Source organism: Ciconia boyciana, chromosome 2 (assembly GCF_034638445.1).
Source record: "Ciconia boyciana chromosome 2, ASM3463844v1, whole genome shotgun sequence".
NCBI classification, from domain to species: Eukaryota; Metazoa; Chordata; class Aves; order Ciconiiformes; family Ciconiidae; genus Ciconia; species Ciconia boyciana.
The window spans coordinates 17,646,404-18,799,836 of record NC_132935.1 but is presented as its reverse complement, the minus strand read 5'-3'; the positions used below and the strand labels follow the sequence as shown (position 1 = coordinate 18,799,836).

Genomic DNA, 1,153,433 nt, shown 5'->3' with positions numbered 1-1,153,433 from the left:
CATAAAAGAATATCCTTAGGAAACAGCACTTTGAAGATGGCCATGATGGGAAAAAAATTTATATCCACCTCTTGGAAAGGACAAACAAAGGGCAGGGAAAACTTGTCTATGCTTGACTTTTACATTTTGCCCAGAAGACATCAAGTTGAATTAGACTTTTCTTGGGGTGGTGGCAGGGGACAACAGCAACAATTTCTTGTTATATCCAATGGTGCAGTACTGAGTTGAACTTAATTTGGAGAACTGTCTTTATGTTCTTCCTTTTCACATCTTAGAACAGTATTTTAATCAGTTATTGAGTTACAAAGTGTTTTGAAAGTGGGCTTTCTGAAAGACTCTTAGCAAAGTTAGAATAAAAAGAAATTAAATGTTATAGAAAGCATCATATGATTCAGCCAACAATCATCCAGACTCTCTGGCCCAATGAACCATTATACTGTGACTCCCACCAAAGCCTGAAATGTATAAGAAAACATCATGTGGTTCAGCAACATCACAACTCTGGTAATAATTTGTGTTAACTCACTGACTAGAGGTAGCATATTTCTGTCTAGAATTCCCTTAACAGAAATATGCGCACTGTGCCATTCTTTCCACATGTACAGAGTCCTATCCCAGATGCATTAGCCTTCCTTTGTGACTTCTGTAATGCAGTAAAATGCACAATAGCTCTGATGATGTAGGAAAGGTCTAGACATTACCAGAATGCATATGCTCTAGGGACAGGCGTGTTTCCCAGATGTCTGAAAGATCAATCAGAGGTCCAATAAGGATCTAAGAAAATATACAAAGTTTCACCAGGTCGATATGTACAGATACACATTTTTTATGGAAGGAGAGGACTTGTAGGAAAACTTAGATGTATATGCATAATATTAAAAGTATACTGGGTATTCCATACTTTTTTTCAAATTTATGTATGCTTAACTGCCCAAAATTTATCATTTTTCATTTCATGTAGTAGCATAGAGATGACACATGGCTCTTGTGTAACTCACTCTGTCAGCATTCCAGATGGAGAAAAAGGAGTGTGTTACACTTGCATTTATTCTATGCTGTTCCTGAACAATGTTTATGCTTTCTAGCGGCCTCTGCAGCCTAGCATTAGAAGGAAGAGCCCTTAGGTTACTTAAAGACAGCAGAGAAGTGGCCTGTTCACAGCAGTAGGCAATGCAAAGGTGAGCTAAAAATCACATTTTCACATTCTTTCTGACTTGCCCCCAGAGATCTGACAAGCCACTAGCACATACTATTCAAAGAGCACAGCATCTATAGAAAATGTGCTTTTGTGAAGAAGCACCATCAGACTGCAGTTACTCTTCCTTTCTCAAGAACATAAAAATCTTCTTCAATATTTTTTTTAAAAATGAAATGTTTATTACCCTGAAATGCCTTGGACAAACTCTTCTGTAACTCTTCTCTTACTACTACTCTCTATCCTGCTCTTCTGTAACTCAACATTGAAAACTGAAAATGTTATTTTGTGTGAACTACATATACTATGAAAGATATGAGAGTGTGAATTGATGGTGTGTGTTTATCAGTAAAGAATCAAGAAAATCTTAGTTATGGGTAATATACTGAAAGTGAAGTGCTCACACTTTTATTTATTTTTTTTAATCAATGCTAACAATAATAAGAATAGTTTGCATTTTTATAACACATTTATTTAAAACTTCCTTTACTCTGAAGTAAGATATGAAGGGGAAAATAGAAATGCGCTGTCTTTGTGTGTGTATTTTGCCACCATAAAGAAAAGTAGAAAACCAGTAGAAAAGGTTGAAAGAGTGGCTAAGCAAATTATTTTTCAGGTGAAGTAGTTTGGGCAAAAGTACATTCCTGATTTTACCAGTGTTTTGTTATTGACCTTAGGATAGCCCTGATTTCATCCTTTCATTTGTGGAGCTGAAGGGCAGAACTTTTAGCCTATCCTTACAAGACAACAGCTCAGCTATTCTGTCTATTTTTGGCAGCATGGTAATTGAGCAAAGGGGCAGATTGCTTCTAACATCAAAAGATTATTGAGAATTAACTATTTTCTAGACTTGCATTTTAGATATATTAGACATGCAGTTGCATACCTGCTCTGCAAGATTAGTTACCCTGATTGCACATGCCAATCAGGTAACTGTAGGCTTAAATGCCTATTTATATGCAAGAGCAGTTTATCCAATCTACATAGATAATTACACATAAAGCATAAGTAAACGGAGTTCACAGTTCTGCCTGCAAAAAGCACATGGGTTTGTGTACTTACTCTGTTTAAACATAAGGATTTTGGCCAAAAACACCTCCTGCTTGACATGTACTTTATTTTATATTTCTTTTCAACTGTGGAATTATGGAACTAGACAAAATAATTCAAAATGTAGAATAACAGAACTTCACTAATGTTAAAAATGAAGAGCAGTATTGAACATAGATAAAGTACTGAAGGTTACTCACAATAAGATGTAATAACAATTTTATGAACATTGTTTGGAAATAGGCATCACTACAGTTTCTTAACCATACGACAGTTTATTTCTGTACTCCTAAAACCATACAGAGATAGATGTGTGACATACTGCACTGGATAATCATGCAAGAATAAGAACAGAAAGATTAATATCTTTCTAACAACCATGAATTTAAGAACATCATTCGCCTGTCATTGTAGCATGAGTATTTATGTGTGTTAAGAATGTACTGTTGCTTAGAATTTTTCATTAGCTATACTAAATCTGATCTATTTCTGGGTTTAAAACTTCTTTGAAGAATGTATGAACAATAAACTTTGCATACAAAGTTTAAGTGGCAGATAAGGAAAAAGTGAATTAGTATATTCATATATACTGAAAAGGGAGTATACTACTTTGGAATACAGTACAGCATCCATGAGGCTCAGACTTTCCTAATAGAAGCTGTGATATTATGTCCTTTCAGCACTCAATCATATGATACAGGTTCAAGACCAAAGATTAATATTAGCGTCTCCATTTGTCTCCAGCTGAAGTACAATTTCTGATACAAAAATTATGAAGTGATATTCACCTCTTGGTGGGGGGCGGTGCCTAGCTATTGAACATAGAAACGTTACCAGGCTAACTCCAAGTCAATACAAAGGGAATCATAATAAATGGAGTATACCATAGCTACATTATCTATCAGGGGTTTTTTTGCTACAGAGCTGAAAAATGTTTCAGGAGGCAAAAAATAATTCTAGTGAATGTATTAACTCAGAGGCAAACCAAAATCTCTCTTAGGAGCTGGCATACATTATTGCTAAGTCTGGAAGAAACTGAAAACAACATATTTGTTTCCTTCTGGTAGGAAAATGGCTTAGAGTCACAGGATTTGTTGCAAATGTGCATCTCCCCACTTGTATGCAGGAAAGAGTAAATTGTTTCCTTTAACCTTCTCCATCGAATTAGACAGGCTGATTTAAAATGCCCCTTCCTTTTTAATTATGTGTTTTTCTTGGGTTTAGTCATCATATATACAGTAGATTTCCTCTCTATTATTGGGATTAAATGTAATGTTCAAACTTTACCAAGCAAGGGAGAAAAGTACCTAGCTACCTTCTTAATCAACACAGAAATTCTCTTTCACTTCAGCAGCAGCTGGAACAAGCTCATGGACAAGTCTTTCTCTCTGTGCCCACTTTTCATTAAGGGTCTGTCGTGGTTTAGCCCCAGCCGGCAACTAAGCACCACACAGCCGCTCGCTCACTCTGAGTGCTTTAGTAGGCTACTCTCACTGAAAATGAAATGGAGAGTAACTTCTACCTGTTTATTCCTTGGGCAACAGTGGTAAAGGGATAGAATAAATAAAGTTAGGCATCTAAGGTCTCTAAAAAAGGAGGGCAGTCTTTTTGGATTGCAAGAGTCAGTGGAGATGGGAAAGCTGCTTATATGGAGACTCAGAAAAGAATCTTAACTGATGTTCCCTGAATTGCTCCCTGCACAGATCTTTATTTTTCCTTCTCTTTATTGCCTTCTAACCTCAGCACCTAATAATATGATTATTCCAAAATAACAGTAGTCAATGTGAGTAAGGTAATAGATTTTCTTTCTTCTGTCCTAATTGAGGGATGGGTCAGAAATAAAGTAATCTTATTCTTCATATCACTAGAAGGCCAGCAAGGTTAGGAAGAAAACAGATCCTTTTCCAATACTTCAGTGTTTTGCACTTCGTAATCAGCATATTCCCTATTGGCCTGATTAAAAGAAACTGAAGAAACAAGTGGTTGAATTTGGGAATTAAATTGTAAGTCTGACATGATGTCTCTCTTGCAGCTTTCTGCTCAGATGGAACAATTAGTTCATTATTGCTTAACAGCTTGTTTTCTACAGAAGTACAATTCGATGAAATTTTAAAACTCTTCCTCAAACTGCTTCAGGAAGTTATTTTGTTTTACTAAAGCTCCCAGTATTTAACGGTTTGCAGTCTCAATCCTACAGGAAACTCAGATACTGAAAGGCAGTTAGAAAATGAGGCATTATGTGAAATAATTTAACTAAATGCCTTAATTATTAAATGAAATCTCAAGAGCTGAGATTTCACAAAGAGCTAGTCTTGTGTCTTACACTATGCTTTCTGAGTTAATTATATTCCAAATCATCACATTCCTTTATAAGTGTGCATCTAATCCATTACAGTGAAAAACATTTTTAAAGGTTTTTCAGGAGGAACAAATCCATGTGTAATTGATTTAAGAGTAATCATGTAACTCCCAAAGGAGCAAATTCAGAAATATGTACTGACATCTGTTTACATTTAAGTGAAAAGTCCTTTGATGCCAGAGACTATATGACTTTTATAAGATTTCTGGTGCACCTACAGATTTCAGCGGAAATTTGTTCTGTAAGTAGTCTTCAAGAACTGACATTACATATATTTATTCAAGAAATATTTTCCTTCACAATCTTATGGATGAATGTTTGCATTAATCAAAGACACCAAAAGTAAACTTATTGTAAAGTTGTCTGTAATATTTAGAGGTAATATTAGGTACAGCTGGTAAATTTAGACTTTGTAGGAATATGCTTGCTATTCGTCATCTTCTATCTCTGTGGCTGGACAACTGCAAGTGTAAGTATCACTTAAATTCACCTTGTGGAAGTTTTCTGATATTAGCTGAACTTGCATTCACCTTGGAAAGAGTTTGGAGACTTTGAGATAAGTTTTGATAACCTGACAGGTAATTATATTTAGTTTCAAGTTGTATTTGAAGGAAAACCAGACACAAAGACTTATGTTTTTAATTAATCATCCATTTTTACTGATTAGAAGAAGAAAGTAAGGGATAGAAAATGCTTGACTTATAGCAAATGAATCTTGAAAAGGAGGATCACATTAAAAAAAAAAAAAAGGTAAAACCAAAAAGGACTGTCTAGATCAAACAGATCAGGAGTAACTACCAATACTCCTTCTGTTCACCTCATTTAAAGTATAAACGATAATACGAATAGAATTCTGCAGACTGTAATAAGGGATAGACACTACCAGAAGTAGCCAATAGGACAAATCAGTATTTTAAGTGATAGTTTGTAGGATGCAGCAGTTATGGATTAGGCATTAAATTATTCAGCATTCTAGGGATGAAGAGGTCTGTAATGCAGTGTTTGTTCTGCATATGAAATTATTTGGTAGCTGCTAATGTCACATGAAGCAGGAATTACTTTTGTCCCAGATAGCATGAGAAGGGAAAGGTATGAGACTCTGGAGCAGAGAAAACTGAAACAAGTTCTACCCATTATTAACAATCAAACACTTACAAAATACACTCTCTAAATAACACGGTCATGGACAAAATTGCATAATTGAGGCTGTTTGCTTACATTTCAGGAGCCATGTGACTCATACAAGCAAAGTAGGCTACACACTGATCAGACAGTTCTGTAAAGCTGTCTGAGCCATGCTTCCAGAGGTACTTAAAAAAGGGATCATAAGTCCAATTTTCAAAGATGACTTTGACCTTCTTCTTCATATGACTCATTCCTGCAGCATTAAGCCTCTAGGGAATTATGGCACCTAAATAATAGAGCCCCAAAGTAACATTGAAGTGTCTATATATTTTGGAGGATCTTGATTTAGGATCCTTTAGTTTTATTATCAGAATCCTAAATGAAGTCCTTAAGAAACAAAGCTTTTAGAGGACTGCTAAATGGTACGCATTGCCATGAATAGTTTTTAAATGGTGACAGTCAGCCCAGAATCTCAGTTTTGTTTTACCTATATATCATGTTTAAAAACAGGGTAGAAGACGACCAATATGGTTGGAACAGATTGCTCAGAGAGCCTGTGGCATCTCCGTCCTTGGAGATATTCAGAAGTCATCTGGACACAATCCTGGACAACCTGCTCTAGATGACCTTGCTTGATTAGGGGGTTGGGCCAGATGATCTCCAGAGGTCCCTTCCAACCTCAGCGTTTCTGTGATTCTGAGATTCTCTAAGCAAAAAGTTACAAAGAGCCAGGAATAGAAAACACTGACAGCAGGATTTTTGGACACTAAAGGCAAGTGGGAGATACAGGTCTCTGTGGTCTTTGGTTGGATATCCTTTCTCCAGCTTCATTGAATAACTAGGTTTGACTGGGAAAGAAAGTAGGGACTGGCAGTGTGATGTGCAAGTAACTATGTTCAGTCAGGTGCAGTAGGTGTGTTATGGGACTGAGTGCATTAGAAGAACTAGGGGAAAATGTCTTAACTTTTGTGTCAGTCGGGATTAGCAGGAGTTACTCTCAGTTCTTCCTGCTTATCAGCCCAGGTACAGTTCTAGGTACCTATGACTGATAGGAACTATTTGCTCTCTATCTGCTGTATACAGTTTTATATTAAACTGTTCAATAAAATAATAAGCTGAGCAGTAGAAAAGAAGGTTATCGAAGTCTTGTGGGTGAGGATGATGTTACTTCTATCCTGAGAGATTTATGTATGCTTGGCTGGGAAAACCCTCTGGACTTGGTGTGGAGCTAGCACATCCTGGTGTTATAGTAAGACCAGGGTCATGGGGCATGTCAGGGCTGGGGAGCATCACTATGGCATCAGGAATCTAAAAGAAAGGATTTTCCTAGGGATTTAGAAGGTATGCTATGGTTGCTGTTTAACCCCAGTGGGCAGCTCAGCCCTACACAGCCACTCACTCACTCCCCCGCAGTGGGATGGGGGAGAGAATCAGAAGGGTAAAAGTACAAAAACTCATGGGTTGAGATAAAGACAGTTAAATAGGTAAAGCAAAAGCTGCACATGCAAGCAAAGCAAAATAAGGAATTCATTCACTGCTTCCCATAGGCAGGCAGATGTTCAGCCATCTCCAGGAAAGCAGGGCTCCACCACTTGTAACAGTTACTTGCGAAGACAAATACTGTAACTCCAAATATCTCACCTTTCCTTCTTCTTCCCCACAGCTTTTGTTGCTGAGTATGACAACATAAGGTGTGGAATATCCCTCTGGTCAGCTGGCATCAGCTGTCCCAGCTGTGTCCCATCCCAGCTTCTTAAGCACTCCCAGCCTACTCGCTGGTGGGGCAGTGTGAGAAGCAGAAAAGGCCTTGATGCTCTGTAAGCACTGTTCAGCAATAATTAAAACATTGGTATGTTATCAACACTGTTTCCATCACATATCCAAATCATAGCACCATACAAACTATTATGAAGAAATTTAACTCTATCCCAGTCAAAACCCATATATTTATACAATTTATTGCTATCCAGAAAGTCACTGAAAGTTGCTGGTTTGAGTAAAAATCTTGAAAGAAGGACCCAGCAGGAAAGGGAAGAGGTAAAATTTGTTTCCAATTTTTTTTTTCTTTTTAGTTGTTTTAACTGAATGCTTTATCTGACTACTAGGTATGCTTCTCTTTCAGTGTGTGTTTAAAACTCACCTTTTTCTAGTTTATGGTTTAATTAAAAACCTCTGCTATAAGATGTAAAATAATTTTGATTTTTTAAATATATTTACCTCAAGAAAATGGTATCGTTAGTCATCATTCAGAGCATTGACACAAAGAGTCCTATCACATCATGTAGACATACTCAACCATAAGAATCAGAGGAACACTAATACTGAAAATAGATTGCCTGGATTAGACAAGGGTTAAGATACGTGGGAGTGCTTCAGGATCACTTTATGCTTTTAGCTATACATGAGGAACTCAAGGCAGACAGACTGGAAGCAATAAATATCATAAGCACCTTAGAAAAAAGCAAACAAAACAGAAAGATAAAAAAAGAAGCCTCCTCTTTTGAAGTTGGGACTTCATGCCTTTGGTTCAGTTAAACTTTTACACGTGTATTTATTTATTTTTTTTCCCTAAAAATATTGCATCCTTCTTCTTTAACTAATCTTAGTATACCCCTAAGGTTGGGGTTATTTTTTGTTGGGTTGCTTTGCGGTTTTTTGGGGGGACATACTACTAATTTTTCTGAGTCTAACTTACAAGTTCCAATTGGATGGAACCTTGGAATGTTTTGAAATATTTATTTTAGTTGGAATATTATTATCATTAAAATAACTACACAGTTGCTTTGTTGCTGCAAAATTTCACAGGGCAGCACAGCAGACAATGAATCAGGGTAATGTTATTTTAGACCTTACTGTTGGCTCTAATAACTGACTGCTACTTTAGAAGAGAGTGGTGGCATATAACTTCTCTGCTGCAAATACAACTCAGATTTTACCCAGGTTTGAAATTACACTTAATTTGAACTTCAGCTGCATATTTTGGCTTATTATTTCTGTAAAAACCAACATATGGAGTAGAACATAAGAAAGGAGCTTTGACTTTTTTTATCTTTTTCCTTCTTCATAGGATATTGATATTGGGTTTAGTAGCTTATGTGAAAATGATACAAATAATTGAACAAAGTTTATTCATAAATTCCAGAAACAAATCTGCAAACAAATGATGAAAATAAACACTTTAGGGGCAATTTTAATGTTTGGATCACTTTGAAAGAATGACAAAATACTATATTTAAAACTGCCAGTTTGAGAAGATGTTCATAACTTCTCCATATACAGCTACATATATTTCATCATATACAGCTTCAGTTATTTATATATGTATTTCTTCTTTAGTATAAGAGATAATTCTACTCTTTAATATACTTTTTTTACATATTGGGTTCACTAATCATGTCTAATCTGTGTACCTTGGCTTATAATTTTTGCTTGCTTTTCTTGTTGTTTTTCTAACCAATGAACCCAATCAACTCTGCCCTATGAATAAAGATATGTCCTCTATCTTCTTCTAACCTGTATGTATTTGGTTGTGTGTGATAGTTTCGGGCAGGTATCAGTCTGTTGACTGATCTTGAAAACTAAGCAAGCTATGCATTTCCTTCAGCCAAAAGGTCAGAAACAAAAGCAAGTAAACTCTACTTTGAAGAATATCCAAGTGCCACTTGCTTCCCTGCTCCTTTTCACTATTGCAGCGTATTTGGTTTCTAGTCACTGGGCAACGGGAGAGTTTCTGAGTATTGAGCAACTAAAATATTGAAAATGTTGTTTGGTACTAATGTGTGTTGTTTTGTCTGTATCACTCTTCTGTCTTTCTGATAAGCTTTAGGGCAAGATCATGTCTGTCTCGTGCTCTCTGGCTATCTCTACAAATTACTTGGCAGCTTGTGGTCACCTAACTGTGAAGTAATATTGTACCAATATAGGCCTCTGTCAGATACACATCCAACATATTGTTCTCAACTGGAAAAGCTTTAGGCGATCAGTGTGTGATAGTACATCACGGGTTAGAACGTTTCCATTTAATACCACTTCCAGCTACTGCTTCAGCTGTTGCTTTAGGTTTATTTTGCAGCCTGTTATCATGAATTTCTTGTTGCAGCTATTCTGCAATGCTTCTTATGGTGACCTAGCACAGCATATATCTTTAAGCATACTAAATACGTTGGATAAAGCTGTTTGATACATCTTAAGAGTTCTCTTAGTTTATTTTTTAAATGTGTGACAGGGAAAGAAAAAAGCTTGAAATAACTCTAGTGGTAAGCAGTTCATTTGTAAGTTGATGGCTATATATTTTAAAGCAGGTCAATAAAAACATAATGTTGAAGAATACTGCAGAGGATTGTTTGCCTCATGTTGTCACGTATAGCATTTGTTAACACAGACTAGGTCTTCCTCCTTTAGAGAGATTGTACACGCAAGATAAATATTTGACTAAGTTCTCCCATAATAGTTCTGTCCTGGAAATAGTAAGTTAATTGGAAATGTAAACAGGGATTTTTTTTTAATTGTTGTTGTTTTGTTTTTAATGTTTTTGTATATTTTTTTTAAAAACAAGGATTTGGAAAGGGTAGGAAAGGAAGTGTACAAGGATGGAGATAAACACAAAGGAAGAAATTAAAATTGCCAGTAGAGTTCAGCATGCTCTGGAAATAGACTTGCACTGTTGTCTTGCTTTCAGTATGATATGAATTAATGTATCAGTCTTTATTCCAGTGTTTATATATGACAAAAGAAGCAGCTATTTTTCTGCATGCTAATTGAAAAAAAGGATCAATGTAAACATCCAACAAAAACTAAGAAGAGGTATTATTTTCTGTATTAGCATTTTTATTGCATATTTCATTATTAGAAAGAAAATAACAAAACAAAATTAAAAAGATCTTTCAGATAAAATCTGGGGGTTTATTTTATGTATTGAATTGGTTTTTATATTCTTTACTTCTTTTTTTAAGTTATTTCTGCTGTTTCTAAGTTACACAGCCCGTGCTTGACATTTCTTCACTGAAATTTAGAAATATTTACTTAAAAACAATCTAGTTCATGGCATGCAAGAAAGGAGGTATATATTTTAATTATTATTTACACACTTATTGTTTCTTTAGTTAATTGTCTAAATTTCACCGTTGAATTTTGATGGAGATGAAAGGTTTTATGTTGAGCTGAGACAAAGAGCTTCATGTGACTGGATTCTTATTTTAATGAGTATCTTCAAAGGACTGTCTGTGGTAGCACCAAACCCAAAGTAAGTCATAGACAAAACTAATTAGCTAAAATACTCTAATTAGCTAAAATAACATCAGGTCTTGTCTTGGTTATATTACCAAATGAGAAATTCTAACATATACCCTACTGAGCATCATTGGAGCAAGCAGAGATTTTATTCCAAGTTAATTGCAGGTTTTAAAGTTGGAACATGGTATAATGAGTTTCTGAGAAGACAGTACAACATCCATTTTTAAAGCATTTAATGCATTTCCTTACAATTATATATATAGTTTTGAAATCTGATGTATTAAAGTTGACGTGATGCAGTTCTTCCAGTGATCTACCCTTAAAACCACCGTTGTCAGAAAACATCATCTATAAATGAGCTGTGTAATTTGAGCTGTGTTGATTTATTGAGTCATGAGTAACCTATGAACTGCATTATTATAACACTGTACAGAGCCATACACTTTCAAACTTGTGCTCCTGCATATACAAATTCCACATTCTTGGGTGCTCCCTTTCCTTTGCCTTATATGCCAATTTATAGGTTGAAGGGTAAGAGATATTCTTGGAATTTGAAAGAGAAAGGTGTTATCATCAGGTTGGCTCAGGTATTTTAAGTTCTGTGAAAATGTTCAAATCAGTAGGCTTCACAGAAGAGAGGTCTATGTTTTCTAATTAGTGTTGTGTTTTTGTTATAAGTGTTTGTGGCTTCAATTCCTGCAGTTTTTGATTAAGTAAGTGTGTGTTGGAGCACTCTGTAAATGTTAAAATCAGTCTATTTCAGAGTCATTTGTGATATTAGACCTAGTGGCTATACTTAGGTTTAAACCCTAGTCAGTTCTGCTCAGTGAATACATACTAGTTTTCAACTGAAATCAGCAGATGAGGACTCAGCTCCAGGTTGAATGAAATCCAAAGGATGGAACTGAATCCAAAGTGGTGATATTCAGAATAAACACTCTAATCACCAAATACCGGATAAAACGAGGTCACCACTATCATCTTCTATGAAAGATACTTTCCCTGTTCATCAGGGACATGAGGTTACATAAGAGGTTGATTGCTGGAGGTGAGAAAGAGAGAGGAACATCTGATGTTTTTATTCTATTAGGCTTTAAAGGCTTTCTTTCCACACTCAGAGACTGTGGGCAGTCTGGAAGTAGAAGGAATCTTACCAGCAGAAAATGTGATGTTAGGGCCAAATAAGCAGGAGGAGTGAGAGCAGTTGCACTGTACACCTAATTGATTGAACTTTGCAGCTATTATTCTTTTTTGAGACATCTGAAAGAGTCATTCACTTTCTGGTGAAATAATTCAGACCCCAGACCACAGACTGTGCCTGAAATAAAGAAAATGAGATCCAGCTCTGGAGTGAAGCTTCTGGGGTGGCTTCATATGCACATTTCTTGGAGGAGGATGTCAACCACAAAGCCATGGGATGTTGTGGACAGAGCTGCTCTGGATGATCTGTGATGAAGTTGCTCTTTTTTGCAATAATTTCATAATGGAGATGAAGGGAAAAATTATTTAGCAACCTCATTTCAGAACTTTCTTGAGCTTTAGACTTGAATAATTTTCTAATATCAAACACATACAGCACAGAATAAAAGAAAGAATAAATTTTTTTAGACAGTTCTTAGTTTTAAGGCTAGTCTTCTTGAAAAATTTAAATTACCAGGATTTCTTAGGTAATCCCTATTACAGTATTGTAGTTTTGGTGAAAAATAAGATTAGACTCCGGTTTAAAAAATCCTGTGTAGATAGGTGTGCTGGTTTTGGCTGGGATAGAGTTAATTTTCTTCACAGTAGCTATTATGGGGCTATGTTTTGGATTTGTGCTGAAAACAGTGTTGATAACACACTGATGTTTCAGTTGTTGCTAAGTAATGTTTGCACTAGTCAAGGACTTTTCAGCTTCCCATGCTCTGCCAGGTGCAGAAGAAGCTGGGAGGGGACACAGCCAAGACAGTTGATCCAAACTGGCCAAAGGGCTATTCCATACCATATGATGTCATGGTCAGCATATAAAGCTGGGTGAAGAAGAAGGAAGGGAGGACATTAGGAGTGATGGCGTTTGTCTTCCCAAGTAATGGTTACGTGGATGGAGCCCTGCTTTCCTGGACATGGCCGAACACCTGCCTGCCCATGGGAAGTAGTGAATGAATTTCTTGTTTTGCTTTGCTTGTGTGCGTGGCTTTTGCTTTCCCTATTAAACTGTCTTTATCTCAACCCACGAATTTTCTCACTTTTAGTCTTCAGATTCTCTCCCCCATCCCACCAGGGGGGAGTGAGTGAGTGGCTGTGTGGTGCTTACTTGATGGCTGGGGTTAAACCATGACAATATGAAAGCTGCATTACCATATAGAAAATTATTAGCATGGTCTCTGAAAAGAGTCTTTTCCTTTTAACATTTATTTCTGTGATAAAGTAAACATTTTTCATATTCTGAGAGAAAAATATTTGCTATTCTGACATTTTTTAAGTATAAAGACAGAACTCTGAAATCATCAGACTCTTAGTGCTGCAGTCTGCTGATTTTCAAGTCAGAGCTACACCTATTTGTACTGTTAAATGGATTCAATAAATCTATTTCTACTAACTGTAAGGATTATTTCACAAGGTACCATATCCTGCAGATTCTGTCTTGATACTCATTATTATATTGTTGTAGCCCATCAGCACCTCATATTATTATGATACTATTATTTTTTTCTGTAATAATTCAAAATGACATAATGGAAAAATTAATTATAGGCATGAGAGCTATTTTATGCTACTTTTTCTAGTACAGACACCTTCCCCTGTGCGCACAACTGTAGTAATTATTTTTGGTTTGTTTTCTCCCTCATCTGGGAGTTAGCAGGGATTTGGCCAGAACTAATAAGTGCACGATTATTTTAGAACCTTTTAATCCATACACTCTTTTCTACTGCCATCCCTAATAATATTTCTAGAGGCTCCACAGGGATTCTGAGTAGTATAATCATGTTAATACAATCACAGATTACATTCTAGTAATCCTGCATTTATTAAAGAGGATTCCCATTAGAAGAATAAATGCAGTTAGTCTCATACTTCATAGATTTCAAGAAAAAATGATAGTTACTTAAGATCTCCAACTCTTTCTAGTGGTTCACTAGCATTTTCATACAAATGTAAGATTTATTCAATACAGCCAACACACATTGAACTCAAGTGTGATTTATGTTCCCATGATCATGTAAATAGTAACACTTATTGGTAATAATTTAGTGATTTGGGGGGATAATTAAACAAAGGTCTGATTTGATGAGGTCATTCTCAGATCTGTTTCAAGGCAGAATTAAATGTTTCATGTATCATTGCTGCCATATATCAGCATTCAGAATCTGCAGCTAAAACCAGGGACCTCCACGCTCTTAGAGGTAGAAAAATACAGTGAAAAAATGTTCTTACACTAAAAAGTTTAGAATGGAAAAAGAAATACTGGTCACTTTACAGACTGGAGATGAAGACAAGCCTTGACACACTCAAGGTAAAGCATTAAGCCTAGAGCAGAAACACAAACCCACTTAACCACAAAATTATTTAACCAGTGTTTTCTAAGAGTAAAACCAATTTGAACCTAAGGTATACCCTTAGATATTCCTTCTGTTCAAATAGAGTAATACCACTTAGGCATTATTATTAGCTTGAGTACTTGTAACTTCTGTTATATAGCACATACAAGCTAGAGAATTGATGGCTTTGATTAACCAATAAATCAATAAATATATTTTGATTAAATAATAAATGATTTCTGGATTGGAAAAAAAAAGTATACGAGAAAGGGTAAAAGCTTTTTTTATTGAGATGCAGTGAGGACAACCAGGTGATCAGGCCCAGTCCACATGGGTTTATGAAAGGCAGGTCCTGCTTGACCAACCTGATCTCCTTCTATGACAAGATGACCCACTTAGTGGATGAGGGAAAGGCTGTGGGTGTTGTTTACGTGGACTTTAGTAAAGCCTTTGACACTGTTTCCCACAGCATTCTCCTGGAGAAACTGGCTGCTCATGGCTTTGATGGGCATACTCTTCACTGGGTGAAAAACTGGCTGGATGGCCAGGCTCAAAGAGTTGTGGTGAATGGAGTTAAATCCAGTTGGTGGCCGGTCACAAGAGGTGTTTCCCAGGGCTCAGTCTTGGCGCCAGTTCTGTTTAATATCTTCATCAATGATCTGGACAAGGGGATCAAGTGCACTCTCAGTAAGTTTGCAGATAACACCAAGCTGGGTGGGAGTGTTGATCTGCTTGAGGGTAGGAAAGCTCTACAGAGAGACCTGGACAGGCTGGATCGATGGGCTGAGGCCAACCGTATGAGGTTCAACAAGGCTAAGTGCCAGGTCCTGCACTTGGGTCTCAACCACCCCATGCAAGGCTACAGGCTTGGGGAAGAGAGGCTGGAAAGCTGCCTGGTGGAAGAGGACCTGGGGGTGTTGGTCGACAGCCAGCTGAATATGAGCCAGCAGTGTGCCCAGGTGGCCAAGAAGGCCAATAGCATCCTGGTTGTATCAGAAATAGTGTGGCCAGGAGGACTAGGGAAGTGATTCTCCCCCTGTACTCGGCACTGGTGAGGCCACACCTTGAATACTGTGTTTAGTTTTGGGCCCTTCACTACAAGAAAGACATTGAGGTGCTGAGGCATGTCCAAAGAAGAGCAATGAAGCTGGTGAAGGGTCTAGAGCACAAGTCTTATGAGGAGCGGCTGAGGGAACTGGGATTGTTTAGCCTGGAGAAAAGGAGGCTGAGGGGAGACCTTATTTTTCTCTACAACTACCTGAAAGGAGGTTGTAGAGAGGTGGGTGTCAGTCTCTTCTCCCAAGTAACAAGTGATAGGATGAGAGGCAATGGCCTCAAGTTGTGCCAGGGGAGGTTTAGATTGGATATTAAGAAAAAGCATCTTGAAAAGGTTGCCAAGCATTGGAACAGGCTGCCCAGGGAAGTGGTTGAGTCACCGTCCCTGGAGGTGTTTGAAAGAAGTGTAGGTGTGGCACTTAGGGACATGGTTTAGTGGTGGAACTGGCAGTGTTAGGTTTACAGTTGGACTCGATGATCTTAAAGGTCTTTTCCAACCTACATGAAAATGACTCTAAATGAAAATGAAATGAGAAGCTGGCCAAGTAAAAAGCTGTATAACTTGTGAAGGTATTCGTAATTTTTACAGAAAATATTTTCAGTCTAAATGTAGAAATATATTGAAATTATCTTGATTAGATGTGCAAAGTAATACTGTATTCCATTTGTACCACCGCAGTGCATTGCTATTGCACCATACAGTACACTTAATGGGCTATTTGATCACTCTTTATTGAAGAGGTTGATCTCAACATAATAGAGCTTTAATGTTACTATGGCTTTTTTGGCACATGATCTAAGAAAAGTTGACTTCAATTCTAGAATATATTGCTTTTTGTTCCAGGAATCCTTTCAACTCTTTCTTCTTTTTTTTTTTTTTATTCCCCACCTCTGTAGAAGATCAAATAATCAAGAATATGACAGCCAAGGGGGGCCGTGTTCCATCAGCTACACTGACATGGCAGCTAGTGAAGAAAATGCAGTCAAAGGGGACATGTGTCCTCCAGAGTTCAAGCAGAGCCAAGTCATTCCTGAGTCCTGTCCTGGCAGATGCTTTTATCTTGGGACAGCACTGTGCCTCTACATAATAGGGTACTGGTCAATCACTCTGATGAAAATGAAATTACGTTTCCTTCTCTTTCCTCATAATTGATCCAATTACTGGGTTTAGAGTGTTGAAAAGAACTCTGAATATTTAAGGCAGACATAGACTAATTCTTAGGAAAATGTGCTTATCTGGAAAGGATTTGTATTGCTTCATTAATTCAGGATGTTGGTATCAGCTCTTCTTCAACTATTATGACACAAAGGGAAAGAAAATCATATAATTATTCCTCCTTAAGAAAAGTTTAAAGGACTACTGAAATTCATCGGCTTATTCCCATATCTTCTATGACAATAAAGGAATACTGACATGAGAGATATGAAAGCAATTTTTTTTTTTTTTTTCAAGGAAGGATAGTCTAGGCCAGTGTCACAAAACAGTGAATTACTTGTACCGGTAATGAATTTTTTTTTCCAATTTTACTTAATCACTTCAAGAGATTGTAAGTTCTGCTAGTTATAGAACTACTCAAACACTCATATAAGAAGAATTCCCCTAATCATACCCCGGAAGAAACTACCAGCAGAGCAGGAACGGAAACCATGCTAATGCACAGAACAATTAACAGATATATACAATTCCCTACCTCCACACCCAGTCATGTTTATTTATACTCATAATATTCCTGCTGCCTAGAATTAGAAAAAAAATTACTTCCTCAGTCTCATAACTTTCGTCACCAGGAGACATGGACTTGATGCTAAGCAGTGACCTGGTAAGATTTCCCTGCTAGTTATTTTTCAGCTATTTATGAATTTACTTTTTACATGAGAGAGTATACTGTACTGTTCCAGCACTGGGCCATGCCTAACTGATATAATTAAGTCACATTTATCCATTTAGACTATGATTTGGCTTTAGGCCTTACCACTTCTTTGAGAGTGGATTTTCGTTTATCTGTTAAAAGACTTGCAGTTTAGCTGCAGGTCTGGTTTCCATTCTTCACTGATATTTCCAGATTTCACAGATCTGTTTAATACATATAAACTGTTAGATTACACTGAGTCATTCGCAAAGCTATTTCGTATGCATTTCCTCCAGAATCTCTCATAAACAGATGTGTGTTAAATTGCTCAGTATTAATATTGTCTCTCTCTTATACATAAAGACCTCAGGAAATTAGAAACAAAATACAGATGAGCAAAACTAATGTTTCTGAAATTCTGTTTCTAAAGGGACACTAGATTATTTTTAGAGAAACTCTTGAACAGCCTTGTTTGTTTTAAGTAATCACAGTAATGGTTCTGCAAAACATCAATCATAAATATTAATTTCTTACCATTTCCCCAGAAGGTATTTCTACTTCACTTCCTATTTATCAATCTTCAGTGATGCCTTTAGAATTACAGAGGATATAGGTATCCACTCTGCACCAGCAATTTAAAATAGCATTGCTATCATTAACTTGCTAAAAATTAGCAATTTGTGGAAGGAGAAAATATTGATGAAACTGGATCTTTTTCATGCAATACTGATTATTCTAAAATATGCCAAACGTGAGGAACTGAGTAACTAATTCCCCTGTTCACTACTGTGAACTTTTTTCAGTGCATCTAGTCTCCAATCTCTCTTCAGAAACTTTTGTCCTGAATGTTTCCACCTTGCCTGGTTCTTCTACCCCATAGTCTCACAAACTGTTGGAAACCAATGGGCAGCAAAACCACTTATACATGTGTTTGTTTTGAACATAGGCTAATGGCTGCTTTTAGAGAGAAGGAAACCATTCCTGTCTCCTTCACTGCATAAAAAATTTTGGTCTCTTAATTGTAAATGAAAATGGGGAAACTCCTTTCTGAGAATCCTAAAAACACCTCAAAACTTGTCCATAAACAAACAAACAAACAAAACCCACTGACCAAAGCCTTTCAGGAACTGTTATTTCAGCTGAAATCATAACTAAAAGCTACACTGAAGTGCTATTTGCACCTTTACATCAATCCATTAGATACAAGAGGATGGTATGAAGAAAATCTACTTCTGAATGTCTGATTCTGAAATAGACACTTTTCTCATAATAAAATAATTTGCTTCACGTCCTCTAACTTCACTTGTTCATTTTGCCTCACTGAATGTTGATTTTATTAGTCCAGAGGTATAGACAACAAATACATACCAAGCGTTCTACACAGCTGTACCAAACAGTGAGCTTTCTGATCCATCTTTATACAGGAGTGCATTAAAGAAACACTGTTAAAAAAACCAAACAAACCAACAAACTAAACCCCTAAACACTAAAATGCTAGGATCTTTTTCTTTCACATTGGATGATTTGTGGTCTGTATACATCACTTTTAGTTTCTGAGGTTTTCAAAGTATATTATGAAGAATTTGTTTCTCAAGTGGGTAGACAGCACAGGCAGACAGAATGCATAAAGCTACCTTCCCTGTAGCTGCCAGTTAGTTTCAGAATAATTTCCTTTGTTTACAGTGTTGTTCTGAAGCATGGTGTGTTTTGCTAATGAATGATGGTGCCAGGAAAAACAGCAAAATGAGTTCCAGCATTTTGCCAATGTATGTCAAAGATGATCTGTAAGATCTCTCCCTTATATTTTAAATATGGGACACTGGGAGGAACTACATATTTTGATAGATGATGCAGTATGTTTACAACAGTGACAAACTGGTAGCTGTTCTGAGAATCTGAGACAATGCTGTGCACTTGACTGTGGTAAAATAATGCATTTCACACATCGCATCTGATCGATGTTCAAGTCTGTATGAAGCAATTAAGCCACTACTAAATCTTGTATCCTAAGGTTTTAAAAATAGTATAATCATATCTGGTTTTTAGAAAGTTAGATGGTTTTTAGAGAAGAAGATAATTCACTCTTCAGATTTGGCACTTTATTTAAAAAGAAAATATGCAAATGCACACTTCAATATTTCTGTTCAATCTAATTAAATCTGATGGAAGACACATATCTAAACTCTCTGTGAGATCTTCTTTGCTGGCAGATACCAAGGCATATGTAAAAAATACAGTAAAAGAAACAAACAGTGCAAGTTAAAAGCATACTAGTGTTGAAATCTAAATGTACCTTGGTTTTTTTTGGGTTTTGTTTTTTTTTTTCACTTTTTTTTTCCCATGGAGTAAAATCATAATCTCAAAATACCACTTTTGTTCTGGGTAGTTGGACCCATCACTGTGCAATGTCTGGAATTTTACATGTTTTAAGTAGAATGTTGCCAAGCTCATAAATGTCTTGAAGGAAGCCAAGCCATCCACATTCTTAAAAATAGATTTATTTCAATGCTTTCAGGAAGACTTGAGCATGTTATTAAACTAAGTAAGCAAAATTGTGGAAGGTTGGATTCCACTGAGAATGAGATAAAAGAAGAAGAATAGCTATAAAATCTAATTCTTGTAATACTGTATGAATCATAAAAATCTGACACGATGCAGTAAATATGAATTGATTCTCCCTTATGGCAATGCAAGTATATTAACCAAATAGTCTCTATCCGTTACTAATGGAAAATCTAGCTTGTAAAGACACTAATTGATGCCATTACTTGGACACAGCAGGCACAAACCCAAAGACCCATTGCACTGACTTTAATTAAACTGAAACCCTAGAATTAGTTCCTCAAGAATGTGATGTAGAATTCTGATGTGAAAAGGTTTCACAGATGCCAGCCCTGGTTCACCTCTGAATATAAATGCTGACAATTAATTGCTATGACAACCACTTTTGCAAGTATTAGTTTCTGTGACGATAAACACAAATGCTTGATGAATTATGTATCAAATACATCTTACAGACTGTTCTAGGCCTGCTCCTATGCAAGAAATTACAACACTTAACAGCTTGATGATATATAAGGAAGGAAGGAACCTCTTCTTGACTGAAGAAGTGATAGGGAAGTCACTTAAATGAAATGTGCTAGCTTCTCATGTGAAAATTCCCAATCTTTAACAAGGCAGAAAAAGATTTGCTTAAACCATGCTTAAACCAACTCTAGATTAGAGTGATACAGCACAACTGTACTTGAACAGCCTTCAGTATGAGCTCATAAAGTTTCATTAACAGTAGTTTGGATAATGTTAATGTCAGGAAGCAGAGCAGATGTTGATGGTGATGAAACCCTATATATTGCTTTACCAATAAACTAGTTATTCTGGAACCCTATTCTAAATGCCATTTATGTCGGGATTTGAAATACTTTGACCCACTGTGGCAGCCACATGCATTGAAAATATTAATCTAGTCCAAGGACAAACTGACAAAGTTATGCAAGATGCTGCTTTTTCCAGATTTCAATGCATCTTTATACATGTGCAAAACTTAGGTCTTAGAGCAGTACCGAAGATGGCAAAACATAAATAACAGATTTAAGATAAAAGTTCCTCTGGAATGCCTGATTTTTCCCAAGTTCCCCTTGAATGCCCTTGAGACAACCAGCATGGCTTCACCAAGGGCAAGTGCTGCCCGACCAACCTAGTGGCCTATGATAGAGTGACTGCATCAGTAGACAAGGGAAGAGCTATGGATGTTATCCATCTGGACTTCTGTAAGGCCTTTGACACAGTCTCCCACAATATCCTTCACTCTAAATTGGAGAGATATGGATTTGATGGAGGGACTGTTCAGTGGATGAGGAATTGGTTGGATGGTCACATTGGGAGGTTACTGGTCAGTGGCTCAATGTCCAGATGGAGATCAGTGAAAAATGGTGTCCCTCAGGGGCCTGTACTGGGACCAGTACTGTTTAATATCTTCATCAACGACATAGACAGTGGGATCAAGTGCACCCTCAGCAAGTTTGCAGACAACACCAAGCCGAGTGGTGCAGTAGATATGTCTGAGGGACGGGATTCCATCCAGAGGGACCTGGACAAGCTCAAGAAGTGGGCCCACGTGAACCTCGTGAGGTTCAACAAGGCCAAGTGCAAAGTCCTGCACCTGGGTCGGTGCAACTCCCTGTATCAATACAGGCTGGGGGATGAAGGGATTGAGAGCACCCCTGTGGAGAAGGACTTCGGAGTACTGGTGGATGAAAAGCTGGACATGAGACAGCAACGTGTGCTCGCAACCCAGAAAGCCAACCATATCCTGGGCTGCATCAAAAGAAGCATGGCCAGCAGGTCGAGGGAGGTGATTCTGCCCCTCTTTTCTTCTCTGGTGAGACCCCACCTGGAGTACTGCGTCCAGCTCTGGAGCCTTCAACACAGGAAAGACATGGACCTGTTGGAGCAGGTCCAGAGGAGGGCCACAAAAATGATGAGAGGGCTGGAGCACCTCTGCTATGAAGAAAGGCTGAGACAGTGGGGGTTGTTCAGCCTCGAGAAGGGAAGACTCTGGGAAGACCTTATTGGGGCCTTTCAATACTTAAAAGGGACTTATAAGAAAGATGAGGACAGACGTTTTAGCAGGGCTTGTTGTGATAGGACAAGGGGTAATGGTTTTAAACAAAAGGGGATAGATTCAGACTAGATATAAGGAAGAAATTTTTTACAATGAGGGTGGTGAAGAGGTTACCCAGAGAGGTTGTAGATGACCCATCCCTGGAAACACTCAAGGTCAGGTTGGAAAGGGCTCTGAGCAACCTGATCTAGTTGAAGATGTCCCTGCTCATTGCAGGGGGGGTTGGACTAGATGACCTTTAAAGGTCCCTTCCAACCCAAACTATTCTATTATTCTATGATTCTACGATTTTTCTTTTGATTTAAATTGGCATGATCTTATTTGTTTTTAGAGTTTTAGTTTCTATCTCAGTTTGATTCTGCTGTTCTCTAAATACGGTTGAATTCAAGGATGATGCCTAAAACCGGTATAAATTTCGATAGCCTCAAAGTAATAGCCTTTCCAAAGTCATATTTTACTTCCTTTTAAGTATCCTAGTAATAAAATGTCTTGCACTTCTATATGCAACACATTCATTTCTCTCTGATTTTTAACAACTTAGTTTCAATTCAGTAGTTCACAATACTGACTTAACATTGTCTTTTGTCTGATTGTTGTTGGATAAAGTCATGAATGAGATACCATGCATTTAGCTCAGATAGAAGCATGTTTTTATCTGCTTTGTGTTGTAACTTAGATTATTATTACAAGACAAAAGATGTTTTAAAAAGCCATCTTGTCACATATCTTTCCCCGATTGCTAAAAATCAGTTTCAGTTGTTGCTCATATTCCAGTGTGATGCCTATACTGTAAATATCTAGATAAGAAAAACTATTGTTTTGAATCTGTTTCTTAGAGACAAGAACAAATGAAACTTGTGATTAGGTTTCTACAGAAAATAAAAAATGAAATTTAGGAAAAGTTTGGAGGTATTGACATCATCCTCTTCACTTACAAAAAAAATAGTGGTTAGTACAAGACATAAGTTCTGATTTGTGGAAAACTAGGCAAAACTTAGGCAAGGTAGAGTATGACTGAAGAGATAACAATGACTTTAGAAGCTAATCTTGGTTTTCTCTTCTGTTTGTAAAGAATAGCTTAAAAGAAAGCATGAACCTGGCTCTGGACAAACAGGTAGATAAACAGAGTTTGTGCAATTTACTTTTTTTTTTTAAATTTATTTTGAAATAAAACAAATTAGTGATTCCTCATGGAAAAAAATGCTGAGTTTATCAAACTGTTTTCTATAATCTTGAATTCATTGATACAGAAATCATGCAGCTCAGTATGCTAACATGTAGAAGGGGGCTGTCTCCCATCCAGTACAACTAAAGAAAACTAAAACTAAATCTTTACTTTGTGTTAATTTTGAAACACTTCAATTTTCTTTGGCTGTAGGATAGCTTGCAGTTTGCTCTTTCATTTTTCCATCCAATGTCATTATGCTGCAAACAGAACACCAGCACAATGAAGTCCAGCTGGATAAATGTAGCTGCTTTGCATTTTTCCCAGTTTGCCAACAAGATGATAATCCTCTGGAAAGTACATATTGCTTTCTTAACTATTATCTTTGCCTAATCAATGGTTTACTATGTTTAATTGCTCCTTGAAGGAATTTAATTTATATAAAATTTACTTTCTTTTAATGCACTAGTGTTATGTGTCAACTCCCTCCTTCCTCTTTTTTTATCCCATTGAAAAAAGGAAGACAGTTTCTACTGAAAGAGCTTTAAATCAGATTTGAAGGGGGAAAGGGGTAAAACCAGGCTCACTAGAGATAAGCCTGGGCAGGGCACTCCAATATTTGAGGGACGGTGTGCTAGTGAGGTCCTTTGATCTGCCATCTCAGTGGAGGTAGATCCTCAGTGGAGCATGGAGATCCATGCGGCAGCAAAGATACAAGGGTTATGGATGTGTTAGAAACCACGGAAGCACCTGAGAATGGTCACGTAGGAATTACGATTTCTCCCTCAAAAAAAGGTGGCAGGATCAATAGCCCAACTGAAGTGCATCTACACCAATGCACGCAGCATGCGCAACAAACAGGAGGAGCTGGAATCACAGAATCACAGAATCGTATAGGTTGGAAAAGACTTTTAAGATCATCGAGACCAACCGTAAACCTAACACTACCAAGACCACCACTACACCACGTCCCTAGAGCACCTCATCCAAACGTCTTTTAAATACCTCCAGGGATGGTGACTCAACCACTTCCCTGGGCAGCCTGTTCCAAGGCTTGACAACCCTTTCAGTGAAGTAAAATTTCCTAATATCCAGTCTAAACCTCCCCTGGCACAACTTGAGACCATTTCCTCTCGTCCTATCACTTGTTACTTGGGAGAAGAGACCGACCCCCACCTCTCTACAACTTCCTTTCAGGTAGCTGTAGAGAGCAATAAGGTCTCCCCTCAGCCTCCGCTTCTCCAGGCTAAAAAACCCCAGTTCCCTCAGCCGCTCCTCATAGGACTTCTGCTCTAGACCCTTCACCAGCTTCGTTGCCCTTCTCTGGACACGCTCCAGCGCCTCAATGTCTCTCTTGTAGTGAAGGGCCCAAAACTGAACACAGTATTTGAGGTGTGGCCTCACCAGTGCCGAGTACAGGGGCATGATCACTTCCCTAGTCCTGCTGGCCACACTATTTCTGATACAAGCCAGGATGCCATTGGCTTTCTTGGCCACCTGGGCACACTGCTGGCTCATATTCAGCTGGCTGTCAACCAACAGCCCTAGGTCATTTTCTGCCAGGCAGCTTTCCAACCACTCTTCCCCAAGCCTGTAGCGTTGCATGGGGTTGTTGTGGCCCAAGTGCAGGACCTTGCACTTAGCCTTGTTGAACCTCATACAATTGACCTCGGCCCATTGATCGAGCTTGTCCAGGTCCCTCTGTAGAGCCTTCCTACCCTCAAGCAGATCAACACTCTCGCACAACTTGGTGTCATCTGCAAACTTACTGAGAGTGCACTTGATCCCCCTCATCCAGATCGTTGATAAAGATATTAAACAGGACTGGCCCCAACACAGAGCCCTGGGGAACACCACTTGTGACCGGCCACCAACTGGAGTAAATTCCATTCACCACCACTTTTTGGGCCCGGTCATCCAGCCAGTTTTTTACTCAGCGAAGAATACACCCATCAAAGCCAAGAGCAGCCAGTTTCTCCAGGAGAATGCTGTGGGAAACCGTGTCAAAGTCTTCACTGAAGTCTAGATAGACAACACCGACAGTCTTTCCCTCATCCACTAAGTGGGTCATCTTGTCATAGAAGGAGATCAGGTTGGTCAAGCAGGACCTGCCTTTCCTGATCCCATGCTGGCTGGGCTTGATCCCTTGGTTATCCTCTACATGCTGTGTGATGGCACTCACAATGGTCTGCTCCATCAGCTTCCCTGGTACTGAGGTCAGGCTGATAGGTCTGTAGTTCCCCAGGTCCTCCTTCCGGCCCTTCTTGTAGATGGGCGTCACATTAGCTAATCTCCAGTCAGCAGGGACCTCCCCAGTTAGCCATGACTGCTGGTAAATGATGGAAAGCAGTTTGGTGAGCACATCTGCCAGTTCCTTCAGTACTCTCGAGTGGATCTCATCAGGCCCCATAGACTTGTGTGTGTCTAAGTGGTGCAGCAGGTCACTAACCATTTCCCCCTGGATTATGGGGGCTCCATTCTGATCCCCATCCCTATCTTCCGACTCAGGGGGCTGGGTACCCAGAGAACAATTGGACCTACTTTTAAAGACTGAGGCAAAGAAGGCATTAAGTACCTCAGCCTTTTCCTCATCCTTGGGCACTGTGTTCCCTCCCCCATCTACTAGGGGCTGGAGATTCTCCTTAGCTCTCCTTTTGCTGCTAATGTATTTGAAGAAGTATTTTTTGTTGTCTTTTACGGCAGCAGCCAAACTGAGCTCTAGCTCAGCTTTGGCCCTTCTAATTTTCTCCCTGCACAGCCTTGCTACACCTTTATAGTCCTCCTGAGCTGCCTGCCCCTTCTTCCAGAGGTCATAGACTCTCCTCTTTTTCCTGAGTTCTAGCCAGAGCTCTCTATTCAGCCAGGCTGGTCTTCTTCCCCACCGGCTTGTCTTTTGGCACCTGGGGACAGCCCGGTCTTGTGCCTTTAGGACTTCCTCCTTAAAGAATGTCCAGCCTTCCTGGACTCCTTTGCCCTTTAGGGCTGCCTCCCAGGGGACTCTGTCGACCAGTCTCCTAAACAGGCCAAAGTCTGCCCTCCGGAAGTCTAAGGTGGCAGTTTTGCTGACCCCCCTCCTCACTTCTCCAAGAATCAAAAAACTCTATCATTTTGTGATCACTCTGCCCAAGATGGCCTCCAACCATCACATTGCTCACAAGTCCTTCTCTGTTCGTGAACAAGAGGTCCAGTGGGGCACCTTCCCTAGTTGGCTCCCTCACCAGCCGTGTCAGGAAGTTATCTGCCACACACTTCAGGAACCTCCTAGGCTGTTTCCTCTCTGCTCTATTGTATTTCCAGCAGACATCCGGTAGGTTGAAGTCCCCCACAAGAACAAGGGCTAGCGATTGTGAGGCTTCTCCCAGCTGCTTATAGAATAGTTCATCTGTCTCCTCATCCTGGTTGGGTGGTCTGTAACAGACTCCCACCACAATATCTGCCTTGTTGGCCTTCCCCCTCATTCTTACCCATAGACACTCCACCCTATCGTCACCATCATCGAGCTCTAAACTATCCAGACACTCCCTAATGTATAGGGCTACCCCAGCACCTCTCCTGCCTCGCCTATCCCTCCTGAAGAGTTCATAGCCATCCATTGCCACATTCCAGTTGTGCGAGTCATCCCACCATGTTTCTGTGATGGCAACCATATCATAGTTTTCCTGATGTACAAGGGCTTCCAACTCCTCCTGCTTGTTGCCCATGCTGCGTGCATTGGTGTAGAGGCACTTCAGCTGGGCTGTCGTCCATGTCTCCTTCACAGAAGAACACCCCTTATGTGCTTTGAGGTGTTTCACTGGTGTTTCCCACTTGGCTCCTATTGCCTCAGTATCCCCTAGCTCAACTCTGTTCGACTTCAGCTGTGCCCCAGTGTACCCTGCACATCTCAGAGACACAGGCTGAGTGCCCTCACTGGCAGCCGCTCCCTCTAACCATGGCATGTCATCCGTCAGCTTCCCTCGGGCAAACCTGATATTATTCCCCTCCCCCTTCGAGTCTAGTTTAAAGCTCTGTCGATGAGCCCCGCAAGTTCCTGAGCAAAGATTCTCTTTCCCCTTTGAGGAAGATGAATCCCATCAGATGCCAGCAAATCTGGTGCTGTGTAGGCCATCCCATGGTCAAAAAAAACAAATCCATGGCGATGACACCAGCCATGGAGCCATGACTTGATAGATTGGGTGCCTCTGTTCCTTCTAGTGTCACTGCCCTCAACTGGAAGGAGAGAGGAGAAAATAACCTGTGCTCCAGAGTCCCTTACTAACCATCCCAAGGCCCTGAAGTCTCTTTTGTTTGCCCTAGGACTTCGTGTTGCAGCTTCATCGCCCCCCACATGGAAGAGCAGTAGGGGGTAATAGTCCGAGGGCCGTACCAGGCTAGGGAGTATCCTCGTGATATCCTACACCCGGGACCCAGGGAGGCAGCAGACTTCCCTAAGAGGAGGGTCCGTCTGGTATATCGGACCCTCGGTTCCCCTCAGAAGGGAGTCACCCACAACTATAACCCGTCTTCTCTTCCTTGTGGAGGTGGTGTTGATATGAGAGGTACGTTCTTCTGACCTGGGTGACACCTCTGGCATAGATGGACTGTCATTCCCATCCTCCATTGACTGGCCTTCCACCTCCAGGGCCTCATACCTGTTGTACAGAGGCACCTGGGGAGGCGAGGTGGGCAGGGAGGGCCTTCGCCTGCCACCACAAGCGTGGACTTGCCTCCATTCACTCTCCTCCTTTAAGCTGCTGCCTTCAGCCCGGTGCCGGGGGGGGATACAGGATGCCCTTGATCGTGGGTTCTTACTGGTGGCTGCTGCTGCTCCTGTTCCTGTCTCGGGGGGGCAGAGCATGGCACCACCAGTCTATCTCTTTCTCAGCCTCCCTGATGCTCCTTAACCTTTCCACCTCCTCCCGTAGCTCTGCCACCATGCAGAGCAAATCATCCACCTGGTCACACCTCACACAGCTGTCCTCACAGCTGCCATGTGTGAACAGCGAGAGGCCCAGGCACTCCCTGCAGCCTGAGACCTGGGTGGTTGCATGTTTCCGTGGGAGCTCTGTCCAGGTAGCCACATCCACTCCGGTGAGCACAGAGGGCATCTCTTTCTGACGAGTGAATACCATAGCTGAGTTTCTTCTGAAAGGACGGGGACTACTGAATGAACACACCTCTTGAGCTGGTAGGGTGACTCCGCCTTCCCTGCACGCCCTGCCTGCGCAAACTGAAACGCCACGCCCTTCTGACGCGCCACACCCTGGTCGCTTGTGGTCCCTGGGGACTGCTTTTGTACGGGAGGAGAATCGTCCCCTTCCCACACTGAGTCAGAGGCAGGCCCTCGTCAGGAGTTGTCTCCTTCCTCCTTGGGCTCGGCCGTGGCTGTGGTCACCCTCTCGCTCCGTGCCTTTTTTCTCCTTCCCTGCGCAGTTTTGCTGCAGTGTAGCTGTTTCAGCAACGGTCCCCTGACGTTTTCCTCTGTCCCAGAGCTCCTCACCTTGGTGGTTTTGCTGAAAAAAATTAAAATGTTTTCGCTGAAAACTTCTGTTTCTATAAACTAATCCAAAATGAAAACAATTAAGGCAGAAGCTTCCTGACTTCCACACTGTATTGAGTTTGTGTGGCAAGGTTTTGGTAGCAGGGGGGCTACAGGGGTGGCTTCTGTGAGAAGGTGCTAGAAGCTTCCCTATGTCCAATAGAGCCAATACCAGCTGGCTCCAAGACGGACCTGCCGCTGGCCAACGCCAAGCCATCAGCAACAGTGGTAGTGCCTCTGGGATAACATATTTAAGAAGGGGGAAAAGTTGCTGTGCAAAAGCAATTGCAGCCAGACAGAAGAGTGAGAATACATGAGAGAAACAGCCCTGCAGACACCAAGGTCAATGAAGAAGGAGGGGGAGGAGGTGCTCCAGGTGCCGGAGCAGATATTCCCCTGCAGCCCCTGGTGAAGACCATGGTGAGGCAGGCTGTCCCCTGAAGCCCATGGAGGTTAACGGTGGAGCAGATATCCACCTGCACCCCTTGAAGAACCCCACGCCGGAGCAGGTGGATGCCCAAAGGAGGCTGTGACCCTGTGGGAAGCCCACGCTGGAGCAGGCTCCTGGCAGGACCTGTGGACCCATGGAGAGAGGAGCCCATGCTGGAGCAGGTTTTGCTGGTAGGACTTGTGACCCCATGGGGGACCCACACTAGAGCAGTCTGTTCCTGATGGACTACCCCCTGTGGAAGGGACCCAAACTGGAGCAATTTGTGAAGAACTGTAGCCCATGGGAAGGACTCATGTTGGAGAAGTTTGTGGAGGACTGTCACCCGTGGGAGGGTCCCCGTGCTGGAGCAGGGGAAGAGTGTGAGCAGTCCTTCCCATGAGGAGGAAGGAGCGGTAGAGACAACCTGTGATGAACTGACTACAACCCCCATTCCCCATCCCCCTGCACCACTGGCAGGGAGGAGGTAGAGAAATCCGGAGTAAAGTTAAGCCTGGGAAGAAGGGAGGGGTAGGGGGAAGGTGTTTTAAGATTTAGTTTTTATTTCTCATTACCCTACTCTGTTTTGATTGGTAATAAATTAAACTAATTTCCCCAAGTCAGGTCTGTTTTGCCCACGATGGTAATTGGTGAGTGATCTCTCCCTGTCCTTATCTCGACCCATGAGCCTTTCATTGTATTTTCTCTCCCCTGTCCAGTTAAGGAGGGGGAGTGACAGCGCGACTTTGGTGGGCACCTGGTGTCCAGCCAAGGTCAACCTACCACACACACAATTTCTATCACAGCTAAAACAAGTCCAGATCAGCTCAGGCCATGACAATCTCAGACAAAACCTCATGCCCTGTGCTGTCAGGTCAATATAAAACCTGTGACCTTCTACTAGCGGATTACACTGGGCTACAACTGGTGGAGTTTTGAGTCAATCTGATAAGTAGAAGGTCCTATTGGTTATATTATATTCATTTCTCAATGAGTTTCTCAGGAGAAATTTTGAAACTTTTTGGTACACCAGACTTCTGCCACTTGGTTTAATGCAGTAAATTATACCAGAATTTTCTCTTTAAATGGAACTATATCAAAAGGTTAATTTTGTCTATTTTTTCACAAATACTTGCTGAAAACAGAAGAGTACTGAGGGACAAAGATTGTGGGTGTCACTTCAAATTTTAGAGTCTCTGGATTTTATAGATTCATCATTCTTTTCATCAATGGCATACCCAAGTTAATTTACCTCCTCATGACCTCTGTTCAGTGATCTGTATCAATACCTGTTCTGATCATCTTGCATTTCTTTCATTGTGATTTAATCCTATAACCTGGTCACGTGCCATGGCAATCCCGCTAGGACAGAAAGAAGAACCATAAACATTACCACAGTGACTGTTACTGTCTGACTTCTGCCCAAGGGCTTATATTCTTTGGCTTCGGGTGGTTCTTTGTCTGTGTCTCTGGAGATTCATCCTTTCTCGTTTGATGGTCAGGGTACCTATATGCCTCTTTTATACTGTACTGTAGTATAAAGATTCACTGCCTAGCATTTGATTTGCTGGATTACTTATTTTAAGCATTAATTGCATCCTGTAATATGTCCGTGTTTGGCAGCAATGTACAAGCTATTGCATTAAGAAAGGGGTTGATAGGATCAAAGACTTCAGACATAAAACTAGAAAATATTGGAATCCCAATCTGTGCTGTTCTGGGTCATCTATTTCTTATGAAAGTTGCAGAAAGTCTTCAAACCTCCTTGTCAGTTGGCTGGAAATTTCAAGTAATTAAAATCTTACTGGGGGGATGTGGCAGGAGAACAACTGAACTCAGAGACACACTGAGCTGTGTAAGCTGCCTTTTCATAGGAATCTTTGTTAAATACACATAAACTGAGTATAAAACACCCCTCAATAAAGACCCAAATGTCTGAATTTTTGACTAGATGAAAGCATGAATAACTGCATTGGAACTTTGTCCTTAGTAATTTGTTTTCTGATCTTATAGCAATATTAATTTAGGAAATTCCCCTTCTTCTCCTGCCCCTGTTGCTCTTTCTCACCTCTGTAACACAGATCGACACTGTCCTCCTTTGCCAATACTGTTTTTACATGAAAAAAAACCACCAACATTTTTTTTCCCCAGGTTTTATTTATATATATATATATGTAGACATACATGAATATATACTGATGTCATTCATTAATCTAGCTCATGAACAATTGTTCCCAAGATTTGAAAAAGCAGCTAAGTATAGTAAGTGATTTCTTAAGCAGATATTAATATCAGATTCCCCATACCAAAAATTACCTCTCATTTACAAATATTTTATATTGCTGCTATAATTAGTTATTTATATTATAGTAATTCACAGCAGCTGTACACATGAAATATATATATATAAATTCTAATTCATATGTATGATGAAAGATAAAAACATGTTAAAAAGTATGCCAGCAAGAGAATCAGTAATGTAAAGCATTAATAATTGTCTTAATGTTTTCTTATTTGAATTTGTGATTGCTTCTTGAACAAGTTAAGAAGACAGTATACCCCCTTTATCTGGGATTTTAGGAGATATAACACTTTCTTTCTTTACATGATTGAAGTAGAGCAAGATGGTTTATACTGACTTCAGGTGAACAGAAGCTAAGTTCCTTAATAAAGGTATTTTAGATATTAAGAGCTATATTTAGCTATAGGCCATTAATGAGATATACCTCAATGTTGTTCTCTTACAGAAAATGTAGCTGTCTGAATGTTCAAAGGGAGCTAAGATTTTTCAGACCTTTGTAAGAAATATTCTTACCTAGTAGTTAAATGGGGATATCAAGAAAAACAAATGACATGGGCGGCAAATTAACTACAGCAGAATTAACAACGTGAGAAGGAAAGCCGGATTTGGCCCTCTCTGTTCTTTTTTTTATCAAGGCTAGATATGTTTGTCTGGACACTGCTCCTTGAATATTTATTTGGTTATTTTCTTTCTGCTGTGCAGATGATTAAGTATTAATCTTTAGTTCTGTCAGGCAGTATTCATGATTTGGACTTCTCATCAAAATTTCACTTGCTACTTTTACTCAATTCTAAATTTTGATGTGCTGTCACTTCTCTGAGCTTGAAATAATTAACTAGATAATAGTATTTTCCTGTGATAGATTTGCAATATAAAATGACTAGAAATATTTAGAATGAACCATGTATAACAATGAACATTTTTCCTTTGGCTCGTCATATCCTAAATATAATTTTTGGCTTTTAAATAATCTTGCAGAATATCACCACCTTGGTAATAACTTCCAACTGTCACTAGATAACAATATGTACAAAAAAAATGGTTCCACTTCTCTCTAGCTCTTTGTCTTTGATTTTACTCGAACCTTGTCTAATGCTTTATTAGCCAAGTTCCAAAATTTTTAGTAGCATTTAACAGAAAAATCAGAATTAATAATTTATTCAGAGCACCCATGCCTTTTATGTTGGTTAAGCATAAGTAAAGGTTTGGGGATTTGCCTGTTTAATCATCTTTACCAGTTTTCCAGTGACTCTTTAGCTTATACAAATTTTAGCAAATGGAGTGCTGTATAAGTGGTTTTTGATGGCTCTAATTGGAGAACTGAGATTTCACATAATTTTGGGGGGATTGCATTATTAGTCACTTCACTTGCATGATATTGTTTCTGTTGCCTTACATAATCCTTATGGAAATCACTCTCTGAAAACACCACTTGTAATCAGAGACAAAGTAGTGAACTCGGGAGACCTATAATGTGAGATAAGAAAATCAGAGTATTTAAGATGGGCATTTTGCAGCGAGAGTGCAGTATTTTGTTTTAATTCTGTAATTTTGTTTTAATTCAATCATGATATAAAATTTTCATTCGTGGATACCATTCTGGGAATTACAGCTACTGGAAGAAAGGAAAATCCTCATTGGAGACTGCAGAAGAAGTAGGTGTTCTGACACTATACACTTTTGTTAATATACAGTCTTAAAAATTTTATTGTCCTAGCATAAATAACATGTCTCTAATTTCTTCCATTTTTTCAGTAGTCACGACTAATGCTGAGTTCTGCATTTCTGGTACTTTATCTGAAGCTTAGCAGGCAGATCCTGTCTATGCAGAGGTGTTTTAAATGTGCAAGACAGAAAAAAAACCCATGGAAAGTAATGTAAAAATGTAAAAGAAAGAGACAGAAAGATGAAATTTCAGACAGTGGTGAGGAATCAGGAAACTGGACTAGGTGATACTATATCTTCTTTTACATTAAAAAAACCTCCAAACCTCCAAACAAACTAACATGAAATTAACAGTGATGTTCGATGGGGTATGAGAATGAATTCACTGAGGTGAATTTAGACAATTTACTCTATTTCGTGAAGCACTATACACTTCACTGTGATTCCTGATGCCCTGTCTGGGGAATATGAAAAACAGGGATGGTTTCTCCTGCCTTCCACCCATCTGCAGCTGACAGTGGAGACCACTGGACAAGCAGCTTCTGCAGTCAGCCTGCAAGACTCTTGAAGCAGCCCCTACTAGAGAAGCAATTAAATGAGGCTGTTTGGGGAATAGTTAATCTTGTCCAGACGTAAGTGGGAGCTTTCCAACAATTCTAGCATTCCGACATTTAATGTAGAAAATAAATAAATAAATAAATAAATACCTCTCCAAAGATAGAAAGAGTGAGTAAAAAGTATCCAAAAAGATTGCAAGGAATGATTTAAACTACCAAAATTTCTAGGTATTGTAAAAAACTAGCAGAAACTTAAGAAGAGAAAAATAAAACATAAAACAGGCACAAATCTCCCCAAGATTGCCTCTGAAGCATCACATCTTGTTGCGTAACATACTGAAAAGGGCAAAAAGGCTCATATACTTCTGCAGTGTTAATTTTCCCTCAGGCTATAGATACATGCTGAGATCTGTTTGGGCATTCTTTCTCAAAAATACCAACAACTCCTCTTCAAATGACACCACAAGGAGTAAAATCACTGAAATGTCAGGAGGTATAAAGTAACAAATAATTAAATGTATGAAATGAGTGAAATATATCTCAATATATTTGCTATATATTGAGATGAAACTGCTGCAGAAAATCAGTTGTGATGGTTCAGGAAGAATACTTTTGCAATGGTTATTTCTGAAAAATGGCAGCAATGAAACAGGTTAGTCCTAAGAAGATGTTAAATAATTCTTAAAAATGAGAGTAGGAACAGATCTGCCTGTTGTGACTGTTCATCACAAATTCTTGAGAGTATTTCTCTCACCATTCTTGTCTGATATTTCAGCACCTTGGCCTCATTAACATTGTCTTTTTTTCATGCAGTTGATCCCTTGCTATTTCATAACACTTCAAATACAGTAATTTAAAGTATTAAAATGTGGTGCTGTGTATCCTTGGTAAAACCTCAAATATCCTACACAATTTGTCCAGATTATAAAAATGTGAAGTATAAGCTCAGCCTTCTAGAGATAATAACGTCACTTTAGATCTATACCAACTCCATTTTTCTAACAGTGGGAGCAAGAGTATAGTCTGCTTTGTGGGTTTTACGATGCTGCCATGGTTCTCAACTGGCAATTAAGAAGCTATCTGTCCATAAAGATCCCTTAGACCCAAGGAACAAGGAGCTTGACTGCAAGGAGTAGATATCTGTTTTATTAAAATATTTATAATTTATTTAGAAAAGAACAAAATATATGGCCTGAAGGGAAAATACCAAATTTGAATCTGTTGTAAATAAGCATACCACATTGAACATGGTAAGTCTGATTTTTGTTTACACAGAACTTAATGTGTGTGCCCTGAGTGAAAGCTGTGGGAGATTCCTCCCCATCGCAGACAGAGGGCCCCACTGGTTGACCTGACCTGCTGTCTACGGAGGTTTGCTGCTTGCCAGGGTTCAGACTGAGGATGAACTAGACTGCTGATTCTTGTCCAGCTGCTCCTTTTCCATGTGGACGCTGACACCGCCATGGGAAAACCTGGAGAGTATCAAACTTGACTACGTGTCTCTGGAGGTGAGAGCGAAGGACATAGGGACTCAGGTGGTTTTCTCCTTGATCCTGTCAATGAGGTGAAAAGGCTTGAGGTGCGGCTTGATCCTGCAGGCCAACACTTGTTTGCACAGCTGGTGTTTGCACAGCACACCAGAGGGTGTAAGGATATGAGAAACATCAGAGCATCTGGTTCTTTAAGTTATCTGGTTAAGGTCCATTCAGTACAAAAGAAATAACGAATAAGAAGGAAAGTGATTAATTAAGCACACAGACCCACAAACATTAAGGATTTTGTGGCAATAGAGACAACAGAGAAGACCAGAACCCATCAGCCACTGAGGGATGGGTCCTTAGAGAAGCTCTGGCACCACCTTGAAAAGGGTCGGCATGAATTTGTCACTGATACAAAGCGGGAAACAAGACTGACACAAGTATTTTGGAATATTTGAGGTGGCTTCTGGAACTGTGTAAAACTTACTGTCAGATATTTGAGTGGATTTCTGGGATATTCAGGTGAAGGGTCAAAGGTAGGGAAAGGGGAGAACCAGGAGGGATTGAGGGGAAACAAGCATGGGAAAAGGGGGACAAAAGGGCCTAAAGGAGCTAGTGGTTTGTAAGCCAGCAGCCAGTCAATAAACCTGTCTGACTGAGCCCTACACCTGATGGTAGCAGTCTATCCTATCTTATGAACTACTATTAAATATTTCTTAACTATTTTTTCTATGTAATCTCACTCTACTCTATGTGTGAGAGCTGCAAGGTGTGTGAGTGGTAGGAACTGGAAAAGTGATCTCACGTTAAATGTCCTGCAGATCTGTGTAGTATTCAGCTCAGAAGACTATTGTATGAGCAGTTAACGATCCACATAATGGCTAATCCAGGGTCATATCTCTGTATGATGGATACCATCTGATTACTACTTAATCAAGGTATATTTAATCAATAGTATAATTAATTAATGTATGCATAGTCAATGCATAATTAGTCAACGTACATACAATGTACATTTAATCATAAATATATGTATAGTTTATTGTCTTGTCCACTTGGAATATTATAAGCACCTGTTCATGACCTCAAACTTTTTAATGAGATAAGAATGTTAGAATGTATTGTTCAAGGGACTCTTCGAAGTTGTGCCCACATTCCAGATTTGATTGCAGCCTGTGATTGATGATCTTTATTGTGAGCAAGAACCTACCAGAATACTGGTGAACTTAGAGATGGACAAACCACACCACAGACGGGATCTGTGCAGCATGTACATTCAATGCTTTATCATCTTGGGGTTCCCAGCATCAGAAGGGATGTAAGATTTTATAACTAGCTATCACCTGTTCTGGGTTATTAATACATAGCTATCTGCCTTGCAAGTTTTTGTGCCTTTCTTATTAGCATCCAGAACCAGCACTTTCCCAATGCAAAACAGCCTGGGTGACAGCAACTGCAGGGATGGGAGTATCAATAAATTCGTGTGTTGAAAGGTACAAGTCACAGCAACTGGGGGCACCATGGACCACAGGACTCAGGCCTGTATGCTAGCACTAGAGAGGCCAGGGTGTATGTGCAAGTATGAGAGGTCTAAATGCTAGCAACTGGGATTATCTGGAAGTGTTTATATTTCCCCAGTGAATTTAATCCTGTGTGCGCGTCAGTGTATGTTTCATTCACTAGCAAACTTCAAAGTGGACTAAGTGAAGAGTGGGAGGAGACCTGTACCTGGAAAGGTGCAATGTCTGTCAGTGGCTGGGTGAGAAGCTCAGTCTCTGGGAGTAGATATTAGGCAGACTGAGAGCCTGTACTAATACATAATTATGGAGGTGCTTCTGAGATGTGTGTGCTATTGCATGCATCATGCATCAACTGGACTATCCAGAAAGTAGATCTTCATAGCGGGTAAGTAAGCCCAGGGCCTGGGCATGGATATTAGATGAAATTAGAGGCTGTGATGATATTTGAGGGATCTGTGAAGCTGCATGTGTAGTGAATCTAGAAAGTGAGGTGTTGTGGTTTAGCCCCAGTCAGCAATTAAGTACCACACAGCCGCTCGCTCACCCTCCCCCCACTGGTGCGCCCAGCAGAGCATGGGAAGCTGAAAAATCCTTGACCAGTGTAAACACCACATACCAACAGCCAAAACATCAGTGTGTTATCAATATTATTCTCATACTAAATCCAAAACACAGCACTATACCAGCTACTAGGAAGAAAATTAACTCTATCCCAACCAAAACCAGGACAGTATCCACCCCTCATTCTATACCATCTACGTCATGCCCAGGTTCTACCCTTTCTAATACATTCCAATTAATCACCTCCACTTTTCCTGTCTTTTCATACATACACATAAATATAATTCCCTTGGTCTATGGTCCATCCCTCTAAAATGTCCGTTGAGTTCATTTAGTCCATGACTTTGGGTTCCATCTGTCATAACAGTCCTTCAGGGCAGGAGAGATGGTGTGTGGTGTTGGATTGTTGATTGCTGAAGTCCTGGTTCCATCACTGCTGCACTTCACTTGGTTTCATCAAAGTTCATTCTGCATTAATCTGGATGATTCTTACTGAAATACTGTTGATATGGCATATAGCAACCATAAAAGTGATGACATACAGCATTCTGTAGCAATTATCATCATACCATTTAGTTCATTGGTTATTCTCACCAAAAATCAAATCCCCCTGAGGTACACAGTGGACTTCCCTATCCTTTCGCATTACCCACAAAGTCCACACACGTTCTTGAGCGAAAGCAATCCCACGAATGGGCTTGCCTTTGCCCAAGGCAGGAGTAACCCACACTGTCTTCCCCAGCATGATTTTATGTGCACTACAGGGACTTTATCTCCTTCGACAGTGCATAAAAGTTTTGATTGGGCAGGGCCAGCTTGATTGTCAGATCCCCTAGAGCTGACTAACCAGGTGGCCTTTGCTAAATGTGTATCCCAATGTTGGAATGTCCCACCACCCATTGCTCTCAGTGTAGTCTTTAACAGTCCATTGTATTGTTTGATTTTCCCGGGGGCTGGTGCATGATAGGGGATGTGATATACCCACTCACTGCCGTGCTCTTTGGCCCAGGTGTCTATGAGATTGTTTTGCAAATGAGTCCCGTTTTCTGACGTCAATTCTTTCTGGGGTGCCATGTCACCATAGGAATTGCTTTTCAAGGCCCAGGATAGTGTTCCAGGTGGTGGCATGGGGTACAGGATATGTTTCCAGCCATCCGGTGGTTGCTTCCACCATTGTAAGCACATAGCACTTGCCTTGGCGGGTTTGTGGGAGTGTGATATAATCAATCTGCCAGGCATCCCCATATTTATATTTCAGCCATCGTCCTCCATACCACAGAGGCTTTAACCACTTGGCCTGTTTAATTGCAGCGCATGTTTCACATTCATGGATAACCTGTGCAATAGTGTCAGGTCCACGCCTCGATCACAAGCCCATCCGTATGTTGCATCTCTTCCTTGATGGCCTGAGGTGTCATGGGCCCACTGAACTATAAATAATTCACCCTTATGTTGCCAGTCCAGATCCACCTGAGCCACTTCAATCTTAGCAGCCTTATTCACCTGCTGGTTGTTTTGAAGTTCCTCACTGGCTCAACTCTTGGGTATGTGAGCATCTATGTGACGTACTTTTACAACCAGGTTCTCTACCCGGGCAGTAATATTTTGCCTCAATGCTGCAGCCCAGATGGGTTTGCCTCTGTGCTGCCAATTGTTCTGCTTCCATTGCTGCAACCACCCCCACAGGGCATTTGCCACCATCCATGAGTCAGTATAGAGATAGAGCACTGGCCACTTTTCTCGTTCAGCAATGTCTAAAGCCAGCTGAAAGGCTTTTACTTCTGCAAATTGGCTTGATTCACTGTCTCCCTCAGCAGTTTCTGCAACTTGTCGTATAGGACTCCATACAGCAGCTTTCCATCTCTGATGTTTTCCTACAATATGACAGGACTTATCAGTGAACAAGGCATATTGCTTCTCATTTCCTGGTAGTTTATTATACAGTGGGGCCTCCTCAGCATGCATCACCTCCTCCTCTGGTGATGTTCCAAAATCTTTGCCTTCTGGCCAGTCCATAATTATTTCCAAGATTACTGGGTGACTGGGGTTTCCTATCCGAGCCCGTTGTGTGATCAGTGCAACCCACTTACTCCACGTAGCATCAGTTGCATGATGTGTAGAGGGGACACTCCCTTTGAACATCCAGCCCAGCACCAGCAGCCGGGGTGCCAAGAGGAGTTGTGCTTCAGTACCAACCACTTCTGAAGCAGCTCAAACCCCTTCATATGCTGCCAATATCTCTTTTTCAGTTGGAGTATAGTGGGCCTCAGATCCTCTATATCCCCGACTCCAAAACCCTGAGGGTCGACCTCGAGTCTCCCCTGGTGCTTTCTGCCAGAGGCTCCAGGTAGGGCCATTCTCCCTGGCTGTGGTGCAAAGCACATTTTTTACATCTTGCCCTGCCCGGACTGTCCCAAGGGCTACTGCATGAACTATCTCCCGTTTAATTTGTTCAAAGGCTTGTCATTGCTCAGGGCCCCATTTGAAATTGTTCTTCTTCCGGGTCACTTGATAGAGAGGGTTTACAATCAGACTGTAATTTGAAATGCACATTCTCCAATAACCCACAATGCCTAAGAAAGCTTGTGTTTCTTTTTTTCTAGTTGGTGGAGACATAGCTGTTATTTTGTTAATCACATCCATTGGGATCTGACGATGTCCATCTTGCCATTTTATTCCTAAAAACTCCATCTCCTGTGCAGGTCCCTTGAACTTGTTTTGTTTTATGGCAAAACTGGCTTTCAGGAGGATCTGGACTATTTTCTTCCCTTTCTCAAAAACTTCTTCTGCTAGTATTGCCCCACATGATGATGTCATCAATGTATTGCAGATGTTCTGGAGCTTCGCCCTGTTCCAGTGCAGTCTGGATCAGTCCATGGCAAATGGTGGGGCTGTGTTTCCACCCCTGGGGCAGTCAATTCCAAGTGTACTGAACGCCCCTCCAAGTGAAAGCAAACTGTGGCCTGCACTCTGCTGCCAAAGTGATTCAGAAAAACAGCTGATTAGCAATATCAATTGTAGCATACCATTTGGCTGCTTTTGACTACAGTTTGTATTGAAGTTCAAGCATGTCCGGCACAGCAGCACTCAGCGGCAGCGTGACTTCATTCAGGCCATGATAGCCTACTGTTAGTCTCCACTCTCCATTAAAGTTTTGCACGGACCATATAGGACTGTTAAAAGGTGAACAACTCTTACTGATCACTTCTTGGGTCTCCAGTTGATGAATCAGCTTATGGATGGGAATCAGGGAGTCTCGGTTGGTACAATATTGCCTCCGGTGCAACTTTGTGGTAGCAATTGGCACCTGTTGTTCTTCAACCCTCAGCAACCCCACAACAGAAGGGTCCTCTGAGAGAATAGGCAAGGTAGACAGCTGTTTAATTCCCTCCGTCTCCAAGGCAGCTATACCAAAAGCCCACCAGTACCCTTTTGGGTCCTTGAAATACCCTCTCCTGAGGTAGTCTATGCCAAGGATGCACGGAACCTCTGGGCCAGTCACAATGGGGTGCTTCTGCCACTCATTCCCAGTTAGGCTCACTTCGGCCTCCAATACAGTCAGCTGTTGGGATCCCCCTGTCACTCCACAAATACAGATGAGTTCTGCCCCTATATAGCTTGATGGCATTAGGGCACACTGTGCGCTGTTGTCTGCTAGAGCCTTATACTCCTGTGGGTCTGATGTGCCAGGCCATCGAATCCACACAGTCCAGTAATCCCAGTTGTCCCTTTTCTCCACCTGGCTGGAGGCAGGGCCCCTCTAGTCCTGGTCATAGTATTCGTTACCCACTTCTTGGAACTACGAGTTAGGAGGTCCTTCACTAAATTCAGGAGTAAGATCAGCCCTTTTACTCTGTCTGGGGAACTGTCCACTAGAAACTGGAGCAGTAATTTTCCTGGAAGAACCCCCTTGTGTGATTGTTTTTCCTGTCAACTCACATACCCGTGCCTCTAGGGTAGAGGTAGGTTTTCCATCCCACTTCCTCATGTCCTCTCCATGGTCACGCAGGTAAAACCATACGGTGCTCTGTGGTGTGTACCTTCTATATCCTCTCTCTTGAGCAGAGGAACGATGACTCCTGATAGCTGAGATACTGCTCCGTACAGGTGGGGAGTAGGATGTATCCTCTTCGAGTTACTATACCTTCCGGGACAGTTTCTCCACAGCCAAGACGAGGGAGGAAGAGATACTTTCTTCGTTTTCCTGGAGCTGACTAGCCATTTCATCCACCGTCCCTCTGTCTTTCCAGTTCAGTATTGCCAATGAGTTGGCACATGACGATGGCACGTTCCGTACCAACTTCCGCCACATGGGTCGTGTGCACTGTACCTCATCTGGATCTTTGGGTAACCGCTCATCATCCAGGTCACCATAAATCACCTCCAACATGGCTAATTCCCTCAGGTACTGGATTCCTTTCTCCATGGTGCTCCATTTCCCAGGGTGATATATGACATCTTCCTTGAAGGGATATCTTTGCTTCATAGCTGACAGGAGTCGCCTCCAGAGGCTGAGGGCTCGTACCCCTTTCCCAATCGCTTTGTCAGTGCCACCTTCCCTAGAAAGGGATTCCAGCGGTTTGGCTTCCTTACCCTCTAATTCCAGGCTACTGGCCCCATTATCCCAGCATCGGAGCAGCCAGGTGACAATGTGGTTGCCTGGACGATGGCTGAAATCTTTTTGCATATCTTGCAGCTCACTCAGGGATAGGGATCGGGCAGTTTCAGTCTCATCCACAAGTTCTTCCTCTTCCACTCCTTGCGATGGCCCTGTTCTCTCATCTTCCCTTTCTAAACAAGCTGACTTTTGCTTCCAGGATTTCTTCTTATGTATAGGGGTGACTGATACTGACACGGGTTGGTTCCCTGTTTGAACTGCATCATCTGTTGCAGGGGGGCTGGAGTGACCACAGTGCCTGTCACAGAGTGGTCCGGAATAGCCACAGTGCCTGTCGCAGGGGGGGCTGGAGTAGCCGCAGTGCCTATCGTTTTGTCACCAGGTCCTTGAGGGTTCTGAATAGTGTTGAACAGGGCTCAGTAGCCATAGGCCAGGCCCCAGCACAGTGATTTATATCTCCTTAGAATTGTCAGGGCTGACAACGTACTTTTTACAAATATTCTACTAATTTTTCAGGATTCTGCACTTGTTCAGGGGTGAAGTTCCAAAACACTGGAGGTGCCCACCATCCTAGGCATTTGCCCATGCTATCCCACACACCCTGCCTAGGCATTTGCCCATGCTATCCTACACACCCTGCCTAGGCATTTGCCCATGCTGTCCCACACACCCTGCCAGTCAGAACTATCCGTCCTTGGGGCGGATCTCTGGATGATGTTCCTAAATTGATTACTAATCTTAGACAAAATCGAAACAGTATTCCCAAGCAATACCAATAGGTGTATGTTAACTACCCAAGGATGTTCAAGATACTGAGAAGTTATTGTAACAAAGGAGGAAACATCATAGAAGAAGGTAGCGAAGGTGCCACTCTGCATTTCCTCCATAAAAAACCTGTCAGAGGAAGAAGTATAATTGCAAATTGTCTCCATGAGGTGGTACCTGATGTACAGCAATGGTTTCAGTACAAAACTCAGATACCAAAATAAACCCAAGGTCACTGTTTTAATAACAAATCTCACAGACAAAACATCACCAATTAAAGCAGAGCACAGCAAACTGCAAAAAACAGCACCGCTTCTTAACATGTACAGCAAAAAAATGAGCATGGTGCAGATCAGGTAAACCAATATCAAGAACAGATGAATCAATATCGTGGCCCACAACTACTAACAGATCTAAATTCCTTAATATGCTCTGGTTAATTTGTTATTATCTCAAACCCTTCGAGCCCCACATTGGGCACCAAAAAGGACTGTTGTGATTTAGCCCCCGTCGGCAATTAAGTACCACAAAGCCTCTCGCTCACCCTCCCGCCCCGGTGGGATGGGGGAGAGAATCAGAAGAGCAAAACTAAGAAAACTCGTGGGTTGAGATAAAAACAGTTTAATAATTGGAACAACAACAAAAAATTGTAATGAGAAGAAAAACAACAAGAGATCAAGAGAGGAACAAAACCCAGGAGAAAAAAATCAGTGATACAACCACTCACCAGTTGCCAACCGACACCCAGCCAGTCCCGAAGCAGCAACCGATACGCCCCAGCCAACTCCCTCTAGTTTATATACTGAGCATGACGGCATATGGTATGGAACAGCCCTTTGGTCAGTTTGGATCAACTATCCTGGCTGTGCCCCCTCCCAATTTCTTGTGCACCTGGCAGAGCATGGGAGGCTGAAAAGTCCTTGACCAGTGTAAACACCACTTAGCAACAGCTAAAACATCAGCGTGTTATCAATATTATTCTCATACTAAAATCCAAACCACAGCACTATACCAGCTAGTAGGAAGAAAATTAACTCTATCCCAGCCGAAACCAGGACAGAGGACATGTGACTTTTCACTTGTGAACTTCATTCCTGATCAGTGAGACAAACAGGACTTTGATGTCTGTACTTAAGTTTTATATTAGTTCTGGTATTATTATATGTGGATGCTGCTAAAGGCTGTGCTCTGTGGGAGTCTGTGTGGCCAGATATGTTAATGTCATCTGTGCCTGTGTGTGTGTATATATGTCTGTGTGCATGTGCCTCTCTGGGATACACACTCAGCCTTGCCGCAAGCAGGAACAGTGTTAAACACATCCACGGGACTGGGATGGAAAGAACCCTGGGGACCGAGACTGCACCCGTCTGGGCTTCAGCAGCCAGGAAGGAGGAATCTTCTGTCCCCGGAGTCCATTGGACTCAGCGGATCCCACACTATCTCTAACAGAGGGATTTGACTTTTACAACTGTGGGACAGGCTTTCAGCATTGAGGACTGCTAGGAAGAGATGGAATCCACCTGATAAAGTGAAGTGAAAAAACCTTTGCCAATAGGTTGTCCAACCTGGACAGGAGACCTTTGAACTAGGAATGATGTGGGAGGGAGGTGACAACTCACACTGGAAGAAAGCAAACATCACTCCTATCTACAAAAAGAGCAAGGAGGAGGATCCAAGGAACTACAGGCTAGTAAGCCTTACCTTAGTCCCTGCAAAGATGATGGAGGAAATCCTCCTTGACACCATTTCCAAAGATATTAACGACAAGAAGGTAACTGAGAGTAAATAATATGGATATAGATAGGGGAAATCTTGCCTGACCAACCTGATAGCCTTCTGCAATGAAATGACTGGCTTGATGATGAGCGGAAAACTGGAGGTTGTTTATCTTGACTTTAGTAAGGCTTTCAACATTGTATCCCATAATATTCTCATAGACAAGTGGACAGTGAGGTGGATTGAAAACTGGATGAACTGCCAGGCTCAAGGCATCATGATCAGTAGCATGAAGTCCTGCTGGAGGTTGGTCAATAGTGCTACTGTAGGGGACTGAGAGGGCTGGAACTCTCCATCCTGGAGAAGAAAAGGCTCAGGAAAATCTTGTGTGTTAATAGCTGATGGAAGGGCATAAAGAAGATGGTGCCAGATGCTTGTCAGTGGCACCCAAGACAAGAGGTAATGGGCTCAAATGGAAATACAGGAAATTCCACTTAAACGTAAGAAAGTTTTTGTTTGTTTGTTTTACTGTGTGGGCAGTCAAACCTGGAACAGGTTGCCCAGAGAGGCTGTGGAGTGTTCAGCCTTGGACGTATTCAAAATCCCTCTGGACACAGCCCTGAGCACCCTGCTGTAGTTGACTAGGCTGATCCACAGGTACTACATTCATTCTGTGATTCTTTGATTATTTTTGTTGTTGTTGTTCTGGACCTAATAAAAGTGCTGTGAAATATGAGCAAGATCCTTCCCCTGTCCCATGGGTGTAGTAGAAGTCAATCAATGTTTAAAGCACAGACTGGTGGCACTAGGTCCACTAACATGAAAAAAAGTTATTATGATTAAATCAGAGAAGTAAACTAATTATTTAAAAAGGAACATCTGCTCAAAGCAGATAGATGATTGTTCTTCCCTGCATTTCTTGTGATGTACATTTCTAGGCCTAAGCCTGAACAATTCGTAAATTGTTTATTACAACAGGAGTAAATATTTGATGTACACTATTTTTATGCTTAATAGAGCTATCAACACCAAGGGCATGCAACTCTATTTTCAGGCCACACATGCAACAACAAGTAGGCCAACTATTTTAAAATCAGATATTTCTGTCAGATTATTAACTAAAAAAAAATTGCCTAAACATAAAGTTACTGAATTCTAAATGAATTATGAGTAGTTGAAACAGTTCAGTTTATTTGTATGTCTGTGTGGTTAGAATCTGGGTTTAAAAAGAAATCTCTTCTAATCTGACACAGTAAAAATAAAATTGTCAGTGTCTCATGTTCTTCCTACAGTTTCTGTTAAGCCTTGTCGACCTTTTTGTATATCAACATAGAGGCCCTTACGTCTGTTTTTAAAGATATACAGTATTTAAAGTAGTATTTAAAGTAGAATTTACAGTATTTAAAGTATTTAAAGTAGAATACATCTTAAGTATTGGATTTAGAAGACTGAATTTCATAGAAAATCCAAATTTATACTTTCTAACGATGCCACTTAATATAAGCTATTATATTTTACATTCTTCAACTAAAAAAAAAATTTTAAAAAGTGGGAATATAAAATTCATTATATACTTGCCTTTTAATATGCTTTCAACAACTAGATGATTAACATAAATGCCAGTGTTGTGGGTGATGCAAAACTTAGGAAGTGTAAAAGAACTGTTAAATTTTACAAGTTAACCACCAGAATTTTCCATGGCTCCCAATATATTTAAAGCCAGAAGATTCCTGTAGTCACTCAGGCACTCAGAAATAGAGCAAAGTTGCCTCTAGTGAATACTTTCTTGTTCTTTTTAAAACAGTTTTTACCATTGTTCATACTGCCTGTAAATTGAAAGAGTTTCTATAGATACTTGAATATACAGTGTGTACTTATTTCTAGTGATTCTACACTAATTTATATAAGCCAACAATCTAGCCTTTTAAACATTTACGGTATGAACTGTTATCTCTCTCAAACGTCAGAGATATTTTTAAAGAATCATTCATGTTAAGTCCTTTCATATTCACAGGAACAACTACTGGGCTAGTCTTGACATTTTAATGAAAATCTTATTTTGATCATCTTCTGAATAATACTATCTTTCATCCTGACAATAATTATCTGTAATACCAAGTTCCAAAGACATTGATTTAAAAATTTAGTCTTTGAAAAATTGAACTACTTGTTCCATCTCTTTCTGTTGGTTATATTTGAAACATGGTATAATTCATCAAATCTTTCTTGTAATTTTTTCAGTGTTAAGTGGTACTAATTGCAAAGGCTTCAGAAGGCCAAGAAGAAAATTAATTCTGAGATCATAAACTCAATATGCCATTTCAATTGCTTAAAGTACAACAGAACCTGTTGTTGCTAAATAAATTGTTGCAATTTATTTTTAATCTACTGTCCTGGTTTCAGCTGAGATAGAGTTAATTTTCTTTATAGTGGCTGGTATGGGGCTATGTTTTGGATTTGTGCTGAAAACAGTGTTGATAATACAGAGACGTTTTAGTTGTTGCTGCACTAGTCAAGGACTTTTCAGCTTCCCATGCTCTGCCAGGTGCAGAAGAAGCTGGGAGGGGACACAGCCAGGGTAGTTGATCCAAACTGACCAAAGAGGTATTCCATACCATTTGACGTCATGCTCAGTATATAAACCTGAGGGAAGAAGAAGGACTGGGGGGGACATTTGGAGTGATGGTGTTTGTCTTCCCAAGTAACCATTACATGTGATGGAGCCCTGCTTTCCTGGAGATGGCTGAACACCTGCCTGCCCATGGGAAGTAGTGAAGGAATTCCTTGCTTTGCTTTGCTTGCGTGCGCAGCTTTTGCTTTACCTATTAAACTGTCTTTATCTCAACCCACGACTTCTCTCACTTTTACTCTTCCGATTCTCTCCCCCATCCCACCAGGGGGGAGTGAGCGAGCAGCTGCATGGTGCTTAGTTGCCGGCTGGGGCTAAACCACGACATCTACTTACTTAATGTTTCAGCAGTTTAACCAAAACTGTTTAACCAGTTATGATGATGCTAACACTCACAGTCTAAAGTACTTATTAATACAAAACAGATCTCTTAAACATTGTTGCAGTTAAAAGTTGTGTCTCCCAGTATCTCTTACTTTTTCTCAGTGTTACATTCACCCTTCCACTGCTCCTATGTATTGAAAAAAGTTTGGGGAGCATGGTTATGACAAGCTGTGAGCCTCCTGATGTCTTTTCCAGGAAGGCAATCATAGTCATGGAGAGCATTTCTTCCTTCTCTTTGGCTGGAGGGCCATGATGTTGATGGTGATTATTTCTTCTTCCTTGCTGTGGGGTCCACTTAGGCCTATTTTTAACTGCTTTTCACACACCTTGCTCTTTCTCCATTAGTCTGCAGCTCTCTGTTATTTTCAACTTTATTATATGTATGGCTTTTTAGTATGTGTTAGATACTTATCTTTTTTTGCTGACCCTAAAACCAGTTTTTCCCACCTTCTGAGTTTGCATTGTTATCAGTTACTTACCATGCATCAGCTGTTGATAATTCTGGAGCCTGTTTTCATCTCTGGTATCATCTGGCCCATATCTTCAAGGTCTCTGCTGTCACCCCACTCTTGTACTCCTTCACATTTATCATGACCCACTTAGTGGATGAGGGAAAGGCTGTGGGTGTTGTCTACCTAGACTTTAGTATAGCATTTGACACTGTTTCCCACAGCATTCTCCTGGAGAAACTGGCTGCTCATGGCTTGCATGGGCATACTCTTCACTGGGTAAAAAACTGGCTGGATGGCTGGGCCCAAGAGTTGTGGTGAATGGAGTTAAATACAGCGGGCGGCCAGTCACAAGCGGTGTTCCCCAGGGCTCAGTCTTGGCGCCAGTTCTGTTTAATATCTTCATCAATGATCTGGACAAGGGTATCGAGTGCACAATCAGTAAGTTTGCAGACAACACCAAGTTGTGCAGGAGTGTCGATCTGCTTCAGGGTAGGAAGGCTCTACAGAGGGACCTGGACAGGCTGGATCGATGGGCTGAGGCCATTTTATGAGGTTCAACAAGGCTAAGTGCTGAGTCCTGCACTTGCATCACTACAACCCCATGCAAGGCTACAGGCTTGGGGAAGAGTGGCTGGAAAGCTGCCCAGCAGAAAAGGACCTGGGGCTGTTGGTCAACAGCTGGCTGAATATAAGCCAGCAGTGTGCCCAGGTGGCCAAGAAGGCCAATAGCATCCTGGCTTGTATCAGCAATAGTATGGCCAGCAGGACTAGGGAAGTGATCATCCCTTTGTACTTGGCACTGGTGAGGCCACACCTTGAATACTGTGTTCAGTTTTGGGCCCCTCACTACAAGAGAGACATTGAGGTGCTCGAACGTGTCCAGAGAAGGGCAATGAAGCTGGTGAAGGGTCTAGAGCACAAGTCTTATGAGGAGCAGCTGAGGGAACTGAGGTTGTTCAGTCTGGAGAAAAGGAGGCTGAGGGGAGACCTTATCACTCTCTACAACTACCTGATAGGAGGTTTTAGTGAGGCGGGTGTCTCTTTCCCCGAGTAATAAGTGATAGGACAAGAGGAAATGGCCTCAAGTTGTGCCAGGGGAGGTTTAGACTGGATATTAGGAAATTTTACTTCACTGAAAGGGTTATCAAGTATTGGAACAGGCTGCCCAGGGAAGTGGTTGAGTCACCATCCCTGGAGGTATTTAAAAGACGTTTGGATGAGGTGCTTAGGGATATGGTGTAGTGGTGAACTTGGTAGTGTTAGGTTAATGGTTGGACTCTATGATCTTAAAGGTCTTTTCCAACCTAAATGATTCTATGATTCTATTATTCTAGGATCATAGACATTTCTTTTACACAGTGTAGCCAGTTGCTATGTATATCACAGATAACAATAGGACATAAACTACACAGTTACACAAAGTTTTAAAAAACATGCCATTCATCAAAAAACACAGACTTGAGCCTCTGTTAAAATTCTTGACCTCTTATAGTTCTCTTCTATTTTTCTCTTTTCCCATCAACAGCAATGCTAATATTTTTTCACCAAATGCTTTCACCAAAATTTGCTTTTGCCAAAATTAACTTCTCAGTACAGCCATCTGAAAGAAATGAAGTCTCATTAATACCTTTTTTGACCTCAAAGACTTGCAACAGAATATATTACAGAAAAATTGTAACTCTGACTGATTGATCAGTTTTGTCTGACCTTGTTTAAATAACAAAAAATTAAAACATTTTTTTAAAAAACAACCCACAGTGTAATTGCTTCACTATTTTCTATATAATGCCTCTCCAGTTAGGTCTAAGCTTTTTTGACTGTAATGGAAGTGAACAGTAAGCTTTTAAAAACTGACCTAACACACTTTTAATATGGCAGTTGTATCCTACAGAGACTGTAGCACTGACCAATGTCTGAAAATGGTGCAGATACACAGGAAAACATTATATAATTTAACTGGAAATATGAAAGTAGAAGATAAACATCTATCAAAACTAGGAAACTCTCTTACAAAAGACCATGCACGAAGTCTGTAGAAAGAAGAAATTAACCAAGATGTCTTGTGAATGGTAATCCTACAGGCATCCCTCCTTTTTTTTTTTTTCTATTCTGTGTATCTTTTTTTTTTCTCTGCATTGACACCGAACTTGTCCATCATAGCTTAGAATCACTGATTTTTTTTTCTAATGTTCTGTATGAATAAAGGATTTCCTAATATTTATTACTTCTACAATATCATAATTCTTCCACATTCTTTGTTTTTGTTTTGCTCTGTTTTGTGCGCTGTCTTTTTTTGGTTTGGTGTCCCCCCCCCCCCCCGAGTTTAATTAGATCAATGTCATTCATCCTTTTCACTCTTTTTCATAAAATAAAAGCTTCAATTTTATTTCAAATCCTTCATCACAGTAATTGAATTCTGTTAATTTTTTTCCTGCCTGCATTTGCAATACGTTCCTTTTAAAAAGAACACATTAGCCTCACTCTTTTCTGTAGATATAATAAACAAAGCTTAAGGTAGCAATCAACTTTGTGCCAAGCTGAATCACAAAGAGAATTCTACTTCTATCTCTTCTTAAAGTATTCCAGTACGTAAATGGTTATCCCTGGAACTTTTCATTAAATTAAGCTATTAATTTTCTTTATTATTTAATGTTTTTAGCTATTTTATGGTTAGTACATTTGTTGTAAAATCTGTCCGTGTGAAAGACGGTATGCTAATCTTGCTCTTTAGAATGCAGAATCAAGAACAAAGGTAGGACATAATGACATTGGCTAACCAGGGAAAAGCTCTCTGAATCTTCAAACCAAGGGGTGTAAAATCAGGTTCCTAAGTGGAAAGTTTGGAACCTAGGTTAATATACTGATTTTCAAAAATTGAGATATCAGTGACTCCCACTGCTTTTCTGAGAGCAATTGTGAAAGTTTAAGTTAAAATTTTGCCCCCATGTAAAGATGATGACCCACTATGAAGTGTAATAGTGCAGTCATTAATCATTGACTCATCACATCTGTGCCCCAAATTTAAAATGACCCCCATAATCAGCACACATGGTCATCTGCATTTGCACTGGATCCTATCCTTTTTCTGTTTACACCATAATTGCAGAGTATACCTTTTGTTTGTTCAATGGACATGTCAGATAGAGTGGTTCTGCAGAAGCAAGCAATGGACTCTGGACTTTGAAGATGGCTCTTGTGGTAAGCAGACCAAATCAGCATTATAAATGACCTAAAGATAGACTTATAGCTCACTAAATATGATTTTGGCATTACTAGTAGAAAGCCACAAGTGTTGCACTGGCACCTCAGTGCAGTGACTTGGGACTTGTCTGGGCTTGCCTTGGCCAGAGCTGTTTTCTCATTCTTCTAAAAACTTCCTAGTGGCCAAGTGACTCTTGATTAGCTTGTCTGAGGTTGCTCTCTCTTACTATCAAATATGATAAAGTTCTGACAAACCCAGGTAGTCACTTCATAACAAGTAATAGACTTTTATATTAATTGGAGTTGGTGGAGGCTATTGTGCAACAAATTGTACAGTCAAACTGTAGCTGAGGATAAATGAAAAGAAATCAGGCTGTGATAAGAAAGGCCATAACAAGAGCTCCAAGCAGATTCTGAGACTGAGGAGGAAGGGACCCCCCACCATGAGAATCACTTCTAAGTGAAGAACTCAGGACACTGAAGACACCTCATCTGACACCCCATCACCTGTCTGCTTGGGAAAGACTGTTGCCACTGACCATGAAATCCAAAGAAACATTGGAAGGATGAGTATAAATACTAGAGGAAAAGGGTAGCTATTAGAAAGGGTTTTTTTCTATAACAATTTTGAGGTTATTATTAATGACTTTTTGTATTAATTTGAACTCTGAGTATTAGCATTACTGTAACTAGACTAAGAAAAGCTGTTTCTTGTGTTTTGATTCAACTGTTGAGATTTTAATTAGTCTAACAATAAGTTCCTGGCTTCACATGTATATGGCTTGTTCCCTTAGCCCATAACAAACTTATGAATGTAACAGTGATTACTGGGCACAAGTTCAGTATTTTGCTAATGAAAGAACTATGCATAGCATGGAACGTACAGAATTTTGCCCAGGGTCAAGCTGATAACTACTTAGAAGAATGCCAGTTGTAATTATTAATTAATTCCTCTTTCTTTTTGTGTATATTTACATCTGATAATTACACTGCCATCTAAGATTATCTAAAGTAGGCTCTTACTGAGAAATATAATTTATTTATATCTTGTTATTTAGTTTGTTTTATTTCTTAGGGATAGGATAGATTTCCAAGTTTGTGATATTCTGAATGAAATGGAAATTGCACGCACACTACGAACATGCCATGACATTCACTTAAACCATCTGCATTTCAGTAAATTGGAAATGAAAGAAAGCACCCACATAGAGACCTACTTGCAGAGACAGGAAAAGCCTGGGAGAGAGCATATAGAGTTTGTTTACTTGTTTTCTGAGGAAGAAAAAATGAAGGAGTTAGAAGAACTAAGGAAAAAGATGAGTTGGTGAAACTAGATCAAAGGGGAATGAGAATGGTAAGGAATAAGTTAATCTTGCAGACAGGAGGATATGACAGGGAAAATAAATGGAAGTCTTCATGTGAATGAAATACAAGAGTGACAGGTGAAGGAAGTGACATATTAGATGATGATACTCGAGTTCACGGAAGAGTCATTAAATGCCATGTGACTGGAGAAAGGGCATCAAGGACTGTGGATGCTGGAGGTACACTGAATGGTGCTTGACATGGAATATAGCAGAAATGAAGGGGAGAACAGATTAACAATGAAAGCCAAACAAGTTAACACAGCATTACCACATAGATCCTTCATAGTAGGATCAAGTACAGAAATGAAGTGCCTTTTGTGGCTAGTAAAACTGAGTTTACTAAACTTTCTTGAAGTAATACAAAAAAGGACATAGACACCCAGGAGGTTTAACAGCAGAAAGTGTGCGGTACGAATTAACTCTGTTGATGAAAAAAAGGAAGAACTGGAGAGTTAAAAATTAAGTATGGTTACAAAGTAATGGACAAAACAGTGCAGAATTCACAGAGTATTAATAAGAAGAAGGCTAGAAGAAGCGTGTGAATGGAATAAGCTGCTGGTCAAAGCAAATCATCTTGGTAATAGAAAAATCTGAGGATAAACTATGCTGAAGAGTGGAAGAGATGAGTCATGCCAGATGAGTCACACAAGAAAATAAGGGCAAGGGAAAATGAGACTAGAGGAACATTTGAGACATCAATATGAATGTAAAAATTACCATCAATGAGGATGGAAGATTAGACTCTTCACTCTCACACTTTCTCTCAAAGTGAAAGCCCTTCCACATCCCAGCTTGGTTGGATGAACTAAGTGCTTCTCCTTGCAAAAAATTTGTCAAACAGGAAGCACCAATTTGTTATGTGTAGGGCTTTTGCATGTGACTAAGAGCCAAATGTACACTCAGAGAGAGTGCAAAAATGAGACTGATTTGGAGAAATCAGTTCAAACAGTGCCTACACATTTGAGATCTCTAAGGTCGAGGGTAGCAAACATTTAGGCTAAGGTCCAAATTCTCAATAAAACACACACAGATGACCATATTGATAAACTCAGAGTCTTGTTTGACAGAAAGTAAATTCAGCAACATGGATGTGCAGGCATATATATTTTGTTATAGGGTTCCTTAATAATACTCACTGGTAAAATGGGATTTCAACTGAGAACAAAAAAACTTATCTTTTTTTAGTCCTTTGTAAATTTAGCAGCTCTTAATTTCATCAGATAGGGGTTATAACCCCAAGAATTTCACTGACAAAAGGGCCTGCCAGAATCTGAAAGATTATCCAATTACAACTTAGCGAAGTTTACAGCAAAGATGACTGACTAAAGGTAGAAGTCTCTGAAAGCATTAGGAAAAGAGAAAGAAAGAGTGTGAGAGAGCAGGAGAGCGAGCTTCACTTTCTCATGTGAGTAAAGTGAGGAGAATTATACCTGTCCTTAAGTTTTGTGGTGAGGGCAGTAAAGTCCCCTGGTGTTGTGTTTGTACCTGTTTTCTCTCCTTCCTTTCTTCTTTTGTTCTACTTCTTTCTCTCTCTCTCCCTCCCCCCATCCCCCCTTTTTCTATGTGCCAGTCCTATACTTATATGAAAAACTTCCATTAATTCTTATGGGGTAAATTTAGATTTACGTATGTTAACCAAAAGTTGCTCTTAATTTAGAAGCTCTTTTTGAGGTGGTACCAACAGAGAATTAAAAAGTGCTGTTAATTCTGGGCTGAGTCAAGGGAGTGGTAGATAGCTTCTTCTCCTGGGAACAAAAAAGAGGTTCCAGAGAACCACTACTTTGGAAATCCCATCCAGATTAGGATAATCAGAAGCTAGAAGCTCTTTCAAGGGCCAACAGCCCTTCCTAGCTCTGGGATTTGTCCACATAAGGAAACTATATTACCATGCCTGGATGGAGAATTACTTGATCATGCATACCCGTCCTATGTCCATCATAGCTACTGTGATCCCTGAACTGGCATAGGAGAGTGTCCAATTGATTCAGAAGCATTTGAGATTGACTGCTGATCAAGCCCATTTATTCTTCTTTATTGCTAACAGCTCCTGTCCAACTCATCCTCAGGCATGGGTTGACCAACTTTACTGTTTAACCCTTGCAGCTTGAGATCTGAACTTCTGCTTCAGCCAGCATCTCTGTGAGTCAGTGGATTGCCTGGGAGCAAGCTGGGAGCTCTGCTTAACAAATTTAAACATGATTCAGTTGTTACAAGGAAAAATTGTTTCCCCCACAAATTTTATAGACTCAGGGTAAGAAAGGGCATACCAGTGGCCTGTGAAAGCAAGATCTGTATTTTACTATAATGGACTTTCTGTAACATTATAGAAGGTGTTGATCTCTCCACTACTTGACATTCTGCCCACACCTAGTTCAAACCCTGAAATGCAGTCATTATTGGTGAATACACTAATCAAAATTGATTAGTGAATACACTAATCAAACAAGTTTTAAGAATATGTAGAACAGAGAAATTGGGAGTATTCTGAAACACTACCATCTTGAGATAATTAAAAGAAAAGAAACTGAGAAAAGAATAGGTTTTGCTGTCCTACATACTCAAGAAAAACATGCTAATGTTTTATATTTCCCTTGCTAATGTATGCCTTTTTATCCTTGTTAAGTTTCTGAATGTTGTTCTCAGCAAAATGAATGTAATTTTCTTTTAAAGTAATATATTATCCTGTTTAATGGCTGGGATAAATTCTGGCATTTCTTGACAAAAAGAGAAACCCAGAAACTTTCAGAAGATTCCCCTTTTTTCTTTAAGATTACATTTAGAAGTTGTATTTGGTTTTGACACCTTTTTGTTTAGTTCCTTTAAAAAAAATAGGTTTTTCTTTTTACTTTTCTTCTAATCATTTGTAGATAAATGCAGGCACAATTTTTTATGGTTTTGCTTGTTGCTTTTTTTTTCATTAATAAAGTCAACAGAAAAGCATTGCTTACCATGAAATGAAGCATGTTTGGCAGTAAATCACAAACTGTAGTATCTCACCTTCAGGATATTTAGTCCCTTCTAGCTGATAGTCTGAGCTAGCACTTAGAAGTACAAAATATGCTCTACCATCCTACTTAAAATAATGAAAATACTAGTAATATAAACTACAGTGAAAATAGTTTCACTCTCTCTGTTTTAATTCCAATTATTGATTAAAAGGTGAATGTCCTATTAATAATGCTAACATCCAGCTTGTATTTGCAGTTAAAGCTGCTTACAAGTTTTCTACTAGATATGCTGCAATGGTTTATTTATGACCCTGTTCAAATCATAATGTGCAGATGTACAGGGATTACTCTTTTCATCTGCTGAGATATAATCAACATTGGCTTGGAATTTAGTGTCTATTCTAAGCATTCTGACAAGAAAGAAGACTAGTTTAGTGACCTGAAATGAAGTTATTTACATTATCATATGAAATTACAGAGAAAAAGATAATGTTATGATGTAATTTATGAAGTTGAAATAGAGGGATATTGGGATCCTTCTTTTGGCAAGGTTTGATCAGAAGAAGTAACTAGAATGTAATATGATACCTTCATCAGTAAACTCAAAACAGCCATCCCAAGAAGGAACAAAATTATGACAAAGAAGTCTTACTTTCCTTCAAATCAACCTCAGTTAAATTAGCATTTAGATCCACTTATGAAAGGGGATGCCTTGGCAAAAATGAAAAGAAAAAGATTTTTCTAGGGGTCAACTTTTCCCTTATCTGACATGTTTTAGGGGTCAGTAGGAGATGAAGCTGTGCATAAATTTAAGCTTACAGACAAGACCTCACTGTCATTAGCAGCACACGGGCAGGAAGTACAGAAGCTCACTGTAATCTCTTACTGTCAAATAGTTTTTGCTGCTTCCATGACCTTTTGCAGTCTTGCAGGTTAATAATCTTGATTACTTGTACTCTACCAATTCAAAAAGGTCTACACTGTCTCTTTCCATTACAGGAAATAATCACAAACATGCTTATTACTCTAGAGGTATCATGTAAATGTCTGAAGTGGCTATAACATACCTAACATACCCAAACAAATAAGAGTTTGCTAAAAATAAAATAAATCTGAAAAATAGCTGTTAAAAAAAAAAAAAAAGAGTAGATGCAAAACAAATGTAGTCAGCTGTTGGCACATTGTGAATTTTCTTTCCCATACTAACAAAAATATACTTCAAAAATATTAATGCGGGGATTTTTTTTTTTTCTGGGCAGTTGGCAACAGTTACAGACGCTTTCTTTCATAGAAAATTTGCTTCATCTTCATGTTGAAGGGAAACTGCAGTCATGGTAGTCTGAGTAAGCAAGAAGATGAAATTATCTTTTACCCTTCTTTGTCTATTATATCTCTTAACTTAGAGGATACTTACATATTTTTTATCCATTTAATCATATGGATGCTCACATTTATATAAAAAATTAACTGGGAGAAAAGGGAAAAACAGGCCCTTAGTTTTCACATAACTGAACTGCAAAGGAAGTTTAATATAGCAATATAAGACTCACAGCTTTCAGTTAGCAAAATCAATGTGTAAGCATTTTCTCACTGACATCAGTATCTCACACGGGCGTCAATCTAGCCAGAAAATCTTTCATTTCTGAATTACGGTATTTCCAAAATGCCTCTGATCTGGAGTGAAGCCAGCCCAGTCAGCACAAATCTTAGACTCCTATGGAATTTCACTCCCTAAAGAAAATGAATGAAATTTTAATGTATTTCAGCATCAATATAATTGCAAACTAGGAGCCATCTAGAAGAAGGGCTTAGGAAAAGTTTTTTTCTGCTCAGTTCTTTCTGACTGAAACTCCCAAGATACTGCTAGCAGTTCAATTCCCAATGTCCTAGCAGGTCACATGTGAAACATGACCTCCATTCCAGCTCAAAATCAGATTTTCCACAAGGCTGCCGCCCTTTTCATGTATGACAGAAGGAAAATCATATTTTCCACAAGGCTGCCACCCTTTTCATGTATGACAGAAGGAAAAGTTAAAAACTTCAAAGATGGCAGAAGCAGCATGTAGCTAGGGACTAAAAAAAACACTTGAAAAAGTCAATGCAATGTCAGTAGCAGTTCTCTGATACCAACTTATTATCATCTCAGCTGAAGTGAACACGGATTTCCCTCTTTTTTGCTGTTTCTCACCTTGTAAATCATGGGTTCAAGCAAGCCTGCTCTCCTCCATGGCTCATCTAAAATTCAGTGGTGGGACATATGACAGAAGCAAATGCATATTGATCGGGTGTTCTTTATATAAAAGTGCTACTGTAGCAAATAACATGGATCACTATTGTTAAAGCATTCATTACATTACAAAAGGCAATTTTCAATAGAGCTATTTTAAAGGATCATTATGATTAAATTCTTTTTGGAGTACTTCAAGGTAACAACATATAAAACCTTCTGTTACAAGGACTAATATGAAGCTTTTAGACCATCTAACCCTGATAAAACATTTTTTGTTCTCTCAGCATATTTCTTGCAGTCTATATAGTTCTTGTAAAGTAGCTTTTATAATTTGAAAGCTCAATTAAAATAAGGAACAGGAAAGTTCAAAACCAGGAAAGTTCCACCGACTTCACATTAAGTTTTGTTCACTGTGACAGTGTGCTTCCCCGGTGTGCTTCCCCGACATACTACCCTGGGATCCGTTGCAACTGACAAATTTGCAAGAGAGATATAGCAGAGAACCAGGTGAAACTGAAACGGAATACTTGTGGTGAGTATGCCTCAGTGGCGATGACCAAACAATGTTGAGTGAGGATGAAGCAAGTGGCTATTGGGGTCCGGGAGTTTTCTTAAATTTAGGACCCGACCCGACAAATACACCCCATTCTATCACCAGCCGAGTAGCTTATTGGGCTGGAGGAATAGACACCATGGAGCGAGGTGAACCCTCCATAATTCCCATTAAATCTTTAAGTGAGCTCTCTACAGCCGTCACAAAAGCCGCCTGTATACAAGCCATGCACAAAGGAGGGCCCCATGATGTCCCACTGTCTGCTTCAGTAGATTTCGCAATGTTAAAACCACTGATTAGAGGAGCCCCGGCAATTCTTAAATCCCATTTAGTTGCAAAACGAGATGAGATCAAGAAAGACACAGAACACAATGAGGGACTAGGTGATAACGCTCAAAATGCCCACAAGCAGCTCCCTACCTGGGCAGAATTGATGCACGACATTGTTAACTACAGCCGTGAGATGGGCTGGGATGATGCACCAGCTGAAAAACAAAACCTGAAGCCCCAGGGAGGAGATCACAAGTAAGACCCATAAAACGGGGAACAGAAACTAGATCGACAGGAAACAAATTTTAAAACCCCCAAACAGAATCTCGAGAACAGAAGAATGAATTGTGGAGGAATGCATTAGCTTTAGGCATTCCCAGAGCTGCGATTCAAGGTCAGCCTACTGGCATTATTTTGAGTCTAATTGAAGCATTTCAGAAACGAGATAATGGTGAAAGGAAGGACCATATTTAAATTCCTCCTGCGCCAGACCCCAGAAAGGGACACAACCCCTTCCTCCCCCTTAGGGAGGAATTGCAGGGCATGAAGTCAAAAAACAAGTCGTGTCCAGAAGGCAATTGGGCCTGCCTGTCCGGAAAGTGGAGGCTTATCAGTGGATAAGTGATAATGGCCCATACATTTTAATTCCAGTTGGTCCTCAAAGACAATTGGTAAAGTTTTTAATAGATTTGGGAGCACAAATTTCACTATTAACACAACAAGATGCCGAGAAGCTGGGTGTACGACCCAGACGGCAAAGAGTTAAAATTACCGGCGTGAACTGAGTGAGTGTTCAGTGCCAAACTGCCAAGGTCAATTTATGGCTCCTGGGCAAGAAGCGCATGTCGAGTACTCGCTTTGCAATTAAAGATCACCATGAAAATATTTCAGGTTTCGATGTTTTAAACGGACGAACCTGGCGCCTGCCGAACGGCAGCGTGTGGTCCTTCGGCTCGAACATCGATCCCAACCCCAGCAGAAGCCGGGAGGCTGCAGTGCGGGCACTGCGCGCAGCCCCTGCGCTCCCAGAGTCAAAAATCACTAACGTACCGCAATATCCCATTTCTGCTGCGGCACGAAATGGAATTTCTGAAGTCATAGCTGATTTGGAGAAGCGACAAATTATCTCCAGAACGCACTCCCCATATAACTCACCTGTCTGGCCCGTCCACAAACCAGACGGGAGGTGGCGTTTAACAGTCGATTATCAGCGCCTGAACGCCAATACAGCCCCGCTCACAGCTGCTGTGCCAAACATTGCCAACTTAACAGCTGCTTTGCAAGCAGCTGCACACCCATGGATGGCAGCCCTAGATGTAAAAGTTATGTTCTTTATGGTTCCCTTAAAGGAGGAGGATAAAGAGAAGTTTGCTTTCACTTGGGAGGGAATACAATACACCTTTAACAGACTCCCACAGGGGTATAAACATTCACCCACGATTGCTCATGCTGCACTTGCTGAACTTTTACAGACTGTCTCACTCCCCCAAGAGGTGAAACTGTACCAATATATAGATGATATTCTGATTGGAGGAACTTCCCCTGAAAAGGTTGGGGAAGCAGCAGCAGCAGTATGGCAAGCACTAAATAAAGCAGAAATTGAGATTCCACCCGGAAAATGTCAGGGACCAAGTAAAGAAGTAAAATTTTTAGGTACTTGGTGGATAGCAGGCAGTGCAGTGATTCCTCCAGATACCTTAAAAAAAATCGAAGAGCTGCAAATGCCCCAATCAAGGAAGGAGTTACAACAATTAATGGGAACTTTAGGATATTGGAGGAAGCATGTGCCTGGATTTTCTATCATTTCCCATCCCTTATACTCACTCTTAAGGAAAGGCAAACCCTGGGAGTGGAAATTAGAACATAAAGAGGCAGTCAAAACTCTAACTGAAGAGTTAAAAATGTATTAGTCACTGGGACCAGTACACCCCCACGACCCTATTATAACGAATGGGGTTTCACCGAACATGCTACATACTGTAACCTGTTCCAAACTGGGCCCGATGGGCCAAAAAGACCTTTATTGTTTAGCTCAACTGCATTTAAAGAAACAGAACAACGATACTCTGAATGGGAAAAGGGACTTTATCTTTAGTCCAAGCAGCTAAACAAGTTGAGAAAATACATCAGGGACAACCTGTGCAAACTAGAGGACCATTTAATTTACTAGAAGCAATCCTAAAGGGGACTACTCCCCCAGAAGGAGTTGCACAAAAACCCACTGTCCGAAAATGGTATGCCTACCTAACAGGAGTTGCAGAAAATATGCAACTAACTGAAGGACACACAAAGCTTTCCAAATTGCAGATGCCCATAAACACAGACCCTTTAGCATTACAACAACCTTTTAAACCTTCACCCATTCTGGATGCACCACCCCTCACTGAGGGTACACCAACAGAAAACATTTGGTTTACAGATGCTTCAGCAAAAAGGGTAAATGGTAAACAACAATATAAGGCCGTTGCATTAGATATTATCACTGGCAAACAAGTAGTAGAAGAAGGTGAAGGTAGTGCACAAGTAGGAGAAATAAGAGCAGTTGTTCTGGCAGCACAGAAGGGAGCAAAAATCATATATGTAGACTCCTATGCTGTGTGGGCCGGTGCCACACAGTGGCTCTGTCAATGGGAAACCTTGAACTGGGAAGTAAATAGATCCCCAGTTTGGAGAAACAAAGATTGGCAATTGTTACTAGATATAGCAAGGAAAACACCTTTCAAGATGGGATGGGTAAAAGCTCATGTTAAAGATAATCAACCAGCCACAAAGTAGAATCAAAAGGTATATAAACTAACTAAAATTAGGAAAATCACCTTAAATCCTGAGTGGTATCGATTCGGAGAATGGTTACATCAAAGCCTAGGCCACACAGGTAAAGAAGCACTTTACTTTGCTGCACAGAGTAAAGGCTGGCCTATAAATAGAAAAACTTGTGAAACTATTCTTACAGAATGTCCCCAGTGTAGATTGAAATTACAAGCAGATCATCCTGATAAAGCACCACCTTTACATATCAGTGAAGGGAAAGCTTTATGGTCTACATGGCAAATCGACTATATCGGACCATTCAAATCCTCTGCAGGATATCGACACATCCTTAGAGGAGTGGAAGTAGTCTCTGGCTTGCTTATGGCGACTAAATGTCGGAAAGCTGATGGGCGAAATACAGTGTGAGGGCTATCATTTTGGTTCTCAAATCTACCTACTCCTGATGTTATCCAGAGTGATAATGGCTCACACTTTTTGTGTAAGGAAGTGCAAGACTGGGCAAAGCAAGAGGGAATTAGATGGGTATTCCACACCCCATACTACCCCCAATCAAATGGGATGGTAGAAAGAGCTAATGGCTTGTTGAAAAGGAATCTCAAACCACAGGAAGCTCAATGGGATACGAGACTTCCCAAAGTACTCCATCAATTAAATAGTCAATACGGGCCTACTGAAAGCCCTGTAAGCCAAGCATTCTTTGTAAAAACTGAGCTTAGCGCTCCCCCTACTAGGAAAAGATAATATTTATTTGTGAGAGTAACACCCTCAAAGCCCAAGACATCTGTCTTGACAGTGAACAAAATGTTTGTCATTTTGAAATATGACCTGATGAAGCCCCTGCAACTGTACTTGTGTATATTGGAAAAGGATGTGTTTGTATGAGAACCCTTTGTGATTTTATATTTATAGATAACGTTACTGTAGATACAAGCAATCGCTCAAATATTTGTGTTTGTAACTTTACTAAAATTGTGGGATGTGACTTCAATTATTCAGCTCCTGTTACATCTTATCAACTGTTACAATCTAACTATACATTGAATAGAGATTTATTGCCTACCCCCATCGGAATGAATCTTACATTGGTGAAGAAACTACTACAACATGATAACCTGTGTCAACTGCTAGAACGCATCTGAAACAATGGACACAAAACTCTGATCACCGTTCATCATGATGCAGAAGAGATACACCATGTCTTAGAAAGAGTGAAGACGAATGGAGAACACCATTGATGGGAAACTCTTCTTGGATGGTCACCGACAGCAACGGGAGTGTTTAATCTTATGCTTCACCCAGTTGTCATTTTACTAACTCTAACATTAGTGTGTCTATTGCTTATAATTATATTGTATATAACGGTTTGGCACATGATAAAACAAATAACCCAACTTCAACCACCCAAAACATACAAATTAACGCATAACAAATAGCAGTGCTTCACTGTCTACTTACTGTGGATCTATAAGTGCATAAATTATCAATATACTATTTATGGCACAGAGGCAAGAAGTGACCGTACCACTACTCTGTGAGAATAAGATGAATTGACTATAGTCACGGGGTGGAGTGTGACGGTGTGTTTCCCCATCCCCGACCTTTATCTCCTGCAACCCTGCTTAGGTGATTACCACCAGTGGTGATTGTAATGGATGCATCTGGTCACGATGGCTGCATCGGCTCAAAGTGGATTCAGGAGACAGATAACAACACAATAGCCTAGGGCTATTGTGCAATGCACCCACCGAAGAAACTAAAACCTGTGGTCGGCATGCAAATATGACTATGCGTCAATCATCTTATCCCCCATAAATAGTGAGCAGCCCAAGAGCCCTTTGAGCTCTCCTGCACGGCAGTGGGCTGCACGCCAGGATCTCCCCTTGAGCAGGGATGCCTCTCACGGTTACTCCTCCAGGCTGAGAGATTCCTTGCCACAACAGATCCTTGGTAAGTGACTAATAGCATGCTAAACTTTGAAATCTTAGCTAAGTGATATAAAGGATTGATTGTGCACATATAATCCTTTAGACATAAACCGTTGACCAAGTCTGGGACTAGGATTGGATCTAGCCACACCTAGACTCCTCTCTGAGAAGGAGTTTAGAAAGCAAGGGGATCATTTTCTGAACCTCATGACTCAACGGGAGGGTCTCCCTGACAGTTTTGTCTGACCCTGTCCTCTATGCAGTAAATAATCAAGTGTACCTCGCCATCGAATCTTGTTAAAACACTGTCGCATTGAACTTTGTTAACTCCCTATTCTGTATTAATAAACTATATTTTTACTTCTCTCTTACGAGTGAAGTGCACCCACACTCCATCCGTGACATTCACAGAGCTATAAAATTTGTGTTTGACTTTTCAAGTTAGTCTGTAAAACTTGCAGAGGTGTGGTTTAGTAAATAAAGTGAACAAGGAAATACAAAGTCCAGATGGTGGCTAGTAATTTATGGTACACCTCAGGGATCAGTACTGGGATCAATAATGTCTAACATCTAATGTTTATAAACCTGGATGGAAGGCTGGAGCGTACTCTCTGCAACTTTGTGGAGGATACCAGATTGGTGTAGTGATCAGTATACAGGAGGGTAGGTAGGGATGCCATCACAGGGACCTCGACAGGCTGTAGAAATGAGTGAACAGGAATCTCATGAAGTTTAACAAAGGGAAATATAAAGTCCTGCACCTGGGGAGGAATAACCCCATGCACTGGTACAGGCTGGGGTCTGAACTGTTGAGAAGCAGCTTTACAGAAAATGCCCTGTGGGTCCTAGTGAACAAGTTGACCATGAGCCAGCAGTGTTCTTGCAGCAAGGAAGGCCAACAGTCTCCTGGGCTGCTTTAGGCAGAGCATTACTGTCAGGTCAAGGGATATGATCCTTTCCCTTAGCCTGGTGAGACACATCTGGGTGCAGCATCCAGTGCTGGGCTCTGAAGTAAAAGAGAGACAGGGACATACTGGAGATAGTCTAGTAAAGGTTGGAAAGATGGTCAGGAGCTAGAGCACAAGATGTACAAGAAGAGGTTGAAAGAGCCAGGCCTGTTCAGCTTGGAAAAGAGAAGGCAAAGAACAGACAATATTGCTGTCTTCCAAGTACCTGATCAGAGGGTAGAGGGAATATGAGCCACGCCTTTTGGAGGTGCACGACAGGGCAGAGGCAACAGACATGAGTCGAAACATGGGAAATTTCTATTAGATATTAGGATTTAATTTATTTATTTACTTAGTTATTTTGTGTAAGGGTGGTCAAACACAACACAGGTTACACAGAGAGGTTGTGGACAATCCATCCTTGGAGGTGTTCAGGGCTCAACTGAACCTGTCCCTGAGCCAGATGAACTAACTAGTCCTGCTTTGAGGAGGAGGGGTTGGACCAGCTGACCACCAGAGGACCCTCCTAATCCAATTATTCTGATTCCATGATGCTACTTTTCTTAGGCTCTTAGCTATGCATTTAAATTAAAGGTATAGGGAGTTTGACTTTTACCACTAATTATGTACTTTCATGACTTAGCTGGCTGAAATAAGTGGCTTCCAAAATTTCTTATCAAATGTATTATTGTCAAGTTTTTGAAGCAAAGAGCTTTGCTTTAGTTTGTGCCATAAGACTGTTAACTAAACCATTAATAAGGATAAGCTTAAAATGTTTTCTTGTTGAAATGATTAGTGGGCTTGAGTATTCTTCTTTGCAGCAACGGAAAGCAATAGCCTACTTTAGAGTTTTTAGCAGTTATAGGAAGGCTGATAATTTTTGTCTCTCTTTTACTTTCAACCAAAATAACCTTTAAATGAACCTTTTTCTTCTTGTAGGATAATAAGGAAATGTCAATCAATTTCTTTTTAAAATGGCATCTTGAATTGTAGTGATTGCTACCCTGCTACTAGATCAGTTTTTACCAGATAGGCCTGTGTTTATTCATTAGAAGTAATGAATATGTGTAGATCCTGCCTGTGACTTGTAGTTTCCTTTCTTTTGTTTGTTTTGAGTCAATATCAGTTATCTTTAGTGCAATGGTACATTTGAAAATTACTGCATTTCCAACACAAGCAATACATAGTCATATGCCCAAACACCTGACACACCTCTTGTATTTGCTTACATTTTAACATATTATAGCTTCAGTGCCAGGGAATCACATACATACAACAATAAGGAATATACAAATGATACAGTGACAAAATAATTTTTTAAGTAATCTGTCTTAGCTCTTAGGAAGTCTTGCAGGAAATTTTGATAAATTCAGTAGGTACCAGAAATACCTTACATATTATTTGTTCCGATATGGTTATAGTTATATGGATTACAGTTGCATGTAAGAATGATCCATTCATATCATTTGGATTCAGCCATAACGAAAGGTTATACAGGTGTGGGAAACTGATAAATAACAATGTACCTGATGGTGCTCATTGAAATTCTGACTGGAGGAAATTGTATTTTAAGGTAAATATATGTATTAGGGATGTCTGGTGCTACGTGATGAAACTTGCAAAGAGGTATTCGTGAAAGTAAATTCATTTCCATTACAGTCTTTACTGATTTTTAATGACAAGAGAGTGATTTTTTTTCCCCCCAATATATTTGGAAAGTTAAAATCTTAAGAAACACTGTAAGAATGTGTGAAAATTGAAGGAAACTTGAGTACTGAATATTTACTGGGCCACATGTGAAGGGAGGAAGGTATTTGTTTTCCTTGTTAGGCTTAGGAAAGTTTCAATATCCATCCAATTATACAAATAATGGAACTACTCAAAACTAAGATAATCAACATCAGAAGAGTCAAAGGCAATGTCAAGATGTTGGGCAACACACAAAATAAGAACACTTTCACTCGAACTAATGAATTCACAGTCAGATTCCATAGAATGAGTGTTTCCAGTGAATGGTTTTCTAAGATTTAAAGACAACAAGATTTAAAGACAATTCTACAGACAGAGAGAATATATCCTTTTCTTGTAACAGTTTTTAAAGAAAAGGTTTAGAAAATGTAAAATATTTGTTATCAATTTCTTTAAAGGTGGTAATGTTTCAATTGTAAATATATATATATGATTCCTAGTAAAAATATAGATCACTATATATTAGCATTGTTTACTGTTAAATTATACAGAAAGTTTGTATCCGCAAAGGTTAGTTTCATTTTATCTTTGCAAATCAAATACCGTAATATTTGTTGCTTTCTTCATATTTAACATGCTGAGGTTTTTTTTTCCTTTTAAATTAATTTGGAAGTATAAGTTCAATTACATCTGTGTTTTGAAAGTACTCAATTTGTGAACTGCATAGGAAAACAGAAAACAAAACTGTAATTAATCTGAATAGATGACACAATACCAACAGCATTTTAAAAATTTTGAAAAGCAATAGACGTGAAGTCAGTACGTCTATTCATAATGCCAGGCTGGCTTGAGATCAAATGACCAAAGAATGGAAAGGAAAATGAAAACTTCTTGTGGAGAGGGTGTTAGAAGATAAGGCTTAAGTTAAACAAAAGTCTCAGGACAATACATTCAAGTCATGAGCTACAGCTAGACTTTAGAATTAAAAATGGTGAATGCTGGATCATGCAACAGGAGAGACTTGACATGTGAAGAACAGTCAAAAGCAAAACAAAGAGAAAAGAAGGTGCAGTGGAGTCAGGAAATGCAAAAGACAAGCCAGCAGGGAAAATTCACAAGAATAATAAATAGACCTGTGATGACACTTGAGGGCTATGAGACTTCAACTGACTGCAAGAGGATAGCTGCTGTTGTTAATAAAATAGCATCAAGAAGACAATTTAAATTGTCAAAAGGTCTGAAAAAATGTCATGCCTGTAACATAACTTGTACTTTGTGTTTATTTTCTTTAAAAACAGACCTGTTTTATGCAAAAAAAGAACCATACACAACAAAAACTGTCAAAATAATAACTAAAAAAACCCCAAACTGTACCTTCATGGAAGACAAAAATTATAAGCAGCAGCAGAACTTTAATGTTTTAGTGCTGGACTTGCATCAAAATGGATTGTCAAAAGAAAACCAAAAGACACCAGGGAGTGAAATATGATGTTACCCACTGCTGTGGATGAACAAATCCTGGGGAATTATGAAGCAGAGCTGTGGTAACATAAAGAAAGTTAATTGGCCACAAAGGTAATGGAGAGGATTGAAAAGAAAAGAAAAAAAAGAAGCCAATTTTTATGCTTCCAAAGATCAGGTATCATTTAAAGAACTTAAAAAGACAGGAGCAGCATTGCAAGGTATAATAATAAGAAAGGAGAAAATCAGACATGGGCTAATAAAGTCACCACCACCAATGGCAGAAGAAATGGAGGTCACAGGTACCACTGTTAAAGACAGTTGTAGCCATATGTGACGACAACAGTAAAAATTCATGACTCAGGTCATTTTCCCTCACCCTTCTATCACAAAGACATCCATTCTTTTTTCTAACCATTCATCTGCAATTTCAGTGCTATACTCTCCTCTTTTTCTATCCTTAAAAATTAGAGTTCAGTCAGTGCCTTGTTACCAGATCTATCCCTTTCACACAAAGTCACAGCACACATCAGATGCCCAATTCTTTTGGAACATCTGATCCAAACCAACACACTATTTTACATCTGCCCTGAAGCCCAAAAGAGAAGGGGCTTTAATTCCAAGGTCATCTTGGAAGTCCTTAGAATTTTAGTTATTAGGGATACTGCTTTCTATCCAGGCAGGTCCTGCATATCCTCACCTTTTCTCTTACTGTTCATTCAGATGCTGCAGTGATTGGCCCTTGGTGACAGACCCTTGAAGTTCAAAATGAGATACCCCAGTTTATCTTCTGGTGTGTGACAAGAAATAAGAATCTTGGAACATCACCCAAAAGAGACATTATGTTGAACAGTCAGGTGCTGACACCTAGCAAATAGAAAATGATTATGAAAAAGATTTGACTGAAATTGCTTTTTTCCCTATGAATGAGAAACTGCAAGAAAGAATATTTACATGGGATCTGCAGTCAGAAACAACAATTCTGGCAGTCAAAGCTTCTACCCTGTATTTCACAATGGCAAATAGGAGGTGCTTTAATTTTACAGTAATGATGACAATCTTTGTTTGTTTGATTTCCAGGATAATTAAGGACTAGGAATATTTGTTCAAGAAATATAAGACACCTAACGAATTTCTCTTTTACCTGCAAGGACTCAACTCCACATTTTTTGTTATAATACAGAGTGCCTTGAGCACCTGCCCATAGGATGTGTTGACCAGAATGTGAGGGCAATACTCAGCCACACCTGATAAGATGTGCTATAAACTATTTGAGATTAATTGGCCTTGAAAGAGTGGGAAAAGTTAACGCCTTAAACACAATTTCAGGTTTGAGGGGATTTTTAATCACTGACATTTTTAAAAAGGGAGTGGATCACTTGTGTAGATGTTTTAAGATAAAATGTCAGTTACAATTTCATTTTTTGGTCTATAAATATATTCCATGAGTCTAAAAAATAAAAATCTATCCCTTTCTGATAATTTGAGAAAATGCCAACCATCTGGGAATGAAACCAGACCAGTTCAGCACTTAGGAAAATATTGATACAAGCTTTCTGGCTGGTTTAGACACCTCCAGGTTAAATGGCAGCTGAAAAGAAGTTTTAAGGTTTGCAGTTTTAAGTTTAAGATGTCACTGAAGAAGGTAAGCATCCAAATGTTCTGAATAACTATTCTTAAAAAAAAAAAATCTTATCCAATGGAATATACACTTTGAACTTTCTGTGGTCTAGTGGAAGCAAGAGATGTTGCCCTTTTTAATACCTGACCTGTAAAGATCAAGGGTTGGTCATTTCATCCTTTGTACATGGATATTTTTAAGGTAAAAATAATTCACAGATTATTTTTAATATTAAAATGTATCATTATTAGATAATTATTTTATTGGGTAGTTACATATTGTAAACATTCAAAATAATTTATATTTTCACTTCAAAATTGAGCTAGCAACACTAATGTATTTTTTCAGATTTTTTCCTGTGAATCTCAAGATTTCCAAGATGTTGTGACATGAGCAGCAAGAGAAATCTCCAGTGGGAAAAAGAAGTAACCTGAGGAGGTTACTAAAAAAAGAGGAATATACCAAGGTTTCACCCATCCAGCACTCCATGTCAAGAAGAAAAAGTCTGATCAAGAAAGGGAATTCTTATACTTCTGACATTGTAAGAATCCATTTTTCTAACATTCCCCTTATACTGTTGTAAAAAAAAAAAAAGGATAATAAGGTCCACACTTTTACTGACACCATTGGGTTGCTTGTCACATTTATAAAGAGGTAAATTTTACCTTTATTTTCTCTTTTTTTAAGATGCAATATTGATGTTTTTATGTTAAGAACAACTATGGTTCAAAAATGTTCTGCTTGCGTAGCCAGACAGTTTGCATCTGACACGTATCTATGTGGTTCAATTGCTCTATCAACTGACTTCAGAAGATGACAAGCAACCTGAACAACTCATTATCTGCCTATGCAATCTGTCTTCTACAGTGTCTAATCATTAATGTAGCAGACAGGTTTTGTATCTATTTTGATGATACATCTGTAGATGTTTAACTGCTTGAATGACAGGAAGGTCAGGGAACAATCCAGCTATCCTTTGGCAGTTTCTAATCAAGTACAAATATCACCTGAGATTCAAGCTCAATAATTTTCCTGCCAACAAAAGCATGCAGAAAACTGAAAATATGTCAGCCCTTAAAGGTGTCCAATCAGCTGTATAATGAAGAGCACTAACACAGGTAGTGCAGTAGTTGTTAGAATTATTCTCTTTAAGTAATGGAATAACAGAGACTTTGGATAAAGCTTTATAGAGTTGTTATAGTGATTTTCCTAAAGGTAGAAAAGTAAGCATGCATACAGAAAAGCATGAAGGAATAAATAAGCCCAGTGAGGAAACAAATCATTATTCTGAAGTGAAACTACATACGCCTAAACCTCAGCTTATGAGGCAAGAGAAAATTGACCTGTAAAGGTATTAATTCCAAAATAAATCCTGCAGTCCTAAGACTAAAGTCAAAATGACTGAATCACTAAGTGAAAATCTTGACAGAAAATATTAAATGTTAATTGTGGAGCTGGGCAAAGTTATTTCTAAGTATTTAGAACATCTGCATACAATAAAAAGACAATACGGTAGCTTCAAAGACTATTAATTACTCTAAGAGTTTCTGGGAAACCCAAAGTAACGTGGGGAATATAATCCTTTCTTTTGTCTCTTTCACAGCTGATAAAAACTTCCTGTGTGCAAAAGGGAAAAAGGGGAAAGCAATTTAGAATAAATGGCTGTGTCTTGGGCCCTATCTTGTGCTTTTGGTAAAGTTAATTCCATGGTGTCCTAATTAGAATTGCTGTGATTTTCATTCATCTGCTTACAAACTTCAAATATGTCATATTTATATAATATTCTAGCTCTATACTGTTAGGATGACTTTTTATACTTCACATCCAATACAAATATAACATGAAGCACTTGTAATTACACATAGTATTTACCTCTTAGGTGGAAAGTAATTTGCATTGGAATGTTTATCTTTCACAAACATCTAGAAATAGTCATGCTTATGATTTAATATGATAATAAATGACTAATAAATAGATAGCTCAGCACTTAAAATGTCAATAACCTTTTTCACACTATGATAATATTTCCTGCAGCTATTAGTGAAGTCTCATGGATCAATAGAAGATGCTAATCCAAGATTTGCTCTAAGTGCAAATTCCATTCTTACGTTATATATTATCGTTATTAAAAAGAAAAACAGTTTGAGAAGGTTAGGCAGGTTGTTTAGCTCCATGTTATATAGGTAGGAAGAAATTAACTAATGTTTTTAGAAAACCTGAGTACCTCAGCAAATTGTGGGTGGGGTTTTTTTACCCACATAGCTATCATAGACCTGCTTGAACATACAAGCAATCTCTCACTGCAACTCTCATATATCTTATATGAGATGATTGCCTCACAGTCTGTCTCAAGTCATCTAAATATATTTAACACATATTTACATATTCAACCTTACACACGGAATTCAGTGGGATTTAACCACTGTAGTACTTCATTAAATTGAGATTTATTTTTTTTTCCTTTGAAAATACCTATAAGAAATTAAGCCTTGGACCTCTTTGGACCATTTGATCTATGCATTAGTGAATTATTGCTTTCTTCCATGCTCTTCTCTCTGGCCAATTCAGAGTGTATATTAAAGGCAAAAGGCCTTCCTGGAACAACCTGAACTATTCAATTTTTACCCATTATGACATGGTAATCAATATAATGATTTATGAATAAAGCTATCTGTAAAGATTTATATCCGGTTTTCCTTCAGTTCAAATGTAAATTTGAGGGTGGGGGTTGTTCTCTTATGCATTTGAAACCTGCTCTATGAATAACAGTGAGTCCATACAGCAGTTGAAGACAGTGAAGACCCACAGGCCTGAATTCTTAGACACTGTAAAGCATCACAGAATCACAGGGTGGTTGAGGCTGGAAGGAACCTCTGTAGGTCATCTGATCCATCCCCCCTGCTCAAGTGGGGCCACCTGCAGCAAGTTGCCTAGGACCATGTCCAGCCACCTTTTGAAAATCTCCAAGGGGGAGACTCCACAACCTCCCTGGGCAACCTGTGCCAGTGCTCAGTCACCCTCACAGTAAAAAAATGTTTCCTGATCTTCAAACAGAATTTCCTGTGTTTCAGTTTGTGCCCAATGCCTCTGCCAGTGGTCCTGTCACTGGGCACCACTGAAAAGAGTCTCACTCTGTCTTCTTTGCACCTTCCCTTCAGGTATTTATACACAGTGATAAGATCACCTGTGAGCCTTCTCTTCTCGAGGCTGAACAGTCCCATCTCTTTCAGCCTTTCCTTATATGAGAGATGCTTCAGTCCCTTAATAATTTTTCTGGCTCTTTGTTGGACTCTCTCCAGTATGTTAATCTCTTTTGTACTGAGGACCCAGAACAGGATACATTACTCCAGATGTGGCCTCACCAGTGCTGAATAGAGGAGAAGGATCACTGACCTGCTGGCAGCAGTCCTCCTAATTCAGCCCAGGATAACATTAGCCTTATTTGCAGCAAGGGCACATTGCTGGCTCCTGTTCAACTTGGTGTCCACCAGGACCCCCAAGTCCTTTTCTGTCTTTCCAGCTGGGTGACACCCAGCATAAATTGGTACATGGGGTTGTGTACTGGTTTTGGCTGGTATAGAGTTAATTTTCTTCAGAGTAGCTAGTATGGGGCTATGTTTTGACTTTGTGCTGAAAACAGTGTTGATAACACAGGGATGTTTTTGTTATTGCTGAGCAGTGCTTACACAGAGTCAAGGTCTTTTCTGCTTCTCACATCACCCCACCAGCGAGTAGGCTGGGGGTGCACAAGAAGTTGGGAGGGGATGCAGCCGGGACAGCTGACCCCAACTGACCAAAGGGATATTCCACACCATATGATGTCATGCTCAGCAATAAAAAGCTGAGGGAAGAAGAAAGAGGGGGATGTTCGGAATGATAACGTTTGTCTTCCCAAGTAACCGTTACACATGGTGGAGCCCTGCTTTCCTGGAGATGGCTGAACACCTGCCTACCGATGGGAAGTAGTGAATGAATTTCTTATTTTGTTTTGCTTGCATGTGCAGCCTTTGCTTTACTTCTTAAACTGTCTTTATCTCAACCCATGAGTTTTCTCACTTTTACTCTTCTGATTCCCTCCCCCAACCCCCCAGGGCAGAGTGAGCAAGTGGCTGTATGGTGGTCAGTTGCCGGCTGGGGTTATACCACAACAAGTTATTACTCCCCAGGTGCAGGACTTTGCAATTCCCCTTGCTGAACTTCATGAGTTTCCTGTCAGCCCATATCCCCAGCCTATCATGGTACTTCTGGATGGCAGCAGAACCCTCTGGTGTATGAGCCACTCCTCCCAGTTTGGTGTTGTCTGCAAACTTGCTGAGGGTACAATCTACCCCATCACCCAGATAATTAATAAAGATAGTAAACAGATGTGGACCCAGTATTGATCCTTGGCATACATGACTAGCTACTAGCCTCCAATTAGCCTTTGCACTACTGATCACCAATGCTATGGGCTTGGCCATTCTGCCAGTTTTCAATTCACCTCACTGTCTGCTCATCCAGCCCATACATCAACTTCTTTGTGAGGATCTTATGGGAGACAGTGTCAAAGGGCTTACTGAAGTCCAAGTATACAACATCTACTGCTCTCCCCTCATCTACCATGCCCTTCACTTCATCATAGAAGTTTATCAAGTTAGTCAAGCAGATTTCTACTTGGTGAAGCTGTGCTAACTACTCCTGATTATTTTGTCATCCTTAATGGGCCTGGAAATGCTATCCAGGATTAGCTGCTCCATCACTTTCCCAGGGACTGAGGTGAGACTGACTGGCCTGTAGTTCCCTGAGTCCTCCTCACCCTTCGTGAAGATAGGAGTGACATTTGCTTTCCTTCGGTTTTCTAGCACTTCTCCCAGTCACCATGATCGATCAAAGATTACCAAAAGTGGCCTCACAATGACATCTGCCAGCTCCCTCAACACTCATGGGTGCATCCCATCAGGGCCCATGGACTTCTGTATATCCCTTTTTCTTAAGTATTCCCTGTCCTGATCCTCTTCCACCAAAGGTATATCTTCCTTGTTCCAGCCTTTCCCCCTGGTCTCTGGGGACTGGGTTTCCCGAAGGCAGGTCTTGCTAGTAAAGACTGCTGCAAAGAAGGCATTCAGTAGCTCAGCCTTTTCCAGGTCCCCGTCTTGTTGAGCAACGCACCCACATTTTCCCTAGTCTTCCTTTTGTCAACTATGTCCTTATAGAAGCCCTTCTTGTTTTCTTTGACATCCCTGGCCAGATTCAGTTCCGTATGGGCTTTAGCTTCCCTAACTTCATCCCTGGATGCTCAGACAACGTTTCTGCATTCCTCCCAGGTTTCCACTCCCTGCTTGCTTCCTATCCCTGTATGCTTCCTTTTCCTATTTGGGGAGGAGCTCCTTCTTCATCCACACAGACCTCCTGGCATTTTTGCCTGACTTTGTGTTTGTTAGACATATTTGTTAGAATTGTTAGACACTGCTAAGCATCAGTTGCTATAAGCATCCAAGCTGCAAGTGTATTTTGGACTTTATTCCTTCTGGACAATATTTTGTTCATCTGGAACATTTAGAAATTTTTTTTCAAAAGTTTAAATTTGTGAGGTTTTTTTTCTTTTTAAATAAGATTTTTCTGGCATAAGGAGAAAACGACTTTCAACAGTTTAGTCATACTTCCTTCAGGTGGTTAAAATAAGTATCTTTACAGAACTAGAACCATGAAAATCCTGTAGTGGTAGGTTCTTTCAATTAAGTTAAGAAACTATGGAGAAACCTAGCAGTATTTTAAAAGCACTCGTTGAATGAGATAATACAGTTGAGGAAGTATTTGTACATGATTCATCTCTTTTATTACTGGGTATTATGGAATTAAATGAAGTTTGTGCTAGGTGTACTCAGAGTCCTGCCTAAATTAGAGTCTATTGTGCTGTGTATTGTCTCAGGGAGGAAAACCAGCAGTGAGCCTGCAGGTTTTTTTAAAACTGCTTGTTCAGCATGAAAGAGCTGATATAAAATGCAGTGGTCACAGTGCTGCTTGTATATGTTTGTCTTTTGGAAAATATAGACTATCCAATTATAACCTTGCTATGATGTTCATCTTCAGACAAGGCATGAAAATTTGTAACGGCAGCAGCATCAGTGACCGAGCAGTTTAACCTTTGTACATGAATGTTCTCTTACACCCACATCTCAGAACAACCTGCTGGGTATCAGATATCTTAATTGTCTGCTGCTATGTATAAAGAGCAGTCATACTATACAAGTGATAGAGAAGAGCTTGCAGCAGCAGCGTCTCTAGTGAATAAAACTCTCAGGACTTTTCACATCTATCTTTTTAAGGCATAGAGTTACTTGGAGGCTTGGAAGAGACAGCTCCCCTTTTCTGCCTCATGTACTAATAAAGCTTGTGAACAAAATCTCTCACAATTCAGCAGACATTATTCCCCTTTTTCCTCTCATATCTACACTGTGGTTACATCTCTTCTACACAGAAAAGTTAAACTATTAAAAATACTTATTTTTTTAAGAGATTGTTCTACTTACTTCTAGAATCCTCCACATAATTTGCTTGGAAATCTTTGACGGGGAAAATGAACAGTTAGAATCAGATTTTCAAATGAATAGACAAAAAGATTGTTACATTTTAGGATTAACTATGTATGTATGTGTGGCGGTGTGCTCCCTCCCCCCGCCCCCAGCTCCCCAGCTCCCTGCACAAGCAGTAACCATCAGTGGGAGTCATCCTGATAGCTGCATCCAGTTATCCTGGACCTTGAGGACAAATGGCAACAAAGTAGCCATTGGCTGCTTTGAAGCAAGGATCTAAACCTCTTGCTGATATGCAAATATGACCATAAGTCAATCATCTTACTCCTTAAATAGTGGACAGCCCAGGGCCCTTTGAGCTCTCCTGCACGGCAGCGGGCTGCACCCCAGGATCTCCCCTTGAGCAGGGACGCCTCTCAAGGTTACTCCTCGAGGTTGAGAGATTCCTTGCCACAACAGATCCTCGGTAAGTGACTAACAGCATGCTAAACTTTGAAATCTTAGCTAAGTGATATAAAGGATTGACTGCGCACATATAATCCTTTAGACATAAACCGTTGACCAAGTCTGGGACTAGGACTGTATCTAGCCGCACCTAGACTCCTCTCTGAGAAGGAGTTTAGAAAGCAAGGGGATCCTTTCCGAACCTCATGACTCAATGGGAGGGTCTCCCTGACAGTTTTGTCTGACCCTGTCCTCTATGCAGTAAATAATCAAGTGTGCCTCGCCATCGAATCTTGTTAAAACACTGTCGCATTGAACTTTGTTAACTCCCTATTCTGTATCAATAAACTATATTTTTACTTCTCTCTTACGAGTGAAGTGCACTCTCACTCCATCCGCGACAGTATGACAGTGATTTTGATCAGAATCCAGATATGAAGTAAGGGTTTATGACCACCTTCCCTTTTAAAATGTATGTCATAATGTCATATCAGCTATGAGGTATTACATAAAACTAGTATTTCTCGGAATAGGTGCTTTTATCTGGGCTGCAGCCAAGAGTCAACATGGCAGTAAAGGATGACATCACCTAGACTAATATGTATATCTATCTTGACTGGTAGGGTGCTCTCCTGGAAGGTGGAAGAGACTTATTAGAACCTCCTCAGACAGAAGAGAGAATTTAATGCAAAGCAAAGTCCTTCACACCTAGGTTAAGATGTTAAAGATAAGCCCCTTTTCTCTCTGTTTATAGAAACAATAAAGTCACAACTCCTGTTTTGGAGGAAGGGACAGTTCCAAAAGTTTGTGTTAGGAAGATCCTAAGCATAACTCTATGATAGGATGCCTGTGGCTCTTTTTCAACAGAGGGAAAGCATTCTGGGAGAATGAGCTGTCTGTGCAGCCAGCTGCGGATGTTGGTTTATATTTCCCTTCTAGCCCTGTCAGGAGTGGACTGGTGGCTAATACAGAGCCAGTGGCATTTGAATTGAGTTTTTCTGAGACATGCTTTTCATATGTTTTTTTACAGTTCAAAGCATCTAACATAATGAAAGAGTGATGCCTTTGATCAGAGAGTGCTAGCAGCATGTGTTGCCTTGGGGCACAGCATGAGGGCATGTTGACATATATTTGAAGGTACAAGTCCCATTCAGATAGTGGTAAAGGACTACACCAGGTGGAAGAAGTCATGCATGATACATTCATACTCTGTGTTTGGGACAGACTGTGGAGCAGCTATTCTGTCAAATCTGACATTAGTTTGTTTTGGAAGGAAATAGGTGTCTCACTCCAGGGGGGATCCAATGGCAAACGAACACATACACACAGGGATGATTAAGAGACCAGGGTCCTAGAGAGAAACGGGGAGCAAGGTAAGCAGACAGTGCAAAAACATAGCCCATATCTATACTGCTAAGTTAAACCTACTAGCTCTACATACCATTACTCCATATTACCAAGTTTCCTGAGAACAAATGCGCTGCTTATGTAGCTTACTGTAAAATGGAATTCCTCCATCAAAAGTTTTGACCCTTGGATTTCACTATAACAGTACTGTGTTATATTTTTCATATCTTAAAACAGTGGTTCACAGGTGATACTATATTGAAGTGCAAAATAAACAACTAATTTTGAAATCTGAACTTCACCATTGTGCTGGATCTTTTGTATACAAAAGAAATGGGTAGTAAAAAGGTACCCTTTTGACAGCAAAGAGAAGAAAAGGGCTTTTTTCCTTGGTATGAGTTATGTAGGTGTTAATAATTCTACCCAGAGTTATCAACTCCTTGCTTTAATAGGCTTTATTTCTTATAAGTATTGTAAAAAAAAAAACAAAAAACAACCACCACAACAAAAAAACAAAACCAAAAAACAACCCAAAATCCTGAATTTAACAAAGTACTACAATGGTTAAATCCTACTGAATTTAATGAATAATGTGTAAGGTTGAATGTGTAAATATGTGTTAAATATATTTAAGTGATTTAGGACAGACTGTGAGACAAGCTTATCTCATATAAGTAAAAAGAAAAAAAAAAGAAACTGAGAACAACAGTAATTTTGCTACCACTCCAACAAAGTACCCCCTCCGCAAATCCTACAACAGTCTCAATAATGGATGGAAAATAAGTTCAGCAGTTGGCTCATTATTCAACTATGATGATGAAGTGCACTTCAAAGAGGAATCTCATCTAACTACATTTGAACTGAAAGTTTTCTTCTTTACAGGCAAGAAATTACAGTTCCTCTTTGACTGGTCATTGTGCATCTTAAGCAAGTGAAATAATCCATTTTGTCTTTTCAGGCAAACCTATTAATCACAAACCCTGTCCTACATGAACAGATGTACTAGTAGAATTCATGTTTTCTAAAAGAGATAGAAAGATAAAGCTTAGAAATTGATTACAGAATTTATAGCAATTTAAAAACAATGTCTATCTGAGACAGAGGGTGTCAACTATTTGAATTTTTCATTGGTTGAGGGTTGTTTAAAAATAAAATTAGATACTATGTGATAATATTGGCTAAATTTTCATGTAAGCTGGGGGCAACCAAGTTGTAGTCCAAAGGAAGAAAAATGCTTCACTCTTTTCTCCAAAGTAGAATATTTTGCAGCTCTCTTTCATAACAGCAAATTACTGACTTTTCCCCAGGCTCTTCTAGTCAAGTATAGATAAAGAATAAAATCCTATTTCCCTTCTTGCTACTGATCACTTTATCTATATGGTGTGAAGGTCCCATAGAACCTGCACAGTATAAGTAGGATTAAAAAAAAAAAAAAATTGCTCCCTTGTTATTTGAACAATTCACCTATACAGGGATATAAAATGTAATTCATAATAATTCAGAAACTGACCACACAGGGAAACAGAAAGCCAAGACCACAAAATTTTAAAATTTCAAAGGTCATTGTAGATCATCTGCAAATTTCCTAAATGTAGGCCAAAGAAAAGTCTCACTGAACTTTGGATGAAGTTTGTTTGTAGACCTGTCTTTTCTTAGTAGATATAATGGCAAACCTTTTTTTTCTTTTTTCTATTTCATATTTTCATTTTACTTTATTGCTTAAATGGAACTCTTAGTTTAGCAGAATTTAAAAAAGAAGCATAACCTAACTCTTTAAGTTGTGGAGTCATTCTATTTTAAGATAAGAATTTATACTGTCATTTTATGTATTTTTTTACATTAAATACATTTCTGAGTTGACACTCCTTCACACTTTTATTAGTTACTAAATCTAAAGAACATTCCAGCAGAATTGACCTAATCCAAATGGCTAGAGTCTTTCACTGACCTCAGTTGAGTTCATTAGCGAAAGATATGATAAACTTTCACTATCTTTTGCAATAAATTTGGAGAAAACCTGTTATAATTGCTTGAAAAAGATTTTTTTTTTAATCTCAGTAATAAGCTTATATAGTTTGTATATTTGTATATTTGTTATAATTATTTTAGCATCCTTCTATTCAGCACATAATTTGACCAGGCTTCTGCTCTTCGAGAGAATTACATTCTCATTAATCACAGTTTATTTTTGCTTTCAGAAAATATTAATTTTTGTGTACACTCCCCTCTTCCATTATTATTACTGAGAATTATATGGTAGAAGAATACGGAACAAACTCAAACTTGTTTTTTCTTCAAATTCTAGTTCCAAATTAGGAACATTACCAGCTCTATCCATCATTGTAATGCATTTTGTCATACCATGATTAAGTCAATTTACATTGCTGTGAAAATGGCTTGGATTATGGAGGTATCATTCTTCCATCTGGTCCTTTCAAACTCACTTTCATTTTCTGAGTGCTACTAGTCTTTCTTTTCTGAATACTTCATTAAGCCTTTTTTTACAAACTGCTCTTGATCTATCCTTCCACTCTTTTCTGGTTTGTCAATTATCATTGATAGATCTGGTCGAACAGTGATATACTTGATGAATCTCAAAAGTAAGAAATACTCTTTATATAAGGTTATCTTGAATTACTTTTTAAAATTCTATGAATGGAGAATGAATGGAGAATGAATGTGAATATCTGGATGTAGGAGCACCAGAAGGAATGACAGAAGCCTATAATAAAGGCATATATCAATACCAAACAGACTAATAGGTCAACAAGATTACAACTGATCTATGTGCAGCTTCTCAGGACACACAAGCTGGGAAACAAATGACAGCACTTGTTGAGGCAGTATGGAAAGACTAAACACTGTCAGGTACCAAAGATTACAAAAAAGGTATATCAAAACCCAGCATATTATCATCAATTTAAGAACCAAGGAGATGCGATGAGAACTTGATCAATACCATCATCTGTCCTTCATTTCATTGCAAGGATATCTGTGCAGACCACCCGAATACATATGTCACAGTGTTGACAGATCACTTGGCTATATGTACCTTGGAGTCTGAAAACTGAACAAACTACTTAGCCACATGTTTCTTGGTGCTTATGAGTATGCAGGTATGAGAGTGTGAGCACGTGAAAACACTTAAAATAAATAAATAAAATCTATAATGCTTCAGTGTTGTTTTATAAAACTTAAACAGTCTTATCCACTATTAAAATCATAGGCTCATATGATGATTCAATTTGGAAGGGACCTCAGGAGGTCCCTAGTCAAACCCCCTGCTCAAGGCAGAATCAGGCATGAGGTTAGACCAGGTTGTTAAGGTTGCCCATTTGAGTCTTAATCGCCTCCAAGGATGGAAACTGCACAATGTCTCTGGGCAACCTGTTCCAATGCTTGACTGTCCTCATGGTGAAAAAGTTTCTCCCTATATACAGTCTGAACCTCCCTTCTTTCAACTTATGCCCATTAGCTTAATCTATTTATGTGTGTAATAGGAGCTAGAACCTATACTCTTGGTAGCTTGGAGGTAGAATGCACAGGTCCATAGATTAGGACAATAATTTGCTCTCTGGCTTTGTAGTCCTTTGAATGGGTTTATTGCTTAGTAAATAACTTCATTATGTTTCCTATCTGAACCAATTCATTATTTACCCTAGTGAACTACAGTGTGGACTTGATTTTTCAGAGTCCATGTTCAGACATCATTGTATAAACTTAGCATTAAAAAAAACATTATTTGACTTTCCCTTAATACGTTGCTTAACAAAAAGTCTGCTCTTTACAGTATCTGTTTTCAAAATACCATGTCAACCTAAAGGTGTATAGTAAGTATCAAAATATCTACATATTCCAATTTCATTAGCAACTCTTAAACATGAGTTTTTTAAGGAACTCAGCCATCTATATTATTAAAATGGTTAGATTGGTCAGACTGATCCATGGCACAGGTTTGAACCATGCTAATGTTTGAGAGTTAGCACAGGGAAAAAAACATTTCCAGCAGGCAGTTTGAGTGTGGACAATGTGTAGGAGGGTGAAAGAGTTACACAGTATGAATATGGGTAATTTTGTGCCATCCATTTAAATGCTAGAGGATGGTATAGGGATGTTTAATTTACCAGAATATATGCAGCGTGTGGGTCTAGTAATTTGCCATCTTCTTTTGGTAAAAAATAATGTTCCAGAGAACATGCTGAAGTGAAAAACAGACATCATGAGAGGAAACGTGTTCATAACCACAATATATTTTACTTTGATGCAGAAGAGACATTGACATTTTGTTTTGCTCTGGGCACAATGGGACCAAGAGTCTGGTTCTTCACTCAAAGACCTCCCTGTATTGACTTGATTGGCATAGGGTTTTTTTCTGCTGAATTGGCCCATAAGATTTCATTATTGTCCTGGTTTTGTCTGGGATAGAGTTAATTTTCTTCCTAGTAGCTGGTATAGTGCTGTGTTTTGAATTTTAGTATGAGAATAATATTGATAACACGCTGATGTTTTGGCTGTTGCTAAGTAGTGTTTACACTAGTCAAGGACTTTTCAGCTTCCCGTGCTCTGCCGGGTGCACAAGAAACTGGGAGGGGGTACAGCCAAGATAATTGATCCAAACTGACCAAAGGGCTATTCCATACGATATGACGTCATGCTCAGTATATAAACTAGGGGGAGTTGGCTGGGGGTTATCAGTTGCTGCTTGGGGACTGGTTGGGCATCAGTTGAGTGAGTGGTTGTATCACTGTTTTTTTTTCTCCTGGGTTTTGTTCTTCTCTCGCTCTCTTGTTTTCCTTCTCATTACAATTTTGTTGTTGTTGTTATTATTATTATTTTGTTCCAATTATTAAACTGTTCTTATCTAAACCCACAAGTTTTCTTACTTTTGCTCTTCCGATTCTCTCCCCCATCCCACCGGGGCAGAGGGTGAGCGAGCATCTGTGTGGTACTAATTGCTGACTGGGGCTAAATCACAACAATTATCCATATTTCTATCAGAAAAGTTCTTTAGCTTTTGCTTCTTATCTTTCATCTCCCCTTTTACAAAAAATGGAGAGATCAGATCTTCATAAAAAATACCAGGATTGAGATACTTATTTGCTTGTGGGTAGAAAGATATTGCATTCATCACCATGCTTCTTTTGCTCAGGAGTGGAGTTGTAAGGTATTGCTTTGAACTTTATTAATTTGATGCAGTGTTGCATATTTTCATAACTATTAACTTTGAATTTACTGTCTCCTAAATGAACTTCTAGTTTTGAAATCTGAAATCAGTTTTGATTTATTATGGATCTTCAAAGAAGCTTTAGATAACAGGAAGAGGAAGAAGAGAGAGAGATGGATAAAAATTCCTTGGACCTGGGTAGATAATGTGCAGTATTATGTATTGATGTCTAGTATTTTCTTGTATTACTTTCATCATAATGTTCTGATTTGCTAAAACCAAAGAAATTTTTGCCCAGATGCTCTACTTTCATTTTGTGCAGCTTTCTGTCAGAACTACGTCTTTTTCTCTACCTGTCTGCTTGTCCCACTCCTCAAGTCTCCAGCAGCTCATACTGAAGACCATGGCACTTAGCTGAGAGCCTGAAGGACCTAAGCACAAACTTCTACAATCCTTAGTTTCTCAGAAGGCTCTTATGGTCCTTTTTGTCAACTATATCTTATATGCATTAAATTAGCATAGAACTGGGCAGCAGATACAGAAAAAACAGATGAAGTTTTATTTATGGCTATTTAAAAAAAATCTTCTGGGTTATAAATTGGGGTGAATCCAGTCAAGGATGAACTCAAGGAACTTGCATAACATTCCTCAGCATGTTTTTAAAGCTCTCTTTGGTAGCTAAAATAATTCACGCTTGGAGAAAATAGTGGACTCGTGATTTGAATATTGTTAGGAAAGTGATATGAGTATTGTTAGGAGGAATGAGAGAAGAAGTTTGTGACTTACTGTCCTTTCCCTTTAGTTTATATCAAAGCTACTTTCCTTCCATGGTTGGATGCTTAGCAGAGAAGTGTGGGGCCTGAGCAGTTTCCTGGGCTTTTCTCAAGTGTGGCGAGCTTTGATTAGCCTGACCAGCCAACCATCAAGGAAAGCAAAGTTCAATTAGTCCTCGTTTTCTCTAAGCGCTTTTGCAATGAGGTGTCCATACCCAAGATACCTGTTAACACAAGCTGCTCTGGAAACTGCTATAACTGCACACTGTGTCTATCATCAGGGCTGCCTGCATCTATGTCAGTGTCAAGACTCTTAAAACAAAACATCAGGTAAATTATACAAAACAACAAAAAACCAAATTATTAAATATGAAAAGAAAAATTTTTCAGCTGCATTGTCTTATTCTTCTTATCAGAGCTTCCATCTTTTTAGCTGCTAGAAACAGATTGAGATCGAAGAGTGGTAACTCCAGGTCTGCTCGGGAGATTCTGCTCTGCCTCCAAAGAGCATTAAGACTTAAAGCGGATCCAGAATCTCTGTGAAGAAGAAGCTTTGTTACTTCAATTATGTTGTGTTTCTTATTCTGTCGAAGTTTGCCATACTTACAATGAGATCTGTACATAGTTATGTGCTTTTCTTTTTTTCAGTATTGATAAAAATAATAAAAATGAAAAATATGCAAAATATATCCAGGGGAAACATTATATATTAGTTGTCATTATGGGAAAACAGCATTAAAATACATTGAATAAAATTGTTATCTCCAACTTTTCTCTTTTTTTCTCCTTTACGTAAGTGCAGACAGCTGCAGCCCCTTGGTTTTTCAACCTAAGAAGTGCTTGTAAGTTTCTGTTAAACTAAGCTCCGATTTACAGAAGATTTATACAGAAGATTTTGTACTGAAATTGAAAAGAACACTCATTGTTATTGGCCTTTTCTGTCGCTTATTATTCTCTGAGGTTATTATTCTCCTATCTGTAACCTCTCAGTTTTCCATAGTAGGATTCACCCATATTAATGGTTTGGAAAGCAAGCATCACAGAAGATGTTGAAATAAAATAATAACAGCAGTAACTAACATAGTTGTTCTCCTGTGTTTTTATTCTCAGTAGCAATTAATCTGTCACAGTCCTTCTCATCCCAAAATAGTTTTGTAGCCAAGAAATCATAACAGAAAATACAAACTAATATTTTATGAAGGCAAAACTATTCAACTGTGTTGAATAGTTCAACACAGTTTCCAACTGTGTTGAAAACAAATCATTTGTCCGGACCCTTACTTACATTTTTCTGAGTTACCTTTTTTCTGAAATTTTGAAATCTTAACTTTACATGCAAAAGATAAATACAGAAGACCCATTTCACTCTACTTCCACCCTGCAGAACAATAAAATGTTACCTCTTTCAGTCTTTCTAGTGTCTAGAATGAAATGTGATTATGTAAGTGTGATTTCTCAGTACAGGACAGTCTCAGGATTGAGCTGCCACTCATCTAGCATGGGAGAATCCTAGGTATTTGTCCCTATTCCTCAGTTAGAAACCTTCAGTTTATCACTGTAATTTAAGGTTAAATTAAACTTCATAGAACTTTTCCAGTTTCTATAAATGCCATTTTTTCTGCTTGAGTGAGAATATAAAAGCCTCTGGACTCTTCAGGTCTTTGAAGCCATATAGATTATAAAAAGAAAACACAAAAAAAACCAAAAAAAAACCCCACAACTTTAATTTGTGCCCAAATCATTTATATCACCATCTTCATCACTCTCCAGCACGCATAAGAATTTTTTTTGATATTCTGACAGAACATGCACAAAATATACTACCAAAAATATACCTGAAAAGTATTGTTGGATCAGTAATGAAAATCAAGTCCTGATTTTCTACTTATTTGTTAACACTTCAATATTAGCAAAATAAGCAACATGATCTCCTACAGTAAATGTTACTTACAAGATATCTGGTAGATGTATAGTTGGTGGAAAGCTGAATTTCTGTTGTTGCTTCTCTAGCAGTGATTGTTATTTGCAAGAAACCTATTGGCTCTTGAACAGGTGAAAACTGTGATTAGATGTGCCACTCTTTAGCACTGAATTATATAAAGGCATATTATAATAAGAGTATGTAGTCTGATGAATGCTTCCTTGTACTTATTTTTTCAGCCAAATACAATAACAGGAATATAATGGAAGTCTTTCTCAACATTTTAAGAAATGAGTGAGGTTCAAAAGGGAAAAAATTGCCATGTCAGGATTAATGAAGACTATTAAAATGAATTCAGGTGGAAAAAACATAAAGATTTTGGTTTCTGTTTATTCAAAAAAGTAACATATTTTGGTTTTGCACTTTTTTAAGATAGTAAAACCAAAGCAGATTCAACAGCTATAGGCATGTGGAAATACACACACAAGATATTCATACCTAGTCTGAAGAAAAACATCCCTGAAAAAGCCATTCACCAAGAGGTAAATCTTGGACAATATTTACCTCTTAGGTTAATAAATCTTAATTTTCATCTCAGCATATGTCAAAACTTGTTTATTTTTTAATTAATATTCTCAGGGAATGGCTGTTGTTGAAATAAAGTAAAACAGAATATATCTTGCAAAATAATAAAACAAAAATGGCAGAGCTTGCCCTTTCCTAAAATTTAATACAAATTAAAATGAAGAGATGAACTTAGAGTACAATAACTTTCAGCAAAGGAATACCTTGCTAAACTAAGCAAAAATTCAATGTTCCCATTGCTTAGTAAGAACAATTTTGCATATGGATAATAAGATAGGATTATATTTAAAGGAATCATTAGGGAAACATCACTGGGACTTCTGACATTACTGAACTGATGGTAGAGCCTTATCTGCTTACTGTGGCCTCATCATGTGACCTTAATGTGACCTCATTTAAACACCAATCCTGCAATTAAATCAGTCAGGAGGACCTTATATCCAATCAGGATTCCTCTCAGTTGCATAAAACTGCATGTGTCTTTCTGTGCAGATTAGATGGCAGGATCAAAGCTAAGGTATATTGTAGAAGATATGTAAAAGTTACAAAGGACCTCCTCTTGACCTACTTACAGCTACATATAACTTGACAGCTTTTTGTTATTAAAAAGGTCCTGCTGAGTCTCATAAGTCTCTGACTCCATTCTTTAAATGGGGAAAAAAAAGGGTAAATGACAGACCAAAAAATTTCCCAGCAGTAAATATTATGTTCTGAAATATTTGTCAAACTGAAGACTTTTTCTTTGTGGCTGTTCTCAATCTGTCACTGATGTTATTGAGGTAATGAAAGCCAAATGTAATTTATCTTTTTTTTTTTTTTCTTTTTGTTTTCCAAGATTATTGTTAACTACTGACATTTTTTGTTTCCCTAAATAAGAACACAGCAACTTACATACACATATATGTATATTTTAATTCGGGATTTTAGCTTTGTAAAAAATGTATTTCAGAGAACAGCATGTTCCAGTCATTTGTCACTAGTGTAGACAATTCTTATTGTACAAAGCCAAACTGAATTTTGGTTGAATATCTATGCACTCTGGGGGAGAGTGAGATATTCAAATGATGACTGTAGCACATGAGCCTGACTGAGCAGGAAACTGGACTTTTGTCAGACAAAGATACTGTAGATTGTAATTTCTTTAGCAACAGTTTGCTCACATGAGCCTCATAAGACACATAAAGATCATTACTGAATAGTCCTCTATTCAGACATAACAAGAACAGTCAGGAGTTTGACATAAAGAAGTACTTGATATAATATTTATCAGTTTAGAAACAATTAGGTTAAAGTCCCATCTTAGAAATGCTGTTGATTAGAAGCAGATTAACCAATATTAGTAATTATAAAAGACTTACAGAATAGCCATCCTCAGAACTGAAGCCCCTCATTATAAAGAAGGGCAGTCTTGCCAAATATAGTAGTGATTTTCAAGGAAAAATATTACATACTTCAGGGATTTGGATTGTTTGTTTATTCTTGCATTCCTTCATAAATATACATGTGGTTTTTATTATTGAGTTATTTTCATAATGTCTTTTTTACTAATTTTCTTAAAAACACATTCTCAAAAATGAACTTGGTATCTGATAGATAACTTAATATTTTAAATCCCATTTGCCATTTCCATATACTTAAATTCCTCTGAACATTTACATTAAGTCCTAATAGGCCACCTGGAATGCCCCTCTTTCTTCTGTTTTTGGTTATTTTTACACTGTTTAGATTTCTTAACGTCTATGGAAAATTATACATGAGCAAAACTGTATGAGCTACAGTAAAACAAGTAGCATCAGGGAAGGGCTGAGCAGACTAAAGTTCAAGTTTGGAGTACAGAGAATAACTGTTTATAATGATAACAGGGTTGTCATAACCTTTTGTGTCTACTTATTTGTTGCCCTCCATAGTAGAGAGGGTGATGTCCGTATCTTGCATCTCTCAATGTGTGAAGGGCCAGAAGAGTCACACTAAATGCAAAATACTGTTAAACAAGGACCATTATAATTAATAAATATTTATAAGATTTAAATAAAATGGAGTAGGCCAATATTTAATTTCTTCCTCCTTCTTGCTTTTATTTTCTCTGAGAGTGTATCAGAAGACAGGATGATCAACAGATGCATTCTCAAAATGTGCAAAGATTCATCAGTTTCTGGTCCTTCTTTCATATTCCTTTCTTGTTTGTTTACCTTCTTAGAATCATAGAATCATAGAATAGTTTGGGTTGGAAAGGACCTTTAAAGGTTATCTAGTCCAACCGCCCTTCAATGAGCAGGAACATCTTCAACTAGATCAGGTTGCTTACTCTTACTGCCCTCTGAACCAGGACCTGTATTGTCTGAAGGCAGAATTCCGAATATATAAGGCTATTTATAGTATGAGTTCTTACCTATGTATAAAGATATCTCCAACTTTGAAAGTGTGTAGCACCTGAAAAGAAGTTGGAAAAATAGAAGTGTCTCTTTTCATACACTGTCTACATTATGTTTTATTATTTTGTCTTCTGTGTTTTGGTAGTTCTGCTTATGTCAGTCTTCATGTTTTGTGTCAAAAGATGAACTTGGTCTCAGGAACTGTTTCTAGAGTCTGCAGAGACTCTTCACTTGAAGAAATACAGAAATTACTCTTCCTACAGTAAAGGCAGCTTAGATCTCGTGACAGTAGTTTCATATAGCCTCAGTTAGTTGTCCTAACTAGCAGACTGTTTCAACATCTGTGCAAACAGAAGTCTTATAAGAACACTTGTTTTTATATACTTTTCCTAATTCTCATTATGGACAATTGATTTTCATTGCCTTTCCATCTTCCTTTCCGCAGACCATTCATTTCATCTACTACTTCTTTGAGGACTGCTTCCTGGCATGTTTCCATTGCTTGGGATATTGGCCCACAGGTCCATTACTTTAATGGCTGTGATTTGATGGAATGGTATGAGAGCTCATTTTACCTTTCTAAATTATGCCAGGCATTCTGAAGAACTTGCATCTTACAGTCCATTGCTTGTTCCTACTTTTATCCAGCACAAATACAAATTCCAATGAAAACCTTTTTGTAGTTCTGCAGGTCTTAATCCACCTTTTAGGTTCGTTCTCAGAACTATTATTGCTAGTAGTAATAATAGTAAATTAGCATTTTCACTGTAATTTACATTCATAATATAAAATACAGATGTTAGGCTGTTTTTAACATCCTCCACTCTCTGTCAGATGAAGTGGGACAAAAAGCAAAGCTAATTAAAATAATTAGCAAAGTTCAAGTATGAGATTTGTATTAAATATCACATAAAAATCCCAGTCTGCAGTAGGATGTTGATATGTTAATTAGCTTGTACTTTCACTAAAAGAAAATGTTAAATAAGATCTCCACAGACTTTATAAGCAGAACAGCTTGAATAATACTTATTCTTAATCTAAGGAATCTTTTCATGAAATAATTCTTTGGGCTTTATTACGCTTTTTACAGTAAATATATTCTTATCTTGTACAAAGGTAAGTAACATTATTAATTTTAATATTTAATTACAAAAATTTCTTTTTAGTTTTATAAAGAGTATTCATCCCAGTCCTTTGGCTGAAACAAGAATGTTGTTATCTGTTAACAACAGAAAGTTATGATAACAAGAAGTTATCTTGTTATCACATGAATGTTATGATAACAAGGTGTTATCAACCTGGACTTTAGTAAAGCCCTTGACACTGTCTCCCACAGCATTGTTCTAGAGAAGCTGGTGGCTCATGGCTTAGGCGGGTGTACTTTTTCCTGGGTAAAGGCTGGATGGGTGAGCTCAGAGAGTTGTGGTGAATGGAGTTAAATCCAGTTGGCGGCCAGTCACAAGCGGTGTTCCCCAGGGCTCTGTGTTGGGGCCAGTTCTGTTTAATATCTTCATCAATGATCTGGATGAGGGGATCGAGTGCACCCTCAGTAAGTCTGCAGATAACACCAAGTTGGGTGGGAGTGTTGATCTGCTTGAGGGGAGGAAGGATCTACAGCAGGGTCTGGACAGGCTGGATTGACGGACCGAGGTCAGTTGTATGAGGTTTAATATGGCCAAGTGCCGGGTCCTGCACTTGGGTCACAACAACCCCATGCAACGCTACAGGCTTGGGGAAGAGCGGCTGGAAAGCTGCCTGGCAGAAAAGGACCTGGGGGTGTTGGTCAACAGCCAGCTGAATATGAGCCAGCAGTGTGCCCAGGTGGCCAAGAAAGCCAACAGTATCCTGGCTTCTATCAGACATAGTGTGGCCAGCAGGACTAGGGATGTGATCGTGCCCCTGTACTCGGCACTGGTGAGGCCGCACCTCGAATACTGTGTTCAGTTTTGGGCCCCTCACTACAAGAAAGACATTGAGGTGCTGGAGCACGTCCAGAGAAGGGCAACGAAGCTGGTGAAAGGTCTAGAGCACAAGTCTGATGAGGACCGGCTGAGGGAACTGGGGTTGTTTAGTCTGGAGAAAAGGAGGCTGAGGGGAGATCTTATCACTCTCTACAACTACCTGAAAGGAGGTTGTAGCGAGGTGGTTGTTGGTCTCTTCTCCCAAGTAACTAGCAATAGGATGAGAAGAGATGGCCTCAAGTTGCATCAGGAGACGTTAAATTGGATATTAGGAAAAATTTCTTTACTGAAAGGGTGGTCATCATTGGAACAGGCTGCCCAGGGAGGTGGTGGAGTCACCATCCCTGGAGGAGTTCAAAAAACATGTAGATGTGGCACTTCAGGACATGGTTTAGTAGGCATGGAGGTGTTGGGTTTACGGTTGGACTCAATGATCTTAGAGGTCTTTTCCATCCTTAATGATTCTATGATTCTAAGAAGGCAGGAATTTGGAAATAATTTAGACATGAGGCTGGGAATGTCACGCCTTTGTATATTGAACTTAAGATACAAATCAAGTTTCAGGGGCTACCCTTTGACCTGTCACTTTGAGCTGATCCAGAACATTAAACATTTGTCTGTCATTTCAAGCAAGAGATAAAATTATAATGTGATCAGCGCTTTTTTTTTAAATCCATTTTCCTTCATTTACAGAGGAGTTTGGAATGTCTTGTTTCTGCAACTTTGACAGGGGACAGTGCTAATGGTAATGTGCCCGGTTCCTGTTCCAGTCAGGAAACAGAGTTCCAAAATTCTCTCAACTTGTAGTTATATTTCCCATATTTATTTTGTGTCTCTAATGTCTTTGCTTCTGCTTATTGTTCCCTTTTAAATTAGTCCTCTGGCTTTTTCATAAATATGTAAATTTCAACCAAAAATAGTCAATAAAATGTCTATGACTAAGTATGGTTTATAAATTAATTTTGTTTATTGAGTCAAGCTATGTTTGAAGACTTTCTTATGCTGTTTCATACATGGCCCACTTTATCACCAATAGCCTCTGTAGCAGGTTGCAGCTACCTCTTATACAAAAAAGTCTAATGTGTTTTTACAATTAATTAAATGAAAGGGTGCTTAATTATCCTAAACCCACACCAGTAGCTATTTATGGTTTTATTACAAAATGTGATCTGCATGTATGATGGCACAGGACCATGTGAATGGAGCCTAACAACCTCAGAAAGCAGTAGCCAGTTGGCTGGAAGAAGACAGTCCTTTCACCATTGCAGCAGCTGCTATGTGTACACCAGCCCAGCATGTTCATATCATTGAACATACACTTGTATGCCTTTACCTTATGCCTATGCCATTTTGTTGTAGGAAACCACATAATCTATGTCTGAATATCTCCTTTGTGTGTAGTAAAGTTGGTAGGGGATGACAAAACAAAACAAAAAAGATTCCAACAGCTTTGATTTAGCTCATATTTTGTATGTATAAATAATCCAGTGAGAATTGCAATATCTGTGGACTCATCTAGCTCTGAAGCAAAGCAGCAGCTGTTCTTGATTTTAGGAATAAATGCATTTTGAAATATTTCAGTATAACAATATTTCAAGATTTTGAAATATTTCAATATCACAATAATTTTGTCTAAAGGAAGGCTGGACCTAACGGATCAAGTTTTTTCTTTTAGCATGGCTGTCACCATGTCTTTTTCAGAAGATAACAACAGATCTTCTGTGACTGTGAATTTCTTCAGGCCTAACAGTTAGATGGCTTACACAAAAAAATGCCTTGAACAGATCAGTATTCAGAAAAATGACTGAAGAGAGACAGAATTTCTCTTTTGCTGTCACTTCAGTGACATAAAACTCCACACCTCTGTCTTTTAAAATAGGCATGCTTTTTTCAAGGTGTGGTTAAGACCTTCATTTTTCCTTTTCAAAAATCTACAACTCAATGAACATCATTGGCTGATCTAGTCCAAATAACACTTATTAGAATGTAACATGTTTTTTTCACACCCTGCCTCCTCTTTCCCCTCCCCCCACCCTTCTCAGTTTCAGTAAGACTGGAACAGTTTTTGCCTGATTTGATGGTTTTGTCAGAACTTGGAGAGGTTTTTTTTACCTTTTCTGTCTCAAGTCACAGTCATTTTTAGACTAAAATACTCAAAATAGTAACTGAAATGTGTGATTCACTTCAAGATGGATTGATAGTTTTACTGAAATGGTACAGAGTACTAGATAGTGAAATTGAGGCATCCAAGAGTAAAAGCACAATATGATAGAAACTTTCTTGAAAGTGCTGGAATGAGACAATAACAGAGGGTCCAGGGTGATAAACAGTTATGGTCAATTACTGATCACTAAAAGAATACAACCTTGGGAGATGGACAAATTTATTCTCAGGGATAGCAGCAAAGAACAAGTATCCAATGTATATAAAACATCCTGTGAGTAATAAAGTTCAGATGCAGCATGGAATTTGTTGAACAGTGCTGACAGGGAAAGTAAGTAGATGGTGAAACAAACACATAAAAAACCTCTTTAAATAATTTTATGGATAGCATGTTCTCAACTATCTTTGGCTGAAATTAGGGAAAGCCCAGTCTATTCATAAATTATTTTTGCTGAAATAAGGTCCCTATTGACTGCTTTCCAATAAGCTTTGGAGAGTAAAATGCTTCAGAAATGCTCAGCCACATGACCTCTCAGTTTGGATATTTTGTTAGAAATTCAGAAATTTCTAAGAGGATTTTCTCTGAGAGTCATAAACAGGGGTCATTTTACACAGTATGACAGAACATCTGCACGGCTGAACTTGCTTTTATAAGCCAACGTGAACCACCAATTAAAAACCACTGGTTTGGAGGAATCGTGAATTGTTGCTTTGGTGGCGGGGGGGAAGGAGGGTAATAAAATAACTGTCCATTTCTCTGTACTTTATGGAACAAGACAGGAATTTGCTCTTTGGTCTTACATAGAAGAGGTCCTGTTGTCTTCCAGTTGCTCACAGGTTAGAATGGAAATCCATGAGTATCTAAGCAGTGCATTATGAATAAGTTGTGGCAACACTTCATAACACTATGAAACATTTATCACAATTTTTATACAGTCAAAAAGCTGCAAGATAGATGTTGTACAGATCAAAGATCTGAAAAGCGTATGAGTCCTGGAGAGAGTTCACAGGCAGAAGAGAACAGTATCCTTCATAAGGTCTTAAATGTATTTTATAGTTGCTGGGTACGCAACTAACTACCAGGTAAACTTGACCTCTATGGCCTCTGCTGACTGATTTTCTTTTACAGTAGGGGGTTCAGATTAGCTATCCACCAGTGCCCTGCCCATTCAGCCTGATCGCATAATGTATCCCAACCAGAAGCTGACTTCTTAGTCTTAGCAAGTCTTCTTTTTAGCAGGTTCAGTCACACATGATGAAGCAAAATGGAAATAAATCCAGATGAAAACACCCTTATAAATATAGGAGAATTTGAAACAGCTGTGTCTGTATAGTACATCTCCTGCTCTCTTCTCATCTCCTGATATATACTTTCTGTAATTATGAATCTGACTGCATTGTTTCCCTTATCAGTTTTGATTTTTATTAAATAACCCATGCTTCTATTATGATTTTTAGACAAGTATCTAAAAATTATATTTATTTATACCAATAATTTTACACTAGCATGATTATTAATGTCTGTTTTACAGTGAACTTTGTGCTCACACTGTAAGCCAGATAAATAATAAGTGAAATCTCAGTTTATTCTATGACAGAGCTGCAGTATAAATAATGCCTCTGAAACTTTCTCAAGGTGCATATGCCTACTGTCAGAAACATGGGCACCTCATAACCTGATTGTTGTGAAGTGAAGGGTGTAAAAGCTTTACCTGCTTGTTTGCTCAGGGCAAGATATATACTTAAATCTCTGTATCTAGTGAGTCCTCAGACTAGTCAGTCTGGTTGGAAAAGCTGGTCTGGAATTTTTTCCTGCTTTTCTCCAGTGCTAACACTCATCTTTGCTATATATGACGAATATTACTAAATTGAAAGCAAAACCTTACTCCTCAAAAGTCTGAAAATTGCCTAAGCTCAGTAACAATGATATCTGTCACCATAAATTCCAACTCCGAAAAGTGTGGAATTATAAGCAATAGATGGCTTGGTTCTCTGACTTGAACAAAGGAGCAGGGAGTGCCGGTCTTGGATATTTATGTTGCATTGTAGCTAAAGTCCAGTTTAAATGGAAGTAAAGATGGGAGCTTAGTTTTTGAAACATATTCCTTTACAGGAAATATTAGGATTAATGCAGACTTGCTTAAATTCATAATGGAAGTCCTAATCATCTTTTGGATAACCTTTTTTGATTCTGTTGCAAAGAAAAAATGTAACTGGAGAAGGGTCAAAACCGAAACCTTTCCTACTTCTTAACTTGCATAGTGAAATTATGACTTGAATCTTCTGACATACTTTAGCCCATAAATTTTGTACTAAAAGATCTGTTAGGTGACCTCTTTTCAATGTATTTTTATATTTGTATATATATGTACATAAGCATTTCTTTAAAAAAAAAGTTTTCCAACTAAACCATATTAAAATTCTACAAGAAATGAAACACAAAATTTTCAGATACTCAATAGTGTTGTTTTTAAAACATTTCATATATGTCTACTTCATGTATATCTACATATATATCTACTATATATATGCAGTGCTACAGACATGTTAGTGAAGCCTTTACACAGGTAAAACTGCCATCAAATGAGTAAGTTCGAAAGATACATGTGAAAAATATTCTTACTACCTCACCGCCAATAGAAAGCATTAATATTTCATGGGACTAGTGTAGTTCTGTTGCATTTGTTTTCATTTTCTTCTAAAACAAAATGAGTGGATCTAATTTTTTTTTTCATTATTATGAATCATTGTGAGAGGAGTCAAAAGATGCGGGAGCACTTCTCAGTGCTGGAAGTGATCTTCAGTATGATCCTGTCTACCAACTTTACCCAACTTACTTTCCTTATTTCTGTCTGTCTCATCTGTATTGACATCAGGATACCTATGGCATTAACTGCCCTTTCCCATGTGTCAATACAAAGCTAACACAGCTGGACTTTAAGAAGACTGTGGCTTGGATAAAGTGCTTTAGTTAAAGAAAAAAAAGGTGAACTGTCAAAATGAGTCATTCTTAAAAAAGCAAAGAGGTTTTTTTTTTTTTTTAAACTGTTGCATTGAAGAACAATCTCTTATTTTGAAAAAGAGATGCATACAGGTGAGTTTGAGCCTGGGATATGGTAGTGTACTGGATCTGGCTGGGATTAGGTTAATTTTCCTCATAGTAGTTTGTATGGTGCTGTACTTTGGATTTGTGAATAAAGCAGTGTTGATAACACACCGGTGTTTTGGCTATTACTGAGCAGTCCTTGCACAGCATAGAGGCTTTATCTTTTTCCCACTCTGCACCCTGCAGTGAATAGGGTGGAGGTGCACAAGAAATTGGGGACAGCTGACTGGAATTGACCAAAGGGATATTTCACACCATCAGACATTGTGCTCAGCAGTAAAAGCTTGGGGAAAGGAGGAGGAAGGGGGAACCATTTGTGGATATGGCATTTGTCTTCCCAAGCAACTGATAAGAAGACATGCTCAGGACCTCCTAACCTGGAAGTGGCTGGACATCTGTCTGCTCATGCAAAGTAGTGAACAAGTTCCTTATTTTGATTTGCTTGCACACACAGCTTTGCTTCACCTGTAAAGTTGTGTTTATCTCAGTCCAAGTGTTCTTGCTTTTGCTTTTCCAGTTCTCTCTCCCTTCCCATTGAAGGCGAGGGTGAGAGAGGAACTGGGTGGGTTCTTAGCTGCTGTCCAGAGTCAACTAACCACAAGTGGACAGTATATATTATACATATATATTTAATCAGGTTCCAATTCTATGGAGGTGAGCAGAACATTAGTATAAATCAAGGTCCTTTCAATTACAGAATTTCTTATCCTTGCTGGTCATAGCCTTACTCACTTTATTTGTTCCCAAATATCCTTTGCTCTCCTGCAAAATACCAAAATGTTTTGTGTAAAGAAAAACATAAATAGAAACCTCTTTCACAGAGAATCAACTTCAGTGTTTCAGTTAGACTATTATGCAAGAGTTTGTTTCATCCCTGTTAACTGAAAGCAGCCTGTACTAGCGTTGATAGCACATCTCAAGATCTGCATAAGATTTTTTCTCTTTATGCCAGGCCCTGCATGCCACCTTCCTCCTTTAGCCTGGCAATGTGTACTAATATGATCCTTAGGGCACTACTTAAATTGCTTATCAGGAACCTGCACGTCCTTACCTTACATTCCCACAAGCATTAGGGATATCGGTACACCCTGTTTCCTAGTTGGAAGGAAGAGTTACGAGCGTCTATCTTAAGGAGTGGGACTGCAGGCTAGTTTTCTCAGGTGGTGTAAAAGCACCTTTCTTTAATACTAAATGAAGTACTAGAGTAGACTAGGGAATTACAAAACAGTCTGGAGATCCCCATTTTTTGATGTCTAGCTCTAGACTTCTACAAGTTGAACTTTCCTATTTTGGGCCATATACTTGTCCCCCAGAACTTTTTGCAAAAGACAGGCACTGAGACTTACACCTAAAGAATATGAATGGTTCCTTAAAACATTGTTCAATTTTGTTTAAGTTTTTGAGAACTTTCATGAATGTTTACATTTTTGAAATGCTTTTTTTTATTTAGAAATCAGAAAATGTTTGCCTGAATATTTAATAATAACACATTTAAAATATTACTTTTATAGTCTCTGTCTGCAAGGTTTCTATATTTAAAATATATAAATAAAAAAACTTCAGGAAAATGAAGAATCCCTTCACTGTCCCTAATGTGTTTGTTTTTTTGGTTTTTATTGGGGTTTTGTTGGTTCTTTGTTGCTTTTGTTTTGTTTTGTTTTGTTTTGTTCTGTTTTGTTTTTCTCTCTGAAATATGTTTAGGTGCCTAACTCTTGTGCTGGGTCTGGTCTTCTGTTTATTGTAAAGTTTAGTGTAGTCCAGGACTTTTTGAAAAACAAAATAAATAAGTAGGTTTTTTTCTTTATATATATTTAATGATCACTGAAAGAGACACATCTGAGTGTGTGTGCCTAATCTCCTGTGTTTTTGGTTTATTTAAAAAATAGTTAATTTTTTGAAAAATGTTCTATAAATCAAATTATAGTAGTCTGCATTATGATAAATGAAAAGGAAATGCTGTAACAATGGGAGTACCATAGAATTTAAAGCAAAATAAATCATTATTTTTTCCATGAGATAAATTTTATAAAAATATGTCATTTTTCTAACTTTAAAAGCTAAGTTTTGAAATCAAAACCTTGTTTATTTGCACTACACCCAGAAATGCTACTATTTAAAAATTGTTCAGTACTTATTACTGTAGCAGAATCAGGAAGCTGGTTTCCATAAGAGAAAAAAAAAACAAAAACACCACACTATGTTATAAACTTCATTTTTAAAAGTGACCTTTTCTTTGGCCTATATTTCTTACTTAACACAACAACATTTCTTCCTGTTGGTCTTTAAAAACATCTTAATTGCTTTCATTCCTTTAAAACAGCACAAAATTCAGAGGAGTAAACATGCATACACACATACACAGATAAGATACTGTTATCTCTCTTTTAAAAATGTATATTAATATCTGGTAGCTCATTAGTGTCAGAAGGGCATCTGCTGGAAATGAACTCATTCTGAAAATATATAAAGACAGGAGACACTCCTATATTGTCTTAAGAGGATCTTTAGGTCTCATTCCAATTCTTGTGATCTGTAAAATCTGACATATAAGAATAAGCACCATAGACATTTGTAGACTATGAATAGCTAGCAGTCACACTAATAACGTCTGGAATATTGCAAATAATTTACATTCTTAGGGTACGAAAGGTTTTTCAATTTTATACAAATCTGCACTGGGCAATAGTATTTGAACAGTACTGCATCTGTGGACATCTCAGATGAGGGTCTCAGAAGCATTAGGCAAGACATACAATATTGGAACAATTTTGACTTGTCTATTATTCTAATGAAAGTTAGGGAAATATCCATGCACAATCCAATAAGATTCATAATAGTCCATGAAAACTTCATAAGACACCCACTGTGGATGTGGTATCCTAACTGATGTTTTTTTCATGTCACGTTTTTTGATCTGAGTGATAGTTAATTTTACTATTATATTTGCTGTTGCTTATAATAAACCAAGTCCTTCAAAGAGGTGTCTTCAACTTACATTGACCGCAAGGGAATAATTCAATATCTTGCAGACTGGTATGTTTTCTTATAAACACAAAGATGATTACTGTCTGTTTGCTCTCTTTTCCAAATACTATACTGGCTTTAGGACCTAGCATCTTCTGCTAGAATTTTGTCTTGGACTTAATGTCTCTGTCCTTTGTAATAAAACATCCTCTTTCCTTTTTTTCACAATTCCCAAAGTGAAGCTGAGACATATTGGAAGGAGAAGAAACTAATATTGATCGATGCATACGAGTGGATGTCCAGAGGCATCATGCTCTGGATCAAACAAGATAATGTTTTCTGTGTGACCCTGGTTAGATCACTTCTGTGAGCACACAAGTCTGGCATTAAATTACAAGAAGGACACTGGTAAGCTGGAAGAAATTTAGATTAAGTGGAGAAAAAAACTATTTAAAAGATTTCTATAGAGCCACAAGTGAAGACGAATTGTTCAGTGCTGGTGGAAACGGTGCAAAGTTTTCCATAATGGAATAAAATGGAAAAACATCCATCTTAGGCTAAACATTAAGCTTTTCATAACAGTCTGTTAAACTAATGGAGGTCTTATATTGAATTGTTTTAGTAGGACTCATTAAAAACAGCTCAGAATCTGGTGTAAATAAATGTTTTCTGTCTAGCAAATCTATCAGTTGAGGGGATTATAAGTAAAGAGCTATATTATTATTTCGTAATTACATGTTTAGAAGAAATTTTGAAGTACCTTTTTATGTTGCATTTTTGGCACAAAAATATAATGAATAGGTTACTGTTGTCCAGCATCATGGCTGAAAAGGAATATTTAGTTGAAAAACTTTACTAAAATATAATTACTTTAAAATCTAGGCACATATAGCAGGTGACAGGCATTATTGCAATTTTAGAGTGATGGTTTAATAACAAAGACAGCAAATAGCCTTTCCTGCTATAGGCAAATAGCCTATGAAAAAATGCAGAAATTTAACTTGACTTCTCAGTCACATCATAATTAATTCACTTAAGTTCCTTTTTTATTTTTAGGCTCTTTCATGCTTCCACTCAAATTATAACTCTACATGGGTGGGCCTACTACTAATGTGGATGTACTATGCTGCAAATACTTGCTTTAAACCTTTACAGAATCACAGAACCACAGAATCGTATAGGTTGGAAAAGAACTTTAGGATCATTGAGTCCAACCGTAAACCAAGACTACCACTATACCATGTCCCTAAGCACCTCATCCAAATGTCTTTTAAATACCTCCAGGGATGCTGACTAAACCACTTCACTGGGCAGCCTGTTCCAATACTTGATGACCCTTTCAGTGAAGTAAAATTTCCTAATATCCAGTCTAAACCTCCCCTGGCACAACTTGAGGCCATTTCCTCTTGTCCTATCACTTATTACTTGGGAGAAGAGACCGACCCCCATCTCTCTACAACCTCCTTTCAGGTAGTTGTAGAGAGCAATAAGGTCTCCCCTGAGCCTCCTTTTCTCCAGGCTAAACAACCCCAGTTCCCTCAGCCGCTCCTCGTAAGACTTGTGCTCTAGACCTTTCACCAGCTTCGTTGCCCTTCTCTGGACACGCTCCAGCACCAATGCCAATTTAGATGCCAAGAGGATGATGCTTAGTTTTCTTCAAGGCAGATCAAAGAGTCCAAAAGCTCTTTGGGGCTGTTAGGGTTTCTAAATACAGGATGTGAATCAACTAAAATTTTCCCCTTGAACATACCAGCTATCTGTAATATTGAGGTTCAGATTAGTGTCTTCAGTATTGCTTATTTTTAGACCTGGAGTAATGGTGGATTAAAGTCTGGAATGAGAGCACTGAGAGTCTACAGTGGATCTGCTTGTAGACTCCATGGAGGGTGAACAGATTGGTGACTGTAGCTCCATCAGAGGTGTGAAACACCAGACCTCTCTGTAGACTATGTGACATCATTTAAGCAGCACTGCGTATTGATCTGCAAAGCATAGTATTGGTTCAAATAAAGGGGAATTCTATGCTGTGACCAAGAGGGTGTGGGATGGACTTGTTGCTTAATCATTTGAACTTTTCAAACTCAATCAATTAATTGAACCTGATAAATTCTAAAGATTCTTTCTTAAAGGGAAAAAAAAATGCTGCAGCATGCATAACTTGTAATATTGCAAGTTTTGAATCAGTTTCAAGATACTTTCAGCTGCAATAACTCTGACAAAGTCATTCTTATTAGTCATAGTAATGTTTTAGTGAATGACAGGGACACATTTTGGGGGATTTCTGTGATGCCTCTCTATGTGTTATCCCTGAAATTAAAACAACACAAAGCAAAACAAAATTGGAAAAAAAAGAGTGCCTCTCCTCTCATCGGGCTCTCCATCACCTGTACTAGGAAGTTGTCCTCAGCGCACTCCAGTAGTTTCCTGCACTGCTTGTTTGCTGTGCCACTTTTCCAGCAGATGTCTGGGTGGCTGAAGTCCCCTATCATTCATCTTACTTAGCAATCTCATGCTACCAATTATTTTCTGCCCAGAAGTTCTCCTCAGATTTGGAGGTAAGTGGCAGACACCCCCTAATTTATTATTCTTTTTCTGTCTAGGAACTTGAACCCATTTTCATTATATGTTAAATTGCTTAAATTGTTAGTGTGGTAATTTGATTCAAATCTCTGTTTAAGATATGGTACAGTTCTTGACTAGCATAATCTGCTTTGTTTTATTTTTATATCACCATATTACAGTGTTCTGTTTGCTGTCATTCACTCTCTTCCCAGTATGTTTAATATATCAATATCTTCATGAAGACCCAGATGTCTCATTTCCTATTATTATTTTTTAGAACTCATGTATTAACGTGTACCAGTGTTCTTGTTCCCTTAGGACCCTGTGTAATTGACAGTTTGTTTTCAATTTCTTATTTGATCATTTCCATCCTCTGAACTATCTTTTGCATGAAGATACTGTTAAGTTATGCAATAAAAGCTCATCTGCACACTCAGAAAGAAGCACAGGGAGACAATGTCAGGAAGGAGAGCCCAAATAATATCCAGCTATTCCCAGGCCCATCACAGGAGATATCAGCCTATCACAGGCTCATCTTCACAAACCCAGAGGAACACAGGGAGACAATGGCAGGCGGGAGCACAAATTAAGGACTCGGAGGAAGGACACAGTGTCCAGGCCCCTAGCAGGGCAGTCCCAGGAGGCCCTCAGCCCCAGTGTCCAGGTGTGAAACCCATCCAGACGAGTTGTCAGGAGCAGCTCTGTGGATCACCTCTCAGACTAAGGGTGAGGTTGCAGCCTAGCGGTGGGACACATGGGATGCAGGGGAAGAACATTTTGGAATCACACAGTATTTATTACTGGATGTTTATAGGAGGAACCAAAGGTGGGAAAACATGATTTGGTTGATTTGAGGAGGGACAAGCATAGGAAAATAGAGGCATAAGGGAAAAAAAAGAGTCTATATGTATATGCGTGTTGTGTATGTGTGTTTTTCAGCTGTTTCCTCTTTTAATGTTTGATGAGTGTGGAAAGAACACAAAAGTTGAGCTAAAACTTTCACTGGAAGGTATTTTCCCCAGGATTTAAATCTTCTTGTCTTGTTAGTAGTAAAGCATGAGGGAGGATATCAGTCTGCTCTTCCCTCTGAACTGAGCCTTTTCTTATTTTGAAAATGTTTAGATATATGGTTTTCACACTGTTTTTCCAATAAAGCAAGCTTCCAAATATTGTAAACTCTCTGTACACCCTGAGCAGGTGATTACTTTCACAGGATGGAAGCACTAGAAATATAGGCTACTGGAAAAGTAAGGCATATTGATGAATGAGGTTTTGGAAGTTTATGTCTGGACAAAGTCAAAAAAAGAATCATGTTTGTTACAGAGTAGGTGATCTGAGTCACCACCCCTGGAGGTATTTAAAAGACGTGTAGACATGATGCTTAGGGACATGGTTTAGTGGTGGACTTGGTAGTGCTAGGTTAACAGTTGATGATCTTAAAGGTCTTTTCCAACCTAAACAATTCTATGATTCTATGATTCTAGGATTCTGTTAGCATCATAATAAAACCTGAAGAGAATTGGTGAAAAACTAGAGTACTTTCTGAAAGGCACGCCAGAGGACAACACAAGTATTTAGGTAATAATTTGATTCAATATCAAAATTCAATAGGTATTCGAACTAAAATATACATGCTCATTGCTAAATTCTGACTTCTTTTTTTGTCGTGTTGGGTTCTTTTCTAAATTACTGCACCCTTTTAGAAGATATAATGGCAATCGTGATCCCTAAAATTCAAACTTAGAAGAATACATGTTATCATTTTTCTTATAACTCAATGAGAAACTGTTTCTTAATAAGAAACTGTTTCTTAATAAGAAACTTTTACACATTATGCAACAGCTACATAAGCCAAAATTTTTCTTTCAAATGGAAAATGACTTAAATAAATCTAATCTACAGTCTTATACTCTCCAAATGCCATTACTCAGAGATCCATTAAAGTCCATGAAAATTCTGCATGTCATGACTGTGAACTGCTGTTACCAGACAAGTACAACACCCTCATGGAAGAGATGAATTCTTTAAGGATTTATCTGACTCTTCGTTGCTGCTTATCTTGTTTGAACTCAACAAGTTAAATGGCAACTGTTACCTTGATCTGATATAGAACCTGCATGGCATCAAATCTAACCATAAAATGAAATATGGGCAAATTTTTCACACAAATCTTGATGCTATATAACTATGTCTTGGACATCCAGAATCTAAAGAAACACAAACACTCAGATGTGTGTGCTTTGCCACCCAATATGATGGTATGAAACACTGAGCAGCAAAATTCCTGATGAGTACTGACTATATGGCAATTCTGAAACATACAAGTCAGAAAGATAAATATGCAAATAACCAAACAAGACCTATAAGATGTGAGGAAAAAAGTGCAGTTACTAAAGAAAGTACTTCAAGAATGCTTACTTAATTTCAATTAACTGACCAATTCTTTCAAGGTCTTAAAAAAAATTGATGGTAACAGAACTTCAAACTGAGGAAAAAACATGACATGTATTTCTAAAAGAAAGATTTAAAGTGAAGGATGCATCAAAAAATAGCAGCAACACCACAGTGATTCATGAAATGAGTGGTGTTGCCAAGTTTGCAACTAAAGCTAATTACACATAGACTTGTGCATTCAGCTATGAACTCATTAAAATTGATTCAATTCCCACCCTGCTGTAGCAGTTATCACCTTAGCTACACTACCATAAGACGACACTATCTCTTTGAGGAACTTGGAAGTCTCAGCAGATAGCACGCTTCACCCATAAATAGGACACTTGGATGCAAACCATGTTTCTTATCTCCCAGGAGACCTTCTTTAAACATCAGGCCATAGTAGAGACTGGACTGGAAACAGTGAAGGAGGAAAGAAGAAACTCTTAACCCCTCCTGCTTAAGCTCTGACGCTGTTTAGAAAGAAATAGTTATTAATGGATTCAGGAAGTGATGGAGAATGATTTTATTGACTCTTGGTAAAGGAATTGTTTGGGAAGGTGAGTGGCTTGGCCCTGACCTCAGAGCTATTTCTGAATTTTATCCATTTACTCTTACAGATAAAGGGCAAAAGTATCTGCCACCACAATGTCTATTAATTCAAAATTAAGATGGCAAGATTCACTGGGTGAAGATCTGATCCTATATAAATTTGGTAGGTAATTTAGTGAGAGATTATTGAATCGGGGCCTTAAGTGCTGCTGTGCCAAGCTTCTGGAGCCTAACTGGATTAGACAGAAGTCAGATATCAAGTTGCTTAGACTGGGGAAGTAGTTGACAATGTAGAATTACAACCTTTGAGGGTTCCTAAGTCCAACTGGAAGATGTCTTTAAGGCTTTGGAATATTAGGACTAGGTAACAGCAGTCTTTTCAGTTTTAGTAGTGATAGCAAGAATACTTTACTGATGTACTAATACAGCTTTTGAAACTACAGTTCCTCAATGAAAAGTACACAATGTAGATAGAATGAGTAGTGTCGTGGTTTAGCCCCAGTCAGCAACTAAGCACGACGCAGCCACTCGCTCACCCCCCGCCCTCCCAGGGGAATGGGGGAGAGAATCTGAAGAGCACAAGTAAGAAAACTCATAGGCTGACATAAGAACAGTTTAATAATTTAATAATATTATTATTGTTATTATTATTATTAATAATAATAATAATAATAATAATAATAATAAAATAATGAGAAATAAAATAACAAGATAGGGAGAGAGAGAGGAACAAAACCCAGGGAAAAACAAAAAAACCCAAGTGATGCAACTGCTTGCCACCTGCTGACTGATCACCAGCCAGTCCCTGAGCAGCTATCGCTACCCCCTGGCCAACTCCCCCCAGTTTACATACTGAGTATGACGTCATATGGTATGAAATAGCTCTTTGGCCAGTTTGGATCAACTGTCTTGGTTGTGCCCCCTCCCAGCTTCTTGTGCACCTGGCAGAGCATGGGAAGCTGAAAAGTCCTTGACTAGTGTAAACATTACTTAGCAACAACTAAAACATCAGTGTGTTATCAATATTATTCTCATTCTAAATCCAAAACACAGCACTATATTAGCTACTAAGAAGAAAATTAACTCTATCCCAGCCTAAACCAGGACAAGTGGGATGCAAAAAAAAGTAGTAATAAGGACCAAGTACAAAAATGCGTATTTTCCCCATCAAAACACTCTGAGAATACAATGAAGTATGCAGGTTTTGAAAGAAAAGGAAATAAGGAATAATAACTGCTATAAGGAAACAATGACAATTTAACAAAACTTTGATGGTAAATAATAAGCATGATTTTGTAAAAATTGTAAAGTTTAAATTATTACAGTTAATCTCATAAAGTATACTAAACTGTATGGAGCTGAAGTAGATGCAGCTGAGATGGAGGGAGCCACACAACCCAGTTGTTGTTGTGGTAAACCCATGCTTATAAACTAGAAGGCACAACTGAGACCAGAAACTAAGTGAACAGTATAGGTAATTGTTAGGGTATTTGTAAACAGGAAACAGTCAAATCTGGGGGAACTGTGATCTGCAGGGAAATCAGGATGTGAAAATGAAGCCATGGATATGGACATCTACAGATCTGCCTGAGTGTAATCACAGTTTCATTTCAGGGTAGGACAAAGATTTGTTATACTCTTCTTTCATTGAGTGTGTTGATTTGTAACTATGGAATGCAAGTACCTAAAAAGAAGAGCCTATAAAAATGTATAAATATTGATTTAAAGGAAAAATTAAATTAAAATTGCTTTATACATTGATAGTTATGGTTCACCTGTTTTGGGGGCGGAGGATGAGAAGCAGATTTAATTATTTGACAATGTAGTTTCATTTCAGAGCTTATGGGAGGGTTGTTCCCTTTTAATCTGTAACTTATTTTAATTAACTGTTTTTTTCCATCCCCTTCCCATCTTTCTATCCCAATGGTCTTTAACTATGCAAATCATCTTGATCAGGAAAAAAAAGGAGTTTATGGCCTTTGGAAGAAGGGGCAGGCAACTACGGAGGACTACAAGGATGTTGTGAGATTATGCAGGGAGAAAATCGGAAGGGCCAAAGCCCAACTAGAACTTAATCTAGCTATTGCTGTAAAAGACAATTTAAAATGTTCCTATAAATACATAGCAACAAAAGGAGGGCTAAGGACAGTCTTCATCCTCTGCTGGATGCAAGGGAAACATAGTGACAAAGGATGAGGAAAAGGGTGAGATACTTAATGCCTTATTTGCCTCAGTCTTTAATAGTAAGACCAGTTGTTCTCTGGGTACCCAGCCTCCTGAGCTGGAAGACAGGGACGGGGAGCAGAATGAAGCTCCCGTAATCCAAGGGGAAATGGTTAGCAACCTGCTACACCACTTAGACACACACGAGTCTAGGGGGCTGCATGGGATCCACCCAAGGGTACTGAGGGAGCTGGCAGAAGTGCTCACCAAGCCACTTTCAATCCTTTTTCAGCAGTCATGACTAACCGTGGAGGTCCCAGTTGACTGGAGGTTAGCAAATGTGACGCCCATCTACAAGAAGGGCCAGAAGGAGGATCCAGGGAACTACAGGCCTGTCAGTCTGACCTTGGTGCTGGGGAAGGTTATGCAGCAGATCATCTTGAGTGCCATCATGCAGCATATACAGGACAACCAGGTGATCAGGCCCAGTCAGCATGGGTTTATGAAAGGCAGGCCCTGCTTGATTAACCTGATCTCCTTCTATGACAAGATGACCTACTTCGTGAATGGGGGAAAGGCTGTGGGTGTTGTTTACGTGGACTTTAGTAAAGCCTTTGACACTGTTTCCCACAGCATTCTCCTGGAGAAACTGGCTGCTAATGGCTTTGATGGGCGTACTCTTCGCTGGGTAAAAAACTGGCTGGATGGCCAGGCCCAAAGAGTTGTGATGAATGGAGTTAAATCCAGTTGGAAGCCAGTCACAAGTGGTGTTCCCCAGGGCTTGGTATTGGGGCCATTTCTGTTTAATATCTTCATCAATGATCTGGATAAGGGGATTGAGTGGACCCTCAGTAAGTTTGCAGATGACACCAAGTTGTGCGGGAGTATGTGGCGGTGTGCTTCTCCCCTGCTCCCTGCACAAGCAGTAACCATCAGTGGGAGTCATCCTGATGGCTGCATCCAGTTTATGCTGGACCTTGAAGACCAGTGGCAACAAAGTAGCCAAGGGCTGCCTGAAGCAGGGATCTAAACCTCTTGCTGATATGCAAATATGACCATAAGTCAATCATCTTACTCCTTAAATAGTGGACAGCCCAGGGCTCTTTCAGCTCTTCTGCACGGCAGTGGTCTGCACCCCAGAATCTCCTCTTGAGCAGGGACGCCTCTCAAGGTTACTCCTCGAGGTTGAGAGATTCCTTGGCGCAACAGATCCTCGGTAAGTGACTAATAGCATGCTAAACTTTGAAATCTTAGCTAAGTAATATAAAGGGTTGATTGTGCATATATAAACCTTTAGACATAAACCGTTGACCAAGTCTGGGACTAGGACTGGATCCAGCTGCACCTAGACTCCTCTCTGAGAAGGAGTTTAGAAAGCAAGGGGGTCCTTTTCTGAACCTCATGACTCAACGGGAGGGTCTCCCTGACACTTTTGTCTGACGCTGTCCTCTATGCAGTAAATAATCAAGTGTACCTCGCCATTGAATCTTGTTAAAACACTGTTGCATTGAACTTTGTTCGCTCCCTATTCTGTATCAATAAACTATATTTTTACTTCTCTCTTATGAGTGAAGTGCACTCTCACTCCATTCGTGACAGAGTGTTGATCTGCTTGAGGGTAGGAAGGCTCTACAGAGGGATTTGGACAAGCTGGATCGATGGGCTGAGGCCAATTGTATGAGATTCAGTAAGGCTAAGTACTGGGTCCTGCACTTGCATCACTACAACCCCATGCAACGCTACAGGCTTGGGGAAGAGTGGCTGGAAAGCTGCCTGGCAGAAAAGGACCTGGGGGTGTTGGTCGACAGCTGGCTGAATATAAGCCAGCAGTGTGCCCAGGTGGCCAAGAAAGCCAACAGCATCCTGGCTTGTATCAGCAATGTATCAGCTTGTATCATCCTGGCTTGTATCAGCTTGTATCATCCTGGCTAGGCCAGCAGGTCTAGGGAAGCGATTGTCCCTTTGTACTTGGCAATTGTGAGGCCGCACCTCGAATACTGTGTTCAGTTTTTGGCCCCTCACTACAAGAAAGACATTGAGGTGCTGGAGCATGTCCAAAGAAGGGCAATGAAGCTGGTGAAGGGTCTAGAGCACAAGTCTTATGAGGAGAAGCTGAGAGAACTGGGGTTGTTTAGTCTGGAGAAAAGGAGGCTGAGGGAAGACCTTATTGCTATCTACAACTACCTGAAAGGAGGTTGTAGAGAGGTGGGGGTTGGTTTCTTTTCCCAAGTAACAAGTGATAGGATGAGAGGAAATGGCCTCAAGTTGCATCAGGGGAGGTTTAAATTGGATATTAGGAAAAAATATCTTCACCGAAAGGGTTGTCAGGTCTTGGAACAGGCTGCCCAGGGAAGTGGTTGAGTCACCATCCCTGGAGGTATTTAAAAGACGTGTAGATGTGGTGCTTAGGGACATGGTTTAGTGGTGAACTTGGCAGTGCTAGGTTAACAGTTGGACTTGATGATCTTAAAGGTCTATTCCAATCTAAACAATTCTATGATTCTAGGATTCTAGAATTTGACGAAAGATAACATGACAATCGTATGCAATCACAACATCAACTCCCGCTTCATGATGGAAGTTTCTTCCCTTTTGTTGAGGATTCTTTACTGCTTTCTGAATATAAATTTAAAAACAGATTTCTTAATTCAATAGTTAAATTCCTTTATGTGAACACTGCATAGAGCAGTAGGACACCAATTTCAAAGTGATTACCATTAATAATTATTTTACAGTTTTAATCTTAGTAAAGAGAGACATGCTGTGGTGTAATAAAGATATTGACTCTATGGCTTCAACAAAGATATTAATGTGTCTTGTGGGAAAAAATTAACAACCTAAAATTATTTAGTATTAGAGGAGTTTGATGCTGCAGTAACATGATCATACAATTAATCACCTCCGCATAAGTTTTGGAAATAACTAAAATAAAACTAATCTACTGGCATGGAATTAATATTGTAAGCTAGTATAAGACAATGCCCCGTAGGCATTGAATTTGCTTTCTTGTAGCAGTTTTTATTTTCCCTTTTAGGGAAGCTGTGTGAACAGATGATATAGCAGGATGGTCAACTTTTTATAAATGTAAGGTCTGTTATGACCATTAATTTGGTGTCTAAGCATATATAAAATTAAGACAATATTCCTACATTTTACAGCTTACTTCATAAACGTATCCCTAACTAAACAAAGTAGTATGGCACTCCTCAAATTTACCTCAGTTGTTCTGTAGAGGCCATGGGTAGATGGTTCAGCCATGTAGAATGTGTCCCAGGGAAGTCATGACTTGAAAAAGACAAAGGTTGAGGCTCTGCCTTGACATTGGATGGGGAAGCATCCCAGTGAGATGCAACGGTCAGGACTATAACTGCTGCAAAGAATTAAAAATGAGAGGGGAAACTGACAGTTACAATTTATGTTGGAAAAGCTGCCTATATGGCCTAAAATCTTGACTAGAAAGTCAGAGACTGACCTTACAGATCTCTAGCTTACAAATATGATCTCAATTCAGGCAAGCTTCTCTTTACTAGAACTACCTACTCAGTCAAAGATTGCTTGATTTTTCTCTAAATGTTACTAGCTGTTATGTCTCTTTTACAAAAATGGTAGATGGTACAGGGCCTGATATTTTACTAGTCTCCAAACTCTGTGGAGAACACTGGAAAAATTTCAACTAGTACCTGCATTTGTTCTGATTAATTGGCTGCATGGACAGAGAGGTCTTCAGAGAAAATATTTCTCATTATTTCTACTGCTAATCTTTCAGAAAATATATTGTGTGTACAACAGTTCCATGTCTGCAAGTTACCCATACCAAAACAATGGAAGTGAAATCTCTTGAGAGAAGCACAAGCAGGTTACACTAGCACTGGTTTCAGTTGCACCATGTTATAACTATCAAATCATATGGGCTGTTAGAGCACTCAAGTTCCTCTACATTTTACAAGCAGTAATTGAGTTGAGCTACTGAACGGAGTTAACTGCACACTTTAAATAGACCAGAAATGCTTACTTTCCAGGGAATGGTGTTTTGTTTTGTTTTGTTTTGTTTTGTTTTGTTTTGTTTTGTTTTGTTTTGTTTTGTTTTTAATGTCTGCTGTGCATGATCAATGAAACATTTCAGAAGATGGGTTTCATAAGCTGGTCAGAACCAACAAAGTGAAAATAATAATACTTAAATGTCTGACTTTAGCTGCTTTCTACCTGCAGTGAGGTTGTCAGTACCGTGGTCATTTTCCGTAACAAATACCTCTTTTCATTTCTGATGATAAACTGGTCTTCCTACCAGGATGTTCTTTACAACATCCAACAGGAATCAGAATAAAATGGTCAATCCTTTCTGAATGAAGCTTAGTGACAGATGAAGTAGGCAACCCTCAGTGCTTAAATGAGTGTTTCACCAGTATTCTAAATGGAAGCAGATGGCAACTTCCCAGAGACTGTGCACATTCCCTGGGGGAGAGGAGAAATGTTACAACACTCCACCATTGCACTGGAGCAGATAATTAGGCAATTAGATCTATTAAAAGCTGACAAAGGGAAAAGTATAGATGAACTTTCTCCTGAGGCTTCAATATGGCAGTACTTGTAATAGCCTACATAGAAAGTCACAGTGAACACATGATTTATGAATTGTAAGACTGATTTATTGTCATTTATGTATGTATGTGCACTATGCATACCTAACATATACTAGGTATATTTTACATATATGCATACATATATGTTTATACATGTATGTTATATATGTGTGATTACAAATAATTATCTCTCTTTTCAGACAATGGTGATTTTGTCAAAAGTCCAAGGCAAAAGTAATTTATGCGCTAATTTCTCCCAGTGGGCTTCATTCCACACAGATCTATTTCAGGATGCCAAAATGTGAGGACTGGGAAGTATTCTCTCCCTCATGGAGGCTAGTTATCTTCCCAGTGCATCTGGAAGAGACAAATGTTCCCAATAGTATGAGAGGAGAGAGAGCTTCTCTACTTCTTAAAGAATATATTTGCTAGGAAATTAACTAATCTTCAGCACTAGCCAGATGAGCCCAGCTTAATGACTTGTGTCAAGGAATGAAAGATTGTTGTGAAGTCTTTCTGTTTGTACAATTTTACAGTTAGTAAATGGACTGATGGAACTGGAAATAATTTCACTCTTATTATATTTGTTAGGTAAAATGCTAACACTATAAATGCTGCAATTTAATTTTATTAATTAGACATGTCCATTTTTGGTGCACAGGTGTCAATCATAGATTTTACAATTTGTTTCTTTTATGTTTCTTGTGGTAGAAGGAAAAAGGCATATTCAAAGGGCCTTTCAATCTCCTCTTTTATTAGTTGAAAAATGAAGATGCAATTATAATTCTCTCCATCTCTCGCCATATATCCAGGTATACGTAGGCATTGTATTAATAATCTATTATTAATTATATAATTATATACTCAATAGAAATGTAATATATTATCTATTATTAATATATCAGTAATAATATTAATATTATGTATTATCTTATGTAATGATTCAGGAGCCAGTCATACTGTACTGGTACTATATAAACACAGGAGAAAAACAGACATATATTAAGCCACACATCAAAAATCTATACTACACAGTATTTTAAGAAATACATATAATAATATGAATAAAAAATCAATTACAGATCATATAATCAAATCAAATCAAATCAAATTTGGAAGATCCTGATCATAAGAAAATCAATAGATCCTGCAGGTAATGTGACATGAAGCAGAATATGCCTTTTGATCTCTGATGCAGTGTGACACAGAATGGAGAAATGAAAAGACAAGAAAGTACAAAAGTTCAGCAGAATAAAATAAATAATAAGAAAATCAAACATAAAATAATAGAGGAAGAGATAGCAAGCAGTCACTAAGAGACAAAGCTGTAGATAAACAATGTCATCAGCTTCTTATGTGGTCAAGACGTTTCAAAACTAAGTTAATTTTAAATAACTTTTCTTTTTAAGAGACAGGAAAATTGACTGCCTCTAGCCTTTATGTTGCTTGAGAATGTCATGCTTGGTTTACCCTATATCAGTATCTTCCCCCTCGTGCTTTTTGTATCACATACCAAGAAAAGTGGAAACTTCCTTAGGTAATTTCTCTGCAAACAAGGAGATCTTTTTCTAAATTACTTCCCAGTTTTATTTACTTTTTAAAAATTATCTCCTTGAACTATCCCTGCCCTGTTCTGCACATCAGTGAGAATTTTACATTCTGTTTCAGTAATTTCTGGATAGTTTCCAGTTTCTATGACTTATTTTAGAGGCCAAAAATATAAATGGCCTTCCACCACTGTATTGTCATTCTAATGTCCAACATTTTTGCAGGTTTCAGAGAGATAGTTCACACCCTTGCACACACAAATGGATTTTATACATATGTGGTTGTCTTTGGGGGAAGAAACTGGCAAGGACAACTCTCCTTGTCTTCATTGTACAACAATGAAAAATGTTCACTGTATTGGCAAATGCCATCTTTAATGCAGGAAAGCTAATGTCTCTATAATCCCTCAGAGCATCTTTTGAGAGTTTGATTTCCTTCCATTCATCATACAAGGAGACTAGGAGATTAGCCTTCATCAGATGCATAGAAAAAATTCTACCATATGTGTCATGCTGTCCTACCTCTCACAGTACCTTACCAAGTAATTAAATTATCCCAAAACAAATAATTCCAACCCTTTACATGATTCTGCCAGTTTCTCAAACAAAGCTGTATCTTCCTGCCCTTCTAGAATTGTCAGTGAACTCTTGCCATACCATAATTTTTTAACTTTTTTCTCAAATATCTGTCACTCTACATTTTAGATTCCAGAGCATGTGCATTTGGTCTTGACATACAAGGCAAATGCTAGTCATTTATGAAGTCATCAAGGTCCCTGTGTGACCCAGTAATGGACCTCTTCATCTTCATTACTTTTGGTGAACTTTTTTTCTTTATACTTTTCCTTAGGCTTTTGTTAACACTATTACATTAATTATAGATAAGAAAAAGTATAATTGTACTCTGTCCTTCCATCATTATTTGATATGAATGCTGATCTGCCATTTCATTCTTGTCTCACATCAATGATTACAAACATGTCTGTCATCACCTCCATAACTTCACTTCTACTGTATTGTATTTCCTCATTCAAGACTCCCTTTCCTCTCACTTTCATGATGACAGGTTTCTTCTTCTGGCTTGCTTAGCTTTCCTAAAAGTAAAATGTATAAAATTCTGTTGCCTGAATGCTTTGGTATCCGCCTACATCTCTTACTTTATGCTTAATATATATACATAAATATATGAAGCATAAAGTATTATATCATATCATATCATATATCATATTATATATTTTCATATGTGTGTGTGTATATATCTATATATACACACACACGTGCTTTTTGTCTTATCTTTAATTTTTTCTCCCTCTTTCCCTGTTTTTCTAAAATTTCATGTCATGTTCATTCATTTTTTCACATCTTAAAATTTGGATTCCATGAACAGGCCATTCTATGCCTCTTTTAGGCACTGAACATAGTAAGAATGAATTAGAGATTTAGATTACTTTTTCCATAAGCCTGTTTGGTGTTAAGTACTCTGAGTGTGAAGAGCTAGTTTATGAATTAAATATTTTCATGCACCTTTGAAATAAAACAGTCTGATTTCAGGCAACTAAAGCACACATAATTCAGAAATAAGTCTACCTCCTGAGGTAATGCTTCAACTCATGGTAAAAGTCAACCTGGTTTGGTGTGAATCCACTGATGACATTAATGTATGTCACCATTCAGAAGTCATCAGAGCTGTTAATTTAAATGGAAAAGTCAAAGAGACATGAGAACTTTTCCTGCCTTAAGTATAATTCTTTGGATTTTGAAGTTAAAACTGAAGCTTTTAAATCTATTTTAAAACATGATTCCTGACTTAATGCTGTGTCCCTGAGGAGCTTTTGACAAAAGCTTGCAAGATAACCTCTGAAGATCTCACTGTATAATCTAAGATTAGACATTTTGAATGCATTTTCACAAATTTGTCACAAAAGAAAACAAAATGAAGTGCTGTCTTTTACAAGTACTGATTCATCTATAATGATTTTTTTAAAACTAGCATCAATATGGAATGGCACTTTCCTGAAAAACAAAAACTTTCTCAGTTTTTAGGGCAACGGTTAATTTTATTTTCTTTTTTTCAGCTAATAGGTTTATGTAACTGTCATTTTCCTAAAGAACAAATGCATTGTGTCAGTAAAGTCTGTGTCCTAATTCCTCATCATGGGTAGCTTAAAAAACTGCTATAAATAAAGGAAATGTTAAACACAATGTAAAAGAGATGCTAGCTTCTATCATGCACTGGATTCAGAATATATATGAGGCATATAAGATAAAAGCTTTATATTTGCATGTTCTGCAAATGACTCTGTTAGCAGCTTTACAACAGGTAACACTTTCATCCATATAGCATGAACATGCTTCAATTTCTCCAACTAGTCACGATACATTAGTTGGCTCGATTATAATTTTCTGACCTCATTTGGTAGTTCCTCACATTTAATGTTGAGAATTTTTAGCAGAGAATACTATATTAAACCAGAATTTGTTTACTTTATACCTTGATATTTGGATTTGATAATGTAAGTCAATTGCTTATCTGAGTAAACACAAATTTCCCTTGATCAAAATCTAGTATACACTTTAATCTGAAACTGTAACATCAACCACTATGTCTACAAGCATATATATGTACATGCACGTATACCTATGATGACTTTAAACCCCAAAATTCTATTCTTTAAGTTCTTAACTTTATGAATTAAGCCCTCAAAAGTTAGAAAATGAGAAATGTCATGTGTATAGCTTTCATTTCATCCATGTATTCTTTAATTCTTTAATTTGTTTACATATATTATTTGTAATACTGTCTTTATGAGACCACAAATTTCATATTTTCTGCAAGATATCTGCCTTTTTCTGTGCAGAAATAGAATTGTTCTGTATGTGTATCTTGATAGTATAGAATACCTATTATCTGGAAGAACAAAGTGTCCCTTTGTTACTGAATCTTAAAGTTAAGTGGTTAGAGCCAGGAGATTATAGTACTATAAATGATCTTTTATAGTTAACTGATTATTACCTTTGGAACTGTATATTAAGCTTGTATTTGCTGCACAGTTTGCACATAATGTTGGACAAAGCAGTTGTAACAAAATTGAAATTTGTGTTTGGTAATTTCATGTATAATTTCTTGAAAACCTATTAAAGAGAACACAGCCAAGATATTTGTTGAAATGCTATATTCACAGCTTCCTCTGAAGTGAATCTGAACTGGCTGGAGAACAGCTTACATTTCTAATAGTATGCTAAATGACATCAGGGAATATTTCCAAACACTGGAACTTGATTGTCTTTAAGCTGGGAGAATATTCCCAGTTAGAATATGGACTTAAAACTTACACTTTAGCTTTGATTTGGATTAGCACAACCTTCCTCAGACAAATCCCGAGCAAGGCTCAGAGGTTAGTATTGGCTAGAGATAATTTCCAATAGGTGGTTTAGATGTGATGGAATGCTATTCAGAGAAATAAGATGAGGTAGTTTGGACAACGAATGCTCTCAGTGACAGAGAATAGTCCGAGGTGTGCATAATTTTCTGTTGTAGATAGAGCATGTAGGGCCCCTACATTTACTATTTCTTTTTCTTTAAGAAGGGGTCCAAAGAACTCTTCAAGCTGAAAGACAGACATTTTTGGCCTTGACAGAAAATGAATGCTTAATAGTCACAGAATACTAATTTCTTGATCTAGACTGAGCATTAGTTTCTTTACTTTTTCCTGGATATGATAAGAGGACAATATAATTCTCTAAAGAAAGACCTCCTAATAAAGACTCAATTTTCCTGGTCTAACCCAGCTGCTTGACAGGATGTTCGTTATCCATATCAATACTGTCCTTCTGTGTTTATCTCCCTTTTCCCAAGAATAAAGGGATTAGGTGCTCATAGCAGAGTTAAGACTACAACTCTACAATGGAAAAGATAACCATTCCAGAGTAGCCAGCCTCACAGTCAGAAAATAGTGCCAGGTATATTGAATTTACAAATCATAAAATAAAGGATACTTTTAGTCTTAATCACTAGGCACACAGATCCAAAAAAGGACTTGTTCAGACCTTAAAAAAAACCAAAAACTGAGCACTCCCTCTGCCCAGCAGGTCCATTCCCTGGAATTACCTCAAACTCAGTAAACACATCACTGTTCCCTACTTCTAGCCATCTGATCTTCTTTAGAGCATATATATCTCAGCAGAAGGCTATCTACATCCTGCCTGAGTTACAAGAAAAAATAATGAACAGCTAGGCAGAGGAAAATTGCATTCTCTCAGGGGCCCAGGTTATTAAGATGTGATTAGATGAAATCTACAGCATGCCAGAAGATTCAGAACATTTCAGAAATTAAGTCAGTACTGTATTTGCTTGAAAATGTAGTTCACTATAGAGAAGGAGAAAGTGCTACCATAAACTTTTTATAATGACCTAAAGTTTAGAGCCTCCATTCAAGAAGTAAGGGAGCAGAAATTTCAATACCCTTCCTGGCTTCAGACCTCTTCAGCTTCTTAAAACATCTTTTTAAGCACTTCCCTGACTATGTTTTGTTTGCTTGTTGTATTTCTAAATTTAAAGGCTTTTAATCCAAAGGCAAGGTCAACCCAGGGACTGGAAACTCTAAAATTTTACTTCTCTGAACACGTGGATACTCTGACTACATTAAACAGTCATGTTGCCTTTTGCTTGTTCAAAATTTCACCCCATGAACCATTCTTTTTTTGTTTGTTTTCCTATATAATGGCACACCTTCAGAAAGGTGTGGAAGAAGAATCAGGGGGTTACTAACAAAAATGGTCTGATATTTAACATACTCCTCTTGGGAACTGCCTGATTATCTCAACTAGCAGAAGTTTTAAAACCTATTTGTCATGGATGACTCTATCTCCCAACTCTTATCAGGTTGTTAGATATGAGACAGGAACCATCCATAGCTCCTGCAGCTATGTTATTTTGAAGGCTTCAGCAATTGAATATTTTTTATACAATATGTGTTATGCATTAAATGAACTGTCTGAAAACCTGCTGGGCTGAACCCCAGAGGTTACTTAGATTTCCTTAAGGTTTTAAGAACGCATAAGATTACATGAAAGGTAGTGCCTGTCTCAACAGAAGCCTAAACTTAGTCTACTCATCTGTCTTCTTTTGATGAAGTTTTTGAATGGGATACAGTTGAAAAGACATAAACTTAAAGAATGTCTCTTGAATTAAAAAAAATACAAAAACAATGCCTTGATATTACACGTCATAACATCTCAGTTTGAAAAGTTAATGTTTGGAAAAGTAGCAATCAACTGAAAATGAGAACTTGCAATGGGAAATTTGGGTTTCCCTCAGTATTATGTGATGCTGCCAACACCACAGTCAACATGTGGGATTCTACACATAATTTGATAGTAAAAAGTACACTCATAAATACTGACATAATGAATATTGCAGATATATGTTGGAATGAAAAACTGAGTAAAAATAAATAAAATCCACTCCCTTGTTGAAGGAAACTGATTAGATAATAGTTTCTGCATTTGTTTTTAAAATATTTCATCTAAAAATGAATAATAACTCTAATACTTCACAACATTTTTTCTAAATTAGCAATCATAAATTAAAATTAAATCTGTTCATTAAAGAACAGAAAACAAGAACATAAGTTATTTATTCTATTGCACTATAATTTTACTGGCTAAGATGCTTAGAGCACTGTTGTTTCAGACTGTACTGAACCAATAAATTATAATTTCATGTTTGCATTTTTAGTACCTTGGAGACTTCCCCACAAACACATGTTAATTACTGTGCTGTACAAACATGAAATCAGAACATGAGTTTTCCTTACAATTTCTTTCCTTACAATTCTAATAGAAGTAAAGAGACAGTAGATGAGGCAGAAAGATAGGCGGGGGGAAGAGAAGTTTGGACCCTGATCTTAGAACACCAGCACTGTCAGTGATGTCAAGCTCCTTCTAGGCAATGTGGTATAGTAGAGTATTTTGAGGAGAGCAAAAAGAAAGTAAAAGCTCCTTTTCCTACAGCCTTCATGGCATACACCAAGAAAGAATCTTTAAAAAACAGATTGCAAGTGAGGCAAAAGGCAAGATTCATTGCCGCATCTCTCAGGATTGTAGTATTAAGCCCTCTGGATGTTATGAGTCACAAACTCAAATCTTCAGAAGCCAAGTGGCTGTGATATGCATACCTTAAAAAGCCAAAGAGTTGCAGAGTGCTGTGGTTTAGCCCCAGTCAGCAACTAAGCACCACACACCCACTCGCTCACACTTCCCCCCAGTGGGATGGGGGAGAGAATCTGAAGAGCAAAAGTAAGAAAATTCATGGGTTGAGATAAAAACAGTTTAATTATTGAAATTTTTATAATAATAATAATAATAATAATAATAATAATAATAATAATAATAATGTAATGAAAAGGAAAACAACGAGAGAGAGAGAGAGAGGAACAAAACCCAAGAAAAAAAACAACTGATGCAACCGCTCACAACCCGCCAACTGACGCCCCACCAGTCCCTGAGCAGCGATTGCTACCCCCTGGCCAACTCCCTCCAGTTTACATACTGAGCATGACATCATATGGTATGGAATAGCCTTTGGCCAGTTTGGCTGTGCCCCGTCCCAGCTTCTTGTGCACCTGGCAGAGCATGGGAAGCTGAAAAGTCCTTGACTAGTGTAAGCACTACCTGGCAAGAAATAAAACATCAGTGTGTTATCAACACTATTCTCATACTAAATCCAAAACACAGCCCTATACCTGCTACTGGAAAGAAAATTAACTCTATCCCAGATGAAACCAGGACACAGACTCTGTACTGGCTTTTCATAGGTCCAACTACTGTACCCTAGGATCTCACTGGTGCCATTAGGCAGCTAGATCCATGAGCAATGTCAGCTCTGGTAGCTCCTAGCCACTTGGTTCTTCACACAGCTGGAGACGTGGGTTAAACCGTTTCAGTCAGCTCAGGCACACTAACAGCCACATGATGTAATCTTGACTCTAGGGATCCATGTGAGATATTTAGGATTTTGAGATATTCAAAAGCAAATAAAAAACTATCAGTAAGATAGCCATCAGGATTTAACACAAGTCTAACATCATATTTTTTTCATAACCTCAACCTGAGAACTGCCATCTGGGGCAAGTTATATCTTGGAAAGCTTGACATTTGTAAGAACTAAAAATAGGCTCTAGTATTAAAAATTGCTGAGCAACTGCTTCCTGTGCTACTTTTGTTATCTGTCTTTGACTGGCTTCTGCCTTTCTCATCTCATGCAGTTCCTTTATCTCTTGCTGTGTCTAGCCTTGAATTCACACCTCACAAGTTTATGTATCCCTTATGGAAATTACTGGAAGTTTACCTGAAAGTCATGTTCAGTGTTGAAGCTTCACTTCCATTGAAGATACCAGCAACATTTCCCAGATACAAAGGGTTTGGGTAAAAAAGAAAGTAAGTATTTGAAAGAAATGGGGGGAACAATGACTACTTAAAAATAGGTAAAATGAGTGTGCTGTAGCCAAATAGAGACTCTTAATAAGTTTGTGACCAAGCTAAACTATTACAGATATTTTATCTCTCAGGCACTAAATGAATATTTATCTGTATAATGTTGATTCCCTTTCTTTACCAAAGAAGATTCAGTAAAGATCTAGATAAAGCTTTTTAAAGAAAATTTGTCAGCATTTGTTTTTCATACATATATTTTCTGTTGATTTTTCTTTTTCAGTTCTCTTTGACAAAAGTAATATTCTTTATATAGTTCAAGTAATGCAGATGACATTGAACTGTCATAAAACTGAGTAAGAATATTTCAGAATTTTATGACTGAAGAACAGTCCTGTTCATTCAAATCCACAGCAATTTGTTACTGACTTCATGTCAGGGAAGGACTACAGCATATAAGAAAGAAGAGGCAAACCTTGTACAATATTTCTCATGTTTTTGTAGAATGAATAAATTATTCACAAAATATGTGTGAAGGAGGGGTTTCCTTCTTCATTCTGTAAGCTTATCCTACAAAAAAGCTCAATGGGATGTGAACCTAAACAAAACCATCCCCTAGATATTATCTCACATTTGCTTTTCAACATTCATTAATCCTCTTTGTACTTTAATTATGGTTCGTTCCTGTGCCTGATGCCATTATGCACCTTTTCTTCTTTTCTGTTAGATATTTATCCTCTTAGAGTACTTATTTTATTTAATTTTGGTATTGGTTTGACTACATTTCTATAACTACTTCCAAACTTCCATTGTTTTCTGCTAAATGAAGAAAGGTTTTATGAGACTAATCACTGAGGTATCTGAACATTCAACAAGCAGGTCATTGTTTTCAGACCAATACTCTTTTTAAATACCATTCTTCCTCATTCCATATTTCTGAAATGTACATTTCTGTAAATATTCAAGATACTTTAATAGATGTCAAGAATTTTCTTAACAGTTGATAGTTTAATGAAAATAATTAATAAAATGATCAGCTTCTACTTATTCATACTGAATAGTTCATTTTTTAAAGTCTTGTCACTAAAAGCCTCTGGTTTCGAAGATTTCTCAGAAATCTATGAAAGCATATTATACCTCCAGGAATACACATCCTTCCAGAATACTCAATGTCATGTTAATTGAAATCCCTGATGAGTCATGTTTCAAGTCTTGTTAAAAGCCTTTCTCATATGCATAAAATATTTCTTGTTCTTTCTTTTCAGGTAACCCAAGTTTCCTACAACAGTTACCTTTGCATTACTTAATCTCAGTACTTCAATTCATCCTCTCTCCAGATACATTTTTATCTTATGTGGTCACAATGTGTTTATTTGCTCCCATAAACAAAAAATATAACTGCTGTTTTAGTCTTCTTCTCTTTTTAAAATATCTTGGTGTATCAAAATCAGAATTCTATGAATTGGTTGTTTCTTTTAATATGCACAGTGCCATGCATATTGCATAAGTAACCTAGTGACACAACTATTAAACATTGGCTTGACTATTCATTCTCATATTCTTTCTTTCCCAATTACATTTTTGGTTTAGCAAGCCTACCAAGATTAGCTCATTGTTGAAATAGCTGAGAGAATATCTGATTTCTAAATACTCCTTTAGATCTTCCAGGACATTGACTTGAGTTTCGGAGTTTTAGCAGACTCCAAGGTCTTCCTAAGTTCTGTATAAGCACTTCAGCAGGATCTTGGAAGGAACATAGTGGTGAAATTCCAAAAAATGGTGGTGAACAGTAGGAAAATTTACACAAGTATCAGTCTTAGGCATCTGAGTAGATTTGAAAATGTGAGTTTAAGAGCAAAGTGATCTTTGAAAGCAGATTTTTTAACATTTCATTGAAATAATTTAATACTTTTTCATATATTAAATAGTGCAAAATTAATCACTGCAAAGCCTACTAATACTAATTGTGGACCAAAGGCTACAGACCTCTCTGGATATGGGAGACACATGTTCCGGGACCATTTCCACCTGAAATGTTAGAATCTGTATTCATACCTCCTTTGTCAATACTTGTTCCATCAGATTATTAGACTTTCTGTTGTGGAGCTTAGTGTCTCCTGATGAAGTGATTCAAGTTCTTATATAATGAATACCATTTTCTGTGTTAGAGGAATAATTGTAAGATGATTCAAGATGGAAAATCTATTTTAAATATCATTTAGTATACTTCTTTTTTTGGTAAAATTTATATTAAAGGGTTGTGATCCTCGATATTTATGACCCTGAGTAGGCTGTGACTTCATTTTGTGATACCTTGATACATCAAAATATATTGACAGTAATTATTTTGGTTATTATCCTGAACTCACTACAACTCTACCTGGGCCTTACCATTTTTGATTTTTTCCTGTTGGCTGGGTTATGTATCTCCATCTTACAGTCTGCTGGCTTTCTCAGCCACCTACAATTTTCTATGAAATGGACTCAGCTCCTAATGCTGCCTGCTTCAAACGTAGATACTGCTGGTTTTGTACAGCTGAAGTTTTGCTGAAGTATAGGATTACATTCCTTTTACATTCCCAAAGAAGTCAGGCTGTATTAGATATCTATTTTTATTTTCAGATCTTCTTTCAAAACTTAGAGTTCCAGAAACACATGCTAGACCTGCCCATTAAAACTAAACAGAATATTCATCTTTATTTTTCTAAGTTATACCTTAAAAAAGGAGATTAATATAAATAGAATAGAAAAATACAAGATTTAGCAAAGCATACTTTTATTATAATATAGTCTTTAGAAATTTTTTTGAAGTTAAAACCCTACGTCTTTTAAATACTGTCTTCAGAAAGAGCAATCATTTGCTTCAGAAAGGTAAACTGAGCATGCTGTGAATATTATCACTGAGCAATTTGAAACTGAATTAAGTGGATGACTGTAAATTCTGTAATTATAGATCTTATACATTCATTAATATAAACATGCAAGTTATCTTAAGCTATGTCTACATTACAACTGAAGTTGGGACTGTAACATGGAGGTAGACTGAGATGATGGTTATTTTTTTCCTAAAACTAAGTAGAAGGAGGTGTTCTGAAAAATTCTCAATATAGTTGAGGCTTGGGCTTATTAGGGAAAAGTATATGCTAAAGACTGACCTGTAATTGCTTTGACAAAATCCAGTCTCACATCTTCACTGAAGAGGCTACTTGTGCTTTCCAAATCAAAACACAGAAATGCTTATACCTCCTGTGATCACAACTTCTCATCACATATATCTTTAATGAACTGCATGCATTCAGACCAAATTAGGTATATCTGAAAATGTAATGTAATCTGCTACACTCAAGTGTTAGACACTGAGTAAAGGAGATTTTTATAGCCAAAGATAGTGTGTTATATAAAAAGAAAGCAAATGTTATACAAATCAGAATTATTACAGGAACTTTTAAATAATGAACACATTTTGATAACACTAATTGTGACTTTTACTTTGATGTGGCTGTATTAACTTCCAAATTATCACTTTGTGGCTTCCAAATTATATACTGCTTACCCAACATGTTAACTAATTTATTCCAGACAGAATCTATCTTTTATAATTCTATGTACAGAAGCCAGTAAATAGTATATTTTCTAATCAAGTTAGCTACTATGACTGGGAAACAAATGAGAACCCAGGCACATAAGGTTAGGCCCATTTACTTGCCTGTATCTGAACCTTTAGGAAAACAAATTTCTTGCTCATCCACGATATAAAAAAAGGAAGCACTTAGAATCTAATATAATCTAAAATTTTCCTTATTTAAATTAACTTGGGACATAAAATTCTGTTTATTGGCAGTTTTAAGTGACATGATGCTTTCATAGTAAGTAGGGTGTATTGGAATCAACAAATTAGGTGGTCCTCTGCCCAACCCACCAGAGAATGTTTATGGTACTGGATGCTGCAGAAAATATGACTGTAGCTGCTATATGCCTTTGCAATGTACTTATAGTGGATGCAACTGCCACAGTTTCAAATCTCGTGAAGCAAAATCCCATCTTCCTTAGGACTGCTTGAAGCAGATAGCAGGCCCCTTCCCTTGTTTAAACTCTATTACAGTGCATTAAAGACAAGTGATATATTTTAATACTACACAGTCATTGTAAAACAACATAAGACTATAAACAGTACCTGGAGCAAGCTGGAACCTCTGCCTCCTACTTTCAGGTGACTCTTTGAACAGCCTGCTGGAATACAAGTATTCTCTGCCTCTTTCTCTCCTGTCTTTAATTATGGCATGGAAATGGAACTGCTTCCATGGGAAAGATGATAGTAGAGTGCCTTATAACATTATAATGAGTAAAGAATCTATGAGGAGATATGAAAACTGGTTCGGAGTTCATGCAGAGAGAGAAGAGAACAAAACACTTACTCAGGGTCTAACTGCTCTGTAAACCCCATCTAGCACTACCTTGAAGAAAAAGAGAGTTAGCTGTTTAATTATTTCATACTGTGCTGTAGGTGTATGTAATTAGGAGAAGGTACTGAAATATGAATATGGAGGTGTATGGCTAGGACTCTGATGTGTTTAACTCTTCCCTCCACATTGTTTAGGTACCTAACTCATAGTCTGAAAGTCCACTAAGAGGTTTGGCTGCTAGAGAAATTATATTTTTAGAATTTCAGCTTTATTTTCTTTTACTTTTTCAAACCATGTTCCTAAGACTTCGTTTATAGAAAGTATTGGAAAAAATTTCAAATCACTATGACTGCATTGCTGTGTTTCTGTAGCACATCCAAGAGATCCACAGGAACTTAGTTGCTATCAAGCTATTGAAAATACCAGGTTAATAATTTATTTCTCCATGAGGCAGAAAGTTTTAGTTGCAATTACTTGCTAACATACTTGCAAAGTTGCTTAATTAACCAGCATAAATATGTAATGATATGATCAAGAATGTTAATAATGCTGGTAATTTTTGTGAATACTCATATTTGATAGCATGACTTTGTGCAGCTTTTTTCATGACCAAAAAGAGCGAAGCTTTGTTATTATCCCTGCAATTTATACTATGACCAATTTGGGAATCCAAAACAGTTAGCTGATTTCCACAGTGCTTTTGAACTTACTTTATCTCAGCTAATATTTCCTCATGATGCAGCAGGCAGACAGCAAAAAGCAGATATGGGGAAATGACATAAATTACAAGACTAGAGTACAGCAGAAAAACAGATCTCATGACTTAGCCTTTTATAAAGAATTTTCAATAGCTGCAGACATTTTAGAAGCTGGCATTCTGCAGTTCTTTCAATACGTTGTAGCTCTTCTCACTTGCTTTGGGCTGAGGCCAATAATCCTATCTTATCTTATCTTTCTTTTTTTTTAAATGTTTTTGTGGTCTTTACATGAGAACAAATGTAGACAATGATGGATAGATTCTATATTTCTCTGTCTATTTGAGTAGCAGTGAGATTTTATGATCCCTTCCCAGTAGAAAAAAGGAAACTCTTAATCAAAAGTACATAATGCAAAAAAATATTAGTAGCTTATTTTCTTAGGGGATGTAGACATATTTAATTATATCACATATCAGCTGCTGATGTTCTTCCAAAAACCCACGAAGTATGAGCCAGAGCAGGAACTGCAACCTGTATCCGTTAATATATAGCCACGTCATATAGTGTTGTCATTGCTAGTAACAGTCTATGAACTTTATACAGAGATTGCAAGGCTCAGGACTGGAGTTTGTCAGGCTTGCTCTATCTGAATCCCCCAGTCTCCACAAGTCCTTTTCCACAGGCCTGCTCTCAACACATTAATCCCCCAGTCTGTATTGATACTGGGGATTGCCCTGACCCAAGCACAGGACCTTGCGCTTGGCCTTGTTGAACTTCATGAGGTTCACTTTGGCCCACCACTCAAGCTTGTCAAGGCCCCTCTGGATGACATTGCTTCCCTCAAGCATATTGACTGCACCACTCACCTTGGTGTCATCCACAAACTTGCTGAAAGTGCACTCAATCCCACCATCTATGTCATTAATGAAGATATTATTGGTCCCTACCTATTATTGGTATTGGTCGCTTGATCAATTGGCCCCTGACCCTTGAGGGATACCACTCAGTGATTTCCATTTGGACACTGAGCCATTGACTGTAACTTCGGATGCAGCCATCCAGCCAATTCCTTCTCCATCGAACATTCCATCCTTCAAACCCATATCTCTCCAAATTAGAGGTAAGAATGTTGTGGACAACCATTATCAAAGGTCTTACAGAAGTGAAGATAGATAACGTAAGTTGGTCTTCCCTTGTCTACTGATGCAGTCACTCCATTGTAGAAGTGATGTAGGGTGAAGTAATACAGGCCTGATACGACAGCAGAGTCCTTGAAAAGTGTGGAAACAGAATGCAGCATAGAGGAGCATAGGCATGGGATGATAAGAGATGGGATGACAGGCTTTTCACTAGGCACCCCTTGGCTATAAACAACTTACCCGTGATCAGTTAAAGAAATGCAGACCTGGAGCTGGACAAAACTGATTCTGGGGGTAACAAAAAGAACAGAGAACATGAACCTAACATATATAAAAAGCACCATAGATAGCCAATTTGGATGTAACTTGGAGCTGCAGGCCACTGAAGAAAGAGCATGCTGCCAAACACATGAAAATGACTCCAAGTGGACCGCAGAGAAAGGAGGAAGAAAATGTGACCATGAACATCATACTTGTCTGTCTTGGCAAAGGACTCTAGATGCTAACGATTCACAGTAACACTCCACCACACAGACCAACACCAGAAAAAACTTAAGATACAGGAGCAGGGGAAGGGTGAGCATAGCACCACGAGAAGGAGTAAAAGCTGAGAATTGTGTATTTAACGATTTTAAGTATATTATTATTTTTTCTTTTCCTGTAATAATTATCTGGCTAACAATTATTAGATTTCAATTATACTAACAATAAAATCTTTGCTTTATATGTATATGAAGTGTTCTTTGCCCATAAACAAGATTCTGAGTGTAACAAGCTATGGAAAAGATATTCATAATCCTTTCTTATTCTGACATTATAATTCTTGGGGATATTTTTAGAGATCTTTTTCAGTATCTCTGTTCCTTACAAGGCACACAAGCGTAGTAGAAAATCTGGGAGTGGGAGAATGACTTGATGAGTCAGGAGCACAGGAAAGTATAGCTTTGTTGTTTGCAGGAGGAAGAACCAACACACATCCTGTAGTTGTATTGGATAGCTATATAAAGGTTTTTCAGGGGTAATTTCACATGTACCTCAGTGCCAAAAAAGACTCTTAAACAAATTCACAGCATATATTCAGTGACTTTCTTTCTGACCTGAGTTTAGCCTTATACCATGTGTCACTCCAGTGTCTGCACTGGAATTACTCTTGATTTACACTGTGGTAACTGAGATTACAGTTTGCTCCAGTGCTTAAAGCAAACATTTAAGAGGAGTTGAGCATGCAGGAATAGATTCAAGTGACATCCAAAATACCATCAATGTTATGGAACTGGAAAAAAAAAACAGTTAACAAGCCCAGTGAAGCAGTAATAAACTAGGACTTGACATTCCTCCCTTGTCTCCAGGCTGTTGACTTGTGCAGCACAGAGCACTAACTGTCCATTCACTGAATTTTGTCACTCTGATTATCTTTTTTCACCTGCAGGGACTATCCAGTGTAACAAGGCCTTAGAAAAAGATCATCGTTCTTTTAGCCTTTTGAAGTAATTGAAGAGACAGTTTCTAGATGGTTTAACCCCAATGCCCTTTTATGAGATGCTAGTGGGTCTCTGGAGTTGTTTGTTGCTCTTTTTTTCTGTAGCCATATTATAACTCAAAGACCCTAAAAAATCATTACTTCATTGGTCTTTTCCCTGACAGTAATTTTAGTGGTTCTATTATTCCCTTCAGTCTCTGTTCCTCTCTACACCTTATTGCACAAGACGGAAAGTATAAACACATAACAACACCCACTTCCTAGTCATCATCTAGCATGGAACATTTATATCTGTTAAATCACACATTGTCTGTGCCCTGCAATCATATTCTGAAATCTAGACCATAGACCTGATCATAAATATCTTGACAAGCAAAACATTTACCTACAGGCCCTAGTCAGAGTGGCCTTATCAGTCTCCAATTAACAGTGATTCATCCAAGGTTCCCCAAGTGGTATAGCTTTAGTCTGACTTTGGTCTCAGTGAATATCTAGTTAACAAGTAATGTCTCCCTTGCAGCTTCTGACCTAATTTATTTACCTGTATTTTTGTGCTGTTGCTTACAAGGACCTTGGCCTCTTGATTTCCTTGCCTACATTTTGTCCTGTCTTATTTTTCTGTACGTAACTCTGTTACTGGACCTTGTTTGTTATTAGGTTGTCTTAAAGACTTCAACAATGCTTTGCTTACCAAAAGGAAATTGAGCAGTTAATAGTTAATAGACTCCCATGCTTGTGTTATATTTTTATACATCTGCTAAACACTGCCACCTGTCCTACAGGTGATTTCTGAAGGACTATAACAGTTCATAGGATAATAGGACAATAGTTCAAGTTAGAAGGGACATCAGAAAATCTCTAGTCCAACTTCCTGCTCAAAACAGGGTGAACAATGATACTTTCGATGCCATACTTTCAATTATTTTTGTTAGCTTTCCCCTTACTTTCAACAGTGCTGCAGAATGTATTTAAAAGGGAGGTAAATTGTGGGTTTGTAATAATAATACACTCTGTTCTTTTCAAACAACTTACTATTTGCTTTATTGATTGATACTGAAAACTGAGCTGATGTTTACATGAAGCTGTCTATTATATTCCCAAGGTTTCCCTTCTTACTGTTAATGAACACATCATTTAAATATGTACATTAATTAGCCCACTCATGATCACAGAATCATAGCATCATAGAATCATAGAATGGTTTGGGTTGGAAGGGACCTTTCTTATAAGCCCCCTTTTTACATTGGAAAGGCCACAAAAAGGTCTCCCCAGAGCCTTCTCTTCTCCAAGCTAAACAATCCCAGCTCTCATCCTTTTTTTCATAGGAGAGGTGTTCCAGCCCTATGACCATTTTTGTGACCCTCCTCTGGACCTGCTCTAACAAGTCCATGTCTTTCTTGTGCTGGGAACCCCAGAACTGGACACAGTACTCCAGGTGGGCTCTCACAAGAGCAGAGTAGAGGGGGAGAATTACCTTCCTTAGAGGTGATTTCGGCCACGCTTCTGCTTATGCAACCCAGGATACGATGGGCTTTCTGGACTGCAAGTGCACATTGCCACATCTTATCCAATTTTTCATCCACCAGTATCCACCTACCAGATAAGTGATCAGAGACATCAATGTCTCCTTTAAGTAATAAAAATCATTCACCTTCTCCAGGACACAGAGTGGTAACCTAGAACTCTTTGGAGCCTGCTAAATGTACGTGAAAGAGCTGTACTGCCTTTGTCTTGTTCCCTTCTCCATTGGGAAGGTCTTTCATAATCTTTTGCAATGTAAGTTGTATCACTTCTGTGCCCTTTTGCAGATCATCCTAAAATCATTCAAATCGTATAGTTTCAGGAAATTTTGTTGAATGCCTTTTGGTATTTTAAGGACAAAAAAGGTCTGCAAAAGTAGCTGAGCATATAACACTGGTATTTCACAGACAACTTCGCTAGACAAACTGAAATTTTACAGGCAATTTTACTAGGCAAAGGTAGGGATGTGTGCCTCCAAGGAGTCAAAAGAACTTGTAGAGCATTTATTTCACAGTGGCTGACAAAAGGACAAACTATGGTCGTGGGTTCTGCAGGGTAAGTGTGTCTCAGAAATATATCCAATTCCTTATTTCCTCTATATCCCTCTATAAACACAAAGACTGATAAGTGCTCTATTAGCAAATCTTGTGCAGGAATACACCCATATACAATGCCTAATCCATCAATCCTAAAATCTTCCCAGGTATTTTAGACACTATTTGAATAATTGATGGGACTTTGGCATTTTATAGTGTTGCTGTCTGTTCAAGAACCTGAAGAAATCCTTATCTCATAGTTGCCATCACACTATACACATTCATTTCTGGCTGCCTGGAGTCAGTAGCCAGAATAAATTATGTGCCTAAAATTAATTGCTGGAAAAATACCTATTAATCTCAACATAATTTCAACCCTTCCAAAACAAACAAGACTGGACTGAATATGAAGGAAGTCAGATAAAAAACTTAAATTATATATTTTTAGTCTATTGAAAAGTGAAATTTGCATTCTGAGCTAGATTTGTCAAAAAAATAATGTTCAGAGGATTGTACTCTACCCATAATTTCCACTCCATTAGAAAATCTCTGAAAAACTTTAATTTGTTTTTAAGTTTTAAATACAATGGCAATATAGAACTTGATTGATTGCTGGCATTCTAATTTGGAGACTATAATTCACAACATTGGGCTCTTCACTAATTTCATAGCACTGATTGTATTTACAGTTGGACTCGATCTTAAAGGTCTTTTCCAACCTAAATGATTCTACAACTTTACGATTTTATTTTAATAAATTATTTTATTGTCCAAAATGTTAATCTCTTTCTTGTGACCCACAATCATCTTCTCCCTCTTTTCTCAACCTACTCCCTCCTTTCTCCCTCTACTAACTCAATTGTTTACATAAGAACATAATATTTGGAAAGTTTTAATGTCCTTATCTTTTCTTAGTTTTACTTAGCCACTGGAAACAAAAGAACATCATCACATGTCAATTAATCCCCAGTGAGCTGCAAATAACATTTCAGGAAAGACTGCAGTGACTAATATTTTGAAAAAGAAGTGTATTTATTCCTGATCTGTTTTAGCTGAAGCAACACAAAGTAATGCCTCATAAAACTTCTAAATAAAGTTAATGATGAGTTTATAACTGATAAATGTTTAGTCTAATAACTTTAATTATACACCAGTATTGGAGGGCAGCAATTTACTGGCTAGTAAATTAGTCCCTATCCTACAATTCTGCTTGTAAATTTGCCCCCTTATCATAACAGAGTATTACACGGTTATGACAGTCTTGCTAAAGGACCTATGCCTTTCATTTGGAGAATCAGTGTTATATGGCATAATTAAATTATTAAAACTGATAGTAATTTTATATAGAAATTCTACAGGGAATATCAGAAGAATAACTAAAAAAAGCAAAATGTGAGTAATGAAAATTACTTTAAGAGCAAGAGGTTTGTAATACACTAATGGAGTATTCCATATTTTGCTCTCTGTGCTGAGTGTGATAAAGTTGCATCTGTTACATTACACATAATTTTCTAGAATTAGTGACTTTGTTATGATCGTCGTACAAATTAATAATCAATTAATACTTAAAAGTTAGTACTTATTCTGTCTCTCTCTTGACAATGAATGCTGACAAAAATCATGAGGTCTATCACACGTTTTTTCCTGTAAAGTTTTTAATTTATTAATACATGTTTATAGTGGTTTTAAGTATGTACTCAAGTAACTTTGGTTTTAGGTAGTTTAACAAATTTCAGAATAACTTTTGCTAGTATATCTAGAAACCATACTCATAGGCTACTCCCTTAATAGTCATTGAATAAAAATCTATATTGATAAAAGGCCAGATATAATATTACATGATTACAATACTCTGTGATATCCTTTACATTCGTGCAAACACAATAAATGTTTTGTAATAAGGCTAGTTAGGAATCTATCTATCTGTTTGCATGCACGTTATATAATTTTACTTTTCTAGTACCACTGAATGCATGGGGCCATGAATAGTGTCTAAGCAGTATGATGATGTTGTACATGTCATTTTCATTGATACTAGCGTATAATTTGAAGTCAGAAGTTATGATATAAAACTGCATATTATCTACTATAGAGCAAGAAACTGACTTCTACATATTTATATAGTTTGTGGAAGACAGTATCTCAGTATCTTCTAACACTGAAGCGTTGCTTTGCCTGCAGCTGTCTTCTCAGTAAGACAAGTAATTATTTTCAAAGATTCAGTATATTGGGCATGATAACATCCATTTAAAATGCTTCATTGTATTTAATTTTGAAGTTTCAATGAATTTGGATTGTATTCTTAAAGACTAGACTGATATGCTAAATGCATAACAGAACATCTGAAAACTAAAGATTTTTCCTCCCATTCCTTCCTTTGTGAATATTGTACATGCTTTGTAAGTAGTAAGTTTTTCTAGTTCAGTTTATACTGTAGATTCTTATTCTTGTTTTATCGCATATCTTCCTTACACCCATTTTAAAATGTTATCATAGGGTTTTGTTTTCATTGCTACCAAAGGGACCTGAACCAGAATTTTTTTCCATCCTCCTTAAGTTTTTTGAGATTGAAAAGAATTCTTATTCTGCATCCAGAAAAAAGACAGAAAGAGAATAAGAAATAGTCCAGAAGCCATTTCAGTATGTCATATCAGTGGTGAGAATGTTTAACAGGAAAGTGTGATAACAAAAGCTATGTTTTGCCTGTTTCAAACCAGAGATTTGCATTTCAATGCTAATCATCCTACAGAGGCGTAGTAGCCATTGATGTTGAATGTTGTGGAACAGGATATGGCCGTTTCCTTTGCATCAGAGCAAAGACAGAAACTGGATTTCCCATCTATCTTGTGGCTTCCCTAACCCCTGGCCTACAGCATTGTAATGTTTTGGCTTTCCCCAAGAAATAGATGACATTCAGAACCCTTTTAAAAATCTGTGTAACAGCTCCTGTCTAAACTTTGATGTTCCTTCTTTCGGTAATGACATCAAAAATAGAAACCAATGTGTTTTCTCACTACCTATAGAATTGTTATTGAAGCTAGAGAGGAACTCAGGATAAATCTGTACAAAGGTATAGATTTTGTTGTAATTTGTGGTATATTCTATTCCTTTGGGGGTTTGGAATAGGAGGGTTTAAGTTGCACTGACTGAATGATGAATTACCAAAAAGGCCTGTTGAAAAAAATTAAAAATCACTGATAAAGCGTAACCCACAGTGCTATAACTGTGTACCTCAAGCATGCATTTTCTGATGCTTCTTTTTCTCTTAATAAATTTTACTTAGTAATGCATTAAAATGTGTCAAGGTTTCTCAGGAGATTAGGGTAATAGATCAGCTTTACAAAAGGATTTAATTTGTTAAAATATGGATCACAGGTTTTGGAGAGTCCTCCTTTAGAAAACTGATCAGGTATCAGGGCTGTGAGTGCATTCCCCTTGGGTAGGTCTTTGGTGGCCTGCGCTGACAGCCAGCTCAGGCATGTGCAAGTGGCAGGCTTTGTGATGCCTCAGCAGAGTTCAACCCCTCTTCTGCTTGGGGCTTGCTTTCAAATTCAGTATCTCGCCCTTGGTCTCTGTCTGACCAACATGGCAGCTTTGCCTTGAGCCTGGTTTCATACCTCTGACCTGGCCCCCAGGCTTTCCTTTCTGTCTTGAGCTTGAACCTGCCCTGAATTACAGGTGTGTAGGGTGAACACCAGACTCTTGGCTGACCCCAGCTGCTGCCCCCAGAGCTGCCCTGCTCACCCTGCTCAGCTACGTGGGACTGCACCCTGCTAGCCTAGTCCCTTCCCTGCTTGCCCTGCTGTGACTGCCACCACTCAGTCTCCTCAGCTTGCAGAACCTCCTCGCTCTGCTGCTCTTTGGCATAGCTGCGGGAAAGTAGAAACAAGCATGCAAGTACACAATTAAGAGCCTCATTTCTAGATTTTTCTCCATCACTTATAAAAAACCCAAACCTACATGTAGATAGAATATGCTTATAGCATCATCTACATCTACATCAAGATACATGAGGAGGGAAAGAAGGTACAGTTAAACATACCATTACATAAAATGCTGCTTCTATACCTCCGTAGTGCTTTTCAGCACTGGATATTAAGACAATTTCAAGTGTTGATAATCTGAACACTGGCAAAATAAGACTTCATCAATGATGTAGTTTAGAATAAGAACTGTATTGATATTGCTTCTCCCTATTACTGTTGGCTTCCTAATATGCATTCGTCCTAAGAGTTGTACCTGTATGCATTGTAATTAGTTAGAAAAAGTCTGATTACATGTCCTCTGAAACAATAAAGCAGACTGTGAAAACAATACTAGCATTAAATTCTAATCAGTCATGAAACTGATGAACAATACAAAAAATTATAGTGTATTGCTAAATTTGATTTGTTTTCCATCTCTGTTAGCAGGTTTTCTATCTTCTATTTAATATTTTGTGAGCTTTTTGCTATTTTCTTACATAATTTCAGCTTGCTTAACCTAATTGTAAGCAGCTTTATTTTGAAAGTAGAAATGCGTTTTCAGGGTTTTCTGTTTTTAGGGTAATCTTCACAGTAATTCTATCCCACCTAACAAGCAAAACTAGTGTGCTTTTGAAAAAGAGTCATCAGCTAGGCGCTGGTTAGCTTCCACTACTCTCTTTCTATTTTATATATAAAGAGTGAAGGAGATGTATCTGGAGTTTCAGACTTCCCATGAAATGATCCTGAAGATTTACTAGCTCTGAAGTTTGTTGTAGGCTTCTTTAAGCATGAATTCAAGACAATAGGTAATTATTAGCTTTGTTTTAATTTTAAATCCTCTTATTAGTTTAAAATCCAAATGTATTTACTTGAAATTGATATTTGCATAATTAAAAATCTTAATTCAAGGAAGGAGCTATCCAAACCATCTGACATATAGTTACAATGAGTCCTATAAGAATAATTGATATATAACACCATATCTCGTCCCACTCGGTGGGTTGCGAGATGGGTGAATCTTTTTGATTACCCGACGGTTTGTGTACCGACAAAGGCCAATCTCTGCTCGGCAGAGCTGCGGGGCCGGTAGAGTCACAACAATGACTCAGAGGAACAGTCTGACTAGAAACTTTATTAACTGGTGAATTCAACTTAACGAACTGGCAAGCTCAACAAACCAACAGAGGTGATTTGGCAATGGAACTATTTTCTGGGCAACCCGTCACAATTTATCCAAAACTTACATATATTGGAAGAGTAGAGGAAGAGAGAAGCGAGAAAAGGAAAGGAGAAGAGAGGAGGATAGAGAAAGGAAAAGTATCACCACCCTTGGATCCCGCGATGATGATGACAGGCACTGCAATCCTCCGGTGATGGGTGCGCTCGCGGTTCCCTGGGGGGCGTGTCTCTTATACGCTAATCCCCTCCTTCAGTTACGCCCCTTGAGGACTTACATGGTTCTTGTTCTAGAAAGTTCTCAATCTTCTGCGCAGGCGCTGGGGGAGGGGGGTGGTCGTGAGGGGTCCCTCGGATGGTCTCAGGCCCCTTCCTCACACAAACCCTGTGTGACCTCTGGCCATAAGGTCCGTCAGAACCCGGAACCACACATCCTCCATGTCCTGCTCTTGCTCTCCCCCACCCTGTGCTCACTGACCTGCTTTCGCCATGCAAATTGCGCCTCGCCTCGCCACAGTGTTTGAGACATTAGCTCTTTCAGTCACTCACACCACTGTATGGCTCAAACATTGTGCATATAATCTTCATCCAGGGTGGCGATTTTCACATAGAGAAGGTTGAGAAGACAAAGTTCGCAAAATCATACATTGTCAATGAGAGCTAGTGGAGGGTCCTTGTTTTAATTTTCCAGGGTGGTGATATAAACATAACGAACAGCAGGAGAAAAAGAGAGAGGAAGCAGAAGCGAGCAGACAGGTAATCATACATCGAACAATAGCTATGCCAGTCATATAGGAACAGAAATCCAACCAACAGGGTTATTCCAATTTGCATTAACCATTTCCCTCACCCCGTGAGTCCCCAGGATTGTAGGAGGGAGGCGAACCAAGATCCGTTGAACCAGATCCGTGTCCGTTGAACCAGTCTTTCAGTTGGAGTGATCAGAATAGATCGGCAGTTTGATCAGCAATTTCTTTCATTTTGGTCCGTGCCTCCTCTATAGTAGTGCTGGTGTTGTGAATAGTTATACAACAGTCTCCATCACTTAAATTCAACATAGCACATACCCCTTGTTCTTTTAACAATATTATGTCTAAGGCTAAACGGATTTGGAGCATCATTTTCAACACTTGTTGGACTTGTAAATTGAGTTATCCTAAAACATATCTGGTCCAATTACTTAGAAAGTGTACTTGCCAGGTAATATTTTCTAGAACAAATTGATGTCGCTTTAGGGTTACATATGGGGTAAAAATGTTTTCTAACATTAGTGCTGCTACTTGCCCATCCATATAGTAACTGGGGACTTGGACTCCACTGATCTCCCATTGAGGTTGGGATTTTGGGGCTTCTGCCACTTCCCGGTGCACTTGACAGGGAGAGGCGGTGAAATTGAAAACACGAGATGGGTGTAAGGATGGGATGAGTAATCCACATTTCAGACCAGCGTGATATTTCAGTGTTAAGTAGGAATAAAATTTCCCATTAGAACATCCCCAAACTAGTCCCAAGGCAGCCATATGCTAATTTCATATTGCTAATTTCACAGGTCTGGGTATCATTGTAGTCCATGAAATATATGTTAGGTTTTGCAGTGAGTGGCAGGCTCTGCAAAGGGCAGTGTGTACGGGGTATGGCGCAATACTCGACTCTACCATAGTCCTCAGTTTCATTTTAACTCTTGTTGCACAGAATATCCCAATTTCTATATGCGCGGGAAGGATAACCCCAACAAATACACATCCCTTACCAGAACCCTTACTCTCTCCAAGAGCCAGGTTTTGGGGGGGTGCCCAGGACCAGTGTTACAGTTAAGAACTTTGGTGCATGTAAACAGATCAGACCGGCTATGCTGTGGGGGATTGGCATACCTTAGTGGTTGCAGGAGGGGTCTCATTTATGACCACATCCACTGTACATTTGTCAGGCCTCTAGGTTCACGCCCCATTTTATTGGGAAGTTGTATACACCAAGAGAGATTCACATTTAGGGAGTAATCGTCCTCACGAAAATCTGGTTGTTTTAACGGATGAAAGAAGGAGACAAATGGGAAATAGGAGCAAGGTACTGATTATGGGCCCGCCAGATTGTTCTGGAGCACCTATTTTGTTCCATAGGCAAAATTCATTGGTGGGTAAGCAGTGTTGCAAGAGGACCGTTCCCAGAAACGTGAATCAGACTTGTTATAATAAACAAAATACGTGTCATTCTGTCCCCAGGCAAAGTTTTTGATTGCAGTACAATGAGTAGTTTCAGAATAGCTATTTGCCAAGAGGTAATTGTCTTCCCAGTCAGTATAAATTGTCCAGAAAAGAGGGAAAAAGACATAGAGTTGTTCTATAGTTTGATTCATTTCCAGGTTATACATAATATTGAGCAATGCAACAAAAAACAACAAAAAATCTCAGTCCTTGTTCGGTTGACTGGGGAAGGGCAACACATATCCCTTGGTTGGTTCTACTCCAGATTCTAGTAAACCCACGAATTGGTTCCCATGCAAGGTTCAAAGGAATATGGTTTCCACTCCCCCCATGTCCTCCTTTCCCAGAGGAGAGGAGGACCACTGTCCACATCAGAAATCATAAATACATATTAGGAGTATTGTTACAACATTGGCAGTGCTCACTGAGGTCCGGAGCTCCCCCTCCAAGATCGGTATGCTTTAGCAGGCGATGGTCTGGTTCTCCCCCTGCAAAAGAAAAGGAAAACTTGGTCCCTTTTTGGACTGGTTTTAAAAGGAAGGGATTATCCACCTGGTGTTAATTTTGTGATCTTTTCCATTGGCGTCAGTAGTCAAGCATAAAGGTTGAACAGAGTCTTTAGGGTTAGCAGAACCTCTCCCACTATGGGTAGGTTTACTGGTACCGGTTGCCCCAGACAATATGGGACTCCTTTGGAACCCTTCGGTTCCTTTGTCCCTGGGAGGATACTCGGGGGTTTTGGGCAGAAAGCAGGGAGCCTAGGACATATATTTGCCCCCCATCGACTATTGACCTTGGTTATTGCATCTCTCAGGAGTCCTGGCCAACCAGGATCATGTGGCTTTAGGGTGCATTTCTAAAGTCCATTGATTCTTTCCACTACCCCGTTTGCTTGGGGGTAGTAGGGAGTGTGGAATATCCACTGTATTGCCTCGGCCGTTGCCCATTCTTGAACCACCCCTGCGGTAAAGTGACTGCCATTACCTGACTGTATTGATTGAGGCTTAGGTAGGATGCTAAACTAGAACTTTTACCCCTTCACCATATTTTCTCCTGTTGCCCATGCCACAGCTTTGACCTGAACAAATCCGGACACAACTTCTAGCCCTACTAACACATATTGCTTCCCCTCCGATTTCCTGAAAGGCTCCATGAAGTCAACCTGCCAGGTCTCTGTCGTGGTTTAGCCCCAGCCGGCAGCTACACACCACACGGCCGCTCGCTCACTCCCCTCCGGTGGGATGGGGGAGAGAATCGGAAGAGCAAAAGTAAGAAAACTTGTGGGTTGAGATAAGAACAGTTTAATAATTGGAACAAAATAATATAATAATAATAATAATAATAATAATAATAATTAATTGTAATAAGAAGGAAAACAACAGAAAGAGAGGAGCAAAACCCAAGGGAGGGAAAAAGAAAAAATAAAATGAAAAAAAAAAAAATTATATAACCGCTCACCACCTGCCGACCGACGCCCAGCCAGTCCCCAAGCAGTACATTCACAATGTACTGGTATGAGAAACTTGCCCACAAAAACTCTCTCCTGTGCAAAATCACTGTATGATAGACAGTTTTTCTCTGTTACTTAATTATTGCCTTTCTCTTTTAAACATGATTTGGACAGCCATGTGTACATTTACTGCTTAGTTGGTAAGACAACTGACAGGATCGTTTGACGGATAGTGAAAAGCAATGTAAGGTTAAGACATTCACTCTTCCACATCTCTTCCTTCAGATCAAAAGTTTCTTTTTTTTTTTCTTTCCTTTCTTCAGGAGAAATTACCAAATGTAACGTAAAACCTCATAGGTTGTGAAGACATTAAACAAAAATGCAAAACAAAAGATCAGTTTAAGTACATTTTATCACTGTATATTATCAGAAGGCCTGCATAAGCCAGATACTATTTACAGTGTTGAAAAAAACCCCAAAACAAAGATTGTACCATCTCCAGAATTTCTTCTTTTCCTCCTGATCTTATCGTCTGTGTTTGTCTGAGGTCCAGCAGGGGTAAAGCCTGAGCAGGAGTGTTTGCCTCTGTCGCTTTCCTCTCTGCTTATTTTTAGAGCACTATTGTCCTTCTCAGATTTCTCTGATCACAGAATATTTGCTTAGAATTGTAAAATGACCTGAGCCTATTACTCTGAATGTCTTCCATTTAAGATTAAAGTGATAGTTTGGGACACTTACTTAGAAATTAAGAGGCCTAAAACTTCATCTAGTCAAAGCAGTTGTGTAGTATCTGTATTCCAAGCAAAGAGGAAAAATAAGTGAGTAATCTGTTTACAGATTGATTAAGTCTGGTTTATAGCCTAGAAATGTAGAACAGTAAATGCATTTCAAAAGACAGGTAATGTGATTTTGACAACTTCAAATTATAAATCTAGTGTAACAATATGTAAAGCTTAAAAGTAGATTTTAAAAGAAAAAGTAATTTCAGACATGCAGGACCAAAAAAGTTCTTTTTTTGAGATAATTAAAATATTTTGGGCCTTGCCTGTCTGAATGTCAGTGAAGCCATCTACTACTGAAATGTGTGCAAAATGGTTAATAAAACTAAGGAAGACCAAGATCCATAGATTAATTATGAGGAGATGGCTTAGTAAGTAGCATTAGAAGGTAAAGCATTACCTTGGAATGAGAATACTGAAAATATCTACAAGGATTCATCTAGTTTTGTGTTAATATTCCAATTAGTCACCAAGGTACAAAAATTAGTAGTGTAGTGGTGAAATCTGCTGATGGCACGAAGTTGAGACACTTTATCAATACAGAGGAGAAACAAGATATCACAGAAGAGGAACAACTGGAGAAACAGAGGATAAAAATTAATTATAAGAAATGCAAATTTACCATCTTAGGGTCTATTAAAATGCTGTAATCTGCTGTACTCATTAATTAGAAATAATTGAGAACGAAAAGGATGTGTGTGTATTTGTTGATGAAAGAAGTTCATATAGCCAGAATACTCCAAGACAGATACTTTCATTAGGAATTGAGAAATACTACTTTTTTATAAACAGGACAGCTGAGAACTCATTTGAAATTCTATATGCAGCTCTGGTTCTCTGTGGTCATGAAGATGAACTGAACTGGAACAAGTGGAGAGAAAGACAGGCAGGATGACTAGGAAAATGGAAAACCTGTCTTATAAGCGGACACTAGCAAAAAAAGAGAAGGCTAAGAAGGGACAAAATTCCTGTCTGTAACTAGCCATTACCTTAATAATGTAGTAATAAATCTTATGACTTTAAAAAACATACTAGAAACCTTAGGGAGGGGTTCTGTAAAATGCTCTAGTTTGAACATCATCTACCTGCAATAATATCTTAGATCCTCTACAGTAACTTTTTTTTTTCTATTCCACATATCTGGCTAAAATGTCATATGTGATAATAATGTTGCTGACTGTTGTGGTTTAGCCCCAGCCGGGAACTAAGCACCACGCAGCCGCTCGCTCACTCCCCCCTGGTGGGATGGGGGAGAGAATCGGAAGAGCAAAAGTAAGAAAACACGAGGGTTCAGATAAAGACAGTTTAATAGGTAAAGCAAAAGCTGCGCATGCAAGCAAAACAAAGCAAGGAATTCATTCACTCCTTCCCATGGGCAGGCAGGTGTTCAGCCATCTCCAGGAAAGCAGGGCTCCATCACACGTAACGGTTACTTGGGAAGACAAACGCCATCACTCCGAATGTCCCCCCTTCCTTCTTCCCCAGCTTTATATACTGAGCATGACATCATGTGGTATGGAATAGCCCTTTGGTGAGTTTGGATCAACTATCCTGGCTGTGTCCCCTCCCAGCTTCTTCTGCACCTGGCAGAGCATGGGAAGCTGAAAAGTCCTTGGCTAGTGCAGCAACAACTAAAACATCTCTGTATTATCAACACTGTTTTCAGCACAAATCCAAAACATAGCCCCATACCAGCCACTCTAAAGAAAATTAACTCAATCTCAGCTGAAACCAGGACACTGACATATACTGTATCTAGATATTTTCTCTGTCTCTTAAGCCCTCTTTACAATCTTGTTTTGAAAATAAAAAAAGGTAAAACTGTCTGAATGCAAGCCTGGGGATATTATTTATGATTTGCTGTAACTGGTAGTCAAAGACCAGTATTATGGGAAAAAAATCCTTAACTTCACTAAAAGCTCTCCACTTCCTCTATCTGCCTCAGCACATCAATATTAGTTATTCAGGTGCAGATCCTCTACATTTCAAGCATTAAAGTTTCATTGTCCTTTGTTGTAAAGGCACAAATCTTTTCTAAAGATACACAGTGTTAGGAATGTCACAATCAAAACCAAGGGCAGTCAGTTCTTATGAGTCAATTTCTTCACCAGACGTTACTGTCTAATTAGTAGTATAGCACTGACTCAAAATTTTCACTAACTCCCAAAACCAGGTTTAAAGTAGTTTACATTTTGAGGAATTGAAAGTCTTATTCCACAAATATTTTACCTATTTTCTTGCCAATTCTTAGATTGTAGTCTTAATTTAAATTAAAGAACAGGGATTTTTTAAATGCGTAATATATCGGTACTTATGTTGCTAAGGACAGGCCAAATCTGCAATTCAGGGGAGTTCTCCTCCCTAGTCTGTTTGCTGCTGTTCCTCTTTGTATGTTCAAACACAGCAAGTCTGACCATGTACTCCAAAAATATAGATACACATGCACACAATGCACAAAGTTCCAGCTACCCAGATTGTCAAAGACAGAGAACAGTGCTCTTCCTGGCACCCACATAAACCCCAGCAGCACTCACAAAGACATGAAAAATACAGCCAAATCTTGTTCCTTTTCTCCAGCTCACCAGGGCAGGAGTTCCCAAGTTAGCACTCCCCCCACTCCCAATATTCTCTTGATCCACTGACACATGCGTGTCTGCAGGTCCCTCAAACCCTGACGTGTCTGTCCCAATCACATCTGCCCAGAGTCCTTGCCCATGCCCTGGACTTTGTTGTCCAGCTTTCAGTCCTGACCCTGGCTTTTTCCAGACTCTGGTCTCCTCCAACTTGCTGGCCAATTCAGCTTGAGGATAAGTAGCAAATCACACACACAAACACATACACACATGCACACACATACACACATACAGAGAACAGAGCTGGTTGAACCTCTTCAAGTCTGTGCTGTACCATTTTCTTCAAAGACCCAACTGTTAGTGACCTAAGAGCTCTGGTCTTTGTTATTTTCTCAGAAATCCACTCTTCATTATGGTTTGTGTATCTGGGTTTCTAATTTGTTATTTTCCTTGTCTCTTGTTTTTTGCCGCTATTGTGAATAGCAGTCACCAAGATATCCTTATAAACCATACTCTTACAAATATATGTCTATATGTATATATTTAGCTTGAAAGTACTTATCACAGTCAAATCAGTTTCAGGATGATTTTAGATAGCAGTGCTACATAAGACTCTCATAGGATGCAGTGACATGCTTTTATCTGTTGAAAAAGGGTGAAAACTGAAACTTGGAAGCCAAATGGCTACTAGAGGAGATGGAATAATTTTCTGTATCTCTGAGTACTTCTTTAAGGCATGAATTTTTTTTTTAAAATAAACCCTGCCAGAAAGAAACAGCTTGTTGCTAGAGATCTAATTTAAAAGCATTACAAAATAATTAAAATATCAGACTGACCAGCAGATTTTGGACATCTTGTCCTTGATGGTAATTGTACAAGAAAGGATTGTACATAGTGATGATCATACAGAAAAAGCTTGTAAGCTAGTGCTCTATTAAGAGGTTGATCTCGTTTATTTTCCAGAGAAAGACTTTGAATTCATTGTACAAAGAGAAACATCTGCTTTAGTCTAACAAAAGAATTTGCTAAATAACTTGCAAAATCAGTGAGTACTTGTACATCTTATGCTGTAACACGTGCTTACTCTTAAGTGGCATTTTTATATTAGCCTCCCAAAGTAGTCTTAGTACTAATCTGAAAAGAGATATTATGTTACTAAATGGAAAAAAGCAGTTTTGCTTTCTTTAGTGTATCAACAACTGGATTTGTAAATTCTTGTTTTGATAAAAGACTAGAAGGCATTTAGCCAAGCTAATGTTTTCTTATGCATGTAAATCTGTTCTATGTAATGACACGCATCTACTCCCTGAATTTCCTATATATATTCACAAGTAAAATTTTGCAAGTCAATCCGCAAGGTTTTCCCTCAGATGTTAGCAGGGACAGAACTTCATCATCACTTGTTTTAAAATGATCCTTAGCCCTGAGATTTGATTTTTTTTCCCTCCAATACTATAAACTGGGCTCTTGTCTATCTACCTTTGATATTTTAAAGCTGGTCCATTATTGTGCACAGTCACGTAAATGAAGACAACTTTGTGGTTCATTGAGTCAACTAGGAGTGAATGTGCAAGAGAAGAATTGAAAGACTTCTCCACACAAGTTAAAAAGCTACAGAGGTTTCATGCTGATATGATTTTAAACCATTGAATCAGGACTGAAGAAAAATTTCTATTTGTGTTTTAACTAAGCTTATGTCGATTAGCATAATGATTTGGAACATAGTTTAAGTTAAAATAAAATAAAGAACTTTTCAATTCCAATAAGTACTGGTGCAAATGTCAAATAAGCAAAGCTTGGTAGACTTACCTTAGTTTTTCTCCTGTCTTTTGTCTTTGACTTTGTCTTCTGCCCCTTCTACCACCTACTGTTTCAATCACACACTTCATGTAACTCTCATTTCCTAAGCTCAGATGTCCCCTTCTGTATTTATCCAGTTTCTTCATCCCTGTTAACCAGTTTCAGCATCCTTGTCCTATCTGCCTTCCATCATCCTTGTCTAGTCTTTGACATTACTGATACTAAAGTAACTGAGAATCTGCTTCAATAATCTGCAATATTGTTTCAAGGAATAAGTATAAATCTTTAAGTGATGGTTTTACTTGTCTGTGTTTTTAATATAATGCCATTTACTTACCTAATCTTGTCAACTGATATAAATACTTTGTGCCGTTTGTGGCACTAGTTGGGTCTCATAATCCCGGTGACAATCCCAGTTGAAGTTATTGGGATGTGTAGGCTTATACAAAATCTTACTTCCCAATGAAGTAGCTGATTAGTGAGGGGTTGCATAATGACAACTCAACTTGTTCTGTGGAATAAATAATAAAACAAATTGTTTGAAGGCAAATATTTCTTTCAAATGTGGTTTCAATGAGTATGTCTATTGCTAATGCTTAAATTTATTTATTTAAGGCTAAAGCACAAACTATCTTTTTCTTAACTGAAGAATCCACGTAAGTGACAAATACCAATGAATAGACACGGGAGAGAAACACTGATTGAGAACTATACTCTAGGGTGTTATGAGACATAACACTGATTGAAGCTTCCCTATGGTTAGAACATGATAGAACTCTCCAATGAGGTTGACAATGTCCAGTAAAAATGGACTTTACACTGCCAAAAATGCTGTAAGAATACCGACAAAGAGTTTCTGAAGAAGAAAGCAAAACAAAATGTTTTGCATTCTACGGAGTTGCTAGTGAAAGTCTACTTGCAAATTTTCAAAGTCTGTGTGGACAGGAGAACCAGAACTTGAACACTGACAAACTTAAATGACATCAAAGGAAGCAAACTAAAAAATAGTAGGAGATAGAAGAACCAGGAAGACAAAAGAAAGACTAACAAGGCAAGAAGGAAAGACATAGAATAAGCTGAAAGTGAAGCTGAAAGTGATGTACAGGCTTCTGTGATGGGTGGGGAATAAAATTCAGTTACTAAATAGTCTGCTAATGAGAGACATACAGACTCAGCAATAACATCGCCAGAAAATATGATGCTATGGCTGACAAAAACTGCAGTTTTCAAAAGCTTTCAATGCTACCTCTTGTCTACAAGTAAGGAGGTTAATCAGAGTTTTTTTTCCTCTGATTCTAGTCAGAGCAGGCAGCTAAACACCACATAGCCATTTGCACACTCCCCATCCCAGTGGGATGGGGGAGAGAATAAGGAAAAAAAAAAAGTAAAATTAGTGGGTTGAGATAAAGACAGTTGAATAGGACAGAAAAGGAAGAGATAATAATAATAATAATAATAATAGTAATAATAGAATATACAAAATAAGTGGTGCGCAATGCAATTGCTCACCACCTGCCAACCGGCGCCCAGACAGTCCCTGAGCAGAGATCACCACCCCCCAAGCCAGCTCCCCCCAGTTTATATACTGAGCATGATGTCATATGGTATGGAATAGCCCTTTGGCCACTTTGGATCAACTATCTTGGCTGTGCCTCCTCCCAGCTTCTTGTGCACCTGGCAGAGCACGGGAAGCTGAAAAGTCCTTGACCAGTGTAAACATTACTGAGCAACGACTAAAACATCAGTGTGTTATCACATTATTTTCATCCTAAATCCAAAACACAGCACTATACCAGCTACTAGGAAGAAAATTAACTCTATCCCAGCTGAAACCAGGACAGTATCCACCCCTCATTCTATACCATCTATGTCATGCCCAGGTCCTACCCTTTCCACTACATTCCAATTAATTACCACCACTTCTCCTATCTTTTGAGATATACACACAGATATCATTCTCTTAATTTATGTGCTATCCCTCTAAAATGTCCGTTGAGTTCATTTAGTCCATTACTTTGGGTTCCATCTGTCATAACAGCCTTTCAGGGCAGGAGAGATGATGTCTGGTGTTGGATTGTTGCATGCTGAATTCAGTTCTGGTTCCACCACTGCTGCACTTTGCTTGGTTACGTCAAAGTTCATTCTTCATTAATCCAGGTGATTCTTACTGTACTACCATTGATATGGCATATAACAACCATAAAAGTGATGACATACAGTATTATATAGCAATTAACATCATACCATTTAGTTCATTGGCTATTCTCACCCAAAAATCAAATCCCCTTGAGGTACACAGCGGACTTCCCCATCCTTTCGCATTACCCACCAAGTGCACCCAGGTCCTTGAGCAAAAGCAATCCCATGAATGGGCTTGCCTTTGCCCGAGGCAGGAGTAACCCAGGCTGTCTTCCCCAGCATAATTCTTATGTGCACTACAGGGACTTTATCCCCTTCTACAGTATGTAAAAACTTTGACTGGGCAGGGCCAGCTCAGTTGGCAGATCCCCTAGTGTTGACTAACCAGGTGACCTTTGCTAAATGTGTATCCTAATGTCAGAATGTCCCATCACCCATTGTTCTCAGTGTAGTCTTTAACAGTCCATTGTATCGTTTGATTTTGCTGGGGGCTGGTGTGCGATAGGGGATGTGATATACCCACTCACTGCCGTGCTCTTTGGCCCAGGTGTCTATGAGATTATTTTGGAAATGAGTCCCGTTGTCCGACTCAATTCTTTCTGGGGTTCTATGTTGCCACAGGACTTGCTTTTCAAGGCCCAGGATAGTGTTCCAGGTGGTGGCATAAGGCAGAGGATATGTTTCCAGCCATCCGGTGGTTGCTTCCGCCATTGTAAGCACATGGCATTTGCCTTGGCGTGTTTGTGGGAGTGTGATATAATTGATCTGCCAGGCCTCCCCATATTTATATTTCAGACATCACCCTCCATACCACAGAGGCTTTAACAGCTTGGCTTGTTTGATTGCAGCGCATGTTTCACATTCATGGATAACCTGTGCAATAGTGTCCATGGTCAAGTGCTCCCCTCGATCATGAGCCCATCTATATGTTGCATATCTTTCTTGATGGCCTGAGGTGTCATGGGTGTACCAAGAAGAGAATGGATTATCTCTTAGTCTCAATGGTGCAGATGTTTTCCTGGTTGTATTAATACTGGATTTTCTCAGACTGCTTTCACTTTGTGCAAAAGTCTTTATTCTTGTTATCTGTTTGTACCATACGTAACAGGAAGGATTCTACGTCCATGACTTCAAGTCATGTAGCTGCTGCTAGAATACAGTAAATAAAGCAACACCAATTGACAATAACTCTGAACCAAAAATAAGAGGTCAACACACTAAGGGAGATGTCTCCAGTTGTGAATCATTGCTATGATAGTTTTTTAGTTAGTTGTCAGGCAGTTGGATTCAAATTACTGTAACCCTAAACATTTATTCGGATAAAATCCTTTAAAGTAATTTATTCTTATATGTGTTTTAGCTCCTACATTGTTAGAATAAATCATATCTGGCCTCTCTCTCAAAAGATGCATGCAATTGGGACAAGCTTTAACCTAATTAGTGCCATAATGGGTCTTTTCCTCCAAGTTAGTAAGCAACTAAACCTCCAAACAAAACAAAACAAAACAGCCTGTTTGACAAAAAAACTCAAAGTACTGCTACAATCAAAAGATTTAATGAAAATAGTGTAAGAAATCATGTCATGGAGAGGGGGATGTTTCTTTTGCCTGGACTGGTGGGTAGTTAATGAGATAATGATTATTCATTTTCACCTAGACAAGAGTCCAGCCATAGATGCCTACAGAAAAAAAACCCACAAACATTTGAGAAACTGATTACATGAAGAAGCAGATAGACATCATATCCATCCTCATATATTTCTGATCATGTCTCAAAACACATCATTTCTAGCTAACTTATTATGCCAAGTCTAGAACTGCTAATGAAAAATACACAAGAATACCCTGTAATACATCAATCTACATTTATTAAAAAAAAAAAAAACAACAACAAACCAAAACACATCATCACAAGTTAACAATTGTATAAATACTTTACACTCCATTAATTTGCCTCAGTGGTAGTGTCATTTTGTGGTTATTTCTGTGAGGACTTGATCTTTCATTTGAGTTTACACAGGAATACCTTTTTTATTTAAAAGAACATAGTAAAAGAATCAGGAACTAATGTAAAGCTCATCACAGCAGCAAAGCAAAGCCTGCAATGTGTAGTGTGTATGCCAGTAATGAGGAGAATACACTCATTAAAGTCTCAGTATTTTGATATTGTCATGGTAGAAGCTGATGAAGCCCTTCTGACTAATCTTTTAATCTTGAAGCTGTTGATGCTCTAGTCATCTGTTACAGACCATGTATAAAACCTCTTTTCATCTGCCCTATGCTACAATGATCCTCACCAGATTCTTTCAAAAGGAAAGAAACTCTTTCAGTGCTACTTTCCTCTCTTTTTCTGGTACACATAAAGGATGTAAGTTTACACCTACAAGTTTCCAACAACAGAGCTGGATCTTCCCTGTGATATTTTGAGCACAAATGACTGTTTCCTCTCCATAGTCAATACGAGATCCTTTATCAGCAGCAAACCTTTGTTTCAGTTTTTGCTTCTAACAGTATGAGCTTCTCATTATTTATACCCACATATTATGAAATCTTAAAGTTAAGGGAGGCTTTTCACCTATGTCACTGAATGACTAAAACTGCTAATAGAATAACAAATACCATTAGAAAATTAAATATGACCAATTAATCCTGGGATTTAAAATCAATTAACTAAGCCTAATGATATTTCTGATATAAGAGAGTAATTGACTTACAAATGTTTATCTTTTATTAGTTTAAAGTTATAAGTGGTAAGCACATTATTTTATCATTCACAGTCTGAAGATCGGAACTGAAAGCTCAACTAATTATTAGTAAAATGCATTTTTTTGTCTCTCAATTACTTGCTAAAGATATGGAGAATATTTCTGTCAGTCAAGGAAAGTAAAGAATGATGTGGTAATAAAACCATGCTGCTTATGGAAGGAAAAGAAGTAAAGAGATGCAGTTAGGAAATGGAAAATTGAACCTGAGTGCTAAGAAAATTCCAGCTAGGAAGATCTATGTCTGAGAAAATGTCTCAAGACAAGCAGTAAAATTCAGTCAATTAAGCTACATAAGACTAGAATCTCTAAACAAAGTGCTCGAACATATTCTGGGAGAAACCTTACTGAAAGAGGTATGACAAGGATCTGTTTTACATGTTTCTGAATTAACTCACATAAATAAATATTGGTACTGTGCTTTATTGCCAAATTCTGTATAGTAATTGGATAAAGGATCAGCTGCAGCGGCTACATGGTAGGTGGTAGAGCTGGTTGTATAACTTGTTTCTCTGCTTAGCACGTACAGATAATATGTAAGTAGCAGGAACTGCTATTGTTTTTTTAAACAAGTCTCAACACATATATTTCATAGTCACAGTCAGTTATTTGGATTGAATTAATTTGCAGGTAAAATAGCTTGTCCATTACTCTCATTCCTTTTTTTTCATTATTTAGAAATATTGCTAGATCAATAGGCTCAGCTCTGCTGATTCACTCTCACCAAAGAGCTTCTTCTGTTCCAGCAATCTGGGAACTTTATTAAGGGATTCCTTTCATGTGTTATTCATTATGCATCTAGCATGCAATGGCTAAGTTTCATTTATTTAACCTGAGCCATCTAAAAGACAAATTTTCAAGGCTCCATTTCACAGAATCAGAGAATGACTTGGATTGGAAGGAACCTTTAGAGATCATCTAGTCCAACCCCCCTGCCATAGGCAGGGACATTTTTCTCTAGATCAAGTTCCTTATATCCATTCTATTTAATCTACCCTCTTTTAGTTTAAAACTGTTACCCCTTGTCCAGTCAATATAGGCTTTGGTAAAAAGTCTTTCTCTATCTTTCTTAGAAGCCCCCTTTATATATTGAAAGGTTGCAATAAGGTCTCCCGGGAACCTTCTCCAGACTGAACAACCCCAACTATCTCAGCCTTTCTTTGAGGGAGAGGTGTTCCAGCCCTATGACCATTTTTGTGGCCCTTCTCTAGACCTACTGTGACAGGTCCATGTCTGTCTTGTGCTGGGGACCCCAGAACTGGATGCAGTACTCCAGGTGGGGTCTCATGAGAGCAGAGAAGAGGAGGAGAATCACCTCCCTTGACCTGCTGGCTGCACTTCTTTTTATGCAGCCCAAGATATGATTCGCTTTCTGGGCTGCAAGAGCACATAGACGGCTCATGTCCAATTTTTCATCTACCAATATTCTAAGTCCTTCTCCACAGGGCTGCCCTCAATCCATTCATCCCCCAGTCTGTATTGATACTGGGGATTGCCCTGACCCAGGTGGAGGACCTTGCACTTGGCCTTGTTGAACTATTTGAGGTTCACATGGGCCCAATTCTCAAGCTCGTCAAGGTCCCTCTGGATGGCATCCCTTCTCTCTAGTGAAATAGCTGCACCACTCAGCTTGGTGTCATGCACAAACTTGTTGAGGGCGCACTCAATCCCCACCATCTATGTCATTGATGAAGATATTGGACAATACCGGTCCCAATACGGATCCCTGAGCAGCACCACTTGTTACTGATTTCCATTTGGACATTGAGCCATTGACTGTAACTCTTCGGATGTGGCCATCCATCCAATTTATTATCCGTCTAACAGTCCATCCATCAAACTCATATCTCTCAAATGTAGAGACAAAGATGTTGTAGGGGATCATATAAAAGGCCTACACAGATATCTAGGTAGAAGACATCCGTAGCTCTTCCCTTGTCCACTGATGCAGTCACTCCATCATAGAAGGCCACTGAAATAGTCAGGCACAATTTGCCTTTGGGGAAGCCATGTTGGCTCTCTCTAATCAAATCCCTATCTTCCATATGCCCTGACAAAGTTTACAGGAGGATCTTTTCCATGATCTTACTGGACACAGAGGTGAGGCTGACTGGGGTCCTCTTTTTAACCTTTTTAAGAATAAGTGTGATGTTTCCCTTTTTCCAGTTGCTGGGGTCTTTGCTTGACTGCCGTAACTTTTAAAATATGATGGAGAGCAGCTTAACAACTACATCTGTGAGTTCCCTCAGGACCCTGGGCTGCATCTCATTGGGTCTCATGAGCTTGTGTACATTCAGAGTCCTCAGATGGTCTCAAACCTGATCTTCTCCTGTGATGGGTGAGATTTCATTTGCCTAGTCCCTGCCTTGAGATTCAGGGACTTGAGAAATGTGGGAAGAGCAATTGCCAGTGAAAACTGAGGCAAAAAAATTGTTGAGTACCTCAGTCTTCTCTATGTCAGTTGTCATTAGATCCCCTGTCTCATTTTTCAGGGGGTTACGAATTCTTTTGTCTTTCTTTTCTGACTAATGCACCTGTAGAAGCCCTTATTATTCTTCACATTCCTAGAAATGTGGAAAAGATAGGCTCCTCCATAGGATAAGCTATTCTTCCTGTCTTAGACAATTATTTTTTTATTAACTACTGAGGAAAAATTTCTGGTGAGCTTAGATTTGATTCCTGGTTTAGAACCTCAAACTAAGAGCTGTTTTTTCTTTCTGCCTGTCAAGGTCCCTGAATGACAACACAACCATCTGGTGTATCAACCACTCCTCTCTATATTGTCTGCAAACTTGCTGAGGGTGATGTCTGTCTCTCAGTGTTCAGATCATTAATGAACATGTTAAACAGTGTTGGCCTCAGTGTTGACCCCTGAGGTACACTGCTAGTGACTGGCCTCCAGCTGGACTTTGTCATGCTGATCACAACCCTTTGAAGCCTGACAGTTCAGCCTGTTTTCTGTCCACCTCTCTGCCTGCCTGTCTAGCCCTTACTTCATCAGCTTGTCTATGAGGATGTTATGGGAGACAGCAGCAAAAAAAACATCCAGTTTTCCCCTCATCCACCAAGCCAGTCATGTCACTGTAGTAAGCTATCTGGTTGATTAAGCACAATTTTGCCTTTGTAAATCCTGATCATGTTTTGTGTTTAATGTGTTTGGAAATGGTTTCCAGGAAGATTTACTCCACCACCTTCTCTGGCATTAATGTGAGGCTGACCAACTTGTAGTTCCCCAGACCCTCCTCCTTCTTGCCATTCTTGAAGATAGGAGTGATATTTCATTCACTCTATCTATGGGCAGCATACATAGAACAAGAGTAAATATGCCAGTCTCTACCTTATGAAGTCTTCTAACACTATTAAAACAAATCTTGAGTCCTGAAACATCTCCAAGTGGCACAGAGTGTCCCGAGTAGCATGACTTGCTACTAAAAATCCCAGTGCAGTGTCCATTACGCTGCCCTCACATTACATCAGAAACACCAAATGAAGAAAAATTATCAAAGAAAAATAATAATCTTGTAGAACAAGAGAGTGTCACTAAATTCCAGGGGTGGAAAAAACCTTGTGCTCTGCTCTGGATGCTTCTAACAGTACAGCAACAGTTTCATGTTAATATTAAGAGAAACTCTGTCATGGCAACTGAAGCAGATGAGCATAAATTAAAGCAGTCCTGCATTTCCCTGATAATTCTGAATGGCAAAGCTCAGGTTTTTTATTTCCAGTTAAAATAAAGTATGCATTAAGATTAGACACATGCTGCAAGTTTTAATAGTAAGTCATTACCTATTGAGACAACTCAGAAAATTTGGTATATTTTCTGTCACTTGAAACCTTTAAGACTTTCCTGAAGGTATGGCATGTCCTCACTGAATATATTTGATGAAGAAACTACTCGTGAATTTTTGGCCTATGTTATACATAAGACTGGATTATATGATAATAATAGAATGTTTCATAGTAAATTTTATTATTTTAATTATTTTAAATGATATTTAAGAAATTGCCCAGAAAATGTTGAAGTATCTTGGCTGAACTCTTGGAAATATATAACAATGCTACAGTTATTTAACAATCTACAGTTATTTAAATTTTCCACCTGTTGTAAACATGTTTGCCACAAAGTTATTTGTCCCTCTCCATGGTCCAGTACAACAGCTGTCCCTTTTTTCCACCAAAGCTTTCCAGTTATTCCTGATCAATTCTTTCTCCTTCGAAGTTTCATGATCATCTAACAATCTTCAATAGTTCCTTACTAAAATTAATGTTATTGAAGAATTTACATGTCAATTTTAGGCTAAAATACGTGGGTCAGATTTCCCCCGTTAACTTTTTAATAACTCAGTACAGAACCTAATTTTTGTAATGGTATTTTAAGTTATAGGGATGGAGGAGAAGACATAATTCCAAGCCATTTTCCCTAGCTCTAAATTTCAGTAACAGTCTTGCTTAAAATTTCCTGCTCTCTGACCAACTAATAAATGCCTGAATCAGGCATGAGGACTGATCAGCCCAGCTCTTTTCTAGTAGAAAGTAACAGCAAGAGTCCCTCTGCTTTTCCTCTTGTTCAGAGATGTCATTATTCTTACCTCAATTATTAACATGTCTAAAAAATGTAATTGCTAGACATGTCAATAACAACAATAATAATAACACAATAGTAACAACCACAACAATGGCAATAGCAACAACGACATATGTATTTACCAGCATGACAGTGTGAAAGTAATTTGAGAATAGTACTTGGTTCAATAAAAGTTGTACATACACTAATAAGCACCTTTGGCCTCAAAATTTATTCTTCTAGAATATGGTTATTGCCTCATAAACAAGAAACACCCTCAAATTACCATGATCAACTCTGCCACTTACCATGAGTAGAATGCTAAAACCTCTAGACTGGTTCAAAGTAAAATGAAACATAAATTAATTCCTTTTGTGGTTTAGCTTGTGCTTCTTGTATTTCTAAAGAAAAAAATCTGTGCACCAACCACCAATTTATTGGAGCATTGCTAATTTGCATATCTAATTTCAAGCTGTACTAATTGCCTTTGAAAATGCCAAGCTTGTTTATTAGTCATTTCTTATTTTCCTGAAGGAAGAGTCTATTTACACAGAAGCATTCTCCATAACTGAAAAATCATTATCCTGGGACCTAAGGACAAAAATAAACCAACATTTAAAATGTATCATGGCAAGGTACAGCTCTTTTGTCTTAGGTAATGAAATTTTACAATTAAGTTAGCAGATGCCTCCAAGGCATTTTGAACTGGGGTGTTATTTCTATTTTCATCTGCTTTAAGTATAATAACTTCAAATATTTGGATTGCTTTGCAAGCAATACATAAATATTTTGCTTTTATTTTTTCTGTATGTGTTGCATTTAGTGGTATAGCTCCAGACAAAAAATGTTACGATGTTTAGTTCATGTGTGCCTATTTCTTTTGAAAAGAAATAGTATAATCAAAGATGTCTCAGTCATGAAAATAATTTCCATAACTGCCCTCTGTAGTTAAACAGAATTCCTTTAGTTATTTACCTCCTAAATGCCCAACCATAATAAAGTTAGTTTTACTATGCCTACAATAGAAACAATTTAAAGTTTAATGTGTAAGATTTAATTTTATCTGTGATAAGAAGATATAAACTGCCAAATTTAATACTGCTGTAACTATACTAGAGTCTAATATGTAAATAGAAACAACTGTGGAAATAAGGAAGTAAAACATTTAATAGGCAACATTATTCTTTCTAAGCAAATTTGAATAAGTGCAATAATAATGGTTTAGGGGAGTCTACAGGGCTTAATCCTACACCATACTTTTCCACAGAAAATTTGAAAATTCATTTTCTAATTGTTGTAAGATCATAAAAGAGAAAATTCTGTCCAGGTGTTTAAAACTGTGAACAACAGGAAGTAAAATGAGGACAGTTTTTGTAGGGGGTTTTGATATTTAGCTTTATAGAAAATTCAGAACAGATACAGAAGCCCATCCTTACTCACTAGTGTTAACTATTTGGTGCATGATAAGTTAACAAGGAGTATATTTTACAAATGGTGGTGTTAGCAACTGGTTTTAGTTGCTTTTTTTTACTCCTTATTCTTAAAGCAGGATATTTTTCCTTTTCCCACTGACATTCTTAGAAGAAAAAGAAAGAGAGAAAATAAGAAAGAAAGGAAAAAAGAAAGAAAGAAAAAAGGAAAGAAAGCAAGTGATATCACGACCATTTGTTTCTTTTATAACATGAAGGTTACACACTTAACTCAAATTCAAAGAACTACAAAAGTTAGGTTTCAGTTACACAACTGATAGTTGAAGTAAGTACAAAGAAAAAGTATAACAGATGCACCTGTTATCAAAGGACAAATATTTAAAAGTCCTGATTTGTGAATGTAAGCAACCTTAATATTTAATTGAAACTTATTTTTTATTTATAAGTAATAAATATAAGGGGTAACACTAAAATTTCATTAGTCATCAATCTATGGTGATTGTGATATCAAAATCAATCCCTTGCTTTGTGATATCAAGGACACAAGAGTTCATGGAGATATGTGAGTTTATGAAAGGTAAACTTTTAATAGCATTCAGGTTATTTATCTTTCTGTAAAACCATAAAAATTAATTAAACAAAAGGTACAAAAAATACCTTGGAGATGACTAATGTATATTGTCATTTGGCACCTAAACTTTATCATTTGGAACTTCATATGTGCATGTATTTTTGTACAAGACAGTAAAGATTCACAGTTTGCAATCATAGTTTATCTGTGATAATAGACATGGCATTTTAACACAAATAATGTCTGCACCACTTGTCAGTTTTATGCTCCAGTGTAATTTTAATAACTTTACAGTAATAATGAACTGTGAGGAGAAGAATAAATAAATTGGGGAAAAAAAATCCAACAAAACAAACATGTAAAATAAAGATATAACTGAGTATTTGTCTGGAAGTGAGTCAGTGCTGTAGAGTAGGAAGTGTTTGTAGTGAATATGGCTATACAAATACCAGAGCCAACTGAATGTAGTTATGTGCTGTTATCAGAAGCTCAGCTATGTTGGGTTTTTTTAATTATTATTTTTCTTCCCAAAAGCTGAGCTATAAATCTCAGGACAGCAAAGTTTTATCTAACCTACTATTGCATCACAGCCATTAAAGGTAGTATACATGTGTAATATCTACTTTTGATGTATTTAGCAGTCTAGATAAATTAAATGTTTCTGGAATGACCATATTTCCCAGATGTATTTAATCATGATGGCCATGATAATCATGATAACGCATCATGACACAGCATATTTGTTATAAGAATCTTCTGAACCTTCTTGATAAAAAAGTTTTCCATTTTGCATAAAGTGCATTGCCTTTGGTGCTTTCAAAGAAAAGTACCTTTTATGTACATATTTTTTTTTTTTTTTCCCAATGTCTTGGAAATACTTTCTATTCAGTAATCATAAGTAAGTTGTAAGGTCTTTTCAATCCTGCAAGAAAAAATATTTAAAGTTATTACTTACATTTTAAAATTAGTCATTTGAACAAGTTAAGAGATGTTCAAGTTTTTTCAAATTAGTGAAGAAATACATTACTTCTACTTAAAGCAAAATTTTATTTGGAAATGTGGAATTTCTTATTAAGAGTGGACAGGATACCAACTTTTAAAATAAATATTTACCAGTATCCTTGAGGACTGGAGATTTTTTTTTCTGAAAAAATGGTTTCTCCCTGCCCTCAGTAGTCTACAAGATTCTGCTTGAAATAATTTTATTTTATCATAGAATCATAGAATCATTTAAGTTAGAAAATACCTTTAAGATCATTGAGTCCAACCATAAACGTAACAATGCCAAGTCCACCACTAAACCATGTTCCCTAAGCACCACAAATACACATCTTTTAAATACCTCCAGGGATGGTGACTCAACCACTTCCCTGGGCAGCCTGTTCCAAGGCTTGACAACCCTTTCAGTGAAGACATTTTTCCTAATATCCAATCTAAACCTCCCCTGGCACAACTTGAGGCCATTTCCTCTTGTCCTATCGCTTGTTACCTGGGAGAAGAGACTGACACCCACCTTGCTACAACCTCCTTTCAGGTAGTTGTAGAGAGCGATAAGGTCTCCCCTGAGCCCAGTTCCCTCAGCCGCTCCTCATAAGACTTGCTCTCTAGACCCTTCACCAGCTTCATTGCTCTTCTTTGGACATGGTCCAGCACCTCAATGTCTTTCTTGTAGTGAGGGGCCCAAAACTGCCCGTAGTATTCAAGGTGTTTCATTCATTTCAAAGCATCTTTGGCATGTTATTAATTAAGCTGAGCTTTTTTAGCTGGTGTTAATTATGCACTAGTGAGGGCATTGCTTAATATCTTACTCAAGAAGTTTGTTCCTTTAATTACTTCATGATTTAATATTTTAATCCTTATTGCCTGACTGAATTTAAGAGATTCTCGAAAAGTGTAGTACTGGTGTTATGAGAAAAATCAGTTTGTGCTGGTATGGTATTTCAGACTGTTATGTTTTTAGCTATACATCAAATGCTTATAACCTGTTTGTAGCGAAAAACTAAGAGAAATGCCGTCTTCTTGCCCAAAAGAGCATGCTAAGTAATTTCTAGTTAATTCTGGATCTCTTCAGGAATAAGGCACCTTTTCAACAGGTTTTTTTCAAGCTTTAAAATGTTTAAAAAGAGACCTTTTGAAGAAAGAAAATGGCACATAGGCACAAAACTCAAGTCAGATAGAGGAAGTAAAGTAGCAAATGTGTTCATATTTTATTTTATTTTAATCTATTTTATTTTATCCTTATTCACCACATTTTACAATATTCAGAATGTACTATATTTTAAACATATTAAATGTCAAATTCTGATTTATATTAAGTATCTTCATAGAATAAAACATCTTTAGAGTGCACTGGAAAAGACGTGATACAAATTCATCTAGAATCTGCCACAGTGCAGCTGAAATCATAGGACCCTGTATGGATTACAAGGCAGAGAATAGAGGTCCGAGAGATAGAAATTCTTTTTTGAATGTTATTGCTGAGTTATTTTGCAGATTTAAGCTCTTTTTTTTTTCCTTCTCTCTCTGCTTTTATTTTTCTTTTTGTCTGCCACTTCTAGGAATACAAGCGCTTTCTTACTACATGCTAGCATACCAACATACTGCTGATCAACACCATGATCTTGTAATATAAAGTCATGCACAATGTAAGAAATATCCAACATTATTTCTGCTACCTTCTGAGATTGTTTCGGTTACAAAATATTTGATAATACTTTCTCATTATTTGACTGTGTCAACTATGGTTTGATGTTTCATAAATAATGGGTTATTATTCTTCCTCCCTTTGAGAACTGCTCAATTATCACATTTGTCTCCTACTTGTAGTAAGATCTGCATATGTATGCACCCTGAAAATAGCAACTGTTCTGATGAATCAATGCAAATACATAGCGTTATTCTTATCCTCTGATCAGTAGATTCTCTGACCAACTCATATATGCGTAACAGGATTAGCTGAGATAGAGAAGCTGTTTTTTTATCTCACTAGGTAAGATATCTGTGTTTCTAGAAATGAAGCTCATGAGTACTATTCCAGATGCTATGTAGATGTGGTCGGCTGTGTTGTTTCTGTGTATGAAACTGTGCATTATTTAAAATATTTTAAATATTTCAAATTGTTGCATTATCCTTGAGAGTGTAAAGGTTGAGGTCATTTCAATATTTACAAAATTCATCTACTGAAATTAATTCCACACAAATACTTATTATTATTCTACTGCCTACTATAATAACTTAATTAAAAGTGTCTTAGAAAGGACATAAATTGCTTATTCTGAGTGCTTGGCAAATTATAATGTTAGCATTTGGCAATGGGACACATGCACACTAAGAACACTGTAGACATAGACAATAAAATAAAACTGATACATTGATAAAAACAACTAACAGTCAATGAGGCATAAATGTAGTAATTCATATGATTTTATTTTTGTTTGATTCCTGCTAAGCATAAATATTTTCATGCTTAATTTAACTTATATTGTTAATGAAACTTGAAGAGGCCTATTTTTCATGGTAATTTTGTATATTTGATAAAATGCCTTTAGTTACAAATGTTACAATTGGCCTGAATAGGACAGTCTGGTTTTATAAGTGCAAACTAAAACTAAAGATATGTGTAAACAGGTTCACTTTATTAAAGCCACTTGCTTGATTCTTCATACTGTAGGTATGTACTAAAAATAGTAAGGCATTAAAACATAAAAATTATAGGTTTTGACTAAAATCTAACATACCCCTTCAAAAAAAGCCCTCAAGCCTATCATGTCAAATTGCCATAATCTATCAGCTCTGAGACCATATTATGCATACTAAGTGAATCTTATGCATCAGTCTTTCCCCATGTGTCTGCTCAGATTCTTAGACCAACATCCTAGAATAACATGTCAGAATAACTAATAACATATCAGAATAACTAGGATTCTGGATTGTCTCAGTCTATATGAATCCTTCCTGAGACAATTTAACAAGGGGCTAATATTCTGTCCTGGTTTCAGCTGAGATAGAGTCAAATTTCTTTATAGTATGTTGCGTTAAGAGTTACTGTCGCGTAGGAGTCTGAGGAGCGGCTGATGGGGGGGAACCCTCCTGTTGAGTCACAAGGTTCAGACAGGACCCCCTTACTTTCTAAACTCCTTCTCAGAGAGGAGTCTAGGTGCAGCTAAGTCCAGTCTTAAGTCTCAGACTTGGTCAACGGTTTGTTTTCTAAGGACTGTATATGCAGCCATTCATCAGAGTTAAGGCGACAGCGTTAATTTAAAGGCGCTGCACCCCCAGTCTAGTCATGTTGCATGAACTATCACAGCCACACTTAAAGAGTCTGGTTGTGTTCAATAACTACCATGGCTAGATTAATGAAGGGTGCAGTTTATTAGAGCAACAGACACACAGATTCTTTAGATTACCGGTGATAAATTCACTGTCTGCAAAGCATGTGCAAATACCAAGAGTATGAGTGACACTGCCAGCTACAAACATGTTGAAAGATGATAAAGCAACTCTATAGAGATTTCTAAGTTTCCTGGGGAGGCACTTGGTATAACCAAGTGTTCGACTCTTACCCAAAGGCGTCCCGATGGGGGGGAAGAGAGGCTCAGCCCATCGACTGATCCCAAACATCAGAGTGGTACGTGATGGTGTCTTCCCTAACATTCGCTTTCTCTTAAGCCATTTTATACTATCTTTCACCTTTCGAGTAGAGCTTGAGTGACTCTAGTCATACCTTTGTTTAGGATTGGTGTAAAGTTTTCTTGCTTTGCTTTTAAAGGTATAGGCTAGGAAAAATTCAATGTGCAAGCTCAGTGAGGGGTGGTTGCACATTAGAGGGGGGTAGCTTTTGGGATGGAGGTGTGTTTTGGTACTATAATGATGTTATAATGAGCAAAGTTATTTTGCTCCAGCAATTATCCCACATAGTGGCTGGTATGGGGCTATGTTTTGGATTTGTGCTGAAAACAGTGTTGATAATACAGAGATGTTTTAGTTGTTGCTGCACTAGTCAAGGACTTTTCAGCTTCCCATGCTCTGCCAGGTGCAGAAGAAGCTGGGAGGGGACACAGCCAGGATAGTTGATCCAGACTGACCAAAGGGCTATTCCATACCATATGACGTCATGCTCAGTATATAAAGCTGGGGAAGAAGAAGGAAGGGGGGGACATTTGGAGTGATGGCGTTTGTCTTCCCAAGTAACCGTTACGCGTGATGGAGCCCTGCTTTCCTGGAGATGGCTGACCACCTGCCTGCCCATGGGAAGTAGTGAATGAATTCCTTGTTTTGCTTTGCTTTTATGCATGGCTTTTGCTTTCCCTATTAAACTGTCTTTATCTCAACCCACGAATTTTCTCACTTTTACTCTTCCGATTCTCTCCCCCATCCCACCAGGGGGGAGTGAGGAAGCAGCTATGTGGTGCTTAGTTGCTGGCTGGGGCTAAACCATGACGTATTCTGAGAAGGACTGCTCTGTACTTCATTTATTCATCACTTCATTTATTCTTCTTTTATTTGACCCCGCATATTTTTTTTTTCTAGATAACCTGCTTCAAAACTTCCCTTTGTCAAAATTTGGTTAAAAAATAAATAAATAAATTAAGTGTACATCCTGGCTTCTAAGGAATGGTGCAAGATGCTTCGTCACATGGGGTGTCTTCTTGTAGGTGTCATCAGAATGAAACCTATACACAGAAAATGTACTGTTTCTCTTTACTATGAACACCATATACTGCAGAGTACATTTCTATTTTCCAAGTATATCTTTTAACTTTTATCGCAAAGTATATTTGAAACTTTTGTTACAATAATTCTAAGTGACCATTTCTGCAATATTTAAATTACAAAAATTCAAGGGGAACAAGACTTTACATAGGATCTCTCACTCCTAATATCTAAATGTCACAGAGTACTATATGTGAAACTTTATTCAGTCCCATGTTCATTAATGCAAACCTGATTATATTTAAGAAGAAGAAAAAGATATGGTTTTATTTCTGCATTAAATGTAGCATTTGTTACAAAAAGGCTAACCTTTTTGTCCTATTCAGTGTAGTCACCAAAGGCCATTTTTCATTACATACCACCTTACACTGGGGATAAGTTAGACTCTGAACTTTTGTACATAAAACACATTTTATAAAAATAAGATCTTCTTCCCCCACAGTAGCTGCTGCATGTTAGAAGGTCACCTGCAAATTTACTAAGATTTCTGCTCTTCAGAAATACATAATGCCTTCAGAAAAAATCATCTGCACACCCACATGCTGTCAATTATTTTTAAAAAAATATACTGTGTATAGCATCTTTGCATTTATTAAATATTTATAACCTTACTTGAAAAGAAAGTTTCCAGCCAAATTATTTGTGATGAAACTAAATGAAACTTACATGGATGGATGATAGATTTAGCTCTTCCTGTTTCCTATAACATGAATGCTTAAGAGTGAAAAACATCTCCGTGGATGCTTTTCCACAAGTTTCAGATGCACTGAAATACTTCAAAACCATAAAGTTAATAAAAATATAGTGCACTATAGCAAAACATATATACTGACTCATATTACCTTAAAACTCGAAAAGAAAAAGAAGAAAAACAACTTTCATTCTGATGTTATTCTCTGTGCCTATAACGTTTTCCAGAGACTACCAAGTACTTTCAAATGTTTTGTTCAAAAATGGCCGCCTGCATTTCCAAAGATTTATTTTGGTGGGAATAGCTTATAAAGTCCTCACACAATTTTTTTTTCTGACATCTGGTTCACTGGATTTAGATTAGACATAAAGTAAAGATCCTATCTTTGTATATCTTATATTAGTTTCAATCAATATGTCCAAGAAAGAAGCCACATATTTAACCATGAGTTGGACTTTTTATATGGTAGATATCTCTAGTTTTGGATTTTTCCTGGTATAGCTTTAAATTGAACCTGGTGTTCTAGCAATGACTTCTTATTTAAACTCAATACTAGTAATAAAATATTGTCTGTATTTGACTCTGCTTAAGTTGTTACTAAAAGACTATTTCAAAATATCTCCAACAATTTACACAACATCTAACACACTGCAGTTTAATGAATTGTAAAAATATCACTTGAGATACCCTTAGTAATTGGTTTCAGAACTGTATAGGCATTTTAGAAACATACTATAATGAAAGGAAACCCAGGGCACATGGATGAAGCAAACTTTTCATGTCTTGTTCAGAGGAAGGTACATTCTCCCTCTCCATTCAAAGTCAGGTGGAAATGTATACAATGCTGACAATAAGTATCACAGATAAAAAGTGGTGTTATTATTGGTTTATTGGTCACTAACCATTTCCCACTCCCTTTTTAGGTTCCCTCTTTTTTTTTTTCCTGTCTACACCAGAGAAGTGACTCAGTTTGAAGTCATCATCTTGAGGTGATGCCTCTGGCTGTGTTACACTTACCTATGCTGTTCAACAGCTGTTAAGGTGCTGTCTGAAATAGACATAAGTGGAAACTATTTTTCTTTTACTGTTTTAAAGGAAAAATGCCTAGTTCTTCCCATTTCTATCAAAGGTTGAATGTTATTTTTCTATGCATTTAATAATACTTTTTTGTACTAAACTAAAATGTTTTTACTTTTAGACTAGAGAAAGTAAGTAATGTGCATTTTCTTTAAATCTCTCTTTGTATAAATGCACACAGTACTATATATTTAACTATAGTTAAATTATTTAACTATAACTATAGTTATATATAGTTATTTATATATAACTCTATATATAGTTATATAGAGAGTTATATATATAATATAGATATATAAAACTATATATAGTTAAATTATTTAACTATAACTTAGTACTATATATTTATATATTTAACTTGTTCCATCCTAGACCACTGTCTGGTTACACTTTTCTTATGTAAAGTCACTTTATGCTGTTTTAAATTTTAGTCTCCCTCCAGCATTTTGTCTTGATTATATTTTTTAATAGTCATAGTCTAGAATGGCTCACCCAGCTGAGATAGTACTGTAAAACCTGATTCGGACTGCTAGAACTAACTTGACAGCTCAATTAAATGGCTTCCAAAATGAGTTTCCTGTCTGTCTTTGTCACAATACTTTTACCATCTTCTATAAAATCCAGCATGTTAGGGCAAGAGACTGTTTACTTTTTTTTTTTTGTAAATATATGCTGAAATTCTGCTTCCTCAAGAGTGGTTAGTAGAACTTTTTAAAGTTATTTCTTAATGGGTAAGCTAGGTGGTTTTGTTTTGGTCTCTGAATGAGAAATATTAATACTAGTCTGGATTCTTTTCTATCTGCACAGCTTATAATAGAAAAGGGGGAAAAAACCCACAATTGCAGCCATTCTTCCAATTTTCCAATACAAACTTCAGCTCAACTATCAGGTTACTCATCTGCTTGATTTACTTTAGAATAAAGGTTTCGGTCTGATTGCCTAGTCCTCTTCAACAGCAAAATCTACAATTGCTTCAGCATTAATTACTCAACTGGCATACAGAGTCATAAATAGCTAGTTTTACAAATAATGTTTAAAATGTACTAAAAGACAGGATTTTCCAAAACTACATTAATCTTTCTGGAAGAACATACTTTTTATTTTTTAATTCCTCTAGCAGAGGAACCTTAATGATTGGCCAAGCTAGATTAACTTCCTAATTTTGTATCTAGTTACCAAGCTCTTATTTGCCTCTATTTTCATTAGTAAAATAAACCTTTCTGATTGTACTGAGACACTAATCCATACTCTTTAAAGCAGCCACTAAGCTAACATGTGGCACACCTAAGTACCTACTTACTAAAGTAAATATAACACAGGAACATGTTACCCAGCCAAGTTTGATTCTGGTTTTGTTAGTGCCATTTGTTATTGTCATGTGTATTTTTGCCCCCCTCATTCCATGACTTATATTTTGTCATTAAAGCAAAAATCTGGTTTCTCTTGCTTCACTGGATATGAGGATTCTTCTTGTGTGAGAATTTCAGCCAAAATATCCAGTAGAAGAGTAAATACTGAAGTGTATTCTGAAGTGAAATAGCTTATGGCTGCAATAGTGTATCTGAGCCAATTCAAGCACAGACATGGGACTGCAGAGAAAGGTTCAGATGACTCATATCATCTGAAGTAAAGAGAGCATCAGTGTGGACCACAGCACCAGACTGAAGTGAAAAGAAAGCAGATGCTAGAATCTCTCATTGTAAATGTCTGAATATAATTTTGTAACTAGAAGAGAAGGTTATATTGCACATTGCTGATTCCTGCACAAGAAAAGTGTTTCTTCTTCCATATGATACCCTTGTATTTGGAGAATATAATATTTACCATACACAATATCACTATAAAATGCAAAAGCAGTGCACAAAAATATGTATTTTATAACATATCATAAGGGAAATATCAGGGAAGCAGGATTTCTTACAGGGTGACTTACATTCAGTAGATGGTATCAATTTTTCAGCAATGTATTTAATCCTTTTCTAAGTACAATGTAGTAGTTGGCACTGTATTTGAATATTTGGAACATTAATATTTTGTCATACGTTAGAGAGAAAGGAAATTCCTTCTGAGAGGTATTTATCTTTGTTATATTGACAGCCCAATACATGAATATTATCCCATATATACCAGAGGAAAGGAAAGGAAAGGAAAGGAAAGGAAAGGAAAGGAAAGGAAAGGAAAGGAAAGGAAAGGAAAGGAAAGGAAAGGAAAGGAAAGGAAAGGAAAGAAGGAAAGGAAAGGAAAGGAAAGGAAAGGAAAGGAAAGGAAAGGAAAGGAAAGGAAAGGAAAGGAAAGGGAAAAGGAAAAGGAAAGGAAAGGAAAGGAAAGGAAAGGAAAGGAAAGGAAAGGAAAGGAAAGGAAAGGAAAGGAAAGGAAAGGAAAGGAAAGGAAAGGAAAGGAAAGGAAAGGAAAGGAAAGGAAAGGAAAGGAAAGGAAAGGAAAGGAAAGGAAAGGAAAGGAAAGGAAAGGAAAGGAAAGGAAAGGAAAGGAAAGGAAAGGAAAGGAAAGGAAAGGAAAGGAAAGGAAAGGAAAGGAAAGGAAAGGAAAGGAAAGGAAAGGAAAGGAAAGGAAAGGAAAGGAAAGGAAAGGAAAGGAAAGGAAAGGAAAGGAAAGGAAAGGAAAGGAAAGGAAAGGAAAGGAAAGGAAAGGAAAGGAAAGGAGAGCAGACTTTTGGCTCTTCAAGGATCTTCTTGGTAGAGTCCCATGGGATAAGGCCCTGGAGGGCAGAGGGGCCTGAGAAAGCTGGTTAGTATTCAAGGATCACCTGCTCGAAGGTCAAGAGTGGACCATCTCAGCAAGCAAGAAATCAGTTGAAAATGCCAGGCCTGTGTGGATGAACAAGGAGCTCCTAGCCAAACTCAAACACTAAAAGGAGGCATACAGAGGGTGGAAGCAAGAATAGGTAACCTGGGACTACAAAGAAAATTATGGAAAATTAAAAAGGAAACAAAATTATGCCAATATTCAGAAAGGATAGATAAGATGACTTAAGTAATTCTAGAACTAATTAACTTAATACTTTATTTTAGGTATATTAATAGAAATCCTTATATAAAATCAAATAAGGTATTAAAGTAAAGGAAAAGAATTCATAACAATCAGAATGGTTTTCTAGATAATGTTACTCATAAAAACCTGGCTTCTTTTTTGATGAGACTGACAAAACCACAAATGATTGGACCATTGCTCAGTTCACAATTCAATGTCACAGTTGTGACATTTTGATTTTTAAAAAGTAGTATGTTTTAAGAAAAGTAGGATTGTGAAGATGATTAAGGCATTGGAGCATCTGTCATATGGGGAGAAGCTGTGAGAATCAAACTTTGGAAGAGATTGCCAAGAGGTTGTCCAAGTTGTGGAGTCTCCTCCCACCTTGGTGATGTTAAAAACCTGACTGTACATGGCCCTGAGTAACCTGCTCTGGTTGCCCCTACTTTAAGCAGGAGGGTTTGGACTACATGATCTCCAGAGGTGCCTTCAAATATCATCCATTCCGTGATTCTGTGAAAACTAGGAGATATTACTAGGATTAAGTATTACTGGACTGACGTATTTCAAAACATAATTTTCTGTGGGGAATCGAGTTTGAATAGCACTTTTCCTAGGAGAAGTCCAAACTGACTGATATTAAAACCAACACTATTAACATCTTAATGAATGCTCTTGAAGTATATATCAATTCACTGTTGATTACATTTGCAGATGACACAAAGATTGACAGAATGATAATTAATGATGAGAAGAAAGTAGTCATACAGGAAGATTTGTATAGAAACATGAACTGGCCTCATTTAAAGAATAAAAAATAAAAAAGCCTTCTAAGAATAAGGTATGAAAGTTATAACTACAGACTAGGAAACTGTATCATGGAAAGCAGGGATGATAATAAGCTCTAGGGGTAATGCGATATGCTGTGCAACACCGCAGAAAAGTAGGCTAATCTTTGGAGGAATAAATAGAATAATAGTGAATAAAAGTAAGAAGGAGATTTTAGCTTCCTTATGACATTAATGAATTTAGTGTGCATATTTTTAAAGGAAATTTAAAAGATTCTAAGAAACAATCAGAAAAAAAAAAAGAAAAAACACTGCATCAGGTCACACATCTTGTCAGAATTAAGACAGATTTCTGTAGAAGGCAACAGAAAAAACCCTGAGAAAAAAATAATATCTGGGACTTAACAACTGAAAAATTCAAATGGAAATGAAGTCCAAAGTTTGGTTTGGTTTGGGTTTGGTTTTGGTTTTGGTTTTGGTTTTGGTTTTTAGAAGAATGTTTAACTTCTGTAAAGAACAGCCACAAGAAATGGTGAAATATCTGTGTTTTGGTATCTTCAAAATGTATGTGTTGTTTTCCTGAATGTAGCTTTACTCAAATAGATGATCACAGGTTCCATACACGTACTACTGAACAAAATATAAGGCAAGAAGATACACAGGATATGGGATAAACAGACCTAGCTTCATCTGCTCACTTTTTACTCTGCATCAACTTAGAACAGCTAAAAACCCAATGTATTTTGTACGTAAATATTATGATCCTTCTAAAAACATGAAAATAGTACTTTCAAATATAAGATGAAAGATTTTTAATCAGAACAGGATATTCCTCAAGCACTTTCCAATAGGAAGATGAAATAAAAGAGCCTCATGCCTTAAAAGCCAGTGCTACTATGAAGCACTGTTTTCAGAAAGCTATAATACAAACCGTATACTCAGGTGAAATTCACATCAGTTTATTCATACATTGGTTTCAACAGTATAAAGACTATTACATAATCTAGTTTGACTTTCTGAATATCACAATTTACAGTATCTTACTCTATCAATCTTGTATTAACCCTAAGAACTGTGTTAAAGCTTAAGTTTCAGAAAATATTTCATCTAAGTGTGACATTATTAAGAAATGGAGACTTCAGTGCACCACTTCCAATGGCATTTTTTCTGGTATTTCAATATTGTTTCCGTATTATATCACTCCAACTTTGAAGAACAGGGCCACATTTCTAAAATGACTGGCTACAGTTCTCAGCTTTTAGTTCTTATTACACCATTCTTTGCTGCTCTGAAGATACAATTTGCACCAAGGATTCTCTTTATCATGGGGAGGTTTATACTGCAACATAATCTCTTTAATAAATTAAACGTAATAAGCTTATCATAAGGGCATTTTTCAAGTTACTGAACCATTATATAATCACTTTTACATACTGTCCTCAAATCTTCGGTGTTTTTGCGGAGATATCAAAACTAAACAACAGCTTCATATTGCTCTTCACGTTTTATTGACCTGCTTACTATTCTTCTATTGATTCAACCAAGATATGAATCACCCAGTCTCTCACATCATTAAACTGAGTGCTTTTTGTTCTATTTATTGTCCATCATGCCACCTAAATCACTTTCAGAGCCTCTGGTCTCCAGTGTAGTGTTCAGTGTGCTGTTCAACTGGTTATAATCTTCTGATTTGTTATTCTTGAGCTTATCTGGTAGGCAGTTTCTGTTGCTGCAGAGATGTCCCTGATCAAAAGTCACTGAGGGATCAAAGGATCAAAGCCACAGCTTCTACAGTAGAGGGACTTCAGTAGAAGGACCTTCAAAAAAATCAGACCTTCCTCTACCCACTTCTTCCGAGTTCTTGGGTATGTTGAAAAATTGTGAGCATGTAAGAGCATAAAAGTTCGAGAATTTTCCCCATAATTCTGGAAAATCTTACAGCACCAAGGTGTATATTTGAAGTCTACAGTGTTCATTGTTAAAGGAATTATGATTCGTTATTTTAATTCATAAATGTAATCAGCATAATTATACATCATTGTCAATTATTATCCTAATTCCACAGATGATGAGCAGGCAGAGATTAATATAAAAATAGACCTTACTGAGGAAAGAGTGAGAATACTTATTTTTCATGATTTTTTTTTCATTCAGTTAAAAGAGTACTGTGGAATTTCAGCAGGTGCTCAGTCAGCAACAGCAATCCTTTCAGATCATTGTCTTTTTTCCTGCCTTGGGTAGTTCATAGTGTGTTTCTTCAGCTTGCCCTGACTCAGAATTTCTGCCAGTCTTCTACCTTCATTTCCTGCCTGCACCCAGCTCAGGTCATCTCAGAAATCCAGTTACCATGCTAGCAGATTAACAGCACAGAGGAGACTAACTGCCTTCTGTTGTTTCTTGTGCAGACCTTTCATTCTCTGTATCAAATGAAGAAAAGATACTGCTCATTTCTAGGCCGGAGGCTGCTTAGTCTGCATGGAATCATGGGTTAACTTATTTGTGATGTTCTAGCAAAAATTGGCTGAAAACAGATTAAGTTTGACTTTTCCCATTCACAATTAGGAAGATTTTCAGAGGGAGAGCCAACAGGGAGAAACGCCTTCTTTCAAATGTCAAGTTGCAACTTTGAAATACAGTATTGTTACAATTTATTACAAACACAAAAAACCCTCCAAAACCTCCTATAAACCTCCTAAAAAAATTTTATATATTTTCCCCTACCATAATTCAAGTAACCATGTTCACAAATTGGGTTTGAATTTTCATAAATAAATGTAATTTAGCCTGAGATAGAAGTGCAGTGAAAAATTAAACACAAATAAATGTTTAAATAAAAGGTTATAAAATATGGAAAGAAAAAATGTTATGTTTATGTGGTTCCTCCAAAAAAAGAAAAGTGTCAGAAAAACTTAGCAATGAGCAATAGAAGTGGTTTCAAATGATGGTAATTCAAGGATTTTGAGAACATAATTGAAAATGCTATGCTGGTAGTACAGTATTATTAGGTAAATCATAAAATGCCACACAAGTTGATTTTGTGCTGAGACTGTCTTTATAGTTACTGATGGGTTAGTATTTCATTTCAGTTATATAGGTGAAAATCTTTAATAATTGCTTGCAATGACAGGAGTGAACTTCAAATAGCTCTAAATAAAATACTAATGCTGCAATTATTCAGAAGCATAACAAAAGCACCTTTTTAAAATTCTCACAGGATTTATGCTCATTATAATCAAATTTATGATTAACTAGAAATGCCACTACTATTAATTCATTATATAAACCCCCTTATTTAAATGCCTGACAAAAAATTTGAATTCACATTTCATCTACAACCATTGGCCATCATTTTCTAGTATCCATGTAGTTCTAAAATTAGATGTTAATATTGAAGATACTAAAAGGGAACTATAGTTTCAGAAAAGAGCATTAAGTTTAGCCAGATATCAGATAGCTAGGTGTATTCCCCCTTCACAGAGTTTAAAATGTTCGGTCTTTTAACTATAAAGATGATGTGGAAAAAAATGTAACTCTTCTATAAGTCTATTTTTATTCCATTGTTAACAATAAATTTGCAGATAAAGTGACATTCTAATGCTGTCACTCAAAACAGCATGGATCTTAACAGCATATTCCATACATCTATTTATGTGCATTTAGTTTAACATCCTAACATATTTTAAAGCCCACAGTTATTGAAATGGCAGTAAAATGCACAATAAAAGAGAATCAGTTACATGAATGTAAATTAAAACACTTTATCATAAAAAAATTAAGTAGTCTTGTTCAAAGTCACATTTAAAGTGACAAAAAATTAGCACATATTTAATTTGCAAGGGGACTTCCTGCAGTTGCTCCACAACTGTTTGTAGTTACAGTGAGGAATAGTCCTACTATGTGATCTTTATAGATTTCTAGGCCTAAATTCTTACAATTGTCTGGTCTCTTTTCTAGGAGCCAAGGGTAATATTTTAACTGACATAGAGTTAGAACATCATGAAGTTCAAATTAATGATCCTCATATATAGTGATACATGTCTATCTCTTTTTCCAACTGCCTCCTTGTAGAACAATTTTGTATATGGCATCAGGTAAATGATTCAGCAGCAGAAGAAAAACAAATAGGAGTTTACTACAGGCTGAGTAATTAAATTAAAAAATAAAATAACAACAGCGATAGTAAGGAAAAGAGGTAGCTAAAAATGAGAATTAAAATAACCAAGCAGTTTATCACTGAGGGATATAGACAGTTCCCTGTTGTTCAGATACTGAATGGAAAATTCAGTAATGTTACTGAATGGAAAAAGCAGAATGTTCAGATACTGTTAGGAAAATATTATTTGTGACTAGAGCTGGGCTGCCTTCTCTTCAGCTCATACCAATACATTCTAGTGCTCTTAGCTTGAGCTTGAAGATATTTCAGAATAAACAACTCAACCTAAATCATAGAAAGGGATTCACAACAGATAAAGGAAAACAGGTTTAAGCTTTTCTCTGCTTGTCTTTAGCAAAAGTCTGGAAGATGAGTTTTCCTCATTTCTGATGATTGTGTTAATCACTAGGGTACTATCTGTGCTGCCACAAGTATTTTTCCTTTTGAAATGGCTGTGGTTATTCCAATTGAAAGTTGTATTTTACGAAGTTTAAATTTATGAAAAACTACCAAGCACATTTCATAAGAAAATTGCCCACCAATTAAGACAAAGTGTATATTTTACTCACAGTGTCAGATGCATATTTTGAATTGATTAATGCCCAAATAGCAGCTCAGCTTAGAAACATTTAAAGTTAAGTAAAAAAACCCTGCTCCGTTGACTTCCACTTTTTTTTTTTTTTTCTATTTTCTATCCAAGTAGAAACCACAATCTCTGACTTCCAACGGCTGTCTGCAGAGGTAAAGAAGGAAGTTCCCTTATCATGGTTGTCATACAACTTGCCAGGACGCTGTGCTTATATGAATTCCTATCTTGCTCTTCTTACTTCTTTCTTGCTGTAAAGTTTCAGCCTGAGGGAGAATGCATTCTCTCTTGGGAGCCCCACATAATACTAGCACACAAGGGCTGCAGTAGGAAGCAATGCAGCAGACCCCTACTCTCTTCCATCACATCTTTTTTCCCACTAGTACCATTTCCACTGTTGTTGGAGCAGCTAAAGAAAAATGTATTTAAAAGGGGTGATTTGCTCCAACTCCAATATTTGTAGATACAATAGTCTGAGTTTGATAGAAAGAGACACAAATGGGGCCAATATTTCAAAAGGTTGTTGCAATGAAGCGCTTTTGAGGAATAAATAGATATGATGTCTGTATGCCAGGGAAAGAATTAAGAAAAATGTTGAGTTAGGGTGCAAAACAGCAAAGAGTAATAAGCAAAGACCAATGAAATGGAAACCATTAAAGCTAGTTTGTTAGAAACTGAAATTATATAGGGGGGTTACAGTTTTCCAAAGGAAAAAATTAGTTCATTTTGTACGTATTTTACCTTGTGTGCGTGTTACCATTTCATAGTTTTAACTAGAAGATAATTACTTCATACTATTAATTTCTAAATCAGCAGCACAAAATGTATGAGTAGATAGTAATTTAGTATGAGGAAAAAATGGGCTGCTTGAATTTCAAATTTCAAGAATAAAAAGGTGATAAGTAAAGAGCTATTTAAATTTTAAACTGGTAGTGTAAAGCATGTCTTTGGAAAAGGTGATCCACAGCCCCAGACAATTTGAGTGAAGATTAAAAAATAGCTGTAGGCACATGTTTTGCTGTGAATATGTATTAACTCAACAGAGGATAGTATATTATGTTTGTAATCAAAGTGTCAGGTGATTCTATTTGTACTAAGTCCTTCATCAGGTAGAGCTAAATGAGCTTTTGCCACTCTTGATAAGCAAGATGACAATTCCAAATCCATTGGTATTTTGTACTAAGTAACTCCATTTTAGACACTAGCTTTTTCCTTAGTGCATAGTCTTGTAAAAAAAAAATCTTGTAAAAAAATCTTGTAAATAAAAAAGTGTCTAGCACTAGTGCTTCAGACTGATATTAGCAAGATGTGAAGGAGAGAAACACATGCAGCTAAGGCTGGGTAATAATAATAAAAGAATCATTATAATAATCTCTTTTTCATTTGACACTGCTACCTCACAAAAGAAAGCATAGTGAATTGTAGTCAGAGATGCCACTACACAGAATTCTCCTCCCTCTATTCCCTAGATGAAACCACATTATGTTTAGCAAGAGTTTATTGAGAATGACAGGTAGACACAGACTTCTTGCTACGTACTTGACACTAAGTGCCTATGAGTCCTGTGTGTAAACTGTGTAGGCAAAAGAGGTGTGGAGACAGAGACAGTGTATTTCCTATCATTTATGCATTTACCCCAGAACTTATTTTTTAAGACATATGTATCTCCCATCTTCTTTGTCCTGACTGGTCTGACAGAGAACTGTGGAAGACTAATGTGTTTAGCTTAGGGATGTGACCAGCCTGTAGAAGCAGCCTATCTAAATCCTCTACTACCTTGGGATTTGGGGATTTTTGGTTTTGGATTTTAATATACATTTAGTGTGCGTTGTTCAGATACATTAGTTAGTATAGTATACATTGTTTAGATCTATAAAGTGTTCCTTTCAATCTAATGAATCTAGGTGGGGAGATATACTATTGATAATGGAAGAAAATACTACCTGTAGACAACTAGATGAAAGGCTAAGACTAAAATGTTTATCTGAAGACTGATTCTTGTCATGACATTGAATAGTTTTTTTACTGACTTTTGCAGATGATTAGTAGACTTTGAAAAGTCTGAAAAGTATTAACTAATATTAGTTAACATGAAAGCTCATTTTCAAAGACTGACCTTTTAAAATAAGCTGTAAATGTTCTTTCAGAGTTAAAACTGCATGAGTTTTAGTATCAGAAAGAAACAGAGGTGAAACAAACCTTAGCTTGTGGGTTCCCTCTGGGTTTAGGTATGTACTTGATATCAATCAGATCAGAAATGGATTTAACAAACATAAATTTATAAACAGCTGTTGGATTTTTAATTTATTGGATTTCTTTAGTAGCCTCTTGAGTAACTGCAGTGTGATACACAGAACATTGAAGCTGATGGAATAATCTTACACTAAAATCAATAAGCTTGGGGTGTGACCTATAGTTCCTGGACATATTTGAAAATCAGCTGGATGATATAACAAAAATACACTACAAATGATATCTTTATTGCTTTTGTTGGGTTTTATTTTGTGTTGCTCCTCTTTAAGATGTATGCCAGAAATCTCCTAAACTACTTTTAGGACACATAACTTCAAGACATCCAGGCCTGCTGATTTCAAAATGTTTATTCCTAACAGACGTTATCTAATAACCTTCTGTACTGCCAGAGGGTTAGAAAAATATTTCATACACAAGGGAGACATGCATGTCATATTGCTACTTTTCAAAAACATTACTGTGTTTTTAACATAATTCTTAACATACTTTCTACTCCTTTCTAATAATGGACTAAAAGCATTGCTACAACTTCTTCTTGCATAATATAAGACTGTCCTCTTCCTTTTATCTAGTTAGGGTATCATGTGTGAGTAAACTAGCGATCCCCAAATTTTCAAGCGCCAGGAAAATGAGGTTGAACAAGTAAGATGCTGTAACTAACAATACAATTTGCTTTTCCACAATAACCTTCCTTTATGTTTGTATAACCTGAAGATGTGACTAATATTAGAGGATCTCACAGGTCACATGTCTACCACATCTGGGGAACCACAAGCATAAGCAGTCATAAGCAGAGTATCCATGAGGGTATCCATGAGGCTACACAGTCATATTTCTTTTCTATCTAGCATAATGAATCATAAATCCACTGCTAAGAGGTCAGAGAAACATTCTAAGAAATAAAAAAAAGTATTTCACTCCTCCAAGCAGAAAGAACATTAATTGCAAATCTCCGACACCCTAGAAATTATTCTACCATGTCTTCCTTTGCTGTGTTTTAAGAGTGATATACACTTCTGGTTTTAAGCTTACTTTTACATGAGAAGAAATAGCTGAAATAGCTACCCCTTCACAACCCAGAACCATGTGTATATATCTGAGGAAGGAGGATGCACATATTTATTTTCTTCTCTGTTTCCGATTGGTTAGCTTGGGTAGATTCCTATATAGTTGTATGGCTATTGGAAACCACTAAAATTTCCCCATGCACTTTGTGGAGACCTATTTTCTTTTATGTTTTTTAGTGGTTATAGGCCTTAAAGACCAGTCCAACAAGGTGTTTAGACAGACCCTTAGACTACTCAAGGTGCAATTTAGTCATAGTATGGCTTCTTCAGTTCAGGAGAACAGTTTAGAAAAGCCCTGTCTAAAACATAGGGGTCTAAAGCTTCATTAGACACACAAGGTCACAGCCATTGCTAAACATACATCTTATTTCTACCAAAAGCCATTTAGGATCCATAAAACAGCTATTTCAGAGTTTAAAACCTCTCCTTGGAAAGACTACTCAGACTCACAGAATAATATAGGGTGAAAGAGACAGCTGGAAGTCATATAGTTCAACTGCTTTCTCAGACTAAGGTTAGCTTTGAAGTTAAGTAAGGTTGCTCAGGGTCTTGTCTAGATGAATTTTCAATATCTACAAGGGTAGATATTCCACATTCTGGCCATCCTGTTGCAGTGCTGTCTCTGTGATATATTTTTGCCTTATATCTAGCCAAAATTTTCAGTGTTGCAGCTTGTTCCTTGTATATTTTACATTAAACAAATAACATTCAAATCCTTCTGCCTTGGTAAGTAGTACTATTTTCTGCTCACCTTTGGTCTCCATGAAATTTGCAACCTGGTTTTGTAATGACCCAGCATCAGTAGGAAAGATTGAAAATACTTTTCATTCTGGTTATGAGGTCAGCTTCAAAGCACACATATGGTAGTCAGTTGCATAAAGCAGCAAAGTGCCAGAGGCATGACAAGCAGCAATAACAACCCATTTAGGCCATTATGCAAACCACTCTTTTAGATTAAAATAGCAAACTATGTGCCTAAGTCAATAACAATGTTTGAGATTCAACCACATTTTCAGAGAGGCACATAGCAAAACAGAGCGAGCCCTTTCTCTGTTGTTTCTTACACGCTTTTTAGCAGCTGACAGATGCTGGAAATCACAGTCAAAATATCTTTTTCTTTGCTGTTCTTTTCATGCACAATCTTATGTCAGCTAACTTTTAGGCACTGCAGAGCTGAGAATCAAGTTACCTAAATGCATTTGCTAAATCTAAGCCTTTTTTATTTAGTTTTGAGAAGGAAGATTAAGACACTTATCTCTGGAGTATGGATGTATATCACAAATACGACACATAAACCCAAATGAACTACTTTATGCCTTTTTTCCAATGGACCATTCCATCTGCATCATTGTGTCTGTTTATTTTGCTTTCTACTTGCTGATGAGCACCGTAAGTTTTTCAGGCCAGACTTTTTGTCATTTATTTCACAGAATTCACTTTTGTATATCATAAAGTCAAATATTTTCAGTAAAGAACAGATGTTCCAAGAAAGCAATGAGGAGAAGAAACAGGAGGAATAGTTTGATTCTCTTATCCACACAGGGCTAATTTCCGTCTTTTATCCTGTCCTCACTCAATTAATTTTAACAGCTCACATTCAAAACATTAGTGAAACATAGTTCTTGCATATAGACATTATTTTTCTTCTAACTCCATTAAAAAGATGGCAACTGGGATAGGTGAAACCATGAAATAAATTTTTGAAATAATTTATCTTCTCTGCAAAAAGAATTGAAAAGGCTGAAAGTAGAGAGACTGTTCAGATCCTTGCTGGCAAGGTGATATCTGGTGATAAAAGGAGAATACCTACCAAATTTCAGTGCCATCTATCACCATCATCTGGGAAATGTTGAGCGTTAATGAAGAACAAGACTCACAGAGTGCATGTATATATAAAACTTGTTAATTTTGACTTGAACTAAAAGATATTGCTGGGGCTTAGATTTGTTCTTTATTTTGTGGTGTGTTTTTTTTTTTTTCCTCCAAGGAATGTCTACAGGCATGATGATAACTTACATGATTCCTAAGAAATATGCCATAGAGAGCATGACCTAGAATAATCAGATTTTTAGTAGTCATGTTTTTAAAGGTTTTATAAAACAGGAAACAGAGAGATTAATTCAAGTGCAGGATTACCTATGAGTACAGTAATATTAATAAGATATAGTCTTTCTTAATCTAAAGAAGTGGTATTTCATGTTTCTATAACTATCACTATAACTATCACTATCACATACTCTTTCCTTGTACTTCTAGGAAATTCTTTGCCAAACAAAGTGTATAATGGTAATCTTTAGTTCATGTACAACATTTTTCATGAGGAGATCTTCAGACATTTTATAAAGGAGATCAGTGTCATTCTTTTGATTTAAAAATACACAGTTCACCCATTCATATTTCTGGGAAGGATGTAAAATTCTTTTGAAAAAGCACATTACATCACATATATCATATATCAGACCTTTTAGTTTGTAGTGAAATTTACAATGAAATCTTAAGAGAAATGGTGTGACAGACATTAGGACATCCTGGAATATTCAGACTATCGTACTAATCTTATAAACACTTTTAAGAGCAAGTTAGCAATTGGACTCTCGGCATAACTGACTTTCTCCTGCAGAATTAAAATCAGTTGGAGACAATAAAATTAAAACATCCAATATTTCAGTATTGTCAAATAATACTTTTTTTCAGTGTTGCGTTCCCTCCCCTTTCCCAAGAGAAGGAGCAAAAACTTACTTCACCTAAATCAAGTATCCTGACTTTACAGTTCACCCAAGAACTGATAGGGTGACACTAACCAACACCAACTGATCCTGGACTGATATGAAATTCCTTAGAACTACTAAAGATTTCACAAGAAACTAAGGAGACCACAATTAGTTGAGTATCAGTACACAGATGTAGAAGACAGATGTAGAAGCACTTTATAATTGTAAAGTCATGTTGTACAAGGATCACATTAATTAATGGTATTTTCCATAAGGAGAGCAGGCTGGCTACTGGGTAATTTTACACCTACTGAGGCAAGAAAAATTTAATTTGGAAATGTACAGATTAAAAGCCTCAACTTAGAAGAAGTCAATTACTCAATTGACCCAACTGAAATTCCCAAGAAAGAAAACAGCTAGAGAGACTCTGAAGGCTTAAGGAAGACTTAAGGAAGCTGTCAGAGGTCAGACAGGTAGTTGAGGAACTGAGATCAGATTTATGACTAAAATACAGTCACTTTTAGAATAGAATAGAATAGAATAGAATAGAATAGAATAGAATAGAATAGAATAGAATAGAATAGAATAGAATAGAATAATTTCAGATGAAAGGGACCTACAACAGTCATCTAATCCAACTGCTTGACCACTTCAGGGCTGACCAAAAGTTAAAGCATGTTATTAAGGGCATTGCACAAATGCCTCTTAAACACTGACAGGCTTGGGGCATCGACCACCTCTCTAGGAAGCTGGTTCCAGTGTTTGACCACTTTCTTGGTGAACAAATGCTTCCTACTGTCCAGCCTAAACCTCCCCTGGCACAGTTTTGAACCATTCCCATGTGTCCTATCACTGGATACCAGGGAGAAGAGATCAGCACCTCCCTCTCCACTTCCCCTCCTCAGGAAGCTGTAGAGAGCAATGAGGTCACCCCTCAGCCTCCTTTCCTCCAAATGAGACAAACCCAGGGTCCTTAGCTGCTCCTCATAGGACATGCTTTCCAGCTGTAAACACCAGCTTTGTTGCCCTCCTCTGCCTTCCTCCTTTTGTTCTGATTAGTCTTACTAATAAAAATAATGTGAACACAGATAAAATACAGAACATCATTACTGGAGTAAACATCCGGGATTGTTCAGCCTAGAGAAGAGAAGGCTCAGAGGGGATCTCATTCATATACATAAATACCTGGAGGGAGGGTGCAAAGAGGATGGAGCCAGACTCTTTTCAGTGGTGCCCAGTGACAGGACCAGAGGCAATGGGCACAAACTGAAACAGAGGAGGTTGCCTCTGAACATCAGATAATTATTGTTATCTCTTTGAGTATCAGTAACAGAACTTAGCCCATACCTCCACCTGACAACACCAGTACCAGGCAATGATGAGTTCATCATGGCAATCTTCACTAAATCATTATGATTACTTAATTTTAAGAACCTGTATGTGCCATATGGCTTTATACATTTGATTAACCTTTACTTATATCCTATTTTAGTCTATTACAGTCATTACCTAAATGATAAATACATCTTTCTAACAGATTTTTTAAAACCCCACAAAATTAAAAAGACCTTAAATTTCATAATGTTTCAATTTTCATTTTATCTTTCATTTACTTTGTCTTGAGGAAAATATTGGAGAAAATATGTAAGCATAACAGGGTTAACATTTATATGGGTTTTATATTTTCTGGTGGCTGACACTACAATATTTCAGTTTACCTTAAGTTAAAAGATAGTTCATGACTTTTGATGCATCTTCTGTTTATCCCTCCCATCCACATGGGCTTCAGGCAAGACGTAGGATGAGAAACGGAAAGGTCACATACTTTTGTATTTCAGGATACTCTGAGGTTCCTTTGGCTCTTTCAGCAGGTTACAGGAGATGCGATAAACATTAAGATACAGACCACATTACCATGTCTGCCTTTGTCTTTTTCCTGCTGTGTTTGCCCAAGTGGATTACATTTTATTCTTCATATATGCCTAGTATTGAAGCTGCAAGAGATTGATGGAGAAATTCAAGTTTTATTTCTTCAACAGTCTTGTTGTTCTTAGAATGTCAACAGTTGTCAGCTATACATAACCAATACTGTATAAATCATGAAGATAGGCATCACAGAGCAGTGGAGTGAAAGTGTCATTAACAATCTGCAAAAAAAATTTGCTACATTAGATAACTCAATAATTTTATCTGAGTGTATTTACTGTAACATGCTTATAATGAACTGATTTTATGATTAACTTCAAATAGAAATTTTCTGAGACATACCTAACCTATTCATAATATGGAAAATAACAGTTCTTACAATAGGAATGACGCTGTGTGACTTCTTTAATAATTACACACATCAAGGTGCTGAAGTGCAAGTTATTGCAGAAGTACAAATAATCATTACCGCTGAGTGCAACCCAATTGATCCACATCTCTATGCTGATGACATACACATGGGATTAAACAACTCATCTTTAATAGTTACAATGCACAAAGTACACACTAGATAGAGTAATTTCTAGTTCCAGGTAAAGTCAAAGACATGCTGACCAAGTAAGCATGGAGAATTATGGGACTTTCAGTTTTCATGATGTTTTAGTAACAAGGAATGTCTGCTGCAAACCAAATTCCCTAGGATTCTGGATGTGTCTTATACAGCTATATTGGTGACAATGACAAATCTGACAAATATAGGTGGGGTCTTTTTCTTCCATGGAAGGAGGTATTTGATTTTACATGTGAATACATTGATAATTCTCCCAGGCTATGTTATGTTAATACAGTAATCTAAATGCTCCTAAACAAACTATTTTATTCAAGGCTATCATGCCTTTCAGTTTTCCAGATTTCCCTACTGGACATTTGACATTATGTACATTGGATACAGACAGGCCCTTCATCTGTGCAACACCACAATTGTACTACACAGCTCTGCCACTCTGGGTATAGCAATGGAGCCTGGAAATCTGAGGAAATTATTCTCATTTAGCATGTTGTAGTTTCTTACTAATAGTAACAATATCCTAGAGGAAGATAATTTCATTTTGCCATTTGCTTTGCTGTGCTCCCTACCAAATTGAGAAAACATCTGCACTGTGAAATAATTCAGTTTTCTAGCTCACTCCTAGGTCTCAGTCTCGTGATTGTCCACATTGCATACCATCATGACTTCTCTTTCTGGGAAGAAAAACAATCTTCTCCAAAACAAAATTTGCTTGATTCTGGGGATATTTCACTCCAGGTACCCTTTCAGGCGAAAATGCACCATGTTTATGTCCCTCTGCTCTACTTAGTGAACTAACACTACTCTGTCTGATATTGCACTTTTGAGCACCTCTAGAGCTTTTCTGACATTCTGTCACACCTCAGTTGCTCTGGTATGCATCGTATTCACCCCACTGGAGCATGTTTGATCAGATAATTTTAACTCAGAAACTTAGAATTGAAATGCCCCCTGAAATTTTAGTTATGTCTGAGAACCTCCAGACACCACCTAAGACTCAATCAGATCTGGAAGTGGCTCATACTAAGGTGTGCGAACCATTAGCACTTTGCAGCCTTGGTCTAGGGGCTGGGGCTTATTCCTTGTAGTAGAAGTGTTTAGCAATGTGGAAGCAGCCATATAATCTAGTTCAGAATTAACACAGATTTTCAAATCTTTGTACAAAGTCTACCAACCTGGTGTAATGCTTCCCTTTCCATCATAGAAGCAGCATACAAGAGCTTTGTTCCCCTAAGGGAACTGCATCACTAGCCAAGGATGAGACTGACATCCAAGTCAACTGGTCTAAAACTCTGAAGGATAAGAACTAAACTCCTGCTTTTAGAACTTGATGCTTCAATCAAAAATTCATTCATTTAGGTTTGTCCAGCTATACCTCTCACTAATAGTTTCCTGACATTAGTATTCCCACAGATAACGTTCCTGAGACTGGCTTTAATAGAAGTAAGAGAATCACATCTGTTGTTACTCTTTATCTCTACTTGAAAGATCAAAGATGGTCAACAATTAAAGAGCAAATGTTGCTACACAAGGAGGAAGAATATTCCCTCAAAGATCTGAGCAAACAAAAACTGATGACAAGAACTTGTGGTAGAGAAAATAAAAAGGTACAGACATGACTGAATCAAAAGAAGTTCAAACTATGGAAATATTTATTAACATAGTTCCCAGACTGTATTAATTCCTTGTCGTTTCTAACTCTTTGGGATATTTTACAGGTGCCACATCTCCTAAGCAATAAAGCCCACTTAGAAGCTATAGTTTCACAGAAGTGAGAAAAAATATACCTATCACTTGGATCCATGTCAAATAAAGCTCCTAATCAAATAACAGACCATAGTTTTTATTTTCTTAACAGAAAGCTTCTTCATGCCATCATTATTCTGGTTATTGGCACCTATCAAATGTTCCTTAAAGTCTCATTAAATCTGTCTTAAATTACAGTTTTGAAAATTAAAAGACATAAACTTTAGCCAAAAGGGCTAGGAAAATACCAAGGGCTCAATCTAATTTCCTTTAAACAGGAAAAAAATCAAAACCAAACGCTAACCCAAAACAAAAACAGCAATTACAAGAGTTGTCTAAGGCAAATACTGTAAAGAAAGATAGCAAAAAGGTAAACATTAGTTTTATTATTTGTTTTCTTTTCACTCATATAGATTTGAAATTTTACAGTTAAAATATACAGGCTATGGCAATTAATGGAAAGTTGCAAAAAATATTGACTTTTGTCCAGGTCTTGGCTGGAATAATTTTCTTCCTAGTAGCTGGTATAGTTCTGTGTTTTGGATTTAGCATGAGAATAATGTGATAACACACTGATGTTTTAGTTGTTGTTAAGTAATATTTATACTAGTCAAGGACTTTTCAGCTTCCCCTGCTCTGCCAAGTGCACAAGAAGCTGGGAGGGGGCACAGCCAGGATAGTTGACTGAAACTGGCCAAAGGGCTATTCCATACCATATGATGTCATGCTCAGTATATAAACTGGGGGGGGTTGGCTGGGGGGCAGCACCTGCTGCTCAGGGACTGGCTGGGCATCAGTTAGCGGTGGTAAGGGGTTACATCACCTGTTTTATTTCCTGGGTTTTGTTCCTCTATCGCTCTTGTTGTTTTCCTTTTCATTACATTTTTAATTGTTATCATTATTACATATTTTTTTTCTTTTTCTGAATTATTAAACTGTTCTTATCTTGACCCACGAGTTTTCTTGGTTTTGTTCTTCTGATTCTCTCCCCCATTCCACCAGGGGGGAGGGTGAGCAAGCAGCTGTGTGGTACTTAATTGCTGACCAAAGCTAAACCACGACAGTCCTTTTTGGAGCCCAATGTGGGGCTCAAAGGATATGAGATAATAACAGATTAACCAGAGTGTATTAAGGAATATAGATCTGTTAATAGTTGAGGGTCACGATATTGTTTCATCTGTTCTCGATATTGGTTTACCTGATTTGCACCATGCTCATTTTTTTGCTGTCCATGTTAAAGATCAGTGTTGGTTTTTGCAGTTTGTTGTGCCCTGCAGTGATTAGTGTTGTTTTGCCTGTGAGCTTTGTTATTAAAACAGTGACCTTGGGTTTATTTTGGTATCTGAGTTTTGTACTGAAGCCATTACTGTGCATCGGGTACCACCTCATGGAGAAAATAAGCATTATACTTCTTCCTCGGAGAGGTTTTTTATGGACAAAATACAGAATGGCACCTTTGCTACCTTCTTCTATGATGTTTCCTCCTTTGTTACAATAACTTTTCAATTTCTTGAACATCCTTGGGTAGTTAAGATCCTTCTATTGGTATTTCTTGGGAATATTGTTTCAGTTTTGTCTAAGGTTAATAAGCAATTTAAGGATATCATCCAGATATCTGCCCCAAGGCTGGATAGTAATGAGTGGCAGGGTGTGTGGGATAGCATGGGCAAATGCCTAGGATGGTGGGCACCTCCAGTGTTTTGGAACTTCACCCCTGAACAAGTGCAGAATCCTGAAAAATTTTTTTTTCAGCATATTTTTCAGAATCCTGAAAAATATCTGATGCTGGGATAACGGGGCCAGTAGCCTGGAATTAGAGGGTAAGGAAGCCAAGCAGCTGGGATCCCTTTCTAGGGAAGGGGGCATTGACAAAGCGATTGGGAAAGGGGCACCAGCCCTCAGCCTCTGGAGGCTGCTCCTGTCAGCTATGAAGGAAAGATATCCCTTCAAGGAAGACGTTATATATCGCCCAGGAAAATGGATGACCATGGAGAGAGGTATCCAGTACCTGAGGGAATTAGCCATGCTGGAGGTGGTTTATAGTGACCTGAACAATCAGCAGTTATCCAAAGATCCACATGAAGTCAAGTGCACATGACCCATGTGGCAGAGGTTGGTACGGAGCACACCAGCATCACATGGCAACTAAATGGTAATACTGACCTGGAAAGACGGAGAGGGTCCAACAGTGGATGAAGTGGATAGCCAACTCTGGGAATACAAAGAAAGTATCTTTCTCTCTTGTCTCAGCTGTGAAGAAACTGCCCTGGATGGTCCATCAACTCCAAGAGGATAGGTCCTACTCCCCACCTGTATCTCAGCTATTAGGAGTCAGTGTTCCTCTGCTCAAGAGAGAGGATATAGAGAGTACACACCACAGGGCACCCTATGGTTTTACCTGCATGACAACGGAGATTACATGAGGAAGTGGGATGGAAAATCCACCTCGAACCTAGAGGTACAGGTTCGTGCATTGTAAGGAAAACAGTCACACAAGGGGGTTCTTCCAGGAAAATTACTGCTCCAGTTTCTAGTGGACAGTTCCCCAGACAGAGTAAAAGGGCTGATCTTACTCCTGAATTTAGTGAAGGACCTCCTAACTCGTAGTTCCAAGAAGTGGGTAATGAATACTATGACCAGGACTAGAGAGGCCCTGCCTCCAGCCACGTGGAGGAAAGGGACAACTGGGATTACTGGACTGTGTGGATACAATGGCCTGGCACATCAGACCCACAGGAGTATAAGACTCTAGTAGACACCGGTGCATAGTGTACCCTAATGCCATCAAGCTATACAGGGGCAGAACCCATCTGTATTTCTGGAGTGAAATTTTTGTTGGGGATCCCAACAGCTGACTGTATTGGAGGCCGAAGTGAGCCTAACTGGGAATGAGTGGCAGAAGCACCCCATTGTGACTGGCCCAGAGGTTCCGTGCATCCTTGGCATAGACTACCTCAGGAGAGGGCATTTCAAGGACCCAAAAGGGTACTGGTGGGCTTTTGGAATAGCTGCCTTGGAGACGGAGGGAATTAAACAGCTGTCTACCTTGCCTATTCTCTCAGAGGATCCTTCTGTTGTGGGGTTGCTGAGAGTTGAAGAACAACAGGTGACAATTGCTACCACAACGGTGCACTGGCAGCAATATCTCGCCAACCGAGACTCCCTGATTCCCATCCATAAGCTGATTCATCAACTGGAGACCCAAGGAGTGATCAGTAAGAGTTGTTCACCTTTTAACAGTCCTATATGGCCAGTGCAAAACTCTAATGGAGAGTGGAGAGTAACAGTAGACTATCGTGGCCTGAATGAAGTCATGCCGCCACTGAGGGCTGCCGTGCCGGACATGCTGGAACTTCAGTATGAACTGGAGTCAAGGGCAGCCAAATGGTATGCTACAGTTGGTAATGGTAATTCATTCTTCTCAGTTCCTTTGGCAGTAGAGTGCAGGCCCGTTTGCTTTCACTTGGAGGGGTATTCAGTACACCTGGAATTGACTGCCCCAGGGGTGGAAACACAGCCCCACCATTTGCCGTGGACTGATCCAGACGGCACTGGAACAGGGTGAAGCTCCAGAACATCTGCAATATATTGATGACATTATCGTGTGGGGCAATACAGCAGAAGAAGTTTTTGAGAAAGGGAAGAAAATAGTTCAAATCCTTCTGAAAGCCAGTTTTGTCATAAAACAAAGTAAGGTCAAGGGACCTGCACAGGAGATCCAGTTTTAGGAATAAAATGTCAAGATGGACGTCACCAGATCCCAATGGATGTGATTAACAAAATAACAGCCATGTCTCCACCAACTAGCAAAAAGGAAACACAAGCTTTCTTAGGCATTGTGGGTTATTGGAGAATGTGCATTTCAAATTACAGTCTGATTGTAAACCCTCTCTATCAAGTGACCCGGAAGAAGAATGCTTACAAATGGGACCCTGAGCAACAACAAGCCTTTGAACACATGAAACGGGAGATAGTTCATGCAGTAGTCCTTGGGACAGTCCGGGCAGGGCAAGATGTAAAAAATGTGCTCTACACTGCAGCTGAGGAGAATGGCCCTACCTAGAGCCTCTGGCAGAAAGCACCAGGGGAGACTTGAGGTCGACCCTCAGGGTTTTGGAGTCGGGGATACAGAGGATCTGAGGCCTGCTATACTGCAACTGAAAAAGAGATACTGGCAGCATATGAAGGGTTTTGAGCTGCTTTGGAAGTGGTTGGTACTGAAGCACAGCTCCTCCTGGAACCCCGGCTTCCGGTACTGGGCTGGATGTTCAAAGGGAGGGTCTCCTCTACACATCATGCAACTGATACTACATGGAGTAAGTGGGTTGCACTGATGACACAATGGGCTCAGATAGGAAACCTCAATCGCCCAGGAATCTTGGAAGTGATCAGGGACAATCCAGAAGGCAAAGATTTTGGAATATCGCCAGAAGAGGAGGTGATGCATGCTGAGGAGGCCCCACTGTATAATAAACTACCAGGAAGTGAGAAGCAATATGCACTGTTCACTGATGGGTTCTGTCGTATTGAAAGAAAACATCGGAGATCGAAAGCTGCTGTATGGAGTCCTATATGACAAGTTGCAGAAACTGCTGAAGGATATGGTAAATCGAGCCAATTTGCAGAAGTAAAGGCCACCCAGCTGGCTTTAGACATTGCTGAATGATAAAAGTGGCCAGTGCTCTATCTCTATACTGACTCATGGATGGTGGCAAATGCCCTGTTGGTGTGGTTACAGTAATGGAAGCAGATCAACTGGCAGCGCAGAGGCAAACTCATCTGGGCTGCCACATTGTGGCAAGATATTGCTGCCCAGGTAGAGAACCTCGTTGTAAAGGTACGTCACATAGATGCTCACGTAACCAAGAGTCAGGCCACTGAGGAACATCAAAACAACCAGCAGGTGAATAAGGCTGCTAAGATTGAAGTGGCTCAGGTGGATCTGGACTGGCAATATAAGGGTGAATTATTTATAGTTCAGTGGGCCCATGACACCTCAGGCCATCAAGGAAGAGATGCAACATACGGATGGGCTTGTGATCGAGGCGTGGACTTGACACTATTGCACAGGTTATCCATGAATGTGAAACAAGCCAAGCTGTTAAAGCCTCTGTGGTATGGAGGGTGATGTCTGAAACATAAATATGGGGAGGCCTGGCAGATCAATTATATCACACTCCCACAAACCCGCCAAGGCAAGCGCTATGTGCTTACAATGGTGGAAGCAACCACCGGATGGCTGGAAACATATCCTGTGCCATATGCCACCACCTGGAACACTATCCTGGGCCTTGAAAAGCAAGTCCTATGGTGACATGACACCCCAAAAAGAATTGAGTCAGATAACGGGACTCATTTCCAAAACAATCTCGTAGACACCTGGGCCAAAGAGCACAGCAGTGAGTGGGTATATCACATCCCCTATCATGCACCAGTGTCTGGGAAAATCAAACGATACAATGGACTGTTAAAGACTACACTGAGAACAATGGGTGGTGGGACATTCCAACATTGGGATACACATTTAGCAAAGGCCACCTGGTTAGTCAACACTAGGGGATCTGCCAACTGAGCTGGCCCTGCCCAGTCAAAGTTTTTACATACTGTAGAAGGGGATAAAGTCCCTGTAGTGCACATAAGAATTATGCTGGGGAAGACAGCCTGGGTTACTCCTGCCTCGGGCAAAGGCAAGCCCATTCATGGGATTGCTTTTGCTCAAGGACCTGGGTGCACTTGGTGGGTAATGCGAAAGGATGGGGAAGTCCGCTGTGTACCTCAAGGGGATTTGATTTTGGGTGAGAATAACCAATGAACTAAATGGTATGATGTTAATTTCTACATAATGCTGTATGTCATCACTTTTATGGTTGTTATATGCCATATCAATGGTAGTACAGTAAGCATCATGCAGATTAATGAAGAATGAACTTTGACGTAACCAAGCAAAGTGCAGCAGTGGTGGAACCAGAAATGACTTCAGCATGCAATCCAACACCACACATCATCTCTCCTGCCCTGAAAGGCTGTTATGACAGATGGAGCCCAAAGTCATGGACTAAATGAACTCAACGGACATTTTAGAGGGATGGCCCATAGACCAAAGGAATTATAGCTGTTTGTATATATATCTCAAAAGACAGGGAAAGTGGTGGTGATTAATTGGAATGTAGTGGAAAGGGTAGGACCTGGGCATGACGTAGATGGTATAGAATGAGGGGTGGATACTGTCCTGGTTTCAGCTGGGATAGAGTTAATTTTCTTCCTAGTAGCTGGTATAGTGCTGTGTTTTGAATTTAGGATAAGAATAAGTTTGATAACACACTGATGTTTTAATTTGTGCTAAGCAGTGTTTATACTAAGTCAAGGACTTTTCAGCTTCCCATACCCTGCCAGTGAGGAGGTGCACAAGAAGTTGGGAGGGAGAGTAGCCAGGACTGCTGATGCAAAGCGGCCAAAGGCCTATTCCATACCATATGATGTCATACTCGGTATATAAACTGGGGGAAGCTGACCAGGGGGAGTGGTCGCTGCTTGGGGACTGGCTGGGCATCAGTTGGCAGGTGATGATCAGTTGCATCAGTTGTTTTTTTTTCCTGGGTTTTGTTCCTCTCTCTCTCTCATTGTTTTCCTTTTCATTACAAATTTTTTTCTTTTCCCTGATGTCGTGGTTTAGCCCCAGCCAGGAACTAAGCACCACGCAGCCGCTCGCTCACTCCCCCCTGGTGGGATGGGGGAGAGAATCGGAAGAGCAAAAGTAAGAAAATTCGAGGGTTGAGATAAAGACAGTTTAATAGGTAAAGCAAAAGCCGCGCACGCAAACAAAGCAAAGCAAGGAATGCATTCACTACTTCCCATGGGCAGGCAGGTGTTCAGCCATCTCCAGGAAAGCAGGGCTCCATCACGCGTGATGGTTACTTGGGAAGGCAAGCTCCATCACTCCAAATGTCCCCCCTTCCTTCTTCTTCCCCAGCTTTATATACTGAGCATGACATCATGTGGTATGGAATAGCCCTTTGGTGAGTTTGGATCAACTATCCTGGCTGTGTCCCCTCCCAGCTTCTTCTGCACCTGGCAGAGCATGGGAAGCTGAAAAGTCCTTGGCTAGTGCAGCAACAACTAAAACATCTCTGTATTATCAACACTGTTTTCAGCACAAATCCAAAACATAGCCCCATACCAGCCACTCTAAAGAAAATTAACTCAATCTCAGCTGAAACCAGGACACCTGATTATTAAACTGTTCTTATCTCAACCCATGAGTTTTCTTACTTTTGCTCTTCCCATTCTTTTCCCCATCCCATGGGGGGAGTTTGAGCAAGGGACTTGTGGTTCTTAGTTGCCTACTGAAGCTAAACCATGACAACTACAAACAACCTAAAGCCTACTGAGCAGCTTCTTTTTCGAAGGTTGTCTACTGAGTGCTATGCTACTATGACTAGTAGATACTGTTTAGAATGTTCTAAATTTTGCTGAAGAATTTAAGTACAGTATCACAAGCCAGCCATTGAACACTGTTTTTATTCTTAGAACAGCAGTTGCAAAATATGAAAGAGGAAGGTTTGTGATGAATGGAAGGAATATATAACAAATAATCAGCCTTGATAACCTTGTTCTTCATATTACAAAATCCCAAAGAGATCCTGTAATTATTCTAACAATACTTGGTGAGGGGCAAAATCCATGTTTTTTCTATTATATATGTGTGTTGTTGTTTAACACCAGCCTGCAACTAAGCACCACACAGCCGCTCGCTCTCTCCCTGCTAGCGGCATGGGGGAGAGAATCAGAAGGGTAAAAGTGAGAAAACTCGTGGGTTGAGATAAACACAGTTTAATAGGGAAAGCAAAAGCCGCACACAAGCAAAGAAAAAGAAGAAATTCATTCACTACTTCCCATCGGCAGGCAGGTGTTCAGCCATCTCCAGGAAAACAGGGCTCCATTACACGTAACGGTTACTTGGGAAGACAAAATGCCATCACTCCAAATGTCCCCCCCACTTCCTTCTTCTTCCTCCAGATTGAGTATGCTGAGTATGACATCATATGGTATGGGATATCCCTTTGGTCAGCTGGGGTCAGTGGTCCCAGCTGTATCCCCTCCCAACTTCTTGTGCACCCCCAGCCTATTCGCTGGTGGGGTGGTGTGAGAAGCAGAAAAGGCCTTGACTCTGTGTAAGCACTGCTCAGCAGTAACTAAAACATCCCTGAATTATCAACACTGTTTCCAGCACAAATCCAAAATATAGCCCCATACTAACTACTGTGAAGAAAATTAACTCTATCTGAGCCAAAACCAGCACAATGTTGCAGATAGATACTATTAGCATTGGCAACTTGCTATCACAATATATAGTAACATATTTGGTTAAGATAAGTAGCAAGCAGACATTTTATCTTTCTTGTTTACAAACAAAGGATATTTGACAGTGAGCAAAGAAAAGAGATAAATCTGTTGGTCACTTATGACTTCCCCTCAGCAAAATTTATTACAAAAAGAAGACTACTTATGATATTTAAACGTATGTGACATGAGTATACATTCCTAAGGCAGTCTGTTTGCAAGCAATCTGTGACAGACAAAACTGCTATGAAATAAACTGGAGTTGACATAGTCCATAAAACAAGCTGTGCAGTTGCCTGAAGATGTGAAGTACCAGACAAATGTCTGTAAACACTGAAAGTCTAAATGTAGGGTACTATGTCCTATGCTTTTGAAGAGGCATAGATATATACAGAAAATTTTTTATATTTTCTGAAGGAACTAAAAAGGACTTTCTCTCCTTGGTCTGAATGTAAGGTCAAGAGGAGATAACAAAAAAGAAATCAAAACAAATGCTCCCAAAGAGTATGGAGAGCTTGGGGAAATGGGGGCTTTTTTGATTGATCAGACAGACATCTTGACTCTCAATTAAAGAGCATTTCAGTCATCTAGAAGTGATTACCCTTAGCAGTTTGAAACTTCTGTAAGAGGTCTTCTTTTCAGAAGGCTTCCTTAAACACTTTCTGAAAATCAGACCTTGAAAATATTGTCAATTGAATACATGTGTATTGAGTTATAAAAAACAGTGCTCACTCTTTTTTTTGGGTCTTCAGTCTTGATTTTTGTGCAGCTGGAAGAGACCCCCAATGTAAGGGTGTTTACTAGCCTACAGCCTGCTCAAAGAGAATATTGTTGAAGATAAATACATGGTAATATTCTATGAGTAGGACTGATTATGGTTGGCTTTTAACAGCTATCTTGCTTTAGACTTCTTTCTGATAATGTTCCTGCAGCTGTACAAAATTCTAAAGCAGACAATGACTTTTGGATTTGTTATTTTCCATTAGGGATAGGAAAGAACCCCATTTAGAACTCTGTCATAAGAATACGGAGAGGAATTTGGACTTTAAACAAGGATAAGTCTCTCAGTTGGCCTGATACTGGAAGCTATGGATAGGCTTGATGAACAAAACTACTACTTTTGGTGGCTAGCATGAAGTTTGAAGCAAATTCCATGTTTAAACAGGTGGTGAAACAGTACACTGGACACAGAGTAGGAGTTCTGGCACAACCCTACCATATGAGAACACTGCAAGGTTCAAGACCAACCTGACATTTTCAGGATGAAGTATACTATAAGTTCAGAACACTGTATAATTACAGATGCCATCATGATTTCTTGGTATACCTAAGAAGCCCTGCTTCCCTGAAGTATATTCCCATAATACTTCATTCAATGTTACTGCTTTTATTGCCTTTCAAGCCTCATGTAATTTAAACATAACTGCTTTATAGCAGCTACATCCTCTTGTAATAAGTGCCAGTGACAAATATACAGTTGCTATTTTTTATATAATCTGTCAAAGGGAGTTCTGGTGAGTGAATGATGTTGGTCAAGACATCCTCTCTTACATTGCAACATATTACTGTAGCATTTAAAATGCATTCCATCTATAAGGGCCATACATGTTCTGTACCTGTAATCAATATGCAATGAAGGAATCATCTCCCTCACCTACCATCTCGCTTTTCTCTGTCCTGTAATATGTTATCACCATGGGTATTAAAAAATAACAGGCTTTTTATTAACTCTGCAAAGCCTCAGAAATAGGACTGGTAAGGCCTCCGTAGTCTGGACTTACATTGACCTGCCAGGATCTTGCTTGTCTATCTGTTACAACAACTGTATAATGACCAGATAACTATTACCTGTTTAGCTTTGGTTTAGCTTTGGGCAATTGTGCAATGTAGCACCTACTGTTCTTATAATTTTAATACATTTCTGTAACTAATAGGAAGTAATAGTTGGGTTTTTATTATGTGTGTTCACACTGAGGAATACAAGCATAGGATGATAGCAGAGATCCTGAAAATATGAACACAACATGAAACCAGAAGCTCCACGCAAGAAACAAATTATTAGTGGTCAATTACTGGTCATTAAAGGAAGGAAGCCTTGGGAGCTGGGTAATACTGGCTTTAGGGGTAACAAAAGGAACACAGAACAAGTATCCAGCATGTGTAAACGGTACCGAATACAGTGAATTTTGATATCATGTGGATTTGCTGCCCAGTAATAAAAGACCAAGGTGTAAAGCACGTTAGAAAAATGCATAAACATAACCTCAAGCAGGTTCCAGAGTGAGGAAAAAGAAATGCTTACCACCAATGTCACAGTCCTTCTGGAAAACAAATTATGATGCATATAAGTTACTGCTAAACCTTTCTCCTGCTTTCTGGAGTGAAACAGCCCAATGAACTTTTGGACGCAGAAGGTATAGGAAGGGTGAGCATAATGCTAAGGGAATGGGGTAGATTCAAGAAAGACTGTGCATATTGGATTAAACTGTAACATTTTTAGGAACTTCAAATTATATATATTAGCATCATTATAACTTGAATAGCAATAAATTTTGAATAGACTATTAGGAATCTAATGAGACTATCAGTAAATTTCTGGATTGACAAGCAAAGTATATTTCTTTATCCCATGTAAGTGTCATGGTGTTTTTGGTCTGGCACCCCTGAGACTGGGTTCTAATTTGGATGCAATGGTTGCACTACTCTGGAATTTCTTATTTTTTTTCTGTTTCATACTTATATAGTAACCTGTTCAGCTGTTCAGGGCCCTGTCTTCTGGAAAATTGCTAACAATGGAGAAATAAGGTTGCAAAGCGAGTAAAGAAAAGAGTGACCATGGATGGGATTAATATATGGATCAGTTTTCAAAGAGCTGTGGTAGTAGAATTTATCTGTGGGTGCAGTTAGGTGGAGAAAAGTATGGGTATTTTGAATGGCTTTTCTCAAGAAAGCTGATGGATGGGCCCATCTACAAGGATAGCTCTTTTGCAGGAGTAATGGCTGGATTTTTGTGGAAGACCTGTAACTAGGGAACTGATGGCTTTTGTATCAAAGGAGGGTTATATTTTTTTTGGAAGGCTATCCAAGCACCATTATCCATTATCCCTCATCTCTTCCATCATTATTCTATGATAGTATTCACATCATGCTACTCTTCCCCTGCCCCCAATGCCAAAAGAAAAGAAAAAACAAACAAATGAACAAAAAAACCCACCCAACCAAACCCTCAAGGAATAAAACAAAATCTACTACAGTGAAATGAATTTTATTAAAGAATGATTATTTACTTTGTAGGCAACTCTCTCTTACAAAAAATGCAGGATTGTTTTATAAATAAGTCAGTAGCATTTTATAGCTAAAGATTTTATTATGTTTTGATTTAACAAAAAGCTAGCAAAGGTTTCAGAGTTCGTTATTTCACAGTCTATTTTTTGGGTGGGCCATTTTGTGTGCTCCATTGATAGAATTCTGTTCCTGCTCCATTTGTTACCTGACATAATCTAGGTACTTGCCCTCCATTTTTGCCAGTACTTCTTTCTTCTCCATTACCTACTAGCTAGCTTGTTACCACACACACTTGCTTCTTCTCTCATGTAATGGGTGTCCATTAGATCATTAGAGGCATGGCTTTCCTCTTCAAAATCCTTGCACATTTTTTCTCTACTATGAAATCAGTGTTTCAACTGTTTCTCCAGTCACATCCATTTTTCCTTAATGTGCATGTTAGGCCAAGCAACTATTACAACATTGTCCATGAAAAAGCACCAAGGGAAGATGTTGGGCAGCATTTTGGTGACAGCAAAGAAACTCATTCTATATACCACAACTCTGCAAACAACATCCTTTGATGTGTAGAATTTAACAAAGCAAATTATAGACTTGATGAGAGTAAGTCACACAGTAAAAAAAAGTTAATTTCCTACCCGCAAGACAGTGATATTCTGCTTAATGAGCTGAATGTATAATGCAGTTCTAGGGGGAAAAAAAAAAAAAAAAAAAAAACCAAACAGAAAGAAACCCCTACAACCCCGCAAAAAAACCGAACAAAACAAAAAAATTCTCTATAGAAATATTGTCTGTTTCTTTTCAGATAAATGTTTCAGGGAAGGAACATTTTCCCCTGGTAAAATTGCTTTAGAGAGGAGATGATTTTGTTTTCTTAAAGAGTGGTATTGATGGGTTTAGTACAGATGATAAACATGACAGATGTTTATTTGCTGAGTACATTTACGTATCAAGAACTTGGTTTATGGAATGACACGCTTGAAGACAGATTTACAAACCACATGATGCTGATATATTTTTTTAACTTTTCTTGACATTAGAGAAAATTAGAAATGAGAGACTGTTTCTCCCTTGATTGTAACCTGTGATGCAGAACTACCCTAGCAACTAAAAGTTTAGTTAACCAACATTTCTGAAATAATATAAAAGCAATGACATGCAGTAGTTCACTGAAGAGAAAAACAATCTGAATTAATAGAAAGGAATTTTAAATGTGGATAAAGATATGTAGCTTGCCAAAGGAAAATCAAAGAAATGATTGCATAACCTACTGACAGGTATATATTATATGCCTCTCTTGCTGTCTAATCACAAAACTTGGAGATCTGGAACAAAGAGGAAGGTGGTATCCTGTCGCGGATGGAGTGAGAGTGCACTTCACTAGTAAGAGAGAAGTAAAAATATAGTTTATTGATACAGAATAGGGAGTTAACAAAGTTCAATGCGACAGTGTTTTAACAAGATTCGATGGTGAGGTACACTTGATTATTTACTGCATAGAGGACAGGGTCAGACAAAACTGTCAGGGAGACCCTCCCGTTGAGTCATGAGGTTCGGAAAGGATCCCCTTGCTTTCTAAACTCCTTCTCAGAGAGGAGTCTAGGTGTGGCTAGACCCAGTCCTAGTCACAGACTTGGTCAACGGTTTATGTCTAAAGGATTATACATGTGCGAAATCAATCCTTTATATCACTTAGCTAAGGTTTCAAAGTTTAGCATGCTATTAGTCACTTACCAAGGATCTGTTGCGGCAAGGAATCTCTCAACCTCGAGGAGTAACCTTGAGAGGCGTCCCTGCTCAAGGGGAGATCCTGGGGTGCAGCCCGCTGCCATGCAGGAGAGCTCAAAGAGCCCTGGTCTGTCCACTATTTAAGGAGTAAGATGATTGACTTATGGTCATATTTGCATATCAGCAAGAGGTTTAGATCCCTGCCTCAGGCAGCCCTTGGCTACTTTGTTGCCATTCGTCCTCAAGGGCCAGCATAAACTGGATGCAGCCATCAGGATGACTCCCACTGATGGTTACTGCTTGTGCAGGGAGCGGGGGGGGGAGCACACCGCCACACATCCTTCAAGGATTTTTTGGGGACTGATTTAGTTTAATATTTCCATTAGTGATTTTGCACAAAGGACATATAATCAATATAAAAAAAATCAATAAAAAGAGCGGATTTTAAAATGGGCTGAATTTGAAAAGAGACAAAGGAAATAAATAGAATATATTAAATGCATGTCTCTCACTTCTACAGACTAGTAAGAATTTCTCATATAAACTGAAATTTCATGTTCTAAAATATAAGAAGGAGAAGAAATATGTGGGCTGTCATGGTTTAACCCCAGTCGGCAACCAAGAACTGCACAGCCACTCGTTCACCCTCCCCCTGGTGGGATGGGAGAGAGAATTAGAAGGGCAGAAGTAAGAAAACTCATGAGTTGAGATAAGAACAGTTTAATAATTGAAATATAATAACAATAACAATAACAATAATGTAGTGAAAAGGAAAACAATGAGAGAGAGGAATGAAACCCAGGAAAAACCAGTGATGCATCTGCTTACCACCTGCCAACTGATGCCCAGCAAGTCCCTGAGCAGCGACCACTCCCCCTGGCCAGCTTCCCCCAGTTTATATACTGAGCATAATGTCATATGGCATGGAATAGGCCTTTGGCCAGTTTGGATCAGCTGTCCTGGCTACGCTCCCTTCCAGCTTCTTGTGCATCTCCTCACTGGCAGGGTATGGGAAGCTGAAAAGTCCTTGACTTAGTATAAACACTGCTTAGCAACAACTAAAACATCAATGTGTTATCAACATTATTCTCATCCTAAATCCAAAACACAGCACTATACCAGCTACTAGGAAGAAAATTAACTCTATCCCAGCTGAAACCTAATATGTTCAGGACATGAACCTATTAGTTGATCACAATATGAGCATGTATCGATAATATTATGCAGTTATGAAGAGGACAAATTTAAACCTGAAATGAATTCTAGTGCATACATGAAGGTATTTATTGTATTATATGATGTTTTCTGAGGCTTGTATTTTTAATATTCTATTTTTATGAGCAATGACTGCCATCTGATAGTTTAAGAAGCCATATGTGAAATGTAACAGCCCCTGCTCCAAACACCCCTGCTCATTCTGCTCAAAACTAGCTGATGAACAGACTGATTGTGTGTCATTAAGATCATTCAATCTTCATAACAAGCTATTTCCTTTAGATTTTTTTTTTTTAGTTTACTATTTGCTATATTAGAGACTTCAACTTGAATTCTTAGATAATGTGTTCTAATTCCTCATTGTGCTCTCTACTATATCAGGTGCTGGACTGTATGTAATACAGTAGGATAAGTCAGCCCATTTGCTCTGAATCATTTGTAGTAAATTTATCCCTAGAGCCAGTTCGTCCCTGAACTTCTCCATGACTGCTTTGTGACAGTATTCCAAAAGGCCATTCAGTGTGGAGTGTGGCTTCTTCTGTTATCAAGAATCTGCTTTTGTCTTGTCTTGTCCCACTCGGTGGGTTGCAAGATGGGTGAATCTTTTTGATTCCCTGAGGGTTTGTGTACCGACAAAGGCCGATCTCTGCTCAGCAGAGCCACAGGCCGGTAGAGTCACGACAATTACTCAGAGGAACAGTCAGACTAGCAACTTTATTAACTAGCAAACTACAAACTTAACGAACTAGCAAGCTCAGCGAACAAACAGAGGCAATTTGGCAATGGAGCTATTTTCCGGGCAACCCGTCACAATTCATCCAAAACTCATATGCCCAGATATATGTATAGTGGAAGAGTAGAGGAAAAGAGAAGTGAGAAAAGGAAAAGAGAAGAGAGGAGGATAAAGAAAAGGAAAGGTATCACCACCCTTGGATCCCGCGATGACGGTGACAGACATGGCAATCCTCCGGGGATGGGCGCGCGCCGTTCCCTGGGGAAGGTGTCTCTTTATACTCTAATCCTTGCCTCAGGTCACACCCCTGGAGGACTTATGTTGTTCTGGTCCTCAAAGAGTTGCAGGCGCTGGGGAAGAGGGGGGTGGTTGCGAGGAGTTTCATTCCAAGTTTTGTGTGGTTGTAGGCCCATTCCTTAGATAAAGCTCTGTGTGATCTCTGGCTATAGATGGTAACTGTGCATCCTCCAATGTGCTCTTCTCATCCCGTGCTAGCCGACTTGCTGCACCTTATCTCACTACAATGTTTGAGACTGTACCTCTTTCAGTGTCTCACAAGACAATACCTCTTTTAGTGTCTCCTCCGAAAAGCTCTCCCCATCCCATGCTAGCCGACTTGCCGTCGCCATGCAAATCACGCCTCATCTCTCCACAATGTTTGAGACATTAACTCTTTCAGTCTCTCACATGTCTTTCTTTCTATGGTAGCACTGGAGTTCAGGCAAGAACAAGACTCAATTCTAATAGAAATATTTAAAAGACAGAAGGAGCTATCCCTTGTCAAAGACCTCTTAGCTCTGTAGTCATTAAATAAAGTACTGGTATTCACAGTAACAGGCCAGTTTTTGTATTAAGCTAACATCACATGTGTCAGGACTGGGCCTATCAATCACACTCATTTTCTCTGAACTTATCTTGTCTTTCTTATAGCTTTGTTTTACCTTATTTATCTGTAACAGCATTTGTCTAATAGTCATATAGCTGAGTCTGCTTTAGCTTTGTTTAACTTGGGGTATTTGCATGGTTTAACAAGTACTGTTAAAAATTTTATGTAGACAGGAATAACAAATAGTTATGCTGTGTGCTGGGAAGTGACCCTAGGACAAAGGTGCATCTAAAGGAATACAGGCATACAGGGAGAGCTGAAAGTGTGAGCCCAGGATGACACTGGAGACCCCAAGTCTATCAAGAAGTCACCAGTGGTCATATATTGACAGTAATGCAAATATAGGAGCTGGACAAAACTACTTTTAGGTGTGATAAAAATGAAAACCAACATATACCTAACACATGTAAAACATGCCAAAGGTAGAAAAGTGAGGTATAACATCGTGTTTCAACAAAGAAGGCCACAAAAATGATCAGAGGGATGCAACCACCTATCCTATGAGGACAGGCTGAGAAAGTTGAGTTGTTTAGCCTGCAAAAGACAAGGCTTTGGGGAGACCTTATTGCAGCCCTTCAATACTTAAAGGGGGCTTATGAGAAAGATGGGAACAGACTTTTTAATAGGGCCTGTAGCGACAGGACAAGGCGTAATGGTTTTAAACTAAAGGAGGGTAGATTCAGACTAGATCTAAGGAAAAAAAATTTTATGATGAGGGTGGTGAAGCACTGGAACAGGTTGCCCAGAGAGGTGGTAGATGCCCCATCCCTGGAAACATTCAAAGTCAGTTTGGATGGGGCTCTGAGCAACCTGATCTAGTTGAAGATGTCCCTGCTCTTGCAGGGGGGTTGGACTAGATGACCTTTAAAAGTCCCTTCCAATCAAAACTATTTATGATTCTAAGAAAGAAGGTGTGAAACATGTAAATCGAACAAATAGAAATAATCCTAAGGAAATCACAAGGTGAGGAAGGAAAAAACCATGAATATCAACATCTTGCTCCTTCTGCCAAAAAGGAAGGAAACACCTTCTGTAAACTTCATACTCGGGATGGTGACAATTTGTTGCAGTTCTCCACTCCAGATGGAAACTGTTGACATTAAGACCCAGAGGAGCAGTGGAAAGCTTGGAGCACAATATCAGCAAAAAAGGGGAAGATATTAGAGGGGGTTTTTGTATAAGAACTTGCAACTGTAGCATTGTTAACAAGATTTCTTTAGTAGTAATAATTTAGATAGCGAGTGTTAGCATCATTGTAACTGGGCTAATAGTAATAACTGTTGTGTTTTGGTTACACTAGTAAAAATTTTAAGTAAACTAACAAATTATTGGCTTCACTTAGAAGTGAAGTGTTTACCTTTTTGCACATCACTGCTAAGCAGGCAAAGGGAATACAACAAAATATACAACCCAAGTGAGCCAAATACACATATCAAATACGTCCTAGAAGTTATGTTTAGCTTCTTTAAAAATTGTCTAAGACGTACTATATTAGAGATGATGAGGGATTAGCTGGATTAGAAAACTGGAAGGAGGAGTAAAAATAATAACGAAAATACCTCATCAGTCCTGGAGACAGAATGCTGCAACTAAAAACTATCAAAACTGCCTGATGACACCTGTGTCTAAGGTATCCTACACAAACTGCCTTTTGCATTCACCCTGCCAAACTTTAGTGTCTACTTGATCATTTCCAAAATTTAATTTTAAGCCCATGAGAAGCATATGGCCCCTGCATGTGTGGATTTTACTTTCCACAACAGGCTTCCAGTGATACTTCTGGGTTTTGTGCTATGGGAGGGCATAAATACCTTTTATTTACTAGAAATCCACTGAAATCAAATCTATACCAATATGACATAGCCCTGCAATATCATCAGTGAAGCATTAGTACTCCTATTTTTTATTTATCTGAAATGGAGAAGACCATCAATTTAATTCCAGTTATCCTGCTCATTTTACCTCTTGATTAATGCCCTTGACTAGGAGAGTTCTTACATTTTCTGTATATCTGATTCCTGCTATTTCTAGCTCAGTCTTCAATGATTACCCATAGTAATCATTGAATTGATTTTGAATTGAATTGAATGATTACCCATAGTAATTCCAGGATTCACCTGACCTACCCTTTGAAGCCCTTTATCCAGTGTTTTGGATTTTTTGCTCAATTTCCAAAGATTTTCTAAAGCTATACGGAGAACTAAACTTACTTTATCTGCAAATAATTGTTCAGTCTCTTCTTCAACTTCAGACAGTTCAGTTTATTATTGTTTCTATGTGTCAGCCAAGGAGTCCCTCATTTTATTCTCTGTTATTTCTCTTTTTCTGTGAGTGCTACTAGACATGAGCTGGTACAATCATACAGTGTTAGGACATTCACCTTGTTGTGGCTGTCTGTATTTTCTGTAGTCTTTCAGAGGAAACAATGGGATTAGAAATATGAATAAACTAGCTATCCAATCACTAAAATCTTGTCACTAATGAATAAAATTCCAATACAAGGTAGTGACAGATCTGACACTTTGAGATCAGTTCAAGCCTTTCCTTTAAGCTTTGGGGAGCATTAATATCTTTGAGCTTTACTGGAGTGTTAAGGTTGTAGACAGATGTCTGAGTTGCTTCTTTGGCCCTAGACTGAGGTTAAGCTAATTGAACTGGACTTGAGAAACTACTGTACATGACATGAGAAAACCTCTGGATGAAACAGATGACTGTGAAAAGCTGACAAAAGTTACACACAGCTCTGCGAAAGATGTCTGGATCTCACAAGTGTGCAAGAGGAGTTACGTGAGAAAGGGCTAAGCCTCACAGACCCTTGGAAGGGATGCTACAGTTCCTCAGGGAGTGCAATCACCCAAGGCCAACAGCACCAGGGTAACCATGCCAGTAAAGAATTGCACTGCCAAGGTCATCCACGCAGCAGTATCAGAAATATCAAATTTGGGTACAGATCTAGCAAAACTGGGACCAATGGAAAAAAAAGAAATTAATTAAGATAATTTATATGGGAGGGGTTGACAGTGGTAAAGGGGGAAGAACCAGGGAAAAGAAAGGGAGGAAATAGGGAATATAAGGAGTAGCAAAACATGTGATCAGTGCTGTTTGATGGTCCATGTCAAGCAGCTCCACATCTGAATACAGCAGTTTGGAATAGGACAGTAAATCCACTGTTCCACTCTACATATGCCTGACCTGGTTCCAGTGTATGGAGGGACCTGGCATGGCTTCCCTGGCATGGGTGGATGATTAGGACAAGGACCATGAAGCGCTACAGGAGATCAGAAAATCTGCCAACATTGAAAACAAAGTAATAACTGCAGACTGGCACTATACAAGTCAGAGAACCTACACATCAGGACATGATGAAGATTAAGTGTTTAAAAGCTATCAATCATTGTTTCTTGGAGCAATTATTTGGAAAACTCACATAAGAAAAAATATCTGATCTAATCCTGAAAAGTGCCCAACACCTAGTTCAAGATGTTAGAGTAGAAAAGTCACTTCACATTAGAAAAAAAATGTACATAAAACCAGCTTTCTCATAGCTGGGAAGGACAAAAATTATACTTTTGAGCTTTGAAGATGAAAAGGTGCAGTAGAAAGCAATTAAACTGCTCACCTGAAAGAATAAAATGCTTATTCATAGCATGCTTGCAGAAGGATACAATATTAGAAGCTTAGGCTAAATGTAGCTTGCCATACAAAACGGATTTTGAAAAGACCACATAAAGAAGGAAATAATTCCTCAGCATGATTAGACAGCAGCCTAGAAGAGGCCATTAGTGGATAAAAAATACCCTTCAAAAGTAGAAACCATATCAAAATGAGTAGAATAGAAAAGAACCTTTTAGAGATTTTGAGAAGCAAATTGCTCAAGGCATTAAAAATAATAATAAAATATTTCAACTTATAATAAGCAAACAGTTTTCTACAGGCTAACAGTAACCCAGTATATAGTTAAGATGAAAAAGTAGCATACATAAGAAAAGCCATGCTCAAGGAAGAGAATTTCAGTGTTTACTATGGGGAAATTTAAGGAGTTTCTACAGAAGAGAAAAGAGAAGAAATCTGAGGAACTGCCTCAGACAGAAGTGTCAATAGAAGGGATTCAAAACTACTAATTCAAATAATAGTAACTTGCCACCACTTGGTTATATTCACTAAAGAAATGCTAGAGGAACATGAACTCACTGAACTACAAACTATGATGTACAAAATACCTTTTAAATTAGCTTCAAAATGAGAAGAACAAAATGTAGCAAATAAAATGAGGGTTCATAAAGATCTCCTGATATTTTCTGGAGAATTATAGACCAGCAATTTCCATTTGAAACCAACTCATAGTCCTAGATGAAGAAATGGAATTAGAAGACACAAGTAAATATTTTGGGGGGAGTGTCAACGTGCCTTTTGCAGAGAGCAGTTGTGCCCCACAGAACAATTACTTGAAGTAGGCAATAAGTTTAAATTAAGACTCTACATAAATTAAGACTCTACATTGTACTTCTGTATTTTCAAAATATTTTAGCAAGGCCAGCTGTCAAAAACTCTTAAAAACATCAAGATGTAACAGGAAAATACCAAATGTCCTCTTGTGGATTAATAAACAGTGAATGATTGAAACCAATGACAGAAGTAAATGGCCAGTTTTTACAATAAAGGGGGAATAATTTTGGGATCTTCCAGGGATTTGAGTCAGCTTCTGTGTTGTCCAATATACATAGGAGAATCAGTCATATTAAAGAGGTAAAGTTTGCAGATAAATGATATAAAAATTTTCATATCTAAAGCTGCCTATAAGAACTTCCAGAAAGATTTCACAATACTGATCCATTAGTGAAAAAAGTCACTGAAATTGAATGTGGATAGTTAAGCACATGAGTAACAGACAGGATCCAGGAGTTGCAAAGTTCATCCATCCACCAAAGTTCAATCATGCAAAGTTGATCCGTCCACCAACCTGCATTAGAACCAGTGTCACCAGAGAAACATATAAAGTATTAGTAAATGGAGATTCCTTATTGACAGGCACTGAAGCACCCATTTGCCATACAGAAAATTTCTCTAGAGAATTTTGCTGCCTACCAGGAGCTCTCATTCGTAATGCCACTGAGAGGCTGCTGAAGCTGGTGAACCCTACAGATTATCATCCACTCCTACTATTCCATGTAGGGTCTAATGATACTGTGACAAGGCAATTAAAACCATCAAAAGAGACTATATGTCCCTTGGAGCAATGTTAAAAGGATCTGGAGCATTGGTGATACTGTCCTCTATCCTCCCAGTCAGAGGAAGGGATTTAGGAAGGAGAAGGTGAATTGAACAGCTGAATGCCTGGCTGTGTGACTGGTGCAGTACTCAAGTTTTTAGCTTCTATGATCATGGATCTACGTTTGAAAAGCTGGGCCTGTTGGGAGCTGGTGGGATTCACCTGACCAAGTGGGGCAAAAGGGTCTTCACCCACAAGCTGGAGAGCTTTAAACTAAATTTAGCGAGGGAATGGGATCAAGTTTTGAGCAACAGAGAAGAGCCAGGGACCGCTGATGTGTTAGGAACCAACAGGAAAACATTGGTGAAATGCCTCAAAGGAATTAGGGTGTGTTCCTCTGAAAATGTGACACAGTCAATAGCCCAGCGGAAGTACTTCTATAGCAATGCACGCAGCATGGGTAACAAGCAGGAGAAGCTGGAAGCCATTGTGCAGCTAGAAAGCTACAATGTACTCCATATCACTGAAATGTGGTGGGACGAACCACATGACTAGAGCGCTGCAATCAATGGCTACAAACTATTCATAAGGGACAAACAAAGAAGGAGGGCCCCAGGGGGAGGGTTGTCTTCTATGTAAAATAATGGGTTTACTGCACAGTCTTTGAAAAACAGCAATGATCAGGGTGAGAGCTTATGGGTAAAAACTGGGGGCCAAGACAACAAAGGAAACCTTGTAGTTGCTGTTTACTAAAGGCCACCTAACCAAGGGGAGCCTGTACATGAAGCATTCTTACTTCAGCTATGGGAAGCATCACTCTCACAGGCTCTGATCCTGTTGGGGGACTTCAAGCACCTACATATCTGCTGGAAAAACAATACAGCAAGCTGTAAGCCATCCAGAAGACTCTTCATAAGCATCAAGGAGAGTTTCTTAATCCAGGTGATAGACAGCCCGACCAGACAAGAAGCATTACTGGACCTGTTGCTCACCAACACAGAATTAATTAGGGATGTCAAGACTGGTGGCAGCCTGGGCTGCAGTGATCACACCCTGGTGGAATTCACAGTCTTGAGGGATATTGGCCAGGTGAAGTGTAGAGTTAGGGTGCTGACATGAGCCACCAATGTCCTCTTGCAGCCCAGAAGGCCAACCATATCCTGGGCTGCATAAAAAGAAGCATGGCCAGCAGGTCAAGGGAGGTGATTCTCCCCCTCTACTCCGCTCTTGTGAGAGCCCACCTGGAGTACTGTGTCCAGTTCTGGGGTTCCAAGCAGAAGAAAGAATGAACCTGTTAGAATGTGTCCAGGGGAGAGCCACAAAAATGATGAGAGGGCTGAACACCTCTCCTATGAAGAAAGACTGAGAGAGCTGGGGTTGTTTAGCCTGGAGAAGAGAAGGCTTCGGAGAGACCTTTATTGCAGCCTTTCAATATATAAAGGGGGCTTATAAGAAAGATGGAGAAAGACTTTTTACCAAGGCCTATAATGACAGGACAAGGGATGATGGTTTTAAACTGAAAGGGGGTAGGCTTAGATCGGACAAAGGGAAGACTTTTTTACGATGAAGGTGGTGATACACAGGACCAGGTTGGCAACAGAAGATGTGGATGCCCCATCCCTGGAAGTGTTCAAGGTCACGTTGGATGGGGCTTTGAGCAACCTGATCTAGTGAAAGATGTCCCTGCCCATGGCAGGGGGGTTAGACTAGGTGATCTTTAAAGGTTCCTTCCAACCGAAACCATTCTATGATTCTATGATAAGCACTAATGTCCAGGTTTCAGCTGGGTTAGAGTTAATTTTCTTCCTAGTAGCTGGTATAGTGCTGTGGTTTGGATTTTAGTATGAGAATAATATTGATAACACGCTGATGTTTTGGCTGTTGCTAAGTGGTGTTTACACTAATCAAGGACTTTTCAGCTTCCCATGCTCTGCCAGGTGCCCAAGAAACTGGGAGGGGGCACAGCCAGGATAGTTGATCCAAACTGACCAAAGGGCTATTCCATACCATATGATGTCATGCTCAGTATATAAACTGGAGGGAGTTGGCTGGGGGGTAGTGATCGCTGCCTGGGGACTGGCTGGGCATTGGTCAGTGGGTGGTGAGTGGTTGCATCACTTGTTTTCCCCTGAGTTTTGTTTCTCTCTCTCTCTCTTGTTGTTTTCCTTCTCATTACAATTTTTTATAATTATTATTATTTTTTTCAAATTATTAAACTGTTCTTATCTCAACCCACGAGTTTTCTTACTTTTGCTCTTCCGATTCTCTCCCCCATCCCACTTGGGGAGAGTGAGCAAGCGGTTGTGTGGTGCTTAATTGCCGACTGGGGCTAAAACAAAACAGTCCTTTTTGGTGCCCAATATGGAGCTCGAAGGGTTTGAGATAATAACAGATTAACAAGAGCGTGTTAAGGAATTTGGATCTGTTAGTAGTTGCGGGCCACGATATTGATTCATCTGTTCTTGATATTGGTTTACCTGAACTGCACCATGCTCTTTTTTTTGCTGTACATGTTAAAGATCAGTGTTGGTTTTTGCAGTTTGCTGTGCTCTACTTTAATTAGTGATGTTTTGTCTGTGAGATTTGTTATTAAAACAGTGACCTTGGGTTTATTTTGGTATCTAAGTGCCATACTGAAATCATTACTGTACATTGGGTACCACCTTAGAGAGACAATTAGCAATTATACTTCTTCCTCTGAGAGGTTTTTTTATGGAGGAAATGCAGAATTGTACCTTCACTACTTTCTTCTACAATGTTTCCTCCTCCGTTACAACAACTTTTCAGTATCTTGAACATCCTTGGGTAGTTAACATACATCTATTGGTATTGCTTGGGAATACTGCTTCGATTTTGTCCAAGATTAGTAATCAATTTAAGAATATCATCCAGAGATCTGCCCCAAGGCCAGATAGTTATGAGTGGCAGGGTGTGTGGGATAGCATGGGCAAATGCCTAGGGTGGTGGGCACCTCCAGTGTTTTGGAACTTCACACCTGAACAAGTGCAGAATCCCAAAATATTAGTAGTATATTTGGAAAAAGTATGCTGTCACCCTGGCAATTCTAGGGAGTCACAAATCACTGCAACGTGCTGGGGCCTGGCCCATGGCTACTGAGCCCTGTTCAACACTATTCAGAACCCTCAAACAACAGGCACCATGGCTATTCCGGCCCCCCCCGGGACAGGCACTGTGGCTACTCTGGACCCCTCTGTGACAGGTACTGGAGCTACTCCGGACCCCTCTGTGACAGGCACTAAGGCCACTCCGGAACCCCCTGCGACAGGCACTGTGGTCACTCCAGCCCCCCTGCAACAAATGATGCGGTTCAAACAGGGAACCAACCCGTGTCAGTATCAGTCACCCCTATACATAAGAAGAAATCCTGGAAGCAAAAGTCAGCTCGTTTAGAAAGGGAAGATGAAAGAGCAGGGCCATCACAAGGAGTGGAAGAGGAAGAACTTGTGGATGAGACTGAAACTGCCCGATCCCTATCCCTGAGTGAGCTGCGAGATATGCGAAAAGGTTTCAGCCATCGTCCAGGCAACCACATTGTCACTTGGATGCTCCGATGCTGGGATAATGGGGCCAGTAGCCTGGAATTAGAGGGTAAGGAAGCCAAACAGCTGGGATCCCTTTCTAGGGAAGGGGGCATTGACAAAGTGATTGGAAAAGGGGCACCAGCCCTCAGCCTCTGGAGGCTGCTCCTGTCAGCTATGAAAGAAAGATAACCCTTCAAGGAAGATGTTATATATCACCCTGGGAAATGGAGAAAGGAATCCAGTACCTGAGGGAATTAGCCATGCTGGAGGTGGTTTATGGTGACCTGAACTACAAGCAGTTATCCAAAGATCCAGATGAAGTCAAGTGCATATGACCCATGTGGCGGAAGTTGGTACGGAAGTGCCATTGTCGTGTGCCAACTCATTGGCAATACTGAACTGGAAAGACAGAGACGGTCCGACAGTGGATGAAGCGGCTAGCTAGATCCAGGAATACAGAGAAAGTATCTCTTTCTCCCTTGTTTTGGCTGTGGAGAAACTGTCCTGGGAGGTCCAGCAACTCAAGGACGATAGGTCCTACTCCCCACCTGTACAGACCAGTATCTCAGCTATCAGGAGTCAGCATTCCTCTGCTCAAGAGAGAGGATATAGAGGGTACACACCACAGGGCACCCTATGGTTTTACTTGCGTGACCACGGAGAGGACATGAGGAAGTGAGATGGAAAACCTACCTCTACCCTAGAGGCACAGGTACGTGAGTTGACAGGAAAAACAATCACCAAAGGGGGTTCTTCCAGGAAAATTGCTGCTCCAGTTTCTAGTGGACAGTTCCCCAGACAGAGTAAAAGGGCTGATCTTATTCCTGAATTTAGTGAAGGAGATCCTGACTCATAGTTACAAGAAGTGGGCAACGAATACTATGACCAGGACTAGAGGGGCCCTGCCTCCAGCCAGGTGGAGGAAAGGGACAACTGGGATTACTGGACTGTGTGGATTCGATGGCCTGGCACATCAGACCCACAGGAGTATAAGGCTCTAGCAGACAACAGCGCACAGTGTGCCCTAATGCCATCAAGCTATACAGGGGCAGAACTCATCTGTATTTGTGGAGTGAGAGGGGGATCCCAACAGCTGACTGTATTGGAGGCCGAAGTGAGCCTAACTGGGAATGAGTGGCAGAAGCACCCCATTGTGACTGGCCCAGAGGCTCCATGCATCCTTGGCATAGACGGCCTCAGGAGAGGGTATTTCAAGGACCCAAAAGGGTACTGGTGGGCTTTTGGTATAGCTGCCTTGGAGATGGAGGGAATTAAACAGCTCTCCACCTTGTATGGTCTCTTGGAGGACCCTTCTGTTGTGGGGTTGCTGAGGGTTGAAGAACAACAGGTGCCAATTGCTACCACAAAGTTGCACCAGAGGCAATATCGCACCAATCGAGACTCCCTGATTCCCATCCATAAGTTGATTCATCAACTGGAGACCCAAGGAGTGATCAGTAAGAGTTGTTCACCTTTTAACAGTCCTATATGGCCAGTGCAAAAGTCTAATGGAGAGTGGAGACTAACAGTAGACTATCGTGGCCTGAATGAAGTCATGCCACTGCTGAGTGCTGCTGTGCCAGACATGCTGGAGCTTCAATATGAACTGGAGTCAAGGGCAGCAAAGTGTTATGCTACAATTGATATGGCTAATGTGTTTTTCTCAATCCCTTTGGCAGCAGAGTGCAGGTCACAGTTTGCTTTTGCTTGGAGGGGTGTTTAGTACACCTGGAATCGACTGCCCCAGGGGTGGAAACACAGCCCCACCATTTGCCATGGACTGATCCAGACTGCACTGCTCCAGAACATCTGCAACACACTGATGACATTATCGTGTGGGGCAGTACAGCAGAAGAAGTGTTTAAGAAAGGGAAGAAAATAGTTCAAATCCTCCTGAAAGCCAGTTTTGCCATAAAGCAAAACAAGGTCAAGGGACCTGCACAGGAGATCCAGTTTTAGGAATAAGATGGAAAGATGGACACCATCAGATCCCAATGGGTGTGATTAACAAAATAACAGCCATGTCCGCACCAACTAGAAAAAAGGAAACACAAGCTTTCTTAGGCGTTGTGGGTTTTTGGAGAATGCATATTCCAAATTATAGTCTGATCGTAAACCCTCTCTATCAAGTGACCTGGAAGAAGAACGATTTCAAATGGGGCCCTGAGCAATGACAAGCCTTTGAACAAATTAAACGGGAGATAGTTCAGGTGGTAGCCCTTGGGACAGTCCGGGCAGGGCAAGATGTAAAAAATGTGCTTTACAACACAGCCAGGGAGAATGGCCCTACCTGGAGCCTCTGGCAGAAAGCACCAGGGGAGACTCGAGGTCGACCCTCAGGGTTTTGGAGTCGGGGATACAGAGGATCTGAGGCCTGCTATACTCCAACTGAAAAAGAGATATTGGCAGCATATGAAGGGTTTTGAGCTGCTTTGGAAGTGGTTGGTACTGAAGCACAGCTCCTCTTGGCACCCCGGCTTCCGGTACTGGGCTGGATGTTCAAAGGGAGGGTCTCCTCTACACATCATGCAATTGGTGCTACATGGAGTAAGTGGGTTGCACTGATCACACAACGGGCTCGGATAGGAAACCCCAATAGCCCAGGAGTCTTGGAAGTAATTATGGACTGGCCAGAAGGCAAAGATTTTGGAATATCGCCAGAGGAGGAGGTGATGCATGCTGAGGAGGCCCCACTGTAAAATAAACTACCAGAAAATGAGAAGCAATATGCCTTGTTCACTGATGGGTCCTGTCGTATTGCAAGAAAACATCAGAGATGGAAAGCTGCTGTATGGAGTCCTATATGACAAGTTGCAGAAACTGCTGAGGGAGATGGTGAATCAAACCAATTTGCAGAAGTAAAGGCCACCCAGCTGGCTTTAGACATTGCTGAATGATAAAAGTGGCCAGTGCTCTATCTCTATACTGACTCATGGATGGTGGCAAATGCCCTGTGGGGGTGGTTACAGTAATGGAAGCAGAGCAACTGGCAGCGCAGAGGCAAACCCATCTGGGCTGCAGCATTGTGGCAAGATATTGCTGCCCAGGTAGAGAACCTGGTTGTAAAAGTACGTCATGTAGATGCTCACGTAACCAAGAGTCAGGCCACTGAGGAACATCAAAACAACCAGCAGGTGGATCAGGCTGCTAAGATTGAAGTGGCTCAGGTGGATCTGGACTGGCAACATAAGGGTGAATTATTTAGAGTTCAGTGGGTCCATGATACCTCAGGCCATCAAGGAAGAGATGCAACATATAGATGGGCTCGTGATGAAGGCGTGGACTTGACCATGGACACTATTGCACAGGTTATCCATGAATGTGAAACATGCGCTGCAATCAAACAAGCCAAGCTGTTAAAGCCTCTGTGGTATGGAGGGTGATGTCTGAAACATAAATATGGGGAGGCCTGGCAGATCAATTATATCACACTCCCACAAACCCGCCAAGGCAAGCGCTATGTGCTTACAATGGTGGAAGCAACCACCGGATGGCTGGAAACATATCCTGTGCCTTATGCCACCACCTGGAACACTATCCTGGGCCTTGAAAAGCAAGTCCTATGGCAACATGGCACCCCAGAAAGAACTGAGTCAGATAACGGGACTCATTTCCGAAACAATCTCATAGACACCTGGGCCAAAGAGCACAGCAGTGAGTGGGTATATCACATCCCCTATCGCGCACCAGCCCCTGGGAAAATCAAACGATACAATGGACTGTTAAAGACTACACTGAGAGCAATGGGCCGTGGGATGTTCAAACATTGGGATACACATTTAGCAAAGGCCACCTGGCTAGTCAACACTAGGGGATCTGCCAACTGAGCTGGCCCTGCCCAGTCAAAGTTTTTACATACTGTAAAAGGGGATAAAGTCCCTGTAGTGCACATAAGAATTATGCTGGGGAAGACAGCCTGGGTTACTCCTGCCTCGGGCAAAGGCAAGCCCATTCATGGGATTGCTTTTGCTCAAGGACCTGGGTGCACTTGGTGGGTAATGCGAAAGGATGGGGAAGTCCGCTGTGTACCTCAAGGGGATTTGATTTTGGGTGAGAATAACCAATGAACTAAATGGCATGATGTTAATTTCTACATAATGCTGTATGTCATCACTTTTATGGTTGTTATATGCCATATCAATGGTAGTACAGTAAGCATCATGCAGATTAATGAAGAATGAACTTTGACGTAACCAAGCAAAGTGCAGCAGTGGTGGAACCAGAAATGACTTCAGCAATCAATAGTCCAACACCACACATCATCTCTCCTGCCCTGAAAGACTGTTATGACAGATGGAGCCCAAAGTCATGGACTAAATGAACTCAACGGATATTTTAGAGGGATGGCCCATAGACCAAGGGAATTATAGCTGTTTGTATATATATCTCAAAAGACAGGGAAAGTGGTGGTGATTAATTGGAATGTAGTGGAAAGTGTAGGACCTGGGCATGACATAGATGGTATAGAATGAGGGGTGGATACTGTCCTGGTTTCAGCTGGGATAGAGTTAATTTTCTTCCTAGTAGCTGGTATAGTGCTGTGTTTTGGATTTAGGATGAGAATAATGTTGATAACACATTGATGTTTTAGTTGTTGCTAAGCAGTGTTTATACTAAGTCAAGGACTTTTCAGCTTCCCATGCTCTGCTGGGAGCACAAGAAACTGGGAGGGGGCACAGCCGGGATAGTTGATCCAAAGTGGCCAAAGGGCTATTCCATACCATATGACGTCACGCTCAGTTTATAAACCAGGAGGAGTTGGCTGGGGTGCAGCGATCGCTGCTCCGGGACTGGCTGGGCATCGGCCATGGGCTGGTGAGCAGTTATATCGCTGTTTCCACCCCCACCCCGGGTTTTTGTTCCTCTCTCGCTCTCTTGTTGTTTTCCTTCTCATTACAATTTATTATTGTTGTTATTATTATTATTATTATTACTATTATTTCCAACTATTAAACTCTTCTTATCTCAACCCATGAGTTTTCTTGCTTTTGCTCTTCCGATTCTCTCCCCCATCCCACCAGGGGTGGGAGGGAGGGTGAGCAAGTGGCTGTGTGGTACTTAATTGCCGACCGGGGCAACAACTAAATAGGAAAATAAATAAATAACAGTAAGTATAAACATATACTCAGGAGCTTTCAACTTGTTGTTTATATTAAGGGGAAAAAAAGAAAAAAATCAATCCTTTGGACAATCCAGAAATCTTTTTTTCTCAAAACACTAGGTCAAATAACTTGGGTACAAAAGTGCATACAGAATACCAAATATAGTTAGGAAAGTGAAACAGAAACAAACTGAAGATACATTTTTGCTACTATATAAACCCATGGGCTGCCCCCTCTTCAATATTGTCGAGTATTTTGGTCATCCCATTTTCAAAGAATAGCGCTGAAATGTGGCATGGATTAACAGATAGCAGTCAGGGTGTAAGAGACTGAAAGAGCTAATGTCTCAAACACTGTGGCGAGGCGAGGCGCTGTTTGCATGGCGATGGCAGGTCAGCGAGCACAGGGTGGGGGAGAACATGAGAGCAAGAGCGGGACGTGGCGAGTGCATCCGAGGATGTGTGGTTCCAGGTTCTGATGGCCATACCATCTATGGCCAGAGGTCACACAGGGTTTGTCTGAGGAAGGGGCTTGCGACCGCCCGAGAGACCCCTCACGACCAGCCCCCTCCCACAGCACCTGCGCAGAAGATTGAGAACTTTCTGGAACAAGAACCGTATAAGTCCTCAAGGGGGTGTAACCCGAGGTGGGGATTAGCGTGTATGAGACACGCCCTCCAGGGTACCACAGGCGCGCTCACCACCGGAGGATTGCCATGCGTGTCATCGTGGGATCCAGGGGTGGTGATACTTTTCCTTTCTCTATCCTCCTCTCTTGTCCTTTCTTTTTCTCGCTTCTCTCTTCCTCTACTCTTCCACTATATATAAGTTTTGGATAAATTGTGATGGGTTACCTGGAAAGTATCTCCATTGCCAAATTGCCTCTGTTGGTTCGTTTAGCTTGCCAGTTCGTTAAGTCTGTCCATTTGTTGAACTCGCCAGTTAATAAAGTTGCTGGTCAGACTGTTCCTCTGACTGTCCCCGTGGCTGTGCCAACCAGACATCGGCCTTTGTTGGTACACAAACCCTCAGGGAATCAAAAACATTCACCCATCTTGCAACCCACTGAGTGGGATGAGACACAGGCAATGAACAGTCTCTTATGAGAAGAAACTAAATGGATTGGGGCTCCTCACTTTGGGGAAAAGTTTAGGGCCTCCAGTTGGTGGCCGGTCACAAGCAGTGTTCCCCAGGGCTCTGTGTTGGGGCCAGTCTTGTTTAATATCTTTATCAATGATCTGGACAAAGGGATTGAGTGCACCCTCAGTAAGTTTGCAGATGACACCAAGTTGGGCAGGAGTGTTGATCTGCTTGAGGGGAGGAAGGCTCTACAGAGGGACCTGGACAAGCTCGATCAATGGGCCGAGGTCAATTGTATGAGGTTCAACAAGGCTAAGTGCAAGGTCCTGCACTTGGGTCTCAACAACCCCATGCAACGCTACAGGCTTGGGGAAGAGTGGCTGGAAAGCTGCCTGGCAGAAAAGGACCTGGGCGTGTTGGTTGACAGCTGCCTGAATATGAGCCAGCAGTGTGCCCAGGTGGCCAAGAAAGCCAATGGCATCCTGGCTTGTATCAAAAATAGTGTGGCCAGCAGTACCAGGGAAGGGATCATGCCCCTGTACTCAGCACTGGTGAGGCCACACCTCGAATACTGTGTTCACTTTTGGGCCCTTCACTACAAGAGAGACATTGAGGTGCTGGAGCATGTCCAGAGAAGAGCAATGAAGCTGGTGAAGGGTCTAGAGCACAATTTTTATGAGGAGAGGCTGAGGGAACTGAGTTTGTTTAGCCTGGAGAAAAGGAGGCTGAGGGGAGATCTTATTGCTCTCTACAACTACCTGAAGGGAGGTTGTAGAGAGGTGGGGGTCGGTCTCTTCTCCCAGGTAACAAATGATAGGACAAGAGGAAATGGCCTCAAGTTGTGCCAGGGGAGGTTTAGACTGGATATTAGGAAATTTTACTTCACTGAAAGGGTTATCAAGCATTGGAACAGGCTGCCCAGGGAAGTGGTGGAGTCACCATCCCTGGAGGTATTTAAAAGACGTTTGGATGAGGTGCTTAGGGACATGGTGTAGTGGTGGTCTTGGTAGTGTTAGGTTTACGGTTGGTCTCGATGATCTTAAAGGTCTTTTCCAACCTATACGATTCTGTGATTATGTGAAAAAAAAGATAACAGAGGAGAAATATGACAAAGGTTTATAAAAGCACAGATAACACAAAGAGGAAGGAATGACCATTAATTGACAGGGAATGACCATTTGTTATTTCTCACAGATTAAGAACAGTGAACTCCTTTTAAAATAAAGCAAAACAAAATAAAATACTGTTCGTGCATCACAAGGAAATTTCTATGGAGTATTACTGAGCTTAAAAGTACAGATGAGCTCCAAAAAGCATAAGGCCAATTAATAAATGTATTAGTAACTATTAATTAGAATAACATAACAACATCTGGATCAGAATTTCATTCCAGATCTTTTATTTTGCAAGAATATGGTAGGAGAAGGATCACATTATATATGCCCTGTTTGTTGTATGCTTTATCTAAGCATCCATTACTAGTTACTGAAGAGAAAGAGTACTGGTCTAAAAAAATCTTTGCTCTGACTCATCATAATTATTTTTATGATGCTTCAGTTTAAAAAGATACTTAATTAGGCCAAAATGTCTCTTATTTGATGGATGATAAAGTTGAGCATTGTGATGTATATTGATTTCTTAAGAATAGGTATGTTTAAAGGAACAGAAAAGTTTCAAATATTTACAATCCTGATTAATTAAAAACAAAAATAGATATTATCTAAAACAAAAATTCATCATAGTTGAGGTTTATAATCTGGAAGGAAAAGTGGTATTTACATTTAGGAACTGTTAGTAGTGTTAAAATAGTGTTAAAATACTGTTAAAAATTAAAAATTTCTTGCTATCATTAAAATATTGAGAGGATGGAGGAATTAAAAACCACACTGGTAGAAACGCTAGCAATAATAATGAGATACGTTTAAATGTGGTGCATTTCCTGTGTTCAGTATTTTCACTATTAAGATGTAACAAAGCCACAACAATGAAGAATATTTATCAGAATTCTCAGCTGAAAAACATGTTTTAAGGACAGTTACTGTTTGTGTTTCACTTTCCCTTTTTTCTTTTCTTCCCAGAAGTATACCGCAGACTTATCAAAATCAATTGGATATGTATTATAGAGCTAGCACGTTATAACTGATTGTTTTTCCAGATTTGTCTCAAACTGCTGCAATTACCGTCTCCCCATTCAGGAGGAGGAAAAAAAAATTGGTCATGTACAGCTGTAGAAAAGAACTCTGAAGAGTCTAAAGCTAGAAGATAGCTCTTTTCTTTCTCCCAAATGTCAAGATATTAAATCTTATTTCAAGAGTTCCTTGAACATGACCTCTGACTGTGAGTACCTAGGTGTCAGCAATATTTTATTTAGCTCCAGCCAAAATACACATACACATACACAGCAGCATTAGTACTGGAGTAAATTAAAAACTACTTTTAAGCTAGAGTGAAGATTCTTAGAGAGTTTGAAGAAAATAAATACCGAATATTGCAAAGTTTTGATTAATCAATCTAAATGTAAAGCAATAAGCATGTCAGAGCATCTAACATCTTCCATGAACTTCTTGAGCAACTTAGAAACAACCTGATTTTAGAGTAAATCATGGCCTAATGCCTTCCTCCACATATGTTTGCTTTGAATTCCCTCACACAGGTTCTTTGCTGTTTTTCAATTTTTATGAGAGGTTTGGTTTGGTTTGGTTTGGTTTGGTTTACTACTATGGGTACACAGGCATGCAATTACAGAAACTCATTGCATATTTATGCATATGCGATACTATTGGGTTTAGTTAGATAAAGATCCGTGAGGGTTTATAAGATACATCCTCGAAGATTACATTCAACTGACTGGCAGGTATTACTGCCTCAGAGTGTGGATATCTCCCTCTCAACTAAGACAATGTAACTGAAAGGAATTCAAACCACTGTATTTTAACCTTACATGTAAGCAGTCTGGGAATATTTATAATTTCTCAGTTAAAAATAACACAACTTATATTCAGAAGTGATAACCAACAGTAATAAGAGAAGACAATAAGTGAGAAGACAATGATTTTTCACTCAGCAAAAGGAGGCTGAGGGGCAATCTCGTTGCTCTCTACAGCTTCCTGAGGAGGGGAAGTGGAAAGGGAGGTGCTGGAGATTCAGACTTGACATTAGGAAACGTTTCTTTACCAACAGGGTGGTCTGTCATGAATGAGCGATTTAGATAGCTTTAAAAATCACCGTCAAAGGTATTAGCAAAAATGGTTTTAATATGATGTTGTAAAAGTGCGACTTAACAAAGTTCGATGGCAAGATTCACTCTATTAATTACTGCATGGAAGAAACATAAACAGGAAAAATGGGTTCCAGTCAAGTAAAATGAATCACAGAGAGACCGGGGATACAAAAGGCTATAGAGGACCCTCCTGTTGAATCATGAGGTTCAGAGTAGACCCCCTTGCTTTCTAAACTCCTGATGGAATTTAGGTGTAGCTAGGCCCAATCTTAGTCTCATACTTGGATAACGGTTTATGTCTAAGGGATCATATATGCAAAATTTGTCAATTCAGCATGCAAAGTTACCAAGACAAAATCAAGTTACCATATTACAACGTTATGCACAATATTGGTCGCTTACCAAAGATCTGCTGTTGGTAAAAGGTCTCTCTGCCTCGAGGTGCAACCTTGAGAGGTGTCCCAGCTCAAGGGGAGATCACAGCCATGCAGCCACACTGCCTAGCAGGGAGAGCTCAAAGAAGGTTCACTTAGACTGCCATATTTAAAGGATAAAGTGGTTGGCTCGTAGTCAAATTACATGTGATAGGAAAGATATGCATGAGGCTCCTTGTACCCATAACTTTCTTTGCTCCTTGATAAATGAGTCTTGGAAAAGCCACCCACTATTCATGCATGATCGATGTTCCAAGCTCATATGCATCAATGTTCTCTGTGCCACTTGGCTTCTTTGTGGGTTCTCAGAGAACAGATTGGAACCAGGAGTTCTTGGCCCAGACATGGGTCAGGCCTTTACCTCCTTTGGAGCCTGTACCAAACTACTGCTACTTTGGTTAAGAGGTTGAGTGCATCCATCACATGATCAAACACTGGTACAGGCTTCCTAGAGAGGTAGTCGATGTCCCATGCCTGTCAGTGTTTAAGAGGCATTTGGACAATGCCCTTAATAACATGCTTTAACTTTTGGTCAGGACTAGGTGATCATTGTAGGTCCCTTCCAACTGAACTATTCCATTCTACTCTGTCCTACTCTGTTCTACTCTGTTCTACTCTTCTAAATATTGCTAGATAATTATTTAAATACCTTCAGAAAGCAAGCTGGAAGTACTAGAGGTAGTAACTCCTATTAGCCCTTCTTTTTCTGTAAATCTACTGGAAGCTACTTGCTTTGTATTCACTGCAGAGATTAAAAACAATTTTTATAACTCCTTATTTTTTCACAACATTCCTTCGTATAATTAGCATGCTGTACATGTGCTAGTTTTCTAACATAGAAACTACATCTAACTCCATTACTTCTAACTTTAATTAATTATAGAGAACTCCATGAATGTTGAATGATAGTATTTTTTCAGGAGTAAAGAATTCTATTTAGTGCTCACATTTAGGGGATCCTTCCTTAATTTGGCAAATGCTGTGTGTAGACAGGCTTGTTGAAGGAAAAAAAAAGCTTCTGTAGAGGTGGGTAGGAGTTTGTAAAGTATTTTCATACTACTAAATTACTAATAGCATACTAAGAACTTAAAAATCTTCAGTTTGAAGTGGGAATTGAAATATTTCCTAAAACCATGAACTCGGGATTCTCTGTTATTAACAAAATCCTAATGAAGCTAAGTGCCTTTGCTAACAAGCAGTTTCAACAGTTATATTAATCCCTTAACTGTAAACATAAAAGCTTCCTCATTGCCTAACTACTTTCACAAAACATTTTGCTAGAAGTTACACTAGTGTTAATGTGAAAAAACTAGGCACAATCCGTCTATTAGTTTTAGGCATCAGATGCCAGAAAACATGAAAAAAGAAAAAAACTGTTATCCTCGACTGACTCTCAGATTGGTCTAAAGTGGACTGTAGCTATGTTCATTGTATATAGACTATATACAGACTACAGGTTACTGTATGAAGTGTTATAACTATAAGAAGTTATTATGTCCATGGCCTTTCAGATTTTTTGAAGAAAATATAAATGCTTATGCTATTTTATACTATTTTATATAAGCTGCATTTTACAGCTCCGGGAACAATTTGACTTTGTTGAATTATTAACAGAACTTCCATTTACCATGTTTTTGTGTATTCATGCTGGCTAAACCTACCTGGGATTTCTATTCATCAATTTTTTAAAAGCATGAAAGTGAAGTGATGATATACCATCCTACCATCAAGTGTTCTTACTTCAGACACACTGGAAGAAGCATCCTAAAGATACTGTTTCCGTTACTTTATAGAAAGGCATTCTCATGATCTGTGGTTGCTCTTAGGCACATTAATGGTCCAGCCTAACTTAGTGTGAGATGGTGCTAAGAAATAATATTATTGTATTCCCTCTTTCCTCATGATCATAGCAGTAGTGAATTAATAGCTTTGGGATTCTATATGGGATTGTGAAGGCTTCTGTTGACCAAACCAGCCTACAACCTGCCTCTTATGGCTGCTGGGGATGAACCAAATCATGTCCCTGCAAAACAACTAACCTCTGCAAGGAAATTTTTTTAGACAAGTTAGGGTTAAGTGTTACCAGGTTTTGATAGTGAAAGTGAAAAACAGTAAGTGTCTTCATGTTCTGCACACCGAGCAAGACAACCAACAGGAAAAGGTAACCAAAGCCAGGAAGTTTATATGGCATAAGTTCACCTAAATATGTCATATGTCTGGAAGCATAGCCCAAATACCAACCTTCTGCAAAGACTAAATCTTCATTTACTGCATGAACCTGGCAAAAATGTTTCTCTAGTCTCACTGTCTTGAGTAGAGCCAATGTGTGTGTCTGTATATGCTGCCACAGATGTGAAAAGATTTATCAAAAGCCAAGGATCTTAAACATCTACATTAGTTAAAAACACACAAGTTTTGCAGAATACCTTATGCTGGCTCTGTGATATAAAGCATTTCTTAATGCAGAGAATGTGTCTCAAGAATACCTAGAAAATTTTGTGCTAACATGTTAGGTAGTCAAGCATCAAGACCAGAGCCTTATATGATTTTAATATGTTACCATAGATGGGACTAGAAAACTTCAATGTGATACATCTTCTAATGGCTGGAACATTAGAAAGATCCCTTCCCTTCCCTTCCCTTCCCTTCCCTTCCCTTCCCTTCCCTTCCCTTCCCTTCCCTTCCCTTCCCTTCCCTTCCCTTCCCTTCCCTTCCCTTCCCTTCCCTTCCCTTCCCTTCCCTTCCCTTCCCTTCCCTTCCCTTCCCTTCCCTTCCCCATTCTCTCTAGCCTATTTTCATCAGCTGCTCCAAGTAGCTGAAGAAAAGTCTCAAATTCATGGAGAACATGTTTCCTTAGCTACTATATACACTTTATAGTACATTTTAGCAATCTTAAAGCAGCACCAAGGTATCAGTTAAAAGTGCCAAGACAGCAGTGACAATAAGAAAAATAGGCCATTGAGAGATGTATAAAAATACTTTAACTGAAAGAGCTGGAACTAGGCATTTCATTTGTTTTATTTTGCTACTCTAGGCAGCTATCTCTTTTGATCTGGCCCTAGGGACAAACTTAACAAAGAGAATTTCACTAGAAAAAGTACGATGTCACTTCCCAGCACCCCTTGGTTAGAAGGTTTTGGAGAAAAATGTTGATATCTTCCAAATTTCTTAATCCTAACTAATTAGTGAGGGTACATTGTGCTACAATAATATGCCAAACTAGCAAAGGCAATATGTCAGAGGGGCTGACTAGCAAGTAGACAAAAGCCAAATAATTTGGTAATGGGAAGAAATTGTTTCCAAATAACATCCACAGTAAAGATAGAATACATGTGTCTAAACATGAAAGATAATTAACTTTTTGTGAAAGGTGACTGGTAATTGGCAGTAGAAGCAGAGAATCATAGAATAAGTTTGGTTGGAAAAGACCTGTAAGATCATTGAGTCCAACCATAAACCTAACACTGCCAGTTCCACCACTAAACCATGTCCCTAAGTGCCACATCTACATGTCTTTTACATACCTCCGAGGATGGTGACTCAACCACTTCCCTGGGCAGCCTGTTCCAAGGCTTGACAACCTTTTCAAGAAGATATTTTTTCCTAATATCCAATCTACACCTCCCCTGGCACAACTTGAGGCCATTGCCTCTCATCCTATCACTTGTTACTTGGGAGAAGAGACCGACCCCCACCTCTCTACAACCTCCTTTCAGGTAGTTGTAGAGAGCAATAAGGTCTCCCCTCAGCCTCCTTTTCTCCAGGCTAAACAATCCCAGTTCCCTCAGCGGCTCTTCATAAGACTTGTGCTCTAGACCCTTCACCAGCTTCATTGCCCTTCTTTGGACATGCTCCAGCACCTCAATGTCTTTCTTGTAGTGAGGGGCCCAAAACTAAACACAGTATTCAAGGTGCAGCCTCACCAGTGCCGAGTACAGGGGCGCGATCACTTCCCTAGTCCTGCTGCCCACACTATTTCTGATACAACCAAGATGCTATTGGCCTTCTTGACCACCTGGGCACACTGCTGGCTCATATTCATCTGGCTGTTGACCAACACCCCCAGGTCCTCTTCCACCAGGCAGCTTTCCAGCCACTCTTCCCCAAGCCTGTAGCATCGCATGGGGTTGTTGTGGCCCAAGTGCAGGACCTTGCACTTAGCCTTGTTGAACCTCATACAACTGGCCTCAGCCCATCGATCCAGCCTGTCCAGGTCCCTCTGTAAAGCCTTCCTAGCCTCAAGCAGATCAACACTCCCACCCAGCTTGGTGTCGTCTGCAAACTTACTGAGAGTGCACTCGATCCCCTTGTCCAGATCACTGATGAAGATATTAAACAGAACTGGCGCCAAGACTGAGCCCTGGGGAACACCACTTGTGACTGGCTGCCAACTGGATTTAACTCCATTCACCACAACTCTTTAGGCCCGGCCACCCAGCCAGTTTTTTACCCAGCGAAGAGTATGCCCATCAAAGCCATAAGCAGCCAGTTTCTCCAGGAGAATGCTGTGGGAAACAGTGTCAAAGGCTTTACTAAAGTCCATGTAAACAACATCCACAGCCTTTCCCTCATCCACTAGGTGGGTCACCTTGTCATAGAAGGAGATCATGTTGGTCAAGCAGGACCTGCCTTTCATAAAACCATGTGGACTGGGCCTGACCACCTGGTTGTCCTGTATATGCTGCATGATGGCACTCAGGATGATCTGCTCCATAACCTCCCCTGACACCAAGGTCAGACTGACAGGCCTGTAGTTCCCAAGATCCTCCTTCTGGCCCTTCTTGTAGATAGGCATCTCAGTTGCTAACCTCCAGTCAACTGGGACCTCCCTGCTTAGCCAGTACTGCTGATAAAGGATTGAAAGTGGCTTGGTGAGCACTTCCACCAGCTCTCTCAGTATCCTTGCGTGGATCCCATCTGGCCCCATAGACTTGTGCATGTCTAAGTGGTGTAGCATGTTGCTAACCATTTCCCCTTGGATTATGGAGGCTTCATTCTGCTCCCCATCCCTGTCTACCAGCTCAGGGGGCTGGGTACCCTGAGAACAACTGGTCTTACTATTAAAGACTGAGGCAAAGAAGGCATTAAGTACTGCAGCCTTTTCCTCATGCTTTGTCACTATGTTTCCCCCTGCATCCAATAAAGGATGGAGATTGTCCTTAGCCCTCCTTTTGTTGTCAATGTATTTATAGAAACGTTTTTAATTGTCTTTTACAGCAGTAGCCAGATTATTTCTAGTTGGGCTTTGGCCCTTCCGATTTTCTCCCTGCATAACCTCACAACATCCTTGTAGTCCTCCTGAGTTGCCTGCCTGTTCTTCCAAAGTTCATAAACTGTCCTTTTTTTCTTGAGTTTGAGCCAAAGCTCTCTGTTCAGCCAGGCAGGCCTTCTTACTTGCCAGCCTGTTTTTTGGCACATGGGGACCTGTCCAAGGTAGCATTTCTGCTAACCCCCCTCCCTACTTCTCAAAGAATCAAAAACGCCATAATTTCAGGATCGCTATGCCCAAGATGGCCTCCAACCATCACATCGCCCACAAGTCCTTTTCTGTTCACAAAAACAGGTCCAGCGGGGCACCTTCCCTAATTGGCTCACTCACCAACTGTGTCAGGAAGTTATCTTCCGTACACTCCAGGAATCTCCTAAACTGTTTTGTCTCTGCTAGAGAACAAGGCTAGCGAGAACAAGGGCTAGCGATTGTGAGACCTCCCAGCTGCTTATAGAATATTTCATCTGTCTCTTCATCCTGGTTGGGTGGTCTATAACAGACTCCAACCATGGTATCTGCCTTGTTGGCCTTCACCCTGATTCTTACCCTTAAACACTTTACACTTTCATCACCATCGTCAAACTCTAGACAGTCAAAACGCTCCCTAACATACAGGGCTACCTCAATTGCCTTTCTTTCCTTGCCTATCCCTTTTGAAGTGTTTATAGCCATCCACTACAGCACTCCAGTTGTGCGGGTCATCCCACCATGTTTCTGTGATGGCAACTATATCATAGTTTTCCAGCTGCACAACTCTTCCGGTACAAGAGCAGCCCCCAGGGAGCACGAGCGACCAGGAGTGCAGTGAACAGGACGGGCAAACAGAGCATGGCTCATCGGAAGGGCGTGGCACATCAGTTTGCACAGCAGTACGCGCAGGCAGGGCGAGTAGGGAAGGCGAAGTCACCCTACTAGCTCAAGAGGAACTGTGAAACGTGAGTATATTCGGTAGTCCCCACCCTTTCAGAAGAAACTCAGCTATGGTATTCACTCGTCAGAAAGAGATGCCCGCTGTGCTCGCCAGAGTGGATGTGGCTACCCAGACAGAGCTCCCACGGAAACATGCAGCCACCCAGGTCTCAGGCTGCAGGGAGTGCCTGGGCCTCTCGCTGTTCACGCATGGCAGCCGTGAGGACAGCTGTGTGAGGTGTGACCAGGTGGATGATTTGCTCTGCATGGTGGCAGAGCTACGGGAGGAGGTGGAAAGGTTAAGGAGCATCAGGGAGGCTGAGAAAGAGATAGACTGGTGGTGCCATGCTCTGCCCCCCCGAGACAGGAACAGGAACAGCAGCAGCCACCAGTAAGAACCCACGATCAAGGGCATCGTGTATCCCCCCCGGCACCGGGCTGAAGGCAGCAGCTTAAATGAGGAGAGTGAATGGAGGCAAGTCCACGCTCGTGGCGGCAGGCGAAGGCCCTCCCTGCCCACCTCGCCTCCCCAGGTGCCTCTGTACAACAGGTATGAGGCCCTGGAGGTGGAAGGCCAGTCAATGGAGGATGGGAATGACAGTCCATCTATGCCAGAGGTGTCACCCAGGTCAGAAGAACGTACCTCTCGTATCAACATCACCTCCACAAGGAAGAGAAGACGGGTTATAGTTGTGGGTGACTCCCTTCTGAGGGGAACTGAGGGTCCGATATACCAGACGGACCCTCCTCTTAGGGAAGTCTGCTGCCTCCCTGGGGCCCAGGTGAAGGGTATCACGAGGATACTCCCTAGCCTGGTACGGCCCTCGGACTATTACCCCCTACTGCTCTTCCATGTGGGGGGCGATGAAGCTGCAACACGAAGTCCTAGGGCAATCAGAAGAGACTTCAGGGCCTTGGGATGGCTAGTAAGGGACTCTGGAGAATGGGTTATTTTCTCCTCTCTCCTTCCAGTTGTGGGCAGTGACACTAGAAGGAACAGAGGCACCCAATCTATCAACTCATGGCTCCATGGCTGGTGTCGTCACCACAACTTTGTTTTTTTCTGATAACGGGATGGCCTACACAGCACCAGGTTTGCTGGCATCTGATGGGATTAATCTTTCTCAAAGGGGAAAGGAATCTCTGCTCAGGGGCTTGCAGGGCTCATCGACAGAGCTTTAAACTAGACTTGAAGGGGGAGGGGGATAATATCAGGCTTGCCTGAGAGAAGCTGAGGGATGACATGCCAAGGTTAGAGGGAGCGGGTGCTAGCAAGGGCACTCAGCCTGGGGCACTCAGCCTGTGTCTGAGCTAGGGGATACTGAGGTAATAGGAGCCAAGAGGGAAACACCAATGAAACACCTCAAAGCACATAAGGGGTGTTCTTTTATGAAGGAAACACGGACGACAGCCCAGCTGAAGTGCCTCTACACCAATGCACACAGTATGGGCCACAAACAGGAGGAGCTGGAAGCCATTGTACATCAGGAAAACTATGATATAGTTGCTATCACGAAAACATGGTGGGATGACTCGCACAACTGGAATGCGGCGATGGATGGCTATGAACTCTTCAGGAGGGATAGGCGAGGCAGGAGAGGTGGTGGGGTAGCCCTGTATGTTAGGAAGTGTTTGGATAGTTTAGAGCTTGATGATGGTGACGATAGGGTGGAGTGTCTATGGGTAAGAATCAGGGGGAAGGCCAACAAGGCAGATATTGTGGTGGGAGTCTGTTACAGACCACCCAACCAGGATGAGGAGACAGATGAACTATTCTATAAGCAGCTGGGAGAAGCCTCACAATCGCTAGCCCTTGTTCTTGTGGGGGACTTCAACCTACTGGATGTCTGCTGGAAATACAATAGAGCAGAGAGGAAACAGCCTAGGAGGTTCCTGAAGTGTGTGGCAGATAACTTCCTGACACAGCTGGTGAGGGAGCCAACTAGGGAAGGTGCCCCACTGGACCTCTTGTTCACGAACAGAGAAGGACTTGTGAGCAATGTGATGGTTGGAGGCCGTCTTGGGCAGAGTGATTATGAAACGAGAGATTATTTTGATGTTTTGGAGAAGTGAGGAGGGGGGTCAGCAAAACTGCCACCTTAGACTTCCGGAGGGCAGACTTTGGCCTGTTTAGGAGACTGGTCGACAGAGTCCCCTGGGAGGCAGCCCTAAAGGGCAAAGGAGTCCAGGAAGGCTGGGCATTCTTTAAGGAGGAAGTCCTAAAGGCACAAGAGCAGGCCGTCCCCAGGTGTCAAAAGATGAGCTGGCAGGGAAGAAGACCAGACTGGCTGAACAGAGAGCTTTGGCCAGAACTGAGGAAAAAGAGGAGAGTCTATGACCTTTGGAAGAAGGGGCAGGCAACTCAGGAGGACTATAAAGGTGTAGCAAGGCTGTGCAGGGAGAAAATTAGAAGGGCCAAAGCTGAGCTAGAGCTCAGTCTGGCTACTGCTGTAAAAGACAACAAAAAATACTTCTTCAAATACATTAGCAGCAAAAGGAGAGCTAAGGAGAATCTCCAGCCCCTAGTAGATGGGGGAGAGAACACAGTGCCCAAGGATGAGGAAAAGGCTGAGGTACTTAATGCCTTCTTTGCCTCAGTCTTTAAAAGGAGGGCCAATTGTTCTCTGGGTACCCATCCCCCTGAGTCGGAAGATAGGGATGGGAATCAGAATGGAGCCCCCATAATCCAGGGGGAAATGGTTAGTGACTTGCTACACACCACTTAGATAATCACAAGTCTATGGGGCCTGATGAGATCCACTCGAGAGTACTGAAGGAACTGGCAGATGTGCTCACCAAGCCCCTTTCCATCATTTACCAGCAGTCCTGGCTAACTGGGGAGGTCCCAGTTGACTGGAGATTAGCAAATGTGACACTCATCTACGAGAAGGGCCGGAAGGAGGACCCGGGGAACTATAGGCCTGACAGCCTGACCTCAGTACCAGGGAAGCTGATGGAGCAGATCATCCTGAGTGCTATCACATGGCATGTAGAGAATAACCAAGGGATCAAGCCCAGCCAGCATGGGTTCAGGAAAGGCAGGTCGTGCTTGACCAACCTGATCTCCTTCTATAACAAGGTGCCCTACTTAGTGGATGAGGGAAAGGCTGTGGGTGTTGTTTACGTGGACTTTAGTAAAGCCTTTGACACAGTTTTCCACAGCATTCTCCTCTATAAACTGGCTGCTCATGGCTTGGACAGGTGTACTCTTCGCTGGGTAAAAAACTGGCTTAATGGCCAGGCCTAAAGTGTGGTGGTGAATGGAGTTTAGTCCAGTTGGTGGCCAGTCACAAGTGGTGTCCCCCAGGGCTCTGTGTTTGGGCCAGTTCTGTTTAATATCTTTATCAATGATTTGGACAAAGGGATCAAGTGCACCCTCAGTAAGTTTGCAGATGACACCAAGTTGTACAGGAGTGTTGATCTGCTTGAGGGGAGGAAGGCTCTACAGCGCGGTCTGGACAGGCTGGATTGATGGGCAGAGGCCAATTGTATGAGGTTCAACAAGGCTAAGTGCTGGGTCCTGCACTTGGGTCACAACAACCCCATCCAACGCTAGAGGTCTGGGGAAGAGTGGCTGGAAAGCTGCCTGGCAGAGAAGGACCTGGGCGTGTTGGTCGACAGCCAGCTGAATATGAGCCAGCAGTGTGCCCAGGTAGCCAAGAAGGCCTATGGCATTCTGGAATGTATCAAAAATAGTGTGGCCAGCAGGACTAGGGAAATGATCGTGCCCCTGAACTCGGCAGTAGTGAGGCCGCACCTTGAACACTGTGTTCACTTTTGGGCCCTTCACTACAAGAGAGACATTGAGGGTCTGAAGCATGTCCAAAGAAGAGCAATGAAGCTGGTGAAGGGTCTGGAGAACAAGTCTTATGAGGAGCGGCTGAGGGAACTGAGTTTATTTAGCCTGGAGAAAAGGAGGCTTCGGGGAGACCTTATCACTCTCTACAACTACCTGATAGGAGGTTGTAGAGAGGTAGGTGTTGGTCTCTTCTCCCAGGTAACGAGTGATAGGACGAGAGGCAATGGCCTCAGGTTGCACCAGGGGAGGTTTAGACTGGATATTAGGAAATTTTACTTCACTGAAAGTGTTATCAAGCCTTGGAACAGGCTGCCCAGGGAAGTGGTTGAGTCACCATCCCTGGAAGTATTTAAAAGACGTTTGGATGAGGTGCTTAGGGACATGGTTTAGTGGTGGACTTGGTAATGTTAGGTTTACGGTTGGACTTGATGATCTTAAAGGTCTTTTCCAACCTGTACGATGCTGGCTTAAAAAAAAAAAAAGTTATTCACTGTGGAATGAACTATCTGTGACACTAGAACAAAAATGCGGCATGGATGAGCAGAGAAATGAGATGATACGAAAGATCTTAGATGGTCCCACATATCACTGTGGTCAATTTCTGATCAGGGCAGCAGTGCAGTTTTGTGAATCAGGTTAAACCAGTTTTATTGATAACAAACAGAACAGAAAAACTCAGTATTTAGGAAGGAAAGAAAAGAGAGACAATGTAAATAGACTGCATTAAGAAAGCATAAAAATAGACCCAAGTGGCCCAAGACTGATGAGGAAGAAAGCCCGACCATGAACACCATACTCTTCCTGATTCAGGACTCATGACTTTGATGACTTTAAACTTTGAACATGTTAGAGCTGTGTACTGAAGAAAACTATTGTCCGTAGGAATTGACATTACTTTTGTAGTGAAATATGTAGTGAAGTAGGAAGGAGGGAATTACAAGCAAAAAAAGTACAATCTCATAGTGAAGCCAGTGAAAGGGGACAAGGAAGTCTAAATCTTTATGTTTATCACCGGGTTTTATCACCGCTTTAAACATGAAAGTTGCTTAAAAAGGCTTCAATAGACAGCCAGGCTTCAGGTTCTGTGTTTCTGTGATTACCCTCCTCAAGAACTAAAAGAACTGGATGAAATCCCTTCCTTGGAATTCCTAGCTGAATGCTGCATAGGGCTCCTAAACCAACATTTCAAAATGATACTACAGTGGAGCATAAAAAACCACACATACATAAGAAAGCACTTGTACATCAAGCATTTGAGAGGGTTTAGGAATACAGCAGCTAGACTACGAAGTGGTACTGCTGGATAATTAGTAATATAAATTATATAGACATTTCAGTAAGATGGACTGAAAAGTTAAGGGGTTTTTATAGTTCTGATGTCTGTGGGTTTCATGTTTTTTAAGTGTTTGAGGCTCTTGAAAAGAAAAAAACTATAATATTTTCAGTTCTTCAAATTTCCATTACAATATAATCTATAAGATAATAAACAAGATTAAATAAATATTCCTGGGTGTTCTCTTTTTCCTGAGGAACTTAATTTTGGTCAGTCATCTATATTTATTTAACCCACAGGAAAGGATTTCTCTCCTTTCAAGTCTAAATCACATACCTGATGTATGGTGTTCAGGTGTTTGTTTACATAAGTTGCTATTTACTAATATTTTAGCTAAGTTAAAGATACCAAAGACATGACATAATTTAGAAATCCTTATTCTGCTCTGCTCTGTGTTAAAAATCAGATGAACATCAGGTTTTTTTCAAAGCAGCAAAAATACCAGAGTGTATAATATTAAAATATTCTGATATATCTTATGCCACTGCTGATAGAATCATGCTGCTGGCATATTTAAAATGAGCCACCAATCACACATGGAGACAATAACAAGCACTTTGCTGACAGTTTTCTGACCCAGATAACCTTAAAATGAAATATTAGAATACAGAGTGGAAAAAATAGCATGATCTGACAATTACATGTATTACCATGACACCTAATATATTGGCTAATGTGTAATAATAACATACGTATGGACATGTTTTTGTTCTTTGTATAACTAACGAAATGTTGGGGTTTGGGATTTTGTTTGTTTGTTTTTTCTTGAAAAGATTTATTTCATTTTACTTATTTCTTATGGGTTTAGACTTATTTTTGTGGTATATAGTGAGAGATGGTCTAACTGATGGAGATTAAGAGTTGTGCTTACATGGATATTGATCACTGTATTCCTGTTGTTCCTATGTTAGGATGAGTACAAAAGCTATTTATGATCTAGTAAAGTCTTTAAACATTTGTTTTTTTCTTAAATGGAGTAAAGTAATGTGTTCATAATAGAATTTAACATCTTCCACTTCAAATGTCAGAGAACCACACATAGGACATAACATTTCTGTGTTCTAAAGCCTAATGAAAAGGAAATCTTTCATATTCAGGTCCATAGAAGGCATACAGGAGTCCTTCGGTATGTATACAACAAAGAAGAACCAAGGAAATGGACTTAACAGTGTCAGCTTGAGCTTGACAAAAACTTTCTTTGTGAGGTGTAAAACTGGGCCAGTTTCTTTACTTGTCAAAATGAACGATTTCACATTTTATCAAACCATGTAGGAAATTATACTACCATTTAAGAGATTCATAAACTCTTTCAAAATACATCTTGCAAATATTGATTAAAGCAAGAGAAATAAGATTTTTCAAACTTTAAAAGTAATGAGAGATATATGCCATCATGCCATAGAGACAGCACTAAGATTGCAGATAATCTAGGTCTTGCTTAAAAACTACATAAATTCTTTGTTTCAGATATCAACAAAGATGACAATTTTGAACACAGGGCAAAAACAGAATGGAAATGGAAGTATACTTATGGAACTGTACTACGTTTGACTGTAGTTCAGAGAGCGTAGCTTAATCTCCTTCCCGTAACACTAAAATAAATGTATTACAAAAATACTGAGACTTTTAGCAGGAGATCATAATAAATCTATTGATTTAGGCACGGTATTATCACACTGGAGAATTAACAATGTGGTGAACTCCTAAAGAATCTGTCTTGGGACTGATCGTATTAATATTAATTTTTTTGTTAGCCTTCTTGATGCAAGAAGTATGATAATGTACCTAATTTATAACATGAAACTAGAAGACATGAGCAAGACATGAAAGAATTGGAATATTATTCATGAAGGGATGGATAATCTTTAGGGATGGGAAAGGAAGAATGAGATTAAATTCAGTGGAACAATGCCTAGTCATTTACTTGATGCTAATAAGAACCTGGGGGCTCATTGAACAGAAGCAGAAGAGAAATAAGATCAGGATATATTAGCTGATAACAAGGTGGTTGTAAACTACCAACCTGTTAAAGATATGAAAATAAACAAATGTAATGTTAGGATACAGCAAACACAATATAGACATAAGGTAATGTTACTGTCAATGTACAAAGCATTGTTTACAACTCATCTGTGTTGTATGGACTGTTGTTTAACCAATATTCAAGAAACATGCATTTGAGCTGGAATAAACAAAGAAAAAGACTGTTAAAAACAGTAGGATAAAGAAAGGTTTTTAGAAGAAGAAAAAAGAAGTCTGGGACGTATTTATTCTGTGAAAGGTAAAGTTAGAAAGGAATACAGGTTTTTTTCTATAATTAAACTAGGGATGCAAATAGAAAGAAGAGGGAATTATTTAAGTTAAAGGAAAACAAAGACAACAAAATAATATAAACTGACAGTGGATAAACTCAAGGTTGCCTCTACGAAAATAAAAAGAAGTAAGAAATGAAGCACAGAATTATGAAAACCAGCCTCAAATCTGACTAGTGTAGCAAGAGAGAGGATTGGTCATCCCTCTTGCCAGAATTCACATCTGCTACACAAGACCAGAAATTCCACAGGAGACTAGCAGAGCATAGATGCTCTCTGTCTCAAATTGGGCACATCTGTTTTGTGAGTGGGTTTGGACTTCTAAAAATTGCCAATATTTTCCTTCCAACTAAAACCCTGAAGTTAATACTGATGGCTATCTCCTGACCTACACAAAGTGAGCTGATTCATCATAATCCAGTTCCCAGGGGAGAACTGTTCACCATATTCAAAAATAAAACCATCAACACAAGCACACTTCGTCCTTTACTGCCAACCTATAGAAAGCATTAAATGACTCAATATCATGCAGCTAGGAAGATTCTATTATCCTAGTAGCAGATAGCTGCAGTCCAGGTTTGAAACATATTTGTAATAGTGATCTTGCACTACATTTTCCCTTACTGTTTTGTTTCATGGATTAAAATAAATAAATAAATAATTCCCTCTCCAAGTCTGCCACTCGGGCACTTTCACTCAGGGACTGAAAAATAAATCATGCCTTGTGAAAGACAGCTGTATAAGCATGGAGCTGATCATAGAAATTCCCAGTGGGACTGCTGTATCACCAAAGGAAATACTAATACAATTATTTCTTTTTTATTTGTTTATGGTCTGTTTTACTGACAAAAAAAAGAAGGGGCAAACAAGAGCCTACTCAATAGTCATATTATGAAACTAATCTTTTTAGGAATTTATTTTAACAAAGGGATAAGATACTGTTATATACAGTATACTGTATAAGTTACAACATCCTGTATAAATATGTGGATAAGTAGAATGTTGTAAGTAAGTTGTTCATCTTTGTTAAGTAGATAACTTAAGTAACTTAGAAATATCTAATGCTGGTGTAATGTGTTTGAAGGCACTTTAAATTTTTGATTACATTAAATTATTAAGAAGATTTGATAACATTAATAACTATGAAGTTTGTGTCTTGGCTGAAATTACTGAGCAGGGTTCAGAATAAGATTATTGGGTTTTTGTTCATTTTTAATATACTATGTAACAGAAGAAGTTAGGTATTGCAAGATGTGATACCATAATTAATGAAATGGACATAACCCATAGATAAAAAAAAACATAGTGTAAGTGTTTCGCAACATTTCCTTGCAATTTTTGCAAGAAAAACAAGACAAGAAGAACATCTCATTAAAAATTTTCAGACCACTAGACTTGCAGTTATCGCACACTGCCCATGGTCTCCAGTTACCTAAGAATTTATTGCACCATCTCTTTTTCATCTACCACTATCATCAATCACACATGGAAAATTCAATGACACATGCAAATATAAATGCAGCATTACTTAATCTATTTTTTCCTGTTACAGTGTTCAGCATCAGTGTTAGCAAAATTTATCTCTAATTCAGCTTCACTTTTGGGAGGGGGGGATGGGAAAAACTTTTTTTAAAAAAACAGTTATTTTTGAGGTTGTGGAAGCTTTACTTTTAGTCATAAAACCCAAGGAAAAGCATGAGTAGTACTTTTGTTTCCACTAATTATTTACTTGAACATATGACAGGAGAAATAAAACTAGACCTTTTCTCAGTGTGAACTGAACTTCAATGTGTAAAATAAGTCCTTATTTCAGATTTAAGAAGAGAAGGGTAGAAGAGCACCGCATCATTCTGCTTAAATGTCAATGAAATAGAGTAGCAGTGTTAAACATGGAATGTGTGGACCTGTCTCTGAAGATGACCAACTCAAATGCCATTGGCAGATATGTCAAAGAACATTTCTATCCATGCCTTGATTGTGAAGTTTTGTAAGTAAGAGTTTTACCATCATCTCTGCACACAATAAAGTTTCCACATTTGGTATTTTGCCACTATGAAAAAATTTAAAATAAATTATAAAAGATTCTTACCTGTCTTTGGAATAAAAATTATGTATTTCTATTTTCAACAAATTCCTTTCACATTCTTTGAAAATGAAGATATCTTATAAAGAGAAACAAACAAACAAAAGATCTGTTGAGAGCAGACTTGACTCTGTTGAGAGCAGACTGTTGAGAGCAGGTAATGAATTTTCAGGCAAAAACAGGATCCAAGGCACAGCCACATTCCTGCTCCACATTCAAACTCTGAAGATAAAGGTAGAACAAGACCCTCAGAATATGGCTTCAGGAATCATCTTTAAGCACTCTTTCCTGACAAGCAATTTTTAGAACAATCCAGAAACTGTTTAAAAATTCACTATATTTTAAGCAATTTACTGCATGATCCCAGAAAAAAAGAGGTGCACAAAGGTGGTTTAACTTTATTTTTCTCCTTACTTACTCTGAATCACTCAGCCACACAGTTAGACAATAAAAATTATAGGCTTCTATAATATAATTGTTTTACGGATTATCCACAGTAATGTCATTAATAAAAGTTTAAGAATTTCCAAATACAGTTTGTCATTTGCGAAACATGTTTTATTCCACACACCTAATTTAAGGTCTTGACAAAGAAGAGACACTTTAGATAGAGCTATTTACCTACATTCTTTAGTTAGAGTGCTGGATGTATGCCATATTTAATAAATGAAGGGCGAACTGCAAACTATAGAGGGATTATTGAAGTATAGCAAGTTTAAATGAAATGGTACATGATGGAACCCATGAAGAACTGCGTTGATTTACCTAGATTCTATTATTTATGAGCAAGCTGATAAAGACAGCAGTATATGCTTTGTCTGTGGTCGTGGCTTTTTAATTCATTATGTGTGTTGATGCACTTTAACATTAAATGCCTCCATAAAAGCTTGAAACTACTTTGAAAGGGATTGATTTTGACACCTTACTTTTAAGTGGGCTAATTAGGTGAAAATAATTTTTCCTCTTCTCCTCCTTCTAAAGGACATTGCTTGTTTGTCACTGTAAATTAAATTTGAATTCAACTGGGAACTGCTAGATTCTGTTTGGATTCCTTCGTTGTGTGTCATTTAGCATCTTTCACCTATAGGGCAAAAAGGGTAATGATATTTTCTCAGTTATAGGGTTCTTTTCTGTTTGTTTGCTTTCCTAAATGAATTATTATTATATGAATAAAGATGATGTGTAGTTTAAGGTAGTGAATTTTCATGTGACAGAAAAAGGAAACATTTTTCTGCAGTATTTACAATGGGCATCTGCTAGAAGATTATATGAGATCTGAAATTTTAGAAAACTTCCAAGAAGAGGTTTAAGATGAGGCAGAATGCAAAAAAATACCCGAACCAACCCTGACAATAATAAGCATTTATCTTTTGAATCAGTTTGAATTATTGCTACCATTCTCTAGGTAATGCATTCCTCCTCAGAAATTCTCATCTGGAATGACCCTTGTGAGATAATATGCACTAATGTGTCAAGGCTTTCTGCTGTCCTAAGGCTAGATAAGTACTTGTTCAAAGTACATACACAGAGTACTCACTGAAAAAGAAGCCTCTCTCCCATTTTTGGCCCCAGGAAAACCTATGAACCACAGTATGATGATGTAAAATCACACTAGCTGGAGAGTAAATTTGAAGCTTGATAGATATTCCTTCTAAGCCCAGATGGTCATTGCATGTATTTAGCTAAAACATTCTGACAAAAATATGATTAGTCAAGTCATTCAGTACATTAAGTACTTACACTGTAAAATCAAATTGCTAAAGAGAGAACAAGTGGAAAGAAAGCTAATTTTCTACAGAAAAAGTTCAGGATATTCTCCATTCAAAACTAAATGGTTTATTTTCTTTAGTCAAAGAAGAATTATGGTAACATCTTCTACCCTCTTTGATCAGACCAAGCCATTTAATGTAAAAGGAGAAGGTTTCAATGATCTTCTCCAGGTACAATCTCAGAAGAGAAGGACTTGCATAGTACTAACTAGAAGCAGGATTTGGGAACATGGAAAGAACACATTATAATATTTATATTTGATATTGCAATAGCACATGACTTCTACAGAAGAATAAAGTAGAAGAATGTCCTATACAGGGGAAAAAAAAGGATTGATCTCTTTTGCATTTCTTTCTAATAGATGAAAAAAGGATGTCTATACTTGTAACAATAAAAAGAGAAATCTGCTGAGAGAGAAGATTTAAAGCCCCATACAGCCTAGGAAACACAAATTTATGTCTCTACTGCAAGATTTCAATGTTAGAAGAGACCATTCTTTACCTGGCAAAGTACGGGCTTTTGACAGAAGAACACAAATTACATATTTATGATTGCAACTGCCAAGTCTACTTATGAGCACTATTAAGATCTCTGAAGTATTCTGGAGTTGGACAATCCTAAGTCCACGGAAAGCAGCTGAGACTAATACTTTGACATAGGGAGATACCTCACCATGAAAGTTTTGTAGTAGATTTGTGTATGTGCACATGTGTATTTGCATGTGTACATACACGTGCATGTGTGCAGGTATCCTAGGCTGCATTAGGACGAGTGTTGCCAGCAGGTCAAGGGAGGTGATCCTTCTCCTCTACTCAGCACTGGTGAGGCCACATTTGAAGTAGTGTGCCCAGTTCTGAGCTCTCCAGTACAAAAGAGACATGAACGTACTGGAGAGAGTCCAATGAAGGGCCATGAAGATGATTAAGGGACTGGAACATCTTTCATAGGAGGAAAAGCTGAGAGAGTTGGGATAGTTCAGCCTGGAGAAGAGGTGGCTTAGGGGGGTTCTTATCAATGTATATAAATCCCTGAGGGAAGGGTGCAAAGACAGCCAGGTTCCTTTGTGGTGTCAGGACAAGAGGAAATGGGCACAAACTGCAACATAGGAGGTTCCATCTGAACATCAGGAAACACTTTTTTACTGTGAGGGTGACTGAGCACTGGCACAGGTTGCCCAGGGAGGTTGTGGTGTCTCCTTCCTTGGAGGACATGTTCCTGAATATCTGGCTCTAGGAGTCCCTGCTTGAGTAGGGGTTTGGACCAGACAACCTCTGGAGGTCCCTTCCAACCTCAGCAATCCTATGATTCAATGATTCTATGTATAACACATCAGCAGTTTGAGAGCAATATGGTACAAAACAAGAATAGTATAGGTTATCCATTATCAAGATAATGCTAACAAGACATTAATATTAGTTATTATTTGTTAGAAAGAGAAACAAAGGCCATTATCTTGTAAATGACCTTGTAACCTTCATCTATACATCACATCCCACACAGCCTGAGTTGCCTCATGTTTCTGTCTGGACTTAGGGATGGATAACCACAAAAATCCTCATGAAGGGTATTGAACAGGCATATGAACAAATAAAAACCCTGTAATGCATTTACTAACCTTTTTTTTAGGAAAAAAAAAAAAAGAAAAGATAATCTACTTGATTTAGCTTCATTGTAAAAGGGAGGGTTGAAGGACACAGTTATGCAATAATTATCATTACTCACCTCATGAACAGAATGAGCACTCATCCTGAGCTGACACATGCCCATCTTTGTGACTCTGGGTATAGCCATGGAAATCTCCACTGAGAGCTAATGTGTAGCAGTAGTGTGCTTCCTATTCTCTTCCACTCTGTACTTCCTGTTCCTATGTGTTGTCTTGTTAGGTGTCTTGCCAGCATGTGTTACCTTCATGCTTTGTGCAAAAGGAACTAAATCTCAGAAGATTTTGCCAAGTGTTATAAAGTTCTGGTGGGGATGGATCTCACTATTTGTACAGGTATCTCTGACTAAAGATACTGGAATGCTTAAAAAAATTAGGCTCTTTACTCTGGTACGAAGTTTAGAGCATTATGAACTTAATGCTCCATTTTCTATTCAGGCAGTGAAAGATCTAAAGAATCCATGAAAACCAATTGAGAAATCGTACATGACGAGTGGCACTACCAAGCACTAGCCAAGAACTGTACACAAGAAGGGCAAGTGCAACCTCCACCACTTTGTACACTTAAGACACTTGACTCCAGACTTCATGTACAGTGCTGCTCCCCCAAGTCCTTACACTGTCCTTACACATCTTCTGCAAGCAGGTACCTTACAAGTAGGGTGTGCACCACTGAAGAAGAAAGTGGTCCTCCACTTTGGTGGTCATTGGTTGCAGGGTTGTTTAAACATCTTTATTAGACAGTAATTGCATGAAATAAATATTTGGAGACAAATTGAAAAAGGTCTAACTCTTTTCAGGTGTGCTTTGAATATGCCTAGTGAATTAGACACATCTCAGAAATAAGAAAAAAAAAGAGTAGACATCTAAAACTTAGTTCAGGTCATAATGAAGCATATCAAGAGTTATGTATCTATATTTTTAGGCATTTCTGCAGACATGCTCACTTTCAAGTGCTTAGAAAACTCTCAGGTTAAATATGAAAGCCACCAATGGGTATTTTAATTCTGGAGCAAGTGAAAATTTCACTTTCTGTTCTTTCTGGTTAAGCTTCTTAAAGAACACATTAGATCTAAGTCTCAGACATTTGGATGAAAAAATAACTGCTTTGAAACCTAAGCACATGTAACATCAATTAATTTTTTTAGGTCAATTTTTGGATCTTACAGAAAGACCCAGAATCTTTTTTCAAATCCTGAAGTGTACTACAATGATGATCCTTAGGCCAGGTCTGTAATAAAAAATATATCCAACAGAGTTCAACAGATCTGCATTACCTTCAAGGATTTTAGCTACTTTGGGTCTTCAGCAAAGGAACAGTCTATCTGAAGTCAGAATGTTCTTATACGCAATAATGTGCTCTATTATCTTGTCAAAAGTATTTTTTAATATATAAAGGCTATGCTCCCTTGGTTCTTACTCATGCCAGTCTTTTTTCAGTTCTTTTTTCAGATTTCAAAATGTTTGCAAGAACTTTCTTAACCTTCTACATCACTGGCTGCTTCTAAGCCTGGAGAGCCAAGTGTCTGCAACCTGAGCTGTTTCCCTTGATGTTTGGCATCTGAAAGCTTTGAGAATTCACGTTCTATTTGGAGTTGGGCTTATCCCTATATCCCTGAGGAAAACCCATCTGGAGCTATCACTGCCAAAATTACTAAGCCTCTCACTGCAGATCAAACTCTGTGTCTTCCTTTAAATTCACAGAATCAGCCATAAATGTGGGGACCTGCTATAAAGCTAAATGAAAACAACATTCTCATCAGATCCACTAATGCTTTTAGCAGCAACAACATTGACAAAAAGGTCAATTTTACTAAGCAGCTATTAGGAAGCTTCTTGTTCACAGAATTGTTTTTTAATGGATTTGGTCTAATTTTGGTCAAAGGCATATTGTGAAAAATGAAATTTTCCATAAACTTAATATCTTGCCTTGTGTCTCTCTACAATCCTAAATGCTGAAGCCCTTGTGACTTGATCTTTAGCTCTTACCGTGGAAATTTCCCCCCCCTCCCATCCCTTACACACCACACACAAAGACACATCTATGCACACACACACTTTTGATGGAAATAGGTATAATAAAAAGTTTCCAGTCATCTGTTTAGCACCATGTTTAATATAATGCAAAAATAATAAAATGGAGCACAGCAACTCATTAAACACAGACATCTGCACACACTGAAACAGACGGGTAAGATGAATTTAATAGAACCATTTTGTCTCTTAGTCAAAGAGATGCCTTTTCCTTCACTCTGTCTTCATCTGTTTTCAATGTCTTTTTTAAATCACGTGGCAAATCCCACAGAAACTCCTCTGTTCTTCCAAAGCTAGGCTGTGGGTATGCCACTTACCACATGATCTTCCTCTCCTCATACTGATATTCTTATGTTGTTCTTTCAAACTATTTAACTCTCTTCCATTAATTATGCTTAGACAAGAAGCTGTTTTGGGACAGACATTGTTATTAGCTGACTTTTGTAATTTACTTAGTGTAAATCCTCAATATGAATAAGGCAATCACAGATATAAAGTTTCTCAACTTTTATAATCTTCACTGTAATATATCTGAGAAGGAGTTGTTACTCCTCAGTGAACTCCATGGCTATATGTAACACATTTTTATACTGTCTGGCAGCAGCTTATCATGGTCTTCTTTTCCAGATGAGTCCTGCTTCTTTGTGTCAGAAATTATATATCTCAAGAAATACCAGTTATTTAAGAAAAACTTGTGAATAAATCTATTTTTCTTAAAGTGGTGTAAATTAGGAGTAGCTCTACTGCAATGTTGTTACCTGAATAGGAAATTGTCAGGTCTTTATGTTCCTTTTACAGTTAGCAGAGGGAGGCAGGCTTTAGAGGCACCTAAGTTAGACTTCTGTTCTGAATTACCCTTCGGCTGAACCTTTCCATTTACTATATCTGAAGGCAGCTTATGCTAACTTCATCTAAATTAAATATCCACAGAACATCGCTTGACTGAATGATGCAGCCCTTTCCAAGGATTTGATGAAAACCACTGCATACAATTCTTCCCTATCAACTTTGTCAATAGAGAGTGTTTGTTGAAAGATAACCAAAATGTGATCAGGCAACTGAATGAATACTCAAGCCATGAAGCATAACAAGGTAAAGTCTATTAAATGACAACTTTACACCACAGCATACAACCATGACTCAGAAATAAACACATCTTGACAGAGTCAGAAATACTGTATGTAACGCTGGTGGCAATTTTTTATTTGGAGGTAACAAATACGATGTATTCAGGAGCTTGATTAGAGACAGCATATTGTCCTTCATAAAGGCAATATCCTCAGGGTGAACAGTGAAGGTCTGGCAAGATTCTCCTACCTTTAGTAAACCTATAGCACACTCATAGTTCATCTTTTGTCTATCTATCTACACTCCTGTCCATCTTTCCAGTGGCATTGTGCCTATAATAGATTTTTTTTTTTCATTTCAGTGGCAGATATCTGCCAAGACAATGTGCATTTAGATGGTTAGTGTGCAAATTAGTTCAAAACCTTCCCTCCCATTCTGCAGAAGCTCCCTCCTCTGAGATTTCGTTGCCTCATTATTTCAAGTGCATCTCTTCTGGACAATATTTGATTTGCATGAGCCAAAAAAAATTACCTGAATAGAACAGGGGCAAAAAGCTGGATTTTACATATGCATGTGGCTTCCAGTAAGGCAGAATGTATTCCACTGGGCACATGGGAAACCCATTAAGAATAGTTGTGATGTCAAAATACATGCAGCTCAGGAGTGCAGTCAGACATTTCATCTTAGGTTTGCAACTGGCAAACAGCAGTATCAATGGAAATTGCCATATTAGGAACCAGAACACACATATGCACACACACACACACATTTACTTGAAACATGTGATGTGAGTTTAAACACATAAAAATATATTATAGTTTCCAAAAGCAACTTTTAGTTTTTGCAAAAGATGTAGATCTTGAGACTCTAGGAGATAATTTGCATGCATGAATGGTTTGGGGTTTGCAGTAAGGATGTACAGTTGTCCACTCCTGAATAAGACTGTGTAAAAGGATCAACTGAATCCACTGTCCGGACTAGTTAAGTTATATTTAAATTTTAACTAAATTGTGAAACAACCACTGGTATTCCGTATGCCTACCCATAGACTATTACACTTCCCTGATCCTTCTTCAAATCTCACCTGAAATCTCTCTTTATCTTCAGTTTAGTATGTTGTGTTGCGAACATTAGACTCCACAGACCTTTCCCAGCATAGCCAACTAAATGTGATTTTTGTCCCACCCCTAAGGAAAGACCCCAGGCATTGTACTGACCTGCCCCTACTGGGTTTCATGAACTTTCTGGATTTCACTTGCCCTGTGCTATTTTAACCTGGTTTTAACCTCTCATCTTTCTGCTTAAAATAGGCTGTTGACATAAAGATTCAGAAGGACTTTGGATAGGTGTCCTGGTTTCAGCTGGGATAGAGTTAATTTTCTTCCTAGTAGCTGGTATAGCACTGTGTTTTGGATTTTAGTATGACAATAATGTTGATAACACACTGATGTTTTAGTTGTTGCTAAGTAATGTTTACATTAGTCAAGGACTTTTCAGCTTCCCATGCTCTGCCGGGCCCACAAGAAACTAGGAGGGGGCACAGCCAAAATAGTTGATCCAAACTGACCAAAGGGCTATTCCATACCATATGACCTCATGCTCACTATAGAAAATGGGGGGAGTTGGCCAGGGGGTAGCAATCACTGCTTGGGGACTGGCTGGGCATCAGTCGGCAGGTAGTGAGCAGTTGCATCACTTGGAGGGTTTTTTTGTTTTTCCCTGGGCTTTGTTCCTCTCTCTCTCTTGTTATTTTCCTTTTCATTACAATTTATTATTATTATTATTATTATTATTATTATTATTATTATTATTATTATTATTATTATTTCAATTATTAAACTGTTCTTATTTCAGCCCATGAGTTTTCTTACTTGTGCTTTTCAGATTCTCTCGCCCAGCCCACCAGGAGGAGGGAGGGTGAGCGAGCGACCGTGTGTTGCTTAGTTGCCAACTGGGGTTAAACCACGACAATAGGTGAAAGTAACACCAGAATAAAAGGGATTAAATTTATAAGATTTTTTTCATTTATTTGGGGTTGTTTGGTTTTTCTTTTTAATTTTTTTACAGTTTATTGAAGAGTTTTTTCCTGAATTCATTTGAACTAAGAGTGTTGTAACTGGAAATCACCTGCATTTTTAGTATTATTAACTTTTTAATTTTGATTAGGTTTTTAACACTTTAAGTAGACTAATGATCTATTATTATCTCCACATATAAGCTGTGCCTCCTCTTATCCAGAACAAGTTTGACAGTTTGGTTATGACTTACCATAGTTTGGTCAAATAATGTACAGAAAGTTTCCCATCTTTGTAATGGACTCAAAATAGACATGATAACCTGGGTTTTCATAGTACAAGGAGAGCATCCCCATAAATGTGTTGTTTGTAGGAAAATACTCCAAAATGTTCAGTTAGGAATAGACCCAATAGCATGTTGAAAAGCTTAGTATAACAGCAAGGCAAAATACTGAAGTAACTGATTCTGATTATAGACTCCTTGTACCTTCTAGAAATTGATCCAATCGTCACAACTCATAGAGGCCAGTAGATCAGCTGCTGGATTTGGCTTCTTGCACAAAATTCTCCCCTGACTGAGGAACTTGATTTATTAATTCCAGTTTACCAAATGGAATTATTAATATACACCTACCCTTCAAACATACATTGATTTTAGGCTGATATAATGCTTCATCCTAAAGCATTATTATAATTATGCTTTGGTTAATTACCTCTCCCGGGAAAAAATATAGTCAATTAGCTCAATGCAGAATGATTTTCAGATCCCATTCTGGTAATTCAACATTACTGTGGACTGATCACATCCTATTCTAAGCACATTTTCTTTCGCTGTTTATATAATAGCTATGCAACTCTGCCAGATTATCCATAACAGATTAACCACAGGCTTCATTAGATCATCTATTAATTTCATTTTCAACTGTATATGACCTGCAGGTATATTCAAAATGGACCTGAGTGTAGGTCAGATTCAAATAATAACTCTATAAGAAACCAAGATGATACAAAAATACTCAGAATCATGTGTTTAATTGTAAAGGTATATTTTCTTACACCAAAGCATGTCCTCCTTTAGTCACTGAACTGGTCAGTCAGGAAAAACTCTGTTAAGTGACAACTTCAGTACCTAGGAATTAGAAGGAAGAGTAAATTTTCCATTCTATTAGTGCTTCCATTCTATGCAAGGAGAAATTTCCAGCAGCAACTCTTTAAAGTGAAGAGGTGCAAGGTGGAAAGATTTTTCTGAATCACATTTCACCTTCCACTGAAAACTGTGTAGTCTGCATAATCAAAGTCACAGAACTCACTTTTTGCTGATTATGTGCTCAATTATTCAGTAGACTCAGAGCTTAGCTTTCCCCAGTTCCTAGGGAATTCTACCTATTTAAGGGTGGAGGTGAAAAAATAAGAAGTTATGCACATCTACATCCTATTAAAACATAATTATCAGGAAAAAAGAATGTTGTGTTGGATTTTTTTTAATATGAAAAAACGTATAAGTAATAGAACCATTTTGCAATGGTAGAGGCAGAAGGTGTTTACAATTCATTCCTAGAATCTTAAAAGGTAAGTACTGAATTTTGACCCAGCCAAACTACCAGAATTTGAAAGATCATCATTATGATGATCTTATCATGGATCCACATTTCCTATATAACTGGGCATCTAGTTTTGAAGGCAAATTTAGTTTGTAGCCAGTACACTACACGTGCAAATCTATTTATTTCTACTAGTATTCTCAGTGCAGTCCTCAGAAAAACAAGTAAAACAAGAACTCGACTCAAGGTGATTTACAACCTATGTGATAGAAGATGGCCCTTGGTTTAATAACATGAATATGCAAAGCCAAACAAAATGCTGTCAAAATGACGTCATCAATTGTTGAGAACAACATTGTTAATTCAATTTTGTTGTAATTAATAGTATATTTGCTTTATTTATTTAATTATAGCATTTAATGCTATTAAATTCTTCATTTACACCTGGACACTCCTATTAAAATCTAGCAGTAAATCAGATGAAGTGAATACTGCCACAGGACAGAGGTATGAAGGCAATTCATCTTAAAAAGAGTTTTGTATATTTGAATTTCACAAAATAAGGATTCTAAACTGAAGTGATAAATTACTAAAGTCATATCTCAAATGTCATCTTCCATTAAAAAAACAAAGAACTTAATGCAAAATTATCTCTACTCATATACTGAGAATTATTTACTCTTGTTTTTACTGTTGTTATTATTATTAACTGCAAAGAAAACTAGTGCCAATGTATTTATGTTCACATAATACCTTTATTACAAAACATTGGGGGGACTTATAGATTTTTACTGTTTGACTAAAAAATTGTCAGGAAAATTTTGCTTCATCTGGTGCCAAAAATTTATTTCTTGTGTTTCAAAATTAAATGACCACTTATGGTATCCTTCTACCCTGGAAAACATATTTTTCAAGTTAGTATTTCAGAGCTTGCTTTTTTCTCTTCTACATCAAATGTGCTCATATCTTCAAAATATTATTTTACTCCTACCTGGTAGCTTTCTATTTCTATTTATAAAAATCCATGGTATTAACATTATTACATGCAGACTCTAATAACTGAACTGCTCTAGATGGTTTCATCAGCAACTGAGAGCAGTCAGTTGTTGACAAGAGGGCTGGAATGCTGACAGTAATGGTTTCCAGAGTGGTCTTGCACAGGATGTGAAGACAACTCAGTTGCTATGAAGTTATTTTTAACATCTGAATATTCAAGCAACATTTCTGGGAGGAGAATTAATAGATTAAGAAATCAGCCCTGGAGAAAAAACATAAGCAGCATGTTTTATATGTTTTCAAATATAAATTTTATATTGAAATCCTACATTACAATATGCATCAGAAGAAGGCTGGGTAGTGTATAAGAGGAATGCTAGCAGACTTACTATCAGATAATTTTTATTTCAAAAGTTATCCACATTTGTCCTGGTTTTGACTGGGATAGAGTTAATTTTCTTCCTAGTAGCTGGTATAGTGCTGTGCTTTGGATTTTAGTATGAGAATAATATTGATAACACACTGATGTTTTAGTTGTTGCTAAGTAACGTTCACACTAGTCAAGGACTTTTCAGCTTCCCATGCTCTGCCGGGTGCACAAGAAGCTGGGAGGGGGCACAGCCAGGATAGTTGATCCAAACTGGCCAAAGGGCTATTCCATACCATATGACCTCATGCTCAGTATATAAACTGGGGGGGGTTGGCCAGGGGGCAGCAATCGCTGCTTGGGGACTGGCTGGGCATTGGTCGGCAGGTGGTGAGCGGTTGCATCACTTGGTTTTTTCCTGGGTTTTGTTTCTCTCTTGCTCTCTTGTTGTTTTCCTTCTCATTACAATTTATTATTATTGGGGGGGTTTTGTTCTAATTATTAAACTGTCTTTATCTCAACCCACGAGTTTTCTTACTTTTGCTCTTCCAATTCTCTCCCCCATCCCACCGGGGGGGAGGGTGAGCGAGCGGCTGTGTGGTACTTAATTGCCGAGTGGGGCTAAACCACAACATTATTCTGTATAATACAAAACGTCTTAAAAGGTACTAAAAATATTTTCTATGTAGGTTATTTCTTTTTTTTCTTTCTTGACTGGGAAATTATACTTTGAAAGGCAGCAGGGAACTACTATTGCATGCTTATAATTGCCCTGAGGTTTGATTCTTTTTTAATATATTCTGAAAAGTCAGAACACTGATCTGTGCTTCAGTAAACCGATCCCATCCAAGCGTATGTCTTGTCAAGGGAACAGAGAAGCTTCTTTTGCTGTATTCAGTCTTCAGATCACCACAGTCTGCAAACTTTACGTTTTTTCTTTCATAAAGGCTGACTGCACAGAAACCTTAAGGAGACTAATACCTATTTGAAAAGAACCATAAATAATATTCCAAAGAATGGCTAAAATTATGACCATTGATGAATATAATTACTCTCACCAGCTTAAATGTACAAACAAGGATCTCTTGTTGACAATACTCCAGAGATTTCTGTACACTGGGAAACTAGAGTCAGAATAGATCTTTTTTACCAATGTTAACATAAACTGCTAATTACAATCACATGCTGGTGCCATATTACCAAATAAAGCTGCTCCTATAGAGTAATGGCTCACACCATTCCTGTTTGTGGTTGAAGGTAGCTGGATACTGCTTGCGTGTGTTGAGGAGTGCTAAGCAGAAGCACAATGTTTTGCAAGTGAATAGCAGATGGCAAATACAGTGATTCAAAGGATCCATGTAGTATCACCCCATGCTGCTATAGCTAACTTGGTAGGAAGATAATTATGTGTCCTGATTTTGGCATCTGTTTTCCTCAGCTTTTTCTGTTAGGTCACTCTAATCCAGGTCACAGCATGAACAGGTGAGGGCCATGCCTCAGGCATTAAAAGAAACATTTAGTACTTGTTTAGCAAAGTCTTGTCAAAATGGAAGACATTTGTCACTAGTTTGGTTGCAGTGGGTGGAAGGCATTGCCTTCCACAGTATATATTCTGTCAGGGTCCTGGGCATGGCCCCTCCGCCTGGGGCTTTGGCTGCTAGGCTCAGGCTGAAGCATTTGTCCAGCTGGGTTCAAGGGCAGCTGGTAAGAGCTGCTGTGAAGAAAGAGCCAGAAGAGGCCTCAGTGAGGGCTTGTTCCTCCTTCCCAGGGGAGCTGCTTTTAAGCTGAGGCTCTACTGTTGGTTCCCGCTGAGCTACAGCTCCTGCCACGTTGCAGCCTGGCCCTGCCCAGGCATGGGACCATCTGACCCTGATCCCCACCCACACGCTGACATCCTGGCCTGCTTTCAGCCCATCCCCACAGCTCTGCCCGGTGATCCCAGGGCCATGTTTCAGCCCCATTCCTCTCAGCAGGCCTGGTCAGGACCCCAGCAGGCTGATGTCCTGGACTGACCTCAGCCTGTCCTGTCCCTAGCGATGTGCCTGATGCCCAGGGCTGGGGCTGCCTCTGGCTGCCCCCTAGCCTGCCCGTCTCCCTGGCTGGAGTGGTGGGACCGGCTGTCATGCCTTGTCCTGCTGATACCCATGGGGACCCCCGAGCAGTCATACTGCTCAGTCTATTTTGGTTTTTTTCATTCCATGGATCTATCTTTGTCCTGGCTGACCAGCAATATTTGAAAGGTACAAACCATTTATCAAATCACCCTTGCTGGTAACACAGATTAAAGGACTGTAGTTCTGCTTTCTGACTTGGCCAGGCCATAAGGTATAATCCTGTTACCTCTGTACTGGATCCCACAATAAAAGGTTAATGAAATGTGTTTCCTGATGAAGGAATGTTTAAGAACACATTTGTTTGTCTGCTAGTTTGTTCTAATGACTAATAGCCTCTTGCACTGAAAATGTATTCCTTATTTCTCACTTGAATTTGACTGGTTTAGTTTAGCTCTCCAATCTTTTTCAGGTACTTTTCAGACATACATGGATTGATGCATAGCTATGGGCATTTGGCATCCATTTGACCTCTCTCATGGACAGTGGCTGGACGCCATTTAATTAAAGCAAAAATTGTATGTAGCAAGTGTATTTCTCACATGAAACAGTTCAAAAACATTTTACTACTTCACATTAACAACACACAAATATTTTTGTCACAAGTCACTTTATGAATGGAGAACCAAGAAGAAGACGACAGCCATTTATGGATCAGAAAGCAAATAAAAGAGGAAGACACAGCCAAGCTGAGTCCAGGCTGATGCAAAACTTCACCTATCCAAAGGTGCCACAAACTCTCATGATGCCTACTGAGATTATGCTTCACCACAAAGCTTGGCAAAATTTACAGGTGTTGGATCATGGGCAAAACAAAACCTGGTTATCAGAAAAAAGAGTTGTGGAGCTTATCCTTGGTACCTTTAAAAAAGTGCACTTCTCTCATGCTATGAACTGTTCTGTCCAACTTAGTCCTGCTTACAACATATTAATTTATGTATATCTGTTGTTTCAGAAATGAAGAATATGTTTCTCAAAATAAGGATGCAGAAATTCACCTGATCTACTTTTGAAAATCTAGCTTATTATAGTATGCTAAGTTTTTGTGTGAACAAATATGGTATGAAAGATTATGTGGAATTACACAAACATAAAATACCAGAAAGTTCCATACAAAACTTCCTGAATATTCTGATTTTATTATTTATGACTGGGAAAAGCTAAAAACAAACCCAAAATTTAGTCTTTAATGTTTTTCTTTATTTTTCAGGACAGCCAAGACACAAAATATAGTGCTGTTTAAAGACAGACACGTAGAATTATACGCAATGATACAAATAGAAAGGCATTTAATAATGAACAGCAAGACTCCCTGCGAGCACCAGGTTAAAAGGTGTGTGAGAAGACAGTTTTCAGAAGACAGTTTTCAGAAAGCAGTGATTCTACGGTGTTTTTCTTTCAATCAAAAATTGTTTTTAATGTTCTGCACATTTCCAAAAAATAACAACCTGAAAGAATGTGGTTTACATTTTTCATGATCACTTAGTCAAAGTTGGGATTTTTTCATTTTGTTTCACTATTATCTATTGTATAGGCCATCCTGGTACATAGGTAATTTTAAATTAAAAAAGCAAGGGTGGCATTTTCCATAATGCAGTGAGAAACATGGATCTGAAACACAGCCCAACCTGTGTATCTCTTGTGTGCAGAGACAGCATCATGTTACAATTGCGTGTTCTATCTAGTTTTTATGAGAAGTATGTGATAGCAAACAAAACACTACATCATGTAATACTGCGGCATAGGAAGTACAGTAATGCATAGAAATACAGAAGTATCATACACATGAAGTAAGTTCTTTTATACAATTCTTTATTTTATAGAAATGATTTTTTTAAGGGTTTGGGGGGGGCTCCAATCTCCTCAGACATAATCACTGCTTATTTTTTGACTCTTCAACATAATGTAATCAGGAGAGTTTCCTGTCCCCAAAAGAAGGTATCTAAAATGCCCCACAAAAAAAAACCAAAAAACAAACAAAAAAAACCAAACAAAAAAACCCCCAGACCCCACAAAACAAACAAACAAACAAACAAACAAACAAAACCCAAAACAGAACATGTAAACTTCTAAATGGTGCAATGTGACAATGAAGTTACATGGCTAAGGCCTGTGAATCCTGCGGTTACATCTGAGCACCTCCTGGGTCATAATGTGTCTTTGCTCATCTTACAGTTTAAAGAACATGACATCTTTACACTTTGCCAAAGGTGCCCATCCACTCATTTCTCATTGAAGCACACACACACATCTTTGGAGGTACCTTACAGGCCTGATTATTTCCTGTGTAGGAAGAAATCAAGAGCTCTTTTGGATATGTTTTTATGCCCCATTTAATTCTGTGCTACACATCTGTAGTTGGATGATTCCTCTCTTAGTCACAGTGAAATTACTGCACCAGACACTGATAGAGAAAAGGGTTCTACCTTGCCATTACAGTGCAGAAGCATGAACTGAAATTTTCAGAGTGCCTGACTGAGTCTCTTGTTCTGAAGGCCGAGGATAGACGATGCTCTACCAAATTGTTTGAAGTCTGTTAGTCTCCTTTGGAAAGCAGCAAATGAAAAGTTTGTCATAAATCTGGCAAATAGACACTTAAGAAACTCATTTAAATTACTAATATTTAAATAAGAATACTAAAAATATGCATGATTCTTAGGTTAAATATATACGAAAGGGTGACAGGGTAGAGAATGAATTAAAATAGCAAAAAAGTATGGCAACTAACAGTGTTAAAAATGAACAGGAACCTTTTTGATTTGAAAATGTAGCCCAGGCAGTACAGAAAATAATTATAAATAATCATCAGGGGAAAGGTTGCTTGTGCTGTGGCAGTGAATAACTGTTAGAATCTATAAAATATGAGAAAACAAAAATTCTTTGGGAAAAAAAAAAAGAAAATCTCAAGTGACATAATCATTGAAACACTTCATAGTATTTAAGGCTTACCAGGAAATATAACTTACACATAACTGAAAAGCAGTATTACCTGTTTACTTTGTCAGTCAAAGTCTCAACTTCATTAGAGCTGATTTACTGAGCATTTTGAAGACCCAAGAACCAGCTTGTGCTCAGCCCTGCTCTGCCCCTTCATATTTCAGTTGTGCCGACTGTGTTATGGTTAAATAGCCTGATGCTGATTGTTGATTATGACATAAAGGGCATTCACAAATTGGGACTGAATTTATAAAGCACTATAAGATTGTTTATGGTGATATTGACTATTGATGACTTTGCACTGTTTAAATGCAGGAGCACAGTTCCTGCATAGAATTTGTGTTAAATATGTCCATGTGGTTACCTTTTTCATTCAATAATTCAGTGCAGTCTGCTTTTGAACTATATTTTAACCACAGTTTTTGAATTTCTGAACCTCCTTTGAATCCTACGGCTTCATTTTCACTGTTCAGTTACTGAGTATACATTTACCAAAACTTGGAATTTCCTTGGAAGCTTCACAGATCACTTGTGAACTTTTAAAAACTCAACATTTTTCAGGACAGAGCTTAACATTGCTTTTGTTTGAGATCTCATAACCTTTTCAAAGATCTTTCTTTCTCTCTATCTGCCTTTCTATTCTTTAGTGTGAACCAAATACAAGCAAATATGAGCAAATACTTGAAGCTAGCTACATGCTGTAGTTGACTAGCTGGGTGAAAATTTGCACTGAAAATGTATACTACTCCTTTCAGAGGAGTGCCTAGACTTATAAAAGCTATGGGGGTGTTTTTAAACAAATACAAATTTATTCCAGGCACAAAAATCCTTCAGACCAAGAGAAGGAGACATGTCACAATTAGCTTTTGATTCTGTGCTGCTGCTATTCTCACTGAGTTACACTGAAGTGACTGGATTTTGAGCTTTACTCTTTCACAATGTTTATCAAAAGCTTTATCAATTGGCTTTGTCTCCAGCAGCAAGAAATGTTTTCTTTTTTGGTCAGAAGGAAGGTACACAAGCATTTGATTTCTGGAGTCCATTCACAGTGCCAATGGAAGGGGTTTTTGTTTGGTTTTATTTCTGCATACAGAACTGAACAACCAGGACCTTATTCTGCTTTTTCTGTCTTGGGTTCTCTTCCCATCACACATACTTCATGCATACACAAAACACATTAAAGAATGCATTGCTTATTCTCATGTTTCTCTTTAACTGCTGTGCTTCTACTTGCTCAGTAAATTCGACTGTCTTCCAGAGACTGCAGTGAGAACCAAAGGATAATCATTCTAGAAATGTAGAAAAATCCTCAAAGAAATGAGTGGAGAATTAAATTATACATTGAAATTTGGACGTCCAAGAATATAAACTCAGAAGTACTTTCTAGATTAATTTCTAGTTTAATCTGTACTCCATAAAACCTGATCAAAGCCAAAAGGTTATCTATCTAAGATAATCAGACTTTATCCAGTGGTAAAGAAAATTTGGAGAAAAGATTAGTCTGCATTTTTTTTTCCTCTTTTTTTTTTTTCCTTGAAGTTTAAGTTTTAAATACCTTGGAAAAAACTTTCACTTGAACTTCAAGACCTTGTCTTCATTTTATGCTTATTGAAGTTATAATAGTAGTAAGACTAATGTGCTGACTCCTGAGATCTCACATCATAAGATTTTAATGGCAGCTTGGCATATAAATCCTACTGCCAAATATAGTAAATCATAGTTATATCCTAATAAGCCATGGTGAAGGACAGTTCTTGTCCATGGTTAATTCAGATTTCTTCTTCCAATATTTTCAAACTGAGACTCATTATGTTATAATTAAGCATTATGCTTATACTGTTTCAGGGAAAAACACACCAGGAAAGTATCTCAATTAACCAATGAGCTCTGTCAGTGAGAAGCAAAACAAAAAAGAAGAAATGGAAATGAAGGCAAGCAGAATCCACTATGGAAGATGCTGTGTGACAGCTTTCCAATATAGCAGAGAAAGGAACGTGCTCCGGGAAACAGCCTTTTCCTTATTATGATAAGGAAAGCTCTATTCTTGATGATATAGAGCAGTTGTTGTACCATTTTTTGGAGAATGAAAGCACATGGCACTGAGAGAAAGCAAAACTTCTATTAAAGTCATCTTATGTTTTCTGTCTTACCCCATTGGTCAATAGAGTACCCTTAAAGGAGCTTCAGACTACTATGTGCTAATGCTCCAAACCCACATGTACCTGCTTTATCCAAACACTATTTAGCAGAATTTTGTTTAATTTGCTATTGCCAGTTCCCCAAGTGATGCTCACTTTGATGACTTTAATCTCTTGGTATTATATGTCCCCAAAACCAAGAGTTAAATCATACCTTGTGATCTGATTTCAACAGAATTTACCAGGCATTAAACATGTCCACTATATGTACAAATTTTGGGTCCCTCCATGGTCATCTCTATGGTACTCTATTTTCTTCTTTCCTTCAAGTCTTAAAGTTCTGGCAATACCTTCCTGTTCTTGAGAGACTGGAGTTCATTACAGAAGTTAATGATGGAACGGAAAACGGAGGTGCGGAGAGCAAGTGGGTCTGTCAGCAAGTCCAAGATCAGGAGAACTTATATTTTCCAGCATAATTTGTGTCTTCTGTCTACTCTAAGTGGAGTCTGGAAATTCAAGATTCCACTTTACACAATGGAAAATCAAAGCCAGTGAAACGCTGAGAGAAACTGCTTGAATCTTATTTTCTTGATTTTTCCACCACTATATGAATCCAATTCCTGACTCCTCAGTGTCACTGAGTATCTTAACTTACTGTTTCCAAGGTGAAACAGGTTTTTTGGTTGGTTTGAGGATGCTGTTGATTTTTCTTTTGTTTAGTTAGTTTTGGTTTTGCTTTGGTTTTTGTCACTGTATACTCCCACACACATTCCCAACGGAACATACTACTTTTTTTCTATCCCAATTTTTAACCTTGCTGATGCTTTTTCTATTGGCTCTTTTCTTCTGTGAGATAATCTGTGATTTTCAGTAACAGGCTGTTTACTCCCTCCTTCCAGATCATTATTCTGTAAAGTACAACTAGCTATTATAGACCATAGAATACTTGCTTGTTCCATTCCTTAGTTTTGATTCTTTACCATACCAAATAATAATTTGTTTGCAATATTCAGGGCTTTTTCCTCCAATAAATTCCAATGTTGTCATAAATATTATTAAAATTTAAATATATTACCTGTATGCTAACTCTGATGCTCCTTCTTTTAAAAGCTGTGGAAAAAAGAGTTGGATTTTTAAAAAAAATATTTTCTGTAAATTTATGCTGCATGTTCCTGCTGTCTTTAACATTCAAGCATTCTTTTCCCTCTTAATAGTTTGTTTTACTAGAGCTAGAATGTACACAATAATGTGCAGACCGCTGATCCCTTCATGAGTTCTTGATAACTCAAGTTTGGTTTTTTATTGTATTGAAAGATAAGTAGCATATTTGCTTATCTCATGCCAAGAGTTTTATCAAGATTTCCAATGCTTTCGTATAAACATGGTTTGTTGCTTAGTTTGCTATTTCTAGCTAGACGTGTTATCTGTGTAAACTGAAGTCTCTATCACAATTTTTATTCTAGCATTCTTTAAAGGATTTATAGATAAATAGTTATTCTTATTTCTGTTTCTTTTTCATTTTCAATATTATTAAGAGATACTAAAAATGGCATTTTGGAAAAATCAGTAAGTATACATATAATAGTATAATTTTATAAAAGTATCATAGAATCATAGGACATCTCAAGTTGGAAGGGACCCATAAGGATCATTGAGTCCAACTCCCTGCTCCTCGCAGGATAATAATAATTTTCAAAGCAAATTATTACATAGATATTCCCCCACCTTTGATATTAAATGTTTCCTGTGTATTTCCCCTGAACCATTTTCATCAGTACTGTTTGATATTTTCTTTTTGTCTTTTCCTTCTTTTCTGTTTATGACTTTAACAAGCAATGTGTGGCAAATTTGATGTTCTGCATAATGATATTTTAATGAAGATTTGTGTCCCTTGTAAACCCACTATAATATCTTCTTCTCCTTTGTGTGTTTTCCTTTTTATGTTCCCTTTCCAATGTCAGTCATGTTCTACTACATTCTTTGTGCCTCTGGCACCTTAATGTAATATCTCTTTTCACCTGTTGCCTTCCATTGATGAATGTTAACACTTTCTTCTATCATACATTCTTTAGCAAGTGCCTGTGGTTCTTACTCAGGCAGAATTCCCAGTGAAAGTTAGTGTCATGATTCTCAACTTGGATTCAAATGTTCCTGAAATCACTTATTTGCTTCCAGAATTATGACATGAACTGAATACTTTTGTCAATGAGTCACAAGAGAAGTCTGAGGGGTGACCTCATCACAGTCTACAACTTCCTCTGGAGGGGCAGAGGAGCACGAGGTGCTGATCTCCTCTCTCTGGTGACCAGTGATAGAACATGAAGAAACAGGATGAAGCTGTGTCAGGGGAAGTTCAGATTGGACATTAGGAAAAGGTTCTTCTCTGAGAGGGTGGTCGGCCACTGGAACAGGCTCCCTGAGAAGTAGTCATGGCGCCAAGCCTGTCAGAGTTCAAGGAGCATCTGGATGATGCTCTTAGTCTTAGGTTTAGTTTTAGGTAGTCGTGTGAGGAGCAGGGAGTTGGACTCGATGATCCTTATAGGTCCCTTCCAACTTGAGATATTCTGTAATTCTATGATTCTGTCATAACAGTCTCAAATCCTCCCTAGGTCAGATGGAGGACTAAAGGAGATGTGCATACAGAAAACTGTGAGCTACATTTGTCTAAGTAGTGACTTAAAATTCAAATCCCGGATATGTTAATTTCCTTAAATCTAATATCTAGTAATAAGTAAACAAGCAAATATGTTTTGGAAAACAGAAGATTACCTCTTTACCTCTTCTCTTTTTTTTCCTCTTTTTTCTTCTTTTTTTTGTTCTCTTTCCATGCTTAAATTTGAAATATATTGGAACTTCAGAATTTACCGATAACTGTGTGGGCTGTGTCACCACTGTGTAACTCTAGTTTTATGCCAGCGTAACTCCGTTAGTATACATTGATGTAGTACTGGAATTAAGCTGTGGTAGTCTGGCTAGCCAGAAATGTGAACACCATGAAGGTGATCTGGAAGTAGAAGTTAACTGTTAACACCCAAAAAGATCTGAAGTATCTGATTTTTAAAAGGCCATATACACACACTAGTCTATGTTTTTCATTACATTGAGAGGTATTAAATTCAGATTCCTCTCTATTCTTGCTGGGCTGAAATTACTGCCTGCCATTGTTTTATTCTGCTTACCTGATGAGTGAAAGGCAGCAGGATGAGAAACTCATGCAAAAATTAAAAAAAATATAAAGTATGTTGAAAGAGAGCATAAGAGTCTTATCAGTGTTTCATACAGCTATAGCAAGGAATAATGACAGAAAGACAGAAGAAAGAAATATAGCCATGCCTCGAAATACTACTTAACTCTAATCCATCTAAATATATCTGGCAAACAGAATGCTGGATAGCCAATCACTGAATCATTTAAAATTGGATTGGTCAAAATGCTTGAGAATATAGAGCATCCGGCAATTCTTCATTGGTGAGTGAAGGGGTAAATGACCTACCAGGACTTGAACGTTTTTTCCTCTTCACTGATTTATGCTGAAGAGTGGTCTCTCATTGAAGCTCTTACCAGTGTCATTAACAGAATGAATTTTGTAACCAAATGTGCATGCTAGATAAAAAAAAGGAAACAACTTTCCATTCACATTAAATGATTCAGATAGCCCTACATATAAACAAATCAATCCTAGGTTTTGAGTAATAACATCTTCTGAATGAGAAAGCTGTTAATAAAAAAATCAGAATTTAAACATAAAAGCACATTATAGTGTATTTCACTGCCAAAATATGATTTCACTCTTCACATTCAATGTAAGTCAAATATGTAAAAGAATTACAAGGCATAATCATATCTGCTCTGTATTCTTGAGAAAGACAAATTGTTCAACCTAAAGTCCATATATAACAACTCTTTTTTTTTAAAAAAAAAAAAAAGAAGGTTGTATTTTTTTCTTCTTCTGAGATTCAGAGAGATAAATACATCAAATAAATACAGAGTAAGATAAGATGTACACAAGCTGCACTACACCTGAGGAACTGTCTAGCTAAGAGAAGAGGAAAAAAAGGAAAACCAAAGTTGGTTAGCTGGGCTAATCTGGCAAGGAAATAAGAGGGTTTAGAGGATCAGAAAAGGGAGTATTAAATATTCTTTCAGTTTCCTTCCATCCAAAGATATTCCCAGATTAAAGCTTGATTGGGAGACATTAGAGCGTGGGAAAGAGCTTATTTCTATCAGAGACATTTTTTGACAGATGATCTGAGTTACACTACAATATTTTTATTTCCTTGATTGAAATCTTTGAATTCAGCCTTTCCTTTGAATCTAGCTGAGAAAAAAATTGTTCCTATATCTCTGTTAGTTGGCCAAAACACTTGAGAATAGTCCTTAGAAGGAAATTACAGAGGATCAGAAATCAAAGGACACCTTCCACAATCCTTTGCACTCATTTCTGCTACAGAAATGCTCATTTCTGCTACATTCAGCTACAGTCCTGCACATAACTGGGAAAGGAGTTATAAGTTGCCATGGTACTACAGCAACAATTATAGGCTGAACCTTTTTGTGGGAAGAGGCATCATTGTGCACTTGGCTCTAGAACTACATCTTTCTATATGAGGATGAGATTTTTAAAAAAAGACAAAAAATAGGACAACAGTAATGAATGGAAAAAGGTCATGTCATCTACCTACAGGGCATTGACAAGAGCAATACTTGAAAGGTGGATACAGTTAGGCATTCAAAAACGTAAGAGGCTACCACGGTCACTGAGTCCAGAAGTTTGCAATTCAACATACTGTATAACTGAAATTTAGTCCTGAAGAGAAGAGAGAATATCACAGTTTGCATACATTCACATAGTATAAAACAGAAAATGTTCTCCAGCCCTCTATCACAATGCAAAGACCTTTCCTACTTGAGACACAAATACCGTAAAGCACTGGAGAGAGGGGGCAGGAGAGATCAAAGGCAACATTACAAAAAGGATAAGAAAACCTTTAAAAAGTCTCAGAAAACTGTCTCTAGGGTATTTTGTGGTCTGATTAATACACTTCCTAATAAGAAATGTAAGGAAATTACTATACAGTTTGTGGCAAAGAAGATTAAGAAGCAACTTGATGACAATCCCATGATATCCTATTCTATAATTCAGTTATTTAATTTAGTAGACAAAAACATAACAAGATCCAATTACTAGGAATTAGAAATTTCTGACTTGAAATAAGCTTCAGATTTTTAATTGTGTTAATCATGAATAGCTAAAATCAAAAGTAAGTCTCCTAGTGTAATACACACTTCAGCTCATTGTTAAGTTACAAACAAAACTATACAGCATAGTTAATATAACAGCTCAGTCAGAAGACCGGTATGATTCTTCTGACTTTAAAATGCCCGAGGTAACCACAGTGCCTATGTACAGTGCACAATGACCTAATCACTTCTAATCACTAATGGCTAGCCACTTCTCTCCAAATGTACTACTGTCCTTACTAGATTTCCAACCCACTTCATATGCTGATTTGCAAATATAATTCTCCCAATCTGAAATTGTAACTTTAACAGGTCTGCCAGATGTTGGGTTAATTCAAGACATTAAGTTACATAACTAAGGACCATCATGAGTCTAGTAGCAACAAATTGATCTTTACCTAGTGACTCCAGTAACACTGAATACCTTTCTTGGGTATTTTCTTACCAAAAAATAGCCTATGAAATAATGAGAACTCTAAAGAACATAGGACATACAACAGCTTTGGAGAGAAAAAACCAACAGTGATAGTAATTATTTTTTGAGAAAAAGAAAACATTCACATCATTTAAATATATGATAAGGAAATAAACATTTAAATTTCATTTCTCCCTTCCTTTTAAGTGAATATGACATTCACATTTAACCCCTAAGGAAGGTGCAGTGCACCTAACCCAAGTTCTTTTCATATCAACACAAAGCATACTTAGTGTGGTATCTCAGGATGGGGAGAGATGATTCTAGGATGGAGCCGTATGTATAATACATTACTATTGTCTTCCAGATTCTCAGACAGTGAGATTTATTAACTTGCTAAGTTACTGTATATGAAGGTAGCTATTTTAGAATGTTTTAACAGCTTAACGGTACTTACTGAGACAAAATGTACTTTCAATAAAAACACACAACTAACTAGCCCATGAACTGCCTGGCTGATAGGGCTGATTCATCTAAATCACTCATAGTCATAACTACTTGGTCATGCACCTCAGTTGACCTCAGCCCGGCTAAGCTCTAAGTTGGCAAAATATGAACTAGCTCTGATCCAAATGCCGTGTAGCCTTCTGAGCACAACATTGTGTCTAGGTTAATGTTCCCTTTTGAGAACTCCATTCTAGGTGCCCATAAACTGTGATGCAAATAGCTGACCTGACAACTGGGATATGCTCTAAAAAACACATCTTTCATGTCTTCTGTATTTTCTAACTACTCTTGTTGGTATCTCTCTGTTCATCATCTTCTCTTCCCGTTCTTAATCCAAAATATAAATGTTATACTGCAAATGGAAGTATAGCCTTTTTTGTCCAAGCAGAGTTTACAGTGGCCATGTTGATGATACTGCCCTTTCTTAACCAAAGCATTCCCAAAAGCAGTTCTTGAATTGCTAAGGTTTCAAGACATGCTTTTATGTGTAACTGTCCTCTGTGTGAAAAAAATGTGTGGAGTTTCATTCTCTTTGAATTGTGTCTTGAAAGATACAGTGTATACTACTACAACTGTTATCAATGGAAGAACAACTGCCTAAAAATATATATTATCCAGAACCCATTCAAAATATGCCAGATATTTGTGTGATATTTTTAAAACAAAAGGTAGACCTTAAGAAGCCATGTAACTCAGTTCAGTCTTTTTGAAGATATATGCAATGTCTTACAAAACTGTTGTCCTGATGACTGTTTTTAAATAAGAAAAACTTCTAAGAATTGAAGACTTCCACAGGAAGTAAAAAAAAAACCAACACAAAAACAAAGGCTGGTTGGAAAGCTACATGTGGTTTTAATATGAGCAGTTTACCATGGTCTGTTATAAAAATGTCTGCACATATACTTCAATGGCAAACTAGCAGAGATATGCTGGCCTCATGCTGTAATCCCAGCTCACTACTGGATGATGGGTGAAACTTTTATCCATGCCGAGTCAAAGGGAAATGAACTGTGAACATGAGAGCTCAGCAGAACAGTTCAAGATAAAAAGCAGAGATGAAAAGGACAACAGGGGAATAAAATGAAATAATTTGGAGTAGAGGAATAGACCAGGATAACGATTAAAAACAGAATGGAGACATGCTGATTCTTTGTTGTGAATAGTGAGGGAGGAGAGTGATTACCAGAGGGCAGAGTAGACAGTACTGGATGACAGAATATCTTTTACAGTATATTCAGGAGAACAGCACTGTTGGCAGGGTAGAAGAATAACACAATGGATTCCCACTGAGTGTGGACAGAGTCACCTAATAACCCAGATGAAGCATGGCTAAAGAACAGTAGGAACGGGGATAGTTGTCAACCCTCAAAAGATAATATTCTAGGAGAAAATGACCTTAAGTTTCAGAGCAGTAGAGAGCTGTGTAAGGTTTCAAAAGTTAATATCTTGAAGAAAGTTAAAACAAGGGATTACAAAGAAAGACCATGATCTTCGGCTTTGTCAAATTTCAAATATTTCAGGTGTTCTACTACAATAAATCAGCAGCCTTTGGTTTGGTACTTGAGGAGCTCAATAAAAGTTTTGTGCCTGCAAAAATCAAATTCCCAATTAAGTAATTTCTTTGAGAAGAAGAAATAAATCACATGTTTCTCAGAACTTTTAATTTATTTTTTTTTAATTCTTTCTTTCCGTTTGTCCTTTACCTCACAAAAGCTGAATCTTGCTACTCTAGTTGGGAAATTCTTAGCGAGGAAGAATATCACAGAATCACAGAATCACAGAATCATATAGGTTGGAAAAGATTTTTATAATTAAATAATAATAATTAGAACTTTATATATTAAATGAATATAAATAATTGAATTGAATAATTGAATAATTGAATTAATATAAATAATTTATAATCATAAATAGTTAGACCTTTATATATTAAATGAGGTTTTAAGTTATTTTACATCTTGTTATTGATGTGCACTGCTCATCTCTTTTTTCATTGTCCCTCTTTTACATGACTTCTAAATGCTAAGAAAAAAGCTGACTTTGGCCATATATTTCTGTAGTTAAAAAAAGAATAAATTAGATGGCATTTCCTGGCCATTGCAGTCACCCTACAAGTGTTTATAAATGGCCTTTACAGAAATAACTAATTTGTTACTATTTAAATATTCACAGGTCCTTCTTTTCCTAGCTATCAGAATATGTCTATAACTTTCCATTAAGGGTTACATCAGATTCAATTGGGAGATTAGAGTATTTTTTTCTACTGTTTCTGAACAATAATTTTCTATTGTTCCAGTTCTTGAAAAACTAAGATACAGTCTTATCAACTAATATTTAGCTCAACACTTATGAATCTAAATACTTATATTAATTATCAAAATATTTAAACTGAAGTACAACCATTTAAATAATTTATACATCCTTATAGTACTATTACCTTTTTTAAAGTAAGAAACATATTCACTGATACAAAAAAGAAAAATTAAATTGTTTTGAACAATCATGAACCAAAAGTACTGGAAGGACTATGACAGGAATATTATTAGTTTATTTTTCTATTTACAAGCTCTCTGTTAGTCCATAATATCATGTTTTTTCTGCAGGAATAAATACATACCACTACAGAAAAATGGGGAAAAAAATCAGAACTGTGAACCTATGAACCAACATCCTTGCACTATTACCAGCAAAAAATGCCAATTTATAGTTTGATTCCATCATTTTGTTCTGTTAAGTCTGACTTGAAACAGATTATGTGTGTTTACTTATTCTACGTTAGTGAAGTATTATGAATACAGGCTGACCTAAATTTTTTTGGTAGAATACCTATTCACCTATTCAGTTTTATGTAATGGTATACTATTCACATATTAAAGAATAGATGTCATGAATTCACCCCCCCCCAAAAAAAAAAAGAAAGAAATTAAAATGTCATAATGGTTTATCTCTGTCCTTTTACAAATTTACAGTTTTTAAAGATAAATTCACAACAGTAATTTAATCATTATTCACAAAATACAGAAAAGTGTAGCACTGGCAATCTTCATCACACTAAATTAGTGCTTAGGACATTAATATACAATAGGAGATATAATATCAAATCTCCTAGTTTATAAGGCTGACTTGAACTTTCATTTGCTATTTCTCTTGTGATTACCCTAACCACTGCATAGTAAGTTCTATTAACCATTTATCTTTTTTTTCTTCCCTCTTCTCCAAATAAACTCTGATTATTTATCCAAATTCATATAGTTCAAGTAAGACAAAAATAAAGAAACACACACCTGTGTATATTTTATACCTTCTGGTACCTGAATGTGGGTTAATTTCTTTCACACAAGAAGAGAATTGGCAGTAGATTTTTGATCTCCTGAATAAGTGCTATGACATTTTGTCTTTGGAGTAACAAGGTCCATGGCCTTGTAGGAGTGTGGAGTTCTTGCTTCTCATTCCAGGAAGATGCTTCTTTGAAGTTCAGAGTGAGGCAGGCACTGCAATAACAGAGGCTGATTAGCTATAGTACCCTTTTCCTTGGTGTTTCCTCTTGACTAGTTTAAGCAACCCTCAGTTTACTGGCTGGCTTTTATGGATCCACTCTCAACATATGCTATATAAAATGTCTATTGCTATACTAATGAAGTAGACAGGGATGCATGTTTTAAACACCATTTCAAAATAGTTCATGCTATTTAATTGCTAGCATTCTTCCAGAAATGGTTTTGGCCTTTATTAACTAGTGCTCTTCCAGATGATGTTCAGGCAGTTTGGGGGACTTCGTACTCCAGGGCTTGTTCCTCTTAGGCAGCATGGGTGACAGATCCCTGGTTGAAGCAGGGTTAGACTTTAGCTAAACAACTACAAGCCATGCTGCAGCTCCTGCCCTCAAGCTCAGAGAGTGATCCAAAGTCCATTTTATTTTCTATCAGAGACCACAGTATCTGCTATGGATTTTGGATTCCAGCATGCTATATGCCTGAGCACCATGTACTTTGCCTTTTTCCAAAACTATTCCTTGGTGATTTTCAAGATGTTATGAATATTTTTCAGGCCAAATAAATACATACCCTTTGAAGAATTCTGGGCTAGACTCAAGGAATAGTATAGAAGAGAAAGCAAGACTTGACTTACTCTCATATCCTCAGACTTTATATCAATACTTGAAATTTTACAGTCCTCAAATTCACCTGATTACATAGTCCTCTAAGACAGATCTATAATCAACAATGGATAATAAACGATTCCCTCCTGCCCAAATAGAGAAAATTGAAGGAAAGAGGTGAGCAATGAAATAATTAAGACTTAGAACAAAGAAACAGATATTCCTCTTTATGGGACAATTCAGAAAGACACATAATAATATGCTTAACATTAAACATGTATTTCAGTTTCATCAGAGTCAATTTGACTTATGCATATGTTAAAATTAGATGAATAAAGATGGATCTATAGACTGATTCAGCCTGTGTGAGTTCAAGTATTATAATTCCAGGTGACTCTAAACAGATGCATCATATTAATGGCATCCCGAAGAAAAAAACTTTTGTATATTTAGCAAAAGCATTACATACTTTGTTTCAGAAAAATAAAACAATAATATATTTCCTTGGGAGGCAAAATAAAGAAAAATAAGTAACCTAAATAGTTAGTGTAGCAGATACCTAAACTGTTTTTTCATAGATGAGTAGTTCTAAGGTGAACTCACTATCTAATCTTTCACTACATTAATGCAATTTTTTTGATTAAAGTACAATGTCACATTTTTTTCTCCTCTCTATTTTTCTTGAGTGCACTCTTTTCAATAAATAGCCTGTTTAAATTTTTTCACTTTCAACATACATTATAAATATTTTTTAAATATTTGCTAAATACATTAGTTGTACATTTTTTTACAGTTTTGAAAATATGACCTTTATTTACCTAGACAGCTTAGAAACCAAGAGATAAACCACAAACAGGCAAATAGCCAAAAACCCCACGCTTTAAAAATCATGAAAAGTTATCTTATGTTCATTTACCTTCTAATCTCAAGATTTTGAAAGGCAGAGTTCATTAATTCATCATTTTTAGCCCTTCAGAATGACAATTCGAATGTTTTTCTTAAAATTACTGTCATTACTGTAAAATTACTGTAAAATTGCTGTAAAACTACTGTTTAATACATTAATACAGAAGATTTAGAGAAAGTTTTTGCTATGATTGAGATAAAAATGAACACTAAATACAGACAGAAATTGCACATTTATAAAACACGAGTTCTGTATTTTAACTGTAAAATTGCATAATCTAGCAATTGAATCTACCCTTCAGACGATACCAGTAAAGAAGTGACACTGTAGAAGAAATCAGTTGCAGAAGCAGGATTAGAAATGGATTTTCCTGTTTCCCAGTTCAGCATCTTGCTGAACCATAGGACCATACGGCTTTCCTTAAGGCCAAATAGTGATACTGTTTCAGTTGTAATCTGTTCAATCACTCTTGAGTGATTCTGGTGGCACTAGAAAGGGAGTTTGGCTCTAAGGTTTTAATAAAATTCTAACTCACTTTAGGTCAAAGAACATATGCTTTTCATTCATTTTATAAAAAAAACAACAAACACACGCATTTGCGGTACTGGTATGCATGTTATGTTATGTCAGGGTACTCTGTGTTAGTCTGTTTGTACTGCCAAAGTATTCATTTTAATAGAAGGTCTGACTTGGTGCTGCATTATTTTATTAGTCAGAGTGGAGATTAGCACCAGATGGTGTTTTGCTACTCCTATCAAGCTGGGGAAAAAAGAAAAAGAAAAAAAAAACAGAAAAAACCCAAAGCCACAGTGTATTTGGGGGGGGGAGGGGTGAATATATGTGTGCTTTCCCATTTGAAAGGTAGAAAAGCAGATGATGACAGTGACATTATACAGCAGTGATATAACAGTAGAGCTATGATTATCCAAAGATTGTGAGACACACCTGAAACTTTTGGATAATCAGAGGAAATGTGCTGCAGCTTCACTCATGTACTGCTATGACCTCCTCTTCCAAATGCTTCACTTATACATTAAACTCTTCTCATCAGGTTGACACTGAAGATAACAAATCCTTGAGGATATATCTGATCACTGACAAATACAGAACTTCTACTTTTGAAACTTTGTTATACTTAAAAACTGCAGTCATTAATATTTTATGTATACACAAAGCAAGACAATAAGCTCAAAAGCATTAAAATAGAAAGAAACAGAATAATACTGTTGTAAAAGTTTTGTGAAGTAGTTGTGAAGATGAACAGTGTCCAATAGTAAAGTACAAAATTCCATTTTGGGGCAAATTAAATCAGCCCATGGAGTTAATAGGAACACTTGTCTCTGATATGATCTGTTTAAAAGATTATTACATATTTTACTATTTTTTTTTGCCTAGAGGTAGATGATATACAGCTTAGTAAGGGTAGGACATAATATTATTTAATTTCTATTTGATTCTCATAGTAAGAAACAAATATGCCCTCATCACTTGTCTCATTATCCTCTTTTTTATTTCATAGAATTGTTTCATAGTGTAGTAATTCATATCAGCATAATTAGCTTTTTTGAAAATTGGCATTTTAAAGATGTATTTCCAAAGCTTTGGCAGTTCAGTGGGACCCATTAACTAGCTTCAGAAATTGTGCAAAATTCACATAATTGTTCTCCAGGACACTCTGTCCATCCAAAAAAAAAAAAAGCCCTTTGAAGAGGTGAGTAGTGAGATGCTTGAAGACAGAATAGCTGAACCTAAGCTATCACAGTATATAAAAACTAAATATAAGCAGAAGAAAGTTGGCTTTATCTTATAAGAAACCCACACTGTTTTTAAAAACATTTTGTCTTTCAAATTACATGAAATCAGAGATGCTGAGTTTCACATCCAAAAGGAACAGTCTCTGCTTTTACTTTTCTTCATCTGATGTCCACCCTGATAGGCACTTTCTCCTACAGTCTGTGTAATGACAGTGTATTTTCACCCTCTGTATCTTCATTTACCTCACAAACACACTCTATCTGAACTGGATATTCACTAAGCCTAGGTACAGTTGCATGTCAAGTGTATACAGTTATGCCAGAGGAAAACCTTTGGAAAGTTTAGGCCCAGCCAATCAAGCTATTAAGGCTATTTATACACTACTAAGTTAAATAGTGACAGAAAACACCCTGTGGAACTGTTCAATTTACAGATACAGTCTTGTTCTAAATTTTGGCCCAGGTATCAGGATGCTCTCCTCAAATAACATTTGCATTTGGTTTTCTCAGAAATGCTTGCGTCTGCAAAACTAGTTACCATAAACATTATAGACAACCCATAATGACCTTCTTTTTACTCAGACATGGTGAAAGCTTCTGCATACATGAGCACTTAAACTGCTGGCTGGACTGCTCTTACATTTCCCTGTCCATCCAGTCTGTCATGGATGGAGTGAGAGTGCACTTCACTCATAAGAGAGAAGCAAAAATATATTTTATTGATATAGAACAGGGAGTTAACAAAGTTCAATGTGACAGTTATTTAAAAAGATTCAATGGCAAGGTACATTTGATTATTCACTGCATAGAGGACAGGGTCAGACAAAACTGTCAGGGAGACCCTCCTGTTGAGTCATGAGGTTCAGAAAGGACCCCCTTGCTTTCTAAACTCCTTCTCAGAGAGGAGTCTAGGTGCGGCTGGATCCAGTCCTAGTCCCAGACTTGGTCAACAGTTTATGTCTAAAGGACTATATATGCACAATCAATCCTTTATATCACTTAGCTAAGATTTCAAAGTTTAGCATGCTATTAGTCACTTACAAGGATCTGCTGTGGCAAGGAATATCTCAGCTTCGAGGAGTAACCTTGATAGGCATCCCTACTCAAGGGGAGATCCTGGCGTGAAGCCTGCTGCCATGCAGAAGAGCTCAAAGGGCTCTTGGGCTGCTCACTGTTTGTGGGAATGTTTGACTCATAGTCGTATTTGCATGTCGACCACAGATTTTAGCTTCTTCGGTGGGAGCATTGCACAATAGCCCTTGGCTATTGTGTTGTTACCTGTCTCCTGAATCCACTTTGAGCCGGATGCAGCCACCATCACCAGATGCATCCATTACGACTGCCACTGGTGGTTATCACCTGAGCAGGGTTACAGGAGATAAAAATTGGGGTGTGGGAGGAATCACACCGCCACACAGTCATGGAGTGATCTTCACCCTAAAACTGAAACAGAGTCATAAGCCTGATCCTAGCAACATTTAGTGCTTTCAAGAACTTCACAACATTATAAGAACCCAAAGAGTATACGTAGAAAATTATGCACAAGTACTAAAATGGCATGCACAATGGAAATATCATGCATATGTAGATGAAATAAATGCTTAGATGCTAAGACAGTTGATCTACGAAAGTATGTAACTTGTAAATATGATTAATTCTAAACCATATGAAATGATTCCTTAACAGGAAGTTAAGGAAGAAATCCAAGGGTGATCAAAAGAGACTTCAGGGCCTTGGGACAACTGGTTAAGGGATGAGGAGCACAAGTAGTGTTTTCCTCTACCCTTCCAGTTGCAGGGAATGATGAGGGAGGAAACAAGAAGACCCAGCTGATCAATACTTGGTTTCGTGACTGGTGTCATCAGCAGAATTTTGGGATTTTTGATCACGGGTCGGTCTACCTGACACCAGGCCTGTGGGCAACAGGCAGGGTACACCTTTCTCATAGGTGGAAAAGGATTTTTGTGCAAGAGTTAGCAGGGCTCATTGAAAGAGCTTTAAACTAGATTTTAAGTGGGAAAGGGAGAAGGTTATTCTGGGAGTTATTGAAAAAGACTTGAGAGACAACACAGTCATTGGTCATAGCCAGCACGGGGTCATGAGGGGAAAGTCCTGCTTAACTAACTTAATTTCCTTTTATGACAAGCTCACCCATCTAGTTGACCAAAGGAAGCCAGTAGATGTGTATTTTTTTTATTTTAGCAAAGCTTTTGACACTGTCTCTCACAGTATCTTTCTGGACAAAATGTCCAGCATACAGCTAGACAAGTCCATAATGATTTGGGTGAACAATTGGCTGATGGGTCAGGCTCAAAGAGTTATAGTAAATGGGGTTACATCAGGCTGGCACCCAGTCACCAGTGGGGTTCCTCAGGGCTCAATTTTAGGGCTAGTGCTCTTTAATATTTTTATAAATTCTCTGGACGCAGGAACTGAAGGTACATTAAGTAAGTTTGCTGATGATACTAAACTAGGAGGAGCTGTGGCTTCCCTCAAGGGTAGAGAGGCCTTACAGAGAGATCTGGATAGACTAGAGAGCTGGGCAATCACCAACCATATGAAATTTAGCAAAAGCAAGTCCCAGATTCTACACCTGGGACACGGTAGTCCTGGTTATACATAAAAATTGGGGGATGAGAGGCTGGAGAGCAGCCCTGTGGAAAGAGATCTGGGGGTCTGGGTTGATGGCAAGTTGAATATGAGTCAACAGTGTGCACTGGCAGCCAAAAGGTTCAACTTTGTCCTGAGCTGCATCAAGCACAGCATAGGTAGCCGGCCAAGGGAGCTGATTGTCCCACTCTACACTGCACTGGTGGGGCCCCACCTCAAGTACTGTGTGCAGTTTTGGGTGCCTCAATATAAGAAGGACATCGAACTATTTGAGTGTCTCCAGAGGAGGAGAACCAAGACGGTGAAAGGCCTCAAGGACAAGACTTACGAGGAGCAGCTGAGGTCACTTGGTTTGTTCAGCTTGGAGAAGAGAAGGCCGAGGTGTGACCTCATCTCAGTCTACAATGTCCTCAAGGAGGGCAGAGGAGGGGGGAGGTGCTGATGTCTCTCTAGTGACCAGCGACAGGACACGAAGAAATGGAATGAAGCTGCATCAGGGGAAGTTCAGATTGGACATTAGGAAAAAGTCCTTCACTGAGAGGGTGGTCGGCCACTGGAACAGGCTCCCCAGAGAAGTGGTCATGGCACCAAGTCTGTCAGAGTTCAAGGAGCATCTGGATGATGCTCTTAGTCATAGGTTCAGTTTTAGGTAGTCCTGTGAGGAGCAGGGAGTTGGACTCGATGATCCTTATAGGTCCCTTCCAACTTGGGATATTCTGTGATTCTAACATTAGTTAATGCTTACCAGCTCCACAATTGCATGAAATACATACATATATTAAAAAAAAAGTTCAGCAGATTAAAATGGATGCAGAAATGAAATATTCAGGAAGGAGCTATACATTCAGTTCCAAGAAGAATGATTTTGGGTGTAAGGATGTTTAAGTATGATGGTTAGGATCAGGAAAGTGGAAAGTCAACAGCCTCTGGGAATAGTGGAATGTTAAATGTTAAATCAAATCTCTGATAATGAGCTAGTTTCCCCAATAGAGAGCATGTTTTATCCTTTGCAAAATGTAAGAAAATACTTTTCCTAAAAGACAGGCAGAATCTGCTGTCAGTGGCTACATGGAATATGCTGGTTTACGTTAGAAGGTAAAAGTCCTTCCAAAGATGATGTTTTTACAATACAGAGCAGATATTCTGGAGAGTTCAAAGAGATCAGGAGAAGATCTCAACACAGTTAACTCTATGATCAAAATGGTTATATCCCTCAGATACACACACCTTATTCCATCTGAAGAATAAACTCCATCTCATCTCATGTTTCTTCTTATCTCAACTCCAATGGTTTCATATTCACTACAGAAAACCTGGCAACATGTGAGCACAGAGCTGAAGTCAGGAGGATTTATTTAGGTGACAGTCATCCTTTCAGGCTGCAGATAGGACATTCACCACCTATTCAGTATTCGTTAACACAGGGTATACAGCAATATGACATTCATGAAGGAGTACCGGCTTCCTCATGAAGGAGTACCGGCTTCCTAAACATTAACAAGTCATATGGACTTAATTAGAAATCATCCCACCTCACAAGCACACACAAAGATGGGATGATTGTGAATAAGGGCGCCCTGATTGGGTGACTACCAAATATGAACAAGTACAATTCAGCAACATAATCTCAGTGAAAGGATTATTAAATTCAATGTGATAACAAAAAAACAGATTGTCTTGTACTTTGAGAACAGGACATTGTGTTAGAACACAGATACTCCTAAAAATTTTATGCTTCCACAGAATGATCTGTAGTCTGACTTTGAAAATGTGTGTTGACAACTAGAACTTTGAGTTTTTCCAGAAAAGATAGATCATTTATTTAGTATATGTAGACAGAAATTTTAGCAGAGTCAATGTCCAAACTATTCTAAGAAATTTAACATAGAAAAAGATGGATCTGCTTTTTGGATGTGACAACTCTCTCACAAATGGAGAACAGTAACACCAGGAATAAACCTTTCAAAAAAAAGTGGAGCATGCCAGAATTCGAACAGTTCAAAGGAAAAATTCACTGATTAATCTGAAAGACAGAGAAAAGAGAATATATAAGATATTAAAATAAAAACAAATATAGAACAGATAGAATTTTAACCCATGGTTTGTACTGAGGTCATTGGAGTCCAACATGTTGGCTGCCTTGATGATAGCCAATTAGTATGACAGACAATTTTAAGAGGACCTGTAGCAATAGGACAAGGGATAATGGTTTTAAATTAAAGGAGGGTAGATTCAGACTAGCTATAAGGAAGAATTTTTTTACAATGAGGGTGGTAAAACACTGGAACAGGTTGTCCAGAGAGGTTGTAGGTGCCCCATCCCTGGAAATACTAAAGATCAGGTTGGATGGGGCTTTGAGCAACCTGATCTAGAGAAAGATGTCCTTGCTTATTGCAGGGGGATTGGACTAGATGACCTTTAAAGGTCCCTTACAACCCAAACTATTTTATGAGTCTATGCGTGTATAATCAGTCAGGTAGACAGATTGAAAGATGATAGAGAAGTGCCAAATATTTTCATTTTACTAGAAGAAAAATTTTCAACTTTCCTATAGCACTCTTTTTCTGAAATTTCCAGTAAGTCTTTTCAACTTTCTAAGATGGCAACTTTTCACAATAGTAATATTGCCCATTCAATACACTGTTGTATTTAGAACAGCTTAATGGTCTTTAACAGGCAAAAAAAGGTTTAACTTGTAATAAGTAACTCCTTTTCTTTTTTTTTCACTGTTTTAATCAATTTTAATTTCAAATGGCTGATGACATTTCCAGAACTCTGGAAGAAATTAAGAAATTAAGTAGTTTTTTTCAGAAATTTTCATTCTATTTGTATTAATTTCTAAAAAAGAATAAAAAATCCATGAACTATTGCAAACATAAAGAAGATACAGATTTATATTATATTTTTTTTTCTGACCTTCTCCAATGGATTCAATTAAAATTGTATTTATCTTTACCTCATGAATTATCATTTGCCAGCAGACTAACTGAACATCTTATTCCATCTCATACACTTTAAACAAAATAGCATAAATATGTAAGGAAGATAGTCTAAATTAACATATATAGTAGAGGAGATATGCTGAGGATGAAACATTATGTATCATTCTAATGGTGTGGCTTTTAGCCCTATTGTTTATGTATTTTTAATTAAAACAGTAGGGAAAAAGTTAGAAGTCATGGTTTATTACTACATCTTTTTGCCTCTTACTTGGTTGTTCACTGCAGCAGACTGCTGGAAGCCAGAGATTTCTTGCTGCATAAAAGAGAATATCTCAGTCATGGAAAAGACGACACTGACTTCATGCCAGTTAATACACATTAAAAAGGAAAAGTGCTGAGTAAGTAATGAACAACTGGAAGGTGATATTGGAATAAGCAGAAAAAAACTGGCTGGTGTTTCACAGTATTACTTTTAACTTATACAGCAGTTAAAGATAAGATAGGTAGGATAATTCAGGCTGGAAGGGACCTCAGGAGGTCTCTAGTCCAGCAAGGTCAGCTGTGAGATCAGTCAAGGTTGCTCAGGGCTTCATCCAGTTGGCTTATCCAAGTCTGGAACACTTCCAGGGATGGGCACTACACAGCCTCTCTGGGCAGCCTCTTCCAATGCTGGGGAAAAAATTCAACTTATGCTCATCCACTCACCAAGCACTGTTACTACTAGGTCCCATCCTCAACCAGTCCTCCCCGCCTGCAAAGCTGTCCCTTCTGCAGGCTGATCAAGTCCATCAGCCTCTGCTCACAAGGCAGGTGCTCCAGCCCCCGCCAGCTTGGTGGCCTTTCACTGAACTCACTCCAGTTTCTTCATGTCTTTTCTATATTGAGAGCCCAAAATTGGATACAGTATTCTAGCTGTGGTCTAGTAAGTGCTGAATAATGGGGGATAATCACGTTCCTCGGTCTACGGGCTATGCTTCAACCTCTAATTCTCTGCAAAGCCTGGCTATGTGCTGACACCAGCCTTTTTGCTTCCAGGCTTGTAATAGCTAATGTATAAGGGAGATGTACAATGTAATATTTAAAAAAAAGAAAAGATTGAATTTTCACACTGAAAATTTATAGATATCACTGTTATTATTTCATTTTTCCCTATAACAACGCATGAGGTTTTCCAACACATTACTGATTTACTGTAATACTTTAAATTGCTCTGTACCTTCAGCTATTGTTTTATTTTTCTATTCCTTTTTTTTTTCCCTCTGGGACTTTCCTGTTCCTATTCCCTTTTTTTACACCACATCTTTACTTTTATTTATCCCCAGATGGTGATTTTCTTGGAATATGAGTATTCTCCTCCTGAATATTTGGAAAGAACCTAGTACACACATTGAAATGAATATTTAATGTAGTATTTATCAGCATTTATTACTTTTTTATGGGAAAGCACAGAGATGCAGAAACAAATATTAATTAAAAAAACAACCAAACAAACAAACAAAAAAAACACCAAACAACCAAAGCAGAAATAAACAAGAGTTTTATTTTGTTTAAATAAGAGTAGATACTTGCAGCCTTTCAGATGCTAACCTGCGTTGGCTGAGTTTTGTATCCAGTGTTGCCAGGGGGAGCTCTTCTGCAAGCAGCTGTACAGGTGGAACCGCTTCCAAACCTGACTTTCCCACCATCAGGGAGCAGATGGAGCTCTGATAAAAAGGGCACTTCAAACATGTTACATTTTTTTAATTCTGACCCATCTTAATTGCTTGTCCAGAGGGTGTTTGCTTGCAATGTTGCCAGCTCCCAGTAAGGAATTGGGTTTTTTTCAGATAGTTTCAATTTTCTGTTTTTTCACCAAATAGCCTAGCTTCTGGAAGTAAATGATTACAAAAGAGAGAAAGACTTAATGCTTATATTTCCAAGATTTTTTTTTTTTTTTTTCAGAAAATCCATTAAAAAAACCAACACTCTCTCCCATAAGTAAAAACACATGTAAGAATATGTCAGTAAAAAAACCCCATCATGACTCATTTCAACAGAAATTTTTAAAAAAAGTTACTTGGAGGGGAAACATTTGATTTTAAACAAAAGAGGTGTACTGGTTTTGGCTGGGATAGAGTTAATTTTCTTCCTAGTAGATAGTATAGTGCTGTGTTTTGGATTTAGCATGAGAATAATGTGATAGCACACTGATGTTTTAGTAGTTGCTAAGTAGTGTTTATACTAAGTCAAGGACTTTTCAGCTTCCCATACCCTGCCATCGAGGAGGTGCACAAGAAGCTGGGTGGGAGCATAGCCAGGACAGCTGACCCAAACTGTCCAAAGGGATATTCCATGCCATATGATGTCATGCTCAGTATATGAGCTGGGGTGAGATGGCCGGGGGGCAGCAATTGCTGCTCGGGGACTGGCTGGGTGTTGGGTGGCAGGTGGTGAAGGTTGCATCACTTGTTTTATTTTTTTTTCCCTGGGTTGTATTCCTTTCTCTCTCCTTCTTTTGTTATTTTCCTTTTCATTACAACAACAACAACAACAACAACAACAACAACAACAACAATAATAATAATAATAATAATAATAATAATAATAATAATAATAATGTATTTCTGTTATTAAACTGTTCTTATCTCAACCCATGAGTTTTCTTACTTTTGCACTTCCTATTCTCTCCCCCATCCCACCACAGGCGGGGAAGCTGAGTGAGCAGCTGTGTGGTGCTTGATTGCCGACTGGGGTTAAACCATGACAAGAGGTTAAAAGTAATCTACAAAATAATTAAGCCTTTAAGTAAGAATTGAAACTTAAACATAAAACGTAAAAAACTTATGGGCATGGGAGAACACAGGAGAGAGGAAAATAAGTAGATGTTTTTCTTGTTAATGTAATAGTGCTCCATTTTCATCCAATGAAAGGATGCAAGAGGGTCAGTAGATCCCTGACATAGCCATTTTATATCATCCTTATGTCCTTATTCAGCTGGGCATAACAGTCAATGTTAGTGTTTTTAGACTTAAAATATGTGGTTATCATAAAAATATCACTACAGGTGCTCAAATATTGATAATAAAATTGAAACAGATTTCCTCAGCTAGTAAGCCAAAAGCAAGCAAACAGACACTGTGATGCTAATACACACTATAAGCCATGCTAGCAAATGTGGACGGTTCTCCCAAAATGGCTATAAGTAACTTGGAATACGAATAACAGAAAAAAACCTGAGTTGTATGATCTGGTTGCACAGGTGGATAATGTTAAAATGGATGCACACTTGTTTGTTTATATCAAATCATATTCATATGAAGCTAGATTGAAAATATGAGAAAACTGATTTTAGGAGGGAAAAGGAGAACAATTAAGTAGTATCCAACATAGGTAAAAGCCACTATATATAGTAAATTTGGATGCAATGTGGAACTGCAGATCAATGAAGAAAGGGCGAAGGTGTAAAAGCGTGTTAGCAAATATACAGAAAAATCACTTCAAGTGGATCATAGAGTGAGAAAGAAGAAGCCATCAACATGCACATCATATTCCTCTTGGTGATGAAGGTCTCCAGGAGCTGACAACTCACTGTAACACTCCATCACGACCATGATCAGAATGAAACCACCAATCTTAGAACCCAGAGAAGGCCAAGGGTGAGCATAATACCAAGGAAGGGGTGGGAACTAAGTGTCTATGTAACAATTTGAACCACATTATTCTTTTTATTCTGTAACAATTTGTTATGAACTAATAATAATTAGACTCCTAAGATTTCAATTATAACAATTATAACAACTATTTATGGGCTTTATCTAAACTACTGTGCATACACAGATTGTCTGTGCATGTGTCTGAGGAATCCTTTATATACAAATACTTCAGAGGTATCTACTGTAAATTAACACAGCCCTTTCAATTGACCAAAGGTAACAAGCAGAGAAAAGCCCAATTTTTTGAAAAGGTAGTGTCTTAACTACACCTTTGCTCACCTCCTTCCATGAGCCAGCCAACCTGCATCTCCTCAGAAGTCTCTGCTTCTCTCTGTAAGAAGAAAAAAATCATATCCCTCAAGATAAGATCATGGGGACCTTGTTTTGTTAGGAGTACAACTCAGTAGGAGTGACATGTACACATTTTCTAGTACCTAGTGAAAGAGGTGAGACAAGGAGCCACAACCAGGTCATGTCCCCTGCTATCACTTTCTCATTTTTGACTCTTTTGGGGTTGCAGGAACTCCCACAGTTGCCTTTAGCTCAGTGTTCAGCTCCCATATCTGGTCACTGTCTCTATGTCTTGGTACATTCTTAGTGAGACTCACATTTCTGAAGGAGCTGTGTGCCGCTGGAATAGGGAATGGCATTGACAAAGCTTTGGGGAACAGAAAAGTTCTGAGGAATGCTTGGAAACTGCAGCAAAACCCTGAGGCATTTTGCTGAGGAAAAAAATTACATTGTTAAAAGCTTGTGAGTCCTGTCAGATGATGGCAGGTTTTCAGGAGGACCTCAAAAGGCATATTTTAGATCAAGGCCTTCTAAATTTCTATCCCAGCTATAGCTATGCTGCAGCTATTCAAACACAAAAAAAGACAAAGCTTTCTAAAACTACCCAAATCATCCATTTTCCTCAGAAGAAGCAGCAACTGAATTACTTAACATGAAAGTTTAATAAATTTTAGGCATAGATCCAGATTGAAAAGTTAGTTTGAAGGTTTAGACACAGAGAATAAAATCTTTAAAACAAGAAGTCAGCTGTATAAAAAATATATCCAGTTATTAAAAGCATAGGAACAATATTTTAGGAGTAGATAACTGCAAATTGCAAAACTATTTCAACTGCATCTAAAATATCTTAATCAACATTGCAGTCAGAAACAGGGGGTTTATGCTTTTCTCTGAAAAGACAAAAATAACCAGATAAACCATGTGTAGCAAAGCCAACTATATGATGACCTTTTGAATTTCAAGTGCAATGTAAATTTTAATCCTTCCTCCTAATTAACTGTACAGGCACATCTATTTTTAATAAATATGTAGAAGCACCTGAATCATCCTATGTAGTTCAGCCTATCTGTATTCAATGGATAAGACTGATGCTTATAAAGGCTTCCAGAGAAGATTCAACTGTTCTACTTTATTTCTCTCCAGTGTCTGTACAAGGAATACAGAAATTTACTTAGGCTGACTATTTCACTATTTCTTGTAAAATTCAGTCACAAGTTTAGTAGAAACCCACCCCTTATTTAAAAAAATACACACATATATCTCCAAAAATGACTGAATCCATCTCCAATTTAGCATTGCAGAGTTTCTCAAATGGCTGCACATTCATTCCTTCATGCACCTCAGAAAACAGACACTATTTAACATTATATGATTAATGTTAAAAAGGTCATATAGTCCTTTGAAGCATTAGGACAATTAAAAATTCAGTCTAACTTGTCTGCAATAGGTGCTCTTGATCATTTCTGAAATGTTCAGGTTTTTTTGCCTGTTTTCTAATATCCATTTGCACATTGTATATTTTTATTTTGCAATATATGGGATTATGCCATCATTCTTGATAAGACAGTGTTAAAAATCTGGAATGAGTGTTTATATTAAGGTTGTCTGAACCTCAGTTTATTAAAAAAAAGGATCCAAGACATCAGATGAATGTTTCCTATAAAGTTGTACTACATTTTAAAATTATCTGTTTGCTTACTTTGTCTTATCCAAATATTACCCTATCAAATTACTGATTTATTTGAATTTCAGGTTAGTGGACATACTAAAGCTAGTTATTCAGCTGGCAGATTGGAAGATGAAAATCTATTTTGCATATGAATAAATGTAATTACCAATTTCCATCCAAATCTAAATTTATTATCTAAATTCTAACCAGCTTTTATATATGTGCATTACTTTCTAATTTCTGATATCATTATAATTTTGTTTCTCTTCCTCTCCATCTAAAAATAGTCTATAGTAATTTTAATACTTGGAAATAATATAATTCTTTTAGAGTCACAATACCTATGGCCACATTACAATTGTCCCACAAAGTAAAAAGCATGTATTATCAATTTGGGATATAATGCTAGTTTAGTTTTGACTATCTCTGGCGTATTCAACAGCTCAGAGCAGACAGAATTAGTTGAACAGAATTATGAGATTTTTTTCTTGTGAATGAGGTCCAGTCAGATGTCTTCTGCTTTCAGGCCTTCATACTGCTTGATTGATCCAATGTGCCTGTGATGCAAATTGGTTAAGCTTTTAGAAGGTCAGATAAGTTTATTGGCAACTGTGTGCCACTTAGTGCTAAAAGCATTTTTACTTTGTCCTTGCCTTCTATTAGTCCTAGGCCAAGAACAACTTGGCTGCACTGGCGAAAATGACCAATTGCTTCCGTGTGATAAAAATGGATGATCATTTCTAATAAAACATATACAGGTTTAATTTTTCGTATTTTTTTTTTCTGCAAGACGTTAATGAAGTCCCTTCCAGGAACCAACTATCTAGGTTTGTTTTTTTTTTTTTAATAAAATATAATTATTTCATAACTTAACTGAGAAACCAAGGAAGGAGTAGTATATCTACTTTCATTTGATTCCAAGACCCTAAGTAATACAAGCGATAAATGCATTCATTGTGGGCACCAGGCTGACATGCAGAATGGGTTATTATACTTTAGAGAGATGGTTTCTATGTGCTACCAATATTTCAATTTCTCTGATGTAAGATAGACTCTGTTTAAGTTGCACTCCAGAACATGTATGTCTTTTGAGACCCATTTTAAATTTGGAATGGCTTTGCCGTCAATATGTGAAAAATGAGGACAAGATTCAAGCTCTTACGATACATTATTTTTGGGCTTGTCCTACTCTGGAGCTATTTTTGTCACAAATACATGTGTGTATCTTCCAAAAATATTTAGTGTTCATTGCTTTTGGAGACCTCATATTTCTGCTTGGAAGTATGGCTTAATTATATATTTTCTACCACACACACAGACATAAGGTAATTTTGTTATTCTTAATACCTATTGTACTATTGATGTATTCTTAGGAAAGGAACAGGTAAGTCCAAATGCTCTCAATTAATTGCTATGCATAGAAAATTGCTATGCAAAAAAAATTACACTATTTCTGGTTCTACCTAGTTGGGCCCTACTCTAGCTACTGGTTCCGAAAAGCCCTGTACTGTGTATTCTACAGCTTCAGAAGCTGCTCATAGTTACCAGGGAGCTCTTTCACTATTTTCAGCTCTTTCATATTAGGTAATTTGAATATTGCTGCCCTCAATATGTTGTAGGAAGGTAGTAGGAAGGCATAGAAGTGGAACAATGTAGCATAGTAGGAGAGTTGGACTTGCTGTTCCCACTGCCACTATGGGATAGGCAGAGGGACAGACACAAATAATGTCACCTTTCCCTGACATCAGTGACATCAGCACTTTGGGGAACCTTTATTGTACCCCTTCCAGTGAATTAAACACATGTTTGTGCTTAATTATATATATATATATAAAAGGAACAATGCATTGGACAGAGTCGGCAAGGAGTCTGCAAAGATGCATCATGAGCTGAATCCTTATAGATACTTGCAACAGCACCAATCCTGTGAACTTTGGCATGGGGTATCTCAGCCCAGCCTTGAGTCCAAACCCCAGCCCAGCTCTGCTGCCCAAAGGTACCCCCTGAGTGCTCACATTTCAGGATGACTACAAGACAGGTTAATGCTGGCTGTTTCTTGTCTCATCACCAAGGGAAACTTGACTACCTTAAAGGGAGTTGCTCTGCCTCTGGAACTCCTACTTTCAGCCAATTTAACCCCTTCTGCAGGTGGGCCTTCTTGCCCCCCTTGCCAGATCATTCCTTGGTCACAAATTAGCTCTGTTGAGCAGTTACAATTTGAATTTTCCCTTCAAGCAGTAAGAAATTAGCCTGGTTTAGAAAAATCACAAATCAGCAGATTTGTTGTCACAGAGTGTCCTATTGCCAATTTTTTCTATGCCTAGCAACAAAATTGTCAGCCCATTTAAAGAACAAATTTTGCCAAATTTAAAACATTAAACTGCTGTTTGTGACATCTTAATTCCAAGAAGCTAGCTCTGTTATGCCACCATGCTCAGGCTTAGATGATGACAGGAGGTCAGCAAATTAACAGCAGACACGCAATGCATATACCACATCTGACTAAATGTAGAGGGTTAAGAAGTGATTTCCTGTTTCCACAATTTAATCATAGAATCATAGAATACTAGGTTGGAAGGGACCCCAGGGATCATCTGGTCCAACCTTTCTTGTCAAAAGCATGGTTTAGACAAGATGGCCCATCACCCTGTCCAGCTGAATATTGAAAGTGTCCAATGTTGGGGAATCCACCACTTCCCTGGGGAGATTATTCCAATGGCTGATCATTCTCACTGTGAAAAATTTTCTTCTTGTGTCCAACTGGAATCTCCCCAGGATTAACTTGTACCCATTACGCCTTGTCTTTTCCATGTGACTCCTTGTAAAAAGGGAGTCTCCATCTTCTTTGTAGCCACCCTTTAAATACTGGAACATGGTGATAAGGTCTCCCCTAAGCCTTCTTTTCTCAAGGTTGAACAAACCAAGTTCTCTCAGCCTTTCCTCATATGGCAGGCTTCCCAGTCCTTTGATCATCTTTGTGGCCCTTCTCTGGACCCTCTCCAGCCTGTCCACATCTTTTTTGTATAGCGGGGATCAAAACTGAACGGTATTCCAGGTGTGGCCTGACAAGCACTGAGTAGAGTGGGATAATGACTTCTCTATCTCTGCTAGTGATGGCCTTGTTGATGCAGCCCAGCATCCTGTTGGCTTTCTTTGCCACAGCAATACACTGTTCATTCATATTGCGCTTGTTGTCCACCAGGACCCCCAGGCCCCTTTCCACATTGCTGCTCCCCAGCTGGGTAGATGCCAGCCTGGGCTGCACTTCTGGATTATAGTTTCCCAGATGCAAGACCTTATACTTGCCTTTGCTGAACTTCATAAGGTTCTTGTTAGCCCATTCCTCCAGCCTATCCAGGTCTTCCTGCAGGGTGGCTCTCCCTTCTGAAGTGTCCACTTCCCCACTCAGTTTGGTATTGTCAGCAAACTTCATCAGGCTACACTTGATCCCATCATCTGGATCACTTATGAAGATATTAAACAGTGTTGGGCCCAATAACGATCCCTGGGGAACCCTACTTGTGACAGGTTGCCAGTTTGAAAAGGAGCTACCTACCTCCACCTTCTGAGTGTGGCCTGTCACCCAGTTCCCCACCCACCACACAGACCACTTGTCTAGACCATAACACATCAGTTTCTCTAGGAGGAGGCTGTGGGAAACCATATCGAAAGCCTTGGAGAAATCCAGGTAGATTAGGCATGGACCAGAAAAGAACTGACAAACTGCCTCACACTAGGGGCACCACTGAGCAAGAAGACAAGACACAGAAATCTTCATCCTGAAACTCCTGGAACTCCAGCTCTGAGACAGTTTTTGCTATGTTCTGATCCTTTTAAGACAAATTTCAAGTCCAGATCTCACTGCCATGGCTATTTAATAAGCTTATGACAAAAAGAAAACAAATAAATTGTGACATTCATAAGTATGTCAGCAAAATAATTTGGATTTGTTCCTTAGAAAATGGAAGAGGTAGTGCAAGTTCTTGCTCTGAGGTTCAGCCCTAGCCCAGAGATATCTTTATTCTTGACTTTTATTTGATATTCCCTTGGCTTTTTACAGTTGTTCTCTATTCTTTCTGGCTGTTCTCTGTTCAGGCTGATGCACACTGTGCCATTCCTAACTCTGCTACACTCCTTTCTGAGGTCATCAAGATCCCTTGTGATATTATTCCTGCCCCTAGCTTTGCATCTCATTCCCTGGCAGCTCACCCAAACTGCAGGTCTTCAAAATTAAAAGTGATTGTTGGTGAAAATAGCAGAGGAACCATCACATTAAGCACAACATCATCACGCGGCTGTCAGTATATAATAACAGAACATATAAACGGTAGGCACATACAATCTCAGTAACATTTTAATATTCATTGCTGGTAAAAGAAGGCTACTTCTTTACATTTTTTCCCCTGAAAATGAGTAATTTATCTTTGTGGCAGGGACAGGTATATTTTTCTGAATTTTCAGGAACTTTTTCTTCCATTCCTCTAGGAACAAGTTCTTGAATTCCACATTGTAATTTTTTATGTCAGTTTCCCATCATACTTATCATCACATGACTCAGTGGAATGATAGACTTTCTTCTAAAATACAAAGGAACCAAAAATATTACACTACAGGAACATTTTGTCAGCTTATTTCAGTGAATTGAATCCAAAGAGTCAATATGCAATGTATAAAGTCCCAGACTATAAGTTTTTCTTCCTCTGCTAGCTAGGCATGTCTGAGTTTCACAATTGCCTGTCAAAAATGCTAAATAAAGTAAAAATTACAGCTTAAAGGTGCTGAATTCATCAAAACCTTTTTTGAAAATTATGTAAAACAGTCAATGAAAAACTTACGTAATTCTGGTGACTGTGAAAAGACTCCATGAAGTTAGCTTTCCACTCTAGATCTCAGGGAGCTTTTCATTTTTCAGAGGCAATTGCTGTATATCACATAGAACTTATTGCCAAGAGAGACCAGGTGTTGTACGCTGTGGGGGGAAAAAAAATCAAAACAGTCTCTCTGGTGAAGACTTACTGGGTCAGAAGTTAATGATAGTAAATAAAGACCTAACTGACATTTTATACTGCTCCAAATGTCTGGAGTGTCAGACATTCTGTATAAGTTTATCATTATTCACTGATCAGAAAATCGAAAAGGTGATAGCACCATTCAGACCAGTAAAGTCAGCTCGTTCATGTCTGAAGTGCAACAGAAGCATACGTGCAAAAATGTTAGCTCTTTCTCTTGTAAGGAGGAGCTGATTCTTGAAGGCTCTGTTGTATGGCATGTCAAATGAGAATTATGTAAAATATGTGTACAAAATCCATAATTATGCTTGTATGCAAATGTCAGCACATTTCTACATGTAGCTATTCAACTTGTGCTTGCAGATTCAATCACTAACAAATTGTGGTATTTGAACAGTTCTTCTGATACATTTTATAATCTGATTTTAACAGGAAAGGACCCAGAGTAATTACTCTTCTCATCTTTTCTTCATATTTTATTCTAGTATCTGGAAATATTGCTGAAGTCAGAAGGTAGACCTGCAAACTCTAGAAAGTGACAGTACTTTCCTAGCTGCCTTCTGCTTTAAACTTCCAATATAACTGGACTTGAATAATTTCTTCTTTTGGTAATGATCTATTGTGTGACTTATTCTATGTGTCTAGAAAGTGCAAAGGATGGTTCTTGTTTACTTTCTGTGTCTTTAATGAGGGAAACCCAATCTAGTTCGCTACCTAGGAAAATGCACGTAAGGGCTTCATAAGGGCGTATCTCTCAGCTGAAGGAAGACTGTGTCTGGTCACACAATTGTTATAGAAGGGCACCCTGTGGCCAACACAACACTACAAAGTGTGCATGCCAGGTAATAACAGGGCCTGTCAGAAAGCAAAATACCATGAATAAATATAATCCCAGCAGTAGCACAGTACTTCTAGCACATAATCTCACACTCCAATTACTGAAGCAGAATAAAAAAAACACAAATGCAGGCATCACCAGGGCACAGGAAATGGGAGCTGAGCAAGACCCATGCACAGCTGAAGACTGATCAAATCCATAAAGGATTGCGATCCAGAGTGTAACAGAAATCAAACTAAAGCTTAGTGCTGTTTCCTCAGGAACATTTGTCAATTCTTTTAGCTTTCCTGAAGTTTAAATTTGCACAATCAGGGTCTTAAAACACATGCAATATGCTATTTACTATGTTACCATACTCATATCTTTTCACACAGAGAGTAATTTAGGTATTGTAAATGTTTTATTTCACGGTCAGGCTGACCAATAGTGAGGTAAAAGGTAATCTCAAATAATGCACACATGTAGTGAGACTATAAAATATTAATGGCTATCCCAAGAATGTGGAAACATGAAAAAAAAAAATAATTCTCATGGAAAATCTGAGAACATATGCCACTCACTGTGAGCTTGGTTACTGTATCTGCCACTGCTGCAGCTGGTGTTTTTGCCTTGCATTATATAATACCTTTCTTTCATTCATTCTGTGTAGTTTTTGGATTGAGTTCATGATGATGGTATCCGTGTGTCACATCATTTCCACAGTGTGTAACCTGCAAGTATTACAGAAGGCTAGAGCCAGACTACTGAGAGTAAGTCAACGGTTTCAGATTCTTCTTGCAGCTTCTGGCTGCCAGGCTTGCCTCCACAGTGCTCCAACTCTGACCATGAAATTATAGCATAACACAACTGATGACTAAGCTTGCACCAGGCCAAATTATTGAAACAGAGTTTGAGATTACAAAACTTCCATCCCAAGCTTTAAAGGAAGCTAACAAACAGGGAAGTCACATAGGCTTTGTTCTTAAAAGCAACATCACTGAAATAATGAAAGAAATACCTATCTCATTAGCAAGTTCCAATCCCATGATGAATCAGCTTTTTCAGGCCACCCACAGGAGAAGAAGGAATACTGAGAAATGTACTGCAAGTGCAGGAGAAGTTTGTGAACAGGAGACAATAATATTAATTCAGCTTAGGGACTTAATCTTTCCAAAGGATTCAAGGCTGAGGACCATAACTGGGAAAGCAGTCGCCCTCCAGTCCATCACTACACCATTGTTTGAGTTTGTCCATGGAATCAGGCCTAAATTCTGAGATTCATCCACTTATCCCTAGACTCCTCCTTTGGAGCATTCAATGGTTTGACTTGAGTCAGTGTTGATCTCTCTAATGGCTGCTGTCTTAGAACGGTATCAGAGCTGAAAGAGGATATTATGTGGTGTCAGATATAAAAGTACAGAAAAATGTTTAAGAACACAGAACCAGAGAGCTATATTCTTAAAAATAGGTAAGATCATAAAATCTAAACCTAAATGACATTTTACTAGTGGAATTTCAGTATCAGACTGAGATTCACTCAGTCCAGGCACTCTACACAGTACATGAGAAACTAAAAATATATCTAAAATAGTATCAGAGATTTTTACAGATCTGAGACTAATTTGAACAGAATGGCTCATGTCTGTGTTACTAAATTTTCTTTTCCTCTGACATAAGTTAAGGAAGGACAAACTGTAGTGCCATAACTCAGTAATGCTGTATTGCCATTGCTAGTAAAAGGCCACAGACCTTGTAGTGAGTTTGCCCAGTCTCAGAACTAAAGCATGTCAGGTTTGCTCTGCCTGAACTTTCCTTGACCTGCCTGCAGCTTTGTTTACATTTGGTTTATCTGTAGCAGCCTTTATTCGTTCAACTAAGTGGCTATGGCTAACTTGTTTTACTTTAATTGTCTTTGTGTGGTACAACATAGTTTTATATATATAGTATTAACAAGTAATTTTCTGTGTAAGAAAAATAATATGTTTATGAATCTAAAAGAATGATGGAAGAGATAGGATGTAGAGCAATACAGTCCTGGTATGACAGCAAAGGCCTTGAGAAGTGGGGACACAGGATGTGATGTAGAGCAGTACAGGCATGGGATGATAACAGATGGGACACAGACTCGGTGCTGGAGACCTTATGTCTATAAAAAACTCTCCCATGGTCTGTTAAAGAAATGAAGGCATGGAGCTGGAGAAAACTCATTCTAGGGGGAACAAGGAGAGTAATGAAGTAGGATCCAACATTTATAAAAGCCACCATATGTGGCTCAACATCCATGTGGAAACCAGTAACAAGGGGTATCCCTCAAGGGTCTGTACTGGGTCCAATAGTATTTAATGACATCATCATCAGTGACATAGTGGGATTGATTGCACCCCCAACAAGTTTGCAGGTGACCCCAAGTTGAGTGGTGCAGTTGATACACTAGAGGGAACGGATGCCATCCAGAGGGACCTTGATAGGCTTGAGGAGTGGGTCCATGTGAACCCCATGAAGTTCAACAAGGCCAAGTGCAAGGTCCTGTACCTGGGTCAGGGCAATCTCCAGTATCAATACAGACTGGAGGATGAATGAATTGAGAGCAGCCCTGTGGAAAAGGACTTAGAATATTGGTAGATGAAAAATTGGACGTAAGCTGGCAATGTGCGCTTGCAGCCCAGAAAGCCTATCATATCCTGGGCTGCATAACAAGAAGCGTGGCCAGCAGCAGGTCGAGGCAGGTGATTCTCCCCCTCTACTCTGCTCTCGTCAGAGCCCACCTGGAGTACTGTGTCCAGTTCTGGGGTTCCCAGCACAAGAAAGACATGGACCTGTTAGACTGTGTCCAGAGGGCCACAAAAATGATCAGAGGGCTGGAACACCTCTCCTGTGAAGAAAGACTGAGACAGTGGGGGTTGTTCAACCTGGAGAAGGGAAGGCTCTGGGGAGACCTTATTGCAGCCTTTCAATGTGTAAAGAGGGCTTATAAGAAAGATGGAGAGAGACCTTTTACCAAGGCCTGTAGTGACAGGACAAGAGGCAATGGTTTTAAACTGAAAGAGGGTAGGTTTAGATTGGACATAAGGAAGAAATTTTTTTACAGTGAGGGTGGTGATACACTGGACCAGGTGTCCCAGAGCAGTTGTGGATGCCCCGTCATTGGAAGTGTTCAAATTCAGGTTGGATGGGGCTTTGAGCAACCTGATCTAGAGAAAGATGTCCCTGCCAATGGCAGGGGATCGGACTAGGTGATCTTTAAAGACCCCTTCCAACCCAAACCATTTGATGATTCTATGATATACAGTAAATTTGTATCTAACTTGGAGCTGCAGACCAATGAAGGTGGAAAAGTAAGGTGTAAAAATGTGTTAGCAAACATAAAAATGACCTCAAGTGGATCCTAGAATGAGGAAGAGGAAACCATCAACATCATATTCCTCCTGGAAGGACTTGTGATACTGATGACTCACCATAACACCACCAGTGCTAGCTTGAAGCTTAGGACCCAGAGGAGACATGAAAGGGTGGCCAAAGTATTAGGCAAAGGAACAGAAGAAAGGAATTCCATGCATATCAATTTTATCTGCATTATTATTATTGGGACTTTATATATATATATATTAGTATTCATTTATTGGTTTTATTTTATTTTTCTGATATGTAGACATAGACTAATAATGATTCCTGGATTAAGTTGCAAACATTTTAATGATAGTAGCAATAAACTCTTGGGTTTATGTATAAGGTGTTTTTTTCATAACAAAATTTTGAGTGTAACAGAACTGGTTTTTGATAATGGATCCTGGCCAAACTGTGCCTGGGAAATTGCTGCTGACAAGGCTGTCATGGTTTAACCCCAGCTGGCAACTAAGCACCACAAAGCTGCTTGCTCACTCCCCCCTGGTGGGATGGGGAAGAGAATCGGAAGGGTAAAAGTGAGACAACTTGTGGGTTGAGATAAAGACAGTTTAATAGGTAAAGCAAAAGCCGCGCACTCAAGCAAAGCAGAACAGGGAATTCACTCACTACTTCCCATGGGCAGGCAGGTGTTCAGCCATCTCCAGGAAAGCAGGGCTCCATCACACGTAACCGTTACTTGGGAAGACAAACGCCATCACTCCTAATGTCCCCCCCTTCCTTCTTCTTCCCCAGCTTTATATGCTGAGCATGACATCATATAGTATGGAATAGCCTTTTGGTCAGTTGGGAGCAGCTGTCCCAGCTGTGTCCCCTCCCAACTTCTTGTGCACCTGGCAGAGCCTGGGAAGCTGAAAAGTCCTTGATTTAGTGTAAGCACTACTTTGCAACAACTAAAATGCCTCTGTATTATCAACACTGTTTTCAGCACAAATCCAAAACATAGCCCCATACTAGCTACTGTAAAGAAAATTAACTCTATCCCAGCCAGAACTAGCACAAAGGCCAAGGATTACTTTTTTCCTCTACTCAAAAGCTGTCATTACACAGCTTTTAGATTCCTTTCTGTCATCTCTTTGAAAGAACAGAGCCAACACTTTACCCCTGAATACTCACTACCTTGAGATAGCCACCTCCCAAAGGGATATGAAAGGGATATGAGATTCAAAACCTTTTTGCAAAAAATATGAACAATTTCTTTCATCCTTAAATTCCCTTAGTCCTTTGATTATAGAGCAGGACATGTCTGCCAGAGGCATATACTGAGATATCTCAGAACAGACAGAATCCTGATAGTCACCCTGGACATCTGTGTTCAGCTTCAGCTCACACAGGCTTCATATTTTTAATATCTCCTCAAACAGCCAAAACACGCACTAGATAGCTGCAGATGAAAGGGTCTCTTCTGAGGCTAGCACCTGAGGAACACTTATCTTGAGATTTTCTCTCCAGAGAGGTCTCAGCTGAAATTTCTATCACGTTGTTACCTTAAATAACTTGGTTCACATTCACCAAACGGTCAGGTACCTATTGAGTTAGTTATAGCTAACACATATTTTGAAAGATGTCACAGGTGCCTGAGTAGTGGATTTAGGTGTCTAATGAAGCAGAAAGACTAATTATCTTGCACGATCTAGGATGAAGGGACAAGGTTAATGTTGCTGTCTTTTAAAGTCTGTCCTAAAGTATCAGCCAGCTGAATACAGTACAGCATTGAATAAGACAAATCACTTAGCACTAAGTCACTTTCTTTACATTTGCAAGCCTGGGGTGATAGGTTTAAGTAAATACAATATATTTCCTAGGACATTTTTTCTCATATAAATGATTACATTATTGTAATGTTTATTCACACTCTGGGGCTATTCTGCTTGCTTGCCAGGGCTATAAACATCTCCTTTGCTCTTTTTTTTCTTTTTTTCTCATGGTGTAGCAAACACTTGCAGCTTAGACAGCTACTTAATCAGACTGTATTGACTCTATTGGGCCACTGCTGATCACCATTAAATGTTTTGTTCCCAAAAATAAAATCTTGCTTAAGTAATTTTCCCTATTTTTGCCAATAGCAGACACTATGAATTAGGAATCAAATAACAAAAGAATAATATCAAGAATTTTCTAGTTACAATACAGATATTTTCCTTGTGCTTTATATCTAAGTGATAAACATGTTCTTTAAATAAATGAAATTCAGTTTATATCTGAACAATGTGTTTCATCATCTCTACTTTGAAAATCCATAAAGTTGCACCAAATCAAAACACCCAAGCTTAAGTAAGTAAAATTCATTAATAAATCTCAGTCTAATAAGTATTAGCTTGGAAGAAAGAGGTTACAGAAGGCTTTCTGGTTGCACTTTTACCCGTCCATTTCTCTCTCTCATCCCACCAGGTAGGAGTGAATGAGTGGCTGCGTGGTGCTTAGTTGCCTGCTGGGGTTAAACCACAACACTGGTTTTGTTTTTTTAAATTTCCGTAGGTCTTATAACACTAAGATTTCACTGGTTTATATTACAATGAACTTTTATTCAGAATAATTATTATTTTGTAGACAATGATTTTAAAAAAGAGAACCATAGTTTTATTTCTGTTGTTTTCTTTACAGACAATCAGCTAAGTTTTACTTAAAGAGTTACAGACACCTGAACGGTGCCTTTAAAAACATCCATGGGTATAAATTAGTGATGGAAAATGGCCTGACACACCTGTTGCAAAATACTGTTACACTAAATGAATGGATTATCCAAACCAATTTTGTTCGGTAAAGCACCTAGTCCTGTAGGTTTTTGTTTCCATTGTCTGAGTTTGAAAATATATTTGGATTTTTGTCTTATAGCTAATGAAAGAATCAAAGACTAAAAAGTTCCTGAAAACAGAATCTCAAACTAACCTTTCTGTTCTCCATCTTATCAACATAGTCAGTAGTTGCAAATATGCTTTGAGCATTCTCATGTTAGGGGCAACATGATAAAGTACAACTGGGGAGGTGGAAAAGTCGCAACCTAGTTTAGCTAATGGCAGAGAAACTCACATCTGGCAATTTCTGCCAGTGAGTCTATAGTCACTGGCCTGATAAAGATTGTCCTTTGCTGTTGCATTACATCCTTGGCTACAGAGAGCAGCCAGCGGTCCTGCTTCTACTTGCTATCATTGTCTGGCACAGCATTTCCTCTTGCTCATGAGACAGAAAGGTGGGCACACACCTCCATCCACACCACTGCTTCATCCAGATTTCATTTATTTGTACAGTGCCTAGAGCAGTGGAGCTCCATTCTCATTTGTGCCTCAATCACACAATAATAAATAAATAAATAAATATGGTCATATTCTTACATATGTATTTATCTGCCTCAACTATCCTAGCAATTGAATATAATTTTAGAATTATTATTTATTGTTTGCATTATGGCAGCAGCAAAGAGTATCCCTCATGCAGTATGAGGTGATGAGCACTCTGCAAGTAACATGAAATGCTGGATTTTGAGAAAATTTTTTGAGGATTCAGAGTAAGTGGAAGAAAGTTACATAAAGCAAAACAATAATGAGGTTATGCAATGGAAAAAATATTGTTATTGGTGAGAAATTATGTCTTGTTAGGTATAGCAGCCATTGTTAGAATGAGTGTTTATGGGGATTTTAAGCTTTTGTGCCCTGTATTTGCAGAAAGCAAATTTGGAATGATATATTTTGATTATGATAATCAGATTTCCCACTGAGTTCATTAGTTACAAAGTCAGCTCATCAGAGAACAGAAAAAAATACATAGAAACACACACAGCATGCATTTCAAAGTTTGAATAACAACAACTTTTTTGTGAAGTAATCATGTACAGTAAGTATTTCAGAAATAAATCCCTGAAATTCTAGAAATTTCACCACCTTCTATTAAACAAAAACTGGTTACATTTGATTAATAATTTTCTCATTTTCATTTATTTTCTCAAGCCTTTAATGAATAAAATTGAAATGGTAAGGCTGAATTTGATTTTGCCATATCAGATATTCTGTGGGGTTCATTTGCAGATTTGTTTTCCCTTAAAAAACAACACATCAATTTGTTACTTAGTTTAACTTTTCAAGTATTCCCTGTGGAAGTGAAAGAGACAGTTGTACCTACTCCAGAACAGGCTCCATACAAATTGATAATGTACTATTCATTCAACCATTTATTTATTGCATCTGTTTGGCATCCCCACCATCTCCCAATTTCGTGAACTAATTAATTTGTATGACTTAAATTTTCTCTGATTATGCATTTCCATTCATTGCAAACAAGGACATTTATCATTATTAATTTTAATGAATGTGATTTATATATCATTTAGAATAATGTAAACATTAATCAGAATTTTTTAAAAAGTTTCTAAAGAGAATTTTTAAAGCAGATTTTAGTGGCAAGTCAGTGGATTACTGATGCAAACCAGTGGGAAGATACTGAATTATATTTCTGGAAATACTGAATGGAGACTTGGTTATTATTCTTAAATTATTTACAAATTAAATTGGTTCTGGCCTCCTGTTACTCCAAGCAGTCTACTCTGGAAATCTCTGGTGTGTTTTTTGCTAACAGAGTAGAGCAATAGAAGGTTCTAATGGGACTGACCCACAAACAGATATGGACTTTTTTTTTTTCATGTAGGATCCTTGTCAGCTGGGAAATTCTCAATGAACCCATACTTTATTAGGTACTGAATACAGCTAACAAATTCCTTTCCAAGCCACTATATTCACAAAACAGTTCTCCAAGTGTAGCATTGCCCTCATCACACTGGAAAAACATAAGTTCAATGAAGTTATTTTAACTTTATGTGCTAGTTTTGTCTGGGATAGAGTTAATTTTCTTTACAGTAGCTAGTATGGGGCTATGTTTTGGATTTGTGCTGGAAAGAGTATTCATAACACCCTGATGTTTTAGATGTTGCTAAGTAGTGCTTATACTAAATCAAGGACTTTTCAGTTTCCCGTGCTCTGCCAGGTGCACAAGAAGTTGGGAGGGGGCACAGCCAGGACGGCTGACCCCAACTGACCAAAGACCTATTCCATACCATATTACGTCATGCTCAGTATATAAAGCTGGGGAAGAAGAAGGAAGGGGGGGACATTAGGAGTGATGGCGTTTGTCTTCCCAAGTAACCGTTACGCATGATGGAGCCCTGCTTTCCTGGAGATGGCTGAACACCTGCCTGCCCATGGGAAGGAGTGAATGAATCCTTTGCTTTGCTTTGCTTGCATGCGCAGCTTTTGCTTTACTTCTTAAACTGTCTTTATCTCAAGCCACGAGTTGTCTCACTTTTACCCTTCCGATTCTCTCCCCCATCTCACCTGAGGGGAGTGAGCAAGCAGCTTTGTGGTGCTTAGTTGCCGGCTGGTGTTAAACCATTAGAGTCCTTTTTGATGCCCAACATGGGGCTTGAATGGTTCGAGATAATGACAGATTTGATTGGAATATGCTATATCGAATGTATAGCTGTTATTGCTGTTTAGCTATTAATCAGCAGGCTTCTGTGCTTGCCATGGGGCTTGCTTGCCTTAACGTAGATTAGAGTCTAGTGCTCATTAGTGGCTGCTTTTTGCTTTTGCTGCGCTGCTGTACTGCTTATAATCTGACTCTGCTGTGCCTGGGAACATTTTGATAACAGCAATGGCGATGCACCTGGGCTGGCAGATGGCCAGGGCATCACTGCTGTTCCTGTGCTGCTGTACTGGACAGGCTGGAACTCCAGTGTGAACTTGAGTCAAAGGGACTGTGACCTGTGGATGAGTCCACACAGGAGCAGGTCACCCTGAAACTTCTGTGCCCATGGATTAGCCCATGCCAGAGCAGGTATATCTTGAAATGTCTGTGGCCATGGTTATGTCTGTGCCACAGCAGATATACCTCTGAAGGGATTGTGGCCCAAGGATAAGTCCATGCTGCAGCAGGTACACCTTGAAGCATCAGTGGCCATGCATGAGGTCATGCTGGAGCACCTCAAAGCATGTGGCCATGGATAAGACCACAACAGAGCAGGTATGCCCCTGGAGGGACTGCAGCCATACGTAAGGCCATGTTGGACCAGGTTTACTTCTGAAGGGACTATGGCTGTGGGTAAGGCCATGCTGAAGCACATATATCTCTGAAGGCATTGAGGCTCATGGAGAAGGCCACACTGGAACAGGTGCATCTCAAAGTGACTGTGGCTGTGAATAAGTCTACGCAGCAGCAGATATACTCCTGGAGAGACTGTGGCTCATAAATAAGGCTCCACTTGGAGCAGGTACACCCCTAAGGAACTGCATTCTGTGGATAAATCCAAGCCGGAGCAGGGGCAAGGGGAACAGTTCATTGCAATGTTAAACCTGATGGTCTGGTCCGAAGGGACCAGGGGTGGAGATTGTAATGGATATACCTTTAAATTGTTGTAACCCATGATTTGAGTTGCTTGTTATAGGAATTACTATAGCAGGAACCACCTGAACCAATGGAGGACAAGCCTCACAAGAAGCAGTGCAAGTGCAGCAGTGACCCGAACTGAGCTGGTTTTGATGCCCAATAACTCCAAGCAACACACCACCTCTCCTGTCCTGAGTGACCACCATAACAGATGGAGCCCAAAGTCATGGACTAAATGAACTCAGTGGACATTTTGTGGACATTTATGGACATTTTACAGATATTTTACAGCGGTGGTCCATAGACTAAGGGAATTATATCTGGGAAATGGTGGGTAATGAGAACTTTATTAAAGTATGACAGATGGTTAAACAGAGACTGACCTGCTTTATCCTTGAAATCCCCTGGTAACTGTGGTAACAGCTATGCTATATAGCCATTTAATTTATCGGAAAATGTCATAACACAGGCATTCCCAATATTTGTTACTATTTTAAAAAATATAGTTTATTATTTTCATATTGCAGTATAGGTGGGAACCACATTTCCAATATGCAGACAAAAATAATTCTTGCTTATGAACAATTGCTGTTTTGCAAGAATGGCTAAATACAGTAGAACACTGAAAATCTTATTTTTCCTCTGGAAATTGGAATAATGGGTGGAATAGATAGGCTTGAAAATGTTTTATCCCTGATGAACATAAAAATTCATTCTCCAAATCAGAATTATTGATTTTATCTTTTTTTTTTTTTTTTTGCCCCAACTATTGCTATTTAGCTGTGGGAGGACATGCAAATATAAGCCAAACAGCAAAACGCATAAAACAGTAAATGACAGTATTGGTTTCCTTGAAACATTCATGGGTTGCTATATTTTGTTTTTCGTGAAATTTCAACATCAAATCCTATGTTTACAAAGGAATTTGAGACCCCCATAAGAAAGCACTGTATCAAGACATTATTTACAGCCCCAGAGCCTTAGAAGTGCTATCTGTTCTGTGGGTAGTTTCCTGTCAACAGAGTGATCTCTACCAAATAATATTAGAACATATCACAGCACCAGCTTTTAAGTAGACTTCTCCATGGGAGTCAACTTCTGATATAAAAATGATTGTATTATTTGGGTCATTAAATTCTCACTAAGCCAAATGGATTTTTCTAGGACTTTAAAGAGCAGATCCAGATCCTGATGTAACTATCAGATAGAGATCAGGCTGGGTATATAGGTTAACAGGGCTACTACTCCTGTAGTAGCTACTACTCTCCTGCAGTCATTTTTCAAGTGCAGAAAACCCTTAAAACCACTGGAAGATTGTCTAAATAATGGGTGGTCCCAGTGCAGCTCAGGCTGCCATGTCTCCTGTTGTCTTCTCTGTTTCTATTTTTAACATAAGTGGGAGAAGCGCCATTAGGCCATGGTATTGGCAATGCCCATCGATAAAATTGCTTATTTCAATTCCACGTTCTTTGTTGTGAAACAGAGTAATCTAGCTTTACTAGTACTCCACAGAAACTCAATGTTGGGAAAATACAAAAGGTATCATCACTTACAGTAAAACAAACAAACAAACATACACATATAGAGGTGATGCACCCTAGCTAAGGATGTGAGGCATCTCTTCAAATAAACAAACAAACAAAAAAAAACAAAAGAAACCCATGGACAATTCTGCACTATGCAATTAATTGTTTTAAAATTTCTTAGCCGTATAACAGTGGCATTTTTAAAAACTGACTGTATACTGTGCATTCACTTGTCACACTTAATCCAGCAGGAAAACCAGCCATTTCACTCTGTCTATTGCCTTTTTCACTTTTAATTTATCACTGAATCTCTTTACAGTGAAAGAGCACAGAATGTCAACTTAAATTTATGTGTACTGAGATTAAAAAGAAATAATTCTTATAGCAATTAGATATATCACTAAGCCACGTTTTTAGCCTTTTAAAATTCTTAATCCCTTGCCAAACCATGAAGACTCTGCTGAAGTCCGAAGAATTCTAGACCTGTCATATAGTCAAGTAGAACACCATCTGGATCATTGGTGATTCTGTTTTGAGGGTCTTTTAGTGGTAGAAAGGTTGAAAGGTGAAGTCTGATTGTTTTACACATAGTGTAAGAAGGGGTTTGGAATTCTCTGTATTTATATATATATATCTGTATAGATATATATGATCTATCTATATAAAGAGAGATATAAAAAATCTATGAAGTATCCTTTGAGAATTTTTCAACTAGGAAAAAAATGGTCTGAATCTCAATGTTGTTGACACCAGTTTAACTTCATCTTTGTCCAGTCTCAAGAGAGAAAATATTAATTATTATTCTCATACAGTCTGAAAAAACATGCATTGAAATGCAAAGAGTAAAGGGAGAGTACAGTTCTTTCTATGGATAAAATAGAAAATGTTTTTTATCTGTGCTACCATTTATCTATCAGAGGATCAAATACTTTTCTCCTGATTACTTAGAAGAGGTACTTCTGTTACAAGTGAAATATGAATTGTAAAATCCACATACAGAATGGATTTCCAAAGACACTTAATAAAGATGACTGTACAGTGATGGAATACTGCTATTTACCCCACCACATTATAATCATAAGTTATTTTCTCTTTCCAATGACAAACACTACCCAGATGCCAGCTGAGAAAGATATTTTCCCTGTGGTAGCATCTGGTTCATTGGCAGACTCTTCAGGCAGTTGCACTGGCATCTTCTGCACTGCCTGTAGGTCTCATATCATTACTTTGATCGCTTGCCTGTGCTACTGTGCCCTTCTGTTAAAATCTTCTTTTTGTCTGTTTTGTTCTAAACAATTTGTTCAATATATTAATTTATTAGTTAGCTAATTGATGTACACAGGATACCATCTTTGGAATCACTCATGGTAGAAATTAGTGATTACACATTTCTGCAGGGCTTTGGGTTTGCTTCTTGTGTGAATCAGCACTAGAACTACTTATGTTGCAATAAATTCTTTAAATGGGGTGAATTGTAAGAGTTTAAACACCACCTTTTCTGCTCTGTGTACTTTTTTTAAAAAATAGTTTTAACTGAAAACAGCAACCCCCAATCTGATCATCAATACAAGTTCATTACTATCAAACACCAATATTTTTTCATCTCTAAAAAATAATTCAAATGTAACTACATGTCATAGGAAAGCTATTTCCTTAAATGCATTACACTTTAAGGAAAAGATTACACTAAAAACATAATTATTACCAAGGGTAATTGTGATTACAGCACTGAACTACTGTAGTACCACCAGTAACCAGGAAGTGAAAACATTAAAACAAAAAAAGAAGAGTATGAAGCAGAAATAAGTAAGAATATCAGAGCAACCTTATAGAGTTAGATCAAATATCCATCCAGCTTTGTGTCCTGTCTCTAGAAGTAGCAAAAGGTAGATGCCTGTGAAAGAGTATAAGAACAGCACAAGCATATGTGTTTCCCCCAAATACTTCCTAAGTTGCCCAAGAATTTCTAAAATTTAAAAATATTTCTATGAGTTTAACAATTCTCAACAAATTACTCCTTCACTTTTTTTTTTACTTTTCTCTGAAACAGTGTCATCTTTTGCATGCAGTGTATCCTGTGAAGGAGCCTCCACAACTTTACTTTGTGTTTATGAACTCTATACAACATCCTAGGTATGCCTTCTGTATCATTCTGTTCAAATTGTCCCAAACATGACAGTTACTTCACTGGCTCTTAAGCAGAATGAAAGAACACTTTTTTCCCCATAATTTATTGATCACAGTCTGTCCACTTCCTCAGTTACTCTATTGCCAATCAAAAAATGTTCTTCTTGTGGCACTGATACCAACTATTGCCTAATTTCCTTATCAAAGAAGTCTCAGTTTGCTTGAGTTCTATTGAAGTCACCAGATTTCCTTTGGATTGGTCACCAGTTAGCACAGTATAAACCAGTACTATCTTTAAAAGACAAGGAAAGGTCTTTTAGAAAATCCATATCAAGTTGCAGAAGTTATTTCCTTTCTTTCCATAACCATTAGCTGTGTACAGTCTATCTAGGTCTCTGTTATTTTGTTATTTGCCTACCCTTTTTGCCTGGTCAAGAATTATTATTTCTACTTCCTTTCTTATGAAGAATATGACAGAGAATTAAAACAGAGGAGTGATCAACTATCTCTGCTACATAACTAATGTGGGAGCATGAACAAACCCCCCAGATTAGCTTGATGAGAAAAGTAGCCACACAGCTTAATGAAGACAAAGAAATCAAATGTACAAATTTACCAAGGATTTCCCACCCCCATGAGTATAAGGCTTTCTAGAGAGCTGACTACACCAGTTAAAGCAATGTAGATCATTATCTACAATAGAACATTGATTACTGGTCCGGTCTAGACGATTTAGAGGTTGCTTCAAAAAAAAATTATGCAAAAACTATTTTCTTGCCCATTCAACACATTAAACATGAAACTAAGAAAATAAATCTCTTCTTGTGCCCTCTGACAGCCTCAAGATATTGAGAAATTCAAATAGTTTTTAGTGTAATTCAATGACACAACACAATGATCTCTTCTATGTTCCTTATGACAGAAAAGACATACCTGTGCCTATTTGAAAGTTTATTTGAAAAATTTTTATATACAAAGCTTTAGATTATAAAGTTTTTCCTTCTCATCTGAAACTTTCTTCATGTGTACAGTGGGATTTCAGTAAGACATTGACTTTCCTCAAGAAATGTCATATTGTCAATTTTTACCTTATGTAGAAGCTAGTAAAAGGAGAGTTTTGTGGTGTTGAATACTATATCACTCCACTTTATGCACGTTATGCACAACAGAAAGAAATGTTTGATAAAAGGTATCCTAAATGCAGCTGAAAGTTTGTATCTTTTATTAGATAGGAGGTCTAAAACACTTTCCCTACAGTACTTTTCAGTTGCTGTTGGCCTAATAAGGTTATATTAGGTCATAAAGTATGACCTAACATGAATATTATTATTGTACGTGGAATCAAATATATTCCCTGCATGGAGCATTTTTATATAATGTGTTTGTTTCCTTATATAAGTGCAATGTGTGCATGATAGTTTTATAATTTCTTGAGGAAAGTTGCAGTGCAAGAGAACAAGCTTTAAATTTTCTGTACAGTGATTATCTCTGCATTAGCTTTCCTCTCCAGTCTAAGTTTCTGGTTCATTCAGTCTCTCATGCATTCCAAACCCCTAAGTACATATTGGTGGCCTACAGTCTCTCATCTGTGTTGGTATTTCTTTTTAAATGGGGAGTCCTAAAACTGAACACAAAATGCCAGATGCAGCTTCATGACAGCCAAGTATAGCGGAACAACTGCTTCCCTCAGTCACTGACTATGCTCTTGCTAATGTAGCCCAATATGCCTAATCTGTGTCATCTGTGAATTTGCTAGAGGTGCCTTCTGTCCCATCATCTAGGTTGTTGATAAGGATGTTAAAAACAGAAGTGCTCCTAGTATAAACACCTTAAAAATACCTCTCAGAACCAGTAACCAATTTCACTTTTGAACCACTACCCTATAACACAACAGTCCAATTAGATTTTCCCCTTCCATGCAGTACACCTATCCACTCCATATCTCTCCAGTTTGACTACCAGGATTGTGTAAGAGACTGTGTTCCAGTCTTCAGGGACCTCCCTTGATCATCAGGACTTTTCAAATATGATAGAGACTGGCCTCACAATTATACCTTGGAGATCTGTCAGCTCTCTCAAATGCATCCAGCCTGGTCCCATGAACTTGAAAATGACCAGCACACCTGAGGAGTTCCAACTCAGGCTCCTCTACTCCCCTCTCTCCCAAACCTTGGCACAGGGCACAGAGACCTGGAAAACCTGGGAGCTGAACTTGTTAGCAAAAACTTAGGAAAAGGTGTGAATACCTCAGCCTTTCTTGTAGTCTCTCTCACTAAAAGACCTGTTTCAGTCAGTGGTGAGACCATGATGGTCTAGAGACAATTAAGTCTATAAATTCCTTCCTGAAGATATTCAGAATCTGAAAGAATGTAATCAGTCCATGCATACTCTGTCTATAGAGATGAAGTATAATGTTGCATATATACTTTGTTTCTTCTTCCGGCAATGCCCCTTGTTCACTCTACAACTGTGGGAAAATGCTTCATTTTTTGGTAATAAAATCTAGTAAGCAAAAATACAGATATTTTGTACATGGGTTCTAAATTAATTAAGGTGTTAGTAACCAACAGTGCTGGGAGGAATAGAGTAAAATTTATTTTCAAGTATTTTTTGAGATTTACAAAACTAATTATATGTATAGATGCTATATGTTATTTGTCTTGTAGTATTTTTATAAAATCTGCATCACTGCAGTTACCCATTTGGATTTTCCTGTTATGCACCTGTGTATTTGGAGATATTTGTAAGAACGTATACAACAGGATCTAAATGGTAAACTGCAAAACCACAGGACATACAAGAACAAGATCTATATCAGGCACCCAAAGAAACAGTTGGTCTTTTTCTGTTTGACCACACTGCCTGGTGTGGATGGGCAACAAATGGAAAGTGAACATCTCTATTCCATAATATTGTGTGCATTGTGGTCATGACTGTATAAGAAGGCAAAATTATCTGCCCATCTGTCCATTTGAATGTTATCTAATAAATTTGCAGTGCAGAAGCCTTCAAAAACACAGATGGGATCTTTCATCCACTCCTACTTGATAGAGAATAAAATAAAGAGTATAAATACTAGAGGCTCTCATATGAAGTTGTAGGAATTGATTAATTTCCTGGAACATTTATCTGGAAATGAAACTTTATACTGGGTTTTTCTTTAATTTAGGAAGAGGAACTGTCAAGAGAAAAAAAAAAGGGGGGGGGAGAGAAGAATAAGTAGAGAAAGAAAAATCTAAGTGAGAAAACAAGCAAATAAAAAAGACTGTATTCAGTTATGTTCCTTCTCTTCCATGTCATATTGACTTTTCCATAAAATGTTCACTACAGACAAAATGCAATACTTAATTTTGAAGAAATTTGAGCAAGAAGAGGTGAAAAAGAAATAATTTTGGCATCGTTCTTGTGAGCAATCATAATTTTTGTAACAAATCTTCATATATAGCTCTTCATGAAGTCTGGTATAAAGCACCACAATTCCATAGACCTCTGCCAGTGTAACTGCAGTTGTGAAACAGGATCCATGTTTCCATGTTTTGCTGAAGTATTAGCAATATCTTGTCTACAACAGTACTATCCTGATCTCAATGAAAGACTAGCAGGAAAAAAAAACTAACAAAGAAACAAATGAACAAAAAAACAACAAAAAAACCCCAAAGTAAATCATTATTTCAGGATTAACTAGATGCAGATAAGAATGAACATGCTTTTATTTCTTGTGTTAATTAAAAAATAGGAGGAAGTTTAATCTTTAATAAGCAAAATGTTTCAGTACAATGTTATTCCACATCTTTATGACTTTAGTCTTTCAGATGCAGTGCAAGAACATGGAGTTCTGTGGGGAAAAGAAAAAAAAAAAAAGGAGGGGATGTTAGTGGTAGAAAACAGCTTTCTTGTTGACATGGAAATTCTCACCCAAGCTTGATCTAGTAACTGTGAGCTATGAGCAACATAACCTTATGTCAAGTACTGGGCCTTGCATTAAGCTGGCTTGTCCTGCTACAACCAAGGGCAGACAGCCATTGCTGAGAGAAAGTCCTCCTAGATGGGAGAGCACAGTGACAGATAACTTGAACTCTCTCTGCTCTTGGGCATCAATGGTTTGTAAATAGGACCCATTTCACACGATTTATAGCATCTACAGCAAAGACTGTGTAACACATTTTCTGAATACCATCCACAACACTCATTGGCAATTCTACCTTTTACGAGATGACACAAGAAAATTTTGTATTAAAACATTAAATAAATTAAAGTATTTGAATGTTCATAAACCAACCACTTTGTTTAAGAAACCAAATTAAACAATAAAAGATCAAAATTACTCAGCATTTTATGGTTTTGATCTTAAAGTTTAAATACAGTGATGAAGTATAAAAACAAGCATAAAAAGTAAAAAGTATAAAGACAGGTATAAAAAAAAGGTATATTCAGCATCTCCTATTTATCCGTATGTTATGTAGACCTATACCAGTATATGAGTATATGGATCATCTTTCTGTAAATAGCCTGGGATCTTTAAAGAGGATGTCCAAACTGCTAGATCTGTAGTTTTTTGTCTCCTTTTCTAAAACTCTATATGTTCCATTGGGTAAATATGATGGTCTGCATATTAAGCCTTTCATTTAAGGTCTCTTTCCTTGTATTTTACCTCTGATACAATCTCTCAGCCATCCTACAAGAATGTTTCCTGGGAACTTCACTGTCCTAAAATTGTGATAAACTTAGATAGCATTATCTGTGCTTCACCTTCTGAGGCTACGAAGTAGGCAGATACCTTAAGAGGCTTTGGAGATTTTTGTTCTTGTCAAGAAAAGTTTTCATGGCATGCTTAGTTATCTTTTAGATAATTTTCTTGTGGGTGCAGGATAAAAATACAGCTTTATCTCAAACTCTGCTCTGTGAGGTAGCTACCAATGACTTGGAGGAAACTGGAGACACTTGGAGGCAATCTTCACCTGCCCTGAATCCAGAATAAATTCTTACCAGACATTGGATGATGGCACTATCTTAGTAAACTTAACCTCAAAGTGTTGGCTACCTCTAGGATTGGGGCCTCAAACAATTAGTTTATGTAAGCAGGTAGAGTTCAAAGCAGGTTGTGGAGAGGAAAGTGTGAAGGTATTGTAAGTAGCTTAAACATAATTTTGTTTCTAGTCTATTATCTTTTACTTAGTAAAACTTGACAATGAATTTTCCATTTTTTGATGTTGCCAGCTGGTAATTTTATTTGCTTTACCTTAGCATGGCCTGTCATGTAGGTAAGTTTAACGTTGGTTGTTTTAGTGTAAATGAAGAGGGTGTTGTGGACTGACAACAAGCAGTCTATATGGTTAAAACTAGAATGCCAGAATACCTTTTCAGTAACTTTTGCCACAACACATTTTGCCCAGTATGTCCCAAAGATAACAAAGAGTCTTGCCGTATCTTTACAAGCAAGTCTGAGACCTGGTCTCTAGAGGAAAGTTATATCAGTATTTTTTGATTGCCAGCATTAATAAAACTCTTGGATGTTCACTAGAGTAACCTGGAGTATGCGTGAATCTCAGCTGGATGAAAAATATTCATAAAAATATGTGTTGTCTTCATAACTATTTTTATTAAGGTACACAAAGAGGAAAAAAAAAGTGAGAAAATAATAGCTCCTCAAATGTGTGGGCATTTGTGAAGTTAGAGATGTAATGAAAATAACTTGCAATCTAACTGCAGCAATCCATTGATATAATAATATACTACAAAGATCATGATAATTTAAGTCCAAAAAGCACCATCACTACACTTATTTTCATACTTCTATTTTATTCCTATCTAAATATAAATAAGTCAAAGCTGAGTAAAATAATACTTTGGAATATATGGTCAATGAAAATATTTAGCTTTAAGAAATAATAAAAAAGAACCTAAAATGGAAGCTATTTATCTTTCAATTTTTTTCTGTAAAAAACGTTTAGTGTGATTGATATAACATTGTCACATAATCTACTATTGAAAAGAAACAGTCCTCTTTGCTTTTTATTCAGTAAATAATACAAATAACATTTTAAAATACTTTTGATTATGTGTTGTCTGTATGTGTTGTCTATATATGTATTGTGAAATGCATAATTTTGCTTTGAGAGCCACCTCTCTTTTTCTTGTAAATACATATATTTTGGGGACAGACATTAAGGGTTTATAACTTGTTATTGTGTAATATGTAGTATTATAGTACACAGTAATATTAAATGAATTTTCACAGTAGAGATTGGTGCATATGTGCAAAAAGAAATTTATCGTTAAACTTATTTCTGAAATATGCTGATTATACTACTATGAATCGAACTAATTGGGCAAGCTAAATAAGTAAATTTAGCAAAGGTCATTCCCAGTAAAATCATAACAACTTATTTTGTTCTCGTCTCCTGTTGTCACTGTCCAATTGGCTCTTGCTTCACAAACTTCCCTTAACCACCAACCTAACAGCTGTTTCTTTGTCAGCCCTACCATCTTTCTTATACTTTTCATTTCTAATGTTTCTTCATAAATTATTCCAACCCAGACTAAAACTGATCTTGTACATCATTTAAGCTGTAAGTTACTATTTCTGCGTGTTGTAAACAGTAAACATTATTCACTATTAATATCCTAAAATAGGATTTTTTTACTATTCCTGAGCATATTCTTCTTCCTTTTCATAAATTTAGAAAGCAGCATATGAACTTGTAATCCCTAGGGATGCAAAATTCCTATAAAAGATAATAGCTGTTATGAACAACTACAATTTTCAAGACTGGGCCCACAATGTGTATATAAGCACCATTTGGTGTAATATACTACCACTTTTCCTCATTATTTTCACACAACATCTGGCACTGATTCCCTATTAGAGATAATATATCAAACTCTTCCTTTATTCACTCTCTGTTCAATGCCCTGTGGCTAATACGGAGAACATCACACAGAGACTGATATTTGGGTTCTAGTAGCAGTAGCATTTTGCTGCTGAATTGGCGTGTTTTAGAGGCAATTACAGTAGTGTTAGCAATGGTTGCTTTTTTAGAAAATGGTACAGTAAACACACAGATAGTCTGCGGCTGAATTTTAGGAAGAATACTGTTTGAAATTTTATAAAATGAGACTACTATTACCTAATGTTAAAACAGAATAAATTGGAAGATTTCTGTTTAAAGGTAACCTTTAATTGTTTTTTTAGAACTTGTTCTGTCATCACTTTACTTGTTTGTGTTGCTTTCTTCTGGAGTACTTTATATCAGCTACAAAGAATCAAATGCAAAATTCTCCACTTGTTCAAACTTTATCTATATGTTGCATTCTTTATTCCAGCTACTACTATTACTACTTGTCCTGGTTTCGGCTGGGATAGAGTTGATTTCCTTCCTAGTGGCTGGTGTAGTGCTGTGTTTTGGGTTTTAGTATGAGAATAATATTGATAACACACTGATGTTTTGGCTGTTACTAAGCGGTATTTACACTGGTCAAGGACTTTTTTCAGCTCCCCATGCTCTGCCAGGTGCCCAAGAAGCTGGGAGGGGACACAGCCAGGATAGTTGATCCAAACTGACCAAAGGGCTATTCCATACCATATGACGTCATGCTCAGTATATAAAGCTGGGGAAGCAGAAGGAAGGAGGGGACATTCGGAGTGATGGCGTTTGTCTTCCCAAGTAACCATTACGTGTGATGGAGCTCTGCTTTCCTGGAGATGGCTGAACACCTGCCTGCCGATGGGAAGTAGTGAATTAATTCCTTGCTTCGCTTTGCTCACGCGCGCGGCTTTTGCTTTCCCTATTAAACTGTCCTTATCTCAACCCACGAGTGTTCTCACTTTTACTCTTCTGATTCTCTTCCCCATCCCACTGCGGGGGGGGGGGCGGGGGGGGGTAGTGAGCGAGTGGCTGCGTGGTGCTTAGTTGCCGTCTGGGGCTAAACCACGACAGTTCTTCTTGGCGCCCAATGTGGGGCTTGAAGGGTTTGAGATAACGGCAGATTTGATTGGAATGTGCTAGATGATAGAATTTATAGCTGTTATTGCTGTTTAGCTATTAATCAGCAGGCTTCTGTGCTTGTCATAAGGCTTGCTTTCCTTACTGTATATTAGAGTCTAGGGCTCGTTAGTGGCTGCTTTTTGCTTTTGCTGCTTGCTGTGCTGCTGTGTTGCTTATCACCTTATTCTGCTGTGCCTGGTAACATTTTGATAACAGCAATGGCCATGCGCCTGGGCTGGCAGATGGCCAGGGCATCGCTGCTCTTTCTGCGCTCTGCTTTAATTGGTGATGTTTTGCCTGTGAAATTTGTTATTAAAACAGTGATCTTGGATTTATTTTGGTATTATCTAAGTGCTGTACTGAAACCGTTATTGTATGTCAGGTATTACCTTATGGAGAAAATGCAGAATTGTACCTTCACTACTTTCTTCTACAATGCTTCCTCCTTCATTGCAATAACTTTTCAGTGTCTTGAACATCCTTGGGTAGTTAAGATACTTCTATTGGTATTGCTTGGGAATATTGTTTCGATCTTGTCCAAGATTAGTAATCAATTTAAGAATATCATCCAGAGATCTGCCCCAAGGCCAGATAGTTATGAGTGGGATAGCATGGGCAAATGCCTAAGTTACTGGGCACCTCCAGTGTTTTGGAACTTCACCCCTGAACAAGTGCAGAATCCTGAAAAATTAGTAGAATATTTGGAAGAAGTATATCGTCACCCTGCCAATTCTAGGGAGACACAAATCACTGCAATGTGCTGGGGTCTGGCCCATGCCTACCGAGCCCTGTTCAACACTATTCAGAACCCTCAAGGATCTGGTGACAAAGTGACAGGCACTGCGGCTGCTCCAATTACCCCTGCAACAAGCACTGCGGCTGTTCCGATTACCCCTGCAACAGGCACTGCCTCTGCTCCAATTACCCCTGTGACAGGCACTGCAGCTGTTCCGATTACCCCTGCGACAGGCACCGTGGCTGCTCCAGCCCCCCCTGCGACAGGCACTGCAGCTGCAGCTGCTCCGGACAACTCTGTTACAAGCACTGCAGTTCAGACAGAGAACCAACCTGTGTCAGTATCAGTCTCCCCTATACATAAAAAGAAATCCTGGAAGTGAAAGTCAGCTCATTTAGAAAGGGAAGATGAAGGAGCAGGGCCATCACCAGGAGAGGAAGAGGAAGATGAAGAACTCGTAAATGAGACGGAAACCACCCAATCCCTATCCCTGAGTGAGCTGCGAGATATACGAAAAGATTTCAGCCATCGTCCAGGGGAGCACATTGTCACCTGGCTGCTCCGATCCTGGGATAGTGGGGCCAGTAGCCTGGAACTAGAGGGTAAGGAAGCCAAGCAGCTGGGATCTATTTCTAGGGAAGGGGGCATTGACAAAGCAATTGGAAAAGGGGAACCAGCTCGCAGCCTCTGGAGGTGACTCCGGTCAGCTATAAAGGAAAGGTATCCCTTCAAGGAAGATGTTGTATATCGCCCTGGGAAATGGACCACCATGGAGAAAGGTATCCAGTACCTGAGGGAATTAGCTGTGCTGGAAGTGATTTACGGTGATCTGGACGATGTGCGGTCACCCACAGATCCAGATGAGGTCCAGTGCACAAGACCTATGTGTCGGAAGTTGGTACGGAATGTGCCATCGTCGTGTGCCAACTCATTGGCAATACTGACCTGGAGAGACGGAGATGGTCCAACAGTGAATGAAGCTGCTAGTAACCTCCGGGAATATGAAGAAAGTATCTCTTCCTCCCTTGTCTCAGCTGTGGAGAAACTGTCCTGGGAGGTCCAGCAACTCGAAGAAGATATGTTCTACTCCCCACCTATACGGACCAGTGTCTCAACTATTAGGAGTCAGCGTTCCTCTGCTCAAGGGAGAGGATATAGAGGGTACACACCACGGGGCACCCTATGGTTTTACTTGTGTGACCACGGAGACGAAATGAGGAAGTGGGATGGAAAACCTACCTCAACCCTAGAGGCACGGGTACGTGAGTTGCAAGGAAAAACAATCACCAAAGGGGGTTCTTCCAGGAAAATTACTGCTCTGGTTTCCAGTGGACAGTTCCCCAGACAGAGTAAAAGGTCTGATCTTACTCTTGATTATAATGAAGAAACTCCTGACTCGTATATACAAGAAATGGGTAATGAATATTGTGACCAGGATTAGGGGGGCCCTGCCTCCAGCCAGGTGGAGGAAAGGGACAACCGGGTTTACTAGACTGTATGGATTAGATGGCCTGGCACATCAGACCCACAGGAGTATAAAGCTCTTGTAGACACCAGTGCACAGTGTACCCTAATGCCATCAAGCTATATAGGAGCAGAACCCATCCGTATTTCTGGGGTGACAGGGGGATCCCAACAGCTGACTGTATTGGAGGCCGAAGTGAGCCTAACTGGGAATGAGTGAAGTTAGAACATCTTCAAAGATGTTCTAACTCAACAACATCTGGAATCAAATTAACTGTGAGGTTTAGGTGCACTCTTAAGTTTAGTGTTCTTTCAGATAACAGGGGAAGATGCAGATCTTTCATGATCTACCTTCTGTGAACTCTGTCTTGCACAGTGATACCCTGCCATTTGTTTGTGCTAGTGTTCTAGAAGGACAATAGGATTTAAACTGTCCTCACTAACAATTGCAGGAGGGGCTTCTTAATTAAGAAATGACACAACAGATGGATTAAGCAAATACATGAAGGGGAAGGATATTGAAAGGATGAGATAAAATTATCAGCATGGTCTTTTTTTCAAAACTGTTTTAAGGATACTCTGCAGCAGCAAGCTGCACTTTTACTATAATTGAGTGGGGAGGTGTTGATAATGGAGTAAATAAACAATTTAATAAAGTAGGTTGTCTTTGCCCTTGTAGAATGATTATACAGTGGAAAAAGGAATTAAAGGGCATGGAGTTACTATGTTTATAGCTTTGATGCATTGTTCTTGAAGTTATAAAAAACTAACATACACAAATGTTTTATCCTTCTGTCACCATTTATTCAAGAATTTATCTTACATTACACATTTTTCCATCTTTGACAGCACATTAAAATCATAAGATTTTTCTTATAAGGATTTTTTTGCAGTAAGTGTTAGAAAACAATATTTGATCTTCATTTCTTTCCTCCTGAGACATCATATTAATAGAGCATCGAGTTCACCTCAAGTAGCACTGAACTCAGTTTACTACTGCTAGCTATGGATATATACTGACATTGCATTACCTAGATCAATTATTGTTTGTCTAAGGAAAGAAATAATGGAGAGAGACAGTATTGCAAACGTATGAATTTCACTTTACTACTAGTGAAAAAAAGTGGTGGTGGAACATATCTATCCTAAGGTGTATGGCACCATAATCCTAAGAGAGGAATCAACCTATAGCAGTTACTGGCAAAATTTCCATTAACATCCACAGAATTATTATAGAGCTATGAAAGTGGGTGGTTTTCACCAAAATGATGTAAAATCTTTCTGATTTGTATTGATTCCTAGTAATTCATTCCTAACACTAAGATTAAGATTGCTTCTATATTAAAAAACAAACAAACAAACAAACCAACAACAACTTTGCTTCTTACTATCACAAAAACAATACTGAAAAATATTTTGGTACAAGCATGAAGAATTACCCACTGATTTGTAATTTGAATAAACACAATAAAGGGTTACATATATTTTGTTACCAAATGAGCCAAAGCTATTGAGTTACTATAGCTTAATGAATTATCACGCATCAGCTGAGCCCTAATAGCTGCCTGCCTCAATTACATCACTTCATTTCTGAAGTAATTTTCTTCATCTTAAAGCACCATTATGTTGAATCAGTGAGCAATAGTTCACTAGGATGTGTTAAAAAAATCACCTTTTATCATATGACCAAATAGTTAATAAATTGCAACTGGCACAAGAAATCATTCTCTAGTCTTAATTTTCATAAGAGAGATGTGAGAAATTCTATGCTTCTAACCATTTAGAAATCTATAGACAAAGTTTTGCAGTTGATTGTCTTTATGAAATAGCAGGAGAGAAATTTGCTGAGAGAAAAATTTTGCACACATCCAGTCACATACTTTCCGTGCAAGTAAACATGCTTTTAAATTTAACAGAACTGAAAAAGTGAAAAGTGATCAGTGTAGCGATGGCCCTATTAAATCAAGATATTAATTATATTTTTTTACCAACAGCAATAATTATTGACAAATTTCCACAGTGGAGTAACTTGGTCTAATCATCATTAAATATGTCCATTACTTTCTGTATTCTTTAAGAGGCATTTCCTTTAAAAAGGGACATGGTTTCCAACCCCTTTGCTTTCCTCTGCCCCTCGAATAAAAAATGACAATTGTATGACGTGTACTCATTATCCTCTAATTTCACACAGGCAGAAAATCTTTCTGATGAGCAATGATTTATTAAGTGTAGGCTTTCCAAAAACACAATGACATTTTACTTCAAGTATAATTTATGAATGCAGACACTTTTTGGAAAGATTCCTTGGTTCCATAGTTTATACATTTTAATAACATCTGCATAATGACCCCAAATTTTTTTAATTAATGTTCTAATAGGCTAATACAGAAAACTTTGAGTAAAATGCTTTCACTTTAAAATTATAAAAAAATATTATTTTACATATATTTTTAAAAATTTGGTAAAGTGTTTAATATTCATATTTGCTGAAAACTCACAGTGTTAAAAGAAGCATTTTCTGGAGTGTATTGGAAGAATAGATTAAAACTGGAGACAGATAAGGCTGAGGTACTGAATCTGTTCTTTGCCTCAGCAAATGGAGGTAAAGGAAGGCCTTCCACCTACAAGGTGCCCCTGGCCCCTTTGGTAAAGGGCAGGGTTCAAGGAAGAGACCTACCAGCAGTGGATGAGGGGTGAGTCAAGGATCATTTCGGAGAACTTGAGCCACATAAGTCCCTGGGATGGACAGCTTATATCCAAGGATGCTGAGAGCTGGCCAGTGTCCCTGCAAGGCAACTCTATCGTTTTGAAAAGTTATGTACATCAGGGGAAATCTTCAATGAATGGAGGAATGCAAATATTGCACCCATCTTCTAAAAAGCTTGAAAATACAATCTAGAGAACTACAGGCTGGTCAGCCTCACCTCAGTCCCTGGGAAAATCATGGAATGAGTCCTTTTGGAAGTAATTTCTCAGCACTTGGAAGAGAAAAATGTGATTAGGAATGAGTTTATCAGCATGAGTTTATCAAGAACAAATCATTCCTGACAAACTTGATTGCCTTCTATGGTATGCCTGGATTTCTAGATAAGAGGACAGCACTGGACGCCATTTTCTTAGGCTTTAGGAAGGCTATTGACATTCTGTCCCAACAGCATACTTGTATTCAGATTGGGATGTTGTGGTTTGGATGCATGCACGACCAGACAGGAAAAAAGAAAAGAAAAAAAAAAAAAATAGTTGGACTATTAGACTCAAGGGACAATGGTTAATGCGTCATACTCTACTTAGATGCTGGTAACAGAGTGCCACAGATGTCTGTCCTGGGACCAATCCCATTTAATGTCTTTACAAAAGACTGGGAGGAGTGACAGTGTGCCCCGATCAAGTTTGCAGATGACACCGAAATGGTAGGTGGACCAGTCACTATGCTTGAGGACAGGGCTGCCATCGAGGAGGATCTAGACAGGCTGGACAAATGGATCAACAGGAGCCACAGGAGGTCCTCAGTGGGAGGTCCTGTACCTGGCAAGAAAAAATCCCTGGCAGCAGTACAGGGTAGGGTCTGATGGCCTGGGAAGCTTGCTCAGAAGGCCTCCGCTCAAAAGTCCGTGGGGTCTTTCCAGACAGCAAGCTGATCATGACCCAGTAGAGTGCCCTGGCAGCAAAGAGGGCCAAGAGCCTCCAGTGCTGTATTAACAGAAGCACAGACAGCACATCAAGGGAAATTCTTCTTTTTCTTATTTGGCTCTCATTAGACTGCATCTAGAATACTGTGTCTAATGTTTGGTCCCAAACAGAAAGAAATCAATAATCTAGGGAGAGTATAGTGGAGAGCCATGACACTGGTCAGGGCACTCTCCCTGTGAGGAGAGGCTGGTTCAGCCTTGAGAAGGGATGGCTATGGGGAAACCTCGTAGAAGCCAGTAAACACCTATGGGGAGGTCATCAAGATGGGATCAGGATCTTTGCAGGGATTCCTGGTGGGAGAGAGACAATAGGCATAAGTTCAAATAAGAAAAGTTCAGACTTGATATAAAAACTTCTAAGTAATCAGTACAGTCAAGCATTAGTACAGCTTGACCAGAGAGGCTGTGAAGTCTCCAGGCCTGAGCAATCCAGTCCAACTTCATGGCTCACACTGCTTTGAGCAAAAGGTAGGACAAATGGCCTCCAGTGGTCCATCTCACCCTGAATTATTGTATGATTCTATAAATTTCCAAGGAAAGCATTACAGAAAATTGCTGTAAGTAATGCTCAGTTTACTGTCAGGAATGCAAAACTGCCCTTCGCTTATAGTACTACATAAAAGTACTCTCGGGGTTGGGAGTGCACCAATAGCCTTAACTGCCCTGAACAGCCTCACATGGGACTCCCTGTGTAAGAACAGACCTGGGCCTTCATCCCAGCCTGAGTTATTTTGTAGGTGAAATGTACATATTCCTTATATATTGCCTTTTAACATGAATTCCATGGGCTATGGAACAGCAGTAGCAAAATATAATTTCAAATTCTCTACAGTGATTGCTACCTTCTTCAGTGGATTATGAAGATCTCTCTCTTCAAATTCAGAGAAGCTTCATAAGTAGTGCAGAATAGAGATAAGGTTTAGCTTAATTCAAATAGCTTATGTATTATATGGATAGGTACCATCACTGTTCTTCTCATAATTACCTGCATTACACTGGCAATCAGGTATACAAAGAAAATGGCAGAATTAATGAGATCGCTCTTTTGCATATTAAAAAATCATGTCAAATATGCGTTACACTTGTCTAATGACCTAAGAAAAATTCAGTGTTTAAACTGTACTATCTTTCTTGATTTATCATATTCAACTGCTAACACTTTGATAGAAAGATGCTGGATGAAGTTGATGCATATTATATTCTGATTATAGAACTGCTTATATTTCAATTAGAAGGCAAACACAGGACAATAACTGATACAAATAACTCTTAAATCTATGGCAGTAAAGAAGCCAGTATTACAGTACCCACGTGGGCATCCAAATAGTGAGTAGAATGTGGGAAAAAAATGCAGTACAAGGCTCTGCATAGGCTTGTATGTACTGTGCCTGTGACAGCATGGTTCTGCTCTACATCTACCACACCTGTATGTGTCAAAGATAGTAATCTGAGCTTGGCTTTGAGTACACTGTCTTCAAAAAATTAAACTTTCAATGAGAATTCATTTAAAGATTCTACCTAGAGTCCAATAGTGTAGGTGAGGATAATAAATTTAGAATTCATTCACCCATTTACATAGATTTTTTAAAACACTCAAGTTTTGCTGTTTACCTGTTCATGAGGTTTGTAACAGAACTGATAAGTACCACACCTTTTCAGGAAAATGGATCTTTCATTTACTAGTGTAAGAAATTAGTAAATCACTGAGTGCTCTGATAGTCAGCCTGGTATATATATGAAGAGAGATAAGGGATGACGTTTGCATTTATTAGCTTAATCTATGCCCACTGTCATTTTGCCCTGTTCAACAAAAGAATAGCAAAAGCAAAGGAGAAAAAAACCAGTACTTTATATTATCATATTCCAGTGTCCGTAATGTTAAATAATTTGAAATCCTTTTAAACCTCAGCAACAGTGTCTTTACTCTTATGCTGGTCCAGAGATTGTCCTTGTGCACACTAAAAAGAAAAAGCATCAATGAAATTAGGCTTTAGAGCTGTAGTGAAATGTTTCATTCTCTTAACCAGTGATGTTACTACCCAGAAAGGTCTCAAATAAGAACATGCTCAAAGTCTCAGTAAAGAGGTAGGGATAGGTTGTGGACCCTTTTGGAAGCAGAGTAGAGAGGACTCTGACTAGAGAAAGGTATTTTTCTGAAAATTCATGTAAAGTCACTCTGGACTCTCCTTTGGTACTTCTATTAAGAGTATGAATGTTGGACGAGCCTGAAAAAAATAAATTGTTATTCTTTGTTAATGACACATCAGTTGGTAGGAGGAAATTAAAAAGCTGTATAGAACATGTTTCATAATTGTATTATGTGCATTTAAAAATAACCGTTTAAAATTATTGGTATTGTAGTTCTCATTTGAGAATAAAGGCTGCCAAATGTAATGCGTGTGATGTACAGAACAGTGACTTCTAGCTGACAAAAGCTAAGTAAATTTCCTACTGTACTTAAAGCCAGCAAGGCACTCTCTTTTATCTGGCTTTGTAGTGTTTCTGCCTGGGGAGGACTGACATCCAATTCAAGATGGGCAGCATATTCACTCCTTGACCACAAGTATAGGGATTATTTCAGCCTGGTGAACAGGTGATATTATAATCATCTGATTCCTATTGTACCTGTCTCAAAGTCAGCATCACAGATACTTTCTTCTAAAACCAGTGATTAGTTTCACCAACTGCTACAGCTCAGGAAAACATTTTTTCCTCTTTCCTTTTTCTACTTTGCATATAAGTCTTCTTTACATACAGGTCACATAGTACCTTAGAGAATGTCTGATCCTGACCCTTAAGTACACTTTTACTGATTCTTTGGCTTCTTATATATTTGTCTCAAGAAAATAAAGTTTTAAAGTTGTTAGAAAGAAAAAAATATTTTTTTCTTAAATTATCTGTTTTCATTATTACAGTTTACTGTGTTTAAATTTCCAAAACCCTCCTACTTCTGTACCTTACCCTATGTGACTAACTAGGCAAGGCTTGAGAATAATCTACACAGCAGAGAAAGAAGAGACATTCTTGTTTTACAGGCATTGCAATGATAGCCTCCTTCTACTCCTTCAAAGCATGGAAGCTTAAAAGGATATTTTAAGCCAAATTGGCTATTTTGCTTGAAGTAGATTAAGTTCTTGTATGTTCTTTTCTTCTGGCAGAACTGAAAATTGGGGAGCTTCCAGTATACAGCAGTAGCCAAACAGCTAGAGAAGCTAAATCTTGTCTTTTATCACTCCAACTGGAATCAGAAGAGCCAAAGCCTAAAATAAGTACAGAGGAAATAAATTACATAAGGTGCTATGTAACATTTTAACTGCACAGCCATTTTCCAAGGTGGATGAGACCTTAGCCAATGTCTTAAAGACTGTTGGCCTGAATTTCCAGAATAGGATTATTATCAAATAAAGATTTACAGCCAGTAAATGGTACTGGCAACTAGAAATCAGCTCTAGGTACAAAAAAAAAAAACAGGATTTGCTATTAGTAACAGACAATAAAACTAAGCTGTATAGAGCAATGAAATTGTCTAAGTTAGAAACAATGGGATATACATAATGTTAGGAATTTTGAAAAGATGCTGATGTAGGAAAGCAGAAGAAAGTCTTTTGTAGACTTTCTTTGGTATATTCAGCATGTATCATTATTTTTTAGGCTATTTTGTCTGGATATCATTTACAATTGTTAGGGTTGCTGAATCCAGTAGCCCAATGGAGGTGAGGCTGTTGCAGCTCCATGTCTCCAGGTCCAGCCAGGAGTGAAGCGGAGAATGTAATACCAATAGGCATACAAAACCACACATATACACACTCATACAATAAACAGATGTTGTATACGCATAGCTGTCCACACAGATCACCATCAAAAAACCCACTATCGCTCATGCAAACACAAACAGTACCAATGTTTCCTCATCCTGTTTCCCTTCCCAGATGAAAGTCTGTTAGTGGGAAATATATATACATATAAACGTACGCATATGCAATACGGATCCCTCCAGTAGCTGGCCTTAGACAGTCAGTCCAGTAGTAGGCCCCAGGAACATTTCATCTCTGGTTGCCTCATGCACAGAAACACACATGCAAAAGGGTCTCTTAGTTGATTCACAGACCTCGTGGTGTCCCCATTCACCTGTGATAGCCAACCCACAGAGGCACACCCATATCTGTCCCAGACTTCTTGCTGCTTCGATACTTGGCTCCCAAGTCTCATACTGTTCTTGTGGGGCAGTCTGGCTTGATATCAGCTAGTGATCACATTCTGGCATACGTACCCACACACTATGCACATACTCTGGTCTCTCCAGTTGCTGCACGATGGACGCATGGGCTGTGGTCTGACTGCAGTTTCAGCACTCAGACCCCAAACACATACATGCACACAGAATAGAGAGTCCCTCGTCCAGTAAAAGAGTTAGAAATGGGGTTTAATGAGAAGACAGGACAGACTGCACTGGCCCAGCACAGACCATGGTCAGAAAGACATGCATGCTGATCAGCAAACTGTTTACAGGCAACTGGTTCCCTTTTATTCCCTGCTTCCTGCATTTTGCGGTGTTTATTGCTCCCCAAACCACCTGGATCCCTCCCTTTCCTTGCCTTTGGTTCCTCCCTAAGCATCCCATAAGAAGTCTTGCACAATCCCAGCACATTCTTCTCCTGCATCCCATAAGGAGTTCCATCCTGTAGGGCAGGAACCCCCACCCCAGTCTGTGCGCTGCCCCAGAGAGCCACACCTGGGGCTCATGGTGCTGGGTCTTGTCCAGCCCATGGGGCTGATGCTCTCTGGGACAGCCCTGGAGGGCCAGGGCATGGGCTCATGTCTCCGACTGGGCACTGGGGCTCCCCTGCTGCCCTCTGCCTCTGCGCTCCTCTAGTTGATCCAAACTGGCCAAAAGGATATTCCATACCATATAACTTCATGCTCAGTATATAAACTGGAGGGAGTTGGCCGGGGGGTAGCGATCACTGCCTGGGGACTGGCTGGGTGTCATTTGGCAGGTGGTGAGCGGTTGTATCAGTTATTTTTCTTCTGGGTTTTGTTCCTCTCTCGCTTTCTTGTTGTTTTCCTTTTCATTACTATTATTATTATTATTATTATTATTATTATTATTATTATTATTATTATTATTGTTGTTGTTGTTGCTGCTGTTGTTGTTGTTATTATTATTATTATTAATGGTGTTGTTGTTTTTATCATATTCATTATATTTTTCCCAATTATTAAACTGTTCTTATCTCAACCCATGAGTTTTTTTAGTTTTGCTCTTCCAATTCTCTCCTACATCCCACTGGGGGGGAGGGTGAGCGAGCGGCTGTGTGGTGCTTAGTTGCCAACTGAAGCTAAAACACAACACTAGTACCAGAAGGAGAGTTTATTTATATAGGTATTTTTTCTATCGCTGTGTTATTACCAATCATCTGCTATATATATGGACACATCAACTTGCATTACTAGACAGGTTTCTGATCACTAGAACTTTTACTGATGAAGTTTAGTGGAAGGCTTGAAAATATGAAACTGTAAATAAAACAAGGCTGTTCTTTTTGGAGCTGTTATTTTTTAGGTTTTTTATGAATATACTTGCCTGATGTTGCGGAACATATAATAACTTTGCTCTCTAGACCCATTGCTTTAAATGATGCTTAGGAGGGCTTTTTCCCCATATCCTTTTAAGAGCCTACTACAGAACATAATAAAAATTAACAGAGGTACAGAGGAGATTGTGAATAAAGGGATCAAAGACTACAGTTTTTTAGTTTGGCAATAACATCAAGGTAGAGAAATTTTCCTCAGAAAAATATGCATAGTTTTGGTTTTATTTTCCTTTATTAAATGAAGTTACTTGTGTGAGTATTTGATTGGTTTCCTATGCAGATCTGTGAGGTAACAGAGGTAGTATTTATAAAATATGCTATTCAGGAATATTTAGTTAAGAAGACATTGACTGATAAAAATAAGAAGTGCTTACTCAAGCACATGGGAAATTCCAAAAGATCACCAATATATGCCTTTATGATATATCTTTAAGTGTGTTTCCTAGAATAAATTCCTTCTATAACTTTAAAGAACATTTTATCATCTTTTAAAATAGAAAACAAGGAGTAAAATGAAAGATTTGCTATTATAATTTTACCAGAACCCTTGATGTTAGAGTTTGAAAGTTGTGTGCAAACTCTACAGAATTTGGCCAACTGAAGATGTTACTTTCTACAAAAGTAAACCTTCCAGACTACAGTTTGGAAAGTGATTTACAGTATTTTAACCTGAATTTTAATGCAATAGGTTCAAAATTTTGTCTGAGTAAGTCTTTTTCAAGGGCTATTTGAAAAACTACTTAGCGAAATAAGTGCTTTTTTTTCCTCTGAGAAACAAATGTTCATCTTTTAAATTTCCAGTAGGAAGTTAGTACTTCATTTTTCTGAAATATGTAATTGTATTGTGATTTGACACACCATAAAATACCACCTAGTAAAAATGTAAAAATATACAGAATGATTTCCAATGGGAAAGTTAAAAGCATTATTAGTTTAATGCAGCAGATGTTCTGACAGAACTATATATTTGAAATGGCTGCTAACTGCTAGCATATAATCCCTCCTGGTGTCGATATCAAATGCAAATATATACAGTGACAGGTCAGTCCACCTTTCCTTGCCCCTGGCTCTTCTTTTTTATGATTGCACATTCAGTCGTATACGTAGTAGAGCAACATTTCGTAAGCTGGGACAATATACTCAAAGTAGTATCATTTTGTTGCTCTCAATTTTATTATAAAAATCAATAAACTCTTCAAAACTTACAGGAAAAAAATTGAATAACAAACTGTTATAGTACTGAAAACAGCAAGAATGTAGTTTTCACTTCAGTGACTCAAGTAAAGAAAGACTTCCATTATGTTCACTGCCTTGGCTTCATTGTGCCATAATCTCCTAAGATATTTAATGTTCTCCATTTTCTTTTCTTAGCCTGAAGATCATTCTGCTGATCAAACTTAGCAGGTATACTGCCTCTTTGCTTTTACGCCCTCACCCCACAGTGACCCGTACTAAATACCCTGCAATGGAAGAAAGCTCAGCAACAGAAGCTAAGGCACTTACTAACATAAGTTAACATTATTTAGATAGTCCAGTCTAAATGTAGTTAGATCATGTAGCTAGGACTAAGACACCATGGGACAAGAGCCAGAATGTGCAGTATTTTGAGGTTACAGTGTGAAAAGCGCTGCAGCCTCACAGCCACCACTAAAGTGTGCATACAGGTTTGGTTTCACTGAAAGGTACATTTTTTCTTTCCTAAAGATTTTTCATCCTTCCCTTCCACCAAAAAAGATTTGGCATATAACTGTATAATTATGACATATGGTTTGATACAGAACATCCATAGAGGATATAAGTATCCAATCCACCTATTGCACACTGGATTGCTTCAGAGGAATTATGCTGTAACAAGGATAATTCAAACCTTTGTGAAATAAGTGAGAGTCTCACTATTTATCTCAAAAGATTTTAAATCAGGAACTATAGGAGAGTCATGAAGAAATGCAATAAAAGCATAGATTCTTAGAGATGTCTAACTCTTTTTTTGTGTAACTGATTTTTACAATTTCCTTTAAAGTCTGGTGTTTGAGATACATAAAAAGTAGTAAATGCCACTTTTAACAGATTTGCAATCCATGCAGAACAATTACACTGATTTGATCAGATAATTATGTTATTTTAAGAGGATGGAACATGGAATAACATGGAAGAAAAATATTGAGCAATTTCTACATCGGTTTGTTCCATATATATTTTAAGAGAGATCCTGTGTTGAGTTACACAATAAAAAATGGTAGAGAATATAAAAATAACCTAAATAATTTAGTTCACTGTTAATACTATCACTCAAAAACTTGAATCTTCTAGCCTGAACAAACTTTATTTCAGTGTTTTACTACTGATTTTATTATGTCCCTTTTGGAATGACTTATAAATATTTACCCTACAAAAAGTTTCTTCTCAAGACTCTTGTAAATCATAATCTTTGCTTCTTAAAGAACTAAACTTATTGAATTGTGTTACTCTTACATGAAATGGATTTTTTTCCTAAATCGAATCAACATTAAATGTTTTTCTGTTCTCTATTATAGATTTCAAATCTTTGTTGAAGATCCAGGCATCAGAACTGCATGCACTATTCCAGCAGTAGTCAAACTAATTGTTTGCATAGAAAATAACTACTGTTTCTGCTTTATAGTCATCTGCTAGAAATCTACATATTATGCTAATTCACAGAGCCACATCACTACAATAGAAAGGAACTCATGTTCACATAGTTTTATATAGCAAGAGCCAAAGCTATTTTCAGAATTACAAAATGTAGCTTCCCATCACTGTAGAATATTTACACTACAATGGGCATTATATGTGGCAATATAAAAATTAATTTAATAGACATGATTCCAGGTTATTAATGTTTTCGAAAGTATTTGCCATTTCTCTAATGTATGTGTATTGACAAGATTATACTAGCACTGATTCTACATTTTCTTCTGGAAAATTGATAAGATTTACTGAACATCATTGTCTGACAACAGACTGCTGCTGGACCACATTAAAAATTTCTTGTAGTGTCTGACAGGCCTCATAGCATGACTGTAGACATGAAGGTATGAATTAATAATTTTTAATCCATCTGGCAAGAGTCACATTGATTCTGTGCCATAGCTGTTTTTCTAACCAGGCTGCCATTTAAACATTGTAGAGAAGCTTATGTATGTCAAATTTGTTACTTTCACCAAGGTTTCATCAAAAACAATGTCAAAATCTACTCAGAAGACAACTTTTTGTAATGTTTTACTGTTGTTGTTGTTGTTATTATTATTATTATTATTATAATTATCATTATCATTATCATTATTATAATATTAAATAGCTTTCTCATTTGTTAACCTATGATCAGTGATGACCTACTCACCATACAGTTACCAAGTTCATTCCCTCAGCTCCTTTTGAATATCATCTCCTTCATTTTTCAATCTTCTCATACTTCCCCAGAATTCCATACTTTCTTAAAAATCACTTCCAATGATTAAAAAATACTGACAGAAAGTTCTTAAAATCCTGCATACAGCTTTTCCAGCTCTTCAGATTTTAAATGTTTCTTCTGTATTCATGAAACGTACTCCTTACTCACTGAAACTAGAAAAGTTTCTCTAAGACACGTAAACATTATCCTGCTTCACTCTGAATGTAGAACAGAAATAGTTAATTAACCTTTCAGTGTTTCAGCAATACATCTGAGCAACCTTATCACACTTGGCTAGAATCAGACATACTAGAATTTGTTAGCTTATTCATAACCTCATCTTTATCCGTCATAATAGTATTACACAGTACTGTGATATGGTCACAATTATAAGTTATGCTTAAATAAATTATCCCACAGCACTGATACATCTTAGTGCATCCCTTTAAAGACAGATATTTTCAAATGACAGCTACATGGAGGAAGCCCAGGAAGGACTGACTGAAGTCAAGTAAAACAGTAATTGTTGTAGATAGGTCTGTCCTATGGAAGAACTGAGACTTCCACTGAGCAATGAGCATTAAAAAAAAAAAAAAAATCTACCAATGGATTATTTAAACACAAATAATATATAGCTGCAATTCTACTTTGGAAAATGAGCAGAAACAATTAAACAATTCAAGCTACAATGTCGCAATGTCAGACTCAAAATCTAAGAAGCAGTAATTCTAAGAGGTTCAACACATAGCAATTGACAGTGATAATATTGCTGATAAATAGTATTATCAGAATCCTTAAAGCTCCAATGTTGAATGACAGACAAGGAAGAAAAAAAACAGTGTTTAGTACCTAAATGCAATCGTATATTTTACATTAACCACTTTTAATACTTGGTATGTGAGAAAAGAGTTTTTAATGATCACATCATCTAGTGATAGCTAATACAAAAAGAATTAATTGTCCTTCCAGGGACAACTTTTCTTTTGTAGAGCTACACTCCCCTTATTCACACACATAGAAGTAAATTCAGGCCGTCTTAATCACACATAAATTTGAACTTGGTCATGCATCATCCACCTTCTTCTCCAAAAAAGCCTCAAAAAATAAAAATCCACATTGAATCTGTGAAATTTATTGAAAGATTTATTTATTAATACAAAATACACCTCAATTTTGAGCAGATCCCACCACCCAGATTCCCAGTCTATGGGAATATTTCCATTAACATCCCAAGGTGCTGACTCTGCCTTGAAACTGTGAAGGTAATTACTTTAAAAAGCCTTTGACCCCAGGACTCTAGTCACGAACAGAGAGTTTGCATTCCCTCTTCTTTCCTCATTCCACACATTTTCTCCACAGACAGCAGTCTATTTACATAGAAATTGCAAAAATAACCTTTTGTGAATGTAGCACTTACTGTGTGCTTGATTTGTACCATTTCCCCTCTCAGGTCTTGTGAAGGATGAACATTACAATAATGTGTACATATTCATAGAGCAATATTGTAGACTAATTCTCACAAGGCTTTTATTATTCAAAACTTATAAATGAATTATTAATAGACACTCAAATCTATAAATAATCATCATATAGTAGGCTTTGTTGGTCAAATTAAGTCATTTAACTGCAGTACAATGACTAAAGAATATGAAGAATTTAATATCAAGTGTACTTTCTTTTAACATAGAATTGAAAAAAATATTATAAGATCAGCCAAAACACATATTTGATGTGGAACCATCTAACAGTATCTTATGCATTAAGTTTTGTCTATGAACTTGCATCTTAGTACCACATTGCAATGGACATATATATTGCTTCAGAGCAATCAAGGATTCAGCTGACCAAATCCAGAGATCAGGCTTAAAACTACCATAATGCACCAGTTTTAGTGTTTGTTATGACCTCAGTGAGAAAGGCATTTGGACTCTGTATTAATTTAAATACTGTTTATTGGCGCAAACACTATGAGAAAAAGAGGATAGATAAGCTTACGTGTCTTCAGATGCTGGCGCAAACACTATGAGAAAAAGAGGATAGATAAGCTTACATGTCTTCAGATGCTGGGAATCCTGAGCTGTGCCACACTGAATGGACCTCCAGCCATGGCATGGTATGCTGCATGCCATGGAAAGGATCACCACCATTATGGCCTTTAGAGCTCTTATAGGATTTTTTCAGATGTAAACAATTCTATTCATCATTTCTATTGTCAAGCAAAAGGATATTTGCATAAAAGCATGCTTCACTTTTGGATAGGGAAAAGGATTCATCAGTGAGGCAATCACTTGCGCCAAGGGGGACCTGTCTATGTGCTGCTCCATTACAATTAGCCAGCTAAGTTTATCTAGTGGCCAAGATAGGACCACTACAGCTAGGCACCTGGAGTTCCCTAACGCATAGAAGAGAAATTGTCACCTTTATACAGTGATTCATTTTATTATGAAGCAGAAATCTAAAATAGGTCAAATTAATTTATCCTCAGAATTACTTATTTCTTTAATTCTAAAGGGAGCCTGGAAGAAAAAATCAGTGTAGATATTTACACTACAGATTTCTTAAGTTGCTGAGGTAGAGCTGTCATAGATAATGACCAGCAAACAGTATCTGTTTATGTATCATCTTCAATGCTAGACCCTGCCATGCATCTCCCTTATCATCTGAAATTAATCTGCAAAATACTTCCTTTGGTTTAACTTTCCTCTGGCTAATCAGTTTGAGGAAATAAATTGTATTAGCTGCTTTGATTGGCATTTCTTCAGGATGTAAGTAAAACACAGCTTAGGCTTATGTAGGATTGGAATTTACACAGTTACTTTAACTATGTTGATTTCCTGTCTGGGAAAATTATTGTAACCTCTTACCTCTCATTTTTAAAAACTTTGACTTGTAATATGACACAATAACAATTGGAATGGGACCAATCTGGACAAAGCTCATTCCTCAGCTTTTCAAGACTTTCAAGATTTGGACTTTTATGAGCAATAAGAAGTGACTAAAGAAGGCAAGTGATAGGGGTACTTACAAATTAAGAACTCTGGAGCACTTAATGTTTTAAACCAAATAAGTTTTGTGCTCTATATTTTTGTTCCTTATATCTCATATGTGGATCCTGAAAAGAGGGCAATCTAGCTTATGGACTGAGGTCAATTTAGTTTAGGACTGAGGTTCAGAAAATTCTTTAAAATTTTCAATGTTTAAATAACCCATGTATTATTTCATTAGTATTATTTCATCCTTTAATGTCACAGTTAAAAATTACACTTTCTTCTGCTCAGTTTTGTAGACAAGAAAAGCTTGATGATAGTTACTTTTGTAGTAGGTAAAAGAACAGCTACGAACAACTGACCTGGGCATGTCTGTTCCAAAATTTTTACTGTTGCCTGCAACATACTGCATATTTTCTATGTATCAAGTGGAATGGCAGACCAGGTTCTGTCAACAGTTGAAAGCCATTGTTACTGATATTGTGGTTTGTAATGCAAATCTGACAACAGGAGACACAACTGCAAAAGTTTGAGACAAACTTGGCAAGCAATTGTTAATGTTGCAGCACTCAGCATAAAGAAGGCTGAAGAGAATGGGGAAAAGAGGACCATATCCTAGGAGGTGGACATAATGATTATTAGAGGTGCTTGATTGTTTCCTTAAATCATGCACATTATATGGAATTCACATGATGGCCAAGGCAAGGGTACAGGCTGATCACATGCCTGTTAAAAGGCACAAACAGTCACTCTGAGTCTTCACAGTGTACAAAACTATCAAGAGTAGCAATGGGCAGGATTTTTTTGAAAGATTAATGTTAGGAGAAGAATGTGTATTGAATCTAGAGACAAAATTAGTCTTGAACCAGAAACTTTGAAAAAGGACTTTTTTTAAAGGACTTTTTTTAAAAAAAGAAGTACATATTAGTAAAAAAAAAATTAAAACTAATGAAACAGAAACACTTCGATTTGTCCTGAAAGATTTGTCCTCTGGCAAATTGTAGTATCAAAGACCAGGTGAATAACTCTGAAGTGCTGAGACACTGTGGAGAGGCAGCAGGAAGGCAGACAGAAGGACACGTGAAAAAAACCTGTATTCTCAAAGAAAATACCTAGTGTTCTTATCATGCTGAAATACATTTTCAGAAAATGGATATACAACTTTATTGAATGCCATAGAAGACATCAAAAACCTTAGAGGAGAAAATGGAATGGATAGTGGAACTTAGAAAACTGAAGTGGACATTTGAAGTGCAAAGATGCTAACAGGAGAAATAAGTGTAATGAGATACTCAGTTTAAGAATTAGGAAAATTTGGTGAAGGTCGGTTTAGCACCATGACTCAATGCAGTGAAATGCATTCCTCACCAACACTCCCTGAGAAGAGCTTTTTATAGATAAGTTATAACTCTGATTAAGAATAGGAACATTGACAAGAAACTAAATTATTTTTACAAGGGCACAATCTATTTTATCCTTTTTTTAAAGGGATTATGAGCAACTGAAACTTAAAAAAAGGAAGAGGCTGAAATCCATAGTAAATTATGAAGATTAAATGTGTCAAAAGAAGTCACATAAACATATAAGAGCCGGACATATGAGATGGCTAAAATACTACCCATAAACTCTCATGAACATATTTTTATTGTAAAGGATGTAAGATATGCAGTACTTGATTTGAACTAGGTAAGAGGAAGAAGACTAATAGAAATTGTTGCTTTAACTGCAGCGCTGCAATATGTTTATAATGATGGGTCCTGCATAGAATTGATGTTAGAAATATTTATCACTGATTTGCATGTAAATGGTTCAACAAGGCCAAGTGCTGGGTCCTGCACTTGGGCCACAGCAACCCCATGCAATGCTACAGGCTTGGGGAAGAGTGGCTGGAAAGCTGCCTGGCAGAAAAGGACCTGGGAGTGTTGGTTGACAGCCAGCTGAATATGAGCCAGCAGTGTGCCCAGGTGGCCAAGAAAGCCAATGGCATCCTGGCTTGTATCAGAAATAGTGTGGCCAGCAGGACGAGGGAAGTGATAGTGCCCCTGTACTCGGCACTGGTGAGGCCGCACCTCGAATACTGTGTTCTGTTTTGGGCCCCTCACTACAAGAGAGACATTGAGGTGCTGGAGCGTGTCCAGAGAAGGGCAATGAAGCTGGTGAAGGGTCTAGAGCACAAGTCCTATGAGGAACGGCTGATGGAACTGGGGTTGTTTAGCCTGGAGAAAAGGAGGCTGAGGGGAGACCTTATTGCTCTCTACACCTACCTGAAAGGAGGTTGTAGAGAGGTGGGGGTCGGTCTCTTCTCCCAAGTAACAAGTGATAGGACGAGAGGAAATTGCCTCAAGTTGTGCCAGGGGAGGTTTAGACTGGATATTAGGAAATTTTACTTCATTGAAAGGGTTGTCAAGCATTGGAACAGGCTGCCCAGGGAAGTGGTTGAGTCACCATCCCTGGAGGTATTTAAAAGACGTTTGGATGAGGTGCTTATGGACATGGTGTAGTGGTGGTCTTGGTAGTGTTAGGTTTACGGTTGAACTCGATGATCTTAAAGGTCTTTTCCAACCTATACAATTCTGTGATTCTGTGATTCTGTGATTCTGTAAATATGTTTAGTAAAATCTGAGAAGATGGTGAAGAGCTTTGCAGAATTTAATAAAGCTTCTGGCATGGGCAGTACAATGGTAGATAAAATTCCCTGTTCAAAATGGCAAGACCATTCATAAACTGTGCTAGAACAAAATTTAATTTAAAAAAAAAGCAGTGTTTGGACAAAATCTGTTTGTTGTATGCTAATAATTGGTTGAGTTTTTTCTTTTTTTAAAAAATGAAGAGTTTCTTGAGAAAGTATTCCAGGAAAAAATTCCATTACCCAGCAATGGAATGGAGATAAAATTAAGACACACTGAATTAGTGGGAATGTCAAAGAGTACAGCCTTAGTTTTTCTTCTACCTTATTCTGAAAATAAATGGTGCTGGACACTGTTAAGTAAAGGAGGCCCAACCAGACAAACCATTGGTCTGAATCACAGTGAATCTCCATTCCCATAATTCTCTGGTAATGTTTTCCCTACCTTGCGCCAATGCTCTGCCTCCCTAAATATCTTTCGTTATCTCCTTTCTTCATAGTCAGTCTAGCAAATTGGAAAAGGGAAAATAATCGATAAATACACTTAAAAAAATATGATTACATTACACATCTTTTTGCTAGTGCTCTTGCCATGCCCAATTATTGCAGCTGACATTAATTCAAGGGAATAAAACAAAACCAAATACAAGCACTTCCTTCTACCAGTTTTGCAGGATAGTTGCAGTATGCATCTGTAAGGCCATATGGATTTTCTTTTTTTATTAGTTATATGCTATGAACTCAAGGACATTGAAAAACGTGTAAATGTGTCTGAAAAAAAGTTTATATAATATACACAGATAAAATAGTAGGTGTTACCCAAGACATAGCTAATAGTTGTAAAATTACACAGCATAAAAAATTGGCACTCAGTACAGGTAAACATGATTCATGTTGAAAACAAAGCTATGAAATGTCACAGCAAAAAGTAGAGGAAAATATTTTGTTAATTTAAGTTCACTTAATAGTTCAGGTTGCTTCCTAGGCAGAAACAGATTGTACTAATACAGTGAACAAAAGTACTATTACTAACCTTGTCACAGCCATTTATCTTTTTCAGCCATCTGCAAACCATTTAGCCATCTGCCTCTCCAGGTTCATGGATTTCAAAAATGGAAACACAGTAATATAAATGTTTAATTAAGTTAAATAACTTGAGGAAAAAATATGCATTATATGTAGAGTGTCTGTTGGGTTTCGTTTATTTTTTTTTGGAAAGAGAATTTCTAGATGACATACAATACAACTCCTGGAAAAATACTGTTAGACCTAACCCTGCTACAACAGAAGCAGTGCCTCAGGCTCAGCCTACACTTAGGGTTAGGGTTTGGGTTGAGAGAAAAACTGAGCTACATGTGCTGTAAAGCTGGCAAGGCACTACAAAAAGGAAGAGCAGGCTGCAAAGAGCCCTGGCCTGTGTGAGATTCTTCCCTGGGACCATGGCTGAGAGCCTTGTCTAAGGCATAAGGGAAGTATCAGGGTTAGAGTTAGGGCTGAGAGAAAGAGAAAACCTCACTCTTTCTTGTTGCAAGTTCCCTTGGGTAACTTGGTGACTTGTCCTTGTTAATGCTAGTGGTCTACTATCTGCAATTGTGACCTTTCTTTTTACTTATTTAGGTAGTATTTTCCAGTCTGGCAGCACTTTTGCTTTTGAGTGCTCATACTGTTAGTTTCAGATTGCTTTTTCTCATTCTCATGCACCCATATACTTAGATTGTGTTGTTTTGATGTGTTTTCACGGGAAGTACATATCAGTAGTCTCAGAGTGACCTCTCTTGTCCCCCCTTCCTTTCCATGTCTTGTTTGTGAACTTTGGCTTATATTAAAGAAACTAAAGCATAATTCTCAACTGAGTGGATAACAGTCATTTGAATACTTGACAAACATTATCTAATAATATTGTGAACAGAAACTTAACAGTCAATCAGTTTGCAAATTTACTTCTGATTAGCATACTTCAATCAGTGGTAATAACATCATAAATAGTCACAACCAATAGGGAATTTATGCTGCTCCTTATGGAAAGTCTATAGAACTAGAGGTAAAGCACAACAACAACAAAAGATCACCATCATCATCTTCACCATTGCCACCTGCTGCACTGGTGAGAGCTCCCAGTGGTGAATGCTTATCCAGGACCATGTTGCTCCTCTTCCAGACAGGCTGCCTGGGGAGAGTTTTCCCTTTTGTTTCCTCTGTCTCCCTGTCTCTATCTCTGTCCCTCTCTGCCTCTCTCCCCCTTTGTCTGTCACCTATTTTTTTATCTTTTGGAGGAGCTTTCATCATCGAGTTGATGTATGCTGTTGGCTAGACTCTCCACTAATAGAGCTCTGCATGCAAGCCTGTAGCAGTGTCCTTTGCGCAGCAGAAGAGAACTGGGCTGCGAGAACATTTTCCTCTGGGCAATAGTTGGGTGTTTTCTAAAGGCCAGCAGAAAAGTTAGAGTTAGGGTTGAGAGAAAGAGAAAGAATAGAGTGAGTTGGAGTGTGGGTGAAATGGTGTTTTCAAAGGAAAGGCATCAATCTAAAACTTTTAGTATTATTTTCTCATGTATAGAGACTTTTGCCCTTTTTTTTTTCGCTACTTTCAGCCAGCTCAAGGGCTTAATTTTTTTTCCAACGTTTGCAGCATTCTTCATGCTCTTTAGATAACTGCTTTTTATACTCAGTGTCTGCTGTCTGGGGGAATAATATTACATTTGCTACAGTGGCTCCTAGAACCTGTTTTCAGGGATTGTTATTTATTGTCTTCATCACGAAATGCATATGGAAGAATAGAAATGGAATATTCCTAATTTGAATTAAAGAAATTCTATCACAAGTACTGAAATAATCTAAGATATGATTAGGATGATAAGGACAGCCTGCCTAAGTGTATGCTAAGGCAAATAAGAGAAACAAGTTTTACATGGTCTCTATTGAGCAGAAGTGCAAACGTACTGTCTTGCACAAACTCCTACCTCTTGGCTACTGTAATTCCTTTGTTTATACCAAACAGTTTGATCTTCTCATCCATTTTCAGAATAATTAGAGTTCCCTGACTTACAATGCAATTTTTCCTTTATCTTTCTCTTTTATGGGAGTTTAGTCCTCCCATATTTGAGCTTTTGTGTTTTTTTTCTTCTGAAGGCAAGAAACACTATTGCAGAATATAAAAACATGAGCCCATGTCCCAGAGATGCGTGCACACACACACACAGAGGACACTGACATGGCTGGCCACATAGATTACAGCAGACAGGGCACTGCCTGTAGCAGCAGCCCCATGAACACCAACAGCACTCACATGAAGCAGCGCAGTCCTGCTCCTCCTCTCTGGCTGATCAGGACTGAAGTGAAAACCCACACACACCCTCACTCTGTAGATTCACACACACAGAGTCATGGATCCCCCAAATACCCACACAGCCTCTCAGCCCATCTAAGAGCCATGTCTGGACCCTGGGCCCCTTACCCAGCATGCAGGTCTAATCCTGCTCGAGAGTTAGTCCAGCTTGATGTTCACTAGCAAACAGATGCATGAACTTGCACACTTATCTCACACTGATGTTGCACCCACAGAATCACAGATCTCTAGCACAAAACCTAAATCCACCTAAAATCCATGCCCAGCCCCTGGCTCAGACCTTGTGCCTTTCCAGATGTCAGTTTCCTGCTTGCCAGCTAGTCCAGCTTGAGGTTTGTTAATGAATGACACATGCACACACACATTCACAACTAAATTCACTCAGGAAAGATAAATACACACAAGTCTCCCACACTGAGCTATATGCCTTGTGACTCCCACCTTCTTTTCTATTTGCTGACACTCACATATTGCAGCACTCACATAGGGTAGTGAGGTTACACAGAAAAAAATAGTTAAGGAATTAATATGAGGATAGGCTAGAATGCATGGATCTTATGCAGGGTGCAGTCAGACAAGCACAGTGACCTGCTCACATGTGATGGGCCCCTTTTAACCACCCACCCCCATTTTTCCATCCTTCTTCCTGCCTGATCCACCTGCTTCATTTCTTTTCCATGCCTTTGGCCGTTCTCCTGAACATTCCATAATAAGTTTTGCGCAGTCCCACAAGCCCCTTCAAATATCCCAAAATACTTGTGTCAGTCTTGTTTCCCCTTTTATAGCATGACAAATTCAGGCCAAGCCTCTTCAAGGCAGTGCCTGAGCTGCTCCTCTGAGAACCCATACCTCGGTGGCTGATGGCTTCTGGTCTTCTTCGTGATCTCCATTGCCATTCCAGTCCGTAATGTCTACGTGTTTGTGTGTGCTTAATTATTAAGTTTTCTTCTTATTTGTTATTCCTTTCATACTGAATAGTCCTTAACCAGATAACTTAATGAAACAAATGTTGTTTTATTCCACATAACTTTACAGCTTTGTTACAAGTTCTGAAAATAAACACACCTGACTTTCCACAAATGGAGTGAGTAAAATCTGAATTTAAAGCTATTTTTATTTTTAACATTATGTATGCACTTTGGTTAAATCATTTAACTTACTTGGAGTTAATTCCATTTCCATAAAGTCAGTTAAGAGGAAATGTTAAATTACTTTTTTTACAGGCTTCATTTTTCTGATCTACAATGGCCTGATCAAATGTCTATTGAAAATAATTAGAAATACTGTGTTGATTTTACAAATGCACATATAATTTTCTATGCAAACTATTAATAACTCAACCACACAACAGGCAGTCTGTATTAAAATGCCACTTTATAATTTTTTTTCATATTGACAGAAATACAGGGTATACTGATTTGCAATAGCCACAACAAGTTCTATTTTCTCATTTCTTTTTCTCTTGTAAGTTTGCAATTATAGTGTACTTTCCTGAAGATCTTTGTAATACTAACACAATATGTTTGTGGAATTTCCCAGTGATGTATTCTCATTACAAAAAGATTTTATTGCATTTATGTTCAAACCTTTGAAAACTGTCTGCTACTTAGAGAATATCAGCATAGTGTAAGGATCTGAAGGCTTTTATTACTTATCTTCATGGACAGAGTGTTTTAGTTTTTCCTTCTGTAATAAGAATCTTATAAGAGTTCTCTAAAATGAAACAAAGCAGTAAATCAAAGACCATAATAATGTTCTTAATGGAAACTTTTAACATCCTGAACTTTTCTGTGTATATCAACAATGAGTCAAGCTGTCTGATTCTTTTTAGGGACAAGGTCACCTCTTCCACACAGCAGTACAGATCCCCACTGAAATAATTGAAGTCAAGACAGTTATATCTATATTAATCAAGAGGTATTTATAATCAGAATTAGGTTCTCCTGCATATAAAATAAAGATTAACTAATGGAAAGTCAGTTTGGCAGCATGTAGGAGAAGAGTGACACCCTGAGAAACTTATCAGACCTCTATCAGAAAATCATCAGGACCTTTGGACCTTTGAATGACAAAATCTAGCACAGGGTGAAAAATCTTGGTTCTACAAATACTCTATGGAAAAGTTTCATCAAAAGGTAATTTGGTTTATACAAATGAATAAATGGCAAGTCTGAATAAAGAATTTTCAGAGTTTTTTGAATGTAAGTTTTGAATTCGGCTGCATTACAGTTCTTGTGGTTGCTATATATCATAATATATTCTAGAGAATCTTCATGTTAATTCCTCATTAACCCTCTCCAAAAGTTGATGAGAATCTTGCACTTAAAAAAGCTCTATTTAATTTTACCTATGTAATAGTATAAGTACTTTCCAGAATTACTGTGTTCTTATTTCTTAGAAAAATAAGTGGGCATTTAGCTTTTATTGTAATAATGTGATAAAATTTACCTAAATGTTTTTGAGATTGACATCTTTCTGGGGTTTTTTTTGTTTGTTTTTCCTCATTTCACTTATTTAGATCATAATTTTATTCTAAACTTAATTAGCTATTTTGCTAAATGCTAAATTCTTTTAGAAGTAGTTTGCTTTATTTAGTTGCTAATATATTGTTTGGCTTACAAATGCGTGTTTCAAGTTAGGTCTTTAGTAAGTAATAGAGTTATTATTAGTTGATTCATTCATTAGGTGTGAGTAGAAAATAATAAGTTTCCAATACGATTGCACATTAGAACGCAAAGTAAGATGAGGAGAATTACTGGCCATTTTGCTGCATGGTAAAGTATTTTCCTTTTAATTTATTTTTTAGAACACTCAAGACATGTTTTCGAATAAAACATGCACTAGTCAGTATACCTAAAAGAAGCATATTAACCTGCTTTCAAAAAATAACAGAATCATTTTGTTATGGCAGAGAAAATTATTTCAGTTAGTTTAGCAATATGACATCTTGAAAAACTTTTCTGATGTACGGTTTTGGTGCCCTTCGTCATACAGATCAACTTATTCTCTGAACAGATCATACTGAGATTATTTATAGAGAACAATACTATTTAAAAGAGTATATGCCTTTGTCATATATTAAGGTTTTGTGAGCTTTGCAGCTTTTGCACTCATTAAGCCTTTTGTTTAAACAAGATGGTAGCTTGAGCACATCACAAAATCACTTTTTCTTGTTCAGTCTTAAGTCACTAGGAAACTGCATGTTACTGTTTCATATGATGATTCCAACTCACCATTGTGCAGAATTAAATTTTCTACTCCCTAGAGATGACCTACTTTTTTTTCTAAACCAGCTCTTTTTAGACTATTTAAAAACTCATTTTGTTGGATTGGTAGATTTGTAATAAGTAAGTTTTGTATCACTGTGTTAGCCATCTGTCCAAATTATTTATTACCAAACCAATCTGTGTGATATCTGCTGCCTTTACTGGATACTTAATATATTTTTTTTAATTAATAAATGAAATATTACACAGTTCTGGATCTAGATGATTTTTGTTTGGATCCTTATTTCTCTACTTTCCCAAATTATTTCAGTAAAGGGCAGAATCCTATGGATAAATCCTAAAAATGGCAGAGAGATCCTTAATTCTCCCTAATATTAGGAGATTCTGTATGAAGAAAGATGAGTGAATTTACATTATTATCTACATTGTATAACATAAAATTGTTACTTCAGATTATTAACAACTAGGGTTCCTCTCCTTCAGAATTTACTAGTAAAAAGTAAAATTAACAGATATTAACTCACAGAGATATTTGTTTTAGAATGATCAGTGACCTCATAGGCTGTTTAAGGAAGGCCAGAAAAAAGAGAAATTATGATAATAACAAGTAATGATAAAAAATATCATAAAAATAAACAAAATCTATTCTTTTAAGAAATTTTCTTCCTGAAACTTGTAAGTAATGTCTGTATAAACAGTAGATACCCCAGCATTGTGGTGTTTTGATAGCTATTCTGTATGAATTTCTATACTTTGCTCTAGATATAAACTGCTCACCCAATCCTAAACATTCATTTACATAAAACTGGCTAATAACTTCCACATCTGTTTAAGCAAATGCAGTGATAATAATAGTAATAATAATAAAAACAATAATAATGAGATAAATCTGAAGGGATTTATGATTGTAACTGATGTCATGGTTTAACCCCAGCTGGCAACTAAGCACCACACAGCCACTCACTCATTCCACACCCGGTGGAATAGGGGAGAGAATCGGAAGAGTAAAAGTGAGAAAACTTGTGGATTGAGGTAAAGACAGTTTAAGAGGTAAACCAAAAGCCATGCGCACAAGCAAAACAAAACAAGGAATTAATTCACTACTTCCCATGGGCAGGCAGGTGTTCAGCCATCTCTAGGAAAGCAGGGCTCCATCACACGTAATGGTTACTTGGGAAGAAAAACACCATCACTCTGAATGTCCCCCCCCTCCTTCTTCCCCTAGCTTTATAAACTGAGCATGACATCGTATGGTATGCAATATCCCTTTGGTCAGTTGGGGTCAGCTGTCCCGGCTGTGTCCCCTCTCAACTTCTTGTGCACCCCCAGCCTACTCGCTGGTGGGGTGGGGTGAGAAGCAGAAAAAACCTTGACTCTGTGTAAGCACCACTCAGCAATAAGAAAAACATCCCTGTATTATCTACGCTGTTTTCAGCACAAATTCAAAACATAGCCCCATACTAGCTACTGTGAAGAAAATTAACTCTATCCCAGCCAGAACCAGTACAACTGAACATTCTAAAACTCTCCAAACAAAATTACTCAAAACAGTCTATAATCTATTTCTTTTACTTTGGCACTCTAAGCATACCTGACTACAGTCAGTCATTTTGGTATGAGAAATGGAAAACAAACAGGAACACTGCTGTTCTCTCTTTATTCTTCCTGATCAACTGTTCAGATTTTCAGAGAGTGGGAGAAGGAGGAAGGTGAATTTGCAAAGATTTATTTGTGGCAGAAAAATATATTTAATGTGCCACCATTAACGTTTCAATACATAGGGAACAGACAACAATAAAAATTTCAAATTTCCTGAAGAAACAGGTAGTTGGGTTCTTTTGATACAGAAAGAATGCTTAGAAACATGCTACTTTCTGATCAACATAATTGATAAAGAATTAGTGAAGAAATATTACATAGTTATCTCAATATAAATCCTTAATGCCATATTTTATGAGCTCCTGTTTAATATAATCCCTTGTTTCACGAATGTTCAAAAATCTTTAGAGTAAAAAAGCTAATTATTTTATCCTCTTTCAATGTTCTCAGTCAAGAGCATGCAATTGATCTGCAATTATATATTTCTTTTTAACAGTTACAGTAAGCAAAGATTTTCCTGATGATGTCTTAAATTCTGAAATTGTTTAGATACCTCTCTGCAGGGGGGTCAAACCATTTGATCAGCAAAGCCACCAGCTGCTTGCGAGTAATTCATTTTTCCCTGATACATGCCCAGAACAATACAGAACTGTCTGCTTTAAATGTATATATTTGTTGAAATAAAAGCTATTTCTTGATATCTTAAGTACAAATAAATGTTCTACATGCTATTTTATTCACTATATTGTAAAGCAACTGTTTTGATATGAGGACATGAATTAAATTACAAAGTTTCATGTTTCAGAGATAGAAATAATTTTTATCTGTAGCTCCACCAGTGGAGATCTTTTTCTTGTGGTACTTTTTAGTATAATTGTTTAAAACAATTGCAAATAATAATGTTTCCTCATTATCAAATGAATCTCATTCTTGGACAGAGCTTAGTGGATGTAGAATGTGCAGCAATCTGAACTCATAACTTAGAGATGTAACTCTTTCATCATGCTAATTATTCCTCTATTTCAAAATAGATACATTTGCAACAGCTATACCTTTGTCATCCCATAACCCCCTAATTTTTCTGTCTCAAGTACCTTCCCTCTCCACTTAATCACTTTCTTTGCTTTTCCCTCTGTTTTCTCCAGCTTGCAAGTGTTTCAGGTGCAAGCCAGAAATGAATGCAGAATGTGCCAAATAAACGTGAGCAATTACAGTTCTCTTAACTAGGGTGGGACATTTGTTCATGCAACCAGAACTTTTCTCTTCATTATTTTCTGCAACAGACGTTTAGTTTGTTTGATTTATCTTCTTTCTTTGTACAGTCAAAAAACGCATCGGTCTGTGCTCTCCGAACTTTATAGTTTTTCCTCCAATCTTATAAAATACTGTGGGTGGTCAGCACCGTTCTTCAGTTTCTACTAAGGAAGAAGTCAAGAGGAGCTGAGATACTGTCATGAAACTTCAGAGCCTGCAGGGTCACACCTACGTGAAGCAAAACAAAAGATCTGTCTTCCCATAAAAGATTACTCAGTGAGGGAAGATTAAAAATTGAAAAAAAAATCACAAAAACTCCACAGCCAAACATCCTCTGTCATGTTTTTTGGACTTCTGACTCAGAAGCAAAAGCTGTGGTAATGGTTTACCACAGATCTTTTAACCTTTTCTGTGCAAAAGCAATGCATACTATCATTGGTTTTTTGCTTTTCTGGAAGCATAGTTTGTTGGTTTAAATATGTTGCAATTCTCCCTGTGTTAAATGAAAAACTTAAGATAGAATATTGGATAAAAGACAATGTATTCTTTGACCTGTGTTTTGTCTCATCATTTCACTACGTAGAGACCATTAGCAAGAGCAATGCAGAATGCACACACTTCCAACATTCTGCATACCACGTCAGCCTTTGCTGCACACATATGGTGCCTTTCCAGGAAAGCCTTTGTCACCATGCCATCTGCCCAATGGGCCATGGGATTTGACTGCAAGGACTGATAGATGTGCTCCATCCATGCTGCAAGTAAGGTAAGTGTGGGCTTTCCCCACTGAGGGATATCAGAGACTTATGGTTTCTACCTGCTGACTCTTCAGCTGTTCTTCAGTGGTGACATCTGCCAAGAGATGTGTTTGCCTCGGAGTCTAATCAAGCACTGAAAAAGCCATATAAACCCAACCTGTATGTTTTCTAAAGTAGTGTATATGTAGGCTGCTAGTCAAAGAGCAATTAATGAAACATCAGCTTTTTGTCAGGGACACAAGGAACTCAACAAAACAGGAAAAGGCAACTTTAGCAAATAATATGGGGCGTTTTTTACTCTTTTAGACCTGTAAATGACTACTTTGTGAGACAGTTTAACTGCATCTATTTTTTTTCTAATTTGATTTGGTGTAATTACCTCTGGTAAAAATCATACGGTTTAAATATATTTCTTCAACAGTCTTTCCTAATTTATATGCTCTGAAAAGCGGTAAAGTGAAAACTAAAGTTACTTTATTATTCTTGGGCTAGTTTATGTTCCTGCTGACAACAGCAAGCAAATCTATGTTCAGCCTGCACTGACATCAAAGATGTACAATGGTGTGTTGTTCTCCATATAAAGAATGCCAAAGTCAAATCAGACGAGAACATCTTCTTTAGACTGTTAGATTTTACTATGTCAGATAAGCCCTAATACTTCCTGTCTTAGACAACAGGTCCCTTGATTTTTATGAACCACTCACAATAATTCACGTTCTTGAGATTTCAGACCTCCCTCAGCTAGGAATTACAGTGTGTACAGAATGAAAAATGTTATGTAAACAGAAAATTAATCAAATTCCCATTTCTTTTGGAGGCAAAACCTCCTTTTAAAAGACTTCAGGCCCATCCAATATAATTGACATATTTTTCATGCTCTGTGTCTGTCTGTTGACGCTAGAAAAATAACCCTCAATGGTCCACAGCTTAAAGAAACAGGAAAAATACGTCTCCACCCATCTTAGTTCTCACAATCCCTGTACAAGACTCACTAGAGGTGTTTTTCCTGCCTTTTCACTGTACAGCAGGATTTATTCATCTATTGGACTAATATATTACAGATTAGTGATAGAAATGCATTATATTATATGAATAGTTCATCCCATCATGAACACTTGATGGAGAACTTCAGAAAAAGTGATAAAAACTCTTGCAATACAGCTAGTGAATTTGGCTCTGTGCCATATTTTGTTTAATAACTTTGTTGTTTGTCTAACAATTTGTTTAATGAACTTTAAAGGATTTTAAGTTCCTTGTTTTCCTAAAAGCAAATGCTCTTAATTATTTAGTAAAACATTCCATATATACTGTGTGGAAACCTCTCTCTCTAGGACTATGTCTAACTCATGTGCTTGCTTTCATATAATATTATACAGCTTTCACATGCTACCAACACAAGAGCAGGGTAAAAACCTGGGCGATGGGAATAACAAATTTACGCTATAGTCACAACAGTAAAATGATGGGAAAAAATTGTCAGTTGTTCATGGATTGTTTGTAGGTGTTTTTTTTTCTTTTTTACCAGAGCTGTTTCTATAGTGTTTCTCTCTTGCCTACTTTTGCATAGATTCCCCTAAAGCTTAATGTTTCATGCCTTAAATAAACAGACAAGTATGCTGCCTAGATGACATAAGAGTGAAGGTTATTATTTTGCTAGGCTGAAAAAATAACTCACAATGTTTTTTATTGCCAAGTATATTTACTTGTGACAGCTTGGAATAACAAGGTGGGAAAGTAGGAGGATTCAAGTGCTGCTGAAGCTCAGAGACAGAGACTGAGGAAGAGGAAGAGTCACTCTCTATAGGATATTTCTGCCTTCTTCCTAAGTTTGCCCCATGCCCACTCCAAAATATCATATTGAATCAATTTTTAATTGTTCTTTGTACAGAATAACACTAGGTATACTCAGTCAACATTACAAGTCAAGACAATTGCTTAACAAGCTCTGCAACTTATATTCTATCAGCTTTAAGGCTGATGTCAACACTGACAATATTACCTTTACTGATTCAAATTATCCTAATGACATTTTTAATGCTATTTGCATTTTTGGTCAGGGAGTTAAGGTATTCCCTGAAATTTATAAACAAAACAATAAAACTTCAGATGACATTACGTACATGCGTAAGTCAGGCCTGGTACTGCAAGTTCCACAAAGTAGGTCTTACCCAAACCCTCAGTGATGCATAAGAGTATGAAAATGCAGTGTATAAGTCAGTAAGCTACCACTTTTCTATCTATCTTTTTTTGTTTGTGTTTTTGTTGTTTTGTTTATTAGTACATTGGAATTGTCAATAAATTTATTGTAAAAGTGGGGGGGTTTAATTGAGCAGATTTTTTAAAATAACATTACTTGGAAAACAGAAAAATTTGTCAGAAGGGATGACAATTTAACTGATCCAGTAGCAAGATTTGAAAGATATTTTCAACTTAGTTGTTCATAGTACTTTGTGCACTCATGTAAGTAGAGACACTCTTTTAGGCAGTTTAGCTCACATGCTCTGCTTTCATAGAATCACAGAATCACGGAACCATAGATTCATAGAATCATAGAATCCTTTAGTTTTGAGAAGACCTTTCAGATTATCAGGTCCAACCGTAAACCTAACAGTGGCAAGTCCACCACTCAACCATGTCCCTAAGGACCACATCTACACATCTTTTACATACCTCCAGGGATGGTGACTCAACTGCTTCCCTAGGCAGCCTGCTCCAAGGCTTGACAATCTTTTCGGTGAAGACATTTTTCCTAATAGCCAAACTAAACGTCTCCTGCTGCAACTTGAGGCCATTTCATCTTGTCCTATCACTTGTTACTTTGGAGAAGAGACTGACACCCAACCTCGCTACAGCCTCCTTTCAGGTAGTTGTAGAGAGTGATAAGGTCTCCCCTCAGCCTCCTTTACTCCAGGCTAAACAACCCCTTGTTCCCTCAGCCGATCCTCATCAGACTTGTGCTCTAGACCCTTCACCAGCTTCGTTGCTCTTCTTTGGACGTGATCCAGCACCTCAATGTCTTTCTTGTAGTGAGGGGCCCAAAACTGAACACAGTGTTCAAGGTCTGGCCTCACCAGTGCCGAGTACAGGGGGACAACCACTTCCCTAGTCCTGCTGGCCACACTATTGCTGATACAAGCAAGGATGCTATTGGCCTTCTTGGCCACCTGGGCACACTGCTGGCTCATATTCAGGCGGCTGTCGACCAACACGCCCAGGTCCTTTTCTGCCAGGCAGCTTTCCAGCCACTCTTCCCCAGACCTCTAGCATTGCTTGGGGTTGTGACCCAAGTGTAGGACCTGGCACTTAGCCTTGTTGAACCTCATAAACTGACCTCGGCCCATCGATGCAGCCTGTCCAGACCCCGCTGTAGAGCCTTCCTAGCCTCAAGCAGATCAACACTCCCACACAACTTGGTGTCATCTGCAAACTTAGAGAGGGTATACACTCGATGCCCTCATCCAGATCATTGATGAAGATACTAAATAGAACTGGCCCCAATACTGAGGCCTGGGGAACACCAATGTGACTGGCTACCAACTGGATTTAACTCCATTCATCACAACTCTTTGGACTTGGCCATCCAGACGTTTTTTTACCCAGCGAAGAGTACACCTGTCCAAGCCATGAGCAGCCATTTTCTCCAGGAGAATGCTGTGGGAAATGGTGTCAAAGGCTTTACTAAAGTCCACGTAAACAACACCCACAGCCTTTCCCTCATTCACTAAGTGGGTCACCTTGTCATAGAAGGAGATCGGGTTAGTCAAGGAGGACCTGCCTTTCATGAACCCACGCTGACTGGGCCTGAGCACCTGTTTGACCTGTACATGCCATGTGATGGCAGTCAAGATAATGCATAACCTTCCTGCTCCATAACCTTCCCTGGCACCGAGGTCAGACTGACAGGTCTGTAGTTCCCCGGATCGTTCTTCCTGCCATTCTTGTAGATGTGCGTCACATTTGCTAACCTCCAGTCAGCTGCGACCTCTCCAATTAGCCAGGAGTGCTGATTGTCATCGTTTAACCCAGCTGGCAACTAAGCACCACACAGCCGCTCACTGTGATCTCCACCCCTCTTCCCAAGGAAGACAAAACACCATAACAATGAATGTCTCTCCGCCCCCTTCCTTCTTCTTCCCCTAGCTTTATAAACTGAGCATGATGTCGTATGGTATGCAATATCCCTTTGGTCAGTTGGGGTCAGCTGTCCTGGCTGTGTCCCCTCCCAGCTGCTTGTGCACCCCCAGCCTACTCTCTGGTGGAGTGGTGTGAGAAGCAGACAAGGCCTTGGCTCTGTGTAAGCACTGCTCAGCAATAACGAAAACATCTTTGTATTATCAACACTGTTTTCAGCAGAAATCCAAAACATAGCCCCATACTAGCTCTAAAAAGAAAATTAAGTCTATCCCAACCAAAGCCAGCACACTGATAAGTGATTGAAAGTGGCTTGGTGAGTACTTCCTCCAGCTCCCTCACTACTCTTGGGTAGATCCTATCCTGCCCCATAGACTGGTGTATGTATAAGTGGTGTAGCAGGTCGCTAACCGTTGCCCCTTGGATTATGGGGGCTTCATTCTGCTCCCCATCTCTGTCTTCTAGCTCAGTGGGCTGGGTACCCCGAGAACAATTGTTCTTACCATTAAAGACTGCGACAAAGGAGGCATTAAGTATCTCAGCCTTTTCTTCATCCTTTGTCACTATGTTTCCCCTCACATCCAAAAAAGGATGGAGATTCTCCTTAGCCCTCCTTTTGTTGTTAATGTATTTATAGAAACACTTTTTATTGTCTTTTATGGCAGTAGCCAGATTAATTCCTAGTTGGGCTTTGGCCCTTCTAATTTTCTCCCTGCATAACCTCATGACTTTTTTGTAGTCCTCCTGAGTTCCCTTTCCTTGAGTTCTTCCTGTGAAAACGCCAAAAAAAGCATCTAGCAAATTATATGCATCTAGCCCTGAAGATACACTATTTTCCTTACCATGTTGCTCCATTTTTTCAAGGTGGTAATGGAGGTGGGGCATTTACTGCTAAAGAAGTAACTTCTCAGAATGGCATGACAAGGAAGACAACGATTCACTTGTTACATGAATAGCAAAGGGTGAATGAGAAAGAATGAACAGAGCTCATCTAATCCAGTATAAAAACATTGTTTCCTCACTTCCTCTAGGCAAAATACGTGACTGCACTCAGCAACCTTTTTCCTGTCTTCTTCTCTACCTGGATGCCCTATCATCCTCTTGTGACTTATTCAGAAACACAGAAAAAAATAATTGGAAGGATCCTTTGGAGGTCACCTAGACTAACCCTTACATAAACTAGGGCCACTTAGATCAAGTTGCTTGTGGATGTGTCCAGCTGAGTTTTGAATTATCTCCAGAGACGGATGGAGATTCCATAACCCCTATGGGTAGCCTGTTAGAGTATTTGATCACCCCCATTGTTAAAATCACACCAAAAAAACCTGATTACCTTTTATAATAAAATTGGCTATATTTGTAGATGAGGGGACAGTACTAATGTCATTCAGCTAAACATCAGTAAGTCTTTGACAGTCTCCCAAAATATTCCTGTATCTAAGTTAGGACATTAAGGTCTGAATGGGTGGATAACTACATGGGTAAAAAATTGTTTGGGAGATCAGGTTCAAAGGGTAGTTTTTACCCTAACCAAGGGGCTGGTGGTATTCCTCAGGGGCCCATTCAGAAACCTGTTCTGTTTAATACCCATATTAATGACCCCGAGGAGCTGACAGAGTAAATTCTCAGCAAATTTGCAAATTACAAAATGTGAATGAGGGAACAGCTAATACTGCTGAGGGCAGTGCTGCCATCCAAAAGGACCTACACAGGATTACAAGAACCTTTTGAAATTCATCAAGAACAAACGGGAGATCTTGCACACGGCAAAGACGTTCCCCTGGCTGCAATACAAGCTGGAGACTGACTGCAGCAGGGGAAGCTCTGCTGAAAAGTCTGGGCGTCACAGCAGGCAGCAAGCTGATCATGAGCCATCAATGTGCCCTGCAAGCCGAGGGTCAAAGGCATCCTGGGCTGGGTCAACAGGAATCCAGCCAGTAGACTGAGGGATTCCCCTTTTACTACTTGTTAGCACCTAGAATACTGCAGAGAGTTTAGAGATCCACAAGACAAGAAAGATGTTGATAAATTGGTTTGGCCAGCAAGATGGTTGGGGACTGCAAAACTTTTTTTGTGAGAATTGAAGTAGGGTTTATTTAGCCTGGAGAAAAGACAGCTTTGCAGGGAGGACTTAATGCCATTCACCCAATACCTGTGAGGACGGTCTCAAGAAGACAGAGCCAAAATCTTTGCAGCAATACATGACAGGAAGACAAGAAACAACAGGCAAAATTCATAAGGGAGGGGCTCCAGTTTAACACAGAGAGACATATTTTCCCCATGAGGACAGTCAGGCAGTGAAAGAGCTTACCAAGGAAGGTTGTGCAGTTTCCATTCCTGGAGATTTTTAAGACCCAATTGGATAAAGTCCTGAGCAACATGGGCTGACCTCAGAGCTGACCCTGCTTTGAGCAAGAAGCTGGAATAGAGAACTCCTGAAGTATCTTCCAGTCTGAATTACTCTATGATCATATAATCCTATGATTCTATGATTGAGAATGAACTACTTCAATGGTCTGTTTGAAACTTTTTCCTAACCCATTGTCATATTCCTGGCTATGACAACTGCAGCTTTCCATTATTGTAGAACATCCCAGAAGAGTCTGAGCTTGAAGTTGAAAAAACTGGACTAGAAAGAAAGACTGTGAGTTTTATATGTATATATTAGTTCTGAGAACTTATAATTTTGCTTCTATGTCTAACATGAGTTATATAGCCTTATCTCCTCAACAGAGAAGTGACTGGTAGAGATAATAAAAACATTTTCACAAAAACATTATTTTCCACAGAATTTGTTGCTCTGTCAAAATAGAAATATTTAATAAAGACAGTTTAAATGCCAGCACAATACTGTCAGAAACCTGTTAGCTTTATTTAGTACTTAGAGCATCTCAGCTACCAGGCTCTAGAAGTCAAGGGTTGGAGTTATTTGTGGACAGCAAGTGTTCTCAGGAGAGTAACACGCAGAATGTGATTCTAGCTGGGCACATCTTCCCTCGTACTCACTAAACAAGCCTCTGAACTTTCAAAACCCTCCACAGAATGGAATTAAGTGTTTTCTTAGTGACTTTCACGGAACTTCCTATGACTAGGAAGCAGAACTGACAATCTGCTTCCTTTGGGGATCCATATTACTGTATCACTTACAAATGCTATATGGGCCTCCCAAAATTCTTGCATCTTGCTCATGTTGCAAAACAGCACAGAATCATAGAATAATAGTATCATTTAGGTTGGAAAAGACCCTGAAAATCATTAAGTCCATCAGCAGATGTATTATCTGTTCACTCTTTAAAGGTCTCAGATGGGGAAGGATTTGGCTGATATTAATTTTTTTTAATCCTTTTTCTTTTAGTTTTTCACCTTTTGTGCTTGCTAAGGAAGCAGCAGTTAAAAGCGCTGTAATGAGGCTAATGCTTTGTCATTAAGCTCTGTATTCAGAGAGTTTTGCACATGGAGAGGAAAAGCATTTTGTTTTGTTTTCTGATAACCTAGTCCTGGTATGTTGAAGGATGGAAAAAAACAGATAAAAGAAGGCATGTAGCACATTACTTTCTGTTGTATCATACTTCTGTACTGCATGAGACTAAGGTTCAGATCTCTTGCATCTTTCTCAAATCTAAGGTTAGCTGACAAAATAAAGATAGCTATGCCAGGGTCATGACATCCCACCTAGTCAAGTATCCAGGTCTTAATCACAGAGGTAACAAGAACCATGACAAAGGACAGTTACATGTAGCTGGTTATTTTTATTGTGGTATAATGAAAATATTTTAATTTTTAGACTGAAAGCATAGATTTAAGGCATGAAGCATAAAATTATGTTACCACACTGAAAAGGTCTTAAAAAGGTTTTAAGTTTTTTTAAGATATGAGGCTTCTAATGACTAAGTTCATTGTAGGTGTCTATTAATGTTATGGCATTTGATACTGTACCTTTCTCTACTGTTTATGGTGTATTTGTAAACTTTATTTGAACATTGTGTGAGATCACAGCTTTAGCTTTTAGTCTTTAACATTGATTAATTCCACCTCAAACAGCTTCAAGTGTTACTTACACTGTATTGGTCCATAGTTCTGCCACATAATGGGGGAAAATTACGACTGTATTTTATAATTCTGCTTAAAATATCATGCCATATTTTTATGAAGAGCTTTATAATCCTGTATTTTTAAAACTAATTTAGTCTTCTCATTGTAATAAAACCACTCTTTCAGACAACTACATCTTATCTTCCATTAACATAAATGCACTTGCAAGTCATACTTCGCATGTGTAATCTTTTAACACTAAATATAGCATGTTAGTATAGATATTGGATACCCTTATTACTGTAAGCATTTACATTTTGCAGTTATCTACAGACAAGGTCTTTCTGCAATTATGGCTCAATATGTGGTAAATAAATTGCAATTTGAAGCAATAAATGTTTTAGGAGGATCCACTACTTGCAAAATTGACTTAACCATATAAGTAAATGAATATATGAGTATGTGTATATATAGACTTCTACATATTATATATAAAAAATATTTATTATACTATATACAGTATCATATATAACCTACATATTATATACATACAGTATGTTATATATAGTAGCATAGTAGTTATACTTAGTATATGTATATAGAGTGTATATAGTATATATTGTATATATATATTTTTTGTATTAAAAAAACTAGGGAAAATTTCACCACCACTGGCTTGATTTTGCATTAGATGTCTGCATGGATATATATACTTTATTATGTATTATACAGTATATATATATATACTGTGTGTATATGTATATGTATATATATATACAGTACATACATATATATATAGTACATATATACTCCTCAGTATCTTCTGGACATGCTTAGGAATGATACGAGACATCTGCCTTAACTGTCTCCTCAACTATCAGCTCCTTAGCTTCCTTAATTGCATTTGTCACTTTGCATTATTCTCTGGAGCCCAAGGCTGTGGTGAGGAGAGTTGCCTGTTCTCCTGAATTTTTCTTGTGCTATGTAATGTCTTTCTCAAAGAGGAATTGACAGTTCATCTTAGCTCATTAACATGTGGTAAGTATCAATTTCTTCATTTACAGGAAAGCTCTGTACTCCAGGCCAAACATACTATTTTTGCTTTTCACTAATGACAAAGTCCATCATCATCTTATTTTAGAATCACAGACATGACTGATATTGCGCAAGTAGCCTTTTTTAGATTTGGTTAGAGACAATCTATATCATGTTGACATAGTTTCAGCATCCAGAGAAGATAATAAAAGGGGGAAAGCACAGTTACTTTACTGGAAATATGTTTTATTTAATCAGTCTTGCATCTAATATAGGTCCTGCTTCATCTCTGGCAGTCTTAGACTTACTTATAGGCAATGTAAAAATAGCACTAGTAAGTGCAGTGAGAGCTTTTCATTCATTGTCTCTTTGTCCATCACTTTAGAGATAAGTATTGTATTCTGCATAACACTGACAGCAGCAGACTGTCGTAACTTTTTATGTCATTTAAAAATATATTTTACAAATAAAAACAGAAGTATGAATTTTCAAGTCTCAAAATATTTTTACACTTTGATATTGGTTTAAGAGTTATAATATATTAATTCTACCTTAATAATAAATAAAGTCCAGAAATGCTATCAAAAAGCATGTAAATCATAGTGGTTTTTTAGCAGGTCATTAAAATAAGATGGACCTTGTTCACAAGTTCACAACGATTTGCTAATTTCCTGTCCCTGAGAGTTGCTCTTCAAAACTTTTTTTGGATCAAGCAATTTTTCAAACCACGTAAGAAATAACTCAACAGATAAGAGGTGGAGGAACAAAAACTTTTGCCAAGTATAGGTGGAATGAACAAGTTAAGCTGTTCTGAGGGCCTGGAAGATAAAGTCACATCAGCCTGATATTACTCATCTGGTTTCAGAATCACTGATCAAATATAACAACATTGAGCTTGTTAACATAAAATATCAATCTGTTTATTCCTTTATGCTTTCCCAGAATCCTTTTTTTTTCTTTTATGGATGCTTAGGGTTTTCTGACCACTGTTCTAGCATCAACCTATTTCTGAATGCACATGAGTGAAAATAAAAGAAATAATCTGAGGGACTCATTACTCAAATTGCACTACTGGGCATTCTCTTGGTGGGCTAACCATAAATGTGGTGATTCCCCACGGATTTGCAAATTCTTCAATTGATATATCCAGAATCCTTCTGTGTTATCCTTCTCTTAGAGAAGAGTCTATTCTTCACAATTTGAAGAGGTTGTTTTTATTTTTTATTTCCCAGTTTCTGAATTCTAGCACTTCATTGACTAAACTCTTATCACTGCAGAATGTGATAAAACACCAAGCAGAATGTCTTACAAGAACCACCACAGGAGACTTAGAGTGTTCAGATATAATCTCCTGTCATTTAAGTATTGGAAAAGAAGACAACTATATAATTAATTTGCCCCTACATAGCATCTTTTATCTTAGGAATATAATTTATTTTATCAGTACTAGGTAATTGGGATCAAAGTTCACTCTGATAAACATTATGTATATTCTTAGAAATGTGGACAGGCAGCTAGAGCATAAAATTCTGGACACTAGTTAATGTGGTTTAAGATGTTACCTTAAAATGGATGTGCAGTTCCTTTGATGGAAGTTACCTTCTCTTCAGTCTGTTTGGTATCTAGGGCACTTCCTATAAGTGTTTTCTCAATATACGTCAAACAAAAAAGTATTTTGACCTAATCAGCCTAATCTGGCTGATTTAGCATGATTTTGCATGCAGCAAAGTATGGAGCACTGGCAGATATTCACTGGATACTTGACTAATTGCTAGAGTATGATACATGTCTTCAACATTCATAATTTTTCACAAAATGATAGGACCTACTTTTCAGAACTACTGCTACCCTTACTCCTGGTCAAGCAAGTCAGGATATTATGTTGCCATAGTTTCAGTATCAAGAAGATAATAAATGGGGAACACAGCTACTTCACTGGAATATTTTTTGTGTAATCAAATATTCATTTAATATTGGTCCTGCTTAATCTTTAACATGACAAAATAATTTTCAAAAGTATTTGCCTGAGCTATTGCTCATTGTACTTATTTTACTACATAAGGAAACCAAATTACGAATCATTGTTCTATTGTCCCAGCTGTCCCAGGACAGCAGTACAAAGTAGATGATGAACAAAATGGTCAAACAGTGGGAGACTTAGTCTGGAACTAGAGATAAAACCAACTTACCGCAATGACAGGCCTTAATTTTTTAAAAAAATGCCAGCTGGGATCACACAAAGATTTTGGAAAAGAAAGAGATATACAGTGCAGAAATCTTAAACTCAAATGTATTCCTAAATGTTATATCATGCTGCCCTCATGTGAATACTCTCTTCTGTAAGATTTAGTTATTTCATAGAGAAAGATATAAAAGGAGGTAAAGAATAACATGTTTAATTGTTAACCAGTAATACAAATCTTATTAACTTCCAGCTTCACCAGAAAACCAAACCGGTGCATCTTTCTCCATCATGTTTGACTGAACTTTTGGCGATCAAATCAAAATGAAATCACAGAAACTTTTTTAAAAAAAAGAAAATTTGGGGGTTTTGAGGGTTACTAAGAAGATTTTCTGTAGTAGCATGTAAGGGTAGTAATACTACTAATAAAATTCTTATGAGATGAGCTCTGGAACTTGGTTGCTGAGTTTACCATTGCTTGGGTGGTCCTCCTGAAGTCACAGACACTTCATGTACCTATATCAATCCCTACTGAGAATCTGAAATTGGAAAATATTTTCACAAATTAATCTAACAAAGACTGTGGGGTTTAAATATAAAAAATTATACGAGCCACATTTTTCTCCCACTCTGATCATCCTAAAAAGAAGCATGCTGCAACACATACTGACTTTCTCATTGTGGAACAGATCATCTTTTACAGAAAGACCATACAGAAGCATGGACAGAAGCATACAAGGTAAAAAAAGGGTATACTCCTGCACAAGACATCTATGCTTTACTCAGATATTGTAGAAGTTAAATAGTAGTTAGGGACTTACAACTGAATCTACACACGGGGATACAGATCTGCTGACCTATCTGTGCAGTGATATCCCAGATTTTAAATTCCCCGCATTTCACTAATGTTGGAAAAAATTATGAATACTTCATAACAGTTCAGCCAACTGTACTAGTGGGTTGAGATATAACAAATGCTTTTAAGGCCTAGGAAAGAAAAGCTGTCTTTTACCTAGATTAATAGCTTAATGACCTGCCTATAGACTCACTTTTCTTCCCATTAGCTTTCTATAAGAAGCTATAAAATTTGTAGCTATTAAATTATTTCCTTGGCAAGAACAGCTTCTTGTATTGTTGTCAAGGAATCCCTCCAGCATAAGATGTCTACATATTCAAGCCAGCTCTGTTTCACAAACAAAAGTAAAATCAGACAATTTTAGCTCCTTTTTATGATGGTCTAGTTGCTCTGAGTACTAGAGCTCTACTAGAACTGCTACCTTGGTGAGTTTAGGTGATATCATGAGGTTTCTGGATTCCAGTAATGAACCAGATTGTAGTATGATTTTGAGACATAGTGGACCACTTGGCTCTTGACATGTAGATAATGTAGAATTAAAGGAACTCAATGAATCTCAGAAACAGCTAGTCTCAGTGCCTCCAGAGTTACCCAGTTTAGTGGCTATTGGTTATAGAAGCTTAAATGAAGTTTTAAATCTCAGTCATAGTATCGCACAAGTTGCCTTAATCTTGAAAGGACTCACACAGTTGCATAACAAACTCTGTATTCCTGCACATTTTCTCTGTGTAGTGTGTTTGCTTGAATAATGTAGCCACAGTGCTTGGAGGAGAAAACTGTTATGTTTGCAGAACTGTTGCAAACATAATTAATTTCAGCTATCTTCCTAAGAAAAACAAGAAACAGTGAGTAGATTGTGCTAACCAACACCAACCAAGCAACTGAAACTTGAAATTCCATATGCCACAGTGAAAATTAACCACTCTGCTACTAGAAAATTGAACAGTTCACACACAAAAAATTTATGAGTCGAACAGCTCAGGAACTACAGTAAAAAACAAACAAACAAACACACCCCCCCAAAAAAAAACAAAACAAAAACACCCCAAACAACAAGAACAACAACAAAAAACCCCCAAACAAACCCAACCCAACAAAACAAAAAAAACAATCTAATATGAATAGTTCATTCTGTATTACAATGAAGTCAGTATAATTATTGCAAAGCACAAGCTGGATACTAGCTTAAGCATTAACAAAATTGTTGAGCAAGTTCAATGTAAGTTTTATTTACTTTTGTATGTTAAAACATATAATGCATAAACCGAAAAAGGAAGAGCTTAACTTCAGATTTTAGGTTGCATATGAAAGTTTGGCCACTGTGAAACACGATTTTTTTTTTCTTTTCAGAATTAACCTATTTGCTCTAGAACCCCCCCCCAAACATTAGTGCATGATCCTCACAATATAATTTTTACAGTGATTCCTTGCTTCTCTTTCCAATGTATTTAACAACACAGTCTTCAGTGATTTCAACGTGGACCTGAATGGGTCTTTGCAGTTTATATAGAGCATCAAATTCACAAAAGAATATTAGACTTTTTTTTCCCCCAGTTATCCTATGAATAGCATTTCAGATCAGGATTTGTCATCCACTTTCCATGCCTGCAAGCAAAAGGGGTAGTTAAAATACAGTTTTAATAGTGTAGTAAAATAATTAAGATCCTCCCCTCCAGTTCAGTGTCATTAAAAAAAAAACACTGTTTTTTTTTTAATACCAGAAAATACTGTATGCACTGGTACTACCTGTTAATATGTACGTCCTGTACATTTCTGCAGAAAGGTAGGAAAATTAATGTGAAAATTAAGCTGTCTACAACCTTGAGGAACACTAAGGTTTTCTTTCTTTTTTTTTTTTTAAGTAAAAAAAGAGGTTTTACTGTGCTTTTCACTGGGTTGACAAGTATAGGACTTTTTTTTTTTTTGTAAATTGCTTCTTCAAGTCAAACAGAAAATTTATTTTAGTAAATGGATAATTTTACACATTATGCTCACTGGTTATTTGTGAAAGTAATCTAAGTCTTGCTACTTCACCTAAAATTCATAGGAAGATTCAGAAAAAATAACATGATTTTAAGACCCACAAAAATACCAAATTTGAATTATGAATTTGGTTATTTTCTCATCTTCACAACTGAAATGACTTTAAAGCTCATCTTCCAAAGAAGAAACATGGTTAAAAAAAGCAATTGTCCATTTTTATTTTGTTTACATTGCACTGAAAATTTACATCATACTTTTACAAATCCTTTTTCATAAAAATATACTTCTTTACAAAAGTGTATGCATTAATATAAGAGGAGTAGCCAGCTGCAGAAGAAACATTTTAAACGATCTCAAATGTATTAACCTTAACATTAATGAATGAATCATAGTTATTGCAGTCATTTGAATAAACAAGAATAAATAACGAACAATGGTATAAAATATAAAACAGCATCCTTTTAGTAGAATACAGTTTGACAGAGTTGTATGAATATTCAAAACAATATGTTGTAAAATGGTTTATAAGAAATTCATCAAACATTATAGAAATCCAAGCAGCAATCCTGGGTACAATGATTTTTGGTAGGCACTCTCTATTACGGTAATAAAAAGTTTAGATTTTCACAGGATTATTAATGTCTGAAAGGGACAATAACAGATAATTCACACTGGCTAACACACAGCATTTGTGAGTCATGCTATGAATGGAAGACAATGACCTACATCAAAAAAATTACTGAGTTTCCACTGAATAATTGTGATATGAAATAACTGTAAAACTGAAAATTACATTTCCTTAGAAGTGATTCTGGAATGTCTAAAACTTGTATCTGAGGGTTGTGGAATCTGAATTGTCCCTAAAATGAATGGATTGTCCCTAATAAAATCATGGCTTTATATATATATATGTATATATATATATATTTAATATTTTTGTTTTCGTTGCACTATGGTAATATATTCAATTTTAAATCATTAACTGTAAGGATTTGTTTCCATAAAGTATGGAATATATAGATAAAATAGATATGAAAACACAGTATTTCAAAATTATAACTTTCTCTTGCCTTGTAAGTCTGATTCAAAGTTCATTGAAGTCTCTTAGAATCCATCAACTTCAATGGGATTTTGCCATGCTTTGTGCATGCATTTTGACAAAATGCTGAAGGAATAAACTGATGTGATATGGTCTAGATTTAACTAGCATGGATTGAAAAATGGACTCTTAAATTCTTTATATATGGATTTGATTACTAATGTTACTGTAAACTGCACTTTTTAATTGGAAATATCATTAAATTATGTTTTCACATTTGAGAAATATATAAGATGGTCACTCTTTTGAATGATCTTCAACAGTAAGGAACATAGCCACATGACAAAGCTCAATTCATATTAGCTTCTTGATTGCAAAATTTATCTAGTTGTATGATTGACAAAAAAAATGTAGAAACATTACCATTTGTGGGTATTGTTAATTGAAACAGAGAAAAGCAGCTTGACTTGGAACACGAAAAGGAAGCAAAATGTGAAGCAGGGAAGGAAATTCATTAAATAAGAACCTGACATTTTAATTTTTCTTCTGTGACATGAAAAGAGTAAGTTGTACTTGCTGATTTCTAAATACTACATCCTGGACTTAAAACATTAACTGTTCTGAAAAAAATAAAATACTAAATGGGCTGAATAAATGAAAAATGGTACAAACTCATGAGAAAGATGTAGCATATGAGTGTTAAAGAGAAGTCAGTGATCTATTGTCTCCTGTAAGTATAGCTCTTATTTTCTACCTATATCTTTTTTTTAACCCAGTCCCTCTATTATAGTTTTTATAAAGCACAGAAATACTGATAGTGGATGCTCCTCCAATATATGCAAATAAGTTTTATGTTTTAGAATAACCTCCTTTTTTAAAAAAGCAAATAAACTGTGAGTAGCACTCATGGAGTGCAGCAAATTTTTTTAAAACTCTCCGTGGTATACACGAAGAAGAATTCTGATCCAGTTTGTGAAAAACAAATCAAAACAAAATAACCACAACCCATTCTTGTCTATCATCCTCAGGAAAAGGTGACCCAGTATATCCTGAAAAGTGTGCTTCATTTTTTTTTTAATTTTTTTTTTAATCAGTGAACTGTGTGTGCACTTTGTTGTGTGTCAGTTTCCAGACTTTGAAGACATATCATTACCACATTATACCATTGTGCAAACGGTGTTCAAGTTGGGGTCAAATCGTACTGCTTTCCCTTCCACAGACTTTGCATTTGTGTCATACATGGGGTTTTCAAAAGCAGCTTGTCCATTATTATTTTCATGTACAGAGCATCCTGTATACTGTGTTTTAGGTGCAGTCCTGTAGAAGAAAGACAGAGTATTTGTAACTGCAGTTTTCCTCAGTGACTTGATGTGGTTTAAGAATCTGAACAGAATTTAGCTCCCAATTCCAATTATGGGAGCTAAATATAACATCTCAAATTTTTTTTTACAGTATCTGTGCTAAGAATTAGTACTTTCTTTATCAAAGTTTAAGGGATTTATGATTCATTTAAAATGGTGTTCACTTAAAAACTTAGTTAACAACCTGAGAAGAGGTAGGTATTTCCACTTGGATGATCAGATGATAAATAGTTAAGAGTACAATAAAATCTTGTAAAGATGCAATAATTCCTCAGCCAGATGACTGAGATTTTCCCTTTGGAGACTCAAAAAGTTTATCAAGAATGAATTCATAGCTGAAACATTTTCTTTTTCACTAAGTAACTCAAAATATCAAAGATCAATCACTTGAAAATATTTCATCTATATTGTTATGTAAAATGTATTCTGTATTGTAAATCATGAATATAAAAAGTGAAGACAAGTGCTTATAGCATACAGTTAATAGCAGATGTATAAAAAAATTACGTGAACATTTTTTAGTACTCTGAAGCAGTCCAAAAACAAGTGGTATCATTTAAAAATGATGGTATGTATTTTAAATTGATGTTATCCTGCAGAGTTATTTACAATGATTATTGTCAGGCTACCAGATGTAAATCACCATGTTGACAGCTAGTAGGCAATTAATTGTCTTGTCATTAAAGTGATTAAATTTTCTTTAGTCATCTAATGCTTTAAAGCTATAGGAAAAGATTACTTGACACTAAATCCAAAGAACTAATACTGGTCCCTATAACATGAACAAAACTGTTGAACTTAGGCTAATGAAATTGAGAAGGCTGGTGGCTGTGTAACATAGCTGCATATGAACTAATAATTTCAGATGCAGAAACAGTTCTATAACGAAACCTCTCAATGACATAATACTTGCATATACTTGCAAGTCAATAAAGAGAGCAGGCATTAAAATAAATTACTCAAGATATGACTCATAATTCTGTCTCATGTAAAAAAAATACAGGCAATCTACTGTAAGTACACACAGTCTATTAATTATATTATTCCCCATATGCCAATAATTTATAGCATCCATTTTGTTACCATAAAGAGAGAAATTTGTAACATTTTAAATAGTTAGGAATGAAATTATAGCAAGGTACAATAAATTGATCTCTCAGCCATTATGCCAGACCTTAATGGAAGTAGAAAGAACTGTCTACATGCATATTTTGCAAACATTTTGTGGTTTTACAGAAAACTTTTTTTATACTAATAAAGATTGAAAGCAATAAAACCACCAAGTCATACAGGAATTCTATGTATGTACTTTTGTTTACGTATTGTAAACAAAATTGTTTACTTACCTTTGTTTATAAAGATAAAAGCCAAAACCAGCAAATATAAGAGCAAAGAAAGGCACAAGGATAGCAATGGCCACTGAACTACTATTTGTACCATGTGGTTGATTAGAAGAATTTGAACCCTCAGACATGTTGAGACCTAAAAAGAATGATAAGAAAAAAAAAGTAATATAATTGTTACCCCCAGCACATACTACTCCATAAACTTCAAAATTCAATAACACTTTGTGATTGGGTCATCATAATGTGTTTAGCTGTATACATACAGCTGTATGCTGAGACCACCTGGAAAGTAACTGCAGTGTGGTATACCATATTCTGATTAATAAGTGGATGCAAAATGTCAGGAGAAAAATACATATACTCTGGTACAGTAAATATTTTACTGAATAATTCTGTATGGTATTCAAGTTTTGGATGTTATTAATACACATTAAAGTACTGTGTTACAGAAAGTCAAATTTATAATAACCCATATGTTAGATTGATTATATTACTGATTATATTTTTATATTTCAGAAAGAACAAATCCTGCATGTATAAAAAACAAATATGATTTCAAGGAAAGGGTAAATCACATGAAGAGGCAAACTGAGTGAAACATAAAGTGAAGGAGGTAGGAACAATTGTGAAGAGCTAAAGCCAGATCTTGATGACAAAATAAGAATATGATATGCTGCATGGTTGAGGAACACGTTATCTAGATTATCTCTATAGACAAGATATACACCTTTTTAATGCGAGGAAAGGAATACCAATGCAGCTTCGAAGTTAATTTTTAAGCTTTGAACTGGACCTTTTAAGAATTGCATAGGTCATAATATTTCCTGACTTTCTTGATCTTCAAGGCAAAATATAGAAATTTAAAAAACCACCCAAACAAACAAACAAAAAGAAACAAACAGATAATCAATATACAAAAATACAGAAAAATAAATTAAATATTGTGAGGAAAATTGTTTGGGATAAGCAATCAAAATATTTTGTTTCAGAGAAACCATTTTTGTGCTTGTGTGCATGAAATAATGAAGTGGTAAACATGCTAAACAAAATTTGTTCAAGGGTTGTAAATCTCTCCGTAACCGTATTATTGGCTATATTAACTACAATTAATTCTTGCCTAGAATATAAACTGGAGTGAACTGTTCTGTTCCTAGAAGATATGAACCAATAAAAAGTACCTTCAATATATTAAAGAATCTCACAACTACCAAAAAAAAAAAAAGAAAAAGACAAATCCCTCTGAAAATCAAACGAAGAAATGTAATTTTCATAAGAAACTATCAAACCAATTTGCCACGGAAGTCTTGCATTTTAATTTTTGTTAGATGACTTTCAAATATTTTGAAAAAGTTAATAAAGGGAAATAACTCTTTTTATATTCATGTAAAGGAAATATTTCTTGATGAAGATATTTCTAAAAATTCTTTTTAAGGAATTTGCATATGCAAATACAGTGAAAATCAAGATCAGAAACAGTCCAGTTTACTGTGACTTAGAATTCTGAAAAAAGAAAAATTTGCCTTTACCTCATACATTCATTAAAAAATCCTTCCAGCACATTCAAAAATTAAAGAATTTCCCAGCTTTACTGAAAAGGTAAGGGTGCACAATACTTTGCAGCCGAAAGAACCTACTTTTGCCTCCACATATAGGAATTTTATCTGAAGATAAACACTCTATCTAAGGAGCCATTACATCAGTGAAAAATAATTCCTCTTCTAAGACATTATCAATAGTATTTTATCATTCAAGAATTCAGTATTAACTAAATTCAAATTCTTGTTGAAGGATAAATATCACAGTTCTGTAAGGTAGTATCAGAAAAGTAAATTGAATTCTTTTTCTCAAAAAGCACAACAGAATGTTGTTACCAGAGCTCTGTTACCAGAGCTGTCTTCTCTAAGAAAGGATAAATAAAGACTATTAGTTTGGTGTAGAACTGAATGTATAGAACCAAGAAGTCAGTTATTAGGAAATAAATGCTTATCAAGTAGGTAAGATTTTGTTCTTCTTAAGAGTAGCATAAAGATTTACTTGCAAATATTTAGCAGTTTCACTCTTCTAGCAAATATTTAGGTGGAATGTTTTTTCAGCACCATGAGCAAGAGATCAGTTTAGGAGAGCATCCTATAACATGGACTTTCTAAATAGTTATTAAGATGTGAAACTAAATGCATTTTACACAGATTCATAGAAAAACACTGCTTAAAACATTAAAAATGTATAGCTGTACTAAGCTGCATCTTAACTCCCTATAACTTCTGACAAAACAGTCTTTGTAAGTACTACTTAAATTAAATTTTAAAGATATTAATACCTCAATATTCTACAAAATGTTAATACTGATAATATACTTCAGATGCCCTTATACTACTGGACATAATAAAACAGAACATGGAACAATGAACTGGCAAAAACTTAGAATTTGCTGAATACCTAATCTTTGAAGTCCAAATTGTCCATAATCTTTACCCTGGATGAATCCTTGAAAAACATATGTTGCCCCATCAGGTTCAGCAGAAACCTGTAAACAAAAAGTACTCTGAATTAAATGGGGAAAAGTTTGGTACAAGTATCTATTTGGAAGAGAGATAACCTAATATGTTTGACTGGTAGCTGTTATTTCCCATTAAAAACATCCTATTTTCTCTAGGAAATCTATAAAGTTCAAAAGAAAAGACAGAACTGTTAAAGGAACAACTTAGACATCGTGGCTTATGGCCACATGTACTACCCTATAATACCTTTAACTGTATTATTTTTTAAAACCAACAAAACTTAATGTTTCTGGCAATTCAAGATGTCAGTATTTCTAAGTATCTTACTTCATAATTATCTGATTTGTTTAGGAAGTAGATAGCAAAAGTTATATCGTAAATAATCCTAAGAATGCAAGTATTGATGTTTTAACAATTACTTTAAAACTAAATAAAAAAGACCTTGCATTCAATTGACAGTTAGTTCCTTTGTTCTTACTCAGCGCTTATCCCAATAATTACCTAAGTATACATCTGTAGACCAGAAGAATATTGAATGAGGCTTTGGTACAAGAGCAAAACATGCTAGTGTAAACTAAAAGACTTGTGGGAGGGAGGAAAGGGTTGTGATCCTATGAATATCTCCCTTATTAGGGTAAGTACATTCTAAACTAACACATTGTATTCAAATTTACAGGTACTTGCTTCCCTGGATAGTTATTAGGTTTAAATTCAGTGGTCCCGAGGCAGGTTCCTTCAAGATTTTCCCTTAAGCCTCCCTTTCTCAAGGCAACAGTATGTCTTCAGCAATGACCTGAAGCTATGTTTTCACTGAAGAAAGGGTGCATTTCTCAGGTCAATTTCTTACTTTGGGGCAAAGCAGCCTGTTTGATCTATTCCAAGATTAAAAAAAAATAAAATGGTCAAATAAGAACAGTATGTAAATAGCATATGGAATGGAGGGATTGTACTGTGTATTTTTGTACCTTTAGAAGTCTGAAAGTAAATTTATTGCTTTTACCATATTTTTTTCACCTCACGAGCATACTCATGAGGCCTAAGGTTTGTACAAACCAAGGGAGTTAAGCCCTTTTACCAATATATTTATTGTTTAACCGGTTATGTTTTTTTTTGCTTTGGTTTTGGTTTTGCACCTTTTAAAAATTATTATTGAAGCAGTGCCACAAGTTATACAAATATAAATTTATGTGTACACTTCAATGTACACCTCTTCTCTTCTTTTGGCATGTGCACCCATATTGGTGTCCTAGTAGTGCTTTACCAGTAAGTGAAACATAAGAAAACAGATTCCTTGAAAAATGAGATGGTGTAATAGGGATGTATGAGTGTTCATCATCATTCAAATTATTTTAGGACCTTTCTTTATGGAAAAATCTACTTTCTTCTCTGGCAAATTAAGTGTCTCAGGCCCCCAACACACTCAGCTCTTGCCAGCCTTAGCATTGTCTTGGGCAATGTTTGTTTTTCCTGTCTATTCTCTGAAGGGATTTCCAAAAAAACACATCCCAGCCCCTGAGCTGTTGCTTCTTCTTCTTACCCCTCTCCTTCACCTCTCCTCCTCTCAGTTATGTGTTCTCTTCTTCCCCCTTTCAAAGAATAAGCTCAGTCTCAGAACCCTCAAAGGGCTTAATGCTTAATTAGAGCAATCTATTTTGTTTTCCCCTTACATGTAACAGTTCAGCTTTTTCATGGTATTTCTAAAAGTATCACCAAAAAGTAAACCATGACTGCTAGCCTAAAGATAAAAATTTATATTATATTAATATTATATATTATAATATTATTATAAATTGATATTGTATTATCATGATAAAATTTCTCAATATATTGTGATAAAATTCAAAGAGAAGTAAGAGAATGGTTTCTGTGTTAACATGCATTATAATTGTGCCTACGCAGTATGACTATTCCCATATTTTCCTTCAGACTGGTCTCCTATATCTTACAATAAAATCTTCATTTCATTTAATGAATCAACATTGTTAACAAGAATCAGTGTTGCTAACAAGATTCCATTTGATATGTCTCAGGATTTTTTGGGTGTAGAACACCAGCATGATTTCAAACATAAAAAATCTTTCTCTCTCTTTCATATCAGAAATATACTCACAAAACCATCCATAGCCCATTTTTCCTCTTTCAGCTTGCTCACAGATGTATGGGAGGGTGCTTTAATGAGATATATGTGGAGCATTAGCCGAGCTTCCTGGCTTTTATACACTCCTGTAGAATATAGTTTTAAAAATTTATATTTGTGTTGAGTAGAGAAATAATTTAATCTTTAAGAATAAGCATTTTATCTCTTGCCTTAAAAAGGGAAAGCAGAAAGAATAGATAGAATTGTTACCAACATTTTATTTTAGCAAGCTGCATTCTTTTGTGAAATTATTTCAATTATCATAGAATTTCAATAGAAACTGTTTTTAGCTTAGCCTGTAGAAAGGACAGGCTATTACTTAACAGTTATGGTAACAAGCCTTAGACAGAACAAACATTGACAGTAATCTGGTCTGAGGTGGAAAATACTGTTCTGAATCAGGCAGAGCGTATTTGAACCTCGCATCCCCACTTTCAATATTTGTAATTTAGTCATCAGGTAAAGCAGATGAAAATAGGAACATCCACATCTAAATGCTTTTCCAAAAGCTGGTGTTAAATTAAAAATTTCTAAATTTGAAAATATCTCAAAAAATGGAATTGTTCTTCAGCAGTCAATATTATGACACAGTTTCTTCCAGACAATGACAAGACTTGTATATAACCATATTCACTTTGTAGGCATAATTAATTGACTCATTTTCATTCCTGCAGAAGAAATATTTAGAACCCAAATAACCTTATTTTTTAATTTGGAGAATGAAGATAAAATAGTGCGATATGCTTAATGATTTAATCTTCCATTACAGAGACAATGGTGAATAGTGAAAATACAGTCAAGATTTTTTTACCCCCACATTTTTAACCATTGTCATCAATTAATGGTTTAAGACTTCAGATTTTAAATAGAAGACCTCCCTAGTATGATCATTTCCTTTCTGGCAGAGCACTGAAATTACTGTAGATTTCATATGAAGTCTTCTATTTGTAGAATCACACAAGGTTATATTGCACTCTACATAAACAAAAGCTAATGATAGCTAAAACTTTAACAGAAACAAAACTAAAACCAAAAACAAGAAAAAGAAAAAAAACCCCAAGCAATTATACTTCCACCTCCAGAAAATGCCACCAAACTGAAATTAAAATTCACTGATTTCTTGACTCATCACAGAACAGACTTCATACTGTAAATTAATTAGACTTAAACACCAGCTTTCATCCCTCCCATTTTTTTTTTATGTATACTGACTTTCAAATGTGGATGACTTCAGACTAGATTTAGTTAGTATATGTTAGCTACATATGAACTAAACTACATCTCTTTGTATTAACTGAAACCTCCAGTAGCATAGCAGTACCCTTAATTTTAGTCATTTCCCATTTTTATGTTCATCCAAATTCTCTGATGTGAACAAGAAGTGAAGACAGCACTGAGATGTAGGAGAAGGTACTGGCTCTCTGTATTGGGTTTGAGTGGAAAGGCTTTGGTAGCAGGGAGGCTGCAGGGGTGGCTTCTGTGACAAAATGCCAGAAGATTCTGCCATGTATGACAGAATCAATGTCAGCTGGCACTGACTGAGGCTGAGCCAATCAGCGATGGTGGTAGCACCTCTATGATGACATATTTAAGAAGGGGGAAAAAACTGCTGTGCAACAGCAGCCAGAAGAGAGGAGTGAGAAGATGTGAGAGAAACAGCTCTGCAGACACCCAGGTCAGTGAAGAAGGAGGGGGAGGAGGTGCTCCAGGTGCTTAAGAAGAGATTGCCTTGCAGCTGCTGCTGAAGACCATGGTGAGGCAGGCTGTCCCCCTGCGGCCCATGGAGGTTAACGGTGCAGCAGATATCCACCTGCAGCCCATGGAGGTTAATGGTGCAGCAGATATCCACCTGCAGCCCATGGAGGTTAATGGTGCAGCAGATATCCACCTGCGGCCCATGGAGGTTAATGGTGCAGCAGATATCCACCTGCGGCCCATGGAGGTTAATGGTGCAGCAGATATCCACCTGCAGCCCATGGAGGTTAATGGTGCAGCAGATATCCACCTGCAGCCCATGGAGGACCCCATGCCAGAGCAGGTGGATGTGCCCAAAGGAGGCTGTGACCCTGGGGAAAGCCTGAGCTGGAGCAGGCTCCTGGCAGGACCTGTGGAGAGAGGAGCCCATGCTGGAGCAGGTTTGCTGGCAGGACTTGTGACTCCATGGGGGGCCCATGTTGGAGCAGTCTGTTCCTGAAGGACTGCACCCCATGGAAAGGACACATGGAAAGGACCCATGCTGGAGCAGATTGTAAAGAACCGCAGCCCACGGGAAGGAGGCACATTGTAGAAGTTTGTGGAGGACTGTCTCCTGTGGGTGGGACCCCATGCTGGAGCAGGGGAAGAAAGCGAAGGACTATCTCCCATGGGTGGGACCCCGTGCTGGAGCAGGGGAAGGAGCAGCAGAGATGTGTGATGAACTAACCACAACCTCCATTCCCCATCCTCCTGTGCCACTTGGAGGGGAGGAGGTAGAGAAATTGGGAGTGAAGTTGAGTCTGGGAAGAGGGGAGAGGTGTGAGGAAGGTGTTTTAAGAGTTGGTTTTATTTCTCATTAACCTACTCTCATTTGATTGGCAATAAATTAAATTAATTTCCCCAAGCCAAGTCTGTTTTGCCCACAACGGTAATGGGTGAGTGATCTGTCCCTGTCCTTATCTCAACCCACGAGACCTTTGTTATATTTTTCTTCCCCTGTCCAGTTGAGGAGGGGGAGTGATAGAGCAGCTTGGTGGGCACCTGGTGTCCAGCTAAGGTCAACCAACCACACTATCAGTGAAAAAAAATATAACTAAGGCTGCACAAAACCACTAGCTAACACAGTAGCGGAAGGAAGGAAATACCTAGGTACTTAGTGCTCTTTGCATCTTAAGGTAGAGAGGGAAGAAATGCTGGCACAACCAATAGCTTAATATTGGACTGCAGTGCTGCAAAAGAGACGCTCTGGGACACAGCAGAGTTTTCAGACTAACAGTTAGAGTTTTGTATACATGGTCACAAGAAAATGGTGGTTGATGTTATTGTGTTAAAATGAACTCCAGAGAAGAAAAAGCATGCTCACATCTGTCTTGCTGGCTGTTAATCTGAGAAAAACAAAAACTTATAAATTGGAAACAGATCACATGCCCAGATATATTCCAGCTAAGAAAAGACATTTAACTTTGTCCTCTCTGTTAGTCTATTCGCTCTAGGCTCTCACTACAGACTACAGTGAGATGGGCATCTCAAAAGTTCAATTCAGGTTAAGATGCAAACTTCCTAGCTCTCTTCAGAAGCTGCAGTAAGAGACAGGGCAATGAGATTTCTGATTCATGTTTCTCATTTACCTGCCTAAATCCACAGAACAAAAGCCTTCTCTGCATTAAGGGTAGGTGATTGCCCTATAGGAGATATCATTATATATAAATAATATCTGAGCTAACAAGCAGACTTACTTTTGTGTTAACACTGCACTGAGCTCAAATGAATGTGCCTTGATAAGACAGGGTTTATTCTCTTGTCTTCAGGACTGCGTTAACGTTATCACACAGTGTTCGGTCACTTTAAGAGCTTGAACAGTGTGCATCTAGAAATCATTTGGAACTTGGGGAAAAAAAAATCAATCACATCTACCATGGATGTATCTTATAAATGTACATTAGGAAATACTTGAATGAGGCTGAGGGCTGTGGTGTGTGTACATGGGCATAAACATTAGGTACGTACACTCAAACAAGAGCATAGAGAAAAATTATCCCACAGACCAAGGCACCCCTGTTCTCTGCTAATTTACAATGGTGAATTCGCAAGCGTTTCTTGGTGAAAGGCCGATGTGCTTCTTCAGAGCTGGCAACTGGTTTCCCAGTCTACAACAGAGTGTTTAATCTGAGCCAAATAAAGAAGTAAAAGTTGTACCTTTCTCTTCTCTTAATCCCTGTAAGAGCATTACTATTTTCACTCATGATAACCTGATCAAAAGAACATGCCCATTTCTAACCTGTGACAGACATATATACTATAATTACAGCAAGCACAAGTGTCAAAATAAAAAGAAGTAAAAAAAATGCAGTAAATGATAGAATGCAAAACAGTAAGTGCTGCACAGGGAGATTAGTTTTCATTTCAGAAACTGACAAGTTGAGTATAGGAGAAATCAGCTTCCTGGCATCTAAATGTCTTTTTTGATCCCTACTTCCCTGGTCCTAAGATACTCTTTCAATATACAGGATCTCAGTTTTCTATCTGCAAAATAGGGAAAGGGAATAATATTAATTACCTGATGACGTGTACAATGCTTGTATGTAGAGTGAAAATGGGCATTTGAAATAACTTTTGTGTCTAATTGAGGGAACCTTTTTATTTGGAGGAGGAAGTTGTTTGGATGGGAAAATACAGCTTTTACTTTTACTAATCCTAAAAATACGAAATACTACATCCGCTGCACCTTATACCCTCATATAAATTACATGGCTGAAACTAAACATATCTTTATCATATGATAAAGATATCATATGATAGAATAAATTCACACAGACAATCAAGAAAAACACAGTTACCAGTCAGAAAATATTTTATGAAACAGTCAGTCCACCTATGGCCTCTCAGGTGTGACTCTTCAAAGAACACCTACAAAATACCATCAACAGACAAACCTAGTGACAAAAATTCACCACTCTACTAGATACTAGAAACTAAGAGCTCAACAGAGACATGGATTCTTTGGCCCATTACATTCTTCCTGTAGACCACACCTCTCAGAAACATATGGGCTGAACTTCCCCCCACTCTGTTTATCCAACAGGTTAATGTTCTATCACTTCTGTCTTTGCTAACACCTCTGGGATAAAGAGTGATGTTAAACTACTTCAGAAAAAGGGGTCCTTAAGTGATAAACAAGATTAAAACCAACAGTGTCCAGCCTGTATGTTAACTGCAAATTTTAGGCTTCTTCAGTCCTTGCAAAAAGTGTTGTAGACAGAGAGTGAAGTTTCAAGAAACTGAGTTTTGAGTGATAATATTGATTTCAGGTGTTTCTTATGCTTATTCACACCCCTGTGCTATAGCCTGCCACTCCTGTGGTGTGCCAGGCCTATTGCCTGTGTGGCTAAGATATCTCAATCAAGGGATTGACAGTTTGAAAAACAAACAAAAACTATAAACCCAAACATTTTTTACAGTATTTTTGTTTGCTTTCTTGTCAAGCCATAGCTGTAGTTTCTGCTGATGGTTCACAGTATAGAGAACTGTGCATATTGTGCCAACATAACCATGGCAACAGTGCTCTGTGTGGCAGGGACTATGGAATATCATAAATGAAGATTGCAATCAAGGGCTTCTGAAACCACAGCATGAAGTATAGCTACTTTTTTCAACTATATCAGCTAGTCTAACAAGTGTCATTTCTCCTTGCTCTCCATGTTCATTAAGTGTCTCTGCCTTGCTAGGTCAACACATATCACTCTCATCATATTGCTTATTAGCCAATAATAGGCTATTGCAGGGAAACTGTACAATTAAGAATTAAGAAAATCTCAGGAACAGTAATTTAAGTTTATTTATAATATTTAAGAAAGAAGCATGAGAATTAGGATGATTCTTTCACTCCTCATCGACTGTTAACTCCAAATATAACAAAAACCTGGGAAATTAAAAAAGGAGAGAAGAAAAAGGTGGAAAAATCCCTACCTTTGAAAAGGAACTGAACTAGAATGAAAATTTATTTGATAAGCTAAGAAATTTTCCAGAAGGTGTTAAAAGTTTAAGTGTTATGCACAAAGTTACAGGGAACTAATGTATATAAGGCAGAAAAAATTAAATGGAAATTAATTTTTCTTATCCCATACCTGATAGCAGCAATTCCATATTGCTGTTTGTAAGTGTTGCATTTACTCTTCCTGAAGTTGCATTGAAACTGGTGACTGTCAAAGTCATTGGCTGTTTCTTGCTTTTGTAATTGTAAGATCCTTTCCATATATAATTTTGGGCAAATACATCATCAGGAACTATACAGACATCAAACATGTTTCAACACATTTTGCAATATTTAGTACTTATGAAGTCAAGCATCCAACAAAATATATGATAAATATTAGCATTTTTATCCTCTCTGTTTTTAAGTCTATTAGGCATAATCTTCACATATAAAGCATAGAAACCTGGCATGAACACTTCTGAAAGAAATGTATTTGTACTCAAGAACACAACCACAACTGTACCTTCATTTGGTTCTTTCCTCAAATATGGACATGTCCTAAAATTAAACCAACTTCACAAAATCTAGTTTAACAGCTGTAACCAAAAGACCAGATTCCTCTCACTGCAGTCTTTTCTATGCCAGCACAGACAGGCAGGGACATACAGTTAGGATTAAATTTTGCAGAAATTAATATTGATTGAGATACCAAAATTTTATAAGCATATTTAAATGACATTAAAAGATTATAAGCATCTTCTTTATTACCTAGTCAATTTTTCTAATGAAAAATTTATATAAGAAGTTTTGTCCTTCTTCAAATGCTTAAAAACATAATGAGTTTCATCAGGAGAAAAAAAAAATCCCCTGATTTAAAATTCAAAAGAGATCATAGACTGCAGGAAAAATAAATATGCTAGATTTATACCTTTACATTTAATATTTATCATTATCTAACTGTAAAATGATTAATTTAAGTAATGTTATTCCAGCAACAGTATGGTTTTAAAAAAAAAAAAAGTTACCTATCCGGTAGAAACAGATACATGCAAATCTTTAAAATCTTAAGATGAGATACCATTTAAATAAGTAAATTGAAGATGACTTAAGATGGCTTTACTACACTTTCCAAAGGCAGTGTATCAAACTTAGCCCTATAACAAATAATCACTATTTAAAATCAGCACTTTCACATTATTTGGAGTCACACTGAACTTAAAGCTCTGCGTTTTTGTGTGCATTGCCATCTCATGTCATATAGACACAGAAGACTAGTTGCCCCTTTCTCTCTCAAGATATCCCAAAATTCAAGATTGGGGCACACTAGAATACCCGACAGTCTTCCTTCATAATTTGTTTTATGGGTCACAGAGACAGGTTGTCTTCCCCACAGAGAGTAAAAGAGCTTTCCCAGTTTTTTATTTGTGTATGTATATGTATATATGCATATATTTTTTTTTACAAGTAAACCCATAAAAACAAAACACCTAGATACTGGGCCTGCAAACTGCAAGCAGGGAAACTGCATGGTGCAAACAGTCTGATGCTGTTGATTTGTGATCTGCCTGAAATGTATTTCCCTACTTTCAGGAAAACTGATCTTTATGCACTTTATTTGCAATTAATTGGGATTGTACAAAAAGCTGCTGAATGAAAAAACTGATAATATGACTACCATGCAATACATCATTGACAAACACAGTTTTGAAGTAGTGTACAGCCTGTTAAAAAAAACCAAACAAACCAAACAAACAAAAAGCCTCACAAAACCCCCCTATGCTAAGGAATTGCTTTTAAATCTTTATTCATTATTGGTAGACATTTAATAGGGTTATAGTCAAAGGATAATTTTAGTTAAGGAGACTTCTCTCTTCAAAAAGTCTCTTCAGTGGACAGAGAAAGGCTTCTCTTGGATCTAGTCAGGACATCCAAAGATGGTCTTCTATAGCAAATTAGTTAAAAATGGAGTTGACTTTAGCCAGAGTTAGAGAGACTACCTTCTCTTGGCTAAAATTAGCTTTTTTGAAGGTTAAGTTGAAGGCTAATACTGAAGTATTTAGGTAAAGCAATTTAAATTATCAGTATGTAAAAGAAATGCAAGACTGAAAAAAACTGTGAAACAACATGTCTTTATTTCTGGGTGACTAATATAGTTTCTGAATGGGTAAATTGCATAGCATCTTACACAGAATACAGTGATTTCACTGAAACCAATAAAACTCTCACCACATAACAGTTAGAAACTGTATATGGATATAAATAATAGCATATAGTCTAGATGGATTTAAACATTGGGGAATAATTTAATTAATGATGTTTTTATTCTGTTAATGTAATGCCTATTCTAATACCCTTTATTCATTCTAAACCATTCAGTGCAGTCTCACTAAATTGATTCTCATTGTCTTTTCTATAGAAATTGTTTAAAACTATATATACCTCAAAGTACTTACCACTTAGTTTGGGACTTGGTGTTCCCAAAGCTGGTCTGGGGTCCTTCACTAGTATTTTAGAACCAGCTGTTAGAAAGAATGAATGACAAAAAGACAAATCAGTAGCGAATATGTTACTCAGAAACTAGGAAAATAATTTCCATAGTGGAATTTTTTTGTTACAAAGGATATAAGATATTTGAAACTCAAATATGAATGAGATTTCAGTCAGTATCAAGCCTTAGTATCACAGGAGCACACACCCACTGATTTCTTCTGTTGCCGCATTTTACCCTAAGTCAGTCACCTGGATGCTCCCAAGTAATTTGCAATACCCAAACAGTGTAGACTTTCACTTCAGAACCCACATTTCAGAATTCATAGTCCTGGACTATGCACCTAATATGTGAGATGTCGTCTAATATGTAATCTGAGGCTAGTTATATCATTTAAATCGGGATCCACACAAAATAGTACTGTGAATAGTGCTTTGACTGGAAGCAATGTAACACCAAACAGTGAAGAGATACATAACAAGGGCATTTTAAATTATTTTCCTCTCCAGGACTTAATTATCTTCAACAGTACTGAGTGAGACATCTTGTGTTCAAGACTGAAAACCCAAAGGTTCATGCTTAATCTCTTAACAATGGAGGAGACGGTTGCTGTTGCTTTAAAGAATAGCAACAGAAAGAAAGAAACAAATGAGGCTGTCCACAGTATCTCCAACTGCTCAGGTGATTTGAGCACTGGAAGTTGGAGAATTTCATTTCTTCTCTGCTTAGAGCAGGAACTCTCCCACCGCTGAACACGATAAACTGAATGCAATGGGACAGTGTCATTTCCTGCAGCTGAAGCTATTTTATTTGCAGAAACTAATTTGGATTCACTGGGCTATAAAGAAGACACATAATTCTGTCTCCTAATGTCAAATACTCTCATGCAACACTAGGCTCCATTCCTTGCTCCAATAGTTATTTCAATATTTTGTATTTTGGATCTTGGCTTTGAACCTAGGCCTTTTCTCTCTGATCGATACTCTAAAAAAATAGATAAGAAAAGCATCTTCCTTCTCCCTGAGTAAAGTATTTTTCTGCATAAAAAGGAAACTTTAGCAAGAAGCACTCAGAATATTTTTCTTGAGAATAACTTTTAGCTTATTACAGAAGGCTTGCTCTTGGTATACAGATTAAAACTGGCAAGAAACAAGGGCAGGGGTTGCAATTCAAACTAAAGTTCTCATGGCCTGATACTACTGATTGATTAATCTCTATTTCCTCTCTGTTTTGAAAGAAGCTTACTGAACTTCACTGAGCATGGTTGACCTGGATGGCGTGCTTCAGCAGCATATGCTTTTTGACTACATCAAGCTCAGGTTAGAAATATCTTGATCATACTCTCCAAAGGGCTTTAGTACAAAAAGCTGCTGAGTCAATCAGCCTTGTCAAGGTGGACACATTTCTAGTCAAGTTCAGAACTGACATTTTAAATACAAAATAAAATAGAAATTTTAAATACAAACCCAAAACGTGAACAAGTTATCTATGGAGTTTAAGTTTCTAGGTCCAGATATTTGCTGAGTAAGACTTTCAAGATTGCAGTTTTGTATTTAAAGGACCAAATTCTGGTTTAATTCCCCTACAGATCCTTTTAGAGCTCTCAACTCCAAATGTTTTATTCCTTTTCATACATTTCCAGGTTATTTTTGTGAAGTTCACAATCACAGATGAACTACCTGACCCAGTGCTCTTCTCCCTTTCATAGGAGAGACACGTTTCACCCCTTTGTAACAGGTAAAACTGAAAGTTTTTTCAAAAAAGATATTTCACTTTATCTAATTAAAGTTAATACTTTATAATATGTTGCTCATTCTTAGCTTTCTCCACTGCTAAAAAAGCAAGAAGCAAGACCTCTTATCCTAAAAATTATGCAATTCTGTAACTTTTTCTCAGGACATTGGGAAAATAAGTTATATGACAAGGTAGATACACTCATAGTTACCACTTAATACTTTTTTAAAAAATTCTCATAAAGGTTCCTTACTATCAGATAGGATAGCTAATACTACTTGTTTCAAAATCATCAGCAGAAAATTCTTGGATCAAAATACATGAATCACATTTGGCCTGCCGTAACACTTCCTGAGTACTGAACAAGTCATAAGCTTCCTGGCAGCTTGCTTTCTAACACTTTCCCAAAGCTCTGCTCTGTTTTCCCCCAGGCATGTAATTCCAGGACACCTGTTTTTTAGTAATACAAAATATTAATTTCCTATTTCCCTTCCAAGTAGCAGTGTTTGGCTGTATAGCCTTTGAATGAGTCTCTAAGAGCCCTGGGGATAACCACATCTGAAACATTAGATATCAGTAATCTGGAAGGTGCTTTAATTATTCAGGAAATAGAATTCCAAACAGTTGCTATACTTGAGGATGTTTCTTATCTCACATGAAAAACACCATTCTCACCATGATTTTGCCATGAGGTTTTTCATGCTCTGCCATGACAAACTATGTAGTGAAAACCAGCAAAAAAAATAAAATGTGGGAACATCAAGGACAAAGTAGATACATTTTGTTTGCAAATCGTATATTGTTGCTTACATACAAATATAAAATAACATTAAACCCTACGGATTAATTCCATGAAGTGATTCAGACATCTACTTGGACTTTAGGCATCCTTCCCTAATATTAGAATAGAAACATAGAATCATTTAGGTTGGAAAAGACATTTAAGATCATCAGGTCCAACCATAAACCTAACACTGACAAGTCCACCACTCAACCATGTCCCTAAGGACCACATCTGCATGTCTTTTAAATACCTCCAGGAATCGTGACTCGACCACTTCCCTAGGCAGCCTGCTCCAAGGCTTGACAACCCTTTCATGCAGAAATTTTTCCTAATATCCAATCTAAACATCTCCTGATGCAACTTGAGGCCATTTCATCTTGTCCTATCGCTTGTTACTTTGGAGAAGAGACCAACACCCTCCTTGCTACAGCCTCCTTTCAGGTAGTTGTAGAGAAAAATAAGGTCTCCCCTCAGCCTCCTTTTCTCCAGGCTAAACAACCCCTTGTTCCCTCAGCCGATCCTCATCAGACTTGTGCTCTAGACCCTTCACCAGCTTCGTTGCCCTTCTCTGGACACGCTCCAGCACCTCAATGTCTTTCTTGTAGTGAGGGGCCCAAAATTGAACACAGTATTTGAGGTGTGGCTTCACCAGTGCCAAGTACGGGGGAAAATCACTTCCCTAGTCCTGCTGGCCACACTATTGCTGATACAAGCAAGGATGCTATTGGCCTTCTTGGCCACCTGGGCACACTGCTGGCTCATATTCAGCTGGCTGTCAACCATCACCCCCAGGTCCTTTTCTGCCAGGCAACTTTCCAGCCACTCTTCCCCAGACCTCTAGCATTGGATGGAGTTGTTGTGGCCAAGTGAAGGACCCAGCACTTGGCATTGTTGACCCTCATACAATTGGCCTTGGCCCATCGATGCAGCCTGTCCAGACTCCGCTGCAGAGCCTTCCTAGCCTCAAGCAGATCAACATTCCCACACAACTTGGTGTCATCTGCAAACTTAGAGAGGGTATACACTCGATGCCCTCATCCAGATCATTGATGAAGATACTAAATAGAACTGGCCCCAATACTGAGGCCTGGGGAACACCAATGTGACTGGCTACCAACTGGATTTAACTCCATTCATCACAACTCTTTGGACTTGGCCATCCAGACGTTTTTTTACCCAGCGAAGAGTACACCTGTCCAAGCCATGAGCAGCCATTTTCTCCAGGAGAATGCTGTGAGAAATGGTGTCAAAGGCTTTACTAAAGTCCACATAAACAACACCCACAGCCTTTCCCTCATCCACTAAGTGAGTCACCTTGTCATAGAAGGGGATCAGGTTAATCAAGCAGGACCTGCCTTTCATAAACGCATGCTGACTAGGCCTGATCACCTGGTTGTCCTGTACGTGCTGTGGGATGGCACTCATGATGATCTGCTCCACAACCTTCCCCAGCACCAAGGTCAGACTGACAGGCCTGTAGTTCCCTGGATCCTCCTTCTGGCCCTTCTTGTAGATGGGCATCACATTTGCTAACCTCCAGTCAACTGGGACCTTCCCAGTTAGCCAGGACTGATGATAAAGGACTGAAAATGTCTTGGTGAGCACTTCCAGCAGCTCCCTCAGTACTCTCGGGTGGATCCCATCCAGCCCCATAGACTTGTGTGTGTTTAAGTGGTGTAGCAGGTCTCTAACTGTTTCCCCTTGGATTATGGGGGCTTCATTCTGCTCCCTGTCCATATTCCAGCTCAGTGGCCTGGTTTACCCAGAGAACAACTGGTCTTACTATTGAAGACTGTGGCAAGAAAGGCAGTACCTCAGCCTTTTGCTCATCCTTTGTCACTATGTTTCCCCCCCGCATCCAATAAAGGACGAAGATCCTCCTTAGCCGTCCTTTTGTTGCAAATGTATTTATAGAAATATTTTTTATTGTCTTTTACAGCAGTAGCTGGCCAGGTTAAGTTCTAGATGGGCTTTGGCCCTTCTGATTTTCTCCCTGCATAACCTCACAACATCCTTTTAGTCCTCCAGAGTTGCCTGCCCCTTCTTCCAAAGCTCATAAACTCTCTTTTTTCCTGAGTTCCAGCCAACGCTCTCTATTCAGCCAGGCTGGTTTTCTTCCCCCATCAGCTCATCTTTTGGCACATGGGGATGGCCTGCTCCTGCGCCTTTAAAGTTTCCTTCTTGAAGAATGTCCACCCTTCCTGGACTCCTTTGTCCTTCAGGACTGCCTCCTAGGGGACTCTGTCAACCAGTCTCCTAAAGAGGACAAAGTCTGCCCTCCAGAAGTCCAAGGTAGCAGTCCTGCTGACCCCCCTCCTTACTTCTCCGAGAATCAAAAACTCGATCATTTTGTGATCACTACGCCCAAGATGGCCTCCAACCATCACATCACCCACAGATCCTTCTCTGTTTGCAAACAACAGGTCCAGTGGGGCACCTTCCCTAGGTAGCTCACTCACCAGCTGTGTCAGGAAGTTATCTTTTACACATGCCAAGAGCCTCCTAGGCTGTTTCCTCTCTGCTCTATTGTATTTCCAGCAGACATCTGGTAAGTCGAAGTCCTCCACAAAAACAAGGGCTAGTGATTGTGAAACTTCTCCTATCTGCTTATAGAATATTTCATCTACCTTTTCATCCTGGTTGGGTGGTCTGTAACAGACTCTCACCATGCTATCTGCCTTGTTGGCCTTCCCCCTGACTCTTACGCATAAACACTCAACCCTATCGTCACCATCATCAAGCTCTAGGCAGTCAAAACGCTCCCTAACATACAGGGTTACCCCACCGCCTCTCCTTCCTTGCCTACTCCTTTTGAAGTGTTTATAGCCGTCCATTGCAGCACTCTAGTTTCTGTGATGGCAACTATATCACAGTAGTATTGTAACTGTCATAGCTGTCTTGCAGCTGACAGAATCTCTGGAAATAAAATTATCCTGATCTAATTTTAGTAGGTATGTGCAAAAACATTGAGATTCTTACTCCACTGAGCTTATGAGAATGTAGTCCACACCTGACTGTCAGAAGTCTAAAAGCAGGTGTTACACAAGTATTTGGCCTCCAGAACTATATCTGGAATTGACACCTCTGAGCATGCAAACAAAAGACAAGTACATGAACGCATATGTCCCATTAAACAGAACTGACAAAGGATTAATTATCTTCTTAGATGTTCTCCCTCCTAGTTCTCCTTGCTATTCTGCCTTATGTTATTGGACTGCAAGTAAGGAAAATCACTGAAATATGATAGATGAGAGATGCAGTGGGAAACAGAAAAGCTCACCTTCACAAACTGGAACTTTCCCAGTCCATGTGCCATCAGACCTACAGGCTCTATGCTCTGATCCTCCTGCCAGGAAGAAGCCTGGCTGACAAGTGTAAATCAATGTATAACCAAGTGAGGGAAGATCCATTCCTGCAACATTAGCATGACTTGGTGTTTCTGGTTGTTTACAGCTGTGTGCTACAACGAAAAGATAAAATATCCTTCAGTCAAAATGGTGAAAATATTTCTGAAAAAGTAATCTATACCCATTCTGACAGGTAACTAATGAAGAAAAAAGCATAAATAAATGTAACTAATATATTTTTAATTCACATTAAAAATTACTACATAGACTATAAATTACTGTCCTGAGCCTGTAAATACACTCTTGAAAATGGACCTTTCAATTTCAAGGGACCAAGAACTAACTTAAATGCACTTGCACAACCAAAATTAATTGTCTGCGTATGCGAATACAAACGGCGCGCATCTTACCACAGTTAAAAGCAATCATGGCTTGTGAGTTACATGACTTATGATATCTGTGTAGCATTGAATACCAGTGAATAAATGGGTCATTTGGAAAACACTATGAAAGATCAAGGAGAAATTGTAGGTGAGATAAGGTTTAAATATCAGGCAGAAAAATTAATTAGCATTCCTAATCTCATGCAAAGTGTCTTAGATCCTTAACAACCACCAGAATCTGAGTCTTGTGTTATCTCAAAAACAGCATACCTCCAAGAGCAAAGCTCACCTTTCAACACCCTGAGCTACTGATTTGCTGTTTTCTTAGGGGGAATGCTAGCACCAACTGAAACACTAATGCTGTTTTCTTCTGTGGGTATGCTTTCCATACACTGAAGTGATTCTATAAGATCAGACCTTATAAGGTGAGACTATTTCCAGAAAAATACAGCTGTCTAGCTGAAAAACTAGAAAGATTAACCATTATGTTATAACTTCAGTAAATTAGCACTGTTTACCAAATTGTAAAAGATCTAAGAAATGAAATGCTACTTCCAGTACCCAAGTGAGAAGATTCTCTCCATTTCAGATTCAAAAATTTCCAATTACAAACCCTTTTTTCCCCCTTCTTAAAATACCCTGACTCCATAGTTGGGAAACAGCTCAAACTCTTTACTAGAACTGATTGTAACTATCTGCTCCAGTACAAGTTAGGGTTGTGCAGGGCATTCCTCCATGTTCTGTTCTCACCACCTCCTCCCAAATCTTTCACTCTCTTCATTGGAAGGGTTGCACCCTCTTATATAGAAACTTATTATTTTCAGCATCTCTTTGGATGATGAGCTGTTTGTTATTCTCATTATTTTGTGTTGTTTTTTTCCTTAATTCTATAGGCTATTGTAGAAAAATTCACTCACAAAATTACATTTCTAGCTGCTGTAAGGTAGTAATGCAAATTTATATTAACTTTAAGTTAATAAAACTATATAACTTAAGTTAACTTTATAACAATGTTACTGTAACTAAATAGCCTAGATAAAAAAATTGATAGATCAAAAATCTGTCATTTACTTACGTATACATTCTGGCTGGATTCCACTCCATGTAAGATCAGGAAGGCAAGTTCGTGTTGTTGAGCCATGGAGAAGGTGTCCTTTTTTACAATGAAATTGAACAACATTTCCCACCTGTTGAAAAATAGAAAACACAGTAACATTGTTATGAGGAAATATCAGGTTGGGGTTTTTTTTCAAATTTGATAGCAAACTCCTTCACATAATACAGGCTTGTATTTTGATAAATTGTGATGCTCTTTCTGTAGAAAGTAAATTAATTTCACAGACCATTTTGATATGAAATAAAAATTTGCTCCATTCTCATCGAAATTACTCTCCCCCCAAAACTGAAATCCTCCATGGAAGAGAATCAAAACCTTGTTTTCTGTGGTCTCTCTGGTGTGTTGCTTTGGGCCCACAACAGCTGAGGCACTGTGAGTTTGGAAACCAAGCTTACTGTGGCTTCCTAGCTCTGGACCAAGGAGGAGCCAGTTAGGCAATCTTGCAGCAAGCCAGGGAAATCGCAGAGCTGAAATGGGTAATGGATTCTGCTGGACCTTTGCTGAACTAGATCCTCTTTGTGGAATGCTGGTTGAATTCACAAATTATAATGAGAAATATTTCATTAGAACATGAAAGGCCTGGTCAAGAACACTACCTCATGCTTCAGAAACTATAATGTTCCTATAATATTTTAATTTTGTTTTTTGATGACAAGAGGTAAAAAAGAATCATTCTTTATACCACACAGATAATAGAAACTGGAACACAAGTACATTACAATTTACAATAGCAATTCATCTGAGATTAGTTTTTAATTATTATTCTTCTTATGGGTATGTATTGCATAAAAAGGAAAATAGAATTCTTTAGTCAATAACAGTTTCTGCACAAACATAACATAGAATAACTTGTTCAGCATGTCCAGTCATGGTGACATTGATGAAAATGCAAATAATTCTGTTTCCATTAAAAGCAGGGAAATTAGATTACAAGCATATCATTCAGAGATACTTATTACATAGTTTATTACATGCTATAAGTGGTTAACTCAAATATTAAAGTGCATAGATCACATCTACTGTTCTGCAGTGACGTGTATTAATGTATTTGTATCATGTTTAAGCAAGAAGTTGAAAACTTTGAACTGTATATGACAGCACATTTATGGTTCTGGGTTTTTTTTTTCATTATTTTTTTAAAATGTATAACACTTAAATTGATACCCAAAGGTAAAATGTGGACTCTTTCACAATAGTTTGGTCCTGGGAAACAGCATTTCACTGCTATAAGTAGTCATTTGAAACTTTATAGTACTATTCCATTTCAGCTCAAGCTTCTCATCAGAATTAAATTTAATAATAACCCATGAACAACGGATAGTAGGTCATCAACACAGTATGTGATTTAAAATTAATCTCCCTTTTTTTTCCTCTTTACTGTGCTCACTGGGCTATGTAATGACTTTTAAAAGATTTTGAAGAAAATGCACTAAATCACTTTCATGATTAAGCACAAACTGGGAAAACACTAAAAGTTTTAGAAGTTGCACCAAATAGAAATAGAAGTACATTTTGTGTGGTAAAGAGCTTAGTTAAAACAACCACCACCAATATATTACTTTACAACAAGTACTAGTCTTATGAAAGATTTGTTCATTTCAGTAATTTGTCTCTGTTGAAGCAATCTCTATTTACAACTGTGGAAGGAACACCTGCCCTATTTAATCTTTAGCTATTGAGGAAGAAAATACTTCAACACTGTCTTTAAAACCAGGACCCTTTCACCCTTGCTCACACCAAAAAAAATCCAACGAAAACCAAACCTCAGCTTAACAGTTAAATGTAGTTTCTTAATAGACATCTGAATAAGAACTTATTTTTCTTTCCACTTTATTCTTTCAAAGTTGAAAGAATAGTTGAAAGTATGATCTTCCTAAATATAAAATATTTAAGAAAATATAAAATTGTTTTGTGATGTGGAGTAGCTGGACATCATGGAAGTCAATGAGGTAAAGAGGTTAATTGGCTACTTATACTCAGATATCTAATTCTAAACTGTAACTAAGTTAGAGATTCAAACTCTAGTAGTCAACAGCAACTCCAGAAGTAGCTACTCTACGGTTTTAACAGCTTGGTGACACTCCTCGCTTATTTTCAATTAACATTTTATGTGCTACATTCTCTTTTTAGAAAAAAAAGTATCTTCTTTTGAGAGTTCTACAGTTCTCACAATGTGATTATCTTTCATATATTAGCTCAACACTACTTAAATATGGGCAATACTGAATTAATCAGATAACTGCAGTCTTGAAATTTTCACCTACTTTTTAGCAGTATATTACCTAAAATAAATTTGTCATTGTATAGAATCCTTTTAGAGGAATAAAAAGTCAATAGATTAAAAATAAAATAATTCAGTATATTCAGTAAAATTCAGTATATTGTAATGCTACTCATCAAGAATGGTCTGAACAGAAAGTTCACACTTTGTGAGTTGAAAGGGCTGGAAAATCATGTCCATAAAGTCTTTAGACCTACAAGACTCAATGGGTAACAGTGAAAAAAGGAAGGAGGTGTGTTTTTTCAATTTTCTGTAATGTCTTTCTCTTTTTTAGCTGCCTATTCATGACTTTGGATCAGTTCTTTATGAAATGAATCTTCTGCTGGACAGATATATTGAAGGAAAACTGTTCACCTGAAGCGCAGAACCAAGAAATGCATAGAAATTTTTTCCACTGTCTGAACATCTTCACTGCAGCTCTGCCTACCTTATGGCTTCACTGAAGCTTGGTTGCCTAAACATCAGACCAGTTCTTTAGTACTACAAACATATCAGTGAGATAAGGAAATGGCTTAAGTTGCCAAGTAAGTGGAAAGGTTGAGTTGCTAGCATTCCACAATTTAAAAAAAAAACCCAACCAAAAAAACACCCACAGCAAACAAACAAAACTCAAAACAAACCATTGTTGATATTGCAACTTGTTGCAATACCAATTTTTCTATCCAAAACAGTAACTACTAGTGAAACTGTTTTCCTTATTTCCTCAAAAAAATTGGATGTCACCTGTATTAGCCTTGTTAGGGAAACACTACCTTTACATGCATAAACCCTAAAAGTAGCATCAAAAATACAGCAGTTGCTCAAGTGATAAAGAATTTTTTAGAAGTGCTGCCACTCTATTCAAGATAATGAATAAGTAAATAAAGGAATGAGGCTCCCTGCTCCTAAAAAAAAATAAACAACTTACAAGCAATATATCATTATTAAAAATAATAATTAAAAAAAGTAATTTAAAAATTACTTTTTGGGAAGTCTGTTTTGCAATATTCTTGTGCCAGAGGCACCAGGTGGCGCTAAAATATAGCCTTCTATGGTCTTAAAAAATTCCCAGTCTTGAGATGTTCTAATTTGTTATAATTTTTTGTTATACGGCTTGAATAGAAGCACTATTCTCTCCAGTGGGGAGAGCTGAGGAAACAGCTGAAATATCTTTGTTCACTGTACTCTCTGGTTTTAGGGAAGAACTGCTCTATGTTCAACAGTCTCTGCATCCAATCCTGAAAAAAAAAGATTTCTTTGTATACTGCTTGATCATCTCTGTTCCATAGCTGCTTTTTGCATAGTGTCAGTTATGGTTTGGATATTCCCAAAATCAACACCACTAACTTTTCCTTTTGCTAAGAACCAAAGACCATATATTTGCTATTATCTAACAGGAGAAATAGCAATCTGAGAAGAAAATGCATAAATATCAACCTGCATCCATTTATAAAGAAAAGGATAGTACTCTAGATACATTTTTTTCACCAGAATAATATTCTAATAATGTATAATAATGATAAAAATAACAATAATAAATTACTATCCTTATTATATCTTATATTCTTTATAAGAATAGAAGATATTTCTAAACTTCATGAGTTGCTCTACAATCAATTTTTTTCTTAGACTTCAGTTTACCAAAGAACAGGAAGATATTCTAACAAGCTTCTCTATCCCCAGCAATTCATGCCAAATGATCAAGAGGCTAAAGGAATGTCAGTTATTTCTCTTCACTAACTTTTAGCATCATATTTCAAGTGAATGAAAACACGACTCATTAAGTCTTTGCTGTATCTGTAGTTTGGTAGCCCGGTAATACAGTATTGCCACTACCAGCAACAGTCTATTGAGTCTGAAAGACCTCTGGGCAGAGGCTTGCCAGGCCTCCTTTGTTTGAAAGTGTCTTGAACTGCCTGGAGTTTTGTTTTGGGTTTTTTTTTAAACTTGGTTTAGCTGTAACTTCACATTTCCTTGTGATCAGGTGGCTACAACTAATTTTTGTGCCTTCCTTTATCTTTGTATGGTACAACCACAGCTTTATATCCATAGTAGTAACAAGAAGCTATTATGTGCAGAATAAGCTATTTACCACTAACGTGATGTGGTATGGACAAATACAGGTCTGGCACTGGAATGATAGCAAAGGCCTTGAGAAATGAAGACACAGGATACTGTGAAGAAGACTACAGGTGTGGGTATGATATGAGCTGTGACACAGGCTTGGCTCTGGAGACCCCATTGCTGTGAACAACTCACCTATGGTCACTTAAAGAAATGCAGACCTGGACAAAATCATGTTTCAGGGGTAAAAAAGAACAGTATCTAACATAGGTGAAATGCACCTTATAGAGTAGACTGAAAAATAATGTGGAGCTGCAGTGTGGGTGGTGTAAAAGTGTGTTAGAAACATCATAAATAACCCCAGGTGTATCAAGAATGACAGAGACCAAAAAAAATTTAAAAAAAGAAGGGGAAAAAAAAAAAGGCAAAATCACATTCCTGCCAGTGAAGAACTCCAGATTCTGACACTAACATTCCCCACTGACACCAGGCTGAAGCCATAGACTTCAGGATCATGCGAAGCAGAAGGAACTAGGAGAATTACATGGTGTCTGATAAGGCTTAAATTACATTTTCATTGATGTAGTGATGATGTCAACTGTGCTAATGGAGACAGCTACACTGTGGTAGTACAGCACTTCTCTTGGAATTTCATCCTAAAATTGAATCAACACTAAAGTTTTTATAAGCATTACATTCACAGAAGCAGATTACTTGCAAGGTTGCTCCACATCTGCAGATCAAGTTTCATATGGCATTTCATAAAATAGAACCCAAGAGCTAACGCAGAGCTACCACTACTGTAATGTGGCCATTTTCCTTTCTAAATTCAGACTGCCCTTTGGCTCCCTTCAGGCTTTAATGTAGGGGAAAATAGCTGAATTTCTACAAAAACATATGTTGGAAGAGTATGAGAAGTAATAAATCTTACATATATGACCGATTGGTCTAAGCAGTTCTAAACTGTTTCTTCAATTCAGTAGTATCTTGTGTTACAACAGCTTATGTTGAAAGGGCTATAAGCAATTTTCTCTGTTACTAGCAATATATCTGAAGAAATATTTCAAAACCACAGTTTCTTTCCAAGGAGCAATTTATTTTCCAGATTACAGATGAAGTCAGTATTCACTAAGTTCTAAAGATATTTTGTCTTCATTGTAACACACTGTTAAGGTAGATCTGTCAAATGAAAAATACTCAGATGAAAGGTAAACATCCTAGAAGTACATATTCATAACAACTAAAGCAGGTGATGCTCCTCATTTACATGCCATGCCTGATATCCAAGTAGCAGTAAACTGGTATTTTGATATTATATTTGAACACACAAAAACCTGATCTGCTTCTGCATGCTGAATTCAATACCAAACAATAAAATCCATGCAAAATTCTGTTACGTCTTTGCTACAAAGCTCCTATTTAACAGTTGAAACACCATTCAAATGTGAGGTGGTGATATTTGTGCTTTTGTTAGTGTAGGTTCCAGGAAGTCAGGTTTTGATATGCCTTTCAGTCAAGCCTGGAATAATGTTGTATATGCCTGAACTTTCAATGCAATCAATGAGGTAGGAACACAGATAATCAAGAGTAGGGGAAACAACAAGAACAAAAAAACAGTGCTGTGGAAGTTCATGACTTGACATTAGTATTGTGAAAAGCAAGTGACAGCCAGTGATATAGTCAGGTAAAACAGGAGGTATTGTCATTTGTTGAAAAGCACTTAAAACAAGACTCCACATATGAAGACTTGAATTCTACACTGTGAGCCTACAGCTTGATTTTTTTAATGAGATAGAGATATAAATTAAAAATGTAACAATTAAGTTACATAAGTGACCCTATTAATATTAGTTTAAATGTGAAGGATTTAAGAAAGTTAAAAAAAAAAAACAAACCACACACACACACAAACAAACAAAAAACCCCACCAAACCTCCAAAAGAGAAAAAAAAACCCACCCTGGGTTAGAGTCAGAAAACCATCTTATATATTCAACAGTAACAACTCCTTGTTATGTGTTTGCCAATTGCAAAACATTTTGCTTAATTTTGCATAAACTCTTTTGTTCTATTGTTTAAAATGGTAGACAATGGATCTATTAGACAAAAGAAAATCAAAGCCATCTCATCTTCAGTATCTTGGGATAATTTACAACTATTTTTTACCCTTCTGCTGTGGATGGAAGTAAAGTCATTATTATCCCATTCATACAGGAAGTTAATTATAGCATAATATAAATTAATTTATAATATGTTTGTGGTTTAAATGAGTCATAGCATTATTGAATATAAGGTAATGTAATATTTCTTTCCAGGATCTACAGACAATAACTTGTCTAGAACCGATCATTTTCACTGTCGTTTCCACCCAATAAAGTGCTAAACTCAGCTTAATCTGTACGAACGATATTCCTACCCTGTTCTGTATTAATTAAGCAATCATATTTAGAGTAACCAGAAATTGCATGCAAGCATTTAGTTACTACGTAAAACCAAATCCGCTACATGAGTGTGAGGATAAGTTGTTGGCTAGGTAAGGAGACTATAGCTCATACAGTTTAAATCTGCTAGGCACTAACCTTACAACTGTGGGATCAAGGTTGTAAATTCTGCAGGCAGCTACACTTCTTTTAGAAATTATTTATCAGTTGACATTTTGCCTGGTATTTTAACAGTTCCATGCTAGCTGTGAGTGATGCTTTCATTCACAACTACAACAACTACACCACAAATGAGAAAGTCTGCATTAGCTTCTTCACTGATAAAAAGCTCATTAATATGCCAGAGAAACTGTGACAATAAAATTGTAGAAAATGGTCATTGCAATGATTCATTTCTTACACAGTTGAATAAAGGGTTGCCCTTTAGCATAATATTGTATTATACCCAAAGGAAGTTAGCCCAAGGACTGCCCCTGCATATTCTATCTTGGCACGAAACAGCACCCCATTCCCTGGAGAAAATTGAGACAATTATATTACCACTCACATATGATTGTGATCTAGCACAATCTGGAAACCCAAAGATTGCTAAAACAATCACTAAGCAGGAGGAGTACTGCGTAAAGGCCACCAAAATGACAAACCAAAGAAACTTTTGGCCATTAAACTTTGAAAAGTCTTTAGCTATAACCTTTGCTTTTAAAAACTGATTTCATGTTGTAAATCTGTTCAAATTTCAATCATCCCTTTCTTGCATTTCTGGCAATCTGCAGTTTTTATTTAACTCCTGCTACTAGACAGGTACCACATACAACTGGGAAGCTGCCAGCTGACTCTTCCGCCTAGTCCTCTTCATGTGGCTGGAGCTTTCTGCCCTGACACCAAACACAGATGTAGCAGGATAGTTTAGACTCTCTCTTAGTTTGTTTGCAGCTGCCTTATGAGATTCCTAGCAAATTATAGGGCACATATTTGCATGTGTACACCATTCACCCATGAAAACGTCTCACTGACATCAGTGTCTTCTGTGATTCAGAAAATCAGAAATTCCAAAGCATTTTCAATTTCACAATTCTGTTTCCAACAGAAGCATATGCGAACAACATTTGCTACAACACACCCTTGTAGAAAAGGCAGCCAACATCCTCCTGGGCTGCATCAGGCAGAGCATTGCCAGCAGGTTGAGGGAAGTGATTCTTCCCCTCTGCTCAGCACTGGTGAGACACAAGCGGGTGCTGGGTCCAGTGATGGGCTCACCAGTGCAAGAGATACAGGGACATACTGCATTGTGTCCAGTGATGGGCCACAAAGGTGATTAAGGGACTAGAGCATCTGGCATACAAGGAGTGGCTGAAACAGCTGGGATCGTCCAGCCTGCAAAAGGCTCAAAGGGAATCTTATCAGTGTGTATTAAAATTTACTGGGGGCAGGAAAGGCAACAGACACAGACTTTTCAGTGGTGTCCAATGACAGGACAAGAGGAAATAGGCACAAACTGAAACATAGGAAAATCTGTTTAAAAATTAGAAAAAGAATTTTCACTGTAAGGGTGATCAACTTGGAACAGGTTGCCCAGAGAAGCTGTGGAATCTCCATCCCTGGAACTATTCAAAACCACCTGGACACAGCCCGGATCAACCTGCTCTAGCTGATCCTGCTTTGAGAAAGGGGGTTGGACTAGAAGCTCTCCAGGGGTATCTACCAGCCTCTGTGACTCTGTGATTCATTTGTGGTCACATCATTTCCAAATGTAACAACAGAATTTCTCTCAGGAAAAAAAAACTCCACTGTTTTTTAGAGTATGGCTACACAGGCAGTTTGGCACACAGTATACACACTGTTCAGGAGAAAAAGCCTACTTAATAAACAGTAGGGAGCACTTATATATTGGTGGGGAGATACTGAGGTCCTTCAAGGTGAAACCAAGCAGAACTCGATCACCAGGGTTTCATGTAGCACATTGCTAATAGGGACACAAGGTCAATGTAATCCAACAGCTAGAAATAAGGAAACACTCCAGCAACCAGCTCTTACAAGGCATGAGCAGTTTCTGGACCTCTAATCAGAAGTTTCTAGACTTTGAGGTAATATAAAAATATTTTATTATCCAAGTTAATAAAAAATAGTATACTCTACCTGATAGCCAAATGTGTTGTTTTGTGACCCGTGCCTTGGGACTCCTGGATTTTCACATGCTGTGCGAGTAGGTTCTTAAAAAAAATTACAATAAATTAAAGACAAAACAAATTACAGTATTTTAATGAATTACATGAATGTATCACAAAATTAAGTTTGTCCAACATGTAATAAGCCAATGATAAAAAGAAAAATAAAGTGACTTGATTCTTAAAGAGTATAGAATAAAATCAGGATAATTCAAAATAGCTGAAAACTCCTAGATTGACTTAGCAGGAAAAGGAATAATAAGCATTTCAAGAAACTTCAGTAATATGAGTGTAACCTTACCTATACATCGAGGAGAAGAACCACTCCATGTGCCATCTGCTTGGCAAATCCTGGTGCTGGAGCCAACCAAAATAAAAGGAGGATTGCAGCTGAAGGAGACTTCTGACTGATAGATGAAGCTTTTGCCTTCTCTTTTCCCTTGAGCAGGTACTCCAGGGTCACCACAAAACTTTGCTGTGAGAAAAGACATGATAGAAATGGAATGTGTCATTTATTAAAATACACAAAAATAACACTTACCTGAACTCAGTCAAGTAGTTACTCCATATTTTATATTTATTTTATTAAACACAGGTCAAATACAGAAACATTTAATAGGAATTTAAAGAGACACTAGATAGCCAATCTTTAGTCTGCTTCAGTTTGCAGTAGTTTTGCTAGCTGTTCAAAAGGCCTACATAGTGGCCTTGGTCAGTAGCTTGAAGTTGACACTCAAGCTTACACAACTTGTTTTATTAAGGCCCAAATATCCACAATTCACCTCTGCCCCAAACCACATCAATTAGAGAGCAATCAGAGAGTGTACCAAACCTTCATGTCAATCTCCCGTCCTCTCCTGCTTTCTGCCACCTACCCAGTGCTCAACTTTTTTGTATGATTAAAGGATTTGTCAGACAGATTTTAGGAATCGTAAATTCTTACTTCCTCATCCTTCACTGATAGATAAGAATTGGTATGTGTGGAAGTACAACACTTGAAAGTTAGTATAACTAACAAAAAAACCCCCACATAGTAAAGAAATTTCAGCAGCAATCCAAAAGTCAAACACTAAAAAGCTGTTATTAGGTGGGATAATTTTGACTCATAAGAACATATTCTTAAATTGATCTTTTTACTTTATACCTATCATCTAAAGATTCCTTATGTTGATAGCGCAACTAAGTAAATGCACTGCTGGCAAATTTACTGGCCTCCTTCTACTGTATAAAGTACTGATTATTGTCAGAAGCTGGATTTTGAATAATTGATTCAGGAAATGCAATCAGCTATGGTAAACCCTGTGCCATCAGACTATGTTATCCTCTAACACACCATGAATTCCAATATTGTAGAGTCTAATTTCATATCAAACAGAAAATGCTGGAATACACACAAAAAAATAAAGCACTAACCCAGGTGTGCAATGACATATTTCTAAAAAGGCATGTTGTACAGACAGTGGAATTTTCTGCTCCATCTTTCTCTTCTACAAACAAAATTTCAATTACTACTCTTAAACAACCACCTTCAAAATACATTTCTAATATCTCTATCTTTGTCACCTATGCCTTAAGCTTTCCAAAGGACCTGCTCACATGAAATGCTCCTGCTCTCTACCTGTTACTGCAGACACTGACTGTACAGGAAATCCATTCACACACATGTTGTTGAAGAAAAAGGGCTTAATCTATAACATATCAGAAATATATACAATTTCATGGCTTTAAGTAGAATGGGACTGTCTGCAGAACTATAGGCCAAATTCTGAAAAGATCTATGAATTGGGGATAGTGCCACACAGTGAACATCATTGTGTGATTGACAGATCACATTGTAATTTATGTTTTCATTAGAAAATTCTGTGGAAGTTTTAATTTGAAAATACACAAAACACTTAGAGATTTTTAACATAGAGGCTTGACATTTTCTCCTGAACAGGTCTTTGTACCAACAAAGTAGCAACCACTCTCAAGGAAAAAAGATCCTGACATTAAAAATTGGTTTTTTGGTAATTTTATTAATTTTTTATAAAACTAAGTAAACTCACCACTTAGTTGTCAGTCAGCTCTACCCAGTCCTTGAATAGCTACTGAATATCTGCCTTCTATATAGGTAACCATGGAAATCAGGCACCATGGTAAAACATGGCAGTTTTCCTCTGATATTGGAACAGGGGACTACAGAACAAACTAAAGTTGCAGCAAACTGGAAGCTCTGTGAGTTCTCCCACTCCCAATGGAAATATTTACCTAAGGACTCTGAGAGCCTTCAACAGAGACAAGGCTGTGGAGCTCTGACACTGAGGCTGTGAAGTTAGTATCATTCTTCAAAGACATTTAATTGATTAACAGCAAGTTGTATATCTGTAGTTAGAAATTTTCAGGCATAGGCCTATATTTTTTTTGCCATCTATTGCCAAGCTTATAAAAACAGCAGTCCTTTACTCAAATTACTATATGAATAATTAAGCGGACAAATTTACTAGGTCATAGATGACAAATACACAACCAAAGACATGAACATATTCCATTCTGAATAATTATTCCATGTTATAACTATACCTTGCGTATCTTCAGCTACAGGCTTTATGGAACCAAGCTGGGAACTAAATTTCTGATGTCAGGGACTGCTTAAACATTGCTCATTGAGAATTACTTTCACCAGCTCCCTCTCATTTCTGCCAGATGGCAGCTAGTTTAAGCTCTTTGACAAACACTGGCTGTCAATTGATTTATCTTGCAAGCCAATGGGTAACCATTGCACATCAACAACGTTCAGTTAATGTAATCTCTGCATGAAACAGCCTTTAATTCCCATGCAGCTGTATTCTGTGCTAACTATACCTTTTAAAAAGTTTAAAGGTGGAGCCCCTTTTTCAGAGCATATTGCAATATTGAGTATTCCAACCTCGAAGATGACAAATAGCTTGTGGTATCCAAAAATGAATGTAAGGACACAATATTTCAATCAAGAACAAATGATTAAAAGAATTTTTCATGGTCTTTAATGTTCATAATATAGTGGACTGTAGAAGAGCTCCATCTAGAGAACTTAACAAATAGGTGGGTTTTTTCTTCTAGAAACAATGCCTTTCACCATGTTCCAGCTCTGGCACATACAGTTTCAGCAGCACTAAGCAACTGTTGTTGATGATATGAGAATATCATTAGGAAAAAAAGGAAAAGAAAATATCATCTATATGATATGCTTTCACGGTAGTAGGATATAGCAAAAACAAAGAACATTTTTGAAAGGGAGAGATGAAGAATGCAAAAAATAATAAAAGAATGGAGAACTGCATTTCGCAACATTTAGCAAGCTACCTGGCAAGCTCAGCTACTTGGCAAGCTCGAATTAAACTTCAGAAACTGTAAAGCCACAAAGATGAAATTACCCTCTTCCAGTTAGACTCCTTGCTCAAGACCATTACAGAATTTCAGTCGTATAGCTATTCTGCAAATAACTACAGAACCTCCTTCTTCAGTGCAATCAATTGAATATCTCTCAGAAGCAATGCAATCACTTCTTTAAAAAGATTTTTTAAATACTGAGTGGAATGACACCAACCTAAAGAAAAAGTCACATTTGCTATTGTAATGAAATTTGTAGCAATATAAAAATCCATCAATGTTAAAACTTTCAGGTTAACAAAATTTACTGCATAAAACATATAACTTAATTTAGCATAGGGGGAAAAATAGACAATTGTCAAGGAATCGCCCTGGGGCCTAGTCAACATTACTGTCAGAAAAAACTCTCTGTGACATCACAGAAAATTTAGGATGAGTAATGAGCAAATAAAAGCTTATAATGAAACTTCCTCTATTCTATATGTAGCTGGATCTGAAAACAAGACAGCACCTCTTAATCTTGTTTTGCCTTGGATCATTTGGTATGCATTGCCTGTAATTTTTTTTTTGTGTTTGTGTTTAAGGCTTCCTATATGCTCACAAAGGATTTACAGATATTCCTATGTCTTCCCTGATCTACAAATTATGTTACAATTTTGCAAAATATAGGATTGTATTTGTTCCAGGTTTGAAATGAACTGAGCCACTGCTGGGGCGGGGGGTAAGAAAAAAAAAAAGGTGAAAACTTCAAAGAGGAAAAAGGCACTATAGTTGAATAAATAAATACAGACTATAAAGTAAATACATACGCAAGCACTGAGGTACTTCACCACTCCATGTTCCATTCCCAACGCAAGTCAAAACAGCGGGAAAAGAGAGTTCATATCCTGGAGAGCAGACATAGCTAATGCTAAATCCCCAGTCCAAGTTTGTTCCTTCCAGCCTTCCATTAGAGATCTGCGGAGGAGTTGGGCAGGTAACAGCTGCAATAATATTCAAAATAATTAGGCCCAGCTGCTGTAAATATCCCCAGTGTACACAATTACTAGAAGAACCATATGTGCTAATTTCACCTTTTTTAGAGGACAATACAGTCAGGACATGCTACCTTCCTCACTGTATTCTTGTCACATTTCCTGAAGTAAGTACTTCTGGTTTCCTCCATTTAGGAGACAGTGGCGGATTGATGAAGTGTCTTAAATAAAACAGGATGCTGCATCAAACCAAATAGGAAGACTACCTAAGAATCAGTATGGAGACTATGAAGTGTACAACATTTAAGATATGTCTGGTAGTATACTACAAAACTATTTTGTTTGTCTGCTTAGACAACATAGCGTACAATTACCTTTAGTTACCGTGGTAATAGTCAAATACTTTGTTCCTGTTAACCAGCTTAGGCATTTGCTAGATATTAATGCACAGGGATGAAATTCCAGTATGATTGTTCCAAAATATGACTTGAAAGCCTGTTTCTAAGTACCACAGTTTGGTTAGTATTTGCTTAATGAATAGCTCCTCACCAAAAAGCATCTAGCTTCTAGCTAGAGGGAGAAAATTTAAGGATTTGCAACCTCTTGAAATGGTCAGTATTGCTACTCTAAAAAGGCCAACAAGAAGTATTTCAGTATAGCTTCTCATTTCCAGGCCTGCTAGGAAAAAATAGAAATATCTTCTACTCAGTTGTAGGAAACACGACTGAAAAACACCACAGGAGGACAGTAGAAATACACAGACATAACTGTAGTGATGAAGATAAAAGTGTTATTCACTGGATAATGGGGTAGTAACAGATAATTGCTAATTGAGAGCTGAAGGAAAATGGGTATAAAAGAAGTTAAATGAAAAAAAATCTCAATCAAAAACAGAAAGGGGGAAATTTAGGCCAAAGTTTCTAGAATGACTAAGAAAGAGAAAAGGGGTAAGAAAGAGAAAAGCTGGGAGAAACTGCTGGCAAAAGAGAAAGAAAGCAAATGAAACTAGTATGATTTAATTTAGTGGAGACAGTTGGGGTAAATGAGACGAGGTGGTGACTAAAAATAAAGCAGAGAACACACAGGTCACAATAATGGAGGAAATTAAATGCTGCACTCATAACCTTTAAACTTATGTTTAGACAGCTGTCATCTTTCAGGCTCAAAAGAAGTCAGAAGCACTAGATCAGGACAACTGCATATTTGAATGTGATCTGCAGAAGGTTCACCATGTACCATTTCTCCATTCTTGTTATACTCTTCAGTGAGAGAATCTCAACTATTTATACCACAAAGATGCACTGCAGCATCATTCATGGCTGTTTGAGAATGCGGCATGAAAGTAGTACTATTATCAAATAAACCTTTGCCAACCAGTAAACCAAATCTAAATTTTAAGGCCCTGTTTTTTATACTTTCTGTTTCTCTTGCTCTGGTTCATGGTTTAAAAAAAAAACAACAAACCAACCCAGAAAAGGACATGATAGCTTTTTGCCACACTTTCATGATGCTTTAATAAAATTAAGTCAAAATAAGTACTCCAAGCAGCAAAAGTCTGTCTGCATTCTCCAAGAGCTTAATGACTAGTCCTTTTAAAAGGATCTGTATGTTTTAACTTCCGAGCTGAATAATAAAGGAAGAAATACAGGTCAATAATTAGGAAAGGAGACAGAAGAAGTAGCATGAAAATAGGTGTAATATCAGAATTTGGGGGTGAAAAAAGCAAAACAAAACAACACCCAGCAACAACACAGAATGCCTCTCTAAGTATTTTGGCCATAAATATGTACAGCAATATTTATCAGTTTAAGAGCTGAAAGTATATTACAGATGCAAGTCTGCAGAAAAGACAATGCTTGAATAGTTGAATATTTAGTTGCTGATGAACATACATCCTTTTCCAACTAGGCAAAGCTAGAGAATTATTTATATCTTCCTTTTCAATGGCCTGGTGACAATTATGCATCCATTTTCTGCCCAGTTCATTTTACAATCATTTTGACTAAATGGTACCAGAGAACCCTGGCACTTCCTCCTGACAGTAAGAACTAATTGTTATATGTTTCAAACACACTACCACATATTATATATTACTTTTATTTACACAGTCAAAGAAATGGGTCTTATTAACTTACACAGTGCACTCACACAAACCTGTGTGGAGTAGAAAGAAATTCTGAGAACACTAGAGATTCTGCATATGATTATTATCTAGTATTTATACAAGCCGTAAATATGTATGACCTAAAACCAGAAAGACTCGAAAACTCAAAGCCAAAATTGACAGTCTAACTCTTTCTTCGTATGGTTCTGTTTGAATCAAATCAGAGTTAGATGTCCTGCTCCCAGTTAGGTGTCCCTAAGTAGTCCCTAAGAATTTGAGGCTGGGATACTATATCATAAATACTCATTCTGTCTTATGATCTCTTAGCTGTTTGTTTACAGCCAGTCTTGGAGACAGACAGACTCTTGGTCAATAGGACCAATACGGCCATTCTTCGGTTCTTAAAATCAGTTTTGTAATTGAAGCTGGGCCTGGCTAAGAGCACAATACAAATGGAAAAAAAAGTTAGTTGTTAAGAGGATCGCGAAGTCTGACATCCTCAGGAATGTGTTGGGAAAATAGCTTTAAAAATTGATATCCTCAAAGGTGAGTTAGAATTAAACTGGACTTGGTAAGATATTGGGAGAATTGTACTCAGCAAGGAAAGTAATTGCAAATGGGGTGGAGATTTGAAATTTATTATTTGATTTGTTTTGATGAATGAATTCAAGGAAGGAAAATGAGAACTGCTGAGCAGGTATGTAACGGTACTTCCTGAAAACAAAACAGAAGGAAGATAGATGAGAACAAAGTGAGTACAAACTTAGCCGACTAAATTTTAAAAGAATAGAGATCAGACATACTTAGTGTAAACCCAGAAAGAAAACACTAAAATGGTAATGCTGCTTCTCTACAGCTGTGGTATCAGGAAGAGTGAGGAAAATTACTCTAGAGAAAAGATGTTTTAGGGTTTAGCAAGCAAGTTTCTCAGAGAAAATTATTTTGATGACACAGATAAAGTGGTCTTTCAGTAACGTTCAGATTTTTTGCTGTTTAAATTTCAGCAGAGAGCATTAAAAAAATCCAATAAAACAGAAAAATCAGGAATGCAATTAGCAAAAGAGAGAAAAGGAAGATTTTGAGATTAATCCTTTGTTTTCACAGCAGAGAAAATAACATGAAGCAGAAAAATGTTTATTAGGAATTTGCTAGAAGGATTTAGTCTTTTTGCTGAGTATGTTGATACAGTACAGTGATGCTCAAAGGTGCACATCTAGATCAGAGAAAAATCTTAGTATTATGGATAGGATAACCCAGAACAACTTGCCTTCGGCAAAGTTCAGTTGTATATATGCAGACCTTTCCCAAAGGTGTCTATCACATGCTTGAGAGGTCTTTTTGTAAAGATGGAGATATATATAAGGCCATTTTTGGTATGACATGCTAACCTTAACAAGCAAACAAACAAATCTAAACCATTGTTTCATATTGGCTAATTCAGTTTAGCAGCAGAGTAACAAAATGTTCTATAAAGCTACAAAAAACTGTTCAATATACTGTGCTGGTATAAAAAAATAAAAGGGAAAAGAAGCAAAGGATGAAGTCACCATTCCTGCAGCCAAAAAATCAATTCAGTATATTCATACTAACAGTAAGTTTTGATTTCTGTGGAAATATTTGGCTGACTCATTACAATAAACAGTGGTTGTAAATGTCATAGAAGAAATAGTTGACAATCAAAATAAATGTTGTACCTTTGCATGTTGGGATTACTCCACTCCACGTGCCATTGCTGGTACAAGTGCGAATTAAGGAGTTATTTGATTCCATTGTATAACCAGGTTGGCACATATAAGTAACATTTTGTCCAACAACATAATCATCACCATATCTCATGCCATTGGCTGGGACTCCTGGATCTCCACAACTGATAACTGCAAGTAAATAGTCGAGGAACAGATTTTAAAACCTAAATGTAATTTATTTATATATGAGGGGAAAAACATAGGGCAAAACTAGGAATTTACTGGGGAAAAAAGGAGAAGGAAAAAGTATCATGAATCTTCTCTCCATCAAGAGAAGATAAACATATATGTCATCTGAATTAGCTGCCAAACACAACATGTGGAGCTGTATAATAGTTATATTTGGAGAACATCAATACATCTGTTCAACAGTAGAAGTAATGAACTGTACAATTTTCATAAGTAAAAGTTCAAGATTATAAAATGAAAAAAAAGGTAAGAAATAATCCATATGTCACTACTACCCTTTGATACCCTCAAATTTTCCTATCAGTTCAGATTTCATTATTAAAGAAGCAGATATCTATTGTTTAGTTTACTTTTCCATGGGTACATCCTGAATGGAAACACAGTCTGGAAAATTTAAGATATATGTCTGCAAAAAGCTCCCACCTTGTAAATTCTCACATGGTTACTACGTACATAAACAGATGAGAATGTTCAGGCAACCCCTAAACATGGCCATGGCCAGTGCCAAAATTAGGCCTATAGTACTTTAATGAATGGGAGTGGTTGTAAAACCTCTTGTGACTTCTAGTGTCAGGAGATAATTTAACCTGCTAATGACATTAAATAGTCACAAGGAGTTAATAAAGAGTTATATCATTATAATCTGAGAATAATGTTAAAATAGGTAAGTTTCTCTCAGATCTGGTCAATTGTATTTATCAATTTCTGGAACAGTTTTCAGAGTAAGAAATCTTGAGGACCCTAGTGGCAATGATAAAAAGCTGTTGTTTTCAGGAAAAAAAACAAACACTGGGAAAAAAAATCTAGTTCATACAAAATACAGCACCTATGTGTTTTACAGTTTATCTTATAGTGAACTTGACAATCCCCCTACAGCACTGTTATTACTTCTGGAAAATTGTGGGAGGCAGTTTCCTGGGCAGAAAGCACATCCTGGACACTTCTAACTCAATGCCAAAGCATGACTGATGTGAATGGCACCCTGTCTGTACCATGGTTTCCAAAATGAGAAAATGCATGACTACATGGCTGTAACATATTCTGGCCAGGTTCCTTGTTCTAAATAATTGGGGAACTGAGAAACTGTCATGGTTTAGCTTCAGTCGGCAGCTAAGCACCACATGGCCGCTCGCTCACCCTCCCCCCCACCCCGCCCTGGTGGGATGGGGGAGAGAATCTAAAAAACAAAGTAAGAAAACTCGTGGGCTGAGATAAGAACAGTTTAATAACTGAAATAAAATAAAGATAATAACAACAACAACAACAACAACAACAACAACAACAATAATAATAATAATAATAATAATAATAATAATAAAAATACATTGTAATGAAAAGGAAAACAACAAGAGAGAGAGAGGAAAAAAACCCAGGGGGGCACGGGGGGGGAGTGATGCAACTGCTCACCACCCGCCGACCGATGCCCAGCCAGTCCCCGAGCAGCGATTGCTGCCCTCTGGCCAAGCCCCCCCAGTTTATATACTGGGCATGACGGCATATGGTATGGAATAGCCCTTTGGCCAGTTTGGGTCAGCTGTCCTGGCTGTGCCCCCTCCCAGTTTCTTGTGCGCCCGGCAGAGCATGGGAAGCTGAAAAGTCCTTGACCAGTGTAAACATTACTGAGCAACAACTAAAACATCAGTGTGTTATCAACATTATTCTCATCCTAAATCCAAAACACAGCACTATACCAGCTAGGAAGAAAATTAACTATTCCAGCCAAAACCAGGACAGAAACCAAAGTATATAGTATGCCTGCTCTACAGTTTATCACAGTCTGAGTGATCAGATACTAATTAAGCTGCATGTATCAAATCTTAAAAAAAAAGTCTCACATGATTGCTGTCTATGGATATAGAAGAGACTATAAAACATACCACAGGGTTATCTCAGTTAGTCTGAAGGTAGTTAGTGCAGTGATAAAGAAAATTGGAGATCAGCCTATTTTATTTTACCTAGTAACACGGTAATTTTAAAATTTTTTTAAACTTAAAAAGTCATAGATTTTGTCATTCTTCAAAAAATATAGAGCTGTGACAGACAGAACTGTTTCTCTTAGTTACACGAGTATATTCAAATACTCTACATGTTCTGCCTTCCTTTATTCGACATATTCATTTTACTATCCTTAATGTTGCAAATTCAAGTAAAATCATCCTTGACATTTTTCCAGGTATATTATTGTTTTGACTAGATGACAACATGATGCTCCTGCCTTTGTCCTTTTTTCCCTAATCCTTGTTTCACCCCTTTAGATTTTCCTGTATGAAGAATATTTCAAATCATTGCCTTACGAATTTAAGAACGTGCAAACACCATACACCATATATGATCAAACAGCTCCACAAACTATCCGTTTATTTTATACTGTTGAAAACTACTTTTGTTGTTTATTTAAATCCAACTAAAACCATGTTCTTAGCTTTTCATTCACCTTCCTTACAATCTCAATTTCTTTCCTTTGGTCATTAATACAAACTTTTTGCTTCTTCCACTGTTGCTGTTACTGTAATGATTGTACCCTTTCCTGCTACTGACACTTTAACATTGATCCGTTATACAGCAAGAGCCACCATGGCTTTAGCAGATCTCTAGATTGTTCTACCTTCTCAAAATTCCTACCTTCCTATCATTAACTTTTCAAGCCATATTTCAAAGAAAAAGAAAACAAAACTAGACCTGATTTTCTTTCATGTGTTTTTGCCCTTTGGTACTTACTAGTCTTCATTTTACTGTAGGAAAAAAAGTTGCATGAAAGAAAAGACTTAGGGTGAAAAAAGTCATTCTTCATATTACTGTGCTGTAACACTAGAATTGTTCATAGAGGTGGGTTAGGAGTGGTAAGGAAAAGATCCTTTTGCTCTTTTTCTTATACTGCAGCATTTGGCTTTCAAAGAAAGTAAAAGCAGATGTAAGGAGGTGACCTAGGTTTTACTGAGATACTGTGTTTTGTCATAAACATAGGAATAAAGCTTTAACTAAAAGAAACATGTAGTAGCTACTTAGAAGGCTCAGTGGCCTTTTCTGAAGTTCACAGATTCAGACAGTCAGAGAATCACAGAATGGTGAGGCTGGAAGGGACCTCTGGAGGTCATGTTGTCCAACTGCCCTGCTCAAGTACTCCATCCAATGACCCAAAGTTGGACCACCTCCACTTAAGTCACTGTGGTAGGCAGAAACCAGCTTAAATTGTTGTAGTGATCCTGACCAGTAGACCATTGTGCATCAGGGAGTCAGTGATCCACAGTACAGTTAACCTGAGGAGCCCCAGGCCTGTGCTGCACTGTGCTGCACATCCAGCATGGCCTTCAGACCTGTGCTGTGCTGCACAGAGCCCTTGGCTAGGGCACAGCCTCAGCCAGCTGATTGCAACAGAGGAGCTGCAGGCAGCTCCCGCTCAGTATGAGCAATTACACCAGCTGCATGCCCTTGCTTTTTATCTAGCAGTGCAGCAAGAAGTTCTCATGAGAACATTGTTTCTGTTTGACTGTAGAAATTATAGAGTTCTTTCCTTGTAAGAAAATCCTATAATAGCTTGAACAACCGAAAGGGGAGAATCTTTGCTATGGACAAGGTCTGCATGGCATGCTGCACATGGGTCAGAATCCTGCTGAATGCTACACTGCCCAGGGCTCCCAGCATCTAAAGGGTCATAAGATTATCTATGCTATTATCTTTTTATAGTGGTAGCTCTAAAAACCAGCATTTTCAATAATACACAAGAAGCAGCCCATTACTTGGTAGCTGTAATAAGTATGAGCTGGCTGTAAATTTTGATAACACCTGGACTAAACAAAAGTGGCATACCCTGAATCTTCCTATTATTAGAGACATGAGACAGAACAATCAATTAGTACACTGATATGTGTTATGTGTCTGCTTAAAGTGGTGTTGGGGCCCAGAAAGAAGGTGAAGATCTTGTCTGGAGAAAAGAACCTGGAATTGGGGAAGATCCTAGAAAAGGAGGAGATGTGTGGAGACAAATGTCAGGGGATGACCCTAACTGATAACACCTGAGTTTCATACAAACAGTGGCACAGCATGAACTAACAGGACTTTGAACCCATCCTTCCCAGGAGAGCAGAAAACTCCCCAAATGTAACCCTGAGGGGGAGTGAGGAAGTGTGAGATAATGAGGCAGGTAAGAGCTCTAAACTGCATGGTTCTTAAATGGACACCAACATCGAGATCAGGTTGCTGCAGGTTGCTGTTTACCCGTGACAGCCACTGGGGACAGGTGCTTGCCTAAGCTGTTCTGGAAACCTGCAGTGGTTCCATGAGGTTCCATGACTTGAACAGGCAATAAGCAAATTTTTTGAAATCTTGTCATAGTAAAAAATGGAGAGCATGTGTACTGGTTTTGTCTGGGATAGAGTTAATTTTCTTCATAGTAGCTCATATGGTGTTGTGGGTTTGTGATGAAAACAGCATTGATAACATAGGGATGTTTCAGCTATTGCTGAACAGTGCTTGCACAGCATCAAGGCCTTCTCTGTTTCTCATGCTGTCCTGCCAGCGAGTAGGCTGTGGGTGCACAAGAAGTTGGGAGGGGACACAGCTGGGACAGCTGGCCCCAACTGACCAAAGGGATATTCCACACGATATGACGTTGTGCTCAGCAGTAAAAGCTGCAGAAGCGGGGGACATTCAGAGTTGTGGTGTTTGTCTTCCCAAGAAACCACTATGCATGATGGAGCCCTGCTTTTCTGGAGATGGCTAAACATCTGCCTGCCAATGGGAAGTAGTGAATTCCCTTACTTGCAGGCACAGCTTTTGCTTCACCTATTAGATTGTGTTTAACTCAACCCACAAGTTTTTGCACTTTTACCCTTCCAGTTCTCTCCCTGATCCCACTAGGGGCGGAGTGAGTGAGTGGGCGGCTGTGTGGGGCTTAGCTGCCTACTGGAGTTAAACCACGACAGCATGGTAGGGACAGTTAGGAAAAAAAAAAAATAAAACCTGCCCTGTCAACAAAGTCTGTTGGCACTGCCAATTCTACTGCTTTGGATACACTTTGAAATCATCATGAGAAAATTTTTCCCTTACAATAGATAATATTTTTCAGGCATATTTTATAGACCTGGAGATAAAACTGGCAGGAGAAGGAGAGGGGGTTGTTAACTCATGATCTGTTAACTAGCTATTTAGCTAATATTGTCCGTTAACTCTTGTTAATTATCTATTAATGATTTAACATTGATATATTGTCATAAGAGAGAACATAGCAAGTTAAGTATGATGAAGTTTAATATATTTTTAATTTTATATTTAGATGTGCTAGGGAACAGTAGAATTAAAGGTCTGTAGAGAAGGACACAGATTGGACACAGCTCTGAGTGACCTGCTCTGGCTGATCCTGCCATGAGCAGAGGGGCTGGACTACACAATTTCCAGAGGTGACTGCCGACCTCAGCCATTCTGCAGTGCTGTAAAATGCCGCTCCATTTCTGGGTATTTTAGAGCTGCTGCTAGTACCTGTATCAGCTTAGATACAGGCTGTAGCATCTAGTAGCACTTCCACCCCCATTTCGGAATTAATTAACAGTCAGCAATGATCAAAAAGGCAGAAATTAGTCAGGCTGAGATTCTCAGAGTTCATACCTTTTTTGGTAAGATTTTTATTCAATCATTCTTTTCATATTCTGACCACGCCAGAGGCTATGCATATAACTAAAACCCCCTAAATAAAATTATCACTGGAATAAAGTGTAAGGGGATATACTTTTTAGATGTGTAATCATAACAGAGACAGAACTGTGTATTAGGAATGTTAATAGATTTATTATATAACAAAGTTAAAATACCTATATATTAATTAAATAGAATATTTTTTCTATTACATATAATCTTCACAATGCTTCTCTTTGTTTTTTTAGGATACTTTCTCTGTTAAGCCATTTTCCTAGGTTTTAAGCAAAATCCCAAGTTTCTACCTGAGTAGTGTTTTTTGAGAAGACTGTTCTAGCATGTACTTCAGCTAAATGTCATTCTAAAATACAAGAAAAAAATATAGATGCAGTTATCATCACAAAACACCTTTATCCTTGGTACAAATAATCTGGTTCTCACTACAACTTGGAAAATAATAAATAAATAAAAATATTGGGCTCTCTCACAGGTTTGCTGACTGCAAAAGCAGCTGTTCACATGGTTACCATTAAAGATGGATTTAAAAACAACACAGGAAGGAGAAGTTTTCTTTATCATCTTACTTTTGGCCTCTATTTGGGTTGCTATAAGTGTGTAAAGTAGCCAGCTCTATGAAAACTAGGGTACTAGTTCAAAATTTAAGCAACAGTTTGCTATACCCCTGATGAGGATATATTTCCTCAAAATGATAGGCAGTCTCATGTGTCACATAAATGTAAAATTTTCATAATTGTTACTAAAAGATGAACTAGGACATGTAATAAAGCAGGAACAGATGGGCTTGAAAATAAACTGTAGCAAAATGCTTAGTATGAATGTGAGAGAAGCTGAAACAGCTTCTGTTATCTGAGTAACCAAAGCAAGTATAAGGTTGCTGAAGAGGCCAAACAGAAGATGTTACGTGAGAGCAAAACAACAGTTTTGGCCTCAGAGTCACTACAAAAAGAATTCTCAAGCTTTCATTCCAAGGTTTTTATTTACTGCCCTCTGGAAGACCAGAATATTATACTGCTAAGTTTTCATGATGAAGAAAAGCAATTAAAAGAATAATGTCTGAGTATGACATATCACAAAACATAAACAAGATTTAAAATATATACTAGGAAACAATTAAAGTAGGTAGGTTATGTAACCACACAACTCCTTTAAACTGTAACAGCAGTCTATATATTTTACTATACTATGTCTGTCTTTAAAAAAACATATCCCGCATCTTCTCATAGCACTATATTTTTAAAAAGTGTTTCATGTACAAAATTATGTATGAAGTAGTGCAAGAAAAAGCTGAAGACTTAATTTAAAGTTCTATATTTTACTTTATTGTCTTTCAGATGAGAGAAAAACAAAGACTATTCATTAGAGATGTGTCTTACTTGTGCAGTTTGGCAAAGATCCAGACCATGTTCCATTGGCAGTGCATTGTCTTACAGATGATCCAGAGAGTATGTATCCTTCCATGCATGAATAAATTACTGAATTAGAGAATGTAGTTCCATCAATACGAAATACTTTTCCATTAGCGGTTGTTCCTGGATTACCACACTGCACAGCTATAAAGCAAAATGTCAAATATTTTTAAAATGTATTAAAGATGATTTTTGAAATAGTAATGTCTAAGGACAATCCTGCTGCCAGCAGTGTTATGTGGTAGAAATTCATGTTGTTGTCCTGAAAAATGTAAGTTTCACCACCTACTGATAAGGCGTGTTGTACAGTAAATAGCTGTTTGCATAAATTATTTGGTTTTACTCTTTTGTATGTAAGGAAACACAGCCTACAAATTTAACTTTAAAATCTGCGTTAAAGAAAAGCTAGTTTAGTTGTGAAGACAATCTCCCAATTATAAGAAAATGCCTGATCTACAATTATCATTGTAGATTTAATTTGAATCGATAGTATGTATGCATTTATAGCATCACCAAAGTACATTTCCTACCTAATTCAAAGCACAGGATAGAGTCAAACTGTTATTTCACAGACAGGTGTAAGCCTGCCAGTTCTTCAATGCTCAACTTTGGAATTTGAATGTGTCCTTCTTATGTGACTACATATATACATCTAGTCTATATGACCTAAACTAGAACAATATACCTGTGTGTGCATTAACACACCTATATATATATCTGTGAACCAGATTCATAATTTCAAGAGATTTTAGGCGGAAAAATAATACCAAAAGTATCTTAAAATGTAAAATAAAAGGGATAATTCATTTCTGTAATAGATAAGATCAAAGCAGGACAGCAGAAAGTTCAGTCGAGCTAAGCATATCCCTTCAGATAACAACATATGAACACACACACACACACACATATATATATATATATATATATAAGTTGTGTCAGGATGGCAATCATTCAGCAGAAAGGATATTACAAAACCAGCTTGTGAAGTACATTTTTAAAATGAGATTACTATTTCATACAGATAATGCAGTCAACAATGATAACATGGAAAATAAAGGTACAGATTCTTAAATTATTTTGTGCTTTTCAGGAAGCTTTTCTTTGAATAAGAGTCTGTTATAATATTATAAAATAGGGAATTATTTCCTATTTTTGAATCAAGATAATTAAGGTAATAAATGATTCTCCATAAATATCCCATTAGAGCTTTCTTTTATTATAATACATCTAGTTTGAAATTTCTAGGATTATTTTTTCCAAATAAACTTGTTTCAGCATTTCATTTTCTATTGAAAAATAATAATAATGTCAACAGTATTAGTAAATAAAATTTTTAAGCCAATAATTTATGACATAGGTGTATCTAATGGAATCCTGACATTGACATTTTCCTATAACTCAGCTCTTTTCTCTGAAACGCAGATGTATAATGGTTGTAATTAAAGATCAGGTGATGGTGAGATTTTTAAGGGAAAAAATCTTTCAGCAAAAATGGAGTTCTAGAGGCCTTATCTATTTCCTTTTCTGTTTAGTTTTTGGCACTGGATAACACATATAGTTGACGCTGACACAAGATTGAGAATAAATAAACAGTTCAGTATACTTTTTTTTCTCAAAGCTTTGAAAACATGCAGTTTCATGGGTGCCAGGAACTGATTTCAAATTTGTCACCTGATGCCAAGCCATTGGTATGATGTAACAACTTATTCAAAAAAATTTAATGGCCAGTTCAAAATCAACTGTATACCATTCACAACACAAAACTGGCAACGTAAAATTGGTTTTCTGGTTAGCACTTTTAACAAGACAGTTTAAAAATAGAGTGGATCTTCCGTGATTCACCTTTGCACTCAGGTTGTCTTCCTGTCCAACTTCCATTTGCCATACATGTCCTTTCTTCTGAGCCGTGGAGGATATATCCAATATCACAGCTGAAATGTACTGTGCTTTTAATTTTAAAATTGTTTTCTTCTCTAGACCCATGACCTGGGATACCTGGATCACCACAGGAACCAGCTGTATCACCTAGAATTTAGAGTGCAAAGATTAGAATAAATATGAAATATTATTATGATACTGCATTAAAATATATGTTTCTATGCATTTATAAATAAATTTATATTTATATTTTTAGAAAAATATCTATCTCAGTGGGTGTGAGTCCCTGTAATTACAAAAATACTTGATTCTCAAATCTTTTCTTTTTACTTATTTTATATAAGTACAGAACAGAAATTATAATTATCTCAAGATTCCCCTTAGACCATGCTAAACTTTTGGTAACAGAATTATCAAACAAGAATAGGGAAACAAAAAGAAAGCCACAAAAACTTGGTCATTTTTAATTTAAAATAAGGAATTCTGAGGAAAACCAAGGTCCTGATCATAAAGATAATTTTCTTGTTTGCCTATAACAAGTGTTCATAAAATACTTCCTAGTTTTATAATATCATTAGAGTTGTAACAGTTTTACCATTGAATGAAAGCTCTAGTCAACAATTTTATGTACATCTGACATGAAGCATTTCCCTGATTTATAGAAATGTTGAAGACTCACTTCAAGATTGCCTGATAGCTAAAATCTCCCTTAGCTAGAAATGTCTAAGCAAATTCTAAGGTATAGGGTTAATGTTTTCTACTATCTGTTGTATATCAACGTTAAAATAATCAACATAATCATAATAATAACATTATCTAAGGTTATACATCTAAATCCTCATTTATGGTGAGAACTTTTAGGAAGCTATAGGTAACATTGTATTTGGGCAGCAGGTCAGTTGTTTAAATCTTTTAATATGTACTTAGGATCTGCTGGTTTATCTTTTTAAAGGTCTTTAAGCTAGTTTTCTATGTAATAAGAGATGAAAGTATATCATATTACTGAGTTTCAACACAAAAGAGTTGAATTCTAGAATTCTTGGAGCTGCAGTGTTCAGGTTTTCACCCATAGATATTCAAGTGATTTGCAAGTGACAACTTGCAAATAAACTAAATAGTCTTCTATACGAAAAATAATTCAAACATCATCATATTTTTGAGAGTGTACCTGCATTATTTTGTACTTAGTTACGCTAGTGTAAATAAAGAAGAAATATTTTAAGAATCAGGTAGAAAGCTTTAATTCAACTACTGAAGAACATCATATTATAGCTTCACATGAGACAATTATTTTAAAAGATTTGTACAAATTATGTAAAGAATGCCTTCTGTAGAATAGCCATACTTTTCTGGTATTTATCTAAGCTTAAATAGCAGTAATAAGAGAAGTTCTTGCATAGAAGTAGTAAAGAAAGTTGTCTGCTGCAAGTACCCAGAAGACCAAAAGTGACAAAATCACTAAGGGTTCTATGGGAAGTCAAGACCTTGTAGATGCAGAGAAAAACAGAGCTTCCTTTGCCCTGGTTGGCACTGTATGTGTGTAAACTATACTGTTGGAGTGACTGGTTGGACAAATCTATTTACTAAAAAAAGCATGTACAGAACTGAATAGTGAAAGGACAAAGAGTAGAGCTAGCTTACTTTGCTTTGAGAATTATGGCATATGAGCAAATACTTGTTTTAGTCCGACATGTCCAAGAAGCTGACCATATTTTTGTCACTTATGAAGGTAGTACATGTACCAGCCTGCAGTTTTGTATGTCACTCTTACTACTTTTTATTTCCTTTTGTATAGGCCATGCTTCCTTCTTTTCCCATAAATTCATTGAAAAACAATATAACTAAGCACCTCACAGGAGCTGATCTGCACAACTCCTATAGGACTGTGGGAAAAGAGGATGCACCTATAGAGCCTCAGTCTGAAGGGACATCTGGAGAGTCACAGAAAAGGGCAGAACTTTGCATGGAAATGCAAAAAAGAACAAATGTGGCAGCTCATGCTACCTATCCAACCCCTTGCTGAAGCACCTGTAGGCTAATTGCAAACCACTGTCACTAATTTAGGAGCCAATTTTATCATTACTTAAGTTAACCAAGTTTAAACTGACAACTTTCATTTGAGAATAATCAAACAAACTAATGTAGTCATGCCTATTACATTGTGAATTTTTATAACATGTATGTTGAAAAAGTACATGGTCCTATGTATTTTAATGCTTTCAGAAATAACAAATTAAGTATAAGAGCTAGCTGACTGTCTGGTTCAAAATCACAGACTCAAAAGTTTAGGGTCTTCTCTGTTTACCTATTTCATTATGTGACACAGATCAATAAAGCAGCCTGCCAGCCCTGTTTAAAAAGAAATTGTAAATAGTTCCAAATTATAGTAAGTAAAATAATTTTTTATCTTTCAAAATACTTCATATCCAAGGTGACTTAACATCCTTTGAAAGGATGTTTGAAAATAGTCCACTACAGTTTGAAAAGTCTGCTACATATTTTTACAATAATTTAAAAATGTCCTAGATCAAGATTTTTTTTGTTATTGTGGGAATCCATATCTTACATTTTCCAGTATTATTTATTTAGACTATGAAGAATCTGGGACAGGGCCTATTAATTATTCTATACTTGCAAAGTCTCTACAATAACAGCTCAGTTTTCAGCAAGTTACTTGGCATTATGCCTAAAATAATTTTATGATGCAAAAATGAAAATAGGCTTTTTGCTATGCCAAGTATAAATTACATATTCCTCTTGTAAATGAAATCATGTGTTCTTTCCTAATGCCTAATTATTACCATGAATTATTACTCTTTTAATCTTAGGGATGTTAACCAGCAGCTCTTTTGATTGAAGGTTACAGAAATAATTTTTCTAAATGACTAATCACACCAGGAAGTGATAGTGATATAATCAATTATATCAGAACATATTTTTATTACCTCATGCAGAGATTCAACTGATTTTCACAGACAGTTATGAGCCATCTTTCACCCATATGTGTAACAAATTCTCAGCTGGCATTTAATCTTAATGAAAAGGAAGGTATTTAGATCACTTAAGTAAGTACACAACTATTGCTGCACTTATTAGGAATTCTAAGTTGCTGCAAATTTCTGACTCCAGCTGATATGCATGTGATGACTGAAAACTGTGTTTCTGAATGCCAATAGATATCAATGGGACATGACAAATCCTTCTAGCTCTAAGATGTGAAGCATAAAGTGCCATGTGACAAAAAGGAAACTGTCTTAGGGATGATGTGACAAAATTTGCTTGCCTTATGTTCACTGACCTAGCATTTTCTGTTTGAATTCTTCTCTGTATATGAAAAGGACAAGCATACTGTATATTTTGTCAGTTGAACATTCTATATTATTTATTATTAATATCGTCAACAAAAAAATACAACGTCTAAGGCTTTAATATGCATTAAAAATGAAGAAATCAAGTTATCAAGGCTAATAATGAAAGTTAATGATGTAACATATTTTTAGATACAAAATATGGAAACTCTGTATGGTAAACTGCAAATTATTTTAGAATGAGAAAGCATTTCAGATATACATTTTGAAAGCAAAGTCTCAATACACTTTGAAAGCAAAGTCTCAAAGTTGTCCTAAGCTAGAATTATAGTTTAGTACAGTACAGCTAAAGAAAATAACAGTTTGTATTCTGTCACAATTTGATTCACTGTGATTAACATTTGCATCTATGTCAAAGAAATGTTTATTCATGTATTGAGAAAAATTCATTAGATCTCTTTAGAGTTTCCTAACTGTGGGTATAAAAATCATCCTCAGAAAAAAAAGGATTTGCATGTACCTCACTTATGAATGCTTATCCCAAGATATTTGAACACTTATTTAATTTAATAGCAGGATGATCATAGAATAGTCTTATTTTCAGTAAGGTTTCTTTGATATTTTCATGTATATTTTCAGGCTTCCTATTTGTATGCCTTGATTTTTTTTTTAATTAACAAATTAGATTTGTTTGTTTGTTTGTTTATGAAGACTATGGAAAACTACAAGAAGTAGCCTTAGATTTTATCTAAAGAGGATTTTTTCCCCAAAACAAATATGTATGCATACTAGCTGTAAAAACATTTTTTTTAACCTACTTTGAATTTGCAGTTCACATAAATATATCACTATTTATTATCACTATGATTTCTGGTGCATAGCTCTAAATATCACAGGTTATAAGAACTTGATCTTTGTTCCCATTGTGGCAAATTTCCCTCTGATTTTATTGATAGAATGTTAAGGGATTAAATTATGTGTTCATATTTTCTAGTTTGTGCACATTTTAGGTTGTAATGGCAGATTATGGAAAGAAGAGGAACTCATAGAGCAAGAGAATAACATTTAGATTGTTCTTGTCTGCAACCACTTCCTAAAAGTTTGCACTGGAAGGTTCAGATACTGAAAAATTCTTCCAACCCTTTGGAATTTAATGCCAGATTTTAACACAGCACTTTTTAAATATTTGTTATTAATTTTTAACCATTTCTGTGCCATGGGCTGTAAAAAAAATGTGAATTCTAAAACTGTAGCTGACATAATCAGTTTATACCTGAATACACTAAAGAGATGAAGGTAGGAAGGAAAAAAAAAAAGATTGGAATATATGAGACCCCACCTGGATTACTGTATCTAGTTCTGGGGTCCCCAGTACAGGAGAGACATGGACCTGTTAGAGCAGGTCCAGAGGAAGGTCACAAAAATGATCAGAGGGCTGGAACACCTCTCCTATGCAAAAAGGCTGAGAGAGATGGGACTGTTCAGCCTGGAGAAGGGAAGGCTCTGGGGAGACCTTACTGGGGCCTTTCAATATATAAAATATATAAGAAAGATGGAGAGAGAACTTTTATCAAGGCCTGTACAGACAGGACAAGGGGCAACAGTTTAAAACTTAAAGAGGGTAGGTTTAGACTGGACATAAGGAAGACATTTTTTACAATGAGCATGGTAAGACACAGGAACAGGTTGCCCAGAGAAGTTGTGGATGCCCCATCCCTGGAAGTGTTCAAGGTCAGGCTAACTGGGGCTTTGAGCAACCTTATCTAGTTGAAGATGTCCCTGCTCATTGCAGGGGGGGTTGGACTAGATGATCTTTGGAGGTCCCTTCCAACCCAAACTATTCTATGATTCTAGTGGAAGATGTCCCTGCCCACGGCTGGGGGGTTGGACTAGATGATTTTTAAAGGTCCCTTCTGATCCAAACCATTCTATGGTTCTATGATTTACTAAAGCTGTAAAGAACCTTGGATTTTTAGTGTGAAACTAGTATAGCAGTACTGTCAGATTTGCATATCAGTTATTTTTCACCTTTTGTTTTGGCATAGCTGTAACCCAAGAAAAAATGTGTGACTTGTTTTCTTCCTATTTTCTGCCTTTGATGATATCTAAGTACTCTGAATTACATAGGTCTGAATAAGGTCCAAAACCCCAATGATTTATTTAAACTATATAATGGAAACATGAGGATGACAAGAAAGAACCTCCCCCCATATTTATTGAGAATTAAAACTGATAACATGATTAACCTCTATCACAATCTGTGTTTACATACTCTAAGATAAGAAATGGGATTTAGCCAAATCCCAAATTAGTGTGTGACTTGGATTTCTGTTTTTCACTTGATCACTGCTGTTAAAGTGAATCAAACTGAAGTTGTGAAACAGAACATTCCTAAGCATTAAGTTGTTCAGAAAATATATCTTGACTTCAGTGAGGGCTAATCTACAACAAGGATTAGATGGTGTTCCCTCAAAAACCGAGCACCCTATCTTGAAATTATGTGGAGCCCACTTGCCTTAATATAAAGATGGATGTGTTATGCAATTACGATATACCTGAGGTGTTGTCAAGTCAGCAGATATTTTGCAAGTTAAAAAAAATTAACCCATCATCTTGAAGAGATAATGATGCAAGGTTTCCCTGTGGAAATAAATACTCTTTCCAGAAGTCACATTGAAAATATTTTCAAAACAAACTGGTTCCTTTAACATTCTGTGGAATGTGTAATTTCCTCTTCATATCAAATATCACTGAGAAAGTCTACTTCTCCCAAATTATTTGCTTGCTAATAGTTTTTACTTATTTTGCTTTTACTTTTTTTACTTCTACTGAGATAGTAATTCAGTTTTATACATGATTTTCCAGATTTTAAAATGGCCTTCTGATAAAATCAAAATAAATTCAAAACAACTTCAGGGCACACTCATTAATTCAAAAATATTACCTGAGCAATGAGGAAGAGATCCACTCCAGTGTCCATTTAACTGACATGTACGAGATGACTGCCCTAACAGCGATCGTCTACCTGTGCAGGTATAATGAACAGTAGACCCAAACGTATATTTATCTCCAGACAGGACCGCGTTAGGAGGAACGCCAGGATGGCCACAGTCAATCACTACAATGCATAATTATTGGAGATAAAAAAAGGTTATTATCACTGATCAAACAGTTTGTAGTTATAATTTTCATAACTCCATACATAAACTTTGTGAAGAGGGTGACCTTTTAGGGTTTGGGGCAGGGGGCACATTATGTGATTAGAAATGCAAAACTTATTACAGACCAAAAGCTGTGAATCAAATGTTTAGAGATGTCAAAAAGGTATTTTAGATATTGATATTGATATGCAAAGACAGTAATTCACTAAGTTGATCTTTATGGCATGAACACATACACACACACAAACACACACTCATGCATGTACTCTTCAGAGAAAAAATACAGAAGACAGTATCTGCCAAAGTCACTGCTGAGGTAGGGAATATACAGACCTTCTCTCATCCACTGGTTGCAAGTCATTGCTCGTGAAGTCTACTAGGTTTATAAACAAGATCATTTTTGCTAAATTTTGCTATGAACCTTAATGTTAATATACTAATTTCATATTCATGGTTTTGGTTACTTAAAATACTGTATTGCATAAATAAAATATTTGTTTACATATTTTTAACATATTCCTAGGCATCGTCCATTGAAGTTAATCGCAGAGAGATTGGAGGGAATTTCTATAGGATCCCAGTCTTAGAAATGGTCATAGATAAACTCCCTATCAGTTGTTTATTGAGTAAATTTTGATCAGTAATTGCTAGTTATTTCCATACTGTGATTAATTTTTAGTACTCTTAATCTTGACATTTTTGTGATTTCCACTTACAGATTGCACATAAGGGTATCGAACAGTTAGCTGATACACACCTAATTTTGCTAATTGGCTCAAATGCCACAAAGTATGTAAACTCAGGAAAGAAAATGGGAAAATTTAGCATGATATCATGCTAAATTTTGTCCTTTAGTTTCTTCTTATACAGAAAATTATGATAAGTGGCTCTTGCTATAAATGGTCAAAAGCAGTAATTTTTTTAAGGAATAAAAAACAGGCTAAATGATAGAAACCTGATCTAAAATCAGGATAACGCCACTAAAATAATTTCAGCAGCCTCCTATCTACTGGAAAGTTGTATAATGTAACAATGAAGCTACCTTGGCTAGATAAACAGGAAGCTACCGACTCCATAAGACTAAATTAAAATGATAAAAGGTTTTATGCATCATTATGGAGAGCATTATCTACATGGACAATGTATGTAATGGAAACGAAGTTCTCTATTTAAAAGAACTAGTCTGTATTTTAAGATTAAAAGCACATATCAAAAATGTACAAAAGAAACCCCCTCACATGTGGAATTAATATAGAGAAAACTTTTAAGAATTCAGAGCAAGGAGTTAACTTAAAAGCAAGCTAAATATGTCAAGTTCAGGAAACGCACTGTTAAAATTCATAAACCAAATGCACTCTGTTCACAGAATGAATCTAGCCTTGCATGTTTGATTTCTTTTTATCTTACACCTGTCCATGGCATGTGGCATATCTTTAATCGAAAAAAGCCAGATCAGAAGCCTGATCAGGGTTGAGGATGTATTCAATTCCCTAGCACTTCAGGTGTATACAACAGTACAATGGTTGTACAATACAACATGACCAAAGTAATGTGTGATGATTCGTCTTCCTCTAATGATTATTCTTGGTCTTAGAACTTTACATTTATACATATACTGATCTGTGTTCAGTGACACATGTTCTCTTAGAGGTCCAACTTGCAAGGTGCAGAACCTTCCTGACAACCCCAAAAAAAGACTTAGGAATGTGGTATGTGATTGATTGACTTTGATTCCTACCAAGTGCCACTGACCCCTGTGACCATGTTGTAGGCTTGCAGGACTTTGAGTAAAATGGTCAGAATGGTCAGCTTTACAAACTGAGCACTCGCTGTTAGCATGCTATTTGTTTAATCAATTGCTTATAAATAAAATCTACTATTAATTATGTATGATTGTAGAGAAGGCAAACTTAGAACATTGTTAATAAAAAGCCATGTTGGTCATTCTGGCTTCAATGAAATGAAACTATTTCTTCCTGTGAAAAACATTCACAATTTTTCAGAGTGTTTTTATTATCTGTATTTTTCTTGATTGATTCTTTTGCCCTTTTCAGATGTCATAGAGGCAAAGTTGATTTCATACTGATACCTTACAGCATTCAGTTTTGGGCTTTCCTATACATACTTCTCTTTTATGTTTACACTTATGTCTAAAAGTCCTGGATTCCTAATAATTGATTTAGACAATTATACCAGCCTGTAATGCTACCCTTAACTTCATTATACGTTCTACAAAATTTAATTTGATATTCATGTTCTCAGGTGGGGATTTCATATGAAGAGTTGATAGATATTTCTTTTTTTCTCCTAATGCTAATTCATCCTCCAGTTTATTTCCATCAATTTCTTCCTTTCTGCTTCTCTGTTATAGAATCATAGGATCATGTAATAGTTTGGATTGGAAGGGACCTTTAAAGGTCATCTAGTCCAATCCCCCCTGCAATGAGCAGGGACATCTTTTACTAGATCAAGTTGCTCAGAGCCCCATCCAATCTGACCTTGAATGTTTCCAGGGATGGGGCATCTACCACCTCTCTGGGCAACCTGTTACAGTGTTCACCACCCTCATCATAAAAAATTTCTTCCCTATATGTAATCTGAATCTACCCTCTTTTAGTTTAAAACCATTACCCTTTGTCCTATCACAACAGGCCCTGCTAAAAAGTTTGTCCCCATCTTTCTTATAAGACCCCTTTAAGTACTGAAAGGCTGCAATAAGGTCTTCCTGGAGCCTTCCCTTCTCCAGGCTGAACAACCCCAACTCTTTCAGCCTTTCTTCATAGGAGAGTTGTTCCAGCCCTCTGATCATTCTCGTGGCCGTCCTCTGGACCTGGTCCATGTCTTTCCTGTGCCGAGGGCTCCAGAGCTGGACACAGTACTCCAGGTGGGGTCTCAGCAGAGCAGAATAGAGGGGCAGAATCATCTCCCTCGACCTGCTGGCCATGCTTCCTTTGATGCAGCCCAGGATACGGTTGGCTTTCTGGGCTGTGAGCATGCGTTGCTGGCTCATGTCCAGCTTTTCATCCACCAGTACCCCCAAGTCCTTCTCCACAGGGCTGCTCTCAATCCCTTTATTCCCCAGCCTGTATTGATACCAGGGGTTGCCCTGACCTGGGTGAAGGATCTTGCACTTGACCTTGTTGAACCTCATGAGGTTCACACAGGCCCACTTCTCCAGCTTGTCCAGGCCCCTCTGGATGGAATCCTGTCCCTTAGACGTGTTAACCACACCACTCAGCTTGGTGTCATCTGAAAACTTGCTGAGGGTGTGCTCAATCCTGCTGTCTATGTCTTTGATGAAGATATTAAACAGTACTGGTCCCAGTACAGACCCCTGGGGGACACTACTCATCACTGATCTCTATCTGGACATGGAGCTGTTGAACACTACCCTCTGGATGTGACCATCCAACCAATTCCTCATCCACTGAACAGTCCACCCATCAAATCCATATCTCTCCAATTTAGAAAGAAGGATGTTGTGGGAGACCATGTCAAAGACCTTTCAGAAGTCCAGATAGACAACATCCATAGCTCCTCCCTTGTCCACTGATGTAGTCACTCCATCATAGAAGGCCACTAGGTTGGTCAGGCAGGACTTGCCCTTGGTGAAGCCATGTTGGCTGTCTCGAATGACCTTCCTGTCCTCCATGTGCCTTAGCATAGCTTCTAGGAGGATCTGTTCCATGATCTTCCCAGGCACAGAGATGAGGCTGACAGGTTGGTGGTTCCCAGGGTCCTCCTTTCTACCCTTTTTAAAAATGGGTGCAATGTTTCCTTTTTTCCAGTCACCAGGGACTTCACCTGACTGCCGTGACTTTTCAAATATCATGGAGAGTGGCTTAGCAACTACTTCGGCCAATTTCCTCAGGACTCTGGGATACATCTTCTCAGGTTCCATAGACTTATGTATATTCAGGTTCCTCAGGTGGTCAGGAACCTGATCTTCTCTTACACTGGGAGGGACTTTGCTCCCCCAGTTCTTGTCTTGCGGTCCACCCACTCAAGAGGTGTGGGAAGAGAAGTTGACCGTGAAGACTGAGGCAAAAAAGTTGTTGAGTACCTCAGCCTTCTCTGTTTTTACCAGTTTGCCAGTCTTGTTCATCAGGGGGTACGCTTTCTTTGACCTTCCTTTTCTGGCTGACATACCTGTAGAAGCCTTTCTTACTACTCTTTGCTTCCCTTGCCAAGTTCAGCTCCATCCATGCCTTGGCCTTCCTGACCCCATCCCTACACAAGCAGTGTCTCTGTACTCTTCCCAGGATACCTGTCCCTGCTTCCATTGCCTGTGCAGATGTGCCAGCAGGTCTTGAGTCATCCATGCTGGTCTCTTGCCTTCCTTTCCTCATTTCTTACACCTGGGGACTGAGAGCCCTCACACTTTATGGAAAGTGTCCTTAAAGATCTGTCAGCTGATCTAGTCCTGTTCCATCACATACCTGCACAGTACCTTTTTATGGCTGTGTAAATTAATTTTACATTAAGCTTTGGTTCAGATTTAAAGAACAAATAATAATGGAAGAAGAAAAATAAAAGAGAATAATATTATTAAACTTCTTCAAAGTATGTAAAAACGTCAGATCAAATTATATTTTTTCATTATTATGGACAATTATCAATCAATTTCTGTCACATCAAAACCTCACTTTCCTTAAAAAAAAAAGAAATTCTGAGAGAAAGAAATGCAAATAATTCTTTTGCCAGTGTGACATTTCAATGGCTATTTCTTTTTCCATGAAAAATCCCAATAAACAAAATACACAGCTAATACTGATTATGGATGAGATATATAACATTCTGGAAAAACAGAAAGAAGTATAAATTCACGTCCTTTCTGGTCAAATGTGATGATGTATCAGTAAAGTTACAGCATTATTAGTTTAAAGCCTGATTAAATTTACAAATGTTCAATTACATTTACAAATGTTATACCCTAATTCTTGAGTACTGAATTAAAAAGTACACTTGAAGTTTCTTTAATCTGTATAGTTGTCAACAATTCTTATAATTCTATCTGACAGCTGGGAATGGCTGTATATTGTGAGGGAAGAAATGTCAGGACAAGATGTTGTAATAGAATTATTGAGAGGATGGCAGAGACACCAGCAAAAAACTCGTCTACATTATTTGAGTTTCAAGATTGCGAAGGTGTGGATTGTGTGTCCTCACATCTCAGTAGCTTAAAAACAACAAATCAGAGCATGTCTATCAGAACTAAATTGAGAATACTTTGCAGTACCGAAAAACCTGATATGGTCACTGGGATTCTTTGAGATATATTGTCCAAATATATCTTTCATTTTGAGTACATTTCAAATTTAAAGTATTTTACTAGCAACATGAGCCTAAGTAGCACATGCCCCTGAAAATCTTTAATTCAGAGGGAGAGTTGAAAGGGCATTATGGTCCAGACCTACGCTGAATTCTGCTTCTTACAGGATTTATAGTATCTAGAAGTACTCTAACTACAACACATTTCAAAGGAATCGAGTCAGTTTACAGGTGAATAACTTTTCCTTTGTTACCGTGCCTCTTCTCCATTACTCTAGCAATATTTCAAAAAAAGGTCTGTTCTTTGAAACTAGTTAGAGAGAGATTGATATCCAGCTACGACAAAAAAAATAATCCAACCTGGGTCTAAGAAAAACATCCAGCAAGCTTTTCACTTCTTTTCCATTGCTCTTGCAGTGGAAAAATGTGCATACTACTAAATGACTGCCCTGCATATGTCCAAAAGGGAAACAATTTGCAAAACACTCCAGAAGCTGAAAGGCTTTTATAAAAAATATTCAGTAGCTGCATCAGAGTAAGTTTTGGTAAGCTTTATGATTACAAAATATCACGGATAGCGCCTAGGTTAGAATTCACTGACCCCTCTTGTGAGAGACTGAAAGAGTTAATGTCTCAAACATTGTAGCAAGATAAGGTGCAGCAAGTCGGCTAGCACGGGGTGAGAAGAGTGCGTTGGAGGATGCACAGTTACCATCTATAGTCAGAGATCACACAGAGCTTTATCTAAGGAATGGGCCTGCAACCACCCGAAACTTGGAATGAAACTCCTTGCAACCACCCCCCTCCCCCAGCGCCTGTGAATTTTTGAGGACCAGAACAACATAAGTCCTCCAGGGGTGGGACCTGAGGCAGGGATTAGAGTATAAAGAGACACCTTCCCCAGGGAACGGCGCGCGCCCATCACCGGAGGATTGCCATGTCTGTCACCGTCATCGCGGGATCCAAGGGTGGTGATACCTTTCCTTTTCTTTATCCTCCTCTCTTCTCTTTTCCTTTTCTCACTTCTCTTTTCCTCTACTTTTCCACTATACATATATCTGGGTATATGAGTTTTGGATGAATTGTGACAGGTTGCCTGGAAAATAGCTTCATTGCCAAATTGCCTCTGTTCGTTCACTGAGCTTGCTAGTTCATTAAGTTTGTCCATTTGTCTAGTTCGCTAGTTAATAAGGTTGCTAATCTGACCGTTCATCTGAGTCATTGTCATGACTCTACTGGCCTGCGGCTCTGCTGAGCAGAGATCGGCCTTTGTCAGTACACAAATCCCCAGGGAATCAAAAGATTCACCCATCTCACAACCCACCGAGTGGGACGAGACACCTCTATATAAATGACACAAATAAAGCTGAGGATGCCCTTTCAAAAGTACATCTAGCACCCTTACTCCCAAAGGTCATCTTAAAAGAAGAGTAAAATCTGTATTATTAAATTACTTGTGACAATTCTGAAAGAAGACTAAGAGATAAAAATACAAAAGTAGAAAGAAGAAGTCTTTGCACCTTTACCTTTAGAATTTCTTTCTCTTTGGAGATATGTTACTATTAAGTAACATTTATCTTTCTGAAATGGTAATGTTACCTTAAAGTTTAATGTGAAACTGTTAGACTCTTTGTTATAAGTTTAACTGTGACTTGCAATCAAGCTATTTACCCCATCAAAGAAAGGGACAACTTCCAGAACTAAAGGTTTAAACAGTAATAAGAAATAAAGTTTCAAAGTTTCAGATTTTTTTTTTTTTTGAGAGAGAGGTAATAGCAGAACTGGCTAAACGTCAATTAAGGAAGACTAATAAAGATAAAACTGAGAACGAATATCTACAATATTGCAAATATCGGTCCATGATTCCTGAATAAGGAACCCTTAGCCTGTTTTCCCTTTATTCTCCAGAAAATAAAGCTTTCAGCCTTTCTTAGAGATAAATTTTGATCCTAAACCAAAACCTTTTTCATAGATTTATAGAGAACTGGCAAACCAACTGTCCCAGCCAATTAAAAACCTATGAAACATCTGTGGCTATATCTACATCATGGTTAGAAAGTTGTTCGTGACAAGCCAGAACAAAAACCTCCTTGTGTTGATCCACTTGCCTTAGTGGATAGGTTTCATATGACTATGGTGTTCAGGTACATCTGGTAGTGTGGTAAGATGAGGACATGATCCAGAGGACGCTTTTGGTGCTCTACAGTGCCATTACTATTTGCTTACTGTCTTCATAGATAGTCTGATCTTGATGTTGTCCCAAGAGAAGTCCAGAAAGTACTATAGTGCCATAAGTCAATAATTGGGTACTATAGTTTTTACGTTTCAGTGTGATTATAGCTTTGTGACCAATGGAGGACACATATTGGCTAATTCAATGGATATGTTTTGACCTTCTATCCCTGCTATCAGGGATCATTGTGCTGAAGCATTCAGAGTTGTTTGTTTTGGTTATTGCATTTCCCAAGGTTTCTATGTTATTTGCTATACAATAACAATGTAACTGTGCTACTTCAGCTGCTACTGAGACCTTCCATCATCACTGCACAGACACAAATGTATATAAATATTATTATTCTAATTGCTGTCATGAGACTGATGGAAATGTTGTGTAAAATAATACCTAGTCTAGTCCACATTCTTTATAGAAGCATACACATTATCTACTTACTAATGCATTCCGGTAGAGGTTTGTCCCAGTGGCCATTTGGTTGACAAATTAAAACTGAAGAGCCAAATAAAAAATATCCAGGATTACAGTCATAAAATACCACTGTGCCATATGTGAAATTTCCATGTTCGATTTTACTTTCTCTTATAGAATTTGCAGGAATTCCGGGATCAGAACAATTGACCACTAAAAAGAAAAAGATCAGAGACTTGAGAGTCAGACAAATACAGTCTACTAAAATGGTCTTTAAATGGTCTCCTATCGTTTGTATGAGAAACTTACAATGTGTTGCTACCCTGATTTTGTATACCCTGATTTTATATATAATGATGCTGAACTAGGAAGATGATATGAAACCAGATGCTAAAACCAGGAGATGCTAAACTCAGAGCAAATAAAGGGAAATGTTTCTTCACAGAGTGTGATGATGATGTAAAAGTATTTGCCACTAAAAGTGACTGGACATACCAGTATGTTCAATTTATACTCTTGCCTTGATGTAAACTATTGCCTGCAGTTGGAAACAGGTTATAGGGCTAGATGTGCCTTTGGTCTAATCCACACAGCCATGCAAATATACTTATGTTCCTATACTAACATTTTGATAAAGGAGCACCTTTGAGGCAGATGTTTTGAGCTAAAGGGCACATGGTCAGTTAGGTGAGACTGTGATGATTCTGCTAGAACAGGGAAATATCCCAACACATGGGTACGTGCTTTTAAAAATAGGGGTATACTTTGATGGTTAAGAATACTGATGGATTTTTTGAGTCCTCAACTACTTTAGGATTCATATGTTTGAAAATCACTGAAGACTGATTTTTTTTTTCCTTCCTTTTTTGTGACTTACAGCTGTCTGGTGAGGGGAGTATAATACGTATTTTGGGTGTCATGGAGATTTTTTAACAGTTTCCATGCAATAGACTCCTCTGGTCAAGTAAACACATCACCTACTCAAAGTTACTCTAGAAAACTACAGTTCATGTAAAAATTACTATCCCTATATCCTTATAACCAATTGCATGTTTATACGCATACGTGTGTATGCACCTGTGCGCAAATATATCTATAAAATATATGTGCGTGTGTATGAGCATGGATGTGTATACATAAATGTATCAAAATATGCTAAAAAGCTCTGTAATCTAAAAAGAGAAAAGCTATTGCCAGATGCAATTCAAGATCATTTTTCCTATCTACATCACTCAATGTAGTTATTTTATGGATCACCTATTTCTTTCTAGTCACTATCCTAAATGCTGGAGTCTGCTTGTGTGCTCCTCCTAGCAGTTCTCAAATATTGATACCGCAAGACTAGAATACATACATTTTTCAAGGATAGAAATAACTTTCTGGTTGAATTTGACTTCTTTAACATTAAATGATAGATCAATTTTTTTAGTTATATTGATGGACAGTGTAGAAAATTTGTTATTTTTTTTCCTGGAGGAAAATTTGAGCTATATTTCTATCCATTTTCATTTTTGTAGACAAGCGTTTTATAACAATTGAACATTCATCTTCAAGTCATTAAGCATGTACTTTAAATAATGAAAATTATTTATTAATAAATCTGGAGTAGTGAACACTTGAAAGAAAATACAAGGAGCTTTGACCATTTCAATAGTTTTCCACTATTATTATAGCTGGCTAGGAAACTAGCTATTTAGCAAAGTTGTAGACAGTATAACAACAGCAAGTGCACTTCTGAATTTATATGATGATTGCAAATTCAGCCTTCACAAAGGACTGCAGCCTTTTCTATAATATTGCACTTTAGGCAGTTTACAAATGTGCAAGGTAACATCTTTTTATTTTTTTAATTTAACTTCAATGCAAATAGAACAAAATCATATTAATTAGAATTGATTTCACTGCACATTACAGACACCACTAATAATGTTCTACACAAAGTTAGTTCTTTTTATTTTTAAAGTCTGTTCTAAAACCAATAGAAGATTTCAGGACTGTGTAAAATTTCAAAGAATAACCTGATCAACTTATTTACTGATCCCTACAGATCAAGAACATATCAGACAGTTTGGCACATTACTCTGCAATACCAGAACACCAAGGTGATTTATAGCAACTGGACTGAAAATGAGATTTATTAGGTAACCCTTAATAGACAGTACATGTTTAGTATTGTAAATTTAAAAAATAACAACTTCTCATCAGCAAAAAGGTCCTTGGAAATTTGAGTTCTGTAAACTATTTGGCAGTATTTCTTAAGCCAAAGTGATCAAAGGAAAGTGGAGGACACCTATTGGAAGGAAAATATAGTAAAAAAAAAAGATTATAAATACATAACATGACTTAGGCTGTGTACAGATAAAAATCCATAGAAGCTTCTGGGAAGATGCTGAAAAACAATCAGTACAATTTCTGCATATCTGTAAGCAGGTTATGGCAAAAAGTACCTTTTTCTAAATGAGAACAACTAAAACATTTAAAAAGCTCATAACAACAGACCTAAAAAGGACAATGGTGATAAAACCTTTCTAAAAGTGCTTATGAAAACTCAAACATAATTAATTTCATAATATTCTTTTATTTCCAGTGAAAGAATTTTAAATATAATATCCATAAGTGTTGAGAGACAACCCAAATGGAATATGCTAACAAATTAGAGTAAAAATTTTAAAAGTCAAGATGAGCAGTCAGATCAATGGAAATGTAAAAGGAAAAAAAAGTATGCTTTCTTATATACCTATTAGAACTATGTTGGCTAAAAATGCAGAGAACATTATTTCAGGATTTAAGCTCTTAATTATATCTGCATAATTTTGCTTAAAGAACTTGTAGAAACCATTTTAAAAAATCAATACAAACTACTGACACATAAGAAAGTTTCTCTGCAACAGTTATCCTGGCAACCTGAATGTAGAACAGACCTAACTGAAACATCACAGAATCATAGACTCATGAAACATCTTTTTTAGTAATTTGATGCCTGTTAGTAAGACAGGCATCATTTTGTCTTGACAGTGTCCCTTTACTTTCAGTTTATTTTTCAACCTTAATTTTCCAACTAAGTTTGAAACCTGTAAATGTTTGCATTCTTACCTTTGCATATTGGAGGTGGGTGGCTCCACTGCCTATTAGCCTGACACTGTGCTTTGGTTGGTCCTTGCATAACGTACCCAGTATTACATGAGAATGTCACAACATCATTGAAGTTGAAACCGTTTCCGCTTGTTCTTCCATAAATAGGACTACCAGGGTGACCACAGCTAACAGCTAGCATAGCACAAAACAAACAGAAAACAAACAGTGCATGTTGTTATCACTTTTCATGATTTATGATATAATAGATAATCAATATAATAATTATATAATAGTATTTTAAAGTTTTGGTGTCATAAGGTCCTGAGTACTTTCCATGAAAGATTCACATTTCTCTGAACTGAATAAGAACTAAGACATATTTTAGTTCAAGCACTTATTTAAATATTTAAATTAACTGAATTGAATTTGCCATGCAGTAATCAAGGCAAATGAAGAAAACTTTTCTGAAGAATCAGGAGAAAAGCAAGCATTTGATTTTCATTACTTATAGTCTGAAATTAAAAGAAAATATTTCAGTGCATTAGTTCCTCAGGTATTATTTCTTACAAATATGTCTTAGTAGTGACTCACTCTGTTTTATCTTTGAGGCCTAAGTACTTAGTGAAGTTATAAATTTATGACAGGATATATGAAACATTATGGGCACTGTGAAACTTTTCTTGTATTTATACAAAAACTGACTATAGAAGGTAAAGTTCCTTTTCTGTTCTCACAAAGACCAGATGCAAAAATAGTAAGGAAAATAAAATACAAATTAATTTTTCAAAAATAATTTTAAAAATGTATAAATATTTTCTTCTATGTTTTAACAAACTCCAGTTGTTGATAAAATGTTCATCAGTAATTTAAAATGAAAACAACTCCACAGAATAAATTATTTAACTCAAATTTTTATCACTTTAGAAACTTCCGTATTTTTCTAAATTTTGTTAGCTCTTACAAATATATGCTCTTTTTCTCCGTGTAGAATAGACTTATCATGATAACTCTAAAAGAAACCCATTCATATAATCTAAATAAAATAAGACTTTTAGCAACATCAAAAAAGTGACAATGGTCCTTAAGAACTAGTATAGCATACAAACAAAGTCACAGTATATTCTATGAATGAAAGTTAAATTGAATTCTGTATGTTCTGTTAATATCACTAAGTAAGTTATTTTAATTAAATATATTATCTTTATGATGCCATAAAGATAACATATCTATATGTTATCTTTATGGCATCAGAAATTTTTATATAAGGAATTGTATTTTTTCCCCAAAAGAGTAATTGGAATCATACACTAAACTGTTAACATTTGTAAAACTGTCAGGCAAAGACATACATTCAGCGCACAGAAATGTTTTTTAATGTACATATAATAACAACAAAAATTATTCTTGTGAAAACAGAAGTATGAAATTTGCATAAAATTTTGAATAATACTCATGCATATACAGTAGCAATACACAACAGTAGTAATATGTCTGCCCACTGTATAAGCAAGAAAAATGGTGAATTCAAAAGTGAAAAGGTCAAATTCGCTAAATTTAAACACATAATCTCAAAAATTCAATTAAAACATCTAAAGTTAAACAAATAAAGAAATATGAGACTATTTTTCTACACTTCATTTGAACCTTTGATCTGAAGTGGAGCTGTTCCTAGCAAGTCTAAGCTTTTTCCCAAGTCTTGTGTCCTTTTCTGAAGTGCTGTATTGCCCATCTTCCTGTATTCAAACAAGCAGCTTCCATTTGATTAGAGGAAGAAAATATGTCCATTTCCTCTGCTGTGAGCACATCCAAAATATTTTTTTTTCAGTTCTAACATTGATATTAACATTTTAATTTAGAAATTCTTGAATAACTTTGTCTAAATTTATTGCCTTAAAGTTACCTATAAAGTTACCTATAAAGAAGTGTGTTGGCCTGAAATGTAATATAAAGAAGTAATGATCTATTACTAGATCATAAAGTGAAAAAAAATTAAGAAATATAATTATAGTAGTGTTATGTATATCTAGTCCTATGTAAAACAAAGTAAAGAGGGAGCAGTAAGGGTAATGAATTAACATGGTGTATTGATTCATCATTCAGATAGTTTCTGCTACAAAAATGTAGCTAAAAAATTGAATATTTGGAGGCAGACATACATTTTCAATACACTGATATTACTGAACCTGAATTATTGAAACATAGTTGTAATTTGCTTGAGAATCCATTGAGAATTCTCAAATTTTCCTAAATGGAATACAATACTTTCTGTTATTACTTAATGGTATTCCATTTGACATGTTGACACACTTAACACACAAAAGGAGCATCATTAACAAAATACAAAATTCATGCCAAAAAAGCCAAAACCCAAACCAGAAAACAAAACAATAGTATCTCTGTGAGAAGAAGAAAAAAAAAGTATGTTTGTTGAAGCAAACATTTTAATCATCAGTGCTGATAGTGTAATTCAAGAGTATCTACTTATCTAACTACCGCAGTCAAAGTAAACGTACATTAAATATTTCCAAAAGCCACCAAGGGACATAAAGCCATTTTCAAATTTGAGTACCTGGGTGCCTAAGTCCCATCACTTTTTGAAGAAGTTTCATATACACATATAAATGACAGATATTTAGTAGCCAAAGGATGCAATGGAAATTTTAAGTGACAACATTAAACTTAACCTGATAGGTGAATCACAGATTTTAGGTGGCCACATACTTTTGACGATCTGCTTTAAATCTTTTTTTGTAAATGAATACTAAGTTGCAAAGTCACTCCTCATCTTGTCTGACATAGACATTCCTGTAACATAAATCAGTATGTGTTGCCATGCTTACTTACGCACACAGGATGGAAGCTGACCAGACCAGTTGTGATCCTGTTGACATATTCGTACAGAAGAACCAATCAACCGAAAACCAGGACTGCACTGGTATACAACTGTGTCTCTATATCCATAATTTTCTCCAATTACTTGACCATTGACTATAAGATCTGGAATACCACAATGACCAGCTAGATTTTTCAAAGTAAATTTAAAAAAAACATAGAAAAAATGATCAGTAAATATGCCAGACAAATACCTCCTTAATTAAAACTAAGAAAAGCTGAACATCTTTCAATTTTTTTATTGACATCATTCAAAGGTTTACTTTTATTAACTTGGAGAAAACTGCAGTACTGCATTTGTATATGTAGGACTGTACACATATAAAAAATTACAAAAAGACAGTGTAGCAAAGAGATTAAATGTCATATATGTTACCAAATTACTTTTTTAAAAGTATGAGTAACTCCTTTTTATTATAACCTGTAAAAATCTATATTATTTCCCTTAGTTTTATTTTAGTTAAGATTAAACTTAATAAAGTTAACATTACAACTTTATACATTTAAATAAATATTAAAAATCCATACAAATACAAATAAAAATAATATAAATATAATAAATATCAATCCAATTCATTATAAATATAGATCCATATGGATGTTATAAATATAGTCTTCTTACAATGGAAACAAATTAACGTGGATAATTTATTGCTGGAACCTGACTTTCTGGATTGTCTTCCATTCTTCCTCTCCTATTGATCCCAGAGGAATCCCAAAGAGATTAACATATTTGGGCTAAAGGTAGTCAGTGCAACTACATCCAAATGTCCTGCAACCAAAGACCTTTCTATGTCTTGCCCTAATCTTCTATCCTGTATTCTTAAAATATGAGAAATATTTTATTTACACTATGACAGTCACAAACAGACATTTAATCAAGAGAGAGGCTGGGAAAAAGAATGAACCATGTGTCATTTGTTACTATTTTTCTTAACGAACTCTGGGAAATGGGCACCGTGATTCAGCAAATAATGTGGTAATTTCCAAATAATGTGGAAAACCCTCTGAGAATGGTTGACCTCATGGAGACTGTGACATATGACAGAGAACTTGCTGCAAAAACAAGTAAGGCAAGCAAAAAAAAAACAAGCAGTGTTTCAGGTAGTACTTTAGTGAAAAAATATATTGCCAGCCACCCAAACTCCTCTGCTCTCCTTTTCTCTTCTATTTGTCCTCAAAAAAACCCCACAACCAAACCACCAAAAGATGGCATTGCTAATAAGAAAGGACATTTAGAAGCAATATAGTTTGGATTGTTTTTTCCTTGGAACTATTAAGTGTTTATAATATTCTGATGTAATTTTCAGCATTTTCCTTCAACTTTAAAGGCTAGAAACTTCCTATTAAAAAAAAATTGCAAATCTGAGTTTTGCTTATAACTTGTGTTGGGCAGCTTAAGCCATGTATAGTATTTCACCATATGAATCATGATAAAACCATCAGAATTTACAATATAGGTAATATGTGAACCTTCACATAGATTCAATTGATGAGTGCAATTTGATTTCTGCAGAGGGAATAAAACTGAAGTAATTCAACACATCAGGTGACTAAGATCCCCTTGCAGTTTCTGCACCTGTGTCTGGACATTACAAGAAACACGCAACTGCAACAGGTGAAAATCCCTTTGGAAATCACCTGTAAGTCTTGTATTAATGTCTCTGTCTAGCTTGAGAAAATTTAAAATCACTTAAAATTCCCATCCTCTCAGCCTACTACCTCATTGTCATAAACTTCTCAGACCCTAGTTTTGACTTCTTTTGACTTTTGAGTTTCTTTTTTTCTTTTCCTTTGACTTTCTTTGACATCTTCTGTTGACAAGGGGAGAGCAGTGGATGTTGTTTACCTCGACTTCAGTAAAGCATTTCACACTGTTTTCCATAGCCTTCTCCTGGACAAACTGGCAAGGTACAGATTGGGTGGGCGGTCTGCAAGATGGGTAGGGAATTGGCTAACAGGCCACACTCAGAGGGTGGTGATCAATGGTTCTTACTCAGTCTGGCAGCCTGTCACAAATGGGATCCCCCAGGGATCGATACGGGGCCCCACACTGTTCAACCTCTTCCTAAATGGTCTGGATGATGGGATTGAAAGCACCCTCACAAGTTTGCTGATGGCACCAGACTGGGTGGTGAGGTGAACACGTCAGAAGGGAGAGCCATCTTACAGAGAGACCTGGACAGGCTGGAAGAGCAGGGTAGCAAGAACTGTATGAGGTTTAACAAAAACAAGTGCAAGGTCCTGCTCCTGGGAAGGAATAACCAAAGAGCCCAGTACCTGCTAGGATCTGTGTGGCTGGGTAGCAGCTTTGCTGAAAGGGACCTGGGGGCTCTGGTGGACAACAAGCTGTGTGCTGCTGCAGCAACAAAGGCAAATCGGATCCTAGGCTGTATCTGCAGGATCATTACTAGCAGTGGTAGAGATGTCGGTAGGGATCCCACTCAGCACTTGTCAGGCTGCACCTGGAGTACTATGTCCATTCTTGTCCTCACACTGAAGAAAGATGCGGACAGACTGGAGAGGGTCCAAAGGAGGGCCATGAAGATAATGAAAGGGCTGTAGAACCTGCCCTGTGAGGAAAGGCTGAAGGCTTTAGTCCCTGAAGAAGAGAAGTCTTAGGGGGACCTTATCACAGTACTCCAGTACTTAAAGGGTGGCTACATAGAGGACGGAGGCTCTGTCTTCTCAAGGATTCACATGGAGAGGACAAGGGGCAATGGGTACAATTTACACTGGGAGAGGTTTCATCTCAACCTAAGAAAGATTTATTTTTACAGTAAGAACAAACATTCACTGGAACAACCTCCCCAGGGATGTGATGGAGTCCCCATCACTGGAAGTTTTCAAGATGTGACTGGGCAGGGTGCTAGATAATCCCATCTCAGCTCCCTTTCCCATGAAAGGTCGGACCAGATGATCTTTCAAGGTCCCTTCCAACTTGGGCTGTTCTATGATTCTATTACTTCAAATCCCTCTGCCTTGATTATTTCCTCCCACTCTGTAACAGTTACATCTTTGGAGCATTAACTATATTGCATGACTAATTGTGAACTAGTCATTATTAGTAAAGAAGTGTATATTTTTTAAATAGTAGAGCCTACTCCTACCCCTGTGTAAGGTTTCTAAACTGAAAAATAAAGAAATCTAAATGTATGAAGAATATTACAAAACTGTAGTTCTATCATAACAAAATTCTAAATCAACTTACTGTGTCAGTGTTAAGGAATTAAATATCGTTTAAAAACATGATATGCCAGACTTGTGACACATTTTTCATCTCAATTTTAAAAACAAATAAAAACCATTTGGGATTTGCAGGATTTGTCTCCAGTGTTCACACTTCTTTCCAGGGGAAGTTTTGTCTGACTGAGAGACATAAAAAAAATTCAAAACAAACACCATCCCCCCCGCCTCCGGAAAAAAACAAAAAACAACAAAAAAAACACCAACCAAAAACCCCAAACCAGTGGGTTCAGCCCTATTTGTTTCATTTTCAAAATACCATCTGTCATGTAGGTGCATGTGGTAAGCAGTTCAGTATGTTTACTACTGAAAGTGTATGTAATGGTATACATAGTTAAGAGAACTTTTGAGAACACTACTGAAATTTCCACTAATTTATGCAGCTGAATAAATTCCCTAAGTTGCAATAAAGTCAGAGACTTATTAATGTTTTCCAGAAGATTTTTTCTTTGTTTGCTTTAATTTCCCACTCTGTTTCACACATCCACAGAGCTGGTCTCCCTCAGATGAAATAAAGACCTTTCACTTATAATAGTTGCTATCACTACTTCTCCAATACCAAGAAAAAAAAAAGAGGAAGGAAAAAAAACACCAACCCCCAAACCAACAAAAAACCCCACCACCATCCACACTCATATCTGGAAGAGTAATTATTACTTAATTTCTCTTCCATTCTATTCTGGTTTTGTTGTATTTCTTCTAAAAGCAAAGTGTTTATTTATTTTTCTTATGACTATTAATAGAATTCTTCCCTTTTGTCACTTTTCTCTTAAGATACCCGTGAAGAAAAGAATTCCAAAATATTCATTACACATTAAGGACATGCTCATATTCATTACTGCATATCCTGGTAGTTTTTATGATCAATTCTGCTATTAATTGGTTTTCAGGACTTCCATTTTAAACTCTTAGGATTTGTGGCAAATAAAGATATTTATTTCCCTTTATTAACATTCTGAAATTAATTTTGAAGTGCCATTCAGTAGCCTTTGATGCTTTTTTTTTGTGTGTATTATGTGTTTGCATCTATATATATATAGGTGCATATATATATATATATATATATAATAGTGAGTTTGGGGTTTTGAAGGGTTTTTTTGATTGTTGAAAGTTTTCAAAACTTTCAGATTACTGCTGATTCTTTGGTAGTCTGAGAAAAACAAATACTGCACATGTATAGTTTTCTCAGAAACTGCCTTTGTTTCTGAATGAGACATACTTATTGTGCAATGGCATCACAGATCAACTCTATTCCTTCATTTTATCTCACAGCTGTATCCCTAAAACCTTTTTCCACTCACTTGCTTGTATTATATATATATCATCTACCATGTAATTGATGTCAGTTTTGTCACACTGGTATAAACAAGGAGTGACATACAATTTCACTACTGTAAAAAATAGAGCAAAGCCATAAAGGGACATAACTTTAAATCTGTTCTCATTTGAGAAATATGTCATACTCACCCCAACTGAATCATTATTGAAGAGGAACATTTTAGTTGTGAAATTTGGTGTAATGAAACTGAATAAAATGATAAAACTGATTGTTGTAATGACTAGCCTTCATTCAATATAACCATAAGGTGTGGCTAACTGTCTTTTGCAATGAGATAGCTAAATTATTCCTCCTAAATGCAATCCAGATACAAAACTGCTCAGGAGCTAAGCTCTGCAGGTGGAGTGTTTTCACTGGGGACTGAATGCAAATACTGCAAACTGGGAATCATATTGAGAGACCTCTCTGTAAATATGAACAAAATCTCCCAGAAAAACTATGGCAGAACACTGAAAACAGATGCAAAAAGATAAGGAAGTAGAAACCAAAGAACTGCTGAGAAAAAACTAAGAGTACTGCTGGGAAAACAAAGGTACAAATACTGAGCAACAGCATTGTCTCCTGTTTTTTTTTTTATTTTTCTTGTTTGCCAGGAAATTTATTTTGCAAATAGATGAGAAAGCATTTAAGAAATATTGCTTCTATTATCAATTTATGCTCCCGTTTAAACAGCCAATAAGTAATTGAATATTTACTTATCATGGATAAAAGACTTAATAGTATTGTTATTATCTAATGGAATATCACTTTTTTATCTCCAAAGTAATATTCTGATTCTAAGACCAAGTAAAAGCAAATATAGAACTGTTGTAATCACCTTGGAAGGCTATTGAAAACAAAAAATGAAAAACAGTCATATAAGATTTATGGGAAATATGAGACAGAGGAAGTGGTTCAAGCAGCAAGATCAATATTGTACTTCTGATCTGTGTTTATCAGAATGAATGAGTGAGAGAAAAAAAATACACCTTTGCATGGTACATTGCCACTAACACATAATAAATAGAACATTTACTGCACTGCATTAAGAACTGGGTTATGGATAGAAGAAAAGCTGAAATAAAATTAGAAAGTGTTAAGCAAAATCTCCATTCAACAATTTGCAACAATTAGATTATCATAATTACTATTACTGGGGGAGGGGAAAGAAGTATTCTAACACCGTAGTAGTAAATAATTGACTTCACACTAGGTTAGGATACTAGACTATTTTAGACTAGACTATTCTAGACTGTTTTCAGGATAGCCTTGTTCATTGTCAATGTCTTTGTTTTAGTGCTGTATCATAAGACTGGGTGTAGTTCCATCTTTTCTATGATATGGATATGAAATATATGTACAGCAGTCCTATGAATCCAGTTGAGGCCCCTAGGTCTTAATGTAACCTGTAATTTATAATACTGAATCAAAAGATGTCACTTTTGTAAAGGCTATGAGTGAGTGCTACAAAGAAAGAGATTAAATGTGAAGGTTTTACCGAGTAGCACATCTGAGGGGGGAAATAAGCACTATAACATTCTCAATTTCCAGTCTACCAAAGCTTGAGAAGAATAACTACATGGAATATTATTAAGAAACAAAATTAGTCAAAAAGTAGGAATGAAGGATATTAATAATGTGTGAGCACCAAATATATTACCTAACTTGACATGAAATCCAGCTTTAGCAACAAAGAATGAGCATAATAACTTAGTGTCAGAACCTTTGAAACCTCAGCTGCAAATGAGGTTTCTTTTCTGCAGGTTACTCTCTGAGATGCAAGAGTAGGAATAAATGAATACAGAATCTTTACATTAAATGGCTAAAATGTGCCTATGCTTGTTTTAGCTGTCAGTAATGTCAAACATGAACATAGTAGTGAAAGAAGTCTACATATCAATATATTATTGAAAAAAGAGATTTAGGTTATTATTCAACAAAGTTAATTAACCTTTCAAGATGACCTCAGCTGAGGAGGGAAGAATTATTTGCTGGAATCTCTTTCTTCTCTACAGGGCTTGCATTTCTTATAAAGATATATTTTTTTACATCCTCCTGTTCACAAACAACATCTTCTGTAGAAAATCACAGTATTGAAATGACACTGGCACAGCCCTGGACAAAACAAGGTTTGGGCGCTTTCTCCTGCTAGTTTCAGAAGAACCTCACCTTGTTAGCTGTTCAAGCTGTACTAAAACTGTTCAGGATGAATGGTAACATTCTTTTAATCTTTTTTAATCCATGGCCCACAGAGGGGGCCATGGATAGAGAAAGAACAGAGTTCTCTGCTAAATTCCTTGAAATAGCTAAATAATTCTTTAAAGTTCATCATATACCTCATTTGAAAGTCTAGTTGTTATTATTATGGGGTCGTATTGAAGAACAAAAAGAAGCATATGGTTAACTCTAGATATATTAATTCAGTATCCCTGGAGATACAGATTCCCTTTTAGTTGAAATACCATGAGTTTATAAAAAGATGTTTAAAAACAGCGAAGAGGAAGAAGTTAGTTGCTTGTATGTTTTTCCAAAAGTTTTAAGGATGAAAATAGTGGTAGAAAGGCTACACTTCAGAGGACACATAGCCACAGAAACCTTTCAGTGACTAAAAGCTGATTGGAAAAATATAAATACTACGGTTCCTTTGTCCTTACCTGATAGAAATTTAAAGGTACACTCACTCCTGAGTATGCATACCTTCCTCTCAAATAAAAGACTTGAAAGATAACTTTCCAACTCTACTGTTCTACCTTGCTCTTCCAAATGCATAAGTTGCATATAACATAAATATATATAATTTCAGTTCCTGATTTAATTGATCCACAACATACATAAATTTAATATCTTTTCACACCTTCTAATTTGATTATTTAACCTCCCCACTGGTGTTTTCATTCACTAATATACACACATCTTATAAACTGGTCTTATGAAAAAACTTTTCATCCCTTATCAAGTTATCTTTCAGTTATTCATAAACTGGAGGTGCTAAATGGCAGATCCTTACCTGTCCCACACACGTTTCCACAGCACTGATTGATTAATGCACTGCATATTCTTCACTGTCAGTTTATACGGTTGGTCTGCCCCAGCCGGTATGTCTGCTACTTTTTTTACCCTGTTGACAGCATTGCTCTGTACAGAACTATTGGATAACTGTTTCCTCCTATGTCATTGTATTTTCTTTGTGAGTAGCAGGCTGTCACCAATGACTCATTAGTGTTTGGAATTGGTATTTTTACAGGAAAAAAGGAAGAGATCTGAGTAAAACTGTGGTAAAAATTCCTCAGCTAACAATTCACAGGTTGTGTCTACATGAGCATTTTGGTTCAGATCCTCCTTGTAATTCTTAAATGTGCTGAGTGGTTTTGCTATGAACAAATTAGCTTCCTTTCAGATGAAGCACATTGAGAAGCTCAACTCTAGGGGCACAAAACAAGTGCTCTATCTCCATTTGGAGACAAAGGGGTCAAAGTTATTGACAGGTCCTTTTGACAACTTAGAACCATATGAGAAATGACAACATTTAGCCCAGAAGACTAGACCAGATACTGTCCAAGGAAAATTCTCTGAACCATATGTAATGCAGATATAGAGAATTCAGAATCAATTATTTGTCTCATGATCTGCTCCTTTCCACTGGGTTATTTGTTAAAGCAGACAAAGACACTGTATGTGAGTTTTATTATTTCTCTTAGGAAAACAGATGAAAGGTATTCCTGATACTATTGTATGGTGAGTATGAACAAATGCTGACATTTAATGCTCACTCTAATCCAATTAGCTTTTTTCTGCTACCTGCCTGTCTTTATTGAAAACTCCTCCAGTGTTAGTCATGTATTAGAAACACACCTCCATATGTCTTATTGATCAAATAAACTCCATTCTTCATTTTTGCATTTTAAGTCGGATGAATACTTAGCATTTTATAAAGGTGTGTTTAGTTCTCAGAGTGAACTACATATAACATTATTTAATAACATCACGATAAACAACAAAATACGAGATCTTATAGACTTTTAAAAAAATTAATCTTATGTCATTGTTTATCTTGATTTCAGATTTCATACTAACTTGCAGAACTGAACACACCTATTATTCCGCAATCGCTGATTCTTCCTAGGACATATGTAGGAAATTACAGCAATGAATTTTGGTAAATAAGTGTTGTGGTTTAGCCCCAGTCGGCAATTAAGTACCACACAGCCGCTCGCTCACCCTCCCCCCCAGTGAGATGGGGGAGAAAATCTGAAGAGCAAAGGTGAGAAAACTTGTGGGTTGAGATAAGAACAGTTTAATAATTGCAACAACAACAACAAAAATTAATAACAATAATAAATTGTAATGAGAGGAAAAACAACAAGAGAGCGAGAGAAGAACAAAACCCAGGAAAAAAAAACAGTGATATAACTGCTCACCACCCACTGACCAACACCCAGCCAGTCCCTGAGCAGCAACCGCTACCCCCTGGCCAACTCCCCCGAGTTTATATACTCAGCATGACGTCCCATGGTATGGAATAGCCCTTTGGTCAGTTTGGATCAACTGTCTTGGCTGTGCCCCCTCCCAGTTTCTTGTGTGCCTGGCAGAGCACGGGAAGCTGAAAAGTCCTTGACCAGTGTAAACATTACTTAGCAACAGCCAAAACACCAGTGTGTTATCAATATTATTCTCGTACTAAAATCCAAAACACAGCACTATACCAGCTACTAGGAAGAAAATTAACTCTATCCCAGCCAAAACCAGGACAATAAGGGCGAGAGTATCAACAGATCTGTTTTGTCAATATGTTTAGATGTCTGGAGGAACTGAGAAAGAAGAAGGAATTAAGAAATGAAGGTTAAGTGTAGTCCAGCTGAGTTGAAGAGCACAGATTCACAACTTAAAGAAATGTGAAAAGCTGGAGTAAGCTCACCAATCAACAAAAAATAAACATTTGTATAAGATATCTTTCCTCTAATGAGTTTGACAATTGGTTGAAAATAATTTTTTTTCCCAGATTTCACATGGTTTTCGTTGATGTGATGTCTAAGCATCTTCTAAAATTACTTTCAGTCATGTAGCTAACACAACTGAGAGAAACTCAGTAAAATCAGATACCCCCCAAAGAGAAGTATGAAACTTTGTACATTACATTAACAATGAGCAAGATCCTAGAAAGAAATCAGAATGCTTTGGAATAATCTAAGAAAACAGCTGCTGCTTTTAAGTATAAGAAGAATTGGATCCAACAGAAAGGCTTTTCACAGCATGCTATATTTTTGTTTCTTAGCTTTACTTTGTTGGGGTTTTTTTAACTAGGTTTTTCTGATATGGTAACCAAAATAATACAGGAAACTGTTTAAAAGCCAACAAATGACCTCAAGAAAATTCATTTCAGCACATACTGATCTCCACCACATCAACTTCTATCCACAGTCACTTTAAAAATTGTGCTGCTTTCTGGAAATGTCTATGTATTTCCTTCTGCCAAGCTACATTAGCCCAAAAAAAAAAAAAAAAGTAGTCCTGATCCTCAAATCATGATGTCATAAAACTAATTAACATCTGATAGGGCTCCTTCTTTGAGTTAATAAAAAGTCTGAAAATAGTGCTAATGAAGAAAGGGAAGAAAATCTTAGAGATTAAAGAAAATCAAAGAAATTAAAGAAAATCTAAGAAAATCTTAGGTGTTAGAGGAACTTAGGAAAATGTTGGGAAATTTTATTCATCATTCACTTATCAGTTAAAAGAATCTGAGAGTACTATGGACTTAACCAAGTAGACCCTATATATTTCCGCTCTGGGAAATGCTCAGTTTAATAAATAGCTGATTACAGGTATTAAAATAAATAAGTAAAAAATCCTCAAAACTTTTTTATAGTTATGAAAATATATGTTTTAATGATCATTGCTACTCATGTCAGTAAATTAAAGCAAATAAAATTAATGTCATAAATAAAATAATGTACACATGATAAGTTTTCATATAAACAGAAACAGAACAATTAATTTCTTCATCAAATACTTAAATATTTTTCCCAGAGGAAAGTATATAACAAAATACACAGATTTGTCAGTCTCTTTTTATGAATAGGATATTCAATAGAAATCTATTCTATGTTTCTGAATGTTTCTCTAGGATTTATTACACAGACATTCCCCCAGAAACTGATTCAATGTTTTCAGTATTAAAAAAGATCAAGCACAATAAATTCTGAAAGGCAGTCTGTAACCTTGGAGACACAATAGTCATGTTTTTTTTCTTTGACTGTTACTTTAACTTTAAAGACTAAAGTGATTTTTTTCATATCTTTTCACTATAAAATCTTGTGAAATATTTATTTGTTTTTAAAAGTTCCACAGCAAAATTACTTCAGTAGTTCTCTGTTGTTTTGTTTTGTTTATTTTTTCAATTTGAACATTGTTTCTTCTCACCAGCTATGGAGAACAAGAATACTGATCCAGGACTCAATTTCCCACTACATTCAGCAAAAGATCAAACCAAGATCATTACATTAATATGACTATTAACACTGTACTACATTGTTATTTAGGTATTCTGCAAAAACAATGTGAGGTTCAGAAAGGAGGGCAGTTGTGTTAAATGTTCTAATTCTCCTTCCCATCTACTGTCTCCTAAGATTCAATAACCATAAAGTACTATCCTACTCCTTGTAATAAAAGAAGTGGGAATGGAAAAAGAAACACAAAAAAGGGCTGTGAAAACTATCAACATATTCTGACACTATTATGGCTGTCATTAAAATCATACACTACTGTCCACAATGTCATGGAATTTTATTTGTGTTGTAATACAATTTGGATTTCAGTCAATATTTTTGGTGATTTAAAGATTACTTATGTTCTAGTTCTCTTCTATATCTAATTAGGTTCAACACTAACTAGTTTTAGGTTCTGCTGCTTATACTTATATTCTTATTTATTCCACCTTTCATAAATTTTTCAAATTACACATAACTGGAATGAAAATTGTCTAACACATTAAATGAAACTATTTGAGTAGCACTTTTGAAAAAAATAACTTGTATTTTTAAACAAAATACTTGGAAAAGAATATTATTTTATCCTGTAGGATTTCACTAATGTCATCTAAATGTACTCTTAAGGGCATCTTCAATGCTTAAAATAGAAATACACTGGTAGCCACTTGAGTCCAAGCATAATTATATTTTTCAGCAAGTAAAAGTGGAAATGCTCTAAGATAAATTATAAAAACAGTTTATGGCTGTGAGCAGAAAACCTTTAGAAATAGAAAGTGAAATTTAAATTATTTTCTTACTATTTTTCAGAGATTGAAAACAAACACCAGGATTTATTCATAAGTTGCACAAAAATATATTTATTGGATCATTACAATACTCATTCTATAGATCTTCTTGCTATATTTTATCTCCTTTCTCCCACATTCTACCATTTCTTTCATTTCCTCCATTTCTTCCACATTCCGACAACATTTTCTTTCTCAACCTTCTTAAGCAAATTTCTGACTTCTGATTTGTCATTAGCTGAACCCATCCCTCTGTCTTAAGTCTCAAATTACTTGTTGAAGAAACAAGAATTGAACTCAGTTAGTCTGAGTCTTTCCAGAAAGCTCATTACTACAAAGTAATGTAGCACAGCAGGCAGTGTTGCTGCAAGAGCAATTATGGTAGCCATTACTCTCTCCCTTTTATAAATTTGCTCTGTCACTAGCTTTTCTTTTTTTTTCTTTTTTTTAAACAAGCTATACATGGTTTTTTGTATGTTATATATGATGTATACTACATTCTATTTCTGTAAGTAAAACTTTTATTAATGCTCCCTTCAACGATTTGCCATCATTAAAGCTCTGAAGATACACATTTGAAGATTTACTGCAGTCCTATTAGTCTGATACAAAACGTATCTTTTAGATTACTGTTTCCCCCTCTAGTCATATAGTTGTTTTAACACATTTTCTTAACTGTTTATTGTTACTGGACATTATAGTACATAATATGAATTATTATATAGTAAATATACTAAGTATGCTATATATACTATATACTTAATAATGAATCTCTTCTGAGAAGTAAAAAAAAAGTTTTGTTTCATCTGAGCATTGATTACTTCAGGGTCTTTTAAGTTTCAAGTAAAGATGATGCAACCTATTACTATTATTAAGCTTATATTACATCTTTATTTCTACAGGCAAATGTAGGAGAGATTAAGTTCATACTGTGTTGTTCTTCACTTGGCATAAAGTTATTTTGGCAAAATTCTTAAACGCAAATATTTTTCCAAGGTGCTATTCACAAATAGTAGACAATTTGGCTGGTTTTAGATTAATATTTCTCTGATGAAAATTTTTACATTTCTCCAAACTTCAACAGCTATAACCTTTGCAGAGTAACCAGTAAAAATGAAAAAAAAAAAAAAAAAAAGTCAAAACATTTTGATTACACACATGCTATGGTTCCCCCAAAATTTTAGATTTAAAACAGTCTGTCTTACTATTTCTAACAACTTAGAAGAAAATCAAACATGAAGATCTTTTCTTTTTTTTCTCCTCTGCTAAATGGTTTTCATTGTAAAAATGAAACATAAACAAAGCCTGTCTGTTCCCCTCAGCTATATGTCAGGAAACATTCCAGCTTCAGACTTGTAGCTTGATAACCAACACTTTTGCTCATTCATGAGTCATTCAAATTAAGCTTAAGCGAAGGTTTGCACCAAATAGTGCTGTATTACAGAAGGAAAATTATTTGGAATGAAGAGTAGCCTAAAAAGGTAAAAGGTCTCTCTGCACAAAGAGATATTGCAACAAGCCCCTATATTTAATCTATATACTAGTTCAGATTCTTCTGAAAGTCTGAGTTTATGGATATTCTTTTATATTCTCATGCCCCCACAAATGACAAGGTACAATATGACTTTCATATTGCAGTCTAAAATCAGAACACTATCATAGCTTTGTTTTCAACTGAAACTAAACTCTTAATTGCATGTAGAGTTAAATTCAATGTCTCTACAGTTAACACAATAACCTAGATCAAAGTACACAGGATAATAATGAATTAAAAAGAAGCCCTGTAATTGTTTCACTGAGATCACATGTTCATTTTATTAATAAATTATTCAGGGACTGGTGTCTGAGTATTTTAAATAAGATGCCTAAACATGTACAACTAACGGGTGTCAAACTCTATAAATAGTGCCTGGATAGTGATTTTCTCTAAGAAATAAGGCTGCAGTGCTTCTGTTAAAGTTTCCACAAACATTCTACATTCTTTTTTTTTTTTTTTCCCCTGTATCTTTTGCAAGTGTACAGATTAATTCTATAACATAACCACTGAGTTCAGGTCTACTACGCAGATATTTTTCTGAGGATATGTATTAAAGCTGACATATCTGGAATCAATCAGCCTTGTTGTTTATGTATAGGTCTACTTTAGAGACATATGCAGCAATCCAGTGACACAGGTTTTGCATGTTGGGAAAATATTGAAGAAGGGATTCAATCTGTAGAAAGGTAACCATAGTTATAATTTGATAAGAAAAACAACCCAGCCACACACATTTTTTAAATGCAGAACTCTCTTCAATGTCTGTGCTAACAGAAAGGGACAAGCTGATTCGCTTTGCTTACTTTTGCTACAGAGAAAGAAAATAGGTAAGCCATGACAGCAGTATCCATACCTAAACACCTGGTCTCAATTCCACTCCAGAGTCCAGAAGACAGACATTCCCTCACAGCAGAACCAACTAGCATGTATCCTGAGTCACAAGTAAATATAGCTGTGGATCCATATGTGATTTGAGTTCCAATCTTATTCCCATTTGGAGGTGTAGGAAGTTCTCCACAAGAAATAACTTCATGGCAAAACCAAAACAAAACAGAAATGTACAGCTTAGTATCACAAACACACATACAATAATACTTATCAACCAGTAATACTTATCAACCAGTCAACTAGATAAATAAATTTCTCAACTTTAAGTATTTTGCTCTATAGAAAAAATAGATGAAAAACTCTGCATACAAAGACTGTTGCTTCCCCAGAAATAATACTTAACAAAGGGAGGAGCGGGGGACACACACGAATTAAAATTTGCTCTGTAAAGCTAAAAACTCCCACCATTCAGAACATTAATTGGTATTTAACTACCTCGGGTTTATCAATTACTTTTTCTTAATATTGGAATATCACAATTGTTGCCATTTAAAAAATTATCTTTATGTTTCTTTGGAAAGATGTCATTTTTATTTTCTAGTTCATAATGAAATGCTTGCCCTAGCATTCACACAATATGTTGTTATAATGAGTGAACGATGTGCATGGAATTCCTTGCTATTTATTTACAATTCAAACCACCTTTTTATTCAAAATCATCATTTTTCTTTAATAATTTTCTTTTAAGAATTAGAAAAAAATCTTTACTATTAGTAAACAAGATGGTGGATTATCAAAGCAGCTAGCTGAAAGCAGCTAGTACACTTTACGCTTAAAAAAAAAAAAAAAAAGTAAGTGGTAATGTTGCAAAAAACCCTCCCCAAAACATAGTGAAAAACGTTTGTCTTTTAAAGAAAAAAGGGTTACAAATACTTATATAGTATGTAAAATATCTACATGCACAGAGCGAGATATAGATACAGACATATACACAATATTTTTAACACTAGCAGAGATGAAATATTGCAATTAACTTTTAATAATCCTCTAAATTATAAATGAAATTTCTAGTAGGTTATAAAGAACTCAAAATTAAGGTTAAATTCCAATATAATTAATCTGTCTTCAGAACTGCATTTTTCAGCCCCATTTTTTATTAGTTTCAAATATATTCTCAGTAAATTCTAAATATATTCTAAACCACAGTTATCTGGCTTATCTACATATTTTTTTCTGCTTTTTAGATATGTGTGGATTTATACACATACATGCAGATACACACAGTTTAGATACATGCACCAAAACCACAGTCATATCCCATTTTAATCAGAATGTACATCATGTGGTGTTTCACAAAGAGGAAGAATTTTGGGGCTTCAAAGTATACCCAAAACACCACAATTTTGAAAAACAGATGTCTAAATTTAAATACATAAAGAAACCTGCTTTTCACTGGGGTGGGGGAGGGGAGCATAACTGTAGCCACACATTTAGCTTGTTTAAAGTATCTGAATATTCATTACTTATTTTTTTGAAAAGTAGTTATTGCAGGTTATCAGGATACCAGCTAATGGTAAGAATGATGTGGACTTGCACACTATATGGTAACCAGATGAAAGGAGAGATTATTTTATTTATCAAGTGTGCAGACAGGATACAAAGGATTTGCATTTTTCTAGACTATACAGCATTCCTGACCTAGAAAAATACATAGGAAAACGTTCTCTATTATTTATTTGTACCTTTATAGATTTAGGGACCTTTAAAATCCAGAAGTGTGCTTACAGATATTTCCTTGTCACTAAACCTAATGGACTGTATTTGTAAATAAATGGCCTTTACGATACCCAGGAATTCCAGCCAGGAAACATTTTTCTAATTAACTGATTCCAATATTTAATTAGTTAATTTCTACTTCAGCCAAATAAAATATTTTTATCTGAAGTCTGTACAGCAGATGAAGATACAACATGTACTCACTTTGGCAGTAAGGCCGCTCATTTCTCCAACTCCAGGTGCCATTAGCAAGACACTCGATAGATGCTGGTCCCAAACCATAATACCCTGGATCACAGCTGAAAACTACTTTTGTTTTATACTCATAATGTGAACCATTCACTATTCTCCATCTTCCATGTTCCAGTGTAAAAGAATTGATGCTTGGACATGTAACAACTTCCAGAATAACAAAAACACATAGTTATTTGTGGCTTAGTACAGGCAAATTAGGAAAATCTGTACTATTATTAATTCAGAAATATATTTTAAACACAGTGACATAATGTTTGAAGAGTAAGGCTGTATTTGAAATTCCTGTGGTTAGCAGGTATAAGTTGTCTCATTTAATTAATAAGGATCAATGGCCCAGACAGAGCAGTAACTGTGTATGCAGAGCTATGCAATGGTGTAGATAGAATCTACACCATGGCTGAATTCACTGTAGATTGATAGTCATAGAACTCCTGTGACACTTTACATCAGATAGCAGAATCTTTACTAAAATGTTAGCTACATTTCAATATAGGAATTATTTTTCTACCCAGGTAAATTCTGTGAGATCTTAAAGACTCATTTGGAGAGGCTGCACATTGGTGACAGATAAAATAATATCCATATCCAAGATGTTTTTTCAGCAGCTATACATTTTTATCTCATGTCTTAATTCTATGTGTTCTTCCTCAAAAAAACAAACAAAAACATTCTACAACCCTAATCTAATTGAAAAAGGTTAACAAGCATAACAATTTTTTTCATGATCAAAAGGCACAGAGGGAAATCTTCGCTGGAAATACTTTATTTCTCTCAATTCGGATTGGTTCTTCAAATAGAGGAAAAGGCACGAGGGAATGCAATTTACTAATGTAAAGTTATGGAATAGAAAGAATGTTTTCTTTCCTTTCCAAAATTCATTGGCTGAGATAATCCAAACTTTAATGTGCATCAGACACTCTGACATTTCTGTATCAATCTTAACAATCACCCTGGTTTTCATACCCCATTTATAACTTTGATGGTATCCACTTCTCTTTGGGACTGAACATACATTTTCTCTTCAGTGATGTTCCCCCAAGTTTAGATGGTGTAGGATTATAATGATGGGCTGAATATAAATAATAAGCAGCAGTTTCAAACAAGTATCCCAGACTACCAGAGACTTTGCAATTCTGGATAGCAAATAGTGTTTGTTAACAGTATATGAACTATGCAGCTCTCACTGAAGAGATGGCTTTTGCATAAACCTCTGCAACCATTAACTTTGATTTAGCAGCAAATTAAGTATCAGTTTGAGTGTATTCTATAATCTGTAGTGTATTTCTTCTGCTGTCACAGAATGTTTAAATATATATCTCAGATATATATATTTCAAATATGTATTTCATAATAATTTAATACCAGCAATTATTCATAGATTAAAGTAACCTGAAGCTGAAAGTTTAAGTAATGTGAAGATTTGCGCCTTGGATAAACAAACAAAATGTACAGCCAGGTTCTTACTCACTGGAGAGTTTTTACGTGTTACTTACCTACACAGCGAGGTGTTTTATTGTGATTGCTCCAGGTACCATCCGGCTGGCAGACTGCAGTAGTAAGTTCCTTGGCTGATAGTCTATATCCGTCATTGCAAAAATAAGTAACGCGGGTGCCAACTAAGTAATCTGTAGTTAATATTCCACCATTTAATGGAGCTTTAGGAATTCCACAAGATATTGCTGAGTAAAGAGAAAGACATAGTTATTCTATACCTTCTTCACTATAAGTTTCCTCTCATCTCAAAGGGTTTATGCATTGTAACATCAACAGTCTTAAATTTATAAAAATGACTTTTTAACTCATTAATGTGTGTTTTAAGCCTACAAATAAAAACCCTTAAAATTTTAGGGAATTAAATCTCAGGAAGTTTTTGTCTTTTGATGGAGGAGGTTAAAAATAAGAACAATGGTTCATAACTCTGCAGCTATCCATTCAAAATGCAGAAGATAATCAAAGAAGAGGCAATAGACAATATCTGGAAAAAATATGATCAGCTTGGTTGAATGAGTAAAGCACCAGTCTGAGACATTAGGAATCTAGTTTGTACTTCATGTTTCTTCCATCAGATGTACTGTGTGACTTCCGGCAAAGCACTAAAATTAACTTTCAGCATTCTATTTTTCCTCCTGCAAAGTAGAAAGAAAATACCCTTTTGAAAATATTGAAAATTAGCAAATGAAAGTGTAAGCCACTTTTTTTTTTTAATTATTCAGCAGAAAGAAAGTACCAAGAGAAGATCTGGCTCTAAATAATGCTTGCTCTGTTTTGTGAATAAAATCAAAACTTTTCCATGTTTTAACACCAGACATGTAATGCAGGTCAGATCCAAAAAAAATAGGGCTTAGGCACTTAACTCTTAAGTACTTTACTTTGAAGTGGAATCTTGAACCCTAAGAGACCACCTATCCTGCCTACACAGAGATATGAAAGGTTAAGCCTCTCAGATCATCTATATATACTTGATAAAAAAAGAGTAATCTATTTTTACCCGATTGTGAGCTGATCTGACGTAAGACGGATCGCTTCATAAGCAAGTGCGGCACCAGGTGCGGCACTGTACCAAAGCTAGTAATCACAGCTGAGACACAGGTAAAGCACTAATGCTATCACAACTTGCAGAACAGATGTGATAAGATCAATGTTAAAATATGCTTGAATTGCCATAAAAAGAAACTGCATATGACATGTAAAATTAAAAAAAGGGACACACTCTACTGAAAAGATCACAGAAAACTATTATCAATATGCTCATCACCTCTTCTGGGCAACCATAAAAACATATATCTTATGGCTATCACAATATCTACTGGCAACTAGAGACAAACACACATTTAGAAGAAAATAAGAAAACAGTGATTAGGAGACAGTGAAGGCCCCAAGAAAGTCACTGAATTCCATCTTCCAGAGGGTCTGAGGACATGATCCCAGAGCGATAAAGTGACAAGTTAGTTAAGACCAGAAGGTCCATCTTCTCTTTCTTACTAAACATCACACAAAGCTGTACTATTTCACCTAATATCACCAAAGAAAGACACTGAGCCTCCATGACACTAAAATGAAAACAAATGATTAAGTTGGTGTTTATTGTATATAAAATTCCTTAGTAGCTTGGATTGCAGCAGCAAACATTAGGCAGACCTATCTGTGCAAAGAGGAGGATAACCAAAAGCTGGTATAACCAAGGTATAATCAAATAACACTGTTTACTTCATAACTGGCCAAGCTAACCTCTTCCTTCAAAACTATATGTTAATGATAAAAAGAAGTTTCAGACAATAATGGAGTTGCCAGAACCAAGTCCACTTCCAGTTAAATCAGGGCCGGCACACAGCAGGGTATAAACACTAATATCCACCCCCAAAAGACTTGTAACATGTTACAGCTCTTGTTTATGACCCTGAGCACCAACAAATGCTACAGTACTACTTGTTCATGTACTGAAAATTCTGTCTCTTTTAGCAATCAGCAAAATAGATATCAGATATTTTGTAGATACAACCTGAGATGGTTTATATCTACCATTGAGATTAATTACTCCTTCAGTATTCAAGAATCTCCATTAGTGACTTGATAAATTTTGAGTCATATTATTGATGTTAAAAGAATCAATCTTGTGGCACAAGAAGAATATATCCTTGCCTTAACCTTAAATTTTTAAGAAATGAGTTTCATCCCAGCACACTAAATGCTCGATAACAGCCTTTCATATAAACAACAGAGCTCCCAAGGAATCACACAATGGCATTTTTAGTTTACAGCAGTTATGAGCTGAATTTTATGTATGTGGAAACTCGCACAGAAATTTAACTTTTAGTTAAGGGAAAAAATGTGAAAAGATCAAGACAAGTTATCGTCACATCTGACAACTTTACAGGAAAAAAATTACAAATATGGAACATCCAAAGTGCGCATAAAACACGTCTATCACAGGAATGTTTGGTCATTATATGTCAGCTTGGACAGTATTGCAAATGAACTTCATAATTGTAATTGCAACTGAAACATTAAAATCTAGTCTTTGTTCACAAACTTCAGAACGCAGTTTCAATTCCAAAGACATACACATACAGCCCTTGCAACACCTTAACTTTATTAGTTCTCAAAGACCACCAGCACATTGTAAAGACTTATCTGAAATTTCAGAAATTATTATTTGACCAGGATGAAGTTCTTAAATACCCTTCATTAAATGTTAAGGCACTATCAAAAGTTTTTGTGATGACAATTTCCCAAACAGAAACCAGGCTATTCATCCTGTAAAGGACTTCTGATCCTTGGATTTGCTCTGCCTCACTTAAGAACAACACTTAGCAGATGTAGCTACCTTTCACATCTCAGGGATGAGAAAAAAATTGAGTATCAATGCAAGCATCAGTCTGGAGCTGATAACATTTACCAGGAGCATTTCAAACATAGTCAAGATTACTGAAACTATTCAGTGACATACTCCTTTGAACTTAACTACCTGGACATTCAGCTTGTGAAGAATTAAGAACTTTTATGAAAACTAAAATTCCTGTAGATTGCCTTACAAATCACTTTACAGGATGCCAACTATTTCTTGTCATTTGAGAAGTTAGTAATTGAGTTTTCACACCTGTCCCAATACAGCCATGCATTTGGAAATAAACAGAAGCCTATTTTGAATAAATACAACACTTATTTATCTTAAACATAGATATATTAATTATTCTTATGTATATGAATATGACCATCTCAAACCTATAGCCATGTCTAAAAAAATGTAAAGGTAGAAGGTATTACGCTTTACACATCAGATATTTGTTCCAGACCACTACAAATGTACTTTAGCTTAATTTTTGAGAAAATCATAACTCATCAGGTATCATACCTAACCAGGTATTCTTGGTATTCTCTTTCTTTTTTTTTTTTTTTTTAATGCTTTACTATAATTTGTATCACAACCACCAGTTATGCAACACTTATGTCTGCTGTTATGGACAATTGAGATTACTGAGCTAGAGAATACTTCTGGATATAGTGTTATGTTTTAAACTTTACTTACTTACATCTCTACCTAGAATTCCTGTAAAAGCATTTGCCTGTTATCCATATATGATACTATAAAATATTAATACTGATTTCTGATGAGGCCTGTGTGAGACAATGTTTATTTGCAAGATAAATATTTCATAATTAAAACCAAGAATCATGTAATGCCGGGAAAAGAAATTAAAATGTAAAAAATAACTGGGAGAAAAACAAATGTTTTAAAACACTCTGAATCTTCTGAGATCTATGATCAGTTGTAAATATTCAGCCATTTATATGAATTCATGTTAAATCTTGTACTCAGATCATTGTAAATGTATTCATTCTTTCAAAAGTTTATTGTAATCAGACCTCATAATTTAGTTAACCATGGAATCTTTTATTGACTTCTGATCAGAGGCTTAATATCATTAAAACTGAGATGGATACATGGATGACAACACTTTCACGTTATGATTCATTTAATGCATGTCTATATAAACAGAATATTTAATATCTAAAAGTTAGAACAGTATAAGTTTGTAATTAATTCGTATTATTGTTACCATTATACTCATATAATATTAGATTTTGAAGCAGTTTCCTTTTACTTCCTTTCATGACAGAGGAAGGGTGCTTTTGCATTAACTTTGAAACAGGTTTCAGGTAATTGCTGAAGTCTGACTTGAGGCATTTCTTTTTGATTCCTTACTCCTGCATTGATTCTCTTCTACTGAGATATGTTTAGTTCTATAAATAACATAAAAAAGATTTCATCCAAGGTTAAAGTGTGTATCTGGATTTTTCAGGTTCTGTCAGTCCTGTACTGCAAGTGATTTGAAGAATGGCTGGTATTATCTATTTAGAAGTTCAGAGATCAAGATTTCAATTCATAGAGGTATAAGAATGAGAACATTAAAAATTGCTCTAACATTACTCATGAACTTGGAAAAAAAAGCTGCAGTGGAAAAGGCTACTGGCATTCATTAGTTACAGGAGAGGATTCAGAAGTGACAATAATGGTACAGATACAAAATGGAAAATGTAAAGAGAAAGCATTAGTTTAAATACAGTTATGAAATATTCTGCAGGCAATAAAAAATGTTTGCCAAGAAATGGACTTAGTATTGCTAAAAAAACCCCCAAACCACTAGCTGTGCTGATTCTAGAGGTATCACTAAAGATTTCATAAATTTTGAGGCCTTAGATTTCTTATTTCCTATAGGATGATGCCAGTAACTACTACTGTGATTTAACTGGTAATCTTCATTTAGGAGACAGAAAACAAATAGATTAAAATGACATGCATAGTTTTTAAAGAAATTGCAAATATCTTTTTTTTTCTTGGACTGCTATGTAAAAAAAAAAAAGCCTAATACTTTTTTTTTTTCTGTGTTAAATGGTCATCTGTGGCAACCCTACATTCAGATGTGTGAAAGAACTGATTAAAATGGCTTTGCTAGTTGTGCTATAAATGATAGAGAATGTGAAGTAGAAGGTAAGACTGTGACGTTGTCATTTGATATCACCTGGCAAAATAGTTGGTAAATTCTGACTGACAATTATAATAGTTGTTAAAACAATGCTCATCCTCTATATCATGAAGTTCTAAAAACCACTAGCCCATACTCAGAAGAGTTAGAACTACTTTGTGGTGAAGCTGTACTGCTCAGTAGTAGGGGGAATGGCAAAGCCCTTGTGTCTTGTAAATATCCTCTGTGAAAGAACATGAGGGCTATTTACTGATGGTGTTCTCAACCTTTTGATACAAGAGATCATAAATCTTCTGTATCATCCAGGTATGGGGGATAATTTTCACCTTAGCAAAACAACGGGAAGCTTAGATGTATGACTGCTGGAAGGAAGCAGCTTATTCCTGAGGCTTTTTGCAGTAATAATGTGTCTTTACGTTGAATCTGAAGAGTTAGCTGTTGTGAGTAGCAGCTACATATCATGGCCACAAACCATCTTCCGCGCACAAGGACTTGCTGGAAGAATTGAATAAAGTTTATATCATGTATCAAAGCTAGCCCTCATTAAATGCATGATTATAATTAACTGTTATTCAATGAATACATACATTAAATAATTTTCAATACACTAACAGTTGGTACCAACAGTCTTTGTACTTGATCAGACACCATGAGATTACTAAGCACTTGACTCCGTTTGTTCCTAAAGTATTATCTGAGTATTGCAACTATTTCCATTACTGAACTCTACTTAGTATGTTAAAAATAATCATCTGCTATTTGAATTTGGTAAGTTGTTTAGGCTTTTTTTTTCATTCCGCACTGTTTGTTACATTTAATTAACAGTCTGATCAAGTTCTACAAATAACTGTCATGAAGGCAGTTCTTAGGTAACCGATGAGGAGAAAAAGCTAAAGAATGATATGTAGCAAATGCACTGCCTATACTTTTTTTTTTTTGAGGACTTTCAGTTTTTAAATGTACAGGCACACTTTTTATATATTAATAGAAATTTATCAAAAAGCTTTGAAACTGATATTGTTTCACCTTTGACAAAGGTTAGGTAGTTTTGCTTTAAAAACATAGAGTTCAAAGGCTTTTTGTCAAAAAAACCTCTTGGGAAATTAACATGGAACATTCCTATAGCGTTTATCTCCACTGGTCAACAGGAACAAAATGTACAGATTTTGAATAAAAACATCTGCAAATTTTCATGAAAAAAAATCGTTCTAATAGTTCACTGAAGAGTGACATAGGTAAGTTATCAGAACAATAGCGTTCTTTTGAGGAAAGAAAGAATTAGAATACAATTGTTATGGGTATTAAATAACCATCTCCTTTTTCTTGTTAAGTAGAGTATGGTTTGCTTTTATAAGGCAGAAGAAATTAAATATACAGTTAACCAGATGTATTCCCTTTCAAATTTCAATTTAAACTGCAAAAGATTAGAATGGCATCATAAGCAATGCTTTTTTGGTCCAGTTTCCTGTTCTTGGAAATGTAGCAAGTTTCAGGTCTTTCTGGTTTTTATGTAGTTCTTGGATAATGATAAATGAACTTTACTAAAAATTCAGTTTTAAATTAACTTTTTGAAAAATGTCTTATTTTAAATTTGTGGGTTTTTTTCCCTCACAGTGATGTAGATTATTTTTAGTATCTGCCAGCCTTAGCAAACTCTATTGAAATACTGTTTCTTAAAAATACATTTGCTTTTGTAAAATTTTGGTACATTAAATGATTACCTGCTATTCATTTTAAGTCAAAAAAATGATGGTTTACATTAGAAAAGGAAAAAGAAATTTTGTTAGGGTGTATGATTTTATAATGAAAGAATTTACCTTGACAAGCTGGGACTGGAACATCCCATGAGTAATAACCATATGGAGACTTCCTGCATACAGCAGTACTTTTCCCAATGAGCCGAAAACCTCGATCGCAAGCCCAGCGAACCATGCTGTTGAGCTGTCCACCTGTCTGACTGACAATGAAACCATGTGGAGGGGACTCTGGAGTACTACAGTAGAGAGCTTTAAAGATAAATATTGAATAAATAAAAGATGTATTTAGAATCCAGATTACAATTCTTGACAAATTCTTGTTGAATTCAGTGGACATCTGATAACAAACTGAGAAAACATCACTATAAGTTGTGGTATTTTGTATCCTGATCATGCATGCGTCAAGCAATTTCATTAAGTATAAAGATGAAAGAATAGGGGTTTATAAGGGCTTCATGTTTTAGTAGCCTCAAAGGAAATATAGTGATAGCTCACTTCTATAACTGGTTCTTTTTTTCACCATCTTATTTTTTAAATCATATAAGCTACAGAATTTTAGTTCATGATGAAATTTATTGCAACTGCATAAATTTCAGTAGTATACTTTTTTTTTTGAGAAGGAAACATCAAGGGCATACAGCATATAATGCTTTTTAAATAATCTTTTCCTTCTGGTCCTAAATAAGTTATTTCTTTCAAGTTCTGTGATACAATGAACTGAAGTGAAATAGCAAATTTAAAATAGATTTTAATCATATTTATGAGTGTCACCATAAATCCATGACAAAACCACTGAACCTGCTGGTTTTTTTGTGATTTCTTTAGAACACAAAAAGTCCTACAGAAGTCTTATTTAGGTACTATAAAAAAATAATAATTCAGAAATCTTTATGAGAGCAAAAAGATCTTTAAGAGATATAGTTTTTATAATCTGAAAGGATTCATGTACTTTAAGCCTCTCTGACATTAAAGATAGCTTACTTATTTTACTGTCATTATGCTTATATTTCTTTTAACTCACTTGTTCATTAAGTCCATGAGTACAAAGTCACTTGGTTTTGGCTACCTTGCCAAAGGAGCTGAGCAGAAGGGACTTACAACCTGGTAGCCAGTTTAAGATAAATGTTTGTTTAAGAATTTAAGTTGGTCTCTGATCATTTTGGTTCAAGGACAAGCCAAGACTGGTTAGCCAAGATGGCCATTTTCCCACTTTGTAGGAAGGAAAATTAAGTTGGAAGTTTGTTTCCAAGTGCTTCCTTCATGTTTTGAAGAAATATTGGTAATGATTGATATCTATTTTCTCAGACAAATAGAAAAGTGCTGCTTCACTTGCTCTTTAAGCCTTTCCATGTCCCATGACTTACTTCAGGTCAATGGTTTTCTCAGGCAAAGGCTTCCTCTGATCAGGATGGAGTCACGTGGCTGTTTGTTTACTCTTTATTAAATCAAGCAGCAGAATGAGATGCACTGCCATATCTTTCAAAGCACATACTATGAAAGTATTTTCTTCCTTATGCTAAATTGCTCCTGCCTTATACTCTTGGAAGAACCAGAGATACAGACATCTTTACTTCTTTAGTGTATAAGAAAATATACTGGTATTTTCTGAGTGAAACAGATCATTAGTAAATATTTCCTGTCTACCTCTCAACAGTTCTCCCGCTGCCAGTAGGGAAAGAGTTTTAAGAACTTTCCCTTCTTTCTCTCTTAACAGATCCAACAGGTACTACAGGCAATGAAAATAGGTACTATATAATATTTTGTGTCTAGCCAACTGTGAATTTTATTTAGCTATACAACAAACATTTTACCTCTCAGAAAACTGTCCTTTCCTAAGGGAAAGATGACATTGATACTGTTTTACAGACTGTTGTGAGCCTAATTATTTTTCTGCAATAGTGAAGTAGCCAAAAATTGAGTGAAGAAAAACAAAAAACACAGCAGAAAGAATTTTATATTTATTCTCTACGGCTTTACCTACTTCGTAAAGTGAAATTGTTTTATGCCAATAACTTATCTTGTATCTACAGATACTATCCCCAGTACTTTTCATTCTGTGTATTTCATGTCTGTGGTCATGGTAAAAAAATCAAATATAGATTTTGTGTAATCGCTGGAAATTGCAGCAGATCTACTTTAGCTTGATTAATGAATATTATTATCCTGTAAAAATTGATATTATATAATAATTCTATAAAAGCAATTATATAAAAATCAATCTTTGTTAAGTATCATCTTCACACACTATTCATAAATATGTTCATTTGGATTAATAACACAAACAATGTTGGCTTTTTTGACATACTAATTGATCTCTTCTAATACGGTTTGCTGCTAACCTTAAATTAAAGAGTTCAGTCCTTCAGGGTCTCACATTTTCCCACCTTATAGCTGCTCACTTCTGCTTTGTTGCCACTTCTTCCTCTGTCCCACCAAAAAAAGTTAATTATGAACTCTATAAAGTTCCAGTATGAAGAACAGAGGCACATGACTGCAAATCAATGATGGGAGGGAGAAGGGGGAAGCCGCTTCTTTAATCTTTAGTACTGGCTTATGCCATTTAAAAGTCCTGTGAAACATTTGCTTAAATCTCTACAGAGCACATGTGTTTCATATATCCTGCTTAGGGTGTGTGGGTCTTCTTGTGGGGAAAAACCTCACAAGATCAGTATCATCAGGTTCATACATAAAACAGATTGGATTTCCTTTCAGTCTGGGCAATTAATGTTACAAATATAACCTACATTACTCTTTTCACATAAATAACTATGTTCCATATTGAAATTTTATACACATTAAAGAAAGTAAGTCTAATTTACATACCTATATATCTTATCCTGAAACCTTTTTTATTGGTGCCATGATCTGCTGACCACCGGAGAAATACTTCATGGCCATTGCTGGTTATATTTAGAGAAGATGAATAGTCCCCACTGAGAGAAATGAGCAATGGGCTATGACTATTTGGTCCTTGATACAAGGAATAAAAAAAAAAAAAAAGGAGTTACAAAGTTTAAAATAACATACAATAAATTATATGCATACAATTAATATACATAGAAAACATCCTCCAAGCAAATGGTAAATTAATCTGAATTAAAAATGGAAGTTGACATTACATGTTATACACTAGAGAGTACATATTTGTTCAGAAACAAAATTATTTCTAAACATAAATAGTGGTACAATTTTGAAACACAGTAATCCAACAGCTCTTTGTAGCACAACAAATCCAAATAATTGCTTATTTAATTGCTTTTTTAAGATTTTTTGTAGTGACAAATTATGGTATGCATAAACAATATTAATTACACAGATGCAACGTAAAAATATATATAGAGAGAAAAAGTATCATCCAAAGTTGTGCATCCTATAGTTACCATCAAACACCTCAAGTATATCAAATTCTTTTTCTGTCTGGAAGAATTCAAAGAACATGCTGATATTATAACCCTTTTCCACAGTAATGGTCCACGCACACATCTGGAGATTTGGGTAGCTGTCAGGATATCCAGGGCTCAGTATTACTCCTGTTGAATCCAGACGCATTTCATTGGCTGGACAGAGCACTGTGAAACAGAAAGATTGGTAAAAAAGTCTAAAGCCCAGTTTCTATTTCATATGATTGGCAAGATTTTCCTGAGTTTAAAAGATCTGCATTACTCATTTTATTTCCATAAATACAGAAAGACTGACAACATTTTAGAAACAAAGTCAGTTAGTAGAAAAAAAATCTAAAGTAATGTTTATCTTGAAAAATAAGCCCTGCAACCCTCAGAAGTTATCAATTAATGAAATTTTTCTTCTTTCCTTCTCTAGAAGATAAGATATTCTTGTAGGCTGTGCTTAAGTACTAAATTGTTGCATTGTTCAAGAAGTGAACCATAGACTTCTCCCCCCCGATTACTATTACTGTCAGCAATAATCCCAGGTAAAGTCTTGCACAGAAAGCAAAACGAAGACACTGTGATTTTTGGTTGTCAGATTCTAAATAAAGAGTAATCAATCCATCCTACAACCTGTATAAAGCAGCACCTAGATTTTGAGATCCTCAGTCAAGCTCCAAGAACGTTGATGCACCTACATACAATGTAAGCACTATTCAGACATGATGCCTTTGGTCTAGAAAATAAACGACACACTTCAGGCTGACATTTTGTTGCTCAGTAGGACTCAGTAGGACTAATTAGACAAGAATATGACTTGTGCTAATCCAGCTACCTAGTTTTTAGATTCATAGAAACCTCAGAAAATGCTAGGTTATTGCCTTTATTGCCTCAATAAAACCCATTGAAATTTTGTTTTTCCTTCACCACACCTAATACAGTCCAATTTCTTTCCTATCTCTTACCAAAATAAGAGTTCTTAAAATCAAAGCCTATGACTAGCAGTGAAGACATTGGTGCTATAATCCTGAATAAGCTAGAGAATCTCAGGCTGACTTTGGGCAATTCATCTAATTGCTCCTCCTTTTAAAAACAGGTGCAACAGTTCACCATATGACAAACACTTTCTGAGGAAATAAAGATCAAATTAGGAGGAAAAAAAATAGGCAATTTGTGCCCCACTTAGAAGTAAAAATCCAAATATCACCCTGAGACATATATATATTTATTTTAACTCCATATTCTTCATCATCCTTCAGTTCTTTGGTAAGCATAACAGATGTGTAACTGTGTCATATATGTTATGTGCATATTGAATCTATATCTACAAACCACTTCCTTTTTACTAAATCTGTGTATGAGAGATTTTTGGCTACACATTCACATTTCTAGTGAACTCTTACGTTCAGACAACTGGATACTTTCCTCTTTCTAACAGAGAGACAGACTATTTCCCTGATGAGTAGATGTAAGTCAGTTGAAGAAGAAATTATAAAAATCTTAAGTTCTTAATTGCTGACAGCCTTTTTCCCAAATTTAACTCTAGGAAATAAGAAAAGGAACAGGCTTTACCCTTTTCTCTAAAACATTGCTGGGAGAGGCTAGACCCCACAACATTAGAGTGTTTCCTGTAGGGATAAAAGACGACACCTGCTCCATCCCTGCCGACTTCTTCAGCACATATTGCCTACCACGCCTTCACCTTACTCTAAAGAATTATTTTTTCTTATATTCCACACCATATTCTGAAGTTATTAATCTCCAATTTATAGCTGTGCTAGAAAATACATAGCAGCCTTGGCTATTCTTAATTGTCATAGTTTCAGGAGGAATGGAGGATGCTAGCAAGATAAATGCTACTTTGTAAATAACTTATCACCACTATTTAAGGCAGCTGCTGGAATTGAGCAAAATGGTGTTTAGAAGTATGATGAAGAGGCTTGATTTTGAATTTATCTGGATTCACTAGGTCTACACAGAATAACAATCTCATTAAATAAAAATATTTGATATTACCATGTTATTGGAACTTTTTTCAAGAACTGGTTTTGCTTCATGATATATGAACAAGTGCCTACAGTTTATTCAGAACCGAACACTGCTAAACAGGAGCCTTAAAATCTGTTTTTTATATTCACAACTAACACTTACATGGAAGTGAGTTAGTACTGAGCCATTACAAGTTACACAAGAAAATAATAGGATCTTAGATTTCTCAAGAACACTGAAAATAATATCATCTTATTAAACACAAAAATCAGATTTTTATGTGGAAAAAGTCATTGGATTATGAAGAGACATAGAGAACGCAGAAAAGCAGAGAAAGAGAGAGAAAAAAGAATAATCATATTCATAAACAAAACTCATAAGAATCATAGAATGGCTTGTATTGGAAGGGACCTTTGAAGATCATCTAGTCCAACTCCCGGCCACAGGCAGGGACATGTTTCACTAGATTAGGTTGCTCGAAGCCCCATCCAACCAGACCTTGAAAAAGAGAAAGGAATCTGTCCATATATTTTAAAATATTCATCCCTCACTTTCAAAATTAGCATCTAATCACTAAATTTAAATAGTCGTTTCTCATGTCCTGTGTTTGTCTCAATTAATCAAGAAGAAATTGAATATAACACCTTCACTCCACATGAGAAAACTCATATGGCTAGAATATAGCTGTCAGACTACAGTGCTGGGCCAGTTGTGATACAGACTTTACCTCAAGCAAATGAAAGAACAGATCCTCTCAAGCTTTATCTGTACATATGTCTATATAAACACACACAGAGAGGTGTGACAGGAAGGCAGGAAGAGCATCATAATAATCTGGCTGCACTAGCTTGTTTACAGCTAGTTTTGCTGTTTCCATATGATTCTGCTTTGCAAACTGTCCTCAATTTCAGGATCTCCATGTAAACATCCCTCAGGAATTTTACAGAGAGCTTAAAGACTTATTTCTGTACAATGGATTCTCTTGGGAATCGGTAGCTAAGTTTTTTTATGAATCTGAGCTAGTGTAGCTGAGATATAGCTGAGAGTCATCATTCAATAATTTTCTTGGGGTCTTCTAATTATGATGCAAAATACAGTTTGAATCTTCTTACTCTGAAGCTTTCATTTTATGCTGAAAGTAGAAGCTAATTCCAAGGAAAATTAAAGGCAAAGTTACATGCTGTGTATGGGAAATACTCTATTTTAACAAAAGAAGATGATAGGCATTGGCATAAGCTTGTGGAAGTTAGTGATTATTTTCTGATCTAAAGAAGGAAATCTTCAAGAATTTTAAGAAATGCTCATCCAACTGATACATATCACAGAAAAACAGAAAAAAAGGCGACATAGTTTTAAATAGTACTAAATGTGGTGTAAACTAACCTGTAACAATTAAAATCACCAAATAAAATCTTAAATAGATTTTGCTTCAATATTTTCTCCTAGGGATACCTCATTATTGACTACTATATCTTTACTGCAATACATTAGATTCAAAACTAAAATATTGTTATTTAAATTCTGTTCAGCAGCACTCTTCAGATTCAATAAATGAATATTATATGTGGGTATTAATTTATTTCAAGTTAAAAATTGAAGCAAAATTCAACAAAACTCACTTACTGGCTAAAGTATCTAACGTATGGACAAGGTTAAGGCAACAGAAGTTAACACTATGAAGCGTTAACAATAGATACTAACAATATTAAGTTACTAACAATAAACATATGCTCTTCTTGGTGAAAAGAATTAGTAAACTAATACAAATATGAACCAACAAAAGAGCTGAGTTTATTCCTCCAGAGTGACTCTTATGTAATGTGTCACAGCCTGCACAATTAAAGTATGGTAGCTTATACATAAACCAGTGTAGTATACTAAAATCATGAAAGACATAAATATTAGGCATATGATTTTGCTGCCTCTAGATTCCACAAAGCTCTCTATTGATCTGGGTTTCAATATTGAAATTTAACTTACATATTGCTATCTTCAGACTTACACATTATATAAATAAATACAAGAAAAAATTATGTTACTGCTTATTCTAGGTGGCCAGTTTGGTGATTTTAAACATGTTTTCACTAATTCCTTTGACTCTTTTTTTTTTTTTAACTTTCTGAGTCTACTAACTCTGAAGATTATGTTAATTTCATTCAGCTTTAGACTGAAATGATAAGAGCACTGATTTAATATTTAGTATTTGATCCAATATTTAGCATTTATACGGGACAGAGAAAAGATTAACTATGGTAACTGAAGTCATCACTCGAGTTTTTGTCTTGGGTCTTGCAATGAATATAAATATGCCTTCAGCAACATGTGCTGAGAGAATGCCTCAAGATCAGCACATATGTCTCTGTTTGTCCTTTCTATTGTTACATCATTTTAACATTTAAAGCAGTGCCTGGAGGTTACTATGGTTTTCTACCCCTTAAATGCTATGAGCCTGCTAAGTTAGGATTTTAATTTAAATTGGGGTGTTGGAAGCTATTCCTAAACACAATTGTACCTAAATAAATGTATGGATTTTCAGAAATGATCAGTGTTAAAGTTCTTATAAAACTCACAATTCAAGATCACTATGCATTTTTAAGAACTAGACTTACTGCTAAAAATTATTTTGACTTTTGCATAGTTTTGTGCATAAAACCAGGGGAAAATTTATTAAAGTTTATTAAAGTTTATTATTAAAGTTTATTCAGCAGTAGTAGTTAACCCTTCCAGTTTTTTCAGGAATGCAGGGAAAGGCTATATTTATAAGACAGTAATTTTTCAACTCTCAGCTGAAAACTGAGTTGAACATTGTAGTCATAATTAAGTTCTAAAAATTAGTATACTGACATTTAAATTCGTAATAATTAAATTGTGCACATTTGAAACTTCAGAAATTACTAAGAAACAGTCAAATATTAAAGCTTTACTTGTAAAACTAGTAGATTTATTCAAAATTAATTTACTATTTCCAAATAAATCTTTCATCATGAGTGTTTTATAGATATGCTAATTAATTAAAATTGCTGGGGGAAAAAACCCCAAAAACGTCTGATTGGTAGAAAACCCAGATGGCAGTATTTTTCATTTAATACAAATGTAAATCAACTGCATTTATAATGACTGATTTGGGAAAGTATTTTAATCTTGCAGTAGATGTCAGAATATTAAGCTTAGGAGTAGATGGATCACGAAGGAATATCACAACAACTAGCAGGATTCAAAATGGCTTTTGTTTACATAAATTATACTTTTATGAGGCTGTGGGGTTTGTTTTGGTTTGGTTTCATTTGTTTTTTTTCCCCTTGAAATGTCTTATCATACATGTTTATAACTGTATGTCCTTATTTATCTTTCTGGAAATTAATGGAAGAATTAGTAAGAAAACATACATGTGCCCATCACTGAAACTTTAAAGAGATTACTTTTTTTTTAAATAAATCATGTGCAAGGTTTATCTCCATCAGCTCCCTTATTGGTTTGGTATGAAAGAAAACTCTAGCATTTTCTTCAAAAATGGTGGAAAAATGCTGTTCTAGCATAACACATCAAATGTCAGCTTAATAAAGATTGGTTTAAACTGTGATGTTAGTGGTTGGTAAGATTGTAATCTTGTTTTGACCTCAGCAATGAGGTAGTGTTATATCTCTGTATTCAGTTTTCAATAAAAGGCAGAAAATATGAACACACACAGACATACACACACACATAGAGAAAACCTATTCTTTAGAATACGCTGAATAAAAGTGGAAGCACTTAAAGCTGTACTGAAAAATGATGTCATGACCTTGTTCACCCAAATCCATCCTATGTTAATTTAGCATTTTTTTAAATTTCCATATAGATTTTCATACTATTAAGTTCAAGATAAAATGAGATAATCTCATTATTTATTAAATTTAGACTCCCTCCAAAAAGAGAATTGTGAAATTATTTTCACAAAGCAGAGCAGCAGTCCTTTAAACTCATAAAATTCATTAAAACATTACTAATTATTTTGCATTAATATTTGACACATATTCACCATAACAAACTAATAATATTGGGAATAGCATCAAAAAGTCTGAAATATTTTCAGTGTGCCATCTTATGCAAAGACATAGTGAAGGGTATTTAAGGAATCGCCATTCAGCTGGTCTGGCAGGAGGAAAAGAAAAAGGAGAAAAAACCTTGACAAGTAGGTGGTGCTCCATCCATCTGAAGCCTTTCACCTAGTCGGCATGTCAGAATCTCATTACCAACCAATGTAAAGCCTGGTTGACACTGGTATCTTATTATGTCTCCTGTTTGGAAAAATAAAACAAGACAAAACACAAACAAACAAAACATTAAACAGCAATTAACTGAGACTTTTAGCTTTGAAAACATTGTTGATTAATGACGTTTCTTGCTGCCATATATAATGGGCTAAATGACCTCTGGCACAAACAACTTCGATTAGTCTAAGAAATGCGGTAAATGAGCATTGTGTTGCACACTATGCTGCATCTATCACTGTTTTCCACCATATTATCAGTTGGATAGTTTGCTAATTTGTCTGGGTTTGACTGATGCTGTGTGAACCATGTGTCCACAAAGCTTTAAGCAATATAATTTATTGGATAACCATTATGGAACTAAATAAAGAGATAAGATCAAGTCAGTAATCCATACAATCCTGAGGGGAAAAAAAGTAAATAGGAACTGGATTTAGTTGATGATATCTAAATCTGGCATGGTGAGAATTAGAAATTGTCATTTTTTAATTAAGAAATTAAAAATTCATATAGTTTTATGTACCAATAACAAAAATTGTACATCCCAGCAGTTTTCTTTTGTCCAGACTACAGAGCAGGAAAACAAAAAAAAGTCCTTTCTCTTTGTTACCAATATAACTAATCAAATATTGGTATATATTAAAAATAAATGTTTTCTCTGTCATGATGTGAGCAAAACTAGCTGGTCAGACATCTGATGTCTGATCATGTAAGTCATATTTCTTTGAACAATAGGTGGCTAAGTAATATTATTAACATGTCTTAGAAGGTCAGAATGTCATCCTCTTCTCAGATCCTCCTAATTTTTATAAATTTGATTTTAGGTCACAGAATCTTAATTCTGGTAGAGAATATACTATTGCTACATTGTTTTTTGTGGGTTTTGGCTGTTTGTTTCAGTATAAGATAATGTTTTATATTAAACATTATGAAAAATGTATTTTTAAATTAAGTTAATTAGAAAGTAGTTACTATGTTACTTATACGTGATCTCTGAAACATACATGGGATTCAGGAAGTATAGGGAAGAGGAATGACTTCTTTAAAATTTTATTTTCAAATATAAATCTAACATATTGCAGGCATGATTTGCACCCTGAAAGGCAAGAAATTTCTGTGCATAGCAGTCCTTATTTTTGAAAAAAATGTTGCTTTTATTTTCTCTTGTATTACCTATTTCGAATTCATCGTCCTCAGTTAGAATTTCAGCATTTGGTATATTTGTTGGAGGCTGGCAGACCCGGAGCTGATAAGCTATAAACAGGAAAAAAGTACAGCTGACATTCCCATAGTTAGTCAGTTAACATAGGCATGCAAACATAACTGAATTAATACCCACATTAACAGGATAAAAATAAACATCTATTCATTTACTTTGAAACTTTCAAGAGAATCAAAAGAAAGGAAACACATCAATTTCAGAATTAATGAAAAATTGGAAATTGCATCTGTGTTCTTAACTAGTTATTTAATTTCAGTGGCAAAACCCTCTTCGTAAATAACCTAAGCAGCTTAGAAGTGGTTGCCAATTTTCTCACTTAAGTGATCTTATCTGAAAAGCAAATATTTTTTGTATTGTGCAATCATTGTTTTGTTTGTTTGGGTTTTTTTACAATACATTTTTACTGCTGAACTCTTCCACTTATGAAATTTTGTCATAAAGACAAGTTTTAGAATCCAAAAGATTCTACGCAGAGACAGCATAACTCATCGACAGAAGCATTTTGAACATGAAATTTCCCAGTAAATGAATAGTTGTGGAGCACATCTCACCTGCAGATAGAGTCAGAGAATAATTCTGCTTTCAAGCTTCTCATTTGAAGTCTCACATGAAATAATTTTCTGAGTTTTAACACACATATGCAACAGCCAGGCAAAATAATTAGGTGAAACAAGTGATAAAAAAGACAAGTAGGAAGAGTATGCAGAAGCTATATAGCTTTATTTTTTTACAGAGAACCTATGGGGATGGGCCTGTGTTTGGACACAGACAAAATTCCCTTCAGTCTGAATGCAATTAAGACAGAAATCCAGCCAAAGAAGTCACACTGAAGTATTTATACTGACAGTGTAGTCTTCCACGTTTTAAGGTGTACAGTCAAGTTGATCAATGGGTCAAGTATGCCTGGTTTTCACTGATATCAATTTTTCATATAGTATTGTTTTATAGCATCTCTCATTAGCAAGGAAACATTATCTACTTATGGCAGATGACAATTCAGCTTCAGTTATACACATCTTTGTTACTTCCTGTGCTTGGATCCTTTAGTAATCGAATGGGTCAAACTTTTGTCAATCACAAAATTTATATTTTAGCCAGGTAAGATCTTTTGTTGCTCCTGAGTCACCCATATTTGACATCTTCCTGTTGCACTCCTTTTTGTCAATCGTCTAATGAAGAGCCAATTAAATCAGTGAATCAGAAAGCTAGCATCCTGCCTTAGGATAAAGTAATTTAAAATAAAACACACCAAGCAAACATGGCACAGCTGTGCTATTTGCATTTAAAATAAAAGATCACCAACAATTAAAAAATTGATTCAATAAACAATTCACATCATTTATCTCAAATGTCTCTTATTTAGGGGTATAATTCATTTTAATCCCCAAATTATCTATTTTAAATAAATTTGACTCCTCTCACTGCCTTGCCTTTATTGCTATAAATTATGTGTAGCTGATATGAAGGATCAGAGACTCAAGGATACTGAGAGATTTATTTATCTTGACAACATCAATCCAAAAAGTGTTTTAAGTTTCTTCATGAATAATCCTTTGTGCTGCTCAGTTTTCATCTTTATTACACATTAGAACACACACTTGTGGAATGACAATTGCCACAATAACAAAAGAAACAAGTACAAGGAGATCAAGTTCTTTAGAGACATTTTATTACTAGGTATGAGTATTTTTACATGTGTTTGGTCATATACTGATATATTTGTATATATCAATACATATCAATTCATATATTGATGAACACAAAGGGTCACTTTGTCCTTCACAAACTGCTACACACAATTTAGATGCCCAGATTTGGAATGAAAATTCTGACCCCCCTCTGCCTAATCCTACTGGACTCTATACTCCATAATCAATTCAAGTGCCGTTGCTGCTGTTGTTTTCATTGTGGGATTTAGGTCTTTCTTGCTTTGCTTTGTTTTGTTTAAATTAAAGTTCCTTTAATCCCCCCAGTTCTGTCTATCTGTATTCATCTTGGTTTTTATTAAGTCAAAAAGAAAGCTTTCTAGTCCCCAAATCTGATCAGGATCCAGAAAACAGACTGTAGTCTGTCCATGTTTCCTGGAATAGTCAATCCAACAGGCATTCACACAGCACCTAAAAACACCCTTGCTTCTGAATCTCTTTCCTTGTAATTATGGGAATGCAAGAGAACACTTGGCCACAGAAGGTTTGGATGACTACAAAAAGAGGTGGAATTAGGTGCATTAATACTTATGTATTTTAATTCAGTCAGCTCTTAATTCAAGGGCAGTTTAATGTTAACTACACAGTATAGTTCACTATCATTGAAATCTCTAGAACAACAGTACTTCAAAAAATTCAAATATCTACGAGAAATTTAATGACCCCCACAAACATTTAGATTACAAAGGAATTTTAGAAGCATTGTAAGCAGTGAGAAGATTAGCACCTTGAACTGCAGGGTCTTGATGCTACCTTCTTTGCTCATGTCTCTTCACAGTGCATTCTTTTTTTGCTTGACTACTAGTAAATTTAATATCTGGTCAAGAAAATAGCTTGTTTTCATCATTCATATTAGTCTTTCATATGTTTGCATTACCCTAGTAGTGGTCAGTCATATTAATAATAGCAACTCTTCTTAGAAAAAGTAACTAAAGTAATTTTTTCCTGAGATTTTTCCTGCAGTAACCAGTACAGACAGTGAAAAGGTGCAATTTGTCACACTTACCATGGTAACTAAGTACAAAGAAGCCACTGGTAGTAAAGTCACTGTGGAACTTGATCAGAATCTGATTGGAAGTGCTATAGACTGATTCTAATGCAGTGTTCCCACTAAATTGTCCAATTTGAGGAGAAGTTTGGTCTGGTCCATCCCTAAGAAAAACAGATAGAAAAATATTTTTTTGCCCAAACAAATAATTTAATTTCTCCAAATTTTAATATAATGTAGTAAAATTTCTCTAGCTTACTCTAAAAGGCATGAGTCATCTAAAATCAGATAAAACAGACATTAAGGGCTGAAAGCCTTTTGAAATTCAATATGTGGATTGGAGTATAGCAAATAGTAGCTTAGAGGACCATCAAAATTTATTAGAAAGATGCTCCATTCAACCACCTTTTGGAAGTAATATTCTTATTTTAAAATAAAAATTGCAGCAAGCTCAAAATGACTGAATTTGTGATCATACTTCATCTCCTGCCACAAACTGTGCTCAAGTTTACCTATCCATGCTTTCAAATGTGGTTATCAGAAAATAAATAAACAAATGTAATACTGTTCATCTGCCCCAGTCTTTTGAATTTGGTTATTTCTAGGAAAATTAAGAGATTAATACTATTTATTTTTTAAAAGACAATGAGTGAATATTGGCTTAACTAAAAATAGAAGCAAAATGCTTATACTCTATTGAATACAAGATTCCACTTGAAATCTGCATGTGGGCAGTTATAAATGCAGATTTTATTGATAATTATTTTAAGGATGCTACTTTTAGAAATTCTCTGTCAGAATTTTTTAACCTAGTTTTTTCCCTCCACAATTAAATATTATAATGCTATAATTTGTAATTTATAGTACATATGGACACATATGAGTTCATTTAAAGTTTGTTTTTATGACTCGTTTAGAGTTTTCTGAATCAATGTCTTGCTGAGAGAGATGTGCCATGCATTTTTTATAAATGTTTGTGTCTCTTTGGCTCAGGTAAAAATTCATATGAATGTTGGTAGTTTTAACCAAAACTAAGTATGACATGCAGTTGGCTAATTTCTTAAATCCTTGTTCACATATATTGATCGATATTAAGTTGTACTATTTATTATGATTTAGACAATACATGTACTGCCGGTAAGATCACTGCTACCTTGTGGAAGAATGAAATACTGATTTCAATAGAAAAATTAAATCAAAGTTAGAACTGAATAATAGTGGGACTGTACAGAGGACAAAATCATGATGCAAAGGCATTACATTTTTGTACTCACTTCCTTCCAGATCAGAATGGATTAACATTGCAAGTTTAAATTTTCTGTCATTGGCATAAGATATTTTAACTGAAAATAATTTCAAAATAAAATTATGGATATTTTTTATTTTGAAAATTTTGCAGTAATACATTTGTCCAAATTCTCGCACATTACCCCGTTCCCTTCCATTTTATCAGGGAAATAGTATGATTTGAAGAAGTATTTGAATTATGAATAACATATTTTTTCCATTGGAATGGCTATCAAAATTTCTGATCAGTTCCATAAGTAAATAATACCCCAGGCATAAGCTATTTAATTATATAGCCATCATGTATATAATACAGCTTATACAGGTATATAAATCATACATAAGTAACAACACACATGATATATACATGAATAGCATAGTAGATGCTTTAATTTCAGAATAGCCTCCTACAAGCGTTGTTAAGCTAAATAGGATACAAAACATCTAAAAAAATCAGCAAAGAATACATAATGAAATAAAACCGAGGTTTTACCTTTGTCATGGTATATACAATTACTTTTACTGTAAGAACTAAGTTTGTAACACAGCCAGGAGTACAACTGAAAGCACACAAAATCACTTTGTAGAAAGGAAGAGCCAAATGGAAGAAGCACTAGAAGTGGACAGTAGTGTTCTAGTTTGTGTGGGATGAAATAGAGAAAAGATGTCTGTATGCACACAAAAGTATAATTTAATTCAGGAAAGATTCTGAAAGCCTAAATTTGATACACAAAACAAGTGGTGAAGAGTTAAAGGGATTCAAAATTATCTTACTTTTATCAGAGCAATAGTCTGGGTACATATTCTGATCAAAGTTTTGTTAGACTTTAAGGCAAAGCAATAGAGTATCTGGGATGCAGGACAAGCCAGTTTGTAGTACACACAATGAAAAAAACCCCAGGACCTACAGAAATTATCACAAAAGTGTATAGAGAATTGTTTAATGTTTAGGAAAGTAGGAATGAAATCCTGAGTTATACGAATTTACATGAATCCAAATTAGATTTCTGTGCAACAGAAAAATAAAATGAATAATTAATATTCCAAATTGCCTCTCATTATTTTGCACTACTCAGACTACAAGACTACTCTCTCAACCTGTGGATTTTCAATCTGCAGATTCAATAATCAGTGGATTATTGTTTTAGGCAAACTTCCTAAAGGTCTTAGCCACTGTTGAAATATCTAGGACACTCACTGGTAACAATTTCAAGATTACTAGAGGAGCTGTTATATTTGGTTACAGCCTCCTGCCTTTACCAATTTTGCAACTAAGAAAAATGGGGGCTTCATTATCTGAAAAGATTAACGATAGACATGGATTCAGGTATATAGAGAATATAATTTTTTTACAGCTATCATTAGCTCAACTCTTTTTGTCACAGCTAAACACAAATAGAGTGTCTCCTTTTACGTACTCTTAAGAGTTTAAAAGAAGCCATCTTGGAAGAAATTAAGAAAGTGTTTCTGTAGTTTCTTGTATTAACACTGTAAAACATTGTAATACACACGGCTGCAACTGCTTATTATCACTCTTTTCTCAAGTATTACTTCTCTTGGTTGTTGATAAGCTGTCATAGCATACTTCTGAATGCTTTTCTTCATCAAGAAACTGAGGCACACTATTATTGTTTTTGAATTCTTAAGACAAGGACTATGAAACTTCATGTCCAGTGCTATCTAGAGACAATGGTACACTGGAAAACATGGATTAGTGCAAATCACTTATTTCCCCTAGACAGAACACCAGTGTCAAGGGAGAAATCACAAATACACTCTTTTTAATTCATACTTTGTCGCTTAGTGTCACATGAAGATTAAATAAATGCCAAAGTGTTTTCTTACCAGACAGTTATGAAATCATATATTGGCTCTGTTTGGAGAACTGTGAAATTGATGTAGATTCCATTCCCAGGTGGTACTCTTACAAGCCAGAAGCAGTCTTGAAAGTTTGGATACTCATCAGGGTATCCTGGAGAGTATATGGTGCCATTCATTGCAGTTATATTTCCTCCACAAAGGGCTATAAAAAAACCATTATTTTTTAAAAAATATTAGATGCTTCTTGCATTCTTCTTAGACCATGTAAAAGCCATACTTTTAAACACATTTGGTACACTGTAACTAGATTATGTAAAGCCATTGCTATGTATAGAAAACAGATTTTACTGAGCTTTTTGCAGAGTCGAAGCCTATTTTGACATTATTGGTCAAATCTACAAGAAGAAAAAAGTAATTTTGATGTCATAAATACTATCAGAACTGGAACTAAAGTAATATTTAGACATTGGGTTAAATTATTCTCTGCACAATTGAAAACCTCTTTGTTATGGCTTTGTGTAAACACCAGCTACAAATTAGCAGTGAAACACATTAATTGCTTTCATTTATTGTCACAAGAAGGTAGCCAACCAAAATTATCAGGTGAGAGAAGAGATATGGTAAGATGATGGAGGATGGGTGGGGGAAAACTAGAGGGGAATTTGAAAATGAAAATATTGTGTGCAACAATATGAAGAGTAATTTTGCATGTCCTGAGATAAATTCTGGTAGACAAAGTAAGAGTCCTTTCTGTAATTCTTGTTGATGTGCACTAATTTTAGACATCGTACAATACAAGACTGTCCATATAGCTTTTGGACTTTCATAACTATGCATTTCAGGAAATCTATTAGTCCAAACTATACGATTTTCTCCACAGAGGTTTCAGATGCATGTTGAATATGACACCACCTTGTTATTACAGAAAATAAATTATGTTATAGAAGCCTAGTTCTAGAAAAGTGAGCAAAGCCTAAAATGGTATAATTTGCTTTATTTTGCATATGTTCGTCCCCACTCCACCCCAAACGAGCATGGAATGGCAACCCAGATTCCCTAAAATATGCTTAAGAACCTCTAACCAGAGAACAGGTTGTTGGAAATACAGGTTTGACATATAGGAATTATGCTTTGTTTGTATTTAGGTAAAGCATGTTATGGTTTATATATATACTTTAGTGCTGAACTGTAGGGTAAGGAGACTTTCATAGTCACACCTCATCCGTTCAGACTCAACAGCTGGTATACTGTTTTTCTTCAGCTTTTAGCTTCAAAGTCTCAAGGGTTTTTGAGCAGTGCAGACAGAATTGATTTTGCAGCAGGGTCTTAGAGGCGTGAAGACATGGACTGATGACTGTCAGGCAATGAGATTTCTTGGAAAAGCAGAGGGAACAGATTCCAAAAGGATGAAAGTGAGGGAGGTGAGTTAAGAAGGGTCAGAGAGCGTTAGATGGTGCTGAACACAGGTTAGAGGGATTTTAGGTGCATGAGGATGCAAGAAAAGAACAAAACTGTTTAAACAGGAACCACATTTAGTGATATTTGATTCAGATTGCCTGCTTCAAGAAGTCTGAAGCATTAAACAAGCCTTAGTATATGCTGCCTTACAATAAAGATATTAAATCAAATACAAATGTAAAACATACTGTACATTTCTGGCACTAGGCATATATAAAAAAGCCCACTTCATTTTAATGCTTTTGAACACAAGGCCTTTATCTCAAATCAAACCAAGTACAACTAGAAGATACCTAATTATCTTTTTCCTTCAACAATAAAGAGAAAAAAAACCTCAAAAACATCAGTAGCATATAAAAATGTCAAAAACTCTTTACTAAAAATACTACAGTAAATATTTGCACAAAACCTCATGTAATTTAAGAAATTTCTCTGGGAGCTGAGTAATGTTGTCAGTCTGTAATCATGCAGCACAGCATACATGTTAGATCTCTATTATCAATTAGGTTGATTTTTTTATCCGCATCTTTTCATATCACACTAAGTAGAAACAAAGAACTTCCAGCCACTGTTCAGGATCTTCATCAAAAATGGTACTCTGAACAGCAACATACTTCGGGCATTTTAGAATTTACTAATTAAATTCTTGGTTCCAGTAACGTAATTCAAATAAATAGAATCACTCAATTCAGTAAATTATTTGTCTTGATTCTGAGGCACAGAAAATACAGCTAGAACTAAGTAATAGGGAAAAGCTAAGCTGTTTAGCAGTTAAGACATGAACCATTACTATTCCCTCAGGATCCAGAAAATGGTGGTTAAAACTTAATTGTGATGAATTAACTTCTTCCCCTTTCAAAAGACAGACAGTGTAGGTGTCATCTCTCTTTTATATGATAAGGCTTCTCCTTCTGAATTCAGATATGTCTTAATTTAGCTACTGCATCCCCCAGAAATGCCTGTGGCTCATTGACTCCAGAAGGAATTTTGAGTAATGAGGCTTCCAATTTAAGTACCTAAATTTAGGTAGATGATTCAGAATACAATGCAAAAATCCAGAAAAGAAGGCAGCTAATTTTTTTTTTTTCTTTTTTTTTTTTTCCCAGGTGTTCTTCTTCAACTTGCTTCGTATTGAGGATTCCATCCTTAATGCTGAGCTTTTACCATTGAATATAGAGGGAATTTAGGCCTTTAACTCAGGTCCTGAATACCTCTTCTGAAACTGTAGAGGGTCTTTATGGCATATGAAAGTGGGCATTCAACACCTTGTACAGATCTCACCTTTGTGGAAACCTATGTTTAGGCATATAGAGAAGTTTACAGTCAATAACTTAATTGCTAAATGTGTTTGGATCTTGTGGTCCCACGAGTGTAGGAATTTGGTATGACAGTTTTGAATATGAAGTATCTTCACTGTGTCTCTGTTTTTCCAGGAACTTAACATTACTGTCTGAATGTTGCCACACTTGTGACAAACCTGGAGGTTCCAGAAGAAAGTAATTATTTCATATGGAAGAAAATTCAGTCCTCAGTTCCACAAATAGATTTTGTAGTGCACGGATATTTCTCAAAGAGATTTCTGTTACCAAAACATCCATCCTTGTCTGTTTCAGAGTCTGATGACACTGGACAACTGACCTTCTTTGGCCTGCTGCTTAGGTACAGGTTCCTTTCAGCATAGCTATGGATAAGATAAACAACTCTACAGAATCATCATGTATATTCATTCTGTCTCCTTAAAATTTCAGCTATGTGCAAGCCACAGTTCCTTGAATCTGCTTACCTGCTGCAAGCGTATCAGTGTAAAAAAATGTAAAAGGTTAAAAAATATAATTTAAAAAAAATTCCCATTCACAAAAAATATATGTAGAAAGGACTTCACATAGCATTGACTGGAGGACAACTGCACTTAATGGCATCTTTGACATTTCTTTCTAACTGATAAGACAGAACATAAGTGGCTAGAGTTGGGAAATTCAATTTTTGAGTCTTTTTTCTTGATTCAGTGCAGAGCTTTTATTCTGTAGCACCACCTAGATTAAAAAGCAGCACAAGTCTCCACAGTCCAGACCTTAAGCTTAACCTTCCAAAAATAAACTTATTATGTCAGGTAAGTTTTCAGAGATTTCATATTTCCATGAAACATTTCAGCTTCTCTGCAAAAATTTTCACAGGCAAAATTTAATACTTCCTCTGCAAAGACCACAATATAAAGGTACAGGTCTCTATAAATTGAAAAGCTGAAATTATTTCAGTTAACAGTCCTTAGGAAGACTTACAAATAATAAAGGCTTCACAGGTCACCCAGAACATACCTTCACATCTGGGGAGAGGATGATTCCAGTTACGGCTGATGCCATGAAGACAAGTCAGAGCTGAATTTCCAATTAATGTGTAGCCAGGAAAACACTCAAATGAAATAGTTTGTCCCACAGTAAAGTCATTGCCAATAACAAAGCCATTACGAAATGGTCGAGGGTCAGGACAGCTTTGTAGCTGATATGCTGAAATAAATAAATAATAATAATGGGGGGGGGGAGGGAGTAAAATACAAATTCTTATTACTTCAAAAATAAAAGCTTTTCATCAGAATAAAATTAAAAAATCATGGACATCCCATATGTGTTAAGTTCCATCACAGTGACAATCAAAATCATTGGTCCTACACCAGGAGAAGCACAGTGAAACATTCCCACAGCAATTCTGGAAATATGCATAAAAATTAATTTCCAATTCCAAACCTCATAAAGAAAAAATAATACTACAGCCAAAATTTAAATTATCTTATCTTCTTTACACTTTGATAATGGGTGTGTATGGGTGTGTGTTTGTGTGTGTGTGTAAACAAACAAAAAAATACTTAGCACTCTACCCTATAGGTTTTTGGAACAGAGTTCATGAAGGCAAAAATGAGACTAGCCTGTTAATTTTGTCTTTTAATTTTAGTAAGTACAGGAGTACTGCACTAGAGAAGAAGGGAGTAGAGAGAAATTTAGACTTAGTGTTTTCTCCACTTAGATCTTCAAAAAGGTAGGCCACTGACTGGCTCTTCAAGACTGAAAAATTGCTTCCAACTGCACCCTTAAGTACACCCTAATCAAAATGGTTCCAAGCTGCTGACAACGAAAATTTAAAAGGCTAAGAATATCTAAACCAGAAGCAGGAGAAAAAGCTAATAGGTACAGAAGACTGATGTGATGCCATGACAGGGAGGAAGCTAACAGCCAATGCACCTCTAAAAAAAGAGCAGGAGAATGACAAACAGCAGAATTACAATAAATAGGAAAAGCAAATCAGGTAGCCTACACTGCATGTGGAGTGATGCATACAGTATTAAGGAACAGAACAAGGGCCAAACTAAGAAGCCCTTTCACACCAACGTAGGAGCCTAAAACACAGGAGGTGGCATCTAGAATGCTTGAACCAACCAAGAGCCCTGAAGTGAAAGGCATGGCATAGAGCAGCAGGATGCAGTGTTGCCAGGCGACCACCTTTCCAAGACTGAAAGGGCAGAGACTTTCAGGTGGGAGAGCAGCAGTGTTGTTTAGAAATTATATTAAGTGCCATAGAATAAAAATATTACCAGAAAAAAAGAAATACTATAGAATACTCTTAGGTGGAAATTAAAACTCCGGAAATACAAGTGTAGTACTGAGCTGCTTCTACAAATGTCTAAACAGGAAAATTATAGTGAACAGGAAATGTTAAATAAAATTAGAGAAGCTGCAAAAATACGACAGGTAGTAGTAATGGAGTACCCAAATATCTACCTCACCATGATGATTTGAAGAAATAAAAATTTGAATGCAGGAAATAACTGTTCCCTAGAACAAGCAGTTTGAAAGCCCACAAGAAAAGATGTTATTTTAGATTTGAACCAGCTTGGTACTCAAGCCTTAGTTTGAGAAGTATTTGTGGGAGAGCTGCTCCATAATAGCAGTCATAATGTGGTTTGATTGTACTGGGAGGGAGCAAGTCAAATAAACCCAGCACAGGGACATTCAATATTCTGGAAAGAAAATTATATAAAAATGAGGTAATGCAGATTGGAATCTGCTAATTGACACTATTTTAAAGACCTGGTAAAACATGTTCTACAATTTAGAATAAAAAAACACTAAAGTGGTTCAGAAAAATGCCTGTGTGACTCAGTAGGAAAGTTAAAGAAGCTACAATAGGGAAAAGGTTGGCGTTTAAATAATGAAAGTCTGCCTTTCCAAAAAGTCATAAAACATAGCAGGTCAAATTTAAATAGAAAATAAAGAGAACAAAAATAATTTGAAAAATGTCTTGCGGAAGATGTCTCAGCTGATCATAAAAAAATTATTTGACAACATCAGAAGCAAGAAGTCAGCTAGGGTACTGGTGGGACAATTCATGACAAATGAGAAAAAAGGGACTTTTATGGATTAGGATGCCATAGAGAGAAAAACTCAATAAATTCTTTGTATCTGTCGTTACTGCTGAAGATGGTGTAGAGATTTCCAAACAAGATACAGTGCTTGTATTACGCAGGTCTAAGGCACTAGATCAATTTGAAGTAAATACAAAAGTACTACACTAAATAGGTAAGGCATAGAGCCAGGAGCAGATGACTTTCACCCAGAAGAGCTGCTGAGCCAATATATATATATCATATAAATTTAAGATCTGATCTAGAGGAGTGGTGATTTCCCAATGTAAATCACATCTATCTTTAGAGGAGATCCTTGAAATTACAGGTCAGTGAGTCTGACTTCTATACCTGGTAATATGACACAGCCTATAATAATTAATAACATTACTGAGCACATGGCTAAACATGGTTTCTTGGGAAAGAGATTGCGGGCGTGATGACTGTAGTTCACAAAAATAATGAAGACAGTGGAAAGGCTGAATGTAAAAATGCCATCAAATCCCACAGTAATAGAATTAAGAGTCTGACAACAACCGTGGATACTGGGAGAGTAAAAAAAAAACTAGTTAGGCTTCTGTGCTGCTAAGCAGCATTTCTTTTTGCCATTTGGAAATACCATACTGAGATAGACGGAGCTTTTTTCTGATCCAATAGGGGTTTTCTGTTTTTACATTCTTAAGTTTAAGGAAGAGGAGAAATAAACCTGTCTATAATTTTACTTGTTTTTCTCAGAAGAATTAAAAGGCTCTATAATGAACTACAAATATAAAAGATTTTATAGGAAACAAGTAAGATTTGAAAATAAGCCTCTGTCACACATCTTGGTGATCTTTTCCAAGAAGATTTGAAACATTGACTTCTTATTACAGAACTGAGAACAAATACACTATGCAAAATCTGGAAAATCAGAAGATCATAGGTTGTATATGTTTGAAAGAAACGGTTCTCTCTTATGTGGTTAAAAACAGAAACAGGAACTTTTTTTTTTAATTCTTTGACAAATAACAGCGTCTCCAAAATGATTACTGTTACTATTAATAGCAGTAATAGTATATGCTCTTAAGTCTTTTACTGCCCTCTTAGCAGTAGATTTTAAAGTTCCCTTATTCCTACAAATAGTATCATATTCCAAATAAGAAGTGAATAAAACCTTACCAGGCAATTTAAGTCATAAACTGACTTTTTCTTTAAAAGCTAACACTTTTTACAGTGGCTCACTTCCAGAATGTTACATAGAGTTCAAGTCAATTTGGACTTGTTACCATTGAAAGAGTAATAGCAGACTGCTCTAAAGTAAAAACTCTTTAAATCATCCTTTGACGTTATTCATATCATGAAAACAGATATAGTTTAAAATATACATTTGACCTTTTTTGTGAACACTAGTGATCTAATCCCTTTTAAATGAATCAGCAATTATATAAATAGAATTATGATCTTGCAGTCTTCACCAGCTCAGCATGACCTATTTGAGTACAACAGAACAAGAACATTCCAGCGATATTGTCAACTAGGAAATAAAATGGATTTGGAGATTCCTGAGTTGGCATTATTCTGTACTAGCCTACATGGATCCAGTATTCTAAAACAATATTTAGATCTTCCCCTTCCAGAACCCAAGATACAAAATTGAGATTCCCATATACTTATAAAGATTGAACAATAGAGATGCTTACTTTGTAAAGCTATGCAATGTAAATTAATAGGCCAACCAAATTCAGATATGGGAAATTATCTGTTTGCCTACATTTGAACTGCTTTTTAGTGAGAATATGCAATTATTTTTCCTTTTTCATCTTAATTTTCTGCATTCTTCTGTTTGATCTTGATCCACAACACTTTGGTTTGAAACACACAAAAACTTTTGCTTCATGTTTAACTTTTAGGAATGCCAAAAAAATAAATAACCTTCAACAGCCACCTTGTTCTCACATAAGAATGTCAAAATCTCACCTTGATATACAATATGAAATCCTTGTTTGTTCTGTGAGTAATCGCTGTGAAAGTATAAGCTGGTTTCATGAGTTGTGCTGAACAGAGAGGCTGGTAGCTGAGGGCCACTTAGTCTTCCAATAACAGTGCTAGTTTCTGTAGATCCACTCCTAACTTCTAAGTAATCATGTATGGTCTCCGTTGAGAAATTCACAAATTGCAAATGGACACCTGAAAAACATCATTAGTAAATAAAAGCCACCAGTATCAATAGCAGGAGGGAAAATAAAGTATGTACATTTTACACTGATAATATCAGAAAATAATGTAACCAGTGGAAAAGTATGTGTTACGCTCACAGATGCTGTCCATGGAATTCAGTCTGAAGCATTCTTTCTCCTCATGCATCACTGACTGGCAAGGTAAGAAATGCCAACACTGAAATACTAACATGATCTAAGGCATTGAACTGTTGGTTATTTCTATGCCACTTTTTGGCAAAGTTTGTTGTTTGTGCATTTAGGGAAAATTTCAGTTCTGAACATCAAATAAATTCAATTTAGTTAAATCTTTCCTGTTTTCAATTGCATAAAATAGTCTCCAGTTCTATTAAAAGAAAAAATGCTTTGTGTGCCACACCTGGAAAAAAACAGTGACAGAATTCTACCCAAGAGACAGCTGCATTTCAGTTGTACATAAACTGATCTCTCTCAGCTTATATATATTAATATTTACATATATAAAAAATAATGAGGCACAGTAAAAATTATGCATATAATATGGATTAAATATATATTGTAAAGGCATGTGGAAGGAGAGTGTCTGCTCCTTTAAGGGTATCTGGTCAAGGACATTTTTCAATGAAGCAAGGGAAAATAAGAAAAGGAGGAAGCCATAAACAAGAGCATACAGGGACACAAACCTGAGGGAGGCAGTGATGAAAATCAAACCTGGTCAATCATAATAATTGAAGAGGTCAATTGAGTGTGTGAGAATGTTTATTCCAGCAAGGTTATCTGATCAGGTACTTTATCAATTGGGAAACCAACAGAAAAGGGGGAAACCAGAACCCAAAATATACAAAGACACAAACCTGACAAAGCAAGCATGGAGCCAATGACAAGAAACAAACCTTGCCAGTCACACTAATTGACAAGCTGTCAAGAAACTACAGGCACAACTTCCAGGAAGATCAACCTGGACTTTGCAACTGCTAAGACTGCAAAGTAGGGGGACCCCGTACTGGGAGGGGTGCAGGACCTATACAAACCCCTGAGGGGATTGACAGAGGAAAGGGGAGCAGGGAGGAACAAAGATGGGGTAGGCAGAAAAGGGCATAAAAGGGGCTGGTTGTGTGCAGAATGGGGTGGGTCAGTATGTTTGTCTGGCTAAGCCCTGCACCCGATCACCAGTCTGTCCTACCATCTCATATCTTCTTATTAAATCTTTTCTTAACTCTCTCTCTCTATAATGTCACTCTCTATCCCGTGTGTATGTGGGCTGCAAGGACTAAGTGCCAGCTAGTGGTAAGACCTGTATCTGTGAGTGGAATTTGGTGCCAGCAGCTGCAGTCAGACCTGGGTGTGGGTGCCTCTGGCCTATGGTGCTAGCTACTGGAGCCAGTGTGGGGGTCTCAGTGCCAGTTACTCGTATGTGTGTGTGGGGTGGTGAAAATTGGTGCCAGCTACTGGAGTCAGACCAGGGATGTGGGCACGCTGCAGCCTGTAAAGTCAGCTACTGGAGCAAGTGAGAGGCCACAGCTCTCTGGACCTATGGAGGGTCCTACAGGGGCTCTGAGCAACCTGATCTAGTTGAAGATGTCCCTGTCCATGGCAGGGGCGTTAGACTAGATGACCTTTAAAGGTCCCTTCCAACCCAAACTATTCTATGATTCTATGATTCAGATTCTATGATTCTACAGACTTTGTGCCCAGAATGCCAGCTAATGGCGGGACCAGTGTGAATGGACTGGGTGCCAGCTACTGGAGTAAGAGCAGGGGTGTTGGTACCCCTAGCCTGAAGTGAGTGTGAGTGTTTTTAACTTCCAGCCACTGGGGCAGGAACAGTGTGTGTTCTCAAAACCAATTACTGGTGAGACCAGCGTGAGTGAGGTGAGTAAGGAGCTCAGCGGTGGCGGCTGGAGCAGGACTGTGGGTCACAGCCCGTGTGCCTGGTGCTGGCTGCTGGGAGGGCAAGCGTCTATATCTTCCCCAGTCCTGGTGTGTCGGGGAATATGCATGTGTCATCTGCTAGCAAACTTCAAACTGGAGTAGGCAGTGAGTAGGAAGGCCTTGGGTCCAGACCAGGATATCAGGCAGGCAGAAAGTCCATGCTGACACATCCAGGGGGACTTGTGAATGTGGAGCACATGAGGGACGAGTGTGTGAACAGTGTGTTTTGCAGAGAGCATCAAGCTGGACCAGCTAGCGAGTAGGGGACCCATGAAGCAGGTAAGGGGGCCCAAGATCCAGACAGGGGTGCCAGGTGGACACTCAAGGGATCCGCAAATGTGTGTGTGCTTGTGAACCTAGAGAGTGTTGTGTGTGTGCCTGCACTAGCGACCTTCTGTCTCTGCCAGCCCAAGAAGAGGAGGGGACTTGGCTGCCTGTGCTTGCGTTTTATGTGAGTCCCATATGTAGGTCCAGTCGAAGGCAGCACCACCTCTGTGGCAATCTGTGTGACCAGCCATGTCAGTGTCCTCTGTGTGTGTGTGTCTGTGCTCAGCTTTGTTAGTGCTTGAATCTGCAAACGGGAAAGTGGCAGCCATGTCCCTCAGCCTGGTCAGAGACCTTGCATCCCTGGGCAGCAGGCTGGGCTCCAGTGGCTGGGCAGGAGGGTCCTGGGCTGGAGTGGCTGGAGGAGGTGGCCACAATCCTTACATTACTTAACATATATATTATATTTGAGTCACAAAAAATGTAAATTCTATTATCTAATGATCATTCATCAGTACACCGCTCACTAAATATGCAATTATTCAATTATTTAATTCAATTATATATATTCAATTATTTAATTCTCATACACACACTGTGCCATATGATGATCTTGCCAACAGAAATTTCTGATTATTTGACTTGGTAAGGAACAGGAAGGTAGCTTACTATCCATTAGCAAGTTACCTCTCCTAACCAGGTGATGTATTACAACAATTATGTGACAGGACAAGAAGAAAATGCTCAGCAGCTGAGTAGTTATAGGGCTTTTTAAACATTTTGCTGTTTATACATATTTCTATGTAAGTTACAACAAAGTGGAATTTGTATTTTGTCTGGATTTAGTGCAACTATGGAATGATAATGAAGTACTTTCATTAAGAAGATGATTGAGTCCCACTGATGTTTCTGGCAAAGACAATCAACATGATTTCATATAAAATTGAAAGGAAAAGATATAATATCAGATTAATTATTGAAAAGTCATGAATAATTTTGTAACTCCTAAACTGTAATAGCTAAATAGTGTTTGTCACCGTCTTTTAGAGCTTTCTCCCCAGATACCATGTAAAGCTTATGAATGGTTTTCTGAAGCATGTAACATTTTGTATGCTACAGGAAAAAAGGTTGGTGCATAATTATTGTTACCTTGATCATGTCTGTCTCTCTTTATCTGAAGAAAGTCTATATGTGATAAGAAAGCTTCTGCTTATAAGTGTCATACTTTGACTTTGCCAGCCTTCCGAACATTTCCTACACAGAGAATCCAGTTATATCCAAACTTTGTTCTTTCTCTATCTGTGATATTTGTAGGCTTGGCCTTTTATTTGATCTGTGAACAAAACACTTGTGCAAAGTTTAAGCTGTCATTAATAACTGCCAACTCACGCTGTCTTACTGTCAATTTTTTTCTCTTTCACTGACTTTGTTCAATACAAAACCAGCTCTAATATATTTTTGTCCATCGTTCTGTTCTCTGTACTCTACTGTCTTTCACTACAAGTTCCTGAACCATATCAATCTTCCAAAGTATTAATCCTTTGCTCAGCCTGTAGCATCTGCCTCTGTTTGTCTCAGATTTCTGGTTGTTGGACTGGTTTTTTTCCATGGCTTTTTGCAGTTTGGACACCCCTCTTGAATATTTATATTTATATATAAATTTATATAAATATATTATATATATTAATATAATAATATATTTCATATATTTATATATAAAGCCTAACCATAAATCTCAGAAAGAATAGCAACAAATCATATAAAGTAACCTTGTAAGTTGATTGAAATCAACCTAATGTCATTGGTTTAGATCACACCATTAGCTAACATAAAGTGGAAAAGCTTATGATCCGTAACTTATAACCAGGAAAAAATCTTGTTAGAAACACTTAAACAACTGAAAACCTATAGAAGGTTCCCATTATGGTGGTTTTGAGTTTTTCTATTTACTACTCAGAAGAGTTAGATGTATGTGCCTCCACTGGACTAGAACCACAGCATCACTAAAACCAGTTTTAGCCATCACTTTTTCAAATGTCATTTTTTCATTTCTACAATGAAATTTTACTTTAATTTTCAATTCAGTTTTAATCATATCCTGTTTAGAAATGGTCAAAAATGTCAATCACATTCAATCTGTGCAGTTTTATTTTTCTTCTAGAAAAAGGAGCATTTAGTTTTTCCTGTGCATGAGCTGGAAAGCTAGCAGGGATCTGCATGGGATCTGAAGATTCTAGACAGCATTATGACTCATGATGAAACACGAGAAGCTGTCACATCAAGCTGTCTAAAATTCAGGTAATGGCAGAATTAAAGTATCGATGCTATTTCTATAAAATGCTAATACAAAAAATTGACTATAGACTTGAATATTGTGACTTTTGAACAAAATGCAAACATTACAATTAGGTTCTATATGGAAATCCCTATCCTGACATAATGTATTTTCCACAGATAGATTCTGTTAAGTCAATGTTACTGGACGTTTAATTTTATTCAGTTTAAACAAACCATGCACAACAATTGGCTTTCATTTAAATGATAAGTGAACCAGGCTCATGGGACTTATAATCAAAAAGATCGCAGAAATTATTTTAAAAAGAGGAGAGAAAGAATCTGAACAGATGCAGAAAGAAAAACTATTTGGGATGCCACATTCAGTTACTGTGGAAGACCCAGAAATTCTGTATCATCAAATAAAGAAGATGACAGAAGTTGGCAAGTATAAAGTAGAAAACAGTGACGCATGTCTGAAAAAACAACATGCCATTCAAAAAGCCCAAGTGCACGTTTTCCTACAAAAGTGCCACAAATATAAAAAAATAAATGAGACAACTCTATTGGCTAGCTTTGAATAAAGATTTTGCAATGATAGATATATAGGATCCACCCAAAGTTGCTCAAGGGGCTAGCCAATGTAATTGAAATGCTGATATTACCTATTCAAAATCATTGTGAATGAGAGAAATTCTGGTGATCAGCTAAAGTCGGAAGATATATCCACCTTTAAGACCAGAAAGAGGACCTGGGCAATAGCAACTGCAGGTTCACTGCAGTCCACAGAAAGATTATGGAACTAGTCTAACTGGAGGCAATTTCCAAACACATGAAAGACAAAAAGGGACTCAGGAGCAGTCAACATGGATTTACTAACAGAAAATCACAGTTGATCAACCATTATTTTCTTCTATAATTAAATTGACAAAGGGAGAATGGTGGATATACTCTCACTCTGCTATGACTTTTGACTCAGTCTTCTACAACATTCTCATCTGGAAGCTGAACATATCTGAACTTGATGAATCGAGAGGAAGTAGGTTAAAAATGAAGTGTCTCTACACAAATGCATGCAGCATGGGCAACAAACAGGAGGAGCTGGAAGCTACCGTGCTGCTAGAAAGCTATGACCTGGTTGCCATTACTGAAACCTGGTGGGACAACTCTCATGACTGGAGTGTGGCTATCGATGGCTACAGGCTATTCAGAAGGGACAGGTGGGGAAGGAGGGAGCAGAGGTGTTGCCCTCTATATCAAGAAATGGATAGAGTGTGAAGAGCTGTCCCTGAAGAATAGCAATGAGCAGGCTGAAAGCTTATGGGTAAGAATTAGAGACCGAGGCAACAAAGGGAGCCTTGTGGTTGTTGTTTACTACAGGCCACCTGATCAAGGGGAGCCTACTGATGAAGCCTTCTTCCTCCAGCTACAGGAGGCTTCATAGTCGCAAGCTCTTGTCCTACTGGGGGTCTTCAACCACCCTGACATCTGCTGGAAAAGTAGCATGGCAAGCTGTAGGCAATCCAGGAGACTCCTGGAGTGCATTGAGGATAACTTCTTAACCCAGGTAATAGACACCCCTACCCAAGGGGATGTGATACTGGACCTGATGGTCACCAATGCAAGTGAGCTCATCAGCAACGTCAAGACGAGGCAGCCTAGGCTGCAGTGATCACGCGTTGGTGGAGTTCACAGTCCTGAGGGATATGGGACAGGCAAGGAGTATAGTCAGGACCCTAAATTTTAGGAAAGCAAACTTCCAGCTCTTCAAGGAGTTAGTCAGTAGGAACCCCTGGGAAACAGCCCTCAGGGACAGGGGAGCAGAACAGAGCTGGCAGATCTTTAAGGATGCTTTCCACAGAGCGCAAGAGCTCTCAGTCCCCAGATGTAGGAAATCAGGCAAGGAAGGGAAGAGACCAGCATGGCTGAGTCAAGTCATACTGGTCAAATTAAAGAGCAAGCGTGTACTGCACAGGCAGTGGAAGCAGGGACAGGTAACCTGGGAAGAGTATAGGGATGCTGCCTGCTTGTGTAGGGATGGGGTCGGGAAGGCCAAGGTGCAGTTGGAGCTGAACTTGGCAAGGGATGCAAAGAATAACAAGAAGGGCTTCTACAAGTATATCAACCAGAAAAGGAAAGTTAAAGAAAGCATACCTCCACTAATGAACAAGAATGGTGAACTAGTATCAAGAGATGAGGAGAAGGCTGAGGTACTCAACAACTTTTTTGCTTCCATCTTCTCTGGCAACTGCTCTCCTCACCCTTCCTGAGTCAATGGACAACATGTTGGGGACCAGGGGGGTAAAGTCCCTCCCACTGTAAGGGAAGATCAGGTTCATGACCACCTTAGGAATGTGAACATATATAAGTCTATGGGTCCCGATGAGATGCATCCCAGATCCTGAGGAAATTAGCTGATGTAGTTGACAAGCCACTCTCCATGATATTTGAAAAGTCATGGCAGTCAGGTAAAGTCCCTGGTGACTGGAAAAAGGGAAACATTGTGCCCATCTTTAAAAAGAGTAGAAAGGATGACCCTGGGAACTACCGACCTGTCAGCCTCACCACTGTGCCTGGGAAGATCATGGAACAGATCCTCCTAGAAGCTATGTTAGAGCATGTGGAGGACAGGGAGGTGATTCAAGATAGCCCTTCACCAAGGGCAAGTCCTGCCTGACCAACCTAGTGGCTTTCTACGAGGGAGTTACCACATAAGTGTACAAGGGAAAAGCAATGGATGTCATCTATCTGGACTTCTGAAAGGTCTTTGACATGGTCCCCTACAACATCCTTCTCTCTAAATTGGAGAGATATGGATTTGATGGGTGGACTGTTCGGTGGATAAGGAATTGGTTGGATGGTTGCATCTAGAGGGTAGTGGTCAACAGCTCCATGTCCAGATGGAGATCAGTGATGAGTGGTGTCCCTCAGGGGTCCATACTGGGACCAGTGCTCTTCAATATTTTCATCAATGACATTGACAGCGAGATCGAGTGCACCCTCAGCAAGTTTTCAGATGACACCAAGCTGAGTGGTGCACTTAACACACCAGAAGGACGGGATGTCATCCAGAGGGACCTGGACAAGCTGGAGAAGTGGGCCTGTGTGAACCTCATGAGGTTCAACAAGGCCAAGTGCAGGGTCCTACACCTGGGTCAGGGAAACTCCCAGTATCAATACAGGCTGGGGGATGATGTGATCGAGAGCAGCCCTGCAGAAAAGGACTTGGGCGTACTGATGGATGAAAAGCCGGACATGAGCCAACAATGTGCGCTCACAGCCCAGAAAGCAACCGTATCCTGGGCTGCATCAAAAGAAGCGTGGCCAGCAGGTCGAGGGAGGTGGTTCTGCCCCTCTATTCTGCTCTGGCGAGACCCCACCTGGAGTACTGCGTCCAGCTCTGGAGCCCTCGGCAGAAGAAGGACATGGAGCTGTTGGAGCGGGTCCAGAGGAGAGCCACGAAAATGATCTGAGGGCTGGAGCACCTCTCCTACAAGGACAGGCTGAGAGAATTGGGTTTGTTCAGACTGGAGAGGAGAAGGCTGTGGGGAGACCTTACAGTAGCCTTTCAGTACTTAAAGGAGGCCTATAGGAAAGATGGAGACAGACATTTTAGCAAGGCCTGTTGTGACAGGACAAAGAGCAATGGTTTTAAACTAAGGGAGGGCAGATTTAGACTGGATTTAAGAAAGAAATTTTTTACACTGAGAGTGGTGAGGCACTGGAAGAGGTTGCCCAGAGAAGTAGTGGCCCCATACCTGGAGACATTCAAGGTCAGGTTGGATGGGGCTCTGAGCAACCTGATCTAGTTGAAGATGTCCCTGCTCTTGCAGGGGGGTTGGACTAGATGACCTGTAAAGGTCCCTTCCAGTCCAAAGCATTCTATGATTCTATGAAAAATTAATGGAACTTCCAGGCTCCAAGGGTGATAATCAGTCATTCAATGTCCAGCTGGTATCCAGTAACAAGTACAATATTCTGTGGGTTGATACGGGAGCTTACACTATTCAATGTCTTCATGAGAGACCTGCATAATGAGAATGCATCCTCAACAAATTTGTGGAGGATAGTGAACTAGAGGATGTGGATGATATACCAAATGGCACAACTTCTGTCCACAGAAACACTGAAAAACTTGAGGGCTGAGTAAACAAACCCTTCTTAAAGGTTTGCACAAGAACTGCAAAGTTCTGCATCTGGAGCACAACATCCTTATCTGTTGGTACAGACTGGGAATTGATTAGGTGAGTAGCAGCCCTGCTGAGAAGGATCTGCCAGTCGTAGTGGACTTGATCTAGTGTTACTGACAATTCCATTTTGAGTGGGAAGCTTGACAGCTTTGAGTGGGAGGCTTCTAGAGGTCCCTTCCAAGAACATTTCTATGCTGCTGCGATATTCACCTAGGATATGCAAAGAAGCTTAATGATACACTAATGAACTCAAATGTAGCTTTAACTTCTTCTAAACTGATACTGACTTGGTTTAAAATATTTGTCATAGCTATTCATTTTTGTTGGGTTTATGACCTTACAAAGAGAAATCAAGCCTGTTAAGTTAGAAAATTGTGCTTAATTCTAATTAAACAACTTTGTCTTTATCAGAAAATTGTAGTATATGTTAGATGAATAACCAAGAACCTTGTAGCTTTTCTATTCTATATCTTTCTTTTAAGGCTTTGATAACTTCTTTAAATGAATTATAATTCTTTTTTTTTGCCAGGATAAATATTCACAATATTTTAAAATCTGTGTTCAGTGTTTTGAATCCATAGAAACCCCAACAAACTTAATCCATGAAAGAACACATACCAAAACCAATAGGCAGCTTTATTGTCCACGTGCAGTCCAAACTGCTAGGATAGTTGCCAGGAAACCCAGGGCTGAGGATCACTCCGCTGAAGTCTGACATGCCACCACCACATTGTGCTGCAAAAAAAAGCAAAGACATTTTTCAGAAGAGTAGAATGAGCTAAAAATTAATTCAGAACATTGAAAATCCTTCCAACTTTAATAATATAATAATAATTAAGTTTATATTTCAAAAAATATGCAAACATTCCTTTACCACTAAATATCTATAACAAAGTAATTTATAAGTAAGTGCTTTAAACATATGTATGTACTCTGAATTGGCTGGGTTTTAATCTGGGGGACACATGTACCTGAAAAGAGAATAGATGTTTACTCTGCACTCTGTCTGCATGAATCACCCTTGTGAACATGCAAGCAGCACACATCAGCTGACAGCAACATTGACACAATTCCACATTAGTTTGTAAAGGAGCATCTGAATAATATAAGATAATAATGTATTTTTAAAATATTCTGTTCTCAAAGCACTTCAAGAGGGCTTTTAAGAGTACATTTGTATCCTGCTACTCTAAAAACAAGATTAAAAAACCACTTAGAAAATGTACGCACACACACACACATATTTCCAGAAATTGAACTAAATCCATATTTGAACTTCATTTTAATTTTTTTCAGGCATGACATCAGTGAATAAAGTAACTTACACTTCAATTTAGATTTGAAGATGTTAATTATGGTAAATTAAATTTTGTTTAACAGTTTTGTCCAATTAACAGCTGCTACATCCTTTGAAACACAATTAAAAATCATTACTTACCAAAAAGATGGAAAAAAAAGGAAAATAAAAAGCCCTAAAATTTCAGCATAGCATCTTTGTCTTCAGAATTTACCATAGAGCAGTGCAATTATTGTATCAGACTTCCTAGACATATGTTAATGCATAATGATGGAAACTGAAGACTAACTCCTGAAAAAATTCTTACAAATTTCTGAATCTTGTTGAATATGTATAAATTCTAAGCTGAGGGAGCTCAGTACCTCATAGGAGGTTTTTAACACCTCACAGGATTAAAAGGAGGATTATGTGAGGCAGCTGAAGAGGATATATAATCCATTGTGAAGAAAAGCAAAGTATAAAATCTTTAATGAGATCTGCAGCATCCTACTTTCCATATATTCAAGATTACAAATAGAGATAACTCTTACTGTTAGGGAACCCAAACAAAAAGTCATTTCTATTCAGTGAAAGAGAATGCAAATAGAAAGAGTTTTACGTCCCTCATATTTATTCATCATATAAAGAGAATATGTTTAAATGCAATTCAGATGTTTCATTTGGGCTTCTGGCAGGATTCCAGTGCTTCTTCCAATAATATTAATATGGTTATGTATATAGTTTAATTTGAAAAATAATGTATCTTCTTAAATTGGGCAGACATGCCTTATGTTGTACTTATTAGAGATTAAAATGTAATGCTATTTCTATTTTAGTATTTTCTATAATAGTCATCACTCTGCTGTGGAAATTATTTATAAATAAATTAACTATGTTTGCAGGGTCTCTGGAGGTTACTCTGATAGTCACTCTGATAGTGAACTGATGGTAGATTCTGACTAGAAATATTTCATTCTTTCTTCTTCTGATTGGACATTTCAGAAAAGCTTTGACAAAATAAGTGTGAAGTATACTTTGAAAATTTTCAGCTTAATTTGACCATTTTCACTTTTAATTAACTTCTTCCAGTTTTCCCTATTCTTTCCCCTATACTGATCTCTTATTTTTTAGTTCTCTGGTGTTCTCATTCTGGCATATTTAAGAAAGTTTTTGTACGCTGAACATACCTAAACATATTGGAATTGGATAATTCCATCTTCTTACTGGTCCAGGCATACAGGTGATATGTGAACGTCCCTAAAATGACACAATATTTGCTAATTCATATAATAAAAAATATACAATATATGGCACATCATTAGTATCTCAACAAAAACAATTTACCATTTAAAACATCATCAAAATATATAAAAGCAATAAGGTATAACATTTATGTTGTAAACTGTGAATTGTATCATACCTTCAATATAACAGAGAAGACTGTAATCTTAACTATGTGACTGTTAGCCCACTAGAGAAATTGTGTCTATGTCCTTAATATTGTTTCTAACAGTATAACAGTATCCAGCTGAATTCTATAATACCAGCTTTAGTAAAAACCAGGGGTCTAGAAACTAAAGGTCTAATTGAAGCAGTGTTTACATGGTATTGATTTGCATCATTTGTGGAACATGATAAAAAGATACAAACTATATAAATTATACAGTACTGACTTTACATCTTAAATTCATAATACCTATTCTAAATGCAGTCCTTACCCTCATCCCCAGAACAGCTCGCTTAAGTTGCCAAAAGCTGAGATATTTAAGGGATCTCTTTACAACATGTGTCCCTTTACAACTGATGAGGTGTTACGATTTCAAGGCAATCTGTTACATATAAGTTCCAAGACCCACCAGAGTGACCCTCTGTGTTGTTCATCAGCTTCATGTAATTGTAATTGTCTTTCAGAGACAGCAAAGGAAAATGAAAAATCTGAAGAGAAAACTGTACTTGGGATATCTTGCAAAACCATATAGTATACACTTTGAGATGACCTAGTAGAAAAAATTCAGTAGCTTTTAGCCTGTTTGTTCAGCCTTCATATGAAGAGAAAAGTTAGTTTTTCATGTTAAATCTCCTTATCAATTCAGAGCCTGTAGCATTTGAGGGAAACAAGTATCTCTAAAGCATCCAGGGTAACTGTGAATAGTTTATTCATCAAACTGCAACCCATTCTTTTCTCTCCTAGAAGAAAAATAAACACACTTTCTCCATAGTGCAAGTAGGCATATCTGCTCATTGCTAGAAGAAAAAAAAAATTAAGTGGCAAAATCATACTGTATAAGCCAGAAAAACAATAAGGAGGGAAGAGGTTTTACATGTGTGTTTGCAGTCTATGCTCCAATGTTATTTATATTTTCTTTATTTCAGCCATTTACTGTGCATAAAGAACACAGACAACTATTGATAATTGCTCATCAAGTGTTTTAACTTAATTTGCCAACACTGCATAGCTTAACTATGAATACCAAAGATGTCATCAATAATAGATAACAACCTATAATCGCTAATGCAGAGGAAGCACAGAGCCATACACTTCTTATGGAAAATTTGGATAGTTACTAATGTAATATTTGGCAGAAAAGCCTACAGGTCCTGCAAGCTTATAATGTGTTCACAAATCCTGAAGAGGTCAGTGCCATTTCATATTGACAGACTCAAACATAACCATGTTACAGAACTAAAAGGCAACATTTGAAATTGGAAACTTGGCTCACCTGAAGAGAATAACCCTGATCACACTGGAAAGACACCACATCTCCAACCATGTATCTGTCTCCAATTTTGATCCCATTGCTTGGGGTCTGTGGTTCAGGACAAGAGTCCAAACCTATAGCTGTGAAAAATTTAGAAGTTTAGACATTGTAAGGAACATAAAATCTGTGTTTAGATTCACAGAGAACTTCTGTGTACACTATACATAGGCACACTGTATTGATATGTTTTAGGAAGCTCTTGGGTACCAGCAGTTTGTCAGTGGACAAGCAAGTGGCATATTTTTTTGGAACAACTGTTATATAAGGAGAAAAACCTTCTTTCCTGAGTAAAGGTAAAAGAAGGAAATAATCAGGGTGGCAACAAACACTTCCCAACAATCTGCAGTCTCAACTCAAAGTCTCCTCTAAATTTCCACTATCTCGTGGCTCAGACTTATTCACTTCCACCTCCAGTCTAACTCCTAAATACAGCCTACCTAATTCATACTGGGAGCACCTCCATTTTCCCAGCATCTGGGATGCTGGCCAATACCACACCAAGTGCAAAACACAGGAAAACCAGTGCAAAGTATAACTGCTCACTTGCATTCAATCCTTCACAGGTCTGACTCTACTCTTCCATTCATGTAGACACACAGAGAATACATATTTACATCAAATTTCACCTAGTCTGCTATTTTTAATGAAGTATCTAAGTATCTCTTCTACTGCAATAGAAGCTAGTTTGCCAAGAGACCATACGCTTTTTTCTGGGTCATCAAAAAAAGAAATAAATAAATTCTTCTTCATTGCATCTACCCAGGAAGATCCAGGAATATACAAATACGTGTAAGCAGCTCAGTTAAGTATAAGAAGCTCAGTTATTCTCTTTGCCTACTGTAAGAATTACACCCTAACTAGTTCTGAAGCCAGAGCTGTTAAGCAACTAAACATCAGTACATAGGGTAATAGGGAAATGTTGTGGGATTCAACAATCAATGGCACTACTTCAACATATTATCAACCTCTGCATGTTTAAAAACTTACTAATGTAACTGATCACTTCATGTAAGAATCTCATTAAGTAAAAATTACTCTTTGAAGACTCTCACAATGATGTATTTTTATACTATATGAAAACTGAAAGCTAACACAAATCCTAAGGAATTTATAAAGCATACATATTATTTTTTCTCTATAAGGCATGTTTTGTGTACCGATAATAGTTTTCACTACCATAATTTTACAATAACATTGTATTGTAAAAATGCAAAAAAAAAAAAAAAAAAAAAAAGAATGTCTGGCATTTAGAAAGTAGATATTAAATTGATAAACTAGTTTGTAATTCCTGTTCTTAAAAATGTATTTGGCACATGAAATTTTATATAAAACTGTTTGAACTAAAATCATTGGAATCTACAGTCTGTTCACACAAGTAAAACTCAGGACCATGACAACATAAACTTCCTGATATAAAACATAATTCAATCCTAAATTGGAAAAAAATCCTTAATGCCGTTGCAGTCCTTATTTTCTCTGCCAAGAATAGTAATGAGAGGTAAAAACATATTTTTTACTGCAGATACCTGTTAATGGGAATCAGAAATAACTGATACAGGTCCACAAACTGAGCAGTTGTACTCATTATTTTTGGTCACTGTTAACTTTGTGATTTTTCTTTTTTTTAATTTTATATTTTGGTACTAAGGAACTTACACAATTTAGCAACAAGATGTTCTCCATAATATTCAATACTGACTTGCATCATTTTGTGTGGAAAGGAATGTTGTTACTTTGAAAAAGTTAGTATTTATTTCAGGGCTCTCCTCTGCAGGTTCACAGAATAGGATGTAATGTTCCTTTCTCTATGACAATAATAGTTTTGTATATGTTGATCCCATATATGTATATATGGGATCAATTTTGTATATATTGATCCACACTTACTGATCCCATAATGATCCCATATTTTCCATGCACAAAATGATGTATTTTGCAACCTATTTCTACAAAACAGATGATTTTTATCTTTCAAATTCTTATTTTCTCTTCTCAAACTGCAAAAAAAAAAGAACATCAAAGAATCTATTTTGAAAATGGCTGATGGGCTTAGATCCACTTTTTACATTTCAGAGATCCAGACGGTGATGCAGCTCATGTGTAAAGTACAAATACAAAAGAATAGCAGTACTTGGCTTACCAAAGATGAGTGCTTATAATCAATTTTGAACAGTTAACGAAAGAGTTCATAGTTTTCAGTTTCCAATTACTGAACCTTCAGCTGAAATGCAAAAACTTACTGTGTGAATACTCAGGCCATGCAAATTGAAATGAGTTCATTTAAATGCCTTTCTCAGAGTAGGTATCTTAACAGCTCAAACCAGATCACAGGTATTCATCCTATTGTGTTTTCACGTCAATTAATAAAATAATGCTTGGAAAAAAATACTGTTTGAATGTCTACAATGTCTTTCAACAAACTGAAACATAACAAGGTTTGCTGCCTTCCCAGCTGAGGACTAGTTCAGAGAACTTGTGTCTTTATAGTGTCATGATAGTTATTCAGGTGAAATAATAAATGTATTCATAAACTGCATTCTGTTCATTATTGACTCATTTGTGGTGCATGACTAGCTCCTTGAACCACATTATACTACTATCTCAGTATAATGTGTTAGATTTTTAAACTTTCATGAGCAATGGTGTTAGAAAGAAAAGAGATTTTAACATAAGCATTCACTGAAAACATACTTTCAGTATCTTCTAATTTTTAGATTAGAAGAATTGTATATGAAGAAAAAGCAGCTATTTGATGCTGTCTCACCCTTCTCCAATAGCTCCTATGGCTCTAAATATAAAAAGCTAGCAATGAAATTTTGGATAATGGACTCTGAGACTACACAAGTCTTAAAGTAATATCTCTTTTTATTTTTTTAAGTTAGTACTGTAATTTTATGGAAAAGTTTTAGTATTTATGCATGTTGGAATTATACATTATACAGTTTAAATACACAGATTTCTAGTGATTATATTTTAGAATGAAAATTAGTGTGTCATATTTTTTACTAATTTTAAATAGTTAGAGTGTTATAGAAATTATGTATGAGGCAATCTGACAAACTCAACTAATCTCAAAGACTATTGAGACTACTATTTATATAGCATAATCAATTACCTGATTAGCAAAACTTTAGTTAGAGAAAATGAGGACTAAATTAAGATCTATAGTGGCATAAAACATATAAACATTGTGTATGTGTTTAACAAACCATATTGTGTTGCTTTTTGTTGACATACTTCAGTTGATGCAATATATTTTCATATTTAAGTATCCGTTGAAATACATAAACTGCATGTTATGAATATAATAAGAATTTAAGGATTCAACAAAGAAGTAAAATATGCTAGAAAAAAAGATTATTGATAAGACCACTATTCAGTTTTGGAACATGAATACTTAATTCCTTACGCCAAAGTATCATTTACTTGGTCTTAAAATACTTATTCAAGAAATAAATTTCCTTTTATTTTGTTTTATTTTTATATAAAAAAGTGGATTTGGATTTTGTAGCAGTTCAAAAGATGAGCCAGACTGGACAGTGTGAAAAACCTATTAATAAAGGAGGAAAAGAGATATAGGAAATTAAACAGAACGAAACCTTCTTATCGAAAACTGTTGTTGAGATGAAAAAGTAATCATTTTGGCAAGAGAGGTGCACTTCCCCTCAGACTTGTGTCTCCTAGATTATGTGAAATAGACTTGGAAGATGCACTACATATTGAACAAAAAATGTTTATGGCTAACTCACTTGAAAATTGGTTAATATAAATGTTTAATTCTGATGTTATTTTCAATGAGGACTGTGCACTGATACTTTAAAGACTAAGACTTTAATTTAGCTGACTCCTCATGATGACCTCTGTCAGTATAGGCTCCAGTGAAATGCAATAAATATATGAAACACTGGCATTAAAATGTGGCCATTACTTTCCATTTACTATCTCTCTCTAAAAACATAATCACAACTTTTAGAGCAGGAAGTGTTGTCTGAGAGTCAGAGATGACCAGTACAACTGAGGAGAGTGAACTCTGTTCTAATCAATGCATTTCTGGAGACATTTCAGTAGAAATACAGTAGTATTGTGAGTTCCGTAATCCTGACAAAAATTCCTGCCTCTCCATTGCAGAAAGCTGCAAGAGACAAAAATCCAGAAGGTACACAAGATACAGTTTCTGTTGTCTTCCTTCCAGCAATGATGAGAAAGTATTGACCCTTAGCTTAATCTCCAGCATCAAATTCATGATTCAGCCCAATGCAGAATTTTCCACAGTCTCTTCTTGAAAAAAAATTAAGTTACACATTAAAAAAAAAATCATAAAACTTTCTTCCAATTCACAGGTAACAGAGACTATGTCTTTCTTAGCAAGTAGTGGGGAGTAATAGTCATGGATCTATGGACTGAAACAGCTGGTGCCTAGGACTCAAGATCCACACTAAGTGCTAAACTAAAGGGTTTTATTATTATTAGCTTTAGTTAGTCTGGTCCTCTAGGTTGACTGTCCATTAATGGCTGAAGGCATTAGCTGAGGTGTTGAAGTACACACTTCTATTTAGTTTTGTGTGACAGGAATCCAGATTGCATGCTCTGAAGCCATGCTTTAGTTCTGTGGTGTGAGCCAGAGAGTGGTAAACAAATAGGGAAGCCTAATGCTTTACATCTTTCCACATTTATTCTACAAAATAATTTCATTATTTTGCAATTTGAAATATAGAAATGTAGTTACAATGTTTCTCTATTTTAAACTTCAAAATATTCTTGACAATATTTTCTATTTTATTTTCCTTATTAACAATTTTTAGACTGTGTATTCCACAGATTTTATGGACTTTTTACGGTCACTTAATCCTATTCTGTACTTTGAATACCATAGGCTTTACTTCAATAATTGCCACACATGCACAATAATTTATGTTTATTTTAGAGCATACCTTTATAAAATATATCATGTATCACAGAAAATCTTAATTCAAAAGTCATCATAGTTTACTCTCCAACCGCAATTCTTTACTTGCTACAAAATTTTTGCCCTTACATTTGTTTTCAATAAAGATCACAGGTTTAGACATTGTTTTGCAATTTCCTCACTCCATCCCAAGGTCTATATGATGTTTTAATCACATATATCTAACACCTGCACATGGAAAGTTAATTAACCATTAATCTTGTAAAATAGCATATTTCACTGAGCTACTGGTTAATTGGGTATCTACCGAGGGACATCAATATTCTTTCCTGAATCACAAATTTTCAGCATATACTTTGGGTTTATACACAGAAAGCATATTACATATGTACAGATTCACACATGCACCCTTGTATAAATTCATACACACATATATAGCTATTGTTCTTGGCACGGACCAACACTTTAAATAATATACTGTGAATTCTTTCTCTATTTAGAGATGAAAGTTGTATACCCGCAGTACAGTAAACATTTCAGTTATTTGGACATGTAGGAATACACAGATTCATTTTCACTTTCACTGGGTTCAGTCTCATTTTACTTTGTTTTCATAACTTCCTGCAGTTTTTTACCCTCTGAAGTTGTAAGCAGCTGAGAGAGTATTTGCATTTCAAGGAAATGGCAGGAGAATTCTAACCTATAATTAATGTTTAGTTATAGACAAGTGATCAGGCAGCAATTTTGCAAGGCCGTGTTCTCCGACTGGCTAATCAGACAACCAGAGCATGGGATTTGCATACTGTAAAACTGACAAGAAATAACCGTGACACAATTATGCAGATCAGACACCAGAACAAATATGAGCAGAGGGAACTGCAAAGCTGGGAAGAAAAAAAAAAAAAATCTGCAACAAAATATTAGTGATTGCCAGAATTCCTATCAGTCAGCTAAGGCAATCTCATTCAGACAGAAAGTATGTTTATAATTATAGCCTTTTCCGCTGGTGAGGCACTCAGCAATAATAAAAACATTTGAAATAATTCTGCTGTGTTCTGACCAACCTGTGAGCATTTGTCAGTTAGTTAAGAAGCACAGCTGCTATTTTCAGTTTATTCATTCTCTCATTTTCACTAAGAGTGATTAATTTTCATGTCCTACACATATATAAAAACCCCATATATATAGTACATACATTATTGTATTGGGCATAATTTGCAGGTTTTGTTGGGGGGTGGGGGGGGGGGGGGGCTGCAGGGGTGGCATCTGTGGGAAGAGAACAGGGACTGTGCCAGACATAGCCATGTCCAGCAGGCTCCAGCCAGGTCCAACGGACCCACTGCAGGAGACAGCTGCACCCACCAGAGGAGTTTGCGGGGCCTCTGAACCACTCAGATGTGCCTCTGTGAAAACATATTTAAGAAAAGGTGGTAAACACCAAGAAAAGGAGAACAAGGCCAGAGCAGGAGGCGAGAGGAGACCTCACTGGCCCGGGACAGAGAAGAGCATGACTGAGCAGAGGCTGCAGCCAAAGCAGCTGGCTCAGCAGCGGCTGCAGCCCGAGCGCCCACTCGAGCAGGCACTGAGAGATGGGACCGTAAAGAGACCACAGGACACTGGCCCAATCTGCTGCACTGCCCTTGCCGCACCAAAGGGACAGAGTGTAGTGTGTGGCAAGGGCACTGGAGAACAAAGAAGTGTGTGTGTGGCGAGGTGTCTGGAGGGAAGCAGGGGCGTTTTTCCTAAGGATTTGTTTGTCATTATTTTTGTTCGATACCAGAATCAGTAATTAATTGTTAATTCGCAAAGAAGTTAAATTGAAATCACCCAAATCAGTATGCTGGTTTTGCCTGCAACAATTATATAAATATGTTATATCTTGGTATAAGGACTGTCACATGAGCATATCTGCATTTAATCCTGGCTGCTGTATGTTCAGAAAAGCTTTTCAGAGCACAAAAATAAATTAAAGGTGAAAGCAAGACAAACTAAACTTCCCAGTCTTTACAGTGCAGGTTTCAGGCCTGATCTTTCTCCCTTGGAATTAAATGAGTATTTTACCAATGACTTTGAAGTGCCGGTATGTAGCTCATTATCTGCAATAGAACGGAATATTCCTCTTTCTTATAGTTTAGGTACACCTGATGTCTGGAACCAGCAAGCAGCCTTAATTAATTGAATATTTCTGCATTACCTGTATACTCAAGATGAAATCCAGCAGCTGAAACACTGATATCAGACTGAAAATTTAGGTACAGGTTATTTGATGTGCTGTTGAGAAGTGGAGGTATGGTTGTTCCTGAAAAGAGAAATCAAGATATTCTTGAAATGCACAGCAACTGAAATAAATACATATATAAATGTGTGTGTGTGTATAAAAGGAGAGAAAGAGAAAAAGAGAAAGGGGGAAAGGGGGAAGAGAGGATAGGAGGGGGAGAGAAAGAGGTCGCATAACCAATTCCACCATATTTTGTCATCATGGTTGTTATCAAACATCTGTCCCTATAGAAGCTTTATTACATTTTCAGTGCACCAGAGACATGAACTGTAGGAACTCAGGGAATCGGGGTCTAATACAAATTTATATTATCATAGAATCATAGAATCATTTAGGTTGGAAAGGACCTTTAAGATCATTGAGTCCAACCGTTAACCTAACACTGCCAAGTCCACCACTAAACCATGTCCCTAAGCACCACATCTACACATATTTTAAATACCTCCAGGAATAATGACTCAACCACTTCCCTTGGTAGCCTGCTCCAAGGCTTGACAACCCTTTTGGGGAAGACATTTTTCCTAATATCCAATATAAATCTCCCTTGGCGCAACTTGAAGGTGTTTTCTCTTGTCCTATCACTTGTTACTTGGGAGAAGAGACCGACCCCCACCTCTCTACAACCTCCTTTCAGGTAGTTGTAGAGGGCAATAAGGTCTCCCCTCAGCCTCACAGAATCACAGAATTGTATAGGTTGGAAAAGACCTTTAAGATCATCAAGTCCAACTGTAAACCTAACACTACCAAGACCACCACTACACCATGTCCATAAGCACCTCATCCAAACGTCTTTTAAATACTTCCAGGAACAGTGACTCAACCACTTCCCTGGGCAGCCTGTTCCAAGGCTTGATAACCCTTTCAGTGAAGTAAAATTTACTAATATCCTGTCTAAACCTCGCCTGCCAGAACTTGAGGCCATTTTGTCTCGTCCTATCACTAGTTACCTGGGAGAAGAGACTGACCCCCACCTCTCTACAACCTCCTTTCAGGTAGTTGTAGAGAGCAATAAGGTCTCCCCTCAGCCTCCACTTCTCTAGACTAAACAACCTCAGTTCCCTCAGCCGCTCCTCATAGGACTTGTGCTCTAGACCCTTCACCAGCTTCGCTGCCCTTCTCTGGACACGTTCGAGCACCTCAATGTCTCTCTTGTAGTGAGGGGCTCAAAACTGAACACAGTATTCGAGGCGCAGCCTCACCAGTGCCAAGTACAAAGGGATGATCACTTCCCTACTCCTGCTGGCCACACTATTGCTGATACAAGCCAGGATGCCATTGGCATTCTTGGCCACCTGGGCACTCTGCTGGCTCATATTCAGCTCGCTGTCAACAAACACCCCCAGGTCCTTTTCCATCAGACAGCTTTTTCCAGCCTTCCCCAAGCCTGTAGCATTGCATGGGGTTGTTGTGACCCAAGCGCAGGACCCGGCACTTAGCCTTCCTGAATCTCATACAACTGACCTCGGCCTATCAATCCAGCCTGTCCAGATCCCTCTGTAGAGCCTTTCTACCCTCCAGCAGATCAACACTTCCAGCCAACTTGGTGTCATCTGCAAACTTACTGAGGGTACTCTTGATCCCCTCATCCAGATCTTTGATAAAGATATTAAACAGAACTGGCCGCAAGACTGAGCCCTGGGGAACACCACTTGTGACCAGCTGTTAACTGGATTTAACTGCATTCACCACAACTCTTTGGGCTTCTGCCATCCAGCCAGTATTTTACCCAGCAAAGCGTATGCCCACATTCTACACGCTTTTATCCACAAAAGGAGAAATATTCACTAGGGTTTTCATAAAAAGCAGGAGCAAATCCTGCAACTGGAATAATTTTAAATGTAATAGCCAAATATATCAAGCAGCTCTGAACATAATTTGTAGGGCTATTCTTAGAAATGTAATTGATTATTTGTGTTTCAGCACAAGATAAGACAAGAATCTTATTGTCTGTGATCTCATTCCGTACACATGAATTAAGTAGAATAAAGGAAAATAAAACAAAACAAGAAAAAGTATGGCAAACAGAACTGTATTGTTTATCTAAAATAAGGATAAAGAATGCATCCTTTAGTGATGCACAATTTCAAGAGGCATCTCTTTTAGAGGTCTGTTATCTTTTAGATTTCTTTAGAAATTTTAGATTTCTGGACCCTGCTATAAGAGTGGGTAAAAAAATGAGATTAATAGATATCTAATTTGGGAGCCTCTGAACATTATTTAATTTCTAACATTTTTAAAATATTCAGCTTTATGAAAGTCCGCTAAGAGATGACTGATTAAAACAGAAAGGCTACTACCTGTTGTTGATGATAGGAGAAACACACACGCATACACACACACAAGAACTAGAAAGAGCTGTATGTTTACAATAAAGAGTTGAATCTGTGAAACACTTATTGTAAAATCTTGTCAGTCACCTGAATAACTTCCAAGCCTTGGAGCGTTGTTGTCAGCGCCATCATAAAAGTCTAAGGAATCCCAGTTGTGTTCTGTGGCAAAACTCACCACTTGCACCTAGGAAGAAAAATGTGAGGTAAAGAACATAAACCTCTTCCCTTCTGTATTCAAGCACAAAGACAACTGTAAATTGTAGCCTCTATTGCTTTTAATCATGAAAAGTTGTGTCTTGCTCTCATTGTCAAAGAGAATGGAAAATCATCATTAAGTGAATAAAATTGCATGGCAATGTTTTTTGTATTTAATTGCCAATTCAGACTTCTAAATCCTGTGACCCTTAGTGACAACCACATATTACCTCTGACAAGTCCCACAACCGTGAAAATCATCTGGGTATAGAATATGATTCCTTTGTTGGCAGGACATTGAGGGGAAGACAAAACATATCGTCAATTACTACAGTTTCTTTGTGATTCTCTCTAGTTTATCCGGGGCTAAAAACAGTCCCACAGTGATGCACGCTGCTTCATCTATCTTGCCATGTTCAGTTCTGCCTCCAGGTAAGAGCAACCTCCTGTGTTTGGTTACCTTCATCATTGACTTATCTCCTGAGGAGGAGCAGTCACTAGCATGGTACAAGCAAAAAGCAGAACATTCACTTCATTCCTTCCAGAGGTGACAACATCCTTCCATTCATAAGGAGATGCAAAGCAGAAAGGAGACAGACTGCAAGAGGGAGGATATATCTATTCTCATATAGTGAAAACACTCCCCATAAAGTAGAGAAATGCCAGGTTTCTGGTCCTGTTTTGGAGGGGAGATGGTCTGGCTTTTTTTTGTTTTAGTGAAATAACTGCTCAATGAAAAGCATTTGAAGAGTGACAGAAGCACGGATGAAGCCCCAACCACACTCTCAAAAAGGTGTGCCTTCGACTCTAAGTTAGAGAATTATGCTTCTTTACTGTTCTTCTGCCTCACTTACTCTTCCTTTTATTTTGTCCAAAATGGAACAACTTCAACAGAAGAAATAAGCACTGGTTCCAGTACAAGTAGGTAATGAAGTTATTTTTCTAGGTGAAATATATGACTTGGACCTTCTTCTAGGTAAAAGGAATGTTCAGTTTGGCTACCTATTTCTTGGATGGGGGTCTTAAACGCTGTACTTTTTTGTAGGAATTGGTCAGATACTACAGCCAAATGGTGACTTTTTTTAAAAAAAGTGAAGCAACGCAGAGGCCCTGACTGTTAGCATGTTTTAGATACTTGCAGGAGTCCCACTGGATCTGGCCTTTCAGAAAGCTTTAAGGCTTGTCTGTTTATTTTTTGGTTCACAAGGGATTTAGGTGAAACTTATGGGTGTTCTCTCTGTCAGGAATATTTCTGAAGACATACAGAATTGGAAGTGCAGGCACCTAGGAAACCTTCAGCACAAATTTCAAATTATCTAATGTTTTTTATGTGTTTTCAGGGCTAGATTGTTTCTGACTACAGTTTTCATATGTGTCATAAAACACCTAATTTAAAATGTCTGTTTTAGTGCAACTGATGCTAGTTGCCCTAACCTCCCCATGTAGTCAATAAATAGACAGACATACCTTCAGGCAGTGATTCAGAGCCAGAGTCTATATTAGATGTTTTGAATTATCTATTCGAGGTGCCCTTCTGTCCTAACTTTATAAGGAACCATAGTAGATTAATTTCCTGATATAAGGTATTTATATTAGGCGCCTGAAGACAGGCTTTTAGTACACACTCTTCCTATTTACCTAAATCTACGTTTAAATGTCTGGTTTTTTATTTGATATGAGACAGCTCAGTATTTACATCTGATCACGCTGTTTCAACAAGTTCATACGCAATAACATAATCATACACATCAATAGCTGTTATACCCAAATAGTTTAAAATTTCATCTACACACTTTTTCACAGAGGAATATGCATTGGTGATATATTATTTTAATCTTCCTTAAAGCTGGGAAAGTGTCTGTTACTTTGAAGGAATAAATATTGGTGAGGAAAAATGTCCAGATATTTTATGCATTTACATAAACACAAAAGCAATAGCTATCATGGTATCTTGAATATCCACATTTGCATGCCTTCTCAGATTGGACAAAATCAGTCACCCAGGTTTTCAAATGTTGCCTCAAGAAGCTGATTTTCACGGTAATAATTACATTTTTATATATGTATATTCATGTTTTTTCTTTCCTATGAACTGAAAAAAACAAACCCAAAACAATTCTGATGCCATTTTTTATGTCATTAGTAGCTATAAAGCTAAGCTCAGTTGTGAAAAATAACACAGTAAAAATAGTATGATGATTTCTGATGTATACTCTGTCCTACTGATCCTGTATCAGCTGTACTCAGTTTAGTATATCAGGGACTTCATCTTCCTCAGATCTAGCCCTGAAAATCAGACAGGATTCAAAGGATCAAGCATGAATATCACACTTCATGAGTGTCCTGCTTCAGTGACAATATTGTTCTACAGATCTAATTACAATCATACAGGTATGCCCATGAAACTGTCCTGTTGTCATTACATTTATACAAGTATGAATGAATAACTTATTCAGTAACCAGTAACAGAAAGGAAGGATGGTATTCGCTAGCTCAGTAAAAAAACTCGGGAGAACTAGAGAAAAGGCAAACAGTAAATACATCTTTTTATTATGACTCTGGAGCAAAACAATATCACGCAGATTAGACATCTAACTTGAAATCAAAGTTAGTAATTTAATCACCTAATGCAGTCTGTGATAAGAGATAAACACTTCCAAAAAGCAACAGTGACTGCCTAAGTCAGGGCACCAATTAATGCCTAATTTAAATCCTCTGAACTATCCTCCTAGTGTTTAACTTACATTACTGATTGTATAAGAAATACACAGAACAAAGTATCCTAACTTAGGCAACTGTTTAAATCAAGTAGTGTTCCTCAAAATCAATTTCAAAACTGATATAGGTTTTTAAATACTATTGTTAATGGACATTGGTGTCTTTGAAAACTGAACCCATAAATGTTATCATGTATGGACTTAGATTGTATTTGTGATGATTTCTGTGTTCTTCCATAAAGTTTTTATATTTTTCTTAAGTATTTTTAGTTATTTAAAACAAAAATAGATTTTTCTGAATGCTTATAAAGTAGCAAAGTATAAACTCATACTATTTTAAAAACTTGAACTTTTCTTGACACAGTAGAATACCTTAAAAGCTCTGTGATGTAATTTATTAAAAAGTTTAATAAACTGTCTGCAATGGTTTTCCTGTTTTTCATTATTAAATCTTTACCTACAGAAACTGAGGTCTTTATTTATTCATTTTCTACAGTAGTTATATTTTGAACCAAGGGTAGACATAGAAAACTTGCTACCATGGTTTCTTGATATGCATTTTGCTAGGAATTTGATCAGATGATGCTTAAAAGTCCTAATTTATTAAACTCAACTGCCTTTTCAATAACCAGATTTCTGTCAGTTTCTTTAGTGTACTCTAAAGAGTGACATATACACGACTTAGTTTAATGGATACTTTTCTGCTATGTATTCCATGAACTTCTTAATCTACATTTTAGTAAATGAGAATTCTGACAGTATTTTAAAGGACCAATTCCCATCTCATGTTGAAAAATACCGAAGCATCTTTATATCACAATGAACTTCCATAATTATAGAGTAAATAACAGAGTTTCTAGGAAAACATATATAACTTGTCCATGGAAGCAACCCACTTGATTTCATTCTGTTAGTGGATATTTATCCATTTTGGGAGAGGGGGAAAAAAAATCATAGGAAAGCTTCTCTATTTCCTCTAGCTTACAAGGAGTCACTGACCTATTAAAATAACACATTTTAAGTTATTGGTGATTTTTTTCTAAGTAAAAGGTACAAGTGTATCTTTTAAGATTTTTTTAAAATCTCATAATTTTTAACAACTGCGTGAATAAAAATATGTGCATTAAATTCCATTGTGAGAATAATTAGTGAGATAGAAAAATGTATGAATAAATGATCTTTTCATGCTCTTGCATCAGGAAAAGCAGTTTTAAACATGATGATAACAAGCAAATAGCAAGTATACTTACTTGAATCCCAGCTCCCTCTGGTACTGTGATCTTCCACACGCAATTCAGATTGTTGTCATAAGGCTCAGGGTAACCAGGAGACAAAATGGTCCCTTTGCGCTTTGTTAAAATTCCACCACAGGGCACTGAAACGAAATGCACAAGGCAAGAAAAGATGTATGAAGCTTCAGAAGTGAGAAAAGTTATTATAAAAGCTTACACAATGTTCAGCATACCATGGCTGAAAACTTTTGTAAATTTATGCTACATTAAAAAATTTATATTCACCTCAAGAAAATAAAATCTTGTATCTCAAAAACCTTCTTTTAATTGACCAAAAAAGAATAAAGGAAAATTAGAATTATGTCAGTTTCCTACCTGACAGAATCATGCTCATATTCCCCTTATTTATTTGACCTTTAACAAACTGAAATCCATTCCATTGTCTCCTAGTAATCTTACAAAAATAAAGCATTATTTTTAGGGGTTAAGAATGAAGTTTGAACAGTTATGTATTGTATTAGTATAAAAGATAAAAACATGTTGTAAAAAAAATACATTATTTCTTAATATTGCTACTTTGTTGTTGTCTGAATAATTAATAGCACCAATCTGAACTCCTTGACTGTTCTCTTTGCTTGTGTGAGTTATCCCATTACAGACTATGGATCTATTACATTAGTAAAGAAATTGCTAAATGCTTGCAATACTGCACTCATCACATCCATGCCCATGGATTAATAAAAGTGTTATGCATGAAATATGATAGAGGCATTCAGTACCATCAAGTTTCTCTTCTGAATGTTCAACTTGAATGTACCTTGTCTAGATCATTAGATGCAGGGACAAAGAATATTACAGCTTAATCTAGATACAGATATTCTGTCGATATTTAAGAAGTTGAAGGAAAAGATTGATGAGACAGTTTATCAAAACCATTAAAAGCTAAGGTATCACTTCTATGCAACACTACTAAGTTCTGAATGGATTTCATTAGATACAAATATGAGGATTTAGAAAATAGGTAGGAGAATGCAACTTATCTTAATAATGAATATTGTAGCTACATTTTCTGTGGCATATAATTGATAGAATCTGTTGGGAACTACATGGATAAACTAAAGGTCAGTGTCACTTAAGGTGTTTAAATAATTACTCATAAAAGGATGAATAGACAGAATGATTGATGTCTATTATCTGTAAGGAAATAGTCAAGCATTCACTATAGTTAAGGCAATTTAATATGGTCATGTCTACCACTTCAATTATTAAACTGATTTAGTTCAATGCAATTTTCACCTCATATATATTTTATCACCTTTATTGGCACAGTGATTTTCACACATAAGGTGGCCTGTAACCCTTTCTCAGTTCAAGTTGCCTAGAGACAGAGACAGAGACAGATAGCTTTCTCTTCCACAGACTAAATCATGTATTAAAATATCAATAATACACTGGGATCAATGGCAAAAATAATTATTTCAACACTTTGTTGAGTTGTTATATCTGAAAAACAAAGGGAATACATTTCAAAGGGGTAAATAGTACAACTCTACTGATTAAAATGTAATCACTGAGAATATATGAAATATAGCTATATACTTCAGCTTCTTATTGATATATAAATTGTGGTTCTATTCCTATGCCTAAAACAGTCTAAATAAACATTATTTGTGTATAATAGCTGGTGAATCATATTTTATTAATATTACCCCAGTGATACTTCGTCTTGATATCTATCAAGATTTTAGTATTTTGGAGATAATCTTTTATTTTAGTGAAAACCACTTAGACTCTACCATGCCCCATCAGCTGATTAGCACTGGAGATTCAAATGAACCTAATGAAAAAATGTTCTCTATTTTCCTTTCCGCCACTCATCTAAAACTCATGTATTTATGAGTTATGTATTTCTTATGCTTATGTACTTCTTAATGCTGGAGTCAATATCATAATGTGGTTTTTGCTATAGGTTAGGAACATTTTTATAATAAATCTGTTCTCTGTCAAGAAAAGTAAAGTAACTTTAACTCATACATATATTTACTGTTTCGGTTGGGAATGCAGTTCTTCAGATGTCTTCATCCTCAAAATGAATAGTTTTCTGTGTATTCAATTTGCACAAAATTAATGTATAATGCAGTCAGTACTGCAACAGATGTTACAGGTGGAAAAGTTTGATGGCATTGCAAAAACATCTGTGCAAATGATAACCAATTTTAATTCATTTATAAACAAATTATTTTTTTCCATCTAAAAACCCAAGCCAAACTCTAATAAAACTTACAGTGTAAATCATCTGCCATATTTGCCCTTGACATAAACCTATGGAAAAATGTACCATTAGAATTTTATCTCTTTACTGTGGGGCTTTTCAGCACAATCACCAGATTTCCAGTTGGTGCAAATCAGCTTTATAAATGTCAATGGATGCACATTAATTTAAGAATTTAATTTTGAGAATTTAATGTTTTATTACTAGAACCAGACAAAGTATATATTCTGATCTGAAAAATTACTGCTTTTTCTCTGACAAGCAATGAAATATTAGCATAACTATTTCTAAATTTTTAATATAGTTCTTTCTAATAGTTTGCAATATCTTGTTTGAGATCTGCAAGGTGAGATCATCTTAGTCTGGCAAGCAGTCAGGGCACAAACTGATATTTCCGAGTCTTGATTAAGGGACAGCCAGGGAGTGTCACTGATGTTAATGTAAAAGAAGCTAACGTATAATTTATAGCAGCAGAGTATGTTCATGAAAATCATGAAATTACACAGCAAGGTTAGAATAGAAAGGAGAATGAACCCTGAATGAAGAGAGAGTGAATAAAAGTAAGCAATAATAAAATACTGTACAGATGACAAAGAAGGAACACATTCAGCTAGAGAGAATGGTCTACACTTTAGGCAGTAATTAGTTCTATTAAAGAGTCTTAAGAACTCACCAACACATGTAGGGAGTGAATCATTCCACTGTGCCAATGCATTTGGTACTGTATCACATCTAATTGCTGTTGACCCATGGAGGATATAGCCTGGATTGCACTCAAAAAGAACCAATGACCCAACTGCAAATTCATTTCCAATTCTTTTTCCAAATCTCGGTTCAGGCACAGAGCTACACTGTGTTGCACTTGTTCTTGGAACAGCTGCAAACATACAAACAATTGTGGATTCTTAATTTTAGATTTGGTGGAAGAATACAGATTTTGAACCCAAATACTCAAAATGATTGGAAGTAACATTCAGTTATTTGCCAGTTCAGAACATTTTCATAATCGCAAATGAATCTTCACAATATGTATTGCATACTTTTGATGTCTGAGTTACTATTTAGAAGAGCATAGCACTGGTATCCTTGCCAAGATTAAAAGCAATGCATAAAATTCACACTGAAGCCCTTCTAAAATGGCACTGAAAAGAAATATTACTATGAAATATTCATCTAATACATGGTTTCAAAATAATATTTCTGTGTCAGATAGATATTTACATTTATTCTTGTGGATTTCTAAATGTGTATTCTGACTGTTAAATCAGGATTTAAATTTAATGAAAGAATGAATTGCAGTTGCAAGTATTGATGTATAACCATTTCTGCATTTGACCCATAAAAAGACAAATAATGTAAACCAAGAGAAGTATCTTAATAACAGCAAGATCACTGATTCACCCACAGGTAATAATACTTACAGTTATTCATATTTAAACTGAGAGATAAACCAGTTTGAGCAGCCAGATGGATCTAACATTAGTCAGCCAGATTAGCAAACAGAAACAGCTGCTTTGTATAACGGTCTTCTTAAATTTGGAACCTCTCTTATGCTTCTTAAATATTTGATTTAAGCTTTAAAATAGAGACAAAAGAATGGTCCTAAAGATTTTTCAAAACATGCAGAAATAGTGAAACTTGTTATATTGTTAACAGACTATTACTTTCCTCTACATTCTCAGTCTGTTCCTCTATGATGATTTAAAATTTGTGATGAAAGAATAAATGTACACAATTTTCCAGGTTGTCTCACCTTGATAAACAAAATGAAATCCTTTAGCTGTTATTGGTCCAACTGAAGTAAATCTAACCGTAATCTGGTTACCTGAGCTCAATGGAAGAGATTCACCTACTCAAACAAAGCAAATACAAAGCTATCATAACCACTTTTTACTAAAGAAGCATTAAAAATACCTATCAACATCTTTGCAGCTAGAAATAACCCTCCCCAAACCCTCCTCTGCTTCAGTAAACTTTGCAAGATATATGCGATTTCAATATTTTATCTTGACAGTATTATGTTGTTCTAGAAAAGGGGGACTAAAACTCCTCTCAGTTATTAGGAATATTTGTTGTTTCTTTCCTTTACCAAAAAGAACCTCAAACCCCATACCTCTTTTAATTGAGTCAACGTGCACATAATCTGTACAATTTTACTTTGCTACAAATATACGCTGCTTTCTCTTTTAAATATATAATACCCATTTCAATTTCTCACTAGATAAAAGTCATAAAGGCACAGAGTAAGAAGCCCAAAGTGCTCACTATAATAGATAAATATCAGAAGAAAAAAATCTAAAGAAAATACATTCAATTTTACTTCCTTTTATTCATTAATGTGAAGAGTTTTAATGATTAGGCTTTTAGTTCAAAATCCTGATTTCATGTATTTGCCTGAACTGTATCTAAGAAAACATGACAATCACCTTTTTCTTTTTTTTCTCACTACACTATCTTTCTATGTTCATAAAAAATAAATAACAGTTTAATGATAGTTCTATTAAAGGATACCTGAATGAGATCCTGAGAGAGAGGATAACAAAGATGACTGCAGAGTTGGGCCATCATATACTTCAACTACATCATGGAGTGATGTCTGGAAAAATACAAACTGGCCAAAAACCACTGACCAAACAGGAAGGAGAAAAAGCAAGAGGCACCAATGGCCAAAAAAAAGGGGGATAGAATGAGAAAGGAAAAAAAAAAAAAAAAAAAGAAGAGAGCAAAATATACATTAATATATCATTTTAAAAATATTTAAATAAAAATGTTATTTATTGATTGGTTTTTCTGATCACTTAATTAGCTGTCCTGGTGTTTAATTTTTTTTTAATATCATTACACCAGTAAATGGATAAAAATGTAATCCTATGTATATAAAAGAGGCAATGAAGGTACACAAGTTATACATATACTTGTTAATAGATTCTAGTAATGAGGGAACAAAGCCATTATTCTGCTGTTTAATATACTTTCAAATTCTCTGCTCTCCCCCACCCAACACACATCTAAATTCTCAGTTCAATATCCTCCTTTATAATTCTAGGCATATTGCTATATATTGTGTTTTATTAATTAATTTTGTTGATAAGCCTCTGTAAGTTTTATTTATCTTTGAATGTTTCATTTTTCTTAAGAACATTAACATTCACTGCATCTTTACCTTTGTGAAATAAATGAGCAACTGATTCAAAGCAGCAAACACTTTCAGAATACATATACTGCATCATAAAAATTATTATTTTTTGAAGTCATGCTAATAGAACAACCCAATTCAAGAATGTTATTTTTTCACTCAAGTTCAAAGGTCTGTGCAGCACATTCACATCACAGTTATTTGCACTTTCAATATAAGTAAACAGTGAAAAGAAAAAAGAATTGTTTGGATTAATTCTGGCCCTAGTACCTACAAAACATTTACATCCTAATTTTATCACCATTACTAGCAATGGAGGGGAAAATAGCTTAAGGAGTATAAAGGTAAAAAGGTGGAAGTAGTTAGATATTTGTAGGTACTGGAACACCTAGAAAGAGAAACAGAACCAGTTCTGGTTCATTATCCAGGTTAGACATTTTGGGATAAATATTCCAATGTGTTGCTATAATATCTTTACCTGGTATATTTTGTTTTAAAGGATGAAGCTAGGCACCTACAATTCTTCCAGTTTATACACCCTCAGAGCTTTAAAAACAGTATATTAAAAATGTGAAGTCTTCAAATTGTTGACTTTTTTCTTTTTTTTTTTTGATTGATTTAAAAAAAAAGCAGTTCCACCTTGCCAACTCAGGATCCTATCATACTCTCTTTTCAAGAAGAAAAAAAGTCATTTTTTTAAAAGAAAACCTCTTTTTGAAGGGAAAGACTGGATGTTATATTTATGAAATGGTCAAAGAAAAGTAATTTTAAAAGTGTCTGTGAGACACTTCTGAAGATTTTTGTCCATTTTTAGGAGGAACCATAAGTGAGATGCTAAGTTATCTCCATCATTTTTCCTCCAATTGCCAGAAATTAAACATTGATGTTTTTGCTAGCTCTGCTGATTTTTAAAAAAATATTTATCTGCATCCAAGTCTTTTCTTTGGTGTTACTAAAGATAACTAAAAACTTATTCCAGCTAATTGTTTCTATCACATTTATACTTTTATCAAATCTTATTTTCATACTCAGTGAATTTCATTTTGCCATTGAGCCAAGGAAAGTTCCTTGTGACTTCCACTGCTATTTCTCATTTCAAATTAAGTTGCATACTATGTATGGAAAATTCAGGCAAGTGCTGAGGCATAACTTAACAAGCACATATAACTGTTATCAAGAGCTGTATCCTGGGAAAACTGTAAAAATAGAATTGATAAGCTATATTTGTGTTTCAGTGGGTTATTATAAAATATTTACACGGCAGTTATACCATATAGTACACCAAATTCAAAGGTCTGTTTCTACATTTCATAAGTATTTCAAGACTGTTGTTGCCTCCAGCTTTGTCTTAAGTATCTTCCTGTCTAAGATTATAACACTGAAGAAAGTGAACAAATATGTGACTTAAAAATGGTAATTTTGGATAGAGAAAGTTCCACATATCATTTGTAATAACTGTTTTTTCACTATCAGTTGTGTGAAATCTGGCAAGGTAACCAAAAGTTATCATTGGCTTGAAATCAAATACATTATTAAGAGATTTAAGGTGATTAGTATGGCTAAGACATCACAAAGCACTGACAAATAGGACCTACTGGCAGCAAGTAGTTAATATGAAACAGCAGCAAGCTCAAGTAAGGGTTTTTGAGTCCACAGTTTTATGATCAATTTAAGTTTAAGTGAATCAAGCTGCTTCTTCAAGTCAGGCATGAGTATGGTGCAGCCAGTAGTGGAGACAGAATATAGGTCCTCTTCCTTCCTCTTTCTGTGCCAGGATAGTTATTTTTTATTAAATCAGCTGTGAAATATTGTAATACATCAGTGACTGATACTTGACCAGCCAAAACCAGGACAGAGATTATGTCACAAGAATGGAAATCCTGATTATTAGAAAAAGAACAGTTCATTATTCCTGTGTTTTATGGGGGCCATTGTTGTCTACCCCATTTGGCATGTGTTTATTCCATTTGTTTTCTAGTATTTGAAAACAATTTTCTTAAAAACAAACCAAACCAAACATAATTTGAAGATAATACCAAAAATATCTGCTTCAAAATTATCAAAAATTGGCTATGGCTATCCAGTATAATCTGCCCTTGGGAAACTCATTAAAAATAATAACCCAGCCCAAATAAAGATCAAATCACTTTAACTGAAGAATCTGGGGGGTGATGTATTTTTTTTAAGTTATGGCTGAATAAGTATTCTCTAAAGAATGATTCACTCTCAGTCATTTGCTATCCTCTGTCAACTATCATGAAAGACTGAAAGTCATCTGTCCAACTGCAAATTATTCCTGAACTTATGTTCATCTTGGCCTTCACTGATTTATGGCAATGCCATTTAAAAATAAAATATCTTTTTCTCTGTATTTTGTGGCTTAACATTTTGCTCAGATATTTAGGTGTCTTTTATTTTACAAGATTAACAATGCTAGGGTATCCAAAGAAGCTTTTCTCTTGGAATTTTCATAGTTACTACACTAATTTATGTATTTCCTCAAAAATAAGCAAAATACATTTCTATGCTTTTTATATGTTTCCATTTGTATGATTTTTTTTGGTCAAAATTCCAGGCAAACTGTCCTATTAATACTGTCATTAATTTAGGAAATGGAGGGAATCCATTAATTCAAAATGCATCAGCATCAGCACAAGCAAGCTCCCTTTTAACCAGGCAAAAGCTAGACAAGAGAACTTTCCATGCCTCTAAATATCTAGATGTTTCTATGGCCTTCATCACTATAACATCTGGATACTTTTAATGAGTTTGGAAAGCATCTAACAACAGATGGAATTGGCACAAAATAGTTGACTGGTTAAAAATTTAATCAAGGAACTTTAGGTTTCATTTTTAAAGTGAGAAATAAACATGTATAGAGTTTACATCTGTCTTTTAATTGGCCTGTTTAAAAAAAATAAGAAAAAATACTGGTATAATTTAAATAGTATTAGATTAATGAACAATATTCTCAGTGTAATTCCTATCACAAAATCAGAGAATAACTGAGACTAGAAGCCTCCAGAGATCATCCAGTCAGTCCTCTTGCTCAGAGAAGGGTCATTTAGAGCAGATTGCTGAGGAACATGTCCAGTCAGTTTTTTAATATCTCCACGGATGAAGACTCCACAACCTCTCTGAGCAACCTGTTCCAGCATCCAGCGTCCCTTACAATAATGGTTTTCCTCTTTTGTTTAAAGGCAATTTCCTGTGTTTCAGTTTGTGTCCATTGCCCCTTGCTCTTGTCACTGGGCACCACTGAGAAGTCTGGCTCTGCTTCCTTTACTTCCTAGGTATTTATACACATTGATGAAATCCCCCTGCACTTTCTCTTCTCCAGGCTGAACAGTCCCAGCTCTTTCAGCCTCTCCTTATATGTCTGATGCTCCACTCCCTTAATCATCTGCATCACCCTTTGCTGGACTCACTCCAATATGCCCATGTCTGTCTTGTACTCGGGAGACCAGCACTAGACAGACCACCCCAAAGGCATCTCACCAGTGCTGAATAGCAGAGGAGGATCACATCCCTCGAGCTGCTGGTAACGCTTTGCTGAATGTGTCCCAGGAGGCTGGTGGTATTCTTTGCCACAAGGGCACATTGCTGGCTCATGTTCAACTTGGTGTCTGTCAGGACCCCCAAGGACCTTTTCTGGAAACCTGCTTTTCAGCTAGCTGGCCAGTCTGTACTGGTGCACAGGGTTATTCCTTAGCTGCAGGCTCTTTATTTCTTTTTGTTGAACTTCAGGAGCTTCCTGTCTCCCCACTTCTCTGAGCCTTTGCGGTCCCTCTGAATGGCAGCACAACCATCTGGTGTAGCAGACACTCATCCAGTTTTGTATCATCTGCAACCTTGCTGAGAGTGCCCTCCGTCCCATCATGTACGTAATTTATGAAGACATTAAACAGTACTGGCTGCAGTATCAATCCCTGGGGTACACCATTACTGACTGACTGCCAGCTATCCTTCATGCTGCTGACCACAACCCTTTGAGCTTTGCAGTTCGGCCAGTTTTCAATCCACCTCACCGTCTGCTTATCATTGGTACTTCATCAATTTGTCAACGAGGATGTTATGGGAGACTGCTGAAAGGTTTGCTAAAGTCAAGATAAACAACATCCAGTGCTCTTCATTCAACTACCAAGCCAGTCATCTCATTGTAGAAAGCTATCAGGTCTGTCAGGACTGATTTCCCATTTGTAAATCCATGGTGACTACTTTCAATCATCTTCCTGTTCTTAATATGTTTGGAGAAGGTGACCGGGACTATTTGATTTTCCCAGGTATAGAGATGAGGGCAACTGGCCTATCATTCCCTCACTCCTTGTCCTCGCCCTTCTTGAAGATAGGAGTGACATTTGTCTTCTTCTAGCCCTCGGGAACCTCCCTCAACCATCATGACCTTTCAAAGGTAACTGATCCCCATCAGCACTCATGGATGTATCCCATCAGGTCCCATGAGTGTGCATCTCCAGTTTATTTAAGTGCTCCCTCACCTGGTCCTCCTCCAAGTCACCCTTGCTCTAGACTTCTCTACTGGTCTCAGGGGTCTGGGATTGCTCAAGGCTGGTTTACCAGTAAAGACTGAAGCAAATAAGGCATTTAGTAATTCAGTCTTCTCCGCATTCTTTTTCACCAGGGACCCCACCCCATTCAAGAATGGACCATTCTTCCTTTTGTTGCTGATACATCTGTAGAAGCCTTTCACGTCCCTTTCTGGATTCAACTCTAGATGACGTTTGGCTTTCTTAACCCCATCTTTGCATGCTTGGACAGTGACTGTATTCCTCCCAGGACATCTGACCCTGCTTCAACCTCTTGCATGCTTCTTTTTTATGTTAAAGTTTTATCAGTAGCTCCTTGTTCATCCATGCAGGCCTCTTGACAGCTTTGCTTGATTTCCTGATCATTGGGATGGACAATTCTTGAGCTTGGAGGAGGTGATCCTTGAAAATCAACTGGATGTCCTGGACTTCTCATCTCTCCAGGGCCATGTACCATCAGATTCTTCCAAACAGATCACTGAATTGCTGTCATTTCTGTCCCAGTAAAGAGATAAGCCCTTTCATATAAGCCCTCCTGAAGAAGCTCAGGTGTTTGTTTCAAGACTGAATCAGCACTCATAATGATAGGTCTTAGTAACTGTAACTGACAAAGGAAAAGGAAAATCAACCCTATTAATTAAAATAGGGCCCAAATTACCTCTGCAAGCCTTAATATATATATATGTCTCCAATCAGGAACTATTTCAGAACAGGATTAGAAAAATCTGTTTCAGTCTGTGAAAGATATACATGGGCTATATCATGGCTGTTATTTTCTACAGTAACATCACCATTTCTCTTGTACTAAATTGGTTTTGAAGAACTGAAAAAAAAGAACCAACAAACCAAAACCCAGATAAAACAATCCATTTGTTATGAATGATAATTTTAAATTGTGCTTGAGTGTGGTGTTTCAGATAAATCTTTTCTACTATGATTAAAATAGGTTTCTTCTGACTGTGAATGAAAAATTAAGGTGTTCAGGTGTCTAACAGTTGTGGTATACACATGGGTTCTATTACAGAACTAGAGTGTTGTCTCACAAATGGAGTTCGTTACCCAGTGTGCAACACCCAATATGCACAAGAGCCGAGATATCAGCTTATTTCAAGTTTTGCACAAGACCGGGTGCTAGGTGGTAGCTCCACAAAACTAGCACACCGCTCGTTCATACAGGTGCAGTATTTATACGGTCTAGTTACACATATGCATAAGTAATTATGTAAAACAGTTTTCTATTGGTCTACATTTTCGTGTCTTACTCTTAAAGCTACGGTACTACCTTAATATTCCATGCATGCCCAGAGGTGAGGGGTCTCTGCTTCGGCCGGGGTCTCCAGCTCAAGGGGTGTGACTTTTAGTATTATAATGAGGATAGTTCACGTAAGGGTGCTTCTTATCACACTTCTGCTAGTAGCTTCAGATTGTTCCCAAAACATCTTACTTGGCTTACATATTTCTCCAGGATGTGTTTCATTCCCAAGGACAATAATTTTGATTAGACGTTCCACATTCCAGTTTGAATCCCCCTTATCAATTTTACGTAAGTCCCGGCCTTCCACCAGCTCCTGATTGACTACAAGAGGACTTCCTCAGAATTTGAAGTTACTCTGCAAAAGCTAACCTCATAGTTTCAAACAGAATTTCTGTCATCAGACTAAATAATGTTTCCAAAAGAGAGTTTTGCTCACAAGAGCATGGAAGTTTTATTTCACAGTGAAAAAAAAAAAAATTCTGATTCTTCATCAGCTCCACTGATGACATCCTCTCTTTGCTTATGATATAGGTGTGATGTTTTTCCTATCAGGTCTTACAAAGGAATTATAATACCATATTTAATTTTTTTTTTTTGAGGAAAAAAAGGAAAATAAAGAAAAAAAAAGAAAGTAACATTGTTCAGAAGCTACAACCCTCTTTAAAAGACAGGGAAAGAGATATCTCTCACTAGAGAAATGGTCTCTATGGCAATTAAAGATAACAAGTATGCACTAAGAAACAAGAAATGCAAACTTCTTATGCATCTTAACTCCCAAGTCTGGAAACCCCATTCAGTATGCTAAGTGGTGGATCATGGCCAGTCAGCTAAATAATAAACAACAATGGAGAAAAGCCATGCTTTAAATAAGCAGGATTCAGGGATAACTACAGGAAGCAGAAACTATTGTGTGAGATGATTGTCTCTCAATGAGAAAGACTCAGCAAGGCTTTACAGCTGGTCAGATAAGGGTCATCAATCAAATGATCATCAGCTAGGAGAAACTCTTGTGCCCATTCTCTTAAGAAAGAACGCAATTCCCCACACGATCAGACAATGGCATTAAGATCTGACTACACTAGTATGATGACAATCAAGCTAGCTTTCATTGCAGGAGTTTCAGAAAATCTTTTTTTTTTTAGGAAAAGGAGGGGAGGAAAGATATTTCCTTTTTTTGTGAGAAACAGGCCATCGTTTAAATTTTTCAGTTCTTCTACCATTTCCTTTGGATGTCACATTCAAGACACCTAGAACTACCCATGGAGTAGCCTTGAAAAAAATAAAATGCATGAATGAACAGCAGAATATCCACATCTAGGAGGATCGTAAAGTTAAGGTCCGTTATTTATTCATATGAAGTAGCTTAACATTCACGTACTGCAAGCTAAGAGTTTTACATAAAATAGTTTAATCATAGAAAGTATGGTTAATAAACTCACAGATGCTAAAGGTAGAAAGGTTTATTATGACCTATCGCTGTCTTAACTTATAGTGAAAGGAGAAAAATTACTTTTACTATATTGTTAAAAAAGTCAGAGGCTACTTACTGTTACAACTTACATCTGCCTCCTCCTGCTGGAACATAGCCTTCCTCTGTGAGTAATGAAAGGGTTAAATCCCTGACAATCCCCGACTAAAAGACCTTACTGTGATACATAGACTTGCATTTTTTTAGTTTCACTTGCATGCTTGTTCTCTTTTGTTCTCTTCCCCTGCAAAAATAGTTTTGGTTACCTGCTGAGCAGAGTTGATGGTGGGATATTTCCTGTGACTTCTTACCTGATAGGACTAAACAGGCCTTGAGCGAGCTCGTTAGGCTTCCTAATTAAATCACTGATAACGGGAACTCAGGACGATTGTGCCAAAGATAAGCACCAAAGAACTAGCTTAAATCGACCCCCTTGTAACACTCCGAGGCCGAATGACTGATGAGCTAATTCAAGGACTATATATGGACAAAGGAAGCCCAAAATTCAACTAACGGACAATGTGAGGAAGACTATGGAAGACCACCGGGAGGGTGAAAAGACCCTAACCCTAATTTTACTGCGCATGCTTGGACTATGTAAATGAATTCCTGGAACTCATCACCATAAAACTGCCCTTTTCAGGAAATCTGATGAATATGTATGATTTTTCTGTATATGAACTGATGTGTTGTGCTAACCTGGCGGAGCACTTGTGGCAGAGCGATCCCCAGTGCTACAATAAAGAATACCTGCTTAATAGTCATCCCGACTATTGAGTCCTGATTTCGGCTTTTCACGGCAACAGTAATCCCTTTGATTTAAGTATTTAGCTTCATAACAACCAACACATAAGAAAAGAAGTATGAAGTTTTCCTTTGTATTTAGGATGAACTAGCAATACACTATAATGATGGACCGACTCAATATTTTTAAATTAAATTATACTCATGTAAACACCAAATAAACTGATATTCACCCCCTTCTGCCTGAGAAAGATGTCCAGTAAAACTGCAAGATAACTTGAATGTGTGTTGGGCTCTTCGAAGAGAAATTGTTCAGTAAACACTGAGAAGGGTTTTGAAGGAAAGACTGAAAGATGACATCCTAAAGAGATGATCTTACAGAATTCATGCATATAGAAATATTGCTTTCAGTAAGGAAACTTAAATAAATTTTGACCAGCTCACATAAACAAATTGGAAGATCCAATCTTGTACTGTTCTGTGGAACACTTCAGTTTGACGTAACAGTAACTGAGTATCTCTGAGTTAGCAGTGTTACTATCCTTATTTAGTTTTTAAATGAAATTAGTAGCAGAGGTGTCTTTTTTTTAAAATGTTTCTCCTCTTACATTTCCAAACATTTGGTTGTCTGCCAGTTACTGTTAATACATTCAGTCTACTCTTTGTAGCAGTAATCTTTAGTGATATCTGTTAGATTCCTCTGTAATGGTTGACACTTTTTAGCATATGCTATAACAGGAAAAATATTAATTGTTTGTGAATACAAAGTGGAGTCCCTACTAGTAGTACCCTGTTGGGTAAATGTCAATCTATTTCAAAGCAAATACCAGAATAAAACAGCTGTCTAGTGTTCTTGAACTTGGAAGCAGTAAAAATTAATTCTAACAGTATAAGCCTCTTGGGTGCACTGCAGACTAGACATCAAAATAAGGCTAATGATGGGTTTATGTGTAAATCACTAGAAGAGGTATTCTTACTGACATGAGTAAGGGTAGACAACTGCTTATCCTCAACAGATAATTATTAACAAGAGTGACTGAGCAACTGAAACTGAATGGAGTTAATATAATGTTACAAAAATAATCAGGTATAAAAATAAGGAGAAAACATGAAATAACTGACTATTAAAAGATGCTAAAGTTGTCAAAAGGTAAAAGGAATGCATATATATATATACATAATACACATAAATATACAATTATATATATTTTCTATAGCTACTGAAGCTATAGATTGCCTTTACACAAGTTTCCCAATGTATAAAGGCATGATTATACAACACAAACCTACAGAAGCCTTCAAATGTAATGGAACTGCATTTCAATATCATTATATGTATAGCATAAATTTACTGTTATTAGCAAATCAAATATACTTGAATAAGGTTATATTTAATATCAATGGTCAACATAAAAGTCATGATTTTCCAAACCACACATAGGTGTGCCAGCTAACTGTACTTGGATAGGGCAAATTAATGTGAATTTATACTAGTTCTTCACAATGTATGTGACATACAACACTGTCTAGTTCTTAATCTCTTAGTCTGTGGAAAAAGCCTTTACTGAACTATCTGCCTTTCATCGTGAACTATCAATGTTCCATTGGTAGTCTCAGCTATTGTTCTCTCAGGTGGAGTCCTCTGTTTCCTGGCAGGACATCCAGAAGATTAGGGAGAATAAGAAAGAATAAAGGATTATCTCTGCAAACAAGGGACTGGGAAGGAAGGGCAGAAAGAATTCTGGTTCTTAAAGCTCTCAGGTGCTGTTTTCCTCCCCCGCATGAAGGCAAAGAAAATACCTGTCTCAGAGACACAGAAAACAGGAGTGCACAGATCTAGGTCTCAGCTGTGAGACATACTCTGCTGTTCTTCCTTTGTTTTTCTTCTGTAAATAAAGTGTTGACTGAAAACATGCTTGCCTGTCCTCTTTCTTGTTACTGTATTCCTGCATTCCTAGACTAGGAAGGGAAGAAGGAGACAGGAAATGCTGCATCTTCTCATTGTAACCAGATGTAACCAAAATTATTAGTTCGTTCTTTTGTAACTAAGCAACATAGAGATAGGAGCAGGTTAGACAATGCTTTAATATTGTGTTTGTACACCTATGGCTATGGATATGCTACTATGCCCAAAGACAATTGGACAAGGAGTAGTACGGACATGCTGCTATGTTCCCAGTACAGCCCCAGCCCATCTTGACAAAGAGTCGAGGGTGGTTAGAATAATTGGTTTGTGTTAAGGGTGCCAAATCATTGTTAGGAACCATGCACCATGAAGAAGGGGAGCAAGTTACATAAGCAAGGTGGGACTGCACATGTCCAGAAGAAGGGGTCAACTAAAGGACACACCTGTACGACCACCAACGACCACCAGAGACCCCCACGGAAGCCCCTCGGAGCTCAAGGACGCATGCGTAATGACCACGCAAATATGATAATTAGTTCCAGGAAATAGAATGAATATGCATGATCAGTCCGGGAAATTTGATGCATATGCATCTAACTGGACAATATAAGTTTCGGCTGATGTAACCTGCGGTATGCACGCTAGGTGGAACGATCCCCCGTGCATCTGACACCGTAATAAAGAATGCCTGCTTCTTAATACTACATTGGTGTTAAGGAGTTTGATTCCCGATTTTGGTGACATCATGACTGAGAAAATAAACTGTTTATCTGAATAAAATGTATGAAAAGACAATAAAAATGTGTTTGGGGACAGGAGATGGGGCAGTTAGAAACACTAGAAGCTCAGAATGAGGAATTCAAGTGAAATTGCACAGAAAAAGATACCTGCATATTTCCCTAGAAATGGGCATAATTCCATATAAAATGGGAGAAAAGTGAGACTCGGGCCTTTTCCTGGAGCTGGAACAGAAATGAACTCTCCTAATTAACACATTTCTTGCTTGCTCTTAAAATCAACGAAGTTGATTATATTACATAAATTATCATTTTCCTCCAGGCTTCAAACCTCAATCTCCCTTTCTGCTTCTCCCTTTCTGCAGCTCACATCCCTCTCTTCTGGCCTGATTCAATATGCATACATGTGAAACCCTTTCTGGATCTGCAACAGCACAACAGTAGAGGAAAAAAAGTCAGAACAATACATTTTATTTTAAATACTATGTATATTATATCATATTATATTAATTATATTATTTGCAATAATAATAAATAATACTAATACCTTGCATCTGCTATGTGATACAGAACCCTGAAAGAAACACCACACCATACCACCTTCTTTTCTCTATATTGGTTTGTTTCAGTTTGACTAAACTGAAATTCAAGCATCTATTATTATTTGTTTAAGCAGGTAACATTGGTTTATTTACCCCTACAGACAAAAACTGTATCTTACCATTTTGACGATGTTTAAAGCTCTTAAGATTGATTGTATACCTAAAATGTTGAGCTTATGTCTTTTTGTCTAAGCTACCTAAAAGTTAGATAGTTTTTTGGGGCTTATTTCTTGAAATTTTTCCTGAAGTGGAATGAATCATGCTCTGGAGGGGCCTATCTTTCTCCATTAACTACAGGGGGAACCGGGACAACTAGTGTAAACTAGATATTCAATTTTTAGATGTCTGAAGAAAGCTGAGATGAACCTCATCCATAATGTTTTGATCTTACAGACACAATTGTTCTTCTTGTTGTCTTACAAAGCCATCTTTTAAAAACTTGACTATAAACTGAAGACCTGAAATTATATCCCACTAAATAAAAAATAAATAAATGTGTGTTAAATAGACAAATGTGTTTTTACCTATGTGCAAGCTGACATGTTATAACATGTCATGTGTTCAGCAACAGAAAACATCAGTTTCCTCCAGAGTATACTGTTTTGTTCCTTTTTTTTTAAAGAAGGAAATAAGGACATATGTTGTGAAAAGGAAAAGCACAGAGCTCTAGAAGAGGGTATGTTGCTTTTCCATCCAACATCAATATCAAAGTATTCATTGTATACTGACAGAGAATTTGCCTTTAATGAAACTTATTATGCTGTATTTTCTCTTGTGTGCTTATATGTAATTACTTTTGAAAGTGGAAGAATAAGACTTCTCCAAAATTTACATTAAAATATATAAAATCAATGACCCATTCAAATACTAATAATTTATACTGGGTTTTCCTTCAGTTAATGAGATTCAACAATTATAATGAACAGTAAGTATTCAATACACAATAGGTTGATATATCAGTAAGACAAGAAGTGTTAAACTGTGACAAGCTACTGGTGCTACAAGTTTCTAGTGCATTAACTGGCATGAAGCCACTTCACTGGCTATAAGTTTCTAGGGCATTAACTGGCATGCCCTAGCCAGCAAAGAACTTAAAAAATGGTTTACTAATATTTGCTTACTTGTGTCTTATTGTTGTGTTGATGTATGTTCTTATCACATACAGATCATATTCAGCTGCCACTTTAAGGAAAAGTTGTTGGATATAATTTTATACAATCTTATAGCATACAATGTGTAAAACAGTAACAGTTAATGAAAACACACTTTACAAATATTATCCAGTTTGGTATTCTCTTTAGTATGGAGAACATTGACTACACTTCCAGTCAGAAAACTGACCATATTTATGCTGAATCAGAAATGGTAAGTGATTTGCTCAGTATCAATGTGGTGCGTTCACACTGGCTGGACACCAAGTGCCCACCAAAGCTGCTCTATCACTCCCCTCCTCAGCTGGACAGAGGAGAGAAAATATACCAAAAGGCTCGTGGATCAAGATAAGGACAGGGAGAGATAGTTCACCAATTACTGTCACAGGCAAAACAGACTCAACTTGGGGAAAGTGAATTTAATTTATTACCAATCAAAATCAGAGTAGGGTAATGAGAAGTAAAAACTAAATCTTAAAACACCTTCCTCTCACCCCTCCCTTCTTCCCAGGCTCAACTTCACTCTTGATTTTCTCTACCTCCTCCTCCCGAGCAGCACAGGGAGACAAGGAATGGGGGTTGCAGTTGGTTCATCACACATTGTTTCTGCTGCTCCTTCCTTCTCATGGGGAGGACTCCTCACACTCTTCCCCTGCTCCAGCGTGGGGTCCCACCCACAGGAGACAGTCCTCCATTAAATTCTGCAAAGTGGGTCCTTCCCATGGGCTACAGTTCTTCATGAACTGCTCCAGCTTGGGTTCCTTCCATGGGGTGCAGCCCTTTAGTAATAGACTGCTCCCACGTGGGTCCCCCACGGGGTCACAAGTCCTGCCAGCAAACCTACTCTAGCGTGGGCTCCTCTCTCCACAGGTCCTGCCAGGAGCCTGCTCCAGCATGGGCTTCCTACAGGGTCATAGCCTCCTTTGGGCATCCACCTGCTCCAGCGTGGGGTCCTCCATGGGCTGCAGGTGGATATCTGCTCCACTGTTAACCTCCATGGGCTGCAGGTGGATATCTGCTCCACCGTTAACCCCCATGGGCTGCAGGGGGACAGCCTGCCTCACCATGGTCTTCATCAGGGGCTGTAGGGGAATCTCTGCTCCAGGGCCTGGAGCACCTCCTCCCCATCCTTCTTCACTCACCTTGTTGTCTGCAGACTTGTTTCTCTCACATATTCTCACTCCTCTCCTCTGACTGCTGCTGGTGTTGCACAGGTTTTTTTCCCCCTTCTTAAATATGTTATCACAGAGGCACTACCACCATCGCTGATTGGGTTGGCCTTGGCCAGCAGCAGGTCCATCTTGGAGCTGGCTGGCATTGGCTCTATAGGACATAGGGGAAGTTTCTAACAGCTTCTCACAGAAGCCACCCTTGAAGCCCCCCACTACCAAAACCTTGCCACGCAAACCCAACACATTCAAAAACAATCAAACATCACAGATTGGACTGTTCAATGCCAGCATGTGTGTTCTTTCATTTAGTTTCATTTAGTTCCTATAAAATAAGGGTACAAGAAGAACACTTAGAAAAACAGAGAGAATAATAGCATGGCCAAAAGAGGGAAAACAAAGCACTTGTGAAAGCTAGAGAAAAGTACAGAAGAAAAATAGATATACAGAAGAAAAATAAATTATAAATCAAGATACGAGCATATACACTAAACAGAAAAAAAGCAACACTACTGCATATATGATGAAGATGACATTTATTCTAATAACTGTGGCATGCTGGCAAACTTTTGAATTCTTTATGGCTTATCTTTTTTCCATTTAGATCATAACACTACATTTAAAAAGAAAAAGACCTCTATTCCTATGACATTTGCTTAAGACTTACTATTTTTTTCTTATTTTATTTTTTGGAAGAATGTCAGTCTCAAAGCTTTGAGTGAAAAATATACCTTTTCCTCTCAAATATTGCAATTGTATTTCTAAACGAGGGAAAGGAGGTTGAAATGATAATACAGCCCAAGTAGAACAGTTTGTCAAAAATAGAAATAGATGGCTATAAGCAATAAATTTTATTTAATAGACTGAGAGTAAGTGAACAGACCCAGAGCACTGACTAGAGTAAGAATAAGAAATTTAGAATTTATTTAGTTTGAAGAAAAGTTGCATGAAAACACCTACTGATAAGTTAGTTACTATATTGTATGATGTAAAAGTACACCATAGTTTCAAAAAATCCTATTGGAACACTTTTATCATTAGATGTGTGGACATTTTCCTATATTATTTCACTCCTTCATGTAGTCTTTCTTAACAGCTAAGGTAGGCCTTTGGTCACCAGTAATGGTTTTTAATTAGGTATTTTTCTGGTATGTAACACAACACATCTTAAATCTATGATAATGCCTCCCAGATCCATTAGTGATTAATGCTGTAGTCACAACTAAAACCAGAATAATGAGAGAATTGTGTTTCATATCCACTTTGCACATGCTGTGTTTTCCGAGGTTGTCTTACCAAGCCAATAGGCAAAGCTTGAGAGCTTAAACATCTATGACACTGGATAAATTATTGCTAGTCATACTAAGTGATACTGCAAGATGACTAATCAGGTCCTTATCTAGCATGGGTTTAACTTTACAACATATATTTGGCCAATATATGGCCAAAATCACTATGACGTTATCAATTAGAAAGCTCTTGTCCCCTATTTCCATGGAGTTACATTACATTACATTTCTATGCAATCTTTTAGGACACAAGTTAGATTTTTTGTCTTAAGGAAATGAGGCATATGTTAACTATAAAAAGAATCTCATTTCACAATTTCCAAAAACCAGTCAACAAAATATTTCAGCAAATGCTGTTTAAAAGAAAAAAATCTATGTGATTTAGCAAATTTGGGAAAACAACAGTAGGCATAAATAGTTTTCTTCATGCACAGAGCTGTGCAGGGATGTGTGTTGGGAATTGTGATTTTCAATATATTCTTAAATTATTAAAAAAATATGCAAGTAACCGTTACAAAATATGTTGATGGCATTAAGTTATCAAAGAAGTAAAAGTGAGAACTAACTGAAAAATTACAGAAAGACATTATGGTAATGAATGACCAGTGATAAAATATTAGATGAAATTTATTGTAAAGTACTGTACATGAGGAAAAAAATAAACCTACTTTATATCCACAATGATGGGCTCTGAATTAGCTGTTAACCACCCTGGATTGAGATCTTGAGGTTATAACAGGTAATTTCTGTGAAACATCAGTTCAGCTCTCAGTAGTGACAGAAGGGGAATAAAATGTTAGCAGTTATCAAGAAAAGAGCAGAGAACAACAAGCAATTATAACACAAATGTGAAAATCCAGGGTGCAGGGGATAGGTATTTTGGTCTACCCTCTGCAAAAAACATGAGTGAAATTAGAAAATATAGAGAAAGATGAGCAAGATAATAGCAATTATATGATGGTCTCTTTTGCATCATGAACAGATTTGAATTCTTCATTCTGATAAAGAGATTATTAAGGGTCAAATATGACAGGAATCGATGAAATCATGAGATGTATGGAGAAATTGAACAGGGAATGATTTTTACAGTCCTTTCAAGTATAAGCATTGGAGAGCATCAAGTGAAAAAAGACAATAACACATTTAAAACTGGGAACATTTCTTTACACAATACACACTTAAGGAGTGGAAGTGCTTGCTACAGGATGTCATAAATGCTAAACCTAAATGGGCTAAAAAAGAAGTTAATGGAAGAAGAACTCATGAATGGAAGAAGAACTCATGAATGGAAGAAGAACTCATGAGGAGCTACTAAAACCAAAGGTACTATGTATAAATCAACAGCTCCTTCAGTCACAGATTAATGGAGACTGAGAAAGTACTTCTGAGAACCACCAGTAGGCATTGTCCTAAGATTATATTTTACCTGGATTTTCACATTTATTAGACACTGTGTTGGGCAGACCCTTGTTTTCTGACCTGGTATTATGACGATTCTTACGCTCCAGGTCTATGGTTTCAGAATTTATAGACATTAAGACGGGAAAGTCTTGATTTAAATACTTTAAGTGATGTAACTGCAGCATGTATTTAGGCAAATCATTCCATTGTCCAGTATTTTTATTGTTTTAATTTTTTCCCCTCTGTGTACTCCTAATTTATTTAGGTCTAAATTTTAACCAGTATGACCCTGACTAAGTCTGCAGTCTTCATGATTTTATTATGAACACTGATATATTCAGACTTCAGCTGTGATAATATTTACAAATAGTGATTTCTAATGTAGGTAAATATAAGCACATTTTTAAAGAGATTTTATTTTATAAAGGTACCAAGTTTCAAAATCTGAAAGTATTTTAAGTCTATCATACATAACATAGGATATTATCTTCTTTACGCAGGAAGAAGTATGCACTCAACTAAAAAGGACAGCAACAAAGATGTTCATACTCCACTTTATATTAACTAGTTATATATGCACAGTACAATCACATATGTTGCAGGTAGCATAACATCATTCCATATTTGACTACACTATTGACAGTCTTAATTTTCTCAAATCGTATTAAAAAATCTAGAAGGCTTTGATCTCAGTAACTGGCAATTTACAAACATTAAAAATGGAGACCTGATCGAATACATTAAAATACATTAAAGAGAATACATATAATTACACTTTGAACTGTTTTCTCAACCAGAAGGTTGAATCTCCTTCAACCATTTTTCTCTCAGCAAGAAATTAACATTCACTGCTGGAAGATCAGATTATATACCTTTCAGAACTATTAGTTGACAGATTATTTGAACTGTGAAACTTTATAAAGAAATAAAAACTGTTCCTAGCTGCTCATTTTAAATTAACTCTTTTCTTTCTGTGTCCCAAAGAAAATATCACCATTTTTTAGAAGCCAGTTTTCAGCTTTTGTTCCTCAGTTCTTACAGCTTTCTATTTAAACTTCTAGCTTTAAATCTGCCTTGAAGGGAACAACAAGGGAGAAAAAAAGTATATGTTCACTTCTCTGAAAGTCCATCAGCGAGCAAACTAAATATAGTAGGTGAAAAAATAAATTTTTGAAAAGCACCATTAATACAATTTTTTATTACTCAAACTAACTGTAAGATTTTAAAGAGCAAAACAATTTTTCTACCTTAGTAAATTGCATTAAATGTTACCAAATAATGTGGAAAAGTGTACCTACTGTCCATCTCCATATACTCTTTCTTATTTAAATATTCAGGTGTTTTAGCCTGCAAAGCCTGTATCATATTGTGATACATCATGGGTAACAACTCACGGGTACGTTAGTTACAAGAAAATGGTAGGACTTCAGAGCGAACACGTGAGACTGTAAAAAACAGTTCATTGCTTACCACTGGGTTTCTTGTGTTTTTTTGGTGTAACATAAAACATAGGACTTGTATTTCACTTCAGGTTTACACAGTACCTTTTTGTACTTAACTGTTTAAGTGTTACTCCAATTAATTCTCATAGGAATTTTGACATTACTGTTATTATTATGTCTTAAAGATGGACAAACAGAGATACAGAGACGTTAAGTGCTTTACACAACTAATATATACATGCACATATTTATTCTCCCTTGCTATTTTTTAAACATTATTTTTACAGAATGGTTTCTGGTTCCTTCTCTCCATCATTCCTCTTATGTGACAAAGTGCTGGTTTTGGCTGGGATAGAGTTAATTTTCTTTATAGTAGCTAGTATGGGGCTATGGTTTGGATTTGTGCTGAAAACAGTGTTGATAATACAGAGATGTTTTAGTTGTTGATAAGTAGTGCTTATACTAAATCAAGGACTTTTCAGCTTCTCATGCTCTGCCAGGTGCCTAAGAAGTTGGGAGGGGGCACAGCCAGGACAGCTGACCCCAAATGACCAAAGGGCTATTCCATACCATATGATGTCATGCCCAGTATATAAAGCTGGGGAAGAAGAGGGAAGGGGGGACATTAGGAGTGATGGCGTTTGTCTTCCCAAGTAACCGTTACATGTGATGGAGCCCTGCTTTCCTGGAGATGGCTGAACACCTGCCTGCCGATAGGAAGTAGTGAATGCATTCCTTGCTTTGCTTTGTGCTTGTGTGCACAGCTTTTGCTTTCCCTATTAAACTGTATCTCAATCCATGAGTTTTCTCACTTTTACGCTTCCGATTCTCTCCCGCATCCCACCGGGGGGGGGAGTGAGCGGCTGTGTGGTGCTTAGTTGCCAGCTGGGGTTAAACTACAACAGACCACAACTATATATTTTTTAAAAAGGTAGAACAAGAAAAAGGAAGTGATTTCATTTAAACTCTCACATCCTTTGATTAGCCATGATGGACACAATCCCACTAAAAAGATACACACAATCAATATCTCACAGCAGACGTGCTTCCTTCCTGCTAACGAAATTTTCTGTCTTAAGGGGACCAGGAGTACTCTGCTATTCACTTTTAAAAAAAAGTTTTCAAAACAAAAGTCTGGACTCCACCTAACTCATTATCTGTGTACCTATCTATGTTTAATCTCTCTACCTACAAAAGGATATTTTGTTAATTTCTTCAGCCCTTGGCATATCATAGAATAGAATCATAGACTCATAGAATCATTTAAGTTGGAAAAGACCTTTAAGATCATCAAGTCCAACTGTTAACCTAGCACTACCAGGTCCACAACTAAATCATATTCCTAACCACCATATCTACAGGTCTTTTAAATTCCTCCAGGGAATTTCTTGTAGTGAGGGGCCCAAAACTAAACACAGTATTCAAGGTGCAGCTTCACCAGTGCCGAGTACAAAGGGATGATCACTTCCCTACTCCTGCTGGCCACACTATTGCTGATACAAGCCAGGATGCCATTGGCATTCTTGGCCAACTGGGCAAACTGCCAGCTCACATTCAGCTGGCTGTCAACCAACACCCCCAGGTCCTTTTCCGCCAGCAGCTTTCCAGCCACTCTTCCCCAAGCCTGTAGCATTGCACGGGGTTGTTGTGACCCAAGTGAAGGACCTTGCACTTAGCTTTGTTGAACCTCATAAAACTGGCCTCGGCCCATCGATCCAGCCTGCCCAGATCCCTCTGTAGAGCCTTCCTACCCTCCAGCAGATCAACACTCCCGCACAACTTGGTGTCGTCTGCAAAATTACTGAGGTTGCACTTGATACCCTCGTCCAGATCATTGGTAAAGATATTAAACAGAACTGGCTGCAAGACTGAGCCCTGGGGAACACCACTTATGACCGGCCGCCAACTGTATTTAACTCCATTCACCACCACTCTTTGGGCCTGGCCATTCAGACAGTTTTTTACCCAGCAAAGAGTATGCCCATCCAAGCCATGAGCAGCCAGTTTCTCCAGGAGAATGCTGTGGGAAACAGTGTGAAAGGCTTTACTGAAGTCCATGTAAATGACATCCACAGCCTTTCCCTCATCCACTAAGTGGGTCATCTTGTCATAAAAGGAGATCAGGTTAGTCAAGCAGGACCTGCCTTTCATAAACCCATGGTGAAAGGGCCTGATCACCTGGTTGTCCTGTACATGCTGTGTGATGGCACTCACGATGATCTGCTCCATAACCTTCCCCGACACCAAGGTCAGACTGACAGGCCTGTAGTTCCCCAGATCCTCCTTCTGGCCCTTCTTGTAGATGGGCATCACATTTGCTAACCTCCAGTCAACTGGGACCTCTCTGGTTAGCTAGGACTACTGATAAGAGATTGAAAGTGGCTTGGTGAGCACTTCTGCCAGCTCCTTCAGTAGTACCCTTGGGTGGATCCCATCAGGCCCTGTAGACTTGCATGTGCCTTAGTGCAGCAGGTCACCAAACATTTCCCCTTGGAATATGGGGACTGCATTCTTCTCCTTGTCCCTGTCTTACAGTTCAGGGGGCTGGGTACCCAGAGAACAACTGGTCTTACTAACTGCCATAGGACAAGAGGAAATGGCCTCAAGTTGCAAGAGGGGAGGTTTAGATTGGATATTAGGAAAAATGCCTTCACCGAAATGGTTGTCAAGCATTGGAACAGGCTGCCCAGGGAAGTAGTTGAGTCCCTGGAGGTATTTAAAAGACGAGTAGATGTGGTGCTTAGGGGCATGGTTTAGTGATGGAGTTGGCAGTGCTAGGTTAATGGTTGGACGTGATGATCTTAAAGGTCTTTTCCAACCTAAATGATTCTATGATTCTATGATCCTACGACTATTAAAGATTGAGGCAAAGAAGGTATTAAGTACCTCAGCCTTTTCCTCATCCTTTGTCACTATGTTTCCCCCCGCAACCAATAAAGGATGGAGATCCTTCTATAGCCCTCCTTTTGTTCCAAATGTATTTATAGAAACGTTTTTTATTGTCTTTTATGGCAGTAGCCAGATTGAGCTCTAGCTCAGCTTTGGCCCTTCTAATTTTCTCCCTCCATAACCTCAAAACATCCTTTTAGTCCTCCAGAGTTGCCTGCTCTTTCTTCCAAAGCTCATAAACTCTCCTTTTTTTCCTGAGTTCCAGCCAAAGCTCTCTGTTTTGCCAGGCCAGTCTTCTTCCCCGCCAGCTCATCTTTCAGCACATGGGGATGGCCTGCTCCTGCGCCTTTAAAGTTTCCTTCTTGAAGAATGTCCACCCTTCTTGGACTCCTTTGCCCTTCAGGACTGCTTCCCAAGGGATTCTTGCAACCAGTCTCCTAAACAGGCCAAAGTCTGCCCTCCAGAAGTCCAAGATAGCAGTTCTGCTGACTCCCCTCCTTACTTCTCCAAGAATCAAAAACTCTCATCATTTTGTGATTGCTATGCCCAAGACAGCCTGCAACCATCACATCACCCACAAGTCCTTCTCTGTTTGCAAAAAACAGGTCCAGCGGGGCACCTTCCCTAGTTGGCTCACTCACCAGCTGTGTCAGGAAGTTATCTGCCACACACTCCAGGAACCTCCTAGGCTGTTTTCTCTCTGCTCTATTGTATTGCCAGCAGACATCCAGTAGGTTGAAGTCCCCCACAAGAACAAGGGCTAGCAATTGTGAGACTTCTCCCAGATGCTTATAGAATATTTCATCTGCCTCTTCATCCTGGTTGGGTGGTTTGTCACAGACTCCCACCATGATAGCTGCCTTGTTGGCCTTCCCCCTGATTCTTATCCATAAACACTCAACCCTATCGTCACCATCATCAAGCTCTAGACAGTCAAAACACTCCCTAACATACAGAGCTACTACCTCTCCTTCCTTGCCTACCCATTTTGAAGTGTTTATAGCCATCCATTGCAGCACTCCAGTTGTGTGAGTCATCCCACCAAGTTTCCGTGATGGCAATATATTCACATTGCAGGGTGTGAATACATATCCACATTGCGGTTATTTGACATTAAGCTCTTTACAGCTAGATTCAATGGAACTTCTTTTGAAGAAGCTAGTTCCTGGCATATCCTCTCATCTTGTACTGTGTTGCACGATGCACCTTATTGAATAATATGAACTCACTTAAGCAATACGATTTCTGCCCCTGAAGCTCTATGCTTTTATCAGCAAATTCTATTTCTTGTTTGACATCCCATTCATGGATCAAAATGGATCAGTATATCCTAGAGATGGACTCTTCTCTGGGATACTTCTTTTGACTTCCTTGGGTTTTAAAACTGAATCTTGGATAAGATTCCCAGCTATAGCTATACAGCTTCCCTGAAGTAGAGAAAATGTTTCTAATACTTGTTAGCTCTGGATCTGCTTTCTGCTGTACATCAGATGTTCTGTTGTTGACACAGAAAGCAAAATCAATTTTTTCAAAAGACTACTTTTCCGTTTTTGTTATGTTTTCTTTGTATACACCATTTACATGGGCAACAGTTTTGAACTAAAAGAGTATAGATTTAGATTGGATGTAAGGAACAAATTTTTTTATGATGAGCATGTTGAGACACTGGAACAGGCTGCCCAGAGAAGTTGTGGATGCCCCATCCCTGGAAATGTTGAACATCTGGTTGGATGGGGCTTTGAGCAACCTAATCTAGTGAAAGATGTCCCTGCCCTTGGCAGGGAGAGTGGACTAAATGAATTGTAAAGGTCCCTTCCAACTCAAATCATTTCATGATTCTGTGATTCTATGATAAGTAAGAGACTGCATGATTATTTATAAATACAAATGCATTTACACACTCAGAATTACTAATGGAGATGGGGCAAACACATACACAAAAGTACTGGTATGGATTTACCAATGCTGCTGAAGAATCTTCAACCATCCCCATAAACAGTAATCAGTGCATCAAATGACATTTAACAAAAACATTCTTTCATAAAGATTATACTTGCTAACATTAATGCTGTAAAGTTTTTTTGTTAATATTGTTGTATTTGTTTCTGATATTTATTTAAGAGCTAAGGGGAATTCACAATAACATGGTTGAGGAAAAGTGTGGTAGAATCAAGTTTCTTTGCCTCCTTTATCAAGAAGATTTCTTATTTGTTTCTGGTGAGTTACATTCTACAGGAAAAAAGTAAATCTGGATTATAGATGCACTGAGTGTAAAATTTACCACTTTGAATAGGGTCCAGGAAACATTACTCTAACACTTAGGTGGTCTTATTTTGAATTGTAAATAGAGAATTTGATTTAATGAGATTAGGCTAGAACAAGCCCTCTTATTTTAATTATGAGGTCTGTTTTGGGGGCTTTTGTTGGTTTGTTTTTTTTTTTCAATACAATAATCTTTGGAAGAATAGTGACCACAAAATAATTAGAAAATAAATTATGAACATGAGTTATTGTTAAATTTAAAAATCAAAGCCATACAGAATTCCATCGAGTTTTTTATACCAGAAGCCATATTTAAGCATGAGTACATTTTTAATTTTCTCCCTCTTACTCAGGTTAATTTCTAATTAGATGAATGAAACTACAAAATACTATTCATAACTGCAGAAACCAAGAAAAAGAAAAATGCTAATTATTAGAAATAAGTTATATAATAAAAATTACAGTTTCTTATTTCAGAATTAAGGACAGAGAAAACCATTAAAACCTTTTCGAAACAAGGTACAGAAGTTGAATATATCCTTTTCCCAAGGTCATCCTCCCACACAAATTTGTTTTCTAAAACTTGAAGCATTTATATTTATATGATCATTTATACCATTACAACCCATATTGTGATCACCCAACTCTAATTCCCAACAGTCTAATTACATTCCTAGTCAATAGAAAACTGAAAAAAACCCAGATAGATTAATTTAAAATAGCTTTTTAAAAGTATTCTTAGTAGGAAAATATGTTTTTCTATTTATTATTATAATTGGTAAATAAATAGTGCTAACAAGAAATTCAGTAATCAAATGCATTTTAAGGCTCGCTGAAGCTGGTATTCCTTCCATTTATTTTTAGATTCTCAATCGATATCTCTAAATTAGGGAACTATTACATTAGGTAACTGAGCCAGCCTTACATTGAAGGACTTGTCTATCTTTGTACAGTGGTTTTAGAAACACTTTATGCCAATTTGCTTTTAATTTCTCAGTAAAGTTATTAAAGGTAGATGGGAGGAATTTTAATATAAGTACTCACCCACAGAAATCACAACAGAACTCTTGCCCTATACAGGCCTGCCAGAATATACTTATTTAATTTAAGTATTTAATTTAGACATTAGTATTTGTAAATTTAATTTATTTCAAGTATTAGCAACACATTCTGTCTTTCTGCTTTAGTTTAAGGTAAAACATGTATTCATGTTTCTAAGTCATTATTAAGAACATCAGCAATGAGAATTAAGACAACAAGAATAAGCAGATGTGAGTCAATTATTGAATATAATGAAGGGAAGGGGAATGTTTCCTTTCTTAGTATCCAGGTATTCACAACAAGTTCTTATCGTTGTATTGTCACTTCTACTTTATTGCTCCATTTTGTAATAATCTCAGATCACCTTGAGGATCCTGGGTTTTGAGGCATAATATGCATAGTCCAACATTCCCATTTATTTAAAATAGTCTCCTCTCTGCTTTTGTGCAAAAGGTTTCTTCAAATCCTAAATTTAAAATGTATTTATTTCCTTCTCTCTAGGCTCTTATCTAAAGTAAATAAAATTCTTTGCCATTATGATGTGCAAGTAGGCAGAATACCCTGAAAGGGAAGACAATTAGATGGCACACTTCTCTCTTAGGCCCAGTAATTGTAGCCTACAGCTGATATGTTTTTTTATAGTGTCCTGCAGCGGGTGAATAGGATGGAGAAAAGAAATCCAAGACTCTACAGCTAACGACTATTGACATTTATTTTATGCTGAAAAAGCTACTACTCAGGATAATAATATTCTGAGACCAGTTGTGTACATTGCATGCTCTGTGGTCACTTCTTTTGTTCATTTTATGAATAAAAATGAGTGGAAGAAGTTAAAAGCACAGCGTAGGAGGCAATTGCCCTGCTTCTACAAAAGTGTTCTGAAGTGTGTCTGTATCTTGGAAATGTGAAGATCTTGCTAATCTTGAGCACGGGCAGCATTTTCTAGTCCTGCTTCATTGCTTTCTTATACAATTGCTTATTTGCTTTTAGAAAACAAATCTGAATCACACTTTTATAGCATCTGACTGTCTAAGCAAGTTTTTATGGAAAGAAAGAGGAGTACACTGGGAAAAGTAAAACATCTGAATTTTGTTTGTTGCTTATTTTTATATTACAGTCTGTGGACTGAAGAAGAAATAAAACGTGGCTGCAACTTTTTGTTGTTTTCCTGTAGATTTTAACAGTAGCCTATATATAACAGCAGGAATATCACTAGAGGTGACAGATTAAGAAAAAATATTTTTATTGATGGTTCTTGGGACTGTAATCACAAAACCATTCATAACAATATTATCTCCAAAGACACAAACTACATGAAGTTCAGCTTAGTTGCGCTCTACAAACTTATTCTCTATAGTTCTGGCAAGAACTGATTTTTCATTGTAAGAAAATTATAACAAAAAAAATGTAGTGAGGGAACATGAAATTGGCTAATTTAAACAAGGTGCCTAAATTTGAAGACTGGTCTCCCCTTAATAAATTTGTGGTTAAGCCTCTCTCTCATACTCATGCAGGGACAACAGGGACACTAACCTCTTAAGTAATACACATAACAGAAGGAATAAACAATTTTAACTCTGGAATAATAACAACAACAAAAATAATAATAATAATCCAATGTTATTTTACTTGAGGTACAATTAAAAATAATACCTTATTAAGATACCAGGTTTAATTCAAGCCATCTTATTAAATAAGTAATAAGGGTTCTAGATTTAATAGAAAAGTCACTTTGAAAAAGCTGTTTGGTTCTTCAATCACCTCTCAGCTAATTTAGAGCTACTAATTAAAAGTACAACAGCTTTCTGAGTGTAATAATTATCTTTTATTATCCTACTAGTAAATGTTATTTTCTAGATCAGATGATTCATCAGTTCATTCATTTGAAAATTATCACTCCAGCTTACTGAATGGTGTGGATGAAATTAATATTGAATAATTATTTTTTCTTTTCTTTAGTAGGCAAAACTAAAACAGCTCCCAGTGGAAAATAAGCAAATAAATTTAGGAAACATTGAAAAATTCCTTCATATCAATTATCAAAAGGTATATAAAGAAAACCTGTGAAAGAAGTGAAAGAAAAAAAGAAAATATTTCAGCCATTCGATAGCTGTAGATCGGAGAAACAGGACTTCATCAATATGATCCCTAAAGTAGATGTAACTGCTTGTAAGAGTTTCCAGTCTGGCAACAGATGTGTTGCCAATCTGCCTGAGTGTATAACTAAAATGTGAACTCAAAACTTAGGGAATGTTTCAAAGTGAAATGTTTCAAGAGCTATCTGAGAAACTTTTTTGTTTGTGGAGAAAGAAAATCTTGCATAACTATAAATTTGTAATTTTATTTTTAGCAGAACATCAGCACAGAAGTGATAGAGAATGCATCCTAAATATGATGAGAATGTTATTACTGAGTTTTTTATTTTCTTATTGAAATGACCATATTTTTATTATTTTAATTAATAAATTTGATAATAATTAATTGTAATAATATTATAAAGTTGTAGAAATTCATGACTCTTACTTCATGTTAGTTGCTCTGCATTTATCAAAGTGGTGAGTGAAACTGCTTTATAATTCTGAGTGGCTAGTGGAAATTTTCTTCATCTACAGTCAACATATTAGAATACCTTGTCTTTCCTTTCAGCTGAGGATTTGACCACGCAGTTCACTACATGTACCAATTATTTGAATTTACAATACTAAAAGCTTCTCCAGTGAACAAAACTAGGCAACTTACTTACATTTTTGAGGTTCAGTATTACCATTACACCACTCCTTTGGCCTGTATTTTCTAGTGCACTTCCTATTTCAGTTCAGAGTCTGATCTTTAAACCACCATCAAAATCAATAATGAGTACCATCAAAATCATCTTGAGTACCATGACACAGCACGTACAGGACAACCAGGTGATCAGGCCCTTTCACCATGGGTTTATGAAAGGCAGGTCCTGCTTGACCAACACGATCTCCTTCTATGACAAAATGACCCACTTAGTGGATGAGGGAAAGGCTGTGGATGTCATTTACATGGACTTCAGTAAAGCCTTTCACACTGTTTCCCACAGCATTCTCCTGGAGAAACTGGCTGCTCATGGCTTGGATGGGCATACTCTTTGCTGGGTAAAAAACTGTCTGAATGGCCAGGCCCAAAGAGTAGTGGTGAATGGAGTTAAATCCAGTTGGCGGCCGGTCACAAGTGGTGTTCCCCAGGGCTCAGGTTTGGGGCCAGTTCTGTTTAATATCTTTACCAATGATCTGGACGAGGGTATCAAGTGCAACCTCAGTAATTTTGCAGATGACACCAAGCTGAGCAGGAGTGTTGATCTGCTGGAGGGTAGGAAGGCTCTACAGCAGGGTCTGGACAGGCTGGATCGATGGGCAGAGGTCAGTTGTATGAGGTTTAACAAGGCTAAGTGCTGGGTCCTTCACTTCGGTCACAACAACCCCGTGCAATGCTACAGGCTTGGGGAAGAGTGGCTGGAAAGCTGCTGGCGGAATAGGACCTGGGGGTGTTGGTTGACAGTCAGCTGAATATGAGCCAGCAGCGTGCCCAGGTGGCCAAGAAGGCCAATAGCATCCTAACTTGTATCAGCAATAGTGTGGCCAGCAGGAGTAGGGAAGTGGTTGTCCCCCTGTACTCGGCACTGGTGAGGCCACACCTCAAACACTGTGTTCAGTTTTGGGCCCCTCACTACAAGAGAGACATTGAGGTGCTGGAGCATGTCCAAAGAAGAGCAACAAAGCTGGTGAAGGGTATGGAGCATAAATCTTATGAAGAGCAGCTGAGGGAACTGGGGTTGTTTAGTCTGGAGAAGTGGAGGCTCAGGGGAGACCTTATTGCTCTCTACACCTATCTGAAAGGAGGTTGTAGTGAGGTGGGTGTCAGTCTGTTCTCCAAACAACAAGCAATAGGACAAGAGGAAATGGCCTCAAGTTGCGCCAGGGGAGGTTTAGATTGGATATTAGGAAAAATGTCTTCACTGAAAGGGTTATCAAGCCTTGGAACAGGCTGCCCAGGGAAGTGGTTGAGTCACCATCCCTGGAGGTATTTAAAAGACTTGTAGATGTGGTGCTCAGGGATATGGTTTAGTGGTGGACTTGGTAGTGTTAGGCTAATGGTTGGACTCGATGATCTTAAGGGTCTTTTCCAACCTAAATAATTCTATGATTCTAGGATTCTATTTTTCTATGAGTCTATGAAAAAAAAGAGAAAGGTGGATCAGTAGCATAAGATTGTAAATAAAAATAAGCATGCTTATCCTAGAGGTATATTAGACTAATTTAAAGTTTTAATTGTGTACTTTGATCTTAAAAAATAATTTAAGATTAAATATTTAATTGGACATGTCATACAAAATGAAGACATGATGTTTGTCTTAAAATACTGTTTCCTGTAAATTTCCAGACATTGCTCAATAATACTTACACCAAATAACCATCAAAGCCATATTATTACAAGTTTGACTGTCTCTATACAGGGTCTATGTCCATATTATAGATATACATATCTATAATATGAAGCCTCAACATTTTTAATAATTCTTAATAGTATATGTTAATATTTTGAGGATTTTTACTATCTTCTTGACGCCACTGCTGAAAGTATAGACAAGAAGGTATACCAAAACAGTTTGGTTAAGGATCCACACTCCTTTATACAGACTGGGAAAAGGAAAAAGGAGGAGACAGCAGGAGGAACAGATGGCTTGGAGAAATAACAGTTTGACTTGGTGATTCAGTCATGAAAAGAAACCTCACAAAACCCAGATTTTGTAGAAACCTATTTCTGTTTGACTATGATAACTTCTAAACAGTGCAAGTGGATGTTCACCAACACATATATTTAAAAATGACAGGTCTACGCAGACCTCAAGTATTAAAGCAAAAAGCAGAGAGATCCATCCAATGTTACATATAATACATACACTCTTAGAGTGGAATTTGGGGTGTGATAGTCACAAAAGAACCACACCACTCAATGACATATAATCCCAAATATATTTACAAAGCTGGGTGGATAATGTAGTGGATAGAAGTAGGTAGTGATAGTCTAAGATTTCTGTTCTATGACATATATATAACTTCATACTCACACCAGCCAACACACCAGGTCCTCTGGTCAAACTGTGACCGGTACCATACATGCGGGCAGGGAAACAGGATACTTGCATCAAATCCTTGACATGTCTGAGTCTTGCCTGGCACCCTGATGCCTATACATACCATTTCCACCTTAGGGTAACTCTTTCACAAGGTTCATCCATGGGTTTTTTTCTTCTTTTCTGCACATACTGGAATAATTTTATCTGTTAGACCTGGACAGATGTGGTACAGGTGTCTTCTGTCTAAGCAGTGCTCTTGGGTAGGTCTCACCCCATGACAATTTAACAAGGTTTGTGTTTGCCACTTTATTCCCAGTGCATGCAATGCTCATATAATCAGTTAGAGCTGGGAAAATCTCATTAGCTGAGTGTTGCTTTCACGAAGGCTTTACCCTTTGACAACATACATGCATATGTATATGTATCCATGTATATGTATATGTATCCATACCTATGTATACACACTACTTGCCCTGTTCTTCCCATCACTTCTGCTGTTTATCCCTTTTAGTCATCGAATCATATGGTCCTCTTCCATTGTCCTGCCTGACTGACATAGCCTAGGTGGAACCTATCAGAAACAAAAGGACTATCATCCTTCACTGGCTATGCATGCTGCCCCCAAAACAGAAATTCAACATCTTCTCTAAGTAGCAATTCCTCTCACCAAATAGCCATATTTTCAACGTCTTTTAATGACTTCTCAAAATATATTTCAAATTCTAAACTCTTATAAAAAGTGCTTTGTTTGGTTTTTTTGCCACAAAATATATGCAAGAATCTGGCTTCCAAGGTTCTTTTTTTTTTCCTTGGAGGATTTTATTCACATTTTCCTGAAATTTACTGATGTTAACAGAGTAGATGCAATTCAGCTCTATTCCAAGTTTAACTAGAATATTTCTTTTTTAAATGACTATAAATAAATAATTGGATACAAACAGCTAAAAAAAACAACCTTTCTTCAGTAAAATAGAGTGCTCAGAGATTCTGTTTTAAGAGTGTGGAATAATCACCCGTTTCTGCAGTCAGGACTGCAATCAGAAGAAACATAAAGCAAAGTTTAGTGAGGGTTGCAGACACTTTTAAATTTGTTTTCTAAACAAAGGTAATTACAGGGAAATCACTGAAAGAAATCCTGAATCTTTGCAGATTGTATCTGTGTACACAGCAGTGAACACAAACATCTGAGTCAATACAGATAAGTTTACTTGAGAGAGGAATGGTTTATATCCAAAGGAATATAATGAAGAGGAAAGGTGAGAAGTATGGATTATAACTACATGAGCAGGGCCTAATAATGAAAAGTTTTATAAGTAGAAGACTTCTGTAAAAGGATTTTTTTCAGTTCCTTGATCCTAGCCTGATCCTAACGAACTCCTTCCCTGAAATACAGCAGAATACTTCAAGATGGAAACTTGGCAATGGGCACAATAACTCCTCATGGATTCCCTGGCCAGGTTTCTCTGCCTCTTACTGCCAACCAGTGAAACTTCTGTATCAGGGGGTAGGCACTTGGAGATTCCTCAGTTGTTCTGTTAGGATGACTTTCCTATTGATTTTTGCAGCTACAAAGGTGGGAAAATGCAGAAAAAAAAGCAACAAGAGAAAGAAAGGCCTGGTCCAATGGCCTGTATCTACTGATTATTGAAAATACATTTAACTTCCAAAATTTTCAGGTAATTTAAATGAAAGCTAATGATATTTATGAAGAGCTAAGTAATGATGGCTATTCATTCCTTTTATGAAGCCAGGAAAAGTTATCTCCAGAACTTAGTACCTGAGTTATAAGGCCAAATCTACCGATCCCCCTAGTAAAACACCATTTGCTTAGATGAAGTCTAGACTGGTTTGTGGGGCTGGTATGATTTGCATTTTTCACAATTTTGTATAGCCTATTAGTTAAAGAACTAGGTGAATAGAGTTTTAGACTTTCTTTAGCCTGAAGGAAATTGAAGCCTCATTCATTTCTATCATCTGAGAAGTGTACACCCTATCAGACAAACTATATCTTGTTCTAAATAGAAGCACTGTTAGCCTTTTCAGTTGTCTGGGATTTCATGTAGTCATATCTGCAAAATTAATGTTTCTAGAAGAATCACAAGCTGTAAGAGCTCTTTTTTTCCATCAGGAAGGACTGATGTAACCAATTTCCCTTGATTATTTTGTTATCTGTAATTCCTAGGAATGAAGAGCAGAACTATAAATTTCCACAGCCTAGCTAATCCTTGAAGAGTCAGGCTCTCCAGAGAGAGCTTACTTGCTCTCTGCCTGGCTTCATATGCAGCTAGGTGAATTCTGAGGTGGACTGTGGCCTTGTTCCAACAGGAAGAATGAGGAAGGCTCCCATCTAGTATGGACATTTGTTGGCGGGAACGCAGGATGCTCCTGAATCTCAGAATTCTGCTCGTCAAAAGTAAGCAATTTTGCACCACCTAATCAACCCCACGCTGGACAGGCTTGAAGACTGAGAAAGCATTTTTTTCGCTCATACAGAGATTAAGAGTAAAAATGACACCTTCATTATTAATATAACTTTATGCTAAAAGCACCTAATCAATGGTGATGCAAGCTGTTGGTATTGTGCTGCTAAAGTACTTCAATCCTGTCCTAAGAAGTGAACCTAACAAAAACCAGAATTGTTTAGAAAATCTGCCACCAGTCAGTCTCCTCCTCAGGAAAATAACATGTATTGGAAAGCATATAAGTGACAAATGAATGTAGTCTGTTCTCCGTCATTTGGAATCAGGAACCCAGACTAATTTTAGCTATTTTAATAACAGCCTTTTCTGTGAACAAGGTTTGATAATTAAATATTTGGAGCAGCTGGAGTCACACTTCTCAGAAAAAAATAAAAAAATCTTTAGAACTCTTTCATCAATTCATTGGCATTATACTCAAATTATTTTACTTATTGTGAAGCCATGAATTTCTTCGAAGACCACAGATGTGGTCTTATCATTATTCCACTTTGTTATTAGGCTATTAAAAAGACAGCTATACTGTTGCTGTATCTTTATAGTCAAACTCAATAGCTTAAGCTATTTAGTGGTCTGTATTAAATTGGCCATTATTATATTCAAAATCATCATTAATATTTGAGCCAAAACTAATCATTTTTATTGAAAAAATCTAAAAGCAGCATTGAAAAAGTGACTTCAAATCATATTAGGCAACTAAAATAGTAAATCTCTTCAGATTTTATTTTAACAATACATTGAATAGTTTGATCTCCTTTAAAAGTCACCCTATGGTGACTTTTTTATTGGCATCTGCTCACTTGGCAAGCACGTTAAGCACTGAACCAATGAATTAAATACTCCCCAGCTGTGAATTTGCGTAAATAAAACCTGCCAGTCCTTCCTCTCATAAACCTAGGAGATTCATAGATAAGTGGAAAGTGATGTGAAATGACCTTCTGGCACTTCTTTAAATTATATAGTCAGCATCTGAATGACACAAACTTGGCCTTGAATTAGAAAAGCAAACCAGAAGTTAATAGTTATACAACTAATGCTCACCTCTATCAAAATCTTAGACTTCAATCTCCAGCTATTTTATGGAGAGCAGGTAGCACAGTAATTCATGTATACTCAACAGTATGATAAAAAATATAATCACTGTCTACCAGGTATCTTCAATATACAATATATTGCTATTAGCCTATTCATATCTGAATTAAGTAGTTAGTATTATTGCTCTGTGTTTGAAATATAATGAAAAATAAAAATCTTTGGCACAAGCTTGTTAAACTTGCAAAATATTCTTCAAAGAAACAAATTTTTACGTCAATGGGAAAGCAATTTCCTAGTTTGCATATGTAACCTAAATTCTTGCATTATAAGTCATTTTATACCAAACTCTGAAAATATTTATATTTTAAGTAGCACTTTAAGGTACATTTATTATATATTCTGGAGAAGAAAATATACTTGCTAAAAAAAACAAAAAAAAAAACCCAACAAAAAATATTTCCAGTGTATAACTAATCCTGCTTTTCATTTTCTTTTTCCAGATGGCAACATAAATCAATGATGTATTCATTGTGTAGACAGGCTTTAGGCCATGGCTTCCTGTTCCTGTAGAATATCTAATATAATGCAGTCCATCACCTGAAATTCTTCTTGAGTATGTGATCTAACAACATTTAAACAAGCAGGAATGTTATTGTCTAATATCTGCTTAATAATAAGCATATATTAAGACACAGATTTTGTTTGCCTCCAGTGTTAGATTTAAAAGATTTGAGGATGAAGAATCACTAAGTAAAGCTTGAATTTGAATAATCCAAGCTCAAGCCCCTAAATGGCTGCTAACTGAAATGTATCTGAAATTGCCAGCCTTACCATATACTCACAAGATAAAATCATGAAGCTTTGTGTGTGCAACATTGCTACTGGGTGGATGTAGATTACATTAGCAGCAATGTTCTCTAATTCATTTAACCTGCGGTAGCTGCCAGAACAAATATCACAAAATGAGGCTGTGCTGTTTCTTTTACATTACAAAGAATTTATCTCATTCAAAAAATTGCAGATAAATGTTTTAGATGGGATGAATCATGCCATGGGAATATGTACCTCTCTCTGCTAATTACAGCAAACATCTGAATGGTTTAGACTAGATATGTAACTTCCATAGTCAGGTACCTAACTAAACCAAGAGGAAACATATGCCACCAAAGGGTTAAATTACATGTATACACACCTATTTGCTTTGCATGCAAGCCTAAAACATATATGCACATAAATCAGCAACGTTTAAGGGCAGCTCTTCAAGACAAGATACATTCACATATTTAGAGCATCCCCACTTGGATTATACCGATTAAAACACAAATCACGTCACTGCATCTGACTCCAGGGGTCCAGATCTTACACGTATGGATGAAGATTTTTTTTTCCATTAAGCTTTTTATGTCCATTTATTGTGCAGAAGATGGACTTCTAAGTTTTCTTATGTTTCTGGCTCACCACCTGTACATTCTTTTCTTGTTAAAATGCACACAATACAATAAACCAGATTCTACCCATTTTTATTGTATTTATTATATAAGGAAGAAATGAACCATGCCTTAAAAATGCATTGTACATTTCAAATAGTTTATTTTTTTATATTTAATAAAAATAATAGTGGAAGATAAATTCATATTCAGTCATTCAATGCACATTGAATGCACATTGGGAATATTCAATTTCCATTGTGGTGGGAGGGTGGGAGGTGTGCTAGAAACTAATAAGTTTCTAGCACAATGTACACAACTTAAATATTTTTCTGGCTCTAGGCAACCTGACTCCATTCTTATCCCCCTTCAGTGTTCTTCATTAACTCTCAAAATTAACTTGACAAAAGAGTCAAATGAAAAGACAGGTACCCGCCACAGTTAAGTCCACTCAGAAAATTTTCAAATCAAAATAATATTTTAGCAATGAGCTAAATTAACATAAAGCAGCATTTACACCAATGTTGCAAATGTTTCCTTTCCATACTGATAATACATCATAAAAAAAAATAAAAGAAAGAATACTTTGCCAATTGTATGTCTGATTGCATATTACCTTAATTAGGCTTATTGTCTCTGGGATGAAAACCACTTCTGTGTCTGCCTGATACCCTTTGCACAATGATGTCTCAGTTCTGGCCAGAGTTTATAAATTCTATCACAGATAACACTGTTGTTTATGTACTTTTGAATGAAGCTTAGTTAGCTGATTGGAGAAAATTGGAGAAAAGGACTTCCGTACACTTTCTAATGCTGAGCTCTCGAAGCTCAGTTATAAGAATTTACTAAACATCATTCTAATTTTTTCCGATGCTAGTACAAGATCCTTTGAAAATCTTGCATTAACACAAAGGTGTTAAAAAGAGAAATGACAACAGGGCAACAGAGTTGAAAGAATGCCAAGAAAAAAGGAAAAGGGGAGTGAACTTTCTATCATCTACTGGTTTTACTCATACAGCAAATACTTCTTCCTATTGTTAATAATAAATATTTGTATGTACATTCTCAGTATTGCATGATGTTTACTCTATACTTCAGAAAATTGAGAAAATAAATCAGAAAACTGAAGTACCATACTCCTAATCTAACTAGTTGTCATGCTCAACTAAATTGAATTTCATTAGATTTCTGGATTAAGTGATTCATGTTTTTAAAATATTTTTGTTTTTTATATTAAGTGTCCTGTGATACAGTCAGCTTTTCTGTCTTTATGCCAAAGCCTTGTAAACACATACGCAAAAAGTAGAAGATTTTGTCTTAAAAACTATAGTTTTATGATTACCTGGAAAAGAATAAGTATTTTTCAAAATGTACAAATAAATAATGGTCACTTTTCTTGGAAGTCATGTGGTTTGGAAGTCATTATCTTTTGGGGAAGGAAGGTGGCTGACTTACTTTTTATAAAATACATGGCACAAGCTGGATCATTGCCCCTTTCTCCTGAAATTAGTGTCTTGAGCCTTTATACAGTTGGGCATCCAAGCATTTGGAGCAGTCTTTGTGGTTTCACTCCATTTTGCTGACAAGTAATCATTGTGTGGACAATGCAGCCCCACTGACTTTGAAGTGGTTACTTGTATGAAAAGAGGCTAGGAAACAGAATAACATTCCTGCCTATGGTGGCATTTTGATATTTCAGATCATCCTCTATCTTCTCTGCCTCCCATTCAGCAAAGTATTGCTTAATTCAATAATTGCTTAGTTCATGCTTAAAAATATTAAAGCTAGATATTCAGCCAGACATTTCCAGCCATTTTCATTTAAGATGGAGAGTTAAATCCTCCACATTTTAAAAACATCAGTCCATACATGTCTGCCACATTTCTTAAATGAAAGTAAGATGTACACAGCAGTGTACATTAAAAGCAAATGTTTTACTTTAATGCAGCTAAGTATTATCATAAATACCATTTGGTTGTTATTCCCTCTTGATATGAGGTTGTCATTTGGGACATTCTGCTACTTATGATCTGTCCTTGCCTGTCTTTTTTTCCTTCTAAATGTAAAGTGAGTTTGAAATAAAATCAAACAGTACTGAAATAACTCATGTGACACGGCTTTTAAGCTAACAATTCTAGATGCAGTGAGCTCTCTAACAGAAAACACATGTTGACAACATTGTTTGCTCAATGTGTGTCTTCACTGGCCAAATAAAAGTCGTACATGTACCTTCCAGTATTTGCAAAAAATTACTCTTTAAAGGATCTAAATAATAATCATAATCATAATCCCAAACCCCTGCTGTTTGGCTCTTTGTTTCTTCTCCCTGTTGCTTATTCATAATAATTCAGGGCTATCTCATAACATAGAAATTCAAGAAAAGACACAAGGAAAAGCTGAAAATGGTATAATTGTACGATAGAAAGTTGTATGTGAATACAAGTCAGTTATTCAGAAATTGAAGAGAATAGTGGATTTTAACTTTCCTGTTTATAGTAAGCAAACTGAGTCTCCTTTCATTGCCAAAATTATAAGAAATCTTGTCCCAAAATGTCATGCTTATCAATAAAGTGCTTGTCATCTTTTTAATATTATATCTTGCTGTAAATGTAAAGCAAATGTAGTCTCCATAGAAACTAGACATTTTCCCAACTATATACATGTTTTTTAGCTTCTTTGTAAGAAAAAAGAGCTCTGATTTAAATTTCATATTTTTTGATGGCAACTGAGAATTGATAATTTTCTGATAGCAGAGTTCATGAACCACACTTACATACCTTACTGTGTATAGATACATAGTATGCAAAAATCTATAGATTTTAGAGCAAAAATCTATCTTTTTGCTCTAACAGAAAGAAAAGCCATTTGCCGAGGCAAGTTTATATAAAATTTATTTTACTGTTAAAAATATTAATTTAAATAGAAGTATAGATGACACTGTTTCACAGAGCAGAGCATACAAATTCATTCATGTGCATCAGGAAAACAAAATACAATCTTAAACATCATCATTTTAATTGTAACCAGTGCTGGATTTCAATGTTGAACAATTAACGATCATTACACCATTTTAAAATATCAGTGGGAGAGTGTCAAAGACGATGAGTCTTCCATGTTTACAAAAGATTTTGCCTGTGGCATACTGTGTGCTTTTGTAAATCATTTATCTTCTAGCTTAAACCTGTCATGGTATGAAATATTGCAGCTGTGATTCTGCATGACAGAATAATGAAACATTGAAAAAAAGTCCACACTGCAATGATTTTTCCACAGAATTCTGGGCTTGAGAACCTGAAAAGCTACATATGAAATAGCTTTTCTTTTCACTCCATCAAAAACTAATCCAGGCCAATGAGTTCCCTTCTACACACTGAATATGCTATTCCATTGTTTGTGCTTTTTTCTATATTGACCTGGTTTTAGCTTTTTTTTTTTTCAACTGTGCTCTATTACAAGGTCTCATATACTGTATTGGATGCCAAAATAGTTCCTGAAGAGGCTCCATTCAGCAAATATTTGAATGCTATATTTCACATTGAAAGTTAGAGCCACAGGGAAGATTATGGAAGAAGAGTTTTTCCTGTTTTCTTTAGGAAAATTACTTTAAATTGTCTTATGTCAGCAGCTTTGCTGGAGTACCCCTTCATTCTCCAAAAAGCTTGTTTTGATTCTTTGTTGTTGGGAATAATCTCTGACAAATCTACATGTCATGATGTACATTAGCAAGTGAATTCAAGATGAAATCTGGTATCTTTCAGCATTTCAGCCACAAAGGCCAGCATTTTTTGGGGACCATCTTGTCAGTGAGTGATCCTACACAATCCATATCAAGCACTGCAAGTGAAGAGTCTTTTCTTAATGCAATGTCTGCTCTCAGGACCCAAAATAATAAAGTTACAGGTAATAATTTCCTAAAACTGATCTTAAAGAGCTCAGAATTAAAAATTTATGGCTATCCTTCTCTGCAGCTGTACTTGAATGTATTGTGATGAGATAGAGATGAAAGCTATTAGATAAAACACATTAATTACACAAATCTTTAAAATTTCAGACTGAGACAAATAATTATCTTGAGTGTAGAAAACTTAGGTTAAATTGATTGTCAAAATTAGTTTGACTTTCTTAATGGTTGTTACTGGAATAATTTTAGTAACGACAGATTAGAAAAAAGCATGGGTCAGAAAAAAATCCATATTAATAACTTACAAAAAAAATACACCACTGTATAATTCAAACAGAGATTCATATTTTAAAATTTGAGCTTTTGGGTGCAAGGAATTCTGCTCCCTGTTACAGTAGGCGTATCATTGGAAAAAAGAAGTTACAATGGAAATACTTATTTTGGCCTATTTGATGTGTTATGTCATCCTCATTTTTTAATGGCTACTGCCAGGTATGTTTTTTATCTTTCTATTTCAACACACAAGCATTCATGTTTTCTGTATTCACAAAAGTGGATTAAATACTTTCATGATATATTCTACATGTACCTGGCCTAATTGTCAAAATATGCTGTTTAAACACAAGAAAAAGAGCAAAGTTTTATCCCAAGGTAGGAGAGCCAAAAAGCCTGAGAGAAATGACAGATACTCTATCATAATCATATCCCAACTACATCACTGAATCCTTGTATGGCAGTGTTAATCATATCTAAACCATAATTTTCCTTTTTCATATCAGCATTTTTCTTTTTTTTATGTAAGCACTGCGAAAGGGTCAAACAGTTCCTTAATACTGTCCTTAACATGCTTAGTGTGTAAATAAAAAGAGTATTTGTCAAATTATTCCAAGTAACTATGCAGAACAGTGGGATTTTTCCCAATTTCCATGTCTTGTTTTGGGAATTCTGTCTTCATTTCCACAAATCACAAATTTACATTTCCATCCAGAATGTCAAAGCTATGAAGTACAGAGCATTAAGATTTTTAATCCTTTACTGTAGTAATTTTAACTGTTTACATGTTGACATCTGTGTCATAAACTAAGAAGTATCAGATTTGATGGAAATGGGAGGACATAATCTTTTCAGTTTATCTAAAACAAATTAGCTAGGTCAAAAGCATATGCTTGTGACAGCTAGAAATAAATCAAGTATTGTGCAAATGTGTTTAATTTTTTCTGAATGTTCTAGAGGAATAAGTAGACATTCCCATGCTTATGAGACAATACTTTAAAAAACATGTTTCTTTTGTAGTAGCCTATGCACCTCTATGCTATACATAAGAACAAATTTATTGGATATTAACTGAGTTCAGTAATCATGAGTATGGCAGATGGATATACAGCAGTTCAAGCATTGTCTTTAATTTGCATAAAACGTTTGCAGAATCAGCGTGAAGGAATATTAATAAATACTCATCCCCAATCCCAGGCACCTGTTATTTGACAAACTTAAATGTGAGCAGTGGGTCAGAATAAAGTCCTACTTACCCAAGCATAAATCTGAAGCACGGATATTTAAAGAATAAATGATGTTCAGTATGTGGCATACTGCTTACCAAGGAGTCAAAGTGAACAACAAACTATCAGCTGTCATCATAGGCATTGTTTAATAATAAAGTGAGATAAAATAATTCATAAATTCAGAGAGATAAAACAGTGATGTAAAAGCCCTGTCTTCGTGTGGAACAGAAGACATCTTTAAAAGATTCATCTAGTCATCAGAAAAAACGTTAGGATGGGAGTGAAGTTTAGAAGGAGGATCTGGGAATCTACAAAAAACGCAAATGCATGCTGCTCTAATTTCATTCTTCAGGAAAGACTATGTCATTGCCTCATGGTGCAGAGAAGCCAGGGATTATGACAGCAATATTACCATGCATTTAAGACAAATGTTGCTTCCCCTGCTTACGTGGACTTACTGGAGCTACGCTACACTTTCTAGAGCCTTCTACATGATCTTGGGTGAAAAGAAACCTTAACTGGTAGCATCACAGCAATATTCTAAGTTGCATGTTGGTTGTCACAGTGAGACAAAAATAAATGAACAACAGTAATTTCAAAAGATAATGGTAAATATAAGCATTTTGAGAAAATAGTGCAGTATAAAAATGATTAAAAGTATAAACAAAAATACGAGTTTAAAACAGCTTTTTCACATTAATATGTTCAATATAAAAGCAATCATACAAATCATCCAGAATTGTTGAAAGTATCCAAGCAACAAAAAGATATGAATGAGACAAGATCTACTTACCAAATTCCTTAGGAACAGTGATAGAGTAAACACAGTTGTGACCAACACTATAATTCTTGGGGTAGTTTGGTGATAATACAGTGCCTTCAGAGCCTGTTGACCGGCTTCCACAGGGTGCTAGAAAGTGAAGATAATCAGTTTTGAATAATATAATATCAGAAAAAGATCAGTTTAAAGTGATTTGTTGTATCTTGGTATATGCTATTACAGTAAATTTTATTACACTTCTACCCTGTATAATATTTGTATATCCTGTGAAGTACTGAGCATTCACAACTTTCTCATGTATCAAAAGAGAATTGATGGCACCATGCAGTTTTCCAGATCAATTATTGTTTTTCTTTACCATTTATTAACCATCTTAACAAAATAATGATGTGCTTTATGCACAGTATGCTATTACTCACAGCACACAAAACTATTAATTTGTATGATGCTTTATACTCTGATAAAAGTATACTATATGCAGCCCTTCTGCACACTAGTAAATTCTTACTCATGCCAATAGACTCATAATTCAAAACAATGTATAGAACTACTGAAATAAGAAAGTCAGGATTCCTTGACTGAACATGATGTACCACTTAATTATAGCTCATTGACATTATATATATAAAGTTATGAGCAAACACTTCTTTATCACACAAGCATCATGTTTATTCTACCATTAATAGTTATAATACTTGATAAAGTGGCAGACAAATAACAATGCTATTTACTACTATGTATTTTTCTAAAGTTAACAATATAAGTTAGCATTTGGCATTATTCAAAACTGTCGAACAAGAAACAGTGCTTTTTCTTCTTTTTCTTCATCAGATGTTCGGGTGCATTTATATGAAACAGTCATAAGTGTTAGTGTTTTCTTATGTCTATTACCTGCTTCTCATACACACTTTGTAATTTACTAGTTTAATCTATAGTCAGGATTATGGCATCTGTTTAGAATATTTATTCTAACCACTTTGGACTATAAAACATTTTTTAATGAGTTTAATGTTAACATATCTATTTAACCAATTTGTTTCCTCTGTTAAGATGTGACTTTCTAAAATAAGTACTACTCAGTATTTCATTTGCTAAACACAAAGAAATCTGGGTTTTGTGGTATGCTCTCAAAACATTAATATCTTCTGAATTATATCAAATAAGAAAAAGATGGTTTTCTTACTATTATTTCAGAAGATTTTATCTCATTACTTGTCATACTAAATAGAAGCTATTTGTTAGTGTAGCTACAAATCATGTGTTTTAAGACTACTTTTAGCTAATTCACACAAAATGTATGGTAGAGTATACCATGAAAAGAACACATCTTTTAATGCTAGCAACTTAAGGCCCCGTTGCTTTGAGCCTGGATTTCTGTAATTTGCATTAACACTGGTTCCTTTCAGTATGGTGTAGCTGCAAAGTTTGACAGACTGTGTACCTGAAATGGGAGCAGATGGTACCTATTGCTCCAGTCTGCATATTCAATTTGTAAATGATTTAATGGGCTAGTGTGAAAGTCATGGTATTTGAAATAGGTCTACAGAAGGATCTTGACTTTTGCTTGTGCATGTGTGTGTGCATGTGGTAGATGCGGCACATATATTACAGATTAGCAAATCAATCAGGACCCAGGACAGATGTAGTCTTGGTGATGCTCAGTACAGCTTTAATGACAGGCACTCACTCTGAGGTACGGAATAAGCACTAAGACTACCACGTGTACACAGAGTATTGTTCTCTAAGGCTACAAGAATAATCTCAGTGTCTTCCCTCAATCCACTATCATGTGAAATATCAAAAATTCATACTTCCTTGTGAAAACTTATTTAGATAATAGAATTATTAGTACTTTTTGCCAAGAAGCAATAGAGTCTTGGCTGAGCCTCACATCCAGGGACTTATTTGCCTTGAGTTATTTGAAACTAGTAACTCTTCACTAGCTGAATGTGGTACCTATTTTTTATGAAAACAGATTTGCTTACCAGCTTGTAAGTACTCAAGATTTTCTATTGCAGATTTTGGATGAAACAGAAGAGAATATGGAAGAATATAAGCAACAAAAAGAACTAAAACTAGAGAAATACTATTGTCAAAAAGCTTATTACTCCTCTCTAACCCCATTTCATTCTTTACTGTTTGTGAGTTGAATAAACGAGTTCCTGCAACAAAGATCAATAATACTGTCCCACTCCAGCACTCATATCATTACTATAATTCCCTAATTGGCAGATATACCATAATGTGCAAATTCAGGGTAAAATTTGATTCCACTGAAGTCAATGCCATTGACACCAAAAGGGACAGAATTTCACCCTTAATTTTTAATAAAACTTGAAGTAATAGCACACAAGAGCAATACTTAAAATTAAGTTAATAGCTATATAGTTAGTACTCAGCATATAGTGGACCATTTCTTATAAAGTCCAGATTTTTTATACCCCTATTCTTTTTTATTCCTACAAGTTATTCAGTTAAGCAAGATATTTGTGATTTTACAAAACTACTAGTACTTAAAACAGAACAAACAAACAAAAACCCCCAAAAGGTTATTTTAAATAAACATACATTTTCCATAAAATAATTTAACTTAGCATGCATAATTTTTCAAACAAACAAAAATCAATTTTACTGCAAATTTTACAAGTTTTTATTCACTTCAGTGCAATGTCTTACACTACAAAATATTAATATTTGTGTATCATCTAAAATAAATAGTGACTTATGAGTTACATCTTTACTAAATAGGTAACATTGTTGATGTTGTGTTGATGTTGTAACACTGTATAATATTGATAACATACTGTAATATCAAAGTGATATCACCAGGACATTTTTTAAAAGCTAGGGAAACAGAGAAACTAATTACATTTGTGTCATACACAAGAATTTGAGAAAGCTAGCACACTTTCAAGTGTTCTTGATTCTCTGAGGTAGAATTATTATTTAACTATGTATATGTCTAGCCAAAATATTTCACAATATTTGAAAGGTAGTGTTATCACAGCTGGTATAAAAATAATCACACAAAATAATTTCATTGACAAATGCACATAGACTTCTAAAAGTGATTAAACCCACAATTTTTGCAAATTAAAATAATAAAAAATACAATTTAGCACCTTCAAAAATCTGAGAGTTCTCATTAATACTAAAGTCTGATTAAAACACCTTCAATGTCTCTAAAAGGTGAAGATAATGCCATTTTCTTTTTATAATTGATATTAATTAAAATGTTTATATGACACATTGAAACATCTAAACATTTTTCCCATAAATTGAATCCCATGAAAGCAATATACATCTGCACTGGTCACATATCTGGTCACATACCTGGGCACATAAGAGGAAAAGAGACACAGTACAAGGCTGGAAGCAGGATTTCCAGCAGGGCTCCTTTACGTGCAAAGTGTCTCAACAGAGTTCCCTGCAGCCTATGCTATAAAGTGCTCAGTACGGACTGGACTCAGAAATGAACTATTTGTCACTCTGACATATGTAAAGTTTAATTTACAGCAAGAACAAAAGATTGCATTAAGTATTTCATAGTAATTTCTTTCACTTGGTGTTCTCATTCTGCACTTTTTCACTCTGCTTGTTGTGAATTTACCTTTTCCCTTCCGGTCTCTCCCATTGTTTTCCAACTGCTGCTATAATGACTCTTTATCCTCACAAGAATTCACATTCCTGGGTCTCAAATAGAAATAGTATAAAGAAAAGTTGAATCAAGATGTAAGCACACAGTTGACCTTTGCAATCTGAGAAAATATTTAACTTCATAAATCATTAGGTGGTAAATAATTTAGTTCTTATAGCAGCAAGACTGCCCTCCAAGACCTTTCTGAATGTATCAGGAAGGAGGAATAGGTTTATTCGATATTTTAGTAAACCCATAGAGTTCACTGACTATATTTCCTTCTAAGGTAAGCCTTTTGGGAAATGCTTACTTTAAAATGCCAGAAGTTTCAGGAAGAGGAGATTCTACCCTGACCATCACTAAATATTATTATTGTTAAATCAAAGATGGATCCAGGGATATGCAACCATAGCTACAGTGAATTAAAAACATTAATTTGATACTAAAATAAAACATATTTTTGCCTCTGGAAAATATCTACTATCGAGTTGTTTGGTTGGATATAATAATTCCACTACCACAGTGCTACCCATTGACTTTCATTTATGCTTATTTCAGCTATGTAGGTCTCATTGCGTTTGCACCAGTTTTACAGTGCAGTGATTTATTTCATTTCCTAATAACTATAAAGTTAAAAACTGAAAGGTTGTGAAAATCTACATGTCTAATTATTATGCTGTGCATTGAAAGGTCTACTTACAGTAAAAATTCTAACAGACCCATCACACCTCCAAATGTGAACTGTGTTATTCAGCACAAAAAAAGCAACAAATGCTGAGCACCATTTCCCTAAGAATGAAAAAAATCCTGCAGAATAAAACAAACCAACAAACCAACCAACCAAAAAAAAGCTCAAAAGGCAAATGATACTGTCTAATGTAATTCTCCAATAGTATTCCAGTATTTTTTAATAATGTTTCCTTAGACTCTAAAATACTGTATCACTTTCTGTATTTATTTCTGCTTTAGTTTATTGTCTGACATATAAAAATACTACTCAGTATGCTGTCCTTGTCCTGCTTTCCTGGATCAGCAACAGAACACTAATCAGTTCTGGGCCCCTCACTACAAGAATGACATTGAGGTGCTGGAGCGTGTCCAGAGAAGGGCAACGAAGCTGGCGAAGGGTCTAGAGCACAAGTCTTATGAAGAGCAGCTGAGGGAACTGAGGTTGTTTAGCCTGGAGAAGCAGAGGCTGAGGGGAGACCTTATTGCTATCTACAACTACCTGAAAGGAGGTTGTAGAGAGGTGGGGGTCAGTCTCTCCTCCCAAGTAACAAGCCATAGGACAAGAGGAAATGGCCTCAAGTTGTGCCAGGGGAGGTTTAGATTGGATATTAGGAAAAATGTCTTCACCGAAAGGGTTGTCAAGCCTTGGAACAGGCTGCCCAGGGAAGTGGTTGAGTCACCATCCCTGGAGGTATTTAAAAGACGTGTAGATGTGGTGCTTAGGGGCATGGTTTAGTGGTGGACTTGGCAGTGCTAGGTTAACAGTTGGACTTGATCTTAAAGGTCTTTTCCAACCTAAACGATTCTATGATTGTGGTAAGAATGTGATAAGAATCAGTGTGTTGATGCATTGCTCACTATTTCCCTGAAACATTATTAAGCATTAATGTCAAAACGTTCCTTTTCTGTGTGTGCTGAATTTACTGTAATGGTATCTTGTCTTGTAAAACAGTACTCCCTGCAGCCCTTGAAAAAGCCCTATCATAACAACAATGAAGTATTACCCACTCTGTATCTTAAATTGGTGTGGCGGTGTGCTCCCCCACTCCACCCCACCCCACCCCACCTCTGTGTAAGCAATAACCACCAGTGGGGGTTGTGATGGCTGCATCCAGCTTATGCTGGACTTTGGGGATGAATGGCAACACAGTAGCCAAGGCTTGTCTGGAGCAGGGACCTGGATGGCTTGCTGGTATGCAAATATGACTGTAAGTCAATCATCGTACTCCTTAAATAGTGGACAGCCCAGGGCCAGTTGAACTCTCATGCACGGCAGCGGGCTGCACCCCAGGATCTCCCCTTGAGCAGCGACGCCTCTCAAGTTACTCCTCGAGGCTGAGAGATTCCTTGCTGCAACAGATTCTTGGTAAGTGACTAATAGCATGCTAAACTTTGAAATGTTAGCTAAGTGATATAAAGGATTGATTGCGCGTGTATAATCCTTTGGACATAAACCATTGACCAGGTCGGTGACTAGGTCTGGATCCAGCTGCACCTAGACTCCTTTCTGAGAATGAGTTTAGAAAGCAAGGGGGTCCTTTTCTGCACCTCATGACTCAACGGGAGGGTCTTCCTGACAGTTTTGCCTGACCCTGTTGTCCATGCAGTAAATAATCGAGTGTACCTTGCCATCGAATCTTGTTAAACCACTGTTGCATTTACCACAGAACTTTGTTAACTGACTGCTTTATATCAATAGATTATATTGCTGCTTCTCTCTTACGAGTGAAGTGCACCCTCACTCCATCAGTGACAACTGGTAAGCTTTTTATCTGGCAGATTACCCATCTTGATCATTAGTATTCATGCCCCTTAGTCGAAGAACTAAATTCTACATCTTTATGGCAATGCATTAGTAAATAGAGAATACAATATAAAATGCATTGCCATCAGCAGTGACACCTTTTCTCACATTTCAGCATATGCTAATTGTAAAATAAATGTAGATGATCACTGCAGAGAGGCAAAATCACACAGCAGAACCACAGATCCCTGTAATCTATACCTAACTACTGCTATAAAGTTTTCTATAGCTCCAGCAAAACAGTACAGGGTTAAAAACCCCTGCCCTGTACTTATTGCTCATATGTTTTCCATCACGCCTTTGCAGTATAACCAAAAGAACCCACAAGGAAAAACTTCAATAAAAGAACTGTGAAGAATAGACTACGTAAGTGTGAGAATCAATCTCGAATTAATCAATTCAATCTTGAATCAATCTCTTCATCTTCTAAGAAATTAATATTTTTGCTACCAAATTTTTTTTTGCATCTTGAAGCTTTCAATTTCTGTTGCTGCTTTCAGATTACCTACTTTCTAGCTCCTACAGTTAAGATCTAATAGAACTTAATTGTAATCGCAGATTTAAGTGCCATATTGCACCATCCATTTTTAAGCAGCATTGCTCAGTGAAGTCAATGGGGAATACTGCTTAAAAATGAATGCCACAATATGGCTTTATGTCATGCAGATAAATTTGATTACACAGCTACAAATACAATAAAAAATGAAGAATAACAGTGCATAAACTCTGCAAAAGGAGGAAAAATACACCTTGAAGAACTGCTAATGGGATACTGACTTTTTATCTAATGGGCCACTGTTTCAAAGTCCAGACTATGATACCTAATATTTAGTTGGTCTAAATGAGTAAGTTAAGAAAAATATTTTTTTGGTGACATGATGTATGTTTTTAGAATTTAATATATTAAATCATTGATTGCTGTTTTTCCTAGTCTGATATAATAAAATGTCATTCTATTTATCCTTTTTAATCCAAATGCCAAGATTTTCAGTTTTAATGATTTATTGTAGTGCTTAAGTAAAGACTAACATACAGGTAACAAGAAAACAAATATAGTGACTGATATATCACCACCAGGAAATAAAATAATTTAAAAAATCATGCAAAGGAAATATTAACATATAAAAATGGTAAACAGATTTCTTCTGAACTTCTGAGTTACAGATACTTTTATTGTGGCTATCAGTCTGCAAATGTGAATGTGATGAAGCATCTAAAAGTGTTTTGGCAATACAAGGAATATAGAAAATACAATTTGATATAGAAATATGTATTTTAGTTGCTGTTTGGAAATACAGCAATACATTAGAAATAAAAAGACACCAACAAATAGAAAGAGAGAGTGCACCATCATACAGCTGGAAAGCAGTACCAAAGAAAACAATATCATAAAGAATATGGAAGCTTTCCATGCTGTCGTCTCTTCAGTCTTCACAACACAGTTTAATTATGGCAATCAAAACTGATTTTAAAAATGAGAGAGTAGCTCAGGCCAATATATGTTAAAAGTGGTTAGTTAAAACAGAGGCTAGCAGAAGCTGGCAAAATCCCCTCAGGAATTCAGAAACTTATCAAAGCAGGGACTGAATCATTAACAGAAACTGGAAAAATGATGACATTATTAAAAACAAACAAAGAAACAAAAAAGCAAACCAGAGAAATTCTAAGTAGCAACTTAAAAAAAAAAAAAGCAAATGTAGGAACACAAAATCAAAAGCAACTAGCTAGATATTGCAGAAAAACTTAAGGGATCACATATTGATTGTGAATTTAGTACAACATTGCTGTAAGAAAAAGACATGTCTAAGCTAGGCTTTCATGTATTAGACATAGAAGGTAACATTTCTGCTCTATTCAAGAGCGGTTAAGTCTCAGCAAGAACATCACATCAAGTTTTTGGCATTTAAAAGAAAAATAAAGAAAAAAAGAAAAAAAGAAAAAAGAAGGTTCTATTATGATCTAGCAGGAAATTTTGAAATAATTGGTTTTGTTTAGTCTCCAAAAGAGAAGAATGAGACCATGGGCAGACTGGTCACTTTTTGAAGATGCAGTAGACTGAGATGAAGATTAGAGAAATCAATTTTTCTCTTCATCCATAAATGATAGGACAATAAGTAACTTCCAGACCTTTTAGTAAAATCAATTAATTTTAGATATTCTCATAACTCCTTTTGGGAAATTAGTGATTTTTTTGGTGATTCCTGGAAAAACAAGACCTACAAATACCTGTCATAATGGGTTAAGTATATCCAAGCAGACACGAGACAGTACTTCACCTTTTTATTATTGGTTATGTATCTATCCATATTAATTGATTGTAGCATGAGAAAGGGGTACATTCCATTTTCTTGGTGCAGGCAATGCTAAAACCACAAACTGAACTGTTACAGTGTGATAGGCTGTTTTATTTTTTCTAGAAGAGGAAGAACAGTATTTTATGTTGAAAGGTAAAGCATATAAAGAAAAAAAAGTTATGAATAAAGAAGTACAAAATGGGAGAACCCCCAAAAAGCAATTATTCCAAAATTAAAAAACTATCATAAATTTGAATTATAAAAAAATTGGAAGTTTTCTGAAAGATGTATCATCAAAAAAATACGCCTTATAAGGGGAGAACCAAGGAACTCAAAGTCTGTGTCATTTAGCAGAGAAAGTAATCTGATACATTTTAAGGAGAACATTTCAAGAGGGTAGTTCCTCCTTCTTTTCAATAAAAAGAAGCAAAAGAAAATTCAGCAGAAGCTAAAGCTAACTTTCAGCTTGTGGTTTTGTTGTTATTTTATACCTAAAGTATATATAAATATATAAAATGCAATTAATCACACAAATTATTTCTATGTAGATTTATTTAACATTTTATCAGCTTTTACCTCTAAAACCAAAAAAACCATAACCAAATTCAAATAACTTTGTGTCTTCAGTTTCCATTCCTTGAAATCTTTAGAATAAAACTAAATGTCTTTCTGAAGGTATGAGAAGCAGATTTTATGCAGTTGAATATGAGATGTTTTTACATTCAGGGGAAAAAAAAATATAAAGGAGAATTGGTTTAGCCTAACTTTAGAAACAATATTTGCTCTCAATTTAATTATTAATGATTATTACATTTCAATTATATTCCTTTTTTCCTTATGAACTGTGGCACACACATTTTTAAAAAGTTCTATATAGTTTTCTTAGGTACTGAAATCACATGCTGCTTAAAATTAGTTTAGTAAATTTACTCATTTTAGCCAAGTGTATGGAAAGTCTGAAATTAATTTTCTGATGTGAACTGAGATGTGGCAGAAGATTGAAATCCTGCATTTTTTCTTCTCTAGAACGTGATCACAGCTGATGGCTCCTTCATAATTTTGGCTGTTACCCGAACAGCCAAAATATCACCTATTTGCAAAATTATTGCTTCCTTATTTCTTTTTCCTATATTTTTCTGAACAAATGCAATTAGCTGGAAATTAGATATATTTCTCTTTCTGTCCTAGCTGAGTTAATCCATGTCCATTTTAGATGGGCAGCAGAGTGCAGAAGCATAAAAGTAAAATCCTGTGGTCCTATTTAAATTGTCAAATACTAGAGAGAAAAATAAAGAAAAAAATGAAAAGAGAGAGCTCCACTTTTTATAATCCAAAATCTTATTCTATATAATGTTTCCATTTCTAAAGTCAGAGTAGAGTTACATATCAGGAATTATTTATTATCAAAGCCTGTGGCATGTAGATGTCAAAATATCTAGTAGTTAAGCATAGTCAGATATTAAATAAATATATTTAATGTATTAATAATTTATTGATAAAACTAAAAAAATTATTGAAATTAGGCTGAAATTATGTGCCTTGTTAAATCCCTGTTTAGCAGATGGACTAGCAAATTTTGAATCTAAAATAGCTAAATTGTAGACAACTATTAATCTTTCTTTATTCTTAATTTTTCTACTAATAGTGCAACAAATAGCTTTCTGTAAGACAATAATTCAACAGGTAGCAGTGGTATAAATTAATTTTCAGTGTGGTATAGTCTTCCAGATTCTTAAGTGATGTCTAATGCACTGATTTTTTCTTCTTAATTTTCAAAGAAGTGTATGCAGCTCATGAAGGCCTCCCTGCGTGGTCACATTGCCTTTCTGCAATAGGCAAAGACTTTTTTTCATGTTGCTTGCCTCTGGAACAAGGGACAGGATCTGAGGTCTCTCTGGCTTAGTGTTCCCAGGCAAGCTGGAGGATGGTGAGGTGCCTCCACTCCTTCATGTTTCTGACTGCACCGGAGATCTCTGCCTCCAGTTGATAAATGCACTAGAACTCAGTGAGATACATTTCCAGGAGTCTGGCTCACTTCAGAAACACTCACTGAATAAGGTTGTGGTTCCTTCATTTAAGTAATGTTTTATTTTCTCTTTGCCAATAAAATGGAGTTAAAGTAGCAGACTCTGAGAATGGAGCCATCTAATAAGAGAAAATGTTGTCCAATGTATTTTGTGCTAGAATAAAAGTCTTTGCAGTGAAACAGTCTCTGCTCATAACAAATGGAGGTGGAATAGGTCTTTGCAGTCAGCCTGTGCCTCAGCACAGGTTTATTCCTCCACACCAGAGTTATGACTTCCACAGCTGAAAAACAGTAGCTAAATAAAAATTTTAAAATGCTTTTCAAGTCAACTGTCTACAGCAAAGTTTGACATGATATTTAAGGAACTTCTGGAGGAAAACAATCATTTTAAAACAATTTATCTACCAACATAATAAATGAATAAAAAATAAGAGAAAATAAAATTGACAGTAATAGAGTCTTCTGGGGGAGACTGTTGCAGAGTCTTTCAAGTCTATTTAGATAGCAAGAGGAAAAGAGCATTACATGACAGATGTTTGGAAGTAAAACTAAGATATTAACAAAGCTTAACACATTTTTAGGTACAACAGCAGAATTGATACATTGACTCATGAGAAAGTATGAATGAAAGATGTATAAGGATTTACAAATCTCCTCACAAAAAATAATCATTCCTTCCAATCAGAAACTTTTTTGGTTTTCTTTTTTTGGAGGCCATATAGCTTCTGTATTATTTGTTTATTCACCTGTGCACTCTTTATATCTAAATTATATTTCATTACTTATCTGGTTTAAGAAAGAATCATTCCTATTATGTGATGAAGACTGTGATGACTGCTTTTAATTCATTTGATAGACAATGCAGTTGAGGTCTCACTGAGAATATTTTTTGTTCCATAACCTTAGTGGACAAGGACATACTTAAAACATGTTTTCATTACGCAGAAGAAACCTACAAAGTGTGAGGATGAAAGTTAAAATTATGAGCTTTCTTAGAACTCACTAACTTTATGAGTTCATTTAGAACTGCACAGAACCAAGAATCTACTTATTACTAGAGAGCCAGTAAGTGATACTATCTCCTGAATCTTGTTTTGATAATAAGACTCTCACTATTTTAGGGGTGGGGAGGCTGTAATGAGTGTATTACCCATCCAGAGATCCTTGATGTTGTTGTATGCTGCCCATCTGCATGTCTCTAGAATGTCCCTGTACCCAAATGAGTTTTCTAGCACTAGCAGTGAATCACAGCTGCTACAAAGAATAAGCTTTTTCTTGAATTATCTGAGAATATTATTACAATATTAGAATGAAACCCTGTAATTCCTTAGGTTTCCAAGTGACTGATGATCACTTGGTTTCCAAGTTATTTCCAATATTTTGAGTGTGTGTGAGCATCGGCAGTTTGAAAGGAAACTATAGTAACAGTTAATGAATTTAATTTTAAATTTGAGATCTGACAACTAAAGATAAATTAACTGAAGTTGCTGTAATTTGCTCAATCTCAGTTTTCTTTGCCATCATTGCTGTTTATGTTTGCAATGCAGACTTCTAAATTACTTTTAAGATAGAAGTCCCCACTTTTCAAACTCACTTCACTAAATGATTTCCTCTTTCAATTTTCAACTGGACTTGTGGGTAATTAAATTTACCAGTGGATTGATACCTAGAACATAAATATCAGTTTGCTATAACAAACTGTTCTTAAGAGAAAAAAGTCAAACTAGTAAGTTTCCTAGAGAATAAAATGCCATGGTACACCGAAAACAATATTACCTCTAATAAACACAGTTCTGTGGTTAAAAGGGAAAAATATAAATTTTATATTTACTTACTCTTATCTCGTACTTCTTGGCTGAGCTAAAGAATACCTATGCATATTGTTTACCTCTTTTATGTGTAGCTACTTTCTGATTATACTGTATATCTTGCTAATTCTTGAATGATTGATCATATTTAAAGCAAGATTACAACAATTACATTTATAATTTCTAATGTTCTATGCATATCCATTGCAAGTCAAGCTTTGGGTACACATAAGGAAAGCAAATGTCTAGGACAGCAGATAAACTAGGAAGGAGAGGGAGAAAAAGAAATACATGAAAAAGAGGGAAGTCAAGGTTTAAAATGGCTCAGTCCTGACAGTTTCTGTTCCAAGTGTATACAGTGATGACAAAATTTGGAAGGACCCCAGCTTCACAGTTTTCATCAGACTCCAAAGAACACCTTTCTATCAGGGGTGATTTTGTCAACAGCAGTAACATGATCTTGTAAGTGTGAACACACATTTAGATGAACATCCTGTCTACGTCTGATGTATCCATAAAGATTTTTAATAAAATTTTGAGTCCATCTTCAGATAATTTCTGGGATACCTAAAATCTTGTTTTATTTAACCTTCCTTTTGATTTCCTTAATCTTCCTTTTGATTCCTTGTATTTTAAACATAAAATGAATTCAGTAAGTTACGTGTGATAGATTTGCAATGAACTGTACTGGTTAGAAATGGTTTAAAAATTTAGAAGGGAACTATTTCCTTTTTTTCCCTGTTAAATCTAATATTTGATATTTTTGATTAGTTTAAGAAAAACTCATTGAAGATAATACAATTTTCGTCCTGAGTAGTGACTGTAGTTTTTAGCTGCAAAACTGCAACATCATTCTAAATTCAGCTTAGTTGCTACACTGAAATGCAGGGGAATATATGTTACCCACATGAAGCAAAAGTTAGAAAATCACTATCATGTTTAGAGTACACTGAAACAACTTAATAGTTTGTGCAGATCTTTAGTTAACAGCCTTCACTTCCAAACATGCCCAGGAGTAGTCTATGGAAGTTAAACTGTCCACAATTAAATATTTAATTACAAGTATCTTTGATAATTCCGTTAAAAGCAAGTATTAAACTGATACACAAAAAGCAAGTATCTACTCTCCGAAGAAGAGGAATCATAGCAGCTATTTTTTGCTAAGATTTTTAGTAGTTGAATTATGTTAATCGAGGAAGGTCTCAATCCCTAGGGATGCCATAAGACAAAAACAAAGCAAGGTTGCTGATTTTTGTGTGTCTGGGAGACCGTCACATGTTCTTAACTTGTACACTGGGATTCTCTAGTGATCAGCAACCCAGATAATCTTATTTGCTACATTTCAAATCACTGAGTTGAAGAATGCATAAGGTACAGATCTATTTCTCAGTATCAGAAAGATAGATATAAGGCATTTTGATTCAGCTGTTTAAAAGTATTTTTAATTGCATTTCTCAGCAACCTAAGACTGTTTTATTTCCTTGTAATAAATATTACATTTGAGAATTTCAATTTTATTTTTCCTTGAACTCTGAGCTCCAAGAAATAAACTGTCCTATATCTGAAGGCAAAAAGCAAACACTATTTTCACGTTATATTTATTTGTTCTAGTGTTATCACTGACTGATCAAAATATGTCTCATGGGCTAGGATGCTCTTGAAGAAAAAAAAGATCTTTAAATATAATCCTGCTAGAATTTACTAATCTGCAAAGGACTAGTCATAATGATTTCAAGGTAATTTACCTAGCTACTAAAAGCTAATTGTCTATCATCACATGCCTATACTTAGGGTAATTTAGTCTATGAGCATTTATCCTTCACTTAACAGAAGTGAAATTGATGCACATTTTACTCCCTAGTCACACAGTATTGAGGATTAATCTTTGTGCATTTGACTCTAGATTTGATTACACAATATAATTTTGTGATATCTGTGAACTTTGTCATCTTGATTTTATGTGAAGTTGCATTGGATGGCACAATTCCCAACACAAATACGCATGGGATCTTTGTGGTAACCTTCCTTTATTGTAATTATTTTTTTTTTAAATAACATAAAACCCACCATTGCACCAACAACTTTCAATGCTTACCTTGTAAGCAAATATTAATCCTAATACATTGTATTACATTTCCCTTAAAAAATAACCTTTCTTCATGGAACTCTGTCAAAAGTTTTTACAAATGCAATGATACAGTATCAACTGTTGTTAATTTCATTCTTATGCTTGTTGAGCTCTCAGACTTCCCATTAAGCTCCACATTCCTCTTCAAAAGTTATATTGATTTTTCTTCGACGTGTTTAACCGTGCATCTCCTAGTTATAATCTCTACCAATTTTCTAACTGTGGAAACTGGCCAGTTGCTCATCATGGAAGATTTCTGACATGTTAATAACCTTCCACTACTTTGATAGAAAGGCTAACTTAACCTTAAGGTCAACATTTGTACTTCAAACACTTCATATCTACGGTCTTTCAGAACTAGACAGAAAAGACTGTCTCATCCTAGCAACTTGCAATGGTTCTGTTTGTTTAATTTTTTTTAATATGAACATGATTTCCTTATCCTGGAATACGTATTTTAATTTCTATTAGATTCCTTGACTGTGTTGTTTCACCACCTCTTGGTGATCCTTTTAGATTTTGCTTCTGATTGGTGACACTCTAAAATGGTATTTCTACATGATTTCCAGGTCACCAGTAAATACTTACCTTTTTGCTGTTGTCTTCAAATTTATTTCAATGAGCTTCCTCAGTTTGATATAGCTCCCCATACAAAGTAAAAAATTACTTTTAGTTTTTTTCTCTTCCCTTCCTCCCAGAGTGTCCAATTTGAGTGCATTATGGACACTTTGGATACATTCTGAGCACATTATTGTCACATTTACTCTCATTGAGAAAATCTGCTCTGCTTTAGGCCAGCTGTTTCTCTAGTCATTTGATACGTTTAATGCTGAAATAAAAAGATGTTAACTGAATCACTAATATTTGAACTGAGGATAATTAAAATATCATTGTAATGTTCTCTGACCTTCGGTTACTTAAATGTGCTCTCAACTATAACTCTAAATATAGCTTAATGTCTGTATATAACTTTTATTATAAATTAATTCACCCATGAGCCAAACCAGTGTATTTCCTAGCATGCTACATAAGTAAAGCTTTGAACTACCAACTTAGTCAGTAACTGATTATCAAAACAATAGAAAAATATAAAATGAAGTGCAGTACAACAGGGAAGGAAATGTAACCTTTTAAATTCATAACAACAAAACAACTGCAGTAGTTGGAGCACACAAATGTGTGTTAGATAGAGTCGTGATTCATTATATTAACTTCTGTTAGCACACAGCTACACTTCAGGATATAAAAAAGAAATATATAATAAAAAGGTTCTGGTGAATACCTAAAAACTAGAAGTAAAGTTTTGTTGTGGAAGATACTGTTCCTTCAAGAGAGTGCAAGATCAGAAGCTGATCTGCATGCAGCTGTTATGCTGTTACGCATGCAGGTTCTGAGTGAACCTGCAAGTTTTCTTGAAACATCAAGAAACACAAGATCTTAAAAGAGGCGGCTATCCTCTTTAATCTGGACGATGATCTTGATTACCATTCCTATAGTAGGTTGACTAACTGCTATATGTAGCCCAGTCAAGAAGGAAAAGAAAACTGAATTCCCTTTTAAAACAATGCAGTCTCTTAATTGCAGGGTTTTTTATTCCACAGAACCCTCTCCTAGTCCCCACTGTGACAGTCAATGTGAAGATGACAAAACTTGTGCAAAGAAAGAAACAGAAGTTTTATACATGTAACCACTAACATATCCCACTTAATAAATCTTCCAGTTGAGTGGGTTACTAAAGTCTTATTAGACAAGAGTGAGTGCCTTCAGACTGCTGCCCGAGGTTAAGTCAGAAACACACATATTTATCAGGCATAGCCAGTGCAGATGACTGGATTAGTTTCTTTAATTCCAGTTATTAATTAATTGATTTACCTTGATTACTGACTAATACTACATAATCCTATCCTACTTCAGTGTCTTGCAGTCTTTGGAAAATAAGTATTTGCTTATCTGTGTGAGTAAATGGTAAGGATTTTTTTTCCTTCTAAGAACAGAATACCCTGCAGCCACCTTGTCTGTTCTAAAAATTCTTCAAAGAAAAGTATGTACCTATGATGTTAACACAGTACAGAAACAAGCATATATTTACTTAAACTAGTGCTAAAAGCTGTTTTCCTCTCTGCCTCAAAATACATAATAACCTTTTTTTTAAGGTATAGTAACATTTTTCAATCTTCTACTAGAAAATTTGCATATTCAAAGCAAAAAACCCAAACGTTAGTTTTTAATATTCTAAATCAAATAACTATCACTTCATTCTGCATTTTCATCTGTGCTTTCTACATGCTTTTATTGCCAAATAACTGTATGTCAGTTAATTTACATATTTTATCATTTACATGCTAGTCTCAATAATACTAAAGCTCCCTGTTACATTTTCCTTGCTTATTCAAACTTTTATTCAAACTAACAGTTGCATCTAAGCAGACCTGTTTAAAATTATGGCTTGGATATAGACGCTTGATTTCAGATACATTTTTTATAGTAAAGAATATTAAAAAATAAGGCTTAACATAGCTTAAACTATTTCTTCTTCTTTCTAACATTTTCTTCATTAAACTATGCTTCTAAAAATTGGCAGCAGATTTAGTTCAACAGAAGATGAAGTACCTGGTTTTATGGTGCACTCTATTTAACTAATCCCTTAAATACCTTGGAAACTAGGATTCTCTGGCAGCTGATTGTAAGGAGATCGTTGTAATTAACTGTTATTCTTCATTTCTTATGCTTTATTTACCATTATATTACATTAGTACTTCTTAAAAGAAAGCTTGCAATAATTACACACAGCATTTATTATTCAATGGACATTGTAAAGCCATATTATGCATTCCAAATGTATATGCAAAAGGTCAGACACTCAAAGTGATGCTTGGTGTGGGTATATGTATGTGTCTGTATTTATTTTTAATTGTTTTCTGAGCTTTCTAGAATTATTAACGTTTATAGTTCATTCCAGTAACATTTTCAAACATTCTCTGATATGACAATAAGAACAGCTTTAAGAAAAGCTGAGATTGTAACTTAATCACATTTTCCAAAAATGATGGAGTTTCCGGCAAAATACCAGCTATCTGCACAGCCAAATAGAAAGATCTTATTTTTGTTCCCTATCCCCAAAACCATTTCTGCATTTTACAGTAAACAGTCCGTGGCTTGTCATAGGAAAAATGAGTCCACTATCTCCAAGAAGTATAGACTGATAACCAAATCTCTGCTTAATTACTGCCAAATCCCCTAGGTGGAAGCTAGCTTTCCTCTTTTTGGCTTTTTGACTTGATAGTTCTTCGTATACAATGGCCTCCTTTCCGTGGAGGAGGAGTAAGGAGTGTGTTCATACAGAAAGGTGTCTGTAGTGTAAGGTTTATAGGATAAGGTATACTCAGACCTAGACGCCTACTCTTTTACTTTATCAGGAATCATCCAAGTGCTAAATTTTTACACATACACACAAAAAGTAACCCTACAATCACTCTAGAATAGTGTTTGTTGTATGCTTTAATCTCTAGCACTATTGCTTCCACACAGTGTATTCTGATATTTCACTGTATCTAGTATTTCCTGTGTTGCTGCTCTAAGTCACGCCCTGCTGAGCATGCAAGCACAATAAATTCTGTTCATGCAGTCCAGATGCAAACAGAAAAATGTACCTTCCTAATAAGCTCTTTGAATCCCCGTTGGTGACCTTTTATGAAACCTGTCTCTCTCTACTGACTATATTAGGAGCAAAGCTTGGAATGGTAAAGCAACATGCATATATTTGTAAAAAATGACTAGTGGAAGCTTGGGAACAAAAATTTAGTATTCAGAAGATATTCCAGTCACAATAAAATAAAATCCTTTATATTTTCTTCAAAAGTCAAAAGTCAGTTGCTTTTTCAAGTCTGACTATTAAGAACTAACTTTTCAGAGTACATAGCATTTCAGTAGCATTTTACATATTCAAAACACAATCCTAATTTATTTCAATTCTACTTCTAAGTACTCAGGTCAAGGTTTATGTGATTCTGTAAAACAAATGTGTTCTTCCGGGCAAAAAGAAAGTGAGAAATGCTTTGTAAGTAGCCAACACATGACCATTTTAACTAAAGCATGCTGCTGAAGAGCTTAAACTGAACATTACTTTGAAACTATAAACCACAGACAAACAGTCTCATTCACAGTAACATTCAGCTTCATTAGCTGCAAGAATACTCTGTGCCTTCTGCAATTGCCTGATTCATTCCTTACACACTTTCAAACTTTGAAATAGATTAAATAATGGCCCTTCACATGGTGACTTCAAACATAAGCAACTATTTTATCATAACTGGATCAAAACAAAGCAACTGATGCCCTCTCCCAGCCACAGTAGTATGTAAGATCACTGTTGAAAATGTTCCAAACACACCCTCACCTGCATGACAGCCTTAATTCTGTCATTGACTTTAACTTTTCAATGTTAGATTTTTCAGCCTTAAATTTCATTCTTTTTGAACATAAATACCACATGGGTTTATTACTTACAATGGTATAATACTTTTACACACATAAATTATTTATTTGTAATGGTTTAATGCTTTTATATACATGTACACTATACTGCACTCTCTAATAATAAATATAATTTTTATTATTTTAAAGGACAAATTTTCCCTCTCTACACACTTTATCTTGCCTCTCCTCATGTGTCATTTCAGTCTTCACAACTTTAAACACAAAGTTACGCAGAGTTAACAGAGTAATTGGTGACATTGCACAGTATCATAAACACAGTCACTCCAAGGGGCTATGGCTTTTTTTTTTTCCTCCCACTACTGGTTTTATTTATAACGATTTAAGGAAATTATTGAGTAGTTTTAAAATAAAAGCATCAATCTTGTCTTCTTGTTTTATGGTGTAAATATCATGAAGCTGAATTCTTTACCTGTTCAACAACAAAAGATGTTGTGCAAGCATAACAGTATGTGATAAAAGTGCACAATATGAGAAAAATAACAGTTATACCTTGTATGAATGATCATTTAAGAAAGGTTTCTGAAGTAGATAGTGAAGAAATCTAGTCAGAAAGACCCCTCGATATTGAAAATCCAAGAGCAGGCGGTACAACTTGTTTACAGGCCCATGGCAATTAATGAATTTCACTCTGTAATATCATTTAGTGAGTCATAATTCAAATTTAAAATTAGTAGGGATAAATTTCTTTTAAATGAAAGTGTCATGCTTCAAGAGGAGGTAAATGGATGACTACAACTGCAGCATCACCTATGCCACCTCTTCCATGTGTTTTAATGCCTTTAGTACTTTTACTACCTTCATGGAATGCTGACTAAGGTCGGTCTTCGCAATCCAGTGCACAGTAACTCTCTCAATCCCTTCATTCCACTCTTTATACCATAAATACCAACCATTTAAACACGTCATCCTCAGAGTTTCTGGCCGAGGCCCTTTCCTAACATGAGATAGACAGACATTGCACTTCTGAGAATTAATTTCAGATTTTGCAAGAATTCTTCTGTAGTGGTTATAAGTCATCCTGGCTTTGTATCTTCACTGTATCTCTGCTTCTCTTCTACTATCTCATTCAATCCTCTGCCACCTCCAAAGTATGAAGATAATGTGTTTACTGCAGACTTAATTCTCTGCACCAGATACATTATTAAAGCAAATTAATCACACTGAGGAACAAGCCTCTTACAGAGAACTGCAAAAGCAAGTATCAGCCTGCCATGTTAAATTAATGAAAGAATTAGAAGGACTTAAATATAAGTGGTTATAGCAAAAAATAATTAATGTAACTGTAGCCAACCCAAAATACAGTTACTACTATCCAGCTACAGTGTCCCTGTAATAACATCTGATCCTGATCTCAGTTACCTTTTAGATATGCCTTCAATCTGTTCTGTCTATTAAAAACAAGCAGTTTTGTCTAGAAATTTATTTTGTTTTGTTGCTTTTTTAATAAAGATGAAAATGTTAAATACCACAGATGGAAGTTAATGAATGTTAGGCTTCTAACAACTGTTTTGTGCCTTTCCAAATCATCTTTTTAATTGCTTATATATGATAGCTGAGGATTTGGGAAAATAATCAAGCATTCTATATTTGTACTCCAAAAATGCAGAATGGGACAAAAATGTTAATGAAAGTTCCAGCTGCTTTGATCAAAATCTTTACATCCCAAATATTATAAACAAAAAAAAAAGCCTTGATTCTTACATGTACAAAATACACCATCACATGCTAGATCTATCTGATCGTTCTTTTAACATACTTGAGCATTTTTAAGAAATGTAAATTAGATTACCTAGAAATTCAACCTTTTCTTTACCTACCTATCCCAAATAAAAACCACCCAAGAAAGTATTTTAGCCTAATGTGCCTTAGTCTTTTATCTTCTAGACTTATATGTTTGCCTATGACAAGAACATTCTCAATTCTTTATAATATTGTCAATAATGGTGAAAATGATGATTTTCATTTTTTTCTTGCAATTTGTAATAGTACTCAGTCTGACTATGATTTATCATGTAAAAAAACTGGGCGACTAAAGTCATAGTTTCAAAAGACCACACCAGTATGCAATAACCACATTAGAATCATAGCTTCACTATGTAAAAAGTGCATAAAAATGTGACCTATAAAGACTCTGATTAAGTAATCAATATTGAATGATTGATGAAAAAGCTGTCAACATTTAATATACTACAAAATAATAAATAGTAAGATTAAGCTTTTCTGTGCAGTCTTCCATCCTAAAAGTTTTCAGATATAAACCTAATCTGAGCTACCTCAAATAGCTGTGACAAGTTAATTCAGACAGAAAGAAACAAAAAAATCATACAGAAAAGTATGAATTACTGCAAATTAAACCAAGAGCTACTGTCAGAGCCAAAACAAAGAACAGGTACTTCCTCTGACATTTCAGTTTTCACAAAAACATTTATTTGTGAGAAGATGAAACTGCAGGCACCCCTTTGCCCAACTCCTAATAATGCAAATTATCCCATGGGTCATATGACAGAGGAGTGGACATGTAGTTCAAGGTCCCTTCTCCTTCCTCATAATGCATATGCATCTGTTTTTTAGCATGGTCTTTAATCACTAAACCACTATGGCTATAGTATGTAATTGTGTACATAAGACTGGGAATTAAGATTTCTTGTTGCAATCATAATTAAGAATGTTTCTGTTGCTTTTAAATACCATGGTATGGAATTGCTCTGTGAGCAATCCCAGCACTTTTTTGGTTTTCTTTTAAACAAAAGACAAACAGTGCATATGAATATTCTGAATACTGATGCTCTGTTACCAAAAAAAAAAGTGAAAAAATCTTAGGCAGTTCAGGACAATATTTGAGATTGTTAGATATATCTTTCAGATGGAGATATTTTGAAGCCTGGATTAAAATATTTCCAAGGATTAAACAACGGACTATAATGAAATGTAGCAATATTTTTTAGTGATCAATAAATGATTTCTTCTGGTAGAAACCTTCTGGAAGGTTTTTACACTCAGTCATAAATGTGATTTCCCACTACAGGTCTTTTTGTTATTCTGTAAACAATTGTTGTTTGCTACCAAAAATTTAAAATTAACTATAGTTGGTGAAGCTAAGAGAAATCATTAATCATAATCTCTGTCATAGTAATATTACATCTGCATATGTTAATTACATCCTGTTCTTAACATCTACCACAAAATGCCAAATAGCTTAGCATATTAGCTTGGATAATCTTTGCATGTGTTCATAAAAGAATGAAGCCAATGATTTGGTTCACTTCCCACCCTTATTAGAGAGGCTCAAGGTCATTTTAAATAATGATTTCAAGCAAATGCAAGTCATGCCTAATGCACAGAGGACTAGGTCATAAAAATATTTGGTGCATAAAGGTACAATTGCAAAAACATCAGCTTTATGCACTGAGTAGATTTTGGAAAACTAGTCCTCTGTGATCCTGGAAGCCTCTGCTCAGCTTTTATCTAACTCCAAAATCATCCGTTATTGACTTTCAGGATCTGTAGACACTCCTATTTTCTAGTTTTGCACATTCCCAGGAAAGCAAGTTTTGACACCCTGAGCAATTCATCAGCCAGTTCATGCCGAAGCCTGATCAGACCCAGAACATCAGTGTTCCTCAACAAAGATTCCCTATGGGGCTTGATGTACCAGACATTTTCAGAGAATGCTTAAAGCCATCCCAAATGGTTGCCCTTCCAATATAATAGAGCCATGGCCTTCATTTTCTTTTAAATTCTGAATGGAGAATGTATTTTTGCCCACATTTTGTCTAAAAGGCTAGACTTTAGAACAAGTAAGACCCGTAACTCCTTTCTCTATGTGGGCCATTCAGACTCATCTCCTCTCTCTCAGGAGTATGTCTTAAGTTATGTCAAGTTATTCAGAATGGGTATAGAGATGGTACTCTATCCTCCTCTACTGAGATTCTACTGTTCAGTGAAAATATCCATATTAACTGCAACAAGAAGAGTTTTTACTTAATAGGGTCTGACTTTGGACCCCTGTATCAGTTTCACCCTCATGCTATCCATGTTATTTATCTAATCATTTTCTTCATGGAAATGATCAAATATTACTGACACAAATTTTTATAGAAGAGAAAAAGCTCTTCTATGTTCTTTGAATTATACTCTGCAAGACCAGTTCTATACATTGTAAAGCATGTCCCTTGAGCCCAGAGAGCCATCTGGAGTGTTGAAAGTTCTCCCTTCCTCTCCTCTGACCTACTTAGCTCCAAACATGAGCAAAATGAGAATACTCATTCGTAATATTTCTCTTTTCCATATTCCGAGATGTCTCACTCCCCTTATAAAGCTATATGGATAAATATGGCTCAAAGGAATTTAACAGAAGAACCTGGATTCTAAATTGATATTAAAAACCTAAAAGTTCAGAGAGAATGATAGGTAACTTTTTAAAAAACTTTTTTTTACTTCATACCTAAAGCATCAGATCAAAATATTACAGGTTCAGGTTCAAAATATTACAGGGGGTTCAGGTTCTCAATTTTTTTTCTTAAAAATAAATAAGAAATGAAAAAATACATATATACTGAGGTGTACTGTGTACCACATTTCATTATAACACTATCAGTTTCAATGAAGTTTCAAAAATACAACTGGCAGAATAGAAGAATCATTTCTCTACTACAAAAATTTTTTACATAGGTGAGACTGGTGGTCAGGAGACAAAACTAATCTCTCAAACTGTTTCTGCCAGCTCCATGTAATTGAAAGCTAATCAACTGATACTGTCTTTCTTACAGCTATGTAAATGTTCTGTTTTTCTTTCCCGGAAAAGTGAAAACCATTGATTACATGGTAAAAATATACGATAATATGTCACAGCAACATATCTACAAACCTCCATCAACTCTGAACTGGAGGAAAAGGCAATATGAGAAAAACAAGTGAAAACTGCAAAGCTAAGGCATTTCTATGGAGCCTACTCTGTGACATCATATCCTAAAGAAGTATGGGGTTTGTCACCTTTGAAGTAAGGCCTTGTTCATCCAGGAAAGCAAACAGTCCAGTTAGAATCAGTGACAGATATCCACTACCCCTTTTATTATAACACTTTTTTCCCTTTTATTGAAATGGCAGTCCTTCCAAGCAAAACACTCTCGCTTTAGTGAATGTTAAAATAGAGAGCACTGGAAGATTGCTAAGTAGATTATAAGTGGCATGAATAGACACAATTATTGCATCATTGATAAAGAAATTCTTTATCTATCATTATCCATTAAAAAAACCTTCCAAAAGAAGGAAACCTTTCTCCTCTTATACACAACAACCTTTCTCACCGACTCCTCTCTGGAAAGCAACAATCTTATCTCATTTTAAAATGGGGAAGAAACTTTTGACTTCCATTGCACACAGTCTACAAGTTTGAACACATTTCCAAAAGTTTGCTAGGGACAGTTTTCCAATTTGATGCCACTGAAGTTTGGTGCTCAGTGCTATGATGGTTTTGATGGATAATGAAAATACTAAAGTTCTTCAAATGCTTATAATAATGGTTATTCTTTATAGTTGACCTTTTTTTTTCTGTTTTGCTGGTACTCCACCATCAACTTTGCAATAGAAATTTAAGTACACAACAAAGAAAAAACATATTCTATTTAAAATAAATATATTCAAATTGGAAAAGGATTTAACAGCTTTTTTTGTCTTCAAATTATGAAAAGGAATTGAAATTAACATGATAATGAGGAGATTTTTCTTTAATTTATAAAGCAAATGTTAATCTTATAATTTGGCATTATTAAACCCAAAAAAACCCCGAAGTGATTGTAACCGCTCACCACTTGCTGACCGACGCCCAGCCAGTCCCCAAGCAGCAATCACTGTCCCCTGGCCAACTCCCCCCAGTTTATATACTGAACATGACGTTATATGGTATGGAATAGCCCTTTGGCCAGTTTGGATCAGCTGTCTTGGCTGTGCCCTCTCCCAGCTTCCTCTGCACCTGGCAGAGCACGGGAAGCTGAAAAATCCTTGACCGGTGTAAGCATTACTTAGCAATAACTAAAACATCAGTGTGTTATCAACATTATTCTCATACTAAATCCAAAACACAGCACTATACCAGCTACTAGAAAGAAAATCAACTCTATTCCAGCCAAAACCAGGACAATTTTAAATCTGAAGACGCTTACACTTGAGATAGTCAGTGGTAATATAAATGAAGTCAGGAGATTCCTGAAATGAGTGGAGTTCTTCATATCCTTAAAAGTTTGAATGATTGGATCTTTGGTGCATTTCAAGGCTGAATTTTTCTGGAGACCACATGTCCAACAGGTTAAATGATGTAATGTTGTATATACAAAGTATTTCATCTACGTGTTTTAAAAACCAGTCATAACAAAAAGAAACATATATATATTGTGACATCCACAGTATACTTAATGCTCTATTTAAATACATATATATGGAATGTATCTCTATACTCTGCTGTAAATTTGCTAATTCAAGAATACAGGTTGGCATAGAGGATGACATTACTGTTAACCTCTATTCGCACTAATAACTTGTAGCACTACTTATCAAATGTTATTAAAAACTTGAAACAATATTTATGAGTTACTAAATATGTTATTTTTATTAAATACATTATTGAAAAGGGCTTTGTCATAAAAGAGAACTTTATTAAAATTGCTTCTTCTAATTTTGTACCTGTTTCTTCCATATCATAAAGCAAGAATAATAACAACAGCAAGTATAATAAAAGAAAAACTGCTCTTACCATGACAACTGGGCAGGGCTCTGTTCCATCCAGGTCTTCCATCATCTCCCATGATACATGTTAGTGTAGAATATCCTTGAAGAACATAACCTGCATCGCAGTAATATGTGACAGTTGACCCCAGTTTATAATCCATTCCAAGTCTTGTTCCGTTCATTATATTTCCAGGATCAAAGCAAGACTCACGAAGCTTTGCTATAGAGGAAACAAATGCAAACATAATTCTGAATATAATATAAAAAGTTACAAATATTTTCTGGAGTTCTCTCAAGGTCTTCTTTGAGCACCCTGTAGACACATAAAGTTGCCTTTTTTTTTTTTTTTTTTTTTTAAGAATCCTTCCATTCTACATCAAACGTTCTCTCTCCTTCATTTTAAAGACTGTACAAATTACTAAATAATGACTAAAACCATGTCTCCTATATTTTTCCTAGATAATTCCTACAGAGCTCCATTAAAAGAACTATTTTTCCAGAGTTCACTGTGACCAATGATGTAGTTACGTAGATAGATGAAGTTAGCTCTACGGACACTGTTCCAGTAGATAACACACATTCTAGTTTTAAAATCTGTGGTCTGAAAACTGCTAAGTCGAGGAAACCAATATAAGTAGTTTGTTACAAAATAACAAGTATGCAAACAAGAATTTCTTTAAAACTAATAAACCCCAAATGAATATCTATATCCATATATATGATACAATGATATCTTTTCATACAGCTTTTTTTTCCTCACTGGAGGACAAAGCATGAAAATATTCCTTAAATTTGTCTCCTTTTTTTGTTATTTATAGCTATTTGTTTCAAAATATTGAAATAAATTCAAACACATGCATATGCTCTTATCTGTGCTTCCCTCTTCCTTCTATAATGTGAATACCAGTGTGTTTAGTATCCAAGACATAACAAACTGCACAAAAATAACCACTCAGCACTTCTAATTAACAACATTACTATGCAGAAGGGGAGAAAAGGTAAACATTTTGGAAAAATTTGCAATGTTTCTCCATTAAGGAAAAAACAGTAAACGTATTAGGAAATGGTAGAAGCTGGAATGAAGCAGATTATTTTGTGCTATGCAGGATGGAGTTTGGAGTAATTTACTTTATCAAGCAGAAGACAGAAATTTCAGATTTTCTTCCTTATCATTTACGGGTGTTGTGGAGAATATCAATAGGGAACACATTAACTTTCTGCAAGATCAGTGCCAACTTTCTAATGCATCAAAAGAGGTGGTTTTTTACCAGGCATATTTGCACTGTAGAACTTTTCTGCTACAGGTAGGTCTGGTTGCCAAAAGACTATATGAGCTTTGAAATTCCTGGAAGGCTATTTAAAAGCTTTAAATACAAAGAAAATTCATCTAATTCTGGCAGTACCTAAGCTGATATTTTCTGAAAACTTACAGATAATAGGGAGAAATTATTATATATTTGAATTTTATATAGTTTAGCCTCATATCAATTATTGGTCACTAGACACAAGCTAATGAACTAAATAGATAGTTGGTTTGATCCCCTAAGGCCATTTTTATGTTGTAGTATTTCTGAGAGGAGAGAAAGAATTACATTGCAAAGCTCTAAAATACATTTACATTTGAAGATGGAAACACAGAATAATTCTTTTGAAATTTCAACTTCACTTCTTCCAAAAGAACATGAAGATGTCGCAGTGTGGCTAACAATTTATTAAGATCTGCATATCTAATCTACAGAGCATGCTTCTGATATGAAAAACAGTACAATAAAAAGTAATAGTTACATCACGTAGTTAATTATTAAGAACAAGTATTTGATATCCACACTGATTCATTTAGGTAGTTGTAGTGTGGTGCCTGTAACGTCTGTCTCCTGTTCTGAATGGTGACACTTCAAAATACAGTGTGAAATTACAAAAAGAAAGGCTAAAAGTTTTGTAACACTCATTCAAAAATTTGGGTGGACAATCAAAACTTAAAAGATACAATTTACTAGAAAGTCTATAAGATATCACATAGATATTAATAATTATTGTGTAAGCCAACCACACTGTCACTTGAGAAGTCTGGCAGACCTTAGGGAAAAAAAAAAAAGAACGAATCATTTAGGATTATAACTAACGTTTTGACAATAGCAAGAAAACAGTATTTTTTCTTCTTACTGAACTGATATTGATATATTTGTATTGATACACAACTGATATTGTGAGATCACCATTGAATTTATGATAAGAAATCCATGTTTCATAATTCTAGCAGATCCTTGGATAAAGCAGAGATTAGTACTACATGAGAAATTAAAGAGAGAAGATAAAGTAATCTATTATGTCTGGTGCATAAATCAAAAACTGAGGAAAGACATGATCTGTCACAGCACAAATTTTCTCTAGGGAAAAATTACAGCCCTGTAATTTTATTTTCCCCAAAGGTACAGTTGTGACAGACTCCTGAAGGTGCTGACTAAACAGTAACAATGTCATTATAGAAATACAGTTTCTTAATAACTATTCTGAAAAATAAAGCCTGAAATACTTGGCACCTTCAAACTACTTCTGCAAATCTGAAGTAGCTGTTAAGTGAACGTGTAAAGGAAGTCAGTATACTACGCTACAGTATATGAAGAATGAAGTCAAATGTGGCAAATGGATTCATCAGGTCTGGCTGAGAACCAGTGAAAAAAAGAGCAAATAAGAAGACTGTATTAGCAAATTGATAAAAATAAAATAGAAGTGCTCCCAGGAGACAAGAGGAAAAGTCCTTCACCATCAATGTCATATTGCTCCAACTGAAGAACTCAAGACATTGATGACCCCTGTAGCCCTTCCCCTTTCTTTCCCAAGAATACTAGTATCATTAAGCTGAAAACACAGAAGGGCAGTGGCAGGTTTAGCAGAACATCAGAAAAAATGCTGGAGCATCTGTGTGCTACAATTTTAGCTGCATTATTATGGAGACTTTTTTCTGTGGTAGTATTTTTTAAATTATTTTCTGTAATAATTAGGTATAGACTAAAAATAACTTTCATTAGACAGTTAAGTTTTGAGTTACAGTAACATTATATTCTTGGCTGTGCATACTAGGTGTAAATTCCTTTTTGCCCATAATAAAATTTTGCAAGAAGTTTCAACAAAAACAGCAATTGCTTCTCTGATAATTTTGGCATACCACTGGATCAATTAAGGCTTCTGAAATACCGGTTGAAAACAGGTAGTGATATGTGCTGCTGCAATCTCAAGTTCAACAGGGAAGTCTCTGTTGGCTAACATACAGTAATGATGCCAAAACCCTCTAGAAAACCAGTATCTCAGTGCATGGAAAACAACATTGAAAGCCAAGAGAAGCAGTTGCTTTGTCCAGAACTTCATGACCTACTACTCCATCCCTAAGTCTCAGAGAACAAAGCCATTATAAGCTTCTTAGAGAGAATATTACAGACATACCTAACTATAGCAAACATTCCATAGTTATTCTCCAGAGCACTTATTAGAACTAATAAGCTGCTCCTCCATTATAAAATAGAAATGAAGGGAGGGAGGGAGGAAGGGAAGAACAAAACCCAACAAGAAACATAATAACAGACCAGACCTGAGGCATGGGTCAGGTCTGAGATTTGTATCTGAAAAATATGGCCTGTCAATGAGGTACAACTTGAGTACTACTGCCACTTAAAATAGGATTAGTGTACATATAGGACACAACTGCAGCTACTACAATTTGTGTGAAAAAGTTAAGTTCATCAAATCAGAACAATTTAGGTTGGAAGAGATGTAGCACAACCCCCACACAAAGCAGGGCCAATTTGATTAGGTTGCTCAGGCCTTTGTCCAGTCCAGTTATGATTTCAAAGGATTCAGATGACATGATCTGAGGGCAACCAGTTCCAATGTTTGACTAGCCTCAGAGTGATTTTTTTTTTCCTAATATCTAATTGAAATTTTTCTTTTTGCAACTTGTGCCCATTATCTGCCATCTTATTGGTATGTGCCCCTGAGAATAGTCTGTCTCTGTCTTTTGTATACACTCTCATAAGGTAGTTGAAGCAAACCCAGTTCCCTCAGCCTCTCTTTGTATATTATATGTTCCATGCTCTTAATCATCTTGGTGACTCTCCATTGGACTGGACTTACTTCTGCGTGCCAAAAGCACTGGTGAGCCCTTAAATGTACTCCAGGTGTGATCTCAGAAGATCCAGAGGGAAGAATCACTTGCCTGGATCTGCTCATTCCACTCTTGCTTCCAGTCTTCCACTCTCAGCCCAGAAGGCTGCTAGCCTTTCCCACAAGGACACACTGCTGGCTCATGGTCAATTTGCACACAAGGCCCTCCAGATCCTTTTCTGCAGAGCTTTACCCTATCCAGTTAGCTCGCAGCCTTTACTGTTACATGGGGTTATTCCATTGAAGATTCAGGACTTTGCATTTGCCTTTGTCAAAGGCTCCTATCAGCCTGATTCTCCAGCCTCATAAGATCCCTTTGAATAACAAGGCTACCTTCCAGAGTACTGACATTTCCACCCAAACTGGTGTAGTCCACAAACTTGCTCTGTCCCATCATACAGATCATCAATAAAGAGAATACTGCCCACATATTAATCACAATTAGTACTAGCGAAGCATCTGAGCTCAGCAATCAAGTCAATTTTCCACCTCTGTTACCATCCACTTACCCAGCCCATATCTCATCAAATTGGGTTCTCAGGATACTGGGGGAGAGTGTGTCCATCCTGGTTTCAGCTGGGATAGAGTTAATTTTCTTTCTAATAGCTGGTATAGTGCTGTGTTTTGGATTTAGTATGAGAATAATGTTGATAACACACTGATGTTTTAGTTGTTGCTAAGTAATGCTTACACCGGTCAAAGATTTTTCAGCTTCCCATGCTCTGCCAGGTGCAGAGGAAGCTGGGAGGGGGCACAGAAAAATTGGCCAAAGGGCTATTCCATACCATATGACGTCATGTTCAGTATATAAATTGGGGGGAGTTGGCCAGGGGACAGTGATCAGTGCTTGGGGACTGGCTGGGCATTGGTTAGCAGGTGGTGAGTGGTTGCATCACTTGGGTTTTTTTTGTTTTTCCCTGCGTTTTGTTCCTCTCTCTGTCTTGTTATTTTCCTTTTCATTACATATTATTATTATTATATTTTATTTTATTCTATTTTAATTATTAAACTGTCCTTATCTCAACCCATGAGTTTTCTTACTGTTGCTCTTCAGATTCTCTCCCCCATCCCACCGGGGCGGGAGAGTGAGCAAGCAGCTGTGTGGTACTTAATTGCCGAGTGGGGCTAAACCACAACAGTCCTTTTTTGTGCCCAACATGGGGCCCGAAGGGTTTGAGATAATAACAGATTAACCAGAGCATATTAAGGAATACAGATGTATTAACAGTTGCAGGTCACAATATTGATTCATCTGTTCTTGATATTAGTTTACCTGATCTGCACCATGCTCATTTTTTGCTGTACATGTTAAAGATTGGTGTTGGTTTTTGCAGTTTGCTGTGCTCTGCAGTGATTAGTTATGTTTTGCCTGTGAGATTTGTTATTAAAACAGTGGCCTTGAGCTTAATCTGGTATTTGGCCTTTGTACTGAAGCCATTACTGTACGTTGGGTACCACCTCATGGAGCCAATTAGCAATTATACTTCTTCCTCTGAGAGGTTTTTTTATGGAGGAAATATAGAATGGCACCTTTGCTACCTTCTTCTATGACGTTTCCTCCTTCATTACAATAACTTTTCAGTATCTTGAACACCCTTGGGTAGTTAAGATCCTTCTATTGGTATTTCTTGGGAATATTGTTTCAGTTTTGTCTAAGGTTAGTAAGCAATTTAAGAATATAATCCAGAGATCTGCCCCAGGGATGGATAGTAATGAGTGGCAGGGTGTGTGGGATAGCATGGGCAAATGCCTAGGATGGTGGGCACCTCCAGTGTTTTGGAACTTCACCCCTGAACAAGTGCAGAATCCTGAAAAATTAGTAGACTATTTGGAAAAAGTATGCTGTCACCCTGGCAATTCTAGGGAGACACAAATCACTGCAATGTCCTGGGGCCTGGCCCATGGCTACTGAGCCCTGTTCAACACTATTCAGAACCCTCAAGGGGAAGAGAAGGTCTCTGGATCTGACGACCATTCAGCAGGCACTGTGGCTACTCCAACCTCTGCGACTGGCACTGCAGCTACTCCAACTCCAGTGACAGGTGATGTGAGTACTGCAACCCCCCCGACAGGCACTGCGGCTGAACCAGGGAACCAACCTGTGCTGGTATCAGCACCCCTTATACACAAGAAGAAAACTTGGAAGAGAAAGTCAGCTCGTTTAGAAAGGGAAGATGAAAAGGCAGGACCATCACGAGGAGAGAAGAAGGAAGAGGAAGAACTCATAAATGAGACGGAAACCACCCGATCCCTATCCCTGAGCGAGCTGCGAGATATGTGAAAAAATTTCAGCCGTCGTTCAGGTGAGCACATTGTTACGTGGCTGCTCTGATGCTGGGATAATGGGGCCAGTAGCCTGGAATTAGAGGGTAAGGAAGCCAAGTAGCTGGGATCCTTTTCTAGGGAAGGGGGCATTGACAAAGTGATTGGAAAAGGGGCACAAGCCCTAAGCCTCTGGAGGCTGCTCCTGTCAGGTATGAAGGAAAGATATCCCTTCAAGGAAGATGTTATATATTGCCCAGGAAAATGAACCATGATGGAGAGATGTATCCAGTACCTGAGGGAATTAGCCGTGCTGGAGGTGATTTATGGTGATCTTGGACAACAAGCAGTCATCCAAAGATCCAGATGAAGTCAAGTGCACACGACCTATGTGGCAGAAGCTGGTACAGAGCTCACCAGCATCACATGGCAACTCATTGGCAGTACTGACCTGGAAAGACAGAGGGGGACTAGCAGTGGATGAAGCGCCTAGCGGACTCGGGGAATATGAAGACAGTCTCTCTTCCTCCCTCGTCTCTGCTGTGGAGAAACTGTCCTGGAAGGTCCAGCAACTCAAAGAGGATAGGTCCTTCTCCCCACCTGTATGGACCAGTGTCTCAGCTATTAGAAGTCAGCATTCTTCTGCTCAAGAGAGAGGATATAGAGGGTACACACCACGGGGCACCCTATGGTTCTACCTGCGTGACCATGGAGAGAATATGAGGAAGTGGGATGGAAAATCTACCTCGACCCTAGAGGCACGGGTACGTGAGTTGCAAGGAAAAACAATCACCAAAGGGGGTTCTTCCAGGAAAATTGTTGCTCCAGTTTCCAGTGGACAGTTCCCCAGACAGAGTGAAAGGGCTGATCTTACTCCTGATGTTAATGAAGGAACTCCTGACTCGTATATACAAGAAATGGGTAATGAATACTATGACCAGAACTAGAGGGGCCCTGCCTCCAGCCAGGTGGAGGAAAGGGACAAGCAGGTTTACTGGACTGTGTGGCCTGGCACATGAGACCCACAGGAGTATAAGGCTCTAGTAGACACTGGTGCACAGTGTGGCCTAATGCCATCAAGCTATACAGGGGCAGAACCCATCTGTATTTCTGGAGTGATGGGGGATCCCAACAGCTAACTGTATTGGAACCTCAAGTGAGCCTAACTGGGAATGAGTGGCAAAAGCACTCCATTCTGACTGGCCCAGAGTCTCCATGCATCCTTGGAATAGATTACCTCAGGAGAGGGTATTTGAAGGACTCAAAAGAGTACCGGTGGGCTTTTGGTATAGCTGCCTTGGAGATGGAGGAAATTCATAGAATCATTAAGGTTGGAAAAGACCTCTAGGATCATCTAGTCCAACCGTCAACCCAAAACCTCCATGCCTACTAAACCATGTCCCGAAGTGCCACATGTTTTTTGAGCTCCTCCAGGGATGGTGACTCCACCACCTCCCTGGGCAGCCTGTTCCAATGCTTGACCACTATTTCAGTACATAAATTTTTCCTAATGTCCAGACTAAACCTCTCCTGACACAACTTGAGGCACTTTCCTCTCGTCCTATCACTAGTTACCTGGGAGAAGAGACCAACATCCACCTGTTGTTATGCCTGTTTCAGGCAGTTGTAGAGAGCAATAAGGTCTCCCCTCAGCCTCCACTTCTCCAGGCTAAACAACCCCAGTTTCCTTAGCTGCTCCTCATAGGATTTGTTCTCCAGACCCTTCACCAGCTTCGTTGCCCTTCCCTGGACATGCTCGAGCAACTCAATGTCCTTGTACTGAGGGACTCAAAACTGAACAAAGTATTCGAGGTGTGGCTTCACCAGTGCGAATACAAGGGCACGATCACTTCCCTAGTCCTGCTGGCCACACTATTTTTGATACAAGCCAGGATGCTGTTGGCTTTCTTGGCCACCTGGGCACACTGCCGGCTAATGTTCAGCTAGCTGTCAACCAGCACCCCCAGGTCCTTTTCTGCTGGGCAGCTTTCCAGCCACTCTTCCCCAAGCCTGTAGCGTTGCATGGGGTTGTTGTGACCCAAGTGCAGGACCCAGCACTTGGCCTTGTTAAACCTCATACAATTGGCCCCAGCCCATCGATCCAGAGTGTCCAGATCCCTCTGTAGAGCCTCCCTACCCTCAAGCAGATTGACACTCCTGCCCAATATGGTGTCATCTGCAAACTTACTGAGGTTGCACTCAATCCCCTTGTCCACATCATTGATAAAGATATTAAACAAGACTGGCCCTAAAACCGAGCCCTGGGGAACACCGCTTGTGACCAGCTGCCAACTGGATTTAACTCCATTCACCACATCTCTCTGGGCTCAGCCATCCAGCCAGTTTTTTTACCCAGCAAGGAGTACACCAACATAAGCCATGAGCCGCCAGCTTCTCTAGGAGAGTGCTGTGGGAGGCAGTGTCAAAGGCTTTATTAAAGTCCAGGTAGATAACATCCACAGCCTTTCCCTCATCCACTAGGCAGGTCACCTGGTCATAGAAGGAGATCATGTTGGTCAAGCAGTACCTGCTTTTCATGAACCCATGCTGCCTGGGCCTGATCCCCTGGTTGGCCTGCACATGCCTGTTGAGCGCACTCAAGATGAACTGCTCCATAATTTTCCCCAGTACTGAGGTCAGGCTGACAGGCCTGTAGTTCCCAGGATCCTCCTTCCAACCCTTCTTGTAGATGGGCATCATATTGGCAAGCCTTCAGTCATCTGGGACCTCCCCTATTAACCAGGACTGCTGATAAATGATGGAGAGTGGCTTGGCAAGTTCCTCTGCCAGCTCCCTCAGTACTCTCGGGTGGATCCCATGCGGCCCCATAGTCTTGTGAGTGTCCAGGTGGCATAGCAGGTTGTTAACTGCTTCCGCCTTGATTATGGGGGGTTTATTCTGCTCTCCGTCCCTGTTTTCCTGCTCAAGGGGCTGAATTCCCTGGGAATAAATGGTCTGACTATTAAAGACTGAGGCAAAGAAGGCATTAAGTACCTCCTCCTTTTCCTCATCCTTGGTGGCAATCTTCCCCCCCACATCCAATAAAGGAGGGAGATTCTCTTTGGCTCTCTTTCTGTTGTTAATGTATATGTAAAAACATTTTTTATTATCTCTTACAACAGTGGCCAGATTGAGTTCTAGCTGGGCTTTTGCCTTTCTAATCTTCTCTCTGCATGACTTGACAAGATCCCTGTACTCTTCTTGAGTTGCCTGCCCCTTCTTCCAAAAGGGGTAAACTCTCCTTTTTTTCCTGAGTCCCAGCAAAAGCTCCCTGTTCAGCCAGGCCAGTCGTCTTCCCCGCCGGTTCGTCTTACGGCACATGGGGACAGCCTGCTCCTGCGCCTTTAAGACTTCCTTCTTAAAGAATGCCTAGCCTTCCTGGACCCCTTTGCCCTTCAGGACTGTCTCCTAAGGGACTCTCTCAAGCAGTGTCCTGAACTAGCCAAAGTCTGCTCTCTGGATGTCCATGGTAGTGGTTTTGCTCATCCCCCTTCTTACTTCATCCCGAATCGAGAACTCTATCATATCACGGTTACTAAGCCCACGATGGCCTCCAACCACCAACATTTCCCACCAGTCCTCTCTTTGTAAACAGCATGTCAAGCAAGGCACCTCCTCTGGTAGGCTGGTAGGCAATTACCGGCTGTGTCAGGAAGTTATCTTCCACACATTCCAGGAACCTCCTAGACTGTTTCCTTTCTGCTGTGTTGTATTTCCAGCAGATGTCCGGTATGTTGAAGTCCCCCACGAGAACAAGGGCTAGCGATTGTAAGACTCCTGCCAGCTGTTTATAGAATGCTTCATCTGCCTCTTCGTCCTGGTTGGGTGGTCTATAACAGACACCCAGCAGGATATCTGCCTTGTTGGCCTTCCCCCTCATCCTTACCCATAAGCACTTGACCTTATTGTCATAATCGCCGAGTTCTACACAATCGAAACACTCCCTAACATACAGAGCCACAGCTATCACACCTTGCCCAGTCTTTCAGAGGACACTTCTGTTGTGGGCTTGCTGAGGGTTGAAGAACAACGGGTGCCAATTGCTACCACAGCGGTGCACTGGCAGCAATATCGCACCAACCGAGACTCCCTGATTCCCATCCATAAACTGATTCATCGACTGGAGAGCCAAGGAGTGATCAGTAAGACTCGTTCACCTTTTAACAGTCCCATATGGCCAGTGTGAAACTCTAATGGAGAGTGGAGACTGACAGTAGACTATCATGGCCTGAATGAAGTCATGCCACCACTGAGTGCTGCCGTGCCAGACATGCTGGAACTTCAGTACGAACTGGAGTCAAAAGCAGCCAAATGGTATGCTACAACTGATACACCTAATGTGTTCTTCTCAATCCTTTTGGCAGTAGAGTGCAGGCCACAGTTTGCTTTCACTTGGAGGGGTGTTCAGTACACCTGGAATCGACTGCCCCAGGGGTGGAAACACAGCCCCACCATTTGCCATGGACTGATCCAGACGGCACTGGAACAGGGTGAAGCTCCAGAACATCTGCAATATATTGATGACATTATTGTGTGGGGCAATACAGCAGCAGAGTTTTTGAGAAAGGGAAGAAAATAGTTCAAATCCTGAAAGCCAGTTTTGTCATAAAACAAAGTAAGGTCAAGGGACCTGCACAGGAGATGGAGTTTTTAGGAATAAAATGGCAAGATGGACATCGTCAGATCCTAATGGAAGTGATCAACAAAATAACAGCTATGTCCCCACCAACTAGCAAAGAGGAAACACAAGCTTTCTTAGGCGTTGTGGGATTTTGGAGAATGCATATTCCAAATTACAGTCTGATCATAAGCCCTCTCTACCAAGTGACCCGGAAGAAGAACGATTTCAGATGGAGCCCTGAGCAACGACAAGCCTTTGAACAAATTAAACAGGAGATAGTTCATGCTGTAGCCCTTGGGCCAGTCCGGGCAGGTCAAAATGTAAAGGATGTGCTCTACACCGCAGCTGGGGAGAATGGCCCTACCTGCAGCCTCTGGCAGAAAGCACCAGGGGAGATTCAAGGTCCACCCTTAGGATTTTGGAGTCGGGGATACAGAGGATCTGAGGCCCGCTATACTCCAACTGAAAAAGAGATATTGGCAGCATATGATGGGGTTTGAGCTGCTTTGGAAGTGGTTTGCACTGAAGCACAGCTCCTCTTGGCACCCCGGCTGCCGGTACTGGGCTGGATGTTCAAAGGGAGGGTCTCCTCTACACATCATGTAACTGATGCTACATGGAGTAAGTGGGTTGCACTGATCACACAACGGGCTCAGATAGGAAACCCCAGTCGCCCAGGAATCTTGGAAGTAATCATGGACTGTCCAGAAGGCAAAGATTTCGGAATATCACCAGAGGAGCAGGCGACATATGCTGAGGAGGCCCCACTGTAAAATAAACCATCAGAAAATGAGAAGCAATATGCACTGTTCACTGATGGGTCCTGTTGTATTGTGGAAAGCATCGGAGGTGCAAAGCCGCTGTATGGAGTCCTATACAACAAGTGGTAGAAACTGCTGAGGGAGACGGTGAATCGAGCCAATTTGCAGAAGTAAAGGCCATCCAGTTGGCTTTAGACATTGCTGAATGAGAAAAGTGGCCAGTGCTCTATCTCTATACTGACTCATGGATGGTGGCAAATGCCCTGTGGGGGTGGTTGCAGCAATGGAAGCAGAGCAACTGGCGGCACAGAGGCAAACCCATCTGGGCTGCCGCACTGTGGCAAAATATTACTGCCCGGGTAGAGAACCTCGTTGTAAAAGTACGTCACGTAGATGCTCACGTACCCAAGAGTTGGGCCACTGAGGAACTTCAAAACGAGGACGATCGCTGATACATAAATATGGGGAGGCCTGGCAGGTTGATTATATCACACTCCCACAAACCCACCAAGGCAAGCACCATGTGCTTACAATGGTGGAAGCAACCACTGGATGGCTGGAAACATATCCTGTGCTCCATGCCACCACCCAGAACACTATCCTGGGCCTCGAAAAGCAAGTCCTATGGCGACATGGCACCCTAGAAAGAATTGAGTTAGACAATGGGACTCATTTGCAAAACAACCTCATAGACACTTGGGTCAACGAGCACGGCAGTAAGTGGGTATATCACATCCCCTGTCATGCACCAGCCTCTGGGAAAATCAAATGGTACAATGGACTATTAAAGACTACACTGCGAGCAGTGGGTGGTGGGACATTCCAACATTGGGATACACATTTAGCAAAGGCCACCTGGTTAGTCAACTCTAGGGGATCTACCAACTGAGCTGGCTCAGCCAAATCAAAACTTTTACGTACTGTGGAGGGGGATAAAGTCCTTGTAGTGCACATAAGAAATATGCTGGGGAAGACAGTCTGGGTTACTCCTGCTTCAGGCAAAGTAAACCCATTCGTGGGACTGCTTTTGCTCAAGGACCTGGGTGCATGTGGTGGGTGATGTGGAAGGATGGGGAAATCTGATGTGTACCTCAAGGGGATTTGATTTTGGGTGAGAATAGCCAGTGAACTAAATGGTATGATGTTAATTGCTATATAATACTGTATGTCATCACTTTTATGGTTGCTATATGCCATATCAACAGTATTACAGGAAGAATCCCCCAGATTAATGAAGAATGAACTTTGATGAAACCAAGAAAAGTGCAGCGGTGATGGAACCAGAACTGGCTTCAGCATGCAACAATCCAACACCATACACCATCTCTCCTGCCCTGAAAGACTGTTATGGCAGATGGAGCCCAAAGTCATGGACTAAATGAACTCAACAGACATTTTAGGGGGATGGCCCCATAGACTAAGGGAATGATATCTGTGCGTATGTATCAAAAGACAGGGAAAGTGGTGCTGGTTAATTGGAATGTATTGGAAGGTAGAACCTGGGAATGACGTAGATGGTATAGAATAAGGGGTGGATACTGTCCTGATTTTGGCTGGGATAGAGTTCATTTTCTTTCTAGTAGCTAGTATAGTGCTGTGTTTTGGATTTAGTACGAGAATAATGTTGATAACACACTGATATTTTAGTTGTTGCTCAGTAATGTTTACACTAGTCAAGGACTTTTCAGCTTCCCATGCTCTGCCAGGTGCACAAGAAGCTGGGAGGGGGCACGCACAGCCAAACTGGCCAAAGGACTATTCCATACCATATGACAACATGCTCAGTATATAAACTGGGGGGGAGTTGGCCAGGGCACAGTGATCTCTGCTCAGGGACTGTCTGGGCATCGGTTGGCGAGTGGTGAGCAGTTGCATCACTTGTTTTTTTGGGGGGGTTTTGTTCCTCTCTCTCTCTCGTCGTTTCCTTTTCATTACTATCATTATTATTATTATTACCATTATTATTATTAGTAGTATTATTATCTTATTTTATTTTAATTATTAAACTGTTCTTATCTCAACCCATGAGTTTTCTTACTGTTGCTCTTCAGATTCTCTCCCCCATCCCACCGGGGGGGGGGGGAGAGTGAGCAAGCAGCTGTGTGCTGTTTGGTTGCCGACTAGGGTAAACCACAACAGTGTCAAAGGCCTTTCTGAAGTCAGGGTATTCAATATCCATTATTCTTCCCTTGTCCACACAGCCTTTCATCTTCTCATAGACAGTGACGTGTTGCTTGGGCACGATTCCCCATGGTAAATCCATGCAGACTGTTCCCAAACAGTTACTTGTTCTTTGTTTTGGAAATAGTTTCCAGGCGAATTTGCTCCATAAAATTTCCAGGGATCAAGTTTAAAATAACCAGCCCAGTACTTCCCCAGGTCCTTTTCTTACTCTTCAAGGTGGATGTCAGTTATCTTTTTGATTCACCAGGAACCACACTGACTGCCATGACCTTTCAGAGATGATAGAAAGCAGCTTTGCAGTGGCATCAGCCAGCTTCCTCAACACTCTTGGGTGATTATCATCTGTTCCAATGGAGATATGTACAAACAGATGGCTCGATTGCTTCCTGACTCTTTCTTCCTCCACTGTGGATAATGTTGCACTCCCACAAACCCTACTAGTAGGTTCAGGGAGGACTGGGGGCAAAACATACCAGTAAAGAACAAGGTAAAAAGGTATTAAGTACCACAGTCTTTTCCATTTTCTTTTCATTGGGTCCTCGGCCCCAGTGGTGAGTGCCCCATTTGCCATAGTCAGCTAGGGAATCACCTGCATCAAAAAATTGTCATGAACACACTCAAGAGATCCCTTGGACTGCTTGTGCTAAGCCACATCATCCTTGCAGCAGCTATTGGAGTGGTTAAAATTCCCTGTGAGTACCAGGGCTATGCTTCCTCCAGGTATCATTTATGTTCTTTTGGCCAGCTGGTCTGTGTCAAGCACCTACAACAATATAATCTGTAGTTGGTTTCCTCAACTAATATAACGATTCTCCACTCTTGAAAATGTTAATCGTTCATAAAATGGCAGCTCTTATTCAAAGTAGTTTAGAACTTCTTAGGTGTGCACCTTAAATCCATTCTTTACATGCCTTTGCCTTTTCCTTCCTATTTATGATATATCACACCATTAACAATGCCTCCCTGAAGTCTGCTGCTCTATACATTCCCTGGCCAGTCACACATTATAAGTAAAAAAAAGGCACTTGGTTCATAAAACATTTTATTAAAAGTTTTGTCCTCAATAATGTAATTATTCATTTTGGCTAAATTAAATGCATGTCTGTTTTCTATTGCAGATATCATACCTACATTATTTTGGTACTTACAATCCATTATGCAAGAAACTAACAAAAATTTGTTAAGAATCTTTACAACTGCTCTTTTACCATGTAATAACAGTTATATCACTTTCAAATTTTAAGACATAGAATCATAGAATCATTTAGGTTGGAAAAGACCGTTAAGATCATCAAGTCCAACCATTAACCTAGCACTACCAAGTCCACCACTAAACCATTTCCCTAAGCACCACATCTACAAGTCTTTTAAATACCTCCAGGGACGATGACTCAACCACTTCCCTGAGCAGCCTGTTGCAAGGCTTGACAACCCTTTCAGTGAAGACATTTTTCCTAATATCCAATCTAAATCTCCCCTGGTGCAACTTGAGGCTGTTTTCTCTTGTCCTATTGCTTGTTACTTGGCAGAAGAGACCAACCCCCACCTCTCTACAACCTCCTTTCAGGTAGTTGTAGAGAGCAATAAGGTCTCTCCTCAGCCTCCTTTTCTCCAGGCTAAACAACCCTAGTTCCCTCAGCCGCTCCTCTTAGGGCTTGTTCTCTAGACCCTTCACCAGCTTCATTGCCCTTCTCTGGACACGCTCCAGCACCTCAATGTCTTTCTTGTAGTGAGGGGCCCTAAACTGAACACAGTATTTGAGGTGCAGCCTCACAGTAAGTGTCCTTATGATAATCCTAAAATAAGTTAAGCAGTGCAATGTCATATTTAGCAGAGAGTCCCAATAAAAATGGAATAATTCATTGAGTAAGCTAGTCCTCTGCTTAAGGGATTTTGAGCTGTCCAAATTTAGTAGTCCTTGAATTTTTAAAATGTAAATTAAAATACTTGCTTTTGTTTATGTCTCATTGTTCTGCAGTAGATGTTGAAATGCATACTCCAGATATTCTGAGAAAATCAGGAGATACAACCAAAGATTAAGTTGATTTCTTCCTTAAACTTCCCCTCACTTACATATACACACACAAACACATAATCTAATGCCTACATCCTCCCATTACTTAGATTTCCAGTCCCTTTACAAATATGGTGAAAATCTACATAATTTCTTTGCATTGTGACTCCTGGAAGCACAGAAATAAATAAGAGATCTTAGTGGCACACACAGGCTAGCAGTAATGTTAGAAATAGTATTCTGCTTTGATTCCAAACTACAGCAGTTCACTTATTTGTTTAAACCTAGATCAAGAATGAGAAGAGACTGTATCCCTAATGAGTACCCTTTGCACTTGGATTAGTGGATGGAAGAAACCCTTTAATTCCATGAGACAAGACTGTATTCAATAGCACAGCAGAAAAAGATTATGCCCTTTGAAAAATCAATATAGTTTCTTGTTCCTTAGAAGTTCTGCATCCCTGAACTGCTTTCTATAGCACTTCCATCTGCATTTATCATTCTTCAACTTAATTGAGAAGGAAGAAGAAATATTTTTAAGTGATGTGGAACAGTACATACATCTGGGTTCACCATCAACATGTTTGAGACCTACTTTTAACTCCTTAGGACTAGCTGTGGGATAATGGCTGAGGTGACGTAAAAATCAGAACTTATATTCACACTTTTAGGTAAGGCACAGCATTGAAGAAGCTCCCCAGGTGGAATGTGGCTGACATGTAAGGAATCCATTCCAGGGGAGTTCCCTAGGCCTGCAAACTTAGATGTTGGTAACGCCAGGGGAACTTGGTGTGCTGACTCTAAGAGGTGCTGCCCGGAGGGTGGAGCGCTGTGGAGATGCCGCAGCCAGGCTCTGCAATAATAGGGGAACTTAAAGGTGTCATGGAACCGATAAGCTGCATATTTACTACCCTGGGCCAACAGCCTGCCACGTTTTTGACAAAATGCTGTCCTTTTGGTGAACTTTGCTCATTATAACATCATTATAATACCAAAACACACCTCCATCCCAAAAGCTACCCGCCTCCAAGGTGCGACCATCCCTCACTGAGCTTGCGCACTGAATTTTTCTAGCTTATACCTTTAAAAGCAAAGCAAGAAAACTTTACACCAATCCTAAACAAAGGTATGTATGACTAGAATCACTCAAGCTCCACCCGAAAGGTGAAAGATAGTATAAAATGGTTTAAGAGAAAGAGAATGTGAGGGAAGACACCATCGTGTACCACTCTGACGTTTGGAATCAGTCGACGGGCTGAGCCTCTCTTCCCCCCCATCGGGACGCCTTTGGGTAAGAGTCGAACACTTGGTTATATCAAGTGCCTCCGCGGCAAACTTAGAAATCTCTATAGAGTCGCTTTGTTATTCTTTTAATGCATTTGTGTCCGGCCGTGTTATATACATGTTTGTGTCCGGCCGTGTTATTCATACTCATATTCTTGGTATTTGTATGTGCTTTGCAGACAGTGAACTTATCACCGGTAATCCAAAGAATCTGTGTGTCTGTTGCTCTAATAAACTGCACTCTTCATTAATCTAGCCGTGATAGTTCCTTCAACACGACCAGACTGGGGGGTGTAAAAATTAATGCTGTCACCTTAGCAAAAGCCCTGAACTAATAAGTGCCTATACACACAGTCCTTAGAAAATAAACTGTTGACCAAGTCTGAGACTAAGACTGGACCTAGCTGCACCTAGACTCCTCTCTGAGAAGGAGTTTAGAAAGCAAGGGGGTCCTGTCTGAACCTCGTGACTCAACGGGAGGGTTTCCCCCCCAGCCACTCCTCAGACTCCTATTCGTATGCGACAGTAACTCTTAACGCAACACTAGCTTATACTGTGGAGACAATTTCCTTTACATCTGTACAATCGGATGACTTTAGGAAAGTGAAAGGAGACTTTGTGGGTTTGCCAAAGCAACAAATGCATCAGTCTTTCCCTCATGTATCTTTGCATTTACTAATTGCTTTCAGAGTAAATGGAGAAGAAAATAAGTTCAAGGAGGTGAGGATGTATTGCCTCTATACCAGCAACATCCATATTTTCCCTCTCATTGTCTTTACAGATTGTTGTATATTTCATATTCGTTTATCAGATATCAAATATCTCTGTTTCTTGAGCCATGCAGAGGCAGTTATGAAAGCTCCTATTGATTATGAATTTTGCAAGCCTGTATTTTCTTGTCTACTGTGTTATGACTTCAGACAGATCTGTCTGAGACAGGTAGACAGCTCTACCATGGCCTACCATACAAAGATCTAGCCAAAATATTTTTTCATTTCCAATATTGGTCTCCTAGATTGTAGCACATAGTTTCATCTTACAGCATCTTAAATAGACTGCGGTGGGTTAAACCTGCCTGAATGCCAGGTGCCCACCAAAGATGCTTTATCACTTCCCTCCTCAGCTGGAGAGGGGAGAGAAAACATAACAAAAGGCTCATGGGTCAAGAGAAGGACAGGGAGAGATCACAGAATCGTATAGGTTGGAAAAGACCTTTAAGATCATCGAGTCCAACCGTAAACCTAACACTGCCAAGACCACCACTAAACCATGTCCCTAAGCACCTCACCAAACGTCTTTGAAATACTTCCAGGAACAGTGAATCAACCACTTCCCTGGGCAGCCTGTTCCAGAGCTTGACAACCCTTTCAGTTAAGTAAAATTTCCTAATATCCAGTCTAAACCTCCCCTGGTGCAACTTGAGGCCATTTCCTCTTGTCCTATCACTTGTTACCTGGGAGAAGAGACTGACCCCCACCTCTCTACAACCTCCTTTCAGGTAGTTGTAGAGAGCAATAAAGTCTCCCCTCAGCCTCCGCTTCTCCAGGCTAAACAACCCCAGTTCCCTCAGCCGCTCCCCATCAGACTTGTGCTCTAAAGCCTTCACCAGCTTCGTTGCCCTTCTCTGGACATGCTCCAGCACCTCAATGTCTCTCTTGTAGTGAGGGGCCCAAAACTCAACACCGTATTCGAGGTGCGGCCTCACCAGTGCCGAGTACAGGGGCACGATCACTTCCCTACTCCTGCTGGCCATGCTATTTTTGATACATGCCAGGATGCCATTGGCTTTCTTGGCCACCTGGGCACACTGCCAGCTAATGTTCAGGCAGCTGTCAAACAACACGCCCAAGTCCTTTTCTGCCAGGCAGCTTTCCAGCCACTATTCCCCAAGCCTGTAGTGTTGCATGGGGTTGCTGTGACCCAAGTGCAGGACCTGGCACTTAGCCTTGTTAAACCTCACACAATTGACCTCGGCCCATCGATCCAGCCTGCCCAGGTCCCTCTGCAGAGCCTTCCTACCCTGAAGCAGATCAACACTCACGCACAACTTGGCGTCATCTGCAAACTTACTGAGGGTGCACTCGATCCCTTTGTCCAGATCATTGATAAAGATATTAAACAGAACTTGCCGCAAGACTGAGCCCTGGGGAACACCGCTTGTGACTGGCTGCCAACTGGAGTAAACTCCATTCACCACCACTCTTTGGGCCCGGCCACCCAGCCAGTTTTTTACCCAGTGAAGAGTACACCCGTCCAAGCCATGAGCAGCCAGTTTCTCCAGGAGAATGCTGTGGGAAACCGTGTCAAAGGCTTTACTGAAGTCTAGGTAGACAACATCCACAGCCTTTCCCTCATTCACTAGGTGGGTCACCTTGTCATAGAAGGAGATCAGGTTGGTCAAGCAGGACCTGCCTTTCCTGAACCCATGCTGGCTGGGCTTGATCCCTTGGTTATCCTCTACATGCCGTGTGATGGCACTCAGGATGATCTGCTCCATCAGCTTCCCTGGTACTGAGGTCAGGCTGACAGGCCTATAGTTCCCCGGCTCCTCCTTCCGGCCCTTCTTGTAGATGGCCGTCACATTTACTAATCTCCAGTCAACTGGGATCTCCCCAGTTAGCCAGGACTGCTGGTAAATGATGGAAAGGGGCTTGGTGAGCACTTCTGCCAGTTCCTTCAGTACTCTCGGGTGGATCTCATCAGGCCCCATAGACTTGTGAGTATCTAAGTGGTGCAGCAGGTCACTAACCATTTCCCCCTGGATTATGGGGGCTCCATTCTGGTCCCCGTCCCTATCTTCCAACTCCAGGGGCTGGGTACCCAGAGAACAATTGGCCCTGCTATTAAAGACTGAGGCAAAGAAGGCATTAAGTACCTCAGCCTTTTCCTCATCCTTGGGCACTGTGTTCCCTCCCCCGTCTACTAGGGGCTGGAGATTCTCCTTAGCTCTCCTTTTGCTGCTAATGTATTTGAAGAAGTATTTTTTGTTGTCTTTTACAGCAGCAGCCAGACTGAGCTCTAGCTCAGCTTTGGCCCTTCTAATTTTCTCCCTGCACAGCCTTGCTACACCTTTGTAGTCCTCCTGAGTTGCCTGCCCCTTCTTCCAGAGGTCATAGACTCTCCTCTTTTTCCTGAGTTCTAGCCAAAGCTCTCTAGTCAGCCAAGCCAGTCTTCTTCCCCGCCGGCTCATCTTTTGACACCTGGGGACAGCCTGCTTTTGTGCCTTTAGGACTTCCTTAAAGAATGTCCAGCCTTCCTGGACTCCTTTGCCCATTAGGGCTGCCTCCCAGGGGACTCTGTCGACCAGTCTCCTAAACAGGCCAAAGTCTGCCCTCCGGAAGTCTAAGGTGGCAGTTCTGCTGACCCCCCTCCTCACTTCTCCAAGAATCAAAAACTCTTATCATTTTGTGATCACTCTGCCCAAGACGGCCTCCAACCATCACATGGCTCACAAGTCCTTCTCTGTTTGTGAACAAGAGGTCCAGCGGGGCACCTTCCCTAGTTGGCTCCCTCACCAGCTGTGTCAGGAAGTTATCTGCTACACACTTCAGGAACCTCCTAGGCTGTTTCCTCTCTGCTCTATTGTATTTCCAGCAGACATCCGGTAAGTTGAAGTCCCCCACAAGAACAAGGGCTAGCGCTCGTGAGGCTTCTCCCAGCTACTTATAGAATAGTTCATCTCTCTCCTCATCCTGGTTGGGTGGTCTGTAACAGACTCCTACCACAATATCTACCTTGTTGGCCTTCTCCCCGATTCTTACCCATAGACACTCCACCCTATTGTCACCATCATCAAGGTCTAAACTATCCAGACACTCCCTAACATACAGGGCTACCCCACCACCTCTCCTGCCTCGCCTATCCGTCCTGAAGAGTTTATAGCCATCCATCGCCGCACTCCAGTTGTGTGAGTCATCCCACCATGTTTCCGTGATGGCAACCATATCATAGTTTTCCTGATGTACAATGGCTTCCAACTCCTCCTGCTTGTTGCCCATGCTGCATGCATTGGTGTAGAGGCACTTCAGCTGGGCTGTCGTCCGTGTCTGCTTCATAGAAGAACACCCGTTGTGTGCTTTGAGGCGTTTCACTGGCATTTCCCACTTGGCTCCTATTGCCTCAGTATCCCCTAGCTCAACTTTGTTGGACTTCACCTGTGCCCCAGTGTACCCTGCATGTTTCAGGGACACAGGCTGAGTGGCCTTGCTGGCACCCGCTCCTTCTAACTGTGGCACGTCGTCCCTCGGCTTCCCTCAGGCAAGCCTGATACTATTCCCCTCCCCCTTCGAGTCTAGTTTAAAGCTCTGTCAATGAGCCCCGCAAGTTCCTGAGCAAAGATTCTCTTTCCCCTTTGAGAAAGATAAATCCCACCAGATGCCAGCAAACCTGTTGCTGTGTAGGCCATCCCGTTATCAGAAAAACCAATGTTGTGGTGACGACACCAGCCATGGAGCCATGAGTTGATAGATTGGGTGCCTCTGTTCCTTCTAGTGTCACTGCCCTCAACTGGAAGGAGAGAGGAGAAAATAACCTGTGCTCCAGAGTCCCTTACTAGCTGTCCCAAAGCCCTGAAGTCTCTTTTGATTGCCCTAGGACTTTGTGTTGCAGCTTCATTGCCCCCCACATGGAAGAGCAGTAGGGGGTAATAGTCTGAGGGCCGTACCAGGCTAGGGAGTATCCTCGTGATATCCTTCACCCGGGCCCCAGGGAGGCAGCAGACTTCCCTAAGAGGAGGGTCCATCCAGCATATCGGACCCTTGGTTCCCCTCAGAAGGGAGTCATCCACAACTATAACCCGTCTTCTCTTCCTTGTGGAGGTGGTGTTAATACAAGAGGTACGTTCTTCTGACCTGGGCGACACCTCTGGTGTAGATAGACTGTCATCCCCATCCTCCTCCATTGACTGGCCTTCCACCTCCAGGGCCTCATACCTGTTGTACAGAGGCACCTGGGGAGGTGAGGTGGGCAAGGAGGGCGTTCGTCTGCTGCCACGAGCGTGGACTTGCTTCCATTCACCCTCCTCCTTTGAGCTGCTGCCTTCAGCCCGGTGGGGGGGGGGGGATACAGGATCCCCTTGATCGTGGGTTCTTACTGGTGGCTGCTGCTGCTCCTGTTCCTGTCTCGGGGGGGCAGAGCATGGCACCACCAGTCTATCTCTTTCTCAGCCTCCCTGATGCTCCTTAACCTTTCCACCTCCTCCCGTAGCTCTGCCACCATGCAGAGCAAATCATCCACCTGGTCACACCTCACACAGCTGTCCTCACGGCTGCCATGCGTGAACAGCTAGAGGCCCAGGCACTCCCTGCAGCCTGAGACCTGGGTGGTTGCATGTTTCCGTGGGAGCTCTGTCCGGGTAGCCACATCCACTCCGGCGAGCACAGAGGGCATCGCGTTCTGACAAGTGAATACCATAGCTGAGTTTCTTCTGAAAGGATGGGGACTACCGAATGAACTCACTTTTCACAGTTCCTCTTGAGCTAGTAGGGTGACTCCGCCTTCCCTGCACGCCCTGCCTGCGCAAACTGACGTGCCACGCCCTTCTGGCGCGCCACGCCCTGTTTGCCCGTCCTGGTCGCCGCGCTCCCTGGGGCTGCTCTTGTACCGGAAGGGAAGGGAATTGCCGCCGTCACTCCTGTCCCCGCCCACGCTGAGTCAGAGCCGGGCCCTCGTCAGGAGCTGCCTCCTTCCTGCTCAGGGGCCGGGCCGTGGCTGCGGTAGCCCTCTCTCTCCGTGCCCCCCCCCCCCCCCTTTTTTGTTTTCCTCCCTTCCCTGCGCGGTTTTGCCGCGGTTTATCCGATGCAGCAACGGTCCCCCGATGCGGTCCTCTGTCTCAAAGATCCTCGCCTCGGAGGCTTCGCTGAAATGGCATTCACTAGTTACTGTCATGGGCAAAACAGACTCAACTTGGGGAAATTAGTTTAATTTATTACCAATCAAATCAGAGTAGGATAATGAGAAATAAAACCTAGATCTTAAAACACCTTCCCCCCACCCCTCCCTTCTTCCCACGCCTAACTTTACTCACAATTTGCTCTACCTCCTTCCCCCCGAGCAGTGCAGGGGGACAGAGAATGGGGGTTGTGGTCAGTTCATCACAGGTTGTCTCTGCCACTCCTTCCTCCTCATGGGGAGGACTCCTCACGCTCTTCTCCTGCTCCAGCACGGGGACCCTCCCACGGGCGACAGTCCTCCACAAACTTCTCCAACATGAGTCCTTCCCACGGGCTACAGTTCTTCATGAACTGCTCCAGCTTGAGTCCCTTCCATGGGGTGCAGTCCATCAGGAACAGACTGCTCCAGCGTGGGTCCCCTCCATGGGGTCACAAGTCCTGCCAGCAAACCTACTCCAGCATGGGCTCCTCTCTCCATGGGTCCACAGGTCCTGCCAGGAGCCTGCTCCAGTGCAGGCTTCCCACGGGGTCACAGCCTCCTTCGGGCATCCACCTGCTCTGGCATGGGGTTCTTCAAGGGCTGCAGGTGGATATCTGCTCCACCATTAACCTCCGTGGGCTGCAGGGGACAGCCTGCCTCACCATGGTCTTCACCAGGGGCTGCAGGGGAATCTCTGCTCTGGCGCCTGGAGCACCTCCTCCCCCTCCTTCTTCCTGACCTGGGTGTCTGCAGATTTGTTTCTCTCACATATTCTCACTCCTCTTTCTGGCTGCAGTTCTGCAGGTTTTTTTCCCCCTTTCTTATATTTATTATCACAGAGGTGCTACCACTGCCACTGATGGGCTTGGCCTGGGCCAGCGGTGGTCCGTTTTGGAGCCAGCTGGCATTGGCTCTATCAGACATAGGGAAGCTTCTAGCAGCTTCTCACAGAAGCTACCCCTGTAGCCCCCCTGCTACCAAAACCTTGCCACAGAAACCAAATACAAGGATATATGACAACATGCTTTGCTATGTAAAGGAAAAATAAAAATAAATTCCATTCTGGAAAAAACATGTATTTATGCTGTTAAGTTTTGTAACTGCATCATTATTTTTGAAACATGTAAACTGATGTCTGATTTTTTTTTCTTTGGAATCATGCATTTAACATTATTGTGTATCAACTGAGTGAAACCACAGTAGAAGCTTTATCTTAAATTAGTACCCTTATAACATTGTATTGTGTATGTATAGATAATACACATTACCATACTCTTAGGCAAAACCAAAACATTACCAGGCAGAAAACTATGAGAAATTAAAACAGATTAAAATTTACACTCATGCATTGAACTTTTTTAATAGAAAAGAAAAATAATTTTATTTACCTTTGTATTCTAGGTGGAATCCAGTAAAACTAACAGATCCATCACTCCGAAAAGCTAGATGCATGGTATTTGAACTGCTTTCTATCCTCTCTGGCAGCTTGCTATCTTGAAAGCTCCCAATCAGTGGGCTGTTACCGTCTGGCCCATCATAGATATAAAGAAAATCGTAATTTGGTTCTATACTGAAACTGTAGAAAAAAAAGAGAAATATTAGATAGAATATGCTTTGTCTAACATTTTCACTCTTATTAGCTTAAATAGAAGTTTACTATCACTGTTTTCATAAAAGGAGAAAAAAATCCCACTGTCAGAATAATGGTTTGTAGAAGTGTGTTATTAGGAAACAACAGAAATACTATATTTATTGGTTCTTTGCTTAGAAACAATATTTTGCTGTTCGCCAGAAAAAAAAAGTAAACTTTTTAAATAGAAAAAAATTAATAACAATATTTCTAAAGCTTTAGAGAAATAAACAATGTAGAACTACTGCAACCTTTGGCAGAAATGCTTTATGATATAATACAGTCAGCTGCAGAGTAGAGTGTACACAGCTTCCAGTCAGACTGAACGGTTTCACACAGCCAGATGATCTTCCAGTAACCCAGATGATCTTCCAGTAACAGTAAGAGCAAGAGGCATTTTGCCTATTATCAGTTTAAATGAAAAGGTGTAGTATTGAAACCTCCTCTTTTCTTTTGAACTTAATTTTAGTTATTTTAAAAAATTTAATTAATTTAGTTAATTATGTAACTATAGTTAATTAACTAACTTAAATAGTTAATTTTGAACTTAATTTTAGTTAAGGGCAGAGAGTTAACCAAATTTACTTATAAGATTGTCCTTGTACAAAAAAAGTTTAAAAAAGATTGTTAGTAAATGAATGAAAATCCAAACACTAGCATTATTTTGTCTCTACTTGACACTTGCTCCTGATTAAAATAAATGTAGGCATTGAAGACCTGATACAGCTCCTTCAGGGAAAGTATTTTTTTAACTTTTGGATTATTTAAAAAATATTTCCTTGCAAAAGAAATGCAAAAGTCAAATGTCAACAGGTTCAATTTTTGAAGTGCCATAGTTTGTCCTGAATTCAAAAGTGTTACCTGGAGTAAGTGCCACTCAAAAGCATATTTAACACTACTCAGTGGAGTATCCAGAGTTTGGTTTATACAGGAAGGGGTTTTTTTTTCTCACTCTGGAACAGTCTGTGTGTCATAAGTGAGGCAAATCTCAGTAAGTATGCAGTCTAGTTTGACCAAGACTAAGCTTGTCAGCTTCTGTCAAGAATCATAGCAATTGTCCAGATTTTAAGAACAACTTGGCAATATTTGGGATATATAAACCATTCACATACTATAGTGAGTCAGACTGCAAAATATTGTTTTTATTCTAAGATGGAGGATCTCTTATATCTAAATGTACAATATAAAGAGCAGAATATTATTAAATATTTTGAGCTCATGATATTTCACCAAACAAAAAAGTGCTACTGCACAGTAGAAAGTTGCTTAGCAACTTACAGCATTCTGAAATCACCAACAGAATAGTTAAATTTTTAATTATGTAAATATAATTGAGTGATCAATTTGCTTGGAAGGAATTATTCAAAACACATACTATATCACTGAGCACTGAGAATAGACAATTATATGACCTACATCACTAAACAAGTCATCACATTATCACTGATCAGAACAATAAAGCCACTATTACAGAAAATCCAGCATAAGAAGGACTTAAATTTGATGGGACATTACAAGTACAATTTTAAACTTTTCTGTGACATCATCATATGCCCCAGTTGGGATGCATATTTTTCACACATAATATATATATATTAGTTTACTTTATGGGTTACATACAATGCAGACAGCAAATGTTCCTCTGTGGATTCTATTAAGCTCAATTTAATCTTGCATTGTGATAAAGGAAAATGCTAAAACAATTCCATTTAATAATCAGTACAACAGGAAGTATCCTGCTGAAGTATCCTGAAGTGATACGGACTAATAAAACTAAATTTAAAGACTACTTTTGAAGTTTTGCTTAAATAGCAGGTGAGCGTCTCATACAAAATATGATGAATCAATAGGCTTCACCATTAAAGACCATCCTCCTGGGTTGGGGATAATTCAGTGAGTTGCTCCATGCTGCCTTCTCAGGAAGAGAATCTTGGTAAATTGAGCACCATCCACTTCCACATCAGTCAGTGTAAACTGAGAGTGCTTTTAACTGAACAGGAGCAATGAGCTCCCAAGCTCCACCTCTATGTGTATTGAATACTGTAATGCATTTGTTGTGACTGCTAACAAAGATAACAATTACTAATAACTTTATAGCTATATTAAGTATACATATGTTACCCTACAAAGCTCTGAACAACTGCCAATGATAAAGTTACAAACATGACTTTAAAAATTATAAGAAAGTAGCAGTTTACCTGATAAATGCTAATGATATAACATAATCATTATTAACAGTGATAGTCCAGTCACAATCTCTGCTGTGGGGATAAGGATGAGGGAAGTTTGGTGAAAGTATAAAACCTGATGAGCCAGTCAAGTTTCCTCCACAGGGAGCTGTGAATAAAAGTAAATTGGAATTGAGGAAAGAAAGTAAGAAAAAAAGAAGCAAGTACCAGCAATCAGTTCACTGACATTTAATGTCCTCCAAAAGTTAAACAAGAAACAAGTGAAGTATTTACAAAGCTTTAATAGAAACAAAAAAATGTATTCACATTTCTTCTTAGACAAATACTAATACTACTAAGTGAAGCACTTGTTTTTGAACACTGTGTCCTTTTATTTGCTTGCATAACATTATGTCAAGGCTTTTCTGAAATACTGTGGACTTGAAAAAAAATCTCTGGCTGCAGACATAAAAAAACTTGACTGGATAAGCTTTCCACTTTCTACTTCTTGTTAAAGGCATTCTAAAAGAAGCTTCTTAGGTTATAAAATGTGATCTGCTTACACTGTTGATGCAACTACCTGTATTTTCACTAAACAGCACTGATTAGTAATTCGTATCAAGACAGATATAATATAAATTAAATTTAAAAAAAACATTCTAGTAATTGCAGTTTTCAAACTCAGAGATAAATAAAATATCTTCCAAGAACATGCACAATAGAACAAACACATTTCTTTGTGTGATTTTGAGGTTCCTAAATGTTGCGTGTTTGTGGTTCAGAAATGTGAAAACTTTATAAAAAGAATGAAAGTATCACTAGCCTCATGAAGTTTTGTACTTCTTCATTCTTTAACTGAGGCTTCATATAAGAACAGAATAAGTACGTTTTCTGAAGAACTTTTTTGAAAGAACTTCTAAAATTTTATTCAAAGATTCTACATAAGATTTATAAAGACTTATCATTTTGCAAATTTGAATTCTACAAAGTGATCATCTGCAGTATGAGGGAAAGGAGTTGATCGCTCAGGTCTTCCGTAACAGAGATTCTGTGAGCTCAAAGGTTACTTAAATAACTTATAGAATCATAGAATCATTTAGGTTGGAAAAGACCTTTAAGATCATCAAGTCCAACCATTAACCTAGTACTGCCAAGTCCAACACTAAACCATGCCCCTAAGCAACGCATCTACACGTCTTTTAAATACTTCCACGAACAGTGACTCAACCACTTCCCTGGGCAGCCTGTTCCAATGCTTGATAACCCTTTCGGTTAAGACATTTTTCCTAATATCCAATCTAAACCTCCCCTGGTGCAACTCTCATCCTATGGCTTGTAACTTGGGAGAAGAGACCGACACCCACCTCACTACAACCTCCTTTCAGGTAGTTGTAGAGAGCAATAAGGTCTCCCCTCGGCCTCTGCTTCTCCAGGCTAAAAAACCCCAGTTCCCTCAGCCGTTCGTCATAAGACTTGTGCTCTAGAACCTTCACTAGCTTCGTTGCCCTTCTTTGGACACGTTCGAGCACCTCAATGTCTCTCTTGTAGTGAGGGGCCCAAAAGTGAACACAGTATTTGAGGTGCGGCCTCATCAGTGCTGAGTACAGGGGCACGATCACTTCCCTAGTCCTGCTGGCCACACTATTGCTGATACAAGCAAGGATGCTATTGGCCTTCTTGGCCACCTGGGCACACTGCTGGCTCATATTCAGCCAGCTGTCAACCAACACGCCCAGGTCCTTTTCTGCCAGGCAGCTTTCCAGCCACTCTTCCCCAAGCCTGTAGCATCGCATGGGGTTGCTGTGACCCAAGTGCAGGACCCAGCACTTGGCCTTGTTGAACCCCATACAGTTGACCTCGGCCCATTGATCCAGCCTGTCTAGATCCCTCTGTAGAGCCTTCCTACCCTCAAGCAGATCAACACTCCTGCCCAGCTTGGTGTTGTCTGCAAATTTACTGAGGGTACTCTTGATCCCCTCATCCAGATCATTGATAAAGATATTAAACAGAACTGGCCGCAAGACTGAGCCCTGGGGAACACTACTTGTGACCAGCTGTTAACTGGATTTAACTGCATTCACCACAATTCTTTGGGCCCGGTCATCCAGCCAGTTCTTTACCCAGCGAAGAGTACACCCGTCCAAGCCATGAGCAGCCAGTTTCAGCCAGTTTCTCCAGGAGAATGCTGTGGGAAACTGTGTCAAAGGCTTTACTAAAGTCCAGGTAGGTAACATCCACAGCCTTTCCCTCATCCACTAGGCAGGTCACCTTGTCATAGAAGGAGATCAGGTTGGTCAAGCAGGACCTGCCTTTCATAAACCCATGCTGACTGTGCCTGATCACCTGGTTGTCCCATACGTGCCATGTGATGGCACTCAAGATGATCTGTACAGATCAAGATGACATGTACAGATATAAATCAACTGAGTGGGAAATATATACAGTATTTTCTAATTTCATGAGAAATAAATCACAAGTCATGTAAGAATTCAAATAGTGCAAGTAGAAAACTTAAGTAGATTAATGTATCCACAGTTACAATATATATGAGTATAGTCTTTCTACATTTTATGCATTTTTCTTGTATTAAAAGGGAGCAATGGATAGGAAAATTACCTCAAAAACAAAAATAAAATTAGAATCTTCCATTATATTTTGGTACTATAAGTGGTAATGAATTCCAAAATCACCGTTTTGTGTAAAAGCAGTTAGAAGCTGAAACACCACCTTGTTCTAGGAACACATAAATATTATAAATCAATAGTACTAGCAAATGCATATAATAATTTTTCGAGACCTAGCGCAATTTTTTTGCTTCTCTTAACAATTGCCAAATACAAATTTTGTAATGATAGCATTTTCTCAGAGGTTTTCAATTGCTAGAGAAAGTTCCATTAGCTACAAGGGAACAGGCTGGCGAAGTTTCATTTAGTACAAAACATTTAGTTAGTTTTACAATAAGGATAATAATGGCAATTTCTCTGTCTTCACAAGATTAAAATTGGTATTGTTTCTAATCAGAAGCATCTTTCATTTAATGTTCTTTTGTTAAAATTCTGAAACAAAATAAAATTAAGTTATTACAAAACAATATGCTTCCTTTAACTGTAAAAGAGGTCACTGTAGCCTTCTACATTGCTGAACTAAAAGTTCATGCAAAAGAGTCTTGAATTGTGAGGTTATATGGAATGTAAAGGCTGCTCATCACCTGGAACTAGTGTTCTTCAGTATAACCCTGTACATTCATGCTCTTGAAGTACTTTAATGGTTCAGGCTGCACTATCTGTGTATCTCAAGAATGAAAATGTGAAGAGTACCAAAGAGGACATTAAGGTTATTCACTGTAACCAAGCTTCACTGAAATGACCCCTAAACTGTATCAGTTTTTTTCTGAGGCACGCTGAACTTACATATGATGATACAAAGATGTTAACTCAAACTGTTATGTCCTTGTTCCAGACTACTTTCTGCCAATGTCTGCATGCATGGTACTTTCCTGATGTGGTCTTGATTTAGTTTAGTTCTCTGTTAAGTTCATTGATAGAATATTTGCATACTAGTAGCTTCTTTCTTATCTACTTACTCTTTCATTTACACACATTAGCAGTTACTTTTTCAGTTTACAGTGAGACTGGTTCTTTCATTTAATCCTTCCCAAGGTCTAGTTGATAATCAAAAAGACTCTCCAGGGAATAAATGGAAAGTACACAAAGTTGGACAGTCAAAATGTATGTTATACCATTAACAGCAGTAAAAAAAAACATTAATCTTCAACTTTGTAAAATATCTCCCAGGTATAATTTTCTTCAGATACCACAGCTTCAGACTATTTTTTTATTCATTAGATAGTAAGTTGAGAAAGTCAACATCATCTAATGAAAATTATTAGACGATGTTGCCATTTCCAGTTTACTGTCTTCTCTAAAGTTGTTTAAAGACTTTCTTTCTCTGTGTGCTTGAATTAAATTCTTGTGTGTTTCAGAATCCATAATTTTCTGAATTTAGTGTGTGCAACATTGTTATTGTCATAACTTTGTTTTTAGCTGACGGCAGACCAGCTCTGAAAACAAAGTTTAAAGGATGCCTATCTTTTATAGTATTAGACACAAGACTGAACAAATATAATAGCCCATCTAGAAAGAAATGCAAATGTCAATACACTATGAAAAATGTATTTTTAATGTATCACACAGTGAAAACTAGATGTAGGTTATGTCATCGTCTCTTTATAAACCTCTGTGTAGACACAGTGGTAAACAAACACTGTGCCAGAGAGTCTGGCTGTATGATGATCTTAGCATTAATTGTTTCTATGGGAGGAAGTACAGGTTGGGTTGTTTTTTATCTAAAACCTATTTAATTATTCTGGAAGGCAACAAAGTACTATTCTAGAACTTTCTGTCTTTTATTTATTTATTTATTCACTGAATTACATATTGACAAAAGAAACAGAATGTATGGTTTCATTAGTTAATTTTTAAAATAAGAGATATTAAATACAGAATCATTGAAGCATAGAATGGTTTGGGTTGGAAGGGACCTTCAAAGGTCATCTAGTCCAACCCCCCTGCAATGAGCAGGAACATCTTCAACTAGATCAGGTTGCTCAGAGCCCTGTCCAGTCTGACCCTGAATGTTTCCAGGGATGAGACATCTACCACCTCTCTGGGCAACCTGTTCCAGTGCTTCACCACCCTCATAGCAAAAAATTTCTTCCTTATATCTAGTCTGAAGATATATTTAAATCCTCATAATTAAATATGAAATAACTGCTGAAATTTTCCTTTGCGTTAGTGTCATATAGACCATACTTTGAGGAAAGCACCACTAGAATTCACTGTTTACAAAAAACTGATCCATAGATATAAAAATGGAAACCAAGACCTTGCTTAAAACGAAACAATAGAAACAAACAAAACCAAGATGCAATTAAAAAAAAAATTGACCTATGAATTTCTGAAGAAAGTCTGAAACTTCTGGGAGACAGTCCTTACTTCACCTAAATGTATAGTAAACCTGAATCCTAAAATGCCATTTTGCATGCCCGTATTTTCAGTGTTATCCCTGAGCAAACTAAGCAAATACAATAATTTAAGATTCTGGTATCTAAACAAGATTGGATCTGGGAATTCTTTGGAATGGAAAACACCTAGCTATTTTGGGTGCCACAGGCATAAGCCAAAGGACTGTCTTTTGGCAGAGACATATTCTCAGATTTATAGTTCATCAGAATATCTTCAGTATAGAATAATCTCTAATTTTCATCATTCATTCAAATAGCTGAATCAATATTTAGCTCTTTGTAGTTTTCCCATTGCTGTTACCTTGGAAATGAAGATGTTCTTAAAATTGTGTTACAGGCAAGACTGAAGGAATCTAAAAAAACAAGGCTGTCCCACAGGTAAGAACAATTAACAAGCACATTTACCTCATTTTGAGCATTAATACTCAGGAGGTTCAAGAAGACACTTAGGAGTGTAAAGAACTAATAAAATAAATCTAGAACATGCTACAACAGTACACCTCAGGAATTATCTCTGCCTCTTATTCTTCCATCAAAATGATGTTTATTTTTTCTAAGACTTTGATAAAACATGATGATGTTGAAGTTCTGTGTAGAGTAAGCCTTGTACAGTTTTGATTTACAGGCACAGAAACAACATAAGTGAATATATTACAAGTTTGGAAAAAAATGGATGAACTTCAGACTGTAGTGAACTACAACAGACAATTCTGAAATCTTTGGGCTCAGAGATAAGGTTTGCATACCCTACTTTAGTCTATTAGCAGCTCATCTTCCCCAAAATTGTATCATTATAGGAAATCAATATAAAATAACTTCATGCCTGATATTTGGCCAATAAATCATCATAATAAGCATTCTTGCTACTCTATGTAAAGTAGGTGTTACAAGAAATTACAAGTATTAGGTAACTGGATTAGGTAACTGGTAAGAGTGCAGTTAAGAAAACAAGTGCATGCCTACTTAGATATGTACTAATGACAGAATGACAAGTGAGCACCTACATTTAATCTATTTAATAACATAATCAACTCAGAATTGATAATAAGCAAAACTGCTAGCACTGCTTTATCATACGGTAATTATTTTTCAGTTGAAAAATATTTTTAAACCAGCAATATCAAATAAGGCCAGTATGATACAATATATTCATTATAAGGCCCGTTCCTAGACCTCTATCATTCCTTTTAATTTTTCCCTTAAACATCGATAGATGTTCAATTATCATCAAATACATATTTAGGCATATAAGAATAATAAGAGATGAGCAATAAAATATTTCTTTTTTTGCAATCTTCCAGCAAATAGTGTAGACAGTTCTTGTCCTCAAGCCCATACATTCACATGATAGAAGAAGGCATAGTAAGAAGAGAAAGAACAGATAAAATAACTGTATTGGGTTTACATGGCAAGGTTTTGGTAGCAGGGGGGCTACAGGGGTGGCTTCTGTGAGAAGCTGCTAGAAGCTTCCCTATGTCCAATAGAGTCAATGCCAGCTGGCTCCAAAACAGACCCGCCGCTGGCCAAAACTGAGCCAATCAGTGGCGGTGGTAGTGCCTCTCTGTGATAACATATTTAAGAAGGGGAAAAAACCTGCAGCACTGCAGCCGGAGAGAGGAGTGAGAATATGTGAGAGAAACAGCCCTGCAGACACCCAGGTCAGGAAGAAGGAGGGGGAGGAGGTGCTCCAGGTGCCAGAGCAGAGATTCCCCTGCAGCCCCTGGTGAAGACCATGGTGAGGCAGGCTGTCCCCTGCAGCCCATGGAGGTTAACGGTGGAGCAGATATCCACCTGCAGCCCTTGAAGAACCCCATGCCAGAGCAGGTGGATGCCCGAAGGAGGCTGTGACCCCGTGGGGAGCCCGCACTGGAGCAGGCTCCTGGCAGGACCTGTGGACCCATGGAGAGAGGAGCCCACGCTGGAGCAGGTTTTCTGGCAGGACTTGTGACCGCGTGGAAGGCACCCATGCTGGAGCAGTCTGTTCCTGATGGACTGCACCCCATGGAAGGGACTCAAGCTGGAGCAGTTAATGAAGAACTGTAGCCCGTGGGAAGGACTCATGTTGGAGAAGTTTGTGGAGGACTGTCGCCCGTGGGTGGAACCCCACGCTGGAGCAGGGGAAGAGTGTGAGGAGTCCTCCCCATGAGGAGGAAGGAGCGGCAGAGACAACCTGTGATGAACTGACCACAACCCCCATTCTCTGTCCCCCTGTGCTGCTCGGGGGGAAGGAGGTAGAGCAAATTGGGAGTAAAGTTAGGCGTGGGAGGAAGGGAGGGGTGGGGGGAAGGTGTTTTAAGATTTAGTTTTTATTTCTCATTATCCTACTCTGATTTGATTGGTAATAAATTAAACTAATTTCCCCAAGTTGAGTCTGTTTTGTCCATGACAGTAATTGGTGAGTGATCTCTCCCTGTCCTTCTCTGGACCCATGAGCCTTTCATTATATGTTTTCCCCCCTGTCCAGCTGAGGAGGGGAGTGATAAAGCGGCTTTAGTGGGCACCTGGCATTCAGCCAGGGTTAACCCACCACAATAACACTTTGACGTGCTAAGTAGAATAGCCACAGACACCAGGTCATAGTGTAGTATGTAGTATGTCATACTGTAGTATGTTTGCAAATACTTGTCTGCAGACATGCATGGGGTGTATGTGCATGCATGCATATGCAAATAGGATGCATATTTTATTTTGTAACAGCTAAGGTCAAGTTAAGTTTACTAAAGGCAAGAGAGTATCTGAAAGCTATACAAGTGCTCCTAGCAGTTACTGTCTCTGGCTACTTCCTCCCTGCAGTGTTTGCCCAAGACCAGACTACCAGGGATAGCAAAGCAGGAAGAGTGCCCTGTGGAGCTGATGTTCTTACAGGTGCAGTGCCCGCTCTACAGCACTCTGGGCCCAAGGGCTCTTGTGTGATTATTTGAGGTGCCCTTGTTTTACCCCCCTCCTTTCAGGCAGTTCTGCTTTGGGCAGGACAGTAAGCACAGCATCTCATAATGATGTGACTCAGGGTAATACCACTGCAACTGGCCTATCCAATATTCTTCCACTTGCACTTCCTTGGAGTGCATTCCACTTCCACTTGCACTTCCTTGGCCCATTTTCCTTCTTTTCTGCACCATCAGACTTGCAGATCCTATTTAACAGGTTACCTATCACAACCCTTAGGGAATTTCAGGTCAGCAGCTGCTGTCCTCTGAGACAAAATCTTCTATCATTCTACATCATGATATCACATTTATTGCATTAAAGAACATACTGGAAATAAGCATTATTACATTATTTACCGAACTAGCCAGATGGGTAACCCCATGATTATTTATCACTCTACCTCTACATCAGGTTTTAGAAGTGGTAGTTTAGATATTTTCTAGATCAATAAAAGTAATAATTAGGATTGCCTCGGAAAAGACTACTGGAAGGCTACTATCCACTAGAGACTTTTGTAATTTCTTATTACTTTTCATCATGATTCAGTTAACCAAGTTAAATGCTTTCAAAATCCATGTAATACAAGCTATGTTAATCAGGATAGCATTAGAGACTGAGACAATATTTCCAGAAGTAAATGGTACATTATAATTTTTACTAGTGAAATTTTGTTCCTTCTAAAATAATGAAGACTGCTAGAGAAATTAGGCTACCATCTTCTCATTCTTTCCTGTTGCATCCTACTTTAGCCCTTGTGTAATTTTACCTGATTTATAAATTTACTAGGTCATCTGCTTGATATTTTGTATGTACGGGCATATGACCTTTTACCAAATCCTCCACACTTATCACCATTTTTCAAGTTTTAAGGCAAAGCTAATAGTGTCACTGACAGTGACTTTCTTGCTTTCTCTGTCACAGATCATCAAATTATAAATTATATGGCCTTGAGAGGGAAAGGATGAGAACTATTATACTAACAAATACAGAGGAAAGATTTTGGTAATGTCCACCAGAGCTTTATACAGAATAATTTATCAGATGTGTAGTACTTGTGTGCATTTGTTTTTCAAAGAAAGTTCCTAGAGCAGTGTGATTTATTACACCAGAATTTCAAAATTTAGGAAAGCATTATTTGATTTTTTCTGCATACCTATACAGACTGGTGGGTTGGGCTGCCAGAAGTACCGATTTTCAACCTGAATGCAGGTTATTCTCTCATCTCCTTGCAGTTCATAGCCAGAGTCACACTGAAAAATGACAGTGTCTCCAGGTTCTCTTCCATCCCCATTTCTAGTTCCATTCATGGGGACACCAGGATCACGGCAGGCAGTAGCTACAGAACCTAGCAGAGAAGGGAAAAAATAAAATAAATTATTTAAAAAGTCAGCTTTTCTATCCATTTTTGCCCCATTACTTTTTTCTAATCAGGAAGCTCTGCAAATCCAAAATTTTCCTCTCAATTCTAAAATTTTGAGAAATCATCCAACAATCTGCTGCTTTTATACTATTATTTTTTGCCACCTGCGTTAATTATTGAAAGTGTCTAATTCTTCATTTAATCTTCTTTTGAAAAAAATTCTGTGGAGCATTGCAATATGTAAAAAGGAAAGTAGGAGATCTCCTAGTACCATGGACACTCAGCACTTCTAATTTATAGGAATTTTTAATATGAATAACGGAAAGAACGGATTAAGAACCTCAGGTTGTCCAACAAGCTATGCTTGTACACATCGTCAGTTCTCCATAACTCTATAGTTCTTAAACGTATGTATAGTGTAACATTTAGTAGTGAATTTGGAAGTGAATTTCATTGATCACTCATATCTATAACCTTGCACATGACATATCTACCATGCTAGGCTTTTGTAATAACATTAAAGAAATCACCTACACAAAAAATACACATGGACTTAGTCTGAGAGAATATATAGCTACACATAATGCATAAGTACAGATTATTACTAAGACTGCACACACAATCACAAGAGAAGTATGAGAGATTTATAGATCTTTTCCCCAGATTTAACATATTATGATGAACATATTATTTATTATGAGCCAAAATATATAAGCTTATGTGAAAAGTGAGCACATCAATGTTTATTTAAGTAAATACTATTTCCTACTTACATTACAGAACTGCAACATGTTATATGTATTACAAATAAATAATGAACGTCAGAGCTGCCTGTGGAACTAGTCCTACTGAGCTCAGCAATCTGTGTAACGTAGACACAAAGTGGCAGTACTAAGATTTAATTCAGATGCCCTCTTTCTGGGGAGCTAATACCAGCAGATAGCAATGTATTAATCTGAAATGTGCGTGTTTTATATATTTACTATGCTTTTGAAGAAGAAATCTTGGTCCAAATAGGTTATTTCCCTAAAAAAACAAGTATCTTGCTTTCCAAAACCTACTTAATAAAAAATAAAAGAATTAGCTCTATAAAGTTATGGGGCTTTTTATGAAGTTGTTTTTCCACATAAGAAGTCCTGAGTACAGGGGAAAAAACACAAAAAAACCCCGTCAAAAAATCAGCTATGACCACAAGTTAGGGAAATTTTTCCTCCTTATTCCTCAAAGATTAAATAAATATTTCTTTAAAATATTAACTACTGCATAATAAATAAAAGATAATGTTTTTTTATATATATATAAGCATGCAAGTTTTTAAAATTTCTGCTTTAAACACAATGATTAGGACTCCTGTTTATATCTTTAAATAAGCTGCTGGTATTTAATTTAGAAAAAATATTACTAAAATATGGAATTACTAAATTTCACTTCACTATACTAGTGGATCTTGCAAATGTTGCATGCAAGAGAATAAGATACTGGAGCTAGATCACACAGGAGTGAAATTTCATCAAATATGAAAAGGTTCATAATGTTAATGCAGGTCAGAAGTAAAAAAGAAATCCTTAAGGTAAACTTACACTGAAGCAAGTAGTAAAAGAAGTCATATATTAATCTGCATTCCTCCCTGCTGAGAACACAGAACACACTGTATCTTTTGGTTAGTGTTGGCCAGTCAGACCAGTCCATATTGGAAAGAAACTTAAGTGTTCTGCCCACTTAAATACTTCCTGCCTTGAATCTTGCCATAAACAAGAATAACACTCCAGTGCCTTATTTAAAACATGCTGAAATCCATTCTAGAAGAATGGGGGCTGATACTTACACAGAATTTGTAATCAGTCTTGAAGTGCTCAAGAGAGAAAGCTATAAAATTGCTTTGTTGCTATAAAATTTGTTATTAGCTGTACATCCTATTGTTCTTACTAGATTATATCATTCTGCAAAAGAATTGTATATGGCTGAAAAAGAAGGTAAACGGCCACCCAGATCTATCTGTAATTCCTGATACAAACTCTTTGGGTTTTTTTAATCACTTAGTAATAATTATGCAAATTAACTTTATAGTACAAGATACATATGCCAAACTGATAACCTACTCCTTATTTGCCATGTATAGTAGCCTTCTTGCATACTTGCATGTTTGCTCAATCTACTTCTTGCTCTTTTTTTCCAGAAATTTTTTTCCAGAGGGATTGCATTATCTCCAACCTTGGAGATATTCAAAGCCCTAAGCAGCCTGATCTGTTTGACTCTTCTGTGACCAGGGAGTTGGACTAGAGGTCTCCAGAGGTCCCTTCCAATCTAAACTATTCTATGACTGTTTTTTAACTTTGCAAATTCATATTAAATACACACAGACTTCATTTAAAAATAAAAAGACTGCTTTAAGACTGATTTTTGCATTATAGCACTAGAAGGCAAAATACATGTTCTCTGCTTCCACAGTGGAAGTAGATAAATAGCTATTAAGTCTGGACTTTAGGCTTTTAAGTACTCAATTTCTAAAAGTCTAATTCTCAATTTTCAGCATTTGTTTGGCAATTTGCAAGGTTCTATTAAGATTATCAATTCTAATTGAAGGATTTATGAAACAGTCTGACAGACAAGGTGAGCTACTATTTTAGAACCAACCATGAATGTCATACAGAAATTCTCAATAGGCTGATAAAAAATAAATGAATGTATTCTCAATGAATAAAATGTAAGAAAGGGAAAGAACCCAGCATGCCATTAAAAGCACTAGGATTCATGAAATGATATATTTATAATTACTTTCTCATAAATAAATAATCATTTTGTTTTGATTTGTCTAAAATCTGTGGGAAATTATGCTTGTATGTTCTCTGTTAAAGTGCTACTTTAAGGAGGCATTTTAAGAAAGAGAGAAAAAACCTCCATAATATTGCTACTACATGATATGTGATTTATTCATTCACATAGTTGTGTGATATTATCTTCAATATCTTCAGCAGCATAATAAAGCAGTGATAATTTCTTGGTGTAAGTACACTGTACAGCTACAAAGCTATTAACTTAGAATAGTTAGTATAATTTGTCCCACAGTCTTTGGGAATGTGGTTGGGTAAAAATAGGTAAAAACCTTGAATAGGTATGCATACTGGACAAGTCAAACATAGATAAGTTTTTGACACATCTCTTGCTCTAAATTTTTAATTTATATTTATATAAAAATCTGCAATATTTTGTTGCTGTTGTTGAGAGCAAGCACTCCAATCAGTTTTGTATGTCTCACCTCCATTTCAAAATATACACCTACCTCTACAGAGCACTTCAATGAATCTAACTAACAGATTTAGATACAAAATTTCAGCTGTCATTTTAATCTGATTGTCATTTTAAAGGGTGGTAGAGGCTTATATATATAAATAGTGGTAGAGGTTTATTAATTTATTTATTTTTCTTACCTGTTCCCATATTTTGTTGTGGAAATAACTGAGCATTATAGAATTCCTAAAATAGACCATTTTCATATTCTTTTTTTTTCCTTTTAATTCATTTTAAACAGAACACACTAGGAGAAGGTATCCAAACATAGTTCCACACTTATAGTGAGATTAAAGTGTAAATAAATTATTCATTTACAGTATTTCTGAAAACCACATATGTTTCTTTGTAAGCATGTGTCTAAATTCAACTTGCTTAATTAGGAGTGAGATTAATTTAACTTAATTTTGGCCATGTGAAAGTTAGGTGTCTTATTAATAGGCTTGTTTCCCAGATTCCCTCTACAGTCAGTATCACAAGGGAGAAACATCTATGTCTGGCTTAGACACTTAACATTCTCATATGATGGAATAGAAGGAAACATCATCCTGATACATCAATCTTTTTCCGTTAAGAGAAAAATCCTGTATGAATAATTTATATTAGACATGTAACCTCTATCTTAAGAATAAATTTGTTATAATAAATTTTATTTTGACTCACTTGACATCATGTATTTGCCTTAAAAAGGAGATGGATTTTTTTTTTTTATGAATCAAATTGTCAGAATAATAATCCTCAAATACAGAAATATCTTTTTTGGGGACCAGGTTAAAAAATAATTATATAAGAAGGAAACTGGAGAAGGAAAATCCCAGTACTGTATATAATTATAGAACCAATGCTTTTATTGAGAGCTAACATATATTAACCACATATTCAAATGGAATTTCTGAATCACAGCTTTCTGTAATGTCTGCTCTACTCCTTAGTTTTTGTTTCACGTGCCTGACTCTAGCCCATCATTACTACTGTTAAAAACTGTGTTTGTTTGTTTGATTTCAGAGAGGATCTCTGTTATAATTGTCTTGATAGGGTGTGTTCTGTAGTGCATTCTCAACTTGCATTTGCCTCTTTATTCTGTTTATTTTTGAATATTTCTTTTCATAATCTACCTTTGGCCTATTTTTTTTGTCTCCTTTTGAAGTATCTATACTGTTTTACTTATGAAGTGTATATTCCAGTACAAGAACTGATTTTTTTTCCAATTATATATTCAGGCACCTCAACCACTACCTTCATCATTGCCCACGAAAATTTGTGGAGTAAGCAAAAAGCTTGGGAATTACAAAGTCCCTTATAACTTTGCGATCATACCTGCAATGCAGTCTTGAGAGCTTTCTGCAAAATAAATGGAGCAGGCTATCACAATTCCCCATAAGTTCATGTATAGGCTCTACAGTTCTTTGTGACATATTAAAAATTATAGATAAAGCAAGAAAATGATACATCAGGTTTTATTCTATCACAACCATTGTAAACTGAGAGTTAAGAAAAGACATATCTTACAGTCACATTGCCTTGAATAACTAGTGAGGTATTATTTGTAAATGTAATCAATTAAATTGCTATAAACTATGTTTTAGATGGGAAAAAGACAAATTCCAAAAAGTGTCTATTACCTAGTACATGCAGCATGACAGGTGCAAGAATGACTGTGTGTAGCATAAACCTGTGTGTGATCGTCTGAGAGGTTTTTTTCCCTAATGAAGACAGAGAAATTCAGAAACCTATTTTATTCTTTCTCTGGGCAGTGCTAGTTTGGAAAAATTACACTGCAATCAGTCAAAAGATTTGTGCTAGATTAAGAATTCAAGAGACAGTTCTTGACCAAGAACTCCAGCTTCAGGATGGGGATGAATGAGACTCAATGCTTAAACTGTTCAACAGGTGAGAGATTAGTGGAGACATTAGATACATAGAGCTTGTATGTCTTTCTGCGTGGTCAGAGTGAGAGAAAGTGTTTCAACATTAGCATTTCACACCTCAGAGCTGAGTGTGTGAAATAAAATTCCAGATTGTGTTTTGTTTTACATCGGGGCATGGTTTTGGAGCACATGAATTGATTCCTTTTGGATCAAACTAAACTGGAAGATACACTTCTGAACTACACTAGAACAATTCTGAACTAAGAATATCTCTGAATATGAACAGTGGTGCCAGCAGTGTTTCAGTACCAGCTGTTTCAATCTGTATATCAACTCCTCTTAGTCTATGTTACTTGCTAATACAGAAGTAGCCAAAGGACCCACAAGTGAGGCTTAATATCTCAGATATCCATACAACATATTCTCTAATGTAACTTTGAATATGAGACCAGATTGTTTCCCAGATTCTCCAGAAAACATGCCAATGCACAGGCACAAGTAATACTTACTCTGGAGAGTTACTTATCTTACCCCATTCCTGTTATGTTACTTGAATACAGAATCTTGTAGGGCAGAATCTTGTTTTGGAATTTCATAGCAGCCAAGACATGTAAAAAATTCCACCACCACCCCCCTCCCAACTTGTTTGGATTTGTCCTAATAGCATGCATATGAACAGATTCATATGTTCTGAGCAGTTAAGATGAGAGGAGGCAGTATCTTAAATCATCACTTGACTGGCTGTACATGACTGTACAAATGCTCCTACAGAGCTGCAGAAGCAATTAAACCAGCATTCAGTCATACCCAGAAAGTTTAAACAAAGATCACGAATGTCCTTGATGTGGGATATAAAAACATTTTGATACATCTTTTTAATAATAAGGCACCGAAATACATTTAAACAATAAATCAGATAATTAAATTTTTGTAAATTGATCATTCCTGCCCCAAAAATAGTAAGTTACTGCCAGGGTCCAAAGGTTTCTGGTAGTTCATAAGCCCAGGCAATTTGATATGTGACTGTAATGTCCTAAGATGACAGCTCCATTTTCATGCACGAAAGATACTTTGAAACATGGCATTAAAAGTGTGACAAGGCAGGAATAGACTCCACTGATGCTGGGATCAATATAACAAATGTCTTGGGATTTCTTGCTGTTAACAGTGATTTCTAAATTTAGTTTTCTAATGCATTCCAAGTCTAATATCAGTAAAGAGTCTGAATCCCAACCCTGAGACAAAATTAATTATTCATTTTGATTAATTTGTGCATGTCTTCTGGAGAGAAAAGAAAGGGGAATTTTGTTTATTTGAGAATTAGGAGAAAAAAACCCAAACCAACAAACTGCTCTTTTTTTCCTTTTTTTTCTTTTTTTTTTTTTCCCCAGAGCACAAAATCAGGGCAGAAGCTCTAAGCCTTCCAAATTTCAAGCTCTTCATAACACACAGCATGTCAAAAACAAAATTCTTAACTTATTTAAACAAACATGTTCTTCTAAACTCCTATCACTTTAAATAAAGGCTTTCTATAATTGTTGGTCTTTCAAACTTGCATCAGCCTGAACCAATCCTGACAGACTGCACCTTCAAAATTCAAGCTGTCCCAGACTCCATGTAATACATTTACCCATATGGACACTGCAGTCTCCCTGCATCTGTAATACTGTTTGAGAATCAGGTCAGCCTAGTATTTGCCATCTCAAATCCCACCTTCTATACAACTTTTCCTGAAAAAGAAAGAATAAAATAGCCACAGTGTTTTTATTCAGTCTTCTACCAACAGAAGCACTGCTGAGATAATTTTTTTTGTCTATTTTTAACTTCTGTTTCTGCTGTAGATCTAACAGAGATTTAGGAGCAGAGCCATTATAATTCTTAAGTAAATTCTAACCATAGACTCAGTCTGTTGATTTTGCATGACTTCATAGATTCTATCTAAGTTTGTCAGTTATTGTTTGAAGATTAAAATGGGAAAATATTAAGAATAAAGCACAGAATCAGAATTTCATCTGGGACAACACACCCCTTCAACAAAAAGACTTTAACATTTTGCACAGTCAGGGTTTTCTAGGTTCTCTAGGCAAGTTCTCTGTTTACCTAACTCTTAGCTACATCATCTTAAGCATTTAACTTTGAGTTTCATTCCTCTCAGATTCTGCAACAGTAAATATGTTAGGAGGTGTAAGATAGGTCAGTTTTATTTTGCATGGGAGAAAACAAACAAACAAACAAAAAGCCCAGAACAAAAAACCCAAACAAACAAAAAACCCCAAAACACAGAAATTAGTAAACGGGGGTAGACCACATTTCAAACCTCTCCTGTCTAATTTGAAGCAGAAGATAGAATACATATTGATGTGGCTTCTCACATAGAACTTCCTGACTAGTTCAAGAGCCAATAGCTCAAAGAATGCAATACATAGGCCTAGCTTCAGTTTCTGTTTCAAATAATCCTTAAGTATTCTAAATGAAATAAAAGCTTGGGAAGAAAATAGCTAAATCATCAGTTTAAGTTTCAGTTGTAGATCTTCCAAGAAGACCAGACCACAGACAAAATTCTTGAATTAATTTCTGGAAGAAGAGAAGGTTCATGTTGAATGTCTAGAGCTGGGACAGCAAATTGGTTTGCTTCTCGTGTTGCTGTATGGACTGTGAGAGATGATGGAGCAGTACATGCTGTGGATTGTCAACAGTAGCTTCTAGCTCACACACTCCAAACCTCAGAGCAGCAGCAGCAACCACCTTGACAATCCAAGGCTCTGGCATAGCCAACAGGTCATTTTGGTGTCCAAAGCCATAGGAATGGTACTGAACTTGCAGGTAGCAGGGCCCGTCTCCACCATATCTCTATAACTCTCAGTGAACCTTTCTGAGCTTTATTTCCCTCTTACACTAAGCACTGACCAAATGCATCCTAACACCAAGCCTGGTACCACACATCAGAACAGGAAACAGATGACTGAAGAAGGGTTATACATTGGAACAGGAAGGATAACACTCGTCCCCAGTAGCCCCATGGGGATTTCCTTGGCTGCCTCTGAACTCACAGGGACTGCAACTTGGGCAGAGCACAAAAAGGGGTGTGTAACACAAAGTTTGAAGGTCCTGACACCCTAACTGTCCTGTGTACTTGTGTACTTGTCTTTGCAAACATGTAATTGTCAAACATAAGTTGTGTGCATGCTATTGTCAAAAGAAGGATTCAGTCAAGTAGATTGTTCTGTCCCAAAAACCAAGTTCACTGAGTTACAGATTTCTTGTGAATTTGTGCACCTGTGTAGTCCCTCAGTGGGCATTTCACTGGCTGTCCCCAGGCTCACAGAAACAGGCAAGCCACAACTTGTAAAGTTGCATGAAAAGATGCACCTAACCCCATGCAAATTAGGAAACTAGTAGTGTCCCCAGAGGATTGGGATGGTGATATTTGGGGTGATCCTGATGACCATAAAGAAGGAAACGTTAACCCCCTGCCCCTTTCGGACTCCTCTGAATATAAGACTAGGCCCATCATTAAAGCAGAATACTCTGAAGGACCTTGGGGAAGTGGTCAGCAATATACTATGCAAAGCACTCAATGGGATGCATTACAATTGGCAAAATTACAAGAGAAATACAGCAGAAAGCCAGGTGATACTGAAACTGAATAATTGTGTCTGCCTCAGCGGTGGTGACCAAATAATGTTGAATGGAGATTAAGCAAATGTTTATTGGGGTCCAGGAGTTTTCTTAAACCTAGGACCCAACTCAATAGATGAAGCCCATTCTATCACCAGTAGCGTAGCCTACTGGGCTGGGGGAATAGATGCCTTGGATCGAGGTGAACCTTCTATGATTCCCATCCGTTCCCTAAGTGAACTCTCCACTGCTGTCACCAAAGCCACCTGCATACAAGCTATGCACAAATGTGGAGAGTCCGGTGATACCCCAATATCTGCTACTGTACATTATACCATGTTAAAGCCACTAATTAGAGGAGCCCCGGCAATTCTAAAACCCTATTTAATTGCAAAACAGGATGAGATTAAAAGAGACACAGAGCAAAATGAGGAATTTGGCAGCGATGATCCCCACAGACAGCTCCCTACATGGGCAGAATTAATGCACGGAATTGTAAACCATGGCCATGAAATGGGGTGGGATGATCTGAGAAACTGGGATGAACTGAGAAATCGGACCCAAGACCCCAAGCACGAGATCCTCGAGTGCGACCAGTAAAACAAAAACCCCCACAGGGAACAGAAACTAGAACAAGGGAAAATACGCCTAAAAACCCTCAAGCAGAATCTCAGGAGTGGAGAAATGAACTGTGGAGGAAAGCACTGGCACTACACATCCCCAGAACTGTGATTCAGAGGCAGCCTACTGGCATTATCTTAAGTCTAATTCAAGTGTTCCAGAAACAGGATGGTGGCGAAAGGAGAGTGTCTCCAAATACTCTGGTGCCATTGCCCACTCCAAGATAGAGTGATAACCCTTTCCTCCCCCTTAGGGATGAATTGCAACTCATGAGGCCAAAAAAAAGGTAATGCCAGGACAGCAACTGGGCCTGCCTGTCCGGCAAGTGGAATCCTATCAATGGATAAATAATAATGGCCCATATATTTTGATTTCAGTTGGTCCCTGATGACAATTGGTAAAATTCCTAACAGATACGGGAGCACAAATTTCAATATTAACACAACAGGATGCTGAGATGCTAGGCGTATGACCTGGACAGCAAAGAGTTAAAATTGCTGGAGTGAACAGATCAAATGCTATTTGCCAAACCATGAAAGCTAATTTATGGCTCCCGGGTGAGAAATGCATGACAACACACACTTTGCAATCAAAGATCAAAATGAAAATATTTTGGGTTTTGATGTTTTGAACGTCCGAACCTGGTGCCTGCCAGATGGCAGCATGTGGTCCTTTGGTTCAAATATCAACCCTAATGCTGATAAAAATGGGGAAGCTACAGTGCGTGTACTACGTGCAGCCCCCACACACCCTGATTCAAAGGTTATTAATGTACCGCAATACCTGACTTCTGCTGTGGCACAAAACGTAATTTCTGGAGTAATAGCAGACTTGGAAAAATGCACGTTATTTCCAAAACCCACTGGTGAATCCCATTCACCAGTCTGGCCAGTCTGAAAGCCTAATGGGAGAATGGCGTCTGAATTGATTATTGGCGCTACTGGCTGCAGTACCTAATATTGCAACTTTAACAGCCACGCTACAAGCAGCTGCACACGCGTGGGTAGCAGTGCTAGATGTGAAAGATACATTCTTTATGGTCTCCTTGCAGGAGGAGGATAAAGAGAAATTGCTTTTACTTGGGAAGGCATACAGTACACTTTTAACAGACTCCCACAGGGATATAAACATTCACCTACAATTGCTCATGCTGCGCTTGCTGAACTCTTACAAACAGTCTCACTCCCTCAAGATGTGAAACTATACCAATATATAGATGATACCCTAATCAGAGGGACCTCCCCGAGAAGGTGGGGGAAGTGGCAGCAGCAGTGTGGCAACACTACATAAAGCAGAAGTTGAAATCCCACCCGAAAAATGTCAGAGACTGAGTAAAGAAGTAAAATTTTTAGGTACTTAGTGGATTGCAGGTAGTGCAGCAATCCCACTGGACACCCTAAGTAAAATAGAACAATTACAGATGCCCCAATCTAGGAAAGAATTACAACAACTTATGGGTACTTTAGGATACTGGAGGAAAAATGTGTCTGGATTGTCTATCATTGCTCACCCACTATACTCACTTTTACAAAAGTGAAAACCATGGAAATGGAACCCAGAACATGAAGAGGCAGTCAAAATTCTAATACAGGAATTAAAGACATATCAGTCACAGGGGCCAGGACACCCCTGCAACCCTATTATAGCAGAATGGGATTTTGCAGAACATGGTACTTATTGCAATCTATTCCAAACTGGGCCAAGTGGACCAAAAAGACCTTTAATGTTTAGCTTGACTGCATTTAAAGAGACAGAATAGAGATATTCTGAACGGGGAAAAGGACTTTTGTCCTTAGTCTGAGCAGTTAAACAAGTTGAGAAAATACACCAGGGGCAACTTGTTCAGACTAAAGGGCCATTTAATTTGCTAGAAACAGTCCTAAAAGGAACTTCTACCCCAGAAGGAATTGCACAGAAACCCACCACCAGAAAATGGTATGCCTACCTGATGGGAGTAGCAGATGAAATGCAATTGACTGAAGGACATACAAAAATTACAAATGCCTATAAACCCACTAGCACTAAAACAGCTGCTTGTTTACCAATTCTAAAGGCACCTCCCCTCATTGAGAAAACACTGACTGAAGGCATTTGGTTTACCAATGCCTCAGCAAAGAGGGTAAATGACAGATGGTGGTACAAAGCCGCCGCATTAGAAATTACCACCAGCAAAGAAATAATAGAAGAAGGTGAAGGTAGTGCACAAGTAGGAGAATCAAGGGCAGTTGTTCTAGCAGCACAAAACAGAGCAAAAGTTATGTATGTCGACTCCTATGCCATGTGGGCAGGGGCCACTTAATGGCTTTGTCAATGGGAAGCCCTAAATTGGGAAGTAAATAGATCCCCAGTTTGGAGAACTGAAGACTGGCAATTACTATTAGATATCGCTAGACAAGCACTATTTAAATTAGGATGGGTAAAAGCCCATGTAAACAATGACCAACCAGCCACAAAATGGAAACAACAATTAGATGAATTAGCCAGAATTAGGGGAATAAAAACAGGAGATACACCAGATCCCAAATGGTACCAGCTGGGGGAATGGTTACATCAAAAATTAGGCCACACAGGCTGAGAAGCACTTTATTTTGCAGCCCAAAGCTGAGGTTGGCCTCTAAACAGGAAAACGTGAAACCATCCTTACCGAATGCCCCCAGTGTAAACTGAAATTGCAAACAGATCACCCTGCTAAAACACCACCCCTACACATTAATGAGGGAAAAACCCTCTGGTCAACATGGCAAATTGATTACACTGGACCCTTTAAACCCTCCTCAGGATATTGGTACATCCTCACAGGAGTAGAGGTCATCTCAGGCCTAATCATGGCAACTAAATGTTGGAAGGCTAATGGTCAGAGCACCATTAGGGGATTATCCTCTTGGTTTTCAGGCCTACCAACCCCCCAATGTCATCCAAAGTGACAACGGCTCACATTTTTCTAACAAGGAACTGCAAGAATGGGCAAAACAGGAAGAAATTCAGTGGGTATTCCATACCCCCTACTATCCTCAATCAAATGGGATGGTAGAAAGAGCTAATGGCTTATTGAAAAGGAGCTTTAAGCCACATGAGCCCCAGTGGGATACTTGACTTTCAAAGTACTTCATCAGTTGAATAATAGGTATGGGCCCACTAGGAGCCGAGCATTCTTTACAAAAGCTGGACCTGATGCTCCACCTCCTGATGAAAGACAATATCCGATAGCATTACAGCCAGGACAACCTGTCATGGTAAATTTACCACAAATTGGAACTGTACCTATGACTCTAACTAAACCTCTTGGCCCACTTGCCTGGGAAGCTACTGACAGCGGTGGTGCAAAACACAGAATTAATGCATGATAGATTTTTCCTTCTTTCTATTGGGGTAACCTGTCTGGATAACCGCACTGAGACCAGTTTGTTTTACGCTTTTATCTTGCAGTCTCCTCCAAGATGAAAATAAGATACGTTGTCCTACTGTTGTTAAAAATTTCGATAATACTTGGTTCCACATGAACGCCCACCTGCCTCAACTTAATTGTCAATCAAGAAATCAGCTGCAATTGTGTCAATACAGACAAGCCACCCATCTTGTTACTAACAGGCAGCAATATAAATGTGATTTGCAAAACATGACCACCTGTTAATGAGGGATATATATATGTTATGATTATTCATAATAACCGTTACACACCATATAGAAAATGCTGTAACGTAAGTCATTGCTCAATACATGACATAGTGGAGGAACATTATTATGTTAAAATATCATGCAGATGGAACACTCTGAATGGACGCACTCTGAAGGGACGTTCCCTAGTTTTACTAAGGAGTCTTACTGAGAAAGCCCTAGAGAGGCCATGATCTCAGGCTTGTGTTAAGTATATTGGGACTATGGGAACACTCCCTAGTAAGGGAGATGTAAATCTTTCCACCATGGTCATACACAGAACTGAAGTATACTTAGAAAATGAATGGAGCTGGGGTAAAAATGAAAGTGATGTTAATAAAATTCCCTGACTTTGGGGAATGGTAGGGACAGAGATTAAAATAGGATGCCAGATGATCAATGGGTCTACCCATAAAAAGGCAACTGAGATTTCTGTGTACAATATTACATCAAACCCGATAACAAAAGATACAAAATTTTGAGCCTCTGAGAGACAGATGAGGGGAAGGCTGTGGATGTTGTCTATCTAGACTTCAGTAAAGCCTTTGACACGGTTTCCCACAGCATTCTCCTGGAGAAACTGGCTGCTCATGGCTTGGACGGGTATACACTTCACTGGGTAAAAAACTGGCTGGATGGCCGGGCCCAAAGAGTGGTGGTGAATGGAGTTTACTCCAGTTGGCGGCCAGTCACAAGTGGTGTCTCCCAGGGCTCTGTGTTGGGGCCAGTCCTGTTTAATATCTTTATCAATGATCTGGACAAAGGGATCGAGTGCACCCTCAGTAAGTTTGCAGACGACACCAAGCTGGGCGGGAGTGTTGATCTGCTTGAAGGTAGGAAGGCTCTACAGAGGGACCTGGACAGGCTGGATCGATGGGCCGAGGTCAATTGTATGCGGTTCAACAAGGCTAAGTGCAAGGTCCTGCACTTGGGTCACAACAACCCCATGCGATGCTACAGGCTTGGGGAAGAGTGTCTGGAAATCTGCCTGGCAGAAAAGGACCTGGGGGTGTTGGTCAACAGCTGCCTGAATACAAGCCAGCAGTGTGCCCAGGTGGCCAAGAAAGCCAATGGCATCCTGGCTTGTATCAAAAATAGCGTGGCCAGCAGGACTAGGGAAGTGATCATGCCCCTGTACTCGGCACTGGTGAGGCCACACCTCAAATACTGTGTTCACTTTTGGGCCCCCCACTACAAGAGAGACATTGAGGTGCTCGAACGTGTCCAGAGAAGGTCAACGAAGCTGGTGAAGGGTCTAGAGCACAAGTCTTCTGAGGAGTGGCTGAGGGAACTGGGGTTGTTTAGCCTGGAGGAAAGGAGGCTGAGGGGAGACCTTATTGCTCTCTACAACTACCTGATAGGAGGTTGTAGAGAGGTGGAGGTCGGTCTCTTCCCCCAGGTAACAAGTGATAGGATGAGAGGAATGGCCTCAAGTTGTGGCAGGGGAGGTTTAGAGTGGATATTAGGAAATTTTACTTCACTGAAAGGGTTATCAAGCATTGGAACAGGCTGCCCAGGGAAGTGGTTGAGTCACTATCCCTGGAAGTATTTAAAAGACATTTGGATGTGGTGCTTAGGGACATGGTATAGTGGTGGTCTTGGTAGTGTTAGGTTTACGGTTGAACTCGATGATCTTAAAGGTCTTCTCCAACCTATACGATTCTGTGATTCTGTGATTCTGTGATTCTGTGATTCTGAGACTGGATTGTTGGTAAAATTTTACCTTATCTGTTTCCATAATCTGCATCTGGGCTCGCAGGAACATAGGACTACCATTTAAATTCAAAATAGACATTACTGAGCCTAACACAACAACATCCATCACTCCTCACTTAACATCCACCCTGACTGTAAAGGATGAGAAAATTTTATCCCCACAAATTTCTAAAATTGGACCGTATGCCATCAAACATACAGGCCATCAACAACTGTTATTTAATTCATCATGGTCCCTCAAATGAGTGGAACTATCAATGCAGATCAATACCTCTGCAATTAAACCTACTTGCTCACCATACCTAAATACATCCTGTGCAGGATGGTTAGCATGGTTGCATGGACAAACCCTCACCTCTCCAAAATGATCAAGAATAGCTGTGATTTGTATTTTAGGAACAGGATTAGGAGTATTAAACAGCATGGACACTGAAGTTTTAGCAAACAAAATAAGCTCAGCAACAAGCAATTTACACAAATTAGAACACCCATTGCAATCTTTTCTATTGCCATTGGGAACTAACCAATGGCTTTTATCTGATATGTTACCTCAATGGGAAAGAATTAATGAAAAGGACCACCAACTAATTGTGAACGCACTAGGTGCAACCCAAATTAATGTCTCTCTCGCTCTTAGTTGTATTCAAGCTCAATTCTGGGCACAATCTACTGTGGCAGCAATTGTGAGGGAAGGTGAAGATGGCACCTTACCCACTGAAATTCGAAAAGTAATCTGGGATAATGCAACTGACTTTGAAAGGGAATTCCAGTCCTGGTGGCGTCTAGTCAATTTCAGTTATGACCCTATCAACAGTAAAGCCACAGCTTTTGTTCTGACAATACACAATGCTTCGGTGTACACCATATACCCAATCATTGCGCTGGGATTGAATTACAATGGAACTGTCCTCTATCTGTTAGAACATAGAGTATGGGCCCAACAAAATGGGAACAAATGGCAAACTGTTGATGTTGATTCATGTGTTGTACAAGAACAACAGGGATTTATTTGTGAAAGTAATACTATTAAGACCCAAGACATTTGTCTTGACACTGAGCAAAATGTTTTGTCATTTTGAAATACATCCTGATGAAACCCTTAAAACTGTACTTATATATGTTGGAAACAGATGTCTTTGTATGAGAACCCTTTGTGATTCTATATTTATAAACAACACCACTACAGAGATATATAATCACTCAAATATCTGTATTTGTAATTTTACCAAAATTATGGCATGTGACTTTAACTATTCAGCTCCTGTCACAACCCACCAATTGCTACAATCTAACTCTATATTGTATCAAGATTTATTGCCTACCCCCATTGGAATGAATCTTACATTGTTAAGAAAGCTATTTCAGCATGGTGATCTCTACCAGTTGTTGAAAGAAGTTCAAGAAAGTGGAAAAAGAACCCTGGTTACAGTTCATCGTGATGCAAAAGAAATATACCATGTTCTGGAAAGAGTAAAAAAGGATGGAGAACATCATTGGTGAGATACCATATTTGGATGGTCACTGACAGCAACAGGAACTTTGAATCGAATGCTTCATCCAGTTGTGATTTTATTAGCTCTAACATTATTATGCTTATTACTTATAATCCTTCTGCATGTAAAGATTTGCTACATAACAAAGCAAATATTCCTGTTCATCATGTGAAATCACCTAATAATGTACAAAATGAAATTAATAGCGATATTTTATACTAAAAATGTTTGTTTACCATGGATCTGCAAGTGTGCCAACATGGTATATAACTAACATTAATTATGACACTTAAACTAGACATCAAATAATTGGACTCGTACCACTGATCTGCAACACGCCACATATTTATGACATAGAGGCAAGAGGTAACCGTACTACCACTCTGTGAGCTGATGAAGTGGATTGACTGTAGTCATGGGGTGGAGTGTGACAGATGTGCTTGACCCCTTAACCAAACTAGCAGTAGTTTGGTACAGGCTCCAAAGGAGGTAAAGGCCTGAGGTGTAGCCGGGCCAAGAACTCCTCTAGTTTTGACCTGTTCTCCGAAAACCCACAAAGAAACAGAGTGACACAGTAAACATCAATACATATGAGTCTGGAACACTGATCATGTGATTAACGCATAAATGGTGGCTTTTCCAAGATTAATTTATCAAGGAACAAAGAAAGTTGTGGGTACAAGGAGTCTCATGCCTATCTTTCCATCGCCTGTGATTTGACTATGAGCCAATCACTTTATCCCATTAATATGACAGCCTAAGTGAGCCTTCTTTGAGCTCTCCCTGCTAGGCAGCGTGGCTGCATGGCCGTGATCTCCCCTTGAGCTGGGACACCTCTCAAGGTTGCTCCTCAAGGCAGAGAGACCTTTTACCAACAGCAGATCTTTGGTAAGCGACCGATATCACGCATAACCTTGTAGTATGGTAACTTTGATTTTGTCTTGGTAACTTTGATTGCATGCTGAATTGATAAATTATGTCTAAGGGATTTATGTCTAAATCCCTTAGACATAAACCATTGTCCAAGTCTGAGACTAAGATTGGACCTAGCTGTACCTAAGCTCCATCAGGAGTTTAGAAAGCAAGGGGGTCTACTCTGAACCTCATGACTCAACGGGAGGGTCCTCCATACCCTTTGGTATCCCCGGTCTCTCTGTGAATCATTCTAACTCGGGTGTAACCCAATTTTCCTTTGTATGTTTCTTCCATGCAGTAATTAATAGAGTGAACCTTGCCATCAAACTTTTGTTAAGTCACACTTTTACAACATTGTATTAAAACCACTTTTGCTAATACTTTTGATGGTGATTTTTTTTAAGCGATCTAAATCACTCATCTGCAACAACGCTGGAGACTGCTGCAAGGTCCTTTACAAGGTAATGGCTTTTGTTGTTGTTGTTGTTGTTGTTTTTCTTTCCCTGTTTCCCAGTGTATAACAAATAATATTCCCATTTTGGTAATATTATCCTGATAATAAATAACCAGTAAGGTCTTTGTGTGGTATTGTTCTCTTAAACTTCCGTTGCATTATATGTGGGCACATGCACAGGTTCATGCACCCACACCCACACATAAATTGAGTACAAAGTTTTCTCAGAGATCCCACCCTGCAAAAAAGCATTAGAGGTGAACCTGACTAGCAATCTTTTGAAGGCAACTATTACCAAAAATAGAAAGTAAAGCCATGCCTGGTAACCCCCATGACATACTATGCTGTAAGTATACATATGACAAGTGGGAAATGGGAGGGATTTTGGGGAAAAGCACCTACCCTCTGAAAACAACTACTAAATCAGGCAATATAATCCAGGGATATGACTGGCTTGCAGTCCATCCAGGAGCCAAGCTCTCTATGGCATAGGGCATAGGGTCTGTACAGGAGCCAAGCTCCCCACAGCGTAGGTCCAAGGGGTCCATCCACAGGGCTGGAGACCAGCACTCCTACAGCATTGCTCAGGAGCCTTGTGCTTGAGCTGAAATGGGGCTCCTAGGCAGGGGGTAAGAGGGTTACCAGTTGAGGATGCTCAGGGCCAGTAGGACCTGTTTAGTGCACTCAGGACCCTGACATAGGGAAAGATTATTTTCTTTAGGAAACTTTGAAAGAAAACACAAACAAATTAAGTTTTTAAAAGGTGGAAAAATCTGAGTTTTAAAAAATGTTTTACTGAATTTGCTGCTCATAGAAAGACTTAAATAATTACTTAAATTTCTGTGCATAGAGTTGGCTTCAAGGATCTTATTCTTAGCTATCGAAACACACTTTATTTTAATAATTTTATTTGACATGTAGGAGAGTTATTAGTCATTTTGGGGAAAGCAAAACAAAACAAGACAAAAAAGTAAATTTGGCCAGGGCCTTGCAAAAAAAAGAAAAAGAAACATCTGTCTGGTTTGTGTTTACATCTTTCTCCTGCCACATATTCATGTTTTTTTAGTTAAACCCTTATATATATTTGGTGTATATTGGAGCTCATTAGAAATTCACTCCATACATAGTTTAATCAGTGTAGATTCACCTGTTAGATTTTCAAAGAAGGCTCAGCAATAGAGGTAGTTCTGAAAGACATCACAAATTCGTGGTTACCATAGATGCCAAGTCCCATGTTAATAAATATTCATCACTTTGGTTTTGTTTTGTTCTGCATATGATTCTTTATGAAACCTGGAGATTTATACTTCTGTGTTTCCAACAGCAATGGTTGGTATGACCAGTAATGATAAGTTTTAGAATGCTTTCCTGGTAACTCAAGTTGGAAGACACAGACTACTTGGCCAACCGCATACTTAAATGTTATTTTATGGCTAGTGTATTCAGAATTTGTATCCAGATTATTTTATGCATTCTACTGATTATCAATCAAAAGTATTTAGTAGCAATTGTTAACTGAACTTGTTTTAAAAGTGTTGTATATCGTAACCTGGTATAGTCTCACATCTTTTTTGTGGGGCGAACAGTGGAGATCAAGGTCTTTCCTAAGGGACTTTATCTGATTTTACTGTCAGATATATTTTAGTTCTTAGGGAGATAACAGACACAGGTTTAATGAGATAAACTAATTTTCTTTCTTTCTTATTGTTTTTGTTGTTGTCAATTTACTTTAGTTGTTAAAATGCATTTTGTTAAAACTAACTGAAGTATTACACTGCTCTTATCATGTCTTATTGGACAACCTTATGAGCTATTTTTTCCCAGTTCATAAGTAGATCTCTTTGTCCATAAATATGAACTCTTCAGTTCTGAACATATACTATCCCTTAAGCATTTGATCATAGCTTTGGCACTGGGTATGAAACCCAGCCCCAAATAAATTAATTGACATATGGTTTCAGATAATTGCTGGAACTCAGTAGAAAATGGATACTGTGACAATATGTAATCATGCTGGCAGTGCATTCCAGCTGGGGAGAAGTGTTTTGAAAATCTTAATTTCATTTAGATTGCATGTTTGGGGTTTGCGGTTTTTTTGAACTATAGGGGTTTTTAAGCTTTTTATACCAGATCTATCCCTATTTCAGATGGCATATTTTTTGATGTGTGTATATGAATACAGGGAGATAGAAACAGCTTCTCAGAAAGAAGCAATCACCAGGATCTTGGACCACACACAAAGGCTACTCATGCATTCAAAAATCTTACCAATGATCACCTGTTTTTTAATACCATTTCTACTGAAAAGATCATTAACATGATCTGCGTGAAAATACATCTGTTTAACTTGATTTTTACAGAATAGTATGCAACCTGTTCTGTTGCAACTGTTAAGGACACAGTTGTGCAACAGAAAACAGCACTGCTGGTTTGTCTTGTCCTTGATTTTGCACTCTGGGTGAACTGAAATCCTCTGAAGAGAGGGGGAGATTGCTCCTATCTTAAAAATTAAATTTTCTAGTTTGTCTTTTAGTATCACAAATTGTATATATGCGTTATAGCCTTACAGTTTCAAAACCCTATTAATATTTTGGGAGTTCTTAAAGATAGGGTCAAGTTTGGAGCTCCTGACACCTGGTAAAGTAAGAAGGTGTTTAATCTGGCTGAAGTATTCATCTTTTTTTTGACTTATTGCTTTTTTTTTTTTTGTACTATAATTGAAGAGTTTGGCATTGATACAGAATTAGGCTCATTTTTTATCAACTGTCCATACAGTTGAATGTCATTACTCTCATCTTTGTTAAGATAACTCAAATTTTTGATTTAGGAAAGCATTATACTATGGTCACTTGCAAAAAGTTACAGAATACTGTCAGAAAACAGGTTCTGTTTTCTTGTCTCATTATACAGATTACATCTTCCCAAAACAACAAGGGAATATAAAGAAGAATAGAGATCTGATTCTTATTTTCATTTTCTTTTGCAAGGTTTTAAAAATCCTCTATGTAAATGAATTCTATCTCAGACTGCATGTTGGAATATGTCCAGCCAGTACCTGAAGTTACCAGTCCACAAATAATTTTCTTCCACAGTCATATATGGAAGACTGAAAGATGAGCATTCCTTCAGTCAAATGTCTTTGCTAGATCTGTCCTTTATGAGAGCAGGCAGCTTACTGGAATGCTTTTAAGAAAAAAATAAATATTTCTATGGCAATAAAATAGCAGCAAAAATCTCCCTTTAATTTAACTATATTACAAAACGCCCAGCCCTAGCCAGGAATGGGGTAACAGGGAAAGTAGGAACAGACAGTGAGCTGATAAACTTGAAGTAACTTCCATGTTAAGAACTCTTCTCAAAACTGAAGCAAGAAGATGCATATAGGATGTAAAAATCCATATACAGAATTTGAAAGAATTATAGCTTGAGAAAGAGGTTCTGGATTCCACTAGTGAAAGCCTTTCAAAAGCAATGAGATTAGTTACAGAACATGAAAAAGTATGACTGATCAAGCATAAATCTAGTTTGAGATGCCTTCAAGGAATTTCACTTATATACTTTGGCCATTCTCCCAAAATATTACTTCTTTCTAGATACATTTTTGTGATATGTTCATTCCATTACAAGCTAACAATAAAACTTCCAAAACAACTTACTTTCTTTCTTATGGTATGGATTACATACATTACATACATAAAAAACTCATTTCAATTACACTCATTGTCTGAAAATGAAAGATGCATAAATGAGAGGAGGATAAGACCGTGGAGAAAGAGAAGGTAAATCTCAAAATAGCTGTCCCTCCTGCACATTTATGCATTCTACTGTAATCTGAGTGTAGAAAAAGGATAACAGTCCTGAAGATGTATCTGTACCTGTAGGAAAGAGCCCATTGTGTGCATGCACACGTGTGTCTGTGCATGCACGCATGTGTGTGCCTGTGTGTATCTATAAAGGATGGCAGATGAATCATAAATAAAGGAAACTACTGATACTGAAAATGTTGAACAGAAAATCCATCTCTAAAGTAGCATTAATGCGATACCAGAATTTTTCAGTGACAACAGAGAGCAGAATAATTATGGCATCTCATTTATTTAGCATTGGAAAATGGTTTCCCCAGTCATATGATTGAATGTCAATTCCATGCTGTTTTCTTCTGTGTTTCGTACCATATACTTAACAAGACACCTTTTCAGAGAATACTGCAAAACCAGCTCAATACTACTCTCCTACATGCAAAACATATTGTAAGAAGACATTTTGATGAGGCAGGATGAACTTCACATACATTTAAAGATGCAAAATGTCACCTTTACATGGTTTCATCAAAATAATTCCTGTAAACCTCAGCTGATGAATTTGCCAGTCACACTGCAGTTTGCCTGTAGTTCTATGTAAGAGCGCAAAAAAGGACTGTTGAATAACCAATGTAGCATATGAATGCAGAGACTAATTTTCAGGGTGAAATCTCCACAAGACAAGTTGTTTGGCAGGTGCTTCTTTGTACATAAAAGACAAAAAGTAGCAAGCTCTGGTCTTATGCAGTTTTGCTCACTTATTGGTAGTAATGGAAATGCAAGGAAGGGAAAGCTTCGTTGAGCTTGTGCTCCTCATCCAGTCAATCAATAATTTTGGTCCCAAAGGAGCCTAAAGAGGCAAACTATATTATTAAGCATAGGCTACTTTTTGATGATCAGGCTTCCTTATCTCCTCATTCTCTGATTTGCTACTGTGACTAAAATCATACAATTGCATACGTGGATACAGACCAAATTGCAATGCCCTTCTATTGATGTCACAGCTATAAGACAACTGTTACACAAAATAGCATAACCCATATACTTTTGACTCTATTTTTTACTGACTAATATAAAATGTGAAATAAAATACATGCTATTAATTAAATCTTCAAAGTATCTTAGCTGGAATAATTTCACAGATTTGTACAAATGTACTACTATAGAAACATTTGACTGTCTTGTGCATTATTTTGATCAATAGTTAACTTTAAAGAATTTAATGAAAGAGATTGGATTAACCAAAGAGAAAAAATTGATGAAGTTAAAGAGAACCTTTTCTGAAATAGAAGAGTAGTTTCATTTATAACATTATGATTCCACATAAAGATATTTTTGCACTTGCAAATTTATTTTGTTTTATAGACAATTATAAAGATCTGTAATGGATTTTGTTTGCAAGTAAAATGACCCACCAGAATTACAAATTTTATCCAAGAAACCTAAAGTACAGTGTTCAATTTTGTATTGCTTTAACAGAAAAATTACCAGCAGATTTTTCAGATTCAAGGAATAGATATAACAAATATGAAACTGAAATACAAACTTAAAACATTAATCTGAGACATGACATTTTCAATTTGGAACCAAATCAGCTTGAGGTCTCTGAAATGCCATGTCACAAGTCAGACAAAGTCTATTTTAAACTCTACATCTGTAAATTTAGGGCAAGTGAGTAGGCTTTGCATTGATGTAAGTCACAAGGGTTTGGCTAAACTATGTTGCATGGGGTTTAAATTAAGGAAGTTCAATCTTCAATATAATTAAAATAAGTTATTTCTATGGTGACATGACCAAGAGAACTATCTATTTATTTATAATTTCAAAAGTACTTTTAAATTGACCTGTTTCTTTCAATACTTCTGTTCTGCTTTCAGCTATCCATACCATAACTCTAGGTCTCTCTAGCTACAAGCCATTACCAGGGTATTTTACATAGAAGCATTAACTCATAGTATTTGCCTGCATAAAATACACATACCCTATATGCTACTGAACTAAGAGATAATACCTACTGAGCAGTTAATGTCATTTACGAACCTGTGACAGCAATGACATTTTTGCCATTGAAAGACCCATAAGCGGTTATTCCTTTTACTAATATCTGCTACTTAGAGGATAGGCAACAGCTGATAGAAGGAACTGAAAGTTATTGAATGGCTTCTTTCTTTTAAGTCTCTCAATGCGAAAAACAAAACAAAATAAAACCACAAAAAAACCACACACGAACAAAAAAACCCAAGAAAACACACACCACCACCCCCAGCAAAACCAAACCAAAAACACTGGGCTAAATTTAGAAGTGTGAAAATTCACAGTTATTTCTGAAAGGAAAATAGTCATCCTGAAATCTCTAAATCCAAAGGACTCCTCTCAAAGTTGAAAGAAATCAGCAAACCAGAGTATGAAAACATTTTAGATGAAAAGCTGGTTCTGCTATGGAATTGACACGAGGAAGAATAAATCTTATCTTACTGACTTCAGAAAAGTGAAGAAGTTATGTTAGGAAGTGATCCCTATACCAGCCATGCTAGTAAGCAATTTTAGAAAGAAAACAGTTACATTCCCCAAATCCATTCTCAAACCACCTTCAGGTTAAACATGCCAGAAGTAGAGATCTCTGTTACTGCAAAACGTGAGAAAAGAAAAAAAACCAAGAGGGTGTTCAGTGTCAAAAAATCTTCCTAAATGATACTGTGGTGAATATGTCTTTCTTAAAACAAAAAAATCCCCTTCCCCCAAGAAAAACCCCAAACACCCCCCCCGCCAACAACGAAAACAATCAACCAACCAACCAACCAAAAAAATCGAACACAGGACATTTAGAAGACGGTGTGGCTATTAAACCAGCACAAACATAAATATAGAAAGCTGACCTGTAGGCATTTAATCATTAAATGTAATCAAAGTAAGCAATATAATGTATTATAATTCTAGACTGGAAATTAATATTGCCAAACTTAAGCCATCCAGGTAGGTATCTGACACAAATTTTCTAGGCTTTTTCTGTAGTCTATAGAGACAAGTAACTCCAACGGGCTACTCACCCAGTCTTAAAATAAGGAGGGAGAGCTGTAGTTTGACAGTAGAGTAAATCCAAGCATTTTAAGGCATATTCTGTTATATAAGAAATTGTTGTCACATTATATAAAATACTGCTAGAGCATCTATTTACAAAAAAAATCCCAAATACTCCAAACATGTTTACGGGTTAGTTCTGCACTGGCTGCCTTATAATGCTCCAGAAATGTTCTATATTTTGTGCTGTTTAATTAGTCAGAAATGTGACTGCACACTTTAGGCCTAAGCAGAATGCAGCCTGTAATGCTGAGTGACTCAGTAGTGCAGCTATTAACAGTGAAATAATGGCCTGTGAAAGATGAATACAGATTCTTCCTTTCTGCATAAATGATAAATGGCACCTGAACTGTTAAAGCTAGCAGAGAGGAAACTTCCCTGTAATACCAGATTCAAAGGTTCTTGAAATCTAGGGAAATAATTTCATCAACTTCACTAGGTTCTGAACTGACATTACACACTTCACATGTATTAAAGGGACTAAAAAGATTATTTTAAGCACACACAATTGTTATCACCCATTTTTTTTTGCACTTTAATATTCTCACTGGTTTTTCAGTTCTCTTTCTCTGTCTTTTCTTCTCTCAGCCACTTCTTTCAGCTTGGTGGCGTGAAGCAATGTCAGCTGAAGAAAATGTTTCATTATGCTTAATACTTCTGTCTGACCCCGAGATATACAGATTGTGTCTCCGACAAATACACACGTCTTACTTTCTCCTTCACTTTTCTTGAAGGTCTAATTTTCTATTTTGTGCAGAATTTACTGACCAAATGAAGTTACTGTTGATTTCACTGGTGTTTTTCCAGTATGCATTGGGCTCTTCATGCTCTGTTTCTGACAGTTCAGAGAAAATATGCTGTAACAGGTACTTCCTGTTTGCATATTGCTTGTGGTCTGTTGTGAACCTTTCACTCTTCTCCTAATTTAAGGGAAGACCTCTAGCACCTGTTCTCTAGCTACATTATTCAGTCTGTTCATCCCATTTAGACATGTTCCAAAATCCTCATATTGCAATCCTACTGTTGAATTCCCAGAGGTTCTTATTTTTCCTTTCCATGTATATACAAAGTTTTTAAAATATTCTGCTTTATTACACAACTTTTTGTATTTTGTTTTTCAGGCTTTGTGGGCTCTTCTTTCTATTTTATTCCTTCACTGTCATCTCAAAGGAGACTGCAGAAAGTGAAAAATTTTAAACTTTATATGAAGAGATTCCATAGTCATGGTTTGCAGATGTCCAACAAGAAAATGATACACTATACATCAAAGACAATACTAGACCAAAGGTCTGCTCTGCCTAGTGATGAGATGTGAAGTCATGAGTAGTGGCATTAATTTATTTGTTTACAAAGTAAACAAGTAAACAAACTAAACAAAGTACAGAAGCATGAGCAGGCTGAGCTCCCTTATTTCATCCCAAATCCGTCACTTTCTCTTCTGTCTCTCAGGGTAATGCACAATTGTACTAACTTAGAAAGTTTATCCTTGTCAACCATAAAAAAGTCTTCAGTATTCCTTAGAAGTTCAGCATAAAATAAATAGTTTCCTTCATGTTATTTACTTACAGAAAGAGATTATGAATGTTAAAATCATGGAAACAGTTCTATTTCAGATAACAAAATCCCATATTTTTTTTTCTCCCCAAAAAGGCAAGCAAACAAAAAGAAACAAACCAGACTAATTGAGGCAATGTGCAAGAAAATCTCATTTTGATTCCCTTCTCCTTCCTATCCCCTAAATTTTACAAAATTATTAACAACTTTGATGCCTTGTAAAGGATTGTCTTGGGCAGCCCTAGATAGAGACAATTCTAATAGTACCAGATGTAATGCCTGATACTAATTAAATTACAATTTTCTTTCTACTATTTATATAACATTTCAGCTTCTCTGGGCTTCACACCCCCGCCTTTAATTTGGTGAAGGATGCTATCTCACCTGTAATTTATGTTACCAGATACAAATTAATTTTCTGTATATATTGGATGATTTGTAAAGGAGTCAAATTCAAACTATACCACATTATCAATGGTGAACATTTTCACTCATTACATAAATGACAGATGCAGAATTGCGTATGAACAGTTGATAAAATGAGATAAAAAATTGTAAGGAACTGATAAGAAGGTTAATCCACTTTTTAGAAACAGATTTTTAGTTTAAAGATTAAGAAAATATTATTAAAAAAAATAAAGCATTCAAGGCCTTAAAAAGGTTTGAACATAAAATATCTGTTGTCATTGAATAACATTCCTCTTGAGGTAAAAGGGCCAATAATCCAGTTAAATACTCATAGCCAATTTCATGAAATGGCAAGAGGAAAGTAAAAGCAGATACCTCCCTTGTGTGAGCTTTCTGTTTGTTAATTACACTGCAGCTAAAGTATGCAGACACCATCTGTTTCACCCAGACAACATTATATACTCAAAGAAAGTATATGAAAGCTTGAAACAAAGTTGCACAGAATTATCTTTCTCTTTCCTCCACCTCCTCCAATATATTTCTTTCCTGGTTAGTAAAAAAATATGTCAATACAGCAACAGTGTAATTCAGGTTGTGTAGCTATTTATACATTATTTTTAAAATCTTAACTTAGGGAAAAAAAAAATATTTCTGATTCTAATAAGGAATATATACCCAAACTGGGCAACATCAAGTATTTGAGAAGGATGACTGTGATTTTGTGAACTTGAACTGAAGAGTAAGAGAAATGCTGAGGCAGTAACAGTTCATGGATCCTTTAAACTGTTGTCATTAGATCTCAACAGACTGAAGAGCATGGAGAATTAAATAAAATACCTCTTCTTTCAGAAGAAACTCTAAAACCTCTTTTCAGGTAAAGCACTGGAAGCACATCAGTAGTTGCTTTATGGCTTCACCCCCATGTGCTATCCATTTTTCCTTGCAACTCCATTCTTAGTCTGCATCAATCTCTTTTTCCACTCACCCTAAATGATTACCTGAATAAGTTCAGTGCATAATGCTCTCCCCACTCCCTTTTTGGCCTCGACATTAAATAAAGGAGCATGTCTGAGGTTGGAAAGCAGATATGTGAGACTCTCCCAGACAGGCTTTGGAAAGGGGTAAGGTGGTAAAATAGCAAAAATGTCTTGGAGCCAAGAAATTAAAAACTCTATTCATGGCTTCGAAAACGAGCAGATGTAGCAGAGGCACTCTTTCACTACAAATTAAACATGTTTTACTTTGTCCTCTCATTCACATACTTCATTGTTCTTTCAAATTACTGTGTGCACACACGTGTATTTGTCATACAAATAGAGAGAATGAGGGTAGGGGAAAACAAGGGCTAATACAACTACCAACCACAGGAAGCACAAGGTAAATAATGTTACCATTAAGAGTCTCTGTGTCAACCCACATTAGAAACATTGCTACTGCTAAATAAAATGATAATATTAAAACAGAACTTGCTAATCCTGAAAAAATATATATAAATTTCACTGACCAGAAAAAAAGGTCAAAATGGACCTCACTTGATTTCTTCTGTTTCAGCACTAAAAATGTCTAAAAGGATTTAATAACAGTTAAGTAACTGTTTAGATTTGTCATCATGCTGCCTGCAATAAGACAAAAGAGCACCAGAAGGCAAAAGGGAGAAGGACACTGCTGTTCCTGTAGTGCTATTTCCCGTTTCATCCTATACAAGCGCAGCAGGAATGAAAACTCTGCACAGATGTCTCTGAAATCAGAAACACTTATTGATTAGAAAAGGATGAAGCCTTTAACATGCCTACATCACCTCCTTTGTGAAAAACACTAGTCATAATTATGAGCATTCTGGCACTGCCCCAGCTGCCCTTGAAACAAAGCCAAACTAGCAAAGGACATGATTTTTTTTTTTTTTTTAAGATAAAAATATAGCTTTAGAACAAATCTGTAAGAATGGGCCAGTTCTTTCCCTAACAAAGTCAGAAATGTTGTCACTGATTTCAGTTGTTCCCAGCACTACAATTATCTGTGAGTGAACTACCTTATAAAAAAAAAAAAATTAAATTCGTCAACTTACTTGAAAACTGTATGGCAAATCCAGATTTGCTGATATAAAAATCTGTGTCAAACTGGATAGTTACTACGTTGAGTGTACTGTGAATGCCTTCAGGAACAAGGGATCCACTAATTTCTTTGAGTAACATCTCATTCTCAGGTGGACCATCCCAAACTCGTAGAATGTCATGGGATGCCTCAGTATCAAAAGCAAGAAACTGGAGGCTGTAAGAATACCATGATTTTATTGTCAGCTTTTATATTATTCAACAACATATCTTTAGCAACAAACTAAACCTAAAAAGCAAATAAACTTTGATTTCCAAGGATGATTTTCCATAACGTTTCACACCTTTACCTTTGGATGCATAAAAGCCCAATACAAAAATGTATTTGAAAGAAGAAACCTAACAATATTTGAATTTGTCTACCATTAAATAATATATTACTTTAGCCATTCAAATAGTCTGTAAGTATTCACGCAACCTTTTCAGAAAATAGTTTTGTTTTTCTTAAGACAATATTAGGTATCATAGTCTCATCAAAACAAATTAACTAGAACTGTAAACTCATGCAATTAGTGATATAGTGTGAATAAATGTCTAACTAAAAAGAACTACTAAAATGCAGGGGTTTTTTAAAAATGTAGACTCTTCCACTAATTGGTTCTGCTGACTCCAGCACTTTTTACATATTCAATCTTATAACTTTGGATTAAAATAGCATTAGTATTAGGTATTTTTAATCAGATTTCCAGTTAACAGTTCTAGTTTGTGTATATGTTTGCAAATATACCTATATGAATTGGTTTAAAATTCATCAGTTTCACAAAATTATAACCAATTTTAAAGCTTGATCTTCATAGAAAATGTTTACTGAAAAATAGACAGTTTCAACACAAACCTACATATTCAAACTTAGAATGCCAAAAAGACTGGCCTCGAGCTGCCTCTTAAATTTTAAATCCTAAATCCCTTTTTTTTCTCCACTGTACAGGGAAGATTTGGCTATGATATAATAAAAAAGAGTTGTTATAATTGTAAGATTTGTTTTCAGTACCTGACGATATTTCCTGGGTCTACTTCAATCACCCACATGCAACGCAGATTGTTGTCATAGGGAAAAGGATAGCCAGGAGATAAGATTCTTCCTGATGATTCTCCTTTAAAACGGCCTCCACATTCAGCTAATAAAAAACAACATTACGTAATGTGTTACTTTTAATTCTTTATAGACTGTCTTCCAGCTAATGATCTGAGCAATCAATTTATACATCTACTCTCTTGCTGAATAAGTAAAACAACTAATCTGACTGTATGCCCTAAGTTTGTAAGACAACATATAAGGACTTGAAGTGCCTTGGGAAAGGAACCTGTAAATGTGGTTTTATTTGAATACTTCTGTACTTTCCTTTGGCACCTATGTTTTTCTAATAATTTTGAACACAACTTACCATTATAGAAAACTTACCATTATATAATGAAAGGAACATGGATTGTTACTTAAAAAAGAAAAAAAACAAAGAAGCCAGGAACACCATGTCACCCTAAAGCAGTAGAATTAAATTAAGAAAACTAAAGAAATTCATAAGTAGAAAATAAAATAGATATTAAAAAAAAAAAAAAAGAGGAAACATACTAAGTAAAAGCAGGCTATTCAGAGAGCAAATCAGCCTTTCAGCCTAGGAAAAAAAAATTGTAAAACTTCTTACTCAAAACTTGTCCTCACAGTGAAGCTATAGTATTTCTTAGAGGATAACAGATGGTAAGTAGCTCCCTCTTAGATGGCCTCAGCCAGTCATTAAGCAAAACTGAGTATTTCATAATCTTAATACTTAATCTTTGAGAAAACCTGATTTTTTTAATGTAGATCCCTGAGACCTTTAAAGCCTTCCTATTTCGCTTTCCTTCCTTTTAAAGTCCCTCTAATGCTTCCTCTCTTGTGAAGTGCAAAGCCAAAATAATGCTTTGATTAGATCTCTTGCTATAGTTAAAATGCAGTTTTATTTTTATTTAACATCACCTAAAATATTTAGTTGAGAGATTTATTACCTTATGATCTGTGTTTTCTGTGATAAAATATAATTGAAATGCTACTCTTTATGGATTTTTCTGACACAATAAAAGCAAATTTGCGAAGACAGGTGGCCTTACATATATTTTTTAAGCACTTTGCCAATCTCTTAATTCCTAAATACTCTTTAAAAAAAAACAAAAAAACTTTTGTAATTATTCAACTCAAAGGATAGCATAGTCTATTATTCTTCCAGTAGAGTAAGGATATAAATAGAGTACACTACAAAGAAAAAAATCACTCACTGACAAACTGAATGAAATTTAAAATTAATTACATTTCATCCAGGACCACTGAACAACTACAAGTTTATAATTTCTAATTTTCACAGAGGATAACCAGTTTGCTTTTTTATTATGATTTTTGAAGGTTCCCTCTCTCTCTCCCCAGTGGCTTATTTCTGCCTCTCCAGCAAGGTTCCAGCTCCCCAGTTTTGCTGGTTGCTGAATCAGCTGTGCAAGTGGTGACTTCTCAGACAGCAGCATCCTCTCAGGTTGCAGTCAGGAGTAACAGAGCAAAACCCTTCTTATCTTACATCTCCAGATTGCTTACTATGAAGACAATCCTAATTAAGAATCTTAATTTTGCCAAGTGTCAATGCTAAAGATTCTTCTAAGGATGTCAAGTTAAAGGTAATATACATTATACTACATTTCCTCCTGCAAATTCCATGGATAGTATGTTGTATTGTAACATTTACGACATGTATAAGATTTATAATTACTACAACTGCTTGAAAACAGTTTTGCTATTGTCTTGTCAATGTCACATTCTTCCATAAAATGATACAAAAACAAGAACAGTAGCATTTTTAAGCCGATTTCTGATAGTAGCAGCAAATTAAAGTGTCTGTTGACTTATGTTGCTCATAAGTATCCAGGAAATAATTTTATTTGTACATGCCAACCTAAAATATTTCATGCAAAGCATCACTGTTTTCACAGATTCTCAAGGTTTGTCTGAACAATCTGTAGACCCTAAAAGATCTTGTGGTGGGCTGGGACCAAGTTCTTGTAAGCACAAAACTTGAGTGCATACAGCTACCTGACTCATAAACAAGTATTCTGGAAATAAAGGGCATCAGGGTTGCAAAAACAATCTTTATTTTCAATTTCCTTTCATAGCAAAGAAGCTTAATTTCAGTCTGATTCTAACTAAAAGTGAATGTTGAAAGAAGGATTCCTGTAAACTAGAAATATTAGAACAGTTTTACTGCTGATTCATCTTCACCTCCTGCTATTTAATCCATTACTGAATTTAAAGTCTCAAAAACTGACTGTTTTGATCACGGATGAGTAAGAGATATTCAGACTCATGCTTTTGTTTGGACATATTAAAGACATATCTAAAAGAGGTCTCAGTCCTATACAAAAACTGTTGTGATGCAATTTTGTTGTTTTCTTTGAGGAACATTTCTAATCTGAGCATGCTTTTTCTTACTGATCTTCTTGTGCATTTCTTAATTGCCCTTCTGCTTCCCAGTTCTCTTCTAGCCAATTTCCTCATGTTGTATCATTACTAAGACATCATTAATCTTTTACTATATATTTTTCAGCCCAGGAAGACTTCAACTGATATCCAAGACATTTTATAGGATTTATACTGCATCCCTTCGAGAGTATTTTAAAGCATCTGCAGTGATCCAGAAGGTATGTGGAACTCAAGATCATTATTTACAACTGGCATTCAAAAACTTTTTGATTTCTTAAGCTTGTCTATACAAAAAACTCACTTGTTTTAATTAAAATTATTTTAAAATCTATTTAGCCAAATCTATGCGATCCTCAGGTTGGGATGCATACTACTGCTGATAGAGATAACAGCTTTACACCTGTTTAACTCTCTCTGGATGCAAGTAACATGTTTTACTACTTGGCTATGGAGAAATACCTAAATGAAATAAACAAAATCAATATAAATCATTCCTAAGTTCATTTAAAAGACACCATCTATGTACTTTTGTTCGCTTGAGGAAGAGCAATACATACAAATACATGGTATTCTGAACTGGATGGATAAGTAACCTCCCTGTGAATAGCAGACTAATAGATATGTTTTGAATAAGACTAATTTAAAGCTCAATAAGTTTATACTACAGATTGATTCACATTCTAAGTAGATTCACCTATACAGAACATTTTGGAATAATTATAATGTAGTTTTCACAGAGTCTGGTGGCAGTGCAAAACCTAGGTGCTTAATTTGTGTAATTTTTTTGAAAGACAGTGATTTGAGTTGGATGGTTTACCAGTACTGAAACAAAAAAGAATATAAAACCTTGAGTATATGCAGCATATCATAACTTTTAACAGAGGTCCAGATTCAACTCTGGATTTCAGTTTGTTGACATTTTTTGTTAGTTTATATCAGCTCTGAATCTGGCTCACTTCCTAATCCAAAGGTGGCCAACCTGTACCTTTTGAGCTGTATGCATCTATTTTGGAGAGGGACTGATTAATAATTAAATCCAGGCACCTTCCTCCAAACAGCCTGTGTCATGTAGGGCACACACAAGAACAGTGCTTATCTCCCACCTGTGAGCTATTCTAGTGACCCCCTTCCAGTAGACCTTCTAGATTTGAACTATATGAGGTTTTGAATATTTGCTTAGAATATAACAAAGTCGAATCTCCCACAGTTAGTGTAAATAGTGCACAGTACATAATCTAGATAATCAATTAAAAAAATGAAGGAATAACTTCAGACATATATACCTTGGTCTGTTTTAAAACTAAGCAAGAACTCACTCATATATATCTGAGTGTTACTACGGTGATACATCCGATGATTTTTAATGCTTATAATGGAACTGAAAATGTAATTTGTTGTTCAAACTTTTAATTTCAACTTTCTGGCACCTTCACATTTTATTTGATCTTTTTGTTTCAACTTCCATCATATGTTCTTTGTACACCTCCTATGTGCTACTTGCACGTTCCAATGCCATGTTTTCCCCCTAATTCTTTGGTTTCATATATCCTAAATGATGTAGAAATTTGTTAAGGCAAATTTGGGATTTAAGCATTTATTCCCTAATTATTACTCTAAGAGAGCTGTTCAGTTCTTATTTGTTGCATATTTTTCCTAAATGGGCTTTATGTCTTGATAAAGATATGCATAAGTACATTGTTTTCTGTCAAATCTAGGCACAAAGTGCATTTCACTCCTTGCTTCCCCTACTCACTCAATCCCAATTTCCTCTAAAAGGAGATGAAAAAAAAAAAGAAAATTACTAGAATATTTAAGCCTTGTCTTCTTTTTGTTCTCCTATGGAATAAATTGAGCCTGTAGGTACCTGCACAACTTCTAGTTATTTTAATACTGTAATACAGTGTATAATATTGTGTTATTCATCACAGCAACATAACAGAAGCCAAGTGACAAAAATACAATAAAACTCTATATCTCTTTGTATCTTTAAGTTTTTATTTGAATATATTTTATAGTATTTATACGTAAACATATGAAAAGTTTTCTAGCTTAATGTTATTTAGATACAATTAGAAAAAAAAAATACTAGTTTTACAACCCCTCATAAAACATATATGGTCCTGGCTTTCTGATCAAGCTGTCTTTTTATGTTGACTATTTGCTGACTATAACTGAATTTCACGTATTAAGAATTTCAGTATTCACAAATGTTTAATAATTACTCTTGTTTTTAAACCTAAAACAGGCAAAACCACTCACATAGGCTTAGATGAGATTTATGCAGACAGATCTGTAAATGTATGTGTAAATAGATCTGTATACATACAGATCAGATTTCATATAGATCTAACAATCCTAACAATTTTTTCTTTCTTATATTCAGATAATAGTTTAAGTAAATAAAAAAATAAAAAGTAAAATAGTCTAATACCAATACAAGATGGTAGAGGATAGTCCCATGCCCTTCTCTCTCCAGTCATACACTTTAGAAGGCTACTTCCATGGAGTGTATAACCTGGATTGCATCCATAAATTATAGTGCTTCCAGCAAAATGGCCTTGGTCACTGATCTTATATCCAAACTGTGGCACACCTGGGTCCTCACAATGTGAAAGCTCAAAACCTGTGGTAGGAATAAAACATTGTAGTTACAAAATCAAACAAATATATTAATAAGATTAAGATTTTCTGTTTTCCAATGGAAATCAAACATTTTCAGACTTCATGTAACAACATCTTTAAGGTTTCTTCTCTGTTTTTAAACAGTCTAAGTAGGATAACTGTGTATACCCCTCAGAGCATGCAAACCAAACCGTGTCATAACATCATTTTTCCTAAGAGTCAACTTAAAGACTGAGAAGGAAATTCATTATCATTATCAATCAGTTCTAAAATGATCTAAAATAAATTACAAAATGGCAGTTAAAGTGACTGTCCATTTACTTTGATGACAATCTAGTTTGTGAATAGACATTTAAAGGCTCATAAACAAAATTGCACAGAAGATTTGTTTGTTGTTATTGTGCACAGTAACACCAACGGCACAATAGCACCTATGGCACCAAAGAAATACTGTTATATTCATCAATCCCTACCCTAATCCTGCATTCGGTAGTTTGTAAATTTAAAAACTACATTCAGGAAGCAATGATAATGATAATATGGAGAATTCAAACCAAACAATTTGGACATTTTGGAGAATTAAGATATGTGGAGTAAGAAGGAAACAAAATGACTTATGCATTATACAGAAACAAGGAAGCATATTAACATTTGGGGAAACATAAGCTGTAATCTGGGAGAAAGATTTTCTATTCCAAATAGGGTTTTCTATTATTAACTGAGAAGCAGCTTGAAACCTCACTTTGTTCAAAATCAAATGTATTTTATCAATACCATGCAGCTCAAACTGTTTGTAGGTAAAAAAGGCACTTTGTGTCAGATTGATATTCCTATATGTAAGTGACATGGGAGCAAATGAAGGGTTTTTCATGTCTGCATTGTTCAGTGAAGTCATTTACATAGTATTTGTCCATCTGGCCAACAATTGGAAGCTTTTCACAATCTCTCCTTAGGTACTGAATCATTACTATTGATTGATTGAAAAAAATGTTCATATTTTATTTTACACACAAAATGCTTCAGGTTGGATAAGGCTGTTTGCTCACATAAGGAAAAAAAAAAACTAGGTCAAATGCCGTATCTTCCCAGTTCTTCCTTCAGCTCATTTAATGTGTTACTGAAAATGGCTCACCTCCTGAAGAGCCTCCACAGCCTCCGAGATGAACTTTTCTCATTCCTAGTTAAGCTATTGTTTCCCAGTACAGACTGCACTGCAGAAGCTCTAAAAGAGGCTAATGTGAGTCCCAAATGAAGAACCTTTTTTGATATTGCCAGTCTGGATACTTAATAACCAGTTAGAATTTCCGGTCTTCTAAGGAAGTTGTTGACCACACCGTGTGAAAAGAAGCTAAAATGTGCCTTGATCGCTGAGATGTCCTCATCTCTGGATGGCCTGCTTATACACACAGCACCAAAGCAGTCTTTTTAACTGACCACTTCCCTCTTGAGGGTGAACATGTAACTCCATTGGCTAAGCATAGGTACTAGTAGCATTTTTGCTGCCCTAAGTGTATTTCAGCTATCGACACAGTGCTGGCAGTTCTGGCAACAGGACCAAAGGGAAAACTGCATCCTTTTGGAGAAGCACCTGGTAGCTAGGGGCATAGTGAAGGGGATCTAGCATGGCAATAGGTGGCTATTTGAGGCAACTGATGGAGCATGAATGCTCACAATGTGTCCCTGAAGACATACAATATTTCATTACAGCTTGTGGGGATTTTGTTTACTGCTTAAAAGCATCAAGGTAAACCCATGGTACTTTTGGAAGGTTTCATTGTCTACATCCATGCAAAACAAATATTAGCTGTCTTTCCCAAAATAGGAAATGGCCAATGGGTGATGATCAGTGGCACGAAGTCTAATTGGAGGCCAGTAACTAGTGGTGTGCCCTAGGGGTCAATACTGGGTCCAGGCTTGCTCAACATCTTCATTGGTGATCTGGATGATGGGGCAGTGTGTACCCTCATCAAGTTTGCTGATAACACCAAACTGGGAGGAGTGGCTGTTATGCCAGAGGATCATGCTGCCATCCAGAGCGACCTCGACAAGCTGGAGAAGTGGGCCGACATGAACCTCAGGAAGTTCAACAAGGAGAAGTGCAAAGTCCTGCACCTGGGGAGGAGCAAACACATGCAGCAATATATGCTGGGGCCACCCAGCTGGAAAGCAGCTTTGCAGAAAAGGACCTGGGGGTCCTGGTGGACACCAAGTTGAACATGAGCCAGCAATGTGCCCTTGCAGCAAAGGCGGCTAATGGTAGCCTGGGCTGCATTAGGAGGTATGTTGCCAGCAGGTCAACAGAGGTGATCCTTCCCCTCTACCCTAAGCACTGTTGAGGCCACATCTGGAGTATGGTGTTCAGTTCTGGGCTCCCCAGTACCAGAGAGATATGGAACTAATGAAGACAGCCCAGCAAAGGGCCACTAAGATGATTAAGGGATAGGAGCATCTCTCCTGTGGGTAAACGTTGAGAGAGCTGGGACTGTTCAGCCTGGAGAAGAGAAGGCTCAAGGGGGACCTTACCCATGCATATAAATCTGAAGTGATAGTGTAAAGGAGATGGAGTATACTGGATTCTGGCTGGGATGGAGTTAATTATCTTCATAGCAGCCCATATGGTGCTGTGCTTTAGATTGACTAAACCAGTGTGGATAACACACCCATGTTTCTGCTATTGCTGAGCACTACTTGCACAGCATCAAGTCTTTCTCTGTTTCTCACTCTGACCCCGCAGCAGGTAGGCTGGAGGTAGGCAAGAGGCTGGAAGGGGACACAGCTGGGACAGCTGACCCCAGCTGACCAGAGATATTGCATGCCATATAATGTCATGCTGAGCAATAAAACTGGGGGATAGTCTTTCCAAAGGGGCCAGTGCTCAGAGACAGGCTGGGCATTGGTCTGCTTGTGGGAGGTGATGAATGACTGCCTTTGCATCACTTGGTTTTTCTTTTTCTCTTTCCTCCCTATCTTTATGTTGACCCATGAGTTTTTCTCACTTTTTCTCTTCCAATTCTACAAGTATCTACAAAAGAAGATTCAGCACTGTTCAGGCTAATAACTATTCAGGCTAGGAAAGTGTATTCTATGAGAATGCCTGTCTCCAAAGGCAGGAATTTTAATGATAAGGTTCAAGTGCTGGGCTTGGACGTAGCTATATAAATAAGAAAAATTAAATACCTTGACACTTACATAGTAACACATCACTGGAAGGCCTATCTTTAATGATAGGGTACAGTCCTATGCTATCACAGGCTACTATGCAGTATAATTATGCAAATTTCACCTGAAAAATAATTACATGGTCTTGTAGTATCTTGAAATATTTTCCTTTAATTCTTCTAGACTTATATTAGTTTTATTAGAATTAGTTTTAAAAACATGATGGAGAGTTTTTGAAACATAAAAACATTTTTTGAACAGGTGAAAATGAATGATTTAAGCACAGGGAGAAAAAAAGGGTTTTGACAGCTGCATTGCAGAATTACCTTATAATACTGTTCTGCTTGCTAAAAATTCAGTTTTATATAATAATTCAGCGATGATGAAATATTTATACATTAAAGAAGTCATATACACCACATGTCAATAGACACATGTAACAATCACATACATTTTAAGAAGTTGCCACTTGATAAAATAGATGTATAAGATGTATTTTATACATCTATTTGTATAAATAGATATATAAAATAGATCTCTAAGCCAGAGATCTGAAAAGATTTTTCCTCTTCTAATCTTTATAGTTTAATTTTGTCAGTCTACATATAGGTAAAAAGTTTTTGTTAGGAATCTTTCTTTATCATTTTGGTTCCAAATTGGATTATTCTAAACAATAATCCGAACTCAGAAATTGCTAGTCTAATGCAAACTTAGTATCGGACACGAGTCTTAAGATGGAGAATGTCTTTTACTTATGAATTATATTTATGAAACAATGGGTTTTGGTTACACATGTAAAACTACTCACTTGCTTAGATATTATTATATGCTAATACAATTAACTTAAAATTATCCTTTTTTTTATCTTTTCCAAGACTGAAAAATAACCCTCAAAATAACCCTCTAGAAAAAAGACAGTGGTTTAAGTATCAAACTACACAAAGTATTGTCAAAGCAAGGTTTCAGTATGCTACATGTTTTGGGTTTTTTGAGGTACAGTTATGAAACTACATTATTTTGATGGGTGATGAGTGATTTACTGTTGATTTTATCATTATTTATCTTTTGACTGCATTTTCATCTTATGAGCACAGGTTTTTCATTCCTTTAAGATCATAAATCTATTACTACTGTTTTCTCAAATACTTACTGGTATACACAAGCTGAAAACCTTCATCAGTGCCCTCCACGTCTGAGTTAAATTCCAACCACAAATGATTTGAAGTACTACTTAGCGTCAGGCCTCTTAATGATGCCCCAGTATATGCACCCAGCAGGTGAGCAGTGTTGTCTTTGCCATCATAGATCTGTAAAACAAATGCAGTTTTACAGTTATGAAGAAAAAAAAAAAAAAGATACTTAATTTACAAAATAATTCTGTACATCTCCATTAAGAGGGAGTACAGCTCTGCCAAGGGAGATCTATTGCCAGTCAACCTGAAGTAGTATTTGGATCTGCTGTTTGCCTCTCTTAAGTTGACTTAATTGTGGTGATTTTTAAAATGCACAATTTAAAATATGTCAGTTCCTTTTTTTGCATAACAATAGAAGTGGGCAGAGGTGCCATATCAGCTCAGTGTTTTTAAATATCTATGTTTTCTCTTTCACTGCCAGTATTGTAATGCTGGTCACAACCTATCAGCAAACACCTATTTTGTGTGGCTGTGTCTGCCTCAAGTCACATAATAGAAAAGCTCACACCTCCCCAACTTTGGCTTATTAAATAAACCTCTGATTTTTTTTTTCCTATGTAAAGAGAGGTTCAAATATAACTATAAAGTAAAAGGAGACTAAGAAATAAAATAATTCAAACAACTGCTTCTGTAAGTTGAAAGAGTAATGTAATCTATATGTAAATTGGAATACAGCACTTTTATTATTTATTTTTCTTCAAGAGTTGTTCTTTTCCATATTTGAAGCAGTAACTTCTATCAGACTACTAAATATATTAAATAATCTTTTAATAATTCTCAGCAAATTTTCTTACAAGCTTGGTGGCTTTAAAACATCACAGGTTGTTGCATTCCTATCATTCCTACAAATAGTTAAACTATAACTTAACAATAATTCCTAACCGAACCACTACATCCTGTAGGATTTATTTAGTGTCTTCGATAATAACTTAAACTTTGATAAATGGGTTTTAAGAAAACTTTCACTTGCAAATCAGTAAATTGACCTCTGAATAATTTTCAAATTGCCATATAGGGAAATTCTAAAGCTTTAGTAAAAAACCAGGGAATTGATTCCAGTTCTGAATAAGATCTAATTATATTAATTTAAAATGTAATTAAAGCTTGCATTTGTAAACAGGAATCTATACCACAATGAAATAAAATAAATACACCAGCAATAGTAGTAAGGCAACAAAGTGAATGTGAAATACTATGATGCCTACTCCCCGTCTGTGAGAATGACTTACACACGTAAATCCTACTTTGCAGAAATCCTCAGGTCTCTAGTAATAACAGACTTTACATTTAATGATATGCTGAAATAAACCAAATAAACCATTTCTAGCCACCTCTAATGAATAAATAATTGTAGAGCAGTTTAAGAAGCAGAGGAAAATGACTTGGTATCATTCCTTGTTTTTTTTACTGAAACAAGCAAATAAATTCCAAGCAAAATTCACATTTAAATGTCAACATCCTTAAATGGAGTGAAAATAAGAAATTAAAGCAAAAATAAAGGTGCAATTAATGCTTAGCAACTAAAAATTAATTTAAAAATATACATAATAGTATTAAAATGGATGTCTTAATTTTATTTAAAACTTCTTTAAAACTATACTGAGTTCAGTAATCAAGCCAGAAAAAAAACCAACAGAAAATTAGTTCTGAAAGGGACTTAGTTTTGTTTCTGTAACTGAAAGAAAAAAGTCCATTCCAGGAGAATTACTGCTGTCCTACAGAGATATTTACATCATGACAGATGTAAAGAAAACCCAGCTTGAACTTGATGCTCTTTCTCCTAATCTCTCCAAGCTACTTATAACTAATAATACCCAAGGATTCAGGATTTATTTTATTTTTAAACACTGCATAAGAGTAATCCATTTCCTGCTCTGTGTGTATCACTAATAATTAACCAAAGGAAGCTATTAATAAGTTATACCAACTATTCTCAATGTCTTACCAGAACTTCCGATAAGCTGCTTCGTGATACAAATTTTCTTCATGTTAGAATTTCCCCACACATACTTTATTGCCAATTTTGTTAACTCTCCTACCATATTAAACCTTTCACATGGGCACACTGACATCTCTCCAGAGTTGACACTAATTCTACTTTATGGGCTAACTAGCTGTCCCACTGTATAATACTTCTAAGCCTATATAATTTCTATGAAGGAACAAAATTTAAAGTACTGTCACACTTCTGAAAATCTATGATTCTTTGAGTAGGAGAACTGCATTTGGATGAGGGAGGGATGTGACTCATTTGAACATGAAATTGAAATATTTTTTTTTTCTTTTGGTTGCTGACTTTGAAATATTCAAAGTAACATATACCCCTGTTCTTGAGATAGTGGGCTTTCTGTTAGGACAATAAATGAATAATATTTTGTAGTATAATTCTCAGTTTAAGTCATGTTATCTTTTTTGTGCTTCATTCAAGTTAATGGGTACTAAATAGAAACTTCTAGATGTAATTTAAATGATACAGTTATTAATTCTGTTCCAAATCTATGTTTATTTTTTAAAAATGTATTTAAGTTGCAAAGAAAGTGGTAACAGCCTACATTCTCTTGTGAGATTTGCAGAACCAGCATTTTCTTTCTAACCTTCCTAAAATAGGTGGGAGTTTTGCTAAAGATTTTGAATGAGATAGTAAATCAGCTTCAGAATTTGATCCAGAAGAGGATATTATATGTGAATTAAGGTAGTACCATTATCTTATTTTTAATATAGGAATATTCTTTCTTAAGGCCTTGCCAGCACATCTGGGTTTATGGCACTTGGGTGCTAAATGTATGGCCAAGAATAATTGTTATGAAAATATTATTTGGCTGGATGCATTTTCGTTAAAGTCATCCTGTAGCATTAATGCAAAGATAATTGATTCTTGACTGTATGAGGCCTGAATATGCCAGTGACAAGCTATTCGGAAAACAGAGGTCCATCTTTATCAGCTATTTAAAGGCCTGATCTGTTAAATGATTAATTCATAAAGACGAGCAAAGGCACAGAAAATTGTGTTAATGTTCTTCATGTCCCAATGATATTTTGAAATTATATAGGGAAGGATGCTAATAGTGAACACTGTTTACATAAATATTATTTGAACTAATAGATGTAATGTTTAATTTGGGGAGGAGGGGTTATGTTTGCATTTACAGTTAGAGAACAAATAAAACTTCCTAAGCTTTCGAGGGGCTCCATTATCAACAAATTATAAATGGAAATTAATGGGCTTTTTTCTGCTAACTTATTTAACTCAGAAAATTTTAGCAAGGGAATAGTATGAAGTGAATGTATTAAATCTGTGCATTTTAATCAAACTATTTTTGAGATTTGCCACTGAAACATAAAAGGCATATGGATATGAAGATCTGTGCCTTTATAAGGAGAAGAACTAACATGAAATCAGCAGCTCAGAGCTGAGGCTGTCAACACCCTGTCAAAAATATCATTTATATCACATGCAAATAGAAGCACTAATATAAAGACAGAAAAGAGCCCATATGTTTCTCACTCATGTTTTCAGGATGATATTGCTAAAAGGATTATGATAGCAAGTGTGGAGATTCTTAAGAAACAAATTATCAAAAAGCCCCAAACATTACCTCCCTTCGAAGTCTTTGCAAAATAACCCTCAAAAACTGAATCGTGCACACAGTTCAAAGCTGGCCCACAGGTGAAACAGCAAACAAATGCAGTAAAACTGAGTCCTCCATATTTTGCAGGAGCACAGAGTACTGAGCCAAGCACAGGGGAAGGGGACCCTTAATGCCAGTTCTTTTTGGTTTGCTGACACACTGTTACCTGCCTGTTGCTGCACTGAGTGTTTAATAGAAAGAAAAGGAGAGATTGCTTCATTACAATATCAAAAATAATTCTTAAAGACATTTTTTCCACATAGGTGTAATCTCATCTGGCACATCAGCTCTCACTCTACATACTGCCAAGCACATAACCGACTACAAAAGAAAAAAAAAATCCCCACAAACAACTGATGTTCTCTTTCCATCTCAGTCCTTTTCATACTTGGTGTTCCTTTCTCTCTTGTTTTAGGTTCACTTATGGAATCTGCCTGCAGATGTTTTTGGGGCGGGGGTCTGGTTTTTTTAACATTAACAGAAAACTACTCATTAATTAGTACCATGCATAGGTACATTTTTATTTATGTTGAAATCTACTGAAAATAAAGAAAACAATCATATTATCTTTGTTCAAGCTTCAATTTTAACAAAAAATGCCTTTCCCCCAGTAAATTAGATAAGTATATTAAAAGATCTTTGACATAAAAGAATCCTTTCTACATTCAACTGATTTCAACAAAAATAAAGCGTTCACCACTAACAATGGACTATTCAGGCAAGTAGAAGAATGGCAACTCTGTTCCTTTCTGTGCAAATCTAAAGGGTTTGCTTACAGCTATCAGAGACTACAAGCAAGTTTTACAAGCAAAAGCAGAGGAAAAAAGCAGGTAGAAATGTTCTCATACTTTGAAAACCATGTATTCTTTTTCCCTGCCTCGCATATAGGCAATTTACTCTAAAAATTTTGAATTCTGGAAACATGCGCACAAACTCAGTTATTGGTACAATTACAAAGAAGGAAACAATTGTTATACAGTTTCTGAGATTAATATTAAATGGATTGGCACATAGTGACTATACAGATCTTTAATTCTTTATATGCCTTCATGAAACTTTCATGAATATTAAAACCAGATGTGGCACTATCAAGAGTAGGTTATAGCCCTGTACAAAAAAAAGTAGACATATATTTCTTATAGTTTCCAGTAAAAAGCAACCAGCCAGACAAAAAAACCAACTACAACATTAATGTAAGTAGCCAGAGCAGTTACATCAATAAGAGAAAAAGAGAATTGCATACTAAATGAAGCAAATGAAAAACAAACTATATGTTCTGAAAACTCTGTTCTATACTAGTTCAGAATTGATAAATGGGAACTCCTTCTTCTCTGCCTGGGGAGTAACAGTAAGGGCAGTGATTTATTTATGTTAAATACGCTGTTTCCCTCTAATGCTGTATTCCCAGTCCAGCTGTTTCATTGTTTCAATCACAGTGCTTGCCAGGTCTAACTTTGATGCTTGGTCAGTTAATTCATGTGGTAAGCAGCAGACCCCATGACTTGATTAAACAGCATATCAAAAGTTTAGTAGAATATTCAGTCTATTCAGACTTTCAATGGAATTTTATCTGCATAGCTCTAGTAACCTAAAATATTAGCTGATAGAAAAAGTTACACAAAGTACGATTAAGTTATTTGCCAACATTTTCACCTATCAGTTCTGAAGAACAGAGATGCATTATCCATTTCTTAAGCGAAGTCTGTAGCTAAAAGACTGAGCTTTAACTGTGAAATATTATGGCGTTGTTTCATTTGTGTTTGGGGAAAGGAAGCCCCTGTCTGGAAACTGTTGTTTAAATATCTTGGTTTCCAAATGGTGAATTCTTTACCCTCCATAGTTAAAAGGGAACTGTGTATTCACTGTACATCACTCTGCATTTTGCTGTAAGGTTGGATGATTTTTTTTTTAACTTAACTTTCTTCCATTGCCATTTTTCATTCCAGAAGACTTCATTATTCTTTACTCACCTCTGAGATTTCTTAGAGTTTGGTCAAGGCATTAATGTTTATATACATTTACAAAGTAGTGATATAAATTAGATAGGTTTACAGCATTTGTTGACTATTATTGATTAACTTAAAACTAAAGTTAAATTATAAACCTAAAGTCCTACTCCTGTAGCCAAAAGTGTATTCTCCACAGTCAGCAAAATAGGAAAATTAGGCAGTATTTTCCCTTTTTTCGTCTTCATTTTCATTCATCCCACCAGTTCTACAAAAATAAAAGGAAGTTCCTGCAAACTTATCTTCAAAGATGTTTTACTGGGATTGACATAAATCGGTCTAAGAGAATAGAGGAAAAAAATGAGGATAACCAAGACTATTTTCCTGATGTTGAAGATATTAATGCTAAAAAACGGGCATATTCCCAAGTCAGTCACACACCAAATCTTCCACTGATTCTTTTTCAGGTCCTGGAGATGAGGAGTAACCAATAATAACAGGGATCAACAGGCGACTTCAGAATTGATTCCATGAGAAAAGTTTTGGAATGTGTGACTGCTGCTTTTATTTCCTGAAACAAGACTCCTTTATCAAATGAACACATGAAAAAAGAGTCTAATAGGATTAAGACAATTTGTAAGAGCTTCATCTGAGTGATTAGGCAAGAAGAGACACGATGGGTTCCACAGATATCATTCCTTCCCACAATATTAAGGGTTGAGCGCCTCTGTCTTGCTACAATGTCAGATAGGCTGAAAAAAGTGATAATCATAATAAAGAATACTTCTTGTAGTTTTTTTTAATAGATTGGGAGGAACTTCAGCTCATTATTATAATTCAAGGCTGCTGACTTGAAAAACAAACACAAATTACTAGATATTACTTTCATCTAACACACCTGCAAAACACAGCAAATATTTCTGCCACTGACATTTACAGCTGAGTGGTGGCCTCCCTCAATTTATAATTAATTTGGCATTACGCTTAAGTTCACATTAATTGAGTAGCAATATTAAAGTAGAATTTTATTTTATAAGCCTCTGAGTTAACATTTTCTAGTTAAACATCTGTAGTGCACATGGTTGGAATAGCACTTGAGGAATCTTAAGTGCATAGATATTTTCAAAATTGTATGTGCGTTAACTGATTAAAGAAGAAAAAAAAGAAGAAAAAAGTTTGAATTGCTTTATATTCATATTCATTTATATTTATATAAAAGTTTATATTTATATAGCTGTAGCTGTCTCCCTAAGCACTATGACTTTTACACTAAGATAATAGAGTTGAATGGTTTCAACCTAAAAAGTCTTGAGGAAAATGCAGCCATATACTTTTATTGGATGGGCATAAAAAATGTGGACAGAAATATTAGGATAGTGATTTGGGTGGATAAGGATTAAAGTTCAAATCTAAGACCTGACTTCAAATCTTATGCTAATGTTGGTTAATTTAAAGATCTTACCATAACTTCACTAATTTTTCTGCTTCATTAAGGAATTCCAAAACTGTTACAATGACATACCTGCATACATCATCTGGATGTTCTAATGTTAACTTGAATAACTGGGATTTTTTGTTTGTTTTTTCCCACGCTATTTATATATTAATAAATACTAAGCATCTTTCAAATTAAATCTTTCTGTATTAATTAATGTAAAAATTAGAAGATATCTACTTGGTTCTGAAGTACGCAGTAAGGCCAAAATAAAATAAACATACCTGTGTATGCTGGGTATCTAGTAGCTTTTGCTTTATTTTGTTTTGCTTGCATTTTGTTTTAAGAAGAACGTAATACTTATTTTTATTTAAAGCCATTTTATTTATTTTTTTTCTTCTTGCTGCTTGATTTCACCTTACATTAGTTGTTTAGGTCTGGTTATGCCTTAGGTATAATTAACCCCTTTTTGGAAGTGCCTATGTCTGACAAGTAATGACAGAAATCCTAACCTAATGCTCAGATGGTTAAAGTTAGATGAGATAAACCCCAGTCTGAATCATAGTTGTTTCTTAGAAATGTATGTCTCCATAATCCTTCTCATTTTAATGACTACATGGCAGAATATGGCAGAAAAACTTTTTTTTTAATCAAACATGATTGGCATGGTACCTCTTGTTCCTTTGATTTCTGGCAGGCAAGTTTAATTAAAATGAGTATTCTGAAAAATTAGGCAATTATTTAATCCTTTTTATGGATATCTTATTGCATTGAGATGGTATGTGCTAAAAGACACTCACCCTGATTATCATCAGCTTTAAATGTGCAGTTGGCTAAGCAATATATGCATCTGGAAATGTGTATTTTAGGGAATACAGTAATAAGATCTATGAACAAATCGAAGTAAATGCTACTGAATTTATAGGGTGAAATTGCTTTATAAAACTCTGGAAGGTTCTAGTATCCTATTTTTCCCTTTATTATTTCTTTGTTTAATGCAAAAATTCTCTTCACATGTATTGCTGTGATTATTATTTTGCAGGAGATGTTACATACCACACAAGATTAGAGTCATTTAAAGTGTAAACCTCATGTACAAAATGTAGTATGTAGACAATGTATTAAATTAAGCTTCTGGTTATAATGTTTATTATGTTTAGATCACAGCTCAAGTTATGAAGATACTGAGGAAGAAAACAATTTACAAAAGATGTAATTGATGAATATTTAACACTAAGTATAGAATACAAATACACATTAAGGCAACATCTGGTTTACAGTTTCAATCTCTTTTTTAATTATACGTGGTCAGAAAAATATATGTTTTAAGGAACGGATTATGGAAACACCTCAGGTTGTGTAATTTTTAACTTTTTAGAAATGCAACTGGTTTTGATACATATTTTATAAGAGATGCTTAATATAAACCTACCTGATACTGTACTATCACAAACAGATAAACTTCAACGGTATGAGGAACTACAAGTTTAGAAATAACAAATAAGTTACATGAATACATACCTTAAGAACATCTCCTTGGGCTAAGTGAAATGTTCTGGCAGAAATATTGATTCCTTTCCCTGCTTGTACCTGAATGCTATAAATACATTCATGGTTGTTTTCATAGTTAAGAGGATAATTGGGGGACAATAAGATTCCTTCATTATTTGTCGTGGAGGCTCCACATTCAGCTGCAAGTAAAAGAAAATGTTAAGGTATATTTTAATAGAAAACATAAATATTTTTAGTAATGGTGATAATGGGAATGTTAATGCAACCTATTTCAACATCATTAACATTTATTGATATCTAAAATCTAGTTCTAAATATATGTTCATGACAGTGATTGAAGGCTACAAGAATATTTCTAAATTGCTGCAATACTTTAATAAAAGTATGTTAAATAATATGGACAGTTATAAACATATTAATGGCACATTCCATAAATATAATGTTTTAAAGGATCTTTCTTGAATATTGTTTTGGAGGAAATATACTTGTTTTTACTTCTCCAACACAGAAATTCATAAAGACTTGAGAACTAAATGAAAGTAAAAGTACTCTAGAAGTTTATAAGTGTATATATTTATATATACATGCATGCATATAAATATACATACATGCAGATACACACATTTTCATACAGATTGATGAAAAAAGATAATTTTTCTCTAATATTAATTTACCAAAACAAACAACAGTCAATGGTATAAATTACAGTAGAAGAAGAGTTATGCTATATCTACCAGCTAAAAATAGAAAAAAATAATTTTGTTAATAAACAAGTAGAAAAATAGTAATTCCCAAGGGAAAAAAAAAAGAAAGAAAAAGGAATAAAATAGGTTTAAGATTAAGAGTTAAAAATAAAAATAAGAAAGTGTTTCCAAGTAATACTGTTATTATTCCAAAAAAGAAACTTTATAATTGAGGACTTTGGCAATTGAGTTTAATCACAAAAAAACCCCAAACATAAAAACTTATGGCAATGCTACATTAGGCAATAATAACTAATTTTCACTTACTATCATATTTTGGAGTACTTACATAATTTTAATTAAGACATTTTTAGGATTGAGGTACCAGGTATTTTAAATTAACACTGACAAACTACTACAATTCTTTCCTTCCCTTTTTATTTAGCTTGATATGTGGTCATTATAGTGCAAGGACAACAGAACTCTCTCTCTTTTTAATAGATTTAGATTAATTTTAAATTTAACTGTAACACTAAATTTTCAGGATTTATGTTTGTTTTCAGGATCACTTCAATATTATTGACATTTATTTTACCCCGTATCATGAGAATGCACCCGTTATTTTAACATGGGAAATTCATTGGTTTATAATTTCACAGAATAAGAAATCGTATTGTCTAAAACGATGTTGTTCTTCTAATGGTTTGAAAAGATGTTTAAGCAACCTATGGTATCTATTTTAAGAGCTATTATTGTTTATTAGCATTATTATAATTCCCTCACTAGACTTGTTTGGGTGAAATCCGGGTTATTTAAATATATATATTTTATATGCAAAAATATATACATTAAATTGACAAAAAAACCATTGATTAATTATTCTGCCTGTACGCAGCTAAAACAAATATTGTGCAGAAAGCCAAGTCAGACACAGATCAAAGCAGAAGAAATGCTTGATGACTACATTTAATTCGATAGCGATACGGAACAAGTACCCAAATAATTGAGGTGTCATCACTTTGTCTTAGAACAGTTGGATACACATAATCTAGGCAGAAGTGGAAAACCTTCTAGTCCACATGATCATGACTATCCTTTTATTTTATTCTCAAATAAATAGGTATTTGCTACTCTGAAGATGTATAGGTCAGTTTGAATTACAACACATAGGAGAAAGATGATTGTAATTTCAAGTTTGTGGGATATCCTTTCCCATTCCAGAGAGAGAGAAAAGTCAAAAGGCCCAAGGTATTTATGGTATTAAGTTGATTCAACAACTCTATTTTTGTCAGAACTGTAATTCAAAGCAATTTTTTAAAATCTGAACACAGCAGTGAGCCAACTGTTAGGACATTTTTAACTAATACTTGAGAACCATGCTATGTTTTCTGTTAAAAATAAGGGAATTGTTCATGTCATAAGATTTATCAATCTGATTGTACTTTTCTTAATATAGAGGAAGAATGTTGTGTTCCAAGTTGTGGATGCCCCATCATTGGAAATGTTCAAGGTCAGGTTGGATGGAGCTTTGAGCGACCTGATCTAGTGAAAGATGTCCCTGCCCACGGTAGAAGGGTGGACAAGATGACCTTCAAAGGTCCCTTCCAACCCAAACCATTCTGTGATTCTATATACAATCTCAACCCTTGTGTTAGCAGACAAGAAAGCAAGTTTAGTAACAGTAGTCTTGAAAACCAAAGTATAAAAGAATTTGTCCCATAGCATTCAGTTACATAATTACAGTTCCACAGAAGCACGCACTGCAGCCTACAACAGTAGCTTCTTTTGTACACTTCTCAGAGGGATTCTCACAAAATCAACAGTTATTCCCTTGCTTCTCTACTTGCCTCCTGTCAGTGCAAATTATGACTTTAAAAAAAAATAAACCACGAAACACCGAACACACACACACACACACACACACACACACACACACACAAACCAGCAGTATAATTCTGAATAAGTGCAGAATCAAATAGGGAAGATATGTGATTAATATTATAAGAGTTTCCAAACTATACCATAAATAGTTCTATCTGCCAATCTCCACTTCTATTTGTAAACACGAACAGACAGCTATGTTACTTAAAATTACATGGAACTTCAGGTTGCCTATGGTTGCCTTCTATTCTTTGATGCTAATATAGCATAAATCACAAAAGACCATAATATTTCTATGTGCAGTTAAGTGCTGAGTAAACAAGTGTCAGGGGAAAAAATGTTAAATGAGTTCTTAAGTTTAAAATAAATACAAATATTAAATATATATAATTTGTTTAAAGTGTTTGGAAAAGAATTTTAACAGGCGTTACAGTGAGTGACAGAAAAAAGAGACTGAAGAAGCAAACCGGATAAAATTAAGGGAAAAAGTGTAAAGGAAATATAGAAGAGAGAAAAGAAGGGACAAAACACTATTTCAGAAGGAAAAATCACAGAGGAACAGAAAGTCTATGACCATCCTTTAAAAACATGCTTAGAGCTGTTATCAGAAATTACATTTCTGCACTGCCTTAATGTTTCATTTTAGTAACATTCCTTATTCCACAGAGATGGAATTCAGGTTGTTTTAATGACAAAGTTTTTTTGTTTTTTTTTTTAAATCCACTTATTTCAGCTGAAACTTAGCACCTACCCTACACAATTTGCTTGTAGGGAGAAAAAAAAAAAGACATAGGGAAAATATTCCAACATTTAGCTATGTTTCCACAAAAACTTTAATTCAGCCTTATATAACGTACAAGGATGTAACACTAAGATTGAAGTAAATCACTGTTTCTGGACTTTACCAGAAATGTAGAATAATTTCAGTATTAGAAAGGAAAATAAACAAAAACTCCAAGAAGAATAATGAAAGGAAAATACAGATATAATGAGCTATTTATAAGAAATGACTGTTATGCTTTTAGTTATGAATGTATGTTCATTGCACATTTCCATAATAAAACAGATTAAACTATTGCTTATTAGTGTATTTAAATTCTGTAATCATGTAAAATGCCATTATTATTCTAACTGAGGAATGAAATACATCTGTTTGGGTAATTTAACCATTTGAAAACAATTCTTCAATGAATGGCTTTTTCTTTTAAAATATGCTCTATTAGGAGAATTTTGCAAGGTTTCTCACAATTCAGCTGATGAAATGTTCACCATAAATAATTATCAAACACATAAATGTGACATGCTGCTATGGATTGAAATTCAGCCATTGTTTTCTTCAAGACAATCCCTTGGAATCAAAAGATAAGAGCTACAAATAGCAGTTCTGTATTTTGAAAAGATGTTATCTCTTGGTTAGGAGACTAAGCGCATTGCAAAAGCTTGACTGGGCAAGTAAATGGAAGCATTCTAAAAAGGATTGTATGTTTAACCAACAGTGGTAGCAGACTGCAAATCAACAGCTACTTCAGAAAGTGTATCTAAATTCAGTGCTCAACAAACTGTTTCTCATAAAACTTAATCTTCAGAAGTTCTACCTCTTCAACTGATGGCAGATGTAAGAAAGAAAATAGACTCTTGTCAAAACAAGACAACAAAACAGAGGATAACAAGACAATCCTGAAAGGATTAAGTTGTAACTGAAGTATTCTTTTCTTGAATAATCTCAGTTATGAGGTCATCAAAAGTTTTCCAGGTGGTTTTGGTATCCTGACAGAGTTAAGTACAGGGAACCCTATGCTGATGAAGAAAATGAGAGGAACATTGTCTTCTTCAATCAGTAAGAATAGTGGTATTATTTACTTTTATTTTATACTGTTCCAGAAGACCAGATTTCCTTTCATAGACCCAAAAATGAATAACTGCAATTTCTTATTAAGTATGCATCTGAAGTACATGCATCTACATCAGAGCTGATCGGAACATCGAAAGATTCATCTAGCTGTCTGTGTATTAAATTTACTTTCAATATACTTGCACATACTTTCTTGGCTGTTATCTGACTGCATTGTTTATGTTGTAATGAAAGACACTATTGTCAGATTTAGGAAGGTCCTGTACTTAAGACCTACACATAATTTTACAGCAGGTTGATGTTTCTACTAAAATGGCCAAATAAGAAAGAAATAATTGTTAGAAACAATTATTTACATTATTACTATTATTTTTCGTAATTAATAGCTCCAGCTGACAAGAATGGGGACGAGTCCTATATTCTTTAAACAATATGCTCCTGTACCACAACCGACCAAAGGAGGATGGAGAAACACCATGACAAATGAGCTTCTGCATTAAGATTAACAAGGTAAAATGTATTAAACAAATACATATTCTATATTAGGAGAATTTAAAGAACCAATGTGCACAATTTGCCTTTAAACTAACTATAACTTTCTCATTAAAAAAACCCCAAACGAACAAACAAAACCCAAAACATGAAAACCCAAATCAAAACAAAACACAAAATAACCTGAGAATTGTTGGAACTTAGTGAAAATTTCCACGCAGTGAACAGGAACAGTTAAAACTTTATGTAAAATATAAGAATACATAAGAAATGTTAAGAAAGTGCTTATCACATTATAATGGCATTATAATAACAGATGGTGAGCCCTCAGTGGTTGTATTTTGCTTTGTTCAGGATATCCTATCCTTGAATAAAATAACAGAAATACAACATATTCAAAAATGACAGGAGAAATATTTAAAGGAATAAATTTACTTCTGACAAACAAAGGAAAGATTAGGATTAATTTGTTCTGAGAGGAATCAATGACTCATTTACAAGTGAATATTACAATCCTTAAACTGAGCATTCATGCTGCCAAAATATTCCATGTATTAAAAGAAAACTCATTTAAAACTAGCAAAAGAACACCTTTTCAAACCCGAAATATTCAAAACAACCTTTGCCTTAAATTTTGTTTATGCACAGAAATGGATAAAGCCATGCAGCAAGACTCTAATGGCAATACAGAATAAGATGTGCAGAGGGTAGCTAATGGCTCTCCCGCTAATTAAGGGACCTTGCAATTACTTCAGACATATCTGCAGTAGAACTTTCACTTCATTGGTTACTTAACTGTGCTTCAGTTCAACATTGAATTTATTTTTTCTCTCGTACAATATAACCTTTCAGACATTTCTATTTTTCACTCCCTAGGTATTCCCTGAAAAGCACCTGAACTCAAGCTTGGCAAAGAAGCTACGTCAGTAAACAGGAAAAAAGCTATCAACTTAGCAAAAATCTTTACCAGCAAAGATCCATATACAATATTATCTGAGAAGCATGCAATTATCATGACATAAATGAATGGATTTGCCTGTAGATTTTTTATGTTTTTTTGTCTGCTTTTCATAATTGTAAGGGGTATAGTTCCTTGGAAATCTGTATGACCAGAACATCACTGAACTTAGCTGTTTATGACATACTGAGAAAAATGGTCAGAAAATGTTATAAGGAGAAATATAAGTGGAAGTAGCATATAAGCACAAGAAAACAAGATTTTAAAGTCAGTGTCTTCCAGCTAAGGTTTAGCAGAAAGAAATTGTAGGGAATTCTAAGGAAATAAATTGTATGGCCCTGAGAAAGCCAGAGGAAAAGGCCCTACAGAGTTAGGAAGCTATGAAGAGACTAGATTATCTTCTTTACATAGACACAGAAACAATTATGGGTTATAAATTCTGACATGACAGTTATAATGAAAGGTAATGCAATCTGGCTATTGGGCAGCCTTATAAGAGAAGGAAGAAAAAAGAAAAGGAAAGTAAAAAGAAAATGGAAGAGGGCAGGGGAGAGAAAAAAGATATGAGAAATCCTGGCATAAAAGAGACGACTTTCTACATTTCACTAGAAATAGAGGTAATTCCAAGAAAGCAGCGTGTGTGCTGAATATGAACAATGCATTTGGTTATTATTTGAATAAAGCATCAAAAGGAAGCATGAAACTAAGGAATTACAGTATTATTAAAGATCTTTAATAATCTTCATTCCAGTATTGATTATCAGAAAAGTTTATTTTTATTTCATTATTTTTCCTTTACAGCAACTGTAATTGCTCTTGTTTGTTCTCGTCTGTAACACAGTTACATGGAAATTCAAACTGGCTTCTTGTAAGCTAACTATGGCACTGACAATTATAAGAGCACTAGGCAGAGACATCTGAACTCTAAATGCATCAGAATGAGTTCAGAGGCACTACAACCCTATGAAAACAACCAAACTGCATATTCACAAACTTAAGATGATACCTGTGCTCTGTATCCCAGGCTAGAGACATGCCCCTAACACAGTGTTGAAAGTATTGATTACTTAGGACTATCCAGAGCTTAGATGTATTGAAAAGGAACATTCATTTAGATACAAAAAAACAGCCAACAAAAACCAAACCAAATCGAATCAAAACAATGACAGTATGTTATCATTGTTTGTTAGTTAACTAAAACTACCATACATATGCTGGAAACACAAGTGATACAATTCACAAGTGATTACAGACATCTACCCCAAAATGAGCTGAATCATATAGTGGATGCTTAACTATATTGAGAATACATACATTTACTATAAAGGTAACTTGAAGGTATTAGGAATTATGTACAGACATATAAACAAGACATACACATGGATTTGTGTGAACCCCTACCAACCATGTAATTAGTGAACGTGGATATTTGTAATTATCATGTTCATCAGGATTTATAAATAGTGGTATTAACTCTGTAACAGTTTATCAACTTTGAAGCTATTAGTCATTTAACAGAAGCAGCTAAAGAAACAGAAATATAGAAAGACTTGTTATAAAAATTGTTCCAGCACAACATCAAGCCCTATGGAATTCAGATAATGCCATCATTTGAGCAATTCAGCTTTAAAAATTCAGTAACCAATATTTGTTAGCTATTTGAACATTACTTTTTCATTTATTAATTCTTAATTATAAAATTTCATTTATTAAGTCTTAATTCCAAATTCAGTTTTGAAAAAGAATATCTTCAGAAATTGAATAATAATAAAAATATGAATTAATATATACCATTTATTTATCCAACTTCTGAGTAGGAAGAGGAAAGACAGCTTCTGATTCACTGGCAAATTATTTGGTTTAGCATTTATTATGATTGGCTACTGTGTTTCAGGACTCAGCACATTAGCCTTCTGTGTATCCAGAAAGGGATGCTTAAAAAATGTTCTGGCAAGAATTTGAAATAATCTTGTTATCCACCTAAATCTACAATTGCTTTTAAAATTTCTTTATATCATTGACCAGAACTACTTCTACAATTTAATTAATGTTGAAGGGAAAATTATTTATTTCTAACAGTTCTACTTTTTTAAAGTATTATTTCCAGCTGAATGGCCCTTTTCCTTGCATTAATGGAAAAGAGGATTGAATCTCTTGAGCTAGTTTACTTTTGCCATTTATTATAGGAAAACACTTCCATCATCTCTCTTATTATATTAAGATGTGTACAATCTTTCTTCCTAGCCCTTCTCTGAACTCCTACCAGCTCTACAGTATTTTTATGGAGAGAGATTTGGAAATACTTCAGGTGAAACTACAAGTTACTGCAAGCAGTCTCTGTCCCCAGTCTTCTATACGAATTACCATATCATTTTTATTGTTTTCAGTGATTCTTAAATCAATTTCTTAGCTTAATGCCATTAATTTAGAATTCCTGAGAAGTATAACTGCAATGAGCCTTCTTGTTTGTTGTCCCCCCCCCCCCCCCCCGGTATTTATCAACCTTACGTTCATTTTATCATACAGTGTATCTGTTCATTCATCTAGTTTATTATGTCTCTCAGGTTCTTCGAAGTTTTCTTCTGGTTGTAACTATTCTAATCAACTGCTATCATAGAGTTCACTTTCAGATCAGTAATGAACGTATTAAAGCAAGATAGAACTAATACAAAATTTGAAACTTTAATTTAATTATATGATCAATTTTTAGCATGCATGTTCACTTTGCTAACAATCTTTTTCTTCTTACAGTTTTTTTTTAACTAATGACAAATTCATAGAATCTCATATGACAGTTTCTTAAGTTTTATTGAAAAAAAGTTAGTGAGTTCTTCTTTATCCATTAATTCTCTGTAATTTTCATGAAAAATCAAAATTATTATTTCTCTTTACAGGACCTAGAACATTGGGTGAATGCTGACATAAAATTCTGAGCCATAAAGAAGACCATTTTAACTGATGGGCTAACCCCTTGGAATGTCTGCCTGGGGGTAAAAGAGGGAGATAAGAAGAGTGATAATTTACCTAGAGTTTTGGCCAGATAAAAAATGTCTCAGCTATGCACATGTGATGTTTTCCTAGTATACAGATGAATATACAGAAGAGCACAATCTGTTATTTCCTCAGTTTGCAAAGGAAATAAAACCATACTAGGAATAAGTCAGAGAGTAATAATACAAACTGAGAATTTTCAAATGTTGACAGCATCGTTAGTAGTTTGGACCTTTAGTTGGCCATTATTATATGCATGGCACAATGATGAAATAGGTATAAAAGCTGGTTTCAGAAATATAGACAGTATTGTTTGGTTTTGTCTGTATTTGAAGATATTACCGAGAGAATAATTACTAACTCTTAAATATTCTCAGTCTACTGGAAATCTAGTGTAGACATGCATTTCCAAGAAATTCTGCACCATGTCAAGCAGGCCTATCTCACATTTGTCAAATATGCCTTCTGTTGCTGGTCTTGTTCTTTTGATTCAGTACGTGACACCAGAAATACAGCAAAGACAGTAGAAGACCATCCTGTGATGACTCATTGAGAATCTGAAACGGCTAGTCCATAGACTAGGTATATTGCCATAGCTACCATATTTTTGTTTATTTTTTGTCTGTAAGTTAAGGGTTACAACACATTTAAGTCACCTTTGCATTAAACTTCTGGTAAAATCTGTTAAGTTTAATTCTAAATGAAATCAATGTGCTACGAATCCTGTCAAATTCTCAGGAAAAGAAAATAACAAATATGTATAACCAAACTAGAGAATGAATATATAAACCTATAAACATATATTACCAAAATGAGGAGTATTTTATTTAACTGCATGGCAAATTTCAAGCAATCTAAGGGATCTGATAACCCAAATCACACTGAATTTTAAGCATTGGAAACAGAAAAATTAGTGTAAAATACGTTAATCTATTAAATTCAGTCTCTTCCTGTTCAAGGAATTTTCAGAAGATATTTATGATTTCACTGATTTTTCAGATTTTGAATTTAGTCAAGTTCGGGATTACTAGTAGTCCAAAATACTGTAAAGTCAATTTGCAGCCAATGAATGACACATGAACACCACCAGAAAAATTCATTCTTATTGGTCCTAACCTCTGTGCTTCTTAGAGTCTTAAACATCAGGAACATGTGAACTAGGAACCAGTCATAGATAACACCAATTGTTCTGACACCCTATTTATTCCCATACTCTTTCTCAAGGCCTCAAACACTATCTCCCATCACATGACTAGAAGAACTGTGACCATCATGAAGGATTTCTTATCATGTGAATGGAAGCACTTTTATCATATGCTAATGAAGCACTTTGGTCACATTACTTGTGTCTACACTGCTAAATGCATCCAATCCTGGAAGAGATCCCTGGCTCGCAGGCTAAATGGTGAAGTATGGTGTCCATCTACATTGCTCTGAGCTAAGTCTGTCTAGATGAGCCCAAGCATGTCTATAACAAATATTACATGTTTTTGTGTGTCCTCTAGGTTCTATGTGGTGCCCCTGTGGTCCAAAAGCATAACTATATTTTTTTCTGTGTTCAGAATATATAAAATTATTTAAGAATTATACAGAATTATTTAAGAACAGTGCTAAATCCAGAATACTAGTGTTTTTTTGTTGCATGAAGTTACACAAATGTGCAATATGACATGAAGATTGGCATGATACTATGACAGTGATTGAGGGTACAAAACAAGCTTTGATTATGCATGTCAACAAAAACGGTGGTAGGAGGTCTCCACTGCAAACGGGACCAAGACTAGTGCAGTATTACCCATATCGCCTACTGGAAGGGTATTCTGTACTCAACTATCCTTATATCCACAAGGTTTTGTTTTAAAGAAAACAAAATAGTTCACATATGAAGAGACCACAGAATGAGTTAAAAATGATGACACTTGTACTATCAAAGGACCAAGACATAGGTGAAAGTAGAGAGCTAAGATATGTAACAATGCACAGGTATTCATTATGAATGTTTACTAAGACAACAGAAGAAATATCATGACCCATGGGATGCAACTATACCTATCAAGAGGATATAGGATCAAGAACGCAGGCAAATTCAAGTTGGAAGGGACCTTAGGAGGTCTCTAGTCCAGCCTCCTGCTCAAAGAAGACTCAATCCTGATATCAGAGCAGATTGCTCAGGGCTTTAACCAGTTGGATCTTGAAAACCTCTAAGGATGGAGACTGCAAAACCTCTTTGGGCAATATGTTCCACTATTCAACATTTTCTTTGTGAAAAGGCTTCACTTATTTCCAGTCTGAAACTCTCTTATTTCAATTTATGTGTTTTCCTGTCATCTTTCTGTCATAAACCACTATGAAGAACCTTGCTCCATCCTTGTAATGATCTCTACACAGCTGTTGAGAACTGCTATCAGGTTCTTGCGAAGCTGTCTCTTCTTCAGGCTGAAAAGATATGTTTCTCACACCTTTCGCCACTGGATCAGTGTTCCAGCTTCCAACCATCTTGGTGGCCCGCCACCAAACTTGTTCCAGTTTATCTGTGTCTTTCCTGTATTGTATTCTTGTACTGACAAGCTGAACACAAATCCTATGAAGAGTGGTTGGTTCCCAGTTGAGGTTGTGTGTATGTGAAAGTGTATATGATATCAGAAGAATTAAAGCTTATGAATAACTTTGGCAGAAATGCCAAACATGAGCAACAGTAACAATATGTACATTTCTGAATCCAATAAAAGTGGTCAACAGGAATTTCTACTCTCCAGTTGTTTGAATTTCATTATTATGGTGTATAAATTAAACACAAAATTGACAAAGGCTTAATATTTATGGGGGGGAAATGGTTGATTAAGTCATTCTAGTGGAGACCATCTTTCATTTTCAAAGATAAGGAGAAAATACGTTGACTGGAAAATAATTTGCTCTCTGTGTTCCAGCTTTTCTCTTTTTTTTCCCCCGCAAACACACAAACGTAAACATTTTTTCTATGTCATGAAAACTAAGTACCAATTTTTTTTTCACTTATGCTTCTGCGCAAGTTCTTCTTTACTGATAATTTACTAATTTGTTTTCAGTATACTAACACTTCCAGAAATTTATTACTAAAATTTAACCTGTCTTCACAACCATGCATGCATTCATTATTATTCTTATGGTTAAAAATTCATCAACTCCAACACAAAAATAACTTTTATTCATGTACTACACTATCTCAGCTTCTAAACCATCTCTTCTGTAGATACATACATAAATGTTGCTTATGCATATGCCAAATTTAGAACTTTTGTTATACCAAGTTAAGCATAGGAATAGTTTGGACATTAAAATTATGATACAGTAACTAACATTGGATAAAAGCAAGCACATAATCAATCAATAATTATTATACAATCAGATTCTGAAGGAGACTTATGTTTTACTATCATACAATTTAGTATGAAAAAATAAAAGTTTTCAAATGCACATCAATACAGATATTTTCATATATAAACCTTTCCATATAGCATATACCCTTAAATAAATAAAAAAGTATAGACACTTAAGTAACTGTCCTACTTTTTAGAGATTATGTTGTTGTTGTTTTAACAGTTCCCAATAGAACTGAAAATCAAGACATTTAGGAAGAATTCAGCTCAGACAACATTAGCCATTGAAAGTTAAATTTCTAGTCAAAGCTACATATGTAGGCTACCTCTACAGTGAGTGGAGAGTGTTAGGAACCACCAGAAAGCGTTTCCTCTCAGTTATCTTAGCTATCATTTTAAAACCAGAACAACTGTTCTGAGGATATTCTGAAGATATTCTGAGGACATGGTTCTCTAACTTACATAGGAAGCCCACGTTGACTGCACTACTATACATAGACCTAGTTTATGAAATAACTCTGGTCTAAGTGCTCTAACTACATTTACACAATTTTGTAATACAGGTATCACTTGGAATCTTGCATTGAAAAAAAAGAGTCAATTATTAGGCATCTGAACTGTTAAATGCTGATTTAAATTTATACCCAGTTTTCCTAACCTATTAATCAAAATAAGAAGAGTAAGCATTGTGCCCTCAATTTGAAATGCTTTCAAGTATAGACTATAAAGTCCACTGATAGTTCTAATGCTAAATATATTAAGAAAAGATTAAATAAATTTGATTAAGGAGATATGGAGAATATGAGAGTACATTAAAAAGTAAGAAAGAGGTGTATTACCATGCTTTTCCATGCTGTAAATCTGCAAATCCATGGACAATGACTACACATACAAGCAAATGAAAGCAGCTGACCACGTACCCACACACCTTGGCAGAGGTGCACTCCATACTCGTCGGCCACCACCAAGACAAATAATCTCTGAAGCTCCTTCTAAACGATATCCAGATGAACAGGAGAACGTCAGAATATCTCCCACTCCAAAATTAAATCCTATTCTGTTACCAAATTGTGGGATCCCAGGGTCTTCACAAGGTTCAAGATTATACTCTGAAAACAAGAGAACAAGTCAGCTTGTACGAGTGAGAACAACATGTTTTCTATTAGTCATATTTGTAGTCTAGTAATTTCTGTATATTTCCACCTGACTATCAATACAAATTTCAGATATAAAACCAAAATGAATGTGTGAATGTTAAATTGGCAATTATACTACATTAAAAAGTAAGACTAATTAATAAATTCACAACATTTTTAAGATGCAGAACACAACATGCTTTATCACTCTTGTAAGAGCCATGAATGTCCCAGGCACATAAAACAAATGAAAACTATGCACAACATAAAAGACTAAATAATTGACACTTGGGCTCATCTGGAATTTCTCTAACTGAAATTAGACTAGTTCTGTTTCTTCCCCTCACTTGATAATGTGTCTTACAGTTAACTGCCCATCTTATTTATCATGTAGCAGAAATGCTTCTACAGAGGCACGGAGGTTTGCTTGCTTTGAAATTGTGCTTAGGAAACAATTTATATAATTTTATGATTCAGTATATATATTAATCAAAATCACTTCAATTTTAAACTTTTTTTTTTCTCTTTATATAATATACTGAAAAAATCTTTTTCAGGAGCCAGGTATTACAGGTATTTCCTTACCAGAGAAAGAAATATTAAATCCTTCATATGATATTGAAAAATCTGAAATAAAGCGCAACTGAGCCCTGAAATTTCCATAGAGACCAGCATTGATTGGTGAAGGAAGCTCTGAGCCAGTCAGACGTGCTAATGGCTGTGTGAAACTGCCATTCTCTGTTATTAGTAAGTAGTCATGATGATCCTCCAAATGAAAGGTGTAGAAGGTGAACTGCACTCCTATTAGAAAAAGTAGAATCAGATTTACATATCACACTGTGAACATCAATGTAATTAAGCCAAGGATTAAATTCATGCATTTCATTATGAATCGTGGTTCAGAAAATGAAGATAATCCAGTTTTTCTAAAAATTTGTATCTTTCCTGGTTTAAATATTAAAATAACTTTGCAGCAGGCCTTTTGGTTTTGACAGTACCTCACTTTTGCCTTTAGCTGTAAAATATGGATGCTTGATTTATAGGATTCAAAGACATATGCTTGCATTTTTATGTAAAATCCAATGATGCACTATGTATGTTCAAAATTACAAACTGTTTATGGCAGAATGGGAAGGGTAGACCTTATTTCTTACAGTCACCAGTATCCTTGTATAGCAGCAGTGAAAGGAAAGGTTATAAAATATATGACATTATACTATCATGGCACATACAGCAACAGCAGCACTTCCTCCCCAAAAAAGGGAGGTCTCTTAACTCATGGCATATGTCAACAGTATGTTTTTTTGCAAACCATCAGACACAAATCATATATCTAGAAAGGAAGATATATCCTGAAACACAACAGCAATAAAAAGACTTAAAGGTCAAGACAGACAATTAAATTACATTTTCTGCATTTCTGTAACTAAGAGTTAGACCATGATCTTTGGGTAGAATGCACAGAAAAGTCAAGAAAAAGAAACAGGAGAAACATTAGCTAGCTTAATATTGAGACCTCTACTGTAATTTTAATTTTTAACATAAAAGTTATAAACCAATCGTTCAGGCTCTGTAAAACTTATCTAATGATGTAATGCTTAGGAAGATCCTTTCATGTGATTGAAGATTTACGTAGTATATGAAGATTAATGATCTTTGGGTACTCTTATGGAGAACAGATTTTTAATAATAGACAGAATTTAATCAAAACCCAAACAAATACTTCCCCTTCCTACTTCCCCACTCCCCCTCAAGAACTTCCCAAACCGGGTAACAAAATCCAAGACTGAAGCTAGATATACTGTGTTTGCCTCAGTTGTCTAAACATAGGAATCTCATGCTCCTTGTGGTGGGTTGAACTTGGCTGGATGCCAGGTGCCCACCAAGCTGCTCTATCAATCCCCTCCTCAGCAGGACAGGGAGGGGGCGGGGGAGAGAAAATAAGATGGAAAAAAATCGTGAGTCAAGATAAAGGCAGTTTAATAAAGCGAAAGCAAAGGCCATGCACAGAAGCAAAGGAAAACAAAAGATTTATTCTCTACTTCCCATCAGCAGGCGATGTCCAACCACATCCTGGGAAGTAGGGCTTCAGTACGTGTAGCGGTTGCTCCAGAATACTAACATCATAATAACAAATGCCCCACTCCCCTCTTTTCTCTTAGCTTTTATTGCTGAGTGTCCTGGTTTCAGCTGAGATAGAGTTAATTTTCTTTATAGTGGCTGGTATGGGGCTATGTTTTGGATTTGTGCTGAAAACAGTGTTGATAATACAGAGATGTTTTAGTTGTTGCTGCACTAGTCAAGGACTTTTCAGCTTTCCGTGCTCTGCCAGGTGCAGAAGTTGGGAGGGGACACAGCTGGGACAGCTGACCCAAACTGACCAAAGGGCTATTCCATACCATGTGACGTCATGCTCAGTATATAAAGCTGGGGAAGAAGAAGGAAGGGGGGGACATTTGGAGTGATGGCGTTTGTCTTCCCAAGTAACCATTACGCGTGATGGAGCCCTGCTTTCCTGGAGATGGCTGAACACCTGCCTGCCCATGGGAAGTAGTGAAGGAATTCCTTGCTTTGCTTCGCTTGCGTGCGCGGCTTTTGCTTTCCCTATTAAACTGTCTTTATCTCAACCCTCGAGTTTTCTTACTTTTACTCTTCTGATTCTCTCCCCCATCCCACCAGGGGGGAGTGAGCGAGCGGCTGCGTGGTGCTTAGTCGCCAGCTGGGGCTAAACCACGACACTGAGCAGACATCATAGGGTATGAAATATCCCTTTGGTCAGCTTGAGTCAGCTGTCCTGGCTATGTCCCCTCCCAGCCTTGGGCCCAACCCCAGCCTACTGGTGAGGGAGGAATGTTGGAGCGACAGCCTTGATGTTGTGCGAGCACTGTTCAGCAGCAGCCAAAACACTGGTGTGTTATCAACACCCTTCAAGCTACCAATACAAAGCACAGCACTATGAGGGCTGCTATGGGGAAAACTAACTCCATCTCAGCCAGACCCAATACACCCCTTTAGGTGTTGGAGGTTGTCTTTTGTAGACTTCACATGCAGCTTTAGAAGCTCTTGCTACAATTCTCCTGTAGTTTTTTTAATAATACGGTGGATCCCTGACGTTGTCTCAAATGGCTTTAAACATTTATTTTAATGCAACTTAATCACACCTAGTAAATACAGCTTGTAAGGGTATCTGGAATGTAAGGTGTGAGAGACTGAAAGAGTTAATGTCTCAAACATTGTGGAGAGATGAGGCGCGATTTGCATGGCGATGGCAAGTCATGGGATGGGGAGAGCTTTTCGGAGGAGAGACTAAAAGAGGTATTGTCTTGTGAGACACTGAAAGAGGTACTGTCTCAAACATTGTATCAAGATAAGGTGCAGCAAGTCAGCTAGCACGGGATGAGAAGAGCGCGTTGGAGGATGCACAGTTACCATCTATGGCCAGAGATCACACAGAGCTTTATCTAAGGAATGGGCCTACAACCACCCAAAACTTGGAATGAAACTCCTTGCAACCACCCCCCTCCCCCAGTGCCTGCAAACCTTTGAGGACCAGAACAACATAAGTCCTCCAGGGGTGTGACCTGAGGCAGGGATTAGAGTATAAAGAGACACCTTCCCCAGGGAACGGCGCGCGCCCATCCCCGGAGGATTGCCATGTCTGTCACCGTCATCGCGGGATCCAAGGGTGGTGATACCTTTCCTTTTCTTTATCCTCCTCTCTTCTCTTTTCCTTTTCTCACTTCTCTTTTCGTCTACTCTTCCACTATACATATACCTGGGCATATGAGTTTTGGATGAATTGTGACAGGTTGCCCGGAAAATAGCTCCATTGCCAAATTGCCTCTGTTCGTTCGCTGAGCTTGCTAGTTCGTTAAGTTTGTAGTTTGCTAGTTAATAAAGTTGCTAGTCTGACTGTTCCTCTGAGTCATGGTCGTGACTCTACCGGCCTGCGGCTCTGCCAAGCAGAGATTGGCCTTTGTCGGTACACAAAACCTCAGGGAATCAAAAAGATTCACCCGTCTCGCAACCCACCGCGTGGGACGAGACATAAGGACACTTGGTTTATTAGGATATCTAGTAAAGGACCTTTCAGTACAGAAAGCAAAGATAAGAAATGAGGGAAGTACTAAATTATACATACATACACAAGCTTTAATGAGCAGGATATAGTGGAGACGCCAAGACCAGAAATCTTCAGTTTCTGACTGATGGGCCATTGAATGTATCACTGTAATTCTGTACCAGTTCAAGCAGAACTTAGTAACTGATTAGAATGGGAGAAAGAAGATTATCTTGGGTCTCATGGAAATCAGAAATTTACTGTGGAATGTTTGAGGAAATATGTGAGATCATGTAAAACTTAATATGAGATTGCTAAATGTTATTTGGAGACTGCAAATTTTTTTGTGGGATGTTTACAGCCAAAGGGTAAGGGGAGGAATCATAGTGGGTAAGGGAGAAAAAAGTGTGGGAAAATGGAGAGGGTTAAGCCTCTCTTATAGAATCATTGAATCGTTTAGGTTAGAAAAGACCTTTAAGATCATCAAGTCCAACCATTAACCTAGCACTGCCAAGTCCACCATTCAACCATGTCCCTAAGCAACACATCTACATGTCTTTTAAATATCTCCAGGGATGGTGACTCAACCACTTCTCTGGGTAGCTTGTTGCAAGGCTTGACAACCCTTTCAGTGAAGACATTTTTCCTAACATCCAATCTAAACCTCCCCTTGAGGCCATTTCCTCTTGTCCCATTGCTTGTTACTTGGCAGAAAAGACTGACCCCCACCTCTCTACAACCTCCTTTCAGGTAGCTGTAGAGAGCGATAAGGTGTCCCCTCAGCCTCCTTTACTCCAGGCTAAACAACTCCACTTCCCTCAGCCGATCCTCATAAGACTTGTTCTCCAGACCCTTCACCAGCTTCGTTGCCCTTCTCTGGACATGCTCCAGCACCTCAATGTCTCTCTTGTAGTGAGGGGCCCAAAAGTGAACACAGTGTTCAAGGTGTGACCTCACCAGTGCCGAGTACAGGGGCATGATCACATCCCTAGTCCTGCTGGCCACGCTATTTTTGATACAAGCCAGGATGCTATTGGCCTTCTTGGCCACCTGGGCACACTGCTGGCTCATATTCAGCCAGCTATCGACCAACACCCCCAGGTCCTTTTCTGCCAGGCAGATTTCCAGCCACTCTTCCCCAAGCCTGTAGCGTGGCATGGGGTTGTTGGGACCCAAGTGCAGGACCTGGCACTTAGCTTTGTTGAACATCATACAATTGGCCTCAGCCCATCGATCCAGCCTGTCCAGATCCCTCTGCAGAGCCTTCCTCCCCTCAAGCAGATCAACACTCCCACCCAGCTTGGTGTCATCTGCAAACTTACTGAGGGTGCACTCGATTCCCTCATCCAGATCATTGATGAAGATATTAAACAAGACTGGCTGCAATACTGAGCCCTGGGGAACACTGCTTGTGACCGGCTGCCAACTGGATTTAACTCAATTTGCCACAGTTCTTTGGGCTCGGCCATTCAGCCATTTTTTTACCCAGAGAAGAGTACACCCGTCCAAGCCATGAGCAGCCAGTTTCTCCAGGAGAATGCTGTGGGAAACAGTGTCAAAGGCTTTACTAAAAGTCCATGTAAACAACATCCACAGCCTTTTCCTCATCCACTAAGTGGGTCACCTTGTCATAGAAGGAGATCAGGTTGGTCAATCAGGATCTGCCTTTCATAAGCCCATGCTGACTGGGCCTGATCACCTGGTTGTCCTGTACGTGCCACATGATGGAACTCAGGATGATCTGCTCCACAACCTTCCCCAGCACCGAGGTTAGACTGACAGGCCTGTAGTTCCCTGGATCCTCCTTCTGGCCCTTCTTATAGATGGGCATCACATTTGCTAACTTCCAGTCAAGTAGGACCTCCCTGGTTAGCCACGACTGCTGAGAAAGGATTGAAAGTGGCTTGGTGAGCACTTCTGCCAGCTCCCTCAGTACCCTTGGGTGGATCTCATCCACCCCATAGACTTGTGCGTGTCTAAGTGGTGTAGCAGGTCGCTAACCATTTCCCCTTGGATTATGGGGGCTTCATTCTGCTCCCTGTCCCTGTCTTCCAGCTCAGGGAACGACTGGTCTTACTATTAAAGACTAAGGCAAAGAAGGCATTAAGTACCTCAGCCTTTTCCTCATCCTTTGTCACTATGTTTCCTCCCGCAACCAATAAATGATGGAGATCCTCCTTAGCCCTCCTTTTGTTGCAAATGTATTTATAGAAACATTTTTTATTGTCTTTTACAGCAGTAGCCAGACTGAGTTCTAGTTGGGCTTTGGCCCTTCTAATTTTCTCCCTCTATAACCTCATGACATCTTTGTAGTCCTTCTGAGTTGTCTGCCCCTTCTTCCAAAGCTCATAAACGCTCCTTTTTTTCCTGAGTTCCAGCCAAAGCTCTCTGTTCAGCCAGGCCGGTCTTCTTCCCCACTGGCTCATCTTTCAGCACATGGGGATGGCCTGCTCCTGCACCTTTAAAATGTCTTTCTTGAAGAATGTCCAGCCTTTCTGGACTCCTTTGCCCTTCAGGACTGCTTCCCAGGGGACTCTGTCAACCAGTCTCCTAAACAGGCCCAAGTCTGCCCTCTGGAAGTCCAAGGTAGCAGTTCTGCTGACCCCCCTCCTTAATTCTCCAAGATTCAAAAACTCTATCATTTTGTGATTGCTATGCCCAAGACAGCCTCCAACCATCACATCACCCACAAGTCCTTCTCTCTTCACAAACAAGAGGTCCAGCAGTGCGCCTTCCCTAGTTGGCTCCCTCGCCAACTCTGTCAGGAAGTTATCTTCCACACACTCCAGGAACCTCCTAGACTGTTTCCTCTGTGCTCTATTGTATTTCCAGCAGAAATACAATATTTCTTACTAATTTTTTATTTCTGTATTTCTTACTAATTTTCTGTATCTCTTACTAATCCCTGCACATAACTACTGCAGTCTGTCCTCTATTCTTTTTAAACTCTGTTCCTGACTATTTAGTGTGTAAGTGTGTCCTCTCTCCAGAGTGTGAGCACATGTGTGAGCACTAGTGAACATTAGTATGGACACCCTGGTGAGCAGGATGAGGTCGGGGCCAACAACCGGAAAAAGGGCCATTGGTCACAGGGGGGCAGCACCAGGAGGGAGTGCGATCTGGGGACCAACTCCTTCGCCAGGACCTGGAAGATTGTGGGAGCACGTGCATGTGCATGTGTGAGTCTGTGTCAGTCCTAGCAAACTCCTGTTCCCATCAGCCCAACTGGAGAAATAGGATTTGGCTGCCGGTGGTGTTCATGTTTGTTTTCAGTGCTGTTGCTGTTTCTGTGTGTGCCAATAAAGAAACTTGTCTCTGCTCATGTTAGTCTGTGTGACCAGCTGTATATGTCTATGTACATATTGGCATCTTTGGAGTACGCTTAGTCTTGCTGTCAGCTGGACATACAAATGAAAGCAACAAGAGAAATCCCTTGGATCTGAGAGACCTCTAGATTATGCTTCCCTTTAGAGAGCATTTAGAGAGACTGGAGAAGCATTCAGCCTTTTCAAGTAGGTATCTCCTTCTCTTCTTATAGCTCCACACACCCCACCCCCTGACTTGCTGTAACTTGCAGATCCAGATAAACACACCCTTACTTACTAGCACTGATATAGAAATTACAGGATGGGGTTGTGTTTTATGCATAGGATAAAACTAGATAATCCAAGAAATCTATTCTGGATTCTTTAAAATTCTTCATTTAATGATTATATAAGCAAAGCCATTCATCTGCTTTGAACAACCTATTTATTCTCCTAGATTTTGTGACAATAAATTGGCAAAAATCACACACTGAATTTTGGAATCAAGGTTAGGTTACACATCTTTTGCGCTAATGCATATAAATTTAGCTTTGGGATTGATAAACTCTTAAATGCTTTAATTTTTTTATCATATTTTTACATAGAAGACAGTGTTGATCTGACATGAAAAGAGAGCTCGTAAGAGAAAAATATGATATATACAGAATGAGGCTGAAACTCAGGCAATATTTGTTGCATTTACTGCACTCCAAATTAATTCTGGCCCTTTTTATGCATGCATGAATACTGCAACAACAAAATCAGAAATACCAAAGAAAATTTTGTGGTAGCAACCCAAAATAATGCAATTGCTGTGAATCATGGCTGAGCTTCACTGAGTATTGTTCAAACACCAAATTCAAGGTTTAACTCAAGGGAATATTTCAATCAATTTTCCAGATTTCCATGACATTTCTAAGTAAAACCCTAAGGTATTTCCCAGCAGTAACTGTACAATTTAGTTCTCTTCAGAAAATATTCTAATCACATTAATATATGCTGTGTGACAGATTGTGTCTTCTCCAGAGAAGAATTTTAAAAGATATGTTCAGGTAGCTTCCTTCTCATTCTGCCTCACGTGCCCCTTTCTTTATAAGGGGAATATTTAAAATCTGAAATGAAGACAGGAAGACATAACACACTAATGTCATTTCTCAATATTACAATCCAGACTGTTGGGGGATGGGTAAATTAACTGTGCTATTAGTAAATGGTTTAAAATATACCATTGATACTCCACAAATTTCACTTCATCATATATTGAATTGCATGCTAACCACAGACAAAATACAGTAATTATTGTCATGATAGGTGCTTCCTTTCCTCTTCAAAAATAATACCAATTACTAAACATATTAACTATATTTAAAGTGCAAGTTCCATTCCCTAGTTAACAAATTTTTAAAAAATACAATAAAATTATATCAAGTTCTAATGGACATTCAAGAATCATAATGCTGGTCCACATGAACACAAATGAAAAATCATTCCAGAATTCCAGAAGTTTAGATACACTTGAGCAGGAAAATTAAAATATATCTATTTATATTGCAGATTATGTTAAGACAGTATATGCAAACACAGAAACTCTTTTTCTTAGCAATACAATATATCCAGATGTAAAATACAATTCTTAACTAAACATATGCATTTAATTGCCTGCTATTACGTAATAGCAGTATGAAGTTGCAACATAAAGATATGTGTTTAAAAAAGTACCCCACATAATTCTGGAGCTAGAAGTTATATATATTTTCTTGGCTGTCTGACATTAAACTAATACATTTTGTCAAAGCAAAAAAGGTTAAAGAAAACATTAATTATTTTTTTTAAATCTTATCACTAGTTAATGGCCAGTAGAAGATGCTCCTTGAGATTCTGAAGTTGGAATTATATTAGACATGAAATAGAGCAGAAAATGAGATTTCCAGAACAAAGTTTTTCTCCTCACTTCAAAATAACCCATTTATGTGTACGGGATTAATTTTCCCAAACAGTAACTATCTAAAACTTAGTCACTCAGTCTCCCCTTGGACAATTCATCTGGGGGCTATATAAACCCCCTGGACATTCAATGATAGAGATAAATAGGCACCTTCAGAGGATGGTTCATTCCATCTACTTTAGATACTTTTCAGGGTGAGATGACTCATATCCTGAAGATATATTCATTTGTCCATTAAATACAGAAGTCGCCTAATGGACTGGCTTACTCAGACATAGAACTTTACTGTTAGAAGTTCAAAGTTAAATTAAGTAAGCCTGTGGTTTATTGTCATAAAAGGAGAGCTATCATCCTCATACAGTACTACAGGAAGAGCTTAAAGTATTGATACTTTTTGCCAACAAGAACAAAGTATGAGAAGTTCATACAGTATTTCCTATTTCCTACTCACAGAAAATCCTCACTCTTCAATTGCTTCCAGCAGATCTTTGAGCAGCACGAATCAAAATGCCCAAGTCAAATTACAACATAGCGTTCATATTTAATATGTTTTTCCTTAATAACATTTCCATAAGATAAAATTTATTGACACAAACAAGAATGTGCTTGTATTAATATATGTGTGTGTGTATATGAGTATCAGTGTATATGTGCTTATAAACATGTATGTTTATACTATTACTCTCTTTCCCTGTATATATTATTTTTTATGTTTGTTTTCTCAGGAGTCTCATTAGATATGGTGTTTTTTTAAATAGCCTCACATAAAATGTAATCACATTGAGAATTTCAGCTTTTATTTATCCCAGCTTTTAAGTATTTCTCTAGCTGAGGGTTCAAGAAAAAATATAAATCACAAAAAAACTACTTAATTTTCTAAAAAAAAAAAAAATTTCAAATACTTTCCTCCATAATCTCATTTTTAATTTAAGAAAAATGGAAGTGTTACTAAAATATCTTTCAAGAATTCTGAAAAATATGGCTTAATCTGGGCTCATGTTTACTGTAGAATTTACATAATTTTCAGTCATGTATTACTCCATGAAGCTAAAGTCTTACCCATCTCTACTACTTCTCTTCAATGCCCAGATTATAAAGCTTGGGCTGGTTATCCAATGGCTTTTCAGATAGGGTGCAAACTAAATGACTACAGGGCTGAGTTTTCTTACACTAACAGTCTTTCTTGCTTATCCAGAAGAACAATTATATTCTTCCCACATCCTTTCTCCTTTGCAAAAGATCCACAGTACCTTATTTTCCTGCAACTCTGAAAGCCATGTAACATACCTAGAGGTAACAAGGGCAAATATAGCATCTGATATAGGCTCAGTAATTTCAGATTGCTTTTTCACTGTGGCTACTTACAAGCAAATTAAATTGACACAATGGCGTCATTTGGTAGTAAAAAGAGACTGTGGAATAGCTGGAGCAATAACTTTGAGAGATAGACTTTGCCACTTTAACACTTTAAGGAGTTTTAAATGGGACATGCAGTCAGAATGATTTAACATCTAGATGAGGAACCATCACATTATTTGCACAAAATACAACAAAGGGATGGCAGATCAGCACAATTCTCTGTGAGGGAAGCCTTATTTTTACGTTATCAATAACTGTTTCTTAGAGGAATACATCATCAGTATACTTTGCCACATTTTTCATGCCCTCACAGAGAAAACTGATAAAATTCAGAACTGAACTTGCCTTCCTTCTTCTCCCTTTCATTCCTTTTTCTGTATTCTCTCCAGTGTTACAGATGCAATTCTCTTTTTTGTGTTCTTATGACCTCACCCTACTTATATTCAATTTCTCTTATGACACCTATCTCTATTTCTCTCTTTCCCTTAACATTAAATTCTTATGCTTCTCTAGCTCTTTCCACTCATAGTACGAGAGCACTATGCAGTCATTCTAATATTTAAAATAAAATACCAACAAAACTCTAAAAGTTTGACCCATCTCTTCTCATCTAGTCCGAAAACCTTTCACCTGAAAGCAAGTAGGACACATTATTTCAAGGAAATTTTTCTACCTGGAATTCCCAACTTCCATTTGTGTCCTAAGCATTTTCTAACCTCTCCTGCATGTCTTATATTTCTGTGAAATAACTCTTATAAGATCCTTTCTCAGAGAAAAGTTAAAACCAGTACTACATCTTTATCCTGAAATCTGCCTTCAACAAATAACCATCCCTTTCTTAAAAGTGTCCTGTCCCTCAGCTTCTGTGATCAGTCATTATATAAATCTTTCTTACCTTTCTAAATGTTCTCTTATTGGGTTCCATTATTTATTGTTTTTTTCCTCTATATTTAGCTCTAAACCATATTATTTATTCAATCCATAAATACATATTAAAATGCCATTTATATGCTGCCACCCTGAAAATCTGTCTCGGTAAGCTGAAACAGGTTTTTTTCTTCAAAATAACAGGACATTTTCTTTCTGACATTTCCTTGTCGACAGCTAGTCATAATGTAAAATTTAACATAATGAGCAATCTTTTAAACATCTCTCTCATTAACTTCATTCCTTTTTAATGCTATATTAAGAATAACATTTTCACTTAAGTCTTCAATTCAGATTCTTCTGTTGATACCAAGCCTAAATATCAATGACTACTTCCAGCTAATCTCTCTTTAAGATAAGGCATTTCCTCCTCAACACAGAAAAAGCATTCATCTTCTTTCACCTGTACGAATTAATGTGCACACATCCAACTATCTATTACTTGTACTATAAACTTTTAGGGAGTTTCTGTTCTGTGGAAAGCATTAGGGCCTAGTCGACATCTGGAATTCTAGGAATTAATACAATAAAAATAAACAAAAACAAAAACCAGCAACACAATTCCTAGTTCACTGCTGCTAACCTAGATCTACATGTGTAGCAGAGAGTACTGGACTTATACATTAAAAAAAAAAAAGGTGGAAAAAGAGAAAAGGATTTATTTACCTTTTCCATGGGTAACATCCACAGTCCATGTACAATTCAGTGAATTTGGATACAGATCAGGATAACCAGGGGATAAAATTGTTCCACTAGGTCCTCTAACATCTCCACCACATAAAGCTAGAAATAACAAAGGAAATAATAATAAAACAGTTAATATAAAACTTAAAGATGAGAGAAAATATAAGAAAACAATCTTTTAAAAATTTCTGGCTTTAATATGACTTAAAAATAGTTGGTCAAATGATTCAGCAATTGCACATATAACTGCAATTAGCACATATAACTGCAACATATAACAATTGCACATAGCCCATTTTTACACAATATGAAAAGAAATATAATCAATGAATAATTAACATGCTTTGTAATAGGTCCTGAGAAAATTAAAAGCAAGTTTCCTTAGATGTTTTTTCACATTTTCTTGAGACTCTGTGAAAGTCACAAGTTCATCAGGAAGATGAAGGCAGAAAAAGATACGGAGCCAAACAATATTACTTTAGCCAGATGCTAAGGCTGGAGAGTTAAAATGGCATAGAGTGGATCTCACTATTGAAGAATTATTGACTGAAAATATTATTGCAGGGAAGCATGACATCCTTTCTTGTATCTAATTATTGGATATGCATCTATATCTATAGTGCAAATGATAATGACAATTGCCAATATAAGAATAAGTCTTTCTATAGTATCAATAGTGACTTTGTAAAAGTAATCAGCGCTTGAGCAATATAAAAATTAAATTACAACTTGAATTAATACAAAATACAAAAATGAGATCTTACAACACTGGCATAAATATCTTCACAATTCACCATTACATTTTAATGGTGAATTTTCCATTCCGGAGCTTTTGAAATACTAAATTAATTGAGTAATTTTTACTAGTGAAGAGGCTCTTATACCTTAGAATTATCTTTTATCAATAACAGTGATGGAAACTCAGTACCAAGCAAAGTTCTCTGAATATAGATTATCTCAGAAGGGCATAAATTATAAAACAAATGAATATTTCTACTTTTTTTTTTTTTTTTTGCTTCAAGTTTAAAAATATCTATTCCTTTTATTTTTCTTAGCCTAATTATATGCATTACCAAAATTATTTTGTAGAAATGTTCCAGGACACAAAAAAACCAGTAAACTATGTTACTGCCACTGGATTTAAGTCAAATAATAGAGACTGTTTTAGGAAAGTTGATTGCAGTTCTTAATATGAGCAGCTCTTCCAAATTAATTAACACAAACTCTCCATTTTCAGCCTTAAGTAGTCAAGCTCTCTGACAAGTGTCTTGTCAGAATTTTTATTGGTGTCAACCATAGTTTCTCTGAGCCCGTACCTTAACCTAAGCCAGTACTCAGCACTCCCATTTTTAACCATAAGGTTTTCTCTTTAGCAGACGCTAAAGCTGTTGAAAGGCAGTTTGGGAGACAGGTAAATGGCAGTTACTTGTCTGCAATTCCAATCGATACAACTACCAATCCCTCTTCCCCTTGCTGTATAAGCTGTTGCTCACCTATTGCTCATGTCTGCCACACCAGCGGGGGTGAGGGAAGGAGCCTGTCACAGGCTGGAGGAGCAATACCTCTTTCTGAGAGAGGCTGCCCCACCTGCATTAGCTGCTTTAACCTGCTCCTACTCCTCCTCTAACGTCAGCAGCAGCTACCAACGTAGCACTCGTTGGTATGGATCGTAAAGGTGGGAGAAATTTGGCCTTTCAATATATGAATAGTGTTCAAACAACATCTTCATACTTCTTCAGGAGAAAGGTATTGTGAGTAATTCATTACATCATGTCATTCTACTATACCTCGCTATTTATTCTACTTATGACAATTTCTGCTACACATTGATGGGGTAAATCATGAAAGTTATACCTACCTTTGCTTTTGCTATTAATGCTATTTATGTGAGAATGAATACGTTGACCAGTCATGATTTTCTGCTTGTAGAACTACATTCAAAACTGATTTGAGGACAAGCCATACAGCGAATTGAGAGAATATTCAGAATGTACCTTCTGTCTTAGCCTGTACCTAAGCAGACATTTGTCTCAAGGAAATGCATTTTTCAGACTTTTCAGTAGCACTGTGGAATGTTTTCATAAAGGTCAATAATTTTTCATAATGAGGTTACTGCATTGCATGCCATCACTATCTTTAGGGCACCGAATAAAGAGAGGTATACATTTAGTTACAGTTTTCGTATAAAGTAGAAATGGAACTTCATCCTATATCCTAGGATTAAGATCACCCTATTTTTCCTAGTTAAATTTGTTTGATTATTCTAACTAACCACATTTCTGTTTTAAACATGTATCTTTGGGTAGCTTCATGATTTCTTTGTGCGTGCTATTTCTCTTGCCAAGTTTCTAGCCTTTTTGGCCTAGTTCTAAGCTGGAAATTTGCAGATCCAGTATCATAGGCTGAAATAGGACATTCTAGGACAACAACTGCCCAATCGATAGTTGTTGCCATGGGGGAATAACCTCCCAGCATAGTAATTTTCCTCCTCACTTCTCTGACAAAGAGACAATGAAGGTAACCAGTGTCCACTTAACGCCTGATCTTGTTATATTCAGACATTAGTAAATCAGAATCAGGGCTATGACAGCATGTTATTGGAGCTTCTGATGGAGCTTCTACCTACTTTGGAGCTTCTACCTACTTTGTCCATACCTTAGGTCATCCCTATTAAATAAGAAAATGCAATCAGTTTTTATAATCATGGGAAACAGCCCAAACAAATAATGTATTTTACAGTGGGTGTTTGGGAAACCTTTCAGGAATGCAAATGGTGACAAAACGTCTATGGCATGCCATCAGGCACTCAGTGTAACGCTGTGAAGGCTAGCAGATGGCAAAAAAGGCATCAAGGGACCAGCATTTTACAAAACAAAGTCAAGTTGACAGATCTGAAATATAAAATGTGCACTGGTCCTGATAAGATGGCAAACAGCCCAAGCATATAATATCACTACTAGTATCTGACTCTTTCAGAGTGCAAAGGAAAACAGAAACACATGAAAATAAAACCAGCAAAAGATAAACTGCACACATTTTTCCAGATTATACAAGGAACCTTTCTTTCACTTTATCTGATTATACAGAGATGAAGGCTAGGACAGACTAAAAGTAGAATGAATACATAAGCAAATAACTGAAGCACTAGCTTGGTGTTCTAATATGGAAAATGCAATATTGTGTTGCTAACACAATAATTTCTTTGTTATGCAAGCAGAGAAGCTGAATCAAGACATGCCTAATTTTTTTTCCCTCCATTACTATGTTTTCAGAATAGTGAGAAACAAAACAACAAAAAATAAAGAGAATAAAATATAAAGAGAACAAAAAATAAAGAGAACAAAATATAGAAGTGACTGTATGAAATACAGATAGGTGCCTGGATGTATAGTATAAAGTACGTCTACAGCACTGTGGTGATCAGAAATGATGTGACAATTTAAGAAGCAAGTTGTGGATAACTGTGAATTAAGATTAAAATTTAAGAGTGGAGTTCAGTGGCTAAGCCAGTTGTTTAGGCAAAATAAATTCTTACAGTGTTGGGTTGTTGTAAATGATCGTAACAGCATTTTTTCTGCTCAGTAACATGATCAGCCATAAGGAAGAGTGACAGCAAGCAAGCCTAGCTTAGAAAATGGCCCTATATAGTTTGAAAATAATTTTTTTCCCAAACAATTTTAGAACCTTTATTCAGGCTACTCGCAAGTGTCTCAGTAGGAGACATGCAGGCCGTGCTTCATCCCTGAAATACATTAATAGTTGTAATGAAAGCACTTGACTTGTGTCATTCATAAAATTATCAAGTTCCATTTCAGGCCATATTTCATGCTACTATAAAATTGTTATAGAAAATCAATCTTTCAACACTAGAAATAGTCTCATAATTTCTAGCCTAAATTTATTCATGGTCCATTTTTACCCATTTGTTCTCCTGCTAAACTGTCTTTTCCCTCTTGGGGACTCACTTTGGAAGGCTGGCAAAGCACATTAGTATCTCTGACTTTGGATCAGTTAAATAAGACAGGTTTTCTTAATCTACTTCTGTAAGATACATTTTCCATCTCTATGACCACTTCTTTACCAATTGCAAGTACTTACCTGTCTTTCTTGTCACAGCAGCTGTGCTACACAAACATTGCTAGGACACTTCACATTAGATTGTAGCAGCAGCTAATAAGGAAGAAAGGTGACATTTTTGTTCATAGATTTTTTTTTTTTTTTCATTTTTTTCACATCCTCTGTTCTATTTTTAACATATTTATATTTTACTGCGGAAGTCAGTCTGTATAATCTCTTCCTGCAGAGGTCAGCCTGTATAGCTAGCTAACACTTGTTCACAGAAAAGCCTCTTACCTCTTAAATTTTGCTTTTTATACCATGAAATAAAACTCAACAACCACTAATTATGTTCTCTGTCATCTGAGGTCTTTGAATAAGGTTTACTACCTATTTAAAACTAATTTATTTTGATGTAACACAAGTCAGTCTCAGAGTTATGAAAGGTATAGCAATAACGTGAAGTTATCAAGAAAACTGGATGTGAGAAGAAGGGGGACACCATATCCAAGAAGGACAGAAAACAAAAAACTATCAAGAGAATGTATTTGTTATTTTAGTAAGGCAAGAGAAAATAATACACATATATATAAATTCATGTATCCATGTATTTCTACATATAGTGTTCACCAGCAATGCAGTAAAAAAACCCCATATCATTGTCCCTTTTTAGCCTGACTGAAGATGGTGATAGCTGGGAAATTAATAACATTTTCCACATTTTCAAATTATATCACCTACCAGTTTGATATATAAAGATTTTTCAAGAGACTAGCCATAGTTCACCAACCACAACTCAGAAACTAGCATACAATTATGTATCTCAATTTTCTCAAAAAAGAGAAAATACACATAAGAAGAACAGAAGCCTTCAGAAAAAAATGACTTTTTTCAGTCAGGTCAGCTTGCTGCAAATACAAATAATTCAAAATTATTTGTTTTCAAAGGTGATGGGAAGAGAAAACATGCATTTATAATTGATGAGTAATAATGATCAATTTTACAAATGGCTTCAAGCTTCATCAAGAAAGACTAATAACATATGCTAGTTCAGAAAGAACAACAGAGTGAAAAGAAGATAAACCTATTTATACATAGATGTGTTTATGTATATATAAATCTAAATATGAGTATATATGTGCATGTGCTGCACATATATACAGAGACCCCATTACATTCATTTGCTTAATTAACTCTAACTTCCAACTAAAAATCTAATTCTAAGGTGATTTTCATTTACTGTGTAATTTGATAATAAAAGGAAAATATAAATATAGTTAAAAATTATTGAAACAGCAAATTAGAATTTGAATCTTATATACTGTGCTTCATAGATCAAGAAACTTCAGCATCTGTCTTCCCTAATTACAGAAGATGTAATGTGTCTTAAAATGAGATGCAGTAAAGTAGTAACAAGTAAATAACACTATGGACATAAAATTGTTACAATCAGCTTCCGGGAAGAAACCTTGGACTTGCGTTATATTACATAAGAGACTAACCTAAGAGAATCTAGTGTAGCCTAGATTACTCACAACATAAACTGTTGTATTTTTACCTTCTTATTTAAATCTAAACCAGACCAGGGCATGCTATTCATTTCAAATTCTGTCATCTACTACACTGAATATTTGCAACAGGTTTTTTAACAGTTGTATTTTAATAAAAGTATTGGGTTTAGCTTAGAGATGTCTTAACAGAAATGATATAACACCTCTGCCATATTTCCTGGATATGTTCCTCATGGTACTGCACAAGTCATATTTTCTAATTCATTTGGACATCTAGGTGTTTTCAATATAAACATTAAATGTTTTCCATCTTGCTTGAACATTTTTCTTGCTATTTATTAATTTTCTTAAGTAAATTAAGATCAAGTGGAACGACAATATTTATTCTTAATTCAAATAATGAGTAAGAATTATTATGTATTACCATTCAATTTCATGTTATGATGAAGGGAATAAAAAACACTTTACACTCTTAATTAGGTATCTATCTAACTTTTACATTAATTTTCCTGTCATTTTTAATGGGATTAATACAATACTTCATATATTGGGTAAATAGGTTTTCCCATATATATTCAAAGCTTAAAAGCAAAATTCTATTATGGTATTCATACAGAAAAGACATGATAAGACAAAATTTTGCCTTATTTGTTAAGCACTGGGAGGAGATTACAGTCAAGAAATTCAGGGCTGTCCAGATAGATAGGTACCCAGTGAATCATATGTAGATGTTAGGAATGGTGTGAATTAACACAAGTAATATTTTCTAAGCAAAGCTCAAAACCATCTATTTTATGTCTCTTAAGTATGACTATTTTCTGAAGGCTTGTACATATTCTCATTAGAAAAGAATGGTTGTTATTTATTTGTATGTTTGTTTTCCTAGGTAATGTGTCCCATGTTTATGGTATATAGACCAAACCGCATCTTCAGATGAACTAGTTCAAAATAAATAAATGTACACAGTAATATCGATAATTTTTCTCTGGTCTGTGTGCATAAAAAAGCTGTTTACCCATGAACCAAAGAAGGAAAAAAGAATGGCAAAAGTCTAGGCCTTGATCAGTGCCACTTCTTTTGAAAAGAAATAAAAAAGTATTTTGCCAAGACAGCTATCCAGAAATTGGTCATACTTAATAACACTAAAGCTAAAAACTAACAGTATCTTCGTAACAGTCTACAGACTAATTCATTTCTTGAAAAGAGACTGATGGTTTGATAAAGATCATAGGTTTTACTTTTCATTCTTTGAAGAAGCCTTAATTTTATGGTTGTATAACTTACTTTAACATAGTGGAGTTGCTGTCTTGAAAATTGTAAAGCAATTCAAGTACTGTATAAATTCAAGTAGCTTTCACTACAGTGAAAGGATGAGAGGTAATGGATGTAACTGGAAGATGGGAAGTTCTCAGTAGATGTTAAGAATATCTATTGTGTGGTCAAGCAACAATGGCACAGGTTGCTTGGAGAAGTAATGGAATCTCCCCCCTTGGAGATAAAACTCAGTTATGTAGGATTCTGAGAAACCTGATCTCACATCCAGATTGGACCCGCTTTTTGGGGTGTGGGTTTGGACTAGATGACATTCTGAGGCTCCTTTCAGCTATAAGTGTTCTATGATTCTGAAAATATTTTCCTTAAATATTTATCTTTAAAGGGCAGAAATAGATTCTACTATCCTCAAAGGTCAGAGAGCTCTACATTATTTTTTTTCAGAAATGCTTTGCTATACTTCTGTATATATAAAACTGTGTTTGTGTATGTATGTATACACACACACAACCACACACACAGAATACATACGTGCACTGAGGAATAGTGTGCACGCCTTATCTATACAGATACACATAAAAAGCAAAACTAAGGAAATTACCTATGAAATCCTTCATGCGTATCAATTATTCAAATATGAATGAATTACACAGCCTGTCATAATCACCCCCTCAGGCCAGTCTTTAGGGAAAGAAACAGTTTACTTGTTCATTTTCAAACCATCATTCTCAGTATTGTCAAATGTTCCTGTAGATAATGAAGTGTGACTTCCCTGATAAGCTTTTTGTGATGCTTATCTGTGTAACATCCAAACACCTCATGAAAAAATTAGTTTACACTCCTTCAAAGAATAGAATTGCAGTCAACATGATCTACTTTGAGGAAGAACTGGTTCTAAAAAGTATAATTTTTTTCCTTTTCTACACCCTTCTCCTCCTCCAAAACACTTACACTCATGAGCTGTCATGATCTGTCTGCACAATTATCATGGTCTGTCTGCATACCACTGCATGATGTAATTATCAAAAAGAGATGCAATCATAAGAAAGAACAATCAAGAAAGAACTCTGCTCCTCAGAAACTGTCAGAGTAATATATTGAATGAGCAGGAACAGCGACCAATGTGTTTATTAGTGGCACGATTAATACAAATCCATACTCGCTGTTTGTGCAAAGAACAGCCCATTTAGCAAATGCTCTTTTTTCCCTGGGGGTGCAAGGACTCTGGATCCTATTTAAAAACATTCCACCAGAGAAGAAATTCAGCAATGAAATCAAAATGAGTTCAACCATTAATTGATTAAATTTACTAGAATAAATGTACTCAATCCTGCCTTTAGAACATATTTATTCAATGGACAATTGCCATTTAGCAATGTGCTCTGGAAAAAAAAAAAACTCATTTACTTAATGAATTGCATGCTAGTTCAGCATCTTGAGGAAGAAATTTATCACAATATGTAAGTTTATTTCACAGCAGAGCACAGTATTCATAGGGAGTGTGTTAATACTGTTTGTTTTAGATGGTTACCATCTAGTGCCTATCACTGCGAGAAAACACATTTTATGTTTATGGTCTATTCAGCAAAATATAGTGCCCTTGACTGTGAGCTGTGGGAACCCTTCAATTCTTCATTCCAAGAACCTGACTGAGAAGCAGAATCATTTAGGAAACAGTCTGGCTGAGCTACAGAGTGCCATTTTCAGGAAAGTGATTATTCATGCCCCTTTCTACCACCACAAATTTTGAGTATCATCATATACTGACATGTTCAACCTACTGAAATACAGAAACCAAAGGATTTGCTAACTAAATAAGCTGAAAGAAAAGCCCTACCATTTTTTAAAGAAAGAAATACAGTGAAACTGAATATATTTCCATATGGCAAATCACACATGATTCAGTGAGCTTTTTTGTTAGTCTTCATTCAAATTCATCTTTTTCTTTCTAACAGAGTGTCCTGAGACACTAAGAACTAAGAACTGTAGAAAAATATACTATCATGTGCATTATGTAGCTCATAAAAGTTCAGTAGACTTTTTTTGTTAAATACTACTCTATAATTAAGTGGGTAAATTATTCCTGATAACATTTTTATCATCAGAAAAATGTGTACCATGCTCAAAAGAAAAAAATTATTTTGAGAGGAAAACATCTCAAATACACAACTTAATAAAAATTACAATATACTTTCTTAATATTAAATATAATTGACATCACCCTAACTGGGAAAATGGATTAAAATGAACAATTCAGGTAACAAGAGATGACTGAAACTATTAGATAATTTTTCAAGCAGACTTTTAAAATGATATGGTAGAGACTCCAAAATGTACGAAATGCTACTCGATACCATTTTTGTCTGGTTTAACAATCATGCGCTTAATCATCAGGTATAATGTGGCCCTAATCAATTCCTACAGTGATTGAAGGGTGTAAAGTTCTGTCAACAAGCTAGGAACACAGTGATCAACACGAAATGGGAGAAAATCCAGATTTGAGTCAGGTACAAATAAATCGCATCTCATGTTTCGTATGTCACATCTGTGTCCATAGATGGATACCAAAACACAACTATTTGTAGCTTGTAGTAAGTGCTTTACAAGCAGATATACATTAAACTTGCATACCTTGAGCTAACTGGCAATCAGTTAGCTCACGGTAACATATATTCAGATAGACATATCTTCAATAATCTGCTGATTTAAAGAATTATATATTATTCTCTACTTTTCTTACTAAATATCTCATCACACAGAGGTATATAACATTTATTTCCTCTAACTATTATTTTTTCCTAAAAATAGAAGTTTTTTCTCCAACATTTAACTCATTTTGACTAATAATATTTTGGCAAAATTTGTATATTTTAAGGTACTCTGTATTTTATCCATTCATCCTTACCATCACAAGTTGGGAGTGGGTGACTCCACCAGTGATTTTTTTCACATAGCAAAGGCTCCTCATGACTCAGCCTATAACCTGGATCACAACTAAATGAGACAGTGGAACCTATAGAGAAGTCATGTCCATAACGACGTCCATGAACTGGTATGCCAGGATCCAAGCAAGAGTAAGTATTAACAGTTACACCTAGATTAAACAAACAAACAAAAAGAGTTAAATAAACAACCTATAGGTTTTTTTTTTTAATTAAGTTAAGTAATTCTTTGTGCTGGAGTGGGGCTGAAGGCTTCATTATCACACATTTTCAGTGAATTATCCTTGCACTATGTTTCTCTGTGTTACCATTATAAGATGTTATGGATAATGAATTGCATCCTGCCACTGTTGCAGAGAAAAACATCACATAATTTACAGGATATTTAGTTTGATCCTATCTCGGTAACATTAAGTGATTTTGTCCCTGATGCTGATGTTGAAAAGCTTTGATGACCATTCAAAATTCTGATTTCCAGCCTTTATTTTTTCCTGATCAAACTTTATTATCCTACGTAAAGTGCTTTTTATTTTGTTTGATATTTACCCTTGAAATATTTACATAGATCAATTATTTACAGAAATAATTCTCATACCTAATGTTATTCGATATGTGAGATATTGAGAAAATAAAGAATACCAGAAAAAGGAGTAAAGAGAAGTTGACTTGATAAAGAGAATTTTAATGTGTGCTAAAAAATTAAACCTTTTAGATTATTTCCCAGTGAGAAGTTTAACTTCACTATAAAAGAATCAGGGAAAAACAAAGAAAGAAACAAAAAACTGTAGGAATATTACTGAAGTTACCAAATTAGAAGAATTATTCAGTGTAACATTTTTTATGGGTGTTATTCCTTTTATTCCTACACAAAAGCCATAAAACATCCTTCCTTACAAAGAAATTCAGTGTGGAAAGAAATAATTAGCATAGAAAATAAGAACATATAAAAGACTTCAGCTTTCAATAGGATATTTGAAGAGAGAAATGCTGAATAGAGGACCATTAATCATTATTATTACCTAAAAAAGGGAAATCAGAATTGGGTTGTACTGGATAATGTAAGACAATGAACCAGGAAGAATTAAAGAAAAATAAAATTAATACTAGATGTCTGTATATAAACAGAGGATGTTAAGCAGAAAAAAACCTACTAAAAATTGTTTCTTTTGTGTAAAAAAGGTAAAGATATATTTTCAGTGTTCTCTGATAGTATAAATTTAACTTTCATTCTTCACTAGTGTAAAGAGAACTGTGGGGTGGGGATCAATTTTATAAAAAAGGGATTTTATAATGAAATTGAAGAATTCATTTATAATGAAATTTCAGATTTCCTTTCCAACTTTACTTAATTGAAACAGTTTGATATAAGGATATTTGTAATAAGTGCAGCTTTCCTCTTTTTGCTGTTCGCATTCCCAAAGTGTAATTTCTACCATTTAACATTATTCATTCAGCCAAGCATTTTAAGAATTTAGTGGTCTCTGCTGGCAAAATTCATCTAGTTTTCCTGATGTGTAAGGATAGGAATCCTTCAAACTTCAGAATGGATGAGAACTTAACAAAATCATCACTCCTTCACAATGCAGAAGAATATACAAATGGAAGTATGTGGGTGAAGGCTAGGACAGTAAAGAATTTTGGAATAATAATAGATCTTTTGAGATAAACAGCCAGAACCTGACATTCACTGGAGTTCAAACCAGCCCAAATTTTATCTGGCAAAGTCACCTCCACATATATTGTATTTAATATCCTTATCATTAGTGGTCAGGAATAGTGAAAATGGGCAAAAATAATGTAAAAAATTAAGAACATCTGAAAATTCCTTGGTGCTATTTCCAACAAGTAGGAGTATGAAACAGAAATGGATAGATAACAATGTGCTCATGAACTTTACTAAGCAAATTGAGACAGTGATTACAGAAAAAATAGTATTTCACATGAAAATACGACTTATTACAACAAAACTGTATTTAGAAACACAAAAAGTAAATGACACGATAATATATCAACTTATATGTATTTTAAGAATTCATAAATTATTAAATCTTATGGACACTTTCTGCAGTGTAGTTCATACGACTATAATAAGGGAAAAAGAATACTTCTATATGTCAGAACAAATCACATAGGCAGGTTTTTAGATCCCTAAAAATCCATAATCAAACAATTCCATAGCTTGATTTTCAGCTCATTAGTGTAAACTGCATTTCCCATTACCTTCAGTTAGAGCTGCAGGTACATCAACCAGTACAGTAACTCAGGTATTTGCTTAGATTTTCATAATCTTCCTGATCTCGTGCAGTTTTAGAAACATAGAATCATGGAATCATAGAATCGTTTAGGTTGGAAAAGACCTTTAAGATCATCAAGTCCAACCATTAACCTGGCACTATCAAGTCTACCACTATACCATGCCCCTAAGCAACACATCTACACGTCTTTTAAATACCTCCAGGGATGGTGACTCAACCACTTCCCTGGGCAGCCTGTTCCAAGGCTTGACAACCCTTTCAGTGAAGTAAAATTTCCTAATATCCAGTCTAAACCTCCCCTGCTGCAACTTGAGGCCATTTCCTCTTCTCCTGTTGCTTGTTACTTGGGAGAAGAGACCCACCTGGCTACAACCTCTTTTCAGGTAATTGTAGAGAGCAATAAGGTCTCCCCTCAGCCTCCTTTACTCCAGGCTAAACAACTCCACTTCCCTCAGCTGCTCCTCACAGGACTTGTGCTCTAGACCCTTCACCAGCTTCATTGCCCTTCTCTGGACACGCTCCAGCACCTCAATGTCTCTCTTGTAGTGAGGGGCCCAAAACTGAACACAGTATTCGAGGTGTGGCCTCACCAGTGCCAAGTACAGGGGGACAATCACTTCCCTAGTCCTCCTGGCCACACTATTTCTGATACTAGCCAGAATGCTATTGGCCTTCTTGACCACCTGGGCGCACTGCTGGTTCATATTCAGCTGGCTGTTGACCGACACCCCCAGGTCCTTTTCTGCCAGAGAGCTTTCCAGCCACTCTTCCCCAAGCCTGTAGTGCTGTGTTTTACACACACAAAAAAACATTGTATAAAAGATAAGAATAACAAGACATAAAAACAACATCTAGAAGAAAGGCATTTGCTTTCCATTCCCATCTTCTGATTCTTAAAGCATGGAGCAGTAGAGCAATAACATTAAATTGTAAGTGAAATTACTAGTCATCCCTTTTGCAGTTTATCATCACTAAATCTTTCTCAGTTTGAGACATAACAGGAGTTTACCAAAGATGACACCTGTGCACCTTTATATATTTATGACTAGGATAAGCACTGATGGGGAAATCAAATAATACAATTCAGAATTACTTACTTTCGTAGTGAATCTTGAATCCATTGTTAGAACGACTGTTGTCAGTTGTAAAGAGAAGATAAATGAAATTGCTACTGCTAAACAGGAATTGTGGGACCTGTGTACCATTGTAAGATCCCAAAAGCGGAGATAATAAATTTGGTCCATCATGAACTTCCAAAACATCATAATTGAGTTCTGTCTGAAATCTGGAATTAAGGAAACACACAGAGGCACAAATATAAGAAGCAGTTAAAACAAATTCAATAAACCCATACAAAGTAAGCCATATTTTAAAACTATGGTCCTTTCCTGTTCATATTCTTTTAATTATTTCTCCACATATCTATTTAACAATATCAATATAATAGTTTTAATTATGCTATATAATTAATACAATAATCAAATTTCAGGTTAGTCCCTTAGTAAGGTAAGAAATAAGTGTGAAGTCCTTGAGCTGGTTTGTGTTGCAGGAAATAAAAGCCAGAAACACATCGTTTGTTAGCAAAGATTAACATTACACGCATATACTAATTTATAGCACAAAATTATTTTTCTTTTTGGAAAAATTAAGTAAATTATATGGAGGATATGTTGATGAATTCTTTTATTATAGCCATTCCATTTTGCACAAATATCATCAAGGTACTTTATATTATCAAAGAATCATACTCTGAACATCTACCCTTAAAATCATCTATAAGCAGGGACAGAATTACTTAAGTCTGCTCTGACACTCCAGTGGCTTTGTGCCAGCTGCAGCTCAGTCCAAAGTAGTGGCAGAAGTTATGGCAAAAAAAAAATTAAAATCCTATTTAGAAAGCACTATAAAGCAAAACGCCTGTTTAGAGACAGCATGTGTGCCATCTCTGTTAAGGAAAAGCTGTGTGTGACAGTGCTGCTAGATATTTCCTTGTCTTGTTTTAGATGGTATCAGCAATCTTAAACACCTGTTTGGTATTTTGACAGTGGTTTCTCTCTTTCTTGCATGACAGACCTTACATCAATCATACTGCTTTAATGGACTCTCTGGTGGATTATTGAAAAACACTTTCAGAATTAAAAAGAAACAATTAACAGCAGGATCCTACAAGGACCCTTCAGATATTCCTAATTCTCTCTCTGATTCACTTAGATGCCTAATTCGGCTTTGTGAAATCCATTCAAGGAACTGCATGACTAATGCCAATGTACTGAAGAACTCTGTATGTCAGTATTTATGACCCACAAGTCTGAGCTTAAAGATCTAAAGGAGTCTGGTGAAAGATGAGAAGCCACATTAAACCTCAAAAACATGTGGTTTCTTTCATCCGTGTCCCACTCCTATGAAATAACATAGAAAAGAGCACAGAAATAAAGCAATAAGGAAATGAAGCAGGATAAGCCTAGAACCAGGAGAACTGAAAATTTCTTTTTTTTGCTAGTTCCCACATGAACTCACAATATGTTGCTAGAAAGCTACTAGGCAATAACTTGCTTTACTTGTTTTTCCCACTAATCCATACAAAACAGAAGCAATCTTGGAAACAGATCATTTAGTCTTGCTCTGCTTTCTTAGTTTCTTTATCAAAAGCATGCTTAAGACAGAAAGTGTAAAAAGCCATTGATCTCATAAATGCAAAGCAACTATCAGGCCAGTCAGGACATGATGAAATTAAATTGTGTCTCCAAAGACATAAGAGAAATCCTCTCATAAGTACTTGTTGCTCAAAGAGTACATGCAACACCATAAACAGCAGAAAAATATGCAGACAAAAAAAATAAGTAAGCACCCAAAAAAAAAAGTGAGGACAGTTTTTTAGTGAGATGCAAATGCCTTTGCTTGGTCGTTTGGCTCAGAAAAGTGATCGATTTAAATTTAATTTATAAGGGTGATGCTTATGTAATTTTGTCTTTGAATACCTTTCCTCTTGACAATCAACTTATCTGATATATTTACATATCACCTTGTTATTCCCTGGTGTGATAAAACAGTAGGATTTTACAGGAAATTGAATAAAAAATACTTTGTACTCATGTAAGACCACTCCGATGTTCTTTCCTACTTAACCAGTCACTATTCTTAAATTAACCTGGATGGCTTCATTACTATGTGATGTCTATTCTTATGGAGGACTCACAAAAATTCATTCAAGTAGACAGAAGTGAAACAAACTGTAACACAAGAGCTGACGCACACTTTTTTATCTTATTTGAACAGATAAAGCTGCTTTAATATTTACAACATGCATCTTTGTTTCTAAAAGACACCCTATCAACTCAATGCAGTGTCAGGATATGAGTAGAATATCCTGCTGCACAGTGTATACTCATTAGTCAAATATGACTAGTACTCCAATCAGTAGTTTGCTGATGAACATCCCTAGTATTTAAATACTCATAATTAGGCTTCATGATAAACACTTCATTACAATGAAGAATGGCACTCACATTTCTCACTTCTATCATTTCAATTCAGCCTAAAAAGCTCCTGATTTATAACAAAAATCCAACAGATTATCTATCGTAGTTATGCCTGTACAACAGGAGTAAACTCTTTATGGTACACATGCACAATCATAAAATAAAATACGAAAAAGTTATTATGAAACCTCTGAAAGCACTAAATTAATAGTTATTATTATTTGCTTTGTCTGTACATCTCTTCCTTTTCTCCTCTGTCTCTGGCTCCATGGCTCAGGAACACTTTAGCATACAGTCATAGAATGCAGTACCTCAAACATATGCAATGTCATAAGAGAGAAGCCTTAGAAAGATAGGAAGATGGGAGATTAAAAGGAAATAAACTACTGTGCAAGTGATAAACTGATGCAATGTTAAGGTGTCACTCTGCAGGAAATGTGTATTAGTAAGAACTGTTCCATTCCTCTTAGAAAATCCAAAAAGAAATGATGTAAATAATCTAGACATGTCCTATAAATGTTTTACGCTGACTGAGAAACTAAAAAAAAAATTAAAAAAAATTCTTTCCAATAACTACACATATTGCAGAAGTCTTAGTATTTGCACCAAGAAAGGCTAGAAAAAGTATTTCTCTTTGTTTTTCAGGACAAAGGTGAAATGTAAAGAACTGCGCAAAATATGAATTTTTTTTTTTAATCAAATGGGAAAGCCATTTGTCTATATTTTTAAATGTGTATATTTCAACAAAATTAACCTTCTGTCTTAAGAAAGTACAACTGAAGATTTGCAAGCAGAAGGAGCACAACAAGGACAGTCAGACTAGAATGAGTCTTTAAAAATAAGCTAATGTATGAATGTCTCCAAATGTAAATTTAAATTACGTGAAAAATAATAAACTCTAAGTAAAAAAACTAACATTAGTAGTTTACAAAATGTTTTCTTTCAGTACACTATGAAGATTTATTTCATTATTTGGTTTATGTAATAACTTTTTATTTACATCCACACATGTAATTATATATCTAAGTGCATTTGTGTGAACATATATAGATGTATTTTTACATGTATTCCTGCAAAAAAACACATAAGCATACACACACCTAAATGTAAGTAAGGCCTCTCTGGATTCACCTTGCTGCATCTGAGCAATATGCATATCAGTCCAATTTATGGCTAGCGACAAGAGTGTCAAGAATGAGCAGCAATGGAAAAAGAAGTGTCATAATGTCATAATGAGATTAGGTTATAAAGAGGATAGGAGCTCTCTCTGTGATCTGAAGAGACCATATCTTGTTCTTATTGCTCTTACCTACAAGAGTAATAGAGGTTGTGCAGTTTTATGACAAGGTGTTAATGCATTACAAAAAAAAAAGCGTATACAAGAGACTGTCAGATTTAGTGAAATTCAGGTGCAAAGGAAGAAAATCCAGCTGACATAGAATTTTGCAAATAAAAAGGCAAATGCTTTTCACTTTGAAATGACTATCCACATCAAATGTTTAGTTGAAAATGAAATGCTGAATTAAAAATAAATTATTTGAAATTATATTTTTCTTTTCAAAAACTTGAGTTAATGAAAGTTCCAAAATTTTTATGTTTTATTTTGATTTACAAGACAATAAAGAAAACTAATAATTATTTTAATTTTGAATTAATATGAGTTTGATTAATTTCTGCAAGATGGAGTTATTAACTTTTCTTTTGTATTTTAATTAGCAAAAATTTGTTAAAGCTTCATTTTAAGATTATATATAGCACTAGTGATTCTGGAAAACTAGCTTTCATTTGATGCTAAGGATGGGAAATACCTTTGAAGTGTCCATATTACCTGTCCTCTGATTGTATATAATGCCATGTGAACACTTTATTATAGTGTAAACTATAGTATTAGAAAAAAGTTTTAAACAATCTTATCACAATGAGAAATTTTGCTAAGAGAAGATGGTAATTTTCATACCCTGCTAAAAACAACTTTTGAACTGTATTAAAATGAAGCGATATCTTCTAAGTTGAGTGTGACCAGGAGTAGTCAAAATATACTGCAAAAATAGCAATTCAAAAGTACTTGCATGATATTTGTGCGCCATAACTTTGATCACCAAAGGCCCTTTTTTCCCAGATCATCATCTAACTTTTTTAATACTTACAATTAAGAAGAATTTAAAACACCCTTGAATATGTGTAGAACACGTAGCATTTTTTAAATTACTTTTTCTGTTTTGCTTTCTCATAAAGAGCTTAAATTAAATGCCCATGTCTTGCTACCATGAAAAATTTAAGGTCCTCAGCACATTTCAATCCTTGGAATCAGGAAGGGACCTAAGTACCAGGCAGTAATGTAGGAAAAGTGGAATGCTGAAGTAATTTGGGGAAACTGGAATTCCATCCTGAGAGCACACAGTCCTTTCACAAAAACAGATCAGCTGACTTGATAATTAAATATTAATGGTGGATAAAAATATGAATGCATTTAATTCAGTTTTCACAGCTGATTCAGATTTTCAGAGTTTAAGATTTCACAGGTTTGAGAGATAAAATTGCTTCATAAGTATAATTCATCATACAGCAACATGGTTACGAGCAAATGAAACATGCTAATCTTTAAAAACAGACAAAATTTTTAACTGGGCCAGACAGGCTTAAATATATGCAAGAGGGTAGGAATTTCAAAAGCTTTTCAGTGCATCGAAGTAGAAATTACACTAAAGATAAAATTTATGCTCTGAAGGCACTAAGATGTTTTGGAAAATCCTACCTGATATTACAATTGCTCGATTTTAGACATAGTGCAAATTAAGGTTATGACAGAGCTAAAACCCTCCTGCTTCTGGGTAAAAACTGGACAATATTAAATAAGAAAAATATTAGCCAAGACCTTTCAAATGTAATTTTGATAGAGTGTCCTGGTTCAGCTTCTATCACCCACTCACAATTCAAGGAATCTTTATAATATCCTGGCCAGCCTGGAGAGAGGATTACTCCACTGGGAGATGAAAAATGCCCACCACATGGAGCTAAAAATGAAACAAAGAGAAAGGTACAATAATACAGACTTATTATATGTAATTCACAATTATCACTTTCAATATAGGACATCTATACTGAACAAATTAAAAAAAACCGTTTGCAGGAAGATGCAACAAGGCTTCGAAGCTGACAGATTCTGTGGGGTTCAGAATTAGATGGAGACAATTGAATTAAAACATCAAAAAGATAAAATAAACTGTTCAGTAAGTTCTGACAAAGCTTTTTAAACTGTATTCTTACAGGTACAATCTATTTTCCTGTAATAAAGTACATACAACAAAACAGTGTTTAAAAAGTGTCATTATTTCTGCTTTTAATCGTGAGCAGAGAGATTTGAAAAATTTGCAGAAGTTTCAGTTGAGTATCAAGCTAGAAGCTGGTGAATTGTTATTTTAGCTTTGACATAAAGCCACTGTCATATCACATACATTTTGCTTGTCATGTTGGCAGTTCAAATTCCTCATTCATGAAAAAGACATACTTATCATTCTTACAAGATCAGTTGATATTTTTGAAGCATTTGGCAAATGTATCTTAAATACTGTAATATATACATCTGCAAGCAGAATTACTAGAAATAACATGTCGATTTTCTTTCAGAGATAGTAAGTAAATATAAATTAGGAAAACTGTATTAAAACATAATTGAAACCAAAGTTGTTGGCAATCATATTTAAAGTTTTTCAATGATACATTCATTACAGGAATAATCATATATCAGTGAATAATCATACATCAGTGAATTAATTAATTCACTGATACATTAATTACAGGAATAATCTCCGCAGCTGTAGGTATTACAAAAATGAAGAGCATTTCTTTGATAACAATTTTTCTTAAATAGTTGAAGAGAATCTGGTATACAATGAGGGAAGTTTCCATTAGGTGATCACTGTCAAGACAGTCATAGGGCAAAAGAGAGGTTATCAGAAGTAATAATAATTTTTGCCTGATGCTGATTTTGGCTATGGAGAGTGCTAGTGTATCCCAAAGATAGTATAATCTCACAGGTGGGAACAGTTACGAACCATAAGACCAATACTGCTGAAGGACAGATCTTTTAGGTTTAAGTCTTGCAAAGCTCTGTGCAGGCTTTTAATTTCACCCATTAATGCAAACATGTGTGTGTAAAGTCAAGTGCATGTGTCATCAGACTTTTGTGAGATCATCTTGGCCTCAGTGGTATGGGTGGGTGAGGAAAAGACCGTGGGACTGCTTGGCATGTTTTTGTTTATTTATTTTCAGTAGGAGATTGATATTCCCTAAATAGAGAAATTAATTTACAGAATTATCTTGAATTCTAGACATCTAAGACATGCAACATTTTAAAAATATTTAACAACATTTAAAATCATAATGTTTTTCTACCAATTTAAACTATCTAGGACATCTTATGAATTTAATGCATATTCAGTGTGGTAAATTGACTATATATTGTTCAGCACAAGTGTAAACATCCGAAAAAGACCATATCTATGTATCTTTCTATATGTGTATTATGCATATATATGAATATACTAAACATACCTATATAGACAAATTTACAAAACAAAAGTCTTAATAATCCACAGGAGAGAAGACAGAAAAGCAACTGATCTCTGAATATATTTTCCTCTAGAACAATAAGATATATTTTCCATTACCTACAATGTTACCTATCAAATAACTAATTTCAATTACTTATTCCTGGGAGAAAATAATTTGCAAAATACTTGACTCTAAAGTAAACTTTTTCACTCACTGAAGTGCTTGCAAATTGCTGTCCTTTAGTGAATCCAGCTACTTCAGTAAAAAACTGTTGCAAGTAGAGACATTTAGTAACTTATTTTTTAAAATTTTTATTATTATTTTTATTATTTTAACTAAAATGGATTACCTAGAATCTTAAGTATAGAAGAGGGAGTTAGGAGTAATGCTATAAAAAAAACTTTTTCACAGTTGCTCTGACTTGTGTAAGTCAGCATTACTTGAGACCTTATGAAGAGACTTAATCAAGCTTTCTTTGATGAAAATACAAGGTGATAAGGACCTGATAAGGTGTTAAGCTCTATCATAAAGAAAAAGAAAGTTAAGAAAAATATAATAGCATAAGAGTTGATTTTCAGTAGACTACACAACAGCATAAACATTTAAAGATTTATTTAGCGTACCCAGTTATAATTTAGAACCTGGGAAATGTAAGCTGTTTGTTATTTATTTTCTGCAACAAATACGTTTTCCACGATAGTCAACAAAGCAGCATTTAAAAGGGGAAAGCATTACACAAGTATACTCTTAAACTGATGACCACAGTCTCAAAGGATGATCAGTCTACAATTTCCTTATTTTCAGGAATTGCTGACTGTTTTGTGGAAAATGAAGTCTGCAGAATATATTAGCTATTTAATTCAAACTTCACATTAAAACTCATTTTTCTGTCACAAAATGTTTTGATCAAACCTAATCATATGTCCTCTGTGTGAGGCAAAGAAGAAAACAAGCAACATACATTTCAGTGCCTTACACAAGCAGGTAGAAGCAAAATCCATTGCTTCCCCAAAATGTCAGCCATGAAGAAGTAGGTAGCACCTTTTGTGGACAGTGCTAAATCATAAAGAGCAGACAGTAAAATTGAACCATTTACATCACTCTCTTTTCCATTACCATCTGTTGTGTGGTGCAGATGTGCACTGATGCAACCTGGATGAGAACAAAGATTTATTTGTCAAAGAGTTCTCAACACAGTATCTAACACTGGATATCCCTTATGCTAGACAAAGTCCTAATAAAACTATCCATTTTTTCTGTGTTATATAAATAAGTATTGAATTAACTGGATAAGTGGATTCTCCAGGTTCAGCTTAAGAAGGTTATCAAGCAATAGTCTTATATCTCCTCATTGATGAGGAGATGGTTTTCAGGGGACTTAAAACAATTATTTACTGTTTTATAGCTATATTTCCACCAAATGTTCTGGCCATACCAATTCCACTCCTGGAGTGAGGGCACTGTATTCTGGAGAGCAGAACTTTTTAACGCTACAGAGATGTAAAAGGTATCAATGAGCAGATTTTAAGCTGCAAACTGCAGTAGAAAGTGTTAGGACTGAGTGCCTTGGGGTTGAATGAAGACATACCAGGATTAAACTAAGGATCTTTGTCACCTTAATCTTCTCTTGCACATGATGTGGATATGTGCCAAGAGTGGGCTTTGTTCATCTGTACAAATAATTAGAGAAGAACATGAACTTCTACGTATATCTATATATGTGTGTGTGTATATATATAAACTTTATTATACATAATAATCAAGTAGGCAACATGGTAACTTACAGACACTAGGAAAATACAATTTCTCCAGTTAGAAGTATGCTTAAATACTTTGTTGGTTCTGATGAATATTGATGTAAATACGTTAGCTTATAGAACTAGAAATGCATGATAGAGTTATTGTTATCATGAGCTTCTTTGCTTAATTGCTAATTATTGATTTGATCAAGCCCAAATTAGACTTGGTGAGGTTCTTGCGATCTGAACCCTCAGGGGCTAAACATGTTTTCTAAAGGAAAATTTTACACGGTTGTTTTTTTCTTTTTTGGTTTTTGAAGATATTTGTTTGGTTTTAGGTTTATTACACTTTTCTAAACATATTCACCAAATGACCCTGGATTTCACAAAGCCTCAAGTTCATACACAGCTGACATAATCAAGCCGGAAATTTTCTCCTGAATTTCATTTTGTAAAGTGAAGGATGAGCTTTCTTTGTTTCCTTGCCAGGATCACTAAACACACATACATATTTATTTACATCATAGGCATCTATATGTACACAAAGATTTTTATTTTTGCTTAAGGTTTTCTTTTATTGTTGAATAAAGCATCTTAGTTAGTAAAGCACTGAAAGTGAGTTATACACTATGTGTATGGATTTTTTAACTATCTGAATGCAACAATTACTTGTCATTTATTTCTAAACATAAGTAAAAATCTTTTGGCCTGTTACTAAAACACTTCAATATTCAGTTCCAAAGCAAATGAGATCTGTCAGGAGACCTTCTGAAGATGATGAGAGATGAATAGATTGAAAGCAGTCCTGCAGAGAAGGACTTGGGGATATTGGTGGATGAAAAATTGGACCAGCAATGTGTGCTTGCAGCCCAGAAAGCCAATCGTATCCTGGGCTGTGCAAAAAGAAGCATGGCCAGCAGGTCAAGGGAGGTGATTTTTCCCTTCTGCTCTGCTATTGTAAGAGCCCACCTGGAGTACTGCATCCAGCTGTGAGGTCCCCAGCACAAGAAAGACATGGACCTGTTAGAGCAGGTTAGGAGGACCACAAAAATGATCAGAGGGATGGAACACCTCTCCTATGAAGAAAGGCTGAGAGTTGCGGATGTTCAACCTGGAGAAAAGCAAGCTCCAGGGAGACCTTATTATGGCCTTTAGATATTTAACGAGGGCTTACAAGAAAGACAGAGAGACACTTTTTTATCAAGGCCCATAGCAATAGGACAAGGGATAACAGTTTTAAACTGAAAGAGCGTAGACTTACATTGGATATAAGGAGGACATTTTTTACAATGAGAGTGGTGAGACACTGGAATAGGTGGCCAGGAGAAGTTGTGGATGCCCCATCATTGGAAGTGTTCAAAGTCAGGTTGGACAGGGCTTTGAGGAACTTGATTTAGTGGAAGATGTCCCTGGCCATGGCAGGGGCGTTGGACTAGGTGATTTTTAAAGGTCCCTTCCAACCCAAACCATTTCATGATTCTGTGAGGACGTAACATTACTGCTGCAAAGATGGAGTCATGTAAATTACTACTGCATGTAGATTAAATACAGACTTGATCCAGTTGGCAGTGAAGACAAGGGCTAGCCTTAAACTGATTTCATAGTGAATTTGTCATTTTGGGACTTTGTTTACTGGGGAAAAAAAAAAAGGAAAAAGGACAGGAAGTTAATTCTGTTCCAGTAGTAATTTATTTAAACAAGCACATGATCTGAACCATGACCAGACAGCTTTCGAACATCTTCAGCGCTTGGTCACCCTCATAGTAAAAAAGCATTTTCTGATGTTCATATGGAACCTCCTGTGGTTCAGTTTGTTCCCATTGCCTCTGGTCCTGTCACTGGATACCACTGAAAAGAGCCTGGCTCTGGCTCCATCCTCTTTGCACCCACCCTTCAGGTATTAATATACATTCATAAGACCCCTCCCCCCCCCACCCCCCCGAGCCTTCTCTTCTCCAAGCTAAACAGTCCCAGATCTCTCAGCTTCTCCTCATAGGAGAGATGCTCTAATCCCTCAATCATTTTTGCAGCCTTTGTTGGACACTCCTGTATGTCCATGGCTCTCTTGTACTGAGGATCCCAGAACTGGATAGAAACTCCAGGTGTGACCTCACCAGAACTCAGGGTAGAGGGGAAAGATGACCTCCCTCAACCTGCTGGCAATACTTTGCCTTATGCATCCCAGAACACCATCAGCTTTCTTTGCTGCAAGTGCACATTTAACTTGGTGTCCACCAGGACCCCCAGGGCCTTTTCTGCAAAGCTTCTTTCCAGCTGGGTGGCCCTTAGCATATCCTGGTGCATGGGGTTATTCCTCCCTAGGTTCAGGACTTCGCAGTTCTCTTTGTTAAACTTCATGAGGTTCCTATTAGCCTGTTTCTCCAGCCTGTTGAGGTCCCTCTGGACGGCAGCACAACCCTCTGGCATATCAGCCACTCCTCCTGGTCTGGTGTTGTGGCAAACTTGCTGAGCATACACTCTGCCCCATCACCAATATAACTGTGTATTTAATTATCAGAAAACACTCAATTTTTTTGATTACTAGTAACATGTAAGTATCCATTTAGACAGACAGCAGAAGCATCTTACTTTGCAGGAAGAGAAAGCTGCACCATAAAGTTTCATAACACCACTGTTCCAGTGGACATTATGCATACAAGGTTACACAATGAAAATAGATGAGCTACGTTGTATATTACAAAGAAGTTGGAAAGCTATTACTGTACTGTTGACAGGTACATGTCTCTACTAAAAATATTGTGAAATATACAGCATTTTCCCCCAAAGACATGGCTATTTCTTAAATGTCTGTATTTTTTTCACCTAATACAGTCTGCAAAGCATTTCAGTTGCTCGTTTTGACAAAGCAGCACAGTATATACCATTGTCTATATTATTCTGGACCTCTCCATTACAAAAATAGATTAATTTTGCTCTCTTTGACACACCTTCAAATTGAAGATCATGAATTATCATACATTTGTCTGATCTTCATTTTTCTCAGGAGATTACCAAGCTCCTATGTTAAAATGATGAACTGTTGTAAAGAGGTATTTTATATTTTTAAGGACATAATAGCCCATCTTTCTCCTACTGTGTGGGAAAAAAAGGATTTCTAAAAGCTATATAAAGTTCAGAATTCAGTATGTTGCAAACATTACTAAATATGCAGATTTAATCTTTTTTTTTCCCTACTGATAGTTTTAAAATAGTGTTTTTCACCTTTTACCTTAAAGTCCCTTTGCCATACTTCCTTCAGCAAACAGTACCAGTCAAACAATAAGGTATTTAAACTCATATTCACCTCAGCAACCAGAAGGTTAAGTCTACAGCATTTGTTTTCTCTACATTTTATTGTATATAACCACTTATACATATTTATAATACATATGGAGCCTATAAACTACAAAATATATCAACAAGAACAGGAATACCAGATGGCCTTATTCTGAACCAGTATACTACCATAGTTAGAATGCAGTATTGCTAAACTTGTACAAAGCTCTATTTTCTCACAAAATTTACATGAAACTGTTAAAGATTATCTTTGGAACACAAAAAAGTAACTCTCTTACAAAAATACTGCTATGAATATTACATTAAAAATAATGTCCATTATAAGATTGCCTAAATTTGGAGTAATTTGTCTTTGTATTTGGTATCTGACAATAATAGAGTGTTTTGCTGTTGGGTTGGGTTTTTTAAAGAAAATCTTTCTTGCCCTTTCCCTGATTATGGCTCTTCCTTCAGTGCAAGATTCAATAGAATTTTTTATTTGACTTTCACCATCACATGCTGATTTACTAGACCCAGGAAGTCCTTCCTTTCAGAATGCTGGGTGACTGGGCTTATCTTAAACAGCCTTGTTTTTTAGAAAATAAAACTCTCCAGTCATCTTGCCATAGGATTGTTTCCCTGACCTTTTTTACGCTGATTTTCAGCCCCTGTTCTTTCTTGCAGTTTTATTTGATGGTTGCCTGGCAGACTCATACCCACTGGCAGTGTGTTAAAAACAAAACACAAAAAATATAACATAACTAGAGGTTGTCATCTACCAGAATCTCTTTGTGAAACACAGGTCTATGCCAAATACCAAAAGCCAATCTTAGCCTGCTCTAAGAATTTTCACAAGGTTGTTTCTATTTATTTCTTTGTACAGTAAGGTGCAGGGGTTGAGGCATAAAATTTCCATACGTGACTATGAAGAAAGCTTTGAGGATGACAGTCTAATCACTGAACACCTTGTAGATTCATAGTTTAGACCCTTTTTTCAAGACCCTTAGCACCCATGCTACAGAACAGCAGGACATTAAACATTACAGGAGTTATGCAGGAAGACCAAGGTTAGAGCTGCAGCACAGGCACAACACCATAATATTACAAGAGATTATGGGAAAATCCTCCATATAACCTTCACACAGGAAGGATGAAAGGCACAAGGACAGGAATCCCAAATTCAAAAGCATCAGGGAGCAGCAAAAGCAGGGCTGCTCCACTAGAGAAGAGAAGCCAAGAGCCAAGAATGACCACACACACAGAGGCAGAGTTAGTGCCCTCACCAACACAGCATCATCCAACTCCACCTCAGCAAGGTGAACATGACTCGATTGGTGACAGAAAAGGGTCTGGTGACAGCCAAGTGACCATCAAATGAATGCTATTTGATGGGTTAGATCTGAGGTCAAACCAGGAAGTCATGTGAGCACGCTGAGATCAGCAGAGAATAGGGCTGGGGACAAGCACTCTTGTGGCATTGCTGGGGCAGGGACTGACAGACCCAGACTGAGCTGAAATGGATCCCAGGCCATGTACTTCCTCTGCTGGAGGAAGCCCCAGCACAGGCTGGTCAGGGTTGCCCTGAAAAATTAGTATGCTGACCCTATCCATCTGCACCACATTTATTATTAAATGGTTCTCTCCTATATATTGTAATAGGAGACATTGTCAATGTCTGTCATTCATTCCTGCAGTGGAAGAAAAACTGCACAGTAGTCACATTCAGTATCTCCTAGACAGGATGTGGAGTTCATGCCTTTGACTTGATATATATGACAATGAAATTATGAGGCGTGTGTAGAGCAAGCAAACTTCACCTTATATGAAATGAGTATGTGTTACAGGCAAATGTGTACACAGTCAATAAAAATTCTGAACATCCCAAACAGACGAAATTTATTTATGAGCTTAAAAATATTTTTGTTTGTCTTCAAATTTTATCTTAAATTTTAAAAATATATCTAATTCTACAGTCAATAAATACATCTAATTCAAATATACCACTGTCCCAACCTCTAGGATTCCAATATATGTTCCATTCAGAGTCTCAGACCACCTATGGATCAGATTATCTTGTCTATGGACTGGCATTTAAAAATATTCCCATTAATGTAAGTTTTTAATGTAACATTGAGAATACAACCTTATATTTTATTAGCAGTGTTATACAGCTCCATGAACCTTATAATAAAGCAAGTGCATTATAACCTATACTAATCTTGTCTAGGGAAACTGACCTACCTTATATCAATGAAACAATAATAATCACAGAAAGTAAACTGGAGGCAAAGTGTATTATAAGGAGTTGCATTCATGTGTTAAAGTTAAGCAAATTTTGTTAGGAAGACAGTTACATAGTGAAAATAAGAGCTAAGCTTTTGTTTAAAATAAGAAGTAACAAACTATAAATCAGAGATTATATAATTATTTATTAAATCATGTATTTAAAAATATTTACAAGCAACTGAATTATTTTTTTTTTCTGTTTAGGTGAAGACACTTAAAATATAGACAATTAATGAAGCAATGATTATATTTTTATATCTATTAGTATAAACAAGTCCAAGGAAATATGCATAACATTGTGTTTTACAGGTTGTAATGTATGGAAGTATTTAATTTCTATAAACGGGAAGATCAATCGCTAAAAGAATCTTCCCCAGCCTACATGTCACTGTGGATAGAAGAAACATAAGCACTGCAACAGATAGCTAAAACCTCTCAAAATGTTTTAAATACCATAGTCAAAGACCCGCAAAGAGATCAACATCTTCATTTCAATCTAATATTGTATCAGCAATCACTGAGCACTCAAATGATTTTAAATTGTTCATCTGTCTGAAGTAGGAAGTCAATAGCTGTATTTTGAAGAAAACCTTCTATATGAAACTGGGTGAAAATAATTAAAAAAACAAAAAACAACCCCCTGCCCAAAATCAGACTCTTGACTGCTTCAGAACCTTGACTGACAAGTTGAACAAGAGATTTAAATATCGATGTTGAAGAACAGGAACCTTCAATATCCTAAAATAAGGTTCAGTGAAAACAGAAGGATTTGCTTATTTTCTTCTTTCCTCCTACGTCTTTCTCCTAGGTATTAACAAGGCCAATCGTGATACTGATTGGACTGGAATTCAAAAATGCAAAGATGAATATTATTGGTGTATTTCTAGCACTGAAGCTCATTGCTTTAAACAGTTTCTCAAATTGGACAAACACATGCTTTAAAAAGAAAAAAAAAAAGGCCGGAGTGATCCTTTGAAGCATAAAATGTCTTTGGGAAATTGTAGTTCCATCAGTGCCAAATGAGAGCCATCTGAAAGTATGAACAGTGTAAACTATTCCCATTCCAGTCCTAATAAGTTTCTTAGATGAGCCTTCGTTGTTACGGAGGTTATATAGCAGTGCTTGCATCACTGATGTTTATGCCAATTCTTTCCGTGTTTTCCTTCTGTCCTTATAACAATTAGGAGAAAAACTCACCCCTGCAGACAGGGTTATAATAAAAGCTCATGCCTCACTAGACTCTTTTATTAAGGGCTAGGATTTACAGGAGCTTTGTGCTATCCATTTACAAAAATCTGAACTCTGTTTGGTGACAACTTAAAAGACTTTACATCAAGTTTTCCTGAATCAGAAAGAAATATTATACATACCTCCACACTTAGGAATAGGTCCACTCCACATTACTTTTCCATCCATTAGCATGCAAGTAATTGTTTCAGTTCCTTGTGTTTTAATAAATCCTTCCTCACATATAACAGAAATTGAGCTCCCCAGCTGAAAGTTGTCACCAAAACGCCGAGCGTTGATTGGCACTCCAGGATCAGGGCACTCGTTATGTCCAAATGCTTTTCAAAAGAAAAAAAAAAGGGGGGGAGGGAAATAGTGTAATAACTCTTGCAAGCAAGATGACACTTTTAGGATTTTATTCTGCTAGTAAGAACAAACTATTTATATTAGGAAACAATAAGAAACAAAAGCTTTACGAACAGCAGAAAATGAAAACTAGTACAAAAAATTGCTTAAAATATGATAAAGTTATACCAGCATGAATCTTAGTTTGGACAGCTAGGTGCTGGCAGATTTCAGTGATGGCTAAGTTCTCCCTTCCAACAGCCCATACTATCCAAAGTTAGAATGGGCCAGAAGCATCCATCAGAAGGGCAGGGTAAGCATCTATCATATAATAGCTTTAGTCATCTTTTGTATTTTCAATTCACTGTCACATCCATTCAAGCCATACTGACCTCAGTGTGCTTGATATTGCCATAGTCTATTTTATTTCTGTACTGAGAGATGGTGAACAGCTACAAAAGGGGTGATGTTGGTGAAAGAAAGAAAACTGGAAACTAACCATATTGTTATATTTAAGGTCAAAGAAATTCTTAGTATGTACAAAGTTTTCCAAAATTTCAAGTTTATCTATGGGTAAATTAAAAAATTGTAATTTCCCTTTATATATGTAGATACTATAACAAAGATAGTCCATGTCTTTTACTACAGAATACACCTTACACTGGCAGAACAAGCAAGCTCGTCTTCCTACCAGAAGTGAGAAAAGTCATATTTATAGCAATATCATTAAAAGATATGTATAATTCGTTATCTTTTGATATTTATTTATTAAGAATACTGCATATACATCTTAGATTTGAAAAAAAGTGTTGGTTTTTCAGTGAGAACAAATATCACAAGCACAATATCCACCTTCCTCATGTGTAATGACTGCAAATTTTATCTTCATAAATATGTCTACATATGGAGACATCAGAAAGGACTACGTCCTAAAAAGATTATTTTCACAATATTTTTCTGCAGTTTTACTAATGTGTCTGCTAGACAAAATATACCCAAGCTCCCCCATCAAATTTTTTAAAAGTAATATTTCATTAACTTAGCAGAAAGATTTCTCAGATGTTGCATTACAGAAGTATTACAAACCATAATAACAGACAAGAGAAAGAATTCATTTATTGTCATTTTGACTTAGGAAATGCTACATATATTGGGAATGAAAATAGTGCTTTCATTGAATAGTTGTCTACCATTTGAGGATGGCATTAAAAAATGATGCAATCCCATACTTTTTCATAGGGGTTATAAAAACTTTTTCAATTCTTTATGCACAGTTGTCACTTTTAGTGAGGGGATTGATTGTTTTTCTTACTAGCTTCAGACAACACAAGAGATAGATTTTCAATATTGTTATCTGTAAATGCAGATAAATGTTGACTCCAAGTATAGCTTGCTTGTGTATGACACCAGTTTATTGAGGATGCAAAATCAATTCTCTATATTTCAGCTCAGGAACTAAGAGTTGTGGCTGCTACTGCTGCTCCTATGGAAGCAATTGTACTGTATAGGATGGCTATGGGAGGCAAGAGAGTGAAAGACAATCCTTCCCAACAACAGCAGTCACTCTCTTAGCCTAGCCTGGCTGCAGTTACGTTACTTGATGAGTAAAATTCAGTCTGCCTATACTTCTGAAAAGCTTCATGGTGGAGCTATAATATATACAAGCCTTAAACTCAAAAGAAAAAGAACACAGGGGTATATCCTGAATATTATTATTTTACCCATCATCAATGAATCAAGAAACCATGGAAAAGTTCCTTATGCAATATGACATGTAAAGAGGAGATACAGTTTTCCTGGCATTTATACTCATCAACTATCACGATTGTACTGGTATTTTAACTAGTATCTGGAAACAAGCCAGGTGGCATAATCATAGCACAGGGTGACGGTGAAGTACTTTCAGTTCTCATGTTAACTCAGAAGGATGTTAAAACCTGCATTTTGCATCAAAAAAATGCGAAGGAGAGAAACTGCAGAGATCTCAAGAGATAGGAAGGCTGGAATGAAGCTAACCGTAACTCATCTGGTCTGTTCTGAAAGGTCCTTGGAAATAGGGCCAGAAAGGAGAGGTCCACTAGCGCAATTAATTGTTTTGGTAGATTGCCCTATGATGAGTTTTAGCTGATAAGTTTAGCAATGGCTTTGGAGTAAATGAAACCTTTTCAGAGAAAAATATCAAAGAAGGAAGAGAAGTTAAGAGAATATCAAATAATAAAGAGATACTTCATAAAAAACAATTGTGAAAGGTTTTTAAAAGTTATGCAAAGAACTAGTAGTACTAGTAGTTCAGTACCATCCCGTGTAAACTCATACTTCTGTGTAGTACATAACAGTTTAAAGAATTCTCTTGGGAAGTACTGAGACTGAAAAAGTCTAGCAGGAGGGAGTGCTGGCAAAAATGTACCATGATGGACATACCCTATCACAGCAACAAAACAGACTAAAGCAGTCTTTGGATATAAAAGCAGCATCTGGGATTGTCAATGTCTTGGCCTACTGAGCTGAAATCACTCGAGTAATTAGGCTGATGTCAAAGGCTCACAGTTTGACCTTTAGCATGTTGCTATGTAGTTCGTAGGGTTGTAACTTTTGCTAGATAAATCGCAATTAAACAGTTGTGATGAAAACAGCAACAAAAAAATCTGTATAACTGGCAGAAACAGCAGATCTAAACTTATACAAAAATATTTGCCCAGCACCTCCTACACCCCAATCAATGAGCAACAGCTCAAATCATTCCACCAACTAGCAAAAATCAAACAATCTGGAAGATGCTCTCCACCTCAAAAAACTCATCTGCCCTAGCCTGAAGGGAGGTTGGCATGACTCTGGTTTCTGGAATGCCTGCCTATGGAGGACCTCCAGGGACACCTGGGACCAAACTCTCCCAGCCGGAGCTGATACAGTTCCTCCCAACCACTGACAACCCCTGCTTCCACCAGCAAGGAAAGGGGAGATAATAACTCGTGACTTTGTAGTCTTCTTTGCAATAACTCCTTTGTCACAGGGAATAAATATCCATTCTCCTTCACATGGCTCCAATTGTTGCATAGCAATTAATGTGTGCATTTTGTCTGTCCTGACCTAAACTAGGAAATCCAGACTGAAGCAGAGAGACTATATAACTTCATTGCTTGTAATTTATGTGACTATATCCAGATACTGTGCCTAGTTCTGATCTCCATAATTGAACAAAGACATAGATAAAGTGGGAAGCATTCGTAAAGGAGTCACAGATATGACATAAAGCTCAGACTTCCCCTTAAATTGAGGAGTTCAATGCATATGCTTATTAGAGGAAAGATTAAGGGATGATTGAGTTTATAAATACCTTCAAAGAGACCAGAAATGTCATTAAGGGCTCCTGGGTTTGAGATATAAACTGGAAGCAAGGAGCCAGGTGTAAGTATGCAGTTCTATAGCAAATTAAACCAATGTAATTTCAGGTTGCTATGTTCCTGTGTTCTGCTGTATCCTGTAAAGCACTCTCCTGCCTCATTCCCCCTTTTGCATCAACAGTAGTGCATAGCCAGATATAAGTAAACCCATACAAGGATCTGATCAAACCGAAAATGACAGCCTTTTGATTTCCTATTCCTTTGGTTATTGGAACATTCTCTGCATCATCCATTTTCAAGTCACACATTTCTGTGGGCTTATCCCAAAATTTAATTCATTAGAAATCTTTGTCAGACTTAGTGAAGTAACTCAAAGATGAGACATTTGAAATCTAATTTTTGTTTACTTCCAACAGAAGTTGAATTTATGTATGGTTTTACTGGAATGAGACTAATTATCTGAGACCACATATGTTGCCGTAATAAAAATAAATATGGGATAAAAATAGTTTCTGATAAATACTATTAAAAAATCAGATTATGTGCTAGTAACTCAGTTTCATTCTTCTCCATCCTATACCTCAAAAACATCAATGAAATTATTTACTTGAGTAGCTTACATTCTTTTTAGAAAAGATTGATGATGTTGTACCTTTCCTGAGATATACTGTTTCTGCTCTTGAAGGGGACAAAAAGAGACTGATAGCTTTGAAATATATAAGCCGGACTGTTAGCAGAAAATGGATATTTTTAATTAACTTTGGGTTTATGAATGCCAAGACAGAGTGAAAATTATATTAATTTATTTTTTATCCTCTCTCTTGGCCTTAAACTATTTATTATGGAAAGATTACTTCTGTAATTTATCAGATTGAACCTGTCTTTACTGAAGATAGATTAGACATATTCTCTCGAGTTATCTTTGCTTTTGTAAGTAGATTTTAACTACAGAGTGTAACGAACACATGCACACCTCCATTCTAGTTTAAACACAACCATAAAAAGAAATAAAAATATAAATGTGTTAAACTGCTCAAATATAGAAAACACTTCTTTAAAATAATTCTTTTCAGAGTGAGTGGGTTTCATTATACAACTGGTACAAGTTAATATTGCATTGTTACTTCTTTATAAAAATTAAAATTGTACCATTTGGTACTATCAGTGCATACTTTAAGTTACTGTTAATTGAGAGATATCATAATCAGACTACCACATGCCCAAGGAAGTCTGCAAATTTTTTAAAGGACCAGAATTTATTCTGATAAGTATATTTATATGGCAGTGAAATATTAAACCTGAAGTCTTGACAGCGTTTGATGAATTGTTGTATTTCCAAATAAAAACTAATATAAGAATTATTCCATGCTAATCATCTGCATCTTTCATTTTTACTGTAAATCCCACTTTAACTGACCTATATTTAGTTCTAGTTCTGCAAAATGGGATGACTTGAGAATATCCATTTATACATAGGCCTAATTTTTATCCAAAAAGACTGCCTTAGACTCTCCAATAATTTTTTTTTTTTCTTATCACTAGATTTCAGCTTGACACCATTGAGCACACCACAGTGAAACCTTAAAGAAGTAAGCAGAACTCTTATAAATGTTGAAAGGACATGAAACAGAAGAAAACAGAACAAATGTCACAACTTCCGTTAAGAAACATGGATTCAATATCTCATTTTCATTATAACTGATTTTATATTTCAGTAGTACTGAATAACCCCAGACTTTCCAATATTTAGTTATGGTACTGAGATACCTAGCTACAGCTCAAAGTTCAGTTTGCAATGATGACTGGTAGCTATAGAAACCAATAAGAAGACACCTTATTTTCTTCACGCTTACATTCTACATTTGTGAGAAATGACCTGGGGATAAAGCAGCTAAGATAGATGGCTGGGAGCTGAAATATAAGACAATATCAGAAAAAGAATGTTTACACAGTAATCTGGTGTCAGGTTATCTCTTTCCTATTCAGACAGCAATGTTCAAGGTAAGTCTTAAGAAATACTTCTCTGAAAGATTGACAACCCAAAATAAAACAAAACAAAACAAAAGGGAGAGAAAAAAAAAAGATGGAGAGGTGAACTGATGCATGAAAAGTAGAGAGCCACAGGGGAATTTAGTCCTTGCAATACTATGAAAATAATATTAATTATTAACATTCCTTGGAGAAAAATGTGGAGTCTGGGTCTCTCAATTACCAAGCTCACTTAATCTCACTTCCTCTTTGGTTTAATGGATCCTTTTTGTTTTATTCGGAGTAAAACATCTTCAACAATAAAGACTATTTTTTTCATATAGCCAAGCATGTAACACATTCTCCTGGGAAGGGGAGATGTGGGTATACAGCTCTCCTTCAAATCATGCAGTTGAAGATTCACTTGCATTCCAAGGAAGCCCCTGGAATTATCATACTCAGGTGTTAGGGAGAAAGACAGGAATGGAAACAGTTACACATGACATCAGACTTTTGGGAATATCAAAATATCCATCATCTTTTGCCTATTTTCTCTACCTGTTGGCATGGAAAACTACTCTGCTACCTCTACCATCAGAAAGAAGAAAAAAAAAGACAAAGAAAATCCAAATGTGTGAGGTGAGGCAGCTCTGGCTGGAGGATATGATGAATCCCCCAACAGCCACTCTGTTATTCCTACCACCCTCTACAAATAGTAGCAAGCCTGATACTTCAGGCATTTCCTCTCCTTCCAATTTCCTTCCAGCTTCCCAAAAGGAACGACTTAGCTAATCCCAGTCCTTCTCACTTCACTACTGGGGTGGCAAAATCTATTTTTGCATGTGCTCCCAGGAAAGCTTCATGCTATATTTTGCAGTGTTATTCATGCCATAGGCTTACACATTTCATCATCATGTCTGCCCTAGCTGGGAATATATCCTGCCTGGACTTTGGTGTTGGATAAATGCCAAATAATTTGACAGCAATACAACACAGGCAGTTCTTCGTATGTCCTTCAGAAGAAATGTAACGAATTTGCCAGCAAAAAGTAAGGTGAATAAGTGTTAATGGTATTTAGTACTGGAGAAGATATTTAATGTCACCTTCAATTATTATGCTGTCAGTAAATGTAGTGTCAAGTAGTAAATGAGGAGCTATGTATATTTTTAGTTAGTTTCAATCTTTTTACCTCCCCCAGGACAGAAGCAAGTGAAATACACAGAACTCCATTTTAACGGGAAACTCTCTGTTTCTGTGTAATAGATAAACTAAATACAAAAGGTGACAGAAGATGCTGGTTTCCTTTCCAAAAGCTACGAATAGGTAGGTACAATTCAGAGCACTCAAGACAGAAGCCCAAGTGCTATTTACTGCAGTTGCTCTGAATGGCAGTCTAGAAACCTCTCCCCATGGCTGTTACAGCTGTAAGTTAAAACTGTATTAATCAAGATATAATTAATATGATCTTATCTCCAGCCTATATACAAGCATACCAAACCAGAGTAACTAACAACAGTATGTAAGTATTCTTTTTAACATTGTAATGGCGTAGCCAGGCACAACATATAAACATTTTACATAAGCATGTGAGCAATTTGATCACCAAAAGGGCATAGATAGACAGGTGTAGTTGCACACAGAAGGCATCCAAGTGGCAAAAAAATTGCTAAACAAAAGACAAAATAAGCACAAGGGACTGCAAATAGGCCAGGCATCTTCCTGAATACACAGGGATGACTGGCAAGACAAAAAAGAACAAGGGAAGTAGTACCAGGAGAACAGGAGACGTCCTTTTCTGGGATTGGGAAAAATAGCTTAAAATCATCAGCAATAAGGAAGGTAAAACAGAGAAAAAGAAGACAAGTCTATTGTGGTTTGACTTCTCTTATCAAAGAACTCCTATGGCTGCCCATGTTAACTGTGGTGACTGGACTGCATGGACTGCATGCCATCAGCTCCAGGGTATTATACACATTTACAGCTAAACTAGCATGAGTGTTCAAGAGTAACAGTTCTGTACATGTAATGATGGTGATTAACATTATGTAGGATTTAACCAGCAGCACAAAGTGTGCTGTTAGCGAATTTAGTAAAGTTCTGTTTTACAATTTGAAACTGGCCTGATTTGTCAGTCTTCTAAAGACTCCCATCACAACAATCTCTAATACCATAAATGATAAATATACACACATTTTCAGCCCTAACAATGTATTTGAAAGACAATCTAAACACCTAAATTAGGTATTCTAGGTATATAGGATTTGTTTGAAGGTGTATTACCATAACATCATTTTTACATACTTATACATATCTCCTAAACTATACGTTGAAAACAAAACACACACATACATTAAAAAATATAATTACTCACTGTTATAAGTGATGTTAAATCCACGCCCTGACATTGAATGGTCAGCTTGAAATTCCAGACGCAAAATATGGCCATTACTGGTAAGATGGGAAGGGACTTCCGCACCAGTAAATGTTCCTATTATGGGGGAATCTGGAGAGTCACCATCTTTAACTGCAAGGAAGTCAAACTGAGATTCTAAGTCAAAGTCATTAAAAGAGAGATGGATTCGGCTCCCAGGGTCTGAAATTATTGTCCAGATACAGTTTAAATTATTCCCATATCCCTCTGGATAATCAGGTGAAAGAACTGTTCCCATTGGTGCAGTGAAATTGGAAAGGCAAGGAACTGCGAAAAAAGAGAGAAAGAAATTAGATAATAGAATAAAACATTTCAATAAGGATTTATTTTATTACTAAGTTTTTGTAAGAGATCCTTAAACTTGCTGATTACCTCAACTGAATAATTCAGTATTTGTTATGATCTGTGAAGCCAGAAAGAAGGTTCTTTTTTTCTTTATCTTCTTATTCCCTTCTCCTCAATAAAGCTACCTCCCAAGAAGAGCCCCCAGGTAATAAAGAACATCCTTGTTGCTTTGGAAGCCCACAACAGTCCTTACAATTTACCCATGTTCAACAATCTTTAAACACTTGGCACCACTTATTTTCTCCTTTAGGGAACTGTTTAGATGAGCAGACCTCTCACTGAGCACATTAAAGAGGCAGAAAGTCAATAGCACCCTTATCATTTGTTGTTCACACAGAAGCACAAGAAATTAACTAACCTCAAAGAGACAACAGAGTTGTTTTGTTGTTATCAGGATAATATTTTATATTCAACCACTTCGACTGCCATATTAAATTGAGTTGCAGGGATGAAAGCAATTGATTGCTCTCTGAATATATTTGATCTATACTATTTTAGTGGAAATGTTAAGAAAGGTGTTGCCACAAATACATATCACAACATTGGTTTTACTTACACTGCATAATGTAACTGGAAGAGAGCTATAAATGTCTATGATCATTTAAGTGCTAAAAGATATTCTTATATAATACATAGGGAAAAAAAGTAAATAATTTAAACCCTTGATTACAATTCAGCAACTTCTAATCTCAGGAAATATATTAACTTATAGGAGTAGCTATAAAAAGTGTATCATACATATAAAATCTACAGAATCCTACAAAAAAGCCAATAATAAAACATTATATCAAATCACATAAAGACAACTGCTTTAATAGTTGCTAGTAAAAGAAAAATATATTTTAGCAGTTCTAGAACCTGTCTTGGGCATAATCATTAGGCAAACCTACCACTGAACAAAAGCAAATTCAACCTCTTAGAATTAATTGCATTGTGCTAACTCTGCAATCAATCACACAAATTATTACATATAAGGAAAAACTTATCATAATGCTATGTATTAAAAATAATAATAAAAAAAGATTTGGTACATACAAATACAGATTGGTATGTTTGCAGACCACTGGTTGTTTTCTTGGCAAATGATAGATTTCTCTCCAATTAATTCAAATCCAAACTGACATTCAAACCTTAAAACATCACGGTTAGAAAATCCATCCCCTTCTCTGATACCATACAATGGTGTTCCAGGATCTCCACAGCTTTCCTTTTCAATTTCTGTTGAAAAAAATAAGGAATTTAGTTCTAGAAGAAAAAAACAAACTCCCTGTGGGTATATGCTCACATCTAGAAAATAACTATACATACTATAAGCAAATGAAAATAACCTATGTAACAACAGTTGCAGAAATGCACCACTGAGTCTGATTCTATACTCCAGATTCCTAAGGAGGAAATTCTGGGTAAGGATCTTAGAAAAATCAGAGCTCTTTTTGTTAATAGAGTACTTGAAATTAAAAGGATATGAGGAAAATTATTACTACTTTATTTTATTTTGTAAAATTTTAGGCAATAATAATATTAAGTAAAATATCACTTGTAGTACGTGAGCACTTAAAACCAGCAACAGAGACCAGCATCCCACTGTGTAACCACTGTCCATTTTCCAATACAGCTTAAATTGATGAACCAATGACATGGCAAAAAAAGGGAGTAGTGAAACAAAAAGACTTGCCCAGAGTCAAAAGGAGGCTATACATAAATACATAAGTATATATACACATATATACACATTTATATACACACACATTATGTACACACATGCAAAAATAACTTCTATATACTCAAACATTTTACCTCAGTGGACTTAACTGCAAGGTATCTGAATGATTCTCTGCTACTTCTACAATTGTTACAGCTATGATATTCTCTCAAATTACATACTGTCCTGAACTTTCACGGGCAGTTACAAGCATGGAGGGATCTTCTGAAAAGCATTTCTCACCCATACGCATTTTACAAGCTCATAAGGCAATTCAAGCTGGAATCATAGAATGGTTTGGGTTGGAAGGAACCTTAAAGATCACCTACTTCCAACCCCTTTGTATGGGCAGGGACACCTTCCACTAGATCAGGTTGCTCAAAGCCTCATCCAACCTGGTCTTGAACACTTCCAGGGAGGGGGCATTCACAACTCCTCTGGACAAGCTGTTCCAGTGCCTCACCACCCTCACAGTAAAGAATGTCTTCCTAATGTCTAATCTAAATCTACCCTCTTTCAGTTTAAAACCATTACCCCTTGTCCTATCACTACACTCCCTGATGAAGAGTCCCTCCCCATCTTTCCTTTAGGCCCTCTTTAAGTACTGGAAGGCTGCTATAAGGTATCCCCAGAGCCTTCTCTTCTCTAGGCTAAACAACCCCAACTCTGTCAGCTTGTCCGCATAGGGGAGGTGTTCTAGCCCCCTGATCATCTTTGTGGCCCTCCTCTGGATCCACTCCAACAGGTCCGCGTCTTTCTTATGCTGGGGGCCCCAGAGCTGAACACAGTACTCCAGGTGGGGTCTCACAAGAGCCGAGTAGAGGGGGAGAGTTGCCTCCATCAACCCACTGGCCATGCTTCTTTATATGCAGCCCAGGATGCAATTGGCTTTCTGGGCTGTGAGCACACATTGCCGGCTCACGTTCAGTTTTTCATCCACCAATACTCCCAAGTACTTCTCCGCAGGGCTGCTCTCAATCCACTCTTCGCCCAGCCTGTATCCATGTTTGGGATTTCCTCAAGCCAGATGCAGGACCTTACATTTGGCCTTGTTGAACCTCATGAGGTTCACACGGGCCCACCTCTCTATCGCATCAAGGTCCCTCTGGATGGCATCCCTTCCCTCTAGAGTATCAACCACACCATTCAGCTTTGTGTCATGCGCAAACCTGCTGAGGGTGCACTCAATCCCACTGTCCATGTACCCAACAAAGATGATATTGGTCCCAATATGGACCCCTGAGACACCATTCGTCACTGGTCTCCACCCAGACATTGAGCAGATGTCCGATGTCAACTCTTTGAGTGTGACCGTGCAGTCAATTCCTTATCCACCAAGTGGTCCATCTGTCAAATCCATGTCTCTCCATTGTAGAGACAAGGTTCTTGTGTGGGACAGTATCAAATGCTTTTCACAAGTTCAAGTAGATTACATCAGTCGCTCTTCCCTTACCCACCAATGCTGTAACCCCATCGCAGAAGGCCACCAAATTTGTTAGGCACAATCTGCCTTTAGTGAAGCCATGCTGGCTGTCACCAATCACCTCTTTGTTTTCCATGTGCCTTAGCACAGTTTCCAGGACTATCTGGTCCATGATCTTGCCAGGCACTGAGGTGAGACTGACCAGCCTGTAGTTCCCCTTGTCTTCCTTTTTTCCCTTTTTAGGAATGGATGTTATGTTTCTCCTTTTCCAGTCACTGGGAATTTCACCAGCCTGCCACAACTTTTCAGATGTGATGGATAGTGGCTTAGCAACTTCATCTGCCAGTTCCCTCAGGACCCTCGGATGCATCTCATCAGGTCCCATGGACTTGTGCACATTCAGGTTCCTCAGATGGTCTTGAACGTGCCTGATCTCCTCCTATGGTGGATGGTACTTCATTCTCCCAGTCCCTTCCTTTGGATTCTGTAGGTTGGGTGGTGTGGCTAGAGCACTTGCCGGTGAAGACCGAGGCAAAAATGTTGCTGAGTACCTCAGCCTTCTCCATGTCGGTTGTAGCCAGGTCTCCCGCTTTGCTCAATCAGGGCGGTTGCAGTTTATTTCATCTTCCTTGGTTGTCCTATGTACCTGAAGAAACCCTTCTTGTTACTTTTCATGTCCCTAGCCAAGTTCAGCTCCAGCTGTGCCTTGGCTTTCCTGATCCCCTCCCTGAGGTCTCCTGGAAGGGAGTTCAGGAGGTCTCTAGGCCAGGCTCCTGCTAAAAGCAGGCTCAACTCTGAGGTCAGACCAGGTTGCTCAGGGCTTTATCCAGTTGGGTCTTGAAAACCTCCCAGGATGGAGACTGTTCTGGGCAACCTTTTCCACTGCTTAACTGTACATATGGGAAAGAGTTTTTCCTTATATCCAGTCTGCTCTTCTCTTGTACTAATGTATGTTCATTGTCCCACCATCTTCCCATCATGTACCAGTGTAAAGAGCCTGCCTCTGTCTTCTCAATAACCTCCTCATTGCTACTGGCAGGCTGATATTAGACCTTACTTCTACAGGCTGAACGAGCCCAGCTCCCTCAGGCATTCCTCACAGGGCAAGCACTCCAGCCCCTGATCACCTTGGTGGCCCTCCACTGAACTCCAGTTAATCAGTCTCTCAAAATGGGATGCACTATTCTAGATGGAGTCTAAGGAGGACCAAGTAAAGGAGAATAATCACTTCCATCAATCTGTGTTCCTGTTAATCCAGCCCAGGATACTTTTGACCTTCTCTGCTTCCAAGGCATGCTGCTGGTTTACACTCAGCTTGCTGTCTGCCAGGGCATCAAGGCCTTTTCTGGAGAGCCAGTCCCCAGCCTTTACTGTGTGCACGAGTTTTTCATTCCCAGGTGCAGGACTTAGCACTTGCCCTTGTTGAATTTCACAGAGCTCCTGTAGGCCCATTCCTCTAACCTGTACAGGTCCCTCTGGATAGCAGCACTGTTCTTGAGCATATTCGACTATTTCTCCCAATTTGATGTCATCTGCAAACCTGATGAGAGTGCACTTCATAGCCTCTTCACAGTCAATGACAAAATGGAATATCCCAGAGTAGACTCTTGTGGTACTCTTCTTGCTCCTGGTCTCCAGTACAGTATGATCCATTAACTGCTACCCTCTATCCTATCATCCAACCTGTTGATTTTGATTTTTTGGGGGGAGAGTGGTGGTGTTTGTTTGGTTTGGTTTTGGGGGGTTTATTTGTTTGTTTCTTTCTTTCTTTCTTTTTTACCCATCCAGTTTTCTCCTACAGTATTCTTGCATCCAAGTCAGGACATTATATTCACATATCCAACTCTGGATGAGTGGACAGAGTAAAAAGCCTTGGTAAGGTTAAGGTAGGCAACATCCACTGCTCTCCCCTTGTCCAGCGACCTAGTGATTTATTATAAAAGATAAATCAGCTTGGCCAGGTGTGATTTACCCTTGATAAATTCAGGCTAGCTGTTCCCAATCACTTTCTTCACAAGCCAGGAAATATCTTCCAAGAGGACTTGATCCAGGATTTCCCCAGGAACTGAAATAAAGGTCAGTCTGCAGTTGCACAGGTCAAGCTTTTGGGTTTTTTTGAAGATCATGCAATGTTTTTCCAGTCTTTGGGGATCTCTCCTAAGCTCGACAAACTGTCAAGGATGATAGAAAGTGGCCTTGCAAGGAGATTCACCAGCTCTCTCATCACCCCCTTGGATGCAGTCTGTTATGTCTGAGAAACTTGTAAGCAAAATATTGTGCTCAAGATATGAAACGTAGGAATGGATTCATCATCTACAAATACAGGAAATATGGTACATAGGTAATGGAAATTCAGTACAAAATATTTTTTTCAGAAACTTCTTTCATGAGACATCCTAACTATAAAAAGGACAGAAATCTTAAAACAAAATTAATTTATCACGTGTAACAATAATAGCAACAAATATCCCTAAACCATAGTTTGAAAATTTCTCCTTAAAGGTCTTGCTGCCACTTTTTTTTCATTTCCACATTTGGTAGTTTGACTATGAGAAAAAACAAACAAAAAGGAGGTGTTTTGATTTTAACTCAATTTTTCTATGGTCATATTGTCAGCAGTATACACCTCATTTCTCAAAGCTTTCAGCTGTGAATGCTCTGAATACAATTGAAATGTGACAAAAAGCAAATAAAGAACATTCCATTTCAACAAGGAAATGAAAAAGAGTTGAAGATTATTTAAAAAAAGACTTCACAGAGATTTGAAAGGCTTTATTATTCTGTTTGATTAAAGAAAAATGAAAACCAACAAAACAAAACCATCTAACAAAAAGATCAACAAACTTCAACATTTCTTATTGCTTTATTTGTATTTGTTCAAACAGCTCTAGGAAAAGAAGAATATAATTCATAATTTAAAAAAAAGATAAAAATCAGGTTCAGATTCTCCCTAGAACACAGACCTCCAATAAAAGTTAAAGCTGTCCTGAAGAAACAAAGTAAGATATCCCAAAACCACAAACTCACTCATCCTATCTTCAATGTTGATGAGACTATTAATGCCAAACCTACAGAACTACTCAGTTTTTAACTGCCAAAGAAATACAAAAATTTTCCTATGCTGTCCTGGTAGATTAATAATATTCTAAGTGCCTAAGTCACTTTGCATTTCATTTGGGAAAACAAATGTATTCTATAAACTAGTTGTCCAACAAGTGATTACATTAAGTAACTTAATGTAGTTTTCTCATAGAATATATGTTAGACAGTAAATGTATTTATACCTGCTTACAGTTATTCTCTTTTGGGGCTACTATTCTGATGTAGCTGGGCCAATGGCTTTCTCTAATCATTATTTTATCCTAAATAGCAAGAGTTTCCATGTTTTTCATCAAATTTAAACAGATATACAGCTGAGCAAAGCTGATACAGTGAGCTTGCTCATCTTGTCTTCTATCAGACATCCCTATTAGGAAGACTTAAACGAACTGATTCTGCATTCAAAAAATTCTTAGGCAGAGTATAATTATTTACAGGAGTTAGCTGGAAAAAAAAATATTTTCCTTTATCGTATGTGATTGCTGTATTTGAGAGATTACATCCATAGGCTCATATTTCATTTGCTTTCATAAATGGAATTAAGTTGAACAAGACGTTATTTGAATGACAGTTTTAAATGAAATAAACCATCCCTAAACCCCATTCATATCCATTTACATTTACAGCAAATCTTTCCTTTATTACTTTAATCTTTCCCGCATGCCTTGCTTACACCACTTTTATACTCTCTGCAAATTTCATGTTAGCATCAGTTAATTTCTGAATTTGAAACAGAATATTTTTGTGTCATTACTTAGTTCTCCTTAGGAGCAGAAATGATAGTTATTTTTTTTTGATTGAAGTACAAATAGCTTTTAGATTTGTTTAGAGAATGTCAACAAACTTCCTTTGAAACAGACAGGAAAAAAAATACTGCTTACTGGGCTTTTGTCAGATAATCACATTTTAAATAACATGATTTTAGGAAAGACTACTATTTCATCTTTGTTTGAAGTCACTAAAGGAGTAAATGATATTTGTATTCACATTTTTTACTGCTAGGTCTACCACACTCATTTCAGCTTCCCTGCATTGCATATTTGTTTCAACAACTCCTAAGAAGTTAGGTTCAGAGCCTGAAAAAGTCTCATTTCTTGATAAACTTGCACTAGTCCCTCATTGTAAATAATTAATTTATGATAAATAGAAATTATTTATGGTTGTTTAAGATTAGCAGAAGAAACAGTAAGTTTTCAAACAGCTCAGTTAGTAATGTCATAATTAAAACTTAAAAAAAAAAAAAAATAATTGGAAACTTCAGTATGAGTCACCAAATAGTGAAGAGAAATAAAAGGTACTATGGGCTACCCTCTTGGAACATAGCTTGAATTTCTACCAACAAAGCTGTGTGGAAGAGTCTATGTCTTTAATGTTTTAATTGGACTAAAAATGTAACTAATTATAATACTAATTTCATGTAATAGACAAGTATAACAAAGTTCAATTCACAGCAGAATTTGTTATAGGGTATATTTTAGTGAAAACATTATTTCTACAGGATATTGCATAGTATAGGCATTTGGAAGAGGTTTATTATATATAATGACTATCTTTGAAAAGTCAAAAGTAATCTTATTGCTTAAGCATGTTTTTTGTATTTTATTTTATATGTTGGCTACTTTGAATTTTATATTTTGATTTATGTTCTCTTTTATGATTTCTTCTGCTTTTTGAGATTTGCAGTTCATGTATGGCTACAATAAGAGATGGCTAGGATGGATTTCTCTTTTCCTGTGGTCATTACCACTGACTTACAAATCTGTGATCCAAAAGATGAGTATTAATATTTATGTCTAAGAAATAAAACACTTACTGAAGAAAAAAAACCCACTTATGTTAATATTATTTCCATTAGATAGTCCTTTCTTTCCTTATAGTCTTATAAGAAGAGAAGTACCTCTAAGCATAAATACAGTGTGTTTGTTAAATATGTTAATAATGAATCAGGCATGATCTTTTGAGGTTTAAGGCTTTTGAGAGGAAAAAAAATTCCGTTTTTGGAAATTATTTCACATAGAAGGACATTAACAGTAAAAGGAGGCATGATTTCTGTTGACGTTAGAGATCTAACTTTTTTTAAAGACTAACTCCTATTGAGGCTCTTTAAGATACTCATTATTTTGGAAACTTGGTCATACAAAATTGGGAAATTTGTGGTCACAGTGCACTGAATGGAGCTTATAATTGCCAACATTTTCTACAAGAAATAGCTAGAAAACATATCAAATTAAAGGAAAAATAAAAGAAAAATAGAAAGAAAATTAAGGTAACCATCTCATTTTGTTTTATATTATCCTTGTGTTATTTTTGTCTATCTATCTCACTGAAGGGTTCTGTAGATTTCCAATCAGTGATGCACCGAAGGGAGAGCCCAAAGCGACAGTAGCTACCACGATAGGGATACTAAGATAGGAATGTTTTTTTTCTCTTATCCTCTGTCTTTGTGAAAGACAGGCACATCCTGGAGGTGACTAAATGGGCCTTGGGAAAAAGAAATGGTCACTTACTACATAAATGCATTTTGACAGAGTCACACTAGAGTTACGGCTTGAAGAGGTAACTTGTCTATCTTTTCTCTCCTGTAACTCAAGGGAAAATAAAAGATAAGAATGTGATTCTTATAAGGGAAAACAATTTTGAAAGAAAAGAGATCACTGGTGCACAGTGGAAAAGTACATTACTGAAGACTTGCTATCACTTCAGCAGATATTAAAAATCTATAGTACTTCAAGGAAATACCAGGCAAAGACCAATCTCTCTTTACTTAACAGCATTTTAGAATAATGTCCATTTTTTGTTTCACTGACCATACAAATGGAAATATGACAGACAACTAGATTTATTTTGTCATTAGTAAAATTGCATTTGAATTCATTACATGCTATTTGTTGCAACAAAGCATACTGGATTAACTAAATACTAGTATGTGAAAAGAAACAGAGTTTCAGTATGTAATTCAGAAAGAATGAAGCTGGCTGTTTGATATTTGAATTTGCTATGTCAAAAGCTACAAACATTCACCATCATATAGTGACACACTGACATTTTGCAACATAATGGGGAAAAAGCTATATAATCCCACTTTGAAACACAGTGGTATGTACAATTTATATATACATTACTGAATACACATTACATATCTAATTTGGTTGTGAAATTGTTGTGCCAGTGTTCCCACTGCAGGATTTGCTTATTCGAAGAGCTAGGAAAAGACACTATTATATATTTGTACAACTTTTGCTTGCAAAGCACAAGGAACCAGCAATAGTATAATCATCTATCTTATCTTGAACATTAGAACTTAAATCATAAGGAGAAAAAGCACTCAAAAAGCAGCAAGAAGGAAAATAAAAATGAATAACTTATGAATCAAGAACATATATTTCTTAGTGTCAATTAGGATGATAAATAATACAAACAATTGGTAAGCTATGCCATATGTCTTCACCGTATGTATATTAAAGAAAAAGAATCTTAAAGATACATAAGCAGACAAAGACTTATGGACCAATTTCAGCAAGATCTTAGACTATGCTTACCAGCTTACATGGGAAAAGATTGGAGGTGTAATAAGGTTTAGGTATTGCTATGACCAGTAGACAAAACAGAAAGCAATTTGAATGACCTAACAGATGATACCTTCTCGTAATATTACTATGTTTGTATGTATCTTCAAATAAAGGAAATAGTTTTGTTTATTAACTGTTACTGTTAAAGCATGAGTATTTTTATAAACATAGGATGCAGGTTCATTTCCAAAATAACAAAGAGCCCAGTGTCATGTGATTTTCAGATCTATTTTAAAGGTTATCAATACCCTTGATTCATTCTAACTATCAGATTTTTATCTACAGATTCCATGTCTTCAGAATTCCCAATATATAAAAGAATTTCCACCTTAACCAGTATTCTTACCCAGAACAACTAATGTGATTTATTTAGCCTCAATTCTGATCACAATAGGTTTTATGTTTGTTTTGGTTTTGTTTTGTTTCCTTGTTTTCCTAAAAGATAGGAAAGAAAGACCTGCTCTTACATGTGGTGTGGTTATTTTTCCAGCTAATAGCTAGAAAAGCTAGAATAGCTAGAAGTGTGAGGATAGGGAATTAATCTTGCATTGAGTTCAAATAGAAAGAGGCTGGAACAATATCTGTATCAAAACCATGAGAAAGTGCACTCCACAGGATCTCCAGCTGTGCCTGACTGCCCCAGGTGGGAGACCCATCAGAGTGTGTTGCAGCACCTTCTTTGTGCTGCTGGGTTCCCTTACAGAACAGGTATGCAAAGGCACGAAAGGAGAGGAGGAGGAGAATTTGTGCATACAGTCAGGTCTTGTTCCTGTATGAATTCACAACATGCTTAGTGTATAATGTGTTATACAGAACACCTGTCCAAGGTTATAGAGTCAGTCAGTGAAATTCTATGGGAAAAAAAAATATCTATAAAAGAAGCAGCTGTTCTTTCCCTGCTATGTAGGTGGTGGTAACCTTCTGCACCCTTGCTGAACTGTGCCAATTGTCAGGGTACTTCTCATTTCCTGATCGCATAAAGTGACAAGCCAGAATGTGAGCACTTCACAAACAAAAAAAAGCATAATTAATTGAGGGAGGGTAATGGGACTAAGGTCATTTATGGGAAAGTCAGATGAGGTTCCTCTGAGAATGCAGTGGGAAAGCAATGGCAGCCACCATATAAAGTAATAATTTTTGTATATCACAAGTGCCCAACATTTCTAGTATAAGGAAAAACTAGTTACAGCCATTCTCCATGGCAATGGATTTTTCAGAGGGACAGCAGTTATGTCCACATGATTTTTATTGTATAATTTATCTAATGTTTTTTACTATAAGCATGAAATATTTCATAATTATGTTCTATTATATATAGTAGGTACTCATAGACTTTATGGATATACATACTTCCTTCCTTTCCAATTCAGTGCCATGTTCTGTCTTTTAAAGTTGAGTTATTTACTAGTCAGCTAGCTAGCAATAAGCTGGCCCAGCTAATGAATGAGCCCTGTGGGGCTTTACATAATAACTACACCTCCAATAAAATAAGTTACTCTCTTAATTTAGGTTTAGAAAATTAACTGCTCTGTAGAACTCTATCCACACAAACAGTTTAATAGCACCATGGGACTTCTTATTCATATAAACTTTCACAAAAGCTGGGGTTCAAGTACATATATTTTGGAGAAAAATTAGAAGATAGTTGTACATACAAATTGACACATAACACAGCACTGGTCCAAAAAATAAATGAAAATGCTCAAATATCCTCAACTATAAGTTGTATCTTTCTTCTCTTTATGGAATTGCCTTTAGAATTTAATTCAGGACAATATTTTTTCCACAACCCGTTAAAATACACATTAAAATTTACAGACACCAGTCTTTAGGACAATTTAAAAACTCTGGTAGCACAATACTATTTTCTAAGTTTTAACTGTCTTTTCTATAACATTCTACCAGGTATTACCTTGCTGGCATCTCCCATTATTCACTTTGTTTAAAACCTATTTAGAACGTTCAAAAGTCCACTGAGTTAAACAGCCAGGGCATTAAGTCTAATTTCAGCCAAAAGCATAAACAGAAATAATAGCCGGTATACTGAGGTTTATCAGCATACTTAGCAGTATTTAGAACCCACAGAAAAATAGCTTATCCTGTTAACAATTTTGAGTCCTAATTTACAGGAGCATGTAAGAATGTTTTTATCTTTGAGTACATGCTTTGGGACTGAAGTAAATTTTACATACCACCCAGAATAAAAACACTGATTTGATGCCTTGAATGAGAAAATATAGTTTAATACTCTGGAAACCCCCAAGAAGACTCATATCTACTCTATTTGTTACCTTACACAACATAGCCTGTCAAACATATTTTAGCTAATCAACACTTACTATTTTCAAGCTCTTTGTATCCCTCATTAATGCAGCTACTTCAGCCTGGAGGAACTGCATTTGGGCATAGTTAACTAAGTCCTGGCAGCTTTTCCTGAACGTACCTGACTTTAACTGGACTAAAGATGGATCACTGCATAATTTGAAGGAAGTTTCATACAACTATCAACATTTTATTTTAAAGGTTGAAATACAATTCCACATTCTGGAGTGCTATAGTTACACTTCAAAAAAAAAAAAAAAAAGGTAGTTTTGTTAAAGAGAGAAAACATCTATCAATTTCAGCAGCTCTCCCTTAATATAACTTTTAATAGCAGAAAACTACGCTGTTAGCTTTCCTTATGGAACTATAGAAACTAGGGACTATCAAGAAAGAATAAATGGAACAATAATACCACGCAATGTTATCTAAGTCTGCGATCCTTTGCATGAACAGTTCCAATGAGAATACACAGAAAATCCCTTAGACCACCAGTTACTGCTTGGCCTGTCAAAAGGAAATAACAATATGAATGGAAGCTGAACAAGTGTCCTTAATTAATAAAATATTTGCAAGAGAATTGCCAAAATCACACAAATAGTCCAAAAAGAAAGATGCTAACAAAAATTGCATAGTGCCTTCTGAATATATCTTTCTAATTCTTGACTTTGAAGTTCTTTTTTAGGAAAATAAGTGACTGGAAGCAACAGCTGTAGCTGTGTTTGCAATCTGTATACTTTGAACATGGCAATAGTCACTATATGAAGAAACATCTCAAATAATTTTTAAGGTAGCAATAAGCCTAAAATCCATTTATTAGCAGTTACATAAATACTACAGTTTCTGTATTTGAATCCTTTTTATTTAAATGGATGGGACTTTTCTCATTTGAAAATAAGAATGGTTTTCTTCCACAGACTAAATCATTTGATTTCAATGAGAAAAATATAAGCATGTTGTTAATCACCGTAAAGAGATGGAAGCTGCAAAGTGTGGTCCTTTAATGTTTAAAAAATATTCTAAGTTATGATAAAAACATACAGTATACTATTTTACTAATATGAGTAGCAGCAGGAAACTGATATGTGTCATTGCTGATTTGACTAAGGCATTTCACTAATCTTTAGAAAATTTTCAGGAAAATAGAATGTTTCAGTAGATTCAGTAGCTTCATCTCCATCTGTTAGTCTGCTTTTGAAGATCATATAAATGAAAGTGAACTATTTCAGGGGATTTTTTTCTGGCAACATGGGAGTCAAGCAGATTTGTACATACACTGTTGACCCTTCTGTTCTGAATAGTGCTGTTCTTTTTCTTATATGGTAAATGTGTGCAGATAGAAGTCCAAACTCAAGACTATTGAAGCTATCATCCAGAATTTATCTCCTGACACATTCAGAGTTTATCTGTTGACAACTGTGAATTTATTTGCAGCTAGTATATCATCTTTAGAACCTTTCAAATCTGTTGATGTTACTTTTACTGACAATATCAAGGCAGACAATGTTTTCAACCTGCACCAGCTCTGCAACTCTTCTTTAATGGCAATTAATAAATCTTGTCCTCCAATGCCTTGAATGATTCCATGATGGTTGTCTGCATCATATTCTGAATATACGTGTGACTATGCAACACCACCAAGGTTTTAATTCGGTAGTAACTTTATCTTCATTACAATTTCCCAATTTTGCTGAGCTAAACATCTAGCCAGGATGTAAGACTATTAGTTCCAGCTTGCTTTTGTCTTAGGAATATTTGAACACTGCACAAGAATTTTAACGACACTCTAAAATTTCCTTTGGATTTGGTCATATCAGTGCCAATAGGAGGAGGAAAAAGAGACTGGTAACAAATCTATTATGAAGGTGTCACATTTAGGATGAAGCACCCAGCCAAGCTGAAGGTCAGAGAACAAATTAAAAAAGAAAGTCTGTAGAGAAACAGTTACCAATTCCTATTACAAAAAACAAACAAAACATGCTGGATGTGTGTTGATCTACTCACATAGGAGTAATAACATGAATGGTAAAAATAAATACCTACACAGCACTGAAAAAAACAGTAGCTATGGGAAACAATGGAACACCCTGAACTTCTCAACTAGAATTAGAGATGAATTACACAGCAAGAGACTGACAATTATCATTTATAGTGATATTTGTTCCTCAATATCAACTTTCATTTTAGCTGCATCTGCCTATTGTCTGTTGACATTTTCTCAAAGAGTAAGCACACTACTACAAAATATCTGTCTATTGGGGGTCTATACCTGCAAAGTCCTCCTGTCTGTGACTTATGTTACTCAACTTAGCCACTACTACACTATGTTATGACAAATGATGTTATTATATGGTGTATTACTATTACTACCCATGCCAAAATTATTTATTCATCACATATTCTTTATATGCGGTTTAACTCATGTATCTCACTTATCTAAGTGTTAAACCTCTTCCATTCCACTGCTGTTTCAGAGAGACCTCTCTATTTCTACACAGAGCTTCAGATGGCTTAGACTGCCAAAGTGGCTTGTTTTCTTGCCCACCCAGGGTTCTGGTCCCATGATCCCTTATCCTGATCCTTCCTAGTTTGGTCAGTTATTCCCATCTGGCACAAGGCAACCATGTCTTTTCAAAAGGAAACTAGGGCAGACTAAAAAGAAAACCAAAAGTACAAAAAAACCCCAACCCCAAAACCTCAGAACAAATACCACCCCTCTCCAAACAAACACAAAGAAAGACAATTCCCAGATCCACTCTAAAAAACAAAGCAGGGTTTGCTCCTATAACAACCATCTAGAGAGTTTGTATTGGGTTTACATGGCAAGGTTTTGGTAGCTGGGGAACTGCAGGAGTGGCCTCTGTGAGCAGAGGCTGCCCCCATGTCAGACAGAGCCAGCTTCAAGAAGGACCTGCTGCTGGCCAAAGCTGAGCCCATCAGCAATGCTGGTGGTGCCTCTGTGACAACATATTTAAGTGAGGGTAAAAGAAATGCTGCAAAGCAGCTGTGAGAGAAGAGCAATAAAAATGCGAGAGAAACAACCCTGCAAAACCAAGGTCAGAGAAGAAGGAAGCAGAGGAGGTGCTCCAGGTGCCAGAGCAGAGATTCCCCTGCAGCCCATGGAGAAGACCATGGGGAAGCAGGTTCTCCTTCTGTAGCCCATGGAGGTCTATGCTGGACCAGATTTCCACACTGCAGCCCATGGAGGACCCCACACTCCAGCAAGTGGATATGCCCTGAAAGAAGCTGCATCCTGTGGAGAGCCCATGCAGGAACAGGCTCCTGGCAGGACCTGTGACCCCGTGAAAAGGAGCCCCTGCTGGAGCAGGTTTTCTGGCAGGACCTGTGGCCCATGGGGGACCCACACTGGAGCAGTCCATTCCTGAAGGACTGCACCCCATGCAAAGGACCCATGCTGGAGCAGTTCTTGAAGAACTGAAGACCACGGGAAGGACCCCACATTGGAGCAGTTCATGAAGGACTGTATCCTATGGGAGGGACCCCATGCTGGAGCAGGGCAAGAGCGTGAGGAGGAAAGAGCAGCAGAGACAAAGTGTTATGAACTGACCACAATCTCCATTCCCCTTCCATCTGCGCTGCTCAGGGGAAGGAGAAGGCAGAAGAGCTGAAAATGAAGGAGTGAAGTTAAGCCTGGGAAAAAGAGGGGGTGGAGGGGTGGTTTTAGTTTTGTTTTTGTTTCTCAACATCCTACTCTATTTTTAATTGGAAAGAAATCAAATTAATCTTCCTCTAGTTGAGTCTGTTTCGCCTGTGACGGTAACTGGTGAGTGATCTCCCTGTCCTTATCCCAGCTCATGAGGTTTTTAATTTCATTTTCTTCCCCTGTCCTGCTGAGGAGGGGGAGTGAGAGCAGCTTGGTGGGCATGCGGCAGCCACACAAGGTTATCCACCACAGAGCTGCATCTAAGTTTCATCTAAAGGTGGTTGTTGAATGTAGATTTTTTTCAAATTAGAAATGGAATGCTCTCACCCCACTCCTCCACCCCCCAAAAAAGAAAAGAAGAAGAGAGAGAAGTATTGCTAGAAGCTCTGATTAGACTACAGCTTGGATAAAGATAAAGCTCTCGGGGATTTTTGTTTCTATAACCTAAATCCTCTTAAACTAGTGAGTAAGCATATGCAAATTGGAATTTACAAACTCAATCTGGTTAGATATTCATCCCCTTGCCAAATTTCAGGTCACTGATCCAATGTGTAAGAATGCTAGAACTCATCGAAAAGTTTGCCAGATTATATTTAATGGCTACAAAAGAATGTATTTTCCTAAAGCCATGTTCTTCAAAGCTGCTGAAGAGTTTTGCTTAAATCTGTCCATAAGCACTGTAAGTGAGACAGCCATCGCGTACAGACAATTTCAGCCCAAACAGTTGAAGCTCAGAGTTTCTAAATGGTAAAATAAAGAATAATTAAACTAGGTCTTATCTTACTTACGAAACGATGATTCAACCTCAAAGTAATGCATCGCTTCACCAATAATATGCTATATTTTTTAACCAATTATAGTTAAAATATACAAATTAGAGAGAAAAGTTTATTTGCATATGGATGGGAGAAGATTAAGTAAAATTAAGAAACATACTTCCCCGCTATGTAAAATACCAGCAAGATCACTACTATGACTGTGTGTCCAAGCTGTTTAAAAGTATATTTAAATATTGGAGAGAAGTCAATGTGATGATGAGAGTAAATTTTCCAATCCATGTATTGAAGTAAATCTCAGTCTATAAAATGCGTAAGTGATCTGATTTTAGTGCATAGTTGAACAGGAGAAAGACTTAGAAATATCTAAAGAGCTTGAAACAAAGGTATAACATTCCAGACTGTATGTACATTCAATTTAATACTAAATGTTTTAAAGATTAAAATAATTAATTAATGACTGGAACAAAAAGTTTGGCTTCTAAATTATAAAGATATTTAACTGATGATTGAATGCCTTTTTAAGCTATGTGTTCTAGATTAACTGCAGGCTGCTGAACATAACTATCTAACAAAGTATAGAAGCACACCAGTTATATTTTCTGTCATTTTTCCCCTCTCATGTTCTGCTTCACCCCCTCGCTGTACTGAACCTTACTGACAGCTTATACAACTGATAATATAAATAATTATATTATTTATCAAGATAGAAATATAAGGGAAATTAAGATCACAGAAAACAAGAGCACAGTTTCAGACTGATTCAAAACATATTCAAGAGCTGTTAACCATTCATTAGCCTTTTAATTTGCATTGATACATGGTACCATGCCTTTCTTTGAGGTTAAATACATAGACCTCATTTTTTATATTAACAGCATTTTCATTAAATGTAAGAAGAAAAGAGAAATAAAGTTCATATAATTCAGGAAATACTGTTCAAACATCTTACAGACATATGATGCTTATTAAAGTACAATATCATATACAAGTTGCAACACAGACTCAAAGAATAGTTTAGGTTAGAAGGAACTTCTGACTGTCCTTTGGTCCAAATCCCTGCTCATGTTACTTTATTTTGCTTACTAGATGTAGCTTTTCAGCTGCCTTAGTGATGCACAATAATGCAAATTATCAAGTGATATTCAAACTTTTTTATAGTTCACCAGAAGTTAGCATGCTGACCCTAAGCTATTATTTTGGTCAGATTTTACCTACTGCTCTTTTCTGCATACAAAATAAAATTTAGAGAAATAATATATTTTCTACACTCACTGTATTGCAAATATGCCATGCAGATATCTCTGCTAAAGCTGAATCCAGCGCTACAGGTCTTGCAAAGACCAGTTAAGCCAATAATTTATTTTTATACTTTTATAACTTTATACTTTTATAACTTCTATAATAGAGAAAAAAAAAATAGAGTGGAAACAATAGATTCGAAATTAGTATCCAAGAGCTGTTCAAGAGAAGAAGACACTTTCTGTTATATGCTTCTGTTGAACAAATGGCCATTATGTATTTTACTACACTTGCTGCTCGTGATAAATGTGAGACTGCACTCCTGGCATTAAAGAACTATTGCACACATAATGTATGAGTTATAAATGCTGTAAGTTTCAACAATACTAATGTTAACTTGAAAAATCAAGAGAACCTTGATTCTAAATGGACCACACATGAGTATGGAGCTATGGCATATTAAATGAAAAAGAGTCCACTCATGGAATAACTAAGCTGAACACCCACACAATTACGTCTTGGACTAAAGAATGCTTACTACAGACATCACATTATGAAGGACTATAAGCACTGCCAGTAATGATAAACTGATAACAGCAGAAGCAGAATTTAAAATCCTGACTTATAACAAAAAGCACACTGGATTCAACTCATTCAACTCAGGTTATTCAACTCAATAACCCTCATTATAAATAGGGTTTAAAGAGCCAGGCATAGACTTACAGCAAGGAAAACACAAAACTACAATGTTAGATTAGAGAAGCACAGACATAACTGTGTAAACAGGGAAAATTGTGCTGCCATTGCCATCTACTCGATGCATTATAAATTACTAAAATTCCTTGTAAAAAAAGTTCAGTATAAGTACTGAAGAAAAGCAGATGTAGTTTGATAAAGTATGACATAATTTCCCATCGAAGAAGTAAGTATGGCCACCTTTTATTGCTTGTATATAGACAGAATGAGCCTCAAATACCACAGCTGCATACATCCTGTTCTGCTATATCAGAAAGACAGCTTAGACTACCTGAATATATTGTATTCTGAAGCAGAAGATGCATTAAAATAACAACACAGGGATGGTAATCCCATACCTGATGAGTTCTGTACTACATATATTGGATAGCTTTATATTAAGCAGAGGTGTTTTCCACTTCAAGCATGTACACGGGTAACAAGACTATCATTCCAAAATTACCAAAAGGTGTTACAAGAGACTTCAGTTTTGTTCTTATAAAAGTCACTAACAAAAAACATGTTCACAAAAATCAAGATGTGACCTACTGGGATACTTATGACACTTGTTGCTACACCATTTGACTTTACAGCTGTCATGTACCTTTAAAAAGCATTAGAGAATGCATTATTAAAACCCCTGAATCTTCTTAGAGTTGATCTCATCAATATTACAGACAAAGCTGAAAAACAGGAATATTCCCCTTTGTGTGGAATCAGGTAAATCACTGCCTGTGTATAAGATTATTCTGTAAATAAAGAGACTGCAAAGGTTATTCACAGATGTGCTTTAGCTGTAGAGCCATTGTTTAACCACGCAGAAGCCCGGTGTCATGGAACCACAAACCTGTCCTGATGAGATAGGTCACGTGTTATTTTTGAACCAGTGTAAAGGACTTATCATGAATAGTCAAACATTTACATTGCTAGATCCTGTATTACTACAATGTGAATACTGGTAGCTCTGATTATGCGCCTGGGCCAGTTCTTTCTTGAATCCACAGGAACAATACTGAGAAAACCTTGCATCTAGAGGAATTACATAAAAGCACTTGAAGATGCAATAACTTTTATTCAAATTGTGCATACATCACACGACAGCCCAGTTAAAAGGATTCAAGCAAATGATAGTGTGAATAGCCTGGTGGCCAGAAAAATTACCTTAATCTGCCTATTACCATTTTCATTTACCTATTACATGAAATATAGATGATGAAGTGAAAAAGTGAAGCTGAATACTATTTGGAAATCTGTTCTCTTTCTCAGAAACGCAGATGATGTAGAAGTAGTGATAAAGATTGCAAGCAGATTCAGGAGAGCAACTATAGCTGCTTGCTTACTGTTTCCGATTCAAGAGAAATGGCATGACTTCCTGACAAGATGGCCTAACAATCTCAAAGACTTTACACCACTTCTGCCACAACACTGAGAGTACAGCATGAGTTTTCCCAACAAAGTAGCTGGAGATAATTATAGATTTATTATTCCAAGTGATATGCCAGCAAATATAATGCACCTGGGCCACAACAAATCAACAAACTCTTAGAACAAAACAGCAATTATGCAGCAATTACCTTCATTGTCAGAGCTGGATGTTCAACCTGAAGCTGATAAAAATTGCTGTTTACTTTCCAGTCTCATGCAAGACCTTGTGACTGCACTGCCTTTACAATCTGCTCCTTTACCCTATCTGTATTTAGGGAAAGCTTTCAACTGGCATTGTCAGACAATCTGATTATGCAACACTTGATCATTGCCTTGCCATAAATGGTCAGAAGTAGTATTTCTGTCATGACCTCATCTGCTACTGCATAGTTCCACTATTCCAAGCATTGTTTTCAAAAGAGCCCGTTGTTAGATAGCTACCAATGATTCAAAGGTCACCTCCTTAGAACTGGAAAGTTTTCTGAAAAAGAGAGTTGTTCCAGCAGAACGTCACTACGCTACTTTCAAGCCAATGCAGAAACTGAAAACCTCACAAGAAATTTGAAAGAAAGCTTACAAATCAAAACTCAGAGGGAACAGCTTGAAAGACATTAACTACAAATTTTCTTTGGTGTTCTACATTGTCAGAGGCTTCTTGTTAAATTACACCTAGGAATTTCTTCTACCACTAGGATAAATTGGTAAGTCAAGAAATATTTCTAAGTTAGCAGAGATTATTTTAGAAATGTACTAAATGATTAATAAAGGTGAATATTTTTTATTTCCAACTTTAAAATTTAGTCACAATGAAGTTAGGCTGCTGAAGGCCAGTATTTCGATCTTAGGTAAAGCAGTAAAAGAATGCTAACACTAAGCTAAAATTAAAGGTGTGCATGTCAGGATAAAATTTTTATGCAGTTACCCACAGCACAATGTAAAATAAAAATAGCCAAATGTTATCCTAAAGTAATACAAAAGCTGTCAAGCAAGTTTTAGGATGGGCTTCTGTGATGTTCACTAAGTGCTACAAGACTGTAAAGGACATTTTAAAATTCTTTACTTTTTTCCTAAAAAAATGTTGAGTTACACAATTACACCTGCAGTGATTAATAACCAGCAGCAGTAGGCTTTGTTTTTCTCTTCTGTAAGACATGCATCAGAAAATGATTTGCTTCCCCCATGAGTTTGCACTTTTCAGAGCGCTTAAAATTTTGCCTGTACATCTCTCTTCTAGGAAGAAATTAAATCCTCTCTTAGCTATCACTTTGATGCACGTACTCCAAAGAGAATTGTTTAAGAATGTAACCTGGGGACAACTGCTATTTTCTAGTGCAGCAGAATAAACTACTCCCAGTTTTGACATGGAAAAATCTCAAGAGAAAACGGTACAAGACAGACCCTCTACACAAACAATAAGCGATGTAGTCAAGTGTATTGCGTATGGCTGGGATGGAGTCAACTTTCCCCGTAGCAGCCCTCATAGTGCTGTGCTTTGTATTTGTAGCTAGAACAGTGTTGACAACACACCAATGTTTTGACTACTGCTGAGCAGTGCTTGCACAGCATCAAGGCTGTCTCTTCAACCCCTCCTGCCCCACAAAGGCCACTAGGCTGGGGGTGGGCCACAGGTTGGGAGGGGACATAGCCAGGACAGCTGACCCAAACTGACCAAAGGGATATTTCGTACCATACAATGTTGTGCTCAGCAGTAACAGCTAAGAAAAAGGAAGGCGGGCAGGGGGCATTAGTTATTAAGGCGTTTCTCTTCCAAAGCAACCACTACGTGTATTGAGGCCCTACTGCCCAGGAAGTGGCTGGATATCGCCTGCTGATGGAAAGTAGAGAATAATTTTTGTTTGTTTGTTTGTTTCCTTTGCTTCCTTGTGTGGCCTTTGCTTTTCTTTATTGAACTGCTTTTATCTCGAGCCACATGTTTTCCATCTTATTTTCTCCCTGTCCCACTGAGGAGGGGAGTGATAGAGCAGCTTGGTGGGCACCTGGCAGTCAGCCAACGTTAACCCACCACATCAAGGAAAATGAAGAAAGAGATAGTTGGCTGAGTAAAAAGAAGAGCAAAACAAGCAAGCAAGAAAAATATTGAGTGAAAACTATGATTTGCCCAGTGGGAGAACTAGGTGGCTGTCTCACGCACTAACACTAGAGGAAACATTATTCGTAATGTTGATAAGTGACTATCTGCATAGTCAGTTATAAATGATGTAATAAGTCATAAATGATATAATAGTTCCAAGGCTAGGTAAATATTCTGCTTGTCATCTTACGCACATTCTGAACAATTCTGTATGATATAAAAATTATTATTTTACAATAAATTGATATTTGATTTTAAAGAAGTTTATTAAAAGTCCTTAAGTAATCAAACTTTCACGTAAACATTCTTGGACTTAAAATATTCTTGGGCTTCAATGTAATTCCAGACACTGATTACAGGGCTTCATCTGAAAACCACAGGTGAAACATTTGTCTGTGATTAATATATTTCAGTGCCAGTGTTCTCAACCTTATTCAGTAGTTCACCCTGGTTAGCATGCTTAAGTATGATGAAGCATATACTGACACTAAATTGATTATGATGTTTTGTGAATACAGACTAGAAACACAAGCGTATGCTGCAGAAAATGGTAAAGCAGCAAGAAATAAGTGTGCATGAGAACAGACTAAGCAGTTAATAACAAACGATGTCTCCTTTCAGTGTTAGAGCTGTATTTTTATCCTAGACTCAAGTCCAGAGTCTTGCTCCAGCAAGGTTCAGGACAGCAATACTTCTCATCACTTTTTTTTTAATCTGAGTTTGGGTACAAGTAAGTATGTATTATGGATGGAAAGCACTGTCCAAAGCTGCAAAAAAAGCCTGGAGAGAAACAGGACTAGGTAGATCATATTCAGTTGAATACATCCTTTATCACATGTGAACATTGTAAACTAGTCTAACCCAATAGAAATAACTTAAATGATAACGTACTTCTAGAACTTACTCAGAAATACAATAAGTTGGTTTTTAACTGCATCTAATCATTGGAATAAGAGTTTTATTAAAAAAAAAAAGGTATTTTATGTTCTTAGACAACACAGGATTTTATAAAGAAATTACTAAGGAAACGAGCATTCCTATCACTGTACCTAAAAAAGAATCTATTTTTCAATTCAAAATACAAAACCCAATCTTATTTAAACACAGGGCCTCTGCTTCAAAATCAGGAGCTAAAAAAAACAAACAAACCATTGAACTAATCAGGTCTAAAGAATAAACACCTGTAAGCATCATTCATGCAACTGTGCCATGGTTTTGTTTGCTATTTGTAATTCTTATTTACAATTACTGCAATGAGGTGGGAGGGAAAGTCTTTACAATGAACATTGCCAAACTGTGTCCATATGTATCAATTTGATGGGAGAAAATAACACCATAAAGTCATTTATGAATCACTTTATCAAAGTGTTATTTTTAATGTTCATCAGGGTATAGTATCCTAAGAACAGTAGGAGTCAGTGGTCCTGAGACCCCACAAGCCAAATGGTTTAAATATACAAATGTAAACTGATAATCAAATTCGTAACATATGTACTTAGTAAAAGGAATATGTGGAAACAAGACAGAAATATTTGATATTTGTGTTTTCCTCTCTCTCATATATCAGCCCATCTTCTTTATGTCATCTGTTATATTGTAGGCTATTTCTCCTTTATATAGCACAGTTATCTCTGTTGAACAGATTGCTTCCTTGATACTTTGGTATGGGGAAAGAGCGTATTTTGTTCTTGTTGTGTAAAAGGATGCAATTGGAAGAAAATATGTCTAGACATTCATGTAATTCTTCCTGCACCTTTCCTTCAAGTGTCCCTGCTCACCACAAGGATGTGGACCCCATTATTGCCTGCTTATAAATCTGCTAATTCTAAATCTCTATCAATTTTAGGAGAAATTATTACTTTGTTGTCACCTGTTTGTTTTTGCTCTTTTCTTTGTCTTTATCTTTGTCGTTCACCCTTTTGTAGGCAGATAAAAGATTTACCATACTTTTTTTCTTTTGCTAGCTATCCCATTCTCTGACTCTCACCTGCCCATCTCTCAGCTCTGCAAAATAACAGAGAAGAATAAACAGTTTAGGACTACTAAAAAAACCAGACTCGTAATCTGACAACCTCTGAAAGAGTTTGTAGTATGTCCTGTGGTACTACAATTCTGTATTATTCATCTGGAGCAATCTAAATTAAGTGGGTTTTGATCCCATGGACAACAAAGGAACTATGAGATTATTCCAGCTAGTCTCAGTTCAGTGCAAAAGAAATAATGGATTCAGTTGGAACTGGATATTAAAAATACCATCAACTTACAACTCTTCTGATCTCCTTATAATCTCATTTAGTCAGAGCTTGTTGTTCTCTCCTTTTTCTCAAAGGTACAGTAAGCAGCTAAAGCTAGTTTTCCCCAAACTGCAGAAGTACATCAGTATTAGAAGGAAGGGAGAAAAAAGAGAGAGAGGAAAAAAAGGAAAATCGTATGGCTTATTATTATTCAAGTAAAATTAATGCAGGAATTCCTGTACATATAAGAATTTAAGAAGAAAGTTAACATGTCATTACACCAAACCCAAACATCCAAACAAAACCAAACACTGAGAGCATCCTGAAACACATGGATAGGAATTTATTAACAATTGGTTTGATGATTCTGACTTTTTTTTTTTTTTAATCATGGGTTTACTACAGCAGAAAGAGGAGGCAAAATTAAACATAAAACTTCATCAAAAGAGCACCTTTTAAAGCAGTTGTTCTGGCTTTCAAAACTTTGTTGGCTTCATAAAACAACATAGCTAGTAAAAGATAAAGGCATCATCTTGTGAAATACTAACACCATTTTTAAAATACAACCTTTTTATATTGTTTCATCTAAAGTTTATTTTATTTTGATGTTATCAAAATAACTGTTCACAATTTTTTCATTAAATGATATTCCAATGATTTTTTTTTTACATGTACATTGTATCTACCTGAACAGTATTATCAAAATCACAGTAGCCTGACAAGTATCTTATCAGAACCCCAAGTCATAGAACAGTCCAACTCATAAATGTCTTATCAATGCATCCTCATAACCAATGTAAAAATGTTCCCATAGCCACATGGAAGCTTATGCTATTCCAAAACACTAACATATCATGTTAGAGCATCATATCTACTGCTCTAATTATGACTTAACAACAACAAAAAAATCAAATTACTACACACACTATTTCTTACACTTTTCTGCTGCAATTACTACTAATGTCCAAAATGTTGGACTACTAATGTTGTCATATTTCACTGTTTAAAAAAAAAAAATAAAAAAAAAAATCACTGAAACATAAAGAACTACTGTGAAATAAAAGGTCAGTCCCTGACTACTGCATATGATTTGTATAATTTCTTCCATCACTCTGCCTTGAGTTTTGGCACACCTGTTGGAACATATTAGCTATGAAAAGTCATCAGTGAAACAGTTCCTGCCCACACTTAACTAGTAAAAGACAATGAAAAACTTAGCCAGTTACTAAGGGAAAAAAATGCTCAATACTTCCTTAGAACATACACCTAAAAATTCATTTAAATATAATCAAACCTCATTAATTTCTTTAGGGAAAAAAAACAAATCCAGTTGTTATTCTTTCACATAGGTAAAATAACTAAAAAAGTAATCACCATCCAGAAATCTCCTGGTATACAAATCTGAGATCTAGCAAATTGCTCAGAGATCTGTATTATTGTATCGTAGATATTACTGTACTGAAAATTTCCTTCAACAAAAAGCCTGGCAGAAGAGTACAGTTCTGCGAAATAAGCACTAAGACAAAACTTTGTGGATATAAAGCTCATTAACATGCTTAGGGATTTGAAACAACCCATGCAATACTGTGGGTTTACAGTGTACTGAGGAGAACAGGATTTAATGCATATTTTCCATTTAAATATTTGGGAGGGAAGGACCTTTAATCTATAAAAAATGGTCATTTTTAGGGGTAAGGCAGCTAACAGCCCAGGACAACTACTTTATAAATATTAATTTTTAAGTTAAAAGAGGTGCTAAATGACTATGCTACCCCATGAAGTGTAGGGAAGCAAATAAAGATTAAAAATAACACCAAATAATGAGATTTCTTTAAGACTGCATGTTGCAGTGATATATCACTACATTAAAAAATCCATATTCTTAACTGGTGACTGGCCACCAGCCTGATGTAACCCCATTTACTATAACTCTTTGAACCCAACCCCTCAGCCAATCGTTCACCCAACATATTACGGACTTGTCTAGCTGTATGTTGGACATTTTGTCCAGAAGGATACTGTGAGAGACAGTATCAAAAGCTTTGCTAAAATCAAAAACCACAACATCTACTGGCTTCCCTTGGTCAACTAGATGGGTGACCTTGTCATAAAAGGAAATTAAGTTAGTTAAGCAGGACTCTTCCCTCATGAACCTGTGCTATGACCAATGACTGCGTTGTCTCTCAAGTGTTTTTCAATAACTCCTAGAATAACCTTCTCCATAATTTTACCAGGTACTGAAGTCAGACTGACAAGCTTGTATTACCAGGGTCTTCCTTCTTACTCTTACTGAAAACTGGGACAATATTTGCCAGCTTCCAGTCAACTGGGACCTCCCCAGACACCCAAGACTATTGAAAGACAATGGAGACAGGTCCCGCAATAGCATTGGCCTACTGTTTCAGTACCCTGGGATGAAGCCCATCAGTCCCCATAGACTTATGCGCATCCAGCTGGAGCAGCAAGTCTCGCACAAGTTCAGAGTCAGCTGGGAGTTTATCATCCCCCCCAGTCACAGTCTTCCAACATAGGACTCTGGGGGTCCCAGGGCCCATCATTGGTCTTAAAGACAGAGGCAAAAAAAGTCATTAAACATCTCTGCTTTGTCTGTGTCCCTATTTGTGAGCTGACTGACCTCATCAAGTAACGGACTAATGTTATCTCTGGTCCTCCTTTTGCTGTTAACATATTTTTAAAAAGCCCTTTTTGTTGTCCTTCACAGTGCTGGCCAGCTTGAACTCTAATCGAGCTTTGGCCGCACAGATTTTCTCCCTGTAGTGGTGAACAGCATCTCTGTAGTCCTCCTGTGTCACCTGTCCTTGCTTCCAATGTCCATACACTTTCCTGTTCCACCTATGTTCTAGAAGATCCCTGCTCATCCAAGCCAGCCTTCTGCCCCACTTGCTTGACTTCTGACACTTTGGGATTTCCTGCTCCTGTGCTTTTAAAAGATGGCTCTTAAAAAGTGACCAGCTATCATAAAACTCCAAGTCTACAGTGGTCAGTAATCTCAGATAGTGCAAGAGAATTCCTTTTTCCAATGAGGAATAAAGCATTAGATGCGTAACGTGAGAAATAAAGAAGGAGTTGACATACAGTTGTTCACAATCACAGGTGAACCTAACAGATAATAAGGCCATTAAGAAAAAAGCAGAAGACTTAAGGTCTTAATCAACCTTATTGTAATGGCACTGTATTTTGATGGTCTAAGTCCATAGGCAAGGCAGGGTTTGGAAAACCAATTGAAAGAGTTTGGGGAAAAATAAACAAACAAAAAAAATCTTGAACAGCTTGCTGTGGTCCAAGTAGAAGGCTTATTAATCCTGAGATGGTATAATAGCAGTAATGAAATTTGTATGGGCCTTTCTTACTCTGAAGAGGTGAACTTATTAACATTAACTTCAACCACAGACAGCTTAAGGAAGATGCAGATTTTAATGACAATACATAGTCTAATATGCTGAATAAGTTTTTCTTCATAGATGCTTTTTGTTCCTTGATAAAATTCATTGAATTTTAAATGCATTTTTCTCCTCTTCTATTTCTACCGCCAATCTGACATATGTCCAATCAACATGTTGTTAAGTGTATGGAAATAAGGTTAGGATGATGTGTTACCCCTTTTTTATGTACCTATAAGCTCAGTCAAGAAATAAGCATAAAGGTAAACTGACAGATATCTGCAATACACATAAATGCAGAAAGCAGAATTCCTTTGGCCCTAAGGGATACTGCTAGGCAGGGAGATCAGTATGTTGACAATTAGGTGTTAAATCTGTTAAAGAAAAGAAGTCAGAAAGGGTTATTGTATGGAAAAATGTTGAAGGAGTAAATTTATTAATGGCAGTTGCTCAAATACTGGTTTTATGGGTGAACTTAGCTTTATTTATGTCAGTTACTCTAGTTCAAAAAGTTGGACTATGTTTATAAATCAGCTTGAGATGTAAATTTTTGACATAATGTCAACATAGAAGAGAAAGTAACATGAGTAAAATGTCAGCTGAGCTACCTGAAGACAAGAGCATGCTGTTGCAGTTAAAAATGTGATGAGAAGAATCTAAGAAGTTGCAGTTTGTGATGTGTTATATATGCTAGCCTCATTAGATGGATGATAACAATTAAGGTATATGCCCGGAGAGAATGAAAAAACACAATTTTAACATCTGGCCTACTTGCCATGTGAGTTTCATTTCTGGAGTGTCTAGGTTGAGATCCTGGTACCTGATAAATAAAAAGTGTGAGCAATCAGAAGTATCAGGAAAGTAAATGAGAGATGCAATGCATCAGCTCAACAATCACCTAAAATCACAGTCTGGTTAGCAGCAATAAAGCCTGAATTGTGTGTCATGAAGTAAGAAGTTCCAACAGTGGTTTTGCCACTAATTCATGAATAGGTTCTGATTTATCCTTATCCCATTTTCTCCACATAACACTAGGTTTATAATGATTTTTAAATCTTGAAGTGGAGAAAAAAGCAGTACAATCTTTGTTATGATTAGAAAATAAGATTGTATATATGCTAAAACAGAGATAGAATCATTGTGTATTTATTGCAGACTTTAAAGAGTGTGCAGTAAATAAGGCAGAGGCCAACACTTGAATGATGAGGTTAAAAATATTAAGCAGCTGCTACATTTCCCAAGCACCATTCATCCAATGCAATGAACAAGGCAGGGAGTGTAAGGGAAATACCGGGTGACTGTGTAATTAAAAGACCGTATGATAATGAATGTGCACACAGAGGCTGATTATGCTTTCATGGTAACTTACATTCTGACGCTTCCTAATTTTTGAACAGTTGACTTTGCAAAAAGACTACCCTCCAAAAAAACCCACCCCACAGTTCTTGAATTCAATCCACTCCATACCTAGCTTAAGCAAAAGGCAAAAATACAACATTATTTAGATAAACTTTTTACCTCCATCATACTATGTTTCATTAGTAGTTTTTGAACATGAACTACTGCAGCACAGACTGAATCATAGATCTAATGTTAAACAGCTTCTGGAGAAATCCTAATTCCAGCACAGTGGAAAAGAACCACTGGGACCTGTGCTAGGGTTTCTCTCAAATGCCATCCATCCAGGTGCCAAAATCAGATGCAAGTCTTGAGAGACTAAACAGGTTTCTGATTTATGCTTTCCTTTCTACATAAACAATTCTGACTTTTAAAATATTACTGGGTATATGAGTTAGCTCTTCACTAAAATGAAGAGGTCACTTCAAATACCTCAAACCTGTAATTATGGACTCATTCAGAATTTAAAATATTAATTACATTTGAGCTAAATTCTCTAGACAGAAATATTAAAAAAAACCCAAACATGAGAGATACTCACTTTTATTTTAGAAACATATGAATTTTAAGAGAATGAGCACACAGCCAATCACACTTACATTTAAAAGTAGATGTTTTCTTTATGACAGTTATTTAATGAAGAAATTGTCTTGCTTTCAAAACATTGTTATTCAGTTAGGTTTGTGTATGCTTATGTTGGCATAACAGGTATTAGACAGTCGTCTGATAAGAGCTGCAAAGGAATGACATTCAGATAAAAATCAGTCTTTGGGGGTTTTATATGCTTTCCTATGGTCCAGACTTTATCTGATATTTTAATCAAAACTAATTATTAAAGATTATAAAGATCTGAGAGAAAGCTAAGCAGTTATCAGATACAGTCCACTTAGATTTCATAGTTGAATCTTGTTATGCATTCCTTGGAACTCTTAAATGCATTTAAAGTTTCTAATGGATGCAAACACATGCACAGCAACAGTCTAAACCAAAATAACAGGTTTAAAACCAGCCAGAAAACATACAAGTGCTAAATATGAGTATTGCACTTTAAGTTATGCTTTATAACATTCTATTGTAATGAGTTTTATTTAGTGACAGCTCCCTACAGTTTCTAGGTATACAAGTTAAGCTGGGATTCCTAAGTCTCATGGAATTAAATTCGCTGACTCAAGAGGCTGAATACAGATTGTGCTCACTATGGGTTGAGAGACTAAGAAGATACCATGTATATGTCCACTGTCATCTAAAGGAAGCCTGAAAATGAACTGAAGAAATGTAAAATGAAAGAGTGATGGGAGGAAAGACATAATATTATCATAGGTTCATCTTCAATGTCACTTACAAATTTTGCCAAGACATAATTCCACTCCCTATGTGAAGACAAAAAGAAAGAAACGTGCCTAACAAGACCTGTATTTTAACTAAGTTGGCAAAAGAAATGTCCTTTGTTCATGGGAACCTCTGTAGACAGAGAGGAATCAAAGTTGAGAGTCTTTGAGTTCTACAGATGGAAACTGTTTTGCCTTTTTGAAGAACGATAGGTATTACAGAAAAAATAAAAATCAGGTAAATTCTACCAGGTGCCAGTTACTCAAAAGCACATTCAACGAATCTTGATGACAAAAGTATATTCCTATACACATATTTAAATTTATAAATGTGAATGTTAAATGCAAACTCACAATGGCAGTATTAAAAAGGCTAAACTTTCATCTTAAAGATCTGAGTAATGCAAATTAATGGAATCTCCAACAAGATTTGGAACCACTTACCAAGAAAATTAAAGATTCACTTCATCAATAATCAACCCCCTACCCACTACTGAAAATAGTGGTGTAAGTGGTGCTTAAAAGTAGGAAAGTAATAAAAATGAGATAACAATAGAAAACATGAAAAATGAGAAGTCTAAAGAGTGGTATTTATTCTTGGATCACTTCAGATGAGATCTCATGGGATGTTACCCACAATTAATTTATTTCACTAAAAACACCCAGTAAATTATTTCAGTTCTGCAAGATAGTTGGACATGAAGCACTTCTCTATAACATGCTTCGTGATCTGCCTTTCACTAATAATTCACCTTGTCTCTAAGATTTTCCATTCCACATCCACAATATGATTTGGAGAGGCTGTCCTTGAGCATGGGGTGCCACCCATGCTTCTGAAGATGACAGTCCTACGAAACTGCTCGATATCTAAATTCAGTTGTTCACATCAACTCCATTACTTTAGGATGAGTTTGACTTTCCCGTACACTGCCCCTCACTTGCTACCAATCATTTAAATGAAATTACAGTAACTTGAAATTAGATCTTAAGTCAAATTTTCATAATTTCTAGAAAATTTAATATCTGCCACTAGACATTTCCTTTCACAGAAAAAATCTTCAGACAACTAAGTTGCCATAAAAAGCTGAAAAGCAGCTAAGAAAACCCAACAAACCAGTTACCTCATTTTCTACTTTAGCCAAGTGGCTGAAGCTCTAAGAACCTATCCCTTCTGAAACTGTATGTATACATGTATTTCACTGAACAAAAGAAGCCTGGATACAAAGCAAATTTCTACTTGAAAAACATTAAGCAATCTGAGCATTAAAAGAGGTTTCTGTGGCAACAAAACCTATCATTATTGAACCACATTAATTTCTTAAGTACATCAAATATATTACTAGTAGTTCAGTAACGGTGACAGAGGGACTGGAGTAATGGGAAATTGCAGCTGCACTGGGCCCAGATCACCCTGTGTTCCTATGATTCATCTTCAGTTTCAGCTTGGGTCACAACACAGTACCAAAATCCTTGTAATCTTCTTTAGCTCCCCCCAGTGAATCAGTCCAGGGTTCAACTCTGCCATACCCTAGAATTATGACAATTTTATAAAAAGAACGAATATTTAAGTCTGGCAATGATCACTTACTTGAAATGTTCCAGAAAAATAAATTAAGAAAACAGAACTACTAAATGCATCAGCAAACAAGAAACTATCCATATTTACAATGAACAAGGCTTTTCCAAGGTATCATAACTAATAAAAAAGTGGAAAAATGAACGCTTCTTTGTAAACAGATGATCTGATTCACATCATAGATTATAATATGTTAATTACTTAGCACAGAGGTAGTAGATCTAAATGCATTTATCTTGGCTGCATTAAAGAATGAAAACCAGAGATAGCAGTGCTGACTTTATGGCCAAATCATCCAGGGGGATAAATCCAACCAGAATTAAACTCATATAAAAGTATCTTCCTAGGTGACATTAAGTCATATCTCTCCAAAGGTCTTAGGAATAGCCCAATTTGTGCAAAAAACAACTTTTTTTTTTTTTTTTTAAATACTGACCACGTTTGGGGTTTTTTTTTCCCAGTTGCCGAATTAAAAAATTATTTAAACCACCATAATTTAAAATAAATATGTCAATTTAAAACATTTTTCATAACATGTTTACATGGAGAAATCCTTGGATTTTTAGAACACATCTGACCCCCTTATGGGGAAAGGAATGGAAAATGTTTATGAGGGGCAAAAGGAAAAAAAAACAGCACAAAATACTTTCATTATATTTCTGCTTAATTTCTACTGATTTTGAAGAAAATACAAAGTGAGAAGGTGTAGTGAGATGTTAAGTTTCTTCAGTAGTAGTGGGCTCACTGGAAATAGGAGGCTTACAGTCACCGAGGAAGACTATGGAATGATGATTCTTTTGCTCAGGTTATCTCTGGCTTGCTAACCACAGACAAAGGGAATTAGCATGTTTTGTGTTGGCTTTCCATAGACCACCTGCACACAGCTTCACACTACAGGAATGCAATTCTTTGCACCTTTTCAGTTTTTTAGTCTTATTAGAACAATATTTTAAATGAAAATATTACTAACAGAGTGTTCTGCTTTAGCAAACATACCTATCCAAAAAAAAATTCAGAAAAAATGAACAAGAGGTCATCTGCAGGAAGAATATGCTGTCCTGGCATAGAAGGTAATAACTAGGCACCACTTAGAGAGCAGAGAGGACAAAACTCAAAAATCTAGAACATGCCACAGATTTCCTGATTTTAATTATGGTTCACATGTCCAACCAGAGTGTCCTAAATATAGCCATTGTTAGGTTATTGCAAAAGACACTGAAAAGAACTAAAAAAACTGTAGAAATCAAGGGGAAAAAAATTTCCAAGCACCAGTCAGATGAGCAGTAAGACCATGTAAAAGCCAATTAATATTATAACCCTTAATAACTTCTGGAAGAGATCAAAATTGGCGAACTTGCAATCTCTACTGTACATCTTTGTATGATTATTTCTAACCTACAACAGCATTTTGGATAAGTAAACAGAAGAAAATATACATGTAGGAAAAAAACCACAAAACAAACCCAAAACCTCAGTTTTAAATAGTCCTAAAAACAAGGGGAGGAGGGGATGGGGGAAAGAAAAGTAAGCCGTTTGAAAAAGACATTGGCAATCTTTCTTAAACCCCCCACTGGGTAATATGAGTATATCACCAATGGGTGTGTGGCCTAAAATTGTTGAAAGTGAATAAAATTTGACCCACCATCTGTTTTTCTCAAAACCAGACAATTAGCAATTTAATTGACTTGGCACACTATGTATTACAGTACATATGTCACACTAGATGAAGTGATTTGGTTTCTACAAAGTTGTGGAAAAGTTGCCTTGAAGCTTTCGGATTACTCTTATTTCTTGGTGGTTGTATTTTAGAGACATTTTTTATTTTGACAAAAACTATCCCCAGGGCTTATATTCTCCCATGTGTAGCTTTTAGTCTTTTTAAATGCAGTGCTAAAGTAGGAAACAATGCACCATACCTCTATGCCAAATGTTATTTATTATTTATTACACTGTGTCCATGCTTTCATTTTTTGAAGCCTATGGCTACACTGTCAGATTTCAGGCGTCCTTTAAGTTGATATAAAAAGTTAACATTAGAGATGGCCATGTTAGCAGAACACATAATAACTTCCTACCATCCTTCCAAGTATAAGACATTTTCCCCGCTTACAGATACACTAACACAATGTACATTTTCAGGATTATTTTCCATAATTTCTCTGTTTCTTCCCATACATTTTCAGGGTTAAGCATATGAGGATTTGGAGTGTGGGTGAAAAATAAGCAATTTGAAGCAAAAATAATATTAGCACAATAAGTTTTAATAAACAAGTTGCAACACAGTATCTTTAGATAGACATAGTTCTCAATGGTTTTTATCATCGTATATGGAGGCATTTTATAAGTTAAATATGATCTACAAATGTCATGTAGAAAGCAACCATAACACTTAGGTTACAGTTTTTTTCATACTTTTTATAGTTAAGCTTATTATAAGTTTTATTACTGCAGCTGTGTGTATAACCCACAGCTATTACATTTATAACTATTTTAAGTAACTGCAAGATAACTGTCTAAAAATAATGCATGGTTTTAGGTAATAAATAGATTGGTGATGGCCACTAGGACTTACCAACAAGAAAGGGACGGTATTCAACAGTGTGAACTATGCACTCCATTTTTACCACTGACAATGAAGGCCATCACTTTTTTTTTTTTTCTCAATTCAGCCAAATTTTTAAACTGAATTTCCTAAGCTGCCTTTCATTTATTTTTCTTCATTACTATTGAGAATGCTACTATCAAAAAAGTTTAACTTTTTATATAATATGCATTTTTTCAGATAGTCAAGCACAATTTTCCCCCTTTTGAAATTCCTCACTGTTAATGCTTCCATTTTCTGTATCATTTACTGTAAGCCTAGTCTACAAAACCAGTAATTTCTTTAATTATAATGACCTTTACCACTTGTCTGGCCTTTTCCTTATCCCTAACGCATGACGTGAAATACTGATTACTTTTTTATACCCTCAGGGTGAAGAAAGAATGGATTTAACATCAATTGTTTTCCACATAACTAATTCACACACTTAGACATTACACAATTTTTAATATATATTATATATAAATATATACATATATAGTCTATTTATTGGCATCACCTAAGCAATAGCCTGGAGAGAATTCTGAGTTCTGGATCCCAAGCCTATGGAAATATTTAAAGTCTTGTTTTAGGCATGTTATGTAGCCCAGTAAATATGATTTCTACCCCATTAACATTAAATGGCCACAGGCATTGCATTGACCTGCCATGGCAGGACTCAGTGTTTGGCTGGGTTTGCCTTGGCCAGAGCTGCTTTTAGCTGGTTTGAGCCAAAACAGCAATTGTTTGGTAATGGAGTGACTATTACTTACCCTGTCATGGCTTAAATTCTGTGACAATCACATGTAGTGAAGCTTTGACTAACCCAGGTAGACACTGTGTAACATTCAACAGCCCTTGGTGTTCATGGGAATGAGGGAGGCTATTCTCCAAATTCAAAACAGTAACTGGGAATCAACAAGGAAAAACCTGGCTGTTTGAAGAAGTATGTAAGAATAATTGTCTAAGAAGACCCAAAGGAGAAGAAAACCCCACTGTGAACATCATACTCTCCAAGCACTGACCTCGGGATGCTGATAGTAGTACACTCCTCCCCATTTCACTCTGCATGAGGAAGGCATGTTAGGACACAAAAAGACGCTGGAAAGGTGAGCATAATTCCAGGAAAAAGAGCAGATGCTAGGAAGGTTATGTACAACCTTATCTGTATTGTTAATAAGGTTTCTCTGTGTTAATTAGATAATCTGAATGTTAGACTTAAAATGTGAATTGGACAAAGAAGAAAATCTTAGTTCTTTTTATATTGTGTTGCCTCTTGCTCATAACTAGACTGACTGTAACAATAGGTTCCACTGAAGTGTGAGTTACTCTTATATCACTTTTTTTGGCTATGTCTGGATGGTACAGCACTCATCATCCTAGTTTCTTCAGATCACCTCTCTGAAATGCCTCCTCAAGGAGGAAGAATTTCAAACCCCACTTTCTGGATTTGAAGAAGATTTTAGGGATCAGGTGTTCAAAATTTCACCAAGTATACATTTTCAAAGTTCCTACTTTAAATTTGGAATAAGCTCAGTTTGTATCCCTGACTATTTCCAATAATTCAGTTCAGTTTTAAATAACATCACCAACAGAACTTCTACTAATTTCCATTTATTATTAAATACCTACTAAAGTTCACTTTCTAGGGTTTATTCTATTTGGCTTGTGAACTCATTTGTTTAATGTTATCTAATTAATTCCATCAGGTTAACTTCTGGATTTGCTCAGTAATTGACATTAATACTCAGAGAAAGTTGTCATAGTGTCTCTTTAATTATCATTTAATAAAGTCATTGGTTATGGTACCTATTTAGTAAAGTTCATTTTCTTCTCAGATTGGTCTCTGTAACAATCCAAACAGTTCAAGTGAAAATTCTTAAGTGTCTAACAAAAGCATAATCAAGATTAGTTAATTTGCAGGCACATGCTCACATCTCTATATTTTTCCAAGTCATTTAAAATGCAGACTAAATTGATATTCTACCCTATGATTTCATAAGAAGATACTTTTCCATTTTTGTTAATCATTAAAAAAAACAAAACAAAACAAAAACATACTATCTAATGTCTCTACAGTTCCATTTAAAAAGAAAAAAAGTATAATTTGCAGAAATGAAAATAATGACCTTAATTGCCTTTCTGTAACATTGAAGTTACTTGAAACAATTTAAAATTTACAAGACACAATAATCTCAAATGCTTCTCTCCTAAGTCTCAGTTATAAATAGTTCATAACAGTTTCTCCAGACTCAGCTTGGCTGAGAAGTCAGCTGTGGCCTTCTTTCATTAACTGTCTCCATCATCTGTCAATCAGTATTAATAAAGCATTCACCATAGAATCAGCAACTTCATGCAGTTGTACCTTCATGTAGGTACAGTTCCAGGAACGGGCTCCCAAGCGCACACTCTATCTACCAGCTAGGCAAAATGGCACCTTGTTCAATGTGGCAAATAAATGAACTGAGACATTTAATTGAAAATGAATATACATATAATTCTTCTAGACTATTCAGCTGAAAAATATGTATGTGTATGCATGGGGGGTTTTTTAAATATTGAAAGGTATTCCAGCTTGAGGGAGTCTAGTTTCTTATGCCATGGTAAAGGAAAATATAGTATTCTGGTTCTTACAGACCATAAAGGAACATGTCTTTTCCTGGTAGTTCTCAATGTGTCAAAACTAATCCACAGAAAATTGTCTCTAAGGGATGCTGGATTGATATAAAATGTTTTTATTGCCAGTCATATGTCAAGCAATTTAGAATCAGAAGAGATCTAAAATAATTTACAGAGGAACGGCATAAACAAAAGAATAAATGTGCAGATTTCCAGTTCAAAATCATCAGTTTTTTCCTGCTTAAAAAAAAAAAAATGTATTAAAAACCAAAAACATTTGTTTACCAGATTATTTTCAGAATTATATAATTTATAAATGTTGACCACTCTACAGAAACTTTAGATGTTTTGTGAAACTTAAAGTTAGAGACAAAATAAAAGAAGGCATTTTTCATGGAAAGCATAGGGAAAGAGTTATTTACCCTCCCATTAATTTTCTTCCCCACATTTAAAAGCAAGAACCATGTCTCTCCCCCCTCTCCCCCCCTAGCATAGAATCATAGATTCACCAAATCATTCATGTTGGAAGGGACCTCTGGAGATCATCTAGTCCAAACCCCCTGCTCAAACACAGTCACCTACAGCAGGTTGCCCAGGACCATGTCCGGTCAAGTTTTGAATGATCTCCAAGGATGGGTACTCTGCAACCTGTCTGGGCAACCTGTTCTAGTGTTTCACCATCCTCACAGTAAAAGAGTGCTTTCTTATATCCAGATGGAATTTCATATGTTTTAATGTGTGGCAATTGCTTCTTCTGTGTACTACTGAGAAGAGTCTGGCTCCCTCTTCTTCATTCATTCCCATCAGGTATTTATACACATGAATAAGATACCTCTATGCCTTCTCCTCTCCTGACTGAACAGCTCCAGTGGTCCCATCCTCTTCTCATATGAAAGCTGCTCCAGTCCTTTAATAATCTTTGTGACCCTCTGACTTGCTGTAATGTAAGTCCATACATTTCTCATACTTGGTAGCCTAGAGCTGGACACAGTACTCCAGATGCTGCTAGCAACAGCAAGTTACAGAATTCCTTCCTATGGCAGATGCAAAAGTTCAAAAACCATATAATATTCTACAAGGTTTGGATGGGCAGAGAAAACTTCAACTGCTTTTGCACACGTAAGTAAATAAAGACATATTATTCATATGGCTATACTTCATTAATTATTTTCATCAGAGGATTTTTTTAAAATTATTTTTATTATTAGAAAAAGTGATAATTCATTAATTTGTTCTCTAAGTCTCACAAGTGGTCTGTCTATTTAAAGGATGTGTCATAATTAACATGAAAATACTTTAAAAAATTATTCTGTCAGATAATGTCAAATTCTAACTTTATCATTGTCTCAATCTATTAATGTCAGTTTCTAAACCCACAAGTATAGAAGCTTGCACTTGAACTTTAGACATTCAAGCAAAAAAATTTTCATTCTGAATATTCATTATCTTTTTAGAGTGAATGGGACTAGAGATTGCAACAAAAGCACTAACTTCCACAGCACATTTTCTAGAAAATCATTAAGCTCACCTAGTCATATCAACTTGGAACTTCCTAGGATTTCTTTGCCACCTGTCTTCTCAGGTATTCAATCAGATTTCATAAATGTTCCTGAAGCTAAAAGGAATTTTAGATCATCTACTCTCATCTTGTGTTACTTCAGCTGACCAGAAGTTCACTCTTTACAAGAGTTGCAAGAGTTTTGATATCCAAAATATTTCAGCCTAGAGGGAGGCGGAAAAAAAAGAAAAAAAAGAAAAAAAAAGGGGGGGGGGGAAGGGAAAAGAGGGGAAAAAAGGAAAAAAAGGAAAAAAAGGGAGATGGGGAGAGCAGAGAAGAAGACAAGAGAATGCCCCCAGCAAACAGATCTTTTCCTGTAAATGAAAGGACTTTTCTACATCTGGAGAATCTATTAATTGCAAGTGAGAGAAGATACGACCAGATATGACCAGACAGTAAAACACAGAAAATAAAATAAAACAAATTTGGCAGGTATTTTGAGCTGTTGCTTAGAGAAAATAAAGGAAAGACTCAGTGGTTGGACACCTTAGCACCAGCTTGGAGCACTGGCCAGTCCATGCAGTATTTTGGTTACTGATAAAATTAAATCTTTTAGTGTTTTGCATATGCTGCAAGTGGTTAAATAAATAAAAAAAAAAGGAAAGCTAAAGCCAGAGGCAGATGCCACCCTCTCCCCATCCATACACAACAGAAAAAAGAAACTATAATATACCTCAGGGGAAACATTCCTTTCCATCAGCATCAACTGACCAGATGATATGTACATACAATAACTGCCTTGACTCTTCAAGAGCTGTAAATTAATCAATTTGGAATTCCTTCTTAATTCCCAGAATATATAAAAAAAGAAAAAGCTTAGATTTAGAATCCAAGGAGAGAAGATGATGGTCTTCTATTTTTTGATGTGACAACACAGAGACAAAGGCACCCTCTCTCATGATATTAGAGACTGGATCTCAGTTTTAAGGAATTCAAACTCACATTACGCATCTCACAAATACTTTAATAACAAATTTGTGGCATCATGGGGATCTTCAGTTTGTCATTGTGGCACTTTTTACATATCATGAAATATTTTATGCTTAGAAATATACCATGCAGGAATGAAAGAGAGGGGAAAGAAGAAAAGAAAAGAAAAAAAAAGAATCCACAACTTTCTAGCAATCTTTCTGAGAGAGAGTACAATGGCTAATTCAAAAGTATTAATTAATGATAAGCCATTAATTAAACATAACATGATTATGGATTTTAACTGAAGGATACAAGTTTTTATTTGAATTCCATGTGCATTCCTAATAGGTGTACTAAAACCCATGTACTCAGTGCTTTATTTCATATGTATCATTTCTATAAGAATATGACAGCATGTTAAACAAAAATTCTTATTTTAGATATAACGATGAAAAGGGATGCTCAATATATATTTCAGATACCCAATACGAATTATCAGGATATATAAGCCTAAAGACATGTTGTAAGTTAAAAATTAAACTCTCTATACTAAAGATTTTCTATAAAAGCAAAAAAAAAAAGGTACTTCAAGCAGAAATTCACATAATATTCTCTGTGCCATAGAAACTACCTTTTAATAAACTGTTGCTTCAGCACCAGCAAAATACTACAAGGATTCAATCATACTGAAAAGTTGGCAATAATACCAATTAAAACAAAAGAATGGACTCAATAGTCCATAAAAGAATTAATGAGTTTAATGCAAGGGAATTTAATGTTTAATACACTATCTGTGTACCATCTTTGGAAGTAAGCATCGTCATACAGTGAGCTGGTGTACTAGTTTTAGCTGGGATAGGGTTAATTTTCTTCACAGAGGCTCATATGGTGCTATGTTTTGGATTTGTGATGAAAACAGTGTTGATAACACACTGATGTTTTACCTATTGCTGAGCAGTGCTTACACAGCATCAAGGCCTTTTCCACTTCTCACGCTGCCCTGCCAGTGAGTAGGGTGCACGAGAAGTTGGGAGGGGACACAGCTGGGACAGCTGACCCCAACTGACCAAAGGGATATTCCATAACATATCACATCATGCTCAGCAATAAAAGCTGGGGGAAAGAAGGAGGAGGGAGAGGGGGACTTTCAGATCTATGGAGTCTGTCGTCCCAAGTAACCATTATATGTGATTGAGCCCTGCTTCCCTGGAGATGCCTGAACATCTGATGGGAAGTAGTGACTTAATTCCTTAGTTTTCTTTGCTTGCAAGTGCAGCTTTTGCTTTACCTATTAAATTGTCTTTATCTCAGTCCACGAGTTTTCTCACTTTTACCCTTCTGATTCTCTCCTCCATCCTGCTGTGTGGGGTGTGAGCATGCAGCTGTGTGGGGCTTAGCTGCCTGCTGGGGTTAAACCACAACAGCTGGGCAAATCTAAAACTTTCTAGCTCATAGGCATTTTCTCTGGAAATGTGTTACAGAAAATGTCAGCCAAGAGCAACCTGAAACAAAAAGCCATCCATAAATGTAAGATACGGTCTACTCTCATACAATATAATTAATTAATAGAGGTTTCTCAGAACATGAAAATACATTATGAAAAGGTACTGCTGATGTAGCTGTTTTCTAGCATAATAGCACCTACAGAAATTAATTATTGACTTGGGGGAAAAAGGAAAAAAAAAAAAAAAGAACATTCTCATGGCATAATGCTTGGCAATATGGAAAACTCAGAAGTCCAAGTAAGGGAAGTGCAAAACCTCAACTTGTTATGATGATTCTTCTGAGTGTTTTAGCTGGAAACATTTTGAAAAACCTCCATACATACACAGGTTTTAAATTTAAGTTCTGACTGTATTTTAAATGTAGTGCCTACCTGCTTGTAGCTATCCTACATGCTGAAGTATACAAAACCAAACTAGTAGCTTCAGTCTTCATCCAACCAAGTAAAATAAATTTCTAGCTTTCTGTTCCATGAAATGCCAACAGCTAAAGAACTTTAGCAACAACCATGCCATGATGTTACTTCAGCAGACAAACAAGCGGAAATCTTGCTTCTGTCACCCTTTCACAGGCTGATGTAGCAGGAAATGCATCTTAATGTTTTGAAAGAAGACATCTCCAGAGGCTGCCACACCCAGTCCTTCACCACTTCAAGAAACTTGGTGCAATGCAGCCACGAGGGGGACCTCCATCAGCTCAAATTCAAGTGTGGTAACAAGAGACTAATCAGGCATACCAAATTCTCACTGTTGTAAAATATGCGGAGAAAAGAGCCAGGCTTGAACTAAGAGATCATGGCTAGTTGGTGGAGAAGACAAAAAATATCTATGGTAAATATTGAGGTAAATTCATTCTGAGATAAATGAGACATATTAAATATGGACACAGAACCCTATATTCATGGCACTTCTTAGAGCTCTTCAGCTCACAGTATTCTAACTGTGATTCTATCATGTTGGGGTTTCAAATTCTACCCTTTGCCCAGGAGGATCTTTCCAAAAGCATGAATTGTCTATGGGTTCTTGCTTTCAGTTACAGAGATAAAGTCCAGAAATGCTCATAAGAAAATTTTCACTTAACTGCCACAAATAAACAAGCAGTTTTGTGTATATTTTTTACCCCAAAACCGGAGGTAAATAGTTAGTCTCTTGTAACATATATGCTTAATACATAAGACAACAGAACTGAATGCAGTTAAATACACACTGAAATGCTGAGGAGCATGAGTCAGGCTAACAGCCATTTAGCCCAGTGTCCTGGTTCAAGCAGTAGCTAATACTTAAGGACAAAGCAAAAGATGACCTTTCCACATGTTATGCATTCATATTGCTCAGCAGACTAATGTCAGAGCGGAGAAAATCCTTCTGCTCTTCTTTATAGATAAGTATCACAAAAGGTTTGATTGCTAAATGCTTTTAATTAAATATTGTAAAGCAGAAAGGATGACCTACAGTTTTATTGAACTAAATTAAAAAGTCGTGGGAGTCACCTTCAAATAACCATTTGTCTGACCAGCTCTCCACTGACATGAGGGGAGTTGTAGAAAAAGGATCATAAACTGTGTCTCCTGGAAATAATTACCTTCCTTTTAACCAAACAAAACCATTAAGTAGAAATATGAGTATTAAATTAAGACTTGTTGAAGACAAATAAGTTTATTTTATAAGTCAACTTGGAGACTATAATATTAAACAGTACTAACATGCAGAGAAATCAGAATTAAAATCAATAATCAAAAAGAAGCAGCAAGCACCAGTAAATAAATATTTTGTGGAAACAGGTGAAATAGAGATAATATGCACAATTTCATGTTCTAAGAACATGCTTTTAGACTGAAGACCTATTTTCACCAATTTAGTAAAGTTAACAGAAACATGAAAGTTTCTCCATACCAAAAATATACTCCTTCCAGAAATTATTTTAAAAGACAACAAAAAACTCCACACCCAAATGCATTCTAATGCAACAACTTTTTGAGGCACAGTTTATTATTAGTTCTCATATAACCTGAGACCACTATATTTGTATGGAAAGATTACATAGTTACAATCGATACTGGTAATAATTTATTGAAAAGCTGAAGTCCAGTAGCTGCATACAATTTTATAATTTTTTAACCTCCTATTATATGAAATTTTTAAGACCTTCATTATAATGTAACCTGCACAGCCTTTTAAGTACTCAGAAATACCATTTGAGGAGCTATGAAAGATCAAATCTGATGCAACATTAATTATATTTCTCTATAAAATATATGAATTAAGTATATTGTTTTGAACATTTATGAATTACAAATTATGTATTAACATTTTACTTTTTCTTGGATTACGTGTGTTTAAATACACATGTACATAGTCAAATTGCTGTATGCAGTCTTGACTAAGAGTAGACAATGGGTGGGTAGAACAGTGTTAGTCTTTTTATTCAAACTCAGAGGCAAAATATATATCCTGAGACAGAGAGGAAATTTCTTATCTCAGCAGTACAATGCACATAATCTTTTCTAATAAAGATGAACTATCAAAGACTGAGATGTCAAAAGACCTACTGGAACAAATTAGTAATTAAAAGCAAAAAAAACCCCAACAAAAAACAAAACACACAAAACCTATCCTGATGGTATGCATCAAAGTTTTGAAAGAACTTAGTTTCTAGCAACAACACATGATCATTTGTAAACTGTCCCCCCAACAAACAAAAAACCTACCAACAACTAACAATTTAAAAAACTAGGTACTTCATCAGAAAGAATAACAGAAATTGCTTATTTGCCTAGCTGTTTCTGTGGGTGTTGTAAAGCAATAGCGGAAAACCTAAGTAATTTTTCGGACCTATGGTCACAGGAAAAGAGCATGGGTTGGGGCCCCTTTAGACATACAACTCCAAGTGCGGGTAGAAAAGCTTAAGGAATGTCTGATTTCTTGCTTAAGGTGATTTTAGTACTGTAGGACAGAGGGGCAAATACAATGTCTGTTTCCAGAAAGAGTTCCAAGGGGCACCTGAAAAGTACAGAGATGTAAACCTGAGATGTAACAAGACTGTGGAAATTATAATCAAGAATAGATTCAGCTGACACATGGACAAAAATGACATCCACAAAGCAGCATGGCTTTTCTTAAGGAAAGTCCTGCATTACAAGCCTACCAGTGCTTTCCAGAGAGATTAGCTGGCACAGAGATGAGAGAAATCCAGTTTACGTAGAGTATTTGCACTTCCAAAGGGCATTTGAGGAAGTGTCTCATGGAAGGTTCTTACAGAGACTAGGATTTCTGTCATAAAGAGGCAGGCTTTTGATGGATGTTTGCTTAAAAAAGTTAACATGGTAAAAGTAAATGTTCAGTTCTTCCAGAGGACAGAAGTCACTAATGGACTTCTTTAGTATCTAACCTGTTTCACAATATATTTGTAGATATGCTGGAAAAGAAGGCAAGCAGTGAGATGACAAAGCGTGCTGATGATACTAGCTAACACAGAGCAGCAATGAGGACAACCCCCTGTGAAGAAAAAAAGAAAGGTCCTGCAAAACTGAGTAAGCAGTAAAATGTGTGATTAAATACATTGTATTTTCTATGAAAAGAATGAAAAGGCATCAGACAAAGCTGGTAAAACTAAAGTAAACAAAAGAAAATACTTCTTCATTGGAACTTCCTCGCCACAAAATAGTCAGAATACTAAAAATGTACATGGGCTTAAGAGGAAAAATAGACAAAGTAATGGATGAAAAAAATCCGTCAAGAGTTACTCACTATAAATAGACTGGATTTAGGAAGTCTTTGTGCCACAAACTGTTAGAGTGTAGGAAAGCATTCTTAAGAAGTATCACTATATTATTGCTTGCTCTCTTTTCCTTATGTGATACTCAGTTAAAAGAATCTTTATTATGATTTGTACAGCTGTTCCTATATTCTTATAATCTAGGGATTAAAAACAGGAACTCTCATACCTTATGTCAAATACATTGTTTGAGAATTAGATAAAAAGATTAATAAAACATTTGGATAATACTGACAGATTAGGGTCTATTACTGAAAAAGCTTGCAGTGAGTTGTGGCCAACAAAGCAGGAAGAACAAAGAGTAAAATACAGCACCAATTTTCATCTTGGCAGTAAGTTAACAAGGAAGATCTCCCAGGTTTCTGCAGTGGATGCTCTTCTGCTTAATATATTCAAGAGAGAACTGAAACAGGAACGAGCTTGATTTACAAAACTTGTCAATAACACGCTTTCAGCAGAAATGGAATCAGGTACAGAGAAAATTGTGCTGTATTCATAAACTATCTATTGGTTAGTGGTGTTGCACAAAAACAAGTGTTCTTTTTTTTTTTATAAATACAAAGCAGTATTTATATTTGAGAATTTGAACAAATCATGAGACTTACAAGGTTTAAAATTATTTGCATTGATTTAGCACAGGGATTTTTGCCATTAATGTGAATCTCTTCTTGTCATTCTTTCTGCAAAATGAAGTTAGGATGCACAAGGAATAGAATTGAGGGTATTAGAATCCAATTAAATAAATCATTGGCATGATCCCATCTAATTACTGCACCACAAAACACACACAAATAAAACAAACACATGATGAGAAACACAGAAGAGAGTGGGTACAAAGGCAACATAAATCATCAGAGGAGTGAAAATACCACAAGAGAATATAAACTGAAATGGATAAGACTGAACAGTTCAGAAAGGAGAAGAGTGATAGAGATTTAATTCCTGATTTTGAAGCACAGAAAGTACAAAAAGTTTCACTTCCCCCTTCCTCATAAGAGAAGGATTAGATAGTATTTAACAAACAAACAGAAAAATCACCTGTCTTGTGAAAACCAAAATTACAGAATGAAACTGTCCACCATCTCACTGAGTTCAGTAATTTAAGTTTTTTAAAAATTAGTCTATAATATGAACAATAAGAATTAAAGCTATATTTTTCTTAGTAGAATGGGCATGAAGATATATGTTTCATAGATAAGGTACTCTCATAACTTGTTGAGATGAGACCTTCCTGAAGCCTGCATTATGGCAAATGTATCTTACTTTGCACATACTTCCAAAATACATGTTTCCAGACATAGTTAGAGGACTAACACTGGATTAAACTATCTACCTAATTCAGATCATTCAGTGTTCTGTCATCAACAGAAAAGCAAGTGCTGTTGAGCAGTTAGTCATGGAAAAACATCTCTGTGCCATCTGTGACGAAAAACCTCAGATGTGTCTGCAACTCAGTGCTTACTGCTAGGAAAACAGGATGAAATGCAGATCACAAATGCCAGAAGGCTACCCCAGGCTGCAATAGTACCCCAAGCACTCAGGAACACAAGTCACATTGGTTGAAGCAAGATGAAAGTTACACAGAATCACACAGAATCGTGTAGGTTGGAAAAGACCTTTAAGATCATCGAGTCTAACCGTAAACCTAACGCTACCAAGACCACCACTACACCATGTCCATAAGCACCTCATCCAAAAGTCTTTTAAATACCTCCAGGGATGGTAACTCAACCACTTCCCTGGGCAGCCTGTTCCAATGCTTGATAACCCTTTCAGTGAAGTAAAATTTCCTAATATCCAGTCTAAACCTCCCCTGGTGCAACTTGAGGCCATTTCCTCTCGTCCTTATGCTTTAAGCAAAAAGAAATCTTTTGAAATACTGGGTATCAGAGTGTAAATCCCATATCCTAACATTAGATCATCAATGCAGAAAATTGAATAAGCAAATCTACTTTGATCCAAATTCACTTTTTACCTACACTCTTATCTAGCTTAGCATCTTAGACAAGTCTCTTCCAAAACTTATCACCAGTCAAACTAACCTTCTTCAACTTTATTTTCTTATGTAATTAAAATTAGAGTATGTCTGATATATTACTATAGTTAACTAACAGATTTGGTCCTGATAGGAGGCATGGCTATCAGGAAAACCTACCAATTTAAGAGGTTTTATTAGTGTGTAGCCAGTTATTTGGAGAAAAATAAAACAAAGACACAACAAAAGAAAAAATATCCCTCAGATCTGGCCACTGTCCAGAAACTGAGGGTGTGATATCAGGACCCGACAGAACTGCCATGAGGATAGTTTCCTCTGTTTCAGAGAACTCAAATCTGACCTAAACAGTAGTTCAGCTTGCCTATACTATACTAATATAGGATGGTTTTGTACTATGTGTTTACATTACTAATTTCATTCCTTAAAATAATTTTTCCTATCAATTTACACCATAATTATTTACTTTACTCTTTAACCCCACAAATTCTGTGATAAAAAGTTTATTATGAAAAAGTGTATAATGCATATTTTTTATTTAATTTATTCTTTAACATATATCCAAAGTTACAAAAGGAAGCTATTACATATGAAAGCTATTGCAGTTAGAGTTCTCATGTATAATTTTCCAAGAAGTATATTATTCCACTGCTAGATTCTCAATCAGTTTTTGCAAAATGAAATAAAGTCACAATTCTTCAATAACTTATGATCTTACAACAATGGGTTTCTAGTCTTTGAAGGCTATGCCACAGTTTTATCAGTTTGTCTTGTATTTTGTGCAGCTGTTTTTTCCTCAATTATAGATGAAGACCATTCAGTTCCAGTGTTTAAATATGTTTCTCCACTACTGTTGAGATAGAAACTTCTTTTCTCTTCACCATGGCTTTGGGAATAGAAGTGCTACTGTGACAATATGGCACCATTTCCTGAAATACTGAATGGTGCAAAGTATTCATGCAACTTGTCATCAGTAATAACTTTTAATTTGTAGTTTCCTTTCATAGCACTGATTTGGGAAGCCTAAAAAGAATCCATTACTTATTTTTTTTATTTGGTAATTATACAAGCACCACAGCCTGATCTCATATCTAAAGGAAGGACTATGGTTTTCAAATAATCCCCAAAATTATGAGTTGGAAATAATGCACTTACACTTCCAGATTGCTAAATATTCCATGTTTTCACATTAAAAAAATCCACATCATGTGAAACATGAAAAGAAAACAGCTTACACAACAGAGAGGTAACAGGTAAAATGTGCTTCTAATGAGGCAGTGCTTGTATTTCTGTCCTGCCCATTCCTGGTATTTATTGTTCTACCTTCCTAAGTAGTTTTATTTTATGGGATACTGGAAAAGGAATTTCAAAAAAACAACAACAAATTATTTACTTTAAAATACTCTCTTCAATGTTTAAATCTCTACTTTATATTTAAATAATTATAATGGGATCTAGCTATTAAAAGCATAAAATAAATCCATATGCAACATCTTAATCTAGAAGAAGACAAAGATTTTTATTATTTTACAAAGACTTACTAGATTCTCTCAAATGGCAGATATATAAAAGAGAACTGTCAGTTCCTCTAATAACATAAATTTAAAAGAATTCTTCAGATGAAAACTTACTAAATTAGAGAATGCAGAGGTATTTAAAAATTCACTTGTCTATTTCTATCATTACAAATGATATGGCATATTCAATTCTATTCCAGTCAGAAAGGATGTGACCTTCTATCTCACACCTTGAGCAAGTATACCATTTTTGGGGAAAATGGGTAAAGGGCACTGGATAATGACATCCCACAACCTTCTGTTCCTTCTGTCATATTCCATGTAGGACTTGTATCAATCTATATTATTGAAATTGCCTGCCAGACTCAGACCTAAATGTGAACTAGATTGAAGAATGTCTTTATGAATTTTGATGGGACAAGGCACACACATCTCCACTACCTCTGTAGTTAGTTGAGTCTCAGGATGCATAGAAGCAGATATTTAGGCATCAAAACATTTTAGTGGGAAATTAATTTAGCTATTAGCAAGTACTGTTATCGAGTACATTATCAAATAATTAACTCTGATATAAGCAAGTCTGTAGAGTGAAATAGAAGATACAGTATCCATACTATCTATGAGAATTTCATTGTGTTTTAGTGGTTTTACTTTGGACAAGCTTTATCAGGTCCTGATAAATGCCCATTAGAAGCTGGAAAATGAGGAATGTTATTCCCAATGCTATTCAAGTGCATCTTATGAATTAACTCAATGGAATGTAATTTGTGCCTTTCAGGATTGCTCTGTGATGAAAACTAAAGCAAGGGGAGTGGGAATGATCAGAAGATTATTCAGTTCAAAAATCACACTGCTGGATCTAATCTAAAATGCTAATGTAGTTGCACCTTTTATGTAAGCAGAAACTTAAAAGATCTAAATATATAATATATATAAATAGATACAGTATCAACCGTAGTTAGGCATCTGAAGGAATAGTGGAAATTGTGAGGTGGAAGGGACAAGTTATAGGAATAGAATTTGATCTAGTCCATTAAAGAGAAATACAAGCAAGTTGGGCATACATTCTTAATAATTCATATAGTTACTTAAACTAAAAAGTCCTCTGACCCTGACTCCCAGAAATCACAATTATCCTAAGTACTTATGAACATTTTTGAGAGAAAAGTCTTTGCAATTTTTTTATTCTAGTAAAGAAGTCAGTGATATGTCATAGCCCTGAACACACTGTTCTAACTCAATTACTCAGTTTACCTCATTGAACTTTCTCTCAACTTCTAATTCATAAGTTCCAAAACTTTAATTGCAAAACAGCCACTTATCCAAAATACTACCCATGTAGACGTCTCTTTTCAGAGCCTACCATCATTAACAGAAAGGACATAAACACAAAGAAAAACCAACAAAAAAAATAGCAACCCCCCAAACCTGCCTCCTCTCCAATGAATATATCCTCTCAGGGATCAAAGCAAAGGCAACGGATATAAAAAAAATTTAACCCATATTCTAGATTGGGGGAAAAAAAAAACAAAATAAAACAAAAAAACCGCCACCATACAGTGCCTATCCATTGAATGCTTGATGCACTCAAATGCTATTTAATGAGCTAGTGTAAAGTACCAGTGTAGGACAAGAGAGAAATACAGACTCGATATCTAGGTGTGCAATCACAAAACTGATTATGTGGAGATGAGATTGTGAATGTTCACCCTTTATGTCCCCTTCTACCTATTCGTATGCAATTAATTTTATTCTTAAAGAACTTCTAAGAATAACTGTAACTCATGAATAAAACAAGACATAGTGTAAGACATTGTAAGACACTAGACAATAATCCTCTGCCTTCTGCAAACTAAAATTGTTGCAAGTAAAATTAATTTTACTAGAAAAGAATCCTGTAAATAAAGGAAACAACTACTTGAGCTGTGCAAATTATTTCGAGTTCCGTGAATTATTTCAAGTTCAGATCTAAAAAGCTTCCTTTTCCACTTAGCTATGGTTCAAGGTTTGCTATATTAACAAATTCTTAAACTTGTTTGTACTAATAATTTCTCTTGCCCCTTTCAACAGCTGGAATGTGGAAATCCTAGGTCTTAATAACTACCATACAACAAAGTAGTAAGATCTTTCTATCTTAGTCCACTAGATCTGAATATCTAGACTGCACAAGCACACTCATGCCATACCACTATAGAGCTTAATACACATGAACAGCCAAAGGAAAGTTATGGACAGAAAAAAACAGCAAGTCACACTGTGTAGGTTTACTTCCAATACGCTTATTCACTCCATCTGCCCATCCTCAACAATATCAGCTCAATTTCTAATATGCACAGCTGTTGGTTTAACTTTTGCCTTTCCTCTCTCCTTTTTGATGAATAATTTTGATGACTAATCATACTTTCTATTATCTGGTTTTCGCGGTAGGCAGAAACCATGCAATTTAAGAATTTGTTGCAAGAAATACATGCAGCTATGTTAAAGCTAATATAAAAATAATGAATATAACTAATTCTGTAATAATACAGAAGTGCATATGTATATATACGTTATTCTTAAGTTTTTGGTTGATTCTGCTGTTCATGTTATATGAAAACTGTATGTTCTCCCAGAAGCATCAAATAGCAACAGCTGTTTTATGTTATACATTATAGAACCCTCACATTTTAAGACCATAAAGAACAATATTATTAGGCAAGTTTGTCTTGGCCCCAAACTCATATGTAATTCCAATTCTTTGCTTGCAGTGTTTTTTTTTTCTGTTATGGTAGGCATAATTAATTTTCAAAAGAATGTGGGAAATATTAATTTCCTTTATGCATTTAGCTTTAAAAAATAATGTAATTATTTCATTTTAATATATTTCAACAGGAAATAACAGAAAATAAATGTGAAACTATATCCCAAAAATAATCTGCTGTAAGAACACACCAGATAAAAAGTGTGCAGTTTCATCTGACATAAGACCTTTAAAGAGAGCAGGTTTATTTTTTGCATTTTTTTCAAGACAGCGGGTTTTTTTTGTTTTAAAACTGACAGAACTTAAAATAGAATGCATCCCCCGATATGAAAGAAAAAAAAATCATTATATTGGCTTAATTTTTGGTACACCATTAAATTAACTTCCAATAACGTATTGTTACCTTTGTAGTTAACCTTGAAACCAATTGAGCCCACACTTTCATCCGTTTGAAGGTGCAACCACATCTGATTGCTCATGCTCACAATTAAGTCTGGTACAAAGCTCCCAGTTAACCTATAGATAGAAAAAAAAAATCTGTAAAGCCATTAAGCATCAGTAACTAGATATCTTTGTTTGTTTGTTTTGTAAGGAATCTAAATAACTATTAAGTATTTTTTATGGGTTTTGTTTTTGAATTCATTGTATTCAGCTCATACTGAATTAGTTATGTACTGGCTGGTTAGCCAATACAGCTCTCAAGGTTCCAGTGACTGCAGATTTGATAGCAGTCTATAAACACAAACAACTACTTCTCGTGTTGTACTGAAATATTTCATCTCACTTTCAGTTGCTGGTCCAGAAAGACATGCATCGTCTCCTAATCCTGAACCTTATCTGGCAGTCCTGTGTGCACAACTGAGATACATGCAGGTCTATCAAATGGCACTAGAAGCCCATAATGAGGCACTACATTTATTCTTCTGAAAAAGTATTTCTTTGATATACAATTATCCACTTTGGAATACACATGTTGCATATCTGAGAGGAAGTTGTTATGCTTAAATAGCAATACTATGATGAAGTTCTATGTGTTCCCTGCACTCTCTCACCGACCCTCATCACCTTTACCACAACAAAGGAAGAATGTGCCTGACAGACTCAGCTGACATTCATTCTTTCATTAACAAAAATACCAGATGTCAGAACTTTAAAACCTCCTAATGTTACAGGATGTTGATTAATTAGAAAGGACTGAACTTGGTATTTCTTTTTTTCTTTTTCTTTTACTTTTCATATTGGTTGCATGAAATAGTGTGATAGAAAAACAGAAATGTTGTGAAAGCTGCAGTTTTATGTTATATTACATTTTTTTTCCAAAAACTTTGTCTCAAATTTGGTAAGAGTTTATCAGCTAAAATAGAATGGTGGAAAGTACCAAAACATTTTCCATTCTTGTAAAATGGATCGCCAGCACAAGACTGTGAAAGAGTGAAAACTGTTAGTTTGGTTTTTGCAGTTCTAACCGTTCTTTAAAGCTAGCTGAAACTTCTAATGGACTATTTTAAATATATTTTGCAGTTAATTTTAGTTCTCCCCTCTGGGATTTTTTAGCTTGTTTCTGTATGAAATACTCTGCTGTGGGAGAAATCCATGTCTATGTCCCACATCTGCGTTCACAGATGGAGCTACTCCAAAGACTCTTGCCAGAATTGAACAAGTAAATGTCTGGCCAAAATAATATACTAACTGCTCATTCCTGCACTAAGGGAAAGTGTCTTCAGTGAGTTCAGTCTTTGCCAAATTAATAGATTAACAGGATGTTCCTCAGAAACAACACTGATGTAATGGCTAACAGAGTTTTGTAATTGTTGCTGGTGACTGACAGTACATTTTGGGAATATTAAGGCCATTGGGAATATTAATCTCTTTGTTGTGTCAGAGAGAATAATTCCTATGATAAACAGCCATCAAAACTTGTATAATTTCTATTTTCTGAAGTCAATTATAAATACTTTTTTAAAAATACATCCATTTTTCAGAAACAATATTTTTCAATTAAATAGTACATGGAGAAAAAATACCATTTCAAAATGCATTTTTGAAAATAAGAATCAATCAACAGAACACAGAAATCACTTGTTGCTCTTTTTTAAGTGCTTAGGGATCCCCGTACAATATTTGGGAAGACTTTGGGGCCAGAGAGCAATAAGATCCAGAAAAAGCAGCATTATGTGAAGGAAGCTATTTAAGATAATAATAAAATTCTGCAGTTATAAATTATCCTTTCTTTCCTCCTGGGGTTTATGTGACTTCCTCTACCCTGGATTCATTACCTAGATTCCTCTCCTGGAAGTGGGTTCTTAGACCTTCCCTTTCAAAAGCTGAGCAGTGAATACTGTCAACAGCAGAAATGGATGGATGTGATTATGATGCCTCCCTTTTTATTAAAGAGCTTAACAGTTACAACACTCAGCAGGGTATGTTTTCCACCTCTTCCTCTAGGGCTGCAGAACTACCCCTCCCACATACTGACATAGTGACATACATTCCCCCTGAGAGAGTACACTGAAGACTAGGTTAGAGGATATTCAGAATATTGCAACACTCTCCTTCCCATCTGCTGAAGACGATCTGTAATATGGGAGATTGGATACCTGTACTCCCAACACAGCAAGCATACTAAAAGAGTAAGAATGAGCCTCGTGCACTGGATTTTCCAAATGCATGTTACAGGAACCAGTGCCCGGATGCGTATTACATTGAGTCACCTGCAGCAAGTGTCAGACCAAGCTGCTGAAAGCAGATTTCCAAACATCCTGAAAAAGCGCTGTGACTGATGTATGAAGGACCCATCATTTCTTTTCCTTCTTCCCCTCTATCCCTTGGTAATAACACTGCTCCATCTTGCAAAGATCTTAGTAACATAGGAAAGCACTAAGAATGCCTTCATATTAGTCATCTTGTCAAACACACAAAAAATGTACTCCATTCAGATTTAAGTTCACTTAGGTGCAAGGCTCGCTAGCCTGGAGCAGTCTGTCATGTTGCTGGGTGCATTTATATAGGCACAGAATTATAGGCACCCAGGGAAACTTAATGGCAAGTACTGAAATGGCTTTGGAGTTTAGCTGCTTCTGTGATTAGCACCAGCACAGCAGGAATTATCAGGACTCCGATTCTCAATTTAGGAACCATAATTCTATCTAAATGCTACTTAAATTCAGGTTTTGGTTCTGAACCTTCCTATCTAGCAGTGCCCTGTAAAACCAGTGGATTAAACACTTGGATAGGTTTCCTGATTAACTTTGATAAATTGGAAGGTAAATGTTTTCACATCATTCACACGTAAACCAGACATATTCAAACCAATGTTCTTCAGCAATCTGTTGGAGGAAAGATAATTATTTTAAAATTTAAAATCCAAAATTAAATCATACAATAGCTGATTTATTTACTATGCATCACATCTCGGACAAATTCTGCATGGCTCACAGGAGAAAAGATTTACAAGTTTTTCACAGTACTCAATTATGTTCCATCTTCCATGTAATTTTTTTTAAACATTTCAATCCTAATGACTTCAACTTTGATACATCTGATCACAGAATAATCAGTGATCATTCCACTGGTAAACAAAAATAATATATATGTGTCTGATTATACAATGTTATTTCATATTAAACCCCCACAAATTAATTGGTGGATTTTTTGCTTTTCCAGGATCCTCACAGTAATAATTCTTTAAAATTATTTACCTAGTTATTTACAGAACAGATTCTCTTATTATATGTTAGCACTTGACAATTCTAATTAACTCTTTTATTAAAGAAAATGACTTGGAATTCCTTTATATTCATGACAAGTTTAATCCTGTAATTTCATCATTTCTCCACAACATAGGTCTCATCATCAGGCATACTTGTATAAAATACTAACATCTTTAATGAAATAAAATCTGGACAGACTGCTTTACTACATTGCTCAAAAATTTAAATATCATTGCACTGTGCCTCAATGTGTTACTGTAATTCAGGTACAAATGAAAAACAATACTTTAGTTAAATGTTAATAAGACCTGGTGAATTGGTACTTAATAAATACTCTTTCCACATGAGAGGATAGTCAATATAGTTTAGGGATCTAAGAATATCTGAAATTGAATTCCAGCATTATCAGAAATACATTTTGAAGGCTTGGTACTGTTACTGTTTATAAAATAGAAATTACAGTACTTCCCCACTTTTCAAAGCTATTATTAGTAACAATTAGCACATCTACAATCCATTAAAGAAACTTTGCATTATCCTAAAGTAATTGCACCTGAAATACCTGGCCATATCCTGGTCTTCTCATTGATAAGAAGGTATAGAACGATTACAAAAACAATTAAAAATAGAAGGTCAGATAGTCTATCCTCTGAAGGATAAATCTAAGGGGGAATTCATGGTGAAAATCTGCAAATCTTGAAACAACTGTATTTTCTGCTCAAAGTTTTGCAATTAATAATTTTAATGAGATGAAATTAGGAAAGAAAAAAAGGTAAACATTGGTTTTAGGGTATTCAAACCAAACAAATTCTTGATATCATTCTTATGATGAATAATGAAAAGCTACAATATATAAAAATAGTATTAATACATTTCCATTAAATAGAATGCAGGGAATATCACTCTAAGGAATCCTAATTTTGCCATTCTTTTGCATTTTGATTAAATACATTTTGTACTAAACATTTATCACATCTGCTTCAGTTCTAATCTGTGTTTTAAACTTGTAACTCATTTGAACTGATGATAACATAAGGTACTTACTGAGAGGCTAGTTTATTTTAAAATAACAGTTAAATATTCTTTGGACTTTTCAAAAAATCTTTTCTAAATAGCAGACAATCTCTTATGGGTAAAATATGTCTTCTAAGTAATAAATAATATTTTTGTTATTTTTTGTTATATTTTTGTTATTTTTTTCATAAAATTGAGTCAGATTTGAAAAAAATAAATAAAATGTATTTTAAGGGGCCTTCATTTCTCCTGCAAAACATTGAATTATTTACTCAGAATGGAATTGGAGCTACATAAAATGACAGACTACAAGTAATACCTAATTACAGTGTACTGCATATTTTCAAATGACTGGGGAATAAACAGAATCATTGGATTATACTGATATCTTCAAAATTCTACAAATTAAGGAATAAGATTCTGAATTTGTCTTTTTTAGACTGTTGTTATTATTATAAGACCAGTTATAATCACAAGTTAAGCATCTGAGAAACATGGATTCTGAAGTTAATCAATCGTTGTTAAGTATATCTATCTATCTATATATATATATATATCTGGGCTCACACATTCCAGAAGAATGATAATGGATGATAAAAATCTTATTTAATACTCAGTGCTGTCTGATTTGTAATCAAATATGGTTTAGGTAATATCCTACTCAGATTTTCTCTGTAGTAATTTTCTTCACTATACTAACTCATTTTTGAGTTATCTACAATAGTCAATAAGCACTTAAAGGTCAAGGTCCTATAGTACATCTTTTGTCATCCTAAGCTTGCTAGGGGATTGTAAAAGTTTATGCATAAGTCGTCCATTTATCTATTTTCAATTATGTTCTTACACACTTTTAATTTGAGAATTCACTTATAAAGGGAGCACAATAGGCCCTAAAAATTTACATGTCTACATGGGAATGTACAGACTATGTCTTTTAAAATTTCTGATTTTAGTTTATCTTTTTCCTTTCTGCTGTCTAGCTCATCTCTTTCTGACTTCAGAACAGTAAACATATAATGATGTATTTAAACTGTCACCTTCAGTAATTTTAGAAACTCAGTAAGATTTTGTTGAGATTTACCTGATTCTAATCACTATTTACTCTCATCAAAAACCACATTAATGATATTCTGTAATGCATACAAATTTTCCATGCAAAAGCCTTACACTTGAAGCACAGTTTTAGGATCACCCACTTCTCCTCCATCACCAATTGTCAGTGTGTCATAGCCAATCTCCAGATCAAATTCTTCAAAATTTATCTGAATAACCTAGGAAATGAAATAAGTAAATATATTTTAGAAATGAAGAAATGTACCTGAGAGATGAGCCTGTAAATAAGCTTTTCAGCAGTGTAAATAAAATAGATTTTCCAATTAATAATTACATGTAACTTCAGCATATTTTACAATAAATTATTGTAATTAACAGGTTTGGTTCATGAAATATGAATTATAATAACTTTAAGGTGTCATCACTCTGCTGACCTCCTCAAAGCACCGTCATTTCACTTATTTATGTAGCTGTTACATGTTTAATACAGTTCTGAATAATTGTGTTACATTTTGATTAAGATATATTCAAAGGGCAATATAACTAATTGCACTTCATGCAATACAAATGTCTACAAATAACAACTGAATAATTGTACTTCACTGAGTAAATGCAGTGAAGGTGAAGAACATAATTTACTCCTGACATCTATAATCTGGCTCAAGTAGGATAAAGCTGCATAAAAGGTAAAAGTAATTTTCTTATTTCATGAACCTCAGTAAAATGCAACTATCAGAAGCATAGGCATTTTTTATATTCTGTAATTTAAATCACAGTATGCATATTTAATGCTGAAGGATAAAAAATTCAGCTCCATTTTAAGAATACAATGAGTTTTTCACTTAGAGAAAAATTCATCCATGTTATTAGAAAAGAAAATAAAGCATATTGTTTCCACCCATGTATTAATCATGCTAACTCTATCTTTATGAAAATAATAGAAGTTCCTCAAATTTACATATAGATAGAAATGACAGAATACTTATGCATAGGAATTTTTAATACCTTTGTCTGTAATAAATGTTCTTTAATTATTGTTATAATTGAGAACTGAGAGTGTTTGTGGATGCCATTCTGATGGATTAATATCATGTCCTTGAAAACCCATATTAGTTTGTTACACTGGGGTTTTAGTAATTGATAGAAGGACACGTTTCTATGAACAAAAGCCAGTACAGGCAAGCTGTACTGAGAAACTTATGTATGTTTCAAGGATTGTAATTTGTTCTGAAGGGAGGAGAAACACTTTTCTTTACAGGTATAAATGGGAACATAAGTACACTGAGGAACAGCCAGTTTGGCATGGGGAGGGGAGGGAAGGGAGGGGAGGGGGAGGGGGGGGGGAGGGGGGAGGGGAAGAGGGAGAGGGAGAAGGAGCAAGCACATTATACCCCAGGGAATACAGTGAAGTACAGAGAGTTAAGAGGGCCCAGATGGAGAAGACATGGGAAATGATGTAGCCAAGTAGCTGATTCGGTCTAATTGTCTGAGTAAGGCAGACTAAACCACACATAAATCTTCTTAATCTTCTTAGTGTAAAAAAAAATATTCTGGATAGTTTGAGTTGTTCTAGCCACAAAATTTGTAAGACTAGACATAAGAATTTAAACTGAAATCCATAACTAGATTTAAGGCTGACATACATTTCATTCACTATTTGAAAAAGAAAAAAGAAAAGTGTCTTATTTTTTGGTCCACATTTAAATTATGTGCAGTTACATCAGAGCAGGACAAAGGCTCTACAATAAAACATGAGAGTTTCTGGGCAAATAATATTAGTATTGAATTCAAGTTGAAAGTATATTTCACTTATTAACAGTAAAATACATTTTGCAATAATATCAATACTTAACTGCTACAGCATTGAAAACTTAAATTTATATTCATAATAACAATAAATCCAAGATGTTAAGAAAAATTGCATAATTAGTTCATCCACCTAAATCCTAATCCTGTTTTCCATTAAACACAAGAAGAAACCTAATCTTATTATCATATATTTCTTGGTAAGTGCAACAGTAACAATTTTTTTTAAATTAATATCCTTCCAGATATCTTATATTAATTGAGTACCCCCAAACTGATAGAAAACATCTGTCTTTTTGTACTTGAAGTACTTGTCTTTATAAGCAGTGTCAGAAAGCTAAAACAGCTTTTCTTTAGCAAAATCAACAATATTCCAAACTGCATATTTCATTGCAGAGGAGAGGACAGAGGTTAAGGAAAATATAAGTTCCTTTACAAGTGTTTCAAGATACATTTTTTTTAATTAGGGCTGACCAGAAAGAAAATACATATCTTTACCCATATGATTATGGTTCAAAATATTTTCTTAATTTCACTGGAGAAATGTAAGGTCTTTACCTTTTTTTTTTAACAATGCTCACAAATGAAAAAGTAAGAGAACTCCATGAAAAACATCTCACTCATTAGGGAATACTGTGGAAGATGAAAAAACAACTAAATTTAATTTTTTTGTTCAAATCATAGGCATTGGCTCGAATCTTTCCACTAGTCTCTGGTGAATCCCCAAATTATTGATTATTCTATTGTGATCTATTGGCTGCTCTGATGTAATCTCTCATTCTTCTGCAACCTGAAATTATTTTCTGAGATAAAGAAAGTTTTTTTATTTTTAATCAAAATAGAGGTACATGCAAAAAAATTTTATTATTTGTTTTTTCCGCATTAACATTTTTCAAAGAAGCGTGTTTTATTAAAAGATTTCTGGCCCACTCTCTTTGTAACTCACCTAAAACTGTGATAATGGGAAAGGTATGACTTTGAAAAGTGTACTTGTATAAAGCCACAGATGCATAGGTTCGTCTACATCTGTCCTGTATCATATTCTGTGAAACAGTTACATTTTTAACACAAGAAGTAGCAATGAAGTCATTAATAACTTTCACAACCTAAGAATATATTAAAAAAGAAAATATTATATTATAGTAACTGGCTAAATTTGGAATGTTAATGTGATAATCTTATTCTTGCAGTTGTTATTACCATGATTTCTTCTTAAAAGTTTCTAGATCGACTGAAAATTAGAAAATGTTGTAACTTTGTACAAAACTACCAGCAGTAAAACAAAACCAGAAACAGTAACCACCAAACAGGATCATATTTGATGTATAGGAAAAAGTAAAATATGATTGCTTGAGCCAGTAAATCATTCTGCATACCATGCATACCTCTGCTGGAAGAGGGTTAGAAACAGCTACCAATAACTACTCCAGACATGTTATAGTACAAATGAAATATTTCATAACTCCAGATTATTAAAGGGTAAGATAGCAACTGTATGTAACCTACTAATAAACAACCCATTTCAACTTAGGTTTAACATACTACACTTGAGCTGATTTACAGTACAAACTTTTACATTGCCAAATATAAACTTGCCATTTATTCGGCAAATATGCTCATCGACTGAAACTTGAAGACATTTAATTTTAAGGGAATTTGCACAAATGGAGCAAGAGTAACATATAGCAACAGCAGAGCTGTCAATATCCAACATGCAAGAGGCAGTTGTAACAAAAACTCATTTACTACCTATGATGTAGTGCACAAGCATTTATGTGTTGTAACTGAAAAACAACTGTGTATATTTTTTGGAAATTCCTCCTCTGCTGTTTATCTTTGACATGCAAAGCACACAATGTACAATACAAAATGTACTTTAAATCTTTGCAAATATGCCTGAATGGCAAAAAAATAAGTAATCTTAGGGATAAGATATTTTCAGACTCCTTGTTTTACAATGTCAGATTTAGTTTGATCAGAACCCAAGATGGCTGGATTTGGCAGTGCTCATTATATTGATTATTCCCTTCAGAATACTGAAAAGGTGTTTTGATGATATCAGCATTTAAAGTTGAGCATCCTGGAACCTTTCAAAATGAAAACTGAGATTTAGGTAAGATGAGTAAATAACTTAAAGTTTTGTAATAAACTTCCCAAAAATTCTGGTTTTACCAGTCATCTATCATTTTGTCTTTTTTTGTTTTTCTGAAAAAGCTGTAAATGGCAGACCAAAGGTAGGTGGCATCCTTGAATCAGTTTAACATTAGAGTAAAACCTCAAGATAATTCTACATTTTAGTCTGCTATTGCTTGTAAGAATAAACACTTTAGGGAAAACTGTGCTGATTTATTACTATATTCTACATATTCTTAAACCAGATTAGCATTACTAAATTGTGCTATTAATCTGATTAGTAGATGCACAGTAATCAGAAGCACAGGGACACATATTCTTGATCTGTAAATTCAAGTAAAATCTTTTTTCCAGTTTCCCAGAGCAAGATATTATCATCATTAATATAAATGAGATAAGATCCATTGTTTTTACTGATCCATATAAACAGTGATCATGTTTAAAATGTATTTACGTATTTATTGTATTTATGCTCCGCCCCACAATCTCATTGGGGAAAAAAAAAAAAAGTGCGGAGGGACCACAAAATTTTTTCAAATGGTCAGGTATACTTTCAGGGAACAATACTATGAACAAAAATATTTCACCAATTATTTGCCTGAACTACAAGATTCTGGATAGGAGGATGATACTATCAAAAGCGGGTTCTGGAAGGCAGGCACAAGAGGGAAATTTCAAAGATGCAGAATTCCAGTTGAGAGAGTTTACCACCATAGTCATGATCCATCATTTCACACATTATAAGTCAACTTATGATATCAGATATGTATCTGTATGGCTTCAGAACTGAGACAAATATTTTTACTTAAAATTAAGCAATATAAAAATTACTATCCTCTTCTTTTTCAGAAACAGCTATGCAGTAGTCCCTGAAATTAAGTACCTTTATAGCAGCTTTTGTGATGTATCCAGCAGGCAGCAGACTACTATAACTATCCTGATACAGACTAATCATATTTTGAATTTTGTTTCAGAGGATATTATTAAACATGTCCCTAGACACTACTGTCAGGAAAAAGGAATCTTTTCTTTCCTCTTCCTCCATACACACACATATATATAAACAACAAATGTATTTACAATGAAATATGCTGAGCTGTGCACTCTTTATTCACTAAAATAAATACGGAAGTAGCTAAAAGGAAGGCAATGGTCTTTCTACATCCTGGTCTGCTTTTGTTATTTATAAACCCAGAAGCAATAAACAACTTATAATTGCTGAATTATATTAAATTTATAAACCCAGAACCAAATAAACAAAAGAGACCATAATACTAATTATTATTATCCAAGCTATACAGAAAAAAGAAGTCCTATTTGAAAAATAACTTTCTGAAAATTATGATGGTGTACTTTGGTCTCTAATAATTTTGCAAGCACTTTTCCAAAGGAAGAAATGGCAGCAGAGATCTAATTTCTAACAAATTTCAGTAGACATACCTCCTTTCTGTGCCTTGGAATATACCCTTTGGAACCCACTCCTTGGGCAAAACCGAGCCTGTTATCCAGCTCAGAAGTAACACAGGAGAAGACTGTATTGAAAAGTTAATGGCTAACTTGAGAACTTCCTACAACTCTTCAGAGAGAGAACACGCATAGGAGGATGTGTTCCAGACAGCAATCTTTCCAGACAATTGTTTGATATGACTGTGCGTCTAACTCCTGATAGAACTAGCTCCCCAAAGATTTTTCAAGGAAAGTAGTGTTCCAGGTGAAGTACTCAACTTTTTAAAATTTCAAACCATACAAAGCAGAATAGTGTGTAACAGAAGCAAGTATATGTGCTGCAGAACTGCTTTTGAAGGGGAAATGTAAAGATTTAAAATTGTATGTATTTCCATATGTGCATCTGTTATCCTAAGGCTTCCAATGCAAATGTAACTCTAAAAATATTTTCAGATGTAATGTTTTCACTCCATAAAATTTGACATTTTACCAGTAAAATGATGATAATGAAGTTTCTAGATGTTATGAATCTTTTCTCCTAAGAAAGAGTACTTAAAAATTAAGCTAAGATATAGCTTAAATGAGATATATCCTAGATAATATTAATAGTAAGGAACAAATTTGAATTAAAACATCCTGCCAAGGATAATAATGCCAAAAAATAACGCAATAATATTATATGCTATTTTGCTGCACATTGCATATAATTCAATGATTCAAAATATCCAAGAACTGCTAGCAGCTTTGTAGCATAACAATAGTTAAATTGGCTCTTTGGTAGTCACCTATTACATGGACAAAACACAACCCAAAATGAAACAGCCTAATTATGAAGAACTTCTGTCCTTTCAAATTTAATTTAATCTTTGAGTATCAGAGGCATGAGAAAAGGGGGAGAGGTGGAAGAAAAAGAGAGAGAAAAGTTGGAGATTTATAGAAAAAAGCAGGTGGCACATAAAGCTATAAGACAATTCCAGAAGATAAATACTCACTAGCTGGACTGGAAAGTTCCTTCTATATTGTTGAGTCCATTTGTTGGCAATAGGATTCATCACACTTAACTGTAGACATCTACAGTTCAAACATCTATATTTGATGTAGGCTTCTTCATAACCAGTGAAAAAACCTGTCTAGAGGGTAATCCATTTCATCAAAAGGTGGGTAACACACACTAGATCAACCACAGCTTAGGAGTACCTATTTCTCTTCCTTGACTATAAAGTGAGACTAGGCTTTTATATATGGATGTCTACACTTTGGACATCTAAAATGGAATTCACTCACATAAATATATTTAAGTAGTACCATCTGAGATGCTGTAAAGCAGCCAAAAGATCCATACAAACCTGGCAGATAACAGGATCTTCAGGAGAACTGTGCTCTATTGGGAAGGCAGCTGAAGACCAGATGGGGTTATCCTGGAGTACTACATGCCAATGGTTGCCAGTAATCTCAATCCTACAGATAGCAGATGCATTCTGCTTTGCAGAGTCATTGGTAAACACATCATGTAATTGTTTTCATGTGGTTCTTTAAAAGGGGCTTTTGTTTTGTTCTGGTTTGGTTTTTTTTTTAACTCCAATACTAATGCTAAATATCAATTTTCCGTAGAGGCTAATCCTGCAATCAGTTATTTATAAAGGTCATTTAGAATTATTTACTTTGGGGCCACAATAATTGAAAACAAATGTATAGTCCTTCCCTATCCTGAAAACAAATACTATTGGAAAGTCTTAAAATGGAAGGATAGCACATTAAAATAACAGCATGAAGAGATTATATTTTTATTTTTCATGTTACTGTTTTCTGTTTGCATAGAAGTATGACCTGTATTGTGTTGGCTTGCACTCACAAGAAGAGTTCCTGAGATTAATTAATCAGAGGAATACAGTCTCAACGTTTAATCAACTTATGCAGCCCCAATAAAAATAAGTATTCTACAAAAAAGATATTATCTTGTAAATAAGGCCTTCTACAAAGAAACAAAAATAAATAATAATTACACTATTTAATTCAACTATCAATATAGAATCCACAAAGGGAAATAAAGGAATGCAAATAAATCATTAAGCAAACACATTGTCTTTTACTTAAGTCATTGTGTTTATCATGTTCCTAACAATACAAATTATTATATAACTTTCATCTTGTGAACCAGGATATTGTGTTGTGGGTTTGGTTTTTTTTTTACCTCTAAGCAGTTATTTCAGATAGGATTTTGCCGTATTTTCTCAAATCAAATACCTTAACCTTTGCAAATGCTGTCTCATTATACCTCTAAAAATTACTAGTGGTTGTACATAAAATTAAGTTAATTTCACTCATTTTTATTAAGCTTCTAGAAAAGAAGATAAATTTTTTGATCTAGACACTGAAGGAAATGAGTGGTTAGTAACCGACTTTAACATGGTGTGGGAATGGCATTTGTACCTAGAAAACAACAAGAGAGGGAAAGGGTGGACTTGGAAATTCTGGCCACCTCTTTAGTGCCAGAACACCTATTACTGATCTACAAAGAAATCTATTTCTGCAAACGTTATCTTGCAAAAAAACACGGTATGCATGGTCCAAACATACTAGCAACAGCAAGAAATCCACCCCACTGAAACATATCCATAAGATAGCTACTTTCATCAGTTTTCACTTAACTCTAGAAAAAAAACACCTATAGGCTGCTGATAATGTCATGCCCCCCCTTTGCTCATCAATCAGAAGGAATTCTCTGGTTGCCTTCTCTGGTAGAAGTGAAACTAGGCAAGGAGAAGAAAATAAATCCTGTTTATATCTGTGTGTCCTCATATGCCCTCAGGATGGTTAATTGCTTTTGTGCTGACAATGTCTGTACAGTAAGTAAATGATGTGCATTTATATCTGATGGTATAAGCTAATGAAATTCTGCTGTCTGATTGATAGGCTTTACCTCCATAATTTCCCACAGAATCACAGGTCCCTCCATCAAAATAATTGTGTTATTATATATTTGATTATAGAAGAATAGTTTCAGTAGGAAAATATATTGAATCCATCATTTATTATAAGACTGAGGTATAATTTTATTTAAATTATTTATACTGAGGTATAATTTTATTTAACATTAATACTACCATGGAGCAGCTAATCCTGGAAACCATTTCCAGGAACATTAAGGACAAGAAAATCATCAGGAGTAGTCAGCATGGCTTCACCAAGGGGAAGTAATGATTGATCAACTTTTATAAACTTCTGTGATGAAATGACTAGCCTGGTAGATGAGAGGAGAGCAGTGGATATTGTCTACCTTGGCTTCACGTGGGCCTTTGACATTGTCTCCCATAAGATATTCATAGACAAGCTGTTGATGTATGGGCTGGGTGAACAGACAGTGAGGTTGATTGAAAACTGGATGAAAGTGTGGGCCCAGAGGGTGGTGATCAGTAGCACAAAGTCTAGTTGGAGGCCAGTAACTGGTGGGGTATCCCAGGGGTCAATACTGGGACCAGTCTTGTTCAACATCTTCATTGGTGATCTGGATGATGGGGCAGAATGTACCCTCTGCAAGTTTGCCACAACACCAAACCGGGAGCAGTGGCTGATATGCCGGAGGGTCATGCTGCCATCCAGAGGGACCTCAACAGGCTGGAGAAACAGAACAACAGGAACCTCATGAAGTTCAACAAGGGGAATTGCAAAGTCCAGCCCCCAGGGAGGAATAACCCCATGCACCAGTATATGCTGAGGGCCACCCAGCTGGAAAGCAGCTTTGCAGAAGTGTACCAGGGGGTCCTGGTGGACACCAGGTTGAACATGAGCTAACAATGTGGCCTTGCTACAAAGAAGGCAAATGGTATCCTCAGCTGCATTAGAAAAAGTATTGTCATCAGGTCGACAGAGGTGATCCTTACCCTTGGCTCAGCTGTGGTGAGACACATATAGATGTGGTGTCCAGTACAAGAGAGACTTGGACATACTAGAGAGAGTCCAACAAAGGGCCGCAAAAATGATGAAGGGACTCAAGCATCTCTCCTATGAGGAAACACTGAGAGAGCTGAGACTGTTCAGCCTAGAGAACAGAAGGCTCATAGAGGATCTTATAAATGTATATAAATATCTGAAGCGAGGGTGCAAAGAGGATGGAGCCAGGCTCTTTTCACTGATGGGACAGGACCAGAGGCAATGGGCACAAACTGAAACACAAGAGGCTCTGTCTGAACATCAGGAAACAGTTTTTTACTGTGAGGGTGACCGAGCACTGGCACAGGTTGCCCAGAGCAGTTGTGGAGTCTTCCTCCTTGGAGATATTAAAAAGCCATCTGCACATAGTCCTGGGCAACTGTCTCCAGGTGGCCCATCTTGAGCAGGGGGGTGGACGAGAGGTCCCTTCTAACCTCAACCATTCTGTGATTCTGTGAAAATTTAATCAACTAAAAATTAGGCGTCTGCTCAAAAATGATAACTTACAAGCTTCGCACCTAGTGCTTTTCTACAGATAATCTGTTTGGAGATAAATTAATCTTGCCTATTTTGGACATTCCTCTTAGGATAAATAATTAATCAGTACATTAGGATTTGTACCTCTAATGAAACTAATATCTCTTCATTAACTGGAGGGAGAGTTTAAAATAAAGTCTACCACCTATGGCAATTAACCTTCTGTTGACTAAAGCTGGATGACACTGATCTACATAAAGTTTCTCTCTTCCATAAAATTGTCCCTCCATGGTTTCTTTATTGCAGTTGTGAAGAAGAGAGGAATGACTATTGAGAACAACATGCTAATTATTTCCTATTACATCTAGCTGAACACAACTCCCTGCCTGGGCAGCATTTGATATAGTAGCATGAGGAATAAATGAAAGGAATGGTAGATTTTAGAGAAAGGTGAGAGAAGATGCGCTACAGAAACACATGGCTATGTGGTTAAAAAGAAATTTATATCCATATTAGGAAGTTGGGCATAGCTAACCTAAGATCACTTTTGTTTTCTTAGGCTGTCAAAACTCAGAATGGCAACAAGGCCAGCTGTAAACAAAAAGGAGAAAACAGTTTTGAAATGTCTCTAAACATTAATATTCAACAAAAAGTTCTATACCAGAGGCCAAAATGCTAATAAATTGAAGTTTACAAAAGTCAATAAAGCAGGTTTGGTTTGCAGGTTTTTTTTTAAGACATGCATAAATATTGAATTAAGCGTAAAATCCTTAAAATGTACATACATAAGTACTTTATAAATATAAGTACTAATCATAGAATCATAGAATGGTTTGGGTTGGAAGGGATCTTTGAAGATCATCTAGTCCAGCACTCCATGCCATGGGCAGGGACATAATTCACTAGATGATGTTTTCAAAGCCTCATCCAACCTGACCTTGAACACTTCCAATGATGGGGCATCTACAACTTCTCTGGGCAACCTGTCCTCACCACCATCATTGTAAAAAATTTGTTCCTTATAACCAATCTAAGTCTACCCTCTTTCAGTTTAAAACCATTACCCTTTGTCTTCTTACTACAGGCCTTGGTAAAAAGTTTTTCTCCATCTTTCTTATAATCCCCCTTTACATGATGAAATGTCACAATAAGGTTTCCCTGGAGCCTTCTCTTCTCCAGGCTGAACGATCCTAACTCTCTCAGCCTTTCTTCACAGCAGAGGTGTTCCAGCATTCCGATCACTTTTGTGGCCCTCCTCTGGGCCCACTCTAATAGGTCCATTGACATATGTGGGCTTCCTCACAAAAGCATGTAAATGACTGATGAGGTTTAAGACTAGTTCCAAAACACAATGTAAATGGATTTCCCAACTTTGAAGCTGTGATCCATACAATCATAAGTACACACCACCTAACCCCTACGGCATTTAAACTCACAACATAGCTCTGGTTTTGACCTGTATATTCACCAGATATACCAAGGCTATGAGGCAACATATGAGAACATTTGGAATTATTTTTCTCAGTAACATCATTTTTACAGTGGCAAAACACAGTACCTGCCCATTCAGATCAGACAACTGTTAATATTCCAAACTCTCAACTTTGGTTCCTCCTGTCTAATCTAGCCTTCTGAATATGTTTCATACATCTTAGAAAAACATTCTCCAATGTTACTTTGAGAAAATTATGGATGGATGTCAGTCCCAGATAAGCATAAGTTTGGACAGCAATAAGAGCTTCAAATGTCCTTTTCTTTCTCCTAATAGAGGGATTTGGACTTTCTATTAATAGGGAGTTTTTTTCCAGAAAGATTTGTTATATTTGGAATTCATTTCCTCACTGATTTTTAGTGGTATTTGAGCACTTAATGCTATGTCTCTTCGATAACATCGATCTTAAGGTTAAAAGGTTTTTATAGCAATTTAGTTAAGCTTCTGATGTTATGAAGCAGGTGAAATATATTTAATTAATAACATTATCCCAGTAAATAATAAATAAAAAGAGCTGAGACTAAAAGATCATACAGCAGAGTTAGCAAAAGCATATTAGAGTAAGACTCAAATCTAAGAATATTTCTAAAGAAAACAAAAGTAGTCTTAAAACACTGTATTTAAATTAACTTTAAATACATAATGTTCTGTGAGTTCCATTTTCTACTTTTTAAAAGCTATTTTTGTAGGAAAACCCATCAGTCCATTTTACTACTTTCCAAGGAGATGTGTTAGGAAAACCCTGGAACTTTTTGTGCCTTTTGCCCTAAAGACTTCTTCTTTTACTTCCACATATAGGGAGACAATGATGCTCCAGATAGCCTAAAAAAGTATGACTTGCCAACACCATTATAAATAAATAGTAATAGCTATAAGCAAGAAAAAAATCAACCAATCTATAAAACAACAATGACAAAATCATGATCATCCTTCCCTCATAAAACTAAGCTCACTGTCAGAGTTGAAAAATAAAATAATCATTGTTCTGATATAGAAAGATGAGTGCAATCATAGGAAGGGGCTGAGGACTTCTAATCAACTTGCCCCTGCTTCTGTTCTTCCATTCAGTAGTTAGCCAAAAGGGATATCCTTGCATGCAGCATAGAAGTCTGCCCTTTTTCATCATCAGTAAGCCGTCTGCTCCAAAAGAAAACACAGAGGTCACTAACCGATGTCAGCCTAACCTGATGAGCAGCTACACATCCTGAAGGGGACAGAAACACAGGAGTGCTATTAGTGACTTAAGTTTCAGCAGATGTACCTGCAAGCATCACCTTCAGTTTCATTTGTGAATATGTATTGGGTTTACATGGCAAGGTTTTGGTAGCAGGGAGGGACTGCAGGGGTGGCTTCTGTGAGAACTGATCAGGAGCTGCCCCATGTTGGAAAGAGCCAGTTTCAGGTGGCTCCAAGACGGACCTGCCACTGGCCAAAGCTGAGAAAATCAGTGATGTTGGTAGTGCCTCTGTGATAACATATTTAAGAAAGGGTAAAAAATGCTGCACAACAGCAGCTGAAGGAGAGGAGTGAGAAAACGTGAGAGAAACAACCCTGCAGACACCAAGGTCAGAGAAAAAGAGGAGGAGGAGGTGCTCCAGGCGGAGGAGCAGAGATTCCCCTGCAGCCTGTGGAGAAGACCGTGGTGACGCAGGTTGTTCCCCTGCAGCCCATGGAGGTCCGCAGTGGAGCAGATATCCACCCTGCAGCCCATGGAGGACCCCACGCTGGAGCAGGTGGATGTGTCCTGAAGGAAGCTGTGACCCCGTGGAGAGCCCCTACTGGAGCAGGCTTCTGGTAGGGCCTCTAACCCTGTGGGGGCCCACGCTGGAGCAGTCTGCTCCTGAAGGACTGCACCGCATGGGAAGGACCCACACTGGAGCAGTTAATGAAGAACTGCAGCCTGTGGGAGGGACGCAATGCTAGAGTAGGGGAAGAGCATGAAGAGGAAGGAGTGGCAGGGACATAGCGTTATGGACTGATGACAATCCCCATTCCCTGTCCTCCCCTGCTGCTTGGGGGGAGGAGATAGAGAAGTGAGGAGGAAAGTTGAGCCTGGGAGGAAGGGAAAGGTGGGGGAAAGGTGTTGTTTTAGATTTGTTCTTTTTTCTCAATTTGATTGGCAATAAATTAATTTGATTTCCGCAAGTCGAGTCTGTTTTGCAAATGATGTAACTTGTGAGTGATGTCCCTGTCCTTATCTCGACCCACAAGATTTTTCATTGTATTTTCTCCCCCTGTCCTGTTGAGGAGGGGGAGTGATAGAGCAGCCTGGTGGGCACCTGGCAGCCAGCCAAGGTTAACCCACCACAGAATGGTACCATGAACCTTTAAAGGAGTCACTTCATAGAAAACAAACAAACAAACAAACAAACTACCAGCAGCTCCATTTCCCAGTCACATATCAGAAAAAGGTATATATTGAGCAGAACAATTTACTATAAAGATCACTTACAAGAGCAACCGAGTGAACTCAACTGTGGAGGGAAGTGACAAGTCTCTGTGCCAAAAATTCACCAAACAAAAAAGACTGAAACATATCAATTGCTCACAGTGCAAGCACTGGAAACTTCCTATCAAAGTCTCTGGGTCATATGCATATGTCTTCTAAAAGTTCTAGCTTGGGTGTACATATTCATCATAAGTACAAATAAGAAAATATGTTGGCATTCAAAGTGTATGGGAGACATAACTTAGACTGATTTTAGGAACTTACAGAAAGTCAAACAGAACTAAAACTCAGATTCGGCCTTTAATTCTATCTCAAGTTTTAATCAAAGGTGGAGTTAATACCTGAAATTCAGGTTATGGCTAGAATCCAAAATTGCCAACATCTGAAATAGAAGTAATTACTCCTGTTGCAGTTATTGCAATAGGCACAATCTTTCACCCATTTCCTATGGGTAGATCATATTTTCAGAGCATAAAACATTGCTCCTATAGGAACAGAAATGGCAGAAAAGTATTTAGTGAGATAAAATCTACAGTAATTAATAAAATGTACCTGTCTTCCTTTCATAATGAAAGTGGAGTTATAGTAAAATTGCAGGATGGGAGGACAAGTCATTTATCCATCTGCAATTGCATTACTTTTTTTTATCCACGTCTCTTTTATTTTACTATTTTTCTCCAACACTTAACCCAAAGCACATTAACATACCTCCTGACTCCAAATCCTCTCATTCAACACTTGATTCTATTCCCTCACTGCTGAACCTGCTAACTTCCTGTCTTAGAAACAGCTGGATTCCCTTCTATGCTCTTACTCTGCTGAGACAATCTGCCCTCCCTCCACATATATTTCTAAGATTTTTTTTTAAACTGCAGTATATATGTCCCTCAGATTTTTTTAACTGGATCAAAATGTTCATGAACAATATGGAAGAATAGTGTAGCTGACTACAAAGAAACTGAATGTGTTCTGAACAGAACTGAAATATTTTTACACTTTCTAGTTTCATATAGAATAAAAGTACATTATCTCCTATTGATAAATACAGTACCAGCTTTTTTTAATCTGCATGGATGAAAAACAGGATTATGGTTAAACTATATAGTTAAGAGTGAGCTTAAATATACTCATATTTTCTAATCATTTCACTGACTGTAACACCCACAATACATCTTCACACTAGGCTTAGGAAAAGCCAAGTTTGAGATACTTGCTTGTAAAAAGAGCTGCAGTGCAGTTTGTTCCAACAGGCCTGACCAAAACAGACTTCATGAAATGAGTGCTTGAGTTCATGCTAAAGCAACCAGCTTGCTTGAGATTTATACTGTCAACCTGAATAAATATGGATGGCAACTGGGTTTAGGCTTGACAGCAAGCTTAGGAAATGTTCCACTGACAGTTTTGACATCGTTAACGAAATAACATAGCTGTGGTAAATTAAATATAAACACTCAGCTTTTTGTTGAATTTGTTTTGCTTATTTTTGCCTTGGCCTAAAAAGCACAAAAACTCAGAAATGAAAAGATGAAATTTTTGCAGGAGGAAAAGAGCAACATCATGACATAAGGATGGAGGAAGGGAAGAATGGAATGGAAGAATATAAAAAAAATCAAGAATATCTTAATATAGAGTGATTAAATGAGAACCATATTTAATATCAATTCAGTAACTGTTGCAAGTTATTCCCTCAGTAAACTTCTTCAGACTTGCAGAAAATATCATGTGGGGAGTTTCCCAGATATTTTGAACCATTTCAGCAGTTTCTCAGAAAGTAATGGACTACAGCAGTTAGAAAGAGATGTCATAAATTTTCAGTAGGCTCTGCTATTAAGACAAAATTCAGATTATAGATTTCCTATTGGATGTTTGACATCCACAAAAAAACCTAGCAAAAATAGTAATTAAAAAAACCCAAACCTGAAACCAAAACAAAACCCAACTATCTCCTCTCAGACAGAAATCATTATTGATTTCAAAATTATTTAAAAACGCAATAGATAAAAAGATGAGAATGTGAACACTGGCAAACTTTTGAAACCTATATTCTAAAGAATACGTTTTGAACTTATATTCTAAAGAATACATTCTAAAGAATACTTTTATGCAGGTAGTAAGAATACTTTTATGCTTGAAATACACTGAATGTAAAATTTAGAATATGATGGTGGCAAACAAAAAGTAACATGTAATCGTGTAAAATTTATTTTTTTAAAATTCCTGCCATGTAAAATTAACAGAACCAGGACCTAGTTTTCTGATCCATCTAAATTTAACAATGAGCTTATATATTTAGTTTCTCCTTACAATTTTGGAAAAAAGCTTGGTCTTTTTTTTAAAGGGACCCTTCTGCTTATTTTTCTCCTTCTTAATGCATAGTGGTGAACAATATGTGGTGTGAATATGGCTGAGAACTGTCAGAAAGGCTGTCATTCTAGCACTGATGTTTTCCACAGTGTTTCTGTCACTGTGGATTAGGAAAAAATCAGCAAGTATAATTCATAAGACTTGAACTCTGGTTAACTTTAGCCCTAATTCAGATTTCACTGATATTTTAGCCTGTTGTTAAATTTAAACTGATCATTTTGTAGCCCATCCTTTTAAAGGGCAAAACCAAGAGTCACAGTTGCAATTTTCTTATCCCACATGCTATTTAAGCAAACAACATGAACTAGGTTTTAATGTAGCCCAGCAAATAGTATTTTTGCCATTACTAGTAAAAAAATCACAGGATATGAACTGACCTGATAATGAGCATCTCAGCATTATTTGGCTTTCTCTTGGCCTAAACTGGTTTTAGCATGCTTACGCTATGATAACAATTAGCTAGCAATTACTGCCTAACAGGTCTGGTTTAGCTCTGTGAATACTATATATGGCAAAAAAACCTAACAAACCAGGACATTCACTGTCTAACAAACAACAGCCCTTTATATTAAGTGAAGCTGAGGAAATTGCGCAACTTTCAAATTTTACCTTGTACCAAATGAAAAGGAAGCAGGTGAAGATACAAAAAAAATAATTGTGCTTTGGTACAGTGCTGGAAACAGTCTTCTTACTTAATTAGCAATGAGACCAATTTATTTTGTTAAGCTAAAGCAGAGGGATACAGCAAACTAATACTACTGTATACAATACAGAATATTTTAAATTTTTTAGGTATTAGCTAAGAATGAAATAATTAAATTCACCATTCTTATATTGGTAAAATACCTAGAGCATTTGAAGCACCATAATTTAAGAATGCCTATAATGAAGAATTGCCATATGATTTCACTCTACCTGTGAAACAGGTAATTTGCAGATTTATAATCTACAAATCTACATATGTCTTTTATTTTGTTTTTTTTTTTTCTACGATATGCATATTAATAGCAGATAACACCTTTATTTCCCTCACTGTCTGGAATTTTATAATTTGTATCATTCATTTTGTGTTTTAAAATTAATAACAAAGATTTTCTGAAAAAGGTCAAGGAACAGCTGCAGAATTTGTGTCACTACAAGCAGCAGTAGATACATGAGTTATGGAAGCAATAAAACATACAAAATGAGGTTTTGTCATTCAGAAAATACAATACAGAAAATCTTGCAAAGTTTATAACAATATGAAAATGCTTTCATGATGATAATTCTTTAAGTTCAAGAAATGACATTTAATGTTTTAGAATATCAAATTGTGATGGTTGCCAGCTTTAGCAAAAAATGCTAAATCAATCCATCCAGTGTTTATTCTGGTAAGATGAGACATTGTAGGTATTTAGTGCAGAGAAATTTGAAGACACTTTCTTTTTTTAAAAACAAGTAGATAAAGTTATCATGGTTTGTGTTGAAGCAGCTTTCACAGAAAATGCTTTTCTCTATTTTCTATCTAGTTGATATTAACTGAATCAGTCTTCCAGTGTGAAAAAAAAATTTTTATGTTGCTTAAATATATGTGTGTGTATATATATATTTATAAAAATATCTCTCTTTTGGTTAAGCCCATCAGAAATCATTAGCTTCCTCTACCTATGGTTTTCCTACACAAATCTATAAATAAAATAAGTCTTCTGCTCTGGGCTTCTCTTTTCAGCCTGAGAAGCTGCAAATTCCAGAGACCTGGTTGATATTCCGGGATCACTGCCTCCAAGCTCAATAATGGTTCATCCCAATGAACAGAAAATCAAGCAAAGGTACTAGTAAGCCTGCATGAATGAACAAGGAGGTCCTGACTAATCTCAAACATAAAATGGAAGCGTAAGAGAGATGGAATCAGGACCAGAACACCCAGGAGTACAGAGACACTCCTTTGAACATGCAGGGATATTTCTAGGAAAGCCAAAGCCAATCTGGGGTTAAGTCTGGCAAGGGACATGAATGGAACCAGTCTGATTGAGGGGAGGAAGGCTCTACAGAGGGACCTGGACAGGCTGGATGGATGGGCTGGGGCCAATTGTATGAGGTTCAACAAGGCTAAGTGCAAGGTCCTGCACTTGGGCCACAGCAACCCCATGCAACGCTACAGGCTTGGGGAAGAGCGGCTGGAAAGCTGCCCAGCAGAGAAGGACCTGGGAGAGCTGGTTGACAGCTGGCTGAATATGAGCCAGCAGTGTGCCCAGGTGGCCAAGAAGGCCAATAGCATCCTGGCTTGTATCAAAAATAGTGTGTCCAGCAGGACTAGGGAAGTGATCGTGCTCCTGTACTCGGCACTGGTGAGGCCGCACCTCAAATACTGTGTTCAGTTTTGGTCCCCCCACTACAAGAGAGACATTGAGGTGCTGGAGCACGTCCAAAGAAGGGCAACGAAGCCGGTGAAGGGTCTAGAGCAGAAGTCTTATGAGGAGCGGCTGAGGGAACTGGGGTTGTTTAGCCTGGAGAAAAGGAGGCTGAGGGGAGACCTTATTGCTCTCTACACCTACCTGAAAGGAGGTTGTAGAGAGGTGGGGGTCGGTCTCTTCTCCCAGGTAACAAGTGATAGGATGAGAGGAAATGGCCTCAAGTTGCAGCAGGGGAGGTTTAGACTGGATATTAGGAAATTTTACTTCATTGAAAGGGTTATCAAGCACTGGAACAGGCTGCCCAGGGAAGCGGTTGAGTCGCCATCCCTGGAAGTATTTAAAAGACGTTTGGATGAGGTGCTTAGAGATATGGTATAGTGGTGGTCTTGGTAGTGTTAGGTTTACGGTTGGACTCGATGATCTTAAAGGTCTTTTCCAACCTATACGATTCTGTGATTCTGTCATTCTGTGAACAAGAAGGGCTTCTACAGGTATGTCAGCAGCAAAAGGGAGATGACAGAAAGCAGGGGCTGTCCACTGAATGGGGCAGGTTGCATGGTGACAAAGGACATGGAAAAGACCAATGAAGACGAATACCTTCTTCACTTCTGTCCTCACTGATAAGACTTGCTTTCAGGAATCCCAGGTCCCTGAGATCAGAGGGAAAGTCTGGAGCAAGGAAGAATTATTCTTGCTGGAGGAGGATCAGGTTAGGGAACATTTAATCAAATTCGATATACACAAGTCCGTGGGGCCTGAAGGGTTGTACATATGGGTGCTGAGGGAGCTGGCCAATGTCATTGTGAAGCCACCCTCGATCATCTTTGAAAGGTCGTGGTGATCAGGAAGTGATTCCTGAGGACTGGAAGATCATTCCATTAACATTCCTATCTTCAAGAAGGGCAAGAAAGAGTATCTGGGAAAGACAGGTCAGTCAGCCTCACTTTGATTTGTGGGAAGGTGATGGAGCAAATCCTCCTGGACACCATTTTCAAACATATTAAGGACAGGAGGATGCCTGAATGTAGCAAGCATGGATTTATGAAGGGGAAATCATATCTGATCAACTCGATAGCCTTCTACAATGAGATGACTGGCTTGGTGGATGAGTGGAGAGCAGTGCATGATGATCTTCAGTGAGGTTTTCAAAACTGTCTTCCATAACATTCTCATAGACAAACTGATGAAGTACGGGTAGATGAATGTACAGTGAGGTAAGAAACCCAGCTGGAGGCCCATCACTCTTGATGTACCCCAGGAGTCAATACTGGGTCCAATCCTGTTCCACATTCTCATTAATGACCTGAGTGCATCTTCAGCAAGTTTTAAGTTGATACAGAACTGTGAGGAGTGGCTGATAGACCAGGGGGTTGTCCTGCCATTCAGAGGCTGGAGAAATGGGCTGACAGGAACCTCACAAAGTTCTACAAAGCAAATGGAAGTTTCTTCTTCTGGGGATTAACAACCCTATGCACCAGTACACACTCAGGGCCAACTGGCTGGAAAGGAGCTTTGCAGAAAAGGCAGTGGGGCTCCTCATGGACAGCAAGTTGAACATAAGCCATCAATGTACCCTTTAGGCTAGGCTAACTCATGGTTTTCTCTTTGATTTTCCACAACCACAGTAAAATAAATGTCAGTATTACTTCAGTATTTAGAGGGGTTTTTTAAATATTTGGGTAAAACATTCTCACAAAGTTAACTTTTTATAAATCGATTGTAAATTTCCTATATGAAAGTTGTTCAACTGTCCTGAAATATTTCAAATTTAAGCAGAATGTAAGAGTATGCCTTTCAATAAGCAGCAGTTGAAAAAGTTCAGAAGACTTTTCTTTTACAGAATGATACAAGCATTTTTATCTGGGTATGATAACATACAGGCAACCAAGATATTTATCTGTTACAAAGTTATATACAAATTGCCCATATTTCTTTTTCCACTGGATCACTATTCAGAGCTTTGGCACATCATAGATTTCTTTCTAATGATAATTATTATCTCTTGAAGAGATCAGCTCCACAGAACAGGATCCTGATAAGAATGAGCATGCAAAAAACATGCACAAGAACAATAAAAATATGTGGATCTCACTGATATCAGATGTGTTGGGGCACATTCATCAATGAGTTTTATGATTGACTCCCATCCACATGACCCTCCTTTCACAACTGATTTTTATTTAGTTTCTCTACTTTTCAATAGTCATGGTTCTACTCCACTGCCAGCAAGGCTTGGGGATGAATAGCATGTCTGGTTAACTGTATGAGGCAAGAGACCAACTGTAATGCAGTACAAAGCTAAGGAGGCAGATGATTCCCTGGGACAATATTTCTTTCATCTATATTGTACTGATATCAAACTTATTTCTGAAACCAGTCAGGGAAGAAAATTAGCCAGATTCAGTCCTGGAATAGGCATGTAGACATGGGAGGAATGTCCATTTACAGCAGAGTTAAAGTTCCTTTCAGGGTCTTTCATCTAGTGCTTTCCCTCTTAGAAGATTCTTAGTTTCTGAGCTATTTTGTTGCAAATGATGCAACAGAAGAAGCTGTGAAATACCAGATCAATAAGTCCTGAAATACCAGGATCAATAAGTTCTCATGGTTCTCACAGCTGCAGTACAAAATATTGTAAATATTACCATGTTATAATGAACATCATTATATTATTTGTTGTAGTCATTATAAATAACTCTTAATGGCTAATCTTCATTATACATCAATGACATTTTTGACTTCAAGGCAAACATCAAAAGTTATGCCTTTTAGCAGTCATGCAAGGCAAGCACTATTGTGTTCAGAACAATAAGGCAATGTTAGCATGAATCAAATCTGAACACATTAAACCACTGATTACGTAAGCAAAAACTTTATAAATGCATTTCCTCAATATATGCTAAAAAGAAGTTGATCTAACTTGTAAAATGATCTCATTTTCTTTTAACCTCAACAAGTTTAGGTTCTTCTAATCAGTGCTAGACACCTTTTCTATTTATACTGAAAACTATAAACATATCTGAATGTTGTTTCAGATAACATTGTAAACCTTTTATCTACCCATTATTTTAGAAACCCCATAATTATCTGTGAGTCTGCATTCCATTGAAGTATCAAAGAGGTATAATTGTACTATAATTGTATGTAATGTCTAACCAATAACATGCAAAGAATAGTATTTTCTGTGTAATGCTGAAGCTATTATAAACATATCTACAATAAACAGGATAACTTTGCACTACGATCTGCCCATGATGAATCCAAGACTTCTCAGAGTCTAGTAATTTCAGTGGTACATCACAGAAGTGAAGGAACAGTCTCCAACATTCATGTTTTGAAATAAAATATCTTGCTTAGTCTAGCATTTCTTCTTTGCATTATTATTACTGACATAACTCTGATGTACCATCCACTAACAGGTATTCTTGATTATGGCTTTATTTAAAAGTTCATACTTAATTTTAAATAAGTGACCTGTTCTTAACTATCATTTTCACTCTTTTACTATATCTTCAACACTTTCACAGTATTTAAATATATGACGAGACAGAGAAATATGTAAGTTGTGGTCATTTAACTTTGGTTGGCTGCCAGGTGCCCACCAAGCCACTCTATCACTCCTTCTCAGCAGGACAGGAGGAGAAAATGGGAAGAAAAAGCTCATGGGTTGAGATAAGGACAGGGAGATTACTCACTAGTTACCATCATGGGCAAAACAGACTCGATCTGGGGAAGATTAATTTAATTTATTGCCAATTAAAAGCAGAGTAGGAAAGTGAGAAATAAGAACAAAACTAAAACCACTTTCCCCCCACCCCCCTCCTTCCCAGATCAATTTTACTTCTGTGTTCCTGACTCTCTTGCCTCCTCCTCTCCCCCAGCGGCACAGGGAGATGGGGAATGGGGGTTGCAGTCAGTTTGTAACACTTCCTCTCTGCCACGCCTTCCTCCTCATGCTCTTCCCCTGCTCCAGCATCGGGTCCCTCCCATGGGAGATAGTCGTTCATGACCTTCTCCAACGTGGGTTCCTCCCACAGGCTGCAGTTCTTCATGAACTGCTCCAGCATGGGTCCTTTCCACAGGGTACAGTCCTTCAGGAACAGACTGCTCCAGTGTGGGTCCCTTCCACGGGGTCACAGGTCCTGCCAGCAAACCTGCTCCAGCATGGGCTCCTCTCTCCACAGGTCCGCAGGTCCTTCCAGGAGCCTGCTCCAGCACAGGCTTCCCATGGGGTCACAGCCTCCTTCAGGCATCCACCTGCTCTGGAGTGGGGTCCTCCATGGGCTGCAGGGTGGGTATCTGCTCCACCGTTAACCTCCATGGGCTGCAGGGGCACAACCTGCGTCACTGTGGTCTTCTCCATAGGCTGCAGGGGAATCTCTGCTCTGGTGCCTGGAGCATGTCCTCCCCCTCCTTCTTCTCTGACCTTGGTGTCTGCAGGGTTGTTTCTCTCACATTTTCTCACTCCTCTCCTTCAGCTGCTGTTGCGCAGCATTTTTTACCCTTTCTTAAATATGTTATCACAGATGTGCCACCAGCTTGCCTGATTTGCTCAGCTGTGTCCTGTAGTGGTTCCGTTTCGAAGCCAGATAGAACTGGCTCTTTCCAACATGGGGGCAGCTCCTGATCAGAATTCACAGAATTCACTCCTGCAGCTCCCTGCTACCAAAACCTTACCATGTAAATGCAATACATAAGTACTAATCAAATCAAACTGAGTCATGCATGCACTGAAATATTTAACTGAACCATGAGAGGTTCAACCTATGAATTCTGGTTCATCCCCGAATATTAAAACTAGGTGTATGCTTATATATTTTTATCAGTCAGGGCCTGGTACATAGTTTTCATGCTATGCTAATATGCCATTTTGTAGTATTTACAGTTTCAGAAAAAAATTCCAATATAAAATAACCTTGTAAAAACCTTTTATTTGAACTATTGCAGGCATGAACTCTGACTAAAGAGGGGGTTTATTTTGTTTTCATTAGACCTGAAATTTATATACATGGAATAACTTGATCTCCTAAGTGTTTTGAGAGAAAGGAAAACAGGCCTAACAGCTGCACCTCCCCAGTACAAGAGATATGCAGCTACTGGAAAGAGTCCAGTAAAGGGACACTAAGATTATTAAGGGACTGGAACACCTCTCATATAAGGAAAGGTTGAGACAGCTGGACTTGCTTAGCCTAGAGAAGAGAAGGCTCAGGTGGATCTTAATGCATATAAACACCTGAAGGGAGGATGTAAAGATGGAACCAAACTCTTTCCAGTGGTGCCCAGTGACAGGACCAGAGGCAATGGGCACAAACTGAAACACAGGAGATTCCGTCTGAACATCAGGAAACAGTTTTTCACTTTGAGGGTGACTGAGCACTAGCACTGGTTGCCCACAGAGGTTGTGGAGTCACCATCCTCGGAGATATTCAAAGGCCGCCTGGGCAACTGCCTCTAGGTGGCCCTGCTTGAGCAGGGGAGTTCAACTAGACGATCTCCAGAAGCTCGTTCCAACCTCAGTCATTCTGTAACTCTGTGAACCACACTGACAACCAGAGACAAAGCATTTGTTCACTTCTTAATTTTTTGCACTCAGCTTTAAATTCAAAGTTCCTCAAAGGCAGAAACTGGAAATTTGTAAAGAAAATAATACTGAAGAATAATGTTTGTGAATGTCCCAGGAAAAATACTTTTGGTCAAAACAAAGTTCTGAGGTTTGAAGATAACACTGGATCCCCATGTTGTGAATTGGCCGGGAGGGAGGAGGAAGGCAGCATTAAGACATGAATACCTCTGCCCAAGTGTAATCCTTAACACTCTTCAAGTCATTAATATCTTAACCCTGCAGTCACCTGTGATTTACCAGTAGGTACATACCAGTTTGTGAGCTTAAAGTTTTGCTTCTACCATTGGTAGAATGTATAAAATCTTATTTGGATTTTTTGTTATGTAGACGTGCCCTTGCTGCATTTAAGAAAGGAAAACACTTTATGCAAAATATGGCCAAAAAGGTCTTAAATTCATTCTATACAACAGATCAATGGTGATTTTCAAGCCATTTAAAGCACTTGTTCAAAGTGTAAACGCCGTGTTTCATTTCCTCAAACAATACGATATTAAATTCTATCCACTGCCACATTTGACAGAACTTTCAGAAATTCTAGATGTGCCCAGATTTCATCTCGCTCACTAACAGTTTTTGATTAAAGAAATAAAAATATGAAGCTTCTTTGGGCCAGAGAAATGGATCTTAACTATTACTTTTGAACTTTGTGCCCATCTGTGGGACAGAGACTGCATAATCTTTCAAGGACTCTTGACACATTTTTGATGATCTATAAATTGGATAAATTGGATTAGCAGTAATCAGAACAAGGATAAAACAAAGAAACAAGCCTTCCCCCTGCCCCCAATCACATCTACGGTCTTCATTATGAATATTCTAATCCCTTGATTACATATCCTTTTTTCTTCTTCCAAAGTGGAACATAAGGATGGCTTCCACACAGGACTTTGTAAGACTAGACGGAGAAATGCACCAGTGTAGCTAAATGGCTTCTGAAATGTAATCAGGTTTTCACTGAGTCCTCTGGCTTCCTGCTTAATAAACTCAGGTGTAAAGGGGTAGGTGTTCTAGGCCTCTCTGATCAATTAATGGAGTGTGATGCAGATGGCAATATAAGAGAGAAATTAGCATGTAGAATATACCCCTGTAGCAGCAAACACAGATGTTGATAGTCCTTTATAAAACATTCCTGAGCTGTACAGCTAATTTTTGTTTTATTACATCTAAACAAGTCCATTTCACTCAGTTCAGATAAAATGATACACCTGGAAATTGAATATAGCCATCGTTACCAGGTGCCTAGCTCTTGAATTTAAAGACAACTGGTGTCATAACTTAGCTTTATTGCTCTACTTTGACTCATCTGGCATTATCAGAACTCCTAGTACTTTTGGTTTAAAGTGTATTTTAAAGGGATTTTAATACAATGGTTCAGACAATGAAAGAAATTTAAGAACTTTAGAACAGTTCTTCATGAAGTGAAAGTGAATTCATCAACTTCAGTGATTTCTCACATAGTCTAAGGCCAAACATGATATAAACAGTCTTCTACACAAAACAGCTCTACTGATTATAACATAGTATTAGTGGACCCATGACATTGCTTCATACCATTCGGTAGTTGCTTCTGGGAATTCATTTAGAGAATCACATAAAAACATGATGGCATCTACCTGGCATACAAAAAGCAAGACACTCTTAGGGGAAACAACAGGTTTTAACATCTGTCCACACCCATCTAATATCAGCCATGTCTTAGAAATGTCTGCAATGCACCAAGTACAGCAGCTGGACTGTAGAAATAAATCATATTAGTGAAAAATGTCATGGTCTACATATGATTTTGGTTTTTGTTTTGTTTGTTTTTTTTTTTAAGTAAAGCCAGAATTTTAAACTTACCTTATTAGTATTGATAGCTGTGATGACCCACACACATTGAGCATTGCTGTCATACTGGAATGGAAAATTGGGTGATGTGAAAGTGCCTCCAGGTCCCTGAAGATTGGATCCGCAAGTCTTGACTGCAAAAAGAAAGTTTACCTTTTAATTCACATACAAAATACATGTAGCAGATTCATAAACCAAGCTCTAACTTATATTAATCAAGATGTGAAGGATCAAAGTACCGTTGACCAAAAATAGAGCCACCTCATACAAGATAATAGAATATTCATGTTTAGTTATTCTAATAAAGTAAAATAGACTTTCTCTTTTGTCCAAGCTTAAAAACTTTTTTAAAAAATGTATTTGGAGTAAAAAGAGTAACTACAGTAAGAAAAACTGCTCTATTTAACTCTATATAAGAGTTTATATAGTAGAAAACAAAGATAACTTTTATCACAGTGCATTTTTTTGTGCATACATATTGGGTATGGCATGTCAGCATTTTTTCTGCTGTAACCACTGTCCAACCCATTGAACCAATGGCTGAAGCACTGAAAACTTTAAAGGAAACTTGGAAAAGTCAGACTTTCACAAAATAGTGTTATCTATTTTTAAAGGCTACAAAGGGCATTAATTTACAAATAAAAGTCTGTATGGTTATTTACAGTAGCATATCTTAAATAAAACAAACTGATATCATTTACTGTAGGTTGCATCTCACATCACAAATAACACAAAGGACATAAACTGTGTCCTTTCTGCTTGAGAATGACATTTTTAAGGCACTAAATTCATAGTCTGCTAAAGTCAATAAAAGTTTTATTGTTGGTTCCTTGATATTCAGATCTTTGCTGAATGCACTATTGGTTAACTTTTCCTGTATGAAGCTGTAGAACTGACAAGCAACCTCAGCTAAACATGAGCTTATCCTATTTCTCCAGTGGTTATTATGATACCACAAATAACCTGCAGAAGCTAAAAAATTATTGCTTCCTCTGTATTCTGACAGACCATCTTGCTTAACTGAATAAAAAAATTCACACTAAGATATGTGAAATTACCATACAGTTGTATTGTACTTTCACAAAGCGTGTTTATTTGATCAATACTGAACACAGGAGGATTCAGCTGCTACTGGATGAAGAGTTGTTCCTTTCCTCCCATTAGCCTCTAGAAAGAATGTGACTATTTCCACCCAACCTGCACCACTTTTACCCCTCAGAGAAGCAATACTCTGGTGTAGGGTCTGTTCAAAGCAACACCAGAAGCCTGAAAACAAGGAGAGAGGAGGGAGATGAGAGGAAGACTCCTCATTTATGATCAGTAACTGAAGCCATTGAGGTCATGAGTGAGACTAATGCCAAGCACAGCTTTTCGTCTATGTTTTTAATAAGAAACTGTATGACTCTTGCATGACACAGCTCATATCTGCGTGTGGGAAGAAAGTCAGGAGGGGGAAACCAGTGAGTGTTCTAGACACAATCTGCTGCTCCATCTGAACGTGTGAGTCCATCCTTTGGGACAGAGTTGGGATGTAAAGCACATCTTTGTGTGTATGCTGTGGTAGAGTTATGAGTTGTGTTTGCTGCCTTTTCTCAGGGTAGCCTCATAGTGGAGGTCTCGAAGGAAAGCCATGTCATTCGATGGTCCTGATAAAAGCTAAGTCTTTGACTCCTAATTTCTATAATTCATACTCATTGGAAATATTCCTAACAGACATTTGCTTTCAGTACCATAGTCTGAAATCCAGAAGAAAAAAAAATATCACAAATTAAACTAATCACTTGGTTTTGTAAAGTCTGGTTAAGGAGGAAAAAAGGAGTGATTAAAATATGAATCTTCATTCATTTGAAAATACAAATATAAGAAGCTGCACAGATGAAGCTATTAGCTATATTTACAGTTTAGGAAGGCTTCTGATACAGCAACATAAAATACGGACATGTTATGGGTTAACACCGAATTTCTTTGGAGATAAAGGGAGAAAAATATACACCTTTAGGGTTTTAATGGCTATATATGATTGATCTCACTGCATTTGTCAAGTGACTGATGAACAAAACACAACTGTGTTTTTTGGTGAATATCAGAGTACTTTTTGTTCAGCAATAACTGTAGTGAAAGCAATGTTCTACTATAATATGACAATATAATATTCTAATATGTCAATATTTTATGTTCAAGTCTATAATCCACAGTTTGCCAATAAAACACAATCAAAAAAATTCTTAGGTGATTTCTTTACCCAGTAATTTATATCTACCTCTGAACCTCAATATCTACCTCTGAACCTCTGAACCAAATATCTACCTACTTTCTCCTTCAATATCCCCATTTTTGCTTTTATCCCATTACCTGTTGTCTTTATCTCAATAAGTATCACAAGATCCCTGCCTCTGCCTCTGATTTTGTGTGAATCACATGAAGATTTTTTCTCGATCACTGCAACCTTTAAAGTGCTGCAGGTTACAGGCAGTGTAGTATATACTTGAAAAACCAAGATGAAATTCTGTTTACCTTTTATCGATTATTAGAAAAATCTCTCAGAGACATAACAAGTGGTCTGCATAAACTTTTTGCTTTATTTATTGAAAATTATAAATACATCCTATATCTTTTAAGACATACTTTGACAACCCTTCTGAATTCAAGTAGTTGCTCACAAGACAGTTCACCTAAGTGTGCACTGCCTTTCATGGCTCTGTGCTGATTCTTAGAACACTGCAAAGACTAAGTAAAGTAGATGAAAAAAATAAACTATTTCCACTGGATTTTGGAAGTACTGCCTCAGATGAACGATTTACACACCTTTTCACATGAGTAAGTCTATTTAACATTAAAACAGTTTACAGATAAGCTGAAAGTTGCAACATTGTAAGAAAAAATACAATGGTAAGTTAACATCACATAACACCTTTTCCTGAACTTCTTGATTCTGTCCCTATTTATTTTAAGGATTTGAGAACCCTGCCGTACAATCTTGATATTGGTGAGTTGTCACCTGCATGGGTGACTGGCTACCTGTTTCCAAAATACAACGAAGAACAGAAGTTCCACAGGCATTCAGATAATTCAGAATCATTCACCATGAATAGAGCCTTCTGACATAAGAAGCCTCTTTGCATATAGACATATTTGATGCCAAGTCTATCATAATTCATTGGTTACTACTTTAAGTCAAGATTGTGACAATACAAGCTAGCCTCAAATCGTTAGTCAAAATCTGAGCTGCTGTGTTTTGAAGAAATTGAAATATTAAAAGTGTGAATATCAGAAATTAGTCATTATTATCATTAAGAAACAGATTCATTTCCTCCCAACTTACTCTTGTGTCTCCGGAGGTTTCTGTCCTGGCTTTGGTTCATTATTATTCAGCAAGAATTTGCTTTCTTTTTGGAACTGATGTAAAGGCATAACTTAAATTACTATTCCTATGCAGATAATTCATGTGTTTGAAGATTAGTTCTGATTGTGCTTCTGAATATTTTATACAGTATTTAGAAATACATAAGCATAGATACATGGATGTCTAATATCTTCAAAAACAAACACTACATTTATACTAACAACTTATGGTCATACATGTATATTGAACCCACTCAATAACTTTACTTACTCAATGACAGTAGTAACAGTTCCGTAAAACACAAACATGAGACTAACAAAAGCTGACCCTTAATATTTGTCATAAAATAGGGATTTTACTACACCTCTCTAGAAGCAAATTACAACCCACTGATGTGTATGGTCTACCATTTAGAGTTAATAACTTTTTTATATTTCTAAGTCACTTCCTGTATTTGAAGAGAAAATTTAAATTTTCTTACAGTACCAGATCTGATTTCAGACACATTGTAAACTGTGGCGGTGTGCTCCCCCCCCCCGCCCCCAGCTCCCTGCACAAGCAGTAACCATCAGTGGGAGTTATCCTGATGGCTGCATCCAGCTTATCCTGGACCTTGAGGACGAATGGCAACAAAGTAGCCACGGGCTGCCTGACGCAAGGATCTAAACCTCTTGCTGATATGCAAATATGACCATAAGTCAATCATCTTACTCCTTAAATAGTGGACAGACCAGGGCTCTTTGAGCTCTCCTGCACGGCAGCGGGCTGCACGCCAGGATCTCCCCTTGAGCAGGGACGCCTCTCAAGGTTACTCCTCGAGGTTGAGAGATTCCTTGCCGCAACAGATCCTTGGTAAGTGACTAACAGCATGCTAAACTTTGAAACCTTAGCTAAGTGATATAAAGGATTGATTGCGCATATATAATCCTTTAGACATAAACCGTTGACCAAGTCTGGGACTAGGACTGGATCCAGCCGCACCTAGACTCCTCTCTGAGAAGGAGTTTAGAAAGCAAGGGGATCCTTTCCGAACCTCATGACTCAACGGGAGGGTCTCCCTGACAGTTCTGTCTGACCCTGTCCTCTATGCAGTAAATAATCAAGTGTGCCTCGCCATCAAATCTTGTTAAAACACTGTCGCATTGAACTTTGTTAACTCCCTCTGTATCAATAAACTATATTTTTACTTCTCTCTTACGAGTGAAGTGCACTCTCTCTCCATCCGCGACATAAACACAGAAAAAAGATCATTAATTCATTTTACATGTAAAACAACTCATAAGACCTCACTGTCCTCTAAGCATGGAATCAGCTCTTGGTGGGAGACAGAAATCAGTAAATTGGTGGAAAGCTTTTGCCATTCCAGTACTCCAATCTACTCTTCAGAAATTATTATGAGTTTTGCTATTAACTTCAGAGATTCACATTAATTTTATATTTGAGATCAGCATGAAGAAAGAAAAAAACATGAACAGTATGGCAAATAATTTAGCTAAGCAAAGTTGATACATACAGAGATGCAATTATGAAGCACAAAAATATCTAGGATAGCAACTCTGTAGTCATAACTGGTGAGTATCAGAAAACTAATATGATCAAAGGTGGGAAGGGAGAAATATACGTAATGGAGTATGATTTCTTTTCTGACCTATATATTTTGAATAGCTGAAATTTAATATCTCTCTATATATTTAATTTATTTAAAATAAATAGAGAACCATGGTAGTTAATGGAGCTTTATAGATCCATGGGAGACAAAAGTCTGATGTATCAGTTTAAAAACAGGTATCATTTTTTAAATTAAAAAGTCTCTGGTGTCAGTAAAGATTTTTCCTTTGTAAAATACATATCCTTGCCTCACACTTCCTGAGGAGTCTACTTCTCTATTTCCCTTGTAATTACAAAAGACTTTCTGAAAGATAGGAACTTGTCCTACAAATGCCTACATGTGCTTTCTAACTGCCAGAGAAAATACAAAAACCACAGAGTTAATGCAAGCCTACATTGAGAAATCATGTATGACAATTATGCACATGGAAGTATGTCATATAAAGTCTAAAGGAGAGTAAAATTTATTGAAAACAATTAACTATGATCACATATAAAACTCAATAGAGAGAAAATATTAAAGAAGATATTCTTTTTGCAGTCCTTAATACTGAAGGTAGTACAGCTAACACTAAAATAAACTGTTTGTTTGTTGTATAAATATGTATAAACCTCCATCAAAAAAATCTACCATCACCACCAAAACTGTGAAAGCATAAGAAGCAATGCATTATCCTGAGAACAAAGATAAACAAGAGACACCTTGAGTATGGGGAAGCTGATTAAAGATAAACAGTCTATTAAAAAATATAATCACTCTCTGAGGGTGTGCAAAAGGCTCAGCTTTATGTGTAAAACAAGAAAGTTCAGCTTGTTAGAGTTTCATGGAAAATTTTCTGAATTAAAAGATAAAGTCAGAATTTAATTGGATTTTCAGAAAGCTATTAGCAAGACCACTCACTCAGGAGTCTAAATAGGAAAAAGAAAAACAGTTAAGCAACTAGAAAAAGATAAAATAATGAACTTACTTAGTAACAGAATATTTTACACTGAATTGATATAAAGGCATTTTTATCACAGTTCTTATATACAGAATATATATATTTTTTATATACAGAATATAAAAAAAATCATAAGTATATGTGTGTATATATATGCATAGATGTAGAAAATGAATTTGTATATTAATTGCAGAAAAGTGCAAATTTAGCATACCACATAATACACTAAAGTCTTACCAGCTAGTGAGTAGTCAAAACTTTTTCCTTTTTTCTTTAAAGATTCAAATAAAGAAAGAAAAGTGATCTTAAAACTTTTTTTTTTTTTAATGAACCACTTGCTTTACTGAACTTTTCTGGTCACTAACATTTGCAAAATTTAGCCTTTAAAAGTTTCAAAAAAAGCCTTCCTGTTCCTGATGACTCCCACCTGTAAATATGTGTTCATTGTGAAAATAATTAGCAGATAATAGTAAAATTTTTATAAAAGCTTCACCTGTTGTAGATTTAACTAGGTTGTGAAAACTAGAAGCTCACTATTAGCAAAGTAATGAGTGTATTTTGGCTATACCTTACTTCAAAGGAGTAAAAGGAGGTATTTTAGAAGTTTAGCCTTATCTATTTTGAGTTGCAAAGAAAAAGAAAAGTTCTTTAAAAAAAATAATCTGTTTACATCTGACAGCTGCTGCTTGTCAGAAATGATTTCTGGATACAACATGAGTTTATTCAGATGGCATGTCTCACAGTAAATTTTGTCATTGCTATTGCTCACACTGTATAGCAATGACACATTCCAGAATAATAAAAAGAATACAGTATAGAATTAAAAAAAATAGATCTAAATAGTGTATTAAGAGCAGATGGAACAGTAAACAAATCACAATATTGCAAAAAAAAATCTCACCAAAATTTTCGAGATTAAGAAGGTCTTTCATTTTTTCATTTGCTTAGGTGGAGCTGGGCAGCACCAGGAAGGGCTGTCGAAAGAGTCCTGAGAAAATCTTAGTTAACAGTTGTATCACACTAGGTTTCAGCAAACATCATCTATGTGTCACTGCCTGCCTAGAACACCTTTCAAAGTGATAATTAAAGAGGAAAGTATTTCTTTTAATGATCCAATTCAGGATAATGAACAAAGCTATTTGTCTTTTTTTTTTTTTTTTTTTCTTTTCTTATTTTTCCCACTATGCTTAAGTGTACAAGAATCTGAATCTAAAAAAAGTGATGATCTGGCTCAGAATATCATCACTTTTGATGACAGACATTTTCTAGAGATCCAGAACATACATTTCAAGATAGACACAGTTCTCTTGGAAGACATTTCTGTGGCTCTGAAGGAAAGTTTCAAAATGTGAACTAAACCAGTGGTCCCCAAAGTGGGGTGTGTACACCCCAGGGGCTGTGCAAGATAACCCACTACAGTGCAGGAAGAAAATACTAGAATTTCCATAGTACATGCATATAACTTATAAATAAATAAGCATATACTGGGGAGGTGTGCTCAGAAATTTTTTACTGATATGGGTGCTCAATCAAAAAAGCTTGGGGACCACTGAACTAAACATATGATAATGAAGTTCTGTCCCATTCTACAGAATGTATAAAAAAGATGTCATGAACATAGACACTTTTAATGTAGTATTTAACAAGGCATGGAAACTTTTAATAAAATGTTACACCTGAAGTTTAATGGTAGAAATTTAACTGTTAATATTTTAAAAATATTGTTAACTATTGTACTAGCAATTCTTTACTGGCAATGTTTTATGTAAGAAGCAGAGCTAACAGCACCTGTGATTACTATACAATTAGTCAAAGCTACTGTAAACTTGGTTCACTGCCTGACTAATCATCATCAAAATGATGGCAACTTACAATCAGACCAGTAAAGTGTTCAGATACTAGAAGTGCAAGTTTAGAGAGAAATTCACTGCTAAGGTGCCTGTGAGTTCATTGGTACCCATATATTTCCCAGAAACACTAAAACTTGTTTTTACTATATATTTTCCAATGCTATCATGAATGAGATGAACATCTTTGTAGAAATCTTATATCAAAACTTTTTTTAGAATTTGGAAACTGCAAATCCCCTGACAGAACAAATTCAGTAGTTGGGTTCAGAGCACATTTAACACACTAAAAGCACTTTCATTTAAAGGCTGGTCACAGTGGGAAAAGAAAGAGCTGATTTTGCTAGCACTCTATCTTAAAAGTTTATAATGTAAGAAAAAAATTACAAGGACTTTACCCCTAAAAACTCTGCTGTTAGGTACTACTTAATAGAAAAAGAACACTGAAAGATATCAAGTTTGTATTAGTAGAATATGAGAGAAAAGGAAGATTCTTTTGGTAGAATATTATTTTTCTAGGGTAGCTTCTTTTAGGAGCAAATCTGAATTAATTCCATCAGTAACTCCCATATTTCTCTTGAGATTTCTGGGCATTTGTTTTGGTCTATAGGACACACAAGAACACTGCAGGAAGACCTGTTCATTTAGTGCCTCCAAATTGTAAGTCCTCCTGCAGTGTGCCCTCCTTACAAAAGACAAAGCTCTGCCCATCTGAAAAAGAAAGGGATGATTACCTATGAAGGCACAATTGACTATTATTCTTCAGAAGAAAAACCTACAATTTGTGAAGAGATACTAACTGAGTTACCTGAAATAAAATCTTGTGATGTAGGCCGCAATAGATTAAATGGCATTCAACTGGTAGAATTTATTCAATACTGTGCAAGTTATGCACAGACTAAACAAACTGAACAGAAATACTAACTGTATGCAAGTAATTCTCTTGCTTTATTAATATGTTAAACCCAAGAGCTTAATGCCAATATAATGTTTTTTCTTCTCACTAGTATCAAGTAATTATGAATTTTAGCTAAGAGTCATTGAAGAATGAACAGAATGAAGTTCATTTTTATAAGACCGGAAAACATCAGAGTGCCAATATATAATTCTAATCTGAAAATAAATTATTAAAATACATATTTCAGAAAATTCTTTCTCTGGAAATTTTTACAATCTCTGCTACTTACTTAAGTGCTGGACAGAAACAGGCTTTGGGTAAGTTTTTTGGAGAGTTTTTTGGTTTGTTTGTTTCAAAGTTGCATCATTTATATTTCCTGTGAATTTTTGAGATGAAAATTTGAAGACAAAGAACTGTAGAAAAGCAGACATAAAACCTCTTGACTACAAGGGATGAGCCCTTTCTCTAACTACCTATCTATTTGAACAGCTCTTCACTGCTTGTCTCAGTACTTTATATTAGAAGGATGGAATTTTTATTGCAATGAAATCAGATACAATCAGAAATCAGACACAAAATGCTGCAGGTGTGATATTTTCACCTAACAATGTCACATTATACTGTCAGTCAAAGATAAGGGGAAATAGAAAAAGAAGGAAAAAACAGGACATCAAAGGACTTAATAAGGTTAAAAAAAATAGAGCAGATTTTGAACAAGCTTCCCACATTTTTCTTTTAGGAAAAAACCCCATTTTTGTTAACATAAATTGGGTTAGAAATCTGAGATATCACCTCACAGCTAGTACTTAGCATCGACCTTTTTGAAAAATAATTATGGCAATCAAATCTTATTGTTTTGCAAAGCAGGAGGAAAAGATTTTTTGAGAAGAAAAGATCTAGTTAAGTTTTATACTTTGCCCAAGAAATTTCAAGTAAATTTAGACAAATTTTCTAGTTCTGTGGAAAGATAAGTACAGCAAAATCTTTCAGCTTTACTGAGGAGAAACAACTATCACTGTTAATGCTGGTACAGACAGAGGACAACTTGTAACTTTCTCATGGAATTGCACCTGTAAGTATTGAACTTCCTTAAACTACAGTACCCTCTTTAAAGATGTTCTACATTTCAGCTTAGAAAAATTCTACCCAAGTTACCAGAGTGTATGTCATTCTCTCTATACAAGGATAGGATTCCTTAGAATTCCTCCTTTATGTGTTAAAAAAAAAGTAATGTTTCTTACCTTAACTAGGAAGGTGAGCAGTCAGACAGCTGTACCCGTCATATATTTTTCCAAGGCAAGGGATACTCCTGTTAACTTGGTATCATGTCTGTGCAGATTTTTGGAGTAACATTTTTCTCTCAGCTCTCTTGTTTCCCCTATATTCTCAGTTCTCCAGCTTTCAGATCCAGTTCTTTGTTCTCCTTTTTATTATTTTCTCTAGACAATACCCTGATTCACGAGAGTTTTGTTCATAAGTTATTAGTTCTGATTATCGGTTTGCAAAATTTCTTTTGGTAATTATAAGTGCTCAGGTCTTTTGGACATGAGGTCATGTATTTATATTCAGAATAGTTTGCTACGTCTATCTAAAAAAACCAATAAAATACCAATATTTATATATGTTAATGAATACAGAAGCTGTCACAGTATGCTGGGTTTTAATCTTATTTACAAAGACTGGAATACATTTAATTGTAAACCTGTAATTTTTTCCATAAGTTTTTTAGATAGTGTCTCTTTAGGTGATGCTCTGGAAACTAGAATAATTAATAAGCAGGACTGAAATAAGTAATGATAAGATCTGGATCTTCACATATGGGAATGTACATACAGGCAAAACTTAACATACGTTACTAGGCATATAAAAGTAGACAGCAGATAGAAAACAGGATTTTATTACATTTACAAGCCCAACTGAGCAATCAGGAATATATTATATTGCCTTTATGAAGAACTACAGTTAACGTATATTCTAGATATTACTAATTTACAATATGTCACAAAACCGCAAACACATTTGAGTAAAAAATGTTTTCAAATCTACCAAGACTTCTACTTAAAGATTTAAAAATCATTTATAAAGATTAATTATTTCAGTTTCATAATACTTCTGTGAGGTGGAAAGGCACGTAACTTTTGCAGAAATAATATCCCCACTTAAAAAATTAACTGTTTTCAGATTATCTAAATTTTGGTTGAGTTCCTTAATCCTTGTTTACTCTTTACTGAGCACCTCTATAAGCCTACCACTAGACAATAGAAAACACCAGGACAGGTGCACTTTAAGACATCTCATGATGGATGCAGGTCACACAATAATTCAATTACAAGCCCAGAATTCCTCATTCCAGGCTCTTGCTTTAATTATTAGGTCACCCATCTTTTGGCACTGCTTGGGGATACTATATTCCCAGGACAATCTTTGTTTAAAGTTTCTCTGTGTCTCTATTTAAATAATCTCTAGAGTTATTGAAATTATACATTAAATATCAAGTTCCTATCCTAACCCTTATCCAAATCCAGATTATTTCCTACAGTATATCGCTTGTATTTTGCCTAGACTACTTTAAGTCTTTAAAGATAATTACTTTAGCTTTCCTTCAAGGAGAAAGTATCCTCCTCCCCACATACGCAGACATAACTTTGCCATACCGAGGCATATCATATAATGGGATGTAGTTCCTGGAAGAACTTGTTAAAATATTTTGAAGAACACCAACAAACTAACAATGACCAGCAGGGAAAACAAATTACTGGCATTTACCATGCCAAATATTAAATCTTCATTTTATTTTTTTTCACTAGATTTTACAGAGGTGAGAGTGTCTCGTGTGAAGCCAACCTCCCAGCAGAGTGGAAGATATTAATCTCTCTTTATAAGAAATCCAGACTCCTAATTCTGAATTTTTAAATTCTGTCCTGTTCATTATTTCCTGTGGCCTTATTCTTTTTCAATTATAATCTTCTTCCTAAAAAAATATTTGTTACAAACCAATTATATCACTTGCATATGTCACCGTATGCGTATATGTGGAATGACAAACCTGTTTAAAACAGTCATATGTCCACCTCAGAACCAGATATACTTTCGAACTTTGGAACAACCTTCCTATATCTCCATTTATTCTCTCTCTGCCATGCTTGCTTATACCTCAAATGGCGATGATAATAATTTATTGTTTCTTGATAAGAGCATAAACATTTCTTGACTTTGTTAGCCATGCTTAAGTCCTAAGAAGCACTTAAACTCCCTCTCCAAATTTTTTTTTTTTTTTTAAAAAGGGCAATTTAAATGATAGATTATATTTGGCTAAAACTATGTTAATTTTACCACTCAGTGTTGACTATTGAATAGTGAAAGATTTATGTGGACATCATGTAATAATATAATACATAGCCATAGCCTCCGATTCATAATGATATTTTGAGGTTTCCTGTAATGTGATAACATTAACTATCTAGCTCTGTGTTAATACCTAGTTCTTAAATGGAACTTTTCAGATCTTATAGGCATTTGTAAAGAATTTTAACAACTCAGTTCTCATTTTTCTCATTGCCCAGCTATGCAAAGGGGAGTTAGGCATATAAACCAGGCCTCCTAAATAATGAGTATGGCAATAGTCCATATTGTTTAGTAAAAACCTTGTTCCTGTCTGGCTGCAGAAGTCAATAAACTTAATTGGACATATTTTTAAAGTTTTACAACCACATAGGTATAGAAGTTATATTTTCACTGACTCATGGGTTTTTACTTTGACACCTATGTCTTCACAGAAGTATTACAAAACTGTTTAAATTATATTTTATACATTTCCATTTAAAATATATTCTTCAAGTGATGGTACAATACCAGAATGATTCAGTCTTTGAATTTAGGACATCATTTAAATGTTTAACCTCTCTGAGCTGTTACTTAAATCTATGTTTGCCTAACATTACACTGCGATATGGCATTTATGTCAATATGCAGGAAGCAGCGGATACAGATTTTTTACAGATAGTTTTCTCCAGTCTTGTTTAAGTTAGTCACTCACAATGTACAAACCATAAACTAACAGTAATGAGGTTTTGGTGACCATTGCTTTAAAGTAAATTCAAAATATGGAGGTTTTAATGAGTCTTCCCAAATTTTCCCTATAAGCAGCTATTACATCTATTCACAATTACTTATCATTCCAATTAAAAAAAGGAATATTTTTCATGTTGCTTCCCATTAGTTAAGACACTGGATGATATTTAAGCTACTTGAATGTAATCCTTTCTTCAAAGTTCTTTTGCAGTATAACATAGCAGATTTCTGTAACTTCAGAAATCTGCAATGCATAACAGTAGGAATATTCAAGGGCAATAGTCACATCCATGTTTAAAAGCTTGAAGACAGCAATTTTTGGTGAGTTAATTTTAAATAAAACTATATTCTTATGCTTGAAGAGTTCAATTTCTCTGCCAATATAAAAGGTAGTACAGTTAGCTTGCTAATGGTGTTTCAGTTAGTTCTGCATTAATAAGACTTTCACCACATAGTATGCACTGCAGTTTCAATTATCGACATGACTAAACAAACTTAAAATCATAAATAATCAGGAAGTGCAGGCTTTTATCATTTAAGATTTAAGCATACACTTTATTCTTCATTCTTTATTCAGGAAAAATACAACTCTTCTGTATTTGTGTATTGCAGTACAGCTTATTTAATTTTGGTTTTGTTTCTGAAAGAGAATGTAGGACTGCATGTCCTAACGTTTATTTCATGTGAACTACACCTATGACTTTAATGTGTACGTAAAATAAATGGTAAAGAAAAAAGAAAAAAAAAAGAAAAAAAGAAAAAATGATCAAAGGAAGACAACTTTTTACTTCTGAAGAGGCCAAAATTGTCTAAGCAACTTGTCATAGCCAATAATATGAAAATCAATTGTGTTGAAAACTTAGTATATAACTATTTAATTTGTAGTCATTCCAACAGACAGAAAATAGCCAGTACAATCAATACTGTTTTGGTACTTGATCAGGCTTGGAGGGAAATGGTAAAGCCTTGGTGTTCTAACTGGGGAAAAAAAATCATCTCTCTCATTTTTTCTGCGGATCTTTAGTGAGGATGGAAGGTGTTATAGCAGAGTTTTCCCTATGTTAACGACCTTCTGGGAATGGTAAGAGGATCAGCTAATATCAGAGAATTTATCAATCTTTCAGTTCCTTTGTAATTCTTCTGACAGATAACCAGTCTTACAGTATTGTACACAAAACAACATACGGGCCCATAATGGAATTTTTTCCCCTTTAACAAATGGCAAAATGTGGTCTTGTAGCCTCTCTTCATCCTTTGTTATAAGTTTTTCTCACATTACCTTGGAGAATTAATAAATGCAAATGAGTAGGGTAAAATAAAAATGCCAGCAAGTTATGCCTGTGAACTGGGGACTGAATCATGAGATGAAGGGATCGGATGCAGGGCCTGTGAAGTCAAATGTCTGTCACTGCTTCTAGAATATGACGTAATACATCTCTTCACTAGATCTAATGAGTCTGTTAGTTTAAAGATATTTTTCTTCTTCTCACTATGTGCCAAATTTTTAAAAGTTAGAAGAAAGGTCTTCACAAATAACCTAACACACAAAATGAAATTATTCTACATCTATAATTCTTCAGAAGAATTTTCTTAAACATCTTAATGTGATTCACTGATAATTGCCTGTACTTGGGAAGATGTAATCATTCCACATGTGCAAAAGTGAATTAATACTGGATAAATACTGAATTAATACTGAAAGTATATTGAATTGTTAAAATGACAATAGCAACTGCATATTTTATATCAATAAGCACCATTGACTTGCCTAAGAATAACAACATAATTGATGACTGTAAGATAATATGATGAATACAAGGAATAGTCTCCCTAAGAAAGTGGCTAGATTTCACACCATAATCAAAGTTTTACAATGATAGATTTTCTCTCAATTTTACACAACTAACAGAAAATGTCACTGCATTTTTCTTTCAGCTTTGAAAGCACTTACAATAGTCTGTAACATTAAAATTTGCTGTCCACTATTGGGACCCTGCATATGCCTTCTTTTCGCACTCCTAGGGGCTCAGCTGACTTTGCTTAAAGACAGCTCTGATGTGCTGCACTGTAAACTGGGATCAGCCTGCTGGAAAGTGTGTGTGACAAAGAGCTATGGTAAACCCTGTTAGTCCTCACTCCACTCAGGAACTCCATTTGACAGCTCAGACACATGGTCCTTGCCTGAGCTACTTTGCAGTGTGCCGATGCATTCAGTCTGAGAAACAAGCAAGACCAGGACTCCATGCTTAGTCAGTTATGATCTCATTGGAATTACGGAAATGCAGTGTGATAGCTCATGTGACTGGAGTACTGCAGTGGCTGGTTACAAGCTATTCAGGAAATGCAGAAAGGGTAGAAGAGGAGTAGTTGGCCTTTATGTAAAAGAGAGGCTTGAGTGCATGGAGTTTATCAATGACAAGAGGACAGTTCTCTAGAGAGCCTTTGTTTCAAAACCAGCGAGATCTCCATCAGAGGAGATCTCATGGCAGATGTCTGCTACAGACCACCTGATCAGGACGAAGCCTTCCCCAAATAACTCGCAGAAGCCTTGGGTCTGAAGGCCCTAGTTATCCTAGGGGACTTCAACTACCCTGATATTCACTAGGAAAGCAACACTGTGGTGCAAAAGCAATCTGGGATATTTCTGTAGTGAACTTTGGACAACTTCCTAACACAGTTGCAGAATGTGCCACAGGAGTGCTGCCTTTTTAGACCTACTGTTCAAAAATAAGAACGATTCGTTTGGAGTCATGACCCTCAACGTTAGCCTTTGCTGCAATGACCATAGCATCATAGAGTTTAAGATCCTAAAGGGCATGAGAAAGACAAGTAGCAGAAGAAAGACTAGACTTCAGAAATCCAGTCCAACTGGACCAACCTGGTTGCTTCCTATGATGAAAAAACACACTCAGTGGATGAGAGGAGAGCTATAGTCATAATTTACTTTGCATATAGGAAGACGTCTGACAGCGTCCTTCAACACCTTCTTCACAAATTTGTAAAGCATGTTTGGGACATACAGACCACAAGATGTTTGGAAAACTAGCTATACTGCAGAGTTCAAAGGATCGTGGTTAAAGGCTCAAAGTCAAACTGGCAGACAGTTATGAGTGGAGTTCCTCATGGGTCAGTAATGGGTCTGATAGTATTCAATATCTTTAAAACTGATTTGAATGATGGGATTGGATGCACACTCACCAAGTTTGCAGAGGGAGGAATGGTAGTTGCACCGGAAGAAAGAGCCACCACAGAGAGACACCTCAGTGGGCTGGAAGGCTGCGCCAACAAGAATTACATGAGTTTTAGCAAGGATAAATGTAAAGTCCTACACATGGGGTAAAATAAGTCCAAGAAGTAGTGCAGATGAGGGTCTGAGGACCAGTTCTGTTGAAAGGAACCTGGGGGCCTTGGTGGACAGGAAGCTGAACAAAACCCAGCAATGTGCCTTGGCAACAAAGCAAACAAACTGTCCTGGGCTGTATCGGCAAGAACAGAGCCAGCAGATGAAGGGGTGTGATTATTCAGCCCTATTTGGTACTTGTTAGGCCAAATATGGAATGCTGTCCATTTGTGGTTCCTCCAGGTTGACACATTGAAAAATTGGAAAGGGTCCAGTGGAAGACTACCAAGAAGACTGGAGAACTTGACAGATAAAGAAAGATTGAAGGAACTGGGTTTGTTCAACCTGGAGATCAGAACTCTCAAGGAGAAATCTAATCACAGTCCTTTGCTATGTAAAAGGTAGTTATAGAAAACATAGAGATATTCTCTTCACAGGGTGCATGGAGACAGAATAAAAGGTAACAGGCACAAGTTTCTTCAGGAGAAATTCCATCTGGGTATAAGAAAAAAATTCTCCCTTGTAAGAACTATTAAACATTGCAATAGGTTGCTGAGAGAAGTGGTAGAATCTCCCTCATTGGAAGCAGTGAAGACTTGGCTTGAGACAGCCATGGATTACCTAATCTAAGGCCCTGCTTGCAACAGGCAATCAGATGACTTCCTGATGTCCTTTCCAGCCTAGACTTCTCTGATTCTTGATCACTGTCTCAGTGTTGAAAGGAAAGAATAACTGAGTGGGGTTTCACAGAGGTTTGTCCTGGGTCAGGTTCTTTCAGTATTTTCATTAACACCTTGGACAGCAGAATGAAGTGCATACTTATTAAATCTGCATTTAACAAAGAGCTGGGAAGGACTGTGAATATATTAGCAAACAGAATTAAAAATGAGAAATTGAAGAAATGACATTAAAATAGGATGCAATTCAGTAGAGACAAGTATAGGGCAAAGCAGAAAAGAAGGAATAATAAATTCAAAAATACAGTATAAGGGGTGAGTCATTTGGCAGCAAGTCTTCAGGGGTTACAGTAGCTCAGAAATATAACCTGAGTAAAAAATATCCTACGGTTATGAAAAGACAATGAAACTGGAAGACACGCACATAGTTATAGGTAGAAAAATGTGTGAAAATATGAGAAATAGTTCCTCCTCTCCACTGAGCACTGGGAAAGCCCCTTCTAAAATACTAAACCCATTTTTAGAAACTATATTTTTAGAAAGACATGGACCTATTGGGAAAATGATGAAAAAGGCTGGATGTCTATAAATACGACCTGTGAGGAAGGACTGACTGAACTGCTGTAGGTTAGTTTAAAGAAGAGCAGGTATTCTTGAAGTATATAATAAGCCATTGAAAAGATGAATTAAATAACCTGCTCTTTATATAGAAGCACCTGTTGAAATAAGTTGTTTAAGTACAGGAACAAGGGTTCACATTTGAATTAGAAAAATTCTTCTACTTGCAAGGCTAATGAAGGACTGAAGTGCTTGAGTAGGATCTAAGAGCACTTTCCTTGGAAATAAAGAATGTTAGACAAACATCTTCTGGGAATAAATACAGCTGGAGTAAGGAAGTAGTGCTGACCTGTTAGGACCACTTTTAGCCCTATTTATCTATGATGCATTACCTGTACATATGGGGGTGTGTCTACATATACACATATACTGTTAGTCAGCATCACATTTAAGAAGTCCAGATACATGTCTGCATTTCAGAGAGAAGTGAGGCAAAGGTGGATTTTTCAAAAATGTACTACAGGTAAGTAAAGGTATTTATAAAGGCAAGATCTAAAATTCATAATGTACATTCTGCTTGCATATCCATGTTAATCAAACTGATGTTTACAATCTATCAAATGAAATATACTGAGTCCATGAATTCATTGTTGTTTTAAAAATCACTTTAGTCAGTGAAATGAACTCACCAAAATAGCAATACGGAGCAAAAAAAACTGTTCTAAATTTATCAGACCCCAATTAAAATACATAGTATCAGTTGTTCCTTTTTCTACTAATAATCCAAATTACTTTGTTGCTTGCCTATTATTTGGATGATCATGATTTAAACCATAAATCTTGTCTCTCCTTTAGTTTTCTCAGATACAAAGAATTATTTCAAAAACACTTTTTCTTTCTACAGATTAGATGAGCTTTTCCAAAATACTGTACTTGTTGCAGAACTTGTTGCTGACTTGCCAGCAGACTTATAAAAGGCAGCATTCATAAATGTTTCACAGGGTCTGAGAAACAAGAAAGCACAAAACAGGAGCGGCAGGCATGAAAATAAAAAGGCTAATCGACCAACTGTGAATAGATCTATCCGTTTCATTTCCGGAAACGTAAATGAGAGGAAGAGATTTATCAACTGGCAAATTGTTTCATAAAGTAGATAATTGTCTCTGCTTAAGGAAGTTGGCTTTGTAATAATGGCATTGCCCTGTAGGGGAACACGGTATCCTATGGCAGATAAATAAGTAGGGTCTCAATCCTGAAGTGTTTAAACTTTCTCTCTTGAAGGAAGTCACAAAGAAGTGGATGTAAGCAGTCATGTTATTACAGCCACATGTATTAAGCATTTCTTGACATACGAAATAATTAACAACTGCAGAAATTTTCATCTTCCAAATAACAGACTTCAACTGTAACTCAATGTGCAGTAAATGCCTGGGCAAAGATTCTCATGTCATTTTTTGAACATTTTTTTTCTTTCTCAGGAAGGATCGGAAGACATTGTTTGTTCTGCTGTCCTGTAACAATGGTATGCTACAAGATTTGCATGAGGCCAATTAAATTGGAACAAATTTAAAAATTCCCAGCAGAATTTTAGTCTTGCGTGATGCATTGATCTTGAAAAGTCCAGCTAAAAACAAGTGTCTGAGAGGATGAATCCACTTTAAAATTTCAATAAAATGCAGAAAGTGACCAGTTAATTTTCAGCTGCTACTTATGTGAATTTATCTGCTTGTCTACAACATAGAGCCATACTTTCCTCATAACTCCAAATTCTAACTCCTTTTCAATATACCTTGTCTATAAATTACAATGAGGCAAATGCCTTGATTTTCTGCCATATTTCTTCACTAGGTCCATCTACCCGAGTAACTGCTATTGTGCTACAGTGATGGGATACATAAATTATAAAATAGATTTTAAAAATTAAAAAAAAAAAAGAAAAATAAGGGATAATTGTTGGTAAACTACAAGATAATCCAACTGCAATTAAATCTAGTCAGGATATCAGATATAACTTTACAATTTTCTCATACTCTCTTCTAGAAGTCAAAAGGTTCAAAAATCAGCCAAACCTCCAGAGTAGCATTTTCCTGGAAACTAGTCTTAAGGTCTAAAAGATGTTGATAATCTACAATATTTGCTTATATTTTGGAAGTGATGTATCAGTTCTCCTTCTCAAAGTCCTACTATATTTCTCTTATAGAAATGCTTCAGACTTATTCCAGATTCACTTTCATGAATATGATTTTATGCCAGTTCCAGCTGGTATATGATAACTCCTAAAGAGAGTTAATCTTTAATTTTTGGCAAGCAGTTATACTCAGCCACTCATATGTCCTATGAGAACAAGTCCTGAGGATTTATAATGTCAAATCAAATGCATCTAACAGAATTAGAAAGTTCCTGTTTAGAATTCTGCTGAATTGCAGTATATTAATGTAACTAATTATTGATATTCACATGCCATTTTTGAAAAATTACTGTGGGATTTTTGGTGTGTGCACAATATAATTTATATAAATGAATGAAAACAATTGCAAGCTGTATTGTTCAAATAGGAAACACCACATGATAAAAAGCAGCATTTTAAGTGACATTTCAGAGAACAACAGGTGAAGTATCTAATATACCACCTGTGCCCTTCTTATGTGAAAAGCTACATCAGTTCACAAGAAAATATTAATTTCTTGCATAAAATAACATTTATGCATGATTGCCTAATTTGTTTGCCCAAATGGTTTGTATACAAACATGCAAGTTCAACAAGCAGATGCACACATATTCTTGCAGCTACTCTCTTCATGTTACTACGTGATATTTACGCTACTTATGCAAAATTCTTTCAAAATGTTTATTGTATGTTCTGTGCATGAAACTTAGAGAAGACTATTAGTCTAGAAGAAATGTTTATATTCCAGCTTTAGTATCTCTAAGAGTCTAATTGAAACATCTTGTTAATCAAAGGAACCAAAATCATAGCACACCAAAGGTACTTAAATCAGTAATTTTAATGCAACTAATGACACTCTAAAGCATTTCATATTTGACAAACTATAATATCTGTACCATCTGTCTGACTTTTCACCATATGGCATTGTATCAGTTCCTAATAACTTTCTTAATATTGGTCCTCTGCTTTTTAAGGTGGAATTAGCTAGTTCTATGAAGTTGATGAGTGTAAAGAAGTGAAACACTGTCCTTTCATTTGTGAATTACATGTTCTACCTATGAATAATGGTGGTTTTAGATATTTAGTTAACACACATTCTGCAGATTCACATTTAGATAGAACTTTATCAGAACTGCTAGCTTCCAGTGGATTTATTGCTTTCTTTTTCTTTCTAGTTGCATATTAATGCACATTTTATAATTAGGCCCATGTTTACAGACGTGATTTGTAAATCATTATACCACGTTAGTTCTGAATATAGTCATACTGGGGAAAAATAAAAAATGGACTGAAGAATGTGGTTACCCTTTTATACTTAAGTACTTTGATACCTGCTGCTATTCAGTATTCAAAACTTACACAAGAGTGAAAAGCAATATATTTAACAACCATTTATGCTTGAAGGCCATAGTCCCCAAAAGCTACTGAGCTGCCTTTCTAAACTTACAAGTAGCTATGCATACATCTGTCTTATCACAGTACTGTTGATAACACTATTGTCTGTTAGGAGAGATACTTTTTAAAAAAACCCTGACAGTGTGTAACTGTATTTTGGTATTGACAAATGAAATGCTAATTGCAGTATGCTTTCCTTTTAAAGTGCCTTTTCAATGACAGATTACTAAATTGTATTATCAGATACATAATACACAGAGGATAGCAAGATTCGTGGTACAGTTACCACTTATGTTACCATTTATGTGGGATATGAAAGCCAAGAATGTTTAGAATGTCATTTTATCATGGTTATCATACAAGAAATATATAAATCCTGTCATGCAGCCACACTTACATGTGATCTTAATGATGATTTTTTTTTTTATGAATCAGTTTTGAAATCTGGGTGTTCTTTCATTTATAAAACACAGAAAATAGGGATTGGAAGAACTTTGAAAAGATATTTAGTCCATTACCCCAGCTCAAGATGAGACTACATGTACTGAAGCTTTCCTGGATACATATGTATATCTCAGTTGTTTGTGAAAACTTCTACTCACATACCTAAATATTCTTTACTTCAGAATTTTTGCTAGTGTCCAACCATAAACTTTCCTTTGCACAATTGTAGCTCATTATATTTTATGGTTTCCCTCTTCTTTCTCTGGATTCTTTTTGCTCTGGATCAAAGCAGTCCAATTCTTTCCCACTTGTTTATATTAAGTTATATTTTAGAGAATTTTGATCCTTTTAAATATTTTCTTCTGTCCTATTTTCACTGGTCCACACCTTTCTTGAAACTTCATTTCCATATCAGAGAAAATCAGGGTTACCCACATTGCATAGCTTTAGGGACCTAAGGTGGGAAATGGGATCCTTGATTTAATCAGCTGTGTCTGACAACCTCCTCCAGCGAGCAATCTACAGACAAGACTAACAGATGCTGTCACACTGTTTAACAGTGCGTGTGAACACCCTTATACAAGTATACAACACCCAGTTGGTTGCACTGGAACATTAGGAGACTACCATCCTAAGACAGGTATCTAATTTAAGATATGTGAATACGCTGAGAAACTCTACTAGATAAAGCCTTACTAGTTTTACTATAAATAAAGGTTTCATTTATGTGCATTACATGATTAATTCTTCTATGCATGCATGTTTCTGTGTGTGTGTATCTCTTTAGCAATTTCTAGTAATTATACATACATATAGTACACAGTAGTAGGATATAAAATGTTGATATTATGTATATTTATATGTATACAACTAAACTTTTTACTTGATTATGTCATATGCTGTTAGTGAAGCATATACCACCATGACCCATTGTAAACCTATTTCTGCAGCTGTAACACCTATTATGTTTTTCTTCATCTCAGATTTGGGTAGCTGATTATTCAAACCTACACCTAGCACTTCATTCTTATCCATAGTGAGTCCCATTTAGACTGTCCTGGTATTCTATTAGCCAAAAAAAAAAAAAAAAAAATTACACATGTAATTTTCCAGCTTTTGTGGATTTCTACTATACAACATCTGGATTCCACCCTCAGATTTTTTCACCCTCTTCCCCTGTTCAGAAACATCTGGACATTACTGTAAGTATCCATAGCCTTGAATTACAAGATAAATGTCCCTTCTGTTTCCTATACCCGAGTGTTCTTTGTGAACAAACTACTCTTCAATATTAGGCTTTACTGTTATGCCAATTTACACACTAATATTTTCATTATATATATAATATATATATACACTAATACTTTTATTCCTTGATTCAGGTATTCATCATACTTCTTGCCATAGTATTTGGACATCAAATATATTCGGCAGAATGACTTTGTGCTTTTCTTCTCTTACATTTTTCTGTATTTTTTGCCCTTTATCCATTTGGTCAGGGTCGAAACCAGCTGTAGACTTACTTCTCCAGTCCTTATCAATCCTAAATTCAAGTCTTTCTCACCTGCTTAGCAAATATGTAATGAAGGTGCTTCATGAACTACTGATAGTATATTGAATCACTGCAATTTTGAAATCCATCTTGGTGAGTCTTAATATTTAGCATGTGATAGATTTTCATCAGCTCATTATGAAGCCAACTTCATAATGTAAATTCCCAAGTAAAATAAGCATACTGAAATACAGACAAAGTTCATATCAAACAAAACTGTATAGGTGGGACCTTTTTTACTAAGAAAGTGGGGACACTAGGATTAGAACTTCAGGTACTTACAAAATATTAATTTAATAGGATTGGCTATCAAACAATATATAGATGTGAAATGAACAAATCACTATAAGGGTAAGAATTCCTCTTTACCTTTACACACAGGTCTATGATCACTCCATGCAGCAAAAACTTCAGCTATCCTCTGACAGGTGATACTTTTTGAACCTTGTAGCACATAATCTTCATCGCAGGAGAACTGTACTGTTGCTCCCAAGCTAAAATCAAACAATAACACAAAAAGAAGAAACATATTTTTACAAATAGGTACCAGTCATTTTTTCCATTCTTTTAGCTATGACAGTCCTGACAAACAATACAAACATGTAATCCAGCAAATATGATTTTTTGCTCTTAGTAGTAAAAGGCTGCAGGCTATGTACTAGCCTGACAGTGCACAGCGTTCAGCTCTCTCTGGGCTTGCTTTGGCCAGCTGGTTTACCTCTTTTTAACAGTCATCTGGAGGTCAAGTGACTATTGTCTGACCTAACTTCTGACTTTGATATAGTAAAGGTTTGACAAGCCTGGACACTGTGTAACAAACAGTAGCTATTTATGTTAACTGAAGCTAGGAAACAACGAGAAAGAGATACAAGGAAATCACCTAGAAGAAGAGCCAAAAGGTCACCCACAAGCCTGAGGAAGAAATCCCCACTATAAACATTGTGTTCCTCCCCATGAAGACCTCAGCATACAGATGACTTGCTGTAAATGTCCCCCACTCCTGACTCTTCTTGAGGAAGTCTGGTGCTTTTAACTTTAGAACCAGAGGGTCGTTGGAAGGGGCAGCTCAATACCAGAGAAACTGATTAGATATTAATAAGGTTTCTTGTGTTAAAAAAATGTTATATTTTTAACAAGACTTTCCTGTATTAATTTGGACTAGGAATGCATTATTGTAAATAGACTAGTAATAGCTGTTTTTTTATATTTTGATTAGTAGGTTAAGATATTAATTAGGCTAGCAGTAAAGTCTTGACTCCATATAAGTGGTGTGTTTTCTCTTGACAGTAATAACATTCTGAATGTAACAACTACTAGACAAGGAAAGTTACAAGGTGAATATTTATTAACATTTGTTCCTTTAACTGGCGTATGTTTCTCAAATTAATGGAAGAAAATAAAAGAATTCTAAAAACATCTTTCTAGGTATTTAGCTGTGATTACTTATTAAGTGATAAAGCTGGCTTCAAAGATTTTGTACTTTTCCATATGGAGCTGATATTTGGTGTTGCAAACTTGGCACAGAACAAAACAGGAAATAAGCCCAGAAAAACTTGTTTTGTTTGTTTGTTTTGTTTTGTTTTGTTATGTTTTTCTGAGGGGAGGATTGAGGGGTTTTTTCCAGTTTGGAAAAGTTAAAAAAATGAAAACATAAATGTGTATTATTGAGATAATTCTTCTTCTCCTTTAATATCATTATTGTTTCAAGTCCTGATTACAGTTAAAAATAGTCAATATATCAGGCCTTTCTCTGACATCAGTATCTTACACTCCATAATTTCAGCTTGCTGTTTTTAAAGACTCGTCTGTCACAGTTGCAAAAAGTATTTCTATAAAATGTAACTGTGGACAACCTATAGTGTCACAAAGGTCTTCAGAGAGCACCTTTTACCTTATCAGTTGCTAAATGATCATCATTATGTTTTTTAATTAAAAGGTGGTGTTATTATTTATCCTATTCCTTACGTAAGACTGACGAGGAAGAATCATAAATCTGCGATTTAGAGTGTTACCTCATGCTTGTGCCAAAAATTAATGACATTTGGGAAATACTCTTCTTTTCCCCTCCAATTATGAAGGAATAAACCCAAAAGACTAAAGTAAAGATGTTATTGAAGAAATTCTGAGAAGAGTCAAGTGAACTAAAAATTAATATTTTTAAAATCTCATGTATGATGATACTGCATTTTGTAGTGAAGGATATTTTCTAAGTGGAATTTGGAGGACTATCATCACTTTTATCACCCTTATAGTGCATACTAATAAAGCTTTATGTTTTGGTATCAAAAATATGGATGAAACCTTGCAGAAAAAAATCATACAGCATTTTACAATCTTACAAAAATCAAACTCCGCATTGATTGTGAAAAGATACTTGCATACGCATGACCAAGACTAGCATTTTACAATAAGAAATACAACAAAACACAGTATTTTGAAAAGGCTTCCAAAAAAAAAGTCATAAAAATAGAAAAGCACAAATTCATTTTCCTTCATTATTCTTATGGCCTAATATTAACAAATATTTCCTTTATATGTAATAGCTAACAAAAATTACATGACCAATGGTATTCCTGAGTCTAGACACAGCAAATACTATGGATGTTAGTAAGTGTAAAGCAGTAGGGCACAAAGACCCACTCATAACCTAACTAAACATAGGTGTGCTGATATTCTGTGAAAACAGAAGAGCAGTCCTTAGTCATGGGGGAATAAGGGAAGTGCTGATATAAAAGCAAACAGCATGGTGAAGTAAATTATTTTTTAATGGCATTTGTCATTGTACTTTTGTTATCATTCCCAATGATTTTGTGTACATACATATCTGTATACGAGGCTTGTAAAAATCAGTTTGGAAATCTGAATACCTCAAAACTATGTAAGGTTTTACTTTCTCTATTCATTCTACTATAACCGAAAAGAATAATTTCTTTAGTTAACTACCTGTGCAGAAAAGGAATTAATTTTATTTATTTATTTATTTTGGTACAGTTCCTTGAAAAATCTTTCCTCCTAATTTGGTCATTGGGAAATTAGTATATCATCAATACTGAATAGTAGTAGGGCATTTCATTCTAACTCAAACATATCAAAATATCAGATCACAGACTCACTGATTTCGAAGAATTCTGCATAGATTTACATTTAGATTCAATCAGGACCTGAATTAACTCTTTTTATGGGATAATGCTCACAGTAAGTGCTTTTCAGATCTATTCTAGTCAAAATACAAGGTGACTTTTGTTTCATAACACACTTTTTGTATAGAATATTAGCTACCAGATCTTAGCATCCGGTCTTTATTTAAACTTTTTCTTAATGTATAACCCCTCAAAGGATCTCAGAGGCTTTCCTAACTACATTTGCCTTGATAAATTATTTTATATGTACACATGGCTTACAAGACTTTGGCCACACTGTGCATGCAATTCTCTGGGTATTTTAAGATTAAACATGGACTAATTCCCCAAAAGTCTATGTTATAACAGCTTTTATGTGTGACCTTGTAAGTTATGGAATTATCTGACCCTCCTCAGATGGATGCCATAGATCTCTATCCCATTTTCCAGCCTTTGCTATGCTACCTATTTTAAAAATGTTGGTTTGTAAATCTCTGTAAGCAAAGCCTCTGTACTGGCATAGTTCTTCATCTACCTAAATAAATTATTTAAGGCTCTTTTACATCTCTCTACTGGCACTTTTGCAAAGAGGTTGGAAGAGGTCTGAGGATATCACTCAATGATACGATATCACTATTGATTTGGCTGGGATCTTCAAATCTGGGTTTGATCCTACAAGGTATAGCATTCCTTTTTGCTGAAACACATACTAAAATTCCCTGCAGGGTTTGGCTTGTAAAGAATGAGCTCTGTTTTTCTTTCCTTATAGCTGGGGATTTTAGTGCCGTAATAGTAATTTCAGTTTCAGTTCAATTTACAAAGGCAGACAAAAAATTAAAAAGGCGGAGCACACATTCCAGATATTAACTTTTGTTAGGTAATCAGTTCAAATCGTCTATGATGAAAATAGCTACTAAAGAAGATTGATACTAAACAGAACAAGAATTACATTTAAGGGAGTTAGAAATGTTAGATGCTTGAAAAGGAATGGTGTCAGCACAATACATCTGATGAAATCTGGGGAGTACCTAGGCTTTACAGAGACATAGATAATAAGTAATGAGGACACGAAAGATGATACAGTCACCTGAACAGACATCTCAGAAAAGGAGGATTTGACAGTGGATAACAGCTCTATAAACTATTCCAAAAACAGTTCCTATTTGTATAAGAATAAGAATGTTTGTGAAAGAAGGGGATAAAGAAGAGCTGCAGAGTCCAGGAAAATAGAGGAAGATATAAAAGTGAAAAACTAAGAAAAATAAAAAAGTAAGCATAATGTAAAGGCCCTTCCAAGGTAAGGCTGAAAAGCTTCTACATGAGACTGAGGAAAGAGACACACAGCAGATCACAGAGTTGGAGGAAATTTCAGAATTATGAAGTAGAAAGGTGATCTTATCTTTAATGTTAAAAATTATACTCAGATACTCCAGGGACTATACGGTTAGGAAGGTTCAAAAGGTAGCAATTGGGAAGACAAGAATAACTTTCTCAAGATTAGATTTTCACAGGAATCTATCTGCTGTAGAAAGTCATGTTGAGAAAATCTGAACCTCTTTGATTATTTAAAAAAAAAGGAGCACCTGAAAAAAAATAACATGGAAATATATTTGCTTTAAATAACCATTGACTGATTTAAAGAGGAAACACTGAGCAGGAAGTACACCATTTACTAAAAAAACTGAACTGATAGTATCAAAACTGTAACTGGCAAAAATTCCAGAGGGTTGAAATGATTATAAAGACTTTACAAGCCTGGTAATTATTTTTATCACCTCCAAAAGTATAAATAACATTCACATTACCGAGTCTACATGTCCAAACCAGTTTTGATATTAAACTGATATTTGATAGTATATGACTGTAATCATACTGGACTCACAAACACAGTGAGACTGGAAAATTTACAATATCTGTAATGTGTGCCATGTGAGCGAGATCTAATAACGGCAGTTAGATAAGTAGATGATAAAACACCAGTCTAAGAAAGAAAACAGAAGAGCCAGAGATCAGTTCCTACGACAGATCAACTAAAAAAGACAATAATATCAAAAATCAAACAAGCACTTCCTGTCTGAAAGGTCAAAAAAAGGATCAAAAAATAAAAAAGAAAAACCTGCAGGAAATCTGTAAAATCCTTCTGGACTTGTAGTCTAAGAATGGCATCCATACAGGCCAGCATATTGACTATCATGAGCTTGTCAAGAAAATGTTAAGAAAATGGGTCTTTCAGGAACTTAAAAGCCTAGTCGAGATTAACATCTTTTGATGTTTTCCTGTCATTATCTACCTATACAATCTTTCAAAAATGGAAAAGCATTAATTCTTTCACAGTTGTCTAGTAGGAGAGATCCTTCTTGTTTCTGCTGACGATACTTTTTCTCCAATACCTTTTACATATGACGCACAAGAATTCAGTTCAAAATTAATCTTTCTCTAAAAAAGGTTTAGTAACTGAGTACAGGACGGTAAAGTGTCACTTCCTCCCCAGGTATAGTACATGAGGTAAATATGATGAACTTTCATAAAGGACATGCAGATTACCAGGAAATAATTATTAGCTATAAAACAAAATTGAAAAGTTAAGTTTACATCTACACTCCTTAGACTTAGCTTTCTGTAGAGCACTTGGCCATGGGTTTGATGTGGATCTGGTGTGGTGTGGTGAGATACCAGCAATTTCAGTAGAGTTTTTTTTCTTTTTCTTTTTCTTTTTCTTTTTCTTTTTCTTTTTCTTTTTCTTTTTCTTTTTCTCTTTCTTTTTCTCTTTTTTTCTTTTTTTCTTTTTTTCTTTTTTTTAGTTGACAGAATCTTAAATAATTTGAGGACTGTGTTATAGGCCAAAGAGGCATTCTTGATAGGATGAAACTGATGATATCTATTGCATGTCCAGAGGTACTGCATGAGGACATGTGGGAGGTCTGATCAAAGCCTGCTGGTGTGTTAGAGAACTACAAATTGTGGAGAGAGAAAATCAGATCATGGAAGCCAGTTTTGGGGGACTTGCCCCCGGAGTAATCTACCTCCAAATTGTGGGCAGGTATTATTTTAGAGAAAGCTGGCAGAGCAGTCCAAAACAGACTGTGGGAACAAATGACCAAAAAATAGTGTGGACAATTAAGGGCAGTTTGATTCCCTGACTTACATTTGATCCAAACTGCTTACCAGATGAAGCCCCTTCAAAGTGTGTGTAGACTATATCTGTTTTGTAAATCTCAAGATAATTGAAGCATGATATAGCTATGGAGTTGTTCATTATTATATAGAATATAGACATGCATCACCAAAAAAGAAAAATCTAAAGGACAGCAGGAAAATCTCCAACAAATTTCAAAAGCAGAACATATTCGGCAAAAAAGTTCTGTCTGTGGATGCAGCCAAAGGCCAGACTGGGTTCATTTAGTCCAGTACGCTAACACTGAGCGTGATGAAAAGTGAATGCTTAGAGAAAAACTTTAGAATATGGCAAATATGTACAGTTCATCTTCTGCTCATTACTATATTTCAATCATTTATGGTTAAGGAACTTTCTGAACTGGAGCTACTAAATTAGTAGTCCCTGGGTGATTAAATTAGACTCCCTGGGCCAGCTCCCAGCTAGAGCTAAGACTGGTAAGGCACACTAGTAAGAAAAAGAGCTCCTGTGGGTATATTAATCACAAAAGGAAGTTCATATACAATGTGGGTCCATTAATAAATGGGTGAGGCAACCTTGTGGTGCTGAAATCCAATATGGAAAAGGCAGAAGTACTCAGTGCCTTTTCTGCATCAATTTCTACAGCACATCTGCTCCTAGATATCTACATATACCAGCATGATTTGGGAAGAAGAGGGACAGCCAATACTGGGGAGCAACAGGTGAAAGAAGATGGCTGTATTCAAAGGCAGGGGGCCAGATAGCTTTCACCAAAGGGTGCTGAAAAATCTGGCTGATTCTATGCAAGGCTGGTATCGTCTATGAAAAATTGCAGTGATGAGGAGAAGTTCCTACTGACTGTAGAAAGGCTAACATTACATGAATTTTTAAGAAAGGCAAGGAGAAGCTAAGAACCTCATATCAATCCCTGGAAAGAACATGTCCTCTAGGAAAGCACAAACAGGGAATCAGGAGCACTTACACACATTTACCAAAGGTGAATGATATGTGATCAACCTGATTGTCTTCTAAGACCAAATTACTGTCTACACGGACCAGTGGTAGATGTAATAGAGCTCGATGTAACAGTGCTCAATATCAGCAAAGTTTTTGACACTGTCTCTTGCAGCAGTGTCTTTTGGGAGCTGACAAAACATACACTGAATACATAGATTCAAAAGTGGCCTGGCAGCTGTACTCAAAGGGAAGGAATCAATGGCTTCATATTCAGCTAGTAGCCAGTAATAAGCTGAGTACTAGAAAGTCAATATGGGGTCTTTTGCTGTTTAATATTTTCATCCTCAACCTTGATGGTGAGACAGAATGAACTCCCAGCTAATTTATGGATCATACTAAGCTAGGAAAAGTAGCTGACACACTGAACAGCAGAGCTTCAATCCAGACACTTGACAAAGCTGAACACTGGGCCAACAGAAACCTTGTGAAACTCAACAACTAGAGGTACAAATTTCTGCACTACTGATCAGTCATGTGTTCTCAACCTGAATAAAACAAACTGTATACTCAACTACATTAGAAATTGTGGCAGAAGATCAAGTGATATTGTTACTCAGCTGGTGAGGCTGTATCTGCAATATTAAGCCCAGTGTTTGGTCTTGCACTTCAAGAGAGATATTGTTAAAAACTCTAGAGGGTTTGGAGGTTAGTCAGAGGCTTAGAGTACATGACCTGCAGTACAAAGTTGAGGCACCTAGGCTTAATTAGTCTGACAAAGAGGAAGCTAAGGTACTATCTAATAGCAGACCATAACTACTTCAAGAACCAGTACAAACATAATGAAGCCAAACTTTTCTTAATGTGGCAGACAATATACAAGGGGCAGTTTAGGAGATTCAGGTTTTACATTACAAGAAACTTCTTCCAAGAAAGGCAGGGCAGAACTGGAACAGCATATCCAGACTGTTGTGAAATCTCCATTCTTGTGAGTTTTCAGGATTGGCTAAACAAAACCACAGCTGATCTGATTTAGTGTTGGCATTAGTCCTGCTTTGAGAAGGAGGTTGGAGTTGAAGCCCTCTCCAGTACCCTTCCAATCAATATTTTTATGACTCACTCAAACTGTTCAATTTATTTTGAACTCATATAAAGCTTTTGCATCTATAACATACTGTGCTAAAGCAGTTCACAGCTTCAAAAATGCATGCTTCACCTGTGTGTCTCGGTAACTTTATTTGCCAATTTCTATTTCTAATAGGGCAAAAGATAATTGCCATTAGTTTTGCATTTTCAGGAAAAAAAACAAACTTTGGATATATTTTCATTAGAAAAAAAAGTATGAGTTAATATTAAATAAGACAGTTATACAAATCTGAGAAAACACTTTAATCTCATATATCTTTTTAAAGCCTCCATCATCTGCCCCAAGTTTGGGATCCCTCTTTAAAGAACACAAACTAAAAGCAGTAAGAAGGAGACTAAAATAAAGCTATAGAATCTCTAAAGGATGCAAAAGAGCAAGTTTAAAATTTTGAACATCACATGAAGTTTATATTGAATAGTATTATTTTAACAGTTGGCATAAGTGTAGCGAAGTAACTCATTTTAGATTCTTTTCCTCCATTATTTGGTAAGTTCTTTAAATTATTATTGAACAAGAATCAGTTATGCAACAAATCAAAACCTCAAGCTCAGTTGTAGAAATAAATTATATTATTCTGCATTTTGAACCTACATTTCTCTTGTAAATTCTGTGATGGATAAGTGAGACAGACTAGAAGAAGGAGATAGTGCTGGTTTTGGCTGGGATAGAGTTAATTTTCTTCATAGTAGCTAGTATGGAGATATGTTTTGGATTAGTGCTGGAAACAGTGTTGATAATACCGGGATGTTTTAGTTACTGCTGAGCAGTGCTTACACAGACTCAAGGCCTTTTCTGCTTCTCACACCACCCCACCAGCGAGAAGGCTGGGGCTGCACAAGAAGCTGGGAGGGGACACAGCTGGGACAGCTGACCCCAACTGGCCAAAGGGCTATTCCATACCATATGATGTCATGCTCAGTATATAAAGCTGGGGGAAGAAGAAGGAAAGGGGGGACATTCGGAGTGATGGCGTTTGTCTTCCCAAGTCACCATTAGGCGTGATGGAGCCCTGCTTTCCTGGAGATGGCTGAACACCTGCCTGCCCATGGGAAGTAGTGAATGAATTCCTTGTTTTGCTTTGCTTGTGTGAGTGGCTTTTGCTTTCCCTATTAAACTGTCTTTATCTCAACCATGAGTTGTCTCACTTTTACTCTTCCAATTCTCTTCCCCATCCCACCAGTGGGGGAGTGAGCGAGTGGCTGTGTGGTGCTTAGTTACCAGCTGGGGTTAAACCATGACAGAGATAATGCAGTTTGGATTTTTGCACTGATGTGCAGGGAATACATCTGAATTCATACATTGCAGTACCATTCTGTTCCTGTGACATTAGCTGAAAAGTCATATATACATTAAAGTATAGAAAACAGTATTGTCCAAGATTCACATCTTTCTGCCATATTAACCTATTCTGTCCACACCTGCAACCGAACAAGTTTGAGAGAGTACACCATTTTTTGCCATAGAAAAAAAAAAACCACAACCAGAAATACCTAAACATCAGCTCTTAAAGTCTGTGCATATCAAAGAATTAATTTAATATTATGATATATTTTCATGCAAGTGTAAATAAAAAAATCAGTATTGCAGCACATATTATTTTCTCCATCTGCAGTAAAAAAAGCTAAAGCTATATGTAAGCTTTCAAGAGTATGCACAGTGAATCAAATTTTCTTAACCTAGCAACTTTCTACACAGCACTGATCCATAATTATTTATGTGCAAGCTACAGATAGAATCTAACGTAGTCTCTTTGAGCCACAGCTCACAGCATCTGTCCTAAGTTAAGAGCATGCACAGGAACATTTTTGTAGATCAGCTGATACAGTACTTGGAAATATTACTGCAAGATATTAGGATTCCAAGATATAATGTTAGAATATCTAAATCTTTAAAGCTTCTGGTCAAGAAAAATCCTTAGCATTTGCTGAACAAACTAAAGTGATGACTAAATTTCAGTTGCAGAGGATTTCCCATCACTCTGGAGATCATTGGTAATTCTGCTTAAACAGTTCTTAAGGTGTCACCTTTTCCCACAGAGGTTGTACTGTCAGAGGCTTCTACTTGACAAAGGAACCAATTAACTGCTGACAAATGAAACATGAACTATTCCCATGTAAACTAGCCTCACATCTCATGCTGCAAACGGTCTGAGTTTTGTTCAATTTTCAGGATGTTTGGCTTGAAGTTTCAGAGTCTAGCCCACCTTGCATATCTGCAGAGAAGGGTATGTGATTCAGAGAAGGTTTAAGGAAAATTAAATGTGAAACTTCCAGTCAATCAATGTGGTTACATTTCAAAGTCATTCTTCCAAATAAAATAACTATAAATTAATTTATAATGTAAAATGAAAATAGAAATTATCATTAGGTATACTTTAACTCAACTCATTGGTATAATAAATTGTCTTTAATACAAACTTCATATGCTTCCTTCTCTCAGTAGAATCTGTATTTTTAAGACCACACTAGCATCCTTGTGGCTGTCCAACAGCATTCACTGCTTTGTTGTCACCCAAGTTTGATCTGAATCTCATCTTTAAATACCTAGTTGGACTACACTACAGAGGTAGAGGGATAGAGATAGGCTCATTCATTCATTTAATGAAGCCAGAACTTTAGGATGGTGGTGGAGGAACATGTTTGCTTCATAATAAAATACTTGTCCAAGTATTTGTTTGGCTATGTTTATTCCACTATAAACAAACAAAGATAAAAAGACTCCCAAACCCAACAATTAAAAAAAGCAACAAGACCACATGAAAACTTTTTCTCTTCATCTATTACATCTTTCTTGTATTTTCCATAGTGGCATTGATTCTAAAATTGAACACTCATGTGGAAAAGATGTGTATTTTACTGTATGACAGGTAATGTAAAATAAGCTGTTGGAAATTCCAGCAGAATGAACACTAGTATATCTAAAAGTTTAAGAAACTTCTAGGGAAGGGAAGTTTTCTTTCTGAGGTAAAATATCTTTTTCAGCACAGGAAAAGCTGGCAGCTATTAGTAAGTCTTCTTGACTTTATTTCAACCTGCAAAGGCCTGTTATGCTCAAATAGGCATCTAGCATCAGAAACAAAGCCTTTAGAACTTCAAAATATAGCCATAGGGAATTTTCACATTAAAAAAAATATCCAAAAGGGTGAACATGGAGTGTCAGATCCCAAAGTATGTCATGAAATGCTGCAGCTTGTCTTAGAGCTTTCATTACAGATTTTCTGTGTAAGAACCATGTAAGAACACATGAATATGCTGAGAGACCAGGTAGTGTTTATAATCAGAACAGGAGTGAAATTGCAATAAAATGCTTCAAAACCTATACTTTCACATTTGAAGAAAGCTAAAGAGAAGTGACAAGAGCATGCTCTTCTCTAAAATAGATTATATCATACTGAAATTAGATTTTGATTGATCTTGATAAAGATAGATCTAACCCCTCCTTCAAAATACAGTATTTTAAAATTAAGGTATTGTAATTGGGATTTTCACTTTCTTATCAGAAGGGGGAAAAAAAGACAAGCTCAAGGTAAAGCTATTTCCTACATTATAGAGAGAGAGACTTCAAGAAGGGAAAAGGAAAACTGTGCTATTTTCCTCTCTGTCAGGTATAAGACAACCTGGAAAAGATTTTCCATAGTATTGCATGTTTTTAACTAAATGTAAGAATTTTCCTTCAATGTCTTATTTATTTGTCTTAAAGAATTAGTAGCATTCTTACTTTGGAAGCTTATAAAGCAACTGAGCAACAATTACGATAATAGCAAGAATTGAAACCAGGTTAATTTAAAAAGGAATTTTATTCAGTCTGCTGAAAATTTTTCGTTTTCTTTTGTTCCTTGTAAGACCTCTTTTCAATGTATCAAGTGTTCAACTTGAGATAAATGACATATGTATTACTAACATTCACCAGTCCTGTTCTTTACAAGTACAAATCTCACCATTCACATTCATAAGACCTTTAACAAGCCGTTGATAGGAAACCACCTTATCTATCCCTAATATGTGTAAGGTGAATACAACCAAAAGCATAATTATTCCCTTTTTCAAGGCCTGTCAATAAAGTGGCTAGAAATTGTACATGTGTGTATATATGTCCTCCCACTGTTTCTAAATATAATGTTTTTGCATTATAAAGAGAGGCTACCACAAAATAGTGGAAAGACTCAATCTTTTGAAAGGAAGCTAGTCCTTTCTGGGCTGTTTCTGAGAGCTACACTCAGAACAGACCTGCCTATTAAAGAGATGTTGTACTAGATGGGATTTATTTAGAGAAGATTATCCAGACCAGACTGTTTTTCTCTTGAAAGAAACTGAACCATGAAAATTCAAATATTTAGTTGAAAGGAATCAGTTCAAGGACAGCTTTTGAACATAAATTTGAGGTGGCAGTGAAGTCGTTGAGAAGCCTGTGATTTCAGAAGCTGCTACTGCAATCTAACCTGTTAGAGAAACCAAGAAGCAAGTAGGCTGCCCTTAAAATCAGCAGGATTTTACACTGTTCCTAGAACCTGCCCTCAGCAGAAAGAGGATCAGTTAAGTACTAGTTTGTTGGGGTTTTGTGGTTTGGGGTTTTTTTCATTATTTTTGCTTTGTAAAAAGGTTGGTTCCATACCAATGTCAAGAAGTGGTCAAAATAAGGATAAATACAAAAAATTGAGCTAAGTTTGATCCGAAAACACATTATTTGGTGGAAGGTGAAAAATACTTCCTTACCAAAATAAACATCCCTGCCCCCCAAAATTACAACCCGTAAGACCAAGACCATAATAATGTATCTGTTACATCTTCTGTTTATTTTGTTTTGAATAAATGCTTATTTACCTTTTTGGTTCAACAAAAATGTCATTAAACTGAACACATCTTTTCACTTTCACTTTTTTCACTTCCAGTGGATATTGTATGTGTAAGCCATGTTCTTTCACTTACATACATTTGAAATGTCCCAGTTATTTATTCTTTTCCATTATGATGGGATTGGATTTATCATTATGTTATACACATAACCATTAAATAGCAAATTCATGGGAGTTCCTAGAAAAGCTGATCTTCCCCCACAGATAATTTGGGGATTTTTCAAAAAGATAAAAACATTCACTGAGTTCGTTGAGAAATTAGGGAAAAAAACCACTTAAAAAGAAAACATATTGATTTTGATATCTTGTGTATCTTGTATTCTATTGTTCAGTAATTTGAATGCCTTCTCCTTTCATTTTCTCATAAATTCATTTGAAATAGGAAAGCTTGACAGTCACATCATGACAGTGTATAATGAAAAATAATGTTAAATTATATCCTAATAGTTTGGCCTAAAAAGAAAGATGAAGGCATGATTGTTATCATATCTCCTTCGAGGTACTGCTCCTCACATAAGTTTAACTAGAATGATCTTGCAGGTAGGTCTTTCAGTGGTCACTTGCATAGACAACACTAGAAAAGGACTTGCAGATTCTGTCAAAGGCTTTCATCACCAAGCCATGTTTCTGAGGTTAAAGTATGAAACAGTGGCCTAAGTAATGATTCTAGAAAGCATGACAGTTATGAAATACAGTTCATTTATTTTTATTTCTCTGAAAATCTCGAGAAATAATTTTTTGTCAGGTAATGTCAAAAATGACATTCTATATAAAATTAGTAACAAAGCTTTCTCTGATGCACACCATTGAACTTTTTCTTTTCTCAAAACTAGAGAAATAGAGAGACTATAATAACTAACTGAGAAATTATAACAACTAGCTGACTGCCAGATAGCACATTTACTTGGTATGTCATTGTCAATTCTATGTTCTTCTTGATTACAGGGAGAAAAGACAAAACAAAACAAAACAAAAGTACAAGAAGTTATGTAAAAGAATGAAGTAACATAATTTCATAAAATCTTTGCTTGTCTCCCAGATTGCTCTAACACTTATTATATTCAAATGTTAGGAAGTATGCTGTGTGATATGTAAAATACATCTTTTGAACAAAACTGAATGTAATAAAACCAATTAATTTAAAATTTATCAATCTGCCTCCTACTTATTTCTTCTTTTTCTCTTTCCTCACTTAGGTGTTTTGAAGGGATTTGTAAATATGATGACAATGTGAAATTAGCAAATGATGTAAAACAAGAACATAGCTTTAGATTTATTCTTTTAATAGTCTAAAATTTGTCTATATATCAAATATATAATAATGTGTATGTTTAATCCTTTTTAGTATGTAATGAAATGAATGTTCAACAATTGAAAAGGAAACAATTCAGAAACTCAGATAGGTGAGAGTTTAAAATTAATTCAAAACATTTTCAAGAAGTGATTATATCTGTGTGTCTCTACTCATACAATACATCAACCACTGCTGTTACTGACAGGAGTCATATATGTTAACTGAGAAAAAAAATATAGAATGTTTTGAAAGAGTATTGCAAACTTTTTTTTCTTACAAGATAAGGAATTTGAAAGATAGCTGAGGATGGAGGAGGAAAATGGGCTAAAATTTGAGTTTAGGTTAAATAAAAAAAAGGTGGATTATAATTCTTTGATTCTTTGGAGTCTTCTTAGAAACATTCAAAAAAGCCAGCAAGGAATAAAATGTAAGAATTTGCTAGAAACGAAGTACAACTCTTCAGTTCTGATTTATTTTTTTTTTAAATACAGTAATACTATACACTACCAATTTGGTATGTATCAAAATTAATTAAAAAAAATAGTCTGTATTAAGAGTGCTAAACCACTCTGAGCACTACTAGGGAAGTACACCAGCATGTATCAAATTTCTAGGTTCCTGAAAAACATACTGTAGAAAATACAATATTCTCTATTAGATTCCAATGAATAATTCTATGATAACATGTGAAACCTCTTCTGTGAGGTTTTAATGTTCTTTTTGTGTTGCATTCAATTTTGCTTTGTCCTTCACAAAAACCTTCGTTACCACATGTATGCCCAATATTCATAAATCTAATACAGTATTTACATGAGAAAATTATTTTAACTTACCTTCAATCCAATTTTTGCCAGATTATCAGAGATATATGCTCTCTTCCAAGTAGGTATTTTACCTTCTTTGCATACTAAGTACGAGCTATATTGCACTACACAATTTTGTATAGAATTTCATTTCATTTTTTTCTGAGAAGTTCAGTTTTGAAAGAGTAGCTCAACAACAGCAATAAATTTTTAACACGTAAATTTTCCAAGTTCAGTATTAGAGAAATGATACAATGGCAGGGTTTATATTTTACCTAAAATCTGAGCCTATCCGTTTTCCATTTTCTGGTTCTCCAGGATCTGGACACAAATTGGATGCCTGTTTAATACCTCCCTCATTTACTGCAAAAAAAAAACAACAAAAAACAAAAAACAAAATAAACAAAAAAAAGATAAAATAACACAGTTTTTAGGAAATACAGAGTTAAGCAATTAACAAATATGAAGAAGTACATTATCTGCATTTTAGGTCCTTTAAAACAGATTTTCTACAGAATATGATCACCCATATAATCTCTAGTTTCAACACAGTTTCCCCTCCCTATAATAAGCAAAGCATGTATTTTCTGGTTTGGGGTGGTTTTTTTTCTTTTTTTAAAAAATAACACAAGTGTTTTATAAGTTGTACTAATCAGCTATTTTGTTTGCTTGTAATATTATTGAACCCACATGGAAATGTTATTACTATTCCTTTACAAACATTAACATTTAAAGAAGTGTTCATCAAGTTTAGGGCTGTAAGATTTTACTCTGAACATAATCTAATAAATGTCATCTCCACTGAGAGCTGACCTTTTCTCCTTGAATTATAATAAAACTTCAATGCATAGGCTCATGCTGAGAGAATTGTCTTTAATCAGTATTGAAAATGCAGATATCCCCAGAATATGGTGATCTGAAGGTAAACTCAAAATGCCAGTTTTATTTACATGTATTTATCTTACAATAAACTAAAATGGATCTTCAGAGAGAAACTTCCTGTGAACTTTTCAGTGTGTTTTTCCAGAAATTTGTACCTAGCGATCTAGCCCTCAGCATATTCAACTACCTCTTCACAAATTATATAATTTCTCATAATTTTTACAGCCTGAAAAAGTATACCTTACAAAAATAATTTTAGGTCAAAATAATTCTATTAATTTTGCATTTAATTTTTGAAGTTCATTGAACCAGGAGGTAGCAGTTCCTAAAAAAAAAAATCAGAAAAGAAGGTTGGTTTGCTATTACTGGGTAAATTCATGGCCCAATAGAAGAATATTTTTTTCAAAAATACAAGTTGATATGAAACTAAGAGATTTATACTAAGCAGAAAGAGATTTTCACGTTTATTCATCTTTATTTCTGAGGAACTAGACCAATGGATTTACGGTATTAGACTTTAACTTTCCTTTAAAGAAAAAGTTTGCATATAATTAGGCTAATCACATTATGTTATAAATTGAATGTACCCGAATAAAAAAATGTAGTTTCTAACTATACTTCTAAAGGGTGTTCATTAAATTTCAGCTGTTAATGAAGGACAATAACATTCAGAATACTTGGGGGTTTTCCCTTCCTTGAAATTTGTCTTCTTACATACACAGAAAGGGAAGAGTTGGTTTGGTACCCCTGAGGAAGTCAAAGGCCAAATGAAAATGTTGTAGAGGCTTAAAAGGAAAACAACTCAACTTAGCACACTGCTCAAAAAACCTATCAAGCTCAGCCCTTGTCAACTGGAACCACAGTATTTATCCTCCTCTGCCCTGAAAGTGCTGTACCATGTCCAAGGTTGTTCTAATAGCAAACAAAGGCAATCTCTGTTCATCTGTATCTCTATGCTCAGGGGACTTTTGAGCCAGGACAGCTCTTCCTTAGAAGAGTAAGAAGTAATCTATATTACCGTATTTCAGTCTTTGCCTCTCCCAATACTTGTAGGTGTGATGAAAGCATATTAGCTATAGAAACCCAAGTTCCTGCTAGTGTTGGAAGATATATATCTCTGACAATTCCAATTCCATAAACGGCATTTCACAAGGCCATCTAGTAGGAACTTGTTCCATAAGCATTTACAATGAACCTCTCTCTTTGAAATATCTGGGTGCTTTTATATAAGCTCAAAGCCTATATCAAGACATGATAAATTCAGAATCATCATAAGTACCCGTAAATATAGAAAAGACCTTAAAACTTTGGGTAGAAAGGATTCACTGAGCAATGCAGGATGGGAAAGGAAGTATACCTGAGAATGAGTCAGGAAAAAGACATCTTCTCATTTTTGTGACAGTTTGTTAACTTTTCTGACATTAAACATATGTTAAAACTATAGAGAGAAACTTATTCATGATGTCTGATAATAATATTAAAGAAATTCAAATAAAATTTTGCCATTTTGGGGCTGTACCACATATCTATGCACACAGAAGAAATACTTTATTATAAACAAAATAAAGTAAAAATATTATTTAAACAGAACTATTTCTATTTATTGTAATCATGTTTTAATATTTCGAATAATTATTTTATTTCTGAACACTATATTTCCCCATACACAGGTAATAGAGTGAATATTCATATAGAAAAGAATATTCAACTGGATTTCAAAGCACAAGAACTATTATATACTTCAATTTTTACCAAAAATGGAAGCTTAAAAATCCTATTGGTTTTTGACATCTTCTGCATAAAGTTTCACTCTTGAAAATACTCTATGAAATGGATTTTTAAATTATAAATTATGGACTTCTTAATATTCATAAATAAAAATATATAGAGGCTTATGTTAAAGAAAATCAATACAATAATTACAGTGACAAAATTAAAATAAGACATATACCACAGTAAAAATTCAGAAGAAAAATGTATAAGTAGACATTATACTGATTTCTGATTTGATCCCAAATCAGAAATGCACAAACTTAAATCCATTCTGATTTCTGTTAAGTAGTCTATGAAAAATAAATGCACATTTTATCATTTTTGTATTGACATTACTTTTCCAGACATAATGCTTGATTTTTCAGTCTACTGAAATACAGCTCTATATAGTTCCCCAGATGTCTATCTATCTATCTATCTATCTTTGTTTGTCTGTTTTACACCCCAGATAGTCATATGACAATAAGCAATGGAAGGGTTTCGTGTAGTAAATTAAAGGCTCCTCTCAGAAAAGTGTTCATTCATGGTCTGGTCATGAAACAAGGAGCAATAAATTCTGGAGTTCTAATCCAGATTTTTTTTGTTAATCTCAACACTTGCAAAATGAAGTTGATGCATACTTGTTTCAAAGTATATCATCATATCAAATATTATCATTCTGGCTTTGCTATGTGCAAATCACCTATGCATTAGTATTGAATGCTATATATCTGATACATTAAAAAAAAGTAAAAAAGGGAAAAGACATACACATGAGAAATGTTAGATAATAATTTCTAAAGACATTGCTAATACAAATTATATTGAAAAATAGGTATTCACTTATCCGTATCTTATTTCCACTAACAGTTGAATGATGGTCATCCTTTTTCTTTAAAGGACCCTATCTGTCATTGTAATGCAAGTACAGATCCAGCTGAGGCCACATTGGGAATTTTATCTAAAGTCAACAGCTAAATACATAGGCTTTTCATGAAATATTGCCTCTTCAATTTCCTCAGCTACCAAAGTGAATAGTTAACCAAATGCTAGATTACAATATAAAATCTTAGTTATCTATTTATGACAAGATTATGATCACTAAGGGTACAAATCATCAAGGTTTTCACCTCCACTTATTATTGACTCATATAGGTAATCTACTCTCCATAACCAATAAAACAAGATACAGAAGTTCTCAGCTTTACATAGAATATCATAACATAAGAAATTATATAAAGTCTTTCAAAAATATATTGATAAATTTCATCACTAATTTCATAACAGTCACCTTTAGATATCACAAGTGTCTGGTACTTCATTATAGAAATGCAATTCCTATTAATGTTTATATAGCGGAATATTTAATGATTTGTGCAAAATAAATTTATAGACAAACAACCTGTTTTATCAGCTATTGTACTATTCTCATTTGTAACTATAAAAGCACAGATGGACCGTCAGACAGAGACCTCAGTGATGTACCTTATAATATTACTGTTATTTCTTGTTGTATAATCACTCTACTTTCTAGTCACCCAATATGCATAAAAAGAATACTTGTTTTTAAATATCTTGATACAAAGTTTTCAAATAAACCAGAAATGCCTTACAGAACTATATAGGTGATGCAGTTTACAGAAAAGTTGAATATGGCAATACGCTTCATTATAAAAACTGAACAGAAGTGTGTTTTGCTTTATTTTTCTTACTTGGTAAACGTTAAAGGGTCTTGTTGCTTGAAGACACCTTTTTATAAAAAAAACCACATCTAATATGTTGACAGTTTAAAATCTAAAACTGAAAAATGCATTAAAAGGTATGCCAATGTAGCCTGCTAAATCCTGGAAACAGAATCCATCACTGACACTTTAAACAAAAAATTAGTGCAAATGTGTCCAACTTAAGGAGCTCTGAAAGCAAGTCCTTTCACTCCTGTGAAGAATAATGAAATGTAGTATAAGCAGACATAGGCTAAGCAGTTAGTCCATCTTTATTTTAACAAATTACTTCTAAATATTTAAAATGCAGTTCTAGTCCAAAAAGGAACTCTACAAAAATGGCACGTTGTTTTGCAAAAGATATCCTCTTTAATGTATTTAGAGTCATATCTGTTAAATTTACGTTAGAAAGTTGCCTGACTCCTCTTTATGGGTTAATCAGGACTCAGTCCTGTAAGATGCCGAGCACTTTCAGTTTCTATTTTCTATAATTAAAATTGAAGGCACTAAGCATCTCCAGAATTATTAAAACTACAATTAGTTAATCAGTTCAAAATGTCAAAGTTAATGAAGAAAAATATTTCAGAAAGTGACCTCATGTGTGTCACTTGAAAAAAATATGTGGTTGCACATTTGTAAATGAGGACAGGCTTTGGTTTGTATAGCCTTTTGCTGTTAGTACTAATTTTCAATTAAAATAACGTATCTCCTGTTCACAGTTAAGATTTCAGCTGGCACCTGGAAGGCTGAATATTTATTTCTTTGCAAATACTGCAAATTTAATGTGAAATTACTGACAAAATAACATGTCATTCTACAATGCCAGATTTATAGAAAGCCTACCTTTAGAGTAGAACCATATTTAAAAATTCACCATGCAGACTGGAGAAACAGATTTAAGTCAGTTATATTATCAGAAACACATAAACAATTTTGAAAACACACAAACAACACAGACAGCACAAACTTCACTCTTGCACTAGAAAAAAGTAACAAAAAAGGAGTACACTCACAGATAGAAAACTTGTTGCTGTTGTCTTTCCCTGGAAACAATTTAAATCCTCTAGATTTAAAATCTATGGCCTTTTTCACTAGTTAAAAAAAAAACAAACAAAAACAAGTATCAGGCAATACAGTCTAAAATATTTCATTTCATTTGACAAATCTTATCATGGAAGTACATACAAGTTAAGAGTACCAGCTACCTAATAAGCTAATATTGTGTATCTTTGGTGGAAAATAATTTACAAAAACAAGTATTGAGACTAATTTGTGCATCTGACAAAGGAAAGAAGTAAGATTTGTAACTTAATTTTTCTCCTGCATAACCAAGAAAAAAAATTATGGCCAAAAGTGTTTATTTCCATGCACCATATAGCTGTGTAAAACATTGTCACACATTTATGGAACCTGGAAAATTAAAAGAATGATAGATATGTTTGCTCTAAAACAATTGAACAGTTGAATCTTCTCTGGTGCTTCTTCTGTATTAAGAAACAGTAGAACAGCAGTGCTTATCCCCTGCTATCTCCATTAAAAAAAATAAAAGAAAAAGATAAGAAGTACAGAATACTATCATATCTGCCAACTGAAAGGTCAGCAACCTTTCAAAAAAAGATACTATGACATTTTTTAAACAGCTGATTTTTTGTGAAATTTTAATTCACTTATTCTTCCCAGTGGTACAGAATTTAAAAGGAAAAAAAAAAGTCATCCATGACATGTTATTGAAAGCACACTAACATCCAATATATACGCTCAGATCTGAATTCCATAAGCATTCATGCAATACAGGACATATATTAATCCACATATATTCTGAAAAGGTTTAATCAGCAGTAGAAATGCCAACATATTTTCTGTCAACATATTTTGCCTGCTACTTCAGATTTTAAAATTTACATTAAAAGTCAGTACTACATTTGGAAAAAGAAGGAAACAGAGGCAACAGATAAAAAATTACAATGTTTTAGTAGACAAAAAGTTCTTCTAAAAGTAACCCATTGGAATACATTCTCAAGATCTATAGGCACCCAGATTACCTCCCCATTCTGAAAGTATCTCTACTAGTTGTTTTCAAAATCTACCTCAGCTATGTTCCTAGCTTTATTTCAGAATAATATTTTTTATTCAGGAAATACTGAGATTTTATTATCTGTGTTTAGATTACACAGACAAAACAGAAATACTTTGATCATAGCAAAACCACTGCATTATTAAATTAAGCATATCAGGCTAATTTTCTGTTTTAACTACAGAGATTTAGATACAAAAAAAATGAAATACAGTCTCCTGTTCTGCTGTTGGTTCTGCAGCTGGTTCTCTTTCTAGCTTGAAAATTGTTATTTGCAAAGTGTGATATGGAAGGCAGTTGGCTCCCACCTCACCCCTAAGCCAACTACTGAACTATTTCTGTAAAAGCCCTTATTTTTGGCTGACTTTGTGATAAAGGCAATTAATCCAGGCAAACCATGTGGCCTTACATATATTTGAAACAAAACAACTAGTAAAAAGAGAGTAAACCCAAAACTTAATACAGATCAAAAGGTAAGAGAGAATAAAGCAAAAACAGCACCAAATTTTTTCTTTCAGTCATTAAACTAAGTACCTCTCTTCTCCAATACACTCTGCCAGTGAGCAATGAACCATACATAAAAATGGACCTTCTAAAAAAATTTAAATTTTAAGTATAGGTTAATTTATGTACATTATACTCAAGTGACTTTATAGATTAGAAATATTTAAAAACTATATGGAAGAAGATGTATGTTGGCTACAAGCAAATACTGCTGATGAACACAGCAGAGATTAAAGGAACTAGGTCTAAGAGAAGCAAGCTGAGAAGATAAACAGTACATCAAAGAATTCATCGAGAAATTTTCAGCACCTGTTAACTTCTTATACAAAATCAATGAATAATCTAAGGAAACCTTACATGAGGCATGAATACCAAAGTAGCAAAATACTACTGATGTTATTAAATAAAAGTAATCATTACCACGCACAAGAGCAGAACAAGATTCAGGAGAAAACAGCATACTACTAAAACAGCCAATTTATAGCATAGATATAGGACGTGATAATAAATATTTTTACACTTCTGCTGGAAGAGACCATGCTTTCTTCTAAATACACAGAGGCTTTTATCTCAAGTGGCAAAATGTAACCTATAAACATTGCTAATGCTTCTGGGAAATACATTATTTGCAGGAGCATAATGTATCTGTTGCCACAAAATACTATATTTTAATTTTTTTTTTAAAATCCTTAATACCAGAAGCTGCTCCCCCCCAAATTAATTGAAGTCCATAAGCAATTCTATGCTCAGTGGAAGTCATGGACCCAAGAACTGTACCTTCACACAGTAGAGCCATACTGGAATAACAGTAATGCTCTCTCATAATTGTGTGAGATTTCTAAGATTCTATTTCTACATAAATATGAATGTAGGAGTATAGCTGTAAGCTTCTTTTGGCCTTCTCTGAGCATCAGTGTAAAATAATTCCTCGTGAATCAGAAGATAGGCCTAGCTATTCTTCCAACACCTAAGTAAAATGGGAGTGGGCTTGAATACATGATCTCAGGTGCTGGGATGGGTTTAAATACTTGCATTATGGAGATGTTTGTCTTTTATTTTCAGGAATCATCATAACAACACATTAAAGAACGAAGACTGGTTTTGGGTTTTTGTTTGTTTCTAGTCATCCTCAAACACCTGAATGCCATATACATAGTTTATGTACACAAGAAACAGGGTTCACAAGATCTAAGGTGGAACTGAAAATAGTTACAAGAGTGTCTTGGTGAACATGTTATTTAAAACAATCGGAGATTTTTATAACTATTTGCATCACTTTGCCAAGGCTATTAAATACTACTAGGAAAGCAAGCAACTTAAGATCTCTGAAGCATCTTTACACTACAAGAAGATAATTTTATTTTTAACTGTGTCTTGTATGTTGATTTATTGAACAGTAGTTTCTGAATACACTGTGAAGGAGTAGTTATAGAAATTTATTTGGTCCAAACATGCCATTACTAAACTATGTCTCAGGCTGTGTATGCATGTACATACATAAAAACAACCCCATCATCACCAAAAAATCCCATACCCAAAACACAATAAATACATCTTTTAATACTTGGCAAACTAGCCATTATTTTGCACATGCCAATGTGGAAACCAGTGAGGAAAATGGTAACTGTCCAAAAACAGTTTTAGCATCCCGAGAGCTACACAAGACATAAATTTCAAGATGGAAAACTTGCTTCTACAATATGGAAGCATCGGGGTATACAGCCATGTGAAAGTTATCTATTTAAAACACTGACAACCCACAAATTCGTGTCTTTATTTTAGTTATGCAACAGCATTTATGTAAAGAAATTTTCCAGCTTGTCTTGTCTACATTTGTAAACTTTTAAACCAAGTATAAAGTACATTTAAAATGCTGATGACTAAAACACCACCATTCTACACAAAACAGGCATTCAGGTTGCATTACTACAAGTAACTATACAGAATACTAACCCTGGAAACTTAGGCCTCTTCTGACCTTATGTGCTTCTTTCCTTGGGTGCAGCTCAAAGTAGTTCAAACACTGAAACAGCCCCTCCCCTCTCCTGAACCTTTCTTACATTATATTCACTACCACTCAGCTAATTTTTAAAGTAATGTATAATTGCAGTAATGATAAATTGTTTTTTATATTCTAACTACAATGTATTTGATTTACACCAACATATTGTTGTCAAAATAAGAAAACCTGAGTTACTGAGGGAAAATAATGACACAACACGTCAGAAGACAAACATCAATTATAGAAGTAAACATGTATAATATAATGAAGAACACTTAAGAACTGCAGGAACTGCCAGAAAAATAAATAGAACAAGAAGTTAGGAGAATAAAATTGACAGGCAAGTATAAGGAGCAATAATTCAATTAAAACAACACAACTAATTTCTTGAAATCAGTATGACTGATTTTCTTTTTCCTTTTCTTCCTTCTAATCATGCCGGAATTGACTATTGGATGAAAACGGATCTCCTTTCCTCTGACTTCAATGAAGTGGGAAGATGTCAAGAAGCTTAGGTCATTATTATCAGATATCATATCTGATATATCATATCAGAGATATCATATATATCTCTAATAAAAATCTTTAATTTAACAGACCATGGGTTATAGAGTTCATCCACCAAAAAGGACATACCTATGTGACTCGTTGCACATATTAAACAGGTATTTCCAAAAGTATTATGAAATATTAAACAAATACAGTTCAGTGATTAAATACTTGAGTGCTAAATTGCATCTGTGTTATGCTAATAAGCATTTCTTGTAACTTTTAAAATTATTCTAAAAAATAACTTTTAAAAATACACAAATCTTCTTATATACTAATATTCTTATATACATATAAGAACATAAGAATCTTACTGCAAAATATATTGACTTTCTTCAGACTCCCATCTTTGTAATTCTGGGTTTCATTCATAACAAAAAAAGCCCCCAACAAAAGAACCTGAGGACATACGCATATTGATTTCCTACTTGAGTCCTAAAAACCTTTAACAGCTCTTCAGAAAACCTCTCCTTCCCTGTTCTTCCTTTCCTCTTCCTGCTTCTAAGTAAATCGCATAAAAATTAGGATATGTGAATATATTTTCTAACAAATCCTTAAAAAGTTTACATCAAATAATCGCAAAGCAGTGCTCTATCATTCACTGAATCTTTCAAAAAAACCCCAAGAGAATTAAATAACTTCCTCTTAAATCCTTTAGTTTTCAGAAGTTTAATCAGCATCTGATTTAATTCCTCATAACAAAACTTAAAAATCTTTAAGAATCTTAAAAAAAATCTTCTTGCTTCCTACCATCCTAAATTATACTGTAACACATAGCAAAAAGAAATGCTGGTATAATGGGGAAAAAACAGTAGTAAGTTTTTTTCTCCTTGATTCATTTTTTCCTGGCTATTACTAAGATAATACTACATAAAGTGAGATATCAAAAAACATAAGGCAAGGTGTGACAGATGAATGTTCTTAAAGAATAAAGGGGAAAGGACAGATAAATGATAAAGGCTTTATAAGAAAGAGAAAAAATAGAGCTGAAAACATAAGAGAAAGAAAAGAGAATGGAGATATCAGTAAAATGAGTAAGATTTTGAAAACAAATAGCTAAGTACAATCATCAAAACATATATATGTACTTTAATCCTCAAACTGAGCAGATATGGTTAAAACTTTGCAAATACTTGGTGACATTTCTGCTCTTTAGAAGAAGAATACAATTTCAGAGTAGTGAAATGTGTTGGAATCTAAAGTTCTCTTGAAAATAAATGGTATTTAAGATCCTAAGGAAAGCATTGAGTCACTTTTTGAACTGCTACATGATGACTAGTGTCATCCATTAAGATTTCCTGGTACTATTTGAGTTTGAGTTTGATAAGCAATTTTTTTTCTCCAACCTTTATATCTCTGTTTCAGAATTATTTTTTTCTATATTTCATTTATGAATTATGAACTGTACCAGTGGTCTTGTTACATTGCTTGCACCTTATACTCATTTGTGTCTATAGTACAGAGGTCTTACTTTAGAAATTCCTTTGGGATGGATATTGTCTTAGAATGCAGGACTTCTTAATGGTATACTAAAATCAATTAAGTCTTAAAAATAATTTCAGTCTTTGTGACCTTCTTTGTGTATATATCTTTGTGACCTTCTTTGTGTATATAGTTTTTTCCTCTTTGTGACTTTCTTGGTGCATATAGTTATATACCTGCCAATACTCTAAATATTCTTTGCAAAGATTTAGTTCATTGGAAAAACAGCACAATACTTTATTTCTTCATTTTTCAATGTAAGAAATTAAACCACTGTTCAATTGCCTCCACTGATCATGATCGCTCAATAAAAAGATATAGCCAAACTTTATGGCTCTTCCTTGAAAAAGAAAAAAAGGATGGCTACTATAAATTGTTTATACTGAGTTCGTCTTATGTGATAGGAGTTCTTAGTTATTTCTGGGGTAGAAGTCCAGGTTCATTACAACAATGAACAAAACTTCAGTGACTTGATTGGAGATACTTAATTTTCAATCCACTTTGACCCCTTCAATAGAATTAAGGAGTCTTTAAAAACTTTTTACACTCACTTTGTAAAATCATTTAAACTCACTTTGTGGTCCTTTTAAAACCCCCAGAAGAGTAATATTATTTCAGCAAAAGTGAGAATCAGACTTGATTATGTTTGTCACTGATAGATCAAGGATTCTTCTCAATTAAATGAGAGAATAGAAACCTCTGTGCTATCAACATCATCAGCTTTCACATTTATTTTATTCTTTCCTTGCTTCTATCTTAAGATTTATTTAGAAATCCTTGTACTCCTTGTTGTCTATTGCCACTGAAACCAGCAGTAAGATCCCCATTATTCTCAGTGGTATTTAATTAGGATGCATGTGTACTTCCATATTAAAATGAACATGAATAGGATAGGATAGGATAGGATAGGATAGGATAGGATAGGATAGGATAGGATAGACTAGAATAGAATTAGAATAGAATAGAATAGAATAGAATAGAATAGAATAGAATAGAATAGAATAGAATAGAATAGTTCAGTTGGAAGGGACCTGTAACAATCATCTAGTCCAACTGCCTGACCACTTCAGGGCTGACCAAAAGTTAAAGCATGTTATTAAGGGCACTGGCCAAACGCCTCTTGGCTTTTGGACATATGCCTCTTAGCACATATTTAGACAGTACAAGTATGCTATAAAGCACTCACAAGGAAAAGTTCTAAAATATCTCTCATGATGTTTGCATATACTGAAATAAAAATTCTACAGCCTTAAGAAAGAAAAGATACAGTTGATATGAATTATAAAACAATTCAATAGCACTAACAGCATTACTAAACTCTGAATTCCTAGTGTATTGAAATACAGAGAGTAGAAAAAAACCAAAAATATCAGATTATCCTCTACTAATATAGTTATGATCAAGCTAACAGTACTTATATACTTAAACAGATAATAAACAAGGGAAAAAATCACATTTAATTTCCTTCCTGATTTCACATCTGAAGAAGACAGATCATACTAGAAACTGTGATTGTAGTATCCACATGAATTGCTACTGAATGCTTGGCATTTGAAGCTTCTAGTTTTAACTGAATGAAAGTGGTTAGGGACCTCCCTTTTTTCCCCTACTTCTGAATAGAGGAAGAGATACATTTTCCTGAGTTTGAGCGCTTGGTTTCATTAGAACTCAGGACCCAAAAGATGCTGTTTCTCCTCCAGCTATCATATCTAAATATATTTTTCATTAGTCTATCAAGCTGCATCTTGAAAGTAAGCTTTTCACCCTTCATCTACTCCCTCCTTCTACCAGAAGGCTTCATCGTTCCAATAACAAGAACTCTTCTCACTCCTCTTCCTAATGTATCTATTTATACATTATATACTCATTTGTCCTTATTTAAGTTCTCCACATACTGGTATTCACTTCCTAAAGCATTTATCCTTTCATCCTGTCTTACATTTTCTTTTGTAAGGTGGGATGATCAGAACAATGTAACACCATTATAGTTCTTTTATTCATTTGATTCAGTGTGAATTCTTGTTGATGAAGGAACTATAATTATGTATAGTATCCCTCATGAGATCTCACTGTTGCCTTATAAAATGATACTTGTACTTCCCTATCTCTAATGGAAGTATTTCACCAAATGCATCTAGAGTTCCTTTTTCCTCTCTTAAATAGTCAGAACACAAAGTCTTCTCCTCTTCTGTGATTTCCAGCTAATAAGCTTAGAGAAGAAATTCTTCAGCCAGCCTTTGACACAATCTACAATTATTGTTGAAGTCCAGATAGTAAGTGTGGTAGACTAATTTACATCTAGCTGTTTAATTTTAGATAGATAGAGACCTCTAGTTCTCTCTATACATCTCTTTCATACACACACTTAAAAAAATATCAGTTTAGCGAATCAACACAGTATTGTTATTGTTTACTCATTCTGAAAGATCTTATTCACAGAGCAATCCTATGTAAGCCAACAGTACGACTCTTATTCTACAGTTATCATTTTGCATCAATGCTAACATATCATAAAACAGCCCTATTCTGATCTCACCAGCAACATTCTCAAAAAAGCCTACAGTGAAGACTACATGTACAGTACATTTTTACCATTTAAATATACACATATATGATATAGTAAGTTTTAGTAAATTATATTTAGTATATTAAATTTTATCCTTTTCAAGTATTAATTAATTTGCATAGATTTGGGAGCATGATTCTTAAATTATGATCAAAAACACAGGAAAAAATATATTTCAAAAGTAAAAAATAATTTTTAATATCTATTAAATAGAGAAAGAATTAAAAAAGGAATTTACATAAATTTCTTAAGTAGCTCTTACATAGAGTTCCATGGTAATTTAATATGCAGGGCAAGACAAGTAGTTTTTATACTTTTGTGCGTATTTCATTGTCAAAGAGAGGCTAAAATATTTCAATAGAAACCTACAGGAAACTCCACAGAAATACCTGTGGAATATCTCCCCATAATGGAAATTTCTTCAAGTCAATTAACAATAGTCTCACATTCACAAATATTCCTTTGAAATATGTCTGTGTCTTTTTAATGAGGAATATTTTATGGAAGACCATTACAGGTTATTTAATGAGGGTTAATTTGATATGTTTTCATGGCTATTATAAGTATATAATAAAATATTGGTTTTTGCCAAGCAAAAATGGTATTTTTTAACTCAGTATATGAATACCCACTCTAATAGCACACACACATATACTGTTCTGTGGGTATGATACACTAAAAAAATATTTAAAAGATTTTGTATAAAGAATGCTAGCAAAATCAAGACGTTAAATGTGGCATGAGGGAATAAACTGCACACAGAACTAGGTATGGGCTTTGTTCTCCAGTAAGGTCTATACAAGACTGATTTCATCTGTATGTGGGCTGTGGTACCTTTTAGTACCTGTGACAAATATGTGACAAATAAGCATCATAACATTATTTTAGCAGTATCTTGGTCTCTAACATTTCTTTTTTTTCATAATGTAAGGTTTAGCACTTTAATATGACAAAGTAATTCAGAAGTATGTGCCTTACCTATATCTTATATTAAAGGATAGGTCAGAGAAGAAAAGGACAGTGAAAAAACAGTGGAGAGGATATTGTACTGTAATGATTACAAGCAGGAGATGGAAGAAACTGTATCACAATTACTGACAAATTTAACTGCCAAATTAGTACTCTCACATCTTTAAATTAGAAGAGATTATTACCGGCCCTCAGATACTCCCTCATAACTGAAACTAAGCCTGTTTTTTTTCACTTGACCAAAGATGTTCTGAAGTGAATGCATAGCCACACAACCAGTACAAACCAAACCCTATTAATTAATCTATACCAGTTAATAGCCATGAAAACACTTCAGATTTTTACTAAAATTAATACAAATGAAACATAAATAGCTGTTTAATTATTTCTGTTTCATGTGCAAACCAAATACAGTACTTGTTTTTCAGTTATCCTACTTAAATTACATGTTTTAAAATTCTGTAGAGCTGCAGCTCTGCTGTTTCAACAGGTGTTAGTAAATGAAGCTACAATAACTTATACTAGGTGACTATCTGATCCAGTAGGAGAACAGATTCCAATCTAAAGTTTTCTTTACAAAATATCAACCATATAATGAGACTTCTACAAATTGCTTGTGCTATAAAAGATGTTCCTCCCCCATATATTTGTGTTTATAAATTCTTCATGCACAATAGATTAACATGAAACAATGGATTAGCACACAATAAAAATTAAAAATGTATAATAAATAGTATTCAACAACATTAACCTGCAAAATTAAGCTGCTTCTTCCCTGAACTTGTGTATGTGTAAAAACATACCACATGCAATTTTTTTCTGAATGTCTATGCTGGTTAAATTAAGACATTCCAGCACTGCTGTTTCTCAGCCTCCTGTTTCACATATCGTCATTTATCTTTTAACACAAGAAATAATGCTTTGTTTATACTCCAAATGTTGTTCATTATTAGTACTTTAGCATGTGGATTAAATCTTCTGAATATAGGCACATATCAAATCTTTAGCTTTACTACTTTAATACTTGCAACTGAATTCCCTAGTGCTCTAAACTTTGCTTAATTCATTGCTTTCATGTTTGATAGAATAAAAATGTACAGATGTTTTAAAAAGCCAAAATTTTGCTGAAAATTTAAGGAGAAGGGAGACGATTACAACTGCATCATCAATTAGTTTAGAACAAAGCAACTATTTATAAAGTACATTTTTTTATGCTGTACTTGATTATGTCTAAACACATATGCAGAATAGATTAATATTTTAATCTCAATTCTCTAAACATCAGATCTCACACTAAGCTTGACAGTGAAATATACAAGTGGCATCAAAAGAAAATTCCTTATTTTTCTCCTTTGTCATTTTATAAATCAAATTAATTTAAACTACTATGACAGTATGATAATTAGTTTCATTTTTCCATCTGGCTACCCCACTAGAACTCAATTTTAAGCAGATTTAATCCCCTTCCCATTTGGTTCAATTACATTTCCTGAATGGATACCTGACCCTTCACTTTTAATTTATACAAAATGTTTTTCCATAACTACATGGGCACAAGTAAAATAATATCCAATACCTCTATGAGTAACAACTGCAAGTTCTTTAGTTCTTTCTATTTGCTCAGCGTTTCTTGGTCGTCTTCTTGTGCTTTGTAAATTTGCTTGATGAAGGGAGAGTGTTTCCTTGGAAGTGGCCGACTCCAGAACTGAGTTTCTTATATTCATAGCTTGCACTTGTTGCTCTTCAGAAGGTTGTCTATAGGTGGTCACTGCACTGGATACAGCAACATCAGCAGATGTGCTAGCAACAGTAATAGCACCAGTAGTGGCCGCAATACGCTCCTCTAACTCACCAGTGGAGGCAGTTTTGATCAAAGTGGAAGAACCTGTGGGACACACAGTAGCACTGGATGCTAACTTTTTCTTTTGAATTGTGTTTCCTGATCAACCTAAGAGATTAAATTTCCCTCTGTTTAACATAGTAAGGACAACTGACATGAAAAGAGGAAAGTTGATATGCTTTATTTAAAAATTTGAAGTAATCAGAACACTTTTTAATACTAGTGAACATTTTGTAACTATAGTGATATTACACTTTTAGTTTTAAATGTCCTCAAAAACTTACAGTATAAACTTTTGTACCAGTCAGAATGACAGCACATAATTTCCACCCCTGCAAATTCAGTCCTGAAATCAGCATGGCTAGAGCAAAATATACAGCTATATCATTAAAAGGGACCCCACGTATAGAAAAGTGATAACCACCCTATCGAGGAGAGAAACAGCAGCATTATATAGTAACCTAGGTAGTAGGCGAAGCTTCCATATGCCAACTGCTAATAAGGCTGCCAAATACATTCATACATTTGATTCTTTTCATCAAAGCTTGACAGGGCTCTAAAAGCTCATTTAGACTCGATACAAGGCCAAGGGTACATGGATAGTAAAAGGTACATATTTAAACAAAACATCTAAGCATAATTATGTATACTTGATATTGCACGAAGGCTGCATCTGTAATTCTCTTTTTGCTTGCTAATTCCTGTAATAGGCCAGATTATTTTACTCAAAAAACCCACCCACAAAATGTTTGATGAGTTAAAAAATTGTCCATGCACTGTTTGTGAAACTATTAAGTTAATACTTCTAACTTGTCTAGTAGCTAAAATATATAACCCATGGGGGAATTTTTAATATTTTAACCTTTTCATCCTTCCTCATTCCCCAGATTTGGCTGCAAATGTTTGGAAGCCAAGTCTCTCACCTGTGAGCATTTAGAACATCTAACACAGTAGCAACTCCGTCTTGACTGGAACGAATAAATGACTGGGCAATGCATAATAAAATTCATAATAACAAATTAGCATAAACAAAGCTGATGTAGCATGAACTGTACTATGTTACAGTAGTATCTTTAAAACATGGCTTTTTTATTCCATAATAATGATTAAGGGGCTCTTGAACAGTCATTCAAACAATAATATTCCACACTTCTCTTTTTACTTCTGATCTGTCCTCTCACACCAACTTTGAGACTTGTCCTTTAAGTCTAGTGAGTGATGACAGGATGGAAACAAACCAGAGTTTTTGCACTGTTAGAAGAACCTATACACTAGAAAATGGATATAAGAGTCCCAGAGGAACTGAGCAGTATATGGCACCTTTCATGCACAAGGTATATCATATCTCTTGACAGAATTATCAAATGTACTGTATAAATAAATGGAACAGAACCTAATGTCACAAATACTCAGTCTTGCTAATAAAGTCTTTTTTGTTTACTGCAGAAATTTTAGGCTAAAAATGTTATTTTGCTATACTATTAAAAAAATACTACCATAATAGAATACTTAAGCATTATACAGACAACTAAGGCGGCTGCTGTGGGTACATATTATTTTTGCTATCTTACATTTAATGTCTTAATATCTGTTCTGCAGTACAGCACTTCTAAATCATACAGTGGTGGTTCCCCCTGCAAAACTAAACAACCTTAAAAGCACCAGGTAAGACTCCAGGTTTATGTGTCAGAGACCGAACCAAAAACTACTTACTGTCCTATGATGACAGCGGTATAAGTAACTAAAATAGACCTAGATATGTTTTATTCTTTATTTCAGAATAAAAGAATAAAATTGTCACAACAATGAATAATATCAAAAGACTAGACTAGTTATGATTCAGGATACAATAAATTTTGACAGACTGGTATAAAGATTAAAACATAGAAAATACAAGTGTATAGTCAAGAGATATTTTGGAACAGGATAATGTTAATTAAAACAAAGAAAACTTATTGCATGTTACATAATCATTACTATTAAAGCAAAATCTATGTGGACGCATCTTTATCATGCAAGCAAATGTACAAGAACAGGCAGTCACCTGCTTCCAATATCAAGCTCAAAGCAAAATTATATTCAGAATCTCAGTCAAATGATGTTATGTTCTAGTGCTTTAAAGAGGCACAGCACTTTAAGTGAAAACAAGTTAAGAGAAAGTTCATCTCAAAAGAAAAAAACAGGAAAAATTATGCTTACTTAAAGCTTCAAAGCTTATACATTGAAAAGTACTGTACTACTTTGATACAGAGGCAACTTTCAAGCCAAACACCTAACTTGTTAGGCTTCCACATCCACTTATACTGCAAAAAAGAACTCATGCAGAAGATCAGTAAAAGTTAAACAGCGTGGTGTGATTTACATAGAAGATTTTATGACAAAATTAATGTTATGTATAAACAATCTGGTAAGTATCAGCTACTGCATAGAAGAGATGCATTCACGTTTGCCTAAATTTCATCTGTAATCTGTAAAAGCATTAACTTTGGTGTCTTAGTATTCTATGAAAACAGGTTTAGACCAATTGAAACACCTATGCTGTATGGGCAATGTAGCATACTCTCCACTTCAGTCATCTGCAGTCAAATCTGACATTTCAGTTTGTCATAGACACTATTTTAAAAATTATAATTTCCTATATGATATAACCCTCCCCCCCATATTATTTTCCCTTAATATTCTGGTTAAAACAAATTTAAAAAAGACAAACTTGCAATGAAAAATTATACAAGCAGGAAGAAAAGAAGACTGATTTCTGCTTTTTGGGTAAAGTTTAAACCAACAATTTTCAGTCAGCTGAACTCAACTCAGAGGTAGGTCATCACTTTGAATTTACAATCAGCAACTGAGAAAATTTGAGGCTTGAGGAACTGTCAGGCTGCACCACGGGAGGAAGCAATAAGGATGTGGAGGCAAGAAAGAGTAATTGTTGCTTGGGACATGGGTTCACAAAGAAAGGGAACCTGACCAGCCTAGACTAAAGCAGTCTGAGACCTACTAGACTGGACTACCATTTCTCTAAGTGAGTCCCTGTGGATGGAGAACAGATTAAAATCAGTAAAACTGAGGACCTTTCATATGTCAGATTAGACTGCTTAGGTGAGGAAAGATTTGAGTGGTATTTACACATAAAACTTCGCAACTATACAGAAGTGGAAGGAGATCAAGCTGGTTATCTACAGAGCAATTCAGTTCAGAAAACTAGTCTGAATGAAACACTACTCAAAAGTGTTGTAACTGCTGAAACTTTTGATAATGCAAACATATGGAAGACCCATAAGCCTTTCTATTTATATAGGAGTGGAGGTTGCTCCTGATTCCAGGATCATTTTTAGTAAAGGAAAGAGGCAAGAGCCTTTGACATTTGCCTGAGACAAAGCTCCAAAAATAGACTATGAATCTGTGCTAGATGCACACACTTTGCATATGCAATATGCTACAAGTATACACAGGGTTCCTGTTGTAAACATGATAGCAAAGGAAATTTACCCCAGATAAACTCGTAGTGGAAGTTCTCATTTAAATTAATCTAACGGACTAACTTTTTACAAGTAATCCCTGAGGGAATAAAATAATCTAGGGAGATAATTAATACCGTTGCCCACTCTGCAGAAGCATTCACCAGCAAAAAAAATAAGGCAGAAAATTATATGTAATACAGTGAAAATGTTTTTAATGAGAAAGATTTTTTTTCTTCCCTTTTAGAAGAGTATGACTTGGGAAAGCTTCCCTTTAAAACGAGGAATGCTAGAACAATGTATCTTCCCTCTCTAATCAGTACTGATATTTAAAATGTATTCATGTAAGTTGTAAGTAATGTGCCAACACTAAATTAAAATTTAACAACTTTTAGAAACTAGGCCTGAAAAAAAGCAATCACAGTTGTTCATATGTGTTGGAAAGCAGAATCAGACAAATGCAATTCTTTTTATAGATCTTAATTTGAATCTCTATACCCTTTAGAAATAAGCTGTTTTCTTAACCAAAATCAATTAATTTCAGACAAGACAACCTGAGTTTTATGCTCATTTTAGAAACTTGAGCTCTATACCATGCTAACATGTTGTGTTCAATCCCAGATTAAAATGTAGATTTCAGCTGTGGCTGTTGTCTCTTATTAAACCAGAATTGTTTTTCTCTTCCAGTTCCACACACTTCCACAAGCTAAAGTACCAGTGATTAGTCAACATGCATTAACACATGATTTAAGATTTTTTTTTCCATAACATTAACATAATTAACTACCAATATTTAATTGTCATTCTTTCTTACAAGATACGACTGAGAATTATGTTTTAGCAGGATTCAAACAGATAGGATTTTAAGGAAAATTAATTAATTCACTAAATTAAAGAGACTGTGAAATTACAAAATTATCGTGCTTTCAGATATTAACCATTGACTGGACTGAAAGAAACTATTTCCAGCACAATGCCATTTTTAATAAGGCTTTGACATGAAGTATGTTACCGTAACTTCTTTTATTACAAGCCAAATATTATAATTCCACAGACTGAAAGCACGGCCAGTAAAACTTGACAAAGTTGAAAGCTCACCATTAAATGTCTGAAATGCAACTAAAGAAGTTGACTCATAAAGAATTATTCAGCAAAAGTTTTAAAGATTTTCTAAATTTGCTTGTATTTCAGGGACAACTGATGAACAAACAAATGTTCTAATACTATTTATTTGTCCACTGGTTAGTAATACCATGCTGATTAGGAGTCAAACCGACCAAAAAAGAGCGAACATTCTGTAGTGTGAGTTTGGTTCATATAACACTAGGATTAAAAGAATTTTTATCCACCAGATCATAGAATAACTCAGGACAAAATGGACCTCAGGAGGTCTCTTGTCACAACAACCTAAAGCAGGATCAGCCATGAGATCAGACCAGTTGCTCAGGGCTTTATCCAGTCAGGTCTGGAGAAAATGTCCTAGGACGGAGCCTGCACAATCCCCCTGAGCAATTTGCTCAAATGCATTACTTTCCTCACAGAAGAAAAGTTTCTCTTTATATCTGGCCTGAAGATCTCATTTCAAATTTTGTCAGCTGTCTTTTATCCTCACACCATGCTCCACCATGAAAAGCTTGGCTCTGTCTTTTCAATAACACCCTTGCAGGTATTTGGAAACTGCTCTTAGCTTTCCCCTTTTCTCCAGGCTGAAAAAGCCCAGCTCCCTCAGCCTCTCTTCACACGGCAAGTGCTCCAGCCCCCAACCATCCTGGTGGCCCTCCACTGAACTTGAGCAAAGAACTCATCTTTGCTGTCATGGGGCCCAAAACTTGAGGCACTATTCCAGCCCTGGTCACAGGAGTGTTGAGTAAAGGACAATAATCCTTTCCTTTGATCTACTGGCTACATTCCTGTTAATATAACCTGGGATGTTGTTGGCCCTCTTTGCTGCCCGGGCACATGGCTGGGTCACGCTCAGTTTGCTGTCTGCCACAACCCACAGGGACTTTTCAGCTTTGCTCCTTGCTATCAGCCAGTCCTGCTGCCAGGGGTCCTTCCTACTCAGGTTGCAGGGCTTTATATTTGCCCTTGTTGAGTTTCATAAGATTCCTGTCAGCCTATTCCTCCAGCTTGTCTATGTCGCTATGGATGGCAAACCTGTCCTCAATTATACTGACATTCTGGTGAGCATTCTGGAACAGACTGACATTCTGGTGTCATCTGCAAATCCAATGAGATTGCACCCTGTCACTGATTCAAGCTCATTGATAAACACATTGAACAGAACTTGTACCAGGACAGATCTCTGCAGCACTCCACTTGTTACTGGACTCTAGGTAGAGTATGACTATCCTCTAAATTTATGACTATCATCTAAATGTACATGTTTTTAACTTCAGCAGTGGAAGAACAGATGAAAACTGGCAAATTGTTAATAAATGGGATCCCAAATAAATGGGATCTAAGGCTACTGTTCAGCAGCTATTCTAATTCATTACAATTAGTTTTGCTGATTAATTCCTAGGAATCAGATTTAGTTCAAACTGTGAGAGCAAACAGGTATATTCACTATCTTGTTTATTCAGGATGAATTCAAGGTGCAGGACTTTATTAGTCCTTGTGACACATATGATCCAACTGCAGACTTCCCAAGCAAAGCTAAAGGTCCTTAATGCAGATGACCTTAAATGGGACTCACTATAGTAAAGTGCTAATGAGGACAGCCTGGGATTTTTCCTGTGTATCTTAGTAGCAAGAAGTAAGCTATTCTATCCTTTTGCAATGGGTAATTGAGAAAGAAGTGTTGACAGTCTTAAGCAAAAATAAAATGCATATTTCATTAAAGAAAAAAGAGGTGGTTACAATTATATATAGAATTTCCAAAAAGACTAATCACTACATTCCATCTTCATTCTTCTTTCAGATGTTCAAGGACTTTCAGTCAAGACTTATTTAGTATCCTTACTTAAAACCTTTCCATAGTTAACTAACTTTGCAGTGACCAGTGCATCCTGTTAAGAAGGGGGGTTTTTTGCTAATAAAATATCTTAATTAACTGTTCTTTTTGATGTTCTGTGTCATTAAATATGTGCTGCCTGCAAGACCTTCCAATAAAGTTACAAACATAATTAGAAGAATGTATTCTGGATCTGTTAAAGAAATTTTCAAGTTAGTGTAGATATAACAGCTTGACTCTTTTAACATATTTTTTAGATCTCTTTCCAGCCTTATTATTTTCACAAATCTTTTTTATTCTTCATAAACTTCTAGTATTTTTACCTGCTCTTCAGTTCAAATTACAGTTTTGCTTCTGTTGATTTACAATTAAGTAATAGAAAAGAAAGGAATCTGAAATGTAAATATATGTTTGAGAATATAAAATCAGTATAAACAGCTGGCGTAAAACATTCTTCTGACCAAATCAATTTTCAGTTCCCAGCTATTCAGGAAGGAAAGAAAACTGTGGATTTAAAGAAATACATGACTGAAAAAATACAGTTCAAAACAAGTTTCTAGACTTCGGTTCAAACAGGCAATGATCCCTGGATTTATCCAAATAGCAAAGACACCAAAAGCTGTCTAGACAGAATTTTAATATAAGTACTTTTTGCTTCCTTTTGTTTTCATGTTGTCCACAATTTGTGTCAATTGATTCAGAATTTAATTTTTATTTATATTTGGTATCATAAGGCACTTCTTTGCATTACTGCATTCTCTTACGATTTTTTTAATTTGCTTTTTTTCTCTCTCTCTCTTTTTTCAACTTCTCTATTGTTATTTCTTTCTTCTCTTTCTCTCCACCTTTTATATTAATTTTAAATGTAAACCAACTGCTGCAGTAAGACATACCAGAACAGTCTGGAAGTAACAACTAAGCATCAACCAGAAATTTTCAGGAATGAAGGAGATAAAGACATTTCTCATGCTTCAGTACATAGAAATGCATCTCTCTATGATTTTCCAGATGATTCTCTCAGTGAATTTACGATCACCTGAAATTTTTTCAGTAGATACTGAAAATACAGTAAATTTGTGTATCTTAATTTTATCTAACTGATTACTTTTGAAAATCTGAATTTCTATCCAGATAAAGTTAACTTTCTAGTTTTTGATAATACAGAAATTCCAAATACCTTAACATGATTTATCTGCCTTCCACTAAACTCAGGACATAGACAGAGAACTAGCATTTTTTGTTCTTTTGCATATCTCTATCCAAATCATAGATTTTATTCCAGTAAGATATGTTTGTTTAATAGAAAAACAATATGAAAATGACCAACATAGACACACATATGGATATTGTTCTTTCAGTTGGTTTAACTTCAGTGAGAAAATACTTTTTGAAAGGCCTATTACTTTTAAGAAAAAAAAAAAAACAACCAAATTTTAACACAAATTAATGTTTTTAAATGAGAAAGCAGTGATTTGTAATACAAAAGAATTATCTTCATATGATCATTTGTTGTATAGATATAGTCATACTTTGCTTTCTTCTCAAAAGAGGTGCGCATCATTGCAAGATAAATCTGTGGAATCCGCCATAATTATACAAAAAACCTTATAAATTCTTCAAGACTCTCTTTCAACAATATTATAGGAATCTGTGAAATGAATGATAAAATGCTGGGAATGGCAAGTATTTGCATCTATTGGCCTTATTTACTAGTAGTCATCTTACAAATTGTATTGTCATCTTATTGTATTTGTCAACTAAAAAGCCTTGCCAATATTGTCTTATATAATTATTTTCTTTGTAATTTGCTCTTGTGAATCATAGTGGAACAGAAAGATTTATTTACCCTTTTTAAGGATAGGATAACATCAAATAGGCAAATCTTCAAGAATAATCACTATACAGACTATGTACATAGCAATGTATATAGCAACCATGTAATAAAAAGATAAGTTTCTTTCTGTCCCAGGAACTACTTAGGACAAAAGGAAACTGAATGCATTTTATACATTCTGCAGTGCAAAATATAACCCACTGTGCTTAGCTTGGACCATACACCAGAACAGAACCTGCTGCTCCACTGCTGCTCCACTCCTTCATGAATGGGATTTTAATGACTGGATTTTGGACAGTTTTGGAAAGCATCCTCCTTCAAGATTTTAAGCAGAAGAATCAAGAAATAAAAGGGAAATTACAACAACTTTAATTTATTGCTGGTATGTATGCTATAACTTGCCTTCTTAAAACAAAAAAAAAGGGGTTAAACCAAGTTAAAAACTATCATAAAATCCTGTATGTACCTTTTCAAAAAATATTTTGATGTGAACTTGCATCATGGACATTTAATCAGAAGTTTCCATAAGTTCAAAATTTAAAGGTTCTGGTTTCTAATTCTGTTTCTTCTGTCACCTTGGACATGCCATTATATTGTAGTGCTCTCATTTCTTATCAACAAAATGAAATTCACACTTTCCTTTTACTGCCAGAGGGATATTAGTTACCTAATACCTGGTCAGTGCTATAAGCAAGTAAACTAGCATGCATAAATCAAATATACAGTTCCAGATAGAACAATACTTGCTAAAGCCAGAATTACCTATTGATATAAGTTTGACATTCCTACTTTTTATTTTTTCAATGAAGTTCAGATGCGTGGAAAAATAATGAATGAAAAAAACAGTAATAATTGTCTTTCATTTACTCTTAATATCAAAAACTCTTTGTATCATTGCTCTCGTGCATCTAGGTCAGGTATCTAATCTTTGCCCTAATCAGGCTAAATGCCCAAATTTTATATTCTAAATCCAGTGTCAGGCATCAAGGAGCTATTTGACACAAACTTATTACTAAAGATTACTAAAGTAATTTAAGACTCCAAAAATTTATCCAATGAATTAATCTTCACTACAGGCAAGATAATTTTAAGAGTTAATGATTTTTTTCTTAGAAATAATGTGAAGTTCTTAGAAAGGCTGTTCATTTACTAGGCAAATGGCAAAGACAAGCTTGCAGAAAAGCTATCTTGCCAGTTTACCCTAATATCAGTCTGTATATGTTCATTGCATAGGAAAGAATACAAATCTTAATACTTAAGCACATTTTTTGCATTGTTTACTCTACCTGTGTCCAGCAAAATTAACAGAGAATGACACAGAAATTCTGAAGACTGTAGCCCTATAAGTATAATTTTGTCATTAGTAATACAAGGCCACAGGATTTGTGTTGACCCCTTGCAGGGTTGCCTTGGCCTGAGGTTGTTTTCACTAGTTTTGGTAATTTGTAGTGGTCGAGTGAATATTTCCTGACCTGTTTGTATTTTGAGAATGTTGTGCTCTGAGAATACTGCATACAGTAAAGTTCTGATACAGCTACACAGTCACTGTATAACAAGCAACAGCCCTCTACACTTACTGCGGCTGAGGGAGGCTAACGTGCAACTTTCAGATTTTAGTAAAGAACAATGAGAAAGAAGCAGCCTGTGTTAAGAAAACATATAAAAAGGAACAATTGAACTCCAAGACTGAAGAGGAAGCCCCCCCCGCCCCCCGAATATTAAACTCATCCCAACACAGACCCTCGGATGCTATCAATTCATTGGAATCCCCACCCCAGGGTCACAGTGAAAAGGGTGAAAAATAAGACAAGAGAAAAATAGTGGAGAATAGGAAGGCAGTTCTTAACTTTTATAAATGTATTATTATTATTGAGGCTTTTCTATATTAGATAATTTAGACTACCAGACCATTAAAACTTTAATGGGAATAACAATAAATTGTTAACTCCATATAAATTGCATTCCCTTCAGCCATAACAAGATTCTGTGTCTAACATTATACTAACTTTATGCAACAAACTTTGGATCTGAAGTTTTGTACACCAAACATAAATTATGTTTCTATGTGTCTTACACCGCTGCAGTACTGTTCAATGACTGTTTGGACTCTGAAGGCTCTAAATGGGCCCAGCCTTCCCTGGGCCTCCCCCTACCTACGCTCATGCATCCAGGACCCCTAGCCTGAAGCCATCAGTCCCTGCCCCAGCAACACCACAGCAGTGCTGGTTCCCAGCTCTTCACAGCCCTGCCCCAGCTGGCCATGGGGCTTATGTCCCTGCTTGGCCTTGGCCTGTCCCTGTTCCCATGGAGTTACCCAATGCCCAGGGCTGGGTCTGCCTCCAGCTGCCCCCCAGCCTGCCCTGCTCCCTGGCTGGGGGCAGTGGGCCCAGCACTGGCTGGGATCCCCCACAGGACCCCCTCTAGTCCCCAGCTCGCCAGCCCTCAGGGAGCCATTGGCCCTTGCTGCACCCTGACAATAACTGTCTCTCAATCACTGTGAAAAATACAATGCCTATGAACAAAACAAAGCATTACATTTGACAAGAAGTATTATTCTTCTCTTATTTCTCACTCAGAATAAATAAATGAAGTTAATCTCTAAACAGAGTAAATGTTAATGATAAAGTAATGCAAAGTTGCATGAATTATAAATTAAACTGTACCATCTTTTTATTTTTATGTAAAAGGTCAGGACAGGCTAAAAAATAATACTTTTTAAGAAAGGTCAAGTCCTAAGTGAGATGAGAACAATTCTCTGGCAAGGAAGAAGGTTTCTGCAGTATAGAAACTGATTCAAAATCCACTTAAGGCTTTACAGAGATAAAGCTATTCCTGCAGAACATTAGGTGCTGTCAGCATCAAGTGGGCAATAAGTGAACTTTTGAGCTATGAAGTGAGCATCCAGTGCAAAACAAGAGCTTTGCCTCAGGAAAAGCTTCCCTGTAAGATGCACCCAGTGATCCATTAGCCAACAATTTCAAGATGTCTTAAGCTAAATGCTTACACATTTAAATAAATTTCAAATGTATTCTTAAAAGAGTTACATATGTATTGCCTTAATGAGCATTTCAGGCAATTTTGGACCTCGATACAATGATAGTAATGAACGAGTTCTCTTTTAATAGCTAAAATGGTTACCAATATCCAAAATAGCTACCTCAGTTACTGCAAGTATCTTTCCTTAGCAGTGTATTAAGTTGTACAGAGAAATGCTCACAAAGAGGCATCTTTGACAGGAGAAAGATATATTGACATGTCTAAAAATATGGCAATTTGAGTTTCAGAAATGGCAGCTGGTTTTGGGTACTTCTTACATTCCTTAGCTGATAGAACTTAAGGAGGTCAAATTTTGAGATGACTGGTTGCTCAGCATATCTGAACGCTTCAGACTGTCACAGAATGGTTGAGGTTGGAAGGCACCTCTGGAGATTGTCTAGTCCACCCCCACCTTCTAAAAGCTGGATCAATGTGGTGGGTTGACCCTGTCTGGATGCCAGGTGCCCACCAAAGCCGCTCTATCACTCCCCCTCTTCAACTGGACAGGGGAGAGAAAATACAATGAAAGGCTCATGGGTTGAGATCAGGACAGGGAGAGATCGCTCACCAATTACCACCATGGGCAAAACAGACTCAACTTGGGGAAATCAGTTTCATTTATTACCAATCAGGTCAGGGTAGGATAATGAGAAATAAACCCCAAATCTTAAAACACCTTCCCTCCACCCCTCCCTTCTTCCCAGGCTTAACTTCACTCCCTTCCCCCGCAGCGATGCAGGGGGACAGGGAATGGGGGTTGCAGTCAGTTCATCACAGGTTGTCTCTGCCGCTCCTTCCTCCTCACACTCTTCTTCTGCTCCAGCATGGGGTCCCTCCCACGGGAGACAGTCCTCCACAAACTTCTCTAACATGAGTCCTTCCCACAGGCTGCAGTTCTTCATGAACTGCTCCAGCGTGGGTCCCTTCCATAGGGTCACAAGTCCTGCCAGCAAACCTGCTCCAGCATGGGCTCCTCTCTCCACGGGTCCACAGGTCCTGCCAGGAGCCTGCTCTAGCACGGGTTTCCCATGGGGTCACAGCCTCCTTCGGGCATCCATCTGCTCCGGTGTGGGGTCTTCCACGGGCTGCAGGTGGATATCTGCTCCACCGTTAATCTTCATGGGCTGCAGGGGACAGCCTGCCTCACCATGGTCTTCACCAGGGGCTGCAGGGGAATCTCTGCTCCGGCACCTGGAGCACCTCCTCCCCCTCCTTCTTCACTGGCCTTGGTGTCTGCAGACTTGTTTCTCTAACATATTCTCACTCCTCTCTCTGGCTGCAGTTGCTGTTGCACAGGCTTTTTTCCCCTTCTTAAATATGTTATCCCAGAGGCACTACCACTGTCGCTGATGGGCTCGGCCTTGGCCAGCGGTGGGTCCGTCTTGGAGCTGGCTGACATTTGCTCTGTTGGACATAGGGGAAGCTTCTAGCAGCTTCTCACAGAAGCCACCCCTGTAGCCTCCCTGCTACCAAAACCTTGCCACGCAAACCCAATACAGTCAACTAAAGCAGGTTGCTCAGAATAGTGTCCAGTCATGTCCAGTCTCTGTCTCTACAGGGAAAGAGATACCCACAGCCTCCTTGGGAAACTTGTTCCATTTTTCAATCACACTTACAATAAAAAGATTTCTTCTGTTTAAATGGAATTTCCCACATTTCAATATGTGCCCATTACCATTTGTCCTTTCATTGGGCACCACTGAGAATAGTCTGGCTCCATCTTTGTTACTCCTTCTCATCAGATATTTATACACATATGCACCAACATCCCTGTTTGTTTTAAAAAATATTGATCTGTTGAAGTGTCTTAAAAACTGATATTCTTTAAATTGGAATCACATATTTTTGAAAGTGCGTATCTGAACTAGAAAATTAGAATAATATATCTTCTACACATTCTTTTCATTTTCACGCAGCAAGAAGGTACTGTAGAGAACATAAGGTAGTTCCATGTGCTTTCCTCTCTGAATCCCACTGAGATTACTGAGATGGGAAAAAGACATTCTAAGAAAATACCTGAAACCAAAGTCAATAGACTAAATTTACCATATTCTAAGGTCCACCACTGACACAGTAAGAAATAAAAGAAAGCAGGAGGCACTATACAGGATTTGGATGCTCTTTGTGACATCATAAATACTATAATATGAATATTCTATAAACCTTCTCTTGTGTGAAAGGCAGTAATTCCCAATTTCATATCAATTGATTGTGCAATAATTCATGGGTTTCTGGGATATAGAATTTTGTTGGGAATGCTATGATTGTCATTAAGCTGATTTTTTTTTGTTTGTACTTTTATTTATTTCCATTACTTTATTTTTATACCTTTTAAATGAGTAATGTTCCATTCTTAATATCCCTGAGGAAAAATAAAATCCTAAATACAAAAAAGAACAGTTTATTTGTGTTTTTACCTGCAGAAGATTTTATGTTTTTCTACACAGGAATGTAACATTCTTTGCAGTATATATAATTTCTTAGAAGTTAAGGTCCTTAGTGGGTAACAAGTTGAAATAACTATCACTTAAATATTACTGGGATTAACACCAGCAAAAATTATAAAAGGCACCTCTAAAACAAGTTTTGTATCTTCTCCTGTACAAACTAACTCCCATAGTGCTATGATTTGAGAATGATTTATGTGAACTTATCTTGATAGAAACCAATTTCTATTAAATATGTCTTTCCTGGAATTATGTGAGCATTTCTGACTGGCAGGAAGTTTTGTTGTTTTTTTGGGGGGGACAAAAATTCAACTGTAAATCTCTCTCTTCTCAGAAATGTAGCTATGAAAGACATCAGAAACCTTCTGGACAGGTCTTGAAAAATATTGAAATGATCATTGTTTAAACTGAAGTTCTATTTGATGCTTATAGCATATCATGTTCTCTGTGTCTCTCATTAGGTTCTGGTTATTTCTACTTAGAATTTGGTTTCTGTCAAAACTGTCAACAGTTTTACCGTCATCGCTAGATATTTACTCTATATAAATTAAATGGTACTATGATCATCTTTGCAGAGGCAAGAGCTTCTGAAAGATTCTACAGATTTCCAAAGTAACTTCTTTCACGTGTAAGAAAAAGTTACTGGATAGCAGTGATTGAGAATTTTCAGCAAGTATCAAGTACCTTTGTTCCCCAAGGAAATAATAATTAAAAAGAATAATTAAAAAAACCCAACCCACATTAATTCTAACACAACATGAGTACAAAGATTAGTATAAAAAGAAACATTTTGCCTCTGTACAAAGACCATGGGGTACTTAAATGCCAATTAAACCCTCAAAAATGACATTGTGATAGCCTCCATAAGAGGTAAAAGGATTAATTTCTTCCAGGTTGGTTAATGTTCATAAACTCCCATTAGGGTCATTGGGTAGCTGAATGATTCTTAGCTTAAGTACTACTGACTGATTTGTTCTAAGTGTCAAAACAGTGTGCTCAAATGGCTTTAAAAAAAGCAGAAGGTCAATTTCTTAAAACTGAAATTTCCTTCAAGACCATAATTATAATTTTTTTAATCATTAATTTATTTAACACAAAAAAGTTTTAGAACTTTGAAGGGGAAACTATGATTTAAACATGTGGCTTTTATAGGTCTCTCATGAAAAGACAAACTACCCAGCACCAGGCTGCATACAAATGAAAAGAAATCTTTTCTTCTTGTATCTCCAGTTATAAACCTACATATGCTATTTGCCTATTTGTTACACCTATACACTAGACATATATATTAGGAATTAAAAGGTATTGCCTTTAATCCCAAATTTACTATTAAGTGAAAATAGAAGGGAAAGCAGTGACAGGTAAAGGAGAGTAGAAAAAGCAGAAGTTTGTTTTACTTTCAGAAAGTCAATATGCCTGTTCCCTTTTCTGTTTGTATCAGCTTTATTTAATTTGAATATATGTCCTTCAAGTCTCTTTGCAAGTATTTGTACATATCATAGTGCACCAAGGCAGTACTATAAACTAAAACAGCACTACCTAAGCAATTCTGCCAGCTTTGTGAAAAGTGGAAGAGTTAGTGTTACTAGTTTTCAGCTGCCCTGGATTGAGGCTCAAAATACCCGGTGACCTACTCCACTGGTAACTTTCTGGGTGACTTTGGGCAAGTCACTTCTTTGGTATGCACCTCAGTTTTGGCATCCAAAACAGACATAACAACTATTTCCAGTACTATCCCTGTGATTCATGACTTTTCAATCTGTGTATTTCCCCTCCTCCCACAGCTCTATTTATTTTCCAAGCTGCAGGGTCCTACACTAGTCAATCACTTTTCAATCGGAAACTAATCCACGTGTTTGATGATCTTTGCTATCTTTCTCTGAACTTTCTTCAACTTTGCTATATTCTTCTGAAATACAGAGAGGCCAGAGCAACAATGGGAGTCAAGGTGCAGGTCGATTGATACAGCAGCATGTTTTCTGTTTTGTTCTCTACTCTTTTCCTAATATTTAGTTTAAAAAGCACTAAGTAGAGCTTTTTTAAGCACCTTAAGTATGGACCTGAGGCCTATGTAATGCTCTTACATAAACTGACTACCTTAGAACATAAGAACTTGCTGATATTACTGATAATAGTAATAATGATGGGATCAACAGATCATTTTATTTGTAAATTAAGATAATTTTGCAGTACTCACTATGCAAAGAGAGTTACAAAGAAGCAACACAAGCTAAGGTCTTTGAATTTCCTGCAAGTGCAGCAGGAAGACTACATGACTATAACTCCAAGACCCCAGTAACTTAAAGGTAAATTGACTGATGCCACGATGGTTTAGGAAGCAGTGGTACAAATCTCATGTGCTGTTAAAATAAACCTCTGCCTAAACAGAGTGACCACAGTCTGCTGTTACTCAAAGTAGTAAAGGTGCCCCTGACAAAGTGTAGCAAGAGCATCTTTGCCAACACTCTGGCCAACCTGTTGATGGGAGTTTTATATTAAGAATGATGGAGAGGGAGATAATGAGCCACATTTAAATGACGTAGTGGTGGAAAAAAGTAGAAAGGGAATGAAAGATTTACAGGAATATGAGAGACTTCAGGAATGATAAAATAAGGTGAAGAGACACAGGTCCTAGTGGACAGCAAGATGAATGTGAGCCAGCAGTATGCCCTGGCCAACAGCATCCTGAACGGTATTAATAGAAGCATGGCTGATACACTCATGGAAGGGATTATTCCCACCTCTGTTTAGCACTTGTTAGTTCCATGTCCAGTTTTGAGGCCCACCAAAAGGAAGGGGCCCTTGGAAGAAACTGATAAACTGGAGTGAATTTGGCAGATGGTCCCCAAGATGTTTGGGACTGGAGCACTTGCCCTGTGAGGAGAGGCTGAGGAAGCTGGAGTTGTTCAGCCCAGAGAAGAGAGCTTCAGGGGGGCCTAAAAGGAGCCTTTCAATACATATGAGGTGGGAGGACAAGAGGAAAGAGTGTAAGTAAGTTGAAACAAGAGAAGTTCCAAGCAGATATAAGGAGAAACTTTTACCCTGTGAGGACAGTCAAGCTGTGAACAGATGGCCTGGACATGTTACGCAGTCTCCATCCTTGAACTTTTCAAGATAGAACAGGATAAACCCGTAAGCAACCTTGCTTTATCTCAGTGCCTGGCTTCTTTTGAATAGGAGGTTCCCTTTCAACCTGAATTACCCTGTGATCTTATGATATCTAAGCTACTTCTTAGGGTAACTTAAATTTTGTATGTCATTCATAAATCACCTTTTAACTTCTTCAAAATGATAACAGAAAGAAATTATAACCAACTCTGCATGACACTATTTTTAACAGATCATCAGTCCACTCTATACAGTGCAAAAAACACCTTTTTGACCCAAACTTTTCTGGTAGGTTTCAGCTGTTTCATGGCAGAAAGGAATATATTCACAGCTGTGCAGTGGAATTTGAGGACACTGGCACGATCATTTTGAACACTTCTCTCCACACATGCCATCTTATACTTTCCACGGTTTGTCCTGGCTACCTGTTCAAGCCAATTTTTCTCAACTAGCACAGACTAGATTCCAACCAGGCTATGCATTATACAAGAAGTTTTCTTATCCGGTAAGTCATAACTGTTCAACAGATTCCCTTCAGGTTCAATCTCCTTATTACTGTTGGTCTTCTCACCTAACTTTTCCTCACAATCCCCCACTTTCCACTCTAATCACTTTACTTGGCTGTCTGTCTTTCTCCTACATATTCCTTTCCATTAAGAACTCTCAGCTCACTTTTTTGGGGTTCTTGATAAAAATATTACTTTTTACCCTTCCTTTTTTTCTCTCCTAATCTCAGTTCTCAACCTCCATAACTCAGTTCACATGTAAACTTCTCACCACTCATGGACAAAGCTTTGTAAATTAGCTAAAAATAGGTGACATTCAGGAAATGTCATGGGCCATGTTAATAACCCCCAAACATATGAGCTTTCTAAAAAAAATAACACCGGAATTGAAAATGCATTAAAAAATGCAAATTTTCTGAAAAGGTAAAACTGATACAGGATTCAATAAAAAAAAAATATATATATTGACATCTTAAAACCAAGCAAGTAAATAAATTTTAAAAAAAAATCACTCTTAGGAGTGATTCACTTCACATGGCTATTCTACTGTTGTTCTAGCAATTTTCAAACAGACTTAGAAACAGAGAACATATGACCAACATGGTTCTCAGAAGGCTTTTATCAAGTTTTCTTTCAAATATGAATGGTACTGAAATTTGACATAATGAAGATCTAAAGAAATTACATAAATGAGAATCTCTTTGGTACTAGTTAGTGATTTTACAGATTAACAAATTCCATATAATAACGTTCACTAGTGCGCAAGGTTTATTGCCTCAGCTGCATTTAAGTGAAAACACTTTGTTAAACAGAGGTATACGTTTAATTGATTTCCAGGTGCCGGTGAATGGGAAAAAAAAGTTAAATTCTTTCAGCTTTCTGGTACTGCTACCGATACAGTACACAAATAAAGCAGCCCATATTTTGAAGTATGAAAAGATCCATTGACTGGAACCAAGGTGGAGAAAGTGTAGCTGGAAACTGAAAAGGTAGTTCAGAAAATTCTTTCATTCCTTACTTGGAGTAGAATTCATTAAAACATTAACTTTTCTTTGAATAGATTTGACTCCTTATTTACTAAGGAGTTTGGGGGATACTTTGCAAAAGGTACTTTTACTTCTGAATTAGATAATCTTAGACTTAGTTCTGAAGAGTAAAGCCAAATGTCCTCAACCCTCCCTATACTGTGAATTCGTAAAAACTGTAGTATCTTATTTAACACTAAGAAATAACTTCTGACACAATATAATGCATGGGTCACTTCCATATTTATATTTCAGAACAGAATTTTGGATCTAGTTTTTCTATTGGAAAAAGAATATCTTTCCTATCCTTAGGCAGGTGACTAATCAGCATATTACTCAGTCTTCATGCATATGGTGTGATTAGAGTCTTCACAAACAATAAAGGAGGGATAAACATTTAAAAGAGCAAAACAACTATATTTCGCATGCTTTATGCCTCAACACGTAGCTATCCAGTTCATACAATTAAATTTAAAACTAAATAACTACTCTACCTTTATCCTCAAGGACATGAGGATATGATTTCTATCAAAAGTGCAAGCGTTCTCAAGCAACTAAACAACAAACAAACAAACAACTCTGTCTTTAGGCCAAAGAGAAGAAATAGAGACAGAGAGAAGAGATAATTCTGCATAATAATGTATGCAGTCTAACTATAAAGTACATGGGAAACTCAAGTATGAGGCAAGACACACAAAAAATCCCACATTCAGTTACTTCATTATCTAGTTCTCTACATCTGGCTGTTGTTTTCTTATCAAAATGATCTCTTTCATTGTGTGGGTGTCCCTAACTACAAAAAAACCCTCCAAAATGCAAAATGACCTCCTATAATTAAAAAAAGTTGAAAATGCTGGGTGGGGGAGCAGGAAGGGAAGGAAATAGGAGTAAATCATATAGCAGAAATAATCCTAATACATCTGATGTCACTGACAGTATTCATTTTAACATTTAAAATCTGTTTTCCAAAGTTAGCCACTTCAGGTTTGTTTCTTTCGGTGTCCAGTAAACTTCATAATGGTCAAAGCTATTAAAAAACTAACTGGAATGGCTTATCACTTTCGATTATGGTGAAATAATTTTTGGTGCAGAAAAAATAAGTCACTTAATGAAAGAGCCTGAGCATATTATGGGAGCATTTGAATGTCAACATTTTTCAAAGGGGAAACAAAGTGTTCCAACACTTTATCTCAGTACCACTAAATATTCTGAATGTAAGCAAGTGTTTTATCCCAGATTGTTCCCTCAGTTGTTTTATCATCTTGACATGAACAGATCATCAGTGCAATACATATCACGCTGTTTGGTGGTCATGAAGCATACAGATATACGGGTTAATGTATTAATGTTTTGACGTTATCAAAATGAAGCATTCTAAAGGTCCTATAAACTCTACAGTTTATGATATTATCAGAAGAGTTCCACTGCCAGACAATATTTATTTTAATACGTTTTTTTTTCTTGAATTTTAGTTGGTTTCCTTAGAGGATTCCTTTTTTTAATATATGGTTATTTATATATATATATATATATATATATATATATATATATATATATATATATATATAATTTAAATATATATAAATTAGATACATAATATATAGTTATATATATGAAAATATTTTTTATATATTTATATATGTGGATATGAATAGGATCAAAACCACACTAATTTTTAAATACTTTTTTTTCCTTTCCATAAACCAGGACTGTTTATATTACCTATGGATTTTATAGTCTGAATATCCCATTTTCCTGGGTTTTTATTGTTTGAAGTGTTTTTCATTTCAGTTTATAAAATCCTGAACTTCCAACAAAACTAACCTAAGTAAGGAAATTACTTTCTTTCTAAGTATTATCTAAATTGAAATAAAGAGTAATTCAGTACATTTTTTCTCTTCTACAGAAGAGATGGAATTACTTACAGTCAGTAGTACATAAAACATTGTCATCTGCTCTTTTGTAAACAATGAACAGAAGTGTGCAGAATAGTAAATGAAATAGAAACATATTAAAATGTTTGAATGTACCTAAAACATTAGAGGTTTTTCCTTAGGGTAAGCATGAAATTAAGAAGACACAACTGTTATATCATTAAAAAAATGGGAAGGACTCTTTACTGCATCACTTAACATTTATTTCAGAAGTAAATTATAATGCATCAATTTAAACATTAGCATAGACTACCATGTTTTCATATTTAACATCAGTCCTATTGACTTTTTAAATGAATGGTGATCTTACTTGAAGTAGAAAGCAGTTAATTAAAATTTTAGAAATCAATCTTTCTGGATCCTTATACACTATCAGAACTAACTTAATTAACCATCAACAGTAGTGTTATTAAAACCTGTAACTGGGAGATTTCTAAAAATAAGTACTTTAAAATGGGGAAGGGTCAACAAAATGTGGCAATTTTTCTCCTCCCTGACTTGACTACAGAAAAATCAATGTCATTCTGCGCACTGTCATTGTGTGGGTGTATAGTTGTGAACAAAAGACATCTCGAGAGTGCAAAGGTGAAAAATCATCTGTATAGCTCAGTATAAGATGAAGCGGAGCTAAAAGACCCATGAGTATGAAAACCCGCTAAAAACATTTACTTGTGTGACAATGTATGCAATTTAAGTTCTTTTCATGCCTAGAGGCAAAAAAAAAGAAAATCTGCTGAGAAGCTCTGGTAATTTCCTCATTCTGTGAAGAGATGGTTCCTTTTTTCTCTATCCATTACAAAATCAGGTAGCAAAATCAGGTTTTGACAATAGGAGTACAGGGTCTGAAAAGTCAGAGATTTACAATACTGAGAACTAAGTACCTGTCTAAAAAAAAAAAAAAATCTATCATCTGTCAAATAAATTACCAATAAACCAGCAACTTGCTTACACTGCCCTAAGCAGAAGCAGGCACAGCCCTTATGTAAGTAGCAGACTTCTACAGATGTGGCACAAGTGATGCAGCACCTTAGTTTCTCTCAGGGAATCTCAAGATCCCATGAGCGCACTGGTAGTAAGAAGCTATTTCAGTGAGTAGTCACATTATGTGAGATTCAACCTGAGATTAAGACACCTACATCTGTGCGTCTATAGTTGTACTAGGTATATAAACTATTATAATAAATGGAAATCTAGTCAGTGTAGTCAGTGGAATGTAGTGTTTTAATTTATCTTAAAGTACACACCTTGGACAGGACAAAACAGCTGCCTATATGCTGTTTGTTGTCATTTTAGGTGTTCTTCCCTGTCTTCTAGTTTCTGTGCCAGAATGGCATGATGTACTGTAAATTCCAAGTTGCCAACACCATGCAGATATCTCATTTACTCTAGAGAACCTCTACCCAACCCCTACCATGTGGTCAGCTGAATCACTCTGTAACCTGCACTGACAGGATTAGCTAGGTATGGGGAAGATTCAGTTGCCCATACATAGTTTGGGTTGGTGCAATTTTGATACTTCATAATATACTACTTTGCAACACCTTGGTTTGTCTGTCAGAAGAGCCTCTGCACTTCTGCCACTGCCATAAAAATATCTTGGATACCGCAGGGGATTTCATACATTAGTGCGCATTATATTCATGTACAGCTGAACTGTGCCCCACAGCTCCCCAACTTTAATGGGTATTTAGATACCTATAGGTGTCTAAACCTATAGGTTACAATATAGAGACATCTACATTTTGGTGTCTTGGAGCTGAATCTCACCTAAAACTTCATTATGACTGCTGAGTCTTCTGGTAGTAGTACTGTGCACTGTTCATTGCAACAGCTTTTGAGGTGAGGAATGAGTGCTAAATTCTGTTTAAATTGTTAGATGTTCTGGAAAAAAGTGAAAAAGACAGTTTTCCCCTTCTGGCAACTCTTGCCAGGATGTTCTGAGGCAGCTTAGTACTACTTACTTTTGTTCTTTACCTGATTGCCAATTGCTTCAAATTCTCTCTCAAAGCAAAACCAACAAAAAAATCTAAGAAAAAATCTAACTCTATAAATCATTTCTGAATGAAGATACATTTCTATTTGTATACAAAATGACAGAAATAAAAAGATAAGAACAATGGAAAATCAAGCAGAGAAAGAGAAAACTTCAACGTCAGTTTTCTCCGTATTGCATCACACATTGAAAGTGTTGGTGTTTATCTAACTGCAGCTCTACATAGTTGGCTGTCAAGTATTAAGCAGAGTAACCATTTGCATGCTTTTCAACATGAGCATGACAGCTAAATTTTATCCTATTATTAAAAGCTTATGGATATATTTCATCTCTTCATTTGTATTTTCCTATAAGCAAATTCTTAATGGAAGGCAGATGGAACTGTGCACTCAGTCAACATATTTGATACTATTTTGTTCATAGGAGAAGCATTAGTTTGTACATGGCTTACACAGAGGTAAAGGAAGCGGGAAAGGAAGCAAAAATAGTTAAGAAATAGGTTTCACAAGTGAAATAAATAGCAAGTATAAAGCTACTACTGAAACCTTCCAGAGTTTTAAAGGAGGAGGGAGGGAGAGAGGGAGAGAGAAAGGATGCTGGATCTCAAAAGGTAGCAAAGTTACAGATTCTTAAAGTAACGTTTAACTATCAGAAAATGAAGAATCCTTTTCCAAAAGCTCTTTCAGAGTCCAGGTATGCTTGACATAAAGAATATTGAAGTTTGTGTACACCAGCCTGTAAGACTGCAAGCTGTGAAGCTAACCTAATCCCTTCTGTCCATTTAGATAATAGTATGGATTCATACGTAAGTGATGGAGTGCAAAGAATAGCCAACAGAAAGCAGAAAGCAAAAGGAACTTTTACAGGAACTGCGAAAGGATGGAGTAAAAAAGCACAACTAATTTTAGAAACAGCAAAAGAGGATTACCAGTGCCAAGAAATATTGAAGCAGCAGCTTCAGGAAGATCCAAAGAAGATTTAGTTCTACTTCAGCCAACAGTTTCTAACTCAAAAGGAGTTTTAACAAAGCATTAAGGACAGAAAACATCAAGACAAAGAACCCTCAGTGAATAGAAAGAAATGCTGAAACAAGGGTGATCAGGCAAGCAATAATAAGCATTTCTTGGTTATGACACCACAACCTGGGTAGGGAAACACTTTGATTCTCTTCTAATTGACATATATCAGTTTGATTATCATTTACGAACACCTTTTAAATATTGTATAATTCAATATCTTTGGTGAGTTAAAATGCCTATTAAAATAAAATCATACACATAACCTGAGTGACAATGTACTTATATGAAGCTGAGAGTTTCCCATAGTTTCATGTACCTCAGTAAATTTCATTTGTTCTGTATAAGCCAATTTAAACATTTTCACAAGTGTTTGCAAGACTGAAGCCTTAAACAGAAAATTAGGCAAAATATGATAATTAAAGAAACTAAAAGGATGTTTAGGAAAGATTATGTAATACCCTAGGGTTTCTGTTGTGGTTTTTTTTTTCATATGCAGCTAGATTTTAAGACTTTGCATTGCATCATTTTTAGTCTTCTTTTCAAATGTTTAGGCCACAGTAGCTTTAGATATTACACTGAACCTAGGCCATGTGAGGCTGCCTTGTGAAAAAGAATCTTAAAAAAGCAATTTTCATAAATTTAAGAGAACAGAAGGGGATAAGATTTTTTTCATATCCTGCCTAAAAAGTGGCCATAAAACTTATTTATTTACTTTTCTTTGACTAAAACAACCAACAAGGTTTTTTTCAGATTGTAATTGGTATAAATTGCAGTGTTTTGGTAGCAGGGGGGTGCGAGGGCTGCACGTGTGACCTCTGTGACAGGAGGTAAGGGGCTGCCCCATGCTGGTCACAGCTGGTTCCAGCTGGGTCCGCAACGGACGTACCACAGGACACAAATGAGCCCATCAGCAGAATTTGTGTCATCTCTGTGAAAATGTATTTAAGAAAAGGCAGTAAACACTGAGAGAAAGGAACAAGGCCAGAGCAGGAGTGCTCCATTCCAGAGCTACTAACACCCTCAAAGGGACTGGAGACCATGGATAACCCACATGGCAGCAGGTTGTTCCCCTAAGAGACTGTGGCCCATGGTCAATGCACATCAGAGAAGAGCAAATAAGTAAGAAGGAAGGAACAGCAGAAGAAAAGAGTGAGAAACAAGAAGGAGCAGAAAGAAACTCCTACACCTTGACCTGAACCTCCTGCACTGCTCATCACATCACCAAAGAGACAAACTGTAATCTGTGGTGGTGTAGATAAAGGAAGGGGAAGGAGAGGTGGTTGGAATGAAGTTAAGCCTCTGAAAGGGAAGAGGAAAGGTGTTTTCTCTAATTGTTTAAATATTTGTCTTTGTTTCTCAACACCCAAATCAGTAATTAAATGTTTTAAATTAAGACTATTTTGCCCAGGACAGCAGCTGATGAGAGATTTTCCCCATCTTCATTTCAACCCACGTGTTTTCTCACTCTTATTCTTCCTGTTTTCTGCCCTGTTCTGCTGTGGGGGTAGAGTGAGTGAGTGGCTGTGGGAGTGCTTCGCTGCTACTCAAGGTCAAACTACCACCCAAATACACTAGCACAAAATGTGCAGTTGTGCAAACAAAATCAGCAAGCGAAGGGAGTGATTAGGTAAAAAGAGTACTGAAGTGCCAAACAGTGAAGGAGCAAGAAATATGCAGTGTTCTGAAGTTCAGAACCTCAAGTCTGGCTCCTTCAAAAGATGCAACAACAGAATAAGAAAGTTAAAGTAGATGAAGTGGTAAGAAATTACTAATTCTGATTATAGTGGTACTACGTAGGAAAGATTAAGTTTCAAGGAGGGAAGTCAGAAAGAAGTTACAGTAATATCTATGTTTATTAAGCAGGGGAAAGAGCAGGTTTTTACAACAGTTATTACAGTGTAGTACAGTGATAATACAGGCTCACAATTCCTCACACTCTCCTTTAGCCTACCATCGACCCAGAGAGCACTCCTCCCTATCACCTGACAATGCATTTTTCCATTTTCTACTATCAAGGTTAATTTTTAATGATCATATCTGTTTGAGTATGCACATTTAATGCTTTTGCATGCTGAAATTATTTACTGCCTACATATTTTTTTCAAAGAGTTGTAAAAGATATTTTCTTCATTTTAAGCATGGTGATCTACTGCAACATTTCATAACTTAGTACAGAGTACGCTTTAACATACATTCAGCAATATACCATTAAAAATGAAATGAGCAAACCAAAATAATAGTAAGAAACACATAATATAATCACTACAAATTTAGGTGGTAAAGAGAAATAGAAGATACACAGCATATTCAAATCTCCCACATCTACCAACTCACATGCTTTATATGACTTGCAGAAAACACATTTTGAAACTAAACAAAGTTTATTCTCTTTCATTGACTATTACCTCACACTTCCAGCAGGAATGCAAGTATGTGTGACATCTGAGACATAGTTTGTTCTCCTTTTCTCAGTAGTTCAGAAATGAACATCTCAATAATCCAAATTGCGTCACAGAAACCACCAAAATAGTTATCACATGGTTTCTCAGTTGTGGGGTAGGATCAAATAGAGAAAGTTCCTACTTTATATCTTTTAGCAGTCCTGTAAGCTAGCAATTTCCCAGTAAAGAGTGTGGTTTATCATATTTGGTATGAAGGATACTATGCAAAAAATGAGTCAGTGTTTTTTGTAAACAGTTAAAGCAGCCCTGGAGCTACAGTAGGAAGGCTCCTTTCACCTAAATTCACTCAGAATACACATTCCAGAACTTCTATGAACTCAGGAAGTCTAAATAGAGATATACAATATTTGCTGAAATAGTAATCAAATTTGCTCTGTTCTTTTATAGAATATGTTATCTGAGGCAATCACACAGAGTTATATAAAGTTTACTATTATGAAAGATCAATTACATAAAAAAATTAGTCCTAATCTTTTGTTAGTTGCAATTTTTACATTAGTTGATTAATTTTATCAGATTCTGCAAACATTTATGAAGCAAATCTCTTCCTATGCTAAATTTCCTATAGAGAACTGTAGAAGAAATTCATGAACTGAATCTCATTCAGAATACTGTGATTTTTTTTTCATAAGATAAATGGAAAAGCACAAAAGCACAAAAAGGGTTACTGTTCCCTGAAGATCCATTGATACACTGTAGATATTAAAAATATTATTTACAGTAATGCTTGTGAAAAAGCAGATAGTATTACCATACACTAATGAAGCTCAGTTTTCATTAGCACTTCATCATTATAATGACCTTGTTCCAAATGGTGATATTCCCAAGTTAATGTTTCAGATGGTTTCACTCTTACTTAAAATAATGCTTGCTAATAAAAACAGTGGATAAGAATCTTACAGGTTAATTAAACCCTTAATAGCACAAGGCATTCAGAAATAGGTAGTAAGAGATAATAGTGATTAAATGCTACATTAGTAAATAGAAACTTACTCACTGTTTTACAAACATGACTTATACAACCATAGAGGCAAATAGCATATTTTAATGATAAAAATATTGTTTCTATATCTGTTACACAATATCTTTCAGAATATTAGGACCATTTTAAAAGCTAAGTACTTGCACAGGGTAAAGTGAAGTAGATATCTGCTGTAATTTTTTATAACTGTATTTAGATACACTAGATACACTACCCATACTCTAACATACTGTAATTTGATATAACAGGTTGCACAGCTGAATTTATCATTTATGAAAAATTTATAAGGATTTTTTAAAATGGCCCTTCCCATTTCCTCTACAACTTCAGGCACTTTTTTTTTCTTAACAAAAACAACCACAACAAAAAATGTATTTTTTTAAATGTACCTTGGTAGTGAGCACTAAATCCACGGTATCGGTGATTGCTGTCTGTTACAAAATGTAGTCTGAGCCAGTTTTTGTTGCTGATAACTGGAGGAGGTATATTCATTCCAGAGAGCCTGAATTAAAACAAACAAATAAAAATTATTATTAAAGATTAAAAAATCATCAGAGCTAAGATCAGTAGATTTTCATAAAGCTTTGATAAAGGTCTTGTATGGAAAATTTCTTTTTTTCAAACACACATTCATTGACATGCCCTCTGTGGGATTTTATTTATCAATGAACAGTATGTTATCAATCAATCACAAGCATGAACAGACAAGATTGTCCACCCTGCATGACCAACGGATAGGATACAAATCAGCGCTAATCCAGAAACCACACAGTAACATTATTGGTCAGGCACAGCACTATCATGATGCAAGTACATGATACTCAGGCTAGAAAGAGTTTGTGTCCATCCAGGTCAGTCAACAGGTTAGGCAGAACACTGCTCTGGGCACCAGGAAAAGGAGTGTACCCTGTGACTTTCATGTTCAAGATATGGAACAAGAGACCTTAGGTTATGCAGGCCACCACCTAAAACTATAAAATGGACACCTACTTTTCAAGAGTAAGTATATTTCTAAATTCAGGGTACAAAGAAGTAAGAAATACTCCATCACTTCAGTGAATCTAAAAATCAGTTATCAAAAGTACAAGAAGAGTAGGGAATTGTGGTGGACTGATACCAGCTAGCAGCTAAGCACCACACAGCTGCTCACTCACTCCTCTCCCTGCCCCTGACAGCAGGACAAGGGAGAGAACAGGAAGAGCAAAACCAAGAAAACTCCTGGGTCAACATAAAGACTCTTCACAAGTCAGTTTAATAAATGAAGAGGGGAGAAAAAAGCACGAAAACCCCACGTGATACAAAGGCAATAATTCACCACATCCCACAAGTAGATCAATCAAGCCAGCCTCCAAGCAATGGCTACCTGCCCCCCAGCCCCTCTCCTCATTTTTTATTGCTGACCATGAAGATATATGGTATGGAATATTCTTTTGGTCAATTTGGGTCAGCTGTTTAGGTTTTGTCCCTTCCCAGCACCTCGTCTATCCTTGGCCTACTCACTGTGGGGACAGAGTCGGGGAAAAAAGAAAGCCTTGATGTTGTGCAAGTACTGCTCAGCAATAGTCATAGATGAGATGTTATAGTTAGAAATAAGGTGAATAAGCTTTAGAAAAAGAAAAAAGGGAAGGGAAGGGAAGGGAAGGGAAGGGAAGGGAAGGGAAGGGAAGGGAAGGGAAGGGAAGGGAAGGGAAGGGAAGGGAAGGGAAGGGAAGGGAAGGGAAGGGAAGGGAAGGGAAGGGAAGGGAAGGGAAGGGAAGGGAAGGGAAGGGAAGGGAAGGAAAGGAAAGGAAAGGAAAGGAAAGGAAAGGAAAGGAAAGGAAAGGAAAGGAAAGGAAAGGAAAGGAAAGGAAAGGAAAGGAAAGGAAAGGAAAGGAAAGGAAAGGAAATTCTGTAATGAAACAGGTCATAAAGCTATTCAGGCAATCCACAAGTGAGTGAATGAGTGGGTTCTGTGTTAGAAATTCCTTGCTTTTACAAAGGACTTTTCATCTAACCTTTGAAGTGGCTTTGCAAAATGCAATAATTTAATTATCAATATTGTTATCTCCATTTTACAGACTCATGCACAGAGAGGGAAAGCAACTTTTGAGGGCTGAGGAGGTACGGTTGGGGAGGGAGGTGGCTAAAAGCCAATAAAACAAACTGGCAAGTATCAATAAATAGTTTATACGGAACAATCTTGTCTTGTATAAAACTAATACTAGAGCTTTCATTCATTCTTTCTCTTAGTAGTATGTTTTATTAAAAATTATACATTGAATAAAATGTGTGATGATAGCTTTGAAAACCACAACCAAGAAAACTCATGTTCTCTCTTCTGTGGATTTAAAAAATTTCAATTAAAAATTTAGCTAGAGATTTTTGTTTTGACTTGGAGACTATATTCCTAACCTTGAGTTATGATCCTCCTTTTACAATGACCAGAAGTCCAATTTTCTATGGTTTTATCCCTTCAAAATTGTTCTGTGGGTGAGTAGTACAAGGGCATTTGCAGATGGTGTTGATGAGCTTATTCTAAAACCAATTCATTCATGCCTTCAAAGACAAAACTGAGGACATCTTATTCAGACTTTTTAAACTCTTATGCAGGACTGACCAAAATATCAGTCTTAGGGTAGTATTTCTGTTGTGCTCGACAATCGTTCTCAAAACACTATGGCAAACAGAGTAGCTTTTTCTGCCTGTCTTTTAGATTACAGATCAGATGGAAGCCTAAAGCTTAAAAACTCAACATGGGAAATATTAATTAATGCTAAATGTCAGGGGTTCTGTTGCCTACCTAAAGGCTTGGAAGGCAGATTTTTCCTGTTCATCCTGTACTCAACACTCATTTTTCTCATTATTTCATTAGTGTGTACACGGTTCCTAGATCAGGAAGTAGTTCCAATTTCCCTACATTATTATAGTCTTGCCTCAAAATTGTGCCAGTGGTGGATGGGCAAGTGGCCTTCATAACACTGAAAAAAATTGCTTCCATTCTCAGGGTAAACCAGATTTCTTTTGGGGGTCAGCTCTAAGGAATGTGCCTAGCTCCACCGTTAATCACTTCCAGATTTTCAGTTGGTTTAGTGTTGTTAGAGACAATGATCAAGGCACATTTAGAGTCAACTGTATTCATAATAAAGCAAGTAATTCAGAAATCATCTTTTAAGTGAAAAAAATACTCCTTAAATAAATTACTAAGAAGCTTGTGTAGTTATTATTTTGTGAGGAAGACTTTTGAAAGAATAACAGTTTATTGGTAGCATTCTTTCCATCTTTTCCCAACCATGCTATCTGAAAACAGAGTATGTTTAAGACCACTTTCCAAATTTCTGAAGCTAGTACCTTCTTTCCCTCAGGCACTAATATAAATGACAAAATGCTTGACTGGCACCAAAGGCTATTAAAGCTCCTTCAAATACTTGCTTTAGAATGTTTTTATACTATGGAAACACACTAGCTGATCTTACTCATTTCAGTTGGAGAACATATAAAAGCTAACTTTTTTCAGCTTAAGAAATTTACTCAAAATCCTAGATCCAAGAATTTGGATAGTGATGTTAAAAAAAAAAAAAATAGTTCTATGAGATTGTAAAAGGATGTGGTGAATGGATAAGAAAGTTCCTGTATTAATATTAGTTAGTATTGTATTAGTTAGTATTAGTATTAGTTCTTGTATCAGTACCTCTTTTTTGGTGTCTCCCCCACAGCTCTGCCTCACAGAATTGACAGTCATTTCTGCATGAGTCTGTAAATACACCACTCCAAGGAACAATGGATTCATACTAGTTGGTATATAAAATCTAAGTATTCCATGTAGTTCCCTGACAGGCTCAAGCCAGTAATACTATCCCTAATATAAAGTATGTAAAACATAATCAGAAACACTACTAATGATGTCTCTTGATTTTTTTTCTTTTTTTTTTAATATCTATTTTCAATTGAGAAGTTACAGCACTTATCCAGGCAAGTGAACATATCAGTTTAATCCTTGTTTCAGACAAAGGTGTAGAATCCGAAAATGTCACTTAAGTTCATCATCCTTGACACAAGATGACATGTGTAGAGAGAGGCAGTTTCGATACAAATGTGTATATTCATTTATGTGCACTTTGTACCCTTCACATTACTAATGTGCCATTCTGCAAAAGGATCAAAGTATTCACCAAGCCAGAAGGAAAACTAAGTGTTCTAGCCTCCAAAGGTTAAAGTGTAGGCAGAAGACATGAAAAGAAAACCTCAGCTCTCCAACTCTCTTCCAAGATTATTTATGCTTTTTTGACACCCAAATTCCCCCATGAATCTGGATTTTAGTGGTGTACACAGCCTCTGGAAGAGAGAGATTCCAGTTCTGAAGATCCATGCTAATCATTTGACTAAGCAGAGCATCTTTCTTGGTTTGTGTTAATAGGGGAAAGACTCATTTTTATATCAATTAATTGTTCTCATTTATTTATCATTTTATCACCAAATAATTCTAATATCAAATTAGTATTTGTGATATGCAGTTGTGACAGTCAGTAAGATCTATAGAAATTTTTATTCCAGTTAAACCTTTAATTAAAGCCAAAGAAGCAGCCTGCTTGTATAGCTTAGTGGCCAGTCAGCTGCTTAGCTGTTTTGCCAGCTGGTTAGCCTGGTGCTACTTTGCTGCATGGCTGCCAGGCTAGCAATGGGCCCCCTAACTGCCTGGTTATTCAGCTGTTGGGTTCGATGGGCCTTTTAGCCCTCTTTTTCTGATTTGCCGCCCAGTCAGTACCAAGATGTTTTCTTCCACATCTCTGGAAATTTCATAAAGTTATATACAATACTGATATCCAGAATTTCATTTTTAAAAAGCCCCCAAAACAGAGTAATTTCCTTTTCTGGTTAGCTTTACTATACGGTGCATTGTTCTAGCTAGCTATTAAATTGCATTTGCACATTGCTCTGTACTGATTAAAGTGAAAACTGCAGTATAACATGTATTCAGCATAAGAGGCAGAAGCCTAAACCACTTGATTAGAAGAGAATAAATCTTTCTGCATTGTCACTGTGAATTTCAGCATGAAACACACTTTTTAACAGCCATAAAGTGACTTAAGGTGTTACAAATATCTTGTTACAAATGTAAGACATATACTTTAGATTTATGCTGGGGTTTTGGAAGGTAGAGGTTTAATTAGGTGTCCTTTTTGGTACAGCTATTTCCCTGTATAATACTATTACCTAATGATGCAAGACAAAATACCTCTTTTATTTAAATTCTCACCCTGTAACTAATTGTTAAGCAATATAGAGGCAACAACATTTCACTGCTTATATATTTGAGAATAAACCTATTACTGGAAGAGGTCTTACTGAACAACTGAAACAAAAAATAAGGCTGTAAAACACATTTCCTAACACCTATTTTGACTAGTATATATTCTTGTATATAAACTTGTCGTTTATTGTCGAAGGCATGAGAAAATTTCACCCTAGCCATTTAAATATGCTCATGGTAAAAGACCAAATTTATTTTTAAAATAGCTAATATCCAGTTAAGTTTACCTATCAAATCAATTATTCATTAACACATCTATCCTTGACAGCTATGGCTTATACTTAAGATGATGCTAACTAAGCACGTGCTGATATCAGCTGAGTTTTAACTAAATTCACAGTTCCTAAAATCTGATCTTTATAGTTCATGATTTCTATGGGATTGTTCCCAGAAAGTAGATTTGCAAGCTGACAGAATTTATAATGGCAACTGGCAAAAAAAGGATTGCTTTTTCTGCTCATATAACTGCCCCTTTTCTCATGTCAATTTATCTTCTCAGCAAATTATAAAGCTGTTCACCATTACCATAATGCATTGGCAGTCCAACCTACTTCTGTGCCAGCTACTATTCCAAGCATAGCTACACTGCATCATCTACAATATTTTCCTAAAATTCAAAGAAAAACACCATATCTACCATAAAGGACACCATAAAGGACATGCAGCTGTCTCATCTTTTTTTGTAGTTCAAAAGATGTAGCTCCCCCCCCAAACCGCACAGAATCTTGCACAGCAAATTTAAGTCAACAGACACTAGTTCCCTTCTGCAGTTGTCGTTCATAAACTCTTAGAAATGTTCATGGAGAATCTTTGGATCATTGGTTGTGAACCAGAAATGTAAAGTATCTCACCACTATGTGTAGTCAACAACATTTACATTAGATAGTCTGTTATTTAATGTAAAAGGTATTTGGAAAAAAAAAAAAGTGCTTACTGAAGTAATGCACCTTTGCTGCTAATCAAGGGATTAGTAAAAGTGTAAGGATATGCATGTAGATGTGTCAGTGAAGTTCCCATCTTTGCATCTTATTTGGTTTGAGGCTGTCGGTAAATCACAGTTTACAGAAGAAATAAGGCACTAACATTTTTGAGAATCAAAATTGTATTCTTCTTGCACTTTATTACAACATCATGCCTCCATCACCTTCCTTTCTGCATTATTTAGGAGGTAATTTTCAAAAATTGCTCTGCTTTAGGCTAATGCTGATCCCGTGAAGTCAATTAGTATTTTATTCTCCCTCAAAAATCTAACACATAATTCCCACCTTATGTTGCAAAGTGGAATTCAGGGTTGGTTGGTTTGGGCTTTTTAATAGCATAGTGCACATCCTCAATTTCCTCCAGAGACATACTGACATATCATAAAATATTATACACTTACTTTAACATTTGAAATGCAAACTGCCAGCTAGCTATAATCGACAAGTAGTTTAAAAATCCCTGTCTTGTTCATGTACCAAACTAACCTGAATTACTAAAAATCTTCTAGAACTATAGTTCTTACAAACAGAAATTAAACCAGAAAGAACTGCCTTTTTCTTTAAAGCCAGGTGACAAATAAATGAGGATTAGTAGAAGACACAAATGATAAAACAAAAATGCTTGATTTTGTACACATTTCACAGATATAGCATACCTCATTCTTACAGAAATGATGGCCAAACTATTTAACAAATACTCTCGTTCACACTGCTGTTTTCTTTTTCATACATTGCTTATCTGCAATGATTGTCTTTGTCATCTTGTTAAGAAGTGGCTCAGAAGCTTATTCTGGATTAGTCAGACAAAATACAGTGTATAATATACAAACATAAGAAATAATTTAGACATGACACAGGTACGAAGAGAGACAAAAAGTGCCCAGATTGCAAAAGTTCAGTCAAAGCTCAAAATCAGATCAGTGAACAAATGTGTAAAAACTTCAAGGAAAGATATAGACACTACAAAATATGCATATAAGGGGTAGGAGATTAAAAAGAGTCAAGAAATCAGTGACACCGAATCAGGTATTCTTTTAGTGAAATTGATTTATTTGCAAAACATGTACATTTTAATTCTGAAGAAAGATTGTCAAGTAACAAGCATGCAAGCCCTGCTAATACAAGCCTTAGTTTAGGCATTAAACATGTCCAAAAATCACAGAATCACAGAATCGTATAGGTTGGAAAAGACCTTTAAGATCATCCAGTCCAACCGTAAACCTAACACTACCAAGACCACCACTATACCATGTCCATGAACACCTCATCCAAACGTCTTTTAAATACTTCCAGGGATGACGACTCAACCACTTCCCTGGGCAGCCTGTTCCAATGCTTGAAAACCCTCTCAGTGAAGTAAAATTTCCTAATATCCAGTCTAAACCGCCCCTGGCGCAACTTGAGGCCATTTCCTCTCATCCTATCACTTGTTACCTGGGAGAAGAGACCGACCCCCACCTCTCTACAACCTCCTATCAGGTAGTCGTAGAGAGCAATAAGGTCTCCCTTCAGCCTCCTTTTCTCCAGGCTAAACAACCCCAGTTCCCTCAGCTGCTCCTTGTAAGACTTGTGCTCTAGACCCTTTACCAGCTTCGGTGCCCTTCTCTGGACACGCTCCAGCACCTCAATGTCTCTCTTGTAGTGGGAGGCCCAAAACTGAACACAGTGTTCGAGGTGCGGCCTCACCAGTGCCGAGTACAGGGGCACGATCACTTCCCTAGTCCTGCTGGCCACGCTATTTTTGATACAAGCCAGGATGCCATTGGCTTTCTTGGCCACCTGGGCACACTGCTGGCTCATATTCAGCTGGCTGTCAACCAACACCCCCAGGTCCTTTTCTGCTGGGCAGCTTTCCAGCCACTCTTCCCCAAGCCTGTAGCGTTGCATGGGGTTGCTGTGGCCCAAGTGCAGGACCTTGCACTTGGCCTTGTTGAACCTCATACAATTGACCTCAGCCCATCGATCCAGCCTGCCCAGGTCCCTCTGCAGAGCCTTCCTCCCCTCAAGCAGATCAACACTCACGCACAACTTGGTGTCATCTGCAAACTTACAGAGGGTGCACTCGATCCCTTCATCCAGATCATTGATAAAGATATTAAACAGAACTGGCCCCAGCACAGAGCCCTGGGGAACACCGCTTGTGACTGGCCACCAACTGGAGTAAACTCCATTCACCACCACTCTTTGGGCCCGGCCATCCAGCCAGTTCTTTACCCAGCGACGAGTACACCCGTCCAAGCCATGAGCAGCCAGTTTCTCCAGGAGAATGCTGTGGGAAACCGTGTCAAAGGCTTTACTCAAGTCTAGATAGACAACATCCACAGCCTTTCCCTCATCCACTAGGTGGGTCACCTTGTCATAGAAGGAGATCAGGTTGGTCAAGCAGGACCTGCCTTTCCTAAACCCATGCTGGCTGGGCTTGATCCCTTGGTTATCCTCTACATGCCATGTGATAGCACTCAGGATGATCTGCTCCATCAGCTTCCCTGGTATCGAGGTCACGCTGACAGGCCTGTAGTTCCCCAGGTCCTCCTTCCGGCCCTTCTTGAAGATGGGTGTCACATTTGCTAATCTCCAGTCAGCAGGGACCTCCCCAGTTAGCCAGGACTGCTGGTAAATGATGGAAAGGGGCTTGGTGAGCACATCTGCCAGTTCCTTCAGTACTCTCGGGTGGATCTCATCAGGCCCCATAGACTTGTGAGTATCTAAGTGGTGCAGCAGGTCACTAACCATTTCCCCCTGGATTATGGGGGCTCCATTCTGGTCCCCGTCCCTATCTTCCAACTCCGGGGGCTGGGTACCCAGAGAACAATTGGCCCTGCTATTAAAGACTGAGGCAAAGAAGGCATTAAGTACCTCAGCCTTTTCCTCATCCTTGGGCACTGTGTTCCCTCCCCCATCTACTAGGGGCTGGAGATTCTCCTTAGCTCTCCTTTTGCTGCTAATGTATTTGAAGAAGTATTTTTTGTTGTCTTTTACAGCAGCAGCCAGACTGAGCTCTAGCTCAGCTTTGGCCCTTCTAATTTTCTCCCTGCACAGCCTCGCTACACCTTTGTAGTCCTCCTGAGTTGCCTGCCCCTTCTTCCAGAGGTCATAGACTCTCCTCTTTTTCCTGAGTTCTAGCCAGAGCTCTCTAGTCAGCCAGGCCGGTCTTCTTCCCCGCCAGCTCGTCTTTTGGCACCTGGGGACAGCCTGGTCTTGTGCCTTTAGGACTCCCTCCTTAAAGAATGTCCAGCCTTCCTGGACTCCTTTGCCCATTAGGGCTGCCTCCCAGGGGACTCTGTCGACCAGTCTCCTAAACAGGCTGAAGTCTGCCCTCCGGAAGTCTAAGGTGGCAGTTTTGCTGACCCCCCTCGCCGCTTCTCCACGTATCAAAAACTCTATCATTTTGTGATCACTCTGCCCAAGATGGCCTCCAACCATCACATGGCTCACAAGTCCTTCTCTGTTCGTGAACAAGAGGTCCAGCGGGGCACCTTCCCTAGTTGGCTCCCTCACCAGCTGTGTCAGGAAGTTATCTGCCACACACTTCAGGAACCTCCTAGGCTGTTTCCTCTCTGCTCTATTGTATTTCCAGCAGACACCCAGTAGGTTGAAGTCCCCCACAAGAACAAGGGCTAGCGATTGTGAGGCTTCTCCCAGCTGCTTATAGAATAGGTCGTCAGTCTCCTCATCCTGGTTGGGTGGTCTGTAACAGACTCCCACCACAATATCTGCCTTATTGGCCTTCCCCCTGATTCTTACCTATAGACACTCCACCCTATCATCACCATCATCAAGGTCTAAACTATCCAGACACTCCCTAACATACAGGGCTACCCCACCACCTCTCCTGCCTCGCCTATCCCTCCTGAAGAGTTTATAGCCATCCATTGCCGCACTCCAGTTGTGCGAGTCATCCCACCATGTTTCCGTGATGGCAACCATATCATAGTTTTCCTGATGTACAATGGCTTCCAACTCCTCCTGCTTGTTGCCCATGCTGCGTGCATTGGTGTAGAGGCACTTCAGCTGGGCTATCGTCCGTGTCTCCTTCATAGAAGAATACCCCTTGTGTGCTTTGAGGTGTTTCACTGGCATTTCCTCTTGGCTCCTATTGCTTCAGTATCCCCTAGCTCAACTCTGTTCGACTTCAGCTGTGCCCCAGTGTACCCTGCACATCTCAGAGACACAGGCTGAGTGCCCTCACTGGCACCTGCTCCCTCTAACCGTGGCACGTCGTCCCTCGGCTTCCCTCAGGCAAGCCTGATATTATCCCCCTCCCCCTTCGAGTCTAGTTTAAAGCTCTGTCGATGAGCCCTGCAAGTTCCTGAGCAAAGATTCTCTTTCCCCTTTGAGAAAGATAAATCCCACCAGATGCCAGCAAACCTGGTGCTGCGTAGGCCATCCCGTTGTCAAAAAAAACAAATCCGTGGCGATGACACCAGCCACAGAGCCATGAGTTGATAGATTGGGTGCCTCTGTTCCTTCTAGTGTCACTGCCCACAACTGGAAGGAGAGAGGAGAAAATAACCTGTGCTCCAGAGTCCCTTACTAGCTGTCCCAAGGCCCTGAAGTCTCTTTTGATTGCCCTAGGACTTCGTGTTGCAGCTTCATCGCCCCCCACATGGAAGAGCAGTAGGGGGTAATAGTCTGAGGGCCGTACCAGGCTAGGGAGTATCCTCGTGATATCCTTCACCTGGGCCCCAGGGAGGCAGCAGACTTCCCTAAGAGGAGGGTCCATCCGGTATATTGGACCCTCGGTTTCCCTCAGAAGGGAGTCATCCACAACTATAACCCGTCTTCTCTTCCTTGTGGAGGTGGTGTTAATACAAGAGGTATGATCTTCTGACCTGAGCGACACTTCTGGTGTAGATAGACTGTCATCCCCATCCTCCTCCATTGACTGGCCTTCCAACCTCCAGGGCCTCATACCTGTTGTGCAGAGGTACCTGGGGAGGCGAGGTGGGCAAGGAGGGTGTTCATCTGCTGCCACGAGCGTGGACTTGCTTCCATTCACCCTCCTCCTTTGAGCTGCTGCCTTCAGCCCGGTGGGGGGGCATACAGGATCCCCTTGATCGTGGGTTCTTACTGGTGGCTGCTGCTGCTCCTGTTCCTGTCTCAGGGGGAGCAGAGCATGGCAACACCAGTCTATCTCTTTCTCAGCCAAATATTCCAAACAGAAAAGGTATTTTTGTCAGAAAAATATACAGCCGTTTTTCACACAAAACTTTTTCATGAAGCATATAGTTCCTACATTTCCTCGCAAGCCAGGAGATTCACAGAAATGGAATTGATCAAAAAAGGAATTTGAGGTCAACACCCCATCTATAAGCACCTGAAACCCATTCTAATACTACAAAGCCTTAGGCTAACACTGACTTACATCTTAGCATGACTAGATGCATACACAGATCTCATTGCTCATACATACGCACTACAAAAACCTTAAGTGCTTGTTTTGGTGCTAACTGCAGCTGTGTGGAATCTTTCTCATTGGTATTATTTGTTTGTTAAAATGAAACTGCTATATAAAAAGGTTTGATTAAAAAAAGGGCAAAGTATCACATATTTTGATAAGGCCTATTGTGCATTATCCATGTACATGTACATGCTAGTGGGGCTTAATACTTACATAGCATAATACAAACACTACAAAGACAGTAGCCTCCTGCCCCCTTTTGAAAGGGGAAGAAAGACCTACCCAGTAGAACAGTGACTGACCAGTGACTTATCTGGTTTGGTTAAATTTTGGTTAAATTAGGGAGCAGGTGTATTAAACACAAATGTGAAATATCAACCACTTACAGTTTATTGTGTTTCCTATACTTGTATACAACATATACTCATTAGCAAAGATTTCTAGCATCCTTTCCTTTGTTCTCCATGATTGTCTTGATCCCATAAAACAACAACTCCTGTAACAAGCTTCATAATGAACACCTGTTGTAAAAAGATCCACCCCACAATGTACATGTAAAGACACTCATTTGTGGATACAACACTAAAACTCAGGTCTCTGATTTAATAAATCCAGATCTGTTTAGAAAGAACCAGATTCACACTAAAGAAGCAAAGCTGAAACTAGCTGAATATTTACCACATTGCTTGATCTGAAAAAAACTGAAGGATTTAATGATTAAGTTAACATATCCCTCTTGTTCCATCAACCCAGTTAGTAAGACGTTTACATTGGGGTGGAGACACTAACCTAAGTATTAACCTTTTGGTCAAGCACTAAACAAGTAAGTTTTTGTATGACTAGGCCTATCAATATCCTTTATGTTTCCAATTCCGGTGATGAGATTAATGGGTCTTAATGGCAGTCACTTTAAATGTGAATGTCTACTGCATGACAACTTCGAGTATTGTCCTTTTTTTTTCCTCACTTTTGTTTTTCCTGGAAATGTTCTATCCAAATTATATTAAATCATTTCAGAGCAAGGACACTGTGACATATATTGTCAAACAGCCAAAAAAACCCCCTTCTATCTCTTACAAAATCAATTGCTGTCTAAACTGAAAACACAAGATTTGAATTTTGTTGAAGATATCAAATAAACGTTACATGCTAATAGATATTTTCAGTTATCTTTGGATAACAAGATAGGTCAACAAGATGGATAATTGTCTGTAAATTATTCTTTTGTGAAAGTATTTCCAATATAAATATTCAAGTAACATGAAAGTATGTATTTTCAGAGCTGTGGATTTCCTAGAATTTTAATTGCAGCTTACATTTATGCAGCATTAACATATATAATATTGGTATATCTGTATTACAGAAAAAGACTTAATGAGACGTCTCTGTGACAGAAGCTATAGAACTTTTATGTAAATGGAATTTTTCATTTAATTGTATGTATAAAACTCAAGCTGTAGGTGAGTATCAGGGCTGCTCTTGTGTGTGCATCCAGTACACTTGAGACATTAATTCCGTGGATGATTCAGGAACTGACCATCTAGTGAGATAACAGACTAGCTTGAGAAAATAGACTAATTTGAAAGGTAATTACAATATCAAAATATACAAAGTTTCCCAGCTGAGTCTTCAAATGATGAAAACAAGAAATAACACAGTAAGAGAAAGATTAGCTTGGAAATACAGCAAGCATATAAAAAAAGAAAACAAAAGAGGAAGGGAATTGAGTTAATCTTCTGCATTGCCATGTTCTATGTCCAGTCATAAGGAACAACAGAACACCTCTTTCAGAAGAGAAAGTAAATGGTACTAATTCAGTCTTGAAGGAGGAAAGAAGACAAAGACTTCTCTCCCTAAAGCCAGCTCTTTCTCGAAGTTAAAAATGCAGCAGAAAAGTAAAGGAAAAGTGTCGAAAAGAAAAGTGCCTAAAATATAACATTCTATTAGCAGTCTCAGGGTAATATATCACCCAAGTTTTAAGTGGTTACAAAGGCACAAGTCAGTGAAAGACCTAGTTCCTAAGGTCAGTTCCTGTAAAATTGTCTGTACCAGGACTAAATATTTTATTTAACTGAGAATCAGGACATTGACAAGTTTGAAGCTAGATATAGTCTTGATTGTTTTTTCCATATCTCAGAACCGTAGCCAAATGACTGACAAAAAGCTATTTTTTATTTTTAGAACAGTAAATTACCACTCTTCAAATTTAACCCAATGAGCTATTTAGAACTAAACTAAGGTTTTAAGCAGAAACTCCACTGTAATCACTTATTTCTGATTTATAAAACAAACAAATTAAAACTTAAATAAGCCAATGTTTGGGAAGAAGGGAAAAAAAAAGTTCTACATTATGACACCTTGAAAAAAATACTTGTTCTGTAAAGTATTTTAACAATCTATTGATTACTTTTAGAGTTATTCAGCTAAAGGGATAAAAATAATTCACCCTATGACTCTTTTTATCAAGTTCATTATGATGACTGGAGACTGAAAAAAAAGTCTTTGTTTTAAAAATGTTAGTGTTGAAATATATGAAAGCCCTGTCATGCCCTTGCAATGTTGGGAAAAGTTCAATTTTGAAGTAAAGTTACTGTCATATAAAGCAAGTCTATGAGGAACCACTGTATGATCATTAAGGACTGAATAAAGGTCTGACTAACAATTAATGAAAGTTTGTAGTACTGTGGACATGAAATGTTGGAAAGTGCCAAGATTAAGAAATACTTTTTAACCTCAGAAGTAGATTGCAGCTTGTAAAGCCAGATGTTCATATGTCAAAGATTTTCCAATTAATCTGTTGACTTGGCAGAATAATGAAGTATAATGAAAGGTAAAAGGAGACTTCCAAACACACATACTCTGAAATGTTAGTCTATAATACAAGCACTGTGTTGTTTGTGACACAAGTAATAAACATAACATTGATGGACAGTGTTGCTGTCCCGATTGCCTGAAGGACTAGTATCATAAGGTGCTGATTTTCATATAGATGTCAGGGACTTGGAAGGAGTCATTATTCGTAAATGTGATGCAAATACCTCATATACAAAGTGACCTCGTGCTTACAACTCAATTTTCCTGAGCAGATCATAGAATCAATATAAATACATATTAACTTCATTTGGGCTGCACATGGTGGTTAACATATGGGTCTTTCTACCACACAAGCAGTGGCAAGTTGCATAGCTCCTTAAATACATATTAACTTCATTTGGGCTGCACATGGTGGTTAACATATGGGTCTTTCTACCACACAAGCAGTGGCAAGTTGCATAGCTCCTTAGTGTAATTGATGAGACCAAGCCATGGTCAGGGCAGTCAGCAAGGAGCAGAGGCAGACAGGTTTGAATGCACCACTGAGAAGATACAGCCCCAGCTTGAGCAGGCTGTGCAGGTGAGGCCTCCCCCAAAGTGACTCATCCTGGTGGACCAGAAGCTATGATAAGGTGGACACCAAAAGCTGCCACAGGATTTTTTTTCCTGCACGTGCTAAAGCAAACCTGTGGGACGCTGTCTCTTTCAAGAACCTCAAATCTCTGAGGACCTTGGCTGGAGAGCTGAGGACCCTGGGCAGGTATAAGGATGAATGTGATTATCTGAGTGTCTTCCCTGGCATTCTGCACATTTCTTCCTTCTACTTTCACAGCTACTCTAAATAAAACTGAATTGAATATGACTTGTATCTGACCAATTACTTCTTTGGGTAACAGTCAAACTGAATAACTGGGACCATTATCAGTGAGAGGTTTACATAGTTTACCTCTCTTAAAATGTTGCCAACATCTTACTATTTCATAGCTGGTTATTTTCCCCACTTCCTTTTTTTTTTTAATTCTATATAGCAAATTATTATACTTACAAGTCTAGTGCCCGAATTGGGGAAGGAAGCTTGTTCCTCAGTCTTTCTGGTAAGTGTTAATAAATGAACCAAACAAAAACACATTGTGCCTGGTACTACAACTTGATGTTCAATAGACCATATATGCAATAGTATTGTATAGCTTGTTACACACAAAATCTTGTTGGGACAGAAGAGAACACCCCATATACGGAGCCAAAATTTACTGTTAGTCCAATTAATGCTTTAACAGTCTAAATATCAAAAAGTCTCATTAATAATACTAGTAACTTCTTTAACTAAAGAAATCTTCCTAGTATCTATCCCTTTTCTCTAGTATTATGCTCACCCTTTCAGTGTCGCTCTGTGTCCTGAGATCAGCACTTCACTTTTTCCCAAACAGAAGGGGAAAATATTGAGTCATCAGTATCCTGAGGTCATCCCTGGAAGACTGTTAATGATAAAACTCCCCTTCCTCAACCTTGAATCATCTCTGGGCTATTTGATGTTTTCTTAACAGAGCCTGCTTTTTTCTCATTGGTTCCCATCCTTCCCCAGCCCCAGTTAACACAGAGGGCCAATGTGTGCTACACAGCAACTGCCTAGGGTTGTCAGCCTGTTACTGTATGTGATAGACACATAGTCACTTGACCAGTAGGCAATTGTCAGAGCTCAAACAAGCTAAAACCAGCTCAGGCCAAGAGAACCTTGGAAGAGTCCTAAGACAATCCTTCTGTCAGATCAATACAAAGCCTGTGGCCACTTCCCAGTAATAAAGGAAAAGTCATATTTACTGGGCTACCAGTTGATATCAGTATTGCCAGATTCACACTAAAGAAACTTGGAGGCATAGGAAATAGGAAGGAAACAGTACTTTTCCCTGCAGCTAATTCTCATTTACCTTCTCTCCCTAACCCTTACTACTTCATGTACTACAGTAGTTAAAATGAAAAGCACATATAGGTATGCAATATTCAAACTGGTAAAAGACTATATTTCTTGTACCGCATAAAGGGAAATTGGCATGCAACCCTGGCTGGAGATAAAGTTTAAAATATAAGTCAAACTACTCCCACTCTGCAGCAAAATTAGGGACCCCATGGGTCTTATTAGAAAAAGTACTTTTAGAATCTGAAAGTTTTCCTGAGTATCTGCCACTCTAGTTACTCGTAGTTAGATATTAAATCCAAATGCAAATATATCTTAAAAGAGCTGTATCTTAATATTAGAATAAAAATTCAAAATGCTGTCATGTTAGGCCTGAGTTAGTTATGTTATTTCATCTTTTTTAAAGGTGATAATAAGACTGCGCAAGTCCTGAAATGCCTTTAAAGAACAACTCATCAATACAAAGTAAGAGGATAAAAATTAAGCTGCTCGACTCAAACTACACGTGATCTTTTACTGAGAGTTCACTCCTTCCTACTTCCTATTTTCTGCCTCTGAAAATGTATCAAAGTAGATACTGAAAGCTGTCAGAAAAGGCTACTCTTATTGCATAATTTAAATATAATTTCTGTCAAGGAATCCATGCAGATTACTCACAGAACCATTCACGTCAGTTAGTTTCCACCTTATTTTTTTGTGAATTAATGTTTTGCTCAGTTACATTTTGCGCAACAACTTTCTTCTATATCTCAAACATCTGGTCTCCTTCTAGTTCTACTGAATTTACCGCAGAAGACATTTACATTTTAAAATTGCTTACATTTATCTGTAGTGACCATCCCTTCTTCTGCAATATATCTGTAAGCTAATAAATTTCTTACTCAGTAATTTTATAGAACATTCATCTCAGAGTGCTTGACAAATATCAAGAAACTGGATCATCCTTTACTTCATAAAAAAAAAAAAAAAAAATCCAAAGCATAAAGAGACAGTATGTTGTTCTCCACCACAAAAATCTAAGACAAAACTGGAAACTACCAGGGCCCTAAGGGCATCCTCCTAGCCCTGCCTCGGGACCCTGATGACCTTCTGCCGTCGGGCCCAGGAACACCATTCCAACTCAGCCTAAGCCAGCCCCAGCTCTGTCCTTGGCCATCTCCTTTTGACTGGGCTTCTGGAGGGACCCTGGACCTGGTTCATCACTTACCACGTTGGGGGCTATCAATTGACTCTGTTATCTAAGTCCCTGGCTCTGACCCTTGTGTTCAGCCCCTGCAGAACTCCATATCATCGGTGAGCGCATGGCCTGTGTGGGGTCACCCTTGGCTCCCAGTTGTCTCCTCCTTGCTCCTGCTACTCCCAGACAGAAATAGTGTTCAAATCTCCCAATTAAACTGCTCTAATCATTAACACTGCACTATTTTTCTAAGATAAATTATCTCATTTAAACAACACTATGAATTTGCTCTTGTTCTGTGTACTTGACCGTACTTCTCTTACCCTATTATTTGTAACATTCATATTCAAATGTGCTCCAACTGCAATTAGGGAAACCTTTATTGTATCTTTTGTATGGAGGATTTTTAAGATGTTATGATAAAATTAAGATGTGGATATCATACACCTCCATCATTGTTACTCCATAGAGATATAACCAACAGAAAGTCTTTAAAACCAAGGACCAAATCCTTGAAATGATCTGTGAGTAATAAGGTATAGGACAGCCCACATTTAGCCCTATTAGATAAGAGTTAAAAAGGGAGAAGGGGATTGGACAAGTAGTATCAGCACTCATGCAAAATGCCTCATTTTGAAAGAAATTATTTTGACATTTTACAAGAAGATTTTAGAAAAATTCCCAGTTTGATGGTTCATAATAAAAAAATCTCCAAAGCTAAAAGTTAAGAACACATCATCTGTTTGTGTTTGTAGGAGTAGGTGAGATTTAATAATCTAAATTGTGTTTTGTTTGGGGCAGGGCGTTTTCTTCTTGTTTCATAGATTGGCAGCTCCTAAGAAAAAAATCTTAGAAAATTTTATTTCTTTGCCACAGAGGGCTGCAGGAGTACCCTCTGCAAGAAGAAATCAGGGGCTGCCCTGTGCCAGACCCAGTTAGTTCGAGTCAGCTCCACAATGAACCTACTGTAGGATACAGCTGAGCCCATCAGCCAAGCTGGTGTCACCTCTGTGAAAACGTATTTAAGAAAGGGCAAAATGCTGCACAGGCAGTGAGGAGTGAGGAAAAAAAATGTGAGAAACAATCCTGTGAATACCAAGGTCACAGAAGGAGGAGGGGGAGGAGGTGCTCCATCTATTCCCCTGCAGCCCATGGAGAGGACCACACCAAAGAAGGCTCTCCTAACAGGAACTGTGGCCCACAGAGGACCCACACTGGAGTATGTTTACCCTGCACCCTGTGGACAGGACCCACACTGGAGCAGTTCTGGAAGGACTGCAGCCTGTGGGAAGGACCTGCTCTGGAGCAGGGGAAAAGTGTGAGGAGGAAAGACAGGCAGAGAGGAACTGTTATGGACTGACCACAACCCCACATTCCCCATCTCCCTGCACTGTTCAGGGCCACGGGGGGAGGTAGAGGAGTTGGAAATGAAGGGAGGAAGTTGAGCCTGGGAACAGGGTGGATGGGGAGGAAGGTGTTTTATTTTTTTGTCTTTGTTTCTCACCATCCTATTCTATCTTTAATTGGTTATAAATTAATCTTCCACAAGTCAGGTCTGGTCGCCTGTGAAGGTAACTGGGAAGTGATCTCCCAGTCCTTATCTTGACCCACAAGCTTTTTAATCTTATTTTCTCCCCCTGTCCTGTTGAGGAGGGGGAGTGAGAGAGCAGCTTGGTGGGCATCTGACAGCCAGCCATGGTTAATCCACCACATCTACTTATGAAACTCGTATTACTAAGCATATTCTAAGAAAACTGCAGAAAAGTATTCAATAAGTAATCCCTGTTCTCCAGCTAATATACCTGGCTGCATAAAAGAAAGCAACTGCAGCTAAAAGTCTATTCTAGTTCAGTGAGAAAGGAGAGAGCAGAAAACATTTTTTAAAAATATGCAAATAAAAAGGAGGTATTGATACAAACAATGAAGTCTCAAATACGGAATATCAACAGGATATATAAACATTAGAGGAACAAGCAGCTACAGGAGAAAGAAGGACAGTAAGACAAAGAATCACACAGAATCACAGAATCACTGGGGTAGGAAGGGACATCTTGAGATCATCTTGTCCAAGCCACCTGTCCAAGCAGGTTGCCCAGGAATGTGCCCAGTTGGGTTCTACTATCTCCACAGATGGAACCTTCACAACCTCTCTGGGCAACCTGTTCCAGTTTTTGACCACCTTCACAGTAAAAAAAAGTGTTTCTTCCGTGCAGATGGAATTTAATGTATTTCAATGTGTTCATTGAAGAGTCTGGCTTGCACATCTTCATTCCCCCCTCATCAGGAATTCATACACAGGCTCCCTCTGAGCCTTCTCCTCTAAAGACTGAACAGTCCCAGCTCTCTCAGCCTCTCCTCATATGAAAGATGCTCCAGTCCCTTAATCATCTTTGTGGCCCCGTGCTGGACTCACTTCATAAATCCGTATCTCTCTTGTACATAGAAGCCCAGAACTGGCCACATTACTGCAGATGCAGCCTCACCAGATGCACTACTAAACAGAAGGAAAGGATCGCCTCCCTGGACCTGCTGGCAACACTCTGCCTAATGCAGCCCAAGTGACTGTTGGGCTTATTTGCTGCAAGGGTGCATTGCTGGCTCATGGCCAGCTTGCTAATTAACAGAACTCACAGGTCCTTCTTGGCAAAGCAGCCTCCTAGAGTGTACTGTGGCCTGAGATTATTCCTCCCAGATGCAGACCTTTGCATTTCCCCTTGTTCAGTTTCATGAGATTCCTCTTAGCCCATTTCTCCAGCCTGTCGAGGATCCTATAAATGTCAGCACAAGCATCAGGTGGTATCAGACACTCCTTCCAGTTTTGTATCATCTGTGAACTTGCTCAGGGTACACTCTGTTGCAGCATCCAGGTCATTAATGAATATATAAAATGGTACTGGCCCTAGTGTCGACCCCTGCAGTATACCACTAGTGACTTGCTTCCACCTGGTCTTTGTGCCACTGATTACAACCCTCTGAGCCCAGCTGTTCAGCCAGTGTTTAATCCACTTCACTTTCCACTTATCTAACCCATACATTGTCAGCTTCTCTATGAGGAATTTATGAGAGATGGTGTCAAAAGCTTTACTAGAGTTGAGATAAACAACATGAACTGCTCTCCCAGTCACTTCATTGTAGAAAGCAATGATTTCCACTTTGTAAATCCATGATGACTATTCCCATTCACCTTCTTGTTCTTTATGTGCCTGGAAATGATTCCCAGAAGGATTTTCTCCATCACCTTCCCTGGGAGGGACGGAGTTGACACTAACTGGCCTATAGTTCCCTGGATCTTCCTTCTTGCCCTTCTTGAAGATAGGAGTGACATCTGCTCACTTCTAGACTTCAACTACCAGAAAGGTCACCATGATCTTTCAAAGATAATAGAGTGGTCTTACAATGATATCAGCCAGCTCCCTTAGCACCTGTGGGTGCAAGCCATTAGGCCCCATGGATTTATGTGTGTCCAGTTTGTTTAAGTGCTCCTTAACCTGGTCCTCCTCCATTGAGGGTAAGTCCTCCTTGCTGCAGACTTTCTCACTGATGTAGGGCCCTGGGATTCCTGGAAGTTGATCTTAATGGCAAAAACTGAGGCAAAGAAGGCATTGAGTACCTCATCCTTTTACATCTTGTTTGTCTCATTCAGCAGCAGGCTCATGTTCTACCTAGTTTTAATTTTGCTGATTACGTGCTTGTAGAATACCTTCTTGCTGCCCTTCATGTCTCTGGCCAGATTCAACTCCAGGTGGGCCTTGGCCTTCCTAACACTGTCCCTGCAAGATTCGACAGAAAGTCTATAGTCCTTTGTTAAGAACCCTTCTTTCTTATTTTTTGGGGGGAGGGCGATGTAAATCTACATTAGAAGTAAAATAATACAAGACATGAAACAGAAGAATACCAGATACAAAAGTGAAAATAAATAATGATGTAATATGATTTAGTAATTCAATAAATATATCCTTCTTATTTAGAAAGGAGCAGAATGATTTGTTTATGACATAAGCATATGATGAAGTACTTTCTACTTGAAGGAACATGTTTAACAACATCTACAAGGACAAGCATTTAAATCAGCAGATACAGAGTATTTGGGACTGAACGTCCTAAAAGGGCTTATTCACTAAACCTCTGTTCTCTCATATTTTCTGTAATGATGGAATATCACGGAAATTTCAAAATATAAGTAACATTGTGCCAATTAGGCCCTAGCAAAAGAAAGAATATCTCTAAGGACAGAGTTCACCGTGTTGGTTAGAACAGATTTCAGGTGGTCTTACCAGCAGAAAAAAACATGGTACTCTCTATATTTTGGAAGTAAATATAAACACACAGTTGATTTGATGTACAGTTGACTCATTGTATTGGGTTTGCACGGCAAGGTTTTAGTAGCAGGGAGGCTACAGGGGTGGCTTCTGTGAGAAGCTGCTAGAAGCTTCCCCTATGTCCAACAGAGCAAATGTCAGCCAGCTCCAAGACAGACCCACCGCTGGCCAAGGCCGAGCCCATCAGCGACAGTGGTAGTGCCTCTGGGATAACATATTTCAGAAGGGGAAAAAAGCCTGTGCAACAGCAACTGCAGCCAGAGAGAGGAGTGAGAATATGTTAGAGAAACAAGTCTGCAGACACCCAGGTCAGTGAAGAAGGAGGGGGAGGAGGTGCTCCAGGTGCCGGAGCAGAGATTCCCCTGCAGCCCCTGGTGAAGACCATGGTGAGGCAGGCTGTCCCCTGCAGCCCATGAAGATTAACGGTGGAGCAGATATCCACCTGCAGCCCGTGGAAGACCCCACACCGGAGCAGATGGATGCCCGAAGGAGGCTGTGACCCCATGGGAAACCCGCGCTAGAGCAGGCTACTGGCAGGACCTGTGGACCCGTGGAGAGAGGAGCCCATGCTGGAGCAGGTTTGCTGGCAGGACTTGTGACCCTATGGAAGGGACCCACGCTGGAGCAGTTCATGAAGAACTGCAGCCTGTGGGAAGGACTCATGTTAGAGAAGTTTGTGGAGGACTGTCTCCCGTGGGAGGGACCCCATGCTGGAGCAGAAGAAGAGTGTGAGGAGGAAGGAGCGGCAGAGACAACCTGTGATGAACTGACTGCAACCCCCATTCCCTGTCCCCCTGCATCGCTGCGAGGGAAGGAGGTAGAGAAAATCGGGAGTGAAGTTAAGCCTGGGAAGAAGGGAGGGGTGGAGGGAAGGTGTTTTAAGATTTGGGGTTTATTTCTCATTATCCTACCCTGACCTGATTGGTAATAAATGAAACTGATTTCCCCAAGTTGAGTCTGTTTTGCCCATGGTGGTAATTGGTGAGCGATCTCTCCCTGTCCTGATCTCAACCCATGAGCCTTTCATTGTATTTTCTCTCCCCTGTCCAGTTGAAGAGGGGGAGTGATAGAGCGGCTTTGGTGGGCACCTGGCATCCAGACAGGGTCAACCCACCACATTGATCCAGCTTTTAGAAGGTGGGGGTGGACTAGACAATCTCCAGAGGTGCCTTCCAACCTCAACCATTCTGTGACAGTCTGAAGCGTTCAGATATGCTGAGCAACCAGTCATCTCAAAATTTGACCTCCTTAAGTTCTATCAGCTAAGGAATGTAAGAAGTACCCAAAACCAGCTGCCATTTCTGAAACTCAAATTGCCATATTTTTAGACATGTCAATATATCTTTCTCCTGTCAAAGATGCCTCTTTGTGAGCATTTCTCTGTACAACTTAATACACTGCTAAGGAAAGATACTTGCAGTAACTGAGGTAGCTATTTTGGATATTAGTAACCATTTTGTATTTTCTCTCCCCTGTACAGTTGAGGAGGAGGAGTGATAGAGTGGCTTGGTGGGCACCTGGTGCCCAGCCAAGGTCAACTCACTACACTCATGGTCTGAAAATAAGGTAATGAAAATCATATGGCCAACTAGGTGACCGAAGTGACTTTCTTAACTAAGTACTTTTCTTCTTCCTTTAATATAGCTAAATGCTGCAGCATAAAAGGCTAAAGCAAACCTTAGATACTTAAGCAAGGAAGAAGTACATGGAAATACAGATACAAGTTTATTTCTGGTTATGGTAGGCACGCAGTAATCACTGGAATATTGCATCCAGCCTTACTTTGCTGACCTTTTTTTTTTTACAATATAAGAAATTACTGAGAAACTAAAATGAATATTTTATGTCTTCAAAAAATGCCTCACTCAAAAATTCATGTACCAACTTTTCTTAATGCATCAAATATAAAAGAAAAGGAATGTAAAAAACACCGAAGATCTCTTTCTCTAACCTGGAAAAAACATGAAAAAAGCCAGCAGCTGAAGTCAATGACGAACACATTCAAAGTGTAATTTTTTTTTTCCTATTTTTGCAAACAATGGTGAGTAACTATTAGAACAAATTATAAGAAGAAAAGATAGTTGGGGTTTTTATCACTTAACACTTTTAAGTGAAGACAGTAGAAGACTGGCTAACTTTTTTGAAATGAGCACAGAAAAATAAATGAAATACAGAAGTCTGTTATTTGCAGGAGGGGGCACTAGATTATTCACTAGTTCTTTCTGGCACTAAACCCTGTATCTATGACCTGCATATTGAATCTTAAAAACAGGAGTTGCTTTTCTCATCCAAAACATTGCCTTATTAGTGACCACAGAGACTAGTTCTTCAAAGTGTCTGAAATTACCTCTTCTGTTCTTTACTGAGAACCAATGACCTCTTCAGTTCTGTGTAGATTCTGTAAATACCTGGCACATCTAGACAATCAAGAGCATTACCTCTTAGATATTCAAGTTAGTGCCAAGCACCTCATTAAATCTGAGTTCTGAACATCACACCTCTGCTTGTACACTCTGAACCACTGGAAAACACACAATGTGGATATCAGATACTGAATGAAAGAGGCTTGCACCACAGAGCACCACAGTTGTTCCCCTTGGTGCCATCTAACTGGCTAGAGCTAACACACTCCTGTGTTTCAAAGTGAAAAAACATACACAGATTTTCATGCACATAGGAGCAAGAATAATTGCCCTGAGCAAGGATTCCCATTGATACAGCTGTACTGTTTCCAGTTCTAGACCTAGGCTGGTATGGCACTGAGATGAACCTTGTAGATATACATGAAGTGACTGTGTGTAAAGCAAGAGTCTGGGCCAAACTCTATTGACTTTCAAGATATCATGTTAAAAAGGATGCATCAAAATATACTATTGATATACTATTGATTATTGAGTTTATATATGCTAAGATATCCAGAATAACAGACATATATTTTTTCAGTGTGTTTTATATTTTTTTAGAAAAATAAATATTCTAAAAACAATTTAAAAATGCAACAGTTGTGGCAAATCTTATGAGAAATGTGACAAGAGGGATTTTTGTTTCTTAATTTGAAGTGTAAGTATGTATATATGTAAAAATTATTTTATTGATGTCAATTCTTCGTACACAGGTGTGTGTAAAATCACAATTTATACAATTATTTTCTTTCAAAAACTAAATTCTGTTCTCAGAGATGAGCATACACTTCAGGGACACCACTGCATGGGTCTGACTGCTAGCCACCTACTGTTGCCAGTAAATCAGACTGTGAAACAGTGATCCATGTCACAGCATTTTAACCTCTCCATGCTTGGGAACCACGCCTCTGAGTTGAACATTTGTAGTTTAATTTGTCCAACAGAAGACATCACACTCTCTGTTAACAGAGGCCATACTGAAGATTTAAAGAGCAATAAACGTCTAAAGGACCAATACAACAAGAAATTATGAACTAAGAAGAATGTATAAGATTCTCTTGAGTACTATAAAATCTCATAGTATATTTTTAATTGTGGATAATTAATACTATTTAAAATAATAAAAGTTGATTAGTAATTGGGAATATTTCAAATTTATTTTGCTAGATCAGTCTGTGTTATTTATAAAACTCCCTGGATTCAAAAGTCTTCAATTTACAGCTGTTAAAAACATATATATTTAAAATGAATGTCTGTGTCTTAAAATGTCAGTGTAACATTTTCATTGTGATATAAGCAAATATAATTTGATTTTAATTCTCACCTCTTTGCCTCCCCCTCTCCCTAAAAAACTGTGAGCAAACTAGGCACGCTAAAGAATGCTGGCTTCTACACAGGACACAAATAAAATTATCATTAAAATATTTATTTATAATAAAATTCATGTAAGCGTTTAATATATTGACTAATATGTATAAAAGCCTTGCTAGAGAGCAAAAACAAAGTTTAGATTTACCAATATTCTGTGTTGTTAGAATGAAATACCTTATACTCTAGGAAAATCTGGTGCCTCATTTAAAAGGCCAGCTCATTATGTAGATTTTCCAGACTAGAGCAGATTGTAAGTAAACACTCCTTAGAATAATAATTTTGATTTACTTTACCATATAAATCAATTATTACTGCCAAAATTTTGGTTCCATTTCACCAAAAGAATTTTACCTTTGTGCATGACATTTGGCTGGAAAGTGATACAATGTAAATTATGAAGTAAAAAGCCAACTATATTCACTTTACAATATCTTGTATCAGACTTCATATCTATTAACTTATTATATGTTGCCTTTTACTGATGTTAGTGGTAATGGTGATACTGTTATCTGAGCACTCCGAGAGCCTTCTGATATATCTGAGTTGGAAAGTTTGCAAATATTCAGATCTAATAACTGGTAAAAGATAATAGATCACTAATTCATTTGTTATAAATTAAGACTGACCTTTAATGTATTGCACTTACTAGGAAGATAACCAGAGCAGACTACACATAAGCATGGGCAGGTGAAAGAAAGCTTAGGCTCCACAGCTGTGTCAGTGCACTGTGACAGTGTCCTAACCTTTACCACCCATCCCAGCATGACACAGAGAACAAATGTTAGGCTTACTGAGCTACAACACCAGCTAATGATAGAAGATTGTTTCAATTTATTTTTCTTTTTTTTTAGCAAGATATACTGGGAAATACCTAATAGGAAACATGAAAAGATTTGTGTAACTGCTAATGCAGTTTTAAAGGCTGTATAAATATCAAATATCATTTTCATTTGCAAATGAACTTCAATTTACAATTTTTTTCAGCTACTTAACAGTTTGACACTTTTTAGCATCCTCATTAACCTTATCTGCAACTTATGAAGGTTGTGTGCCTGCATAAATGCAGGTCAAATTCTGTAAGAATTTACTTTTGCACATACAAAAGCATGCACATGCACATGCACATGCACATGCACATGCACATGCACACACACAATTATGTGAATAGTACACACAAGGACATACTGTTCACTAATGTTTGTTATGACTATTTATTTTTTGTGTTTTCCTGATGTACTTACTGGATATTATTCCTCTGTCTGGGTATTTACTCCTTATTTTATATTTATGCCTTTGTCTTCTTCATTTAGTCTACAGCATTTTGTACTTGCCTGAAGTAAATTTCACATTGATGATATATGCATGTTCACTTTAATGTATCAGCATCATTTTGAAGTATACTTCTATCCCCTAAAGAGCCTGCAACCCCCCACAGTTCAGTGTCATTAACAATATTTATGCATAATTCTTACTCCACTATCCAAGATATAACAAAAATATTTAATGTTACCAGGCCATCTAAGCCATCGAAGCCACAACACAAAATGACTTACAGAGACTAACCAGTAACTATTCTCTGTATGTGTTTTCCCAACCAAGTACACCACATATTTAGAGACAACACTGAGTCTTTTTTCTGCTAGTTTGTAATAAAAAAAAAGGTTAGTAAACAGAATTAGGTTTTGCATTAAGCAATTTTTCATCACTTACTCCATTATTTCTTTCCAGGGTTCAGAGCTAACTGGCTTTCTTACAACTTCTCAGGTGTCCCTGTCCTTTTCCCTCAGTTATTTGTTTTGCACTGAGGACCTGCTTTTCCTTGTTTACTTTTTACTTCTAATGTATTTATAAACTCCCTCAATCATTGTCTTTTAGTAATTAGTCATGTGGTTCTTTTCTCACCTTTTGTAAAATTTCTTTCTGATCTGTGTATCCTTATGACTGCATCAGGAGCTTTAATGGTCTCCTATTATGATTTATAACTTTCTTTGGTATTAGAATAGTCTGTTATTAGGTACTTAATATAGTAATTTCCACTTACTGCCAGATCTCCTGCAGATTATCTTAACCCTTCTTTTTTGAAGTTTGTTTTTGTGGGTTTTTTTAATGTCTGTTGTCCTTGTACTTAGTACTAATGTCTATTTACCCATCAATAATAATAATAATAATAATAATAATATTTAACTCAAATTGCCTTAATCCTTCATATTCTTAGACAGATTCTTTCTGTTTCGCATAACTGAAGCTAAAGTAACTACTGTCCTAATAATTTCTGCAATGAAAAACTGACCTAACTTGTTTCTAAAAACTTAGTTGGCCCATATCCTACAATTCTGTTCTTTCAATTGATTTCCAGATAAATTAAATCCTGCTTTTCATCAAATAAAGAAGTCCTTTACGTGTTTCTGATTATGTTTCAGAATAGAAAGAATGCCTTACTCTTCTAATTTAACATTCAATAATGGCAGCACTACCCTTTTTTTTCTTTTTTTTGAATATCAGATATATATTGAAATATAATATTGTATATCAGATATATCTTGAAATATAATATTGAAATATAATATTGTATATATTGAAATATAATATTGTATAATATAATATTGGATATATTGTAAGAAATCCATCTTTTTTATTTCTTGATTGACTTAATGTAAATAAATATATATACCAGATATTTGATACAGTACCTCTACCTCCTTTTTTTGTCTATTTGATGCAATACCTTAAAAAATACCAATTTTTTTGCTGGCTGCCATATTATTCTCCCCATTGGCAGATACCAATGCCATCCTACTGCTAACTCTAATTTCTTTTAGGGTTAGTCACAGACTTCAGTTGAGAGTGTATGTTCCTAGATCTTTTTTAATGGAAAACACATATATATATTCTCTTGAATTACCCAGTTGGTCTTCATCAACTGGTTTTGAGTCTGAACACCATGCCAGATACTCCTGTCATGAACTATGACCCACTAAAATTTAATCTATGATGTCCCATGTTTCAGGATGCAACTAAAGGAAAATTAGAGACCAGAAATACAGGATATGTTGCAAAGTACTATGGACCCCACTGTGTAAACTGAACTAGGCAATTGCAACCACCAGGTCCATTTTTACCTTTTTCCTGTATCAGTAACAAGCTTTGCAAAAGGTAAGAGGAATAGTTATGCTAAATAGATGAGGCTTTAATTTAACTTGAGTTGCATTAGTTTTTAAACAGCAACACATCATTGAAATCACAAGCTTGGGGATTTAAGCTTTATTTCTGTGTGTTGAAACTTTCTAGAACAGAATAGTACAGTGTACTGCTCTGCTTCACAGTTTTGGGGACTCTGTGTCCAAAGTCACCAAAAGCAAATGGAATGGCAGCATTGCAATGTATGGCTATAAATGCCTAATGCATAACTACGGTAATAAAAATAATTTCCAGAACATTTAGCAAAAGCTATAGTTTCATGTTTAGCAAAATTTTCAGTATAAACATAACTTTCAGCTAGCTAGTTTAAATCCATTAACAGGTTTGTGGAAGGTCTTGCTAGCAGATTCATTTGTAATTCAAAACTGAATGAAAAAATAATACTCTAAGGACTGTTAGCCTTTGCTGCTGTCATAATCATCTCTCATTTCTCTCCCAGAGGAGCTGAACTCTGCTTTTAATTGCACTCAACACTGTAGCACTTCCTTAATTCCATCTTTTTAAGGAAATGCCCCTTTATTATAATTAACCATCTGGAAAAAAAACAACCAAAACACACACCCCCAAAAACCCCCAAAACACACAAACAAGCAAAGATGCCTGCATTTTGGAACTGAATCTCAAATTCACTAAGTTATACGGAATTGGAAAGTTTTGTTAAAAAGTTGGAAGCCTCAGTTTGAGGTTGTTTGGTTGGGGTTTTTTTTAAGACATGGTGTCAGCTACTAAACAGAAATTAAGCCTTGTTGCAACAGTCCTTCACCTTATCCTTAACTTCACTTAGGACATGCAGACCAGTACGTTCTTGCTCAGCAAACAGAGATGATGGTAAAAGTTTATCCTCTGACATAAAAAATAATGGGGAAAAGAAGTTGTGCGGCAGTGCAATATATCCACATGTCAGAACCTGTATTATACGCTTCAAGGATGAGAGAATATGTACTATGTGGTAGGTAGTTTTTCTGCTGATTCAAATATACCAGTCCAATGCTGCAAGTTTGGGTACAGAAAAGGCTGACTGAGAGATGTGAAGGCTCCAGCAACTTACTGGATTTTACACAGAAAGATCCAGAAATATCTTAGCCAAGAAAGAAGACTAGGAGTTCGCTTAATCAAGATATATAAATATCTTCATGAATAAGCTTTTAGCAGAGGGAAGAAAATCCAATAAGAATTCCTAATTGGCTGGAAAATGAAACCAGACAAAAATTACTTTAAAAGTATTGGTCACATCTTAACATTGGCTATGATTAAACATAGAAAATGCCAGGTGAAATATTAGATTCCATATTTGCTGAAGCCTTAAATAATGACTTGGCAGCTTTAGGTTTTTTTATCACAAGCCTTAAATGAAGGCAGAATATTTTTATAACATAAACCAACAAGTTCTGAACTTCAGTCCCCAAAATGTTTTACAGATGCAAAACTGTTACTCCTGATACATCTCAGTTATGATCATTTATTTGGTTCATATAATCATATAAATCATGCAAAAATCTTTTACTGGCATGACTGGTACCCTGTATAATACCCATCATATCCTTGATGGTATCTAAGAATGTATGTACTGATGTGTTAGATCAGAAATACACTGAGACTAATATTTTATTTCTGACAATGAGCAGAAACAGATAATTAACCAGGAGTGTCAGAAACTGTGATTATACAGAATGAGATTAATCTCTTCATACATCATCACAATTTCCAGCAATTTTATGGACTGCAGGCTTCTTCAATGGAGCCCTTCAAGCAGGCCTTTATGTTTAATACCCTTTGATAAATTTTCCTTTTATGAATTTCTGATCCATTTTTCAACCTATTTATAAATTTTCTATCTATAACATCACATGCCAATGACTTCCACAACTTGACTATGTATGCTACAGAAAGTTCTACCTTTTATTTTAAATCTTCTGCCTGATAAATCATTGAGCATTCCTATTTATTTTAGTGTAAGAAATGGAGAATGAATGTTCCTTATTTACCTGACATATAATATTCATAATTTTATGAATCCTTCATATACTGTCTCACTTATTTATTTTCAAGATTTAAAAGCTTTATCCCATTTTATTCCTCTTCCTATAGATGCTTTTCCGTATCTCTTTCCATCCTTTTTCACTTTTCTGTACTGTTTCTCATGTTATTATACTTATCGTGACATAGGGTATCAGAATATTAATGAGGTCGTGCTGGTTTTGGATGGGATAGAGTTAATTTTCTTCATAGTAGCTAGCATGGGGCTGTGTTTTGGATTTGTGCTGAAAACAGTGTTGATAATACAGGGATGTTTTACATAGAGTCAAGGCCTTTTCTGCTTCTCACGCTACCCTACCAGCAAGTAGGTTGGGGGCGCACAAGAAGCTGGGAGGGGACACAGCTGGGACAGCTGACCCCAACTGACCAAAGGGATATTCCACACCATATAACATCATGCTCAGCATATAAAGCTGGGGAAGAAGAAGGAAGGGGGGGGACGTTCAGAGTGATGGTGTTTGTCTTCCCAGGTAACCGTTATGCGTGATGGAGCCCTGCTTTCCTGGAGATGGCTGAACACCTGCCTGCCCATGGGAAGTAGTGAATGAATTCCTTGTTTTGCTTTGCTTGCATGCGTGGCTTTTGCTTTCCCTATTAAACTGTCTTTATCTCAACCCACGAGTTGTCTCACTTTTACTCTTCCAGTTCTCATCCCCATCCCGCCAAGGGTGAGGGAGCGAGTGGCTGTGTAGTGCTTAGTTGTCAACTGGAGTTAAACCATGACAGTGGTTCAGGAATTACATCACAGGGAAATTGCATTTGACTTTCAAATATTTACATTTTTAAAATATATTTAGATGAATTTACCCCCAGGGTTTCAAAATGATGAAAATTCTTTGTATTTCATTTGGAAACACCTAAAACTGTTAACCTTAAAAACAGTTTAAACGTTTATGGGATAACAATATTTACTGAAATTGACATAATTATTTGAATAGGCTTTTTTAACTTCAGGGTGGGGAGGGGTGAAAATAAGTCATTTGTTCAAGGCTCATTTTTGAAGCTTAGATTGCTGCATTTTGGTGGTTTTTTCACTTGCATGACCTACTGTATGCAGAAGAAATAAACATACAGTAAGCATACATGAATGGCTTATTTTCTTTTTTACTGACTGTTACGTCATGATGAGGAAGCTGTGGGTTGTGACAGGTCACCTGCATATTGGATGGCATGTAATTATTAAAAATTGCTCTGACACTGGTTTGACATTGTGTCGATCTTTAAAATAAAGAAAGTGCTTTAGCAGGTTCATAGGATGCTTAATGGTTTGGTTTAGTTACTGGTTAATTTTATAAGTGAATTTGCACCCTAAATCACCTAAAGTAATTTTCACAGGGAAAACAGATGGATAATGACAAAAAGAAGAAGCAGCATCTGAAGTTCTGAGTCGTCTGTAGGTCCCATATAAGCAATGCTTTATCTTATTGTCAGGATTTATTCATGAACGCAAAGGGTTTCATTCATGTATGCAAAATATTATACTTTTGACTGTTATGGCCTGAGACATAAAAGATGGAATTATGAATGCATATCGTTTACTCAATGTACAAAACATACTAATTATTTTCATCCAGAATCTAGAAACAAGAGTGATTTTGGATTATCTCTGCAGGAATTACTGTTCTCCCACAGCCCGTCACTTACTTTGCTGAATAAAGTAAACAGAGATCATGGCAGAGACTCAGAACACACGAAAAGGAAGTGTGAAGTTTTAATTACTCTGGAATGACAAATGAAACAGTTATATGTTTTGGTTTTAGGTTGTTTTTTGGTTTGTGGGTGGGTTGTGGGTTTTTTTCCCTGCCTTGTTTTGAGATTTATGTTATCCTCTGTTTTATGTGTAATACCCTTTCTCCCACCACACAAGTCACGCAGCATAAAATACGGCTGTTTCAGCCTTACTTGTGAGATTTGCCAGTTCAGTCACTGATGTTTCAGTCAAGACATGAGCAATCAGTCTCCCTCACTACTCCAGCAATTGCCATCCTGAGACAACAAAAAATGACCACATCAAAACAACTGCAGTATTCTGCTGGAGTAAGCACAGTGAAAGTGTTCCCTGATAAATTATCAAGCCACCTTCCTAGCTGTATTCTTTCCAGAAACTTCTGAGTCAGAGACTCCAGATGTTTTTGCATTTATTTGTTTTTATTACTGATCACCTTTTTTGTGTATTCATTAGAAAAATACCCTAGGTCTAGACTATTATTTACCTGGTTTCCACAAAACAGAGTTACAAATAAGCAATACTGGAAGCACTCTGGGCTGCTCCATCCAAAGAGGGTTAAAGGGGGCCGTGGAAGCATAAACACGATAGTCAGTAAATCTTTGCCCAAGAGGGATGGTGGAAAAACCCGAGTACTCTTCTACCATATAAGGATTCATGAGAATTATTCTTCAATTTGTTTCTGAACATTGGTAAGACTTTGGGACATAATATAATATAATTCTATCTCTGTTGAGAAGAATGTATGTAAAAAGCCCATCCAGTGTATAACTGCTCATTTGAAAACTGCTGGTGGATATCTGTTTGATTCCAGATGAGAATAACTTCATACATATTAAAAAGTACCATCAGAATAATGAAAACATTTATCTTTAGATAAGGCTTACAAATGTTCACTTTTGCAGTACTCATGAACATAGGAAAGGTAAGAAATTAGGAACAGCTTCAGAAATGTTTCTTTAAGAGAAATGCATTTAACCACCAGGATATACTATTTTTTGCAACAACAACAATGAAATACTGCCTTCCTAACATTGTGTACCTTAATCAGAATAAAATATTTTATACCAACACAGGAATACAATAAACTAAGAATACAGTAGAAAAATACAAAGGAAATAAACTAACTCTGTGAAGTCTCTGCACATAAGGTAAAAAAAAAAAAAAAAGTAAATCCTTGCATGGATGCTGTCATTCAATCTACAGGACCTGAGAGGAAAACAGTTTAGGCTTTATTTTGACAATAAAGTGGTCCTATTCCTTCAAGAACCAGTCTTCCGTTCCCTGTGCCTCACTGTTCTCTTCAATTCTTGTGTTACCTACTGACTAACAGGAAGAAAAAAAGTTAGTTTTCATCTGTATCACTTCCTGGTGCAGTTCCTTTGTGACTATGTAAATGCCTGAGTCAACACAAGATAAGGGGTGAGCTGGAAATAAGAGTGGAAATACTTTTTCAAAAGCAGTATCACTTTGTGGCCATGTAGTGTTCATTTGTATCATAATGAGCCAAGGTGATTCTGTGACTACGTTTGACTCCATGCCTGACACAAGTACACACTGTAATTTAACAAATAGTTGTCTCACCAAAGCTTGACTTGATTATATAGTAATAAGTCACATATACCAGATAACCTTCAGCTTATTGTAGTCTAGAGGAAGATAGGATGATTCATGACTCTGGTCATCCCCTATAAGATGAGTGGGACAACATGAGCCAGGGGAAGGAAGGACTCCAACATGATCCCATGTGTCTTCAACTCATGAGCTAGGACTGCCCAGATCAGCCGACCTGCCCAGAAGGAAAGTCATACCACTGCCTATCCGTGAAGAAGAAAGAGCCCACAAGAGATGTTTGGACTTCAAAGAGATGTTTGGAGATAATAAATTCTTGCATGTTGATTATGACTGTAAACAATTATTTCCAAATAGGAAAAAAAAGTAAAAGCTTTTTCCCCCGCAAGGACAGTCAGGCATTGAAGAAGGTTGCCCACCCAGGTTGTGCAGTCCCCATCTTCAGAGGTTTTCAAGACCAGCCTGGATAAAGCCCTGAGCAACCTTGTCTCACCTCAGATCTGAGGCTGCTTTCAGCAGTAGGTTGGACTAGACAGCTCCTGAGTTCCCTTCCACGCTGAATTATCCTGATTATAAGATCCTATCGTTCTGTCTTGTGTTCCCTTACAACCTAGTTATGTAGATGTGTACGTAACATATTGAATTCCAGGATTAAACTCTTAATTTACACCTTCGGTTGACTTGTATCTCCATGGATATGACAGTTTCTTAAAGTCAGATTCTCCCTTTACTAAGGACTGAGTCTATTTATTGTAAATGTCACAAAGTAACTAAATAAGTCTTTTAAATAACCATAGTCTTCAAGGTCTTTACTGTTAAGTGACAGAATGAAGATTTTCATCATGGAACTCATGGCTACACGTGTCTATTCTGCTTGAAAAGTTTGAGACATGTTTGTGCGCTACACTTTGAAGTACAACCTGAAAAATGAATGCAGAAAAAAATCACTAGAACAGGGTACCATGAAAGGGCCTTCTATTTCATCAGAAACACACAAGAACAAATAGTACAAAATAACACAGAGAAGCCTCCATCTCTACTGTTAAATATGTGATTTGATACCTTTTTCCTGTCTTAGATTCAAATCTTTTTCATGTTTCAGTAAGCATTTTGAGAGTACCACATATATAAAGTCATTTCAAAGTCCTTTTCAAGTGATGGTTACCAAACGGAATCACACAACAGAACAATGAAAAACATGCCATTAACCTCCACAAGCTCTGTAACAAATTCCCCTCCTAACTACCATTCGGCCTGACCCTACACATTATGGAATGCACTGTGCTTCTTGGACTGTTCTGAATTACCCCATGGAAATGCCACAGGCAAAATGCTGAACTGCCACGTACAAAATCAAACCACAGAGGCAAAGACTAAAGGACAGAAATACGTGGTTTCTATGGAAAGCTTTTGTTTCTAAGAAAGCAAACCACTTCATTTCTGTTCTCAGTCCTTCAGAAAAAGAGGATGAACTCTATAATGAACAATTCATGGATTACCAAAGACTCAAACCAGACAACATTTTTATCATTAGTATTCCTCCTATTACTGTCTTTCTGCCTTACCCTGGTTCTAGAGTTAAGCATTATCTCTGTTAAGTTCTGTTTCCTGTTTTAGAAGGGGAGGACTCAGGCACTCCAAAACTTGGCTGCTTTTTGCAGTTACATCTATTTTTTTTTGCAGTTAAATCCAATAAAAAATTAATTCTATCCACTAGCAGTAAACAAATACTCTGCTAATCACTTTTCAGCAGGTTTTTATGACTGCACTTTGTTTGCCATACTAATTGAATACTTTTTTCCATTTGGCAACAACCACAACATTCTTCTGAAGACATTTTTCCTGTGTTAAGCAGTACAAATTTTGCCACTATTCTTTAAATTTGAACTCAACTGTATCAGATTACAAACCATCTATCATCTGGGGCATTTAACATCCTTATTAGGACCATATTACTTGTAAACATTACTTTCCCGAGTCCTTCCTCTGAGCATTAAGCACAGATTTAAAAACTTTGTATAATAACTAGTGAGAAAACAGTAATAATATCTAAAGCAGTGTCAACAGCCTTCATTAGTAAAAAAAGAAACAATTTTACTTGTCACTTTCTAATTTGAAGTGATTTTTCAAGAAAACAATCACCAGGCCTGAGTTCCCCCCATTTTAATCTCTACTTATAAGCACCTCTGCTTCTCGCCTTGTCTGTTTTGGTTTTTTCTCCAACACATTATTATTTCCATCGGTAGTTGTACTACTGAGGTGTGATTGTCTATCCCTGTGCTGCCACATTTATGTCAGACAGAGGTTTCCCTCTGTAGCCTTACATATGGGCATTATTTGATCAAGTACATTGACTGAAAATAAATCTAACCTATTCAGACATTGGATGGCTGCATAAATCAAATAACTGCTTTGTTATAAAGATATGATTGAGAACCTGTTGTGTCAATGCACGCATCTGTTGTAGGTTAATCATCAACAACAGTATACTTAATTTTTAAATGCCTCCTGAAGGCTAATTTCTATCGTAACTGAACTAGCAATTAAAAATTACTGTGTAGATGTCTAAAATTAATTAACTGCATCTTTCCCCCCCAGAAAAAAAAACCAAAATAAAACCCTTTCCATAATAACTGTAATCTGTCTGCTCATCCTCACCTTGCTTTTCATTAGCACTAGTTGATGTATTCTTCACTAATATTGCTTACAAGTTCTGCAAAGGACTGAATGTTTATGATTTTGTTCTTTCATAGCACTAGTAAAATGGGATTAAGAGTCAGGAAATACTAATTTTCACCATTGTTAAATTGCAAATGACAGCAAAGGCATGGAAATGGCACATAAGATGCCACGTATATTTTAGGAAAAGTATTGTTGAGGAATATGAGAGTGAGAGACTTCGTATTCTAGATATTACAGGAGGCCTGTCATGCTGAAACCAATTGTCCCAGGGAATGATCCCAGGGCGTCAGGCCATGAATGCAGAGTGACACTACCTAAGGCTCCTCTAGAGTGAATGGGCAACATTCAGGTTCGGTAGCGCTTGGACAAAATTTCCTCTGGGCCCTTCTCCATTGTTCTAAGATATATTTTTTTCTGTTCTTACTGCTCAAAATGTCTGAAGTAATGTGCTGTTGTCAGGTGTATTGTAAACCTCCAGGGTCATGTTTTTACAACGTGGTATAAAGGCTACAAGCGTGTGAAAATGTGTGATGCTATCAAAATGCCTAGTGCCATCCTGGAATACTGATCAATGGCTACATTATGAATAATGAAAATAAGCCCAACATATTCTTGTTCATACTGTCAGCTGAGGTGGAACTTAGGACATATTGATCCCACAAGTGTATCTGATTCAGTCTCGGGGAGAGGGGAATCTTGAGGAAAACAGATCCTCACACAACATTGATGAACAGGTATCCAGGACGGGGGACGAAAATGAGGAGCTAAGTTATTTCAAAGTGAAGAGAAAGCCACAGGCCAATATGCTTCATTACTTTAGAGAATTGATTAAAATGGTAAAAAGGAAGAGAATTTGTATATATAGAGATGAATGAAAGGAAAGGGATGATACAGATTCTGTGGAGGAAAGTTATGACTGACACATCAATTAAGGTTATGTTAAGGAATACATGATTGTGTGGATAACACCGAACTCATTGATACAGTCTGCTTGGTATTAAAAAAACCCCTCATTTACTACTCTCCAGAGGATCCTGAAGAATGACCATTGAAGAATGACTAATTAACAAAAGAAAGATCTATTTATAGTTATTTAACACACGATTTTAAGGCAAATGTTGGATCAAGAAGTTCCTAAATCACTAACTACAGAAGCTGGGAGTCTACACAAGGGGGAAGAGCACACCATATCATCCTGGTGTCTTCTACTCTTTTCCTAAGCAGCTACTATTGCCACTATCAGACACTGAACTCCAAATATAAACATTTACTGATCCAAAATGTCTATTCTTAATGATGTTCAGATGCTACTGCAATACCATGCTACATCATCACCAAAACTTTATAAAATTATTATTTTCTCTGTGAAATTTATTTAATTAAGAGGTAAATTACCATTAGTTTATTTAACATAAAGTTTATTTGCTATGAATATTTATTTAAGCATATTGTTTCTCTATAAAACACTATATTATTTGCTTCACCACTTTCTAAACTTACTACTAATATTTTAAAACTTCATTAACAGAGTTTGTAAGCTTGGATTCAGAAAAAGCCAGCAAGTGCAATATTACAACAACACTTGAAGCTAAAATGTAATTATCTTCTTACAAAATGTAAAAGAGAATCTACTATGAAATTCAAGAACACTGTGTTTAAAGCTACTGGTCAATCAGTACGCTGATATTATTTGTTTAGGACTAGATGTTTTCTCATATTTTTATCTGAGCTTCCAGCCTTCATGAATCATAATCTTTTTTTTTTTTTAAATGAGAAATGGCTTCACAAAACTCTTACAGGGAAATTATGATTGCTGTAAATTTGTAATTAATGAAGTGTGCTCATTAAATTGTCCTTAGCTGTGCTATACGGAAGAGTAAACAAAGTTCACAATATAAAAAAATGAATGGAAACACGTCATATCCACGGAAAAGTTCATCAGGAATGTTCCCAGGTCAAGGATAGACCCAAATTGATAAGGAACAAATAACTAGTTACTTGGAATAAATTCTGATTTGGCAACCCAAAGACCCACATTTTTGTTTCTTATTCTTTCTCATCCATACAATCCGCAAGGGAGTCTTAAGCTAACAGGTTATCTTGAAGAAGTTTATTATAAAGATCAAAAGAGTTTTAAGTACCTCAGACAAAACCTTTTAAAACTGGATTTTTTTTGTTGCATCTAAGTTAAGGGAAAGATTTTTTCACAAAACGTAATGTCATTATCCACGGAATATTTAAAATTAATGCAAAGGGAGTGTTTCTGTTGGGGAAAAAATGTGCAAAACCACTGTTGCAAGGGAGAAATTCATTTTGTTAGCCATTGTTCTCTAACAGCTGTCTATTTTAACGCAATTGATATGATGCACAAAATATGCAATATCAAACAATTAAATATTTAAATATATTTCAGAATAGAAATAAATCGCCTATGGTTTCACCAACATAAATTTCATTCAGTATGTATCATTTTACATTGTATCTAGATTTATACAAAAAATTATAATTTGGCTAAAATCAGAAACAGAGTGATGGTCTAGACAACATAATACTTCAATTTACTATGGAAAATTCTAAGCCTGATTTACACTTTAGGAAAATTAAATAGGAAACATTTTGAAATACCCAAGAATACACTATCAGTAAGAGAGAAGTGAGGTGAGTTATTTTGTTTTAAAAGGAGTAATTGCATCATATTTCAAATTTATCTTTGATAACAGAGTATTTAGCTGTCCTATTATTTTGTATGAACATGCCAGTGGTAGGGCAAATGTTAGAACACTACAAAAAGATTTTCTTAGAATTACACTCTTACCCAGAGAGAACAGAGCTGAAAACTTTGGGGGTTTTTTCTGTCATGGTAGAAGTGAAGTACATTTTCCCTACAACATTTGAGACACTGCTACACTCTCAAAACACCTTCACATTAATGCACACCTTCATGTTAAAAAATAATAAAAAATTTGCATAATTATGTGTTCTTTGAAAATAAATTGTGATCCTTATTCAGACTACAGCAATAATTCTCTGAATTGAGAGCTCTAAGCACGTACGTTATGACAACCATTATTTTCTATCATTTTCCAGTCTATCCACCAAAAATGTATTGGTTAATTCAAACTAATCATCATTTCAAGTTCAATTTAGTCTAATAACTTTGTCAATTTTTTTTTTTTTAATAACCAAGCTCTCCAAACATGTAGGAGAAGAAATTGTCAACTTGTTTTTCAACAACAGGTAAATGAAGCTGGTAATAAGGAACAGAACATACAGATTTAATGTCTTTGCCTAAGACTGTGAAATATATACTCTCCATCCTCATCCGCTCTCATCAGGAGACTGCTCTAAGCACATCGTTCATAGAGTATTCTGGGAAGGAGGTTCTACCACCTTGTCTATACAATTTAACTAGAGTCTTAATAATTGTCTTAATTCAGACTAGAGTACATGCTGGAATCCAGGACACCCATGTCAAACCGGGCTAGAGAATCATTCCAGTTTTCTGCTCAGTGATTATTAAATATTCCATTAAAAGTGACCAACAGCAAAATAAGAGACTGAAACATTCCAACCAAAGTATCCTAGAGGCAAGCATTAGAAAACTCTTACATGTTCAGATACTCTCAGAACATTTGACTCTCAACTTCCATATGATGGATAAATTATCCCACAATGACATTGCTACTTTTTTCACCAATGAATGTCTCAAACACTAACTTTTCACCTAGGCATAAAGGAACATTTCACTAGATCTCATTTATTTTCAGTTTTTTGTTTTGTTGAGAAAAAATTGGGAAAATAGTTTCTTCAAACTAATCATTTTCTCTCAGTTTCACTTCTAAAATAAAAAAAACCAACCTTCATTCAATTCAAGTTACCAAACGTTGGAATTAGCCCTTGACATCAGACAACAAAACCCCTGAAGGGCATTTATGCAATTTTTTCCTACTACTTAAATAAAAATGGCCTATCAAGATTTTCTTAAAGGAAAGACTTGGCATAACTGAAATATTATAATGACTGACTGGAAGACTATGGAAAGTTAGCACTTCATGAAGAATTCCAAGTCTTGTCTCGTGGATAACCCCAGACTATCAACCTGATGTATATTTTAGCTCACTGTTTTACTTAGAACCAAAAAGTAGGGATATTTTGTTACACAGCAGATGTGCAGAAGAAGAAAAGTTTGAGGTTTTTTTTAAATCAATAGGTGTAATGGTCATGTAAAGCAACAAAATGTCTAAGAAATGATTTTATAATACTACTTACTATCCAGATCAACCAATATGTTTTTAGTAATTTCACAAATTATGTACTATTTGTTTTCTAGAATGAAAGATCAAGAGCCTGGTTTTACTTTTAGAAGTATACTTCTGTGTAGACTTTATAAACTAAGATATCATGAACTAAACCTCAAGCTGTAGTCTAAGGGGATATAAAATATTACCACTTTAAATATAATTAACAAATTGTTGTTAATTAAGCTTTCCAAATCTATTTTTCCGAGTATATGGGGGGGATACTTTTGCATGATTGAATGCATCAGTCTAATTTAGGGAATACAAATAACAAACTAAAAAAGAATATGCTCTCAATCTGCTTCTCTACATGAGCAATTATTAAATTAACATTGTAAATTTTTATGTTTTGTAAACAGATAATATGAGAATTTCCATATATAAAGTAATCTTATATCATTTAAATATAGCCAAAGCCTTTTGCAGAAAAAAATTAAATCATTGTTTGAAGCTCATGACTGAATACATAAAACACATTCAAGAGTAACTGAATGCACATTTAGCTATTCAAGTGATTCATATTGTCTGTATGTCATTGGTGTTACCTCACTAAGAATTATTATAAATTATTGTTTAAAAATTATTTTAGCTGACAGCTAGTTCAAAAGATTTCAGTTTAACAGCTTAAAAAACTCAATGGCAATTAAGTAATAATCTAATACAGGTAATTAACTATGTAGGTGGCAGTATGAATTAACTCAAATTATTAAATACTATTTGCTAAAGCTGAGACTTAGTGTATAGGCTTCTACTATACCCTGAAGTAGTAAGGAATATTACTTATAAGCATGACTTGTAGAAACTGAGACTGATGTTTTCAAAGCAAGGTAGTTATCTAATTCGGGATATTTTCTTATTATAAAATTAAAAATAATTTATTTTATTTGGTCTATGCTATGTTTGGTATTTTTTTGTATTGATAATAAGAAAACAAGACTCTACTGACTTTAATGTGGCTAGCCAACCACCTGTTGTATTACCTGTTGTTTAAATGCCTCTGTCTTGTGCAGAACCCTCATAATGCTTTATGAACCAGTTAAGAGCTTAAGATTTTACTGGAGAGCATCACTGTTATTTATGGGTTTATACATGTCCTCTTTTTTGTGAACCAACAGTATATTTAAAACAATATAGCAAACACAAGGATTTGTCACATTCACGTTTCTTGAGTAGTGTGATGCTATGTTACCATAAAACTACCAGGCAAGAAAACCACAGAATGTATCATTTCTTTTTTCTACTTAACTGAACCTGATCTTGAAAGAGGTTGTTTACTATTTTATTTCTTCTACTTGTTTTACACAATGCATCTACACTGAGATCAAGAATTGCAGAAGCCAGCCTAGCAAAAACATTGCTACGACTGCTAAGTCAACAAACAAACAAACAGAAATCTTCTCTAAAGGTAGTATATTTGGAATAAAACCCAAACCAAAAAGTGCTGTGCCTACTCAGCTCAGGGTGTTGTATCTCGCAGATTAGGATGGAAATTTCTAGATGAGTGTAACACCAGCCATACCCTCAGTACATTATATAATGAGACCACGTATATGGTTCTGTGTACAGAAACTCCTTCAGAGAGAATCTGTGCCCAACAGGTGTGACCAATGTTACTTCCCCCAGCTCTGTGCTGAAAGGACTTCGTTCCATTTGCTTTCTGACATTATGTAACTCCCTGAAGGCTCCACCAATCCTTACCAGTACAACAGTCCATTCCATTCTCTTTCTAAATATATGCATTTTTAATACAATAATGGTTAGAACAGTTAGACTTACAGACAATGAGGTGAATGAGCCTACAGTGCTTTTCACTCAATGTTAAATCCTTGGATTTATATTTGGAAATTATTTTACAGCTGCAATTAAAATATCACCAATTATGCCATAGTAACAATCATTACTGTCTCTTTTTTTGTTGTTTTCAGCAAGACTATCTATTGACAAAAGGAAAAGTAACAAAAGTTATCCTTCCACATCTCATCATCTTTTTTTTTTACCACATGAAAATTGCAATAGTTGACTTACCATATTGTAGGTGGTTCAGAACCTTCTACTTCCAAATAATCATATTTTTCTTCCATTTGGAAATCTGTAAATATGAGCGAGATAGTATCCCCAGGCTCTGCCACAATTGTCCATGTGCAATCCGCATTATTATGATATTCATTAGGAAAGTTGGGGCTCGAGATGATACCACTGGATCCTCTCATAGTTCCTCCACATGCATCCTCAGCTGTTAAAACAAAAATTATAAATGCCATTAAAATCACCCCTTAGAAATGTATATATTCTTATTGAGAACAGAAGTTTATTACCTTTTAGGTGAAAAATTTAGGAATGCTGCTGCAAAGTTAAGGTGTTAACAAGTAATTGCTTCAGATTTCAATAATTTAAGAATTATTATACTAGTGCCAGCACATATTTTTACAATCTACTATTTATTGTTTTGATTAGCACTGTTTCACTCACTTTACAATAGTATGCAAAAATGTCATTATTTCCTCTTTTGCTTTAACCAAAAATGTTTTCATAAAGCAAGTTGAGTTTAATCCCTATCATATGCAGTCTGATGCATGATGTGCAGCAGTCACATTATACTGAGAAAAGAAGCATGAGGATCATACCCATCTTACGCTAATTGTATTATCATATTTTATTTCAGTGAACATCTAGTGATGTTTAAGTTTGTTCTCTAACAATAATTTTCCAATTTTCAAACAGCTGATCAGTTTTCAAACCAAAGCCATTCATGGGTGATTTCCTAAATGTCAGATGCAAGACACTTGCACAATTAAGATGTTTATATCAGAGTCATTTTAATGGGTGTAAGTTTTAATAGATCAAGTATTTCAAACAAAACCATGGGATACATTTTTCACAATATGTGAATAATCGTGAAATTATTTGACCAATTATCACAGCTCATTATTTATTGGTTGTGAATACACCAATAAACCCCTAAAATGGAGAAGGCTCAGAGGAGATGGGCAAGGGTGATGGGCCCATAAAGTTCAGGGAATAATGTAGGGTGTGACTGAGCATAGCTGTTGCAAAGAATCTGACTTTTATCTCAACACAGTGAGGACCAGAGGGTGGCCTTTATTTTGGATATACAGCTATCGATAGCTGAGTGGATTAACTCGTGGTGGAAATGTTTCTCTTAATGAGTTCATTAAGAGTGTGAATGTCTACCTGAGTTAGCCAGACCAGCATGGGGGGAGTGAATATTTGACACAGCCCAACAAAGAGTATAAAAACTAGACAACTAACAAAAGAACTTCAAAGAGAGCAAGGGGCTCAAGCTGGCTTCAACCCATGTATTCCTTCTAGCGACTGGAGATGCCCACTGTTATGATGGTGAACATATTACAGATACTTGTAATGGGAATCACATTGGTATTGTGATAAAACTGTGTATTGCAATTGCTATGTATTTGGCTAAGTGTAACCTATGTTTGTGTTGTTATACAATATATTTTGCATCACTCTGCTAAATTAGAAGTCCTGTGTAACATCAACTATCTTTAAATAAGTAAATTTGATATTAAACATTACATCCTCCACATGTGGCAGATCTAAAAGAACCTGGTCAGAGAGTATTTGACACTGACACAATGATGCTCTCTTTTCTAACACACAATCTTATGCTGAAAAAACAAGGTAAATATTGGAGATTTAGAAAATCAGTTCTAACACCAACAGAACTAATTCTATGAGAAAACAATTTTCAAATAGTGATTCACAGATTTCATTTGGTAAGGTAAGAGAACATGACCGATGTTGTGTATCTTCTATCTTAATGGTGCATATATGTCTACTAACTCAAAAGTTGTTTCTGAGGCTCTCACATCAAAATTTTTTTCTGCGAGCTAATAAAATTGATAGTGAATGTAATGTTATTACTTTCAGAAATGGAAATACCTTTTAAATAACTTATATAGAAATACCATGTTACTAGATGGAAATACCGTCTTGCATTACTTATTCAGTTTATTATCCAAATGTTTGAAGCATACCTGAAAAGCAATTCTTCTTTCTGCTTAATTGGAGTGCTAACATGAATAAAACTTGCCCTAGACCCTAAAAAACAGTCAATATTGCTGAAATATTAATGACAAGGATAAAAAAAAAAATTTAAGGAGTATAGCAGCACAGAACAAAGGCTTTAAAGAATTCTGACACACGTAATGACTCACTTCTAACAGAAAGAAAAATTTTAATGACTGTAAGAAACCTCTTAATTACAGTAGTTTAGGAGTTTAAAATACCAGGTTTTGTCTCTTAAAAATTCTGCTAAATTATTATATGACCAGATAGAAAAACTAAAGTAAAAACATATCTTGGGTTTAATCTTACTAATTAGCCAGTGCATTTAGCATCCACTAAGTACAACAAAATTGAGGAACCTCATCACAGGTTCAGGTCCTTTACTGTGAAAGGAATAAAAAAATATAAAAAAGGTAATAATGAAGTCTTGTTTTCATGCATTAAGGGCAATCAGGAGAATATTTTTTAATTGTTAGTTCACAGAAGTAAAATGTCCATTAAAACAATGATTTTGAAGGATCTGTATATTGATTTTTAAATATTGGTTGAAATATGCTTTATCAAGTACTGATTTGAAAAAGTTCTTAGAGGTAAATTTTCATAGCTAAATTACAGAAGCTTATGCAAACTGGAAAGACAAATAGTGGCATGTGAAATAGCTTTTCAGCTCATGTAACAAGTTAAAAGCAGAAAACTAGGAGTATCAAGCAAGACTTTGGAATAGCTTTCTCTCAGACTCAAAAATAGAAGTCCTTTGAAAAATACTGTACTGCAGAACTCATTTTTTTTGTTTTTCACAAATGAATTATAGAGAAACTGTTCACTAAAAATATTGCTATACTCTAGCAATACTTAAAATAATAAATAGTGACTGTGTTTAAAAACATAAGCTGTGTCAATGAGCATGTCCACTATTTCTAAGCCACATCTGTTTAGACATTTTTGCCAAAATGTAATTTTGCTACCATCAGCAAAATGGCCCACACAAATCATCATGTATTTTGTTCTGATTCATGTAGCAAATTTGCTACAAATAAAATTAATACTAACTACATTTAAGTGCTGTAAATATAACCAAGAGCATATCACATATCATCTTAGTCTCTGTAATGCAAGCATTAGCCCAATAAATAACAGAATTACTATGCTGTGTTCCTATATTCTTCCACCTACAATATCATTCACTAGAGCTTTATTTGGTTCCAGTCTTGCAGTCAGATCCTCATAGGTAACAGCTCACATCGGGCAGAAGGCTAACAAACCTTAATCCCCATGAAAATGTTTGGTACCTTAAGTTGTGAAGCCACTGGAAAAAAGAATTGATGTTCAAATAAACTGAGAAACACTGAAGTTGACAGCAGTTCTACCACAGACGTCATAGTGCCTAAGACCCTGACAAATAAAATAAAATATATTAATTGTTTCTGTGCAATCAGCTTTTAGCACTGTATTGGGTTTGCATGGCAAGATTTTGTAGCACGGGGGGCTACAGGGGTGGCTTCTGTGAGAAGCTGCTAGAAGCTTCCCCTATGTCCGATAGAGCAAATGCCAGTCAGCTCCAAGATGGACCCGCTGCTGGCCAAGGCCAAGCCCATCAGTGACAGTGGTAGTGCCTCTGGGATAACATATTTCAGAAGGGGAAAAAATCCTGTGCAACAGCAGCAGCAGTCAGACAAGAGGAGTGAGAATATGTTAGAGAAACAAGTCTGCAGACACCAAGGCCAGTGAAGGAGGGGAAGGAGGTGCTCCAGGCACCAGAGCAGAGATTCCCCTGCAGCCCCTGGTGAAGACCATGGTGAGGCAGGCTGTCCTCCTGCCGCCCATGGAGGTTAACGGTGGAGCAGATATCCACCTGCAGCCTGTGGAGGACCCCACGCTGGAGCAGGTGGATGCTCCCAAAGGAGGCTGTGACCCCATGGAGACCCCGCACTGGAGCAGGCTCCTGGCAGAACCTGTGGACCCATGGAGAGAGGAGCTCACGCTGGAGCAGTCTGTTCCTGAAGGACTGCCCCCTGTGGAAGGGACCCACGTTGGAGAAGTTTGTGGAGGACTGCCTCCCATGGGAGGGACCCCATGCTGGAGCAGGGGAAAGAGTGTGAGGAGTCTTCCCCATGAGGAGGAAGGAGCGGCAGAGACAACCTGTGATGAACTGACCGCAACCCCCATTCCCTGTCCCCCTGCATTGCTGAGGGGGAGGAGGTAGAGAAAATTGGGAGTAAAGTTAAGCCCAGGAAGAAGAGAGAGGTGGGGGGAAGGTGTTTTAAGATTTGGGGTTTATTTCTCATTATCCTACCCTGACCTGATTGGTAATAAATGAAACTGATTTCCCCAAGCTGAGCCTGTTTTGCCCATGATGGTAACTGGTGAATGATCTCTCCCTGTCCTTATCTCGACCTATGAGCCTTTTGTTTTATTTTCTCTCCCCTGTCCAGCTGAGGAGGGGAGTGATAGGGCAGCTCTGGCAGGCACCGGGCGTCCAGCCAGGGTCACCCCATCACAACCACCTGTATTTCTATCACATTGAAACAGCATAATTGCTTAGGTGTCAGCTATGAAACATTACAAACAAAAGAATAACTGGTAAGAGAACATTTATGAAGACTAACAGTGGCCTATCTTCATCACTGAGCAAGAAGTCCAATAAAGATATGTGAACAAGGAAAAAAGAGAGGAAAGATAATCTTTGCAGTGATTTCTGTACCAAGCCCTGAGAATCTCTCTCTTTCACTGCCTTTCCGCAACTCTCTGAATTACCTCTGTCAAACCACTGAGTTAGGAGTCCTCAAAGATACTTAAGTGCCTAACACTACAATCACTGCAATCACAATGTAATACTTAAACAGCAGTTACGCACCTAAATGCCTTGAAAGAACTGTTTATCTGTCCCTGTTCTTTTAATTTCCAGTTACCAAATATGGAGAAAAACATTCACAGGAACCGAAGACAATACTTCAGTTAAGACTTGATAGAATCTGACATTATGCAATTACAAATACATAGCTAACACTGATGACATTTAAAAAAAAAATCTACTTTTAAAATTCCTACCCCATATTTTCAAATTAAACTTATTTTGTCACGTACTGGGAAAATTTATCTAACCTACAAACTTGCAAATGTGATATGAAGACATAAATGCAAAAAATATGCACACTGCCAAGATGTCATTTTTCTAAACATACTTCTCTGATCTTAACCATATGCTGACAGGGGAAGATTTTTCAAAGTGATATGCAAGAGGGGACTTGGCTTAGAAAAGCTTTTCAAAGTATTATGAATTCAAATGAAGATCTATATTTGAATATGCATAAGGGCTCTTATGCAGAGGGAGTATCACTGATATTATGATGTGAGCGATGATTATGAGAGTACAAAGGTTTTGAGGTGGTGGGTTTTTTTCTTTTTGTGGGCATAGACTGTTTTTTATTTATATGCATAATACATGCAGCTTTTTTTTTAATTATGACTAAATGCCCATTAAAAAATTAATGTGAAATGAGTATACATTGAAATAATTTCAGGTGAAAATTAATTTCATAAAATTTTGTATTTTATTTTCTAACCATCTTCCTGGTTTGCTGTTCACTGTTCCTTTTTCATAATAAATTTTGAAAATATATTTCTTTAGTTAGTCTTATTTCATTTTCTGCTTATTCTTGTAGGTTTCAGTGATATTCACAATAACGTTATATAAATATTGAACTGTAATTTTCAAGAAGATAGATGATAAAAAACAGGCAATGTTATCAGTGATTTATAGATCATGCAAATTCATGGATTTCAATGAGAATTCAATGAGATTGCACGGTAGATCAAGCTTTAATCTGGCACATGATGTGTCATGTAATCTTATCCATCTAGACATTTATAGTGTGCCGAACAGTTAAACTTAAGTGTATAACTCAACTCATCAGAGAGTAATAGACGTGTTATCTATTCTTGAAAATAATGTGAGGAAAAAAAGGGTATAGCAACTTCCCAAGTTAAAACAATGATCTCTACAATAGCCAGTAAAAGTTCTGAGCAAGGTGAGCCACTTTTGAAGAAACCCGTCAGGAAAAGCTGAGAGGACCTGCAGTAATCCCTCTGTACCTTGACCTTGGCTACACAGACTGTACAAAATTCATGGCATACTCTTCACAGTCTAGTTCAGGTACAACCCCAGACACACTGTTATATGCTCTTTCAAATTTTAGACAGTCTTATTTCAGACAAATTAACTGCGCAATCTGAAGGAATTGGCACTCTATCGCACCCTTTAAAGCATTTTACAGTCATATTAATTATTGGTCTTTAATATACATGTTAATAACTACCTTTCATCTGAAGATCATGAAAGATCTTTACATTAGAAAGCAATCAACTCTTTGAGAAACTCCAGTGCTCTTCAAAAGATTTTAATATAAGCAAACACATAACACTATTGATTCCACTAGTGTGGTGAAAAATTACTTTACCTGTCTCTGCATAGCAAACACACACACATATACGTGTCTACACAAACTCTAACCATCTACAGAATTTTATTTGAGGCTCAACTGCTGCCTTAAATATTAGTATCTAACTGTTAAGATTTCTGATGGGCAACTGAAGGAAACAGGGACCCTGAAAAATGTCATTCTTTACTCTATCACCCCATATTTATCATACATTAAAAATGAATTAACCACTTGCATAAAATAACTATGTGGAAAGTGAAGCATAATTCTAAGTATTTTCAGATGTTTCTAGATGAAAGGTATTGCTTTTTACATCCTTCTGGAACAGCTCATGATTATTTGATGCAATAAAGTAGAATGGAAATGGAAATTAATTATGCAGATAATACTTTTTGATATTTTTCCAAAACCACAACCCTTTAGCTGTAATCTCAATTCTGACACACACAAAAAGTTTTGTTATAAAATTCTACCAGTGTTTTCTAAATAGGATTTTTAATTAATTACCTTCATATTCAAAGTAAAGGGTAAAGAAAATGAGATTATCTTCTCCAGGCAGTAACTTGGCATGAGAAAGCAAGCATTATTGTCTATTAAAAAGGCAGCACACTATCTTAGCTGTAACTTAAGTTATACAAACATTTCTGAATCAGAAGGTAGTTTCTTTCCCAAGGACCTTGTCTCTTTTTGTTACTTCTGAAAGTTTGTCAGAGGTTAGCTCTAAATAAAAAATAAATAAATACAAAATCTCACCTAGATAGCAGCCCCACTGATCACTGTTTAGGGAGGGGTTTTTTATGTTTTCAATAGGCGCTCATTATGAATGTCTTAAAATATGTCTATAACAATTATGTAGAATTGTTTACTGATTTTTTTAATGAAGATCAGAATTATCTTGACTTGAATATTATTACTATACAAGCATTTTATGCTTAGTATTTTCCCCTTTATAGATCTGTATGTTTATACACTCAGATTGTTTTTACAGAGCACAGTGTTGAGAAGCAGCTTCATAACACATTTTGAACTTAATTTTCCACAAGTCTGAATTTGCTGGTTTATCCATCAGCAACTTTCACAAATTTCCAATGTCACACTTGGCCAGTGCTTAATCCAATGCTCTTATATACGCTCCAGCTTTGCAATTTTCTGCATATCCTATACTGCTTTCATAAAAAACAACTTAGAATGTGTTTCTTATTACATTTCTTCATTGACTGTGCTACAGACAAGCAGCAGAAAGGAAACGGGCTGAAATGGAAAGCCCCTTAAAAAGTTAAGCTCAGTTTTAAAGTCTGTAGTATAATAATCTGAGTATGAAATTTGCAAATGAACACAGTAATAGATTACATAGACAGTCACAAAAATATCTTTAAAAAGCTCCATAGGCAATGCCATTTTCTAGCAGAGTTCCCTCTGCTCCCTCCTTTCCACAAACTACACTTACTCTTTTGTTCCATACCCACGTTTCTTGGAGAGTCTGTATACGTCTGTTGCAGCACCCCAGTGGTGCCAGCTGTTCTGCTATGGCTCTGTGATTTTAATAATGTCATTGATCTGTGATTGCATATGAATTTACATTTCCTATGTTTCCCATGCTACATGTGTTTGTGTACAGGCTACATGTGTTTGAGATGTGTCTCTGGTCACCCTACTTCCTCAAAAAGAGTGCAAGAAACTCCCTCATTGCCCTGCCCCATGCGTGCTTCCCCCCCATCCCCTGTTCCTCGATAAGCCTGCAAGCTTTGGTCACCAACCCCGATAAACCTAGTTTAAAGACTGCCTCACTAGGTTAGCAAGCCTCTTGGCAATGGTGCTCTTGCCCCACTAAATAAAAAATAGTTATCCAGCTAGTTTAACTTAGTCTCGATAATCTAATATTCAGAGTCAGAGAATAAATGTCTTTAAATGTCTGAAGAATAAAAGGTCTTTAAAGTATAGAGAACAGCATATATAGTATAATGCATATTACATTTATTTTCATTTCATACCCTGATACATTCTAAAAAGTCCAAATGTAATGAAAGATACATATATATGTAATTTCTGAGAAACATTTATATGTTGGCTTTTTCTACAAACCTACAATAATAAAAAATGTCAGCCTTTCCTCATAATTTATCCACAGAATAACCTTACAGCTTTCAGAAATTTAAATGAAATGATTGCAAAACATCTATCAACCGAACATCTTTAAGGATAGCTTTGCAGAAGATTTGTCATTAATGACTTACATAAAATTCATCCAGCTTTTGAGGAGAGGGACATAAAACATTTCTTGAGGACATATGAAAGCCTTATTTTCTATGGCTTTGTGTTGCGATTTGTAAAATTCACAGATTTTAAATTCCAAATAAATCCAAAGATGATTATAAATTGACATGATTCACATCCTCAGATCCTTCACTCTGCACTTGTATGCTCAGTATAGCTGTAAAATTTATACAGATTTGACAGCCAGCAAAAAAATAATAGCATCTGTAGCTAAAAAGGTGAGGAAGCTTGGGAGCTTAAATGGTGCTCTAGCAGAAGTTAAATGGAATAAATTGCCTTCTAACCTGCCTCTTTTGAGATAGAACGACAAAAATGAGCTACGCCACGGGGAAAACACCACCAACACCCACACAGCTTGTGCTTACCTGGAGCCCTGTACTGGGCAAAACTGGTGGGGGAGCTGCGGGGGTGACCGGTGTGGGAGGAGGCCGTGAAGTGCCCCGTGCCGGTCACAGCCGGTTCCAGCCGGCTCCGCAACCGACGGCGCTGAGCCACCGAGTGACAAAATGGGAGTCACAGAGGAGCCGCCGAAGGAGGCGGCATGGGAGGAGACACAAAGGGGAACATAGGAGGTAACGTGCAGGTGCATGTGAGGACACACCGAAGCCTGTACAGGAGGGAGGGCCCGAAGGGAGTGCGGCCCGTGGAGGAACCCATGCCCGAACAAAGGGTAAGTGTGGGAGACGAGGGAAACCTAGTGAGGGAAAAAGGAAACCAGCAGGCGCTGTCACCTCACACACCTCCGCCCGCCCCGCCTCGCTGGCGGGGCTGAGGGTGAGGTGCGGCCGCAGCAAGGGGAGCGGGGACCGGCAGGGGGAGGAAAGGTCTGAGGCGATGTTGAGGCAGCCGAAGGGGGAGGAAAGGTCTTTTTCCTAAGTGTTTGTTTAAGTTTTTGTCGTCTTTTGCTTCGCAAATCCTGAATCGGTAACTAAATGTTTGTGTTAACTGGCAATAAATTAAAGTTCAGTGAGATCCTCAGAGTTGGCTGTTTTTCCTGCAACAAAACATCATGTTGTGGGTGTGATTTAGCTGAGTTGGGCTTTTCTGAAGGGTTATCGATAGGAAAAGTAACTGTTTTCCACTAAACACTGCACAGTGGATCTCATTTATTATTTTATCTATAAAGAAGGAAGGAAAAATGTTAACGTTGGAAAAATCTTGGCACATAAAGCAAATAGATTTTTTTTTTTACAAAAAGGAAAGGTGTGCAGTCTGCTGAATTCTATTATCTATATATTTGGAAAATGTGAGAAGCTGTTTGGTTAAAAATGTACGTACGTGGTTCATTTTTTAAAATTTTCTCTTCTTCTAGACTTAAGACTTGAAATTTGATGGATTAACTCACAAGCATGTTTAAAAAAGTAAGATAACCCACCAGTTTGTACATCAGTCAACTGTTCCTTTACTGCTGTTTTCTAGAAAGAGAATGAAATACATCTTTTTCTCACATAAAAATGAACATTGAGGATGGGTTGGTGGGTTTACTGCTTACAAACAAAAGAAGGTAATTAACATATTTGGACAGGCCTTCCTTGTGTGAGCACAACAGAAAAAATTAAAAGGAAAAGATCTTGCTGATCAAACTGTTGCCAATTGCTTTGTGAAACAATAAAGCTTAGCAGTTCTGTATGCTAAATTAAGATATTAATTCAGATTTTATCGTTCTCAAGCCTGATATTTACTGCTTACTGAGGGGCAAAGGGCTTAAGAGTAAATTCATTAAAAATGGAATACAGAGGAAAGCAGAAATTAATTTAGTTAATTGTTCAGGCAAAGAAAAGGGAAAAAAAACCCTAAAAGTAAATATTTCGATTCATCTATTTGAAATGAAATTATTTTTCTTTCTAATTATTTTTAATAACTACAAAAAACAAGGATTTTTGCTATGAGTTTGAAATGCAATTTTGTCTTTAAAATTTGTCTTGTCTTTAAACCAAGCATGCTAAACATGAGAGATGATCAAGAACATGTTATTTGAGATTTGAAAAATTACTAGGGATCTCCTATTTAAAAAATTTTTTTTTCATCTCTCAGTAAAACTGCATTAAAGTACGAGTTTAACAATGGCTGATTTTTACACCTGGTTTTGCAGTTTTGCCTCAGAACCATAGAGAAATTATTCATGCACCTGTAATTGAGACACTGCTCTATCAAAAAGAGGATTATGCTAATGTATAAAATAAGAATGTGAAAATTACTTAAGCATTTAAAGTGGTACTTGTTTCATTTATCTGTTGGTAATTTACTGTGTAAAACAAGTATGGTTCTGTTCTGTGAAAATGATGTGGTGAGGGGCAGTCAGGAGGAAGGCTGAGTGGCGTATCCAGGCCACAGAACCCAGTGTCATCTGACATTGCCTGCAGGGAGGAAGAGTTGGCACTTCCTTTGGGACCAGCTTACAGCTCTTAGCTGGAAGGACCTTCTCATATGAAGAGTGCAGCAGGTAGGATGTGAAAGGGCCACTGAGAAAGAAGCCTGCACAAACGCAGGTTGTATTGGGTTTATGTGCCAAGGTTTTAGTAGAAGGAGGGCTGCAGGGGTGGCCTCTATGAGAAGAGATCAGGGGCTGCCCCCATGTCAGGTGCAGCCAGTTCCAAACGGCTCCAAGACGGACCAGCCACTGGCCAAAACTGAGGCAATCAGCAACACTGGTGGCGCCTCTGTGATAGCATATTTAAGAAAGGGGAAAAAAACTGTGCAGCAGCTGAGAGAGGAGTGAGGAGAATGTGAGAGAAGCAACCTTGCAGACACCAAGATCAGTGAAGAAGGAGGGGGAGGAGGTGCTACAGGCACTGTAGCAGAGGTTCCTCTGCAGCTGGTGAAGAAGACCGTGGTGAAGCAGGTTGTTCCCCTGCAGCCTACAGAGGACCACAGTGGAGCGCAGATATCCCCATTGCAGCCTGTGGAGGACCCCACACTGCAGCAGGTGGTTATGTCCCAAAGGAAGCTGCAACCTGTGGAGAGCCCATGCTGGAGCAAGTTCTCCTGACAGGTACTGTGGCCCATGGAGAAGAGTCTACATAGGAGCAGTCTGTTCCTGAAGGACTATACCCCGCGAAAAGAACCCACACTTGAGCAGTGCTTGAAGAACTGCCGCCTGCAGGAAGGACTCACATTGGAGCAGTTCTTGAAGGACTGGGACGGACCCCATGCTGGAGCAGGGGAAAAGTGTGAGAGGAAGGAGGGGCAGAGAAATGTTATGGACTGACCAAACCCCCCATTCCCTGTCCCCCTGTGCCACTCTGGGAGGAGAAGGTAGAAGAGTCAGCAATGAAGGACTGAAGTTGAGCCAGGGAAGAAGACGGGGCAGGGAGGAAGGTGTTTTAATTTTGTCTTTGTCTCTCTCACTATCATACCTTATTTTTAATTGGTAATAAATTAAATTAATCTTCCCCAAATTTAGCCTGTTTTGTCCATGATGGTAATTGGTAAGTGATCTCCTTGTCCTTATCTCAACCCATGACCCCTTTTCCATCTATAGTCTTTTGTTGTCCTGTTGAGGAGAGGGACTGAGAGAGCGGCTTGGTGGGCACCTGGCAGGCAGCCAAGGTCAACCCACCACACAGGTGAAGATAATACAGGAATGTGCAGCATACAGCCATACCAGAGGTTGGAAAATAGAAACTTGTCTGAGTTCTGAGGAGTTTGTTTCAATACAAGAAACTGCTGAAAGTTTCTGAAGTGGGAGCAGGCTGAAGAGAAGGATGTTGGAAGCAGAAGATCTATTTTCAAATCCTGTCTTAAATCCTATTATGGTTTTGGTTTTGTTAGCTTCTAGAATAGAGCATACAATTTTGTGCAGCCACCCTCCCCCCCCCCCAAAAAAAAAAAAAAAAAAAAGGAAAGACAAGACATTGATAAACTGGAGTGAATTCAGCAAAGGATCACCAAAATTGTTGGGACTGGAGTGCTGAGGAGGCTGAGGGAACAGGGCTGGTTCAGTCCAGAGATGAGGCAGCTTCAGGGGTGGCCTAATAGCAGCCCTCAATGCCTACAGGGAGGCTATTGAGATGACAGAGGTAGGTTATTTGTGGTGGTGCATGGAGAACAAGAGGCAAGGGGCTTGAACAGAGTTTCACAGTGGATATAAGGAGAAACTTATTTACAATAAGAACAATCAAGAAGTAGAACAGATTGTCCAGAGAGGTCTGTAAATGTACGATTTCAGAGATTGGAATACCGCTCAAATTCCCTTCTTGAATTTCTTTCTTACTAAAAATCACTTTTGCTTTTAAAGACTGCTTCAAAATGTATTACTGCTTCATCACCAGTTGAAGTTTCTCCGTGCCATCTCAAAAGCTATACTTCTGAAAAAATCCCATGTAATTCAATAAATATTTAAATATTTCAATTTATGAATTCCATTTTGACAAATATTACCGAGTTGGCTAGATTATGGAAAAAATAAGACATTTGTCATCAAACCCAATGAAGTAGAGATATTTTTGTTAGTGTTTTTATGAAATAGTAATGTGAAATCAAAATTGAAATTTCAGTAAAACAATGGACTTTCAGGTTTCTCTTGATTTGTATCATAAAAATTACTAATGTCTATTTTATTGTCAGGTATATCATGTTACCCATTTTCCAATTTTAAATTCATTTATTAATAATACCCAATTAGAATTTTGTAGAATTTATATTGTTGCCTAAAAAATCAATTTACAGTTAAGTTAACAGGTACCTGTTAGAAAAATTTATCCTTTCTCAAAAATCCCTGAATATATAATAGACAGGAATATTTGACAAAACTGTATGATGGACACATTTTAACCTTAAATAAGAGTTGTCACCTGACAACTCTTAAATCTTACGAGTTGTTCTTGTGTGACTTACCTCTCAAAAAAGCATCAAAGGATCTCAGAGCATCAACAACTCATACATTTGAGATATGCAAAAGCAAAAAAAATCAGACAGCCAAAGAAAGACACATGCCTTCATAAAATCTTACTATCTTGGGTCCAGATCATGCCTGTACCTAAGAGAGACACTTAAGCTAAGAACAATCACTTTATAATTCCTTTGGGTTTAGAGATAAGAATAAAATCTGAATCTCTCCCTATAATCAATATGAGGATTGTCCACAAAAAGTATCTCCTTTTCTGTAGTGACTTGTAGAGGAAACCTAGCACAGCCATAGTCCTGCCTTATGCAGCTCCATTCATACCTGTGTACATCTTGGTGAAAAGAGCCTAAGACTGAACTGACAGTAAAACGTGTCTTCTTTTTCAACACTCTAACTTATATGTCCTAAAATACTTAAGAGCTGTGGGACAAATTTGGATGTGTCAAGACCTGAACAATAGGTACAGTATGCTTTTTTAATCTAATCTGCAACTAAATCCATAAGGTGGGACCAGATCCTTAGCTGACTCTGTGACACTGAAATTTGTGAGTTGGAAGGTTTATTTGCAAGCTTATTTCATTGTGGGCACTAACATAACATACTCAAGCCATTGTATAACAATTCTAAGTGCATTATTATTGTTTCCTTTTCTGAAACAATTAGATGCAGACTAATAATAATTAAACTATTAAGATTTACATTATACTAGCAATAAAATCTTGGCTTTAGTTATGTACAAGGTATGCTTCCTCTTCATCCATAACTGTTTGAAGTGTAACAATGTGTCTTCAAAGAAGTGTTTATACCTATGAGATACTGCTGTAAAGGATGTTTATTATACTTGAAAAAAAACTTCTTTATTTTAAATCTCATTCATAAGAATTATACTATTTGGGAAGCAGATTCAGAAAGAAAAATATGTTTAAATATACAGTAAAGAAAATATAGTTTAAAAGATTGCAATAATTTTGACTTATTTTGATAGAACATCCAATCTTTGCCTACCTAAAAGGAGCCTATGGAAAAGATGGAGTCTGACTTTTTTCCAGGGTGCACAGCAGAAAGACAAGAGACAGTGGTCACAAAATGTAAATTAGAATATTCCATTTAGACAACAGGAATAAAAAAATTGCTGTTTGAGAGGTTGGTTGTGATATCAGGTTAACTGGAGAGGCTATGGAGCTTCCATCCTTTGAGATTTTCAAAAGTGAGCTCAACAAGACCCTAAGCAAATGTATCTGCCTTTAAAGTCAGATTTGAGAGGTGTGTTGGATTTGATAGCCTCCTTGGGTCCCAAAATAAGTTATCCTGTCATTTCTACGATAGCTTAGAGATAGGAAACAACAACCACCACTACCAAACAAATTGAAAAACAAAAAAGAGGAATGTGTATTTTCTGAATTAACTTACTATTTTTTTAACTTCCCTGCACGTAATCTAGTGGAATATCTAGAGCAAGATGAGGGGAAAAAAGAATACTTCACTTTGTTTTATTTTCAACTCTCTTTGCCTGATATTTGAAGTTGTATTTTTTACTCAGAACAAATGCATCAACTTTAAGTTTTACACCATCCAATGGAGAAAGGGTTGCAGTGCATACATCTTCAGTCATTTTTATCTTTGCTATAAAAATTGTGGAATGAGACCGCTTGAATCTCTTTTTATGTAAACCACCATGCAATCAACTCTTACTAATTTTCTACATTACATTCAGTATAGGACCTTAGTGGGATAAGAATCTGTCATAATTTTCATTGTCTAGTCCTTTGAACCTTCTGGCCTCATGACAACTGGATTACAAGGAGCATGCAGCTTAAAATAATTTACTTTTATGAAGTGAAGAAAAATGCAAATGTTCATCAAAACAGCTTTCTAAAATGTACAGTTCCATATGCTCAGGTTTATAAAACAGCTAAACAACAGGGTGTATTCTTACCGAGCACCATGCAAAGCAGGAAGCACAATTTCTGTGGCACATTTGTGATCTCTTTACTCTTGTAATGTTACATATCTAAAAGAATCTGCCTTTTATCCCAGTATGAAATGGCTAAGGATGACAAAATGTTTTCAAGATTTCAAAGTCAAGATTTCTGTAGTTGCTTAATTATGCAGACACCTTAAAATTCAGAACTGCTGAATGTGATCTGTGACTACTGCTTCGCCAGAAGAGAGAAACAGGACTTAACCTCTCCTGAAGACATTTTCTCAGCCAATTTACGATGACTGCTTTGGCAGCTCTGTGATCTTGTTTGCCAAAATTTATCAAACTTAAATTAAGTCTGCTTGCATTTGAAAAGTTCACAGACATGTTCAAATTTGGAAAACTAAAATCAGAACTGGAAGGAAAAAATTTTTACATCACAGAAGCATTTAGAAATAAGAGTTTCACTGTTCTGCTTGAGGGATGTACAAAGAAGTTTTTCAAGTAGAAGTTGACTATATCTCCCTCCTGTATCCAAATGCCTCTGCCACTCATATCTCAGCCTACCACCAGATGATTTTATTGTTACACTCAAAATCTTCTTGTGGACAAAAAGGAACACATGATGTATATCCAGACAATAAATTATTTTTCATCTGATTAGTAATTTAATGGTACATAATAGTCCAAATTACCTAATGAATGCAGAGAAACTTCATTAACTTTGCTGCTACCGTTACCTTTTTAGTACCACGGGAAATGGAGACTCCATGATGATGAAGGCTGGAAGCTTGTGACTTCTGACAGCAGGACAGCTCCTGCTCCTCCTGCAGCTCTGCAGCTGCAGAGTAGGTCAGTGCCCTGGTAGCAGATGAGGGGCTGAGACCTGTGTCCAGCAAAGCACTTGAGCCAGCACTGCAGCAGAACCAGGAGGAACTGGCAAATGACTCCCTGTTGCAGGGGATGGAGGCCTCCACCTCCTGACCTGTCATCTAGGGAGCATCTTATCAGCAACTCAGATCCCAGACACTGCTGAGGCTTCTCTGGCCTGCAGACCCCTGCTGCTTTTCATGTGGGCACTAATACTGTGAGGGGAGACCTGGAAAATATTAAACAGGGCTACACAACCCTGGGGTGAGAGTCAAGGGCATGGGGGCTCAGATGGTTTTTTTCCTTAGTCCTGCCAGTAAGGGGAAAGTGTGTGAGGGGGAGTGAATGGATCCTGTTGGTCAACAAGTGGTTACACAGCAGGTGTGGACAATAGGCATTCAGCTTTTATGGCAATGGGACCATCTCTGAAGATTGAGAACTGCTTGGAAGAGATGGGATCCAAGATGTGAGGCAAAAGTATCTTTGCCAACAGGATGGTCAACCTGGTGAGGACAGCTTTAAAGTAGGAATGATGGGTGAGATGATGGGGGAAGAAGTAGATGAGGCCTTCAAACAACTGGAAGAAGCCTCATATTTGCAGGCCCTGGTCCACTTAGGGACTTGCACCACCCTGAAATCTGCTGGAGGGACAACACAGAGATTGCAAGTAATCCACAAGTTTGATACAGTGCACTCATGACAAATACCAAATGCAGGTGTGTTATACCTTCTACAGGTATATCAGCAGCAAAAAGGAGGACTAGGGAAAATGTGAGCCTTCTGCTACTGGGGCAGGGAGTCTTTGTGACAAAGGGCATGGAAAAGGCCAAAGTACTCAATGCCTTTTTTGTCTCAGTAAGACTTGCCTTCAGGAATTCCAGACCAGTGGGAAAGTCTGGAGTAAGCAAGAATTAACCTCAGTGGTGGAGGATCAATCTAGGGAACATTTAAACAAACTGGGCATACGTAAGTCCACAGGATCGGGTGGGATACACCCATGAGCTGGCCAATGTTACTGTGACGCCACTGTCAGTTATCACTGAAAGACTGTGATGACTGTGAGGAGGTTCCTGAGGACTGGAAGAAAGTATAAGTCACTCCTGTCTTCACGAAGGGCAAGAGGGGGGATTCAGGGAGCTACAGGGTGTTCAGCCTCATCTCGATCATTGGCGAGGTAACAGAACCAACCCTTCTGGAAACCATTTTGAAACATATGAAGGACAAAAAGGTGATTGGAAGTAGTCAGCCATGATTCATTAAGGTAAGGAGAAATACTGAGCCAATGAGATAACTATCTGCAATGATGTTACTGACATGGTAGATGAGGGGAGAGCCATGGTGTGCTGGTTTTGGCTGGGATAGATAGTAGCTAGTATGGGGCTATGTTTTGGATTTTTTCTGAAAACAGTGTTGATAATTCAGAGATGTTTTTAGTACTGCTGAGCAGTGCTTACACAGAGTCAAGGCCTCTTCTGCTTCTCACACCACGCCACCAGCGAATAGGCTGGGGGTGCACAAGAAGTTGGCAGGGGACACAGCCGGGACAGCTGACCCCAACTGAACAAAGGGATATCCCATACCTTATGATGTCATGCTCAGTATATAAAGCTGGGGGAAGAAGGAGGAAGGGGGGGACATTCGGAGTGATGGTGTTTGTCTTCCCAAGTAACCGTTACGCGTGATGGAGCCCTGCTTTCCTGGAGATGGCTGAACACCTGCCTGCCCATGGGAAGTAGTGAATGAATTCCTTGTTTTGCTTTGCTTGTGTGCTCGCTTTTGCTTTCCCTATTAAACTGTCTTTATCTCAACCCATGAGTTGTCTCACTTTTACTCTTCCGATTCTCTCCCCCATCCCACCAGTGGGGGAGTGAACGAGTGGCTGTGTGGTGCTTAGTTGCTGACTGGGGTTAAACCACGACACATGCGTTTCCTTCACTTTAGCAAAGCTTTTAACAATGTCTCCTATAACAACCTCATAAACTGATAAAGTATGGGGTAGATAAAGCATCAGTGAGGTGTATTGAAAACTGGCTGAACAGCTGGGCTCAAAGGGTGCTGAAGTGCATGAAGCGGCATAATGTCCAGCTAGAGGCCAGTTACCTCGCATCTGGAGTACTGTGTCCAGTGCTGGGCTCCTCAGTACAAGAGATATGAACATACTGGAGAGAGTCCAGCAAAGAGCCGCAAAGATTATGAAGGGACTGGAATGCCTGATATATGGTGAGAATCTGAGAAAGCTGGGACTGTTCAGCCTGGGGTAGAGAAGGTTCAAGGGGGATCTTATCAATGTGCATAAATACTTGATGGGGAAGTAAAGAAGATGGAGCCAGGCTCTTCTCCGTGGTATCAAGTGAGGACGAGAAAATTTGGCACAAACTGAAATAGAAGAAATACAGTTTAAACATCAGATATTTTTTTTTCCACTGTCAGGTTGATTGAACACTCAAACGGGTTGACCAGGGAGGCTGTGGGATCTCTATCCCTACAGATACTCAAAACCCAGCTGGACATGGTCCTGAGCACCCCACTCCAGGTGGCCTTGCTTTGAGCAGGGGACTTGGACTAGATTATATCCAGAGGTGCCTTCCAACCTCAGCCACTATCTGTTTCTGTGATTCTGTGACATGGGAATATTATGCCCTCACCTAGGTCAAGAGCTGAGTCCAGTGCAGACTGTGGTGAGCCATGGCAAACAGGATAGTGTAAACAAGAATTGAGTGTAACAAGCCTTGGCACTGGCCACAGATCAACAGCTGTCGGGAGAACAATACTAGAAACTGGTGGAAAGGTGTATAGTGTGCGTCATTGTGGACTGATATGATTCACTACAAAGACCCCTGTCCATAGAGATCTGATGGAAACATTTGAACAGAGCCATACAAAATCACATAGAAGCAAAGTGCCTGCAGTGGAATTATTCTGTATTGAAGCCAAGCTGCTGCACATGAGCACCAGCACTGAGACTGGCTGGAGCGAGCATTGCCTTCCCTGGGCTTACCTGACATCTCCTCTGAGTGGTGATCACAGTGTATGTCAGTGTGAGCAAGATAAAAGCTTTACCCTGGCACATCTATCCCTCTGTTGTTCTGCTTAAAAAATTGAGCTCTGGCAAGTTACATTTTTTGGTATTCCTTTCTCCCCATGACAAATTGCACAGTAAATACACACGCACACACTCATGTTCTTTATATCTGTGCATTTTGCCCCTTATCATAATCAAAAAAGTTATACATAATTGTTCTTTTTTAGAGCCATGAAGGCCTACAATATACATCCTTCTTATTTCACACATCATTTACTCAACAGGTAGTAATGGCATCTTCAGAGCCATTCTGGTTTATAATAGGAATCCAAAGCATTAAAGATATGTGCCCAAAATAATTATAGAATTTTTCCTGGAAAATTACAATGCATGTGTCATAGTCAACCTAAAATCCCACCTTGATGTCCGTTTTACTACTTTACTTCAAACTTAGAAGGTGATTGGATCATGGTCCAAGTGTTTATCTTTTATTTTCAGTAGCTTGTTATCATTTACTAAAAATTACAACATTTCAATTACGAGGACTTAAATATATGCCAAAACATGGAGTAATGACCTTATGAAAAAAGCAATGATAGCAGAACTGAGCTAATCATAAATAAAAAATAACATGCAACTTTCCAATGCTGTTTTCAAAAGAGGATGTTGCAATACTTTTATTGATATTAAGGGTCACAGCACTGCGTATGTAACTGTATGACTACAGTTGTTACAAGCACTTCCCAGACTGCGATAGAGCTGAGTTGAAGAGCAAGTATCTAGAGAGGTATCAATCTCAGAATTAAAACTCTGAAGTCCCTGACAGACCTTACAGTAAACCACCTTCCTGAGAGAACACAGAAAGGAATTCTGAAGTCTGAAAAAGCTTCTCTTTATTGCCATATTCATCCTTTATTCCCCTCTTCATCCTCAAACAGGATATGTGCTACACATGCTGCTGATGTATATTCTTCTGGCATTGATGGCCATATACATCTCAGGCTTTATTTAGTACCTATTAAGTAAAAATGAGCTTTACAGATTACTTCAATAAAAACATCAGATTCCAATCTTTCACTGACCTAACCAGGTGTGGTGGGTTGACCCCAGCTGGCAGGTCAGCCCTCACCCAGTCGCTCACTCACTTGCCCCCAGCGGGATAGGGGAGAGAATTGGAAGGGCAGAAGTGAGAAAGCTTGTGGGTCAAAAGACAGTTTAATAAGTGAAGGTGGCAGGAGAAAAGGGAAGGAAAAAAAGCCAACAAACAAATGAAAAACAAGTGATGCCACTCACCATCCAGTGCAGTCAGTCCTTGAGCAATGGCTACTTTGAAAAAACTCTGCCCTCTCCCTGCAGTTTTATCATTCAGCATGACATTATGTGGCATGGAGTAGTTCTTTGGTCAGCTGGGGTCAGCTGTCCCAGCTGTGTCTTCTCCCAGCCTCTTATCCACCCCCAGCCTAATTGCTGGGGGAGGTAGGGGCAGTGAGAAACAGAGAAGGAGGCCTTGTTGCTGTGTAAGCACTATTCAGCAATAGCTAAAACATCGGTGTGTTATCTACACTGATTTAATCACAAGTCTGAAACAGACATCATAGGGGCTGCTATGAGGAAAATTAACTCCATACCAGCTGAACACAGTACACCAGGTAAGAAGTGTCGTACCTCCAGCTCACATTAGTTTTAGTTTGAATTGCAGATATAAAGTACTCCCCCTATTGAAGGGATACAACGTTTCAAAATAAAAGACACTAAACTATTCTGTTTTATAAAGCCTTGTGAAGTATCCTCTTTCTTATTAAGTTTAAAACCTTTTCAAGGTATTAAAAAAGCTGAATGCATATTGTTGTTGCCAAAGTGCTCTCCGGATAAAGGTAATTAAAATCAGAATTTACAGTATCCTGCTATCATATGTAATAATCCATCACTATTTATTTGTAGCGTGTTGAAAATGGAATATCAGAATACAATGGAATCATGCTATTGAAGTGTCTGGGTGAAATAAATATCAAAAGGGAATGGATACAGACATCTTAACTCAATATCACCAACTTCACACCAGACAGGAAGTCAGTGAGAGAGCTAGAATTCCTTAGTTTATTTTTTTTTCCCCACAGACTCCTGTAGCTAGAGCAGAGGTCTATGATACGTATAAAAATTAAAAGTGCATTAATCAGGATATAATTAATAATTGCTTACCTTGAACTCCAGTATAAGTGCACTGAAACAGTGTAACTAATGTAACAGCATAACCAGTAGTACATAAGCGTTTTTGTGATGTTGTGATGCCATAGACACAATACACAAGCACTTTTAAGAAGTATGTGAGCAATGTGATCACTAAAGGGGCAAAGATGTTTGTAGCTGCACATAGGAGGCATCCAAGTAAAAAAAGTTGCAAGATAAGATAAGCACAAATAACTACAAACTAATGTCCTGGCCATTACATGAGAATGACTGGCAAGGATATGTTCTCAAGATGACCAGTTTTGTATAAATAATGATGCTAATTAATAATATGTAAGAACTAACTAGTTGCACAAAGTGTGCTGTTAATATGCAGATTTAGTAAAATTCAGTTTTAAACTTTAAAACTGGTTTGATTTGTCAATTTTCTAAATACTCCAGGACAACAGATTCTAACTCCCTGATACAGACATGTGGACATATTTATATATTCAGTTGCAACACTTCTCATCCAATACTTGCTAGTTCATATTGCTTATGAAGATGATGGGATACTATGTGTACTGACAGATTTTGCAATTCTGTCTGCACCAATGGCATTACACAGGATCTGGCTTTACTAAAGCAAGATTTTTACTCAGTAAAGGTATTTAGAGGTACATGAGGGAAAAAACCCTAGGTCAACATGCTAAATTTCGTATCAAAATAATTTTTAAATATTAATTCTAAAATGAATCGGGTTTTAATATCAATGCTGACACAAAGCGAATTCCAGTTATGTGTCTGGGCATCTTCATGCAGGAACAGCAAAGAAAATCAACAAGAAAAAACAAATTGGCTGAAAAAAGTCATACAATTCATTGGCTGCCAGAATATTTGCATTAAGTGACAATTCTCAATGCACACAATGTAATAATACGGTAATAAAATGCATAACATGCTCTTTTCCTCATGATGTCAGTGTAACAATTAGAATCAAAGAAAAACACATTCCTTACATTACAACACAGACTACCTGGAAGTTAAATAATTCAACAACAAGATAAACTATTGCCATATGAATTAAACATTATACTTAGGAGAACATAGCACATATGATTACTTGTATAGCAAAATGCAAGAGAAGCCCAGGACTGCATTGTTGAAACTTGATGCTGAATTGATTATACCAACAATAAGAATTTCAGCTTGGCTTCTTCCCACTCCAGCAACTTTTGAATCTATAGCCTAACTTTAATCAAATTTTGCAGTTAAGACACATTTTGAAAGACATTTCTAAGATTTTCATGAAAATAGGCAGCTGGATAGAGATAAATTACTGCTCCCATTGCAGAAAATTCTGTAGTGTGAATACAATCATACTATTAGTCACTGAAAATCCACAGAAGGGAAAGCGCCAGAGAGCCAAGATTTGTAAGTTCTACTGTTCAATATTTTTATTATTTTTTTGTGCTACAGCCAACCACCACCACAGAAAAAAAGGATTTTTACCTTGTTTTTTTGTTTGCTTGTTTTTGAAAGACTAGAGCTGTGGCTGAATAGAATGAAGTAATTTTCTTACTTTATATTTTAAATGTTGAAAAATCATTAATACTTACAACTCTATTAATTACTTTTTTCTCATATTCTAAACCTAAGTTGTTTCTACAAGTGGTTATATTTTTCTCAGTCTACAATGAATTCAGCTAAATGAGGATGACTACTATTTTGGAACCATGTTCTACTTTCTTCCTACCCCATTCTCTGATTCAGGAATTTCATATACTTCTTCAGAAATGATTAAAAATTAAGATTAAAAAGTTATGCTTTTAAAATATTAGACCTTGTGAAAAATCAAAAGTGCAGTTCTCAGGCTGTGGCATACCACTTCAAAAATATAAGTGAACTAAATTACCTCAGAAATAATATCACAAGATCACGGATACATATAGAAAGTCACTCCATTGTAGTTTTTATATAAATAAATATTTATGTATTTTAAAAATAAATGTTATATATATTTATATTATATATAAATAATATACTCAATACTTCTGTTTTATCTTTATGAATATTATTTGAAGGACACAGATGAAAAATGTATAAGACTATTGTTAGACTTTTCTAGCAAATATATAATATTTGTTCATTAAAAATGCAGGAGATTTATGAAGTTTATCTTGCTGGATTTTTTTCTTTCTTTTTATGAACATACTATGCTGTAATCAACAAATCCTTACAAGCCTCTCTGTTGCAGTTAGATTACTTGCCATTCAGTCTGTTAGTTTGTGGACAAAATGATTTTCATGTTTTTCTTCTTGCCACTCTGAAAGTCTTAACTGAATTCGGCAAAGGGGAATGTACCATTTTTGGCAGAACACACTACAATGGTTATAGCAAATGAAAAGCAGCAGCCTCTCAGTATGTTCATATGTTGTTTGACAGGGAAAAAAGAGAAAAGAAAATATAGACTTACACAGTTCATATTCAAAAGTTTGGGTTTTTTTCAAAACAGATTCATATACATGCAAGGAAACATACAAGTAGCTGTTGCTCTGGAAAAATATTAAGATTATTTCCAGTTGTATATATTTATGTCCTTTTGTACACTTTCTCCATTCCCTCATCAGTGCCTCAGCTTTGACCTTCTCTTTTCCTCCTGTTATTAATACCCTATAATCACTGTATTTTTTTACATATTATTTTATCTTCTGTCTCATCTTTGAGTTGTTGGGGTTTTTTTTTCCATTAACAATGTCAAAATTGTCTGTTCCAGTTCTCAGAATCTTCTTGCCTACTATATCTTGTCTTCTGTCATGCTTCTCCTTATTCATAGTCTGGTACTTTGCGATAGATTTTTCCAGCAGTTTCTTTCTCTTTACATTTGCAGAATCCACTTAACATATGGAACTGGAAATCTCACCTAACTTTTGGTATACATACTTAGTAGACCTCTATATTTGAGCTAGTCACCGTAGGCTCTTTTCATAATCATTTATGAGAAATAGGCACTTTTAAGGTGCACCATATCTGATTTAAAAGTCCAGTATGGGAAAGACATAGGCATACTGACTGGAATGAGTCAGGCAGAGGGCTGCCAAGGTGATTTGGGGTCTGGAGCACATGACATGAGGAGAAGCTGAAAGAACTGGGTCCGTTCAGGTTAGAGGAGAAAAGATTTGGGGGAGAGCTTACTGTTGTCTTCAACTACCTAATGGGAAAGTGCATAGAAAATGGAGCCAGTTTCTTCTAAAAGGTGCACAGTGAAAGGACGAGAATGAACACAAGCTGGAATGTGGGAAATTCTGTTTCTATTGATTTTTTCTTATATTTAAGGAAAAATAAATTTTCCATGAGTGAGATCAGAGACTGGAACAGAGGCCCAGAGAGAGTCTGGACTCTCCATCTGTGGAGATATTAAAAACTCAACTAGACATGGCCCCGAGCAGCTTCTTGTAGTTGACCTCGCTTGGAGCAGAAGCTTGGACTAGAGACCTGCAGAGGCCCCTTCCAACCTATGTGATGATATGATTCTATGATTTATTTTAGCAGTGAACATTAGACAGACCATAAGTGCTTTATTCTCCCTTGTGGCCTTAAATGTAGTCCTGACAACAAATCAACATGTAGATTTCTATATTGAAGATGGTTGAAGGAATCCCTCACATCCTGCCTATTCCAAATCCAGCTAATCACCACTCTGATTTGTAGTTTCACTTAAGTTGATTTTACCAGAAGCTTTTTAACTCTTTGGTCATTAAACAGCCTTCCTAACTTCTAAACATTTTGAGAACTATCATAAAATGAATTAAAAATATTAAGTGGTGGTTATGTGAACTAGTCACATCATATGAAAATGAATTATCATGAGAAGAAAAGCACATTTGAGAAATGCAAAAAGCCATGCAAAAAAAAAGCAGACTTCCTTAAACTCTTGTTTTTCATAAATCCCATAACAGAATACGATGCTTCTGTTACTAAGATAACACAGCTTCATTTCCATTAAAAAGGTAGATTTAAAAATGTATTTACTGCTATCCTGTTGAATGAATCTTTCATTAAAATGTTTTCTCAACTAAACAATATTTTTTTGCAAGTATAATTTCTCTGCAGTTGCCATCAAACATCTCAATTGCATACACATATTTCAGAGCCCAGCAGAAATGTTTAAATGCAAACATTTCAGTCCAAGAAAAAAACCCACACTCTGAGTGTTAGTACTCTTTAACAACTGTGGAAATTCAGAGATGGAGTAAACAAGTTAGTAAGCTGATGTAAGTCACATGCCATGGAAATGAACTTGTATTTCCTTCCCCCCCCCCCCCTCCCCCCCCCAAGCCACCAGAAGAAGTAAGTATGACAGAAAAATAGAAGTCTTGGTCACTTTTCCTTCTTCACACTCAGTCTTTGGTTTTCACACAGCTTAATTCTGCTTTCACTCATTCCCACTGTCTGTAATAGGAGTAATACTATGCCACCAAGAAATAATACACACACTACATTTTTGCACATTTTTATACTTATAAACCTTTTACTTATCTTTACATCTTTTATAAATTTGGCTCCATTCTCTCAATTTGCAAGAATTTATTTGCAAATTCTGGATCTGCCAAGGCTAGTGAGCATGGTGATAATGAGGACTTTGAAATAACTACTTTCACATCTACCCACTGGGAATTTAATTTGCCACAAACTGCCAAATTTTAAAAAATCTTTTCTTGAAAGAAGTCTAAACTTTGTATCTCATTATGATCTTCATTCCTAACCTGGCTCAGCATTTACAAACACAGTTCTAAATGTAAGCTTGGAAATGTATCGAATAGGGCTGAAACAGTACTGAAAATGTTTAACAAATATTTAGATCATCTGTCCAGAATGAACTTATATCTGGGAACCATGAATCTGAACGTTTTGAAAAGGCATTGGCTTACTAAAAACAAACAAACAAACCCTTCAGAACAAAGATGACAACTATGTTTTAAAGAATAATAATGAGAAATGAATCATCAGTGGGTTTTGAGTTTTGGTTCATGGAACAGTGACTCTACTTCTTAAGACATTAACTGAGAAAGGTAAGTCTGTGTCCTAAAAAGAGGTAGATGCCTCCATTAGGAAATTTGAAGGGGTTGCAAATTATAAATCCCCCCACTAACCTTGCATATTTCTGAAGAAAAAAAAAAAAAACAAACCACCAAATAATGGAGATTTTACAGCCTTCCTAAGCAATCTATTCACTGCTTAATTGTTCACATTATTTGAGGTGTCCCCCATATGTAGTTTAAATCTTCTTAGCTCACAAATAATGTGGCTAACTTGTAAATGAATAGCCATATTCCCCATAATGTAAAACTGCCTAAAATTAGGACAGCAGCACAAGGACAGAACATTTGGTCCACAGAATTTCAGAGCTTATTATGGAAAGCAATATATTCCATTTAATTAGGGGATGAAATTCTTCCATTTATTGCACCATTTGAAATGAAATGCTTATGCACAATACAAACTAGCTAAAAAAAGGGGGGGAGGAGAAACTGGAGAAAGACAAGACTTCTTGGAGTCTTTAATAGGGTTTTTGTTTCCATGGAAACCCTGCTAGTGTGCTGGATAGAATCCTCTAGGGAACTGGTGACAAAATAATGCAAGACTTCCTAATTGTCTAGCAACAACTTGTTTTATGTTTTTAAGTACAACTCTTCACTTAATACCGCACTTATATTGCCAGAGAAGTACACAGGATATATTTCATTAAGAAAAGGAAAATAATATAACATGCAACTACTCTACACAGAAGGGCAAAGTAATGTTTTAGGGTAACTTACACTAATTCTACAGTTGCACAAAGTTTAAACAAATATATATATAAAAATATAAATAATATAGATAGAAAACAGTCTGAATTTTAAGAAGCAATATAGTACACAATATTCCAAATGACCCTGTAAAAAACCTCCTAAATCTGCTCAAGCTGAATTGAACCCAACCATCTAATACATTTGGTGTCAAGACAATCTACACAAACAATGCAGCGTTTCTTTTTGTATAGAAGCTCAGCAAGAATACTCTCATTTTTATGCATTTATCTTCATATTTAGTAGAAGAAATAATCTACATATAATCATAGGCATGTACAAAATGTTAGATTTGCTTAATGTATGAAAAACACCCCATCATACACAGTGAACCTAGAATTGCTGTCAGTGGAGTTGAGTCCTGAAACATAGCACATACCAGCTCTTCAGGCACTTGCAACAGTTGCCTGATGCCTGTGCCTTAATACAGGACTGTCCTGAGTTCCTTGCTTTCTTTGGGGCAGCCTGTACTTCAGTCTTACTCTTAGATGGACTTTCATACTCGTCCTCATTAGCCAGCTCTGCAAAACGGTCTTTATGTGCTCCTCATTTCCAGATTCTACAAAAGGCTTCAGTTTGCACAGTTCTACTTTGCTTGTCAAATATTTGTTCACATTAAATACTGTCTATTGTTTTCTGAATTTTTAATCTATAGTGTTACAAAATAAATTGCACCAAGATTTGCAGCCTCTGGGGGGGCTGTTACGAGACCTTGAAAATTATGTGTTGACTGTTTACCTACCTGCAAGAACTGTCTGTGACTTAATCAGTTCATTTATCTTCATTTGCTATTTTGGTTTGCTTTAGATTTTCATATGAAGCTGAAATGGTAGTTTAACAACATGAAATCTTTGGAGGTAGCTATGACGAATGTTATACTTAGACAGGAACAGTTTGTCTTCAGAACTCCCTAAAGAAACATGCTGGGGCGGGGGGGAGGGGGGTAACACAACTCAAAAAAAAAAAAGGGTTTGTTCCAGAATTCCATTTTGCTTCCTCAATTTACAAGTTATATGACAGGCATCATTAACTTAAGGAAGTTTGTTTGTTTGTTAGTTTTTAATGCTTCCATTTATACCTTCACTTTTTACATATTTTTCTATAAATGTGTGTAATATTGATCCACTAACTGAAAGCTCTTATCTAACAGAGGTATCTGAACACTGTCCAGAAATAAACTTGTTCTGTTAACATTCCAGGAGTTGCTGATAAGTTTCAAGCTATTGTTCATAATGTATCTAAATAACGATGGCAAAGCTCTTTACTAGCAACTTCTTGATGTGGACCATAGATCTTTCAGACTCTTATGCAAATCATGGTACAATGATTAAGAAGGAAGACTGATCTTTAGAAATATTGGAAGAGTGAAATACTGGGGATGACAGAAAAGGGGGCTTTTAGTGTCATTATTTGTGCACATTTAGAAAATCTCTCAGTTGGACTTTCTATGTGCTAGCCTAGCCAGGAAACAGCTGAAGTGCAGCAGAGCCTACCAAGCCTGCCAGTTCCTGAGCTGACAACGTGGAGATTATACATTAATTTATTCTGGGACTAGAGGGCTACAGAATCACTAATGCCTGTAAACCATCTCCATAGTGCTGGCACAAAGCAGATAATATGCAGTGTTGGAATTTATGTCTGAGAGAAAATTATTTGGCTAATAGCAAGATCATTATAGCATCCTTGTTCAAAATGGCAGGTAGTCTTGCAAATAGCATGGTAGACATGAGACACAAATAAATTTAATCCAAAGATAACTGAAATTAGGATGGTTGTCAATCTATATGCAATAGCACAAAACAAACAATTAACACAGTGTCATGCTTCAAGATACATGACCCTTTTTGTCTGGCTCTTCTATACACATATGAACTTAAGGCCAAGCGATGAATCTAAGACTCTAGGTGGTGAGTGGAAGGTAGTATTCATAGTGGAGAAACAAGCCACGTAAACACCAATGTGTTATCACAGACTGAAGAAGATACTGCAAAACCAGATTAAGCTGTAGTTTATCCAGTAAACAGAGCTTGGAAAAAATGTAAAATAATTTGACTCACTGACCAAAATCAGAGATCATATCCGGAACCTAAGAATTAACTTGTGCTGTTGAAGAAATACTGTTTGTAAAGCAATGTTAGCTTATGATTCTTAAAGCAATGTTTTTGCATTTTTGTGGATACCTCCAGAGTTATAAGAGGCAGAAAATTTGATAGAACAAGTGCCTGAAAACTACAGTTCTGAAAGACAGATTTGTGTGCAGATGCATATCATCCTGGATTTACATATGCTTTTCCAGAGTCATCTTAGTTCTGTAAAAGGTAGGATGGGAAAAAGGGACTATGGATCCAACATAAAAAATTAATTCAGATTTATACTAAAAGGGAAGTCAGATAGTGGGCTTCCTAGATAAAGTCTTCCCTTTCCAAAATTCTTATACTCTTATAAAAGATTTTCCTTCTTACAGTATAGTATCTCTGTTGTAACATCATCCTTTGAATCCTTAGTCTTGCCTGCTTCCCGTTATTTTCTTTTTTGCCTGTTACCAACACCATTAAGTTCATTGGAAGAATTCTCATTTACAAATGCATTATATTATTTTTCAATATCCAAGTTCCCTGTCTTTTTTACTTCGCATAGCCTTTGTAGTTTTATAAGTATTGCCACCAGTTATCTGCATTTTAAATTCATCTATTTTCTTTTGATCTAGCACGATTAAATTGTTTCATCCACATCACTCTATTCCCTGTCCTTATTCCTGAATATGATTTCTGTACAGCCTTTCAGAAGGCATTACTGTGCCAGACAAGCCACCATATAGCTTCCTTGTCTCTTTACTTGGTCCACAACAGATTCTAATTCAAACCAACCCATTAGCTCAGTAGAAGTTTACTTCCTCCCCACCCACCTACCCAGTACCTACAGCTGAGTTTGACTTACCTGGAGGACAACCTGAGGTCACAATTGGGCACAGACAGCAAGGCTTTACAGTACCTATGTACTAGCAAAAAGAGTTTCTTGTGGGATAAATAAGAAGGATAGTCTGTGCTCCAAATACTGTGTCAATGCACTGAGGCAAAGAAAAAGAAGTTCTCCTGAGTTCTCTCTCCTTCCCATCTCAACACATCTGTGTTACACGGGCATTTCATTTTCAGCTGTTTTTAACTGGTATGTATGCTGCAGGTTTTTACATTTTGATAATGTCCTAGTAGCTTATGTACTAAAATATGTTTGATAAACAATCATACAAAAAGTGTTAACAGTCAAAACTAAAAGCCATCAGCAGGAAGCTTGTTCACAAACGTGAATATTCCCTTACGTAGTTATATATATGCTCTAAGGAGAATCACAATTCAGAGGAAAAATCAGATATCATGTTAGGCATATGCTACCACTGTTTTTAACAATTACAGAACACTGAAAGAACCAGTAAAACATAAGGTGCTAAGCAACATAGTCATTGGATAGCCTGGCTCCTGCTGAAAACTCCAAACCTCCAAAAACAATGTCACGTGCTTCAACAGATGATCTAAAATATGGAAATTATATTCTAAAAAAGCCACGGATATATTTTTACAATGCAAATCCATTACACAGCACTAATCCAATGAGTTAAAATAATTTGGTTTTTTCTGTTCTGGAAACTAAGAAAAAAAAATTAATTCAGTGTTCAATGTTTTTAATATCACTTTCCTTAAAAAGAAAAAAAGCATGAAAATGTAGAAAAGGTTTGGTTAAAAATATGTTCCAACTACAGTTCCTAGACTCTGAGATATTTGAAATCTATTTCCTTAGTTTCTTTTTAGCTCTTTAGTACTGTAAAAATAGATATCAAAATCATGGCCTGTCCAAGGAAACTACTTCCTTAGTTAAACTTTGCAGGAATCTAAACTCATATGCTTACACACTACATTGCTTAACTGTAATATGGTAGTATAATTTTCAAATACAAGTGACTAGGGGTGTAGAGGAAAATTCATACTGAAGAATAGAAATAACTTGCTTGCAAAGGTCTTAAGCACCTGTACCTCTATGAATTTTTGAATGGACGGGCTCACCACAGAAAGGCCATCGAAAACTATCCTAAACTTCCCAAAGCCTAGAAAAGCTCAGTCTTAGCTGCAGTTTCTGTACTCTTACATAAAATGAATGAGTTAAATTGTCATCCTGAAATATCTGAAATTCAACCCAAGCATGAAGTGCACTCTGGCCTCTTTGATAACTACAATTCTTTAAATAACAGTGGGAAATGATTATGTGTATGTGAACACCTGGATGAATAGAAAAACGTATCACTATTGGGACTGAAATAAAGAAAAATATTGTAAAAATCACTGGGGTGATTGTGTTTTTTTCTTTTTTTTTGCTAATGAACAAAGTGAAATATTGCATGCAAACAGCTGCATCAGTAAGGGAATTTTTGGGGGATTTCTTTCTGTTTTAATGTAGGAGAATTGTCCTTAGCACAGAGAAGGAAATGCCTTTTAATTGATACCTACAGAAGTAAAAAGAATAGAATGATAGTAATGAGGTAGTGTCCTACATATTTCATACAAATATGTAAATTATAATATCTTTCATCTGATGATCATAAGGCCATTTGCAAGTGAAATGAAACACAGCTTACTGTAAAAAGAAAAAAAAATTATGTCAACTATACATGACTGAAATATTCAGCCACTCTTCCAAGCAGCTCCATATGAAACAGGATCAAAAGGGGATGATCTTGCCCTATTGATATATGGTTGATAGAAGGAAGGATAAGTAAAAGGGACCATGAACAGCTCTACCATATGTTGAATTCATATTTTGTTTTTTCTGATTATAGTTGAGTACCTTTCTATTTAAAAAAAACAAGACTGTAATAAAGAAAATGTTATACTGGTAATAACATGAAAAATAGTACCCAAAAGAGCCATCAAACTATGCCTGAGTGTGAGGCACGCAGTGGCAGATCTTAATTTAACGCAAGAGTTTACAGACTCAGAAAGCAAGTCATAAATTTGCAAGGCGAGGGATCAGAGTCCCTTTGAAGAGTTCTTATTAAATAGTAGGGATTTTTCTAAGTACACACATAGAGCTGTTATATATACTTGTTTTTCTTCCAGAATTCAAGCTTACTTGAAGAGTTGCAGTGACCAGCAAAAGTGGATAATGGAGCAACCATGCATCTAGAGATACCAGAATAAATACAGCAAGCGTGGCTGCTTGGAACAGCTAGAAAGAGCAAATGGTTGACAAGTCACTTTGCTGACTTAGCTGCATCTTAAATGAGGCTATGCAATTAAACAAGGAAGATGACAGCACCCTGGAATTATTAATCCTGTACTATGAGTGACGCATAACTGCACGTTACATGAAAAGAACTGACTATCCTAGCAGTTGCATCATCAGGGGATGAGAAAAGAGAAGAATTGTCATTATTGTACTTTGACCAGCCAGGGCAGCCAGTTACTGATTATTCTGCAGTTCATTCTTTTGCTTTCTCCCTTCAGTGAAAGCAGTACTCTTAATCCATCTGCTGTACCATTTATGAGTGATAAACCTTAGCTCAGTCAGTATCAGATGTCTTAATTTGATTTTTCCAGGTTTCTGGAGTGCTAGTGTTTTTTAATGATTATAAAATTTGACCTCAGTCTTTGGTGTTCCTAGTAATGATAGAAACTGTACACTTTATAAAATCCTTGATGTATGGATGATGTCCACGTGACTTGGATAAGTGACAGAAGCCCGTTGAACTTTCATCCCCAATGAGAGGAAAATTCCCAAAATAGTTTGTTTATGAAGTTATGATCATTATTGTTATTCATAAATCTCTGCTTTTTCTAATCCTGTTCAGATGAACAAATGTATAGAAAGTAATTTTCATTATACTTTGTTTGACATGAAGTAAGCAGTGCCTCAGCATTTTTAGTTGATGCCCAAAGCTGCAGGAGGACTGAATCTCCAAATATTTCTTTTTCAGTATTTGTAGTAAATGAAATAGGAGTAAATGAAGAGTTAAACCACAACATTATTCCCATAAATGTGTGCACTTTGTTTTTTACTTCATATAGTTAGAAAATTGGAATCTGGCACTGTATTTTTGGCCAGCCTGGAGATTTATAGATTGCAGTAAATAAACACAATATTATTCTGGGACTTTGGCCAGATTTGTCTAGAGCTCCTGGAGATCTTTTATTTGTGCCTTGCAATAAGTGCTTAATTCCATGGGCAATACAGAAAGATAAAAGCCTTGCCCGTCTACCTGTAATTCAACAATTAATCCATTCTGACAAAAAAAAAAAAAAAAACAAAAACAAAACTAATCAAGACAACATTCTTTGTTAAAAATGTTATTTAAAACCCAGAACATTATTTTAAAAGAGGAAGAAATAAAACAACCCTCATAGACCAGCTGCATGAATAACTGGACACACCAGCACCTCAGAGAGCAGAATAGAGCATGCTGTAACTATGAGCTGTTATGAATGAATCACAAAAATTCTTATCCACTCTTTGCTAATTGGGGCCCAACACTTCAAAAGAGAGCATGGATAAATTAAAAACAAACTAGAGGAAATGAACAAAAATTACTAGTGGCCTCAAAAGCATGACTTGTGAAGTAAGAGTGCATTAGGATTACTGTAGTTAAAGAAGAGAAGACCAAAACTGAACAAGTAAAAGGAAGTTGCAAAGAAGAAGAAAATAATTGGTTTCTAATGTGCACAGCTACAAAGCTATATACAGGAAAAAAGATAGCATGCTTAAATTTTAGCAAGAAAAATTCATGTGGAATAAAAGATAAAAACCCTTTCTAATAATATTAAAAATAAAATATGGGAAACCACTGCCTTTGGAAAATGGGAAAGTTTTAAAAGGACTATCTAGACAAATACCTACTGGGAATAAATCTTACTGTGAAACATGGGTATGGATTCTTTAAGATCTTCTGAAATCTTTACTGTTTGCATCCTGCCATATTGCCTTTTCAACATGTATCAGGAAGGATAAAATCCCATGAGAACTACAGTCTGTGAATTAGAGACTTCCTTGAGCTGTTTGAAGAACACTTCACAGATTTCCTCACCCTTATCTAGTGGTGTGTAATAGACTCCCAATGTGAGTTCTCTGATTGTTCTGTTGTTCTCTGATCCTGATCCACAAGCTCTCAACCAGCCCATTCTGCATCCCCAACAGCAGATCCATACATACAAGCCGCTCCTTCACACAGAGGCCACCACACCATCTTCTCTGCCTGTCTCTCCTGAGGAGTTTGTATCCATCCTTTAGCACACTCCAGCTGTGTGAGCTGTCCCACTACATCTGTTAATCCAACAGCGTTCCTCCTGCTTGTGTCCCAGGCTGACTGAAGGCAGATGTCCAGATGTCCCTTCATCCTGCTTTATCATTTCTGAAGTCTCCCATATTCCCATCACTCTGCATCCTTTGTTTTTGAGCCCTATCCACTGCTACCTGACTTAAATGTGGGTCAAAATGTCTGTTTCCCATGGTTCCTAGATTAGAGTTATTTTCTTTTCAATTTGATTACTTTGTATGAAGTATTGATATTGAACAAGGTTTATTTTTTCCTCATGGTTTACTCAGGAAGAGAAAACTGGGAACTAGCAGGCCTCAAAAGCAAAGTCTATTTTTTTCATTATACTTTAAAGAATTTTTAAAAGTTCTAAGACATAGATACAAAAATTTAAAATATACATACTTACAATGATATGGAAAAAAAGTTATAGAAAATGTAAAAAGTATATAAAGTTGGGACATAACATCAAACATTCAAAATGAAAGACAAGATGGAACTGTGACATGGAAAGAATTAATGCATTACTGCACAGCAGGAAGTTTCTTTCTCTGAAGTGTCAAATACCAGCCAGGGTTAAGAGTACTGGGATTAGGAAGATTAAACTGATGAAGCAACTAGTGATCCTAAATTCTCACAGTTAAAGTTTTTTACCCCCTACCAAACAGTCTTAGAAGAACCCAGAACCAACTTTATGCTGTAGAGCAGCAGAGAGAACCTTTGCCCATAAACTGCTCTGTTCTGGTGAAATAAGGTCAGCTCCACTGATTGATTGACTGAAATGTGAAAATCTTATGTGCTAAATTTTTACAGATCTACTATCAAAGGTTTCATCCTGAACAAAACTCAGAAGGCCATCATACAAGACAAATGGGTTAATAAAGCAGAACTCTTACCTATATGTTCATTACAGTCAGTTCTGTTAAGAGATTAAGCCTGTGCTGTTGGGCCTTTCTTGGCCACCTTAAATAAAATGGAATCTTTCATACACTTGTAGCAAAACTCTGCTATGGCTTCCGTTACATTTAAATGCCCTTCTAGCATCAACACAATTTATAGCAGATTGTTTTTAACCTCTGAATTTGCAGAGCTGCATAAAAAGATGACTAAATTTTGTGAAATTCTAAATTTATTTTTGTAACACAACTGAACCATCTTCAGACTCCTTCATCAGTGAACAATTTTAAATATTATCTCTAAAAACAGGCTACAGATCTGAAATCATTCCCACAAGCCAGAGACAATGCTGTCTTAATATTTCAATAAACCAGCAACACTCCTGCCAATGATGAGAACAAGAAGATTAATTAATGCTGAAGAGCAAGATTCATGTTCCATAGGCGAATCAATAATCATTCTTTAGGTTAATAAAGATACGGTCTTGAAGAATGCTAAAATGTCATGCTAGAATTTTAGCAATGAAATCTTTTGCCTGCAAAAAACACTACTGGCAATCAGTTGTTCTCTTGGAGTAATATTTGAAGGGCTTTAAAAACTTCTCAGAAAAATAATTTGTTATGACTTCTGCTTTCCAGATGTAATTACAACTGAGTTATAAACCAGGGTCTGCAAAGTGTTACTTAAATACTGAGTAATATTTTCACAATTTCCATTTATACCCAGGTAAATTCTAATTTTAGGAAGAAATTGAGAGATACAGAAAGTTTTAGCAAACTGTAATTTCAATAATCTGAGAAAAATATACTAGTCTATTTAAAAGCCCATGGCAGCAAAAGCTTTTTGGATTAAGCAGTTTAGTAAATTAAGTTAATGAACCTGGGATTTACCAGTAATTACTTTCAAAGTATCTCAAATTATTTTACAAATGTTATTTATGGTAATTGATCACTAGAAAGGATTTACCCAGAAATGCCACATAGAACATGAACCTAAGAAGAATGTAAAATGTTATAGGGAAACAATTACCTAGCAGAATCAGAATTTACTAGCACAAAGTGGAATCAAGCTAGAGCTATACATTTAACACCTATCCTCTTAAAATAGTCTTTAGGGGTTTCTAACAAATAAACTTCATTAGAAATTAGTTTTAAATTGCATGTAAAAGATTGGGGCTTTGCTGGAATTAACATCTCTAGTGTTGTGCTTTGGTGATTGCACTGTACGTATTACCAAAACAAACTTCAAATTGTTGTCAATTATCAGTATAAAACAGTATTTTACTTTTCCAAGTTCCTCCTTCCCATTCACTCATCTTGCTCCTTCAGCGTAATCTTCTCCCCTTTCTATTACAGGTATAATTCTCACTATTATGTTGTCCTCAGTGACAATTTTACAAAATAATTTCAATAGTATATGTGAATATGGTCACTGCATCATTTACTTCTATGTCCTTTGTCGTTGCTTAAGAAAATTATTAAGAAAACAGGAGATAAAAGCAGTGTTTCAGGCTTTTCATTAACCACCCCCACTAACTTCCATCCATTTGTAAGAAGTCCTAATTCCCAGCCTTGAACACAACTGTGGGCTTGAACATTTTGGTATTCAAGAAGTTTTATTTTGTTCAGTACTGGGTTAGATTTCTTTAATTTAAAATCTGGTCTTTCTCTTTTCCTCTTCATTGCCTGTATCAATTGTTATAACAATCTTTTGTTATTAAATTTGATCTTATTGGTACTTTTTCCATGAAAAGTAGCAAGATAATGCTTTGTTATGTCTGTCTTTTCCTTACTTTTGTGTGAACTACAACTGTCTGCAAATGTTCCCTTTCTGGAATAATTACATATGCTTTCTTTGTCTAAACGTAATTTCATTTATTTAGAAACAGTTCAGTTCTGCTGCTTTCCCCAGTTGTCTATATACTATTTGGAAATGTAATTTAAGAGGCATGTTTTCCAAATTAAGATAGTGACTGTACTGACAAATGCTAATTACTTTGATCGGAATACCTTTTTATTCTGGACTATATCACACCAGCTGAGGGTTTGCCCACCACTAATGTAAGTTTCTAATGGACCTAAGGATAGCTCTCCTTACTACTGATAGGAATTCCTGAAATTCCATGAAGATGTGCAAAGCCAAACTATGTAAACCAAATGAAAGCGTGATTCTGATGTTCTGATGAATATTCTGACCTGGATATATAAATTTCTAATGAAAGGACAAGTAAGGAAAACATTTTAAGATATTTTGTATTGCTTCATAAGCTGTTAACTGTATCCCGATATTTTGTATATCTCTTAATCACCCTTTGAATATTTAAATTCTGATTAAAAAAAACCCTAATAAAATTAAATTCTTTTTTGTTAAAAAAGTTTCCATAATGGGCTTGCTTTCTAAAAATTAGTCATGATTTTTTTTTAAAAGTATCATCACTACTACAGTAGCACATCATTGCACACTCTAAGTTTTCACAGGTGAGCACAATGGGTACTTGCAGTTCTCCACCCATCATAAGAACTTAGTTATGTGAACATCATTATTATAAATGAACAAACACAGGTTTTGGACATGAATCTAATGTATTAAAACCAATCAGAATTCTCATGAATAATATTGTTTGGTTAAGGAATTCGTACTATGTGAGATCATTATTATTGCTTATATATTTTCAGTGAGCTCCATTTAACAGACATTATCTATATTAGCAATGCTAATATTGTTATTATTAGCACATTTTAGTGCTAATAATACATTAGCAGGCTAGTGTATTTTAGCATTATTGTTAGGAATATATAATTCTAATATAATAAACATTTATATTTCTGTACCAATTTCCTGGTTGACAACACATCAATAATGACTTAGAGTAACTTCAAATAATTCAGTAAAGTTTCACCACTACTTTGAATAATAAATCCATGGAGCTGATCACACATTAAAATTCACGTGGGGATTTCCTATTCTTCAGGCTCAGAAATATTTGTTCACTTAAGTACACTGTGTATTTATGTGAAATGACCCTGATAATGAGAATCAGATACTATCCTGAGAATAACACTAATATAATAAGAAAAGACAAGTATGGTAGGGTGTACTAGAGAGCAATTTCAATCCTTTTCATAGATGCAAAAGTTTGATTCTATTGGTCTTAAAAATTACACACTTTACAGATAACCAAAATAAGAACTCACAAAGTTCTTTTATTGCTAAAATTCAAAGCAACAAAAGGTAATATAACTTTCTTCTTAAAAAAAGTCATTCAGGGTATTATTTTGCAGAGCTTCTGGGCCCTGCTTGAAAGCACACAGCGTTCTACCTGAAAACACACAACATCTATATTATACTACTATTTCAATAAAATGGTAAACCTTTTTCATCATTTCTCCCCCCCCCCCAATCTTAACTTCTCCAATTTTAGGGGAGCATCATTCCCATTTGTAGACCATTTACTTTTTTAAATGTACCAACCATAAGAGTGTTGGCCATTATGAGCCACTGATTTATAATGTCCCAAAAAGGATCTGTGGAACAATCTCTGAAAAATTGCTCATTCATTAGTGCCAAGTCATCTTCATATCTTATATACAAATACATCATTCTACAAAATATTTTTGTTGGTTTTCTTTTTGACTTTCTTTAAATAATCCAACATGTTTTTAATCCAGTCTCACACAGCTATACTGGGGCTTTTCCCAAGAATAAGCAGTGACAACTGTTTGTGTATAAGAACTGGCTTCAGACAAAAAACTGCTCGTTCCCTGTGAGGGGTAATTAATTTATTCCTGCCTTTAAGTTAGCGCACTTTATTTTCCTCTGTGTATATTGTCAGTTCCACTAGTTAATGCACTGCATGGCATCAAGTGCAGTACTTTGACTTTATCTCCTGCTTTGTTCTCTCCACAGCGTACAAAGCCCAGCTTACAACAAAGACACGAAGGCAGGGTCAGCTTATTTACTGCTTATATTACTAGGTTGTATTTGCAATGCTGTCATAAAATCATTTACTTACCTGCAACCAAATTTATCTGTCTGTGAAATGCTTATATTATAGGAATATTTCTTGGTAGGTATGTGAAGTTTAATTAATTTTTTTTCAAAGTTCTGTACTATTATAGGCCGTATATAAACATATATACCCCTTCAAGAAAGTGTACTGGAGGGTCTACAAGACTCTTAGGTATACTTTTATTTCATTTGAAGATGTTATTGGTTTTATCTGACCTAAAACTTACCTCATGTAGTTGAAATATGTGTAGTCATGTATCTATGTAGTCATAGAATTATACCAGTGACTTGCAATTAACAAATTTTCCCCTCCAGTGGGTTCTGCACACAGGAAATAGCAAAATACTTCAATAGTGAGCTGAATATTCTAATATTCAATTTGACACCTGGTAGATCACTTTTTGAAACATGAGCTTATAAATAACTGGATCCAGTTTATTTGGTATAAATCCACTGAAGAAGAAGAAATTAAGTATACATCTATACAGACAGTTAGAAATAAACATATATTTATATGTACATATATATATATGTTGCAGGGGAATTACAGAATTCCCGGACTTGGAATTAGTAACAACATCTTCAATCTTTTACCTGTCGTGACAAAATATGGAAAAATAACTCAATATCCTCCCAGACATATAATCAAAGAAGCTGAAATGCATTTTGTCCATGTAAAAAAACTAGCTACAGTCAGTGGGTTCTGCACTTGTCTGACCAAAAAGCATGTCAATTCAAACAAGTGGAAAAACAAAGCATCTTGTTAAAAATATGAACAAAAGTTTTACAGTGACAAATATTGTGTAGCTATATGTACAGGCAATAGTGAAAATATTTTAATAGATCTTCTAGGAATACAAATAAAACTATATTCTGGTTTTGAAATTTCAGAATTTGAAAAAAAAAAGTTTTAGAATGAAGATTCTTACAACATCCATTTTACCCTGGAATAGGAAAAGCTTTAAAAATATAAAAGTCAGAATAATTCCTTGATTATGAAAGTGTCTAATTATTATAACCTTTATAGAATGACAATATTATCTATAAATGTAACCTTGTTTATTAGCCTCAGTAAATTATTCCTAGCTTGCTGCATTATGGAGAAACTGCAAACTGCAACATTATCTCAGGAATAGGTGATATGATAAAGCTGCTGTCATGTTTCACTGTTGAAAACAACCTTATCAAAATTAATTTGTCAGGGAAGAAGACTTTATTTAAAAACTAGTCATGGGTTGTGCACAATATAATTGACCACAACACAATAAATCCAATTTAGTTTTCTTTTAATTAAGGTATTTTTGCACTTCTCGTAAATCTAATAAAAATTACACTCTTTTAATGAATATCATAACATGCAAATGACAGGTGAAAAACTTTGTGCATTCAAACTATGTTCACTGAGAAACAGGATATGAAACAAAACAATTGTTAGGTATGTGATTTTGCAATACAATCCTATGGAGACTAGTAAAGAAAAAGGAAGCCATTTGAGCAACAACTCTTTTCTTCATGAATAAAATTTGGCCCAAATATGTGTAACTTAAAAAAACACAAATATCAGTGTTATGCACCAAATTTAAACCATATGCATGTAATAGGGTCTCATGTATGGATGCTTGTGGCAGTACGAAGCACAGTTGATTCCAATGAAATTCCCCCCATTGAGACATCAGTCTGTAAGAATTACATTGCTAAAACACAAGCATGACCTCCTCCTGATCTCTTAATTCAAAGTGAAAGCAATGTAAAAGGAATGAGCTGAAAAAAAATTACTCCCCAAATTTACTTGTTCTGAATTAGAAGAGGCAGATGACAATGACATTTACACACAGATGATCTAAGGACATCTATGAGCTTAACTCTGCTGACATCTAAACATGCTGTAAGTTCAGAGCTGTGTTCGATTTATTTTCTATAGGTAAAACCAAACAAACAAACAAACCAAATTAATATTGAATAAAGTATACTTTTCTGCTGTTCTTGGGGCTTTTTTCTAACAAATCAGACAATGACATTTCCTAGGTCATGGCATTGAAATACACTGTATTTGCCCAATCCAGCTAATTATATTAAAATGAACAACTAGTATATGCATGTCTGGAAGAGACCTGGCCATCTACCAAAAAACAGTAGTCAAGTTGTTTAGTGTTGAGAAAAATTAATTCTTACATATATACTCTCAAAATTACACACCACTTCACTTGTCTTGGGATTCTCTGGTTTAGATATAATGACCATTGGTAGAGAACAATAAGACATTTATCAGAGGAACTCTTCAAAGATGAGTGTTTAATCAAAGAGAATCTCCATGGCAAACAGAGAGAAAGAGATAAGAAGCTCATTAGTGGGTAATCACCTCTAGCAACCTTCTGCAGAATTCTGTGTTGGATAATTGCATTAGACAAAATTAAGACTAATTCATTGGAATGGAACCACAAAGGTCACTGTATTAAATGTAACGTTAGATGTTTCTGATATCAAACATAGACTCATAGAAGGAACTATTGAAAATAATTAGTTATTTTTTTTATCAAACATGGACCAAAAATACCTTAACAGTAATTTAGTGCATTAAGCCTTTAAGCCATTAGGCCTGATGTTAAATCAAGAATCTGTGACATTCCTAGGTTATATTTCAGTAATTCATAACCACCACTATTAAAATGTGTACCTTGGGGGTTTTTTATTTTTTATTTGTCAAGCTTTTACCCCTTAGATTCTTCACTGCTATTGATTAGAGCACTGTCTTCTCCAAAAAATATTTCCCTTGTGCATGAGTTTTTGCAGTAAATCAAGTCACCTCGTCATCCTCTTTTGCATATACCGAAAAGTTTGTTCCTTCAGTCTCTAGACAAAATGACAATTTTGAAACCTAACAGAACTTGTTTCTTCTTTTTCTGAATCCGTTCCAATTTGTGAACTCTATTTTGCCCTAGAGAGTGACACTATCCAGATAATGACCTCTCTAATCATGAATAAAAAGAAATATGTTTTTCATGTTCTTATGTGACAGTCTTCTCCTTACACACTAGAGTTATGTTTAACCACAGGACTAGTTTGGGAGCATATCATTCCAATTCAAATTTACGCTGTGTATTTTCACATCGTCTCGAAATAAAAACAAAATCTATCCAAAGTTCTACTGAAAAACGTTGTATCGAAAGAAAGCGTGTGTAACACTGTGACTGTGATGACTGACTGGCAAGTGGAAGCATCAGGTTCTCTCATCTTCCTCATGTAAGAGTACAATTTTTTATGCCAATTCATTTCAAAATTGGCAGATCAAGAATTTGAAGAATGATCTACAGTGAAGTCCATTAGCCTTCTCCGTTGTTACAAGTGTAAATTTTGTGACAAATCTCTTTTATGATCATCTCCACAAGCAAAATTTGGATTTATGCCTTGATTGTGTATCTTCTTCATTATTAGCTAGCACTTTTCTGGGAAGTAGGAGGGGAAGATTCAGGAGTTGTAAATAATTTTACTAGAAAATAGTATTATTAGTAATAACTTCGTATTTTCTTCAAGGTCATGGATAAATATATTAAATAGCTTTAAGCCACGAATAGGAAACAGCAGAATGGTATTTCCAATGATACACATTTCCCATGTATAACTACTTTTTTGTGGTACTGATTAACCAGGTTTTATCCCAACAGAATTTTGGGGTTTTTTTAATCAGAAATTTATCAGAATGCTAATTTCAGTTGGAATGTTTTTGTAGCCCGTGCAAGACTGCATCAAATTTTTTAGACAAATATAAATGTTACGCTCTTTAAAGTTAACCTGTGAATTCAGAAAAGGACCTCACACTTGCCTGACATAACAGTGTTTCATCAAAATACTATCTTTATTGTATTTGGTTGTGTATAGTAGTAACAGTTTCTCCATTTTATCAGCTTAGCTCCTTTCATTACTCTGCAAACATTATTTCTCTCTAATAGTCTCACAAAATAAGATTTACCCATAAAACAGGATTCCCTACTACTGCTATATTTCTAATGTGAGCAAGGGAAAAGATTTGACCTACAACATTTGTTAGAATACAAGGAATATCCTATACAGAAATCTTAAGATATCAAATCTGACTGAGAATGAGAGGAAGTCCCTCTAAATCAATTGTTTTTGGTAGTTTCAAACTTCTATTTGCTCAATATCCAAGTTAATACTTGACAAAAGGTCAGTCCTTAGGAAGTGTTAATGGATCCCAAATTTACATTCCCATAGTTGTAAACATATTGAACACAGACATTTATAGCTTACTTATTACTAAGTTCCTAGTTCTTATTTCGTTGCATATTTTTTAAAGTAAATGAGAAATATCATTTTAATAGGGTATTGACTTAAAAATCAGTAGGTGCATATGCTGAGATACATCATATATGTGAGCAAGAGATCAAAATATTCAAAAAGGCTTTTCTTTCTTTAATCACAGTCTAAAAGTTAATAATTAAAACAGACTTTAAAAATTTAAAGTTTTTCATACTAATAAATATAACCTGTATATTCGAGAACATTACTGTAGCATTTTTCTTACCTCTACAGATAGGAACGGGGAAGTCCCATGATGCTGTATTCACAGAGTTAGCTATGCAAGTAAGCTGAGGGTGGCCATCCAAAATATATCCAGTTACACAGCTGTATCGGATTTTGTCACCAACATCAAATCTTGTACCGTACAAGATACCCTTTGGTGGAACTCCTGGATTGCCACAGGAACTACTCTGTAATTCTGGAGAAGACATATTTATTATTACTTATAATGTTTTTATAAATCAATACTGCATTTTGCTGAAGAATATAGAACACAACTTGGCAACTTTGGACAGACTGTGTTTTCATGGATATTATACAACTCTTAACACTGAAAAGCCACTACTGACTTAGTCTATTAAGTATCTGCTTATGTACCCATATATCCAAAGGTAGAATATTATACAAAAATGAGCATGAGGTTTTCCTTAAGCTCCAGCTATAGATATGTTAATATATCTTTATTAATTGATAGCAATTAGGAAGAGGAAACAAAGGAACTTAAATATTTCTGACTCTTAAGTTAAATGCAAAACAATAAACAAAACTGTAATACAGACATAAAAGAACATCACATTCGAATCAACCAAAATTTGGAAGAATAAACAAAAGTACTCCAGACAGAAAACTAGCAGAAGGTTTTAACAAACATAAGCCTGAGCATGACCAGGAAGCTGTTGAAGTCCTTTAGTTAACAGACATAAAAAGATAGGTTTTGTACAAGTGTGAGCAAAAGAGGTTTCATAATCTCATCCTGAGCTCTTCAAAGCTTGTACCAAGTATACTTACCAGCCTAATGTTAACAGAGAAGAGGCAAATCAGGTAAACTTGGATAAACTTGTACTTGGGTTCATAGTAAATTTCCCTAATCTACAAAGTAAGGAAACAAGATGGAAGAATAGAAGGCTATATATGTATTGTTTTAATTTCTTTTCCTGAGTTTTATGTAACTAAATTATTCTTCTGCATCCCTGATGTGCTCACGAATGTGTGCACAACAGGCACACAGACATATATATATATATTAACATACTTAAATACAGTATGGAAAAAATAATTAGAACTGTTATAGTAGGTTTCAATTAAAGAAAAGAAGTATAAATGGTTATTAAAACAAGCAGTATGGCTCATGAGATATGTTACATTGTCAAACTTCCATGCCAAGAATTACCAAGAACTAGGATATATTATTAGATTTCTGATACCAGCCATGAAACAGAACTGTGTAACAGTTAAAAGGAAAAATCCAGTATAGTCATATATATATGCTATATATGCTATACATGTCTATACATATATATGCTATATATAAAAGATATTCTAACGTGTTCATCTGCGAGACTTGCTGTACCAATCATGTTTTGATGTGCATATGTTAAATATGCAGTTTAGTTGCTGATGTCATTGCTGCTATTGCTTTCTTTCTCTTACATAATAAACTCCGTGGAACTGGATTTGACTTTCATTGCCTTGCACAAGGACACGGCACAGAATAAGAAGATAGCCTGTCTCATCTTGGTCATTTCAAAGCTCACCTAAATGGTTGATATTCTTAATACTGCTTTATCAGTCTAAGTGTTCTGTCCCCCAACAAAACTCCCCTGTGCTCAAATCTGCTTGCAAGCTTTACAAAGAAGGCAATGCTGCAGTTGACTCCTGCATATTTGTTCAGAGGGATTTCTCTTAAATCCTTTAAAGGTTTTCAAGGCCATCCCAGTTATTATGTATCATCGTAGCATGTCAAAATAGAGGTAAGAATATCATCCTGTGGATGTTGGTTATCTTATGAATCATATTATATTAACTTGAAAACTCTGCCTGTACACAGTGGTTTTCTTTTCAGCTTCTCTGAGAAGATGAAATCTTTCTGAGGCCTGTATTTCTCAGTGCTTTGTAAAAAGGTCACAAAAAGATTTCCTGACCTTTGAAATAAAGAATATAAAGATTAGTGGTGCCTTTAACAGTCACTGCCTAAAATTGCTTGCTATACTCTTACTGCTGTCTCATCAAGAATTACCCACAGAGGCAATATATTCTTATGAAATTATATTTTAAAGCACTAATTAAAAACCACCCTCCTTCTAAACTAAAACTCATTTTCCAGTTGCAATACTATATGAATCATCTAAAAAGAATACATGCCGTTTTCCATTAACTTTTTAATATTATGAAAGTGGCTAGTGAGTATGTTACTACTTCTAATCCTTCAAGTCATTTTGTTCCTGATTCTAGATAATAAAGTAGAAAATATCTTGTACAATTTAAAATATATTAGTTTATTCTGTGAGTATTTTCATTTTGAACGTATATACAAGTGCATTATTGGGGGGGGGGGGGGTAATTCACCAAGTAACTGCATTAGTTTTCTTTGATAGGTAGTATCTATTTTCAAACTGATTGTGACACTGTACTACCAACTCTCTGCCATTTAAAGCTACAGATTGTTACCTTGAGATTGTCATCTGTCAGGGAACACAGGAATTGCCAAACTAGATTGTAATTTTTGTTCAGCTCTGCACAGATTCTTGACTTCAGTGACATTCTGATACTCAGTAATGATATGAAGCGTGGAGAAGTATTTCCTTTTAAATTTGCCACATTGTAATTTGGTTTAACTTCTCCTTGTTCATGTACTCTGAAAATAAGCATAATTGAACTTTTTACACCATCCTACTTTTTTACATTTTTATTGTGTATTGTTGCTCATGTTCTTTTTAAAGCAAGCTGTCCCAATTGTTTCAATCTCTCACCAAGTAAGAATTTTCTTTGTCCTAGATTTAATTGTCAGTTATCTCTGAAATCATGTGCATTGTTTGCTTGCACAAAACCAAAATGCTTTTTTAAATCAATATTCCGCCTGTAAGTGAGGTATGTATGAACTTATTTGTCCTCTCTTTTTTTCTACATGAAGATAAAACACCGAGATCAAAATGCTCTTCAATCCTTTTCAATAAGTTTTTATTTCATTAATTCCCATTAACGTCAGTCTGTTGAAAGACTGTGGGTAAAATATGCCTCAGAGAGTTCTGCTTAGCAGGAATGGACACACTCCTTTAAAGAGTTTAATTATCATAAATTCAGCCACTTATAAATACTAATTAATAAGCTATTCATATTAAATCACGTTAAATATAATTTATTTGTGACAATACTTTCAAAAACAAGGCTGGCAGGAGTTGAGTCTCTCTCTCAGCGTTCACTTAAGGAGAAACAAGTCATAAACAGATACGGAAATTTCCATTTTACTTTCTTTTTATTCAAATTTTAAGTCAGGCATTTTTTCTTTTATGTTATTTATAAAATCAAGAGTAACACCTGTCCTCCCTAAACTGTTTAAGCATGAAATTTATAATTTCATGTCCAAATATCCAGAACAAGTGTTTGCAAATATTCCAGTAAAAAATGTATCTGTCATATCATTGCGTTGCATTCAGCTCAGTGGAAACTATTTGTATTTTCTCTTCTGAAGATTAATGTTCTTCACACACTAAATCTGATATTAGAAATTTAGGAAGATAAAGCATTGTGTCTTGTTTTAAAGGGTTGATCCATATCTTTATCACAGTTTTTGTTCACAGCTATTACAAACCATTATGATTGCATTTTTCCCAACTTAAAGTGAGAAACACTGCCAATAGCAAATGTATATCTTCGTGAGTACTCATTCATTGAAAAACCTATGAAATATCCCAATAGAGGCTAATATTTGTTTCATTTATTACTTTTGAAATTGAATAATCCTGGTATCCCTACAGTGTCCATTTGGATATCTCCCTGTATTACTGCATGGCACTAGTTCTAGACTGCTTGTTTACTTGTGTCTGCTATTCCAGACAGTAATTCCTCTGCCAGACAAACCTGAGTATGGTCCAGGGAATACGCCATTCTAGGGACCACTCCAGTTGTCTTTTGGGACAGGACTCAGTGTAACTGGAAATACTAGAACACAGCTGTACACAGATATCCCTTGGAAAAGCAAAGCATATATAGGTTATCTTATTGACAAGTGAGAATGCTTTGGTATTAAAGACTCAAGACTGATTTCAGAAGTGCTGCATGTAGTATGTGTGTGGATATGATAAGTGCTATACATTCCAAGGGTCCCAAATATTAGGAAAGATGGTACATTTGTGACAATACGAAGTAGCCTGAAATTCAGTTCTCCAAAATTCACCTATATCAAATCTTCTAATGGTTTATTTTAGTTACACATAGTTTTCCAAAGGTTTCATAAACTCAAAAAGTAACTTAGATGCATAGTTTCTACCTCATAATATTTTGCTTTCTTTCTCAAAATGTATATTTTGCTTGCTTTATTTTCTATTCTGTCCTCATTCACATTGCTCTGAATATATAAGTAAGCATGGTCTAGATTTAGATCTAAAAGGGACTAGAAGAATTAACTGATGAGTATAGAAATACCATTCTCTTCCTACACACATATTAAGAAGGTGTAAACCCATCCCACTTGAGTTTACAGAGTGAGGGAAACCACAAGAAAATTTGGAGTAGGCAATATCAGTGTAGTGAGGGAAAAAATTAAAAAATATCTAAATGGCAATTTAACTGCACAAATATGTATGGTTCAGAGAGCAAAGAAAGAGACACTATAAATGAATGCTTTGAAAGATCTACCATGAGCAATACAGATTTATTAAAACAGAGATTAAATGAAAAAAATCCCCTCCCCCAAAATCCAGGTCTCTCCTTTGTAGTAATTCAACAATAAAAGTGGTTATTCCTTGATTCCAACAGATCTCTGACCTCAAGATACAAGTGCAGAATGAAGAGTCACTATCCTGAAATTCCCATTTGTTTACAGCAGCAATAGAAATAACAGTATATCTAACAACCAAAACTTCTCTGTTTTTCTTTTGTTTTGTGCATTTTATGTGGGTCAATCAGAAGCAACTGTCATATTCCAGCACCTATTTATAAATAGGTAGGCAAGAGGAAGTGTGAGAAAGATTTAATTTTTTTCCCTAAAGGAAAACAAGGTAAAACATGTTTTTTCTTCTCCTGTTCTTAGCTGCTGTTTCTTGATAGACAAATATCTTTGTAATAGTAACCTCACTGAGGGTCTCTACTGTTCACTAAGGATAATACAGCTGATTACATTGCACAGTTTCTTAATTATTTCTTAATGAATGACATAATTTTGCTTTTTTCTTCCCTTTGAAGTTATTTTCATCCCAAAAAATGACAGAGGAACTTGATTATCTGAAGTAAAGCCACTGATTAGTATAAGGGTGTCTTTTAAAACTGTGTCCTGAGGGAACTTTAAATGTAGATTTTTATACTGAGTTTGATTTTGGTTCTAAGTACGTTGAAACAGTCACTGCATTTGCCTTCTTTGCAAGTAACACAAGAATGTTTCTATTTATAGCATTAAAGTCATATGTTATTTTTATAGGAACAAACCCATTTCAGCATTCAGTAAATTAGAACTGCATAAATATAATTCTTCTACAGCAAGAGAACAACAGCAACAAGAAGTACAGCAAAAAACCCTCCAGGATATGTGAAGGAAAAAAGTGATCATTGTAGTAGTGCAGTAACATTGATACAGTGAGCATGACAAATGTAATACAAGAAATGGTCCAGGGTTTGCAATACATTCCCTTCACATGCAATACACTGTTTGAAATAACTGTTTAAATCAGCCAAAGACACAGAACAGCACTAGAGAGCTGAAAGACCATGCAAAAAGACAATGGCAGTCACTAATTTTACAATATGACAGCATAATCCAGCACCAAGTGAAATCAACAGAAAGATGACTATAAACTTTAGTAGATATGGTTAAATCTGACATCTCCCCATCAGACACACTTCTAAAGTGTTACCTGAAGGGAATGGCAAATAGGTAAAGACCAAATAGTTAGCTAGGAGAGCTATACAGTTAAAAGCACCAGCCACCCTTATTGGCTTTTACCAAATTCCACTTGACTTCAATTAAAGCTTTACCCACAGTAAATTCCCTTACAGCTGCTGAGGGCACCAGTTAAACCCTGAATATGGCTGGCAGGTAACTTCACATAGTGCATGAGCTGAGAAAGACCATTGGAGACTACATGAAGTTTTGGAATGGGTGTAGGGTTGCTAGTGTGGCAGAGATTGCTCCATCCACACTGTTCTGAAAGTATTCAGCCCTATCAGTATAGTCCAATGCCTGAGGTACTCTATCTGCCACATGTGGTGGTTGTTTAGCTTCCCAGGTGGATGAAGCCCAGACAGATGCATCCTGCCTGCCATGCAGTATCTGTGTAGATACGTCCATATATGAGTCATAACAGGATTGTTCCATTTAGACTGCAGTGATTCTGGGCACTGTTTTGGCATAGCTGTATTCTGTAGCAGCTGGGAAGAGGCTGTTGTAATTACAGAGCAAAGTTTATTTCAGAGCCCAGGACAATCTAAAATAAAAAATAACCCTAAAACTTATACCATATCGCTATTCCTTCTGCAATATGTATTTCTTACTATGCCTTTTAGAGTTATACAAAAGAATTTCATCTTCAGTTTCTGAATTGTTATGGTAAGAAATATCTCATAGTATTATTTATTTTCATTCCACTGCTGCCTCAATGCCCCACCTTATTTTGCCTTATGCTAGGTACTGTATAAATGTTGCATTTTTCTCCACTGGCTGTCCTTACCTGGAGAATTTACAGTAACCAAAGATATAAAAAGCTGTGGGATAATGGCTGAGGTTACTTAAAAATTAGAACTTATATTCACACTTCTAGGTAAGGAACAGCATTGAAGAAGCTCCCCAGGTGGAATGCAGCTGACATGCAAGGAATCCATTCCATGGGAGTTCCCTAGGCCTGCAACCTTAGATGTTGGTAACGCCAGGGGAACTTGGTGTGCTGACTCTAAGAGGTGCTGCCCGGAGGGTGGAGCGGTGTGGAGATGCCGTGGCCAGGCTCTGCAATTATATGGGAACTTGAAGGTATCATGGAACTGATAAGCTGCATATTTACTACCCTGGGCCAACAGCCTGCCACGTTTTTGATTAAATGCTGTCCTTTTGGTGAACTTTGCTCATTATAACATCATTATAATACCAAAACACACCTCCATCCCAAAAGCTACCTGCCTCCAAGGTGTGACCACCCCTCACTGAGCTTGCGCACTGAATTTTTCTAGTTTATACCTTTAAAAGTGAAGCGAGAAAACTTTACACCAATCCTAAACAAAGGTATGTATGACTAGAGTCACTCAAGCTCCACCCAAAAGGTGAAAGATAGTATAAAATGGTTTAAGAGAAAGAGAATGTTAGGGAAGACACCATCGCGTACCACTCTGACCTCTGGGATCAGTCAACAGGCTGAGCCTCTCTTCCCCCACTTTGGGTAAGAGTCGAACACTTGGTTATACCAAGAGCCTCCGCGGAAAACTTAGAAATCTCTATATAGAGTCGCTTTATTATCTTTTAACGCGTTTGTGTCCAGCCGTGTTACTCATATTCTTGATATATGCATTTGTGTCCGGCCGTGTTACTCATACTCATATTCTTGGTATTTGCATGTGCTTTGCAGACAGTGCATTTATCACTGGTAATCCAAAGAATCTGTGTGTCTGTTGCTCTAATAAACTGCACTCCTCACTGATCTGGCCGTGGTAGTTCTCATTGAACACAACCAGACTCTTTATGTGTGGCCGTGATAGTTCACGCAACATGACTAGACTGGGGGTGTAAGCGCGTTATTAGTGAATCAGTAATCGTGAAGTTCAGTACGCTGGCCACGACCGGACTTATAACATTGTAAATTAATGCTATCGCCTTAGCGAAAGCCCTGAGAAGGCTCTGGTTCTGATAAGTGGTTATACACACAGTCCTTAGAAAATAAACCGTTGACCAAGTCTGAGACTAAGACTGGACCTAGCTGCACCTAGACTCCTCTCTGAGAAGGAGTTTAGAAAGCAAGGGGGTCCTGTCTGAACCTCATGACTCAACGGGAGGGTTCCCCCCCCAGCCACTCCTCAGACTCCTATTTGTATGCAACAGTAACTCTTAACGCAATAAAAGCTAACTGAATTTAGGAAAAGGCAGTTTACCCACTGAAGGAGGATGTCATAGGACAAACAAGTTGTGTGGTATCATATAGACAGTGTCTCCACACAAATTTCACAGACAAGAATAGATATGTATGTCAAATAAATTTCATTAATTTTATATATTTGATCTATTGTCATATCTAGATTCCTACTGAAATTAGGGTTCCATTTTGCAAGACGTAATACAAATATTAGGAAGATGTATAGGTTTTATATTCAAGATGATAGGAATACTGAAAGTGGAGAACAGAATTAAATAAAACACATTTTGTGGAAAAGTACTGGGACTTCTTAAGAAGTCTTAAGAAGAAATGTAAGAGGTGACATTTGAGCACTGATAGGCTTTGCTAATTAGTGAATTGACTCTTAAACTGTTATAAAGGCTAATCTGAAAGATTTATGGTTTAAATGATTATAAACTAGAGACTGGCTAGCCTTAAAAAGAAAGTATGCAACATCTCTTCCAGCTTCCTGTTGGCAAAGGTTATCTGAACTGTCCAGTATATAGTCTGAGGACACATACCCATGTCCATGGCTAATCAACCATGCCTCATGTCTGACTTACTAGCCCAGGTTTCCCCGCCACAGGCCTTCTTCACAAATTGTGTCTTAACATAGAAGGCAGAGAACTTCTGGTATGTTAAACTTTTCAACTTGTTTTAAAAAAAAGTGAAAAATTATTTCTGCTACAGTGGATAATTCAGGGTTTAAAACTGGCATTTAAAGTATAAGATGAGGATATGAGATGTGTCATGGACATATCATTAGATAGTGGCATAAAAGGGCAGAAAGGAAATAGCTTTTCTCCTCATGAAAGCGACTTTGATACATGATAACTGGGCACTAGGTGGCACCTGAAACATTCAGAGCTGTTGTATGACCTGGCAGAGTAACAAACCTTTCCTTCCGTATATATCAGTGGTAAAATAAAATTCCAATTTTTATATATATATTACATATGCTTGGTATATGTATGTGTTGATATATATATGTTTATATATATAATTACTATTAGGAGATATTGTAGTGCCCTGTTAGAAGTACAAATGTTTGATGCAATGGGATCACTTCATTGACTACCTGCTTCTTTTTCTCAAAGGACATGCTGTCTCTTACAGTGACATTTCAGTCTGGTTTCCACCATTATTGCTGGTATGAAGGATTCCTTAACAACATTGTTTGTAAACACACAGAAAACGTGTTTACAAAGTTAGAGCTATATTCCTGTAGTTATTTTCTAAGTGTTTCTGGTTTAGCCATTTTGATAAAAGAAAGGCGGGCCTTGATTCTTTAATTTAGTTTTCATTTAGAAAGTTTTATGGTTTAGAATTTTCCTTTAGAAGGTTGAATCATTATTCCCTTCAAAATCTGTACCACAGTTGTTTTTCCAGCGCCACCACTTCTTGATAGAATGAATGTCTTTGCTGTATTTGATGGTAAAGGGTCATAATCAGCCTTCTGGGATGTCATGAGGACATTACCAAACTCTTCAGAGGTCTTTTCTTTTTTATATTTCATAGTGAATCTTGACTGGTAGGTTGAGACTACTGCTCAATAGGTAGGATATGTAGTGGTTAGGCAGTGCCTTTGTTTAATCAAGACTAGATTGCTGTAATTACTTTTCTGAATGTTCTTATCATATCCCTTCAAAAGAACATCTTCTTTAGAAAACAAAAATTCTTTATCATTCTATGTGTCTCAAGGTCTCAGCACATCAGGTGAAATTTTAAATCCTTAAATCAAGCTTCCTTTTAAAGTATTTTCATGAATGCTTCATAATGTACCAGCACATCTTTCAGACTATATATGGATATGATGCAGTTTATTCAGTTAGCCATGTTTTATTACATTGCATAGCTGTCACTAATATGTATTCATACTCTCAAGAGTGTAAATTTGTGGTAATGTATAAATAAATATAAAGTAAAAATATTACATTCTCAAATACAGCATGTCTTATTGTGAATCAAAATATTTTTATCAAAATGCTGAAATAAAATCTCCACTCCATATCAGGATGGAAGCATAATCCCTTCTCTTTACATCAAACTGTACTCAGGAATCCTGCATTCAGAATGTAGCTGAAAACACTAATGATATGTTAAGCAAGAGAAAGTTTATAATTATAAAGTGTACAACTAATAGTAGTAAAACTGTTTTATTTTGCTCATTTTTCTCAGTGTTTATGATAAGACTCAAAAATACATCAAAAATGCAGATCTTGCATAATAAAATGCTATTCTCAAAGTCATTTTTCTAACCACAATCATACTTTTAAGGTCTGAAGCAGAAGGCTACCTAATAAAGTCCTTTTTATTAGAAGAGGTCTCTTTGGTTAATGTTCATCTCAGGTATAATAGAATTTTTTCATTAAAAATGTCCAGACACAAGAACATTTAAAAATACTGGGTCAAGGATATATGCATGATTTTGCTTTTAATGGTACTTACCCTGATAATTTCACAGTGCTGAATTGCATTATGGCCTAATGACTCTACTGCATAAGGTGAAATAATACAACATTACTGATCTTGTCCAAATTACTTACATGATGATTCATTAACCAGGAAAGACAATGTGATCAAATTAATGGATAATAATGTGAATAAATAAGCATCTGCAATAGGCCATTCATCAAGAGCAAGCACAAAACCTTTGAATAACTTATATTCCATAAAACTTTGGTTTATAACTCAGTGCTGAGCTGTGCACCCACAATATTGTACCTTCCAAAACAGTCAGCTTTCCACCTGGGAGGAAAAGCACATTCTACTCCAAACACAAAAGCATTAAGTCTACTTTTCTCATCTACTCCAGCTTTCCTTTTCACTTTCAGTAAGAATTCCCAGATGTCCTTCACTTCGGAAGCAGTTATCTGTAATTGTTATTTTATTTCAGCATTATGCTATCATTTTCCTTTTGCAAGAATTAACATTAGTGTTGGTATTCAGCATTCTATTATCACCTTCATTGCATGGGCTTGTGCATTTCTTAGAGAACATCTCTCAAGCCTCAAAATTTGTGTGCTTTGCCTTATGCTGGAAGCAAGTTCCCTGGCACATTTGGGAAAACATTTTCAGAATTCTCAAGCATGGAAGAATGAAAGTAGTGTATTTTCTGAAACATATGATTTCCTTATGCAGGAATGATTTAAAATGTCTGAAAAAGAAAGAGCTTTCAAGCTGAATATGTACCAACATTATTCTATATGCAAGTGTCATTTGGCATAGGAGGAACTGCTTTATATAAGTTATTCTTTGTGGGGCTTGGTGAAAAGTGCTTAATTATAATTTTTTTTATTTCTAATAGTGAACAAGTAAATAATGTAATGCATATGATTGAGTACACTATTGCCTCTGGGCTATGGACAATTATGGTATCTTTTTTGGTTTTTTTCCCCAGAGGTTTTAAAATCAGAAAGGGCTATCTGTAATTTCAAGTCTGAGTCCTGCAGAGGCAGAAATCGAACAGTTTCCTTTGTTATTCCTGCATTAAAATAATTGAGTTTCATACATAAACAGTAAAAGCCATTTAATCTTATTTTATAGATACAGTGATGGAGAGCATCTGCAAAGTAATTCGTGTGACAGACATATTAACTTTCTTCCTTCAAAGTCTCCTTTTTTAACCAATATAAGCTTGAACTCATAGTCAGCCTCCCCTCAAATCATGTTAGCAGCCAGAATAACAGCTACTTTTATCCCCATCCCTTCAGGTTACCTGCTGTGAGTCATTGCTCTCTTGACTGATCTGTTATTGGAATGAGTAGAAATGGTCATAATTTGAGGGGAGAGAAAGGTTTATCATTAAAATAACTCAAGATTTGAATTTAACTTTTCATTAAACATCTGTGTAGGCCACCATTTCTCTGGCTATATCTACATGACAGGTCAATACTGAAAGAGCCATGCCAGTCATGTCTCTGAACTTACTCATATTTCTATATTGAGAAGCTACTTGAACAACACCCCTTTGGCTTCTGCTTTTAAATACTTTCAATATTCTCTGCTTTTATTGAGAAAAAGAAAAATATTCTAGGAAAAGATAAGTTTAATAGCCTGCTGCAGTCCTGCAGAAATCACTGTTTGACAGAGCTTATGAAGTGTTCATTGAGGTGCTAACTTACTGAAAGATCATATATCTTATCGAGATCTTTGCAAAACTTCTTTAAAGAGACAGATTGGTATGTTAGAAGAGCGAAACAGTGTCAAAGAAATACATGTTATACAAGTAGGCTGTTAGCACAGTGTGAAATGGTAAGGAATATGCAGAAATGTATCCTCAGCTCTATGTCTGACATGTTCAATCATGTGATATAGAATTCTACTTTAATCTATAAGGAGAAAAAAAATTATAAATGTCAATTGATGGACAAAAATATATTTTCAGCATTAATTTTCCGGTTTTGGTGGAAAGACGCTAATGAATCAATGAACATTTCAGTTTGATTTCCCCTCCTTTTTCCCCTGCAAAATAGAGGTGAACAAGAAAAATGAGGGGAAAGATCAATATTTTACTCTGTTTCTCAACAAGTTTAGAAAGATGTGTTTTCATTCAGGGAAAAAGTCTATCTTCATCAGACATGTTTGTGACAATTGGTGCACTTTTGCAATTAACATTAGCTTAGTTATCAGATGTTTACTGTATTAATGTACTGGCTAAATGTAAATAGAAGTCTGTAAGGGAAAAAAAAAGATGGAGTGGGGGCCAAGGAAATTTATGGATGTCCAGACTTCTTAGTTTGGGTCTCAGCACCCTGAATGCTCAACCCAGCATTCAGCTGTGATAATTTTGACAGCGAACTTTCTGGATGTTAACGATGACTCAACTAACTAATACATATAAGTATATGAGCATCTGGATATCCTGAAAAACTTTTCTTCTTTATCAATTATACCCAATCAGATATTTACTAACAGACATATGACACTACCTAGACAGGACTACAGTGTCAGTGTGATTTCTGTAGTGTCTACCTTGTTTCAAGGAAAATCAAGCAAGTCTTCATGATGAAATATTTTCTTTCCTCTACATATTTGTTACATTAAGAAAAATGAAAATTGAGTTATTAACTCTTAGTTATATTAGTGTGTTTATATAAGCTGAAACTTTTGAGTATACTTTTATGTCCCTCTGTTTCTGCAGTAGTTTATTGCATTTTAAATCTTTCACTTATTCAAGTCCTGTAATGCTCTGCCTTCTCTCACGTTATCAACTTTTGCACAAAGATACTGGGAATATGCTGGGACATAAGAAACAAATGTATAATCTCTTAACTGGAATCAGTATGTGTATTTCTACTTTCCTATGTTATTTTTACAATAGTATTTAAGTATAAAGTCTACACTTATGATAGAGTTGACTACTGTAAAAAGATAAAAAACCCTAAATTAATCAAATCTACAAACTGGAGATAAATTGGAGATTAGCATGTCAAATTTATATCATGATCCCCCTCGTTCACAGTTTTAAAAAGCATTTTTCAATGCAATTGAGAAAGCTTCAGGACTAACTGTTGTACTTTAGTTCTGTAACATATTGAAAATTAGATTGAGAGCAGGGAATAAAAATCCTTACTTGTTTACAATTTTTTATTTGCTTTGTGAAACAAAAGATATTTTGAAACACATAATGATTTACTAAAATCAGGAGTTACAACTCTGCTTAGCAGCTGTTTCATGAAGGATGATACTATTGGCATTGCTACATTGCTGACTGATATAAGTAAAACCTTCTCCAATATTACATTTTATGGGATTACTTAGTTATTAAAACCTTTGAGTTATTTAGTCATGTTTGAACAAAACCTTAACTATGTGAATAGATACTCAAGCTCCAGAAGACTAACTAAGGACTTACTGTTCTTGGTGATGAAGGTTATTATGACTGAATAAAGAAATAAAACTTATTATTATTATTTTCTATATTTCAATGTATTTGTTTACAGGGATTGTATTTAGATACTTGTTTTAAACTTAAGAGAAAATATCTCAGTTGTAGTTTGTTTTCTAGGAATAGACAAGTCAAATGTACTTTTGGTTATGCAAAGCCAAACTTTGATATAATCATTTGTCTTGGAAAAGTATATTCATTTCTCTGCACTGCTTTCTACTTCAGTCTTTATTGAGATCAGTCTGGTGATGGTGATAAAAATAGAAAACTATCCACAGAACCCCTCAAGAATTTGACTGCATCATCAACTGCATGAAATTCTGCTTGCTCTTCAAAAGTCAGTGCTGTTTTCAGAATTACAGTCTTCTGGCTCATAGCAGGAACTCAAATTCCAAGTATCGGCAGTGTCCAGAAATGCCAGTTATTGTTTATAACTACAACTATTTTCAATTTGTACATGTCAGAGTATCAAATGACACGGAAGTGGTCTTTTTCACCTCAGAATTGGACTACAGGGCAAGTTTTTAACAAGGTTAAGAATAACAAGGTTAAGGGGTTAGAAATGGATGTCAAGGCACCTTAAATACATAGCAATCCACATATCAAGTTCAAGAACTCAAACTACATCAATTCCTAGTAAAAACCTTTCCTAAATGCTACTCACTCCTGATCAATAATGGATCTATTCTATAAATTTGAGTCCTGGCTAATACTGGATCAATTTCAAAGACCTGTTGATAATTACATCATCTTCACTTGACAATGTAATTAATATGTTTTTCATATTTCTACAATTTAAAATTCTTTAATTCATGGGATCCTGATTGCTTCCAGTTTAAGGAAGAATGTTTTCATTTAAACATCGCCCTACTCTTAACAATTGGAATATGCATACATAGTATGTGGAGTATATAACAGACATGCTTCACAACGCAAGCTTTCCTTTTGAACATTAACTAGCTAGAATTTTTTTCCAACCAGATATCATCAGTAAAAAGAACAATAAAAAAAGATCTAATTTATTAAACAAATCCATACATCCATATGTTCATATGAGCTCTTTCTCATATTATTCTTTTTGGTTATCTATTTTCTGCTGTGAAAACCACATTAGCTTCAGGTCATTTTAGAGGATTTTAAATTATCTGAGTCAACAGTTCCTCAGATATACAGTAGAGGATGATGACACAATTACTGGCATGTCTGGAGTGCTCACATAGTGGATTTTTTCCTAAAAAACCTTTGATAACTTAATTTCTCAAGGAGAATGCTGCTTATTTAATGACTGATTAAGATCTGTAGTGCTAATTGTACAATAAGTAGATGACAGGCATTACCCACCTGCCTTAGAAACTGTGGCAGATATTGTAGTATCTAATGATTTTACAGGTGATAAAAAAAATTACTGAAGGAAAAGTAAATTTTTTATTCAGTTATAAATTTTACACATTAGGCATGAATTTCATAATTTCAAGAAAACAAAAAATAGCATTATGGAAAGTGAAATTATTTTTAAGCTACATAAAGCACAAAGAAGTTGGATTGGCAGGGAAAAATATAATTTTCAAGAAAATCCATCAAAAGAAGCTTATTATTCTGTTCCTTCTCATTTTACCAATCATCTTCCAGCTTCTGTAAGAGATGAGAATGAGTTTCTGCAACTGCATCCTCCTTTACTCCAGAAGTACTACCTCAGAGTCAGAACAGGTATAGTCCTTGCACTGTGTCATGGCTGCTCTGAAAAAATGTGTCCTTCACTTGGTGTCAGCAGCAGAATCCTTGGGACTAGAGGAGAGACAGGTCCCCTCATCTCAGTTCCAGTGTTTGGTCTAACTCAGCTCAGGGAAGCAGTGAGAAGCCTTTATCATAAAAGCATAGAAGTTTCATTCCAATAGTTTGAAAAGGTACAGTCCTTGTCTGGTAACAGTAGGAGATCTCCTGGAGGTGACATGGGCCTTTTCATAACCACAGCCTCTGAGAGGTTAAAGCATTTCCCTGTTTCCTAGACAGCCTCACTAAGCCTGAGCTATCTACAGTTTTTCAGTATGGTAGCCATAGTTAGACAAGGTAATAAAAGATACAAACATTACCTTTTCTAATTTTCAAGATCATCTCTGAAAGTGTATAAAGCATATAAAACATTTCAAAGCTTTCAGACAAGAAGAAAAAACTTTCTCATAAAACTGTAAAGAATTGGAAAATGGAAAATTGGAAAAATTCAGTTTAAACTTAAAATTTAACATTATAAACAATGGAAAATATCAGGGACCTTTATTAAATACATCTAAATAATGCAAGTAATCCACCGTGCAATATTATGAAGGAAAGCTGTTCCTCAAGTTAAATAATAAATACAAGTACTACAAATAACCTGAACAAATTTTTTTAAAAAATCACTTGCAAAGGTAGTTCTGAAGAAGCATTCCATGAAGTGAAAAGTTGTGATGTAATCATGGCACACCATGGCAAGTAGACTCAATTAATCATTTAAATACATCATGTGCATGAAATGTATTCAGATAAGAGTCTGCACTGTTAATTAACTTTATCAATATATGCTTCATGCACTGATATATTATTATCTCAGACTTTCTCATTACATAAAATATTTCTTACCTATGACTTTGCCCAGTTCTTAAAGAGATCACTATTTTGATTAAAATCAAACTATTTTGAATTGATTTTCATTTGAAGAATGTTTACCTGGTGAAATAAATTAGTTTTTAGTTTGTTAAAGGTGCTTTGATATTTGTATTGATAATTACATCTTCTGAGAATTCAGAGTTACTTTTTACTTAATTCAGAGTTTACTTGGGGTTTAGCCTCACTCTGCACGTTTAGCCTCACATCGGGTTTAGCCTCACTAGCCCTTGTTCTTGTGGGGGACTTCAACCTACTGGATGTCTGCTGGAAATACAATACAGCAGAGAGGAAACAGCCTAGGAGGTTCCTGGAGTGTGTGGCAGATAACTTCCTGACACAGCTGGTGAGGGAGCCAACTAGGGAAGGTGCCCCGCTGGACCTCTTGTTCACGAACAGAGAAGGACTTGTGAGCCATGTGATGGTTGGAGGCCGTCTTGGGCAGAGTGATCACGAAATTATAGTTTTTGATATGTGGAGAAGTGGCAAGGGGGGTCAGCAAAACTGCCACCTTAGACTTCCGGAGGGCAGACTTTGGCCTGTTTAGGAGACTGGTCGACAGAGTCCCCTGGGAGGCAGCCCTAAAGGGCAAAGGAGTCCAGGAAGGCTGGACATTCTTTAAGGAGGAAGTCCTAAAGGCACAAGACCGGGCTGTCCCCAGGTGCCAAAAGACGAGCTGGCAGGGAAGAAGACCAGACTGGCTGACTAGAGAGCTCTGGCTTGAACTCAGGAAAAAGAGGAGAGTCTATGACCTCTGGAAGAAGGGGCAGGCAACTCAGGAGGACTACAAAGGTGTAGCAAGGCTGTGCAGGGAGAAAATTAGAAGGGCCAAAGCTGAGCTAGAGCTCAGTCTGGCTGCTGCTGTAAAAGACAACAAAAAATACTTCTTCAAATACATTAGCAGCAAAAGGAGAGCTAAGGAGAATCTCCAGCCCCTAGTAGACGGGGGAGGGAACACAGTGCCCAAGGATGAGGAAAAGGCTGAGGTACTTAATGCCGTCTTTGCCTCAGTCTTTAATAGCAGGGCCAATTGTTCTCTGGGTACCCAGCCCCCGGAGTTGGAAGATAGGGACGGGGACCAGAATGGAGCCCCCATAATCCAGGGGGAAATGGTTAGTGACCTGCTGCACCACTTAGATACTCACAAGTCTATGGGGCCTGATGAGATCCACCCGAGAGTACTGAAGGAACTGGCAGAAGTGCTCACCAAGCCCCTTTCCATCATTTACCAGCAGTCCTGGCTAACTGGGGAGGTCCCTGCTGACTGGAGATTAGCAAATGTGACGCCCATCTTCAAGAAGGGCCGGAAGGAGGACCCGGGAAACTACAGGCCTGTCAGCCTGACCTCGGTACCGGGGAAGCTGATGGAGCAGATCATCCTGAGTGCTATCACATGGCATGTAGAGAATAACCAAGGGATCAAGCCCAGCCAGCATGGGTTTAGGAAAGGCAGGTCCTGCTTGACCAACCTGATCTCCCTCCACGACAAGGTGGCCTGCCTAGTGGATGAGGGAAAGGCTGTGGATGTTGTCTATCTAGACTTGAGTAAAGCCTTCGACACGGTTTCCCACAGCATTCTCCTGGAGAAACTGGCTGCTCATGGCTTGGACAGGTGTACTCTTTGCTGGGTAAAGAACTGGCTGGATGGCCGGGCCCAAAGAGTGGTGGTGAATGGAGTTTACTCCAGTTGGCAGCCAGTCACAAGCGGTGTTCCCCAGGGCTCTGTGTTGAGGCCAGTTCTGTTTAATATCTTTATCAATGATCTGGATGAAGGGATTGAGTGCACCCTCAGTAAGTTTGCAGATGACACCAAGTTGTGTGGGAGTGTTGATCTGCTTGAGGGGAGGAAGGCTCTGCAGAGGGACCTAGGCAGGCTGGATCGATGGACTGAGGTCAATTGTATGAGGTTCAACAAGGCCAAGTGCAAGGTCCTGCACTTGGGCCACAGCAACCCCATGCAACGCTACAGGCTTGGGGAAGAGTGGCTGGAAAGCTGCCTGGCAGAAAAGGACCTGGGGGTGTTGGTTGACAGCCGGCTGAATATGAGCCAGCAGTGTGCCCAGGTGGCCAAGAAAGCCAATGGCATCCTGGCTTGTATCAAAAATAGCGTGGCCAGCAGGACTAGGGAAGTGATCGTGCCCCTGTACTCGGCACTGGTGAGGCCGCACCTCGAACACTGTGTTCAGTTTTGGGCCCCCCACTACAAGAGAGACATTGAGGTGCTGGACTGTGTCCAGAGAAGGGCACCGAAGCTGGTGAAGGGTCTAGAGCAGAAGTCTTATGAGGAGCGGCTGAGGGAACTGGGGTTGTTCAGTCTGGAGAAGCGGAGGCTGAGGGGAGACCTTATTGCTCTCTACAACTACCTGAAAGGAGGTTGTAGAGAGGTGGGGGTCGGTCTCTTCTCCCAGGTAACAAGTGATAGGACAAGAGGAAACGGGCTCAAATTGCGCCAGGGGAGGTTTAGACTGGATATTAGGAAATTTTACTTCACTGAGAGGGTTATCAAGCACTGGAACAGGCTGCCCAGGGAAGTGGTTGAGTCGCCATCCCTGGAAGTATTTAAAAGATGTTTGGATGAGGTGCTTAGGGACATGGTGTAGTGGTGGTCTTGGTAGTGTTAGGTTGACGGTTGCACTCAATGATCTTAAAATTCTTTTCCAACCTATACGATTCTGTGATTCTGTCATTCTGCATTTTGGCTTTCAATAGTCTTGCTTTCAAAAACATTTATCTTGGTCAAAATGTATTGCTTTGCCATTCTGGAAATACCATTTAATTGTTCCTTTGAAAACACCTTATACTGCATGGTGCACTACTTATATACTGTTTTGGATTAAGTAATTAACTAAATGATTTTTCATGAAGCTGATATATCCCATTTTTTCCAGACTTGTCTGTTTCCAAAATGTTTTAACTCAGGGTAATGTCCTGATAATCACTGATAAAACATAGTATTTAAAATTAAGTACATTATCAGGGCATTGTATCTTGGGTTAGGAAATTAATATCTTTTATTTCAGAATAGGTCAGCAGAATAAATCACTCATACTGTAATTGGTCAGGATATTGGATTTAATATTGTTATTGGCGTGAAGGTGTCATGAAATTTGTAAAGGTTTCCTTGGAATCTGTTTTCTACTTCTATTTTTCTTACAAAAGGTTGTCATTGCTAGATTATAACAATAATTTAGCAATCCCATAATTTAGTGCTATCTCTAAGGAAAAATTACTACTAAAGAGAATCATTGCAAACACATCTTCTAGCAGCAGTCTGGGAGACTATAGAGATTTTGCATACAAACTGAGACATACAAAGGCTTGATGTTAGCTCTCTCACTATCATCAGGCCACCTTATTCACTGCAACTTGCTGTCCATCCTGCTGCCACAGACATTAAGGTTTCTACAGGCAACAGCAAAAGATCTTGAGGGCACACTGTATTTTTCTTGATATAGGAGCTATTTCGACTATCGCATGCAAATACTTCCATGTTCTAAGCATGGTTAATAGGATGTAAAATAGGATGACACCAGAAGAGGGCCTGGTTGCAGGAGCAGCAGAACTGAATCTCTTCAGTATATTACTATAGTCTATCTGTCTGTCTTTCCATCTTTTTCTTTGATGTTAATTAGGGTTAGTCCTTGTTTTTAATTAGCAGTTATTTCTACTAGGCAGAAAGTTCCAAAATTACTCCCAGAGGCAGGAAAGGGGCAGTCAGGATCTACTTTCCCTAAATGCAGGAGTAAAAGAAGTGACAAGGTCCTCTTTCCTGCAAGAAGCAGAAGAAGGATAAATTGATTATATTTGCTGGTATTTTGTGATGTTTTCCTGATGAAAAGTAATTTTGGTGATGGGAGAAATAACGGAACCATGGTGTCCTAATATGCAAAACTTCTCTTTAATTTTTTCCTTCATTTTCTGCAATGCCAGAGATTTGCAATATTAGTGATCATGCAGATCTTTATATATTTCAAGACACTGATTGCAATTTGCTGCATAATATTCATATTATTCATAATGTTAAACAGTAAAGCGAAGATCTCATCAATGCTGCAGTAAATTTGAAATAATGTAGATCTATTGATTTCAAATTGGGGTAATTGCTCCTAGGCATAAGGTAATTAATATCACAGCATCACTGACTCATGGAATATTTTGCATTTATAGCAATTTCAAATTAAGCCAGATTTTGCCTGATATATTTTATAGATTAAAAGGAGGTCATAGCTTAATATAATATTCAGTTATTTCTCTGCGGTTAGCATCTAATTGCCCTCATCCTATTCATTTACCTCTTTCTGTTTTTACTTTGCTTCTTTCTATATGTCTGCCAGAACGGTAATCTCTTGAATGAGTTGAGAAATCAGAATCTAAGGTTAGAAGTGACATGTCACAAAAATCCTAAACCTAGGGGTTTTTAAACCTCGGATGAACAGAGTTAGATGTATTTTAAGGTGCCATCTGGTAGCTTTATACATAACAACACAAATTTTGAAATTAAAGGGATTATTTATTAAACAATTATAGTTATCTCAAAGCATTATTCATTCACTAGTAGTGGTGATTTGCATGAAATGAAGATTTTTAAGCAGCATTCAATTGATTTGTGACACTACACCAGCAATTGTTTGTTCTTTTATGTTTAATGGATATCACGTGAAACTTAACAGACAAAGCAAAGCTTTCTAATGACCTAGAAACATACTAATTAACTTAAACTATGAATCAGAAAGCACTTTCAAATATACCAAACTACCATATGCTTAAAAATCTTTTTTTTTAAAGTCCTCTTTTTCTCAGCTGGACATGTACCTGCACCCTTTCTCCAGGATAAAGATGCACCTTTCCTAACTGCTTAAGGACTGTTGCTGAATCATGAAACTAATTCTTAAAAGCCCTTCATCTTAAGATAAATGATTCTTTATCTCCTGTCCAAGACCATGTGCCTTGAAATGATTGTTTTTTCCAGTGCTACCAAACCATCATAAAAGTGATTTTTCCTTTTTCCTGACATCATTTTGAAATTGTTAACTAGTTGTCTTTGGAATGGTTTTAAGGATAAATCCAATGATAATATAAGAGTCAAAAAGTTGCCAAATCCTGTGTTGCCTTATCTAAATTTTAAACCCCCATCTTCTAAGGTAAAATCTAAAATTCTACTTTCCATGCCTTAGCTCCACATATTATACAATGGAAAAGCTAAGTGCCAAGGAAAGATAGTTCATGGATATGGATGTTGATCGTGGGAAGATACAGAACTAGCTAGCTGGTGAAACTATGCACAAGGTGTGCTTTTTATACATATGTCACCTGGGAGGTTGAGGCTACATATATGCTAGTAAAGAAATAAGTCAGCAACCATTCTCTACCCCTGAGAGCCAGTGGCAAGGAACGGCTAAAATCCTTGTCCTATTTTTCCCAAACTATGATGGCCTCATCCATACATGCAATCCCCCACATCATGCTTGGGAATTGTGTCAAGACACTAATTGATACAAGCAGAAAACATGACAGGGAATAAATATTCTGACAATTAAATGGCAGAGATGATCATGTGCTAGGGTTTGTACCCATTCTATAGACATATTTGGTTTACTAGTATATACACAACTGAAATGATTCAGTCAGTGCTGCATAAATGCCTTTCCATCTGCTCTAATCAGGATCCTTGTTAATTAAATCCCTGGAACTATTCTTACAAAGCTCAAGCTGGGATCACTGTTTTATCTTTCATTTTAGTTCAGTTGCAAGAGGAAAATGTGATGTGGATGAAAGAAAGGCATTCTTTGAGAGAGGACTCTATGTAGGAGACTCTGGGAATCACTGTTAATAGCAGTATAAGCAGAAGGCAGGTCCCTATTGTAAACATTTGAAATTGAATTTCCAGAATAATGGAAATTTTTTTGAGAAGCACTCCATGTGCAGGGAAGAGATACTTGTGTTTATTTGTATTGACACCATTTGGATAGAATATAAAATCTGGGTGGCAGCAACACTGCTGCTGGGGCTGATGAAAGATGCTGGGGTAGGACTTTGCCTTCCTAATGTAAATGACTAACAGAGGCCAGATAAATTGCATTATTAAAGCATTCCTCTTTCTCCTACAAGTAAAAAAGGAAGCTTACAGTGTCTAGGTCACATAATAGATATATGAACTGTAGATGCCTAAAGTTAGCTGACGTGAGTCCCAGATGATATATTGTATAGGCATGCTTATACTATTAGAGATTTACCTGTTTCAGTAGTATCTAACCAGACTATTTAAGTTTCTACATTACTTTATAGGCAATTAAATCAGGAAAAATGTAGGGTTGGGCATTTTCTTTCTCAGCTTAAGTAAACATAACATTTTCTGACTTAACAGTTCTTTTTTTTAATGTGAATTAAAATATATGACTATTTTCCAACTATTTATTCAGCAGATAACCAACTTCCAGTCACCTCCTTTAATTTTAATTTGCTAAATTACATAAACATTAATATTTATGTCCTCTATTTAATAAAAAAATTACAAAAAGGCATTACAAAAAAACTCAGTTGTACCAATCAAAACTATAAGACTAAAATTTCTTTTAATCTTATACCCCTTCACATATAAATTCAGAACTTTAAAAGCCTGAGAGTATCCAGAATGCTTTCAGAACCAGCTTCCGGTGGACCAAGAAATAAAAATAAGTTTTAACAGGGCTGTTAACCAACAGGTTTTCCCATGACCAGTTTCCCAAACAACAGCTAATTTAAAATTAACAAAGCTGCTCATTACTTTTTTTCTCGAAGTACCATACTAAGCACCCTTTGAAGTCTCACAAAGTGTCAGAGAGAGCAGAAGCACTGAAGGATGCCTTGGGTTTGGAAAAAGCACAATGTAGGAGACACTAATACACAGTACATACAATTTGCTGGAGAAGTTTAAACCATTTATAATGATTATCAACTGTGCTGGTAACACAAATTGAGCTTCCCTAGTTTAAATGTTCAGGAAGTCTTAGGTGAAATCTCTGCTGACAATTTTTATTTCTTTCATTGTGAAAATTTTGGTTCAGTTATACTTCCTGATCTTGACTGTGCCAGCATGACCTGAGTTACAGAGATGACAAACAAGTCACTTGAGGAACATTACTAGCCCCAAAGAAACCATTAGAAAGATTGACAAATACAATCCTCTTATCATAGCCAAAGATGAACATGCCACAATAGTTCCTTTTAATTAAATTTGGTTCCCAGGTCATGATTAATAAAACTTATAGTAGTGCTGCTCAACAGACAGACACAGCACAATAGCTGAAATAACTACTCCTACTCCACAGAAGTAGGTCATATACATCATTCACTATTGTTTTGCTAGATCAAGTGCTTAAATATTGCCTTCGTGCAAAAGCAAAACAAAATATAGCAAACAAAATACAGCACCAGGAAGAAAAAAGGCTGGATTTAAGAAATAAATTTTTAACAATGAGGGTGGTGTGGCACGGGAACAGGTTGCCCAGAGAGGTGGTGGAGGTCCCATCCCTGGAAACATTCAAGGTCAGGTTGGACGGGGCTCTGAGCAACCTGATCTAGTTAAAGATGTCCCTGCTCAGTGCAGGGGGGGTTGGACTAGATGACCTTTAAAGGTCCCTTCCAATCCAAAGCATTCTATGATTCTATGAAAAAACAGACTTTCCAGGACAACAGATGATTATAATAAATGCAGACATCTATAGTGTAGATATCTATGAACTTTTCATCTGCATTCCATTTATAATTAGTTGAAAGTAGCATCTTTAAAGAATAATTAATCAGCTTAATGAATGACATCAGCTTTAGAATGAGGCCATCTAAACCAAATTGGGTCACTCATGCTTTATTTCCCTTCACCTACAGTAAAAGAAAAGTAGAGTAATTAGCTCACCTTTAGACATCAGTATTGTAAACAACTGTGATTAAAGGAAATTAACCTAACCCATAATCAATTCTGTAATAATAGTCCTTAACGTCATTTACCTAAACTAAAATATAAGAAGTAAGTCTTGCCCATGTTATTTTGTCTTCTGTTTCCACAAGTAAAACTTTTAATTCACACATTAAGTTTTTCTGCATACAATGCAGGTTTTAAATTGTTTAAAGATGAAATCAAAGAAACTCCTCTAACTACACACACAGCAGAACAGATTAGTAATCTTCCTCTCACAATGATTCCATCTATGAGAATAATTACTACAGATCCTGTAGATAGGATTTTCTATTTAATCTGCATTAAATTGGAAGTGGCTGTACTATGTCTTATATAATTAGATATACCGTCTCAGTCTTCATCAGATATGCCTGTCAGAAGTTGATTTTATTACTTTGCCATGTATCAAAATTCATTTTGACCTCTATAATTTTTGACAGAGGGGTGAAGGCTGGACATCTAGAAATAAGAATATATTTAATGGATTTATAAACACCACAAGGCATGTGCAGAAACATGACATGAGTAGGGACTTCAGGAGCCAAAATAAATAGAGTTCCTTGGGATAACTGCCTCTTAATAAAGCTCGACCAAAACTTTCAGTTTCAGTGTATGAGCACTGAATTTTTAACATGTACATGAATAAGAAATGATTCATTCACTATGAAAAAATAATAAAGTAACAAAATAATGAAAAAATAATAATAAAACTGATAATGAGAACATTCATGGAAAGGTACAAAATGCAATATACAATAATGTAGTATTCTCCCATTTCATTATATCTTCTAAAAAAAATGAAGCTGAAGTCAGGAAAAAACAAGAAATGTGACCTAGATTGTTTTTAGTCCCCTTTCCTGTAAAGAGCTGAATTACATGCAAAAAAATGTTTATACTTTCTGTATACATTTATTATTATTATGAACATACATTTAACTTACTGTATTGTTGATGTGGTTTCTGTGCAGCAGAAGTCGTACACAGTACAAGTGTCAGGATAATTAGGCTATAATCATGCTTTCAATTCACCCATACAATTCACTTAATGTAATTGGGAGCTGTACAAATGCACCAAGGACAAGAAGTTACTTTAAGTCCCGTGGCCCTCTGGAGCACTGTGAAGCTGCCAGTTTGCATTTGGGGATATTTCCTTGCTTTTGGTATTCTGTGAAAGGACTGATCATTTGAGGTATAAAAGCAAAGTTTTATTTCTATGATACTGACTGCTGAATATTCTGACATACTTTTTCTGTCCAAACAAAAGGTATCATTTTGTCATCCTAACTTGTGGTCAGTCATTCCAAATTAGAGGGTAGATTTTACCCTTGCCCTCAGTTGTACTTTGTGGGCAACTCTGCCAGAACCTACAAGCAGAATTTGATTGGTGTCCAGATAAAGAAAAATCCTGTAATCCAGAAGCAGGACAGCAGAAAATAGAATACATGAAGCATATCAGTTTATTTACTCTTCCTTTTTTCTTCTTTTGTTTCAGCTTTATCTGGCATATTTTTCTACTAAAATATCGAATACCACTCCCCCAGCTTGCTTAAGGTTCATTTTACTAATACTGTCCTATCAAAGTGTCCATCATTGTCATTGACTAATATAAGTAGAATTCCTCCCTAGTCACCTTTATAAAGAGGTTATTCCAGCCATGCATATCCTAAATAAACCACATATCCTGAAAAGGAGATTGCTTTGCACACAGACTATATTTACATTTCTACCTTGCTACTGTGTTAGAAAGCTTTATTTGATGCATCTCAATTACTACTCCAAGTTCTCCATGCAATCTAAACCACACTGTGCTAGAAGAAAGGATAGGAAGGGCATACCAGCTCAAAGCCTGCTTTTCACAGAAATAGAGGTTGGGCAAAGGCAATATGCTTATGAACAAACTAGTAAGAGGTGTGAGTGTTGTCATTAACTTTGCATGTTAGTACTGGTATTTTCATTTTTGTAGGCATGTCCAAATACAGGCTGGAGATAAAATGGTAAAGGAAAATGATAATTAAAAAAGAAGTTGGAAGGTAAGATGAGGGAGATTTTAAAGACTACTCCTAGCTCACTATCCTATCTCTTTTACAAGTCCACTTCTGTTGGAGTTTGTCAGCTTGAGCAAATGCTCCCAGATATCACAGCTCCTCTGCCATCCACACAAGCAGATTATAGAAAATAAAAACACAAGGTTCCAGTCTGCCCTGGAGCCAAAGGCCTAGGACTCTTGGCACTTGAAAACTGAAAGGGCCTGCACAGTTTCTCCTTCACAATTTAAAAAGTGTCTTATCAGTTTTGCTGCTGTTCTTATGTTGTAGGCAGCAGAAATGCTGGCAAGAAACATTTTTAATTCAAAGCTTCCGTTCAACAGTTAGGAGCAGAGAAGTGACCTAGAATCCTCTAGATTTTCTATGGCAGCCAACCTGGCAGTTACAGACCCTGTAGAGATTATTTTTAAAATATCACTGTTTCTGAAATGAAATACTACAGTGTCCTGGGTCCCACCTGGACTATAAAGACTTGGGATGGGAGTGGGGGTGTCTGTGTAGAGATGGAGTCCTTTTATTCTAATCTTGCCAATTTTTTAGCCTCAATAGTGAGTTTCTCATGAAGGCTGTAATGACTATTTCATTTTCTCATTTTTAACTTTTCATCTGTCAGTGTAGCCAAATGCTACTTGTTCGCTTTTGCTTTTCCTATTTATTCACAAATTCCATGAGAGGAAAATTAGACTAAAATAGATCTGCTTTAAAGAGAACATATGAAGGGTTAATAGAATTCAATGAGAATTCAATGAATGTAGTAAACGTTTCTTTTGGAAAAAAAAGGTACTTTCTTAAAGTTTACTTTCATTAGCTGATAAGAAAATAGCTTCAATGTTCTCAAGGTTTAATTAAATACCTACAAAGACAATAAAAGAGCAAATTCTATCACCACAATTAAATTCTCTAGATAAAAATTATTGCTTTATTTAAAACAAAACATATCTGAATACGGGTCTATTAATTAATTTATTAGAATGTTATGCTGCTTATTAAAAATATTTAAATGCTACTTTTATAGCAGAATTAAAATGCAATACTTTTTTTTATTCTTAAAATAACTTAATATGATAGCATTTAGGAGTTTTTTTCCCAGTTTGCTGGCTCAAGACACCACACCAATGTTATGTTAATAACAAAGGAGGGAAGGAAGTTACAGTGCATCAGGTAAGAATGCTGGCAGTTGTCACCATGCCTGTAACAGTTTAGCAGTCTCAGGAAAAAGTTAAATACTGAACAATGAAAAGTACTGATCTAATCCATGTCAAGCTGCTGTCAAATCGCAATCTCCACTAACATACAGATCTATGAGCCCCTGGTCTGGACTGTGGAAGGAGACGTCAATAGCTAAGGTTGTTTTAGTTTAACATTACTTCCAAAATGCAAGAAATATCTTATGATGGCTAATTGGACTGTGCCTTTTCTTTTTCTCTTTTACTTTTCAATAAAAGTATATGAAGTTTCTTTATTTGAAAGGATCATTCAAGAAAAAAAAGTCAGGAGTGGTTAGTAGTCCCTAAGAGTTCTTCCTCAGCAAGGTGCTTTAATGGAAATCACCACCAGGCCTCCTCCTTCTCAAAAATCATACCAGTAATGCTGTATGGGAAATAAAACCCAGTATAGTACCCAGATCTTTTTTTTATAGGGCCTGAGACTCCATACAAACTCTGAATCTTGCCTTTGCTCCTGCTATGAGAAGCAAGGGTATCTATCTCAGGCAGTACTTGGTTTCTTTGGATGAAGGAAAAATACATGAACTTAAATATATACTAGTACGAAATTTGTATTTCAGTAGAGTGAACCATACAGGAAAGAATTATAATCGATAGATCATAATAGTATGCAACAGAACGAAATCATAAATGCAAATGTTTAATTATATTACTTTATCTTCATCTCTCTCTTACTATGATTTACCACACTGTACTTACTATTTCTATTTGTTGATCTGATCCCCAATAGGTCCACATTGTTAAATACTGCTCTTTTAAGGAATTAAATTTAAGTTGGACAAAAAGCTTTGTTTACAATGTAGTCAGTTTTCTTTACTGCTCTATAAAAAAAGTTTTTTGTGTAACACAGTATGTTATGTTTTCTTACTAAGATGATCTAAATGTTTGAAATATAGAAAGGATTTAATTCTTCATTTGTAATGTTACTCAGATCCTATGAATTAATGCTTTTCTGTCACAGACTTTTAAAGGCATATTTTTAAAATGCTTAGAGTTCATTACAACAAACTCAGAAGAACAGACTCAAAAAACATGTTGCTGCAAAAAATATTAATACCAAATTTGTGAATGAGAAAATAATTTTCTGCATTTTAAAGTAAAGCTGAAAAAAAGGTATGAAGAACTGTACCTAACTGGGTAGTATAAATTTGCTGAGAAAGGAAGTGAACTTTATAGCTTCTTTGAATAATCACCTGGAATAAAAGAGATTGAAATCCCTGATGAAATAAATACCTAATTGTCCACACAAGTGGAACAGCTGCAACAATCTGGATTGAGAGATACCCACTACAGAGTATCTGGTAGCAAGTTAATTAACAGGTTCATATAGTCTAGACCTTGAATAAGTGCCCAGTTTGAATTTAGCTAAATTTGCAACCAGGGTGCCAATTTAAATTTAGGTCTTTTCTTTAAGAAGGAGTTTTCTAATGAATGCAAGGAATTCCCAACCTGCTGACAGGTATCTTTTGCAGATTGCAGAGCTATTCAGCTACTGCATCTGGTTCTTCTATATGAGAAATTGTTTTTACATTTCCATATGTTACTGTAAGATTGAGCCTCATTCAGAAGATAAGTAACTCATCATTAGTTACTCATCTAAGATTTAAATTCCCCTTTTCTATTTTAAAATTTAAACAAATCAAGAGCTCTTTTTTTTTTTCTACAATCTGTAGACTTCTTTCATTCCTATTATCTTTTCAGCACTCTTTCAAGTTCACAATAATCCAATTATCTTTCTTGAACTGCTCAGTTTTTCATGAAGTCTCAGTTCAATGACAACTCTCTCAGTAGTTGGGGGTCTTTGATAAGACTAGGTATTGTTTCCTTTTGTCATCTTTCAATCTTTCTGACAACCTCTTTACTTTCATGGTTCAGATTGTGAAGTCATGATCTTTCAAATTAGATCTCTATAATATTACAGATTTTCTAGTGACAGTACTATGAGTTTCAGAGACTTTCTCACTTGAAATATATCAGTGACAACATAAGTTTGGCTCCAGGTAAATCACAGAATGGTTGACTATTACTGAATGAAAAAAAAAAAAAGAAAAAGAAAAAATAAAAGGTTAAGATTAAAACCCATATCCAATCTTTGAATTGAGGGTTACTTTATACTATATAGTAGAATAGTTTTTTTTTCTTTTCTTTTTAAAACACTTCTGTTTACCAAACAACATGTAGTAGATGAGTACTTTCTGCTAATAAGCTCTCAATAATTTCTTGAAGTAGATGAACACTTACTTACCAGAAAAGTTAAAAGAATGTGCCATCTATTTAAGGAGCTAACATGCCGCAGGATAAAGATAATAGTGTTTAAACAGAATAAGGCACAAGTCCTTTATTGATAGTAATAACCACTTAACCGCATTTAAGTTTTTCAGAGTTGGTAGTTGGCCAGAAAAATTAGCAGACAATATGCAAATAGTTCTCTGTATTGAGTTTACACAGCTTTAATTAATGGAATTTAACTAATTTAATTGCTAATGCTGCTCCAGGAGGAATGAACATTCAAGAAGGTATTCTGTAGTGGCAATGTAATTTAGACATTTAATCTAGGTTCATAAACTTGAAGTAGACATATACTCTCTTAGCCCTTTGTCTTGTGTATGGACTGTAACACATTCAACTTGCAAACCTTTCAGGAGCAGAAAATGTGTTTTAAACATCTTTGAAAAATTACATATAATTTGATGACAATGTTAAAATATCTGAAATATAATTCACTTAATTTCTTTTCACCAGATGACAAAGTGGTACAATTACATTTTTAAAAAGAAAATGAAAGTCACTATGAATATCAATAAGATGAGTTTTGCTTGCACTCAGCATCTGTTGCATCAAATTTAGAAGATTGCTTAATAACCAGAAATTTACCATAGTGCAATAATATTTTAATTAACTGAAATACTACACAGTATCTCTATATACATTTTTATGCTTAAGATCATGCCATGCACTGAAAAAAACAAACTAAACAGTTGCATAAGCTTTTCAGTCTCAGAGCTGAGCATGAACAGATAATGGGCTTTTTTGATTGGTTTTCTGAGGACCAGTCTGACAGCCAAGACATGCACTGAACTCTTTTGACAAGTTTTCTCCCAAAAGGAAAGCATAATCACGGTGTTCACAGTCAGGTTCCTATTTTAGTTCTCAAAGAAACAATGTTTTCCACAAAATCAATGGAAAAAAATAGTTCCTTTCCAGAGGGCAATTTACAGTCCAACTTAAATGCTCTAACCTAAGCTACATGCCTTAATCTAGTGGTGTAAACACTCCTTCATGATGCTTTATGAGGTATTTCGAAGGTAGAGGTCACCTGGTTACAAATGTTAAAATTACAGTCCTGTGGAACTTCACATAAAGGTGTTTCTGACTTACCACTTCAGAAATAGAATGATTGAATGGTGTAGTAAAGATTAACAGAGCATGTCTGCTTATTTATAGATTTCATAAACAAGATACCTAGTGAAACTGCAGTGTCTACACACTGTTGCAGCTATCTTGGTTCAAAAAAGGACTCAACATATGTACACAAAGTACAAATATCTTTCAATAACTTGAGACAGAATAAATATCAAGGCCCTGAGAGCAGCAACAGACCTTAACAGCCCTGACCAGCCTCACCTGGGACACTCATCCCGGTCCATGGGCCAAGGAGTCCCATTTCAGCTCAGCCCAGGGCTGTCAGTCCCCTGCCGCAGCAACACTGTAGGAGTGCTGGCCTCCAGCCAGTCTCCAGAAGTCTGCTGTACGGACCGCTTGTCCCTATGCTGTAGGGAGCTTAGCTCCTGCAAGGACTATCAGACCTATGCTGGTACCCTGTCTCCAGCATGGCCCTGGCCCCATTTCTTTTTGCTCCCTGGATGCACCCTGGCCCTGGTCCATTGTTTGCCATGTTGCCATGGCTATTGATGGACCCTATTAACCAGTCCCTGGCTCTGTGCCCCATATATAGCCCCTGTGGCACTGTGCCGTGTTGAAGAGGGCACAGCCTGTGTTGAGTGACCCTCAATTTCTTGTTTTTCAGCCCTTGCTGCTCCCTGACAATAAAATTACATTTAATTGGATGTACTTCGAGCCAACTCCAAAATCTGTCTGTATTTACAGGGAAATAAATCCTTCAGGAATGCACATTCAATTTTCATGTTAAACTAGGAAATGAAAATGATTACTTTTGGTTACTTCCTATGGGTTACTTAATGTAGAATCATAAAATAATTCAGGTTGGAGGGGCCTCAGGATGGCTGTAGTCCAACCTCCTGCTCAAAGCAGGGTCAACTAGGAGATCAGACCTCAGAAGGGAGAATCTACAACCACTCTAGGCAATCTCTTCATTTTGGTTAGGATGTCTGTCTTGCCATTCACCTCAGTGAAGACCCTTCTCACTAGGCTCCTTGTAGGTATTTGAAGAATGCTCTGACACCTCCCTGCCCCCAGCCATCTCTTCTCCAGGCTGAAGAAGTCCACCTCCCTTAGCCTCTCCTCGCAGGGCAAGTGCTCCATGGTGGCCCTTCCCTGAACTTGCTGCAATTTATCAGTATCATTCTTGTACTGAGGATCCAATATTGGATGCCACAGTCCAGATTTAAGAGCTGAGGAAAGGGAAATAATTGCTTCCCTCGATTTACTGACTACACTTCTGTTGATGCAGCCCAGTATGCTATTAGCTACCATTGCTTCCAGGGTGCACTGTTGACTCATGTAACAAGTAGTTGAGACTTTTACCTTTATTCTATTACAAGAACAGAATATTCTATTCCATTAAAGATTGGTATTTTCCCAAAATAACCCACTAACAGAAAAGATGGGTTTAGGCCCAAAGGAATTACATGAAATGAGCAAGAGTTCCTGACACATTTTTTTTTCTTTTAAAAGACACCATAGCATATCTATGAGAGTTTAAAGAAAGAAGAACATTCAAGAGTCTGACCAGAATCATAGAAAAGCTATTGGTTTATTTTTTCCCTGAAGATGACCTCCTCTGTGATGTGAAAATCAACTCTAGATGTATCTTACGATATTTAATGGAAAGACAAGAAGGGTCTGTAGCTCAGGCCTTGAAATAAAGTCTTTGATTTGTTTCAAAACTGTAATGGTACTGCCCTTTAACAAACCTCCTGTTTGAACATCTGGATGTAGCAGCAAACAATAACAAACAAATTGAATTGTTGGTGCAGAATAAAAACCAAGTGACTTCTAGTAGTTGTCCAGTCTATTGCATCTAATTAGTTACTTTGGATTGCTCCTAAATATAACATTTCTCCTGTGTTGAATTTCCTTGTTTCTGAGAAAAAGATGAAATGTAATCTATTCCTTCTGGATTATGTAATTTGGGAATAAAATCCATTGATAACCATCCTTAGAATTCTGTGTAATTTTGGTGGGAAATGCAAAGTAATATTTATGTTCTCCTATGCTACACTTACACAGATTAAAACTGGAAGGTGAAACACATGTTAATCTTAAGTTTTTATTCTTAAAACGGTGTGAGCACAATTAACAATATTCATTACAAAGAAAGGAAGTAAACTAGAAAGTCACTTTGGCTTTGCACTTTGCATTTTACACCGTGGAAAGAGATCTGGAGGTTTGGGTTGATGGCAATTTGAATATGAGTCAACAGTGTGCCCTGGCAGCCAAAAGGTTCAACCGTGTCCTGAGGTGCATCAAGCACAGCATAGGTAGCCGGCCAAGGGAGGTGATTGTCACACTCTACGCTGCATTGGTGGGGCTCCACCTCAAGTACTGTGTGCAGTTTTGGGTGCCTCAATATAAGAAGGACATTGAACTATTAGTGTGTGTCCAGAGGAGGGCGACCAAGATGGTGAAAGGCCTCAAGGGCAAGACTTACAACGAGCAGCTGAGGTCACTTGATTTGTTCAGCTTGGAGAAGAGAAGGCTGAGGGGTGACCTCATGGCAGTCTACAACTTCCTCAAGGGGGGCATACATGGGGGAGGTGCTGATCTCCTCTCTCTGGTGACCAGTGATAGGACATGAGGAAATGGAATGAAGCTGCATCAGGGGAAGTTCAGATTGGACATTAGGAAAATGTTCTTCTCTGAGAGGGTGGTTGGTCACTGGAACAGGCTCCCCATGGAATTGGTCCCAGCACCATCCCTGTCAGAGTTCAAGGAGCATCTGGACAACGCTCTTAGTTGTATGGTTTAATTTTAGTTAGTCCTGTGAGGAGCAGGGAGTTAGACTCGATGATCCTTATAGGTCCTTTCCAATTTGAGATATTCTATGATTCTATGATTCTTAAACAGTATAGGGAAAAATTAATCACCAACTTATTTAATTTGTCTTTTTTTTCTGCTTGCAAAAGATCTATGAATAAAACTAATTTATGTAATTTTTGGTTAATTTAAGTTATGCTCCAAGTCAAAAAAGAGGCAATGGATCAGATGAACTGTACTGAAGTCCTAATTTTGATCAGGAATGGAGACATACATACTAAGGTCAGATCTGTAGGCCATATCATTAAATCTAGAGCAAAACTAAGCAAATTCTGTGAATAATAAATTTCGTTGTTTCAGACTTTCGAACAAGTGGACAAATTCAGAAATATGCTAAAATCTAGTCTTTCCTTCGTTACAAACAGGCTAGAATCACAAGAAAAAAACATGTGAAATGGTCAGACAAGGTGGTTGTGGGTAGCAGTATGGAAGAGTCTTTGACTCATCCTAGTGCTCTGATGAGGAAAAGGTGAATACAATTGAAATACTGCTGTGACCTTTCAACAGTCCCACCAGTTGATAGTCCCAGGTGCCCTATGGAGTCAATGTGATGTTTATCTGCTTGTAAGACAAGATGTGACATGAAGGCAGGAAGACCAATAATGCCATAAGTACTTATGTTTTCCACCATGTCACCTCCACTCAGGTGACAATAGGGAACTTTAAACTGATGAAAATTTCTGGGGGACAGGGTGAAAAATGCTAACATTGTAATTTCTGTAGTAGTAAGTCATATATTCTGTCAAAGAAGAGAAAAAAAAGCACCTGTGTGTTACAGTTGTGGCTAGGCATGGCTTATCTATACACATACGTGTACTAGTCATTTATGCTTACTTTATAGCCAGTAGTTGGAAAAGAAATAGGATGGCACTCTGGAATTGTTTCCTTCTGCCCTCTACTATACCGGAAGTCTTCAATGACAATACAGGATATCGACATCAGCACTGTAATGTATATGGGAAGTCTTGTGAGGGGAATCCCGACTATCTAATCCCTCACATGTGATAGGATTTACAAACTCATGTAGTAGTCTTTAAAAATGTTACCTACAAGACAGTGTACTTGGCTTAAAGGAATGAGCTAAGGAAAGAATGTAATAGAAATTAAAATGAAAATTAAAAATCTCCCAAGAAAGGAAACCAATCCCAGAAAATATGGCAGTATCCTTTTTCTTTCAATTGCATTTATGACACAGGTAGTACCGGAGGTGAAGACCGATGCGTATCATGATCATCAATAAATTCAGGACATGCTGTCTATCAAATAAATGAACTTGAATGGAGTTCTAAAATATAGAGACAGAATAAGAGAAAGAACTCCATCTGTTAGAAGGGAGCAGTGAAAGTATAGTCTGAAATACCTCACATGGGAAAGACAACATTAGAACTGAAGGAGTTTGGGGGCAGAGGATGGAAAAAGGAGAGCTAAATCTCAGGGGAAATTGAAGCAGCCCAAGAAAAAATTTTAGTGCTATGTGTATGTTAAGATTGCAACTTCTTAAATAAAGTTTCTGTTTTGTAACTATTTCCAATCTGTAATATATATTTAATCTTTGGGATTTTTTTTCTTTATCATTTCAAGTCTGTATAGTGATCAAACTGGATTCAACTGAATATTACAGGCACACTGTATAATACTTTCATGAAAGACCCAAATCCAAACATGGCAAACTTGCTTCTTGGAGCATTTGCAACCCAAAACACTCTTGGGAATCCAAGACATTTTGATGCATTTTCTTCTAAGCAGCAAGAGTCAGTTTTGTGTACTCAGTAAATCTGCTAGCAGGTGTTACACAATAGAAACTCAGACAAGTGGTGAGGCAATTTACAACTGTAAGAGTGTCATAATTTCCTATTGTCATTCTGCATTACACATGTTGCATCAAGATGCAGTTTGATAAATGTTTCAAATTAAGGTAAATGGGCTGTTGTCAAAGGAGCAGTGTTTTTTCATGCCATCGACTGTATGCATCTCAATTCGTGTCTTGGGTTGCTGTTAGCATTTGTGAGCCATGCAGTAGGCTGGACCAAATAAAAGGATGAGGGAATAATACAGAGGCAACAAAATGATATGTTTTCATCCATGCTAATTCTCTAATCTGGCTCTCTACATAGCTTTGTGAGTGCTACAGTGAGCAAACAGGAAGGGGGACAGGAATATGAGGCTGGGGACCAGACTAAGTCCATAGCACCTCAAAAGCAATAATGACATTTAATACTAAAATTCAATTAATATTCTCTCCACTACTTTTTCAATTCCTTTGCCTGGTCTCTAGTTCTGCCTTAATCTTACCAAGTTGATGGTTACCCCTCTGAAAATTTCTCTAATACTGTGCTTATTTGTCTTGGTCCACTGGTCAAAATTAAAATGTGTTGCCCACCAACACCAATGTGAGAAACTCCTATGCTATGAGAGTCTTCGTACCATTTTGCAGTTATAACCAAATCTATTTTATCAAAGCTTAGCTTCTGTCTCCTTTTCTACTATCATCTTCCAAGAATTTCTTCTTTTGATTTCTTTTGTCCAATTAACTCCTTGTTTTTGAGCAACTTTTCCTGGGTTTATTAAATATTATTTTATATTGTATTTTTAAAGGTATTATATGATTAGTAAATATATAAATGTATTTAATTGATAAAGAAGGCTTTAGGAAAAGACCCTTTCAAGTGACTGCAGAGCCTTGGAAAAGGTTGAGGTATAAGGAGTCTGTATTTCATTACACCTCAACAATATGTGAAGTTGGAATGTATTTTAGATGTGACAGTAACAGAATGGTGGATGGAAGTAGAAAATTTTTCCCTATGAAGATGCTTCATGCCCAGAATAACACGTTCTTATTGCTTGCAATAAGAGCTCTTGTGAGAAGTACAGAATTGAACAATGCTACACAGTAATTAAAGATGACATAGCATGTTGTTATTTTACAACACTACATGTCTATAAACATCTTATTCTTGTCATCTGTCTACTTACTAATAACTAGTGAACTAGAGAGACAGGGTGCTGAAAGGAATAAGCACATAGCACAGGCTTTAATTTGTACATCACCAATTCAGACCCAGACACAAATGCTCATGCTGAGAAGCCATAGTTTAGTAGCATTTTCTTAGCCAGTGGTTTCAAATAATTTCCCAGATGATCCATATCTTCATCACAAAATCAGCTCTACAACTGCCACTAAATGATTCAGTGTTGATTAACTCTTTAGAGAGACTGGGAATTGAATGCTTCAAGTGGCGATGATATCTGGTCCTAAAAGAACTAAGAACACTTACTCCTTAGAGGCATGCTGACAGAACAGTAAGGGAAAAGCAACATAAATGCTAAATTCAATTAAAAAAAAATTTTAAATCTTTGTGATCCTAATGCTTTAATTTCTTCTTTAATCATACAATAAATATGTAAGGAAGTCTCCTAGTCTTCTATTTTTTATATGGCTTTCTAGTATCAGGTCTGTTCACTTTCTCTAGACTCACTTCAGATGCTGTTTTATAGCAGGGAAACTACAGAATGTAGTTTGTAAGATGAAAACCAAAAGCAAAGAAGGTATAAGAATTCTGCGCCAAAACTCGAGCTGATATTTTTATGAACTTTTAAATGATTCAGTTGCCATTATTTTCAGAAAATTATTTTTTAAAAAGTCCTAAATATAATGAACTGATGTTTTTAAAGTATGTAAACTAGGTTTTTAGATCAAAAGTTTAGCAAGAGTTCATTGTGATTTTTCCTTAGGATAAACCTCTGTTTAAAAGAAATAGATTAGCTTTGGAGTTTTAAAATATTTCTAATGTAGAGCTGCATTTAAGAAAAGAAGTTTTTAAATTGTGTCAATATTTTGGGACAACTTTTCCAATTACATCTGTAGTATGGATCTTAGATAAGCAGCTTAGCTAATTAATTTTTAGCTGTAACATACAACTTATGGTCTGTGGGATTTAGTGGCCTGCTGTCAAGCATCTAACAAAGAAATGGCGCTTTTTTTCTTTTTGTTGTTCAGGCAGGGATTCATCAACAGAAGAGCAGAATTACCAAAGGAGAATGGCTCCTCCAGCCAGAAGACTAATATTTACTTGTAGATACAATTGCTTTCAATTATTTTAATTATTATTTTTTTCCCAAATTAGTTAAGATGGCATTTGACTAACCATCTAGTTCATGGCATTATTATCCACCCGTTCTCAAAGCTGTCTAAATTTACACTGAGTTTTGCTTGAATGACCTCATTGGAGAATGAGCAATCGTCTGCTAAGAATTGATCAAAAAAGCAAATATCTTCTAACAAATTTTATTTGATTTTAAAAGACAAAGAATTCCAGTGCTGACTAAGCAATTACTCCTCTCTTTCTGTTAAAATAAAATTCTCATTATAATCACGGCTAAATGGTTATAATGGTATTGTTCTGGATAATGTCAGTGACTGACATAACTGGATGCTTCATTTACAAACCTAAAAAAAGTTCACCTATTCTCAAGCATTTTATGTGTCACACAATTTGTATTGAGCTTAGTGGGAGATACTGAATACTCAACAGTATGAATGTCTTATTATGGATCTAAGTGTCCAAATATGAACTATAAATTTAACTCACATGAAGAACCAGCAAACTTTGAAAATCTGTTGATGAAAAAATGAGTTTGTTCTTAGGTTACAGTTCTGTATTATTGAGACGCATGTTCTCATCATAAATAAACCTCTCCATCTGTAGAGTTTCCTACTGCCTTTTGAAGAGATTTTAAGATTGCACACTGAGCATACTGAACCTGTTCTTGCAGATCTGTGTATTTTGATATTATTGATAGAGAAGTTCTATCAAAACTAACACAAATCAAAGACAAAGTTCTATCAAATACCAAATGCAGGTTGAAGGATTCAGCCATGTAGTTCTAGAGGTATAATTGTAGCCTATCAGTAGCTCCATTTTTATTAACTTTATGGATATTTCAAAGTCTGCTATTGTGTATTACTGCTTCAAAATTTCATTGAGCTGTAACTTAGGAAACGCATGAAGGAAGCAACTGCTTATAAACATGGAGCTGCATTTAATTTGATACTTTAATGAGCAGTATATTAGTTCCTACAGAATACTGTTTCAACTATATTGGATTACAGTTATCACTACTTGTCTAGACATGGGATCAAAATGTAAATCTTCTATTAGATTGCCTTAAGATTTGCTTTTGTCAGGGTATTGTACTTAACAATATTACAGTCCAATAGCTGAAGAATATAAGTTCACAAAGAAAACCTCAGAATCTCTTGGGAAATTTCTTTCAAGACTTGCAGTGTATATTAATTTTTTTTCATGAAAAATGACATTGAAAATATAAGAAAAAAACTAAAGTAAGGCTGACATATAATTAAGATCTCAAATTAATCACTGTCTTAGTTAAACTTCAATATGAGGCATGTATCAAAATGATAAATTACAGTACGATAGGTTGACAAATATAGCTTATTTAACAACATTATTCTGAAAGAAATAAATTAAACAGAACATTGAAACAGTAAGTTAATTTTTTTGAGACTAAGGGAGACACATTTTTTCTTCCAATAATTAAATATTTCTTAAGGCAGAAGAAATGATAGGTTACTCATTGGTTTTTAACTTTCAAATAATGACTTTTTTGCAGATGTTAAAACAAATGAATATATTTCCATTCATTTTGCCTGGAACAAAATTATGCATGGTTCTGTGACTCTCTCATCAATCAAATTTTTAATTTAATTTAATTTTTTTTTTTTTTTTGAGATTTATCAAAGAAAATTTAGCGCGCGACAGACAACTAAAGTCCAACTGGTAGTTATGGTAGAATAAAACACTAGGTCTATAATCAAGCATATGTGCATGAGCTTCTTTCCTACAAATGATATGTTATTTTGCAAATGAAAGAACAAGGAAGAGAAGTCTATCTCAATGAATTTATCAGATATTCTGTCTAAAATAGGATGGCAAATGCTTGGCAGCAGGAACAATCTTTAACTGTACCTTTGCGTACTGTTCATAAAGTGACACAGCCATCCATACTGAGCCTTTGAGAGGTACTAGTGGTTAGATACTCCCTCCTGCTAGCACAGTCCCCTGCCTGCAAGCCAGACCTATAGTCTTGGACAGTGTGCTTCTTGCCTGGAGCCCAGACTCATAATTTCACAGTACAATTGCTGTTTGTTCAGCTTCACAACTACTACTTCATGCTATTCACCCATGTGAGTGGTAATAACATGGACAAGGGAAACCTTAAACAGATCAAAGGTTGGTACAGGATTCTGAGGGAAAGAGTGAGGAGGATATGATCCCAGATGGTGTTGGTATCCCTCTCAAACCTTCTGGTTAGGAGAAAAGCTCTGGCTATGAGCAAGCGCATTCAGCAGACCAATGCCCAGCTGCACAGTTGGTTTTGTCTGCAAGGGTTTGTTCTCCTTAATCATGGTACCTCATCTGAAGATGAAGTAGGACTTCTAGGAAGAAATGAAACCACCTGATCAAGGCAAAGAAGAACATAACTGCAAGTGGACTTGCTTACCTCAAAAGGAAGGGCTTTAAAAATAGCCTTGTCAGGGGACAGGGACCTAACTACAGAGTAGAAGAGAAGAAAATTCAGCCCAGGATTAGAAGGAAGGCTGGGAAGTTAGTAGTAAAATTGGAACACTAGCTAGACACTAGACATCACATTTGGATTTATTTGGGGAATTATTAGGCAGAATCTCCTGGGAAGCAATTATGAGGAGGAAGGGCAGCCAGAGAGGTGGTTGATTTTTTTAAAAGACAACCAACTATTTTAAGGGGAAGTGAACTTTGGCATATGACTCATGAGGCTAACAAGGGAGATTCTTAATGAACTAAAATGCAAAGAAGTACAGACAAAAAAAAACCTGGAAGAAAGGATAGACAACAAGAAAGGAGTATAAAAGTGTTGCTTCAGTACTTAGGGACAAAATGAAGAAGACCAAAGTCCAAGGGGCACTAACACTGGTGAGGGGTGTTATGGGTTATAAAAAGGGATTCTACAAGTATGCTAGTAGCAAAAAGAAGGACAGGGAAAAATGCAGATATCCTGGTGAGTGGAGAGGACAACAATGGACAACACGGAAAAGGCCAAAGAACTTGATGCCTTTTGTGCATCATTCTTCACAAGAAGAAACCTCTTCATGTATCAATACAGTTGGGAAGGAGAGAGGCAGTCAATTCTGGGTGTGCAGTGAGGAATGACATAGAGAAGTTGAATATAGTCACGTTCATAGATTCACCCAAGGGTACTGAAAGAGCTATGCCACCATGACTGAAAAGCTGCTGTCTGTGATCCATTAAAAATTATGGCAATCAGTGGTAGTCCCTCATGACTACAGAGACTAGTGAAACACTTGTCCTAATGAAAGCAAGAGGGACCACCACAGGCACTATAAACTAGCAACCCTTCCCTCAGCTCCTGGAAGTAGCCTGAAGAGCACAATTTTGTAATCCATTTTCAAACACCTGAAGGATGAAGGTAAGTGGAAATAGTCAGCACAAACTTAACAAAGGCAAATTATGCTTGATGAACCCAAATGACATTTAAGGATGTGAAGGGATGTTATAAGTGGCCACTGCCCCCAGCAGCTCTGTGGCCTGGAGGTTTCTCTTGCCCAGCCATAAGAGCCCAGCCTGGGGCACCCTGAGACCTAGGGGTGTCTGACTCAGGCCAATGGACCTTGTTGATGTTTTCCCATTTGCAGGTTTAACCAGTTGCACAGCTGAACATGTATCCCAGAGAAACACACAGACACAAACAAGACACCAACACAACTGGCTACAGACTGTCACAGACAAGGTGCTGCCTTCAACAGTACCTACCTACAGGGCTCACATAAAACACAAGCACCGGCAGCCAAGTCCCCTCTTCAGCTGGCAGACACAGGAGGTTACTCGTACAGGCATGCACACGAGGCTATCTGGGTTCACAAGCACATGTACATTTGTGGGTCCCCCAGTTAGCAGCACTCTAACCCTCTGTCTGCCCAGCACCCCTGCCCAGATCCCAGGCCTTCTTACCTACCCCTACTCGCTGGCTGCTCCAGCTTGATGCTCACTAGCAAACACGCAATACTCACACACTTGTCCAGCATGGACCCTCCACCCACCTGATACCTCATCCCAGATCCAGGACATCCTACCCTCTGGCAAGTCCAGCTGGAAGTGTGCTGGTGAATGATACATGAACACCTGTTTTGGAGAAGATGCAGACAGTTGCCCTCCACACACCCCCAGCACCAGGCACACAGCCTGCTCCAGCTGCTGGCACTGAGCCTGTCACTTGCTTCACTCAAGCCAGTTTCTCCCAGTAGCTGGTTTGTGGGATACACACCGTTCCCACCCCAGTGAGTGGCAGCTGAGACCCCCACCCACTCCAGTAGCTATCACTGAGACCCCACTCGCTCCAGTAGCTGATACCACAGGCCAGGGGCACCTACACCCCCAGTCTGACTCCAGTAGCTGGCACTCAGCCCTTGAAGCCCTGACACACGCACAAGATAGACAGTGAGATTGCACTGAGAGTTAAAAAATGATTTAATAAGAAGATAGGACAGATTGTGGTGATCAGATGCAGGGCTCAGCCAGACTAGCGTACTGACCAGACCCGTTTTTCACACAGACATCACAACACTCACAAAATGATGAAAATGCAGAAGAATAGCACAAAATAATTTGTGATTTGGAACAAAAAACTTTATGTTAAGACTTTAAAAGCCCATACTGAAAAGAAAGAATACTTTGAAGTGTGTGTTTATTGCAGTACTTAAGAACCTAGCATAAGAACTAGCATGCTAATACTAAGGGCTCTGTAATTTAGCAGATAAAAGCAGAACAAGAGCCAGTGACTGGAAGTTTAAAAATCAGAGTTAAAAAGTATTACTTCTAAGTGAGGCAGAGTGATCAGTGGAATCAAAAAAAGTGATTGTTTTCTTAAATCTTGATGTCTTCAAGAGCTGAACTTTTTTCCAGAAGGTATTCTTTAGCCAAATTAGTGATTGCAGTATCAAGAAAATGGTATGAAACGCAATAAAAATTAACCAGATTAAGTCCACAGGCCTATTTTTCTTTACTCTCTCTGGATCTATACAGGAATGGTGGGAACAATACAACATATAAGTAAAATATTTAAAATTAATAAGCACCAAGGCAACCTGGTATTGATTTAGTAAAGAGTGAGTCCCTTCTGTGCTACAGCATTACAAGTACTTCTGGCACTAGGATTAGCATGATAGTCCTGAGACAATGACATATTGTGCCACACAGGCTACACTGGATCAACTGGAACAAAAAAAGTATTTTCCCAGCCAATCCTTATTTTATTTAGTGACAATGTTAAGTATTAACTGACAGAGTGTAGTTTGGAAATGTTACTTACAATTTTAAAAAACATTGGCTAGGAAGATGTCATGTGGCTATACATCTCTGTATGATACATGGGAAAGAATATTAATTTATAGTTTTACCAGATAAAATATCTGAGGTATTTTGAAATTTTTAAAAGGGTGGACTTCTTGTTTTGCTTTTTCTTGTCTGGATTGATGCTGAAGCATCAATAATATGATCAAAAGCAGGATAACATTCTGCTATTTTTAATCACAGCATAAACTTTGTGGAACTTTACTTCTCTTAATGGAGATACACTGCAAGTACATCAATATAAAAATCACTTTGTAACATGACCTAGCACCATATTTTATAGCTTACATATTTATTTATTCTTTCTATAAACTTTGCTCATGATTTGATAAACCCCTTCATTTGCTATATTAATTTTAAAATATTGAAAATCGTAACTTTCCTTTTGCTTTCCCTATACCAAGGAAGTTTAGAACTACCTACCACATTAATGACTATCTTGAAGAATGATACAATAAAGTCAAAGCCCAATAAGCATCTTTCATGTTTTCTATTTCCCTGAATATACGGCCATTTTATTTCTGCATCACATGCTGTGGATAGTAGATACAAGTTTATGAACAGGCATTGTTAGCATGTTTTCCATCCACAGTTAGTATTCCAAGACCAGAACGATAAGTGAGATAATTTTATGTGACTTCCTAGACAATGTGGCAGATACTCACACATTCAGCCAAAAGAAACCGCAGCACCTTTTTTTTTTCTTGTTATCCAACAGGTTGAATGGAAGTAAAAATTCAGATTTTAGACTGCTTTTTTATGTTTAGTATGTTTCCTTGTTAGATTTAGTATATTTCATTTTCAAAACAGGAGTTTGCATGATGAATATATCTGTGTAGGTAATTTAAGCATTCTCTATTTTAATTATTCTTTTCTTTTCTTTTCTTTTCTTTTCTTTTCTTTTCTTTTCTTTTCTTTTCTTTTCTTTTCTTTTCTTTTCTTTTTTCCTTTCCTTTCCTTTCCTTTCCTTTCCTTTCCTTTCCTTTCCTTTCCTTTCCTTTCCTTTCCTTTCCTTTCCTTTCCTTTCCTTTCCTTTCCTTTCCTTTCCTTTCCTTTCCTTTCCTTTCCTTTCCTTTCCTTTCCTTTCCTTTCCTTTCCTTTCCTTTCCTTTCCTTTCCTTTCCTTTCCTTTCCTTTCCTTTCCTTTCCTTTCCTTTCCTTTCCTTTCCTTTCCCTTTCCTTTCCTTTCCTTTCCTTTCCTTTCCTTTCCTTTCCTTTCCTTTCCTTTCCTTTCCTTTCCTTTCCTTTCCTTTCCTTTCCTTTCCTTTCCTTTCCTGACTTTTCTTTCAGAAACACTAGGCAAACTCAATTTAATTCCATTTTTATTAAGGGCTTGCTGAAGCAATCTTATGACAGAGAGCAGCCACACCCAAAATAGCTATGGTGAAATCTGAACCAAAAAAAAAAGCCTGTAGTATCTGTCAGGTAATAAGCCTGCTCACAACTTTCTAGCTTAAAGTCTGTGGCTTTTACAACTCCAACCTGGCAAACACTTTTTGAGTGTACCTTTTATAGAGACCACTGCAACATTAAACAATAATTCATTAGTAGTCTTTTAAATTTTTATATGAAGTTAGTAGTGATATTATTAGCTTAATACAGCTGGTACTTCATGAATCTTACCTAAATCGAAGATTTAGATTATGTGTAGCCACATTTCTGTGGCTACAATATGTGTATCCTATTTGTTCATATCCTCTAGCTCTATACCAACTGACAAAATTATTTTTAGCATCCACATCCTGGCACATTTAAGTCCTACTAGTGTTTCTGATCTACATGCTTCAATAATCCTCTACATCAGCTACCAATTTTTCTTAATATTGCTGAAAGAAATGCATGATAGATCCCTAGAAGTCACTAGATGGAAATCCTATTCTGTTAATAAACACCATCTGCTCCCTTCTTTCCTGCCTGCCCCCCCATTATCCATAAAGATGAGATCTTGAAATTTTTAACATTGTTCTCAATCCCCTCTTAAAAGCATTTCAGCAGAATTGCTGAATTCCTATAGCACCACTCCAGTATAAACATGAAGACCATTTCATCATTTATATGGTGTCTAATAATTCAGTTTTATAATTCAGCTTTAAAAAGATGTGTAGCAGTACAAAACAGATAAAATTATATTTCATAACACTATTATAAATAATTGTGATTCATCTCTAGGACATTCAGAGTTTTCACTGTAAGAATAATCTATATATAAAGTTCTTTTTTTCTTCCCCATGATCAATAGGGTAGCACAAAAATGCCTATCATATTTACCTTGAATAAACATTGCCATAAATTCTAGCAGTAAATTTGTTAATGAAGTCACTGATTTTAACAATGTCAGCTACCTGTTTAATAGCTGTAAAATAACCCAGCAAGAACAAAAGGAAGCACTGTTCAAAGCAGGACTTAGGTTCACTGAAGGCCCTTGCTGTATGGGCCAAGCTGCTGTGTTGCTTTCTTTCTCAGCAGCTGTATTTCCCCTCCCGTGCTCTCAATGAATAAAGCTTCTTATGTATCTCAGGACAACAGGAAATGGAAAAGTGCATCAAATTCTTTTATTCCAAAACCAAAATAATCTATCAGAAATAAAATAAAAAGGACACAGCTACACCATGACTTGGCCTATATTATCAAATAGGGGATTAAGTATATCATTTCTCCTCCATATGTTAATACCTATATATGTTATACAGACCCTGAAAGCTACTAAAAAAAAGAAAAGATGCCAGAAACCTCTCCAGGAAAAAACAGGCATGGAATCAGCAGACTTGCAACTCCCCCATTTCTCACTCCAGCCAGCAAAGCTGTGTTGCTAGACAGTGACAAAATGATAAATTGCTGCTTGTAATTATTGTAGCTCAAATTTTTTTCTTAAAATCCCTCCTTAATTTTCAATGCATCTCACCATTTTCTGTTGTCACTGTATGTGAAGTCTTTTTGTTTTGAGTAATCTGTTTCAGTTTGCTCTCATGAGATCCTTTTTCTCCAGGGGTATTGTGCTATATAGAGAGGTGTATTTCTCAGCTGTGTTCTTTCCCGGTTAATAGAGAAACTGAATGTAAAGAAGTATGTGCACAACGGTACCAAAGCTAACCCAAATATGCCACTTGACACTGAGGAAAGAAAGAAGGTGAGAAGGAGAGAAAGAAGGAGAGAAGGATGGAGGGACGGAGGGTACATACTGAGGCTTATGATATTGCTGTTAGCAGGCCAGAGTGGGTATTTCTGTGGTCTATTGTGTACTTATTTTGACTGGATGCAATTGCAGGAGCTTACATATGATGGACCAGCATAGTAGTTCTATTGATTGTATAATTTTATATCTTTTCATACAAATTTTTATTCTCAGGAGACCAGAAAATTAATGTGTTCCGCTATGTTATGATCAAGAAAGTCCACAGTAGATTCATAGTTCCCACAGATTCTGACAGGTACTCTGGAGATTCTTGTCAACTTTCAGCAACACTGCAAATATGTCAAGGAGGATGGGAGGTCAGAATAAGAGATGCTGGTGGGCTTTGTTTATTTGGGTTTTCTTGTTGTTGTTGTTTGTTTGTTTTTTAACAATAGTGAACAGTAATGCATCCCATATAACTGTCTGTCTCTGTCCTGTATTTCCAAACAGTTCAAAGGAAAATATTTTAAATGATCACTGATTATGAAAAGTATGTTCTTTCTTTTTCAAACCACACCTGGATCTAATCCCTTCAGATATATGTCTCTACTGCTCATCCTGCCCTCTCATGCTATCTCTGTCTATCATTTTGCTTTATGGCGATGATAGGTTACTAATAATTTCTATCTTAGGTTTCAAATTACAAATCCATAATGGAGCACTTAAGTATGTGGTCTGATATTTAGGGGTACTAAGTATGCAGATGTTTCATCAGGAAGCTAAAAAGGAGCTACTGAGCAATCAAAATTTTTGAAAATTGGATACTAGGTAGAACCAGATCTGAAAATGTTGATTGCAGGGTTATACACATTCACGAAGAGTTCAAGAACAGAAATGGAGATTGCCCTGGTGTGATTATCATTTAAATACATCTATTCTCTCACGTCAAGGAATGATGCATGAAATGAATGTAACGTAATGAGTTTTCATTTCTTTGCTAGCTGGGTATAAAGACAGATAGCTTCATAGGAAGTCAGAAAAACAGGAATTGAAAGAAAAATTCTCACTGAATGAAGCTGCCTTGATACAGTTCTTAAAAATGTAGATCTGGCCATGGGAAGGGAGATTCCCATGAACTAAAACTCTGGGGTCTAGCCTAACTTCTTCCAATATTCCTGATTTCACAAAATAAAGCCTCAGATTCAAAAAAGATGAGTATCAAATTCAAGGTAACAGGTTTATGTTTTGTTCTAAAATGCTGATTTCTGTGTTTGAAGGTAAAATTTCCCCACACTTGTCAGTGATTTAGGAGCTTGAGTTCTATTAATCAGCATGTTATTTTAGCCCAGAAAGGAACTATGTGAGGAGTCAGTCATATGTGCAAACTGAACTCTATTGGTGATCTTCCATTTTAGGTTTAATCATTCTCCATCATAGCTGAAATGCATAGTACACTATCTGTTAGCATTAGCAGTGCAAAACCTTTTGGTAATCAACATATAACAACAGCAGCTCATACCATAGTGAATTTGAATTTCCCAATTTATGGCACCAAATAAATGATTTAAAAAGCTACATATTTTCCTAATATGCGTAAGAGAAGTATATACTATATTTTGCATAGTTAAAAATCCGTAGGAATTGGGTAGTGCATTTCTATGTAACATTTTTGTAATAACGCTGCTGTTGAACAAAGTGCTGAACACTTGAAAAATTAACAGATTACAGAGTAGCTATAATGTAGCCAAAACCAATTGTTACACTTAGCTTGAATTAACAGACTACAAAGTAGCTATAATCCAGCCAAAACCAGTTACATATAGCTTGAATTTCTATTTTGTAAATTACCTCTTGCTTGTGTGCAAGCCAGAAAAAAGAATGTGTGTAATTGCCTCATTTATTTTCTATAATAACTCAAGGGACAAGAAAGGCCTGAAAATTCTTTTATGTTTTTCATTTCATATCTTTACATAAGTACATGTAGGAGGGAATTTCTATATGAAGTAGCATTCTAATGCATCATACCTGAAGGTAAACTATGTCAATGGCTGAATACATTTTACTACAGAGTGATTCTGGGATGTATTTCTATGGCAGCCCTTCATTGCATTACCAGTTTTCAGATATTTTCCTAGCTATCAAAGTGTTACTCAGCTAGTTACTTTCTCAGAGATCAGTTTCTGTGCAGGTGGAACTGACCAGGGTGCAACAATGGCCTCAGAACTTCCCCAGGCAGTTCACTGTAGTTCCTGGCTTGCTGACAGAGACACTTAATGGAAGCAGAAGGATCAAGTGTCTTTACATCAATTTAAAAAATAATAAAAAATCCCAAACAAACACCAAAAGAAAAGAAAAAGAGAAAAACAACAGTTTCTATTTATATCCTATAAACACATGTTAGAATTCATAGTCCCAGTGCCAAGAAATTGGTTAAAAAAATGGTTGGATGATATATTCCAACTCTTCAAACATGACTAAAGTGAGCTTGATCATAAACAAGATCCTTCCTGGAATATACATACAATACTATGAACTTCTAGACTTCAGGAATATATATGCCAGCTTACATCAGTTTCTGTGTGAAAACTGTAGACAATTGTGAAAACTGCAATAGGGAAGTAGCTTTATGTCAGTTCAGAGAACTGAGTCAGCATTTCTCCTATGCAAAAGTATGAGAAGGAATCCGTCCATAAAGCTTGCAGATATAAATTCAACTATCTAGTAAAATTCAAGAGTAACTAGTAATGTCTTGGCAGTAATTTGAATAAGCATATCTTAGAAGGACCAGAAAGATTATGGTTATGTTTTTCAGAATTTAAAGAATTAGGCATTATTAAAGTAAAGGTCATAAAACATTTGTGTCTAGATGGAACTATAGATGCTAGAGTTTTAAATATTTTGATTTCAGATGTGAGTCTATGCATCTGAATGACTGCATGAAAAGCAAACATTGTAACTTGGATAAGGTTATAAGTGTGCATACATTTTTGTGGGACATTTATTTTTATTATGTATAGAGATCAGAGAAAAAAAAAAATCAGAATCTTTTGTTAAGAATGTCTTACCTTCATAGTAAACTTTAAACCCATGAGCACTAACTGCAAAGTCACTTGTCAAGCGCAGTGAAAATACAGATTTTGTACTTGTCACAGGAGGAGGAAGATGAAATCCTGTTAACCTAAGAAACAAAAAAGCACAACTCATGTTTAGTTGTCGGAAAAATAAAACTGTGTGTGACAGGTTGCTGTTCCAAACAATATTTCATCATGGAAAGGGCAACTGACTTAAAAGTATATAGCTTATATTACTTGAGAAAATGATTTTTATATGATAGTTTAAGGATTCAATATGAAATTGTAGTGGCTTTCATGGACACTGAACCAGGTAAGGTACATCTGTTTGAGAAAACTGTACTTAGTAGCGATGACAGTAAGACATAGAAACTAGACTTTAAAAATGGTCTAGATGATTATCAGTAGATTAAAAAGAAAACACAAACCACCAGCCAATTTACTTACACTATTTAGGGTTATGTTCAAACATCTATTGCATTATATGTTTTACACAGATTTCTGTTAAAATTTGTAGTGGATGAATTTTCTGCAGCAATATGATGAAAGAAAGGGGACCATGATTCACTTTAATGAGGGAATTTAAGATTATTTGGACTATGTACTTTAGCCTCCGAGGATATATTTCTGCTTTCAACTCAAACAGGAAATCCAAAGAGCATCATTGTAAAATCATACATTCATAAAGAAAGCTCTCTTGCAAGGAATTACAGGCTTGCTAGGGTTCTTTTTTTTTTTGGTTGGTTGGTTTTGTTTTGTTTTATTGAAACCACTATGTTTGAGACACAGATGAAAGGACAATTTTTGTGTACTCATAGCACTGCTGATATGCTCTCCTGATACTCAGCTCTACACATTCTTTTCATTTGATGTACATATGGTAACACTTACTTTCTCTATTCTAGGAGAATAACCTCATCAGGGTTCATACCAGAACAACAAAACCCATAGTATTTATCTGTTGAAAATAGGTAAAGAACAAGTTGAATAATTTAGCTGTGTATACTCACCAGTGAAATCTAGACATACCTTTGGAGCCCAGTTAGCCATGTGTGGTGAATTCTGTAGCAGATTAGGATGATTTATTTTATTAGTGAATAACATTAAATAGTTGTCATGTGTTTGTAGTCAAGCCCTATTTTTACTTATTACTTCGAATTTAGAATTATAGAAAGAATTAGGTCAGAAGGGACCCGTGGAGGTCAGAGAGTTCAACCTCCTGCTCAAAGTAGGCTTAACATGAGAGTTAGTCCAGGTTGCTCAAGATTTACTTTTTACCTTTCCATTCTTAGAATAAAGTCACCATTTCTTTTTTTTTTTTCTTTTATACATACATTCATGATCATGTTTTGATTTACTGTTATATGTGAAATACAAAATTTAGTGTACACATGCACAAACAACCTCCAAAATTCTTCACTACTTTGTTACACACCCACTGTAAAACAGCTATGTATTACATAAGATTCACTGAGACACTTGATTTGCAATACATCTCTACAGGATTCCAGAACACCCAATTCATAGGTTGGTCTTGTGGACACTTAAAAAAAAGATGTAAACACTGATATTTTTTATGGAAGAAAAGGTATATCTTTTTAATTTTGCTTGATATAAGTATTGCAAACACCAATGGTGTTTAATGTTGCTTTAATACACTTTCTGCTGCTTGTATTGAAATTCAGTCTCAGTCTTGTTCTGAAATGAAGATATCCTGCCAGTATCAGTATTTCTAGTCTCACCAGAAGGAAGGACAGAGAGTGATGAGAAGCCCAGAATTCAAAAGGTCAGGAAGTGATTTCCTGAAAAATTATTGTAATTGCAATATTAGCATTTATTTTAATGTTTTATTTTTTGTTAACATTAAAATACCTTTAGATGGGTTCTATATAGTGTACCAGGAATTTACCATGAGATTCATTTGCTATGGGGATCATAAAAAGTTTTATATTTTTCTCTGATTACTATCTACTTGGTGTTTTTAACACATACTCTAAATTAATGGGTGTTATAGTGTTGGTTTTTCTTAAGCAATCTTTGGCAAAAAAACCCCCACAATAGCCTGTCTCTTTTTTCCCAGGGATTGTTCATTCATTACCCTATGCCCTTATTGAAACCATTGTTAAAGACATTGCAATAGCCAATGTATGCTATTGGTTACAATCATGACAGGTATGAAAGCCAAATGATAAGATAATATTACTCACAGCATAATGACCAGAAAATTGAAACACATGGACAAAAGTAGCAATAACACTTAAAGAGGTGTATATACAGATCTGTATATATGCAGCAAGTCATCAGTGTGTGTGTATCCAGAAACCTATTCTTTGTTTTGTCATTGGGATCTTCATGAATAATGTCATTAAAACAAGACTAGATTAAAGAATTTATATTAATATGCAACGATGGAGAATTATTTACAGAATATATAGGATTTAGGAAATGTATTTTTTATTTGATTATGAGAATATGTTTTTGTTCTAACAATAAAACAAATTAATAAAATTTGGCATATTAATAAAATATCCCAAACGGGCACATGCATGATTCTTTGACAAGTCAATATCAGTGCAATTTTCCCATTAGCTTATTCATAAACCAATAAATACATTAATTCATTGGTAAGTGTCACTACTTGAAAGTAAGCTGACCTAACATAAAACCAAGCCAGTAATTCGAATAAAACTTTAATTTGCATTGCACAGCAGGTCTAGCTGGTATCTATTTAGCTACTCAAAGATTTGAGGGAATTGTGGGTATAAACACATATCCAGCAGAGAAGAAATACACATTTATCCCAAATTATTTAACTTTATGAGTGGTACATATGCACAGCTTAGATGGGTAGGAGATTTTTAAAATGAACATATGTGTTACTAGCATGGCAAGCATTACAGCTCCTCATGCAAAATGGATCATTACTAGAGCCGTTTGGTACCATTTAGCTTTTGGCGTGTGCCTTTTATCACCATTATTATGCTGCAAGTACTCAAAAAAGTTCAGCTTCTTTCTCTAATTTGGTTGCTATACTTAAATTTATATGAAAAAATGCAGAGGTTTTATTTGTGGTTTAGTGGATGCAAAATTAATTAAAAATTTTAATAAGTAAAAATACAACAACATGCTAATATCACCAGGTAAAATACTGTAATTTTTCAAAAGGAAATGTAATGTAATTTGCTCAGACAATTGAAGTAACCTAATACTTGAGTATTATTCATTGGTGTGCTGGTTTTGGCTGGGATAGAGTTAATTTTCTTCATAGTAGCTAGGATGGGGCTATGTTTTGGATTTGTGCTGGAAACAAGGATGTTTTAGTTACTGCTGAGCAGTGCTTACACAGAGTCAAGGCCTCTTCTGCTTCGCACCCCATCCCACCAGCTGGGGCTGCACAAGAAGTTGGGAGGGGACACAGCTGGGACAGCTGACCCCAACTGACCAAAGGGATATCCCATAACATATGATGTCATGCTCAGCATATAAAGCTGGGAGAAGAAGAAGGAAGGGGGGGACGTTTGGAGTGATGGCGTTTGTCTTCCCAAGTAACTGTTACGTGTGATGGAGCCCTGCTTTCCTGGAGATGGCTGAACACCTGCCTGCTCATGGGAAGGAGTGAATGAATTCCTTGTTTTGCTTGTGTGCATGGCTTTTACTTGACCTATTAAACTGTCTTTATCTCAACCCACAAGTTTTCTCAATTTTACTCTTCCGATTCTCTTCCCCATCCCACCAGGGGGGATTGAGCGAGCGGCTGTGTGGTGCTTAGTTGCTGGCTGGGGTTAAACCGTGACAATTGGGTACTACAGTACATTGACCTCAGAGCTTAAATCTCATTTGTATGTAAAACTCTACAAAAAGTCATAAATGTTTTCTTTGCCTTTTAAAATGAAACATAGCAAGTACATAATAACTGCAGGAGAGGCATGTCAGGTAAGGAGCAAAATGCCTGTAAAATAATGTATGTGCATAGGTCTGATTGTCACTTATTCAGACCAGTCACAACTAAATGGCTAACTTAAAGAGAGTACCCTGGTAAAAGCAAAACTTATAGGTTGGACACTTATGCAAAACAAGCAGTCATCTCCTTAAGCTGGTATCATCTGCATATTAAGCACATTTAAAATTAAAATTTTCTGTAGTACCTGATGTTTTTTTTATCTACAGCAATTTTCTCTGTTACATACCATTAGCATATTTCATATTATTTGCATCAATTTTTTTCAAATTTAAAATGCCTAATGGAGTGATTCAGGTATCTCTACTGCTATTTTAGACACCGTGAGGTATTTGAGACATGTACCAATGTCATATCTAGATATGACATTGTACTCCCAAGTACAATATGACATTGGTAGATATGACGTTGGACCAACATGAGACCCATGCTCTTCTGGATAGCTGGAGGCCAGGCAGGATCCCTGAGGGATTCCAGATGTACCTACATGTTATGTTAGGCACTTCAATCACCCCTTTATAGTTTACAACTTTGGCAGAATAAATTTATACTAGGACAGGTTGGCTTGGTTGTTTTTCTTTTTTTGGTGGGATTTTTATTCACCCAGTCCTTATGCTCTTTCCTGTTTTGGTTTTGGAATTGGCTTATTTAGTGTTCCCTGAAACACATAAAGAGATGCCATAGGCAACTGATACTGGCTCCTGTGGCAAGAAACCATGGGAACTAAAAGACAATGTCTACAGAAGTCTGAGAAGGAAATATACTTCCTGTCTCAAGTCTTTAAAAAAATGAATTTTGAATTGTAACATTCTACTGGAATATTTGATTGAGATGCTGCAGTTCAGCTACAGAGTGCTATCCAACATACAACAGTGATACAAATTTGTAAATTAATACACTGCATATCAATGCATATGTTTGCTTTGTTCTTGCTGGTGTCTTAGCAAGCTTGTCAGGTACCTTACGCCCACAGGAAATTGACACATTATGTGTCCACCTAGTAGACTTTGAAGTTGTGAATGTGAAGTATGGAATTAGCTCAGTGGATACCCAAAGACTACAGATAATCCTGGGAGTGCACAAAAATGTTGAGAGATATTTTTATTGATTCAGCTCTTGTATATTAGAAAGATCAGACTTTCTTCCTGAAAAACTTCTTGTCTATAAATTCTGAAACTCCAGTAGTAAATATAGTGAAATTAAAGATGACACATCATGTGGAGACATAATGTGTATTTAGAATTTAGATATTATTTACATGCAAAATTATGATGCTTTGTAAAGTAGTTTCAGTAACATGTGAATCTGGCAATGTTTTTGCATGTTTTCTTATACCTCACTATATAAGAATGGAGAACAGATACATTTGGTAACTTGGAGCCAGAGAAAAGGGCATATGAGATATGATTAAAGATATGTGTAAAAATAACCCCAAGTAGACCCAAGACTGAGGAGAAGAAAATCTCCATCATCAACATCATACTCTTTGGTAAAGAATTCATCCAGCTGGTTGTTTATTGTAAGTACCCCCTGGTGCCATATTCATCCTCCAGAAGAAAAAAAAAGCTCTTGAGGATCTGGAGACACATCAGAAGGGTGAGAACACCACCAGAGAAAAAATGTAGATTCTAGGAAGTTTCTGTACAATTTTATCTGTATTATCAATAAAATTTTTCTGTAACAATTAGTTACTTGGAGTAGAAGTGTTAGTAATATTGTAAGTAAGTGGATTAGTAATAACAACTGTTATACTCAGTGTTATATTTTTATTTGTTAAGACTTCTTGGCAAAATAAGACAGATTTTATTTGAGCCCTCAGATGTCTCTAAGTACTCAGGATGCAAGTGCAGAAAATTTCCTGATGTATAAATGAAGTGACTAAAGGATGTCTGTTTCCAATTGAGACTAGTTTTGAAGGAATCTGTGTCATATGTGGGGAAGTTCTCTGACTCCATCCTTATACTTTTTTTCAGTAATGGAAAGGGTCAAATGGAGTCTGCAACAAAACATTGTCTTATGTCTGCAGGACTTTCTAAATATTCTGTCACCATTAATTAAAATACAGTAAATAAATTGTAAGAAATGTTGATTATGTTTGAATCTATATGAAAATCTGGAGTAATATTGTTTGGTTTTATAAGTGACTGAAAATTACATAATTATTTTATTTCAAACACACCATTTACAGTCTGTGTCACTGTCTCTTCTTCCTATGAATTACTATATTTTGGCACATGCTGTAGATTCACAAAAATATGTGCAGATGACAGTAAACTGTTGAAGCTCTGTCTGTTTTCCTTTTTCTTAAGTGGATTTTAAAAGACTATTACTACAAGAGTATTTATAATCTCTCTTACTTTCTTTTTTTAATCATCTATATAATAATTTAAAAATGACAATAGTCTTAGTTTTATGGTTTCCAAGCTTTTAAGGGTTCTGACTGGAAATTTCTAAAGTTTTATCAATCATTTGTTTTCTGCTTTTAATGTGATCCTTGGGATAAACCTTTAATAATATATCAAGTGAACTTTTAGCTGCATGCTGGACTTTAAACTCACAAGCCCTTAAGGAATGACAAGCTTCCAACTGCAAGATCAAATTAGAGCAATCTTTTCATAATTGCAAAGTTAAAATGATGGAAAGCAGTCTTGATTAGTCACACAAAAGTACTCCCAGATAAATTGTTTACTTGAGATTGTAGTGTGATAAATAAGATGACAGCATTTCCTCATTGCCTGTATATCTTAGATAATTGCTGTTTGACAAAGCATAGATTACCCTTTTAAATATGTAATTTTTAGAAAATGTATTTTAAAGGCTTTTTTCTTTTTTTTCAGATTCACAAAATTCTAGCTTTTCTACAGTCTGCTACTGATTTCCAAAAAAAATAGAGTTCATCTAGAATATTTCAGTTTGGGTTGAATAGTATACAAGGAGATTCACCAAAAGATCCTTTAAGTGAATAGTAGTCTTTCACTTGATCTCAATAAACTTTTGATTAGCTCATAGGAATTTTACAACAAGAAGAGTTCTGGGCTAATCTGAAAGGTGTAAGAAATGTTTATCCCAATTTATATAAAATAATGCAGAAACATAAAACATGTCAACATGTCAACTTATTATAACTTTAACTATAAAATTAGAGTGTCAAAGTTCATCCATTCTCATTTTTAGTTTGATCTCCAAAGAACTCTTTACTCTTAATATAAAATGGAGAAGATGGATTCTGAAAAAGAATAGGCATAATAAACAAAATGCCAAGTATAAAATAAAAGTAGGTAAAATGAACTTTTTTATGCCTTCACTGAGAATCTTCCCCACAGATAAAGCCAAACTTTCTGAAGACAGTAGAAATGTTATTCCATATTTAGCTGTTTTCAAGAAATGGACATATCTGATATATTCAAAGCACAGATAAAATATTTCTAATTATAGTTTTTGCTTTTATAATAATAATGTAATTTTTCTTTTTCTTCCACTATGAAATTTTGGTCTCAGTGATACATATGCAATTTAATAAACTTCAGAGAATATTATTCTTAAAATCCATAGTACATAAACAAATGAAGCTGCATAACTAGTGGATTTCTCCCATTAAACTAAATCCTCCTACCAATTGTGTTATTTGCTGCTATGTCCAGTAACGTATTATATATTATTTATGCAGACACTACCATTTAATACGTACCAATAAATACAACTTAAACTTAGTAAGGTACTGATGGGGCTTGGTCTTGTTGGACTACATGCTGATGAATTCATTATTAGCTGGTGGAGTCCTGTCTGTGTTTGTGTATTTATATATGCTTCTATTCATTTTCTAAGTAGCAGATGATTAGATTTAACACCAATTCAATTTCAAATTTAGTGAAATCAGGTCTTTTGCCTGCCAAATTCTTGTTTAATGTTTTCCCACTAGGTCTGAGTATTGGGGAAAAAAAAAAACCCATAGATGTCCTCAGCAGAAGAGATTGCTTATGTGCATTTTCTACGATAAAAGCATGCTCTTCTTACCCAATTTGCTACTGCATTTGTTGCGATCAGCATCTGGGTGACTGAAATAAAAGGTTTCTTCAATATTTTTTCTAGGCACAGTTTTACTTTTTTCTTCTAATACTCATCAAATATTTGTTTCTGAGGACCCTATGCCCTTACTTGTACATGTCATGTAATTTTCTTATTTTGAATACTGAGATATTGAAGAGAAGATATGATTACTTAATAAAGTATGAATTTTAAATATTCAGTGTATCCAATTTAGCATCCCAGACTCTGACTGCCATGTTAAAATTACATATTTCCCTACTGGCATATTTCTGATTGCCCTCTTTCATGACAATGCAAAATCTAGCATCTGTTTGCCTTTCAGTCTGTTCTGTGGTCTTTTTTTCCTGTGTCTCTTCCATAATAATGCATCAGACATGTAAGCATCTTTGATCTCTGAACAGCAAACTAAGCATCTACCAGTAGGAAGTTGCAAAAGCACTGAAAATTAGGTAACTAGCAGTAGCAGTCAGTCATAATAGGTAGTCAACAGAAAAGCTAGGAAAGGCAAGGTAATATGCTTTTAAAAATTAAAGTATGCATTTCACAACCAAGATCTTTGATGACATCTATGACATTAAATACATTAATTAAACATCAGTGGTGCTTTTATGTTTATGAAGTAAATAAGAAATTAAATTACTTTTAAAAATAAAGTTACCTACAACTGTTATCTACATATATCTCTGCTTTTGAATAAGACCATGCACCTTTAAAGTAGCCCAGGACATATTAACCCAGTACTTCGCATTCTTCCTTGAGATTGAATAGTCCATATTCCACACACAAAGTCATACAGGTCTTTCAGTCTGAAGTATATCTCATGCTATTAGATTTCTATATCAAATTCCACAGCCTAATGCTTGAGATTCAGCTCTAATCATTTTAGCATCTTTTAGTCTCTCAGTGTCCACTGTAAACTAGGATGAATGCTACAAGAGAAGGTAGCAGATTTTTTTTCACCCTTGTTTTGGCTTTCCCATGCAGTTTACCAAAATTATATTGACCTCCCAAATAAATAAATAGAAAACTTTCCCTATTGAAAAAAATGAAAAATACACAGGAAAGTTACTGTAAAAAGATTACCTGGATATCCCAAAATATTAATTCCGCAACACAAGATAAGAGGATAATTCAGGTTGGAAGGGACCTCAGGAGGTCTCTATTCCAGACTCTTGCTCAAAGCAGGGTCACGTCTGAGGTCAGACCAGGTTGCTCAGGGCTTTATACAGTTAAATCTTGAAAATCTATAGGGATGGAGATGGACCAGCCTCTCTGGGCAGTCAGATCAAATCCTTAATTGTCCATGAAACATACTATGTCAGATTCAAATTATTCTATGTGATAATGGCCTCTTTCACCTGATCTAAGTAACATACCTAAGTGATCACAAATGCCACAGGAGAAAGGATGCTGCAATTCCAACATGCTTATTCTCATAACACACACAGAAGCTGGAAAGTGCTGTTCTCCCAGTGAAGGAACAGGTTCAAAGGACAAGAGACCAGGATTCAGATTTGTTTTAAAAGCCCTAATCTCTGTACGGAGACAGTTCTTTCTCACATTCCTTAATAAATAAAATCATAGAAGCATAGAATGGTTTGGGTTGGAAGGGACCTTTAAAGGTCATCTAGTCCAACCCCCCTGCAATGAGCAGGGACATATTTTACTAGATCAGGTTGCTCAGAGCCCCCTCCAGCCTGACCCCGAATGTTTCCAGGGATGGGGCATCTACCACCTCTCTGGGCAACCTGCTCCAGTGTTTCACCACCCTCTTTGTAAAAAATTTCTTCCTCATATCTAGTCTAAATCTACTTTATTTTAGTTTAAAACCATTACCCCTTGTCCTATTGCTACAGGTCCTACTAAAAAGTCTCTCACCATCTTTCTTATAAGCCCCCTTTAAGTATTGAAAGGCTACAATAAGTTGTCCCTGGAGCCTCTAGTTGAGGGGAGGGGGAACAAAACAAAGCTCAGAGGACAATATTAAGGAAATGTAGATGTTGCTAAAGTTGAGAAACACATCTAACATGTCAACCTACAAAATTGTCTGATGGTGAAAGATAAATTTCACTGTAGAACTCCTAGAACAAATGAATAATTCTTATTCTTTACCATCACTCCAATAAAAATAAACTGATTCCTATGTAAAACAGCTATAAACCATGTAAAAACCCTATAAACCAAATTTCTACATTTGCACAAAGACACCCTAATTTCCTTAGTTTCCAATATATATTTGGGGTCAGTTTTCAGAGGATTTTTTTTTTTAATTTTTATTTCTTGTTTAGATAGAAGAATGATAAAAATGAAGTTTCACACTAAAAAAAAGAGAATATTTTAAAATGAGTAGACCAGAACATTCCTGAGAGTAAAAAATTAATATTTACATTGTACATATGAATTTAAATTTCTGAAGATCTGAGAGTCCTATATCTAATCTGATGGATCACATCAACAATATTTCTGTGGTTATATATTTCTGACTGCTCTATTAACTGTCACAGCAAAACTAGTTTACCTTTAACTCTTCAGTGCCGTGGCCTTTTCTCACATCCATATTCTATGCACCCACTTATGCATGCATGCCTTTCTGACCTTTAAGCAGAACAGACCATGTCTGAACAGCAAGTTCCAAGAACACCAAAGGCTAAAAAGTCAAGGAGCAATAGTAGCTAATCCAAGAGAGGATCAAATATGATCCAAAAGAATTCTGATGAATTGGATTGCACAATCACTCATGATGGCAATCAATTCACTACTCACACTTATTAATGAATTTTGGAGGGAGAAATAATGACTTACACTTTGCATTTCTGTCTTTTTGCAGATATGTACTATTTTTCCAGCATTATATTAGAAAATAAAACAGTCCAGAATAATTAAAATTGTAATAAATTCCTTTTTAATCCTTCCTACTTCAAACTTTTTCCACTGACCCACTATATATTTTCCTATAGTACTCAAATAGTCAAGCATCGCACTATTTTTGCTAGTATTCTGCTATACTTTATTAGAATAACTATTTTAATTTAAAGAAAAGCTACTAATTCTTTCATAATAATAGAAAGAATTAGATGAAATTTAAAAGTGGCAAACTAAAACTGATAAGATGAAGTTTAATATACCTTGTTGAACTAGTTCTTTTATTAATCCAAGAGTTTAGACGGATTCAGAAAGGGATTGGACATGTAACTAATAAGTAAATTCAGAGTTTAGCAGTATATCACTGAGACAATTGCTAGAGTTTTAGCAGGGATTCAAGAAATCAATCAATTTCTAGGCAGTGGATTAAACTGAAGCTCTGTAACGTGTGTATTTCGTGTGTGCATTGGGTGCAGGGGTCAAGGTTTTGGTGGTGGGGGAGGCTCTGTGGGTGGTGGGGAGAAGCCAGGGGCTGCCCCATGCTGGACACAGCTGATTCCAGCCAGCTCCACAACAGACCCTCTACAGGACACAGCTGAGCCCATCAGCAAAGCTGGTGGCACCTCTGTGAAAACATATTTAAGAAGGGGCAAAATGCTGCACAAACAGTGAGGAGTGAGGAAAAAACAGTGTGAAAAACAGACCTGTAAACACCAAGGTCAGAGAAGGAGGAAGAGGAGTGCTCCAGGCAATGTAGCAGAGATTCCCCTGCAGCCCATGGAGGACCATGCTAGAGCATATATCTGCACTGTAGCCCATGGAGGACCCCACACAAGAGAAGATGGATATATGCTGAAGTAATTGCAGCCCATGGAGAGGACCCACATTGGAGCAGCCCATGGAGAACCCAGGCTGGAGCAGGGAAAAGTGTGAGGAGAAAGGAGCAGCAGAGAGGAACTGTTATGGACCAACCACAACCCCACATTACCCATCTCCTCTGTGCTGCTCAGGGAGGGGGAAGGTAGAGGAAATAATAATGGAGTGAAGTTGAGCCTGGGAAGAAAGGGGTGGGGATGGGGGGAAGGTGTTTTAGTTTTTGTCTTTGTTTCTCACCATCCAACTCTCTTTTTAATTGGCAATTAATTAAATAAATTTCCCCAAAGTTGAGTCTATTTTGCCTGTGACAGTAATTGGTAAGTGATCTCCCCATCTTTATCTTGACCCGTGAGTTTTTTCATCTTATTTTCTTGTGCTGTCCTGTTGTTGACAGGGAATGATGGAGTGGCTGGGTGGGCATCTGGCAGCCAGCCAAGGTCAACCCACCACAACTTCTAATGTTCTTTCTTACACACGAGTTCAGAACAAACATTTTTGAAATCTCAGAAGTGTATTGAAAAGGGAAACCACTTCCCTACTGAGTAATAAACAATTAAATCTGAATATAATTAGTGTTTAAGTTTTTGGGTGTGCATGTGTGCATGCACATGTTCATGTTGAGAGGTTATTAAAGGTGTTGAATCACAGCTGAGAGACTCACAAGCTTGATCTGCAGTGTCCTGGTAAAATTCAACTGATGTTTGGTCTTCCAATTTTCCTTCCAAGGAAGCAGTTACCCATTGAATTAGGAAGTAAGGAAAGTAAATACTTCTTTAAAAGAATTCCAAATCATATATGAATAGGAATAACTCCCACACTTTTTATATGTCTATTCAATCAGTTTAAAATAAGTAAATAGAATTTGTCTTAATAGCCTATAAAACAAAGCAAACAAGATTGAGCAGAAGTGGCTGACTGGGTTCAAGTTTTACTCTCACTGAAAATATTAATAAAAATATCTTATACTTTATTCAACAATTCATTAACAAATCGACATATGATTTATGAACTAATTTATTTTTGTCAAGTGATAATTTTTCCCTGTTAAAATGCAAAACTGCTCATGCAATCTATTATTTTAAAGTAATGATCATAGGTCAAGGCTGAACATTTTTAATTGAACAGCTGCTTTGAACTAAACAATAAATTACTCATCAGGTTCTGGCACAATCATTATATTCTTTAGAAAGCATGTTTCTAAAAAATGCCACCATCCATTATCAGTGTGAAACTTTATTATACAACTCTCCACTTTTTTTTTAGCATCAAAAATGAAACAGACTTTATAAATAATTATCTTTCCTATAAGAGTCAATTTATTTTAATACATAAAAAACAGCAAGAAGAACTTCAAACGGTAAGTGAGAAGAATTAGATATCTCACTACCATACAAATAGTCTTTAAAAATCTCTAAGGTGAGGATTTGCCTGCTTCTTGGATAGAAAAACTGATCAGAACAATACATATCAAAACAATTACTTTTAGAGCACTCAAAAACATTCTAAGTCCTTAAAGAAACAAGAATTAAAAAATGATGAAGCAAGCAGTACATATTTTTAGCCTCTAGCAGCTAGAACATTATGGCAACATAGTTTTTTCTCCTCATCATCTTAAAGCTGGGTAAAGATGTACAGTACATTTTAGCAGATCTTGGAGCTTTCTAAACACCAGAGGGGAGCCTGCTCCTTCCAATTTTCCCACGGTTCTGACACTGACTTCACACTGGTTCTAGTGATTTGCACTCTCCTCTGTGAATTGGTTCATTTAACAACCCTGATGAAGAATTAATCCATTAAAAATAAACCCAAGTCAATTCAGTTAGCAAAGGGAAGCATATCCACAAAGGGATATGCCTAATGAGTGCCAGAGCCAATGGAAGTGAAGGGAAGGATCACACAGCCAAAGTCGGAGGAATATGGGAGCTGGATTTGCTTCTGTAAGTGACAACAAGCTTTTAGATGAGCTCAACTATCTTTTGTAACTTTGCCTTAATGTGTGAAAATAGCACAATATGGAAAGGAGAGATGCCATATTTTGCTTATCACCGTTGTAGGTGCCAGGAACTTCCAGAACAGCTTCAACTTATACTAAATATTCTGTAGAGTTTTGGAATTCATCCATGAGCAAAATGCTTGTGACATTGTCACCACACATGTTATTTCTGTTCTGGTACAGAGATAAAGCTGTAGTAGCATGGCATGTGAAGGGGGAAAAGCTATCTGCATATACTCAGAAACTATGCTTTTAATATGCAAAACTCACTGTCTTAGAATATAAAGTCATCATTGAGTAACAGCAACAAATATTCATCAGCTAAATTAGCTGGAAAACAGATGGAAATAGCTCAAAGAAAAAAAAAAATCCATGGCCTTTATTTCATTTGTTTTCTTCCACAAAACTTGCATGCTGAGTCAAAAACAACCTACTTTTCTCACAGGCCCCTGTTCACTTTATAGGAGAAAATATATGCAAAGTATGCAGCAGAGAGCAAGAGAGGGAAGTTCAGAGGATGCTAGAGGAAGGCGTATCTCCTCCAACATTGGGTATTGCTATCTTTCTACAGAGAGGTCTGGAGCATACGGTGCTTCAAGGCAGGTCCTGAATCCACTGCATTGGAGAAAGAAGTATGTATAAAGATTTTATTTTTGACCACTGCAGCAAGAAATTAAGCTCTCAATTTCCCATATCCATTCTGAAATGCCCTTGGCAGGGGCAGGTAGAGGAGCAGCAAAACTATAGTTGCATGGGAGGGGAAGGGATTCAGAACACAGGAAAAAAAATGGAAAAACATAGGGCAACAGAGTCAACCAAATAAAACACAAAGTGGAGGAGAAGAAAGCCAGGATATAATGGAAGAGATTTTTCAATTGCAGATCTAAAATTCTGAGCCAGACAAATCTGAGAAAAAAGCTGTGACACTCGAGACACTATTTATCCCATCAAGCCGTAAATGAGACCCTATAACGATCTTTACAAACTCAGAAAAGTAAAAGGTTGTAAATTAATGTATCTATTGCATAAACACAATGTGCATATTAAATAAGCATAAAGAATATAAACATGTCATTTTCAGTCTCATAGCAGGTAAGTATTTAATTCGATATTAATCATTATATCTAAAATGCTGTAGCAAAATTTCTAGCAGGAAAGTGAAAAGCATTTTTAAGAAAATAATATTTGAATCCAAAATAGAAAATAAGGTCCCTCTTCCAAGGGAGAAAAATCTAAATTAAAAATTTGGACTTGGAAAATGTAGATTTTCCTTTTTAATTTTTCTCCTTCCCCTACAGATAATCAATGCATGTGGAGTTTTGCCCTTTCAATCCCCAGAAAACAAAAAGGAGAAGACTTTCTAGGAAGAAAAAAACTCTCCACAGTATAATTAAGTTTCAGATTTGTTAAAAAAATATTTCAATAATGAAGTATAATTTTTCAAATTAATTGACTGCTCTCTTCAAACACCTCCTATGATACAAAAAAAAATAACAATTATGAGATGAATTTTTTCACAGAATCAGAATCACAGAACCGTACAGGTTGGAAAAGACCTTTAAGATCATCGAGTGCAACCATAAACCTAACACTACCAAGACCACTGCTACACCATGTCCCTAAGCACCTCATCCAAACATCTTTTAAATACCTCCAGGGATGTTGACTCAACCACTTCCCCGGGCAGCCTGTTCCAATGCTTGATAACTCTTTCAGTGAAGTAAAATTTCCTAATATCCAGTCTAAACCTCCTCTGGTGCAACTTGAGGCCATTTCCTCTTGTCCTATCACTTGTTACCTGGGAGAAGAGACCGACCCCCACCTCTCTACAACCTCCTTTCAGGTAGTTGTAGAGAGCGATAAGGTCTCCCCTCAGCCTCCTTTTCTCCAGGCTAAACCCCAGTTCCCTCAGCCGCTCCTCACAGGACTTGTGCTCTAGACCCTTCACCAACTTCATTGCCCTTCTCTGGACACGCTCCAGCACCTCAATGTCTCTCTTGTAGTGGGGGGCCCAAAACGGAACACAGTATTCGAGGTGCGGCCTCACCAGTGCCGAGTACAGGGGCACGATCACTTCCCTAGTCCTGCTGGCCACGCTATTTTTGATACAAGCCAGGATGCCATTGGCTTTCTTGGCCACCTGGGCACACTGCTGGCTCATATTCAGGCGGCTGTCAACCAACACCCCCAGGTCCTTTTCTGCCGGGCAGCTTTCCAGCCACTCTTCCCCAAGCCTGTAGCGTTGCATGGGGTTGCTGTAACCCAAGTGCAGGACCTTGCACTTAGCCTTCTTGAACCTCATACAATTGGCCCCAGCCTGTCGATCCAGCCTGTCATTTTGTTACATGACAGACAGTGAAACATTTTAAATCCAGTATAATATAACAGAAGGGTGTCAGGTACCTTATTCTAACCTCCACTTTTGGAAATCTTCCCTTAACTGATCTAACAAAGGAGAAATCTTTCCAAAATTAACAAAGATATAAAATGAATTAAAAAATAAGTATATCATTCCCATCACCACTTTTTATATACATTTATGACCCCTACACCAGAGATTCTTAGTACCTATTAGGCAGTGGATTTAATACAAAACCCATTGTAACCAATCAGCATCTTCCTACAAATTTCCATGGGCTTTGAGTTACACCTTTAATTCCTCTACAAACCAGCTCTGAACATTCCTATTTAAATAAACAGGATCTACATTTGTTTAGTAATTGAAAACCAAGCTTTTACTTGGTTTTCGCACAAGGACCACACAAAGGACCAATGAAAAACAGCACCTATCTGAAGCAGACTAGTTAGCATGTAAAAGTACAGAGCTCTTCAGTTTTAGGGTTTGGTTTTTTTTTTTCCCTAATAGTTATAATAAACATAGATAAACATTCCAGAAGTCATCACTGTAAGGACAAAATACAGTTACCCATGACAACAATAAATGCACAACTAGAATATTCTTCTCTTTTCTATGTGCCTTGACAAAGTAGTTTACTGTATGTCATTCTGCTATGCATGAAAGCATACAATGTTGTACTATTGTTAAAAAGAAAAAAAAGGTAATGTTTTTCTAACGTTTTTAAATATTAAGGAATAACTAGAACTATTATTGCAGCAGGGACCAAATAATTACATTTACAGTTTTAAGAACACACTGCTGTGTGAATATCTGTACTGTTCCACTCTTAGAGACAGTGATTTCAAAATATGATGCTTTTCCTTACAAAGTAGAACTTTTACTAAACATTACTAAGAAAAGTCCAATATGACAAGGCCTTTTGGTTATGTGTTGAGAATCCACTATTTTAGTAAACAGATAAATTTATTTTCATGCTTGGAGTACCACAATCATCTCAGGAAAGAAATTTTCAAAGATTCCGTTACTTTTGCTGAAAACAGGTAAGAAAATGCAGCTGGAGTTTGTCTTTGTATTTAGGATTGGATAATAGCTATGCATGTATAAAATGCACATCTGTAAATAGTTACAGGTCTGCCAGACCTGCATCTAGCATGTACCTTTTAATAAATGGGGGTAGGTTTAACTAAAAATAAATGTATAACACAAATATGAGTCCACTTAGCTAATCTATTTTGCAATCATCAAAGAACAGGTAGGCTGTGTTATCTTAATTCAAAATATGTGTCATTTTGACTGACATTAAAAACCCAGTTCTCATCAAACAGTATCAGATAGTGGAGTAAACAAGACTTTTAAATTAAACCATCATTACTGCAAACAGGATATCTCACAAAAAGGAGGATGAGTGAGCTATGCACATTTCATACCAACATAAGCAGTTACAGTTATTACTTTTACTACTCTAACTGATAAAGACAGTCAAACAAAAAACCTATGCAGGAACTTTCAAACATTTTCGTTGTCCCTAATATATGTTTTATAAAAATGCTAAATATATATTTTTCAAACCACGGAGACACATAATGCAAAGTGTTAAATCAACACAAAATTATTCTCAGGACACAATCTATTTAACGGGGTACACAGTGAATAGGGTTTTTTAGAACTTTGAAGGTTGGTCCTGCTCTGTATCTTTCTTGAAATTTTACCTTTGAATTCAATACCAGGATTAACTGACCACTTCTCTAAATACCAACCTGAAAAAAGCACTTTGTTTAAGAAAACACATTTTTTATTAAAAAAAATAAAATAACAACATACAAAAAGCACAATTTATAAATTTGTTTGTGTGTTGAGGATTATAATTATTTTGAAAAAACAGTAACTGCTCTGTTTTTGAAATGGCTTCTTCATGGCTTAATATCAGTTAAAAAATTTCTTACAGCTGCACCACATAAATCAGTGTTAAGAACCACTGCCATATAAATCTGGATCACATTAGCATAATAATGAAACCTGGTATTACAGCATGTTGATCGATAACCTAGTGTGTTTCTAAACAACAAGAAAACAATGTCCAATAATACTCTGAGAAAAAAACGGATTTAATTTCCCTAGACAACCATCAAGAAAACCTTAGTCACAGAAAGATTAAACCTCCTTCACCCAAAACACAGGGCTAGAGAAATTTTTAAATCCTCCACATAAAACTGAACAATCACGTCAAATGTAACTCCAAGGTTCAATATACCCAAAGGTAAAAGCTTATCAGAATCTTGCTTATTACAGGTGCAAATACTATGATACAAAATAGAAACTTGTCTAGATTTTTTTAGTTGAGGGCTTTTTGTAATTTTAGTTAAGGCCACTGTGAGATCTTAAAAAAAAGTGATCTTCAAAAGTGGTAATTTCATGGATAGAAACTACAACTAGGAAATGGTAAAGTCAAAAAAGAAAAGTTATGAGATGATAATTAATTAGAGTGGGCTTAGAAAGGTAGGACAGGGATGGATAAAACAATTTTACTAAGGAATGGGGAAGGGAAGGGAAGGGAAGGGAAGGGAAGGGAAGGGAAGGGAAGGGAAGGGAAGGGAAGGGAAGGGAAGGGAAGGGAAGGGAAGGGAAGGGGAAGGAAGGGAAGGGAAGGGAAGAGAAGGGAAGGGAATAAGATAAATTATAGACAATAGTTTGATAGTAAAAGCAATATTGTGGAAAGAGGAAGGTACAAACACATTCAGAGCTTATCTTTCATGGGAAAGCCTAGTCAAATCCGTTGTTTTCCATTTTAACTTTAAAAAAGAGATCACAGTCTTAATTTTTTGCTGTATCTGTAACCATAATTACAGAATTTATAATACACACCCTGAGAATGAAACATATGCATAGTATTTATATGTAAGATCATAGTACCTTTTTATAATGTTTTTAATAGTATTTCATTTTGAAAAAAAACTTAACTTGTTTACATAGTGAATAATATTATTTTTCATACCTCTGAGTTCTGTATTTTGGCCAATCAAGAGGTTTACTTGATTTTTCTATTTTTTTGCTTGGCATGGAGGATTTTGTGATGATTTTATATTTTAAATATTTTTTCAAGTCTATATTTAAATATATTTTCACTTCCTATAATCACTTGAAATCACAGAGGAAATAAAAATAATTAATAGAAACTATTACAGCCATGAGTCATTTTCACATGGTCTGCTATAACATGTTTACAATGGCACTGGGACTAGGCAAAAAATATTTTTGCAATTATTAATAATCAAATGGCTATGAGAGGTAATTACCTTGATTAGATGTCACTGTGACTTTTTCATCCAGGTTATATTTATAGAGTTGGATTATCAAGTACCATACTACATAATTCCTACGAAGGCAGTAACCTAAGAGATGACTTAGTTTCAAATTTCAAAAAAACTGTACTTTCACTTAATTCCAGATTTTGCCATAGGAGACAATTTGTGTCAGTGGTTATGATTTGAAAATTGTGTCCTTTAATAATTACTGTGCCTTCAAACTGTACAAATCTTTTTACAATTTATTAACAGCTACTTTCTAAATGACAGCTCAAATACTACAGTATATGAACATTTGTGGCACAGAAATAGCCTAGAAGTACAGCTGTTTTCACACAGGACTTTGCCACTTTTGTGTATGTTGAGTTCCATTTGGGAGTTTGCATGGGTCTGCTATACCCTTTATAGCATCTATCTCTTCTCATTCCTGTAATATCTTACTTGTTGCTTACTAAAGTTTCTCATTGTTTTTTAGAAATTGGTGTATTAAAGGCATATATCAAAGATGCTATCTATATATGCTATTTCTTCACAACATTCCTCATTTTTATACTTAGTGTTTAATAGTTAGATAATCACACTGGGCCCTTTTTATTTCACTTTTTCCAACACCCGATATTCCACACGAAAATATGAGGTCCATTCTTTGTACATAGATGCTCGTTACTCTACAGAGGTGTTCTCATCAACAACTTTAATCACCTTGTAAAAGAGTATTAGGCATCTGCAGGCTTTAGAAATAGATGTCTTTATTGGTTTCTTGCAAGCCATAGATAAGAATGAACAGCATTTGTCCAAGAAAAGATTCCTTTTGTGTAGTATTAGAAAAGACCTGAGGCAGATGCGGATTCTCTGTCTCAGTTAAAACTTAGTCTACTTATATAATTTTAGTGTGGCGGATGTACTGAAAGTGACTTTAAACTGTGAGCAAGAAAAGCAAATCTATTTTATCTTGAAGGAACTTCTAATGTTGTTTAAAACTGGATAAAATATACATTTCTCTGTATGCACAGTTTGTTTCATATTATAGGGAATAAATATTTAACTACCAAAATTACTTCAGTCCTTTGTATAGATGTTATCAAGCTAAGTTTCCTATACACCTTGAAACTAGATGTGTAGTATATGTGTTTTATAATACAAAAATGAAAGCACATTGGAGTCATGTAATTTGGTCAAGACCATACAAGAAAGTTGTATAAGTCCATGACTGAATTTGTAAATCGCAATGAAAAAGACATTTTTGCATAATTATCTATGTCACTACATTTAGGTCCTGAAGACCTGCACTGACTACAAAAGAACTGAGCAGATTTGGAGATAATTTTTTTTATGCTACTAACGCTTAGAAAGAATCTCTGGGGTTGTTGTGGTTTAGCTCCAGTCAGCAATTAAATACCACACAGCCGCTTGCTCACCCTCCCCCCCAGTGGGATGGGGGAGAGAATCGGAAGAGCAAAAGTACGAAAACTCATGGGTTGAGATAAGAACAGTTTAATAATTGGAACAAAAAAAATAATAGTAATAATAAATTGTAATGAGAAGGAAAACAGCAAGAGAGTGAGAGAAGAACAAAATCCAGGAAAATACAAGTGATACCACTGCTCACCACCCACTGACCGATGCCCAGCCAGTCCCCGAGCAGCGATCGCTACCCCCCAGCCAACTCTCCAAGTTTATATACTGAGCATGACGTCATATGGTATGGAATAGCCCTTTGGTCAGTTTGGATCAACTATCCTGGCTGTGCCCCCTCCCAGCTTCTTGTGCACCCGGCAGAGAATGGGAAGCTGAAAAGTCCTTGATTAGTGTAAACATTACTTAGTAACAACTAAAACATCAGTGTGTTATCAATATTATTCTCATACTAAAATCCAAAACATGGCATTATACCAGCTAATAAGAAGAAAATTAACTCTATCCCAGCTGAAACCAGGACAGGGGTTTTGGGGTTTTTGTTGGGTTTTTTGGGGGTTTTTTTTGAGGAAAAGCCACTCTTCCATGTCAGCAGATTCAGGAATTTCTAGTATACTGTTGACATTCACTTGTACTTAGGTAAAATAATATATATTTTATATTTACATAAATATTTTGGATGATAAAGTATCCACTTCAAACTGTGCAATGTAATGCAATCTATAGGAGCCACTCTTCAGTAATAAACTATTCCATTCACAATTTAAGACAAATATTAGAGAGACAGAGAGAAAAGTTCTCCAGTTCAAGCCTTATGCCTAAACATTACTTCATTCTAATAAATGTATATGTAAATACACACACACACACATACATACATATTTGCACAAACACTCATATGTTTCTTTTGTCTTTCTGCAGACATACCAGTTAAAATAGAATGATCATGCCTTTCTCCAAAAATAATAGAAATAATCTATTCATGTAGGAACTAAACATTCAGAGTTTAGTTGCATAATAGTGTATGGTTGTTCTAGATACATTCTGATTCAATTACCAACTTTATGATGTATGTTTATCGATATTGTCAACTGTAACAATACAAGGTGAATTTAACAACCGGTTTAAGAGTTACCTTTCTGTCATGTAAGCAAGTCTAACAGTTAGACAACCCTGTAATAGAATGAGTCTTTCCCATAGACTATAACTGTTTGGGACAAGATTATTATTGTGAACTATCATTCTTCCTGCTTTTATAGCTGAAACATGGCTGGAAGACTAATGGCCACAGACAGTCTGTGCTGGCATGTTGTGGTATAATGTCATACATGTGTGTTGTATATAAGTGGTCTCCACAACAAAAATCCACAACTTTACTTCCTAGAGTGTTTTAAATCCCCTAAAGCAATTTAGAAATGCAAAGAAAAATTAATAACTAATGTTTAGCAGAGCTGGTTCTCAGAGATGACCACACTCATCTCCCTGTAAAACTCGTGTATGCACTCTGCATCTGTATAAAGCAAGTTACCAGCTTTTCCAAAGAAGATAATAATTCTTAGAGGCTATAAAAGAGGTTTTTCTTGCATTAAATAAGAAGTCAAGTAAACAAGTTAGTCCAATATCCATCAGCTACTTCAAAGTAACCAAACTGGCTATTCCAGTTACTCCACAGAAAGATATCCCGTGGAAGGCTGATAACGAGAAAGTCTTTTGCTAAGGTCAGTTAGCAGAAAGTAACCTTCACCTTCAAATAATTACCAAAATTTTTTGGTTGGTTGGTTGGTTTTGGTTAGGTTTGGTTTTGGTTTTGGTTTTAAATCCTTACCATTTAACTTTGGATTTCCTTGCTAGCTAAATGAATGTCTATACATTTTTTCCTAACCTGCTAAAATCTTGGCTTCTTCGCAATAATGTGAGCGTAAGTTCAAGAGACCAGTTGCACCTTGTCTGGACAAGCACTTTCTTTTATCAGTTTTAATTTTCTACTTTTCACTCTCAATGGGTATCTAGAAATTTAACATTATATCAAAATATTCCCAAGAGTATAGCACAACTGATGTGACCTGCTGTTCTTTGAGCTTTGTATTTGTAATCACAATGCCAAGCATTTTATTGCTTCAATCTATTTTCTTCATAAAGCAAACTTTTGAGATTGAAAAAAAGAAATCTCAGTTTAAATGTCTTGCCTGCTCAGAACCCATCTCTCAGAACTGAATATCTATTTACCATTACATTCTGCTACATTTTTTTCAATTATCTTTTTTTTTCTTATCTACAAGCTTTGCTGTATTTATTGCTGTGTGTCCCTACCCATGTTCAGTCCATTTTCAACATTCTACATACCTTCTGTTTACACCTTTGCCCTATTTATTTTTTTTCTCATGCAGTAAAAATTTACTTGTTTAGATTCATTCAGTTCTGTTATCTGTCTCATCATTTTCCACTTCGATTGCTGGTTCACTGTGCTTTCTTTTCTTTTTTAATTGCCATTGTTCCCTCCTGCATTCTGCATTGGTCTTTGTTCTTTTTTCTTTCTGTTTCCTTATCTCTTAATTGGTCTTTGACTAGTACTTATACCTTTTTATTTTCTCTTCCTTTGTAAGGGGAGAGTGTCATCTCATTTGGTTTTATTCACTGGTCCCTAAACTCTTAAGTGGAATTCCTTCCTTTCTTCTCTTTCTGTGCAAATAGCAGAGAAAACTAGAGAACTGTGGATCAGCTGAAAGAAAAATCAATGATTCAGTAATCAGTGGTTTGAAGGTGTTTCCAAAGTGCTGAATCCTTAATTTCATCCTAATCAGCTCACAGTTTCTACTCTGGTTGCCAATTTGGGCAGAAAGCGAACAGTGACAAGAGAAGAAAAGTACATGTAGTTAGGGCATAATAAACAGTCTGAGTGGAAAAAACTCAAAGAGCTACAGTGGCCTCTGATGATAATAGAAACTTTTTGAGGTTCCGTAAATGGTTCGTTGTCTCCCTATCAACAACTCTTGGTTTACATCAATATCCAAAAAGACTTAAACAGGAGTGTGAAAGAGGAAGCTTTTTACATTTTCAGTTGTTAAGGTTAGTTGGGAATGAAGACCTGAAAATATGAATGAAGAATGAAGAATGGGAATGAAGAATGGGAATGAAGAATGAAGAATGGGAATAAAGACTGCAAATATTCCACTCTTAAAGGCTTAATAACCAAATAGTTGAAGAGATTTAGTCTCTGTCAGATTTAACCTAGAACCTCACAGAGTTGCCATTTTTTTCTTTATTTTATTAGTACTGAGTCTGCTAACTTGAACAACCGTTATAATAGTAGATTAAAGGTACAGAACTGCCTTGGAGGATAACTCTAATAACAGGATTTGAAATGGCTATAATATAAGCAAAATGATAACAATACTCAGAAAGGGTCTTGATATGGTTTAAGTAAACAAGGCATTGTTCATATGAGAAAGAACTTACAAAGAACAAAAGGATACACATGCATGAAGTAAAATGGAGCTACATACAACAAAGCTTAGATTCAGAAAGCAGAATCAACACACCATCGTGGCATTTTGCCCAGACAAGACATTGGCACTAGCCAATAGTACAGGTCTGGGCACCCTTTACTACATCTTGTAGTACAGTAGATCACCTAAAGACAAAGGAAATGAGAAAGAGCAAGTAAAAAAAATTTTAAAGTCAGGAAATTCTGTAAGTGGAAACCTTGACATAGCAAAAGTGGAGGAAGAAGGAGGCAAAAGCAAGGAAAAAATGTCGGGCTTTTTTTATCTTCTGGTTTTGATGAGGGTTAATATGAGAAAGAATGGAGACTTGCTAAAAAATAACATTACCGAAAAAAGGTAGTGACTTTGGCTGGGAGATAGTAGAGGATGTAACATAGATATAAACCTTCACAAAGAATTAAGGTTAAAGTTCTAGGGACCAGAAGAAGGAAAGAGTCTGAGTCAGAAGAAGATTACTGTAGCTACCAGGGTGGCATTAGGTGACATGTAACAAGCTAGAGGTTGCACTAATGTTAACAGCATAGCCTAATTGCTGCCCGTTTGACCCAGACTTCTATCTGTTAAAAGGAGAAACACATATTCAGCATAGTTAGAATAAGAAATGCAAAAACATTAAATGAGGGCACTGGTAGTTCCTGCTATTACCGCCATTCATTCTTTTGCTAGCCTTCCTTCATAAAATTTCTGTAAGATAATTTTGACAACTTAGTATACATAAGATGTAAATTACTTTTCTTCCACTTTAAAACCAGCAAGTTTTATAGGCAAAATCTAGTGTTCCAGTAATATATTTTTCCCTTTTTAATATTGGGAATTGTTAGTATTTTACTTAGTGCTATTTATTTTTTAAGTAAGAACATAAAATTACTAAAGTAGCCTTGATTTTACTGTAGGGTTTTTTTGTTATTTGTTTTGTTTTGTTTTAATTTATCCCATGCCCTGTTTTTCAATAAAATTTTAGATGTAGAAAAAAGGATGGATGATGCTAGGATTTCAGCACTGTAAAATCAAAATAACGTAAAGTATTCAGAGAAAGTATATCTTAAATTTGTGACTGGTTTTGAACTAAAATACAATGTTTGATTATGTTGTCGGTAATATCTGGCATGTTTATGATGGAGAGACAGGTATCTGACAATGCTATCTGGCCAGGAGCAAGCACTAACAGGGTGACAGCAGGGTGCTCAACTCATCTGTGTGGGTGTTCCCTTACCAGCCAGGGAAAGCACTCATCCTGCTCCTACTGTGGTCCTTTAGATCACTGAAGAAGGTCCAACTCCTATGGAATGGTCAGAGCAGCCAGTTTGGCTTCTTGTCCCGGCCTGTCCGATAGTTTTCCATGCCCTTTTCAGTTAGCATAACCTCAGCCCAGAGCCAAGTAAGCAGTCAACTCACCTGCCTGCAACCCTAACAATATTTAATATGAATTAATATTAAGGATTTGTTGTAATTTTACATATTTCTACTCCCAATTTTTTTCTCTGCTCTTAATTAGTTGGACCAAAGCAATTAATTTTAATTCTATAGTCAGTACCACCCATTCTAAGTGGAGTAATATCTGTTATTCCATATGCTATGGAATTAAAAAAATAAAATATTTTAGTTTTATTTAAATTTAGTTTTGAGCATATTCCTCTGTTATGTGATACTGATTTCTTTTTTGAGTAGTTTGCAATACCATTATCAAAGTGAGTCTGTTTGTTTAGTACCAAATTCAAACCTTTGGAAGTACTAGGGTGAAGACAGCATACCCAGTTACATTTAATGCTAGGAACATCCTGAAATTTCAAAGATCTACTTAGTAATCTTCTGAAACTTTTTTTCTCTTCAAGTGGTTGCAGAGTAAATGTTAAAAATGTAGGCCTACTCAGGGAATCAGATGTTTTAGGAGAAAGCAATTCATCGATAGAGAAAAGGCAGTGGATGCCTCCAGTAATTTCAGTGAATTTCTCCTGTGCAGCTCAGAAGCACTGATCAGGTAACCTGTGCATTTGATTCGTGTTTGCCTCAGCAGGGAATGTAGATGAAAGGATGATTCATCTTGCTTAAAAACAAGATATTAGAAAAGATGAGTATTAGCTCACCTTTTAAACACTGAGAATGTTAAAGCTTCCGTCCATTCAAATTTCCTAAGAGGAAATTAACCATAAGTAGGTAGAGAGAAGTTGTTAATTTATCCAATTAAATCTTTGGACACAGTGACCATATCAACATTTAGAAATATCTCTGCAGATACATGCTGGTCTTGCAGGCTCTCAAACACAAGCAAAATACATATTTATTGTGTTCAAAAATTCCAGTTTGTGCCAGTTTGTTACACCTCCACTTCTCATTATTTTTTAGATAAACATATTCAAACTTCTTTTCGCTTATGCAAACAAATGAATAGCTGTCACAAAATGATTATACCTTTTTGCTAACAGTGGAGCTTTCCAAACTCCCATACCATGTTTGTCCTTTTGAAGACCACACATAGTGAAATTTTCTGATGTTTTTTACCAGAATATTCTGGTAGACTTGTCATTTTCTAAATAATTTTATTTTTAACTTTAGAAAATATATAATTTCGGCTACTATAAAATTTCTTTCTGAACATAAACGTATGAAAGATTCTTTTAGTCAACACAATGAGACAGAAATATACTAGATTGAATTATACAATTTATCCCAGTACAATTGCAGCAGGTATGCATTTTTTTCTCTGTTTAAAATAGATCTGAATTTGTTTCATTGATTTCAATGCAATGTTAATTTTGTGATGAATATTTAAATGTCAAATAAATTCACTGGTTAGGTACTGGTAATTTTTGAAGACACGTTCCCTTGGAACAGTTAAGAGATTGCTTGGGTATATTATCACAAGTTATTATTCCATTATTTAAAGCTATTTCTAATATCACATTGCACATTGGGGTAACTAATTAGAGAAAAAAAAATATTTTAGAAAACTATTGAGTGTGACATCTCTTTTAAAAGTAGTGTTCAATTCTAAGCACCTTACTCCTTAAAAAAAAAGACAAACGCTCGTTGGTATTTAGTGATGGTATATTACGCATTATGCTCAGAAATTTCTTTAAAAAAAACCCCAAGAAAACAAAATATTATCCAAGTTGTAAAGTAAAATACTTGCAAGGAAATGTCAAAATTGAGGTTGCCATTCTCTCATCCACTTACATATGTACCATATCACTGCCACTAATAGTGCCGTTTAAAATTAATTGTCGTTTCCATACAGCTATTCAAGGAGTGACATGAAGAGTACCCAATGGACAACTCATATAGTTAGTCCCATACTTTTTTTGTACAATATCTAAATCTTGCTTTAAAGGCAAGTGTTAAATAATTTTCTCCCAGATTTTTTAATGCATTGTCAGGACCCTGAGGAAACCGACAGACCTTCCTGGCCCTGACCAGCCTCAGCTTGGACTCCCACCCGCCACTGCCCATGGATTCTGGGACTTCATTTCAGCCCACCCTGAGGCATCCAGACCCTGCTACAGCTCTGTCCCTGTCCCTGCTTCCTGTATGAGCCTCTCAGCCCTGCTCTGTGGGGAGCTTAGCTGGTCCCGTTTCTTTTTGCTCACAGCTGGACTCCCTGGAGGGACCCTGGACCTCATTCATCGCTTGCCACGTAGGGTGCTGTCGATGTACCCTGTTACCAGTTCCCAGCTCTGCTCCCTGTGTTCAGCCCCTGCAGGATTGTGCCCTGTCGGTGGGAGCGCAGCCGAAGTGGGATCACCCTTGGCTCCTGGCTTGTGCCCCTCATGGAGCAGCCCTCCTCCTGCCACTCCCTAATATATGGCAGGAGCTACTACAGTGAATTATTTACAAGTTATACTAAAAAATATTTTCATAACATGCAAGAGGTATCATCAGATGATTCCAATTGGCTTTTGCAAAGCAGTTGATTTATGTGATGTTTTATCAGTTCAAATCATACCTTCTGTTAACTTAATTTAAAAGTGAGATTTGTTATCACTAATGCAAACAAAATTCTTGTTTCTCAAGCTGAGCACCCAGATAATTGAAAACATGTTATTGATATGCACCTTCAAAAAGCTTGGCTGAAATGATTCATCTAGTAACACACAAAAATTATGTGAAAGGCAGAAATTTAAAAAAAAATGGAACAGGAGTTCTATCTGGAAATGCAACACTTTGACTCAGAATAGCAGTCAGAAGTATTAGTTACTTTCCAAAATAAGGTGTGTATGAAGCTGCAATTTAAAAGTAATCGTATAAAACCAAACCCTGTTGGTTTTTTGTTTTTGTTTTTTTTTTTTTTTGAGGGAGCTAGATGTATAAGTGTGAAATAAAGGGTACACAAAAGTCACAAAGATGCACAACGAGGGCAACAAGAAAGCCCTAAAAATATGACATGACCCAGAAAGACTCCCAAGTATGAAATTTTGCTGAAAGCTTAGTTCAAATACAGTAACTAATACTATCTTCCTGCAAACAGATTTTTTTGTAGGTGATTACAAATATGATTTATGGAAAGATATTAATTTTGTTGCATGTAGTGCAAAGCTTTAAACTATTCTCTATTTTCTCTATTTATAGTTTGAGCCAAAGATCTAGCCTATTAAATATGCTAAATCAAGCATATACAGTAACACAAAGATGAAAGTATAATATTGACTGTACACTTTCTATAACAGCCATATCTGACATGCTTCTCTTCCACTTGTTACTGTTTAGCTGTCATTTAAGTGCCATCTGAACCAGTTAAGGCTGTTAAGCATTCACTGAAGACAGTCAATGACTGCAAATTTCAACAAGATTCAATTCTGAGGAGAACAATTAAACAAAGAAGTACAAAAGTGGATGAGGATGGAGTCAGAGGTCATGAGCTTCACAAATAGCCCAACTGCAAAATCTTTTTCAGTCATACAGAAACTTATTTCAATCAAAATATTGAAGTAGAAAAAGAAATAGAGTGGCCTTGTCTATCCGAGAAATTTTTCTAGCTATCCAGTTATATATTGTACAAATATACTTGTATAGTCCCCTGAAAACATTTTTGTCTGTTACAAAATTAAGGGGAGGGTGACTAGTGTAATCTGATTACACTTTCATTAATGCCACTAAGTAAAATGATAACATCCACTGTCATGCTAAAAAGAAAGTTTCCACAAGCAGCTGTACCTCAGTAAAACTGTACTTGTTTAAGTAAAAACCTTTTGCAAAAGGGAAACTCTAGGAAACATCACCTTACTACTTGCTACTGCAATCTGAGAAAATAAACATCACCATGAAAGATTTAGTAAAGCTTTCATAATTTCACTATCACACTTTCTTAATTTAAAACCCAATTCTCCACTCACACAAATGTGTACTATTTTTCTACTGCATCCACACGCCAGCAAGATCTTGTAAGTCTTGCAAAAGTAGTCTATTTCAAGACCTATATGGAGGCTTAACTGTCTCTTCCTATTTAAGTGCTGATTTATTCTATTCTCTTCTACAGAACTCCTTATCCTTGTCCTCACCAGAATGTAGTGGCATCCTAAATTCACAATACTAAAACTTTTGAGCATGCCAGGCTTTCTTGACTTTCTCCTCAAGATATCGACATTTTAAAAAAATGTATCCCAAAGCTCCAGCTTTGAAGGCTTAGTTTAATATAAAAAGAATCCTGCACACATATATCTATATATGTACATAGGTATCTATATATCTATGTGTACAGATAGATATACATAGATATGAACATACATGTGCACATAAATATATATAAACCTTCTCGGTAGCTTGAACAAGATATACAAAGAAACAAATTCTGCCTTTGCAAGATATTATTTTCCTCTTCCTTCCATCCTCTCTTCCTTCACCTGTTTTCTCTGATGGTCATTAAAACTGTAACTCAGTAAGAACCATAAGTTCCTAACAGTAATAATTGTTTTATCCTTTTGCACTTGTGCAGAACATTGTTTACATAGTCTTTGAGATTATGATTTAAAGTGGATTCACCAATAGAAGTCTTGACTGACAGTGAGGGCCTTTTTGGGCTCCTCCATGTAAATTTTATCTTTTGAGGTGTCAGCAGAAAGGAGGAAAACTACTTGTTCTTGGTTTGTCTTGTGAAAGACAGCCCTCAAATCTTTTCTGTATGGGTTCCTTCTTTCCTGTAGCTAGTATCAGAATAGCACACAAACACTCATGAAATAGGAAATACAAATGGAAACACAGAAGTACAAAGAAAAACAATTTCATTAGGGATACATTTCTCCATATCTGCTGGGCAACACCAATGGCAGCAGAGAGAGGAGCAAGAATACATGAGAGAAACAACTCTGCAGACACCAAGGCAGTGAAGGAGGATGGGGAGGAGGTGCTCCAGGTACCGGAGCAGAGATTCCCCTGCAGCCCCTGGTGAAGACCATGGTGAGGCAGGCTGTCTCCCTGCAGCCCATGCAGGTTACTGGTGGAGCAGGTATCCACCTGCAGGCTGCAGAGGACGCCATGCCAAAGCAGGTGGATGCACCCAGAGGAGCGCATCCCATGGCAAGCCTGCACTGGAGCAGGCTCCTGGCAGGACCTGCGGACCCGTGGAGAGAGGAGCCCATGGTGGAGCAGGTTTTCTGGCAGGACTTGTGACCCCATGGGGGACCCATGCTGGAGCAGTCTGTTCCTGATGGACTGCACCCCATGGAAAGGACCCACACTGGAGCAGTTCATGAAGAACTGCAGCCCATGGGAAGGACTCACGTTGGAGCAGTTTGTGGAGGACTGTCTCCTGTGGGAGGGACTCCATGCTGGAGCAGGGGAAGAGTGTGAGGAGCCCTCCCCATGAGGAGGAAGGAGCAGCAGAAACAACGTGTGATGAACTGACTGCAACCCCCATTCCCCATCCCCCTGCGCTGCTTGGGGGGCAAGAGGTAGAGAAAATCAGGAGTGAAGTTAAGCCTGGGAAGAAAGGAGGAGTGGGGGGAAGGTGTTTTAAGTTCTAGTTTTTATTTTCTCATTATCCTACTCTGATTTGGTTGGTAATAAATTAAATTCACTTCCCCCAAGTCGAGTCTGTTTTGCCCATGACAGTAATTGCTGAGTGATCTCCCTGTCCTTATCTCCACCTGCAAGCCGTTGTATTTTCTCTCGCATGTCCAGCTGAGGAGGGGGAGTGATAAAGGAGCTTTGGTGGGCACCTGGCATCCAGCTAGGGTTAATCCACTGCATTACCCATTTGACAAACAGAAGTCACATCTTGCAGTGATTTGAGATGAAGAATTTTACTGTTCTAATTTCCTTCTAGTACCATTTTACATTTCCTTTGTAGTGGACAGATGCTGGATTGTTATGCAATAGTTAAAAAAAAATGAATATCATTAACAGTGAATCAACACTTGCCATATAATATTATGAAAACATGTACCTTTATTGGAGCAGCACTATGCAAAGTAAAATGAAACTGGATGTTCCCTAATTAGGAATACCTATTACACTCTTCATCCAGTGTCATAGAACCATAGAACAGTTTGGGTTGGAAGGGACCTTTAAAGATCATCTAGTTCCAACCCCCCCTGTCATGGGCAGGGACATCTTGCTCTAGATGAGGTTACTCAAAGCCCCATCCCACCTGACCTTGAACATTTCCAGGGATGAGGCATCAACAGCTTCTCTGGGCAAACTGTTTCAGTGTCTCACCACACTCATTGTAAAGAATTTATTCCTTATATCTAATGTAAATCTACCCTGTTTCAGTTTAAAACTGTTGCCCCTTGTCCTGTCGCTACAGGTCCTATTAGAAAGTCTCTCTCCATCTTTCCTATAAACATAATACCCTTTAAGTATTGAAAGGCCACAATAAGGTCTCCTTGGAGCCTTCCCTTCTCCAAGCCTGCAGGCTGAACAGCCCCAACTATCTCTGCCTTTCTTCATAGGAGAGGTTTTCCAGCCCTCTGACCATTTTCATGGCCCTTCTCTAGACCCACTCCAACAGGTCCATGTCTTTCTTGTGCTGGGGACCCCAGAATTGGACACAGTACTCCAGATGGGCTCTCACAAAAGCAGAGCAGAGGGGGAAAATCCCCTCCCTTGACCTGCTGGCCATGCTTCTTTCAATGCAGTCCAGGATACAATTGGCTTTCTGGGCTGCAAGCACACATTGTTGGCTCACGTCCAATTTTTCATCTACCAATATCTCCAAGTCCTTCTCCGCAAGACTGCTCTCAATCCCTTCATCCTCCAGTGATACTGGGGATTGGCCCAACTCAGGGGTAGGACCTTGCACTTGACCTTGTTGAACTTCATGAGGTTCTCATGGGCCCACTCCTCAAGCCTGTCAATGTCCTTCTGGATGGCATCCCATCCCTCAGGCGTTTCAACTGCACCACTGAGCTTGGTGTCATCTGCAAACTTGCTGAGAATGCACTCAATCTCACTGTCCATGTCATTAACAAAGATATTGAATAGTATTGGTCCCAATACGGACTCCTGAGGGACACCACTTGTTACTGATCTCCATTTGGACATTAAGCCGTTGACTGCAATTCTTTGGATGTGGCCATCCAGCCAATTCCTTATCCATCAAACAGTCCACACATCAAATCCATCTCTCTCCTATTTAGCAACAAGGATGTTGTGTGGGACCATGTCAAAGGCCTTACAGAAGTCTAGGTAGATCACAACTTGACTTACAGAAGTCAAGATAGATGATAATGAAGTTAACTAGTAAATGTATGGATAACGTATCTGTTGCTATTGCAGAATTATTATGTATCCCTCAAGCTGCACCCTTCCAGAACTCTGAAGTAGACACTGATAAAAAATGTTCTGTGACCCATCACACTCTTAATTTTTCAAACAGTTTTTTTCGCTCTTGTTATCCCTTTGTGTTAGAAGATGCCCATATACAATTGCAAAAAAATTACCTATTCTTTCTGTCTTAAATACGTTATCTTTTTCTGATCTGTCTCAAAAGCCTCCTGTTGCAAAGATTACAAAAGTTCCAACGCTACTAGATCATGCAAACTGAGACCTCCACAATCTCATATTCGTTTTATATTCATATATCCATGCTCATATACTTTTAATTAATTACATTTTGTTGAGACAAATTTTATATGAGGGCTAGATTAATTTTAGCACTTACCTTACTTTAACTAGAATTAAAGTACATTTTTTTAAAGACATTTATGATTAATTAAGGAAAGTGCACCTTAAAGTCTAACTAAGAAAGAATTCATAATTTTAAAATATTAGCTTTAACTTTTTTCTCAGATATTTTTAAGATATGAACACAAGTTACATTTTAATTACAAGTTAATAATGTTTATTCTTTACCTTGTCCTAAAGTTTGCAGGATGAGGATGCCCATCATATAATGACAAATAATCATATTCTTCTTCTAGAGCAAAAGACTGAAAGACAATCTGTATTCTGTTTCTTTCTTCTGCTATTATAACCCATGTACAGTTTGCACCATTTGGATATCCATATGGGAAGCCAGGGCTTTCTATAGTGCCATTAAGTCCTTTTAAAGTTCCACCACAGGTATATATAAATCCTAAAAAAAATCCAAGGAAACAAAAGTTAGCAATCCATTTTTATATCAACCTTCAATAAAATACATCATTGGAATTAATGATTTCTAAAACATTATAAAAATACTTCTTTGCAAGTACTGCATTTAGAAAGGTAAAGCCCATGTTTTAATACAAATCCTGGCCACTTAATGCAAAACAACCCCACCCACCTAACAAATGTGTTTTCCATGCTGTTTATATAAAGACATATGGTAACATCTTTGCAAATAAACATATATAAACAACATCTATGACTAAATTTGGTTGCCTATGAGGCAAAGTATTTACACCAATTCCCTTTTTTGTAAAAAGGAAGAGAAACAGCCAGAGCAAAATAAATTAGTCTTCTTTTGGTGCAGATCTGATACAGATTATATCTATCAACTTTCTGCTACTCCTCCCCAGATTTTGGGACTGGAAGAGGCTGAAGGTTATTTATTATGAACAAGCTTTTTCCTATCAATAATTCTTGTTTATGAAAGCTGTGTACTTAAAGACTCAATGTGAAACAGCCATCTGTTGCATCATTATATTATCTCATGTAAATAACTGCATTGTGTATTTGTAACCAGAAAGAACTTAGTAAATTTTCTATATCTAAATAAAATATGAAGATGAACAGCTTATGTGTTTTGACTGACCCTAAGTGGGTGTTGTGGTTTAACCCCCGTAGTCAGCTAAGCCCCACACAGCTGCTAACTCACCCCCCCCAGTGGGATGGGGGAGAGAGTCAGAAAGGTTAAAAGTGAGAAAAATAGTGGGTTGAGGTAAAAACAGTTTAATAGGTAAAGCAAAAGCTGTGCATGTAAGCAAAGCAGAAAAAGAAATTCATTGGCTACTTTGGCAGGCAGGTGTTTAGCCATTTCCAGCAAAGCAGGGCTCCATCACGCCTAACGGTTACATGGTAAGACAAACACCATAACCCTGAACGTCCCCGCTTCTTCCTTCTTTCCCTCAGCTTTTATCACTGAGCATGACATCATATGGTATGGAGTATCCCTTTGGTCAGTTGGGGTCAGCTGTCCCAGCTGTGTCCCCTCCAAACTTCTTGCGCATCCCCAGCCTATTTGCTGGGAGGGGCAGCATGAAAAACAGAGAAGGCCTTGACGCTGTGTAAGCACTGTTCAGCAATAACTAAAACATCCTTGTGCTATCAACACTGTTTTGGTCACAAATCCAAAACATAACACCATGGGATCTACTATGATGAAAATTAACTCTACCCGAGCCAAAATCAGTACAATGGGACAAAGCTGAAAGGTGGATCTGCCAATAGGTCCTTTTTAACATGAATATCCCCAAATGTCAGAAATGGCCCCTACATTCAAAAGCCAAATTTTCTTGGACTATAAGCAATTTTATTTTTACACAGAAAATCCATTTTCTGAGGAAAAATAGAAAACAAGAATAATTATAAAAAGTCACTGTGTCCTGGCAGGTCAGGTCCTTTTCTGTACTCTTGCTCTCAGTTCTAATGCTCAGTTACAGCAGTTCCCAACACCTCTAAGTCCTTAGGATATTTTTTTCTTTCCAATAGCTTTGCAGTCTGACTGTACATCTCCACTACATCTTTCTGCTCTCTTATTCCTTAAATATTAGATAAAAATATCAGTTTTCTTGCTTTGCCTTTTGCACCCCCAAAGCTTCTCTTCCCTGAATGTGCTCAGAACAAACCCCTTCTGCTAGCAAGGGGATTTCATCAACTGAGAGGAAGCATAAAGCTGCTCAGCATGCTCTTTCGGAGAAACATGATATACATTTCATAACAAACTACAAACAAACCAACCAGATGCTTTCTCTTTAATGATACACACATGCATATATTTAAGCTCATTAAATCATCTTCTTTATGGCACATTCGCAAGCTTGTCTTCGTGTTGAGCATTTAAATGTGCAGAGACCCCTTTCTCTGAAGTACTAAGCAGAAATCTCTTAAGATTTTACACTTTGTATTGCTACACTGTAAAGTAACTTTTCTTGACAACAGAAGAGGGACACATCCAATATTTTTATCTTGGCTTTTTCATATTTATCTCCAATGATGAAAAAAGATGCCTCTTATGAAGTGTGATTACTCTTTTACTACAAATATCAGTATATCATAGATATACAGGACAGAGAGGGAATGGAAGTTCCTCTTAGAAAGTAACTAGGGCTTTGTTTGCCTCATCTGACGTATAGCAAATTTTACGTTCTACTGCAAATTAGCTTAGAGAATTCTTTTTCATATCAGTGCCTACGCACTTTAATTTGTTATCAACCTTCATTGCTAGGAGTCTGTTTTATTTATGTCTTTCTGCATCTCCCTCATATACTCAAACTATTTTAAAATCTCCTTTATGTGTTATTATTTGTTATCTAAGCTCAGATGTTTTATTTAGCACTTTAAAAATCTTTTGGAATACAGTTTGTGTGCGAGTCACTTTACAAAACTGAACTATTTACTCATCATAAGACCTTCATCCTAGAAATCTAACATCTCCCACCAAATATAGTCACTGGAATAAGACTTTTAAAATAGCTAAGTGTGCATATATTTATCAATTTAGTTTTTCCTAGAAATCTCTTTCTTAGGCCTACTTCAATTGAATTAGAGAAAAAACTTAGAGAGAGAAACTTGAAAATTAAATAGCATGCAGTATTAATTTCTGTGCATCTCTCCAGACCAAGTGTGGGAAGCACAGTGTGAACTTTGGCTCAATGTCATGATACAGCCCAAAATTCAGAACCTACATCACTGTTGCTGTATCTAAGTCAGGATAGCTATCAATTACATATGTACTATTTTGTTAATTCAATGCAAGCTATAGAGAGAAAATCAAATAATAGGTCTTCTAGGACCAAAATAAAATTATATTTTTCCAAAAAAAGAACAAAGCCAAAACAATGAGAAAGTGCCTTGTGAGATGATACACTACTTATTAAGGAATGTAATGCTTCATATTGGATCCAATATTTGTTCCTATCCATACATATATATGAAATACAAACTTCCATGACATATAAAGGTTCCACTTACTCCTTTTACTCCATATCCAAACTGTAACAAAAGAGAATTATTCATATACTGCCAGATGATATAACAGATATTTTTCAGTGATGACTAGAAGAATGTAACACAGCTATGCACGTGTCAGAAGATACATTTTTAACTCCAAGAATGGAAAAAACAAACAATGAAGTGTGATTTTGATAGGTCTACTGTTTTAGTCTGTAAAATAAAAAATCATGCCAACAGAATCCATACAACATGCACTTTAAACTCTACTTTCATATGTTAATCCATTCTGTAATGCTCTTCACCTTGGCAGACCAACTTGGTTACATTCGGAATAGACAACATGCCTTAACTGACTGGTCTGATCAAATGTTGAAGACATGACATTTATTTTCACAAAGTAAAATTCATGCTGAAATAACTGGTAACGTATACTGTGATCTTTTTCATCTAGATTTCAGAACTAGCATTCAAAACAGAATTTACTTACAAACCGTTTTTCATTAAAGAGAAGATTTGATTCAAAGCATGAGATGAAGAATTTTAAAAACTTGAAGTTAGACTAGAAAAGAAAAATACTTGTTGAAGTAAGTGTGAAGATGAACACCACCACTGATGATATTTTCTTAATAGTTAGTATGATTCAAAATTTCCATTGTATTGTTTTCTACCAGATTTTCAAATTCAGATATTTAATTCTCATCAATTTTACATGAATAAATATTTCTTGAAATCATAAAACACTGCTTCTCTTCCTGATTTCAGTAATCTTTTGATTCATTGTGGGATTACAGTAAGCATCAGTGACATCAGTTCTTACTTAATCTATTTATTCAACTTTCATTGCATTCTACCAAAGCAAGTAATACTTAACACCATATCCACACCCCTTGCCCTTGGATGTCCCATAACTATACTCATTCAGTACACTACAAGATTGTCTTTTGCTTTTTCTTTTCCTCCTGACCATTCAATTATACTGTTTAATAACATATTTCCACACATCTCACCTTCCAAGTACTCCACGCTTTTTATTTAGTCTCCTTTGTTTAATGTATTCTTTAATAGCAGTCATCACCATAAGATAATTATACTGTGTCTGCATTGATTAACACATTCACACATTTCTGAGTTGCTTGTGTTTTTCCTTTTAAAGAGGTATTTAATACTTGCTATCATTTACTTTAACAGCAAACTGAGAAAATGGAAGATGAGTTGTTCACATGCTGCATTTTTTCTTCTGTATCTTTTCTGATATCCTGATCTTTCATTTCTTTCACTTGCATCCATCTTAAAGCAGTCAATTATATTTTAAAGTATTCCTTAGCCGTGTCATCCGTGTTAATCTCTCTTTTTTGTGCAATCTACTTATTGGCAAAATTGTTCTTTTTCCCCTAGATGGTAGTCCTCTTCCATTCAGAATCCATCTTTACTCGTCTCTCCTGCTCTTTGCATGTTTCTGCCACACCTTTTTCTTTTTGTGATCTTTGATCACCTGACTGTCTTTGGCAGCAAGGAGCAGTTAATTTTCATGATGACCATAAATCAGGAAGGATTGTTCTCCTAATTCTCTTCTGTTGTGCTGGATTCTCTTTCTGTTGACTTACATTTTCATCACCTTAGGTTTTATGGTGCTTGTATGTTCATCCTTCTCGTTTCCTTATTCTCCCCTATAGTCCTGTTTGTGAAACCTCTTCCTTTTGTAGTTTCATATTATACTCATACATGTTTCTCAGCACTTCAGAGAACCTATTGGAATGCTACAGTGATAGATTTCATAGTGATGTGAACCCTTCCCTATTTCGTGAACCCTCTTCTCCCTCCTATCAATCCTTCCCATTTTTGGAAAATATATACACAATCTTTCTTTCTAAACCATCTCAGCTTCTCTACCATTTTTTGTTCGGACATGCCTTACACCAAGATCTTTGTGCCCATCTACAAATTGGAGAAGAGGAAGCTCTCATCAGATGTAATGACTGTATTTTACTTTGGACTGTTTCAAATTTACCTTTTTATCTTTTCTCATCATGTCTTAGTTCTCTTCCATTTATGCTTTTCCATTTCCGAATAAGCCTCTTTTCTGCACAAAACAAGCCTCCTTTCTCTAACCTTAAGACAACACAAAGTTTTATTGACTTTTTTCTCAGTACAAACAAGCAAGATAATTGCCTCCTTTAATGTACTGGATTTAGTTCCTTCCTACTCTCCACCTTTTTCTCCACCTCCCTCAAATGTCCAGCAGCTTGCATACTTCTTTCTTTCTCTACTGTGCTTTCATAACAGGTATGACTAGTGTCTTTTACACTAAGGATACTCACTAGTGTCCATTCCCACCAGAACATTATAACCCCCTGGTTCTTTCTGAGTGTCATTTTCCTCCTGTGCTCGGCATGGAAGGTGCACATGCCAGCAGCAACCCACACCACAGAACACCAGAACAGAAGTATGCTGCACCTGTGTAGTAGTTCGCAGGAGAGTGGGGAGCCATACCAGCTACAAGGCATTAGAGCTGCTGCTGTTTCAGAAATGTCTGTCTTGTATTCATGTAGACCTCTATGCCTGTTTAACCTAATTCTCTGTACTTCAAAGAATCCTTCTCACTTCCATCTCAGCTCCAGCAGTAGCTTTTACAATGAGCTTTCTACCAGCTGAGCAAAGTGCACATTTAATATTTCACCTGACCATTTAAAAAAAACCCCACACAGATTATTTATGTGATTTTCTTCTTTTTTAAGTTCCCAAAGTAATAATGTCTTCTTCTGTTGTGGTTATGTCTATCTCTGCGGGTTGGAGGTTTTTTTACAGTCTGTTTTTCTCAATCATTTGTTTTTTGCATATAATGCTTATTTCCTTGATTTTAGACTGTTTTCTTTAGTCTAGAGAAATTCCAGGCATGCCTAATAAAGTCTTGTAAAAAACCACAAAAATCTTGTGTTTGTGAAGTGCACAATGTAAGAACAACATTGTAGTGCCTCTGTGAAAATCAGCTCTTATGAGTTCCAAGAAATTTAGGATTTCTTAACTAAATTGACATTTCATTTCAGTTTGTTCTTAAAAGCATTTGCTTTCACAAACAAGATATTTGAATGCTTATTCTCTGCACAGCTTACTGGAAATTGTGCCAATATGTAGACATTATAAAGTGTTCAAAAGAAGCTTGTTTTAAGACTCTTTCTTTATATATGATTTGTATCATTTTAAGGTTAGGAGAAAAGATAGTTATACTTCTTTGTAAATAATTGGGTAAGATAGATTGTCTTGCCCTTGCATAAGCTATAACAAGGTGCCAAAATGACTTTTCCAATCATTTGGTAAGGTTGGCTGGAAACCCTATAACAAGCTCAGTGGAACTGGTACAGAATACCAGCCAAAAAGAAGCTATCACTGTAAAGTAATTATCACTGCATTTGAAGAACTTTGTGGAAGTACTGTTTTTCCTCCAAAGAGTAATTTCTTATCTCTGTTTCAGCCACCTTTTCTGAAAGAGGTTCAGAAATATTTCAGTGTTTTCTTCGACTTGTCTCAGCTGTGAAAACTGGAACAGGGACAAAAAATTCTGCCCCCTCATGTCAACATTGAGCATGTTTCTTCTTTTAAGAAACATAAGGTCCAAAAAACAGCAGGACTGCTCATGTTCACATGGAATCCATCCTGAGGAGCAGAAGGCTTAAAATGGCAAGGCAGCAAAATAAACAACTGGATTTCATTTAACAAAAGCATCCATAACATTTTTGTTATAGATATTGAAATAAATATTGTCAATGTGTGTATTTCTTGTTCTACAACAGAAAACTGTTAAGTCATTTCCTATAACTGAAAACAAAAAGGTTTTAACTTCAACAGTGTTGCCAGTCTTTGAGGAACTTTAAAAGAGATGTAACGTAAATCTACTACCCTGTAAGTCATTCAACAGAAGATTATCACTTTCACAGGAAAATACAGGTTTTTTTCCCTTACCCTTAGGCACTTAATTACTTTGGTTTGTACATAACTCTTTCACAGGGAATAGACTTCTGCTTATATTTTAAAAGCATTGCTACCACTGCCACAGATGAAAGTCTGGTTTCAATGAAGTCAGCTGAAATGCACTGAAGTTTTTATCCCCAGTATGTAACAAACTTTCTTTCTAAGGACATTTCAATACTTCTCTCCTATTCCTCATGTAATATGTCAAATTCGGAACCCTTATAGACAAGGGATCATCTGTTCCAAAATAACTGCCTCCTTGCTCATGCAGCCAGAGAAGGGTAATCTCTCAGATGTGACAAACATCTGGGCAATTGAACTAGCCATAAAAACAAGAAAGGACATTTGGAATCTCATCACAGAATGAATTAAAAATCTTCTCTGGGATTGAAAGCCTGCCATATTTGGTACCCCTCACACAGGCTAGCGCTGCCAAACTTGCAGGAGAATCAGATTTCTTATGTTTAGGGAGATTGTAGACAGATATTAAAGGTGATTGGGTTTTTTAAAGATAATTTGGTTTTCAAATAATAGAATTTCTGGTCTCAGGGCATTTGGCCACCCTGCTTCTCTCTCCTGTGTTTAAGAATAAACATTTTGAGCTATGACTTCCTCATTTTAGGAGAACTAATTGTGAAAAGTGCCTTCATTAGTACTCTAACCCTGCTCTCTTTTTTCTTCTACCTACTCTTCTTGCAGTTCTTCCACTTGAAAAGTGGAAAGTAACCAGCATACAAGCAGAAATTGATCCAAAAATCTTCCTGGCAGCCCTAAAAGAGAACATCATATCAAACACATGGCTGAAAAGGAATTCATGCAGATTTCATGTTTGATTACATGGGAAATTTACTCTGTGGAAAAGATATGAACAAAGATTCCACTGTAAAGATCAGTTGTTGTAAGAATTATATTTATTTTACATTTCCTTTTCACTGTTCCCTTTTCTGCAAAGCTAACCACATGTTCAAAGGTTTTGTACTGTGCTTCATTTGTTGTCTTTTTTTAATGTGTGATCTGATAGACTGTTAATTTCAAATTAAATCGGGATATTTTTAAAATTAACTTAGAACCATCACTGAACAAGTCAAAATGACAAAGAAAACCACTCCCAGAATACTATGAACTGCCAATAGCATTTTGAAGCATTTCTGTTCTTTTAGAAATAACAAGTCTTAATTTGCATAGACTTCCTAATTGATTTTCAAATAACATACCTTAGAGCAAAATTCTCTTTTCATTAAAATGTGCTCGTAAGTAGTCAACCCTTTCTGTGTGAACTACATGAAAGACAGTGGCAAGATACAACCACTGCAGTAGCAGGTCAAACTAAAACTTCTGAAGTAATTTATCATTTAGTTGAATCCATGCAATATATTGCTTCTAAAGCTTCATTACTGTTGTATTTATTTCTTATTATGTTTTAAATGTTGATAGATAAAAGATTTTGCTGCAAAGTACAGGTTTTTGGGTCTCTAGGATATAAATAGATAACAAGTTTTGAAAAAGTTATATTTGGAAAAAAATAAAGAGTAAATTAAGTTGTTTACAGCAGAATAATTATTTAACAGTACTGTGAAATTGGTAAATATCAGAATTCTTAAATAAGGGAAACAGTCACACAATAAGATGTTTCAAGAGTCTTTGCTCTTGGCACTAGTAGAATATAAGCAAACACCCTCTTTTAAAAAAAGTTTAAAATGAAAGTATCTTCTGAAGCAATTAAGATACACTTAATATTACACATTTAAATTAAAGTTTAAAAGTCCAAAAGTCTTACTATTTTCACACTAGTTGTAATGTAACAGCAGAACAGTCAATATAATGCTGACTTGAATTCCTTAAATTTAAAGCCCATTGACATACACAGTAAACTTCTGTCATTATAGGTTCATTAAACCTAGGTTCATTAAAATCTAGGATCTGGGATATGGACCTCTCTAATGAGATTTACACAGAGACTTAATCTAGCGAAGAAAAAATATTAAAGAAAAACAAAATTACAGTATATTACATCTGGTAGTTTGAAATCTTGCAGCAGTTTCAGATAAGTGACAGAGAACAGATTAGTGCAAATCTAAATAACCTGTTGAAATTACTATATAGCTTTAGAGGAAAAAAAAAACCAGTTTCCATAATCCTTCTAAATGATCATAGATTTAGTCAAACTCAAAAAGGGAGGGAGGAGAAGGGGGAAGAAAACCCAGAATGATGAAAAAGTTCCAGTAAGCATTCAGATAGGAAATAAACATTCTCAAATAAATATGATGGTGGTTTGAAGTGACTTCAACAAGATTAGAAAAGACTTTGAAGACTCAGTGCTTGGAAAATCAGGAAGAAATTAAGTCTCTGTTTTAAGTTTCTGCCAATAGAAATTGAACATAAGAATGGCTCAGTATTTACTGCAGACAGTCACTACTGCAGACAGTCTTCTTATATTCTGTTTCCTTCTTTCAAAAAATAACAGACAACCTTCTTTGGCAGCTTAGATTGCTTCAGATGTAAAGAACCTAGAAAGTCTTTTCATTCACTCACAGGGATTACCTTCAGAAGAGATGTAATTTTTAAAAAACAAGCAAAAACCTTCTTAGTTTAGACCACATGGAAATTCAGACTTTTGAAACTCTGCTATAAACTTGGGAAGAAAAAAAATGATCTAACTTATGTTTCCTTCTTTCTGAAACATTTCCATTACTCTTTCATCAGCTTTCTCAGTGAAACATCTATAAAAACCTGATGTCTATAGCTACCTTGTGATGCCATTACTATGGAATTTGGACTGTTGTACCAAATGCACTCCATGCACTCTACAACAGCCTAAACCTGAGGGCAGCAAAATTAAAGATGTGTTCAGAATTAAAGGAAGCAGCAGCTGGAAAAAAACAACTATAGTCTTTGATCTACTCCAAACACTGACAAAAATTTTTGAGTTAAATAAGAGACATTTTAATTAAATAGTTAGGATCTCAACCCCTTTAGTGAATGTATTAGCAAATACAGCTTTTCTGAAGATGAGCAAGCAGAACCAGAACTTAAAAAGAGAAAATACAGTGAAGATCACTATGGAGTAAAGAAAAAAATGTCCTTCTATAAATAGACACATAGGCAAAAACACAGCTGTGACAATATGGCACACTGGGGTGGGTTTTCTGTTTTTCATTTTCTAGATCATATAATAGTGAAAAAATGCCACCACTTCAAAAATCAAAGAACCACAGACTATGTAAGTGTCAAGTGAATGCAGGGAGGTCAGGAGAACTTCTCATGAAGGATTTGACACTATGGGACAGTTTCTGACACAGTTCTTAAAAATGAAGGGAGAACAATGTAAACATCTTGGAGACTAATGATTGTCAATGGTAGATATTCAAGCATTATATTTCTACAGATTTTTCTATTTGAAGTCCAATTTGTGAGTTAGGAATCTCATATCAAGCTATAGATTTTAAACAAATGTTATTTTGTATCACTGTATTTTTTGAACTTTTAACAGATATTACCACACTGTTTGTGGTAAATCTGGTTGTGATTTTAATGATGCTTTATTAAACTGAAGTGTCTGTACTGAGGTATCCAGGGTTTTTCTGAAATAAAACACACCAAAACCTCCAGACACAAAGAACACTAGACCAACCAGAAAGTTTAGTCAGTAAAAATCTTTTGAAGAACAATGTTTTATGTCTACTTCTTAGAATAATGTATGTTGTAATCAGATTTCCTCAAGAACCAACATAGATCTTTTTTAAAAACATAAATGAATTCTGTCTTCATTTACTCATAAACTTTCTAAAAAAAGTAATTTTTGACTGAAGCAGCATAGAAAAAAATCCTTCTTCTCATCTATAAATCTATGGACTGTTATGATTTTTTCTATGTTTTCATGTGTCTGAATACAAAGGTAATTTTTCAGATATTGTCAGTTCTGCTCACTTTTTAATTTTGAATTAATTCCCATTATACATTTCTGAATTTGCAGTAGGTCAAAGTATTAACATCTTTACCATATACTTCCTTCTAAGTGTCATAAATAAATTTTTTTATCATAAGCCAGAATATTAATTTCAGTAGTCAGCGGAGGCAGTATAGACTACGGCAAAATCAAAAATAAGTTAAAAAGAAGAGCATCTTTAGTCACTGAGATATCTCAGTTTGTAAGATTTTTTAATGAGACCTCATTTATTGATATCACTAAAACATTAACTTTAGTATTATCAATACTGTTTATATTACATTAATTCCCACTAATTATTTCAATTTAAAAAGCAAACATCACCACTGGAGGGTTTGACTAAAATATGTAGTATTTAACAAATAAAATAATTGGCTAAAAACAAAAATAGAGAAGATTTACTTCTCTATACACTAGAAAACATTGCAAAGTCATGAAAAATTTTCTAGGAAAGGTGATAAAACTGCTGATAATACTACTCTACAACAGGAGTACAAATATGTTCAGCTCTCTGGCATTGATAACTTCTTGAATTGACCTCATTTTTTAGAATATTTAATAGAGATTACAATGCTAAAAAATTATAGAGCCAAGCAATATAATCAAGTGCTATTTCAGATTTTATTTTGGTCCCAATGGTCCCAGGACCATTAAAGCTGTTCCTATTACTCTATATATTTATTCTGGTCCTTTCCAGAGACAACCTGCTTCAGTGTAGAGGCAGCCAGATGAACTGCATACCCCAAGCTGTCAAGGAGGAGCCCAGCATACTATAGTAAAGTTTTGGGAGCTTATGTGAATAACTAGGTTTTAAACTTCAGCTGGTGAGCAGTTTCCCTTGGCAGCTATCCTTACTATGACAATGAATTACAGAGAGAAGGGCAAGGGAGAGCACATTAACTGATTCATCCACCCCAGCTGACTTTACCAGTCTACCAAGCCAGATAAAAATCACCATATAGAGTCATCATCATCAAGAAAAGCTGAATTTTCTCTCTTCCTGGCTAGTTAAAACCTGGACCTACACTGTGACCATTTGCAGAAAGGGAAAAGAGGAATAAATATTTAATGGTATCACTGGTGTCTTCTTTTCCCTCCTCCCTTGAAAATAACAAACAGAGAAGCAAACAAAAAACCCAACCACTCCATCCCAGCATCAAAGAAAAACCCATTTGTTCTCCAGAACTGAGCAGTTACCCTTTTCCATATTCCTGCCAACAATGTCTTCTAACCAAAAATGCTGGATCACCCAAACTTGGGGTGCAGAACAAAGTTAATGAAAAGGTTATGTGAAAAGCCAGACTGTAGAAATGGAATATATAAAATGTTTAATGATAGAAAGAAAACCAACAAAGGCAAACAGCACAGCACTGAAGTCATAGAAATAGGAAGCAAAAATATTTAGGTAAACAGTTCTGACTTGGATGGCGTAGTTTAACTTGGCATGTAAAACTTTGAGAGAACAGTTATACCATTCTGTTTTAATAAATTATTCTTGTAAATACTGGGATTTTATTGTCAGTTAGATGTCTTCATGTTCATTTGTATGAGACAAAGGAATGTGGTGTATTACTTTTTGCAGTATCTACTGATTGGAATTTGGACAGACTTTAGCTAATGTGTGAGGTATTAAGTATTCACAAATGCCTCTTACATACTATTACACTATTACTATTCCCATGCTAACACTTTATGCATGGGAAAAATGTAGACGTCTGGTCTGAGTCTTTCTTCTTAGGTTTCATCTTATAGCAGCACAGAAAAATTGGTGCTAATTATTTCTTGAGACTTCATGAGTTTTTGTTATATAATAGCCCAAGGCACAGCCTTGGACATTCAGTTCCTCCCTCCTAGCCATTAATAGTCAGCAGAGGCCTGTGTCTCTTCTTATCAAGTAAGAAAAACACATAACCTTCTATTAAATTGTGTGACTTCACATCTTTAATTGATGTGCTCCCTGGTTTTAGCTTATTTCACCTTTGGGCAACTGTTACTCCAAGTGCCTCATCCATTCTGCAGTACTGACGTCTGCTTTCGGTAGCTGATATTTCTCAAATTAATCAGTACCCCCCATTTCTAAAAAATTGTAGTAATAGTGCCTCTGGCTTATCATGAATAATCATCCCCTCTGACATGACAAATGAGCTCTAACAGGAAAGCTATTACTTTGAAACAAATTCTACTGCATTGAAACATTCTCAGCAGTAAAGTATCTCAGTAGAGTATTAAACCTTGTTCAATTCTGAACAAGAATTCTGAACAAGAATCTTTGTGTCTTTCTCAGGTTGAATCAGTTGTATTCTCTTTATTAAACATTAGATGATAGCAATGTCTTACCTAACAAAATTTTCAGGTGGGAGGTGGTTTTTTTGTAACTATTTAAACACTGTGTACTTTGATTTTCATTTTAGGATGAAAAAAATAGGCATTTGATCCTCTTGGAACCTTAGTATAAATATTAAGGAGCTAACTTTTTTTTTTTTAATCTTTTCTTTTCCTAAACCAAATACATGTTACTGTGTTGTTGATTACTGATTCCCTGCTTCTTTGGAGTAATTGAAAATGTCTGCTTATAACACAGCAAAGACTAATACAGAGACAGCCTTTTTCATGGGAAGCGTTATGAAAACGTTTGATTTCAGTATATATGCATGTAGGTGAATGCATCAGGATGGATAGACTGATAGATAGATGCTAAGGCAGGCAAAACACATACATATAATACTTCTCTGGGAAACTAAAATATTATTTCTAATACTCCTAATACTTTCTAATACTCTAATACTCTAATACACACTGATCACTGTGATAAGGAAATGCTCAGTCTCATCCCACATCAGGTGTAGAAGTTGTTGTTGTTCATAAGAAGGAAGACTTTTCTAGTAGTTTAGGAAGCCAGAGAGTGGCTTTGTGTTGTTGTATGCCAAGATTCAAATATTTACTCCTTGCACAAAGTGGGATTCGGGGAATCTAAAAAAGGACTGCAATACAAGTCCTTCCAGAAGAACCTGGAGAGACTTCCTTCAAAGGTTGTGAATATTTTCTCACACCAGTTTTGAGGAAGATCTGGGTGTATTGAACACATCAACCACAATACCAGTAGAAAACTTAAGGACACACATGGAAATTTTGTTTGCTACCAGGGGATTATATTTTAAGATCTGTGTTTAGTCCATAGATTACAAGAGAAACAGCATTGTTTGATCCCTCTATCTGACAAGCAGAATCATACTACAAGTGCGTAGTATATTGTTTCATCGTGCTCAGTCTGAGGCAAGAACACGGAATTTGGATTGAATTTTGGTAAAGAAATACCAGAAAAGTAGGGCATGGTAGAAGACTGCACCAGAGTCAAAAAGCTTTGACTGTATCAAAGAGACTGTCTCAGAGGAGATGTGACCACCCAGTGTGGCACTGACTGTTCAGTGATGGTTGGTGCAGTTGGAAGCAGAACTGGTTGGAATGTTTGGTTATAGCTTCATTTTTGTTTTTGCCATATAATAAAAATTTGTTAAATCAAATCTTCTTTGTATATCCAAATACATTTTTATTAAGGTTTCTTAGTGCCAACATGAACTTCTGGTCTAACTAAAAGTGTCATCCCATGTAATAGCTAGCTGTTCACAGTAGTTACTGGTGTATACAAAACTCGATTTCAAGTCCTCATTCTCTGTGTTCTCCCAGTTTATGTGTCCCACAGACTACTGGACATAGGTTACTTGCAAGTCAACTTCATGCTCTTATCTTCTAGGGTGTCTTAGCTCTCATTTAAGTTGTCGCTTAGGATCAAAACCAAATTTGCAAAACTCTATATTTTGTTTCTGTAAAAGCAGATTTGTTTTCCAGCCTTAATTGTATGTCCAGTGACTCCTGTGCCAGTGCATCCAGAATCCTCTGACTGCTGAAAGCAGTCCAGGGTTTTAAGTTATCTTTATGTTCCAGTACTGACATTTATTCTTGTTTCATCTGCTTACAAATGAGATACAAAGAGCAGAATTTGAGTAAATATGTGTGTTTACAATGTCCTAACAGCAAGGCTCCTGTTATTATCAGTGAAGTGCTGGACAGCAGATTCAGCCATGCTTAGCCATGGACATCAGACTGCAATAAAATAAACTGACTCCATATAGTCTCTGTTGACTATAATACAGATTTAAATATCTAGATCAACTTAGACACCTGCTCTGCAGGTGCCTAATGTCAAGTGAAGGAATCCTGCCTAAGACACATCTGCCACTTAGTCCTTACCAATGATTATATTAATGCCTTTTTTCTTCCCAAGCAAGACAAGGACAGGCGTAAAATCAGGCAGAAGTGGGCAATTGCTTAGAATCCTCAGTATTTACTTGTAATTATACCTGTAAGGTTCACAGTGCTTTCTTTTCCTCTGCTTTTCCTGAAGGACATGAGGGCCAGGTACCTGAGCAGTGCATACCACTTAACATTTCATCTCTGTTTCCTACTTGCACGTTACAACACAGAGTTGCCATCATTGCTGCCATCACTGCAGTATGCACAGAGCAATGCAAGATGGCCAGCATTGCAAGGAGAAATCTGTCAGTATTTTCCATCAGTACTAACTGAAGCCATCACACCTTGTTGGTAATGGCAGAAGCATCAAGGTGTTTTTTTCATCTCCCTCTCCCTGAATCATAGAATCATTAAGGTTGGAAAAGACCTCTAAGATCATCTGGTCCAACCATCACCCCAACACCTCCATGTCCTGAAGTGCCACGTCTACATGTTCTTTGAACTCCTCCAGGGATGGTGACTCCACCACCTCTCTGGGCAGCCTGTTCCAATGCTTGACAACCCTTTCAGTAAAGAAATTTTTCCTAATATCCAATCTAAACCTCTCCTGATGCAACTTGAGGCCATTTCCTCTCGTCCTATTGCTAGTTACTTGGGAGAAGAGACCGACACCCACCTGTAACAGGTTCATCCCAGATCCAAGAGGTGCAGAAGGTAAGTAGGCTGCTCACCTGCTCTCTCCCTCTGTAGGAGAGGGAGGTGCAGGTAATCCCAGGACAGAGTCTCAAAACCTAAAATCAGACTTTTATGTGTACATGGTGGAGTTGATAGAGAGAGGGCAGTGAAGAGGGAGACAGTGAAGGGTTGACAGTGAAGAGGGAGAGAACAGTGTGTAACAGCAATACTGCTTAACCAGCTGTTCAAGAGAAACGTGATGAAAATTGTATCAGCTCTGTGGTGGGTGCAAATAAGTGCTCTGCACTGGGTTTCTTTTAGAGTGCCCCAGCTCACATTACATCAGTGAGCAACAGCAACAGCTTTAAGGGAACAGCCGTAAGCATTTGAACAAGAGCTAGAGAGCAAGAATAGTACTCACTGAAAAACATCTTAACAGTAACCCTCTGTCTTCCTCCTTCCCACACAAAATATCTTCTCTTCTTTTTGTTACAAAACTTCTGTATCTGTGCAAAATGTGATCCAGTAATGAATTTTAATTAGTGCTTAGTGTGCCAATAGAAGTTTCTACAGGAGTGAGGAGTGGTATATTCTTTTCTCTCTTATTTACTATCTCTATAATTAGGACTACGTGATTATGCTATCAGTGCAGTGAAACGAAAATGGAATCCACACCCAGTATGAATAATTTACCCGTTCTACATGGAAATTACAGAATTTTCAAACAAAAAGTAATTATATTTTTCTGCCTCTCTTAATTACTTTGTTATAATTTGAGGGATGTGACTAAGTTATTAATGAAGTGTAATAAGCTGAAATCAATGCACAATGCACCTAAAACTTTTAAAAAATAGCACTTAGTTCTTGGATGTAAAGGATGCGTTGACTTTGTTGAATTACTGCTGCAAACTGCATATGATTTATGGGGGGGGGGAGGGAATAACTGCTGCTCAGTGCATTCAAAAATCCAGATTGCTAAGCTATAATTGTGTGCTACTAAGACAGTATAATTGTTAATATTGGAAAGGCTCTTTGAATACATAATATGAAGTGGTATATCAAGCCTAAATGTTGTTATCATGATTCAGGTTGATTAATAGAGTAACTCTTAGAACTCATCAGAAAACTTAAAGATAGGAGATCTCCATTTAAAGAAGCAGAATATCTCTATGCCCAGATTCTGCGACTGTTTCAAAAGCTTAAAAGTTCATTAAAGCTCTCTGAAAGTTCAGCACATGTGCAATAAGAAAATCCAGAGAGGATTTCTCAGTACTTCAAAAACAAAAAAACCATGGGGACCACTCCAGGAGGTTACCTTTGAAAAGAATCTTGCCAGAATACACTGTGTTTGTACTTGTCTGAAAAATACTTATAAGAACTTAAAGAGGAAATAAGAATTAATTTTAATTGTGATTTTTTGTTTTTAAGTGACACTGGACTTAATGTATTAAACACTGAATGAAACCCATCCATTAGCTATACTTTCAAATAGGAGATTAGATACCCAAGGATGTGTCCTAATATTCAGAAATTCTGAGAATAAGGCAGTTCCTGATAAGAGTCAGACTGTTCATTTACATGAATAATCAATATCTTTTTAGATTTCATTTAGAAAATGTGGGACACTTTCTCTAGATCTTATTTCCTTTTTTCACTTTAGGATTCTGTTCAGAAAACTACTTCACAAAAATTGTTCACCTGCTCACAAAAAACCCCCTGTGATAGTTCAGCAGAAAATGTAAAAAAAAGAAAAAAACCCCAAGCCTATCCATCTAACGAAACGTATAATTTAATAACATTGAGGTATATTTCAACATTACATTCAGAATGGAGAAAATCAGAAGATTTAACTTTCTTCCTTTCTTTGTACTTCATTCCCTTATAACACTTCATAAAAATCTGTATTTTTTCTTCTTTACAACGTTTTGTCAAAGAAGACCAATCATTAATTGTGGGTAATGTCTTCCTAGATGGTCCTATTCAGCAAAACAATTAAGCACATTCTCAACATGAGACATTCTGTCCTGCTTTGCATATAGATTTGATTAATATTTTACTTATGTAAATCCGTAATCCTAAACATTCATAGGGTTAATGACCCCATGTGGAGTAATAAACAGCAACAATAATTGAAATAATATATTTAAAGAGTAGTTCATGCCTCTATGTAATGATGGATTGATTTTTTTTCCTGTAAACAGGAGTAAATCAAAACAACTAATTTATTGCAATTCACAAGCAATTAAAGCTTCTGTTTTTATAAAGATATAAGACATAGATTTTGTTTTCATTTAAAATCCATAAACATTGAAGGCCCCAATATTATATTAAACCCATGCTTTGGAAAAAATACCTGGTAACTCCAGCCTGCTTAACAGATTTAAGCACTGTACTTAAAACTAAATACATCTCAGTTTTTGAAATAACACAGCACTCAATTTGTGCCATCATTAAAATGCATTCCTTTCAGAAGTATTTTTGCACAAATATTCTCTTTGAGTTATCTTAATGTACTATGTAGCAATACAAGAGAAATTAAAATAAAATTATAATACTTATTGAAATCTTCTATATATCCTTACCTTTGATAATTAATTTTACTTAGGACACCAAATACTAAAATGCCTATGTAAGGGGAAAATTGTAAACATTACTATATTTGTATAATTGTATGATGAACAATATTTTAATATCTTGGTAAGCTTATCTGTTTTCATTTTTACTACTTTATTTTGTTTCATTAAATATTTGCTTCATTCAGTTACTCCATTTTTTCTTTTTTCATTATTTGCTTCTAGCTTCTGCATGCATTCTTGTCTTACTCAAGTCTTCATTGCAATAAATTGTATACTGCTTTTTTCTGCTTCAATTTTTTTCCACATTTTTTGACAATTTGTTTAAATACTGTTTCTCTAATCTTTCTTCAGATTACTGTGTAAAATGAAAAAAGTGGAGATAAATAGTTTTAGGAATAAGATAAAAGAAAGTATTAATTGATTGTCAACAGTAATTGCTTTTAAAATATATCATCAGAGGAAACATCTCTTGATCTGTCTTTTAAACTTCATGTTATGGGAATTTATTGCCTACTTAAGCTAGTAACTTTTCTGTGGCTTGCATTACCTGCTACAGGGGAAGATGACATTGAGATATTGTAGAGAAACATGCTGGAATATTCCATCTGGCTGAGTTACAAGATTTGCAAAATGCCTAAGGAATAATGCAGAAACATTAGCTACAGTTACTCTTCTCATCTTTCCCTAGATGTCAAAAAAAATTAAGTCTTAACATCAGGTAAATATAATCATATCCCTGTGAGTTTTACACTTCAATGAGTGACCCAGAATCAGGAAGATTATTACAGCTAATGAGCTCAAGAAAGATGAAAGAACACTTACGGATTTACAGTGAGCTGTTACTGGGTTCACAAATTATGACACTCCTGGCCACTTTTCTCTTTAATTTTCTCTAACTTAATGTTTCTTGGGATTCTTTATGGCAAAACATTTATATAAAAAGATAGAGAAAGGAGTTTGTACATCATATCATTAATTCATGAGGCTCAGATCTAAATGATTACAGAATGACATAGCTACATTGAGTTTGAGCTAAGATAACCATACCATCTGAAGATATAGAGTTAGGAAAAAAGAGAAGGAAAGCCACTACAGCTCTACACAATGGTATCTGTAAAGTGTATTGCCCTTCAAACATCTGTAAGTATGTCATTAAAAAACAAAAAATATTCTACAAGATAAAGGACAGGAAAGTCCTACCTGCAAAATCAGCAGAACATTTCTGAATGAAATGTGTTTTCCTTTTCTGCCACTAGTATTATTTTTCTCCTTTATTACAGTACAAAATGCACTGTAAAATATTTGTTTTGTTATTGCAATTAAAATATATTTAGAGTGAGGCAGGACAAGGAGGGGACCATGTGTTGCAGTTTTTACGGGGTCTGGATGTAAGGACTTTAATAGTAATTAGAATGTTTACATTAGATTTGGAAGACCTCAATTCAAAACAGGCTCACTGGGTAACTTCCATGCCCCTCACTCCACCCTTCCACTTTCAGAAACAGAAAGCAAACAAAAATGGTCATATATTATTTGGTTTATTTGTTTTGCAGGCAGATGGGTATAAAATTCTCTGTTAATTTTAATTTTCAAATGAAATTGACAGTTAAGATGCAGTGAATTAGGTAGCATTATTATTTCAGCAAGACTACTAAGGAAAACTGGTAACTAAAGAGCTATTCATACTTCAGTTTTTGGAAAACTGATGACAACAATCATGAAAGTCATGACATTCAGAAGAGCACAATCCAGACAGTGTCAATGGAGCAAGTTAACACAACCTGGACTATAAGAAAAACAAAGAAAATTGTGTCTGAAGACTACAGAGTCATCAAAATAGTGTCACAGAGGAGAAACAGTAGGTATGACTTATCTGAATGCCTAAAAAGCTTTGGGCAAAGTCCTTCACAAAAGCCTTTTAAAGACCGTAAATTGAGCAGCAAATCAGGGTGAAAGATAACATGTTGGTACAGATGGTAGTAAGGAGGTGAGTAGAAGTACATTATTAGTCATAATTATTATGGCAGCATCTATGAACAAGACAAAAATTGAATTTCATTGTTCTAACTTCCTAAGAACACGGAATACCTTAGAAAGTTTACCTACCTGTATTAGACTGTAAGTTGTATGGAGTGTTAAGAATGGAGAGAAAGAACACTTGGTACTCCTTTTTTTTTTAAGTGGCTACTGATTTTGGAAAAGGGTAAATGAAGAGGTATTAGAATTTTACAGTGATTAAATAATTTGAGAGATTCAAAGGCGGAAAAGGTCAGGAGGTTGTTTGTAAGGACCATAAAAAAGCATTTGAGAAAATGACAGTGGGTGAAAAGGAACATAGCTCAATTTGATTTAACATACTTCTAAATGAAAAGTAACTGGTTTAAAATTAATTAAAAAAAAATGGAAGGCAACCTGGACATCTTTTTGTTTATCTGAATAAAATCTCAACTATACTGAAGCGATGATCTAAAATTAAAAAAAAAAAAAATTAAAAAAGGGTGATCCCACAAAATTCATGTAACACTGTTATTTTGAATCAATGTACCTGAAAGTTCTTCCCCTGAGTACTAAACCACATCCTCCTATGGTATGCATTGGAATAAATCCAATGAAGCCAAGCAAGTTACAATAGTATAAGACAGCTGATACCTGTTCAACTGCATTCATAAACAGAAAGAATACAGGAACAGAAAAAAATGTGCAGAGACAATGTGAGACTGAATGAAAGGAGGCAATTTAAAAGAGATAAGTAAGAAAGGGATATATGAAATTATGGAGTGGTTAAATTATAAGTCAGACAGTCCAGATAAAATGCTCTGGAATTATTATTTTGCCTAATTCTTGAATATTAAAAGAAGAGAATTATACATTGTAAAGTTCCAAAAGCACATTCAGTTTAACCAGTGTGTTCTGTAGAAGTTGTTCACACAGGAAAATACTTAGCACATGAATTTACTAAGAATGCAAGATAAGCTATCTCAATGGAAAGAAAAGAATTCCCACAATTACATTATATAGCCATGCAAGCAGTCATGTTCTAGATGCTAATACCTGTAATTACATTATGTGATTATGAAATTACAGCCACTGAATTTTCTCTCCTGGTATAATTTCTCTAGTTCTATGATTTCTAAGATTAAAAAAGATACCAAAGCCCTTCCTTCAGAAATCTCTTCCTTTCTTAAACCTACAGCATCCTACAAAAACCTTTTGCATGAACTACTAACTGAAGCTGCAGTTGCACAGGCAGAATTTAGCTCCATCACAAAGTGCTCTAGAGACAACTTTTCCAAATTTTATTCTTTCCTTTCCCAACTACACAATGATAAAGAGTATGAAATTATACAGTCCAAATAATAAATGGATCATACCTATTGTGACTACATCAAAGTCTCTGAATGTCTGCATATTTTCTTGCTAATCAACTTAGAGAAAAATGATGGAGTCAACTACTAGTTTACATACATTTCTCCTATATTTCTCCTATATTTCTTCTCTATATTAAAGTGATACCACATCACTATACTAGATCACAGACTCACTTTGATGGCTGTCACTGTCATTTTAAGATCTGCAGCATTTATTTCTTTCAGATTTAATTTTTCTTAGTAAATATTATGTTGGGTTTTGGGTTGTGATTTCTTTTTTGTTAACCAAATACATTGATCTGTATTTTTCTAGATGACTTTCCTGTATACACACACAGGTGCCTTTTCTTTTCCTTACTATTGCATACAATGCCTCCCAACCAAAAAGTACAAGTTCTCACTGATGGCCTCTCATGCAAGGAAGGAAATAAAAAATAGGGGAAAGAATTTCTGGTATTGGCTGAAATAATAGGAAAACTTGTACCTCTGACTGCATCCAGATTCTCGTAAACATATGTGAGAAAATAAAATGTTATGCTATAACAACATTTTCCCTTCCTATAAAATCTTGATGAGGTCTAATATGCTTTTTTTCAAAAACACTTCAAACTTTTCAAAAATGGGTAAGATTTGACCTTTTCAGTATGAATAACTTTGAACTGGATTGTGAACCTGCTGTCAGTATTATCTTTCTACAACTCCTTCTCCAGTTTGAAAGAGAGAGAAAAAAACAATTGGCTTGAAGCTCCTATACAATATAAATATTTTTGTTTTGCTTTTTCTCCAAGTAATAATTCCACCAATGAACCATGAAAAAGACATCCAGCTCAGATCTTCCTACACAAAAACAATAGACATCAACATTGCTATTCATCGTATTTTTTCTTATGCTATTACTGTTTTGATTTATTTTTACTCAAGAGGAGATGCAGCATTTTAATTCAAAACTGAATGTGAAAATCTTTTCAGAGAGCTCAATGCTGCTAAGCTTGACATGCCGATTAAATTATTTTGTCACCACTGTTAATTTTCAAAATATTTATTGAGATGAAACAACAGTTTTGTTTTTATGAATTAAAAATGTGAATGCAGTAAATACAGTAAATTATACAAAAAAACCAGTAGAAAATTATTTACTAGAGAAAAAAAAAATCTGATGTTAAAAATTGTATTGCAAAAATAATTCTGCTCAGCATTGCATACAAGATTTATTCACAGAAATGTTCCTTCAGATAAAATTACTGTTACTCAGATAAGGAAAATTATACATTAACAAAATTTTTTCTATCATTATAAACTTTAAGATTGGAAAGGACTTTTTGTCTTTATACACTGAGTCCTCTAAAAAGATCCAGTCTTTTTTTGTTTGGAAGGTGGGGTTTTTTATGGGGTGGTGAGGGGTTAATGCCACCAAGCACTTGCATTTTTTCTGATAAATTCAAAAGTCTAAACAGGCCCAGTAGCTTAAAAAAAAAGCCCTATGTTTCTAATTTGGGTGAACCTACATTTGGGAGGAACCCAAGTGAAAAAACACATACACCCCCCCCCCCCCCCCCAAACAACAACAACAAAACCTCTCCTTTAGGACATGTTTTCAAGCCTACTTTCAATTTTAAGGTAGAAAGTAGCCTTTGCATTTCTGAAGGATTTTTTCCTTCAATATTTATTATTGGTTTTTCTTCATAAAAATTCAGGCACGTACCAAGACAGAGAAGCATCAGAACTTTATTTTTACATGAGTTTATGACCTGCAAGTTAGAGATATAAATCTCCCACACAGGAAGTTTATTTTGTAAGAGGCACAATGAACAGAAAGCTGAGTTTTTTTAATATTAACCAAATATCAAACACTTACTAAAGCCAAGCTTTCTCCCCATTCCACACCATTTAGTTTGGCATTAGCAGTCTCATTTAAAAAATGTAAAAGTCTTTTTAATTCAAGTATCAAATCCTTGATGCTAATAGACTTTTTTTTTTCCCAAATAGGCAAATTATTTAAAATATTTCAATCATGATGATGTTCCTCAAAGAAAATGACAAAGTAATCTTTGAACATTTAGAATTCATTGATCTAATCCCAAAAATGTTTTTGCTTATGGTGATAGTGCCTCATTAATTATGAGCCAAAGGAATTACGGAAATAACCTAGATTTCCATTTTAATTGTTCATGGAAGAGATATATTAAGTAGGTAAAGGAAATAATCCTGCACTTTCAAAATTTAAGAATAATTTGCATGTTATAATATACAAAGCCTTGAACTATTTCTGTTAGTTTTGAGAATCATTTTTCCCTTTTCAATAGTTCTAAAAATGTAACTTACACAAGTTTGCAAGGGTGACTTCAGTCTGGGCAAGACTCCTTTTTAACTATCGTACTATATCCATAAAGAAAATTTCCACTCATATTTTGTTTCTTTAAAAATACTGTTCCATGTTTCTTTCCACTTTAGCAATAATTCATTAAATCAAATGTCTGCTTTGGAAACACACAGCTACCTCATGTGGCTCAGTCAGTTTCCCATGTAGCTTCTCTGTTACTGTTTAGCCATTCTGAACTTTACAAAGCACTTTATGGGAGGTTTAGAGCTTTTGCTGTTATTCTAAGTTTTACTGAAAAATCTAGCAGAAATGCAAAATTAAAATGTTAGTCCTGTAATTTTGATTATTTCTTTTTCCATCCAACTCCATTCTTATTCTGAACACCCTCCAGAAAGAACTTAATTTGCCTTTGAAATATGCCCCATTCATAATAGAGAAGTAATTTCTGAGTTATGGCTAATATGATCTCATTGGTTATTTATCAGTCTTTCTAGACTTTCTTGCTTTAAACTGAAAGGTTCAAAATGTTCCACTTAAGAACAAAATGACACTTCAAAATTTTGCAACTTATTGGGGAAAAAAAAAAGTGTTTTGTGGCCAGATTTGCTTACCTCTAAGCTGATTTTCTAAGCATAGTGTTAACTCATATGACAACCACCTTGTCTCCACACACACAACAGAGCAGAAACGCCAGTACCCCAGTCAGAGACTTAAGTCCCTGCCCTGCATCCCCCTAGGAAAGCATTCTGGGATTGTGCAAGACTTGTTATTGGATCTTTAGGAGAGGAATCAAAGGTGTGGAAAGGAAGGATCAAGATGGTTTGGGGAGGAACAAATGTGTAAAACTGGAGAGATAAGAAGATAAAGGGGACCAGTCACCTGTCAGCAGTATGCTGGTCAGTATGCTGGTCTGGCCATTCCCTGTGCCTGGTCCATGCAATCTGTCCTGTCTTCTCATTAAACTCCATCTCTAACTCTTTTCTGGGTGGGAGGCTCTCTATACACCATGCATATGTGTGCTTGGGGTCTGAGTGCAGCAACTGGGGTGGGACCAGGGGTGAGACATCCATGTGCCCATGGGGACAGTGAGTGGACAGACTGGAGTGCGTGCATAGTGTGTGGGAACATACATCAGTGTGTGGTGGGCAGCGAATATCAACAAGGACTAACTGGTGAGTAGGGTAAGAGCTTGGGATCCAGGTGTGGAAGCTGGATCTGGGACAGACTAGAGGGTCTGTAGGCTGGCTGCTGGAGGGGCCAAGAGGTCCTAGCCAGCTCCTGTGCACTGAGAGATCGCCTGGAGGGAGAGGGTGGGGGCAAGGGTTTGCTGGGGCTTCCAGGGCCAGCTGCTGGGGATGTCTGAGTGTCTAAGACTAGTTACTGGCAGGATCCATAGTGTGATTAGTTTTTTTATGTAAAAATTATTCTTTAAATTGCAGGTTGGACAAATAGAAGGACAAAGATTAAATTTTGCCCATTGTACTGTTTTACTGTATTTCTATATTTGACTATGTGATATACTTTTAGGTAAAGCATTTTTTAGTCTCTGGAAATTAAATGAATCATAATTTCTGTTGGATGACACATGGAAGATCTATCCTAAAATAATCAAGAGTACAAAAGGCTATGAATAGAGCACACCAAATACGATATAAATTGAAAAAACTCATATGACAAACAAACAAGATAGTCCATTCCAGAAGGATGTGGTATAATTGAAAAGAAACACTTTGCAAGGGACGAGATTGTCTGCATCACATTTACATAAACCAGCTTAAATCTTGTGAATGTGTAGAAAGTATACTTGATACAGAACTGCATTCACAGTTAATAATAATAATATAGAAAAAATACTCGTAAATGTAAGATGGTTTGTGTCACAGCTGCTTTGCATCTCAAGGCTTTTAAGCATTTGGTTTCTTAAAAGGCAAAGTGTAACTGCTGTGATGCAAGTGTTAGGCATCAGCTGTTCTGATGAAAATTGGAATAACTGTATTCATCAGCGTAACTGAAACACTCCATCTGCTGGCTTTCAGATGCATTGCAAAAATGCAGTGCTGTATTAATTCTCGGTGAAGTGTTCTCACATTTCCCTCAGCCAGCATAAACTGAGCAGTAGCATCAGTAATATTTTTCACAGCTCACAGGCACACTCTCTGAGATGACATCAATAACTTCTATCATCCACATGATCACATATTAGCCAAATAATTTGCAATTAGGCATTCATAATTGGCTAATCTACAAGCGTTCCGGAAGTCAAAATGTTACGGACTTCTGGGTTACAGAAATATGGGCATGCCACAAATCTTACTGAGTTGTGAAAAAGTTAGCAGGGTCCAAAATGCCACACTTATTTTTAATACCCCTTCTGCCCTTCTCCTATCACTATATCTTTCCTGATCAGGACTTAATAAATTCTTATGGCTTTAAAACTACAAAAACCCCCACTGTGTAATACACAGTGTTTGAGAACAGATCTGTTCCTTTGAGCCTTCTACCCGTGAGGGCCCTCATGTCATTCCTTCTCTGTTATATCTGCTAAGAAAAATGAATGTTATTGAATGACCTCGTACCCAGCTCCTGAAAAAATCATTTTGATAGCAATATGGAGCTGCATTGGTTAGCCAAACAATAACCTGCATCGTAACATCAAAGGTCAGGATATCTCCAGACGTAAGTTTCGATGTGTAGATTCTACTTTTGAGGTCTAGGCAAGTGCAGAGGGCAAACTCTCATGTCACGTAGCAAGGGACAAGAGGAAAAGAGCGCTTCAGCGGTAAGAAGCAAAGTACCAGAAAAGGATGCTGTTGCTGCACACTTGCAAGTATCGTTATCTACCTATACTGCACTCTTGCCTTAATTTGAAAGCAAGATTCTGAGGAAGATGCCTGTGTAATTTCAACTAGAATCCTATAATGAGTTTGAATTTCAGTAGTTCATAACAGCAAACAAATCAGTGTTTTTCTTCTGATTTTCCTTTGAAGACAAAGCATCATGAACTTAATTCCAATGTTTATTGAAAAACAGTATACGAAAATTGTGTGTGGCTATCCTGTGCTACATATTATTTTCTCTAGTATATTTTTTAAACTGAAAACCAAAATTGACCTGGAAATGCATATAGACGTTTAGAAATTGTTCTGATACTATAGGTTCTTTAACCTGCAAACTTAGATAAATTGAAATAATATAAACTGAGCTGTCATACTTATTCACCTATATACAGCAAGTGCTAGAACATAATAAACAAGGATTGTATGAAAAGGAGTTTCAGTATGGACTTCACATTCTTCTATTCCTAATCATATTGAGTAGTCCCACTGAAATCATTGAAGATTTGACTTTACATGGACAGACTTTAAAGATTTCAAGGATTTTTAAGAGAAAGTCACATTTCTTCATATATTTGAGATCTAAATTAAGACAAAAAATCAAAATGAAAGCAAAAAGTGTATCATTTTACCTAAAATATTAATGATGGCTGGCACAAAAATACTATATTATTTTCACAATTATTCTAGTCATTAAATGCGAGGAAATGTGAGTAGTTAGTCATACACTACATACTATATGTATACTTATTACATGTCAAGTAAATACTACTCTGTGTGTGTGTGCAATTATAGAATTGTCAGCAATTACAGAAGTGGACACAAAGGACAACAAATATGAAAGCAAGTTAAGAATGGTAAGAATAAAGTAAGTGTTATGACTAGAAGCAAGGATTAGACAGGTAGAGCACGAAGCATAGGAGAAAATATTTATGAATGGAAGAATTTAGTAACATGGGAATCATAGAGAATTCTTTAAGGTTTACTTTCACTTCTTATTCCATCACTTTTTATGCAACATTATGATCTTAATTAAATTTTTGTGACTCAGTATCCAATCTACAGACATAGAATAATAATAATTTTTCTTTCCTTCAGGCTTACATATTTAAATTTTTAGTTCCACAAATCACAGGCTAAGTATTTTTTGTTGTCTTTCATTTCCTACTACTATTTGGAAAAAAGGTACCACTACCAAATATTAAAGGTCACTGCTGCTAAATTATCTGATGCTAGGAAACATAACACTGGAAACTTTTAAAAATCCAAGTCCATAAACATGTATGTAACAATTTTTATGGCTAAATTTTTCTGGGCTCAACTTTCATATTGAAAATTCAATAGGCTTCAAGACTGACATTAAAATATTAAGAAATCTTAACTTTTATTTAATGGGAACCAAGGTGTGAATTTATTTAGCACCAGATACATGTTGTGAGATTTTTAATCTGAAGAGATTTCTGTCATTAGACATTAGTAAAGCGAATATACAGCAGGTCTTTTGGGACAATCTATTGTCACATGTGGGAAGTTCCTTGCTATAGTACTGAATGTTATTCTTCTTTCATATTTTCTGTGATGTGGTAAAACATGTTGGCAATAAAAATGTTTGAACAAAGATCAATTGTTCAGCTTTACCAAACATTTTTATATTTCAAATAGTATAGCTAGTTTTATATGCAATGCCATAGGTGAATATGAACTGTACTTTAAAATTTTTAAACAAGTGAAATTATTTAATAATCTTACTTTAGTTTATTAAATGGATTTTATGAAAACTGGAGGTTCCAAATTTTTGTTCCTTTCCAAAATGGAAGCAGGTTCTGAAATCACACTATTTACTCCAAAATAATTTCTGAATGGCAATGCTAATGTATTTGGCAGAATGCCCCTCTCTTAGTTAGCTTTTTATGTATGATATTTAATACAGTTCTTTAAAAATATGTAACAATATTATGTTGGCAAGAATGTTGCTAATGTGTTGCACTCCATCTATCTAGCAGACTACTTTCATGCAGTTAATGTAATGCATCCCGGGCTTTATTTATCTGTGTAAGCATGCCTTGGAGTCTTTGTGCCTTGGGGTACTTCTAGCACTTGGCACTGGTTTTGCTTACAGGCATGGAAATGAATTTTCTCATCTTGGGATATGAGGATCCCAATTGTGTCTGCTCAGCAGCAGTTCAAAATCAGTCATTTTCAACCACTGAGATACCATTCCCAGTTGGGTCAGCCTTTGTTTTACAGGAATCATAACAAATTGGCCACCTCTTGAATTACATGTCATTAATCTTAAGCAAAGATCAGACATGAACATTCAGAATTAGTATTTTGGTTTATACTATGGTAAAACAATACAAAAATAACAAAAACAAAGCCTGTATGTGAAATGGCAGAGATCATTTCACCTTTGAAATAAAATGTATGTGTCTCAGATAGACTAACTCCCCTGCAAGTATCCAGTTACCAAAAATGTAAATATGGCTTCACCAAAAAATATCCATGATAGATTAGATAATAGTTTACAGGAGGGGAACTGAAGCACAGTCTTCAAATCCAAAAGTCGTTACAAAGTTTGCATTTAGAGTCATCTAATTTTTCACACTACTTAGCACTACGTAATCTTTTGTAAGTTCATACAAGTTCAAAAGCATATTAGTGCTGGCCTCCACTGGAACTGTAAATCTTAGTACTCCTGAAAACTCAGCCTCTGGGACCCTGGATTTGTTACTGACAAACATACAACTATTGACTACATTAAAAGTTTGTTTTAAGCCACTTATGTAGCATCATTAAGGACTCTGGATCATAGAGAATGTATGTGGATTTTAGGCACCTAAATCCAGACTTCTGATCCTGAAAATCCTCACTTAGCTTAATGCAGGAGGTGTCTACATTTCATTGACAAATTAATTTATCACTTCAAGCTCTTTAGAGGCTTAAAAAGGCAATCTTATTCTATGATGATTTCCAGTCTAAATAGTGTGCCAGTTTGTCCTAATTACTTCTCTGTGGAGCCATACTTGTTTTTTGTTTATTTCTTGGAGTAATTTGTCACAAAGCTTTGTTGCTTAGTGTTGTTAAAGGGCCTTATAAACTTCTAAAGGAACAATTATAGAAGTGTGAAAAGTTATTGGCATTCACATGTTTTCTTTGTAAAGAAATTAAAATCCTTTGTGAAGTCCCACTTCTACCTTGTAAAATATGAAAATTCTGAAATTAAAATATTAAAAATTTTAACAATGGGAAGTGCTGCCCACTTAAGTGACCAGTGTTATCTAGCCCAACTGTAACTTTTTTCGTTGTCACCTTTAACTGCCAATCCTTCTTACTTCCAACCCTTTCTTTATTCTCTGTGTATCATGCACCTCTTACTGCCCTCACTGCACAACGAAGTATCCACTGATGCAGAAAAATACGACAAAAGGTGTTTGCCTATTATTCACAAAAATTAATTGCAGCACATTGTCAATGGACAGTATAATATGATATTTTCCTTTCCTATTTTTCTCCCATACTTAGCTTTATTCTCTGATACAACAAGGAAGAAGAAAAAGCTTTTAATAAAAAGTTATATTAATATTTCTGTTCAACTCTCCTTATCTCAGTGGAACCTGAAAAGCCATGTATGCTTATCCAGTGCTGTTTAAAAATATTTTTTTCTTTTAAACAGAAAAGGATAAAGAGTCTAAAAGATCTGGAGCTGTAATCCCTGAAATACTTCCTCTGCTGTCCTGGGAGTCTGACAGTCAGCAGAGATGAGATGCTTCTCGCAAATGTTGCTATGCAACTTCTGTGGCATCCCACGAGCTCAAATGTCTCTGTCCTATACTTCCTGCACAAAATGGAGAGAAGAGCTGTCAGCTTGGGGTGTTCTGTCAGTATTTTCAGCTTACTATTTAGTCGAAAGAAGTTGTACAGAAAGATCTATAATAACTGAAAATAAAGACTGAAAGAAATTTTAACAATGGGCAACATGATCTTAAAAAACCACCTGTATCAATAGCTTATATGAATAGCTAAACAATACTTTGTTCAGAGTACTCCTGAATCCTTAGAGCTTTTTTTCTTGACTTGTAACAAGACCTGGGCAGGGATATTTTTTCTGAATGTCCTGTAAAATCTACATTTCCAACAATATTCCCATTTGGAAGAGAACAAGCCTGAGCTGAAAATAGGAACATAAGAGCAAGAATAAGAAAAGGAAAAGGAAAATAGGGACTTCTACTTGGATCTCCTGCATCCTGATCTCCATTTTATGGACTGTTACATTCCTAATCAAAGTGGAAATGAAACATACTTTTTCTATTTAAAAAAATGCTGAATTATGAACTGAAAGCTTTTTTCTTTCTATTATGTCTGGGCTAGTCTACTTGCAGTACTAACCTTTACTCCTGCTTCTTTTGGTGTTTTTACAGGCAATTTTACAAGCAGCTTAACATTATAGTAATGTATGCAGTTTCTAAGTTCCTTCAGTTCACCTGCATTCATAATGATGAAATAAGTATTTGAGTGTAATATAACTTGATGATCTTAAAGGTCTTTTCCAACCTAAACGATTCTGTAACCTACTTGGCAACAAACTGTTTTATAGGAAATTATATGATACCATCTAATTTTATCAAGAACTGGCACCCAAGTTAGTAACTTAATGTGTAGTTAAACCTGAGTACTTTATGGCATCATAACTCAGATGATAGTGGAGAAATCTGGTTTTATTATGACCTACTTAAATGCATAAAACTTACCAAAAAATCCAAAATGAACTTCAGATGCATTACATTGGTATTAAAAAAAAAAAAAAGACATTTCACTTTGTATTGCCCTACTTATGACAGCATAGTAGATTAAACTTCAAACCTAGCAGCCTGTATAATCACTAATTTTGTGATATCTGCCAACACACCTTGCTTTGGTTTTCTCCTCTGTTAAAAAAGTTTTCATACTGAAATGTTCCACTGGAAGACTGTGCACTGAGTCTAGTCAGAAGCAGGTTTTGATTCATAAAAGTTCATAAGGTTCTTAAAACTAGGACAGCTGTGCTGATAGAGGATTAAAACAGACATGGATTTCACATGGTAAATAACAAAGGAAATGGAAGTTGAAGGAAAGGCATTCATCGTCCCTGAATGGAATTAAAGGTATTGTCTTCATATGATATTTATACCCACGTGACTGGTCTGATTTCCTCTGTACATAACTAATTTGCAGAATAAGAAATATTGGGCAGCTCTTACTGTATTTTTAAAAACACATAGAGAAATATTAGTCACTTTTTGAAGCTTATCTGAAAGTTTATCTGCAAATTCAGTGTGAAATTCTGAGTGTTTCCAACTTGTAAAATTAATATATTCATATATTCAGACGGTTAACTAGGTATTTGGAAGACAGTTTTATTTAGATCTTATTCACATTTCCAAAACTTGATCATTTGAAATTGAGTTCTAGAAAGGTATTTCTTCTACATTCCCATTAAATGAAATAAAACAAAGAATGACCTATGAGATGTAGCTATACTGTGCTAATCTTTTTGCAGATACTGTCTTTCTGAATACTCATTTTGTTGTATTTTGTAATAGATTAGTGAATTAACCTGACATTCAGGTTAATTTATTCTATTCTTTCCCATATATCTTTCCTAAATCATTTAGTTTGTGCAGTGAGTCACAGCACTTTAAAAGAGGTTTTACTGAGTATTAATTTTTACATTTATTTTCCTCCCAATTTGGTGTCATCTAGAAACTTGGTGAGAGTGCACTCCACAGCCTTCTTACAGTCATCGATAAAGATGTTAAATAAGACAGGCCCAGGACCCTCCACTTCTTACCAGCCTCCAGACAGAGTCCAACCCATTAACCACTGTTCTCTGAGCCCAATCATCCAAATTGTTTTCACCTATCCAGTTTTCCACCCATCCAGATCACAATGTTTAACTGTGGGTAATAATGTGACAAATACTGTCACAAATAGTGTCACAAGAGTGTCACTTGCTAGTGTCAAGGTAAATGACATCTACTGCTCTCTCGTCATCTGCAGACCCACTATTTTATCATAGAAGACAATTAGATTGGTCAGGTGTGATTTACCCCTGGTAATCATGGCTCAGACTTTCTGCTGAGCTGCACATTGGTTTTTGCGTCTTTGAAATTTCCTTGGGTTGACTTCTAGCGGTCCTGACCACCTCCTTTTTCCACCTTCCCCTCAAATGTTTCCTAGATCATTTAAATCCAAAATTTGGTGTATAGTTCCTGAATCTACTTTAATCTCATAGAAAATATTTTTTATTTGATGTTACATTCCTTGTTGTCAAAACTATATCTGCACCTTAGGCTATGGCTATATCCTCATATATTTAAATATATGTTTATATACATATAATTTTCCACAGCAAGAAAAGACTCCTTATTGCAGACTTTGATGTAATCACAATAAAAAAAATCAGGAACCAACCAATTACAATTCCTCTAACATAGTGTAAATCCTGGTATAACAATGCTCAATTCACTTAATTACAAGGTAGATTTGCAATGTTTTTTTTCCTTACAATCTTCAGAGAAAAAAAGAGCACCTTTAATTAGCTTCATTATTTCGGAACTGATATGACAACAAATAAAGAAATAAAGTTTCAAAGACAAAGTCAGCATTTGGGAGGAGCTTTGTCATACACAGATGAGATTTAGCATATCCACTGGCTTGATTTTGAAGTGTAGTGTACAAGTTTACAAGTGTACAGGTTTAAATCATTGTCCACACATATACGCAGACATACTATTCACAATAGAGTTGGGGTTCTATTTTTAGTATTGCACTTTGTTTTCCTTCAAGTGCTTGAATATTATTTCCCATTTTGAAAGTGCTTCTTTTCATGGGGAAATCAGAAAAGGCTTATGTGAAATTTTGTAATCAGCCAGATGATCAGCTTGCGAAGGATGCTTCCTTCCTTTCCCCTTGTATGGCTATTTTAAGGGACAACCTGGTGCAATTAAGTAAGGAAGATAAGTAGTTGACTAGACCCATTTTCTTGTCTTGTTGAAGACTTGTGCATTAAGGAACAAGGTTAAAGAACAAAAAAGCTTTAGAAAATGTATTCTGATAGTTATTACAGTTACAGCTCCTATGTTCTCAGGACCAGAAAGACAACGTGCATATAACAGATACGTCAGAATTACAGACTGATGTATTTAAAAACAAATAGGAGAATCCATAACTTATCCAACTGTACAGGTAAAGTGTTCTTAAACAAAATTACTATCATTTTATCTTATTTGAAAGGAATTCCAACAGTTCTAGTCAAAACGCTTGTGTAAGAAATATGCAAACCAGGGACAAGGCATTAAATGCCACTGACCAGCTTCCTTCCCCACTTTAATTCTACTAAAACACAGCCTTGCCATGAAGTAATGTATAAGCACAGGGAAGTGTTTTGGTTCCTCCAGAAAGAATAAGATACAGGTTGTTTAACCCAAACATTTTCATAACCTAAAAATCACCACGTGAGTGATACCTTCTAGGCTGTAAAGTATTTGTTTTCCTTTGTACAGCCACTGCCTTAATAAAAAGGTATACTTCTCTTAGTTAGTCACTGGATGAAATGGAGGAACAGAGAATGAAGAGTTAGGTTTCAGATGTCTTTGTCACAAGTGGTCACAGATGAAAACATACTCTTCCTAACCAGAATTCTCATTTCCCTACCTTTATTTTTAGTCGAATTGTTGACATTTAGATTCAGATGTTTTTGAGAATCAAGACAGGAGTTCTAGAACAGTTAATTTAAAAAATAAAGATTTAATTGTGTGCACAGTTCAAATGCTTATAACTAGCAATCTCAAAAGAGTAGTACAAGTCCTTAACGCAAATAAAAGATGTGAATTCTTATTCTTATGCTTAATAGAACATTCAAGGGGACAATTAACACCACACTTACAATCAGATTTTTCAAGAGAACCATTTCACAATTTCCTTTTAAATAAATATATACTTCACACCTTCACTTTCTTCAAAACCATTATTTAGAACTTTCCACAGAGCAGCACTAATGTTTCACAAGCTTAGAATGTTAGTGTTTGAGAGGTTATTGTTCAAAGGAATAAATTAAGAGTTACCTGTCAAGAATGTCAAGTATTATTTATAATACTATTTATGTTTATACATATTTGATATTACTCTAGGCAGTTAGAAGGTCTAAAAACTTTCTAAAGAATCAATATCATATGATTAATAAATAAAAAAAATTATTACAAAAATATTTGTGAAATCAAAGAAATGCAATTTTTAGGAACGTATGAGGAAAAAATGAACTCTTTAAACAGATCACAATAATGTATATGTGAAAGCATATATTCAAATATATATCTCTCCATCCTAAATGTGCAGATTTGCACTTTCACATATTCTTGTAACCTCCTCCCCCAAACCACCCAGTTTTCTTCTCTGCTGTCAAATTGGACTGTCAGGTGTTACATACTTAACCCTACTCTTCCTCTTTATTAGGATTATCCTTGCTGAATGCAAAACCTGCAGATTTAGGTAGATCAAATTCAACTTTCACACAGTTCCCCACATTTTTTAATATATAAAATGGGATATATACACATACACATGCACATGCACATGCACATACACATACATTCCTTACTCAAACTTTGAGGCTTAGCCATCCCTGAATCGCTACTATAGCTATCATTCAGAACACACAGAATACAAAGTTGCTTGCATGAGAATCCTTTCTCTTACCATTCATTCTCATGACACTTTCTATCTTTGGAAAAGGAAGAAAAAATCTGAAGTCAGTGATACCCACACAATTTTTGAAGCATGAGTCAAAAAATGGACAGGAGTTTCACTTTGAGTCTTGGATATTTAGGTAACAACAGCAGTTTCATGTGTAGTTTGCCTATTCCTTCAGAATCCATTAAAAAGCCCATAAAAATTTAGTGACCAAAAATCCATTTTCCTTCTTTCATCTGGAGACTGAGCTTCAGGAATTTCTTCAGATAAATAATCCTGAAGAATAGTCACCTGAGAAACTGCCTGCTGCTTCCTCCCTGCACACTGTCCCAGCCACTGCTTATTCTCTGCCTTGCTCTGGTTTGATCAGGCTTCTAAGGAAGCTCTCACAGCCAAACACTTTCGTAAAGAAGTATTCAGAAGATCTAGAGTGTAATTTGTTTTTTTACAGATAGATTCACACAGGTTGTACACACAGACTTTAACACATATTGCAACTAGTCACTTTGCAAAAATTGACAACCTCATGCAGAAGGCCAACAGTGCATTCTCCATTGTCTTGAAGCTTGAGAGAATAAAAAATTTTAGATAATTTGGATTTTCTGAACATCAAATAAGTTCTCAGAATAATTCAAAACAAGCGCATGACTACATGGGAGGACACGAAAACACAACAGAATTATTAATAGTTATGCAGGTATGTAGAGCACTGCTATTATATAGTCCTCAAACAGGAATATTACTAAACATATTACTAAAATAACCACCTGAACATGAAGCCACGTGCAGGTACAAACTGCATCTGCTATGTGGTATCTGATACGTGATATCACTTAACTGATATGTGGTAACAGTATTTATGATTTTTTTCTACTACTCTTCCTAAACCACTTAATTCTGTTATTTAATTTCTGAAACTGAATTATGATCAAGTAGTTGCATGAGTAGAGAAAAATAACAACAAACAATAAAGGAAAATTAAAGCCATCTTGACTGAACTGAAGAAAAAAAAAAAAAAGAGAGGAAAGTTTCAACAGGATCCTCAATAAGTGACTGAAACAATCAGTGACTGCAGGGCATGCTCCAATCTTTTGCTGTCTCAAAGTAAGAATGAATGTCTGTCTGGAAGGTATGCTTAAGACAAACACCACGTTGTCCTCATGTGCAAGGATAATGAAATCATCTTATTATGATCCTATTATACAAGAAAGCAAACTACATTATTTAATCGTAACTTTGGCCTTCAAAGCAGCCTAATTCTGACAGTGTTAAATTATAATTCCTAAATCAAATAGTAGTACAGACACTGAAAACAGTAAGTCAACATTTTCGCTTTCATATCATTTTTTAAAATAAATTTTTCACATACAGATCTCAAATCAGTAATTAGAGTCAGATTTGTAGCTATCATAAATCTTAAAGTGTTCCAAATTTAAGAACAACTTATTAGGACTTAAAAAAATTAAAAAAGAAGAAGAAGAAAACTCACGTCCTCACTGCCAAATTCTGAAACATTCTGTGATATTTAAAGCTTCTAGTTCTTTAGAGAAAAAGAGACAAGAGTTCAGTAAACATATTCTACCATCTGCTTGGGATTCCATAAATTAAAGATGTCTGGGTATTTTTAACCACATTCATACAGACTTGGATATCTTTTCTCTGTTTTGCATCTGTTGTGTTTAGCTCCTTGGTAGAAAACTAACAGAGGGAGTCTAAAAGATATGGAACATGTTCTTACTTCTGGATTGCGATAGAGTGCAAAAAGATACTTACCCACAACTCTGTTGCAGATGTTAATATTTACTACAAGGTGTTTACTGTCTTTCTATTAAACCCTAAAATTCCTTTATCATCTATTATCTTTCTATTTGTTGACAACTTCCAGGAACATTAGCAGAAAATATAAATGTACAAAGAAAGAACAAGCAATCTTGAAAACATTTCCCTTAAAAAACAAGATGCCATTAACTGACTAGGTTACTGTTTTTAGAAAAATGAATGATCACTAACATTTTTTATATTTTGGTAATAGATTATTTTTTGTGATTTCACTACATTGAAAAGTAAATTTTGATTTTCTAAATGCTTTCCTGAAAGACTGTGGAAATCAGATAATTTTGACTACAGTTTTTAAGAATTTTCAAGAAGAAACTAGTAAAAGAAAGAGTGCATCTGGACACAAATGGCATGGGGAAAGTTCCCATTATAGTTCTTATACAGGCCTCCAGTAGAGTTAAAGGAAAGTTTCTATTTTGTTCTATTTTATAGTTGATGGGTGGTAGCAGCCATAACTATTTATTTTCTTCTTTATGCAATATGGAAAGAATTACAATATAGTGACTGTATTTTCTACAGTAAAGTCTTCGCATTGTATGGTACTCCTGAAATACTTCTGTTTCCCATACAAACCTTATAAAGAAGATGGTGAAGTATGAGCTAGATGAGCAGATGGTGAGGTGAATTGAAAACTGGCTGAATGGCTGGGCCCAGAGGGTGGTGATCAGTGGCATGAAGTCCAGTTGGCGGCCAGTAACTAGTGAGGCACCCCAGGGGTCAATACTGGGTCCAATCCTCTTTAACACCTTTATTAATGACCTGGATGATGGTGCAGAGTATACCCTCAGCATATTTGCAGAAGACACAAAATCGGGAGCAGCAGCTGATACACTGGATGGTCGTGCTGCCATCCAGAGGGACCTCGACAGGCTAAAGAAATGAGCCAAGAGTAACCTCATGAAGCTCAACAAAAGGAATTGCAAAACTCAGCCCCTGAGAAAAAAAAACAGCCACCAGTACATGCTAGGGGCCACCCAGGTGGAAAGCAACTGGGCAGAAAAAGCCCTGAGGTCCTGGTGAACACGAAGTTGAACATGAGCCAACGATGTGCTCTTGCTGCAAAGGTGAATGGTATCCTGGGTAGCATTAGGAGTGTGGTCAGAAGATTGAGGGAGGTGATCTTTCCCCTCTACTCAGCACTGGTGAGGCCACACCTGAAGTACCATGTTCAGTTCTGGGCTCCCCATTACAAGAGAGACAGGGACATACTGAAAAGAGTCCAGCCATGAAGGGCCATGAAGATGATTAAGGGACTCAAGCATCTCACCTATGAGGAAAGGCTGAAAGAGCTGGGACTGTTTAGCCTGGAGAAGAGAAGGCTCAGCAGGGATCTTATCAGTGTATCTAAATACCTGAAAGGAGGATGCAAAGAGGATGGAGCCAGGCTCTTTTCAGTGGTGTTCAGTGACAGGACAAGAGACAATGGGCACAAACTGAAACGCAGAAGGTTCTGTCTGAACATCAAGAAACACTTTTTTTAATGTAAGGGTGACCAAGCAGTGGCACAGGTTGCCCAGGGAGGATGTGGAATGTCCCTCCTTGGAGATATTCAAAAGCCGTCTGGACATAGTCCTGGGCAATCTGCTATAGGTGGCCCTGCTTGAGCAAGGGAGTTGGAGTAGATGACTTCCAGAGGTCCCCTCCAACCTCAACCATTCTGTAATTTGGTGATTCTGTGAAATACAATAAAGTATGAACCATATCACTTCTGCCAACTGATATGTCATGTAAGTTACCAACTTTGCTAAAATTTTGTATGGATTGGGGTGACTGAAACAGAACTTTATTTCTCAACATCTTTTTTTTTGTAACATGAACTGCTGTATGATCATAGATCTGTAATCATATATTACATTTCATGGCTGACTTGGCGAGCGTTAAGATTGGCAGTGGTTGAAAAGGCATGCCAAACAGAAATAATGTATTAACAAACTGTGAATTACAGCACTGAAGCAGAAATGCAAAAAGGTTTTAGAATATTTTCAAGGCATTTCTACCCATTTAATTAGCAAAGTATCAAATTAGAAATTTCAAGGAAAACACTGAAATGGCTTCTAGAAATCAAAGAAGCATATTGATGGTATATCTTAGAAAAGAGATCTGTGAAAGAATTGAACAAGTTTTTTCTTTTTTTTTTAATACTAGCTATGGACATAAGCAGTACTTTGGACTTTAATATATTCAGGAATTTTTTCCCACTATATTTGCAAATGGAGCTGGATTAATCCAGTGTTGTCTTCCATTTAGTGTGATAGACATGTATCCAACTCTGCGTTCACACTTTATTTTTCCAGAATATAATAGATAATAATATTAATATGACAATCCTTCCCATAATGTTGCAGTATGATGATTAACTGAAGGATGAGATTTACATATTCAAATACATGTAACCCATTTTTTAACAACTCTCAATTATAAACTATAAAAATGTCCATATTTATCCAGGTGACACTAGCGTCCTTGTCCCATTCTCAAAAATGAGGAAAGCATTAGCTACTTATCAGAAAATATTTTACTTATCTTTTGCATCTTTAGATTAATTCTCTAAAATATAAATTAACAGTAGCATATGATAGCCCTATGGGCTGGTCAGATGTGAACACTATCTCACATGGCTTTAGAATATGCTGCCATCCTGACTTTACTGGGACATATGTGCAAATATAAATACACAATGTACTAGCATCAGACTGACATCCAGAATCTTAAGGACCAGATGGCCTCTACAGAGAGTCACACATTGGAGACAGAGATAATATCTATCATTTCCCTTATGCAAGCAACAGCAACATAATAATACAATACACTCTTGAGTATTTTGAAGTCCTAAAGGAAACAAAACATTCAGATAATTGAAGTCTCATGCAATCAAAGGAATTCTCAGTTTAATCATTACAACCTTTTTAGAAAAGAGAGTTTTTATGTAATTGAAATCATGGTGTGATTGCATGAGCAAGAGGCTTGTGGGAAGTAGTCATATTTTTGTGGCAGTGGCAGATGTACATTTATAAAATCAACTTCATGTGAAGAGCTGAACACCACAACTTATTTTCCCAGCTGGCCACATTGTTTTGGGCCATAAACTTGAAGCTTGCCTATTGGAATCAGCTGCCTTCATCGATACCATTAATGGTTGCATATCACTCAAGAAAGGCAAACATGTATCCTGACAAAAGTCCTTTCACCCAATTAAAACTGCATTGAACCAGATGCTTGCCCTAACGGTTCCAGAAGCAAGTATTAATATCATCAGATTGGCTGAGTTTATGCACCATAACTTAAAATGATGTCTCAGATCATATGGTCTTGCCTCTCTAGGAAGTCTGAAGCCCACTCTTTCCTCCTACAGTAAGAAGACCATACCTCTACTCAATGGGAAAGTAATTACAAGCTACAGTGAAATTTAAAACTAGACAGTAATCATTCAGGCAGATCACAGAATACATATAATACACTGTATTTTCTACCACTTCATTTGAGATCATGTTTTGCTGACACTACTGAAGCTTTTAAAAACTGTGGTTTTGTGGTTGGTTTTCTTTGTTTTTTTGATTTACTTTTGGGTTGTTTTTTAATGATCCCAGTGCTAATTAGGTTCAAGAATCTATCTGAAGGTACCCTTATTGTTCTGCATTTCAGACAGGGCAGTATGACCACCTATTTGAGCCCAATAACTACATTTGTGAGCTGAGTGGAAGAGAGAGGACTATATTCTTTTTCATTTTCTTTAAAGCAGATGGCTGAGAAGTAGCCTCCAAAAGCCATTTTCAATCCATTCTGGGAGAAGAAATAATTGAGAACACTCCCTTATCCTAAAATACCGCACTGGGACTAGACATATCTTTTTTTCTGCTGAATGACTATTAATCCTCTTGATGAATTTGGGTTTTAGAAAACACAACTGCTTTATCAAATACTGGCAAAAGCTTTGCTAGGTCTAGGTCTCTGTAACCTGAATTCATTAAGCGGTGTAGAGACATTCTAGAAAATCTTACAAAGCTGTCATTTTCTTCTCCTAAAACAGTGTGTATGTTTGAATGACTAGCTTTAAGACATCAAATTGTTTTGGTACTATTTCACTAGACATTTAAGAATCTAATTCAAATATACAGGCCCAGAATATATTTTAAAATGAAAGTGTGTTTATTACCTAGGTTCCTTTGCTTTTCACTGAAAACATATTTCTTTGCCTCTCCATCCAACTATTCGTGAGACAAAAACTTACATTTTGTACCATTTTGTTTCTATAAAGATATAGGAAGCACAAAACCTGTTCTAGGAGGGATGGAAGTGTGATCAGCTTGTGATCTACGATGTCACTTCTTTTTTTATTAATGATACATTATCTAGGAATATGCTTTATAAATATTGATTTTCAATATTCCATAAATGTTTTATTGTTGTTTTGTTTTGTTTTTCCTAAATGTAACATTTCCTGAAGCTACATGAAGTCAGAACATGCTAGGAAATGTTTAGTAGCTTATCGTCTAACATAAACTAGATAGTTTTCTTAGCCTGTGTCCATGATTAAGGATAGATAAGGAAATCTCCAACTGGCTTCTCTGGGTGTGAATCAAATGTAATTCCATTGATTTCAGTTAAAATTTTAAGCAGTTTTGAGAAAAGCTACACAGTATATTTTTTCCAGTTAAAATTATTGTAGTAATGTACCTGATCTTGCTACCAAGGTATCTGTAGTGATGACTCAGTAGTGTATTAAAGCACTTAATTCAGAGCTGATATACAGCTGTACTGTGAAAAAAGATGTAACTGAATTATATAAGCAGCTTTCCTTTTTTTTAAAAGGAAATGTATCACATATACTCTTTGTATGAAAGCTCTTAGATCTGTGGTGTTGTCCATTAACCATGATAAAAAATATACTTCTAAATTCAGACAGGAACTGTTTTAAATTAATGCATTACTCAGAATCTCACTGCTGAATAACATAGCATAGGCCAGTATTTTTTTCATATTAATGTTTCGGAAAATTTCATTTTGACATCTTACAGAAGGAACCTTCTTATCCATATATGAGGTCCTTATAGTTCATTTCAATGAGTTTGCCATAATTGTTACATGGACTGAAGGCTTCCATGATTGGACAAAACATTTTATTCCAAAAGTATTTTAAACAGAAACCTTTAATACATGACTTTTTTCTTCCACATAAAAGTTTTTTGCATACTATGAAGGTAGTGGATTTTCTCCAAAATTAAGTAACTACAGAAGCTGTGGGGCACAACCAAGTAGTAGTTGGGCAGTGGTAGTGAACTGTAACAGATGAAGGAAATATAAAGAGGATAAGCACAGAAACCTCAGTCTAGCAAGGAAGCTGCATTCCTGGAGGAGAATAAGCAAATGAAACTGCTGAACTGCAGTTCCCACCATGCAGTGTGATGATATCTTTAAGACCAGCTTTCTCCACACTACAAAATCCAAAGAGATTTTGAGATCTGTGGAATTTAAACAAAAGCAAACATAAATGTTAATGTTTCTAAGGGATGGGGGGAAGGAAGAGTAATTCCCAGCAACACAACTGCTTCCATGCTAATTTCTCCATCTCCCTGCTGAGATTTACATGACAGGTCATAGCAATCATTTATGATAGTCATAAACTATATGGATGTTCATATGCATTCCATCAAATGCATTTTACAAAGTGGCCTAACGGTTAATCTTATTTGACTCACGGTCCATTGAATAGCCAAATAATAAAAAAGATCTGATCTGAAACTTAAGTCTGTGTCCTAAATGTTGAAGGTCTTTTGTCTTATCATTAACTTCAATCTATTTGATATTTTAAAATCCAGTGCTTAGTAAGACCTGTTTTCTTATGAGGAGATTCTTTTCATACTTGTTTATATTTTAAAAAAGAAAAAAAACAAAACAACACCTCAGAAGAGATCAGAAATTTCTACTGTGAAAAATTAAACTAAGTAGTGGTATGTGTTTTCCATTGATTATGTTGGATGGGATTTTTCTGAACTGATTTAGACATCTAAAAGTTGTGCTTCTAAGCCTGGGTTAGTCATTCTATGCTTCCTTTATGCACAAAGGAGACAAAAGGGCACCTCTAGGTACTTCTTCATCTTGTCTTCAGATTAACATCTCAGGAGGACCATGTGAACTGCCCTCTACTACTATTTCTTTCCATATGTTGATTATAGAAAGACCTTTGGCTGACTGGGTAAGGTTTAGCCACAACTTTTAAGCATCTAAATTAGATCTAATTACTTTTACCATTGTTTTTCTCTTTAAATGACAATTTTATTACACTTCTAGTTGGGAATTTGTAAATGGTAATTAATCTCCAACCTCCTTCTGCCCACACTGAGTTGATGTCTAATCCTTATCTTAAGATAAATATATGTAAAACATAACATAGCCTAAACTTTCCACAGAACTTTATACATTTTCTTGAGCCTTTTAGAATTATAAAAAACAGTTGATTTTGCTAACAGTTTATATTAGGAAAGAAGCTATGTATCTCCATCAGGGTTGCTTGAAATCATTATTATATCTCAATTTTTTAAAAGAGAGAAAATCCACTTTCACATATTTCTGACTTATGCTTTAATTCCTACCATTACACCATCTCATGAAACACAAAGACACAAAAAAGGCAAAAAAACATTTGAAAATTGGTTATCAGTATGTAACCCCAACCAAACTCTATGTGAAATTAAAGAATTAGAGAGCAGTGTGTATAGCTCAGCAGATATCAAGTATGATTTCTTTTTCTTTTTTTTATTCATGCTCATAGCAGTGTTATTTGTTATCTTTCTTCCTATATAACCCACCAAAACTGTGAAGGGGAAAGCATAAGAATAACTGGGAACCTTGCTAATAGAATAAAGAATATGAAGGAAATAGCACTATGCACATAGTATTTCCACAGGCATCCTAATGCAAAACAAGACCACGAAGAGCTGTAAATGAGTTAAAAAAACCCCAACACATGCAGAGCTGCTGAATGAAACTATTTGTCTTCATTAGCTCTGTCAGGTTGTAGTACCAAAGAACACAAAAGAAGTGTCTGCACATCAGTTCACGTACCTTCACCTCTTCTCACAAAGAAACATAAGAAAACACACAGTTTTATTTTATCAGGATGGTTGTACATCAGAATCTTTGCTGAAGAACAGAAGGAAATAGCCTAAGAAGGACTAAAAGCAGTAATAGCATACTTTCACGAATTTCAGCACAGAAGACAAAATGGCTACCAACTATCCTTCCTAGATTTATGAACCCTCTGTAGCTAGTGATTTAATAACAACACATTGTTCAAAAGCAAACGTTTTGCATAACAAGTTCACATAAATGTATTCATCCTCTCAGGTGTACATTAGGCAAACATGAGTTAATTCCTTTAATGGGCCTTGCATAGATTCCTGTATAACAATTTATGTTTTTACAGTAATTATTTTCTTAGGAAGTGGTAATTTAGGTTCTCATCTCAGCTTTTAATTTATCATGGGAAAATAATGCAAGTTTTCTTACCACCATAAATATAGCCTGGGGTATGAATCACATTACACCTATGGTTTTTGCTGTTTGGAAATCATACACATTTGTTAAAAAGTGTTATTTTCATCACATTGCTATTACAGCCCTACTAATGAAGCATAGTAAAAGTTAAACTGGTCTACCTACTGCATGCTACATTAGTCAGTAAATTAAATTCTTGGAGAAGAATATGAAACAAGGTAATCATGCAGTAAAACTTCCTTGATATATTCTGCAGTCAAATTCCTTGGAAATGTATGAAGTTAAGATGTATCCCTTTGTGTTGAATAGTTTTCAATGGATTTTGTTTCCCATTGTTTTGTAGTGGGGGGAAAACCAATTTAAACATAAGACAGACATTCAGTAAAGATGCAATATATATGAACTCGCTGCCTTTAATATTATAAAAAGCTAGTTTTAAAAATCTCTCAACAGAAAGAACCTGTGTTGGTTGGAAAAAAACCAAGCCACCTCTTAAAGAAGGTATAGGAACAAAATACATTATGTATAATAGTAATAGCTCACTGTATGTGTAAACCATTTGTTTTACAAAATGTTTCGGTTCTTTTCATGGATCACCATAATCACTGTCCCTAATAAGCACTTCTGTTGCTAGTTACTGCTGAATTGATAAGATTTCTTTTAAGTACACCTGTGATAAACTGAAATGATTTAAAAGTGCAAATTTGCTCCTACTTTGCTATCCTCATTCTGATTTTCTGTCTCTAATAGTCCAAATTATTTTGGGTGAGAGCATTGCTTTATGTTGAAAACATCTATTTCATTGAAACCAATCAAGAAGGAATACAAAAAAATGTAATGAAGTTCAGGTTAAGGAAGAAATGCTAAAAGACCAAAAGGACTCATGGATACATGAACTACATAGACTTTTTCCCCTTCATTTCATTAATAAATGATGACATAATATTGTATTTTGCTTACCTAATTTTGCTTTTAAAAGGCTCATACAATATCCAACTAAAGCTGGTGGCAATAAGTATATAGTAACTTTTTTAATTCTTTGTCTAATTAAGATTAATTTTCCTTGCCTATGCCCAACATATGCTGTCAGGACACTGTAGTGTAAGCAGTGGAACATCTGTATCCCACAGTCCCTGACTACATACATTCGAGACACACTATTTTCCATAGTTTATAAACCAGTTCTTCCTTCTGTGTGAATACAGTAAGTGCTTGATGAGGGGCGGCATTAAAATCAGTGGGGGAAATAACTCAGCAGTGGAGTGTTGTTCTGAGTTCTTATCACACTGAGCCATAAATTGCCCTAGCAGCTGAAAAACTTAACTGACAAATTCTATGGTTATGAAAGAGAAGTAAAGATATCTTGCCACGTAGCCTTTTGAACAAGGTATTCCTTCTCCATGGACATCCTTCTATTTTAACTCTACAGTAATTAAATGCCAAAGTGGTAGATTGCTTCAAGAATTTGTGTGCAATAGCTCTATCTCTTATATATTTAGTAGATACTCATGGGAAAATTCTTTGTAACGTTATCTGCAGATTGAGCAGTAGTGTGAAAGCTACTTATCTCTAATCGTTGGCCTTGTGGATGAATAATGAAAATGTTGCTTAGTTTATAACCTTGCTGTGCAACTCTCAAGAGAAATCTTTTCCACTGTATCCATATGTGCCTCCAGTATTGTTTCTCAGAGTTTTGTGACTTCCCAGGTTCAGTGGTGGGCCAAAAGTCTACCCTGTTATGATATGCTCGTTTTCATGTCCCATAAAAATTCAGTTAGTTTTGAGGACTAACGAGCACATCCAGAATTAATTTTCTTGGTGATTTGCACTGGGAGAGATGACTGACATTAGAGTTCTGATATTGCATTACTTCACATGGAGAATGAAATCAATGCATTATAAAACAGTCCCATATTTCATCCCCAAGATTAGCTGGTAAAACTTACAAAATAAATTATGACAAAGTTAGTACATATATGTATATAGTCCTAGCTGCTTGTTATCAACATGTCACCTATAAACTAGAAGTAGAAGAGTAATTAAGTCTACCTGTTATCTTCATTAAGCCCTGAAAACAACATCCTACAAGTAGGATTATACATCTAGGAAAGCAATCTAATGCCCTCTGATGTCCTGTACCAATTTTTTGTTCTGAGTTTTCAGCCCCTCCTGATTCAAGAAGCCATGCAAAATGTTAGGAATTCTGTTCACTGTATCTTGCTTATGACAGGCATACAGAGATGGTAAAATCTGAGGGAGGCAGAAGGGATTATCTTAAACTTCTAAGTGGCTGGGTAAATATAAAAGTGCAAATTTAATTAATCTTAATTTGACATGCTTTTATAAGGTCAAACTTCACAACATTAGGATATACAGAATTTATTTCTTCAAGATTAAATACCTGGCTGTAAAACTGGAAGCACTTCTGTATCCATATAACACGGACTGCAACATTAATACCAGTGAAAATGCTTATCAGAACTACATGAAAATCAGAGAAAGACTTCAATGATTTTGATATCATGATGCCTGAATACAAAACAGGTAATTCAGCCTGAAACTAAGAATTAAATGTGAGTTTTCTACCACTTGTTTCTTATGTTCTACATAAAATTTAGTAGACCTTTTAATTGAGGGCTAGGCATCTGCTGATGCAGATAGAGCTGTAACTGAATTGTTTATGCACTGTTGAAATTATTACTAGATGCACACCTATATTTTTGACACCTCTCTATCTTCAAAAACTTATGCTGTTTTTACTTTAAAGAGGATTATTACAAAGCTAAATACATTAGTGGTTATGAAATAATCCATCAGTGATAGGCTTATATTAGGAAGAGGTTACTCCTCTGTGTATGAGGGAGAAGCAAAAAAACCCACCTCAACTTATCCAGCACAAGTTCATACCTCCCAATCAGAAGGACGTGTGTGTATGCAAGTGTGGTCTCAGTGTCAGAGAAGGAAATAACTTTCCATGCTGAGGTTTTCATGATGAATATGGCAGCTGCAATACTCATTTTGCAAAATGTATTTACTGTACAAAAATATTTCTGTTCTGGGACATAGTTTCAGCACTGTGTCTGGTTTTAAAGATTAAAGATGCCCATCCTTAGGAAACCCTGGAGGAACAAGTCTCTGAAGAGGAAAGGAACTGATTTTTTTTTTAAAGTTTTCTTTTATTTATTTCTATACAATTTAATTGTGATGACCCAGATAGGTACTTCATGCTATCATCTTTTGTTATTTTCTGGGCAGGGAATACAGTTTAATGACAGCTACAGGAAACAGGAAAATATTTACCACACATAGGAAATTTTAGCAAACATCATTATACTGAAATCACAAGGAATTGTTATTTATGGAACAGAGAATATAATGTATTTTGAAAGAAAGAGGCATAAAAATTATTTCTATGGAGAATTCTGTAGACTTTAAAATAAACTTTCAGTTTTAGTCAGCTGAAACAGTCAAAGTTGAGGCTCAAGGAACATCCAATATCATTGTTTATAGAGCATTGTGAACTACATTGTTCTTTGCAGGCATAAGCAAAGATGTGTATTCTTTTCCTGGAAAAAGCTTAATATTTTATAAGACTAGTTATTATAGTCTCATTGGATATAAAAACCCAATAAAGATTTCTTTTCAGTCAACACAACTGGGTGAAAGACAGCATCAGTAGTGTTTCCTACAGTATACATCACATATATCCCTGAAGCTGCATTTTAACCATCTCTTCATAATCCCATTTTTCTAGATATTATTTCAGGCTTAAATTGCTATTGTTCACTATAAATACCAAAACCCCATGTTAAGAATAACTGCCTTCTGGCTTAGATGAACTTTCAGTCTGTCCTAAGAGACTACAGGCCTAACTCTTCTCTTTGCATGGAGTCAAGTAGCAGAAACTGTACTCATAAGTATATCATCTAGAAGAGTTCTTCACTGAGACAAAATTAAGAGTAATCCATACTGCACCACAGTGACCCAAAATGATGACTCTAAATACAACTACTTCTGGTAAGAGGTGAGGAAAGTTAAAAGCAGAAGATCTTTCGGAGTCAGAGGGGGAGATGAAATTGTGATTTTGGTACTTTAAACTGGCCTTTCAGCTACTTTTTCTGACTTTTACCCTTTCAGGACATCACTGTTCTCCACTTGCCAATATGATTTTTGAATTCTCTAGCCACTTCATTCAAGTAAATAGGGACTGTGAGTGTTTTGTGTCAAGGTTAAATTTAGATACATAGGGCAAATTATATTCTCAGTTTCATCTCATTGTACATACTGAGTAATTGAAATCAATGGACCTACTCCTGATTTATACAAATGTTACTAAAGGAACAATTTGATGTCTCTGAGGTCAGTCTCAAGGGTCTTGCACACAAACTTACATTAACTTATATCAGCTCTGCATCTATGTCAAGGATACTGCTATGTGTAAAGCTGCAGCATTTTATCCAGACTGAGAATTAACTGAATCCAGAACAAAATCCTCTTAATGGCATTAATAAGTTTCCATAATGGAGGTGAAATGAGTTGCAGCAGCAACAGTAACAATCTTCCGAAATATATATTCTGGGCACATTAATGCTGATAGAGTATACCTTGGCAATCAGAAATGTAAACACTACCTGCATGAATATGAAGCCATTCCAAGACTGAAAGGAATTTGTTTCCTTTTATGATTTCAAAATAATAGAAAGTTTCAGGGAAATAAATCATAGTGAATCAGCAACAGAAAAGACTGCAAGGATTAGATACAACTGATTATTTTTAGGTTATATTTAAACCTTATTGTCAAGTAAATATTACTTAAAATTATTATAAGTGCAAGCAAATTTTATAGATATAATGATTTTCCATCCAGTGTACAAATTGCATTTTAGTATTTTAATATTTACTCAGTTAAGCCATTGAAACTTTGCCCTTAAAAGTAGCCACATGGGCAATATTTTCAAATGTGACAGCTAAAAAAAAGTGCTTAAATCAATGGTTAATTTTCAGAAATACTTAGATTGCTATTGATTTTTAAGTGTAAATGAGATGGGTGCTGGAAACAGTGATACAATTCTATACTTCAAACAAGAATATTTCAAAACTAGAAATAAGTTAACCAGTGAAAAATGATATAAGATCTAACAATTCCATAAGCAGCAGATTTATGAAATCTAGTCTGTGAAGACTATTTTGTAGTTATATTATTTAGCAAATTCTAAGGCCTGATTTCAATTATTTTTTCTCCCAAACCAATTTATTCACTCATCTGGGTGGGTTTTCTATTGTCTGGTAGTCTAGCTGATTCCTCTTAAAACTTTCTACTGGCATAGAATGGAAAAGCACTATTTAGGGTTTCTTCTCCTTACTTATTTTCACAAAGCCCATAGAAATGGAAACCTCCTTAACCTCCATATGTAGAAGTTTGTTAAAATGGTACAAGAAGTGCAAAACCGATTAGAATGGGACAGAGGAAAGCAATACAACTGTTCAGAGCTTCTTTTCATAGAGAACTGGCTTCAAATGTGAGCCCCTGCTGTCTGAATAAGAGTGCAGGGAACCTGGCACACCTCCCTGCTGATGCTTTCATACAGCTTGCAGGCAAACTGAGACATAGGCTATCCTCCATCTCAACTCTTACTAAGGAATGTGACCACTACTGTAGGCATGGTAGAGCATCCTCCTTTACAGCTCTTTGGCAGATCCCATTTATTGAGAATAAATATGGATTGAAACTGTAGTTATGAGTAGGTAGCAAAACCTGCCTAAAAAAAGCTGGTACAGAAGGCACTTAGCTATGGAGAAGCCCTAATACATAGGCTTGAATAATGGAATTTAGCCTAGCAGATGGATTTCATCTTCCTATAGCATACCTGAATACATCCTGAAGGCTTAGATTCAGGCAAGTGTATCGAATGCTATCCTAAGTGCAACAATTTTGTTCAGGGATCATCCCTTTGGTTTAAACTTCAGTCTTAGCTACGCGTGTCTGAAAAAAAATATTAATCAAGCAAACCAAAAATAAAATCTATATTTAAAATAAAGAAATAGCCCACTGAAGTTGTGCTTTATGAGTATTGAATAGCCCGGGGACGAGTCCTATCTTTACTTACTGAAATGTCTCACCCAACTTTGTTACCGGAGGCAAAGAGCAAAATAGCACATACAGCTTTTAGCAGGCTATTTGTCTTCTTTCTCTTGCTATAGTTCATGTAATCTATCAGCAGTATTTGCATAGGAGTAGAATCCAACTTGCACTTAATTAAGCTGGTCACTGATGGGTTCCCTAAGTAAGGAGAAATTAGCAATGTCATTGACCTCAGGAAGTAATTTGTGTGCTGCTTGCAGCACTGTTGCATACATGACGAACTAGTAGGACAAATATCTGGCTCATAAAGCAGAGCTGGGAGATTAGTGGAACCTTTTTATTTCCAAGACAGAAAGATTAATAACCAGTTCCATCAGGGGAAAGCATGTATTTAATGCAGGGCCTACTATATTTGATTTCCTTCTTCTTGCTTCTTCTTTCCTTGTTCTCACACCATAACTGGCCCAGATTTTGCACATATTTTTGGTTTTGATTTCTGTCTAATAAAAATTTTACAATTTATTTTGAAAGAGTCAGAAAAAGAAGAGGAATAAAATTATCCTAGCTTTTCATTCTTGTTACCTAGACTTCCAACTTGATATTGATAATCAGAATTTTTTTAATACCCAAATGACATTTATGAGTGTATTCTCTTCTTATTTATTTAATTTCCAAGTAAGAATAAATAAATAAATAACAGAGCTAAATTAGAAGAGGTAAGGATTTGTCACATAGAGCAAATCTGAAAGCTCCATTTTAGGCAACACCAAGAGTTCTCTCCCTATTTCCTGCGGCTTTCCCTTTCTTCCCTTGACAGTTTGCCCTGGCATACAGGCAAGCAACTCTGCTTGCAGTTGCTCCACAGCAGTCTTTGGCAGGGTCACTTTTACAACACAGATTTAAGCCAAAGCTAAGTATCTTCACCTTTGAAAAACTGTATAAACACTCTGAAATAAATCAGCCTGCTGTGGATAGAACTTGTCTAAGAAAGGTGAGAAAAACACTCGTTACCTTTTGGGAAAAGGGGATAAGGAGAAGCACAAAGAGAAAGCAGCACAGAAAAAGAGAGTATTAAAGAAAAACAGGAACATTTCAAAAGTGAATGCTACAGCTTTAAAGAGACTGACTTTTCTGGAAGCTACATGCTTCTGTTTTCCTACACAAAAGCAGCAATTCAAACTTCTCCATCCTATCCACATTAGTGTGACCTTGAGCAGCCACTTCCTAAGCCCATCCTTCCTTATGCCAGACCTGTCAGAAGTAGCAATATTGGCTGTGTTAATGCATTTAGTGTAGTGGATATTCTCAGAGTTTGATTTGAGTATCCAAAGTGAGACACAAATGTGAAAAAAAGCTTAAACAAGATAGGTAATTACTACCAAGAAGCACAAGAAGAAGAGATAAGATGGAATTAATTCTAAAAGGGCCTTTTCCATAAAGAATCCTGCTTACAATTTTCAGGAACAGTGGAAATGTAGCAGAACCACACACAAGCAGTTCACCATCATTACTCCCTCCCTGTGCTTGCTCAGTATTCCCTGAGCACTTGAACTCCCAGGACTTACTTTCAGGCTCTCTGTTTGGAGTTCATGATTATAAAATGTTTCAAAATGTTGAAAAGGATACAGAAAATTAATCTAGAACTCCCCCCACCCAAATTCCTGTAATAGTCTGAAAGATCTTTTTATGAAAGACCAAGTTAGCTGTCATTCATGTTGTTCAAGTACTTGCACTGAGAGGAGAAAGAGGGAAGTAAATCTGACTGACAGGCCAGTGGAGAGTGGCATGAAATTTAAGTTAGAGAGATAAATCCAGACAATCTCTAATTAGCATGGTAGTTATATTTTTATCTAGTTAAAGGGTTCTCAAATTCAAATTGCATAACATACTTTTTTATGAACTCATTCAAAATGCAGATTTTAGGACACAACTCAAGAATACATGAGGGAAATGTGGTGGCCTAGGTTTGATTAAGTGATTTAAAAGTTTTATACCTTTTACTTAATTCATTGAAATTATGGCATAAAAGGTTTATTTAAAAAAAAAAGTATTTGCAGAAGTTACTGGTTATAAAAACAGTGATCAGAATAAATCTATATTTGTGACAATCAAGCATCTTTTCTGTTTGTCCCTCTCAAAGCCTTGTTAACTTATTCATCCTCATTCAGTATAGGCAATTTTAACTTAAATGGATATGCAGCACTTTCAGGACTACAAGGGTTTGTCTGAAGCTGCAGTTTCTTATATGACTTACTGTTGGCACTAATGAAATGCTTAACATCGTTACTCCAAAGTCATGGCTTTTTCCCTTAAGTTGTTTATATGAGACTTTGTATTCATAAAACAATACGAAGTGATAAATACTACTAAACAGGATGGACAGGATTTTCAACCGCACTCAGCCCTGACAGAAATTCCTTCTTTTGCAATCACTAGAAGTGTCTGAAATGAGAACAAGATTAGGTCAATACTAAGGGCTTTCAAAATCTTTCCCCCTACATTTTGTGAAGTGAAAATGTGTACACCTTAAAAAGGCAGCACACTATCTACAGATTCATTTTGCATCCATTATTAAGCAACTAAATTTTTTTAAAAAAAGAAAAAAAACCCCTCTGTAGTCTATAAACTAGCTTGTTCCCATAAGCAAGTAGTCTGCATTTTGCAGTCACCCTTTTTGGCTCAGTTTTCAGTGAAATGAATGGTTAGGTTTTGCTCTAATGACTCAGTTTGATTTCCAACAATGGAAGACACTGAGATGCTATGAAAGCCAAAGGCGTATTTAAATAAAGTATGAGTCACACAGGAGCAGGTCATGAGTGAAAGAGAGAAAAAATCCAATACACTATGCTTGAAAATGCACTCTGGTTTTCAAAATAATTTGGAAGGGTCAATTCTGAGCAGTGATAAACAGTGTCGGAGAATTAATGAATACATTATAGCCTATAGAATGGCAGTTTACAACCAAAAGGTAATGGACCTTTTGGGAAATAAGTGGAGCTTTGAGAGGTTAGAGAAAAGGCTGGGAATCCTGATGCATTCATTGCAAATTTACCAATAAAAAATAGTATGTTGGATATTTAAGAGGATTGCAATGGCACTGGGGTGGGAAAACCTTATCATTGACAGATTCCAAATTGCACAAAGGATGCTTGCAAAAGCACACTTATTTTCCAGCAATATAGAAAACAAAACCGCAAACCCATACATCTTAGTTTAAAACCATTCAAAAGTTTCTTTGCTTCAGATTAAAAAATATAATACAGGAAAGATCTTTTGCCTAGTAGTTCGATCAAAAAGTGAATGTCTATTGTAAAGATTCATTTCACATCAGCTATCATCCAAATCCCAACTATAGTCAAATTCTTCAATTTCTTTGCCTTTTTTTCTACCACATGAATAGAAAAAGGAGTAACAGCTATCTGTTACCCAGGGATGTTTCATATGATAATATCTGAGAAGCTTCTGGAAAAAGAAGAAAAAAATCGCTGTAATTCCAAGAAGTACTTAAATTTAATTGCCTAATTTTAAGTATGTGCTGAAATATCATTTATTTTAATGTAACTTCAGCTTTATGCATAAGGTTATTGAAGACACTTTCTGCTGCCAAATGGGAGCAAGGTATTCCTATAAAGGGTTAATAGTTGTTTGCTCTGAATTTCTCTGCTTTCCTTTGTTTTTATCTTCTCTGTTCATTTCTTTGTACTTTCAAGTGCTTTTTATATCTCCACTTTACCTAATAAGCTTCGAAAATCATCTAAAAAAATAACAAGAAAAGAAATTGGATTTTTTTTTTTTTCAGTTGGAATTGCTTTTGCTCTAAAATATTCTGGGAAATAGTCTCTGGGAAATATGCTATAGCATGTACACGGAAGTGCTCTATGGTATAATAATTAAAACATCAATTCAAATGTATAATTATATAATTGATAGATATATGAAAAATATTCTAACTCAATGCTTATTTCATCAGCACTTTTACCTATTATGTTGGTTAATTTCTGAAGGCAAAAACAATCCTTCTATACACATGCATTCATCGCATGCACTTTTTTCCTGCTTTTTATAATAAGTGCTTTGTAAAAGTGGATGTGCAGTCTGCAAGTTGATCTCTGTGAAATCTATAAAATCTGGCTGAAATGACTTCAGAATTGTTGAAAAAATAAATGCGCTGGAGGCAATCTAAGCTTTTACCTAAGTTAAACACAAGCCATATATGAGTCAAACAGCTCTAGCTTACGACATGCTTTTTTTAGATGGCCTCTGGAAAGAAGGGGGGGAAGACAACGGCACTAAGGGAGCAAGTAAATGCTATTTGTTCTGTGATACCCATATAATTGAATCTAGCCACACAATTAACTTTACATATTGAGAAATTCTCTTGTTCTTCAAGTCCTGTGGGAGTTTGCCATTCAGTTCAACAGGAAAAGAACAGGAAAGAGTTAATAGGATTATTTCACTGTAAATTAAATTAAACTTGTGTGTGCAGGATCAGACGTAGAAGTAAGAACATGCAGATAAGTATTATACAGCATAAAGTATAGATATTTCATAATTTTCCCTAGTATTTCAGCTCAGGATCATAGAATCCTTTGCAAATATTAATTGGTCCCTATGATATGTCTTTGGGGAATGACAAGGAATTTTCTCTGCTTACAATTATTGCTTACAAATGCTGAAATATTTTTTCAGTAAAGGTGAAGCTGTAGCAATAAATTATTGAATCTTACATAAAGGTTTGAGCATTTATTTTACGATATACTATGCATTAGAAGTATTACACAAGCAGAAAAGCTTGTAAATATAATGTTTTATATATGATTAAATTGATGCAATTCAGAATTCAAATGCTGTATTCATCTCATACAGTTTAGACCCACAAACAAAGATTTTTAGAGTTGTCAGCTTTTTGAGAATGAATTAGCAAATGCAGGATAAATAATGTCAGAAGCCTGCCAAGAGTCGCAGACGAAAGAGGTGAGAGACTGACTTTCCATTACCAAAATGTACTAACAATAAAGCAAAGTAATGGTATCCACTACTTCTTGAACACTGAAATATTATTTTAGTATTATTGTTGTGAACTTTTCTTCTTTAAAGAAAAAAACCTAAAAAACAAAACCAAACCCACACCACAAACAAAGTCCAGCTGGTTTAGTTTCAGCAGTCATGTACGGTACATGAAAGCAGCTCTCTCTCCCAGCGATATAGATGATAAAGAAAGTCCATGTGCATGCCAAGTTTTTTTGCAGACATTGTAGCACAAAATAGAGAAGGTTTAATCCCTAATAGCACAAAGAGTTGCATTGGCTTGAACTCAGCTATGAGAAACAGAGCAGTTACTGTTTTTTCGCACATAGCTGTTTCATGCACAGCCAGTGAATTACTTCTGATGCATTCATACTTTGGGAATTTACAAAACCAGGGGGAAGGAAAGGGTAGACACCCACATGGAAAGAAGATCTACATGTTTCTTTCAATACCCATCCAGTAAATTGAGAGAAGTCATAAGCAAATGTAATTCCTGGAACAAACCATATATTATTCAGCAATAGTTATTTAATCCTGGTTATTCAAACAATTCCCAATGTAAGAAATTTAAGCCAAGGTATTTTAATTCAAACATTTTTCTTAATTATTAAGATGCATCTTTAGTACATGCTTTTTTAACTTAGTAAAAAACCTAAATAAAACTTTTTCCAGTTCTCCAGCCTACAGATCTCCCAAACATACAGTGATGGATCATAAGGATATGTAGCATAATCACATGTCCATGATGTGATCTGTGTACTGGATAAGTGTTGACATTATCCAAATACTCCTTTCACCTACAGTTATTTTTAGAAGGTATTGGGCAATACAGAGCTGTTACACTAAGTTGGAGATTAAATAAGTTACCTGTAAAGCCACTGAAGCAACTGGAATTGGAGTCAAAGTACCTCTGAAGATTTGAGCATCTTAAGTGTGAAACCTCCTAAGTCTGCTTGGCCACCATAAAAAAGAATATTGTCTGAAATAACCTTAAAGGCCTGGGTTCCTTTAGCCAAGAAGAATAAAGACTAGAAATTCAGAAAAAGATTTGATTAGAGCTCCAAAACAGACAGATTAACATCTGGTGTGAATCAGCATCAGTCATGACACTGCTCTGGGTTTGGTTTTGTTATTCCTGCTTAATACTTTTGAAGTTGCCAAAGGAAATTATTTATGTAAATCAGAACAAGTCATATAAATAACACTCTGCAAGATAGGACAATGTTAAGAAGAGATGGATTGGGCATCTGAGCTACCCATCCACACTAAATTGTGTGTATTGATGTTGTAAGATATTACCTTATCTTCCAGTATGTTCCTCACTGCTGGATATAGTGGGATTTGGGTACCTAAATTTTATCTCTAGGAAAATTATGGTCCAGAAATCTCCTTTTCCACTGATGTCTTATTTGGGGAAGAAAATACACTCAAAGTTACTCAGTATTTTATGTAAAAGTTCCTTGGATGCCTAAAATCCACCCTGAGCATGACTTGCTGTGCTTCAATATGGATGGGATTGAGATGCTGAGCAGCTATCTGATACTTATCCTGGACCTGACCCAGACAGGATCAAGGCCATCCTTTTACTCACTTCTTCAGAGCAACTAGTGGGCATTCTCAAAACATATTTAATAGACTAGGTCTCTTATAAAGTGCTATAAGGGTCACAACTTTACCTTGAATACTCCAAGTGAATGTAATGCTCTCTTCCTCTTTCTGTCCTTAAAAACCTCCCAGAGAATAGAAAACAAGAAAAACACTTACAAAGAAGCTTATAAATATAGTATACTTCCTGGTTCAGAAATTCTCTGTTCTGCCTGAGAGAATTAATTTGTCTTCTAGATTTACCTAAACACCAGACTATGATTCTTGGTCATTCCCCGGTCCTCCATTTGTATCATTCTATTGCTGTCTAGCAAAGAGAAGAGAAAAAAATAGAAATATTCATTGGGACAGAAGGGAAGATCAAGAATATAAGCCATAAAATGTCCTTGATTCAGGCCCTATCACTTAAATAATTTTTCTTTCTGTGTCTCGAGTTATACATCAAAACAAAAGATGGCTGTAAAGTCATAAGTAGAATTCCCTGCCCTGAGTATTATAATAGCTGTTGGTCAATACAACTATAGCAAACACATACAAACCCCTCCAAATCTCAGAAAAAAGATAATTTAAAGTTTATATTAATTTGAACTTGTAATGGATATAGCAACTATGTATCAGGATAGAATATTTACATACACCTGAGGCACTGAAATTTGAAAGTGCAAAACAAATACTGGAGCCTAAGTTTCCATTAGTCTGCATCTGATCTGATTTTCTATGACCTTGCAGCCCCTTTTATCACTGCAAAATTATTATAAGAACAATTAAAAGATGGAGGTAAAAAATAATTAGTACCTTACATACCTATTCATGACTAAACAATAGCAATGTAGTAGAGAAACATATTAATAATACATACTTTAGTATGTTCTTTATTATAACAGTGATCATTCCATACTGGCTGTTTGGCTGGCCTCTTTACATTAGATATTTGAATGGCTTCCAAGGCGGGGGGAAGTTTGGCCTATTTTTTCTGACATTTCTGCATGTTTCAGTGTATTTTGTAGCTAGCTGTATTTTTCTGCAGCCCAGGGAAAGGAGTTTAGGGTGCAGATGTCAAAATTACCATTAATGTCTAGCAAAGATACGTGTTCCACTTGTATTAAATGCAATGTGGAAAGAAATACAACCTTCCCAATGCATATTTGAGAAAATATAGGATATTTACAGATTAGTAAGCATATTTTTACCAAATATCCTACCTATAATGTGAGAAATAGTTGTTCATTAGTTCATGCTAGAAAAAATCTTTCAAGAAACTACCAATTTTTTCTTCATTACAGACTGGCAATTGATTAAAATACAAGGAAGTTCCAGTTAAAATATGAAGTTGTTTGTGACATTCAAGAAAAATATTTTCCATTTTGGACTTAAATATAAAAAAAAAAAAACAACAAAAAATGAACCAACTTTGAAGTGAATTAGGTAGATTATTGTTGCATGCATTTTGATTAATCATTAACCAGTCTATTGAAACATGCTTAAGAGATTAAAAGCTTTTAAAGTCCAGTTTGATTCCAGGCCAAGAACTCCACAGAGATGAGATTTGATTCTTCATCTCTGTGAATCTCCTTTTGTCATGAATGTCTTTGAAAAATGGACATAAATTGCTATTGACATTCAAAATGCAAAATTATGATTTGGTATAATTTGTAGCAACTGTGCTTTTCAAAAGCACCAAGCAGTAGATAATTAGACCCACTGAATTAACTACATGCATAGCTTCCACCATTATTATGTGACAATACTCCTGAAATATTGACATATACAAGGTGTATGTTGTGCTACGCACTGCATAAAGACAGGAAAGACACAGATTTTTATTTGAAAAGACTGCCATCTAAACAAAAAACAGGATAGCACAAGTGCATGCAGACTAGGGAGCACAAGGAAATAATGAGATGGTGCTAATCACCATAATGTGCTCACCAGCTGCCTGACAGGTACCAGGTTTGGAGAAATTGTAGCAAAGAAGCATCTGAAAAAGAGATCTTTCATAGGCCATGTTAAAAAAAGCAATATTAATTCCTTTTTTACCAGATTCATTTACCAGACCTTGCACCTACATTATGGAGGTACAGTTATTTGTATATTTTAGCCAATACTCATGATTCTCATATGTATTCATTGTATATGTGTCTTTTTCCAATGGTTTTGGCTGTATGTGCGTGTATGTCACTGGTAACTAGCTTCATTTATGTTTTAACATAGTAAAGGGGATGATTTTAAAGTTTGTCAGAAAAAGTAACACCTAAAAATTAGAGATTTGTGTCACTTTAATTTTATGAATTATTCCACTAGTCTGATTATTTTAGATGGGTGGCAGATCAGTACTGAAAAGTGGTACACAAGCTAATATCTTATTAGAAAAAAATAGTAATATATAATAATATAAAAAACACTCTTGGAGATTATTCCCTTATACATAGTAAGATATGTAAGATAACATGGTTAGTATTTTACATTTAGTCATATAAAAGGAGAGGATTTATCATGGATCCAATGTTAACAATGGTGTCCTGGAATCAGGAGACATGGCTTCAGCTTTCCGCTTGACCAAAGACTTCTGTAAATTTGGGAAGTCACTTGGGACATTTTAAAAATTCTTTAGGATTTTTAAAAGTTATTTAGGGTCTGGAAATCCAGATAGGCCACAGCATGATTTTGAAAAATGTAGTACCTAATACCTGTTGAAATAATTCGACTTAGACATTTAGGCTTCTGTCAGTTCTCCTTGGAACTTGCCTGGGTCATTAGGTACCTAAGTATCCTTAAAAAATCTAGCCCATAACTGACTTTCAGAAAGACTTTCTAACTGCATGCAAGGTAATAGGTAATAGTATTCCCTCATGACATTTGTATAAGGAAACATGCATTAAAGATTATAGCACTGCCAGATACTAAAGCATGGGGTGGTATATCAATATGTAAGATAGATCATTAAGAAATGCCATTACGTAATATTAATGGTGCAGTCTTATCTATAAAACTGCATACAGTAGTGCCCAGCCTGTACCAGAGATGACACTGCAGAATTAAAAGTGGTTTAAAGACTGCGACAAAAAGGATTAAGTGCATTGAAAAAAAAGTTTGAACAGAGGTTGAAAAGAGTTGAAAGAATCCCAAAGACTAAAAAAAAACCAAAAAGAAACCAAACTGGTCAGCAAGACCTTATGTTAAATGAGCTGGTCTGCTCGTTGTACTAGATCCCCTGTACTTTTTATCAATTTACATGCATTCACGCATTAGATTAACATGTTTTAGCTCTAGATATTTTCCTTTTCTCCTTTCTTTCTGATGCATTATTTACCTGTCAGATATTTTATAAGAAACAAAAGGTATTTTATATTAAAAAGTCAATATCTGTATGTGTTTAATTTCAAGGTATAGGTTTGTCTCTGCTTGTTTTTGGTTTATCCTGAATTGGCTATCCTCTTTTCTCTCTAGCAACTGAACAGATCAAAGCAACACTCCGAGTGCCTGAAAAATAGTAAAAAATATATTATAGCTGTTCATAGAAGTAAAAAGTATCTTAAGTATGATACTGATAAACAATAGGTTACAGCTTGATGATCAGAATGTCCATCATGTAATCAAAAATCAGCCAAGTCTACACCTAGGACTGGCAGACCAAAAGGTAACTTTAAGTGGCATTGAAAGATGTGTGAATTTAGTGCGTGGTACTGCTAATGACTGAAGATTTTGCATGGAATTAATATACTGATGAAATAACAACTGTTAATAAATTGTGTGATAGAAGATAATCCAAAGTGTCATGCATGATAGAGTTAAAAAAATCATAAATACTCAGAATCACAACAGCACAGACTATGTCTAATCAATACGTTCTGGATCAGCTGCCTCTCAAATTTGTTCTGGGAACACTTTTCCTCTTCTTTTTTTCTTCCTACCAGTTCTGCTTCACATATATTACATTTGTATTTTACTATCACTTCATATTCTCTTAGTGGACTTTTGGACCAGGAGTTCCTACAACAGTATCTTTGTGTCATTGTTGCATTGTCTGTATTTGAAGTAAGGCTGTTATCCCAAAATGAAGAAAACCACATTTGGCATGTGATTAAAACAATTCAGTTAGAAATGGGTAAGGTAAGGCAGCTGTTATTAGGAAAGAGAGTGAATCTAACAAATAACACCAGTTTCTAATAAATCACTTCAAAACTGAGAATATGATGAAGAGAAACCACTGAGAAAAATAGGCCCGAGTCTTAATTACTACAAAACATTTTACGTCCCACTAATAGTATAAATGTGTGTGAGAGCTAGCATATTGAAAGAGACTGAAAAGACAAGAACAATTAAAATCCTCATAGTCAGCATGAAAGCTTTTTAAACATACTTCAACATCCACTAACTAGAAAGGACTATCACATTTTTTATGTCTAAGGACCATTATGAAAATCTTTTAAGAAAAAGTTAGCTATGCCAGAGATTATTAGAAAACTAATATTCTGTGAAAGATGCTGTTTCTTTACTAACACAGTTCTTCCTCGAAACAGTGCCAACATTTACTAGCTGACACTGCATGAAGTGCAGCTTTTAAACATGCTGCTCCTGATCAGCAGTAGAAAGAACTGAGAACTGTATTTTAGAATAAAAATAAACCAAATCACTGGGCAGATCATGTGCCTGGGTGTCACCTTCTCTCCTACACACCGACTTCCTGGAGAAAAGGAGGCTGAGGGGAGACCTTATTGCTCTCTACAACTACCTGAAAGGAGGTTGTAGAGAGGTGGGTATTGGTCTCTTCTCCCAGGTAACAAGCAATAGGACAAGAGAAAATGGCCTCAAGCTGCGCCAGGGGAGGTTTAGACTGGATATTAGGAAATTTTACTTCACTGAAAGGGTTATCAAGCATTGAAACAGGCTGCCCGGGGAAGCGGTTGAGTCGCCATCCCTGGGAGTATTTAAAAGATGTTTGGATGAGGTGCTTAGGGACATGGTATAGTGGTGGTTTATGGTTTGTCGGTGTGTAGTGTACCTAACACTTGGTAGTGTTAGGTTTACGGTTGGACTCGATGATCTTAAAGGTCTTTTCCAACCTATATGATTCTGTGATTCTGTGATTCCCTTTCCACTAGTTCAAACATAGGAACTTTTGTGGCTTATTTTGAATGTCAAACCATGATTATGTAATCATACATTGTAATTTCTTTTTAGCAATGAAAAGGAAATATTTCTGTGTTTTATAGTTCTAAGTGATTAGTGCTGTATTTACCTATGTTTCACTACTCATATCTGTGAAGTCTATTTTGCTTATTTTTACCTACTGCTATGCACCTGAAGCCCTGTGGAGTCTACAATGATCCCAATGAACTTTGGATTCATATTTAGCGCAATGCTGAAGTATAGTGCTGTTTGTTTCAGTATTTGGCAGTACAAGGAACTGCATGTAATCCAGAAACATTGTGGTATGCATGGTAATCTTTGTGTGATACTGTGTTTTAAAGACTTGCTACAGGATCTTTTATTTAATTAATTATTTTGTTCTCTGTTTCCTCCCTATTGAAATGGCTGAGCAAATGGTAACTAAAGCTGATTGTTATACTAATTTTTTTAGTGACTCGCTTTAGAGTACTTAACTCATGTAGAATATGTGAGGCAATTAACAGTTGCATTAAAAACTATTTCGTTTCTGTACATATTTTAGGTCCTTGCTAATCTGACATGTATAGGTATGAAGCAATGGACAAAAGAGTGCTTCAAGGATTGTTTTAACTTTCTCACTGTTAACACACTAAGGTTCTAATACTTACCATTATAAATACAGATAACACAGGCTACCTGAGATATTTTTCAGGTAGTAAACTCAAGAATGTATAAGTTAAGAAATTTCATAATTACATATTTCCCTATTTTCAAAAGCTGCAATCAAAGCGTCCTTCAGGAAATACATTAACATTTTCTCTATCAGAGGTATAATGTTAATACTATATACTGCATGAAAACTGGGTCACTGCCTGAAGAAGGTTGGTCAAGATAAGGCAGAACTGAGGTAGAATGGAAATCTATTTATTCTGCTGTAAACTTCCTTAGAAAGTCTTTTTCCAGCTGAAAAAAAGTTAAAATAGACCTCCTTCTGCTTTAACTTTGCTGGATTGAATGATTTTGCATTGAGATCTACAGATGGCTCCCTGAAGCTGTGATTCCCCATTATGTCTCAGCATGTCTGCAGTTCAGACATTGTCAATAATGAAGGCACTTGTAACTGTACATAGTTTAGCTTTCTTTCATTATGTTCCTCTTAAAAAAATCCCCTCCCATTCCCTTATCATTCACATGTCCCTCAAAGTACAAATGATTTCATACAACACAAGCACAATACAGTAACGGGCATGAGCCAAAGAGACCCATGAACGTACTAGAGTAAGGAAGCCGGCTGCTAGGGAAACTGGCCTTCATCATGACTGCATTTTCTTGTTTTTCTCTAGTGGAGGGGAAAGCACAGGAGCTGTTGCCAAAGGCATTATGAGCCTGAGAAATTTGCTATAAATTTTAGGCAAAGTGACAACGATAGGAATGTTGAAGCCATCCTCAAACATTTTCTATGCAGTGAGAAAGTGAAGAGTTGCATTTTTGTTGAAAGTTTGTATCACTTTTGTCTTAACCTTTCTGACTAGCTTGGTATAAATTGGTAAAACTTAATAGTGAAGTACTGCTGATGTTCTTACCATTGTGTAATTTAGCTCTTATATTCAGGGAGGGAATAAAACAACAACAAAAAAACTGTTATGTTATGCAACAAAACATTAATAGGAGAATACAGACAGAATGGGCAAACTTCATACAGTCTGCAGAAAACATCCTAGGAAAATGAGAAGCATAAAGAGGAAAATTTGAAAATAATATGATGTTTGTATGCAAATAAGATGCTGATGATCTTCCTTTTCTTACAGTATATTCTGCTAATTTGCCACAAGGCAATGTAAAAAGGAATTACAGTGAGCTAGCATAGTAGGAAACCTTTGAATGTTCAAAGGGGACATTCAATCATTTAAGGCTCACAATATAACATAGTGTGAAATTGTTATAATACAGTGGGAAACGGCCTACTTAGCACAGAGGATGCTCCACTCTGCATGGCTGCTTTGTGCTCTGTGGAGGAGCATCCAGTGTTCCCTGCAGGTCCGCTTGCTCTGTACAGGTGAGTGGCTAGGCTGGCTCACCAACAGATAAACCTCCCAGCTGAGGGGAGAAAACAACAGGAGGATACCTAAAAGAGTTTCATGGCTTGCTATCAAAGTAACATTTGCATGGAAGTAACAACTTTTAACCCAAAGGATCACAAAGTGTATTGCAAACTGATATTCAAGTTGTCCTTCATCTGTCTCTATGAAGCAGCGTCTCTGGAGTCAGGCAAGAACATGTTGCCCTAAATGCACAGACAAGGATCATTTGGCTCTTTTTCTCCTCCTTTCTCACTCCCAACAGGGAAAGTCATCCATTGCTTGTGAAAGCTCAGAATTGTGCTGAGATAAAAAGAATCCACAAGTCTCTTCTCAAATAAGAACAAAACAATCAACTAACCAAACAAAAATCTACCACAAGGATTATAATGGAAATAGTAACAAAAATTGATTTGGGTGAGGTTGCATAAGCAGTTCCTATACCCAGGTGTTTGAACTGCACTGGGGAGAAGTAATATTTCAAAGTCAAAACTAAGTTCCTTAATGTAGTTACAGCTAACTAGTAACCTACAAGTACATTTTTCTCAAAATGCAGAAACAAGTAACAATTACTTTTTCTTATTATTTTTGCAAATATAGAACTTATTTTCTCAAATTTTATCTGAGTCTTTGAAATTTGTAGAATGAGAGGCACTGGGGTAATCTTCCCTTTTTTTTCCACTTTCTGAAAGTGAAACTTTTTTTAGGAATTGACAGGAATAAGAAAAAAAGTTCACAGCCGGGAGTAAGTGAAAGAGGAAACACACATGCTCATATGTTTATTTTGTAGTTGTGTAACAGCTATTCAAGAACCTGCTGCCTCTCAGCTGAGATGTGCTGATGGATTGTAGGAAGTAAATTATTTCAACACCTGTAACCGTGTAAGTTTGGTCGTATTGTGATATTCCATGAACTGCGTGAATGGACACAAAGTTTCAGAAGCTAACACAGATGGTCAGCAAGCTCGGAAGGATAAGACACCGAGCAGATGCATGACTCTAAATGGCAATGTTGATACAGTTGTTCAGTTGTGGTTTTAATTTTCTGTGTCTTTCAGCATTTTAAGTAAGAGTATTCACTCCACTAGACAGCAGGGAAACGGTTTGGTTTCAGATGCAAGACATGACTCATTACTGAGCTGAAACTCAGAAATAACCCATGTATAAATGCAATATGAAAAGTAATACAAATGTGAAAGTGGGATAATTCTCAGAAAAAGTATCTCTTTCAGGTATCTCTTATTCTGGCAATTTTGAAAATATTGCACAGCCTCATTCCCAAATAGTACAGTAACAGATTCATAGCCCCAATATTGAAAAATCAGTAAGATGTACACTTAAATCTCATTGAAACTGGTAGAAATCAAGCATTATCTGAGAGTTTATTTGAAGATAGTTATTTTTTTCTCCTAGTGAAAAATCTAATTCCCAGAAACTTTGTTGCCCTTCTTAACAGCATGTATTAGTGAAACACAATGATAAAAATGAAGAAATAGTTGGAAGTTTGGGAATAAATCCTTCAATACAGTTTGATCTTAAACTTTAGATTTTTTGTGCTGTCTGCACTGGGTTTGGACCCACCCAGTTTCTCAGAACAGTTATTAAAATACTACTGTTGTTTCTTAATATGCAGATATGAAATGATATTGCTTGCTCTTTTTTACTTTGCTATTTATGTAACTGAAAAAAAATCTTGCAATAATAACCCTAGAACGGGCATATAAATAGGTTTTTATGAATAATTATTCATGATTTCCATCTGTTTAAAGTAATTAAAGCAGATTATATTTGACCCACTAACTTCAAGATTTTATTTTTGTTTTTCTCTAGCAAAGGACAGTAGGAATCCCCTTGAAGCCAATTTCTTATACAACTGTAAAGAACTGAAGACTTCAAAGTGCATTTCGAACTACAATGTAATTTTTTGGCAATCTGTGGTAAATTGCAAACCAAATTTACTAACCCACAAATAATGAAGCTGTTTAACAGAAAAATTAACTTTGTTTTTCTCCTGACCGTTACCTGCAAGAATGCAGTTATTTGGTTTGGAACTGTGCATTTTGTAATACACCCATATTTATTAATTTTGTATTCAAACAAGAAACTAAGTGAACGAAAATTCTGTGGACGACACTCCAAAATAGCAGTTAATGCAGTTTTTGGCACTAGTAAATCTTAATGATAACCAGGCCAAAAAGGTCTCTGTGCTTCTGTAACATCAGAGAAATATAGAAATCCTCAAGCTTTGGGATTACAATCAAGACAAACATCTGCACTGTAACAACACTGCTTTCTTAAATCACATTTAAATGATTTCTCAAGGGGCTATAAACACAACCCCTGCTTCCATTCAATCCAGACATGCATCAACCCTATGAATACCTAATTTACACATAACATTATGTAAAATGCTCTTGGTATTGTGCTTTTTCAAACAGATAGGACTGAGCTTAGATGTAGTTTAAGCAGACATGAGTGAGTATTATGATGATGTTTTTGTCTTGAACTAAAATAATGCCAAACAGTACCAGCAGCCGTAGAATGGTTATGAGCTTGCATTAAGTATGTTGAATTGTTCTGTGTAAAACCCACAAAAATAATGTTTTCCCATGAGTCTGTACAGAGTTTGTAAAATACATGGTGGAACAATCATGAGAAAAAATGTCAGCACTGCTGTCCTTTCTTCATGGAGGGCAAAAATCTTCTTCTGGCTTAGTAGAGGGTATTCTGTGGGAGGTAAATAAGATTGGAAGAAATTATACGGGAGAGGGTTTCTTCTAGTTTAACACAGCTTTGTCAACAGGCACAGAGAAAAGATGGAGATACGGAACGTTACAGCACCTTTTGAGGCAGGACATTTCTGTGGAGTCCCTTTGCTTCCTATCTCTTACTTTGGTAAACGTTGCTACTTACCGTGGGACAGAGAGGGAGGAGCAAACACCAGTTTTTAATGGAAAGATGCACTGAAGCTCAACAAATTGTCCTTAAATTAGTGCAACAATTAGGAGTGTTCAAAAACACTTTGAACAATAATGTGATTAATATTGAACCTAAATTATTCTTTTCTTTTCTCTTTTTTCTCTTTTCTTTTCTTTTTTCTTTTCTTTTCTTTTCTTTTCTTTTCTTTTCTTTTCTTTTCTTTTCTTTTCTTTTCTTTTCTTTTCTTTTCTTTTCTTTTCTTTTCTTTTCTTTTCTTTTCTTTTCTTTTCTTTTCTTTTCTTTTCGCTTCTCTTTGCTTCTCTGCTTCTCTCTTCTCTTCTCTTCTCTTCTCTTCTCTTCTCTTCTCTTCTCTTCTCTTCTCTTCTCTTCTCTTCTCCTTTTTCCTGCTTTTTCTTTTCTTTTCTTTTCTTTTCTTTTCTTTTCTTTTCTTTTCTTTTCTTTTCTTTTCTTTTCTTTTCTTTTCTTTTCTTTTCTTTTCTTTTCTTTTCTTTTCTTTTCTTTTCTTTTCTTTTCTTTTCTTTTCTTTTCTTTTCTTTTCTTTTCTTTTCTTTTCTTTTCTTTTCTTTTCTTTTCTCTTTTCTTTTCTTTTCTTTTCTTTTCTTTTCTTTTCTTTTCTTTTCTTTTCTTTTCTTTTCTTTTCTTTTCTTTTCTTTTCTTTTCTTTTCTTTTCTTTTCTTTTCTTTTCTTTTCTTCTTTCTTTTCTTTTCTTTTCTTTTCTTTTCTTTTCTTTTCTTTTCTTTTCTTTTCTTTTCTTTTCTTTTCTTTTCTTTTCTTTTCTTTTCTTTTCTTTTCTTTTTGCATTGAAACAAAGGACTGAACTAGTATGTGCTTAGCAAAATGTTCTACTCAACTATATCTGAAATTATTCCTTTTCATCCATTTACTGCAAAACTGAGACTTGGCTTCATGACTGGTCCAACTGACCAATTTTGCCCCTTTGATTTTTTTCATATCTGAGACAAATTCAAAGTTTTTCACAGCATTACACTTTTCTACATTCTTCTGTTTACTACAGTTGTGTGTATTTATGCCTCATCTTGAATAAGAAATCTTTATTTAAACCTTCAAAATCTTGTAACTTTTCCAAAACTTTCTATGTAGATTTCTCCAGACTCATACTTGTCTTCTTGTGTGGAACATATTGTATGGTTTATCTAAAATGTTTCCACCAACTCTAAATTAAATTCCAGCTATCTTGGTAAAGAGGTATTTTCCTTTTGTTTTTGTACAGTGCTAAGGAACTCTTCCTACATGGCAAGTACTAGCAATGCAGCTGTGTAATTTATCACTGAGCACTGAGTAGTCAACACACCTTCTAAAACACTTTCCCCTAGCATTTAGAAGCAGTTGCCTTTTAGATTAAGCAGAACTATTATTTAATAAATCTCAGAAATGCCCCTCAGAAGATTAGGAAAGGAAGTGTAGAAGGTTATTTAACATGCTCTGCTTAGAGGATTTAGATAGCAGACTGTAATTATCCAAATTGGAATTTAGCCAGCAGATGAAGGCTAATAACAATATTCTGTGAAAAATACCACGCAATCTTTCAGGACCAGACATGCCAGCAACATTTCGTCTGAAACATGGCAACTGCAACAGCTCAGTGTCTCTAACACTTTGCTTGGAATAGTAGTTCAGTTCAAATTCTAGAAAGAAAAGTGCTTTCAACAGAATCAGCACCGTTTCCTGCAACTCCAGAAATATATTTTTTAAGTCTGCTGTTAAAGTACTGAACAATCTCATCCTACCTCAGAAGTACCATGAAAAGCATTCTGATTCAGCCCACAGAATATTTATGGCTCTTCTGTGTGGAGAAGGCAACATATACAGGCAGCCCTCTTCTCCAGTGGTTGTGGGGCTTGACCTAGTGAGGTTGGGTGGTTATAAGTCAGATGTTGCAGAGCTGAGATGGATTCTTACACTTCTTTCAGTGGCTATTCTTTCAGTGGCTAAACCATAAGATAGGAGGTCCAAGACTGGAGTTCAGAAATGTAGGTTGGGTTCTATGTTCAACATACTTCACATATGAGAGAATTTAAGTCCATTAGCATTAACAGCAGCTAATGTGCTAAGGGCTGGGATTTCTGTGGGCTGCCAATAGGGAGCTCTCAAGAAAGAGGTACACTGGCATCTCTGTCCGTAGGCTTGCACTCTTACTTCATTTAGGCACCTCTGTGAAACTGTGATTACAAGCCTGACTCTGTATTGGGCCTTTATGCCTGGGACTTCAACAGCTCTCCCAAACACTTTAAGTGGTTGAACTAATCTTTTCCATATTGCATAGTGGCTACAGCTCTTGTCCACTGTCTTCTTCTGGATCTATAGTTTTGTATTCAAGCTTATGGAAGGAGGTGTGAGACAGGCAGAATATTATTCCCACTAAATGTTTTTCGATAAGGCTGTCATCCAGGAAAAGGGAATTCTGGGTACAGATCCATTAATCAGAATAACTAATCTTTTTAAGTTTAGTCACTGTCAACATACAAGAACCTTTTGACAAGGGTCCCCACCAAAAGTTATTGAAGAAAATAAGTTACCACAGGACAGATGGAAAAAACCTTTTATGAACGTAAAGCTGGTTAAAGGATAAGAAGCAGAGTAGGGCTTAATGATCACTTGCTTAGATGAGGAAGAATCAAAAGTGGGGTTCCCCTAGGACCAGTGGTGGGATCAGTTTTCCTCCACATCTCCATCCCCAATGGAGTAAGGACTATGCAGTGAAATTTGCAAGATTGGAGATAATGCTAAGATCCTTTGGGTAATCACATGATGCACCAATGTTGAGGAACTCCAGAATGTCCTCACAAAATGAATGGGTGTGCAAATGCATAAGTAGGTGAGTTTCAGAGATTAATATGCATATAGGAAAATATATCTAAATGATACCTGCATGATGCTGAACTTGGAACTTAAAGTTTTGATCTCAGAGTTGTCACTGACATTTATCTGAAATCATCGACTTCGTGTTCCATGGCAATTAAGCCCCCCCTCCGTGAATATTGACCACAATCAGGAAGAGAAAGACAAAGAGAGTAAGACAAAGTGTAACTTATCCCCTACAGAAAACCTTGATGTACCCATATCTTGAGAACTGCCTGAAGTCCTAATCTCCACATGTCAAGAAGGGCAGAGTGATGTTAAAGAAGATATAGAGATGAGCAAATAGCTGATCTTGGAACTGAAGCAGCTGCTTTATAAGCAGAAATTAAAAGTCCAGGACTCTTTCTGGAGAAGGTGGCAGTTTGGAAAGAAGGTATCAGAGCGGTATATTCCTCTGTTTTCCTTCAGGATATTTTCTTTGAGCTTTGTCAGTCCTTGCTGTGGGAGCCTTGGAGAAACAGATTTCATCCTCACAGCAAACCACAAAGGCCAAAAACAAAATGCTAGACGACGTTATGTTTCAGTGAAGGGCTACTGTGATGTGTGATAGTTGTTCTGTAGGGACACCTGTGTGTCCTGGCTGGTGCACAGAGGTTGTGTGGAGATGGAGTAAGGCTGCTATGTCTGAATCATCCATCCTAAGCAGCCTCTGCAGAGCAAATGCTGTCTAGTTTTTCAGGTGGTTATAGTCTGGACAAACTGGGGAGGATTTTCATGGGGGGAATGAAAAAGACACTGAGAAAAAGCTCTTCCAGAGAAACTTCAAGACTCTAAAGTTGGCAGATAATGGAGTTTCTAAATTATGGAGTTTCTAAATTACAGAGTCTGATAACTACTTTTCTCTCATTTTTCTTATCATTCCACTCCATTTTCTGGAGAATTTTTCTAAACATATCATCCTCTATTTCATTCCCCCTCCAGTGCAGAAGATTTTAGCACAGGTGGTCAGTATTAAGGCAGTGAAATGTCAATTTCTGTATTTGTTCTTGGTTGGGATTTTTTTGCCATGTCAAGTCAATGACAAATTTCTTCTTTGATAATTCCTCATTGCCATATAAAAAATGGTTGATTGGATCTGTTTACTCATACCTTACCAGAAAGGTGACTCAAAAAAGATTGAAAAATTGAGGTGAAGTTAAACTTTTAAGCATCACTGGCTGCTTTTACAGTCCCACAGAAAGTTACATCTTTTTTCAAATAATTTTTTGGTCACTGCTACCTCCATAAGTAGATGCCTGGAAGAAAATATAGCATTGCTACTGTTCAGCATTTCCAACATAAAGTTCCTTTTTTCCTCCTTTCAAGAATTTATATATTTAACTCCATTGTGAAAGATTAGACAGATAAAGAAGCTTTCAGCAGAATCACAATACAGGTAATTACGGGTCTGTCAGCATTTCCATTATGAACTCCATTTAGCTTTAAGGGCTTAGCATTTTTCCATCATTTCAGAAAATGTCAAACTGAAAGCTGGCATGCAGATTAGCAGCCTGGATGCAAATTTGTTTACACAAAATATTTAAATCTGCTCAGCTGTTTTTGATTTAGAGATCAGCCAGAAACTTTAAACTCTCAGGGTTTTTCATGTGTTTCTGCCAACTTCTAGACCAAACCACAGTTAAAAAAATATGATTGGTTAATAAACTGTTGACTCTTTGTCTTCTAAAGTTTTGAAATTATTTACTCTAGGCTTTAAAACAGATTTTAGAATTTCTGCTCATCTTGCAACTCTAGTCTTTCTCCTGCCATCTTTATAAATGAATGATGAGTTAGAATACGATTCAAAAACTATAATAAAACCTAATAGTAATCTTAAAATCTGAAACATTTTTTTTAGAACTCACTTAACTACCATCATAAGACAGTGAACAGAAATGAACCAAAGCCCGTAAGGTTTTTGAGAGTGTCAATTAGCCCACTAGCTCTAATACCATTTCAGGGTACTGGCCAAAAAGAATCTGATGGAGTTCAACTGTTACAGTTTTTAGTTTCATCAGTTTAGTCCCGTGCATAATATGAACAATTTTGTAGAGCTGTCACATCCTGAATAAACTGCTCTGTATTAAAAGGATGTATTTTGTTTGTTACAACAATCTGCTCGGTTCTGCTAAAAGTCAATGACAAATCTTCTTTTCATTTCAGTGGGGACAAGCTCTAAAATAATCTACTGGTAAATATTTTAATAAGGTTATAATTGAATGGATGATCACCCTCGTTCAAAAATACACTTCTCACTTGAGAAATAAGAAGCTTTGAATGGAAAGACTTACAGCCATCAAGCAACATGACATAGAAACACTGTTAGAAACATTAATTGAGCCATCAATAGAAATGAGATAGAAAAATAGTATTAAGTCAGATATAAAAAGAAGACACTGAGATTGTAAAATATGGATATTCAAGTAGATAATGAGCATATTTAAAATACTGATAAGAGATGGGCAAACAGGAAAAATCAATGATAAAGCTTCTCAAAAAATGCAGTCATCCAAGTGTGCCAGGCAAAGAATAGGAACCTAGCCCCAAGCAGTCTGTGAATTAAAAGCACGAAAAATTATGGTACATAAGAGATGGTGCAAATAAACTTTGTGCAAATGAAGCATGGAGGAAGCAGATGAAGAGAAAACAATTGATCAACTAAATATATCCAAATCAGTTTGGTCAGAGGATGTTCACCTACAGGACACTGTGTACTGGCTTAATAATGCAAAAAAACCCCAACTTTGAAGAATGAAGAAAATGTTCTTCCGAAAACATCTCAGATAGCATTAAAGTACAGCTGTATCTTCATAAGTGTCTGCAAATTCTTTAATGATGATTCAGTGCTCATTGTATTGCGTACTACATTTTTAAATAAATGATCCATTCTCCTCATAGTTACCTCAGACTTACTCTAAATTCTAGCAGGCAATTCATGTCTTCTTAATAATTATAGAGATTCTGCTGAGCAGATTCTCTCCTTAGCTCATATCTGTGGCACACTCTGACTCTTTAGATTAGACATTTTTGTTAACTCAGCGGTCAATGGATTTCAAAGAGGTGACCAGTACGAGAGGCCCCAAAGGGAGCAATCTGGAACAGTACCTTTCAGAAGTCAGATACATAGCAAACTCTCCTGATTTCATTGAAATGCTGAAAGTCAATCTTGGAACAAGTGACTAGCAGAATCCCTACATATCTAGCCCTGTTTTACCCTATGTGATTTTTTTTGCCTTTTCCATTTCACTTTTTTAATTAATCTACAATATTCTGTAGAATCCAGAGTCCTGACTAGTCTGTTCTGGTCATCCCAGAATGATGATATTGGTAAAGGATACAGTAGTAATATTAGATCTGTAAAATTTCCCTTACCATGTCACATGAACAGTTTCATTGCATACACTGAAGCTTGAAAAACAGAGAAGATACATCTTGGATTTCCAAAATATACCAACTATCCAAATTTTAACTGTAATCTGATTCTATAATGTTTATTTGTATGCAAGTAAGGATTTTATCTTTAAGTTACTATTAGGTTTTGACCTTTTTTAATCATGTGTTTTGAAGTTTCTTTGTTTGGGGTGGAGGGCTATTATTTTGATTACCAAAAAATAATAATGTAGACAGGCACAATAGACTGAAGAATGAAAACAAATATAACTGAAACTCCACTCTTCCAATCTTGCCTTCTTGCAGATGATTTAAAATCCAAAGAACATCCTGAAAAAGTTAGTAAATCCAATCTATGACCCTAAGGCTGGGAGGATATTTCATTTCCTAACAGAATACCCTTACATGGTTATTACTTTGGGCCACAAAAGGACTTTACAAATGACATGGAAACTGAAGAGAACTTTCTATATTTTACTGCAGGCTTTATGGTTTTGGGACTTCTCCAGTGATACTTGTGGAGTGGGAAGAGAGTTTGGGAAGGGAGCCCAGAAGTGCAGAGGAGGCTGGATAAATTGGGAAAAATTACAGGAGCTAGCTGATGAGCTAGAATTTAAGTGTAGTAAAAATATATAGATAGAGCTTAGGAGAGTGGGGTTTTTTTATAGGTAGCTTAATTTAAAACAAGCCAAAATTAGTGTAGAAACTCATACAAATTTCAATGACCTGCAATTGTAGTACTAGAGAGATTTAGGAATTTTGGAAGCATATCCTTAGGAAAGTTACGGAGGCAGGCACGCAGGAGTCACCAACGCTGTTGGACTCATTCTATATTAAACATTGATTCTGTTGCTCATTGCTATTTCAGATAAATAGCTTTGAGAAGCATAAGTTTGTCAGGATGTTTACAAAAATCAGTGTGTCTTATATGGTTGATTGGTGCAACTTTCCACTGCTGACAATGAAAATGCCAATAAAATATATCATCTCACTTATTTGTCAGGGGAAACTTGTTATTCTTGCATGAGAAGACATAGGAGATTCTGTTGGCACTGTATCCTCCACGAAAAATACAGAAATCCTATTGCTAGTCTAGTGTCTGCGCTATTTTTCTTTCCACAGAAAGGGGCTGAAAATTAAACTTTCCCAAGAATGCTGAAGTACTTGCGTAGAAAATTGGGCCCCTGAAGAAGTGTAATAACATTCACATTCTTACAAGGTGTCTATAATTGCTATAAGGAGAATATAGTTGCATTTAGGATATATGAAAGTTCATTAAATAGAATCTATAAAAACCTCTAAAGAAATACTCTCCCAAATGTCAGAGGTATTTTATTTTCCCAGGAAGGAGTTGCCAAGATTGAAATAAAGGGTAAAGAGGTGGTATTATCAAAGTCTCTGAAGCTAATAACTATGTGAATTGTGTGAGGGAAATGCACAGTGCTGCGTGAGGCAATTGCACGCAGCTCTACAGATGCCTGCTACCAGAAGTATTGGCATGCACACGCACACTTACATGCATGTGTGTGCATGTCTGTGTTCCCACATGCACCTGGAGATGCATGAAAAAAGCATCTTTTACTACAGAGCTCATTGACTTGACTATGTGAGGTGGACAAACATCTATTCTTTTCTTCCCTTCACCTTTGGTTAACCAGGTAGGCTTTCCAAAAGTCAGGATTTGGACCCTTGTTTTCCAGTACATTTTAGATTTTGGCTCAGTATATTACATGTTTTTAAACTCTGAGATGGTGGTAAATACAAAGAATGTGCTAGCAGAAGATAAATACAATAAAATTAATGTGGAAACTTCCCTATTGTTGTGCTTTGGTTTTGCTACCTAATTCGGCATTTTCACATGTAACTACATATCTGGAATATATGATAATCCAATACAAGTAAAAGCAAATTGCATTAATAATTAAATCTGAAAGCATTCTAAACTGAAATCTATTTTCTCAGTTCCTTCCAGTTCCTCTGCAGGTATTAGCAGCCTTCCACAAATTCCAAAATTTTTTACTGGAGAACAAAAATGTAATAAGGAATCTTGAAATCAGGTTGTAAATTGGCTGTAATTCAGCATATGTCCTCACAAAAAGCATGAGTGTTCTGTGGTTTTAAGGACTGCAGCTTACATTGTGTTAGCATACTACCATTACATTGAATCTAGTGGACTGATCCCCAGAAGTGCTGACATGATCATCAATAAAATGTAGAAAGACAGAGCATTTTCTGAATGTATCCAAATTGGATACTTAGGTTTATAATGCAATGTGAGTTTTCCAAAGAGCACTTCTATTAAAAATTTCTAGTGTATTGTGAAATACATGGCCTCTGTTATAATTTGCATTTCTGAGTCAAATGAAATATATGTACAGAAAACTGTAATTCAAAACTCAGTATGAAAAGAAGCAGACGCAGATCTACTCTCAGAGGTCCTATTCTGGACTCTCTTGTTACTTTCAATGGGATCAACAACAGGCGGTTTAGAAGCCTGTTTTATATCCCTTTTTATAACTTCCATTCACCTTTGGATCAAAGCTGATACACAGAAGCAAAAATGCAACTTTTAGTATAGACTTTTAAAAGATTAGTTTTAATTAGGCTAAGCTTTGATTCCCAAAGAAAATTGCACAACAATCAGGAAAGCTAACTATAGTAGAATGTGAAATTTTCCTTTTGGATCAGATTAAATAATGGAGGAAAGGTTTTTTAATTCAAGTAATTCAACACTACGTTGAAAGGAGAAGAATATCCATACTCAACATTTACGTAGCTCATTCCAGCTAAGGACTCCAAATTACACTTGCAGATATCCACTTGCTGGGGCTGAATACAGTTCTATAAGAAGATAATAATTGCAGAGGGATCATTTTAACTGCCACTGAAATACAGCCACCTCTGAGATGTGATATGTCAGCCTCTTTAAATGTTAATAACAGTATTAAAATAAAATAGAAAATAGCACAGAAATATTTTTTCTGTATTTGAAAGGTTATTAGAGATTTTCATTCTACTAAAACCAGTTTTATAGAAACTATATTTGATAAAACTTTCCTAAATCAGTGGGAATATATAATTGTGTTAGTTAATTCTTTAAATAGTTAATCAGTTTTTATTAATGCTTTTAGTAAATGGTGTTTTTCTTTTCATCAAGCTTTCCTCCTAACATTTGCTAGCTATCACTACTTGCACTCTTGTTTTGTTAGTGAAATCAGTTATGTATTATAGTAGAATTTCCTTCTGAGATTGGGAATACACAATAAATTAAGAGGTAATGAATTGCTTAGGAAGCACATACATTTCAAGTTGTTACCTGCACCTTTGTAAGCTAACAATGCAGTCTGTTGAATTTCTTCATAACATAACCAAATATATGGATATAATTTCTATATGTGCATATTACATATGCATGTGTACACATATGTGTATACACAATTCCATGAGAATGAAATCAAACAAGTTGCAATGCATAAGGATATAAAGCTAATAAGATATGTAGATATGGGAGACAGATAAAATAGAATTCAAGGTCAGAAGTAGCGATTCATCATCTGTATAATCCAAGTAATTACTCAGTCATTTCTGCCTCAAGCATCTAGATTCCTTTAGTCCTATTGCAAAGATAGTCTGTGTTATTTACAGGCCTCAGGAGGTGAGAATTCATCACCCCATGAATCCTTCTGTGGTTGACTTACTGTTATTTACCTTATTTCTATGATACAATATGAATATGATACATGATGCTATGATGCATTTTGTAGAATCCAAGGGAAAATGAGCAGTCCATCTCTCTATGTCTGTGCTGGTTGCATCTCACCTTGCTCTTTGACAATATCATTCTATGAGAGCACCAGTGCTGGTGGAAGCCCTTGTATGCCATTCCCCAATACTTTGGGGTTGTCTCTCTCTGAGTAACACTGTTCCTAAATCTGTAAACTTATCCATCTAACATTTCAGACACTGGGAAGGAGATGATGAATTTCCACCGTTTCTTTCTTTGACATTTACAACAGTATTCAGCACTTGTAATGCCAGGATTATGGAGCCATAGTAAATCTTACGTGATCTGTAAGAACAAGGCAGTGAGACCATGAATGCAAATCTGCCCAGGAACAGTAAACAACTGAATGTAAACATCTACAAAAACATGGTGTGTCTGTGTGTATGCGTGCATGTTTATTTTAAAAAGCCTTTGTCATAGTCCGATATCCTTGTCCATTCCATTTCCCAGAAGAAAAGCTGGATGTTGGGAAAGAGATATTCAATATTTCCTAGTACTACTAGGCTTTTTTTTTGAAGAGGCAGGTGACATCTTGTACATTACATATCATGCACCCTTCTATTTAGGTCCAAGATCATTGCTAAATATTGTCCCTTGAATTTTTGATAAATGCAAAGATTCTCTCTTTTTGTAGAGAAATTGTACAATTTCGTTGAGAAGGAAACATTCTTCTGTGAAGTTGTTTGAAAGGCATGTGTTTAATGCTCATAAGAGTTCTGGAATTTTTCAATAAGCCTTAGCATGAAAATTATTCCTTCAAAATGGTGAGGTAAGTTTTATAGCCTTGTAATAGCAACTTTTATCATATGCCTCTCTGATTTGTTACTTAAATATTGCTTCTTCAAATATCTTGTGTAGTAAAAGCTCCCTTAACATTATAGGGGTCTAAGAAAAAAAACAACACCTTAGACTAAATTGTCTGTTCTCTGACTGTTCTTTCCTGGGATATTGCTTTGGAGTGATCTGGTAAACTAATTTCCCACAAAGTCTTTGTCCCATTGTTTCAACCTTAACCATTATGTCCAGAAATACAAGCCAAATGATACTCATCAGCAAAAAGTTCAGTCTGAGATGTCACAACCCCATTGAATTAGAATTGAAGTTTTCTGTTAGTGGAGAAGGAAAAAAAACAATTTTTGAAGCAGATCATAAAGCCTATCCTATTCCTACCACTTCCAATTTATCAAATTTTATAGAATTAACATTTTACATGTAATTGTAAGTTACTTTATAGATTTTTGCCTTTGACTTATACTGTCTCTAACTGTCCCAGCATTATAATGATGGTCTCACTTGGCCTTGCTTCACAGGTGCTAACTAGTTCCCCAGGCTCTTACTGGAGCCAGCTGGAAGCAGAAATGCTTAATACCTCTGAAAATCAGATAGTGTCCAAGACACCTGTTTTTAAAAAAGGAGAGATACAAGGCTATGTTATTCTTCATAAACTTTTCTCTGAAAGGGTGTTATAATCATGCAAATTGAGCCATCCCCACAGGATATTTCAAAATCTTTTAAAATGTCTCTAAACAATTTTGTGCTTTTCTCTCTCTTTACTAGATCCATGTGCATTCAATGGTCACAAATCTCAAATTTTTGGGGTTGACCTATGTAGCACATCAACAACACTGGGTATAATACAGCCAATTTTATTACAAGCTTCCATACTATTCAGTGCTTTCAGCCAGATGCAGAGTGTAAAGGATGGAGGATGCATATGAATGCAATGGTATGGAACTCAAGGGAAGGGAAGGGAAGGGAAGGGAAGGGAAGGGAAGGGAAGGGAAGGGAAGGGGAGGAGAGGAGAGGAGAGGAGAGGAGAGGAGAGGAGAGGAAAGGAAAGGAAAGGAAAGGAAAGGAAAGGAAAGGAAAGGAAAGGAAAGGAAAGGAAAGGAAAGGAAAGGAAAGGAAAGGAAAGGAAAGGAAAGGAAAGGAAAGGAAAAGAAAGGAAAGGAAAGGAAAGGAAAGGAAAGGAAAGGAAAGGAAAGGAAAGGAAAGGAAAGGAAAGGAAAGGAAAGGAAAGGAAAGGAAAGGAAAGGAAAGGAAAGGAGAAGGAGAAGGAGAAGGAGAAGGAGAAGGAGAAGGAGAATGAATAAACAAATGAGCAGAGCCAGGCCAGTCCATGCCTCTTAAAACATGATGTTCCGAAAGCAGCCTCTGGCTCGGGAGGACCAAAACTGCTGGCTGCTGAAATCCAGGATGATGTGCTAGTGAGTCTGTACTTGCTGTGTTTCTCGTGTCTTTCCTTAGGCTGCTGCTAATAGTCACCGTTGGACATAAAGGGCACTAAGCTGTGGGCAATTGATCCTACTTGACTTGTTCCTACTTCAAAAACAAACAAAACCCCCCACAAACAAACAAAAAAACAGGTAGGCTATAAGTTTCTGCTATGTTTATTGCACAGGACTTTTGGAAAAGGAGGGATTTGAAAGCACATCCACGGAGTTCTTTAGATCTCGTGGGCTGGTGCTTCCAAGTCGAGATGTTGACAACGCAGTTAAGATACAACCTATCCCTCTTCAGCCTGTATGAGTGAGGGGCTATTTCTGTGTGTTAAAAACCAACAACCAAACCACCCTAATGCCGTCTGAGACTTGCAAACAAAAGACTTTCAGGAGTCACCGAGCTAAAGAAAGCAAAGCCAAACGACGGAGGAGTATATTAAGAAGGCCTCCCCGGGGGTGCGGCCGCCTGGGGCTGCTGCGGAGGCCGGTGCCGGTACGGCTGCCGGTGCCGGGCGCGGGTGAAGCCTGCCGGCGGGCTGCCGCCGCTCCGTGCCGGCTCCGCCTTGCGACTGCCGCTACTCGCAATGAAAAAGCGGAGACTGCAGGCGACGTTCCTCTGTGCCCTTTGCGGGTGCCTAATGCCACCGGGCAGGGGAGGGAGAAGCGGTCCCTGGTGATGCTGCTGAGAGGAGTTGTGTGTTTTTTCATTTCTACCCTGCAGAAGAGGAGGAGGAGGAGCCGTGCGCTAAGCGGAGGGCATAGGGGAGCCTTGTTTTAGCCCTGAACTGAAGGAGAAGGGCGGGGGTGAGGGAGGGTAACTTTGTCTGCAACCCTGCAGAACTGTGTAGCTTGAAAAAAACCGCTTAGGTGCTGTGCGGAGCCCACGGAGCAGAAGCCCTGTGTGATCTGCCGGACCTTATGGGAAAGAGGCACCGTGGAGGAGCTGGACGTGTGCAGAGGAGTAGAAAGGGAAGGACGACGCTGCCCCTGCTCCAGGCAGTGTCCCCTGCACCCCTGCCTGCGTACACACAACGCGCGCGCGCACACACACACAAAGATGCAGCAGCGGCAGTGACCATCTGGAAATGAGGAAGCCTGAAGCCCCTGTTACTCGCCCAAGCGTTTCCACTTCGGGGACACTGCGAGTACCTCGCTGCGGCCACCCGTGCCCCACCGAGGAAAGCCATCCGGCGGTAGCCCCATAAGTCAAGCGGTGGGGAGGGGCTGGCGGAGCCTGAAGGGAGCGGGGTTTAGGTGGGAATGGGGGAGAAGGGGGACTGCAGAGGTGGCTGAAAGAAGCAGAGCACGCTTTGTCCCTGCTAAATATTCCCACATGCCAGGTACCCATCACTGGAAATGGAAATCCTTTCCATTTTCTCATCACTTCGGTCAATGAGCCGTTTAAAATCTCACTGCTTCATCTCCCTTTTATTTTGAAAGCTGCCCTTGTTCCGCTTGTCACAACTGCAACAGAGGAACAGAGGAACAACAACAGCAGAGGCAATGCTTCATTTTAGCCAGGCAGACAAAAGAGCAGACCTTGGTGCTCCATGCTCTCTGTCTTGGAGTGATGGCTAAACAGAAGAGATGGAGGAGTCTTGCGGTGTCTGGTCATTTTGCTTAATTTCCCCTCTGGTTTGCTTCCACAAACAGATCACAAGCATTTTCTAATTTATTTTTTTTTGGTGGAGGGAGGTGCCAAACCAAAGGGGTGCAGGTATGAATGATCTCTGTCCTAAATCCCAAGAGGTAAAGCTCACTGACACTGCTTGTTTCATTTTTGCATATAAAAGAACTGCCATGGATTTGACTTTTATTTTATTTTTTTTTATCCCCTCTCCTCTCCTTTCTGTAAGGGAGTTGGATGGTGGAAGTTTCCACTTGCTGCTCCTCCAAGCTTGGTTTGTATTTCCCATGCCTAAATGGTGCTTCTCATTTCTCCCATGGGAGGGTGGGGGAGAAGGGGAAGGAGCTTTCCCAGGTTTTTAGGAAAGAGCACATTTAAAGGGGAGAGCACAGCATCCATCATCCCCTGCAGCTGGCCAGGATTGAGCCTGCTTGGCATTTTCTAAGGGTTGAGTTGTGGGGGTTTTTTGTTGGTTGGTTGGTTTGTTTGTTTGTTTTAATGCCTTCTGTGCCTTCTCTCACTTTCCAATGGTGCCATTTCTTTGCTTTTTTACTCCATGTCTATCCAAGGAAGATTTTGCTGGAGAATGATCCATGGCGTAATGGGATATTGTGTAAGCAGTTAAAGATTTTCACTGAAGAAGATACAATTCCTCTTTACTTGAGCTCTTACTATCACCCCTTCCCCAGCAGTTCTGACAATTTCCTTCCTCCCATTTTCTCCTTCTTTCTTCTCCTTTTTCTAAACCCTCCCAAGTATTGTTGCAAGGTTCCAGAGGCATGAATTTATAGATAAACATGAAGAAGTTTTTTGTCTATATGTCTATATACATGAAGTGCATAGTTAATCAGGTATGAACATGGCTCTGTAAGCACCCTGAGATAGTATGACACCTGTAACAGTGGAACAGCTGTGGATCAAGACTGGAGAAATGGCAACAGGATGATGACAAAAGTAGAGGCAGATATCAAGCAAAGCTGTGGAAGCGGTCTGGATGACAGGAACCTCGACAACAGTTTAGGTGTTATGATGTGGTGCTGGACTATTCAGTAGAGGTGATTAAGCAAGGAAGGGTATGGGCTAGGGCCTGCAGAGATAGGGTGTGGTCAAAAGGCCTTGCCAGGCAATGGTAGAGCAGATGCAGGATCTGGGGAGTCACCTCGCTCCCAACATCTGGAATGTTTAAAATGGGCAGGTATTCATTCATTGTTTCCCTCTGCCAAGATTTCTGGGAGCAGAAGCGTGTGCTGACAAAATGGGAATGTAAATCAAGGTAAAATGTATTCATTCACGGGAGTGGGGAGAGAACTAAATATAAACGCCCAGAATAGATGCAGTGCTGCAGTGAGTCTAAGCCAGCTCTATGGAGCTTGGCAGCCCAAAGGAGCCCGCATCAGGATGTAAAATCTGACCTACCAGATTTGCAGTTCTGGGAGGACCCCCCAGTCCGAGGGAAGTCTACAGAAACTGCCAGGGTCAGCACCTGGGAAGCTCAGGCCCTGACAATAAAGAGGAAACCGCTTCACAGCATCTCTCTGGGACTGTACGTGGACAGGAAGAGAAAGGGCCAGTTTTGCAAAGCTCGTTTTTTCTCTTTTTTTTGGGCTGTTTTAGGTGCTTCATCCTAGCTTTTGCCCTCAGTATCCAGTGTTTTTTCCTCTCCCCCCGCCCAAGGGCAAGCTAAGCGGCTTCTCAACAGGTGCTGTGGAAACTTGCACGGCTCCCGCGGCCATCGCGACGCGGGGAGAACCGCCCGAGTCTTTAATTTTGTAGGATGCTGCCGCCCCGCGACTCGTGCTCACAAAGCAGCTGCTTCGGCAGCAGCTCCGGAGCCACCCAGTAGCCCCAGCGCCTCCGCACCGCGCCCGCTGCGCGCCGCGGAGCGGCACGGCGCGCTTCGCCGGCAGCGAGCCCATGACTTGCAAATGATCGCAGCCGGCAGGGAGAATGCATTAATGACGGGGGGGTGAACCAGGGAAAAGAAATGCCCCGAAAGCCCCGGGTTGGTCTTGATCGCAGACCTCCAGAGCGGGGCAAAGAGCGGGGAGCAGCTCGCTTCAATAGACGCGAACGGAGAGAAGCTGCCTGTAATTAAAATGTGCATTAACATCACAGGCAAGCCCCTTCCCCTCGGATCCCCCGTGTCAGGATAACGTGGGATGAGGTAAAAGCCCTCGCCTTCCCCTCCATGAAACACGGATTATCTTTATCACGCGGTGCAAATGGGGGGACAAGCAGCTGCAAAGCTCTACAATAAACTGTTTCATCCAAGGCACAGCCAGCTTGGGAAGGCACGCCTTTGAATCCCCCCCCCCCCCCCCCCAACACACCTCTTTCCCACCCGTGCAGGCAACCTCTGTAGGCGATAACCAAGTCTAAAAACTCGGAGAGGGTCGATAATGTCTACTAAATATTCTGGGTGTATGAGTGTGGCGGTGAGGAGGGATGAGGATGAGGAGGGGGATAAAAGGGTGATTAATCAGATATTAATCACTGGCCACAAACAAGGGGAGATTATTTCGGGTAGGCAGCCGAGTGTGGGGAGTTGCAGAATAGATCCTTTTACTGAAGGCACGCGTGATGGGATCAGCACTTCACCGTTTAGCCATGCCTGTGTAATTTTGAAGGTGCACATTATTCAAGCCACATATTTATTCTTTTCTCTGTGTGTGTAGCATTTCCCTTAACTGTCTGCAAGCACAGACTTAGTGGAGATATTTATGCCGCTAACTAGAGGTTTCCTTTTTGCTCTCCTTCCATGAACACAGAAGCAGGAAGAAAGCAAAATAGCTCCTGCCCCGAAAAAAAGAGACAAAAAAACCCAACCCAAACCCCTCACCTGCATCGGGGAAAAGGGACCAAAGGAGGGAAGAGAAAAGGTGTCGATCTTTGCACTCAGCGGCAGACCATGCCTTCAAGGCTGAATTGCTAACGTACCGTTTCGACAGCCAGGGAGCCCTGCATGCATACAAACAGCTGAGCGTGAAGCGCATTTCGGGCTGTGAGACGGCTACGCACACGCTGGGCTCCTCCGTAACTTTCCCCACGTAACGGGTTAAACTAATAAGTGCATCGATACAGGCATTCCCGCAAAGAGCCCGTTGCTCGACCGAAAACCAGAAATGTAGGTAATCCCCCACACGCTACCCTCATCATCACCTTAAAAAAGTCACCCGGTGGGGTTTGGTTGAATATATACTAGTTAGAGGCTATATGAACCAACTCACGTCTCCGTTTGAGCATACTGCAAGAATATTTATTGAGCCCCAGCTCAGTCACTGCATTGAACGCCAAGCCTGGCAAGCAAATACATTTCCTATTTCCGAAGAGAGCTCTGAATCAACTCCTTCTTTCCTCCGCGCTTTAGCGATCATTTATATCTTTCCATTGCAAAGTACCCAGGGTAAAAATATAAAATAAGAGATAGATATATTTTTAAATACACCTTGGTATAAGGCGAGAGCTTGCAACGCCCTGACCGAAAGCAAACGGACCCCTAAAAATATACCCCTCAAATACTACCCTACCTTTCACACACGAAACCATCAATAAAAAGACGAGGTTCCAAAATGTAAATCCACTTTTAATCTCCATTTTCTTCACCAGGATGAAGTCCAGCCGGCCACATTTAGTACATCCCCTTTCCCAAAAGTCTGCTAATTTCGTTTCCTTTGCACGGATTTCCCCTCTGCAGATCCCTTTCATATTATTCTTGAGAGCTCCTAATTCCTATTCCTTGGCCAGGCGCAGCGGAGTTGTTGCTGTTGATGGTGCGCGGTCACAGCTCGGAGTGAATGGTGTTTCTGGGATACCACAGCAACCTTGACGAGGACTCAACCATCTCTCCAACGGGGGCACAAAGTCTCAGCTACTCTCGATCGTGTCTGTTCCTTCCCCCCACCCCCCCGCTACCCCAACTCCCTGCACAGCCGAAACCCACCACAATCCTGGCTCGTTACAGCATCCACCAGGAGCCACGGAAGAGCATCTTAAAGCTCAGACACTCTCTCGAATAAACTCCAAACAGTATTTGCAATTGAGATTCTCCCCCCCTCCCCGTTCCCCCAAGAGGATCAATTCTGCCTAGGAAAAAGGCTCGGGAAATAATACAGTGGCGAGGTCTCCACAGCCTCCCGGAAGAGCCTCCGGCAGCTAACACGGCGGGGCTCATCCATCCTGCCGCCGCTCGCAAAGACAATCAGTGCCCGTTATTAAGAATTCACGTGCGATGCTTGGGGCTGCCATCGTCACCACCGGCACACACTCACTCACTCACTCACACACTCACACACACACACACACACACACGCGCGCGCGCGCGCGCCTTCGGGCACACACCTCGCACGGGAGCATGTGCGTCTCCGAGGGGATTTGCGGGCTAATTGCTCTGCGCGGAGGCATTAATTACAGGCCGGTCTCCGCGGGCGCGGAGAGGCGGCGCGCAGGAGCGCGGCGGGCACAGCCCCGCTCCCCGAAGAGCGCGGCCACAGCCGTGCCCCAGCTGCGCCCCAGCTGCGGGGGCTCTTTGCCGCCGCAGGCGCGGGGAGGCGGCCCCGCGCAGCGCCGCGGAGCGCCGCGCAGCAAGCGGGGCGGGGGGCGGCAGCTCCCGGCGGACCGGGCCGGGCGGGGGCGGCGCGGCCGCGGCTCCGCCAGAAGAGCGCTGGCGCCACCTAGCGGCCGCGCCGCCGCGCCGCCGGGGCCTCGCCGCCGCTCCGCGGGGGCGGGGGGCGCTGCGCTGCGCTGCGCGGCGCTGCGCGGCGCTGCGCGGGGGGAGCCCCGCTGAGGGGGAAAGGAGCTGCCGGCTGGGACTGCGGGAACCGGCACCGACCCCGCCTTGCGGGGCTCGGGACCCGGGCTTTCGGCTTCCCTCCTCTGCCCGGCGCGACTACCGCGCGAGGTGCGCGGGGCGGTGGTTCCCTCCGCTGGGGGGGAGCGTGCGGATTGGGCGGGCGAGCAACGCCTGCGGTGCGGGGGGCGTGCGGGGGTGTGCACGTGAGTGGGTGTGCAGAGATGTATGTCGAGGTGTGTGTGGAGGGCTGGTGCATTTTTGTCCGTAAGGGTGTGTGTGCACATATGTGTATAACTGTCCCTATGGTGCGGGTGCGTCAGTGAGGGCCTGCTTGTGTTACTGCATGCGTTGTACATTTTTTATGTGGGCGAGTGTGTGTTTGGGTGCGTGTGCGTTTGCGCCTGTCAGTGTTTGCACGTGCATGTGTGTGCCTGTGTGGCTGTGTTTGTGTGCGTGCACGTGCACGTGCTGTCTGTGGAATGTGGGTGCACGTGTGCCTGCATGTGTGGTGTGTGACTGCGTGTGTGAGCGCGTGCGTGTGTATTTCTGTGTGTGCACCTGTGTGTGTGCATCTGTGTATGTGAGTGCATGTGTGTGTGCATCTGTGTGCTTGTGGGATTCTGTGCATGTGAGTGCATATGTGTGTGCGCTTGTTTTTTGTGTGTATGTGTGCATGCATCTGTGTGTGTGAGAAAGCGCATGGATCTGTTTCTGTGTGTCTGTGTGTACGTGTATTTTGTGTGTGTGTGCATGTGTGTGCATGTGTTCTTACACATGTCAGCATGTGCGTGCTCCTGTGTTTGCGCATGCCTTTGTCTTGCACAAGTGTGTGTATGTATTCATTCATATAGGTTTGCATGTGTACGTTTTTATGTGGATGTGCATATGGTGCATATGTGCGCACATGCATGTGTGTGAGTATACTCTGAAGTGAAGTGCTGACGTACACGAGTGTGTGAGCTGGGAAATTTTGGCAGGCAGGTGGTCACGAAGCATGGATCTTTGCATGTGTGTCTGCACAGGATTTTGCATTTCCCCATGTTGAATGGCGTGTGTGGTTTTTGTATGTGCATGGAGTGCATTTGTGGAAAGGTGTGTCATGGTTAGGAACTGTTTTCAACAGGGGTGTGGATGTGATGTGAGGCTTTCTATATATGTGTAGGTGCATATGTGAATTTGTATGAACATATATTTATGTATATATAATTTTTTTTTTATATATATATATATATGCACTAGTACCACAATATCATAGAAAATAGCGTTGAAGGAATTAATCCTTTACTCCCAAAGCACAATGTGAAAGGAAGTTTGCATGGCTATGAATCTGCTCCCATGTGGGTGTAGGGGTGAGCAGTATGTGCCTTCCTTCCACCTTTACTTACAACCGTGCCCTGTTTTAATGAGGCCAACAGCATTTAGCCGTGTGGCCCTGCATATGGCTGTCTGAACTTGTCTCTGTAGCTGTAAGACTGCATGTAGCTGGCGTGAGGAAAGAATATCTTTAGCTGCAAGTGCTGACACTAACCAGCCCCATCGGATCCATACAGGTTTGTTTACCGGGGAGAAGCAAAGGTATATATTTCACAGCCTCGTGTACTGTCTACAGTCCTCTCTTGCAGACATATAAGTCTTGGAGAGTGACTGTTGCAGTTGAAACTTGGTGGGCTTGTTTGCTTCCTCTGCAGCAGCTCAGGAATGTGATCTCACAAGCTATACAAGCCCTGTGTTGGTGTTAAAGGAAGTGCCACATTAGGATCAACTTTTTGACAAAATTTCAGTTTTAGGTAATGTGGGATGGGTAAAAATCACTCTGTTCAGAACTTGCCTATTGTATTCATTAAAAGAATTCCAGTATATGTCTCTGTATGTATGTACTGTATGTACATTTATGCATGTATGTATGCATGTAACTGGAATCCATTTTTCAAGAGCGTTTCGAAACTGAAGGGAGACTTGTGCTTTCAGAGTAGCACGAATGGCCTCACTTCCAATATTCAGCTTTTTTTATGTGCTTGGAATAAAGTTCTGCCCTTATTCCCCCAAGAACAGTTTCCAGCTCTGGAACTCAAATCTCCTTGGAGTAAATACTTTATCAGTTATTGAAGGTGAGAAATAGATATTGAAGACCTAGACTTATTATTTCTAATTCATGCATTTCATTGCTCAGTACTTCAGTACCTGACTTATTTAGGAGGCTTATTTTGATGCTGTTGGAAGTTATGTCTGTTTGACATCCAGTAAGATTTATGCTGTGAGTTATCTGTATTACTTCTGAAAATGAAATTTTGGCTCATCAGTTACATGTTAAACGTGAACGAAGAAATGCTTACAGTTAAAAATGGGATGCCCAAGGAATTTTTGTGGCCAAATTCCTACTAATTTTCAAAGACCAAGGTTTCCAAGGTAGGTTTCCAAGTAATTTAGATGCATTTTAAAAATAGTACTTCAAGTACTAAGGCAAATTTTAGGCACATTTGATAGTATTAATGCTAGGGATTGATTTGAATTTCTTTCTAGAACAGCCCCCATCCCAGCCGTCAAACATTGTGATGTTGCATTTTTATTGTGGTTGTTTTGTTGTTAAATACTAGCATCCCATAACCTTTTGAGTGATTCTGGGTTCAAGCTGTAGATCATGCTGTATGTTTCATATTCATATAGTGTCCTCTTCCTCCTCCCTCTTACTTTTGCCTCCCTTCCTCCCTCCCTCCCTTCCTTCCTTCCCCCCCTTCCTTCCCTCAGTCCCATCCTTCCTTCCCTCCCGCTCTCCTTCCTTCCTTCCTTCCTTTCCTTTTTTCTCTCTTCCCCTCCCTCTCTTTCTTCCTTTCTCTCTTTCTTTTGCTCTCTCACTGTTTTTCTTCCTCCCTTTGTGCTTTTATTTATCTTGCTTTCTCTCCCTCATTCTTTTTCTTCCTTGCCCTCTTTTTTCTCTTTCTCCTCTCTCCTTCTTTCTCTCTTTCTCCCCTCTTTTGGCATGGTCAAGCTTATTGATCATTTGGGTACCAGTCAAGGATGAAAGTGACTTGGCAAGGACCATTAAGTCAATCACTATGATTAAATACTCCCAAGAATTTTCAAATGTGCTGAAATCAGAAATGGGCAGATACTTAAATGTCTGACCTGTCAGACACATGAATATCATCAATGCTAGTGGAAAACGAGTATCAGAGCCCTGACAGTGGTGGTGCTCCTTCGTGCTATTATTGTTAGATGCTTCATAAGGTAAACTACGCTGTGATACCTTAGTTATAGTATCTGTAAGCAGGCACTCTTGCCTCAGAATCTCCAAGAAATAAATACACAAAAATAGTCCTATGGAATAATGTACTACTATTGGTATTTGCATTTCACCCCTTCACAGTTCCCTGTTCACTTTGCCAAGGCAGATCAAATTTAAGTTTTGATAATTACATTACAAATTCCTCCTACATTTTCAACTGCATTTGTTATTCTTCATTCCCTGTCATATACTTTTGTGTAAGGTAGCTGTATTTTGTTAAATAACTCCTACATTTCACCCCTGGGTAACTTTACTCTGATTGTAGATAGACTGATTTCTTTGCTTTAAAAAATGCAGTGGGGTCTTCCGTGACAAGTAACACTGTGAATAATATGATACACAATGCTTGCAAGCACAGACAGCATATGTAGGCATGTGTAAAGCATATAGGCAGTGATATTTAAAAATGCGTATTTGACTTAGGATACAAATCTCATTCACTCATATCACATAATTATTTTGAACATCCTGATGTAATGCAGAATATAGAATTTTCTGAATTCCCATAACTTAGTCCATCTGGTTATAAACCCAAATATGATTATGTTAGACCTAACCATAACCCTGAACTGCCTGCTCATTTGTTGGTGAGCCCTAACATTCTTCTCTTACCTTGAAAACAGTAGGAGAGTGTTACAAATGTACTCCCAAACTTCCGTTTTCTCACTTATGCTTTTCAACACATGTTGGAGTCCTTCAGAGGAGGTCACAAAGAGGAGGACACCGTTGTGCCATCCTCAGGTAGGTGGCACTTTACTTCTTACCTCTGTTTACTCAGAGTAGAATAGTTTTACTGGTGTGAAACAGATGGTGAGGTTTGGATGGGAAAGAGTGAGTCAGGGATCATTCCACAAATAATGGGGTGCTACCATGTGCTGATGTTACTGCCATATATTCACAGTACAGGATACAGCCGTAGTATGAAGATCAAGTGTAATACAACCCAAACAAAGATGCAGTAAAGCAAATACTGTGATGGAAATAGCTGGAGAGGAAAGGTGTCATAACACCTACCTCCTCTTCACTACTTTTTAACTTAAGTTTTCATAAATCAGGTTCTAAGCTGCCTCTAGCACAAAATATCCCTTCGAGAAACTGGATAGCAGCAATATTCAAGAGTACCCACTTACACTTCCGAATAAAGAAAAAAAGGAATACTTCTTTCAGATGCACTGTTCACAGGGAGACAGAGATCATATGTTTCATTGTCACAATTAGCTGTGATTTTGTTCTCTCCCTATTAAATGTTCCTTTCATTCTGCTAGAGGCCACATCTGAAATCTGTTTGGAGATGAGAGAGAGAATGCAAGTCTATTTTATGCAACATTTCCTGATTTAGATATTGTACTATATAACACTTAGTTTTCAAGTGGAATTCAAGAAATTAGTTTTGGTCTACTGCTACTAGATTTTGCATATCTTAGTGACTAAATTTATTTTTATTGTATCAGTCATGATCAGTCAAGATGATCTTGGTGTGTAGTTGTGTTTGTGTGAGATTTAGACAACTGGCATTCTCAGCAAAAGTTGTCACTGCTGTAATGTCCTCCCATCTCTGATCAGCAGAGTTTGAGTTTGATGATTTGGAAATCCTATAGGGTGTGTGAAAATCAGAATCGTCTGACTTCTTTACACAGGCAGAGTGACTTTTTACATGGTATGTGCAGGGAGGCCAGGCTCACTAAGATGTGCCAGGCAGTCAGCTTGGGCAGAATTTAGATCTTGATTCCCCTGTCCTTAGTAATTGAGTGGCATACGTTCAAGTAGCTATTTGAACACTAGCTGTATTACCCCTTAGATCTGGCAGTTTAGGACCTTTGATCCATGACCAAAGATGTCATTGTTTATTCTGCTCAATGCACTACTTTGTTGAGACACGTAAGTAGCTCCCAACAAGCTCATGCATGTGATACAGTGCAACATTGTGCAGTGAAAGCTTGCTGAAGGGACGCTTGAATGGCAAAAGTTTAGAAAATATTTTTAATGTGATTGTTGCAACAAATACAATTATTTGGTATATACTTAAAGGCAGATTATCACCTGGAGTTCTGGATGCCATGGACATAAAAAAGGGAAATTCCATAATAGGGAATGGCTGCATATAGTGTCAGTAGAACAAAAGAGAAGAAGAGGTAAACATTGGGGGAAAAAAGTGTGGTAGGAAACTGCTATGCTTTGTCACTGAAGTAATAAATAAAAGAGAAATGTCTAGAATTTCATCAAATATTATCCTTCTGTCATAATAGTACTACTGCAGTATGTAAAGGAAAAGAAATGAGGAAAGGGTAGTGAGGTGCTGAAATAGGAAGAAAAAATATTTCATTTTTTTTAGTGGATTGTGAAGGTAGGAAAGTAGGTGAGCTGGTGGGGGGAGATTAAAACATCCTTCCAAATTCCACTTTCCTCTTTGCATTAGACTGAGACATAGTAAATGTACATTAAACATGTCAGTTATTTAACTGTCATTCAGTGATAATCAGATGCAATGTATGTACTATCATTCTTCATTGAGCAAATCTAAACTGCATTCTCACTGGTGAGTGTAGATTTTCTCAGTAAACTTCTATTTGCTAGCCAGGGGGTGAAAAGAATACTTTATAGAAAAAAGTTTTACACTGCATCTCAGATTTTGTTTTAATTATTTATGTGACTGTTTTTTATCTGTATTATCTGTTGCATTGTTTAATGTTTAATGTTTTTAATGTCTTTGTGTGGTTCTTGGAATGTTAGGGAAGATAAGCACTGTAGATATAAAATTAATAATTAATTGTTCTTGATGATACTTACAGGAGTTACATATATAAATCCTCTGGTGTCTGCAGGAGAGCAAATCTAGAAGGCCTCTGTTTTGCTGTTATTCTGCATGAAGGATTCTCCTTGGCTTGAACAGGAATTCTGTGCATGGAACTGTAGAAAAACTAAACCTGTAAAATACTGGTGACCTTGACTCTAATTTCAGATTGCAAGTTATATAATGAACATTTATAAGTAATTAATACCTAGAAAGAAGACTAGCATTCTATCTGCCTGCCATATATTCTTTAATAAACACTTATGAGTATAGAAACTGTTGACATTGCAGACAGAATTGATAACCTGGTTTAGAGACATATTTCTGGATATGCAACTAAAGTATATTGATGACTTTTAGATGCCATATGCTGAGGTTATAAAGGCACAGATAGGTTAGGAAATTTTGGTGGCAAGTGTTTGCATTTTTAATCTTGAAGAAAAGACAGGCAAAATGGAACTTAATTGTATCTGATGAACACAAATATCACAGCTGAGACCTTTAATTTTGATTCATGACTGCATTATTAGTTTGTCTCAGAGTGTTCAAGGTAACCTAGTAAAATATTTCAGACTTTTGTTTGTATTATTGAATGTTAGACATTGATCGGAAGCTGGAGGGGGTTAAAGAAAGTGGGTGGAAAAGATTATTGGACTAGTTTCAGGCTATTTTGTTTCAGCTAGATATTTGGTATGCATGAACATAGCTAGACCCTGTTCCTATCTATTTTGCTCTGTACTCCACTCTCAAATGACATATAACGTTTGAATCCCTTCCTCTGTTTAGCCAAGTGCAGTATTACAGCAAGAGTATATTGGTGCTGATTTTGAATGGTATTTCACAGCCAGCTCTGTTGCTTGCTTCTTTTTCTGTAGGGACATCGCATATCACTTGGAGAATGATGAGCTAAAAGTAATGAGTGGTGATGTGGCGATGCTATAATTTTTTTGTGCAGCTTGAAATGTAGAACTGAGCTGACCTGTGTTAGGGTATGTGATAAAAAGCTCACCCCCACACACACAGAGGAGCACGGAGACATGAGCCCCTCCCTGACCTCCCCAGGGCTGTCCCAGGAGAGCATCAGCCCCATGGGTTGGGTGAGACCCAGCACCATGAGTCCCTGGGGGTGGTTCTCGGGGCACCGCACAGACTGGGGGGTCCCTGCCCTGGAGGACGATGCTCATTATTGGATGCAGGGGAAGAGCATTCTGGGATTGTGTGAGACGTATTATGGGATGTTTAGGGGAGGAACCAAAGGCAGGGAAATGGAGGGATCAAGGTGGTTTGGGGAGGAACAAATGTGCAAAATGGAGAGATAAGAAGATAAAGGGGACCAGTCACCTGTTGAGAGTTTGCTGGTCGGTATCCTTGTCTACATTTCAGATGGTGGGCTACATTTTTCAGCACTATACATCTATAATTTACTTAGTTCGATGCTCTCGAATGTGCTGCTTCTTACCTGTTTATTGTTTTGATGGGTAGCAAAATTTGTTGGCATGGTATGTACACTGCTTTTGGTTCTAGAACTGTTCTGTGATTACTGGTTTTTACATGAAAATATAGAATGTATAACATTACCCATTCTCATGAATGGACTAGATGAACTATTGTTTTAAGTCCTCCAAATTCAGTTGTTAAGAATAAAGTACTTCAATAAATAGAAAGTATAGTATTACTATCCAGAGGCACTAATTTTTAATTTTCCATACTGTGCCAATTTATCATATATAAACAATTTCTATCATCAAGTTCCTCTAATTTTTTCTTCTGATGTATTTTTACTGCTTAGGATTTCCGGTTTCCTATGAAGGTGTTAGCTACCTTTCTGAAAAAGTAATATCAGTTGCATTTTTTATTTCAGGCATAGTGTCTATCCACATATGTGTTTCTCATTATTATAGAAACAAAGGAAAATGGACTGTAGTGTATCGTCTTACTGAATGCATGACTGTATGCATCTCTAGTCTATTTGTCTTTTTAAGAAAATTGTTTCATTTATAAGCAAGCAGTTTCTTGTCTGAAATCCTGTTAGCCCCTGGCAAAAGTATTTAGAGATACAATAAGTGGCATCAAAATATTTTATACTAAATGAGAAATAAGATTTGCACTGGAAACATTGAAGGGCTACACGTAAATAAAATAATGAGATCCCTGAATATTGAATATGTTACAAAATTAATAATGAACTCAGGGGAGTGTAAAAGAATCTTTAGTAGCTCTACAAACATCAAATGGAGCAAGTTCAATTTAATTGTAGATATTTCAGAGTTATTTCAAGAAAATATGTTGGAAATAATATCAAATATTTGAAAAGCTACTCAAAATAATTCATTTGGTTTCATCACAGTAAAATGTTGGAATATGTCTAGAATAAGATGGAAAATAAATAGCAAAATACAATATATATTACATGAACTCTACATAGTTTTTCAATATAATTAATGCATAGTATAATAAAGCAAGCAGGTGGGGTAGAAGACCAGCTTGGCTGAACAGGGAACTCCTTGTGGAGCTCAAGAGGAAAAAGAAACTGTATGATCTCTGGAAGAGAGGTCAGGCTTCGCAGAAAGATTACAGAGCTGTGGTTCACATGCAGGGAGAAAACACAAAAGACCAAAGCTCAGTTAGAGTTGAAAGTGGCCAGTGTTGCATCAGACAACAAGAAAGGCTTTTTAAAGTATGCTAATAATAGCAGGAGGAGGTCTAAGGAAAATGTTGGATCAATACTTGATGGCCACCTGACAAACAGGGATGAAGAAAAGGCGGAGGCATTCAGTGGGTTTTTTTGCCTCAGTCTTTAATAATACTGATAGACCTTGGGCTGCCCAGTCCTCTGAGTTGGAGGACCATGACTGCAGGAACAGTGACTTTCATCAGTGGACACTGAAATTGTAAGGGACCAGTTGTGTCAGCTGAATGTCTGTAAGTCCATGTGACCTGATGGGATACATCCCTGAGTACTGAGGGAGCTAGTGGATGTTACAGCAGGACCCCTCTCAATTACCTGCCAAAGGTCTTGGGAGTCTGGGGAGATCCCTGCTGACTGGAAGCTAGCCAGCGTTATTCCAATCTACAAAAAGGGCATGAGGGAAGACCCAGGGAACTACAGACCTGTTAGTCTAACCTCAGTTCCTGGAAAAATTATGGAGATTGTAGTCGGAGCTATTGAAAGGCAATTAAAGAACAATGCAGTCATCAGGCAGAGTCATCTTGGGTTCACAAAGGGGAAGGCCCATCTAACTAATTTGATATCCTTCTATGATAAGATCACGCACCTAATGGATGAAGGGAAGGCAGTGGATGTAGTTTTTCTGGATTTTAGTAAAGCTTTTGATACTGTCCCTCACAGCATCCTTCTGGACAAGTTGTCCAGCTGTGAGATGAGTGGGTTCGTGGTGCACTGGGTGAAGAACTGGGTGAATGGCAGGGCTCAAAGGGTTGTAGTGAATGGGGCTACATCTGGCTGGTGGCTGGTCACCAGCAGTGTTGCTTAGGGTTCAATTCTAGGGCCAGTTCTGTTTAATATTTTTATCAGTGACCTGGATGCAGGAGTTGAATACACCTTTAGTAAGTTTGCTGATGATACTAAACTGAGAGGTGCTGTTCACTCTCTCGAGGGACAAGAGGCCTTGCAGAGGGATCTAGACAGATGGGAGCATTGGCAGTCACCAGTGGCATGAAGTTTAACATGAACAAATGCCAGATTCTGCACCTGGGATGGAGTAATGCTGGGCACAAGTATAAATTGAGAGAGGAGTGGCTGGAGAGCAGCCCTGCAGAAAGGGATCTGGGGGTGACAGCAGGCTCCATATGTGACAGCAGTGTGCCCTGGCAGCCAAGAGGGCAAACCACATCCTAGGGTGCATCAAACACAGTATACTCAGCCGGTTAAAAGAGGTGATTATCCCACTGTATTCAGCGTTGGTGCGGCCTCACCTCGAGTACTGTGGGCAGTTCTGGGCCCCACAATTTAAGAAGGATGTTCAGGTCCTTGAATGTATCCAGAGGAGGGCAACAAAGCTGGTGAAAGGGCTGGAAGTCATGTCCTATGAGGAGCGGCTAAGGACTTCGGGTTTATCTAGTTTGGAGAAAAGGGGGCTGAGGGGCAACCTCATTGCTCTCTACAGCTTCCTGAGGAGGGGAAATGGAGAGGGAGGTACTGATCTCTTCTCCCTGATATCCATTGATAGGACACATGGGAATGGTTGAAAGCTGCACCAGGGGAGGTTCAGAATTGACATTAGGAAACATTTATTTACTGAGAGGGTGGTCAAACACTGCAACAGGCTTCCCAGAGAGGTGGTCGATGCCCCAAGCCTGTCAGTGTTTAAGAGGCATTTGGACAATGCCCTTAATAACATGCTTAACTTTTGGTCAGCCCTGAGTTGGTCAGGCAGTTGGACTAGATGATCGTGGTAGGTCCCTTCCAACTGAACTATTCTGTTCTGTTCTGTTCTATTCTATTCTATTCTATTCTACTCTATTTTATTCTAAATATTTATTTAACATTAAAATATTATCAAAATTGATTACATATAGAGAAAATACACCTTTTAAAAAATTTTCCTCAGCTGCTGTATATAGATGTTTCTTAACTAACAGAAGTAAAATTATGCCATTTCACATGAACTGTTTATAATGGCCCTTATGTCCATCTCTTCTCACATTATTACATATAGAATTTCATGGAAACAGGGCGAATACGGAGTGGAAAAAAATGTTAAGAGAAGAGGAACTATTTCTGAATACAACAAAGAAGTTGGAACATACTAAATTTTATTTTCTCTAATGGCTGTTTAGTAAGGTTTTTATGTCACACTTACTAGGACTAGACACATGTTTCTATTCTCTTAAGAGAATGTATTAATCATTGAATACTTATTCATGATCCTTTCTCAAGGGGATGAAGCATGTTTTTCTCCTTTGATCAGTGTCCATACTTTCCAGGTAGTATGTCTCCTATACTGAGCATCCAGTCTGACTCCCAAATCCTGGCAAGCTGTCTGCTCCTGAGATTTTTACTAAGCACAATTCCTTCCAGGCATCCTTTGGAATAAATGACTCAGCTGTGTTTCTTAAGGAAATGATTTAAGAACCAAGGTCCAGGAGAGAATTCTAGGTTGATAATCCTCATATAAGAAAATAATTTCCCTTTAGCTGAGAATCAGGTGTGTAAGCTCCTGACACATTTCTTTGTCATTCTTTGGTAATTCGGGAAACTCTGCACTCAGAGGGCTGGCTGTTGTCTATCTGATTACTGAATGCCCAAATCTCTTTGTGTATTTTGCCTGGAACTAAGACTTTGAACTTAGAGCTTAAATAACTCCTCTTGGTGCCATATACCTTGTAGCCAAAGCAGAGGCCTATGTCAACTAGAAACTACACATGCCCTAATCAGTATTAACTTGCCTTGAACCCAAATATAAGGGTACTAAAATAAGGTAGCCAGCATGAATCCTTATTTATTTTGTAATGCTGTAATGGCAAAACTAGACACAATGCATAAGCACTTCACAAAGCATGTGAGGAACATGATCATCAAAGGGACAAAGATGTGTGTAGTTGCATGCAGGTCAATTTGGGGAATACACAAGCAGCATGACTTGCAAGACAAGAAAAAAAAAGCAATATAAGCAGTATTGGGAGCAGATGAGACCCCTGCTTCCCCGTGGGAGGACCAAATAGCATAAAAACATCAAACATGGTGGAAATATGGAGAAGAAAGAAAACAAACCCCCTTCAGTTCTAAATTCTCTCATCAAAATCTCTCAGGCTTGATCACTTTAACCTCTGAACCACCAAGGACCATAGCCAATGGTGTCATCATGAGCTCCAGGGTGTTGTATACTCATAACTAATGTAGCATATTAGTGTTACGGACTGACAGTTTTGTATATATAGTGATGACAATCAGTAACATGCAAGAACTAATTATTAGCACAAAATGTGTTGCTAATGAATAAATTTAGTGAAGTTTGGTTTTAAAGCTTAAAACTGGCCTGATTTGTCAGTCTTCTAAACACTTTATCACATCAATCTCTTAGTTAACCGATACATACATATATGTATATATATTATATATGTGCACACATATATAGACACATACATATTCAGTTGCAATAGCTTGAAAGTTGAATGTTAAAGTACTGACCATCAGAGAAGGAGCACTATGTTTTGTCCCTTCAGCCACCTCATCTTCTGCAGATATTACTTCCATCTCTGGATCCTTTCAGGTCTAAGGGTGTCTCCTTCTCCTGCTTTCTCATCCAGACTACCAGACTCCTCATTGCTGCTATCACCTCTTCCCCATGCTGTCAGCAAGGACCTGGAAACTCTCATTCTTGCTGACAACATTCATTGAAGCAGCAGCTGTTCAACTTGTGGATACTTCTTACTCAGAAGGGCACTATACTTGTCCCATGCTTAATGCTGAGTTCTCTATTCTCACCCGTCCTCAGAGAATCCTAGATCCATAATTAAATAATTTCTAAAATGAGGATTTTGTTAACAGAACCATTCAACATGACAGCTTTCATAGCATCTCAGTGAAACACCTAGCATTGCACAAAGTGTTTGAAAATTAGATTAAATGGATCTCTGATCTTGTACATCAGATGCTGTGTTCCTGTGAAAAAGATATGAGTCAAACAGCTGAAAATAATGTTGTTTTGTATTTTTAATGGATATGTGTAAAAGCTGTTCAAAGCAAATAAAATCAAAACTAACATATCTAATTCAGAGGTAGTAAAAGTGAAAATGTTGAGGAAGTTAGGAGTTGCTGAGGCCTGTGGATTCCAGGACCAGGGTTTCTTCTTTGCAGTTGCTGAAGCCCAGCCAGGTGCAGCCTGGGAACGCAGGGGCCTCACCATCCCATTCCCATGGATGCTGCTCTGCCTGTTTGCAGGTTTGGCAGGTAGTGAGGCTGAGCCCGTGTCCCAGAGAGGCATGCGTATACACACACGTACACACACACACGCACACAGAGGACTCTTAACATGGCTGGCCATGCAGACTACCACAGACAGGGCACTGCCTGTAGCAGCAGCCCCATGAACACCAACAGCACTCACATGAAGCAGCGCAGTCCTGCTCCTCCTCTCTGGCTGATCAGGACTGAAGTGAAAACTCACGCACACCATCACTCTGTAGATTCACAAACACACACAAAATCACAGATCCCTCAAATATCAATGTGGCCTCTCAGTCCATCTAAGAGCCATGACTGGACCCTGGGCCCCTTACCCAGCATGCAGGTCTCCTCCTGCTCGCCAGCTAGTCCAGCTTGATGTTCACTAGCAAACAGATGCATGAACTTGCACACTTGTCTCACACTGATCTTGCACCCACAGAGTCACAGATCCTTCATATATTAGCACAAATCCTAAGTCTACCTAATGTCTGTTCCTGGATAGTGGGGCCCTCAGCCACCCCCTGGCTCAGACCTTGTGCCTCTCCATGCCAGTCTCCTGCTTGCTGGCTAGTCCAGCTTGAGGTTTGCTAATGAATGACACATGCACACACACATTCAGGATTAAATTAACTTGGGAAAGATAAACACAGCCATGTCTCTCCAGTTGCTGGGACACATGCCTATGGGCCTTGTGACCCACAGCCTCTTCTCCAGTTGCTGCCACTCATGTGCAGCACTCACATGTAGGATAGAGAATGAGAGAACACAGACAAAATAGGTAATAAAAGGATTTAATAAATTCATGTGATGATATTAAGAGAGTGAATCACAGAAAAATTGAAATAACTTGTTACAGTCTTCACTGAACAGTACATATGCTTCTGGCTACTTGTACTATTTTCCAGAAGAGGCTGAAGGTGAGATTTAATTCCAGAGGTGGGGTTTGGTTTGTTAATTAATTATTCATTTGATTTGATCCTTGTTTGCCTTTGAGCAAGGAATTAATTAACTCTTTCCTTGATCATGGGGACAGCATTGAAGAGGTTATGTTAGGGATGAAGTTCAGGGTATATCTATCATCTGTTTCAACTTTGGGGCAGCAGATAGTAATAATGGACTGGCTCTGCATCACTTTGTAGAATGAAGAATTATTTCACTCCTCCGTTGTATCCTTCCACAATGATTTTTTGCCCTCCAGTTTGGAACTGGAACAGCTTTTTGCCCCTTAATGAATCCATACAAAGCCTTTTGTGTCTGATTGTGATGTTCAGTGAAAAGTAGAAAGACCACAGCAAGAAAAATGCAGAATTTGTTCTTCTGGGTTAGGATGGGAAAGAAGAACATTTTCATGAAGTTTTGGACTGGTTGCAAATATTATCAGTATTTCTGAAGGTTCTACTGGTGTGAATCTAGCAAGTATGATGGTTGGTTTAGCAGAAAATTGAAAGGAAATGTCAAATTCAAAGGGACTGTAAATTCCTCAGTGGATTTGAAGTGGATGTCGTTAGATGCATAAATGGTAGGACCTGTGGAGTCTAATTAACGAAGGATCTTTTTCCTTCCATACCTGGGAACAAAGCAAGAAGAAAGGGGAAACTTTAAATGAGCATCATTTAAGTCATTAAACACTGACATATGAAATGAGTTCATTGGGCAAATTCATTGCTTTAAAATTTACATTATTTTTAGTGTCTTTGTATACTTGCTGTAAGCATAGACAAAACTCACTTTCCATGACCATCACAATGCATCTTTTCATCAGTGCTAAATTCTCTTCAAATGGTTTAAAGGAAAAGAGGAAAAAAGGAAAAAGGCTTTCACAAGGAACCCAAGGAAAAGTCTTCTGCTTTAAATGCCTGAAGCCAACATTGTAAAGCTTGGAGTTATGCGTCTTTTTTCCCTGAGTGTGAGACTGATGCTCATTAGGGAGAGCTTTTTGAAATAGCAAAATACTAAAAACATTTATATCTAATAAAAAATCAAATTATGCAGTACTTGCAGCTCCTAAGTGTAGATTTTAATAAGAGATGGCTATTATTGAATAATTTACCAGAGCATATGTGTAAGAAATAAAAGCCACAGAAACAATTATTTCCATGACAGTAGTGTTCACTCAAATATATTATAGACACAGACTCAGAATTCAGCTAGCGTTTTGGAACAAGTTATGGTATTCAAGGGTCTTAAAACACAGGTGAAAATTTCATACGTTTTTGTGTACCGAAACTCAGTTATGTCTAAAAAGGAAAGGAAAATTACCTTTTTGTGAAAAATTGTCAGAATGAAAATGTATTACACATCAGAAAAAAATTCAACAGGGCAAAATGTGTACAGAAAATTTAAAGTGCTTCCTAAGAACTAGTAAGTTATGCTCAAACCTTCTTTGATATCATAGAATTCCTATATGTGTTGCATAGATGAGTATTTTTTATATAAAGAATTCACTATATGCAAGTGTGATTTCACTGTTGAGTTGTTCATTACAAAGTTATTCTTCAATAACTAATAGAAAGTGCTAGTACCCTGGGTTTTTTTATTATCTTTCCTAATTGACAGACTTTGCCATCTGAGATGACACTCATAAGATTTCTTTTACCATAGGTACATTTGTTGGCCCTGTAGCGTCCTCATATTGAGTATATAAAAATCTAGATTCTCAGTATTCAACTGTTAGTTACTACTTACTGCAAGGTTTCAAAACATACAAAAAAATGTACATCTTTAAATTAAGATGGTATCATACTAATTTAGTTGATACTTAGCTGTTCTAGATAACTAGTATAAATCAGTATGATCCTAGCAGAATCAAAGAAGCTAGACCCTAACTAGCTGGTCTTTTCCATATTATATATAATCATGTTTTTTAAAAAAGAAGTTGAAAAAGTGTTTTCTCTAGTACGTATTTTAAAAGACTTTTGAAATAATTCATGTTCTGTCATTCTAACTGATGATAGTATTAATGTAATAAATAAAATATAAATTAATAAATTTTAAATATATAGTATGTGCTAAATGAATGAATCTTGAAATACAAGGACAAAATTAATTTCCCCTGTTATACACGTGCTTGCATAAAGCAACAGTCAAGCATGTGCTACTATATTTTAACACTAATTTGCAAATGCTAGTTAAAGGCCTGACTACTGCATTTGAGTGGAATGTATATTGTTATGGCTAAATACACATCTAATGAAAAATGTAGAAGGACTCTGCCAACCTTACTGCTATCATCTCATCCTAAAAAGTGTTTATAAACTCATTGAACCTTTTAATGCATTTTTCTGTTTACCAAAGAAGACATCAATCATAAACTCATTTTGCCAGAGAAGGTACAACAATTTGAAGTTCTCAAAGATGTCATATCTAACACATCAGAAAGATTAAACTTTTCATTGAAACTCTTCTGTCTGTCATGTTACACTGACACAACTTGATCATGACAATCCATTTTTCTTAATTGCTTTCTGCAACAATTTTGTAGACATGTATACTGAAGAAATAGTTGTACACCCATATTAGATAACAGACTTATCTGTAATGAAAGGTCATTCAATACTCATTTTAAATTGAAGAAGAATGAATGAGACAGATTTCAACAGAAAATGATGGTAAACAGTAACTAAAGTTGTATGTATAATGTTCAGCTTTCAACAAAAATTTATTTGGGAAAGAATTCATAGAAATTTCTAATGAAAATCAGAGAAAAAAAATCCAGTGGTGCATAAATATGTTTTGTTAACTTTCTCAGAAAATATATAAGTTTTGGGTCTTTGCTCTCCTTCATGCTGGGCTAGCTTTTGAACCTGTGTGTATCCCACCAGCTTCTTAATCTCTGAACTGGACGCCACAGAGTTCATTTCATACTGTAGTTTCTCATTGCCATGGACATTTTTGAGTGATGAGGGTTTTGTTTCACTGTGGAGTATGAATTTTTAAAAAATCTTCTAACATCTCTATTCAGTACAAAGACAGCATGTGCCAAAAAAGAGCAAGTGTTGCTGAATCATTAAGTTTTCTATATATTGAGATCCAGAGGGGACAGTGAATGTGCATTTTTCCTTCCACAGCAGCACAAAGAAGTAGAACTCAAATAAAATGGTCAAAAGTATGTTTTCACCTGTTTCTTCTCTGGCTTGATGATAGGTCTGTTTCTCACTAGTCCTCAGAGACTGCCACAGACAAGAGAATTTCAGCATGATTTATAATGGCTTGACAAAACACTGAAAAATTGATGAAGGAAGATACAAGTACAAATACAATTTGTCTCTCAAATAAATTTCTTACTGTAAATACTGTTAACAGTAGTAGAAATTGAATTATTCTGAACACTTTCACTACAATATGAAAATAATATTAAGAAGTTATATTTTCAAGGGGATATTATTAACAAGCAGCCATTTCATTCCCCATTGTGCTGGTTTTGGCTGGGATAGAGTTAATTTTCTTCATAGAAGAAATGTATGGGGCTATGTTTTGAATAGCCCCATGTATGGGGCTATGTTTTGAATTTGTGCTAGAAACAGTGTTGATAATACAAGGACGTTTCAGTCCCTGCCTGAGCTATGTTGTAGATGTGCCCATCTCTGACCCGGTCTCCTGGATGGGCCTAGGACCTGCAGTGCAGAGAGCTGCTCTCCTGGATGGACCCTTCAGACCTAGGCCATAGCTTGTCATGCAAAACTGTAGGCATAACATAGCATAACTATTCTATTCTATTCTATTCTATTCTATTCTATTCTATTCTATTCTATTCTATTCCCTGCGTTCACCATGAGTCAAATAACGATGAGACTAACGATATGCCAGGGGTTTTTCAGCTCCAAATACACTTTCAAGGACACATATCACAAAAGTTACAAGTGGAAACATTTTATTTTATTTTATTTTATTTTATTTTATTTTATTTTATTTTATTTTATTTTATTTTTCTGAATCTGTTTCAGAGCTGATGCTCACAAGCATTAACACAATGCGCAGGTGTAGCCAGGAGCAGGCTGATGCATTTGTCATTTTAGCTTGAAAAAATATCCCTTGCAGTCTGGCAAAGGCAAGTCACAGAGCTACAGAAAGCAGCAGCAGCAATACAGGCCGAGTAGTCCCTGTTTCCTAAAGAGCGAGAACTTGAAGAATGGGGATCAGGACTGACCACACACAAAAGAAGAGATATTTTTCAAAGTATGACACATATCAATGACAAGCATTCTTTTTGCCTCCAAAAACTTGCTCTGCTGTGTTTCTTGGCCAGTGATGCATAAGAAGCACTCTTGTGCCTGCCCTGTGCTTGTATTGCATGCAGAGAGAGCTGAAAAGTGGCGGCTCCTGATGGTGCAGCAAACTTGGAGCCCATCCAAGCACAGGCTGTTTTGCACAAGCAAGAACACCTGGGGAAATGGAGCTGAGGAAAGACCAGAGCTCACTCCCACTACAAATTTGCAATGGGAAAGAGAGCCAGAGAGACCCAGGGCATGAGTGGTGCCTTGGTGGTGCAAGAACAGCAGGCAACAACCTAGCCAAAATGAACCAGAGGAGTCCTGACAAGGGGCTGAGCTCAATGCTACAGAGGAAGAGAAAAAAACCCAGGGGACTGTTGCCAGCCCACCCTGGGGGCAAAGAATGTTTCTTCCCCCCCCCAGATACAGATGCGGGGCATGAGGGCCACCTTCGTGGACCATGAGCAGCAGGCACCTAGCCAAAATGGCCCAGAGGAGCCCTGGCAAAGGGCTGTGCTCAGTGAGGTAGAGGAAGGCAAAAAAAACCTGGGGACCAGTGTTGGACCATCCTGGGGGGAAAAAAGGCTTCCTCGCCCTGGTTACAGAGCATGAGAGGCCACTTTGCGGTGCATGAGCAGTAGGCAGTAACCTAGCTAAAATGGACCAGAGGAGACCTGACAAGCGGCCATGCTCAGTGCTGCAGAGGAAGGCAAAAAACCCCTGCGGACCAGTGCCAATCTGACCTGGCTGAAAATTCCTTCCTGACCCCAGAGCTGGCGATCGGCTATTCCCTGAGCATGTGAGCAAGACCTGCCTCCTCATCCCACAGGCTGGTCATGCCTCCCAGAAGATGCCCAACCCCTGTTGTCCCTCAACCTGGAGCCATCTCAGGAGCTTCCAAGAGTGTCAAAGAGAAGAGAAAGAGAAGAGTTGAGTTCAGTTGGAAGGGACCTACAACGACCACCTAGTCCACTTCAGGGCTGACGAAAAGTTAAAGCATGGTGTTAAGGTCATTGTCCTCTTAAACACTGACAAGCATGGGGCATCGACCACCTGTAATCTTCCTGCGAAGCCTGATGTCTTTTCCAGAGATCATACAATTTCTTCTTCCTGAGTTCCAAGCAGAGTTCCCTGTTCAGCCAAGCTGGTCTTCTGCCCTGCTTGCTTAACTTAGGGCACAATGGGATTGCTTTTAAAAGGTGGTTCTTAGAAACTGACCAGCACTCATGTACCTCTGAGCCCTCAAAAGCAGATTCCCAGGGGGCACTGCTAAGTAGCTCCCTGAGTAGCTTAAAGTTTGCTCTCTTTAAATCCAGGGTAGCAACTCTGCTGACCTTTTTTCTCATTACACTGAAAATTTTAAACTCAACTGTTTTGTGATCACTGTGGCCAAGACAGTCACCTACCACCACATCCCCCATGAGTTCTTCTCTATTCACAATTAACAAGTCTAGGAGGGCATCTTTCCTAGTTGGCTCACTGAGTACTTGGGACGAGAAATTATCTTCAACAAACTTCAGGAATTTCCCAGACTTGCTTGTCACAGCAGTATGATATTCCCAGTTGATGTCTGGGAAATTGAAATCTTCCATAAGGACAAGGACTACTGATCCTGCAATTTCTCCTAATTTCTCCTAATTGCCTATAGAATAAATCAACAGTGCTATCATCTTGGCTGGGTGATTGATAGTAGGCACCCACAAAGATATCTGGTTTTTCTTCCATCACCCTTCCTCACCCAGAGGCTCTCAACCACATCATCCCTAACCACAAGGGCTGTACAGGCAAACCTCTCCCTTACATACAGTGCAACTCCACCTTGCCTGCTCCACCTATTCCTCCTGAACTGCCTGTAGCCCTCCATCCCATTTGCCTGCCTTACTTTGTGGGAACAGGTTCAGACCTTATCTAAAACCCTGGCAAATGGCTTTTCCCTTTAGGGTTTAGTATTTTGAGTACTGAAAGAGTAAGGAAGGTACTATTCTTGTCATTTTATACATTGGTGCCAAAATTGGTATGTACATTCAGACTATGTAAATAAGGGCATTTATACCATATACATTCATTTGGTTGTGGTAATGCCAGAGGTGAAAGAAAGGGGTTTTGTTCCCTCTGCATGAACTTTGCAGACACATCGAGAACATGCCATTTACGGTGAAATCTTCTTCTTGGAAAGAAATCCTGAATTATTTTGTGTTCTTTACCATATTTTTCCTTGCGCTTCCACGTTTTTTTTCCTCCTCTGGCCTTCATCCTTGATACCTTTCTTGAAAGTGATGGCAACCCTCTCAGCCTTTGCCTTGCTCCTTCTAGTCGTCATCTTCTTCTGTAGGGCCTCCATGCCCCTAATCAACTGCTTAGTCTTTGTTTGCCTTTATCCCAGATGGAATTTATCTTTCTTGAACCTGAGGAATGAGAAATGTCCATAATGGTGCAGGTGATTTCTCACCAGGGCTTTGCACAATGCTTGCCTTTCCTATGGAAATATCTTGCCTGACACACAAGAATGCATTTGCCTGTATCACATTTGTGGCTCATAGTCACCCTGTGATCTACTCATGCCTCCAGGAACATTTGCCTACTCTCATGGTTCCAAACTGTAGCAGAAACTCATGGCACTCCACCTGATGTTGTGTTACTTATTTCTACTCTGCAGTTCTTCATGCATGGTTTCTTTATGTAGGGGATATCTCTTCTGTCAGAGCTTCAGCTGGTAGGGAGTATGGGGGCTGTAGAACTATACCATGAGATACAGCTTTGTCTGGCTCATGAAAGCCATGAAATCCAGAATGTGATGTGGACAAGGAAAACTACATTTCTTGAAAGATGTTTTTCTGCAATCTAAATTCAAAAGACCTGACCATGAACTTCACTGTTTCATATATTTGATGATATCAGAGCATAAAGGGTGGAGCCTGAGAGATGTGTTAAGGGGGCCTTCACCCATCAGTAGCCTGCTGGGGGCCTTCACCCATCAGTCCAGCTCCACACAGTCACGACCAGCAGATCCAGCCCTCCACCGGTTGGCTGAGCAACAGATGCACTGTATGGGTGGGCTCTGACCATGAAGCTGTAGAAGTCAGTCTAGTCAGTATCAAAATGGATGCCTGTCTCCTAGGAAATAAAATAACCATAGCTGGTATTAAATGAGCTTCCATTTTGGAAGTTTAGTTGGACAAGGTGCCAAATCAGCCCAGACACTGAAAAAGCTACAAGTGATGAAACGCTGGTGGGTCAGAACGATGCAGTTAGTGGCACTGCTGTCTGTGAGGATATGCTTTACTCTTCAGGAGTGTGAATAAAGGTTGCTGAGTTTTTAAATGAATTCTGTAGATATTTAGTGATGAGTAAGGTTGTTGCTGATAATGCTGATATGGGTAAGGAGGTAGCTGGCCAGGTGGCCATCCGACACTAAAAGGCAACTACCTCTCTTTAAGAGTCCCTAGGCACCTGTAAGCTGCAAAGAAGGACTGAAGATTTTGCTTTTTATATGCCCACCTGAAACCACCTGGGAATGTGGGAGTGATGAAATTACTGTTGACGTTTTTCAGATACAAAGGAACTTCTTTTTTGTTTTAATTAATAAAATAAAATATGAAAAACAATCTTCTAGCACATACATGGTAATTAGTTTGCAAAACTGGTGCAATGACTGGCAGAAAGCTGCCAGACTATGTCTATTCAGTTAAAGAATCTCAACATTTTGATGCAAGCTGAGTATGATGAAACAGGCCCTTGCATGTGTCCAAACGTGGATCTGATACATCAGCAGGCAGAGCAAGGCTAGAGACAAATTCCCTTGCCATGAGTGCCCCCTGTGCAGGGGGCTTTGAGGAAAAAAACATTCTTTAAGCAGCAAGGATTTCAAACAACATGGGATTTATGAGCTAAAACCTATGCTTTGAGTTACACTTGAAAACAAACTGGTAGCCAGTGCATTTTAAGACCATGATTTCCTTTCTGCAAAGGGCCATGCAAGGCAAATGAATTCTGACGTAGCACA

At 36.9% G+C, this 1,153,433-nt stretch overlaps 1 protein-coding gene, 1 long non-coding RNA gene and 1 pseudogene across 5 annotated transcripts; 2 read left to right on the top strand and 1 right to left on the bottom strand.

Moving 5' to 3' along the window:
- Positions 1-347,184: 347,184 nt before the first annotated feature.
- CSMD3 (CUB and Sushi multiple domains 3) lies at positions 347,185-1,130,152 on the bottom strand. Of its 3 annotated transcripts, XM_072852006.1 has the most exons (71): positions 1,129,975-1,130,152; positions 1,044,489-1,044,711; positions 1,010,882-1,010,994; positions 961,248-961,442; positions 917,100-917,307; positions 874,288-874,400; positions 846,875-847,183; positions 836,166-836,243; positions 831,073-831,160; positions 815,862-815,986; positions 792,664-792,785; positions 766,829-766,932; positions 761,341-761,453; positions 710,793-710,975; positions 709,353-709,679; positions 701,471-701,665; positions 691,121-691,259; positions 685,864-686,051; positions 682,475-682,663; positions 672,713-672,829; positions 661,036-661,251; positions 660,235-660,423; positions 647,111-647,280; positions 638,537-638,693; positions 634,037-634,228; positions 629,161-629,287; positions 628,124-628,326; positions 599,385-599,576; positions 590,311-590,449; positions 587,871-588,058; positions 563,353-563,547; positions 537,694-537,810; positions 496,930-497,043; positions 496,172-496,267; positions 495,092-495,295; positions 492,165-492,289; positions 488,090-488,186; positions 485,589-485,693; positions 478,450-478,568; positions 476,917-476,986; positions 475,072-475,188; positions 465,576-465,785; positions 461,542-461,730; positions 457,793-457,970; positions 454,679-454,824; positions 451,918-451,998; positions 450,658-450,771; positions 444,500-444,688; positions 443,943-444,089; positions 441,180-441,368; positions 434,371-434,556; positions 432,827-433,021; positions 430,872-431,045; positions 416,600-416,773; positions 413,774-413,947; positions 410,708-410,893; positions 402,549-402,722; positions 396,261-396,443; positions 394,386-394,562; positions 387,124-387,303; positions 383,161-383,334; positions 379,302-379,475; positions 378,972-379,045; positions 370,030-370,141; positions 368,505-368,684; positions 362,672-362,737; positions 360,370-360,528; positions 354,524-354,636; positions 352,352-352,439; positions 349,916-350,051; positions 347,185-348,525 (listed from the first exon to the last, which is right to left on the bottom strand). In XM_072852006.1, exons 1-71 carry the CDS (start codon positions 1,130,150-1,130,152, stop codon positions 348,366-348,368), a joined length of 11,121 nt encoding a protein of 3,706 aa, XP_072708107.1. In that variant the 3' UTR covers positions 347,185-348,365. The 3 variants fall into 3 exon arrangements, with proteins under 3 accessions (XP_072708107.1, XP_072708108.1, XP_072708109.1); XM_072852007.1 differs by lacking the exons at positions 432,827-433,021; positions 846,875-847,183; XM_072852008.1 differs by lacking the exons at positions 496,172-496,267; positions 496,930-497,043; positions 836,166-836,243; positions 846,875-847,183.
- Positions 608,125-616,021, top strand: LOC140647761 (uncharacterized; annotated as a pseudogene).
- On the top strand, positions 730,139-767,879 carry LOC140647425 (uncharacterized). 2 transcript variants are annotated; one of them, XR_012040762.1, is made up of 7 exons: positions 730,139-730,412; positions 744,714-745,430; positions 747,915-748,059; positions 748,395-748,522; positions 751,485-751,743; positions 754,323-754,442; positions 761,728-767,879. It is a non-coding gene; the product is annotated as an uncharacterized lncRNA (long non-coding RNA). The 2 variants fall into 2 exon arrangements; XR_012040763.1 differs by lacking the exon at positions 751,485-751,743.
- Positions 1,130,153-1,153,433: the final 23,281 nt, after the last annotated feature.

Coding starts and splice junctions, on each gene's coding strand:
- CSMD3 (XM_072852006.1), bottom strand. CDS start 1,130,152: ATGAAAGGGATCTGCAGAGGGGAAATCCGTGCAAAGGAAACGAAATTA. Junction 672,830..682,474: donor CCCACTCCCAACTTGTGATG/GTAAGGATGAAT, acceptor TGTTATTTCTAG/CTTTATGTGGTGGAGATGTT. Junction 461,731..465,575: donor ATTTCATATTGTATATCAAG/GTGAGATTTTGA, acceptor TATTTATTTCAG/CATATCAGCTACAAAGCTGT.